A 1153433-nucleotide genomic window follows, 5' to 3' on the forward strand; every position below is an offset into this window, starting at 1 on the left:
AAATCAGTGTTTGAAGTGTGGACAAATTTGATAGAACTAATTCCTTCTCTTTTGTTGAGATTTCGGGAAGGCAAGTTTGCTGCTATAGCAGACATTGAGAAGGCTTTTTTACAGATCAGTGTAAAACCTCAAGATAGAGACTGGCTTCGGTTTTTCTGGTGGAATGATGTGGAAGAAAAGAAGACGAAAATATTTCGTCATACTAGAGTAGTATTTGGGGTTAAGAGTAGTCCTTTCCTTTTGGCAGCTGTTATAGAATTCCATCTACAAAAGTACATGAAAAATTCTCCATATGATACGGAGATGATAGCTAAACTTTTGCGTAGCTTCTACGTAGATAACGTTGTTGCCAGTTTTGACAAAGAATCCGAGATGATCCAGTTCATCGAAAAATCTCGAGAAATAATGTATGAAGGAAAGTTTAATCTTCGAGGTTGGTTACATAACGGAGATAACTTGAAACAGGAATTTATTTCACTCGTATTGGGTCTGTTATGGAACTCTCAGAAAAATAATTTTACTTTGAATCTGAATTGGATAGAAGGTTTTGAAATGGATATAATAACGAAGAGAACAATTCTTGCTGTAACACACAAAATATTTGATCCTATTGGAATTGTGAGTCCTGTTCTCTTGTATCCTAAAATATTGTTGCAGAACATATGAAAAACAGGAATTTCTTGGGATACTGAAGTCGACGAGAGTACAAAACAAAATTTTGTGAATTGGTATAAAAGCCTTTTTCTTTCAAAAGAAATATCCCTCCTACGTTGGATACATTCCAGCAAGGACAATAGGAAGTTCTGCAGCATTCACACATTCTGTGATGCCAGTAGTAATGCGTATGCTGCTGTAGTTTTCTTGAGAACTGTGACGAATTCTGGAGTTGAAGTTCATCTGTTGGCATCGAAATCTAGAGTAGCTCCCGTGAAATCTATTACGATCCCTCTTCTGGAATTGATAGCTGCTACGATAGGTGCCAGACTATGCTCTTCTGTTTTAAATGGTTTAAAATGGCAAAATGTAGAAACGCATTTTTGGACGGATTCTACAACAGTTTTGACGTGGATTCAAAGGGAAGAGATTGTCTGGGCTGTCTTTGTGGAAAACAGAGTCAGGGAGATTAGGAAACTGACGGATCCAAAAACGTGGAAACATATTGCGGGAACAAAAAATCCAGCTGAACTCCCATTAAGACGTTGCACCGCCAAACAACTTTTAGTAGTTAGATGGTGGGAGGGCCCCGATTGGCTGAAGAAAAATCAGGAAGAATGGCCTAGACAAAGGGAAATACCGGACATGGAAATAGTGAATTCAGAAAAAAGGAAATCAGTCATTTCTGCACTAAATACGCAAAGGGTAGAACAGTTTTTTGAGAAATATTCATCTTACCACAAAATACTAAGAATAATTGCTTGGATATGCAGATTTATCAATAGCTGCAGAAGACGAGATTCTAAACAATCAGGAGAACTCACTGTCCCTGAAATAGAAACCGTAGAAAAGAAAATATGCAAGATAATGCAGATAGAAGCATTTGGCAAAGAATTTAAATTTAGAAACCTTTGTACCTTTTTTGACTCAGATGGCCTTATTCGGTTAAAGACCAAGCTTACTAGAAGAGAGGAGGAAGAAAATTTTCTCTGTCCAATTGTATTGCCCTCAAATCATGACTTAGTTCATAGGTTAAATTTAGATTACCATTTGCGACTATCCCACGCTGGTGTGCAATTCGTACTAGCCAATATTCGACAGAAATTCTGGGTCCTGAGAGGAAGAAAAACAGTACGTAAAGTTCTTATGAAGTTGTTCGCTGTAGAAGGTATAGCGCAAAGAATATAGAGACTGTTCCAGCACCTCTTTCTGAATATCGAGTTAGAGATGGTGCTTGAAGTGAGTCGATGTAGCCGGTCCTCTTTATTTAAGGAAAGGAAAAAAAGTCCTGGATCTTGCTCTTTACTTGCGCAGTCTATCGCGCGATACATCTTGAGCTGATAGAAAGTTTATCAACAAATGTGTCTCATTCTTGCCACTAGATGGCGGGCATCTCTTCCTTTTCTTTTTCTCTAATTGAGTTCTGAGAACGATCCTAGATTGGAACAGCTCTGAGGAGCGTAAAAGCGAAACTTCAGACTCAGAAAAACAATTAAAATGTACCGTCTTAAAATAATTATCACCTACCTTGTAAATAGTGTATATTAGTGTCTTATTTCAAATAAATAAGTAAAAGATAAGATGGCCTGTTAATTCTAATAGAAACTCTTACTGGAAAACGTGATTATTAGAAGCCTGGCGTCGCGAACACTGAAGATGCAGCAGGTAAGGAATTTTATATTAATTTTATTGTAAATGGAAGAACCTGAGTCAACAAAGTGCGTTCATCTTGGGATTAAGGAGATTTATTGCCAGAAGAGGTCATCCAAGTATTATTTACAGCGACAATGGCACTAATTTCGTTGGAACTGAAAATCTGTTAAGATCGATAGATTGGAAAGAAATAGAATGTCATTCAACTAGTATGAGAATACAGTGGAAGTTTAATCCCCCAACTGCTTCATGGTGGGGTGGTTGGTGGGAGAGGTTGGTACAAACAGTGAAGAAGATGTCGAGAAATGTTCTCGGAAAGTCTTGTGTCTCTTACGAGGAAATGTTGACTATACTTTGTGATATCGAATCAGTGATTAACTCAAGACCCATTACGTACCTTTCAGAAGATCCAAATGATCTTACGGCACTAACTCCTTCAATGTTTCTACAAGATGTGCACGACGTCGGAGTACCAGACTTAGACTACCTGGATACCATCAATCTGACAAAAAGATACAAGTTCTTGCAGAACTTAAGAGAACACTTTCGCAAAAGATTTCGTGATGAATATTTAGCTATCCTAGTGCGAAAACCATCCTAAACGATCTACTCGGACTATCAACAAAAATGACTTACTTGGTGTTTGTCGGCAGCGACAACAAGAAGAGAATAGATTGGCCAATGGGTCGTGTTGTAGAAATATATCCTGGGAAAGACAACGAAGTACGTGTTGTCAAAGTGAAAATTACAACGGGTGAACTACTAAGACCTGTGAAACGTATTTATCCTCTCGAACTTGATAGACCTAATTTGTTTAGTGATTTCACCATGAACAGAAAGAACTCTGCCGATAAGTGTGACAGTAATATGAACTATCAAACTAGATATGGACGTAAAACTGTAAAACCTGTTACATATTTTTAAATTGCTATACTAATTTTTGTTTCTTTTCAGTATTTTAGAAATTTAATTGTCCTAACAGTAGTCAATTGGAACATGTTATCTGGATATGGTATGAATGTAATGCAGGAAATGTTTAGATGTGTAATACTTCTTTGTAAGTATTAATTTTAGAGCATAAGTTACTTTTCATATTTGTGAAAGTTGTACTTGAATTTTTGTTTGATTATTGATAAATTTTGTTTTGATTTTCCCATCTTATCGAGGTAAAATCAAAAGGTGGGAGGATGTTCCATTCTTGCCACTAGATGGCGGGCATCTCTTCCTTTTCTTTTTCTCTAATTGAGTTCTGAATACGAGGCTAGATTGGAACCAAGGAGGTTAGAATAGAAGGAGGGAAGGTTCAACTCAAACGGTGAAGCTTGACGGCCATGTTTCTGTTATCGCTATGACTTGTGCAAGGAAGTCTGTAATTGCAATAGAAGCATGTCAGCTTGTTTTGTATATGGATGCACAAACAGATTTTTGAAAAAGATTCCTGGGATTACTTTGCACGCGTAAGTATTGATTTTCTTTTTTTTTATGTAATTTGATAACTATGGTAAAAAATATCACAATGTCATTTTGTTTTCTTTCCAGATGTAAAAAAAAGGACTTAATAATAATCAAAATATGTTAAATACATTTTAATGTTTCTGTTTATAGCTGGTATCTTTGTTCCTTAACATACAATGATGTATGATAGGATTTAAACTGTATAATTTGAACGTTTTAGGTAATTCGTTTGATAATTTTCATGAAAAGTAAGACACCAATTGTTACTATTTTTATGAATTTTAAAGGTGTTAAATAAAGTAATGCTTTTCTTTATGTATTAATTATTATTCAATTCAAAGTTTTTGAACTGTTAAGAATATAATTTGTGCATTTGATCAAAATAAACTTACTTTTCTGTTGTTAAAATGTTTTTGCATAAATTTACAAATTTGTGGGTAGTATAGCGATAAAAGTAAGTAAAATATTTACACAACTGAACATGTGGAAAGATATATCCAAAAATATAGGTATATTTCTCTAATTTAGCTTAATTCAAGGCAATTTCTTTGAGATTCATAAATATGAAACGCGCATAAACTGAAATCACTGAATTCACATAAATCTGTTTTATTTTATTAATATTTATTTTCTTCTTGTTATAAGGTTGTTAGTTGTGAAAAGAGTCTCAAACTTTCATTTTAAAAAAATGCAACCTGTGACTATTTCTTTAGATAATTATCTGATTTTAAATTCAGGTTAAATATATTTTAAATGATTCTTTAATAAATTACATTATTGTGAATAAATCAGAAATATCACTTCTTAAAGGAAATACTGGAAAGTACACCCAACAGGTTGCTAATAAAACCTAAAAAAATTCTATTTTTAAAGGCTTTAATGTTATGCACATGCATTTAGATTTCGAACTATTTCTTAATGATTTTCTGTACGTAGTAAATTACGGATATCATCTTTATAACTTTGAAACAAAAAAACTAACAATAGCGAAGTATTTCATTATAAATTTTACATGTTTTTAGTGGAAAATACATGCATGGAACAGCTTAAAAACACGTATGTTTCACTGCCGTAATGCAATGTTTTGAAGTTACAAACATGGACACCGCTTGTTCGGTGGAGTTTCATTCCCCGATAGTGCAGGAAACTGGGAACCCTCCCTCCTTATATTCTAACCTCCTTGATTGGAACCGCTCTGAGGAGCGTAAAGGTGAAACTTCAGACTCAGAAAAACAATTAAAATATACTGTCTTAAAATAATTATCACTTACCTTGTAAATAGTGTATATTAGTGTCTTATTTCCAATAAATAAGTAAAAGACAAGATGGCCTGTTAATTCTAATAGAAACTCTTACTGGAAAACGTGATTATTAGAAACCTGGCGTCGTGAACACTGAAGATGCAGCAGGTAAGGAATTTTACATTAATTTTATTGTAAATGGAAGAACCTGATGCAACAACAAGTCATCTAAATGTTATCATTGTAATGGGTTTGGTCATTTATCTAAATTTTGTCCCGACAAACATCGCGGACCCAAATGTTTCGGTCATAAATCCTTTACCTGTGTTAAGAAAACTCAGAAGCAAACTGACAAAAACAACACTTCACCTTCTGAAAAAACGAATGCTGTCACATCAATCAACTTTCATGCGCCGAACCTACTCCATAAAGTAATCGAAATTAATGATATATCACTTACCGCTATCATTGATACCGGAAGCGCAGCAACGATTCTGTCTAATAACATTTATAAACAAATGGGGAATTCCGCTTTAAGTGTGTTTCATAATATGCTCACTGGCTTTGGTAATGACAAAATTAAATCAATGGGTTATTTTACAGCTGACATTTTAATAAATACGGAATTATTCACGACTAATGTTTGTGTTGTAGAAAGTAATGTAATGCCATTTGACGCCATAATTGTCATGGATATTCTTAAACAGGGTGAAGTTAACATAAACAAAGATGGTGTTCATATTTCTAAACATGTTGTTAAACAAAATGATCCAGAAGATGTGTACATCAATAATATTTCCCTTAATCAAACATTTGAACTAGAAATAGGTACTACTGCTACAAAAGAGCAAGTTAGATGAAAATCTTGTCTCCTATTACAGACCTCTTGAAACCAAAATTACGAACACTGAGATGACTATTCAAGGAAAAGATAAAAAAACCTATTTTTCACCGACCTTGACGATTACCTTTTATCGAAAGAGACATTGTAGACAAGCAAATTCAAACTTGGTTAGCCGACTGCATATTGAACCTTGTTCTTCCGAATATTCTAGTCAAGTTGTAGTACTGCGCAAAAAAACGGCAACCCTAGAGTTTGTATTGACTATCGGAAATTAAACAAGAAAATAGTTAAAGATCGGTATCCCTTACCCTTACTAGAAGACTTATTGGACAAACTACAAGATGCTCGTACATTCACTACAATCGATTTTAAAAATGCTTTCTTCCATGTTAGTGTCAACTAAAACAGCCAACATTACACTTCATTTGTCACACATAATGGACAATATCAGTTTCTACGTGTACTTTTCGGTCTCCGTACTTCTTCTGTATTTCAAAGATTTGTAAATTCCGTTTTAATCTTGCAAGGTCATGTTTTACTGTATCTAGATGATATCATAATTCCTGCTAAAGATGAAGGGATTCAGCGATTGAAATCCGTCTTCTCAGTAGCATCTGCTTATGAACTCGAAATTAATTTTAAGAAATCTAAATTTTTAAGTCGTAGAATTGAATTCCATGTCATCGAAAATGGTCAACTATTCCCGTCTCCTTTTAAAACAGCCGCTGTTTTTAATTATCCTGAGCCTAAAAGTCACAAAGACTTACAAAGTTTCTTTGGTTTTGCCGGATATTTTTCCAAATTTATTCTCAATTGTTTCGTAATTGCTCAATCATTAACTGATTTCCTTAAGAAAGGTAATGACTTCCACTTTGGTGACAACGAAACAAAAACTTTCAATCTTTTGAAACAACGTTTATGGGAAAAACCCATACTCAGCATCTATAATCAGCTCAGCGATACCGAAATACACACGGATGCTAGTATTCATGGTTGTGGTCGTATACTCATGCAAAGCTCTATGACCGATAATTTCCTACATCCTGTTTATTACATGAGCAAAAAGACATTTGATGCGGAAAAGAAATTTACAAGTTACAAACTCGAGGTATTAGCTGCAATTCAAGCTTTCAAAAAATTTAGAGTTTATTCTTTAGGAAAACACTTCAAAATTATTACTGACTGTAATGCGTTCAAAATGACTATGGACAAGAAAGACTTAAATACACGAATATCACGCTGGGCATTGATGTTAGAAGATTTCGACGAAATCGAACACAGAACTGGAACACGAATGACACACTTTGATGCATTAAGGAGATCCCTTGTTATAGTCATCACTCAGGATAGCCTCATTTTGAAAATACGAAACGCTCAAGAGCAAGATGATCACATCCGAGTTATCAAAGAAGTCTTAAAAGTTAAATCTTATGATGATTATTGTGTTAAAGCTGATATACTTTCTAAATTTGTAGACGGTAAGGAATTTCTTGTTGTTCCAGAATCAATGCAGAGTGAGATAATTAAGGACGCACATCTTTGTGGGCATTTCGCTTCTAAACGAACTGAAGAACTCATCAGACAAGAATTTTATATACCTAAACTTAAAGATAAAGTTGACAACTATATTGCTAATTGTGTTCCTTGCATACTAATTAATCGTAAATGTGGTAAACAAGAAGGTATGTTGCATTTTATACCCAAACAAGATGTACCACTTCACGCATATCACATTGATCATTTAGGACCACTCCAGAGTACTCATAAAAATTACAAGTATATATTTGCTGCTATTGACTCTCACAAAGTTTGTATGGCTTTACCCGAAAAAATCTACTGATAGCGCTGAAGTAATATCTAAATTGGAAAATCAAAAATTTGTCTTTGGAAATCCTTCGCGTATAATTTCAGATAAAGGCTCAGTATTTACATCAAAGGATTTTGAAGATTATTGTTCAACCAACAATATACAGCACATTCTAATTACTACAAGACTCCCTCGGGCCAATGGACAAATTGAAAGATTGAATTCTGTCATAATTTCTGTTTTTTCCAAATTATCGATTCAAAATCTGTCAAAATGGTATATACACATCGGTGAAGTTAAGCAAGTGATCAATTCAACATACCAACGGAGTATCAACACAACTCTATTCGAACTCATGTTTGGAACTAAAATGAAATCTGCTAATCATGATAAAAGTACAGAGCTGTTAATGCAGAGATCCAGTCAGATTTCGTCAACGCTCGTGATGATCTTCGCAAGGAAGCTAAACAACAGATTTTGAAAGTGCAGGCTGAAAATCGTAAAACTTACTTTGAGCTCTTTTATTTAGGGCTCCGGCTGAAATTATAATTTATCTCGAAAACTGAGAAGTACCGCAGCAATTTAAGCTCTGCTATATACACAAATGCCACAAAGTGAAGAGAAATTTAAATGCCACCAACCTGCACCACTTTAATTCTCATTCTAAATTTTTCAAATAATTGCAGATTTATCATATGAATACAGTGCATCAAAACAAAAATATATATGGTGTACTCAATTATTTTTGTTTTTTTTGTTTTGTTCATTCTTCAAAAATCTCTTATGTGACCTAAATAATTTGAAATCAAAAACATTTACTGTGTAGGAATTTAAAATTTGTTATATGCAGCAGTTCATTACTAAGATTTCATTTGTCTTTCTTTTTACACATGCTTCGTGGTTCAGGAATTCTGTGCCTTACGAGTAAGAATGAGTGGAAGTGGTTGCATTCAGACAGTAAATGACCCGTATATTGTCCACACATTCAAACATTCTTTGAAATTTTTGATAAGTCCGACACTGCTGTGTATGATGTAGAGAAGAGATGTAAATATATAATTTAATTAAACTTATTGGAAGGTTAGATTTTTTATAATTTTAAGTTAGTATACTTCTCTTGCTTATAAAGTATGTTTTTATTTCTGCTATATAAGCAAACTGAAAAAGTGTGTATCATAAATTACGACCATAAAAATACCTAATTTAACTAAGTCGACTATAACTACTGTTTTGAATGTGACAGAACTCTTTTAACCCCATTTCCTGATTATTCAGTCAATTTAATAAAACTGTCCAATGTGTCCCATTCTCAATAAAAGCTTTAAAAATACTAGTTTTGTAATTAGTCATAAAATGTCCGTAATATTACCATACATCAGAAGCTGAAGCACATTTGAGTAACTTCATCTCTCCTCTCAATTAGCATCATGTGAGTATTGGAACATAATAAACTCTAATGATTCCACTCAACGGTCATACATTGTGTTGCGTTAGTGTGCGCATATGTCATAATATTGACCCTTACTGTCCCGTACTTTTTCACATATGTGGACGTGTATAGATAGGCTGTGTTTCCACATGAATAGATAGGTGGCATTTGTGCATCATTCATTAAATGTGTAATATTGTGTATGCTCCTTGATCTGCCTATTCAGAAGAAACAACAAATAAAATTGGAACCACTTTCAAAGATAAGATGAGGGAAAGAGGACGAAAAAAATGCTGTGTGAAGAATTTAGTCAGATTATAAGTATGTTACATAAACATTTCTTGTAGCTATCAGTAAATTATACACATATTTATATACTTCTATCTCAGGTGTTTTGAAAGGGAAATACATGTCCTGAGGAAACTTTGGGACCATTTCCGCTGACATTTCTGCTATAAAAAAAAACATATCTTCTACCTATCTTACTTTCAGTGGTCCCAATGCAGATGTCAGCTTTGGTGGTATTCCTTAGAAAACTGGAATGAATATAGTTTCTGATCTTAAAATGGATGCAAATAACGATTTAATGGATGTTAGCTCATATTATGCATTACTGTTTACAACATGATGCTCATATATTCCTAGGGAGATGTAGAGAGTATATTTCTTAAAAATTTCAATTTTTTCATTTATATATATATATATATATATATTGTATGATCTTAAATTCACTTAGTGCGAAATCGAGGTATTCTACTACTTGCGCAATTGCTGCAAAGTAAGTTAATAATAATTTATTTACTAAAGAATATTGATCATATTATTTCCTAAGATTAATTTTAATAGAATTATCTTAAAAGAGTGAATCCATACTTAGTAAGTTCAATTTCGAAAAATGTTTTAAAGTAACTTGAATGTAAATTGTTAAAAATGCTTACCGGGGACTTGGTTCTTTGGTTCTCTGCATTGGTTCTTGGCCTCTCCTATTCACGGAAATGTTTGGCCTAGCTTGAATTGCCGGTTTGGCATCGCCTTATTGCTCGAGTAAAGGACGAAACACCTTCATTTATTTCTTAATTATTATTCATTGAACGGAAGTTGGTTTGTTCCCCTTGAAAAGTCAACTAATTTCCGATCAATGGCAATGATTACTTGCATTTAATTTAATTACTTGCTTTTAATTTATTTCTTTTACAATTGAAATTTTGTTATTCATGATTTAATTCAAGGTCACGTTAAACATTTTTAACAATTTACATTCAAGTTACTTTAAAACATGTTTTGAAATTGAAATTACTAAGTATGGATTCACTCTTTTAAGATAATTCTACTAAAATTAATCTTAGGAGATAATATAATCAATATTCTTTAGTAAATAAATTATTATACACACATATATATATGTGTGTGTGTGTGTGTATACAAAGAGAAAAGAAGCAGTCAACGAGGTAAGAAGAAAATACGTTTGTACTAAAAGTAATAAATTAGCGCAAAGTGAATGAAGTTTAAAAATAATGTTAGATCCAACTCATCAGCAAGAAGACATGAATTTTACCCAGGAAATTAATACATGAACTACAAAAAAGTAAAAATGTAAGATACTAAGACATTAATAAAGAAAATAATTTTGCTAAAATTAATCTCCCTCGTTGGGAGTTTCATAACAGAACTTGTCAAGGGAAAAGCGTTTTGAAGCTCCATATCTGGTCGATTAATAAGAGAGCCAAGAAAAATTTCCCTCCGACTAATTCACTGAGCCTCGGAAGCGTAGTACTTAATCAATTAGTCAATTAATTAGTAGAATTAAGAGTTTCATTGAATTGTCTCTTTACCCTATTTGTCTCAGCTTTCTAACACAAAAATATGAAAAGAGAAATATTTTACATCTTACAAAAACAAGTTTTAAAAATTTTGCGTTCAAAATATGCAAACAGTAAACGAACTCATGAAAATTTACTGTGTAAAAAGTAAAAATGGAAAATTTCAATCTTTAGTCTCTGTTAAAGAATTAAAAGAGAAAGTCCTGTAAACAACTTAAAAAATCTGATGTATACACCACATGACTTCCTTGTACGGAATATTAAATTATACGCATTTTTTTTTTTTTTTTTTTTTTTTTTTTTTGCATTTCATTTTATTGGATTGAATTAAATCTACTTCGCCGACAGTGCATAAACCACAATAGAATAAATGCATTCTTTAAAATTCACTCTAGTATTTGTTTACCATAGCGACACTCTGGCGCTAGATTCACTTAACAGTATTAATAATTATATAACAGTTAGCTTATAATAATAATTATATAACGGAAACTAAGTTAACTGTTATACGAGTATATAGTCCAATAATTATATAACAGTTAACTTATATATTTCGTTCATATTATAACTCATAATGCACAAAATTTATATCATTTAAAGAATAGAATTATCTAATCGTTGCCATATGTTCTATTCAAATACTATAATAAAGCTAGAATGATGTATAACAGAAATTAAGCAAAGAAAACAAAAAAGAAAGTTTTTCACAGACGATTGAGTATTTCTCATTTAATTAATTCAGTTCTCACTTCGCGAGAAGGCAGAAATACATAAAAACTCAAAATATCTATATTAAAAATTACGAAGTAAATCTTAAACACTTATTTCCTCGAAAAAATTCCAGAAAGAATTAAGCATGATTTAATTGGCAATAATAAATGAATGCGTTATCTTTGTTGTTGGGAAGCAAAGTTTCTCTAGATTGGCAACAAATCCACTAGTCTCCTGTTTCAAATGTAAACATCAATGGCCGTCATTAAAAAAAGGCTTAGCAGCACTTAGACAACTTTAAAATTGTTGATAATTCTAAAAATATTGCATACAGATTTACTAAAGGCTTAACAACCTTAACCGGAAGATAAAAACAACATAATACAATCATTTTTAAAGCAAAAAATGTACAATTTACAAACATATAAGAGTAAAGAAACTGAGATCACTGAGCCGGGTAACAGAGTGGATATATATATATAAATATATTTATATACGTTTGGTGCGGCCGATTGCACCCAAAATACGAGAAGCACATCTACATGTTATAGCAGTTCTATATACAAAATTTCAACGTTCTGAGGCTACTCGTTTTTGAGTTATGCGAGATACGCACGTACGTACATACGTTCGTACAGAATTCTCTTCAGAATTAATTTTAAAGCAGTTTTATAATTTTTTTGAAGGAAAAGAGTATTTTGTTCTGTCCTTACGTACAGATATCACGCAAAAACATCGTTAAATTGCATTCGATAGCGGTTAAAATGGATATTTTCGTTGAAATATGCTGCCTGAAACTTTTCGCGATTACAATAGGAGTGTCTCGAAAATGAAGGGAAAAAACGGTTAGAAAATTTAAATTAAATTGGACTAGTGCTTAATGAATGATTAATAAAACAGTAATAAGTTTAAATTACGATCTGTATAAAGAAAAAAGAAGTGGCATCAGAGCAAAATAAAATCGATTTGTTACGAGGCAGTATTGCAAAAGTAAAAACGGAAAGCGTTATTAATCCCTTTTAATTGATGGCGTTAAACCGTGGTTCACTGTTCTTTGCGAAAGGCCATGGAGTTTTGTTTTCTAATAATAGATGGAACTTCAATGTTTACGATGATCGCCGTAGAAATGTCAAGCGACTGTACTGTGGTGCCATCTATAGGTAAGGATTATATTTAAAATTTAAACACATAAGCAAAAATTAATGCAGTATTAAACATTGTAACACAACTCCGTAGCTGTTAGAGATATTTCTCAGTGTTAATCTCCGTATCATATGAGTTAACTTTCTCGTGTGATTTTCAGGAGCTCCTACCGTAGATTATGATCGATTTGCAGCTGGAGGGACATCTGGCGGTTTGCTTGTAAAGAGACTCTATACTAGCTTTCTAGAGGTTTTGGATTGTAGCTGGAAAAACAAATTAACTCGTCGGTGACGGTCGAAAATAGTCGTTGCGATGTTTATAACATTTTCTCCGTGTATATCAAAAGAAGGTTAGTTTGCATACTTTCTCATATATTAAACTAATTATTTAATATAATTTAAGGTTTCAGGTGTCGATCGATTGGCGACGACCGCACCTCTAAGGAAAGAAGCTAAGCTCCCATAGCAACAGTGTCAAACGGGATTCATCACCACGCGCCGAATCTGGTTTGAAAATGAATCTTATTTTGCGGTAATTAAAAGTTCGGATAATTATAATTTTTGCTGAAAATAAAATGTAAACCGGGGTTTTAATAAGTTTTATGCTACTTGTACTTTAATGAAGGTCTCTTATTACAAATTACTATGTGTGTTACAGTCGCCTTTCATTGTAAAATATAAATCATGGATTAATCATGCTTAAATGTTTGATTTTACCAAATTATCTGAATTAATAATCGAGGGGACGAATTCATTTTGCTAATTTATATTACTTTCTGCTTCCATTTCTTTTTTAAATTATTCTTTTTCTTACTGATATTGGTTTTAAACTGTTATACTTTTTACGAATTCAGAGTATAAAATTCTAGGACAAACATTTCCAGTGCTTTCCTAACAAGTCTGTTCGTCTTGAACCTGAGAGTAATAGTTAAATAATACATGCAATTAATAAAATAACCATCCCTGTAGAAAATGTATTAATATATTTATAATGTATTTAATAATATTTATAATGCAAGAAAAGTAATTTATTTCCATTAATAAAAGTATGCGCAATAGAAAAATGCTTCAATACGTGGCTTCTTTCTTTCTTTTTTTTTTTTTTTTTTTTTCCAAATATATGTATAATTTTACTACTATCTGTCTTTCCTAATAAATCATATTCTATCGGAAAAAGATTTTTAATTATTAAATTTGGGGTTGATCACAAGTAATATAATGCATTCAAAAACCGAAAATACCAGTTGTATTTAAGTAAATTTGCTGCATTTCGATTTGAAACTCTTATTGTATTTAAAACACATTCAACTCTTGATAAAGTATCAATGGTTTATTTTATGATTATGAGAAAATTTTAAATTTATGGTCAAAATTGAAATGCAAGTATTTTGCGAAATCAGTTGAATAATCATTATGCTTTGTTCAAGATGAATTTCTTCTGCGTGGGTTTCACATTATTTGATCTGTTTGCATACGAAAAGTTTTCGTATTAGTCATTCTGCCTTTTTCGCATTTGATTTTTTTTTAAAATTAAAACAGGCAAATCGATGTGCTCATGTCATATATAAATATGCATTTGTAACAAAGATGGGCAAACTCTTTTAGAGAATCTGAGGATCCACAAGTAAATTTACTTAACAAAAGCACATTTAAAAATTATTTATTTCATTTTGAAATCAGTAAAAGAATTTTTGAGTTAGAAAAAATGCTTATTGTAGTTATTTCGTATAAATAAATAATTCTTGTTCCTTTTGCTTTATATTCAGGAAAGTATGTTTCCGTGACGCACAAAGATATAATTATGTAAAAAAGAAAAAATAAAAAAAAAAAAAAATCCTTCAAAAGAAGACTAGAGGAATGACTTGAAAAACAAAACTAGCGATTTTAGTTTCCTCTTAACTATAAAAAAAGGAGACAGTACTGAGGGCTTTGCGGTGAAATTGAATTTCGAGATTATTTATGCAATATGCGAAAATTATTTAAAATAAGTTATCAACATCGCAGAGTTCGCACCTAAAAATAAACAGTCTAGTTTCCGTATTTAACAAGCATACGTTATTTAATTAACGTATAAAATGCGAACAGAATCATAAGATATGCATTCTTTTTTTTTTCAGTGAAAGTTAAACATATTCATTACACCATTAGATTAAACCTGAGATATGACTTCCATGCATTGCATTGCTAATATATTTGTCTTTTCTGTTGTTTTAATAGCCAGTTATTCTCAAAGTGGATGGTGCCTCCTAGTGGTTCTTGAAGGGTGTAAAGGACCGTTCCCACTGGGCTTTATCTGAGCTAACGGAGTGAGTTGCAGTGTCGTCTAGCTCGGCTGTGCCTGCAGTTCAGATTTTTCAACTTGCTGTCCTATGGAAAAAAACTGGTTTTGGAGGTGGGTCAGCTACGTCAGCTGTGTCCGTTAGCTCAGATAAACCCTAGTGGGAACGGTCCTTTAGGGGGCGATTGAAGCTCCAAGTGATATTGGGGTGCACTAAATAACAGATGATGGGCGGTTAAAAAAATATAGTTTTTATATGACATATTCCAGTATTACGTTTCCAGGAACATATCGTTTGCAATTGATATCTTCTGTGCTGATATCCAGTTGAAAAGAACACGATTATCTCAATTTCTATTGTTCCTGGGCCATTAATATTATCTACATATAATCAATAGACGGCTGCCCTGAATGTCATACTTAATTCAAAACGTCACCACGCGAAATCTGTCAAAATTTTCAAGTAATCGCTCAATTTAAAAAAAAATTCTCGAAATTACTCTCGAATCGCTTAAGTAATTCTACGCTAATAAAGTAATGCTAAATAAATTATTACTATAGATCTTAGATGCTCCTGTCAACGCATGCTGTCGTATATTAAATGCTGAACAACTCGCCATGACTCCTGTTGTTTACCAATTAAACTACTTAACCACAGCTCCTGAATTCTTAGTTGAAATTTGAACTATTGCTGTATTTTTGTTCGGGAGGGGGGAGTCAAATTATGTTGGAAAACGGACCTCGAGATTCTAGTTTTAATTGTAAACTTTATATACTAAATTTCATTTTAATTTTTTTTTAACATAGATAGTATATTTTTTGAAAATTTTATTCATAGGTTTGTTTTTTACTAAGCAAATATTTCAAATTTCGTTTACTTAGAAACTTTAATACTAAGTCATGTGTCTCATATTTCCTTCTTTTTCTTTTTCGAAGAATTCAAGAAATTCTGGAGGGTGCAGAAACTTTAAAGATTCGATGTGGTTTGGTTTATTGAGATTATGGTAAAGCACACTAGGGCTATCTGCTTAAGGGCAGGGATACCTCGTGGAGGACTTGAGAGAAACTGGCTCGTATACACGTTACACATGGGGAAAACCACGAAAACGCCCATGCAGCCAGCCCGTTCGCGGCATTTGAAACTTGAATCGAACTACTAGTGTTCAGCGACTTTACCGCTCGGCCGCTGGTGGCCTACTTTGAAGGATTCGGATTTGAAGAAGAAAATTAGGATTTCTTCCACCAGAAAAGCGTTTCCGACCATGCACTGCCTACGCCTTTTTCCATCTTCTTCTTTCCATCTTTTTCTATCGCTTCTGAAAATTTGCAATCGATTTTCTGAAACACCCTGTATATGTACAAAATATGTTATAATAAATATGCAAAATAAAACAGTAACATCAAATACCTACATAATAACGCACAGTGCATACACAGTAACATAAAATATGCAAATTATATAAAACAAAATACATATTAACACTTGATAAAAAATATTAATGTAAAACACTTAAAACTGTACGTGAAAATATATACTTTTCTTAAAGGTCACAGTAAAATCTTGCATGCGGAAGCACAGTAATTAATAACTTTGTTTTTGGGAGCAGTAATAAATAGAAGTATGAATGCCATGAAATGATTGAAACTACTACATAAAATACGTAAGTAAATTTCCTTAGTTTCGCCGCAAATTTAATATTGTTTTAATATTATTATAGATTTGTGAGCTTAGATATGCCGTTTTTAAAGACTATTAATTCTTTTTAAATTTTACGCATTATATTCACAGAACATTTACTAACTTTTTGCAAGAAATCTCTCATTTTTTTATGTAGTCAAATTTTACACTTTCGTTATAATTTTACAGTCCTCTATACTTTACATTGATCAGTCGCCGATATATCTAGAATATACCGGAATTTCAAAATTTAATAGTAATCTCTAATTACGACATTATATTTCTTATTGTCCAGTACTTTATTACACATGTAGTTACTATATACTGTATTTCCTTCCTTTTTTTCACTAATCTTATCTTCCGAAAATCGAGAGGGGAGAATTATGCGAATAACTTAATTTCCGAAGGACGCGTTTACAAAAAGAATGTAATAAATGAAAAGTAGTCATGGATAAACTTCAGTAACGGTCACAATATTATTTCTTTAACCCTTTTCGGCACGCTATTTTTTAAAGTCGGAGTTTTGATTTAGAAAAAAAAGTACGCAGGTTAATTAGGCCTAGAGGAGTACATAAGTAAAATTTTGTGAAGATAGCACTTATCGTTTTAATTCTGTGGGTGTGCCCAAAGTGGGCACACTGATTGAATAGAGCTTCGAGAAGAGTGCTGAAACGAGCATTGTTGTCAATAATCTGACCAATGAGATGCGGAGAAACAAAGAATACAGACTCCTAGATTATCGGTGAGCCCGGTCTGGGCACACCTAGGGTTCGCCGTTCGATTTTAGGAAAGATTTCAAGGTACAAATTTAAAACTAATATAGAATAAGGAGATTAGTATACATCCAAAAAGATACATTGACATTTTTTTTCAAACAATTCCTTTTAAATCTGGAAGATTTCTTTGAAAAATGAGGGTCTTAAAAAACTAGACATGGCTAAAATATATGGACTGGTTTGTGTTGAGCTTCCATCTACTATAAATAAAGAATGTTTAGAGTAACCTATGAATCCTTTTTCATTCAATTTTTCTGTGCTTACAGAAGAAAATTTTTAAGTGTGTCCAGACCGGACACACTGTGCCGCAAAGGGTTAAAAGAAATCTACATTCCAATAAGAATACATAGTAATATTAACATTACAATATCTAATAAGATATCTCCTCTTCTATTTCCCTGTAACTTGAACCTTGCCCACTCTTATTATTGTCTGTGCTACTCCTAAGTTTCAAATCATCCATAAATCATTAAAAAAAGTGAATGTGCAGATGATTCAACAAATTCATAGATTGAATATCAGCTTATGTTTGATTCGCTGTCATTAGTCGGTTCTTTTATTAAGCTGGCATAAAGTTCACAGTTAGAAAGGAAATGTTCGCCGTGACCTTCGCAGGTAATTTGTTTTTCTTAGAAGAAAACAATCGCTACATATACAAATCCATTTTAAAATTTGGGTGAATTCGTTCTCTAAACGCATTGAGGAGCCCACCAGCGGCCGAGCGGTAAAGTCGCTGAACACTGGTAGTTCGGTCCGAGGTTCGAATCCCGCGAACGGGCTGGCTGCATGGGCGTTTTCGTGGTTTTCCCCATGTGTAACGTGTATACGAGCCAGTTTCCCTTAGAAAGTCCTCCACGAAGGCATCCCTCCCCTTAGGCAGATAGCCCTCGAGGCTTTGCCATAATCACACACACAAACGCATTGAGGAAGGGGAAGAACTTGGCGCTAAAAAGCCCGAGAACAAAATACACGTGGAAATACAGTATACTAATCTTTAATACTAATGTTTCCTCTGAAATTCTTTGGAATGTATTTTTCAAAAATGTATTGTAGCTTTATTTTAACGTGTATTGCATGTATCATACTTTAGATGTTGTCATATTCTGCTTCTTGGGCGTGTAGGTTCTGGATATATATTTAATTCCTACCGTAGACGTATCGTAATGTGGGTATTGCATAAAACCAAACATTTAACAGCACAAAGACTTTATTAACACACGAACAAAACAAGAACAAACGATTAACACAAAAGTGTAACTACGTATTTTCATTCACGCTGGCATACAGCATGTTACCTTCGTTACTTCGCTACTAACTACTAACTAACTACTCTTCTCTAGTAACTCACATGAGAGAGAGACAGAGGCTCTGCAAGCCGTTGGGCTAAAACTGCGCATGCGTGGTCATCACGTCATGACACCTCCCCTCTAAAAGATTTGATTGCGTGTTTCAATGACCTGTCAAATCCACATATAAACATTTCTTGAAACAAAATAAAATAACATTCATGAAATTTTCGAACTTAATTAACCAATTCTTACCATTTTAAATTAAAATTACTTCAGCATAAATTCAGTAATCTTACTCATTTAAAAGATGTAACATTCAATTAACTTTTCAAACTTAAATCTTTCACATAATCATAATCATATAAGCAGTTATCATATAAACAAGCCAATACAAATCAATCATTTAAAATTAAACATAATACTTTAGCAAACCCTGGCTAAATCTTTAACCATATTACATAACGTTAGAAAAAAAATGTTTATTAGCTCTTAAAAAATGTTTTCAAATTAAATAGTCAAAATGTCTTATAGTTCATACTTCTTAACGTCAGTCATTCTTCACTCACTGGAAAATATAATCACACCATTAAGTCACATCACCAATAAACGCAGCATAGGCTTTTAGTCTATACATGTTATCGTTCCATTTTGTTGATATACAAACTACTTGATGCACATACTTACTTTTTGATTCAACGAGTAGCTTTAGCTGCAATAGCTCATCTACTTGTTGATCAACTTTATTTTTTAGAACTTCAGGTATTCGATACGGTTTCTGTTTCTGCTTTTTGGCATACTTCCAGGTTTCAGTTTGATGCTGTGTTCTCTAACATTGGCGATTTTCGGAATACCAGCTTTTAGGTTCTTATGCCTTCTTAAAACTTTATTAAATTCTTTCCTCTTATGCTGTTCAAGGTGCGTAAAATCACATTCCTCATCAGAATAGTGCTCTTTCGCTTTCCGTGGCACCATTCTTGGAATGTTTACAACTTCGCCGAAATCAATATCTGTATTATATATCACATCGACACTATTCACAGCGGTATTAAACTCTCGTATCTTGTTTGCGTGAACGTGCTTCGAGGAATTGTCAGGCATTTGCACTATGTAACTATAATCTGTATGCTTTTTGATGATCGTAACAGGTCCCGTCCATCTGGCATAAACTTTGTTTTGATTATCAGAGATTAAAACTATAACACTGTAACCTTCCTTGAATTCTTTATGACGAGTCTTTCGGTTACGGTAGAATGCATAAGCTTGTTGCTTTCCAACATCTGTAAGTCCTGCGTATTCAGCATCTTTTTCCAATTTCATCTTCAAATCATTCAGATAATCAGTAACTGAGCTTAACTATCCACGAGGAATAGAAGTTTCATCAGTCCATGACGTTTTCAAGATAGACAAAGGGCCATTAGGAGGTCTTCCATAAAGCATCTGGAAAGGACTAACACCAGTCGTAGCATTAGGAACTTCTTGATAAGCCTAAAGTAAGTATGGCAGATGTTTCTCCCAATCTTTGGAATGTTCCCTAATGGTCATATACATGGGCACAGCCCCAGCCCACCTAGCCGACGTAGTCGGCTTTATGGCTCAAAAGTAGGGCTTACCCCTCCAACACAAAAACGATGGGGCCAGCGAGCCGGCCGTGCCTCATCCTCAATAATACTAATAAAATCTTAAAGATCAGAATTATCAGCATGCCAGCAAAATTAAACCTTATTCTTTATCTTTTCATTGTATAGTATTGTATAGCATCTACTGTATCGTATTATATTGTGGTATTGTATAGTATTGTATAGTATCTTATATCAGTTGGCTTTTAGTACAGGTTAAATATGTTAATTTTTTTTTTTTTTTTTGTATTGTATTGTATTGTAATATTGTATAGTATTGTATAGTATCTTATATTCGTTAACTTTTATGCAGGCTAAATATGTTATTTTTATTCCTCATAATCGTATAATTAGCCTTATTGCATGTTTTTCCCACAATACCACGTGATCAAGTGTATTGTACCGCTATTGCATTCTGTTACATTGTATTCTTTTATTTTTATTTCTTTTGGTATATCCTCTGTGTATTGCTGTAATCATTTACATTCATTATTTCACTATGTTCTCTATTTTTATGTTATATTGTCATTAAGTCTAATTCTACTGTCTATATTTATTCATTGTATATTATTGGGCTGCCCAACATCAGACTGTACTTTAGCTTATGTATATTCTATATTTGTGTGTATTACACCTTTGTAAAATTTTTGCTTATTGTCCAAACTCGCCCTTTTTGGCCCTGCATGCTTTTGTTATTTTATTTAATAAATGTGGGGCCTGGGCGGTTGTTGGGACTGTCTTTCGTGGGCATTTGGTCTGTTGGACTGCCCCCGGGTTGAATTTGGCTCTGGGTTTGGGCGCCCGGCGCGTGGCGTCTTGTAATTCCTCTTTAGGCTCTAGATATAGGTGGACGTGGTGCTATACCGATTAACCTTTTGGTAAAGGGACAGTGCCCACGTCCTCCGTTGCTTATCGCTTATCGCTTATCTAATGCAGCTCCAAGAAACCAAGCCCGAGCTCCGAGTAACTAAAAAGTTAGTAAAATGAAACTAAACAAACTCAAAAATTCAAGTCTGAACTAGTTGCCAGCTTTAATCTTCTTCTTTTAAAAATCTCATTCAAACCAAACTAACAGAATAAAATTATAATTTAACTGGTTATAAAACAAAATAATAAAGACGCCACATAATCAAACACACAGCTAAAACACAAAACTAAAAACTGTGTACTATAATTACTTTTATACCATAATTCCAATCCTTTCCTTGTTATTATTAACAATATTCATTATGTCTCTTGCAAACTTTTCTAAAACATTATATTTGATATCCTCTATTTTTCTTACATTATATTGGTCCCTCACTCTCCGAGTTAAGCCGCAGTATTCGACGAAGTGTTCTGCGTTGCCTAGAGTATTACAATAGAGGCAATTTCTGTTGCCCTGGAGGTTAAATCTATTTAAATATTCAGGAAATCTGCCGTGATCAGTGATAATCTGATTTATGTCTATATTATCATAGAGTTTCATCCTCTTTTTAATCTCAATTATTTCCAAATACGTTGTCCTTTTTTCGGCTTGTTTCCATCTATCATTCCATTCTTCTGTATAGTTCTCTTTGACTCTTGTAATTATCTTTCTTCTAGAGTATTGCAAATCATAATTGATGCCATTCCCCAGGGCAGCCTCTTTTGCCAGTGCGTCCGCCATCTCATTGCCCTGATAACCTTTATGGGCACGAATCCAATGCAGTTTAATATATTGTTTTTTACATATAATACAAAAAATTTCTTTGATATCATTCAATATACGATTTTTCGGCTCTGGTCGGGAGAGTGCCGTGAGCACAGATAAAGCATCTGAATAGATGTGCACATTATATCTGACTTTTAAATTCATATGTATCCAGTCCAAGGCATCTTTCAGTGCAATCATCTCAGCTTGATAAACTGAATTTAGTGAGTTCAAAGTTATTTTCTTTTTCTCAATTTCAATGCCATGAAAATATACAACAAATGCAGCCCCGACACCCCCTCGATCTCAGAGCTGTTAGTATACACTTCAATATCACCATCGTTAATGACAATATGATCATATGACAAGCAACATAAATCACAAGGATTGTTCTCATTAATATCAAAGTTCAACATGCAATCAATATTAATATCTATATTTTTACAATGAATCATTTTAATAAATTATTTCTTAACAAAAACTTTTCATAGTACATTTTATAATAAATTGAGAGGGGGGGGGGTGCACGGCAAGCATGCACAGAACCCCCGTCGAAACTGTTCTAAATGCTCTAGTCATAGCCAACAGCCAACCTCTCTGCAATGAGTCCAATTTACTTCTTATTCTCACTAATTCCCTTGCTCGGAGACCCCATGCACCAACTCCATACATAATCTTTGGTAAAACGACATTCATGTAGATTTCTTTTAGAGTTTGACTCTTTTTCTTCAATGTCACCGGGGTAAAGGTATTCAAATAAAAGGTTAAAAATCTGCTCAACGCTTCTTTGTATATATTTAAAATGATTTATAAAGTTTAACTTATAGTCAAAAACGACTCCCAAATATTTCATCTCATTTCCAAATTTTATATTCTTTTTATCAAATTTTAATTTAGGAGCTCGAACTTTAATACCCCTTTTAGAGAAGAGGATAGCATTGGTCTTTTCAATATTGAAGTTCACATGATTGCTTTTACTCCACTTCATAAATACTTCATCAACATTCTGAAAACTCTTTTCTAACTTCTCTAGGGAAGCATCATATACTAAAACCAGAATGTCGTCTGCAAAACAATAAACTTCAGTGTTGGGCATATCAATCAGGATGTCGTTGGCTATGAGGTTCCAGAACAGGGGAGCGCTACAGGAGCCTTGAGGGCAGCCTTTTCCGATATTATAAGAAAGGCTCCGTAAGCTGTTTGCATATAAATAAACTAACCTTCTATTACATAAATAGTCTTTAATCAGCCTAAAGAGCTGCTTCGTGATATTAAGTCGGGCGATAATCTGGAGGAGCTTTGAGCGATCTATAGAATCAAAAGCCCCTTTGATATCAAAAGATATCATAGCCACGTGATAATCTGCTTTGTATTTCCTAATACTATTAATAACTTCATGAAGAACCAGATCCGTAGATCTGTTCTTTCGAAATCCATATTGTCTTTTGCTTAGATAGTTATCGTGTGTTATTATATAATTTAGTCTTCTTGTCATCAGTTTATCTAAAATCTTAGCAAAAGTCTTCAATAAGCATATTGGTTTATACTTACCTTCCTCTTTTGGAATTAAAATCAGTTCACCAGTCTTCCAGGTCTCGTGAAATACGCTCAAACTCAAACATTTAATTGTAAAGAATTACAAAAAACGAGGTATAATAATCAAAAAAACATTTAACTACAAAAACTCCAATCTTATCCGGACTAGGGGCCGAACGATTCCTTAGCTCATTGACAGCAGTATGGATTTCCTCAACCGTGAAACATCTTCCTTTTTCTATCTTATTTTCTTCAATAATCACGTTGTTCAAATCTCTCTCCTCTGACTCATCTATTCTTAATAACTGTTTTATAATATTATCATATTTTTCTTCCAGATCATCTACCCTTTCATCCTTCTCTCTTTTTAGTATCATCTTTTTCTTTCTTTTTTCCGTGGCAATCTTATAAAATTGGTCATAATAGAACTTGTTCCTCAAGAACAATTCATCTCTATAAATTCTTTTTGTATTTCTAATTCTTTTTCTATAAATAGCCTTAGTTTTCTTATATTCAATCTTTCTTTGAGTCTTCAATTCGTCAGAGATACCTCTGACTTGGTAACTTTTTCTCAAAGCTCGTATTTTCCTCTTCAATATCTCTAATTCATTATTACACCAATCTGTCTTATTTATTTCTCTTGTCTTCTTTCTTTTAATTTTAAGGTAACAATTCATCTTATTTATGATATAATCTTCCAAATATTGCACCAATTCATTCATTTCTATGGCATTATTTGCCTGACATAATTTACTCTTCAAGTCATCAATATCTCTTTTACTTCGCCTAAACATAAGTTCAATTCTGTTCCTATATTTAGAGTATCTTATGGGCTCATTTCTCTCAACTTTCAACTCATTAAAGTTAACTAAAATATACCTGTGGTCACTCAAAGTTTCTTTATCTAAAACTGAATAATCAATCTTCTTAAGATCCAAATTCGAAGAACATACCGCTAAATCAGTCCATCCCGCTCCAACAGCAGATAAAAAAGTGGGAGTAAAGTCTTTAAAATTTAAAATCTTTAAAAAATTGTAAACAATAAAATCATAGGTCAATAGACCTCGGGCGTCCATTTCGTTGGCACCCCAATTAAAATTTTTAGCATTAAAATCACCTAAAATAATAAAATTATAGTTGTATATCTTAAAAACATTGTCCAACTAAATCAAATAATCTTCCAAATTCTCTGCTGGAGAGAAATATACTGATTTAATTGCTAATTTCTGGCCACCTATAAAGGTGCTGATTGCCACAATGCACTCATAAGTGAAATCTACTACAAACTCAATATTTTTATCAATCACAATGATTGTAGCTCTTCCATTACATTCATTTACAGCCCTCCATTCTCCACAAATATGTGCAATCTTATCTCGTATGTAATAGGGCTCCTGCAGCGTCATAATGTGAATTGGCTCATCCACGATCTTATTAATGGCAGCGAGTTGGCAAGCGGCAGCATTGCAGTGATTTAAATTGCAATTCAAAATATTCAATCTAGATACTTCCATTATAATCCAGAATAAAAAACAATAAATATTTAAAATCTCTATATATACAGTTAAAACCAGACAATATAAAACAATAAAATATTTACAATTTAAAATCTCAATAGGCTAAAATCCTTCAATATATACAGTTTAAAATGCAATAAATATATAAAATAATTTTACTTACTCGAGGTGAGGGATATAACTTTTAGTACACTTCTTTGAATAACAATAATAATAAAATACATAAGAACGCAACACACTCAAAAAGTTATGATGTTGGGAAGCCCCAACTTGTCAGCAACAGTAGTAGTGACTGCTATGAACTGGAAATTACACAAACTCTTAAGAAGGGTTTAACTCCCTTTTTATTTCACTTTAGAAATCACAGTTGCATTCACTTGACTCTCACAAACTACGCCGACCCGGCGGTTGAACAAAATAGACAAAAATGCAACTAAAAATAAATGACAGAATGAATAAATATCGAAGTCACAACCTACGAGGCTCTATAATCGTAACTAACTTAACCGTGTTCTAAGATACAGCTGAGATTCAGCAAACTTTCTGATTAAGAATTTGAAAGATTCAACGAACTATCGAAATAGGCACACAGGCCGAAACGCGTGGTTCTTAAACTTTCTACCAAGCAACCTTCACGCTCGTGATTCAAGAAGATCTCGCTTACAATCTCGCTTCCCTTCTATTTAACTCAATTTACTTCTGCTAAAATTTGAATACTCTGCGCGTTCTACTACGATTTACATACTTTGGCATTGGCAATTCTAGGGGAAAGTAAAGGCTTGACAGGAAAGATAGCTTAAACTTAAAATAAATGTTAGTTAAAATAAATATAAACCCTACAAAGTATTTCCAGAAAAGTCCCAGCCGACAAAATACATAAGATAACTAAATGTCTAAATGTTCTTTTATAAAGTTCATTTCTTGAACATATACCGGACACTCCCTAGAAAACGCATCGTGATAGACATTGTAATCCAGGTTATATTTTTTATTAAATTCATTGCAATTTATACAACATAATTCTTCTTTCTTACAGTTTCCTTTTTCATGAGAGTCTGAGCATCTGCTACAAATTACGAAATTTCCACATTCTTTTTTTGTGTGGCCCAAAGGCCAAAAAATTCAAGCATCTCTTAGGTCTTAAGAATAATCTTACAGGATACGATTTCCATTCAATTAGTATTCTTTGATCTTCTATAAAAGATCTTTGACAATCGCCAGTGACAAGAAAAACTCGATGTGAAACACTTTTCTCAGTGGTGCCAATGTTAAATAAAGATTTAACACAATTGCCATCACATCCACAATATCTTTTCATACACTGTATAATTTTCTCTTCATTAACCTCATCTGAAACGTTATATATAATCAACGTTGGTCTGATGAACTTTCTTCTTCTTGGAGTAACAATCTGGTTCAAATTTTTATTCGTTTTAATTTCTCTTTCCAATATTTTGCACTCTTCTTTATTTCCCAATTGGACCACCATAGTACCATTTCTTCTACAGTATGACTTCTGTACCTTAATTCCAATATTCACTGGATTGATATTACTCTTAATTTCATCGTATACATCAATACCATCCTTGATAGGTTTTAAAATTTTCTCATTCTCTTTTTTACTCTCCTCTCTTTCCCTTCTCACCTTTCTTTTACTCTTGACTTCTTGCCATTCTTCTTTCTGATAATTTTTTTCATTTATTCTTTCTTTGATATCAGAAATCTCATCAATAATGATATTGATCTTATCGTCTAGATCACTGTACTTTTTTTCGCTCAAATTCTCAAGACATCTGTTTGACACCCATTCCATAACAAAAAGAAGTCCATTGCTAAGTGACTCTACAAGTGCATTAGCTACACGTTTTTCTTTCAAGCTATCGACTATTTTATTCATTTGTCTTATTACGGTAACAATATCATTCTTATTTTCAATATCAATAGATTCCAGAGTATCCTCAGAATTCATTTTGTTTTGCGACATTGTCGGCATAAGGGACTTATTACTATTCAAACACACATAAAATATTAAAATAAAAGATTAAAATCACTTTAGATAAAAACACAAGTATACAAATAAAACTCAATATAAGACAATAAAAAGCAGCACAAGTATAAAAGAATATTTACAGAGCGTACCCGTAGAATGGGCAGCACCAACTTTTGCCACGTGGGCGAGAGGACACAAAATTCTCTAAAGTCAATCAAAGTTCTCTAATAGTTCGCTTTCAAAAAAATTGGTCCTTGTCAACCAGTGCTATCACTGGCCGGGTACGCCACCCACTACCGCCCAACCGCCAGTCGTTTAAACATTATTACCTAATGGTATGATGTATCATTCCCTTTAAAACAGCACTAAATCTTTCTGCAAGGCCTTTGAATTTGGATGATAAGGAGTCGAGAACCTTGGGGACGATCCGATCCCTTTCAAAAACTCTTGAGTCAACGAAGCAGTAAAATTAGTTCCTTGATCCGAAGCAACAATCTGAGGGATTCCTGTGCGTGAAAAGATTTGCAACAACGCATCGCATGTTGCTTTGGTATTGAAATTCTTCAATGGTACCGCTTCGGGCCATCTTGTACATTGATCAACAGCACACAGAACATATTTGTAACCTCTACAGCTTGGCTCTACAGGTCCGAGGATATCCACATTAATTACCTGGAATGGTTCTTTAGAACGTGTTACTGGCGTAATCGGAACTTCATCAAAGGGACCCTTTTTCGCTTGAAGTTGACAAGAAGTACAAGTATTGCAATATTCATTTGCATCTTTCCTGATTTCAGGCCAATAGAAGGAATATCTCAAACGTCCGGCTGTTTTCTTGGTTCGCAGGTGACTTCCCCATAAGCTAGAATGAGCTAAGTCCAAAATTTGTTTCCTTCTTTCTTTAGGAATGACTAACTGGTGAACTCTTTCTCCTAAAACTTTATGATACAAAAAGTTGTCAATAACAATAAAGTTATTACTTCCGTTCTTAGCATTTTGCTAGCATGTTTTTAAAGATAGGTCATTCATTTGTTGCACTCGAAACAGTTCTGAATCCGAAACACATTGATCGTGTTTCATACTACCTTTGGAATCATCCTTACCTGTATCTTCATATACAAGAGCACAACATTCTATTTTCTTCTTAACAGTTTCATTACATTTTTCATTAATTAGGTTTTCCCTATCATGGTTAAGTATTTCGACAAAATTTTCAGTTTCATGAAAAGGCATTTCAACGAACCTATCATTAGTAATGGTTACATTTTTGCATTCAAAATTAAACTTTCGTTTATCATCTCCCCTTAACTCACTAAAAGCACTTAACGACAAGAGTAAATCATTACATAACTTATCCACCATTGCACATGTTATAAAAATATGTGACACAAATTTATCATCTTCAGAATATATTACTAAAGGTAGGTTAATGAGACGAGCTTTTAAAGATTGTCAAAGCTGACGTGAGGATAACACTTCCATGTGGCGTACGGTATTTTTCTGGTACAATGTCAGCCTTGACAGTGTTTAATTGCGTGCCTGTATCTGCTACTGCATTAATCGATTTACCATCACATATAAGTTTAACAGTTGGCAAGTCATCTATTAATTCCTTAACTTCTTGTATTGCAGTAAAATATTTAGAAGAAATCTTTGCTGTTACGGCGTTAGAATTATTCTTACTTTCTTCTTAGCAACCCTTTCCTTATCTTCATTCAACAATGTATTATGACACTTAGAATTACATATTGAACATTTTAAATGAGAAGGACAATTTTTTGTTCTACAGTTCCTTTCGAAACAAAGAAAGACCGATTAGAAGCTTTTAAACTCTTTTTCCTTTCTTCCGGAGACATAACGCATTTTTCCGAAACATGATTTTCGCTTTCTCAAAATAAGCAAGGAAAAGTTCGAACAACTGCAATTTTGCTTACATTAGGGGAATAGCTGGCGCCAAACTTGTTGGCGTTGAATGAATTCCGAGTGTGGAAGTTGTTTCGCTTCTCATTGGGTTGAGAATGCTTTTCGAGAGAATTAGCTTAACTCTTAGAATAAAATAAATTTAATGAAGTTCGTTCACGACTTTCAATTTCCCGTTTTAGAAATTTCATGAGGTCGTCGACATTAAAATTTTCCTCATCTGCGTTTTGACGAGCAAAATCAAGCGTTATATCCTGAGGTATACAGGATATGGTAAATTTCCATGCGATTCGGTTTTGACCCTATCGAATTTAGTGACCTTACTTGTACGTTGCAGGTGTCATATAATTCCCTCAAAGAATTAATGTCATTAGAACTTCGGACAGGCCGTAAATTTAAGAGTTTATGCATGTAAGAATTAATAAAGAGATCTTTTTTCCTGATAAGGAGGTCTTTAAGAATTTTAAAAGCTTCGTCGTAGTTTTTTGGCGATAAAGAAAAACCTTCTATTGTTTTTAAAGCTGCACCGCCTAACAGGTTAAGCAAGTAATTAAACTTATCCACTTTAGATAGTTTTTCGTTTTGATTTATTGCCGTGTCAAAAGAATTGTAAAATGTTTGCCACACTTCAGCGTTTCCATAAAGTTTATCAATCATAATCTTTGGCAATTTAACATTATAATCAGAACTTTTATCGACCCAGAAATAGATAAATTGTTACTATCATTAGAAGAAACATTAGAAACTAGCGAATTATTGCTATTTCTTTTTTCTTTCAATAATTTTGTGCCTCTAAAGCTCCATTTCGCAATTTTTTTCTTCGTATTCCAAGGCACTTTCGATTTCGGTTTCAATGTCATTAACATCAGTCAAAGTTTTAATTTTTTCGTCTATGGCCATAGTAATAAGCGACTTTAGGTTTAGAGTTCGAAGACTTACGGATCCGAACCACGACGTCATTCAGCCTGTTTAGGACTGTGTACGGACCATCCCAAGGTGACTGTAATTTCGGACAGAATCCTTTCCGTCGAGTCGGATTCCACAACCACACCTTGTCCCCTTCGTGGAATTGATGTGCAGTAGCTCTTGTGTCGTATCGGGTCTTCATCTTCTCCGTCGCCAAGCTGACTCGCTCTCGTGCAAAGTTGTGCATCACTTCAAACCGGGCCTGTAGATCTTGAATATATTCCTCAGACGATGAAGGAGCATCCAGAGGGCGACCAAACAATAGATCACAAGGCACACGAAGGTCACGACCGAAGAGCATCTGTGATGGGGAATAGTCGGTAGTCTCGTGAACAACACTGCGGTAAGCCAGTAAAAACAGCGATAATTTCTTGTCCCAGTCCTGCTGGTTTCTGGAAACCACTAATAAGAGGTTATTAAGGATGGTTCGATTGAACCTCTCTACCATGCCGTCCGACTGGGGATGTAACGGCGTCGTTTGGGTTTTGTCAATGCCAAATAGTTTGCATAGTTCTTTGATTACTACCGAGGTAAAATTCCTTCCCTGATCGAAATGTAACTGAAAGAGGCACTCCGAACCTGGAAATCCAGTGTTGTATCATCACCTCAGCTACTGTGACATCCTATTGATCAGGAATAGGATACACTTCAGGCCACTTGGTGAAGTAATCAATGACAACGAGTATGTATTTGTTGCCATCAGCAGTTCGTAGCAGAGGTCCCAAGATGTCAAAGGCGATACGTTCAAACGGCGCACCTACGTTGTAACGTTGCAGCTTGCCTCGGCTGCGTTTCCTCGGTCCTTTCCGACCTGCACAGGCATCGCAAGATCGGCACCACTTTTGCACGTCATCCTTTGCATTATTCCAGTAAAAGCGCTCACAAACTTTCTGCAAGGTCTTCATTATTTCAAAGTGACCTCCTGTAGGGCTGTTATGTAGTTCTTTAAGGACATAAGGAATCCGGGATCTTGGAAGTATCAGTTGCCATCGGAATGTCTTCCCATCATTCGATTCGAATTTTCGGTATAAGACGCCGTTTCGAATGTGAAGTGAATACCAGAGTGCCCAGTATTGTTTTGTTGTAGGACTATAGATAGCAATGTCCTGCCATGTAGGTTTTCTGTTTGATGACTCCATCAAATCAATTATGGGTTTAATGTCACGGTCTTCCAGCTGGTCTTTCCTGACTTCATCATCACTCCACGGCTCTGGATCAGCCGATGTTGATGTCGTAATTTGTCGTGCGACCGGACTTCGCTTCGACTCTGGAATAATATCGGCAGCTTTCTTGGCAAGGTCTTCTAGACAGGGCGTTGGCGTTTCCGTGTGATGATCCCTTACGATGACGGATAGTGATGTCATATTTCTGGAGTCTCTGTATCCACCTGGCTATTTGACCCTCAGGATTCTTGAAATTTAAAAGCCAGGTCATTGATGCATGATCAGTGCGGAGCAGGAATTTTCTGCCGTATAGATAGTGATGGAAATGTTCTACAGCTTTGACTATGGCAACTCTTTCCTGGTAATTCCTCTCCAGTTTAGACAGGCACTTGCTCCAGTACGCCACTACAAGTTCTTGGCCGTCTATTTCTTGGGACAAAACAGCATCGACACTTTCATTGCTCGCGTCTGTGTCGAGAATAAATGGTCGGTCGAGCTGAGGATACGTCAGGATTGGAGCAGATGTTAAAGCCTCCTTTAAGTTGTTAAATGCATCCTCGCATTCTTTTGTCCACAAGAACTTTTGCTTGCTCTTTGTCAGCTTGTGAAGGGCTCTTGCGATGGAAGAAAAGTCCTTCACGAATCTCCTATAGTAGGTGCAAAGCCCTAGGAAGCTTCTCAGCTGATGGACATTTTCGGGACGTTTCCAGGATTTAACCGCTGTGATACCTTTTCAGGATCATTGCGCACACCTTCTGCGGAGATGACATGTCCCAGGTAAGTCACTTCCTTTCGGAACAATTTGCATTTAGCAGGACTCAGCTTCAGATTGGCTTCTTTCAGTTTCTGAAGCACCTTCCTAAGATTTTCTAAATGTTCTTCAAAACTCTTTGCGACGATGATGATGTCGTCCAGGTATATCAGACAGGCTTCGTAGGAAAGACCTTTCAAAACAGTCTCCATGAGGCGTTCGAATGTTGCCGGCGCATTACACAGTCCAAACGGCATCACCTTGAATTGCCAAAGCCCTTGTCCCGTAGTAAATGCCGTCTTTTCTCGGTTATCAGGATGTATTCCTACTTGCCAATACCCACTCTTTAAATCAAGTGTTGAAAACCACTTGCTTCCAGAAAGAGTGTCTAGAATGTCGTCAATTCTAGGAAGAGGGTAACTGTCTTTCTTCGTAACCTCATTCAACCGGCGATAGTCGACGCAAAATCTTGTTGAGCCGTCGTTCTTTCTGACGAGAACGATGGGAGATGCATATGGACTTGCTGAAGGCTCGATGACATCGCCTTCTTCCATATCTTTTAACAGTGTTCGCACCTCTTCCTGTTTAGAAACGGTAGACGTCTTGGATGTTGCTTGATCGGGACATGATCGCTTTTATCGATTCTATGTTGTGTCAAACTAGTTCGACCCACGTCAGAAGACGAGCGGGAGAAAACAACTTGAAGATCTTTAATGACGCGATCGGCAGCATTCCTCTCTTTATCGTTTAATTGCGTATTCTGCAATAACTCCGATGTAATGCTCTCTGAGGACATGGATTCTGGGATGTTACTCTTTCTTTCAACGCTGGTTACTGGAGTACATGTTGCAACCACTTCACCTTTCTTAATAGCTCTCGCCTTCTCAGTTACATTGGTGACTCTCACCGGGATAACCGTTCTGGATAGGTCGACGAGTGTTGAGGCTACTAGTACTCCTTTTGGGCTATTACAGTTATTGGGATATTCTATGATGCCGTAGCGGAAATTTCTATTTTTAGGCTATGGATCCAGGAAATAAAAACTCGGTTCTTGCGGGTATTATGATATCATCTTCAGTTATAATTTTGTGGATAGATTTCCCTCCATCATTAATTCCGAATAGGGCTATGTCCTCAGATGTAGAATGCAATTCGTTATTTTTAAAGTCCAAAGAAAAATTCTATTTCCTTAGAAAGTCCAATCCGAGTATGCAAGAATCAGTGATCTCTGCTACATACGCCGTGTGATGGTAAGCGGCAGTTCCAAATGTGACGTTAACGTTGATTTTTCCATCGATGCCGATCTTCTCACCGGACACAGTTTGGAGGGTAACGCAGGGCGGCGTCCAGATAAGTTTGTTTCCCAGTTGTTGAGCCAAATCTTTTAAGTTGATGGTAACGTTGGCTCCTGTATATATCATCATATTGCAGGGAACTCCATTAATATGTCCTATTATGAAAAGTCCATTACTGCCGCCTCTCACTGCAGAAATCTGAAGCACTTTAAACTAGGGCTTTTCATTATCTGGCAACCTCCGCCCCGCGAGATGGCCACTAATTAGTTTCCCTGCTGCTTGCTAGGAGCGGTCTTAACATCCGTGCCCTGGGGTGTTCTGCAGTTCCGCCGTATGTGTCCTTCAGCTCCACAGTTCCAACATTTTAAGGCCGGTTTGTTTTCACTGATATTTCTTCTCAAGTCATTGAGTTGTCTGGTTATATCGTCTAGACGAACAGTGACTTGATCCCTTGGTTCCTGGACATAAGCAGCTCTGATTGGGTGGCGGTATCTACGAGTTGCTTGCTGGGCTGCCTCGAATTTCATGGCGTACACTAGAGCGCTTTTTAAATCTTTTATAACCGCCATTCGTAGAGCTTTCTGTATTTCAGTATCCCGGATGCCGTCAATAAAGTATTGCAAGGACAGAATTTCCCTTGTTTCTGTCGGGCATTCCGAAAAGGCGAGATGGGACAGCCTTTCAACATCCGTGGCGAGCTCCTGAAGTGTTTCGGTAGGCTTCTGTTGGCGAGATTTTAATTGGAGCCTGCTGTAGTCTTTTAAACACTTCTCCCCAAAGCGCAGCTCCAAGGCGGCGGACAGAGCTTCGAAATCTAACCTTTTGTTATCGGGAAGATTCTGAAGGATATCCGCTGCGTCTGCTCTTAAAGAAGTGGCGAGATGACAGGCCTTAGCTTGGGAATCCCATCCATTCGCATCCGCCACGATAGAAAATTGTGTCTTATACACCTGCCAGGAGGTCTCCCCATCATATGTGGATAGCTTCAGAGAGGGATGAGCAAGTGTTGGCAAAAATTTAAAACCATCCGAATTGCTCCCTGCCGTCGCTACGAATTTCTTTGATGTATCGACTTCTTTCGCAACGGCTGAAACCCTATCATCAATTTGTTGCTCGACGGCAGAAACTCGCTCTTCTATATGTTCTATTACAGAAGAAACTCTTCTTTCTATTTCCTCGTTCACCGAAGAAACTCTTTCTTCAATTTGAACTTTTACAGAAGAAACTTTTTCTTCAATTTGCCCAACTTTATGTTCAACCACATCTATTCTGCCTTCCATAGCATCGAATTTGGTTTCTATTATGCAGGCAATTTCTCTTTTCATTTCGTATTGACTTTCTTCAATCTTTACTTGTATGGCTTTTATTTCCTCTTTAACAGATTCCTTAGCAACTTTTATTTCCTCTTTAACAGATTCCTTAACAACTTTTATTCCATCTTTAAACGTTAATTGACCAGCTTGAATGGCCTTCATTTCTACCTTAACGGATTCTTGTCCCGCTTTCATTTCTTTCTGTCCCGCTTTCATTTCTTCCTGTCCCGCTTCAATCTTTTCCTGATTAGATTTAATCTCTCCTTTCATTTCTTCTTTAACCTTTTAACTGGCATACCCGAGATTATCTCGGGCACAGCACTGGTGTTCGAAAATGTCACGCCCGAGTATTTCTCGGGGTAATTTTTTTTTTTTTTGAGTGCATCGTATTGTCATACCCGAATATATATCGGGAGATGTTTATTTCGGCTACATTTGGTTTTTCCAATAAAAAAATTTGACAATTTGTGTACCCAAATCATCAAAATAACTTGACAGTTAAAGGGTTAAACGAGGCAAAGGCTGATATCAACTGCCTTAATTACTCTTCCATCGCTCTTGTTATTGGCATTCAAACCTCACTCCTGACACCAACAATTGTTGCGTGCGTACGCGTTCGTTACGAAATGAATGCACAAGTCCGATGAAAATTGAAGAAAATTTTTTATTATCACAACAAATATGATAAAATCTCCTCAAATAATCGTGCAGTATCACAATATATCACAGTAGTTATCTTCTAACTATTTAAACGTTCAATAGAACTTAATTCAAAACAGCTAAAGAAAGCTAATCCTCGAATTCGCTACAGTCAACAAGAGCAGTTTTCTAAACAAACAACAAACTAAGTAACTACTACGAACTGAGAGGTTTTCCTCCTTTTATAAGATTTTAAAATCGCGTGCGAGAATTTTCTAGTACTTTCTCGAAATCAAAAAGAGATATTTATTAAATGTTTAATGCACGCGCTCTTGTATTTTCAATTTTCCGGCTTAGCTTTCTTTTAATATTCGTCACGCGCTGCACTGCGCGGGAAATAAAACCATTTAATTTATAATTGAACTAACATTAGTTATTTAAATGCCAAATTCGTAACAATATTTTACTTTAAATATTAAAAAATTTGCCGAAGTTTTTTTAGCGTTAACTTAGGTAATTCAAATTTAAGGACTGGCGGAAGGGGAAAAAAAGTCGTAATAAATGTTTTCATTGTTGTAGCATAGTGATAATTAAATATGAACCTTACACGCAAGAAAAAGAAATAAATTGTAAAATTTTAATTCATTCATAGGAACTGCTTATGCGGTAAAAATTGAACCTGCTGTGAAGGAAAATCATGCACTAAAATCGAAGGCTGAAATACCGGTGTTACTTCAAGATAATGTCATTGCTACTTTGGTAAACGAAAATTTTTCCTTAAAAAATGCTCCAGTCAAACAGAAACGGAAGTTTTCCGAAAGCTATGCTCCACCCAAAAAGAGAGGAAAGTTTCCCGAGAGCGATACTTCAACCAGAAAGAAAGGAAATCCTTCTGAAAATGATACTTCAGAGGAGAATAAACTCACACGCGCCAAAAGCAAGTGTCAAGAACTACGAGAAAATAGTGAAGAAAACCTTCGGACCGAAGGAAGTTTTCATTATGACTATAGAGAAGAGTAAGTAGCTGTGTCTAATTTAAAACTTATTTCAGTTTTTATAGCAGTTATATATTTTGTACCACTGAATTGTACCACAGTATATATTTTGTACCACTGAAAGAAAAGCGCATTTCATTTAACGATTTAATTCATTTTAATTAGAAAATTTGTTTTCGTTAGTTAGTTTTCAGTCACATCTTTGCTTAAATACTCTCAGATGTATTTCAAGAAAATTTTGGCTAGTCAAATTATTCCGTGAGAAAGTAGAAGGATTTTATACAATTTTTTTAATAACTTAAATCAGTGATGTACGGCTTTTCGCCAAAGCGATTTTTATATGACCAAATAAATAACTGGAATCTGAGCATTTCAGATTGCAGTTTAGCATCTCGCATCCCATTAAAGTTTCGAAAACTTAAAAAATATGATAAATAAAAATTTAGAAAATGAAATATAAAAGCTTTCAAATTTTATATTACGCCCAAACGGGCTACTTTTTTTTTTTTCATCTACACACACATACACATTTTGAAAGCTTATGGGCTAATGCCGCATTGTGCTAAAAATATTTAAAAATAGCATATCTTTAGAATTTCCGATATACAGTCTCGAGCGCTGGAGAAAAAATGTTTTATTTACTACAATGTTGCCACTACTCGCTTTGAAACTGTTGAGCTTTTTAATAAAAAATTCGTTAAAGTTTTACAAAATATGTAGTAGTCAATAAAACAAATTCCAAATTCGGGCTTCCAGATGACCATGTTCGGGTGGAGGACTATGTTATTCAAAATTTGATGACTGTAGGTGCCGTTGTTTTTTCACAGTGCAAGAAACGGTACTTACGTATTATCGCAACCAGGTTGGCGCTATTTGTAAGTTTCAGTAAAAAAGTATGAATAGAAAGAAAATGTACATTTATTAATTACAGATAATTTTTAATACAGTTTTTTATATTATTTTGTTTTAAAATATAAAATAGCAATTAAACCCTTCCGGTTTCGAATTGAATAAATTGCAGAATTATTTTTTCGGCGGAAATCTTTTGGCTATTGCTTTTAGCACTGATTGAAAACCTTATTCGCCATAACCATGTACACGTCGACTTATTTTTACTTAAAAAAACATCCCAGAATTGCACAAAAATGGCATTGCGCACACTCTTGACTTTATCCATGTAGACTGCTATTTTCTCATAAATTACAAAAATTTGCACGAAAATGCAGGAAAATTTTATGTATCTCCATGTGTTTTTTTTTACAAAACTACGTATAACACGTAGGGTTGCCGTAAGTAGGATCGCCAAATTTGGCAATTTATGCGAATTTTGGCCTGGTTGCGATAGTACGTAAGTACCCAAGAAACATACGTTCATTCATGTAGATTCTCCAATGTTTAATTTCTTTAATTATAACACGGGACGATAATATTTGGTGGCAACAATTTGAAAAGTGATTCGACTCAAAATGCTGTTTTTAGACTAATACCCTTTCTGGGCTAACTTCCACTTGAGCTAAAAATTAGTATTTAAATTGAAATTATGATGTATTTTTTAAAAGTTTGTGACTTTTATAATTTGTAAAGTTGCATTCAAAATTTCATATTTGATTCCTGTTCCATGCGTAAAAATTTTTAAGTTCCATTTAACTACTAGTTTTATAATTAATGCGCCAGGAATTCATATTATAGAGCAGGGGTGTCCATAGCGTTGCTTGCGAGCCGCATGCGGCTATGGCAGGCGAATGGTACGGCTCTTATGCAAATAAAATATATGCATGAAATTATGGTAGACTTAAACTACTCAATAGTCAAAAGAAAGTAAGTCAAACCCTGACTAAATGATTATTTAGAATGAGACGTTCCTTTTCCATTTGAAAGCTGTTTCATTATTTTTAAAATGATGTAAATAGGGACTTCCGGAATTTGGAAAATCTAGTTGCGGCTCTCGAAGTTTCCTAAATCCCAGTATGCGGTGTTTAAGTTTTAAGTAAGTTTTGTCACCCCTGTAATAGAATATAAATTTATGTATTTAATATATTGTAAAAATCGCAGTGTCAAATAGCAAGACAAATTTGTTACACTTGCGAGACTTAATTATTAAAACAATAGTTATGCATTTATTTTACCATATAACTTGCGCACTAGGCTAGCAACAAATATTTACATCAAACTGCGGCTAGGACGCATAATACGCTTATTAACAACCAGCAACATCTCTTTGAAATGTCAAAAAAAAATTAGTATTCAAATCAAGGAAAAACAATATTGTGTAATGCTCTACGTTGAAGTTTTAAAAACCGAGGGTTTCGTGAAAGAAAATATTGGTTTTGGATTTTTTTTTCTTTTTGTGAACCGAGAAAGAAATCTAGTTGTTTCATTAGAGCCAAAGCACTCTAAAGTGAGTACTACCTGTAAAAGAAGTCCTACGGTTACTTTGGTTGCCGTGTTCATCTTATTCATTAACTTTAGCAATAACCATTGCTACCAAAATAATGTATATGAATTTGGTGATTATTTAAGCAAACTGAGTATTACAAGAAGAATTGTAGTCATTTTTTTCATCATTCTCTTATTATTTTGCTACTAAATCATAATATCATTGTATTAATACCAAACTTATAATTAATAAAATTAATAGAGAAGAAAGAAAGCAATATGACCTCTCCTATTGCATACTTCCAGAGCCACAAAAGCAAAACTTGCAGTTAGGCTAAATTTATCTCCCCAATTCATTTACTCAGCCGATGTATAAAATGATACATCAAAATTTGATGCTGCAGTGATCTTATTGCAAGATAAGTGGAAATTCTAACGCATTGGGTGAGACCTGTTAATTCTAACTGCATCTAGATCTGACAAGGTATTTAATAAGTACATGAGCGATGCAATCATTTTTTCTCCAAAAATATACGTAGACGAATTCAATAGTAAGTTACACTTGAGTAAAAATGTCTCAGAATAAAAAGAGAAATGGAAACAAAGTTTCTTTATTGAATAACATAAGTCATTTTTCGATGCAGTCTCCAAATGAAATGAAACATTTATCGCACCGTACAAAATAGGTTTTCCATTGCAGTAAAACAGAGATCTCATCCAGCATTTTCTGGGCAATTCATTACGGTTTTTCATCGGTTTGAAAATGTTCACTGGAAAGATCGTTCTTTGTTTGTACAAATAAATTAAATCTCACTGCCCCGAGTCAGCGCTGTACGGGATGAGGCCAAACCTCTCATTTGAATTTCTTAAGCAACATTTGTGTTTTCTGAGCTGCATGGGGTCTGGCGTTATGGTGCATCAGTATGATGCCAACACTTAATTTCGTCTTTGATTTCTTTCCTCAAGTTTTGCATTGCGTGTCGGCTGTTACTGTTTTCTCTTTAGTCATGAATATGATGTAAATAATACCACTATAGTCGGAAAACTTGATTGTTGGAATTTGATTTTTTTGCCTTGTTAGATAGGTCTTGTGTAGCCTTGTGTATATGTCTTCTATGGGTTGTGGAACGTTTCATTGTGGAGTGCCGCTCTGATATGCGACGTAGGAATTTGTTTCTTTCTGAATCATATGACTGAAGATGATTGAAACAAGACCACCAACGTTTTTCTTTGTGTGCTGCCGTCAAAAGTCGTGGCACCCGTTTCGTATAGAACCTTCAATATTGCATATCTTCATGAATAATGGAATACCCACTTCCATACGAAATGCCCAGTATATTCGAAATTTCCTAAATTTTTATGGGTCGGTTGTTTCGAAGAACGTGCTTGACAGTTTCAACACTGGAGGTTGCAGGTCGCCCTACGCGATAATCGTCATTGCTATGGGTGCGGCCATTTTCAAATTGCCCTCACCACTTCCGAAATTGCAGACCGCGATATTGCGTTGTTATAAACAGTGATACTTTAACGGTGAAGTTCTTTGCAATTCAAGTGCTTAACTCCCTTCACTTCCGAAGCTGTTATATCTATTTTGCAAACCCACGAGCTTTACGTTTTATTTAAAATCCATTATCAACTGGCGCCAAGTGTAACTTTAGTTTTGATTTTCCTTCGTGTACTGCAATTAAGGCCAGCACCAAAGCTGATGCAACCTATGCCACTGCACCGTGCGGCTGAATTTAGTAGCAACAAAATTCATACAATAGAAAAGCACTAAGCAATAAAATTTAGGGGTGGCAAAATTTTTAAAATTTAGGAAACAGGATTTTGGGCAGCAAAATTTTGGAGTTAAAAGGAGCCACTGGTCACCAAAATTTAGAACCGGCAGAGTTCGCACCCGGCCAAGCGGTATTCTGATAGCGACAGAATTTGCAAGTGAAAGGAGTCAAAATTATAATGAATTCATTTTAATTACAAAAGCTTTCATAAACAAATCATTAAGCTGTAAATAATTATTTCGGATATAATTTTATGAAGCAATTATGGATACATCTTTAAAGTTTCATTATCAAAAAGTTCTCAAAATCTACATAAACATATTAAAATATTTCTAAAACAACTAAAATAGGAATTATAACATTTTGTCTTCATGTGGTTACTCATAAACGAAGAGCAAATATAAAGATTTTTGACAGTATTTTTTGAGCTTATAATATTCTGACCAGGAATTGCGGATCCATTGAAAATTTGGGATATACTTTACAAAAACTGATATCATCATTTTCTAATCTGGTGTTGTAGCTTTAAGAGATTTTCTGATATTTACAATTTTAGTGAAGCTTCAGAAAAAAGGAGTTCTTTAGAACTGAAAATTTATATGTCTTATAAAAGTAATACAACAATTTAAGTTTCTCGAAATACAAAAATCTTAGATGCCTTAAACTGTTTTTAATACACGAGTCCATTTGATTGCATTGATATATTTTTGTAACTGTGGCATTTTAGATACTAATTTTAGTTTTTTTTTTTTTTTGTATAAATGAATTTATGGCTTTGTATTTTGTATGAGAACTTACTTTTCATATTCATTCTTTACATATCTTTTCATATCTTGTGATTCTGAATCCAATAACATTTAAGTTAGGAAGATAGCTGAAGTAGAACCTAAGACATAGCCAGGAATTCTCTTGTTGTTGTTGCTTATGCTTACTTGTCTGAAGTCAGCCCAAGCCCACGAAATTCCTCGTGGCAAGGAGCGCTAGATTGCGCCTGCCGTTGGCAACAGCCTTAAGTAGCATTCAGGTGATAGTGCGGTTTAGCAAGTTCCTCCCCCAATTTTCATGGAGAGCACTCCGGGGGAATGGATTCCGAGGGTAGAAATTCTCTTGACGGGCTTTAATGACAATTCTTATCGACATAGTGGCCTCATTTAGCGATTCTTCACCAACTTGACAACTTTGTGGAAATTTTAGGAAATGCATTTTTGAACGTTTAGGAACGGTTTCTCCTTGAAGCTTCCAGAGGACAGTGCAAACCATACACAAACGTAGGCTCCAACGGCCAAAATCAATTTCAATTCTGAGTGATAACTAGATTGCATTTTAGTGTTTACTCTACGAGCGCTGTCGGTAATATACTCTATTTTCAAACGTTAAGGAGGACTTTCTACATTCCCCTTTAATTAATTAATTACATATATTTACGTGTATTTTTTTTAATTATTATAAATTGCCAATTTATTCTAGGGTAATTAGCTGAAGAGATTTTCCATGAACCCGTAGCTCACATCAGGGTCAGACTTGTGGAATTTGAATGTCTATATCTAGGAGGATGGAAATGTAGTTGAAAGCTATTATGGAAATGATTGCTGCCATTCGGGAAGAGGCCACTCGTTAATATCCAGATGGATATACACAACGGAACAAAAGCTTCTAAGATGAAAAGTTTCACCAAGTGAATGCTGAAATGATCTATAAAGCTAGCTCAGGCATGAAAGAACGCATTGCGGTTTTAATGGAAAACTGTCAATGCTATGAATGAGAAAGCATCTGCTTATATAAACAAAACTAGAAAAATATTTAGAAAATAAATATAATATGCATGTTAAAGAGTATTAATCAAGATATTTTTGACTGTAACGAGAAACTCGATAAAGAAAGCATCCGCTATATAAGAAAAATTAGTAAAAGATTTAGAAAATATAAAATAAGATTTTTAGAGAATATTAATCAAGAAATTTCTGGCTTTAACGAGAAACTCGAGAATGAAATCCAAAAAATAATGGGACATGTTTTGAATATAAAGAAACTTTTGACGTAAATTAATGAATATGTGATTAACATGATTACACAAAAATATGAATAAATACATCATATATCCACTGTTTTTGTTCAGAAAAGTTAAGTCCCAAGAAAATAAAAATTTGTAATTCTTGTACTGGGCAACTGAGCGTTTTTTCTTCAGGTAGAGAAACTAAATATTTTCTTCTGATTTCCTTCATACCTTTCTGTTTATAATTATTGTTATTTTATTTTAGTAGAAGTAAAATGAATCGGAATCATATTTATTGGTCTACAGTTAAATGAAAAATTTTATTTGAGTAAATTACAAATTATTACCAAAAAGAAAATTTAGTTTTTTTTTTTTTTTTTTGTTGTGTGTGTATGTGTGTGTGTGTGTGTGTGTGAATTCATGAGTAGTCTTTTAGAAAGGATAAATTAAATTATACACGTCAACGCACACTACAGAAAAACAGTTATTCGAGAAAGACTGTTTATTTAAATATAAGCTATTGAATTGCATCTGACAAAGCATCTTCAGCTAAGTTCGAGGCTGAAATACCCTTAGAAAGGATATCCGCGGAATTTTCCTTTCTAGGGCAATTTTACCATTTGTTAGGATCGGTCAAATTTTGAATTTCTTATACTCTGTTCTTCACAAAGGGTTTGTATTTTCAGGCCTTACCCTTTTCCCAAAACAGACATATTTTGGAATCAGTCCAGAAGTAGCAATTTACATCAAATTTCAAACATTTACTTACTTGTTTAGCAAGCCCAGAAGGTAATAAAGTAATAAACATGCTAGCAATTCCAAAAGTGGGAGTGTGATAAATTTGAAATTTGAAAATGGCGACCCTATTCTTAGAGCATATGAAACTAGTGATAACTCTATTGTCTTGAGTGAGTGCTCTCAAATATAGCACTGTCCCGTATGCCGCCATAGATGCATTTGAAAAAGAACATCAAATGAAACAAAATCACTTAAATTGAATTCAGAAAGATAATATCTAGGAACTGCGTTGTTATACAAATGTTCACCTTCGCTGCACCACAACTGCCACTTGTAGTCCAGTGAAGAGGGCAGTTCATCATCCCAGTCCACGCCAGTTGTCCATAGCTCTTGACGTAATAGCTTAAGTCGAACTATGAAAGGTCCGGTGAATCCAATTGGGTTAAAGATACGATCCAATATTTGCAAGAGGAAGCGCTTTGTACTGGATCTGTTGGAAAGAATATTCATCAAATTTTTTATGTGGAAAAACATCGAGTCCATGTCTATATTCTAGGCCATTCCTAGAACTTTCGACGGCGTACTATATCCAGTGATGGCTTCTCCGGTATCAATAGTTTCTATACCATCTCTCTTCCATAGGTTGCGAAGTTCGACAGAATTAATATGCTATTTCCTTAGCACCATTCCCGCATTCTTAAGAATTTCAGTGCTTTCGGGAATGGTTTTCAGAGCTGTCTCTACTTCGCCAGCTCCAGCAAAAAATCGTCAACCCAGAAGGAATTTAGTAGCAATTCACAGGTTTCTGGATACAAATTTCGATAATTTTCAAAATGAAATTTCAGTGTAGCTGCGAGCAGGTAAGGACTTGATGTAAGTTCAAACAAACACGAGTAAAATTCAGTAGAATAAATTCGCTTTAACTTAGATCATTAATCCAGAAAAATTTAGTATACAGACGATCTTCTGAGTCGATTTGAATTTGCAGGAAAGCTTGCCGTATGTCCGATGTATAGGTTATAGAATTTTGCCTAAATTTTAATAGCAGTTCAAATAAATTAGGATACAAGTTCGCACCAGTGTGGAGGTAGTCATTTAGTGAAAGTCCTCCTTCTACATGAGCGGCGCCATCAAATACAATTCGCTGACGGCTGCTGACTTTGTCTTCTGGAATACCAGCGTGGTGGGGTAAGTAAAATGATAATTCATCCTCTAACAAATCAGAAGATATTTCAACTATTCCTTCTTTAAGATAACTATCAAAAACCTTCCGATATTGCTTGTACAACGACAGATCTCTCTTGAACCTCTCAACTATTAAAACGTTTCAATGCGACCTCCCTATTATTACCCAATTTCTCCTGCATACCTGCTATCCACGGGAACTTCACACAGTACCTGCCATTTATAAACTGAATCGATTCGTTAAACTCCTTCAGAATTTCCCCTTCGACACGGGAAATACCTGTTTCGTCACTTCTAATGACAAAACTCTCCAATTCCTAAAAGCGCCTTTGCTCAGCGGAGACCAAATCTCTTTCATTGAGAACGAAATTAATCGACGTGGAATTACTTAAATCATCATATTTTCCTTGGAGTGACCATCCAAAGGCAGTTTTTATAGCTACTAATGATGTGTTCAACCGCTCAAATCTCTTTATCAAATTCCAGTAATAATCTACTCCTATCAACAATGAAATTTCACAATTGCTAGGTAACTCTTTAAAATCAAATGTTAAGGGAAATCCTCTGGATTTCATTTCTGCACAAGTACCTCAATCTGGAACATTTATAGCAGCTTTCGATATTTCATCAATTTCTAATGCTTCAATAAGCACTTCACTTCCATTCAAAATATTTCTCAACTTCAATTCTACCCTTCGGCAAATCTGCCTTTTCTTTCAGTCTTTGCGCCAAAGCTATAAATATTTAATTTTTCTGACCCAACGACCTTTAATCCCAACCTTTCAGAAACTTCTTTCTTTACAAATGTGCGATCAGATCCATTATCAAATAAACAAAAAATAAAATCTCACGACTTTTTTCTTACAATTTCTACCTTTACCAATTGCAACAAAATTCCTCTTCTGTCATTCAGCGTATAATTCGATGAAGTAGCAACTGTTTCATTAGATTTTATTTCCGAACCATGTTCAATCCTTTGTTTTATTAGAATTTTCTAATTTAAAGCATATAGCGCGGGCGTGGTTACCGTTTCAAAAAAAGCAGTTTGCCGCTTTGTAGGCCTTTAAACAGAAATTTATATTACAACACAATAAACATATTTTTTCTCGTAAAAGCTTCTCTCTCCTTTTTTTTTTTTTTTTTTTTTTTTTTTTTGACAGTTCAAATTTTTACACAAATGGCTCATGTGCTGCTGACTGCAAAATATATAAGTATCTGAAGTAGCATTAGTCAGCAATTCATTAGCAGAGTAACGAAATTTATTGCGATTAGGGGCTCCAAAATTTCTATGGTTAGATTGTTTATACTGGCTACGTGTTTCGTGCGAAGAAGGAGAGTGTATATGAAATGTTCTCTCCCTTGCAGTAATTGGAACGATGTAAAAAATCCCTCAACTTCTTTAAATTATGATTAGTGCTCGATATTTGATTTTCGCTGAATTTCAAAACAAGATCGCTGGGAAAAAGTTTCAAAATTACAGCGCAAAGCATTACGCCATAATTTTCTGTTTTATACCTAATCTCTCAAGAGAACGAATTTGGGTTTGGCAGAAACCTGTATTTTAAGTGGGTTTGGCACTTAAAATACAGGTTTCTCAACTCTTGTAAAGTAGAAATGTTCTTTAACGGTGTCATATTCAACAGCTTAGACATATGGGCATTGATTAACACATTTTTCTTGCCAAAGATATCTAGGATCAATTTAAGAGCCGACTTATAGTTGTCTGAGGTAATAGCGAAGCCTTTAATACAAGAAAGAGCTTCGCCTCCAAAGCAACTAATCAAATAAGAAAATTTTTCTACATCTGGAAAGGGAAGGATTTTTTTCAATAGAATTTTCGAATTGATTTCAGAAATTTAAATACTCAGATGGGACCCCGTAATACGTATGAACTTTTAGTTTAGGTAACTTCGCGTTTGTATTTGGTCTACTTTGGTTTGTTATGGGTTGCACACATGCGGGTTCTTGTACAGATGAGGATTGCAACGATTTTATTTTATTTTTTAGTTTTATCGAGTTATTATATAATTACTTCATTGCATTTATCAATACTCTGTATTTCCTATTGCATGTCTGCTTCATCTAAAAGATCTTCGATTTTATTATCAATAGATTTGCGCTGTTCATCTTTGATTTGCAACTGAACTAAATGCCTTTCTAATTCATCTACTTCTATATGTGGTTCAGACATACGATTTTCTATTTTTGATATTAATTTAGTTACCTGTCTTCTATGGTAGGTATGTTGCTTTTTAAGTCTATCTAACTCTTTAGCCATTATAATAACAATACTACAACAAAACAATTGTATACTGTCGAACGAAACCGTAAACAAACTACTACTACACAATGCAGTTTCACTTAAATTCTTCGAAACTCAAACAAACTATTATCAACAAATTCTCTAACTAAATACTATTACTTACCCAACCGTTGAAGTGTTCCAACGATTTACGAAACGATATATCAATTTTACACCAGGTGGTTCATACAATTTCCGAAAACTATGCACCAATATATAAAAAAATCTGGTCCGAACAAACAATTAAACACAACTTCAAATCTTTAGAACAACTATTTTTCTATTTATTTTTAACAATAACAACTGTAAAGAAAAAACTGGTAATCATGGTAAAACTTTGCGACTGCGCAGATAGTCTCGCATAGGATTTTCACAGACGATGTGTTAGCGTCGCAGAACAAATACAAAAATATTAAACAAATGCAGATATAACACACGATCATGTAACTCTTCATATTTATATAAAAATGCACAGATGTTCGGTGTGGAGGCTTTTTGTAATACGGCAGATGTCTACACAATAGTTTAGTTCCTAAACTTTTGCCAAACAGGTGAACGGATCCACTTGGACCCATAAAGGTGGTCAAATGACTTATCATCTCGTCTTGAATTTCTAAGTAAAATAACTCAGAAGAAAGTTTAAAATAAATTATTATCAGTCTAACGGTTACATAGTACAATTTTATACATTGGGTTACCTAACCTGTATACTCAGGTTAAAAAATCTCAAATGGAGTTTCAAATGGAGTCTGCAGGGAGAGGTTACTTTAGAAAATAAAACATCAGACCTTTTAAAAATAAGCGTTTACGGTAGCAAAATGTCACATTATTGCCTGAAATATGTAATGTTCAAGCAGTGGATCATTGTACAAATTTTCGTTTGGCTACTAAGCTTTCATGATGGACTAGTCAGACGTACATGATGATCGAAATTAGGAAGACAAATATCAACAATTTAAAAGAAGAGTAATCAGAGCCGAAGCAACTGGTGCAGCTTCAGAGCGGTAGTACTAAGGGATGAAAAATTTTAGATATGCCGGGCAGCAAAATGCCTCTAACCTAGTGCGATATTTACCAGCGATTCTAACCTAGTGCAGAAAGATGCCTCTAATTTAGTGCAAGGTAGAAAGAAAGAAGGCCATCAAATAAGAAATCGAAAAATACGACAAAATATCACAAGCTAAAGGAATTTGACCGATATCATTATGCCGATTTTGACAGAAACAGAGAAGAGAGAGGTTTGCGTTTTTTTGATTCCTCATTGCTTGATGTAACGTTATTGACATGAAGATTTGATGATTAAGGTGAAAGATCTCTAGCTGGAATAACAATATATTTGATAAAATGGAAATTAAACATTTTGACTAAAATTTAAATCGTTGCCAAACCAGTGATTCTTCCCACGTCTGTAAATATTTCAGCATACACAACCAATCTCTACCTTGGATTACTAAGGAATTATTGCGAAGGAGAGTTAAAAGCATATTATTGCGAATGGTTGCGAAATACATGAATCAAATGCATAAAAATGCCTGATTTGCTTAGGGATAGGAAATTAACTGTGAAGGAGTTCCGCAGAAATTTAATAGATAAGTCTCTTAACCAAATAAGAGGCCGATGGTTCTTTTCACCAAAAATAAAATCCTCGTAAAATTCTTCGACAGATTAAAAGATAGCTCTATATGGATTGCAAGACGAAGTAGGTTTATCAGGTTCAATGTTCCGCCTTACTTTCTTTGGGAACATGCAAGGACCTGACTCGGAACAGGGAGCTTACTATAGCTATGTTCAATCTTGTGGTCTGAACGTAAGAATATAAAAATATAACTAAACTCTAACTTAAATTTGGAATAATCAACAAGGGCCTACGTGTAAGATTGGCCGGATATTAACAGGAAGCCGTATGTAGTACAGAGAACTGTTAACACTACAATACGTTTAAAATTATCACGAGGATTAAACCTCTGGCCTGGAAGGCAAACAGCAACCGAGTAAAACTTCTAAGGCAAGCGGCCTGCTTCGACTAACTCCTTCCTCTCTCTCGCTTGGCAAAAAGCCACAACTTAAGTACTTGGCGTTCGCCATACAAATTTTGCATAAATAAGTTAACGCTTTTAATTCTGGCCGGAAGTAGAGAATAAGAAGTGATAGTAAAGATTTAAAATAAAATAAACGTTAGTAAAACTTAAGATCCTTACATACTTCCCGCCAGACTTAATTAGTTTGAAACTGAGGTCTAAAACGACCTTGTTGAAAACTTTTAGCTCTAGAATCTAACGCGAGGCCAATCTTTTACAAACATACTTCGCTAGAAACTAGAAATTTAAAAGAAAGAAAATTTTTTTTTTTTTTTTTTTTTTTTTTTTTTTACAATAGCAGCTCCCAGGATATACAACAACTTTTTTTCATCTGTACTGCATCTAAACAGGAGCTTTTATTCAATTCTGGTTCCTTCCAGAGATCTGGAAGGAAAACTAGTTTAATGAAATGTTACACAATGAAATGGCAAGTAACATATATAATTCTAGTTCTCTTAACATTCTTATTTCATTCATGACTATTTTAATTATCTCTCCCCGTGCTCTCTGACATGTGTTGTAAAAGAACACCAAACACGAATGTGTTTATGTATACATGTTCAACACTGCCTCCTACAATCAAAACACTAACGTGTTAAAAATTCAACATGACAAGACCTCGTAACACACCCTATCTTCAACTCTAAACCCTGAGGTACTATTCTGAAAGTGGCTAACTCTGAAGTGTAGCGTCAGAGAGCCTAACTACTTTCATTCAACCTTTAACACATATTCACCATAATTTGGTCTTTTTACAGTCACACGAATAAAAAAAATTTTTTAGCATTACTTTCACTTTTACCATATCACAGTATTTCTTAACATTTAAAATAACAGTTCACATTGTATATAAGAACATATTAACATGCCGTTAATTTTACGCATTTTAAAACATACATTAGTAGTACATTGTTAACTTCTATTCTTTTCCAAGCAAATGCCAATTCTTCTACATTGAAATACTACATTTTAAAAAGTCTTTCAGACTAAAATTCTTTCTTGCGAGAATGTTTTAAATAAAATTTATACAATAACTTTTACAATATTTAAGTATTTACACATTCCTATTATACATCAGCTTTAGTTTTACGCGCGAGTAATTGAAAAACATAATACCAAAATCGGTAACAACTCATTTCTCGCCTTTTTGGCGATAAAGATAGACCTCACATGAGGTAAAACTTCTTGAAATCTGCCACTTGCAGTAAGCATGAAAGATTAACTTAAGTTTGCAAAGTAACATAAAATTTTACTTATCTTTGTGATATTCGGACATTCTTTTCTGAGCCCAGTCCTGGAAGGTAGCGAAGATTCTCGTTTGATTTATCCTCCTTCTTGTGCGGGCTCGCCCCTCAGTTTCTTCCTCTAGAAGCTTTCTTTTTCCTCCAGTTCGGTCACCCTTGAATACCTTCTTTTTCGCCTCTGCCTGTAATCTTGGCCGTTTGATGGCAGCTGGTCTTGGCGGAACCGGGACACTTCTTTCTCGTTCCTGCTTGGACCTCGTTGCTGTCCGTTCAAATTTTCCTTGTATCTTTTCCTCCGCCGCTAGTGGCCCTTCCGCAGTTCGGCGACATTTGCTGCGGGAGTCCTGTCCGATGAGTAGATCTTCCGTTTGGAAGCCGGGTTACAGTTGCCGTTATTTCTCCTGGCTTTCTTTGCATTCGTCGTACTTCTCCCTTCTTCATTCTGGGGGTGTTCGTGAGCTCTCTTTTCTGGACGATGGAACGGCTTCTTTTTCTTGTTACCTTCAATTTTCCAACGGGGAAACTTTCTTTTCAATTGCTCCTGCCTCCTAATGGCTTGTCCTTGTGCTTGACGTTGTTCCACCTCTGGAGCTTGTGCCTGCCGTGTCCGCCGTGCCGGATCCTCCAAAAGATCTTTGAAAATTTGCATTTTATTACGATCATAGTAGGGTTTTATTTGATCAATGTTTGCCTAGCATGTTTCACCATTTCTGGCTTTTAACACCACTACAGTGTGAGTTATTTTTTCTATGACATATGGTCCTTCAAATCGTGGAAAAAATTTGGCAGTTTTATCTTCTGGTGCTGAAGAAAGTGAATGCTTAATTTTTAACACTTCATCCCCTACTTTATAAGTTACTCCCCGTCGTTTCATATCATAATAAAGCTTCTGTTTTCTCTGTGCTACTTCAGTATTCTTTTTTGCTTCTTTAATTAATTTTTCTATATCACCCATTTTAAATTCTGGGGCTCTTCGTTGCACATAAAATAATTTATCTAACGGCGTTATAATCTTTCTGCCTAAAAATAACTCAGCAGGAGTTTTGCCCGTTGTATCATGTTTTGCGGTCCTAAGGTCGAAAGCAAATTCATTGACATAGTTATCCCAGCTTTTATGAAAATTTTTAACATAACTACGGATAATTTTCACTATATTTCTATTGACCCGTTCCGCTATATTTGATTGCGGCCGATACGGGACCATTTTTAAATGACGTATGCCCAGTTTTTTGGCACATGTCTTCAAATACATTACTTACAAATTGAGGACCATTATCCGATATAACTTTTAGGGGCGCCCTGTATTTTAAAATATATTTATCTAAAATAGAATCAGTAACCAATTTCGCGGAGGCTCGTTTTAAGGGAACAATTTCGGTCCACTTACTAAAATGATCAACCATAACAAGGAGATAGCGACTATTATTTAACTGACTTTTTGGGAAAGGGCCCAATAAATCGATGCCAATTATTTCATTTGGAAATTCGGATTTAATGCTATTTAGAAACCTGGCCGATCGGAAATTAATATAATTAACTGCTTGACATGTTGGGCAGGACTGGACATACACCCTTGTTAACTTTTGCAGCTCAGGAAAATAAACTGCTTCGCGTACGCGTTGGATGGTTTTTCGAATACCAGCATGAGAAGCTAAAGGGGAGTCGTGTAACTCCTGCAGTATATTTAATCTAAGACTAGCTGGGATAACAGGTCGAACTTAGTTGTTTGAATTCATAGTTTTTATATAAAATAATAGACCATCTATTAGTTCGTAATGGGCCGCCCTATTTCTTATCGCCACAATAGCTTGGTGGCTAAAATTTTCAGGATCCTTTAAATAATCATAAATATTTTTAAAATCAGGATCCTTACCCAGTTCGGTTATTACAGTTTCTCGGGAATTTATTGTACATGCTGGGAGCATTGCCACCTTTACAGTATTACCTTCTTCATCTATTTTAATTCTGGATAGGGCATCTGCTACGATATTTTCCTTTCCGGGGGTATGCTTGATTACCAGATTATATTCTTGTAGCTTGAGTGCCCATCTTATTAACCGTGGGGATAAGTTTTTCCCTGAGTACAATCTAGTTACCGCCGCATGATCAGAGTACACTGTTATTGGCGCCTTTCCAAAATAGACTCGGAACTTTTGCACTGCTAACAGAACTGCAAATGCCTCTCTCTCGGTCGCGGAATAGTTTCTTTGTGTTTGATTTAAAGTTCGGCTAAAAAATGCCACGGGCTGCTGATTTTGCGAAAGTACCGCTTCTACCGCATAATCCGAAGCATCCGCTGAAATTTCTAAATTCTCATCCTTTTCAGGAAATTTCAACACAGGGGCTTGCGTTAATGTTTACTTTAATTTTTCGAACGCACTATTGGCTTCGGCCGTTCACGAGAATCTTGCCTTTATCCTTTTTAATTTTAACAATGGTTCAGCAATAGCTGCAAAATCTTTTATAAAGGACATATTATATGAACAAAGTCCTAGAAAAGAAGAGAGCTTCTTCGCCGTGTTTGGAGTCGGATACTTTTGTACAGCAATTATTTTTGATTCGTCTGTCTCGATTCCTTTCTCAGATATTTTGTAACCTAAATATTTTAATTCAGGGGCTGCAAATTTGCACTTTTCGACATTAACTTTTAGACCGGCCTCATTTAATAAAGAAAACACCTGTCTTAAATCCTTTACATGTTGGTCGAGATTATCACTAGTAATAATGATATCGTCTAAATAGATAAATGTGGACTTTCCAAGAATAGGCCTTAACACAATGTCCATACATCGCTGAAATGTTGCCGGTGCCCCTGAAAGGCAAAACGGCATACGCAGATATGCTTAAGTGCCAGACTTGGTTATAAAAGCAGTCTAGGCACGTCCTCAGGCCTAACCCCTATTTGAAAATAACCAGTCGTTAAGTCAAAAGTGGTCATATATTTGGTCGATGTTATGTTCCTTAGAATTTCTTCAATAATAGGTAACGGATATACCGGATATTTAGTTATTATTTACGGTAGTCAATCGCGAATCGCCACCTTTTTGGATGTGTCAATGGATAGTCATTATTTTTCTTACATAAAACCACCGGGCTAGCATAACTACTTGAGATGGGCGTTATGATCTTTTTACGTAGCATATCGGTGATATGCCATTCTATAATTTTTTCCTTATTCATATCATACCGGTATGCTTTGTGGCGAACTGGCATTGAATCTCCGGTGTCAATACTATGGTTAGTAACCTGAGTAAATCCTGGAATATCACTAAATAACGAAGCAAATTCACTTACCACTTGTCGGATTCTTCGTTGCTCTTCATTAGGCAGGTGGTCAAGGTTTAACATCGGCGGTTCAGCCTTTTCTTCTCGAACTGGTTTCATCGTCAGCTTAAGGGACGCTTCATTAAAATCCAGCGTTGCTTGTGCCTCTGAAAGAAAATCTATTCCTAAGATAATATGTGCTTTCAGATTCTTTACTATGAAAAACATAACCTTTATTGTTCGTCCTTGATACGGATGTATAGCGGTAATTTACCTATGCACTTACATCTTTCTCCTTGCGCCGCTAACACTATCGTATTATCCGAATTATATATGCGGTATTTCCGAAAATACTTCCTAAAAAAATCTTCTGCCACACAGGAACACTGCGCGCCTGTATCCAGGAGTGCGGTGGCTGGGATATTATTCACCAACACTTCAATCTTCGGAAGAGTCAAATTTTTCACCATTACTGTATTTAACTTGAAGGAAGAGGGGTTTTCTTGGCCGTCGGATTTCCGCACCCTCCCATCAGCAGAAATCCGTTTTAGTTTAAATCATTTTTCATTTCCATGCTTTCCTTCTTTTTCCACTGGCTTTGAGACTTTTTTCCTGGATTGCTATTGAACTGTCGACGTTCGCCGGCTGTTTTTGAATGCTCGCGTTTCCTTGCCCACTGATTCGCTTTGCTTCCGTAGCCGTGTGCTTGACTTTGCTGTGGTCTTGCCGCACCAAATTGGTTTCGTTGTTGATGTTAGCGTCTTCTTTCAATGTCCGCCGTTCTTCTACTTTCAGACTGGATTGCTAGCTCAAATAACTTTTCCAGTGTAGTCGGATTCCTTAATTCAATAAAGTCTTTCACTTGGGGAAGTAACCTCGTCAAAATCACTTGAATTATCTCAGGATCCGGACGGTTTCCATACAAGAGTTTGAAGACTTGAATTTTTCTTAAAATAAAGCTTGAGAGATTTTCGATTCTTTGCTGATATATGCTGAAAAGTTCCGTTTCTAATTTCACACGATCCCTTACGACAGGGAAGGCTTTTACTAGGGCAGTCTTGAAATTCTCGTAGGTATAGGTGGGACTTCCTGCTTAACCCAAGAGACTTCTGCCTATACATTTGAACCAGTTAAGCGCTTGGCCCCTCAAAGCGCTGGTAGCTAAGGTAACTTTTTGAAACTTGTGCACGGGGTAGAGCATGAAGTGGTCATCCAATTTTTACAAAAAACTGGTTACCGGTGAGTTTCCATTAAATGTTGCTTCTGGTTTCATCGAAGCGCGCATGGTCTGGACGATGTAACCAAATCCTTCCAGGGCAGCAGCTGGCATTTCTGGATTCTGAGCCGTTTCTGCAGGCAGCACAGGTTCTTCTTGAAACTCGGCCATGGTTATTCTTCTTCGTTGGGCGCCACTATCAGGTTCAATGTTCCGCCTTACTTTCTTTGGGAACATGCAAGGACCTGACTCGGAACAGGGAGCTTACTAAAGCTATGTTCAATAACTGTGGGAAGTAGACAAGATACACAGGAAGGGTATACAAAACCCTTTATTTTTCACTCTTTACTATAATTTCCGTACTTCGGAATACAGAGACCAACTACTTGTGGTCTGAACGTAAGAATATAAAAATATAACTAAACTCTAACTTAAATTTGGAATAATCAACAAGGGCCTACGTGTAAGATTGGCCGGATATTAACAGGAAGCCGTACGTAGTACAGAGAACTGTTAACACTACAATACGTTTAAAATTATCACGAGGATTAAACCTCTGGCCTGGAAGGCAAACAGCAACCGAGTAAAACTTCTAAGGCAAGCGGCCTGCTTCGACTAACTCCTTCCTCTCTCTCGCTTGGCAAAAAGCCACAACGTAAGTACTTGGCGTTCGCCAGACAAATTTTGCATAAATAAGTTAACGCTTTTAATTCTGGCCGGAAGTAGAAAGTAAGAAGGGATAGTAAAGATTTAAAATAAAATAAACGTTAGTAAAACTTAAGATCCTTACAGGTTTCTTTAGCAGTTACTAACGATACTAGGACTGAATAAAAGTAATGCCCTACAACGAATAGTAAATCTTCTAGGTGGATTACAACTGTTGGGAACAACGAGATCACACAAGAATGTAAGCAGATTACTGCCTGAAGTAAAATTAACTTGAGCGAAAAATATTAGGGAGAAAAATTAAATAAAAATATTAGCATTGCGTTTTAAATTAACTTCCTATTAGTGTATTCCGATGATCATTGTCTGTTCAAAAAGTAACATACCGGGAAATAGTAATTATCAGAAATGGAATTATTTGTAATTTTACGTATTTGTTGCTCTGACGATAAACCAGCAGTGGACAATTTGAAATCTATCAAATTTTTACATACATAATATCAGAAATTAAAGTAGCGATTAATAAGGAAACGTGGCACTACATGATTTCTATTTCAGATTCCATTCGTATTATGAGATTAAACTATATTTATTCAAAACAAGTCGCATATCAGATGGCAAAGGATGGCAAGTAGCTCGCGAGCTGCAGTTAAGGTGCCAGAGAGCCGCAGTTTGGCCATGTTCTGATCTAGGTCATCTCGCTATGAGCAACGTTCTGGAGGAATCAATCACGTCCAGCAATCGAGCTTTCGCCATAAAACGCAAAAATCATCAAGAAATCTATACAAAACACAACACGAAAGGATTTCTGAGGCAAATCAATGGTACACCGTCTCAAAAACTGCATTTGACTGCTTCTTTACGAGAAGCTTCAAATATTTTACAGCCGCTTTCAGCTAAAAACTGATCAGATGCTGAGCTTTAAAGCAAATTGCGGTGGATAGTCACACAGTAATAGAAACTATGTGAAACATCAAATAGGTGAGATAAAAGTACATATTTTTCAAAACAATCCAGAAGCTCGTTACATACTGTTGCGTTTTATTCTTCTGACACCAGTTGTTACGTTATTTTCTTTTGACACCAGTTCGTACGGGGTTCGTGGGAATTTGGAGTGAATAATCACGACACTTGATGATGAAGTATCGAAACACACTTTATTGGCCAGTATTGTCAGGACAGCTCAAAAACACGTTTTTACAGTCGTCGATAAACTACTATAAACACGCTGACACGATCAGCGACACAGCCTCCAGGTTATCAGATTATCACGGTGGAGACAGCTTCACGGCAAAGCACTAGAGTACAGCTCCCGACTCTGCTTGGTCGTTCTCGGAACTCCACGTACTCTCGAGACTCCCCACGCTGCAACTCGCAATGCACTCGACGGCACACAGCTCCCGACTCTTCTTTCAGTTATTCCCGGAGCTTAACACACTCTCTCGACGATGCACTAACCGCCAATATACTAAGAGACTCTTCGACGCACTCGACGAGACACTCGGCACTCGCTGATCGGCTGTCAACTCGATCGACTCCGCACGGACTGACTAGCTCGAGACACTAACTCTCTCGCACTCTAAACAAGGCACACACTGCGAACCAGGGCTTCTGAGTTCGAGAACATTCTGGGCTAAACAGGTAAGAATTCGTTCCAGAAGGTTCTCCATTCGTTCATGGCATATCGCCAATTTTGTCGCGAAATGGGCGATTTTCGCCAAATGTGGCAACAATACCTTCCTTGCTATTTTATGGCAACCCTAAACCTGCTTTGCGGGGAAGCCATCTTACCGCGCCTCTACATTTAGTAACAATAACTTGTTCTACTTGTAGTTATGATTTAGTTGTCAGTGATGCAGCCATTTTCAAAAATAGCACTAATTTTTTATTCTTTTGGTGTAAGATAAAGATTATACATCCCATTTCCTGCATCTATGAAGCGAGGTGAAATTCTGACTAAATATATGCACTTGATGATGAAGCCACTATGTGGAAACAGATGGCAAGCGAGAATTGAATTCAAAGCATTTATATTTTGTTTGTGCCTCGTTGTTCTGGTATAACGTTATTATTAATGTCAGAAATGTTATTAAAATAATTAAAAAGAAGGCACGTAGTTTGAGACTACAAGTGAAACTTATAAATGCAACGCTATGTGTTGATAAAAGAATTTCTGGTTGCTAGATTTAAAAAAGCCAAAGAAGAGGCAAGTAAATTTTCTTTGGCTATTGTTCAACTGAGTGATACGGGACGCAGAAATTTAAAAATTAGATTCCTTTTGAAAGAAAGGGATGAGCACATTTTAGAGGAAGAAACTCAGAAACGTAAAACCTTTTTAAAGTTAAAGAGAAACAGCTCTTATACTCTTCAGAGCAAAATTTGAACAATTAAGTTATTGCTCCTATGTACACAGTATATGATGTACTCAGTATGTACCCAGATATGTGATTTAATTCTGCCAAAACTAAAGAAAATCTGGTGAACAAGTGCAAAATACTTGCAGATGTTCTAAGGACCCCTAACAAAACTGAAGACATATAAATGCATCAGATTGCCAACAGTTTTGTGACAGCAATTCGGTACATCTACGAAAAAAAGATGGAAAAATAAAAGAAAAAAAGGAAATATTATATGATCTTATATAAAAAATTGTGACAATACAAGACATCTTGTAAGATCTGTCTTTACTTTTCCACATCCACTAATTTAGATTCTACAATGAACCTGGCGAATTCTCGCACAGGCGTGAAATCAATACCAGCACAGAAGAATGGTGCAAAATAACCCTTTATTAACTCAAACTAAAAGAACAGACCGCACGGACTTCGTGCGTTACAAAAACACCGTTCACTTGCGGCGATAACTAAACGTAGACTCGAATGCAAATCAAAATCTGAAAAATAAAACGAGTGCAAGAACGCACTTCGAAATTACTCCTAAGAGATGGACTCACAGAAATCTAACCGGCGTGATACTAAACTGATAAGGCCAAAAAGGCTTACTCGAGTGACCGCGAAATAACAATGAAACGTGCGCTAGGCTAGCGAAACACGCTCTGAATAAACTGATATAATCACACGTTTAAATAGCACTTCACTTAACTTTAAAATTTACATCCTGGCGAGAGAAGAGGAGGGGAAGTTTGAGAAGTTGAGAACAGGAAAACTTAAAATAAATTTGTTATGCAAATTAAGAAAAACCCTACAATCTTTACGAAAAATGTTTAAAAATAATTTAGAAATAAGAAACAAATCAGACCACTTACTTTTAGGTAAATATATACAATATGCAATTTTATAATTTGGAAAGGACTAGAATAAGTGTGCTCTGAAATATAATAAATTAGAGAGAAAAAAACGTATGACTCATTTTGTAACACAAATAATCATTAATAACGGTTTACCATTGTGTAATCAACTTGCATGCCATTAGCGTCAATACAGGTCTGTAATCGCCAAGACTAATTTTTCTCTCATTTCAGATAGTACTACTAGTAACGGGGGATGTGGGCATCGTTCCCTTTACCGTTACGATTAATCGGTTCTGCCTACTTTCGTCTTTGTCTAGTATTTATTAATAATTCTAAAATTTTTACATTGCCATATATTGTGGCTGATTTACAAATAAAGTTTATGCAATAATTGTATTCACATTATTAACATAACTTATTACATAAATTTTGATTGGAGAATTTTCTCTAATGAATTTCTTTCTTTTGTAATTTCTCTTTATTTTAAACAGTCTATATTATTTCATTATCGTGAAGTTTCTCTTTTGTTATTTGTACCATTTCAACTAGAATGTTGTCTAAGTCCTCTTGCAAAATTCCTTTCATTATGCAGTTCTTTCATGAGTTTCTCAATTTCAAAGTTTCTATTGTATTCCTCATATTATATTCCTTATTGTGCTAATGTCTTCCAGAAGAGTACGTTTTATTTCAAAAGTTTTTCGTCTCTTCCTTTTGTATGTCACTGAATCCTATCTGTTTTTGATCACACCGAATCAACATGGGTATGCTTTCTTGTAACTTGATTTTCAAGTTTATAATATCTTTATGACAATTTAACTACCAATGCGTCATACCTTCATAATCGCAAAAAGTCAGTATTTATTTATCGTAATTTGAATGCATATACATATTAAATGCATGCACATTTTAAATATAATATATATGATAGATACTTTTCGCTAGAAATTAATCACTTTTTTAAATTATGAGCACTGATATTATTTGCTTTACGCTATTATAGATTGCACTTATTACTTTACTTCTTTATTTATTATACTAGTACATCTTTTTTATAACTTGTTATATGAAATTATATTAATTGACATAAATCTATACCCAATTTTGTTAGAATGTCCATTATTTTTGTGACTTTTTGCACTGTGTATTTTTGTTGTACTAAGAATTTACCAAAAGCTTAAATATTTGTTGTTGGCATTTTAATATGAAAATCTTTAGTGAGTGGGCAGTTAATAATGTGATGTTCAGGCGTTCCCAACTAGCCACAAATACAGGTACTCGTGTTTGAAATACCAAACTTTTCGAAATATTCGCGGAAAGGTCCGTGGCCTGAAACAAAGCGCACTAATTGTGGGTTTGCAATTAGCCGTTGTGGGTTTACCTTGGCAAAGTGTTGATGTGTTCTTTTACCCGTTTCACTGTTATTCCATTCGTCTTGCCATTTTGATATGGCAATTGATAAAAGATGCCGTTTTAGATGAGAGGTTGGCCATGGGATATCTATAAATTCTGCATCTTGGCCTATAGCAGTCTCTTTAGCTAGTTGATCCACTATTTCATTGCCGTGTATTCCGGCATGACCTTTTATCCATTTTGAATGAAACATTAAGTTGTAAATCTTTCTGAATTGCTGCAATAATAGATGAGGTAGTTTTCGGATTTTTAATTGCGTAGAGTGTGGAAAGGCTGTCAGATTGTATAGTTATATTATGTCTGCAATGTTCTTTAACGTATTTAATTGCTTTACTTTTTGCCATCGCCTCGGCTTGGAATACACTCAAAAAAGTGACTGCATACTTATGGGCCATCCTCTATTATAAATCAATGATACCCAAAGCACTCTTAAGACAAGCTGTATTGATTGCAATAGAGTAAAAATTAGCAAATAGCCTAAATATTTCAAATAAAACTTTTTGAAGCTTTGTTTTCAAGTAAAAATATTTTTAAAACTTAAAAGAGTTAAAAAATAAGTTTAACTGAAGTGAGCTTTCTGTTCTTTATTGAAAATCATCATTTATATTCTTGATCATGATAAGAATTCAGTGAACATTCTCAAAGACGGCCAGCCATGGTTTCAAATGGCTTTGGTCTTCTATGGAGATGGCCATGTTAGAAAGAAGATATGAAGTACTAATAATTATTCATTTTCTGAGAAATACTAATCACTTTCAGAATAACATAATTACGATAACGTTCACTGCATTTCTTTTCCATGTCTTTACTCTCATCAGTTAAACCTCGCACTCAAGTTTTTCTAATTTGGCCGGTGAATGTTAATTGAAATCTGAAAATAAATAAATAAATAAATAAAAAATAATATGTAACTTACCTCAGAACGTTTGCGTAACGCCTAGCAAAGCAGTTATCTATCTTTGAATCATACTTTCTATAAAGTGAAATGTTTCCTTGAAAAATATTTTTTAGATTATGTAAACTAAACTTTTTCTCATTACTTATTCTTGCAATTTTCAGGTTTCCAAGGAAAACCAAACGAATGAAACTTACTGAAGTATGTGTGGCTACATTTCTTCGAATTTTACTTTTATGCATTTTTATCGGCTACTTTTGTGCCTTCTACTTCATTTACATTGAAGATATTAGAGATGTCAGTATACACGAAAGAAGTATGGTCATAATTTGTATAATAATATCCTTAATTTTTGTGATTATTTCGATATGGAAGTCTTACCGTGAAGTGATGATGGAGTTTCCGAATGATCGAACTGTAAAGAGATATAAAAATATTATAATAGTGTAGTTAAAATGGCATCCAAATCTATTATTTTAACATTTTTTTAATAAAATTTCCCATTCTGTGTTTCTGCTGTTTGTATTATTATACTCTCTTATATGTTTACTATTAAATATCTTATTATCATTTAAAAGACTAGATTGATTTTATTAAAAACGTACGTCTTGATATCTTACACACCATGCCTTCAACAAATTTTGGGAATGAATCAGTTAAAAAAATCTGGATTATTGCTTGAAGGGAATAATTTTTTTCGTTGTTTGACATTTTTCGTGTATTTCTATTGGTATTTACGCCTCTTGATACGTTCGAAGCACTTACCATGAAGCACTTACCATTTATAGTAACTAAAGCGTATGAAAGCTGAAGTTTTTAAGGAAAACTTCAGCTTTCATACGCTTCCCAGAAGGTTGTCTCTGAAATACTCTTTAGTTCCCTCATATGTTCCGAGGTATTCCCCAACTTGTACCCTTTAAGTATGATTTCATTTTAAAGAACAGGAAATACACCATAGTTGTCAAACGTGGCGAAAAAAGAGGAATGAGAATAGCCACACTCTTCTCTATACTTTATGATAGTTGCATCAAAGAAGATGAACTCCCTATTCAAATTATTTCCTAGCATTTCGTGATGATATTTTTATCATATTCTGTTAAGTGGCTTCATGTATAACATCAGACATGTTATTGCACTGAATACGATCGTGTGGATACACATTGATTTGTTTATGTGGGTCGGGACTCTTTTTTTTTTTTTTTAAATCAAATCAGATATCAGTTTCGTAAAATCCAACAGTAAACTATTTTCAAACTTCAAGTAACTTCCCTGAAGTAACTGATATTTGATAGATATTAAGTTGATTTAGAATAGTAATTGTGATTACCAGTTATCATTTGGCAGCTTCTCTGCAATTGGCTGAGAAAATTCAATCGATAATGCTGTAAACGCAGCGTGTAGCTTAAAATATAATCTAAATTATCTTATGAGTAAAATTACTCCAGATTATCGCATGGGTATTTCATATAGCATTTTTATGGTGATTTAGGAATAGAAGTCCATACAGTTTGATAAAATACCAGATTTGAACTAGATGTAAAAGTTTCTATGTAAACATTATAAGAGAATTTAATTTTGCTAAAAATACTTCAGTTATTTGTACAGTGTACGTTAGAAGTATTGCTGCTTTGCGCTTCTTCTTCTAGCTGGCTCAGACAAAATTCAAATGACATTTTTTATATCTCAAAGACATTTTCATAGCTTCTTTTTTTTTCCAGTCTATTGACTCTATTCTTAAAATTTTATGAAATTTTGCTAAATGTGGAAAAAAGAATTTGAAGGTAAGTGGAGTATAAAATATGTAATCTTTTGTCTACATGAATCTTAGCATAAGGTAATATATGGTTATGCTATATGAAATACTCATAAGATAATTTGGATTAACTTTACTCATAAGATAATTTTATGGGTATGTTTTATACACCTTTTTCTGAAAGATAAGTATGAGACAGGAAACTCGACATAAGTGGGAAACTACGCATAAATTGACTCACACTTTCGCATGAAGGTAAGCAGTTGGGTCCTCTATTAATAACTAAAACTTTACAGTAAAGATAATACACAGGGCGGTCATAAAAAACCTCACCAACATATGAACCCTAGCGGCCTATCCGCTGAACCAATCAAAATGTAATATCAGATGTTGTTATCTGAAGGTATGCTCTCGAGATTGTGATGATTTAAAACAATGTAGCTCCCACGGTTATGGTTACAGTGAAAAAAAATCGAAACTTTCGAAGGACAACACCCACTTTTTTCCTGCGCAAATTAATAAGCGCCATTCACAGGAACAGACAACACCAATCACAAGTGTAGATCATGTGATTCACAGGAACAGACAGTGCCAATCACAAAAAATATGCAAAGCACTGTTTGGGAAAACCTTTTAATAAGCAGAGTGGGACGATTGTTACTTCAATTAGGTGTTAGAACATGCTAATGCTACTTACATAGAAACAACGAGGTGAAATGATAAAGCTGTTTTATCTGAAAGAGAAAATACTGATGAAGCAGTGTGCGACTTTATAGGCTAAATCATATGCTAGGATGAGGCCCATGTTCCGTAAAAACTGCACTTCATTTGGCAAAATAATTTGAGGAAACTGGATGCACATGTGATAGACCGCAATCCGGACGACCCTCTATTCCTGTTGAAGTTGTTGCAGAAATGCACAATACGATTTCTGCAGGTCCATTACATACTACAAGAACTGTTGCCCGCAGATTGGATATACCGGAAACCACAGTCCTCAGGCTTCTGCACTTTTCTGCTGGTGTTTTTTTATTTGATTTCAACGCGTCCAGATGTTGCAACATGGAGACGAGCAACAGCGTGTCAACTTTTCGAATATTTTCTTAATCAAATATCTATTTATCTATATTTTAAACTCCCGTCCCGTTCAATGAAGAAAGCTACGGTGGGATAATTTTAAATCCTGTGCCGATATTGCCCAGGCAACTGATCAGACATCCTCTCAGCATATACAGACATAAGGCTGATAATATAAACATTGGTTAACTGGCTGGACTAATAATAATCGATAATCTCCGATAATCGACTGAAAATTTGAATACCCTCGTCAATGGGACCCACTAGTCTTTTGTTAAACATATAAAGTAATAAAAGAATAGAGTAAGAAAGAAAAACATTATACAGATGGAAAGAAAATATAATTCTCTCTTATTCTGTGGCTCTTCACAAATGTAGACAGGACATGCTATAATCTTTACTTGCCATTAAATACTTTCTAATTCCTAATGTTGTCAGGACTTGTATGTCTTTTGACTTGCTTTGGAAATATTACGTATCCTGAATAAGAACAGGGAGCTTACTAAAGCTATGTTCAAGTATGTGTGGAATAGACGACACAAGCAGGGATACAGAGACCAACCACTTGTGGTCTGAACGTAAAAATATAAAACTACTAACTAAAAGCTAACTTTGAATTAGATTACAAATGCCTAACACTAAGCCTGATCTTTTTAAAAGGTTACGTAGGTAGTACGCAAACAGCTGAAACTACAATACGTTTTCAAATATCAAGAGGACTAAACCTCTGGCCCTAAAGGCAAGCAGCAACTGATTGAAAACTCGTAAGAATGCAGTAGCAAGGCGGCTCACTTCCCCTCTCTCTCTAACTCTTGGCAAAAAGCCACAACTTGGGCGTTAGCAAGTACAATTTGCATAAAAAAGTTAAAGCATTTAATTCTGGACAAGTGAAAAATAAGAAAGATAGTAAAGTTTTAAAATAAAATAAACGTTAGTAAAACTTAAGATCCTTACAATGTAATATAATTAATTATTTATAATCACCTTGCCTTCGTTTTCAGTAATTATTTTTCATAATTTGTTGAAGTGCAGACACACACTTTGTATTGTAAAATAAATCTTTCGAAGGAATTTTTGTTGCAAATCCTGGTGTTTTCTGTAATAATTGTAAGTAATAGACATTCCCATATATAATGCTTAACATCTGCTACATATGCTGGTGTTCCGCAGCCACATCTTACATTTCTTCTTAAGAATCGCTGTATATAAGATGAAAACTTTCTATGATTTGTTGCTATTTGTAACTAAGAGGACATTTGTTTTTATTTTTTTTTTAAGGATACTTGTTTGATTCTTGAGTTAATCTTCCTGTATCGGCCTCGTCCCATATTCTTTGCCATTTTATTAAAATTTGTTTAGAAATTTTATTCGTGATTGTAAGACTTGAAATAGGAAGATCGATATTAACCACTTCTTTTAATGTGGCAACCTTCTGTATCAGCAGCTTCATTATGTGTGGCATTTTGCAGTATCAGCAGCTTCATTCCGTGTTATACCTGTATATCCCCGTATCCCATTTAGGCTAAATCATGTCCATAAGGCTAATATGGACATGAATGGACATGAATATTCGACATATGGACATATTTATTGCTTCTTGAAGAGTTTGAATAAATAAAGATGTTGTCTTCGTGAAACATAATGCCTTTGAAACACTTTGGCTATCTGTATAAATGCTCGCATATTGTGAATTATTGCTTTTGAAAAAAGCATTCAGCCACAGAAAGGCTTCCTTCCTCGTTTATGTTAACTCAAGTGGAGTCGACTGTCAGTTCTTTGATCGAATAAAAGGGCTATTTACAGAAGGATGCTTATTCTGATTTTGTCTGCCTACTGTTTCAGATTAGAGGAAACTTTCTCTACAGTCTTTCTAGAGCTCACGAGTTTATGGTGCAAAAGGAAGCGAAATTCTGTAAGTTAATTCTAAATTAAATTAAAGCTGTCTTAAACTTGAAAAGTTAGAATTTAGCTGAATTCAAATCAATAACTAAAAGCATTCATCATTAATATGAAATATAATTATAAAAATAATATAAAATAATGGAATGAAGCTTAATGTTAAAATTAAACATAATAATATAACATAATAATAAGGAAATTTCAAAATAAATTGACCACATTTAAGATAAGATTTGAGGGGTATAGTTTTTATATAATTGAAAAACATTAATTTTTTTGATTTTATATTAAAGCTCAATTTTTTGCAAGCATTTTAAAATAAATTGCATGCAAGAAATTGCTTTGCAGCCAAAGTTATGATAAAATATCTTTCTAAGCATTTGCCATTTAAAGAACAAGATGGTTTGTTAACATTTACATTTCAGCAAATTCCTGGTATTAAAACCTTTTAAATAATATTATGTAATAATGAGTATAATAATAAAAAGTGCACAATGCCGTCATCGGTATTTGAAATCCGGACTCTCGAAAAGCGTCGTGCTTGCTTCCAGTTACACCAAGAAGGCAGGCAAAAAAAAGGGAGGTAGCACTTATAATATATGCAGTGCTTTTGTAAATAATTTTACACAAAATATATCGTTACACATGACATAAAAATTAACTTATTAGTATACCTATCTACATATTAATTAATTTTTAGAGAGTAATGTGCTAACAAGACTCAAAAGTAATTACAGTTTCAATTAAGATTTCAGGAAAATGTGAATTTTCTGCTTCCATGGACAATTTCTCTGATCTGGTTGATCAAAATTTCAAAAAATTTTGATAAATCTTTTAAGCACTGTATTTTTATAATTTTAGGAACGATAATATTACAGAATATCTCAGAGGTTTAGCACATAATCATGAAATGTGATGTTGTTGTATCTCATCATGACATAATTCTTTATATCCCATATTTGTAAATAAGTAATTTATGTGCATTATTAGCAACTTTTATTACATATTTTATTTCTACTTGATGGCGGAAGAAATGACTCAGCCGCTGACGGATTGTACTGTAGGCGAAAGGGCGACGGCAAAAGGGCAATAGCCGAAAATCCTAAAGCCCCGCATAAAGTAGGTACTATTGAAAAAGGAAAATATGTAATAATTTTAATGACTCTTACATTTTAATGAGTCATTAGCAAATAGATTAAATTTGAAGAAAAAATATCTTGCGCTTTGCCGAAGGACAATTCAGTAATGCATCAAAGATAAAAATATTTTATTTCAGCAGAAAAGTTACAAATTTCTTTACAATCGCTGAATTTGTTGATTAGATTTGAAAGACAACTATACTACACTTTGTTAAGTGGCAACATATATCTTTTAAATCGCGGAGATTTCTGATTAAATTCGAAACTTAAACATTTAATTCTAAGACGATTGACAATATATTGCTTTTAATTCGCCGAATTTGTTAACCAAAGCTGCATTAATTTCGCACAAAATATGAAATAAATAATAAAATTTAGGCTTTGAGGTGCATACAAAATTTATTTGCTGTAAGTCCTTATGGTTTTCCACAAAGCGAGGAACATACATACATTGGTATGCATGCAGACTCTTCGTTATTTGATAGAGAAAAGGTGGACAGTAAAATTATCTGCAGACTAACTTCTACGCTCTTTCCGTGAAAAGTTGCATGGTTACTGGCATCATCTATCCGAAAACTGATCATACTTTCATCGGATCTATTACATAAAGCAATTTTAAATTATATTAAAAAAGAAGTTGCTAATAAAAAAGGATGTTCTGCTCTAGTAATGATTTGTGCATTATTTATTTACTCTCTTAAAACAGAAGACACCCGACGGACACTGTATTCTACATCAGTTAAAAATATTACAATTGAAAAGTCCAGACCCCTCGAACGCAAAATTTTAACTCACGTACACATGAGCAATCTTCCCGACTTCTTCCTCACTTGCAGCAAGAAATTTTTGCCGTCTTTCCTTGCGATGTCCCCCCCCCCTCTTGGAGGAGAATACTTCTCACAGACACCCCAAAGTTAGTGGGCCCCTTTTCTCTGAGTAAAGACGCCTGCGGCTTTAGAACTAGTATTCGACAATATCTGAGCGTATCGTGTGCTTACCTCCATGTTCAAAACAACTGGTTGCAAGCACTAGTTCCAAGTCTTCACCTAGTTCGTGAATTAATGCTTGCTAGTGATTTAACTTTTTCGTTACTGTTACGTCGTTTTTAGGTACTGCTTACGTCTTGTGAACAACCACCATTGGATTTCCTCTGCTTTTGCCTTCTATTCTGAAAGAGCAGTTAGCCTAGCCTTAGACAATAACAGGATAACGTTAATAGAAGGTAAGAATTTAAATAGGTATTTCTAAATATAATCTAAACACTTACTAATTTGACATTACATTTTAATGAATTAATTTTTTTTTTAATATTGCCGGAATATTTTTCTTGAAGACTTAAAATATTTACGTGATATATTGCAAGCCCAAGACATTTCAATAAAAGCGACCATTTTAACAATCGCCTTTATCTATTATATGAAATACTGAAAATGATTTAGTATTCCAAACTGGAGTTGCTAAAGTAATTCTTAATTAGAACTTATTATATTAGCATGTTGATGATTTTATTATTATTTGTAATTTTTTTTTTTCCATTTTATACCCTGCATTTTTAAAGTTTGTTTTCCATTCTAGTTTCTAAAATATTGAAAATAAATAAATAAAATAATAATAAAAATCATAATAAAAACAGATAAATAATAATAATAATAAAGACCTGTAATTTCACTTTTCATATTTCAGTCTATCAGTCAAGGCAGAAGTCTAAAAACTCTTTTCTTGAACACTTTAATTGCCCTACCACAATAAGAATTGCATATTAAAAGCAAAATATATTTATTGTTCCTGTTTTTCAGTAAAATTTAATGGTAATGGAATTACCTGTATTTATTTGATATTCGTGTTTACTGTTAACTTTACATTTTGAAATGGTTTTCTAGGATAGGAGTAAAGGGAAGCCATTTCGAATGTAAACAACAACAAACGACCTTTTGTATAAATTTTGATCTCCATTTCAGAATGCTCTCTATGTGCTGGTTTTATTGCAGCATCAATTTTTGAATTTTATCATAAAACTTTTAATTCTATTGATTATTAAACTTGCATAGTTATATTCATAACTACATTACATAACAAACATTTAAGTATGTGTCATACTTCGGTTGTTATCTCCATTTTGGCGGCATTTAGCATTAGCTGCAGAAAGACTTTTTGATGTCAATTTTGTTTTACTTCGAGGGGAAACCTGTCGATTATTTCAAGACACAACAGATAATTTTTAGTGGAATTTAAAATTTTTCAGACTACGCACTTTTATTTGTGCTGATGGCTTAAAAGCTTATTTAAAATATAGCAAAATGTTTATATTGATTCATTGCACTATCAATAAAAGCAAGATTATGATTTCAAAAACCGAGATCTATCTTCATATCATAATATCTCCTTTATAATGTTCTACATCTTTGAAACTAGTTTAAAAAATTTTTTCTTTGAGTCGATTTTCTTTATAAATTAATTATTTTCATCAAATATATTCAAATAGCTTTTGTCAGAAACTATTACATTCAAATATTCGAAAAATTTTTTTCTCATAAATTTTTGAAAAGAAAGCTTCCGTGTTCCCACTAACAGAATTTTTTTTTAATTGTGCCCACTTGTATATCCAGTGGATTGGAGTATAATTTAATAATCTCTAAATTAGTAGAGATCCCATAAGATGACTGATATTCTGCTGCAAGTTTAGGAGCTTAGTCTTCAATTATTTTCACATTTTTAATGGTTCTCTCATTTCAAGAGCCTCTGTCATTTTTAATTATGTGATGCTTTGAATAACGTTTTATTATATGAAGGCCCACCAGTAGCCGAGAGGTTAGAGATGTTTGCTGAATAGTGTTAGTTTGTCTCGGGTGCGAACCCTGGCTAACAGTTTGGCTGCGTAAATGATTTTCCTACGTGTAACGTGAATACGAATAAGCAGTTTTGTTTAGAAAGTCTTCCACAAATGCATCCGTCCTCTTCAGAAGAAAACCCTGGTGTGCTTTGTCAAACTTAATCTGTTATGCCAATAAATGTTAAATGCTTTGTATTAAACAAATCCGCAACTCTTAGGAATTCCTTTTCGAATTCCCGATCATATACGCATCTTTAAAGTAGCCATTTTTTTAAACGTAGAAATAATAGAAATTGCAGGCAAAGCATTATTCAAGAAAACAGGAGAGACGATTTTTCAGGTATTGCCTATTTCTTTATTACAAAATAACGTCATAATCTCCTATATGTTATTCACCGTTGATGTTTTTGTTAAATGTTCTCAAATTTTTGTGAGAGTCTGAAAATAACCAATCAGCAATCTACTAGATCTCTGATTTATTTTCAACATTATAAAAATGGTGATAGCCGGCGCTAGACTTTTTACCTACCCTAAATTCTGCCGTCCGGAAACCTTACCTAACAAGCGGCGGCCATGTTTGTAAACTCAAAACATTGCTTTACGGCAGTAAAACGTACGCATGTTCCATGCATGCATTTTCCAGTAAAAATATGTTAAATTTATAAGGGAATTCCTCGCTATTGTTAAATTTTTGTTTTAAAGTAATAAAGATGATAGCTATAGTTTACTATGTACAAGAAATAGTTCGAAATCTAAATGCATGTGTATAACATTAAAGTATTTAAAAATGATGGTTTTGCATATTTCAAGGGTTTGTTTAGGTTTATTAGCAACGAGCTGGGTGTACTTACCAATTTTTCTTTTAAAAAGAGATATTTATGATTTATTCGCAATATCATCGTACTTTGTTAAAGAATCATTTCATACACAAATGTTTAAGAAATGGGAAAGAAAGTTATTTTATTTTAGTATGCTTAATAGTTCAGCTTTAAGTTGTAATACAGTAAAACAGAAATTCTTTAATGGCTATAGAAGTCATTGAAATAGCTCATTATTTGACTTAATTTCAGGAGACAGATACTTGATGCAAATAATATTTAAATTTTTCTTTTTTTCAAACCATTTACTGGCATATTTTGAAAATTTAAATAATTTAATTCTTAATTGCAATTAAAAAAACAATCTTAAATTTTGCCCATTTATCAATATTTAGAATTTTCTTCTTTTGGGAGGGGGCGTTTTTTGTTGAAACTCGAGAATAGTCTAATTTTGATTCATCTTCGTGGAATCAGAAAAACCAAAATGATAAAACACATAAAGAAAAAAATTTAAACAAACAGATTTGCGTAATATACATCAAAAGCAAGCTCTAATTAAGGGGTGGTTCATTCCGATGGTTCCTCAGCTCAGGGAATCTCCAAATTACGTTAAAAAAATAAAAGCTTATTTAAATTCTATTCTAATTTATTTCTAATAGTTTCCTGGTGAGAAAATTTCTACGTGTATTGGGAAATTGTCTTTGTCTGATACAAAAAAACATGCCCACTTTTATTAAAATTGCAACAGTACAGATAATACTGCTATACTGCATCCGAGTTACTGCTTCTGAATTACCGACCGTAGGATAAAATCAGCTATCATTGTTGATGATTAAAACTCAGTAACCAATCAGCGCGCTGCATAACGTTTTCGGAATTTTATTGCGTCATTGTTTTCGAATTCTGTTAAAAATAAGTACTAATGAAAATATTTTAAATAATTATTTTTAAGTATTGATGCTAAAACTTTAGTAACATTTTCTTAGTTCTCTATTATGTAACCCTCTACAACAAGGCTTAGTGAAGGGGGTGTAGCTCAGTGGTAGAGCGTTCGCTTTGCATGTGAAAGGCCCCGTGTTCGAACCCCGGCACCTCCAGTGATCGTTTTGGCTCTGTTACTGCTAATTTAGTGTTCTTTTTATAGTGTTAGGTTTCTGAATCCACACAAAACTGCAGTACAACTATTCGTAACACATTACGAAAGGTATAAGGTATAAAAAATGAAATAATATTCAATTATATTTCATGATTGAAAAGAAAACTGTAAAAAGGGAATAAATATCTTTATTTTTTTACATACAAAATAATATGCCTTCAGAAAAAACATAAATCAGTAAATTTATAGCACTCTGAAGTAAATTTCTTTCATTGATTTAGAAACATTTATAATATTTTTTCCTTCATAAAGCACGCGAACGGACTGACTGCATGGGCGTTTTCGTGGTTTTCCCCATGTGTAACGTGTATACGAGCCAGTTTCCCTTAGAAAGTCCTCCACGAAGGCATCCCTTCCCTTAGGCAGATAGCCCTCGAGGCTTTGCCATAATAACACACACACACACACACACCCTTCATAAAGCAATATGTAAGTGTAATAAGATATTCAAAATAAATATGTTTATCATTTCTGGAAATATGCAACTAAGCACTTTTTTAACTTCTGGTTATTTACTAAACCACAGTTAAAAGAAATTAAATGTACGTACATATTAATTTAATTTTTAAATGTAATAAGCAAATGGTTAAACATAAAAATTATTTTGGTTTACTTTTTAATAATTCTAGGACATACAAATTGGCTTACTTTTTAATAATTCTAGGACATACAAATTGACAAGTATTTCAACAAATTTCGAGATGTGCATTTTACATCGAAATAAATAACCATGAAAAGACATAAATTTACATACCTTTCTGTTTTTATATCCAATCGGATATATTTAAGCTTATATATCCAACAAAGCGGGATAATTGTTTCCATAAACTATACATTACATGTAATAAAAACGTGAGTTTTTTTTAATTATCTATATATTTAAATTTTTATCTGCTGTTTGAATAAAATACTTTTGTGTATAACTGTGGAATAGATTCAGTAGTATTTATTTGACCTTTCCTCAATATATATCTTTCACAGAAATAATTACGTAACAGAGATTACTTTCTCAGACATAGTTGTCCTAGGTGCAGTAAGAATGTTTATGCATTCTTGTGGGATGCAGTTGCCATCAGCAAAATCGCTAATTTGAGTTTGTACGAGTAGTTTTTTATATGAAATTTTAAACTGATATGATATAGAATTATTGTTACATTCTCCTTGCATGCGAATCATTTGGGAAAAGCTTTCAGTATGATCTTGGCATAATTTACATGATAGTAGGTATATCAATAGCTTTTTTATTAATATTTCATAGTGTAAATCATAGACAAACCAAAAAGTCATATACAGTCGTCTAAGTTATACAGTCATATACAAACCAATACGTACCAAAAAGGCCTAGAAAGCCAGTTTTACGATTAGATTCAGTAACTTTAATTCCATTTACACTACTCTTCAAGTTACTTAAATACCTCTTCAAGTCGTTGAGATCTTAGAGAATCAAATTTCTCTTATGTGTACTTACTGCTGTTTTAAAAACCTGTTCACTTTAAATTTCTTGAATTGAGAATATAAAATAAATGATTAATTTTTCTTAGGAATTTAACTGTTGCTGCTGAATTTTTAAATGTATCTAAATCTAAAACCTCAGCACAGAACTGAATGGCTTTAGCAACAGATTGGTTAAATGTTGCACTGCAAGAGAAATTTTCATTTTCTGTCTAAAGAATTTGAAATGTTGATTTTAAATATTGATACCTAGATGAAGTTTTTCTGTCTCATGCAATTCTTTCAACGCTATGATATACTTCCAGTCAATAAATCCTTCATTTTTATCAATAATGCACTTTTTAATCTCCCAAGGTATTGCCGACTAATTTGAGCATATGACAAGGATCTAAAAAAGCTACAATATCATCTCCATTGACAGGATGATTAAATATAGTATTGAAATCTGAGCAGTCAAATCTACAGCCTAAATGTTTTAACATACTCAAATTTAAAGATGGTTAATCTTCGGATTATGGTAACTTGGCGATTTTTTGGCGAAAATTTGGCGACCAACACTACAGCAACCTGCTAGTTTTTTTTTTTAGACGCCATTTTGTTTTCACGAAGTAAAGGCTTTTTTTTTTTTTACTCAACATTTTTTTCCTAACAATCTGATAGCCGAATTACGCTTATGCTAGAACTTTTATGGAACAAAAGTGTTTAATCATGACGATGATTAGGTGCGAAATTGGGAGAAAGTGCAGAATCGCCCACTGTTTGCCGCGTTTTTAAGAATTGCACATACACGGTATCATCCATGTACACGTCGACCTATTTTCACTTAAAAAGCATCCCAGAATTGCACAAAAATGGCATTACGCACACTCTTGACATGTACACTGCTAAAGTTCTAGCTAGTAACCTTTATCGCCTTACCAAAATGTCGCCAAACTACCTGTTACCATATTCCAAAGATTAGCCTTAAAGATAAATTATCACATGTTAATAAAACAACTTTCATATTAACAATGTGTAATACAGTGAAACACTTAAACACAAGATTTGCTTTAGGTACACTACTGATCCCGTCAATTTAAAAGTAACCGAGTGAGATTTTTAATTTGCCGTTGATGCACATTTAACACTAATGCCTTTCTAGCTAAGGGCAAGGGAGTCATCATCACTCTAAATACTTGTATTAATGTAACCCTGATAAATTTGACCATGAAATAGAATATGCTTACGTATTGCCATTTCATTAATGATTAGTGCAAAAAAGCAATTCATAGGAAGTACTTTTAAGTTTATTATCTAACGCACTCAAAGATACAGTTGTAAAACGCGGCGTTGCATTTATAGATTTGCTCCAGTTTGCTAGAGTTTTGGTATGTGGCAAACATGATCTGAATGTTTTTCTAACGTATTTATATGCTTTGAGTGAATAAAAAAGAGATGTGAAAGCAAAAGCCTTTAGTTCTTTACTGTAATTTGATAATCGTTTTTTTCCCCTCACACTTTGCTCATTCTTGGAAAAGTCTTTCATTAACAGGAATTTCCTCAAAATGTCCAGATAATCATATTTTATTATCTTACTCTTTTTTTTTAAATCGTTTAACAAAGTTTTCAAACTGTACATAGTCCATTTCTGTCTACGTGCAGTTTGTTGCAATAGCTTAATTTTCTTTCTAAAGACAATTTAATTCTTCAACTTTATGCAGTTTTCGTTTCAGTTGTTGTTTGCATTGAGAATATTCTACAGAAGTTGTACTAGTTTGCAGTTCACATAATACAGTATTGCCATTTGAGAGAAATATTTGATGCAAGCAACTGCGTAGCTAGAGCTTTTGCCATCCAGTGTGGTCTATTTGCCTTCCTCTTATATACCAAAGAATCAAATCTATAAAGTGTCAAAACAACATATAGGGAATTAAATAAAAGCTGTGTGTCCATTTTTTAAATCAAATTTTTATTCCAACATTTTACGGTGATATTTTGCTTGTTTCCTGTCAGCAAAATCATCGAAGACATTCTCGATTTTTTTTCATTATTCCAATTGCTCTTCTGTAGACAGTACAATATTCATTAAATACAATGTGCTCATGTTTTTAAGTGTTAGTTGCTTCTTAATCGATTTGTATCCAGAAAAGCCACTGTCGGAAAAAGTAGTACTTAACAGCAGTTGCGAAGAAAATTCGAAGGAGAACTACAGTATCTGGAATTTAGCTATGGAGACAATTTTCGAATAAATGGTACAAGCGAGTGATTTATTTCTGGATTTCATCTTCCAAAGTTGTAACCGAAACAAAACTCTGGAGTATTTCGGTCCCAGTGAGGAACTTTTTTTTTTTTTTTTTTTTTTTATTTACGCCTTTATGCCTTTAAGATGATAATTTAATTGTCATTCGTATTTTCCATTCAAAATTTTCGATAGCATGAAGAAGGCATAGGAAAAAAAGTGAAGCTATTAAAGTCTCATTGTAATTTCCTTTAATACTATGCCTCATGAAATAGAACATAGTATTAAAGTAAAAACTGTTCTCACCTCAATTTAGTTTCGTTTCACATCTGGCGTCTAGTGATTCTTACCAATGATTATGTGGCTAAGATGACTGAATACTGGTAATTAGTGCAAGAGTAACATCTTAAACAACGGGCTGGCTGCCATATGTCGCTTACTTTATATTTAATGTAGGATACGTAACATTGTATTCACGTATGCATGGCATGAATAAGTGTCCCTTTCGTAATGTGAATATGAGACAAATCCCATTTTTTAAACATTTCAGAAGAATTTAGTCGTCCACGCACGTAAACAACCGTAGTTAACTTTTCTGTAAACCAATAAATCTCAGTTAAACTTTTTGCTTCGAAGATCCATACGACTAGCCTCTATAACAGTGTTTCTTAACCTTTTTGGCACAATGAACCACTTTAAAAATTTTAACTATGTCAGGGACCCCTTGTAAGGATCTTAAGTTTTACTAACGTTTATTTTATTTTAAATCTTTACCATCACTTCTTATTTTCTACTTCCGGCCAAAATTATAAGCGTGAAGGTATTTATGCAAAGTTTGTCTGGCGAACGCCAAGCATTTAAGTTGTGGCTTTTTGCCAAGCGAGAGAGAGGAAGCAGGCTGCTTACGTTAGAAGTTACGCAGTTGCTTGTTGCCTTCCAGGCCAGAGGTTTTAATCCTCTTGATAAATTTTAAACGTATTGTAGTGTTCACAGTTCTCTGTACTACATACGCTTCCTGTTAATATAAGGCCAATCTTCCACGTTTATTATTCTAAAGTTAAATTAGAGTTTAGTTTTATTTTTATACTTTTACGTTTTGACCCCAAGTAGCGGGTCGGTGTATTCCGAAGTACGGAAGTCATTGTAAATAGAGAAAAATAAAGGGTTTTGTATACCCTTCTTGTGTATACTGTTTACTTCCCACAGTTTTGAACATAGCTTTAGTAAGCTCTCAGTTCCGAGTCAAGTCCTTGCATGTTCCCGAAGAAGGTTAGAAGGAACATTGAACCTGATAGTGGCGCCCAACGAAGAATAACCATGGCCGAGTTTCAAGAAGAACCTGTGCTGCCTGCAGAAACGGCTCAGAATCCAGAAATGCCAGCTGCCGCCCTGGAAGGATTTGGTTACATCGTCCAGACCATGCGCGCTTCGATGAAACCAGAAGCAACATTTAATGGAAACTCACCGGTAACCAGATTTTTGGAAAAATTGGATGACCACTGCATGCTCTACCCCGTGCACGAGTTTCAAAAAGTTATCTTAGCTACCAGCGCTTTGAGGGGCCAAGCGCTTAACTGGTTCAAATGTATAGGCAGAAGTCTCTTGGGTTAAGCAGGAAGTCCCACCTATACCTACGAGAATTTCAAGACTGCCCTAGTAAAAGCCTTCCCTGTCGTAAGGGATCGTGTGAAATTAGAAACGGAACTTTTCAGCATATATCAGCAAAGAATCGAAAATCTCTCAAGCTTTATTTTAAGAAAAATTCAAGTCTTCAAACTCTTGTATGGAAACCGTCCGGAGCCTGAAATAATTCAAGTGATTTTGCCGAGGTTACTGCCCCAAGTGCAAGACTTTATTGAATTAAGAAATCCGACTACACTGGAAAAGTTATTTGAGCTAGCAGTCCAGTTTGAAAGTAGAAGAACGGCGGACGTCGAAAGAAGACGCCAATATTAACAGCGAAACCAATTTGGTACGCCAAGACTACAGCAAACTCAAGCACACGGCTACGGAGGCAAAGCGAATCAGTGGGCAAGGAAACCCGAGCATTCAAAAACAGCCGGCGAACGTCCACAGTTCAATAGCAACCCAGGAAAAAAGTCTCAAGGCCAGTGGAAAAAGAAGGAAAGTATGGAAACAAAAAAGGATTTAAACTAAAACGGATTTCTGCTGACGGGAGGGTGCGGAAATCCGAAGACCACGAAAACCCCTCTTCCTTCAAGTTAAATACAGTAATGGTGAAAAATCTGACTCTTCCGAAGATTGAAGTGTTGGTGAATAATATCCCAGCCACCGCACTCCTGGATACAGGCGCGCAGTGTTCCTGTGTGGCAGAAGATTTTTTTAGAAAGTATTTTCGTAAATATCGCATATATAATTCGGATAATACGACAGTGTTAGCTGCGCAAGGAGAAAGATGTAAGTGCATAGGTAAAGTACCTCTGTATATCCGTATCAAGGACGAACAAGTAAAGGTGATGTTTTTTATAGTAAAGAATCTGCAAGCACATATAATCTTAGGAATAGATTTTCTTTCAGACGGACAAGCAACACTGGATTTTAATGAAGCGTCCCTTAAGCTGACAATGAAACCAGTTCGTGCAGAAAAGGCTGAACCGCCGATGTTAAAACTTGACCACCTCCCTAATGACGAGCAAGGAAGAATCCGACAAGTGGTAAGTGAATTTGCTTCGTTATTTAGTGATATTCCAGGATTTACTCAGGTTACTAACCATAGTATTGACACCGGAGATGCAATGCCAGTTCGCCAAAAACCATACCGGTATGATAAGAATAAGGAAAAAATTATAGAATGGCATATTACCGATATGCTACGTAAAAAGATCATAACGCCCATCTCAAGTAGTTATGCTAGCCCGGTGGTTTTATGTAAGAAAAATAATGACTATCCTTTGACGCATCCAAAAAGGTGGAGATTCGCTGTTGATTACCGTAAATTAAACTCCATAACTAAATATCCGGTATATCCGTTACCGATCATTGAAGAAATTCTAAGGAACATAAAATCAACCAAATTTATGACGACTTTAGACTTAACGACTGGTTATTTTCAAATAGGGGTTAGGCCTGAGGACGTGCCTAAGACTGCTTTTATAACCAAGTCTGGCACTTATGCATTTTTGCGTATGCCGTTTGGCCTTTCAGGGGCCCCGGCAACATTTCAGCGATGCATGGACATTGTGTTAAGACCTGTTCTTGGAAAGTCCACATTTATCTATTTAGACGATATCATTATTACTAGTGATAATCTCGACCAACATGTACAGGATTTAAGACAAGTGTTTTCTTTATTAAATGAGGCCGGTCTAAAAGTTAATGTCGAAAAGTGCAAATTTGCAGCCCCTGAATTAAAATATTTAGGTTACAAGATATCTCAGAAAGGAATAGAGACAGACGAATCAAACATAATCGCTGTACAAAAGTATCCGACTCGGCAAAGAAGCTCTCTTCTTTTCTAGGACTTTGTTCATATTATAGGTCCTTTATAAAAGATTTTGCAGCTATCGCTGAGACACTGTTAAAATTAAAAAGGAAAGAGGCAAGATTCTCGTGGACGGCCGAAGCCAATAATGCTTTCGAAAAATTAAAACAAGCATTAACGCAAGCCCCTGTGTTGAAATTTCCTGAAAAGGATGAGAATTTAGAAAATTCAGCGGATGCTTCGGATTATGCGGTAGGAGCTGTACTTTCGCAAAATCAGCAGCCCGTGGCATTTTTTAGCCGAACTTTAAATCAAACACAAAGAAACTATTCCGCGACCGAGAGAGAGGCACTTGCAGTTCTGTTAGCAGTGCAAAAGTTCCGAGTCTATTTTGGAAAGGCGCCAATAACAGTGTACTCTGATCATGCTGCGGTAACTAGATTGTACTCAGGGAAAAATTTATCCCCAAGGTTAATAAGATGGGCACTAAAGCTGCAAGAATATAATCTGGTAATCAAGCATACCCCCGGAAAAGAAAATATCGTAGCAGATGCCCTATCAAGAATTAAAATAGATGAACAAGGTAATACCGTAAAGGTGGCAATGCTCACAGCATGTACAATAAATTCCCGAGAAACTGTAATAACCGAACTGGGTAAGGATCCTGAGTTTGGAAGCATTTATGAGTATTTAAAGGATCCTGAAAATTTTAGCCACCAAGATATTGTGGCGATAAGAAATAGGGCGGCCCATTACGAACTAATAGATGGTCTATTATTTTATACAAAAACTACGATTTCCAACAACGAATTTCGACCTGTTATCCCAGCTAGTCTTAGATTAAATATCCTGCAGGAGCTCCATGACAGCCCTTTAGCTTCTCATTCTGGTATTCGAAAAACTATCCAACGCGTACGCGAGGCAGTCTACTTTCCTGAACTGCAAAAGTTAACAAGGGTGTATGTCCAGTCCTGCCCAACATGTCAAGCAGTTAATTATATTAATTTCCGCACGGCCGGGTTTCTAAATAGTATTAAATCCGAATTTCCAAATGAAATAATTGGCATCGATTTATTGGGCCCTTTCCCAAAAAGTCAGTTAAATAAAAGTCGCTATCTCCTTGTTATGGTTGATCATTTTAGTAAATGGACCGAAATTGTTCCCTTAAAACGAGCCTCCGCGAAATTAGTTACTGATTCTATTTTAAATAAATATATTTTAAAATACGGGGCGACCCTAAAAGTTATATCGGATAATGGTCCTCAATTTGTAAGTAATATATTTGAAGACATGTGCCAAAAACTGGGCATACGTCATTTAAAAATGGTCCCGTTTCGGCCGCAATCAAATATAGCGGAACGGATCAATAGAAATATAGTGAAAATTATCCGTAGTTATGTTAAAAATTTTCATAAAAGCTGGGATAACTATGTCAATGAATTTGCTTTCGCCCTTAGGACCGCAAAACATGATACAACGGGCAAAACTCCTGCTGAGTTATTTTTAGGCAGAAAGATTATAACGCCGTTAGATAAATTATTTTATGTGCAAGAAAGAGCCCCAGAATTTAAAATGGGTGATATAGAAAAACTAATAAAAGAAGCAAAAAAGAATACGGAAGTAGCACAAAGAAAACAGAAGCTCTATTATGATTTGAAACGACGGGGAGTAACTTATAAAGTAGGGGATGAAGTTTTAAAAATTAAGCATTCACTTTCTTCAGCACCAGAAGATAATACTGCCAAATTTTTTCCACGATTTGAAGGACCATATGTTATAGAAAAAATAACTCACGCTGTAGTAGTGTTGAAAGCCAGAAATGGTGAAACCTGCTCCGCAAACATTGATCAAATCAAACCCTACTTTGATCGTAATAAAATGCAAATATTTTCAGATCTTTTGCAGGATCCGGCACGGCAGACACCGCAGGCACAAGCTCCAGAGGGGGAAAAACGACAAGTACAAGGGCAAGCCATTAAGAGGCAGGAGCAAGTGAAAAGAAAATTTCCCCGCGTAAAAATTGAAGGTAGCGAGAAAAAGAAGCCGTTCCACCGTCCAGAAAAGAGAGTTCACGAACACCCCAGAATGAAGAAGGGAGAAGGACGACGTATGTGAAGAGAACCAGGAGAAATGACGGCAACTATAACCCGGCTCTAAAATGGAAGATCTACTCATCCGACAGGACTCTCCGCAGCAAATGTCGCCGAACTGCGGAAGGGCCATCAACGGCGGAGGAAAAGTTACAAGGAAAATTTGAACGGCCAGCAACGAGGTCCAAGCAGGAACACGAAAGATGTTTCCCGGTTCCGCCAAGACCAGCTGCCATCAAACGGCCAAGACCACAAGCAGAGGAGAAAAAGAAGGTATTCAAGGGTGACCGAACTGGATCGCCTTTATTCATCTCCTCTCTCTCTTTCAATCTTGTAAAACAAGTTGAAAGCAGAAAGAATTTTTCGTCCCTAGTGCGGACTCATTATTCACTTCCTTCCTCGTAAACCCTTAACGGTTTCCTTCATTCCCTTTAGCCAATGCTTTTTCTTAATTACTTCAGTTTTCTTAACGAAGTTGTGGAGGTAATTGCATTAAGTTGCAAAGGTACTCCGGAAAATATCGCCTTGGGCCGAACTGGTGAAAACAGGAAGCTTCCAGAGGAAGGCACTGAAGGGCGAGCCCGTACAAGAAGGAGGATAAATCAAACAACTATCTGCAATACCTTTAAGGACTGGGCCCAGAAAAGGATGTCTGAATATCACAAAGATAAGTAAAATTTTTTGTTACTTTGCAAACATTAAGTTAATCTTTCATTCTTACTGCAAGTGGCAGATTTCAAGAAGTTTTACCTCATGCGAGGTCTACCTTTATCGCCAAAAGGGCGAGAAATGAGTTGTTACCGATTTTGGTATTATGTTTTTCAATTACTCGCGCGTAAAACTAAAGTTGATGTATAATAGCGTTGTGTAAAGACTTAAATATTGTAAAAAGTTATTGTATAAATTTTATTTAAATCATTCTAGCAAGAAAGAAGTTTTAGTCTGAAAGACTTTTTGAAATGTAGTATTTCAATGTAGAAAGAATTGGCACTTGCTTTGAAAAGAATAGAAGTTAACAATGTACTACTAATGTATCTTTTCAAATGTGTAAACTTAACGGCATGTTAATATGTTCTTATATACAATGTGAACTGTTATTTTAAATGTTAAGAAATACCGTGATATGGTGAAAGTGAAATTAATGTTAAAATTTTTTTTTATTCGTGTGACTGTAAAAAGACTAAATCATGGTGAATATGTGTTAAAAGTTGAATGATGTAGTTAGGCTCTCTGACGCTACACTTTAGAGTTAGCCACTTTTAGAATAGTACCTCAGGGTTTAGAATTGGAATTAGGGTGTGTTACGAGGTCTTGGCATGTTGAATTTTAACACGTTAGTGTTTTGATTGTAGGAGGAAGTGTGGAACACGTAGACAGAAACACATTCGTGTTTGGTGTTCTTTTACAACACATGTCAGAGAGCAAGGGGAGAGATAATTAAAATAGTCATGAATGAAATAAGAATGTTAAGTGAAATATAATTATACATGTTACTTGCCATTTCATTGTGTAACATTTCATTAAACTAGTTTTCCTTCCAGATCTCTGGAAGGAACCAGATTTGAATAAGAGCTCCTGTTTGGATGCAGTACAAATGAAAAAAAATTGTGTATCCTGGGAGCTGCTATTGTAAAAACAAATTTCTTTCTTTTAAATTTTTAGTTTCTAGCGAAAAATATTTGTAAAAGATTGGCCTCGCGTTAGATTCTAGAGCTAAAAGTTTTCAACAAGGTCGTTTTAGACCTCAGTTTCAAACTAATTAACTCTGGCGGAAAGTATGTAAGGATCTTAAGTTTTACTAACGTTTATTTTATTTTAAATCTTTACTATCACTTCTTATTTTCTACTTCCGGCCAGAATTATAAGCGTGAAGGTATTTATGCAAAGTTTGTCTGGCGAACGCCAAGTATTTAAGTTGTGGCTTTTTGCCAAGCGAGAGAGAGGAAGCAGTGAATCGAAGCAGGCCGCTTACCTTAGAAGTTACGCAGTTGCTTGTTGCCTTCCAGGCCAGAGGTTTTAATCCTCTTGATAAATTTTAAACGTATTGTAGTGTTCACAGTTCTCTGTACTACATACGCTTCCTGTTAATATAAGGCCAATCTTCCACGTTTATTATTCTAAAGTTAAATTAGAGTTTAGTTTTATTTTTATACTTTTACGTTTTGACCCCAAGTAGCGGGTCGGTGTATTCCGAAGTACGGAAGTCATTGTAAATAGAGAAAAATAAAGGGTTTTGTATACCCTTCTTGTGTATCCTGTTTACTTCCCACAGTTTTGAACATAGCTTTAGTAAGCTCTCTGTTCCGAGTCAGGTCCTTGCATGTTCCCGAAGAAGGTTAGAAGGAACATTGAACCTGATACCCTGTGTGAAAAAAAATGGCTTAAACATAATTTATTACAAAATATATTCTGTTTTATTATTTAATTATTTTAATATTTTTATTTCAATAGTATAAAAAATTTGAAGAAATTAAAAATTTTTAATGTGAAGGCTGTTGCTGCTTTTCCTTCATTAACAGATTCAATTGAGGATGGTTTTCGACAAAGCAACGCGCATATCATGTTCGACATTCAGTCTATTTCGATGTTTTGTTTTTATTGTGACAAGTGTGGAAAATCCCGCTTCGCAAAGATATACTGTAGCAAACGGAATAATGGCTGCTATAGCTCGTTTTACAAGCAATGGGTAGGCTTCTCTTAAAGAAGACCAAAACTCTCCAAGAGTTTTTGAATCGAAATCCATTTTTAACAAGGACTTTGTTTTCAAATCAATTAGCTCATCTTTGGCAAGGTTCGTGTCATCGATACAGTCAATATCACAAAGAAAAGAGTTATGAATCCACAACTCGTCTTTTATATTTATTCCATCCGAATTGAAATATTTTTCAAATGAAACTTGAAGTATTTCCAGGTGTTCACAGATTTCATTTTTCAAGTTATTCAATAACAAACTATCTTTCCGAAATCCATTTTCAAAAAGCACTTCGTCCAACATTTGAAAGTTTGCTTATATCCCATTTTGAATTCTAATTTTCCAAAGTGACATTTTCAATAAAAATGCCTGTTGTTTCTCAGTGGCATCCATAATTGTTGTATCAGGCCCTTGAATTGAAAGACATACATCGTTCATGTGGTTAAAAATGTCTGTCAGGTAAGCCAATTTACATATAAAATCTTTTTTCTTGAAATATTCGAAGAGTGAGTTATTTTTTTCTTCTAAAAAAAGTGATAATTCTGTCTTCAACATGAAAATTCGTTTCAAAACCTGCCCTCGTGACAGCCAGCGCACTTCCGTGTGGTACAGAAGTACCTCATGTTCTGCGTTCATTTCTTGACACAGTGTTTTAAAAAGACTATGATTAAGAGCTCTACTTCTAATACAATTCACAGTTTTAATAACTATTGACAATCTTTTAAGCTGGTTGGAAAAGTTTTTGTAGCCAGTGCATGTCTATGTAAAAACAATGTGTAACAATAACATTAGGAGCCTCTTTTTTTTCCAAATGGGCTAAGCCAGATTTATTGCCAAGCATCGCAGGTGCTCCATCCGTACAAAGTGAATGAAGTTTTTGTTTCCAGTCGAAGTCATGTTTGGAAAAGAAAACATTTAAAATCGCTAAAACTTCAACTGCCTTTGTAGTTTGCAAAAGAGGCTCACAAAATAAGAATTCTTCTTTGATAGTATCAGCAGACACGTAACGAACAAAAACAAGAAGTTGACTACAATTCGAGATGTCTGTAGTTTCATCCAGTTGCATACTAAAGGGAAATGGCGATGCTTTCAATTCATCGATGATCTGTTTCAAGATATTGCAAGAAATTTCAACTATTCTTGAATGTATCACATCCTTGGACAATGGAATAGCCTCAATATTTTTTCTCTGTTCCAGTCCACAAGCTAATTCAATCATTTCCAGCGCACATGGCTTAATTAATGTCTCTCCAATAGTACGCGGTTTCTTACTTTTGGCAATACGATATGCAACTCTGAAAGATGCCTCAACCAAAGGTTTTTGTGAAATACCAAATTCAAGTTTGGTTAATGTTCCAGATTTAGAAAACTGGGCTTTCTTTGTAAAAAATTCTAGATCTTTAGATGCATTTTCAGGATGAAGAGATTTGAGATGCTCTATCAATTTTGCCGGTTTCATACTGGCGTTTGCCAAAACTTTTCCACACAGAAAGCATTGTGGCTTTTCAACACCGTCCGATTCCTTCATGCAACAGAATCCACATTTTACATGATTTTCATCATACTTCCTTTTTTTGGACATTTTGGGTTACAAAAAATATCAAATAATCAAATGAAACATTAAGAACAAACATTAAGACACACACAAACACACACACACACACACACACACACACACACAAAAAAAAAACACTTGAAAAAAGTATTTTAATTACAACTTATGAAAAAGTAAAACAAATATTTTGTTTTAAAAGTTTGCAAGAAAAGAACTTTGCGGAACTGATTTTAACGTCACTTTATTTCCAAGTTAAGTAAAATTCAAAGGCTACTTTGTGTTTCTAAAAATTTCAAATTTTATATGGTTTTCGAATGTTTTTTTCCTCGTATTGTGGAGGTCTCTATTATTGGGAAATGATAGACAGACGGCTTACAGAGGTTGCCCGTGAAAAAAAAAAGTTTTTTTTAAAAAAATGTTGATGCAAACATTTTAAAAATTAGGAGCAATCGGCGGACCCCCAAAATATGACCCATGGACCCCCGAGCGGTCCATGAACCACAGGTTAACCTTTTGAAGACGGAATGGCCATTATAGTGGCCATAGAGTCCTCTCTTTGAAAAGACGAGGTTGTCCACTTTAGTGGCCATGCTTTTTTCTCCCATTTTCCAGGCTGAAAAGTGGGGTGAAATGTCAAATTTGACGTCCCTGGGGTTTTAACCACTTATCTCTTTCAAAGGACTTCCTTTTGCGACAAAATGCACCCCTCTGAGAATCCATTAAACTACACACAAGAATCTTTGTTGCAAATAGGAGGTGATTTCTTAAAGGGGGTAAAGCATTCGGTTCAAGATTCCCCGTCCTTTGGTAGCTTTTACTGCTACCAAAGTCCCGCCCTCAAAAGGTTAAAAAACACTGCTCTATAATATGTTTCACATGAAAAACACCGCCAGGGAAGGACCTCCTCCGCTCCCTTCTAGCTACAGCACTGGTTGCAAGCACCGTAAGGAAGCGCTATAGGAAAAAAAATGCATTACTAGATTTTTGAATGATTAAAACTTTCCTTATCAAATAAGTGTACACAATTGAATATAGTGTTTATTTATGATGAAATATATCACGGAACTACTCTGATATGCGCCCTCAAGTCGCCAAATACATTTGGCGAGAAACTTCACGCTGCCATATTACTATCTAAATTTTTTGTCTACATTTTGAACTTTTAGCCTAAAATGTCTCCAAAAACGCGGTTTTCGCACATGCAAAAACTACGTTTTGAACACACAATTTAGCTAAAAATCCGAAACAAAAACAAAAAATTTAGATAGCAAAAACGTAAAGTTTCTAATCAAAAATATTTGACAAGAATCCATGTACACAGCGAGATGTTTTAACTTAAAAAAACATCTACGAATTGCACAATGTAGGCAAGGAACGAATCTACAAACTACGCCCACCTGGCTTTAATAAATTAACATAACAACAACAAATTTCAAAGAATACCATGTACACAGCATCCTGTTTAAACTTAAAAAAATTCTACGAATTGCACAATTTAGGCAAGGAAGGAATCTACGATCTACGCACTCCTCGCTTTAATAAAATAACATAACAACAATAAATTTCAAATAATACCATGTACACAGCGATCTGTTTCAACTTTAAAAAAGTCTGCGAATTGTACAGTCTAGACACTAAACAACAAAATAAACTAAAATAAATTTCAAACACTTTAAAAAAACAACAATAACGACAGAAATTCATACTAAAGAACCAATGAACATACCATTCTACAAAATAAGAACAAGGATAAAATAAAATGCACTTACCATGAATTAATGCGTTTTCGAATAGCAGAAATATAAATTTCATACCGCCTTTAACATGCCGCCACGTAATCACTATCGTATTTACATGACAGCCAGACACACTATCCAGAAAATTTATACTATGGTTCACAAATAAATAAAATCACAAATCCCTACTTCTATCATGCACTGCCATTAAAAATAATCTCCCAGACCCTCTTTCCACACTTCCAAATACCCACTACCCCTCAACAGGATAGCCACAATCATATTTCCTTTTGCCGAACTTCAATTCAACAACTACCATTTTATCTTTCCCTCCCATCTTCTCAGACACAGAGGCGAACCAATGAGCTCCAGCGAAAGATTTTTCAACGTCAACAGAGTTGCCATAGAACACGCAATCGCGCCAAAAACCAGCGCAGAACACATATCGCCACATTTGGTGAAATTAGGGCGTATATTAGAGTTGTACCTATATCACAATAAACTTTCTTCCATTATTTGGCTTTGCCATTTTTAACAACTTATTTCAAATGTAAGATTTCATGTTCTATAACTTTAATTTCGAAAGGCTAATTCTTAACTAGTAGTAAGGTTATTTTAACTGCTTACTTAAAACTTTCAAACTTTTTTTTTTTTTTTTTTTTTTTTTTTTTTTTAGCCATTTTGGGGTATTAGACAGTAATCTGAAATTCAAACTGTATTCATGCCCTCATCCCAAATGTTCATGTGATAGATAAAATAACAATGTTTGGTGATTTTTCATGATCAAATGAAGATACCAAACATTTCAAGTATAATGTAAATGTAATATCGGACGGAATCTATTTTCAGAATTTCCATGGTGAACAAATAGTCATACATATTTTTATTTTTATGCTATACTGCATAACATAAAAAGTGTGCGATATTGTATTTTTTAGTTTTCATTTCATCACGCATATTCTACCAGTTGGTCAATATATAGTATATAAAGCGAAATGTAAACCTAATTTGTCACGCCTTTACTGTTCATACAAGCATGCTTCACAAGCGGATGGGGTTTCTTCTTTTATTTCTATTTATTTTCCATGGGTATAAAATTCCTTGGTGACTTAAAACACAGACTTAATTCGATGTTTAAATTATATACGTTTCTGTAGTCAATATTCTTAAAGGAAATTTCGAATTCGTACGCTGCGGGACAATTTTTTTTTTTTTTTTTTGGTAAATCCAATGGCGGGCTATTCAGCACCGGCCACTCCTAAGGCCAGAAGTGGTGGCTACTTTATTGTGGTGACACCTAACAGGCGGCCACCTTTTCCTCTTATGAAAAAGACGGACAGTTACAACCATGCCTTCTCCGGAATTCGAACCCCTGCTCTTTAGTAATGCTAATACTCCGCTAAATCACTATACTGTCTGGGCTGCCGGACTAAAATATGATCATAAATAATGATTAAAAGTTCTTAACATATGAAACTTACATGTTTTTTAACATCACATATTTTTTTATGGCAATTCTTCAGCATTTACGTTCTACGAATATTTAAATAATAACCAGAAGCTTGTCTTTTATGTTTTTTTTTTTTTTCTTTTTTTTTTTTTCTTTTTTTTTTTTTTTTTTAATGTCCTAAATTAAATTATATTAGTTTTTTACTAGTTTACATGAAAGATGTTTCTTATTCCAATTTCTTTGCCAGAATCAGAATCACCATAAAGTTGCATCATTTTTATTGGAAGACTAAGTTTCTGATTTTTAGTAATTGATTGTTGATTGTAACTTTTCAATCTTATTTTTCCATTTCTTTTCATTCATTTCGTTGGCATACTCATATTTAACTCTCTGACTACGAATTAAAAAAAATAAATAATGGCATTAAGCAGGGAAGATATTTAGCGCCAACTGGGTAACAAAAGATGAAACATGCGCAACTGGTTTGACTCTAGGACTGGGATACGTTACAGTGTGTTTCGAAGTACTTTTTAACCCAGCAGTAATTTTTAAATTTTTAGTAGGACATACATGTCCCGTTAATAGTCAAAGGGTTAAAGCAAAACTCAAAATTTTGGGATTTGACGCGTTCGGGTGTAAATATTTTGTAATTACGTCGTAAATATGCATACAAATGTATATATTTTCCTTTTCTACAATACTTCAGAGGCCTAAGTATATGAAAAGAATACATTTTTAAACAACATTTCATTCTGAACGGAATTAAATGCTATGCTTTTCACAGAACAGTTTGCTCAGAATGGTTTAATTAGAAATATTTTCACAAGTTTTCGTTAATTACATTAGAAAAAAAATTGATATTAATCGATTTGATTCGGTTAAGGATTACAAAAATTAAGATCAAAGTTATTGTATTATGAAAATTATGCATTATTTCTTTTCTATTTATAGAGCTTCTTTCTAAAATACTTTCTCAAATATGACATAATTTTTTAGCTTCTGAGGCATTTTTTAAATCAAAAACTATAAGTAAATGTATAATTAATGCTCTATTCGGTCCATTTCAAATTTGAGCACCTTTTAATTTAATAGCTAAATACTTTGAATAGTACTTAACTTTTTCTGAATATTTCTGAAAGGGAATAAAATAAGGATTATTTTTTAAATATTATTTAAAATTTGTAACTGACTTATATAAGGGGAATATATGACTGATAAGGGAAATAATTCTTTTAATTATACTTATTAGATTTTTTTTACCCTTAATTTCAACAATACATATTCCAAAACTCTTCTTTATTACTTTCTTAAGTACGCATCTCATAGAAATTGCTTTACAATACCTTTTAACAGATTGCTTTCCAGTACGAACAATTCTTGCTTAAATAGTTTTATAACGTATTTGTCAACAGGATGTCAATTTATGTTTATAATTCAATGTTAAGGTTATTATATATTTAGACAATATTTATAATCATTATAAACTTAGATACATTTAATAATTAGATTTCTTCACAGTAACTTTCACAGTTATTTATGAATGAATAAATACTTCATTTCAAAAACATTTATAAATAATTAAATAAATATTTACGTATTTTGTTAAAGGTACATACATGCTTTTTGGAAGCACATGCATAAATACCCATATATATGTAGCGTATTCGGAAACTAACTACCGTTTCATTCTAGCGCCGTCGCAGCGCTGTGGTAAGCGTCCCGCGCATGCGCACTAGTCTTTCTTGTTCACTGACTTTCAATTGTCGCCATTTTGGTTGCTCTATGTTGTGTTTTCAGTTTGCTGTGCACATTCAAAATGTTTGAGACAATTAGTTCTCCCGCTGACTGTGAGATTCGTGCCGTGATTAAATTTTTGAACGCGAGGAATGTTAAACCGGCCGAAATTTATCGTCAAGTGAGAAGTTTACGGTGAATACGCGATAAGTGATGGAATGGTGAGAAAGTGGGTAAGAATGTTTAATGCAGGACGAACAAATGTCCACGCCGAGGCTCGGAGTGGTCGGCCTTCTGTTGTCATCGATGATTTGGTAAGGAAAGTTGATGAAGCAATTCAAGAGAACAGACGCTTCACAATGACAACTCTTTCAGAGGCATTTCCACAAATTTCACGTACTGTTTTGTTCGAAATTGTGTCTGACCGCTGGAATTATCGCAAACTGTGTTCCCAATGGGTTCCAAAAATGCTCACTGATGTTCACAAAACAAAGCGACTTTATAGTGCCCTGACATTTCTCACGCGGTACAGTGATGAGGGAGATAACTTTTTAAACCAAATTGTGACAGGTGATGAAACTTGGGTGTGTCATTTCACACCAGAATCGAAACAACAATCGATGGAGTGGAGACACACTCATTCTCCGAAAAAACAATTCAAAGTGACAATGTCATCACAAAAAATCATGTGCACTGTCTTCTGGGATAGGAAAGGCGTTTTGCTTACTGAATTTCTTCCAAGAGGTGAAACCATTAATGCGGCATGATATTGTGAGACTTTAACAAAACTAAGGCGTGCCATTCAAAACAAACGAAGAGGAATGCTCAGTAAAGGAATTGTGTTGCTCTATGACAATGCTAGGCTCCATACTGCTGGTGTCACTCAATCGTTAATTCGACAGTTTCATTGGGAGCAGTTCGATCACCCGCCGTACAGCCCGGACTTGGCGCCGTCCTACTATCACTTGTTCCTGCACATGAAGCGCGAGCTTGGTGGCAAGCGCTTTGGATCTAACGATGACACGAAAAATGCTGTGGAGTCGTGGTTATCGAAACTGGCGGGGAGTTTCTTTGACGATGGTATACAAAAACTGGTCACCCGCTATGACAAGTGATTGATCATTGGCGGAAACTATGTTGAAAAATAGTTTAAGACATGTATTTTCGTGTAAAAATAAAATTGGATTCGAAAAATTTGTTTTACTATTTTTTTTTTCTTTTCAAAACGGTACTTAGTTTCCGAATACGCCTCGTATTTTATATTTTTCATTTCCGGCATGTGGAAATCTTTAATTTCTGTGCATTCACTATATTTTTCGAGTAAAGTAATTTACACTAATTTTAAAAAGTACATGTTACAATAATATGTGGATGTGAAAAAGAATTCATTTTATTTAAAACATTTCGGCGTTTGGAACATTATGCTTCTAGAGCGTGGGAAACAGCTTTAGAGAAGATGAATTCTCGTATACTTCTCAGAATTCAAAGAAGAATTTTACTAAGAGTTGTGTGTGGCTACAGAACAATTAGCTATGAAGCCTGTTTCGTAATTTCAGGAATTCCTCTGATTGCCCTTCATGTTTTAAGTGACAAAACTTTTAACGATACCATCAGCAAATTTATGTTTGATACCAAGGTGCTGGTATTGAACATAAATTTGTGGTATCGAACATAAATTTGCTAATGGTATCATTAAACTTCCTCATCCTGCAAATCGTTTGCCAATTCAAACTATCATTTATGGCAATTCTGTTGATGGTAATTTCCCTGTTGTGTGTTATACAGATGGCATTAAAATTAAAAATCGAGTTGGATTAACTTATGTCGTTTTCCATGATGGTTCTGAACTGGAATACAAACTCTTTAGAATTCCCAATGAATGCAGTGTTTTCCAAGCCGAATTACTGTGCATTAGTGAGTCAATTAAGTGGATATCTAACAACTGTTCGCTAAGTGCTAAATTTCCTATTCGCACTGATTCTCTTTCATCCTTATATTCTCTTAGGAATATCTTCTCATATAATAAATTAACTGTCACTTCCCATGCTCTTCTTAAAGACCTTAATAATAAGGGTGTTGATGTTATCTTTTCTCATGTACGTGGCCTCACTGGCAATCTAGGAAATGAAAGGGCTGATTGGTTGGCAAAACAAGCTACACATCTTCAAGTAATTACTCCAATGATACTTCCCAAGTCATTTTACAAGAACAAAAGTAGGGATGATACAATACTCAAGTGGAATGAACTATACAGGAATTCTACTACTGCCTCTTTGACTAAACTATATTTTCCTTCCATTCCGCACAGACTGAATAATAAATACTTTTTCTGCAATTTTGAAGTTACTCAATTTCTAACTGGACATGGTAAATTCAATTCATATCTGAAGAGATTTAGATTATCTAGTACAGACTTGTGTTCATGCAGTTTCGGGGGAGTGAAATGTCGAACATTTGTTGTTCTATTGTTCAAAGCTCAAGGAAGGACGAAAGGAACTCATTTCTAGGTTAAACTCTGTGAATATTACACTTCCTCCCCCTCTTCACGTATTTGTCCAACATAAAATGGCTTTCTCTTTCATCTGTAAATTTATCTCTTACGTGTCCTCTGTGAATTTGTAAGTTTATTTTATTTTGTGTTGTGTTGTTGTATTTGTTTGTTTTTTTTTTTTACTTACCTCTGTAAGCCTTGTGTAATACTATGTGGTGCACAGGTACAAAAAGATCCTTAAGTTATTCACCTTTAAAGATTAGGCATGTGTTTAGATTAAGTGAAATTAGGTTGAGTTTATAGGATGAGACGTCAAAACAATTGAGTAGTTTCAAATGCTTGGCTGAGTAGTTGACTTTTAAATGACCGAGAATTACGCAGATTATTAATCTTATGTTATTTAATCCGAAATCGTTATTATAAATGTCTTGTTTTGCACAATAATGCATCTTTCTACCGGTCAATAACCACTTCACAGAGCTTCGAAATGAGTATATGCCCTCAGTCATCTCGTGTGTCCACATTTGCCTCTTTGCAATTATGTTCACTTCCCCAAAATTAAAGTATCCATTCAAAGGAAAGCTTTCCATCTGCTCTTAAAGACTTTCCAAAAACAAACTTCTAAAACCCTTCTCTATAAATACCTGTCACATTTTTTTAAGAGAGGAAGTTGCATCAATATAAATTGTAATGTTTCTATTATATATATATATATATAATATGTCGATCCTTTCCACCAACATGTTATTACTGGAGATCTTAATATCATTGAAGATGTAGAATTACGAACCCTTATGCAACTTGGCACCAAACTTCGTCCTACTTTCGGTATTAATAAGCACGTTTGCCTCAAACAATTCAATAATGATCTTGATAAATTTATTATGGTACTAGATCCAATTTACCTACTACAACTTTTCTTGAATAGAAAGCTGCACTAATTAAAGAATTTCAACGTTTGCTGTTCAAGTCACCTTTTTTCAACTCTTTACACAATAAAAAACGTCTAGAGGATCTAATTAAAAAATTGCAAGATAACTTTATTATCACGAAGATTGACAAAGCAAGCAACAATTTTAGTGTTATTTGACAACAATTCTACTTCAACCTTCTGCATAAATAGTTAAATAACACCTGCACCAAAAAATCACTACCAGTACTAAGATTCTTCTCAATAAATTTAACGCACTCCATAAAAGGCTAAAAATACATCCCCAGAAATATAACAACAGGTTTGCCAATCTCTATGCCTTACCTAAATTTCATAAGTCTCCAATAAAATTCAGGTTCATAGCTAATAGTACCAAAAGTTATCTCAAAGAAATAGATTATCTTTTTGCACAAAAACTTCGTATGATACGTGACCTAATTAATAACTATGATTTTGAGGATCTGCATTGCAACTGGATGATCTCTAGTAACGAACTAGTTCTTAAAACTGTAAATTCACTTAAAATAGACCATATCCAATGCTACGACTTTGAAAACCTCTATACTTCTCTACCACTTGAAGAAGTTTTTACAAGTTTATTAGCTCTTCCAGATTTATTTCCGCAAATTTCTATCATTCTCAGCAACGAAAAATGGCAACTATTCCTCTCCAACGTGCTCTTCAATAATTTTATTCAATTTAACAATAGCATCTTTAAACAAGTACAGGGAATCCCAATGGGTGATAATTTTTCAAGCTCTGTCTGTGAATTATTCCTTTTTACAAAAGAATTGACCTTTGTCCGTTCACTCAGTACAGAAGAACGTATATTTTACCAACACATCTATAGATATATTGATGATGTCATTGCATTTAATAACTACAACAAAATAGAAGTAGCTAATATCTACCCTACATGCTTAAAACTAAATAAAACAAATACAGAACAGCATAATGTAGTCTACCTTGATTTACATATTATTGATTACAATTTTATAAAAGTTTACGACAAAAGAAGAGAATTTAATTTTTCCTCACTGAAATTAACTAACTGGAATTCAAATATTTCCAAAAGAGTCATACTTCACACAATTTATTCACAGCTACTCAGAATAAAAAGAATCTGCAATACTGCAAAACACTTACAAGAAGAAATACTATACTTCGTAACTATTTTGAAAAGTAACCTAATTCCTCATAAAATAATTAAAAATACCCTAAAAAAAGCTGGCATTAGCCTTATCTATTTTTAGATTTTTTGAATTAGATAATGATATTTTATCCCTAAAGCCCGAAGGACGGTATAAGGTGGATGGCTGATTCAGAGAATCTAATGTAAAAAATGTACAGATAATTCTTGTTTATACATTATCTTTCCTCCAAAATTTTGGCACATTACTTTTAATACTATTGTTTAAATAGTTTTAAATTTCTATAATGGCCAATTTTACTGCTTTTATTAACAAATCGGGCCTTTTCGTTTTTCATAGTAGCTTGATCGCCCGCTAGCTTGAAGAATTACGACTTTTTATTAACAAATGGCTGTTTTTTCCTTTTACTCTTGCTTTTGTGGCCAAGTTTAGTAGTTTTAGCTGAATTAGCCATTTTCACTTTCAGTAACAATTTTTTCTTCCAACTACATGACTGACGCCATTTTGAAATCTTTTCACGTTTTTCCGAGCTTTCCGACCCCCTTCGAAAATTAGAGACGAGTTACAGCTAACGGACAGTCTTTTCGTATTGGCTGATGCCCACAGAACATCGCTCCCCCTACTTACGTCACACGACTGAAGTACACAGAAGGGAATTACAACTACTTTTCAACTTAGTTTTAAGAGGAAGAGTTCTGCATCGCCACAGGTCAGTTTTTTCTGTTTCTTTTGTTCAAACTTTTTTCTTGATCTTAGCAAGACCCACTATGTTAGTTTTCATATTAATTTTCTTTTAAATTTAATTACAGGTTTCTAAAATCTATAAAATTATAAATCTTTAAGCTTGCAGGCCCAGCCCGTATGTTTTTGTATTTTTAGGACTAATAGCAGACCGCTATTTATTTTCATTTTTATTTTTATTTTAGTCTTGATTTTAGATGTAATCGGAATAGTTTTTGCATATTTTAACACCTTAATGTGTCATTTTGTGCGGACGCGTCAGTAAATTGGAACAGAGAATTGAGACTAATAAATTTTCCAAGACACTTTGTCTAAATTAAAAAAATTTTGTAGCGAAAAAGTTTCAATTGTCTGTTTCGGCGAAACGCGTAATGGGGTTAGCTTGATTCGACGTTCAAATCAGAAATTTCCCTTGAAAAGCCAGTTTGGAAGTCGAGTTCAGCTAATTTACCATTTTCCGCTTTCTATTTTTATCTGATTTTGTTTTTTTAATGTTTTACTTGTTACTTGGTTTGATTTTCATATGTATTAATTTTTCAAATGGCGCATCCATAGGTATTTTACTGTAATTTTTTGCCTTTACTAGTTTCCAACGCTGAGTATTTTACTGTGTTTTTTTCCTTTCTCGTGTAGCATATTTCTCACCCTTCAATGACATTGTTTCTTAAAACGTGTTGAACTTTTTGGAGCCACAGCTCCTGGTAACTTTTAGGCAAGCTTACTACAATTTCTAATTTACTTATTTTGCAGCATATTGCGCAAAATGTTATCTAGACCAAATTGGTCATACAGTATTGTAATAACTACCTTGCTTGTTATATATATGCACCGGTTAATTAACTGCATACTGTGAATAATACACAGTAAAAATTTCGATTACTTGAACTTCAGCTAGTCTAATTATAACCGAATTTTGGTCAAAATTAGGAATTCTAAAGCAAGACAAAGGGAATACCGAAACGTACTGTTCGAAACTGATAGTAATTCACAGTGGAATTTTCAAAATTTGCTTTTTGAGGACGGACCCTTCAGTTTTGGTTTTTTGAAACTTGAGTATATTTGGAACGAGTTTCCGCTTTATTCCATAAAAGCGAAATTTCTATTCACAATATACCTATGTCGTAACGTATACTTTCACATTTAGTATCTAGCAAAATAAAATAAGTTTTAAGAATTTTACAGTTTCGATCATATCCATATTTTAGTAAAAATATATGAAATATAATTTTTATGTTAAATTTCTTACAAAAAATTATTCAAACAGCTAGTTTTTCCTCATACTGTTACGGGTAATTTAAAAATGTACTCTATATGCGAATTAGTAATCTTAAAAATTATCAAAAATTATAGAATTCAGAATACTAATTTTAAGATTAGATCACTAGGTGGAACAGAATAAACTCTTCATTGTATTGATAAAAGTTTTGGACAAACTTTATTTGTCTATCATTTGGTAAATACATTTTAGTTCTTTGTTCCCTAAGTTTTATTTAAACTTAATTTGCAGCTAAATGCCTGGAAAATGAAAAGCAATCTTTTTGAAAGGTACTGTTAAGTTTAAAAAGAATTTGATAAACATATAAAATTTATGAACTGTTGAGAAAAACTGACAATTTTTGTGTCAACAGTGAAAGCAAAATTTTCTGAAAGAAGGAAACTGGAAGAAAGCGCAGCAGTTTTTAGAAAATCTGTTCCAGAGAAATTGCGTATTCAAAGGCGAAAATATCTGGACATATTTTGTTAAAGTTTTTCATTCACTAAAGTTTTCAAAATGCTTCCAATGAACTAGCTTATGCTAAAGAAAAAGACATGATGATTAACATCAGAGTTGAATAGGAAGGGGACTATTTTTCAGCGAAACTGATTTATAAGCGTAAATTACGTTTTAGAATTTTATATAGGCGAAGAATCCAAAAATTTCTCAGCTGACTTTGTTAAAGATTTTAGAATTCAACAAAAAAAAAAAAAAAAAAAGTTTCGGATATCAGCTAAAGAAGTTTTCAGAGTTGATGAAAGGGCCCACCAGCGGCCGAGCGGTAACGTCGCTGAACACTGGTAGTTCGGTCCGAGGTTCGAATCCCGCGAACGGGCTGGCTGCATGGGGCCCTCGGGGCTTTCCCCATGTGCAACGTGTATACGAGCCAGTTTCCCTTAAAAAGTCCTCCACGAAGGCATCCCTCCCTTAAGGCAGATATCCCTCGAGTGCTTTGCCGTAATCTAATAAACCAAACCAACCAGAGTTGATGAAACCAATTTTCTCCTTCATCTCACGCTTTTCACATGCTTAGTCACTAACCCTTTCAGGGGCGTGGTTTCGCCTTGAAACCGCATTTTCAACATTTTTTTTTAATTTAGAAAATTTGGGTTTTTTTTTTTTTTCTCAAAACCGCTGCTAAAATTAAATTACTTCTTAAAGCTGATAACAGATGAAAACACTCACAGTTGCGTTTTTATTATGCTTCTCTTAGCGGTCGCTTTTCTCATGCTTCTAGTTCATAGTAAAATAATTGTACGCATCTTAATTTATTTTATTTTTACATATAATTTTCTTAGTTTTTAACATAATTTTTAAAAATATTTCATAGTTTTATGTAAGTAATTTAGTGCATTATTAGTTACTTTTTGTCTCAAACTTTTTTGTTTCCTGTTTTAAATTTTTTATTCATAATTAAAAATGCGTGTTTATGTAAATATTACTTACTTCATTAGTTGTTCAGTAATTTACTAGTATAATCTGCAATTTGGGTTACGTTCAGATACTTTTCAGCAAAGTAAAGATAAATAAGCAAATGTTTAGTCTTAAATGCTCTAGACGGGCGCTGGTTTCAAAGCGAAACCGGTCCCCTTTTCAAAAAGGGGGACGAAAAAATTTTTTTAAAACTCATTTATGTTGTCTATAGGACCATTGCATGTCATTATGCTTACTTTTTCATAACTTTTAAAAAATCACATTGCGCCCCTGAAAGGGCTAAGGATGTCGAGTAGTCATGGCTAAAATCGTTAACTATTTTACTCTGACCAAATACTGATGAAATGGAAGGCGATGCATCTGCTCATAAGAGCATCGCAAAAAGGAAGAGGTTTCAAAAGTTTTTATGTTAAATAAAAAAGAGTGGACAACTGCAGATTTATCTGCAGAATGCCTCAAAAGAATCAAAAAAGAAAAAAATATTTTTGTGTAATGCTCTTTGATTTTTGCTATTTAAAAAAAAATTAAAATTTTGAACTTATTTTAAAATAATGATAATATTTTAACAAATTAGAGGCTCGGTGGCGCAGTGACTAGCTCATCGCGCAGCAGCACCACAGGTCCGGGGTTCGATCCCTGGGCTGGGTAAATGTCGACTCAAGCTTTCATCCCTTGATTTCCATCCTTTGGATCTATAAAATGAGTACCAAGTTCGCTTGGGGACTAAACACTGGGAGTCCTGCGACCAAGCTGACCACTTGTTCAAGGCATATGCTTACGTACCCCGGGGACCACGGTCAAGAAAGCAGATTTCGGGGCACTGCAGGCATTGGCCCGCTAGGGCTGTTACGCCACTGAGTTTTTCTTTATTTTAATAAATTAAAAGTAAGACAGTAAAACTGTGTAAAGCAATGGAAAACAGTATGTACATATTATTATAAATTAAACTGTCTATTATATATCATTTTAATTTACACATTGCCTTCCTCAATGGCCCATTGGAAGACATATTAATCGTGCTTTAACACATTTCTCTTTTAATATATGCGGTTTTCAAATGCATTTTGGCGTATACTAAGTCACAAAGTATTTTTTGGTTCAAATTTTTGGTTCATGTAGTTCAAATAAATGTAGTTAAACTCCAAAAACATTTATATGAGCAAATGTACTTTATAAGTACACAATCCGAATGAATAAATAGAAATTCTTAAAATGATTACTTGAAGAACCACGCAACTTAAATACTTAAAATAAAATTCTAAAAATAGCAACTGTGATGTGACAATGTAATATAAAGTAAAAATATTTGCAAAATAAATAAATAAAAATAAAAAAATAAACGATGCATTGTTTTTTCCGTACATACAAAATAAAAGTGAAAGTGAAAAGGTTAACATAAACTGAGGACTTCGCCAAATGAATCAATCACTCTTGACGGCAAGTGAAAAAATTGCACTAAACCATACTCCCATTAAGTTTTCACTAAACTTTACAAAATTTGATTCTTAGACATAATTTGAATCATCGAAATGAAATAAGAGAAAAATCGGCATGTCATTTCTAGAAAAGTCCATTTGAGTTGAAACTGGCCTGCTAGAACAACGCTATACATAATATGCCCTAAGTCGCGCTTTCGAGACATGGAAAAATGCAACTTGAATTTCGTCAGTCGGACTAGTAGAACGGGAGATTTCGGGACACAACTCTTTTGGGGGAGGGGGGATGAACGGTGCAATCAAATCAAACTTATTTTAATGTGACAAAAAATTAAACTATAAAGCAACAAATAACAGCATATATAAAATTATCATTACAAGAACTGTCTAATATATATCATTTACTGTAGCTGATAAATATTATTCTTGGGAGAATATTCCTGTAAAGTTATATAGAGATTTGTGTTTATTTGATAATATTTTGTTTTTAAGTATATCTGTAGTGTTATGTGTGATTTTTATTTATTTATTCAAGGCATTTTATGTAATAATTTTATTGTGTATTTTTGTTTAATCGAACTTGAGCCCATCTATTGTGCCTACGTGTATTTATTTCATACATTATGGTGTAGGTTTCACAATTCTGAATCGATCGGCCTTTAAGCTATGAATATATTCCGTTAGAAGCTGAGATATACGTAGAAACTTTCCTAGTGGGTTTTAACGATAATTTTTATTTCCGCTTAAATTCGTAAAATGTCGTTAATTATAAGACACTGGGAATTTCCGGCAACTGCATTTTCGAGCTTTAAAGGAGACTTTATTCGAAGTTCCAAGAAGTGTTGAGTAACACTATAAATACAGCTGAGTTTAGATTTGTCGGTCTGTTAGTTCATAGAGTTCAACGGTCATTTCAGAACTGTGCTTTTATACGGAGTTTTTCCCCAATGCTCGGCATTTTAAACTCTTTGAGTGATCTGCGACATTCCTCGTGTGTTGAAGAGAATTTGTCTTAGTGTTCCTCTTGAACTATTTATAATAGTTTACTTGGGTGACAGCTGCTACTGAATAAATGGTCAATTTCTTCATGTTCAACTGAGGTAGTTATGAAAGAATTCTCTACGAACCCATAACGTGCAACAATATTTTGGTTTCCTTTCGTTGGTAAACCTTGTTGAAATTGTTTTGCTTGTTTGAATCTGAAACAAATGGCAGTTAAATTCTTGTCTAAAAATAGATAGTATGTAAAAATGAAATAAAAAAATTGCAAGCGTTTTTCAAAAATCTCTTCTGCATTATTGATTTCACATATAAGGGTTTTAATTTCGATTATTTGAGCTTTTAAGGCCACCTAGTTTTCAAATTTAGTTAGAAAAAAATTAAAAGGAGCAATAAAATTACAAATTGCTATAATAAACTGGATTGTGGATACCAATTTTAACCTAAAGGTGGAAATAAAAGTAAAAATATTTGTTTGTTTTTCAGCTGTGCTACAAAAAGATGAAGTTGACGTAAAGAAAAATGATGCTTTACGTAGTCTGTCAGAATTTCCGCAGGAAAACTGTTCTAATTTCTCATTAAAAGAGATTTCCGAAAGCTTTCTTCCATCTATGATGCATAACAGTGACGCCAATCAGGACAAACCTAAGCCCGAATCATCAGTGAAAAATAGCAAAGATATGTGTGCAGTTTCGTTGGAGAAAGATTGTGAGGATAGCAAAAAAGAGTAAGTACCTTTTTCTAATATAGCAATTCTTTGTTAATAACACAACCCTATACTAACAAAGAGGTTCCCAAAATGGGAGCTTGCAAGACAGCAAAAAAAAAAAAAAAAAAAAAAAAGGGTAAGTGTCTTTTTCTAATATATAGTAATTCTTTCTTAATAACATACTCTACTACCAACGTGAGTCGAGGAGTTTTGAAATTTTATTTGCTTGGTTACATGCATTCTGCTTCGGAGTTTGGCTTAAATGATATGATTAGCATGCAACAAATATCAAGATAGTTCCCTTATGTTCACGTAATTTATTTGAACATGATATATGCAAACAACTGTTTTCAATAGCGAGAGAAGCATTCCGCTAATTAAGAAAGTATATTATGGTGAATTAATTCTTTCTTGAAGTGATACCACTGCCTATAAACGTTGTTAAAATTCTAAGGAAAAATTATGTTAGTTATAGGAAAGTTAAAGTGAGTAATACATTAGGCACTGGACTAGGAGTCAAATTTCATAGATAAGTAAATGGTATGAAAATTAATCAAAAAGTATAGCAAAGTACACGCATAAATTATGCTTCGTAATAAGTTAAAATGTTTTCTGTTTAATAGAATGTAGTTAAAAATACCAAATTTAGTAATGAAACAACAGTCTTTAAGATTTTACTGAAAATGAAGTAAAAATTTTTGTGTGTTAGTAAAATCTGGCTTGAAATGAAAAAGATAGAAGAAAACATGAGTTTTTTTTCAAATACTCGCTTGATATGTAATACAATAAATTAAAATATAATAATTGTTCATCAATGCAATACAACAATTTTGTACTATTAATTGTTCCTTTCGAATGTGATAAAGAAGTAAATTTTGAGTCAGAGAGAAACATTTTTACAAAACAATGATTCTGGTCTTTAAGTAATCAAAGCGTTCTAAAAGTTGATGTTTCTTATAAAGATACTGATATTTTCTTAGACATGTTTCGTATCTCCTTTCCATACTATAAAAGGAAAGTATGCTAAAATTAAATAAATAAATTGATATTTCTTATAAATTACGTTACATTAATAAAAAAATGTTTCCCAAAAGTCTAGGTAATGAAAAACAGTGGTCGTAATAAATTTTTAAAAAGTTCGTAGTACATTAAAATTTTGCTACGTATCCATGAATTCATAAAGCCAAAAAAAAAAAAAAAAAAAAAAAAAAAAAAAAAAAAAAACCTAATTTATCATGATCTCTTGGTTACGGTATATTCCATTATCGTTCAAAAACTTTATGCCTTTTTGTTGAAATAAATTTGAACCTGAATATTCAGAAAACGAAATTACCCTGATTTATTAAATTCCCCTAAGGGTAGAATGCAGTCTTCAAACGGAAGATTTTAGAATAAAAAATGGATTATAGATAAGAGTAAGATAAAAATATTTCATTGTTTTTCATGCACAATTCGTGAAACTAGTTAAGGTAAGGTACAAACTTGTCCCATTCGAAACATTTTCCGAAAAAAATATCCAATCCTTGTTCATGTTTTCCATACTCAGATGCTGATTTTGTTGGAAATCTGACATTTTCTTCATCCATTTTATATTTCAGTATTGCTGTTTACCACGAGAAGAAGATTTTTTCTTGAATATTGAATACTTCTCTTATAGGTCTGAAAGTGTTCTGGTAATTTGCATTATAAACTAATGTGATTGAAAGTACCTAGATATATGACAATTATCTTGAATGTTTAATTAATATGAAGGGAAGAATGCTCCTCATGTGCAGAACAGAACAAGTTTGGCTTAGAATCTTCTCCAGGAACGATTTTTTTTAAGTCTTTATATGCTTTTCAGCATCTATCAATTTTCATTGTGATCCTATCTTTTCTCTAATTTGTGAAGAATTCCTAATTGAATACTTGCATTTGAAATTTTTTTAGCTGAGTTTAAAGTATATATGTGTTTTGATGAATGCGTGGGGCAATGCGGAACTATAGCATCGATTGGTTCTAAGCATTCATACTGTATCTCTTTATCTTAAGAATACAACCGTTTAAAAGGGAAAATGTGTTTAATACAAGGTAACCAAAAAAGACCTTGCCGTTTTGGACAATCAGAATGAAAAAGTCATAAAACAAATAATAATCACCACTAATCCTCAAAGTAATCACCATCGGCATCCAGTGCGTTTTGCCAAAGAGTGGCTAGCTGTGCGATGCCGTCGCGGTAAAGCTCAGGAGTCTTGGCCGCAAAGAAGTCCGCGAGGGCCTTTTCGAGATCTGGCCGGTTGTTGAAGGATTTCCCACGAAGATGGTTGTCCAGGGAAGGAAACGGTGGTGGTCTGTTGGCGCGAGGTCTGAGGAGTATGGTGGATGGGTTAGTGTCTCCCAGCCCAATCGCTGGATGGTGCCTCTGGCCTCCCGAGCCGCATACGGTCTCGCAATGTCAGGGAGGAGGAGTACCCTTTTACGATTGCCAGTGTTGGCTCTTTATGCATCAGTGTCTGATGCACACGTTACAATTGCTGCGAGTACAGGCCTGCTGTGATGGTTTGCCCCACTGGCAGGAGCTCATGGTGCGCCACTTGGTGACTAGTCCACCAGATACAAAGGATGATATTGCGTGGGTGAAGAGAAGGCGTCGCAGTGTGAGGCACAGTGTCTCGTGGTGACAACTAATGTCTGGAACGCCTGGGTGGGTCATACTCAGGCGGTCAACGCTGGTGACCTTGTCAACGCTGGTGTCACTTGTCAACGCTGGTGAGTACTTGATCAAATATGTATGCATTGCGGTGCCGAATAAACAATGACAAACAGGCAGCGACACGCTGTTGCTTGTTTGCATCGGACAAGTGGGTACCGATGCTTGTTTGCATCGGTATCCACTTGCTTAGCTTGTTCCACTTGCTTAGCTGCCTTTCATATGCGGTGCAAATGGAGTCTGATCATTTCATCAGATAAGCAAACTCGCCACATGTTTGGCTACTGAAATTCCCTATGGTTGCTTTAAGGGCTTCATCGTCCAGCGCTTGTGGCCGACCGCTGCCGAACTCCCATTCTAACCACTGCATCTCCTTATTTGGCGACTATTTTTATGTTGGGGTTCACTCTTCCAGTGTCATATCAGAAACGGCAAGAGCTTTTTTTTTTTTTTGGTTACCTTATACTTTATGGAGTGTATTTTATTTACTTATCATGTATGATCTTCATGAGAAGTTTAATGCTATATGTCGAAGAATGATTTGGCTCAAGTGTTTAAGCAAAATAATGCTTTTTTGAAAATGTGGCTTTTTTTTTAATTAAGTCATACTAAAATGTATTAAAATTTCGTTTAAGTCGTACTCAAAAAGGCTGTAAGAGTTCAGCGTTAAGTAATGTCAGTTTGAAATGCAAATCTTATGTTAGAATGAAAGCATTGAAAATTTTAAGTTGGATCATTATTATTTGGAATTCATGTCAAAATTTAAACTGGAATTAATTCATGTCATTAAATTCCAGCTTAAATGTTTTTTCAAACAGAAAAATATATGTTAGTTTACTTTTGAAGAAATAGAAGTATATATTAATAAGTATTTAGAACAAGGAGGAAAAAGTTAAGGGTAAAATAAAAATCTAACAAGAAACAAGTTTAAAGACTAAAAGAATTTACGTTTATAAAACGTAAAAGAAGAAAGTGTAAAAGGAAAAAATTAAAATTTACTTTTGAAGTACATACAGAAGGAAAAAAATAAAAACAAAAATATCGTTTGTGAAAACAGAAATTAAACTAAATTTTAAAAAAATTAAACGTATAAAAATATATATTACTTTTATAAAATAAATAAAATGAAAAATGTAAAATTACATTCTTAAAAATAAAAAGCGAAAAGAAAAAAGTAAATAAACTTACAAAAATAAATATTACTTTTATAAAATAAGAAAGTTAAATGCAAAAAAGAATTATAAAGTAAAATGAGTTGTCCTAGTTACTTATGCTCACTTGTCTGACAGTGACATCAGCCCAAGCTTACAAAATTCCTCTTGGCAAGGAACTCAAGATACGCCTGTCGTTGGCAACAGGCTTGAGCACCATACGGGTGACAGTACGATTTAGCTCAGTGCCATCCTCAATTTTGATGGAGGGCACCCCGAGAGGACGGGTCCGAGACCCTCTCCCGTTAAACCAAACCTCATCAGAGGACTTTCGGCAAAGAATATGTATTCCGTTGCCAAATCCCTTAACGAATTTCCCCTCTTCTTTCTAGCGGCGTAGAAGACAATCTGGTTTACATTACGTCTATGGAGCCTTTCCTTCTTTACATAGACGTTCTTTGCTTTCGGCTCGCCGCATATTTAGAGTGCCGCCATGCCTCCCGACGCTATACATTTACAAACATCCATGCCTTCTCTGGGATTTGAACCCGGGCCCTTTTGCACAGCAGTGAGCTACGCTAACCACGGTATCGGTTGGACGCCAAGTAAAATAAATGAAAAGGAAAAATGAACCTTGTGGAAAAATTATTACATTTTTAGAAATAAAATGTAGAAACATTAATTTGAGAAATTAAAAGTAAAATTTACGTTTGCGAAAGCAAAAGATGGAATAAAAATGAAAAAAAAAAAATCAATTTACTAAAAGTCAGAAGAAAAGAGAAAGCAACAAAAAATATGCTTGTAAAATAAAAAAGAAAAATTTTAAATGCGGGAAAATCTTACATTTAAAACAGCAAAGAATAAAGTAATGATTTAGAAAGCTAAAATATAATCTACGTCCACTTCAAGAAGCAAAACATTCTGATTAGTTGAAAGACGAAGCATATTGTTAGCGAGAAGCGGAATTGGTCTTAAAGTTGTTTTCGTTCGCCGTCGCGGAAGCGCAAAGGTGTGAAGCGATTTTCATGCCAAGGAAGGCTTGCGCATGCGCAATCCTCCAGCCTAGTGACTAGCGCCGGCGCAAGGTCATCCGGGCCCGCCTGCAAGATAGCTGAAGTTACCCGCCCCCTTTTTTATAAATTTTTGTATAGGAGAAGGAAGTTTTGAAGAAAGCATCCGTTGAATTTTTTTTAACAATTTATAGAGAATAATTTATTTTCTGCATTTCATATTTACAAATTTTTCTATAATTTCTTTTGCATCTATCTCTTGGCAGATTTCATTTTCAGTGGCAATCAAAGCTAGATTTATGAGACTTTACTGCGATATAAGAATGCTAACTATTATTCTCAATATGATCTTTAAGTTCGGGAAGCACAAATTATTTGACACAATTAAAGTTCAGAATATCGAATGGGTCTTTCATACTGGCTGTAAAAATGTCTTTCGAAGCTACTATTTCGTCATAAAGTTCTTCTACATTAATATCCTTATTGTCACCCTACTGTAACATTTTTCTAATTTACTGCATTTTATTTTCAAATTTGCATTATCGATTTCAGATAAATTACCCAGAAAACTAAAATTACCTCAGTGATTTTTAATTGCCTAAAATCTTTCATTTAATGATACCCAAGCATTATCCGAAATTCTAAAAAAAGACACTTTCCCTAGACTTCTCTGAAGATTAAGAGGATTCGTCAGCATGCTCGTAATCGAAGGGACATTTCTTTTTCCTTCGTCGGACTTCTTCAAAAGTTTTGAGCTGTGGCTCGCCATCCACTTCGACACTCAGTTTTTTGGCTTTCTCAAGAATACTTCTATATTCTTCAATGAATATTTTTAAGTTACTTATTGTCTTTAAGGCTAGTGTAATACTAAACCACTTTCTTGCCATTGTTTGGTGATTGGATTAATTTAAGCAAATTGTGTCAAAGTATCAAGGAACAAATAAATTTATAACTCTTGATTTTCAAACAGACTTCGTGCTTCATGTTGCAGTTCTTTTGAAAAGCATTCACCTTCGGATATTTCAAAAAGACCGTTATAGATTTCTCCTAGTTGATATCTTAAAGGTCAAATGGCTTCAATTTTGCTTTCTTATCGAGTGTTGGTTTTAAGGTTAAACTGGAAATGTTTTTCAAAAGAACTGCCCATCTCTTAGGAGAAGAAGAAAATAAATTGTATAATTCTTAAATTGTCGAAAAAAAAATTAACTGCATCTGCATTCACTTTTGCTGCATCGTTAATCATTAAATTTAAGCTATGAGCTTAACAAGGATGATAAAACGCACGAGGATTTATTTTTAAGATATTATTTTGAAGACCATTTTTCTTCCCTGTCATATTTGTGCCGTTGTCATATCCCTGGCCTCTCATATCAGCAAAGGAATGTTCACATTTCCATTACTGTCTCACAGACCGTTACCTGTAGAATCATCAACTTTAATAAAGCCTAAAAAGTGCTCCTCGATTTCTGCCGCACCTTCATTGCAGAGGACAAAACGTATGACAGCCCTCATCTGTTCAGTTTTGCTAATATCGGGAGTAAAATCTAAAATTATAGGATAATACTTGGCTTTTCGAAGAGGTAGTAAGATTTTCTCTCTTATACTACTGCCAATAATTTGCAACATTTCATTTTGACTGTTTTTGCTTAGATAATAAATTCTGTCTATTGCTAGCTTTAGGTAGTAATACTCCTTATACGTAAAATTCCATAACTGGACAGAACTTTGCAAACAATTCCAATAATTTTAAGATGTATCCATTGTCTTTTAGGTACAGCACATCAGATGAGCCTCGAAAGGCTAAATTCTGACTGCCAAGAAATTTTATAATCAAAACCAGTTTTCCTAATACGTTTGACCATTTTTTTCTCATTTCATACATCTCTTGTATTTAGGAATCAATTATTATTACATTTTTCAAACTTTTCTCAAGCTCTTTTCTTTTTAAGAAATTTTTCATATGTGCTCGACTAGTCTCATGCCTATGTAAAACTTTAGATACATTTATCCAATCATCATAGTCTTTTACGAGGCTACTACTGTCACTCGATGCAAATAGTTTGCAACAAAAGCGAAAAACAGAATTTGTATGTGTTGAATATAATAGCCACGAATGGGAAACTAATTCTCCCTTTTCCTTTTTTCTGTTGTAACATGTAACACTAAATTTACATCCATTATTACTTTTCGGATACATTAAACCTTTCTTTTGAATAGGCCCCATATCAGACAAAGTCATCTTCACTTTGTCGTTAAAGAGTTGGCCACTTTTCAGGATCATCAAAATCAATATGAAGAAAGGAATTTTCATTTATGCCAGTCTCGTCCATCGAATTATCTAAATAATCTTTAACTTCAGATTCATTTAATTCCATGCTTGGATCATCACATTCTTTTGCATTAAGAAAAAAGAGCTCTGTGTCGTCGGCCGATCGGCGCCCGCCTGCAAAGAATGTCTTGCAAGCCCGCTTCCGCCGACCCTGCTAGTGACATCATGGTAGTTTCCGTTGCACAAAGTCAAATGATCAAAGAGGATTCAAGAGACAAAGCTCAGATCTCCCAAGCCAGAGGTAGCAGATTCGATTCCAGCTTTTTAAAACTCGTACAGTTCTATAAAAGTTATTCATTGACAATTACTGTATTAAATAATGAAATCAATCAAAAATAACGTACTAAATAATTAAACACATTAGGTAATTAAAGGAATCATTCCAAAACACGTGGTTCAAAACGTCGTTGCCACAAAAAACTATTGTTGTTGCCACAAAATAAAAACGAAACTATGTATGACGTCGTTTAAACATGACAATGTCACTTCCACTTGTCTTTTGATTCCAAGACGGCGGAGGATATGCCCTTTTTTCTGTGACGTCACGTTGTCGCGAGTGATTTTTCCTTAAAATTCGGCATCCCTCTTCGGTAATACTCGAAAAGTGTTTTCTCGGCTTGACTAAACCACGAATTACGTTGTCCTAGTGTTATATACTTCTTTTACTGAGCGTAAGAAATAGTCTCTAATAATCAAACTCAATCATTGGAAGCTCAATGCGCGTGACGCAACTTCTTCATGAATGCTTTGAAATTAGAAGTGCAAGGCCCGTTTGTCTTATGGCTTGTTCTTCATAACTTAAGAACCATTTATTTCTTTAATTTTCAAACTTTTTCTTAATTTTTGCGAGCAGGCGCTTCAGGTGTATCACAGTAATACTGACAATCAACATTTTCTTAGATTTTTTTATAAAATTCTTAGATTCCTTTCTCCACGTTTTACGAGCATTTCTGTTAAAGAAGAAAAATGAAAGGTTAAAACATTGATTTAGAAAAGTAACGCAACTTTCTTGACAAAGGAAGTAATCTAATATTTAATTTCAGAGTATGGTGTTTGAGATTTTCATTATTCTCCAAGTTCTAGAATTAATTTCAATGTATTTTATGTTAAACACTTTCAGATATTTTAATGCCTAAGGTTACATTTAATCAAGATAAATAATGATTCGATTAAACAGACTTTCAATTTTAATGCAATATTTTCTAATTTACATATTCTTAAAAATTTTCAGGTATGAAAAAGAAAGCCTAAAGGAAGATAAAGTGAAAATACGTTACAGAGTATACGCCGATATAGCCCATGTTTTCCTTGCCATTTCATTGATTTCTCTTATTAGGTTTTTACAAATATTCATTTTAAATTACTATCAACCTTCCACTACGTTTGGAATTTTTTTTAAAGGTTTTTGCTTCGCATATACTTTTGTTGTATATTTTCTCAGTTTTCACTATTTAATTGTGACATCTATTTCCCTGTGGCAAAATATCGCATATCTTAAAATTGCAGATGCAAGAATAAAAGAGCTTTCAGTGTAAATAAAAATGTAATTCGACAATTTTTCCCCCTTTCTTTCTCTCTCTCTTTTCCTTTCCCAGTTTCAATAAAATATCATTCACGAAATATTTTTTATGTTTTTCATTGTGTGTTTTTATTAATTAAGTTGTATTTATTGTATTTTTACATCTCTGAGTCCTGTTTAACGAAAGATGATTTAAGATTAAGTTTGGAATGGAATGTTATAGCATAAGACCATTTGACACTTAAGACATTTGAAATAATATTTAATAAAAGGGCAAATATTAGTTAATACAGGATGTTAAAATAATAAATTAAAATGAAGAAGATATATTCGTATCTGTTTTTAAACCAAAAGGATTTTTTCACAAATGATGCTGCTTGGCAAGCTACACTGCTGGCCATTAACATTGCTGCACAGGAAGGAATGATCTAACGAATGTCAAAATCACACGAAAGGAAGAAGAGTTTGGAATATGCAAATGATTAGCATTTCAGCGCATTTATACGACGCAGGAGGGAGAAACGACGTCTGAAGTACTGCATAAAAGAAAAGTTTGTTGTGAATTTCTCACTCGGAAAGCGCTTTGTAAGGTCGGAGTTTTCTCAGAATATAGTATTATACCTCAAATAATAAGAAGAAATGTTTACCAGCAAGTGTCGGAATTAGACGCAGGATCGTTGCCTAACGAGAGTGTGGATCATCGTCCATGATATCGCCCGTCGCACTAGTCGACATCAACCACTGTCATGCAAGTATGGGATCAATGGGTTGCTGAGGGTCATACTGAACGGCATGCAGGATCTCAATGCACTCTCTTGACTAACGCCATAGCGTACAGGCATATTGTGAGATCAGCCCTGCAAAATCTTACGCTCACATCACGGACTATTAGTCAGGAAATGCGCATGCTCGCAGCACGCCCAGTATCAGCTCGTAAGGTGCGTCGACGTTTGCAGTAGAGTGAACTATCAGCAGGCTGACTATTACTTCGACTTCCCTTGACAATGCAGCATAGAAAGAGACGGCGACTCTGGTGTCCCGAACGACAAAGCTGGATGTAGGAGTGGCACAATGTCGTCATTTCAATGCCGGTTCTGTGTGCAGTATTCCGGTTCTCTGTGCCGTATACGTGTCTGGAGCCTCCTAGGAGACCACATGTCGCCTGCTTGCATAGGGATCCTGTACCTGGTGTGATAGTTTGGGAAGGCACATCTCTAGTTCGGATAGTCGGTAATTTGAACGCATATTAGCACATTTCTGACACTTTACTTTCAGTGGTTGTGTCCTATCTTCGAGGCCTGCCAAACGCCATCTTTCAACAAGATAATACAAGACCACATGTTGCACATCGTATTCTGGCCTTCCTCGATAAACAGAGTATTCGATTGCTGCCCTGGCCGGCACTGTCTCCAGATCTGTCACCAGTTGAAAACATCTGGTCACGGGTTGCTGAGAAATTGCCCGCCACCCCTCTCCAGCTAATACGGTCAATGAAGTGTGGTATAGACTTGAAACAGCATGGAATGAGTTGCCCTTTTGTGTCATCCAAGCCCAGATCGCCGGGTGAGGGCCGTTTTACCCGTCAGGGCTGGCAGATGTCTTTCTAGTAATTTCGCACCCCTGTAAACCCCCAGACTGCTTACAAATTTGATCATTTTGTCTTCATGCCATACTGTTTACGCACAATAAATTAAGCTGCATAGTTATTAAAATACGCGTATTAATGTATGAAAGTCTACTAGCCTTAATTTAAACATCAAGAGTCTGTGCTATTCAGTAATTAATATAAGAAAAGTATGTCTTAGACGATGACATTTTTAGCATCTATGATATGTCCTATTTAAAAAATTAATTTAGTTCATTCGCCAACAGCATGATTCATTCAAAGTCCAGGAACGGCAGTAATACAAACAATGATAAATAGCAGTATGAGGAATAAAACATTTGTCTATGAGTTTTAAGTGTCAGGAGAAGTCACGCGATATTAGTAGTTAACATTTTTATTGTTTCGAATAGCGTAAAATAAGTAGTTACAAACGCAGTGTAACTGGGTCATAAAAGTGAAAAGGCGGATCGAAATGATATTAAGAACTTTGTATAATTAACAACGCTGAATATTAAAAAAAAAGAGAGGAAAATCGCTATAATAATAACGAAATAATTAAAAATTTAAGTACAGCCGTGTAATCAAACAAGCACCTTCGGAAATTATAGGGGTGGTTTATATCTGCATATATACATGTATGCAACGTAAAACGGGTGGCGAAACTTCATGTCAGTAGAGGTCAGGTTTTAGAAATCAGAAAAACTGAATAGACGTGCAGATTTTACTATCAGTGTGGCAAATAAATATTTTTATCATTTTAAAATCAATGTAACACATTTTGAATAGAAAGAAATGTTTTATGTAGTACAATCATGTTATTGTGTTTTAGAACTAAAGCAGCTATTTGGTACAAAATCTTTTTGTTCTTGCGCTATATTCAAGAAAAATATGCCCTTAGGAGACAGGTATATTAAACATTGTGCAATATTACCATACGCTGAAAACACTTTATTCAACCAGGAAAACAAAGATATTTTCCCCTAGTAAAGGAAAAAAAAAAAAAACACTTTTCCCTCCGATTTTGATTGTAAGATACAAGACACTTAATATTAATGTAAAAATATGTCTGAAGGTGAAGATGTAGTGATTTGAAAACAGAACAGAAGAATTTCTTTCTATACATATTTAAAACGAGGGAAAAAGCTCTGTCGCGGTTTCTCTATCATTTATTTTAGATTTCAGTTAAAAAAAATTGATTAAAATGCAATTCGATAAGCGAAAATTGTTCAAAATAATCTATTAAACTAGAATTTTCACATAGAAATTATTACTTTTCTTAAATAATTAACGCGGAGATCAACATACTTAGATTAAAGCCAATTCTGAATCATTTAATTAATTTATTAAATGAAGATTGGGTCACCAGACACGTTTTGTTTCTTTAAGAGCAAGTTTTGGCTAAGCAAAGTACATTCAAGAAAATCAAAGTATTGTACTGCTAATATACACTCTTAGACAAAAAAAAAAAAAAAAAAAAAAAAAAAAAAAAAAAAAAAAAAGACGCACCGAGAAAATATAAAGCAAATTGGACACAAATTGATATGCATACAGGTTTCGACGGAAAATGCAAAATTTTACATTTTGGCTGCCAATGAATGAACGGTTGTCGTTACAGCGCATCTGATCTGCGCAACTGGCAGGATATTTAAGAGGAGAAATTACGATTCCAGGTCATAAATTTTTCACGAATTTCATTCCGTGTACTCTGGTAGAGAGTAACTATGCCTCGCATACAGGTGCCCGAACGATATGCGCAGATATCAGAATTTGAGAGAGGTCGTGTAGTTGAGCTCAAAGAAGCCGGCTGGTCTTATCGGCGAATAACTCGACATTTGTGCAGGAGCGATGCCACTATTAGACGATGTTGGCAGGAATGGGTGAACCATGGCCGCACACGGCGTCAAGAAGGAAGCGGTAGGCCTAGAGAAACGACAGAACGTGAAGACCGAGCAATCGTCAGAGCGGCACACACAGCCCCAGATACATCATTATCATCGATTGTACGTGCAACTAGTGCTTCAGTGACCGCAAGGACCATTCATAGACGGCTCACAGAAAGGGGGCTGAGGTCACGGCGCCCCTTGCGCCGACTACTGTTGACTTCTGTACAACGTCAAGCACGTTTGCAGTCATGTCGGGTTCATTCGCACTGGAATGTCACTGACTAGAGTAGAATAGTCTTCAGTGATGAGCCTCGCTTTGAACTGAGCCCCGATGACCAGCGAAGGCGAGTCTGGAGATGCCCCGGACAGCGGTGTGATACCAACTTGACTGTCTTCCGGCAGACAGGCCGACAACCAGGAGTGATGATGCGGGGTGCATTTCATTTCATAGTAGGACCTCTTTGGTTATCATCCGTCGCAACCTTACAGCACAGCGGTACGTCGACGAAGTTCTAAGGCCCGTTATGTTGCCCCTCATATCACGCCACCCTGGGCTTTCATTTCAGTAAGATAATGCCCGAACCCACACTGCACATGTTTCTAATGCTTGCCGAACATTACCTTGGCCGGTAGCCGGATATCTTCCCTATTGAGCCCTTTTGGAGCATTATGGGCAGGGCTCTCCAACCAGCTCGCGATGTTGACGATCTAACGCGCCAGTTGGACAGAATTTGGCACGGTATCCCTCAGGAGGACACCCGCAACCTCTATCAATCGATGCCAAGCCGAATAACTGCTTGCATAAGGGCTAGACGTGGACAAACTCGTTACTGACATTTTCTCTTTGTGAAGTTCTATCACTTCAATAAATCATCCAATTTTTCTCAAACTGTAATCATTTGTTTTTCTGTACATGTACATCACTTCTAACGATTTTCGTCCCATTCGGATAACTCCTTCTTGTTTTTTTGCTGTCCTGATATCCCTTACCTCTTAAAAAACAATATATCATCATGGTAGTAAGTTGCAAAAACAGCACACAATTTGAAATTGTTCAAAATTGCTCTTCAGTGATGTAATTTAAAACATGAAATAATTGATTGTTTAAAGAAGATGTTGCAGCAAGCTTTTAAACAAGCCCTATTGCTTATTATTACGCTAGTTACATTGAAAAAGCCAAAAAGACGCAGACTGGCCATGCCTGCAAGAGTACGTCGAGATTGCTTTCGAGACCGAAAATTACATTAAATTTCAAAATCAACTTTTTAAACAAGTCAGTGGTCTTCCAATGGGGTCCCATTCCAGTACCTCGCTCTGTAATATCTTTTTATTTATCAAAGAATTTAACTTCCAAAAAAAATCTACAACCACAAAAATTAAATTACTACGAGCACACTTACAGATATATTGATGATCTTATTACAATTAATAATTTTAATAAAATTAAATACTCCGAGATTTATCCAAATTGCCTTACACTTAGACTATCTCGATCTTCAAATCATTAACTACAAAAAAATTTACTTTTTTTTTAAAACAAGAAACTTCAGTTTTAATACTAACAAATTAATAAATTGGAATTCCAACATATCCAAAAAAAGTAATTAACAATACAATAATAAATCAAATACAAAGAATTAAAAATATCTGCACAGATACGATAGATCTACAACGCGAAATTTTGCTCCTTATTAAAATTCTCAAAAATAATCTAATACCTAATCAATTTATTAACCATTGCTTTAAAAGAGCAGGCGTTAAATACTCACTCTAAATCATTTAACTGATAGGGATATGATAATTCGTTCCTAAACCTGAGAGGGCGGTATAAGTTGGATGACTATCAGTTGAAGCATTTGTACATAGTGTAATTACAAAGCTGTATATAATGTAAAAAGCTAATTGTCTTCAGACTTATGCTGTTACTAAAAAAAATGGCCCTATTTCATAATCTTTAGTCTGTCAAATAGCTCTTTGACAGTGAAAATTCCTTTTTTGCCTTTTCTTAATTTCTTCCTCGTTACGACATGACAATTAGCCAGAAATTAATTAATTTCCATTCACAAGTATATTCAAAAAAATTTTAACAGACAGTTTCACTCAAATAAGAACTCCACAGAATACATCCCTCAAGCATTCCTAGTTACTCCTTCTCCCATAAATTACTTCACACATGTTTCGCAGACTGAAATAATTCAAAGCCCCCGCTGCCGATAAAGAATTTCGGAAACACAACCCTTCTGAGTAAGACGCGAAGAAAACACTTTGCCCACTTCCCACTAGAAAGAACGCAAGTTAATTAATGCTTTTTCTGGCCTTTTATATCTTTATGTACATTCCCTTTTCTTATTATATATATTTTAAATTTCAATTTTTATTTTTTGATTTGTTTTTACAAAGATTGCATTATATTTCTTATATTTCGTAATTTTCTAATTATTTCAATTACTTTGAGTTCTATTTCATAATGCCAATTTCCAATGTTTTTAATGTGACTGATCTTGTTGAGCACGTGACGTGCATTTTATGTCAAAAGTTCTAATATAATGAAAAGGTTATTTAAAAAACCTTCTCAAGGCTTTGTGACTTTGATACCAGTTTATGTTACCAAACAGTACTAAAGTCTATATTGGTGCCCGAACAAAATCTCGGTCTATGGCTCAACAAAATGTAACTTTTAGTCTGCCTCCCTTAACATGACGGGCATCAGCGGCATCAATAAGTCTCATTGAATGATGTGGATTCATCATAAATAGGATGAGAGCGTCGATGAAACTCGCTCTGACTTTTGAATGGCAGAAGTTCCATAGTGACATTTTTCGAACAATTCGAATAGCATTTTTTGCTTTATTTCGCTTTACCCATTTGCGGATATACAGAAGGTAATCATAGAACTGTCGCACTGCCTTTACAGGCACTGAGCTTGTACAAAGGAATTGATAAATTTTGTTTGGATAACTAGGCAGCAGGAGCTATAAATTTATTATAAAATAATTTTGAATCTATTTAAGGCGTATTTAGAGCCTTCCTGGTAAAAATATTCCGCATGGTGAAGCATATAGCAAAACTGAAAGCGGAACGATTTGGCAGATATGAGATTAGAGTTGAAGAACTGACGGAGTTGATATTGAGGAAAATTCATATTGTTAACTTTTTGTATGGGAGAAGACCCGATACAGAGGTCATACAGATTATCCTTCCTAGATTGTCACTGCAAATCCAGGACTTTTTATTTCCTTGTACGAAGTAAAGGAAGTATTGTAATAGCGAAAAATTTCGGGTATCATATTTCAACGAAAATATCCATTTCAACAGCTCTCGAAACCATTTGAATGATGTATTTGCATGACATCTGTACGTACAGACAAAATAAAGTACTGTTTACTTTTGTCGAAAAGGATTATAAAATGGACTTAAAATGGATTAAGGAACGATTTTTGCTTTCTTGTATGAAGTAAAGGAAGTACTGTAATCGCGAAAACTTTCGGGTATCATACTTCAACGAAAATATCCTTTTTAATCGCTCTGGAAACAATCTTAACGATGTTTTCTGATGAATCCTGAAGAAAAACCCCAAAATGAAGAATATTTAGAAATTCAAACCAGTTGTAGTACTATGGAGTGTAAAAATATTAAATAAAAATTAAATATTGTATTTAAGTTCTGAAAAGATGTTCATTAACATTTCACTTGCTGACACTGTTAAGTTTATAGTCTGAACGTGTATTCTTTTATGTAATTGCATACTTTGACCTGTTGCTGTAATAATAAACCATTATTTTAATATTACTATCTGCACATAAGATTATACGAAATGCTGAACACTATAGATACGATCATAATCTTCAGATGTCTTTTACATTTTTTGCAAAAGTTTTTATTATTATCATTCTTTATCTAACTTACTTTGTTATTTGAATTATAATGTTATTTGAATTATAATTACTTTGTTATTGAAGATCTGAGTGTTCCGAATTTCCTTTTCCGTAGTATTTATTTCATAGTTTTGAGAACACATTTACACTCATGTCCATAAATTAAGGATAATGCAAAATCAGGCAAAGGAAGAGTTAGAAGCAAAACAAATTTGACTTATTTGTAAAGTTTATTTATTAAACAAAAGGTAAAGAACATAAAAAGATGCTATATGTTTGATATTATTAAAAAAATTAGCGATTTTTTCTCCCTGGAGCAAATTTAAAAAAAAAAAAAAAAAAAAAAAAAAAAAAAACCTATTTACAAAAAGCCAATATTACATGGTTGGTATGATTGTTAATATATTGTATGTCTCCCAGACCATGCAATACAGTCCGTACAACGCCTAGGCATGCTGGGTATCAAATTATCGATCTAATCTTGGGGATATTACACCACTCAAAAAGCAATGCTGTCCGAAGTTCCGGTAGACATGTAGGAGGAGGTTGACGGGCTGCAACTCGTCGGCCAAGCATATCTCACACGTGCTCTACTGGATTCAAGTCCGGTGAGAATGCCGGCCAGCCCATACGGGTGATATCCTCCGATGGAAGGCATTCGCTTACGATGTTTGCACGGTGAGGACGGGTGTTGTCATCCATAAACACAAATTGTGTGCCAATGGCGCCCCGAAACAAACCTACATGTTGTTCCAGAATGACGTCCTGATAGATTTGGCTTGCCATGGTTCCAATTTGAACATGCAGGTCATTTCTGGAACCCAGTATAATTCCACCCCAAACGAGCACTCCTGCACCACCGTAACGGTGTCGTTCAATGTTTTCTTGGTGGTAACGGGTACCTGGAGCTCTCCATATGAAAGTCCGGCGAGAATCAAGAGAAAATACCGGTCCTCATTCGGGGTTGTAACTCTGGGGCGACCTGTGCTGTAACGTCTACTCACATTGCCATCATCTTGGAATCGTTGCCAAAGCCTGTAGATGACACTCTGGGCAATTCCATGTTCGTCTGATACTTCCAGTTGGGTACGCCCACATTCCAGACGGCCGATAATTCTACCACGTAAAAAATCATCCAAAGGCATCCTTTGTGTCATAACTATTCGGTTATTGCACTGAAATGCTTATAAAGCGCCTGCGAACAATTTTACTTCTTTGCCTGTATTCCTTATATATCACTCTCTTACACTCTCATCATTGTGACGTACCATCGGTGTCATCTGGTTACTTCCTGAAACTTGCATATGATTCTTGAAGATATGTGTAATGATTTTACAGGTGATATATTTAGTTTAGAGTTCGATTTCCGCGTGACTCCGAATTATCCTTAATTTATGGACATGAGTGTATATTGACAAAACATTATCTCTGCTGGAAATTTTTTGGTTGTTTAAAAACTATTATTTTCCAATAATGTAACAAAAAGTGACTATTCTTGTACTTCATAGATTCATGGAAGCTGCAGTTCTGTAAAAATTTTGTATATGAAAAAGATTGAAAATTTTAAGAATTACTCGTGTACTCTCTGAATCTCCCTAGGAATGTATCAGCACTATGTTGCAAACAATAATGCATATTATGGGCTAACATCAATTAATTAAATCTTTATTTATATTCCTTTTAAGATCAGAAACTATACTCATTCCAGTTTCCTGAGTAAGACCATCAAAGTGAAATCTGCATTGGTACCACTGAAAGCAATACAAGAAGAAGTTATGTTTCTTATAATCTCAGATATGTCATCGGAAATAATCTCAAAGTTTCATAAGGATACGTATTTCCCTTTCATAACACTTGAAATGCAAATACATAAATATGTGTATAATTTATAGATCGCTACAAGAAATATTTATGTAACATACTTTTAATCTGTTTAAATTCTTCACAAAGCATTTTCTTCTGAATAGGCAGTACATGATGAGTACACGTTTACATTACATTTACCGACTGATACATGTGCAAACGCTACCTTCCTATGCATGTCCACATATATGAAAATCCTATATGTGCACATCAGTGCAACACTATGTATGACCAGTGAGTGGAGACACAAGAGTTTATATGTTCAGTTACTCACATGATACTATTTGGGAAGGGGAATGAAGCTACTCAAGCATGCTTAGACTTTTGATATATTGTAACAGATAACAGTCCTACTGATGTTGATGAGGGCCGCCTGCGAGAACTTGCGGAAGAAGATCAGTATGCAACCATTCTAGAACTTGCTAAGAAGTTAGACGTTAGCGCCATATCCATTAGACGTGCAAACTTGACACACAAGTTTAATCGCTGGGTGCTGCATAAGCGGACTCAAGCAGATAAGGGCAGACTTGTTTGGGCCTGCACTAATCTCCCCGAATATTAATGCAAGAACAAAATTCTTGATAGGAACGTCACTTGTGATGAAAAGTGGATTTGCTTCAACAACAAAATAGGTGTTGGTCTGCCCTCCGGTAACCCCGCGTCGGTAGCGTCGCAAAGCGCAATTTGACTAACGAAAAGATCATGCTTTGTATCTGGTGAGATTGCCTTGCTATTTTCCATAAAGAGTATCTGGAGAAAGGTAAAACCCTCGACAGCGAGATGCTAATCCCTCTTGACGCTGTTATCAAGGAAAAACGTCGAACAGAGTTCCGGCGCAAAAAGGTAATGTTGCATCAAGATAATGCAGGACCACATGTGTCTGCATTCACCGGCTGCACTCTGTATGGACTCGAATGCAAACTTTTGCCGCTCCCCCTATATAGCCACAACATCGAACCTTCAGAATTCTACTTTTTTTCCACCTGCAGCTATATCTTCCATTCTGCACCGGACGTCCGAAATGAGGTTGGTCTGGTTTTCGACTTGCGGCCACCAAGTTTCTGGGCCGAAGGCTTTCCAAAACTACCAAAACGTTGGCAGAAAATCAGAGATTGGGGGGGGGGGAATGATTACTACCCGCACTAAAGGCAATAATCCCGGAGGTTCCTTGGGGATTCTTTGCTAAAGGTACTGCTTTCGTGTTTTTTTTTTTTTTTTTTTTCCTAACTTTATGAGGAAAATGTTTTGGCGAAAAACTTTCGTTACAACTAGATGATTAATAATTAATTTTTTTAAAGAAATATCAAATAATAAGTTTCTTTTGATCTCTGAATTTTCAACTCTGGAATCCTCATTAAAAAAGTTCATAATGTAAACATTAAAATGGTTTAGAGTAAATTAAATTATGTAACATATTTTATTAATTAATAAAACGGGGTTGCAAATATTTAAGACATAAAAGCTGTTTTTGGCAAACTTATTAACACAGTTACGAAGACACTTAATGTTATAAAGTCTAGTAATTTAGTAAATTTCTATGTTTCATTAAAGCAATGAAGTCTTTTGATAATTCTGAATTTATTTGCATTTCTTTCCAGATAAACTTTAATTTGTTAATTTTTAAGCAACGAAAAAAAAAGTGTGAAAGTTATTTTAATAATTTTGAAATATATATGTTACCGTGAAAGACCGAAATGGGAGAATGTCGACTTTCACCGGAGAATATCAACATTCACCAAATACGTCGGTGAAAGACCGAATATTTCACTACATTCTTGTATATTCGGTTCCTCACCGGTGTATGTCGACAATCAAAGATATGCTCTGGTGAAAGTCGAAAAGAGAGGTCATAAAGTGCCATAATAGTTTAAGTTGTTGCAATAAATAAGATTTGAATCACATAATTTAGTATTTAGTAAGTTTTTTATTACTGTTATTTTATTTTCTCATTTAGAACGTACTGTACAATTAAATAAGTTTTTAACTTCTATTATTTTCCTTTCTCATTTTGAATGTATTGTGTGTTTTAAGTTCTCATGTTCTTAAGTTCTTATTTCAAGTCTCAAGTGCGTTTATTCGCGACTGAATTACGGAGAAGAAAATATAATATTGTTATATGTTCAACATTCACCATTAGTACATGGTGAATGTCTACATTGACCGGTGTAAATCAGAAATAAGAGTATTTGGAAAATATTTCGGACATACACCAAGAGACTATGTGAATGTTGACATTCACCGGTAAAAGTCGACATTCTCCAGATTTCAGTATTTCACCGTAACATATACATTAAGCGAAGTGTTAAAATGTATTAATTTGCTTATCTTGGTTTTGGCAAGAAAATTTTGAGAATGTTTCATAATTTTTACCCATGGATGTACTGCAATTCTGATTCCTTGATCTGAATTTATCTGAAGTATCTCCAAGAACATTTTTGTTAAAATCACTGCTTTGTTATCATACGTTTGTTATCGTACGTAAAATTTTTTCTACAATATGGGTAAGTGTCGCCAACAATCCAGTTTGTTTCACTGGGGTAGGTAATTTTCCGATTCACGCATCACATTTACTAAGTCGAACCTTAAGACTTATCATTATTATTTACGTTCAATTCACTACTGAATTGTTCGTCTCCACTTTCTACAAACATAGCAATAGAATGTATACGCCGATAAGCGGTATCCATTCATTCAATATTTCGCCAAAATTTCCAGTCGTAAGATATTTAAAAAAAAAGTCTGTAAAGAAGAGAGCATAGTCAGATTTTTTACCACGCGGCTTATAATCCCAGAGGGTATAGTGTTTAGGGAAGCCTACTGTGGTACCGAAGAGCCGAATTCGAATCCCGGAGAAGGCATGGATATTTGTAAATGTATAGGGCCCGTGCGGTATGACGGCACTCTAAATATGCGGCAAGCCTAAAGTCCTCTCAAGAGGTTGATGATAGGGGAAGAGGAGGTGGGAGACCCTCAGACCGGTCTCCTCGGGGTGCTCTCCATCAAAATTAGGTACGAAGCTGTCGTACTGTCACCTGGCTAGGTTCCAGTCTTACTGTCACATGTATCGTGCTCAAGGCTCTTGCCAATGACAGGCGCATTCTTGCACTCCCTGCCACGATGAATTTCGAGGGCTTGTCCTAATGTTACTGTCAGACAACAGGGTAGGTGGGGTATGTCGACTTCTGTTTTCCATGCGAAACTAGTCGTTATTTCCATGACGTCATAATTCAGAAAGTGGGGTAAGGTTTGAAAATACGCTTCGCGACCGCTTCTTTTACTCCTTTCACAAAACCTATGCGACAACGATCTTGCATGGTTTTAATAGATGGTTTGGTTTGGTTCAATTAATTATGGCAAAAGCACACTAGTGCTATCTGTCTGAGGGATGCCTTCGTGGAGAACTTTCTAAGGGAACTGGCTCGTACACACGTTACACATGGGGAAAACCACGAAAACGCCCATGCATCCAGCCCGCTCGCGGGATTCGAACCTCGGACTGAACTAACAGTGTTCAGCGACTTTACCGCTCATCCGCTGGTGGGCCATGGCATTAATAGAAGTTGTATCCTTATTCAGATGTGCCAAGTAATAAACAACTGCTTTAGCACAACACAATCTTTCGTCGTCGTATAGAATAGACGAGATGGATTTTTCTATTCAATCTGTTCATGAAAATATTGATCACTTTCTTATTCCGTCTGGCGCTTACAGGTCGTCTGATATTGATCACATCTATGGATAATCCTGTACCCAGCTCAATTTAATCTTTGGAATGCAGCCCAAATCTTTTTCACTGTTTGTCGAGAAAGTGCTGATGGGCTTATCCAAGCCTTCTACTTGGAAACAAAACCGAATAAGATTCGATGAACTTAAATCGGCTGTATTTCGGCGAATAAGTTGTTTATATAATTCCCGGACTGTGCCTGGAATTCGGACCATTGGGAGTCCTTGCACATCCTGAAGCACCCGTTCCATGTCCACATTGGTGCGGGAAATTAATTCCTTGGCTTGGTATTTATAATTCCGATAATGAGATTATTAATAAATTTTGCTTTGTAACAGTAACTGCTAATAATTTTCAATGGTAACTGCTAATAATTTCTAGATTTCTTCAAAAATTCTAGCAGCAAACACCACATTTAGTTCCTCACTAAGTTTGTTGACGAATCCGTTGAACTTAAGTGGAGGAATAACAATAACCGGTATAAACCTTGGTTTGAGTAAATCACTGTTCAGTGGGATATTTTCAGAATTCTCAGCATAAATAGCATTCTTATTAATATTATTTTCACTATTATCAAGCGTTGCAAATTTGTTACATAATTTAAAATTCACTTTATTCTTAAGGACCTGCGTGGCCTGGCAGTCTTCCTAGGGGAAATAAATCTGTCCGAGCACGTGATTTTTTTCCTGCACACACTTTCTCGAAATGACCTTGGTTTTAGTAGAGAGGATTAAATTTACCTACAGCAGAACCGTATTTGACAACATCAGAAAAAGTATACCTTTAATATGTATCAGGTTCACTAGCACAGATAGAAATAATAGCAGGTTTCTTAACATTATCAACAGATATTTTGCCTTGTACACAGCTTTCCTTACTATTGGAATTAGTTGCATTAGCATTAAGTACATTCTTCTTATTCTTGTTGTTGGGTAGAGGCGAGCGAACGTTTTATTCTTATGCGCATGCGTATTAATTATGATGGCGCAGCTCTCTCTTATCCCGACACATCCGTCATTCGAGCATATGGAGATGGGGAGATGTTATTTGCTGTGCGATGGTCAGCATGATTTCCTGTGTGATCTTTTTATTCATTATTCGTGTAAATAAAGTGTGTTGTCCGACAATGGCTTCTTTACTCTAAATATTGGCCTCTGAACAACAAATGGTAGCAGCTCCGTGGTTTTGTCAAGAAGAATTGGATATAAAGTACCATGTCGAAACCGAAACTGTCTTAGTAGAAGCCAAAAATGGAGAAGTGGAACGTTTCCGAATTAACTGGAGAGAACTATTGGTAAAATCCTAGTATACGGTACAGCCTTGGCACGATTTTGAAAATTATCGCCAACACCAAACATGATCCAAAGAACATCTATATGTATACTATACACTATATACATAGTATATACTACGTATAACTATATATATTCTTCGAATGACCCGTTTACTACTCATCGTATATGTCCCGTTTTTACTGCTCATCATCAAAGTCGCCAAAAGTGGCCAAATCCCGTGTGCACCGGATACTAGGATTAAACCGAACTATTTCATTTGGGCATTGAAAATTAAAGCTGCCTTATCACTGAAAGGATTTGACTCGGTAATTTCGACAGTAAAACCAGAAAACTTAGACGAGAAAGATGAAAGATTGTGGAATGAGAAAAACGCTAACGCCGTAGCATATATAAAACTTTCACTATCGGATCAACAGGCTCTTCAGTTCTCCACAGAAGAGAATGCAAAAATTCTTTGGGAAAAAATAAAGTCAACATTTACGGGACAAGCCGAAGATCGAAAAATAGATGCTGATAATGAGTTAAAAAACTTAGAAATGGAGTCGGCTAATGATTATATCGCAAGAGCGAGAGGAATAGCAACTAAGTGCCAATCGCTAGGGCTAGATGTATTTCCTCGGGAACTGGTATTTTACACAGTCCGTGGACTTCGTGAAAAATTCTCTCGAATTGGGGAAATTGTAAAAACTCAGTGTGAAAAAACAATTGATGAAGTACTCGAAATACTCCGTGAGGAAGAGTCTGTTCACAATTCAACGAACGGGAAACGACCTGATGGAACCAACACAGAGGCGTTCATATCAAGAAGGAATAAAAACTATAAGCCAAGAATGAATTTGTTACATTTGCCGACGGCCTGGTCACATCGCGAAGGACTGCTGTTACAGAAACAAGAATATCCAAAGATAACAAGGAAAGAAAGAAGTCACAACCTACAACTGTGAACGTTTCATCTCGTTCTGATGAAAGAGAAAGTGATTTTGCTCTTCAGCTTACGCGTGGAAAAAATGATGAATGTGATAAAATTTGGTTGCTGGATAGTGGTGCTACTGGACACATAGCAAAAGACTTCTTTTGGTTTCAGAATATTACACCAGAGGTGAGGGAAATTTACCAGGCAGGTAAACATTCAAAAATATTTTCAGAAGGTATTGTTACTGTTAGAGCAAAATCTATAAATACAAAGAATTCTAGTTTTATTAATTTAACTATTAGTAATGTTAATTATATTCCTGATTTAGGAAATAACTTATTGTCACTCACTGCCTTAATGGATAAAGGATGTAAAATTGAATCAAGGAATAATTCTGTATTAGTTTTTAGTAGGTGTAATGAATTACTTTTTAAAGCATTTAAGAATAACGGTAGACTTGAAGTTACTTTAGAACCATATTATAATTCTGAATCTTGCATTACTAATGATTTTACTGTTAATAATTATGAACTTTGGCATAGAAGATTGTGCCATTTAAACAGAGTTCTTTTAGAAAGAGCTAGGACATTACTACATGAGAGTGAGCTTCCGGTAAAATTCTGGGCAGAAGCAATCAATTTTAATGCTCAAGTATCAAATTTAACACTCTGGAAAGGAAAAGAAAAAATTCCTTTAGAAATTTGGACTGGTAAAAAAACCCAAATTATCTAAAAAGGTTTGGATGTGTGGCATACTTTCACATTCCGAAAGTAATGCGAAATAAATTTGACATACCAGGGAAAAGAGGGATAATGTTAGGATATGCTAGAGAAAGAAAAGGATATCGTATTTATGGTATAGCAAGTAATAAAATAATTTAAGAACGATCTGTTAAATTTAACGAATCTTTAAAAGGTAGTAATTATATGGGGGAAAAAGCCTTAGAAACTTGGGATATTGAAGAATTAAAAGGAAAGGGAAACGAAGTAGATCAAAAACCACACCTCGAATTGGTTGTTACGGGAAATACTCAAGCTAGCGAATATGATGACTCATCGAATTTCGAAACCTCCGACATGAGCCGTTGTAGCGGGGTTGGTGTAGCGAATAGAACGCGTCCTGATATATCATTTGTAATAACTTATTTGTCACAGTTTAATCATGTACCAGATGAAAGGCATTATCTTTTGGCTAAAAGGGTATTAAGGTATTTAAAAGGTACAGAAAATAAAAAACTTTTCTATAGCAATGATTTTGGAGTTTTAAATGCATATGCTGATGCTAGCTGGGGAAATGCAGAAAATGGTAAGTCATTTTCTGGTGGTACTATTTTACTAGGTGATTCATTAATTTCTTAGAAATGTCGTAAGCAGAGAAGTGTTAGTCTGTGTACTTGTGAAGCAGAATTATTTTCTATTTCTGAAATTGGCTCTAGTGTAGAATTGGGTGTCCCATCGATTAGCGACAATTTTTTTCAAATTTCGGCGATGAAACCTCACTTCTGGTTACCATGATAGTTTTAACTTTATTTTAGTTACCTGATTTTATTTAAATGAAAATAGATTGATGTGTACATGGATAAATTTAAGCCAGTGCGCAATGCCTAGTTTGTGCAATTCTAGGATGTTTTTTTAAGTGAAAACAAATCGATATGTACATGGACACAGAGTATGTGTAATTCTTTGACTTCTTATTTTGATTCTGTATAGCGGCCATCTTGAATTGTGCATTCCTGGCGCCGATCTTGGCGTCAAAAAAGAATCGCCAAAAAACAAGGGGCACCCAATTGTAAACTTTTACCCTGAAATTTATAAGGATATTATTTGGACTGTAAATTTATTATCAGAATTAAAATGTAAACAATTTTTGAATGGTGCAGTGATCTTGAATACAGACAGTCAAGCTGCCATCCAGTGGATCAACTATGCAAGATCTTCTACGAAATCCAGACACATGAACTTACGTTTCCATTTTATGAAGGACTTAACAAAGGACAATGTCATTAAGTTGGAATATTCACAAACTGATAACATGATTGCAGATTTTCTTACTAAGAGTGTCAGTGAAGAAAAATTAATGTATACATTGAAAATGATTTCCTTAATTTCTTAATGTAATGTGTTATATATTGTTCGTATTTAATTTTTGTATTGAAAAAATTTTGCTCGCAGGAGGGGTGTGTTGGGTAGAGGCGAGCGAACGTTTTTTTATTATGCGCATGCGTATTAATTATGATGGCGCAGCTGTCTCTTATCCCGACACATCCTTCATTCGAGCATATGGAGATGGTGAGATGTTATTTGCTGTGTGATGGTCAGTATGATTTCCTGTGTGATCTTTTTATTCATTATTCGTCTAAATATAGTGTGTTGTCCTACGATGGCTTCTTTACTCTAAATATTGGCCTCTGAACAACACTTGTTTAGGTTGGGTTTGGTGGCGGTGTTTTTTTTTTTTTTTTTTGTGCTTCGAACATTCTCTTTTTGATTTTGATTTTATCTAGAGAGGCAGTTATGCTTTTAATAGCTTCCTATCATTCTCCAGATGTTGATTAACTTGATTAGAGGTCATTACTACCTCATTCGATGAAGGATTCATTTTTGTTCCTTCAATTCACTTCCTCTGGGTGTTCTTGTTTTGAAAAGAAAACTCTACCTCGGAGGTTTTGCCTGCAAAAACAGAATTTTTAGTTATATTGTCATTTTCAACTAAAAAGAAAGCGCAAGATAGAAAAGGTCCATCCAGTACTGCCTGTTGCTGGGTAAGGCAAAATACTCTAGAAGTTGCCAGGCTTTCTAGAGGCTCCGTTAAAACACCATAACCGCAATGTCATTCACCCTAGGCATGGGCCGCATAACAACAGGCTTGCGGGAGGGTGTTCGTGGTTTCTTATTTATTATTCGAAACTATTATATCAGATAATACAGAACATTCGGATATCCACCACCTGCCAACGCGCCAGGTAGCCATTATTAACTAGTACATTAGAATCAATAAAAGAATTATTACGCGTCTCATAATTTACTCGCCATAATATATGCGACTCGTAAGACGGGAGAAATACCTTATATACTCCCCCTTTTAAAGGGTGACTGGGGTTTTTAGGAGATCCAAGCGCCAAATCCTGGGTGTGGAGAAGCATCATCCACTACCCTTTTGGTTCGGGCTTCACTGTAGAGACATTAGGATTTTTTGAAAGCAAGAGATGTGAAAAATGAGCAACGCCTTCGCCGGGAATCGAACCACGGACCTCTGGAATATGCACCTAGCGTACAGACCACTACACTACGAAGGCATGCTGAGAAGGTGGGAAAAATGCATTAATACAATCAACCTGATCGAACTCTTTTTTGGCCAGATGATCCTTTAGAATATCATCTGTGTCCGAAGAATCTATTTCTAAGTCACTATAGGAGCATTCTTCATTAAATCCAATTCATCGTTGCTTGCCATAATTTAATCACACCTACCTAGCTATGTGCTGCACCTGAGCAGCCGAACTGCGAGACTGAAAAGCCTGTTGCTGTACAGAAGAGCCCGGTTTCGAATCTCCGAGAAGACATGGATGCAAATTGTCTTTGCCCTCACAGGAGGTCACAGTAGCCGTCTATTAGATGCCTCCATAATAAAATAACCACCACTTCTGGCCTTAGTAGTGGCGAAAACCTAAAAATGGCTAGTGACCGTCAGACAAACAGATATCTCATTTTGCACCCCCTGAGTCTTTCTGATGGCAGAAAGAAAAATCAAGCTTAGCTGCGAAGGAAATGCAAAAAGAAAGAGAGCAGTTTTGTTTCAGAGAGAAGTAATTTTATAATAACCCATTTGAAATTTTCAAGGTAAAAAGAAAGGTAAGAAAAATAGTTAAAATAAGAAAAAATAATGCCAATTCCCCTAAAAAAAAAAAAAATTATGGGTCTAAGTAAGATAAAGAAGATGAATAAAAACGTGAATTAACCTAACCATGAATGTATCGTAATGTGCAACAAACAATGTGTTAAATAATGGAAAATTGCATGTGATGTATCACCTTATGAAGAAGACCCTAACGTGCTGTTATAAATGTATGTTGAGTGAGGAGTCGAAACTAGTAACTTAAATGAAAAGGGGCTAAAAAAGAGGGATACTTCGTTCCAGTATTTGAGCACTCCTGAACATTTGTTTCTCGTCAGAAGAAAAAACGAAGCTAAAGAACCTGTGATCAGCGGTGTGGCGCTTTGAAACCTGTAAGTGTGCTTTAGCTAGTTGAAAGCGCTGGCAAAGCCAATGAAAAGTTTTAAAATGCGGGTCCAGTTTCATAATTTAAAATCTATTTTGGAAGTTAACTTTAAGCTAAGACAGGGAAGTAAACATAAAAAGGGGGGGAGGTCTAAACATGGAATACAAAGCAATATGCTAGCTTCCACCTTAACACACAATAGCAAAAAAGAAACCCAACATCAACCAAAAGGACAAAAGTAAACATTCATACATTTTTCAGAACATAGCAGCTGACAAAAGCAGATATCCTTACACAATGCGAGACCACATCAGCGAGGAAAAAACAAGAGAGAGATCTATACACAGCTGCTTTCAAAGTAAATAGCTCTAAGGTGTTTTCTCCTTTCCGCATGCCTTCGTGGTATGATTAGAAGCATACTCGACGCGTATTCGAGAGATCATGGCTCGAGTACCGACTAGGGCACTGCACACTTTTCACCCCTTTTGCTCCAAAAAAAAAAATTCTAATGACTTTACAGTGGCGACCGAGCTAAATGGTAGAAGACGAGTAGACGATAATGCGTCACCACCAGAATTTGGCGCCCCCTAACTTTAAGTCGCTGTGTAAAAGAGGGAGTATATAAGGTATCATCTCTTTACTTTCCTCATGGCTTTGTGTAACTAGAGGCATACTCGATACATATTCGAGATGTCCAGGGTTCGAGTCCCGAAGAGGGCATTGTACATTTTTCACGTCTCCTGCTTCCAAAATAAACCTCATGAGTCTACATAGGAATTATTTAGAAAACACAGTAAAGTTTCAGATAAAAAAACCAATTACCCGGAAAAAAATTATGAAATAATCAATAATCCTCTTAAGCAAAATTACCAAAATTACACGAAAAGATCGAGAACAACCAGCTGAAACATTTCCACGTAAGACTTAACATTCATACAGCAAAATAATAATAATAATAAGAAGAAGAATCCTAGCACTAAATCACGAATGCGCAAGTTAAGCTTTAGGAACAGTACTAATTTTTATGGAGCAAAGAATCAGTCCTGCCGGGCGAGAGGGAGTAAATTTATGAATCTCAGTATCTAAGTACTGAAATTTTTAAAGAAAAAATAAGTGAGTAAATAAAAGAAAAAAAATGTCATACGCATTCATACGCCCTTTCATACGCGTTCCTAATTTCAAGGAGCAGAAAAAATTTCTCTTTTCCATCTCTTGCAGCTGAAACTGAAAGATCATCGAACTACGGTCTATGTCAAGAATGAGGCCCTTCTACCCACTTGGGCCTCCCCTCACGCAGTTTTACCAGAAAATTTTCTACTAAAGTAGCAAAAGAACATTCAAAAAGTCGCAAATGACGTCAGAGATCCCGTGATTTTTGTGACATCATAGTTACGCATGCTCACATGCCCTTTGACGTCATCACAAATTTACCGTCTATTGGTTCTGTAAGTTACAGACTATTTTTGATTTTTAGTCTTTTTAATGACGTAGCTCAAATTTAACGAAAATTTTAAAACTATATTGGTCATTTTCAATTGTTTGAATATTCATTTTTTAAAAACTAATTAATTTGCAGATATCCATTCTTAAGTGATTCCTTACGATTAGACTGTTAGCTCTTTATACTAAATTTTTTGAATTGGCAGTTATTTTTTTTTAATTTTTTTTTTTTTTTTTTTTAACGTGTTTTTGTTAACATGTCAATTCAGGAATGCTTTTCAGTGAGTTTTCCATTCTGTGCCGTGGATCTGTTTCAGATTCTGATTACTTAAGAAAGCCTTGCTCTTCCACTGTTAAATTTATCTGTGTTGTTATTTAGAAAAATGCCATTGCTTTGATTTTCAAGTCATTTCCATTGATTAGTTCTTAGCAATATTATAATCAGGAGTATGAATTTAATTTCTTTCTCTGTTTAAGTATCCAATAAATGGCGGTCAAGCTGCAAGTTCTTTGGTTGGATTCATTATCACCGTAGAACTGGGGGGAATTTGTGTAACATTTGTGTTGTTATTTATAAAAATGCCTTGGCTTTTAAGTGATTTCCATTGCTTACTTCTGAGAAATATTATAATCAGGAGTATGAATTCAATTTCCTTACTGTTTGGGTATCAATATATGGCGCGCAAGCTGCAAGTTCTTTGGTTCGATTCATTATTACCATAGAACTGGGGCGGGGGACTGACTGAAAAACAAAATGCACGAGGGACGAGTGAGAGGTACCGAAGCATTTTTTTTCCCCCTTTCTTTCTACTTTTCTTCACCCTTTCTTTTACCCCTTTTCGTTTCATCGGCGTCTATGCAGCCTTGAAAAGAAGCCCACGTGTAAACAAGATTGCCAGATGCCAACTTCTATTTAAGCCTAAATAAACTGTTTTTTAATATAAATTATTTTTAATTGATACATTATTTTAACATAAAAGCATTTTACCACATATTAAAAAAACCTTTGAAGTCGCAAAAAGTAGCATAAAAAATTGATGCATGTCGCAAAAATTTCGCAAATTTTAAAATTTTAGTAAATTTTGTCAAAAGTCCCAAACTTTCGAAAAATTCCACGATCTGGCAACACTGCCCTCACGGTGGGAATGAAGGGGAGAGGAATGCAAACAAAGCGTCAATAACGTTGAGTACGGACGTTATGGGAAAAAGGAACTGCATGTACACGAAAAGTTAAAAAATGCATTGAGATCATAAATAATTAGCAATAAAAGCTAATACTGTAAATAAAGTAGAAGGAAGGAAAACATCCTACCTTGACCATAGGATTTTAGATAATACATAAAAATAGTATTTTAAATTCTTGAAAGAAACAAAGACAAAAACAAAAGATTATCTTTATCGACAACTAATGGAGTACAATAATGCTCATCAATGTAAAAAAAATAAATAAATAATTAAGTAAAAATCTCCGAACTTTCTAAACTTCCGAATAAGAACATTAAGAAATGAAAAATTTACTAACAGCTCCAAAATACGTCCGCACCCTTTGCTATCCTCCAATCGAGCGATTCTGCCGGCTTCTTGAATGTTAGCCACAATGGCTGAAGATAGTGAAGCGTTTTAGACGGTTAAATTTGGAGAAAAGCAGAAGGAATTGAACAAGGAGTGGGAACGCTGGAATCAACTCAACCAAACCGCTCACTCCCTGGACTGATTTCTTTCAACTGTGCTTTTGAGATTGCCTAAAGACACCTTTCTACATAAAACAAAAATGAAATTCTGGAATTAAAAAAAAAATGCTAAAAGTTAAAAAATAATGAAAAGTAAACTGGCTTTCGTTAAAAATTACATTATTTTATTAATATATTTGATATTTTGTTGCTACCACAAGCATAGTGTAAAAATCAATTTTTAGGTTGGAGGCAGATCCTAAAGAACAGGAAATTGACTGCTAACAATACCGGCATTTTCCACATTTTATTTTGCAAACTTGAAAAAATACACCAAGTGGAAAAATTTATGTTTATAAATACGTACTAATTTTAAAGAAAGTTAAAGAGAAATTCACAGCTCTTGGTTACAATACGTTAGCAAGTTAAATAAATAAATGAAAACTTGTGGACTGATTTCTTTCAACTGTACTTTTGAGATTCATTTGAACATCTTTCTACATAGAACAAAAATAAAATTCTGGAATAAAAAAGTGCTAAAAGTTAAAAAGTAAACTTATTTTTGTTAAAGATTACATTACTTTTTTGCTATATTTGATATTTTGTTGCTACAACAAAGCACAGTATAAAAATATTTTTAGTTACTAAATTTTAGTAAAATATGTAAATAAATAAAAATATAATTTATTAATTTACATAAATGTTACAGTAATACTGCATAAAAAGGTAATAGTAATACTTAATATTCATAGTTATAATATGACACAGTGTTCGCAAAATCCAAATGAAACTCAAAGGAACAGCTCTGAGGAGGCGAAAATAGCAGCAGAACGCCGCAGGTACCCAGTTGCGGCTTGAGTGAAAACGATGAAAAGAGCGAATACTGAATAGGAATCAGATCTGCGGCTAGAGCAGGAACCATAAAAAGAACGAATAATCAAGACTCCGAAGGACCCAGATCTGCAACTAGAGAAGAAGGGACAGAGCGCTAGTTGGAAATCCGAGGAACTAGTTCCAATAATTTGCGTACTTTAAACAGATCCTTGCACTGACAGATCGGAAAAAATATTCCATCGATTTGCAAACAGGAGTGGTCAGTTTTGCTGAGATGTGTCGTTTATTTAATGTTTAGTTTCAAAATGCTAGATGGAACACAAGCAAAACAAAAGCACTCATGTATACATATATAACACACATACACATAAAATATAGGCCAAAAACGTTTCCGGTTACTAATAAAGGAAAGCATGCTGGTATTATTAAGAGGAATCAAATTTTTCGACATACTTCACAACAAGAGCTCTCGGTGAACTGTTTAAGAACTGCCTTTCCGTTTTCGCCGGAGAGCTAATCATTCGTTCAAGGAAGTGAATTGGTTCCGGAGTGGGTCGTCTGTCTCTACTGCTTGGCTGTGACTTCTAAGGGGCAAAAATGGGAGTTTGTTCTTCTGTTTCCAAAAAGGAGATGATCATCTGCATCGCTTGGAATCCTATGATTAGGTTTTCTGAAGGAGATTTCGCATTCTTCATTTGTGAAATAATAAGCAATATATTTTCGCAAAAATTACGTAATGATTTGATCTTTATAAATTTTGAATATTGAATTTTCATCCTTTTTCGAGGGTACTAAGTTTTTACGAAGCATTCCACTGTTGCTTTTTCTTTTAGGAACTGAGGTTTCAGCATACATCCATAGTATGATCTAATATGTTTCTGATTGCAGGAAATGCATTTTGGTTTCGGTTCATGTTTTAAATTGCAGAGGGGAGCTTCTATGGTTCTGTCCGCATTTGTAACCTCGTTGTTCGTTAAAACATTTATATTGCGTGTGTTTGAACCGCTGGTATTTGAAGCATTGGGTGGAACACTTGTTTTTCCTGGGGAATGGTTTGATGTGCACATGAAAATAAAAAAAATCCTTTATATGTAGGATAGTTTTTCTGTCCTGAGTTGGGGCAAGTTCAACGAAATAAACTGCTAGCTTGACAGTAGGGTCTTGAATTTTCCTAGTGAATTGTTTGACTTTAACAATTAGGAAATTTCTATCTGTAAGATTTTGAAAAATTGCATCTTCTGAGATAACGTAAAGTGGACTTTGGTGACTGCTTTAATATTTTTCTCTCTATCGTGCTAACAAAAATGGAAAGTTATCTTGTTTTCTGTTAGGAAATCAACAATTACCCTATAATCTTCTGTCATTTAGGGGAAAATAAAAATGGCTCTGTTCTTCATCTGGACATCGCAATCGCTTTTACATATGTTATTTAAAGTTTTGTGATATATTAACCAGTTAATGTTTTCTTTCGCTGTAAGAATGGGGGAAGGGCTTAATTTTATGATTACTAGAATTTTCTTCTTCTATTGCAATTTCGCCATTATTGATTGTATTGAGTGAGTTTCTCAGGTCTGGTTTCGTGTAGAGTTTGCTATTGGCTGAGGTTAGTTTAGGTTGCTTGAAAATTTTGGTCAGGATGAGCAACTTTCCTTCATTAGTTTCCATATGGAGCGATTTTGAGTTTGATTGATTTCTATCTGAATTGTTTGCTTTTCCGGGCATAATTTAATTTATAGATTCAGTAATTATATTGGAAGTAGTATTTATAGTATTTCTTTGTTGTTCGAGCCCTGTTACTAAATGGGGAAATATATTTCTATAAGGTTCCAAAGTCCCAGGGGGGACCCAGAATGATCTGCTTTTGAGCTGGCCAGCTGCATACTGTTCGTAGTGCATCAGACTATGAAAGCTGCAGACATCTCGATTATTATATTCCTAATGTGTTCGCGAGGCCGAATTTGTAGAATAATCTAAATCACAATCACTATCCATGAATTCAGTAGTTGGGGTATACCATGAGGGCCTGTCCTTATCCGGCGGTATTTTATTGGCCATGAGGAGAAAGATAAAAAAATAATACTTCCACCAAAATTCAAGCATTTTCCAAGAGTCTGAAGGTCGTTCGTACCAGAGCCGCAAAAATTGCCTTTTCGTAATTGCAGTCGTCAAAATGAATTCGAAGTACTTTCCTTGGCAAGAAACAAGCACGCTGATTGGTTGAAATAGGTAGGATATTGTTAGCTAGAAGCGAATTTGTCCTGAAGATTGTATGCTTGTCTTGGCGGAAGCGCGAACCCGTGAAGGCATTTGGCATTAACAAGCTTGGATAATAACAGGATTCAAAGGGAAAAAGTGCGGCGTCGAGATAAAGTGTATGTCTTTGGTGCAAGAGGTGGGGAGGTTCCATTCCATCTTCTTTAAAATTCAGGGAAAATGTAGTGTTATTAAAATAAATAGTACAATCAATGAAAAAAAATGACATTAAAATAACGACATGCTAAAATAATGCATATCACGTAGGCATCGCACTTTAGCTGAAGATGCAGCTGAAGATGTAGTACTGCAGCTGAAGGTGTAGTTTCTATATTTAAACCTCCGGATTCAGTCCTGTAAATTTGCGAATGTTATGCTGATTCTTATTGCCGCAACTCTTCTTGTAATCATTATTTTGCATGCTATTTTAACTCCAATTAATCTACAACTAAATTAAAAATGACTTTTTTCCGCAATACAATGAAACCCATAACAGGAAGTAGACATCCAAAATGAATGAAGGAAAAAATAAAACATCTTTAAATTTTAAATGAATTCTCTTTTTTATTACCTGTTATGAAACTCGATGCAGCCGCAAGTTTAAAAAAAAAAAAAAAGAAAAAAAAAAAAAAGCCTGATTTTTGATTTTCCCATTTTTTTTTTTTTTTTTTTTTTAGTTTTTAGTGGAAAGAAATTTGGCAACAGACTTAAACAAAATGTTTGGAACGAGTTTCGAAATGGGATATGTTGGAACCGAATGTTATTATTAATTCTGTCGTGTAATTAAAGGTACTAAACGTTTAACTAAATAATTAAGAATGTTTTAATTAATTTATTCCAGTAAGTGAATATTGCAGTGTATGGAAAATTATAGTTTGATTCTGGAGCTTCATTGAGGTGGCGTAATTTTCTGTTTTGCAAATAATTTTTATATACAATGCCTCGCATTTGTTTTCGGACACTTGCATTTTTGAAATATTTTTGCATAGATCTTGTACTATATATTGAAACATATAATCCAAATTTTTTGGTAATATATTATTTTTCTCTATTTTAAGACTGCTTGTTATAAAATAAATATCATCAAACTATTCTTTCCGATAAAATAATTTATTCCAAAAGTGTTAACCCGGCGTCAAAAGTGTCAGGAAAAGTTACTAGAGTAAACGCATGGGGTATCACATACCCCAATATTTAAAATATGGTAAAAACAATTTTATTTAGTTTTAAAGCAGGTTTTCTTTTATAATACGTGAATAATACTTTGGCTATAAAAAATTAATTTCCAATACATCCATGTGTTCGTAGCTCAGAAAGCTTTTCACATTTTGAATATAACATTTGCGTTCTTGTATCCTAGGCTCGAGGGCTTCAAATTTCATATATTTGTTTGAATTATTCCTTGAAACTTTTGCTTTTGCATGCAGTACGCAAGTTACTCAGTAAAGTATTAATCTCTGATCATTGTTCAGTATACATTTTATTAATTGTAATGCTAAGTTCCTCAGAAACATGTATTTGCTTCTGTGTGTAGTTGGTGGATTAGGAGTTGAAAGTAACATAATTTGAGCATTTATTGCTGCAACATTCAGTGCAGTAAAGAAAATTACCATTGGCCACCTCCTTGTTATTTTAAATGAATAACTTGCTGCCATTTCATCCACAATATCCACTGCTCAGTCATATTATAAAAACATATAATTTCTGGCATTGTCTTTTCTCCAATAGTATCATCTATAGCATCATCGTTATGTAATATTAAAAGCATAAGAACAGTTTTTCCTTTTTAGGAACATAAGAAATTAATGTTTTAACTTTTACGAATCAAAATAGTGTAGAAAATGTTCCCATTTTCATCTTCAGTTTTCGAAATTCAATCTTCATCACTTTCAAATATTTCTACTAAATGTCACATCCGTTGCATTTCCAATACATAAAGAGTCATTCTTTTTGCCATAATGCGCTTAGAAATCCTTAAAAATTTAATTTCAAATACTTTAAAATCGTTTGCGAGTAGAAATATTCGCAAACGATTTTTTAGAGTGTAACGGAAATATTTACTGTTACACTCTAGAAATAAATTTCTCAAATAAATATTCAGCCAGAAATACAGTTATGCGGACAGGCACATGGGGTGTGTCATACCCCTGTTGCAATAAAATACCGATAAATGTTTTTCTGAAAACATAGGAACACATAGGAAATGGAAAAGTGGTTCTCAAAAGTCAACCACTCCTAGAAACTCAGCTACTGAATGCAGCACAGAATTTCAGTTTCACAAGTTAAGAATATTCCACTTTTTTGTAGATTTGGGGTATGATACACTCCACGCACTTTCCCCTGGGTTAATCAGTAACTCATGATAAAATTCGGACCCTTGTAAATTTCGTAGAGATGTTTTGGAAGATATTATTTCTTGTCATAATTTTTTTTGTTTTAAATAAAATTATATAAGTATATCACAAGAATTATCATCTGCATTTAGAAATCATTACTGTTTATACAATTTATTAACCTTTCATTTCTGAAGTGAACATGGACAGGTGCTTCAAATTAATAACCAGTACTATTCAAGATTTTAAAGAGAATAAAAGTATTCCAAATTAATCTGTGATGTAAAGAGATCAACTATCTTTTATATATTAAAACTACAGAAATTACATGGAACTATTCAAAATACACTGAAGCGTCTGGTCCTGTTTCAAGCTAATATGAATGCATTGAAGATTTGTCTTCTGAAAAATGTAACGATACTGAAAAAATTGAGTACTGTAGAACTTGTCATGGATCTAGAAGAATGGTTAGCCATAAAAGCTAACATTGAAGTAGCCATCAAAGCTAGAAGCCATAAAAGCTAGAAGAATTTCAAGGTTAGCCATAAAAGCTAACCTTGAAATTTTTTACCCTACTGCTCTGTCATTTTCTCTGCTGATTGCCAAATGAGTCTTTAGGGCACATGGACACATTTAGCAATGAGCAGGGAAATTCTCTGTTAACAAGAAAACAATGAAAATGTGTCTGGCATTGACTAAGTCCATGATAAACACATGATATTGAAATAATGTTACATTTGCAGATGAATCAAAATTAAATATATTTGTATCTGATGGATGAATGTTGCAAGTTGTAAGCCAAATTAAGAATTCAATCCAAAAAAACCTATTACTGACTGTTAAGCATGAATGTGGAAGCGTAATGGTTTAGGTATGTTTTGCTGCCTCTGGGATGGGAAATTTACTTTTTATGGACAATATAGATTAATAAACATATATAAAAATTCTTAATGAAAACCTGAAAACATTTGGCAAGAAATCTTCGAATTAAAAATGCATTCAAGTTCTGTAAGGATAATGAACACAAGCATGCAACTCTAAATATTATTTCGTTTGTAGTATTATATAACTGTTTTGAAGTTATCAAAACTTCACCATATTCTTTGAATTTAGATCGTATCAAACGTATGTAGAATGAGTTGGAGAAAAGAAGAAGTAAACATAACATTTCTTCAAAATGTCTGTTAAAATCAATTTTGACAGAGCAGTAGGGTAAAAATGGAATATTCTTACTTGAAAAAAATTAGAATGTCATGCCAAAGTGCATAAAAAGTGTAATTTTAGCTAAAGGATGTCTAATGAATATGTACACTATTTTTTATCGCTGAATTTTTATTGCAGTGTATGGAACTGAAAACTGAAATTTATTTTTCTTCAAAGGGATAGTTTTATAAAAGCGATAGTTTGGGAAGAGATAGTTTTATAAAACAAAATTAGGAATTTCAAAATTGTTTTATGTTTTTGAAAATCTTGCAGCTTCTCACTGACTCCCCCCCCGCAGAATTTCAGTTTGGTCTTTTTGTTTCTTGAGTGACTCATTAATTGTTTGAAGTTATAACTGTGGTTCTGCAATTTGAGATTTTGTATTAGCAATATCATTTACCAATTCACTAATTTTACTGTTTTCTTATTCCAGGGCTAATATTATCTGTTAAGTTTGTAGCATAATATGTTACCCCTTCAATTCTTCTTTTTCTAATTCATTAAGTTTACATTTTTCAACTTCCAAGGAAAGCTATGGTTCTTTATACTCTTCTACAGCAAGTGATGATTTTTTAAGATTTCTAATAGGATGAGTATATTTCTCTTCTAAAAGCATTCCATCTTTTTAAAAACTACTTTCGGAACTACTCTGATATGCGCCCTCAAGTCGCCAAATTTCTCGCCAAAACTATTCGGCGAGAAACTTCACGCTGCCATATTACTATCTAAATTTTTTGTCTACATTTCGAACTTTTAGCCTAAAATGTCTCCAAAAACGCGGTTTTCACACATGCAAAAACTACGTTTTGAACACACAATTTAGCTAAAAATCCGAAACAAAAACAAAAAATTTAGATAGCAAAAACGTAAAGTTTCTAACCAAAAATATTTGACAAGAATCCATGTACACAGCGATATGTTTTAACTTAAAAAAACATCTACGAATGGCACAATGTAGGCAACGAACGAATCTACAAACTACACACACCTCGCTTTAATAAATTAACATAACAACAATAAATTTCAAAGAATACCATGTACACAGCGTTCTGTTTTAACTTAAAAAAAATTCTACAAATTGCACAATTTACGCAAGGAAGGAATCTACGATCAACGCACTCCTCGCTTTAATAAAATAACATAACAAGAATAAATTTCAAATAATACCATGTACACAGCGTTCTGTTTCAACTTTAAAAAACATCTACGAATTGTACAGTCTAGACACTAAACAACAAAATAAACTAAAATAAATTTCAAACAATTTAAAAAAACAACAATAACGACAGAAATTCATACTAAAGAACCAATGAGCATAACATTCTACAAAATAAGAACAAGGATAAAATAAAATGCACTTACCATGAATTAATGCGTTTTCGAATAGCAGAAATCTAAATTTCACACCGCCTTTAACATGCCGCCACGTAATCACTATCGTATTTACACGACAGCCAGACACACTATCCAGAAAATTTATACTATGGTTCACAAATAAATAAAATCACAAATCCCTACTTCTATCATGCACTGCCATTAAAAATAATCTCCCAGACCCTCTTTCCACACTTCCAAATACCCACTACCCCTCAACAGGATAGCCACAATCATATTTCCTTTTGCCGAACTTCAATTCAACAACTACCATTTTATCTTTCCCTCCCATCTTCTCAGACACAGAGGCGAATCAACGAGCTCCAGCGAAAGATTTTTCAATGTCAACAGGGTTGCCATAGAACACGCAATCACACCAAAAAACCAGCGCAGAACACATATCGCCACATTTGGTGAAATTAGGACGTATATTAGAGTTGTACCCTACTTTCTAAGGCCTCCAATTTAATTAACTCTATTTTTTATTTGAGACAATTCATATCTGTTTGTAAAATTTTATTTTTATCAATATTTTAATTGAATTATCTTGATGTGGCAAACCTGTGACTTCCTAAAATCTGTTTGTTTTTCATCATGATTTTCAATGTTTCAGTCTGTATTACCAATGTTTGACATCACCAAATAGTAAGTTGTCAAAGGTCCCATTTGATAATTGACTTAGTTTTAGCACTTACATATATTGGAGATTTGAAATGAGTAATTTTTTGCTAAATTAAACCACCAAGAACATAAGCATAATTTTTTTTCAAATATTTTTAACAAAAAGAATCATTGTATATTGTGTCTGTAGATTATAATGAGACATATGTTATCATTATTACTTTTTTTTTTTTGTTTGTTTTGACAAGGCTACTTTGTTTTTCCTTTTTAAATGACATCATGTAATTTCAGACTTACAAATTTAAGCTGAATAAACAAAAATTTTCTTGAATTAATATGTTTGATTGTAAAATTCAGACTCGTTGTAAAAACATTTATTTGCTATATGAAATTTGGCAAAAAAATTTTTTTTTGAAGTGAAATACCAATTTTTACATAGTTTGAAAAGGTATTTATATTGTCAGATTCTTGTTAAAATTATCTTTTTATGCTATTAGTTTCATGAAGTATCTGAAAATGTATTTAACGTGAATATGGATGGAATGAAAAATGAAGGTAAAGTATTTATTCTTTTATTATCATAACTTTTTATTATTATTATAACTTTTAAGTATTTATTCTTACTGTCTTACACAGTGTTAATCCAATTTTAAATTATTAGTAGAGGATGCAAAATATTTTTAAAGCTTATAAGAGGAAATTTACAGCTATATTTATTACATATAATAAAATTAATACCAATTATTGCAGAATTGGTGATTACATGTTATGGATAAATGCTTCACATTCAAAATGTAGTAATTTGGAGAGCAATATAAGTACATCATTTGAATTAATAGATAGAGGGGAGATGAGGTATTCATGTATTATATTATCTACCACTTAATATCATGTATTATATGATAGCGATAGGTAGTACAGTCAAAAGTCGTTAATCCGGACTCTTCGGGACTTTGGCGATTCCGGATTATCGATTTTTTCAGATTATAGATCATTAGTTTAAATCTGGTAAGATGGCATGCAAAAATTATAAAATTAAAAATATGAAACCGTAATTTATGAAATAAAGAACAGTTATGATCTAAAGGGTATCAAAATTTACAAAAAAAAAAAAAAAAAAAAAAAAAAAAAAAAAAAAAAAAGGCTTAGTATTTATTTGTTTACTTTATTAAACATTTCTTTCAATGTAAGTTGTTTAAGTTGCTTCGTGTTTTATGTGATAATACATTCTCTTTAATTCTACAAACAGACATAATTTCTTGTTCAGTTACAAAGTTCCGCTGTTCAAGTCCTATAATTGCTGTGTCGAGAATACCTACTAATTTGTCAATCGAAATTTTTTCGTTTTCAATAACCTTTATCACTTTCTTCGCTATCGGAAGTGAATTATAATGACGAGGAATTTGATTTAAATCATATCAAAGACGGAGTACATCGAGATGAAATACTACATTTAGTAAGGAATTATAAGCCAAATAAAATAAAAACATCTGCCCTGAAGATAAGGATAGTGCTGACAGATCAAATTCCAATTCATTGCGCGCCCGCTGCGGCGTTAAAGATAAACAAAGTTTAGATAAAGAAACGTTAAAGTTTAGATAAACAAAGGATATGCCTTTATCTATTTTTTGCAGCAATTCCACTTTTTGTTTAATGGACTTCGAAACATACTTTCGCTTTGTAGATCCTTTACATATTAGTAAATATATATCAGAAATTCTATTTGACATAATCAAAAGTTCAAGCTTACTTTTATAAAATTGCTCTAACAGTCTGCAAAAAATAATAAGCCGAATCCAATTCGAAGATTAAGGAACAACGCAGTCTGCAACATTAACTGAATTAGATAATTTTAGCTTAGCTTATACCGTTCGTTATACATTAAACACGCATTCGTAAACGTATTTTGCGCACGCGCACATGCGTATTCGCAGCCGTAAAGGTCTTACGCGCATGCGCAGAAAGTTTGTAGCTTTGAGGTCCGGATTGTAGATCATTCCGGATTATGGGTGTCCGAATTAACGACTTTTGACTGTATTATATGATCTATTGCTTTTAATGAGTTATTTAAATGGATGACAACAGTGAGGTGCTATTTTTAAATATGAAAATAAGTATGAAAATCTAAATGAAATGATTTCAATAATGTAATAACCCAAAAAATTTTTAATTTTTATAAAGATTGACAAAAGCATCGGTATTTATCATGACTTCACAAATATCATCAACATTTAAAAATACATAAATAAAAATATAAAAAATGATGATTAAAATACAATTTATACAAAAATGCAAATTAAAAATACAGTGATATATTAAATGTTATGCATAATATATAAAACATTGCTGTTATTCTTCCCATTTACACGGCAATCAGTTTCACTTAAAATTATTAGGAAATTGTACAAATTCAGCATCATGCCTAGTTTTTGCATTGTGCACATTAAACATTACATGTATAATTTTATATGCATTTTTGTTTTCTCTTCAGGCATACAGCAATCTATTTTCATTTAAAATACACCAGAAAATTGCACAAACCTGGCATTATGCATAGTATCGGCCTTGCACATGTTAAATATTATATATATATTGTTACGAAATGTACAGACGCGGTAAGATGGCTTCCCCGCAAAGCAGTTTTAGGGTTGCCATAAAATAGCAAGGAAGGCAGGCTTGTCACATTTGGCGAGAAATCACCCATTGGGCGACAAAATTGGCGATATGCCGTGGACGGATGGAGAACCTTCTGGAATGAATTCTTACCGGTTTAGCCCAGAATGTTCTCGAACACAAAGCAAAAGCTATATAAACCCTGCTGGTAAGCAGAGAGATAGTATTAAGTGAGTGCCTCGCGTAGAGTGCAAGATAGTTTAGTCAGTCCGTGCGGAGTCGATCGAGTTGACAGCTGGGCAGCGACTGCCGAGTGAGTTGTCGAGTGCATCAAAGAGTCTCTTAGTGTATTGCGGTTAGTACACCGTCAAGAGAGTGTGTTAAGCTCCGGGAAGGACTGAACCGAAGAGTCGGGAGCTGTGCTCTGTGTGTCGTCGAGTGCATCGCAAGTTGTAGCGTGGAGGGTCTCCAGAGTATGTGGAGTTCCGAGAATGACCAAGCAGAGTCGGGAGCTGTACTCTGGTGCTTTGCAGTGAAGCTGTCTCCACCGTTAGCCTGATAACCTGAAGTCCGTGTTGCTGATTGTTCCAGCGTGTTTATAGTAGATCTTCGACGACTGTAAAAGGTGTTTGGAGAGCTGCCCAGATTAATATTGGTAAATACTGGTGTCCTGATTAATACTGGTAAATACTGGTTTCGATACTTCATCAAGTGTCGTCATTATTCACTCCAAATCCACACGAACCGTGCATGAACATGAAGGGAAAAAAAAAAAAAAAAAAAAAAAAAAACACAACAATATAATATTTAACATAATATATATATGTATATATTATATGACCAAGAAAGAAATATCCACAGTCTCATTAATTGCAGCAATCAAAATAAATAAATAAAAATAATGTTGCCCAAATAAAATTATTTCAAAACAGTGAATAAGAAGGGTTATTATTATAAAACCATTATTATGAAAATTGCCAAATTTGACATGCCTCTATTCTTCACTTTAGCCAATTTAAATTTCAACATTTTTATAAGTCAATAACAATAGCTTCATAAAATTTAAAAAAAAAAAAAAAAAAAAAAAAAAAAAAAAAAGTTGCTTTCATATTTGAACATGCAATAAAAGGAAACCAAAAAGAAATGATACATATATAAAAGTGATAGCATGCATACTACATGATAATCCAAGACTAATTATTTGATACTTTTCTTTTAATGGGGTGCCACTTAGTTCCAACATTAACATAACAGAATTTAACTAGGTGGCAACCCTAATGAAACATAAAGGGTCTTAGTGGTGGTGGGGGGAAACTTATAACAGGAGAGTGTCATATAACCTAATAGTATATGTAATAATTAATTTGTGGAATGCTTCTGCAATTCTCTGTTATTTAAGTGTAAAGGGATTCTATGTATAAGGAGAGCTGACACTTGAATTTTAAAAAAATCAGTGAATTGCACCAAACAATGCACAGCTGTTCACAATGCAATGTAAGTATGCTACCAAATTTGGGGACTGGCATCCCATTAACACATTCACTGCCAGTAAAATTGATATATCCGTCATCAGAAGCCGAATTACAAAAAGTGTTTTAATGATTAAAAACGTTCCTTATATTTTAATAGGAAAACTGGAAAAACCTTTTATTTTCATGTTTAGAGTAAAAATTTTGGTACTTTTCCGTTTCGCCGGCGCAAATCTCGCCAAGCAGACTTTATTGGCGACAACAAACAGTATACACATAAAAAATATCAAAAAAATTTTAGTTCTATGAATTCTCTTTTTGAAGGCATAAACATTTTAATATCGTTTAAAACTTTATAAAAAGCCAATAAATAAAGACAATAAATTTGTAAAAGACATTAATTTAAGAATTTACTATGCTTTCATGGTTCAACATACTAATTCGCCGGTTCATATCACGTGACACCAAGCGATCTCATCACACTTAAACTACTCTACAAAAATCTAATGCTCTCAGTAATTATCTACATTAATTTTAAGTTAAATCTTAATTTGGAACACAAGTTTAAATGCAAGAAATATTTCAATGCGTAAGAATAGCTTACTCAGAAATTATGTAAAACTGCAGTGCTTAACTTCACTAATGCATTCTCATTAGAATTGATGAGCCCTTGACTTTCCTTTTCTATATTTTCGGCTTTGGGTAAGCATTGTGATTGCATCCCAATTGACTTAATTACCAAAAATGGCCTTAGACATAAAACTGAACTATCTGATCAAAATTCTATGTAATAATATGCCAGCATTGAAAGAAACAACCCTTGACTTTCCTTTTCTATATTTTCGGCTTCGGGTAAGCGTTGTGATTGCATCCCAATTGACTTAATTACCAAAAATGGCCTTAGACATAAAACTGAACTATCTGATAAAAATTCTATGTAATGATATGCCAGCATCGAAAGAAACAATCAATCTGATAAGAAAAAGCTGCGACTTGTTTTGAAAATGAGGCGTAAAAGGTTACCAGTGAGAATATTCAGTTTGGCATCGGTTGTACCATTATTGGCGACTTTATCGCTTGCGCTGGCAAAACGGAAAAGTACCAAAATTTTTTCTTACGCTCTAGAGCGTTAGTTGCACATCACATTTAATTTATTAACACATCACGTTCAATTTATCATCCGTGTGCCACTGACGCTCTAGCATGTCTCATCATTTTTTTGACATATTGAATAAAGTCACATTTTAAAAGAAGTAAAAAATATAATTGGATAAAAATAAATCAAATTTATGAAAAAAAAAGGAAAAAAAAATTTTTAATTGGCTGTATTAGCTAGCTTTAGTTGGTTGTATTAGCAAGGACTCAGATTTTGTAAATGTATGACATATCATACAACTTGAATCCATTTTCCATAAGGCTGTTCTTTCCAATTGCTGGAAATTGTTGAGTTGCATCTTCTGTGTTAGAATCCGATGTTTGTATGGTGTTCATCGCATCATCACTATCTCCTTCCGATTTGCTCATATAATCTTAACCCTATTCTTCACTGTCTGTGCTGTCATTATCAGAAAGATCACTGTTTTCTAGTAATTCTAATATTTCAGCTTCAGTCAATTTTTTATTTACTTTCCTTTTCTTAGGTTGTGAAGGTCCTGCAATACTTATACTGTCTGTCATTTTTAAAAATGGACTTAAAAATCATGCACCTAAAACATAAAAATAATGCTTCACTAACATGCCTCAAAAACCTCTTCGTTCAACCTCCAAAGCCACACTAAAAATAAAGCATATAACTTATCTAGTCCACCGTCGTCCCAGAGCGTCGCAGGCATACGAGGTAGCTCCATGCTGACGTACCAGCAGCAGCAGACATGTTAACAAAAAAGTACTAATTACTTTTTTACATAAAATAGCTGATTATGTTTCTGGGTACTTTTCTGTTATTGGGATGGTATTCAGAATATATGTATGTATGTGTTCATGTATGCATGTAATATGTACATGCATAAGTATATTTGTGCACATACATACTTGAACACATCCATCCATACATTTATGAATTCGGTCTGTGATAACAGAAGAGTACCACTTTCTGTTCCTGTGACTTGTAATTCACCACATTTTATTTTGTATATTTTGATCTTAAAATTAGCTGTATTTCTATTTCCAGTTTATATAAAATTAAGGAGAAAACAATTACTAATTATTTGCAGACAACTTACATTTATGTAGGAAGTAAGTGAAGGCAGCTATTCATTTATGATTCCTCATGGTAAAGTCATACTTTTGCTGTTCATATTTACACTAAACAACTTGGATCTGTGGAAATATAATTTAATTGGGTACTATCAAATTATCAGCTTTAACTACCTTGACAAGAATCACTGGGCAAAGTGCTATATCACCAAAGTAGGCAACCCTGAATATTAATGAAAATATATTTTATCTGGCAATCCTCTGATGGTTGTGTAAGCATTTTGCCAGCGAATTATGCATGTGATTTTGGAATTCAAGTTTTATGGTTTCCACTTGTAATTAGTGTGGAGTTTTTTTAGCCCAAAGGGCTATTAATTTCATTTTGGCGTTTTGCATTGAAAACTTTTAATGTCCGTTTCACTTTTCAAATTGCTGCCACCAAATATTATCTCCCCGTGAAAAGAAAGATTTAAAGAAATTAAATAAAATTGCTGGAACTCTTCTATCACATTAAATTGTGATTTAAAGAAATTAAATAATGAAAATCCGCATAAATCTGTATATATTTCTCGCATTGTAATAAAACAACAGCACCTAGAACCATCAAATTCTGAATAATGTAATCCTCTACCGAATATGGGCATCTGGAAGCCCTAATTTGGAATTTGTTTTATTATCAGTTTCATATTTTGTAACACTTTAATGAATTTTTGTTTAAGAAACTCTACAATTTCAAAGTGAGCAATGGCAACACTGTACGATTTTTTTCCCCCTTATCTCCAGTGGGCAAGACTGTGTATCAGAAATTCTAAAGAAATGCACAAATTCTAAAGATAAATCACAAATATATACAAGTTAAAATATATTATTAGGGATGAAATTTAGTGAATTTGTTGCTATTTTATATAATTTCTGGTGTTTAATTATGAATATTGTTTTGTGTAATTTTCAATATTTCAGTATGGATGTTTTTGTGCTTTCAATTTAGTTAATTTATTGCTGTTTTATGTGATTTTCAGTGTTTCATTATGGATGTTTCTTTTATTTTTAATTTTGTTAATTTGTTGCTCTTTTGTCTAATTATCAGAGCACCACTATATTTTAAAAAAATGGCTGCTGTTTTTCATATGCTAGTTTGGCGAAAAATTATTTGCCTCTTACTGGTGGCATTGTGGGTAGATGGACAGATAACATGATAGTACCTTGTTCATAGTCAATGAAATTCATTCTGTTGTTTTAGAAACTGGGGAAAAAAAACTTACATCATAGTTTAAAAGTACATTAAAGTCCTGATTTAACAACCAACCAGTACCCAAGTGTGCAAGACCACAGAACACATATTGTTGAACTTAAGGTCACATGTCAGTTAATGGTTGGCTGTATGAGTTTTCATAGTTATTTCCACATGTAATGTAAATGAGCTAACTTTCCTTAGAAAATCTTTCCTAAAAGCATATTTTCTCTTAGGCATATAGCTGTTCATATCTTTTGCTTTATTCAGTTATTTTAACCAACCTTTATTTAGTTTATACAGATTCAGTAACATTTTGTAGAAACAAGCTGAATGAATTTTTTTCTGTTTTTCCAATGGAAGTTAAATAAGAATGAGTAAAATATTTAACAAATATTTTATTTTGATTTAGTGAATTATCAAGAGAAAAAAAAAAATCAAGTTCTTTAGATTTTTTGATAAATATTTTGCAAAAAAGTAATCTTTTTTAGAGTCATCTTTAAACCATTTATAAGTTTGTTTATATGCGAGTGAGACTTAATCTCAAGCAAATTGGCTAATTAACTGGGATCTTTTCCATTGTAGGACAGCTATGTCTTTTATCTTGAAGTATTGTGTTGACACATGTATCTGTTTAGAGAAAATTATTTAATGCATATTATCCTGTAATAGAAGAGTTACAACAATTTTTTTTTCACTCCAGCTAACTGTACAAGTGAATTTCGTCCCTGGGGGTCGATGCAGGTAAAGCCTGTGAATACTGTCTAGGATCTGTACTTAGGCAGTCTTGGCCACAGGGTTGTAAAACTAGTCTTCATGGGACTAGAAAGTTTGTTCAACCGGGGTTAGGTTCAGGCTTGGCAGGACGCAAGTAGTACTCTTGTCTGTCCCTTGGATGTGCAGATGCTACATGTTTGATAGAGAATGGTGGACCTCTAGAGTTTCGTTTCCATTGGTCCACTCATGGGGAATCTTCGATTCAGCTAGTGGTCTAGTTATGACCGATTTAGGCCCGGCTATGACTGTCTGCTGGCCAGCGACATGCACAAATGAATTACAGGTCTTTGGTATAGAAGTAATTGGATCATTTATAAGGCTATACTGTACAACATTGAGGATCTGGATTTGTTGGAAAATTGGCGATTCCAGGTTTAGGACTTTTCCAGATATTAAATCTTCATTTTAAATCTACTAAGATGACATGTAAAAGTGATAAAAATATGAAATAGTGGTTTCAGCAATTATGAAGCATTTATTACCTTAAAAATGTGTAAATGTAATGTAAATAAAAAAAGTGCTCGTACTTTCTTTATAATTCTATAGCTCGATATAGTTTTTTGTTCAGTTAAAAGTTCTATTGTGCAAGTCCTGTAATTGCAGTGTTAAGAATTCCTACCAAATTGTCATTTGAAATATTTTCACTCTGTCACTCTTCTCACTATCAATAGTGATATTTTATGGATATAGAACCTTAATTAAATTTTACTATTTGTTAGTTGATTCATGAGTGAGGCATTGTCATTGCTATGAAAAACTTCTGTTATATCATCCTCATTACTGCCATTTTTCAACACTTTTTCACAAATTCCATTAATTTCAAAATTTTGCATTTTGTTTGCAATATCTAAAAGTCTTCAAATTTGCTGCTATTATCATAAAGCTTAGCTAGCATCCACTGTTGGTGATGAATCATGAAATTGGGGTCTAGAGATGCTGTTCGACTAAATTTTATTTTGTTTCTATAGCACACTGATGAAGTTAAGCCTAAATTATACAGCACAAAGTCCAAGATTTGGACATATTGTGGCTTTGGTAATTCCGACTTTGGGATTTTTCCAGAGATTAAATCACAAGGTTTAAATTTAATATAACGTGTAAGAATTATAAAATTAAAAACATGAAGTAATGATTTAAGAAAATAAAAATTTAGAGGAAAAAAAAGGCTCAGTATTTATTTATTTCCTTTATTAAACATTTATTTCAAAGTAAGTTACTTAATTTGTTTCATTTTCTTGTGCTAATACTTTCTCTTTAATTCTATTAGCACAAAAATAATATCTAATATATAATCATTTCTTGTTCTGTTACAAAGTTCCATTGTTCAAATTATATAATTGCTGTGTCAAGAATTCCCCTCGAAATTGTCAATCAAAATTTTTTTGTTCTCAACAACTTCTGTATCACTTTTATTCGCTATCAGTAGTAGTATTTTCTGGATTTAGAACTATACTACAAATTTTGCGAAGTGTTTGTTGATTGTTGTTAAGAACATAGTCATCACAATGAAACACTTCTTTTATATCATCTTCATTTATTACCTCCTCTCCACATTTCTTCACTAATTCCATTAAATGGAAAATTTTACTTTTTGTCTGTGAGATCTGAAAACCTTCAAATTTGCAGCTGTTATCATAAAGCTTAGCTAGCATCCGTTATACACTATTGTCGATGTATCGTGAGTTCAGGGCCTGAAGACATGTTATTCTACTAAGTCTTATCTTGCTTCTCTCGCATGCTGATGAAGTTAAGCCTGAATTATATATTAGTTTAGTTATTTATACTTATGACTATTTCCCATACATGCTTAAGGCTTATTTGAAGCCCGAATAAGTAAATTCTCACAGGCTTATCCAGGCTCAGTGCTAGACATTTTGTGGCTTGATGCAATCTCTGCAGGTCTGAAATTCTGCTCTGAAATTCTAAATGCTATGTGAAGAAATTTCTGTTGAATTTTTCTCCGTCTTTACACTTTGCAGCAGAATGAGCTGTAATCATCATCGAGCATAATGTCAACTTAAAAAGCTTCTATGCTCTTTGGTATTTAATTGCTAATATTAAAAATTAAAAACAGTTAAAAATTGTGTAGACATCTCTGCACTAGTCATTTTTAAGCTGCAGTGTATTGATAGTCATGCAGTGATGAAAACAAAAAACAAATAATGATACGCCAGATTACCATTAGTGCCGAAGCGATTTTTAGAATTGGAACTCTCCACGTATTTTATAAATGTGCAAGCAATAAAACAAAACAATAGCAATAAGAAAAAATAAGAGGTTGCTGGTGACCTGGATTTTTGTATTTTAGATCATTCCAGATTTTGGACTTTGTACTGTATTAGTTTACTTATTTATTGCACTTGCACATATTTTCTACACATGTTCAAGCTCTATCTTAAGCCCATAGATAAATTTTCACATATACTTGAGGATTATCGAGGGCTAGCACTAAACATTTGACATTTTCAGCCTATTGCAGTCTTTGGGGGTCCTAAATTCGGCTGCCAAATGCCCTCTAAATTCTGAAAATTTTGCATTGTGGTGCCTTCCCTAAATAATAAAGATTTTGCTATCCCTTAATTTTGTTGCTTGGTGCTTCTCTAAATTCTCAAAATTTTGCCTGCTTTAAATTCTGCCACCTGGTGCTGCTGCACCATCCCTGATCTTATCTGAATAACAAATCAGTTATTCTGAATTCAAATAACACTAAATGCAGTCTATAATATTATTTACAAAATCCATTGTTTTGTGCATGTAAAGAAATTTCTGCTAAATTTCTCCTTGTCAATACACTCAAGACTTTACAACACAGTTAACTGAAATCATTGCCAAGTATAATTGTCAGTATAAAAGATTACCATGGTTTTATGCTGATAGTCATAAAATAATCAAAAAGCGAAAAAGTAATAAATGAGGATTCACCAGGTTGATGTCAAAGGTATAAATTATTCAGAAGGTGTAATAATAAATGATTGTTTCTTCAATATGGAGGTATTTCATTTAGTGCAGAAATGAAATTAAAATTCGGGATTTTTCACATAGTTTGTTATGAAAAGATATCGCTTTTGTAAAACATAATAAATACCTAACTAAATAAAAACTCCAAGCAAAAAAAAAAAAAAAAAAAAAGGAGGGGGGGATTGCGGATATGCCGCATTTTAGATCATTTCGGATATTAGACGTTGGGATTTTGGATTTTATACTGTATAGGAAACTGTTAGGAAGACAAATATTGTATAATTTGGAAACAAAATCTCTAATTACAGCTTTTAAATTCAGTGACATAATCCTGACCTGATAAATTTTGTTGGAAATACATATTCAACGATATCAAACACTAAGTATAATTGATTTTAAAATGCTAGGTTTTTAGGTATTTTCTGATTATCAGCATTTGTGCCAAAAAGTCGTGATTTTGCAAAGAATGACTTCAGAATGGTGTCCTGCTGTGCACGTAGGGAGATGCACAGCTTGACATTATTCCCCTCTGTTTCTTGTTCTATCATTTTGAAGAACTCCATATCTATTCAATATTTTGCATATGAACCCCAGAATGTGCACTGCACAAAAAAAAGGGGAGACAGTTCTATATTTTCCATTCTGCTGGGCCCATTCATGAAATTCATATTAAATTTTTCATGTCTAGAAAGCACGACTTAGGATATATATTAGATTTAGATAGAGCATAGGTATATTGACACAGAATCGGACTTTTCTGAAATAACATACTAATTTTTTTCTATATTTCGTTTCTACGAATCAAATTATGCCTAAATATTAAATTTTGTAAAATTTGGCATGAAATTTATGGAGAAATTAAAATATTTAACTTGCTGCATTTTTTCAGTTGCGCCAAGAATAATTCACTTGGCGAACTTCTTAATATATGGCAACCTATTTTCCTTTCCCTTCCATTGGGCAGAAGCGGAAAAAAGTCACAGCGTTCCTAGCTTTTTATGTTGTGCATGAGGGGGAAAAAATGTCGCATCGTTTCTACTTTCAAATAATTTTAGCAAAGTGCCTAAAACACATTTGATGTTATTATCACTTTGAACAAATATGCCAAATTTCAGAACGCGCCAATATATAAATACACGTATATCTTCAGAAATTTTCAATAAAAAACTAATTTTTTGCAGGTATGCTTAGAAATACATCTACTTTAAGATGATGGTAAAAATTTTATAGATTATAATTCAAATTTATTTTGAAAAATTTATAAACATTATTTAAAAATACAGATTTTAAAAATAAATCATAAAAAATAGACAAATTTTATTTGGAATGAACCTAAATTTCAAAATATCAAAGGAAGAATCAAATAAGTTTAATAAAAAAGAGATATAATAAATATATATCAAATTCAATTAGCGTTGAGGAGCTAAAATTTTGAGGGCTAATTTTTAAAAAACTACTCGTGTGATTTTTACAAGACTTGGCAATTTGGCATAAATTGGGTCCTGGAATTGAAATGTGGGAAAAAAAAAGGCATATCATTTCAGAAAAAGTCCGATTTTGTGTCAAAATGCCTATATTAGAACAATGCTATATATAAATCTAATGTGCATATTCTAAGTCGTGCTTTTGAGACATAAAAAACTCAAGTTGAATTTCGTCAATTGTCCCAATAGAGCGGAAGATATAGAACTGCCCCATTTCTTTTCGCAGTGTACATATTGAAACATTGACGGTTACTCGGCAATATATTATACTGTTATAAAAAATTAATAGCATTACATTCATGGTTGGGTAGATCCCGTAGTTCCATGAATGAACTGTAAACTAAAAAAAAAAATTTCTTTCTTAAAACTCCGACTTAAAGGAGTTAGAATGTTGCAATAGTGATTAATTTGTGTTATAGTTTTTCCAAAAATTGCAAAATTATTTTACATTTTTTTTCCACTCACACATTTCTTAGTTTTTTGCACTGTTGTTCTCCCATGTACAGAGTAATTTTTTCCTCTTAAAAAAAAAAAAAAAAAAAAAAAAAAAAGGATGAATTCAGTTAATTCATTATCACTCACGTTTTGCACACATCAAAATCTTTAAATAAAAGGAAAAAAAAAAAATGCAAGCTCCCTTTAAAGTGAGCCATATTTATTATGCAGTAAGCTAAGTCTAAGATTTTGCTGTAGATGATGTACTGCAGTATGTGGTTTATTGCTATGCCACAATCTGCTGTCATACTGGTGAAAATATCTGGAGAAGTGGAAAGCTGTCTGGGGGGGGGATTTTACACACTTGTCGGGGTTGCCTCATAAATATTTTTGGTATCATTATGGGTTGTCACATAGATACTTTTTGGTGACATGGGGCATTGCCTCATCGATACTTTTTGCTGGATTTCTGGCGGGGATATAGGTAATCAAAAGGTACTAATTTTGCTTTCAAGATATAGTTGAATGCAATCTGTCTGCTGTTACAGAAATCCTATTTAAAAGTTGAGTGAAATTTACAGAGTTACCATTGTCCACATTATGTATTTGTTGATAATTTTGTGAGAGTACAGTTTGATGATAATATAGCAAGCAAAGAGTCCTATATGGACACTGTAGAAAAAATTAAATTATGTTCATGACGGTTTGTTCTTTTGACCTAGAGATTAACAACAAGCTCTAGTGAAATATGAAATATGTAATGGGATATTTGAATGCTTTCGATAAATAAATTAATTTGATAAAGGAATTTAGAATGAATCTAGGTTTTACTTCCAGATTCCATTTCTAATTAATTTATTATATAACCTGTATTTGAAAAAAAATCATTATTATATTTTATGTATAACATATTTTTTTATTTATTCACTTTTGTGTTTCATTGCACATATGTATGTTCATTTTAGAGTATTCTAATTTAACAAATATTTTCAGTTAAATGAATTTTACTGTCTCATATTAACAACCATTTCAGTAATATTATTATTCCCACCATCTCCTTCTATTGTTTGCAATGAAATACACTAATTGATACTAGTTATTGCTCGACTGGTTTCCTGTATTGATTTAAAAAAGGAAAAAAAAAAAAGGGGGGGGGCTTTTAGCTTTGTAGATGATAATATATATATCTGTATATATAATGTGATAAATTTCATTGCAGGCTTAGAAATGGATTTCAAAAATTTGATTTCATGCATAGAATGCCATTCAGATTCAAGAAATGTCAGTATAATTCTTGAAACCTTGCAAACAATTATTAAAATTTGTGAAAATCAGGGTGAGTATAATATAAATTTAAACTATGTTTTAACAAATTGATCTCATTACTTTAATTCATCTGAAGAATTAGATTAAATTTTAAGTTTCTCATTTCTTTAAACTGAAAGTCACTTAACATATCATTTATAGAATAAATGAGTAATGTATTAGCACAAACAGCTTGGTTCAGTTTCTCCCTTTTTTACAAAAGGAAGAGAATGATGCTTGATAATTTCAAAAGATAATTATTTATATTTTTGAATATTAATTAGGTATTTATTTCAAAAACCAATTAATATATGTACCAACAAGAAATTTTAGGTTAGAAATTTTATGGTGATTGTTTTAAGAATATATTCAAAGCAGTTGCCCTTTTAGTCAATTTATGCCAAAATGCTGCATTCTTGTAGAAATTTTACTGCAATTTTTTCTACTGCTGGCAAGTTCCTCAATATTAAAGTGCATACTTTAATATTGAGGTTTCATGCAAGAAATATCACGATTTGTTTATAAAAACAGTTGAAATTTGGAGTACAGCAAAGACAATACTTAATGGAGGCACTGCTTGCTAAAACTAAAGAATTATCATTCACATGGTTGCCAGAGTTTGGTACATTTTGGGAATTTAATGATCTCCACTTAAGTGGTTACACTTTAACCCAAATACCAATAAATTTGGCTAATATCTTATTTTTAACAAAAGTTTTTCTTTCAAATTTTTTAACTCTTATTACATTTAGAGATTTTTTCAACTGATCAATTTTTATAATTAGCCAGAGTTTGTTTTCATACTGTATTGCATTAAATTGGCATATGAAAAATTAAAATTACCTTATCTTAAGGTAATTTATTCTAAGGTATATCTAATTCCAAGGTAATTTTGTATTTAAAGGTATTAAAGGTAAGCTTTGTATTTAAAGCTTTTCAAAATAAAAATGCATATTTATATTTCTTGAATATGAATTTATTTATTTGTGATGAAATTCTTTTTAATTAGCAATTCAATAACTACAGAGTCTGTGACAAATTATACTTTATGATAACCAAAAAGGAGAATACTAGTACCCAAAAAATGGCTGAACTGCATCTTTTTTTATATTGGAATAACAGATTATATATACTGGGAAAATTGATAATTATTAGATAATCAGAGTAAAATTCTTATATAGCAGGGTTGGCCATACTTCCTAACCATAGGAGTGACATATTAGAGTTCACTTACAGTTCAAGAGCCACACCCAGATTTTTCAAGTATAATTTTAGCCTAGCTTAATAACATCCACTCTGCATTATTGGCTATGTTTCATGAGATTAGCGGCAAAAGACAAGTTCTGCCGCTAAATTTTGTCTTGCTTCTATTGCGCACAGAAGCAGTTAAGCCTGAATTGTATTAATTTAGTTATTTATTATACTTTTTCTAGTCTATTTTTTGCAGATGCTTATCTGAGTCCTGAGTAAATAAATTCACACATACAATTAAGGCTGATCGAGGGCAGCGCTAGATATCTTACTACCTGATGCAGTCTCTGGGGGTCCTAAATTCAGCTACCAAGCACCTTCCTAAGTTCTTAACTTTTCCTGCCTCTAATTTTGGGTCCCAGTGCTTTCTCTAAATTCTAAAAATTTTGTCATCTCTTAATTTTGCTGTTCGATGCTTCTCTAAATTAAAAACATTTCTTTTTCCTAAATTCTGCTGCCCGGTGCGGCCATACAAACTCTGGTGTCGTTTCTGTGTTAATGTGAATAATAAATCAGTTATTCTTAATTCAAATAGCATTTAATATGATCTTTTGGTCTATGAGTATCATTAACAAAATCTGGTTTTAGCATATGGAAAGAAATTTTTGTTAAATTTTTCCTTGACAACGTTTCTGAGTACATTTAACTTAAATCTGTAATCATTGCCAAGTGTAATGTCAATATGAAATGTTACCATACTCTTTGCTATTCAGTTGCTAATATGAAAAAATTATTTAGGCATCGCTGCATGAGTCGTTACTCAAGTTATCATGTGTTGATAAATATGCGGTGATGAAAGCAAAATATAATAATGATACGCCAGGTTGGTGTCAGGGATATAAAATATCAATAGTGTAAAATCAACGATGTTTCTATATAGAAAGTTTCAGTTTGAGATGTATGCCAAGCAGATATGCAGCTATGGATCCAAATTATTGATCACACAAATTTATGCTGTTTCTTCAATAATGAGGTATTTAATTTAGTGAAGTGAAATTAAGAATCAGAACTGTCCACATGTTTTATTATGGGGAAAAATCAATTGAGCATGCGTAAAGCATTACAAAAAATGTTATTAGTGGATTTGAAGTCCGGATTTTAGATCATTCCGGATATTGGACTTTTGGACCTTGGACGTGGTACTGTACATCCTTTCTTTTTTCCCGGGTGGTTGACTCAGGCAAACGCCTTTGAAGTACTGGTTAGGATCTGTACTTAGGCAGTCTCAACCACGGGGGCATAATAACAGACTTCACAGAAGGCCTGAAGGCTCTCGGGGCTTGGCAAGGACCTTACTGGTACTGCCTTGTCTGCCCTTGCTATGTAGGGTCTCAACATTGTCTGTTGATCAATTGCGGGGTGGCACTTAATCCCGTTTGGCGCGCCTATTAGGTCGCATCAGGCCGGGAGCTGTTGTACTTCCTTTCTATAGAATAGAGCAGTGGATTATTTTCAGTTATGCCATTGTGCCAACAAATGAAGTGTGCATTAATGGAAATGATGATGTACTTTATTTGAAAACAGATAAACAATGGTGATGTAATGTGAAACATTGTAACAAGAGAATATCAATTTGAAAAGGAACATGGTTCGAGAGCTGTAGAATCTCATTTTTGTCTGCACTTCAGTTCATTTACAGCTGGCCAAGAAAGTAATATCTGTTGAATTGGGTAGGGGAAAGAAGAACAGTTGGATATAGCCTATAAAACAATAATCAATTTAAAGAATTACATGCAGTAAGTTTGTACTCATAGCGTTTTAAACAGAGCTACTGGAAACTCTGATGCAGATTTGAACTGCTTTGTGAGTTTATCTAAAAGCTTAAATTAATATTTAATTCTTTTATGTACTAAATTTCTAATTTGCATTTGCTGATTGTAAAGAGTGATGTGTGATTGTTTATTAATTATTGATGTTCTAATCAGTTTGATTATTAGATCTGTTAAACCATCAGTAATTTCTGTGGATGTGGAAGTCAATCTGACATCTGTTTCATTTCAGAAGTAATAAGCAAAAAGAAAATGAAAATTTAGCGACTGTTATTGGAATAAGATTATATTTTAAAAATGTAAAGTTGAATGAAAATTAAGTGAAATCATATTTTAGTTCAGTTAGGCCTTTTTTTTTTTTTTGTAACTACATGTTCATATCTACTAGACAGATCTCCTCTAAATTATTCATTTTTAAAACATGAAGTTGCTGACGTTAACTTGAGAATTAAAGTTTCATTATTGTCCTTTCATTTCACGATGAACTGTTTTTCATCCATTATTGATGAAAAAGTATCTTGATCAAGTAGAAATTGAGTTTTCTGTGTATCAAGCAGAAAATTTTAAGGAAATAGCAGATTTTCTGTTTTATATAGTATGGGTAGAAACAACAAAATTAAAAGATATGAATGGATGCACTGAATTCAAAATATTTCCTTTTATGATACTTCCAGCTTTAATAACACCTAATTAAATTGCAGCCGTGAAAGCATTCTCTCTATCATTAAAAATAAAATAAAAAATCCAACTGCATTTCAGCCAAATTTAGGTATGAAAATTCTTTTAGCCATTCACATTGAATAACATTACACTTATTAAACTTACTGGTTAATAAACTCTGTGACTTATTAAGTTCATTTTAAGGAACCGAAATAAATGCATACTAATTAATAGTTAAGGAACCAAAATAAATGCCATCATTTATTAAGCTCATCTTATCAGGCCTTGTATTCCTCTTTACTTGCTTTGGAAACATGAACTGTCCTGACTCGGAACAGGGAGCTTACTCAAGCTATGTTCAATAAATTGTGAAGTAGACAATACACACAGGAAGGGTATACAAAACCTTTTATTTTTCTATCTTTACAGCGATTTCCGGAACTTCGGAATACAGAGACCAACTGCTTGTGGTCTGAACGTAAGAATATAAAAAATATTAACTAAACTCTAACTAAAACTAACTTTGAATTAATATATAAGTGCCTATTTTTAAGATTGGCCGTTATTTAACAAAATCCGTATGTAGTACAGCTAAAACTACGATACGTTTGAACTTATCAAGAGGACTAAACCTCTGGCCTTGAAGGCAACTAGCAACCGAGTAAAACTACTATGGCAAGCGGCCTGCTTCTAATAACTCCTTCCTCTCTCTTGCTTGGCAAAAAGCCACAACTTAAGTACTTGGCGGTAGCAAGACAAATTTGCATAAATAAGTTAAAGCTTTTAATTCTGGCCGGAAGTAGAAAATAAGAAGTGATAGTAAAGATTTAAAATAAAATAAACGTTAGTAAAACTTAGGATCCTTACAATCTCTGCCACTTTATAAACTCAGATTGACAAAAGACTGATTTTTCAATGCTAGAACTTCCTGTATAACTGTTATTTATTTCAATAAAGTGTCAATTTCTCCTTCTCAATTAGCATAGTTATCAAAGAGATCTCCACACTGTGCTTCAAAACAGTTATTGTCCAAAGTCTGAGCTCTTCTGAATGCCTATTACGAGAAAGTTGTAAGTTAAGGTAAAAGTTTTTATGGAGATGATCGCTACCAGCAATGAGAAAGGAACAACAAATGCTGTTGAAATAAAAGTAGAAATGACACCATGGAAGAGAATGCCGAAATGAACTCTAATGCTATCTCAGATATGAAAGAAAGCACTGCTGCTGTTAAAAGGAAAATTATTGATGCTGTGAATAAGAACATAGTTGCTATAGAAGAAAAATTTGAACAATAGTTAGAGCAGCATTTCTCAAAAGTTTTTCAATAGGGGATCATTTTTGTAAATTAAAATGTTATGCAAACCATTTTACTCTCGATCCCCTTTAAAAGCAGTTATTTTAGCATATATTCCTACTAGTATACTTATGATTTTAATTGAGGTACATTTAATTTTATATTAAATAATTTAGTTAGTAGGTGTAAGTTTATATTAATTGTTAATAATTCAAAATTGTTAGAGTCTGGTAATCTTTATCTAAATTAACTAAAAATTAAATAAATGTCAGACTCACATTCAAGAGATGGATGAGATTTTCAGTTCTGGCATGATTGTTTTGTATCTGGATATGTGTTAGTAAGCTCAGGTCTAAGATTGGCACATACATCAAGTCAATTTGATTTGGTACTTTGTTTTTATTTGAATTACTGAGGAAAACCCTGTTGCGCACAGATACATAGATGCAAATTTAATTATAATTTTAAAGCATCATTGTATCATATTACATTTTCACTGATTAATGAGGTCCAAAAATTAATCATACATTCTGTTTGAAATTTCATTATAAGTCCTGTGTCATTTGTATATGTCACTGTCAGTTATAAGTTCAATTATAAATATGTCAATTATAAGTTCAGTGTCATTAACACATTGTATGTGAGAAATATATACGGTCTACTGGAAGTTCTGTCTGATTTTGGAACAAAACAAAATACAAATTTTTCTTACCATCAATAACCTTTATTAAAATAATATAATTGCCATTATTGTTAATGACTTCTTGCCAGCGTCAGGGCAATTTGTACATCCCATCTTTGAAAAATGATGTAACTTTTGATGTGAAAAATTTAGCTGGTGCTTGTTTGATGTCTACTTCATTTTTGAATTTTTTGCCATTCAAAAAATTTTGTAAGCACAAAAACAAGTGATAGCCAGAGGGTGCTAAGTCTGGAGAATATGGTGTATGTGACAGAGTTTCCCAGCCTAGTTCTGCAATTTTTTTGACGAGTCCCCAAAGCAGCATGTGGCCTGGCATGATCATGATGCAGTACGATGTCCTTCCTGTTGAAAATCGCCAGCCTCTTTTCTTGGACTGTTGTCTTTAAATTGTCTAATTGCTGACAGTATAAGAATTTGAATTCAATTTTCTGAATTGAGCCTTTTGTTCAGTTTTAAAAGCTCATAATATACTGGTCCTCGAATGCCCTACCATATATACATCATTTTCCTTATTCAGGGTCAAATTTGGTTTAGAGGTGAGAGGGCTAAGTTTTCTGGGTTTACAATATGCCCTTTCCATTACGATGTTTCCTTGGGTGATCCACTTTTCATTCCCAGTTAACATTCGGTTCAAGAAGGGCTTCGGAGCAAGTAGAGATGTGCATATGCCGACTCGATCATTCAAATTCTTCTGACTTAATTCATTTGGCACCCATCTTGAATATTCCCACACCAATCCTATTTTCCGAATATGGTCTGAAATGGTTTGCTGAGCTGAATTAAGCCTTTCTGCGATCTCCGATGTTGTTACAAAAGGATCTTGCTCCAACATGGTCGTAACAAGACCGTTGCTGATCAAAGATGATCGCTCAGAACGTGGCTTATCAGAAAGTTTGAAATCACCTGTTTCAAATTTTTTGAACCACCTTCTGCATGCCTTATCAGAAACTGTACCTTCACCAAACACTTTCAATAAATTTCTATATGCTTCTGTAGCATTTCTTCCTTGTTGAAATTTGTATAAAATACAGTGGCATAAATGAACTTTATCAATGGCCATGGGTACACTGTTGCTTCACATTTAAGACTAATGTGAATCAACTTTGTTTTAGTTAACGTGCTACTTCAGTATGTATACATTAAGTGATAAAAATAGAGAGCAAACATACGGCAAATAAACATGTGCTTACATATCGAAAATTGTTGTCATAAAACAAACATAACTTTCCGGTAAACCAAATACTTTTACATTTTTTGTAGTCTGTGATTAGAGCGTGGGTCATGTAGAAGTATGTATATAGCAGATTTGTACTGGAGAGCAGGTATTGTACAAATACGATGGGAATTGTAAATATGTAAGGTGTTTGTGTTGCTAGGCAATAATTTCAATTGTTTCTTTCTAGAAGTTTAGTTTATCAAGTTACTTGCTTTAAATATACTCACATGCAATTTGTTAATTGTTCTCTTTCATTCAGTTACAGTTTGTTATTTTTAATATTGCAATGAAAAGAATCCCAACGATATGAAAATTCATTATATTTACCATTTGGAAAATGTGTTTCAAATTGTGAACTGAGAGTTTCGAGAAAAGATTTTAAGGTTGGAAATGGCGAAATAATTCTCTGTTTTACACAACTAACCCATAAATCAAAATTTCTTTTAAACCCCTTTATTTACTCACTGGCTCTGAAAACAGTCAAAGAACTACTTGTAGGCAGAGATTTAACTGTTTAGTTTTGAGAATACATTTGAAAGACATGATAATGTAATTAGCCATGTGTCATCAGCAAGAAATAATGTAAAATCCTTGTTAATTTCATTTACAATATAACAAGCTTTGGTATCTGAATTCAAAGAACTTTATGATCAAAGCCAACAAACTTCAAAATGAAGAAGAAGCTGTGCTCGCTGTTCATATCACCACAAAGATATGAAAATATTCTGCTTTTCAAATATTTTTCTTCGCCTTAACAAACTTGATTATTAAGACACAATAACACGCCGAATAAATACTACTTCAGAAGTCAAACTTGATTATGTTAATATTGTCTTCTAACATAGGTCTGAATTTAGATGGCATATCATTGGCTGGCAGTTTTTTTTTCTTTATGAATGAAATAGTTGGTTCAGGAAACATCAGATTACACAGCTCTAAATTTATGTACATTGCCACTGTACTTTCCATAGAGCTCATGAGCCCCATTCAAACAGAAACATATGCATTTTTTCCGATCAATTACATGCTCTTGTGTGTACTCATTTAGGACTTTAAAAATTTGCTCTCCAATTGTATGAGTTGGCAGTCTTTGAAAATTGCATATCTTCATGAATGTCATAATTAAACTCATTATCTGATATTAACAAATGAACTATGCATCAATCGAAATATCTGTTGTCTCGTCTGCCTGAAATTTTATTCTACTGTTAAGTCCACATTTTTCATTATTAGCCATGTTATTAATTCAGCATGTAATAGTGTCATATGAATGAGGTATATTGATGTACGTAGAAAAATTTTCACTAAATATAATTAACTGTATCTTTTGTAACTGGAGATATTGTTGTCTCACTTAAAAAATGAGATATCCTGCTATTCGAAGTGTGAAGACTTGTAATATAAGAAAATTTTAACGTCTTTTTGGTTGTGGAACTTATATAACTTATAAAAATAACTTTCATTTCTTTATTCAGTTTTTCAGGACATCATTGGAAAAATTCAGTGGGTTTACTTTCTACACTTGCATGTTTTATTTCTAACCCTTGTCAGAATTTGAACTAAGAGCCTCCTTACTACTAGCTGGATACACCAAGAAGGCACATATAAAAAGAAAGAAAACATTTTGCATTACTTTTAAATTGTCATAAATAATCAAATAAAGTTTTTTTTATTATGAAACAGTGCTTCATGATGTATTTCAAAGTTGGAAAGCAATAATTGTATTTTTTATAAATTAAATTTTAATTTTTTTCTAATTTAGGAATTTTGTAGTTAATTTGGCACCTTTTCTAGATTTTTACCAGAAGCTAGTGCCTTACCATTGTCCTGGCTGTGTTGTTCCAAGTGATATTTATGGATATTTTGGTGGAAATAATTCTTTAACTATTATTATTGACTGATTGTTAATGAAAATTATTGGAAAGTAAGGTCAATAAAAGTACTGGAAGGATAAATATGGGAATTCTGTTCGAAAATCTGAAAGATAGTCAGCTGCTTTAATATGGTGCTATGAAAGAAATGAAAGCATTTAACCAACACCTTCTAGATATTTATTCTTTGAGACAGTGTTGATTTGCCAGCACATGAAGTTTAGTCTTTGAAATCATGATGGCACTTTAAAACAATTTTTTTTTGTTCCAAGATACAGAATAACAAACTTCTAAAGTGTTATATAAAAACTTTTAACATTACTTAAATTATGTTTTAGGTTAGTTTATGTTGTGTATTAACTACTCATGAATTTGGGTGCAGATTACTTAATTACTTACTTCTATTCTACACTTGGTGCCTGGCATAGCAAAAGTCGAGAATAATGCAGCTTAATTTTATTAAGTAGTGATGTTGTTCTATCTGATCAGTGTGAAGATATTAGAACTCATATAAACATGTGCATAATATGATACAATTCTATGACAGAAATTAATTTTTAAAGTCTGTAGTGAACTTTAGTTACAGAATGAAAATTGTATTGTTCATTACTAGCTCTTTTGGTTAGTATTAACACTTTGACTGGCTACCCATTACGTTCTAACTCTTACCATCTGCCAGCATCATTTGTGCAGATTTTTGGTTTTAATCAGCTCCCTTTGCATTCCCAATGTTCAAATTAGAATAAACTTCTATAGAAAGAAATTATATAATCATAATTAAACTTTACCATAATCTTAAATTTTTCATAAAAAGTCATTCTATAAAACCACTTAATAATACATTTTAATTATGTATTACAAACATCATGCAGAAATGTGAAAAAAATTATCTAAAGGTTTTAAATAAATCATATCCATAATACTAACAGAACAGATGTACTTTACAGAATACCAACTGATGAATGTTGGCAGATCAAAATTATTTAGGTATTGCTGGCTGATAATTGCTGCCAAGTAAAGTCATGTTAATATGAAGCTAGGCGATTCATTAATTTCCCAAGTTTTGTATGTATGAAAGCAACTGGTAATCGCTGACTGACTACTCTGGTTATGTGACTGGTTATGTGATTGATAGGTAATTGCTGAAGAAAAGTCATATTATTAAAATGATAGCTGAAGTCACTTGCTTTGTATTTGTGCATATAGTGTAGCAGCTGGTTATCAATTAAATCAAGTCAATGTTTATGTGATACTGGCATATATACTTGCGTAAAATGATAAATTCTGGAGTAAAATCTAATCACAAGAACCCATATAGTTCAAAACCATTTGACTATCTCCACCATGTTTTGCTGAAGGTGTAAGATTCTTCATTTTATTGTTAAGTATTGAGTTTTTGCCACTCCATTTTCTTTTAATAATTCCCAAAGTATTTTTCATCTGCAAATATAGCTGAAATGAAAAAATTTTGAGGCTTTTTAATACAGATCTTAGTGAACTGTAGTTATATCTTTGATTCGCTTTATCGAACTTCGATTCGCTTACTAGTTTTCTTCTAGCTATTCGTCCACAAAAGTTATATTTCCTGAAAATTTTTCTTCTAGTTTCTGAATTATAAGATTTGCTAAATATTCATTGAGCTTTGAGTCAATGGGGTTTCACTCAAAGTCAAAATGACTTCACTAGTTTTAGGATTATAAATAATATTTCTAACGATCCACTTTTCTTTGTGTTTAGTGAATCTTCTTGGATGCCTTGTTCATGGTCTGTTTTCAAGGAAATTGGTTTCACAGTATTTCAGAATTAAATTGAACAGTGGCTTCTCTTTTAAATTCAGTAGTTCAATTATTTTCTTCTCAGATTTTCTCGATTACCATAAAAAATTTTAATTGTTTGCTTGCATCAAAAGAAATCTAAATTTTTTTGAGCCACGTAAACAAAGCAGCTTATTATCTTTTAACTCTCTGCATTTGAAAGAGTTGTATTTGATTCTTGAAGTGGCATCCAACCTCATTTCAGTGGCAAAATTCCACGAACCTCAATGGAGTGACTTCTGATGCAAGCAAAAGATTGTCCCTTCCCACCTTTATAAAGGGATAATTTCCTTTTTGTTCATCCTTCTCGAGAGTATAAGATAGGACCCGATTTTTGGGTGAACTTGTGTACACTTAAGGAGTTATAATAATTTTGTTTACTCCTTTTATACTTACTTTACACAGGGCGTTTATGCATTTAGTGTATTGCAAACTGTGAAAGTCGACATTTTGCATATTTGTTTACTGGCTGGTATATAATTTTAAGTTAGATAGATATCTTTTCCAGATTTAAAATCCTTCCAGTTGTTTTATAAGAAAAGCCTGCTAGAACTGGCTCTTTATAACTTTTGTTCTGCAATGCCTCAATACTTTTTTCACCTTTTTTCGTATGGTACTTAAAATATCTCATTTATTCATTATTGTTATTTAATATTATTCCTCGTTATAGATTTAGCATGGTATTTAGGCACAAAATGCAATGAAAAATAGTTTATTTTGGAATAAAGCTGAATTTTTATTGCCAAATGTTTGGAGGTTCCTTATGCCCCTATATTTCTTTGAGTTATTGCATACCATACTGCAGAGCATTCTAATTTTTAAAAATGATCGCCACCAAAAATGATTGAGAAACACTAGGGCATTCTTTTGAAGAAAAATTCACCAGTCAAATAAAAATAAATCAATTGACTACAGTGTTTGGCAGTTAAGGCAGTGTTTCTGTGAGGCATATCTACCAATTTTCGTAAAATTTTGATCATTTCTTGAGGGGTACCTCTAGTTTTATTGGCAAAATTAATGTTTTGCGAATTTTGCATTTTGTTTCGTAAAGGCATTAAACATTTTGCTACTTTGACGATTTCTCACCAAATTTGTATTTAGAGTGTACTCTTCTCAGAAATTTGGGTTAGCATAAAAATTTGATGTTTTTATTGTACAAAAAACAATTTTTTCCTTTTGTTTTTTGCTGCAGGTGAATTCTTATACTGTGCATTGCCAGCTTTGACGATAAATCAAAATTTTGCGATTGTAAGATCAAATTTATCAATGAAAACTGTGATTTGGTGATTTGTGAATTTAGCGTGATCAAATTTTATTTCATTTTAACAGATCCAAGAACATTATACTGATATCATAAAAATAACAACAGCATGTCAAAATTTTGTTTTTTAGGCGGAAAATATATTAAAATATTATTATTTCCATATGTTGTGTTTTAAAATTTTTATATGTTATTAATTATTGTTATATTATAAAAATAACAACAACATGTTAACATGTTTTGTTTTTAGGAAGAAAATATTAAATTTTTATTATTTCCATATATCATGTTTTAAAATTGTCTCTGCTGTTCATTTTTGTGATTTTGAAAAATTTAAATAAGATAATAAATATCGTAAGGGATAATTTTTAATTACTTTTTAGTAAGAACAAGAGATCTATTGTAATTATGTTCAAATGAATTTCTGTGTAAAATTGATTTTATGCTTTAAAAAATTTTAAAAAAAAAAGTTTTTTTTAAAGATCTTCTGACCTAAATGACAATTCTATTCAGAGCTTTTCTTGTGATGGATAGACTTGTTACTCTGTTTTAAAATTGCCGGTTGTTTGCAAGCGGAATTGCCTTTTTCTGCTTTTGATCCCAAATGTCTTTTTCTGACACTTTTCTCTTCCCTTTGTAGTAATTTTCAGTAGTCTTAAATATGGAAAATACAACAGTAATTCTAATATTGTCATATGGACAGGCATCTGTAAAAAGGAGTTTTTTGTTATAAAGAAATTGTAAACTGACAATTTAAAATATTCACCTCATATATCTATATATACATTGTATCATTTCATAAAGTTTTCTAAAATTATTTTTAATATTGAAATTGCTTAAGAAATAAGATTGGTAATTTTTGCTTATTTTAAATACTATATGCAGTTTTTTAGAATAAAGGATTTTTTAAAGTAAATAGCAAAATTAAGAGATGAAGCAAGAACTCATTAGGAAAGAATATGTTTGCATAAAGCAAAATTAAATTCTTCTCCAAAGGGATATTATTGAAAACATTAATAAATTAGTACATATTGTAGCAGGTAATGCATAGATTAATAGAAATACTGATTTGTTTGTTAAAAGAAAAAAATCTAGAAATTTAGTGAACATTTTAAATGAAATTTGAAAATTTTAGAAATATAGTGAACAAGGAATATTTTCTTTGTAAGATTTAAATAAATTAAAATATCTTAAAAAATATTTCAGATGAAAAAGATACAAAGATTTTATTCTGTTATGAACTTTTTGTATTTTTTAATATGTGATTGTTTTAATATTTTTTTAAAACTAATGCAATAAATTATCTTTTATTGTAAAATTTTCTTAGATTTTGATTCAAATAATGCATCTTTTGGTGAATAACAAATAACCCTCCGATTTTCTAATGAATTAAATAATGCTTTAAATTAAAATCACTAACCAATGTACCTGTGTCCTGTAAAATGTTCAGCCCTTGTTTTCAGTCCCCAATGATTTGTCTCGAATAAATTTTTATATGTGTTAATACTGATGTTAAATTTCATCCATGGCACAGAGAAAACTAAAATTTTTTGGCTGCTCAATGATCTCTCTCAGATTTTTTTTACTCTTATTTTCAAAAACATCAGTTACAAACATAAACATTGATCAGCTGCATTTATAGTGCTTTAAAATCGAAATGTCAATTTATTTAAATTTTCTTACCTACATATGAATATTTTTAAGTATCTTTTTTAATGTTTGTAATATTATTTGTAATTTGAACTGGTTTTAAGGCTACAATAATTTCTTTAGTAATTCATAATGGGGGGGGGGAGATCAAAACATTTAAAATAACATGCAATGTTAAAGTTCTTTTTTAAAGTATTGCTTGTAAAAAATAAGAAAGTGCATAATTATTATTTTTGGAATATGGCTAGCTGCAGCTACACATCCATGCCACACACATTTTTTTCTGCTTGCCATTATTTTTGTTTCACCTTTTTTTTTTTTTTTTTTCTCTTTCCCTTTCTGAATCATATTAACCAAAATGTTGATGTCACTCTAATGTTAGGCTTAATAACTAAAGTAGAAAACTAAAGTAGGCAACTCATGTCTTAAAACTCATTCATTTTAAAACTAATATCAAAAGAGTTCACAAAACGCAAATAAAATTAGATCATAATAATAAAGCATATAGCATCCTACGGAGCATATTACTAAAATTTAAAATTCGTGGTTTTAAATGTATGAAAATAACATCTTATTTGTTTTCCAAAATGAAAGTTTTAAAACTTAGGCTCTCATTTCAAATTGTTTTACAAATTGTTGCCATCCACAGTTTCAAAACGGAGAATAATTAAATTAACCATTTAGGTATTTTCAGGTATTGAATTAGTTTTATTGTGTGTTAACAATATGCAAAAATTTTGTCAATATTCTTACCCGAAGAGCAAAAAATTTAAACGAAAGTTTGGGACTTTTATTTACAACTCCAAGCAGTAACAATTTTTACAGGTGAAGATATTCGGAGCAAATCACTCAGATAGTTTCATTAGTTTACATCCCAAATCTAAATAGTATAGCGAATATAAAAAATCTGATGTGGATACCACATGACTACCTTCTATGGTCTATTAAATTATACACATTTTTTGCCGCATTTCATTTAAACTTATTTCCTCAAATTTCATTGGAGATATATTTCTCATTCAATTAATTCAGTTATCACTTCGCGGCAAAGCAAAAGTGCATAAAAACTCAAAACATCTTCATTAAAAATGGTATAAATACAGAAAAACATAAAATGTCAAATATAGTTAAAAAAAAAAAGAATTTTAACAGTTAAAATTAGAGTTTCTGCTCAAAAACAAGCAATTCGGTCAGTGGTCAAAAAAGCAGGTTTTTCAGTGTACAAAACTAAAAGTCTACTTTTGGTCCCACTCAAGGAGCCGGATTTAGACTTGATAAGGCCCTAAGCTATTTCAGATATGGGGCAATTTATAAGTCTGTTATACTATATTTATATTTTAATTTTTTTGGGGGCCCCAAGAAAGTGGGGTTTCTAAGCTATAGCTTGTGTAGCTTATATGTAAATCATGCACTGCCCACTTGGCAAAAAGACTTGAAGGTGCAAAAACTGAATTCACTATTCTTCTGAGTTTCAAATGTAAACAAATACGGCTGCTATGGTAAGAAAAATTAGGCTTAGCTGCGCTTAAACAACTTTTAAATTTTTGATAATCTACAATTAATTAACTAAAGGCATAAAAACCTTATGGAATCTTATGGAACTTTAACTGGAACATAAAAACTACATAATGCAATCACTTTTAAAGCAAAAAATACACAATTTAGGAACATATCTGACTAAAAAAAATCTAAGCTCACTGAGCCAGGTAACAGGGTGATAATATATATATATATATATATGTAATATCACTAAGTGCACAGTCATGAATCTGGTACTCTTAACTTCTGGCTATAGATATGGCAGAGTGGAGAAAGAAGGAATAAGATGTTGACAAAACTGTTTTTGGCAAATCACCATCTTTATTTTTAGGCACATCAAAAAGTATTTCTTTGGCAGACAAATTACTTTTCTATCATATTTGAATGTAAATAATTTTTATATATGCAGAAAAAAGGCTACGACGCCATTTTAAGCAGGGAAGCATAAGCGGCATAGAGCTGTTTGCATGGCAGAAGTCAGGAAAAAAGGGGAAGTGTAGTACTGTGACTTGGCATTTATTCTTCATATGTACAGAGAGCATTCTAAGCTATTTGGTTAGTATTAGTTTTAGTAACCTTTTAGAAGTAGTGTTACTTAATTTGGAATGATCTCGAATTTGGGAAAACATTTGAATTTAGGGGGGGAGAGCACCAAACCTAGAATGTTAATTTTGAGGTCGCCAATTATTTTTTAAAGCAGCTATCATATATTGTTAGATTTTAAACATACATATACATAATTGGTGCAGCTGATTGCAGTGAAAAAGGGAGGGTACTTTTCTGTTTCGCCAGCGCAAATCTCGCCAAGCAGACTTTGTTGGCGACAGCATACAGTATACACATAAAAAATTTTAACAAATGTTAGTTCTAAGAATTTTTTATTTTGAAGGCAAAAACATTTTAATATGGTTTAAAACGTTGTAAAAAGCCAATAAATAAAGATAATAAATTTGTAAAAAGACATTAATTTAAGAATTTACTATGCTTTCATGGTTTAACATCCTGATTCGCCGGTTCGTATCACATGACCCCCAAGTGATCTTATCTCATGTAAACTGCGCTACAAAAATCTAATTCTCTCAGTAATTATCTATATTAATTTCAATTTAATCTTAAATTAAATCTTATGGAATACAAGTTTAATGCAAGAATTATTTCAACTTGCACAGATAGCTTATTCAGAAATTATGTAAAACCATAGTGCTTTACTTTGCTAGTGCATTCTCATTAGATTTGATGAACTTAACCCTTGATTTTGCCTTTCCTATATTTTCGCCTTCTTTTGAGTGGTGTGATTGCACCTAATTAATTACTGCGAGTGGTCTTAGGGCATAAAATTTAATTATATTGTAAAAATTCTATGTAATTGTATGCCAGGATTGAAAGAAACAATCAATCTGATAAGAAAAGGCTGTGACTTGTTTTGAAAATGAAGATTAAAAAGTTACCAGCGAAGATATTTCGTTTGGCCTTAGTTGTACCATTATTGGCGACTTTATCATTTGCCCCAACAAAACAGAAAAGTACTAGCAGGAGTTGCACAACTACATGTTATAACGGTCCCATGTACAAAATTTTAACATTCTATGGCTACTCATTCTTGAGTTATGTGAGATACATTCATACATATGTACATACAGATGTCAAGAAAAATCTCTTTTGAATCCATTTTAAATCCATTTTACAATTTTTTTGGGTAAAAACAGTCCTTTATTCTGTCCATACATACAGATGTCATACAAAAACATCATTTAAATGGTTTCGAGAGCATTTGAAATGTGTGTTTTCGTTGAAATATGATACTCAAAATTTTTTGCAGTTGCAATAATTCCTTTATTTTGTATAAAGAAGTAACAAAATTATGGCAGCACTTAATACTTTGTAAACATGAACACTGATAAACGGTATACATATTTGCCTTTTCTAATACAGTATGGTTTTTAAAAATATAAGACTTTTTTAATAATGATTGTTTTATCTTCTTTAAAATATGTTTGATAGTTATAGGTGTAAAGTATTTCATGAAACTTTAATCATAATTTAAAGTTAAGTACTTGAAAAATTATTTTCAAACTGTAGTTATTTCAGACCCTTGCATTTGTTGGGAATGGCTGAAATTCATCATACCAAAATTCATCAAGCCATCTTATCACTGAGAATGTTACCTGGGAGGGGGAATAAATTGCATTTAAAAGGAAGAGGATATTCCGCCCAATTTTAATGGAGAACATTCCGAAGAATGGATCCTGGGTTTCTTTTCTTTTTTCCCTACCACCAAACCTCTTGCAAGGAACTCAACAGTATTTTATGTGTCCTAGTTGTACAAAGATACTTATACATGTGAGCATTTTCTGATTGCCCAGCATAAGTTTATGGCATTTAGGTCTCCTTCTACCAAGTTATCATACCAGCGTTTTAAAACTCATCATAGCAGTATTTTATTTTTATGACAACATGTTTTTGCTTTAGTCTTGGAATGGTATTGCAAGAGTGAAAGCAGTTGCATGAGTAATATCTTTAATTGTATTTGCTGACAGCTGCTCAATTTTTTACACTGCTGGTCCATAAATTTCCTTAAAAAATTCTTAATTTCCATTTAAAGAAATATGTATGAATCATGTTTAAACAAAATTTTTTATTGATGTTGGGAACATAATATATTAAGTTTGTGACATTTGTGCAGAAGCTGTATTGTTTTTAGAATATTATGCCTAAGTTTAATATTTTCAATGCAATTTTAAAACTTGAAGTAAACTATATAAGTAGATGCTTTTAAAATTTTATTTGCCTTTATTTTTGTGTATTTTTTCTCCTAATTCTATTTATATTTCAGATGGTGGGAAAGATGCTTTCCGAGAAGTAGGTGGTTTAGATTTTCTTGTAGAATTTCTAACTGCAACTGATAATTCTTTTATTTTGGATCGCTCATTGGAAACTATAGCTTTTGTTATTGATGGCAATGGTGAGAGTCTCATAATTAAATTTCATGCATATTTGGTATCGGAGATTTTATTTTTGTATTATTTTTTATTTATTTATTATTATTATTTATTTATTATTTGTATTATTTATTAGATTTTATTTAAGAATTATATGTATGCAAATAAATCCTTTGTAAATGTATATATCAGGTTTTAACAAAAGTTTGCCACCACTGCAAATATTGTCTCCACAAACAGTTCACGATGGCATGTTTAATCATATTTTGTTGAACGATATTTAGCATTTGAAAGAAAGAGACTTGCTTAAGAACACTGTTGTGAAATTAAAAAAAAATATCATTATCATTAAGTACAAGGTGTCTGAAATAAAACTATCATGCTACCAAATTAGAACCATCATTTACTTCCAGTTCTGTTGCAAAAAGTCAGCTACAGAATGCCACCAAATCATGTGTACAGCTTTAGGTACTAATATTGTATCATATGACACTGTGAAGGTTTGGTACCGCAAGTTCAAAAACAAGGACTACCACCTGTGAGAACTTGTGGAGGAAGATTAATATGTAACCACTCAAGAGCTTGCTAAGGAGTTTGATGCTATTAGTCATGCTATGCATTGCATAAACTTGATGTGCAAGTTCAGTTGCTTAGTACTGCATGAGCTGACTTAAGCAGTTAAGGACAGATGTGTTTAGGCCTGCTCTAATCTGCTTGAATAATGCAAGGACAAAATTCTGGACCAGATAATCACTTGTGATGAAAAAGGGATTTACAGGGATTTACTTCAACAACACAGGCCAAACGGGGGTTAGTCTTTGCCCGCTGAGCCTGTTAGCTATATCGCAAAGCACAATTTGTCTGACCCCCCCCAAAAAAAATCATGTTTTGTATCTGCTGGGACTACTGTGGTATTATCCAAAAAGAGTATCTGAAAAAAGGTAAAACCCTCGACAGTAAGGTGTACAGCGAGATGCTAGTCTGTGTTGATTCTGCTATCAACGAAAAATGTCGAACTGAGTTTCTGTGCAAAAGGGTAATGTTCCATCAAACATGTTGCTGGTGCTATTTTTTGTTCTGCACAGGATGTCCAAAATGAGGTTTGTCTGATTTTGAACTCGCGGCCCCCAAGTTTCTCCACCGAAGGCTTTGAAAAACTACCAAAAAGTTGGCAGAAAATAATAGATTTGGGTGGTTAAACACTAAGCAATTTTTTTTTTCTTTCTTTTTTTTTTCTTTCGCACTAAGTGTACTAAGAACGTTTTTTGGAAGAAAATTTTCTTTGCAGCCAGATAAAAGAAACATAAAAGCAATTTGGTCTGATAAGAATCAAATTTGGGCATCAAGGCATTAAATGCCAAACCATTTTGATTATTAAAGCTATATAAAGATAAAATAATATTTAAAAAAGTATTCTTTTATTCAATACTTGTCTGTTTCTTCCCCGACCAATTTGGTCCAAAAAGTGTCATTTTTTAAATTTCAGTTTTGTATGTAGTTTAGCTTTAACTATTTTAATTTCAATGTAATGTTCTTAACTATAAAATTTAAGTATTTAGAGCTTTTCATACATTTAAAATATTTATCCACACCGAGATGCTACGCAAAGAAAACAAATTTTACATTTATTTTTCACAGTAAAAGGATTTTTTTTTTTTTGGGGGGGGGGTTAGAGTTTATTTGAAATTTTAAATTTGCACATTTTTTTCTTGCGTATTAGATATCTGTTTTATATGACATAATTTAAGGACATGGAAGTATGAAAAATCATCCATTTTCATCATTTGGGCAATAGAATCTGGTTTCCTTTTGTATTCTTCTGCTGTTGCCATTCTTTTTTTTCCTAGTACTTTTCTTTTCCAGCTTATGTAACACTGTCTTTTAGGTCTCATTTTGTTATCTGTTGAGAGAATCATTTTGAGAGAATTCTTCTGTGAAGTGTCTGTTAAATGAAATCCCAACTAGCTCCAGAATATTCAGAGAACATTCTATTCAAGTGTTTTACAAATGTGTCAAAAGCATTTTTAATCACAATTAGGATGTCCAATATCAGTGTTTGTGGTACTTTCATGTAATGTGTAATGAATGCTTTAGAAAGAATGTTTGTATAGCATTCTATCAGAACTAACTTTCTTCTATGTGTTACAATTCTTTAATATAAAGCATGTCAGATACTGGTGTTACATTTTTATGTAACATGTAAAGAACTTTTTTTTAAGAAACACTCATGCTGTGTTCTGCACGAACGTTATGAATGTCTAAAATTCTTTAATCTATGATAGCACACTAAATACTAATACAGGGGGAGCTTACACAATTTTAAGATGATTTTGGGACTATTTAATTAACACTTAAAACATAAAGTGTATTTTTAAAAAATATTCAGTTTGGTAGCCTTTTTTCTGGACTATAAGTTTGCATCATGATTTCCATGGCTTTTCATAAAATTTCCAAGGCTAATGATTTCCATTCCTCTTCTACTACTTTCCAGAGTCTATTAATTGTAATAGGTTTGTGCTTAGAAGTAGCTCTTTTCAAGACCATTGGTGAAATGTCAGGGGAATTTTGAAAAAGTATATCTACAATATCTGCATCAGTGTTAATTTTTTCTATGAATGCAGTGGTACTTTTTAAAGTACGACATGACAGTTCAAAGTATGAAAATCATTGGTATAAAGAAAGGGAATTTCTTCTGTAAATATTGTATGTAAAACCTTTTCTTGATAATTTTTGGAGTTGATTTTAAACAGTTTTTCCACATTCTTATTTTGATTTTTTTTACTGTAAGAGAATCCTGCAAAAGTTATAAACCCCTTACTGAAAATTTCTTTCCATTGATGGAACCAGGTCTGTGTATTTTTTTCTGTTTGTTTTCAATAATAAAAGTTCCAATGTATTTCCATTTATCTCTTGCTAAACAGTTTACAAACTACACAGGGTTCACCCACATTGCCTGGCAAAAATTGGTGAAGATTATGTTGTTCAGCTTTTTAAGTTGTAAATCTTGATTTATTATTTTATTTATTGTTGTTACAGATGTATTTAGAGATTTTGATTGATTTCTGCATCAGTGGGTCTTCTCTTGTTGCTAATAATTTAGCTTTCGAAACATTAGAAAGAAGTAAATGTTTGTTCTTTTTTTTATTATATATCATTGTTCTTGTGTGATACTTGAGTTGTTTCATATACGAGGGTTGGAACTTTAATAGTGGCAACTATTTATTTACAAGGAATACAAAAGTGATTCATGTCACCATGTTTTACAGTCCTTCAATATAGTCGCCAGCATTGTGTACAACCCATTTCCAACGATGTGGAAGTTGCAGAATACCTGTAGCAGCGCCTGTTTTGTTGATAGTTTGAATGGACCGGTCTACTGCCGCAAGAATCTCAGGAACAGTTTGGAAGCGAGTGCCACGAAGTGGTTCCTTCATCTTAGGAAATAAGTCATAGTCACAAGGGCTTAGATCTGGGGAGTATGGTGGATGGTAAAGCACTTTCCAGCCCCATCGCTTGAACAAATTAGTCACAGCTTGCGCTGCATGCAGCCGAGCATTGTCATGCAAAATGAGAGAAGCGTTCTGCAGAAAATGTCGCCGTTTTTTTCTCAAAGCTGGTCGGAGATTGTGCTCCAAAAATGAGCAGTAATACTGCGCAGTGACAGTCTGCTGTGGGGGAACGGTATGCGTTAGGATGACACCATCGCAGTCGTACGTGAGAATCTCCATAACTTTCACATTTCTGGGGTTCTGACAAAATTTCGAACGTCATGGTGACCCGTGATGACGCCATTCGTTTGATTGGCATTTCAGTTCTGGCTGGTACGATCGGGCCCAAGTCTCATCCAATGTAATGATACGCCGTAAAAAAGCATATCCTTTGCGCTCATAGCACTCCAGGTGGGTTCGGGCAGCATCGTATTGTAGCCATTTCTGCATTTCCGTAAGTTGATGTGGAACCCATTGTGAAGCAGTTTTTCTCATGGACAGGCGTTCCTTCAGAATGTGCAGCACAGTCGTATGTGCTAATCCTGTTTGTCCGGCCAGCTGACGAATTGTTTGGCAGCTATCACTGTCCATTAGTGCGGCAACAGCTTGCACATCTGCATCGCTGACACTCGGACGCCCTGGCCGCAGCATGTCTGCCACGTTTTGGCGTCCTTCATTGAATGCTTTCACCCATTGTGCTACGGTTCTGTAAGGCAATGCAGATTTCCCGCAAGCCTCTTGAAGCCCTTGATGAGACTGCCGTGCTGTACGACCTCTGGCACATTAAATTTTTATACAACGTCGTTGTTCTTGTTTTGAAAGCATCCTGATAACACTTACTTTAGACTGCGAGCTAATACAAGGATTCGTTCTTTGCGTCACTTCGCATGCACGTGACGTAGGCAGGACGAGTCTTTTTGCTGAGAGGTAAGGTAGGTATGTAGTTTATGTGTGGTATACGCGATATTCTTTGGTTTTGTTACGTAGTGTTTTTTCAGCTGTGTTGCCACTATTAAAGTTCCAACCCTCGTATTTGGATTTATCTTTTCAATAAAGCCATATGTAACAACAACAACATTAGAAAGAGTACGTAACCTCTTTCGGGTATTTGTTTAGAGTCTTCTTTCCTTGTAGAAGTAGTGACTGACAATTTTTTCTTTCTGATTAATCATGTTTCTTATTTTGCACTTAGAAATTTAAATACCATGCATTTCATGTTTTTGAATTATGGAATAGGAATATTTCTCTTCAGAAAGCACAAAAATGTAATCTTCCATCCACAACTTGTTTACACACGACATTTTGAAAGAAGATTGTGTTTAAAACTATCAGACAATATTTCTCATTTCAAACAATAAGTTGTTGCCAGAAATTTTTATTCTAAAAACATATGCTTTTTTTCAGTTCTTTATCAAATTTATTTTTAAAATGCATAAATGCTTGCCACATTAGTAACATTTTGCAACTGATTGTTCTTTTTACAACTGATTCTTCATTTTACTCAAGAGTAGAGAATGCAAAAATTCATATCCATAAAACTGTACTTCACAAATGTTCAAATTTATGGATTGAAATTTGCGCACTGATGCAGAGTTTGTGATATTCTCTGATATGTTATTAATGAAAACAGATTGCTGTGATCATGGGAAGAAACAGCATGCAATGCCAAATTTGTGCAATTCTCTGATGTTTTTTTTAAGTGAGAGTAGATAACTTTTTTCATGGAGAGAACAGCAGCACAAAAAGAATTATGTAAGGATTTCACTGTTGCTTCTTATGTATTAGTTTGATGTAAAATTAGTTGGCTTGTAGTTGGTGAGTTTTTGGAGGGGATGACAATATTCAGAAACTGGTTTATACATATTTACATTAAAATTTTACTTTTCTACTATAAGCCAGGAAATTATTTAAAGAAAAGTCAAGATTTTTGTATATTAATTTGATTTACATGTATTTTGCTACATATGTCATAATTTGAAATGTAATCAAATTGTTATACTGTAAAAAGGCCAACACATATATGGAAAACCATTGTTTGCAAATTCATCTGAAATTGAACTAATGTTGAATTGTGCATGCGTGCATATGAACAAAGTTAAGTAATGTCTCCATATTCTACAAATCTAATCAACAAATTGGATGTGATATTTCTCATATCATGGTTAGGTTATTTGCAAAGATTTAAGAGAGATCAGTTACTTTAAGAAGGTATTATAGCAAGATTTTGATACATGACTACTCATGTTTATAGATCTATCAATGGGTCATACTCTTATTTTAGGTTAGTACTGAAAACCTTTTGAGGTATGTAATTTAAAAAATAAATTAATTCAAAAAAAAAAAAAAAAAAAAAAAAAAAAAAAAGCTTATAATTCTTTTTTTACTCTTGAAAATATTTTGCAGTCTTAGATGACATAAATGTTTATCATATTAATAACTGCAATAACAAACTCCTTTTCCTTCAGTATTTTATCAATACTTTTCAAATTTGTGTGTTAATATGTGTGATAGTTTGTGTGATAATTTGTGTGTTAAATTTTTAAAACTGCAGTTTAAGAAAATATTTTTATATATGATGTGTATTTCTTAAATATAACTGTAGAATAAATTATCATTATAGAAGAGTGTATTTATTTTGTAAATGTGTTTTTGTAGAGATTTGAAAAATTGTTTTTTTTATTGTTTTCTAGAATTGTTAAAAAAATTTTTCTCAAGTAATTTTTAATGTTATTTATAAATTTAGATATTTGTTAGAATTATGCTTTTAGAATATAATATAGAAAAATCTGTTGTTTTGATTGTTTTAAAAGGGAAAAAGTTTTTAACTTGAGTGATTTTAAATTGTGAATAATAATCTTTGCATACATTCTGCTACAAGTTTAATAATTTATTTTTTCAGTGCATAACCAGATTCTTTTAACAAAAAAAGAAATTTTTGAAGTCCTGTCAGCAATCTTTAATAATCCAAATTTCCAGTCTTCAGTTTTGTTGAATGCTATTTTACTTTTATCTGCAATATTATACCAAAATAGTAAGTGATGAGCAAAAGGGTTTGCTGTTTATTATCTTAAAAAGAAACAGGTAATATATTGCTCTTATATGGAGTAAATGGATGTGCTAAGTTTTTTTTTTTTTGCTTATGATTTAAATTTTTCTTTCACATACTGAGGACAGAACCTTTTAGCCTTTCATCGCTGAAACCCTAATGTAGTCAACACTGAATTAACTGCAGAGATTAATTAAACCCTATCTAAAAAAATTAAATGAAATTTCAAACTGAACGAGAAACATACCAATGTAAACTTTAAAATCAGACAAAAAACAACTTCAGTTTGCTGTAAATTTTGAATAAAACTTTATTAGTTTCAAAAGCAGTCAAACATAGGTTATTTGTCTTAAGGAGTTTTGCAGAATTATGATAAATAGCAATATTTCACATAGAATACAATGGAAGAGCAAATTGAAAAAATATAATACCATTTGTTAAAGAAAATATCCATGAAACAGGATATTAAGAATATGAAAGCATTGAAAACTGGATTGTAATTAATGCCATTAACTAACAAGCACAAGTTTTTGGCATGCAGAAAGCTTTAAGGAAATCCAATTCACCAACTGAGAAAGCATTGTAGATAATTTTCACAAAATCAAAAATAAAATTATAGTTAAGTGTTTAAGTGCCCAGCTATGATTAGTTATTTCTCTTTTTTAAACATACTAGCTGCTTGTGTTGCCAGGTGCCTAAAATAGTTATAAAAAAGGAAAAAATATGTAATGACTTTAATGACATCAGTTACTGTAATTTCACAAGGTCAGTTAGTAATAAATAATAATAGAAATGAAGAACTGAATTTATTGCTTTTAAATTGTTTGTTTGTTTTTCAATAACCAACTGATGAATTTGAAAGAAAAATCTCTTACACTTTGCCAAATGACAACACACTGCTACATGGTTAGTAAAAATATTTTTTTTATTCAGTGCCAATACATATCAGAGAGGATAAGGGTGGGGCAAGCAAGGACTTGCCTCATGTGAATCACTAGAAGGGACGCCAAATTGGCCATACAAATTCCAAAATTCCTTTAATTATGTTTTTAAATTTGTCAGATATTATTATTGGAAATAAGCTTCGGCAAACTTAAATTAATAAAACAATAGGAAGAATTGCAAGAAAACCTGGAAATTAATGCAATGTGCTTGTTATTTCTTATTTATGCAAAAATAATTTTTTAACATTTTCATTTGCAAGTTATGAATAATTGGTTATATTATTTTTCTGAATTTATAAAGCTAGGATTAAAAATATTTTAAGAATTAGGGTATAATAATGCTGTAAGAAATATGATATTTTGATTTAATACATTTATTTTTGTTTAATACAAATATAGCTATTTTGATATATGTATATAGGGGCACGCATTTACCTTTTTGCCTCAGGTGAAAACATAGCTTGGCATGGCTCTGACACATATATTTTAAATTGCTGAGTTTGTTGATTAAGCATAAAAGACAAATATGCTTTACCAAGTAGCAATTGTTCTTTAAATTGCTAAGTTTTCTGATTAAATTTAAAAATATTAATGTTTTACACTATGTTGAGGGACAAAACTTTGCTTTTAAATTGCTGCTTGCTAATCAAAATTTCATTACATTTGCAAAAAACATAAAATAAAAAAGTAAGCAAATTAAAAATTCAAAAATCTGACTTTGAGATGCACGTCTTTGGGTGGAGGACTGTGTGTGTTAAAAATTTGATAGCTTTAGGTACCACTGTTTTTCCAGAATACAAGAAACATAATGCATATATGTACATACATACAGATTTTTTATGAGATTCTATGTAATACTAAATGAAATTTTTTGAGACTCTATTAGACTGCAAGTTATTGCTTTGTCTGGGTGAATTAAGTCCTATAGACACATTTTACACATTTGTAGAACGATTTAGGGACTATTTAATTAATGTTTAAAATGTAAAGAGTATTTTTTTAAATGTTTGATCTGATAGCCTTTTTCCTGACTGTATCGTGACTTCTGTGATCGAAGACTTCCAAAATAGATGATTCTATGACTTCCATGATAGAAAAGAAGAATAAAATTTCCACAGTGTATGCATTTCCATTCCTCTTCCACTGCTTTTCAGAGTCCATCAATCATTGTGGGTTTGCATGTAGTGAGAGCTCTTTTCAAGCGACCACAAGTGCAATAGATGGACATCAGATGAAATATCAGAGGACTTCTCAGTAATATGTTGAAAATGTTTGTATGCAATATATGTATTAGTCTTCATTTTTTCAAGGAATGCAGTGATACGTTTTGAAGTGTGACTTTTTACTTTGTCTTGATGAAGTTTCACTTTTTGAAAGTCATTGGGATAAGGAAATGGCATTTCTTCTGTATATATTGTATATATCAGATGTAAAACTTTCACCTGATAGTACTTTAAGTTGATTTTAACATTTTCCCACCTTTCTTATTTTTAAGAACTCTGGAATAATCATAAACGCCTTACTGAAACTTTCTTTGCTTTGAAAGAATCAGATTTGTACATAAAGAAATGGAATTTCTTCAGTACTTCTTTTGTATGTTCACTTGATAGTACTTTGAGTTGATTTTAACACTTTTTCCACTTTTCTTATTTTTAAGAACTCTACAACTATCATAAATGCCTTACTGAAACTTTCTTTGCTGTGAAAGAAACAGATTTGTACATTTTTTCTTTTTGTTTTTGATAGTTAATGGACCTTTTTTTTTTTGTCACATTCATTTAGGTAAATCCATGCTTCTTCAAAGTGCAATTCTATTTATTTCCCGCTAAATAGTTTTCATACAACGTTCTACAAACTGTTTGGTATTGAGTCACATGTCTGTTAAAGCTGGTCAACACTGTGTTTTTTAACTTAAGTTTCTATTTTAACTTTTTAAGTTGTAAATCTTGGTTTATTATTTTACTCATTGTTTTTCTGTTTAAAAACTTTGCAGTTGATTTCTGATTCATCGAGTTTTCTCTTGTTTTTAATAATTTAACTTTAGAAACATAAAAAGCAGTAATTATGTTTTTTAGATATTCATTTGAAGTTAAGAACTGGAAATTAGTTTATGGTTATTATTAACTGGAAAAAGCAATGTGTGAAAACTGGACCCAAGATATGTAAAGAGCTGGCAGGCAGAAATAATATATACTTCAAATCTAAACTTCAGTAAATTTACACATAATTTAAATTGCAGGATATTGACACAATCAATGTGTATTGATACAATATACATTGATTTCGCATTTGCAGACTCTCAAATGAAGTCAGCAAAGATTTACTCAGAAGCTGTAAGCAATAGTAAAAACCTTAGTTCATATCTGATTGATTTTCAGAAATAAAATCTGCTGTAAAACCCTTGCATTTTCTCTCAATGTAGTCAAAACAAAGTAATTTATTGCCCTCGCTGCTAACTGTGCTAGACTCTATACCCTATTCAAAGTTCTCTTAATTAGCATTGTATTTCTCTATTATTTCTAATTTAAGCACTCCCTCTTATCTACTAATCAAACACTGGGTATTGTATTTTCTTGCTTATTGTTCAGTAACTCTAAGCTTCAAAACATTTCTCATCATAATTTCCTCATGGTTTTGTTTGATACCAAATCTTTGTTCACTAATATCCTGATGTAAAGTGTTCTAAATTATATAGAAACTAGATTAAGTTAATTTTTTATGTATTAAATAGCTTATTTCCCCTATGGTTTCGTCTTCCAGAACAATTGCTATATTAAGAAACTGAACCATGGGGTGTCCTCTCAGTCCTGTTCTTAAGCTTATTTAAATGCACTATTTTGATTAAACAATGCTTAAAATTCCAATTTTTCCTTTTGGATTCATTGTATCAATACACATTCACTCTTTTTAATGGCAGTTAGCCATGATTTACCATGAATATTATAGATCCTGTTATGCAGTTCATTTCTGATGTGTCCAGTTCTCCTTTTTATCATTTATTTATATGAAACAATTCTAATTTTGATATCACAATGTATCAGAAACTACATCATAGCTTATGCCAGACACTATAATTCTAAAGAACAAAAGTAATATCTTTGTGTGCTTTTGTTTTTCATGCTGTCTAAGTTTGTTCCTTGTCTATCCTTGATCAGGAATTGACATAGAGAGCAATTGTAATTTTTAATATATCAGATTATTAAAAATTTTTCCAGTTGTGATAAGAAAAAGGAACTCTTCTATCAATAGTCAATATATCCTATCAGTGATAATGCAGCAGAGTAAAATGTAAAATTGAAAAAGAAAGTAAACTCCTTGATATTGGTGTAGATTTTATATAAAATTGTATCAATTTCAGTACTGTTCAATTATCCCCACTGAACCCACTGAAAAGTACTGATGAGGTAACGCACCTTGTCACTAAAAAGTAATTGTACGAGAACTCGCAATGTTACCAGAAAGTTTTTATGTGCAACCCAAGTATAGGTGAAGCATCCTGTCAGATGGTTGTCCATTTCTCTGGACATTTTCACCAGTGGGATTACAGATTATGATCCCTTCTGTGGTGACTTCAGTGTTTGAGCATAGCAGTAAGCCAGATATTGCAGTTTATCTGCATCAAAGAAATCTCAAACTTAGTTTTTTTGCACACATGGAACATAATGTGGCTCACTTAAAGACAACATGGGCCCCTCTTTTCTAATTTCCCCCCTTTTTTTACCTTTTAGAATTTTGGTGTCAATGTTGTGCTCTGTTTGTGTTATTCTCTGATATATATATGTATATTAGCAAAAACAAATCACTGTGTGCATGGGGAGAGGAACAACAGCACAAAAGAAACGAGAAGTGTGCCTTATTTTGCATGGAAAAAGAAGATTGTAAAAAAGTAGGCAGCATTGGATACATCATTGAAATAGAAATAAAGATACCTAAACAAGCATTTCTCTATGTTACCAATATATTTGTGAATTTTGGTTGGAGTATCGATAAACGGAAAGTACTTGGATTTATAGTATTACTGACATAGATTTTTTTATTTTCAAAGAGTGAAAGATTTTGATAAATTTTGACTCCTTAAAGAAGAGGGACCTATGCCAGTCATCCTTGAAATCTGTTTTGTATGAAATCTATGCAAATTCAATTTTTTTGTCTAATTTTTTTATGCAGATGATTTGTTTTATTTTAATTAATTTTGCTGTTTATTTCTCAATTACTATAAAAATTAGAAAAAAATTTTTTTTTGATTCCTTTTATATATTTATAAAATGCAAATTTTTGTAATTAAGAAGATTAGAGTAGAAATAACAGCAATTTCTGTTTTAAATTAAAAAAAAAATGTTTTTAGTTTTAATGAAGTATTTGCTGAGTGGACAGAATTCGAGCACATGCAGTTATAGTGTGTAAATTGTTCTTTTACTAAACATCAGCATGCCTGATAATAATTCAGTGAGGTAGTTGAAGTGATTCTTCACATAACACCAACCACTGATTCTTCACATAACATGATGGCAAGTTTGAAGGGAACTTTTCAGCTCATTCCTATAATTTTCAGTGGATTCTCACTTTAGATCCATCAACCTTGAAGGCCACAAGAGTATTACAAACTGACTGAAATGTATTTCCATCCAATTGGGTAATGATGGCAATAAATGAGCACGAATAATCATTTTTATATAACATAAGCTGAGCCTATAAGGATAAATAAAAATATGAATCATTTCTCAGATTTACTTTTATTGCTACCTGTGTGTAGATTAACATCCAGCTATGTGAGATAAAGAATCCATCTTTCTGTTCTTCCCAAATAATCTCCATTAGTGTGGTGCAATTGCAACATTGATACATTTGGCCGATAATAATTTTAAATCCTCTACATCTGGATTTATATTTAATGAATGAATTAAATAATTTAAGATTAGTTATAGCTCTGTATGTTAGCTAACATGTTAGTTACATGTGAAAAATTAAATATTACTTTTGTGTAAGAACTCCAGTAAATTGACAATTTATTTTTAGATAATTTTCCCAGTTTAATAGCAAGGGAGTACACATTTTGGAGAAATCTCCTAAGTGTGCACTCTCTTGTTTTTAAAATCGGTTGGCAGTTCTTATCAGAATAAAACCTAGAACATAAATAAATGTTTTTTGGGGAAAAAATAAAAAAAAATTCAGTATAGTACAGAAAGTTTAAAATTTGCACATGATGGAAACAGTCTTTCTAAATTACAAAGAAGCAGCAACAAATATTACATTGCAGAATTATTTATTTATATTTGCATATAAAGGTATTAGTTGTGAAAAATGCTAACTTGTTAGTTTATTTGAAGCATGCCTATTGGCAAATTGTATTACTACTTTATAAATGTCATAAATATTTAGGTGCAACTCTTGGAAATTTAACTGCAATTCTTAAATATTTCTGAATTCTAAGCGGTGGCTTTTAGTGAGATGAAGTTCAAGCACTCCTTGTTTAAGGGGTCTTTAGTGTGTGGATGCAACAGCTTGAGTTTTTGGGAAAATCCGTATGATCATTGAAAGTCTTTAGGACATCCATCTTTCCATCAGCTTTACTGCAGGTGCACCTGTTAGTTTGAGAGAAGTTATACTGTAATCAATATGACAAATATATTAGTATTTCTTATTTTGATTTCTTTAGAAGTATAATTTCAATTTCTTGTATTTGATTCCAAGAGCTATCAAAAGGCTTCAGATTTTGGTCTAAACAATGCCATTAATTATCTAATAACATCATAATCTAAAATTTTTAACTCACTATTTGTATTTTTGTTTGCAGAAAACCAGTTGAAAAGAATATGCATCTTTGCTGTTGAAAGATTTACTGCACTAAATATCATATTAGCATATTAAAATAAGTTAATTATAAAAGTACACGGTAAAGTATATGTAGCAAAATAATGTCTAATAAAATATGTATAGGAAAATTTTAATAATATAAAAAATACAATAAAGTAATACAAATTGAATAATATAACATGTATAGTAAAATGATATGAAATGATGATTTAATATTTCACTTAATTGCCTTGTCAATCTGGAATTTTTCACCTATTTATTTTGCAATACATAGACCATTATGTACCAGCACATAAAATTTCTTATGATGTGGTTTTTGTTGAAAGAATATTTTTGTATTTTAAGAAAAGTTTTTCTCTCCTTCTTAGAAGCTGCTCAAGTTTTATTTTCTGAAACAAGTTGCATGCAAGATTTAATTCGTATATATAGGTGAGCTTAGCTGTTTTTATATTAAATACTAGTTTTTCTTATTTATTTAAATTCTTAATGCAATATTAATATTTTGTATGTAATATTAAACATTTTCTATATAAAAATCTTATTGTTTACAATTCAGAGTACAGTAAAATCTCTCTTAACTAGCAGAAATGGGACCTCACTGATTCCAGAAAAGAGATTTTTCTGAGTAATGGATTATATATTTCTAGAACTTACCTGTTCACATTTTTTGTGATGTCAGGTACAGAAATTGTACCACGCAAAGTCCATTGATTCCGTTTTTCTAGTTATAAGCCACAATTAAATAAATAACACTGCAAATCATAAGATTATTTAAAATTAAAACACATACATGTGATTTTATATTTCAGGAAAACAAATTAAATTTTTAAATTGCCATAGGTATTATCACACAAAATTTTGAAATTTCTTAGTGTGATGACATATAATTTCGAATGTCTGCCTGCTTACAAGCAACCTGCTTCCTTACAAGTTGCCTTTCTTATAAGATTATTGCCATAGTTTGCTTAATGACTGCCTGCTTACAAGGTTATTGCCATGGTTTTAAAATTTCTCTGCTTGTGCAGTAATGCTTCCTAACATAATGTACTGACATAGATGGACATTTCTCAACAAATCTTTTGAAGTCTATTCATCAGATTCCTTCCATATAAATTTCTTGCTCTGAATGTCGTCATGGTCCTCATCCTTCCCATCCTCATTATTAGTCCAAAGGGGCTTTGTCCCTGAAGGACTGTTGTTTGCGATTTTACGCTGAATCACTATAAATGTCCGTTTCATTTTTCAAACAGTTGCCACCAAATGTTAGAGTCTTGCATTATATATAATGTTAGAGTCTTGCATTATATTAAGAAATTAAATAATGAAAAATCTGCATAAATGTATGTCTATTTCTCGCAATGTGATAAAACAACGGTACATAAAGCCATCGAATTTTGAATGACGTAATCCTTCTACGAATATGGGCATGTGGAAGATCAAATTTGAAATTTTGAATTTGTTTTATTATCGATTTCATATTTTGTAAAACTTTAACAAATTTTTGAGTAACAAACTCAATGATTTAAAAGCGAGCAATGTCAACACTCTATGGTGTGGGGGGAAAAACCTTTTTATCTCCAGCGGGCGTGGAACTGTGTATCAGAAATTCTAAAGATGTGGTCATTTTAAAATTATTTTGCGACATTGCTACTGAACTGAATTTTACGGTTTAAGTGCAAAGAACATGATATTTAATAAATAAAGGTAACATACAAAGCTTTAAAAAAATGCCCCTTTGGACGTAGTTTAAAATCTGAAACCTTTCAGATTTTTTGTTTTGTTATTATCTTTTTTCCTTTATCCTTACATATCTTATTATTTCATGATCATAGAATTGTCTATATCCACCCTAATCTGTACCCCCTCTTCATGAATACTGAATTTCTTTGAACCCATAAGTAAATCCATTATATGAGCCATAGGCACCATAAGGATTTTAAAACCACGGACTTGCCATCTGCAAACATGCCTATATGTCTTACTTTATGCCACAGAGATGTAGAGTGATGCTCTTTACATCTTTCTGTTCAAGAGGCAAAGGAAATGTAATGCTTTTCAATGTGAATTGTTTCTGAAAATCATGGACATTACCTTCAAAGTTTGCCATCAATGCATAAAAAGTATCAATAGTTTATCTTTATATTCTGGATTTTTCAGTTCCATTGTTTGAATAAGGTTAGTTGTGTAGGACAGCAGAAACATAACAAAAGTGTTTTTCCCTGCTGGTCTATCAGACCATAATGAACAAGTTTTGCATAGGAAATTGTGTTCAAAACTGGTACCAGCCACTCCTAGAGGGCAATGGTTGCAGGCATGTTGGAGAGTAGAAAGCAAGATAATTTCAGGCGAGGAATGTTTCAGGAGAAGAATGCATCTCTTCAATAATGAGGATTTGGCCGATATACATTATTTTAATGGTGCTGTGGATGGATGTTAGTTGTGCATTAGCACTGAAGGCGTAATGAGTACGTTTCCTCAAGCACAGAATTAAAGAATCATAAGTCAAAAATTTTAACTATGAAATCTTTATTTAATAAAATAGGATAATTCTGCTTAACTTAAGCATAACAATAAAGTAATAATCTTCACAGACATTAAAATTGAAGTATTCAAAAGAATAACTTACATAGAATCATCATCAGTACTAAATATCATCAGGCTTACCTATATTAGGCAATAAAAAAAAGAAACAGGAATATACTTTGCCATCGTACCTGAAAGAGAAGAAAGTACTACTGGATTAGACCTATGGCCAGGTACAAGTAGCTAGGGTGAAAATACTGCATTGGTCACGAGCTTTACTTTCTCTCACCAATATATACCTTGGCGCACATTCGTTTTGTATGCCTTTCGAGTTTCATTATGCAAAATACCTAAATTTATGCTAACATTGTCCCTGTTTTGCTAATGAAACTCATACCAATTGTAATTCATTCCTGCAAAACTGAAATTTAGCTTTAGGAAGTGGTTTAGTCATAATTTCAGCAACCATTTGCTCTGTTGAAAGATAAGCAAGTTTTACTATTCCTTTGTTATTCAAGTCGCATATATGATGAACTTTTGTATCAATATCTTTTGTGCGCGAACTGAATTTTTCAGATTCTACAAGTCTTATAGTAGACTGATTATCTTCAAATACCTTTATCGGTAGAGTTTTGGGGTAGATTGAAATCTTCTGTTAATTTTAATAGCCATAATAGTTCTTGCGTAGCTTGCGATAGTGCAACATATTCAGCTTCTGCTGAGGATAATGAAACACAAGTTTGTTTTCTTGAAAACCACGAAATACTGTTTCTTCCTAATAAAATAACACTTCCTGATGTAGATTTTCTATCTTCAATATCTTGTCCCCAATCAGCATCTGAATAAACTGTAATATTAGGTTCTTCACTCGACGAAATTTGTAAGGATAGGTTCTTTGTCGTGTTTAAGTATCTAATGATTCTTTTAACAGCATTCCAGTCCTTTTGACGTGGATTATTACACCTTCTGCTGAGTATGTGAGTTGAAGCTGTGATATCTGGTCTTGTGATAGATAATATATACAAAAGACTTCCAATAGTTTGGCGAAATTTATCATTTGAAGTTAGGAGATTTTCTTCCTTGTTTAGATTATAATAGTTTGTTTCCATTGGTGTGCTAGCGGGTTTAGCTTCTTCAAGTTGAAATTGCTTGACAAGTTGATTTATTTTATTTTTCTGTGATAAGAGATAACTTCCATTTTGCTTGCGATTTATTTCCATGCCTAAGAAATATTTAGCTTCACCAAGATGCGTTATTTGGTTTCTTGAAATCATGAATTGTTTGTAGAATTAGTCCATCTTCTGTAGAACTTATTAGGATGCAGGGATAAAAAAAAGGGCTAGGTCATTCCTTTGATCGACTCCTCGCCGACGCGAGCCTCATGGAGGGAGGGAACCGGAAGTAATCTGACGTGTCTCTGTTGCACCTGCTCTGATTTCGCGCCTTTAAAACTGTAGTTTCATTCAGTTGCGAGACGATTTTCTGGAGGTCGCATATCCCAAATTAATTTTAATCATACATATTTGTTTTTTAATAATGCAAATATTTAAAATAATTTGTGTGTATATATATATAGTTTTAGTCAGTTTTCCTTTTAAATTCTATATTTAAAGTATCCTTTATGTAATATGGCTTCTTGTGCTGTAGCAACGTGCCGTAACACTTATAGAAATACGAAAGGAAGAGATATTGTATTTCATGCTTTCCCCAAGGACAATTTGCTTTTGACGAAAGAATGGATACATAAATGTCGAAGACAGGATTCTATTAATGTGAAAAACGCAAGAATTTGCAGCGAACATTTTCTGTGCAGTGATTATGAAGATGACATGAGAAATCGCTTGCTTGGATTGCCACAAAAGAAACTGTTGAAATGCAATGCTGTGCCAAAAGTAAATTTATCATGTGCAGTAAACGAAATAACACCAAGAAATCGGAGACATTTGAAAAGAAAACTAATGCAGAGTGCTTTTGAAAGACTACACGAATTAAAATGGAAGCTGACAATAATAAATCAAATGTGAATGATTTTGAAATAAAACTCACAAGTGACAATGCCCTATGTGACAATATCCCTGAGTGCCCTAAGTGTAAAGATAAACAAGAATGTATTGATAATTAGCGAAATTCAGGAAAAAACAGCACAGATCGGAGAATTTGAAAAAACGTCTAAAGCATATTTTTACAAAGACGCAGATTAATGCATTGCTAGAAAAGAAGGAAAAAATCAGGTGGACTAGTGAAGATATTTCACGTTGCATTGTCATAAGAGCTCTGTCATCTAAAAGCTACGATTTTTGGAAAGAAAAAATGGGAATTCCTTTACCTAGCACTAGCACATTAAAGACATGGTGCGCTAAATTTTCATGTAGTCCAGGAATTCAGAGTGATGTTCTTGCTGTAATGAAGGAAAGATGCGAATATCTGAATTCTGTAGAAAAAATATGCGTTCTCAGTTTCGACGAAATGCACATAGATTCTAAACTCTGCTATGACTCTAAACTGGACTAAATTCTCGGTCCTTTTCAAAAAGTGCAGTTTGTTTTAATCAGAGGTCTCATTTCGCAGTGGAAACAACCAATATTTTTTGATTTTAACACTCCAATGAAGAAAGAACTTCATTTTTCACTCATAAGACATATTCATTCATCTGGAGTAGAAGTGAAAGCAATAGTGTCGGATTTAGGAGGATCTACTACTTTGTGGAAAGAGTTACAAATTTTGATTAATAGTTCTCAGTTTCCAAATCCAGTATTGCAAACGAAAAAAATATGGGTTTTTGCAGATTCAGCGCACTGCCTCAAATTACTGAGAAACCACTTTTTAGATAAAGGATTTATTTTAGAAGATGGAACTGTTTTTTAAATGTTGATATTATTAAAGAGGTTTTAAATAAAGATTCAGGAGAAATTAAATTCTGCCACAAACTAAAACTAAATTATTTAATGGTCAAGGGAAACAAGAAACAAAAAGTCGCTCCAGCAAAAACATTATTTTCAAGAACTACAGCAAAAGGTATACTCCACCTCACAGGAAATAAAAAAGCATCCGACTTCTTTGAGTTAATCGACAATTTTTTTGATATTATGAATAGCACCAAAATATACCCTCCTTCAGATAAAATACTTAAAGCAGCATTTGGATTAAATGAACATCATGAAAAACAAATTCAAGTTTTGGAATTAATGAAGAAAGTCATTGGTGGATTAAGAGTTCAGGGAAAAGCCAACTTACTGCCTTTCCAAAAAGGAATAATAATTTCAATAAATTCTCTTTTTGGCCTACACCAGGATTTGAAATCATCGTATGATGCTAAATATATTTTAACCTCTAGATTAACTCAGGATGCACTTGAAAGTATCTTTAGTCAGATTCGAGGGCTTGGTAGGTTTAATGACCATCCATCACCTAGTGAAGTTATACGCCGCTTAAAGCAATTAATACTCGCTAATAAGCTGCCAAATTTATCTTCAAAAGTATGCATGACTAAAGAAAGCAGAAATATTGATTCATATTTAACATCCGAAATACTTGAAAGGGCTTTGAAAACTGAGGAGGAAGATGCTTTTCCATTAAATACTATTGATGATTTGGATTTCATAGAGGAACCTTCTCCTATGGCTTGGGAATTAGAATTGAATTCTGTAAAGATTTAAAAAAAGGTGAATCAGAGGCCGATGATAATTAAGTAGAGGCTTTATTAAAAGATGGAATTTCACGCACATGGCACAGCACGTTTCTACATATCACACCATGACCAAGAACCACTACAACTGTTGCCAGATCAACCTAAGCAAAACTATAAAACAGTTACGGTTAAAATACATGACATTAAAACAAGAACAGGGAGTACGTGTGATTATTCTCAACACCCTCCCTTAATCACATATTATTTTACATTTATCTCTTAAATAACATAATCTTGGTTTAGGCAGGCATTTTGTAAACAAATCAGCTAACTGATTTTCACTAGAAACATATACAAGATTTATATCATACAAATTTACAATATCCCTAATATACTTTAATTTAATATCCAGATGTTTTAGTCTAGCACAATTACTTTCATTCAATATTGCTTTAATTACAGACTGATTATCCTCATAAACTGAAACTTTAATATTGTCGACTCCTAAAATTTCTTTAGATACATTATAAAATACAGTTAGGTCTTGAATAGCTTTTGCTAAAGCCAAAATTTCTGCCTCAGTAGAGTACAGAGCAATAGATGTTTGCTTTTTAACAGACCAAGTTACAGGACAATCATTAAAGAAAATAATATACCCTGAAATAGATTTTCTATCATTTGTATCTGACCTCCAATCAGCATCAACATAAACATTTATCATAATATCAACACTATTAGATTTACAAAATAATAATTTCAGTTCAGATGTCCCTTTTAAATATCGAAGAATTTGCTTCAGACCAGCCCAAGCACTGTTAGTGGGTTGTTCTTGTATCTGACTCAGACAGTTCACAGAAAACAGAATATCAGGACGAGTTGTCATAGACAGATACAGCAAAGCACCAACAAGTTCACGATAAGGGCCATGAAATCTTTCACCATTCACAAAGTTTGATGAAGTTGACTTAGGCACCAGAGGAGTATCAGATGGCTTACAATCTAACATTCTAAATCTATTTAACAATTTTTCAACATAAGATTTTTGGCCTAAAGTAAGTTTGTTCTGTGAATATTCAAAACTTATTCCAAGAAATTCATTTGCAACTTCAGCCTTGGACATCTCAAATTCATTTCTAAGTAATTCAATCACAATTTTTACCTCTGAATCATTAGAACCAGCAATTAGCAAGTCATCCACATACAGCACAATAAATATTTCACTCTGTTTAGTTCTTCTTACAAAAGTACATGCTTCACAGTTAAGTTGTTGGAAGTTTAACATAATTATAAAATCAGTAAATCTCTTGAACTACTGCCTCGGTGCTTGCTTAAGTCCATAAAGACTCTTAAGAAGCTTGCACACACACGACCACTGTTGTCACTGTAGCCCATTGATTGTTCCGTGTAGATTGTTTCTTGGAGATCACCATTCAGAAATGCAGTCTTTACATCTAATGCATAGATTTCAAGATTCTTTTGAACAATGATAGCCAGCACAAGTCGAAGTGATGATGTACTAATTACAGGAGCATAGGTCTTAAAGTAATCAGTACCTGGCTTCTGTTCAAAGCCACGAGCAACCAATCTAGCTTTGTAGACATTGTTTCGTTTGATGTGCAACACCCATTTACAGGATATTGGCTTTTCATCCTTTGGCAAGTTGACTAACTCCCACACTTTATTTTTATTAAGAGAAGCTATTTTCTTATTCATGGCTTTCCTGCATAGGACTTGCTCTTCTGTTGGCAATGATGTTATATCCTCATATGTTACTGTATCAACAGTTGCCACATTAGCTTCATACACAAAGTAATCATTCAACTGTACAGGTAATTTTATATTTCTTCTTTGCCTAGTAATTTCTTCATGACTTTCTTCAAGATTTCTGGATTCTACATCACTTGAATCACATGTTACTTCATCTTTAGCAGGATCTTTACTTTCTATGGAAAAATCATCTTGAACTGAGATACATTTCTTTTTCTCTTCATTGAACAACACATTTCGAGAAACCACAACATGATTTGTGACTGGATCCAGTAAACGATAACCCATGGTAGAGTATCCAATAAAAATCATCTTTTTTGATTTTGGATCCAATTTCTTTAAGTTATCAGGAACTCTCATATATGCATCAGATCCAAACACCTTAATAATATTCAAATCAGGTGGCTTCCCATATTTGAGCTTATAAGGTACATTTTCAACAGTCTGATTTGGAATTCTATTCTTAAGATATGCAGCTGTCTGTACAGCATAGCCCCAGAAGGATTTAGAAAGCTTTGCTTCACATATTAGAGCTCGGGCCTTCTCTAAAAGATATCTGTTGGCTCTCTCAGCCACACCATTTAAAGGAGGTGAATATGGAGGAGCAGGATCTATCATAACACCATTTTTCCTGCAATGACGAGCTAGTTCACCAGACACGTATTCCTTGGCATTATCACACCGAATTTTGTAGACATCAGAATTCTGCTTTAGGAACAGTTTAAACACTTCATTTATGTCACTTTTGTGCTTTAAGAGATGCACTTCAGTAAATCTAGAAAAATCGTCTATGATTGTAGCAAAATACTTTTCACCTTCCCTAGTGGGTGGATCAATGGGACCACATATGTCAGTGTGTACCATTCTCATCGGCACATGCTCTCTACTTCTAGGACCTTTGTTCATAGGAGTGTTGGAATGTTTTGCTAATATGCACTCTTCACAAAAGCTTGAAGGTGACTCAGATACTGGCAAACCCATTTCTTTTAATATTTTATCAGATGAGTGCCCCATGCGCCTGTGCCATAATTCTGCACTATGATTTGCAATGTATGTTGAAGCTTTAACAGGTTCAAATTGACTCACAGTTTAGCATACTGTCCTTTCTCATTGAGTTTAGCAAACTTAAATTTTTCATTCCTCTTTTCAATAACAGCTACATCATTCTTAAAAATTACACTGTAACCTGCTTTTTGAATATTCTTCACAGATATTAATTGACCGTTCAACTCAGGCACATATAACACATCTTTAAGTAATATTTCTCTTCCATTTAATGTTCCAGGTACTGTACCAATACCTTCTACCTTTAAAACATCATTTTTCGAAGCACATGCAACAGTTCCAGAAAAAGGTTTAATTTCTTCAAACCACTCACCTTTATTACACATGTGTGTAGATGCTCCAGAATCCAGAATAAAATTTCCAACAGGCTCACCAACCATGAATGTTACTGCAGCCGATTCTCTATAATCTGATTTATGCTTAACTCTGCAATCCTTCCTGTAATGCCCTGGGCGTCCACATCCAAAACAAACTAATTTTTTCTTGCAAAGCCTGGCAATATGACCTTTACTTTTACATTTGTGGCAGATGATATCACGCTTATCAGCGCTAAAAGCTACGTTATTACTTGAGCCAGAAATACGAGAATCGCAAGAATTTCTCTCACCTTGCAATTCTTCAGCATTCAAGAGCCTTTGCATAACAAAGTCCAGCGTAAGCATTTCATTTGGCTGGTTCTCAATCGTCGATTTAATAATGTCGTACTCAGAAAGTAGCGACATCAACAAATAAATAATCACATCCATATCTTTGACTTCAGCACCCGAAAGCCGCAGTTCATTTACGATAGCCAACAGTTCGTTAATATGTGACTGCATACTGCAATCTCGGCGTTTCTTCAGTATCGATAATTTCTTTCGTACTAATATTTGACTAACTGCACTCACCTTATGGTATTTATTCTTTAAACTGCTCCAAATTTCACATGCAGAAGATTCACTCGACATGGTCGCCAATATGGCATCATCTAGAAGGGTTAGCAGCAATGCGTAAGCCTTTTTTGCATCTTTGATTTCAGCAACTTTCGCTTCATCCGCTTCAACGTTTAAATATTTATCAAGTTCTTTGGCTGCAAACACAGCTTCTACACGGCGCTTAAACAGAGAAACGTTTTTACCGTTAAACGGCTCAACACAATACTTTGTGTTCTCGTCACGTGCTGCCATTTCAAATTTCACTTAACGCGCGATTCCGTTCCAAACAAATAAGTTCCAAAAAACAAATATAAATGCTTTGCCTCTAGCGTGTTCAATATCAGAACCACGCTCTGCTGTAAAGATTTAAAAAAAGGTGAATCAGAGGCCGATGATAATTAAGTAGAGGCTTTATTAAAAGATGGAATTTCACGCACATGGCACAGCACGTTTCTACATATCACACCATGACCAAGAACCACTACAACTGTTGCCAGATCAACCTAAGCAAAACTATAAAACAGTTACGGTTAAAATACATGACATTAAAACAAGAACGGGGAGTACGTGTGATTATTCTCAACAAATTCCGACAGACAATTTTTGACAGCCGAAAAAGAAGCATTAACATATGTTGCAGGTTATATTGCCTATCGTGTGCGAGACAAAGACCCATCATTGGGAACAATATCTAAAAATAGTGCTGATGAACCAATATTTAATTCAGAATGGATTAAATTATTGTCCTTAGGAGGTTTGACTACACCTTCTCATTCATGGATGAATACAGTTTATCAGTTCGAAAACATATTTTGTGCAGTTCATGGTACAACTTACTCTAAAGCGAAGCATGTAATCGGCTCTTTAATTAATAAACTGGAGAAACATTATCCTGAAGTTAACAGAGAAGCAATTCGTTTATATTGCAGAGTGAGAAGTTTTATTAGAATACGTTTCTTAAATAGAAATGCATATGTTTTTTCCCAAAGAAAAGCAACCCAAAAGGCAAAAAAATGGATTGCTCCGAATGTGGCAGCCAATAAATAATGTTTCAACAACTTGTAGTTGCATTGCGACTGTACAAGTAAGCATATATAATATGTTTTGATTTGAAATATTTCTAGATGGCATTTTAGAAGTTAATAGCGTAAAATATATTTCAAATAAGAAGTAATTCTGTTAAGTTATTGTTACAGTTATTTTTATTGTATCCTCTGTTATTATTGATTCGATTTTGTGCTAGCTTAGCATTCTAGATAAAATATATATAAAGTATAATATTAAAGTAATTGGCATAAGAAGACCTGCCCCCTTAACCCCCACTTTTGAAAAATTAAATAATTATTTTAGGTACTGTGAGTAAAGTTGTTTTGTCTAAATTAAGATCTTATATGTATTTATTTAAATGAAATATTGATGTAAGCCTAAGTTACAAAATTATTTAAAAAAAAATATATGTTATTATATTGAATCGGGATAAAAATATGCCAATGTAAAATTTACAATTAGGCTGAAACTCAAACTTAGATTAGCAGAAATTTTGCCATATATAACCATACATGTTTAAAACTATGCCAATTTAAGGTTGTTTTTTGATTAATTTTAAATAGCTGTTATTATAGTTATCTTAGAAGCAGTAGTACAGTTCTCTTAGTTAACATGCAGATAAATAAATGATTAGAAACAAACAGGCATTTAAAGAAAAAAAAAAAAAATCCCTGCAAATAAAAAAAGGAACTTTACGCTAAGAGTAGCGCATTTTATCTATTATTTTAAAATTGAGTAAGTACTATTAAATTTTGTACTGTTCAGTGTAAAATGCATACTGCAGTAACATTGTCTCTTCCAAATTATAGCTATCTTTCACACGCAGCTCATTTTAAACGCTGGTTCTTCAAATTTAAAACGCTAATTTCTATGTTGTCAATTGCATCTCTGCGCTCAGTGGCATCATTGCTACGTCATCACTCCCCACTGCCTGTTTCAGGGAGAAACGCTCTATGAGCTAGCCCTTTTTTTTAGTCCTGTTAGGATGTCATCAACATGCACTATTAAATTAATTCTTTTATCATGAACCACTTTTGTGAAAAGACACGGATCTGCTTTGCTTTGACTGAATCCAAGATTCTTCAATGTATTTTCAATTTCTGCATTCCAGCAGCTAGCTGCTTGTTTGAGACCATAAATCGACTTCTGTAATTTACAAACTTTATGTCTTTCTTCCGGAACCACGAATCCTTCTGATTGTTCCATATATATTTCTTCATTTAAGTTGCCATACAAAAAGGCTGTTTTAATATCTAGTTGATGTACCTTGGCATTATTATACGCTGCCCATGCTAAGAAAACTCTTATAGTAGTGTGTTTCACTACTGGTGAAAATGTTTCATCATAATCACTGCCGTATTTTTGAGTAAATCCTTTGGCTACTAAGCGTGCTTTGTATTTTATATATTTACCAGTTTCATCATATGTCTTAAACACCCATTTGCTGCCTACTGCATGTTTTCCTGGTGGTAATTCTGTAAGTGTATAGGTTTCATTTTCTTTTAGAGAATGTATTTCTTCTTGCATAGCCTTGATCCAAACTTCTTGCTCACATTTTGGTAAGTTTAGAATTTCTTCAAAGCTTTCTGGATCTTTATTTTTAGGTAAAATTGATTCTTCGTCTTCTGCTTTATAAGAGAATCTTTCCGGTGGGACCCCTTTGTTGATCTGCTAGAAACCCTTCTTTCTACATTTTCTTCACATTTAATTAACTCTTCAGAATTTTTTGAATCTTCTGTAAAATCATCGCCAAGAGATGTTTCTTCATTATTTTCTTCATCTTCTTGCGAGTTATTGAAGTGAATTAATTCTAAAGCTTCAGCATTATTTTCTGCATGGTTGTCAGATAAAGATGTGTTTTCTGAAAATTTAACAGTTCTACTTACTATTATTTTCCTTCCACCTACATAAATCCTGTATCCCTTACTTCGTAAATCGTATCCTACAAATATTCCTTCTTCAGCTCTGTTGTCGAATTTACGTCGTTTTTGTTTGTTGACATAGTAAAATGCTTTACAGCGAAATATTCGTAAGTGACTTAAGTTTAGTTTTCTACTATTCCACAATTCATATGGTGTTCTATCTGTGGCTTTAGTCGGTAACCTATTTTGAAGATATGCGGCAGTAGCTGCTGCTTCAGCCCAGAATCCTTTCGGTAATTTAGAGTTTATTAACATAGCTTTTGTCATTTCTATTAAAGAGCGATTTTTCCTTTCTGCGACGCCGTTCTGTGCCAGACAATAAGGAACCAAAGTTTCATGGAAAGTACCAAGTTTCTTTAAATAATTTTTAGTAATTTTGTTACAGTATTCTGTACCGTTGTCGGATCTGAGAACCTTTATTTTCTTTCTAAATTTATTTGTTGTCGATGCAACATACTGTTTAAGTTTGTCGAATACTTCATGTTTTGAAATAATAAAATAAATTTGAGTATAACGCGAATAGTCATCAATGAAAGTTACGAAATATCTTTTCCCTCGTAAGCTGTTGACTTCAATTGGCCCACACACATCTGTGGGCACTAAATCCAGTGGATTTTTAGATCTAAAACTAGTTTTGGGATAAAGTGTTTCAGTTAGTTTCGCTTTTACACAACTAGAACATTCCACACTATGAGTGCATTTGCCAAGTTTAATGCCGTCTGCCAAATCATTTTTCTCAAGTGTTTTTATGGCATCTATATCTCTGTTGCCTAATCTTTGATGCCATTTTAGTATACAGTTCGTATTAGAACATGAAATATCATTAGCTAAGTATGCTTTCTCGTTAATCGAGTTTACGGTCAATTTATATAAACCTTGCTGAGCGTTGCCGTCAGCTACGAGTATATTGTTACGCTTTATGTAACACTTATTACTATCAAATGTAACAATGCAACCTTTATTCGTAACAGATTGAACAGAAAGTAAATTACTATCTAAACCTGGTACGTACAATACATTTTCTAACTTTATTTGTGTAACCTGACTTTTTAAGTTTTGAACTTTAAAATAACCTTCACAAATACCATAAGAATTTAATTTAGCACTATTGGCTACAGTTATTATTTGTTTAATAGAGTCATTTAACTGAGAGAAAAAATTCTTATCACTCGTCATATGAGTTGAGGCTCCCGAGTCGATAACCCATTCTTGCGTTTGCGTGTTTTCATGTTTATTTTCCACTTTTAGAACTTGATTAAACTGAATCTGCGAATTTTCAGTTTCAGTACTTTTAAGATACTTATTTTCTTTAAGTTTTGTTATGTTTTCTATTTTTTGCGTATTTGCTATTTGGCATGCTTTACTTTTATAATTTTGAGAATAATTTCTTACTTTACTGTTATTTACATCTATTTTCGGGAAAGTTCTAGAGTTGCGTTTTAAATGAAAACAGTCATTTATAATATGGTTATTTCTCTTACAATAAGTACAAAATTGTGTAACATACTTTGATTTATTTTCGCTTTTACTTTTTAAAGCAACTGAATCGTAGTTTTGTACTTTCTTAGTTTCCACACGTCTACAATACTCATCTATTAATTTGGTTTTAACATATTCTAGCGACAATTCAGCTTTTGATTTACTTTCTATTGCAGTTATTAAGGAGTTGTATGAATTTGGTAAAGAACATAATAATACTGCTATTAAGTTATTTTCTTTAATTTCTTTTCCTATACTACGCAGCTTTTCAGCCAATTCTAGTACTCCTTTGATATGTTCCTGCATTTTAGAACTTTCATTATATCTAATGGAATATAGTTTTCTAAGAAGAAATAACTTATTTGTTAAATTTACACGTTCATGGACACATTTTAACTTTTGCCAAACTTCTTTTGCAGATTTACTATATAAAACATGTATAATTTGCGAATCCGAAATGTTTAAACATATTAAAGCTTTAGCTTTACGATCATTCTTTAACCAAATATCAGTAACAGTTTCCGGTTTTTCTTCGAATACAACATCATCTAAACCTTCTTTTATTAGAAGTTGTTTTATTTTAAATTTCCATACTGAATAATTTTCATCTGTTAACTTTTCTATACAAATTGATTCTTTTAGAATAGACATTATTATTTGTTACAATTATTCTTTTAAACTTTGTAACTAGTTTTTAGTTAAACTAGTTTTTTTTTTCTTCAAAGAGTTTTAACACTTTATGCGCCTGGAATCTTACAACATTACAAAATTTCAATTTATCAGTCTCATAATCTTTTGTTAGTTGTGCATTAGCAGTGAAGGCGTAATGAGTACGTTTCCTCAAGCACAGAATTAAAGAATCATAAGTCAAAAATTTTAACTACGAAATCTTTATTTAATAAAATAGGATAATTCTGCTTAACTTAAGCATAACAATGAAGTAATAATCTTCACAGACATTAAAATCGAAGTATTCAAAAGAATAACTTACATAGAATCATCATCAGTACTAAATATCATCAGGCTTACCTATATTAGGCAATAAAAAAAAGAAACAGGAATATACTTTGCCATCATACCTGAAAGAGAAGAAAGTACTACTGGATTAGACCTTTGGCCAGGTACAAGTAGCTAGGGTGAAAAATCAAATATACTGCATTGGTCATGAGCTTTACTTTCTCTCACCAATATATACCTTGGCGCACGTTCATTTCGTATGCCTTTCGAGTTTCATTATGCAAAATACCTAAATTTATGCTAACAATGGAAATGGACAAACTTCCAGAATACATAGTTGACACACATACCGAGAGTGCTTTCCAAACAGATGTTTACCAAGTCATCAATTGTTTGGACAATTGCACCACAGCTAAAGTCAGGCTGGAGCATTCTGAGTAAGCAGCCACATTGCTAGGCAAGTAGAGGAAGCTGTGCTATGGGAAATTGAGAACCTGGAAACAAGTGTCACAGCAATCAAACGTGACTGAGCAATCAGACGTAAGCAATCAAACGTGACTGGGTGTATGTTGCTCCTGCATAATGCACATAGTGCAGGAGAACATGCTATACCTCTACCACATGCAAAGACTACAGGCATTGAGCAAAAACAATTATCCGCAATGTATTGGTATTTGAATGCAGATAATATACTGCCAGATTTTCCATTGTGAATTATGTTTACCGATGAAGCAGCTTTTTATGATACTGTGTCCCAAACTCACGCAGCTTGCATCTGTGAGTGCATGCCAACCCCAGAAGTACACATGTCCATGCAGACTAACAGTGCTTCATAATAAGTGTGGGGGTTATTAATCAGTGACCCTTTTCATTGATCTGTATGCAAAGCCAAAATGCCTCAATGGGCATACTTTTCACATTTTTAGAAGAGGTGTTGCCCAATTTGATAGATGGCATTCCAGCAGCTTCACTCTAACACTCTAAACATCTGATTTTAGCATGATAGGGCATCCATGCATTTCAGCACTAGTATGTGAGACTACCTTGATAGGATGTCTATATTACTGAATTGCCAAAGGCATAGTTGTTGCGATCATTAGTTGCATAATCACCATGATTCCCTGACTTCGTGAATTTCTTCTTGTAGTAATACATGAAGACCCTGGTATATGAGACACTCGTAACATCTGATATTGGCCCTTGTGACCAGGATTGTGGAAGTGACAGCATGTATCCATGACCCTCCTGACAAACTAAACAAGTTCATGAATCCATCAGTATAAGTTTCTGTAACCATAAATATTTCCTTCTTCTGTATCATTAATTTTTTTTATGAAGGCCATATTAATGCCACTGTTGACTTGCTTTTTTTGCATGTTAATCACTCTGTTGTAACACTGCACAATTTGATGTTTGGGTACAACTTCCTGTGTAAAACTTGTTCATAATGGTCTGACACATGAAGTTTGTGAATGACCTTTCGGGACACCCTGTATATATATTTATGTATATGTCATGTTTTCGTTAGTTGATATTAGTGTCGCCTTTTCTTAGAGACATGCATTAATGTAATGTTGAAGACTATGTCTGATTTTACTTTTATTAGATTAGAAAAATATATTAGCTTAACACATATGCAAAATTGATAGAGATAAACATCACATTTAAGTCATTAAACACAACTGAAGGAGGATCATCAGCGAAAGTTGGCCAGTATCACACGACGTGATTGAGGTCACTTAGCTGTTTCACCGATGGCTGCCAGAGAGGGACTGACTTGTCCAGCCACTAATTCAGCCATACATATAGACAAGAGGGGAAAGTTGTTAGTGTCATCTTTTGGATCATTGTGCTATGTAAGAGTTCTCTGCATATGTGTTTATGTATAACCATATGTTATATATATATTTAATCTCATATGCCTATATTTCAGATTTAAATTTAGACCTTCAGAAGGGCCATTATTTTGGATATTAACACTTAACTGGGTGCTGGTTATGAGAAATTTTTCTGCATGAAATAGTGACACAAATTTTAAAATACATTATTTGAATTAAAAAGTTTGCATTTTTTTATTAATTCAATGTATAGTGCAAAGTCCAAGATCCGATATCGTCAGGATTTCAGTGATTCTGGATTTTTGAAATTTCCAGATTTTAGACCATCAGTTTAAATCTAGTACAGTGACACAGAGAAAATATAAAATTAAAAATATCAAGTAATGAAGCATTCATGATTTTAAAAGAATTAAAATTTAGGAGAAAAAAAAAGAGGCTCAATATTTAATTTATTTGTTTTATTAAACATTTCTTTCAATGTTTAATAAACAATCAATCAAGCACAAAAGCACAAAAAATGAAAAAGGTAATTTTTCATTTTTTGTGCTTAATCTCTTTAATTTTATAAATTTAATGCTTTTTAATTTTACAAAAAGGCATTATTTCTAGTTCTGTCACAAAGTTCCATCATTCAAATCCTTCATGTTGAAAATTTCTATTAAACAGTAAATCAAAATCTTTACATTTTCCAAAATATCTTTATGACTTTCACCACTATTGATGCTAATATTTTCTAGATTTAAAACCATACTATACTTTTGCCGTCTACTAGTTGATGGCTGATTGGGAATTGGCATCACAATAGAAAACTGTCATTATATCATCTTTATATATTATCAATTCTCCAAATATCTCCACGAATTCAATTAATTGCAAAAATTCATCTTCTGTAGTGTTTAAAATCTATGTCAAAATAAGGTTGCTGTTTTGCCTAATTTTAAAATTGCACTTTCTTATGTCGGAATTGCACCAACATCATTTTCTTGCACCAGGGTGACTTCAGAAAGAAAGTACCGATATGATTTCACTATCCAGATCCTGCTACTGCTTCAGAATTAGAAAGTCTTTTTGAAATTTTCGAAAATTCAAACCTTAATTCTGATAAAATAGCTATAACAGCCTGCCAAAAAATAACAAGCTAGATCAAATTAGTTAAGGAAGAATTCAATGTGTTTTGTTAAGAGCTTTATTTCTTCTGAATTTTAATTGTTCTTTTCTCACTATTTTGCTAACAAAAGAAAACCAATATTAGCGACATCATACTCCAAACAAATGCATCTTAAATCTTAATTTTTTGTTTAGGTCAGATAGAAAAATATTAACCTACTGCCTTCCCTTTACACATAGAGCAGGAGAAGAGCAGAGCATTTTTTAAACAGGCAAATTATAGTGGCATTAATTATATTATCATTAACATTAGAAAAATTTTATGTTAGGTATTTGTTTAGAACATTTTTATCAGATTGAAGTCAATTTAAGGTTGGCATTAATATAAAACTGAATTTTGCTAGTCTTCAATAAAGTAGTTTTTTGTAATTTATACACAAGCAATTTCTTTTTAAGTCTGTATGTAGCACAAATCTGCATAACATGGCATTTTGTGAAGGACATAATGATTGTTAAGTTCTTAAAATTATATAGGGAATACCTGCAATGTTAAAATCAGTTATAGTATATAAGGTTCACATGTATATGTGTAAGTATCTCATTGATGAAATTAATGTAAACAATTTTTTTCTTTGTGTATAAATTTGATTTGATTTTTTTCTTTCTGAGGAAAAATACACAGCTTAAAATTGTAGAGTGGGTAATATTGCAAGAAAAGTTATGCATTTCTGAACTTGTTGAATGAAAAATATAATGTTCATATGTAAAATAAAGAATATAAAATATTAGTCATATATTGAGTAAAGAAAATGTGTGTACAGTCGAACCCCTCCATAATGAATCTTTTAGACCCATCCAACTTACTATATGCTTATTTTATATTGCTATAGTAAACTCAAAAAGGTCCCAGAATCATGAATGATGATTCTCTAAGCATAATACCACCACCACCACCCATGAGAACATTCCCCTGAGCATAATACCACCTTCACCAGCATGACCCTGAGTACAGGGAGGAGGAAGATGCTGCCCTGTTCGCCTAGGTGAGGGCGTACCCTGACACAATCATCAATGTGATGAATCAGAAATCATGATTCATCCAACTAGGCAACTGTCTTCCACTTATTAGTCCGATCTCGATTTTCTTGGGACCACTGTAGGCGTAGTTTGTTGACAATAGCGCGTGGTCAACAGAGGCATATGAGTGGGACGTCTTCTGCACAGTCCGATATCCAACAGTGTTTACTGAATTGTGTATTCCAAAACACTTTCATTTGAATCTGCTTTGTATTGTGCTCTCGAGTGAGCCACTGTTTTGCGCCAATTTTGCTGTACCAAGTGGGAACAGTTTTTTATGTCTTTTTTTATTTGATGACGTGAGGATGTTCAACACTTTGCATATACTGGTGGTTTTACCATCATTTATCCATTTTGTATATACTAACAATAGTAAATTGTGAGCAACCTACCAGTCTTGCTGTTTCGGAGATACTTATTCCGAGTCTTCGAGTCATTGCAATCTGCCCTCTATCAAATTTGCTTAGATCTGCAGCCTTTCCCATCAGTCACAAAAGTAAGTACAAAAATGATTCCTTACCATCTCCAGCAGCAGTTAAATACCATTTCCACTTAATCATATGCCCTCCGTGTTATCCAGACCAGTTCATTGAAAAATGTGGGATAATCATGTTTTGGCTCGCCAGTGTAATAAACACATTTAGTACATCATATGGTGTGCATGACACTGAACCAAGGAATGTCAGTTGGTTTTTCTGATTCCATTCAAATTACTTAATTGAGCTACCAGAGAAAGTGCTATACAAGTTGGATGTTTAGATTTAAATTTTTTATTCAGGGATAGAGATGTGATCAGGAATTTGAAGTGTTCATTACAAGAAGCAGTGTTTTTAAGCATTTGGTAGTTATAACAATCATGTCAGTTATTTTGAAAAAAAAAATGATCAATTATGCCTCGTAGTAAACAGCGATAATCATTTGATCAAGTGTCCAAGTTCGACAGAGGAAGGATAGTGGCCTACCGAGAATGTGGATTATCTTTCAGGGAAATTGGTAGTCGTGTTGGATGAAACCAAACAACTGTAATGCGAATGTGTGACCGTTGGATGCAGGAGGGTACAACGGACCGACGTGTTCGATTGCATCCACCTCAGTGCACCACTTCACATAATGACAGGAACATTGTGCGCATGGCAGTGACGGATCACTCAGTCACATCATGAACCATAGCACAGCACATTCAGTCTGTAACGCATCATCCAGTGTCTGTGCGTATCATTTGACGCTGTTTATAGCAGAGTGGTCTGTCCGCAAGACGTCCATTGCTTTGTCTACCCTTGGCGCAGAACCACAGACGTCTCTGCCACCAATGGTGCAATGAAAGAAGGATGTGGACAGTAGAATGGAATGAAATTGTCTTTACTGATGAATCGTGCTTCTGTCTGCAACAGCTGCGTTATGCACCGCCACACTGGTCCTGCACCGGGTATTATGGTATGGGGCGGTATCGAATATCACTCTCACACTCCTCTAGTAAGCATTGTCGATACTTTAAACAGCCAGCGCTACATCTCCGAGGTGTTGGAGCCATTTGTCCTTCGTTACCTTCAGGGCTTGCCCACAGCCATATTTCAAGAGGATAATGTGCTACCACACATGGCACGCACTGTCCAATTCTTCATCAATCACCAGATTGAATTGCTTCCCTGGCCGACTTGCTCTCCAAATCTTTTGCCGATAGAAAACATGTGGTCCATGGTTGCTGAACGATTGACCCAGATTACATCCCAAGCTGCTACATCAAATCAACTTTGGCAACATGTAGAAGCTGCTTGGTCTGCTGTACCCCAAGAACACATCCAAAGCTCTTTGAATCAATGCTGAGGCATGTGGCAGCTGTGATCTCCAACAATGGCAGCCACTCTGGCTACTGATTCTGGAAGGAACCACACTTCACAGAAGTCTATAAATTTAATCATTTGATAATTGGTCAACATGTTATCTACCAAATAAATTTTGTTGATATCTCTTGTCTTTATTGGTGTTGCAGTTTGGGTGGCCAGCAGTGTATTTCAGTTCTTGATGGAATGCTAGTGCTAGAAAAATCTTGGTGATTAACATAGTGAAGCAGGGGAAAAAGGGTCAACAAATTTAATAATTACAAAATAACAATTTAAATTAAACATTAATGTTATTTTTAAAATTAGATTTATTTTTGACTTATTATGGTAGATGATAATGTTAATCAGCCTTTTTCTATTTGTTTAAATTTTTGCACATTTTTCTGTGAGAGTGGATTTTTCTTATTGAATCCAATATATCAAACCATCATTTTTTGTGAATCAAATTTCTGGTCCAATTAAGTTAATTTTATTGACTCTGTATGTAATTATAGATATATACTTAATTTTTTCTTTGTGTAAATTATTTTAAGTGTATCTATATATGTATGCATGTATATGTATGATTTATGTGGTTTTGTTATTGAATGTATATAAGGAGATATGCTGTAAGCAATATATAGTATATATATCTACAAGAAAGTCCTCTCTAAGAAAATTTCTTTTGACCCCCTTGTAGGATATCTATGTTCCTCTGAAACAACTAAAGCTGTTCTCTAATATAAGCAGTATTTGCCAGAACACCGAATGAAGAATAAGTCATAATATTTCCTGAATTTTTTTTTTACATACATAGGTTACTGTCCTTGGTGCATCCTTGGCTTACAGCTCAGATATCAAATACATGCCTTTTATTACTCATACTGTCATAAGGATTCTGTATTGCTTCTGATTAGCTAAATTGAAGCATATCTTGCAATACCTTGTTAATGAATATATTTTGGGTCTTGGAATAAAATATTGCATCTGGAAATTCACCTTCAAACTAGTTTGATTAAAGTTCATTTCTAGGCAAAGTTGTTAGTTGCATTTAATATTTTGCACTCAGTTAGCTACTTAAGACTATGCAATATGTATACTAATACGTTGGTGCATGTCAAGTACTTTGCTTAATGGGTGGAAATTTTCTACAACAAAGCTTTTGTTGAAACAAGTAGCATCTAGCTTCTTGTTCCTATGTATCATTTGCTATTCAGTGGCTTCAGTTTGCCTCTTGTAAATATTTTCTCTGTACTGTAATTACTTTTGCAGCTTAGAGGTGACATTTTTAGACAGCAACCGCCAATCTTTTTTTATTGCATATCCCTAAGAAGAAAAAAAATGTCACCCCTAATAATATACCCCTAGTAATACAGCATAATGTAATATGCATGATCATTCGTTTGGAAGTGATCATGAGCTTATTTCTTTGGCATACCCCTTCTGGTATGCATACTTCCTTTTGGAGACCATTGCTGTAAGACATCCAAATTCTGCACTGGCTCTTGGCTTACCTTAGAGTAAGTACCTCATGTTGTAGTACCTCATGTTGTAGAGTCCTGTAAATCACACTGGGAGTTGCTTATAAATAAGGGAGATTTTATAAAAAATCTTCATTTTTATTGCAGTCTGTGATCTGACTTTATGACATCACATGCACTAAATATCTTGTGGATGTGCATCACACTTCTGTGCCACAAATTTGATTTTGTGTCTCATTTTTGTAAAAGATTTAATGTGATTGGTTTGTATGATGCCCTCAAAATTGCACATTCTAATTCTTTTAAGTGCATCTCTTCTGAGAGAACTTATGGAAATTATTCCTTAATTTTCATCCAGTTAAAAGCAAATTAATATTAGTTGCAAAAATATTTTAAATCTTCAACAATTGATGTATATTGAATTCAAAAGAAGATAAGATGTAAGTTAAAACTTGCAGGACTAATCAAAATCAGACTCTGTACCTTCTTCTTTTGTGTGTGTGATCATTTTTCTTGTCTATTAGCATTTGAAATGCTAAATTAAGTAATTGCATTTCATTACAATTTGTTAAAGAAGCAAAATCAAAGATTTGCTAAAAAGGGAAAAAAAGAAATTAAACAAGTAATAAAATTGTTCTTTTATTACTCATTAACTTATTTGTCCTGAAACGATAGAACTTGCTCTGTGCAATTGTCATGTGTTAAGTGATGTATTTCTTTTATGAGCTTAATATTAATCTTGGCTGTAAATTTAATATAGTATTTATGTTCTAGACCACTGAGTTATTTAACATATATTCCAGTGTGAATGTAACCTTTCATCATATTTACATTTTATTTGCTAATTTTGCCTCTAGATACTTTGTATGACTGCTTTCTAACTGACCATATTAAGTAGATCATATCTTGTTTGATATAGCTCAGTTTAACACACTATATCCCATTTGTGTGTTATTCAGTAATGATTAAAATAAACTATGTATTTTTAAACTAATACAACCTTTTTCACCTTAGAATGTAAGACCACAAGTGCAGTGATTTTGTGCTAGTAGCCACATTCCGTTTTGGCATGCACACAATCTGATCCGAGGAATAAACAGGAAAAGCATAAAGCATTGAAATAAAACTTTTGTAAAAACAAGTGAACATCAGTAATTACTTGACAAGGTAAAGTAATACTTTTAGAATAATGTAATGAACAAAAGGTACAAATGAAATCACATGTAGAAAGACCAGTAATTGCAGAAATAAATTATTATACATACAAAAACTCTTCAAAATAGCGTCCACCACTCTTTAGGTAGTCGTCACGTCATCAAAATAAGAATTCCTATGTAGTCAGAAAAATACGAGGCTTATTGTGGATTTCTGCAGCAGTTACTGAAAGCTTAGCAACAAGATCCTCATTGGACTCAATGGGAATCCAGCCATCATGCTGGAATCGCACATTGTGGTGAATGGCTGTAAGTACAAACTGCAATAGTCTCACACCACTTGCTTGGGATATACCAGGTAGCTCATTCGATTCAAATATTTTAGTAGTGTAAGCTAGAAAGTAAGTGTTAAAAACATTCGCCTACATATTCACTATAAAGAGTCATTTGTAGGAATGTAGACAAGTTGCATATGAATAATAGTTGTCCCAAATAGGCACCTTGTGAGCACTGAAAATGCCTTCATGTGTAAAATACCATTTGGAAGATGCATATCTGTTTTCTTCTTATCCATATATGGATCTTTAGTCACTACTGAATTCACTTGTGAAAATCTCTACTTTTATTTTTATGTACACTCTTGTGCATTACCAATGCACTCTCAATCATACATTCTGCAATGAAAGGTGTTTATTTCAGTGTATATCACCTCTTAATGTTTTTTGCATTAGTTCAGAAAGACACCATTATTAGTTTAGAAATGCATTGTATTAAATACTATTACTTTTCTGTGCAATCTTAAATTTGCAGTTTCTTCTAAAGATATCTTTTAAAATGTAGTTGAAGTATTAGCTTTAACGAAGATTAAAATGCTTCAGAAATCTTCCTTTAGTGCAAATTTCAATTACCAGAAAGCTGAAGAATTGCTAGCTAGATTTTGACTAAGTAAGGTTTAGACCTAAAGTATGCTAGTTTCAACTAGCAATAAAAAGGCATTTTGATCTTTGGGAAAGAAGAAAAATTCAAAATATCTTAATACAAATACTTGTGCATTTTCAGAGTAGTATTCATCTATACTTCATATGCTGTAACTGCTGTATTGTCTGTCAGAGTCTTCTTATCAGCCTAAAAAATTCTGAAATTTTATTTACTCTTTTCAAAATTACAGTAATCTATTTTCACTTCTTTAGTAAAGGCAAAGAGCAAATACAGTTTTATATACAGTAATCAAGTTTCTTGAGTTTTACAAATGAAATTATGAACACTAAACTGAAATTAATCAAATTTATTATAAATTATATTTGAAGTATAAAAGCATACAAAGATTTATTCGTGCATATCTTTTTCAGTTCAGATACAGTGAATAACTAGGGACACATATTTTTTATATTTTAGAAATGGGCAGGAATAAATGCAAAATTTGCCAGTATTTAGCAATTGAATATGAAATATTATTTTGGAAATTTTTTGATTGAAAACTGGTTTTTGATTTGAAGCTGACATTTATTTGAGTGAATATGTATTGTTGCCATTCTCGTTGAAGATGAGGATGGTAAATTTATTATTGATTTACTGAAGAATTGTTTTGAAAATGAAATTCTGTATTGTAAAATATGGAATCAATTAATTTCTATTTCTGAATCTGTACTCATATAATGAAACTAATTCAGAATTTAAAAGTGTCAAATTATGCATTTGCTTATATTTTGTAAAATCAGGTGAGTTTTAAAGTCTTTTTCTTGAGTAAGAAAGTGAGGGTTATTTTGGAAAAGAAGTAGAATGTATTTTGACAAATAAGAGAGTTGATAGGCACTCAAAATAATATTGATGATAGCAGTAGAGAAGACTTTAAATAAACTGATATTTGACATGTGCTATTCAATGTAATGAATCTTAGAAGCATGTTTGCAGATTACTTTGTTCATCTATAACAGTGGGCAATCCTATATCAGCATTGAAGCCAAGTTTTTTATTAAAAAATTTCTCTAAAATGCTGTATCCTAAAGATATTCAAAATGACAAGCTCATTGATAGATGACAATTATATTCATAAACTACTTCTTAGAGTCAATCAACATTGATGTCATTACAGATTCTTACAGTTACATTCTGTAACAAATATTTTGCAGAAGAAGCTATTTAAACCCTTCACAGTCCCTAGGAAAAAGTTTATAAAGTATCTTTTAGAAAGAAATATTTTAGTGTCAGTAATACTGCAGTTACAGATACAAGACAAAGCAGGATTTACATATAAGCTACACAAGCTATAGTTTAGGCCCCCCCCCCTGCAAAAAAAATTGTCCGCTTATTATTTAAAATAATAAACGGTAGTACTGGAAAAATGTTCTTGAATGAGTTGTGGTAGTCATAATTACTATGGCAAAATTTGGTTTACCTTTCAGAGGAGATAAGAAAACATTTGGTTCACCTCACAATGGCAATTTCGTTGAGACTCAATCTTGGACGATTTAAGAACTGCAGGGTACTTCAGTTTATCTGTAGATTCCACTCCAGATCGATCCCATATTGATCAGCTCACTGTTATTGTGAGGTATCTTTCACCAGATGATGATCTCCCTAAGTGAACATTTTCTAACTTTCCTAGAGATGGGTAGCCACAAAGGGGAAGGTATGTGGTGTACATACTAAAATGGTGTACAATTACCTTTAACAAATGAGTGCAAAATAGATTTTAGTAAGTGTTGAGGCCAGTCATAGGATAATGCTGCCAATATGTCTGGCAAATACAAGGGTATGCAAGAAATAATATTGAAGATTAACAAATATGCTATGTATATTCTATGTGCTGGTCATTCCCTGAATCTTGTTGATAGAGCAGTAGTTGACTGTTGTTTAGATGCTGTAAACTTTTTTGGAATTGTTCAAGAAATATGTAATTTCTTTTCGTCATTTACACATAGATGAGAAGTACTGTTGTCATTTTTCAAAGATGATTCAAAAGTCTTTGTCAAAGTCTAGATGGGGAGGCACATTCAATGGCCATAAGTGCAATGCTTAATAGTTATGATGGAATAATTTCTGCGTGCCATCAGCTGCATATTGATACTACAGAGAAAGGCGAAACAAGAAATCGAGCAATAAACATTTTGAATAAAATGGAGGGGTTTGAATTTATGGTAATGTTATATTTGTGGAGTTACTTGCTGGAGGAATTTCACAAGACTAGCCAATCACTGCAAGACCCCCAAATTAGTCTAGATGTATGTAGTAAATTGTATGCTTCACCTTCGGATTTTGTTAAAGGTTCAAGAGATATGTTCGATCATTTTGAAGAAGAAGCAAAGAGAAAATTGTGTGATGTTGATTACAAGAAAAGCAGATGTAGAAGGTTTATCAATGATGATGAAGATGATGCTTTAGAACATGTTATGCCAATAAAAAAGTTCAGAATCAAAACATTTATACCTGCGATTGATGATTTAGAGTCAAGTTGGGCACAGATGGCCTCAGTATACAATGATGCTGCAAAAAAGTTCTCATTCTTAACAAAATTAGAAACTACAGAAGAAGAAATTCATGACGGAGATAGAGCTTTATGCCAAACATATCCTGAAGATGTGGACATAAATCTTGTAGAAGTCAAGCATTTTCATCAGTATGTTACAGTCAGTTGTATCAGTATCAGTACGTAGTTGAGCCTATGTCTAACATACTGATTAAACTATGTCATGATACATGTGATGAAACATGATAATGTCAGACTATCATGTTCAGAGGAACATGATAGTTCAGATTCATCCAGATGTGCCAGACTATCATGTTCAGAGGAACATGATAGTCTGGCACATCTGGATCTGTATAGGGTAATGCACTGTCTTCCAAAAGTTAAGAACTACATGTTTTTTGTGTCTGATATGAGAATGAAGCAACATAGAAACAAGAAATTCACAGGACATGTCCACTAAGCAGTTCTTTAATGAATGTGACAGTGTTCCTAAAGTTCAACACAAACATGAATTACAACAAAAAATTGCACTCTTGGCAGAGAAATCCAGTCTTGGAGAAGCAGTATATCACAGTTTTTTGAGGAAAAATGGAGTGGTAACATAAGAAAAATGGGTTCTAATAAGGAATGTGTCCACCCCTGGCTGCAATACATTGATCAGTGAAATCAGTGAAGCAACAACTAGGCATAGAGTAGTCCTTGTTCAAGAGCTTATCTATTTGACCTTGGAGGAGGACTTAAAGCAACAACCTGTTTCCCAAGGTAGTTCCAAAGATGCTTTATCGGATTCAGGTCTGAGAATTGAGCTGGCCAGCCCATCTGCTACATACTGTGACCCTCAAGATAGTCTTCAGCAACCCGAGCTCGGTGCGGTCACGCATTGTCGTCCATCAGAAGAAATCCAGGGCCAATAGCAGTGGCATATGGGTGGACATATTGATTAAAGGTCTCGTCTTGATATCTCCCACGAGTCAAAGTTACTCCACAGAAAACATGCAGGTCAGTATGACCACAGAGAGAGATCCTAGCCCAAACCATTATTCCACCACCTCTGCAATTGTGTCTTTCCGCAACATGAGATTGGTTGTATTTGGTGCATTGTTCTTTCCATATGAGCTGATGACCTAAAACACTCTCCAATGTGAACTTGGACTCATCTGTGAAGAGAACAGATGCCCCCATTTTTCACTGGTCCAGGAGACGTGTTCTCTTGCCCAACATAAGCGTGCACCTCTGTGTACTTGGGTCAAGGGGACATGAACAACTGATCGTCTTACATACATGCATCTGCACACTTTAGTAGCTGAGATTCTTGTTCCTGTTACCACTAAATGATCTGCACGAGCTGAAGTACAGTAACGTTACTCCTCCTTCATGCCGAAAGAGCTAAATATTGGCCTTCCACAGATGTTGTAACACTAGGTCTGCCTGGAACATGTCTTCTAGACACAGAATCCTCAGATTCAAACTGACTATGGAATAGGTGGACCACACTACGACAGACATTGAGATGTCCTGCAGCATCAGCTTGTGACATCCCCATTTTCATTCATCCAATTGCTCTCCACCTTCATGTGCAAATGACTTCTCATGGATATTGATAGACTCTCCTGGATATTGTCCACGAAACTGTAATAACAATGAAGATCAACATTCGTGAACAAAAATTACAATTTTTGCAATTTTTTCTCCAACTCCTATATAAGTATTCGTTTCTATAAAATAAAAGTAGTAGCTATTATTTCTGCATATATTTTCTTCAACTGCATTACTGTCACGCATATGAACTGTGAATTTAAGCGTTACTGACATTTTTGTAACAGTGAGCTTTGAAAAATACGCTGTTCCTTAACTTTTGTAGGGCAGTGTATTTAACGATCGTGTTCTTCCACCCAAACATGGGCACCTCAAAGTCTGAATTTTTAATTTGTTTAATTATCTGTTTTGTATTCTTTAGAACTTTAATGAATTTTTAGTTAAAGGCAATGATTTCAAAGCGAGCACTGTCAATATTTATGTGAAAAAAGATTTTTATCTCCAGCGTACAAGAATGTCTATCGGAAATTCTAAAGATGTGTTGTTTTTAAATATTTTGTCATTTTGCTGTTGAATCGAATTTTATGTGCCGTAAGTGCCAAGAATGGGATATTGAATAAATAAAGTAAACACGACGTTAATAATAGAATACCCAAAAAGTTTTGTAAAGTCCTGCTTAGTAAGAAAATTGAACATTGATATGATGAATTGACGAAAGACTGAAAAAAAAAAATATGCCAACACTTAATGCTGTATCGAGAATTCTAAATGCATACTGCTATGCTGCTGTTAAAATTATTGTGGAATTATGTTGTTGAATTGCGTATGCGAAGAAAATGATGCTTGATAATAAAGGTAAAAAGAGGAGTGAGTGTAACAGAAGACTGATAGATTGCAAGCTCAGTGAGAGCATAAAAAAACCTTAACAAACCTTTTTGTGTGACTGTAAATCTGAAACCTTTCAGATTTTTTTAATTATATATATATATATAAATATATGTTGAATGATCTAAAACTCAGTTCGAAAACAAATTTTTCTAATACTTGTGCAATAGCTGCAAAGTAAGATAATAATAATTTATTTACTAAAGAAATATTGATTATATTATCTCCTAATATAAATTTAGTACATACATATATGTATTTTTTTTTTTTTTTTTGAAGATAAATGAAAAATTTTTTTTTTTGCTATTTTTCAGTTTTTTTAATGTGAAAATAACGTTTCTCTGTCAGTAACAAATATAATTCAAAAAATGTTAAGTGAAATAAGAATAAACTTACTGCCTTTAAACTTGATCATCCTTAACGTATCATACCATTTTATGCTTTTCAGATACTTTTGTTTTCATAACAAAATCTATGACTAGAGGATTATAATATCCCGTGTTTTAAAAGAGACTTTTCTCTCAATTAACTGAGATTCCCGTACACCACTTTCAAACAACTGCTGGCTAGGAAATCACATTCTGACCAATGTTAATATGCTGTTTCAAAATTATGTACACAGTATGTTTCAAAATTAGGTAAAACAGCAACCTTATTTTGCCATAGAATTGCTGTAGAAATAAAAAAAAATTCTGTTAATAGAATTTGTGAAGGAATGTGGAGATGTGATAACAAATGAAGCTTATATAACTGAAGTTTCCCGTTTGATGGCAGTGTCTCAATCATCAGTCAACCAACAGATGGCAAAATCTGTAGTATGCTTTAAATTGAGAAAATATCGCTACAGATTGTGAAGAAAGTGGCAAGAGCTTATTGAGAATAGAAAGATTTCGACTGACAGTTTAGTAGTAATTCTGGAGATACACAGTTACAGGACGTGAACTATGGAACTTTTTACTGAATATGAAATTATATCAGTCTTTAAAATTAAAAAGAAAATATTAAAGGAGACAATGAAACAGCTTAAAAAATATACATTGGTATAAACATACTTTATACAACAAACATGATGCTCCCCCCCCCCCTCCAAAAAAAAAAGGCTTTTGCTCTTTTTTTTTTTTTTAATTTTGATTACCTTAAAGTCATAAATGCTTTATTATTTCAAAAACAAATATTTCATATTTTATTTTTTAAATTCTATTTGTCCTTTTATTAGATTAAAACTGACAATCTGAAACTTGGAAGTTTCTGAAATCGGGAACCACCGAAGTTCTGACAATTCCGGATATTGGACTTAGCACTGTTTATTGTAAACTGCTTTTCTTATGTACAATAATTGTTGGTACTAAATCTAGAAAATTTATTCAGAATTTTTAAAAATTGTAGTGAGAATGCACCTGGTGTAATAACTGAAAGTACAGCTGTATCAAAGAATGAAGAGCCACCAAATGAAATATGGTTAAGAACAAACTCTGCACTTTGCTTTTCTGTTAATAACCCTCAAAATGGTTTGTTACTTTGATTAAACAGTTTTTATTTTTTAATTTAGTGATGTTAATTAGAATTTCATGGTCTTTTAAAGCCTTTTTGCTTCTGGTTTTGTTAAAAAGAATTTCTACTGTTAATCTGTGACATTGGAGTGCTGAACATCACTGTGTGTCTGAGCGTGTTTTACAGTTGAGCCTAGTGTTCAAAAATAATTCCTGTAAAACCTGCTTTTTATTGAAATATTTGGATTATTGTATAGGCTATTTCAATAATAATTTTTATAATATTAACAGAAAATCTTAGCATTTCTAATTAAGATATTATATTTGCATAAATTATTTCCATGCAAAAATGAAGTAAGAAGCTTAAGAATTAAAATTTCAGACTATATTGTATCCTATTTGCCATTCATTTGTGCAAAGTTTTAAGCATGTTGCAGTGTACAAAAAATCTAGTTTCAAACATGTGTACTTAATGTGTGCTTTATATTCTTAGAATAAAATATTAATAATAACAAGATTAATATTCAGGATATTCTAATCTATAAAGTTTTAAGGTATTCTGATGCCATTTAAGCACAATTAAAATTTGATATAAATTGTTCTGTTTCAGCGTATCAAATACGGTATGGTGAGCAGCTAGTTACACTTCACTCCCATATTATATTTGATACGGTGAGCAAGTTTATTATATATAGTACACTAGGAGCAAAGAGGTTAAAAAACTGTCATAGTGACTGAGTCACTCATGCATCATCATTGTACGTGTATATATGTAAATATATGGAGTGATATAAATGAAAACTTTATTTATTATTAGCAGCTTCGCTGCCAGCCTTTGTCTGGCTTTTAAATGAACCGGGAAAATGGCTGAAGGGAACACCAAACATTAAATTTAAAATCTGCTTAGAATTTAACTCTGCAGAACAACTTCATAAAAAAAAGTTATTACATATAACAAAATTACAATAAAATAAGCAATATCCCTTAATACAAATATTAATTATCCTAAAATAAATCAACCAACTTCCCTTTGCAAAATCTTAAGAACTCAAATGGTATAAAGGAGGTTAAGAACTTTGTTTCCTAAAAAAAATCACCCAAAACTTTTCAATATCTTAAAAACCGTGAAATGAGCAATAAATAACATAAAAGAATACAAAAAACAAAAAATTCTGAAAAGCAAAGTATAATTAATGATATTTTATCTTATATTTTCAAGAGAAAAAAATTACAATGAAATAAGCTATATTTCTTAATACAAATATTAATTATCCTTATAAAAAAATTAACCAACTTTCCGTTGAAGGAAAAAAATCATGCAAAACTTTTCAATATCTTACAAACAGTGAAATAAGCAAAAAAAATAACATGAAACCAACTCAAAAAACATAAAATTTCGTGCAGAATTTTACTCTGCAGAACAACTTTATCCAAAAAATCAATAAAAATGTATTATATATATCTAAATGACAATGAAATATGCCAATCTCTTAAAAACAGTGACATAAGAAATACGATGAAATATTGTTGCCAAACCCATATTTCTAAAAGAATGAAACTATTCAAAATGATGCGATTTCATCAAAAATCTATCAACAACAATAAAACAGAAAAATTGTTGCCAAAATCACATTTTTAAAGGTGTGAAAAGTGTACTCGGAAGCTTCATTTAAAAATTTTTTTAAAAATACAAAATATTTTCTTTTTTCCAAAATTCGTTTTGCAAAAGCAGTTGCAAGGACAAAAGTTTAACGTGTATAAAAATCAAAGAAAAATAAACTGTACATTTTTAAAAATAAACTTTTTTAGAAAATATCCCGTTGAAAAGGTGTTAAGCTCCTTTTGTTAAATAAATTCGTATTTAATCGATTTATTGAAACACGAAATTTATTTTAACTTCGTAAAATAGCTAAGTGGCTACATTTCATGACGATGGGTGTGAAAATGGAGTGTGTAGAGTAAAATCTCTCTTTCCTATAACCCATTATGTCTCAAAATGACGCAATTTCGTCACAAAACAAAATACAAAAAATTCTAATTCTAATTTCGGAAAAAATTGCTTCGGGGTGCACTGGCTCTTGTCTAGGTGCACCTATGTACCAAATTTCTTAGCCGGGGGTTTATTAGCTTACATGCAGTGTGAACAGACAGACTCTTTCTTTTATTATATGTAGAGACAAGGCAAATGAAGAAATACAGAAAAATTATCTATGCATAATTTTTCGATGTAGTCCTCGTGACATGCAGTAATACACATATTTTACTGCTTCAGAAGTGCATGGATACCTCATGAAAATAGTTTTGGTTCATACTTTAACCATGGTACATCTTTTCAATACTTCGTAAAATACTTGTGAATCTTTCCATAAATCCATTACCTTTAACCTGTTAACAATGTAAAATTACTGGGCAGGTCTGTCATTTCAGCAATCAACTGATGTGGAACCTTTTTCATCAACACTACTGAATTGTAGCACATCTTGGATGCTGAACTAACACTTATGTATGATGGATTTCACAAGCTCTTCTCAGGGATGTTTTCATTCATCATTATGTGGTGTGCCTGGCCTGGTCTCAGGACATCTTTCACAGATGTGATGTGGCTTTTAAACTTTCTGAACCACTTTCACATTTGCTGTAGAGACGCACATGAAACAACATACTGCATATTCATCCTGCGATGACTTTAACCTGGTTTAACACCTTCACTACTCAAAAAACATATTTCAGATTGCTTCTCAATATGGTGTGTGTTGATACTGGGGCGATTATATTTGCAATGATTATGCTTCCGCCATGACTGTTACAGCATCATTGTCATTCTTCGAATAACGAGAATAACTCAGGCCAGCTTAGAGATAAATTGTACACATACACATGTGTGTATGTATGCACATGTCAGTTTTATATGCACATATAGTCTAACTGCACTATAACGTTTGGGTTCCATCCGATTTTCTATTCATTTAACATTAATTTACATTGCTATAGCGCACTTCCAAAAAAGGTGTGCAAATCGGATATAATGAGCTATGTGGATATCTTCTATTGAACATTTTTGTATTTTTTGTGTTTTTTCAGAATTTTTCCAAGTTTTAATGAAGAAATTAAAATCATCCACGTTTAGGATGTTAGGATCTACATTCCACATTCCATTCGTAAAGGAAAACACCTCTCTATTACTTTTATTTATGTTCAATCCCATTCTTCTGTTTCTTGTGACAAACAGGTGTGATACACAGTCTGGAAGAACTGGGGAAATAGTGTGATGTTCGTTTGCATATGGTATATGTAACCATGTTACTAGGATGGAAATTTTTGCTGTTCAGAGGTAGAGAAAGCAGTGAATCTTATGAGATAGCAGTATACAGTTGATTCTTCATTTAGAAAATGCTTTTAAAGAATGGAGAATTAATTTAGAGAATTTAGATTCGTTTAGAGAATGGTTAGAGATCTTTATTTATTTATTTATTTATTTCATTTTTGAGTGTAAATACTATTCAAGTTCGGTGCTCCAAATGTGTTTTTTGCATGCTTTAGGTCTTTTGAGAAACAGGGTATTCTTTACAAAAGTTTTGAATCTCTCCTTTGCAACCCTACATATCTTAAGTTAAAGGTAAATTCATCATTACTTTTTATTTTTATAAAAAGTGTAAAAATGATGGTTTTTTTATTATTGTTATTGTTATTATTATTATTATTTTACATTGCTATACCACAATCTAGCGAACCAAATTTCCAGTCCCTTCACCTTCATATGGCGGGGTTCGACTGCATATGGAAATAACTGAAAACTGCTGATGATTTTCAATTCTAATTTTTTTAATGAAAGTTTCTAAAGTTTATTAGATTATTCCTTTTTTAGTTCATTAAGTTATTTTTAAAGCAATAATTTTTCATTTTCCACAACACGAATAAATGCGTCAAAAGTCGTTTGATATATTGCTAAAGCAGCAATAGTATTATAAGAAATTTTAGCTATTTGTTTTATCCATTTAGCAACAGGTATTCTGAATTTTATAATTTACTAACAGTTGTATTGTACTGAGAATATTTTTGTGTTTATTAAACTTTTTGCTTATCTTAAAATACTATGAGATCTGTGTAAGAATTGTTTGTATCATAGCTTTGAAAATAAATATTCCATTAATACAGCATGTACTGGAAGATTTATTACTGTTTATAGTATTAAATTATTACTTTTTGATCTTCCCATGATTTTAAAACTAATATTTTGATTAAAGTGTTTTAATAGAAATATATCTAAAAAAGCTTATACTATTAATTAACTGTGAACAGTGAGAGACCTAGGTATCAGAAAGATAAGATTATTTAGGTTATGCTAAAGCATGGAAAAGCTGTCTTTCTAAGAGGAGGAATGTCTTCACGGAGAATTTTTTAAGAGAAATTGGCTTATACTCAGATTACTCATGGGGGGGGGGGAACCACGAAATTTCTTGTGCTACCACCCCATTCGCGAGGATTTTAACCTGGATTGAACTACCAATGTTCAGCAGCTTGCCTGCTAGTTTATCCTAGGAGCATTAAACACCAGTATTGAATACATGTCTAATTTTTGGCAGTTTTAAAATTTCGTTGATAATAACCTACATTTACTAGAAACTGTAATGATGACATAGTCTGTCATTTCTTATAGTGTATTTCAATATGTGATTGTTATATCTTTTAAACACTGTTTTCTTTCAAGAAAGAGAAGAAATATATTATAAAAAGTGTGAAGAAAAAAGATAACATTTTCATTACTGTAGGTATTTATCAACATCTATATTTTCTTTTGTCTGCAGAGTAAATCTGCCTTTGCCCACATCAGTACTTCTTGCATGATATGAAACACTATATATTATATGTATTAGTATATGAAATACTACATGGTATACATTTTACTAACACTAGACATCAAAGATAAAAACTTTTTGAATAGATTTATGATAGTAAATGATTAAATCGATTAATATCTAAATGTATTTTAAGTATTCATGACATAACAGCACTTTAAAAAAATATTTTTGTTCAATACAGTTTGTATGCCAGATTTTTCATATTGTGATAAATCTCAATATTTTCTTGTATATTTATTGAGAAAAGATTCTGATTTAAGGGAAAACACGTAATTCAAATCCCCAGTGTTTGAGGACCAGTTATATGCTTATATATTCATATGTATCTATCCAAATATTTTTTGAAGAAACTATGGGTATGAATAGAGGATTATGGAAAAATCGTGAACTTTAGATATAGCGTATTTCCTCGCATATTTCCTTCCCCAGCTTTTCAGTGGCAAGCTTTGAAAGTTAAAAAATATTCGTAATTTTCCCCTTCCTTTATGCATCCAGAGAATGAGCTTCCCTAAATTTTAAAATGGATTTATCCATGTAGTGGTGTTTTTTGTCTTACTACAGTACAAAGTCTTTAATCCGGACTTGTTGGGACTTTGGCAATTCCAGATTAGGGGTTTTCCAGATTATAGATCATCAGTTTAAATCTGGCAAGATGGCATGCAGAAAATATGCAATTAAAAATATGAAACCCTAATTTATAAAATAAAGAGCAATTATGATCAAAAGGGTATCAAAATTTACGAAAAAAGGCTTAATATTTATTTGTTTACTTTATGAAACATTTCTTTCAATGCATGCATGCGTAAAGCATACATTACGCATAGTCGAAGTTAGAAAATTGCAACCAGAAAATTATTTGATGTGTATTCGTGATATTTCTAATGAGGAGGAATTTGATTTAAATCATATCAAGGACGAGATGAAATACTATATTTAGTAAGAAATTATAAGCTGAATTAAATACAAACATCTGGCCTGAAGATGAGGATAGTGCTGACAGATCAACTTCCAGTTCATTGCGCGCCGCGCCTCCCCCCCCCCCGACGAAATTAAAAGTGCAAAAATTATTTTTCAAGATGTTTAGTAAATGGAATCTATGTTTATTATAAGGAGCTGTATTTTATGATTAATGTGGTATATTTAAAGAAAGTTTTATTTTTATTTAGTTTTTACCCATAAATCTGATTCTTCTAAATAATTTTTTTTAGAGAAAAATCAAGTGATTTGTTCTGACCTTTTCCCCCAGTTACTTAAGCTGCTTGAAAGTAATTCTAATTCAAAGACTGTTGTTGCTGTTACATCATTTTTATCTTTGAGCATTGCAAATAATAGTAAGTTTTATTTCGTAATAATATTGAAAATTTTGTTTCTACAGTTTATTATTTTTTGTTTTATTTTTTTTTCAATAAATTCAAGAAGCAGTTTTAAGTTCACGAGTTAAAAATTTCATATGCATGAAATTCCTATTATTAAACTAGATTCTTATAGCTTACATTTTTTTTCTTTTTATAATAACATTACATATTTTGCAGCACTTGGAACTGTACAGGTTAAAAATGAAACTTTTTTATTAAAATTTTAGTTAATATTTTATGAACCAGTTCGCTACTTACGTACTTAACCATCAACAATTTTCGACAAATAAATACTGTCATCAAGCAGAGTGATTTACCATCAGTAATGGGTTGGTGTAATATCTTAAATATCAGTCCAATTGATCAATAAATTAATCATTTGGACTGATAAATGCATTGGATTTTATTGGACTGGTAAAGACACAGATTACTTTGATCAATTTTCTGAGATTATGATTTAAACTTTAATTTGTATCTTTGTTGGCTGAGAAACAGGCTATTTTACTTTCATTGCACAAACCCCTAAATGATGATGCAGGTGTAGGATATAAATTTCTCTTTTCCTTTTCATTTTTGGTTTTGGCATTTTTTCTTCCATCACGTAGTTTGCAACTGTGTTCCTGGTTTTTTGTTTTTCACATATGGTTTGTTGCAAAATGATTATGGGAGGGATTTTAAATATTTTAAAACTTATATGTGTATGATGTATATATATGTGTGTGTGCATGTATATATAAGCCTGAGATACTTTCACATTTAATCTAAAATACTATTGAGTAATTAACTAAGCGATTTAAAAGAAATAGACACATTTCTTAAAAATATATATATATATATATTTTAATGTGATTGATTTAAATAAAGACGCATTTATATATAGAAATGAAATATGAAGGAAAATTACTAATTTTAATTTAGCCTTAGTTCTTATAATTTCTCATTTTAATTTGGCTGTGTCCCCTTTCTGTTTTAAAACTGCTAATATATGAATGTGAAGTAAGTTATCTGAAAATTAATCCACATTATGTCATTATATAAGAGTAGTACAGTGGATACTTTTTATCCTATTACAGTTCAAAATTTCAACAAAGAAGCCAACTTTATTAATATTTCATTGCTGAAATGCATACTCAGTTTCCTTCCTTCCCTGCCTCTTGCTGTGTTAATATGTGATGCTTATTTCTCCACTTCATCTATCATCTAGCAATGTGAAAAGTTACATAAATATGTGGGGGTGCATATCTCATCCCATAATTGCAATGTGTAAGAAAGAATAAACTAAACTCAGTGGCGTAACAGCCCTAATGGGCCAAGGCCTGCAGTACCCGAAAATCTGCTTTCTTGACCGTGTGCCCTGGGGTGCGCAAGCATATGCTCTGAACAAATGGTCAGCTTGTCACAGGACCCCCCTGGTAACAAAGAATATCTGTTCTAAAAAATAAGTTATCAAGAAATAAGCTTATGTTTTGAATCTATGGCCATATCTGCTAAGTTTTCCTTTTCTCTGTTATCTTGTGCCATTTTGTGTGTTTGTGCAGCTGTTTTCTAATTTCAAGATACCTGCAGAATATATATACAATACAAAGTCCGAAATCCAGACGTCCATTATCCGGAATGATCTGCTGCACCGATTCGCAGAATTTACGACCCACAGGGACTGCATCTGGTGGTAAGATATCTAGTGCCGGCCCTCAATAATGCTTAAGTATATGTCAAAATGTATTTATTCAGAATTCTGATAAGCCTTAAGCATGTGCAAAAAACAGACATAAGTAAAATAAATAACTAAACTAATACAATTCGGGCTTAATTGTCTCAGTGCGTGGTAAAAAGCAAGATAAAATTTAACGGAACAACTTGTCCTTGTTAGTCGCCAAGCTCATGATGCATAGCCAAATATGCATAGTGAAGGATAGCTAAATTTTATGATGAAAGCTGCTAATTTTATAGGTTTTGGATATTGCAAAACAAAGGAGAAAATTTCCAATTAACAGGTTTTGTAAAGAAATGTGGAGAAGCAGTAATAAATGAAGATGATATAAAGGAAGTTTTTCATTGTGATGACAATGCTTCTCAATCATCAATCAATTAATGAATGGTGAAATCTGTAATATGGTTCTAGATCCATAAAATACCTCTACCGATAGTGAAGAAAGTGATGGAGAAGTTACTGAAAACGAGAAAATATCGATTGACAAGTTAGTCGGAATTCTCAAAACTGCAATTACAGGACTTCAACAATGTAACTAAACAAGAAATTATGTCTGTCTACAGAATTGAAGAGAAAGTATTAGCAGAAAAAACTATCCATCTTAAACAACTTACATTGAAAGAAATGTTTAATAAGATAAAAAAAAAATTAAGCTTTTTTTTTTTATAAATTTTGCTATTCTTTAGATCATAAATACTTCATTATTTCATAAATCACGATTTCATATTTTTAATTTTATAATATCTACATGCCATCGTACTAGATTTAAACTGGTGATCTAATATCCAGAAAAATCCCAAATCTGGAATTGCCAAAGTCCCGATGAGTCTGGATTTCAGACTTTGTACTGTATATATAGATGTGTGTATGTATAAACAACAAAGTATGTTTGTGTTCTAACAAAAGTACTTGTTTTAGTTTTTCCATTAATAAATAATGTCTGGCATATGTATTTTGTGACTTGCTCTGCAGAACGATACTCTTTGGATGATATTTGTAATGACTTTTTCACATATCTGCCAATCAAGGTGGCTCATGTCATGTTCAATTTCCTCTTTCTTGTTTCCTTTTAAGTATGGATTCTTTGGTATTTAAAGTAACACTGCCATATTTCCAATAGAGTGGCTGAATCGAAAGCATGAAGATTTAATGCCAGTTGTCTAACCTGTGTCTTCAAATTTCTTATCAATTTCTGAACTGTTGTTTTAGTGGGTGCACTTTTAAGCTCAAAGACTGAATATTTTCCTAACAGTCTGTGCTTAACACTCACATTCTAAGTTTTCACAATCAAAACATTGTCTACCTTTGTGTAGCATTTCATATCAACTAAGTTGCAACAAAGCTGCAAAATGAACTAATAGTGATAAAATGCCTGTGGTGTCAGACACACATAATGCAAAGTAATTAAAACTGCTATATTCATTAAAAGTAGCTATTTTAAATCAAAGTACCATAACTCTTATAATAATGTTTAAACATGGTTTTATGTATTCAGCAAACTGAAACATATAATAATTTTCAATTTTTTAATAAGTTGAAAAATACCTTTTTAATAAATAGCATTGAGGTACTATAAAGATAATAATACAATTAATATAAAACGCTTTGTGATGATAATACAGTTATTATTAAAAGCTCTGCACTAACTTTCAAGCTTTTTCTTTATCTCCCCCTTTTTTTTTTTCAAAATTTTATTTTATTTAATTTTAAATGAAAATCATGTAATTTTCAAAATCTACTTTCTCTTATTTTATATTCTGTAGAGAGAATGGCCATGTTTGTTAATTCTTCTGGAGCAGGTAAAGATATTAAATACCTTTTTTTTTAAAAAAAATTTGAGTTTGATGAAGCTCATTTTGACACTGATGACAGTAACTGGCAGTGTTAAAAATATTCTTAATGCTGCTTAGGTGTTCTGATATATTTGAAGTAAACTAAATATGTGTATCATTTTGAAAATCTTTGTAAGTTTGTAGCTGTTCAGTGCCCACAATAATCATAATAGCATTATTTTTAATCCCAGATATTTCTAATTGAATTTCTGCTGATTTAATTCTTCAATTCAATTGAATTGAATTCTGATTGAATTTCCTTCAAATATGAAAAATCCTATATTTGTTTTTATGTCTTTTGCTTCATGGTATCATCTGAAGTAGGAAAATATTTGTGTGCTGTTTGATTTTATGACAATTAATCTTGAAATAGATCACTCATATATATATTCATGACATATCTTAACTTTTTGTTTTTTTTATTATCTGTAAGCTGTATAATATGTCTGCTAATTTTTTTAAATTGCTATAAATCTTCAAAATATTTTGTAGTATTTATATTAAAAATTTGTTCATCATCATGTTTGTTCACATGTGTGTGGATCCATGCAATGCAAATCACATTCTTCAGGATTCATATGTATTTATAAGTTTTAAAATTCAATTAAGTTCATAAAGTTTCTTTGGTAATTGTAATTCATCTTATGCAAGAAGAACAGTCCCCCCCCCATAATACTGAAGCTAAATCTGTAATTCACTTGCTGATAAGATAATGTACATTAAACTTAATTTAACAAATTTCAGTCACAGTTAATTTTTTATTAAATAAGAACTAAATTACTTAAATAAAAGCCTGAACTAAAGATTTCTTTTCTAGTAAAAAATCAAGACTTTTTTGCTGAATGTGATGGCTTTCTTATCTTAAAGAGATGTTTACAGAAGATATTTGATTTAATACTTTCTGACATGAAGCTCTGTGACAATCTTATAAGAAACAGTTACCTTCAGTCCATCAATGGAATCATTGGCGTTATCAGTGCTGGAGTTCTGGAAAATGGTTTGAAATTCCTCTTCATTTTATACAGCAACTAACCCTCTGTTTTATTTTGTATGCAAATCATTTTATTCTACTTCACATATAGTGCACTTCACATATAGTGCTTCACATGTAATGAGTTTTCCACGCATCTGTGGCAATATTTAACAAACTATTTGCTCTGGGCTATAGGCAGTGGTGAATTGACCAAGCATACTTACAAACTTTGGCCAGAATTAAAATTCTGTCAATCCAGTGGAGAAATCCATTCTTCTTATGATCCCCAAAACTTAATTAATTTCTTATTTAATAAAAAATTGGTGAAATAAATGGTAATCTCCGCATAGCATCATTAAGGAATTATCATTAAAGATAAAAGTTCCATGTGGAAAACATATAACTGCAGTATGAGTGGTTGAGAAAACTATCAAGGAAATTGCATAGAAATAACCTGATTTAGTTAGGAATGAAAAACTAATTTTGGAGGACACTCACACATGAGGAAGTTATGATGTGTCTCCTAACCAATTATAAATGGGAAAGTTTACCTCACAATCATAAAACCCCAGTTTTTAAATTATTTCACAGATAGAAAGAGCCCCTACGCAGAAAATGATTTTCCTCCTTGAAAGAGATTTCTTCATCAGTTAAAATCATTGAAGGTTTGAATAAAAGTAGGACCCTATAGTAAATCTTCCGAGACTTTAGATCGTGGTTGTTGTTGTGAAGCAAGGGGATTGCAACGAAGGAGTGTAACTAGAAACAGCTTGAAATAAAATTAACCCTAGAGAAAAAAAGTATTGAGCATTGCTTAGAGCAAAAGTATTGAGTATTGAGCAGAAGAAGTGTAACGAAAAACAGCTTAAATAAAATTAATTAAATTTTAATTAATTAAATTAATTAAAAAAATTGCACATTGCATTTTAGATTACTTTCATATTTGTATATTTTGTGCTTTCCTGATGGCCTTTATCTGCTTCTAAAAGCAGTATAACCATAATAATAATTGCCATGTGAATACAAGACAGTTTCCTACAGAAAGTCATAGGAAAGTATGCCATCCCTTAGGCAGATAGTCATTTTATGCTTTGCAATATTCATGTAATCTAAGCTAATATAGTAATAGGCAAAAATCGAATTATTGCGATTTTGCTTGTTATTCTGATAATAAGCTTGCAGCAGGTGTTTTAAAATCAATTAAATCATTACAAACATAAGTTAAAAAGTTGAATTAATTAATAAAAAAGAAATGTGTCATTGTATGATTTTGTTTTTAAAAAGCAACTATATTTTGAAAATTAAACTATTATTTTTGAAAGCAAGTTACATTTAAGACACCAAAGGGTCTCAAGAGGCTAGCAAGCCACAGTTTTGCCATTCCTGATGTATTAAATGTGTCTTGGCATCTGATGTACTTTTGATGGGAAGCAAAATTTTATATTTAATTAACATTAAAGATGTGAACATTAAAAGATGTGAACCAAAGAATGCTATCACATGAGGCTTTCAAAATGCCTGTGTAAAATTTTTCAGAGCATAGCTATACTTTACCTGCTTAGATTTAATTTGTTTTAATATAAAACTTTTCTAAAAAATTCTAACAATTATTTGTTAGAATTTAAAAAAAAATTTGTAATTATTAATTCATTTAATTTTCGTAATTATTGAATTCTTTAATAATTATGAAAAATTAATTAAAATTAAAATTCTTTAAAACGAACTTATTATATTTTATTATTTTTTATAGAAAAGAATGCTGTCATATTTGGAAAGCTTGGAGCATTGAATTTACTGGCAAAATTGTTATCTCTTGAGGTAATTGGTACTCAATTAAAGACTAGAATCATATTAGCTCTTGGGAATTGTATTGATGCTTATTGTAAGTATTCATCAAATACACTTTTTTTTTGCTAAGATGTTTGCATTTTCAAACTTTATTTGATTCAGAAGAGCATTTATTTTTTCATAGCTTATTAATGCAATCACCATGGCACAATCTTGTGATTTTTTTTATTGATAAAAATGATAAAATTATTTTACTTGATGAGAGCAAGTGTGTGATTTCTGTGAATTTTTTTTAAAAGCATTCCCAAACTATTGATATTTATCATAAATCTGCAAACTTTATCAACATTAAAAAAAAAAAAAAAAAAAAAAAAAAAAAACATTTACAAAAATTAAATGAGGATTATATGATGAAGCATCAAGAAAAGTAAAACACTTGACATTTTTTATGAAATTATTCTCTAATTTTGTAATACTGTTCACTTGTACACAGGCATCTGTTTTCTCTTAAAAAAATGTCAGAGAATTGTATAGACTCGGCATTGCAAATCAGTTATTTACCTAAATCATCTCTTCATTGTTCTTTCTGTTTAGGCCCACCAGCGACCCAGCAGTAAAGTCTTGGAACACTGGTAGTTCGGTTTGAGGTTCGAATCCTGTGAACGGGCTGACTACATGGGCATTTTCGTAGTTTTCCCCATATGTAGCGTGCATATGAGCCAGTTTTCCTTAGAAAGTATTTCATGGAGGCAGATAGCGCTTGGGGCTTTGCCATAATCACATAAAATATTGCGAATTGAAGTGAACTGAAGTTGTGGTAATAACATCAGCTTTTGGAATGTATAGGAATTAGATCAATCGATGTGGCTATGAGAGTGTGTGCCTTTTGTGCCGAGTTTTGAAACAAACATTTTCGTTGTTATTTTTGTGTATGTGTTTTGTGCTTCAATAAAGTGTCTTCGGGAAAATTGAAATGACTTTTGCCTTTCAGGACAATGCAAACACCCTGCTTCATGTAGATGCGAACCCATGATTCCGACTTTGAATTCTCATTCTCAACATAAACCAACCATTGTTCTTTTTAGCAATTTTCCATCAATATACTGTATCCCTGAAGAAATTTTAATGTAGTTTTTTCCATTGCTGGCCAGTTCCACTGGTGATATTTTAAAACTGAGTTGAAAACAAAAATTATGATCTGTTTATAAAAGCCATTTGATCCTGGAATACAGCAAAAAGAATTCATATGAAAATGGTGACTTGACTGATTCATTCAAGCAAAGTCGCCATTCAAGCAATGGTGACTTTGCTTGAATAAAAAATTGTTATGAACGTGGTTGCCTGAAGAATGTTTATGTACAATACAATAGCTGCCAGAGTTTAGAGCATTCTGGAATTATGACGACTAAGATAGTTGTGATAATGTGTCAGATCATCTTATACGTCATTATCTTTTTTTTTTATCTGATGTTTCATACTGATATTTATATTAACTAAAAGTAAATTAGAAATGTTTCTTAATTAAAATTATTAATTAAATAATAATTAGTAAGAGCATGTTGTAATTAAAATTTCTTCAAGTAGGGAATTATAATTTTAAATTTAGGTATTGATAATTTATTATGATTTAATTATGATGATTTTTAAATTTTAGATATTGCCAAAAGTATTTTTCAAGTTAGATATCATTTTTGCTAATAAATACCATGAATATATATTTTGTATGATTTAATATGTTGCATTGAGAAATTTTGTATGTTTTATATTATCCATGATGCAATCTAAACTGTTGTATTAAGGTGCGTTCAGACGTGGGCATAAAGAGCATAGAGGCATAGTCATAAGGGCATAAAATACGGGAGACCCGTTCACACCTGCGAGAATGATGTGTAAGCCGTAGCCAATGAGAAAAGCTAAATTTGCGCATGAGTGGAATGTCTACAACTTTCCCGTGCTGTTCTCCCGCTCGATTGAGTATTCTCTCTGCTCATTTTTTTCATTGTGTCATGGCTTTTTTAGCTCTCCACAAAGTTTTACTGGCTCAACAGAATGATCTTTTATCTGCTCTTCTCATTAGCCAAGAGGCAACGGAAGAAGGTAAAAAATGAAAAAGAACGAAATGGTCGAGATATATTTTTTTGAAAGACCAATACTTGGTTGGCACATATGTATATATCTGTGCAAAGCAGTGTGGAATATACTGTAGTACTCTCTATATTATAAACATGAACATGCATATTTATATATATAAAACCTTTTTCAATTTTTATATATAATTTCTCTTAGGAGAAATACGATATTCTAAATATGCCTAATTAAAAAAAAATCTTGAGGATAATTAACAGATAGCCTGTATATAATATTTTTCCATTTTGCAGGTGTGAAAGCAGTTAAGCTAAAAACAGTACTTACCATACATTATTATTATTATTATTTCAGTTTTCAATCAAAAGGAACATGTTTCTATGACAGTGAAACATGTCTGCTTAGCACTCATTCACTGTCCCTGTCGATCACTATAGTAGTTTGCTGCACTACCAGTATCAATTATCACTAGTACTAGTATCCCACAACTGGTCACAATGACCAGCAACCACAACTAGTACAATACTAGGAAACATTCACCCAACAATGTATTTTATGCTCAATCATTAAATACATTTTGCTGTGTTGCCAGCTATTTGTATGCACCTATTTCTAATAATTTGCATGTATAAGCTGCACCCCTGAATTTAATTTCAACATATGCTGTCATTTCTATTTATGACCAAATCTCAAAAGTAATTTCACATTGACAAATTTTAGGTATGCAAGTCTTCAAATACATCGAAATTATAAACATTCATACCTTATCCAGGAATTTCTACCTGAGAAATAGCATGAATTTAATGATCAAAATTCCATTCAAATGATAGTAATAAAGAGTGGATAATAATAATAAATACTATTCATTAAATTATAGTCCATGTTACGAATTATGTGTTCTATTCAGTTTCATTAAAAGTAAATTCCTTTCATGGAGAACGTAATTAAAAAACAGAACAGAACTTCAACAAGAGATAAAACTATCTAGACTCTTGACTGTTTTAAGGATATTTCACTATATTTTTTCCTTCTTGGAATTCATAAGAGCATTTTCTCAAAAGATTAATCTTTTATTACTTATAGAAAGCTTACACCATTGAATTGACAATTGTGACTATTTTTAAATAAGTGAAAATAATTTTTTCTTTAAAGTAATATTTTTACTGTAAAAAAAAAAAAAAAAAAAAAAAAAAAAAAAGCAGATTCTTGATATTAATTTGATGTTTTAGTAAAATTAATTCATGAAGTTTGTTTGGAAAGAAAATCAGCATTTGAAGCAAATAGCAATACAATATTTCCAGCTTTTTCAAAAAAATTATTCTTAAATACAAAAATAATTAAACAGGAAAAAAAAAATTACAGTAATACAGAAAGAAAGTAATAATAATAATTTACACAGAAAAAATAAAATTTTTGCAATCATGCATTTTTTAAAGAATTTTCACAATAAAATGAAAAATATTGGATGGGATCAATCATCTACAGGATCATACACAGCGTGCATAATCCTGAGCTTAACTGTCGCTTTACGAGTTTCATCCATATTTTTCAATATAAATTGAAAAAACTCATTAAAAAATGCATGTCATCATCGTAGATTTCTTGCGAGATCAACTCTTTATTTCGTTCGGATACGATTACAACTCATTGTTTCTTTCGGATACGATGTGTTCCATATTAAAAAAAACGTCGCCTTCGATGTGACAGCAAAATCGTCTAAAGAAAGCGGCTTTGTTTTAGCTTCGCTCTGATTGGTCAACGCTTATCCCAAACTCGCTGTAAAGTTAAAAACTTTGACCCCTATGCCACAAGCTCTAAACCAGATTCTGTGACGTAGCAGAGACTGTTTGCCTTGGCAACGGAGCTCGGCTTTAACCACTTATGCCCCTTACGCCCTCGTCTGAATGGGGCCATGAATGAAGACTTTTGTAGCTGTAAAGATGTCTTTGTCAGTTAGTTTTATTTATTTTAAAAAGGCTAAAATTGAATTATTAGCATCACTATTTATTTGGCAATAAGAAAATTTCGTTTTTAGCCAGTATGTGGAAGAGTAAAATAGAATAAAACAATAAGATAGGTAAGATACATATAATGGCATGAGACATGTATAGCTGAGAAAAACTTAAGAATAACTTAGTTTCCATCAGTACATTTCAAAAGTGAGACTGATGCATGAACCTTGGGATGTAATAAAAGTGAATACAAATGGTTCAGCATGAAAATGGCCACATAGATGTGAGGATAGTTGGTTAGTAGAAAATTTTATTATCTCCTGCATTCATGTTTGCACCAGTTGTCTCTTATTTCACAGAAGGCTGTTAGTGGAATCATTGTATGGAAGACTTTCAGTAAGTTTTAAAACCTAACTATGATGCAATATTTGTAGAATGATGAAACATAAAGAATTACATCAAATGAAATGTAAGTGCTACTAGTATTGTTTTCGTAGAACTGTAAAAATTTGTTAATCAGCAATGTATCTGAATGTTGAAAACATCAAAATTAATTTGGTCGAGTTCTTGATCACTGGGTTTAGTGAATAACTTCATGAATGTATGGTTACAGTCACCATTGAATCTTATACCTGTGTGAAAAAGAGGGTTGTTGTGTTTAGCCCCTGGAGAACGTCATTCGAAAGCTATCCTAGAAGTACCACTGTGGGGAGATCCAGAGCTGGATTAACCATTAAGCAAATTAAATACATCCTTAAGGCATCAGGGAAAGCAAAGACCACAAGAAGCTGCTTAAGGATTAAAGGCAGGGGCACCATAAAATTTTTTTATTATAGCATGGAATTTGTGGTGCAACTAAACTAAGACTGAGAGGAAAGAAATGGAGAAGAAACAAGTATTATGTTGTAAATATATGTGGGCACAAAGTGTTTAGGGCCTCTTAAGGTCTTAATTTGGACCTGGGAGTATAACCACAAAAGAAATATGTGTGGATGTTAAGAAATATATGATAGGAAATTGACATGTAACAGTTTCTCAATATCCAATTGAAATATCCGTTAATGTTGGATCAAAGGAGAAAAAATATGTTGCATAAGAAGCTGGGTATGTTAAGGATATGCCCAAATAGATATCTCAAATCCTGATGCTAGATATAAAGAAGAAGCAAGTTGAATGTTCTCAGAGCTGTTCTATACAATAAAGACCGATTAAGATAATCTTTTTTTCACAGCTAAAGACAGCGTATGAGATGCCTTCAAGATAATCTTTTCTTCACAGCTGATGATAGCATATGAGAGACAAATCCTCTACTGTAATCCAAAAGAGAAGCAAGAGTATATTATGGCAACACAACGGATCACTCCAGTCTTGCAAACTCGAGAGAAGATTTGGGTCATTACTTTTGCAAAGGAAGAGGGGCCATTTTTCATTCATTATTTGCTATGTAATATTCTGGTAACAGATGTTTAATCATGCCGGTTCACTGACAAAACTTTAATGGACCATAAATGGAAAATGCTGTGAGAAAGTTAGCCAAGACATATTGAATTTAAATAACAATGCACTGTCTAACAGAGCTGAATTTTTGCACTCTGCTATTCAGGGATGTTTCAGGGCTTACATAAAGCATTTTATTTCTCTGCTGCTATTCAACTCCTAAATAATCAAATGGCTGTTTGCATTGGAGTGAAGGGAAACTACCCAGAAAACTAAGTCATTTTGGATTCTTCATTCAAACAAAAATAGTTGGGCCTACTCTTCAAGCACAGGATCCATGAATAATGCGTTTACCTTTTATCGTTAATATACAGGTTAATATTTTGGGGGCATTCTTATTGTATCAGCATTTAGATTTAAACTGCGATCAGTTTCGCACAATGGTAGGATTTTTTTTTAATGAATTTTATGCTTGCTGCTAGAGGGTTAATAAATGTCTCTTGTACAAAGGAAATTATGAAAAGACTAACTTTAACGTACTTAAGCCTGAAAACTCTAATTTTATTCACAGGTAGCATGAACATGCATAATTTTGTTTTAATATATAGAGTTCTGATTGAAAATGTTTTAATTCCCAATCAGTGAAAAAAATTTATTTTTAATGTTTACTTTTATTATAATTTGTTTTCACAAAATTGAATTTTTGCAACTAAAGATAACGATAATAATAATTATGTTTTTAGTCAAATTTCATGTAAAAATATGTGAATCTTTTCTTAGATATATACCAATTAATTTACAAGGTATTTTCCCCATCCTTTCTGCATGCCTTCATGATGTAATAGTAGGACACTTGGTATGTATTTGAGAGGTCCAGGTTCAAGTACCGGAGAGGGCATTGCTAATTTTTCATGCACTCCTTCTTCAAAATAACCTAATGATTCTACAGTGGCACCTGAACTAAAAGGTGGTGAATGATGATTCTTCACCACCAGGATTTGGAGATTCGGTCACTTAATCCCCGTTCGCCCTTTAAAAGGGGCAGTATATAAGGTCCATCCTTTCTGCATGCCTTTGTGGTGTAATGGTAGCAAACTTTGGCGCATACAGAAGCTGTACAACTTAATTTATATCCTGATGAGGACTACGAAAAGGAGAAGTTACATTAAAGGTTTAAATCATAATTGGTTAATTAACATAAAATGTCATAACTTACATAATTAAATTTTTTCTATGCATCTCTAAACAGTTGAAACACTGACCTTACTCTAACCCACTTTATTCACATTTTCTATGTTCTTAAGTTTTTGCAGAAATGAGCTTTTTGAAGATATGTCAAGCACAACATAATAAAGATCTAGTTCAAATACCATGTTCTTACACAAAATCTTTCACGTTACATGAGATTTGTATTGTTCCTTTGATTTTTTGCCATCAGTGTAAAAATAATCATAAGTAATTATTACTGGCTTGCTGGATTGGTTATATGGCTATTTTAAGTTCTTTTCTGGTTTCTATTATGAATAAATCTAAGAGAATCGTAAATGAACTTATATGTGCATAAAATTTGAATTTTTAAGAAGTATTTGATGTACATTTGTGTCATAACTACAAAGGAGTAATTATGAGAACTGCAAAATTTCAAAAGTATGTTTAAACAGATGCCCAGAATCACCTTTAGAATCTTTTCTTTATCTGAATTAATAAAAGCTATGTTTCAAAATTCATTCATTGAAAGGAATCCTCTTACCGGAAATGTAATTCTTAGTTTAGCATACTTGAATAAGATAATGATGCTTTTTTTTTTCCCTCTCTTCATCCTCCTTTTTATTTGTGTATGCATATGTGCATTACCTTATTCATTTCCTAAAATATTGTACTTAATGCCTTTTTGATTTTAATAGGTGAGAACAAATCATATTTGTTAGAAATTGAACATTTTGATAAGCTATTGAAGAAAAACCTCCTTATTTCTGATGAGGAACTCAAATGTGCCAGTAATTATTTACTTCAGATGTGTGTGAAGAGTGAAGGTAAAATCACTTGAAATATTTTTTCTATACTATTTGAGTGTTAACTAAAATTTGTGCAGTCATATGGTTGTAACTTAGCATATGTATATTAAAAAAATATTAATTTTTCATCTAGGCTGCTATTTATCATCTTAATTATTTGCTGTGAATTATATAATATTTAATCAGTGTTTTCCTTATGTTCTTGAATAGCAGATGCCAACAAATTTGGCATGTCATTCAGATTAATGAAGATATGCCAAGGTAATAACTAGTCTGTGAATTTCATAAATGAAATATACCTGTCAGGATATGTTTTATCATCTTAAAATTTTTTCTTATATCCATTTTCAAGATAAATGTATTTTCTTTAACCTTCCAGCATGCACGTATTCGCAAAATTTACGACAAATTCAGTTTTGAATGCACATTTTTCGCATATCAAAGCTGAGACGTCTGAAGGTCGTTTCTATTCCTCTTTTCTACCCTTCCCCACATCATGGAATGTGCCAACAGGAAGTCATTTGACTTTTTTTTTTAACTGGGCTTTTGTGCTATGTGGCAGCTTTTTCATAAAAGTTACGACACACGCCTGATGGTGTTTTAAAATTCGGAAAATATTTTTTTCTCAAATATTTTATACTTTTATGTTATTAATTGCCGCGTATTATTTTAATTTGAATACATTTAGCTCTGTAAATTTTATATCGGTTTTCATGGTGAAAAAATATATGCAACCAGCTGATTTAGTTCGGATTCTTCAAGAATTATCTGAGGAAGAAAAGGAAGACAAAGAAACCTTTGGATGGGAGAACAATAGCGATTTCCAATTCTTATTTTCTTTTATTTATATTTTTAGAAATAAATAAAAACATTAAAGTTAGTTTAAAGTGCATTTTTGTAACCAGTAAGAAGTAAATTTCCTTGCAGAAGTAAGTAATGCTAAACTTACTTTTTTTCCTACCAAGGTGTTTTCCTTTTTTATTGTCTATACTTGTCTTCGATGAATATTAAAATTAACTTCGATTTTAAAATATAATTTTAAATAATAAATTTAAAAGTTTCTATAATGAACTACATCATTGCATTTCTATCTCACTAACATAAAAACTTAAAAATAATTTACTTATATTTGAATGTGATATCATTTGTATTTTGCAATAATAAGATTAATATTTTATTTCTTATCAAATTTATTATCAATATTCACTCATTTCTGTCGTTTTTCGTGCCCAAAACTGTAAAATAAGGGATGTTGTAAAAAATGCAACAGGTGTGTGGTCATGTAAAATTGCCAAGCATGCATGCTAGAAGGTTACAGAAATATTAGAAATGCAGTAATGTGAATCAAAACTGAAATATTGGTCCTGCAAATAAATATGGTAAGGTACTTCAAAATTATGTAAATGTGTGTATGATGAAATAAAGTGCTTGTTTTAAAATTAAGTAGAGGTTAGAATTATAAAAACTCTTATGTACATAAAATTTATGAATTAAATACATGATTTAGAAATGCATGGTGGAAATTTTAATTAAATTGTGTGTCCATAATCTGTTGATTTCAGTTGTTCTTGGTTTACCTTAGCTGCTATTTATTTAATTAATAAAATGAGTGATTTAAAAATTACAAAACCATGTGCCAAGCAGGAAGGGTGGTGGTTTTGTGAAATAGAGTATCCCAGTATTGTACTTCTTGGCTATCCTCACCACAAGTAAAAATATGCATTCATGGATCAGTGTCAGATTAGTGATTATTGCTCTTCCTACAATACTTTTTTTAGCTCAAAGGGCATTAACCCAGAAGAGCTATTGATTTCATTTTGGCATTTCGCGTTGAAAACTTTAAAAGTCTGAATCAATTTTCAAATTCTTACCCCCAAATATTATCGTCCTGTATTGTATTTAAAGAAATTAAAAAATGAAGAATCTGCATAATTATATGCATGTTTCTCGCATTGAAATAAAACAGGATTTCTTAAACTTTTTACAGTCGCTACTCCTTTTTATCACTGAGATTTTTTTGGGACCCCCAGGACCCCATCATATTTACAAAAATTTTGTGGGACCCTATAAGTATTGCACAAATTCGACACAAGCGTGAGCGAGATGGTCAATTTTTTCACTTGTACTGTAATATACTATTGCAGTTTTAGGTTGTTAACTTTAATTTCTAATTTTAAGACATAGAACAATGTTAAAATTTTAAATAAGTAACAGCTGAAATGATAGCGTCACGTGCAAAGCAAGGAAAATGAACGTTTATATTATAAAAAGAATATGTCGAAACGTTTTCATTTTTTTCTTTGTCTGTATTGTCTTATTTTTATCTATTTTGTAAAAATAGTTGGTAATTGTAAAATTATTAAAATAAGTTAAAGAAATATCAAAACTGTTTGGCGAACCATTGCTACAGGTAGCAGCTTACAGTTTAAGAAGCTCTGCAATAAAACAACGATAGCTAGAGCTGTCAAATTTTGAATAATGTACGTCTCAACCTAAATACAGGCATTTGGAAGCTCAAGTTTGGAATTTGTTTTATTATCTATTTCATATATTATAAAGCATTTATGAGTTTTTGATTAAGAAACTCAATGATTTCAAACCGAGCAATGGCAGCATTTTATGGGGGGAAAAAAAAATTATCTCCAGTGCGCAAAATTGTGTATCGGAAGTTCTAAAGATATGCTCATTTTAAAATTATTTTGCAATATTGCTGTTGAATTTAATTTTATGGTTTAAGTGCAAAGAACATGATATTTAGTAAATAAAGGTAACACACAAAACATTAAAAAAGTGCACCTTTGGGCGTAATATAAAATCTGAAAGTTTTCAGATTTTCTTTTTTTCCTTTGATTTTTTTTTGTTATGTCATCCCTTGCAAGTGTATGTAACCTCTGCATATAATAAAAGAAAGATACTATGTGTCTTTTAACTGGGTTGCACGTGAGCTAATAACCCAGGAGCAAGGAACCCTATGAAATTTGGTATATGTAGGTGCATTTAGACAAGAGCCAGTGCACAAATAAGATTTTTCGAATAAGATTTTTTAAATTTTATCTTTTTGAGTTTATCACATCATTTTGAATAGTTTCATTCTTTTAGAAATGTGGTTTTGGCAACAGTTTTTCATTCAATTGTATACTGGACTGCTGACTGTTGAAAGTCAGCGCTGTTGCCACTTGGAAAAATGAAGGCAATAATTATGTGCAGTTTTTAAATTTAATGTTCCTCTTGGATGCTGGGCATTTGTTGAGAGAAGGCAACGGAAAGTTGGTTAATTTATTTATTAGGATAATTAATATTTGCATTAAGGGACATTACTTACTTCATTGTAATTTTGTTATATGTAATAATTTAAAAAAAAATTTTATTTATTTTTTAATTTTTATTAATTTTTTTGAAATTTAGCATTTGGTGTTCCTTTCAGACTTTTATCCGGTACATTTAAAAACCAGACGAAAGCTGGCCGCGTAGCTGCTAGTATTATATAATACAAAGTATTTTGTTATTATTGTAACTTCAGAATTCCTTGCTTTCAGATGCACCAGGATTTGTGCATATGTAGGGAAAGAAGTGACCCTGATCATTACAATTTTGATTCCACACTCTTGACCTTGCCATCTGTTCACCATCTCTTTTGCCATTTTACACTTCTAGTGTGGGAAATGATATTTACAACATCGATCGTTATCCCATTTTTTTATCTCTTGCACAAAGAAAAGCAAACCCCATATCGAAATTCATCAGTTCATACTTGATAGGGCAGACTGGGAACTCCTCTCTTCCACTGCAGAGCTCACAGAGAACATGGTAGAAGATGTGCATATCGACGACACAGTTGAAGAATTACTAATACTATTATTCAGGCAGCTATGCTTCATCCCTTAAACATCAGGAAAAATGCTAAAGTATTCAAAACCATGGTTGAATCATGACTGCCATGAAGCAGTGAAAAAGCAGAAAAAAGCATGGGGAATTTTTTGCAGATACCCTACTTTGCAAAACCTTATAGTATTTAAAAGAGCCAAAGCAAGTGCATGAAAAGTAAGAAGGCAAGGCCAGAGGGATTCTTGGATTTCATATGTGTCATCAATAACATCCTCTAACTATCTGTGGTAATGATTGGTTATTTCGTTGGTTGTGGTGGCAAATGTATATGTCACATGTTATGATAAACAGGATTATAGTGGCAACTTACCCCAGGACAAGATCCAGGTCTATAGCTCGCCGTGACGAGAGAGTGACAAACACGTGAAAACAGATTTAATTCTTGCTTTATTGGATACTAACAATACTGAAGAGATATTCCTTTTTTTTTAATCCGGTATGTCACATGACGATATGAGGCCTCCTCACTCAGAACAAAGAAAGGATAGATCAATTCTTCCACACAGACCTTCGAAGACTTGGTGTATTTCAGCTCAAACACATGCAGGTACTCTTCATCGGGATGCCGGGCGAAAATGCCAAGCCCGGGAAAAAAAAAGAGATTAGCTTAAATTTTGCAGCTACAACATCAAAGAGAAAGAAACTCGCTTCCTTCATGCACACTGGGAGACCAAAGAAAGCTTGCACGATAAACTCCCAAAAGTTTGCATTTTACTCCACTCTTATTGTCTTTCTCTATGCAGCATCTCCATCTCGCACCTTCACAATCTCCTCCTTCTCCTCCCTCCTTGTGGGGGGGGGGAACATCTTTTATGAAGTTCCACAGTTAAGTTTTGCCGCCAATGAAAAAAAGATCCAGCGTCAGAAGGCAACCAATTGCAAAATACCTTCAGCTACCCAGGCAAACAGAAGTGAAGACGCTAGTTGTCTGACGCAATACTTTCCTCCGCTTACAACAATTGTTTGATGCAATACTTTCCTCCTCTTACAACAGTTGTCTGATGAAATCTGTTCCTCACCTTACAACACAAGTTGGCGAAAAAATGAAACTGTCACCAAAGGAATCTGATGCAAATATCTAAATATTGCCATAACGTAGTAAATAATTAATTCAATGTGACCTCGTCACATATCCACCCCTGCTTCGGAAAAAAAAAAATTAAAAAAGGGTAAAAAAAAAAAAATTCCTATGTGCACGAAGAACATTCCTAGTGTTAAGAGGGAGCCTCATATCAACTCATGCCAATTCATGTGAAATTGCTGGTTGAAAATACATATATTACACACAAATTCCTATTTACATAATAAATAAAAGTACTTAGTGTACAAATGCCAGACAAATAACATAATCAGATGCGCTATAAATAAACATACAATTTCTAACATATTAAAAGATGGAGATCACTTGGTTAAATTACTATCGTTTAACACCAAAGTATATGGATAATTGTGCAAAGAATCCAATTTTATACTGTTGGCACAGATGATTAAAATTCAATTGATAGTCTTCTGTGCATCATACACAGTAATGGAAGCATTCATTTTAAAAGTCCATGAAAAATATTAGAGTCCATAATATCAAAAAGTCTATAAATTTAACATAATTACTGTACTGAGTATTCAGGCACAGTCTCTAACACGTGTACTCAGTAATAAGTGATATAATTATTGCACATTCACATAATTTGTCCAAAATATTGAAGAACTAGGCACATAATAAGTGTGTGTTAAATAAGTACACAGTCCACAAAAGTAGTCGAGATGTCAAACAATTTGAACATTGTTCATATAGTTCATAACCTACATTCTGTTCTATTTGCACAGAATTCAGCATTTAAGAGGATATATGGATACACAAACACAGAAATATCGTGTAAGCAAAGTTAACTTGCAAGACATAAGACAGTTGTGGTGGTAAATGCATTAACAGTGAGTTCTCAAAGGCACAGTAATAGAATATCATGCTTTAGTAATTTAGTAGCACCATGTAATATAGTTTAACATGTATTATTTCATGCTACTGCAATGCTGCTAGATATTACCAACATTCTGAATTAGCACCTAAAAGGGAGCAGCACAAACCCTTAGAATAAAGTTAATATGCATCGAACCATTGGACCAAATTAAATATATCATGACATACAATACTTCTCATGCTATACAACAAACAAAATTCACATACCAACTTTTCATGCAAAACATGTTTCATGCTATAAATATGTAGTATAGCACATACAGTTTCAAGATAAAAGAAGGGCGTATAAAATCTCATGGTGACTAAAGATTAGAGAACCGTTACAATAAAATAAGAAAACATTCTTTATGATAAAGCAAAATTGCAATTTTTACATACTCCTAGTTACACTTAATAAATAGCATTTATGATGACAAAATATTAAGACAACTATAATCACATCATACAGAGAGATTTTGAAAAATAAAACACCTTGGCACAATGTTGTTGAATCTATAATTGATATTTGCACAATGTTGTTGAATCTATAATTGATATTTAAGGGTGATCAAACCTTAAACTCTAAACCTTGGCACAATGTTGTTGAATCTATAATTGATATTTGCACAATGTTGTTGAATCTATAATTGATATTTAAGGGTGATCAAGCCTTAAACTCTAATGATTATGCCTGCACAATCATAAGAATTCAACATAAGAGGCGCAACAGAATAAATTTGGTACAATTAGATATAAACACACTACTTAACAATGCATAACTTTTCATATATATCAACATTCTCCAATACACTACTATGTTAAGACGAGAAGAAAATTTAAACGTGCTGTCTTTTTCTTAGATTATACTGATGTGTAACTTGAGGAGCAGGAGGTGGATTTTGAACTAAGTGAGAGAATCGTTTAGGAGCTAAACGAAGGCGATTGATGTGAATTTTGAATGGTTGAGCAAACTCATTGTCAAGTGCTCGAATAGTGTAGTTTACATCACTTGATTTTGAAACAATACAAAATGGTCCAGAAAATCTGGGTTTAAATGTATCCTTAGATTTCAGATACACTACGTCATCAATACTGAATGATCTTAATTTGGCATTTTTCAGTTGACGAGTATTTTGTTCTACTTGTTTTCGCTCAAGCATCTCATAGGTATGTTCATAAGTTAATTTCAGCTGTGTTAGAAGATCACACAAATAATGGGATTTATCCAATTGAGCTGGCCTTGGATCAGGATGAAATGTATCAAAAATTAAAGATAAGTTTCTTCCAAAATGCAAAATATTAGGAGAATAGCCTGTTGAAGGATGAATAGTACCTTTGTAAATATTCTGATGGATTAACAATGCATTTTGAAATGAAACACCTTTTTCATGAAGGGTAAGTAAAGAAGTTTTGATTGAAGTATTAACTCGTTCACTTTGTGCATTGCATTCCGGTCTCTGAGGAGTACAGTGAGATAATTTAATACCTAATGATTTTGTAATTGATTCAAACACTAATGAAGTGAATTGTGTGCCCAAATCAGTCAAGATCATTTCCGGTCATCCATGTACAGATATATATTGTAATAAATGCCCTGTAATAGTTTCAGCAGTGAGATTTTTAAGTGGATATAAAGCAAGATCCTTAGAAAAATGATCTAAAACAGTAAGAACATGGCCACAATTCCTTATAGGACCGACAATATACATGGAAATAAAGTCATTTGGGTACTTAGGTATTCTGATAGCTTTATATTGTGCTTGTTTAGGAATGAACGACTTATATTTGTTGCATAAATGACAGGAGAGGACAAAGTTCTTTGTGTCATTATACATGCCCTTCCAAAAGTAATGTTTCAATAAAATCTCATAAGTCTTTTGCACCCCAAGGTGGGATATATGGGAAATTTCTAACACTTTAGATTTCAATGCTTGTGGAACAACAATTAACTCAGCATTATTTTGTTTGTTTGAAATAAACATAAGAAGCTTGCTTGACTCATTAATGAAGAAATTATGTACCTTTGCAGCTTTAAGCAAGGAAGGATTTTTCAAAATTGTGATAATTTCTGAAGTAAAAGGATCCGAACTTTGCTCAGCAAGAAACGTTGACTCAGAAATTTCATGAGCAGGATCTCCAGAAGAAACCAGGGCATTCACTTGGGGTCGTTCAAGATTTGTTTCAACAAACGGAAGAATAACTGAGTTATCTTCAGAGTTTTCAGCCAACGCTGGCTGATTATGATCAGGATCTTGCATACGTGACATGTAATCAGCTAGAGAATTTAATTTTTCAGGAATATGCTTAAATTCAAAAGTATATTCACTTAACTTCATAAGCCACCTAGTCGTGTTGTCAGCAGGTAACGTAGATTTTTGATAATGCAACAGAGGTTTACTATCAGTCAAAATTGTAAACTTTCGATTATATAAATATGATTTGAAAGCAGTAACAGACCGATAAATGGCATAAAGTTCCAATTTTATAGCTAGGTATTTTCTTTCAGATGGTGACAATGTTCGACTATAATATGACACAGGATGCAATTTATTGTTGTGTTCCTGTAGAAGAACTCCCGAAATAGCATGACCACTGGCATCAGTATTCAGTATAAATTCCTTGTCCCATTGTGGTAAGATAACAAAAGGTTCAGAAAAGAATATATGCTGAAGTTTCTCAAATGCAACGCTATGCGCATCAGTCCATTTAAATTTATTCTTCTTACTAGTCAATTGTGTCAAAATATCAGTAAGTTCGGCATAATTTGGTGTGAGATGCCTATAGAAACCACAAAGGTCTAGAAATTTTCTGACCTGGCGGACAGTCTTAGGTGGTTGAAAGTTAGTGATCTTAGTAATATTAGTTGAAATGGGTTTAATTAAGTTATGAGAGATGTGAAATCCTAAATAATCTATAGCTGTTTTGAAAAAGACACATTTTGTAGGAGACAGTGTTATGTTATACTTGGATAAAATTTTCAATACTGCAGTCAACTTAGTCATCATATCATCAAAGTCAGAAGCGCCTATTACAATATCATCCTGATATGCATGCACACCTACGATGCCGTCCATTTTTAGTTCATCAATAAATGTATCCACTAAAGCTTGAAAAGTACTGGCGGCAGTCTTTAAGCCAAAAACTAGCCTTCTATTAGCAAAGGATCCAAAAGGTGTAGTAAATGTTAACACATCCTGCAAGTGATCGGGACGTTTAATTTTCCAATAAGCATTTTTTAAGTACTGAATAGTACTTGTAAGTGGAGATGTTGTGTTTATAAGCGTTGAAATCTTTGGAAGAGGATATGTTGAATGTTCAATAATAGAATTAAGCAATCTTAAATCAAGAGCCATGCGGTATTTGGGTGGATTATTAGGGTATTTGGGATCTGGCTTCTTTTTTACTAACAGCATGGGACAAGCTCATTCAGCAACATTTCGATGAATTAAATTAGCTTCCTGCAATTCCTGAAGATCTTCTTTAACTTGGGATTGCAATGAATAAGGAATTTCAAAAGGGAGGGTCCTAATGGGATTCAAAGACCTAAAACAAATTTGTGGGGTTACTATCAGTGCAGCCAAGTGATTTTAAAGATTTGGAAAAAGCTGCATAATTAGAGATTAACACATCCAATAAACACTGCCTTTGTTCAGGAGAAAGATGGTTAAGATCAAAGTCAGTTGGTAACAATTCTTGTTTCATTATTTCTAAAACCTCTTTTGATGGAGTTATAAGATTGCAATACTCATTTTGAGGAGTATCCGAATTTACAGAATCAGGTATGGTCTCAGCAAATTCAATATCAGATGTGACTTGACCTAGCTTCTGATTTTTGTTTATATGAACATTGTTCGAACCAATATTTTTGATGACAGTAATGAAGGAATTGTTGTTTAGAGTGTGGATCGCAGGATGCAATTCAATATCGTGTTTACTTACAGTTGGTTGAAAAAGGACAGGTTGATTGTTAGCATGAGGACTATTGACTCTTAAGTGCGCAATTGTCGATTCTCCAGGATCTAACATAATTTTGTGTTTCAAAATTGCATAACATTCTGAAGGTACAGGATTACAATTATAATTTTTTACGTTAGTCATATTAATTAGAGGTACATCAAAATAATTAAATTTTGCAACTGCACTTTTAGCACATATTAAGACATTATGTTTGGATAAAAAGTCATAACCTAAAATTCCATGAAAATTTTGTTGAAAAGCATCAGATACATAAAAGGCGTGTTTAAAATGCTGCTTGTTTATCTTAAATGATATTTCTGCACAGGCTGAAAAATGTAAATTGGAATTGATAGTTTTAATTTGAACATGTCTGCATAAAAATCTAACTTTAGTATCCAATCTTATTGTATCAAACACAGCTTTTGATAACAATGATACAGAACTTCCTGAATCAAGTAATAAAGTGCACAAATTTTTACCAAATGTTACATGAATCAAAGGACAATCAGAAAAGACATTATTTATATGCGCAATAGGTAAACAATTACTTTTACTTTTGACATGAAATTGTTGCAAAAACTCTTTGATAGAACTCGAGGGTTTACCACTGATTATCATTTACTTATTTAAATATGTTTCAATACTCTCCGATTCTTTGCTCGTATGATAATTGGTTTTTGGTGACTTGGTTGAGACATTAGAGGTCATATCGCCACCTACTTGTGAACTCCCCTTGCGTTTAAAGGGGTACTGTATCTTGGCTGATTATGATAATTTGGTCTCCGACCATAAGATGGAAATCTGTTAACATTTGAGTTATCACCTTGTCGCGTACTATTGCTATAGAACTGTGGTCTAGTGAGATTAGGATGACTGCTAACATAGTTACTCGAACTTCTAACCTGGTTCTGATGAGGGCTACACATCGCCAAATACGCACGACATACTGACATTGAATGTCCAAATTTATGACAGTATAAGCATGGAAGTGGATATGGAGGATATATGGGAGTTTCTTGCATCCAATTTACACAGTGGTCATTTATATCTTGAGTATATGTGGAATTACTTGTCCGTAAAGACAAAACAGCATTACATTGATTTAAGGGATGCTTATCTAAATTACAAAACTGACATTTTTCATTCTGTAATGCAGTTCGAAGACTGAGGTTTTCAACTTGACTTTTTAAACTCTCAATAGCATCATCTTTGCTATTCAAAGCAATGGAATGTGTTTGCATTATTTTCAAATTTTGCGAATTAGAATGATGTTGCTGAGCTAAATTCACAAGCTGATCAAAATTATCTGTAGATTCACTAATTAATTTTTCTTTTAGTTCTATTGGTAAAGCAGCTAGAAACTGCAAAGATTTTATTTGGTTCAATGCTTTGCTATTTTGAACATGGTTGTATGTAGCATGAGCCAAAGTTTCAATGCGATGAGCAAGACTTTTCATTGACTCACCAGGTAACAGCTGAATGGTCTGGAAAGCAATTAAATTAGATGAAGAGTTAGAATCCTTCAAAAAGAAATTTATCAGTTTTTCACAAGCCTCGTCTAGGGAAGTCACATTTTGACAAGCAGGCGATTCTGCAAAGAACTGCTGTGCAGCACCAACAAGTTTACTTTTCAGATAAAATAGTGCAACTTTATCATTCCAATTATTAAGAGTTTTATATTCTTTAATCTGGCTAGTGAACCAGTGAATGGTATCAGGATCACCAGAAAATGATGCAATATTAAATGTGAATGTTTTAGTTTCCATTTGTTCAGGAGATTGTTGTCGTGTCTTAGGCATACTCAATTAAACAAAATAACATTCTATGAAATGACACATATGATAAATATGCAAATTTTGGCCCAATAAAGGTATATACTATAAATCATATATATAGTACAAATAAAAAAATTAATATCAAACAAATTTAACACTGCAGCATAAGACTTAAGTTAGACTTTGAATCATTCATGTGATTAATACAATCTATATTCATTTTAAATACATTCATAAATACAACTGCTTTAAATACAGTCTTAGAATAGATACAGTTCAATGCAACGTTAATGTAATTACCACAGCGCACGAAATGGTTGGGTGCGGCACCAAGTGTGGTAATGATTGGTTATTTCGTTGGTTGTGGTGGCAAACGTATATGTCACATGTTATAATAAACAGGAATATAGTGGTAACTTACCCCAGGACAAGATCCAGGTCTATAGCCCGCCGTGACGAGAGAGTGACAAACACGTGAAAACAGATTTAATTCTTGCTTTATTGGATACTAACAATACTGAAGAGATATTCCTTTTTTTTAATCCGGTATGTCACTTGACGATATGAGGCCTTCTCACTCAGAACAAAAAAAAGGATAGATCAATTCTTCCACACAGACCTTCGAAGACTTGGTGTATTTCAGCTCAAACACATGCAGGTACTCTTCATCGGGATGCCGGGCGAAAATGCCAAGCCCGGGAAAAAAAAAGAGATTAGCTTAAATTTTGCAGCTACAACATCAAAGAGAAAGAAACTCGCTTCCTTCATGCACACTGGGAGACCAAAGAAAGCTTGCACGATAAACTCCCAAAAGTTTGCATTTTACCCCACTCTTATTGTCTTTCTCTATGCAGCATCTCCATCTCGCACCTTCACAATTTCCTCCTTCTCCTCCCTCCTCGTGGACAAAAAAAAAAAAAACCGCCTTTTCCAGCGTCAGAAGGCAACCAATCGCAAAATACCTTCAGCTACCCAGGCAAACAGAAGTGAAGATGCTAGTTGTCTGACGCAATACTTTCCTCCGCTTACAACAGTTTTCTGATGCAATACTTTCCTCTGCTTACAACAGTTGTCTGATGAAATCTGTTCCTCACCTTGCAACACAAGTTGGCGAAAAAAATTAAACTGTCGCCAAAGGAATCTGATGCAAATATCTAAATATTGCCATAATGTAGTAAATAATTAATTCAATGTGACCTCGTCACAATGCCTTGTAAGCGGGTTTGGGAAAGAGTTAAGAAAGCATGCAGAATCTATAAAGACTTTCCGTTTTGGAAAAAGATGGCCGAGTGATTAGCTCCATAGGAGAAATCGTGAATACTATTGGTGAGACATTTGCTGCCGTTTCTTCCAGCAGAAATTATTCACCTGCATTTCTCTCTATCAAGCAGCGCTCTGACAGAAATCCCGTCACTTTCAATTCTTCCAACTTTGAGTCTTATAATAGAGATTTTACTATGCTAGAGTTAAAGAGAGCTTTGTTGAAGACTCGTTGGTCTTGCCCGAGTCCTGATGGCATGTATTATGAAATGCTGAAGCATCTGTCCTATAAGTCACTAACTGCCCTTCTCACTCTTTATAATAGGATTTGGAAGGTGCGAACTTTACCCAGTGCATGGAGGAGAGCTGTTGTGATTCCCATTGGAAAGCCAGGGAAAGACCTGAGGAATCCCTCGATCTATCGGCCAATTGCCCTTACTAGTTGCATATGCAAATTGTTTGAAAAAAATGGTAAACGGCCTTTTAGTCTATTTCTAGGAGAAAAATAATATAATTTCACATTATCAAAGAGGTTTTCGAAATTGAAGAACAACGATAGATAACATGCTCCTTTTGGAGACATCTATTCATTAAGCTTTTGCACCATTGTTTCAATTTTCTTTGATATAGAGAAAGCTTATGATAAAGCATGGAGATGCAGTATACTTTGTGATCTTCATGATAGTGGCTTGCGTGGCAGCCGACCATTTTTCATTTAGAATTTTGGCTCTGTTTTGTCAGAAGTTTTCAAACAGGAATAGGGTGTGCTACAAGGCTGTGTGCGTAATGTAAGCCTGTTCAGCCTTACAACAGTTGTCTGATGAAATCTGTTCCTCACCTTTACACAATTCTATATTAAAACAATTTCCTCACACCATTTCAGGATCTTTATGTGTTAATGATCTACAACTTATCTGTCGAGGTGCAGTTACGAGACATCTAGAGAGGCAGCTTCAGATCGTTTTGAACAGGATCCAGGAATGGGCAAACAGACAAGGATTTACGTTTTCGAAACAGAAGACTATGTGCGTGCACTTTTGTAGAAAGCGAGGTCTCCATCCTGAGCCTGGTGATTCCAGTTGCACCTGAAGTAAAATTTTTAGGGGTGATTTGTTTGACCGAAAATTGACTTTCCTTACTCATGTCCTACTACACTTGAGAAAGAAGTGTACAAAAGTTTTTAATATTTTAAAAGTCCTGGCGAACACCTCCTGGGGTGCAGAGCGTTGCTCCATGCTTTGCATTTACAGAGCTCTTGTTCGCTCTAGACTGGACTATGGCTCAGCTGGTTACAGATCTGCTCAGTCTTCAGTGTTGTTAAAACTTATCCTGTTCATCATCAGGCTCTGTGGATTTGTTCTGGAGCCTTCAGGACGTTTCCTGTCCAGAGCCTTTATGTTGACTGTTACGAACCATCACTCCGTTTGAGGTGTGAGGAGTTCTCTTTTACAGTATTTTAATATATTGTCTCAACCTGACCATTCTTATAAACTGTATTTACTTGATAATAGCTGTGACCTTTTATTTGAGGCATGTCCATCCTGTGTGCCTTCTTTTCCTGTTAGAGTTTGTCCTCTCATTGAAGAATTGTCTCTGTCTGATATGTCCAGCATTTTGAAATCCCACCTTGGGAAAATGCACAAATCCAGTTTCTTGATATTTTCCACAGTTACATCAAAACAACTATTAATGAGAGCATTTACAGACAAATTTTTGCTGAGCACAGGCATAGTTACAGCAGTTATGTTTCCATATATACAGATGGATCTAAGTCAGCTTGTCATGTTGAGATGTCATTTATAATTGGTGACCAAGTGGAGGGCAGACGTTTACATGACGCTTCCTCGGTCTTAACCTCTGAACTGACTGCCATATATTATGCACTTTTGTACATCTCAATGCTACGCCATAGAAAATTCATTATATATACAGACTCCTACAATGCATCGAAAGCTTTAGAATCTTTTTCCAGCACCGAGAATCCTGTGATAGTGGATGTACTCAAGTTGAATATTTAATTAACAAGCCATGGATATGAAATTTTGTACTGCTGGGTTTCTGGACATAGAGGAATAAAGAGTAATGAGCTGGCAGACATCGCAGGGAAATCTGCTGTTGAACTGTTTTTTCGCCTCATCCCTTTAAGAGATATCAGTCATGTCATCAAACAAAAGATCTTAAAAAAGTGGCAGCAACTTTGGGACTTCCAGTCTTGTAACAAGCCAAGAACAGTGAAGCCTAAAATAGAGCTTTGGAATTTTACTAGAAATCGTAAGGAGGAAGTTCTTTTGACTCTGTTTAGAATAGGTCACACTAGAGGAACACATAACTATCTAATGAAAGTTGAGAATGAGCCTGTTTGTCCAAATTGTAATGTTTGTCTGTCAGTCCATCACATTTTAATTGAGTGTCAATATTTTAATAGCTTTCGTCAGAAGTATTTTAATAGCTGTGACCTGCCTCTCCACCATTTAATTGGAAAAGAGGTCAATACCAATTTGTTTCAGTATCTGAAAGAAACAGTTCTCTATTATTTAATTTGATTTTATCTTGAGATTTTATATTAGAATTTTAATGAATCAGATATGTTATGATTTTAAATCCATACTGCATATATCATTATCTGAATCTTAATCAGCATTTCATCCCACCATTTCATTTTCTTACTACTTGCCTCGATTTTATAAGTGTGCTGTTGTTTTTAAACTTTTTCTCTATCTAACATATATACAATAAAACCTGTGTTTGGTGCATATGGCCTTTTAGAGCTTTGCGCCATAAATCTATTACCACTGCCAACCATTAATAATCGCCTTACTTCTGCAATGCTTTGCAAAGCTAAGCATGTCAGTTTCTCTTCCCTCCTTTTTTTTGGTACAGTGTGGAAGTGAGGGTCAGAAATGTGAAGACAAACCGTGCACAAAACATTGAAGCAGATTCGGCTTCTTATTTCTCCAGAGTGATAAGAGTTGCAGATATGAAGACAATCCATACTCAAAACATTGGTGTGGTTTCTACTTCTCAAAACTCTCCTTGTCCTGTTCATCTAGTTTATGCAGGTGTTTAGAAAATTTTTTAGGAGGCAGTTGTTCTTTCTTTCTCCTCTGGCTTTCTAAGTTCTTTAGGTCTTGCAACCAGAAAATCTCTCTTAGTAGTGAATAAATTTTTCTTGAAATCCTGCCTCATAATTTTGCAGTTATCTAGCTTGTCTGCTAACATGAGCGGTGATTTAATTTTATCCCATTCATCTATATAGCTTGTATTTTTCTTTAGCTTCAGTGCTCATGCACCTTCATCTGGTCCACAACTATTGGTTCTTTCAGATTAGAAAAAGTATTAACTTTTAACCCTTTTGCCCATCCATCAAGAGAAACCTGCAGTTCATACATAAAATCTCTCTAATTATTGTTCGGCTTCTTTGTATGACTTTTTTACCTAAAAACTTCTGGGCTTAAATGGTAATGATCCAACAAAAGCCATTTTGTTTCAGAATAACTGCCGCTTCTCCCTTTATTTCTGATTATTGTCTACTATAACTCCACTGAAAAAATAGGCATAAGTTGGGTTTGACAGTGACAGCAAAACCAACATAAAAAAATGATTCTCACTAGAAATGGAGCAATATGAGCCTGAAAATGGCAACATAAAGTGCTGAGATGCTAATAAATCGATAAACTCGTAGAGAATTAATGATAATTTTATAAGAGTTTATTTTTATTTCCTATTAAATACAGCATCTATTTCTATCATGTTTTCTAAAAACATCATTTATGGCAAATTTTGTTATGTCTACGGCTAAAAGAATATTTTTTAAACTTACAACATGATAGAACCTTGAAAACTGCCATGCACAGATCATTTGCCCTTGCTACAGTCTATAAGCGGCTATTGACCTTGAACAAAGCTCAAATCGTATAAATTTACGAGTGTTAGAGAAAACTCAATCAGGATGTTGGGATTTCAATTTTTAAATTTAATAGTAAAAAATACTTTGCTTCTTTGTGTACCACTTATTTTTCTCTTGTGTACCACCGGTTGAGAATCCCTTCTGTAGATTATTAGCAGTGCTAAGGCTCATTGTTATTGCCTGACCACAGGCTTCTATTTCATCATTTGTACTGAAACTCATCAAACTCAATTTTGTCATTTTCAACTGAAACATATTCTATAATTATACCTTCAAAACTAGTCCTTGAAATTTATGAATATTACACTGATTCTTGTTCATTTAGCACCTCCAACAATCGTTATTCGGCATGTTATTTCAACTGAGATTTTCAAGATTGTTTGAACTGCATAAGGAGTTAATGTTTTCCTATTCATTAAGCTATTTGAGGCAAACTTTCATAGAATTTTCCTATATCCTATTATCCATGGAAATTCTATATGGCTAATGAGTGTTATTTATTTATCAGGATATTTACTATGTATAATGAAATGAATTTATCATTACAAGGAAGAAACATTTCTATTTTTAATGTAACGAAAAAATAGTGTCTTTCAAACAAAATTTGCTATTCTGTATTTCTCCCCTAGAAGATAATAAATATGACTGTTTTCCCTCCTTTTAGATGACTTCTTAAATGAAGAAAGTTTAAAAACAGACAATAAAGTTTATAATAAAATACTGTAACATTTCCATAGTTTGTAGTTAAATCTTGGTTAATATTTCCCAAGAGTGCCATAAAGGAAGCTCTTGAATTTAAAATTCTTTCATATTAACAGTTAATGTGATACATATGAGTGCAGCAGATTTAAAATAATTGATTTGACAATTGATTCTGGCATAAAACAAAAATTTAAATATTTACTGTTAAATGAATTTGTCGAGTCATTAGGTTATATTGATATAGGAATGTGAAAAGTGTGCAGTGGAATTCGAACTCCGGACCTCCTGCATATGCATCACGTGTGCTTTTAGCTATACTATGAAGGTGTTCACAAAGGAGGGAGAAACCTTAAATACATCTCCTCTTAAAGGGCAACTGGAGATTAAGGGACTCAATCACCAAATTCTGTTGATTATGAATTAATAGTCCACCTCCTTTTTAGTTCAGGAGCCACTTGTAGAGTCATTAGCTTATATTAGTGTAAGAATGTGAAAAACATGCAATGCCTTTGCTACTTTCGAACTCTGAACATCCCACATACTCGTCAAGTGTGCTTCTAGTTACACTATGAAGGCATATGGGAAGTAGGGAGAAAATACCTTATAAATTTATGTTAAGTTTGTCAAAAGAATATCCAAATTTATCGAAATGTGTTACTTATATTTTGCTTCCTTTCACAGATATGTATTTCTGTGAGGCAGGTTTTTAACATTACACTGCAACAAAATTTAAATGTGTACTGAATTGATTCTGCATCAGATTTCTAATATGAGAATTCAGATTTCTAATATTGTGGGAGATATTAACTGAATTTGTAATTTCAAGGCTCAAACACTTCAAAGTTATTGAAACCTAAAGTGTTTTGATTTTTTTTTTTTTTTTTTTTTTTTGTATATTGTTTTATTTAATTAGTTTTACATATGCATTTTTTGTAACAGTTAAAATTGAAAAAATTTCTGTCATAGGTATGATATAAAAATAGTTTATCTAATATACCTGTGTTATAATTTCTTATTATAACTAAAAACCCAAATTTACACCACTAATCTGTAAAAATTTTAGAACTTAAAAAGGGTTCTATGATGAAAAAAGTTCAGAGAACACTGGTTTAGACATTGTTATTAGAATTACACCGAAAATGTGTTTGCTTAAGTATTTCTGATGAGGCTCAGTGCATCCTAGGTTGCCATATTCTGAAAGGATAGAAGGATTCAGATAGAAAACTAGTATCTTATCACTTGACTGCTTGGAAACCTCCTTGCATGTTTTCACATAATTAAATAAGTTTTGCTAAAGAGTACTTGATTTAGCATTTTATATTCTTTTTTTGAAATTGAATAAAAATAAAGTTTAAGATCGATACTAATCATCTGATGGTCATGAATTTTTGTATTTTTTTTAATGAAGAATTGTACTTAATATAATTAAGATGTGTCACATAATTTTCATCATGGTTTTTAAAATCTTGTTTGTAATTTTTGCTAAAATGAATCCTTGCATATTTCAGGGTGTAAATATTATCTTATTTCATTTTTATTAATGTTTGTAGATTGTTTTGATGAAATGAAAAATAAAACACAATATTCTTCACTGGAATCAGTCTTCTCCGTCAGCTCATCAGATTCTTCCTTGTCAATGCCAGGAAAAAAAAGGTATCTGTATAGAAAATGAAATAAGAGAAATAATTTTATATGTATTTAGTCATTGAAGAATTTTTTGGCTGGCAATTATTTTATTAGCTGTTTGAATCACCATATCAAAATTTGAGAACATATCTTTCACATGTAATTTTTTTTGAACATAGTGAACTGCTTTATCTTGTAGCTTAACTAGCAAAGTATTGTTACTTATCTTTGTTTTAATCTAATGACCGAAGAGGTTTCTTGTATGTAATATAAATACGAGCCACTTTCTTTAAGTCACGGCCCCATATGGGCAAGTTATCTTCACATACGTACTTATAGTCAGTTGAAAATTCAACTGAACTATTAAGAATTCATAGATATTAAGATCCAGTTTTTAGAGTATGTTTAATGTTTTTAATTTTTATATTATGGCTACTCATTTATGCCTGCTATTAAATGAAATTATCTTTACATACATACATGTGTGATGTAGCCGTTCCTCAAAAGACACTAATGCCGGCTAGCTTTAAAAGGATTTATTAACAGAGCACACAGGAACGGTTACAAACAAAAGAAATATATATAAAAATGAAACATAAACGAAATGGAACATCAAACATTGAGAATAACATAACATAGTAATCTATCATCATGGCGGCTGGAGGTCGACTGACGTTTTTTCATATCGCCACGAGATGGCGTTTAAATAAAATAGTTCAGTTACAGTTTATGAGTTCATGGTGTGAATAAAATAGTTCAATTACACTTAAATAGGTCTGTTACATCCTCCCCCTCTGACTTCGTAGACATCTCGGCAAGAAGTCAGGAACTGACATTTGTCTACTTTGTGCAGCGGGCGGAGAATCAGATGGACGGGCTCCAGTTTGACGAGGAGTAGATTTTGCGTCACCAGCACCTTGTGCAACAGGTGCAGATTCGGATGGTATTACACGTTTCGGGCATCCTCTTTTCTTTAAGGGAACCACTGGAATTACACGAGCTGAGTTTTGCTTATTTCGATCTTGATATGGTTTCAAGGCTGAAACATAATACTTGCCGAGAATTTTGTCTGGTTCATGAGGATCGGCAATATCATAAGTGGTTGGAGATCTTGTAGTCACTATCACATAAGGACCATCTCTCTTGGGCATGAATTTAGCAGTTTTCTTCAGTGGACCTTTGCTGATTGGGTGGAGGGTGACCCAAACTTTATCTCCAGGAACGAATTTCGGTGTTTCTCTTCGTTTTTTGTCAGCATATTGTTTCTGCTTATCTTGATGCATTTTGACTCTTTCTCGTACCTTTTGTACATTTCTTGCAAAACGTTTCAAATATGGAGTAATTTCGGGAACAAAATTATCGTTCTCAATTACGGCTTTTATATCATCTTTACATCATCTAAGGTTCGTAACTCTCGTGCAAATTGAAGAAAAGCAGCAGAATGTCCAGTTGAATCACATTTGACTGTATTCAAAGCAAACCTTATTACTGGCAGTTTATCCTTCCATGACTGATGGTCGTTACCAACAAGTATTGCTAAACGTGGTTTCAGATCTCTATTCTTCCTTTCAACTGGGTTAGATTGTGGGTGATAGACAGGAGTAAGACTTTGATCAATGTTCAAGATATAGCATAGTTGTTGCATAACAGCACTAGTAAACTGGGTACCATTATCACTTATTATTTTCCTGGGTAACCCAAATCGAAGGGCGACTTCCTCCAAAAGAATAGTGGCACATTCTCTGGCCGTGGCTTCCTTTAAAGCAAATAGTTCTGTCCACTTCGTAGCACAGTCCTGCATAATAAAAATCCATTTTTCACCAGACGGTGTTTCAGGAAGGGGACCGAAAAGATCAATTGACAAGGTCTCAAAACGTTGAGCATAGACTGGAGTTTGAAGTAAACCAGATGGCTTTTGATTAGTGGCTTTATAACGACAGCATTCGAGACAGCTTTTGACATATTCTGCTATATCCTTTCTCATTCCAACCCAGTAGTATCTTTTTGTTATTCGATAAAATGTTCCTTCAGATCCATAGTGACCAGCCGTTGGCGAATCATGATATTCTTTCAAGATTTCTGCTTTTCTTTTGTGAGGTATAACTAGTTGAGCTTCTTCCTCTTCTGAATCAGGGGAATATCGGTACAAAACTCCTCTGTTCATAACGTAGCCTCTTCTAGTCCAAGTTGCACAGTCTGCTTCTTTCTCTGGACTCTCAAAAGTTTCGATGATCTTCCGAAGATCATCATCTTCTAGCTGTGATTGTCTTAATTCTGCAGGGCTAATAGTAGGGATTTCGACAGAGACAGCACATACTTGACAAGAATCTGTACTTGAGTGTTCACAAATAGGATGAGACAATAGATCAGCAATAAAGTTCAATCGTCCAGGAATGTAATTGATAGTCAGATTGTAGGATTGGATTTGTAAGGCCCATCTTGCGAGCCTACCAGTTGGTGACTTTAAAGACATCAGCCATTTCAATGGTTGGTGGTCAGAGGTGATTGTGATAGACTGGCTTTCAACATATCCTCTAAATTTGTTGAGTGCCCATACTACTGCTAAGGCTTCTTTTTCTATGGTGGAATAGTTTCATTCTGATACAGTCAGCAAGCGGCTGGCATATTCTATAGGGTGTTCTTCATTTTTCTCCCCTTGTAGCAACACTGCTCCAATAGCTACATTGCTAGCATCTGTGCGAATGATAAAAGGCTTCGTTCCATCAGCTTGCTTAAGAATCGGCGGGCTAATTAATTTGGATTTCAGCTCTTGGAAAGCATTTTCTTGTTGTGCTTCCCACTTCCACAGCGCTTTCTTCTTTGTTAAATCCATTAACGGTTTGGCTATTTGAGAAAAATTTGGAATATATCGACGATACCAAAAACATGTTTGTACGAACGATTGCACTTGCTTAACAGTTTTCGGCGATGGCATGTCTGCAATGGCAGCAGTCTTGTGTGGATCAACAGCTATACCATGCTTAGTAATGTAATGCCCTAAATATTTCACTTTTTCACAACAGAAGTGGCACTTCTCACGATTAGCATTGAGCTTGAATAACGATAGACGTTGGAAAACTTGTTCTAAGTCAGAAAGGTGCTTTCCGAAGTTAGATGACAGCACGATGATATCATCTAAATATGTCAAAGCAAACATTATTAAGTCCAGAACGGAACCTATCTATCAATCTAGAAAAAGTGGCAGGAGCGTTTCTCAATCCAAAGGGCATTCGGGTAAATTTATATGTACCAAAAGCAGTCTTATTTTGATCTTCTTCAACTACTCTCACCTGATGATAACCGGATCTCAAATCAATAGTTGACATATAAGGTGTCGGTTTTGCTTCACTCAACAAATCATCTATACGTGGCAAAGGATAAGTGTCTGGAACGGTTTGAGCATTTAGGTTACGATAATCAATGCATAACCGTACTTTTCCATTTGCCTTGGGAATCAGAACCACAGGAGAGGCATAGGGGCTTTCACATTCTTTTATGATACCTTGTTTTAGAAGGGAATCAAGTTCCTTTTTCAACAGTTCTTTCTTACTTGGGCTCATCCGATATGGAGGGACTGAAACAGGGGGGCTGTTTCTTGTGTTAATATGGTGTTCAATGAGTGGAGTGGCTTCTCCCCCTACTTTGAAGACAGTGTGATATTTGTTAAGCAATGCATCAGTTGCAAGCCGTTGGGCTGTAGTTAATTGTTGTCCTTCGTTTTCTCGTAGTTGGCAGTTGTTTACAACAACTGGGGTTCTTCCAGTACTTGGGATTGATGAGGTTTCACGAAGCTATATTTTCTTCGAGGTTCATCAGAAAAGTTCCACTTATTTTCAGCAAGATTTAAAACAATTTTAGCTTTTTGAAGAAAGTCAATTCCTAACAGAGTCGAGTTATTTTTGGCATCAGACAATACAAGGAGCGGAGTTTTGAACTCTCTGCCTTCGAGAAGAATAATTTGTTCGGTGCGAAGTACCTCTTTTTCAGATACCAAACCATCAGCGAAAGACACCTCTAGTGATGTCTTTTCAAATACTGCATCTTGTTTCTGCAGAATATGATAGAGGGATTCACTTGCAATTGAGTGACTAGCACCAGTGTCGGTGAAAGCTGTACCGGAAACACCACCAATACTAATTGGAAATACAGCAGTCCGAGTGGAAGATAAACAGGATCGGATTTGGATAGTGCCAAAATTTGATGAATTTGAAGTCTTTGGGGGGTTACAGTCTGGACATTTAGACTTGATAAAACCAGTTTTTCCGCACCCATAGCATGTTAAAGGAGGTCGCTTTTCCTCTGTTTGTTGCTGAACACGATTTGAAAAGGTTTTATGAGTTCCCTGTATGTCACTTGTTCGATTTTCTACTTTGTGTTTGGATGGATTAGTCAGTTTGTAAGAATAGTTCCGCCTGCCAGGAAGTTCAGTTTTATAGTTCGTATTTTTAACACGTACAGCTTCATAATCATCCAATTTCTGTACTAATTCAGATGAACTCTTTATTTTTCCCCAAGTATCAATAAAATGCTCCTTAACGTCACTACTGACTCTTCTTTTAAGCTGATCCGTCAGGACCAAGTCTTTGAGTGATTCAAAGTCTGTAACATCGAGACTATGAAGCCACTCTTCGAGATAATTATTTAAATCGTAATCAAAATCATTCCATAAGGACTCAGGGTGTTTTTGATGTGTGGTAAGTTTAATTTGAAATGATTCAGCATTTAATTTGAATCTTTGTAGCAGAATCTTCTTGATGTGAGAATAATCTTCTAACTTGTCTTTTGGTTCTCTTAAAATAATTTGCGAAATGTCTATAGGCAGAAGAGGTAGGAGATGAGTGATGTAATCTTTTTGTTTTATATTAACTTTCTCACATTGTCTTTCAAAAATTTGCAGATAGGTTGCAATGTCAGAAGTTCTTGTAAATTTAGGGATTAAGTGTTGAATATTTGTTCCAATAGCTGCATTTGAAGCAAAGGCGGCATAGTTAGGGTTTGAGCTAGCAGCTGCCAAGTTTAATTTTAAACGTTCCAATTCCAATAAAAGTTCTTGTTCTTTTCTTTGACGTGTCTCCAGATCGTTGCTTTCACGTTGTTTTTGTTGTCTAGTTTCGATTAAAGTTTCCAGAAGATTCCTGGTAAAAGTCTCATCATAAGTGTCAGAATTGACAATAAGATCTTTAAGATCTATTACTCGCATAGTGTCGTTTACAGTGAAACCCAGTTCTGCAGCGAGAGTTTTTAAATTCTCTTTTTGTGCTTTGGCGCAAGGTAAGCCATAATTATATGAGAGGTCAGAGGGGAGAGAAAAGATGAAGTTGAATTTGTTGTTATTTCGATTTTATTCACAATACAGTATTTTAGAATTAATAATTATACCTTTAAGTAAAATGTATATACCCCTATTAAACAGCATGTATGAATGTAAACAATGTTACTCGTACATTTATATACCACTATTAAACAGTATTTATAAATGTAAACAATAATACTCACAAAGTTTATTATTTCGGAGTCGTAACAATATCATAAAATGCCCTCATAAATTCAACTTGTATCAAGAAAATAACATATAATAGATTGCTCAAAAATTGTTTACTACTTAGCAAAACATACAAAACATACATAAATGTCTTACCATAAGCTTTTATATTTAAGCTGAATTCTTCGAAATCTTAATCTTAACAAAATATTAAGCTGATTAAGCAACACACACTTAGTAACTCTTTTACTTTATTTAAATAGTCATTCGATTTTATTCATAATTATTTTCTTTCGCTTCAAGAAATATTTTTTAAGACATGCATTCATTAAATTGAAAACAATTATATTTACCTGAAGTAGTATATTATAATCATTTTCTCAAAATGTTCGTCGAAAGATAAATCAACAAGTACAATATTTTATTTTATGTAGAATAAAACATTTAATAAGGAACAACAGCACTCAAAGGAAATAAAAATAATAAAAGATTTGACGTACACACATCATAAATCATCGCTAGTCTAAACATTTCCGCGGGGGGGGGGAACATCTGCTGCTGTATGTCAGAATCGAAACTAATAAATTCTAATGAACAACGTCCATGAATATATTCAAACTTTAACATCAAAACATGTATTCAGTGAAACAATATTATTCACAAATTAATTTACTATGCGCATTAACATTTTAAAATAACAAATTACAATTCAAGAAATAACGTTTGGATAACAGAAAGCCGTTTGCTTTCGTTTAATACTCTTAGGTAGTATCAATAAATGAGATTTCAGTAAAGAATTTACATTTGCTTTAAGAAGCAGCTTATAATAAATAATCAGTTTAAAAGAATTTTAAACTCAGATTAAACGATAATGTAAACGAAATTTATCTTTTCCGTTGAAATTGTCCAATTGATGATTCGATGCTAGCAGCACGGCATGACAATTTTAATTCCAGAATTGGTTTCCAGAATTTTTGACCAGCAGTCCACACCTGAAAAGAAACTGAGCCGATCTCCAGCAACTAAAAGTTAAATTCGGGAGTAAGAGCTTGTTAAAGCCAAACAGAAATTCTAAACATTTTGTTGCGCCATTTTGGATTCAAATTTAGTTGGGCGCCAATGTGATGTAGCCGTTCCTCAATAGACACTAATGCCAGCTAGCTTTAAAAGGATTTATTAACAGAGCACACAGGAAGGGTTACAAACAAAAGAAATATATATAAAAATGAAACATAAACGAAATGGAACATCAAACATTGAGAATAACATAACATAGTAATCTATCATCATGGCGGCTGGAGGTCGACTGACGTTTTTTCATATCGCCACGAGATGGCGTTTAAATAAAATAGTTCGGTTACAGTTCATGAGTTCGTGGCGTGAATAAAATAGTTCAATTACACTTAAATAGGTCTGTTACACATGTAAGAAAAATAAAGAATATGTAAAAGATTAAATTAGCAGCGTAAATTAATTTCCCTTCTCTATTAAAAAATAGTAACTTCTATTTGTACTGCGTCTTGAATATATTACATACGTATAGTCAGTTGACCAATCAACTGAATTATTAATAATTCGTAGATATTAAAATTTAAAAAAATGGGGGGGGGGAAAGGTGGGAGAAGTAAGTTTTTAGAGTATGTTTAATGTTTTTTATTTTTATAATATGGCTACTCACTTATGTATGTCACCAAATGAAAATTTGAAAGTATTTGCTATTACTTGTTATCAGTTGGCATATTACAGTCAAAAGTCTTTAATCCGGACTCGTCGGGACTTCGGCGATTCCAGATATCGATTTTTCCGGATTATAGATCATCAGTTTAAATCTGGTAAGATGGCATGCAGAAATTACAAAATTAAAAATATGAAACCGTAATTTATGAAATAAAGAACAATTATGATCTAAAGGGTATCAAAATTTATAAAAAGAAAAGCTTAATATTTATTTGTTTACTTTATTAAACATTTCTTTCAATGTAAGTTGCTTCATTTCATGTGATAATACTTTCTCTTTAATTCTATTAAACTGACATAATTTCTTGTTTAGTTACAAAGTTCCGCTGTTCAAGTCCTATAATTGCTGTGTTGAGAATACCGACTAATTTGTCAATCGAAATGTTTTCGTTTTCAATAACCTGTGGGTCACTTTCTTCACTATCGGAAGCGAGTTATAATGATGAGAAACTTGATTTAAATCATATCAAAGACGGAGTACATCGAGATGAAGTACTACACTTAGTAAGGAATTATAAGCCAAATAAAATAAAAACATCTGCCTTGAAGATAAGGATAGTGCTGACAGATCAACTTCCAATCCGCAGCGTGAAATTGATAAACAGATTTTGGATTTCAAAACATACTTTCGCTTTATAGATACAAATTACATATTAGTAAATATATATCAGAAATTTTATTTGACATAATCGAAAGTTCAAGCTTACTTTAATGAAATTGCTCTAACAGTCCGCAAAAAATAATAAGCCGTATCCAATTCGAAGATTAAGGAACGACGCAATCTGCAACATTAACTGAATTAAATAATTTTTGCTTAGATTATACCGTCCGTTACACATTAAACGCGCATGCGCAAAAACATATTCGCAGCCGTAAAGGTCTTACGTGCACTCGTAAATGCCTGTGCGCATGTGTGAACGCGACACATGCGCAGAAAGTTTGTAGCTTTGAGGTCCGGATTATAGATCATTCCGGATTATGGGTGTCCGAATTAATGACTTTTGACTGTATTAAGCATACCAAACTATTTAAAGTATTGCTTCCAAATCAAGTACTGACACTGAAAGCATATGAAGTGTTTCAATTAGCCTTGAAATTTCTCTTTTATCTTTTCAAGAAGTCCTTGAGCAATTTTTTACTGTTTTTTTCCATCACAGATATCTACTCTGTATATAAAATACTTAGCTGAAAGCTGTCCTAATAGATTATTTTTTCGGAAGAAAGGAAGCAAGTAAGGTGATAGCATCCAAAGCCGGAGAATTTCAGTCAATTTTACGGCATCATTTAAATTTTCCATGCAGCATCTTGAGTTGTTATGCTGCTTAATAATATTTTGATACTTCAGATTAGTAAGAAGATTGTTAATAAAGTAATCTTGCAATGGCTCCACCCAGACTGAATTTTTTTTAAAAGCAATGCCATTATTTTTATTTTTTACATAAGTTTATTGTTGTGGTACATGTACTACTTGAAAAAGAAAATGCCACACCATGAAATAACTTTTGGAAATTGATTAAACTATGAACATTGTTAGATAATCATTTAACATATTTAATAAACAAAGATGTACAATGATGAAGAAACTAGATATACAGAACATTAATAAAATATGTATTCGTTAGTGTGAAGGATTTTTATTTTCTTGTTTGATGTAAAGAAAGTACTGCTATCGTGAAAGATTTCGTGTATCATATCTAAATGGAAACATCCATTTTGATTGCTCTCAAATCAATTTGGACGACATCTCTATGCACGGACAGAATAAAGAACTCATTTTACTTCTTTGTACGAAGTAACATGACATATGTACAAAATTTTTCTTCCGACCGTTGTCCAAATTACTTGTTGTTTAACATGACATATGCAACATGACATATGTACAAACGTATGTATGTACCTAGTATAACTTAAAAGTGAAACCCATAGAACGTTGGAATTTTGTATATGGGACTGCTATAACATGTAGTTATGCACCTCTCTTTTTTGTAGTAAATGGCCGCACCAAACGCATATAAATGTGTATATTGCCACTGTATTACCCGGATCGGTGAGTCCAGTTTTTTATTCTTATATGCTGGTAAATTGTGGAGTTTTTTCTTTAAAAAAAAATTGAATTATGTTCTAATGCAGGGTTTCTTAAACTTTTTTCAGTTGTGACCCCTTTTTCCCACTGAGATTTTTTTGTGACCCAGGACCCCATAATATTTACAAAAATTGTGTGGAATCCCATAAGTATTCGGCAAATCCGACACGCATGAATGAAACTGTCAATTTTTTCACTTGTATTGTAATATACTATTGCTGTTTTTGGTCATTAACTTTAATTTCTAATTTTAAGACATACGTAGAACAATGTGAAAATTTTAAATAAGTGCCAGATGAAATGACAGCATCATGTGCAAAGCAAGGAAAATGAACATTTATATTATAAATAGAATGCTTCGAAACGTTTTTGTTTTTTTTTCTTTGTCTATATTGTCTTATCTTTATCTATTTTCAGATACACTGTGTAAAAATATTTGGCAATTGTAAAATTATTCTAGTAAGTTAAAGAAATATCCAAACTGCTAAAATTTTTGGCGACGTAGAGTTTAAGAAACTCTCTTCTAATGTTCTGGTTAAGGTTTTTATGCCTTTAGTTAATATGCATGCAATAGTTGTAAAATTATCAAAAATTTAAAGTTTTAAGTGCCGCTAAGACTAACAAGGACGGCATTTGTTTACATTTGAAATTCTTAGTAGAATAGTGAAGTAAATCTGTTGGTGCCTTTTTGGCCAGTGTGTCCAAAAGTTCATTTTCAATTTTGTGCACCGAAAATTTTGTCTTCCTTTCCTCTGGTCGAATTGCTTGTTCTTGCATAGAAATTAATTTTAATTGAAAAAAAAAAATGTTAACTCTATTTGGTGTTTTATTTTTATTTTATTTATTTATTAAAAAAAATTTTTTTAATGAAAATTTAGTTTTTATGCATTTTGCCTTGCTGCAAAGGAAGAACTAAAGTGATTGAATTAGAAATATATCGTCAATGAAATTCAAGGAAATAAGTTTAATTGAAGTGCATCAGAAATTGTGTAATTTAATAGGAAGACATGTTGCCCACATCAGATATTTTTCAAAATTGACTGTAAAATGGATTGAAAGGAATTTTTTTTTTGTTATGTTTGTATGTACGTAAGTTTCTGGCATAACTCAAAAACGATTATCCATAGAAGGTTGTAATTTTGTATATGGGACTGCTTTAACATCTGGTTGTGCACCTGCCTATTTGTTGTAATTGGCTGCACCAAATGTATGTATATAAATATAAAACAAAGTTTGTCAAGCCATGTAAGAAGGTGGGTATAATATATATATATATATATATATATATATACACACCCACCTTCTTATGAACTTTATTTTTTTTTATTCTTATATATGGGTAAATTGTCCATTTTTTGCTTTAAAAGTAATCAAATTATGTTGTTATCATTTCTGGGTGAGGTTTTTATTCCTTTAGTTAATGTGCATGCATTAGTGTAGAACTATCAGCAGTTTAAAAAGTGCAGTTAAGCCTAACGTGGCATGATTTGATTTTTATTATTATTATTTTTTTTTCAATTTGAAACTGTTAATAGCACAACAAATTAAGGTGCACTAGCTTCGATGTCGTTCTGCTCAATGGAACCAGAAGTTGATTTTAAATTTTGGCGCAGCAAAAAATTTTTCTTCCGACCGTTGTCCAAATTACTTGTTGTTTAATCAGAACTGTAATCTTAATTACAAAAATTGTTTTAACTCTTTTTAAATGTATAATGAGAATTATGTCTGTAGTGAAATTCGAGGAAGTAAGTTTAAATGAAGTACAGCAAAACAATTTGTGTAATTTAACAGGCTGTACAAAAAAGTCATATGGTCATCAGATTTATATCGTATTAGAATACCATTATAATAGCTGAAAACCTTTGAGTTTTCTATCACATCCTCTGGTGTATCACCGAATGTCCCGATTTTTAATTTTTGGCCTTTACTAGGGAAACTGTTTTACGGCAATAAATAAAATTTACTGAATTAAGAAAATATAATTTATAGAGTCAACGGGTTTGTTTTGAAGCAGGAAATATAAAAAATCAGTAACTTCTTCACCGGGATTCGAACTCTGGACCTGCTGATTGCTAACTGGACATACTTTCAATCACACCACGAAGGCACGCGGTAAGGGAGTATACATTCTCTCCAATTTAAGTGGCGACTGGGACAGAGTTAGCCCATTTACCAAATCCTGGTGGTGACAAATTATCATCCGCGATATATTTTAGTTCAGACAATACTTGTAGTGTTTTTAAATTTTTTCAGAGCAGAAAACATGAAAGCTCAATTATGCCTTTCTCAGGATTCGAGCTTTGGACCTCCTGATTTGCTAGAGAAAATTTTTTACAAATATATGTAAATTTCATTCCACTCACCCTCATTGATTTTTAGCATAATTTCTCTTATAAAATAGTATTTAATCTGAATTGACTTTATCTACTGTAGATATCTGTAGAACACTTAATTTCTTTTGAAATGGTACCCCTGCACTAAAATCTCCCAGAAACTCTTGTGTTTTGGTGCGAAAACCTTTTATATTTCAAATTAGCAGCTATGTCATTAGTTGGATCATAGCCTGACAGAGAAGAGGCACAGCCTTGTACTTTCTTAAATAAATCTGAGATAGAAAATAATTTAAGATTTTTACTCAAAATTTTGAAAGATTTTAGTCGAAAACAACAGTCAAAAGAGGTGTGACGCTACCGACAGTCAACTGCTCAAAAAATTATTTTCCGTAATCCGTGAACACTAGCCCAAAAAATCGTACTTAAAACCAAACTGAAAAACTTTTCAGCACAGCAGATGTTAAATACTCTCAAGCTGAATGAATGAATGAACACATTTTAAAAATATTCTTGTGCTCCTTCTGAATGTTTTCGAACAGAAAGCTTGAATATTCTCAAGTTGTTTTCTCTCCAAATCCAGTTACACAGGGTTCGTACAGTCCTTAAGAGTCCTTAAATGTCCTTAAGTTTTTTTTAAATCGATTTTTGGTCTTTAAAAGTCCTTAATTTTGGCCAAAATCGTCAGAAGATCCTTAATTTTAATCAGCTGAAATTTTTGTCTTGTTTTTACAAGTGCTATTTTGAGTGGGAATTATCATTTTGGAAGAATATTTTTGGCGATTCACTGACAAATATGATTATCTTTTGAATCTGTTCATGGGTTATAATTTGTTCCTGTTTCTAATATGAAAGGTGGGATACTGGAGTTTTTGAGCAAGGAGTGAAACATAAGCATTTCAAAATTATTTCATTTTTTTCAAATGAAAAGTTCTTAAACAACTTCCCGCTTTTGTGGATGGGAATTCTTTTATTAAGCAGCTTGGTGACTTAAACATTTTGACGATTTTAATATCAGTGTCTATAGAAAATTTATAAATCGGAGATCTCGGAATTTTTCGACGAATTTTTTTAAAACATTATAAAATTGATAAATTTAACTAAAATAATAGTAATATATTGAAATTATAGTTAAGAAATAATATCAAAGTAAAATATTTATATTTTTTGCTGTCATATTATGAAGAGACATTACTTTCTGTTTTGGCGACTTATTTTACAGTATTTTGAATATGAAAAATAAACAAGGTAATAAAATGCTATAAAGCACAGTTTACAGAACAATTGATAGCAAAAGCAAAATAGCTATGTAATTAATTAAAATTTTTTCCTTTAAATTTTTTCATGGTAAGAAGTTTTCCCATGTAATTCTTTCAGAATATTCAAAATTATTAGAATATGTATCAGTTTTCTATATAAAATTAATTTCACACTTTTTTCCACTGATTGTTTTAAAAATATTTCTGGCCTTTTTTCTATTATAGAATTGGTAGGGCTAATTTTTCTTTAGGACTTTAGACATTGCAGCTTGTAAAGTTTAGAAGGATTTGAAGGCAAGATTTACAGACCCACAATTCTAGAAGGCTCCAGAAAAATGTGACAAAATAAAAAATGTCTTCATTTTATTAACACATAATGGATGTATTTTACAGAAATTTTATGATAAATTTCTTACATTGTGAAGAGTTTTTGGAAGGACAATGAAAATATAATGTTTGAATGTTGTACTTCTGATGCTAGAAGTCTTTTTCTTAACGTGTTTATCTTCTTGTTATTTTCTCAACTTTTCATTAGACACAAGCATGAAAAATATAAAAAATCTTCTAATCTTTTCGCATGGACAGGCATTTATAAAAAGGAATTTTTCTATTAATGAAAAAATTTAAAACTGACAATTTAAAAGATTCATCTTATATGTTTCAATGGATCATACACAGGGCTGGCGATGGGCATTTTCCCACCTGATGCAATCTCTGTTGATCCTAAATTCTGCCACCTAGTGCCTTTTTAATTGTGCTGCTTAATGATCTCCTAAATTCTGCTCCCAGTCCCTGTCCTAAATTCTAAAAGTTTTGCCATTTCTAGATTTTGTTGCTCGGTGTGTCACTAAAATCTAAAAATTCTGCCTCATCGGTTCTGAAATCAGCCCTTACCACATATCATTTCATATTTATTCTGAATATTCATATTACCAAAGAATTAAAATTAGTAGCTTTTTCTTTCTATTCTAAATGCATTTGGTTTTTTAGAATAACAGAAATCTTTAATTCCTAAAATTCTAAAGTGAAGGGGAAACGTTTTCAAAAAAACTGAATACATTTTACTAAATATGGGAAATTATTCTGCAAAGATATGTACAATTATTATTATGAAAATTAATCAGTTGTTTAGAATTTTAGCCCTTACTATAACTCCTCCTTTCCATTTCAAATGCAAATCAGATAGTTTTTAAACTGAGATTTTTGGATTGTAAGACAGAATGTTTTTGTCCTCAACTTCGATGTTGCCTTAGTTCCTGCCAGCTCTGATAATTTGTAATTATTCATCTTTGCATTATTGTTGCTAATATTTGAGTTTGCTCCTATGATAAATTTACCACCTTAGATTAAACTAAAATTAACTCTAGCCACCTTAGATTAAACTAAAATTGTGTAGTCTTTGACTACTAGTCCATATTTTTAGTTTGAATTTGGCTTTTCCTGTTTTAATTGCTTCACCACAAGCTGTAGTTTATTTTGTCAACATAAGAATGAGCCCATATGTTCCAAGTTCTTTTTAAGAAAGAGGTTTATTTAAATCTTTATGTGACGCTTTCTGACATAACGATAATTTGCTTCATGTCTATCAGAGGTTTTGGATTATTTAAGTTTTACCAGATCACATAAAACTTCGTTAGGTACATTGTTGAGAGATTGGCAAGTTAGAAGATAAAGCACGCAGAAACTAGTAAGAACATTGGTTTGTGTATTGAAACAGATTTCTAATTGTTAGAAAAGATGTTTAAAGAGAAGAAAATTGATATAAATTAACCAAAATGTCTGGGAAGACTCTGAATTAAAAAGATGCATAAATATTTTGTTTGTAACTTTTAATGTGTAATTATCTTAATACTGTTTAAGAATCAGGGGCATAAATTACATATATTTAAACAGTGAAGTGTTATTAGATTGTTATTCTAATAGTGGTCATGTAAATCTATAATAACTATGTGTATTAACTACCTAATTTAATTATTTATAACTAACTGATCACCTTTAAAGTTGTCTCTGCATATGAAAGCAAGTTATTGCTTTTCATTAATCATTACTGCGGCCACAAGATAAAGTACAAAAATATATAAACTATTGCAAACTTATTCTTTGCATTTATTGAGACTTAAAATAATGCAAAACAACTTACCACCTCTGCTGCATTAGTGGCTTATTGGAACTTTAAAATATATTAACCAGGTTACAATCTCAGAAGCCTGTTCACAAGAGCAGATCCGACCGGTAGCGAAAACCGGTTCTTCCAATGTGTCCCGTTCACATGGGACAAGCATTAACTGCCTCGCCGAATTGGAGGTAGAACTTGGTTGAATGTTCTTTACCTCTCGGGAGCAGGGCAAATGGGGAGATTTTCCGTACTATACTGCGTGGTTCACTTAATTTTAGTTACTGCTCGCTGGACTGTCAGCGAAACAATCACGCTGATAGATGTCTGGGGATGTGATAGCATGCCCCCCAAAATTAGATAGAACGGTACAAGATAAGGAAATTATAGACAAATACAGACAAGGTTCGTTCAAATTAAAACTAAAATTAAGACAAGTGAATATCGGCTTCAACGCAACAAGGGACTCGGTACCTTTTGAATAATTTTTTTTTTTAATTTAAGCATTTTCATCTACTTTTTATGAATATTATTAAATGGTTTTGTGAGACAAAATAATTTTAAGTTGAAAAAAACGTTTTTGCTAGCATTTTTTTTAATTAAAATTTTTAAAGAAAACTTTTACAATTAAAATGTCTTTCTTCTACTACAATTTTCAATGTCTTCCCCCAGTTTTTTATTGTATTTATTAGAGTGCTCTTAATAACTTCAAGGAATGATTTTGCAATTAATGAATTAGTTTCTGAGGGGGGGGAAATACACTTTTATCTAAAATCTTTAAAACAAGTCACAACAGATCTCAGTCACATTTTCATTTCAAATAATTTTTCCTTTCAGTATTTTGCAAAACCCATCCTTGTTTCTATAAAGTATATAATTTTAAGTAAGCAGTAAAAATAATAAAATATTTAGTCCCTACCTGTATATGTTTTAGGACTTTAAGTAAAAGGATTTATTGAAAAAAATGCAAAAGGTTTCTCAGTTTGCATTTGCAGTTTAAAGAATACAAACTGTTTAAATAGACATTTAATCATTTCAAATCTTTAAAATTTTATTACTGAATTTCAGAACACACATATGTATATAAATCAAACCTAGTGCTATTTATTCAATTGATAAATATAAACATAAATTACAAACCTTTTTTTAAAACCTTATGTGGCCAGAAAAATTGCAAAATCTCATAAAACGCAAGCATAATTTTTCTTTACCTGTTTTTGTTTTGTAAAACACGTTAAAAACAATTTTAATACATTAATTAATTATAATATTGTTGCGTGCGTACGGGTTTGTAATAGGTTGATAATAGTACGTAAATGATTGTCATTGCACTCAAATCCGATGATAGCTCAATTAAATTTATTTTATCAACATAAACACTTAAAAGTTCTGGAATTTTCCACAGAAATACTCGAACAAGTGTTTAGAATATCACTAAGTATAATCAGTAGTTATGCTTCAATCTAATAAGAACGTTAAACACAACAGAATGCAAAACGAATCTTAAGAGAAAGTTAACTCAGAAATATCTCCAATCTTGCGCTGAACTAACAGCTGGCAACAATAACAACTTATATAGCATAAATAATGTCATAAAAATATTGTGGTATAATGAGATTATTACTTTGAAACCGATGTTTCGAATTGATGCCCAATAAAAACCAATATTTCCCATTTTGCTTCCTTGCATATCTTTTAAAAAAGTAAAAAAATTATCCAATTAATTTCCTTTATCATTTTTTTAAATGTGAAAAGTTTGTTTTATAAGCTGTGAAAATGACGGAAGTATGTAACAGATATATTTTTAGATATGAAATTTTAAAACTAATGGGCGTCAAAAAGTCTAAAAATATGAACGATTTTCAAAAATTCTCCCAAAATATTTTTAAAAAAAATTACGCTAAAAATTTCATTTAATTTCATTTAATTTAATTTCATTTAATTGTTATGGTGCAAACTGTAATATTCTGAGATTCTCAGTTTATTTGTTAATATTTGCAGAAAGTCGTTTCAACTTTAAATTTGTAAAAAATCTAATCCTCTAAAAATCAAAAGCGTGACACCACATCCACAAGCAGTGTATGTACAAAGTTTTTGAGTTCTCGTATATCTTATCGGGGAGCAGTTTAAAAATCCATAACCATCTTTTAACCATAGCGACGAGCACCAAGAGTGAACTAAATAACAGCTTATAAAATAATAATAATAATTAAAAAGCATATATTTTTCAGGAACCATTACGAAATTTCAGGCACCAGTTGCGAAAGTACAGATTACAAAATTAACAACAGTAAACAGCGTTAAAAATGTGTAAACAGTATTAGAAATCTGCCAATTCGGAGACGTGATTGTTCACAGAGGCTTAGATGTAAAGGGGAAGGAAGACGGTGGTCTTCTGAACGGGTCCTAAAGACGAAACTCTTTCATGTCTCCTTTTTCTCCCCTTGCTAACGGCAGCTGTGCGAAGTAGCGTTGCATGTGAACGGGGCTAGAAACTCTATATGAAGGTACATCACTAACTACTTCAGACAGACGAAGCACAACTAACTTTCAGATCTTGCCAACCATGCCTACATCAGACTTTCAAGTTTTTCTTATCAACAGGTTTCTTTCTAGGTAAGCAGCAGCACTAACAACAGCTAATTTTTCTCTTACAAATCATGCTGATTATGATTTTATTTCTCATTTTAACCTATGCCATTTGACATAAAATCTACCTGCTATTTACTAAACCTCTAGACTGAGTAAGTACATGGCAAAATGAGACATAAAAGAAAAAATCAACATAAAGCTGTTAATAAAATGTAAATAAAATGTCCCTAAGCTCCTTTCAAATATGTCCAACTATTATACATGTAAAATATTTAATGTTACTTGATAAATTTTATAAAGTGGATTTTATTCTCAAATTTGTTTTATAGTTATGTTTATTAAATTATGTTTAATAAGAATGCATCCTATTTACGGATCTATTTTATTCTTAGAATGTAATTACAAAAATGAAGTTCAGATATAAGCTGATTGAATTTAATTTATTTAGTTCCTATTTGCTGATAGGTCCTTAATTTTGTCATTAATGATCCTTAAAAGTCTTTAAAAGTACTTAATTTTCATGTGCAAAAATAAATCCATGTACGAACCCTGTTACATTAGCTGATAAGTTGTACAAAAAATACAAAAGCAAACTTCTTGAATGTTTTGCTGGACATTTTTGGTGGTAATGGATTTAATGTTGGATTTATTTGATTTTAATGTGAACCATTTCCGTTTGTATAGGTGTGTTAATAAACAAAACTGATGTATTTCAGGAAACAAAAATATGTTCAAGGGAAAAAAATTGTCTAATTCAGCGATGAATTCATTATGGAAGTGACCATTCAGGCAGTATTTTTAGTGCAAATTGTAGCATCTTTTTTCATTCAGGAAGTAATGCATCAACTTATTGCAGAAGCTAATTAGTTTATTGCAATATTATGCACCTGAAAAATCTGCAAAACCTTCTTTATTCATGCAAGATATAGCCATTTCAGGAAATTGTAATGCAACTTTCCATTTTTATTCATGCCAAAAGATGTTTTATTCCAACTGTAGTGTCTGCTTATGTCAGAAATTTGAATTATTTTTAAAAACTACGATGTGTACATTTTATTATTTATTCAATAAATGTACATTTTACTTCACTGTCCAGACTAGACTGCTGTTATTTTTGAATATTTTGATGAATTCTTCAGCAGTAGAATTCTGGTTCTCAGTTATTTCAGTTAGACTAGTAACAGCATGGATTGTGTCCCTTCATAGTCGCTGAATCGCAGTTCATGCGATTACTTTCTGCGGATCCATGAAAGGATATAGTATTTAGCACAAATTCAACAACATGGAAGTGATTTGAAGCAGTTTACATGTGTGATGCATTTGGCCTCCATTTTCACTGGATTTCATGTGTGCAATATTTTTTCCATAATTCCACGTGAAATATGCAGTATTTAGAAGAAATACAACAATACTGGAAGATGTTGAATATATCTGGGATTCTTTGAGACAAGTAGTTGTAAATTTCCTTGTTCATTTGTGGCATATGATTGTTTCAAATAGTAGCCATTTTGAGAAAACTGTGTTGTGAATTTCCTTCGTTCATTTATGCCGGAAGATGTTTTATGCCAGTTTTTTTCTTTTCTCAGAAATTTGAACTATTTTTGAAAATTACCTTGTATACATTTTATTGGCTAATCAATAAATATACTGCAACTGTTTCATCATCTTCAACTGTTTTTGAGATATTTGTTATATTTCAAGTCTCCTAACTCTATGTGTCTGGGTATGCGTCTACGTATATATTGTATATACACAGGGTTCGTACGGTCCTTAAAAGTACTTAGGTTTTTTTGGAATTGATTTGTGGTCCTTAAGTCCTTAATTTCGGCCAAAATTGTCAGAAGGTCATTAATTTTAATCAACTGAAATTTCTGTCTTGTTTTTACGACTGCGATTTTGAGTGTGAATTATTTTGGAGGAATATTTTTGGCAATTCAGAGACAAATATGATTATCGTTTGAATGGGTGAATGGACTATAATGTATTCCTATTTCTAATACAAAGAGTGGGATACTGAAGTTTCTGAGCAAGGAGTCAAGCATAAACATTTCAAAATTATTTAAAGGAGGGAGGAGGGTTGACCTATTTTTAATCATACGGTCCCGCTGGGACAAGGCGGATTGGATCTCCCTCGAATAGTTCACAGCACCAACAATACATTATCTCACTGAAAGATGCCATTGTGAGGCCTTGAAGATAGGGCGTATTCATCAGTCTTAACAGCCAGAACAGTAGTGGTGGCTGCTCACATTACTCGCAATGCGAACAAGAGATGACTGTGATGTGCATTCTGTGACACACCATGCCAACACACCAGGTGCCGGGCTCATTTGATGATTATGAATGTAACCTGGAAACATTCATTCTCCTCGGTACCTCTACACACAAATACATCCATCATGATGCTGTATGTAGAAATTAAATTATGCCAAACTTCCAAGTTTTGTAAAAATTGCACGAGTGGCTTTTAAAAAATTAGCTCTCAAAATTTTAGCTCCTCAATATTAATTCAATTTTGTTTTGTATTTAACAATATCTCTTTTTTCTATTACACTTACTTGATTCCTTCTTTCACAGTTCAAAATTTAGGTTTATTCCAAATAAAACTCTCCCATTCTTTATGATTTATTTTTAAAATTTGTAATTTAAAATAATTTTTATAAATTTCTTGAAAAAAAATTTTGAATCATAACCCATAAAATTTTTACCATCATCTTAAAGTAGATGTATTTATAAGCATACCTGCAAAAAAATTAGTGTCTTTTATTCAAAATTTCCAAAGATATATGCGAGTTTATATATTCGCACGTTTTGAAATTTGGCCTATTTGTTGAAAGAGGTAACAAGATCAAATGTGGTTTATAAATCAAGTGTGGTTTATGCACTTTGTTAAAATTATTTCAAAGTAAGTTTCAAATTTTTCAAGTAAGTGTGTGTGTGATTATGGCAAAGCCTCGAGAGCTATCTGCCTAAAGGGAGGGATGCCTTCGTAGAGGACTTTCTAAGGGAAACTGGCTCATATACACGTTACACATGGGGAAAACCATATTTGAAAGTAAGAATGATATGACATTTTTTTCCCTGCTGATGCGCAATGTAAAAAGGTAGAAACGATGTGACTTTTTTTTCTGCTCCTCCATAATGGAAGGGAAAGGAAAATAAGTTGCCATATATTAAGAAGTTCAGCAAGTGAATTATTCTTGACGCAAACTGGGAAAAATATGGCAAGATAAATTTTTGAATTTCTTTGTAAATTTCGTACTAAATTTTAGGCATAATTTGAGTCGTAGACTCGAAATATGAGGAAAAAATTAGTATGTTATTTCAGAAAAAGTACAAATTGTGTCAAAATACCTATGTTAGAACAATGCTATATATAAGTCTAATACATATCCTAAGTCGCGCTTTCGAGACATGAAAAACACAATTTGATTTTCTTCAACCGGCCCAGTAGAACGGGAGATATAGAACTGTCCTTTTTTTTTGCGCACTGTACATGTATTGAGAAAAAATCATAAGTCGTTACCCCACAAAATATCTATTGTTTATCCTGGCACAGAACAGTCCTTACATTTTTATCTCGCATTATCATTTCATCACAATAAATAAGGTATCTTAAGGATTCGCTCATACATTACTGATATTTTCAATAACAGGTCCATCAGGTAATACGGGGGTTGTAAATTAAATAGTGGCAACGTAACCTTGAAACTTGCAGAAGGGAGGGCATGCGCAAATAGGATATGAGAGCGTTGAGGTAGCGCTGTTGTCGATGTGTAGAGTGTAAAAAACAGTCGATCTGCTTAGAAGGGTAGATGTGTGGTGTTAAAGTGGTGTTAAAGTTTCGTTTCCATAACTCTAAAGCATGTTTTCAAAAGGTAATCTGCTGTCGTGGCTTAAAATCGAGGTTGGCGTGGCAAAAATGCAGCAGAATGCTATCAAGGTTTAGTGGAAGCCTGTGGCACAAATGCTTTACTGTATAGGACAGTAGCACGATGGGTTCAAGCATTTCGTTCGTGTCGGAATGAGACTGCGGATTTGAAATGCACAGGTTGGCACTCCATTCCTCAAGAGCAGATTGACATCCTGAGCGATCTCGTTACCGTAGGCCGCTGACGGACTGTCCGACAATTATCCTTAGATGTTGGTCTGAGTCATCAAACGGTGTGGCGCATAATGAAGAAATCTCTCAACATGAGGAAAATTGCTTCCCGCTGGGTTCCACATCGACTAACCGAAGTACAGAAATGGCACCGGTATGCACTGGCTGGCACCCACTTGGAGAGATACTGCAATGAAGGAGACGCATTTCTGCAGCCTATTGTCTCCATTGATGAGACATGGTCACGAGTCTATGAGCCTGAATTGAATCGTCAGTCAAATGAATGGCGTCACCAAGGTTCGCCACATCCACAGAAATTTCGACATGAACCCAGTCTGGTGAAGATTAGGCTGATTATGGCATACGACTGGGACGGTGTGATTCTTACACATGCTGTACCTGAAGGACAAACTGTCAACGCAGATTACTATTGCCGATTTCTACAGCACCATCTGCGTCCGGCTATGCGGCGCAAACATCCACGTTTATTGTACAACAATTTCCCTATCGTATTGCATGACAAAGCTCGTTGTCATGTCGCAACAATGTCAAACAACTCTCCTTTTGCGACGGTGGCAGTGGGAAATACTGGAACACTCTCCCTACCTCCCTACTCACCCAATATGAGTCCTTGTGACTTTGATCTGTCTTCGAAGTTGAAGGAACCCCTCCAAGGTCACCGATTTCATGCCATTTCATCTGTACTCCATGCAGTAGGGCGCTTGGTCGCTCACATCAACAATCAGCACCTTGCCACTGGTCTACAACGGCTGCCCTACATTTGGCAAAAGGTTATAAGCTTTGCTGGTGATTACATAGAAGGAATGTAATGCAGTTGTACTTGTAAGTTCATTAAAAATTGATTTATTATTTTTATTTATGATGAGTTATTATTTTTATTTATGATGTTGCCATTATTTAATTTACAGCCCTTGTATATTTTCATTAATACCGACATCAGGAAAAGGACAGCAAAGAAAAATCGTATCTGCCCATTCATTCGAAGCCCTTTTACATTTATGCAGATTAAGTGTAAATTAAGAATATTAAATAAAAGTCTAGTCTAAACAAAATGTATGAAAAGGGAAAAACTTATCTTGATGAACAAAGTTGATGATGACCGTCAGCGCTAGGTCGGGAGCTGATACATCGGGACGAGACTGGTATCTAGGCGATACAAAAATTTAGACATGAAGAATATGCAGTTATTATCACTTTGGTAAACTAGAGCCACATTTAATCTCCACTACAGCTGGGAAATAAACTTGCCACGATTTTGCACATGTATTAGCACTTTTTGTTGGCTTTAGTTTTCCACATGCAAATTTTGATCGGAGGTCGATCGGCGGTAAGCTAACGTGGTTGCCGCTGATTGGCCGATGACGTCAAGATCGGCGGGTTGGCCGAATATAATATATATGTACGCCGGTATCGCCAAAAAGTTTTTGGTGTTCTTGTTCTCTTGTGTTATTATGAGTTAGCATAATGCTACTTTGCTTTCACTAAATGATTTTAAATGTAAAGGCTAAAGTGTTAGCTCTTTTATTTTATTTACGGAATAAAGCAAGGATTTTATTTAGTTTAGTCTTAGCTTTATTTTAAGGGAAGCAAAACATGCTTTGCCTTTATCACCACTGCCAATACTTTTCAGGTGGATGCTGCCAGATATGGAACTCAGTGTGAATATAACTCCTGCATAACTCATGAGGTCAGATTATACATACAGCAAGCCGGTACTAATTTTCATGAGCGCTCACTTACACATTTAGGCATGGTGTTGACCAGCTAATAAAAGTTTCATTCATATCTTTTTCACAGGATTCTCCTAAAGATAAATTCCTCTCGACCTTTCAACCATCCCCATAGTTATGAAAATATGCTCCATCAAAAACTACATGTGTACACTCTTCATCGCTGTTCCTTCCAAAGTGTGTCGCATTCCACAAGCTCTAGCATCGAAGAAAACCCAGATATCACAATTTACAAGTTTTTCATATCACGTGTCAATTGCCAAAATTTCCAAGTATTGCTTATCAAGTTCGACTCCTCGAACTTCCAGTGGTAAGCTCAGTTCGGGAGCATAATTGAAGCTGCTACCCTAGTAACAGCCGAGGAACAAGTCACCAATACCAAAGACAGTCGAGGAAAAAGTCACCAACACCAAAAACAGCCGAGGAAAGAGTGACTAACGCACGAAAATCCTACGCGCAATCACACAAAACCAAGATACCCGAAAATCCAGAATTTTGTACGCCCAAATGTGACTAAAACCACTATTCCGCCAAATCAGTCAAAAACAGCCTTTTGCGCAAGCGCATCCAGTCAAAACTAGTAGTGCACGCCACCTGTTGACCTTTCAAACCTGTTGACCTTTTCACGTAACCTCACATTAACTCTTGATCTTTACTGAATGACATCACGTACTCCAGCCCCCTTAAGATAAGGAACAGTGGACTATTCCAAATTATTCCACGCCTTCCCGTATGCATATTTCACAAGAGCACATCTGTGTAGTCACCAAGGGAGTGGCTTCTAGGATGGACCAATGGGCATCCAGTAATATTTCTCTATCTTCCCAGTAATATTCCAGTAATATGTCACATGACCTTTCACGGGCTTTAAGATTTAAGCAAGATGGTTGAAAATATTTTGACACGCAATTTTCTGTACAAAATAATTAAAGTATTGTCGATTTCTTCTTAAAATGTTCATATCGAAGATAGATGAAATATAAGCAATTGTGAAGATTTCACTACCTGGTTGAAAGAATTTGAAATGAACATATGTTGGACACTCCGCAAAAATATCCATGTGAAATATTACTTAATAAATGGTAAATAAGATGAAGAAAGATGTGATAAACATCTGAGCCCAAATGCTATCTGTAAAACTATGTATATGAGCAAAATATTTACACCAATTATACATGTAAATAGAAGTCAGCCCTTTTTATTGCAGTCAATATGCAAAAGATGTTCTGTAATAATAGCCAACGCAGAATTGTATTCAAAGTGAACTTTACTAATTTGCATTCGTATACATTTAGAGTGTTAAATTTCACATTTAATAACTGCTCGCTATTAATTGCACTGTCTACGCAAGAAATACTCATCAAACAGAATGAATTTATCTTATTCACTACGAATATATTCAATTTATTCACATATAACTTTTAATACTAACAATGGATATAATCAGATCAAACACAATATGTATTCTGAATCTTACACTTTAAAAACCGAAAGAATGCAAGCACTGAAATAAGAAAACACTAGATTCATTGCAACACTTCCAGGCCGTAGCTCAATTAAAAAAAAAATATATATATATATACGCTTGAATTCTCTTAATCCGCAGGTGTTAGCAAATGCATAGTATTTGAGGCTAATTGTAGCTTAAGTCATTTTTTTCGATGTAAAGAGCGATAATATGCCGTAAACATCAATCCAAATATTAATATTTGATAAAAATCACAAAAATGAAATGTCAGCGATTAATTAAACTCGTAAAAACGAAAGAACTACGAGATTTTCTACTATTATGCCATACATTTATAACTGCGAAACAAATGCAAATTAAAACTTAAACTTATGCTCACATGCATGAAGATTTAGCGTCACAAGAGCGATAGAAGCTCATTGGTCTATTTTCGAAACCCCTCCCTCAGTGGCTATGCTGATGTTCACTGGTGAAATATACTTCCCGTACTTTGAGAGTAGAGTGACACAACAAAATTTCGCTTATAACAACAAATAGCCCTCCTAATTTTCACATACAAATTATTCCCTTATTTCACAAGTTTTCCGATTAAATTTAGCAAGCAAAAATTAGCATTGAAGCGCTGGTTTTCAAATCAAAGATTTAGTGAACAAATAATAAATAAAACTATTAACCCAAAGAGTAAAGAAACAAAATATATTGGAATAATTCCAGTTTTCCTAAATAGTTACAATTACGTTTATTACTTTTTATGTCGATAACTTGACATTTTTCTACATAACACCCATGATCTTGTCGCGATGAATTCTGACACGTGTTGGTACGAGTTTCTCCTCCTAACACGTGGCATAACACGACCTTTTCACAAACAACTGGTGTTGAAATGCAGTTTCCAAATGAGAAACACTCTGTGTAATATACCCATTTATACGAATTTGGATGATGTTACTCATACCTACTTTGAGTGTATGTACTAGAATGCTAATCATTTACATATTCCAGCATGTAGTACTTGTATGCAAGTTTCATGTTTGTTGCTTGCTGCCTTCATGATGTAAAAATATTAGTAGCCAGCAGTGTACATTTTAATGCATGCACACATTAAGTTAGTGTGTACACATACAAATTTATTACATAATGAATTTATAATGGGAGATTTTTTTTTTTTTTTCCTTTGAAGCACTCAAAGATTAGAATGCTTATAAAAAATCAATGAAAAACTGTTGTTAAAAATAATTTATATCATATTAAAAATAATTTAATTTGATTTTTGTAATTTGCCATTTATTAAGTATTGCACTTTATAGTATCTGAACTGAGCCACACGAAGAAAAGTAGTAAGGGTCTGCAGCTTTCTGGGATTCTTTTTAATTTAACTAGAATACTAATGCAAGAAATATTGAGCCTGATATTTCTTACCAATTTAAGTAAGGGAGGAGGGAGTTAAAAAGATTCTGAAGTTAGCAAACTCAATTTGCAAACTGATTCTCAATTTGCAAACTGATTAAGAAAAGTGCTGGAAACTCTTGAGAATTTGGATTGTATTATGTTGTGAATTTCTTCATGTTGTTTTTAGTGAAAGCTCATTAAGTTAACATGCTTGGTTTCATAGAGTTTTGGGCTAGGTTGTTGAATTTACAAATATGTTAGTGATATTTAATATCATTCCTTAATCATGTTCTAAGAAATGCTTCTCACCTTCTAGAAGTCTGAAAAAAGAAGTTTCTATGAGAGCAACTTCTTCAGAAAATGATAGAACAGGGCAAGAATTTTCAAAGTAAATCTGCCTTAAGCAATTTTGTGTAAGTTACCTGTTTTTAGTGGTAATCAGGACTGTGGAGTCGGAGTCTGGCAGATTTTGGGGTAAAAGGAGTCGAAGCTGGAGTCGCTAAAAACAGGTCGACTTCAACTCCAGTTTTTGTTGGACAGTTTGAATTTGAAATGAAATTAAAATGAATTGAAAAAAAATTAATGACAAGATGAGTTATTATTTTTATTTATGGACTATATGCATTAATAAATAGCTATTTTCTATTTTATTGAAATATTAATAAATAAATCATAGGCAAGAGGATGGATGTTATATTTGCCAGTGATTAAACTGATTCATTTAATTACAAATTTCACTGGTAAATTTAGGTAAGCAGCAGTAGCAGCAGGAACTCCCCAAATTGATGCCAGTTTTAGGAAGCAAGCAGGAAAAGGAGCAATTATTGATCAAGTACGCAGTAAGGAAGTACATATTTGATGATAAAAAGGTTGTTAGAATTAGGACCTTTTTTAGAAGATGTAGATAACCTTAATATTTCACTAACAGAAAAACTGTGGAATGATCTTGCAGAATTGGAAACTCTTCTTTCTACACCGTATAAGCCACAAAAAAGCTGCAATCTGAAGAACTGACAGGAGGCAAGAATGGAAGAATGTGATGTTTGTTTTTTCTGAAATGGAGGGCTTATTGTAGAAGGAATCATTTCTTCAATGAAGAAAAGAGACAGTTTGCTAGACAATGAGAAGACTTAATGAGATCTTGCTTGGTTCAATATATGTAGATGCGAAACACTGAATTTTCTTGGATGACGAAAAAATTAAAAAGGTAAAGGACGTGACCTGTGAACTTTCATTAAGAATGAAATTATTCTCAGAATAATTAGAGAATTCGAATCAGGGCAGTCAAACTGCAGACATTGCATTTGAGTCTCTATCATCCTCTTCCAGTGACGAATTAGATTTTGAGAAATATTTTTAGATAATATTGAAAAGGCTAAGGCCAAGCGAATGAAAATAAAGAATCAAAAGACTTTAGATATTAAAATGAAAAATATAAACAAGATTTCTACAGGGCCTTTGAAGAAATAGAGAAATATAATTGCGCTTGCAAGACACCTCTTTTAGAACTTGTAAAAATCTATCCTGAAAAGTGAAAAGAAGTAGCCCTAACAATAATAACTCTTCCTCTTTACGCAAGTTAGTGAGGAAAGACTCTTCTCAGCTCTGAAGTTTATCAAATCGGATCTATGGCCCTCCAACAAAGAAAATCTTGCCTAAGCTATACTATTTCTTAGAAATAAGTAATGCCAGTTTTTCCATTTCATAATAAATGCTAATATAAATAATTTGCTATGCCATCAATTTTTTTTTTTTCTGTAGCATCTATTACTTCTTTTATATTAAAAAATAAGCTGTAATCCATGTATATTGTGTATATATATATATATATATATATGAGGGAGTCGGAGTCTTTAAAATTCCAGGAGTCAGAGTCGGTCATTTTCCCTACCGACTCCACAGCCGTGTTGGTAATGATATAGTATTTTTATATAAATACCCAATAAATAATAGAATTGTCCAGATTAGGAAATTCTGCAGCATACTTTGAAATTTTCAGTATTTTTGATAACTTTTGTACTATTTTTAATTTGTTTAATATAATCTGGCCAGTTAAATGAGATTTTGCAGCATTTTAGGAAATGTTTAATCAAAATTTGATGCATCATTGGCAAACTTGAGGAATGTTAACATGATGTCATCAAAGTACTATCAATACTTAAACTATTAATAGTACTATCAATATCTTAAAGTTGTTATAATCATAAAATATAGTATTATCTTTAGTTCAATCTTAAAATTCAATTAAGAAAATTCTTTGATGAAGTTTTTGTGGTGGTGGTGGTGTGGTGTATTTAATTATGGCAAAGCACACGAGGGCTATCTGCCTAAAGGGAGGGATGCCTTTCGTGGAGGACTTTCTAAGGGAAACTGGCTCGTATACACGTTACACATGGGGAAGACCACGAAAACGCCCATGCAGCCAGCCCGTTCGCGGGATTCGAACCTCAGACCGAACTACCAGTGTTCAGCGTCTTTACCGCTCGGCCGCTGGTGGGCCCTTGATGAAGTTTTTATAATTAAAATGTAAATAATAATAAATATTTATAAAAATAGTTAAATTTTTGTAAGACATTCTACAAGAATTACTTAGAAATTGTGGCAACATTTAGTTATTTAAATTCATAGGAGTCAAAATTTCTACAGTAGTTTTGAGTTTCTCTTCATCAGTAAGAAACTGTTAAAATAAATGCTTTTCAAAAAAATAAATGAATGGGCAGTTAGTTATGTAACACACGAGGCACAGTGCTTGAAAATTGCATTTAAAGATTATTTTCTGGATTTATTTTGTATTTACATTATACATGTAAAAACAATACTTATGGGCTTATTTCACCACATGGGATCGAACGTAAATAAAATTCCCAATAACTAGTGGTTTTAGTAACATAATAATGGACTCATAGAAAATTTGAACTGTTCTTATGCACTGCAGTATAAAATTTAATTTTCGCACTAGTAGAGATTTGTAAGCAGGAAAAAATATGTAACATGTTTCTAAAACAAGTAAAGCTCAAAATTGTACTAACTTTTCTCTTTTCAACACTTTTGTCTAATTTTACTTAAGTGATCTCACTGGTAATTTAAGCGTATGATCTTCTCATGTAGCAAATAATCTTTTGATCTCAGTGTACTTATTATGGCAAAGAGCATTCTGCTACAAATGAATTTCTTACATTTGTAAAAATAGAAGTAGGTAGATCTCTCTATTTTTAATTATGTTATATGGGGACTTTGTAAATAAAAAGGACTTAATAATTCAAGATCTGGCTATGTTTTTTTTCAATTAATTGTTTTATGTGAGACTTGCTACAAAATTTCTTTCAAATGAAGTGGTAGTATTTTGTATTTTGCAAGGACATGTTATTTGCTTAGTCAAAACGATAGCAGTTGGTATCAAGTATTAAAAAATTCAATGCATTACTGTGTTTTAGCATATGAAAATTTTGAATTAATTTTGGTTTTTAAGTTGTTCTTGGTTTTCTAACATCAGAAAGAAAACAAACATGTCAAAAATATATTTCTTAAGGTATGAAGTTGCTCAGATATTGATTGAAAACTGTTTTCAAATTATATATAGAGAGGCATATCATATAAATATGAATTTCATGTTGTTTGAATCTTGAATTAGCCATTTGATTTGATATTTTTGGAGAAATAAGAAAATGTTTGTCTGTGTTTGATTAATAATAACATTTTAGAGTAGAATTGCACAAGTATATTACATAGGTATTTAATTTTATATTGATATTTAAGAGGCAAATTATAAATAAATATTGTTGTAGTATTTAAAATTGATATAGTCCTTTTTCTTAAAGAATTATTGGTTCAAAAGCTGTTAAGAATAAGCCATCTCACAAAGGGAAAAACTTAAAAAAAGTGGTATGTATTGAAGTCTAATATTGTAAATCTGAAATTACTTTTATTTTTTATTATAAATTTTAATTGATAAAATAAAAAATATTTTTATTGATAAAATATTTTTTATCGCTTTTGTCTTAATTCTTATGCACACTTTTAGAAGTAAAAGATTTTCTTAATATTTTTCCCGCAGGTTCATGAAAAATTTTCTCAGATGTGTGAAAAATTTAGAAAACCAAATTTAAATTCAGTACAGTCTAAACTTCATAATGATACCAACACTTGCTCTATACTTAATTTTGCTGAAGACACTTCAAAGAAGTTTGTGAGAACAGATAGATGTTCTCAAAATTCTTTTCTTAGAAGGAAAGAAACTGTAACTCCTAACCCTGCCTCAATTCATCATACATATTCAAGTGCCCTGAAAGAGAAAAGTCGTATTAGAGAAGAATTGAATTCTGAGGTAAATTCATTTTGCGTTTCTAAGAAAAGGCAGAGATACGTTGATAAAACAAATTCTGAAACAGATTTTCTTGATGATATTAGTTTGCAAAGTGCGGAACATTTATATTATTTAAATAAAATTAGAAAAATAAACGAGCATAATAATACTAATATATTCTGTGAATCTGCTAAATATTCTTCTCATGAAAAGAAAATTTTAGATCATAAAAATGCAAAAATATCTAAGGAGGCAAGTGATACTGAATGTTTTGATAATTCTATGAAACATAAAAACAGTGGAAACTCTGTTTCAAACTTTAGCAACACTAGAAAATGTAAAAAGGTCTATGAAAATTCAAACTCCTATCCTCTTTGGCAAAAAAAGAATATGGTAGCTAGTAATTTTTCAAATGACCAAGAGTTTTGTAGAAGTGTGAAATCCACTCATAGAAATAGATCCTACAAATCTACACAGAAAGATAAATTGAATGGATTTCCTCTGTTTGACCTTTTGAATAGAAGCCCAGAAAGTGTTAGAGATAAAATTATTGAAGGATCTTCAAACGTGCTTGATGTAAAATCTTTCAGAAACGAGACAGATAAGTATGCTTGTGTATTTGGCAATTCAGAATTTAAATTGGAACCAAAATTGTATGGGGAAAATTTAATTCAGAATTCATCTAAAGAGTGTTCTGGTATTAAATCACATCATAATTTTCATGATCAGTATAATTTATCTAATGAGTATTTAAATGGACTCTTAGAGAAGGACCATTTTACTTCAGATGTATCTAATAAAAATGAAAAAGAAAACCAAACACGTTTATCGAATAATTTTCTGCAGAGTTTCAATATAGATACTTGTGACTATAAAACATCATCTTCTGTAAACCTTTTCAACCAGTTTTTAAATGATGAATGTGCTGCAGATGTTAGTGCTTGCAACAAATCTTGTAAATGGGTACAAGGTATTGGAAATGCATCTCACAATACTAATGATTACTCTACATTTTTCCAGTCTAAGTTAACAGATAATGAACCAAAAATGAAAAGTTCTGATAGTGCATTGAAGAATTTTACATCTGCAGTGGAAGATAATGGCAGTTCATGCAATAGAATTCCGAAAGCTTTAAAGATTCAAGATGAGGCTTTTCAGAACAAAAAACAAACGACGATTGCTAAATCTTATTCTGGGGAAAAAACAGATGAAAGGATGGAATCCAAAAAAGCTTTGCCTGCAGGTGTGTATTAAAATTTTATTGTCAGACTTGTTTCTTAAATAGCTACATGCTGAAAAATTTGATGTTAAGAAATACTGCTTTATTTTATATATTGCTATCAATTCAATGTGGTTTAAATCATTCAGATATGTAATGGCATAGTAATTTTAAATCATAATGCAGCAATTTTAAAAGCAGTGCATAATAATTTTAATTCATTCAGACAATGAGTTTTTTTATTTTCTTTTTCCATAGAACTGAGTTAATTCATGTTAGGTGGATTTACTTTGCTAAACATTTACACTTAAAAATATAGTTTATGTATTCTTTTGTCGTCACAAAAGCTAGATTCGTGCTTTGCCTATTATTATAGAACAAGGGTGGTCAAACTTCACTACGATGAGAGCCGCATGGTAGATTTCGGGAAGGCTCGAGAGCCGCAGCTGGATTTTCCGAGAGTCGCAAATCCATATTTATGTTGTTTAAAAAAATAATGAAATGTTTAAAGTAAATTAACGAGAATTTCGCATTTTTATATAATTACTATGGTTTTATAAGGTATTTTTTCCACCTTCTTCGCATGTCTTCGTGGTGTAGTGGTCTGCATGCTGGATGCGTATTGCAGAGATCCTTGGTTCGATTCCCAGCGAAGGCGTTGCTCATTTTTCATTTCTCCTGCTTCCTCCCCAAAAAATACCTAATGTCTCTATAGTGTCGCCCGAACTGAAAAGGGTGATGGATGATGATTCTCCACACCCAGGATTTTTTGGGCAAATGGGTCCTCTAAAAACCCCAATCGCCCTTTAAAAGGGGGAGTATATAAAATATTTCTCCCGCCTTCTTAGCGTGAATTCGTGGTGTGGTGGTCTGCATGCGGAGCGCATATTCCAGAGGTCCGTGGTTCGATTCCCGGCGAAGGCGGCTGCTCGTTTTTCATCTTTCCTGCTTCCAAAAAATTCCTAATGTCTCTACAGTTTCATAAAAATGTGAAACTTTACTTTGCCTGCTTTGAGTTGAGAAATATAAATTCCAAAAAAATATAAATTTGAAACTACTTATTATACAATGCATTTGAGCATTATTCTTTCAGGTAAAAAGCATTTTCTTTTGGTTTCCTGTATTCCTCTTCATCCTTAACTGTTGTTTGGTTTCAGTAGACGGAAATTTTAAGTGGAAAGAATTGGTCTTTAGAAATGCAAATTGTAAAAAGTTTTTGATTTGAGTGAAGAATAACTCATTTTGGGGGGGGGGACTGAATATTTTTTCTTAAATTTGGAGTTCTACATAACAGTTTAGAAAAATTAAAAGAAGTGATACAAAACAACGTACACAGCAGAGAAACTCTTCTTTGAATCTTGAGCTGGTTTTCAAACACAGCCAAATCAAAATTAATGATACAGAAAGAAAAGATACTTTTAACTACTGTAATGAATTTATTTACCAAATAGAGATGTCAAATGAAAGTTAAGCTACTCGAATTTTGACGGAGATGCGCAAATATTCGATGTGAAAGACCTTTGTAACATGTCAGACGCCTACACGATCGTTTAGTTCCCGAGTTCTAGCCAGAGAATAACGCCAGATCGTTTAGTTCCCGAGTTCTAGTCAGAGAATAACGCCTAATCTGTGCTTAATACTTGAACTAATGGGGAAACCACTGCAAATCGGCTAGAATAGAAATGAAAATAAAGGCAAAATAATAAGATAACCTATTAATAAACATAAAAATCTCCACAGGCGATAATATGCCTTGATCAAGAGAGCCAACCGCCCCGCCTGACAGCTACTTTTCTTGCTTAAGTCCTGTTGAGAAATAGGCATAAAAAAATTTACTCTTTCAAGTATACCTAAGAAGCTACCCAGTCGGTATGTTGCTCAGGGAAGCTGACTGCGATGCCGAAGGGCCTGGGTTCGAATCTCGGAGAATGCATGGTTGTAAGTGTCCGTGCCCCTGCATGGGAAAGGCGATGGTGGTCCACTTATTAGGTGCCTCCATAATAAAGAGACCACCACATCCGGCCTTGTATAAATTAATGGACTAGGTTATATTTGTAATTGTTCACAATCTGCCATTGGGGAAAAAAAAATTATCCCTAAGAAGTAAATTGAAAAGTTGTGCGAAGAAAAAAAGGGTCGCATGAAACGTTTACCTTCGGAAAATTACTTATACGTTTCCTCTGTATTTTCCGTGATTCAAATATGAAATTATACCTGTTCCCTTTGGCCGTATAAATGAAACATGGCTTCATCACAGAACGCGAGCTGTCCACGAAATCATCTACGCTAAATTTCGTCCATTTAGCTTTTCGGTAATTTTTAGTGCCCGCGCTTCTTCAGATTTGTAAGACTTGAATTGCAGAAACTTCTACAAAACACGCCATCATTTAGCTTACTTGTCTCTTGGCATAATGCTTGGACTAACTGAGGCTTCAAGGCTAAATGACAGAAATGTTTTCCACCATTCCGGTTATAGACTTCTGCTTAGTTGTTGGGCCGGAAAAGTGTTAGGACGTTTGTGCTTTTTCTTGCACAAGCAACTCCTGCCTTTAAACTGTTTCACGTGCTTTTCGACACTATGACTGTGAGGGGCTTTTCAAGCAATTTTGATTCGAAAATATCCTAAACAGCGATTACTAATAGAGTTTTTGCGTGTTCAATCTCACTGATGCTGCCATTTTGAATGGCATTACAGAAGATGCATTTCAAATTCAGCTTCTCTAATGAGTTTTCCTCTATTTTTCCAACGAAAGTTTATAAATCTTTCGTTTGGTGGTTTCAAGAAATGTGAAGAAAATTGCATAAAAACGACCTAACACACTTAAGGACGGGTACTAAACTTTCAAGGACACAAGAGCTCCTACATGGACAGCAATTTTCCTGCATGAAAGATTTTTTTTTTTTTTAAATTTTATTTTTTAATTTATTTATTTATTTATTTACCTTAGCTATTCAAAGACTGAGTAAATCTAGTGTACTAGGAGGAATAGCATAACTTTCCAAGACAATGGATCACGACTTTCCTTGTGAATCAAGGAATTTACGCAGAAAGAATGTAAGCACTGACTATTTGAAATGAAATTAACTTAAGGGGGAAAAATAGAGAGCATTACTTTTAAAATTGCCCTCGTACTGCGTATTTTGTGCTATATCGATGGCCAATACCTGTTGTAAAAGTAACATGACTGTGACAACACTCATAATTGGCAGAAATAGAACTGTTTGCAGTTTTTGTTATTCTGACGATAAACTTGTGGCGGATAGCTTAAAATCGATTAAATTGTTACGTACATAATATAATTCAAGAAAGCAAATTACTAACTAATAAAGAAAGGGTCATTTCGCGATTTCTATTTCAAAATGCAATTATATATCTGAAGTTAAGCTAATGTTTGTTGAGAGCAAGTCGCATTTAAGGGGCAAAGAGTGACAAGATCGCGAGCCGCAGTTAACGTGTCGTGAAGCCGCAGTTTGGCCGTGCCTGTATAGAAAAAAAAAAAAAAAAAAAAAAAAAAAAAAAAAATTAAAAATAAGAAAAATTCATCCACAGTTTGATATTCAATTGAAATGGGAAAGCTCATAAGATGATATGTTATGAGCACAAAACGTAAGAAATGGGATCTTATGTTTCTCTTTACACAAAACGTAAGAAATGGGATGTCTGTAGTTGAACAGCATTTTCAGTTTTAAAATTTTACATTGGATTTATTAATTTTTGGACCTGCATTAATGATTCTAATATTAGTTACTTAGGAAGTGCAGAATATTTTCCTAAAATTCCTTAAATATTGGAGCAGCCTTGAAATTAGATCTCTTATGAACTGAAGCTGTATGTCATAAAGAGATCAAAATAAAATTTGAGAAAAATCTAAAAAAGGATTTAAGTACTGAGGTTTGGTTGACGTTAAACTATTTTTTTGGTAATTATTGTTATATTTAAAATTTTCTCTTTAAAGAAAGTAAGCATTTCTTTTTGCATCATTTTTTTTCTTTTTTCAGTTATTAAATTGTTATAAATTATTTTTCAGCATAGAATCTACTAGTCTTTATTTTTAAAAATAACAATTTGTCCAGAATTAGTTTTGAATGTCAATAAATTGAATTTCATTGCATTTATATTGATACGATCTGAAATGGATGCAATTTATAACAGTAATAAATGCTTTTTATGTGCACTTACTTGCTTGAAGATGTACTAGCAAATATTGAATAACTTGTAATTTATTATTATTAGTGGCAGTTTTATATGTAACTTAAATTTTCATAAATAGGACTTTTGTTTATTTAATTTGTAAAGTAATTCAAGTTCTTATTTTAATGTGTGATACTCAAGTCAAACCTTATATAACAGATTTATTTAAGAAAATTTATTTAATCCATACAATTATTTCTTCAAGCTTGCATTACACTTTATCATTTATGTAAAATTTATTTTGGCATTTCTTTTACTCATGTACTGAAACTGTACCTATTTGTTCAGCGTTTTATCACTAGTTCTTCCTTTATTTCCCTTTGTATTTTATTTAGGTTCACCTGATTTGTCTATCACTGATAATTCAAGTTCTTACATTCCAGTACTTGAGTTTCCTGGTAATGTTTGTACCTCACATAAACTTATCTCAAGTTTTGAGATGCTAAAAGTTATTCCCCTGAAGGAATAAGAAATGTTGCAGAAATGTAATAATAATAGTTATGTATACAGAGAAAATATTTTGAAACTTATCTGTTTCTATAAATTTTTTATGTTTATTATTAATTTTTAAATAAAAATTAAATGTATTATCACCATGCTGGTAATAATAGGCTGTATATATTTTAAATTAAAGATAAATTTGCACATTTGTTGTATTTGTATAATTATTGCGCATAAATTAAACTTCTTCCTATATATTTTTCTCTATGCCACACAAATATGGTTTTGTTATTTAAAATTCGTTATTCAAAAATAAATCTGTATGCGACAATGCAAAACACTGATTACTGTTTCAGTTTCAGATCTCGTGTTCCATTTGTATTTCCTTAGATTTTACAAATACAGTCAAAAGTCTTTAATCCGGACTCGTCGTAATTCGGCGATTCCGGATTATAGATCATCAGCTTAAATCTGGTAAGATAGTATGCAGAAATTATAAAATTAAAAATATGAAACCGTAATTTATGAAATAAAGAACAATTATGATCTAAAGGGTATCAAAATTTACAAAAAAAAGCTTAATATTTATTTGTTTACTTTATTAAACATTTCTTTCAACGCGCGCATGCGTAAAGCATACATTACGCATAGTCGAAATTAGAAAATTGCAACCAGAAAACTATTTGATGTGTATTCGTGATATTTATAATGACGAGGAATTTGATTTAAATCATATCAGAGTACATCGATATGAAATACTACATTTAGTGATGAACTATAAGCCGAATAAAATAAAAACATCTGCCCTGAAGATAAGGATAGTGCTGACACATCAACTTCCTGTTCATTGCTTGCCGCGACGTTCCCCTTTCCCGCAGAGCAGCGTGAAATTGATAAACAGATTTCGGAATGGTTAGAGGAACAAAGGATATGCCTTTATCCATTTTTTGCAGCAATTCCACTTTATGTTTGATGGACATCGAAACATGCTTTCGCTTTGTATCTTTGGCAGTATCCAGCATCGGGAATTTTATTTGACATAATCGAAAGTTCGAGCTTACTTTTATAAAATTGCTCTAACAGTCTGCAAAAAATAATAAGCCGGATCCAATTCGAAGATTAAAGAACAATGCAATCTGCAACATTAACTGAAATAGATAATTAGATAATTTTAGCTTAGCTTATACCGTCCGTTATACATTAAGCGCGCATGCGTACACGCATATGCGCGTGCGTAAAGGTATTACGCGCATGCTTGAACGCATTATGCGTTGACGCATGCGCAGAAAGTTTGTAGTTTTGAGCATTCCGGATTATGGGCCTCAGGATTAACGACTTTTGACTCTATCAAGTATTTATGTGGTTATCAAATAAACTTGTGAGTTTCAGATGTTTTCCTCCGACTGTTTTGTAAGTTTCATTATGATTGCTTGATCATTTTCACATTTAACAATTTTAACGGTTAATTAAATTTATTAAATTGATTAATGATGTAACAATATTCTATTAGAATTTGTGTAAAAGTATATTGAAAAATTGTCTTATTCCTCTAAAACTGAAACTTCAAATGTAAACCTTAAATTCCTACACAATCTCTGTTCCCTTGTTGTGTAAACAAATAAATATTATTTTTTGAAAATTAAAGCATGGCTCTTGGCAGCCAGCCACAAATTTCTTTAAAGCATTAAAACGCTCTTTTGCCAAAAAACAAACAAACCAAAAAATCCGAAGCACCAAGAACTTTTGTAATCGTGTCGAAATTTGGTTTGCAAAAGCATCTTAATCGAACATGCAAATGATCAAAGTTTCAAAGTAAATGAACAGGAATTGCAATCATAGCGCGCATTTCGAGTATGCAATTCGCAAATTATAAAACCAGTAACAGAGGCGTAAAATTTAGCTTTTGTTGCTGCCGTTGTAATTCCGTGAAGAAGCAACTAAAGATGCCATTACGACGATATCGAAGATCTTAAGACAACTAAACGACTTCGAACGTGATCGCATTGTAGGGTTGCGTGAAGCTGGGTGATCACACCGAACAATAGGTCGCCACCTGCAGGGTACAGACACTGTTGTGCAAAGATGTTGGCAGCAATGGTTGCTACAAGGAAATTGCCGACGAAATGAAGGTTCTGGAAGGCCAAGGAACACAAATGCGAGGCAAGATAGGATGATTGTTCGCCAGGCCCGAACTGCCGCAATGGTATCATTGTCGACTATTCAATGCATTAAACCCACGTCTAAACTTCCCGTGGTACCATCCACCATCTCATGGCGCTTGTCTAAGGCAGGGTTACACTCACAGAGGCCTTTAAGACGTATGCATTTGACCCCACATCATTGGCGGAGTTGTCTGGGATGGTGTTGCAGCCGATCATCATGGCTGCCATTAGACTGGCATCGTATAGTGTTCAACGATGACTCCCGTTTCATTCTTGAAGCAGATGATCACCATGTTCGTGTCTGGAGAGAACGGGACCATCGGTCCCAATGAGCATTTGTTTTACAAAGGCATACAGGCATAACCCCTGGTGTGATGGTGTGGGGCACTATTTCTTATGACTTATCTTTAGTCATCCTCCGTACATCTTTAACAGCTCAACGATATGTTGATACCATCCTGTGGCCGGTTGCATTACCCTTCATGGCACGCCATCCTGGGGCCATTTTCCAACAAGATAATGCCAGGCCACATACTGCTCACATATCTATGGACTGTCTCCGTGTGGTTGCTACTCTTCCTTGGCCAGCAAGGTCATCAGACCTTTCACCAATTGAACATGTCTGGGGCATGGTAGGCTGCCAGATTAGGGCACCACAAAATATCGCAGATCTGGAGCGACAACTGATGAATGCCTGGCAGAATGTGTCGCAGGATGGCATTAGGAACCTCTGCCACTTCTTGCCTCGATGACTTCAAGCATGCATTGCCGCCAGGGGTGGTTCGACCAACTACTAATTTGAACACTCAGTGGGTGATTGTGAGCCGTGAACAGGTACTATGACCTTGATTTTTTAATAATTTTATTATCTGTGTATGAGCTACACACATATTCAATTTCATCAAAAACAACCGCTTCCTTCATGGTGTTTCGATGTTTTTGCGAAAAAGTGTATATATGATAATTTAGAGGTTCTCAGTCGCGGTAAGTTGATAGAGTTTAGCAGAGAGCTGACTAGAGAAGATGAAACCAAGTCACTTTTTGGTCGTGGCTGAGAAAAACTGTTGCGTAGATCTGATTGGAGTGAAAATCACAACCGACTTGATCGTTAAAAGATCATTTTAATTTCGAACAAGAAGAATTCTTCCAGTAGAACGGTGTTTGCGACACCAGGGTGCCTGGGCCAAGGCCCTACCCCTTGTAGAATAGTTTAGTATCTTAGAAGAGTGACAGTAACTAACTAGTTCAAAAAATATATAAGTTTCAGTAAGAGTTTGGTAAAGGATTAGGCATGGTTTTAAAGTGAAATTTTGAGTCTGATAATTTGACTTAATGCATTAATTAGAGTTATGTTAATATTTTTGTAACGAGGCTCGGAAAACAGGAGCTAATGTGAGGCATAGGAAAGTAGTCGAGCTGTGACTTGGAGAAAGACATATGGTAAGTAATAAGTTCATAGCAGTCTGAATCCATAATGTGATGTAAAACATACAACATATGCAAAAAGATAACGTAATGTACACTGCTCAAAAAAAAAAAAAAAAAAAAAAAAAAAAGGGACAATGCTATATCTCACGTTCTACTGGGCCGATTGACAAAATTCAAACTGCGTTCTTCATGTCTCGAAAGCGCGACTTATATATTATAGTCTATATATTAGATCTATATATAGCACCATTATATATATAGCACTATTCTAACATAGGTATTTTGACACAAAATCGGACTTTTTTTGAAATAACATACCAATATTTTTCCATATTTCGATTCTACGGTTCAAATTATGCCAGAATACCAAGTTTTGTAAAAATCGTACGAGTAGTTTTTAAAATATTAGCTCTCAAAATTTTAGCTCCTCAATGTTAATTGAATTTGGCAAATATTTATTAATATCTCTTTTTTTATTAATTTTTTTTATTTTTTCTCTCACATTTCGAAATTTAGGTTCATTCCAAATAAAATTTACCCATTTTTGTGTTTTATTTTTTAAATTTCTATTTTTAAATAATTTTTATAAATTTTTCGAAAAAAATTTTGAATTATAACCTATAAAATTTTTACCATCATCATAAAGTAGGTGTATTTTTAAGCATATCTGCAAAAAATTAGACTTTTTTAATCAAAATTTTCTAAGATATACAGGAATTTACATATTTTCACGTTTTGAAATTTGGCATCTTTTTTTTGAGCGATAATAACGCCAAATGTGGTTTATGGATTTTTTTTACACTGAATTGCCACAGCTATTTTTAACCTTAAATTTCAAGTCAAATTTTACGAAGAATTAATTATATGAAATTTTTTCCCACAATAAGGTGTAATAAATATTTATTAATACTATATGAAAATCTATTTTTTTAAAATTATAGATGATATTATTCAAATTTTTAAAAATTTTTTTAAATTTCTCTTTCTTCCTTTTTTTTAAAAAAAATAAGAGTACATTTTTCTAAGATTAAATTTTTACCTACTTTACTTCGTTTAAATCGAATTGTCTAAAACTGAGAATTTTCTTTTAATGTTTATTTGAATTTTATTAAAATATTTTATGACATTAAATGCATAATTTATTTCTAAACAAACTGTTGCTTTTGAAGTGCCTGAAAGAGCGGCAGATACTATCATCCATATTTTTAAAGCACAGTATATTTTTATAGAAACATAAGATTTAGAATAATCATTTATATAAGTCAAATTATGATATAAACATCCCTCTAGAGACTGAATTAGTGGAAGTTCAATGGTTATGTAGAAATGATCTGCAGCTACTTAATGGCTGGTTAAGTCAGCAGCTTCTGTGGACAAGTAAGAATAATTATATAAACGACACACAACATTCTGGATTCAATTAACAACGAGGATACGATGTTTATTAAATGAATTTAAGAAGTTTTAACACATAAAAAATCAGCTCATTTTTTTATCCTAAAATGTATTTTTGGGCGTAGCGTATTTTCATTATATCCTTAAAATTCTAATTTAGAATGTAATTGTCAAGAACTGAATCCTAATCATCAGTAATATAATAAGTAATTATTACGGTTATTAATAAATCCTTCTTATAAAGTAATTGCAAATATTTCAAAAAACTTTCAGTCTGAATGCAAATATTTTTCTATGCAAAATTTTTTATTTTATTTTAATCAAGATTGCACACGATATTATTTATTTGCATTTCAATTTTTACCGTCAGCTCTAGTAGAAGTTACAAATCAATTATATTAATTAAGGATTGGATTGGATTATTTAATTATGGCAAAGCACACGAGGGCTATCTTCTGAAAGGGAGGGATGCCTTCGTGGAAGACTTTCTAAGGTAAACTGGCTCGTATACACGTTACACATGGGGAAAACCACTAAAACGCCGATGCAGCCAGCCCGTTCGCGGGATTCGAACTTCCGACCGAACTACCAGTGCTCAGCGTCTTTATCGCTCGGCCGCTGGTGGACTATTTAATTAAGGAATGACCATCTAAATTTAGAAATAGCGTACCGTAACAGCAATTCAATTATTGGCGCCGTATCTTTCATGTTACTCCCGATTGGCAAGCTACATGATTTGTAATGTGTATTCAGGTTTTGTTAGTAACTTCATTTGGAAATCGCGCTTAAACTAAGTTAGTTGGTTATTTGAACATAGAAAGAACATGGGAGCTATTTGGTTAAGATCCTTTCATAGAGAACCTTTGTAAATAGAACCTAGAAAACTACGAAAACCAACCATGCACCCTGGGTTAGACTTCGCAACAAACAATTAGTGTTTAACAATCTTCAAATGCTAGGCAACTGGTGAGGCTCCAATTAAATCTCCAATTTAATATTTTATTTGTAAATATTTAAAATATTGTTGTATACTTAGACAAAAAAAGCAGAATTTAAGTTTTGTTAACTCGTTAGTAAACTACCAAGCCGTAGTGCAAATGAATATTCAATTTCTTTTGCAATAATTGTATTCACTTAATATTCTTGGAATATGAGCTAAAGAAAGAACGTTCTCGGAAGATTAAAGAAGTGTTTAAATCCAGTGATATAATGTTTGTCTTACAAGCTCAGGATCAAAACGGTTCTGCAATTGCCAGTTGACTTGTAACTGGCTGTGAATTAAGCAGATGACTTTTAATCTTACGTTTTCAGTCAGACAACGTATTTCAAATGTTTTGTATTGCATGACAATGCATCTTTTCATTATTCAATAACCAGTCGGAGAACCGCTTGTGTTCCGAAAATAAGTATGTGTACTCGATCGTCCTGCATGTTTTTCAAATTTGTCTTCTTGTGATTTTTTTTCTTTCACAAAAACTAAAGTTGCCTCTCTCAAAGGAAAGTTTTTTGATATTGAAGAGACAAAAGGAGTATGACATCTACTTTTAGAGTCATGTCAAAACCAGATCTCTACAAGACTTCTCTTCCATTACATGTTGTACAGTCAGACAAAAAGTTGCATCAGCATAAATTCTATAATCTATTTTTATTACACTCTGATTACTTTACTAACATACAGTGAATATATACTAAATCTTTTACTTCAGCTTAAGTAATTCGGAATTTTTGAAGGAATTGTTGTCGGAACTAGGACTTAGAAGATAAGTCAAATTTAATATTTCGATAACCCAATAAATTCAAGGTTGAATTTCAATATTTTATTTTTGAAGGGAGGGGAATTGTTTTCAGTTTTGGTCCATTATCCTAAGTATATTTGCTTCGATTCTTTATTTTTCCATAAAAGCGAAAAATTTACGCATGGTATACACATAACGCATAGCTTCAAATTAAAATTTAATAATTTACAGAGTGGTTATATTTAAAGTTCCACATTGAAACTGTCATAAAAGTGTAGTGAGAAATTCGTCCGTGTAAGTGAGAAATTCGTCCGTGTAAGTGAGAAATTCGTCCGTGAAAACCACGAATTAGCGATTAGAAAATGTGAGATCCCAAATCACTCGCACAAGTGCGTACAATCTGAAAATCGTTTTCTTACAGATCGTTAATTTGTAATTTTTGAAGCCTGAATTCGGCCCTAAAACATGAAGATACTGATTCAAAACGCTTTTAATCGATTTGGGCCAAAGAAATCCCTCATGTTATCTATCTAGTTCCATTGCATTCTCCTATTGCATTCGATTGCATAGCAGTTATTCCACACCGTTTAGTGTTGAATAACAGCTAGTTTCATAACTGAACCATTTTTCTCTGAAGAGCAGTCGACAGCTGGACCACTGTGATTGCAGCTCACTTAGAGTCAATGTTAAAATGTTTCGTGATACATGAACTGCAGTTAACGTGGCATTTTAGATACTACTATTTTTATGCAGGGCTGGGCCCCACCTCACGTCTGTCGCACAGTTACTTAGGCAACATTTCACGAATGAACGTCTTATAGGCCAACACTTGCCCTCTTCCCACCAGTCCTCAACCTCTGTGACTTTTAGCTATGGGGTTTTCTCAAAAGCACTGTTTATGGTGATAATCTAAACAGTTTGGCAGAAATGAAAAATGTGATACACTGACATGTCCGTAACATTCCTCTTGATATGCTAAGAGCTGCTCTTGAGAATGCAGTAACAGGATTTAACTTGCTTTCGGAAAATGCTGGACGCTACATTGAACATGCTTTGTAACACGCTTCGGAAAATATTAAACACATTTTAAACAGATGTTTTCCTGTCTTATTTCATTTATCAACCTTGTATACAGCGCCATTTTTACCCTGGTGGTGACTTTTTGAACTCTTTCTTTTTTTTTTTTTTCCCTCGCGGAAAATAAATTCCCATAACCTACTTTACACGATTCCCAAGTTTGATAACATTTGGTACGGTAATTTTCCTTTTATGACCATTTCAAATTGGAACTTTAATTATAACCACCATGTAAATTAAAATTTAAAAATTTGACAGTTTGGTTCAAGTCCCAGCTTTAAAAAAATATATATAAATATAATCTTTTATATTAATTCTCTTAGAAAAAATGTTTTAAGAAGTTAATTTTTCTCTCGCTTTATAGATTGTATAAAAAATTATCTTTAATATGATTTAGATTGTTTCAGCCGATATAAGAATCGGGTTACTCGGTGGTACAGAATAAACCCTGCTGGACTATTTTATTTCTTTGTCATTTAGCAAAAATCTTTTAATTAAAATATTTATCCTTTGGACTTCGCTTTAAACTTTATTTATAGTTAAAATGACTAGAAAATGAAAAGCTGTCTTCAGCTGAAACGCAATTCATGTAATTGATATTTTAAAAAATTGACAAGAATGCAAAATTTATGGAAGTCTAGCAATCGAAAAATCTTAATTTTCTTGTGTGTGCACTGAAAATAACTATAGAAGGAAAGAAGAAAATTAGAGAGAAAAGTAAGCAAAAATTTGCAGGGAAATTTTGCTGTCAGACATACCAAGATGTTTAAAAAAGTTGGACGCTTTTGAATATACTTTCAGGATATTTCAAAGAATTTATGTGTTCAAAGAAAAAACACTTGGACGTGTACACCAGCAAATACCATCAATTGAGCTTGTGGTTAACAGAAAAGACAAAAACAATATCATTGCAGATTAAAGTGAAGAGCGACTGATTTTAGACTATATGGTTGTATAAATTTAAATTACGTTATAGAACATCATATCGTATCATAAATGGAGAATTCCATGATTTTCTCATTCGAATTATTTGAAGATTCAGGAGTTTATCCAGTGATGTATGTGGATGTCACCTAAAGATGTTTTTTTTTTTTTTTTTTTTTTTTTTTTTTTCCTTCTGATGAAACAGCGACCGAGCGGTAAAGTCGTTGAACGCTAGTAATTCTGTCCGAATTCCGCGAACGGGCTGGCTGCATGGGCATTTTCGTCGTTTTCCCCATGTGTAACGTGCATGCGAGCCAGTTTGCCTTAGAAAGCCCTCCACGAAGGCATCCCTCCCCTTAGGCAGATAGCCCTAGTGTGCTTTGTCATAATTAAATAAACCAAAACCTCTTGTGAAACCAGTCTTTCCTTTCATCTCATGCCTTCAAAATGTTTAGCCTCTAAAGACTGATAAAGGCTCTGACCAAATATTGATGAAATGGATTGAATTGGATTATTAAGTTACGCCAAAGCAGGGCTATCTGCTTAGAAGGATGGATGCCTTCGTGAAGAACCTTCTAAGGGAAACCAGCTGGCAGACACGGTACACATAAGAAAATACACGAAAACGCCCATGCAACCAGCCCGTTTACCGGGATTCGAACCCCGGAGCGAACTACCAGGTTTCAGCGACTTTACCGCTCGGCCGTTTGTGGGCCTTTATGAAATAGAAGGCGATAACTTTATTTAAAATGATTGTCAGAAATATCAAGATATTTCGAATATTTGGATACTTTTTAATATACTTGCGGAATGCCTAAAGAAAAAGAGCAAGAATAAAGTAGAATGCCTGAAGAAAAAGAGAAGAAAAAATAAATTTTTGGGTAAAATTTAGTATTTGTATTTTTTTTTTTTTAATTTAAAACCTTTTAATCTTATGATATTTGATTCTTACGATTTCAAAAATAAAATATTTGACTAAAATATGAATAACATTTAAGAAGCCAAATATAGGATAAAATTGTGTAAAGCAATGGGCACAATGATAAAACTGTTTAAAGCAGTGTATGCAAGTCATCCTAAGTTAAAACGTCGCAATCCTAAGTTAAATGTCTCTCTTATTTATATATATATCTTTTCTGAACGGAACATTGAAAGGCGTGTTAACTGTGCTTTACTGTATTTTCTCTTTTAATATATGCAGTTTTCAAACGCATCGTAGTCTGGGTTACAAAGTATTCCTCCGAAAGAAACGCAATTCAAATAAATAAAATCACATTCTGGAAAATTTATATTAATAAATATATTAAAAGTGCTCAATTCGAAGGAATAAATAGAAAATTTTAAAACAATTATCTGAAGAGACAATGCAACACAAACAATTAAAATTAAAGTATAAGAATTTAAAAATTACCTAAAATAATAACTATGACAAAAAATATATATAAAGAAAAGTATTTGAAAAAAAAATAAACGCTGCACCTTTATTTAAGCAGTTCGAATAGGTAAATAGAAAAATTTAAAAGAGTTATTCGAAAAAAACCATGCAACTTAAACAATTAAAATGAAATTCGAAAAAGAAAAAATTACTTAAAATAATAAGTTTTAATTAAAAATATAATGTAAAGAATATTATTTGGAAAAAAAGAACGATGGTGACTTTTTTTCCTCTCACGGAAAAAGAAACTAGTTTGCCATATATTAAGAAGTTCGCCAAGTGAACTATTCTTGGCGCAAACTGACAAAAAAGTGCCAACATAAATTTGTGAATTTCTCCGTAAATTTCGCTCCAAAATTTACAAAATTTCATATTTAGGCGTAATTTGAGTCGTAGAATCCAAATATGTAAAAAAATTGGCATGTTATTTCAGAAAAAGTCCGATTTTATGTCGAAATACCCATGTTAGAATAGTGCTATATATAAATCTAATATATATCCTAAGTCGCGCTTTCGAGACATGAAGAACGCAATTTGAATTTTGTCAATCGGCCCAGTAGATCGGGAGATATAGGACTGTCCCATTTTTTTTTTTTTTTTTTTAAGCAGTGTACATGGTACAAGAATACATTAATAAACAAATAACTACAGGCATGAATTGATGGTACATAATATTGGGTAATGAGGAAAGACAGAATGTATTACATAATGGTAATATTTAGCTGGGCCAGTGATCTGTCCATGTTAATTAAGTCATTATAATCATAGTCATAGATTTTAATACATGAGTTGTTGATGAGTTGCTGTCGAGCATGAAATTTAGTTGCAAGTTTATAATAATGAGATCTTAGCAACTCCATGCCAAACTCTTCGTGGATACGGTTGTTACGAATGTACCATTCAGCATTGGTGATCTGTCTGAGCACTATGTTCTGGCATGCCTGCAGTTTAACCCTATTAGTTTTTTTTTTTTTTGTGTGTGCCCATATGGGACTAGCATAACGAAGTAATGGTCTGAGAATGGACTTGTAATAAATAAGTAGCTTCTTGTCAATAGATAACACACTGTTTCGAACAAATTAAAGGGTTGAGTTGTGCTTTACGAACCCGGAACTTCTGGATAATAGAAGTGATGTGTGGGGGCCACGTAAGAGTATTATTGATGATCACCCCAAGATAAAGAACTTGCTTGGCCCATAGAATGCTGGCATTGTAGAACTGCTGATTCTTTTTGATTTTGGTTTTCTTGGTAAATATTATAGCCTTGGTCTTGTCAACGTTAACAGAAATTTTCCATTTATATATAGTATTTAAATGCTAAGGTAGAATCTGGTCCTTTTAAAAATATGGACTTTGTGTGCTTTACCAGACTCAATGAGCTAACATAAACTTTAAACAGCTGCATCCAATAATATTAATATTTCACCAGTTAGTAAATGGAAATCGGAAGAGATCTCATATAATTTCTTAATCTTCATTTTGTGAGATTAAAACATTTATCATTTCTCTCATTTTTACTGTGAAACTATTTTCTGAAAAATTATTTCTTTTGTCATCTGATTTTAAGTCTACTAAGTAGCCTTTTCTTATTTTGTCTTAATATTATGTTAATATATTGCTACAAAATGCTAGCCGCGGTAAGAGAGCTTCCCCGCAAGCAGGGTTTAGGGTTGCCAGAAAGTAACAAGGTAAGGTTGCCATATTCGGCGCGAAATCGCCCATTTGGAGACAAAATTGGTGATATGCCGTGGACGGAGAAGAACATTCTAGAATGAATTCTTACCGGTTTGTCCCAAAATGTTTTAGAAGGCAGGCCAAAAGTCTGTAAGCGAAGTAGCAGTGTATCGTGAGAGCTATCGACCGAGTCGGGAGCTGTACTCTAATGCTTTGCCGTGAAGATGTCTTCACCGTTATAGCCTGAAGTGTGTGTTGCTGACTGTTTCATTGTGTTTTAAATTAATTTTTTACATTTCTCAAGAATTCATTTTCTGTAAAGCAATATGTAATCTTTCTATTATGCTGGTTTGTTTAATTCAGTTTGTCAAATATACGAGGACTCTTTGCCTAAAGAATGCCTAAGAGATGCCTCACTTTTTGTGGGCAATAGGCTCGTGTCTATGTTTGATGTGGAGAAAGCAACGAAAACTTCCATGCAAACCCGTTTGCTGGCATTCGATATTAGGTTAATGTCTTTGTTAAGCGTGCAGCTTTGTGTATTTTTAAAGTTTTTTTATGAGAAGGCTTTATTTAACTTTTCTCTTATCTGTAGTATTAAATCCCACGAAAACATACATAAAATTTAAAACTGATTTGCTTAAAAAGGGTATCAGGACCATTCTGTTATAATGATTATTATTCAGTTCCTTATATAACTTTGAAAGTTAGATAAATATAAAGTAATAAAATTGAGTTGAAATTTAATTTACCGAAAGTTTAATGTACCGTATTTCGTCTATTTTTTTACCCTCGCTTTTTAGCGCCAGGCTCTGAAAATTAAAAAAATATTTTCGCGTCATTTTCTCCTTCATCAAAGCATTCAGAGAACATGAACTGATCCATTACGGCGAACCAAACAGTAATTGACACTCAGTCAACGATTTCGCCGAGTTAACTCCATCTTCTTTAATTACTTATGAATGATTTCGAAGCCTAAAGAGTAGCACAGACAAAACTAAGAACGGATGAGATTCGAGTTATTGGAAAGGAGAAATGAAAATACCTTATTAGATATAGTAACGTTGACATTACTTGTATGTTTACTGGAATGTAGATTTCTTTTAAAGAAGTAATATTGGGATAGTTACTTGTATTTTATCCATATCTGCATTTTATTTCTTATGTTCTTACTGTAACAGAGTCCCTCGAAAATTAACTTATTCTAGTAATATTCTCCACTCGACTTTGAAACGATAAAATTAATTAAAAGAGGGGGTTAAAATACGCGAGGAAATGCATTGTATAAATTATGTAATAATGATTTTTTGTTCCATTTTAAATATTAAATCTTTAATAATTAATTTTGATTTAATTTGGTTAGCTGATTAAAGAAATGCACGCGAGTTGTGCAAGTGCTCAAGAATATTGTCTACTTTTTATTGACTGACATTTTTTTTTAACGATACTCCTTGATCCGTTTCAGAATTGAAAGTTAACTATTATAATATATTTAAAAATGTATTTCTAAAATTTCACAGCTAATCTAGTCTCCTACCCATTCACCCTCACTTTCCTCACCCTTATCACGGTTCTGCCAAGTACACTCATGTCCATAAATTAAGGATAATGCAAAATCAGGCAAAGGAAGAGTTAGAAGCAAAACAAATTTGACTTATTTGTAAAGCTTATTTATTAAACAAAAGGTAAAGAGCAAAAAAAGATGCTATATGTTTGATATTATTAAAAAAATTAGCGATTTTTTCTCCCTGGAGCAAATTTAAAAAAAAAAAAAAAAAAAAAAAAAAACCTATTTACAAAAAACCAATATTGCATGGTTGGTATGATTGTTAATACATTGTATGTCTCTCAGACGATGCAATACAGTCCGTACAATGCCTAGGCATGCTGAGTATCAAATTATCGATCTGATCTTGGGGGATATTACACCACTCAAAAAGCAATGCTCTCCGAAATTCCGATAGACATGTAGGAGGAGGTTGACGGGCTGCAACTCGTCGGCCAAGCATATCCCACATGTGCTCTACCGGCTTCAAGTCCGCTGGCCAGTCCATACGGATGATATCCTCCCATTGAAGGCATTCGCTTACGATGTTTGCACGGTGAGGACGAGCGTTGTCATCCATAAACACAAATTGTGCGCCCATGGCGCCTCGAAACAAACGTACATGTTGTTCCAGAATGACGTCCCGATAGATTTGGCTTGTCATGGTTCCAATTGGAACATGCAGGTCAGTTCTGGAACACAGAATAATTCCACCCCAAACGAGCACTCCTGCACTTCCGTAACGGTGTCGTTCAATGATGTTTTCTTGGTGGTAACGAGTACCTGGAGCTCTCGATATGAAAGTCTGGCGAGAATCAGACTGCAAGCTAAACCTGAACTCGTCGGAAAACATCACACAAGCCCACTATTGCGGTGTCCACTCCAGGCTAACCGCAGGCGACAGTGAGTTGCAGTAAGTGGAACGCATCTGACAGGTCTACGAGCATATAGACCAATCTGCCCTAAGCGTCTGTACACGGTCTGCCTTGAAATTGTCGTGCCAGTGGCTGAAGAGAGCTGACGAGACAGGTCTGAGGCTGTGCTCCGCCTGTTTCTTTTGGCAGTAACTGCCAAATACCGGTCCTCATTCGGCGTTGTAACTCTGAGGCGACCTGTGCTGTAACGTCTACTCACATTACCATCATCTTGGAATCGTTGCCAAAGTCTGGAGATGGCACTCTGGGCAATTCCAAGTTCGTCTGATGCTTCCAGTTGGGTACGCCCACATTCCAGACGGCCGATAATTCTACCACGTAAAAAATCATCCAAATGCGTCCTTTGTGTCATAACTATTCGGTTATTGCACTGAAATGCTTATAAAGCACCTGCGAACAATTTGGCTTCTTTGCCTGTATTCCTTATATATCACTCTCTTACACTCTCGTCATTGTGACGTACCATCTGTGTCATCTGGTTACTTCCTGAAATTTGCATATGATTCTTGAAGATGTGTGTAGTGATTTTATAGGTGGTATACTTATTTTAGAGTTCGATTTTCGCGTGAATCCGAATTATTCTTAATTTAGGGACATGAGTGTAATATAATGTTGCTTGAACAGTTGCAAATGACGCCTATTATCCGTATCTCCTCAGAACTTTTGTTTCCTGGCCGAGGGATCCTCGATAATCTAGAGTAAGTTTCACTAAATGTAAAACTTCATATCTTTAAAAATCAGTAGCCTGTTTAGAGCTCAGGTTTGTTTCCTGGAGCGACGCCAGGAAAATTAAGGGTAAGAATGATTTAGTGGAGCTTTGCATTCTTTTCCTGAAATAAACCCTTTCCTTCAATATATAGCAGGATCATGAATAGGTGTAAGTGATAGCCAACACATTTCTAGTATCATGAAAGGTCTGTAAAGTAATTTAATGAGCGCCATAGCAAAAGTTTTCGAATGGGTCCATCGCAGCTTTCAACAATAATAATTTGGGAGAGTATTTTATACTATTAACGCCGCATTTGCATTGTTGTAAATTTCTGTAAATATTTAAATTTATTTGATTGCATTGTTGTTTTTGTGTATTGTAATATTTTATATTGTTTTATTTTGTTATTTTGTCCTCTTTACGGTGATAATTTTAAGGTATATTTTTGTAATATAATTTATGGCCATATGTTTTGTCTTTAAATCTTTAATTTTTGTGTGAAATTTAAAATTTTAATTCTGAATATAACATTTAAGCTATAAAAATAGCTCAATTAGAACGATAGATATGTGAAAAGACACTCCTGAAAGGGCTTGGTGGCAGTTTTTTCGTCAGCTTGGCAATACCTGACAATTTCTCGCCAGCTTGGAAAATAAAGGAAAACACATTTCCCAAGCTGTTTTTACCGACGCTTCCAGAAATTTTAACAGGACAATATAAATACGGCTCAACCCAGACGAGTAAATAGTTAATCAGGTTCTAAGGATATGCGGTTCCAAAGAGCGTTACCTAAATTACGGTTTAGAATTTTCTCTGGAAATGAAATCGGTAATTTAGATATGCCTCGTGCACTAAGGAGGTTTAGTTTTATACAGGGTGCCAACTAAAATCCGGCACCACACGTTTAACTACCGAACGGCTGCATCTATGTTCATAAAATTGATGTATAGGTATAGTAAAGTGGCTATACGCCACTAGATAAGATAGCTAGCAGTGTCACATGATGGAAAATGGCAGAGGTAGTGTCCCTATCTAGAAACGATACGAGATAGGGAAAAAAAGTGAACGAAGGTGTAGAGCATCGTCGATTTAGTACGAATAAACACCTTGTGGATATGAATACTAAAAACAGAACGTTTTAAGTGCACATTTGTTTCTTCGTGATTTCTGAAATTGTGAAGTCACGAAACTTGGAATGAAAAAAGAAAAGATTATCTTTCGGACGAAAATGGGCTCGCATCGTGACACAGTGATATCGCTTGTAATTCAGTTCAGAGGACTGTGGTTCAAACCCCGCGAGGTAAATCTTTGTACTGGTTGTCTTTACAAACAGCGTAGAGAATATGCAGATCGTGCACGATCGTGTCGCAAACCGCATCAACACAACGCAACTTGAGCTTTGTGTGCGAATTTGTGCATTGTGCAAATAGCGTAGGAAACATCACACCTGTTCACCTGAAACAGTTGTAAAAGAGATATCTCCTCGTGGTTGTGTGTTGAAGCTCATGCTCATGGAGCGATTTTCAAAATATAAATACTGTGAGATTTTCTATTTTACGGTAAATGTGGGCCTAAGGGACGAACTGCAGCGTGGTTGTATCGGCAACGTTTTCCTGCAGACCCGCATCCTTCATAAAAAATCATTCTACAGGTACATGAGAGGTAGGCTGCGTGATTATCCGACTTCCTCCGACAAACCAGCTAAGGTAGGGTGGAAAGTACAACCGGAAGTTGTATTATCATACGGCCTCACATATCCAAACAGCAGACCAAATGTCGCATTTGGAAAATCCTAAATGAATTAGGTCTTATCCATACCGACCAACATCTGATCAGGTATTACTGGACAGGGATGCCGAGAGACGTTTCGCGTGGTGCAACTTCGTTATGAACCAGACAGAGGTTCAGCTAACATTCTTGGCAGATATAGTGTGGACAGATGAGGCATGCTTTTCTCGAAATGAAATGTGCAATAGACAGAGCATCCATTGCTGGGCACTGGAAAATCCATCATGTTCTGCCGACTTTCGACATCAAATGCGATTTTCATTTAATGTTTGGTGTGGAATTTATAACAGCATATTAATTGGCTCAATATTTTACTAAGGTACGCACAATATTTAGAACTTATGCAAGACATAATAACGCATTTTGTTAAAAACCTGCCGTTGCTTCAACTTTGGAATGGATGTTTCCAACATGACTGCGTACCTGCGCACAAGACGTCGCGAGTGAAGCAGTACCTGATGGAGGAGTTCGGAGAAAGAATAATCGGGTATGGTGGTTTCGAAGAGTGGCCTTCACGTACAGACCTGACTCCAGTGGACGTTTTACTGTGCGGATACCTCAAAAAACAGGTGTATGCGATTTGTACGCAAACATTGCAGAACCTTCAACGACGTATTACAGATGCTTGTGCAAACGTGTCACCCACTATGTTACAACGCATGCAATATGAAGTTCTAACAAGGGTCCAGATGTGCATTTCAGCTGATGAAGGGAAGTTTGAACATCGAAAATAAAAGTAGCTTGTGATAACTAGTTTTTTTTTTCTTTCTAAGATCGTTTCGTGACGTCACAGTTTCGGAAATCGCGAACAAAGAAATGCGTGTTTGAAACTTTCTGCTCTTAACATTCATGTTCACGAGGTATCTTTCCGTACTAAACTGACGATGCTCTACAACTTTGTAATTCACTTTTGCTTCGTATCTCGTACCGTTTTCCAGATAGGAACGCTGACTCCGCTGTTTTCTACTAGGTGACGCTGTAAGCTATCTCATCTAGTAGTCGCACAGCCACTTTACTATACCTAGACACCAATTTTATGACTATAGCTGCAGCCGTTCGACAGTTAAACGGGTGGTACCAGACTTTAGTGGGCACCCTGTATATGCGTTCTTCTTGAGTCGTTTACAGCTATTTATTTTGCTACGTGCCATCATTAAATGCAATAAATTCTTGTTTATCTGGAGTTATTTAAAGAGACATCTATGAACTCAAAGCTTGGTATCAGAATTCTAGATCTCTTTGGTTGCTGACAACCAGGAAGTTGGAAAAGGAAGGAAATTATTGTTGCCAACCGAGAAGCAAAGCGCTGCTAAGGCTACTGGAATGAAGATCTCGATAAAAGCTGATTCCGCTGAATTTAAGATCTCCATCAAAGGAAATGCCTCTGAACTAAGAAAAGTGGCAGCCTCGAGTGCTACTCAGATGAAGAACTCTATCGATGGAAATGTTGCTGAGATGAGGAAGGAAGCAGCAAAAATGAAAGAAAGCCCTAGTCGGCTTTTTCTGAAATAAGGAACTCGGTGGAAGTAAATGCTACTGAAATGAAAGAAAGCATTGCCACTGTTAACTGTTAACGAGAAAATTGTGAGTGTTATGGAAGAGAAAATAGTTACTATACAATTTTTTTGAAAGGAACTGCTGAAAGTAAACTAAGAAATCTCCATCGTCATGGAATAAATTTCTACAGTGAACGAGAAGCTCGAAAAAATTTCAAAAGATTAAAAGAAATATCTGGTACCGGCTTCATCTTTATACAATGTTTCAGCTACCGTGATTAAAGCTGCGGCTTATCCTACTGTTAAGCTTTTGTCATATGAAGTGAAATCATCATAGAATGTATACAAAACATAGTTTGTAATGGTTACACATGCAAATCAGTGAGACTCTATCGCCAAAGCTTTAAATTTGCACGCTTGTATACGAGGAGATGCCGCTGATATTTTATAGAAGCTTTAACCTAAAAACGTTCAAATGAAAGGCAGCTTAGGTAATGCTTTAGAACTGCGGTTTGGGGAAAATTTTTTGAAGGATTATCTCCGATTGCAGCTTTCGTCCTGTGAGGCTTGTTAACAGCGTAGAAAACTCAGACCTGAGAGTGGTGACGGAACTGTTGTAAAGAATGGAGGCAATAGAAGCATTCAATATTCAAAGGAACCATAAAAATAGATTAATGACCTCGAGGTGCGGCAATAAAGTGCATTTATGAAGGCAATGTTTGTAAAGAACTAAGTAAAAATCTCTCTTTTTTTTCACTGTGACCACGGAACAAACTTCTCATCTACCTTATTTAAAAGACTGTCTGAAATTCTTGGTGTGGAAAAGAATCAATCCACCCCTTTATATTCACAGTAGGACAACATGGTGGAGAGATTTAATCGCAAAGTATTGAACCATCTCTTTGTGTTCTTATTCCGGAGAACTGGGACCAAAGACTGACATCATTCTTGCTAGCATATAGGAGTGCCATTCAAGAGATGATTGGATTTTTTAAGCATGATATTTGCCCGTGATCTTGCGTGTACCTGTTCTTCGGACAAGCCTTCTACGCTTGGGCAGTACCTAGAAGATATGCAGGCGTGTTTAGAAGATGTTCATCGTTCGTCAAAGAAAGGCTCAACATAGCGACCTAGGGGATGAAGAAGAGATACGTAGCCAAGTCGACGGCATCTAAGAGAAAAAGAGAGAAAATTCAAGTCAAGTCGGGAAACCACATGTATCGTCCAGGCTTCTCATCTAAGCTGCGGACATTCTGAGAAGAGCCTTTCTGTGTAATTCAAGAAAATGAACGACATAGTTGTGCATATCTAGACATCCGTCCTTCTAAATCTAAAGCAGTGCACTTTGATAGATTTGCATCTTATTTTGGCAATGATGGTTAGTTGTCCGTAGTCTTCAGGATTGCATGTCCGAGACATGCAGTCCTTAAGGAGGGGCGATGTAAATTTTTGTAAATATTTAAATTCATTTATTGGTTTTGCGTTTTTTTGTAATATTGTCTTTGTATTATTTTGTTATTTACTTATTTATTGCTAATTTTAGCGTTTATTATTTTTACAATAGAATTTGTGGCCACATTTTTTGTATGCAAGTGATTAATTCTTGCATAGAATTGCAGCTCTTTTTGTTGTGAGTCTAACAATATTTAAATTGTAGATTAGGTCCACTAAAGCACGAGGAATATTGGAAAAATCCTGCTGAAGGGCCGAAATGGCGACTATTTGGAAGATTCGGAGAACGCATTTTCAAAGCTCAAGAGCAAGAGTGATTTTGGTACTTATATGTTATCACAACTGTCTTAGTAGAATTCGCCGGATTTTCAGAATATGCCAAACTCTGGCAACCATGCTCATAATAAACCCTTCAGTCAAAGTCGCCATTTTCGTATAAATCCTTTTTTTTGTAATAGCGTGATGCAATGTAGACAAATAGTGACATTTTTTACCTTCAATTCAGTTTAAAGTTATTCTTATGGAGATTGCCAGCAACGAAAGAAATTTTTTTAAACTTTCTGCTAGACTACAGTTTTTTGCCACAAAATCACTGAGGGAATAATAATGAGATGCATATGGTAGTTAACCGGTGCGCACTGCTGAGTTTTTGCGATTATATCTAATCTTTTTTCGAGCAAAAACAGATTTCTGTATACATGGGGAAAAGAACAGTGTTAAAATTAAATGAGGCTTTCGAAAATAATGTAAATGTTATACCGTTTTTTACTGGAATTGTTAAAAAAGTCACAAAATTTGTCAGCTTAAAGTCGATAAGTAACTTTTAACTTTTCATTTACAAAAAATTGCCAGAGTGAGTCAGAATGGTTATTTTAATGCGCAAGTTCCGCAATTTTTTCCTGTGCGAGAGCGTGCGGCTGAATGATAGTTAGTGAACTTAGGTTTAGAAGTTGCTTTATCATAGAATTGATGAGTGATAAGGGATATACTGGTCAGAATGGATGCTTTTGAAACTAATAATATTAGATTTCTATGCTTGTCGTCAGTGCGCAGCTCGGTAAACTAGTTTTCAAACATGTGTAAGTATAATGCTACAATTAAATATATAATTAGCGTAATTGCATAAGAACTGTATTTCGGTAAAAAGAGAAATGTATTTGTGAACTTTATCGTGCTTTAAAATTTTCGAAGGTTTTTATGGCAACTAACCAGTTATTATGATTTTAATCTTCACTTTAAATTCTTCTTTCCACATTCCACACCAGGAAACAAATTATATTTAAGTTTGTTTAAGAGGAGGGTTCTGAATCTTTGAGAAAGAGAATTTCTGTCTCTCGCGCTGCGCTGTTAGATTCTACCAGCTTTATCTAAATGTAATTATCTCGGCTTTGCATTCTTTCGTAGCCGATGCTTTAAACTTAAGCGCCAGTAATGTTAGCTAAACCAGCTTATAGCTTATTTAAACTGACTGCGTAGTCTTAGATTACTTTATCAACGCTTAAATTTAAGTGTCTGTTATTGCTTATTTTACGAAAAGTACAAGTGGTGAACTTAAATATGGAAAAAAACCTGATGCAAAAGTCATTAAAATAATATTGCCTAGATTGTTGTCGGAGATTCAAGATTTTTTTTAGCTAAGAAATCCGAGTACATATTTGAATTAGCGGTGAGCTTTGAAAGCAGGCGAGTGTCACTGAATATAAAAACTAAAACTAAACTCAGTGGCGCAACAGCCCTTAGTGAGCCACGCCTCCAGTGCCCTGATATCCGCTTTCTTGCCCGTGGGCTTCGGGGTGCTTGAGCATATACCCTGGACAAGTGGTCAGCTTATCTCAGTCAATGAATATACGTACACCAGATTGGCAGTATATTGGGCAGGGTGATGAGCAAAGTTTTAGAAGGCATTTTCGCAGACCTGTAGTGGAAGGAACAGCAATATTTGATGGCAGAAGGCGATATGATAAAAAAAAATTGTCGTCTGGTAAATCCGATCGTCAAAATAAACCGCAAACAGTTAAATGTGGGAAGATAGACGACATTTAAGCTGAGCAAGAGTGCTAACATACAGAGGGTACACTCATCCCAGAGAGAAGGAAATCCCTCTCATATTGAATTAAATACTATTCTTATTAAAAATTTGTTTCTTCCAGTGATTCAAATTGTTTAAAATAGCACATCAACTGATGCATTATTGGATACGGAGGCGCAAAGTACACTGGTATGCAAAACTTGAGCAACGTTTTGGCCGTAATTCTATGATCAGTCAACTGGGAGACATGAAATTCATAATTTAGAGACTCAGTGCAGTACTTAAAGAATGAAAAAGTATAGTAGCAAAAAAATGAATGAGACAGAACGAAAAGAAAAAGGCTTTATTGTCAAAATGACGTTGGTACAAAAGAACTGTTTGAGTAAGAGGTAGAAAAAAGAGCCTCAGTAAGGAATATGGTTTTTCTTACCTGCAATCGTTGCACTGCACTGTCTATCGGTACTCAAAAAAATATTATCTTAACAGTTCTTGGAGTAAGTGTTCAGATTCTTCAAGAAGCATCTGTTTCAGTTATCTGAATGTCTCTGGAGGGTAAGATCATGGCGCCAGGCATCTCTCTAAAGTATTCCACATACACTCAATGGGCCTCTGAATCAGGGTAACACGATGGTCAATCCATTCTGTGATATTTTGTGAATATCTTCTCTTTCTAGGAGCTCCTTAAGAGTTTGAGTCCTGTGTGGCTGTGCATTATCGTCCATGTAATACAAATTGGGACGGACTACTGGCATCCCGGAAAAGAAGCGCATGAGGAATGGTAACTTCATCACAGTAACTACCTCGAATAATTGAACCTCTGTCAAGAATATGGAGCTCTCTCCCTTTGTGCATCCCATACAGTCACGCGAGGACCACTCTAGCAGTCTCTTTCCCTGATGTTAGTCAGAGGAAAGCGTGTATTAACTGGCACCGAGAATCGTTTGTCAGAGTGAAACAACTGTCATTGATAAAGAGGATGTGACTCAATTGATGAGGTTTGAAGTCTTTGGGTTCTCTACACCATTATAAACGGTGCCGCCGATGAGTTGCTGCCAATGGTATGCTACAAATAATTACTTTGGTAATTTGGTGTTTCTCTGCCAACTCATTAACGTATGAGAATTTATTTTTCATTGCTGTCCTGAGAAAAGCGCTTAAATATCAGTCTTTGTGCCGGGATTTCATACGTCCGTTTTTCAGTTTCAGGTAATTTGCCACTTCTTAGAATACTCTATGCATTTTAATTGCGTATAACATTTTGCTTCAGTGAAATCGAAGACGACAATTTGCACATCCCGCAGCGAATGAAAATGCAGATGAGAGCAGCTTTAGTCAACTATCCCCCAGGCCGTCGGAAATCAGTTGCCCCGGAAAACCCATTCGCATGCCTGCAGTACACTGAAGAAATTGTTCATCATCACATACAGAGTAAGTCAGCTGTGTTATACTTGTATTGATATTCTGACCACTAGAATAGGCGGTAGAAGACTTATTTCCCACAGTCTTTTTGCAGTGCTAAAAGAACATATAGGAGAATTAAAAAGGAACTTTCCACAAGAAAGGCAATGGCTACACCTCTCACAGCAGCGACCTAAATTCCATTCCAGGGTGCTCCGTCTCCATATGACAATGCATCGTGCAAAGGAAAATACAATAATGTAATCACATACAGACTTCCATTATCGTAATGGAAAGGAAACGTTTGCTGAAATCTTGACCAAACTCCCAAAGGAACACGACCCGGCTGTCCTGATATATCCTAAGAAAGATACTATTAATGATAAACTCAATGAACGCATCCCTTTAAAAAACATAAAAACAGAAGTAAGTAAGATTGCACCGGTTAAAATGGAGGAGGTGGCATCTGCTGTAAAACCGAAGAGGAGTTGGGAGAAAGTTTCAAATGCATTGAATGACCCGAAGGATTCTAAATCTCTCTTTAAAATTAAGACTTTAGAATCAAAATCGTTAAAAGTATCCATTAATAATATACCTAAAGCTACTTCTCTAGAACTCACAGAAGAGCTTGTTGATCAGATGAATAGTGTCAAAGAAGGAATATCCTCTCTGTTTAAAGTAAAGGGAAGACTAGTACTGCCTTTGAGTGTAATTCTTCAATATTTAAGAGACGATTGGAACATATAAGCATCTTAGAACTTCTTCCTATTGCAGAGTTGTTTCGGATCAAACCATGCTTCCATTATCAGGATTTTACGGATTCTCAGTAGAAGTGCAAAGTTAAAATATATTATGCATTTTGCGGAAGCAGTCACTTTATAAAGCATTACAGAGCCGAGATTCTTGACTGCATAAATTACAGATTATATAACAGTGCAAACGGTACAAACATGAGTTCCTCGCATCCAGCATATGCACCCCAATCTCCTTCGTGCAAGAGATGAAAAGAAAAAAATAAAGCCGTCAGAAATGACGAAAAGATCTAAACCATATTTCATTTTGATTCGTCTACGTTAATTAGCCTTTCTTTTATTTAGTAATTCTTCCATTTGTCTCATTTTTCAAAGTATTTTACAGCATGTATCATTTACGACAAATTCTTCAATGGTAATCAAAACATCGCAGTTTCATTGCCTTCAATGTAATTCTAGAGGATGCAAGAATGACACATCTTGTCTTCAATCTGGACATCTTACTCATCCAGGGAACCGTATAAACGGGAAGGAAAAGGTAAGAGGGTTCCCATTGTGATGAAAAATTATGCATAAAAACCTACAGAAAGAATTTCCAGTCCATAATAAAAAGCAGAGCCTGCATTGTACTAATGAACAAGCAACTAGACCCTACTGTGTGCAAAATTGACAGACATTGTAACTATCTCAATCAGTATAGAAGCAATGCAGCTATGGATTGCTCCTTGCTGTTGCTCACTCGTAGAAGAAATTGAAAGAAATTTTATACATGTAAACAATATAATTCAAAATTTTGCGACTGCACATCATTTTATCAGCGGAGACTAAAATGTCCATTGTGTGCAATGGGGATACTCAAATTCATTAGAAGATTAGAATTAGAAGATTTCACAGCAGCCAGTTCTCTCATTGTTCACAACGATACCGAGCAAGGCCCAACATTCGAAACATGCTCAAGTAGAGGAGGGCCTGATCTGACTCTTTCAAGCCAGCACCCTTCTTTAAACTGGAAGATGCTAGATGAAGAGAATAATTTCGATCATAAGTTCTTTCACTTCGAGACTGATCTCACAATTTCTAATACGCCACGAGATGCTTTCACATAACTGAGTCTGGCATCAAGCAGTTCGAAATTCTTCTTGCTAAAGAAAAAAATGACAGTTCAGAAGGGCATAAATTTCTGAAACGCTCGCGTCCAGATAAATGAATTCTCAAGTAACGTTTTCGCCATTATACCACGAATCTCCCAACGAAATTTTAAAACTCGAACATCAAGAAATAAAGTCACCGTAAAGTGGTGGACAAAAGATTTGAGGGTAGAGTGGGGTAAAACTAAAGCCCTGAGAAAAATGAAATCTGCATTGGACGACATCTCCAGGAATGCTGCTTATAAGCGATACGACAAGCAAAGAATAATATACAAAAAAAAAATATATATATATATAAGCTAAATTAGTCTCGTAGAAAAAGGTTTCTTCTCAAAATAAAGATACGTACGGCATCCTCCATAAATTGCCAACAAGTTAATTCTTCGTTCCCACAGAGATCACGCAAACAAGAGCAATAGTATTCCTGATTCCCAGATTTCATCACAAGAAGCTGCAACAAAAATCCCTGACGCCATCTTTGTGGATGAAAATTTAAAAGACGACACGCCCGAGCAGAGAACTATTAGATGCAACATTATCCCAGAGAATTTCTCAGAAGACTTCCTCTTCACTCTACGAGAAATTAATAAATTTATTAAGCGCCTCAACAATAAGGAAGCCCTGGGCTCTGACTCTATAAATAACCAAATTCTAAAAATGAGACACAAGTAGGGCCCAAGAATCCTTTTTAATTTCTTCAATAAATGCTCAGAATTATTGACCATTTTAGGTAACTAGAAGAAAGGTTAAATTGTACATTTGAGAAGAAAGATCCCTCTGCTTTTCGGCCGATAAATCTGCTGCTTGCTATAGGGAAAGTTCTAGAAAGACTAATTGTTGGAAGGTTGAGACATGACTTCATCAAAAATCAAACAGCCAATGAAAAACAATTCGGATTCAAAGCAAACACAAGCATTATTCACTCAATATATACGATACTGAAGCAAATCCAATAGAATAAATCGAGAGGAGAAGATAGTGCGCTGATTTGTGTTGACTTAAAAAATTCCTTTAACACCCCATGTGGCCAGCATTGTTGCATGCACTTAACAAAAGCCAACTGCCCTGTTAATTTTCTCCATGCTTTAAAAAATTATTTTTAAAATGCCGAAAGCATATTCATTCATAACAACACGTTCACCAGCAAAACATTTACTAGAGAATGTCCGCAAGGATACTGCCTGAGTGCTGATTTCTGAGCCCTCACTTTCAGTAACATCTTAAAAGTATGAATTTCCAGATCATACAAAGGCCTTTGCGTTTTTGGACGGCAGTGTGTTGGTTGTTGATGGAAGAGATAAGATATATTCTTAAAAGGAGTGTACCTAAAATAATTCAATATAGAATGCCAGAGGCATTTCTCAAGAAAGATAAAAAAAAACTATGCTTTTTAACAGATCAGGATAAAAGCTTTTAAGGAAGCTCATCATCAATTTGTTGTCAAGACTGTCCAAGAGCTTACGTAGAAGGCTCTAAAATTCATGGAGGAGTGGATCTACTCGTCTTCCTTTATTCCGTTAATATAGAAAGGAAAATAATCTCCAAAAATACATGGTTGCTTGTACGCGTGTAGTGTCCTTGAGACATGGGGAGAACTCAAAATACAGTAAATCAAGCAGTAAGTCCTCTTGAGAGGTTGATGGTATGGGAAGAGGGGTGAGAGACTTTCGAACCGCTTCCAGGGGTGTTCTTTCTCAAAATTTCTTAAGCTTACGGTTAGCTAGGTATCTGTTTGGTATCAATCTCTTTTTTTGCCTTCAGGCGATATATCGGTCATCAGCCAGCTTTGTTTTCGTTGGCTGACCACCACAAACCTTCCTGTCGTTCGAAGGCTTTCCAAGCTTGTGAAAGAGCACTTATATCTTTTTCAAACTCGTGGATGACTTCCTTGATCTCCAAGCTTGCTAATTATTATACCACGTGTAAAGGGGTCTTGATGTTATCTTGTAGCTATTCTTACACGTACTATCTCACAGAAGTATGCGTGGAAATCCGTCATCCTTTCTTCTTTTTAAGTTAGCTTGCGCTGCTCGCGCTGAATCCTCATGCCCTGACATACTGTCTGACGTTATGTTGCTGATATTTCCATATGCATAACCTTTCTACTCAGTTTGCTTTTCATTGTACTGATCGCACAAACTCTTTAAATTATTTTATGCTTATATGTTGACAGATGAATTTGAAGCTTAAGTTTTGCATACTAGTGCACAGTAGGTCATGTAAATAAAGCACGAGCTTTAATAATTTCAACCTAAGTACCGTATGGATGTACAGGGTTTAATACGAAGCCCCGCGGATACACAAGGTTCAATAATTTCAATCAAAGTGCTCATGTGAACACGGGAGGAATCTCGGTATATGGAGTGTGTTTCACTTACGTAGTATTGCACTGTAATAATTTTGCTTGTCTTATTGTATTTGTCATATCGTATTATAATGGTATCTTTTTTTACTGATACGGCTTGAACTCTCGATGTGCCTGTGCAAAAGCCGTATTGATATAGGGTTGAGAAGTTTTCATGCTAAATCAGTACTTCAGCTGATTGGTGATTAATTCTTCATAAATTTTTTAGTTTTGCATACTAGTGTAGTTTTTTGGTAGAAAAAATCATTCAAGGAAATGTTTAGATACCAAAGTTTATATGACGTGCAGGAATGAAGATGACAGCGGCCCAGGGAAAACAGTATGAATGCGTAGAAAGAGTAACTTTGTGCAGGTTAAAAATGAGAGGCAGAAGGTGGCCATTTTTGTGATAAGAAATTTACAAGTTAATTTGATCATAGTAATGGATTTTTCATTCAAAACGAATTTTTCCAAAGATACGGAGCAGTTGGAGATGAAAAAGCTGGCGGACAAACAAGTACAACCTTGGACCTTGTAAGGATCTTAAGTTTTACTAACGTTTATTTTATTTTAAATCTTTACTATCACTTCTTATTTTCTACTTCCGGCCAGAATTATAAGCGTGAAGGAGTTTATGCAAAGTTGTCTGGCGAACGCCAAGTATTTAAGTGTGGCCTTTTTGCCAAGAGAGAGAGAGGAAGCCGTGAGTTCGAAGCAGGCCGCTTACCTTAGAAGTTACGCAGTTGCTAATTGCTTTCCAGGCCAGAGGTATTAATCCTCTTGAATAATTAAACGTATTGTAGTGTTCACAGTCTCTGTGCTACATACGCTTCCTGTTATTATAAGGCCAATCTTATTCTAAAGTTAAATTAGAGTTTAGTTTTATTTTGATATCTTTTAAGTTAGACCCCGAGTGGAGGGTCATTGTATTCCGAAGTACGGAAGTCATTGTATATAAAGAAAAATAAAGGGTTTTGTATACCCTTTGTCTGTATCCTGTCTATTTACTACAATTAGTGAACATAGCTTTAGTAAGCTCTCTGTTCCTAGTCAGGTCATTGTATGTTTCCGAAGAAGGTTAGAAGAAACATTGAACCTGATAGTGGCGCCCGACGAAGAATAACCATGGCCGAGTTTCAAGAAGAACCTGTGCTGCCTGCAGAAACGGCTCAGAATCCAGAAATGCCAGCTGCCGCCCTGGAAGGATTTGGGTACATCGTCCAGACCATGCGCGCTTCGATGAAACCAGAAGCAACATTTAACGGAAACTCACCGGTAACCAGTTTTTTGGAAAAATTGGATGACCACTTCATGCTCTACCCCGTGCACGAGTTTCAGAAAGTTACCTTAGCTACCAGCGCTTTGAGGGGCCAAGCGCTTAACTGGTTCAAATGTATCGGCAGAAGTCTTGGGTCAAGCAGGAAGTCCCACCTATACTTACGAAAATTTCAAGACTGCCCTACTAAAAGCCTTCCCTGTTGTAAGGGATCGTGCGAAATTAGAAACAGAACTTTTCAGTATATATCAACAAAGAATGGAAAACCTCTCGAGCTTTATTTTAAGAAAAATTCACGTTTTCAAGCTCTTGTATGGAAACCGTCCGGATCCTGAAATAATTCAAGTGATTTTGCCGAGGTTACTACCCCAAGTGCAAGACTTTATTGAATTGAGAAATCCGACTACACTGGAAAAATTATTTGAGCTAGCAATCCAGTTTGAAAGTAGAAGAACGGCGGACGTCGAAAGAAGACGCCGATATCAACAGCGAAACCAATTTGGTACGCCAAGACTACAGCAAACTCAAGCATACGGCTACGGAGAAAAAGCGAATCAGTGGGCAAGGAAACCCGAGCATTCAAAAACAGCCGGCGAACGTCGACAGTTCAATAGCAACCCAGGAAAAAAGTCTCAAGGCCAGTGGAAAAAGAAGGAAAGCACGGAAAGGAAAAATAATTTAAACTAAAACAGATTTCTGCTGACGAGAGGGTGCGGAAATCCGAAGGCCACGAAAACCCCTCTTCCTACAAGTTAAATACAGTAATGGTGAAAAATTTAACTCTTCCGAAGATTGAAGTCTTGGTAAATAATATCCCGGCCACCGCACTCCTGGATACCGGCGCGCAGTGTTCCTGTGTGGCAGAAGTCTTTTTTAGAAAGTATTTTCGCAAATACCGCATATATAATGCGGATAATACAACAGTATTAGCGGCGCAAGGAGAACAATGTAAGTGCGTAGGTAAAGTACCTTTGTACATCCGTATCAAGGACGAACAAGTAAAGGTGATGTTTTTTATAGTAAAGAATTTGCAAGCACATTTAATCCTAGGAATAGACTTCCTTTCAGACACACAAGCTACACTGGATTTTAATGAAGCGTCCCTTAAGCTGACGATGAAACCAGTGCGTGTAGAAAAGGTTGAACCGCCAAGGTTAAATCTTGACCACCTGCCTAATGACGAGCAAGATAGAATCCGACAAGTGGTAAGTGAATTTGCTTCCTTATTTAGTGATATTCCAGGATTTACTCAGGTTACTAACCATAGTATTGACACCGGAGATGCATTGCCGGTTCGTCAAAAACCATACCGGTATGATAAGAATAAGGAAAAAATTATAGAATGGCATATTACCGATATGCTACGTAAAAAGATCATAACGCCCATCTCAAGTAGTTATGCTAGCCCGGTGGTTTTATGTAAGAAAAATAATGATTATCCTTTGGAGCATCCAAAAAGGTGGAGATTCGCTATTGATTACCGTAAATTAAATTCCATAACGAAATATCCGGTATATCCGTTACCGATCATAGAAGAAATTTTAAGGAACATAAAATCAACCAAATTTATGACGACTTTAGATTTAACGAATGGTTATTTTCAAATAGGGGTCAGGCCTGAGGACGTGCCTAAGACTGCTTTTATAACCAAGTCTGGCACTTACGCATTTTTGCGTATGCCGTTTGGCCTTTCAGGCGCCCCGGCAACATTTCAGCGATGCATGGACATTGTGTTAAGACCTGTTCTTGGAAAGTCCACATTTATCTATTTAGACGATATCATTATTACTAGTGATAATCTCGACCAAAATATACAGGATTTAAGACAGGTGTTTTCTTTATTAAATGAGGCCGGTCTAAAAGTTAATGTCGAAAAATGCAAATTTGCAGCCCCTGAATTAAAATATTTAGGTTACAAAATATCGCAAAAAGGGATCGAGACAGATGAATCAAAAATAATCGCTGTACAAAAGTATCCGACTCCAAACACGGCAAAGAAGCTCTCTTCTTTTCTAGGACTTTGTTCATATTATAGGTCCTTTATAAAAGATTTTGCGGCTAACGCTGAGCCATTGTTAAAATTAAAAAGGAAAAAGGCAAGATTCTCGTGGACTGCCGAAGCCAATAGTGCTTTCGAAAAATTAAAACAAGCATTAACGCAAGCCCCTGTGTTGAAATTTCCTGAAAAGGATGAAAATTTAGAAATTTCAGCGGATGCTTCGGATTATGCGGTAGGAGCGGTACTTTCGCAAAATCAGCATCCCGTGGCATTTTTTAGCCGAACTTTAAATCAAACACAAAGAAACTATTCCGCGACCGAGAGAGAGGCACTTGCAGTTCTGTTAGCAGTGCAAAAGTTCCGAGTCTATTTTGGAAAGGCGCCGATAACAGTATGTTCTGATCATGCGGCGGTAACTAGATTGTACTCAGGGAAAAATTTATCCCCAAGGTTAATAAGATGGGCACTCAAGCTGCAAGAATATAATCTGGTAATCAAGCATACCCCCGGAAAGGAAAATATCGTAGCAGATGCCCTATCACGAATTAAATTAGACGAACAGGGTAATACCGTAAAAGTTGAAATGCTTACAGCGTGTACAATAAATTCCCGAGAAACTGTAATAACCGAACTGGGTAAGGATCCTGAGTTTGGAAGTATTTATGAGTATTTGAAGGATCCTGAAAATTTTAGCCACCAAGATATTGTGGCGATAAGAAATAGGGCGGCCCATTACGAACTAATAGATGGTCTATTATTCTACACAAAAACTACGAATTCCAACAACGAATTTCGACCTGTTATCCCAGCTAGTCTTAGATTAAATATCCTGCAAGAGCTCCATGACAGCCCTTTAGCTTCTCATGCTGGTATTCGAAAAACTACTCAACGCGTACGCGAGGCAGTCTACTTTCCTGAACTGCAAAAGTTAACAAGGGCGTATGTCCAGTCCTGCCCAACATGTCAAGCCGTTAATTATATTAATTTCCGCCCGGCCGGGTTTCTAAATAGTATTAAATCCGAATTTCCAAATGAAATAATTGGCATAGATTTATTGGGCCCTTTCCCAAAAAGTCAGTTAAACAAAAGTCGCTATCTCCTTGTTATGATTGATCATTTTAGTAAATGTACCGAAATTGTTCCCTTAAAACGAGCCTCCGCGAAATTAGTTACCGATTCTATTTTAAATAAATATATTTTAAAATACGGGGCGCCCCTAAAAGTTATATCGGATAATGGTCCTCAATTTGTAAGTAATATATTTGAAGACATGTGCCAAAAACTGGGCATACGTCATTTAAAAATGGTCCCGTATCGGCCGCAATCAAATATAGCGGAACGGGTCAACAGAAATATAGTGAAAATTATCCGTAGTTATGTTAAAAATTTTCATAAAAGCTGGGATAGCTATGTCAATGAATTTGCTTTCGCCCTTAGGACCGCAAAACATGATACAACGGGCAAAACTCCTGCTGAGTTATTTCTAGGCAGAAAGGTTATAACACCGTTAGATAAACTATTTTATGTGCAACAAAGAGCCCCAGAATTTAAAATGGGTGATATAGAAAAACTAATAAAAGAAGCAAAAAAGAATACGGAAGTAGCACAAAGAAAACAGAAGTTATACTATGATCTGAAACGACGGGGAGTAACTTATAAAGTAGGGGATGAAGTTTTAAAAATTAAGCATTCACTTTCTTCAGCACCAGAAGATAAAACTGCCAAATTTTTTCCACGCTTTGAAGGACCATTTGTTATAGAAAAAATAACTCACGCTGTTGTAGTGTTAAAGGCAAGAAATGGTGAAACCTGTTCCGCAAATATTGATCAAATTAAACCCTACTTCGACCGTAATAAAATGAAAATCTTTTCAGATCTTTTGCAGGATCCGGTACGGCAGACACCGCAGGTACAAGTTCCAGAGGTGGGAAAACGACAAGTACAAGGGCAAGCCAATGAGATACAGAAGCAAGTGAAAAGAAAATTGCCCCGCGGAAAAATTGAAGGTAAAAAGAAAAAGAAGCCGTTCCACCGTCCAGAAAACAGAGTTCACGAACACCCCCAGAATGAAGAAGGGAGGAGGACGACGTATGTGAAAAGGACCGGGAGAAAGGACGGCAACTATTACCCGACTTTAAAACGGAAGATCGACTCATCCGACAGAACTCTCCGCAGCAAAAGTCGCCGAACTGCGGAAGGGCCATCAGCGGCGGAGGAAAAAGTACAAGAAAAATTTGAACGGCCAACAACGAGGTCCAAGCAGGATCACGACAGAAGTTTCCCGGTTCCACCAAGACCAGCTGCCTTCAAACGGCCAAGACCACAAGCAGAAGACAAAAGGAAGGTGTTCAAGGGTGGCCGTACTGGTGAAAAACGGAAGCTTCCAGAGGAAAGCACTGAAGGGCGAGCCCGTACAAGAAGGAGGATCAACCAAGCTACGATCTGCTATACCTTTAAAGACTGGGCCCAGAAAAGGATGTCTGAATATTACAAAGATAAGTAAAATTTTATGTTATTTTGCAAACTTGAGTTAATCTTTCATTCTTACTGCAAGTGGCAGATTTCAAGAAGTTTTACCTCATGCGAGGTCTACCTTTATCGCCGAAAGGGCGAGAAATGAGTTGTGACCGATTTTCTTATTATGTTTTTCAATTACTCGCGCGTAAAACTAAAGTTGATGTATAATAGCGTTGTGTAAGAACTTAAATATTGTAAAAAAGTTATTGTATAAATTTTATTTAAAACATTCTAGCAAGAGAGAAGTTTTAGTCTGAAAGACTTTTTGAAATGTAGTATTATTTCAATGTAGAAAGAATTGGCACTTGCTTTGAAAAGAATAGAAGTTAACAATGTACTACTAATGTATGTTTTCAAATGTGTAAAATTAACGGCATGTTGATATGTTCTTATATACATGTGAACTGTTATTTTAAATGTTAAGAAATACCGTGATATGGTAAAAGTGAAAGTAATGTTAAAAATTTGTTATTCGTGTGACTGTAAAGATTAAATCATGACGAATATATGTTAAAGGTTGAATGATGGAGTTAGGCTCTCTGACGCTACACTTTAGAGTTAGCCACTTTTAGAATAGTACCTCAGGGTTTAGAGTTGAAAAGTAGGGTGTGTTAAGAGGTCTCGTATGTTGAATTTTAACACGTTAGTGTTTTGATTGTAGGAGGAAGTGTGGCACACGTAGACAGAAACACATACGTGTTGGTGTTCTTTTACAACACATGTCAGAGAGCACGGGGAGAGATAATTAAAATAGTCATGAATGAAATAAGAATGTTAAGAGAAGTATATTCTATATGTTATTTGCAATGTCATTCTGTAACATTTCATTAAACTAGTTTTTCCTTCCAGATCTCTGGAAGGAACCAGAATTGAATAAAGCTCCTGTTTAGATGCAGTACAGATGAAAAAAAAAAAAAAAAAAAAAAAGATTGTTGTATATCCCGGGAGCTGCTATTGTAACAAATTTCTTTCTTTTCAATTTTCTAGTTTCTAGCTAAGTTATGATTGTAAAAGGTTGGCCTCGCGTTAGTTTCTAGAGCTAAAAGTTTTCAACAAGGTCGTTTTAGACCTCAGTTTCAAACTAATTAACTCTGGCGGGAAGTATGTAAGGATCTTAAGTTTTACTAACGTTTATTTTATTTTAAATCTTTACTATCACTTCTTATTTTCTACTTCCGGCCAGAATTATAAGCGTGAAGGAGTTTATGCAAAGTTGTCTGGCGAACGCCAAGTATTTAAGTGTGGCCTTTTTGCCAAGAGAGAGAGAGGAAGCCGTGAGTTCGAAGCAAGCCGCTTACCTTAGAAGTTACGCAGTTGCTAATTGCCTTCCAGGCCAGAGGTATTAATCCTCTTGAATAATTAAACGTATTGTAGTGTTCACAGTCTCTGTGCTACATACGCTTCCTGTTATTATAAGGCCAATCTTATTCTAAAGTTAAATTAGAGTTTAGTTTTATTTTGATATCTTTTAAGTTAGACCCCGAGTGGAGGGTCATTGTATTCCGAAGTACGGAAGTCATTGTATATAAAGAAAAATAAAGGGTTTTGTATACCCTTCGTCTGTATCCTGTCTATTTACTACAATTAGTGAACATAGCTTTAGTAAGCTCTCTGTTCCTAGTCAGGTCATTGTATGTTTCCGAAGAAGGTTAGAAGAAACATTGAACCTGATAACCTGACGGATTTGTAGCCGGAAAAGAAATCTAAGTTGGAGCAGTTGGCAAGAAATTTTTCAGACTAATTTGATGATACCTCAAGGATGACACAAGTGATCAATTTCGTGATATAAATGGAAAATCACGCTCTAGTAAAGCAAACCTTCAACGCTGTGATAATGCCAAGGAGGTGATCACAGAAAAGCGTATTTTCGAAATGCTGAAAAATAAAAAAATATATAATTTCCATAAGTAGTCTCTATACTAACAAAACAATCCCTGTGTAGTACTATGTCGAAAGAAAAATATAATCTAACAGCCACTTATTTTAAAGCATATCGTTTTGCCTTTCATTACAGAAAACTAAATAACATAAATACCCGTTTTAACCCTTGCCAATAATTAAGGAAATAGTAAGAAAAATTAAATCAGCAAAATATTCAGAGGTGAGGACGCTAGACCTCACCTCTGAATATTTTCGGATACGTGTGAAACCAAAGGGCTTACCAAACATAGCTTTTGTCACGAAATAGTGTTTTGGTGCAGTGTTGCTTCAACGCTCGGATGATAGATAGCTGCATCCCATCCATTCCATGAATAAGAAAACATCACCCTAACAAGAAAAAATGTCAAGTCATAAACTCGAAGTGCTAGCGATCGTCGAAGGTGCTAGCCATCGATCTTAAAAACATTTCAAAGTTATCTCTCAGGGAGAAAAATCAAAATAATCACCGACTGCGGTGCATTCCAGAAAACAATGTAGAAAAAGATCTGACGCCAAAAATAGCTAAATGGGCATTACTACTCAAACAGTTCGAATATGAAGTTATCCACCGACCCAATCAACAGATGAGATACGTCGATGCACTAAGCAGGCATGCTGTGTTTCATGGTCACTTGTTCGCAATGTGAAATCACCACTAAGATCCCAACAGCGCAAGAGGCTGATGAGCGTCTTCAGTTATTAAAAACTCTGGTCGAGAAAGGACTCAGAGATGACTACCTGCCAAAAGATGATGTGTTGTAGCTGCAGGAGGGAGATCGAGAACTCATCGTTGTGCCGGAAGCGATAGAGTTAGAGATTATTCGTGGCATACATAACAAAGGGTACTTTGCCGTACAGAAAACGGAAGATCTATTGAAAAGAGATTTTCATATTTCGAATGCTACAGAGAAAATAGAGGAAGTTATAATGAACTGTGTCGAGTGCATCCTCCGTAATAAAAAGTAAATGCATCTTCACTTGGTAAGAATGTCCGAGAGAAGCGGTCTAGCGGAACGCTCGCGAAGGAGCTGAAACAAGACGCTTACTGGTCGCGCGTAGGTGATCAGACCTGGACTTTTTCAAACTGACCGCACGTAGGTGGTCAGCTGTATCATGTACCTGTCCATACTGGAAGTGTTATGATTCCTCTCCTAAACATAATTAATTCATCTGTATATACTCATTCTGTTTATCTTTTCTTCTGTCGAACCAAAGAACAGCTGCTCTCTTGATATACCAGTGTGCTGATCTGTGTTTTCGAGGGCGAGAACAGAGTCAGGATCGCCAAGCTGTGGTATCCGTTAGTTCAACACGGCCACCAGAGGGCATCACGTATGCGCCGACAGCGAGAGCAAAAGCTATTATACCACGCGAAGGTGATAACAAAAGAACTCTTAAAATAGCAAGCGCGAGTAGGTGCTGTGTAGCTATTTTAAATACTTAAAGTCATGCAGAACTGTATTTGTATCTAACAAGCGCTAGAACGCGCAACGGTACTATTATTTTAATTCAAATCTGCAGCTATTCTATTATCAATTATTATTTATTATATGCCTGTGGTGTAGAAGTGTTATTTACTTAAGGATATCATCTGCAACTCCCCACCCACATATATTTTTTTGGGGGGGGTGTTAAATGGAAAAATAACTTTAGTTTTCTGTATCACATGTAGTTTTGCAATTATCTTAACTCTTTCTTGATTAGTGTTTAAGCTATTGTGTCGAAAATGTCACTTAATTGTATATTAAATTTCTTAATTTTAAATGAAATTGTTTGGATTCGTGCAGAAAGAATTTATTTTATCAGTTAAAACTTAGTCATTATTTTTCAGTTTCTGGTTTCTGATGACAGGAGAGTTTTTTTTTGGACATTGTTTTAGGCTTAGAAAAGCGGTGAGTAGTACAATGGTCAATGTATGGAGGTCCTGTTCTTCGTTTTTCGTCGTTTTGTTGATTTGGGATGAAAATGTTTCAGTTTGAAAAATAAATTGCTCTTTTTTCCCTGAAGGAAAAGGCTTCTTAGCTGGCATTTAGAAACGGGAAGTGAAGTTTCCTGCTTCGCATGGTAAAAGGGATCCATTTTGTTTGGATATTTTTTTGGGGATGATTCAGTTTCCTGGTGGATCAAGAGACCAAGCGTTGTGGATGGCAGGTTTTTCTTCAAATTGCTAGAAGAGGGAGAGAAAATTCATCAGGTATTGGTCTGAGCACTATTTTAATTTTATCTTTTAACCTATAATATCTTGGAGGCTGGAGAACCGAGATTTCCTCGAACCTTATACAAGGCTGGAAATCAAGTTTAGCTGTAATTTCAATAGAGAAAAAGAAAAGGGTAGTGGGAACTGTTTGTCTCCCGAAATTTTCATCGGGTGAGGGCGGTCACACCGCGAGTAGCCTCCCTGGTAAAAAAATGTAGTCCTGATGGGTGGCCTTGGCTTCGAGTGTCTTCAGAAAAATTATGTTTCTTATGCTTCATCTGCCGTCGTCTAAGAAATTTAAAGTGGTAATCTACTGTTGTCTCAGTAGCCGATGAACAGAAACTTTTCCTTAAGCCAACGGTCACAAGTCCCGTCTTTTTAACCAGATGGAAATATATGTAAGAAAGGATTTTATGTTTGTATTTTAAATGTATTATGAAGACAAAATGGAATCTAGAACAGCAGGTGCGTCAAAGATATATGCTGGAACTTCGGAAGTTGGTCTGCTAGCTAGTGGAAAGAAACAAAAGGAAACAAAATTCTATCTGTCGAGACTGCCAACGCCTGTAAGGACGATAATTTCAGTCTCCGTATCTCCTGATATTCTTGTGGACTGTGCAGTTTGGGTCTGTGATCTGTGCAATTTTCAAGGAGTGGATTAGATATTCTGGACTTTACCCTGTGAATGATTATTTTTTTTTCTTTGCTCATTTCTTAAAATTATCATATAAAAGTTTTTGAAAGTTAATGACAGAGTAATAACCTGTTATTTTTTAATGTTTAAATGTTAATTGGAAGTGAGACGTAAAATAATGCTTGAGAAATAGAATTTTTCTGTGGTGTTTAACTTTTATAAGTTATGCCGTAAACTAAGTTGAATACGAACATTTTGAATACGATTATTTCTGTAGCAAATGCAATGTGTGTTAAGATTTTATTTAATAAAGTATAAATTTGTTTCATTTAATTTGTTTAAATTGAATGATGAAAAATGTTCAAATAAAAGGATACTATGTGCACCTTTATGATATAGTGTATACACTCACTTCCAAAAGTTAAGCACGAAGATGTAAAATGCAAAAAAATCAACAAATACTGCTTTGATTAACACAAAATGTGGCAGGAAATTAGCATATATATTTATGCATAAAACAAAATCAATAATTATATACAGAAATGAAAATAATATTAAATTTTTGTAAGTTATTAGATAATGAAATACTGGAGACTTAAACAAAATTATGTATAAAGTGAAAATAAACAGCATAAAAGGAAAAGAAAAGGACATTAATAGGGTATGTGATACCCCGTCATCTGTATACAAAGTTTACACCTTGTGACCATGCTTTCATTTAGGTGGTCAACCACCGCAGAATTAAGCAATCGCCATTCTTCTTGTAGAGCAGTTTCCAGCTCAATAAGAGTGGCTGGAAGTGGGAAACGTGAAGATACAGCACGGCCGAGAGCATCTCAAAGATTTTCAATGGGATTAAGGTCGGTCGAATATGCTGGCCACGCCATACGCGCAATCTCTTCACTCTCCAGGTAGTCATCGACGATGTCAGCTCTATGGGGACGTGCGTTATCGTTCATTAAAACAAAAGTAAGGCCAACTGCTGCAACGTACAATCTCACAATGGGTTCTAGGACTTCATCTCGATACCGGACAGCCGTCAAAGAACCCCGTTTAAAGATGTGCAGGTCGGTGCGGTATCTTCATGAAATCCCTGCCCACACCATAATGCTTCCGCCTCGGAATGCGTGATGTTCGATGATGTTTTGGGACTGATTGCGTGTTCGTTGTTCACGCCATATCCTTATACGCCTGTCATTTGACTCCAGAGCAAATCGTGACTCATCAGTAAACATGACATTGCCCTAGTCAGACAGATTCCAACTGACATGTTCTCGGCACCACTGTAATCATGCCCCTCTTGATTGGACGGATAGAGGAACACAAACTCGAGGTACCCGGGCGTACAGTCCACTCATATGTAATCTTCGGCGTACAGTAGCCGCAGATATCGCCTTACCAATGGACGCTGTAACCATAGATGTCACACGTGTGAAGGTCGCTCTTCGATTCGGCTTGGCTACAATAGCAATATATCGATCTTCCTCTGTGGTTGTAACCCTTGGGCGACCGGCTACGGGCTTTCGGACAACTGTCTGTGTGGTTTGGAATTGTTTCCATAAATGTGAAATTACAGAATGATGAACGCCGAAGAATAGAGCAGCATCTGTGATCGACTGTCCTGCTTCAATGCGCCCCACAGCACGCCAACACTCAGAATCTTCCATTCGTCTTCTGGAAGTTATAGAAACACGTATGTCTTGAAAAAAATTGTACGAAAGTTAAACACTCTCTATCAGCACTTACAATCAACTTCTGTAACCCTTCATAAAGCTGGCTTCTTATAAGACTGCCTTTTTTGCATATTGACACGAAAGCGCGATTGGCTGTTACCTAACATATTTGCATACTTCCATTTACCTCTGCAGCGAACTGCATCCTCTTCAATTCTGATTGGCTTCCGGAAATTAGCATTTTCCTCCCGTGCTTAACTTTTGGAAGTGAGTGTATATATGTGTGTGTAATGTTTTAAGTGCGTAGTCATGAATCCGGTATTTTAATTTCTTACATTCGAAGACAGTGGTGACTAGGAGGAAGTAGTGTCTGAGGGTGAAGGCTCGATGGAGCAGCTAACAAAACTGAATTGAAGAATAACCATCTCCATTATTACACATTTCAAATCATCTCCTTTGCAGACAAATTACTTTTCAATCATCGTTGAATGCAAATAATTTTTATATACACTGTTAGTAAGCTGCAACGTCATTTGAGGCAGGAAAGCATTAGCAGAGTGGATATATTGGCATGGCAGAAGCTAGGTAAAAAGGGAAGCGTAATTGCTCGAAAGCAGTATTTATGCTACGTGGAATCAAATGCAAAGACAAGCCGCGGTTGGTCAATTTTACTTTTAGTTACCTTTTCAAGCAGTGTTATGTACTAATTCAGAAGTCAAAAAACAAAAATCAGCGTTATATTTTCAAATTTTTACAAGACTAGTTTCGATGCTTTTACCGCACCACCATCCTCAGCTGCAAAAGCGCAAATGAACGAGATAGGATATGATGATCAGATAAGATAAGAAAGCCTGGACAGGAAATGAGCTAGTGGTGCCATCTGTTGATGAAACCAGAACTAAAGCATAATTTCTTTAAAGGCTGAAAGCAAAGATGGATTGGAATTAGGAACGTTAACTAGACGTCTGTGTTTCCTTTTTTCTAACATATGCCTCATGTTCCTTGACGCGAAATTTTAAGGCTCTCTTAGTTTGGCCAATGTAAATTAAACCACACTGGCAAGGAATCCTATAAATACCCCAGGAATTCATATCCGGAATGGGGTCCTTGAGTATGGAACTCGGAATTTTATTGTTGGGAGAATAAACAACCCGAAAGTTAAATTTCTGCAAAATATGTGCAACTTTATAGCTAATTGATGGAAAGAAGGGAATGATAACAGAATTTTTATAATCTCCTAAAACAAGAGTGTGCCTTTTAGTGTGTTGAGATGAGAATTTTTTAACTGCTTGATTAATAATGTAGGGTGAAAAGCCCCTGTCAATAGCTATTGCTTTTAAATAATTTAGTTCTTCATCAAGGGATAGTTTGGAGGAGCAAACTTGAAGAGCACGAAAAACATAGGAATAAAATGAAGCTAACTTTTGTTTAGTCGGATGATATGATTTAAAGTGTGGTGGAAGGCAAACCGATGAAGGTTTACGGTAAACCGTAGTACTGAAGTTGGATATGTTACGTGTGACCAGAATGTCGAGAAACGGAAGAGAGAATTGCAAGTCTCAAGTTCAAAAGTGAACTGAATAGCAGGATCAATAGAATTCATTGTTGAAAGAACTTTATTTAAATCATCTTTATTACCTTCAAACAGGGTAAAAGTATCGTCTACGTAGCGGAACCTACGTAGTTACCCACGTACGAACCTACTACCTTTTCTTGTCCAGGCTTTCTTATCTTACCTGATCATTAAATTCTACCTCGTTCCTTTGCGCTTTTGCAGCTGAGGATGGTGATTCGGTAAAACCATCGAAACTAGTCCTGTGAAAATTTGAAAATATAACGCTGATTTTTGTTGTTTGACTTCTGAATTAGTATTTATTCGGCGTGTTATTGTGTCTTAGTGTTATGTAATTTGGAAGGATCTAGAATTTGGAAGTGCAGATGAATTTAGGGGGAGAGCACCAAATCTAGAATCGTTAATTTTTTTTAAGGTCGCCAATTATTCTTAAAACAGCTATCGTATTTTGTTATATCTTACATATATAATATCTGTATGTATGTTAGAAAAAGCGTAAAAATACAGTGTTTCAAAAGAAAACTTATCTCGATTTCGCACTGCCTTTGCTGAGAAATGAAGTCGTCGTTCGCCTGATTTCTTTTAAGTGACGCCTCTGGAATTCCGCATGACATCGAAGAGTAATCTATAATGAAATTAACATTTCAACAACCTGGAATCTTTTTTAAATTTTTTTTTACATTTGTTTATATCTCGGTGGAAGCGCTCTCGATGTTTCTCATTTACAGCATCAACATTTTCTAGAAAAATATTAAATATGACTTTAGAATGCTGTATTTTATACTCATTAAATAACCGAAATTAAAAATTTTTAGCCTATCTTAATCTAATCAGGGTGTTTCATATTGAATGGAACAAAAGGAAAGCATACGTGTGAACGCTTAAATTATTTTATTTTGAATAAATTAAATTTAGACTGAAACTGTGGCTATCCAAGTTTCTATAGATGTTCTATGTGTGCTTTTCCGGTGACACGGCAATTATGTATACGGTATTCCAAATCCTGCCATACTCATGATAGAATATACTTTGTTAATGATTTGTTATCCTTTGTTAATCCGCTGCAGTTGCTCTACGTTCTGAGTAAATGGAGGCACGAACACTTTTTCTTTAAAAAAACGCAGTAAGAAAAGATCACAAGGGCTTAGATCTGAGTGGCCATCAAAGGAATAGCATATCGTTTCCCAGCATTTCCAGTCCAACGATGAGTTAGACTATGGTTCAGCTCCTGGTGTACACTTTTATACGAATGTCGCGGAGCACACACCACCTTGCTACAGGGCTGCTTTCCCTAACTAAGCGAACAACCACTGTGGTAGCATATCTTGTTAAAATCACCCGTTAATCGATTTTTCCACGAAGAAAAAAAGGACCCTAAACACAACTGTTGGAGATGGCGCAGGAAACGTTCACCTTTGGAGAATTACAATCATATTCCATTTCAACATGTGGATTTTCCATGCCCCCAAAGTCATTAATCATGTTGATTAACTTTGTCAGAAACGTGAAACGTTGCTTCATCTGTAAACACAAGTCCGTTCGCTAAAACATCTACCCTCCAGCTTATCTTGCATATTCAACAGAAAGCTTTATGTTTTGCACAGGCACTACACTATAATTCTATAATTCAATAAACTCAGGAACAATGGACTGTATTATATCTCACTTTAATTCTCATTAATTTACATAGTTCATGGCCACTCGAAGCCACGAATTCTCTCACCCGCTCTTAGCTCACAATCTCATGTCACAAACTCCAAGAGCTCAAGGCGCATGCGCCGACGCTAGTAATGAAATGCGCGCGCAGGCGCAACATACCGCCCGCCTTGACATGATGTAATCATTCAAAATTAAATCTTACAATAAAAAATTACACAGAGTGACAATACGAAATACAGGTAAATAATTGTAAACATCAAATAATAACATCAACAAATCAAACTACTATAATAAGAAAATACAATAATTAATTACAAACATACTTTTTGTTTAATTTGGCATAGGTAAAAGACAAATTTTATTAATTGATCTCTTAAAAATACCTCCTTTCGTTTTCACTGAAACTACTCTAACCTTATTGTCTTTACCTAAGAATATCTGTACGATTCTGCCAAGAGGCCAGTTACATACAGGAACATTATCAGTCTTTAAAATAACCATAGTTCCAACCTTGACATTGTCTTTTTCAAAGAACCATTTAGTTCTTTCTTGCATTGCACTCAAATAGTTATTTCTCCAATACTTCCAAATTGTTTGCACTATTTTAGTCAATTTTTGCCAGCTCTTTAATCTATTATCGTTAACGTTTAAAATATTAGGTTCTGCAATAGCCGTGATAGGTCTGCCTATCAGAAAGTGGCCTGGTGTCAAGATATCAAAATCCTCTGGTTCGGATGATAAAGGTTGCAAGGGCCTAGAATTCAAAATGCCTTCAATTTGAGCAATTACTGTAAGAAACTCCTCATAGGTTAGTTTTAAATTGCCTACTACACGTTTCAAATGAAACTTAACAGATTTGACACCTGCCTCCCAAAGACCTCCATGATTGGGAGCTCTAGGGGGAATGAACGACCAATCAATACTCTCACTCGATAAATAATTACCTAATTCATCATCTGGTTTGCTGACTAGCCTATTCAATTTCTTTAATTCTGCATTACTACCAACAAAATTGGTTGCGTTATCTGAAAATATGCGTGCACACTTGCCTCTCCTGCTGAAAAAACGCTTTAAGGTTGCAATAAATGCTTGACTAGACAGGTCTGTTACCAACTCAAGATGACAAGCTTTGGTAACAAAACAAACGAAAATGCACACATACACCTTGTTAAGGCGACCTTTTCTCTGATGTGGGTATTTTATAAAATAAGGACCAAAAAAATCAACTCCAACACAATTGAATGGAAAATTCGGGCTGACTCTTTCTTGAGGGAGTTGACCCATAAGTTGTTGACAGGGCACTGGTTTTGCTTTGAAACATACGACACACTCATGTACTATTTTTCTACAAGTGTTGCGCCCGTTTAAGGGCCAAAACCCTTGTCTAACAATAGACAGTAAGCCTTGTGGACCAATATGCATGTATTTCTTATGAAACATCACAATAATTAGATTAGTCAACTTATGATTCTTTGGTAAGATTATAGGAAATTTTCTATCAAAATTCAACTTACAATTAGCTAATCTGCCTCCAACTCTTAAAATTCCATATTGATCTAAAAATGGAAAAACACTTCTTACCTTGCTATCTGGAGGTACCTTACCCTCCTTTTCAAGGCTTGAAATTTCTTTTTTAAATTCACTATCTTGAATTAGCTTAATCAGCTTAAGTTCAGCTAATTTTAATTCTGAGCTCTGAAGAGGACCTGAAACCTTGTCCTTCTCCTTGCAGTTGTTTACAAACCTAAAAATAAAACTTAAAACACGAATAATTTTAGTGTAATTGTTACTTAAATTTAAGAAATCCTCAATAAAAGGGTTAGCTTTCACATTAAGAAAAATATTAGAGTCACTAAGGATTTTAAGTTCGTCTGGAAAGTCCTTCACAATGACTTCCACCGGAATCTCTCTATTTGGGTAGTCGTCGTATCTCAGGAACAGAGGGCCTTTCCACCACATATCATTTTGTAGAAGTTTACTGGGATCCAAACCTCGGGATATAAGGTCACTCGGATTCTCCTTTGATGACACATGACGCCATTGATGACCATTAGTCGACTCTTGAATTGTTGCCACTCGATTTGCAACAAATGTCTTCAACTGGTAAGGCTCCTTTTGTATCCATGAAAGCACGATCATGGAGTCACTCCACAGATAAACGTTGTTCACAGAAATCTCTAATGCAGATATTACTCTAACCATCAACCTTGCAAGTAGGACTGCCGCACAAAGCTCCAGTCTCGGAATAGTAACTCGTTTAATAGGCGAGACTCTGGATTTACTCGTCACTAGCCTTGTCTTCACTTCTCCATCTCTCGAACGGCACTTGCAATATATGGTTGCTCCGTATGCTACCTCAGAGGCATCGGCAAATCCATGAAGTTCCACATAGTCTACTTCTGCAATAAGAATAAATTTTTCAATTTCTATTTTACTTAAAACTTCCAGTTCAGTAGAGAACTTCTTCCACTCATCAGCTTCCTTTTTTGGTAGTGATTCATCCCAATTCAGCTTTAACAACCACAACCGTTGGAGGAATATTTTGGCTTTACTTATGATTGGCCCTAGTAAACCAACCGGGTCAAACAATCTTGCAATTGTGGACAATATTTGTCGTTTGGTAACAACTATGTCATTATCGAGTTTCACTCTAAAACAGAAACAGTCTCTTCTAGACCTCCAAGACACTCCAAGTGTTGTAGATTCTGCTTCATTAGGAAAGGAATAGGAGTGCTCATCTTCCGCAAGTTCAGCATGATTACTGCACCACTTGTGCAGTGTCATTCCTGCACTCTTCAGTATTGCAGTTAACTGAGATTTAAGTTCCTTAGCTGTACTCAAAGATTCCGCTCCACTAAGCACATCATCCATATAAAAATTTTTAAGTAAGACTGGCGCAGCTAACGGAAATTTTGGACCTTCATCAATCGACAATTGTTTAAGAGTTCTCATAGCTAAGTATGGCGCACTAACTGTACCGTAAGTCACAGTATTAAGCTCGTAGATTTTCACAGGTGCATCATTTTCCTTTTCCCACAGGATTCGCTGCAAGCATCTCTGTTCAGGGTTAATTTTAATCATTCTATACATTCTTCTAATATCCGCCGTAAATGCGAATGGGTACTTTCTAAATCTAAGCATGATTGAAAAGAGATCATCTTGAATAACCCCTCCATTACATTGTAAAGAATTTAGCGAAATTCCATTTGATGTTAAACATGATGCATTAAACACTGTTCTCAATTTAGTTGTTGTTTTTTGAGGTCGGTATATCCCATGATGTGGCATATAGTACACTACCCTAGGCTCATTTTACTCTTCAACCTCAGTCATATGCCCTAGCTCTTCATATTCCTTTAAAAAATCCTGATACAGACTCAAATATTCAGGGTCTTTAACTAATCTTTTCCATAGGGAATTTAATCTCTCAAGGGCAACATCCTTTGAATTTCCTAAGCAAATAGGATCTTCCTTTAGTGGCATTGTTACAATGTATCTCCCTTCTTCATCCCGCTTATGAGTTTGCACATAATGTTCTTCACATATTGCTGTTTCTTTATTTTTTGGAATGGCTATTTCAACATTCTCTATTTCCCAAAATTTTCTCATTGTTTGTTCTAAGTCATTAGACGTTTTCATTAACCCACAATGTACGCGGCTCTGTTCTTCTGATGTAACGCTTCCTGACACTATAAACCCGAACACGCTGTTTTGTAAAATAAGACCCGTGTTTTCATAGCGAATTTGTTCAGATTTTAATATCTCAAAGAAAACCTCAGCTCCTAAAAGCATCTCTATACGTTCTGGAACATTAAAATTTTTATCGGCTAATTTTATGTTACAAAAATCCTGCATTTGAATATCAATTTTCCTTGAAGGAATCAAATCTTGCGTGATTTTTGGTACAACTAATAAGTCTAAATGTCTCACGTAACTTTTATCTTTATTGCTAATGCATGCCGAAACTTTTTTCCGAATTGTAAACAAGGAATCATTTAATCCGGAAATCGCAATGTTTACCTTCTCATAATCAAAGTTGAATTTATTCGCGCAGTCTCTGCTTATAAACGATGAAGTACTGCCGCCATCAAGTAATGTTTTGACTGGATGTAGCTTACCCATACCATCACTAATAAAGCAAATAGCCGTGCTCAGAAGAACACTTTTTTTTGGATCTGTTTACACTAGTCGCTGTAAGTAGAGTATTACCGCTGTTAGGCAGAAAGTCTGGCGCTAGGGGGGAAAGCACACTGGAACTACTCGCTGTTTCGTTTTTATTTTTTTCCTTCTCTTTCGATGATTTATTTTCTACTGGAAAATGCAATGTCATGTGGTGTCTTTTCCCACAAACGGAACACGAAAACTTTGATTTGCAGTTTTTGACGGAATGGTTTAATGCTAGGCAATTAAAGCATAATTTATGACTTTTGATGATTTCAACCCGATCATTCACCGCTTGTCTCAAGAAATTTGGGCATTTTGCCAAAAAATGATTTTTCTCACAAAGAACACACTTTAAACCTTTTGCATTGGCAAGGAATACCTTTGAAACATTTTTCGACGTTTTGTAATTGTTGCGAGATTTTTGAAAACTGTCCACACTTGCGGCAAGGGACCTTCCGCGAGATGTGAAAAAAAAATCTGCTTCCTTAGCCATTTGCTGAGGCGGAAACCAACTTTCAGCTTGCCTTATAGAAATATGGGCTGACGTTTCTCGATCTAATGTTTCAAACAATTTGTCTGATATTATTAACTGCTTCAGAGTTTCAAAATCAGACGCTTTCCTCAATTTTAAGTAATATTCGAAATTTGTGGTTAATCGCGACACGAACTGCACATGGGACTCATTTAGGCGTTGAGCCTTTTTAAAATTTTCTAAGACAATTTGAGGTGTAGGTTCGAATTCTTTTAGAATAATAGCTTTTACTTTTTCATAGTCACTTAGCTCCTCATCTCTAATATACACGATAATGTTCGAAGCCCGTTCCCCTAACAAGTTTAACAATATTTCCGCTTTAGATTTCTCAGGCACATTTTTTGTCGCGAAAGCTCTTTCTAAAGACGAGAAAAAATAACTCCAGTTTTCAGGTTTACTCGGAACCTTCAATGTTAATGTTCTTATACTTTTAATAAGGGAATCTAAGGAATCGGAACTTTCTCTTTTATTTTCGTTTTGATCGTTATTAACACTTTTGGTTTCAGCTCGCAATCGAGCAATTTCCAGTTCTGTTTTACATCTCTCTAATTTAATTTGTTCTAACTCTAATACTTTAGCTTCTTCAGATTTACGATGCTCTACTATGGAATTACCCAACTCTATTACCGAATTTGGATCGGATTTAAAAGCTTCACTACTTTTAATCGCTAAATTTAAATCTGTAACAGTTATCTTTTCACTTAACTCTATATTCAGTTCTAAAGCCAATAGCTTTAAATCCTCTTTAAGTGCACCTTTTATCAACATTATACTCTTAATGAAATAACACAAGATAATAAGTAATTCTTCTCAATAATTTAAACACAGTAACACAGTATATAAATTTTCTCAAAACTCTTACACAGTATCTCAAAGTAACAAAATGATACTTTATTCTTAAATCGAAACTGCTGACTTACTTGTTACTTGTAACTAACTCTTAATCCATAGATCTCTGGCCCATGACGGACCACGATGTTTTGCACAGGCACTACACTATAATTCAATAAACTCAGGAACAATGGACTGTATTATATCTCACTTTAATTCTCATTAATTTACATAGTTCATGGCCACTCGAAGCCACGAATTCTCTCACCCGCTCTTAGCTCACAATCTCATGTCACAAACTCCAAGAGCTCAAGGCGCATGCGCCGACGCTAGTAATGAAATGCGCGCGCAGGCGCAACACTTTACGCAATTGTTTGTCGGTAAGTTTTAACGCCTGCACCATCTGTATGGCCTGAACTGTAGACGTTTCCGTAACACACGTTACACCGTCACATGAGGCACACCAAGTTCAGAATTTGCACGAGGCGTTGATTTTATAGCACTTCGTAGATACGTTTCACGAAATTTTTCAATAACTTTGGTTTGGGCTGCTGTTCGTCCCGAATTGGTTGTTCTGGAATTCAGGGCAATTTCTTGCAATTCTTTCAGCCCGTGTGTTGAAACTGTTTCGTCTATCCTTGGATGTTGAGACGATGCGGTGGTTCTTTACCAAATTTCGTGCAAAAATGGTCTTTGAATGTCGGTAAGGAATGATGTTGTGGCATATTCCAAAACGCAGTACGCTTTCCTCCTGCATGGATAGTGCCATTATGATTAAGAGTGCCTTTAGCGGCGATTTCGTAACCGGAAGATTTTCCGCTGTTGCCAGATAAAACTTGCATAATTGTAGTTCTAGAAGTAATTTTTTTCAGCTTAATAAATCAGTTACAAAATTTGCACTACGGTATTCGTTTTGTACTATTCAATGTGAAACATCATGTACGGCTACAAATTCCAAGTCTTAGCTGGTGCGCAAAATTCAGCAATAATATTCTTTTTTATAGCAATCAAAGGTTCTTTGCAATTTCATTCATTTTTCAAAATACAAATTTTTATTTATCATTAATTGTGTAATATCTGCTGTGACAAAAATGTCTTCTTTAAATCTGGCTTTTATAGAAGAGGAAAGTTTTCTTAGGTATTTTTGTTTATCTCTTTGCAAACTGCTTCGTGTAAAGCGGTGCTGTATCTTTAGATATAAAATGTTTTATCGCCAGTTTAAAGAAATTTTCTGGTAAGTGGGATCTTACTGCCATTTTAGTATTTTTGGTACATTTCCTTTCACATATGAAGTATGGGAACATCTAATCATTTTTTTCACCATGAAATTAATTTTCCATGTGCGTCGTTCATGATCATTCTGTTTCATTTGCATGAGAACTGATTTCAGGTTTATATGTGTCAGGAATGGCTTCAAATCTTCTAAACTGTTTTGAGGATAGATGAAATGGTCAAAAGATATAGTTATCATTATGCAAATGAATGAACTTAAATCTTACTGTGTATAGTATTTCAAAACTTATGCTGCATAGTGTAATTAGTAATAAGTTCTTAATTAATTGCTTATGTGTTTAGTTTTACTCTTCAGAAACTGTTTATCATCACTTTCAGTTGAATCAGCTGAAATTACTTCAAGCAAATATTAACAACACTAGTTTGGATTATGAAGGCCAGAATTTTGGGAAAATGGTATGTGACTCTAGTTTTAAATACCATTTTTGAATTAAGAATTAAAATGACCTTAAGAATAGCTCTAAAATCTTTAAAATACTTTTCATTAGAGACTTACATAATTTATTATTATGGTATGAAAGACAATAGAAAAGGAACATATAGCTGTTTAGTATATCTACTAATATCTCTTTTACAGCAGATGCTGGAAAAGTCTTACCTTTTCTTTGAGAGCTTAAATACACCTACTGCTGAGGACTGCAACAAAATGTTTCAGGTAACCAGTGTTTGAGTTGTGAATAACCGTGGTCCTTCGTATATAAAAACGATGTTACAACGTTCAAAAGAGCTGCTTAGGTATCATGCTTTGTTTTGGCTGTATATGTATTCATTTGATCATAACAAATTATTAAACTTAGATTCTAAGAATTTTCGTTGCATACTGTGTACGTAATTGATCTGTTTCTGCAAATTATTTCGCTATTATGAGTGATCAGTTGTTTCAGTATTTTGCACTTCTTTATGATGATATTCGTTGCTGATGCTGATCAAAGAGTATATTATTGTTTCGAATCGAATGAGACACTTTAATCTCTGAAAACAAATTAAGCGAAATATTAGGCAATTTTGGAAATGAGTGTAAAATAACAACAAATAAAGGAGGCTTGCAGTTAAAACGAAACATAACTTTATTGAGCGCGCATTTCTACATTCCTGGAGAGTGGTATGGTGCGGTGGTTAGGTGAAAGGCTCACCCGACCTAAGGTTCAAAGGGACATAGCTCATAATGCTTAAAGAAACCTCATTAACCGGGATATGTTTGCCTTTTAAGTTTATCACATTTTGCACAAAAGAACTTGCAACAGGAAAACAGAGAAAATCATGTTGCATTTTCAAGTATGTGCATAGTCATAAGATGGGGAGTTGGGAAGCGTGGTTGCGTACGAGAATGATTTGCAAAAAATGAATAGCACCAGGACGGTCGGTTCAACCTGCTTCGTTGATCATCAGAGCATTCTAAATTCTCTGTCCTGTAATCTTATTTATTGGTTACAGGCATGCCAACCGTTTAAGAAAAAAGAAAATACGTCATTCTTTTGCCATTTTTCGTACAATTTTCCTGGAGAGAATAATAACTTCTAAACAGAGAAGGATTAGTGTAAAACTCAATTTTGGATTCATGTAATCTATTGATTAATATATATATTTGCATTAGCACTGAAACTAATTTATACCATCTATATATTTCAAAATTACCTCATATAATAAAAAATTAATATTTTTAACGCTCACATACTATTTCATTTTCGGACGGAACGTTCTGGTTTATTTTCCCGGATAATAAATTCTGCTTCCACTGGTATTTCTGTACTAGATGCTGTTATTTCTTATAGATTTAATGGGACTTCATTTAAATGCGCACAGTATAGGAAATTGTTCTTTAGTTAACTATGCGATAATTATAAAGATAAATGTCTGGCCTAATAGAGTTGGTTGTTCTCTGGGTGTAATAACTTGCCAAATTTTCATATGAAATTGTAAACTAAGGTCCAGTGTTGAAAACCGCTGAAAATGCGTGGAAATCGCGTTAGAATATTGTCAAGCAATTAACTGAACAAATTACCATAGAAATTGTATTTCAAATGTCGATTCTTTTTGCGCAAACTTGCGATTTTGCCAAACGGTATTCACATTTACGCTTTTTATACTTCCTGCATAAATATATTTCTCTCGATAAAAATCGTGTTTTATTTCGGAAAGAATAGCGTTTTCGTTATCTTACATAGGGTGAGACACTACTTCATCATTATTTTGTTAGCATTACGGATTTCTTGTAATTGCCGTTTAACAATTACATATAAAGTGCACATTTTAATACGCTACTAATAGGTATCTAAAGTAGAATGGGTATTTTATGTTGATTGGCAATTCTGTTTTTGTTTTGTCGATTCTCCTATTTTATTGTAATCCGTGCAACTCAAATTAATTGCCCGGCTTGCTTACCCAAGGGGGAAAAAACAAATTTAGGTGGTTATATTGGAAGTGACGAGCTGGAAAATTCTAAGTTTTTAAAATTTATTTTTAAAAAACTATTCGTGTTTTAAGATGATGCATTATTCAAAATGCAACCACAGTAGGAAATATTATAGATAAGAAAATGGTCTATTCACTTCAAAAAATGTAGGAAGTAAGCTTATTTTGCAGCTGTTATTAGTAAACAATTATTTTGTTGGAACAATTTCCATTTTAAGTATTGATAATTTTAATGTAAATTGGTTAAATTATAGGGAAGTTGTTTTCAGATTTGTTTTACTATTAAGGCAGAAACAGCAACAGCTTGTTGTTTAATTGGTAATGTTGATTTTGATTCTTAAATGCAAATGATTTATGAACTTGGTATGCAGTTGAAATTTTAAATGATTGCGCCTCCTCGCGTTTTGTTTTAAGAACTTACAAAATAAATCTTTTCCTTAAATGTAAAGTAACTGCAATACATAAAAAACAAAAGAAACAGCTTAGTTCAAAGCCATCCGTATATTCTTGCCAAAAATATTCAAGGCATATTTTTCTAAAGGGAAAAAAAAAGACTGACGAGGTAGACTTCGTACCCTCTAAAGTATTATAGTACCCGCCATTTTACCAAACTACCTTTAAACTGTCTAAATAGCATCGACTCTGGCAACTTAAAGGTTTGGCCTATCTGGTTTAAAACTGCTTCAATCTTACCCATTGGATGGAGCTACTTATGTTGGACGCTTACTGATTCTATTACAATCTAACTTGGAGACGGAAAGCATGGAATATTTTTGAGACTGTGATCGTCTAACTTCTACTGGAAAGACCAACATTTGATGAGTTATTACCTATTCTACATTATTTTTACTTTTTTTCATAATAACTTGACATCGTCAGAATCGATAGCTTTGAAGTTGAGATGGCAGGTTTGACTTAGCCAAAACTGTTCGCGGAAGGGGAACAGTAAACCCTATGGCAAATGACCAGAAAAACTACACTGAACTTCTAAATATTATGATTTAGTTTTCTATGTTTTCTACTGATAAGTTAAAGTTTTGTTCCTTCTTTAAAACTATACTAACTATACTACTAGTTATTATTATGTGGCCAGGGCTTGAAATTTCTAAAATAGTCCCATAATAACACTAAAATTTAGAGCCGAAATATTAGAAAAATTAGTAACAATGTGCGTTTCTAGAGTACGAATAGGCATGATGAAATTTTATTAGGCGACTGATAAAATAAGCCTATTCCTAAAATACTAATTTAGGTAAATTTGAGGTAATTTTCGTATGTTAGATTAAAGCGATTCTAAAGAGCTAATGTATCTATTTAAGCCTACGAATTTCTAAGCAATAAATGTATATTTCAAGCCCTGCTCTTTGAAAAATTAACCTACAGTTTGATGAATTCAGTTTTGGTTATGATTATGGATATAGATAAGTGGTGATAGGTTTTTTACTTTACTCTGTTTTAGGCAACACTCTATCATTCCTTAGGCACTAGTCTCATATATTCTACCAGGAACCAATATTCACAGAATTTTTTTATTGTTTTTCCCTGGCTACAGCAACCATTTTACCACTCTCCTGCTCAACAAGATAAGAGCTAGATAAGAGCACTTGTGAAAACTTGACCACAAACATAACGTGGACAAGTTACTAAATGCTGTGGCCATACTACAATTTTATTGCTATTTTTTGATTGAAAATACTCACTCAAGTAATTAAACTTAAGTTTCTTATTAAATGGTAGTTTCTTGTGATTAAAATAGTTAAGAATTGGCTTATTATTCTGATTATTCTTTTACTACAAGTACTGTGGGTTTTCATTTAGAATTTCATGCAGAGCTACAATGTTACGCGTAATTAAAGAATGTAATATGACCACAGAGGCATATGACTTAGCTAGCTAATTTCATACACCTTTTACATTTATAATGGAACTGCCACATTGTCTTTTTACTATTTGTATTTATACAAGAAAAAAGACCATGGGTTTGTTTTGAAGAGACCCCCTAAAATGTCTCTTAATTTATAGCCTTAAATCTTGGATAGAAGCATAAAGCAAACCACCAGAATGCCAGATTCAGTTAGGTTTAATGTTCCCTAGCTAAATGTACTATAAAGTTTCGCTTTTAAGCTTACTACCGTGATTAAAATTTTTTTTTCTTCTTAATGATTTCGTTTTTTATCAGAATTAAAATGGTAGCTTTGCTAAATTTTCATAATTGCCAAATTTCATTACGAATGTAATATTTGAATTTGCTTTTTTATTTGAGATAGAAGAGTCTCATATATTTTCATAATTGTGCTTAATATGCTTTTATAGGCACGTTAATAGACTGAAGGATTACAAGCATCAAAATATCTTACCCTCTGCCATTCCAAATCCAGCCCTGGTGGTTGAAAAGCCAGAATATATTTGAAAAAGAGATTTTAAAAATGATTTAATTATTGAATTTTTAGATGTATCAAAAAGACTTTTAAGGGAATATTTTCGTGTGAGGATAAAAAGTGTGATAAGGGCATAGCTACGTGCATTTATGGCACATGCGCTCGAACTTTCGAGCGATTTGCAAAATATGACTTAGAAATTTTAGGTGATCTCTCACTTTTATATATATTTTAAGATAGCTCTTTATTTTTTAAACTTTGCTGGTAGGTGAGTTACTTTGCAGAAACTTTGCTTCAAATTCAACACTCGGTTTGAGAATTGATGGAGAAAACCTCTTCCCCTTTTGTTCCGTGGAAAAGTCTCTCTTATTTCGTGGCCGCTTCTTATTGGTAACTTGTGCAAGTAAGTTCGTCGTCACTTTGTTGTAGGAGTTACAGCTCTGTGCTACTCGTTTAAAGACACTCTTGAGGTTTCGAGGTTCTATATACAAAGTAGGATCCGTAATGGATAGTCGACGCTTCATTTTCGGGTTTCGTTTATTTGAAATATTGGTTGGTAAATGATTGGCTCAAATTTTAGATATCTCACTATAATCGCTTAAGGTAACAGTATTAGAATTTTGAAAAATAAGGCCGGAAGTGAAATTACATACCTGTTATTTCAGCTTGATTGTTTACTAAATTTGGATTTAAGAGTTGTTTGTCCCATGAAAATATAATTGTTAAATTAGTTAACAACTGCTTTTCGATATAAAATAAAGATAATTGATTTCTAATGCAACAGTTGCTATATGTTATAATTAAGTAAATGAAAATCTCTTTTATGAGTGCTTGGTATCTTACCCTATGCTTTGTTTCTCTACTAATTTTTATAGAGTTATAAATGTCTGAATAAATATTGTGTTTCCTATCATGGTTATTTATAACGCTTTATAAGTATTCTGTGAGATACTTGATGAAATGTTTGAAAAACGCAGTAGTATTATTAACCCAAAAATCAAACGTCTTTCTGATACACATATAAGAAATTGGTAAGGGTGGTTGAAAAAGAAAAGGAAAAGGCGTTGTTTGTTTCACCAACAACCATCCTTTGTGTATTTGGCGAAATCCTCTCGGAGAAGGTTCTGTACAAAAAATAAATTGGCAAATTAAACTTTATGAAATGAAGATGATTCCGTAACAAAAAAGCTGTTGCTGAAGTCTCTCTATCCACAGTGGAGCCAAGGAATCAGTCAATTGGCACGTAGATCACTGTTTGAATGCTGAAGGAGAGTATTCGTCACTTTGATCAATCAAATCTCCAGGTGGAAGATTTGTTCAGATGAAACCAATATGGTCTCTTTCTGAAATCTGGAAAATATGAGTTAAGGCAATTCACACACACACACAAAATTAGCATTTATATAGAACAGTAGTAAGAGATCCTGGAATAAAATAATTTTATGGAATGAAAAGGAATGCAGTCGATTTTGGTTATAATGAATTTGAAATCAGTAAATATTCCTCATTATAATCTTTACATATTGTTTCAGTCATCAGATAAATCTTTCCTTTTCTTAATGAAGTGATTGGATCAAAAGATTAGATTAAAAAAGACTTGTCTGATCTCTGCGATTTTAGTTTAACACATGAACAATTTCACAGACTAAGGCTACCTGCGAACACGAAGTGGATCACTATTAATCAAGTATTAATTTGAGTACAATTAATTAAACATAGTAGCTAGTATCAAAGCAGGAAGAGAAACGTTCACTATTAATGTCTAAAAATCACTAACAGTTACCGAACCCATCTTCACATCTGCAACTGAAGATTGAATAAAACTAATATCCTTGCTGTATAAAGCTTGCGAGTCAGTCAAATTGAAGTCAGCTGTTTTAGAGGCAGCAAAATTTGCTGGTACCTATCCATGATATAGATAAACTAAAAATACCGAAATCGATTTTTTATGAGAAATATTTTTTCGTACATGTATATGATGTGCAGACTCAATCAGAATTTCGAAGGTTCCAAATTTTACGAACTGAAGTTTCCTGAAATATAACTTCACAAGCTAGACAATTGCAATCCAAATGCCACAACGATACTTTATTATTGTTAGAGTTTTTATTAGTCCAAAGTGGCTTTGTCCCTGAAGGACTATTGTTTTCGTTTCGCGATTTTGCATTGAATCACTATAAATGTCCGTTTCACTTTTCGAACTATTGCCACCAAATGTTAGAAATGTTATTGTTGTTATGTTTGAAGAAATTAAATAATGCAAAATCTGCATAAATGTATGTATATTTCCCGCATTGTGATAAAACAACGGTTCATAGAGCCATCGAATTTTGAATGACGTAATCCTTCTACGAATATGGGCATGTGGAAGATCAAATTTGAAATTTGTTTTATAATCGATTTCATATTTTGTAAAACTTTAACGAATTTTTGAGTAACGAACTCAATGATTTAAAAGCGAGCAATGACAACACTCTACGGGGGAAAAAACCTTTTTATCTCCAGCGCGCTGATTTCTGTGTCAGAAATCCTAAAGATATGCTCATTTTAAAATTATTTTGCGACATTGCAATCGAACTGAATTTTATGGTTTAAGTGCAAAGAACGTGATATTTAATAAATAAAGGAACGTCCCTTTGGACGTAATTTAAAATCTGAAAACCTTTCAGATTTTTGTAATTTTTTATTTTTGTGTTTAAACTAATATATAAGTGAGAAAGTTAGTTAAGAATTCTGTTCGTAATTCATATAATCAGAAGTCTCTTCTGTTAAATATATGCAAAACATTCTCTTATATAAAGTAGCAGCTACTTGGTTAAATGTGTAAATCAAAATCATTGTTGTTTTTTGCTTATTCCTATTGCCACTTCATTGCATTCGTACTTTTATAACCAAGGTCGGCTGCATTGTAACTACCAAATATTCAATGAAATATATTAAAATAGTATTTATAAATATCTGTAAGAAACAAATGTAATATTATTAGATGCATAAGAACAGGGAACAATTTCACTATTTCAGATACAGAATTTCAATACAGAAATATAAAACAAACTAATTTTTTTAACATATGAGAAATAAACAATAGTAGTAAAATATTGTATAATAACAAATTTAATTAAGTAAAATCAGTTAACTCCCAGTTTACCGGGGGGGGCTATGTTCACGATTAATTCGATAGAAGTTAAAAAGGAAAGAGGAACAATTCGTATTATAATTAGCATAATAGTATTATTAACGATTTAACTGCATTTTCAAACAGTTTAATCCAGCGAATAAGTTCATTTGGTTACATAACTTAAATAAATATTCAAAACAAAAAGAACACTCTGCAAATAACGTTTTCCTGGAATGCCTGTTTTTTTTTTTTTTTTCTTTTTTTTTTAAATTGCATGGTGCACTTGCATATTGATAAACGTCAATGTGAAACAGAGAATAAATGGCCGTACGCTTGATTTATTTTTACGATTGAGTAATTTACTTTTAACGGATGATTTAACAATGCTTATAGTATATTTCGGATTACGTGCAATTCGATTATATACCTTTGCAGATAGGTATAGTTCGACCGTCTCATCTGCGACCATGAGCGCAAACACACATGCGCCATTCGGACCGAATTATTCTCAAAATAGGGTGGAAGGATGGGGACTTTCTTTCCATCCAGCATAGCTCTTTCCGGAGAAGAGAAGTGTGTGTATGTGTGTGTGATTATGGCAAAGCCTCGAGGGCCATCTGCGCAAGCGGTGGGATGCCTTCGTGGACGACTTTCTAAGGGAAACTGGCTCGTATACACGTTTCACATGGGGAAAACCTGCAGTCAGCCCGTTCGCGAGATTCGAACCTCGGACCGAACTACCAGTGTTCAGCGACTCGCCGCTGGTGGGCACCAGAGAATAGAAGACCTTTCACGTCGCAGCAAGTAATACCGCTCCTTTTGGACGAGTCTATGTGTTTTGGCAGAATGCCAACCAGGGTTGCGCTTGAGACGGTCGAACCATACCACTCCCGAATATTATGACATCATCTGCTACCACTGCTGTTATTCCACGCACTTTTCTCTTACTTTTTTTTAAACATTTTTCTAAGGTAGTTTTGTTTTATGCTGGTGGTTTGAAACAATAACTTTTTCATCGTTCTGAAATGAGTAAACTTTTTTCTTTTCTTTTATTTCTTTCTTTATTTTTATTTATATATTTATTATTTTTTTTTATGGATCTGTGTTCAGTAAATTGGAGGTTAACTGCATGGCTACTGTTGTTATCTTAGCTGTTTTACAATTCGGAAATTATTTATAGTTATCATTCCATTTCATAACCACGGATTCCATTCAATAAGGAAATATGGCTTGGAATACGGGATCTAAACAATGAATGTTCCATTAATCCATATATTACCATTGAAAAGCGTCAAAATTTGTTCTGAATAGGTCATTTTCTTACCCTGGTAAGTAATTATTATTTCAGTTTGAAAGACAAATTAATGACCTGTTGAGACGTGATTAGTTGTTGGCTATTTGCAAATTTACCAATGACCCACGTTGTGTCCTACGCATATTGAATCAACCGATTAATATCGGTATTAAAACCATTTCTTATATCAAATAAAGCTGCATTTAGTTGATTAATGTGTTTTTTGTCAGAACTAAAATAAAATAAAATAAAAAATAGTAAAATAGAGGCAAAAATGTATAACTTTTTCAAAAGTCAGGTTGGGAAATGCAATTAATTTACATTTACTTCTTGAGTCAAATTTAATTTACACCTTTGAGAACGTTTTGATGTTAAATATCCTTACCAAGTTAATTTAAAGTTCCCGATATGATACGACATGATAGACGTTTTGTTCTTTCCATTCCATTGCCATTATGAATTTTATAAATAACAAGAATAAATTATTCAAAAGTACCAGTTCCCTTTAAAAAGAGTGTATAGTGAAGAAATTCGTAGAAACTGATTCATTGTGGGTAAATTAATTAACATTAAATCAGTGATATCAATTTGGCGAACCGCGGGTCACATGCGGCCGCCGAATACATTTTTCGTAAGCTAATTAGCATTATTATGACAAAAATGTAAAGAAAAGTTTAAAATTTTAATGATTTTGATCCAATTTTATACTAGTTTCATTGCCATTAAAAACGAATGTGAGTAATGGCCCAGAAAATCTACAGACGGAGTTAATTAATTTACACTGTGGTATAAATATTACTCAAAGATATGAAGATACAAATTTGATTAACCTTTTTTTTTTCACTCTTGTCAGAAAATACGTACCCTCAGTTACGAATTTTTTGCAATGAGAATAATTTCTTTTTTTGGAAATGCATTTTTATGTGAATATTTTTTCTGCAGTTGAAAATTAATATGTCAAAAAAAGAACAAGTTAACGGATGAGCATTTACAATTCGTGATAAGGGTACACATAACATACACAAAAATACGTGATACATACACAAAAATGTATGCATTTTTTCTGTATGCATCAAAGAAGAAATTAAGAAATAAAAGAAAGAAATAATTTTTTCTCAAATATTGTCGCACTTTTAAAGTTTTCGTCATGTGTTTCATTTAAGTGTTAATTCAGCATATCGAAATAGTTTGAAATAAATCTCAGTTTGAAAAATTAATATTTAGTGATAATACATTTGAATTAGAAAGTAACCAAAAGAAATTTCTTGCAGATACCAGGCTTTAGTTGAGTCAAAATATAAACATAAACTGGATCTTTTTTCCATTTGCATTATCATTATTACTGTTCATAAATATTTAGTAAATAATTTTTAAAATTTATTAAAAAGGTTGGTTAAAAACACTTTTCATTTTAGTTAAAAAAATTGACACATTAACTCCTTTTAAATCGTGTATTCGGTCTGTTGAGTTTGAGATCACTGATCTGAATAGTAAAACATATGCATTTTTAGAAACTGAATTAAATTAATTAACAGAATGTTTTTAAAGTAACAATAAAGTTATAAAAGTAACAACTTCCTCAAATTAGCATATAGTTTAAGGAAATCGCATAGGTGTTGTTTTCCTTTTATCACCTTTACTATAGTTAGCAAAGACTTTCTTAATGCCACTCATTTTGTATATTGACATTTTAAATAACTTTGGTACCTGTGTATTATTATCTCCATATTTTTATTCTCAAAAATGATCTTCATATTATCATTCAAACACACTTTAATTACAAAATGCAACTTTCTGGCATGAGGGCTAATGTAAGTTTAAATTTTCATCGACAGATGGCGCTGTTGAAACAACGGCAGAGAAGAGAATTGGAATACGATTACGGAGCTTTTGTTTGTTTTGCATTTGCCAGTATATTCTGTTGCGGTTTATAATATCATAGTCCTCCATGAGCTTCTAATTGCACATCCTCTTTCAAACGATTTAAATGTGTAGACTTTGACGATGTTAATGGTACATCGCCATCAGTCAGTGAAAATGACTGTGTATCTTATGTGGACGAAAAAAACTTATAAATGCAAACCACCATCAAGCCATTTATCAGTAAAAATTTGACCTTACATTTTTAATAAGCAATTAGATATAAACCGCGTTCTGATATGAAAATTTGTGCATTTATTATGATTTTTAAAAATTGTCCTAATTTATGGAACATCCATTGCGTGTCTAATGGCGAAGGAAGCTTTAAAGAAACTGGTGTTGAAAGATTACGTATATTTGACGATTGTGAACAGCTAAAGTTTAAAAAAGCAACACTTAATTGGACTATATAGTAACACCAGAAAGAACTGAAAATATACTACATGAAATATCAAATCAAATACAGTGAAACAAAAAGTATTAGGGCAGAAAAGACTTTCAAACATTTAATAATAAAATCTCAACTGTTAATCTAACATTATTTAATTTTTACGCTTTTCCTGTGTCTAAATACTATACTAAATTTATCATAATGAATAAAATTGATTAAAATTAATATATAAATTAGATATTTTAAAAAACTTTAAATTCAGAATGGAGTTTGAAAACATGTTGGTGCATCGAGGTAATAAACAAAATAAGTATATAATTCAGAAGTCAAACAACAAAAATCAGCGTTATATTTTCAAATTTTCACAGGACTAATTTCGATGGTTTTACCGAACCACCATCCTCAGCTGCAAAAGCGCAAACGCTGATTTTTGTTGTTTGATTTCTGAATTAGTATTTGTTCGGCGTGTTATTGTGTCTTAATAAGTATATAACTCTGATAGACTTTTTGTTTAAAACACCTGGGAAAAATAATCTACTTTGTCGAAAAATATCTTCTGAGCTTTTTCACGCGAGGAAACTTATAATTTTTCGTTGGTATTTTGGAAAAATCTCAGGAAAGAGTATGTGAGATATTGAATGTCAGCCGATCTATTGTTCGTAACATAGTTTCTAACTACCATAAAACAAATCTAAATAATAACAAGTCGGAAATTTGACTTTAGAAGCCTTACAAATACTTAGGAAATCTGATAATGAAGAAAGTGTAAGAATATTTTAAGAAAATATAATTTTCATAACAAAATAATTGGAAGGAAATTCATTTCTTTGTAAAATGAGTATAAGGTAATGTTACAATTGCCTAAAACTTGTGTTAAAAACTTTTAAAATCTGATTATATTTATACGTAAATGTAAATTTCATATTTCCCGAAGTGCCAGAAAGCGAATGATACAGCGAAAAACCAGAAATTTTGAATTCAAAGTCTTACTCTTGTAGACACATTAGGTTATTTCGAAACAAGAGAGACGAAAAATTGAGCAATGCCCTCGCCGGGACTCGAACCACGGATCTTTCGAATACGCGCCGAGTGTGCTGACCACTACACCACGCTGAGAAGGTGGGAGAAATACGTTATATACTCCCCCTTTTAAAGGGCGAATGAGAAATGGGGAACCCAATCGCCAAATATTGGTGGTGAAGAATCATAATCCACCACCTTTTTTAGTTCAGGCGCCACTGTTGACACATTAGGTTATTTCGAAGCAGTAGAGATGAAAAATGAGCAATGCCCTCGCCGGGACTTGAACCACAGAACCTATCGTATACGCGCCAAGTGTGTTGATCAGTACACCACGAAGTCATGCTGAGAAGGCGGGAAAAATACCTTATACCCTTTTAGTAAAACATGGCGGCGATAACAAGATGGTCTGAGGCTGTATGAGTGCTTGGAGTAGTTTAAAATCTACATTTTATTGATGAAAAAATAAAAAAAATATTAGTTGAAATATTTAAAAACAGACATTGAAACAAAGCGGTCAAAAAGAACATATTCTATCTAGCATTCCCAACTTTATTAGGACAAAGACCCCAAGCATAATATTCATATTTGCATAATGTGGATTTCGTATAAGCGTCCACATGCCTGCGGTAAATAAAATGCCTGCGGTAGAGTCTAGACTTCTATTCTACTGGCCAATCACATTTTGGGATTTTTAAGATAGAATTAATAAATTTGATCCGAGTTTCAGTGCATATAATTTTTATGAATCTGTATGAACAACACTGGTTATGAAAAAAAAAAAAAAAAAAAACTCTGGCTAAAATGTTAGGGAATATTTTAAGAGCATAGCGATTATTTTTGCATGAAGAGAAAATTAGAAGTGAATAACTAAATTGAAAACGTTTTCTGTGCCAAGATAATCAAATGTTACGATTTCTCAGTTGTGCTTCTGGTTCAGAACCTATTTAGGCATTAACACCTTCTAAATTAGAAGATAATACTACTGAATGTTTTATTACTAAATTTTATAAAATGAAAGAAACGTGCAAAAAAATTCTGTTAGACATTTAAATTTATGTAAATAATTTCTTTAAATATACTTAAGTATTAAACTATTGTGGGGGAAGGAAAACGAATAGATGAACATATAGAGATATAAAACAGTTGACATCTCAAACGTAGCAACCCTAACTTAACTGAGCAAACTTTACTCTAGGAGAACTTTTTAAAATTATGCATTTCTTTAGAAGTTTGTCTCCTTAATATGCACTGATAATGGAAGCTAGAATAAATTATAAACTTCCTCAAGCATTCCATTTCTAAAGCCTAGGACATAAATTCCGCATTCTTTGCATTTTCAAAGCTATTTTTGAATTTCAAAATTGCACTCGCTACTCATGGGATTTCTTTTATCTTTTTATAGATTTCGAATACGGAGGAAGATGATTGACGCCCAGTTTCCCTTGTGGGATATTCTTCTACCCTTTAATGCATCTCGTCTTCTTTTTCCAAGCTTCGCTGTCAAATGGCAAAACGAATGGTTCTCTATTTATTCCGCCCTTTTTCAATTCTTTAGTAACTAATATTTATGAAATTTGTGTTGGGGAAATCCTTTGAATAACAACATAAAAAGGGACTGACGGTCGTTCGCCCAGGCAATGTGATTTTTTCTTCTTTTCCCAATCGGTATTTTGATTTAAATATATACTCGATTTAACATACCAGTACAAAGTAGAACGTGTTTCGTGAATTCGGAATGATACGGATGGAATGCGTTTGGTATTTCCTCGGGTTCAGTTCAAGTAAAGTCATGCTTCATAAGTTTCAAATAGAATAACAAATGGTTGAAATAATATGCATGATAGTTTGTTCAAACCAAGGGCTTCCAAACTATATATTCCCTTTATGGAGCTTATAATTTTTCTCCCTTTAAGATTCAAACGAAAAAGATTATTAAAGATAATAATGCATAAAAAGTGAAAGAAGGGCGACAACATGTTAAAATTACATTCCATTAATTTAGTTACATTATTTAGAATTAATCAGGCTGTTCAAATACAACTTATGCCAAGGGATGTCATGAGCACTGATATCGATCTTTATTCTTAAGTTCGAATCTCAAAGCTGAAAAACATCTCCGTATTTACGTTATACTACTAAGACATTTTTTTAAAAATGGTCTTTCTTATGGAACATCTTATTAAGAATATACTCATTCACATTGCCTTTCAAGTGTTATAGAGCAAATAACTTTAAAGGTAGAAAGTTTAAAGCAAGCAAAAGAGAAATCTCAAAATGTTGGCAGATATTTCTAAGCTGGGACAAATCCCGCAGGAAATATGACCCGAATGAAAATATTTCGGTCCTGATAAGTGTGGAATTCAACAATATTTCGACTGGCTGCATCGTGTAATATTTTTATTATTCTGCATTATAAAGTTAATAAATACGATGTGTGACACACGAAAAAAAAAAAAAAAAAAAAAAAAAAACGAAACTAAATGTGTAGCTTGAAAACAGACTGGAGCTGGAAACAACTGTTTTGGTGACGCTGTGCCACACACCTCCTCTATCCATGCGGCTAGTTTCAACTTAACTAACCACGCCAGTGGGCAGTACTGCGCCATTGAGTGAACACGTGCAACTGCATTCTGCCGGAAAAATGTCTAATGTAAAAACCGAACAGCTAATTAACATCAAGTTTCTTGTGAAACCTAAGAAATCAGTCCACGGAGGAAACATTTCAAATGTTAACTGATGCTTATGGAGATGAAACTTTGTTTTCATGCACGTGTGTCTGAAAGGTATAAGCGGTTTTCAGGGGAAAGGGACAGTGTGGAAGATGATGAACGTGCTAGATGCCCCCTAGGGCACCCAAAACGTTCATTATGATTCAATGGGTTCCTCACGTTAGACTGTTAGTTCTTTTGTACTAATTTTTTTTTTAAATTCTTTTTTTTTTTTTTTTTTTTTTCTTAATTGTGAATCTTTTTATCGAGGAATGCTTTTCAGTGAGTTTTCTATTCTGTGTGGTGGATCTGTTTCAGATTCTGATTACTTAAGAAAGCCTTGTTCTGTCACTGTTAAATTTATTTGCTTTGTTATTTAGAAAATTTGCTTTGATTTTGAAGTCACTTACATTGCTTAGTTCTTAGCAATATTATAATCAGGAGTATGAATTTCATTTTTTTCTCTGGTCGGGTACTTAATATATGGCGCGCAAGCTGTAAGTTCTTTGGTTCGATTCATTATCACCATAGACCTAGTGGAGGGGGGACTGACTTAAATTCGCACCAAGGACAAGGGAGGGTGGTGAGAAGGCTCGAAGCATTTTTCTTTCTCCCTTTTACACTTCTCATACCACTTTCTCGTTATACCGGCGTCAGACTGTGCAGCCTTGTAAAGGAAAGCCCACATGTTAATCAGATTGCCAGATGACAGTTTCTATTTAAGCCTAAATAAACTGTTTTTAACATAACTTATTTTTAATTGACACATTATTTAACATAAAAGCATTTTACGATACATTAAAAGAATCGCAAAAGTAGCATAAGAAAAGGATGGATGTCACAAATTTTTCGCAAAATGGCAAGTATTAAAATTTTAGTAGCACGAGTTTGTCAAAAGTCGCAAATTTGCGAAACATTGCACGATCTGGCAACACTGCCCTGACCCCTATACCGTTTGGGCGGTATAAATTTTAGTAGCACTGTGTTTGTCAAAAATCGCAAGATCTGGCAACACTGTCTTCAGCATTGTTAACCAGCAAGTCAACTGCATATTCTGATTGTGCCATTTAAACCAATTGGTTTTGAATTGGTTTGTATTCTTGTAAATATGCTAAATATAAAATACTATTCATATAAAAATGCAAATGTGGTTAAAAAGTTGATTTTAGATAAAACTGAAATTACAGTGGATTTGACGACAGCGCTTTTTTTTAAGACTACCCATTTCAGTTAAGCTGGGAATTTTACAAGATGATACATGGTTTCAATGACTTGCGTAAATATCCAGTGTGGTTTTTAAACAAATAAATTCAATTTGGGATTACAGAACAGCTTCATTAATTGTTTTAGATCTGTATAACGAAATTAATTCCTTGATCACAAACCTACATTTTTGGGGATCACGGATTGAACAAAATTAGACCGGTGCATAAAATTGAAAGTTTACTTTTGGTTCCACTCGGCAAGACATTGAAGGTGCAGAAACTGACTTAATTCACTATTGTACCGAGTTTGAAATGTAAACAAATGGAAATTCGTTACGATTAACTCGCCGCTTAAACTTTTAAATTGTTGATAATTCTACAACTATTCAATTATGATTAACTAAAGGCATAAAAACCTTAGTGGAACGTAAAAACCACATAATTTAATCACTTTATATATATGTATTTATATAGGATTGGTGCAGCCGATTGCAACGAAAAAGGAAGGTGCACAACTACATGTTATAGCAGTCCCATATACAAAATTTCAATGTTGGTTATGAGTTATGGTTTTTGAGTTATGAGATATACATACGTACGTACGTACACGTACAGAGGTCAAGAAAAAAAAATCTCTTCTAATTTTACAATCCTTTTTTGGAAAAAACAGTCCTTTATTTTGTCCGTAGGCATAGATGTCAAGGAAAAACTTCGTTCAAATGGTTTCGAAAGCCGCTGAAATGGATATTTTCGTTGAAATATGACACCCAAAATTGTTCGTGATTAAAATACTTCGTACAAGAAGGAAAAAACTCCAAGGATAATTTAAAGCACTACTTTTTTTAACACAGTGCATCTGAATTTCGATTATTTCACTGAAAATTTCTTTAAAGCAGCTTCACAATTACCACTCTTGAGAAAGGACAAATTATTGAACATATTTTTCTGACTTCATTGCAGCATATTATTTTATAATATTAAAATAATACAATAGTAAGACATATTGCGGGACAATTGGAGGAGAGCAAGGGGTCATAATTTGTGAAGGAAGAGTTATGTGTGCTTTATAAAGTATTATTAAAAGCTACGTGAAAGAAAAATAGTTGGGATGCGATGCTTTAAGCCATAATTTATACTGTACACGTGCTTTTTCCTGCTATCTAGTCTTCTTGCCTGAAGAGACAAATCAGGCGTTTCAATGTTATCTTACTTCACTCGGATTTGGACATTAATGCTATGAAAATGCATCTTTTTGCTAAAACTAATTTTATCCAGCAAAATTCTATACACTACTGTGAAATAAGTGTAAAAAATACTGCGTAGTTTCTAAACCAAAGGTGGCAGAATAAAATTTAAGATTAAAATTGTAATATATCCAATAAAATGAATTAAAAAAATCCAAATAAATGTAAATACATCATGCAACCTTGCTACCTTTAACATCAAGATATGTAGATATGAGGCAATCATTGTCATTTTCATTGAAAAGTGTGGAATCTAGGGAAATAAATCCTATCACCTTTTTACTTTCTTGTACGAAGTAAACAGGAAGTATTGTAATCGCGAAAAAATTCGGGTGTCATATTTTAACGAAAATATTCATTTTGACGGCTATCGAATGCCATTTAACGATGTTTTTGCATGCTATCTGCACGAAAGGACAGAATAAAAGACTCTTTTTTCCACAAAAAAAAAATTATAAGATTGATTTAAAATGAATCCTGAATGATTGATTTAAAATGAATTCGGGGCGTTTGTGCGTATGTACGTACGTATCTCGCATAACTCAAAAACGAGTAGCCTCAGAACGTTGAAATTTTGTATGTAGGACTGCTATAATAGGTACACTGCACAAAAAAAGAGGAGGGGACAGTTCTATATCTCTCGTTCTACTGGGTCGATTGGCAAAATTCAAATTGCGTTTTTCATGTCTCAAAAGCGCGATTAAGGATATATATTAGATTTATATATAGCACTGTTCTAACATAGGTATTTTGACACAAAATTGGACTTTTTCTGAAATAACATACCAATTTTTTTCCTTATTTCGATTCTTCGACTCAAATTATGCTTAGATATTAAATTTTGTGAAATGTGGTACTAAATTTACGGAGAAATTCAAAAATTTATCTTGGCAGGATTTTTCCAGTTTGCGCCAAGAATAATTTACTTGGAACACTTTTTAATATATGACAACCAACTTTCCTTTCGCTTCCATTATGCCGAAGCGGAAAAGTCAATCCTACCCTTTTACAGTGTGCAAGAGCGGAAAAAAAGCAACTTCGTTCTTACTCTTAAATAATTTTGGCAAAGTGTCTAAACCACATTTGATGTTTAATCGCTTTCAACAAATGTGCCACATTTCAAAACGCCCCAGTATATAAGTTCACGTATATCTTCGGAAATTTTAAATAAAAAACTGTTAGGTTTTGCAGGTATGTTTATAAATTTGGCTATTTTAAGATAATGGTAAAAATTTTATAGATTATAATGCAATTTTTTTTGAAAAATTTATAAAAAATATTTTAAAATACAAATTTAAAAAATAAATCATAAAAAAGGGTGAATTTTATTTGGAACGAGCCTGAATTTCGAAATGTGAAAGGAAGTATCAAATAAGTTTAATAAAAAAAGTGATTAATAAATATATACCAAACTCAATTAACATGGAGAAGCTAAAATTTTGAGAGCTAATGTTTTAAAAACTACTCTTGCGATTTTTACGAAACTTGGTATTTTGGCGTAATTTGAGTCGTAGAATTGAAATATGGAAACAAAATTGGCATTTTATTTCAGAAAAGTCCGATTTTGTGTCAGAATATCTATGTTAGAACAGTGCTATATATAAATCCAATACATATCCTAAGTCGAGCTTTTGAGACATGAAAAACGCAAGATGAATTTCGTCAATCGGCCCAGTGGAACAGGAGATGCACAACTGTCCCATTTGTTTTCGCGCAGTGTGCACACGCAAATCAGAAACTCTGATTCTCTCTAACTCAGCAAGTAGACTTCGCGGTTTAAATACCGCTCCTCCTCATTAAGTATTCAGAGTTCTTCCAAAACTACGTTCTGGCCGGAAGTAGTAAGTTGAAGTTAAGAATTTGACAGGAAAGAAGTTTAACTCAAAATTTAACTGTTAATAAAATTAACATAATTCTTACACTACTACATTGATATTCAAGGAAACTAAAAATCGAACGAAGGTTATTTTGTTAATATTCATCACAGCAATGCAACTAAATTAAGAAAAATGTTTCATTAATGTATTTTATAACAAAAAGATTCAGTGTTATTTAGATTAACCTTATTAACAATCTAATGATGATAGTAGAATTCAATAATCCCAGGTACTGAAGTAAATTACTGTCTAACTATATAATGATTATTGTTTCCTTAATAGAGTTTATTAAAAAACACACTTTTTAAACCAAATGTGTAATCTGTAATATTCTCATAATATGCCCATTAAGACAGCTTATTTCTATAACAACCTAATTCGGAAACCTTTATATAATCTCATCTGCTTATAAATAATGCACGCAATAATGTTTACATATGCAATAGTGGAAAAAATCCATGTCTTGTTTTCATATATTCATTTCTAAGTGACAGCTACCTTTTGCTTAGAATCTGAAGATAATTAAGTTAATATTATGTTTATGCAACGAAACGTAGAACGTAGATAAATTTTTGAGTAACAGTTAATCGCTTTACCTTTCTCTCATAGTTTGACGCCTGGAATCTAAAAGTCTTTTAAATTGTTTATCGAAGTGGACATTCTTTATTATCCTAATAAAAGGAATTTACTTAAATATTTTTCTGTTGTATAAATATTTCCAATAAATACATTGCTCTTAAATAAAAATAAATAATTAAATTAAGTAATTTTTTCTCGGATAATGTAATGTCATTCGTATAAAAAGCAATATCTACTATTTTGCAGATTTGTTTTTTTTTTTTTGCATTAAATGAATCATTTTTACAAGTAAAACTTAAATGCATAGATGTGTTTTACCACATAGCTTTTTTATTTAAACCGAATTTTGGTGGTATCACTCTATGATAATCGATGTAGTTTAATTTGATATAGATTTTGATAGTAAAAATCTCTCATTCTGAAAAGGCGATCAGACCCAGGTCTTTTTTCCAGGAAAAGAAAAATATTTACTTTTTCCAGAAAGCTTTGCTTTACGTAGTTAAATTTGTTTAATGTAAGAATATACCAAGGTAGCTTGCAGTGGAACGTTTCTCATTAAGGCATTTCTCTGTAAAACCAGCTTTAATTTATAAGGATAACCATGAAAACTTCTATACAAATAACTTCTTTCTTCCGGCATTGGATCTAGATAGACATGCAGTATTCTCATAATATGCCTATTAAGACAGCTTATTTCTATAACAACCTAATTCGGAAACCTTTATATAATCTCATCTGCTTATAAATAATGCACGCAATAATGTTTACATATGCAATAGTGGAAAAAATCCATGTCTTGTTTTCATATATTCATTTCTAAGTGACAGCTACCTTTTGCTTAGAATCTGAAGATAATTAAGTTAATATTATGTTTATGCAACGAAACGTAGAACGTAGATAAATTTTTGAGTAACAGTTAATCGCTTTACCTTTCTCTCATAGTTTGACGCCTGGAATCTAAAAGTCTTTTAAATTGTTTATCGAAGTGGACATTCTTTATTATCCTAATAAAAGGAATTTACTTAAATATTTTTCTGTTGTATAAATATTTCCAATAAATACATTGCTCTTAAATAAAAATAAATAGTATTCATCCATATGAAAGTCAGAATTACGTTTGCAATATGTTGTGTTCTCATAAGCGTATATATTAAGTGTGAAAGTAGAAATAAATTTTAACAACACTAAGCAAAAAGAAAACTACTTTTTGCCGAACCAATAGCGAAGAACACATAATAAATACTTTGACAAAAAAGCCAATTCATTTACAAACGTGTTAAGTAAATTTTCAATTTTTACTTAAAAACTGTTATTTCATCTTTTAATTGAAATTAGGCAGCAGAAATGTTAACTTAATTTCGTGGCAAATTTTTATCTATCGATATAAAATAGTCTGACATAAGATTTAGAATACTGAATGAACAGAAGCCTGACATCTAAAAAAGTGTCATATTTTTAATAATTTTAGATTTAGAAAACGTCCTTCATACTTTTTCACTCATTATCGTCTATCTGATTGAGAATGTTTTGTTACTCAAAACCCGGCGCATGTTGAATTCACATTTATTAGTGGATATATTTAAGTTATATAAGGTACTACGTAAGGTCATTAAATAAATCTATTTTTATTCATTCCGATTTAGGAAAATATGAATGTAACGGGAAGCATTAATTAGACGTAAGTTTGAAAACGTTTTCAAGTATTTTAGCTGTTTGAACTGAATAATTATGCGCTTATTTCATATTTGCTTTGTATTGTTCTTCGAAATAGGGGTAGGATTAAAGTAAGTTTCTTTGAAGTTTATTTTATTTCTTTACTAGCGAAAGTATCCGAAGCCAGTTAAATTTAGATTGAGAGTAATACATCTAACATCAGAGAGAACGATACCGCTGTAATCATTCTCTAATAACGATTAAAAAATACAATTCATAGTCATACATTTTTCAGTCTGATGCGATATGGCACTCACATAAAAATTTCGATAGGAAAATAATTCTCTCTTCTCTCTCATATCAACTACAATGGCAGCAGCTTTTAATGATTTTAGTCTTTCTAATAAAATGGTCGCAAAACCTTAAGTTCTATCCAATATTTCACCTATATTCAATTTTAGTCGATTAAATATGGCAAAAAATGTATCATAATTGATCAGAAATCAATAAAACAAACAAACACAAACAGACATTCTTCTTTAGATGTATAGATTTTGTAAAACTTACAAATTTTGATTAACAGATTCTACGATTTGAAAGCGAGCAGTAGCAACACTTTTAGAAATAAGAATTTTTATCTGCAACACGCGAGACTGTTGCCACACGGAAAAATGAGTGCGAAAATTAGCGCTTTCAGGTTGTTAATTAATATCTCGGCTGATTAATGCCGCACAAAGATGGGAGTAGTCGAAATGGCTTCCCACGAATTTTTGGAATCGGGAATAATGTATTTAATGTTTAGCAAAATGTATTTAATGTTATTTTTATTTCATTTTGAAACTTAGAAATTTTTTATTAACAAACTGTACGATTTGAAAGCGAGCAGTAGCAACATTTCTCGAAATAAAGCAGATTTTTTATCTCCAGCGTGCAAGACTGTTGCTATTTGGAAAAATGAGGGCAAAAATTAGCGTTTTCAGAGTTTTTAATTAATATCTACGTTTTTAGGTATTTTTTGTTTTTGGAAAAAGGAGGACGTCGACCTTTTGCGGGACCCAGAAAAGAATTGTAGAAAGTTTGGTGACGATAGCTATAGTAGCGGCTGAGTTAATCGCGAACAAAAAATATACAGACATTCTTCTTTTATATAGATTATTATTGTTTTTTGATTTTTAAAAGCAAAGGAAACAGTTTTCATTGTAAAATAATGTATGTTAGATATCTAAAGCAATGGAGAAACGTGTATGAAATAGGATATCTTTGCCATTCAAAATAATTCTAATATAAAGTGTTTCGTTTTATAAATAAGATACACTATTCAGTTGAACATTATTTAAGGAATAATCAGATCTCAACTGTGCTCATTCTAAAAAATAAGTATTTAATTTGTAGGGACTGTCATACATTTTACATTCATCATACGTTTCTCAAGAAACGTGAAAAATCAACTATGTCTTTGTTTCGAATCCTGAACCGTATATGATTAAAATACTTAATGCAAAGATGTGATACACTTTGAAAGGTGTCAGCGGAACGTATTAACAACTTAAACCAAGACAACATGCACGGTGAATAGCGATAATTTCTTACAAACTTATGAATTGCTACTGTAATCTTGTTCTTTTAAGTTTGTAACTTCCGCTTTTTCCGAAGTAAAACTCCATAAAAATCACAGGGCTTAAATGATTTTAAATTATAGATAAATTTCTCTAGCCTATCTATTCCGAATACTGTTTCGGATTGCGTTTCTATAAATGTTTACACAATCTGCCCTTTCGTAATAAGATCCCCTTGGTTACGCTAGATTTCTATGCATATTTAAAAACAGCAATTGAAAGTGGCTAAAACAGATAAGTATATTAGTTTTGAATAAAAGTTATGATCATTTAAAATGGATTATGCATTTTTTGAGACAACTTGTGCTTTTGTTACTGTAATTTAAATTTATTCCTATGACACTTTGCAGTTATTAAATCCAAATTTTTAATCTAATACGCTACGTTATTGCAGATAAAACTTGTAAAATATACTCTACCATTTCCAAAATGTTTCGGAAAAATGTGTTGCTTGCAATTACATTATTATTCATACGTATAACATGAATTACTTTTAGGATAATAAATGTACATTTTTTGAAAAATCGAAATATGGGAAATCTTACTCTACCGATTAAAAAAAGTTCATGCTTGACGACGCTATTAGATCTGAGATTAAGGAAGATCTAAGGCAGGGGGTCAACGAAAGGCAATCCTTCCAGTGCGACCTTCACCTCCTTTTTTCGATCGATTCCAACAGTGATGCCCCGTCGGCATCAAAACAAAGACGAGTGCGCATGCGTCCCTTTTCTTGCGTCGTCGTTACCATGGCAGCCTCGTCAGCGGTCTCCATGATGCAACCTGCTGCTCTGTATGGTTGCTTCTCCCAAAATTCCGCATTGGAAAATATGCGCCCGCTTTTGATGAATGGTGGACCGAGTTCTGAAATGTTTTCTCATATTTCATTTCCGAGGCTTAAACCCCCGCATGCTTAAAAAGTAGGAGGGTGTTTGGGTTTCTGTCTTCCCGGTATGACTTTGGCTTACCTGAAACCTTATTCTAATCTTTTTCGTCGTTAAAGATCACATTCAAAGGAAGTAGTTTTAAGCTAATAGAAACATTCGTTATGTGTTTTATTGCAAATACGAAGAAGCTCAGTTTCATATAAAGCATTCCTTTACGATCATGTGTGCAGTTTACTTGCATGGATGATAGTACAGATTCTGATCATAGCCTTTCCATTATAGATCAGAAAATGATGCCATCGGCATGGTACTGAAAGCAGACTGCTATTAGGAAAAAAAATAAGTATCTGCATTCTATGTGAAACAATTACGTAGATTTATATTTAATATTAAACAGTAACAACAAAATAACAAGCATAAAATGCAGCAGGTATATAATGCTGCAGTCTCATTTACAAATATACGTGTAAATCAAAATAACATGCTACATATTTTGAGTTTCATTTATTTACTTAATACGTATCTGGATATCTATATTCTAAAATTATTTAAAATTACAGTGAAAAAACTGCAGTCTAAAATCTTAGATTACAGTCTAACACTTTGGAGAGTTTAGGGTTAAAGTTTCAAAATGTTAACACCCTTTTTTAAATTAAAAAATATAAAACTATAAGCTTAGAAAACTGTTATCTGGTATTCGTATGCTGGATTTAGTTTAATACCTAAAAATATTGTCCATACTGGGGAAAAGAATGGGTTATCTATTCTAACGTTTTTTCCTATTTTGAAAAAAAAGAAAAAAAAAAAAGGGGGGGGGGAAATTGTAATTAATTGTTCTTCTTCAAACTGAGAGTTCTAGCATTTTTTCAATGAAGTGGAAATATCATATGGTATTCCCGAAAGGATCTTTCAGAAATTATTGTTTTTAACAACTTAAACCAAGACAACATGCGGGGCAAAAAATCGTTTAAAAGTGGGAAGGGAGAAACAAAGCTGTTAACCAATCGAAAAAAAAAAACATTAAAATCTTTGATTAATTTCCCAAATTATCAGTGTAACAAACGTTAGTTTGTTATCGTAAACGTTAGTTTGTTACATTCACAATCAATGCGTAATAATAACGCTCTGGCAATTTCTGATGAAAGTAAGTAAACTTTGTAAAATTGTTACGAAGATTGTTTTGCGCGGTGTAATGAAAAGCAGATAAAAATCCCACTCTAAAATCACCGAAAATTAAACTTAAATTTTAATGGTGGCTTACGTTTGTTTGGAACTCAGACCAGCTTTATCAGTGCATAACGAAAGCAATTTTGTAACAAAATTGGATTAAGCTCAAAATAAACTTCAGCTAGAATTGAATTTTATGTTTTATTTCTGTTGGCTTTTAAGTTGCTTTTTTTGTTCTTTACTACATTGTAGCGAGTTTAACAACTTTTATGCTGTTAACATAAACAAGATTAATATTTTAAGTAAAGGTTTAAGTAAATATTTTTTAATAGTGAAAAATTAATACTCTGTATCTCGGTTAAAGAATTTATTTCTCAATCTGCTACCTGTATACTTTGGCCTGCGTCAAAAATAAAATTTAATGACAACAACAAGAGTTGGTAATCTATAGTTTTAAATCACGTGCTTTTATTGCTTCTGGCTTAAAAGTTTTAGATATTACCTTTAATTGTACTTTGAAAAGTAACTGATATTGGGGATCTCAACGAAAATTTCTTTTCGTTTAAATTAGTTCTTTCATTTAAATTATTTAAGTAGATTAAAACTTTTTTAAAGTGGTTCATTTTAATTATACATTAATTTTCTAAATTTTAAAAAATACAGCTGATAGTTGGGATTTATTTATCCATAATAATATAGTTCGTAGTACATACTACCATTTTACATTGATGACAAAGAAGTTATTTTATGTGAAGTATTTTAATATCCGGGACATAAATTAGATGAAAAAATATAGTATCAAGGATATCGAAATAAGTGTAAAAAATTTCATATTATAAGCCAGTTAACGATATCGAGCTTTAAATGTGGTGCAGATTTGGCATAGTTTGAATTTTAAAAGTACCTGAAACATTAAATTCAACTCGAGCATGACCCATTTTATTTGTTACCTTAATATCACAGGGATCACTCACTACTTCTGCATCTTTGTAGCGGAGAGATGCAGAAAATTTAAATTTTCTTGTTTAAAAATTTAGTCGAATTTAACTTAACAATTTCAGTTGCATTAAGGAAATGCTTTATACATTTTGAATGAATTTAATACAAAACTCTCTTCTTCATAGAGTAAAAATATTCTGCGCAGCCATCCGCAAAATCACCCGCTTAAATACAAAACTAAGGAAATAAAATAAAAAATAATTAGAAAGCAATTATTGTAAAATCGGTTTATGAGAAAAAGTTAAAAATAATAAACAAAATGAGGGAAATATCTATTGGGCAACACATTTTGAATGAACGGTGTAGAAATCGATGTCAATAATGTAAGCTTCTAACCTTTAAAAATTATATATAATATAGACTTTGAAAAATACAGAAGAATTTAATTTTTCATAGAAATAATTTAGATATTCTTAGAACAGAAGTTAAAAGCATGATTAAAAGACCAACTCTCACTGACGATGGAAGTTTACTAAATTCTTTCTCTGATATAACATTTGTCTTTTTGAACGAAAAATTTTAGCTCTCGTGGTTTCTTCGATGTAAGTTAAATTATGTTACAAAAAGTGTCACAAACCACTCAAGAATTGAAACTGTTACAGTTTAAGGTAGAATTTTCCAAAGTTTTCACTGCGATCCCCCAGGAGGCCAGGAGATAAGTTTTGACGGATTGCGAAAGGTATTAATGTACTTTATTCCTTATTTTAAAATTATACATGTATACGTGTAATTTGCGAGTTAATTTATGATTTTTCAGATAATTGCTAATGGTTATATACATTTTTTAGCCCAAAGGAGCGTTATCCCAGAAGGGCTCTTAGTCTCAAAACTGAATTTTGCGTTGAATCATTATTAAAGTCTGAACCACTTTTCAAATTGTTGCCACCAAATATTATCGCCCTGTATTATATTTAAAGAAAATTAAATAATGAAGAATTTGTATGAATGTATGCATGTTTTTCGCGTTGTAAAAAAGCAAAGATACAGAATCTAATGAAATTGAATATTCAACTAATGAAATATGAAAAACCTAGTGCTAGAATAATTTTTTTCAGCCCAAAGGGGCAATTTGCCCAGAAGGGCTATTAATTCCGTTTTGGCATTTTGCGTCGACTCACTTTTAAAATTGTTCCCACCAAATATTACAGTCCTGCATTATATTTAAAGAAATTAAATAATAAAGAATCTGCATGAACTATGTATGTTTCTCTTGTTGTGAAAAAACAACGGTACTTAGAAACATCAAATTTTGAATAACGCAGTCCTCCAGAGGAATATGGGCATCTGGAAGCGCAAATTTAGAATATGGAGTATGTTTAATTATCTATTTCATATTTTGTAAAATTTTAACGAATTTTTGATTAACAAACTGAACGATTTCAAAGCGAGCAATGGCAACACTGTACGGGGAAAAAAAAAAAAAAAAAAAAAAAAAATTTTATCTTCAGCGCACGAGACTGTCTGTCGGAAATTCTAAAGAAATGCTGTTTTTTTATATATTTTATTATGTATTTAAAATTTTGTAAAACAGTAACGAATTTATGATTAACAAACTCAACGATTTCAAAGCGAGCAATGTCAACAGTGTACGAGGGAAAAAAAAAAAAAAAAAAAAATTAGCTCCAGCGCGCAAGACTGTTTATCGGAAATTCTAAAGATAGGCTGCTTTTAATTTTTAGCCCAAAGGAACATTAGGCCAAATGCTCTCGAAACGTGTATGAGTATACAAATGAGAAAAACGCTCCTTTGACCGTAATACAAAATCTGAAAGCTTGTAGAGACATTACGTATTTTTTGGAAAAGCTGGAGAGATGAAAAATTAGCAAACGCCTTCGACAGGAATCGAACCACGGACCTCTGGAATAAAGGCCCATCGTGCGGAACCACTACAAGTACGCCAGAAACCGAACCTTAGACCTGGAGATATCCTTACAAAGTTTAGATGAAACGGGCTCTAGATGGGACTTATCAGTGGCGGCGCAGACCCCACAGTCCCTGCCCGGCTTTATACATAGCCTCGGCGAGGTAAAAATGCTAAATACGAAGAAGATACACTATGTCATCTTTGCTTCGGGGCACCACTCCCTCAGCGTCAGTTAATTCATGATTGGTGCCTTGCCTTACTCTGTCAGTCCCCGTCACTGGGACTATGAGGGCCAAACCCCCATCGAAAAGCCCCGCTTATATCTACATATCAGCTCCACAACAGCCGGGGGAACGGACACGACAGTACCAGTACGGTCTCTGCCAAGCCCGAACCTACCTGAGTACAATACTAGGGTTCTAGTCCTGTGAAGAGTGTTTGTATACCCCAGTGGTTGAGACTGCCTAGGTACAGATCCTAACCAGTACTTCCCAGGATGTCTCTTGTGTCAACCCCCTGAGGGGGGGCGGAACCACTACACCACGAAGGCACGTTAGGAAGGTGGGAGAGATATCTTACGTACTCCCCCTTTTAAAGGGTGACTGGGGTTTTAGGAGACCCAATCGCCAAATCCTGGGTGAGGAGAATCATCATCCAACACACTTTTAGTTCGGGCTCCAATGTAGAGACATTAGGTATTTTTGGAAAAGCCGGAAAGATGTAAAATTAGCAAACGCCTTCGCCGGGAATCGAACCACGGACCTCTGGAATATCGGCCCAGCTTGCAGAACCACTACACCACGGAGGCACGCTAGGAAGGTCGGAGAGATACCTTACCAAGCTTTTAGATTTTTTTCTTTTGTTGTCATTGTTTATTTATTCTATTGTTTTTTTTAGAACTCCATTTCTTATTTCCTGTTTCAAAGCAAGTTATACGTATGTAAATGGATCGCGTGAAATCTGAATCATGAGGCTAAAACATGCGAGAAACAGCACTTTAAAGAATGAAGTATGAGTTTTTATTAACTGGAAAGAAAATATTTAAGTAGTTGAAATGATCAAGAATGCTTCTAATGCTATAGATAATGGAAAGGAAGTGTTTAAGAAGAAATGACCATCGTGACTACTTTTAAGGTAACACTTTTACCACCAAATTAAAAAAAAAAAAAAAAAAAAAAAAAAAAAAAAAAGAGAGAGAAAGAAAAAGAAAATTGAAAACTCTGCCGGTATCGAAAGACGATTTTCAGATATTTAGAAAATGATACTATCAAACTTCTTTAATCAGTCATATGAATAATATGTCATACTTTTCTATCATGTCGCTTCTTCAAATTCCCTAAATACCTCAGTTATTTTTTATGTAAATTAATCCGTTGCTCTCACACCTAATCAAGCAAAAAAACCTCACGTATCATATTATTTTGAGCTTGCCTATTTATCCTGTTATAATTGATGAAGAAAGTTTATATCAGTGTATCATTCGGCGGTTTTTATGGTCAGGAATTATAAGAAATCAACCCTGCCCTCGCCGGGAGTTGAACCCGAGTCTTCCAATTGCTTGCTGAATGTGTTGACCGCTACACCACAAGAGCACATGGGATGAATACGTTTAATTCCTTACAAAAATGGTCGGGATGTTTTTGGATTTTGTCTGATAATACTATACTGCCTTGCGTTTTTTCTCCCCTCACGTTTTAGCAGAAAATTCTGAAAATTAAAAAAAAATTCGTGTAATTTTCGTCTTCCTCAATACTTTCGGAGATCGAGAAATTTTCAAATGGACTTCACGTAGTAATTGTTTTTGTTTTACTGACATAGACAAATCCTCTCAGACTACCTACTAAAGTCATGCCGAATTTTCCCCTTCTCACTGAATTTTATGCATGAATCGACTAATCACAGCGAAACAAACTCGAACTGACAGTCAATCTATGATTTCGCAAAGTCAGCTGCTCATTCTCCTTGTCTAATTATTTATAGATGATTTCAGGCCTAAGGAGTAGCAGAAACAACAATAAAAACAGATGATATTGTTAAGTTACAATGAAGAAGAAATGAAGACCATTTATTAGATACTGTAATGTTACTATTACTAGGTATTGTTTTTGAGTTAAGTTTCTTTTAAAGAAATAATTTTGTAATAGTTACTTGTGGTTTATCCATGACTACTTTTCAATGGCCTCCAACACAACAGCCTGTAACTAAACAATCTACGACCAAACAGCTCATGACAAAACAGCCAAGATTTTCATTTGTTATGTTCTTACTGTGTAAGGTATTGCTTCCGCCTTCTTGGCATGCCTTCGTGGTGTGGTGGTCTTCACGCTGGCCGCGTATTACAGAGGTCCGCGGTTCGATTCTCGGCCGAGGCGTAGCTAAGTTTTCATCTCTCTTGCTTCCATAAAATCCTAATGTCTATACAACTGTAAATGCTGTAATCCTTAGCGGCTATAATACCTTACAATGTTATTTGATGAATCTCATAATTCTGCAGGGACGTAAGATAATATTGCCTAACCTTCTGGTAGAATAATGGTGTCTCCCGCCAACTCTCAACTGTAATGGTTATTTTGTATATTTGTTATTATGCATTTTGGATATTTTTTACTCTTTATTTCCCATGTATTGTATCACGTAGTCCTCATTAGAGTTCAGATTTGTTCTTAAGCACTTTTATGTTAATTTATAACGCGCATTTGTATATAATATTGATTCCAGGTAAATATTTATAATAATCATGATAATGTTATACTTAAAAATATGAGTAACAGTATGGGCCGGTATTGTGCATGAAGACAATTGAAATTAATGGTATTGTTAAAGATGATTATTCTCAATTTGTAATTTGTTTGTTTCTGAATTTCTGCACAATCTATTCATGTAATTTTTATGCTCTTTTATTTATCTATTTTATAATTTTTCTTCTTATATTTATATATATATATATTTATTTTCCAATAGAATTTCCCACTAGGGTGACATTTAATTCCGCATGGCTCGACCGAGAACGGAAGCCATTTTGATAGTATACTACAACCGCATTCTTCGGAAATCAAATAATTTCCGTAATTTTTCTCTCTCGATTTCGGACGATAACATTAGTAAAGGAAAAGGGGGAATACGGTATAACATTTGAAATAACAGCTCAATTTTTTAATAGTATTCCATAAATTCGAAAATAATGCTTCCATGTTTAAAAAAATCTAACAGCTGTATCAAAAAAGATCTTCCAAAATCACTAACTAAAAAAAAAAGCTTTAGAAATTGCAGCATTTAAGAACTTACATTAATTAATCTACGAATGAAGCGAATGGTCAGGATTATGATGCTAGATAGTAAGGATTAAAAATGCAGATTAGTTAGCGACTACGATAATACTTGCTAAAAATTAACCTCTTTTTGTGTATGTAAGGAAATTGTAATACTTTTGTGTAAAATGGCATAATAATGCAAAAAGTGATATTTTAAGAAATAAAAAAAATTATTTCAATTTTTAATTAGGTCAAGTTTTGAATTTTATGAGTAATTGTAAAAATCAATTGAATCCTTTTATACAGTTGTTTGGAAGTTAGTTTTTATCCGTCTGGTAGATGACGTACAATCGTAGTTTGACTATTATAAGACTGGAACGTTCAATGACCATAGATGACTGAAGAATATATTGTTTCTTGTGAGAGTTGTAAACATGTCCAGGTTTTATCTGGCTCCGTTTGAGGCAAGAAAAACGAAACTGCACTCTCAGTTTGACCTTCGAGAAGGTCATTAACTAGATTAACAGTTACGCTAACATCCACAGAGTAATTTAACAAATGGTATTTGGCTATGGACGGTTCTTTCTGAATCGGATGGTAAAAGAAAACATCTCTATTTTTTTTTTTTTTATTTATTTTTTCCTTTTGAGTGCTGCAGAATTGCAGGAGGGCATTACGAATTGTATCTTTGCAAACTTGAGACAAAAATGGGTCAAGGGGGGAGGGGTAAAAGTATTCCTAATCGATGGAATAAGTCAAGGATTTCCCCCTTTCTTCGAGACTTTCTGACGTGTCTTGAGTGCTAGTGCTTTGGGATTAGTTTAGCGAGTTTTCGGCCTCTCTGATTCGCCGGTTGTGGGTGGTGTCAAGAGTATTAGTGTTACACGAGATTGTTAGGGCACGCAATGTTAAAGGTAATTACCCAAAGTAAAGATTTCTCTCTCTCTTTTTTTTTTTTTTTTTTTTTTGAAATGCTATACGTAAGAGTGTAATGCCTAATGTATTTGAAGATCTTATTCTTTCATGGTTAATAGTTGTATTTTATAGTTCCCATGCTGAGGTGAAAGTTAGAAAAATAAAATGGGGACACAGTAATGCTGAGATAGGTATGATATTGATTAGAGAAAAATTTACTAATTATTTAAATTAATTAAAATATATAGAACTGGTAAAAGTCCACTGCTTTATTTGAGATAAAGAAAGTTTTTCAAGTGATGCAACTTTTATATCGACATTTCATTTACGACATAGACATTTTACAATCGCTCATTGGGTAACTGATTATTTATTTAAAAATTGTATACATTATAATTTAAACAAAGCTCGTAACCTTTAAAAAATCAGATTACAGTTTAATGCTCTTAGCAAGAGTTTCTCTTTGAAATTAACATTATATTAAGTGTTTTTAAAAAGAATGAAAAAATTAAAATGAGTACGAAACATGATAGAAAAATTTCTTCTCTTCCTTAATAAAATAATATTTACAGCCGTCATGTTGAATAAAATTAAAATTTAATTAAAAATGGATTTCAGATTGAAATTTCCGACGTTTCTGTTCTTCATTTAGATTTTTAAACATTTATAAAAAAATAAAACAAATAGAAAATACAAAAAATTGACTATTATCTTTTCAACAAAATTCAAAACAAAAATATATACGGAATCTTTCTGGTAATCTGAACATTTGTCTCGAGGTCAGTAAAACTGAGAAACCTCAAATTTGTTAGTTCCTTCTATTTCCTTCCACTTTATCTCGCGCTATAATCACGTGACCAACATCTGCATGATTTGTTCCGCTATGTATTCCCAAAAAATTTGCGTATTTATACGGCCGAATCTTAACAATGTTGCATTTCCTATGTCGGGCAGTGTATATTTGCATGTATATAAACTGCATGGTTACTTAAAACTGCTAAACAGTTTGTAACAATCAGGACAGCAGTTTTCTTCTTTCTTCGATAATTCTTACGAAATTTAATTTAGCTTAAAACTAGTCAAATTTCAATTCCGTACTGAATTTGGTTTTACAGAAAAACTCAAAACACTTTTTGTGAGACTGACACAGATCTTTTACTTCTTCTCAGTAAAATATGTGTGCTCTTAGATGAATAAGGAGACACACGAGAAGGTTGAAAGTAATTCTCCTTTAAGGAACAAAAATATATTTGTCTCCTGAAAAAGAGAAACCTGTTAATATGCTACGAAATGTTTTGAATGCTTCTATAAAATTAATACTTGTCTAAAGCTGAACTTTGCCTTATTTTACTTTCAGGAAAGATAACGTAGTTAGTTGTCTGTAAACTAAATCCGTTGATCAACAAATGGCCTTTTTGATGATTTCCAGATTAAATGATTCCAAACATTCGTGATAATTTGAAGTATATATATTTAATTTGTGGAGACGATTAGGCTTTTCAAAGCCTAGATGCACAAAATGTGAACTATGCTTTCCCCAGAATTCTTTTCTAGCTGGACATGCTAACTACGTACACCAAAAGCGCATGCAGGGAGGGGTTTCGATGATCTTTGTACTTTCCAATATTTCAAAGGGTGGCTGGAGAAAGCTACGGGACTCTTTCGTCCAAATTTAGAGAAAAATTATTGCACATCACATTTTATTTTAGGTATCACTGAAGAAATGTTACTTTTTTTTGGATCATGAAACGTGAAAATTTAAACTGCGTTCCCGTAGAGATTTGAACCTCGGATCTTCCATTTGCTAACTGGACATGCTAAGCACTTACGGCAAGGCAGCACGCACGGAGGAATGGTATAGTTCCAGGAAAATTCGCAATAACAAACATATGCCAACACTTATAATGTTTGTTATGGGTCTTTAATAATCTTTTATTTACGTGATTCATTTATGTCAGTTCTTGTTTTTTAATGCGGTTTGCCATTAATGTCAATGTCGCATCTTCTAATAAATTTTCCCATAAGAACATAAAATGTCCTGTCTATTGGTTTCACTAATGAGTCGTATTATTTCACACGACTCCGAGTTCAAATTCCGGTGAATGGCCTGGTTGCATGGCGGATTTTCATGCGTAACATGAACATGAGCAAGAACATAAGAAGAATTTATTTCTTTTGGAAAATAGCTCTAGTGTGCTATGACAAAAATCTAACAAATAATAGAAAAAAAAAAAAAAAAAAAAAAAAAAAAAAAAAAAAAAAAAAAACTTCTTAGTGAAGGCAAAGTGGTGTAGATGCATGCTAATCAATTCTGTTTTTAACCTGTAATAAAAATGATGTTACTTTGTTATTTAAGGTGCAAAAAGATCTTATGGTAATAAATAAGGAACTTTTTAATAATAAAAGTCTACTTATCCTCTTTTCTGTAGGGTAAAAGATGAGATCTAAAAATAAAACCAAAAAGTGTCTTTTAAGTTAGTATGCATAATTATGAATCTCGTTCATTCATTGCGAGTATGATGAAATCAAAATTATGTGCATGGTGTGTGTAATGTAGAACACTGTATTCACACCAGTGTGCAAATAAAACTTAATAATAATAATTTATCAATGTTGGGTGTTTCAAAGTGAAGGATCAGATTTTATTGCCTTCCAAGGTCGAAACTTTGTAGAGACATTAGGATTTTTTGGAAGTAAGCAAGATGAAAAATTAGCAAACGTCTTCGCCGGGAATCGAACCACGGACCTCTGGAAACCGGCCCAGCGTGCAGAACCACTACACCACGAAGGCACGCTAAGTAGGCGGGAGAAATACCCTTATATACTCCCCTTTTTAAAGGGCGACTGGGGTTTTTTAGGGGACCCAATCGCCAAATCCTAGATGTGGAGAGTCATCATCCAAAACCCTTTTAGTTCGAGCGCCACGGAGGCATTATGATTTTTTGGAAGCAAGCAGGATAAAAAATTAGCAAACGTCTTCGCCGGGAATCGAACTACGGATCTCTGGAATATTGGCTCAGAACCACTACGCCACGAAGGCGCGTTAAGTAGGCGGGAGAAATATCTTATAACTTCTCGTAATGTATAAATTTGTTACGCATCACATTTCACATAGAAAAAAAGAATTACTTGGCGAAAAAAAAGAACAAAAAGGATTGAAATTCAGATTTAAATTCAGTAAGAGTAATTACTAACTGAGGGCACATTCAGGAAATTTTTTTAAAGAGTCTAACTTTTTAATAACCACAAACGACATAAAAATAAAATACAAATTTTCCGAAAGCTTTCAGATTTTATATTACGCTGAAACGGGCGTTTTTTTTTTTTTTTCATTTACAAGCACATACAGGTTTCGAGAGCATTTGGGCTAATTCCACTTTGGGCTAAGAATATATAAAAACAGCATGTCTTTATAAATTCCGATAGACACTCTTGCGCGCTGGAAATAAAAATGTCTTTTTAATCAAAAATTCGTTGGAGTTTTACAAAATATGAAATAGACAATAAAAAAAATTCCAAATTCGGGCTTCGAGGTGCCCATGTTTGGGTGGAAGATTATGTTATTAAAACTTTTATGACTCTAGGTACCGTTGTTTTTTCACAGTGCTAGAAACATAAATACATTCATGCAGATTCTTCATTATTTAGTTTTTTTAAATATGATACACAGCAATAATATTTGATGGCAACAATCTGAAAAGCGATACATCGCATTTAAGTGATGCTTTTTCGAAACTAATAGCTTCTGGGCCTTCAAACTACATGCCTTCAAACGCCACAATTTAGGGAACAACTAACGATATTGGGCTGAAAATTGAAAGATATGTCTTAAGAACTATATCTATTGCTTTTAAATACTAGTTTAGCTTGCTAACACTCTATATGCTCATTCCGCGATTTCCGCCGGCATGTGTTTCTCTTCCTTTATTGAGGAGCGCATCCCGTTTTCCCCCCGTTTAACCATTGAAATAAATTATATACAGTATTAGACGTTTAGTTTACGCTTTGGCTAACAGATATCGTTAGTTGTCCACTAAATTGCGGCGTTTGAAGGCATGTAGTATTACTGTTCTCACTCCACATTTTGCCGCTTTTTTCTTACAGAAATGGCTCCTAGAAAACATTCAACAATTATCTTAATTATTTAATTAAATTATTGAATTATTAATTAGAATTATTGATTAGATTGATAATTAGTATGATTATTAATTAGATTTATTAAATCTGGTGCAAAGACTGTGAAGTTGGACTTTGCCTTGAACCCTGTTTTGAACTGTATCATACTAAAATGCATTTCTAAGATATTTTTTCCTCAGTGCTTTATATTTTATTAAATTTTATATATTTTACTTTTTTTATTACGCAATAAATAGAAATTAACTGTGATTCGACAGATATTTATTTAAAAAAAATTTTTTTGGGTGATAACTTCTGAAATTGGTTTCTCTGGCAATTTAGTTTCTCATGATAAAAATCTATATAAAAAATATTTTCTAGAAAGAAAAAATGCATTTTTCAATTCTCTAATATATATAGATTTAAAATATACAAAAAAAAAAAAAAAAAAAAAAAAAAAAAAAAAAAAAATTACACGATTTTTGAAGTGATTTCGGTTCACAAATTGAGCAGTCAGAAGGTTAATTAATAACAGACGCATTAAATATGAAAGAATAATGCCTTACATTTTTCCAAATATGGCAACAGACTCGAATGAAAGAGGAAACAATGCAAAATCGTTTTTCGAGCCTAATAGCCCTTTTGGGTTGAAAAGGAAAAAAGAAGAGAAGAAAATCTGAAAGGATTCAGATTTGAACGTCGCACCGGAGATTTGTTACGGTTTCCTATGCTGTCTCTGAGCTTGCAGTTTACCAATCTGCTCTTGAACTTATTGCTGCTAACACAGGTTTTTTTATCTTAACTTTATTATTAAATCCCGTTTTCTTCGCACATATGTAAAATAAAATTCAACAGTAACATCACGAAACTTTTAAAAACAGCATAGTTTTAGAATTTCTTCTAGAATGCTAAGCGTTGCAATTAGCTTTCTCTAATTTTCAGCCTTTTCTCAGCTCACCACAGCTGTGTTCAGTTTTCTTAACCAAGATGATCTATAACATTTTTTTATCGTTGTTACTGAACATCACTTTCTTAATATAAGCCCTATATAAAATTTATCAGGAAAATCAAAAACAATTTTAAAACAGCACACGTTTATAATTACTGATACATTGCTAAGTAGTGTCATTAATTCTTTTTCACTTTTTTTTCCCTCTTCATCATATCAATGTCCAGTTTCATAAGGAGACAGATGACTTACACAACTTTTTTGAGTTAATTAAAAAGCTTATTAGTGCACCATTCTAATTAGGTACTAATCTTGATTTAAAGGAATGACCGATATTTATTTTAATAAGTATGAACTCAGATGTAACGTTATGCATTCCATGTTTAAAACCATCCATTTAAGAAAGATTATTTTCAGTGGAAATAGTACAGAGACATTAGGCATTTTTTGGAAGCAGGTAAGATGATAGAAAAATGAACAAACGCCTTCGACGGGAATCGAACCACGGACCTTTGGAATACGCACCCAGCGTGAAGATCACTACACGACGAAGGTTCGCGAAGATGGTGGGAGAAATATCTTATATACTTCTCCTTTTAAAGGGCGACTGGGGTTTTTTTAGGCGACCCACTCGCTAAATCCTGTGTGCGTAGAATCATCATCCACAATCCTTTTAGTTTGGGCGTCACTGTAGAGACATTAGGTATTTTTCGGGAGCAGGCAAGATGATTAAAAAATTAGCAACGCTTTTGCCGGGAATCGAACCCGCGGACCTCTCAATTACGCGCTCAGCGTGCAGACCACTACACCACGAAGGCTCACGAAGAAAGTGAGAAAAATACCTTATAACAAGACAAGAATTAAAATTGCATGCTATGGAAATTTGTGCAATAGAGCTAAGATATAGGTAAAGAATATGGTTTAGGAAAAAGACCACTTCTGTCTTTTATAAGCATTCAAAATTTGTTAACTAAAGCAAACCAACGAACAAAAGATTTTTTTTGTTATATTAATGCAATATAATGTATATCATTCGCTTTCTTTCACATCACTGATTCAAATCGTTAAATTTGAGTATTTTCTTTGTCTTAGAAAAATATGTTCATCTTTTAAAAACGGATATCAAAAGATTCCTCAGGTTTTTGTTCGCTTTTCTGTATGGCACAGATTATTGCCTAATTAAAATAAATTGAAACTTTTCGCTATGTGCGACAATTTCCCCCTTTTTAAAGGAGGTCCAAAATATGCATTCTTTATTCTAGAAAAATGAAATATTTTTCAAAGATTTTTCTTTTATCATCGTCAGGTACTGTTTGTTCAAAACATAATTTGATATCCTTCACATCCCCAAAGAAATTAATATTTCTTTTAAAAAAGAATTTCATTAATAAATATTCAAAACGGTTAAAATGAGAAGGAAAAAACTACTGTTCTTCACACGATTATTTAGCATATGTTTTACGAGTATCTTTTATGAGCTGCGCTAGTGTACGTATCTAAATCATTAGATACATTTAACATATATATATATATATATATATATATATATAATGTATGTAATATATAAAAATATGAAAAAAATATTACAAAATTAAAACTTAATTGAAACGGTCATTTAAATTATTAAATTTAATTTCATACATCCATCCCCTTTTCAAGGCTTCATACTGTACCAGGTTACATCACGCTTTCCCTGCCGTAACTGCAGGCCGAAATCGTTCCCCCAGTCGCTACACCAAACAGTACTACAACAAAGATTTCAAACTTATAAAACAGTACCGCAACTAAGTACGTATTCTCTGTCACCACTTCACCTTCTTACTGGCAATGTGTAGCTTAGCATGTTCTTCCTTACGTAAGATGTCATTATGTGTCTAAAATTATGGAACGCCTTTAGCATCTCTAGTGTTGTACCAGTTAAGAAGATATGTGCTAAGAATTTCGTCATCCAGAAATAAATGATGTTTAACTACCAAGATGATCGTATTTCTTCCCAAATTCCATCCAGTCATCGACTACACTTGAAATTTCAGAAATCTATGCAGCTAGTTTTTCGTCTATGGCTAAAAATTGAATTGGTGCCTTCCTTAATCAAGCTGTCATCTAATATCAAGTTATCTACGACAAAATAAATCATGAATTATTAAAACGAAATAAATTAAAATTTTTAACGTGCATTTATTGTTTTAAATTTCTCAGTTACTCTCATTTTATGAAAGGCACTTTAATAATTTGAAAGATAATTAAAAAATTTTCTAATCTAAGATTGGCTGCAGTTTAGACTCGTCATCTAATGAGGTAATTAATCATTATACGATGTCTTTAATGGAATTTATCGTCATACGGGCTTATCCTAGAAAAGGGTGCTCGTCTTATCGCTTTGAAAAGAAGAATCGTATAATCTATAAACTTAATTTTTTAGTGAATAAATTTTTAAAGATTTAAACCGCCTAAATCCTTTTATTAGACATATTATTTTTCTTCTTTGCGCTATTCTTTAATTTTATAATTACACAAGTGCTCCATATAGTGTACAATAACATTTCTCATAACATTACAAGCTTTCACTACACAATCGCAAAATTAAGCTAATAACATTTAGATAGTTAAAAACATTTCCTTTAATTTGTGATTGATTATTTTATGATGCACGTTAAAAATAATCCGTTTTATTTGATTTAAGTGAATGTTTAGAGACTAGATATAAGAAAGCAAAAATCAGAATCTGCCTTGTAACTGTCTGACACTTTAAATTCTGTTTTGAAATTTAATGGAGCCCCGTTTATAAGGTACTGTGAACTGATTTCATTTCAAGAAGTAAAAAAATGGGAAACTACAGCCATTTAGGTTAAAAATTATATTACTAGTATGGTTATACTATCTCTTATAACGCTCGTTTTATACTTTAGTAAAATTAATGTTGAATAAAGCAAAGAAAAATACACTTCCATACACAGTTTTTTTATTCATCACTAGGGAAAGTACCCGATGGCAGTAAAGTTAGATTGAGAGTAATGTACTTGTACGTATTTAACCAAGGTCCGTACAGTGAAAAGGTTCGCGCATAAGAGGAAAAACGCGTTGAATGGTCAACCACATCGTGACGTCACAGGGAGACCTCTGTTGCTTTCTCTTATACTACGAGGGTAGAAACTACGGTAGGCGCTTGAAACGAATTTGCGCTTATTTGACTATTCTTATTTGCTAGGTGTTTACATTAAAATGTTAAAGAAGGATATTAACTAAATCATAATTTAACATGTATAAATATCTAATAAACATTTTTTATCGACATACATACGACTTTTGAAATATATATTTAAAACTAAACGTATCGAATAAATACGCAAATCAATGAATGAACACTAACCTGAAAAATAAATTTGCATTGTACATACCCTTATTTCTTTGACATATTTTATACTTGAGCGTATAATTTTTAAGACAGTATATAAAGATATCTTATAAAAATAAACTTTGAATAATTTAAACTGAGGGCAAATTAAGTTCAGAACCCAAATTATGTGCTGTAAATTGCATAAGTTTAGTGGCTATATTTATTAAATTCTAAACATAATCTAAGCTAATTCAAATATCATACTGAATAAGGAACTGGCACATGAATTCGCAAATGCTATTGTAAAAAAACAAAATAGATTTTTGTAGTTGCAGATTTTTTTATGTCACAATTCGCTTTTTCAGAATCAAAAATATTTTTATTTATTTATTTTACATTATGAAAGATAATTAAAAAATTAGATGTATTATATATATACATATAATATTTTACACTAAGATATATGCATTTATATATATATATATATATATATATAATATATATACAAATATTATGAGATGAATGTTTAAAAAAATATATATATCAGATAATACGTAATACAAAATATATTTTTCTTTCCAAAAGTAACCAGGTATTTGCATCTAAAATTTAGTCTAGTTACGTAATTTGGATCAGTTCTGTTTAATAAAAAATATTTCTTTCAACAGATATGCTGGATACACCATTTTTTCCGCAGCTAAGCTTTGCTTGAAGAAAAATTTTAAGTATTCCTTACAATGGTTAGGCTAAAAAAATAGCGCACCTAAGATAACAAAACAAAAGATAGCTCGATTTATATTCAGTTAAAGAAATAATTTTTTGATATTACGAAATTATTTTCTTCAATTTATTTTTTCTTTTCCGCGTTATGTCACAGTTTTCGTCGACTGAATTTAGTCTTCTTTTTTGTGCTTTCGAATATTTTTTATTAACTAATTTTTGATTTAAAGTCCTTAATCGTTAGAAAGTTCGAATTCTAGCAAAGGACTTAAGTAAGTTTTCATCTGTGTCGGAAAACTGCTGTTTAAGGGTTTTGACAAAGTCCTTTATAATATTTTCTCCCTTTCTTAAAGTGGAACCGTTGAAAATTAAAAATTGTTCTTCCATTTTATGGACCTGCGTTTTCCACTCTTCAGAGGGTTGAATTAGTCCTCCATGAGACAGATGTTGTATCCACGACGAAATACAATTTGGATCTTCTTTCAGTTTATACGCAGTAAAATGGGCAGAACATATCCTAGAAGAGTTTGCATTCCATTTATCTTCTCGACGGCAAAGATTTATCCACTTCCTTCTTAATGTAGGATCACTTGGAAATTTATGATAAATTATGCGCTCAGATAAATTTTTAGTTTTTTCTAAACTGTTGTTGCAAAGAGCAACGGCACATCGCATTCCAGGCATCTAGTAAAATTGAACAAAAGAAAGAATTTCAGAATCGTTTTTCTGCACTGTAAGCATTCCATAATATAATATAAAAATATTCAGTAAATATTTTAACCTTTTGATATAGAAAACTATGTTATATTACATTAATATATATATATGTAACTTTTTAAACATTTTTTAAATAATTTTTTATAAACTTTTTAAAATTCTTTTTTGCATTTAAAGAATTATTTGAAATTTATTAATTACGAATTTCACCTTTTGGTCTTTGTGAAAAGTAAATTTCTTACTTTATGTCTTTACTGATAATTTTTTAACAACTAATGCGAGGAAATACTAGACATATTTATATATATATATTTTTTTTAATTTGTAATTTCACATATATACACATTTTTGTAATCTTTATTCTGTAATTTAAGCTGTTTTGGCACAAATAGATATACAAAATTCGTCTATAAACAAGCTCTGAACTTAAGCTTGTTATTTTACAATTAGTACTGAAGATAAAATATTTGATAGTATAAAACAGAAGTGAATATTACGTAACATTAAAATAAAACAAAAGTACTGAAATTTTACTAACCTTGAAGAAAATATTCTCACTGACAGAGGACTTCACAGGAGTTCAGCATTCGAAAGCAATGACGGCGTTTCCCTTAGACTCGTATATCAGGTAGGCCTCGTCTGGTCGCCCTGTGACGTCATACGTTGAGACTTGACGCATGCGCTCTATGCCTCAGTTTCCGAATGCGCGAACCTTTTCACTGTACGGACCTTGGTATTTAACAACAGAGCGAACGATACCGCTATCATCCTTCTCTAATAACGATGCAAAAAATAAGATTCATAGTCATACATTTTTCAGTCTGATGTGATATGGAACCCACATAAAAATTTCGATAGAAAAATAAGCCTATTCCGTGTTATTATATCAGGAACAATGGCTCGCAGTTTTTAATGATTTTCGTCTTTTTAATCAAATGGTCGTAAAAGCTCAAGTTACATCCAATATTTCACCTATATACAATTTTAGTCCGCTAAATGTGGCAAAAAAGTGATCACAGTTAATCAAAAATAAATAACGGGAGCAAACAAACACACAAACAGACATTCTTCCTTATATATATAGATTTTGTAAAACTTACAAATTTTTGATTAACAAATTCTACAATTTAAAAGCGTACGGCAGAAGACTTTTCGAAATAAAGAATTTATATCTCCAACGTGCAAGACTGAGAAATGAGTGTGAAAATTAGTGTTTTCAGAGGTTTTAATTTATACCTCGGCTGATTAAAGTCGTACGGAGATGGGAATAGTCGAAATGCCTTCCCACGAATTTTTGGAATCGGGAATGATGTATTTATGTTTGGCAATGCTATTTTTATTTCACAGTAAAACTTAGAAAGTTTTTATTAATAAATTCTATGATTTGAAAGCGAGCAGTGGCAACAACTTTCGAAATAAAGCAGATTTTCATCTTCAGTTCGCGAGACTGTTGCCACTCGGAAAAATGAGTGCGAAAATTGTCGTTTTTCCGAATTTTGTAATTAATATCTCTGATTTTAGCTATTTTTACTTCCTTGTACGAAGTAAAAAGGAAGTATTGTAATCGCGAAAAGTTTCAGGCAGCATATTTCAACGAAAATATCCATTTTGACCGCTATCGAATGCAATTTAACGATGTTTTTGCGTGATATCTGTACCTAAGGACAGAATAAAATACTCTTCTCCTTCAAAAAAATTATAAAACTGCTTTAAAATTAATTCTGAAGAGAATTTTTTGTGGCGTCTGTACGAACGTATGTACGTACGTACGTTCGTGCGCACGTACGTATCTCGCATAACTCAAAAACGAGTAGCCTCAGAACGTTGAAATTTTGTATATAGGACTGCTATAACATGTAGATGTGCACCTCGTAATTTGGTTGCAATCGGCCGCACCAAACGTATATAAATATATTTATATATATATCCACTCTATTACCCGGCTCAGTGAGCTCAGTTTCTTTACTCTTATATGTTTGTAAATTGTACATTTTTTTCTTTAAAAATGATTGAATTATATTGTTTTTACCTTTCGGTTAAGGATTTTATGCCTTTAGTAAATCTGTGTGCAATGTTCTTAGAATTATCAGCAATTTTAAATTGTTTAATTGCCGCTAAGCCTGTTTTAATGGCGGCCATTAATGTTTACATTTGAAACAGGAGACTAGTGGATTTGTTGCCAATCTAGAGAAACTTACTTTCGCAACAACAAAGATAACGCATTCATTTATTATTGCCAATTAAATCATGCTTAATTCTTTCTGGAATATTTTCGAGGAAATAAGCGTTTGAGATTTACTTCGTAATTTTTAATATAGATATTTTGAGTTTTTATGTATTTTTGCCTTCTCGCGAAGTGAGAACTGAATTAATTAAATGAGAAATACTCAATCGTCTGTGAAAAACTGTTTCTTTTTTGTTTTCTTTGCTTAATTTCTTTTATACATAGTTCTAGCTTTATTATAGTATTTGAATAGAACATGTGGCAACGATTAGATAATTCTTTAAATGATATACATTTTGTGCATTCTGAGTTATAATATGAATGAAATATAATACTGTTAAGTAAAGCTAGCGCCAGAGTGTCGCTATGGTAAACAAAGTGAATTTTAAAGAATGCATTTATTCTATTGTGGTTTATGCGCTGTTGGCGAAGGAGGTTTAATTCAATCTAATAAGTTTAAATAAAATGCAAGAAAAAATGCGTATAATTTAATATTCCGTACAAGGAAGTCATGTGGTGTACACATCAGATTTTTTTTTTTTTTTTTTTTTTTTGAAACAAGTGGACGTCGACCTTTTCCAGAACCCAGAAAAGAAATGTAGAAAGTTTGATGACGATAGCTATAGTAGTAACTGAGTTGTTAGAAGACAAACGAACATTCTTTCTTCTTTATATGTATAGATTTATTATACACTTAAATACGCACACTAAGTTTTAAGAATGAAAATGCTTATTGTATAATAAATATTTGCTGTATAATAATAGAATTAAAAATAAAATAAATAAAAATAACAAAATTAAAGCATTTTGCAAATTATTTTATAATTTTAGAAGGTCTTTCTCCCGCTTTCCTGGCGTGCCTTCGTGGTGTAATGGTTCTGCACGCTGGGCAGGTATTCCAGAGGTCCGCGGTTCAATTCCCGGCTAAGGCGTTTGCTAATTTTTCATCTTGCCTGCTTTCAAAAACAACTAATGTCTCTACAATTTGAAGTTTTCTCAGTTTCTCCTCTTATACCGATTCCTTACCGCATTCTCGCATTACTATACAGTTGTTTCAGCGTCAAAATATTTTCAGCCGCTATATTGTTCTGCTTTCCAATAAGCAAAATTACTTGCTTTGATGGCTTTTAAACCACCTGTTTATATGAGAATTAAGTGAAAACCTTCGGTCCACTTTGTACAGTACTCTTATCAAAGCTTTCACAAGTTGTAATATAAAAATAGTGTCTAGGTTCAAGTTATGTGGAGACTCATATCTCGAGATCAAAATATATTCGTGTCATAATGAAAACAGTACAATTTTTTCCGATGGTTTAACTGAAATATTTACTGTATGAAGGAGAAGAAAGTAAAATTTATCTATACTTATAACAAACATGCAAATGTTACTTACATTAAGTATGGGAGATACTAACTGCATATTGTATACTATTTCTGAAAAGTGCTGGTTGCCGAAAATGATCTCATATTCAAACTGAGTGCAGGCCGAATGCACAATCTGATAGCAGCTAACGGGAATTTTTTTTTCTACCTTTCCCTTTCTTTCTTTTTTTTTTAAATCAAAATAAAAATCTAAACACATTTTTTTTTAAAGTTTAAAATTTTTACTTGAATATTTATAATCTGAATATTTATAAAGAGCAATAACAACCACGCAAAGGACAAAAATCCAATTTATGTTTATTTTTAGTTTAAAATCTAAAGGTCGGTATTTGCAAGAAATTACTATTGATTAAGCTTTGTAATTCAAACGTATTGATAGCTAAATATTAATTTTCAGAATGCGATTATTGCAAATCATTCTAATAGGGTGAATTAAATATTAAATAATTTAAAATTAAACAAATTGCGAAAACTTTTAAAGTGAGACAAAATTTGAGAAAAAATTATGACAACCTATCACCTTTCTTTTATTTGTATTACACAGAAAAATGGTAAAATACATATATTTTTATGTCGATAGTTATAAACTTCTTTATTTCTTACTACAAATTTCAGTTACAACAGATCATGGCGTTTCGATTTTGATACAGTTTGTAACACTGGAGAAGGATTACTAGAAACTATTTTTATCACGAATAGCAAATGCTCATCGATCAGCTTGTTCTTTTTTTTTTTTTTACTTATTAATTTCCAACTTTAGAAAAAAGTGTTCAGATATAAATGTATTCCCAAACAAAGCGATTATTGTTATTGAAAAAGTCAAATATGTATCTTTAGATCTTTCAATAATTTATTTTACAGTGTAAATTAATATAATAAAACTAACATAAAATTGGGCTAAAAATCATTAAATATCATCTTCAAATCCTGGTCAATCTTTAATTTACGAGAAATGGATTCGATAGCCGCATAACTTCCGAGGCCGCCAGTTTGAGACATTTGATCTAAATTATTTATTCTTGAATGCTAGAAACAAAGGAAAAATATCTTTATTTTGAGGCCTCTATGGTCAACGTAGTGTATGCGTAAAAAGTACAATACGTTGACCATAGGTGGTTGACCATACGTTCACCATACCGTTTTGGTACAGTCGCAGTTTTAAAATCGCTATTGTCAGAAACATTACTTTTTTTTTAGTAATGCAATACTTTATTGCTAGCGATTAATTCATTCTGTTTCTTTACTGCTGCCCACCCTGTATAGTGTTTAATGACACTTATTGCCGCGCCGATGGAACCGAGCTTGAATCCCAGAGAAAGCATTGGTTGTTTGCTAGTGCTTGCACGTCGAGGGAGCGCTTAATAAGATACTCGGCGAGCCGAAAGGCCTCTCAAAAGGTTGATGGTAAGAGAAAGAGATGGAAGCCCTAAATTTGAGCGAGTAATATCTCCGAGGTACTCTCTCTTAATTCTGGGGCTGAAGCTAAGGTTAGCAAGGCCTGCATTACCTAATATAAAACTACAGGAATATGCAGGTATAGGGGTTTCTCAACCTGTTCCCGTACCTGTATCTGTGCATATTTACTTCTAATGCAGTAATTTTCTTGTCCATTTTCCAGGCCATTTTTTTTTTCCAAAAAGCATTAACCCAGAAGGGCTGTTAATTATGTTTTGGCATTTTGCGTTGGTTCACTATAAATGTCGGTTCACTTTCCAAATTGTTGCCACCAAATATTAGTGCCTGTATTATATTTAAAGTAATTAAATAATGACGAATCTGCATAAAATGTATGTCTATTTCTCGCATTGGGATAAAACAACGGTAACTGGAGCCTTTGAATAACGTAACGTTTCCCCTCGAATATGGGCATCTGGAAACCAAAATTTGGGAATTTGTTTTATTATCTATTTCATATTTTATAAATCTTTAACGAATTTTCGATTAACAAACTCAGCGATTTCAAAGCGAGCAATGGCAACACTGTACGAAAAAAAAAATATCTCAAGCGCGCGAGACTGTGTATCGGAAATTCTAAAGATATGCTCATTTTAAAATTACTTTGCGGTATTGCTGTTGAACTGAATTTCATGGTTTAAGTGCGAAGAATATGATATTTAATAAAGAAAGGTAACACAGAAAACGTTAAAGAAAAAAGAAAAAAAAAAAAAAAAAAAAAAAAAAAAAAAAAAAAAAAAAAACGCTCCTTTTAGGTGTAATGTAAAATCTAAAAGCTTTCAGGTTCCAAATCATTTCTTCCCTTAAATACAAAATACGAAAATATGAACGTCGATGGTTGTTGATCTGTTAATGGTGTATGCAAATAATGTATGCTAATGAAAAATAAAAAGCCAAGAGAAGTTTTAATGTTAATTAATTAATATTTAATTATTTTTTATTAACTAATCATTGTGCAAAAAATTTCCTAATAAAATGATAAATAGACATTTACAGACAATCTGGGAAATGAATTTATCCTTTTGTAATTAACCAACAAATATGCCAGTTTTGAATGCAGTAAAAAGCCCCTTAAGACCCCCAGCCATAGTTCCAGAAGAATGTGGTTTTGCATAAAGTTGCTCATTTCAAATACCATTTTTTAATTATTAAATGTTATTATACATATCACCCACGTTTATAGGTTTTTCTGTCAGGAAGTGGTCGCCGAAAAGATTTCGCTGCATTTAATTTTATTTATTTTTACGTAATTTACTACAAAAGCGGTCTTGCAAAATCACTGCAATGCGTAGAATTTAATAAAGGTGCCTGTTCTGAGAATCATTTCAAAATCCCTAATCAGCGAATCCTTTTGCTATTCCATAATTCAGTACTGGCGGCAAATAAATTATTTTTTGCCAATAAAAGAGCCATTTATCCTACTTAGGCTTTTAAACCGGCGAAAAAGATGACCCGAAATCTGTGTATCCCCTCACATTTCATTTCTCCCATTCCAATGTTGTCGCATTTTCCCTTTTTATGATGTGCTCCAGGAATGCTCAAGGACTTTACCTCATCATCCATCAAGGGGCTACTAAGATCCAGTAGCAGTGTCTGCGCTATCATCGACCCCTCTTCGGGCGTCCCCGGGTTTTGTCACGTGGGTTTGGAAGTCGCCAACTGGTCGGCTAGGAGGAGGCACCGGACTTTCCTGACCTTGAGGAAGTCTCCCGTTTGTCGCAAACTTTTGCGATACGAAGTAACTTAATCGTAGCCCGGAGGAAAGATAAAGAGTCAAAGGTAGTTACTTAATCAATGCCTAGCAATACAATAATTATTTATTCTAAGCACTCAATTATATACGAACATGTAAATGGCTAATATACCATTGCAAAAAGAAGTTTTTTGCTTCATATTTGATGGATTTCTGAAATAAAGTAATATGAATAATAATAGGCAATAATAATAATAACGATACCGCTGTAATCGTTCTCTAATAACAATGCAATAAATACGATTCATAGTCATACATTTTTCAGTCTGATGCGATATGGAACCCACATAAAAAATTTCGATAGAAAAATAATTCTCCCTCATTATATCAGCAACAATGGCACGCAGCTTTTAATGATTTTCGTCTTTCTAATCAGATGGTCGTAAAAGCTCAAATTCCATCCAATAGTTCACCTACATACAATTTTAGACGATTAAATGTGGCAAAAAAGTGATCAGAAATCAATAACGCGAACAAACACACAAACAGGCATTCTTCTTTATATATATTGATTTTGTAAAACTTATAAATTTTTGATTAACAAATTATACAATTTGAAAGTGAGGAGTAGCAACACTCGGAAAAATGAGTGCGAAAATGATTGTTTTCATAGTTTTTAATTAATATCTGGTCTGATTAAAGTCTTTCGAAGATGGGAATAGTCGAAATGACTTCCCGCGAATTTTTGGAATCGGGAATAATGCATTTAATGCTTTGGCAATGCTATTTTTATATTCATCGTAAAACTTAGAAAATTTTTCATTAATACACTTTACGATTTGAAAGCGAGCAGTGGCAACACTTCTCGAAATAAAGCAGATTTTTATATCCAGCGTGCGAGACTGTTGCCGCTCGGAAAAATAAGGGCGAAAATTAGCGTTTTCCGAATTTTTAATTAATATCTCTGATTTGAGCTTTTTTGGGGAGGGAGTGGACGTCGATCTTTCCCAGGACACAGAAAAGAATTGTGTAAATTTTGGTGACGATAGCTATAGCAGTGACTGAGTTAATCGCGAACAAACAAAAACACAAACAGACATTCTTCTTTATATATATATATATATATATATATACTTGAATATAACCTTTTAAAATTTAAATTTTTATTCTATTTAGCAAAGGGAAATCATGATTTCGCGCTCACAGATTTTGCTTGAAGTCTGCTCACTTCTAAAGAAATTATTTAAATCGAAGACAATTTAAAAATACAGGAAAAAAGAATAATACAATGGCTCCCAAAACTGTTCGTACACTTATGATTTTCGTTGAAATAGGGCTCTATCCATTAATTAAAAGTAAACTTTCTGAATGAGATTTTAATAATAAGATCATTCAGAAATACCCCTTTGTCATTTTTACTCCTACAACTAAAAAAGAGTACTTAAGTATTATCGCAACCACCTTAGTGACAAGTCATTAAAATCTGACAACCATGCGTATAACAGTTCTTTAGGTAACTATATCCACTGCAAGTTGCAAGCAGAAAATTCACCGAATCGCCTTTTTCTTTAGTAAAAAATCGCCAAACTGCGCCAAGACGATTGCTGTAATACATAAGTATCTAGAGAAGATGGTTTGTAACTCTGTAGGATGCACGTACTCTTATTCTGCTTATTTTAATATTTTTAACATTTGTTCTTCGGCTTCTTATTTATTGGAACGATCTCTGACTTTTTTTCTTCAGAGGCAATGTGCAAATGCAGTTAGACGAGTGATCCGAGGTTCTAATCATGACACATATAACTTTTGGCTTTAGGAGAATTCAGTTTTACTTTTTTTTTAATATATTTTTGAAAGAGTGACATAAAATATGGTGTGGCACAAAAATATAGAAATTTTTTTAATATTTTGCCGTTATTAGTTATGCTCTGTTTAAAAATTTATTTGAAATTACTAGGAGGATATTTACGCGAAAACATTCGTAGCTTAAAATGCATCCCAAGGTGTGCATTGAGTAAATAAATATCGTAAATAATAGCCAAACGTCGCCAAAGAAAATGTCGTCCGATCCCTATATAACTGCAATTGGTTCTGTAACTGAATAACAAATTGACACCTATATGTAATTTAAACCTTATTCGGCTCTTATATGTGACTTTAACCGTGTATGCCCGTCAGTAATTTCCAGATACGGCAAGAGACTAGAGATTTCTCGGAGGCCGAAGAAAAACTATGTAAGACAGAGAGAGTATCATTTCTCAGTTTTTATTTCAGAGCTGGCTTAAGAGTATTGAGAGATCTCCTTGCGAACTTCGCTTCTTGGATGCGTTTCGCATTGCTTTGTACTTACTGTAATTAGTAGTTTTAAGTGGTAACTACTGACTGTGCTGTCTCTACTGAGAAGAGAAGTTGTGCGAGTACTTTCGTGGAAAGTTCCAGAACTGTTTAGTAAGTATTTCTTTTCAGAAAACAAATTTTATCAAGAATTATCGGTTCTGTGCGCATTTAGTGCATTACGCACCCGTTCGCATGCAAGTTTTTTTTTTTTTGGGAAGAAATAACCAGTTATTCAGTTGCACTACCATTTAAAGTTACACAGGCACCGGACCAAAATGCGCCCGAACGGTCGCCAAGTTTGGTGAATTTTGCGATATTTTGCCAAATCAGACTCATGGATTTATTGTGTTTAAGAGGGTGGCGCCTGTCGTTGACCATGACTTTGACCATGTTAGATGACAATATGAGTTTGCCTAACACCGTCCCAATTTTGATAGATGGTGTAGCGGAATACGAATCGAAGGGTCTCTTACTCATCCTTCTCCACCACTAACCTCTCGAGAGGACTTTTAACTACTTTACATGCCTTCATACCGCACCGATACCACATATTTATAGACATCCGCTCCTCGACCGGCATTCGAACCCAGATCAAACGGTATGGAAGCTGACATTACTAACCACTCTTGGGATCAGGGAGAAAGTTTCAATGAATAATTTAAATAACAATTGAAATAGAGTTTGCATAAAACAAGGGATTACAACAACAACAGAAGAAGCAATAGGTGGATTACAAGCTATGGAAAAACTTCTCTCATATTTCATGACTTTCAACTGCAGGTAAGCTTGAGTGACATAATATTCCCATGAAAGCTGAAATGGGAGAAAAATGCTACGCTTACAATAGCGTGAATTAAATAGAAAAGAAATACAAGGTCTGCAGACTTCTTTTCGCAGTGCAAGGTTGAACATGCAACAGGGGGTAGAGCAGCAACAGAAAATAAAAAGGCTAGCAAACCTTTAATCCAACAAAATAACACACTGCCGTGACAGAGAGCCGTAATGACCTATTTGATCGGCTCAACAGGGAGAGGCGCGGCTCCATGTCCTTCGAACATTCGAAGCCAAAAGAGTCACGTTACCGAAGTATACGTGACGATAACTGGAAACATTCAACTTCCCGCGGCGTTCGATGTTTTATATCCATTTTCAAGATAAATATAGTTAGCTTCTAGGTTTTTTAAAGAGACACGAGGAATACAGTAACACGACTCGAAGCTGAAATATTCGACCAGGAATAGATAAGCCGAATTGTTTCGAAAATATACGAAAGACTGTGCAGGTGGCGTAGGATGAAATGAAGCGTTTATTTTAGAAACAAACGTAGAAGACTATGTAGAATTTATGGATGAAATGCGTTTTAAAATTGCACAGTGGATCTCTTAAATAAATTGTGCGCGCTTATAAACAGCTGATTTTGGATATCCTCATTTATCTCACTTCTTAAATTTTATTTTGAATTAATGAAATAAACGGTTTAAAAATTACAAACCACTTGTTAAGGGAGAATGGGCAATGATTTGGTGAAACAGAATATCCGAGAACCGTACCCCACTGCAATCTCGACCACGAGTATAAAAAAAACATGTACAAGTTTGGATCGTGGTTATTGCTTATGATGGAAAGCTGGAGCTGAAGCTTAATTAATTTCCATCAAAGCTGAAGCTTTGATGGAAAGCATGATTTTTTGCTGTTTTTATGTCATCGTTTCAAAGTATGCATGAAACTATATAGTACATGCAAAATATTTTTTCATTAATTTGCGTTCTTTTAAGAACTAAGCCTAAACTTCAGAATTCCTTGCTTTCATATGCAAAAGAAAGAAAATGCATTGTGAATGTAAAATACAGTATATTTTGTTACATTTTACTTAATATTAATAATCAGTCAGACTTCAACTAGCAAGGTTACGTAATATATATATGAGCTGTCCCCTTTTAGGTTTTATATATTGACCCTTTTAATTAGATGTTTGTTTTTCAAGGTTACCTCTTGTTTTAAATAATTGTAATTAGTTCATTTAGCCTTCACAGACTGTTCTCTTTGTAAGTTTTCAATTTACTGCCTCATGTTTATTGTTTGGCCCACCAGCGGCCGAGCGGTAACGTCGCTGAACATTGGTAGTTCGGTCCGAGATTCGAATCCCGCGAACGGGCTGGCTGCATGGGCGTTTTCGTGGTTTTCCCCATGTGTAACGTGTATACGAGCCAATTTCCCTTAAAAAGTCCTCCACGAAGGCATCCCTCCACGAAGGCAGATAGCCCTCGAGTGCTTTGCCGTAATCTAATAAGCCAAACCAAACCAAACCAAACCATGTTTATTGTTTGTTACTACCTCATGTTTATGTTGCCTCATGTTATGTTTTTTGCGGTTGTTTATTTCAATCTTTTTATGTATTTTGACTCTTTTTTATTAGTTTTTCATTCCGCTTTAAAAAAAATTTAGTTTTATGTTTTCGCTTCCGTATTCTAATTTTATGCATGAGTTTTGTAATTTTCGATTTCTTTAGAGTTACGAATACAAGTCGCGAAAAGGCGTTAGCAATTGAGAACCTTTGTAAGATTTATAAAATTGAAATTTATTTCAAAATTTACGGCCCGGCTTCTCAAATGTCCCAGAGGTACAAAACTTGTATTCGGAACACATTGATCAACTTGGTTCCGGGCTTCAAAACACTTTTCCCTTAATACTTTCTGTTTGAAGCGTTGAACTGAGGAGATCAATATTTATTTTTTTTCCTCATTTGAATTTGTAATGCTTTTCATTTTTTAATTTTTAATTTTTCATGTTCTACCTAGAACCATTTGTTCTTCTTAAAAAAAAATTGCATTTTATCGATACTGCAGCAATTTGCGCAAATCGTTAATTAATTTTTAGATTTTAATTTTGAAATCTTCTTAGGATTCATTGACTTTTGAGAGATATATATATAACAGGACCGAGCTTTAGCTATGTATGTAAATTATTTTTAATTGTTTTAAGAATTTTGTTTATAAAATGCGCTTGTTAAAAATAAAATTAGCTTATTTATGCATATTGTAACTTTTGCTTGTAGTAATCGAAGTATAAAACAGTGCATTTTAAGTTAAAGCAATCAATAAGAACATATCTATGCAGGATATGCAAGCAATTTATTAGTATGGGCCAGGAACTTGATAAATATCTTCTCTAGAAAGGATACCTTCTCTCTGGGTCTTTCTAACAGAATTTAGTACTCATGTTAATAAAACGAAATACCAGAAAACTCTCGTGTAACCAGCCATCTTGAGTAATTGTTTATGGAATCGAATACGGAATGGAATTATCAAATTCAGCGATTTTATCCAATCTGTTGCTGATAGGATTGATTTTGAATTACATAGACGTCGACTTATAAACTAAAATAACAAATATCTATTACTGTAAATGACATATTTATATATTTTATAAGTTCATTATCAATCCAAATACAGTTACAGGTTGAGAACTTAATATCCAGGATTACACTCAGATTTTGATATTAATAAATAGCTCTAACAATCTAAAAATAATACTTCGCAAAGAATATAAATAATACTTTTTCTCGAATTTCAGGAATTCCTCCACGAAGATACCTGTCTTTTTATACAAGTAGCCTGGAATATTTTACTATGTTTAATTAAGTACTTATTAAGCTCTGAAAATATTCACACTTTTTTATTTTATTCTTTCGAAAGTTTAGAAACGTCCAATTCCATCCACAACTAAGATCTTGTCAGTGACGTATTTCCAACAGAGTGTGTAAATTCGTAAATTAATTTACATTCTCATTAACGAGAACGTTTCCCACAATAACTACAGAGATAACTAAAGAAGGTAGATTAAGCTGCAAGGTTCACTAAAGATAACAATGCTCACGCCTTAGCCGAAATTTAAATTTATGCCCATCAGGCTTTGCTAAGCTTTATCTCAATATGGTATCCAATTTTAAAAGGAATAAAAAAAAAAATCATACATTATAGTTGTAAGCTAATTAAATGTACAAGTAGGTGCTAGTTTTTTTGTTTTTAAATGATTATGAATTTGATTCACATTTTTATTTAAAGCAAAGATTTAAAAATAAAATCAATGTACACATTTGTTTGGATTATGGTAAACATAACGCTTGACTTTCATTCAAAAATTTAGAATGAGTGAATTTTATGGCAGAAAAAATGCATATGAACTGGTGACGTTAATACGTTCTTGTTGTTTTAAATACCCGGACACTTGCATATTAACGAATTGCTCGGGAATGGCCAATAGCCACTTGTCATTTAGTTATTTCATCACCCAGAACGTTGCCAAAGGTACACTATATAAAGGCCAACTGATTTTACACTAGTCAAAATGGGAAAGTTCCGCCATAGCTTTGATGGCGAACACTCATAGAGGACTAATCTGAGGAGCTCCCAAACGTCTCCCACTACCACCCAACTTCTCGAGAAGACTTTTGGGTCTCCAATAATTTAGGTGCCTCTATGCTGCACAGACAGATTACTCTTACCAACATCGAAGCCTTTTTTGGGATTTGAACTTGGACCATCGTTACGGGAACCAGAAGAGCTAGACACACTACCGATCAGGCCGGCTATGATATGAATTGCAACCGTAACGGAAACCTAATACATGGAATATTATTTTTCTCCAGAAAGTTTGACTTAAGTTTTGTCAAAGGTTTTTAGGCTGTGTTGGAAATTCTTTAAAATAAAAACGGGTTTTCTATGTATTAAACGTATACGTGCGCTCATAAATATACTTACAAGTTAATCTGCATTTGTATGGGCGTTTTTGAATGATAATAATGCAAATTACAATAACATGGTTTAAATTAACAACATAATCTTGTTATACATTTATGATCCCATACAATATTCTGATTTAATTAGATCTTTGGATAAAAAATATGGCACTTGAGGTCTATTGACAATTTGAGAACTTCATCAGATTTTAACTCATTTAAATCAGTAAATCAATTATTTTGAATATGTAAATATTAAATTACAATCCGGTATAAGTTTACGATTGGGTGCTCCTTGTTTTTTGGCGATTCATTTTTGACGCCGAGATCGGCGCCAGGAAGGTACAATTTCAAGGTGGCCGCTACACAAAACCAAAATAAGAAGAATTGCACAAACTCTGTGTACACATTGATCTATTTTCACTTAAAAAAAATCAGAGAATTGCACAAACTAGGCACTGCGCACTGCCTTAACTTTGTCCATGTACACATCAATCTATTTTTATTTAAAAAAAATCAGGAAGTTAAAACAAAGTTAAAACTATCATGATAATCAGAAATGAGGTTTCATCGCCAAAATTTAACAAAATTTGTCACTAATCGAAGGGGCACCCAATTCTACACTAGAGCCTACAATCCAAATTTATGAAGAACTTGCCGTTCAAATAATAATAGCAATAATAATAAGAATTAAAATAATTTTAAAATATAAAAAATTACACAAGCTTCTGCTGTTAAATAAAAATAATATATACTGTTGCCAACTAATGAAATTAAATCCTTATTCTTAATAAAGCTAAAATTAAGCTATAAATAATTACAGTTTTAAAAGCTGCAGCGTTTACTTCTGCGCTTCGTTTTTGATCTGATATAAAAAGAAAAATGTCAAAATATTATAAAATACTAAATTGTCGCTAGATTAAAGTTGAATATAGAGGTTTGCAGTCTTATATGCTGCTATAAACCCTTATCGCTACTACTCCATTTTAACTTAGAAAAGTAGAGGATAGTGTGTAGAGACATTCGGTAGCCGGGACTCGAACCTCGGACCTCTCGAATATGCGTCGAATGTGCTGACCATTACACCACGAAGGCATACTAAGAAAGCGGGAGAAATATCTTATAAGTGGACTTAAATGAGGAATTTTCCTATATATATTTTATATGTGCAGCTAGAGAGTTTATTTCAGCTATAGCAAATCTCGCAAGATCTATCTGCCTAAGAAGAAAAAGGCGTTTGTGGAAGACTTTCTAAAGAAAACTGTATACCTTTCGTTTCGGAAAAGCATGAAAAAGGTAATGCACTCACGTTATATTTAAAGAAAAGCATGAAAAGACCCATTCAGCCAACCCATTCTTCCAGATCACAACACGGGTCGAGCTACCAGTGTTCAACTGTCATATCCACTCGGTCACTGGTGTACGTATATGTGGTTAGACATCTATTTTATTTACGGCACTCGGAATATAAAATGACAAAATAAAATAATTTTTTAAATACTTAATTGGCTAATAAATGAAAGATCTTAATTGTTGTCAAATTGTTACTATGTCTATTTATCGCGCACACGATTTTTTCGAAACTATAAATATCTTGGAAACTATCTCGGAGAGATTTTTATCGGAATTCTTCGAAAAAAATATAAAAATAAATTCGGCTAAAAATACTCCTCTATTTAAAATCAACTATGATTAAATAAGATTTATTTTATTTTCTAAAATTAGTTTACCTTTCTACGTTCATTTTTTTATTATTTCCCAAATTAGGAACTGTATCTTCTACAACAGCTTGCAGAAACATGCCACAAAACTGCTGTATATAAGTATACGGTAGAGAGAGAAAGATATATATAGAATGGTAGAAATAGAGAGAGAATGATGCACGTTAGATATAGAGAAGAAGATATAAAGAGAAAGACGGAGATATATAAAGGTAAAAGTAATATAGAGAGAAATATATATAGGTAATGGGGGTTAGAAATAGAGGGAGAATCGTACAGGGTATATATATATAGCGAGAAAGATAGATAGAGAGAAAAGCAAATGTTGAAACATTTAAGTCTCAGTGTATTAAATGAGAAATAATTGATTGTACATACGCTTTGTAAACGTAATATTTAAAGAAAAGCATGAAACAGAATTTATAAATTTCTATTTACGGATAGAAATTTATAAAATAGAATTTATTTATTTTATTAGACTTTATTATTATATTATTGTTTTTATTAGAATTTATTTATTATTATTTTATTATAAAAATAAATTTATTAATTTCAAATTATATGCGATAAAATCAGCAATAAATACGTTCCTTGCATTTAAATCTATTATTTAATTGGAACAATAAATATTTTATGCTATGTTGAATAATAACTCTCAGACCCTTCGTTATTAGTGACGCCACGTAAAACCTGAATTATACCTTATATTTCGTGCAATGACAACATTTCTTAAGTCATTTAGGTAAAAAATGCATGGTAGCATCATGTAATTGTCCAAAAGGTTTAGAAAATTATGCTAAATTGTTTCTAATATTCATCTATATTATAAAAAATATTTTTTTAAACTAGTAAATTACCATGAAACCTACTGAAACATGGAATTAAGCACCTTAGAAAGATAATATTACTTGCAAAATGCATAAAGTATGGTGAAAAGTTTTCTAACTGTAATAAAAGCTCTAGTAACATAGTTAAGTCATTAGAATAAGATCTGTGACAGAGTAGTTATTGATAAAAAGTATAGTTTTAAAATGCTTCTTTGACCCTAAATAAGTTTTACATGATCCTAAAGTAGGTGTGATCTCTGTATGAGAAACTCTGATACTTATTGAAAGACTGAAAATCGAGAAAGACTTGTGTCGGCATAGTGTGAAACATCAGAAAATAACTTACCAAATAAATTTAGCTAAAAATTGAAAAAAAAAAAAAAAAAAAAAAAAAAAAATCGTGCTTTGGTGTGATGCCAACGATTTGTAAAATGTACCATTATAATTTTTACGATAAATGAGAGTGCAGAAAGACACGCACAATGGTAGTAATTTGCTATTTCACCAAGACAAAGTCCCCCCTTTAAGTTACTTATCAACTCCAATATTTTCTTTGCAAAGTGAAAATTAATTATTATCTGAAGTTTTATTAAACATCGAAATAGAATGAATCTGTGCTATGCAGTATATAATCTTATAAATAACGCAAATATATAGCTGAATTTTTATTTAGAGGAAAATGTTGAAGCTAGAAAGTTTATTAATATTATTTCACCAGATTGGAGATATAAGCTGAAGCAGATTTAAAATAAAACTCATGAGCGAGTTTCAGCTGAAATGAGCTCAACCCTTAAAATGACATGGAGAAATTAATTTCTTACTTAACTACTGCAAAGTAGTACTTGACTGTTTGTTTGTGTAAAGGAAACAAGGTATTTTCTCCCCCCTTCCAGCAAGCTTTGGTGGTGTAAAGGTAGCACACTCGGCGAGTATTCGAGAGTTCTGGGTTCGAGTCCCAGCTACGGCATAGCCTTTTCATATACTCCTGCGTGAAAATAACCTAATGACTCTACAGTGGCACCCGAACTAAAAAGGTGGTGAACAATAATTCGTCATCACCATGATTTGGAGCTTGGGTCTCCTTATCCCCAGCCGCTCTTTAAAAAAATATATAAGGTGTTTCTTTTCTCCTTTCAGCTTGCCTTCGTGGTGTTTCTAGAGGTTCAAGCTTAAGTTCCGGTAGGGACATTGCTCATTTTTCCTGTCTCCTACTTTAAAAAAAAAAAAAAAAAAAAAAAAAAAAAAAAAAAAAAAAAAAAAACACCTAATGACCCTACAAGATGAAGTACACTGAGCAAAAATTACTTTATAATGCTGTCCTGTTATGAAGATGCCGACACATTTCTGCAAGCCGGCCACTGTTCGAGGGAAAAAAAACACCTTCATGTGGGGTTCCGGTACAACGGCGCCCTTACTCTAACGAAAATCCTGCTCTAACTTGTGAAAAGCAACCTTCCTAAAGGTGTGGTTATCTTTATGCTGAAAGTTTAGAAAGTTGAATTTTCATTTGCGTTTCAAAATACAGTACGAGGAGCACACACATAGGGATGCACCGGTATTAAATTGCCCATACTTTTATGATGGTTATTTTCAAACACTTTTCTAAAGATGCTCTACTTACATAACAGTGCGCCAGCAATAATTTTATACGTTAGTAAACTGATCTTCATAACACTACGACCACTTTTATGCTGGAGTTTTTTATGGAGTTTGCTATCGTTCCGAATATTGGCCGACTGCATAACAGAGCTAACATCTTTATGACTGGCTCACCAGCTGCCGAGCGGTAAGATCGCGACAGTTCGACACGGGTTTATATCCTGAGGCAGTTTCTCTTAAATAGTCCTCCGCGAAGGCATTCCTGTACTTAGGCGGATAGGCCTAGTGCACCTTTCCGTAATCCTATAATCCAATTCAGTCGAATACTTTTCGCGGGGCACCGTTAACTAAGCGGATCCGTTGGGCATTCCCTATTCGAATTGCCAATTCCAAGTTTATAGGTATTCCCTATTCCCTTGGAATTGGCAATATTTTGGATCTGGAAAGACTTATATTGTGTATATACTAAAGTACCTAAGTTTGAGTCTTAAACAGAAACAAGCAATTTAAAGTTTCTCTTATATCTTATAAATGTTATAATATTTACCTATTTGTTATGCAGTCCAAATTATGCAATAATTTTAACAGTTTTGTTTATGAAATAAAGAACATTAAACCATGAAAAGGCCAAATATCAGTATGTGGTTCAACCTGCGATGGACGATCTGTGATTGCTGTTATCCTATCTATGAATTTGTATGCAGTGAACTGACCGTTATTCGCACATAAATACTTAGCTGTAAAATATGAAACATTATTAATTAAACTATAAAAGAATGTTTTGAGAGTGCTGTAGTAACATTAGAATAGATATATCAGCAATTAAACATATACAGCAACTTACAAAATCGGCGAGCTTTTAATCCCTATCTACAATACCCCTATTAGAGACAACAGGGATTTTCAGAGGATGCTTTCAATGCTTATTACTTAGTCGATAAAATCTTCAGAAACCAAATTCTTGGTTTTCTCTTTGAATTTATAACTTGACATGATTTGTTTGTTCTGATAGGATACACGTTGCTTTAATATCCAGAAACTACACTGAAAACAGCCAGGCATGACTTAGAATTAAATAAAGAATTAACTTTTTATAGGAAAATATTTTTGGAGCTTTCTATTAGATTTTACTTCTTTAATTAATAAAATGATAATTCTAAATTTTTATTCATACGAATAAAATATATGAACTTGTAACAATTTCTAATCAAAATAATTAGTCTTAGAATGAAGCTGCTTTTGTAGAAAAACATGTGATTCTTTCTTTTAAAGGAATAAAAATTTTCTGCGCCTTAAATTATAAGGCATTTCTCCCGCCTTCCTAGCGTGCCTTCGTGGTGTAGTGGTTCTGCACGCTGGGCCAGTATTCCAGAGGTCCGCGGTTCGATTCCCGGCGAAGGCGTTTGCTAATGTTTCATCTCTTCGGCTTCCAAAAAAAAAAAAAAAAACCCTAATGTCTCTAGAAGATTAGGAATATGTCATTTAAATAGAATGAATACGTAAATGATAAAAATGAAGTAACAACGGGAGTGGCAATGTGATGAAAAAGGTTTCGTTTAAAGTGAAAAATATTTGAAAGAGAAAGAAAGGATTTTTAAAAAAATTTGGTAAAAATAGTTAATTAAAATTTATAGTTTTTGTGAATGTGTTACGTTTCAAAGAAATCTAATGCATAAATTTAGAAGATTTTAGATAATTTTAACCGAAATAAATTAAATAGAATGATCAAACAGCGAACGAAAATTAGCTGTTGGAGTTTAGTTATTCTCAGGATTAATGCTTTTAAGAGGACTTGAACACCTTAAAACCTATAAGATTTTCGAATATGTGATTGTTGCAAGAATAGGAAAAACTTATTTATTCTAAAAGCAATTACTTCCAACTTTTTACAGCTGACTACATAATACAGCTGCTTTCTAAAATTTTAATAAGAAAATTTGTGTTGCCACGAATATTTTTATAATTTAATCCGCTTTGTGACAAAATCTTTCATCATGTTTCCACCTTGCGCGCACAGTTTAAAACATCCTGTTGCATAATTTAATTCCATATTTAATATATAAATTTTATAACATTTGGAGACTAATGTGAAGCAAAAATTCTAAGAATTTCATATAAAAAAATCTGCAATGTTTTGAGTTTTCATGCATGAATTTTTTAATATTAAAATATTCAAGTTCAGTTAGAAAATACTGCCCATATAAAGAATTCCGTCAAATTTTAGGTATGTACCATCAGCCATTTTTAAAATATCATGCGCGCAAGGTGGCAACATAACGAAAACTTTTGTCACAAAGCGGATTAAATTATAAAAATATTTGTGGTAACACAACATTTCTGGTTACTAGTTCCCAAAGCAGCTATATTATGTAGTTAGTTGTAAAAAGTTGGAAGTAAGTGCTTTTAAAATAAATAAAATATCCCAATTCTTGCAACAGTCACATATTCGAAGATCATAAGGGAGCCCCCTTAAGTTAGAAATTTAAACGCTGTCTTAATTTTGTTCGATGTATGTTAAACTATACGCATAAGAAATGGTATTCATTTCCCACAAAATAATGCATAAATTTATAAGGTTCTAATTTATTTACGTGTCCTTAGGTGCTAGAACTCTAATGAAGTGTCTAGTGACTATTCGCTGGTAATCTTGTAATTATAAATCCAAAGAACGGTTAAAAGTACCCTATTATTCACTCAAAGAAATACTACAGACGACCCTTCTCAGACTTACAGGAAAGCCTCCACTCGGGCTTTAACTTAAGGTAGAAAATAAAGCACTAAACTAATTCTAACTAGTTAAACTTTAGCCGAAGCTGTACAAAAATAACTAATCGAGTTGGCTCGTAATTAAAGCTCACGGTCGAATACTAGACCGTCGAATACTAGTAGTAAGATAGGCTTAATAAGCAACGACGTGGCCCCAAGGCAGAACACGCTTTACTGAGAACTTCTGAGCTTTTCTATGGAAGTGACTGAAATTCTCATTAAATACTCGTTTTACTTCATGCGATACTGAAATTTCATTCTGGCAGGGAGTTGTAGAAGGAAAACAAGAATTTAAAAGGAAGGATTTCAAAATAAAAAATAACTGTTAGAAAATTAAAAGAATCCCTACACATTCCATAAAATAAAACAAAACTACATTGGCTTAAGTTGTATATACAATACTTTTATGTTTGGAGAAGGAAAGTTTTAGTCTCAGAGGTAGCTGGATCCATCGTGAAGCCGTTAAAATTTCCATGACCAGTTAACCGAGCTATCTTGGCCTTCGCTCAGAGTACTATTTTCTGGCCTTCACGGAAATAAAACTTGTTATTTGTATGAACCCATACCATTTTCGAAAAAAGTAATGCTCGTTGGGTCAGCCTAGCGCGTGAGAGAAGGATCTTTGCTCGAAATAGATGCATCGACAAACTGAAACTCAGGGCGATACTTTCGCTTGCACATTTTATAATGCCTGCTATTTTTCTTCTCTTCCTTCCTCCTTTTCATTTTTTTAAAATTCTTTCCCTTCCTGTTTTTCCTTATACTCAGGAATCGTTGGGCAAGAAAACTTTTGGTCCCCTTTTCAATTACCGGACTGTGATGTATCACGGAAGATCAAAACAATTCCGAGTATGGAAGCCGAGAAGCTTTCTTTCACTCTCGTTCCACTCACGCATAAAAAGATATTGAAGTTTTAGAGCTTTAGTATTGCTTGGAAAAGAACCCAAAGAGAAGAGAAGATAGGAAAGAACATATTAAGAGTTCAAATCTGACGGAATCGTCTATGAGCGTACAAAATGAATTGGGATCTTTTAAGATCGCAACCGAAATTGAAATATCCGACGCGTGGTTGGGAAAGGAGAGGAGAGACACTGCAAATCGATACAGGAAATAAATGGAACAGGAAGAGTAAAAGAAGATGATAAGTAAGGCAAAATTCTTACGGAAAGCAGTTTTGTTTAAGCTTTACTTTGAAAGAAAGACATATAAGGTTGTTTTTCGTGTAAAACGGATGTTTTGCTTTCGAAACTGAATAGCTCTATCCATTCGTTCATTCATCGCTTAAATTTTGATCTAGTTTAAAAGGTACGCATTCTTTTTCCAATACATGCACATTTTTCAGAGGCTAGTAAAATAAATTACTTTTATTTTGGATAATTTTGCAACATTTATAGGCTAAGACTAATATTGTTATACATATACGCAAGTATTTGTGTTTATTTGCTAACATTCTTGACATTTCGTTATTCATTTCCTCATTTATTTTGAATTACTGTGCATTTAATTCTGTTAATTTATCTATTATAAATCTGCGTAATTATAAAAAATCTTTTGTAATTTTGTGCACATTTCTTGTATATTTCGCATAGTTTTTAGTTTACGAATAAACAGATGCAAATATGGTTTATTACAAACATAGATTATTAGAATTATAATTTTTTCAAAATAATTATATCATAATTTTATAAACGTTCTATAATAATAATAATAATAATATAGTTATGAAATTATGGATTAATTTGATAAATTATTATCAGAAATAAAGTTTATTATGTATCATTATATTGTAGTACATGTAAAGAAAGATTAGAATTCTGAGCCGCCCAACCGGGATAGTACTCAGCGACGCTGACTGCCGTACCGAAGGTCCCGGGTTCGAATCCCGGAGGGGCGTGGAAGTTTGTATATGTAGAGTATCTGTGCGGCATGGGGGTACTCTAAATATGTTGCGAGCTGAAAGTAATCTGGAGAGGTTGATGGTAGGGAAAGAGGGGTGGGAGACACTCGGATCCGTCCCCAAGGGGGACATCTAATTGTCTCCATCTAAATTGGGGGGGCGGAACTGAGCAAAGTCATATCTCACTTGTATGGTTGGTTCTGAAGACTTTTGCCTAAAGACAGGCGCAATCCTGCACTCGCTCAAACGAAACCAGGAATATAAACTTGCTAAGATTTTTCTCCCGTTGCCACATTTAAGGATTTTTCGATAAAAATCGAAAATTTAGAAAAGAAGAAGTGGAGTACGTAAAATTAGAATAGCAGAAATGTCGAAAATTTAGAAATAGCATGACTGTATCAATTTACTATTTCTACGTGGTAAACTAATGAAACAAGCGAAAATCTGCATATGATATCTTGTAAGTAAATTTGAAGTGCAATTGTACTTTAACTTTCAGCACTCACGTTGAACTCAGTTTACAGTTTTTAAAAAGGAAATGTTTTAAATTAATTTATTCATTATTATAAAGTTACTTTATTCATCAGAAAACAGATAATATTTTTGCAATTACTTACACAGCTGATATCAAAAATTTTAAATATTAGTATCAACTCTTTAGACCGAATTTTGAATATTAGTCGTGAATTTGTAATTTATTAACTTTCTTAATTTTTAAATATTTTTTGTGAATTAATTTTAAATATTTAAGTTAAAATTTGGAATTAAGGTTGTTAGCAGAATTTCTGTATTGTTTTAAAGCATAAGAAATTTATTTTTAATGCCCTCAACTTCGTTTTGAGAAACTATACTACTCCCTCCCCGAAAAAACATCTTTTTGGTGATAAGCATAATTTAGCCTTTGAAATTTACGTTTTTTATTTTAATTGCTTCCATTATTTTTTTAAGTTAGGAATATGAAGCTGCTTGTTTTAACATGACACATGTTGCTCGTGAATTCGTTTTCATGACCGTGACAAAGTTTACAAAATTTATGGATATCATTATTTACCTCTGATTTCAAAACTTGTTTATATTGTTTTTGTGTTTTGATTTGGAAAAGTGTAGTTCGGTTTTAATCAATATTGTATATTTAAAGTTAACTGAATTGACAGAAAAACTGGCATCACGGGAAAAGTATTAAAATTGTAAGCTATCAACAGAGCTACATCCATGTTTCGATACATAATTTGAACGATTTTTTTCTGTTATGAAAACAGTGCAATCTTTGCAAAAATGTCAATGATTGATGACTATTTTTAGGTTTGTTCAAAGTATCAACAGTATTATTGTAATCATATAACATTTATTTCGGAATTGTTAGACATGCATACATTTTTACAACGATAATTAGAAATAAAATGTTACAAGAAATTAAAAAAGTTGCAAGCTCAGCATTTTACATTATAATCTAAAACCTTGAAGATTTTATAATTAAAGTTGCAAAAAGCAGAAAAGAATCAGGAATAAGTAAAAAATAAAAAAAGTGTATACCTCTACACCCCTACGCTTTAAGAATGTCCTAACACCTCGAACCATTAATGTTTGAAAAAGTTTAAAAGCAAAAATTGTGAGATTAAAAAGAAATTTTAATGTGATCTTGGTATATAGATTTCGGTTTAACGCCTTAAACAGCTTTCAGAGAAGTAGTTAACGTTAGGCTGTATAGCATGACAATAAGTACCCCATGCCTTCCCCCCAGAAGTTAAGAATACAGAATTTGAAATCTTATATTTAAAATGAGATGTTCAAAATGAAAAAATAAAATAGTAGAAAAAATATTTAAATGCTATTCTTTAGTCGTAAATTAATGCTCTGCAGATATTTGGGCGTTTACGTAGTAAAGGACAGAATTATTATTCGAGACATAAGTATACATTTACTTCAATGGATCTTTTGCACGAAGCTTGCAACGACTATTTCCCTGAAGTAATAGTACTTTCTATTTTACCAGGATTCCAAATCCGCGATCTGGAAACAACAAATACTTCGAAGAGCTTAATAAACGTTTCTAAATTGTTTATCCTTTTTGTAACTGAGTAATTTTAGATTGATGTTGATTTAGAAGAAAGACTTATGCATTTTGAGGTAGGTTGACACGGGCATTTCTCCTTTAAGGAGCAAAAATATGCGCCATATGCAGAAAATAATCACCTTTAAGAAAACGAATAAAATAAATAAACGATAGTAAAAGGAGTAAACAATCTGGCACCATGGATGCAACATGATAGAAATAAAAATATAAAAAATGTTTAAAAATTCCTCGCAAAAGTGTTCAAATTAAAATCATTAGTTAAGAAATTTGGTGAATGCAGAAGGCCTCAAAGAAATCTAACTCACCTGTAATCGTGTCATTATATCACGATCGATCTGAGCCACATTATAACTGATACTGTTACAAATGTTCTTGCTGTTAGTGGCGAGTTGAGGAAAAATGTCGTTTCCTTAATAAAAAAATGCTCAAAATAAAAAGACATGTAGGGCTAAATCCGAAGATCAGCGTCGTCTCTTTATAAACACATCACATCCCAGTAGTGGATAACTTTGGGCAAATTTTGATTTAGAAATTCTAATAAATGATCTGTATTGTTATGACAAATTTTGACACAGGTATTTTTGCAAAGGGTGTCTGTGGCAGTATGTCGGAAAATATCTTGTTGAAGGAGATAATCATCGCTGTTTGTATTCAATTGTGATATCAGCAAGCGTTCCAGTATGTTCGAATAAATTTTCTCAATCACACATAAATATCTGCATATCAAAGTAGGCAGACAAATTGAGAGTTTGTAAAAGAACATGAAAATAGTTAATAAAATTGTAAAGACATTAGGTATTTTTTGGAAGCAGGAGAAGTCAAAAATGACCAACGCCTTCGCCGGGAATCCAATCACGGACCTCTGGACTATACGCACAGCGTGCAGACCATCCCACCACGAAGGCACGCTAAGAAGGCGGTAGAAATACCTTATATACATCCTCTTTTAAAGGGCGACTGGTGTTTTTAGGGAACCCAATCGCGAAATCTTGGGTGTGGAGAATTATCATTCAACACCCTTTTAGTTCGGGCGCCACTATAGGAGACATTAGGATTTTTTGGAAGCAGAAGACTCGAAAAATGAGCAACGCCTTCACCGAGAATCGAACCACGGACCTCTGGAATGCGTGCAGACCACCACACCACGAAGGCACGCTAAGAAGGCGGGAGAAATACCTTATAAGATTACCTCTATTTCAGTTAAAAAAAATTTGGCATCAGCTGTATAGTTTATGTGTTATGGATTTTTAAAAGTTTCAATGACTTAAGTGAAATTTAGAAACATTTCGAGCAGTTTTGTAAGTAACAGAGTGAAAAGAGTAAACATTAAAATTAAGGTGGTAGAGTTAATGGCAGTACTCGTATTTAGTCTATAATGGCAAAATAGCAGAAGAAAATAAAAAACATAGTTTTAAATAATAAATTTTCAGAGTAAGGAAAGGTTATGAAGAACAAATGATAAGTGCATAACTTAATCATTTATACATAAACCGCACTTGTTATTACTGGACGTACTCCTAAATAATGATTAAGCAAAGCACGTTTTAATTTGCCTTTCTATGCGCAAATATTGATCATTTCTGATTTAAGAAATAATAAAAGATGCCTAATATATATATAAAAAAAAACTGCAGTTATTCTTGGGGAAAAAATGTCGCATCTATTAAAATAAATGTAAAAAGTTGCCACCTTTTTATCTAGCTTCCAAACCCTAATTTGTCAAGCCGGAAGAGGACCGTTATGAAAGAACGGTTGAGATAATAAAGAACAAATGCATCGTTAAATGGCAAAAGTGCTGGAAGAAAGTACTTAACTGGTTATTTTCACGGTGCCTTATGGGTAGATACTTAGCAGTTTCCCATTTAGAGGGGGGGGGGTGATTAGACGAAAATACGCATGCGCGATATTCCGAGATGTTGATTCGCCAAATAGGTTAGTGGGTCACTGCATATAAGCGCCCGAGGAAGCATAAAAAAGATGAAACAAATTGCTTTTTTAATGGTTAAGTGTTTGTTTGATATGAGAATATATACATTTCCTTTTCCGGATAGGAATATTAATAAATGCTGCTATTTCTAGAATCAATTTTAAAACAGAACTTTTTCATAATATTTTAAAAACTTTTTAAAAATTTTTAATGCATTTATCTTAGCTGCAGAAGGAAATGTTGCATTTCGCATTTTTATATAATCGCATATTTGGACATTTGAGATCAGGATTTAATTTCTAATATGATAATAGTAAATGACTTAACTACATAAGTTTGCGAACACTGTGCATTTTTTTCAAATAAACTGAAAGCTAGCTAGCTAATAATAGAAATTTTATGATCTTCTTTTCAGTTTTGAAATCATGATGCATAATTTAAGCTTTTTCCTTTTCTTTTTCTTTCTTTCTCTCTTTCTTTGTTTTAAAAAAGGTAATTTAATTAAAATTTAATTTAAAACAAGAACTCTCTATTAGAAATGAAATGTAATTAAATAGCTCCCGAAATTCACTATTTCAATATATAAAAAATTCAGATTATTGTTACGGAGAGGAGAGGTATTTATTAAACCCCAGTCTTAACTTGTAAGAATATGTTCCCGTTTTCTTTTTTTATGTCTATTTAATACATTTGTATAACTAACTTCAAATTTATAGCAACATTTAATCAATTGTATTGAAAACGACAACTTTAGTTTTCCTTTTAACTTTTCTCCAAAATATTTTCTTTGTATGTAATATTATTTTCAAGTGTAATTCTGCAAAGTAGCAGCTTAATATGAGCTTTATAGTAATGCAGAAGAAGGAAAATGAAACAGCATCTTTGAAAAAGAGGTAAGGATAATTACTTCCATCTTCCATCTCCAGATAGTCTTCTTATCTTAATGGCATACAGTTTTATTCCCTTCAACATGACCGCACATTATTAAACAACTGCTTCTCTAACAAAAAATCGCACCTTGTTTTTCGATTCTTAGGTAAATTTTGTTTCAGTTGACAACACAATGTTTTTAGATTTATTAAAAATGTGCATCCAACTTTTTGTAAAATTTCGTAAATTTCAATAAAGCTATAAGGTGTTTTTTTCCCCTCCTTTTTGCCATGGAGGTAGGAAAGGAAGGAGGAGCCAACCGGCGCTAAAAGTGAAGCACTGCTTTGAAGCTTGGGTCACCAGATGGGGTGTTCTTTGTTTACATTCAGAAGCTCGCTTGACAGGGTTCTGATAGTATTTCGACACACGACAGTTCCATAAAAATCGAAAAAGGGACACTTTCGCATGAAAGAAACATTCATAGTGTGATGGATAACAGCAATTTGTATAGTTTAGTGACATTTACACAAAAATCATACCTTGGTTATTTTTCGATAACTAACAACAGCGATTTTGATTATGAATTTGTTTTATAAAATTCTAAGCTGTTGAACTACAAAAATATAGATTTTAAGAAAAATGTTATGCTTAAAGAATGAAAAACACCTTATGGTACATTTAAAATTGTATACGTCTTTCGATACCCTTTATAGAGTATTCGCTACTTTTATTTTATTTTCCAAACGCCAAAATGTTTTAAATAAAACAAATTTTTTTCACATCCATATATTATTTAACATGTACCTTTTAAAATTTTTTAGAGGAGAGGCTTTACTGCTGCCCATTTTAAACGCATCGTTTTGATTTTATATATCTGAAAAATAATCACTTTGCGCTTACACGTTTTACTTATTTGGGTTAATTAAAAATAAAATTACAATCAAATGCTGCAATCCTCGTCAAAATTAATAAATATACACACAGATATGCCAATGCGTTAGCTTTCCCTTGATTTGGAACCACACATTTGTGTAAAATTATGTACAGTTTTACACAAATGTATGGAACAGAAGAGGGATACATTTGCGAATTTGGCGGAAGTACCATGTGCGGTCAAGATGATGTGACCATGCGAACGTGCTACATCATCAAGACAGCTTATTCAGAATTTGAAAATAGGTTAATCGACGGAGGTGAAAACATTTGTATATCCTGCCAAAGGAGGTCCGATCATGAATGGTCCTCTTATTGATTTCAGATTGTTAAATGTTTCTCACGCAAGTCTTTTTTTTTCTCGGAAATTCGAGTTTTATGTTGGCTTCTTAACGTACGCAGGTCGTTAAATTATTTATAAATGTATTTGAAATGAAGAATTTATTCAATTATAAACAACTGTGAAAGTACTGTGAAGAAATCCAATTATTAAATGTATCTAATTTATAATAATTATAAATGTTATCTAAATATATAATAACCTTAATATTGAATTGTAAACATAAATTGAAATCCTGTTGACAAATACGTTATAAAACTATTTAAGCAAGAATTGTTCGTACTGGAAAGCAATCTGTTAAAAGATATTGTAAAGCAAATGCTATGAGATGCGCACTTAAGAACGTAATAAAGAGTTTTGGAATATGTATTGTTAAAATGAAGGGTAAAAAAAATCTGATAAGTATAATTAAAAGAATTATTCCCCTTACATTTTATAATAACTCAGTTACAAGTTTTAAATAATACTTTAAAAAAATCTTATTTTATTCCCTTTCAGAAATGTTCAGGGAAAGTCAAGTACTATTTAAAGTATTTCGCTAATTCCTAATAATTATCTAATTTAAAATGAACCGAATAGAGCATTAATTATAAATTGACTTACATTTTTCGATTTAAAAGATGCCTCAGAAGCCAAAATATCATGTCATATTTAAGAAAGTATTTTAGGAAGAAGCTCTATAAATAGAAAAGAAATAATGCATAATTTGAATATTAATAATACAATAAACATTGATCTTAATTTTTGAACCTTAACCGAATAAAATAGAATTACCTTAATTTTTTTTTCTAATGTACTTAACGAAAACTTTTGAAAATATTTCATTTAAAGTAAACCAATCTGAGAAAACTGTCCTGTGAAATGTATAGCATTTAATTCCGTTCAGAATGAAATGTTGTTTTCATATACTTAGGACTCTGAAGTGTTGTAGAAAAAGAAAATATAATAAATTTATATGTATATTTTTATTTAATAATTTAAATAAATTTATATGTATGTTTTCGACGTAATTACAAAATATTTACATCCGAACGCGTCAAATCCCATTGAACTCAATGGTAAATGACCCAATGTTTTGGTCACCACGTAGGGATCGCCGGTGCTTCAGAGCAGGGTACGGGAGAAACTTGTTTAGGGCGACTCCATCTTACTTCCTACCTCCATGCTTTTTGCATGCCTTCGTAGTGTAACGGTAGCACACTGGGATTGGGACTACTCGACGTGGCCATTTCCGTCGCGGCCGTTTCCACGCGGCAGTTTCGCTGTCGAGCAGTTTCGCCGTTAAGACATTTTTTTCTTTACACGACTGTATTATATCATGCAGTATTATTTAAGTTAGTTTAAACTAATAACTCTGTTCAATTTAATAATTTAATTTAAATTGATAGTCATTTTATATAAAATAATATATAAAATGTTTTTGTGTACAATTTTATACAAATACACCGTTACAAAAGACATATTAATTTTAAGAGCGTAAGGTGCTGACAAGATTCCAAAAGAATTCCGTTTTCCATACAGATTATATAAAAATGTGAATTTGCTGCCTGTATGAGTGATTTCTCTGAACTAGCCAATTAAAATTTCAAGAAATTCCGACGAATCATGTAAATATTGTACCCGCATAATTTTAAAATTTATAACATAACTTCTGTTATGAGAAGTTTAGCCCCAGTTTTCTTTGATACTGACATAATTTTCCAAATATGTGTAATTTCTTTATATCTCATACTTATAAATAACTCTATATATTAAAAGCAACCTTTATTAAGTATACAAAAGATAAAAGGTAAACAGAATTATTAAACTAAATAAATTTAGTATGAGTATAATACGGCAATACAAAATACAGTCATGTAAAGAAAAATATGTGTTGGTGGCGAAACGTCCCGACGGCGAAACGGCCACGGTGCACAAATCACAATCGGTGCACATTTCATTTCGAGAGGTCAAGATTCAAGTCCCGGCTGGAGCATTGCTCATTTTTCATATCTCCTGCTACAAAATAACCTAATGAGTCTACAAAGCTCAGGGATTTTCTCTTGCATATTTTCATTTTTGTCTTAAAGTTCAGGAAGCAGAAGATGATTTAACGTTAACAATTGATGAAGATGATTTAACGTTAACGTTTAATTTAACGTTAACAGGATAAACAACGTTATTTGAGTAGGATTTTATTCTCACTAAAATGGCGAATGAAAACAAAAGATCATTACGGAAATGATAAATGAAGGTTTTATTCCAGTCTTTACAAAGACACTAATACATAGCTAAAGTGCAAAACGTAAAGAACATTTTATTTCTGTATTACGTCTAGATATTCAAATACGATTTCCTTGCTTCCTTGCAGAATAATAAGGCAATTCCTATCACGTATTCTCAAGTAAAACAAATGTCTAGATGAAAAAAAGAAACCGTAATTTACAGATTTTACTGCATTCTTTATGTATCAGAAAACCTTTAATTGATTTGCAGAGGCATCAAACACACCAACTACAGAATCCTTCTACAAATACCTCTTCTAAGAGAAATAACCGTAAATTTCTTTCTACGCGAACGACTTCGTCAAACGTTGATATTCAACTGTAATCGTCTTTTTTACATTTGCAGCTGCAGCTGATCTATAAAGAGCGGCCATCTGCAAATGAAGTATCGTTGTTTAAGAGATTCTACCAGACAGTTCGGGAACTTTACAGCCGCCGTTGATGGTCTCTGAGAATGAAACAAAGTATTTTGAACGATCCTCGTTTCCTTTCAGTGGGATAATAAAAAAACCCGTTAATGACGTCACTGCCTAAGACAATGATCTGCCAGTTGGGACCTCCCAGTGTTCCCTGCGCCAAGGTAATTCCATGTTAGAGTGGTGAATCTAGTCGAAGTCCATAAATGCCACACACTAGACTGCAGGTTGGTTTATGTTTCACTTTAAAACTCTATTATGTTAAATGTCAGCACTTTTTTGCCGGCCGATTTAGAAAAGCCGCTGGTATTAATATTTATGTCCTTTAATGAAGTAGTGTTGTAAACAAAAATGAGAGAGAATAGGTAAGATTTGGGAAAATCTGCAATAATTACGTTGCAACATTTACGATAGTAACCTTTTACAATATTTTGTTTGGTTGTTTTCTGCATATAATTATTGTCGCTTTGAATTTATAATTGTTAAGTTGTAGAGACATTAGGTTATTTAGAAGCAGGAGATGTGAAAAACGAGCAATGTTCTCGCCGGGAATCGAACCACGGACCTCTCGAATACGCGTCGAGCGTGTTGACCACTACACTACGAAGGCATGCTAAGAAGGCGGGAGAAATACCTTATAATATTTAATGAAACGATCTGAAAGCAGAAAAGAGCTGCCTTGATTGGTACTATGGAGGGTGCTTGCCATCTCAAATGGATGTTTGTAAGTATGTAGTTTCTTTGAGGCATATACTTAAAATACCGCCGAGCGGGAAATCTTGGGCAATTGATGATAGCAGAAGAAGTGTAGGAGATCTTTTGATTAGTTCTTCTGCTTGCTTTGCATCAAAATGTCGCTCGAGCTGAATAAAGTCGTTCTGTGACTTTTAAAGTGCTCCAGTGCATATACCTATGATAAGCACTACCTATGCCCTCTTGCTTACGATAAATCTGTATACCTTATTAGGGATTTGGTTTGATAGCAGCAGATTAAGAAACAGTAACAAGAAGAAAGCGGCAAAGGTCAAATGTTAGCATTTTCTTAGCAAAGTATGTACATAATTGTCTACAAATGCAGCAAATAGCATATACCCTTAAACTATTTGTCACTCACTATGTAATTAACAAGTGCTCCAAATTTAATACTGTTTTGTAATATTATTAATTAAATAATATTGTTAATCAAATTAATGTTGTTCATTGTTATAACGAATTAGGTAAAGAATAAGTTTCAGAATTGTTCCTAGGTCTGCGTCCTTTAGGATCGTATATTGATCCTGATGACTTTAGAGAAATTCAGAATATTGTCTAATTAATGATCTAATGCAGTTTTTTATTATTGTATAACCAGGCGTAAATCTTTCGTAGAACACTTGTAAGAGAAACTGGTTCATATTCACTAGAGATTTGGAAAATATACCTTAAAGTATTGGACAGAATAATGATATTAGTGATATAAATCATTTTATTGGGAGAGGCGAGATAAGCAGATGCAGAGAAAAACCTGTTCCATACAACCGCGCCACCATAAAAATAACAAACTATTCACTCAAGGCTTTTACTCATTTGAAGGGAAGCGCCTGAGTTAATTTCTCAAAGGTTTACAGCAAATTGCAATAAATATGACCTAGTTTACTGTGCTGTAAATTCGAAAATTCGTGTAGGGATTGGTAGTACAAGAGTCATAGAATGTGCATGTCTAAAATGGTAGATCTCTCAATGTGTATTAAAATTATTCATTTGTAAGAGAAAAAATTATTTAAATGTACTATAGTTATCTTTTGTATTATAGTTTTGTACCATAGTTATGTGGTTGCATAAGAAGGCTTGTTGTGCTCTTATGTGTGTCAAAAAAAAAAAAAAATATACCAGTTTCGTTAAAAATTTCACTAAGGAGGTTAATGTAATGTTGCGCCACCAGACAACTGAATGCTTTGCGCCTTTAAATAAAACTACCATATCATTTACACTTTCATCACTACAGAATATGAAATTTTCAGAAACTGGATTTAAAATCAAATATTAAGACATCGGGTTACTAATTACTCTTTTATGTAGATAATCAAGGTAAAATATTATTAAATAATTTTAAGACTGTTTGATTTTCTTTAGTAGAAAGACTGATGCCTAACAAAATATGCAAGGTTGTGCTTTATGAATATTACTTATGAAACTAGACTGCAGAGATATTAAGCTATTTTACTGAAGCAGAAGACGTGAAAAATGTGCAATGCCTGCCCTCGCAGAGACTCGAAGCTGGACCTCTCGAAGACGCGCCGAGGGTGTTGACAATTATACCACAAAGGCATGCTAAGAAGGCGGGAGAAATACCTTATATACTCCCCCTTTTAAAGGGTGACTGGAGATTAGGGGCCCCGATCGATGGTGAAGAATCATCATCCACCACACCTTTTATAGTTCGGGCGCCACTGTAGATATATTAGTTTATTTTATTGAAGCAGGAGACATGAAAAATGTGCAACCTGGACCTCTCGAAGACGGGCCGAGTGTGCTACCATTATACCACAAAGGTATGCTAGAAGAGAAAAAATACCTTTTAAGATAACCCAGTAAAAATGTTACATTTTTTACAATAGCGTTTTCGTAATATCTGTAGATTTTTCATCTTCAGTGACTTCAGTCAATTGTTAGATTTACCTTCCTTCACGTAAATTGACACTGGCAATACAAAAACCTAAGAACTACAGAACCACAAAATAGGCCTCTGAGGAGCTATACTATTTATTTATGGCGAAAATTTATATTTCAAGGGAAGGATATGAAATGATTCAACTGTCGCTTTGAGATCCCTAATCTCACTTCAGTCTGCCTCTTTCTAGCAAAAAGATTTCCATTTTTCATTTTTTATATTAGGTTTCCGAAGATTTTCATATTTTAAAAGGCAAAAAGAATGATATCAGTGACAATATAAGGATAAAAAAAAGAGTTTTACTCTTTCGTAATCGAAGTTTTTTATGTAAGAATACCTTATTTCGGAAATAGTTAAAGGTAATAAACCTTATTTTCGGAAATAGTTAAAGGAATAATTTTGACTGGGAAATAAATAAATAACACTTTTTGTTATATCTATATCTATCTACTATCTCTGTATGTGTATAAAGTATATATATATATGTAAGATAAAAATATATGAATCAAAATTATAGTTTAAACTATAAACATTAATTCTTCCTCTCTATTCTAAAGTCGTAATAACTTCTCTGCATTGCGTCATTTCTAGATCACTCTGCAGCTGTGATGACGTAATAATTGGGAACTGAAACTGCCTTTGTAAACCAAAACTTTTCTCTTCGCCGTGCTTCCATCTTTCATAACAACGCACTTCAGCTTTTGCTCTGTACTGTGCTCAGATGTAGTTTCGCTGGCTTGCTTTCTATCTCAACAATATCTAAAATGTAAATCTTCTGTGGAAAGGCACGACTAGAGTGCCAAGTGATTGTGGCCACAAATATTAATTGGAAATAAAAATGGAATTAAAACTGCCTCGACTGCCAAGTTCTTTAGATATTACCAAGTTAGCATTACTAGCATACTACGCAATCAAAATCTTCTTCAATATGGGTCTAACCACGCATCGACAGTGTTCCGTCCTTTGATATATATATACATCTATGTATATATATATATGTTGAAATGGGCGTGGACTGTTATGACCATGAGACCAAATTGTTTGGTTAGGCAGATCGGGCTACTACCACTACTAATATTGATACTGATGTATGTATATAGTATATAGTATATATATAGATATATATATATAAGTATTAAAAAGATAAAAATGCTACAAAGTAAAAGTATTGCTAAGTTCTTTTATTGTGCTCAAATGCAGCAAGCATAAATGCGTCATTATAATAAAATTGATGAAATGAAAAAAATTCATATTAATTTTTTTTAACTTCTCCTGATCCAAAGACCAAATACAAAAGTCAAATTCAAAAATATTTTACCAAAACTAAGTACAAAACCAAATGCAGGTAACCCTCGTATAACAGGGTAGATAGGTTTCTAGAAAATGCCGTGTTGTGTGAAACCGTGTTGTATGAGACTCAGAAGCAGTATAAAAGAGGAGGGGGGTTTACGTTCCGAAAACTTTTTAAAGTTTTTTAATTATAGATAAACAACTTAATTTTTGTTAAAAATACATATGTATGTACAATGCAAAACAAAAAATATTATATATTTTAATTTAACGCAACTTTAGTTTAATAAACTTCTTCGTTGTCATTGCTCAGTATAATCAACAGAGAATGTTTCTTCGGTGGAATGAGATCGCTTTCACTTTCAGAATTTCCGGAATTTTCTTCCCTCTCTAAATAATTTAAATTTTACTTTGCTTACTAGTTCTAACCGGGTCAATTTAAATTTCTCGATTATAGAGCTAGACAGTTTTGCAGCTCCCTTTTGAATTTTCGGCTTTTTTCATCGGAAGGGTCTGCACTGAAGAAAAATAACTCAATATTTTCAGCTAAGCGTAGACCTTCTTTTAATTTTTTAATTTTAAATGATTAATTTCACAATCTTCATCAGTGGTAGTGTCCTCAGAATCGACTTGATTTGGCAGCTTCGGATGCCATTTGTATCAAATCGTAGTCAATTTCTTCTTCCACTAATAAATCTTGAACGTCCTCAATAGCCATGTTCACAAAACCTTCGCCTCCGATTGATTTAGCAAGTTTTAATATGCCACCAATTTCATTTTCTGACGATTCACGCACGTTTTCTCTTTCAACCGAAGAGGGTTATTTCATCTTCTAACATGCATTTAACGTTGATGCTTTCAGTTCTTTCGGCGACAAAGATACGGTGTCGATTCAGTTCTTGATTGAAAATGTCTTCCAAGCTTCCATTACATTAATCGATTCTGAATCGGTTACATCTAACATCTACTGTAATGCTCTTCTTATGTAATATGCTCTAAAGGTATAAATAATACCTTGATCCAATGGTTGGAGTAAAAGTAGTGTTAGGCGATAAGGAGTATTTTGACAATGGGATGATTCAAATCTTGTGGGTGACATGTAGCATTATCTAATAATAGTAATAAGCGCCTTGAAGCTCAAATGTTTCGGCCTTAAATAACGTTCGGCGTCTGGCACAAAACAATTAAAAAACCAATATTTAAATATATTCCCAGCTACAGCTACCCAAGCTCTTGGATTTGCTTTCCAATATATTGGTAAGAGGTTTTTATTTACGCATTTAAGTGCACGATGATTTAAAGGTCTATAACTAACATGGGTTTTGTAATAAAGTCCCAAGTCATACTGCACAAAAATAGTGTTAGACAATTTTTAGACACCTTAAATCAGGATGCAGTTTCTTCTTTTTTCGATATAAGGGCTCTACTGGGCATTTTTGTTCCACCAAAGCCCAGTTTTGTCGTCATCGAAAATTTGAACTGCTGTGCATTTTTGTTCTTCTATAATATTTTGAAAATTTTCATGAAACGTCCGAGCAGCTTCATGATCAGCCGATGCAGATTCTTCCTGAATTCTTATGCTATGAACTGCAAAACACTTTTTGAAATTCTCGAACCAACCTTTACTTACCAGAAAATCTGGTTTGACAGAGGGTTCTCCATGTTCTTTGAGGTGCTTGAAAATTTTGAGTGCTTTATGTTTAATGATATTACAATCCAATAAATTATTTTTTGACAGCTATCATCAATCCAAATGCTGAATGCCTTTTCTATCTTCTGAATTATTGCGCCCCCGGGGACGAACTGCAAGTTTTGTGGATGTCGAAGATCCAGCAGCAACTGCACTTCTTATTTCTTTTTCATTTCTCTTAATAGTCCGGATTGTTTCTTCATTCGAATTAAAACTTTTTCCAATGTGAGATGCCTTTTCTTCTTTTAAAAGACGGTCCAAGATTTGTATCTGTATTTCTAAAGTAATGAATTTCCTCTTAAAAGTTGTTTTTTTATCTTTATCGGACATGTTTGGGAACTGAAACTTAATGTCTTAAAGACGATAAAGTTATTCTTTAGCGTGGAACGACGCAGACTGCCGACCAGCAGCGTAAGACACTTTTGTTTTCAGGCCGTGGAAAAGAGGATTTGAATTTTGGAAGCGGAACGTGCAAGTTGTGAGTTTTAGAGCACTTATTGTGACCTCAAGTTGTTCTCCTTCTGCGAAAGTGAGGTTTTTTTAATTGTAATCTGGGGACATTTGTTCATACGGGTCATCTGAGAACATTTGTTTTCACGGGTACCGGATCTTGGTACACAACTAGCAGAACTTAACAAAACAAGGATTCTTATGTGTTAAATGACTATATGGTGCTTTGCACAAAATATGGAAAAACTTCGTACGGAGTTCGTTAAATTTCTTCGGATTGCTTGGGCAATTTGCTTATTGTGTTAGAGCGAAACCATGTTATAGGAAAACCGTGTTGTAGGAGGGTTCTCGCAATTTATGAATTTTTTTTATAGCGAAACCGTGTTACAAGATGCCATGTTGTAGGAGGGCTACCTATACTTCAAAACTAAATACACATTTTCTTTAAAGAGCGAATTCATAAATCCAAACAGTAAGTAAACATATTATATATATTTATATTTTATTATTGAAATTTCAAATCGTATTTTGAAAGGAAATATCCCCAAATCTCCCAATAAAAAAGTTATACACCACATGATTTCCTTGTACAGAATATTAAATTATATGCATTTTCACTGCATTTTATCTAATGAATGAGAAGTCTCACTATTCTGCTAAGTTAAACTTATTGAATTGAATTAAATATACTTTGTCGATAGCGCATAAACAACAGTAGAATAAATACATTCTTTAAATTTCACTGTGTTTATTTACCAGAGCGAATTCTGGCGCTAGGTTCACTTAACAGCTAGGTTCACGTAACAGCTAGGTTCACTTCTCATTCATTTTATAACTCAGAATGCACAAAAATTATATCATCTGAGGAATTATCTAATCGTTGCCACATGTTCTATTCAAATGCTATAATAAATCTAAAACAACGTATAAAAGAAATTAGACAAATAAAAACGAAACAGTTTTTCACATACGATTCAGCACCGGTTACCTATGCGCATGCGCTGCTCGTAAACACTCTCCTCTGTCAGAGACAGACTGGCGAGAGTATTTGCTGCTAATACGCAACACTTATTTCCTTGATATTCTCATTCAATTAATTCAATTTTCACTTCGCGGCAAGGTAAAAATACGCAAAAAGTCAAAGTATTTTCATTAAAAATTGAAAGATATAGAAAAACATAAAACACTAAATACTAAAAGAATTAAAATTTTGTTGTACAATTAAATTACATTTTCTACGCAAAAACAAGCAATTTGGCCCCCAGGCAAGAAGGAAGATTTTTCGGTGCCTCAAAACTAAAATATTCCTTTTAGTCCCAGTCGGCAAAAAGACACTGAAGGTGCAGAAAGAATTAACTCACTATTCTGCTAAGTTTCAAATGTAAACAAATATGGCTGCTATGGTAAAACACATAGGCTTAGCCGCACTTAAACAACTTTTAAAATGTTGATAATTCTACAAATATTGCATGCAGCTTAAATAAAGGTATGAAAACCTTAACTGGAAGATAAGAACAACATAATTCAATTCTTTTGAAAGCAAAAAGTGCACAATTTACAAAAACATAAGAATAAAGAAACTGAACGCACTGAACCAAGTAACAGAGTGGATATATATATATATATATATATATATTTATATACTTTTGGTGCTGCTGATTTCAACCAAAATGGTAGGTCCACAACCACATGTTATAGCAGTCTCATATACAAAATTTCGACATTCTGAGACGATTCGTTTTTGAGTCATGCGAGATACATACTTACGTACGTACAGACGACACGAAAAAATCTCTTCTGAATCTATTTTGAATCAGTTTTATTATTCATTTGGGTAAAAATAGTCCTTTATTCTGTTCTTACGTACAGATGTCACGCAAAAACATCGTTAAATTGCATTCGATGGCGGTCAAAATGAATATTTTCGTTGAAATATGGTATCCGGAATTTTTTGTGATTACAGTACTTCCTTTACTTCGTAGAAGGAAATAAAAATGTAAAGAAATCCATTAGCTCAGTGTTTTGAAACCAGAAGAAACAACAAAAATGCATATGTGTATGGTATGTTTCGAGAAGATTATACATTAAATATTCTGCTCTGGGTATCAGAGCAGTATATATTCCCAGCTATTCCATAGAGATGTTAGGGGGGGATTAACTGTTTGCGCGGATTTAAATGTCTGTGTTCGAATTCTTCCTAATACTTGTCTATATAAATATTGTGTTTTCTCTTCTTCGCGTAATGCTGATTGCCTCTGTGGTGCAATCTGTGCAGCGCTCTCAGTGATGGAATGACTAAATGACACATGAGTCTTACCACCTCCGAGGAATGCTTAAAAAGGAAGTGTATTGGGATATTAAATAGCCTTTAACATTCAGTTACGTAAATCATATATTGGTTTTCAGGTACTTTTACTCGCGGGATATCTTTCCGTAAAAGTGCTCAAAATTAAAATGTTTATGCAGACGTACTACTAAATGTGCTCCAGATTGATAATTCGTCCTAACCTAAATAAAACGAGAAAAGTCAGCTTGAAATACTAAAAAACTGGCACTAAAAATTTTTAATATTAGAAGGCTAAAGCTATTTTAATCCGAAGAATGAAAAGGCAGAAAACGCGATTAATTGTTTGTATAAAACTAAATTTCTTTAAACACAAAATTTCAAATTTAAACCTTTCCCCAAAAAGTAAGTGGAAAATAATCCTTCTGAATCTATATATTTTTAACTTAAAATTTATCTTTTAAAAATCTGCTTTCCAGAAACTTGGGCAAGGGAATGTGCAACTGTCTTTCAGTAATATTTGCATACCGCTCTAAACCATTATTTAATTATAGTGAGTGATTTTGATCATACGGTGAATCTTTTTGGTTTGGCTAATTTCTTTGGTCATATGATTTCCACTTAGTAAATCTGAACTTCTGAAAATGACATACCTTTAACGAGACATGGTATAAAGACATTATCATCTGAACTATTGCGTTGGAAACACAGAATTACCGTTACTTTGAGAGGAATATTCGTTAATGCTTTCGTAGGGATTCAAACAATTCTTGACAGCTGTTTAGAAGTTAAGCAAAGAATAAGGTGACTTAATTTCACAACTGAATAGTTTATAGAGTATTTAATCCATCAGTACTATAATAAATATGACATACATGCACTTAAGTGTTTACTTCGGATTTAGAACATTTGAGATAAATTACCATTTGCTGATTTTGAAACAAGTTCTTGGACAAAATTCGTGGACAATTCATTTCTTCAAGCATATCTAGTTTAACAGAAGGTTATGTGTGCTATTTTAGTTAGTGGCATTACATTTTAATTCATTAGGCTACAGAAGAATAGCAGGAAGCAGAAAGATGGCGAGACTGTTTTTTACGAGAGCCTCACAAAGACGTTAGATTGGGCTGAGGATCGAAAAATATGTTGGCTACTGTTTCCATACTTCTCCTAAGTTTCGAATGAGCATTATTTATCACTGTACACAGCTGTATAAATTCTTAAGCTTAAAGAAATATGAGTTTCCATTATCTTTATACTTCTGTAGAATCGTCTGTGAATGCATGAAAGTCAGTGAGGGCTTTTAATCAAACGCAAGTTCATATTACCACAGACAAAACAGGTTTCCACGTGATGTTTCAACTAAATAAAAATATTTCTCACAAATGAGGTATGACGGAATGTTTTTTACGTAGAAAAAAATTCTATCTGCAATAAACGTTTCTGCTTATAATCTTCTAGCAACAAACCATCAATCTGAAATCCTCCAGGCTTCTTCTCCGAGCAATGGTACAGATAATATACAATTCAAATTAAATTAAAAGTTTTTCAGAAAATATTTCTCATTATTTTCCCATTTTACTTGACTACAAAGTATATTTCACGCAATAAAACTCAGGCATTATTTTATAACTCACATGTATTGCTTTGCTTTTGGAAAACAATGTATTTCGAAATCAAAGAAGACTATTGAAAGCATTTTATATTACATTTTACCCCTTTTATCAAGACTGAATATATTCAAAAAATATTACAACTCTTGCAATAGTTTGAAGCCTAATATGAAGTTTAATAAAACAAAAGGTGATAACCCGTATTTGAAACCGATCTTCTTAAAATGAGTTCTTACTGTTACATATATGGATTGAACATGTACTCTTAAAATGTAAAGATAGAATAGAGATACAAGATTTCTTCTTATAGATACAAGAATCGGTACTTGTATGTGATTAGCAAAAATATTAAAATTAGTACAGTACATGCAAAAAACTTAAAAGAAATATTTTCCTGGTGTTAACTTAAAATAGTATTTTATCTACAAGAAGTAATATTCAAACTTCCATACTTGGAAAAGAGTTAACTGGAACAGGAAACTATTTTCAACACGGCTATGTGACAAATGTTCAAATAGAGACTACAGTGAGAAACTTCAGACAACTCAGAGAAAGTGTCATTTGGTAATATCGTTATGTGTAATGGCTTTCATGAAAGGAAGCTGTTCATCTCTTGGCCTTAAGCTTTACTCATTTCTTTAAGCCACTTGTTTTAAATGAACACCATTGAATAAATGGGCATATGGTGGAGCAACATTATTTCTAAATTAAGGTTTGCTAACGCTGAGTTATAAAATAATTTCGCCTCGACTCTTTTCTTAGGTGTCTGGACTTCGAAATACGATTAAGTATTCCACCAAGACTAATGAAGTTATATACTTCGAAAAGAAGATATTAAATACCTAAAGATAAATTTACATTAGTTTGATCGGCTAAATAACGTAATTTTCCTAAGTTCGGAACACAATGTTAATGTCATAGTTTGTTTCCAAGAGAATAACAAGGCAAGGTAAAGCTTCATAAAACAAAAAGGATATCTGAGCACAAGTTCTATTTTAATTAGGGTAAACTTTTGCCAGTCCTATGACAACGATTTACGTCCTATGGATTTAACTTAGTTTGGCAACTGTTGAAAAATATTTGAAGTAAATAATTACTATTAACCATTAAAATAATCTGAACGCCGAGACTATTCATTTCCTGAAACGAGTCTTCAGTTCAGACCTCACCAGACATAAAAAAGCTATTAAGCCTTTTAACATACTCTCAACTTTGTTTAAGAAATCGCTTATTCCACCTGTTGGTAACTGTACTAGATTTTAAGCATTTTTAAAAGTTGACGTAAATTGAATTCCTTCGCATCCTATAGATTCCAACTTAAAAACAGCTCCTATTAGCTAAAATTTTGTTTCTAGATTTTATCTATTATTATCTAACAATATTAACACTGCAAAAATATTTTGAAATCCTAGATAAACTTACAGATATTTCTCTACAGCGTTTAGTTGTGTTTTTTTAACAATAAATCAAAGTTTACTCTCTGTTATGTATCACTGTTTGCTTTCACATAAACCAAAAGTTAATTTTTTTAAAGAAATTTGAGACAGACTCACTCCATTTTACAAACCAATTACTGTCGCCAGACTGATGGATTAGCTATGGGTAGTCCCCTCACTCCACTACTTATTGACATTATTGACATTTACATGCACTAGTATGAGGTCAAATCCTTCCAAAAATAAGTTGTTTTCCTCCGGATTCATTACTTTGATGACATATTCACCCTTTTTGACGTTAATAAAGATCATTTAACTCAGAATGTATCTGCAACAAATTCAATTGATACAGCTATCCAGTTTAATTTTAAAATTAAATCTGATAATTCCTTTTCTTTCTTGAATTTTTGTCATTTATTATGAGGCGATACTTCGTTTCTCCTAAAAAAGAAAGCCTTACGTCTGATCGTCCTCAAAATTGTTTTATTCAAAATCTGCATCAAATTAAGATTGCTTTGTGGTCTAATTTTAAAAAGCAGATTTATTTCCCATTACCTTGCTTTCATTATACATATACATAGTGGTTCTGATTGAACTCAAAAGTTTTATCCTAAAATAATCAGAAGTAAAACTAAAATTCCTTTTAGGATCGTTTATTTTATCCTTAAGATTTGCACCTGTTTAAAACGACTTTGGTTACTAATGCATTTTAGCTACAAACATCAGTTCTTTCACTAAGCGATACTTATCACAGCGATTACTACCTACACAGAAAAAATGAACGTAAACTAAACACAGGATAAAACAGCTCATTAAAAATCCCTTCTTCTTGCAACACTACTCCCCTTAATGAAGAAAGGAGAGGTGGATATTTGTTACCGGAGAAGGAGCTGTCGGTAGCGCTCTACCGAAATTTATCGCTTCGATGACTCCTTAAATAAGGTCCATTGGACCCATGATAGTGTCTCAGAGAGTTACCTTTCGGTTTTGTAGCTATGGTAACGTTTGAGCCTCACGCTGGAGCTGTCCATTGAAGCTGTTCTTACTCTTATGTCTAGATTGAAGTTCTCATGTTTAGATGATGGGAGAGCCAGCTGTGAGCTTTTCGCCGCCTGGTGCAAACTTCGGGATTTTTAAATTCTGCCCACCGGTTTTTTCTTAATTTAAAAAAAATGCAGTTTCTAAATTTTGCCGCGCGGTGCGACTACAACGGATCTGGGTCATGAAGACTGAGAAGAAGACTAAATTTAGTAATTGTTAATGCTGGATGCATTTGTTGAAATATATGTGAAAGTATCGTAAGAAAGTGGATACCAAAATACCTTTATGTTTTTAAAAATGTTTCATTAACATGAAGAGAATGTCAGAATAATACATTCTTTGATTATGCATCGAAGGCTACATGTAAGTTCTATGATCCATATCAAAGGAGTATCATCAGAGCGATATCCAACATAAAAACCAACAAATTCCTTTGTATTGGAAAATTAAAGGTGTCTTGATGAAAATATAGACAAAATGCTTATACAGAATATAAAATTACGCAAAAATATTTTTAACTTATACGTTTCTAATTAAATGCACGATAAATAAATAGTAATTCTTTTAGCTATTATAATGTTATTGGTCATGGGTAACTAAAAATAAAACCTTGTTGGCAACCAATAAGGTGAATATTAAATAAAAATTTACAAAAGGTTAATAAAGTAAACTATTTAAGTTGTAAAAAGTTATTTAAGTAATTATTCTTACATAATTTTATATTATCATTCCTACAGCTCATTAAAATTTTATTAAGATCGTAACACATCCATATTTGAGCGCGCACGGTTTTATGTTTAGTTATTTATGACCAGAAATATTACAATAATTGACAATTTTTTAAAACATTTTAATGCTTTGTTTTTTACATATTTTGTTTTGTAAATTTTGATCTCTAGAATGCGAAAGGTTATTCTAATCGGATCAGCGAAGGAGTGCGCATATTTTTGTAGAGACATTAGGCATTTTTGAAGCAGGAGACTTGAAAAATAACCTCTCCGGGACTGGAACCTGGACCTCTCAAATACGCGCCGAATGTGCTAACCATTACATCATGAAGGCATACTGGAAGAAGGGAGAAATATCTTTTAACTTTAATGTTTCTGGAATTTCTCTATATCTGATTGCTCAAATTTATGTTCAATTCATATGATACTATTTGATTTGGAAACTCGATCTCATTTTCGCTTAAAATCATAGGGCTGCCAGTAATGAAAGATTAAATCTTCTCATTTAAAAATTCAGCAACCGATATTTGAACGAAAAATTAAAAACGTCTGGAAAAAATGCCAAATTTCAGTTAATGTGAAAAGTGTGTTTGAAAAATTTTGAAAAGTATGCAAATGTAAATCATTGACATCACAATACATATACATACATCCACGACAGAGGTTCAAATGTTTCGGTCTCGTAAGTACAGAAAATACATTAAGGATCATTGTACTTTCTGTAGAATAATACTCATCTGTTCAGAATTCGCGGAAAAGTCACACATGTGAAATTAATTTTCAGTGCTTGATTTTAGCTACGAGAGGGCGTTAGCGTACTCTCTAAAGAAGAAAAATATGAATAACATCATGAAGGTCAACCCAATTTATGTTGTCCTGAAGATTTATATAAACATACAGTATCTGAAAATTCCGGGAAGTAACTCCTTCTATTCCACTGCAGATAGTAAGGGTCAGGTATAACAATAAGCAGTGGTATGTCCGTCAAGATGATGTCAAGAACATTTAAATTTTTCTTTGTATGAAGACAGCGAGGGGCCTCTTTAAAATGCCGCTAATTGTAACAAAGAAGAATGTTAGCTGGGTGTGCGTGCTTTTCTTGTGGCTGCGGTTCATGAATTTCAATTGAAATTTTAGTGCTTTAATGGTGTTTAATACTAAAAACTATTAGTACTTTTAGAAATGAATTTTTTGATGGTTTCTATTTTTAAATTGGTACGGAATGTGCTATTTCTTATAAACAAGGTATAATCGCTATTTTCATAAGGCTTTATTATGCAGAATTTTTATTTTATAAAAATTTATTTTTAAAGCCTGTCTCTACGTGAAGATGATGTCATGTAAGGCTGGACGGATATTTGTTCTATATAATATAATTTTATTATGAAGAGAAAGACTTCTATGTTTTAGAGAAGTTGTGAAAGTGAGTTTGTTATCAAATATGATGAGTAGGCATGTGGCTTCTTTGCGAAATAGAACCGCATTATTCTCCAGTCTATAAGATATGCCTCTAAGAAAAACTAAACTCGCGGCACAAACAGCCCTTAGAGAGCAATAGCCGGCAGTGCCCTGATATCTGCTTTCTAGACCGTGGGCTCCGGGGTGCTTCTGCATCTTAGCCTGAACAAGCGGGCAGCTTGTCGCAGGCCTCCCGGTGTTCAGTCCCCAAGCGAGCTTGGTACTCCTTTTATCGACCCACTCTAGGGATGAAAGGCTGAATCAAACTTGCCCAGCCTGGGATCGAACCCCGGAGCTGTTGTCATGCCTCTAAGAAATCAAAATCAAATGGCTGTCATATCACAGTCTCTTTATTTACCATATACTTCACCATGTAGTCCCACTCTTGTTTCTCATTCACAAGATTGCATGGGGTCAAGGGTTTTAATCAAATCAAAATGTTTAAAATGTTATGTTGACCGTACCATAACAGATACCAAAACTAGCTCTCTTCCACTGTGACTAGAAATGGCAAAAGCATTAGAAGTAGTGTATACTTCCTAGTAAACGTTACTTTGAAGATGACTACATATCGACGCTTTGCATTTCAAATAGAATTTCCCAACTAATATTTTCTATGAATTCCTTAACGTAGTATTAGCTTCATAAAAATGTATGCTGGGGATAAAATAAGCAAGGGTAAAGAATAGATGTAGTGCACCTATTTTGCTTGTTTTTAAATATATCCGCCCAGGTTTATCATTTTGAGAGCGAATATCAAAATAATGTTCTTGAATATGATTTATCATTTTCAGAGTGATGCCGCAAAACTTTTATTATTTCAGAAGCAGCAGTAACTGGAGTGATATTTCTGAAAATGATTGATAATTTACAAAATCATGGCGAAGAACTTGATTTATCATTTTCGGAAGCAATGCTCAGAGTTATGCTTCTGAATATGTTTTATTATTTATAAAGGAATGCCACAGGATGATCTGCTATTTTTAAAAATATGCTCAAAATAAAGTTTTTTAAAACGTTTTATCATTTTCAGCAATATGCTCAAGTCCCTGAACATGATTTTCCATTTACAGTGTGATATTGCAAACCTTGATATATCATTTTATGATATATTTCAGGAAGATGCTTTTATTATTTATAAGATGTTTCTGCAGAATGTAATGTTTCATGTTTAGGTATATGCTATGGATGACGTTTTAAATATGATTTATGTTTTACATATTAATTGTGTGGCATTTAAGTTCAAGTTTTACCAAAGAAACATTGTTAAATTTACATCTTTCCTTTTTGCTTCTTTCTGCTATGAAGTTCGCTCATTGCAGAATTTGTGTAGATTTGAGTGGCAAGCAGTTTTACTATAAACTGCGAACAGCTGAGTAAGAGTTTTTGCTGGTAGCCACATCTGCCTTCCAAAGAAAGTTCTGCGCTGATGGTGATTCCAACGCTGATTTCGAAATGCAGATTGAAGAATAAGGATGGATTCAGGGACTGTAGAATAAGGACTGTCGCAGTCAAGACGAAGCTTGTAGCCTCTAATAATGTTATATTAAATTGTTGAATTTATACCAATAGTAAAAGGAGCTTATGTTTTAATCTAGGTCCAGCTGGCTAGTATTTCGTGTTTGTGCATTTTAAGTAACAACTCACTAGTGCTGAACTAGGACAAAGTGGTTTTACTCTTGTGTCTATTTTGTAAGCTTTCGTAGTGAAAACTAATTACTGGAATCAATGTGATACTTTAATTTGATTATAAATAACTGAGCTAGCTAAATTAATTTGAAACCTAAGAGATTGCTACACCTGGTCTGTTACTGCCAGAATGATGCTGAAAATGATTTTCAGAAAAGCTTTCAGAGTTATATACTAAGAACGATTTATCGTTCACAGTGAAACATTTTCATAGAATTTAACTTATCATTTCGAAAGTAATGCATTCTTAATTTTGTATTTTCAGCGTGATATCTCTTACATGATCCCTTACATTCAGAAAAATGCAATTATGAATAAGTTTTCAGAAATTTTCGGTTTCAAATGTAAAATGTTGTGGGTGTGACTTATTTCACTTCTCTGACAGTAATATCTGATTTTTCATTTTAGCAGCTCAGTGACTGCGCTAAATAAGGAAATTTTTAGTTCAGAATATTCAAAAAATTTTATCCTCAAATTACGGGAAGTGGTCATCACTACAGGATTTATTGTTACGACTTATCTCACTTGTCTAACAGTAAGGTCAGAACAAGCCCACGAAGATCATCGTGGCAAGGACAGCAAGATTGCGCCTGTCGTAGGAAAGAGCCTTGAGTACCGTACAGGTGATCGTATGACTTCGCTTAGTTCCGTTCCCCAATTTTGATGGAGAGCACCCCGGGGGACGGATCCGAGGGTCTCTCACCGGTCTTTTTCTACCAGCAACCTCACAAGTGGACTTTCGGCCCGATATATATTCAGAATGCCCCCATGCCGCAAAGACATTCTACACTTGCAAATATCCATGCTTTCTCCGAAATTCGAACTCGTGCCCTTCTCTACCGCAGTAGGCTTCCCTGATCACTATATTGTCTGGGGGGCTTAAATACAGAATAATAGCAGTGGATGTTTTCTTAATTAAAGTAAACAAAAACTTAAAAGAAATTGTTTTAAATATTAAAATGTTTCTACTCAAACCATAATAAAAGTTTTCAAAGCTTTTTGAATGACAATGCAATGTCTCTTGAAAACATTTACATCTGTATAATCAGATGGAGACGGATCAATATAGTTTGCGAAGGAATTAAAAGTATGGGGAGACAGGAATATCTGTAAATTGATCATGCCTTCCCAAGGGATTGAGATCTGATTTTAGATCCTGATTTCAGCAATCTAACATGTGGGAGACAATTACTGCGCAGTAGCTCATGAGTAAGATATTTTCAGTCGCACCCCCTCACCCAAACAGAAACGACGATTCGAAAAGGGAAAGGAGAAAAGGCGATACCCAATCAAGAAATCAAAGTTATTCGTGAAATATTTGGATGTATAAGGATTTGTGGAGTGAAGGATATTTCAAAATTTCACTTTAATTTTTTGGCTATTCAGATCAGAGTCTGCACACTATTGGAAAGAATGTGTTGACCGCTTCACCATAAATGGATGTTTTAAATGTTTTAAAAAGTTATAAAAAGAGATCAAAGTTATGCGTAAAAGACCAAAAAATATGAGAGAAAAAATTTTCACCAAATTCAAACGCCAAAAGTCTACATAAATTTTATCATTTTTGCGGCATTTTGGAATTTATTTCAGATTACGTGAATATAAAAACATCGCTTGTTTTTTTCAGGTATGTGACGTGCTAATATGAAATGACATGTAAGCTTTCGCACATCTATAACTCTTACTTTACAGTTCCTAGTGGAAGAAAACGTGTACCTTGGAGCATTTGCTATCGTATTAAGAGCTTGCCATTAAAAAAACTGAAGGTTCACAACTTTATTGATTAAAGCAGTAAATTATCTACTGCTGTATTTTTCGTTTTCATGAAAGGATTATTGGATATCTTTATAAGTAATTTAAACGCAATAAATTTGCTTCCTCTTTTCGCATCGCTTTCTCAACTTTGCTTCTTCTTTCTTTTGCATAACGTGCATCAACTGTCAATTAGGTGGTTAGAAAAAATATTTTACTAATGATTCTAAGCAGAGGAGCAAGCAATCATTTAATTGCTATGCTCCTTAAATTTAATCACTAAGTGCTTGATTTTCTCGTTTTTATTTCGATTTGCGAGGAAAAAAAATCTGACTGATCATTAGATAATTAATGTTTGTCATAAAATGTCGCGAATTAAAGACTAATTTTAAAATTCCATTTTTGAACTTCACTAATTTTGATTTATAGTAAAACGTACGTCATAGAAATTATTTATTCTGCATGTTTCTTCATTCTTTCAAAATTGCTGTCACGCATTATTTATAGTTTCATACGTCCTTATGACTTTACGCGATTAAAAATCTCTGAGAGATTTAACTAGCATTTCCGTCACCAAAAATATTATTTGAGCAAATAATGTCAAGAATGTTTGATAGATTTTACACTATTATTCTTAAAACCAACCTTAATGGCTTTTGATGTTTTCTAATTTCATAAAGGGTTGGATACTTTTTCCGAGAAAGCAGATTTCTTCGCTTGCAGTGATTTTGTTAAAAGAGCGAAATACTACTGCAAGTTTCTTTCGAAATTGGTTAAATATTATGCAAAAACTTATGCGTGTTTTAGGAAAAATATATTCCCGGATATTAGAAATTTAGAGTTAAATGTTAGTTGTCTTTTCTGCCAAATGCCTATATTATAGGAAAAACATAGTTTACAGGCAAAATTTAGTCTTCTATAAACTTAAGAAATACTGTAAAAAATAAGACTTAATTTCTTTAAAGTAGTCTTCTTTTTCCGTCTATTTTAGATGAAACTTCACAAAATTAAAATTAATGTATATTATCTTCTGTCATTCGTACCCTACGTAATCCCTAAAGAAGGATTAACAAGTTTCTTCTACATTAAAGAAATAAGAAACATAATTTAGCTGTAATTTACTACACGTATGGAAAAAAATTAACTCATTGTAATTACACTAATTGCAATAAACAGTTGCACATATTAGCGGTTTTATGTAAAGCGCATACCATATGGCTTTTAAATTTCAATGAAAATATAGAATACTCAAATTAGTTGAATTACTGTTTACATTTAAATGCTCGTTGACCAGTTTGTAAATGCGCTAACGTCTAGTAAAATGAAAACATTTTCACCAACTTTCCTAACATATAATAAATTCAATACAAGGGTTCTGAGATAACTAAAACGAATTCAATACGTATTAGGCAGAACGTTTTAAATAAGTTCACATTTTCAGATGTGCTGAAAAAAATTTTTAAATCTAAATATGGTTCTCAAACGACCAATACTAAAACTAACATTCACGTAAAATATTTTTAATAACATATGAATTTTAAACCCTGAAGGGAAAAAAATCCTTCTTTTCTTTGGGTGAAATGCTACTCAAAGAACTTATCAAACCGATGAAGCTATTGCATATATTGGCGTTTTATTTAAATAAATTTAATATGTTAGTTTATTACGGGCTTGCATAATTTCGTTGGATTTTTTAAAAGTATTTAGCTATCAGTAAAATATAATGGTGTGTATTTTCTTCTTTTGAATTTTCCAGTATTTGATCTGACATTTTATCTATTTTCAAGTAAATAGATACAAACTCTTACCCCCTTCTATCTGAAACAATTCTAAATTTATCTTATCTGCCCAACTGTTTATCGACATTTAATGTATACTGCAGTAGGAAATTATTCCTAAAAATGATTAAAGAATAACATAGCACTGTACTTTTAAAACTTTCGATAGCTAATATATATTATGAGTAGAATTACAGACTAATAGAACTTATTATAGATTTTAAGAAAATACTAGTAAAATGTAAGACAGAAATTTTACTGAACATTACTACCCAACTGCAATCTAAAACTGAGTAAGAGTCAATTGCAAATATATTTTAAATTGAAACACATACACTTAGAAATTTACTTCACATAAATATTAACTATACCTTAGTGTTTAAAGAACTTATCCTATTACGGTTTATAAAGCCCATGTGTATCCTTACACAATTTACTTGTAATATGCAATATCTCCATAATACATAATACTTACTTATCACATATCTCTTTACACAATTTACTTGGGTTATTTGTATTATTTATTACTAACTCTTTGGAATTCCTGTAGAATGTGTATTCTTGTACGAAGTGGTTTCGTGATTGACATGAATAATTATTTTACTTTCTTCCACCATTAGCGTCACTACAACAGCTCACCATCGGAATGCTAATGAGAGAATAGTTTTGGGTCACATTTTAAAGAAGTTGGAAAATCTTAAAGATAAATTACTGTGAAATAATTTGAAACTTCCTTTGATTTGTGTCACAGATTCGTAATAGCGCTTGCGGTCCTTGGAATGGGGCATAATGAGCTGTGGAAGCGCAGTGCCATATGGTTAAGAACGCATGCATATTTGATAGTTTTAAAAAAGCCAATTTATTAACTGCATATCTGTAAGGTTGATATATCAAATTGCAGCCTTCAGAGAAAGAGAAAAAAATGGACGGAAAAAACTTGAAAATAGATTGCTTTTTTGTAAGCAAATATTTTTTGAAAGAAAATGGAAAATGAGTACCAATATGGTTATGCTGTCTCATTGAGTATCACGGCTTAGTGTCCAGTTCATCAAACTCTTCCCAATAGATACTAAACCACACAATCAGATAAAAGATCATTATTAAGTGTCCTTACATTTCTAGAAGCTCAGATTAACAACGGAAGGATATTTCTTCCAATTCTTCACAAAAATGCAAATCCTTTTCATCCTTTCTGTTACAGTTCTAGAAGTAAGGATATCCAAATTTAGAATTTTGGAACTAGATTACAGTGTGGAATCTGAAGAAATATCTCGGGTACAGCGAGCAAAAATTTGATGAAATATCCAGCGTGCATGGAAGGAGAATGAGATGAAGTAACAAGAAAACATCATGGTAGAATTTGATGAATTATGCACAGTAGATCGAAGTGATATTCACTAAAAACTGATACAATTTGAAGACATTATCTCCTGTTTACAATGCTACATTTAAGACAGCAAGTGATTTTGTCGGCAAGTATCACTGAAGTTAAGTTCAGGTCTAGAGTGAACATTGTAAATGAATAAGAATTTTAGCTTCTTCGTTTTTCACTTAAAAGCATTTAAAATTTTATTGCAACCTTTTAAAACAGTCAAGAATCAATAATTGTAAAAATATCTGCAAAATTAAAACGTCTTATTACCTCTGATTTTTAAATGTTTCGCTGAATGTAAACGCAATATAAAATTTGAGCAGAGTTCATAGGGACGGTACATTAAAACGTTTAGTAAAAGCAGATCTTTAGCATACTCATACATAGCAAAGAATAAAGTTTACCTTATTTAAAGATGTATTTTTACGTGCATTCTGAGTTTGTTTATTAGGTTATTCTGAGTTTGTTAATTATTTTATTATTATTGAGAAAAAATTCTGTCTTCAATTTTTTGATTGTAGGTTGTTCTGAAAGAAGTGTGTAAGATGCTCCTCATTTTTAATAATTTAAATATTAATTATTTTTCTCTAATGACCGACAGAGTAGATTTCATGATTATATATTGTAATTATGTACATTCAGTTAATGATAAATTACGCTATTGAAAATGGGAAAAATAAAATCCCTGGAACTAATTACTCAATAATTAAAATATCTATTTCACAAAATATTAGGCTTTTTCGTAAGGCAAATATGAAAAACAATCTATGCCATCGCCAAGATCCGAACTGTAGATCATCCAATTTTATTACCACTAAAGCATGCATAGCTGAATGCGATAATTCTTTAAAATATATTAATTTAACACAAAAAAATTACGAAGTCTGTTTACTGGGTAAGTTCTTCCAAGTATTAATTATATTTTTTTTCTCATTCTGAATGGAAACATTATATTTTGTTTCCAGACATCGTGTTTCGTCCCTTATGAAGTACGAAATGAATAAAATGCGATTGTAATAAGACTGTGAAGTGTATTTTTGTTGAATTGCAATTAACTGTGCTATATTTGCCAGGCTCATCTCTCTTTTTAATTTGATTTGATGTTTTCCGTTATTTCTTATTGGAATACTTGAAATTTTCCTTTACTTAAAATAATTTCACTTGTTAGAAAACAATATCAGAAGCAATTAATATTATTAATGAGATATTTTGCAGAATTTTTGATAATACACAGCTTCGTATTCATGTAAGTTTGGACACGGTGAGAGATACTGCTGTCAAAGTTTACGGAGCGTGCTATATTCTTATGCCTAACGGTGCTTTTTAAACTACATATCATGTTTCCATGAGACTGTTTTGACTATAACAACGAAATACTTTAGAATTTATTATAAGCCTATTTATTAAAATACTACATATATGTCAGATTTTCTGTAGTAAATTCCAGCGATCATGCAAACTAACGTGCTCCTAGAAATATTATTTGTGGCATAGTTTCACTAGATTCATTACTGGAATGGAATCTGGCTCGGAAATTTTTTCTTTGCATTAAACAATCATAATACGCCTGCAAATACCTCAAACAGATTTTCTGTATGCTTCTTTTGGAGTATTAAGAACAAGGCACATTTGCGAAGCATTAAACTATTCCGTGTACGGAAAAGCACAGGTCAGCTCTTTTTCCTCTCCGTCAACTCATAACAGATGCAACAGGATCTAGCTTCCCATCACTATTGATGGAGTCACGCTTCTTCCTTCTGGCTGTGTTTCCATTCATCATCCATATGCCCTGCTCACGGAACGAAGACGATTTTCCGCAGTTCTTAATCTCGTTAACAATATGCCGCACTAAGCTACTTTTTATATTCGCTAAATGACGGTGTTTAAATAAAAATGGAAGGAACTGAACACCTTGCTTTATAGATGAATACAAAATATTCATTCAGTTTAAGAAATTATTTACTACAGCATGATATTATGCAAATGTTACGTACATAGGTTTAATGAAAATGAAACTAAATCTCATGCAGTTTAATAAGCAGGGATAAGAAATGCAGATAAGAGTTTTTCTACGATTGTGATAAACTTTTGTGTATTACTGTAATCTATCAGATTATTAACGTATCAGTCATTTAGTTTAGTATATGTAGCTGCTCAATCCAGTCCCTTACTGTAAATATATGTAAAGGTTGTGTTCGGTTTACGAACAACACATTTTCCTGAAACGTCTTTGATTCGTATTTGTACGTAATTCGCGTTCCTGATGAGTAACACTTGTATATTGTTGATGATAATAATATTATTAAAATATAATACAATGCATGTCTATAAATGCATTGTATTATATACAATTATATTATATAATATATATTATTGTTACAGACATTCATTGTCTTATATACAATGCATTGTATATAAGACAATGAATGTCTGTAACAACAATATAATATAAATATGAATGTCTGTAATAATAATATAAATAATGCTGTAATAATAATGTCTCTCCTTTAAAGAAATAGTGTCTTGCCTTGCTGGAGCTACGCAGACAGGGTGTAAAAATGAACTTATCTAAAATTTTAGATTGTATAAAATTAATCGATTTATGTTAATAATAACTCTATTAGTAAGACTAAAACAAAAAGTAAAATAAATAATTTATAAGAATTTAGCACCGACGATTGTTAAATTCACAATTGTGAAAAATAAATGTGATATTTATAATGCGTTCAGTTTGAGACTCGACCTTAAATACTATTGCGTCAGTGCGTTCGACAATTTTAGATTATTCTAGATGCTATATGACTTCAGTTTCGCTTCGTTGTTGGTGTTTGTATAATTGTTTTCCTGATAACAATACTTTTATGTTACCCATAAACATTATGGACAATTCAGAAGTACTGAAGACATTACCTAACGCTCAAGTTAACAAGCTGAAATTGAAAGAAGGAAAAAAATCATATGTTGTTTACAGAGAAGAAGATTAATTCTTTTTAGAAAAGTTAAAGAGAACAAAGATTTACTGCAAATAAATAGAAGACGACTGCCAAGATAAGATACAGTAAAGGATGTTGGACAATTCATTGTAAAAAAAGATTACATATTACACTTTTATAGAGGAGAATTTTCAAATAATTTTTTAAATCAATATTGCAGACAAATATGAATGACAAAATAGAATGATGAATGAGCTTAGACAAAGTATAGAAACATGATAGTAGAAACTGTTATGATATATTAAAACACTGAGCCTTGTCAAAAGGAATAAAGCTTTTAAGGAGGATCTTGTTTTTTAAATATTCAAAGCAATGAATTTAAAAAGAGCTATTCAAATCAAATTCATTGACATGCAGCCGCAAGCGAAGAGAAATTATAAATTTACAGTGGTTGTCGATATGATTCAATGAAACTTTTCATTTAAAAGTGTTCAAGACCAAACGAGTGTAAGAAACTCGTTACCATCTACTGGATGGATTCACAATATTTTGAGCATTTTGCAAAGTGGCAATGGCCAACAATTTGCGAGAAAAAATTATGAAGAAGTTTTCGAAATGTGCAATGAAAAGCCTAGACGGAATCAGTTATAATACTCAGTTGAAACAGAAGACTAGGATATTGAAAATATTTTTATCTAGCGTTAAACAAATAGTTCACTGAAGTAGCCAGAAAGAATAAAATTCATTCAGGTTATGAAATATAGGCTAAAGCTATTGTTGCGTGAGACTTAACAAAAGGTAAACTATTATCTCTAATCCCTGCGGTCTTTGACCCACTGGGTTTTCTTCTGCCCGCCATATTACTTGCAAAATTAATACTTCAAGAAATTTGTGCAACGAAATCACATTGGAACATGCCATTACCAGATGAACTTCAAACAAGATTTGCGAGATGGTAAGAGAGGTTGTCTAGTTTTTCCTGCTTAGACCTGCTAGATTATCGATAGACTAAATGAATAATAGCCTTGTGAGAGGGAGTTCAGGCCTTTTAGAACCAGTCATCCAGAGCTAATTTGTGAATATTTCGGAAAAATTTCTTTTGAAGAAGTGTCTCATATAGAGTTGAAATCAACATTCTTTCAATTAAAAATAGACTGAGAAACATTTGATCACATGAAGCTCAAACTGTCATAAGTCCACAGTTTTCATAAGGTTAATGAACCTCAGATATAGAACACTGCACGCGTTCCATTTGCTAAGCAAATATTTTCGTAAAGAAAAACGTTATATTCCCTCAGTATAATATAGGATAGCGTTTTAGGGTCTTTCTCTTATCTTATTTGATTAGCGGTCCTTTCTTGGATCTTATTTGATTTAGTGTCTGGATTTATTCCTTATGCCAAGGCTTCGGATCTCGCTATGTGTATGCATCCTGCAACTCACAAGACCGTTTCCATTACAGATCGATTCACGCAACCTCTTTGTACGCAGCTGAACAGAAATTCACTCATTTTCTTTTTCTATTTTTGTATGTATATATATAAAGATCGATAGATAGCAGATGCCCTAGTCACTTACAATAACATGCCTTATGAGATCATGGCAATGTTATGCTCTCATAAAAATATGCTTTCTTTGTTGGATTTTATTGAATTTCAGGCTGTCAAGTTGTTTTTAACCCTTCCATGGTTGCGAGATTAGGCAATTCTTTTTTCCAAAACAAGCGCGACATCTGCTAGTGGTAAATTTGTAATGCGAACTGTGTTCGTTAATATCCACTGCAGTGCGTAACTGTAACACGAGCTGAGCACGTTGATGACCTTCAAAAGGTTAAGTCAAATTGAAAACACTGGATTTGTTTTCAATTTATTTGACATTGGATAATTCATTGGATTGTCTGTCATTTTACATACGTTAAAATTATTTGCATGAAAAACAAAAACAGTCTTTTTATAATTTTTCCACAAAATGGTACATTGGCATTTTAACTTATTTTACGGTGAAACTTTGGTGCTAATTACCCAAAGTCAAAATAAAAACTACATCAGGTTAAGGAAATTAAAATGAGAGCACTTATTTGAAATATACAGAACACATAAAATAACCTTTATCTCCTTAGAAGATTGCTGTAGAGGCTGTGTGTAGAAATTTGTATTATTAATGAGTGACTATCGAACAGTCGATAGGCAAAAGAGTCAGGACATTGTCTTTGGGAAATTGACACGATTAAACTACTCTTTTCAGCTTTAAGTTCTTCAGGTTAGGGTAGCTTTGATTGTCTCAGAATTTTAACTATTTAATTAATGCTTTTTAATTTTATGTTTTTCTGAATGTTTGTGTAAGGGCATTTTTAGTAGAGAATCACCAACAGATTTTAATGCAATATTTAATAATTTCGGTTTTCTTTCATGGAAACATGACCAGCCATGATTCCTTAAATGACAGTGCAATTTCAAAATATTTGTAATAAAACAACGGCATTAAATTGTCTGCAGATAATTCATAATCACATTAATGGACAATAAAATGCTTCTTTCAATTTTTTTTGTCTTCACTTGTCTGTTAAGCTCACGTCAAAATCTCACGAAAGGGAGAAGTGGTTGGAAAACGCAAATAGGTAGTATTTCAGCGCATTTAGGTGACGGAGGGGGAAGAAACGACATATGAAGCACTGCATAAAAGAAAAGGTGTGTGGTGGATTTCTTATTCGGAAAGCGCTTTGTAAAGTTGGAATTTGCCCAGAATATCGTGTTATGCCTCGAATAAGAACAGGAAATGTTTACTAAAAAGTTTCGAAATTCGATACAGCAGAATCGTTGCCTGTTGAAAGTGTAGATTATCATTCTGTGATATCGCCGGTCGCACTGGTTAAATTCCAACCACTGTGATACAAATATGGAATCAATGGGTTGCTGAGGGTAATACTGAACGGCATGCAGCATCTAACACCCTCCCATGACTAATTCCCAAGAGGACAGACATATTGTGAGGTTCAACCCTGCAAAACCGTACAACCACATAACGGACTATTAGTCAGGAAATGGGAATGTTTGCAGCAAGCCCAGTATCAGTATTTTAAAAAAAAATTAAATATCTAAACGATCCAGAAAATGTTGAGGAAATAAATGAGGCAGCAATTAAAGGAAAAGCCAAATATTATGAAGTTATCGATGATCTGTTTTGCAGGAAAAACACGAATGATAATCTTGACTTAAACGCCAGGAATCCCAGCTGTTTTAAGATCTGCACGAGTTACATGATATCTCAATTTCGGAGCACATAGGGTGTAAACAGCAAGAGTTCAGGATGTTGTTTGCTTCCTTTGTCTTTTCTTCCTTTTGTCTTTTCGTTGTTTTGGGAAGTTTCAACAAAGTATCTAGGTCTGTGAAGCTTGCTAAAAATATAAATACTTAAATTTTCCGCCTGTCAGATGCTTAAATAAAGACTAGGTTTTGAAATAAAATTCTTGAAACAGATTTATTAGGGCCTTATCGTAAAAGTCAGATTAAAAGATAACGTTTTCGGTTAGAAATTATGAGTATGTTTTCAACATAGTGCAAATTAATACCATTAAGCCGCGCATCTGCTGTGTCAATTATCGATGCACTACAAAAAAGATACATATTAAAATTTGGGACCCACTCAAAATTATAACAGGTAATAGACTGAAATTATAACGGGTAATAAATTCTTAGTAACGTCAATGAGAAGCAATGGGCCTATCTTAACATAAAACATTTGGGAATGTCCCCGTTCAGATCTCATAGGAGTACGTAAATAGAAATATAGTCCAGATAATTCATTGCTATATTTATAAGAAACATAATAGTTGGGACAGGCATATTGAGCAGTGATGTATGCGTTGCCGTTAGCAAAATACGAGACTACTGATAAAATCGTTAGCGGAATTTTGTTTTAGTCGAAAAATCATGACGCCTTTAGAAAAAATATTTTATATATAGGAATGGGAAGAAGAATTTAAAAAAAAAAACAGTTTTTAGATGGTAATTGGTAAGACACTAAAAACTTCGTAGAAAGCCGGGGAAAAAGCACAAGCTCTATTTCGATAAAAGTGTGTGTGTGTATTTAATTATGGCAAAGCACACTAGGGCTATCTGCCTAAGGGGAGGAATGCCTTCGTGGAGGAATTTCTAAGGGAAACTGGCTCGTATACACGTTACACATGGGGAAAACTACGAAAACACCCATGCAGCAAGCCCGTTCGCGGGATTCGAACCTCGGCCGAACTACCAGTGTTCAGCGACGTTACCGCTGGGCCGCTGGTGGGTCCTATTTCGATAAAAGACGTAGGCAAGCCCATCTGAAAGTAGGGGTAACGTGTTAAAAGTGAAGCATACACTTTTATTGGCGAATAAGCGGGAAATAAATAAATTAACCCTAAGTCTGAAAGTTATATGCAGTAGTGAATACACAGGAAATGCGGTGATACTGCAGCATAAGATGGGTTACAGCCGAAAACATCGCGGCAAAAATGTCGCGGAGAAAACAACACAAGGCGAAAACGTCGTGCTACAAAACATCGTGGGAGAAAACATCGCAAAGAGAAAACATCGCAGTTCTAAAACATCGTGGTACAAAACATCGTCGTCGAAAATAAAGCGGTTCAAAAACTTCGCAGTTTAAAAACATCGCCGTCGAAAATATCGTGGTAAAAAATAAAGTATCTACAAATCATCGCATGACGATAACATTGCAGACATGCTTTTTTTCAGGCTTTAATAACTGTAAATTGATATTCCCATAATGACTTGTGAGCGCAAGTGATGTAAGGAAGGATAATTTTTACTTTCACATTTTTTTTATTAACTAATAAATTTTTGCTGAAAAAAAATAAGAAGGAAACTTAAGCATAGAAAATTAAATTCAACTTAATAGATTATACTTTTTATGAAAAATTACCAGTAAAAACTTTATAAAAATGATTTATTAATGGTCTTTGTTAGTTAACTATGTCGGTTTAAAATTTTATTAAGTGCTATAAGTTGCATTAATTTTCTATGCTTAAGTTTCCTTCTTATTTTCTCAGCAAAAATTTAATATTTAATAAAAAATATGAAAGTAAAAATTATCCTTCTTTACATCTTGCGCTCACAAATCATTATGGGAATATCCATTTACAGTCATTAAAGCCTGAAAAAAGCATGTCTGCGATGTTATCGTCATGCGATGATTTGTAGATACTTTATTTTTTACCACGATATTTTCGACGGCGACGTTTTTAAACTGCGAAGTTTTTGAACCGCTTTATTTTCGACGACGATGTTTTGTACCACGATGTTTTAGAACTGCGATGTTTTCTCTTTGCGATGTTTTCTCCCACGATGTTTTGTAGCACGACGTTTTCGCCTTGCGTTGTTTTCTCCGCGACGTTTTCGTCCGCGATGTTTTTGCCGCGATGTTATCGGCGGACACCATAAGATGGAGTAGACGATTTAAGCGAATGGAAAATAGCTGAAAAGATTGTACGATTGCGGTGATACGCTTTTTTCGAAAGATAGAATATTGAGGTAGAAGTAACACGTGAAACTCATGAATATGTCACTCACAGGGTGCGGCACCAGATTCAGAGGAAGACCTATTAAGGAACCTGAGATAGAGCGGTTGTCCTCTTAATGGGAGTAAGGAAGGTGAGCGTAGCAAGAGGATGGTGAACCTAAACTGCAGAAAATTGGTGTGGGGGTTCAGATTCAAGGTAGGCGTAGTTATCTGGCAGCTGATATGAGGAGAAAACGTGGAGAAATTGTTAAGACACCAAAATTGTATCATTATTTGTATAGGCATTGTTTCACCACGCCAACTGTACAATTCCGCCAAAATTCGATAAAGAATGATCTGAAGGAAGAATCGGAAAGCCTCTCACCCTTCTTCCATAAATACTAAACCAGAGAGAGGACTTTCGGATAGCCAGTATTATAAGTGCTTCCATGCCGTGGAGGCACCTTGCGTTTACAAGAAAAGTTGCTTTTACTTGGATTCAAAATCAGGTCTATCCGTACCTCAGCCAGCATTGCCAACCCCTAGACCGATTACAACGGCAGTAGCTTGCGACAAGAATTTGATGGAAATAAAATGCCGTGTAGAAAAAGCATCGATGATGGCAAGCAGAAATAAGCAGTACCTGAAATTGTTTCCCAGAAAATCTGTAAATAACCGTAGTAGGACAAAGGAGCGCAAGACCACAGTATGCAAAATTTAAAAGAATCCGAAAAAGATGTGGAGGAACTGAAGCCGAAAAGAAATTATGTACCAAGCGGTGTCCATTAAAATGAGAATTAAAATTGTAACCAACATGATTTGTTAAAGTTTAGCTACTGCCGCTGCATTTACTTCCTTAGAGAGACAGATCCGCGGATCAGAATAGACTTGAACAGTTGAAGTTAGCACTGTTGTCAAGTGTTGAATATTACTTGCGTCTGACCAGTGCATTTCGCATTGTAGTTTCACATACAGACTGAAATTCTAATTCAGTCTCTACGTGAAGCTACAAATCTACATATACAAAAACTATTTTTACTGTAATGTTGCAGCAGGCTGCTGGCCAACATAGGTGATGAAACGTTCTTTACATTATTAATAACGTAATCCTATAAGATGTGAGGAATAAAATTTTATGCTAACTTTTTCTTTTTGTATATTACGTCTACAGTCATAATTAAGGAAAGTCAAGCCATAATTAACTAGTTAAAAGAAACTTCTTTAGTTTTTATAATTTAACGGAACTAAAACTACGCATAACAAGACTATCGCTCGGATGGTTGAAGCGAAACTGGTTTTAGTTTATTTAATTATGGCAAAGCACACTAGGGCTATCTGCCTAAGGGGAGGGATACATCCATGGAGGACTTTCTAAGGGAAACTGGCTCGTATACACGTTACACATGGGGAAAACCACGAAAACGCCCATGCAGCCAACCCGTTTGCGGGATTTGAACCGAACTACCAGTGTTCAGCGACTTTACCGCTCGGCCGCTGGTGGGCCACTGAAGCGAAACTAGAGAATTCTTAATATTGATTTTCCTGTTAATATTGATTATATTTATTGATTTTATATCCTTTTACACTCCGTTTTCACTCTCAGTTATCATCTTCTTGTGCGGCTGCTTTATAATGTAGTACATACAAGTGCTTAGAAAATAAAACGGTGTTTTTTAATGTCAGCTTTAGAATTAAGTCATGTACTGAAATTTAAATTATTGCAAAACGTTTGAATTCGCATTGATTTCTCATATTTTAACTGGACATTTTTCATTGATACAAAAAAGAATTTATTAATTAAATTAAAATGCATGCATATTTTTGATAATTCTGTATTATTTTTTATTATTTCCATCAATAAAGTTAATTAAAAATTTATTGAAGTAATATAAAAAAATTAAATATTGCAGGGTTACAAAACATTTAATTCACCAAATTTCTGAAAAACCTAACAATTTCAAAGCGAAATAGCTGCAGTGTAATTGAAGTTGTTGTAACGGCTATTGAAAATCGAAAATCATTTTTGTCCATAATGTGGAAGTTTGAAACACGGAAATGTTACCAAGAATCGATTAGGTGTTTATTCGCCAACTATGTACAGTCTTTTATACACGTTATTTTTTATGAGCATAGAAAAATGAGAGTTTGGGAAATGTTATCTCATTTTAGTTCTGAGTAACCTTTCTCTATAGACTGGTTAAAGAGAAAGAGGTACAAGAAATCTCGGATTCAATACCCTGCAATACCCAGCATACAATTCACCTACTCTGTCGCATTGTAATAGAGAAGGAGAAAAATCGAGAAGTTCTCTTTGCCCGTGTTTTCTCGACAGAAATGAATTTTATTGTCCGTGTTTCTCATGACACTGCATGCTGAGGAACAGGTATACGTTCGTCAGCATGCATTGCCCTCTAAACTCCCAATTGCATTATGTATCGTCTACGAAGGACTGACGTCGAAAGGGACAATTCTCAAGACCCGCACATTTCCAGGAAACCCACGTAGCTAGGTTACCATTTTCACTTACTACAAAGACTTGAATACTTACTACAAAGAATCTGAAAGATAATCGATTATCGCTCAGATCGGGATCACGTGATCCTTCAGAAGCAGAATTTGATTGGTTGATCTCTACGCGGAACAGAGCTGCAGCCGAAACATGAAACGCTAGATGTGATAACCTCTTAACAATGGAGAGTGGGTGGAGGTAAACAGGACGTGGCAGCGCGCAACTCGCTTCATTTTGAATTTCTGACTCTAAAATTGATGATTCAACCCATAAATGCAGATTAAAGGATAACAGGAATTTACTTTCTAGAAGAGCTCAAAAACAATTAATTCTTTTTTCCCCCCAATTTTAAATTTATAATCATGCGACATATGTATCGCATGTGCTGCTACGACACTTCTGCTAAACAGCTCATCTTAACATATTACATGCGCTTCAAAATATTGCAAGAAACAACAAAGTATTTACGTATGAAATATAGAAAATTATAGAACAAGTCATGTAATATCTCATGCTTTATTGTTTTCATTTGTTCATTTCTTCTGTAACTTTCATATACAAGGTTTTTCTGGAATAAATGGGCATAAGTGATAAGCGAAAGAAAGTAGTGACAGGAAAGAAAATTAATTGCTAACTAAGTAGCAAAGCTAAAAATAAGATGCAAGCTGAGTTTTTCCTTTAATTTCAGAAACAGCAAATTTTAAAATCTGAATTAAAAAAATACTGAAATGAAGCTCAAAATCAAACACTGGTCAACGTATTCAAAAATGTTAAAATTATTTTTTGCTAATTTTAGTTATGTAGATAACATAAATTTCAAAGAAAACATAATAAAAAGGAGGTTGAGAGAGCATGTTGAAAACTTCAATTATTAAACTAAATTATCGAGTGATATTAGCTAATTATTTATTCAGTTATGATTAAAAACACATTTATCAGATAATAATTATCAATATAAATTAAACAGTGAAAAACTGACATGGTAAACCTTAAATTTGCACTTTTCGAGTTTAAATAGAACAGAATAAAATGCCTAGTAGATTTAGGAAAATTAAAGACCCTATGAATAAGGGTAACATCTGAATAATTCTTATATCGGGTGCAAAAGAATATAGATTACAATTCAATTGGCTGACAAGCTATCGATGCATAAACGTATCTAACATACAATTTCTTCAGTTTCTGTTTTATTCAAGCTGCTACATACATCACACAAAAAACTTTTAAATGTATTTTCTTATTTAAACCATTTACTGCTATCCTCGTAAAAAGATCTCAAACTCAATAAAGACATGCACCTTAATAAATGTATTCGAGCATTAATACAGGAATTAATTAGAAACCACAGAACAAAAATCGAGCAGACGAACCATCGGCGAACAAAAACAAAGGAATCAATACCTCTGAGACAAAGACCAGAATTAGAATTGGGAAATAGTCTAATTGCCGTCTCCCAAAGAAATAAAGAGAAGTGCTCTCAAACTATCTACCTTTACCTCGCCTAATTGAAGGGGAAAGAATTGAGAATTCTCTTTTTCTTCATCATTGTTTTTCTCCTTAAGAGTCTTAGTTTGCGCTGCATTTAAACTGCCTAAAATTGAATAATAGTCTGATTCTCAGACATAGCAGCGATAATAACGATTTCGGATTCACTTATTCATTATACAATGTTCTTGTCTATTACACGCATTGTACTCAAGAGACATTACAAAATAGTAGGTGTCTGGCAATCTGTCAGCGCATTTTCTTATGTTTTTATCTGCAGAAAGTATCAAACAATATATCTTAATCATTATTAAAATACTTTCTACCATAAAACAAACTGCGTATCAAATATAACGAAATTTCATATTCAACCAATCAAATATGAAAACCTTGCGCTAAGGCAAGTATCATTTTCTTATTTTTAACTCAAAGAGGTGTTATTATTTAGTTAGGGGTAAAATTCTATGAATCATAAATGACAATATGAAGCACGACAAGACGTTTTTGCCAACTGATGATGCATAAAATATTTTATCGAAGTTATAAAAGTGCATTGCTCACCAGTATACCAAAGTGAAACATCTTAATAGTTATTTTGTTTTTAGCTCTTAATGACATTTTACAACAGTTATTATTTCAAACTACAGTTTGTGATAAGTTAAACCAATTTCTAAGCCCTATAATACTTTAGAGCAAAAATTTAAACTCTTCTTCTGTAGACACAGGTAACTCTGAAATCTTTGATTGCATGCAGTAGAAGAAAATTATTTGGTAGATGCGTAAATTTGAACTCTTTATGGCAGCTGATGATAATTTGCAGCAACTGCAGTTTCTCTATCGTGGCATAAATTTTGAAATTAAAAAATGCAACTAATATGAGAGCATCATCAAGCTGTGATTTTATATGATACAGAAAGTGTGGCTAAAGCAAAAAGAATACCTTCAAAGTTATATGGAAGGGAAGCTTCATCTCGGAATACTCAGGCAGACTTGAGTCAGCTGTAAGTTTAGGAACATGTTAATCACTGATAATCGCTCTAACTATTGTGAACGCAAGCATTAACATTTGAACTTTTGCTATTTAATTGTTATCGAACTCATTCAGCAAGTGCTTAAATTTCTCGTCTAATCGGTCTTCCTCTCTTTCGGACGGCGGGCAGCTATGAGAAGGTAGAAGGCGGCTTTGATCATCCAGCTATCTCTGCTTGATCGTATATCGAAATTCTTTGGAAGTTTGCAGTTTTTCATGGAACAACATAAGTGGCTCCAAGAGCTATTAATAATTATCTTCGAGCACTTTCATCTGTCAGTAAGAAACTTTATTCATAATGGGAAACGAGATGCTCTGCGACGACCACGTTTTGCCATTTTGTTCTTTTACCATATGACCACGTTTTGCCATTTTTTGTTCTTTCACCGTATGATGTGCAAGATCCAATCCGATCTTAGGAGAAACTCTCCTCCCGTGTAAGAAATAATTAGTGTGTTTTCAATGAAATGATCTCTTCACCGATTTTTTTTATTCAAGATTTGGTAAACTCAGTATTTGTGAAGATGAGTTAAGATTTATACATGGCATAATCTTCAGGGCAATGATAGAACTCTCAAGAACGTTTAAGGTAGTGGCGGTATTTGTGCTTTTTTTAGAAGATTTTACATGGAAGTCATAATGAATACTTTTAAGCAGCTATAGCAATAAAGAATTGCACGTGAAGTTTAGTTATATTTCTTATTAACACTACACAAAGCAAAACGTAAGAACATTTTCATTCTACTTTCCAACAATAAATAAAAGATTACTTTCATCATTTCTTAAATTTAGTTTATTGCTTCAACATCACGCAATGTGTATGCATTTATCTAAAAAAATGATTGTTTATTAGGCTCATAAAACTTAAAATTCCCCTTTATAACTTTTTTTCATATATGAATCTTTTCCACAGTAGCTTTTAGATTTCCATATTAACTTTTACTGTCCTAACAACCTTTTAATTTATAACAGCTACGAAACACTACACAAGAAATTTAACATTTGATATACAGCTATACATAAAAATATTCATGAACTCTAGGAAAAATTAGTTTGACGATGTGTCCCCCGTAACTTTACAGAACATCTAAACGCAGAGCGTGTCAGAATCAAAACCCTAAAATTACTATGGTTGACACCGCATTATTTCTGAAACAATAACTTATCATCATTTGACCTATAGTTAAGCATAAAAGAATTCATGAACTGCATATGAAAAAATTAGTTTACCGTTGGGTCCCTCATAAATCTACAAACCACTAAAAGGCACAGCGTGTCAGAATTGAAACTCTAAAAATATTTAATGATAGTGGGCACTCACTTAGGTCTAAAATCATAACTGGTGATGAAACACGCTACTGTTTTTCACTTTTAAAGCTCAAATACGTCAAGAAAGTAAAGATAATCCCAAATCAACAATATTCAAAAACAATGAGCAATTATAAAGTAAACCTTTTTCTCAGAAGTATACAACTAGCCAAAACAATCATGTTAGAAAAACAAAAGAGACGGGTGCAGGTAACTACTTGTACGGATACATTTAGTCACATCGTTGTTTCACCACTAAGTATATAAGATATTTCTCCCGCCTTGGTGGTGTAATGGTCAGCATACTCGGCGCGTATTTGAGAGGTCCGAGGTTTGAGTCCCAGCGAGGGTATTGCTCATTTTTCATGTCTCCTGTTTCGAAATAACGCGATGTCTCTACAGTGGCGCCCGAACTAAAAAGGTGGTGGATGATGATTCTTCACCACCATGATTTGGCGACTGGGTCCCCTAATCCCTAGTCTCTCTTTAAAAGGGGGAGTATATAAGGTATTTCTCCGGTCTTCTTAGCATGCCTTCGTGATGTAATGGTCAGCACACTTGGCGTGTATTCGAGAGGCCCGAGGTTCGAGTTCCGGCGAGGGCACTGCTCATCTTTCACGTCTCCTGCTTTGAAATAACCTATTGCAATTTTTAGTTAAATTAAGCAATTCTAGGAAAGTCATTAAAAAGTTGCATTAATACATCAAGCGCAGCCATGAAATTAACTAAAAATCAAACTTTTGTGCCATTAGAATTTACAATTTTGTTTGGAAAACGTGTTTATTATTTACAAAAAAATTTAAACATAAATCTAATAAACCATTTGTCAACGCTTTTGTTTACATTCTTAATGTCATTGTTATTTTTAGGTTATTTATAAGCAAGTACTTGTATTATGATTATATAGTATATTGTAGAGAAAAATGCAAGGGGTTCGCTAAAGAAAACCATTCCTTTAAAAGAGGATGATTTTAAATTTAAGATTCCTTTAAAAGAGGAAAAAGATTGGTGATGCCTAATTTAAACAAATATCAAAGTGTTAAACTAATACATATTTAAACAAAGGATCAGTCTTATGCAGTTTAAACACTATTAACAAGTAAGAAAAAAAGGAAACATTAAAGGAACTGATCGAGAAGTTTTTATTTCCATGGTCACTGGATTCGTTTCCCGATAGTTAAAAATTCAGATCTCAAACAGTAAATAGAAATAATTTTAGAAGAGACGCTTGAGATTATTAAAGCTGCGTTTTATCAGATATCTTTCACTTGAACATCGGGTTTAGTACTAGAGTAGCAGTGCGAAAAAGTTAAGATGTTAAGTTTACTGACTTGAGAGTTCATTTGCATGTGCAGTATCAAAGAACTGTAAACCGAGCTTCTAATCCAGGGAAAACTAAATTTATTCTGTAAACGTTGCACGTATCTGCATAAGTAATTTTGTTATTTTGTTTTTGTCCTTATCTGAAGTCAATTTCAACTTCTCATGATTGGAAAGAATTTCCAAGTGCTAAGGAACAAAAGAACAAAAATGCTTAAAATTAGCTGAAAAGAAAATTTTGCCCGGTAAAGAAGCAATCACGTAGTCATTTTTAAGATATGAGATCACATATTTATTTATAATCTTCTTAAACTAATTGCAATTTAATGCTTTAGTCGGAAAAGGCCTATAACATAGGTCAGTTAGCTCTCTTATCTCCAAGAACGTTGCTCAAGACGCATAATAGGGAACGACCGATTTTACTCCTGCAAGAATGGAGAATTTAACAGTTTTGATAGAGACACCGGGTGGAAAGAAATGAAGTTCTTCCTTTTTTTTCTTTTACCATTAAACCTCTCGAGTGTGAGTGTTTTGAGTGCCCTTATGCCGCATATACACTATACGCATACAAACGTCCAAAAACATCAAATTTTTTTCCGAGATTTGAGTCTCAGCCCAATGACACGGCAGTCAGGAATGCTAACCACTACACAGATCAGAGTGCTGCTCTCAAATTATAACGATTTACATTCTAAATCTTTTTCGAAAATGGAAAGAGAATGGATGAATTTCTAATGCAGGTAGTATAATACACAGCACAATGCATCTCTTATGTGAATTAAACTTGGAGAGAAAGAGGTTTTTGAACCCTGTGTTAAAATACTTATGGAAGTAAAAACTAGATATAAATCTTTCAGTAAAAGTAAAAAAAAAAAAAAAAAAAAAAAAAAAAAGATCAAGCAATTTTTCATCACAATGATCGCAGTATATTAAATCTTCATAATTCTCAGCGCTGTCGTTTGCAGCAGGGGAAAAAAAGCGCACTATGCCGAGGAGTCATTTATCTCCATCATTATATCCAACTCGGCTTATGCTTAACCGTAACTAGAAATGTGAGTGGGATTATCGAAGAACTTCTCCTGTGTTTCAACAACACGTCTCCAGTGTCTAAGCTTCGGCTTACCACTGTTTGTTCGAACCCTGTGATATTCGAGTTTCTGAATCTTAAATCTTAGAAACTGGAAGGGTTTGAAAGGAAGTAAACAACGTGTGTTTTATGAACCCCAACTTACCCCTCTAAAATCAGGATCCACGTGTGTTGTTGGGAAGGGGAGGGAAATCATTGATTTGTGGACTTATGGAGTGGAGAGCCGGCTGCAGGGAGATCAGCATCCTGCACTGCGGCTTCGTCTCCATGGTAGCAGAGACCCCTTTAGACGCTCCTCCACCTCCTTTTGTGGGCATGGTACAGGAAAACAATAAGCCTTTTTAGCGTTTTTTAATTCTTAAGAAATAGTTTGCATTATGGTATAGTAAATGCGTTATGAAATGTTGAGAAAAACCTGTTTCGTAATCACGAAATTAGTCTTTTCTTGCATCTTCTTTGAAGAAAGATATTTTTTTCTTTCTGCATCTATTAAAATATATTTCGCTAAATATCGAAATACGACCACTGATGAATATTTTTTACAATTCTGTGGTTAGGTATTGATATAATTGCATAAAACCTGCACTGAAAGTGAAGTGAAAACTTTAGAAAGTTAGTAACTGCAGACGAAGCAAGATAGACCGACATTTCTATTTCCAACAAAGATGTATTGATATTGAAATGAAGTTATTGGCTTAATGGGAATATTTAGTTTCAGAAGATACAAATTTTTTAATATTTGTAATTTGTTTTAAGTTCTTGTTATTTGAGTTATAATGAGAACTTTTGAAAGCGTCAACAATCTTTGTTTCAGAGAATTCCTTTTGAATGTTGCTCGAGGCCAAACTTTTTGGAAACAATATTTGTAAAATAAAACGTTCGCTATCATTTGCGTGAGTCAATACGTAACATATTCAACCACAAATAAATTTTTGTTTTCATGCCATATGAAATTAATACGCTATCATCTGTAGGAATCATTCTGCATGCAAGGAGAACAATATATAAGATCAAGGAACTCATTTAATAAGCTAATATTTTATTCTTAGTAAATTTTGAAGTAACAATAACATTCAGAAATCATTTAAATGACCAATAGAAACCGAAAAAGGCCCACCAGCGGCCGAGCGGTAAAGTCGCTGAACACTGGTAGTTCGGTCCGAGGTTCGAATCCCGCGAACGGGCTGGCTGCATGGGCGTTTTCGTGGTTTTCCCCATGTGTAACGTGTATACGAGCCAGGTTCCCTTAGAAAGTCCTCCACGAAGGCATCCCTCCTCTTAGGCAGATAGCTCTCGAGGCTTTGCCATATTCACACACACACACACACAGAAACCGAAAAAATAATTTTTATATTATTAAGCGGGCCCTAGTATATGCAGTTTGGTATTAGACGATGATGGATGACACGATACCTACGAAATCAAGAGTTCTCTGGAGACATTCTATTTAGAAAGTATTACATACAATAAAGCCTCGATCTACCGTTCCTGTAGTGATCGTTTCCTCGAAAGCACCATCGTTCGCCATTTTTGGTCTGGAAATTATTTTTTTAGTTTATTTGATTATGGAAAAGCCTTCAAGGGATATCTGCCTATGAGGAGGGATGCTTTCGTAGAGGACGTTCCAAGAGAAACTTGCTCTGATCCGGAAGAAGTTTTGTATAAATAACGTTATCATTCCTCTAAATATCATTTTTCCACATTAATCCTTTGAAAAATCACGCACACGGAACAACTTTCTCGCCTGAAAAGGTTTTTTGAGGGGATTTGAAGATATCCCATGGATTTCAAATCCATAATCGCTCTTTTTACATAATTTACTGTTAACGTAATTACTGTTTACGTAAAATTATGCTGTTGCAAGGTTATTCAGATTACAAGGAAATTCCTCTTTTCTAATTGAATGTCTTTGTGGTGTAACTGAAAGCACGTCCAGCTGATAATTGGAAGGTCAAAAGTCTGAATCCCGGCAAAGGCTTTGCTGACTTTTCCTGTTCCTACTTCGATGAAAACAGCTAATTACATAAAATTTACTTTTAACTTATTATTGTTAGTTTGTAGGAGTTTTATTTATATTTGGATGTACACAGAATACGCCAGAAAAGGGTTTCGTGGATGTTTCATGAATGTTTTCAGTTAAGGCAAATTTAAGCCAAGAAAGAGAGAATAAAGTATGACCTTTTGTTTTGTTAAAAAGAAATTTTTTTAATATAATGCATTCATAATGCACACATAATTAATATAACACATTCAGTAATATGCATTTAGAATTTGTTAATTATTTACAGTGAGGGATAGCTTTTCAGATTAACCGTTTTTAAGACAGCTATAGAAAAGCATTTTCGATAGATTGAAGAACTTTACAGAGAGGTTCCACTGTATACTGAACACACATATCAGTCCATATTCACAGATGATTTATAATTATGGGTATTCAATTACTATGAACAGTACTGATGTAAACAGTACTATTCATAGTAATAGTAACAGTACAATGTAACAGATAACAGAACTGTTCATAATTATGTAATGTAAACAGAACTGTTCATAATTCATAGTACTGTTCATAGAAACACGACGTGGTGGAAGCTCATTTTTATAAAAAATATACCATCAGAATTAATTATAAAAGCAAGCAAATGCACATTGTAAAAATACAATATTAGCTTTTTACTAAGCAGTACAGAACGATTAATAAAGCAGGAAGTATACGCAAAAGATTACTATGATGCGTGATGTAATGGTTTTAGAAATATATTTTATTACTTGCAATTATGTGCCAATATTCAGTAAGTCAGTTAAACAATATATAGTTTAAATTCGGAAAATAAAATAAAGGTTTTATGCCACGTCGAACGTTAACAATTCTGAGAACTGACTCTAAAGATTCTGAGCAGCATAAATCATAAATCGTGAATTAAAGATCTTCTGCTTCGTGCAATAGCAACACTTACGAAGAGGCGAGGATGATAAGTCCTTGTCTAATTTAACGTAATGCGATGAGAAAAAATGGAAAACCATATACGATTCTAATATTAAAATCATAAGTGTTAAAATTAGCAAAAATTAATAATAAATGTATCTAATTTTTAAACTTTTGTAGCTTCTATCATACATTAGGAAAACGCTATTGGAGAAATGTTTCAAGTTCTTTATAGATTTTACGAATTTTTAAAGGGTTGCGGCTTATGACTGTCTTGGAATCTAATTTCAGCACACGTTCTCTGCATTTGAAGACTGTAAAGTAATACGTTGCTTCAACCCTATTAAAGCTTGTAACAACTGAAGTGATTTTAGATTCCAAAGAGTGATTTATGCTTATTTCCAGTGCCTAAGTACTTTTTCACCTGAGGTAAAAAGGCAACTATATGCCCTTAAAATCAAATTAACTATATAATTTTACATTCAGCAAAGATAGTTATGCTAAATCAACCATGACACTTATAAAATATTTATTTGTAACTTTATATATTTAAAAAATAATACATGTAACAAATTATAATTTTTAAATGAAAATGCTAAAAGGTACTTTTTCGATACATAATAAAGAATACAGACATATTGGAAAGAGTGACATTACAACAGAAAAAGTATTCAGTAGTAATCGAATTTTTTTTCTTGTAGCGATTTAAAATCGCCAATAATTGTTTTGTTTTTCAAATTCTATTTAATTATTTAAGTATTTTTCTTTGACTCAAGAAACAATTGGGAAAATGGAGAGAATATTGGCTGAAATTAATAGACAAGATACATGCCAACCATTTCTCGGAAGAGCTAACGTTTACAGTTGACTGGCTGCTTCATTGCTGATGGTCAGATAAGGTTACGTATGTACTGTAGAGTCATTAGGTATTTTTCTGAAGCAGGAGAGATAAAAAATGAGCAACAACGTCGCCGGGAATCGAATCACGGACCTCTGGAATACGCGCCCAGAGTGCTGATTACTACACTACGAAGGTATGCTAAGAAGGCGGGAGAAATACCTTAATGTAATTGTGTATTGTACCTTAATAATTGTAATGCAAATACTTTAATGGGGTAATTTTAAATGCTTGTTTTAGAATCAATATTGAAAAAAAAATTTAGTCCCATTATATAACCTCATATTAGTGGAAAGTTTGATAACCACCTTCCTTCCTCAATGCCAAAACTGTAGTCACCCTCAGTTTTTATCTCCACTGAAATACAGGGGAGGGAGAGAGAGATTCCTCATTCGTACATAACAAAGATGTCTCCATTCCGGCCGCCGTGAAAATTTTTTTCATCCCTGGAACCGTTGGAGTGATCTTGTAAGCTAAAACCAGAATAAACATAGCCTCGTTGAACCAGGATTTCTCCATCGCTGTGAAAGAGGCACCATTGCATTCGGAATTCGGTTCTCCTGGACGAAATCAGACAAAAGACATCTATGCGACCTGTCACAGTATTCGAATCACTATGACAAAACTGGAGAAGACTCGGAGCTAAATACAGGCAACAACGGGGATGTGGCAGAATGTCCCACTGGCTTAAAAAATTATTTTACTATCTCCACAACATTAACAGTTCAAGCATTTTATTTACATTTGTTCATTTTAAGTTATGAAGAAACCTATACTCATAATTTGCACAAAACTTTTAAAAGCTTTCAAAATGAGTATGGTTGGATGCCTAATCGGCGATCATAGATATTATATAGTGATTCAGAGAAATTTTTATTTATTTACTTATTTATTAACTTTATCACATGTAAGTTTACGTATTAAACTAAAATATGTTCTTTCCAAACCCACAGTGAAAATTAAATTAATTATGTCATAATTATTCTGAAAACACTTTTTTATATCAGCCTTTTTTATCGTATCTAAGCACGTTTAATGTAAACTATCAATAGCATATTGCATTTACTTTGCACTGAATGGGTATAAAAAGAATTAAACTTATTAAGACACACAAATTTATCATACTTAAAGCACTGAACACAAATTCATTTTTTAGTAAGGATGAAAAAAAATTCGTATCTGCGGCACTTTTAACGAGATTTTGCCTTTTATCTAGTAAAAAAGTTTTAAAAATTGTATGCTTGAAAACTCCTGCTTGATTAAAAGCCAATGAGGTGAATGCTTTGACCTCTTTTTACCTTCATAATGTACGAATCGTGTAACTGAAAAGAACTACTATATATAATTTTCTTTTTTTAGGCTTTCCGGAGAAGACTTTTTTTTATAAAACTCGTTATCATCTTCTTGTAACCACTTAGCTGCTTGATTTTTCACCTGTAATGACGACAGTAATATTTTTTCTTACTTTAGTTAAGGAGAAGCAACATTAATGGCTGGGGCATCAAGAAAAATACTTATTACAGAAAAGGAAAGATGTTGATGAAAGACGCAAGGGAAGTCTATGTTGTGGTAAGGGGGCGTCCAAACATTTATTGAGAGAAAGCCACATTTCATATTCAGAGAGCTAATTTTATTGTATGTCAAGTAAACTATTTACTCACTTTCCTGTGAAGTATTAAAAGGTAAAAATTAGTCATGAGAATTTATTGCTATGCTTGACTCGTTTGAAATACAGAGGCTGTTCACACATTTTTTAGACGATGTATATTGTATTCACAAAACTAAATTACATAAAATTCTTGTATTTTAAATGTTCTATTCGACATCCCTTATTTTGAACTATCTTTCGACACCGCAATTTCCAGGATAATAATGCCTTTTGAAATGCAGAAGAGGTATTCTATCCCATTCCTCCCGAACAGCTTTCCAGAGTCCTGTTAGGTTTTGGGGACAACGTTTCGATAATGCAGTTTTTGAAAGACCGAAAGCACAAAAATCCATAGGTGACACATCGGGAGATTTAGTAGGGATATCAGTGAAGGGTATGGCCTTGATACCAGCTTTTTGTTCCATTTCTTTTAGGAAATTTAGGATTTTGATGTGTGACTGCTAGCTTTGTCCTGATGGAATCTCACAGATTGATGGCACTGTGGGTAAAGCGATGGTATTTCATTCAGACAAATTGGCGATAAAATATGTTCCTGATAGTATTTGGAGTTAATCTTAACATTTTTTTGCACTCTCTTTATTTTTAACTTGCCATTATACGAAAAACCAGCAACAATCATGAATCCCTTAGAAAAACTTTCTTTCGATTCTTTGAACCATTTACTTAAATTTTTTCCTCCACTTTTATGATAATAAATGGCTCTTTTTTTGTTACAATTATTTAAATACACCCATGCTTCATCTATTGTGACAACCGTTTTCCATGTTTCTTTGTATAAATGTTTCTCATATAGAATTCTGCAGCGTGTCCTGCGTTCAGCGATAGGCTTTTGAAGAAGACGATGCACATTGCGTTTTTTCGCTTTCTTAAGATTTAAATCAACGTTTATCATTTTGTTTACAGTGGACACCGAGCATTTTAATGATTTTGCAACTGTCCTTTGACTAGGGGGATTTTATTTTAACATTAAACAACGTACCTTTGCAGTAGTCGAAGATGTCCGTTTTTTCCTTGGATACTTGTTTGGAATTTTTCTGCTACTTGAGGCTCCAATTTGACGTTTTTTTCCTTTGTTGTTGATGATATTACCTATCGACGATTTAGATATCACAAAACCATGACTCTCACATCGTTTTTGGATAACGGAGTATGCATATTTCTCTTCGGAAAGAGCGTAAATATAGCCTTCGAACCGCTGCTTTGTTAAATTCGCCATTTTGAATAAAACTAAAACATTCAAGCCACAGACGATAAGTTTGAATTTTAAAAACATATAGTACAATTGCAATTAATTCTTTTGCAGTAAATGATTTTTTATTACCGCTTACCAAAATCGTCTAAAAATGTGCGAACAGCCTCTGTATCCATTAATAAAATATAAGGGCTTTAGAGATTATAGCGTATCACAAACGTAAGTACTACTGAAGGAATAGGGTGACACAGTTCATGATAATGGAAGAAAAATGTTAGACATCTTTAATTGCAAATAAAGTTCATCTTTATGCCTGTTCTTTGGGACACATCAAATGTTTAATCTGTGATTCAATTTAGCCCAAGCGTGATCTTCCATTGCCTGGGATGCCTGATTAATAACCCTTATACTGTATTTTCTTCAATTCACGGCCAGAGCTCAAATTGCGCCGGAACCCACGGGATTCCCGTTCTGGTATTTCATAACAGTAAACGGAACATTTAAATGAGAGGGCTCCAGCACTTCTTTTATGTAACTGAACCATTCAGCAGACAATTCCTTGTATTTCGAAAAATTTATTTTGATGATAATCTTGCCTTGAAAATTGTTTCTAACTCCTAAATACACGCCTGTCTTTTCTGGAAAACAAGCACTCTGATGAAAGCTGAGAGAGCAGAAAATCTCCCATTCACATGTCAAAGGCTTATTCTCCAGAAAGTGCAATAAATTTATGAGAGTGGGTGAATTTTTTGTTCTCTCTAGGCAAGGTCGTGGTCACAACGCGCTGTCTTTGTTTTCATACCTACACATCTCCATTAAAATATACCGTGGCCATGCTATGTCATCCAAACATTCCTTCCTCCATCGTCGGGAATGTATTGCCAGGTTCCCCAGCAACCTCCCTCTCACAATTTTCTCTCCACAAAAATACCCCATTTCCAAAATCATTTCTGACAGCGACGCCAATAGGGATAGTGCTTAGCGACGCTGAATGTCGTAACGAGGGGCCCGAATTCGAATCTCAGAGGAGACACGAATGTTTGTAAATAATATACAGTGTCTGTGCAGCATAGGGGCGCTTTAAATATGGGGTGAGCCGAAAGTCCTCTCAAGAGATTGATTGGTAGGTGAAACCTTTGGACCCGTCTTCTCTGGGTGCCCTTTATCAAAATTAGCTGTGGAAATTTGGATAAGTATTTTTTTAAACTGGATAACATCTGAGATTTAGAACTGATGTAGAAATGCAACTTTTTAAATTTTAATATTGTATTTTATCAATAAGAAATTGGAATTGTACTTGTATAAATGGCGATAATCGGTACATAAAAATTTGTTACATTTATTTAAGAATTAAGTAGATAGGATCTTTTACAGAAATCTGAAATTGTTTAAATAATATATCTAGTAATGTGTGAAAATTATGCATAGTCATTAAAAAATTGATGCAAACATATTAAATTCAAAATGGAATTTAATCTGTTTGCATCAATTCTCGCAACTTGGAAAACAACTTGAAAGTAAGTTAAATTTTTTGTATTTACGCAACTTGCTATTTATCACTGTAAACCTTGCCAAGGAATGTAATATAAATTCATATAATAGATTTCCAATAATAAATGTGAATAATTAAACCAAGTTTGTTTTTAATAATCTTATCACACATACATGTCCACTGAACTTATAAGGTATTTCTCTCGCCTAATTGGCATCCCTTCGTGGTGTGATGGTCTGCACGCTGGGCGCGTATTACAGAGGTCCGCGGTTCGATTCCCGGCGAAGGCGTTGCATATTTTTTATCTCTCCTGCTGCCAAAAAAATACCTAATGTCTCTATAGTGGCGACCGAACTAAAAGGGTTGTGAATGATGATTCTCCCCACCCAGGATTTGGCGATTGGGTCCCCTAAAAAACCCCAGTCGCCCTTTAAAAGGGAGAGTATACAAAGTATTTCTCCCGCCTTCTTGGCATGCCTTCGTGGTGGGCTGGTCTACATGCTGGGCGCGTATTCCAGAGGTCCGAGATTCGATTCCGGGGAAAGACGTTGCATATTTTCCATATCTCCAGCTGCAGAAAAATACATAATGTCTCTTCAAACTACTAACCGGGTTAACCAGAAATTCACACAACGCAAATTTGTTTAATTATTAGCCAAAAGAGCGTCAGCCCAGAAAGGCTATTAGTCCCGAAACGGCATTTTACGTAGAATCACTACAAACGGCTGAATCTCTTTTCAAATTGTTGCCACCAAACATCATCGCGTGTATTATAGTAGTTAAAGAAATTAGATGATGAAGTATATGCATAAATGTATGTGTGTTTCGAACGATCAAATTCTTAATACCGAATCTCCAACCGAACATGGGCACCTGGAAGCCCGAATTTGGAATTTGTTTTATTCTCTATTTCATGTTTTGTAAACCTTTAACGAAATTTTGATTAACAAACTCAACGATTTCAAAGCGAGCAATGGCAACACTGTACAAAAAAAATATCTCCAATGCACGAGATTGTGTATCGGAAATTCTAAAGATATGCTGTTTTAAAATATTTTTAATATTGCTGTTGAACTGAATTTCATGGTTTAACTGCGAAGAACATGATATTTAATAAATAAATGCAACACTCAAAACGTTGAATAAACGTCCCTTTGGGGTGCAATATAAAATCTAAAAGCTTTCAATTTTTTTAATGTCATTAGCATTGGGAACAATAGTTCAGATTTCAAAAACAGATGTATGTAAAACATCGCGTGCAATTCCTTTTTCGATCGTCTGATTTTTGTATGCAGTGTTTTGTAGTTTGTTTCGTTATCCTCATTAAGAATTATAAGAAAAAGCTTTTGCTTGAAAAAGATAGGCTTCAAGTACTGCTCATGAAATTATGCCACTTAAGCTCAGACCGAAAGAGAATCTTTGGAAGAAAAAAAAGGAAGTGAAAACTTTTTTCTTAATTTAGAATTTTAATTTCTTTAATTATCTTTGTTATAGTTTCCACCAGGATTACAAAAATCTTTATGCCTCGTGTCCTAAATAATCTTTGCTGTCTTAATAAGAAAAATTTGGAAACACTTCCTCCTTCTATTGAAATTAAACATACAGTGTTAAGACATATAGAGTCTCACAAAAGTATCCGCACACTTTAAGAATTTGCAGAGAAAGCGCTGTAACTCTGCATTGAATTCGAATATAAAGTCCAAAATTTTTTCATATCATCTCCATGTGATTTTAAATAAAACCAAACTTTTAAATTTTTAATACTGACTTATTTCCTTTTTCTAAAATTGGAAATGTAAGGAGGCATAGATAAAACACGCCACAAAAGTCATCGTACACCGAAATATTTCGTAAAATTTCACACACAAAATTATCGTCTACCACTTTTTTAAATTTTGCATTTTGGTGACGTTTAAAAAAAGTTTGGCTTTTATTTTTGCTTTCTTATTTAGTTATATTTTATTTAATGTTTAAAAATGTCTCGTAGTCGTAAGGAAGCAAAGAACAGCATTCGAAAATTAACCATTTTTGCTTCCTTGTACGAAGTAAAGGAAGTATTGTAATCATGGAAAATTCCGGGTATTATATTTCAACGGAAATATCCATTTTGACCGCTATCGAATGCAATTTAATGGTATTTTTCCGTGACATCTGTACGTAAGTACAAAACAAAGGATTCTTTTTTCACAAACGAATTATAAAACCAATTTAAAGTGGATTCAAAAGAGATTTTTTTCGTGGCGTCTGTACGTACCTATATACCTATGTATGTATGTATCTCGCGCAACTCAAGAACAAGTAGCCTCAGGGTGTCGAAAGCTTGTATATAGGACTGCTATAACATGTAATTAGTTAGGCACCCGCTTTTTTGGTTGCAATATCCCACACCAAAAGTGTATATATATATACTATATGTTACCCATATACTGATATCTTCGGTTTAAGGTTTTTATGCCTTAGTAAATATGCATGCCATAGTTGTAGAATTATCAATAATTTAAAAGTTGTTTGAGTGCGGCTAAAGCTAATTTGTCTTACCATATCAGCCATAATTGTTTATATTTGAGCAGCATAGTAAATTAAGTAGTTCTGCACCTTCAGTGTCTTTTTGCCGTGTGGGACCAAAATGAAACCGCGAGTTTTGTGCACCGAAAAATCTACCTTCTTGGCAACTGGACGAATTGCTTGTTTTTCGTAGAAACTCTAATTTTAATTGTAAAAAAATATTTTTAATTGCTTTAAACGTATTTGGTGTTTTATGCTCTTCTATATCTTTCAATTTCTAACGAAGATATTTTTAGTTTTTATGTATTTTTGCCTTGAAGCGAAGTGAGAACTTGTGAGAACATTGTGGCTACATCGATTCTTGTATCGTTATCACGCGCGAGCACGTGCGTCGAAAGGTATAAAAACTGGAAGGACTGGTTTGTCTCTCTCTTTTTCGTTTTTCCCCTCTTGCTGCCTGACGTCGAGCTTAGCGAGTGTGTGGGCCTTCGGGCCACACACACTCAGCAGTCGCCATTTGTTCCTGTCTAATTTTGCCGAGAAAGAAGCAGAATGAAGAAATCCAGTACTTAAAGTAGATGTTTGATTTGTGAATAACATAAAATAAACGCGCAAGCAGAATATAAGTAACTGTTCGACTTCAAGTTGTGCTTGACCAGCAATGTGTCACCACGTGCGACGTGTGTAAAAATCACATGAATGTAAAAGGAAAAAAGAAGAGCTTATAAGTGTGTAACCAGACAGCGCGATAATACGAAGATAAAATTGACCACGTTTCAACCGCAAAATTATTCGATGGGACAGGATTGCGCGAATAGTCACGTTTCGGCACTCCACGGACATTCCATTTGAGTTATCGCATTGCGTGTATCTAAGTTATGATATTTTAGTATTTATATGTGTGTGATAAATGTGTCTTATTTAATCCAGAAAGTATGTGTATTAAAATAAATATGAGATTGGAAAAAGAAAATATTCGGCTCATGCATGCATCAGTGGGTAAGTCTTGTTAATCTATTTAGTTATGATTAAGCAATGTACTAAACACCAAATTTTAGTTTAAGTATTTACGCAAAATTAATTTGTACTTGATATTCTTAGTATCGACACTTTTGGCGATCACGCCCGTAACACCACATTTATGGTGCCGTGACCAGGATTATAATAATAAAGGCACATTTATGGTGCCGTGACAAAAAAAAAAAAAAAAAAAAAAAAAAAAAAAAGGGAAATTAAGTTTTAACTGTTTCATTTCAGGTAGAGAACCATTTTATGCTTATGCCTAAAAATATAACTACACATGTGATTCCAGTTTGATAATTGCTTAAATATTTTGAATTTTGTGATGATGTCTGATATCAAATAGGTGAATATTAGTAATGATTGGATAAAATTTTGAATTTTGTGTTTATCTGATATGAATTTTTAAGAAAAAGTTGAAAATTGCATATGTAAAAAAATATATATATATATATATATAGAATTCCATATGACTGTTTCCTGCTAATGTGAAATAATTTAATGATAAAAAATATATATGTGAAAATGGTAATATCAATTCAAAATTGGTCAGTATTTAAGAAATTATTCCTGAATGTATATCATATTGTGTGGTAAGGAGTATGTAATAACTTGTATCCATGTGAAAAATTTCGATAAGTTACAATAGTGTATTTATGAATGTACTATACATTAGAAGTAATAATAATAGTAATTTAGAGTGGTACTAAAGTATAGTAAATTGATTCAGAATGGCTGAGAAAAATAATGTAATGAATATGAGTCTGGCTACTGCTCTGCCTACTTTTTCAGGGGAGCATGACGAAAATATAACGTTTTTTTTAGATCAGTTATGCCAAATGGCAAATTTAGAGAACTGGAATGAGAACAAAAAAAAGTTTGGTGTTAAAAATTCAATTGAGGGGTAAAGCATTAAAATTTGTAATTGATAATGAATCGTGTAAAGATATGTCATTTGATGATTTAAAAGCATTACTAAGTAAAAAATTTGCAAAATCTCAGTCATTTGACACAATTCAAAATAACTTTAACTCAATTAGACAGACCCCAGATCAGTCAGTCGAGGACTTAGCGGAAAAAGTGAATACTTATGCCACAAAATATTTTGGGTGCTATCCTAGTTCGAGTGAAGAGGTACATAACCTCACTCAAAAAGCAATGCTTTCAAAATTCTTAGAAGCTCTCAGACCAGATTTAAGACTGGAGGTTAAAAAACTAGGACCTATTGATTTTGCTACTGCTGTTAAACAGGCAAAGAACATAGAAAAAGCATTGGAGGATTCTGGTAATAGCTCACAGACACATGATTTTTCACCTGAATTAAATACATTAATTATGCCACAAATGCAAAATAATAGAGCCATTGAGGATTTGTCAAAAAAATTCAATGAAATTTTACCTAATGGTAGTGTAAACAATGTAACTAGCCTAGAAAATAATGCTACACAAAGTAGTAGTAATAGAGAGTCTTGTCATATTTGCCAACAGAATCATTGGACTACAGAGTGTCCTTATTTTCCTTCAAACAATAATTTTCAATATTATAGACAGGCTAGAAACAACCAGAGAAGAAAATTTTATAGGGTTAACTTTATCAATAGAAGGAATAGATATAATAGTCGGTATGCTTTCACGCAAGGTAATAGACTACAGAACAGTAATAGAAATAGGCCACAATACAGAAAATACAATACTCGTACAAATAATTTAAACTAATGAAGGGTACTTGCAGATCTCCCAGATACACAAAGTATTACTCAAGTGCCCATAAAAAAATTTGGGGGAAACAAGAAAAAATTAAAAAAATAAGGAACTCAAATAGGCCAAATACACATGAAAGATTCCAACACAAAATTAAAGAAAGTAATGAACAAAAATTGGTAGCTTCTTGCCAGACTAATAGTATCACAGAATTACCAGTAATAGAAATCAAATTTGGCGACTTTGTGGTAGAAGCATTACTTGATACAGGTGCAAATTTAAGCTTAATACAGCCAGACACCTTGCAAGTAATAAAAAATTACACAAAGATTCATTACTTAAGCAGATCTGTAAGAATACATACGCTAAATAATGCTACTATCCCATATGTATCTGCTGTAAACTTAAAATTTCGTTTAGGAAATAAATGGCTTGCCAACCAATTTTTTGTTACCCAACATAATTGGAACACAAATTATCAAATGATTTTAGGGTATGATTTCATTCAAAAAAATAAGATACTTATAGATGCAGATAAAAGTCAGTTAACCATTGATAACACATATTTTGATCTTTTGGACAAAAGAAAAAACTGTACTAATATTAATGCAAAAAAGGTAGACAAGAATAGTAGACCAGAGGAGTCGGGTATTGTAAGAGTAGTATTGAATACCAGAATTGCGCCAAATACAGCAGAGATAGTAAAGTTAAGCATTCCAAGTAATATGCAGAAAGAAAAGCAAATAATGTTCTCACCAGACAGGCGAAAAGTGGGCAAGATAGGTGTGACTGATTCAATTCATGAGATAAGTGACAGGCAATATATATTCACCATAATTGAAAACAATTCCAATGCCGCAATTATTCTAAGAAAGGGTGAAAAGATTGGTAAGGTATATAAAGTCGAAGAAAAACAATTTGAAAAACCTAGAGAGCAACAAAATTTGCAGATTAACCATATAACTTTAAAAGAAATTAAACAATTAAGAAAGGAGGAATTAAGCCCAGATGATTTTGATTTAAGTCATTTAGAAGCAGAACAAAAAATAAGATGATTGAAATGCTCATGAAAAATTCAGCTGTGTTTTCAAAATCTTACACCACTCTGGGTGAGACTGATGCTGTCGTGCCACAATTTAATTTATTACATAACTTTCCAATTCAAACTAGACCATACACTATTCCTCGCATTGCTAAAAAATATGCCCAAGAGGAGATAGCCAAATTGTTAGAAGCAGGTATTATAGAGCCATCGACATTGAGTTACAGTTTTCCAGTAATTTTTGTCAAAAAGAAAGCACCACCTAATACTGATCCTAGCAAATTAAAATTTAGAATGGCAGTAGATTATAGATTGTTAAATTGCATAACTGAATCATATCAAATATGTCTACCTAAGATTTCAGATATTTTGCATAACATAGCAGGTAAAAGTTATTATTGTGTGCTAGATCTTAAGTCAGCATTTTTTCAAATAAAGTTAGATCAGAAAGATAAAGAAAAATTAGCCTTTTGCACGGAACTTGGCAATTTTCAACCAACTCGGTTACCTTTTGGTGCAAAAAATTCATCTGCTTATTTCCATACTCTAATATCAAAATGTTTAGGTGAATTGCAGGGTCCAAATTTACAATATTTTCTAGATGACATAATTGTTGCAGCTAACAGTATAAATGAACTAGTAATTATTTTACAAAAGGTGTTTGACAAGTTAAAAAAATTTAATTTAACATTAGATCCAGCCAAATTGCAGTTATGTAAACAAGAGATTACGTATTTAGGTTTTTCGGTTAATAAGAATGGTTTTGCTCCTTCAGAGGAGAATATTCAGAAAGTAGCCAAATTTCCTAGGCCAAGAAATGTGAAAGAGGCTCAAACATTCATAGGCATGGTAAATTATTTTCGACACTTAATTTTTAATTATGCAGAAATTGTCAAGCCAATAGTAAATTTAACAAGAAAGAATATACCATTCGTGTGGAACGAGAGATGCCAAAATGCATTAGATAAAATACAAGAATTAATTTTAGAAAAACCCACAATAAAAAACATAGAAAATGATAAACCTTTATATTTAGTAACCGATGCTTCTAGATCAGCCATTTGTGGCATATTAATGCAAAAAACTGATGAAAAGTTTTTCCCAGTACAATTTTACTCAAAAATTTTAACACCTGCTGAGGCTAGATATCCTTCAATTAGGAGAGAACTTTATGCAATCTTCAGATCAGTAAAGCAATTTCATGAACATCTGTAAGGGAAAAAATTTATAATATTAACGGATGCTAAACCTCTGACTTTCCATATTAGTCTTGACAAACAGCCAGATATTGTAGCACGTTGGTTGTTATATTTACAGCAATTTCAATACACGATGGAGCATATTCCTGGTTTAAAAAACCCAGCAGACTACTTGTCAAGAGTTTCAGAGGATGTAGTGGTAAACAATGTAAATATATTTAAGACCAATGATAATTTGTCTATTCAAAACATAATTAGTAAACAGCAAAGTGATCCAGACATAAAATCAATTATAAAAAAATTACAGGATAACCACAAAGAAAGTGTAGAACAATACTTTATTGATAGTCATACAGATGTAGTAATGATAAAATTAAAACCTGTAAATATGAGAAAGAAAGACAGAAGTATCCAGAATAAAATTCTAATTCCTAAGGCATTAATTAAAGATGTATTACAGACAGTTCATGCGCCTCACTTTGGTATTCAAAAGGCATATGAGTTTGTAAAGGCAAAGTATTATTGGAAAGGTATGTACAGCGATACGAAAAGTTTTGTAGAAAATTGTTCAGATTGCTTACAAAATAAGTCTAGACCTCACAACACTCTGCCACGTCTAATTCCTAAGAAAGATCTTGCTCCTGGAGAGATGATAGCTATAGACATAGTTGGTAAACTGCCAAGATCCATAGATAATAAGTTTTATGTACTCACTATCATTGATCATTATTCCAGATATTTGGAAACAGTTCCGTTAAACAACTGCACTTCTCAATCCATCATAAAATCTTTAAATGATTATTTTGCCAGATTTGGCATTTCAAAAATTTTGTTATCAGACAACGGTTCCTATTTTTGTTCCACAGAATATACTCAATTTTTAAAATCGCTTAAAATAGAACACAGAAAAAGTTCAATTTATTATCCACAGTCCAATGGGTTGATTGAAAGAGTTCACAGGGTAATGAAAGAATCAGTTGCAGCAATATCAAGCAAAATATTTGAATGGCCACAAAAAGTACTGATGTTTAAACTGTATTATAATAATGCTAAACATTCTGTAACTCAATTTTCACCAGCAGAATTATTTTTCGGTAGAACATTAAATACTCCCATAGATAGCAATGATCCTCTTAAATTAGTAGAAGATTTCCAGGAATATTCCAAAAGAATAAAGGGACAATTGAGTAGAGATAAGCAACAAGTAAAATTAAATGAGGATGAATACTTTAACTGTGCAAAAAAATATTTGAAAGGGAGAAAAATTCCAGAATTGAAGTCAGGGGATAAAGTTTTTATGCAGGAATTTACTGATCGAAGGGTGCTACATCCAAAATACAAGGGGCCATATGAGATCATTAAAAAGCTACGAAATGATAATTATATAATACAATTAGAGAATAAAACCACTAAAGTTCACGTAAGTAAATTGTTTTTACAAAAGCCTTCAAGAGTAGATTTAACACAAAATGAGGATTAGGAGTGTAACACAATTGTAAATTGTCGATCAGCAAAAAAAAAAAAAAAAAAAAAAAAAAAGTGTAAAGAAGTTGTGATTATGATAAGAATGTAGTATGTGTACAAGCTAGATAATGAATGATGATCATGTGTGGTATGGGTCAATTTAGTGTAATAAAGCGCTAACTGCACGATTTTGGTAGAGTTGGCTGGTCCATATACCAGAAGAATTGACTTGTACTATGCAGGGTCTCATTGATTACTAGGTAGCAAAAAAAAAAAAAAAAAAAGGAAGAGTGTGGTGCTAATCTCCTTGTCTTACTGCTGAATCAAATTGAAGATATGTAATTTAGTAGTGGATCTAATACAAATGTAGCTCGTAACAATGTCATGACATATTGGTATATGAAATGTATATGTAAAATGAATATGATCAAATGATAAAAGTAGCTGTGTAATGAAATAGTGAATGTGATTCTAAAATGTAAAGAATGAAATAAGGTAAAAAGTGGTTAAGAGGAGTTCCATCAAAATTGATAATGCAAATGTTCTTAGTTTAAGTATTTGATTGGATATTTAATCATATGTGAATTGTAAATTATGTGTCTTAAGTGCCAAATTTTCATTGCCTGGAATCGCATCTGTGGTGATATTTTAGGAAAGAGTAGACATGCATGAGTACGTAAAAGAATAATACTAATGTAAAAAATATATATCACAAAATGTTTAAAATGCTGTGTTTTTTTTTTCAAGCAATGTGAAATATTAACGTGAAATATGTGTGATAGTGCATACGAAAGCTCAACTCTGTTCATAGAATGAGGAATGTATGGAGTGCCAACGAAATGATAAAGTGCAGTGCCTTTGCAAATGATGTAAAGATTGGTGTGAAATGTGTATCTAATGCAGACGAAAGTTCAAGTGTGTCCAGCAGAGAGGGATTTCATTTGTCCAGTGATGGGACAATTTTTTTCTTCGGCCAGAGGGAATGTGAGAACATTGTGGCTACATCGATTCTTGTATCGTTATCACGCGCGAGCACGTGCGTCGAAAGGTATAAAAACTGGAAGGACTGGTTTGTCTCTCTCTTTTTCGTTTTTCCCCTCTTGCTGCCTGACGTCGAGCTTAGCGAGTGTGTGGGCCTTCGGGCCACACACACTCAGCAGTCGCCATTTGTTCCTGTCTAATTTTGCCGAGAAAGAAGCAGAATGAAGAAATCCAGTACTTAAAGTAGATGTTTGATTTGTGAATAACATAAAATAAACGCGCAAGCAGAATATAAGTAACTGTTCGACTTCAAGTTGTGCTTGACCAGCAATGTGTCACCACGTGCGACGTGTGTAAAAATCACATGAATGTAAAAGGAAAAAAGAAGAGCTTATAAGTGTGTAACCAGACAGCGCGATAATACGAAGATAAAATTGACCACGTTTCAACCGCAAAATTATTCGATGGGACAGGATTGCGCGAATAGTCACGTTTCGGCACTCCACGGACATTCCATTTGAGTTATCGCATTGCGTGTATCTAAGTTATGATATTTTAGTATTTATATGTGTGTGATAAATGTGTCTTATTTAATCCAGAAAGTATGTGTATTAAAATAAATATGAGATTGGAAAAAGAAAATATTCGGCTCATGCATGCATCAGTGGGTAAGTCTTGTTAATCTATTTAGTTATGATTAAGCAATGTACTACACACCAAATTTTAGTTTAAGTATTTACGCAAAATTAATTTGTACTTGATATTCTTAGTATCGACACTTTTGGCGATCACGCCCGTAACACCACAGAACTGAATAAACTGAATGAGAAATATATTTCTAACGAAATTCGAGGAAATACGTTTAAATGAAATGCAGGAAAATTTCGTATGATTAATGTTCCATACAAGGAAATCATGGGGTGTACATATCAGATTTTTTATCATAAGGATCGAAATTTGATTCGGGTTATCGCTAAAATAGTAAGTTTATCTCATGCTTCGGTGCAGTATGTGATAAAATGCTCTAAGAAAGAAACTCGGATCCAAAATAAAGTAAATAGAAGTTGTCCGGCAAAGAGTATTCGACGCGATTCAACGTGATGATAGATTTATAATTAGAAAATCTGTGAAAAATCTACGTTGGAGTGTTCTAAAGATTTCTACAAAATTTTCTGAAAGCTTTTCTACTTCAGGTTCACCACAAAACTGGTCGACCACAAAACTGATTGTAAAATACGTAAATTTTAGTTTAAGAAGAATTACAAAACAGGAAACATTACAAGATATATTAGCTGAATGCTTATTGATTATACTTCTGAGCAATAAAAGCAATTGAGTATTTATTATACGTTACATTCCTGTATACTTTAACAAATTAAGGAATAAATCCAGTTTAAATTACTGAATTAAAATCAAATAACTGATACTAAATGTAATGTTTATAAAAACAATAAACCAAAATGAAACAGAAGCACATGCAATAAGCACATACTAATTTCCGTAGTATTTCAATTGTAAATGGTAAAACCAACATGACTAACAGGCTTGTGTAGGGTTACTTATGCTTAGTCGCCGGTATTTTCTCCCAAGCCTACGGTACACCATCGAACATGCGCAGTAAGCGAAATTCTTTAACATTGATCAACTCAATGTGCTGTTTGCCATTATGCACCCGGGATGCTTGGCACTACACCATGTAGAACATATGAAAGGAATTACGAAAGGTAACAACGAATAACCTGATAAAAGTATATAATGGGAATTAGCATGAGAATAATTTTTTAAAAATAATTCTTAAATTTTTAAGTAACAAAGGTAATTGATAATTTCTCTAAAAAGCATAAGTAGCTAAGGTATTAGCGCGTAAATATAATCTGGGAGCACAGAGCCGTCGAGCTGGTGATAGGTCCTGAAAGGTATAATTTAGTAGTATATTACAATGAGATTAAGTGTGAGTGATGGCACCTCGAATCCCTTCGTGGTAAAATAGTATAGAGTGCAGCAAATAGTTACATAAAATATCATAATGCAATTATATAAGTAGTGAGTATTAAAATTAATACATAAAAAGCACAGAAACATAATTTAGCAATAAATAAGGCAGCAGAGCATAGTTATACACAAAGTAAACAAAAGCATAAGAGCAGGCAGTGAGTTACATGATCCAGGGGTTGAGTATTGCTAGTAGACGGTTAATATTAGTGATGTCTTTGGGATCATAGTTGGCAATTTTAATAGCAGGGTTATTGATGGATTTTTGCTTTTCGTGAAATCTTTTAGCTATCTTGTAGTAGTGAGATCTGAGTAAACTAACCCCCAGATCCTCGTGAATTCTCTGATTTTTTATGTACCATTGTGAGTTGGTGATTTGCTTGAGAATTTGAATTTTGTGCAATTTGTAGATTTTTCCTGCAATTTTTGTTTGAGTAGGCCCATACAGGGCAGACATAACAAAGTAATAAACACAAAATGGATTTATAAATGAGTAACTTGCTATCACCGTTTTGAGCAATTAGGGGAAAGAGTCTAGCTTTACTAACTCGAAACGTCTGTAGAACAGCTGCGGTGTGTGGGGTCTCTGAAAGAGTTTTAGTGAGGGTCACCCCAAGATAAGGGACTTGCTTGGCTCAGGGGATTGAAGTGCCATAGAAGCAGATATTTTTCTTAAATTTGTGCTTTTTAGTAAACATTGATTGCTTGGGTTTTTTCCACGTTTACTTTTATCTTTCACTTAACGAGCCAAGTCTCTAATAAGCGTATGCAGTTTTGTAACCGTTGGATGACTAAACAAGCAAATGCACTTTGGGCGAGGATCACTGTGTCGTCTGCATACATAGCTATTGTTGTGTCATGTGTTGTAGGAATGTCGTTAACGTATATATTGAAGTAAGTGGGCCCTAAAAGGGACCCTTGTGGGACGGGGTGTAGAGTTTGTACAAGAGATGTGAACAACAAAGTGTCTACCAGTCAGGTAGGACTTGGTGATGTTTATGATGTACTCAGGGAAACCCAGACTGTGTAATTTGTAAATGAGAGCGTCCAGCCACACTCTGTCGAAAGCCTTAGGCTATATCAATGAAAATTCGACCAGTGACGATTCCTTTCTGAGATACTTCAGGGATGGTTTCGACCACCCTGTAGAGCTGGTTGGTAGTTCCTAGCTGTTTCCTGAACCCAAACTGGCGAGGAGCTATTACGTTGCTAGTATCAAGGTTTTGAAATCCGCTTTAATAGGACAGCTTCTATAATTTTACTCAGTGATGAAAGTAAACTAATGCGCCTGTAGGTGTCAGGCTGGGATGGAGATTTGCCATGCTTGGGAACAGGAATTGCTGTCTTCCAAGACTTTGGGAAGTGCTAGTGCTTGAGTATCACGTTGGAGATCTTGGTGAGTAGGAAGCTGAGTTTGATGAGGAAACTCTTGATCATGGCATTGGTGATGTTGTCCAAACCAGGGCTTTTCTTGTTTTTCAGCTTGTGTATATAGCCAGAGATCTCCGAAGGTAGGACTGGATCAATGTTGTAAGTGTATGTATTTGTTATGAAAGTGGAGTGAAAGTTACTAACAAGGTTTGTTCTTGTAGTGTCATGAATGTTGTTGGTGCAAAACTGAATTTCCAGTAGCTGAGCTAAACGTTCGGCTTTTTCACTTTCAGTGTAGTTGATCCTTTGAGGGCCTATAAGGGGCGGAATTCTATTGTGGCATTTGGTGTACCTTGAGATAGCTCTCCGCAAAGAAATATCATCTGTGGAGAGAGCATTCAGGTGATTTGTCCCGTCTTGTTGTGCTTGGAAGTTAGTGAGAAACGTGACTGCGTATTTAGTATTTATTTATGGCCCAATGAACCATGTTCTTTATTTAAATATTTTAAAGGATAATTTTAAATTATCCCCCCCAAAACAAATTGGATGCTCGAAACAACTTTATTTTTTATCAGGTTAAGTAAAGGGCCCTCAACGTTCGCCTTTTGGGTGTCTATAATAAAACACTACCTCAGTAACCAGATGGAAATCCAACAGAACACATTTGGGGGAGAATTAGAGTACAAAGACACAACATCAAAACAAAAACCGAACTAAAATCAGTAATGATGGAAGACTGGAGAAACATTGATGCAGATATTACAAAAAAGACTGGTTTATTACGTTTGAAAGTTGCCGTAAATACTGCAGGAAATACTACAAAATACTAACAGACAGATGTACTAGAATATTTACTAATATATGCAGATTTCTTTAAAGCGTACAAAGACTTTTGTGAGGTAACGTTCTGTTACTTTTTTATTATTGATTTTTCAAAAACATAGTTTTAATATAGTTCATAAAATAATTAATGTAGTTTAGCTAAGAGAAATTTATAGATATTATTAAAAAATTCCATTCTAAACTATTAATTTGTATTAATGAATAAAGCAATATCTCACTGAAACTCGTAAGTGTACGAACACCTTTGTGAGTCACTCTATATTTGTTTCGATAGCTATATTTCTGAATTTATCCACTTTTCATGACTAAATTCTTACTTAAAATATTTCTTTTACTAAATTCATTATGAAGACTTTATTTTAGCATTTTCACTCAGAGTTTATTTCGCGCAATGTTTACTTCACTTTAATTTGTAACTCACTGTTTCACTCATTGTTCATTTTGCTTTGTTAATTTCTAAATTCTTCACAGATTTCTAAAATCAGATACTTCTTTCTGGTTTTCGTTTCGTGAATAACTGCTGTCTACCTAATGTGAAAGAGACAGAAAGAAAATTTTCCTTCTAATTATTTTTTGGTAAGAAATATTACTTTGTTTAACTGGCTATATTTATGCGTGTTTTACTTTTGTTGCATCTCTGTTTGGAATGCATTTTTATTAAGTCAGTTATTTAGCTTTTATTTTATCACATTTTTAATGACAGCCCAACCTGTTATTAAATCATAACCGTATTTAAACTATGTTACTTAGCCTCCTTATAACATTTACTCTACATTTAAATATATCGCGTCATTTCTAATACTTATAAATCTGTGCGTTTGCCGCCTTATGAAGAAAAATAATGTTTTGTAATTGCTAGAATTTTCTCATACATAAGCAATCACGAAAACCATTCTATAAGCAAGCTTAGAGTATTTGATGAATATTTTCTCGCACTCACTGCAAGGTCACATATAAACTGTTTTGCTTCATGTTCTTACTGCACTTTATAAAATAAGTTACAGCGCTATTTTTTTGGGAACTTCCCATGAGAAATATCCTTAAAAGTAGGCTGAGCACCGTCAGTGACACTGACAATGAAAATGCACATTTTTCCCTGCAGAGTTGAGAACAAATATTCTTTTTACAAGACAAATATTCTTTATAACTATTATTTTTACAAACAAGATTTATCAACATATATTCTACATTATACGTAGAGTAACAAACACGTAGCATCTTGAAATAATAGTACTTAAATATTTGAAAGTAAACGAACATTTAGTTAGGTTGCGCTTTATGCTTTAGAATTTTTATTTGGATATCTTTTTTTCCTTCAGAAGTCTGGCAAACCAGCGACCGAGCTTTAAAATCACTGAACAGTAGTAGTTCGGTTAGGGGTTCGAATCCCGGCGAATGGGATGGCTGGAAAGGCGTTTCCTTAGTTTTACCCATGTGTAACGTGTACACGAGCTAGATTTCTTCAGAAAATTCTCCACCAGGCAGATTATCCCTCCCCTTAGATCCTAGTGAATTTTGTCGTAATTAAATGTACCAATACCCCCAACCAACCAACCATACCAGGAAGGAAAAAATAATCTATTCAGCTATTAGTTCAGCAAAAGTCGTCAAATTTTGTATTCATAAGCCTAATTTGTTTTTAAATGATTGAACAGCCGTGAACGACATGCGAAATTTCAGATGATGGCATACTACTTCCAGAATTTGTTTTCACATCTCTTCAGTTCAACATTACTTCATGTTTGGAAAATTAACATTTCTTGTTTTCGCTAACATGTTATGTTTCGTTGAAATAGCTCTGCGAAGTCACTGAAATAAAAGCTAGGTTCTTCATTTGAAGGAACGAGAATTCTTAAAAATAAATTGGAAATAGCCTCACAAATGTACTATCATATTACTAACATGTCGTAACGATAAAAATGGGAACAGCATTTAATACATTTCAGGAATAATCAGTGTAAATGTCCACGGTCCAATTAAGAATGTCTGAGGCCTTAGCTACAGCATTACTTTGGTGATCCCTAAAGTCCGCTTTTCCTGTTTTCATATGAGAAAGTAGGATTATGAGAAATTATAAAAGAACGTTGGGGCTTTCTAAACATGAGTTACCAGTTTAGATGGTCCCTAGAAGTCCCTAGAAGATAATCAGTCTTCGAATATATTATACAATATCCACCCTAAATTATTTTTGAGAGAAGTGCATTTATAAAATTAAATAAATGACATAAAATCCAAAGGTGATAGTACTAAAAATTGCTAATTTATTATAAAAGTTTATTCATTTAAATTTTCGTGTGAAAGTCATATAGTGAAAAATTGTGCAACTTTATTGCAAAACATGTATTAGTTAAAATATAATTAAATTACACCAAGAATAATAATTTAATTTAATTAATTTAGAATGAAAACAATTTATTTGATGAAAAGTTTCATTTAGCCATATATTTTTTTATTAAATTAAAGCATACTGAAAGTATCCTAAATTATGTATTCTTTTGGGCATCATATAATTAATTACACGACACATGACTAAGGATTAAACTCACTGGCATAAACCTAAAACAGAATGAGTAGAAGTCGTACAGACTTAAACAAACTTAAAACAAAGCATTTCAAGTCTTTAAGATGTAGTAATGCAATTTATTTCCAAACTAACTAAATTTTATTCGGTTATTCAGGTTATTCAAAATTTAATGTCTCTAAGTACCGTTTTTTTTTCACGGGGCTAGAAATATACAAACGTTCATGCATATTCTTCACTATTTAATTTTTTTAAATATAATGCAGGGCTCTAATATTTGGTGGCAAAATATTTTACAAAATATGAAATAGATAATAAAACAAACTACAGATTCAAAATTTGGGATTCCAGATGCCCATATTCATGTGGAGGACTACGTTATTAAGAATTTTATGTCTCTAGGTGCCGTAGTTTTATCACAATGCGAAAAACATACATACATTTATACAGATTCTTCACTATTTAATTTTTTTAAATATAATACAGGGCTCTAATATTTGGTAACAATAATTAAAAAGAGTGATTCGCGGTTTATAGGGAATCAACGCAAAATGTCAAAACGAAATTAATAGCGTTTCGAGGCAAATTGTCCCTTTAGGCTAAAAATTCGTTGCGCTTTCTTCATCCAAATTTTTATAATAGAATAAATATCTAATCTCTTGCTACAAAAATATACCGGATCCTAGAAAACTGTTATTAAATACCCTTTTAATATTTTATGAGACATTAAGATGAAAAATACAGATTTGGATTCATGATTTGTAAATAATTACATACAATTGCTTGCTTTGCAACAATGAACAAATTAAAAACCAGAAAGGTAACAAATGCCTTAGTTACCAGAAAAGTAACAGATCTTAATTAATTGTTTATTTTATGCTTTGCATCTTTATTGTCACTTTTCTCTTTCGTTTTAATGCAAGTTCGCGTGTATTTCAGGTTAGTGCTTTCGATTGTGGGACAGAGCACGTTCTGCCTCTCGAGGACAGATTACTAGGGCAATTATATAAGATAAGATTTATAGTCTTCCACTTTGCGTTATACTTGCTGATAGCGAATATCGCCGATGGTTACGTTTCGAGCTTACTTTGTGCTGAATTGATTTGCGTAGCCTTCGGATATTCGCTTATTTGAATTTAAATTTGGCATTTGACTTACTGTATTTTAAGTTACCTCGCCACAAGTAGTTGGCTGAGTTGCGAGCAGAATGTGTGCCTGCTGTTGTTATTTAGTTTTAAATAAAGGATCTTTTACACCTTTCTCAAGTTTCAGTTGTTACTTTATACTTAGTGATAATTCGCTTAACGTCTACCAAACGTTTGGTCACTTTTGATGACTGCAAATACAGCAGACGTTATAAAGTAATAAACCGTATATAATTAAAAATTCCAAACCGATCAAAAGTAGAAAACCAACTGATGTTTCACTAGAACAATGTTGTATTTAATAACCGGATTCTAAGAAGTGAGTCATCTCGCAAATTTACTGCCTTTAAGATCAAATTAGGCATTTAAAAAGAAAGCAAAAATTATTTCTTGTAAACAATCTTTCAAACTGTGTATATTAGAAAACATGATAATAAATCTGATGACTACTTGTACGGCCCATTAAATTTTACTTATTTTTTGCTTCATTTCATTTAAACCTATTCCTCGGATTTCATTAGAGATATATTTTACATTCAATTAATTCAACTCTCAATCCACGGCAAGGCAAAAATACATAGAAATCAAAACATCCTCATTAAAAATTGTAAACTACAAAAAAACATAAAACACCAAATACTGCTGAAACAGTTACAAAAAATTTTCTAAAATAAAATTAGAGTTTCTACGCAAAAACAAGCCATTTAGCCAGCAGGCAAGAAGGCAGAATTTTGAGTGGGCAAAACTCAAAGTTTGCTTTAGGGCCCACTCGGCAAAAAGACATTGAAGGTGCAGAAGCTGACTTAATTCGTTATTCTATTGCGTTTCAGACGTAAGCCAATGGCTGTTCGTTAGGCTTAACGCATTACTGCTGATAATTATAGAATTAGTGCATAAAGATTAATTGTTAGGGATAAAAAACTTAACGTGAACATAAAAACCACATAATGCAATTATATTAAAACAAAAAACGCACAGTTTACCAACATAAAGAAATTGAAAAACTAAGCTCACCGAGCCAACAGCTGCATTTAAATAGCAGTCCCATGTACAAAATTTCAATTTTCTACAGCTACTCGTTCTTGAATTATGCAAATTACATACATACGTACGTACAGATGCCAAGAAAACAAATCTCATCTGAATTCATTTTAAATTCATTTTGCAATCCGATTTGGTAAAAACAGTCCTTTATTCTGTCCGTACGTACAGAGTTCACGCAGAAACATCGTTCAAATGGTTTCGAAAGCGGTCGAAATGGATATTTTTTTTTTTGGTTGAAATATGACGCCCAAAATGTTTCGTGATTACAATACTTACTTTATTTCGTACAGGGAATTAAAAACCACGAGTTTGTATGCCGTGGTATGGATGAATATGTATGTTGCAAAACTCTTGAATGTGTATACTGTAAAGTAGGTGAACATGTATATTATAGCGAGCAAAATAGATGAATATGCACGATTGCAAAGTCGATGAATATGTGAGTTACAGAAAGTAAGAAACGTTGGATACGCAATCTCACATAAAACAAAATTTGCGAATATTTTTACAATAAAACTGACAGTGCTGTATTCTGCAAATAGATCGAAATGTGTATCACAGATACAAAATCGATTAACTTATCCCCTATTGATAACAAAATCGATGAATATGTATCCTACAAATTCTATAAAAATGTATGATACGAAACCGATAAATAAAGATTTATAAAACTAAACTGGCAAATAAATTAAAGGAATCTGAGAAATTCTATAGAAACAGAAAAGTTGAAGAGAAATTGTTAAAAAGAAATAAAACTGAGGTAGAAACTCTAGCTTTATTTGTTTTACATTTAGAGTAGATATAAAAATAGCAGCACATATCTTTAAATCCATTTCATCCAGAACCAGTGAAAGAAGCTAAATAATAATGTATTCTGTCTTTACTGAGTTCTTTCGGTTTCAAGTACAGTTTGCTCCGAAAACTTTATTGAAAGAAAAGTATCAATATTTACTGTAGGACTTTTTCATACATTGTTATAGCTGGATCAACTCATGCCTGATGTTTACAAACTCGGTTTTATATATAATGCATATTTTATCTTTTTTTCACAGTTTGTATTCAGTAAAAAAAACCAGAATGGATAATAACAAAGCTTATAATAGTTTTAGAGTATTTTATTCAACAGGATAAGCAATACATTGTTGTTATATATATTGGAAAATGACAATGTTTCAATTCGTATCATACTACGCTTTGTTTGTCTTTCAAGGTAAGAGAAATACAATATTTAAGAAAGAATTCATCATAAAAGTAAAAAGAGCTATGCCGCGGCAATCCGAAATTTCTGTTCGACTAAAATATATTTTTATAAATGCTGCTTATGTATTTATGGTATTCAAAGAGATGAAACTATCAAAATAAAGCATACATATTCCTGAAAATTTCAGATTAGAGAACGCAAGTGCATTTCATAGGCGACATTTGATGAAATTAGTTCTCGTAAAGTTGTAGTGCGATTTACGGCTTTGGTAACTTACCTGTTTCAACTCTTATCTCCACTATAGAGAAAGAAAAAATAAAATAAAGCTTTTTTCCCACTTCTAGAATAATAAAATATGGGAATTTTCCCGCGACAAGGTTTTCGTGTTTACCTCAAGTTAGGTTAAAAGCATATCTGTTTTCTTTAGGTGCACCTTGACGATATACTGTAGAATAGTAGGTATTATGTTAAATTATTTAAATGGCTACTAAGCATAATTAAATCGATAAAAAGGTTTCTGAAGTATAGTGGATGGGTCTTGCCATATAAGGTTCAAATCCTGGTTTAAGCAGACAGATCTTAACTTCAAAACCTTTCCAAGTTTAAGTTTAACTACTTAGTTTTTGTTTAAATTTTACTTGTTTTTATTTCTCATCTAATTCTCTCTAGATGGTAAAATTTGTCGCACACTTAAGAGGTTGTAACCTGCGTTGAGGTGGTTGAGACAAAGAAAGTTTATGTTATTTGAATGCGCAAAGCATACGAGAGCTTCTTGCCCATGGGAAGGGGTGGCTTCGTGGAGCACATTTTAATGAAAATTGACTCTTAGTCACGCTATATGTACTTCACAGAAAACGTCGAATCAATAGTAGAGATACTGTACTGTTAATGATCTTTAGTAAGGTATTTACGTGGTATCACTGTGACATAATTAAGTAATATTTACAGAATTTAACTAGCATAAACTAGATCCAAATTCTATGCAGACGCACAGCGAAGTATCGCTGTGTCTAGAATTAACTAGAAAGTGATGAAAAGGTTTAAACAACTTTTTACTAAATCAGAATATACACGCACGACTCAGGCTTAACAAATCACTACTTGTGGTGATGAAACTTAAAGTAACAGTAAATTCAAATTAAAACTTAGTAGTCAAAGACTATATATTTGATTTAATGAGAAGTTGGTTCAAAAACTTCTCACCGGCGTAACAGTTTAAAAAACAGTACAGCGCAAAGCCAAATTACCTTTTTTGAGGTAACAGAAATCTATAATAACGTGACCTCGAGAGGCAGAAACAGCGCGGTCTCATAGTCGAGAAACCTTGAGTACAATATTCGCAAACTAAATTTGCAATCTCGTAGGGAAACAGAAAGGATAAGAGACTTTATAGGCTGGAATTATTAACACCTATTTATGCAAAATAATAGTAACCTTACAGACTCATTAAATTCTTAGAGGTTAAGAAATACTAGCAAATAAAAATACCGTCTTTCTTTTATTGCTTTCCATGGTTTACATTTTTAGTTACTTATAACGGAGTCTATAACTGAATTTGCGGCGGGTCTTTGAACTAAATATTTTGTTTTTCTGAAATTTGGAAATACTGGGCAATTAAACTGTTATAGATTTTAACTTTGCTTTGTTACTTCCTCTCTTAGATCATAATATATGGGAAGTTTATAAGGTATTTCTCCCGCCTTCTTGGCATGCCTTCGTGGTGTGGTGGCCTGCACGCTGGGCGTGTATTCCAGAGGTTCGTGTTTCGTTTCCCGGCGGAGGCGTTTCCTAATTTTTCATCTCTCCGATCTCAAATTACCTAATAGTTCTACAAGCTAACCTGTTACTAAACATATTTTTGCAGCTATTTCTTAATTTAAAAGTTATAAGTTTCTAAATTAGAAGCTACTATTAAATTGTAAGTTATTAAGACACAACTAGGAAAGACTTCGTTACATCTTCACATGAAGTAGAATAAGTAAAAGATGACTACTAATATTAAAAGCGGAGTAGTAATATGCCCCTCCAAAATGGCTGAGAAGGTTTTGAATCTAAATGCTTGAAACTCGAAATTCATATGAAGACCACGTTTTATAGCGTAAGTGTATTAAGTATGTGTGAAATACTTGTAAGAAGTAAACTAGAATAAATATAGGAATTATATGAGGTTTAAATGTAACAGTTGCATGAAGAGTAAAAGAGGAACTTCTTGTTCCTTTAAAAACTATTTTTTGTTTCCTTTATTTCATGATAATTTTAAGATAAATACTTTTTGTATAGGAAGCAGATATTTGAACAAAATTAGTTCTGCAAACGAGAGATACTGAGTTTAGACTATAAGTATCTGTTCCTGCGAATTTTGCATTATGATATGCGCCTCACTTTTAAAATGAATATGTAATCATTTATAGCTAAGAAGTTCTAAAGTAATGAGAACATCAGTACAGGAAATTAACCCAAAAAAATCAAGCATTATTAGATGAAAGGTACGTCAAAGAGCTTATTTGCGATTTGTAAATTGTGTTTTCTATATGAGGTTTTTGAAATGCAGTCTTACCATTTGTTTATGTGCGGTTATGCTATGTCATGCTAATTTATGTATCATTACGTGTAGCGTAATATAACATAACCACTACATCATTAGTGCTAACATAACCAGTACATCATTAAATATAACCACTACATCATTAGTGGTTATATTATCTTTGCAAGATTGCAAGATTATAGCTTTAAATCTTGCAAAGATGATGACTAATTTATAGTCATCAAGATGATGACTATAAATTTTAAATCTTGCAAAAAAGATGACTGATAAATGTTTAAAATTATTATAATGCATTACTTCCATTAATACAGTGCACTGCAATGTAATAAATCGAATGTTTAGAAAATAATATACCTATTCGTTATTCATTATAATTTTTATTGTTTTTATTAATATATCTATCACTTTGAACAGAGTATAAATTTAAATATAACATCTTGAACAGAGAGATAATATAGTTGTTCGTTGTTGATCGAATCAGTGAAGTAGTAAAGGTTAGTGCAATCGGTCAAAAACCTCAGGATTCCCTAGACACGTAAATGCTCGAGACGATCGTGCGTTGAGGAAATCAGCTGTTATTATTCCTTTGTTGTTTATATCAACAATTCGAAGTCGTGAGTATTCTTTTTACTCCTGACCGTATCAAGCAAAGCTATTTGGAGATGAATGGTAGAAACTGGAATTAGGCCTTCACATTCATGAAAGAAGCTACTACTGACCTCAGTATAGTAAAGCATATAGATTAAGGTAATTAAAGTTCAGTTAAACTGTAAAGTGTTCGATTGGAGATATTCTGATCCTTCATTTTCCGTTAAGATAATTTGTTGAGAAGAAAAATTCATCTAACGTAACAATCTAGGAAGCCATACCTTGGAATAATTGATTTACTATAAATGTAATAAAAGGCAATTTGAAGACTCGCATGAATTCGGATAATATTCTGCAACTAGTTGCGCTTTCTATGCTGCATGTCGCCTAAGTGACGTTTACTAAGGCAATGATCAGCACCTTCCTGCATGGCATTCTCAGCAATGGCTTCGAAAATTTAATATCCTTATAGAGCGGTAGCTCTGGCTCATTCACCAATGAAAACGCAATTCGAGCGTGCTAAGAAAGAAACTGTAGCCTTAGACCGCATGATCCTATAGACCGCATGATCATTTATGAAATTTGAAACAAAATTATCTCAGAAATATATTAAGGGCATAACTGACAGCATCAGATATTAAATGAACTATTGGAAAGGGAAGGATTTGCCAAGTGGAATCTTCTTGTTGCGACTATTGCTTAATAAAAGGTAGTTTTGCTTCTAGAAACTATTCATTTCCATTCTCCATAAACAAAACGTACGTATCAAACTTTGGGACTCTAGCTTGATGCATATATTTTTTTGCAACATAGTGAACTTACGCTGTTAGTGTTATTTAAAACAGATATTCCTACATATTTAGAGGGATATTTCTTGTATATAAGTATTACGTACTTTGGTTACAGAGAAACTGCTTGTCGTCCAGCAAGAAATTTACTAGATTATTTTAAATCCTAAATTAATGCTACAAATATGGCATCTTACGTCATACAAAGTTGTATGATATTCTAAGTTGTAGTTTTTAATCAAACAGACAAATTATAAATCTTTTAATAAAATAAAAAAAACATTATTATGTTTTAATAATATAAGAAATCAGCAAAATTTAAAAAAAAAACTTTAAATTAATTTTTAATACAAAATTAAAAATATTGCTAAATGATTTTTAAAATTTGCTTGAATGGATTAGTTAGCTTTTTTTATTAGAATAGATAGCTTCTCTTTAAAAAGTAAAACTTGCTATATCTTCTGAATTTACGGATATCTTTTTAAAATTTAAACAACAAATCAGTTTCCGAAACATCTACAAACTGCAGGCAAAGAACCTCATTAATTCTTCAGGCAGTATAGAAATATGAACTGTAGAAGAGTATAAGCAATTTAAAATGATGCGTAAAGTGATAAAATATTTCACTTTGCAAAATGGAGGCAGGTTCTTGGAGAAATCCAATAATCGGGGATGGGGGAAAGAATGTAGGAAACGGCGAAATTGTTGCAACACCACCAACTCGATATTGGAAAAACATCAGACGTTTATCTGGGCTGCACTGAAAGAAAAACAACTGGAATTCTCTCTTGTGTTAGAAAAGACCAAAATCTAGATTAAATGTTCTTACTGAGATTTTCATTTATTCGCAAATCTGGAGAATCAAGTGCTAAATGAGGTTTATAAATTTATCTTAAAGGGAAAAAATCTAAATACTTTTAGAGACTTAGTAAAAATTATTAATGCTACTTTTTTCTTCTTAAAATGTACATATCTTAGTTAATTAACAATAATTTTAAATGCATATACTTTTTTCCCCTTATTATGTGCTCCGGCCTTAGGCACTACACGTAAAGGAAGGAATGGCTCCTTAGACATTAATTAAGTAAGCTACGAAAACGCCCCTGCAGCCAGCTCGTTCGCTGAGACTCGAACCCCGGACAGAACTACCAGTGTTTAGCGGCTTTAACCGCTCGCCCGCTAGTGAGGACATGCGTTCTGGGGAGTTGAGTTTCGAGGGAGATACAACCGGATTCGAAAAATTCGTGGGAAGCCATTTCGACTGTTTTCTTCTTCGTACGAATTAATCAGATATTAATTAAAAATATTGAAAACGTTAATTTTCGCCCTCATTTTTCCGAGTGGAAACGTCTCGCACTCTGGAGACAAAAATCTGGTTTATTTCGAAAAGTGTTGCCACTGTACGCTTTTAAATCATAGAGTTTATTAATAAAAATGTGTAAGTTTTACAAAATATAAAATAACAAAAATCTGAAAGGTTTCAGATTTTAAATACCGCCAAAGGAGCGTTTTTTTAACGTTTTGCGTGTTACCTTTATTTATGAAATATCATGTTCTTTGCACTTAAACCATAAAATTCAGTTCAGTAGCAATGTCGCAAAATAATTTTAAAATGAGCATATCTTCAGAATTTCCGATAGCAGTTCCGCTCCCGCTGGAGATAAGAAGGTTTTTTTTCCCCGCCATAGAGTGTTGCCATAGCTCGCTTTTAAATCGTTGATTTTGTTACTCAAAAATTCGTTAAAGTTTTACAAAATATGAAATAGATAATAAAACAAATTTCAAATTTGGTATTATGGTAGTTAATAATAAATATAAAATGACACAAAAATTGGGTTTGCAGGACTGAGTGAAACAGCAGACTGATTGACTGCGAGCTCAGTGAGAGCGTAAAAAACTTTAACAGATCCTTTTGGGTGATCTTTAAAATCTGAAACCGTCCATTATTTAATTATTTATTATTCTTTTTTAGCCATGCCTCTTTAGTACGGTGGTTAGTTTATCCATATAGCAGTTGAAAGTTCGTTGTCTTTATTGCTGCCGGGATAAAATTCATTTTTCTAATTTCCTGCTCACAAAAAATGCAAAATATTATATTGCGTTACGTTATGCTATCAAAGTATTTAACATCAACTAAATCTGGCAAATTACCAGTTTTCCCAAGCGTTGCTATTCAAAGAAGCATGAGATGTTTATCTTATCTTTCAAATAAAAAAATCTGATGTGTACACCACATGACTTCCTTGTACGGAATATTAAATTAAATGCAATTTTGCTGCATTTCATTTAAACATATTGAATTAACGGTTAGCGAATTTTGAATTAAATCTACTTCGTCGATAGCACATAAACCACAATATAATAAAATGCACTTTTTAAGGCTCATTATATTTATTTACCGTAGTGATACTTTGGCGCTACGTTCACTTAACAGCATTAACATTCATTTTATAACTCAGAGTGCACAAAAATTATATCAGCTGAAGAATTACCACAAGTTCTATTCAAATAGTATAAGAAATCTAAAACGATGTATAAAAGAAATTAAACAAGTAAATAAGAAACAGTTTATAGCAGACGATTCAGCGCTACTAATTAATTCAGTTCTCACTCCACGGCAAGGCAAAAGTACATAAAAATTCAAAATATTTTCATTAAAATTTCAAAACTATAGGAAAAAAAAATAAAACACCAAAAACAGTTAATTCAACTAAAAAAAAACAATTTTTACAATTAAAATTACAGTTTCTACGCCAAAACAAACTTATAACTTAAATGTTAATTCTAGAATGAATTAAGCATAATTTAATTCGCAATAATAAAAGAAAATGTTACTTTGTTGTTGCGAAGCTTAGTTTCTCTAGATTGGCAACAAACCCACTATTCTGATAAGTTTCAAACGTAAACAAACATGACTGCCATGGTAATCAGAAATTAGGCTTAGCTGCACTTCACAGACGTATAAGAATGAAACTGAGCTCACTGAGCCGAGTAACAGAGTGGATATATATATATATATATATATACTTTTACTTATATATATATATATATATATATATACTTTTGATGCGGCCGATTGAAAAAAATGGGAGATACACAATCTACATGTTATGCAGTCCTTTGCACGAAATTTCAACATTCTGAGGATACTCGTTTTTGAGTTATGCGAGATACGTACGTACGTACCTACAGACGCCACGAAAAAAAAAATCTCTTTAAATCTGTTTTATAATTTTTTTGGTGAAAAAGAGTCCTTTATTCTGTCCTTACGTACAGATGTCACCCAAAAACATCGTTAAATTGCATTCGATAGCGGTCGAAATGGATATTTTCGTTGAATTATGATACCCAAAATTTTTCGCAATTACAATACTTCTTTTTTGCTTCGTACAAGGAAGTTAAATTTTATCCTGTTTAACAGATTTAGAGATTTAAAAACAATATGCGTGTTTTAAAATAATTTATTCGTTTAATTAATTTTTTAATATTATCTCTAACTGATACAATTTAAAATCCGTCTAATTCAGATTTTACAGATTATGAAACATTTTGTCAAAAAACTGAAATGATCTCAGATAATTATTTAATAACATCATTTCGGAAATAAACTATTAGCTGTAGGTGTTAAGTATTGCCTGCTTTAAAGGTAACGTTTAAAGTTTTGTGGAGAAATACTGGATCGAAGAATACTCTCTTCTTTTTTTCCAAAGAGAAATATTGTTATTATTTAAGTAAGAATTTTGTAACAATTAATGGTATTATTGTACATTTATTGCAATATTTGTAAATGCAAAATCGGTAATATTATATATTTTAAAGAGAAACAACGACACATTTACCACATTTTAAACGAAAGAAAAGCAAGACAATAACAGCCAGAGAAGATACGTTTTTAGAGTTATTTTAAAAGTTTTTAGATTAATTTTAGGAGTTTATAATTTAAAAGAAAATTCACAAATATAAAAATTGTTGAATATTTAAACAGCCAACGAAATGCAAAATAACCCACAAATATTTATGATATTAAAAAAGGTAGAATGCAATTCTCCAATTCTGTAATTCTAGAATTCATAGCCAAATACTGATAAATACCGTCATAAAAATTTATTTATTCTTGGAGAAAAACTCATTTGAACTTGTTTTCAAAAACTTGAATGAAGTATTAAATCCAGTAAAGAATTTATTACTCAGACAGCAATAACAACAAAACAAAACAAAACAAACAAAAACTGAAAGATTCAGATTTAAATTGACACCGAAGGGTTTGTTAATGTTTTTTTTTTATGCTCTTGTTGTGCTCGTAGTTTATTTATCTGTAGTTCACCGCTACTGATACATGTTTGTTTTCTCTTTTCTTTACTATTAGACATCATTTTCGTCGCACTTACGATACATAAAATTCAAGAGCAAAATCACAAAAACTTTAAAAACAGTATATCTTTAGAATTCCCGATACAGTGCTAAATGTTGGCATATATTTTGTAACTCAGAAGGGCTATTACTATCGAAACTCACTTCTTGTATGGAATCACTTTTGTTGTCCGTTTCACTTTTTAAATAAGACGCCATTGTATACTTACTATAAAAAAGACAAAAGCTATATAGTGCTTTTAATTATTCTTGCTAGTATAATGTTACGGATTTTGTACTTAATTTCTTATTTCTAGGAGAACTGTAATTAAAATTGTTTTATTTCCCTTGCAATGCAGCACGTGACGAGTTTTAAGAGAAAGCTACGCCGGAAAAGTAAAAGTACAGGAGCACGCGCATTTAACATTTAATAAATAGATACCTCGTAATTGTACTCTTGCTTTCCAGAAACCTCGAGAAAATATCAGAATGTTCTCGTGCATGATTAAAAGGCTTATAAAAGTCGGAGAAAAACATCTCATTTCAGTTGTTTATTTAGTGATGTTATTGATAGCAGTGAATTCGCAATGAGATCGGATTAGCTCTCTCTGTGTTTTAGATTGCGTTCTATTTAACATTTTAGTAGCTCAAAATATAACTACTGTGAGATATTGTGATATTGTACGATTACATGAGGAAATATTTCAGAATTTTGTTTTATTTCGTGTGATAAGAATAAGTTTTATTAACCTTTTATAGACTTGTGCATTCAATCTATTACGAACCCGTAATAAACAGTAAAAAAGTTAAAGAATTCCGTTTATTGCATTTAAATCAATTTATTAACCCATCAGCCGCTGGTGTTGCGTTGACGCAATGGTCAAAATAAATGCATATATAAATATAACTACCTAAGATATTTTATACCAGCAGATGATTTTGTGTAGGGAATATTATGAAGATTATTTCTGTAAAATAATATTTGCCTTCAACAATCATTTTGTTTATAATAATTAATCTCATACTTTAAGCAAATTTTAAGCAAAATTTTCTACCGGGTATTTTTGCTGAAAATATTTAACGAAAGAATCGCCGTCTTTATGAGTGATCTATTTTTAGTCAAGGTCACAGTTTATCAGAACATTACATCAGTCAGATGTTTATATTTGGGTTGGGAAGCAAGTGAAAACAGGTGTTGCGCTGACGCAACGTCAGCAGGAAACGAATAGTCAATCTCCTTTTTCACTCATTCCTTTCGATGTTCTGGTTCATGTTCTGGTTGCTTAAAAACGCCTAGAACGAGGTATCTTACATTAGAAGAAGCCCTTCAGAGGTATTTTGATGAAGAAACAGATGATGATAGTGTTAATAATGACCAGAATGAAACTGATAGTGTTGCTGTTCCCCCAGAAATTGCAGAATATAGTGACGAAGATGAAAGGAATGGCAATGTTTTAAATAATGATAATGATATTTTACCAAATGATACTGCTGGGGAAGTTGAAATTCACGTAAGAAGTAAGTTTCAGCATTCTAAAAGCAGTTATAGTCATACTAAAAAGTTTAAAAAGCAGAAGATTGAAATCTTGAAGTGGATAAAAAAAGGAACTATTAGTTATGTCTCAGGAAGAACATGAAGAAAGAGATAGAAGAGAAACTACAAAAGACAAAATACAAAGTAAAATTTGTGCACGGATTTTCGATTTTCGTTTTGGTTTAGACATTTACCATCTTCTCGTTGAACAGACAAATATATACGCTCAGCACAAAAACAAACAAACAAAAAAAAAAAAAAAAAAAAAAAAAGACACCCACAATTTATTACATCTGAAGCCTATATGAGAAGATTTATTGGAATATTATTGCTTACAGGATATTATTCTTTACCTCAAGAAAAAATGTATTGGTCTTTTGATAAGGACATTTCTGTTCCTGTTGTACGAGAATCGATATCACGTTTGCAGTTCAGGAATATGAAAAAGAATTTGCATTTGACAATAGTCAAATTGACAATACTGATAAATTATATGAGGTGAGACTGTATCTAAACTTACTAAATATCACCACTTTTTTACTACTGGAAATATAACGTCTCTTAGATTTCAGACGCGAGAATGCATTATTCCTTTTGCAAACTCCCATTGAGAGTGTAGAATTAGCCAGAAATAGATCAGCAACAGGAAGACCTAGTAAATTCGGCATTCAAAAACCATTGCATTGAGATGGTATACATTCTATCGTAAAGTCCGTTGATAACAAAAGACTTTGTTGTAAACAGTACCATAGCCAGACTGTTTATAGATGCAAAGTATGTAATGTAGCTTTACATCATAACTGTAATCAAGCTTTTCATGCTCGAATCTTTCAATTGAAATAATCTGTATTTGTAAAAGAAATACAATGTATATTTTAATATTACATTAATTACAAGTAAAGTGATTTGTATATTTATAAAACGTTATACAGCTAAAACGTAATCCTGCGCTCCACTCGAAAGAAACATCACACGAAGACAATCCTACTCAATAAACATCCGTAGTCTTATTCCGTTGACGTTGCGCGAACGCAACACTCGCGTTTTCCACAGGTTAGAGCATTTTTTTATTTTCAATGTAAATTTATGTTGTAAATGCTTAACTTAGTATTTGTTATTATTTCATGAGAAAAGAAACATTCCTTGTAGTTTTGGCGGTTAATGGGTTAATAAGTAACAGGCAAATTAAATTTAAAAGAAAAATAAAATAACTTACATTTCGCCAAATGGCAACAAACTGGTGGTAGTTAAAAATATTGTATACCAGTTACCAAGGAGGTTTGAGTAGATGGAGTAAGCCTGATGTCACAAAAATGAAGGAAATGTCAGCAACGTGATGTCAAAATTTATTATTGCTGCCCTGCAGGTACGAAACGGCGTACGGAACAGCGAAAGACTACGAAACATATTGTTAAATAAAATGACACTGAATTTGAAGGCAAATATCAACATCCGCAAACTCAGAAAAGTGTTTTTAGGCATAATTTGCATAAAATACTATTGAAAATTTCACTCATCTTACACCTTTACCATGTAGGCACAAATGGTGATATGGATAGAAAAGTGAGAATTGAGGTTAATAGCACCTAATACATAGGTGCTGAAAAGGAAAAGGAGAAAATAGGGAAACAAATCTGAAAGGGTTTAGATTTTAACTATTACCCAACAGGGCTCGCTTAAAGCTTAATGTGATTTATAAGTGGGGATTGAAGACGGTTGAGGTGGAATAGCGAAACATATTAATAGGATATTGGATGAATATGAACTTAGATTAATATGGGTATGTTATATGTTTTCTGTACATTTGAAAAAGTAAAAAATATGTATTGTAATTCTATAAAAATATGTAATGTTTTAATTAGGTTTAATTAGTGTTAATAATGTATGAATTAAATGAATTTTAATTTAAACCAATCACATTAAAAAGTAAAAAAAAATATTCTTAAAAAATGCATCTACTGCTTTTAAATAGTTTAGTTTGTTAATTAACAACAGACCAAGTGAATGTGAAAGAATGATATTCTTACGTTTTTCCAAACGGCAACAGACCCAAATGAAAATTAAAACAACGCAAATTTGCGTTTCATGACCAATAACCCTTTTGGGCTAATAAAAACTTTCAAAATTTGAAAAACGCTGAACTCAATTTATTGCATTACAAATTTTGTATTTCCTTTATTTAAAGAAGAAATAATTTTTCTGTGAATTTAAAAGGTATAAACTTTTAAAACAATTAAGAATTAACCAAAGTTATTTTGAATCCTACTTATAATTTATAAAATTCATTCTAAAAACGAGTAAGAAGCTTGCGCATTTTTGTTCTTGTAAACAGCGAAAGATGAAAACATAAGCATTTAATTAATAAAAACTATGAATAAATGTTTTAGATATCAGCTACGTTTACCATAAGTTTTGTGCTGATATAAATATGATGTATTTTATTAAATACCACGTGTAAAATTTCACTGTAGACAAATTTATAATAAAGAGAATATTTCCAGGTTTTCGTTTTACATGCAAATCCTCAACATTTCTTGGAACTTTTTATTAATCTCATACAGGAAGTATAAATTTTAACGCATGTGTCATTCTAATTTGAAACAAATAACAATCTGAGTATCAAAAATGAATTTTATAAAGCTTCAGAAAGAAACAAAAGCATCTATGAAGTGCCTTAAACTCGATAAGTAAAACGTTAATGCGGAAAAAATTCAATATTTCTCGACTTCTGAATTAGGAATTCAATAATGTGTCTGTCGCTCAAGAAAAAAATCTTTTCCAGCATTATTTCTGATGCTGCATTATACACTGACTACCATAAGTATTTGGACACCTGTGATAGAAAAGAAAAACTAACTTTATTCAAAATCAATAGTTGGTAGAGCCTCTACGAGAGGTAATTACAGCGTGGACCCTCCGGGGCATATTTTCTACAAGTCTTTGTATGACAGCTAGTGGTATTTTCTTCCACTCGGCTTGGTGAAGACATAGAAGTTCCTTCACCGATTTTGCACGGGTAGCACCCCTGAATTCGGCGATGCAACTCGTCCCAGAGGTTTTCGATAGGGTTCAGGTCTGGACTCTGGGCAGGCTAGTCCATTCGATGAACTCCATTGGCACCATACCAAGCCTTGGTTAACGTCGAAACATGACAACTGGCATTGTCGTCCTGAAAGTAACAGGTGTCCAACCCGTAAAACTGCCACAACGTAGGAAGCACATTGTCATCCAAAATAGTGCAGTAGGCATCGGAGTTGAGCTTACCATGAATGGGGACCAAGGGTCCCAGCCCATACCAGAAGAAACACCCCCAGACCATAATTCCACCTCCGCCGAACTTGACTGTTGGCACAATGCATTCTGACAGGAGACGTTCTCCAGGTTGACGCCTGACCCAGACCCTGCCATCCGAACGGTAAAGGGTGAACCTTGATTCGTCACTCCAAAGAACCCGTTTCCACTGATCTACGGTCCAATTTCGATTTGCTTTGCACCACATTAACAGAGCAGTGCGGTTGGACTTTGTGATCAAAGGCTTATGGGCAGCAGCACGACCATGAAAACCAAGCAGATATGCTTCCTTACGGATGGTATTCATTGAAACAATACTCCCGGATGCCTGTTGAAACTCCTCGCGGATAAGGGCCATCGGTTGAGTGCGGTTCTTCCGAATTTCTCTGGACAGCACCTGTCGGTCTTTATATCCCAGTTTCGTTGGTCTGCCGACTCGGGGCACATTCCGACAATCACCGCTCACCTTCCACTTCTTAAACACATAGGCCACTGTCGATTTTGGATACTTCAGATCGCTAGATATGTCCCTTAAGGATCGGCCATATTTGTGATACCAGATAATTATACCTTTCTCGAAATCAGAGAGCTCCGAACTGCAAGGCATCTTGCATGTGACTAAAGCTGATGCTGTTTCCTACACGATATATACCGGTGGAGTCCGTGACGTACCTTAGGACCGCAGATATCGTCATTTGCATAGGTGTCCAAATACTTATTGGTAGTCAGTGTAGCACTTAATGATAGTTTGCATCACATCATCACATCTTTTATAAATAAAAGTGCGAAATATTTTTTGAAGATATCGCACTTTTATTCAAATTATTTTATTATAAATCACTAATGTAAGATCTCACATGCTATGATAAGAATGTTATTTTATAAAATAATGCAATTTAGATATATTTTGGGGCAATGCTAAAAATATGTAAATAAAAATTTCAGATTAACGAAAATGCTTAAAGAATGCATCATTTATCAGTTTTATTTCTAATAGTAGTTCCACATCACGTTAGCCTTTTGCCTAAGTGCTTTTTATTATTTCTGTTATAAGTATAGTATTAGTTTTTAAACTTGTTATTTTTTTGTACTTATGGGTAAAACAAATGATTTTGTTTGATAAGAAACATAGCCCTTACTGAAGGCTTTTGCAAAAGGAAGAAATTGTAAATATATTAAAAATATTACAACAAAGAGAAAGATCAATCTATTTTTGAAATTTGGTAGAAGTTACATAGCTAGTCGCGCTGGAAAGAGAGAACAAAAGACAAAAGATAACCCACAAATGGAATGAAGAATTTTTATAACTTCCAGAGAGTAATATAAAAGTTGAAATGAAAACAAAGTTGGGAAGAATCTGGTGAGAATTTTTGTTTTTCCTGTGTTCGTCGAAAGTTAGTCCTTCCTGGGAATTTTACACCACGTCTAAAAACCTATTCTAACAATTGGAAAAAGTAATGTTATTCTGGCTCTCTTGGAATGAAAAAGAAGTTTATAAGCAATTGAAACAATATTAGATTTTGGGTTAAATAAATTACATACAAATATGTAAAAAGTTTAAAAATTAAATTTATTGCACTTTCTGTGTTTCTACAAAATTTCATAATAAGTGGTTTTAGCTTATTATATGTTACAAGATTTCTTACAATATTAGGAATCGTAAAAATTATTCTTATTTATATACTTTCCTGATGAATGCATATTTTGTATAGAAAAAGAAAGCAGTGAATATGTAAGATGAAATAAAAATGAATATTGTTCTCCTCAATGTATGGCGATCAAATGTCAAAAAGTATGGTATGTAGTATTATGTTTGAACAAAGCACAGGAAATCTTTATATCATAAAAAGAACAAAGAAGAAACACCAAAAATACAAAAAATTCCTTAAAAAAGTCCTTTTTACCACAACTTAAAGTCTGGTTTCCTGCCAAAGACTCATTTTTATGCATGAAGTAGCTCCTTGTAACAAAGAGAAATCTCTGTCTCAATTCTTTCAGAGAGTGGATAATTATACTTGATGCATCATAAAAATCTTACAAATTATGATCCTTAGATTAGTGAAATTTGAAAGGATATAGAATGATTTTCATAATTCCATCATGTAGGCATCCATATTTGGCTCCATCTCTCCGTTCTTCGAGCTTGTTATCTCGCTAAACTTGCCAATGTTTACATTTGAGCCTGTATCCCCAAGCGGCATAGAGTTCTACTTCGGTGGCATTATGTGTATCATTTTCTCATAAATGCAACTGCCTACAAAAGCTAAATGAATTTATCGCAAGCCTAACAGCCCTATCGGACTTGTTAAAAAAGTAAAGATTCGTTTCAATTCGGATTTTTAAATGAAAGCACTATCGAAATACTTCCAAGGCAATAGGCATAAACTAGGCCAGGTTTTCTCAACCGGTGGTACGCAAGAGAAAAATAGGTGGTACGCAAGGAAGCAAAGTATTTTTAATTTTTAAATTCAAAAATTAAAACCCCAACATCCTGATTGAGTGTTTTCTCTAACACTCGTAAATTTATGTGATCTGAGCTTTGTTGAAGAGTGGTGGTGCTAGTAGTATTTTCTAATGGTGGAATTTTTAAGCGGCACTATATTATTTACACACAGGAACAGGGAAAAGTGGACGAAGCACCAGAACTTCGTCTATGAATTTACAGGTATTGCTCCATAGCACTACGTTCTAGTACGATTTCTATCACTCGGCACATAGCGCCCCTCCGCTTCGGAAATCACCCAAGGAATCCACCACACAGTGTGCAGCGTTCTCATTATTTACACACAGAGCAACCCCTTCCCGAAAGCGGTCATAAAAGCAGTCTGTGCACTAGAATTCGAATCCGTGTCGAACTGACAGACTTTCTGTTGAGGCGATGGTTTTACAGAGATGACGTTTAATACTGATATTTATTTATGTTCTTACAGATGCTGGTCAGTTTCCTCAGTGGCCATCTTTGGTCTAGTCAATATTAAAAATGTTTACTGAAAATGCATTTGCAAGGACATCAGTGCCAATGGATTTATTTTGCATCGTTCTTTGTCTGTCATGCTGATTTTAATTACGCGGTCATTCATGTAATATTTATCAATAACATTGTTAAGTTTATCAATTAAACTTACCTTACTCTAATATTTTCTTTTTTCTAACTAAAGGGAAAAAGATGTGAACAAATATTTAGACTTTAAACAGAATATTATCCGCTTTCATTCGAAAAAGGAGCATTGACTGGCAAGCGGCGACAGACAGACATTTGTTTGACTGTACAAATGCAATGAGATAATATTATTTCTATCCGCAAATGCGCATTTGCAAGATTCGATTCACGAAGATAAGAAACATAGTGTTCAAAAGCTAACGTTTCTTCAAATCAGATGAGAGAAAGCACTCAAAAATATTAGCCAATCAAATGATTTCGCGTTCGATTTCTGATAGTCCGGAACATACAGTAGCTAAGAAGAGTCTCGAAGAGTTACATTGCATAACAAAGGAGCTTTTGATATTCTATTAGGAAATTTAGCAGTGATCTACGTTTGGTGTTTCCTTTGTTTTAGATGAGTACTAACGAAACTCCAGTGCCGTTATTTTTGGGTGAGAACAAATTCCCCACCTTCATCTGAATACAATTAGTTAAATAATTAGAAACAGGTAAATATAATAATAGAAAAGCTTAAATTTTTTTGAATATCATTTCACTGATATGATTTAAATGAAAAGAAAGCGATTAAAAAGGAAAGTTTCAAGTAAAGCTACAAACTAAACAAAATATATTCAAAAACTAAAACTACCCTCGAAAATGATGGGTACAAAAATCAGACTTCTCCTTTTTATATGAGAAAATAGCCTAGACTAACAAATAAGGATTCACTACACGCTGCAGGTAAAATATAAATAATATTTTAAGAGCTTACTATTTCAAATATATCATGCATCTAAATGATCATAAATGTACTACTACTAATTAATATTTTTTCGAAAATACTACTGCTAATTAATATTGCTCTTATTTTTGAAGTTTTATTTTTAATTAACATGTTGTTTTATGTTAAATCTTTCCTATAACTTCTGGTTTTCCCTTCAGCCTTCCTCAGAATACAATAATCAGCAAATATGTGGTTTTAAGAAACAGTTTTGGCAATACGTCAGAAAGCAGGCTACTTGAGTCGTCCGCGTGTGCCAATTTGATTTTAGTGAGTGATATTTTGAATGTTATGGCGCTTGGGCTTAAAAGTCACATATAGCTGGATCAGGGTTGATAGTCGTTGAAGCTGTCCGTTGTGTTGTAAGCATTTATACTTATAAGACTCGGCAAGCAGCGATAAATAAGTTTTGTTATAATTCTATCTACTGTGCAATTAAATGCAGGTTTAGTAAACGTTTTTGTTAAGTTTTGCCTCTTAATATTTGCTTGTGGTCTTGGTGCTGTATTGTGCCAATTAAGTGTGAAGAATGGAATTCGATAAAGAAAGTAAAAAACTGTAATGTAAGCAATAAATAGGTTTAATTTTACTATTCATACCTATCTTTAACCACAGAAAGGTGCTTCCGTCGATCATCGAATTATTCTTTATGGTGAATTTGCTCTTGTCATTTCGATTAAAGCTATTTTATTGCATTGAATAAAAGAGAAAAGTTAATTTTTGAAACATTGTTTCACATTTTTCTATTACGAAATGATTGTTCATCCAGAAGATCAGCTTTTGAAGTAAAAGATATGAAGAAACCCTTTCTATCGATGGGTCGAAACCAATTCATATCAAGAAAAAGTAATAGAATGGCATCACTTGGATGGAAATCACATCAATGGAAATAACATCAATGGATCACGTCAATGGAAAATAGCAATGTTTCTGTCATTCTCAATAAAAAGGCAACGCATCAAAAAGTATTACCATAACAAAAGTTTCTGCCACCTGGTTTTTCTCGAGATGATGAACTGGAGAAAGTGCATTCCCTTCCTGGCTTACTCCATTATGCAGTCCACGGACAAAGAGTTTGAAATCACGAGAATGAGAAAGTCTGGTCTATAACAACTTCCAGGAAATTCGGAAGTAATGAGAAAGAATTTGGAATAAGATTAGAATATCTTCTTTATTCTTAAATAACAATATTCAGAAAACTGCATATGACGTTACTGGCAAACACATTGTTTTATGTGCCAGTTTCATAACAAAAACTGCGTATCTTAAGTTCCATACTACGATCCTGATGTTTCTATAAGAATTAATTGTTGTTTGTATTACTAACAGTTTATGTTTATTTCACGATATCTTGCACGTTATTCTTACAGTCTACGATATTGCTGTATGCATTAAAAATATTCAGACTGTCATTATACTTTTCAAATTTTAAGACATCATCATTACAAAAGAAAATCCTTAACAAAGTCTTTCCAAGATTACATAGGTAGACTTCACTACGTAAGTTCTCGAAATGTTGTCATTCGGCAAAAATATAAGGTACTGAATTTATATTTCAAATTTAATCAGTTCGCAGTCACTTAGTAAATGAAGTGATTTAAAGCAATAAGCACCTTTTTAATAATATAATCTATTGCTTTATTTTTAATGATATATTTAATTGATACACATTAAGATATATTTAGTTTATAATATTTAACTGAATTTATAATTGTTTACAAAACCGCTGCAGTTAATAAAAGATAACTCTAACGCCATATATATGTTTCTGGAAGAGAATCTTCTAGCTTTATTTAGCAATTGAAATTATAGATTCTCGTATTCTTTGCAAACATAAACTAACGAAAGTTAGCAGACTGTGTGAGGAATTATCATCAAGTACAACAAAGTCCACAGAAGAGATTAAAGAACCCTTTATTAACTCAATATAAATTTTACAGATTGTACTGACTCGTCTTTACGGAGCCCACCAGCGGCCGAGCGGTAAAGACGCTGAACACTGGTAGTTCGGTCCTAGGGTCGAATCCCGCGAACGGGCTGGCTGCATGGGCGTTTTCGTGGTTTTCCCCATGTGTAACGTGTATACGAGCCAGTTTCCCTTAGAAAGTCCTCCACGAAAGACATCCCTCCCCTTAGGCAGATAGCCCTAGTGTGCTTTGCCATAATTAAATACACCACTACACCACACCATCTTTACGGAAGTCAACACTTTTGGCGTAACTCAAAAAGGTATCAAGTAACATAAAAATATAGTTGTCCTATCTAGTAATTGATGAACAACAAATTTTAAGTACTATATTTAAGTTTTATTGGCTAGTAATAAAAATTCTTGAGCTGCTCTTTTACCTTTGTTAATACAATATGTTAAATCAGTTTTAGAGTTAATAATTGAATGTTTATTGCAAAATATTTAATATTCAATAATTTGATTTAATTGTGTAAATTACACATATTTTCAGTTATTTGTATTTGATTCATTCTTTATGGATTAAGGAGATTTGGACATTATCTTAGACATTAACTTGATAATAATATTCGCATCAAAAACTAAAACTGTAAGAAAAAAGAAATCGTGAGCACTAATCTTAAAGTGTAAAACAAGTGTTGCCACGTCTAATATTAAAAGGAGGAGAAACATGTCCGTATTTTACAAATTTTAAGTCTTACTGTAAGGATCCTAAGTTTTACTAACGTTTATTTTATTTTAAATCTTTACTATCACTTCTTATTTTCTACTTCCGTCCAGAATTAAAAGGTTTAACTTATTTATGCAAATTTGTCTTGCTAACGCCAAGTACTTAAGTTGAGGCTTTTTGCCAAGCAAGAGAGAGGAAGGAGTTATTAGAAGCAGGCCGCTTGCCATAGTAGTTTTACTAGGTTGCTGGTTGCCTTCAAGGCCAGAGGTTTAATCCTCTTGATAATTTTAAACGTATCGTAGTGTTAGCAGCCCTCTGTACTACATACGGATTTTGTTAAATAACGGCCAATCTTGAAGTTAGGCACTTGTATATTAATCCAAAGTTGTTTTTAGTTAGTATTTTTATATTCTTACGTTCAGACCACAAGTGGTTGGTCTCTGTAAGTGGTTGGTCCGGTTGGTTCCGAAGTTCCGGAAATCTCTGTAAAGATAGAAAAATAAAGGGTTTCGTATACCTTTCCTGTGTGTATTGTCTACTTCACAATTTATTGAACATAGCTTTAGTAAGCTCCCTGTTCCGAGTCAGGACAGTTCATGTTTTCAAGGCAAGTAAAGAGGAACACAAGTCCTGATAGTGGCGCCCGACGAAGAAGAATAACCATGGCCGAGTTTCAAGAAGAACATGTGGTGCCTGCAGAAGGGGATCAGAATCCGGAAATGCCAGCTGCTGCCCTGAAAGGATTTGTTCACATCGTCCAGACCATGCGCGCATCGATGAAACCAGAAGCAACATTTAATGGAAACTCACCGGTAACCAGTTTTTTGGAAAAAATGGATGACCACTTAATGCTGTATCCAGTCCATGAGTTCCAGAAAGTCACCTTAGCTACCAGCGCTTTGAGGGGCCAAGCGCTTAATTGGTTCAAATGTATAGGCAGAAGCCTCTTGGGTCAAGCGGGAAGTCCCACCTATACTTACGAAAATTTCAAGACTGCCTTTGTAAAAGCCTTCCCTGCCGTAAGAAATCGTTCAAAGTGAGAAGCGGAACTCTTCAGCATATACCAGCAATGAATTGAAAATCTCTCAAGCTTTATTTTAAGAAAAATTCACGTCTTTAAACTCTTGTATGGAAGCCGTCCGGATCCTGAGATAATCCAAGTGATTTTGCCGAGGTTACTTCCCCAAGTACAAGACTTTATTGAATTAAGGAATCCGACTACACTGGAAATGTTATTTGAGCTAGCAATCCAGTTTGAAAGTAGAAGAACGGCGGACATTGAAAGAAGACGCCAGTATGAGCAACGAAGCCAATTTGGTGCGCCAAGAGCACAGCAAAGGCAAGAACACGGCTACGGAAGCAAAGCGAATCAGTGGGCAAGAAAACCTGAGTATCCAAAAACAACCGGCGAACGTCGACAGTTCAATAGTAAGCCAGAAAAAAAGTCTGAAGGCCAGCGAAAAAAGAAGGAAGGCATGGAAAGGAAGACAGAAAATTTAAACTAAAACGGATTTCTGCTGACGGGAGGAAATCCGAAGGCCAAGAAAACCCCTCTTCCTTCAAGTTAAATACAGTTATTGTGAAAAATTTGACTCTTCCAAAGATTGAAGTTTTGGTGAACAACATCCCAGCCACCACACTCCTGGATACAGGCGCGCAGTGTTCCTGTGTGGCAGAAGATCTTTTTAGGAAGTATTTCCGTAGATACCGCATATATAATTCGGATAATACGACAGTGTTAGCTGCGCAGGGAGAAAGATGCAAATGCATAGGTAAAATACCATTATATATACGCATCAAGGACGAGCAAGTAAAGATCATGTTTTTTATCGTAAAAAATTTACAAGCACATGTCATTTTAGGGATTGATTTTCTTTCAGAGGCAGAAGCAACGCTGGATTTTAACGAAGCGTCCCTTAAGCTGACGATGAAACCAGTTCGAGAAGAAAAAGAGAACCACCGACGTTAAATCTCAACCACCTGCCTACGGGAGATCAACAAAAAATTCGCCAATTGGTAAGTGAATTTGCTTCGTTATTTAGTGATATTCCCGGATTTACTCAAGTTACTAAGCACAGTATCGACACCGGAGATTCACTGCCAGTTCGCCACAAACCATATCGGTATGATAAGAATAAAGAAAAAATTGTAGAGTAGCACATTCGAGATATGTTACGTAAAAAGATCATAGCACCCATCTCAAGTAGCCCTGTTGTGTTATGTAAGGAAAATAATGACTATCCGGTAACACATCCGAAAAGGTGGAGTTTTGCAATTGAGTATCGTAAATTAAACTCCATGACTAAATATCCGGTATATCCGTTACCTATTTTAGAAGAAATTCTAAGGAACATAACTTCTACCAAATATATGACTACATTAGACTTAACGACTGGTTAATTTCAAATAGGTGTTAAACCGGAAGATGTACCTAAGACTGCTTTTATAACCATTCTTGCGTATGCCGTTTGGCCTTTCAGGGACACCGGCAACATTTCAGCGATGTATGGCCATTGTGCTAAGGCCTGTTCTAGGAAAGACCATATTTATCTATTTAGACGATATCATTATTACTAGTGATAATCTGGACCAACATGTACAGGATTTAAGAAAGGTGTTTTCATTATTAAATGAGGCCGGTCTAAAAGTTAATGTCGAAAAGTGCAAATTTGCAGCCCCTGAATTAAAATACTTAGGTTACAAAATATCTCAGAAAGGAATCGAGAAGGACGAATCAAAAATAAACGCTGTGCAAAAGTATCCGCCGCCAAATACGGCGAAGAAGCTCTTTTCTTTTCTAGGACTTTGTTCATATTATAGGTCCTTTATAAAAGATTTTGCAGCTATTGCTGAACCATTGTTAAAATTAAAAAGGAAAAAGGCAAGATTCTCGTGGACGGCCGAAGCCAATAGTGCTTTCGAAAAATTAAAGCAAGCATTAACGCAAGCCCCTGTGTTGAAATTTCCTGAAAAGGATGAGAATTTAGAAATTTCAGCGGATGCTTCGGATTATGCGGTAGGAGCGGTACTTTCGCAAAATCAGCAGCCCGTGGCATTTTTTAGTCGAACTTTAAATCAAACACAAAGAAATTATTTAGCGACCGAGAGAGAGGCACTTGCAGTTCTGTTAGCAGTGCAAACGTTACGAGTCTATTTTGGAAAGGCGCCAATAACAGTGTATTCTGATCATGCGGCGGTAACTAGATTGTACTCAGGGAAAAACTTATCTCCAAGGTTAATAAGATGGGCACTCAAGTTACAAGAGTATAATCTGGTAATTAAGCACACCCCCGGAAAAGAAAATATCGTAGCAGATGCCCTATCCAGAATAAAAATAGATGAAGAAGGTAATACTGTAAAGGTGGCAATGCTCACAGCATGTACGATACATTCCCGAGAAACTGTAATAACCGAACTGGGTAAGGATCCTGAATTTAAAAATATTTATGATTATTTAAAGGATCCTGAAAATTTTAGTCACCAAGATATTGTAGCGATAATAAATAGGGCGGCCCATTACGAACTAATAGATGGTCTATTATTTTATACAAAACTACGAATTCCAACAACAAATTTCGACCTGTTATCCCAGCTAGACTTAGATTAAATATACTGCAGGAGTTACACGACTCCCCTTTAGCTTCTCATGCTGGTATTCGAAAAACCATCCAACGCGTAAGCGAAGCAGTTTATTTTCCTGAGCTGCAAAAGTTAACAAGGGCGTATGTCCAGTCCTGCCCAACATGTCAAGCAGTTAATTATATTAATTTCCGCCCGGCCGGGTTTCTAAATAGCATTAAATCCGAATTTCCAAATGAAATAATTGGCATCGATTTATTGGGCCCTTTCCCAAAAAGTCAGTTAAATAAAAGTCGGTATCTCCTTGTTATGGTTGATCATTTTAGTAAGTGGACCGAAATTGTTCCCTTAAAACGAGCCTCCGCGAAATTAGTTACTGATTCTATTTTAAATAAATATATTTTAAAATACGGGGCGACCCTAAAAGTTATATCGGATAATGGTCCTCAATTTGTAAGTAATATATTTGAAGACATGTGCCAAAAACTGGGCATACGTCATTTAAAAATGTTCCCGTTTCGGCAGCAATCAAATATAGCGGAACGTGTCAATAGAAATATAGTGAAAATTATCCGTAGTTATGTTAAAAATTTTCATAAAAGCTGGGATAACTATGTCAATGAATTAGCTTTCGCCCTTAGGACCGCAAAACATGATACGACGGGCAAAACTCCTACTGAGTTATTTTTAGGCAGAAAGATTATAACGCCGTTAGATAAATTATTTTATGTTCAACAAAGAGACCCAGAATTTAAAATGGGCGATATAGAAATTTAATTAAAGAAGCAAAAAAAGAACACTGAAGTAGCAAAAAGAAAACAGAAGCTCTATTATGATATGAAACGACGGGGAGTAACTTATAAAGTAGGGGATGAAGTGTTAAAAATTAAGCATTCACTTTCTTCAGCACCAGAAGATAAAACTGCCAAATTTTATCCACAATTTGAAGAACCATATGTCATAGAAAAAGTAACTCAGGCTGTAGTGGTGTTAAAAGCCAGGAATGGTGAAACCTGCACCGCAAACGTTGACCAGATAAAACCATTTTATAATCGTAATAAAATGCCAATATTTCAAGATCTTTTGCAGGATCCGGCACGGCAGGCACAAGCTCCAGAGGTGGAACAGCGACAATCACAGGGGCAAGCCATTAGTGGACAAGAGCAATTGAAAAGAAAGTTTCCCCGTTGAAAAACTGAAGGTAACAAGAAAAAGAAGCCGTTCCACCGACAAGAAAAGAGAGGGCACGACCACCCCCAGAATGAAGAAGGGAGAAGTACGACTAATACAAAGAGAGCCAGGAGAAATGACAGCAACTATAACTCGGCTCCAAAAAGGAAGATCTACCCATCGGATAGGAGTCTACGCAGCAAATGTGGACGAATTGATGAAGGAAGACCGCTACAGATGCAAAGAAGCAAGAAAAATTTGAACAGCCAGCAACGAGATCCAAGCAGAAACGAGAGAGAGTTGTCCCAGTTCCGACAAGACCTGCTGCCATCAAACGGCCGAGACCACAGGCAGAGGCTAAAAAGAAGGTCTTCAAGGGTGACCGCACTGGAAGAAAAATAAAGCTCATCGAGGAAGGAACCGAAGGGCGAACCCGCACAAGAAGGAAGATAAACCAAACCGTAGTCTTCGCTACCTTCCAGGACTGGGCAGAAAAAAGGATGTCCGAATATCACAAAGATAAGTAAAACTTTATGTTACTTTGAAACCTTAAATTAATTTTTCATTCTTACTGCAAGTGGCAGAATTCAAGACGTTTTACCTCATGTAAGGCCTACCTTTATCGCCAAAAAGGCGAGAAATGAGTTGTTACCTATTTTGGTATTATGTTTTTCAATTACTCGAGAGTAAAACTAAAATTAATGTATAATAGGAATGTGTAAATACTTGAATATTGTAAAAGCAATGATAATCTTTGAGAAAGGTACCTTAAGAAAATTGTAAAAGTTATTGTATAAAATTTTATTTAAGAGATTCTGGCAAGAAAGAAGTTTTAGTCTGAAAGACTTTTGAAATGTAGTATTTCAATGTAGAAGAATTGGCACTTGCTTGGAAAAGAATAGAAGTTAACAATATACTATTAATGTAGGTTTTAAAATGCGTAAAATTAACGGCATGTTAACATGTTCTTATATACAATGTGAACTGTTATCTTAAAAGTTAAGAAATACTGTGATATGTTAAAAGTGAAAATATTAGAGTAATGGAAAAAAAAAAAAAAAAAAAAAAAAAATTGACTTATTGGCGTGACTGTAAAAAGAGCAAATTATTGTAAATATGTGTTAAAGGTTGAATTAATGTAGTTAGGCTCTCTGACGCTACACTTCAGAGTTAGCCACTTTTCAGAATAGTACCTCAGGGTTTAGAGATGAATATAAGGTGTGTTCTGAGGTCTTGTTATGTTGGATGGATTTTAACACGTTAGTGTTTTGATTGCAGGCGGTAGTGTTGAACGCTTGTACATAGACACGCTCGTGTTTGGTGTTTTCCTTTACAACACATGTCAGAGAGCACGAGGAGATAATTAAATAACGTCATGAATGAAATAAGAATGTTAAAAGAGAAATATAAGTATTCATGTTACTTGCCATTTAATCGTGTAACATTTCATTAAACTAGTTTTCCTTCCAGAACTCTGGAAGGAACCAGATTTCAACTAAGAAACTCCTGTTTATAGATGCAGTACAGATGAAAAATCTTGTCCATGGAGTTGATAATGTAAAAACGACTTTTTTTAATTTCTAGTTTCTAGTGAGAAATGTTTGTAAAAGATTGGCCTCGCGTTAGATTCTAGAGCTAAAAGTTTTCAACAAGGTCGTTTTAGACCTCAGTTTCAAACTAATTAACTCTGGCGGGAAGTATGTAAGGATCCTAAGTTTTACTAACGTTTATTTTATTTTAAATCTTTACTATCACTTCTTATTTTCTACTTCCGGCCAGAATTAAAAGCTTTAACTTATTTATGCAAATTTGTCTTGCTAACGCCAAGTACTTAAGTTGTGGCTTTTTGCCAAGCAAGAGAGAGGAAGGAGTTATTAGAAGCAGGCCGCTTGCCATAGTAGTTTTACTCGGTTGCTGGTTGCCTTCAAGGCCAGAGGTTTAATCCTCTTGATAATTTTAAACGTATCGAAGTGTTAGCAGCCCTCTGTACTACATACGGATTTTGTTAAATAACGGCCAATCTTGAAGTTAGGCACTTGTATATTAATCCAAAGTTGTTTTTAGTTAGTATTTTTATATTCTTAAGTTCAGACCATAAGTGGTTGGTCTCTGTATTCCGAAGTTCCGGAAATCTCTGTAAAGATAGAAAAATAAAGGGTTTCGTATACCCTTCCTTTGTGTATTGTCTACTTCACAATTTATTGAACATAGCTTTAGTAAGCTCCCTGTTCCGAGTCAGGACAGTTCATGTTTTCAAGGCAAGTAAAGAGGAACACAAGTCCTGATATTACTAGCAAACGACTAAGTAATAGTTCTAGATAAGTTGATGAAAAGTGAACAAACATTTATTTTAAGGCGACAATTTTAGGAAATCGCGGCCAGAATATTTTCAAAAAAACATGAATTTCAGGTTCAAAAATATAAGGAAAATGTACGAAATATTAAGCTTTAGAAGATCATGCATAAAACTGTTTCAAAGAAGAGATCAAGAAATAAAAGTAGCAATGTTCTGTGTTGTCTGAAATGCTTTTATCTTGAGGAATAAAACTCCTCATCCCTACTCGACGTGACCAACCAGTTTATCGCGATAAATGTTTTAGTAACAACAATAAAATCAAGGATTTTCTGAAATGTTTACAAGATATTCAGGAAGAAAATAATAAAGATTTATATGATATTTTAACGAAATGGTCCACAAAAGAGGACACGGAAAATGTTAGTGAAAGAAAACAAAATTTTATTAAAATTTCTGAAAGCGTTTTAGATTTATATTACCCCAAAGGGTCGTTTAATTCATTTACACACATATACACGTTTCGAGAGCAACTGGGATAACACCCCTTTGGGTTAAAAATATTTGTAAACAGCATAGGTTTAGAGTTTCCGATAGAAAGTCTAGCCTGCGGGAAAAAAAAAAAAAATGCTTTCTTTCGTACAGTGTTGCCATTGCTCGCTTTGAAATCGTTGAGTTTGTTTATAAAAGTTTCGTTAAAGTTTTACAATATATGAAATATTTAAAAAACATATCTTTAGAATTTCCGATAGATAGTCTTGCGCGCTGGAGATAAAAATGTTTCTTTACGTACAGTGTTACCATTACTCGCTTTGAAATCGTTGAGTTTGTTAATCAAAAATTCGCTAACATTTTGCAGAATGCGAAATAGGCAATAAAAAAAATTCGAAATTAATTCAAAATTCTGTCTTTCAGGCGTCCATATTCGGGTGGAGGACTACGTTATTCAAAACTTGATGTTTCTAGGTACCGTTGTTTTTTCACATTGCAAAAAACATGCATACACCCATGCAGATTCTTCATTATTTGATTTCTTTAAATATAATACAGTACGAAAATATTTGGTGGCAACACTTTGAAAAGTGATACGCCGATTATGGTGAACCGACGCAAAATGCCGTTTAGAGACTAATAGCCCTTTTGGGCTAACGCTTCTAGGCCCTAATAACAGTTCGTTATTAATTGGGGGCCAAGATTATTTTACTAGTTACCGTATTCTTCTCTACCAGTACAATGTAGTACTATAGTTTTTTAAAAATTACAATAATAATTCATGAATTTTAAATATTTTTGTTGAAATACATTATAAATCACGCAAATTAAAAGAATTAGAAACTACATGAATAAGAGAATATTAAAATCAGATAACGATATAAATTATTAAGAGGCATGTATATTGGTTAACCATCTCTTAATTAAGCAATGTTCTGTTTTCAGTTTGAAAGAAAAATTAAAGGTATTTTACCTCCTTGAATAATATTACCTTTGAGAACTGGTAGATTGCCAGACACGTAAATAATAAATAAACCATTTTATGTCTTCGCAGGCTGCATTGATAAGAAATGCTTCAGTACCTAAATATACGCTTGAAAAATAAAGAAAGATTGAACTAGAAATGTCTCAAAGGAATTAGGCGTTAATTTCAAAATTTAATACAACTGCACTGAGCAGAAAATGTTCTTTCTCTTACCCTGTAAAACTAGAGTCTTTATATCATAGCTTTTTTTTCACAAAAGACTACATGTTTATTATTTATAAAGCTTTATTAACTAAAAACTGCTTATAAAGAATTTGTAAGCTTAAAATAAGGATGTGATTCAGCAGTTTTATTTCGTTAGACAAAACTTGAATGAACAAATTTCACACTTTCTCATTGACAGCAAAAGACGACGGCATAAAATGTATTAGTAAAAAAATGAGCATAATGTAATTAATAAAATATAAAAATAAAATGAGTAATTAATAAGATATTAAATATTTTATTCATTCATCTACAATTCATCTTAAAAAATAACAGACACATATAAATAACAACTTAATTGCAAATAAATAAAATGGATATTTGAGTTACTTACACTTGGAGTCAAGAATTTAACTTATATTTATTTTCTCCAGTTTAACGAAAAATAGCTTTTTAGAACATTTATAATTTTGCAACCTAAAATTTCCTTTTTTTGTAATTATTTTAGCTTTCATAAATTGTAAAATAGCGTAATAATTACCTAATAAAAATTTAAGTACATATTTAATCAAATTTTACGTAATTTAAATTTTATTTAATAGAACGGGTGGAGGAAAATGCCACCGACTCAGAGAATTCTAAAACCAGTTATCTTTAGTTTTTAATTCAAATATGCTTTTCCTCATTTTTTTATTTGTAAGAGATCTTGTGCACATTGTTTTTATTTTTAGCCCAAATGGTCGTTAGCCCAGAAGGGTTTTAAATTCGAAACAGCATTTTGTGTCGAATCACTATAAACGGTTGTATCTATTTTCAAATTATTGCCACCAAAGATTATCGCCCTATATTACATTAAAAAAACTAAATGATGAAGAATGCACATTAATGTATGCATAATTATCATATTGTGTAAAAAACAAATGTACCTAGAGTTATCAAGGTTTGAATAACATAGTCCTCTACTCGAACATGGTCACTGGAAGCCCGAATTTGGAATTTGGTTTATTATTTATTTCATATTTTGTAAAACTTTAACGAATTTTTTATTAAAAAACTCAAAATTTCAAAGCGATCAGTGACAACACTGAAGAGAATAAAATGTTTTTATCTCCAGCGCGCGACACTGTCTTTTGGAAATTCTAAAGATATGCTATTTTTAAATGTTTTGCGTCCAATTTGGTGTTGTCCAAATACTTAAGAAAACGTGTATGTGGTTGTAAATGAAAAAAATGCCAGTTTAATTGTACTATAACATAAAATGTCTATGGATTTAGGTCTTGAATGAAATTTTTCATAAGATAGTTTCATGCTTATATTAGTCTCAGTGTATGTTATACTGAAATAGCAATCTTTAAACTGCATATCACTCATGAAATGGCAATACCGTTTAGCTATTCATAAAAGTTCTAGCGCTAAATAATGAATACGTAAAAAGGAAATTTGCTGAAATAGTTCTGTAATATTTACCCTGATGGTAATTCTGGCTGCTACCTGACGTAGCTCCTGCCTTCTGCCCTTATTATACTACTCTGTAATGTGCTCTATATTATACGATTGTCTCTTAATAGATTGTATATTATTTGTTGTATAATTTATTTTTAAGTTACGGTTTTGCATTACTGGCATTTCTTTTTTTTTACTCGATAAAAGACTGTTGCACTGCACATATTCCACGCATCGGTACTTTTCCGTTTCGCCGGCGCAAATCTCGCCAAGCAGACTTTATTGGCGACAACATGCAGTATACACATGAAGAAAGTTAACAAATGTTAGTTCTAAGAACTTTTTATTTTGAAGGCATAAGCATTTTAATATCGTTTAAAATTTTGTCAAAAACCAATAAATAAAAACAATAAATTTGTAAAAAGACATTAAGAATGAAAGCATCCTGATTCGCCGGTTCATATCACGTGACTACAAGTAATCTCATCTCACGGAAACTACGCTACAAAAATCTAATTCTCTCAGTTATTATCTACATTAATTTCAAGTTAAATCTTAATTTGGAATACAGGTTTAAATGCAAGAATTATTTCAATTCGTACGAATAGCTTACTCAGAAATTATGTAAAACCGCAGTGCTTTACTTCGCAAGTGCATTCTCATTAGAATGAATGAATTTAACCCTTGACTTTACCTTTTCTATATTTTCGCCATCAGGTGAGCGGTGTGATTGCATCCTAATTAGCTTAATTACCGCGAATGGCCTTAGGGCATAAAAGTTCACTAATTGGTAAAAATTCTATGTAACTGTATGCCAGTATTGAAAGAAACAATCAATCTGTTAATCTGTTAATCTGTTAAGAGATGGCTGTGACTTGTTTTCAAAATGAGGCGTAAAACGTTACCAGCGAGGATATTACGTCTGGCATCAGTTGGACCATTATTGGCGACTTTAACGCCTGCGCCGACAAAACGGAAAAGTACCCACGCATCTTTGCAGCTTTATTCCGCTGGACTTATCCGATAGTAGCTTAGTGTAGCAAATTTTGTCTCAATCATTTCGACTTTACTTCATCTCAAATTCCTTGTAGTGTTATTCACCATATAATTACTTATCTCCTATGCGATTGTACATTCTGTCATCCTCTCCTCTTAGAAACTAATAACTAATGGAAAATCGTTGAGGTTGTTATACTAGGATAGCGGTGACACACAGGAACCCAGGTACAGCGAAATGCATTTCGCCTGAGCAGAAAATGATAAGCCAGCTACGTCAGCAAGATTTCTGGAAAGGTTCCGTTCGACGGGTGTTGCGAATCTAGCAGTCTCATCTGGTACATGTCTAAGCGCTTTCAAGGAAGCAAATCGAAAGAAGATCGTTAGTTGTTTTAAATATCATACTGAAAATATAAAATATCATACTCGTCTTGCAAGTGTCATAAGAAATATTTAATGAACTGAATTACAGAAACTTTATTCTCAGTAAAACTAATTAAATATGCTTACTTTTGACATAAAAAGTAAGCTACAATATACAATTTTTTCTTTAATTTTTATCTTAAAATTAAACACATATACTTAATGTTACCTCAAATATGGTATTTATGTCTTTTAATTTTGTTTCTGGCTGAATATCTTCAATACACAAGGTCATGTTTACGAGGCCATCGTTTATATCTTAGAAAATATTGTAAAACCTTAAAGAAAGCACAATGTTTTTACTGTAGTGAGATCGTGTTACATTCAGAATAATATAGTAATCTGAATGCGCATAGTAATGCAGATATACATCTGTTGTAACAAAAGTTTTCCACTAAAAAACGTTTTAATGAAGTTTGAAAAAAAATATGGAAAGCAGTACCTTAGTACCTTTTAATCACCACCCCAAGCTATGATTTTCTGCCAGTGTTTTGGTAGTTCTTCAAAGCCTACGTCAAGTTTATGCGATGGATAGCGCAACTGATGGACATGGCACTAACGTATAACTATTTAGCAAGCTCTCCGAGTCGTTGTATACTGATCTTCTTCAACAAGTTCTTGCAGGAAGGCCTCATAAATATCAATAGGTCGTCCAGAGCGCTCTACTTCTTAAATGTCATAGTATTTGTTTTTGAACTTTCGGTACCAAATTTTCATATAATACAACATGTCATATAATACAACATTTAGTACCTAAAGCTGTACGCATGAATTGGAGACAAGCTGTAGCTAGCATTTTGCAACAGAACTGGAAGTAAATGATGGTTTTAAAACCCTCTCAGCGTTACGGCCGGAAAATGCCGTACAGAAGGTTGCCTTCCACATTCATTATACATGAAAATTTCTGCTAGCTTTAAATGTATCTGGATTCAGTTTAGATGTATATTGGAAGAAAAGGAATCAAGGTACAAAATGAAAGAGTCATTTCTTTTATTAAAATCAAGAAAATATCACTTATTCATGACATTTTGAGGAACTTTGAAATTTCAGGGCTAAACCCGTAACGCTCAGAGGGAAATCTGGTAACGGGATAGTTCTATTTCAGGCGCCTTGTACTTAATGATAACGACGTTTCTTTACAAATTTCACAACACAGTGTTCTAAACGCGTCTCTTTCTTTCAAATGTCGTTTGAGAAAATACGATTAAGCACGCCAACTCGAGCTATTTGGGCAGACGATATCTGCGGTGGCTTGAAACCTTCGTTAAAACCTGGTAAATATGTTGTGATATTAACAGTTAATTAAAAATGCTGCACAGATTTATGTCGAATCGGAAATGCTCTTTTGGTTCGGATAAATGCAATAAGCCACACTACTTATACGGAAACAATTTAATTTTTATTTAATGTTAAAGCTTTCCATAAGTAATATTTTTCTTTACGAATAATACTTGAAGTAAGAGACATAATAGAGTCATTTTCTTATCAGCAATGGTATACAAAACTAATTCCCTTCTACTTTCTTGTCACATATAATTCAGGGTTTTATTATTCTTTAATAGGCAAGCTTATTTCCGTTTGAATAAGGTACCTAAAGAAAAGGAAACAGTTGCTTTGCTCTCTTATTCAAGAAATTACAATGCACTCCTTTTTTTTTGTTATTAGATATTATGCTTCTTAAAGGCTGTTCCCTCCAATAAACGACATTTAGTAATTTCCCGCCGAAAAAAGCTTCTCCGGACTTCATTACCTAAGAAATCCTGTTTATGGGTTCCTAAATCTTTTCTCCAGCTAAATTTAGGAGTGAATGAAGAAAAATAAAATTCAATCGTTATGTTCAGGAAAAGGGCTATTAATGTGCTAATTAGACACATACGAGGTGAAAAATTCTTGCAAGTGAAAGGTTTTAGAGATATCTGAGTGAAGGAATACATTACAATTAAATTGCAAGTGATTTAGTTTTGGAAGCGTTTCTACTTAATAAATGCGTTTCATATATTAAATGTAAAGAATTTTTATTTTGTAGTACAAGATTACAAGTAGAAAACATCTGTGTTACTTTTAACAGTATTTGTTTTGAACATTTCTAATTAATATAAAATTATATTTAATTAATGTTTTCTAGTTAATGTATTTATGTGTGTTATTTTACTGTAATTAGTTAAACATCTCGAAGTATTCTAGAGCTATCTGCCTCGTGGAACTGTTTCCTATCTGAGGATTATCTGACAAAACCGGTAGCAAAAAGTAAAAAAAAGGGAAAATGCAGCTTTAAGTTGGCTTGGGTTTTACGAGGAATGTTACCGATTTCGTGGGAGTCGAAGAAAAAGTATTCTGGAAAGGAAAGCCAACCTGAAGTTGGTTTGCCAGACCAACGCAAATCTTAATTAGTTCTAACTCACCAATTATAAAACTTTTCTGGGTAAGAAAAGTTGAACGAGTTGATAGGCCAAAAATAACTAAATAAGGATGACAGCTAATTCTTCATCTGACGCAAAAAATACTTTCTTCAGATGAAATAATTCAGGATAGTTTCGAAATCCGTTTTGTCTGAGGGAAAAAGAACGTTACTGAGCACAAATTGCATGTATGAAAAACAATATTTCCCTTTGTTTCCATAATTTTTTTTTAATTTATAGAATGTAATGAGTCAATTTTTATTAATTAAAACTTTGTCAACTTTTATTAATTAAAACATGGTTTAATTTTCAGATAGGATCTATGAGAGTAATTATTGTTTCAGTCATCACAGTGCTTCGTTTGATTATATCTGTGATAGATTGAAGCGAAGGAAACTTTCAATATCTCTTCACAATTTTATGTTAATTTAGCGAAATTTATCCATTGAGAAAAAACCGTTTTACTCGCAAAAAAAAAAAGAAAATTTAAAATTGTTAGAGCTTTATTCAAATCAGAATAGGCCCATCAGCGGCCGAGCGGTAAAGACGCTGAACACTGGTAGTTCGGTCCGAGGTTCTAATCCCGCGAAAGGGCTGGCTGCATGGAAGTTTTCGTGGTTTTCCCTATGTGTAACGTGCATACGAGCCAGTTTCCCTTAGAAAGTCCTCCACGAAGGCATCCCTCCCTTTAAGCAGATAGCCCTCTTGTGCTTTGCCATAATTGAATAATCCAATCCAATCCAAATCAGAATAATTACTTATAATAAATCGAATGCATAAATCACTGAGACTGCGAAACGATTATTTTGCATATACATACACAATCCACGAAGTGGTTCGAAATCCTTTAGAAAGTTAGTAATTTCCAACAACTAATCTCAACTATGGTAAGCGTTACTATTTTGCGTTAAAACACTTTTATTTGAAAAATAAATCACGCGAGTAACTACACAAATTGTTTTCAAATTTATTGTTGTAAATTTTTGCAAATATATTTGCTAAGAATTTCTATAGCAATCTTGCTTTTAAGCAAGAAGAAAGGAGATGAGGATTTGAACCCCATTTCCTCCAGTCCGTGAGGAACTGTTTATTTAAACGAAACTAGCTTAGACAATGCACTGATTTCTGCAAAGCAAAAGGCTACGTAAATAACTGTATAAAAACATCAGAGTTCCTCTTCTTTTGATTTTCGTGATTCATGGCTGAATATTAGTGACGTCTCGAAAATACTTGGATATCCCATATTTAATATTTTAAACGAAATTCCTGAAATTTTAAACCAAATTAAAATTTTGATAGAATAAGTAGAAAAATTTCATAATGCTTTTTCAACGAGGTTTCTTATGAAAATTTTTATTTTATCTAAGCATTTACAAATTTTTCATAACTGACTTAATGTAACAAAAATAATCTCACTAAATGCTATCCCAGGTATCATTAATTAAATATCTATGTGGGAATTAAGAATCGTATGTAAGTTATTTTAAAACCTTGTAAGCTTAGTTCGAAAATTTAAGTTTTCATATGCATATTTCTAAAAGATACATTCTTAAAATAGAGAAGCATGAAGATATGAGCATAATTCATAAATACCGATTTGTAGAAATGTTAAATTTAAAAATTTTTATCCAACAGAATTTAAATTTTAAGCAACGCCTGATGTCAGGATTTTCATTGCTTCTCTTCATTTAGAGAAATTAGTGCGAATTATTTTATAGCAGTTCTTTCTGTTACAGAGCTTTGGAGAACTGTTACAAATACATTATATAACTATTATATTAATTGTCATTGATAAGGAACAGTTTCCTTATTATAATTTTCTTTGCAGAGGTTATGCATAAAAATTTAAATTTTGTGTATGTTTAATAAAAGATGCCACGTGACTAAATTGATCGTTCTCTGACAGCAGTCTTATTTTGATTCGCTTCTGAAGCTGAACTCACAAGTCCATGAACAAACGTTCAAGATATATTAGCGTTATCCTTTAAAAACACGTTGTATTACAACTTTAAAAGTCACGTACAAATGCAAAATTTATAATTATTTTTGGTGTGGTTTTGTTGCGACAATACTCTCTCACTGTACACAACAGGTTTTATAAAAACCAATTCGATTATTATTAAGCACTGATTAGATGTTCAATTATTCATTTTCTCAACATGTGAACTTTTTTTAAAGCGTCTCTTTAGATATTATTTTAAAATTTGTTTCAGTAATGCTAAATGTTTTAAACAAACCTTGAAATAACATTTAATTTTTAAGTAAACTAATTTTTTTAAATAAACTAATTTACTCAGTTTAATTTACCCATTCATCTTTCAAATAATATTTGAATTCTAAAATTCTTCTTTCATAACAAATCATCCACGTTAGCCAGTATTATTACATTAAATAATCTTAGAAACTAAATATTAAGGAAAATTAATTTGGAATTTATTTAAGCATTTTCCACTGACGTTAGAAATAGAAATGTAAATATTTAACGTAGAATTCCTATAGCCTAAATGTTTTTAATGTTTATCTATTCTCAGATCTTGATCCTTGCACTCATGGGAATCAGGATAGAAATTTTATAGCACACATTTTCTTAATCTGTAGATATTATAATAATATACAGTCAATTTTTACTATCTTAAATATTTCTCAAGTGACCTTCTGTGAAAATAAAACACAATCTCATATACTGATTTAACTTTCACATACATAGTGTGCATACATATCATATTCACGCAATTTTTTATTTTTTTTGTAATGAAAACTAAATTTACTTTTTATTAAACTAATATTTTAACTTTTTCTATTAAATTTATTTAGAAAGCTTTCAAAAACTTTTATTTATGGCTTTATTTTCTTAACGTATATTTAATCGTTTAGTTAGGAATACCAGCCATTAAGAAGCCCTGTAAATTTCTATAACATTCAGACAGAGATTTCTTTTCTACAGGAGCAAAAAACTTTTGCAAAATGGGAAAAGCGACAATCTTTTCTTTTTGTTTAACTGAGAGCAACGTCAAAGCAAACACGAACATTGTGCCATCTGTCAAGGAAAACAGCAATGAAATGTGAAAAATTAAGATATTATTATTCTAATCGGGAAAGACTGCATTAGAATTAATATCATTAATTAAAAAGGACAAATTTTTGCAAGTGTATAAATCTTCAAGGAAATTCATTTCATAAAATAAAAAAGCCTTAAGGACTATTTTTGAAGAACCACTGAAATTGTTGCTTAAAATAACCTGTTGAAATTCCTTCTTAAAATTGCTCCTGTTGTTAAAAAATTGCTGAAAATGATGTCATAATATTCTGCAATGTTCTAAACTCCTGAACTCTGAATATAATAATTTACAATGTAATAATTGTTTTCAAACTCTCTATGCTTATCTATAATTTGAGCATAATTAACTACATTAAATAAAAGAAAAAATCCAGATAGCTGAGATTTCTCATGCTGATTTCGCATTGAGAATTTACTCAAATGCTCTGTTATTTTAAAAATGAACTCCTTCAATGCAATTTTACTGGGATAAAAATTTGTAATCGGAATTTGGAAGGTACGCGAAGTACAGGTACAGACAAGGCCAGCCTTTTTGTTGCACTGCCAGTGATTGAGGTATTGCTGAACCTAGCTTACTGTTAAGATTCCGCCTCAGTTTTGTTGAATAACACCCCGGAAGAAGGGTTTCGAGAGTATCCCAACTGTTTTACTCTACTAGAAACCTCTCGAGAGGACTTTAGGCTCGCTGTATATCTTGAGTGCCCTATTGTCGCAGAGACACTGTACACTTGCAAACATCCATCCTTTCTCTGGGATTTGAGCATGGGAATATCGGTATGGCAGCTAGTGTTACAAAGAAGTATACCGGCTGGATGGTATAGTGCGAAGTAGTACATCTGCTATAACAAAAGTAGTCAATTTATAAAATAATAGGCCGCTCCACACTTGCTTTGACTTTCATTTGGCAAAATCTCAAGGCTTAAAGTACTTATGCCTTGAGTAAGTGGCTTTTGTTAGAAATTTCTACACTCGCCTATGAGAAAATGGCCAAACCAATGCTTGAAGGTTTTGAAAGATTTTTTTCGCATTTTGGATTTTTGCCAATTCATGAGGTAAAAGCTGAGTATAGTGGGTCTTTTTAAGAAGTGACTAGGCTTTTGGTCTTGACCGGAACGTACACACTATACGTACACTATTTGCAATATGCAGGAGTATGACGAAATAAAAGAATGCTAATTTGTGAAACTGTTAATTTTAGAATTTGAATTCCTATATAAATGTTGTAAAGAAGCCGTGCTTTCAATTGCCAGAAACACCATTCGATTCGTGCTGTTATTCATCTGAATCCTAGAATCACGTCGAAATTACTTTGATTTTGATCATCTGAGGTAGCTCTGAATATGAGAACAACTTTACCCGGGCGCGTAGTAAGATGATTCATACTGCAACAGGAAGAAAACTCATTGAAGATGATACTGCAACAATGTTTGAAGTATTTAACAGAAAAATAATTGAATTAAACGAGATAAATGTCTAAATAATTTTATAGATTAACTGTTTACCGAATTTGATGATTTGGAAATTGTAGTGGCGTATCATTTTTGTTCCTAAGCAACGAAATAGATTAAAAGCGCTTAATTAATCCATATTATTTAGTAAAGGTTTTAAAAATAGGTACAAATTTCGTGCCTGCTTACTTAAGCATTGGGTTGTGAATAGAAAACGTGTAGAGACATTAGGTATTTTTGGAAGCCGGCAAGATGAAAAATGAGCAATCGACTTCGCCGGGAATCGAACCATGGACCTCTGGGATACCGGCCCAGCGTGCAGAACCACTACACCACGAAGGCACGCTAGGAAGGCGGGAGAAATATCTTATATACTCCCCCTTTTAAAGGGCGACTGGGATTTTCAGGGGACCCAATTGCAAAATCTTGGGTGCGAAGAATCATTATCCAACACCCTTTAAGTTTGGGCGCCACTGTAGAGACATTAGGTTAATTGGAAAAACCGGAGAGATGAAAAATTAGCAACTGCCTTCGCCGGGAATCGAACCACGGACCTCTGGAATACCGGCCCAGCGTGCAGAACCACTGCACCACGAAGGCACGCTAGGAAAGCGGGGAGAAATACCTTATAAACTTACCTAAATGGACTAGCTGCACAGACAGGTGGGTGGTTAGTGATTCTAATTGTTATACCGAAGAGTCCGGGTTCGAATCCGGAGAAGACATGGATGTAAATTGTCTGCCCCTTCAGACGAGGTAACGGTGGCCGCTTATTAAGTCCCAATGACATTACGTTTCTGCTAGAAAGGGAATTGACCGCGAAAGGGACAATTCTCTGAACCCGCACATTTTCAGGAAACCCACGTAGCTAGGTTACCAGTTTCTCTTACTACGAAGACTTGAATGCCAAACGGTAATTGATTATCGCTCAGATTGTAATCACGTGATCCTTCTCTGCGCGGGACAGAGCTGCAGCCGAAACATTTCCGGCGAGGTTTGAAACAATCCCGGGTAGCCGGTACATCATTTCCGTAACTAGGCGGGACTTCTCTTCCAGCGGAGCACGTTTTTCTAGGAATCCTCCCATTTAGGCCAGCACTACCAGAATCTCGTTTCTCAGAAAAGTCCCGTCTAGCAGGGACCGTTGCTAGATGTGATAACCTCTTTAGTTGCCTCCGTAATAAAATGACCACCGCTTTTGGCCTTAGCAGTGGCGAAAGCCTAAGGTGGCTAGTGCCCTCCATTAAAAGAAAGAAAGAAAAGAAACTAAGCCGAGTCAAAACAAAAAAATAGGAAAATAAATTAGCTTTTAGAATTTATGCACAGTTAAACGTTATTAAGCAATTCCCCTTAGACACAAGAAACTTAATTAAAAGCACTTTATGAAGGGGACCGGAAAATAAATGTGTTCTTAAGAATGTAGGCATAAGCAGTATAATTAAAGCGGTATGCTTGTGTTAATAAATCATTTACGAAAGAAGTGCGAAAGATGCAAGAAGTAAAACTGAAATATATTTAATGTGCGCAACTTCCATGCGCGAAATATTAATGGTATATGTATATTTATGAATAAAATGAGAAAATTACTTATGTTCAAAAGAAACCTATATTTTCTTAGCATATCGCAAACTTATTAATTCTTATTAAAAATGTTACCTGACATGGTAACTTTCGTAAATGTAAAAAATAATTTTGAAGTCCAAACTTAATTTTGATGAAAAATGGGCCCGCTAATTACACAAAAGAAAATTATGTTAATGATTCGTGAAAAACAGCTCTGCTTCTAGACTTTTTAGAAAGGAACAAAGCTCAGTTATTGAATGAGATCTATTTTTAAAATTATTTTCAAAGATTGTAATTGCTGAATTTATTTGTTTAACTGAGTGCTACGAGGGCTATCTACATACGGCGAGGATATATTCGTGGGAAATATTTTCATATCTAACGAAAACAAAATCATATTAATATTATATAAGTTATTCTTTCTGTTACCCATTTTTTAAATGATTCTGAAACTTGAGGAACTATCTTATTGATTCAAGGGTTTTGTAACGTGAAATTGATAAAAGACTCAGAGCAAAGGCAAATTTCTAGTTAAAACTTATTTTAAAGGAACATTTTCAATAATTTAAGGTTACTGTTAAGGTAATTGCATCAACAGCATTATGACCCCTAAGCAGACATTTAAAATTTTAAATAATTTTACTCAGATACGCTGGAATGATGAGCGTATAAACCAATATTATTTCAAACGCTTTCAACTTTATATCTCTAATCGCTTAATTAACGGAGATTAGTGAACCATTATATGTTACAACAGTATCTGTCGTATAAATGTATGAATATGCATAAGCAATAAATCAATCAACAATAACAACGCTTATAAACCATAGATGCAGAATTCTGGAGCATATTTACAATGGAAATAATGGGGAAAACGTAATTTATGTTAAAATAAAGAAATAAGCAATGGCAGAAACGAATAAAGTTCTAAAATGGTACCCTGAGATGGAATAACGGTATCGTATTTAAATAGAAATGGGCGAAATCTTTTTAAGGATATTAAAAGTAAGTATGGCGAGCCAGAAGCTAACAGTAACTTATTTAAGTATTATTCTATTTAAGTATTATGTATATTATACCTAAGTATTATAAGCCGTCGTAACCGATAAAATGGTTATCGTTGCCGACTGCCGTGCCGAAGGGCTCGGGTTAAAATCCCGGAGAAGGCATGGTTGTTTGTAAATGTATAGTGTCGGTGCGGCATGGCGGCTCTCTAAGTTTGCAGTGAGCCAAAAGTCCTCTCATGTGTTTTGGTGCAAGTGGAGAGGTGTGAGAGACCCTCGGACTCATCCGTCCGGGGAGCTGCTCATCAAATATGGGGGCGGAACTGAGCTAAATCGCACTGTCCCCTGAATGGTGCTCAAGGCCGTTGCCAACGGCAGGCGTAATCTAGTACTCCTTACCACGAGGAATTTCGTGAGCTTGGACTGACTACGTCAGACAAGTGAGCATAAGTAACAACAGCAAGTATTGCAAGTCTCATGTAACTTATACAGGACAATGTTTGTAATATATATATGGAAGACTCTTCTCGTCATGATTATATCTAAGTGTTATGCGTATCTAAATATTATTAATATCTAAGTATTATTATATCTAAATACTATTATATCTAAGTATTATTTTAACTAAATATTATTGTATTTAAGTATTATTATATCTAGTCTCATGTAACTTGACAATGTTTGTCGTATGTCTGTAATGTTTGTAATGTCTATGCTTATACACAGGCATTGTATGCCCAGGTAATGTTAATGTATGGAAACTCTTCTGCCAGCGTGAATATTAACACTGTAAGACTTTTACAACAAAGTCAGGACAGTGGTCATTCTAGGCGGTGCTCAGTAAACTATAGATAGTTCCACTGTGCGAATTACCGAATTCAAATTAAGTTAGGAGTGAACACACAACCTTAGTTGTCGAATAGGACAGGTGTCTGAAAAGGACAAAACTGCATGGGAAAGAACTAAATTTCTCTCTCTTGAATATAAACAAATAAAATTTTCTAGGTTTATATTACAAAGTAAACGCAAAGCCCCCTTTATTCCATAAAGAAATGAGATTAATGCCAGATGTTCTAGTTACTATCTCTTATCTCTTATAATTAACAATTGAAGATATGGACAGGCGTATGAATAATTTTGTTTTGAATCTTCAACAGTATCGAATAAGATCGCAAAATGCTAAAACCGGGTTTCAAAGTAGCGATTTATGCAATTCCCGCAGTATCATATTTTGTTTCTGATTTGATTTCCGATTTTTGAAGAAAATAAAAATCACATCCCTTCGAAGAAACTGCGCACTTCTCTGTGCCATAATTTGGACGAAAATGACAGGAACCCATCTGTTTGAAAGCCAGTTTGTTACTGGTTTGTTAAATACGTAAATTATCTGGCTATACTCGAGTATGATTCAATCCCTTAATTGTTAATCATGAAAATGCTGCACTTTTTATGATTTCAGCATGATCGGACACTTGGCAATTCTTCACTGCCTATTCCATACCATCTGAATGAAACTTTCCTCCTGAATAACTGGAGGATCAGGCAATTATACAACTCCCAATCTACGGTCTTTAAAAAGCTCCAATCATATGACACTACAGAACGCAGTCCGAGTTTATACTAAGGGATATGTATAACGGCGTCGTTATTTAACAAAAAATGAACTCAAGAATGGCGTACGTGAATGCTTCCAGAAAGTAACCAAAAATATTAGATAACAAACACGAATGTATGAATCTAGCGACACATTCAGCTATGAAGAGGCCATAGAGGAACACATACGAACATTATGGATTCCTAAGAGGGACTTACTACCTTTGCAGTAATTCTGTTGCACGTGGTTATCGTTATATGATGCATGTACCAAGATTTCTCAGAAACCATAGAGATTGTATGCAATATAAGATTTGAATTATGAAATAGTTATTAACTTATCAAGTAGCGAGTCATAATAATTAGATTTGTAAGCAGAGGATGGTCTTCCGTATTATGGAAGCTCATAAGCAAATAATTTCCTGTTGTGTTGTGAACGGTTCCTAAATAGGGAATACCCTGTAGTTAGTCAGATCGTTTGCTCAAAATACGATTACACAAAGAGTGATTCACTCAAGTACGATTTAAGGATTTTTAATGAACTAAGCATAATTAAAATATTATATGAATATAACAATTTACTTTTATACTGTATGGTCATTACTATTTAGGATTGAATTTTTTAAACAAATTTTTGGAAACTGCAAAACCATAAATTGTGGCAATGGTTGTTAACACTAACACATACATACGCAATTCTCTTTCATTTAAACATCCTCTTTTCGGAAGGTGGAAGTTTAAATGCAAGTTTTGTTTGATTTTAACAGTTGATATTTGCTGTAACTAATTATACTAAAGATTGAAAAGTAAAGATTTCTAGGCCCATTGATCCTGCCTTGAAGCAAAATTATGTGAAACTATTCGTTTTATCTCTTAATCATCAGTTTGGCAATGATGATTTCCTTTTTTCTAACTAAAGTGAAAAGGTTATTTCTCCCTCCTTCTTGGCATGCCTTCGTGGTGTGGTGGTCTACCTGCTGGGCGCGTATTCCAGAGGTCCGTGGTTCGATTTCCAGCGAAGGCGGTTGCTCCTTTTTCATCTTTCCTACTTCCAAAAATTACCTAATGTCTCTACAAGGTTCAGTTTAAAAAAGGCCAGAGAAAAAAAGAATCAAAGAGAAATATTCCATATGACTACCATGAAAGAACATATAGCTTCTACATATATAAAGTGTATAGATACTTTCATAGGATTTCTAGATATCTTCATAGAGCTTCCGGAATACTGTCCTATAATGCATATAGAAGCTTTATAAAGATACAGGTTGTACACATAATATGAGAAAGAATGCATTTAGAAAAGTAAGTAAATTAAAAGATTTTATTCAAAAAATTTTTAATGACTCATAACAAATTTTTGGAAGCGTAATTTATATACTTTGGAGAGGAAGAATGGTAGCTAATTGATTATAGTAACGGTCCATGCATCTTAAAGAAAGCCACCATGATAGCCTTTTTCCCAAGGAAAACCCATTCATATTTACTTTACACACAGGACAAATCAATGCAGCCAAACCATTCTCCGGAAACTGAACTCGGAATGAACTGCGGGTGTTCAAGGGTTCTTAATACACTTGACCTCTGGTTAGAGAAAAAGATGCACTATCAAAATCAGTCAAATAGAATTTTTTGTTTATTAAAGTAAGGAAATCAGAAATGAACTAAACATTGCAATAATCATATGTTCCAAACCACATTGCAGTAATCAAATCAATAATAAAATTCAAAATGGAACAGATTATATATGAGACATTTAGTGTTCTTACAATATGTTCATAAGTTCAGAAAACAGAGAATCAAGAATTCAAAATGTATTTTTAATAATTATTTTACATCGTAATGTATAGAATTTATTTGCAAAACCCATTCGGCAACAAACGCTCTCAGAATTTAAAAATCGCTTAGTCCGGAAACATTTTAAAATGATTATATCTTTTTCATACAATCCCAGACTCTGAAAAGACTTACAAAAGCTAAACTCGTTTCTCAAAGCCAATAAAACAAATTTGTACTTTTTATGTTACAAGGCTTCGTGAGATACTGTTTGACTCCGTTAAGCCTCACAATCTTAATTGAGAAAATAGGAAAGAAAGAAATCGCTTTCTTTTCTTTAGCAGAGAGATCAAAGAATCCCAGCAAAATACAGTTCGCTATTCTTCCACTAAAGAATTTTTACTTCAAAGGAAGACTAGAAAATAAAAAGACTTCCAGGAAATAAGTCTTTAAAAGGATTTATCCGAGACCACAGACACTTCAACGAGAATTAGTACCTAACCGTGACGTTCGTAAAAAGAAGGTTCCTTCTCGAAGGTCGCATCCTAACTGCCTTCTTTCTTTATCCGATAATGAAGTTTGAAAGGTGTTCAACAGACAAATGCATGAGATAAATTTATTGCATATTTAAATAAAAACTTTTACTTTTGAAGCTGCACTTTTGGATAGAAAGTTTTGTTATCTGTTAATAACTCCTTAGCATCATACTAATTATGTTTCTTGCTTGTTACGACGCAGGTTGAATTTAGTACAGTTTTCTTTTGTTGAAAAGCAGAATGAAACTCCTGTTATAAGGTAATTAGTTTGAAAATGAAGAGCTTCCCAATGAAAAACTGGCCCACCAGCGACCGAGGGGTAAAGTCGCTGAAAGCTGATAGCTCCGTCTCGGGATCAAATCCCGACGAAGGGCCCCTGTATGGGAGCTATCGTGCTTCTTCCCATGTGTAATGTGTGTACGAGCCAGTTTCTCTTAGAAATCTTTCCACAAAGACAGCCGCTCATTTAGGAAGATAGCCTTCGAGTGCTTTGCCACAGTCAAAGGAACAAAAGCCAATGAAAAACCTGACATTTACTTTAAGAAAATATTAAATTCGTATATCGATTTAAAATTAAATTACAAAAACCATCTCCATATTTTTCAGTCAACAAGCTGTAACTAAAATGCAACATTAAGATATGTGTATAATAGTGACGAAAACCGCCATTGTCAACTTTAAGGAGTACCTTCTTATTTTGGAAACAGAACGTATGTTTGACAGTCCAGAAACATTTTCAAAGACTGGTACATAGAATACTTAAGATTTTGGTTTAAAATATTAATTATGATGCAAAATTCATTACAAAAATTGTGTAAATATACCCTGATCTTTCCATGTTTAAAATTATATGAATTTTATGCACAGTTTCAGGTTCAGGTAATACTAATCATTTAATTAGATGAAGTTGTAAACACTGTGCTGTATTCCAAGTAGTTAATTTTAAATTTTCATATTACAATGTTTTGTTTTGCTTTCCACTGCAATAATTAGTTCAACTCAGAAATTTACGCAAGTCTCAGTTATGTGGGTGTAACGTTAATTACTGTGGAATCTTAACAACTTACTGATGTTGAATAATAACAAGATGTTTTTTACTATTGGCGAAAGTGCTGATCTTTATTGAGAGGATTTGATTTGGTATTTGATAGTGCTTCTAAGTTTATATAAGTTTAGATAAGTCTAAGTTTAGATATGTCTGGATATTTACGAGATCGAAAACTTTCAGATGACTTACTGCTTGAGGTGCTAGAAATGAGAATTGCTAAACCTCGTGACTTTAAGAAACACTCAGTTTTGTGTTCCACACTTTTTAGTTTCACTTCAAATAGCCTGGTTCCAATTAAAGTTTAGTTATTGTTATCCACTTGTTTCCTAAGTTCTTGATGCTTGTGATACCTCGTCTAGATATTGGATAGCTAAGTTATTATGTTTTGTACCAGTAGTTTTCAATCTGTGCTCCAAGGAGCTCTGGGTTTGCATGAAAATCTTCTAAGGCTCCGTAAACTAAAATTAAAATCAGAGAGAATTTCTGTGATATGGATCGCAAACTAAATGTATAAAATAGTTAATTAAATAATTAAAATTTATTTTGTTATTTTTACCTAAAATGTTCTGAAATAAATCCGTTCCTATGAGTACGAACCTACATAAACAGACTTAATAAAGTAACTGAGGGGACAATTATGGAGAATGAAATTCTTTATATTTGCCTGGGAATCCATGCATTTCAAGCTTTTTCTAATTAAAACATAACTTTCAACACACTTGGTCCATAAAAGCAGAACTTTCGTCGTGATCTGAACCGGATCAAACTACTAATGTTTGGTGATATGCCTGGCAACTGGTGAGCCGCATGTAAGTGTCTTGAAGCCTCGTTATCCCTAGAAGTATCACAAAAACCGTATCCGAACGAGAAAGCTAAGCATAACATAAGGGCATATGGAAAGAAAGTAGTAATTTTGCACAGAGCTACTTGAAAAAAATGGTGGTTAGGGTGTCTGTAATTCAAATTTTGTAATTTGTATGACAGACACTCTAACCACCACACTGACTGAGACAGCGATTTAAGAAAGCAAAGAATTCATATCATAGTCTTTCAAAAAGCTCTAATTCAATTTTCTGGGGTAAATAAAAAACAAAATGTTTCCTAAAAAAAGGAGATAAGCAGAGGCGCTGCACATTTATTACTACTTTTTGAGTTTAGTACTTCGAAATCTTTTAACCAATAAAAGAAACGAAGGCGTTCATTTTTTTCGTTAACTATTATTTTGCAACTATAACTCAAATCGTAAAATTCTACAGTGGTGCCATTCTATACAATAGAGCGCGTTCTCTATTTGCACAGCGACAGGCAATCTGTCACAAACTCAATGATGCATGAACCGTTACAACGAATGTCCGCGACAGAATAAAAGAGATGTCAGCGACCCAGATGGAAACGTGCGAAATAATTTCCTCAGAGGCGTGACGGCACGAATTATACCCAGATCAATCATCTCGAAGTTGACGAGGGAATTGTGACGTCATGAAGCGTGTCTGAAGAGAAAAGTGGGTATAAAATCCTATTAATATTGTTGGCCCTCCCACTGTATCGAAGAATACGTCTCTAAGGAACGTGTTCAACTGACTGAACAAAGTCTGCCAGCCACCGAGTTGTGGTGAAGCTGAGTTTTTCCTGCGGTCAATTAAGAGCTGTTTCAATCGATTAGCGGAGTTTTAGCTCTTGTCGAGTATATTGATCAGATTCGAAAACGCGTAACTCACAGCTGTTGAATCGTCTCTCTAGCACTCTCGTTGATTGCATTTTATGAACTAAAATTGTGTTCGAAATTAAGCAAGAACATGCAGTACAATTCCTCTTAACACAGCTCAAAAAGTTAAACGAAACGTTGGAGAAAATAACATTGAACCCCTAAGTCTAAAAACGAGTCATATCCAATTAATGTAAACCATGTTTTATTTTTCAGTAATTCAGTTTATGCAGATAAATAGACATTTTAAAATTAAAAACGAATGAATTTTAAAACGTATTGGATTTAGAGATTATGAAATGAGAAATAAACTGTTAAAAAAAAAGACTTCCATCTCTGCGTTTATTGATGGGTTATGTCAATTAAAATTTGTGCTGAATTCAAAAAATAACTTGATAGTATCGTAGCTATTGAAAACGAAAACCATCAAAGATTCTAATAAATAAAAAATTATTTTGCTTCGCATTTCAAGTGATTTTTTGTCATCCTATAATTAATTCTTCATTGTCCAAATATTGGTGTTGAGAAAATAAAATGGGGAGTCTTCCTGAAATCGGAAGCTTACGGTTACTTATAAGACATAGTAAGAGTGTTTTCCTTAACACTTTTTAATAAGTCAAAAGTTCTTTTCGTTGATTATAATTTCTTCAACTTCTTCTGTAGATTATTTATTCAAGAATTTAAAAATAAATACCCAAACAAAAGTTTTAAATAATTTTCTTTAAAATTATAAATGGATATTATTTGCTCTTTGCGACTTTAACGAAAATAAATGCTTAGAGGAAGGAAAAACTTTGCAAGCTTGTTTCATACAAATTGTACTAAAATAGCATTATCATTGAAACGCCTGTCTTCCAAAATGAACTATTTCCTGTTTAGAAAATTTACCTAACGTAGCACATCTGTCCGCAGTAGATATTGCTTTAAAATCAAGCGCTTTAACATCATAATAAAAATGAAATTCTTTCATTATTGTCTATGATATAAGCAGGCAAACACAGTGAATCCTCCCAAAGATGAGCTCATGTTTTCAGAGAATTTTCGTCTTTTGTGGATGTGCCTGTGGAGAAGCAATAATCTGTGATGGTGACTATCATTTGGAATAATTGATGTACCCTATTCGAGGCTTCTGGAGTGTGCTTAAAAAGTGCTGAAGTTGAAGTGTGGTATATCCTTTTATTACTACCATTACATAATTAAAATTAAGAATGTAATTCATTGAGCAAATTCATTGTTAAGTAACGAATATTTTAGCAATAAAAATAAATTAATGACTTTTTAAATGTTTCATTTAAATTCATGTTTTAACATTTTTTAAATGTTCATTCATGCATTTTGCACTGTTCAAGCACTGTTTTAAATACAAAGAATTAGTTCGTCTAAAAAGTAGCTAAGATAAATAAAATGTTGCACTTTAAATTTTGCTTAGTAAATTCAAAGAAACTTGTGACATGCTTAAATATTCGTCGATCCGAATCTCTGCAGCATACACTCGGTTGTTCGGTTATCCCCAGAGAAAGAGGTCAAGTGATATGACGTCCACAGAACGAGATGACCATGAAATTGGTCCACTCTACCAACCTAATGATTTGGGAATGTTTTATCAAGGAACACGTACATGTTTATCTTGTTGGGAAAAAATGTTTGGCTGCATTTCTTTTAATTGCGGTACTGAAAATAATCTCAGCATATCGAATAATCATCCTAAGTAATTGATGATTCGGAGAAAAGAAAGGATTAGTCACTTTGTTATGAGTTAGTGCGCGTCAGACGTTAATATATTGGCTATCTCGCTCAATTTCCCTAAAAAATGTCAGTTTTCTGAAACTCAAATCCTTCAATTATGTCGATTAACTTTCCATCAATTGCGAAATGTTGCTTAGTCACCGAATACGATTTTCTCAAGAAATTGATCGTCATTACTGGTACGGTTAAGAATGTTTACAGAAAATTATTTATGAACGATTCGATCATTGTGTTTAATTTGTTGACATATCTGCAATTTATATGTTTCAATTGTTCATAAACCTGCGAATTCTTATTTACAGGCTGGTATAGTGAATGGATTTAATGGGATTGCATACAAACACATTTTGAATGACGGAAGCATTTTCATCACAGACGATTGGCTACCTGCACTTCTTTTATGCAAAGCATGTCCAGTCTCTCTAAACTGTTTTAAAAAGTTTTTGAATTGATTTTTTCTTTGATGGAGGTGTTTAAATACATGTCAAAGTCGCATCTCAACTGCTTTCGGAGATTTCGTTTCCCGTAACCAAAGAACGAACATTGCGTTTTCAGTGCATGACACCATTTCATCTGTAAACAAACAAGACCCTTGTTGCCATTCCCCAAAATTAGAATAAGCAAAATTCCTCAAGTTAAAGTTTATATCGATATAAACTATTTTCTGTTACTTCTTACAATTAGATTTCAATTTAATTTTACTGTCTGGTGATTTAAATATGGGCACCCTGTATATCGAGAGCACAGATAAAAGCTGGCGGTATATGAAAAGCGTTTTTACTTCCTTGTACGAAGTAAAAAGGAAGTATTGTAATCGCGAAAAGTTTCAGGTAGCATATTTCAACGAAAATATCCATTTTGACCGCTATCGAATGCAATTTAACGATGTTTTTGCGTGATATCTGTACGTAAAAGACTCGTTTCCTCCAAAAAAATTATAAAACTGCTTTAAAATGAATTCTGAAGAGAATTTTTCGTGGCGTCTGTACGAACGTATGTACATACGTGCGTACGTACGTACGGACGTACGTATCTCGCATAACTCAAAAACGAGTAGCCTCAGAGCGTTGAAATTTTGTATATAGGACTGCTATAACATGTAGATGTGCACCTCGTATTTTGGTTGCAATCGGCCGCACCAAACGTATATAAATATATTTATATATGTATCCACTCTGTTACCCGGCTCAGTGATCTCAGTTTCTTTACTCTTATATGTTTGTAAATTGTAAATTGTTTGCTTTAAAAATGATTGAATTATGTTATTTTTATCTTCCGGTTAAGGTTTTTATGCCATTAGTAAATCTGTGTGCAATATTTTTAAAATTATCAACAATTTTAAAGTTGTTTAAGTGCCGCTAAGCCTTTTCTTTAAACGGCGGCCATTGATTGCTTACATTTGAAACAGCAGACTAGTGGATTTGTTGCCTAGAGTAACTTAGTTTCGCAACAACAAAGATAACGCCTTCATTTATTATTGCCAATTAAATCATGCTTAATCCTTTCTGGAATATCTATATTAAAATTTATAAATATCTATATTAAAATTTACTTCGTAATTTTTAATATAGATACTTTGAGTTTTTATGTATTTTTGCCTTCTCTTGAAGTGAGAACTGAATTAATTGAATGAGAAATACTCAATCGTCTGTGAAAAACTGTTTCTTTTTTGTTTTGTTTGCTTAATTTCTTTTATACATCGTTCTAGCTTTATTATAGTATTTGAATAGAACATGTAGCAACGATTAGATAATTATATTCTTTAAATGATATAAATTTTGTGCATTATGAGTTATAATATGAACGAAATATAATACCGTTAAGTGAATCTAGCGCCAGAATGTCGCTATGGTAAACAAATACTGAGTGAATTTTAAAGAATGCATTTATTCTATTGTGGTTTATGCGCTGTCGGCGAAGTAGATTTAATTCAATCCAATAAGTTTAAATGAAATGCAAGAAAAATGCGTATAATTTAATATTCCGTACAAGGAAGTCATGTGGTGTACACATCAGATTTTTTAAATTCTGGATCTAAACATATAACTCGAATTCCAGACTTTCATAAAAATAAGATAGAAAATTTCATTAGAACGGTTTCAACACTGTATGAATCATGGTATTATAAGTATAAAACTGAACATAAAATAAAAATCTTTTCATTTAATAAAATATTCATTATTCATTAGTGATTTAAAAGGAAAACTTTGTATAAAAGATATCCAGAAAAACTTGAAAACGTTTTTAAACTTAAACACATTTTATTTTTTATATCATGAATGAAATAAAAGCGTAACTGACCCGAATAAAGAATAAAATTTTTATTCAAAATTAGGTATCGGAACATTTTATTATAATTTATTCCATGAAGAGTACTCTAGTTATCATCTTTACCTCTCTAAAGTGGAACACCTTTCGCAAACCTAAAGCTGTTTAACATTTAAATATATATCTGTTTTAAAGTCATTTATTCATGGAATTTTTTCTCACGACTTGTATTTAAATAACGAACTGAGATTAAATTTCTAATGGATTTTAGTGATCTTAAATTCAGCATGACGTTCATTACGGCGAGGGAATGTATTTGAAGAAGAGGGTTAAAATTTCTTCCTTTTATGAAACGAAATTGACGTTTTATCTTTTAAGATTTGAATTTAAAGTGCCATTGATTAAAGTCAGTTTCAGATGAATCAGCGTATTTATTTATACTGTATAAATATTCAAGTTTTAAGTATAAAATTTTATTTTCAGAAGATAAGTATTAAATGCAGTTGCAAGTACATATAGAAAACTGAAGCGTTCATAACAATAATAAAAATAAAATTGATAAATAATTACTGAATTTATTTGATAGATGGTTTAAAGTATTGCAACAACGTGCTTAATAGATTCAATCTTTTTGATGGAAATTCTGTCTAACCTGTGCTTGTTTATTATAAGCCATTTTAGGCCATTCAAACGGCTGCATGTGTTTCTTTAACGGTTAGACTCAAGACTTAATTTTAAGTTAAAAGGGTCACATTTTACTTCTAAAGAGGGGTATTCGAACTCGGAGCGATGGGCGAGGGACATTGGAAGAAAATGGCACCAACATTTCACAGATGATTTTCCATTTCAGTAATGGGCGACTCATTTCTCAAACGCAAAAAGTATAAAGCCTTCGTCCTTCTAGATAATAAACAATATCTCTCGATCTCGGCGGAAAATGGCACACTTAAAAGAGTTAAAATAGTTTTATTTACTTCTTTAAGGGTAATTTATAATAGTTTATACAGTGGAATTTGTGTATTGCAAACAGTGAGTTGGCATTTTCTGATCATTCTTGCCAATTGGTTGAAATTCTTTTAGATTTACAGTTTATATTTCATTTTTTAAGAAGCGCTTTAGAAACAAACTTTAAGTATTTAATTTCGTGATTTTATATATCTGGGTATATAACTGGAATCTACGTTTTAAATCTATATAGAGCTCTAAAAGTATATATTTTCAGTTACAAAATACGATTCTGAAATGAGAAATAGCATATTATTTATTGCGGATGTTTAGGCTTTTTCTTGAACTTATTGTAATAATATTATTTGCCAAAAATGCCTAGTGTAAATATGCAATAGCAGAATATTCTCAATTTTATCATTTATCTGCTTCTTGTTCATATACGGCATGATTACTTTATTATTGCTTGCAACTTTCATCAGAAAATGTATAACTTTTTAAGTTACAGAAGGACAGAGAATAAAGCTCTTCCCAAATAAGTGTTAAATATTTTAACTTAATATATTCATTTATTAAGATGATTAGAAATATTTTATAATGTACATTATTAATTGATAGAATGTGATAAATAATAGCTCTAGTTCTTTCCTTTTTTAAGTATGTGTAAATAGATAACATTTACATTTCTTAATTTATACAATTTTATTGTTTTTCAGAAATTCATGGTGATTTTTGTTAGCGTCTGTAAAGGGCATTTTTATTTTTGTCGAATTTGCACAAGATTATCGATTTTCATCATCTAATTTTTCATTATTTATATAGTTTAAAGTCTGAATTTACGATATTCATAGAAATTGAAGATGCATTTAAATCATGGATATTTGAATCAAATCGTATTTGATATTTATAACAATTATTCAAATTGTATTATTGAATTATACTATTGTTCAGCACGATACTCACATGAAATGAAATGCACTTGTGACAGACACGTAGAAAATTTTACTATAAATAAGTAGAGCAAGTGCTTTAGAACTTACACTTGAGTACTTACTGTAATTTGTGGAAAATATGGTACTTGCATATTAACTGCTAGATGGAATTTTAAAGGCCACGCTATGGCAGTAACTTCCTTAGAAAATGTTTACTTACTGTTGCAGCCATGCTTTCAGATTTCGCCTTTTTCTTCCAACAACGGGCTCACTATCGTTAATTAGCTTTGTATATTATTTTCTAAAATGTTCTCTGAGCTTTGCCAAATAACAACTCAGATACCATCTTCTTTTTTTTTTTTTATTTTTTTTTATTTTTTAGAATCAGAGAATATTGCCAAACATTCGATTATGTTCTAATTTCCATACTCTGAAACAATACCTCACTATAGGAAGCTTGCTCTAGAAGTGTGTTATACGAAAGTGCAGACAGACATACTATGAACCTATACCCTACTAGAGGGACCTTGTCGTTGAAGTAAAACATACAAAAGTGCAGACAGACAGTAAGACTGCAATTAAGTAACTAGTTTGTAGAACCACAAATCATATTTGCAACAACCGTACTGTTTATTTAATAATGTTCCATAAATTTAATATTTGTCAAATATGAAAAGATGTAATGATTATATTCGATAAAATTCTCTTAAATTCCAACAAATATTTTCCTGAATTTTGCATCGCTGAAATAGAAGGATAGCCAAAGTATTTAAATCATTAATCGAAATTAACGGTGTTCAATTTGCCATCAATGTTATATTGACGCAAACCGAGATTTCGTACAGGGTGATTCTTAAGTACTGAAAATTCATGATTTATGTACTGAAAATTAAAACCTTTCACGATTTAATGATGCTATTTCACACTATATCACAACAACTACTAAGTTGTAAATATTTAGATATTTTATTTTGTGTTCAAAAACAGAATCATCCTTTTATTTAATGAAATTACCGAATTTCGCAATAATTTAAGAATCTAGAATCAACAATTAGCTTCCATAGATCTTTCATCCTCTTAATGATGTGTTTTGTTGATGTCAGTGCTGTAGCTACTTATTTTCGCCGAGTGCTTCTGTGAGAATTTTAATGCATTGTCCATAGTACTACATTAACTTAAACTAAATGAACTAGCGAACATATGCACGACATATATTTATACTAAAATGAGCAAAGTTATTAATACATGCCATTAGTAAACGCTAAATAACTAATAAGGTATCTTACTATCATAAATCTTACTCCAAACGTAAACAAATGCCTTAATGTATTAATTTTCTCCAAAAATATGAATTTCGAAATGTTTAAGATTGCTAGTCCCTCTCCCCTCTAAAAATACCAAGTCAGTATTTTATGCAGAATCTACAAATGCTTATATTCCACAAATTATGCAGAAACGTTCTTTTTGTATTTATGTTTTTCGAAATTATTAATAATAAATAAATAAACTCTATTTCACAAAGCAGAAAAAAACTATCTGCTAAGGACCTTTCTTAAAAAGAGAGAGAGAAAGAGAGAAGATAGAAACTGAAAATATAGGTCTTTTAATCATTTCTTTTCATTCCTTAAACAAGAATAAACAGAGGAAAGAATTCGAATATATTCGAATATTGTTCTTAGTTTTAAAAGAAAATCAGCTTTCTATGAGGTCTTTCCAGAGAAATCTGGGAAGGATCATCCACAGGGCATGAAAGCAGCCGTTAATGTTCACAAACAAACATTATTAGTCCAAAGGGGCTTTGTCCCTGGAGGACTATTGTTTTCGTTTTGCGATTTTGCGTCGGAACCCTATAAACGGCGTATCACTTTTCAAATCGTTGCCACCAAATACTTTCGCCCCTTATATCTGAAGAAATTAAATAATGAAGAATCTGCATAAATGTATGTATGTTTCTCGCATTGTGATAAAACAACAGTACCTAATGCCATCAAATTTTGAATGAATATGGGCATCTGAAAGCTCAAATTTTAAATTCGGAATTTGTTTTATTATCAATTTCATATTTTGTAAAACTTTAACGAATTTTTGACTAACAAACACAACGATTTAAAAGCGAGCCATGGCAACACTCTACGGGAGAAAAAAAACCTTTTTATCTCCAGCGCGCGGAACTGTGTGTCGGAAATTCTAAAGATAGGCTCATTTTAAAATTATTTTGAGATATTGCTGCTGAACTGAATTTTATTGTTTAAGTGCGAAGAACATGGTATTTAATAAATAAAGGTAGCACAAAAAACGTTAAAATAGGCCCTTTGGACTTAATTTAAAATTTGAAACCTTTCAGATTTTATTTATTTATTTATTATTAAATATCATGTTCTAAGTACTCAAAGCATAAAATTCAGTTCATCAGCAATATCACAAAATAATTTTAAAATGAGCATATCTTTAGAATATCCGATACAGAGTCTTTCGTGCTGGAGATTAAAAAAATGCTTGTTTTATTTATTTTTTTTTTATATTCTTGCTGCCATGAAATTAATCCGAATGTGTACGAAAAAGAGTCTTCATTCCTGCAATGACTTTGGGAAAAATATTCTTCGGATTTCCCTATTAATACAATCTTTTATTAACGGCGTTAAATGGAAGCCAGTCGATTCGAGAAATAAGAACAACTAGACTTTACCAATTTTGATACATTGTTAATTACAAATTTGAGCTTATTGCAGTTTTGGTGGTTTATAAGAGATTCATGGCTTATAAAAGATATCACAAATATTAGTTTTAGGGTAATGTTTCTTGTAAATAATGCAAATATATGATAAATTCTTATTATAAGACATAAATTCGCACTAGTTGGAGACACCTGCTTTTTATTGCAATAATATTTTGAATGACACAAATATTTAAAAATTTTAAATATTTACTTTGTAAACATAACGATTTTTATACCAAAGGAGCAACTTGCCCAGAAGGGCTGTTAATTTCGTTTTGGCATTTTGCGTCGCCCGCTGTAAAACAACATTTCACTTTTCAAATATTAATGTGGTTGCTATCCCGTCAGTGTAGATGGTACCACATAGCGAATACATGAATTTCTATATATACTTGTCTGTGGGCATGAGTTTCTAGTATTACTGAATGGAAAGCTGGCAGAACGATAGCATTTATTAATTGTGGTAACGTATAGGGTTGTTCTGCCTGTGGGAGACAAGCACCACAGGTAGAAGACTGTTTAATTTACAACCAAACGTTTACCACAATTTAAATAGAAGTTCTTTGCACCTCACATAGTATCTGACAGGGCATGGCCCATATACGTCCTATCTTCACAGATTTCGCCTAAGACACAGAGACCAATGTATGTGTGGCAGTACTGGTGAAACAGATCACTATCTGTTTGATTGCCCACACACAGCGAATTCACATTTAAAAAGACCAGCTGCAATCAATTTGCCGGAATGGTTTAAGAACACAATTAATAATAAATATGCGCTCAGCCGCATTAGAGACTGCACTGCCATTGCTAAAAGCATTGCTGACAGCTGGAGTGACTTCTTTCCTTGAAAACCATGGCATCAGCAGCCCGCTCTGTACATATATTAACTTACTTAATGCCTTGTGATTTTTATTTTGTTTTTAAATATGTTTAATATTATGATTAATTCAGCACTCATTTAATGTATTCCATAATTTGTAATGCATTTGTTCATCTTTACATCTGTACCTGAGTCTATACTATATCCTTAATATATCTGTATGCCTGAAATGTACCATAATAGTGAAAAGTGTCCCCGCCATGCACCTTCATTCCATGTTCTCAGCAGTCCTCACTATGCGCCTTCTTTCCATGTTCTGGTCCTTTTTTCAATGTTCCTCGTTTAGCGTGGCCAATTGCCGGAAGACACAGCACTAAGCTCTAAATGTAATCAATTCCAGGAGGACACAGTACTATGCAACTTTATTTATATTTATTTATGTATTTATTTTTTATTCCATTGACGGAATCCAACAGGCTGAAAAGCACCTAACACAGTGGGCCAGCTGTTTCGTTGATGGCGAAAAGAAAGAAGGGTTGCTGGCGCTTGTTTGGGTAAAGGTGAATGGAGCTAAAAATATTTTTTTTAGAGTACTAAAAAATGTATCAGAGTTTCTCATATTCAGTGAAGCTGTTGCAGTCTTCCAAGAATATACATTTCTGGTCACGTCACATCAAAGCATAGAAACACCAGTTACGAAGCAATGTCTGAATATTAAAGAAAACAGAAAATCTTTGTAAAGCGTTATTAAGTCGACAAATTTGTTTTAAGAAAGTAAACAGTATGCAGGAAGCATCTACATATGCAAGTTATATTGTAGCAAACAATATTGTTAAAAGTAACAAAGCTCGCAGTAATAGAGAATTCGTCAAGCAATGCATGCTACAAGTTTTTAATGTTTTATGACCAGATAAGAAAAATAATTTTGAGACTGTAAGCTTATCCTCAAAAAACGGTAACTTCTGTAGTCGAAGCCATCAATAAAAATCTGACATCACACTTGAAGTCAAGGAGTGGCCAGTTTAAATTCTACTTCATAGCTATGGATGAAAGCACTGCAATAAATGATACTGCTGAATTAATATTATTCATAAGAAGAGTTGATGAAATCTCTGAAATTATGGAGGACTTGGCAAGCATGCGATCGTTAAAGTTAACTAAAACGAAATGTGACATTTTTCGTTTGGAAATATTTGGTACGGCTTTCAACTTTAAAAGAAACCTATGACAAACAAATGCGTTATTACGACCGATAGAACAACCAATATGACAGGAGAAAAACCTGGATTTATTTCTTGAACTATTGAATCAAATCTATCCCGGGAACAAAATGCCATGCTTACGCTTCGTTATACATCTAATATTTCTAAACAGAATACATGCTTACGCTTCGTTATACATCATGATGCCCTGTATAAATCTGCACTGAATCTGAGACCTGTGCTTTATGTAATCGTGAGGCGTGTAAATACTATTCGATTTCGTGGATATACTAGCAGATTATTTCGAGATTTCCTTCGAACCATGCAATCGGAATAGTTTGTTTACACGAAAGTAAGGTAGCTTAGTGCAGGATGTGTTTTCGAGCCACTTTAGTAGCTTAAAGACGATACTGTGTCATTCTTCCATGAGAAACATTGTTCGTGAAATGATAGAAGACACAGTATGGTTTAAGGACTTTCCGTTTTTCACAGATCTTCTATGTCACATGAACAACTTAAATGTCAAAATGCAAGGAAAAATATTAATCGACGATATCTGGACAGTTGTCTCTCAATTTTCCAAAATTCGAAATTTACAAATCGTTATCGAAAGCAAATCTCCCAAGTTTAATGTCTCAAACCCAGAAAATTAGAGCTATGTTTGCTTCATATTAGACATACGAACAAGTGTTTCTTTGCAGTGAACTTTAAGAATAATTTTGTTAGAAATATATTGACGAATGAGCTCTTAGCATCACTTCTCAGATTTAGTACACCGCAGTTCGAACTCGAATTTGAGAAACTTTAAAAAATGCAGTCGTAGTTTCATTCACCCCATTAATATTTGTATTGTAATATTTGTATACTCTTTTTAAAGTTTTAGAACAAATTATATTAGTCTGTTAAACATTTTTTCTTTTTGTTTTTTGGCCGGCTTCCAAAGCATTTCGCCCATCTCTGCTTTAAGGCCACAATCTAATAACCATACAAAAGAATTTTTAGACCAGAAATATTTTTCATTTTTCATTTCTGCAGATGATATTTCGAATTGGCACTTGCAGTTTCCTACTGTTTTCTAGAACACGAATTATATAAGAAAGCATGACAAAAATGTCATTTTTGAAAAAAAAATTGCATTAATCAAATTTTTACGATAGTCTTTCTATCAGTATTTGCTATTTAATCTATTAATATCAGAAACATTTTCCTAAACTAATATCCTTTTTTTAATTGCATAAAAATTTAAATATTTCTCTCTTCAGTTTGTGTCCATTACTAAATTTTTAGAAATATAATCTCTAAATTTAAAATTAAATATTTCCGGTAATTTCTATAGTATGAGAGTCAAACTTTTGTGTTTTAGTTTTTTGAAGTTTTTAAATGGTATTAAATATAACTGCATATAAGATATAGGATCTATAGGGACTGTGAGACCATATATGAAACGTCAAATTTCCTAATTTTTAAATTGAAAAAAAATGAACTTTTGCCTTACTAAAAAATGTTTATAACTGGGGTTATATCTCTACGATCAGCAGTTGCGAAAATAGAGAAAGAGAAAGGGCTTTTACGGACGCGTTGTATATTAACGATACTTATAATTCTAAGCATATTTGAGGATGGCGATTATTTAGATAACTGAATTTGAAATATCTCTACATTTATGTATATTGACATCAAAAAGATGCATTATAAGAACAAGCGATTTAAATTTAAGTGTAGGAATCTTCAAACTTCATTTTGTGTAACCATGAGGCTACACGTGACTCATCTAGGAGTTCCAAAATTAAAATTAAGAAGAAATTTTGTATACCATGAATACCGCTACAGAAAATGTTTAATGTAATTAATTCAGTATTGTTATTACCATTGCTAGCATTCTTAAAGTAATATGAAGTTTGAAAACTTTAACATTTTGATGAAAATATTATTTTTCCCAACTTTTTCACGTAAAATGTACATTACATCGATATAATTTTAATCAAATTTCAACCTTTATGGTTCTGACAGTGGTAAGGATACATTGCTTGTAGAGCAATTATCTGGATACAGTTACATATCTTAATGATTAGATAATTAAAAACTCAGGGTTTGTAAGAATACAATAATTTTTAAGAGGCACTCTAACATTATTTTCTTGTTTAGTAACCAAGAATCTGTGATGTTTTGATTTACTTTTTAAACTATTTAGCAAAGATTTCATTGCCAGTTAGCATGCTATTGATACAGATATAAAACCATTTAGGCAAACTAAAAATAATAAAAAAGATATCTAATTGATGCAGAAATTAAAAACAAGATACTAAATTTCTTATAATTTAAATTTAGTAGTATAAATTGATACTCAGTAGCTTTTGACTGATAACACAGACTTTAGTTACTCACAAAAAATTTTATAACTTAATTCTAGTAGTATAAACTGATACCCAGTAACTTCTAAAGCACTCTGATTGATAACCAAAATTACAGTTTTACCAAGTTATTTAAATAATAAGCAAAAACATAATTCCACTCAGAGAAATATACAGATAGTTCCCAAAGAATCTTAGTATTTTCTAAGCCAAGTGATTTAAAGTCAAACTTTCTTCACAGGGAATTCAAGTTCTCTCCGTAAACAGATTTAGAATAACTCACAAAAGTCTAATTAAAATTTAAGAGACACCTAACAGGCAGAATTTACAGAAACCTAATGCTTTCTAAAGCAACCTGATTTAAAACCAAACTCAGTTTATCAGACATTAAAGTTCTCTGAGTAAACGTAAGATATAATTTATTCAAAAATTTCGGTTAGATTATTTGTATCTAGCAAAGCACACGAGAGATATCTGCCTAAGTGGAGGAATGAATTCGTGGGAGCTTTCTAAAGGAAACGTAACTCGTATTCAAGTTATAAATGGTAAAATTCATGGAAGCTAGCGATGAAGCAGTTGCCTAAGTTTGAATCCGAATCTAACTACCAGCATTCAGTAATTTGAGCAGCTCGGCCACTTGTAGGGTCTAATTTACTCAGAACCTATGCTTGGAAACATAATTCATAATTCAACCTGGAGGGCTGCTTATCAGGACAAAATTCCAATGTTGTCTAAAGAAATATAATGAAAATCAAACACAACCCACAGAAAATTAAATTCATCTGCAGAAATTCGGTTAGCGCAATACACAGACTTAACTCAACTTACAAGTATACCTATCTGGTATTTGTAAAATTCTACTGTTTACTATAGCAGATTTTAATTTGAGGTTAAACTTTGTGAATAATGTTGAAGTAGATAGGAGATTAGAACTTCACCAAAGGTATTACGATTATAGTACCTACGACACTATAACTACCGAGTCCCATTCAAATTTTGATGTAAAATACCCTGGAGGGAATACCCGAGAGTCTCCTACCTCTTTTCCGACCACAAAGATATTTTAGGCGACTTAACAGCATAGCCCCAGTAACTATTGGGAACAAGAGGACACACAAACTAGGTCTTCTACTTTTTTTATATTACAGGTGATAGTTAACTAATTGCAATTTATCGGCTATTAGTGAATTTCCGTACATATGTTATGTTTTTCACCCATTAAATTAAAATAGTTGTTTGTTTCTGTGAACTCATGGAGTTAAATAAAAAGAGAATTAATTCAACGTAGACTGCAATTCAGCATGCCGAACTCAAAACTATGCCACAACTCAAATAGATAGGTTACTGTCAATTAATAGCTTGGGTCGGATGCCAAGTAGAAATCTGGTATCGTTTGCATTATGTAAAAAATTATGCTAAAAAAAGCATCAAACAAGGCCTAAATTCTTAGATCTATAAATAAAATACTATGCGTTCAACCAGTTCTTGAAACTGATTCTACAAGAGTTAGTTTTCTTAAGAAATGTTGAGACTAGCCTCAAAAGTTGTTGAGTATGATCAGCCTCAAGCAGCCGCCTTTGCTTTAAACTAGGGGTGTAAAACATTTTTTTTAAAGAAAATTACAACGCAGTTACAAAAGAATATTTGATTCCAATCAACATATTTCAAATTCTCTTACTTCGGCTCCCCGAGGTATCTACTTAGCATGCAATGAATTGTCGTCATCCGACCAGAGTTGAGCTTAAATGAGAAGGGAAAAAGCAGAAGAATAGAAACATTTTAAATTAAACGTAAGCTTTGTAGCTACCAAATAAATAATAGAAGTGTTATTTCTTATAAATTTGGTCTCCTATTATTAATTCATTTAAATGTTCTTAACTTGTAGAGACATTAGGTATTTTGGAAGCAAGAGAGATGAAAAATGAGCAACGCCTTCGCCGGGAATCGAACCACCGAACTCCAGAATACCCAACATTCCAGAGTGGCACCCAGCATTCCATGGCGCCCAGCATGCAGACCACTAAACCACGAAGGCACGCTAAGAAGGCGAGAAATACCTTATATAATCCCCTTTTAAAGAGCCACTGGGGTTTTTAGGGGACCCAATCGCCAAATCCTGAGTGTGGAGAATCATCGTCCACCTTCCTTTTAGTTCGAGCGCCACTGCAGAGACAGTAGATATTTTGGAAGCAGGAGAGAGGAAAAATGAGCAATGCCTTCGCCGGGAATCGAACCACGGGCTTCCGGAAACGCGTCGAGCGTGCTGACCACTACACCACGAAGGCGGGAGAAATATCTTATAAACTGAGAGGGTGAAATAACAATAATTAGGAACATAAGGAATCAGAGCTAATTTGTTAATAAACTAATAACTTCTGGTAAATTGTTGAAAAAGAAAGAGGAACTTATGCAATAGATACAACATTTATAACAAAACATTTTAGTGTTCAGTTTGCTCATAAAATGTGATAATTTTTTGCAATGCTTAGTGTTGCTGAATATATAAATTCTTCTCTGGAGTTATTGAGAACATTTAGTATCTTCCTCGGCTAAAAGATAAACCTCCGAAAGGATTTGCAGTTGATACTCTGGGCACTCTTTTACCCTCTCAACGCATTTCATGTCACGTTCTGCAACTTCGAAATGAAAACTTCTAATCCACATCACGAAACGAGAATTTATGGTTATTTGGAAGCCGAAAGCGAGAATCACCTAAGCTCCTAAAACTTTCCCGGATTGATCAATCACTCCCTGGTCGACTGGAAGTGACGAATTTGGTTGACTTTGCCACGCGCTTGTCTGCCAGCAAAGGTCGACAATGCGTTTCGGGCGAATGACTCCGACTTCTGGTTCTGACATCTGATGCTCAGAAACGGGAGAATAATTGTTGGCATTAACCCTAGGATAATTTGTAAAAACAGGAGCAAAGGCTCTTTCTCGTAAATAGGAGTTTGCGAGCCCCCTGACACCTCATTGCTGGTGCTGACACAGACTATTAATTGTAATTAAATTGGACTAAAAATAGCAGAGAGAAAGTCTATTAAAAATGCAATTAACAGCTGAATATGGAATGCTTTCATTAGACGGATTTTCGGTCATGGGGAATTACTTCATCAAGCAACTTTACTTTCATTACTAATTAAATGCAGGGTTAGATTAGGTTAAAAGATGTAGTATAAATGAGTCTTCAGGGACAGAAATTTTCACTCATCGGTGGTAGCATATAAGATAATTTTTGCGTTGATAAAAGTAATTTCTTTGTGATGTTTTAAAATGGAGCTTCTAACTTTTCATTATATTTTACGATATTAAATGATCGATTAGTTAGTAATAAAAATGCCATTCATAATTGGATTATTAAGATTTATTAAATTAGTTAATAAAAATTAGAGATTAGACGAAATCAAGGCGAATCAATTTGAAAAAAAAATATTTGTCATTTAAGTTATTAACTAAAGCAACATATAAAATATGCGTTTAATGAAAAATATTTAAAAATACATTTATATTTATTGAAAAAATGCAAATTAAATCTAGCATAATTCTTGCAATTTGAGATTCATTTCCTCAATATGATTTGAGGAAAAATGTTTGCCTAACAGTACTTAATTTATATTTTTCCAGATTCCTTTCAATTCGAAGTTAATGGAGAAAGAATTATTTTAAGCGCTAACACAGCGCGAAGGTTTGCTTTTTTAAATATCAGTAATTTTTAGGCCGAAGGAGAGTTATCCCAGAAGAGCTATTAGTCTCGATACTACATTTTGCCTCGAATCACTGAAAGAGATGAATTACTTTTCAAATCGTTGAGACCAAATATTATCGCCCTGTATTATATTAAAAAATAAATAATGAAGAGTCTGAATGAATGTATGTTTTTTTCTCGTATTGTGAAAAAACAATGGTACCTAGAACCATCCAGTTTTGAATAACGTAGTCCTCCACCCGAATATGGGCACCTGGAAGCCCGAATTTTGTAGTTCCATTTTTTTATTATCTCTTTCATATTTTGGCGAAACTTTAACAAATTTTTGATTAAAAAACGATTTTAAAGCGAGCAGTGGCAACACTGTAGGAAATAAAATATTTTTATCTCCAGCGTGCTAGACTATCTTTCGAAAATTCTAAAGATATGCTGTTTTGAGCCTAATAGCTCAAATGCTCTCGAAATGTGCATTTGTGTGTAGTAAATGAACAAAACGGTGCTTTGGGCGTGATATAAAACCTGAAAGCTTGTCTTTATTTGTTTATTTATTTTTAGTGATTTTTGGGGGATTCGAATCAAAATGAAATGCAGTAATAATTAATGTGACGCAGGTACATTAATTCCGATACATTAATGTAAAATAAAATGATGAATATTTATAAAGCACAAAATCGTTGCCATAAGACCAAAAATTTCTGTGTAAGTACAAATATAGGCGCTATTAAAAAAAAAAAAATACTTGAAAAGAAACGTGAAGATTATGTTTAGAAATATATCATATGCAAAGTATTTCCTATTCTCAAATTTACTGTATAGCAAATGGAAAGTTTTTTATACTTACAACATTGAAGAAGGGAATCATGCCATTATCTCTCAAAATGTATTCAAACATACTCCCACTCTAAAATTTTAAACTTTGCTTCTTGTGTACAATAACTTCTGTTTCAAAAAAAAAAAAAAAAAAAAAAAAAAAAAAAATAACGATAATAATGAGATTCTGTAGCAACATAAATATTGCAATTATCTATTTAGATTCCCGGGGGGGTAAGAAAAATAATTTTTTACTTCCTTGTACGAAGTAAAGGAAGTATTGTAATCATGAAAAATTTTAGGTACTGTATTTTCAACGAGAATATCCATTTTGAACGCTCTCGAATCCATCTAAACGATGTTTTTACGTGATATCTCTATTTAGGAACAGAATAAAGGTCTCTGTTTCCCCAAACAGAGTAAAAAATGTATTTAAAATGGATTCAGAAGAGATTTTTCTCCGTGACGTGTGTATGCACGTATGTATATATCTTACATAACTCAAAAACGAGTAGCCCCAGAACGTTGAAATTTTGTATATGGAACTGCTATAACATGTAGTTGTGCAGTTCCCTTTTTGGTTGCAAACAGTTGTACGAAATATATATATATATACAGATATACCCACTCTGTAACTCGGATTGTGAGATTAGTTCTTTTTTTTTTTAACTAAAACTTTTTAAAAGTGCGACGAAAATGATGTCTAATAGTAAAAATAAAGCAGCAAAAAAAGAAAAAAAAAGATGTATCAATAGCGGTGAATAAGCTACAGCTAAATAAACTACAAGCACATCAAGAGCATAAAAAAACCTTAACAAACCCTTCGGTGTCAATCTAAATCTGAATCTTTTCAGACCGGCCTGCCCCCCCCCCCTTTTTGTTTTTTTTTTTTTTTTTTTTTTGTTATTGCTGTTTGAGTTCTAATTTCTTTACTGGATTTAATACCTCATTTGAGTTTTTGAAAACAAGTTCGAAGAAGTTTTTCTCCAAGAATAAATAAATTTTTATGACAGTCTTTATCAGTTTTCAGCTATGAATTCTAGAATTGCTGAATTGGAGATTTGCATTCTAGCTTTTTTAATATCATAAACATTTGTGGATTATTTTGCATTTCGTTGGCTGTTTAAATATTCTACAATTTTTATATTTGGGAATTTTCTTTTAAATTATAAACTGCTAAAAATAATGTAAAAAGTTTTAAAATAACTCTAAAAACCTATCTTCTCTGGCTGTTATTGTCTTGCTTTTCCTTCGTTTAAAATGTGGTAAATGTGTCTGTTTCTCTTTAAAATATATAATATTACCGATTTTGCATTTACAAATATTGCAATAAATGTACAATAATACCATTAATTGTCACAAAGTTTTTACTTAAATAATAAGAATATTTCTCTTTGAAAAAAAAAAAAAAAAAAAAAATTCTTCGATCCAGTATTTCTCCACAAACCTTTAAACGTTACCTTTAAAGCAGGCAATACTTAACATCTACACCTAATAGTTTATTTCCGAAATGATGTTATTAAATAATTATCTGAGATCATTTCAGTTTTTTGACAAAATGTTTCATAATCTGTAAAATCTGAATTAGACGGCTTTTAAATTGTATCATTTATAGATAATATTAAAAAATTAATTAAACGAATAAATTATTTAAAAACGCGCATGTTGTTTTTAAATCTCTAAATCTGTTAAACAGGATAAAATTTAACTTCCTTGTACGAAGGAAAAAGGAAGTATTGCAATCTCGAAAAATTTCGGGTATCATGTTTCAACGAAAATATCCATTTTGACCAATATCGAATGCAATTTAATGATGTTTTTACGTGACATCTGTACTCAAAGACAGAATAAAGGACTCTTTTCCCCCCAAAAAATATACAACTGTTTTAAAATTGATTCTGGAGACATTTTTGCATGGCATCTGTACATATGTTTCTGTCTCGCATACTCAAAAACAGATAACCTCAGAAGGTTGAAATTTTGTATATAGGTCTGCTATAAAATTGTAAATGTGCACCTTTGTTTTGGTTGCAATCGAAAGCACTAAAAGTATATAAATACATGTATATATATATATATATATATATCCACTCTGTTACTCGGCTTAGTGAGCTGAGTTTTTGTATTCTTATATGTTTATAAATTATGCATTTTTTGCTTTAAAAATGATTGAATTATGTTGTTCTTATCTTCCAGTTAAAGTTTTTATGCCTTTATTTAACCTGCATGTTACAGTTGTATAATTATCAACAATTTAAAAGTTCTTTAAGTGCGGCTAAGTCTAATTTTTCTTACCACAGCAGCCATGTTTGTTTATATTTGAACTTAGAACAGTGGATTTGTTGCCAATCTAGAAAAATTAAGCTTCAACAACAAAGTAACGTCTTCTTTTATTATTGCGAATTAAATTATGCTTAATCCATTCTGGAATTATCATTTAAGTTATTGAATTATCCCATATATTGACTCAACATAGCGTTAACAAGAAATAAAATTAGTTTCAACTCCTTCAGTATCTTTTTTCCGAATAAGACCAAACGTTTCTGCGTCAAAACTGTAATTTTAATTGTAAAAATTGTTTAAATTTTTAACTGTATATGGTGTTTTATGGTTTTCTATATCTTTATAAATTTTTAATGAAGCTATTCTGTGTTTTTATTATTTCTGCCTTGTCGCGAAGGGAGAACTGAATTAATTGAATGAGAAATACATCTCTAATGAAATTCGAGGAAATAAGTGTTTCATATTAACAGAAAATACTGTCGCTAGTCTGTTTCGGATAGAGGAGAATGTTTACGAGTAGCGTATGCGCATCAGATACGCAGCGCTGAATCGTCTGTGAAAGGCTGTGAATTTTTTACTTGTTTAATTTCTTTTATACATTGTTTTAGATTTATCATAGTATTCGAATAGAACATGTTTCGACGATTAGATAATTTTTCAGATGATAAAATGTTTTTTGCATTCTGAGTTATAAAATAAATGAAATGTAACGTTGTTACGTGAACTTAGCTTCAGAGTATCGCTATGGTAAATAAATATAATGAATTTTAAAAAGCGTATTTATTCCATTGTGGTTTATGCGCTATCGACGAAGTAGATTTAATTTAATTCAATAAAGAATAAATGGAATGCAAGAAAAATTGCTTATCATTTAATATTCTGTGCAAGGAAGTCATGTGGTGTACACATCAGATTTTTTTAATTTTTATATGTTGGTAAATTGGGCATTTTTTGCTTTAAAACTGATTGAATTATGTTGTTAACGTTCTTTTCTCTTTAGTTAATCTGCATGCAATAGTTGTAAAATTATCAACAGTTTAAAAGTTGTTTACCTGCGACTAGGCCTAACGGAGCAGCCATTTATTTACATTTGAAATTTAACAGAATATTGAATTAAGTCAGTTTCTGCAGCTTCAGTGTCTTCTTGCCGAGTGGAACCAAAAGTAAAATTTCAATATTGTGCACCGAAAAATCTTCTTTCTTGCCCGCTCACAGAAATTCTTGTTTTTGCGTAGTAACTCTAATTTTAAGAGTAAAAATTCTTTTTTTTAAGATGTTTTAAGTGTATTTGGTGTTTTAGTTTTCTAAATTTTTCAATTTTAAATAAAAATGTTTTGAAGTTTTATGTTTCGCCTTAACGCGAAGTGAGAGCTGAATTAATTGAATGAGAAATATATCTCTAATCGAATTCATGGAAATAAATGTAATGCAGGAAAAACGTGTATAATTTAATAGGTTAATATAGGTTTAGTCATATGGTGGTAATAGTAGTTTTTAAGTCATGTGGTGGCCACATCAGATTTTTTAATATTTCGATACTTTTTATTTATGCCATTTTGCAATTAGAGAAAAAATCAAGAAAAATGCTAAATTGTAACATGGAGATTTCAAAATTCCATTCTAACTCCCTGAAGAATTTTAAATTAAAGTTTTTTTAAAAAAATGGAACTATACATAAAATTTTCAAAAATATAAAAATGATATACTTTAAGAAGATTGCAATCTAATCTCCTTATGTTGAAATCAGTGAAAACTTAAAACAACTGTTAAGCTAAGCGGTTATAATTAACTGATTTATGAACTAATTCCAAAGAAATTCAAGACATAGAACATAAAATCTTCAACGAGCTATTAGAAATAGCAATGGATGGAAAATGCTTCATGAGGAACGAATTTACTGTGGTATTTATTTATCATGAACTTTTGCCATGTTGAGATTCATTCACTTATTTAATAAAGAAAATGCTTACCGACTTAAAAGCCGTGCATTTATTTTACTGTATTAGTCGCGCTTAAAGCCCGCAAGAAATATTTCCGTCAAGTGGAAAATGTATACTTTGCCAGGAAGTAAAATTTATTTACTTAAAGTAATAAACATTTCTAAAAAGACTTTCTTTGAGTAGCTAAGCAGACACCAAAACTCATAAAATTTGAAACTGAAGCCACATTCAGAGGTGATTCCGATAGAATTTCAGAAATTTGGAAAATTACCGTTAAATAAAAAATCCAACACGATTTCAAATAATTCAGAATATTATTATTATAACGCATACATATTGTCAAGCAATTTCATTAGGTAAGGAAAAATATTTCTTTTTAAATAAACTTAAAATCCATTTATATTTTACTACATCATTTCACACAGTTACCTACATTTTTGGTTTGACAACAATTTGAAAATAATTACAGAGTTTAGTTTAATTTTTGGGGAAAAATACTGCGTTTGTATATTTCTTCCTTTATAATTTGAAGTTACGTATGATCAGCAAGACATTCCGATGCAGACAATAGCTTTTCTCTTGAACTTTTATGTATCAAATTAGGGTGTAATTTCAGGTGAATTAGTGTTCCTTAAGAGCTAGAATATTGAAGAACTATGCAGCGACTATTCGCTGAGTTCTTGTAAGTAAGAAGTCCGAAGAAGGGTTATTACCCTTTATTCCAACTCAAAGTAAATGAGAAGATGGCCCTTCTCGGGCTAACAATGAACCACCAGTTGGGCTTTAACTCAAGATAGAATATATACAACTAATATAATGCTAACTAAATCAAACCAACCGAAGCTGCACAGAATTAACTAACAGAATTGGCGCATATAGTTCGACCGTCTCAAGCGCAACCCTGGTTGGCATTCTGCCAAAACACATAGACTCATCCAAAAGGGGTGGTATTGCTGCGACGTGAAAGGTCTTCTCTTCTCCAGAAAGAGCTATGCTGGAGGGAAAATAAGTCTCCATCCTTCCACCCTATTTTGAGAATAATTCGGTCCGAATGGCGCATGCGTGTTTGCGCTCATGGTCGCGGATGAGGCGGTCGAACTATATTTAGAATCACCGCCGTATAGCAGCAGCCACGCAGTAGTACGGTCTTAGCTTATATTAGCAGCAACAACGTGGGCAAAAGGCAAAACATGCTCTTTTACTTAAGTGACCCAGACTTCAGCTTAATACTCGTTTCTTCTTCATTTACATAAGTAAAAATCCTGAAAACTCATTCTGGCAGGGAAACATGGGTAGGAAATGAGAAGGTAAAGGAAAGGCTTGTTCTTAAATGAAAATAACTATTAGAAAAGTAAAGCGAACCGCACAAGGGCTTGAAGTTATCCCTAGAATCTTTAATAATAACTTCTTTAGAGGGTTTTCCTGACCCCAGAAGCTCTCATGTATGTTTGTCTAATGAGAATAAATAACATTTTATACTCTGCAGTCAGGCAATCAGTGTTGAAGAAAGTTCAACATTCTTCCATATTATTAGCAATATAATTAAATGAAATTTCAACAAAGGATTCACAAAAGCAAGTTAAAATATATTTATTTAATTTTGTAAATATCAGGCATTTTTACTTTTCATCTTCTCTCAGTCCAGAAGTTTAGGAGGTCACATTTTATTTTGTTTGTGTACAAAAATCTAAATGTTTAGTACTTACATTAGTGTAAGACTTTTTATTTTATATGACATCTGAATGATGTATTTTATCTGAAACAAAATTTCAGAAAGGTGACGAGTGAACATTTCAGAAATCTGGAAATTTCAGATTTAAGAAAATAAAAAATTCCGACCAGACGTTTGAGAAGGGTTTTCAATCAATTTAATACTGAAACTTCAGTTTTATCAGTTAACGACAAAAGATATTATATTTATTTATTGAAATGTAAAAATCTCTTCTCAGGCGTTATCTCCAGTTTTGAGTTTCTAACTTTTTATTTACTTATTATTTGTTTATTTTACGTGACCGTATTTGGCACTTAAAATAACCAAATAATAAATAACTGAAATAAAGTATTTGCAAGTACAGTTTATGTTATTAAATGCTGTGTTGGTGGTCCTTATGGGTGGTATTGGGTGTGATTTCATCTATCGAACACTCGGGGAAGATTGTTTAATGCACACATTACGTAATATTACTTCGAAGCCTTTTTTTCACTCCTAGATAATGAAAATGTAGTCGATGACAAGGGACGATCGATGAAAAAGTCATCAGCTTGAAAATGGGATGGAATTCAACGAATTTTGGCGCAACAGTCCTGCACGTTCATTAATAGGAGATTTAAAGAACCGTCGCATTTGTGCAAATACTTAGTAGCACAATAAAGTTTGAACATGACAACCGTTTTTGCATCCATTAGATCAACATTATCCTCCTGTCAGGTCCCATATGCCCAACATAAGCATAACTTGGTAAGTCTAGTATTATATTAAGTAAAGCTAAAAATCTAGGCATTTTAAATCTTTATATTTCAGTTTTGCTTGATGGATTAAACAAGTTATGGCATTAAAAAGAATTTTCTATAGGTATAAATAATGTTTAAATCACAAAGAGTGCATTATAATAGTACTATAAAGGATCGTTTCGTAATCTTATTCTTTGTCAATTACTAAAACTGTACTTTGTTAAGAGAAGCAGGTTTTCAAGTTTTCACTTTCGGCATATGGATTGAAAAGAGATGGACAAGCAAATAAACTTATAATTTATTAATTATTAACTATGGAATGCAAAATATTTGTAACTTTCAGTCTGAATGCAGCATAATTTACTGATTGAAAGAAACTGATTTTTTTGTCTGAACTGTCTCCGATTATTTCGAGCATATTTAGAGCATAAACATTTTAAAATTAAACATCTGATTTAATCAATCGAAATAATCAATAAAATATACATCAAAGTTCTAAGACTTAACCATGTTCTCAATAATCCATGTATCCTTATAGGTAATATAGACGTTAGGATTAAATTGGAATTTTTTAGATTACGACAGAGCACGCGAAGTCTATCTGCTTAAGGGGTAGGATGCCTTCTTGGAAGATATTTTAAGGGACACAGACTTGTATTCATGTAACGCATATGTACGTCATAAGAATCTAATAATAAGATATAATAATCTAATAATAATCTAATAATCATAAGAGTCATATCTTTCATTAATTAAAATAACGCTGAAAAGGTTACAGTTAACAGATGGATGCAGCATTGTATATTAAATAAATTAGATACATGATGAAAAATGAAATTAAAGATTTAATTTTATCAAAAACGTGTTTGTTATTTTTACATGGCTGAGTGTTTTCAGCAGATAGAGAATGTTTAAATTTGATAGCTAAATTGAACTTCTGTTAAATGCATTATCGATATTTAGTGAACTGGCTATCTGCTTGGGCTGGTCAAGTGGAAGACGAAAAATTTATGTCTTATGCAATGGGAATACTCGCTATGTAGCATTTTTGATAAATTATATGATATGACAATGTAACATGGCATACAAATTTTATACAGACCACGAAAATGATTTTTGATATCAAAACTCCCTGTTAAAGAACACGCAAATTACCTTGTTCTCAGCTACGCAATATAAAGTTTAAAAACCTGTTTTATTAAGGGCAATAATGGCATGAATGTTCATAAAAATTGCCACCCAGCTATATTATAAATTATATGAATCAGATAAATTATAAATTACATCAGTTAGATAAATTATCAAAAGTAAGACCCAGGAAAAATTTACTAAAAAGAACGCATATTACTTTTAAATGGCAGTTAGCTACGAAACGTATAAACATAGTTAGCTAAATGTTTCATAACTGTATATTATTGTTTCGCGTTTGAAACACCTGCAGTATTAGAATATAAGAGAAACACGCCAATGTGATAATCCTTTTTCTAGTAATTTCGTTCTTCTGTTTAGGAGGGACCTTTAGCTGCCCTCGAAATCGATTGAGTGTTTCAATAAATGTACGCAAAATACAAGGTTGTTATTGCGATTTTGACCTGCAGTATTGTTTATCTTACAACAGCATTCAAATTAATGCAAACATTAGTTGCCATATGTTAACGAAATTCGTTTTATATCGTTTCATATTCACTTCATAATAGGATTTAGTCAGCTGGTTCTGAAATACATGCTTTATCATTACTTCATATCACTTCTTAACACCGAATTAAGAAAAATGAATAACAATATTTCCGTTGTTTCCGACGTCGTGTTCTCAGACTGCTCATGTTATATTTGTGGCTAATTAAAGCGAATGTATCACATCTGAAACAAATTATCACATTTTTCTCATCATATTCTGGTGGAGCAAGTAGTTCGCACAATCAAACTGAGAAATCCATGGTTCGAATTCAGGCAAGGAAACAGTTAATTGTTGACGTATGCAATTTCGAAATATATAATAGCCTCTACAGAACTACACGATTTAAACATAGTCGTCACCAGCTGGCTTGGTAAATAAAGACTGCATCTTGTGCTATAAGCCAATTACACTTTAAGTGGGGGGAAATGTAAGGAATTATCTCATTCCCGCATGCGCGGTGCTGTGTGTAAGTGGATAACGCATTAGAAGATCTGGGTGATTCGAATCTTGGTGAGGGCACAGCTGAGTGTTCACATTTCGCCATCCAAAATGTTTAATGGTCTCTCACACCGAATGAGACAGAATGAATAGCCAAATTCAAAACTGTGCAGAGTCAACTACTTACTTAATGCATATATGATGGTATTAGGGAAATAACTCTAATATGCATTAACGTAACATCTAGTAGACATCAAGATATGCCGTGACATTAATAATTATCACTTACACATCATCGGATAGATGTCGAATACCTTACTTTGATACAGACATGATTTGGACGAATTTATACCTATTTATTTCTGTCACACGTGATGATTGCTATGCTTGTTCAAAATTTGCCATATACTATGAAGTGTTAATCCACGTGCCTCTATGACGCCTGTTTACAATTACTTATAAAGTGTAAAAGCATGCACAAAGACAAAATTTTCAGAGTTAAACGAATAATTATTAGCACTCCATCAGAAGTTCTGAGGTCATTTGAATATCCTTTTCCATATGTAATTCATTTTATCACATTAAGCTGCTATGGCATCATAAGTTTGAATAAGTCCTACTGTAGGGATTTCCAGCTTTTCATTTGGATCGTTCCCTTTCAAACAAGTGGTTTTCTTCATCGATTTCCTTACACTTTTCTCTATAATATTCTATACAACACTGTATTGGCGGTGAGGGAATAAAAAGTTAATTTTTATTTTTCTTGTCAAATGTAAAGGGTGCACTTACACTTTGGTGACTAATTGCCATTTGAGCATAACTTTTCTCGACAATTTCATCGCCTGACGTGGGTAAACGAATAGGCACAGATTTTGCTGTGATTCATTAGTTTTGCGTTCATTGTACTTTTTGATTGTGTTTTCTTGTGTTCCTGAGTTGAACACTTTTATACTGCACTTAAAAATGTATTCTAAAAATATTATTGATTAAAAAATATATTAAATAATAGTTGTGTATTTTTTCCTATCTTTAATTTTTATGTTTCCTTCCTTATTACATGTTATAGCTCCATATCAGAAGTCAATTCATTGTCAGTTTTATTAATAAATTTTTTACAATCAATTAGATCTTGATTATGCCGATTAGCTGCCAATACATATTCGATTATTAAACCTTAGTCGATACCTCGGTCATCATCGATCTCCTTTAAAATTTCATGGACCCTCAAGGATCGACACCTATAACTACCCTCTGCGAACCTACCCTATACCCTGTACTGACTCCGCAGTTTCGGATTTTTGAATAATTTCAAGAGGTCTTGTCTTAGATTATGGTTTTTCTATTTCAAGTCAGAATACAAAATTAATGAGCAAGGCACGTGGTCTAGTATCTTCAAAAGTATGGTAAATTTTAAAGAAACATAGGTTTCATAAGTATTTACAAAAAATATCACTAAATATAATAGGAAGTGATATAAGCTAAGTTTGTTACATAACTGTTACTTACAGAACATTAGTGTATTTCTGATGTTCGATTTCATAGCAATTAGATCATGTTGTACAACTTTTTAAGTTGCCATTTTCCTTTAATCTGTCTTCATTGCTGAATTAGATTTGATAATGCTTCCCTAAGTGCTGCCGATTGCTTTTATTCAATCGAAAGTGTCCGCTTTACTAGTCCGCTCATAAACATAATGAGCAGAGTCTAGGGCCCTTTATTACGAAATAAAATGAATGTGAATGGACCTTTCTTTGAACTGTACAGCTTTATGCATTACACAGCTTCTTTATTCAGTTTTATAGCTTTTCATGTTACAGTTACTATTATAACAGCGTTTGTCTCATATAAATTTTAATCGTATGAATCCTGTATAACAAAACGCTAAATGAAATATAGTTAAAAGGAGTCATTTGAATGCATAATAATAAGTACAGGGGAGCAGGTAGTCCGGAACTGAAAAAGTTTACATGAATTTTCGATGATGTTCTTCAAAATAACTTATATATCATATACAAATGTAAAAGAATGTATATATTTAATTTTTTTTTTTTTGCAATCTATGATGGTGGCTTTTTGGAAGTCCTGACATTATTAATAATGATATGATATAACGTTATTTGTTACCTTCGCTTTTGACATACGAAGCAATTCTTAGTAACATCACACCACATGCAATTTTATACACCATTTTAAATTTTAAAGGATTAAAAGTAGTATTAGACAGATGATCTTTATGAGAAATAAGTTCAGCGAAACAGAAGTTTAATTCGCACTGCATGAGAAAATTGCTGTAACCTATTAGCTGAAAAATTTATCAGTTAAAGGTAAAATTGTTAGTGCTTTATCCAGTGCTTTTTCTGTATTCAGTTTGTAGGATTTTGCACTACTTTAACTGCCACCTTCAAGAACTGTGACGAAAAGTTGACGAAGCAGACGACTGATCGGCCAGTCATAATATATTCATATCTTTTCTAAATACAGTAAACATAAACTCAGATGAAGTTTTAAAATTAACTTTTTATTTACTTGTCAGCCTGATGATTACGCAAGGTTTCCAAAGTAAAGAAAACTTTAATTGCCACATAAAAGTGGCTTGGCAGGAACACATAGAATAAATGTCAAATCAAATTAAAAACTTAAATGCAAAGTAACACGAATCTTCTAAACTTTAGCTCGGCCTTCAATATTTCACGAAGAAATGGCAGCTAGTGAAGCTAAGGCAGGTAGTTCGCCTCAGGTAACAAGGGGATGTAACTGAGTAACCCGTTAATGAAAGCTGCCTAGAGCTCTCACAAAACTCAAGAAACCTGCGCTTGCACATTAACTGATTTTTTTTTTCTCATGCGAGACAACATGAGAAGGAATAGTATAGACAAAATAATACGATAACTGATTTAATTAGCATGAAACTTTACAATTAAACCAACAGAAATAAAATAAATTTTATTGACGGATCTTATTCTTACATCAGAATAGAAACATTAAAGAAATTTTATTAATCTAATGGAAACAATTTAATGATAAATTTGTTCATTTCTTTCGCGCATTAATGGTTTTTTAAACTACTGTTTCTAGTTTAAAGGAGTGAAAAAGATAAAATTTGTCTTATAGAATACTTTTTTGAAATATGTTAATTGGGAAATGTATACGTTGCGTACTTTTTATTTTTGGAATACGTTCGCCTGGAATATATTTGTGTGAATTGTTGTTCAGTTTAATAATTGGAATGTGTTTAAGCTTTAAGAGAAAAGAAAAAAACAGGAAAGCGACTATCATTTTCAGAAAAATACTATTAACAATTTACCTGTACTTTCAAAAGAAAATTTAATTTAGGATAATAAAATAGGATTTCTTATTAAATACTATTTCATTATCCTAGATTAAATTATTATCCTAGATAAAGTTGCTCGAAGAATTGCATTTGATTAAGTAAATTACACAACTCCTCAGAGCAAAAAGAATGCACTCTGTAAATAACAGAAGAAAATAGCATTAGAACCCGATATTTATTAGAAAACATCTACGTAAAGTTTACTTTGTATTTGCTGCAGACAATTGTGTTTTTCCTTGATGTTTTTGAAATAATTTTTCCTTCGTTTGGCAATAAGCAGACTGAAATGTTCTCTAGTCAGAATCTGGTTTATCCACGACTCGGTTAATCCGCCCATTAAATCGAGCGTTGACTATATAGCATATGTTGAATCGAATTATTTACCGGTAGCTAAAATAGTTTGTTAGAGTCCATACTATAGAACAAGAGTAAATTTAGCTCGTTTTAGATTCGGAGAGCTGTTAAATAAAAATCTGAAATTTCTCTCTTTTACAGGATTCGGAGAAAGCGGCAACATCGAATGAGTGTTAATCACGACAGCATTCAGTAAAGTCTTTATTATCTTCCAGGAGGATTAATTCTGGTATGAATTAGAAATAGAATTTAGGGCAAAGCATAGATAATTTACGTGGTATTAGGACACGCAAGTGTTTGCAAAGCCTTTTTTCCTAGCAATGAAACAATACTTTTACATAAAATTTCGTTGGCTTATAAGAATTTCCTAAAATTAAGAATGATTCGCAAATAAGGAGAAGAAATTATTTCGAGTAAAATATGTTGTAAAACTAAAATAAAAGATTGACTAAAAATGCAGAGAACATTTAAAAGTCATTAGTTATCCTTTACGAGCTGAAGGAAAATTACTACACGTGCTAACAACAAAACAACATAAACATTTGCTAACATTTTAGTTATTTATTTTTTTGTTCAGCGTGATAAAAGAACATGAAATGCGTTGTTCTTGCGTGTCTTAATACCAGTAAGGAAAGTAATAAAAGAAGCTTTTCTATTTATTTCTAATTAATTAGAAAAGGAAAAAAGAAACAAGAAGTTTTTTGATTAATCAATCCTCAGTCAAATCAGCTTTTGTTTATTTTTGCATCAGTGTTAATGTAGTATCTGTGATTGTAGGATTAAATATTGATTAGTGCTCTTAAACTTCATTGTTGCTATTTAAGAAAGCAAGCATGTAAGATTAAAGCTGTGGCAATTCTTGTCAGATAGTGCCGTTTAATAAAATGTATGAAACTTACATTCTTCTACAGGCCTCGTAGCAAATAAAAAATGTGAAAGAGAAAATGCTTTCATTGCGAATTTAATTCAAAAAATTCTAAAGTTCTCATACACTGAAAATTATCTGAAATTACCTGATTAATTAAAATTTTGAGGATTACATAGAAATGTTGCTAGGCAACTAATTTAAATTTTTGAGGATTCTTTACAAATTTAAATCACACGTTCAAACTTTTGATAATAAGCATAGAAACCTTGTAAATTATATTGAAATATCAATAAAAATTTTGAGGATTATAATTATTTGTTGATAAATAATTAACTTAAATTTCTGAGCACTTTACGTAAACGTTGCTTAATTCATCAATTGAAGTTTTGAGGATTGCATAATAGCAGAACATCAGTTGCAGGTTTTCAGAAACAAGTTTGCAAATGCAACAAAAACACAGTTTTGAAAGCTAAGTATTCAAATATAATTTTTAAAAAGATAATTTAATGTTGAAGAAACATTATTTTTAAATCAACAGTTTCGAATTACTATCTGTAACAACACATTTCACATTGCTACAAATGATAATTCGAAACCGAATTACCATAAAAACATTGCATTTCGCTAAAATTCAAAATTTGACACAATGTAGTATAAGAATTTTAGTAATAAACAATGTAATTGTAATGATAATGTTATAATAAACACCTGAAACCAATGGTGTCTTATCAGCTTGAAATGTTCAAAACAGGATTCATATAAATTTAGAATTTCGTATATTTTTAGTAAAAGATATCATAGACCTGTTCTAAACTGTCACAGTTCAAAATTTATCTATTTGAATCATTTTAAATTCGGAACAAAAGTTCCATGACAAACCATTAAAACGATATTAAATCATGTATTATTCTGAAATATGTCTATTTGAATTTTATATGGATAAGGTCTGAATTTCAGAATAAAAATGAATTTACATAAACCTTATCAGATATTTATCATTTTCAAAGTTTTCTTCAAGATAAAACAGAAGACGACAATTCTGCAGTAACTTAGATATTGCACACATAAATAATGAATTATTTTGTAACAAGTAACTCAGTCTTGATTCGATTAAATTAGCATTCCTGAAACATATTACACACTACTCACGGGATCAAGAAATACACCGAAAAATCACTAGAATATAATTAAAAGTATGAAGTTTAAAACTTTTATCACGACTTTCTGAATGCAAAAAATAGCAGAATTTAAGTGAGGCTTTGGTTTAGTAAATAGATAATATATATAAGGGGATAGTTTTAAAAAATAAGCAGGGTGGAATTAAACTCAAATTTGTTTATTGTTCCAAAACTGTTCAGTGATAACTGTCTTAAGGGCATTATTGTGAAGAATCGTTCTGTACGCTTAAGACTACTTTAATGATTTTGGCCTCGCACAATGTATGCAAACGTTTCAGAACATCCAAGTAAGAAGCAGAAACACTTTCTTCATTTAGATCAGTAGTCTTTAAACCGTGTTCCACGAATCAAAATAAACATTCGAAAATAAAATCATAAAGTGCTCCAAGTAGTTTACTAGTATTTATTAACTGAAAACTATAAAGATGCATTTAGCCACAGACTGGTTTTAAAACTCAACATGTGGTCATCATATCTCAAAGAGAATGGAGTGTAGTACTTTTCAAAACTAAACAGTTTCCTAATGGATAAGTAGTTGAATTTAGACGACAGTGTTAAAAATTACACCATGCAGTACCTTTATCAATTGAAGAAACCTATAAAAGAATATTTCCCAGAAGAAAACACTAAGTATGACTTGATATAAAGTCCGTTCGTGTACTGGGATAAATCAGAAAGCTTGAAATGAAGGAAAACCAACAACGTTTTGACATATCTACGGATTTGACGTTACAATCTCAATTTAAGGTAGAGGAGCTCCTCGAGTTTTGGTTGTAGACACATTCTAAGAGTCTCACACAGCTATATACATTTAATGCCATTCGGAACAATGCATTTAAGTGAAAAAATCTCTCTCAACGCGTGTGGCAACAAACACAAAATATAGAAAGAAATTAAATGAAGAATATGAAATATGAATTCAGGTAACATTATTACTAATGTTACCTGAAGTAGACTTCCACAATTCGTGTAAAACAAAACAAGCACACCTCTGTTACTAAATATAAGGCAAGAATAGGTAACACCTATAGCATGAGTTAATGCTATTGATGAGTAATTTACATGACATTTATGCTAAATACTTGAATAAAAAGCATTTTTCTTTAACTGTTATCAGGTTCAGTGTTCCTCCTTACTTGCTTTGGGAACATTAACTGTCCTGACTCGGAACAGGGAGCTTACTAAAGCTATGTTCAATAAATTTGGAAATAGACAATACACACAAGAAGGGTATACGAAACCCTTTATTTTTCTCTCTTTACAATGATTTCCGGACTTCGGAATACAGAGACCAACCACTTGTGGTCTGAACGTAAGAATATAAAAATATTAACTAAACTCTAACTAAACTAACTTTGGATTAATCAAACAAGTGCCTAACTCCAAGATTGGCCGTATATTAACGAAAAGCCGTATGTAGTACAGAGAACTGCTAACACTACGATACGTTTAAAATTATCAAGAGGATTAAACCTCTGGCCTTGAAGGCAACCAGCAACAGAGTAAAACTACTATGGCAAGCGGCCTGCTTCTAATAACTCCTTCCTCTCTCTTGCTTGGCAAAAAGCCACAACTTAAGTACTTGTCGTTCGCAAGACAAATTTGCATAAATAAGTTAAAACTTTTAATTCTGGCCGGAAGTAGAAAATAAGAAGTGATAGTAAAGATTTAAAATAAAATAAACGTTAGTAAAACTTAGGATCCTTACACTGTTATTACATAAAGTGCCTAAAATATTGATCTATTTTAAATATTATAATAATTTTTCCTAAGAGTGGGGTGGAGTTGCCCGGAAATCTAGTATAAATATTTAGTATCTCCCCGGTATGAGGGTTCTCAAAACGTAATTGAGAGGTCCGCGGTTCGATTCCCGGTGGAGGAAATTTCATCTAAATTTTCATCTTGCCTGCTTCCAAAAATGCTCAATGTCTCTACAAACTTCCATACGTATCCTCCTAATAGAAAGAAAAATTTCCAACGAGTATTCAGTTTCACAATATACACTTCTTCTGACATTAGCCGCTCTAGCTTTCTTTCTTTTCTGGTTTTTCTAAGACATTACGTACCATACAACAGTTCCTGATGTTGTGACCTAGTGACAGCTTATCACAGACGCCATCCACTTAATAGCACCAGAAATATCCGTTGAATATTTTGCTTACAATCACAGATGCATATGTTGAAATTTATTAAATGCTTTCAGTATGATTATGAAATTTGAGACGTTGTATATTAAAAAGTATATATGCGTGTTTCGTTAGCTGTTCAAAATCATGCGTTATCATGGTTTTTAATCAAGGTAAACATTTATGGAGATCCTGTGTATAGTAGTATGAATTCTGTATTTGATTGAAACTCATTTTTTCAGGTGTTATAACTAAAAAAAAACAGAAGTGAGGGGTATGCATACCTAAATTCGGAAAGTTTAGTCAGTTATCGCTATGCTTCCATGCAGTTGTTCTTTACTTATGAGAATATAAAAATTCTGCTGAGTATAAGAACATGACGTGAATTTTCTGAATTTATACTACTATTCCTAGGATTTAGGAAATCAGCAAAGCTCTGCATGAACGCTGAAGAAAAACGTCAACAGTTTTAAAATATGTTATTTGAGCAATTTTATTAGTAACAATGCAAAATTCCAATTAATTTAAAATCTCTAATTTCCGGCACCAGAATATGAAAACAATGGCAATTTTGAAAGTCTAAATTTAGCTCCATGAGGTTAAAAATGTGTAAGGGTTACCAGTCTGAATACTTAAATGTGGAAATTATTTGTGCAATATTTCTGCAGTCTAATTTAACAAGCCTTATCCAACCAATGAATTATCCAGGATATAAAGATGAACTGTGAAATACCGATCATTTATGCGTCCATGTGTAAACACTGAAGGTAATTTCCATAGAAACAATCCCCATTGAAAGACGCCATATTTGCTTTGATTCTCGCCTGGAAAAATGTAAAAATCATTACTATACGTCACCGTTGCTATAAATTATGGCCTGTAATCATGTTCGTAGATGACGAGTCGAGTGATGAAGATTCTCTTAGTTTTGAAGCAAGAAGCGCGTCTGGCATATTGGATTTAGTTACATGTTCGAAGAAAATTAGTGTTAGTGAAGAAGAGGTGCAGGGTTGGATGGATGTAGCTCCCTTGCATTCCCTCAAAATGACGAAGAAAGAGTCGGACATGGACTGAGAAAAGAGAAATATAACATCAAAGACAGGGAAGATGAAGATAAAGAAAACCTGCAGAACAAGAAATTTATATCGACAGAAGCTGACGAAGGGTCAAAGACTTTTAAGATTCACTGAAAAATGTTGTTCATCAATGTTGCTAGTATATGATGTTATGAAGTTCCATTATATACACAGCGAATGTTTTAAATCATGACGACGATCTTGTAAGTGGGTGAAAATTCGAAATTATGTATATGTCCACGTAATAAGGATCTCCTGTCTTTATTGTGAAAATAAATATGGTAATTTAAATCTGCGTTCAACCTTGTTTTTCTGAAAAATAAGATGCTGCTTCCGATTAGAATGGATTCTGCTGTATCTGGAACTTAATTAATCATATAATAATTTGTTCTTTCTTGAAAAGTAAAATTAAACTAAAAAGTGAAATTACTGATATATTATGAATTTTTGCTTTTGGTTTAAATATTATAAAAAATTTAACTCATACTTTTTAATTAATTATTAAGTAAATTTCCTGCGGAAGAAAACTATAACGTTACTCACTTTCTTAATGAAATAGACAACTTTCTTTAATGTTTTAATATTTTGACAAATTTACAGTTGAAATGCATATAAATTGATAATGCTCAGTCATTTGATAATTTTATTATTTTACTTTTTCACAGCTAAAAATTAATATCTTTATTTTCTTTAATTTAGTAGATTAGAACAGTATATACGAGCAAAGTAAATTGTATATTTTATTTCAATCAAATGAAATGTACTTTCTTTGCTTAACCTTAGAACAAGGAAAATAGAAGCAAGATTTTTCTCTAGGTTTAGGGTCTACCTCTATGAAAATTAATTCCACTATCTTATTTGAAAGAGAATGAAGTCTTGTGCTTAGGCAAATGAAGACTAATTTCATTATTTAATTTTGTCGGAAAAAGCGAATGTTGCTGTACGGAAGTAAAAATATTTTATTCTTTTGGTTATATCCATAACCTTATTGAAGTGAAATAGGATAAATCAAAAAGCGAAATTCTCTTATTTGCGTTACAGTAAATGCGCCTTTTTTCACAAAAAGAAGACAGCATAGTTATGCGGGCTTTTTGAATACTCGAATGGTTTATGCTCTAAGTGACTTCATTCTGGAAGTTTGTGAGTGGAAGCACTACTGCGTTGCTAATTTGTTTCTTGTGATAGCTACTTAGCTTTGAGGTCGGAAATAATTAATTTCTATTGCGATATCCCTGCATATGAGTAATACTATTTGAGTTCCGTAATTTAGGCCAGCAATCTCAAACTCAAACGGAATGCCAGCCGAATGCACGATCCGAAAACAGCTGATGGGACGGAATTTTTAAAAAACAAAGGGAAGATTTTTCTCTAACAAAATAAAACATTTTTGAAATAAATTTTAAATTTCACATAATAAATATTTATCAAAATATAGATAAACAATAATAATACAACAAAAGAAAAAACTCGAATATATATTTATTTCCAATCTGATATCTAAGCATTCTAGACCTGCAAGACATATTTGCTGGTTATACTCTGTTACTCAAATAGATTGATAGTTAAATATTGTACTTTCAGACTGACATTTACTTAAGACAGTTTTAACGTGTTTAATTAATCATGGAAAAACTGATTTTAATTTTAAAATTAATATAAATTATTTTAAGTTTTCAGAGAAAATTTCCCAAGTGGGGCGAAACTTTAAAATAAATAAAGACAACTTAATCTTTTTATTTTATTTATTAAATTTTTCTTCACATAAATAAAAATTCACATGCGTAATAATTATAAATTCTCTATTTCTCATTTGATGGACTCGAACGTTGGACCTCTCAAATGCGCGTCGAATATGCTTCCAGTTACACCACGAAGACAGGGGATAGAAGGGAGAAAATACCTTATAAATGAGTTTATTCTTTTTATATGAATGAATGAAAGTTAATCAAAGCTGTATTTTTAAATCTTTTACAAAGTTTTTATAACACTTTAAATTAGTCAGCTCCATTTATAGATTTTCTGGCGCATTATTCATTTTCGTTCTTAACGGTAACGAAAATAATGTAAACTCGGATTTCGTGTATCTAAAATCTTAAAATATACATCGAAATATAGGTGTGTATTTCTTTTAATGGAGCGCTTGCGTCAAAAGCTAGTAACAGTTTTCTTCGAGTGACAATAATTTCTATTTTCACAGGATTCTAATCCGCGAATTGAAGATGAAAAAACCTCGAAGAGGTTTCCTGAGAGTGTTTAATAATATGAGGCAATATAGTTTGTTTTTTCCATTAATCAAAATGTATCTCGTATTAACGTTTTCCTTCCTCGACTGTTCGGTTAACATTTATGTTATTTATATTATATATATTTTGCGTAATTCTTTTGTAGGTAAAAGAGCTTTTAGAATTATTCCAGTTCAGATCTTTGTTATATCTAGGACTAGGTTTCAGAAATTGCGAAAAGAAAGACATGCCGAAAAGATTCGGCATGTCTTCGTGGCGTAATTGGAAGCATACTCGACGCGTATGCTATAGAGGTCCAGGTTTAGAGTCCCCGCGAGGGCGTTGCACATTTTTTACCTCTTCTGCTTCAAAAAACCTAACGATTGTACAAATTCTCTAACTAAAAGGTGGTGGATGGTAATTCATCATCTCCAAAATTTGACGACTGGGTTCCCTCATCTCTTTAAGAGAGGAAGTGTATAAGTTATTTTGTGCCTTCTTTCCTTATGCTAAAAAAAACCCTAATGTTTATACAAACTATTAATACTACCAGTCTTTGTTGATTCACATTAGTTTCCCCCTATTTACTTTTTAAATATTGTTATTAGTTTATAACACATGAAAATGGTAATATACTTGCGTTTAAATCACCGAAATAAAACTGCATTTTTGTTGGTGGTGTTCTAAACTGCCGAGCAGTTTCAGCTCATTGCAGTCGTCCGAAAAGTCCAATACCCATCGGTCATTTAGCCATCTCCACACCGAGAATTTTGTCTAAGTTTCACCGCAGTAGACGAAAGATTTTATACCCGCGAGTTGTGTTTCATGTACGATGGAAAACACCCGGTGTATCGACATAGCCGTTAATCAAATTCAAACTTTCTTATTGATGGAAGTACTGGTAGGGAGTGACGAATATTGCCGTGCTCAGCACAAATAAACTTTATCCAAACTAGTGAAGAAATTAAGTGTATATATTGTTTTTACTCTTTTTACAAAGCACCTAATCTTCCAGAATCATCTACATATGGGTTTAAACAAGTCCAAAAAAAATCAACAATTTATGTTCTTAAACTTAATATGTTTCACAAACAATAATCAATCAACAAATGGACTGTATTCCTACACTTTTATTTGATTACACTAATTATAAGTAATATGTCAGCGATGCGAAATAATTGATACAAAATAAGCGAGCCATTCTACATGGCTGTCACAAACACAATTCCATCAATCAATTATCTTGTTGCCACACATAAAGTTCAAGACTAAAGGAAGAAAAACAAAAGGAAATTACGCTGTTTGCAACAATAAAATGAAGCAAACGATACTCACATAAACACCCGGGGAATGAATTCAAAGATCTCCCACCTTTTTTATTCAACCACCAAGCCCCTTGAAAGGGATTTCGCTTCAGTATTTTAAATTTTCCACGCTGCATTGACGTTCTATATTTACAAACATTGAAGCCTTCTCCGAGATTCCAGTCTGAGCTCAACAGTACGATAGCCAGCACAGCTAACCTCCATACCGATCTGAACGGCAAAAAGTTATATTTTTACATAATTAAATTTAGACTTTTTATAGCTATATTTTAGATACGGAAATACTGTTAGCGAGAAATTTTGAACATTTTGTCATTGCATTTAGAATGCTAAACTGCTAAATTAAAACGCGTGACATTTCTTGTTTGAACCTTTCCTCAACCCTAGCTTCCTAAATTCAAATAAATCAATACCTATGATCTATGTCAGGGATTAATATCTTGTGCCTTATCTCTTGCAAGATTCTAGTTCTTCAAACAGCTCATCTTTTTGCTGCAGATTTTTTGCAGGAGATAGGAGATGGAAAAGGAAAAAAAAAAAAAAAAAAAAAAAACGCAAGGAGAAGCATCTCGATTTGCTCTCGAACACGGATAGGTGCAGCGTAGCAGCTGCAGTTGAGGTCTTGAAGGAAAAAAAAACAAGGGAAAAACACATGAAATGGAGAAATAATTGAGCTCATATCACAGAATCGAATAAGAAGATAAGACGTATAGATTTCCGTAGATCCAGTCAAAATGCGCAGCAATAATGTAATAGTGCTTAATGTAATAACGACCCAGTAATAGTGCTTAGCAGCCAGTTAGCTTTAACTTAACGAAGAAATTTTTTTTGAAATACGATAAACAGGAGAGATCAATATTTATGTATTAGAAATTTATATTTGCATTAAACTCTGACTTTATATAATTTGAAAAGAATTAAAGATGGGTAACTTCTCCAAAATTACAGGATATACTAGATTAGAATTACAGGATAACATTTAGGATTTAGCTGACTCTTAAACGCTTGTGTGTGCCTGAGCGGACCAATCCGTTGAAGACTACTAGTTTGAAGCCAGTTCAAATTCCGGGGAAAGACTGGCTTCATACGCGTTTTCGTGGTTTTCCGCATGTATAATATAAAAACGGACCAAAATCCTTTAGAAATCATCCGTCCATTTAGGCATATAATCCTAGTGCGCTTCGTCACCATCTAATAATTCAAATAAATCTGATTCCGATTTTTGAATAAAGCAGGAATTATGGTTGCCTTATATTTTCGAAAGTTCATGTATAATATTGGATTTATCCAAAGATTACTGTTGCAGTAATACTAAAGAAAGAAGAGTAATATTTCGGTACACATTCGCTTTGAAATGCGTGCAACCTGCTGCATATCCTGTTTGGATGGGCAAAATTTTATTTGATATCCAATATTTGTTGCATTACGACTCGAATTCTATAAATCACAACTGCGCGCACTACATTTCTTACCTTTTTTGAGACAATATTGCGATTGCCTATAAACGTCAGTACGTCTATTGCTACTCTTTAAACAGTTTGCACTAGAAACCTGAATTTTCAAGCGAATTTGTATTTTTTCGGATAAATCTTTTAAAAATTAATCATTAATGATTTTTAAGAAAGTTAATGAGACGAGACAAGCAACAAAGAAAATTCTAAGTCACCATGGAAGTGTAAAAGAGATAGCTAAAATATCCGGGACTTGGCAATGAACCAAGTCCCGGATACTCATACCATATTCCGAATATTATGATGTCTACATTTTTAAAAAAACATTAACGTTATTAAATCGCCTAATTTTGCGAACAGCCGCCCAATTGGGACAGTGGTTAGCGGTGCTGACTGCTGTGAAGGGCCCGGGTTTGAATCCCGAAGAAAGCATGGATGCTTGTGAATTTGTAGTGTTTATGCGACAAGGGAGCACTCTAAATAGGCTGCGAACCGAAGGTCTTCTTGAGAGGTTGATGGCAGGAGAAGAGGAGAGGGAGACCCTCGAACCTGCTCCTCCCCCCCCCCCGAGTGCAGTGCTTTAAAACTGGAAGCGGAACTCAGCAAAGGCGTACTTACACCTGTATGGTGCAGAAGGCTTATACCGAAAAACAGGCGCAATCTTGCACTCCTTGTCACTATGAATTTCGTGGGCTTGTTCGGATGTCAATGACAGAGAAGTGAGATAAGTCACAACACATAACATGTTGCAAAGAGGGTGAAATTGAGTACCGAAGTCAGAGACACTAGAGCATGCGTAAAAACAGCATTTTACGTGGACAGCAGAAAAACATTTATGTACGTTATCATGCTCAGTGCTTCATTTATGTACAGTATACACCGCATTTGTGTTTTGGTATTAAACAGCATTATAATTATAACAACAGGATTATATAAGTGCACATTAATTATTTTACCTTTATTTCTTTGCAGAAAGGTTCGTTTATATACGTAACGAGGATCTGGAACAGATGAAAGACGTAAAGTATGACTGTCAACTATTAAAATACCTTTATTCCAAACAATATTTGTATAAATCATTTGCAATGGTACATTTTCATCATCATTTAGAATAGTACATTTTATTATACTAGAATCACTTGGAATGGTACAAAAATTTACATATAAGTAAATCATCGAATGGCTTTCTTTAAGAAAGTACTGAAGATAAAATATTTTAATCAAATACCCTTTTTACATTTTTAAAGTGTAGAGATATTAGGTTATTTCGAAGCAGGAAAGATGAAAAATGAGCAACCACCTTCGGGGGAGATCGAACCACTAACCTTTCAATTACGTGCTGAGCGTGCAGACCAACACGCCACGAAGGCATGAAAAGAAGGCGGGAGAAATACATTATATACTCCCCTTTTTTTAAAAGGCGACTGGGGTTTCAGGGGACCCAGTCGCCAAATCCTGGGTGGGGAGAGTCATCATCCCCCACCCTTTTAGTTCGGGCGCCACTGTAAAGTCATTAGAATTTATTTGAAAGCAAGCGAGATGAAAAATTAGCAAGCGCCTTCGCCGAGAATCGAACCACGAATCTCTAGAAGCCTCCTGACCACTACAATACGAAGGCATGCTACGAAGGCGGGAGAAATACCTTTTAAAAGTAGTAAATTTTAATTTTTTCAAAAGCGTTGTAATAAACGTAATTACGAAACTCATTTTTAGTTATATGTACTTATACTATATCTTAGTCTAGTTTTGGTGAAATGATTATTCATCTCTTACATTGCCAGCTCTCTAGATTTGTCTTTGTGCTGACCAAACCTGGAATACTAAACCTTCAAAAGATAGATGCATTTATAATTTTTTTTGCTTTGAAAATGCACTGAAAAAAATAATTGGATGATGATAATTAAAATACAGTGTAAGAAAAAGAAATGTTTCAAGAAAATGAAAAACATCTTTAATAATAATGCTTTTCTCTTGTAGTTTATATCGGGAATAGTTTCAGATTTAATTTTTTAATCCGTGCTTCAATTTTATCTTTTTTAAACTTTAATTCTGTTCTTCCGTTATTCACTTTGGATAGCTTTTTAAATTTTTTTTTTTTTTTTTTTTTTTTTTTTTTTTTTTTTTTAAATCTGAATGTGTGTGTTTACCTTTCGAATGAGTATGATTTGATTTGTGGAAACGTATACGAAGATGGTAACACCTATTTTAATTTTCCATCACCAAAATTGAACAAATTAGCGTTAATTTATAGCTTGTTAACTGAGACCAATCAAAATATAAGCAAATACGTGGATCGCCTCTGTTTTAGAAAAATATTTTTTAATTTAGTATATTTGCAAAAAAATGCAGTTTAAGAATTCAATTTGCTCAACTGAAAATTAGAAAGCTCATTAAAACCATTTCTCGAAAATTATTTCCCAAAACAGGTTTCAATTTACTACATGATAACCTACGTAATTTATGTAGAAAATCATTTTAACAGATTAGAATTTATTAAAAAATATCAAAATTCTTTATTAAAAACTCGTTAACTAAAAATGAGCTTATAAACGAGAAATTATTTCCTAAAATAAAACTTATTTTCATGTGGGATATCTCCGGAAATGCAAATTGACTGCTTTTGCATATTTAAAAACCTGTTCTTTTGAAGCACATTTATGAACAAAAGGGAATTCGTATAAGTAGAATATTAAATATACCAAGGACATTTTGAAGTGTCACAAGAGCTTTGAAATACATTTTTAGGTTAACAGTTTTAAAAGGTATATCTCAAATGAAGATGTAATTACTTTTGCAAAATATTATGGCAGCATTAATTTTAAAAGTGATTCTTTACAAATAATACGCATTTAGTTTGTATGTAAAAGAAATTTATTAATTAATTCGATTATCTTATATCATACCCTGGGCATTTATTAAATTATATCAACACTATAATTTTTTATATACAACAGTTGTTAAAATGTAGGTAAACTGATAACTTCATATTATTCGACAAAGATATTTATGGATAATATTTGTGGTTTATGAGTATCCTATTCGATTTAATAAGTGTCTTCTATTCAATTTACTATTTATTACTTCGGCTGATAAGTAATTGACAATTTTAGTAAAACACAGAAAATAAAATCTGAAAGCATTTATCAAACAATCTACAAATTTATAAAATCCGTACACGTGTGTAATTTCAGCGAAAAGTTCTAAAAGGACGAATTAATGCGTAAACTTTCAATTAATCATAAGAAACAGATAACTCTGCTTCCATTTCGATAGCTATAGAGAAAGAACATTTAATTGCATTTAAAGTTTTCTTGTTTTGTTTTTAGCAGTATTATATATAATTCTTTTGAAATGATGACTGTTGTGAATGATAATTAATTATCGATTTATAACTATAATGCGCAACGTTTTGTCCAAATCAGACATATTTAATATAATACATAGTCGCAAGAAAAGTAATAAATTTGATAGGCTATCACCTTTTAATTAATATTCATTTGATTTGCGTAAGGGACTGTCTCGATAGTTAGGAATTATTATATTTGCACATATATCTCTGAAGTTTTAATTTATGTACAGACTTAAAATTGGTTATAAGAAATATGCACTTAGAGATTATATTTTAATTATTGAATCTAAGCATACATTTTCTGCTTTAAACCTTTCATAATAAAATACCTAATTTAAAAAAATATTTTAACACTATGAATGGAAGAATAATGTAAATCTATATATATAAAGAAGAATGTTTGTATATTTGTTCGTGATTAACTCAGTCACTATTATAGCTATCGGCATCAATCTTTCTACAAGTCTTTCCTGAGTCATAGAAAAGGTCGACGTCCACTTGTTTCCCCAAAAAGTAGCTAAAATCAGAAATATTAATTAAAAACTCTAAAAATGTTTATTTTTGTCCTCATTTTACCGAGTGGCAACAGTCTCGCAGGCTGGAGGTAAAAATCTGCTTTATTTCGAGAAGAGTTGCCACCGCTCGCTATCAAATCGTAAAGTTTGTTATTTAAAAAAAATTCTAAGTTTTACAATGAAACAAAAATAGCATTGCCAAACATTAAATGCATTAATTTCGATTTCATGGGAAACCATTTCGGCTGTTTCCATCTACGTACGACTTTAATCAGCTTAGATATTAATTAAAAACTCTGAAAACACTAACTTTCGCACTCATTTTTTCGAGTGGCAACAGTCTCGCGAGTTGGAGATAAAAATGCTTTATTTCGAAAAGAGTTGGTACTGCTTCCTTTCAAATCGTAGAGATGTTTATTAAAAATTTGTAAGTCTTACAAAATCTATATATATAAAGAAGAATGTCTGTGCATTTGTTTTGTTTGTTCGCGTTATTGAATTCTGATGAATGTTTTGCTACATTTAATCGACTAAAATTGAAAACAGGTTAAATATATGGATGGAACTTGAGCTTTTACTACCATTTGATTAGAAAAATGAAAATCATTAAAAACTGCGCGTAAACGTTGCTGATATAATGAGAGAGAATTAGTTTATTTTTTATCGAAATTCCTTACGTGTGTTCCATATCGTATCAGACTGAAAAATGTACGGCTATGAATCGTATATTTTGCATCGTTATTAGAGAAGGATTACGAAGGGGATTACAAAGGGGATATAAAAGTTAAAAATTTGTATTTAAAGAAATTATCCAACAACTATACTTCTTTAAATCTGTTAGAAATTTATTTTTGGTATTTTGAGAAAGTTTGCAACAGGCATTATATGCTTACGAGCAACTTTTGCCGAAAATAAGACGGTTAACTAGTCAAATCAGTATACCCTTTTCTTTCAGTAGTCATTATTATGAAATACGTAAGGCAAAGATAGTAGCCAACCTACTAAGATGTTAACGTCTTCTAGAAAAGAATTATCTTTAGTTGCTCTAAAACGGTATCGATTCTGTCGACAAAATCAAAATCAATTTAATCCTGAATTTTGTTTAGTTTTTCTGTAAAATCAAAGTCAGTTTAACGCTTATTTTTTTATTTTAAATATTAACATACTTTCAGCAATTTTGGCTGTAAGAGTAATGGGTTTATTTCTATTATGTTTCTATTATACTCAAGCTATGTTCATTGCAGGCATAATGTTTTGTTTAAAATCGGTTAGCTAGCCAAATTAATATGCTCTTTTCATGTTCTTTTTCGTTCTTTCTTTTTTCCTCTTCTTTTCCTTTCTTTCTTTATTTTTTTAAGTTCATTAACAAGCTAACAATTCTGGAAATCTCTATTTAAATCTGCATATTTATTAGAAAAATTTTTACTTGCAACGTGCCTTTTAATATGTTATATTAAGAAACGTTTTAAATATTATGATGGCTGTGAAGTGTAGGCTTCCCTTAGACTACACAGAACGCTTTCGATTTGTATATTGTTGAAGAATACCTCATAAAACTTTTTTATGTAATTGATCTGATTAAAATAAAAGTTGTGAATCTCATGAATAATAAATTTTTATAGAAAATTTTTAAACATTTTGCGTTATTTTTGGTGGAAAATTACATTCTTATATGTATGTGAAACTTTTGGAATCCATTTAAATATGAAAATAATTATTCATGGAAATGATTGTATATTATGTCCCAAGTTCACTGATTTCTTTATCTCTACTATGAGGCCCCATAACTAAATAAATTTTTAATTATTGTTTCTACGATTACATTGAAAAATTACGTAAACTAAAAGAACCGTCTAATTTATTTATTAGAGATTGAAATATATTGAATTTTCTCAAATATTTTCCTTTCTTTAGAAGCTGTGACCTTTTTATGACCAATAATTTGAATAAAATATCTTTGTATTCATAATGCAAATTATATGCAGTGGAAAAAGAAGAAAGCTTCTTTTGAAATAAAAAAAAATTTTCTTGTGTTTTATGAGTTCTTAAAAATCTCCACAGAAGCGATTATTTCGAGTTTTATAGATATTTTTACGTGAATAATTTATATAAGGTGGTGTGTGTTTGTTGTATTTAATTATGGCAAAGCACACGAGGGCTATCTGCCTAAAGGGAGGGATGCCTTTCGTGGAGGACTTTCTAAGGGAAACTGGCTCGTATACACGTTACACATGGGGAAAACCACGAAAACGCCCATGCAGCCAGCCCGTTCGCGGGATTCGAACCTCAGACCGAACTACCAGTGTTCAGCGTCTTTACCGCTCGGCCGCTGGTGGGCAAAAAAAATTTATATAAGGAATTATATGAATTCATATCGTTAAGAAGCTTTGAATGCAAGTTTCATTTCAGAGTTGAGTTTAGAAGCTCGCATAGTAAGTCCGAAATGACAAACTAGTTTTCTAATTAAGAGCTGACTTCTAAAATTAGACATCCTTGTGAAAAATAATTTAAGGAATATTATTTAACCTTTAGAATCATAAAATGAAAATTGTAAATGTCGATGTGAAATTAAATTTTGTAGTAATATATACTGCTTATTATACTGCATTCAATTCACATAACATGAAAAATTGCAAGCTTGCTTTAAAGACGTAAATGCTGTCTGAACTGTTTTCCTATATGAGTTACCTGATGATATAATATAAATAATTATGCATAAAAATATGAATTTAAATTATGATAGATTTAGGTAATAAATATTAATAGATTTCTTAAATAGTATTCAACATGTATGCTTAAAAATATAAGTTTATGTCTCCAAACATACATCCTAGAATAAAGTTTATATTATGATATGCTACTTGTATTCCTGACTTTCATTTGTAGGAGACCAAAGCTGCAAATTCATATACGTATGTGTGTTGCTTGTTACGAAAGACCATATAAGATACCAATACCAGAAGTGGGTTCAACCCGACCCACCTAACCAAACAAGTTGGTCTCATAGGTATTTTCTCCCTCCTTTACGCATACCATCGTGGTGTAACGATAGCATGTTCGCCGTGTACTCGAGAACTGCAGGTTCGAGTTCCGGAGAGGACGTTGCTAATTTTTAACATCTTCAGCATCAAAATAACGTAATGATTCTATAGCCATGTGTCAGTAAAATACTTGTTTCTATCCAAGATATTGTTGTCAGTAAAATGGAACTTTTCAATGAATGAATTCTGCATAAATTAGCGTTAGGGACTAACTTTAAGAGAAAAAGAGCATTTAGTTAAGAATCAATTATAATTTTCAGAAATTTTGTTGAATAAAGCTGCAATATGGTACCTCAGCTCTAACACAGTATTTACCAAATGTCATACATTAGTGCTTTTTTGGTGCCAATCTCAAGAGTATAACAAGAACTTAGAATCGAATGTTTTTATAAGAAATATTTACTCTTTATTATTATGATATTCAAATGTTACGCTAGTATGATGTATAAATGAAATGAGATAACATATAAATTAACGAAAATGAAAGAATTTAAAACAATTAAACCACAAAATGCATCCATCTAATAGTGAATGTGAAACTTATTGTCAGAAATCATAATAACTAAGCAAGAGGTTATCAGGACTTGTATGTCTCTTGATCTGCTTTGGGAATATGACGTGTCCTGAATGGGAACAGGGAGCTTACTCAAGCTATGTTCAAATGTGTGCGGAATGGACGACACAAGCAGAAAGGGTTAACTTTACCCTTTATTTTCCACAATAATATTACAGGCGCTCCCGCACTTCCGGATACAGAGACCAACCACTTGTGGTCTGAACGTAAAAATATAAAACTACTGACTAATTAAATTTAATTAAGAGCTGACTTTGAATAGTTTACACAAATGCCTAACACTAAGACTGGCTTTTAAAATTAGCACGTATGTATAGTACGCAAACTGCGAAAAACTACAATACGTCTTTAGCTTTCGAGAGAAATAAAACCTCTGGCCTTAAAGGTGGACAGCAGCTGATTAAAAACAGCTGCAGCCGGAAAGCAGTGGCAAGGCGGCTCACTTTCTCTCTATGTAACTCTGCTCTTGGCGAAAAGCCACAACTTAAATACTTATGCGTTAGTAGGTGTAAATTTGCATAAACAAAAATTCCGGCGGGAAGTGGAAAATAAGAAAGGATAGTTTAGTTTTAAAACAAAATAAACGTTAGTGAACTTAAGATCCTTACAAGGTAACGCGCGTAAAGAGCTTCTGACTATATACTCACTCATTAAATTCAACTCAAATTTCTAAATGGATATTAAGAGAACTTAATACATGGAACTGATTAAATCTATCTCTGCCTGAAACACAGACACCCAAAACGATCCGAAAAGAACTTCACGTTCCGCGGAGCAAAGTTTTAATGATGGTCCCATATACGTTTTTACGCGTAAAGGACTTAAAAATCCAAGCGTTGAACATTTAAATTCTAATGGTTCTGTTAAGAGGATATAATAAATTCTACAGTTACACCCCTAAAAATCATACTAACTATAAGGTTTCTAAATGAGAAAGTGAAGATTTGCTTCCCATAATATCAAATGCTAAATGATCTTGTGAGTTTATCATGTCCGCCACTATCAACTAACACCTCAAAAGATTTATTTCAGAACACAAGACAAACACCTTTCTATGTAAATATGAACTCATCTAAGATGTTAAGGCTCAGTATATACAAGTTAACATCAAAGGAAACAAAGACTTCGAAGCTCTTCTTAAGCAAAATATGAGACCTATCATTTCCATCAATTAAAAACTAATGTTAATTTTTTTCAAGATAATTAAAAAGAAATACGTTTGTAGACTATAGCAGTCAGCCCGCTGCTTCAGAATTCGTTTTCTACTAACATATTTTATTTTTATTCAGTTAATAATGTATGGTTAAATGAGTTAGAGAAATACTTAACAGTCGGCATTTGGAAAAGTCTTTTCTTAGTTACATTTGAAATATAAATGTTAATAAAATAATCAGCATTGGAAGAAAGACAATAGTATGTTTTCAAACAATAATGAAATTAACATTCATGAACTGAGTGCGATAGGTGAAAAATGCCAATCAATATTCCAGTAATAATATCGTTGCTGTGGAAACTCATCAATTCATTTTTAAGAAATGCATCCCGAGTCTATAAAAATCCTTATGTGGTCTTTGTGTCAGAACTTATTGATCATACACATACATGTTCTGTTACAAAATGTTTTAATTGAAGCAAATATTCATATTTTGTCATTTTCAGAATTAAAAATATCAGTTTTATGAAAACTATGGAATTTAATATTTTTATAGGACCCTTTAATCCCCATATTTAGATTTAGGAAAAGTTTCTACTTATTTTAAAAATGAAATAAAATTTAAGTTCCTAACAAAAAAAAAAAAAAAACGGATAAAGGAATTTTATTTCAAAATTTGAGATTATTTTAAGCTTTCGGAGATTGGTTAAAAATAAAGTAGAATAAAGAGTTGATTTTTTCCCCTTTAATGTTAGTCAGCAATATTACTTTGTGTTTTATCAGAGCTATTAAAGCAAGAGCTTCGGAAGTTAGTTTTAGAGCGTGTCTGTCTTCAGACCACGTTTTGCCGTGATTATTAGCGACTTGCGTTAGCGGCGTTGAGTGTTCTAGCCATTAGGCTTGTCTCGCCAGTTTACTACAAACCAGAGCTCTTTCTGCGCTTTAAATTATTCTGTGAGCCGTTAGGATAATTTACTACACCTTGAAATTAGTATTTTGTTACGTTATTCTTTAAGCCAGAAGTGCGTGCCTTCCTGTAACCCAAGTTGTTAGTTTTGTGGTATGCGGAAAGCATTTCCATATAAGAGTTTATAAGACTTTAATGCAAAGAATGAGCTAATAATGCTCAGATACAGTTTTAATACTTAAGGATCATATTATAACAGCCATTCTACTACTACTAATAATAATATTTAAAAGTGTTTTAAAAGTTGGGCTGAAATACATTTTATTTTTCATTTATGCAAATAATGATATGAATAGACTATGTTCTCGTACTGAAGCCGCCTGCCACTACTACAACAAGAAATGTCTAACATTCTGTGAATAAGATGTCTCTTTTATAATAATTTGTATTGATTAAAGTACTTCACGATTGCCTGTCAAGAATTTTCGTGAATTAATCTACTGATATCAGAAATGTCTTTAAAAATGATATTTTATATTTAGTTAAATTTAAATATTTCACTCTTCAATTCGTGTATGATCTCTAAACACGAGCTTGAACTTTAAAATTAAATATTTTAGTCAGTTCGGGTCTATAAGAATGAAACTTTTATATTTTAGATTTAAAAAAGTGCATAATTTTTAAAAGGTCCATGTAAAAAGTTAAATTACGTAAATTTTATAAAACTGAGATTTTAAATTTAAAAATGCCATAACGTGATTATTTTCCTTACTCCAGGCATTTTTATAACTGGAAGCATATGCTGACAGTTAATGGTTTCGAAACTAAAGACTAATGATTCAGTTAACGTAATTACAGCAAAGCCTCCAGGATAACTTTAATGATTTGGTTAATGTAATTACGCAAAGCTAGTATCTGTCTAAGGGAAGGGAGGTCTTCGTGGAGGACTTTCTGAGGAGAACTGGCTATTATACCCTTTACACACGGAAAAAATCTCGAAAATGCCCATGCAAGCAGCCCGTTCCTGGGATTCGAACTTCGGACCGAACTACTAGCGTTCATCGATTTTACCACTCGGCCGCTAGTGGGCAGGCGTCTAATGGATACGATGTACTTTGGTTTTAAATAGTTAACATTACCAATGACATGTAATAAACATAAGTAATTTGAAAATAACTACTGTGGTTCACATTTGTTATCGACTATTTGTATTTTTGAAATTTATTTGCATAGATCTTGTACTACATATTGAAATATTGATTCCAAATCTGTCCTAATATATTATTTTTTCTCTATTTTAAAACTCCCTTATTTCAAACTACCTATCATCAAACTATTCCTTGTAATATGATAATTTATTCAACTGCTAAACAGCAATTCACAAAATTAATTTGACACTCGAAAGCTTTGTTTAGATCATTTGGCAGACGATATTCCTTGTCTAAACGTTTTAAATGAAAATACATCGCAAGAATTATCATCTGCATTTGGAAATTATTACTTGTTTAACAAAACATAATAAAATTCCATATCTGAAAATAGCATAGCATTACGCTAAAAATTAATGACAAGTTCTGTAATAAACTAAATTATTCGTCACTTTGAAGATGTCAAAAGTATTTGAAATATCCACAAAATCCTTGATGTAAAGCGTTCATCTGCCTTTGATATACGAAAATGTTGGAAATTGAGTAGAACTATTGAAAATGCACTGATGTCTATACTACATTCATTCCAAAATAATGTCAAGAAATCCAAATTTATCCTATGAAATATCAAACAAAACCTAAAACATGAATGCACTAAAACTGGCGCAGATTTAGAAGAAGGAATTGCAGTAAAATTTAATCCTGAAACTGTTAGAACAATCATTAGGACAAATGGATATAATGGGCGATCAGCAAAAAGATTCTTTGCTGTGTAGAAAACAATGAAAATAACACTTTGTGTTTCCAAACTTCAAGGTAAGCAAAGATTTATCATATTGAAATAATGTTATATTTGAAGACGAGTCAGTATTTAATATGTTTGGGTCCGATGGATGAATTGCTGTATGGCAAAAGTCAAATGAAGAATTGAATCCGAAAAAAAAAGGAATGTCTATTGTTCAGAACGAGGAAAAAAGCATGTTCATTCGAGAATGCTTTCGCTGCCTCTAGGATGTAAAATTGAGTTTTTAAGAGAAAATCTAATGAATCGGGATAAATATATAAATATTCGTAATGAGACTCTAAGAGACATTGAAAGAAAACAATATCCATGTTCCATCAGGATAAACGATCCTAAACATAGATCCCTAAATTTTCGCTTATGATTATATACAACTGTACTAAAGTTATCACAAATTCTCCATATACTCCGGACTTAACCCTATGAGTGGCATGAGTTTTTGAATCTGTTTGTGAACTCTGCTGTATTTAAACCGCATTTAATAACTAAATTTGCATAATTATTAAATTTAATTTCTGTTTTCATAAACTTCCATTCATTAAGATGATATTTACGCCATTAAAGAAAGTAAGAAAGCAAAATATTTTGAATTTTAAACTAGTGGACATCGAGAGAAAAAATAAATCTCATGACCGGATAAAGGCGGTCATGGCTCCCAAAGGGTTAAATCGTATCAAACGTGCTTGAACTGAATTCCAGAAAAGAATAAGTAAACATAATATCTCTTGGAATGGTCTATTAAAAGCAATTCTTGCAAAGGCATGGAGCATTCTTACTCTAAAGCATTATTTGAATATATGAAAACGCACGTTAAAAGTGTACTTTTAGCAGAAGAATATCCAACGAAATATCAGTTGTCCTCTTATTTTACTGTTTGTTTTAAACATAAAATGTTTATTCAAAGTGTCCGAATACTTATGCTAGTTTATTTTCAAAACGTTTTTCAATAAACTTTTTTTTTTTTTTTTTACAAACGGCGGGCATTTGCCTATAACGGCATTGGCCACTTCTAAGGCCAGAAGCGGTTACCATTTTATTGTGGCGGCACCCAATAGGCGGCCACTATTACTTCCTATTACAGTTTTACATCCAAAAAATGTCTTCTCCGAGATTCGAACCCGGCCCCTTCACTATCGCAGGCAGGTTCCTCTAACCACTATACCATCTTGGCGGCCAATAAACATTTCTAATAAGGTTTTTGAAAACCAAGCAGGTATTAAAAAAGAGATAAAAAAAAGAAAGAAAGTCCCTTTGCTCTTTGCTATATTTTAGAAAATTTTTCAAAAAACAAAATGAGTTACTGTATAAAAACTTGACTTACGGATTAAATACAGGTTTTTTATTCTTTTAGGATATGAATTTAGTTTCAAAGTGAAACCAAATTATCTTTTCAGGTGTTAATTACTGAATGGGAACCCTCCTCTTTCCTGAAAAGAGCTTAGCAGAAAACTTACCGTCGAAAACGTTTGAAGCTGGAAAAGAGACATCATAGACGGATCTATATTAATTTTGAAATTTTAAAGCTAATTTATTTAGTAAATTTCAACGCAAAATAGTTTAGAGATAAATATGTACTTAAAGCTAAATTTAAATGAATTACGAGTATTTAAGCTGATTTAATTAAGTCATCTTATTCTGATGCGAAAGAAAACTGCAATTAATTCAAAGGGAAAGTATATTTCAGAGCTATTCAAGACTGTGAAATATTTCAATACAATTATCTTATTTTTATACATATGATTATATACGCATTCAAATAATATTTGCACTCTACACATATCAGCGTTTTACAACGATCTTACTTTGAGTCATTATTCTGCACGCTTTGCCAGTCTTATTTGTTTATCTTAGAGCTTGTATGTCGCAATTTTTTAATTCTCATATTATTTCAAACTAATCCCAAATAACAATCATCCAGTGGATTTAAATATTCAGTGATAATGCTATAAATAATGATTTAAATCCTTAAAAAAGTTTTATTTAATTTATCTAGTTATAAATTCGTTAATATTTAATTATCACTAAATTTTCAATAACAAAAGGTTTTTTGTATTCCAGTATCTATGTAAATTTTATGTATTTACTACCCAGACTCTTCATTCTCTTCGTATTTAAAGGTTTTTGATACAACAAAATTAAAACTGTTAAAAAATAATCATCAATCTCCTATTCAATATTTAAACAAGGAAGAGTCTGACAACTCAGTTATATATAAAGGTTTGGTTTATATTTAACTATGGCAAAGCACTCGAGGGCTATCTACTTAAGCCATGCAGCCAGTCCGTTCACCGCGATATATTATAAGAAAAGGAATTTGAAGCTGTACTCCAGCCAACGCACTATAAATAAGAAAATAAAAGCATCACAAACGTAACGTTGCAGACTAGCTTGCTGGTTTTTAATCTATTCCTCATAAAATTCTTAAATTTGTATTCGTTTATACAATATCTGGCCCACTTGTATCAAAGATGTCTTATATTTAATTTAATGCTGGTTATGAAACCAGTTTTGTTGCATAAAATATAAGATTTGGAAATAAAAAAAAAAACAACATCTAGATTCACGATATGAAGCAGCTACTGCTTTGACGGTTGTTGTCCGCTTAATATTAGACTGGTGAATATCTTGTTTGTAAACAGCTAAATTTTAATTCATCGAAATTTTTCTTGTTTCAATCTTTTTTTAAATTTGTTTCCCAAAAAGGTCTGGTCTCTGTTTTATATTTGCAAAGCATTTTAGTTATTGTAAATGCATTAAGAGTTCATGCGATTATGATATTTGATGTTCGGAAACCATCTATCACAAATTAATGAAGCTTTGAAATTTCCTTCCTGTGTCTTAAGTACAGAATTCAATTTAAATAGCGCAGAAACATTTCTGAGAAAACTTCGCATTCCTACTTCTTATGAATTTTTCGGTTGTAGACGGATTATTTTGTTTTGATTTTGAAGAAATGCCTATTCCGATGGAAATAACTGCAGTATTATAAATATCTAATTATAAGCACTGTATGTTCTATAAATAATTTTTATATGCATAACTTGTAAATAATGAAAGTTACGGTTGTATTTAACTCAGTTACTTCCGACATAAATATTTTATAAATATCTCAAATTTTAACCGAAACGACGTATATCACCGTTCTCTGCCTTTTAGTGGCGCAAAAACTTCAAAAAATAATGTCATAATCAAAAGCAAAAAAAAAAAAAAAAAAAAGCTTTTTAAATAATACTTATTTTCAAGTCAGGTATTGTCGAAAGTTAGTCTGACTGAAATAAAGTGGAAATAAGTAACAATTCAACTCTGTATTGTATAAAAATGCAAAAGGAAATCGAAGTCTTAATGTACTTTAATTTTAATGCAAAATTTTAAAGACTTAATTCCTGAAGCGTATTTAAACATAAATCAGAACATACTCAGACGTTTATTAATCTTGTAAAAACTTAATAAACATGTTTCAATAATACGATATAGGTTAATATATTATGTTTAATTAATGCGATAATTATACTCAGTACCGTGTATACTAAGGCTACTAAGGCGTGAGATACTAAGGCTTTTATGCCGTAATTCTGAGTTTGATAATTGGCTATTTTAAAATGCACTGTAGTTATGTAGTGTAAAATATACTTATGTGCTGCACTAAAAATATCCGAAATGAAAGTAACTCTTTATTGCTGTAATTTAAACGAGATTTAAAAATATAACATTGTAAAACATGAAAAGACTTTTAAAGATATTAATTTTATGAAAGATTTTACACTTATAAATCAGTTTCGTGTAAATTTCAAACAATTAACCTTCCCGTATGAATGCAGTTTTTTGTTTGAAGCATCAAACTGAACTGTTTGTAAATGTGATTGATTCTTAAACAAACGTGTTTTCTAAATGATATTTTAGGATTTTATAGCCATTCATACAACGATGATAGAAATGTAATTAAAACATGCATATACATTACTTTAAGAAATATTAAAATAAGAATGGGTAAAAAGAATGCAAGATTACATAAGATTATTCTTTCAAAGTTTAGACTTTATGGGGTAATTAAGCAGCTTCTAAAATATATTTACATTAATATTATATTAAAAGAACAGCCGATTTACATGTGTATTTAATGTCTAAATACGGGTACGAGATGCTCAGGAAAGTAAATAGAAAATATTATATCATATATCTGACTGTGATAATTGGAAAATTCCTTGAATGTGAATTCTTTTCTGACTGTAATATTATTCTATATTCTGGTCATTAAACGTAAGTTCAATACCATAAAATTTCTGTGTAAAAACATGATAAAATTTAATTATATTCTTAAATATTACAAAACTTTTTTATAGTATTGTAACGTACGTTGAGATAAGAAAAATATCTTATAACTTAGCAAATAAAAAGGTTACGTGGGATTAATTTTTTAATAGGCAGTTTTAAAGAATTATTTAAGTTCTTCTAAATTTAGTTCTAAATTGTTTTAGGAAGATGTAAAGCTGCAAATTATTAAAGAGCAAATGAAAATTCAAATTACTATTTGCAATAAGAAAACAAGACAGAAATTTCTATCATATTTCTTCAATATTAATAACATTAAATGAAAGTTTTCTTTCAAATGATAAATAAATCAGAAATTTTTTAAAGTTTTTGTTATAAAAACTCCCTTTCGAACTCATTTGGTTAAGATACATCGTGCCTTAAGGTATATGGCGGAAAAACTTTCAAGATATATAAATGAAATGCATAAAAATCATTCATGACATATAAATGAAATGCATAAAAATCATTCATGACATAAAATTAAAATATATAAGAATTATTTATGACATTATTATTAAATATATGTAACATTTACAATTAACAGTTATAGAGAGAGAATGAAGAAAGCTTAGAATGAATGAAAAAATTCTTACCTTGAATTCTTCTCACAGATCCATCCTTGAAATTGATAATAGCACTTATTTCAGTGGAGCTGAAACACAAAAGTGCTGAGAAACGACAGAAAAAGGATACGTTTTGCAAATTAAATCCAAAGCTGAACTTAAATACATAGCATTTGTAGACGGAATGAACTGGAATCAAACATCCGTTTCAACGGCCACCGACACGGACGAGGTATGGTTGTTGTTTGTGTGGCCGGGATTGGACCTCTTTTGTAATCCTGGGGAAGGCGTACCAGGCGTTATCTCTGGGTCTATCGCCCCTTCTTCCAATTCCATGATGTCCGAAGTAGATTCACTTAGTGAGTCGCGTTTTAGTTTGGATCCCACTGTCCCTGGTAAGTAGGGGCAGCTAGTCACATGATTAAAGTTCTGAGATTGCATCTCTTCTTGGTCCGTTTCGCGGTGATAGAAGTAATTGAAATTGGAGACTATTACTGGCACGGGAAGGGCGATTGTTAGGACGCCGGCAATGGCGCAGAGGGAGCCCACGATTTTGCCCCAGACGCCGATTGGCCTCATATCACCGTAACCCACAGTGGTCATAGTGACCACTGCCCACCAAAAGGCGTCAGGAATGCTTTTGAAGTAGGAGCGTTCCGCGTCCGCTTCCGCATAGTACACGGCACTCGAGAACAGGATAACACCAATAAATAGGAAGAAAATAAGCAAGCCCAACTCTCGCATACTGGCCTTCAGAGTCCTTCCAAGGATCTGCAGGCCCTTCGAATGTCTGGACAGCTTAAAAATCCGAAACACTCGGACAAGACGGATGACACGAAGAATGGCCAGTGACATGGCTTGGTTGTTTCCGGCCCTCTCATTCACAGAAATAATGGGCAGTTCTTGAGCTTTTGCTTCAGCTACCACAGTTGCTAGAGTAATGAAATAAGGAATGATGGCCACCAGATCTATACTGTTCATAACATCCTTGAAGAAAGCTATTTTGCAAGGACATGCCAAGAAACGCACCAGTAGTTCGAAAGTGAACCACACTATACAGGCTGTCTCGATGATAAAGAAAGCGTCTGTTGTTTTGGGGACTTCGTCCTCCATCACACGTGTCATGTTATTGGTCATGTTGAAGAGTTTGTAGTGTTTGAACTCGGGCAGCGTCTCCAGGCAGAATATAAAGATGGACAACAAGATTACCACCACAGAAATAATGGCGATAACACGGGCTGCTTGAGAACTCTCTGGATATTCAAAAAGCAGCCACATTTTCTTCTGGAGTTCCTGCTTGGGCAGGGGCTTCTCCTCCTCCTTGATGAAACCCTCGTCCTCACGGAACTTGTTAAAGGCAACCTCTCCAAGCTCATAGAACTTGATCTCCTCTGCGAAGACGTCAAGCGGCACATTCACTGGTCTTCTCAGCCGTCCTCCACTTTGGTAGTAGTAGAGGATGGCGTCGAAGCTGGGCCGGTTACGATCGAAGAAATACTCGTTGCGTAATGGATCGAAGTACCGGATTCTACGACCTGGATCTCCAAGTAGGCTGTCGGGGAACTGGTTGAGCGTCCGCAGCTGGGTCTCGAAACGTAGCCCGGAGACATTGATGACTACCCTCTCGCAGAAGTCGTGGTCGTGAGGGATGGGCTCGAAGTTGCCTGGAGCTGGTGAACCCTGCTGCTGTTGTTGCTGCTGCTGTTGTTGCTGGTTGTTGATGCCCTCCGGACCTCCCAAGTCCTCGCTGCCCAGTTTCGGAAGCGACCTGGATTCGGGAAGAAAGGAAAGAATGTGAGAACCACCATCCGAAGTGGGCAAAACGAGCACGCTGCCATTCCCCGATGCGGGGGTATTGCGTTCTTTGCCTGTGGAGGCCCGCCGCCGGGGGGTTGACCCCAGCTTGCCGGCCTCCACACACCGCGGCTTCAGCACGGGGGTCACACCCCATTTCTCGGCAAACTGTATCCGTGAAATTTTGGCCCGGAACCTCCGCCACCGCGCGGAAGTGAGTGCGAAGGGACGAGCGAAGGTTTTGTTGTTGTTGCCGTCGTGGCGATCCGTCGCGACGGCGGTGTGAGGGGAGAGCGATCCGTCAGCAGATCGGACTCCCAGGGTGCAAATGCCGGTTTGCCGGCCGCTCGTTGCCAGGGGGCGCTCCCCGTGACGTCATCTTATCACTCCCTCACTACTCCTCTCTCAAAACAATCTCTCGCGCAGGTAGTTTCCCGTATCGGAAATATCGTGCGTTCTATTTTAAAACTCAGTTTTCAGTATATCTAGGCAATTTTAGATAATTTTATTAATTCAATTATCGTTTATTTGAGAGAATCTCTTCTTAAAAATCAAAATTAAAACTAAAAATCGAAATAACATTCTCTAGCATCCATACTTTTTTTTACTTCGGATAAATTTGAAAAATCTGATTAAAGTACTTATTTTGTTATTTAATTTGAAAAGTTTCGATTTTTGAAAATGGCGAAATATTAAAAGGCTTCCTCAGAGTCATTTTTTAAATGTTTTTAAAAAAAACCTAAATGACAAAGAAACTATTGTATTTTTTATCAGTTTTATGTTTATGATATATTTATTTATTTATTTTCTCTGATACCTTCCGATTGAGAAAGTAAAGTGATCCGAAATTCTCGCTTATGTGTTTTCTCTTTCCTTTCTTATTTTTCTAATGCATTTGAAATAAAATATTCGAATACCTTATTTTATACGTGAAGTTTCAATTTTTCATATAAGTTTCATGTTAAGGTGCAAAACTATTCAGGTGAAGAATAATAACCTCGCATTAAATTAATTATATGAAACTTCTTTATATAGGAAAGAACTTCAGTTATCCAGAATTGAATGTATGTTCTCACTGTTGTTAACTTATGTTATTATTTATGTTAAAGTGTAACTTATATGAATACGAAAGATAGATTTGATCAACAATATTCAACAAATACATAGATCATAAAAATTAATAGAAAAGCAAATGTATATTTTATACATGAAAAATGAATAGTTTGTATAGATCTAAAAAGTTTTACTTTTCCTGTAAAATATTGCTAAATCATAATAAATGTACCTTTTCTAGATATAAATTGAGCAGAATTGGGCAGTTACTTAAATTTTCTTTTTTTAAAGGAGAAATTATTTATAGCATAAATAAGCATAGCATAAATGTAGTTAATTATATTTAGTCTTTTGGGAGAAATAAAAATTCATTTTTTAATTTTGTCAGAAAAAAAGTGTGTTTTATATTTTTGGTTTTATAGAAACTAATTTGTTTTGTAGTCTTAAGATACAATAAAAGAAGAAATAACGTTTCCTCACTTATATTATAAGAAACAATAGTTTCGCCTGCAAAAAAAAAAAAAAAAAAAAAAAAAAAAAAAAGCCAATTATCTCAATACATCCGGATATTTACAGTTCTGTTGTATTCAGTAATTCGTTTTTAACTTTGAATTTATTTTACACATGGTAATGATTCTAAACGAATGCCAGAGATTTATTATAACAAATAAAATAATTTATTGATCATACACAAAATTAAAAAGTTTTGTAATGAAAATCAAAGAAGGAAATGTGTATAGATTAAAGGAATTTTTCATTCTTTTATTTCTAATACATCGGCGAATCGGCAGGAGCATTAGATGTTTTTTGTATATATAAAACTATATTTTCGAGAGGATTTCGGAGAATGTCAACGGCTTTCATATAACATGTTCTCAAATATATAAGCTTAAGTGTGTTGAACAAGTTCTGCAGGAAAAGTCATTAAGCAGTATAAAGGCCATATTTTGAGTTAAAATTGAATAAATAATTTTTTCTCACGTAAGGAGTAAATAAAAAATTATACATATATATTAAATTTTCAATCTTAAGCTTCGCATCATGAGAAGTGAAGTTTTCGAAAATATATGTTTAAGTAAAAAGACATCGTTATAGATTTGGACCAGTACAGAGAATTTTTTTTTTTTTCTAAAATAAAAATTTACTGTAACATGTTTTATGTTTCTAAACATGCAAACCAATATAGTAATCCTTATACAATCCACAAAGTGTAAGTAATTGCAGTTACTTCCTTTAAGCTTAATGTTAAATTATGCAGGATGATGAGAATGTTGATCATGATTGATTTTATCATCATAAGAATCATATGAATAAAACACTATCTTCCACTGTGACAGAATTTTTATTTTAAGTTAAATTTATAAATATTACATTTACTTTAAATTATCAAAAATGGGTATTATACAGTCAATTTTTAAAACTGCCCTATATACAGCTTAAGGTGACGGGTAAATAATTGCTTTGATTGATTTCTTTTTTCATCCAGAGCATTTCATATATAATAGCCGAAATGTTTTTATGTTTATGGGTGTTAAACACAGGATTTCATCAAGGGTATATATTAAATACGAATCAGACTCATATGAAATGTATTTTGAAGTATATAGTTTGTAGAATGAGGCTGTGTTAATGAAAAATGACCCATATGTTTATTTTCTCGCTACGCTGGAAAACAACTACCTCTAAAAGCTCGGAATTTAAGCCGTTTTCCTTTCAAAATTCCTAAGCAAGAAGATGTATTAAATTACATTTAAAATCTTTATTTTTTCTGATTTTATTAAATGATTTGATTATTTCAGTTACTACTTGCTTGAAACTTAATTTTAAAATAATTTGTTTCGACAAAAATGTATTCAGATTTCTTGTTCATTACAACAGACTTTTATTGACCGTTTTCATTTTTTTAACATTTCTTCTTGTGCAGAAAATAGAGATTAAAAGGAATTAAAAATTTAAATTAGTTAAGAAAATATTTAATGATATCTTAGAGATTAGGTTTTTATCAGTAAGCATAATTTTATAAACAGGAATTCGTTCGACAACAACCACAACAGAAAGGATACGACATAGTTAGACGAAAATACTTCTAAATAGAGCATGTGAGACAATCTGTATAATGTTCATTAACACTTCAAAGTAAGTGCTATTTTGCTTTCATTATGCGAATGTGTGTTCTTACAAAACAGAAATTATTGATATTTCCCCTTTATTTTAAGACTAATATTTGCTACAAGTATATTGCGTAAGCGATTCAGTGAAAAATTGGATAGCTACTTCTTAAATAAATAAGTACTTTTTTTATTAATTGAATATACATGTCATGAAATCATTGCTTTGTTGTGATGAAACAACAAGAAGCGCTTTACCTAATATTTGACGTTTTAAATTCTATTTGAATGACTAATTTCGTGTTCTGTATTTTGAAATTCTGTATATTAATGCTTATATTAATAAACTGATGGTAACCGTTTAGCTTTAAATTCTTTAAAGTATTAATTTGGGATTTAAATGCGAAAGTCAACTGTAATTTTATAATTACATTTTTTTATATTTTTGAATTTCTTATATAAGTACATATGTACGAAATCATCGGGACCCAGACGGTAATTTACACCTTATAACTTTCTATTCTCGAAAATTAAGATCGCATGGGAAAAATTACGCAATCATTGAATTAAAATGTTTAGCTACTGTAGATGCTATAGATATATTTTATTACTATTTGCATGGAAATAATTTTATTGTACATACTAAAACATTCTGCTTTAGTTTGGCTTAAGAATATAAAACATCCTACAGGTAGATTGTATCGATGGTCTTTAAAATGATTTTTGTATGATTTTGTTGGAGCTGATAAATTAACTAGGAATCCTAACTGTCAGCATTTGTGGGTACAAACTAATTTATTATTCTTAAACGAAGTTAAAGATCATCAAAAGTTAGATAATGTTTGTAATTTTAGGTATAAAAAATTTAACAATGCTACCGTAAAGAAATAAGAGTTGCATAAAATTGTAGTACCAATATTCCTTCGCACTAAATTATTTGAAAAAGCTTATATTGAATTTTGTCATATTTAGTGTCTCAATGCTATATTTATTATTTTCGCAATATTACTGGGCAGCAGTGGTGCAAGATATTAGAAAGTAATGTTAAGCACTTTGAAATATGTCAGTTTTTAAGAAATGTAAGGAAACGAAATTTGATTTAAGTGCAAATTTTGTTTAATGTAAGTATTACCATCAGCAAGTGAACCTTTTGAATTATTATCTGTAGATACTGTCGATGATTTTAATTATTATAGTTCTACTAAAAAGTATATTTACATAATTATAGATCATGATGCTCGTTATTATGGACATTTGCTTCTAAAAGTGTAACTATTGATACTTACATAAATTGTTTAAGACAAATGCTTCAGATTCAGGACCCAAAACAAAATTTAAGTGATAGAAATGCTACTTTTACTTCCTCAGAATTTAAGCATTTGTGGGGAAGCATAATGATATACAATTATTAACTATTGATAATAAACCAAAAACTCATGGTAAAGTAGAAAGAGCTAATAAAAATATCATAACTAAGTTAAAATGTAAATTAAAGTCTCTTTAAGATATTATTGCATAGACAAAATGGATACCTCATGTTACTGAAGAATAAAATAATTCACCACATTCTGTAATCAAATTATTTTATTTAATGTATGGCAAATTATCATATGATCCATTAATCGTAAATCAAGATCTGTATCCACCATTTGAAGAAGATAAAATAATTGCTCAGAAAAAGTCTGGCAATAAAAAAGTTATTTTAAAAAAGAAAAAACTCAGAAAAAGTCTCTTTAACCCGATGAAGATTCCAAACCTAATTGTGAAATATTTCTATTGAACCTGACGTTTCTTTAATTTGGTTCTTTCGTATCTTCCCCTTTCCTTATTCCCAGAGCTTATCCGTTCAAAGTTTTTTTTTATGTACGTTCCCCTAAGCTGGAAGATGAGGAGTGGTAAACCTTTGAACCGTGTGTCGCAATCTGGCCAGAATACCGGATTCTTAGAAGATGAAAGCATATTTTTCTGTGCTGTACCCAAGAATCACACTATATGTATCATTCCTTGCATCCTCTCCTTTGGGAGGATACAGAAAGTGATAGCATACTCCTGTTCTTCCCTTAGGTATACTCCTAATATTGAAATTAATTTTTAGGAGCAATGCCTATAATCTGGCTAAGTGTTTCACCAGTCACGTTTTTCTAGCCATATTTTTAGCATAAAGTGGTACCACACACACACATACATTATACACATTTTAAAATATTTTTTATATTATTATTGTAATGTAAAATTTTATTTACTAAATTTGTAATACCTCTAACTTGAATATACAAATTATTCTTGTAATTCTGAATTTGAAGTTTCGTATGATTATGTTTATATTTAAATTATGTAAAGTTAATGGATTTTATAGCATCCCTTTAAAAAAAGGCTTAGTCCATCATTCTACCTTTTCTGACATACGTTATGCGTTTGAAATGTTGTAATGTTTATACAGTTATGCTATTAAAGTCCCAACTAACCTAATTATTAACCATAGAAAACTTTCGGATGACTTTTTATTCCGTGTGACACTTTAGCTAGAATTATCACCGCTAAATTAAAATCACAAACACAATTTCTCACTAAAACGTCAACCTCATGGTTATAAAGTATGTTCCAGTAAGAATGATATGGTTAAATAAAATTATTTCAAATAAAACTAGACATTTTGGAGTAAAATTTATAGCATTATGTTTTGAATAAAACACCAATTAAGAGTACACTTCGATATAATATACTCCAACGAATTCGAAGAACCGAATTTTTTATGACTATATGCAGAAACTCGGGCCCAATATCCAACTTCCGATATTTATTGTTAATGGTTCGTGGTTTGTTGGCATCGATCTTTGACTTCAAATAAGCCAAGAAGTAATCTACAGAAGTAAAATCACAACTTCTGGGAGGTCAATTAACAGTTACATTTTGGGAAATTATTATTCTTTCAGCAAACCTTCTTTTGTAATATGTCGATAGTGGCGTTAACAGTATGTTATGTGGCACCACCTTGTTAATACCGCATGTCCCCCTCTCCAAAACCAAACCTTTAAAGATCCATTTCTAGATATCCTCCAAAGCTTGCACCAAAGAATTTTCATTATCAATCGGTATCGCTTGCTAATCAACTAAACTGCATCTTTTCCCTCGTTTTGTTGAAACAAAATAGTCCAATGAGGCCACTATGCCATAAACGTACCCATCCAATGAGCTCTTTTGAATATAAGGGCTTCTCGTGCAACTTTTATAGATTGTTTTCACACCAAACACGACAATATTATTTGCTAAATTATCCAATGAAGAGGAAAGGAGCTTCATCTGAGAAGGTGATTTATTGCCCAAACTTTATGTCTTTGAAGCGTATATTTAGCCATGATGAATTATTAAAGTGTACATACTAAACGAAAATAAAAATTAGTGGGGGATAACATCTTAAAAAGAGTTGCCATTTCGTTTTAAAATAATATCATTCTTATTGGAGTACCCTTTATAAATGAAAAAATTAATACAAACTCTGCAAACTTAGATAAACTTGGTAAAACTTGGGTAGAAAAAGAGCTTTAAACGTAGATTAAATTAAAAGTAGAATTCAAAATTAGCTAAATCTATCGGCTTCCTCTGACTTATTTCTCAGGAAGATTTCTCGGCAACCAAAACGTTGCGGGCAAGCTAAATGCCAAGAAAAGAAATCTAAAATTGAGTAACGGTCAGTCTATGTTGCCAAACACTCTCTGCTAAGCTGTGAAACTATACTCTAATTTATAAATTAACCTAAATTCTTGCAAAAATTGCCAAATGTAGAAGCTACAGGAAAGCCAAAATAGTAGGAGAACTGGTTAAATAAAATAAAAGCTTTCACGTTGTCTAGTTGAGGCATGTTTACGTACTATCACGTAATCGCAATCGAATTTTACCGATACAATAATTGAGAATTGATTTTTTAGCTTTCACTTCATCCGAGCAACATATCTATCTCGAAAGCGCAGGCATCCTATTTATAATAGAGCTAAAATTTAACTTATTTGTTGCTAAAATTTGAATTATTTGTAGCTAAAATTTGAATTAATTGTATCTCTTATGGTAACTAATCTGTACTCCAAATCTGAAGACTATTCAATAAATATTTTTTGGTGTAATTTTTATGAACTATAGCCGACTGTACGGCAGCACTGAGTGTAAAATGAAGAATTCCCTACTTATTATAAAATATTTATATTTGCATAAAATATTTTCTACTTGGAGAAAGGGAATGAAAGTGCATATCCACCCGGAAATGTATTTCGAAAATATATTATTTTTTGAATTTCATTTGATTTTAAGTGAGTATGATTGAACGTAAGCTATCAGAATCAAACAAATCAAAGAAAAGGCTAAATGGCAAAGTTGTGGCTGAAATGAGGTAAAATAGCGTCACTCAGTAGAGCTCAAAAACTTAAATTTGCACTTCATGTAAACATAGCGAAGTACTTTACGGAAGAAGTGTACTTTATTTATATCATTGTAATGCGATAATAATTCATATATTAATGAATATATAACTTCTATATAATTATAAATTAAAATAAACCTTAATCTTATATATTCTATGATTCTAAAAAATTTTCAGTTTTAAATATGATTTGGAATGTTTCCCTTAAGTATAAACATGCTTAGGTGGTGATGACCTTCTGATATATAATATATAGTGAGAGACCAAAATAGAGTTAAAATGTTTGAGAAGCATTGCTTTAGAAGAAAAGTTTTAATTACTAGAAATCGTTTTAAAGACCATTAAGAGATAAAAGTTATCTGTTGACTTAATTACTAAATTTTATATTTATTTTTTAACCTGAATTCATTATCAACTTGTATTTTATCATCAGAAAAGAATCCGTTAATAAACTTTCTAATTCCAGTTGTCTGATTAAGAGACAAACTAGTCTTTGTAATCTTACGAAAAATGCTTTAAATTTTTCAAAACCTAATGTTTGGAAAATTTCACCTAAAAGCTGAATATTAACAATTATCTGCCTTGCTACATTTTCAAAATGACATCACAAATGAAGGGAAATATAAAACTATAAATTATAATTCCATGAGGATCCCATACGTGTGTCTTCCAGTCGTATACTTAGGAAAAGGAACTGATAGTAATAAAGACATAAATTTTTAGAAGTGTTGTTGTTGTGACTTATCTCACTTGTCTGATAGTAATATCAGAACAAGCCCACAGAATTCATCGTAACAAGGAGAGCAAGATTGCGCCTGTTGTTGGAGAGAGCCTTAAACACCAAACACGTGACACTACGACTTCGTTCAGTTCCACCCCAGTTCTGATGGACAGCACTCGGGGAGGATGAGTCCGAGCGTCTCTTAACCCTCTTTCCCCACCACCATCCTCTTGAGAGCACTTTCGGCTCGCCATGTATTTAGAGTGCCTCATACCGCAAAAAGACACTATACATTTAAAAAGATCCATACCTTCCCCAGGATTCGAACCCGGGCCCTTTGGTATCGCAATAGGCTCTCTTAATCCACTATACCGTCTGGGCGACATAAATTCGAAATTTTATGCTGAAGTGAATGAAGCAACAATAAATATCCAAATGAGATACCGCCATTCTTTAAACAGCCCTTAGCGCAAGAAATCACATGAAAATTAGAATTAATAGATCACTCCAACTGTTCTCACTTCAAATTTATTTCGTGTTTAACTGAATATTTTACTTTGATTATTTTTAAAATAGTTTAAAATCCGGAACCCTCTACAGAAATACATTTTATCGGAGCATTTTCTATTATTGTAAATAAATTTGCTTACCATCAAAATTTCGAGAACAAAAATTGTATTTCCATCAAAGGCTTAGGCATCTGTCTCCATAAATAACCATGGATTGAAAATTCGTAACTTTACGTACCTAACACATATTAGATCAGTCTGAAAGCCGATAGTTAAAGCTAATATACTTGATTTAAGACATAACACCAATGCTGAACATTTCAACGGGACTTAAATATGTACTATCTAGTTAAGAAAAGCAAATATACGAAGAAAGGATGTAAATCACAGGAAAAGGATGCAGAGGAAGTATGCTGGAAACAAAGATATAAAAGCTTTAAATTGCCTGGCTATGAAAGATGAAAAGATAAGAATTAAAAGGAATAGTTTGCAAGTGGGTAATTGCGAAAGGATGAGATAATAAGAATTACGGGAGATAATATAAAGTAATGAGCTAAATGTGCTTGATTGTTACCGCTACCCTTAGAAACTTTTCGAGTGCCGGATATTTTCTGTTTCTGAAGTTCAGAGAGGAAATATTTTATTTTACTCTCTGCTAATTAGCAAACTTTTGTTGATTTTGTTTTATAGTGCTTTTTTTCTAATAGTGGACGTTTGTTAGATTTTTTTCTAGTGGACATAACACTGACGACTAATTTCTGCATTTACAATATGTACTGGCTCAATGCGCAGCATAAACGTTTTGCTTAACTAATATTTAAAAATATATTCTGTCGCAATATTCATTGCATGAATATTAGTTCTATATATATATATATATATGTGTGTGTGTGTGTGTGATGTACCAGCTTTAGTCGTAGCTTAAATTATCAGACGATAAGTTTTTAAAAAAAACAGGATCCATTTATTATTATTCAGGAGAAATAGCAATTACAAAATCAGATATCCGGAGTAAATAAAAAGAATTACTAAAAACATTTTGTATGAAGTTTACTGCATCATGACATTTAAGAAAAAGCTTCCGATATTCTTTTGCGAGTCCTTTTATAGCCTCTGGAAAGGCGGAGCTTTCAAGAAATGACGTCAGCCAATCCAGTTCGCTTTAAATATTTCCAGAACATTCTATAACTGTACGTGTAGAAAAGGCGGGAAAAACAACTACTTGACTACGGGGCTGTGGATTTAATTCCACGTACTTTCAAATGAGAGAACGTCGCCATTAAAAATGAAAAGAACATACAGTTAGAATTTTAAGTGTATTCTTAACTATGGAATTTTATTATTACACACACATATATATATATATATGTATGTATATATAATAATGTTTAAAAGTCAAAAATCATGTCGATGTTTTTCAACTGCGAAATTATTGAGCCGCTTTATTTTCGACGATGATATTTTGTACCACGATGTTTTAGAACTGCGATGTTTTCACTTTGCTTTTTCCGTTGTTAAGTCTTGCGCGTTGTTAAGTCTCGCGGAACAGGGAAACCCAAAGTTATCTAATCATAATAAGATAGTTTTAGAACTTAAAATTAAACAGTTACAAGCAAAATTCATTATTACAAAAATAAACAAAGCAAGTAACAACTTCAATATTGTATGAAAGAATTTCTACTGTAATTAAATAAAGCAAGAACTCCTTTACTACCAGTTATCAACACGTCAATACAAATGCTAAAATTCTTCAAAAGAGTTTCATCGAAGACAAAATTACACCCGACAACTACTTTGTTCTCAACTATTCCGCTTTATTACAACTATTCGCAAATCTTTATGCGCTTAAAATATTTCACAAAATCCCGGACAAGTTCAGATTCATTGCTAATGGCACAAAAAATGTTTTGAAAGAAATTGACTTTCTTTTTGCTAAAGAACTGAAATAAATTATTGACATTATCAATAATATTAATTTTCAAGACCACAATTTCAAATGGATTATTAATAACAACTAGCCGATTATAGAAGCGCTCCAAACTTTAGATATTAAGAATATTCATTGCTATTCATTGCTACGATTTCGAAAATCTTTACACTATTTTACAGCTAGAGATATATTTGATAGTCTTCTTACTCTGCCTGATTTCTTTACGCAAATTCTTATAATAGTCAACAAAGAAGAATGGAAAATCTACTTAAAAAGTGTATTGTTTAACGATTCTATCAAATTTAATATTAAATTTTACAAACAAGTACGGCGAATGCCAATGGGCTCGAACACCTCATCCGAAATTTGTAGCTTATTTCTCTTCTCACAAGAATATATGTTTTAACTATCACTTACTAATGATCAACGTAACTATTTTTCCTACATTTATAGATATGTAGATGATATGATTGCAATTAATAACTTTATAAAATAGAAGAGGCAAATATCTATCCTGTATGCCTGTATATTTTGTCTTAGTGATGCTCGTTTGGTGCATCACTAAGACAAAACTAGCCCACTGCAGCAAGAAATAGTTTACCTTCATTTACAAATTTTAAACTACAAAGGTATTAGAATCTGTGATAAAAGAAGAGATTTCAATTTTCGCACCATTAAACTCATCGACTGCAATTCTAGCATCTCCAAGAAAGTTATAATTAATTACATTCATACCCAAATTTTTAGATTAAAAAATTTTGCAATGAAACAGACTAACTTCAAGAAGAAATACAAAATCTTAGTAATATCTTCATAGAAAATCAAATTCCAAAACTCGCAATTTCACACACCTTAAAAAAACCATTAACTTCATTTTTAGATTACTTGTTTACAGTGAAATGATATTTTTTTACCCAAACCTGAAAAGAAGGTAACTAATGGATGACTTTTACGAGTAATTTAAGGTGAATATGTAATGAAACATCGCTCTTTTCTCTTTTAATTCGGCTAAGATGTAATGAAAGTACTGTTCATTACATATTTTATGGAATTACTGGCAATCTATCCTCTAATACTAAATAAAAGGGCTTCTTTCTATTTCTTAAGACGTTTCATAGCTCGATTACATGAGGAATTTCGATTTCTTAACACCTTATTTGATTTTCCTGTACTTTTGGCCAGTTTTAAAATTAAGATTATAGAAATGCATTGCCATCTCAGAGGATTTCTCTTAAAAGACTTGGACCAGAAAATGACGCCATAGTTGATCCCAAGTTGGCTTCTTCCTTGTTAACACCCACCATTCCAGTTCATCCACCAATTGAATCACACCGAGAAAGCGTGAGACTTTATTTTAATTGTGCTGTCGCTATTCGACCTTTTTTTTTCTACGGGAATTTTTAGTTTATTTTTTCTTTTTTGTTTTTGTAAACCTCTAAGCAAGGTTCGTTGAATTCTGACAAACCTATCGGTTTCCATTCTTTAAGCAATTCAAACATTCTGCTGGGATGGAGGTTTTAAGAAAGGTATGTTTGTTTTAGTTTTTATAATTTTCAAAATAAAGTTTAAGTATGGTTGTTTACAATTTAAAAATTTTCATAATTAAGTTTGACGTTCCAGCAGTTCGTATTTATGATTGTCGTTTGGCAAAAGTTAACTTTTTGAGTAATTGAGCCAGCCCTTGTGTTAGGCGTTATATAATTCGACTGAATAATTAATTTTTCAACTTTGAATAAAAAATGATTCATTAATTCTTGATTTAGAATATTCTTTTCGATTTCATTTAGTTTGAGTAATTAGTTTCTTTTAGCCTTTTGTAGGCTGTTTCAGGTTTTTTTTTACTATTTTTTAGCATCTGTGTATACAAGGTAACCAACAAACGTTTTTGCTCGTTTTGGACAGTCAGAGAGAAAATGTCATACAACAAATAATAATCACCGCTGATCCTCAAAGTAATCATCATCGGCATCCAGTGCCTTTTGCCAATGAGTGGCTAGCTGTGCGATACCATTGCAGTAAAACTCAGGAGTCTTGGACGCAAAGAAATCCGTGAGGGCCTTTTCGAGGTCAGGCCGGTTGATGAAGGATTTCCCATGAAGATAGTTGTCCATGGAATGGAAAAGGTGGTAGTCTGTTGGCACAAGGTCTGGGGAGTATGGCAGATGAGGTAGTGCCACCCAGAACAGTCGCTGGATGGTGTCCTTGGCCTCCCGAGCTATATGCGGCCTCGCATTGTCATGGAGGAGGAGTACATCTATACGATTGACCAATGCTGGTTCTCTGTGCATCAGTACCTGATGCACACGTTCCAGCTGCTGGGAGCACAGGGCAGCCGTGATGGTTTTGCCCACTGGCAGGAGCTCATAGTGCACCACTTGGCGACTAGTCCACCAGATACAGAGAATGATCTTGCGTGGGTGGAGAGAAGGTTTCGAAGTGTGAGGCACAGGGTCCTGTGGTGACAACCAATGTCTGGAACGCCTGGGTGTGTCATACTGGACCCACTTTTCATCGCTGGTGAGTACTCGATTAAATATGTACGCACTGCAGTGCGGAGTAAGCAATGACAAACAGGCAGCAACATGCTGTTGCTTGTTTGCATCGGACAGTGAGTGGGGTACCCACTTGCTCAGCTTGTATGCCTTTCCTATGCGGTGCAAATAGAGTCTGCGTTTCATCAGATGCCTGAAAGTGTGCAGCAAGCTCACCGCATGTTTGTTGTCACTCTCTATGGTTGCTGTCCGTGCCTCATCGACCAGCGCATCTAGCCGACCGCTGCATGGTGCATCACTTAGAGACATTTACCCTGACCTGAACTTCTGGAACTATTGCCTAGCGGTTCGTTCATTTACGGCATCATCCTTAAAGTCCTGGAAAAATCGACGACTTGATTCTGCTCTGAGAGGCCCACTTTAAAATCATACAGCAAACAACTCCGAATGAGCGCCTTTGACTCGTCCATTTCAATCAGTCGCTGTGTGAATTATGTTTGAAGTATCGACGCAACGCGCTTTTATGCACTTGGTGAATGTCCGTAATCCCATCCTAACCACTTCATCACTAGGTTTGGCAACTATTTTTATGTTGGGGTTCACTCTTCCAATGTCATATCAGAAACTGGAATAATATTTTGGTTACCTTGTTATTATTGGACTAATTTGAGTACGAATGCATGTAGGGAAAAGACCTGAATGTTTGAGAAATTTTAGAATTTTGTTTAAAATGAAGGTTTGATAGTTAAATGGGGTTTGGGGTCTCAAATGATTCAAAGGAAATAAACATATACTTATTAATCAACTTAGTTTAAGTCTTCAAAACACTTTTCTCTTGACAAGCTCTGTTTGAAGCGTTACGATACGTAAACAAATTTTTTTTGTTAGGTATAATGTTCTGTAATTTTAAGAAAAGTTTTCTCTTTTCTCATTGTAATTTTCATTTAAAGATTTCGTTTTTGAAAGTTTCATTAATTTGCGTTTATTCAGTTTTGTAACTTTTACCCGGAGAATAAAGTTTAGACCTTCAATCAGCAAGAACAGAATTTTATTCATTTTCGTTTCGTCTTTTATTTTTGATTTTTATAATTTTCAATCTTACAGCACATGCACAGATTCGTCTTTTTGCCTTTTCAATTTTTTTTAACTTCAGTAAATACTATTCTCAAAAATATACATACTATATAGTTCTCTACATGGAATACTTTAAGTGTTTTAAATTTTCAGCAGCAGAAGGAAAAAAATCAAAATAATGAATAAACTAACTGTCAAATAAGAACCATTTTTAAATCTTTCGAACAAAACATATAATTTTTATCAACATTTCAAGCCAATATGCTTATCAAATGATACTTTGACGCTCCGTAGTTGAAAGACTGAGTAGTATGTCAGCCGTTCGAACAGAGCTTTCACTATTATTTTATAAATATTAATTCCGTAATTATTTATAATTCTGATATTGCCTTTGCATTAAAATATAAGTTAAATGTACTAATAAGAAGCATTTGTAAAAGAATTAGCCGATAAAACTGTTATTTCTTCTAATGTAAAAGAGTGTCATTCATTATATAAATAAGGAAAAACGGAAGCTTGCTGATCCTACATTGTATGTGTTCACAGTGAAACATGTTACCGTACATACCAATCAGGTTCATGCTATGTATGGTATAGAAGACCTAAAGGATCAATTTCCCTGCCAAATTTTGTATAATAGGGGTAGTGGGTATTAAAATAGTTCAATAAAATTTATTAATCATATCGGGCTCACAGACTACCAGTTGGTTATCACTGCGCTATATCATAATTGCTCTAAGTTAACATGAGAAAGTAAGGAAAAGCAGAAAGCAGATTTACTACCACTTTTCATGTACTTCCTATCGCTGATTTCTGTTTGGAAAACCGAAGTATGACATTTTGATACTTGTTGTTACTTCATTTATCTTTGCGTAGTGGCTCTACTTGATGCTGATCAAGTTTGGAATTTATACCAAAAATTTAAAATTAGTTTGGTTTATTTGATTATGACAGAGGTAGGTAAGACTATCTGCTTGAAGTGAGGAATTGCTTTCGTCGAGGACTTTCTGAGGGAAACTCGCTCATAATCACCCATGGAAAAAAACCCTGGAAACACCCATTCAGCCAGCCCGTTTTTCTGGAATCGAACAAACGTCGGATTATTATTTTTGAACGACTTTACCGCTCGGCCACTGGTCGGCAGAAAGTTCAAATAAAAAATATTAAAAGTGCCGGATAAAACAAAATATGTATATTCGTGAACTATGTTTTGAGCATAAAATATGCTGCAATAAATCATAGGAAATTGAGTCTAAATTTTAAAAAACATGGTCTACATACAACTTTAGTTTCTTAACGGTTCTTTTAACGACTTTAAGTGTTTTAACGACTTAAGTTCTTTTAACGACTTAAAAAATTCCTTCTTTGTGAAACACAATTTCGTGGATATGCTTTACTCTGTTTTTCTTTCGCATTCAGTTCTGGATATATAAAATACTAATGGTTTCTCTGTTAGAAATATATATATATATATATAATTACAATTATATTTTAATAACTCAAATCCCAGAGTGTAATATAGTGCAAATTTATGTCAATCAATTCTTTAATTAGAATATTTTTTACAAAATATTAGACATTATTAATAGCTTTTTATGTTCCGTAAATCTACAATGAGACCACAAACACCATTTGAAGACAAAAACTGTTTAATTTTTATTTTAAGAAATGGGAAACTGTTTAGGCTCATTTTAAAATTCAACGCGTTATTCTTCTCTCTTGATTTATTCCACACAATGATTACTCGACGAAATGACAGTTTGGATTCAAAAGTCTTCACCATTTCGTTTTAAATTTTTATCTCTTTTGGTAGAAATGTACTGAAACACTTAATTAGATTGTAAAATACCTTTTCGATCTAATAGATTTACAGTTAGTTTCATATAAATTCCAGATAACAATACGTAATTTACCATATTATTTTTTGTATAGTTTTTCTGTTTAATAAATATCTGAAAGTATTTGAAAATAGCTTAAATTCCAAATAATTAATTTGTTAGCGCATTGCCTCCAAATTTTATTCATCAGTCATACTCTAAACCAGAACATTCCCGATACATGACGCTAAGGCAAGGATACCCATAATTATCTTTATTTTCAAATTATCAACTTTAATTCTCTCTTGCCTGAAAATATTACACTTTTCCTAGATCCAAAAGAAGTTTTGCACATTTGTAATAAAACTAGAAATTATTAGAACTTTATTACTTTGGAATCAATAAAATTTTAAAAATAAGGCAAAATGATATGAAAATGGCAATTAAAAATAATAATAGTTGATTTTATTGCTATCAATAAAATCCTTTGCAGTTGCGGTGACAAATGTTAAGCCGTAAGCATATTACTTATCTCTGCATGTAATAAAAGAAAGAGTCTGTGTGTCTTTCGTTCGTGCTGCGAGTAAGCTAATAGACCCAGGGCTACAAAATTTGGTATATAGATGCATCTAGACAAGAGCCAGTGTATTTCGAAGCAATTTTTTTCAAAATTCGAATCAGATTTTTTTTATTTTAGCTTTTCAATTTTATCGTATCATTTTGAATAGTTTCTTTCTTTCAGAAATGTGGTTTCGGCAACAGTTTTTCATTCAATTGTATACTGGACTGCTGACTGTTGAAAATCATCACTGTTACCACTTGGAAAAATGAGGGCGCAAATATTCCTTTTACCATTTAAAATGAAAATAATATCAACGATCGCCATAAAATAAAATTGCAAATAATATTATAAAAATCGAAGAACAGATAAACGATCAAAAGCAATATATAACTGTAGAAGGTGTTTACTGTCCTTAGTTTTTAATTTTTAACCTTTTGAAGACGGGATGGCCATTATAGTGGCTATAGAGTCCTCTCTTTGAAAAGACAGGGTTGTCCATTTTAGTGGCCACGTTCTTTTCCCCCATTTTCCAGGCTGAAAGGTGGGGTGCAATGTCAAAGTTGACGTCCCTGGGGTTTTAACCACTTATCTCTTTCAAAGGTCTTCCTTTTGCGACATAGATGCACCCCTCTGAGAATCCATTAAACTACACACAAGAATCTTTGTTGCAAATAGGAGGTAATTTCTTAAAGGGGGGAAAGCATTCGGTTCAAGATTCCCCGTCCTTTGGTAGCTTTTACTGCTGCTAAAGCCCCGGGCTCAAAAGGTTAAGGCATGCAGTTGAATACAGGAAATAAGATTAGACAGAAATCCTGTAACCAATATACATACTATATGACATTACAAACATATTTTATTAAATGCGCTTATGTTACTGAGGATAATAAATTTTGCTATCTACCAAAAGGTTATTAATAGTTAGTTTGTAGAGTCATTAAGTTATATCGATGCAGGAACGTGAAAAATATGAATGTTCTCCTCGAGATTCGAACGACGGAACTTCCGAATATGCGTTCAGTTATTTTACAGTTACACCAGTAAGAAAAGAGGAAGTATATACTAAACATTATGCCTTTTAAAGGCTGACTGGGGATTAGGAGACCCAATCCTGGTGTTGACAAATTATCGCCCACCATCTTTGGCGAATTAGAATCTTTGGCGAACTTGGAGAATTTTTTCGAATTTTCAAGAAACTGAATAAACACGTTATGCCTTCACCAGGATTATCATTCTAGACCTCCCGGATACGCGTCGAGTGTTCTTCCAGTAATACGGCGAAGGCATGCGAAAAGAAGGGGGAAACACTTTATGAGTTACAGAGGGAATTTAAAGATTTCTTTAATTTACGTTGAAAAGTAACGCGCTAATATAATTCGAAATGCATATGGAAAATATTGCGTAACCTGGATTGGCAACACTTTCCTATTTGGATTTACAATGAGTGTTTTCGCAACTTCGTTTTTTGTGTGTTAAAAAAATTACTTTATCTATTTCTGTACTAGACCCTTTCATAAAAAATAAGTCCATTACATTCTTAAGCGTATGCACTGAATTTTGATTAATTAATACTAAAATATGTCTATCTAAGTGCTATTATGGAAGTATTTTTTTAAAACATTGAAGTATATTCTTTCCGGCAACTGCTAATTTTCCAAAACAGTGCGTTCTGAAAAACTTAAATTTTTTAAGAACAAAGGCACAAAAGCCAACTTAAAGAAATTTAATGATTTTCCCTTCTTGAAACTATCTTAACTAGTTCACTTCTCTTTCCATACTGAGCAGCTGTAAGGAAACGTTTTTTATGTAATTCATATGGCAGATATAATTTGAGATAGCAGAAAAAATATTAATGATATCTTCCGTAACTAGAACTCTAGTCACTTTTTTTCATACTTTAAAACTTATTTGAAACCATGCATTCAAAGATTCCTTTTTTGTGAAGTTAGAAGTGAATCATATACTAACTCTTTAGCTTTTGTCCATTAACGAATACTTTAAAAGTAGATTCTAAATCGTTAATCACATCTACACACGCATTTTCTCTTTAACCTCGAGTTTTCCAATTACGTTCACCTGGCTAGAATTTTTCATTTTGTTAAGAGTTCTATATTTAGTAAAATTCCATTTTCTTCATCTCTTGTCTTTTGATCTTATTATGCGTTTTGCAAAATATACTGTCTATCTTATAAAAAAAAACTTTAAAAAATTTAGCTAACGAAAAAAAAATGTATTTTTTTCTAAATTTAGTTAAATTTTCTCACAGTAGCTGTAGTGCCTAATTTTAAAGGCGGTAATGGTAAAACGTACTCTAATGGGAATATTCTTATTTAAAAGTTTCAGTTTTGAAATTATATTCTAGGCATCCTATACTTTGTTTGCTTGCGTATCTTAATATTAAAGTGATGTGCATTGTTTTTCCTTTTTTAAAAATTACACATGCGTTTATTATATTTCTGTTTACCTGCAATAAAACATATTCCTTATATTTTGTTCCTAGATAATTTTATCTAGGCGTAACTGTCTGCAAGAAGAACTTTCTTAAATACATACGATGAAAAGCTTTTACTTTGGCTTGGTTTTTTCGTCCAAAATGTTGTTTTCTAACACATTATAAAGAGGCAAAATGTATGACACTTATCAGTTTAACGATTTATATGCAGGTAAAAAAAAACTCCTCAAGATAAAATTAAAAACAAATAACATAAAAAAGTTTGTTAACCGTTTGACTGCTACGCGGCGCAAAAGCGCTGCGTTCATTTGTCTCGAAAACCGCGACGCAGCGCTTTTACGTTGCGAGTTTCAGTTTGTCTTTGTTGCTCCGTGGGTGTGAACGTAGTCTGACCTCACGCGTAGTTTGTAACACGAGTGCATTCTAAAATAACTAACTGCCTCGCGTTTTTTTCGAGACAAATAAACGTAGCGCTTTTGCGCCGCGTAGCAGTCAAACGGTTGTTTCTTTTACGCTCTCGCTTAGCGCGGAGTCTACCAGTCTGATGTTGCACTCACTCATGCTAATCCATTTCGGTCCGTTTAGCTTTTTGTTTAAGCATATTTTTTCTTCGCACGTATGTCATATACAATTCAACAATAAAATTACAAAACAAGAAAATCTAAAAGCTTTCAGATTTTAAATTACACCCAAAGGGTGTTTTTTAACGATTTCTGTGCTACTTTTATTTATTAAATATCATGTTCTTTGCACTTAAACCGCATAAAATTCAATTCAACAGAAATATCACAAAATCCTTAAAAAGATAAAAAAACAGCATATCTTTAGAATTTCCGATTAACGATCTCGTGCGCTGGAGATAAAAATATTTTTTACGTTCACTGTTGCCATTGCTGGCTTTGAAATTGTTGAGTTTCTTAATCAAAAATTCGTTAAAGTTTTACAAAATTTTAAATAGGTAATAAAACAAGTTCAAAATTACGTCTTCCAAGTGCTTATCTTCGGTTGGAGGACTAGGTTATTCAAAATTTGATGCTTCTAGATACCGTTGTTTTTTCACGATGCGAGAAACATTCATGCATTCATGCAGATTCTTCATTATTTAATTTCTTTAAATAAAATACATGGCGATAATATTTGGTGGCAACAATTTGAAAACTAAACCAACGCAGAAATTGAAACGACGCAAAATGCCAGTTAAAGATTACTAGCTCTTTGGGTCTGACTCCCTTTCGGATAAAAATTGACTTTGTTAATCACTGAACACACAAAAATTGATTTTTATTAATAAAAGGATAATAATTACATTAAAACACGGGGGCGAGTTATTTTTCCAATTTGTAATAAACTTGATGTGCAACGATTGTGGCATAATTTGTGCCATTCAATTAAAATGTAAAAATAAAATATTAAAAATCGCGCTGAGATGCCCTAACTACTTAATTTCTTATAGAAGAAATTAAATAGTTAGGGCATCTCAGGGCCAGCATGCCCAGCTAAGATCCGGAAGATCCGTGATTTGAATCCTGACAAGGACACTCCTGCTCCGTTCAACTTAATTGTCTTTAAAGTGACACCACTCGAGCTAAAATTCTGTGGAAGTTAATTGTTACCTCCTGGATTCGGTTGACAGTATTCCATGATTTTTCTCAGTCGCGTTTTGAGTAATGAAACAATCATTGAACCCTTCCGTACGTGCTTTTGGGGTATAAATGCTCCTGTATTGGTAAGTTCATTTATAAAGACATTACAGTTTTCGAAGTCCAAAACATGAAAATGTATTGTACCCTGCCCAGGATCCAAATCATGGATGTATCAGTTGCTAGCGGAAATACTAGTGCTCATACAACGAGAACAGGTACGACAAATTTTGAATATTCTTCAAAGTACGCTCCCTACTTAAAGGGCGACTGGGAAGATACATGACACCTAGTTGACGAGATTCAGTTGGTGGCGAATTATTATTCATCACATTTTAGTTCGGGTGCCACCGTAGCGACATTAGAATTTTAGGAATGAGGAAACGAGAGAAGTCAGTTGCGCTGTCGTAAAGACTTGATAAACGATCTTCCAATAGCTAACTGGATGAGCTACCACTTACACCAATAAAGCACGCTCGGGAGAATGCGATATTTTCTTATATAGCTAGATACTGGCAGATACCCTATTACATGATTTACGCCCATCCACCCTATTTTGTGAATAAATCGGTTTGTATGTGGCGCATGTGAGTGCACGCCCATGGTCGGGACTGTAGCAGTTAAACTATAACTTCTTGTAAATTGCGTAATGCATTAAAAAGTGTTCACTTTTTTCTTACTTTAATAAAGAAATTGGTTTAAATGAAAATCTTATATATGTATGTATCGAATGTGTATGTGGGGTGCGTCTGTGAGAACTTTATTTTAATTTTAAATGCCTTGAGGTTAAAGACCTCAGCTGTTTAAAATTAAAGATACACGAGGTTGAAGACCTCAGCTACTTGAAATTATAAATGGATTCTCTTTGTATCAAAGTATCTTAGAAAACATATTACGTTTAATTCTTCGTTCTTTAGTTAGAAATGATTCATAAGCTCAAACAAGCTATCGTAGAGATCCCAGTCCTTCTACTAGGACACAAAGGCGTGTCTTCAAGAAAAGGGCTGAGTTTGCATAAACTGAAGAGTGAGCAACAGAACGAGAGAGAGAACGAACGAGGAGAGAGGGATGTCCGGGATGCGGATGAGAAGTGATCGATCGAAACCCCTTCCCGGGACACAAAGGAGACGATCCTCCTGCAGTGCAGTCCACAAACTCCTCTTCGCCATTGCTATCGGCTCGCAATTATCAGTCTAGGACGATAAACTTTTTAACTGCAACCGCTGATTCTCCCGAGAAGACAACAGTTGACTGCTTGTCGAGTCTATTAAGAACGCCATGGTTACGCTTTCAGTTGAGTTCCGTGGATGAGTCTGTTTAAAAAAAAAAAGAACATATGTTTCGCCCGCGGAATTTTAAAACATAAAATGAGGAAGTGCTTGTCATTTTGGTGTTTCTATGGCAAGCCACATTTAATTCTTTACATTAATTCTTCCTTTTTGTGTTTAGATTTAGAAGCAAATAAGCACCTTCCCATTGCAAAAGTTCAACTGAGATATAGAAGAATTAGAAACCGGAAAATCAGAAAAGTTTTACATTGAAAATTATTATTCATATGTTATTAGATAATCTTCTTACACCACGTGTATATACACAGTAGAAACATGATCTAAGGTTTATCCTAATGCAACTTGGTAGGTTCAAATGTCGATTAAAATCTAAAGTAGGAATAAAACTAAAACTAAACTAAATTCAGTGCCGAAAACCGCCCTAATGGGCCAAGGCCTGAAGTGCCCCGAAATCTGCTTTCTTGACCGTGGGCCTCCGAGTGCGCAAGCATGAGCCCTGAAAAAGTGGTCAGCTTGTCGCAGGACCCCCAGGATTTAGTCTCCAAGCGAACTTGGTACTCATTTTATCGACCCAATGGATAAAAGGCTGAATCGACCTTGCCCAGCCTAGGGTTTTAACCCCGGACCTGTGATGCTGCTGCGCGATGAGCTAGCTACTGTGCCACCGGGCCTCAAGGTAGGAATAATGGTTAATATTTAAGAACCGGAAAGATGACGTTTTCTCCGCCTTTAAAAATGCCCCTTTGAGAGACTATTACTTGATACGTGCAACCTAAATTTAAAAAAAAAAAAAAAAAATGTGTTACTATAACTCAATACGTGCCCTCTAAATTAAACAGCAATATATTCATATAGTTCTCTTTCAAAGAATTATCTTTAGAAATATTTAATTGAATTTTTAAAGCACACTTCAGTATAATAAGCTAATACATGAGATTCCATTTTTATTTAAAATCTTGTTGCACAGTTTAAATTACAGAATCATTTTATATGCCGGTATGCCTTCTCTTTGTATCAATACAATAATTATCTTTATCACGAAAAATATTCCTATTAAACAAACAAACAAAAAAATAAAAAACGACGCATACGACTATAACACTGGCAATTCACCAGAGGATGTTAAGTTGGATACATCGTTTTAAACGAGAACTTCCAAAAAGCAGCATAGTTTGGCACAGAATTTAAATAAAACTTCATTAATTTTAAGGGCTATCTGACAGAGATTCCTCTTCTTCAAAAGCAAAATATTTTTACAAGAATTCTTTTTTCTGATGAAGAAGAGCTCGTGTTTCATCACGCTTGAAATCAATAAAGTCTTATTCAAAATATACTCCAAAATAAAAATGCATTTAGCCTAGTTTGTGTCATTTTTTTCTTTTTAATTAGAGCAAAGAACGCACGCGCTATGGGCGTAAGGGAAGGGATGTCTTCGGGGACGATTCTTTAAGGGAAACGGACTCGTATTCTACGATGCACACGGAGAAAATCACGAAAACGCTCACACAGCCAACGCTTTTACCTGGAATCGAAAACGACTCGAACTTAAGTGTTTAGCGACTTTACCGCTCAACCACTGATAGACAAGGCGCGTTTTAGCTTATTCTAAAATTAAAATTGCCATGTTTCTGTCAGAATTTGAAAAAAAAAGTGTTTGTTAGACACATAATCATTTTTTAACGCAACCCGTATATACAAAAATTCTCAAATGTTATATGAAGAATAAAATTTTATTATGATTATTAAATATCTTACTTGGTTTCCGTGAAGCATTATGTCGTACCACGAATGACCAAGTGTGTTAACTAAGAAAGTATTTATTTCATAGGTGAAATAGAAATAAATTAATGCCTTTTCATCAAGTATTAATCTCTTTTACTTTAAACTGGAAGTTTATATTGTGATTTTGCATAATTATAATTGCATAATAACACACGTTGTCATCACTCTACATTCTTTTCCCCATCTCATTTCAGAGTGTAGTTCAAATCCACCTTCATGTAAACCTTCACCAATTTATGAAGCAAACTCGCTGAACGAAAATGAAATGATACAAAAAAAAAAAAAAAAAAAAAAAAAAAAAAGTTACGGAATTTGAACATCTGCCGCAATTGTCCTTACCATGGTTATGAAGCAAATCGAGCGAAGAAAAAAAAAGAGCCTGAATTGCTTAAAGTAACAGTCTATTATAAGGCTGTAAAAACATTCGCCTTTTGCGGTGCAGCCTAAGCAAATGTTCTTGCTTATGGCTAAAGAAACACGTTCGGCCATTCTTAAAAAATATTTGAAAAGCTAATATCCAGCCATTGTGGTGAAAAAAATTAAGTTAAGTCCGGCATTATTGAAAAATAAAAAAAGAAATTCCATGGGAATTAGCAATAAATCATTCATCATTAAACAAATTGAACGAGATTAAGAAATAAAATGAACTGCCAGTAAACAACTCAAAGGTAATAATAATCAGATATTTTATGAAATTGGGCTCTATAGGAATATCAGTAATGTTTTGCTGGGTTTTCACAAATGAATTCTGAACATCATTTAAGCATGCACAGCAGCAGAAAAAACTTAGACTTCTCTTCTAAGTAAAGACTATTTATGAACGAAATGACGTCGAATTATTGAATCGATACTTTGTACCAAAGACAAAACATATGAAGGAAGAGAAATTCGAATATTATGCGAAAAAATATAAATGCGTGTGCCATTTTTCTGTTCTTTCTACAACTTAAATAAATATTCTTTTTTTATTTTTCGGGTTTTCCAGAATTTACGTCTCTGTTTTTTTCCCATTTGTTACTTTCACTTCTTTCACGTTTTCCTTTTGGATCGGTACTTTACACTTTCGTTTTTTGAAAGCAAGATAAATCCCAGTGTTGGTGAAGATTTTCTCGTCCATAGTGTATTGGGATTGATGAAAATAATTTAATGAAGATGATTTTATCAGTTAGATTAGTGTTTTTTCTCTCATTTTATATTACACACAACTAAACTATTATTTTTTTCTTAGAATACATTTTAAACGCACATTATATTACTTTAGTAATTTACCTCTCGCCAGAGGCCGTGCCTATATATTTTTTCACCTCAGGCAAAGCGGTAAATGTGCGCCCCTGTATATAATGCAAGATTATTTATGTACCTATTTGTGTGTGGGGGGGGAGGAGCATAAATAAATAATACCAAATGATGTTTGAAAACATAACATTGTACAATATTGATTGTTTAAAAGTTTAGGTTTTTACATTTATTAAATTCTTTCTTGCATTTATTAGAATTTACGAAATTTATTAATTATGAATAAAAAAAATTTCGTCTTTGTGAAACGTTACTTCTAAATTTCTTACTTTATATCTTTAATATGTATATGTAAGATAAAAATGTATGAATCAGAATTATTATATAACTATAAACATTAATTCTTTCTCTCTATTCTAAAATCGTAATAACTTATCTGCATTGCGTCATTCATATTAATCATGCGATCTTACGTAACCGTTAATACCAGATGCCTCTTGACGACCAATCACCGAATTGTAAACCAAAACTTTTCTCTCCGCGTGCTTCCATCTTTCATATTTACGCACTTCAGCTTTTGCTCTCTACTGTGCTAAGATGTAATTTCGCTGGCTTGCTTTCTATCCCAACAATATCAAAAATGTAAATCTTCTGTGGAAAGGCACGACTAGAGTGCCAAGTGATTGTGGCCACAAATATCAATTGGAAATAAAAATGGAATTAAAACTGCCTCGTCTGCCAAGTTCTTTAAATACTACGCAATCAAAAATTCTTCAATATGGGTCTAATCACGCATCGACACTGCTCCGGCGTTTCCTTGTCCTTTTATTATGACATATATATATGCATTATTGCATATATATACATATAATCATACATATAAAACAAATTAACTATATAATATATATATATATATATATATATATGTTTTGCTCATTAAAAGTAACTATTTATAGTGAAAATAAAATAACTCTTACAGTAACATTTAATTATAACTTTGTATATTCCACAAAGTGAAAATTAAAAATTTTGAAATGGAAAACATTAAAAATATGCGTTTTGAAAAATGGCAAATAACATTAAGTATAAATAAAACATCTCCTCAAACATTTATGGTATAAAGTTTCAAGCATATTTATAACTTAATTTTCCTTGCTTTTAAAGAAGCACAATCATCAATAATTTTTTCAAAACCTATTTGATTACTTAACTCATGTTCTATAGAGAGTTTTTAAACGTTTTTCTTGGCCTAGTGAAGATTGCATATAGTTCTTTTTTATGTAAATTTGTTAAAGCTTCTTTCGCCAGTAGCTACAGTAACTAGCAACATTAAAAAAATTTAATGCTGTTTCCAAATTCAGATAGGACTGAACTAATTATAATCGTAAATTATTTTTAAAAGTTTTAAGCTTGTAGCTGCTTTTGTGTCCGGCATTACTGAAATAGTATGGTTTTTAAAACTAAATATTTCTGGCTGAATTTATTCAGCGTTTATATCATTAGGATATTTAAGTTATAAGCTGCTACCTTTAAATTACTTAAATCTAATGACAGTAATTGTTCACCAGTTAGAAACTGAAATCGGAAGAGATTTCATTTAACGTTTCATATTGCCATTTCAATTGTGAAATTAAAACGTAGAAGACTTCTTAAATTTCTATAAAAATATATCTTTCTCAAAAACTACAATTTATATCAATTGATTCCTCACAATTTGATTTATTAACTTTTCGTTTTCGTTTCTCTTCAAATTCCGATGATATACTCATCTCTAAAGCTGAAGTTTTACATTATTCAAAAATGCATTGAGAAAAATTTTTTCTCATTTCCTATAATAAAAGGCACAGTCCCTCTATTAAGCGTGCGGCTTTATAGACAGTTATAGGTTTTGATTGCAAGGTTTTATTTACTTTTTCAATTTCTTGTAATATTAAATTCCACGCAGATGACAAACATAAAAATTTAAAATTGATTTGTTTCAAATTGCTGTTATTTTTAGCCCATTGCAAATATTTGTGATTTAATGCCATATTTTTCAATAATCTATGTATTTCTTTTATTTGCAGGATCTTGATGACCATCGTGTATCCGTATGACCTTTTAATGTTGTTTTTAAAAACGGACATAAGTGCATCCCATCTACTAGATGAAGATACAAAAAAAAAAAAAAAAAAATTATGATTCCTTTGTAAAAATATTAACATACTTGAATTTGTTGAAGCGGTTGATTTGTTGAAAAAAGGAAAAACAAAAGTGGCAAAAAAAGAAAATCTGAAAGGTTTCAGATTTTAAATTACGTCCAAAGGGGCGCTTTTTTAACATTTTGTGTGTTACCTTTATTTATTAAATATCATGTTCTTTGCACTTAAACCATAAAACTCTGTTCAACAGCAGTGTCGCCTATTCTTTTGTTACAAATATTCATATAGTTGTTATCTTCTCCTGGTAATAGTGACTATTAGCACATAAAATACTACGTTAAGCTGTAAAAGGAGATACATATGCAAACATGAGACAAATTTTAATAACTGAAAAGTCTTTTCTTGGCACAGGTGATCATTTTTTTGTTTTAAGATACTTTGAACAAGATATTGTAGTATGGAAATGCGTAGAGCTATCTACTAAAGGCGGGATGTCTTCGTGGAGGAACTTCTGAAGGAAATATTTGTATTCACGTTATAAATATTAACATGAAAACCTACCATCTAATTAGGCCCTTTCCCTGGGACTAAACCCGGATCAAAGTCCCAGTATTAAGCATATTAAATTAATAACCTTAAATAATCCTCTATATTAAACAACTGATTTCTCTTTAGAAATATTGCTTCACAAAGAATAGAATAAATTTTTTCATGTTCGCAGAGGCAGTCCTTTTTCTATAATGAATCGTAATACTGGTATTTGAAAGCTAGAGTCATCTATTAAAATAAACACTGCGGTGCATTTAAATTTTGCCATTTTCAGGCAGGAAAAAAAATTGAGACTATTACGCGAAATTAGGCAGACATCTGCGATTCAAAAAAAAATTAAACTTCTACAGTGAAAATAGCGGAATAAACACAGACATGTTGCAACCAGATTCCTTATGTAATTTCTTTCGCAGTTCCCTTTGAAACTCTTACGTTTTTCGGATGATTAAATTGAAAGCCTTTGCACTGTTTCGTGTCTGCTGACTTCCAGTTGAATGTTCTGGTTTAATGGCGCGTACTGAAGTTGCGGGGCTGTGTGAAGCTCATTTCGGTGATTCTTTACGAAGAAGACGTTTCCACAGAATTCCTTTTCGACTTCGAAAGAAGAAACGGCAGGGATTGCCGAAAGCTACGTAGAAGTAAAAAAGAGAAAGCCGAAAGAATTCGGGAGCATTCCTGAAAAGATAGTGCAAATCACTATTGATCTTACTCTTTCGTATGTGTTTGTCTTACTTTTCTTTGTCCACGACTGACCAGTGATGTTTGCTTTACACTTTATTAATCAAATGTGTTGCAAAATGTTCTCTTAATATATCTCTGCAGTTTCTGTAATATAGGAGCCAAAATATGGAAAGCAAGTGTGATATTATTATTTTGTTCCACCTTTTCTCATGCGTCCTTACGCTCAATGCTTAGCAACATAAGAAAACGATAATTCTACAACTTCAATAAATGTGTTATTCAAGATTATGTAGTTCCTCTAAAACATAATTTCTGAATAATATTTGGTTCGTCGTATATTTTTCAATGTTTTTTAATCCGTGCTACCATCGAATTTATTCAGTGACGTGTTATTTTGGATGTCTTCTGAATACACAGACGGAAAGCACTTAAAAACTTTTAGGTAATGATTAGACTTCCACTTCAAATAATTCATTAAAATTTAGCACACAGTATAGCAACAGAATGGTAACGATCAAAGACTTCTAAATAAACCTTTACAGAACTGATCAAGGCTAGGAGGCAAGCAAGCTTAGGCTCCTTTCCAACGCTTGATTTCCATGACATCACTTGTAGAGGTGGAAGAAAAGAAGACACGAAAGGAGTAGAGATTAGCAGAAAATATGAGTCAGTGACGTCACTGAAAGAAGAACTGAAGACAAACCTTGCAGTATAATAAACGTAGACCTGACAAAGATCCCTACCGCAGCAAGTATTATGGTAAACATACTTTGAAAGAGGATGCTGTTTGCGCAAATTATATACCACTGGAGATTGCATTTGTGGTCACGTTTAGCTTATAATTTCGTTCCCTTGACTAGAAAAATGCATCTAAATGAAACCTGCGACAAGATGGAAAGTATTAACTGATATGATCTGATATAATTATTAAGAACACACTTAAATGTAATATTTGTATTAGGAAGTGAATGCTCCAGTGTCATCTTCTGCTGTCATTGAGACAATAACATCTCAGATCTCCTAGCGGCACAGGTGGAGGAAAAACTCATTGAAAGAATGCTTTACAAAACCTTGTAAGGAATATGTTAATTTTTTCTAACAGTTAAATTTTGAGTTAAAGTTACCTTTCTATCGTTTCTTATTTTCAACTTACAACTTCCGGCCAGAACTTAATTTTTGACGTTTGAACACGTTTCAATGCAAATTTGACACGTTTAACAAAATAACACATTTGAATGCAAATTTGAGGAGTAGTATTTAACCGCGAAATTCTACTGTCTTAGAGAGAACCAGTGATTCTAGCTAGCACGCGTCCGCCTTTTTAGGCTACTCTCTCTTAAGCTATTATTACTCCCGGCCGTACTTTAGGCCCTTGATAGCTTTGCAGTAATTAGCGTTAAGGTTCTAACTCTGTTAGAAGTTTGATAGCTTTGGGTATATCTTTTTAGTTAAGATTAGTTAAGTTTAGTTCAGTTCTTAGTCTCTTAACCTTTTGAAGACGGGATGGCCATTATAGGGGCCATAGAGTCCTCTCTTTGAAAAGACGGGGTTGCCCACATTAGTGGCCATGTCTTTTTCCCCCATTTTCCAGGCTGAAAAGGTGGGTGAAATGTCAAATTTGACGTCCCTGAGGTTTTAACCACTTATCTCTTTCAAAGGTCTTCCTTTTGCGACATAGATGCACCCCTCTGAGATTCCATTAAACTACACACAAGAATCTTTGTTGCAAATAGGAGGTGATTTCTCAAAGGGTGAAAGCACTCGGTTCAAGATTCCCCGTCGTTTGATAGCTTTTACTGCTACCAAAGCCCCGGCATCAAAAGGTTAATTTTAAGCCCGAGTGTCGGATTTATTGTACAACTCCAAGAAGAAGTTCTGCTACACCTTATTGGAATAATAAAGGGTTATTTCACCCTTCTTACGTGTTGTTTTTTATCTCACGAACGCAAGCGATTATTCGCTTACTAGTTCTTAAGATTCTTCACATTCAATTGTAACTTAAAAGTACACAGTACAGAATCTTACAACACAAAAACCATTGATTTTTCTTCACAGTTTACTTAATACTTGTTGTTTCCTTTTCAAAAGCTTTTGCGCTTCGTAAAACATTTTGTGATGTTATTTATGGTAAGAGGATTTATAATTATGGCGGTCTAAAATATCATCTAGTAAAATTAAGCCTCACCCTTCAACGGAGCGGAATTTTCGATAATATGGAATCTTGGCCATCAGTCTTTTATCACATGATAATGAACATCGAAGTCGAGTCTTATCATCTAAATATCAGTAGAATAATCATTTCCGAAATTATTTGTGGATTTGGCTAGATATGTATGCACGTTTCTATACTGTGAACCATGTGATGTGTTCCTGTTCATATGTACAGACTTTTACAAGTTATGAGTGATTTTTAGGGTACATCTGTAGAGTCTTTAGGTTATTTGGAAGCAAGAGAAGTGAAAAATGAGCACCGGGAATCGAACCACGGACCTCTGGAATACGCACCCAGCGTGCAGACCACCACACTACGAAGGCTTGCTAAGAAGGCGGGGAAAATACCTTATATACTCCCCTTTTAAAGGGCGAATGGGCTTTTAGGAGACCCAATCGCCAAATCCTGGGTGTGGAGAATCCACCACCCTCCACCACTCTTTATGATAATGAGAAACGTACCCCATCATATAATATACCGCTGATACAATTTAAAGGATAGTGACAGAAATAGAAATGAACTGTAACCGTATTACAAAATGATTGACAACAATAAGTAGAAAAACTTTGTTTATCATAAACTACCCTGCTTACTAGTTGATTAATGTCAAAATTTGGAATTTAATGTCATGCTTATGAAAATTTATAAAGGACGGAAAAAATTACATATCTGCTCTTTCTGGGAAGAAATCCTCATTTAATATTGTGCATGGTGAATTAAGACAAGAGATGCAAACTTCATACATTTTGTCTTGATTTCAAAGATTTCAATAACCATTCATAAAGTCTTGTGAAACTGCGCTCTTCTCATCTGAAAGTGCGCTTTTCAGATCATGGCAGGTCCGCGAACGCATTCGGAGTTCTGCAGTTATGCGCCTTAAGACTCCTTATGCATAATCAATCGGGTTAATGTCCGGGGAATAAGCTGGCTAATTCATTCGAAATTCTCGATGTGACAAATATTGTCATCAATTAGAAAAATATTCTGGGCCACCAGCACATCCAGACGACATTACACAGGGTTTCAAGGATTTTCATGTGATCTTGGTTCATTATCCACAACATATCGTTTCCTCATCTGACACTTTTTGTTCGTTCTCACCTTCTCCTTTTCTTTCTCGTCCTGCCCCCCCCCCGGCAACCAGACAAGGGGAATTTATTAGTTGCTGAGCCCTGTTGTTCTTATCTAGAAAGTTAACGCGCTTTGTCAAGTCGAGTTTCCCACGGTCAGGCCATTGGTTCTTTTTCCTAATTAGGGAAATGGCCACTGTTTCGCTAATTTTTCATATTCAGTGCCTTGGAATCACCTTCTGCAACTCCAGAAAAGGAAATATTCTTTTGAAATCTCCCTATTTCTGGAATGTTCTCCGAATTCTTTGCTTCAAAGCAGAGCAAGTAATGTAATTGTTATTTCTTGTGTCAACTGTCAAAAAACAGTTCTTCCAATGAAAAATTTTTAAATGAATAAAAAATTATATATTTACTTTACAATTAAAAAAATAACGCAACAACAGAAAATTTAATTTTCTCGCAAAATCAAAAACTTTCATGCAGCGGTTGAACGGGTGATTCGAATTTCAGTGGCAGATTGGAGGCCTAAAACCAACCCTTTCGTTATCACTTCTCGATTTCCTCTAACAGACAATGATGGAAAGCGGTCTTCAGCTGTAGCTACTTTGTTGGACGCTGTTCTCTGAGCTATCTACGAAATAATTCACTTCGTGAAAAAAGGTTCCAAATTCTTGATATGACGCTTTGAAGAACATTCAAATCAGGCGACCTTCGCTTGCGTTTTTCCTCCTGTAGTATACCAATTAATTTTCTCTGAATGAATGAAAACGCAATAATTAATGCGCTTTATATAAAGAAAATCATCCGATAATAAAAATCTTTGTGTTCATAAGGTATGTCATTTTTTTAAATAAGCATCCATTTAGGTATATATTGAAATCTAATTTCTGCATGCTCTTCCTTTCCTAATTTTTAAAAGCATTATTTTTATATCCTGTATAAAAACTCGGACCGCTAAATTTCGATCTGATTTTTTTGTACTAAAAGTAAGCGTTATACGTCGGAATATGATACATATTTTGCTCCTTATGTATATATATATATATATATATGTACGTATATATATATATATATATATATAGTAATAATCAAATAAGCAAGGACCTATATACATATATATTTATATACGAGTATATATGAATTATTTTCCAGAGCACAATTTTCTTCAAAGTGAAAACAAATACAAAATTTTAAAAGCATATTAAGAAATGAAAGCGCCTGAAACGCAAATAAAAGTTATTTTAAGTTGTTTTACCCTTCACTGAGTTCAAAAATAGCAACGTTCATCACACTTTGTCATTGCTTTTCCTCCATTATGTTACAGTTCTTCCTCCGAGAGAAAATATTTCTCTTTCTAAGTGAATAACCGATTGATATCAACAAACTGTAGTAAAATGAGGTAATTTTAAGGAGTATTTTGACATTAGTAAATCGCTATAAAATTTAACACATTTTAACTTTGAAATAAAATTTTAATGCTTTCCCAACGAAAATTTTACTTTCAGAAGAATAAATAATATTGATATTTTTATCATTGATTTCAGAACGTTTCCATTCTTAATAGTTCTACCTAGAATTTTATGAAAATAAATTTTAGATGAAATAGAGCGAAAGTGGTTAAATACTATTAATGAAAATGTTGCATTAATGTTTTCGTAATTTTAAATGAAAATTATTTAGAAAAATATTTTCTTTGCCACGCCTTTTTCAACAGCGTTCTAAGGGCATTTTACATACTTTCAAAACTTTATCTGATAAAGCAGTTTGTGACTCAGGGAAATTTCACAGCGGAATGGGAGTTGAATAAGAACAGAAAATTTAAAACTGTGTATTTTTAGTTAAGCCAAATAATGATTACCTTAATTTTAACCTTTTGAAAAATTAAATAGACAAAATGATAAGCGTAGTACTGAAAATCAATATTTTTTATCTATCTGAAAGTATGTATTAGCTTAAGGTTTAAAATAATAATCGATCCATACGCCTTATCTCTGTCGAATGTATGATACATGCGAACTAATATATGGGAACATAACTTTCGACTAATTGAGAAAGTTAGACGAAGCTGATAAACTATGGAATATACAGAAAAAAAACTAAAAGGACGTTTTAGAGTTATGTTGGTATTTTAACAACTTGTTGCAAAATGTAACGTAGGAGTAATAAGTGCACTGTTAACTGCGAAAATCTACTATGGACACTTCCCTGATTTTTTAGCATAGCAATCAATAAAACTAATGAATATTGAGACAATTTTGGGGAAAAAATACATAAACAAGGAAATAAAAAAAGGTTCTGGAATTTTGAACTTATCAGACGAATTCTTTGATTTGACCAAGTTTTTGTGTATTTAAAGATGATTCTAAAGTAATAGATGGTACTGAGACAGTTAGCAAAGTCCGTTAATTGTCTGTTTGAACAGAAATGTTGGGGAACTGCATTTAATGCATATCTCTTTGTTATTTTTTTACAAGTACGTTAACTTTGTAATTTCTGTTTGCAATTCCAGGACATCGGTAAGTTTTACATGCAGTATTGTTATACGCAAAACTAGGTTTAAAATATCTTACTAGACTGAATACTTTTTTATAATAAGATGCTAAAATTATATTAACTTCTTTCTTGTTTGGTTTATAATGTATTTTCTCCCTCCTTTCGGCATATCTTTATGGTGTAACGGTTATAGACATTAGGTTTATTTCGGAAGAAAGCAAGAGGAAAAATTAGCAACCGCCTTCGCCGGGAATCGAACCACGGACCTCTGGAATACCGGCTCAACGTGCAGAACCACTGCACTACGAAGGCACGCCAAGAAGGGGGAAGACATACCTTATACGGTAACACACTCGGCGAGTATTCGAGAGGTCCAGCTTCGAATCCCGACGAGGGCATTGCTCATTTTTCAAGTGTCCAGCTTCAAAACAGCTTAATGCTTCTACAAACTTTAATTAGAAATACCTCTGCGAAAACATCCTTTTCCTTAAGCAGATAGCTCTTCAAGCTTTAACGTAATTGTTTTAACAGACAGACATGCTCATAGTAATACCATAAGTATTTAAAAAAGGGTTCGAGCTCCAGGTTCGAATCCCTGCGAAGGCATTGCACATTTTTCACGTCTCCAACTTAAAAAAATAATCTAATGACTCTACAGTGGCGCCCGAACTAAAACGGTGGTGGATGATAATTCATCACCACCAGAATTTAGCGACTGGATTCCTTAATCCCCAGTCGCCTTTTAAAAAAGGGGGAGCATGTAAGGTATTTTCTCCCTTCTTTCAGCATGCCTTCGTGGTAGCAGACTCGGGCGAGGTCCTGGCAAGGGCACTGCACCTTTTTCACGTCTCCTGCTTCAAAAAAAAAAAAGTCTAATGACTCTACAGGTTAATTAATTTATTAAAGCGAAGCACAAAAACTTCTTTCTTAAAAATATAACAACTATAATTTTTCATTTCTGTAAAGATGCTTGATTAGTAAAATCGGACAAACGTTTTTAGTTTAAAAAATTCATTCCTCAATGCTATTTAAAATCTTATCACCTAAATTTAAATAACTTTTCCTTTATCTCTCCTTTATATTTTCCTTTATATTTATATTTACAGAAAGCATTAGATGTTGGTGGTTTTCAAGACGAATATACCAAACCTCTTGCGAAAACAGTTAATTACCACAAAGGAAAAACGTTTTTTTTAATCTTTCGAAATGCATTCATCCGATAAAATTTACACCATTAATTTTAAACATAAACTGAATATTGTCTTTTATAAAGATATATTATCATTACTGACATACGTTCCATATAATTATTTGTGAACGATCTTCAGTTGATGAAGAAGGTAGATTATGATAGATTGATACTAAAAAGTCCTGAAATTCTTAAAGCACGTATAGAACGAATTACTTGTGCATTTTTTGAATCTCAAGATAAAGAACAACAGAGTAATCTGCTACATTGTTTATTGCTTATTCTAAAATTACAAAATAATATTCTGTCTCTCTGCTTTATGCATAATAATATGTCTGACTAAAATTCTATTTACAAAAATAACTGCAAAATTTACTCCCATAATTCATATCTTTCTTTTATCAAAAGGATACTGTTACGAAGGACAGAATTTGTAAAGCGAGTTTAACATATTACAGACTCCATATTGAACATGGCAGTTTAAAGCCTCAGCTAGTGCAGTTCTTTACGACATCTCCCCTCACCAAATGAAAAGTAATTACCTCCATTTCAGAATGAACAGAGAACATAAAGAACTCTTTCTTTCGAAGTTATTCCCAAATGATCGTAAACGTAAACGTTACAACACTTCTTATACAATAAAACCTATTCGTTTTCATTACCTGCAGACTTAACGTTCTTTTTACTTGACGTGGGATGGCTTTCTTTGTTTGAATGTTTAGCATATATCATGCTGTTTTTCAGAACGGAAACTTCTATATAACATACGTTTGGGTCACTTAGCTGAAACTAAAATTTTCTTAATTCTGAGAGAACTAATGAAAACATTAATCATCATCTTTCAACTGTTGTTATTCTTTAGAATAACAAACCTTTGTCGACAATGAATAAATTTACGTTTTAGAGAAAGAAAAGCTTAAGTTATTTTATATTTTTGTTGCTTATATGAATCTTCATTTTCAGTTACGGGAGCAGTCTTCATCAATATACATTATGCATCTGCATTTGTCGTAGTTTACATATGGTGTACACCAGTTATGATAACAGAGCTTTGCCTAGTATTCCACTTTTAGCCAGAGTTAATTCGGCAGATGGAATCATAATTATCTGGTATTTTTATGACACAATGTTTATTATTTTTAATTAAAGATTGTTATTTCGTAAAGCAAAAACACTTTAATTGTTGTTTATGTTAGTGCAAAATTATTTAATTCCTACTATTGACTCACACTCTCGCTATATCTTGTTCAAATTTTCAATCGCTAATAAAATACTTTTTGTTCATTCACTGAAGTTCAAACACATTTTTTTCAACTTGACAGTTTTTTCACATATTAGAGTAAATTCCTACCTTTTTATTCCTGTTTATCGCTCTACCTCACAATATCGGAATTAATATCGCTCTGCCTCACAATATCGGAATTAATATCGCTCTACCTCACAGAGCTGTCCGTTGTAAAATTTTTAAGTAAAATATAATTTTAATTTTAAAAATCTTTCGCCGCTAGATATGAGATAACTGTGTTGATTTTACGCCTTATGGAGGATAAATAAAGGTTCTTATCTGGCGTAAAATTGAAAAATAGGCAAATCTGTTTGCCGTTTGATTTAATTTAGCTGTAAGGTTGTACTCGAACAGTACATAAGATGCAAGGTAGCACTGTATATTATGCAGCAATATATCTAGGACTAAAACTCTTCGCAGCAGGTCAAGCATATGTCGCCTTGAATCGCGTGAAATCATTAGATGGAATATTAATTGAAGAACTGGACTGCTAAAAACATACTGGAAAGGTTCCTTGCAATAATGAAGCATTACAAGAGATGAATAGAATTAGAAATTATAGACCACCATCAGTTTCATAAATTATAAACGAAAAAATGTTAATAATATTAATAAAAAGTAACTAAAATAAAATTTGTCTTTGTTCACATAAGTAGGAATTGAATTAAATTTTTTTCTATATTACTTGTTTTCTATGAGTATTGGTCAGCGTAATTTTTACAACTTCTCTGACATTAATCATACTTTCCAACAAATCTTCCATACATCAACGTTTTGCAGCTTTTTCCATGCATGAAATAACACTTCACCTCACCGATCTCTTTCACTCTACTAGCCTACATATGGTCAGGGCGTGGCCAAAGTATTAAATATTGAACTTCATTTGGTGAGATATCTTCCATTTATTGCAAGCAAGCCCAAAGCACGCATTAACATTCACATTTATGACGTAAACATTCACTTTGGTAGAGTAATAAAACATTTACAAAACCTCATGAGTATGCCTGTTTATAATTTCCTAATTACAAATATGAGAAGGGCTTTTGAGGGCAATATATGTCAGACGGCAAGGTGGGATCAAGCTAAATATACCTAACAAATAAATGTGGAATTGGCACGTGCGAAATACCTAATTAGTTGCTAAATATAGCTTTGATATGAATATATGTAAGCAAAACAAACGCAAGGGCAGTAAAATACGATTACCTGGATTCCAGATATCTGGAGTCTCAATTACCCGGATCGTTTCCGCTTTTTTTCGGCGAAGTAAAAGAAAGCTCATTAATAACAAATACTTGTGTCCTTTCAGATATTTCTCTGCTTAAAGAGGTAAAAAAAGCTATTCCAGAATGCTTGTTTATAAAACATTTATTAAATCCCGATTATCCGTCAAGCTATGTCGGATAACAGAAAACTCAGATTAATCAGATACGTACAAAGAAATATGAATATAAGGAGTAACAGGCATCGCAACAACTTCGGATAACTGAAAATCCGGGTAACTGTTTTATGTCATAAGCAATCTCGTATGAAGCAGTAGATGTGATAAATGTGCAATACTCTTGTCGGAATTCGAAATGGACCTCTCGAACACGCGCCGAGTGTGCTACCGTTACACCTGAAGGCATGCTGGAGGGAGGGAGAAATACCTATATGCTCTTCCTTTTAAATGACGACTGGGGATTAGGGGACCCAATCTCCAAGTCCTGGTGGTGACGAAATTATCGTCCACAACCTTATAGTTCGGGCGCCATTTGTAGAGCGATTAGGTTTTTTCGAATCAGAAATGGCGAAAAATGTGCAATGCCCTCATCTGGATTCGAACTCTTGACCTTCTGAACATTTCTTCCAGTTACACCACGAAGGTATGCGGAAAGGCGGGAAAGAATAACTTATAAATTTTTAATGCGTTTCAAAGAGAAATAGGTACGACGTTTTTATGTGGAAGGCTGTATGTTTTTAAAGTCTAATAAAGTTATAAAGGCAGAAATATTTTATTAAAGAGGTTTAGTAAGTTAGAATGAAATAATGCCACCCTAGTCGGTCTAGTGGTTAGTGCTCCTGGCTGCTGCATCACTTGTTGGACTGAAGTTCGAGTCCCGGAGGATGGCATGGATATTTGTAAATGTATACTGTCTGTGCAGTATGGGAGCACTCAAATTAAGCAGAAAGCCGAAATTTCCATCAAGTGGTTTTATTGTAGGAGAAGAAGGGTGGAAGAGTCTGTGATCTATCATTCGGGCTGATCTCTATCAAACGTGGGACTGTGTTGAACAAACTCATAGTGTCGCCTATACGATGCTCAAGACCCATGCCAACGACAGACCCAACCTTGCTCTGCTTATCATACATAAAATTAGTGGAACTATTCTGATTAAGTCTGACAACAAGGGAGATAATAATTAAGGGAGATATTAATAAGATATAATTTATTGGGAGATAAGTCACAACAACAACATAATGAAGTAATTTTATAGAAGGTTATACAAAATAGTTAAATTTTTTTGGATGGGTAAGATGGTAAATTAGATAAATTATTTTGTTTTTGTATAATTACTTGAACATTTTTCATGTACGTTCCAAACATCAAATAATGGGGCAAGGAATATAATTAGATAATAGTCTTCTTGTTGTTTGCTTTACAATCGTTACATTAACAGCACCATGGCATATTTTCAGTTATATTACTTTCATTGTACTCTTTAAAAGTTTTTAAGTTTAAAAGTTTTAAAATTATGTTGCCTAATTTTAGATATATAGCCATTATTTTCTCTTATAATAATGTTTATAAATTGTTTTAAAGCATTAAAAGACTAAAAACCGTCATTACTCGCCACGTTACGTCACAGCGTTATAACCGTCATTACTCGCCATTGCTCGAGAAAATGTTTCATGGATACATATGAAAATCTTGGTGAGTAAAATTCATAATTATTTTCCTTCTAACGGTTGAAATCTCGTTAATCATACTAATTATAACAGAACTCGAATGCATAGAAAATTGCAATGCACCTTTAGTACATAAATTAACAGCAGATTCATCTGCAAAAGAATTTAGTAGAAATATCTGTTAATTTGTTAGAAAGTCTAAAAACACAAAATAACGAATGTTAGGAGGAAAAACTGCCACGGTTTATAAAACGCGGAACACGCAAAGTAAAGTACTAAATCTCGTGTTTAGATGATAAGACTGGAGCTTGCTCTTAATAATTAAAAGAAATTAAAACGGATGTTCTTTGTTGACTAAACGCAGATAATTGTAATAATAAAGGCAACCTTTTCTCTAGTTCTGCGGCAGAGGTACTTAAAAAATAATAAAACTTACGGGTTATTGAAAGTTCTTTGATAAATTTGTTTGAAACTTTCTTTCATGTGAAGTGAAATGGACAACAGTACATCCCCTGCGCTTGTTTATTGGGGCTGATAGTGCAATAGATTCATTTTCTGAATTTTTTGTTCCGAATTTTCAACATATTCAAAGGAAATTTTTATGCATTTTAATCTGTAAAATCTTATTTTTTTTTTAAACGCACGGACTAAAAGTTTTATTTTATGTAAATTTTAAACTCTTATTTTAACTAGTTCATACTAACATTCGTTTATAATTAAAATTACGTCATTTTGCATTTATTTCCTTTTTTCTAGTGATGTTAAAACCCAATTGTAAAAGCATAGCAAAAACTAAGAGGTATGTTTTTGATTACGCTTGCTTTTCAAGAAAATAAATACTTCATATTAAAATGTTGTCATTAGTGACGATATAGAATATTTTATCGAAACGTGAAACATTTCTTGAAGGATGCATGTTAAATTTAGTACTAAAATGTCCGAAAATTTTCTTAGATGAAATCTCAGAATTCCTCTTCAAATTAGTCCTTGTTTTAAAGAAATGTTCTGTGAATTTTAGAAGCGTTTGGTATAGGTAATTTTACTTAAGGGGAAAAAAAAAGAAATCAGTACAGAAGGACTGTGGAATATTTATATTTAAACCATGCAAAATCCTTCAATAGTAAGGTCTCTAATAGGTTTTGAAGATAAATATTATTAAACGTTAGCTTGATAACATGACAAATAGAGTACGAGGAAGTTTCTGAAGCCACATTATATGTATATAGTCTGTAAAATTTCTCTTGATGACTCTTATTTGTAAACTTAGCTTCTGCATTAAATATAAAACGTGAAAGTTAAAACTTAAGGGTATCCATAAATTTGTTTAGCAGCGCATAGACTGCAATGGTTTATGGGATTATCTTTAAATTTTGTTCAAACGGTAAACATATTTTATTACAAAGCAACAAAAACTTCTTTTTAAAGAAGTGATATATTTACAATACTTCTTCTCAGATTTTGTTTGGCAAATTTGAATATTATTTAACACCTATAGAGAAATATTTTCCAGCTGTTTTATATTTTCAGTTGAGAGATTTGCAAATCTGGCAAAATTGAAATTATTGTCATTTAAAAAAAAGAAAAGGATTTATTGCAAACTTTTTGCGCAAGCGATTCAGCCCACAGCAGCGTCTTTAATAACTAAATATTTTAATTTTTGAATAAGTAGATTGTTTTAATAATTGTGAATAAGTAGAGTTTTGAAGTGTTTACTTCTAAAGAAAAAAGATATATCTGAAACGCACTCCTAATTGGTCGTTTAAAAGAGTTTTATTCTCGTCATTCCACATGGAGTTCAATTACGAAGAAATAATATCATAGAAAATATTTCCTCATTTGCTTTTCCTATTTTGAGTAGCTTATTTCTATTGTGAGATTTTAGTTTAAATGTCTGTACTTATTTAAGAACTAATTCTTAACCTAGAAGACCTATATTACTTGCCCAGCTTTAAAGTGTTTCAGAGGTCAACCTGCATTCTGTCTACTGAGATCGCATTGCAACTCCATTTGAATCTTAGATTTTTTAAAATTGTTATTTAAACGCTTTTTTGACTTTTTGAAACTCTTGGATGGGTTTGACTGCAGCCTGAAGTCGCTGAGATTGCAATTTTTATTTTCTATTTCTGTCCGTTTATTTATTTTTTGGAATAGATACGTTTAACACTGAAAAGATACGTTGGAACGATTTATGACACTTTTTAAGTGCTGAACTTGAATCTGAAAGACAGATTACAAGTCCTTTCCTTTCCTTTTTTATGTTCTGTGGCTGCTTTGCAAATTCCACAGCATATGCATCTGACTTATTGGCTGCCATACATACCCATTCCTGCAGCCATCATGCGCTACCAAGTTCAGATTCTGGGAGGTCACTCGGTCTTGACAAAATGCCAAATCAGAGCAGTATAAGCGGCTCCTTGTAGATGGTGTCCCATTTGGCTTCAGGCAAAACTGCCGACGGTCCGCTCTTTAGTTTGGCGAGCGTTGCACGAGAATACCCTGGATAAGATCGATAGAGTTTTGGAACTCGTTCCTTATGTTATGACACAAATTTCATCCTTCCTTTTCATTCATTCCCTCCGAGGGCTTGGGCTCGTGTCCAAGCGAAGCATGAAGGCAACGTTGAATTTTTTCTTAAATATAGTCTGCTTAAGCGAATCGACGAAAAGAAGAGAAACTATTACCATAAGAAATTACTTAAATAAAGTTATGCAGAAGCATGAAAGTGAATCTTTTGGGTTTCACGCTTTCGAGTTTGTTCTTAGAAATATGTTTGGTCTCAGCTTTTTCCCTTTTATATGTTACCTTACCCAGTTATCTTTACGGTTTCCAAAGGGCCAGTTCAAAGAACTGTTTCCATTATGTACTTTAAGATCTTTATTTCTTCCATTCTAGCATGCCATTACTTATATTTAGTCTGCTACCAGTCTAAGACTAGTAGACTAAGGAGACTTAAAACAATATATGTATTTCCTAAACCTTTGAACTTTTGCTAAATGTTTAAGCTATCAAATCATCATACGCCGCCCAACAGGGATACTGATTAGTGATTCTCACTGCAGTACCGAAGGGCTCTAGTTCGAATCCCCGAAATGCTTGTAAATGCACAGCATCTGTGCGGCATAAGGACACTGTAAATATGCTGCTGTCTTAAGAGGTTTTAGTGGGGGAAGAGGGTGGGAGAAACTACTGCTATCCCCACCGGGATGCTTTCTTCCAAAACTGGAAGCAGATCAGAACTAAAGTCTGGCTGTCACCTATGAGGTGCTCGAGGCTCTTGCAACGAGAAGCGCGTCCAACTCCTTGCCACGATGGATGTTGTGGGCTTGTGCTGCTCAGAGTAATGAGGTTGGTAACAACGACAACAACCAATCATAATACTGCAACAATGTGTTTTTTTTTTAAAGCATGATTCGAGAATAAAATTTTTTGAATATTATGAATGATATTGTGTCAATTTATAATATAGCTAATATTATAAATAATTAATCTGTAATATTTATAACGCCATATACATCCATTTTTTAAATTTCATAACGCTATAGTTATTTTTATTAGTTGTACATTTATTACTTAATATAAATTCAAATTTAAGTCATTATTAATAGTTAATTAATTTTCGTAAACATTTGAACATTATTGCAATTACAAAAGACAGTTCTGATTCCAGACATCAAGCAATTATGGAATATGCATTTTCTTACATAAATATTACATGCATTGCTTTTGAAATAAGAAACAAATTTTTGAAAAAAAAAAAATGCATGTTATAAAATTTATCTTTTTAATGAAATTATAAAAAGTACATAATTATTTGCGATCTAAATGCTTTATGCACAATTTGTTGCTATCATTAACATTTAGACAATATTTGGTGTGACTGATTATCAAGATTTCAAGAATACTAATCAAAAGGCTTATAACTATGTGGAGACGTTAGGCTATTTTGGAAGCAGGAGAAGTGAAAAATAAGCAACGCCTTCGCCGAAAATCGAACCACGGACCTCTGGAATACGCGCCCAGCCTACAGACCACTGCACTATGAAGGCGGGAGAAATACCTTTCCGGTGCTTGCTAGGTTTTCAAACTGACCCTCTTTCCAATATACTACCCATTTAATGGGCGATTTGGAGTTTTAGGGGACACAATCGCCAAATCCTGGGTGTGGAGAATCATCCTCCACCAGCCTTTTAGTTCGGGTGCCAGTGTAGAGACATTACGATTTTTTGGAAGCAGGAGAAGGGAAAAATGAGCAATGTCTTCACCGGGAATCGAACCACGAACCTCTGGAATACGCGCCCAGCGTGCAGACCACCACACTACGAAGGCATGCTAAGAAGGCGGGAGAAATACTTTATAACTTTTCTTACGTAAAATGGAAGCATCAAGTAATCTAGTTCGACTTTATTTAAGAATTCAAATTTTTACCTTAAGTAAATTAACGAACATCGTACTTTAAAATTCTGAAAATTTTAACATTATATTCACGGCAATTTTATAGAAAAAATATTGCGTTTTTGGAGATTACAATGCAGGTCCCTGTTCTTTCATATACATTCTCAAAGCTTTTCTTGATCGTTCAAGCTATCATTATAATTATGCTGTTAAAATGCACTAGAAACTAATGTTTTGTATTAAAATACAAGATACAGATAGGTTTTATTACATCTAATAGTTCTTCCTTTATCATTCGTTCTTACCTACTTGAAATTTGTGTAACGTGTATACGAGCCAGTTCCCTTAGAAAGACCTCCACGAAGGCATCCCTTCCCTTAGGCAGATAGCCCTCGAGGCTTTGCCGTAATTAAAATAACCTAACCGGTATTAGGAACTGAATGGTTGTAATGAAAGCATTATTTTTAGTAATCACAAGAGCAATTAATGCAACAATTACGGTTTAAATGGTAGTTAAAACGCTGATCAAATTACTTATATTTTGTCACATTGTGTTTCATAATGTAAAGGAATAAATTTTTATTTAGAGAAGTTAAGAATTTTCAGCATTTGAAATTCATCAAATCAATTAAAGTTTTCTAACTTTTTCGCTTTTTAAAATTTAAAGAAACTATCAATTTCCTAAAACAAAAAGAGTAGTTAAAAGATTTGAATAGAGAAACTGAAAAAGTCTGAATACATCAATAGTTAAATGAATCGGTTGGTTTTGGTTTATATAATTACAGCAAAGTCTCGAGGGTTATCTGCCTAAAGGAAGGGATGCTTTCGTTCTAAGGCAAACTGGCTTGTATACATTTTACACATAGGTAAACCACGAAATTGCCCATGCATCCATCCCGTTTGAGGAATTCGAACCTCTTACCGAATTACCAGTTAACCGAATTGGCGGAACATCAATAAATTTTCAGAATTATTAGTTTTGAAGGTTAAATAGAACATTTTTAGCTTAAATAGTGTCAATAAAGGGATAGATACATTGCCTACGTGAAGGCAACAGCGACAAGTTCGAGAATGTTCTAGATAAATAATTGAAAACGAAGTCGTTGGTGCCATCTCTTCACCCAAAAGTGAAAGAAAAGCAACAGAGAAATATATTTTCTGAAATAACAACAAATGGGGATTATAATAAAAAATACGTTGAATTAGCATTACATCTGGCATCACTAAAAATAAAGAAAGATTTTTATGGTACGAAACGTCTCCAGGAAATCTAAATTGGCAACAACAGACATTTAAAAATAATTTTGGCTGCAGAAACACAAAAGATGTATACGGTATTTCTCCCGCCTTCTTAGCGTGCCTTCCTAGTGTAGTGGTCTGCACGCTGGGCGCGTATTCCAGAAGTCTGCGGTTCGTATCCCGGCGAAGGCATTGCTCATGTTTTATCTTTAAAATACCTAATGTCTCTAAAGTGGCGCCCGAACTAAAAGGAAGATGGATGAAGATTCTCCACACTCAGAAATTGGCGATTGGATCCTCAAAAAAAAAAAAAAAAAAAAAAAAAAAAAAAACCAGTCCCCCTTTAAAAGGGGGAGTATATAAGGTATTTCTCCCGCCTTCTTAGCATGCATTCTTGGTGTAGTGGTCTGCACGCTGGGCGCGTATTCCAGAGGTCCGCGGTTCGATTCCCGGCGTAGGCGTAACTCATTTTTCATCGTTCCTGCTTTCAAAAATACCTAATGTCTCTACAGATTTTTCTCAAAGCAAAGATGGGCAGTTGATGATTTATGAATTTATGAGGTTTTTTCCCGAACATAAACTTCATGTTCCGTAATACGAAATTCTAACGTTCCGTTCCCCTTATTCAATCAATGTTTGTTAAATCGTACTGGTGTAGAATATTATAGATGACTATGAGTTCATGTATATAATGGGTCTTTAAATATCGAACTGTGAATTTTACTAGTAAAGGTAAAAGCAACACAAAAGTCAAATTTAGGTGCAAGATTCCTGCAATTTTATAAATAATCGATTTATATATTGTTTTATTAGTACAAATCCGTGACGCTTGTGCTCTCGTTTGACTAATAATATTAACGGAAAGCAATTCCAAAAGGTTTTACAGGCAATATTTTTTTTAAATATTAATTATGCAATATTCTTTCCTTAATTAAATTTTAAATTCTGAATTTTATATATATTTAGCTTTTCAAAACATTCACTTTAGTTAATTGCATCTTTAGTATCAGTTTTATCAAAGACGTTCTCGTAGAAAACTAAATTAAAATTTAAGCTAAAGTAAAGAAAGGTAAGTTATTTCTTAATTTTAGACAGTGTCTTTGTATTTGCTATAATACTTTTAAAAAGAATTTTAGGAAATTTTTACATAAAATTTTTAGCAATAATGAAACCATATCTGTATAAACAAGAACATGCAGTAAACATGCTTTGTTCTATTGTTACAATTTCCTTGAAAACTTAATTTTCAAATTTAATAATTTTCAACCGACAAAGTAATGCCATATACCTTTTATATTCTTATAAAATTATTTTTTGAGAAGAAATCACAAGAATCCTTTAAATGATGCCACCTTTCAATAAAAGCGTCCTCATCGTCGAAACGATAAAGGAAATTTCCATAAAATCCATCCATTATCTTCTTCAATCTCCGTGAAGTGATCAAATTTCTTTTGAGGACGTTAGAAAAAATGGCCTAGAGAGCTTATAACTAATGGTTAACATCTTTTCATTAATCATGCCTGATCGAGAACTTTACTTACCCCCCTCAACGTTTCTTCTTCGCCTAATGGCATACCTAAATTGGATTCTTTTGTGAAAACAACAGCGGACTGTATTTAGGAACTTTTGTTCCTCAACAATTTACTTTGACATATGGCTCCTTGTCCATGGAGGATCTATAAATAGCAACATTCCCAACTTGTATCTGCTTTCGAAACAACAAGAGACAAGTGGTATGGTTACTGTTCCAGAAGAATTGCTCTGCGATGTATATTGTGTGATCTGTGCGCGCGAAGAAAAACAAAACTGATGTAGATGGTATGCCTGATAGTTTATCTGGTTATTATTGACATATTTTCGTCTTGAGAGGAGGTTTATTATAGTAATAATCAACTCCAGCGTCAACCCTGTAAATAATTTTGTCCGTTAGAGTTAAATTTGTCGCCTATTAAATGGTGACAAAGCTGCGTAGGTATTTCTTTGTATACATTCAGAAACTCTGCTGCCTTTTTCCGTAAATTACTAACTATTTATTTTATGTTCATACACTGCTATTTTTAAAATTTTTAAAAGAAATTTCTTTTATTTATAGTTACCAGTTAAGCCCCCGAAAACGGTAAAATTTTCAGACGATGACTGGCATTAATTTTGAAACTCAGGGAAATTTTCAGTGTTGATTAGCTTTAGCTTTAAACAGCTGTCACCTCGGACCGAGTGAGAGAAGTTTTAGGATTACGTAGAAGAGCTCCGTTCGAGCGTTCGATTATAGGATGGATTTTTACCACATCTCTTCCTCTCTCCTTGCGGTTTTAATATCGGTCTTCCCATCTGGTTCAACATAGGAAATGCTTTAGGTGATTAAATTGAAAACGAATTAGAGATTCAGACAACAAATGTTCGTTCATTGAATAAAAGAAATTCTTTGAATAAAATGAGGAAATTTCAGTCTCTCTTTCCAAGGAGAAAAAGTAGGTTTCCAAAATATATTTGGTTTAAATAAGAATAAATATAGAATAAGGGGAAATAAAATGGAGTTATCTAATATTTCTTCAAAGGCATACACATATTACTAAAGTCAACAATCAATCTAAGGTTATGTTTCTAAAGTTTTTTAAGCAGAGTTTGCTGTTACTGAGCTTTATATTCTAAATTTCGTAAGTAACCTTTCAAAAGAAAAATCTGTGATGAAATTTAATGAACTAACAGATCCGAAATATCAGCAATATTTAAAAAAATTTACAAATGTCTTTTTCTAAAATCTTAAAAAAATCTACAATCTCTCTCTCTCTCTCTCTATATATATATATATACATATGTGTGTGTATGCATATATATATATATATACTGATCAATATTTTTCACAATAATCTGTATAAAAATGCTCATCATGTAATCTCTTAACGTCAGAAAGCTTCTCTTTAAAGGAGTTTTCCTTTTTAGCTGCGTACATATGCAAACATTTTGTTCTTCAATTTGTGTACAGCCCTGATTATGATTTGCTATTCGAGATTTGACTGTATTGAATTTTGAATATAATTCTGTATAATAACGCATTCTCATCCCAAATATGCATGTAAGGAAGCTTTAAAGAAAGTCGGATGTGTGGAAGAGGCTCAAAAATTGACTTCGAAATTCGATTCAGACAAGCAGAGAAATCAATTTAAATAAAGTCAAGCATTAATATGCAAATTATTGCCAAAGTTTAGAAAGTAGTGGTGGCAGAATAACTGGTAGGCAATTTAGCACGCAAAAGAAAGACACACTGTTCCTAAAAAGAAATATTTTTGCGGAAATCATGTTTTAAAATCTTGAAACGTAAGTATTTTTTACACATCACCTAAAAATACATCAATACACTTATCAATTTTATTTGCAAGTCTAACTCTGTATAAAATTATCATAGCTCAGTGTCTCAGCCACAAAATCCAGGCCTCAGATAGAGAAATGAATTTGATGTCAAATTGCTGTTGATAGGCAATTTCAAGAAGAATTCTTTTCTTCAAATCTTCTTTATTTTTGATGTCTTGTTCTGTATTTCTTTGTAACAAACGGAAAGAAGCCCCCACTATTTTCATTCTCTTTTTCTAATTTTTGTTTAAGGTAAAATTTCAATTCACCCTAAAAATTAAAAAGGTATTGCACAAATTTCATTTTTTATATATTTTTTAAAACTTTATTTTTATTTTCGAAATAAAAAAGGAAGAGCCTTCAAGACAGAAAAACTTAAAAGTGACATATCTTACCATCTTTTAAATTTTGTTCACTATTATATATTTAGCATCATATTTTAGCTAATTAATCTTGTATAATGTATTTTATTTCGAATTTGAATAACGTGTAGAGACATTAGGTTATTTGGAAGTAGGAGAGGAGAAAAATGAGCAATGCCCTCGCCGAGACTCGAACCACAGACGTCTCGAATACGTTCCTAGTGTGCTGGCCATTACACCGCGAAGGCATGCTAAGAAGGCAGGAGAATTACCTTATATATTTCCCTTTTTCTGGGGATTAGGAGATCTAGTCACCAAATCCTGGGGGTGGAGAATCATCATCCACCACCCTTTTTAGTTCGGGCGCCACTGTAGCGTCATTAGGGCTTTTTGATGCAGGAGAAGTGAAAAATGAGCAATACCCTCGCTGGGACTCGAACCACCGACCTCTCTAATACGCGCCGAGTGTACTGGCCATTACACCACGAAGGCATGCTAAGAAGGCGGGAGAAATACCTTATAAATGTTTCGCCTTTTTAATTGATAGTGCGCTTACGATATGCTTTATAATAGTATTTCAGAGCTTCAGTTTTCTTGTTAAAAAATTGTAATCTAACAGCTAAATGCAAAAGAAGATTTTTAAGACTATTCATGTGAAAGAATTAATAAAATTCAAATCATTTAATCAATTACCTTCTAAGTTATTATCATATAATCAATTACCTTCTAAGATATTTGAGTTTTGAAATTTTACGTCAATAAAAATATAATCGTGCAAAGAAAACTGCATTTGAACTTTATTTTAATATTCATTTAAATACTCATATAAACGTTCCCAAAGCATTTTTACCAAGTATTTTATTTACGAAACTTATATGAAATTTATAAAAAATGTTTTGTTAATATAACAGACCTATGTTTGCTGAAAATTTTAATAAGGGATTTTTAAAGAATTTCTCTTGAACATTTTTATGTCATTTTCAGAAATCAGGGCGAATTTTGTTTTTAGTAATAGTTGCAGAAAAAATTGATTTTCTAATAAAATAAGAATTTATTAAATTCTTAGACAACAGCAAATTTGTCTGAATATTGCGATTTTTAAAACACCTAAGAGAAAAGTAGTGATCAAGGAAATAATAGGTAACGGTAGAAAGGAATATAAAACAAAACAAAACAAAAAAAAAAAAAAAAAAAGGAAATTCACCAAAAAGGCAAAAGCAAAATATCATAAAAACACCAGTGACAAATCGAGCCAATAAATGTTGTAAAAAATGGTTAAACGTAGTACAGAGGAGCTATCAAGAATAAACTTCACTTATATTTTCCTCTTTAATAAAGCTAGATACTTACCGTATATCACGTTTTATCTCTATTGCTTTAAAGTAACATTTTTGACTTTGACGTGTATCTGGATAAATCTTACCAATGTACATTAAATTGCTAATATTTATTCGCATAGCATTCTTCAATAATAAATCGAATTCATTTCTAATTTCTAATTACAAAAAGATTCAGACTAAATCTTTTTGTCAATCAATTTCGTTCGTTTATTCAATAAGGTTAGACGATTTGCATTAGAAAAACTGTGATATTCAATTAAAACCCTTGGAATTTGAGAATTTCGAATTACAGGCTAACAGCTCAAAGAATAGTTTGCAATTAAAACGTTTACAATTTTGTTAAAACAAAAAGATTATAAATGATGTATGTTTTACTTTCATTTTTAAACAAAAGTAATATCCACTGTTGTTAACTCATGAAACGTGTGAAATTAAAGCAAAGTTCAGTTTGAAAATAATATCAAATTTCAACGTTTTAGGAGTTTTGAATTGATTTGTTTTTCGAAAGTGAAATGGTCTAAGCAGACAAAATATTAAAATAAATATATATTAGCATTTGAATAAAATTAGGAACAGAAATATAAACAGTGTACATAAAAGTCCTAAACCGGACTTTATTTTGGAAACTATTGGGCGTAGACATGCACTTTCAAATACAAATGTTTTAAATAACAAAGATTCATGTTTCGGTACTTTTAAATTTAAAAAAATCAATTTTGTAAATAGCACGAAATCCGTCCTGCCCTTGTATTTGCATTTAGGAAATAGTACTAAATCCGTCCTGTCCTTGTATTTGCATTTAGAAAACAGTACGAAATCCGTCCTGTCCTTGTATTTGCATTTAGGAAAATTTTATACTCGCAATAGGAAATAAAACGCAAACAACTTAACTCCCATGCGACAAAATTTGACCGAGATAATTTCAAAATTTGAGATATTTGAAATCCTTTTCAGTTTGTATTGAGGTGTGGGTTAAATAATAAATAAAATAATTCGAGCTTGTATTTTTCCCTTCGTATGCCGTTTAATAAAATTGCTCTGTGATTTATTAATGTCTTTATAATTTTCTTACGTTTGGCATGCCAAAAGAATTTTCACACGAGTAATTTAGAAGTTCTCAGAGTCTAAAAATACATTATTCTTATGAAGTTTCATAACACTAGAATCAGAACATGGTAATCACAAAAAATCATTTAGGAACAAATGTTTTTAGTTACAAGGGAAATTCTGCCCCTGCAGTAGTTCATCGACGGCATCCGAGATTCTGAATTTAGAAACCTCTGGGAATATAAACTCTGCGAATAAATATAATTTTTTCTTGGATTAAAAAAATGAACTGCATTCTACCTCTGAAGATATAACTTTCCGTCATCAGAAGATATCATCAAATGGATATGCTGACTCCCTATCTAGAAGACCCTACCCAGAAAACTGCCGGTATTAGTCCAGTGTTAAAGCGAAATACGAGTTACGTAAGTTACGAATACGTCATAGGAAGATACGTCAAGTTACGAATCCAACATCGTCTGACAAAAACTCATGGACTGACGAAGGAGTAGGGAAAAAGCAGTTGGAAGACAGCGACAATAAACTCATAAATGAATTAATGGAGTCTTCAAACAGGAAACCTATCTGGCAGGACATTTTGATCTATAGTCTTACAAAAAAAAGAAAAAGAAAAAAAAAAAAAAAAAAAAACAATACTTAGCTCTCTGAGACTCTCTCTATATTCGAAACGGTGTCCTGTACCGAAAGTTCGAATAGGATGATGGAAAGATATTCCGATGGTAGCTGATATTCTCATGATACCAGATCCCGTACGTCATTAAAGAATTACATAGCAGTCAAGCAGAAAGCCATTTCTGAATAATGAAGACGTTGAATAGAGTTGGAGAGCGCTTCTACTGCAGTAATGTAAGGGATGACGTGCAAAAGTGGTGCCAATCTTGGCGGGTCAGAAAGAAACGAAGAAACGCAGCCGAGAAAAGCTGGCAACTCTGCCATGAATTGCTGATGCAAGAAAATTATCCTCGTGTTCACTGATTAATTCACCAAATAGTTTGAAGTGTATCCTAGTCCTGACCAAGAAGTTGTCAAGGTAGCAGGCGTAATGATACAGCTTTGGATTTTCAGGTTCAGAATATATCTTCATTACATTATGATTAAGGAAGAAATTTTTCCTCGGATATAATTAAAGAAATCTGCAAGCTATTCGCCATAGACAAAAACCAAACGAGACCTTTACATTCCCAGTCAGACGGCATGGTAAAGAGGTTTAATCGAACTAACCTTAGTAACCTCTCCCCAGTGGTTTCCGGAAACCAACAAGATTAGGACGAGGAGTTACCTCTGTTTTTACTGGCCTATCGCAGTGCTGTCCACGAGACTGCCGGCTATTGATCTCTTAGTCACCCTCAGGATGCGCCTTCAGGTAAAATCTATATAAGGACGAAGAGAGCATTTGCCTTCAGTTGTTGTTGCGAGTCATTAGCTTAACGTGAGATGGAGAACTGGGATATCCCTGGTTTAGCTTAACTCTTTAGATGAGCTTTGCATTGCTTTGTATTTAACGTTCTTAGTTGTTTGAAGTGTAATTACTGATCGTACTTTGTGATATTGTGAAGAATTGTACGACTATTTTTGTGGATGTTTCCAGAGCTCTGAAGTGTTTCATTTGATAAAATGAATTTTATCATCCTGTCATCAGGGCTGTCTTTACGAACTCAAAGGAAATAATATAAAAATGCATTATGTATACTTTCTATACAATTACTGATCCATGTTACTTATTTTAATTGATTAAGTGAAAATAAAAAGTTTAGAAAGACAACTTCCAAAACATTAGAAGTTCTACCTAACGTTTAGTCCATCTTCTTACAGTGGATTGCATGAAGTAAATTTTGTTCTGTCTAAGACCTAGCTGAACTTCCCGAAGAATGATAAAAAAGTATTTGGTACTAAATAATCATATTTATCATTGCTTCTTAAATAAAGTCTGGCAAGCGAAAGAACAGCCATTTGATTTAATTACACAATTTCTATATCCTTTCACTTGCTGTAATTCCTCATTTTCATAGATTGGAAGAAAAAATTAGATAATTAGAATTCCAGAAATTTAAAGAGATTAATAACAATACGTTTGCAGTAAATTAATTGCATTCTTTGTTTTACAGATGCAGCGTATTTTAGTTTGCAGATGATAAATAAATTTAATTTAAAACATACAACTGAAAATAATCTTTAAAACATATAACTTACGTGCAGCAAACCGAGAAAAATTGCAGTTAAAGACCATATCTTGAGAAGTATTGGAGTTATTACCTTTTTAAAGAACCACATCATGAGATAATTCGAGATAGATGACCGCTTTGTCTAGAGATTAAAAGAACTGTACGTTTTTGTGCTAGAAGAAGTGGAAAAAAAGTCGCTTATAAAATTCTATAATTTAAGAAAATTAGTGATGTGCTATGATGAAAAATTCGCAAAGAAGTCCTAAAATCATTAAACTGATTACAAATGATAATGAACTAAATAAATCAAAGTTATTGAATAAAGATTCAACAGAATTATAAAATTATTTTAAGATCTGTTTTATATTATCAAAATAGAGAATTATTTCCAAGCTTTTACTTTGGGTGAAAATATGTGGAATTAATATATAAGAAAACATACACTAAAATAACAAATATTACTATTTTAAAGATAGTGAGATTACTTATATTTTTAATTACAGGTTTATACCATAGACTAAAGGTTAGCATTAAAATATTCTGTTTCTGGGCCAATGCTGAAAAGAAATCCTTAATTTTAACTTATAATTGGAAAAAAATCAATTTCGAAAGTTTCAGCTTTATCTTGCATTTTATTTTGAATATAATATGATGTGCTTGTTGTCTTGCTCATAATACATGGAACAATAGTTTCCAGAACCTACTCCAAACAGCGGCTGGACTCCCAATTTTCCACCCCAATTTTGAGAAGGTGCAGCCCGAGGTCTCCCGCCCCTCTTCCCTTCAACCATTCCACACGAGAGGACTTTCAGCTTGCCGCATATTTAGAGTGCCGCCATGCCGCTCCGTCACTATGCATTTACGAACATCCATGTCTTTTTTGGGATTCGAACCCGGGCCTTTCGGTACCGCAATGAACTCCTCTAGGCCAGTCTCGGACCTAAAGAGTCGGACATTCCATCAGCTCCTAAGAATATGGCAAGAACGCTGGGATCAAGCCTCCACAGAGTCGTGTCTACAATCTCATTCCCAAGGTCAAGACAACAATCCAAAATAATAGCAATTACATGACGTATTTCATCACTGGTCATGGGGCCTTTCCTTCATACATCTGCCGCTTTGGCTTGAGAGAGAATGGTAAGAGGAGGGTCATCCAGAACATTTTGTGTTCTCTTGCCCACACACAGCACTTAACAGACTCAAGCAACCAGGAGCCAGATTCTGGCCAAATTGGTTCCAGAATCTACAAAGTAACAGAGTTGCCCAGCGGAAACTGAAAACAATAATTGACTACTGTACTAGCAATTACTCTTCTGACGCTGGAAGATAGAAGTCATAAAAGTCTATATAAGCTAGTTTAATATGTCAGCAACAGAGTATGTGATATGTATGTTCAATATGTAATTTTGTATTTATGCTGTGCCAGGTTGTCATACATAAAGTTCGTACTGTATCTGAATGCTGTAGTGTATCTGTACATGTTTATATCTTTTATTTATGGTACCTAATTTATACTAAGGATCAAGCGTACCTCAATGGCATGCTTCTTGTAAACTTTAACTATCATAACGTATATGTATGGATGTATATATCAATATGAGTGGAAGTATGTATACTTTTATTTGTTTCGGAATATTTATGTATGTAAGTGTGTAAATATCTGTATATGAGTTGGTATTTATATGTATATACATATATTATGGTTGTACTCTTCTTCAAGTGCCTTGTATGCACATGTATATATTTCTTTGTACATTGTCGTACTCTTCTTCAAGTGCCTTGTATGCATATGTATATCTCTTTTTTTGCCTTGTATGCATATGTATATCTCTTTTTTGCATTTTATAAATGTCGTCTGCTCAGCCGAGGCTGCCCAGGACTGCGGCTTGGTAGCTAGTGGTTGACTCCCGCCGAGTTGGTAACCAATTCTGCATGGATATATCTATACCTGGGTCGGAAGCCAACTCAGCGGTTTATCTCCCCTAACCATTATACCGTTTGAGCGACAACATAATATGATAACTGACAAATATAAAAACATTTAAAAATTCATTATCATTCGGAAAAGTAGATTAGCGTTTGAATAAAATTTCTTAAAATGAAATAGGAAGACTTTTAATTTTGAAAGCTTCGGCAATTGTTTTGCATTTTCTTTTTAAATGTAGTAGGATATAAATAAGTAAATATTATATTCAAAAATGTATTATTTTTCAAAAAAATAATAACTGTATAAATAAAAAAAGATAATAATATACATCTTAAAACAAATTTTTTATACCATTAAATTTTATTTTTTGATGTAAATGGTAGATTAAACAAGAGCTAAAGTCCAAAATTCTACAATCAACGTGTTATAAGGTCATTTATTACACTGGTGATATACAATAAATTTTATTTCGAAATATCACCAAGAAATGCAGAAAATATTTCTTTTTCAATAGTTTGCTTCGACTCACTCTTAAGAAATGCACTTGAAACGTGGATGAGAAATGAAATATCTTAAAGCACTGGACAATCGATTGGAAATGAACTCTGATCTTTTGAAAACTATAATAGCTCTCAAAAGTCGTTAAAATTTGCTAATAAGAAAGATTTGGTCACCATAAACTACAGATTGATTCGAAAAATATAAAGACAGTTGTGTGTTTTCACAGGAAACGATACCAGTTAAAATTTTATGCTAAAACCATAACAACTTGTTGATATGAAATTTGTGATCGAAAATGGAGAACTTTCTGGATTTGACATTTTGGACGGTTGCAAAACAACGCTGCGTCACCAAATATAATTATATCTATATACGTAATTACTGCAGCAGCTTTGTAGATACATTTTTAACATTGGGCGCACACAAATAACATAATCAATTACAATATTTCGTGTGATGCATGGAATTTATAGTATTCAAATTGATGCAAACAATTTCTTTCTTTATTTTTTTAAGCAAAACCGCTTGCTTAATGTTTCGTCAAGGTTTCTTTCAAAATCATTAAATTTTTTTATATTATTAGTTTAAATTAGTGATTGCTTATTAACTACTTACGTTACATATACTTAAATTCTAACAGAAGTTAATTTGTGTCTAAAACGGAAATGACAATTCTGTAAAATTACCGAAATGGTAGTTTTATTCAATGGTATGTAGAGTAGTTGTGAAATATATCGTTGAGTGCGTACGGGTTCGTAATGGACTGAATGCACAAATCGATGAAAAGTCAATCAAATTTATTCTTATCCCAAGAAATAAAAAAAAATGCTGAAATTTCCTCAGAGATATTCGTACAGTATCACAATATCTCACAGTAGTTATATTTTAAACTACTAAAACGTTAAATAGAACAATTCAAAGCATAGAAAAAGCTAATCCGCTCTCACCGCAAATTCGTTACAATCAATAACAGCACTAGGTAAACAATTGAACTGAGATGTTTTTATCCGGCTTTTATAAGCATTTTAATCATGCACGAGAACATTCTGGTGTTTTTTCGATTTTTCTGGATAGCAAAAGAGTGCAATTACAAGATATCTATTTATTAAAATGTTAAATGCGCGTGCTCCTGTGTTTTAATTTTATCGGCGTAGTTTTTTTTTTTTTTTTTTTTTTCAATGAAGTCTCGTGCTGCATTGCACGGGAATACAAAACAATTTCAATTACAAATTCTACTAAAATAGCTAAATAAATACAAAATCCGTAACAATATTATTGTTTTGATCAACTCATCTGCGCTTTATTTGTACTATAGATTTAATTTGCTATCAACGTACTGAAATCACATGAACTATTTGAAAATGAATATCTTGCAAAACATAATTAATAAATAAAACATAAGCAAATCAAACTCATACACGAATAAAAGCAGAAAATGTATTTTATATGTATATTTAATTGTTTATTATTTTATGCTTACATTTTCAAGTTCATTCACTTGAGGACTTGAAAAATAACATAATTAATCAATATAGCGCATGATTCCTCCTAACAAATTCTGAAATTCTGGAAAACTCAAGAAATAGTGTTGCGGTATTAAATGTTTTATACATTTTTATTTAAGATCCGGTAACGGTCGAGTAACTAAGATCACAAAACATTGCTAATTGGATCTGGGTTCAAATGTCGGCCAGCAGTCGGCTGCACGGGGAAATTTCGTTAAGGCAATTTCCCTTTAAGGAAAAAGTGCAAAATATCAGAAAGAACATCCCTTTCTTTATATAAATAACCTTATGCGCTGTTTCGTAATAAAACAGATCAAGCCCTCTTTTTAATTAATTATTACAACATTTTAGCCTCTAACAATACTTAAATATGTATTTTTAGATAAAGAGATTCATATGCATTTCTTTCCCCCCTTCCCGAAAATAATAATAAGTATTCAGTGTTGGGATACCTTCATAAGAAATGGATATTCCTCCAAACTGGAAAATAGGAAAAGAGATCTTAGTGAAAGCATCAGAAATCTTTAAAGGTTAACACTTGTGTACAGTTTTATAGTTACCACTTGTAGAGTTAGGCTTATCGAAGTAGGAGACATGAAAATATGCAAAATCGCCGGGACTCGAACCTTGGACCTTTCGATAGCCAGCTGAATGTGCGTTTCAGTTACAACATGAAGCAGGAGGAACATTTTACAGTCTCTTCCCTTTAAAGGGCGACTGGGAAGAAAAGGATCCAATCACCAAGCATTTGGCGGAGGATGAATTATCGTTCACCACCTATGTAGGTCGCGCTCTGAATCTGGCCTAACCATTGCTTAGTTTTTTTTATTTCGATTCTAATTAGCATAAGATACCTTTAAAATACTTCCTCTGAAAGGTTTAGATTTCCAAGATATCAATAAATTCAGTGCGCAGTCCTCAGGAACAGGTTTATAAATAATAACACCTTAAGAATTCCAAAATCCGTCTTATCACAACCCTTCGCGACATTACAAAAAGAAACCGCCTCACAAAGTCTGGATGACCTTTCTTTGAAGACAGGGAGTCGTTTAGAACTTTTGAAGACAGGAAATGCGATAAATCAGTGATATTTTAGCCGGGATTCGAATACCGTACCTTCCGATGATAGCTGGACGAGCTTTCCAATTTAACCAAAAAGTCACCCATTAAGGTGAGGGAAATACATTACACACTAACACGCCTCATTGAAACACAAAGATTTATCACAATTAACGATGCGCACCACTAAAAGAAACAATTTTGAGAAGCAAATTTCCTCTAGGATTGGTTTAAACGGGAGGGTTTCTAACGGCAATAGTCCCGCTGAAAGACACGTCCCGGTGTACGTACACGGGATGTTTTGCAACGTTGCGAAAGTGCTTTCGTTGCACCTCCCTGCTTGGCGTATGTTTCCGCCATAGAACTGGTTTTCACGTAAGTCAACAATCAGATATCCCGAAAGCGGAGATTTCTTTAAATGTTTCTTTCGACGCGCAGTCATGAATAACTTGCTAGTCAGACAATGGTTTAACACTCCTCTTAAAACATTTTCACTAGTCGCCCAAATACTGCTTTGAATCACGATTTTTTTATATTTAAAAATTATTTTACGAATTATCGATTTTCTTTTTGTATTGATAATGTTTTTACTTAGATTGTTTTTTTCTGAGACGAAGAGTGATTTGAAATCTGGCCTAACCATTGCTTAGTTTTTATTATTTCGATTCTAATTAAAATAAGATACCTTTAAAATCCTTCCTCTGAAAGGTTTAGATTTCCAAGATATCAATAAATTCAGTGCGCAGTCCTCAGGAACAGGTTTCTAAATCTTATAAATAATAACACCTTAAGAATTCCAAAATCCGTCTTATCACAACCCTTCGCGACATTACAAAAGGAAACCGCCTCACAAAGTCTGGATGACCTTTATTTGGAAAAGAGATCCATTGTTGAAGAGAACTATTGGGTGTCTATAAATAGCAGCAATCTTCCTCCGTCTGTTCCCATTTAGCGAATGTGAACTCTTATTATAAAGCAGACGCTACATACGAGATTGGGATCAACTATGGTGGCGGGGAGGAGGGAAGGGGTGGTGGCTGGAGATCGGTAAATTACTTTTCGCTCCAAACGCCCATTCTGAATTTTGAATGCTGTTTTGTTAGCTTAATTTTAATATTAAATTAGATTCTGGAAAGCGGGCAATTTGTTGTGGGAGCGATTATTGTTTTATGCAAATCAAATGCTAGAATAATCAAGACAGTAAATGTTATTTGAATATTTGCTCTCTCAGTAAACAAGTAAAATGAATGATTAATTAAAGTAATTAACTCTGACATCAGCTACTCGTTTTTAGTAATTACGTAACAAGTTTTGAAAGCAATATTCATATAAAAAAGTTATGCTATTATTTTAACCAACTCATTATTAAAAAAAGCTGCTACAGCGGTATTAAATTACGTATTATTTTATTTAAAAGATAATGCTTAACTGTTTTTCTTTATGACAGATAATTTGTCTGCGAAAAGAATAAAATACTTTCAGCATGTAGTTATGCGTTAAAATACACATTACGGTCGGTATAGAATAATATACTTTAAACAAGTAATGTTGTATATTGTATGTTTATAATTTTACGCCAATGATGAAGCATATTTGGAGCAAAGTTCTTCATTGAAAACAAAATGATGATTGTAGTCATAGAGGAGCTAATGGTTTTATTTATCAGCAGCACTTTGGTAATAATTGAGATACATTTTCGCTCATCATTACTGAAAACTAACTATCCCTTCGTCGGGATTCAAACCATATATCTTCCACTTCCACAGATCTCCCATTTCTCGTAAAATAAGTGGTACAAGTGTCTTCAATGGTGGTAGAAGTGGTAGACGTGATCATGAGAATACGAACGATAATTCTTTATATTCTTCCCCGCTTAAAGAACAGCTGAGGAGAAGCACAAGACCCAGTCGACCAATTCTAGGTAATGAAAAGTGATAGTTCACCCCATTTTGCTTCTAGCTCCACTATAGAAAGCATTAAATATTTCGTACCAGGAAACGAGAAAAGGCAACTGAGCCCTCCCCGGAATTCGAACCAAGAATCTTCCACTTGCCAGCTGAACGTACTAAACAGTAACATCACGACAATATGCTTCGAATATGTTTTTATGAGTAAAAGGTATAAGGTATTTCTCCCGCTTTCTTAGCATGCCTTCGTAGCACACGCGGCGCGTATTCGAGAAGTCCGAGGTTCGAGTTCCGCAGAGGGTATTGCTCATGTTTCATGTATTCCTGCTTCAAAAATACCTAATAACTTAACGTCTTTAAGTACCTTAATGTCAAAGTTTATTCTGGGCAAGCAGTAGAGGATTTTCCAGCTGTGAATTTAAAGATACTATTAATAGTATACCAGAAAGAGAGAGGATGTACTAACTCCAGATAAAAGGTTCAATCGGTAGTAATCAAAATTATCCACAAAGCAGACAACAAGAAAACTAAATGTTAGTTCTAATGTCACCTCAGATTGTGTGAAATGTTTCTAATAGAAATTAGTGTGTAAAAGGCTAGCGTTTTTTACTTCCCTGTACGAAGTAAAAAGGAAGTATCGTAAAAAATTTCTGGTATCATATTTCAACGAGAATATCCATTTTAATCGCTATCGAATACAATGTAACGATGTATAGGACAGAATAAAGGACTCTTTTTAACTCAAAAAAAAAAAAAAAAAAAAAAAAAAAATCATAAAACTGATTTAATTAATTCTGAAGAGAATTTTCGTGGCGTCTGCACGTACGTATGTATGTATCTAGCATAACTCCAAAATGATTAGCCTCAGGAGGTTGAAATTTTATATATAGGTCTACTATAACATGTAGATGTGCACCTCCTATTTTGGTTGCACTCAGCCACATCAAAAGTTTATAAACATATGTATATCCACTCTGTTATTCGGCTCAGTGAGCTCAGTTTCTTTACTCTATATGTTTGTAAATTGTGCATTTTTTTCTTTAAAAATGTTTGAATTATGTTGTTCTTATCTTACGATTAATAATTTCATGTCTTTAATTAATCTGCATCCAATAATTGCGGAATTATCAACATTTTAAAAGTTTTTTTAAGTGCGGCTAAGCCTAATTTTCGATTACGATAGCAGCCATATTTGTTTACATTTGAAACTTAGCAGAATAGTGGATTTGTTGCCAAGCTAGAGAAACTAAGCTTCGCAACAACAAAGTAAAGTCTTCTTTTAGTATTGCGAATAAAATTATGCTTAATTCATTCTGGAATTATCACTTAAATTACTAGTCATGATTTAGGTTCTGCGTACAAACTGTAATTTTAATAATAATAATTTTTTTTACTTGTTTTATCTGTACTTGGTGTTTTATGTTTTTCTATATCTTTCAGATTTAATGAAAATATTTTGAATTTTTATGTATTTTTGACTTGCAGCGAAGTGAGAACTGAATTAATTAGTAGCGCGTGCGCGTTAGGTAAGCGGCGCCGAAATGTCTCTGAAAAACTGTTTCTTTTTTATTTGTTTAATTTCTTTTACACATCGTTTTGGATATATTATAGTATTTGAATATAACTTCTGGGAATTCTTTAGATGATATATCTTTTGTGCACTCTGAGTTAAAAAATGAAGGGGATGAAACGCTGTTAAAATGAACCTAGCGCCGAAGTGTCGCAATGGTAAATAAATATAGTGAACATTAAAGTGTGCATTTTTTATGATGTGGTTTATGCACTATCGACGAAATAAATTTAATTCAAAATTAGTTAACTGTTAATTCAATATATTTAAATGAAATGCAGGAAAACTGCGTATAATTTAATATTCCGTACAAGGAAGTCATGTGATGTACACATCAGATTTTTTTATCTTCATGTTAAAGTTACCTCTTAAGTTTTTTGAATATCGTAAGAAACGTAACGTCTTAAAGTTAAGGGATACCTTCGTGGAGGATTTTCTAAGGGAAACTGGCTTGTATACACTTTACACATGGGGAAAGCCACGAAAGCGCCCACGCAGCCAACCCGTTCGCGGGATTCGAACCTCGGACCGAACTACCAGTGTTCAGCGACTTTACCGCTCGGCCGCTGGTGGGCCCGAGCTTAAAAAGGAGAGATTACTAATGAAAACTGACTTTTTTTCGCATTCCACACAGAGAAATCCATGAAGACAAACCACGTAATAGCCGGTTGTTCGGGTGGGGGGAGCTTAGGTCAAGCTGTCAGTATTTAACGGTTTAAAATACTCGGCCATTGAGAGGGACAACAAAATTTTGCCTCTTTTAATCCAAAGTAAATGAAAACAAACAGGCTTTATTCGTGCGAAATATCTTTTTAGCTTTGCAACGATAGAAAGTGGAAACATAGTTTAACATATTATAGCGTGAAAACGAATGTGTATACAAAGGGTTTCAGTAGTTAAATTTTTATCTTTTACTTAAATAATGATACTGAGTAATTAAGAATTGAAAGACTTGGTACTTTACTGCGGCAGGCAGAAGTAGAAATTAATATATTTTCATTGTTTGCAAAACTGATAGTCCTACTCATGTGGCCAGATTAATGTTACTACATGAGACGATGCGTGTTAGTTAAGAAGCTAAAAATATGATACAAAAACCGTTCTTGAGAGATATAATCAGAGATAATAATAGTCATGATTTAGGTGATTATATTTAAATTGTTACATTGTTTATTGACATATACTGACTGAAGTTATTCAAAATGCGCAAATTTATCCTTATTGCGAAATGAGCGACCTGCAGCCTAACTTTAAAGTCGGTGAACACATGGTTCGCTCCAAGGTTCGAATCCCGCGAACGTGGTTTTCGTGGTTTTCTGTGTGTGTAATTTGTACACGAGCCGGTTTTCTATAGAAGCCCTCCACGAAATCATCCCTTTTCTTAGACAGACAGCCCTCGAAGCTTTGCTATAATCATATCAATGAACCTTACTGCGGAATCTTTCCTCAAAATCAGAGGTGATGTTTTTTTTTTTAATATTCAGTGGATGATAATGTACAACTCAGCAAATGTAATCATTTAATGCTTAGAAGACTAAAGAATATTAGGTAAAGTGATTATTCGTTTCGACCTCTAAATTTGAATCTTCTCAGCTACTTCTGAAAGAAAAGAAATGACTGTTTTGTGTAAAGCGTAGTACTGGTTCAGGCCATTCCCAACTCAGCTTTGAGAGTTTTTGAAATCAGTCTTTGAGGGGAAAAAATATTTTATTTATTCCCATTTGAGGCAGATTGGATATGGCCTTTTATATCATTTATAACTCAATCTACATTTTTTTATCCTTTCATATGCTTTATAAAGTCTCGTTCGTTTTGGTAACATAAACTACAAGCCCTCTAACTAAAGTGCAAGATATTTATCGCTATTTCTTTAAATTCCCACAGAAACTGTGAAAGGTTTGAAAGACCCTTTTATTTAACACAAATAAAGTTTAACAGGAGGCACCTATCGTGCTTGACAAAACAGCCAGCATGTATGGCGCAACTCAAAACGTAAAGGAATTAAAATTAAACTAAGTTAATCGTAATTTAGCCGAAAAGGCCATGCAGACAGAAAACGTGCAAGTTGGCTTAGATGTAATATCGGCGGGAGAAGCCTAGTGGCGAGAATAACGCAAAGCCGCAGATAAAGTTCTTAGATAAAGTTCTTAGATAGTTCGCAGATAAAGACTGTTCTGAAGAGGATCAAGCAGTAAATTCGGCCTTCAACAGGAGGAAACGCTCTAATACTACCAACTAAAACCTTCCTTTAAATACTATCTCTTTTTACCTCGTTTAAATACGCGCGAATAAGAAATTAGATTTCTGGCAGGAAAATGGAAAGCGAGAAAGACAGAAAAGCTAATTAACATAAAATAACTGGTTAATAAAACTTAATATATACTTTACAACATCTTGCACGCAAAAGTCCTTACCTAGCTTTTACCTTTACAATCGTCGGTCCTAGACATATACCTGTAGTTACAAAAAATGATTAAAAGACCGCTGAGTTTCGTGATTTGCTATTTTTTAATTTAAAGAAATCAATTTTATATAAAATCTACATTTTTGTTCGTTTTTCTCGTCTCTATACTTTTATTTAGGATTATTTTGCATTCGTTATAAAGTAAAGCAAAAAAAAAAAAAAAAAAAAAAAAAAATACCGGTCTAGGCCCAAAACTGACCGAGAGATTTCATATTGAATTCCGATATCATATTCCACAGCGAGATACAGACTGAAGAGAGAAACGTTTGTATTTGTTCGTAACTAAAAGTAAAATTTCAGTTTAGGAAAAGTTTTGCGATGTTAAGAGATTACGTGACAAGCATGTCGATGCAGATTATTGTAAAAAAATATTGATCGGTATAAACCCTTTCAAAACTGCGATCTCATTCACAGAATGTTTTAGAATTTACGTTCAAGAAAACACTGGCAGGTATTATTATAGTATTGTTTCAGTAATTAAAAGTGAAAAACTGTTTGTAATTTAATGATTCTTTTGTGTGTTTGTGATTACCAGATTATGATTTTACAGGAATGAAATTTCATGGGAATATTAATAACGTATTTTTAGACTTATAAATGAGTAGAGTGAAAATTCTCCCGCCATGCCAAATGTAGCAAAATTATAAACTGAAAGTCAACTTTGAGTTATTCTAATGAATTATTAGCCGATCCCTCAATGCAAATTGAAGATAAAAAGTCAAAAAGGTGTTATATAGAAAAAATCACGGTACCAATAAGGTTTCCTACTCTGTTGACATAACACTTAATTTTTTTTTTTTTAACAGTAATATACTAATATCAATAAGCCCAGTACATTTGCGTTGTGTTTTCGGATTAACCCTGAAATCAATTTGAGACTGAGACGGGTGAAAATCATTGAGCACACACACAAAGGAAATAAATAAACATTGACTGATCTAGAAAAGTGAGCCTATTTATTAAAAGTTTTAAGAGTTACTTAGTCCAGTAATTTGTAAGCAATTAATATTCAATCAGTACTGTTAACATATTGATTATTACACAGTGCAGAATTAACTTAACAAGCAAATCTGATTCAAGCTGAACTGTAAAATATTGCTTTCAACAAAATGCATACCTCTACAGAGTAATATTACTTCTATCTTAGACTCAATAATATCAAACTATTATTGCTATTACATTCAGATAAATATGATTAGATAAAATTTTGGATAAATTAACAATACCCTCCCCGGGGAGAAAAAAAAAAGAATAATTAACAAGTTATACCTTCCAAAAAAAAAACATTTCACACAGAGTAATCAATACCAATGTAATTCTGGTTATTGCACATAGTAACTTTCTATTTTCAAAAGAATGATTTAACCGGGTAATATGTTAATTAAAATCAGCTATTACATCCTACAAGCAATTTAACTCAGAATAATCAATACCAATGTAATTCAGGTTATTGCACATAGTAACTTTCTATTTTCAAAAGAATGATTTAACCGGGTAATATGTTAATTAAAATCAGCTATTACATCCTACAAGCAATTTATTTCCTAAGAGGAGCAAAGAAGCTCAAATAATGACACCTTAACCAATCAATCTTCACCAAGAAAGAAATTCACAAGTTCAATTAAATAATTTAATGAAGAATAAATTTCCTTAACCAATCTGACTAATTTACATTCACAGTTTCAATTAACTAATTTAAATAATGATATATTTCCTTTGGCCAATCTAATAATTTACTTTAATGGACAACAAAATGATTTCATTAGAATTAGGTTAGTTTACTCAACTACAAAATTTTTAATTCAACTAATTAAGTTATTTTAATCACTATTAACTATTTTAGTTGTTAGAATTACTTATTAGGAATGTCTAGTAAACTTTACTATAAGAATTGCCTATTATAATTTTTTTTTTTTTTTTTTAAATATCCGACAAACAAATAAAAGAAAACAAATAAAAGGAACTTATCTTATGAAATACAAGCTGCAGATGAACAGGAGGAGGAGAAATGCCCTCTTATTTAAAAATTATCAAGATGCCAAGGAGGACGGCTGCTGAGTGTAGTAGAAAATGAGAAGAGTTCGAGGGAGGAAAGTTTTCAAAAAAATCCGGCCATTTCCATTGATTTAAGAAGCACTACGGAGGTTCTCTTAGATGTCCAATCCAATATTGAAGTTAGCATTTTTGTCGTGGGACACCGGAGCTAGCGATGCAGAAGACTCTTGATGGCGGCAATTAATTCTTAAAGATTAGGTAGGTCGAAGCAGATGGAAACTATTCATGGAGGAAAGACTGAAATTTCTTCTTAACGGCACTAGAACTAGGCATCACTAGCGATGCAGAAGACTCTTGATGGCGGCAACTAATTCTTAAAGATTAGGTAGGTCGAAGCAGATGGAAACTATTCATGGAGGAAAGACTGAAATTTCTTCTTAACGGCACTAGAACTAGGCATCACTAGCGATGCAGAAGACTCTTGATGGCGGCAATTAATTCTTAAAGATTTGGATTATCGATGTAGATGATACTCTATTCATGGAGGAGAGACTGAAATTTCTTCTTAACGGCACTAGAACTAGGCATCACTCTTCTTCGCTTTTTCCTATTTTAATTATCTTTGAGTAACTTACATATTAAGGCACGGCAATGAGGAGCCTATAATTTAGTCGAGGGCATAATTCGTGCAACTAAGTCCCTCGTTCAAAACTCCAGGGCAAGCGGCCCGTAGATCCGAAGGCGGAAAAATGCATTTTCCGAGATGAAATTCCGCTGCCAACGAGACAGCGTCAGATGGTAAGTAGAAAGTGCAAAAAAGTGTAAAAAGTGAGCTCGTCCCCTAAAACAACCCGTTAAAAGGGAGAGTGCCGGACTGCCAAGTTGGCGCAACCCATTTTTCGCCGAAAGTTGAAATAGTTGCAACCACAGCATACCCTCATGTTATCAAACTCGCCAAAACCACTATTTTGAAACCTCAACGGAAAATCCAAGTCGCCAAACCCTCGCCAAATAACTGCCACCTGCGACCGGGGGAGATTAGGAATTTCAACAACCTTGCAAGGGTCCCAACGAAAGAACGCTGAAAACTCGCAAAAAGTGACTTTTCAACCGGAAAGAAGGCATTTCATCCCCCTTTAACTAAATCACAAGCGAAACGAAGAAAAATCTACTAATTAAAGCTCATAACTGAAATGCAATTAAAGTTAGAAAAATGAAAGTTATGCCAAATTAAAGAGCTAATTTTTCTGCAACTAATGATATTAAATACTAAGAAATCAAATTAATTTTTGACATGAAAAACTGAGTTTATTACGCAGAAACAAAAATACTTATCCATTGTTCGCGTGTACAAGATTGAAGACGCAGTTCGCGTAAACTCGGAAAGCCAAAATATATTACACTAGAATTAATAGGCCCAAAAAGAATATAACCAAACTTGTGTAGCTCAAATTTTGAATAATTACAACTTAAAATTTTGATTTTTATGAATCACTTAATTAAATTAAATTCGCTACACAACAAAGGCCAAATTTTGAAATTGAACATCTCGGTCAAATTTTGTGGTACAAGAGTCATGCGTTTAATGCTTTAGTTTTCATCACGTTTATGTGGTTGCCGCAAAGTCTCGAAGGCTATCTGCCTAAGGGAAGGGATTTGGCTTCGTGGACGACATTCTAAGGGAAACTCTCTCGTATACAGAGGGCGAGAAGTACCAAAACGGCCATGCAGCCATCCCGTTCGTGGGCTTCGAAACTCGAACCAAACTACCAGTGTTCAGCAACTTTACCGCTCGGCCACTGCTGGGCCCCAGTTTTTATAACCAGTGAAATGTTATCTTAAATATTATAAGGACTGACGGAACTGATAAAAGTTTAGATTTCATAAGTTTTTATAAAACTATTTTCTTAAAATTTATCAGTGCTAAAAGATAAAAGTTTGTATAATTTAAAACATTTTTATAATTGGAGGTATATATCTACCACCAAAGGCTTTCTGCATATATAAAATGTCCAAATGCCACTCGGCCACTATACATTTACAAACACCCATGTCTTCTCCGGGATTCAAAACAGGGTCCTTCCGTACAGCAGTAAGCTCCCTTAACTAATACACAGTCTGGGTAACAGATTATTACTATGTATTAAAGCTTACATTGTAGAGTCATTAGGTTAATTGGAAGCAGAAAAGATGAAAAATATGCAACCGACTTCTCCGGAAATCGAACCACGGACCTCTGGAATACCGGCCCAGCGTGCAGAACCACTACACCACGAAGGACGCTTGGAACGCGGGAGAAATACCTTATATACTCCCCTTTTTAAAGGGCGACTAGTGTTTTAGGGGACCTAGTCGCCAAATCCTGCGTGGGGAGAATCATCATCCACAACCCTTTTAGTTCGGGCGCCACTTGTAGAGACATCAGATAATTTTTGGAAGCAGGCAAGATGAAAAATATGCAACCGCCTTCGCCGGGAATCGAACCACGGACCTCTGGAATACCGGCCCAGCGTGCAGAACCACTACACCACGAAGGACGCTTGGAAAGCGGGAGAAATACCTTACAGCATTACCTGCTTCATTGGTTATAAAAGCTTCAGTTTAATTTTACATTATTTTAATAATGCAAGTTTTCAGTCGCGTTTTAAACGCTTCCATAGGATGCCATAAGGTTTGTTTTGATTTATGTGATTACGGCAAAGCCTCGAGAGGTATCTGCCTAAGATAAGGGATGCCTTCGTGGAAGACGTTCTGAGGGAAACTGTGTAAACTGTATCCCCATGTATAAGGGGTATACACATTAGATATGGGAAAAACTACGAAAACGCCTATGCAGCCAGCTCGTTCGCGGGATTCGAACCTCGGATCGAACTGGGCCTGGATGCCACAGAAAGGTAACCTGTTAGAGCCTTTCGAAAGTTTTGCTCATGAATACTATTTCTTTTTTTTTTTTTTTTTTTTTTTTTTTTAACTTTGGGCTTTAAAATGATCTTCATTTATCTTCACCATTTTTCACGTTAAGATGTCTAAGGTGTAGTACAGTGATCGCGAACCTCTTTCTGTTAGACAGCTGTATTGCAACTCGAAAAGGTAACACAAATTGTGAATTAAAAAGCGCGTTTGAATGATTTAGATACACTTTACGATAAACATGATTTGTTAAAGCTATTAAAATTTTGTTCTTAAGAAAGATGAAGCATGAAGATCACGTTGTAAATCTGTACAAATCGTTGGATTGTGTTAATAAATAAGAATGCAAGTTAAAAAACCCCAAACGAATTCTTCATTTGGTTTATAAGAGGAAAACGAAGGATAAGTTAAGAAGAAAGACAGTAAAGAGATACTTTTGATTCCGGGAATAAAACTATCTGGGAATAAACTGATAATAAAATTCTGGGAATAAAACTATCACAGCGAGTAAGGAAGAGACTGAATCGGGCTATCATCTTCCACTGGGGCATTCCCTATGTTGACATATCAAAGGCTTTAAAGAGAGGTGGAGAAGAAGACAAGAAGAATACGGGTTCTGTTTGCACTGAAGTGTCTAGAAAACTTACTGTTAGCACAGAATGTACTGTCAGACATGCATTGAAAAGAACAGAGGACTTGTTTTGCAGCAAGCCGCGTTTGTATAAACAAAATATTCGTCTCCGTTTTGCAAACATTTTTACATAGGTTAAACTCCCTGTGTGTTTGTTTTGGTGACGGTTTGAAATTCTTATTTATTCCACTTTTTAAGGAGCCGATTACATAGAAATTTTGCATATTTACGATGACAATTCAATGACAGATAACGATTTTAATTTAATGTTAATTTACGGATTTTTTAGACGAATCTTCATTTATCAAAAAAAAAAAAAAAAAAAAAAAAAAAAAAAAAAAAAAAAAACATAGACGTATTTGTATTTGTGCATTATTGAAAAGATCGGAACATAATCTTCCAACTGAAGTTTATTATGCAGCTTTGAAGCAAATTACTAATTCTTCTTCTTCTTCAAAAGCTCTCCAGCCTGTTATAGGCTAAGGATGTCTTTCCAAGTTTCCTCCACCTGACCCCATTCGGCGCAACAGACTTCCATCAGTTAACTCTAATTAGCCTTAAATCGTCCTCGACATCAACTATCCATCTAGTAGGTGGTCTTCCTTTTCGTCTTACTCCCTCAACTCTCGAAAAGGTTATCTTTTTGGTTGGAAATGCATCGTCATATCCAAACACATGGCTCAGCCATCTGATACGAGATGCCTCTACGATTCTCACAACATCATTTTCACCATATTTCTTATATTTTCCATATATTTCATGATTATAGAGAATTCTCCACATGACATTTTGTTGTACCGGTCCGAAGATCTTTCTTAGGATTTTTCTTTCAAAAGTTGATATCAGGTCTTTCTCTGCTCTGTTGAGTGTCCAACATTCACTTCTGTAAAGGGCAACATCCCTTATAAAAGTTTTATATGAATTTAATTTAGTTTTTATGTTGATTAAGTTGCTTTTTGGGGCATTGGTAACATCTATTAACCAAAAATATTTTATTTTTTATCTCAATTTTTATATCGATGCATTATGTGATCAATGTGCCCAGATATTTAAATTGTTTATGGTTTCAAAGGTATAACAGTTTATCTTCAAGGGGGATAAATCAACAGTTTTATTTAGATGCAATCATAAATTTCGTTTTGTCTTCATTAATGATTAGGCCTATCTTTCTTGCTGCATTTTGAAGCGAGACAAATGCCTTGACCACTGCTCGTTTCGATCGCCCAATGATATCAATATCATCGGCAAAAGCCAGCAGTTCAATGGTTCTGTACGAGATGGTTACACTTGTGAAATCATGGATATTTTTTACAATCCTTTAATTCTATCTACAACTTCTAAATACATTTGAAATATACTCGAATAATATATAACTAATATATTAGTTATGTAATACCTTACGTAATTAATGTATTTAGCTTCTTACAATCTATCTTTTATACCATCTTGAAATTTTCAGACGTTATAAAACTTATCTTTCGCCTTCTTTAAACTCTCCAAGCTGTCCCCAAAATATATTGAAAGACACTTCTTAAAGTTTACGTAAACGTAAATTTTAAAATATGTCCGAATAATTAAATAAGTTTATTAGAACTACAGAATATCAGAGATATTTAAAAATTATAATTCAGAAAACATATTTTTCTCAGAGCAGTGTTAGGTCCTTTGCTCCGCTCTTTGAAGTTTCCGAAGCCAAATATTTGGGAGATGGGATGATATAGTTATAGTAAAACTCACTAAAAAATAATAGTATTTTATAAACAAATTATAAAAATCTTTTTGATCGTAAGCGATTAAAAATAAAGTAGTGAATATCGTAAATAAATTGTATCGAATATTGACCGAACTTTAAGGAACACTGAAAGTGTGATCATAGAAATAACATATATAAAATGTTTCTATGCGAATCACTTAAATTTATCTTAAAAGTTTTAATTAAAATTTATCTTTGTTAGAGACCAAAAGATTTAATTTTTAGTTACATGATAAAGAATGGTACGGCTGATAAAAATAATTTTTAGTTTTTTAATGTATATTGCTAAAAGTGAGTAATTAATAACTTCATCTCGAAGGAGATGTTATTATTTTCAGTTGGTGGTTTTGTGCTTGGCGAACAGAAGTTATTGATATTCACACATAAGACATATTTGGCAATTCGCAAGCGATATATTAGTAACAAAAAAGACCAGCCATGTGCTGAATAATTAATTTTTTTCTTTTTATATGTTCGAAAGGCTCCATGTAGCATTGCATATTTACGTAATAATATAAAAAAAAAGTCTTTTTTCCTACGGCTATATTTCGAAAACTGATTTTAACTGCATGATTTCGTATTCTGTAATTCGACTTTGTGCGAATTAATTTTTAAACCAAGCCTGTTTTTAGCTCAGAACTATTTCAGATGCATAACTAGAATTTGAATACGAAAATCAGTTTGAAAGTGTTTTAGGTTCTATAAATATTTACGTTTAAAAACATTTTTAAATGCTTCTTAATTATTTAATCTCTTACATGTTAGTTTCAGAATGCCTTTTTTAACGCATATTTTACGCACATTTGCAGGTTTGAACATTATCAGTAAGTCGAGCATATTCATAAGTAAATAAGTGAATAAGGTAAGTAAATAAGGTAAAGTAAATAAGGAAAGTAATTAACGAATAAATTTCACGTTAAGATTTGTTACTGCCACAATTTTAACAAAAATAATTGTTTCTTTTTTGATAACATGTGGTTTAAAAAGTAAGATAGTTGGTTTTTTGGTAGTAAACATCAACAAAAAAGTGAAAAATACAACAAATTACAATATTATCTATAACGTTTCCACAATTCATTCTATAACTCTATTTTTTTCTAAAAGCTGCTTTTGGAAAGAAATGTAGAAAGAAAGCGCGAGTATTTTCTAAATATTCAGATAATGAATCGGGATCAAAATTATAAAAGAACGCATAATTAGGGGAAAAAATAAAGACCCATTTAATTTATGTGAACATTCATGATGCAGAGTAAAATAACAAACAAAAATGCTCCTTGAAATTCGAGATTTAATTTGTGAATTAGTTATCTTAACCCACACAGACATAATCTTACACTCGAGCTGGAGGGGGATGTCATTTTTCTCAATATTTCTTACGAATATCTTTCTCTGTTCAAGAAAAGCAATTCAGCAATTGATATATTACTAGAAACCTATTAGGGAAAATAGCAACCATTTTTCAAACGTAAGTATCCCTTCTGGCGATGTGCTAAGAATAAAAATGGATACAAAATCAGATATTCAATGACTATTGCTCTAGGCGGAGTTTAACCTATTGTAACAGAAGAGTGAAATATGGAAATAAATTAAGTTAGAAAGCAGGAGAATCTTTTTAAAATTTGAGTCAGTTGGGTGTAATTTGAAAGTAAAATTGATGAGCATTTATAGCAAGCACATTTGTTTGAATGAGATTTAAAATTACGAAAATTTTGAACATATTAAATTGAACGCTCAATATCACACGATATTTCATTTTTAGTGTGCTGCTCGTCAATAAACATTCCAGTTTATGATACAACTTAACTATGTAGTAATTTTCCCCCTTTTTCTCAACAGCCTGATCTAAATCATTTAAACAATACTTCCCCTCAGGAGTTTTTCTTGAAAATTAATTTGGATAATTATCATTACTATTTTTCCTTACCATATAATTTTCCTCTTCACTTGAAAAATAAATAAAATATAACAATAAATAAAAGTAGATAATTTGATATCGCACGAAGAGTCTACGTTATTTCTTCATACTGCACTAAGACTTTTTTTGTTATTTCATACATATTTTCATAACAATTTTGTCCGTAAAATGATTCTCTTATCTTTTACGTAAAACAATGAGGAGAAAGAGATAATTATAGAATTAATTTATTAACAGAATGATTAGAATAAAAGGTTTATGGAATTATTTCACTGATAAAATATTAAAATCAAGAAGTTTCTAAAATAATTTCCTTTATAGATAAAATGTTAAGAATATAAAGTTTATAGAATCATTTCGTAGCTATAATAATAAGATTAAAGAATTCACAGAAAACGATGATGAGATTAATGCGAATATAGAACTATATTTATTTCATTATTTATTTTTGTAATCCTTTAGTTAATTCTTTATAACTATTATAGTTAATTAACAGAAAAGAAATTATTATAGAATTATAGATAGATGAAGTTTTGATCATATGCTCTTCTATCCTCAAAGAAGATAAATAAACTACACATGAATTGTAATATTACTTTAACTAAGATTGCTATTATTATTATTATAAGAATCTTTTCAAGAATTTCAAGTGTTTCGAATAAATTTTTAGCACCTCACTAACGAAGGAAAAAGAAATAACTGGTAACAGGAAAAAACATTTTCGAGGTTACGAAAAGATACAAATGGGCGAACATCTGTGAAATGAGAGAACATCATTACAAATAGAAAGATGAACTTTACTTTGACTGAACTACACAATGCGTGCGGTGTGGGATGGATGCATAAAAGTAATTGCATTTGTAAGGGATTATGAATTAGTTCGAAATTTAAAAATAGTTCTAATTGCATAATTATGGTTGACGGTGGAATTCGAGCACTTGTCTCCAGAAAACTCCATTAACTTTCAATAGTGTATAAGTCAGGGAACTAAAGGGTGCAGGTGGGATATCTCAGCTCATCGTTGTCCTCTTTGAAACATGTTCAAGAATACAAAGCAGTGTGTATCGTCCTTCAAAATGATCGTTCTTCAAAGGATATACTGTGAATAAGCAAACGGGATCGGCCAGAATGTTCAGATGCTGACCGGCTGTGATCTCCGCGTGTAGAATAACAAGTGGCGCAAGACCGCATCAAGATATCGCGCCATGCTAACAGGAAGCCACCTTCGTGTATCATAGCCAGATACACGCAACTGGCAGGCAAAGCGAGAAAGGCAGGCAAAGCGTAGAGGCTTTTCTGAGCGTTTTTCAGACACAAATGGTCTGAAACAGGGTGCATGCTGATTCAACAGATTTATTGTTATCGCTTTGAGGCCCGGCCTTGGTGAACTCTGCACCAGTAAGATCGCTTGAAAACATAACGTGATGTCATTAACGGCTTACGAATGTTTTACCTTATTTATAATACTGCAATATATTTCTAAATATTGGCTACGTAAAACAAGTTGTAAAAACCTAAGGTACCACAAAATTTTAAACTGGACCCTATATGTGCAAATTTTTTATGCAGATTATATTATGTTATAAATAAATACTAAGAAGAACGTTTATTGTTTGTTATAAATTGCTGATTTCATTACATTTATGAGCGATGTTCTGTTGTAATTTGAAAGATAAATTAAAATGACGCGGATTAACAATAACTTTCAGAACTCACACTTTCGTAGCCCGTGAGAATTAAAATCTGATTAAAGAGAAAATTTCTGCTTCGATAATAATGAAAGTTATTATATGAATTACTTCACAAATTGTTGACGTCATCTTCACATAAATTTAAGCGTAGAGTATTAGAGACTAAGGGATAGAAAGATAAATACAGAAGTTTTTGAATTAAGTGTGTATATTTTGTGTTCTTCTTGTTAACACAAAGACAAAAAATTGTGGTATTTAATTCTTGTGAAAAACGTTAAAATATGCTCCGTTTTTCTTTAAGTACGATGGAGGTTTGATAAGATTTTTAATGAGTAATAAAAAACTGTAATTTCTGATATAAGTAATAAACGATGGCAGAAATGATTAGTTTAATTTCTTCAAAGAATTACAAGATTTTTAAAAAAATAAAAGTATCGTGTGAGTATTGAGTTGTCAAATTAACGATTAGAAAAATCTTAATACGGAATAAATGAAACCTTAAAATAACGATATTGCATAATTTCCGAGATAATGGAAAAAAGATTAATGGAATTCATTTTTGTTTCTTCACTTTTTCCTCTTTCCTTTTTTTTAACAAAATAATGGTCAATACAAATAACAACAAATCAATATCTGCTGTCCAAAGAACGCGTGGTGCTGCCATCTGTAGGACTTCAGCATCATTAAACTCCCTCGTACATAACGTATCACATGCATTTAATGTGATTTATATGGACGTTAACTATTCTAGTTTCTAAAGAGGTATAATTTAAAAGCATTTCTTACGATAATCTGAAGCAGAACAGTAATTTATATTTCCATAAGAAATTAAAAATTATGCTTTTTTATTCAGCTGACTATAATAAGGCGCAACGTACGATCAAAACCTAGCTTTTCGTGAAAAAGTATGACAATAACTTTTATGAATTAATTCCAATAAAAAAGAACAAATGAAATCATAACAAATAATAATCTGAGCATTTGATTTGTAACACATCTTGACACCAGATGGCAGCACTACTTTGGAAACATTTTTGTATTTCATAGACGTTTAACAACAGGAAAATAATTTCTATTAGCATACGGCAAAGCATTTTACCTTCGAAATATTTTAAAGTGAAACTTTCTATTCATGGCATAATAATTTTTTTAAAATGGTAATGTTCCACAGGAAGTAAACACTAATCAAATTAAAATACTACATTTTTGCTCTTTTTCAAATAAACTGTGATGCATATTTATGTATTCATTTATAATATTGTATGAACAGCCATGCATGAACAGTGTCCTCCCCGGACTCGAACCTGCACCTCTCGGATACGCGCTGAGTATGATAACCGTTACAAAAAAAAAAAAAAAAAAAAAAAAAAAAAAAAAAAAAAGAAGAAGAAGAATCATCATCTACCACTTTCTTAATTCGTACCCACGGTAGAATAATTAATTTATTTTGCAGGAGGAGACGAGAAAAATGTGCAATGCCTTCGTCGGAACTCAAACCTGGACCTCTTGAATGCGCGCCGAGTGTGCTAGCCGTTACACCATGAAGGCACGCAGAAAGAAGGGAGAAAATAGCTTAAGCTCACATGAAATTATATAGAAAGAAGCGTTAATTTCGCTTGAATTTTACTAAGAAAGAAAATGAAGTGGATCTACTTATAAATAACAAATGTAATGACGGTTTTTTTTTTATCAGACTTTAATCAGAAGGATGGAACTCTTTTTTGGTCATCAACGAGTTTTTCAGTGTTTACAAGTTCTTTAGTGTCTTCAAATATCCAGAGCCACATTGCATCTTCAGGATCCATAGCCTGAAACGGGTAAGAGGAACCATATTCTGAAATTCAAAGATGGCTTTTTAATCGCTCGTTTGTAGCTAATGTTTGCTGATGAGCGGCCTGTCGGAGAGATAAATAGATCCATGTTTCAGGTAAAGCAGAAATTAAGTTTTTATAACTTAATAAAAAAAACTGAATGATTTCATTCGTACTGAAGCAGAGTATCATCCTCATCTTGTTTTGCGTTTTTAGAAAATATTATTTTCCCACTCTTCTTGCTCTTAGCATCATACTCATTCGGTACTACATGTTAGGAAAAAATAAGCAAATTACTTATTTGAAATTCAGCTTATAATATGAAACTGAATAAACAGTTTAATAAAAATTATTAAAAAATTTGATTTACAGGCTGGAATCGATCAACCAACTCACTAATCTTATTCAACAATAAAATCTTAAATTGCAAGTATATTATTTAAATTCTAAATTTAAAGACTAGATAAACCCATCTGTGGACTCATAGTAACAGTGGTAATTCGTCATGAATTCCATTCACGGTGATTGAGGGAGCTGGTTGCGAGTCATATTCATGACTTCCTCTAGCTGAAACATGAAATCGAGCTAGTTTCCTTCAGAAAACCCACTACAAAAGCATTCCATACCGTAAACATATATTTTCTGAATACTTTACCAGAATGCTATTCTTGCATTGAAAAACATCTAAAGCACTGGAGTTTGTCGAAGCTTTATTAAGTAAAAATAAATTAGTTTCTTTCAGAATTTTACTAAACAAACTTTGGGTTTTTGAATGAAGGAAAAAAAAAAAAATCTGAAATGTTTCAGATTTTAAATTACGTCCAAAGGGGCGTTTTTTAACATTTTGTGTGTTACCTTTCTTTATTAAATATCATGTCCCTCGCACTTAAACCATAAGATCCAGTGCAACAGCAATATTGCAAAATAGTTTTAAAACGAGCATATTTTTAGAATTTCCGATACAGAGACTCACGCGCTGGAGATAAAAATGTTTTTTCTGCACAACGTTGCCATTGCTCGCTTTGAAATCCTTGAGTTTGTTAATCAAAAATTCGTCAAAGTTTTAAAAAATAGGAAATCGATCAGAAAACAAATTTCAAATTTCAAATTTGGTCTTCCACAGGCTCATATTCGTTGGAGGATTACGTTATTCAAAATTCGATGACTCTATGTACCGTTGTTTTATCACAATACGAGAAATATACATACATTTATGCAGATTTTTCATTATTTAATTTCTTCAAATATAACGCAGGACTCTAACATTTTGTGGCAACAGTTTGAAAAGTGAACCGACATTTATGAGTCCGACGCAAAATGCGAAAACGAAACTAATAGTCCTTCGGGATTCAAATCCCTTTGGACTAAAAAAAGAAAATTTACTTCTTAAACCGTTTACAGTGCTTCCGGTAATGAAATACGCTCTCTCTAATGCCTATTTATACAAAAGAAAAAGTATATAAAAAGTCAAAAAATTAAGAAAAGAAAACAAAATTTAGATCATATTCATGGTTGCAGTCTTTTCATCCCTTAGGCAAGAACACAAAACGAGACGTATTAAGAATTACGACAAGACTTTTGGATTGGAAAATTCCATTAGTAGCGCACAAATAGAGAAATATATTATGTATATGTCTCTCTGCTTTATTTTTTAATCTTGCACATAAGTGTCTAGAAACTGTACTGTATAATTTATAATGCATAATATGAATAAGAAGTTGTAAATTATGGACATCTATTTACAATGTGTCTGCCTACCAGTTGTAGTCTAATACAAGTCTTTGTAGCACAGTATCTACTATAAAAACTCTATCTATACTTTGTAATCTGTATAGCTCAAACAAACAAAAATATAATAACAAGAAATAAAAGGAGTAAATTAATCGAATAAAAGGAATTCTTAGCTTGGCTGGTTTATAAACTATAACATTTTTTAAAATTTGAAACGACCTAATATTCTTAAAAATCATCGATACAGCGAGATTTTTGGCTATTGTTCTAATATAACTTGTAACATGTAATAAGAAATATCTTCCATTTATAATGAAATTTTTTTCTGACAGAAACAAGTTAGCAATACGAGAAAGATATAAAGTGCAATCTCTATTATTAAATAATAAAGAATCTCTCTCTCTATATATATGCATATATGTATCTATGTTCTTCTCACCGTAGAAAAACAGCAACAAACTCAGCGATTTAAAAGCAATGTGATACACTCTGCAAAGTTTAAGATCCATTTGTGGGATTCAGAATTTAGTTCAGAGTACTAAGAGATCGCTGTGCAAGCTTACGCATTTGAGGCTTTTTTGCACTGATTTGTATTCAACGTTCTTAATACGTAGTTTGAAATGGCAACATCTGATTAAGTTCTATCACACTGAGAAGAGCTACACGAATACTTTTGTGTAATGGCTTCCAAAACTGAAAGTTCTTTTTAAAATTTCATTAACATATCATCGGTTCTATGAACATTCCATCCATTACGAGTCCGTACGCAAGTTATCACTGGGTGAGCCTATGCATTTGAGGCATTTTGTATTGCCTTGTGTTCAACGTTCTCAGTGGTTTGAAGTGGCAACTCCTGATTGTGCTCTGTCAAACTGAGAAGAGCTCTACGAGTATTTTTGTGTAAAACGTTCCAGAACTGTTAACACTTTAGTCGAGTGAAATCTTTCGTCGAGTGAAAGTGGATTAAGTCATGTAATTTTAGCATTATATACTTGCCTATTGTAATATATATTCTTTGCATAAACTGGAAATGTCTGTTTATAATCAACCATTCAAGAAATATTCACTCGTATAATATTTCTGAAACACTGTGCACATGTGAGCGAAAACATATTAAAACCGCCACTTCTAAGCACATATAGATGGGTAATTTTAAATTCCATTAGTTGTTGTGAAGGTAGGAAATTAATTACGCCAAAACAGGGGAAGTCAATTTGTTGTGACTTTTACATAATGAGCTCGCTTTGACATTATACACTTCATCAACAATTTGTTATGAGAATTGGCTCGTATTAAAATTACGCTTAACAGAAGCAGTCACGTGCCAAACAAATTTCAATTTCTAGACCCAAAGCAGGTTTGTTGCTGTAATAAAGGTCTGAAACTTCGAGTAGGCTAAAATTCTAAGCGAATTCCCAGAAATGTGAATTTTGTTATTTGTTATTTTTGATTATGGAAAATATTTGCACAAGCTTCAGTATTCCTTTGGTATTGCCATTCCTCACCAGCAGGTTTTGATGATTTTAATATGTGCAGGAAAGAATCTAAAGCTAAAAAAAAAAATTCTGCTTGCAAAACAGACTGTAGGAAATGTCATTATTTTCACCCATTCTACCCCAACTATCAAACGAGTGTCAGTATTACCAGCGTCAGACCCAGATTCCAACGTTCAATAAAGCATGCAACGATATATAGCAAAATAATTTGATTAAACAGAAATTTCAGTCGCTTCAAAAGAACATGCTTAAGAAAGCCTTCTAAAAAGGGTTATTCGTGTCTAAAGATGCCACAAGTATTCCTCTCATAGACAGTGTGCAAATGAAGGAAGTACAATATATTCTTCTGAAAACGATTTTTTCTTTATGGCATCAACAATAACTTGATTCGATTTCCTTGTATTTCATATCCTTTTAAATTCGAATCCTTACCTGAGAATATTGATATTTTGAGTAATGTAAACATTTTGGGTTAGTTTATTTATTTATGACAAAACTATGAGAGCTAATTACATAGGAAAAGGATGCTTCCGTGAAGGACTATATAAGGGAAACTGGTTCGTATTCATGTTATAAACAGAGTAAACACGAACAAGCCCATGGTTCTGAATCCAAATAGAGTACTATTGTTTAGCAGTCTTATCTACTTAGCCATTGTTGCATTATCATGTAGATATATATAGACATTTACTTTATAGTATTTATTTGTTCAATCCTATCGGATATCAACAGATCTGTTTAGCTGTTAAAGTTGATAAATTATAAGCTACTGCCTCTGAGTGTTATACATTGAATAAATTGTAACATTTACTCAAAAATACAGAAAAATATTTTCAGAGATTTATGTAAGTACACTTCTAGCTTCTCTAAACGATAAAACGTCATCTACAGGAAGAATAAGTAACATAATTACACGCTTGAAATAAATATTACTGCATGTTGCAAAGGGAATATGTGAATGTATATAAGTCAAAATACTGTCTTTATTTTGTATCAATTAAAAGCCACACGCTCGAATTTACGCCAAGACAGCGCTAGATTTGCAGCAGTGAATTATAGGTTGTAGTATAACCGATTGCATACTAGAATCATTGTGAGAATGGGAGATTTGGCAGATGGAATTTTATGAGAGTATTTTTTTGCTACAGGCTGGAGGGAAGGTGAAAGAAACGACTGTTTACAATGAGAAGCATCAAGGGAAAAAACTCCCTAAAGAACTCGCAGTGACAATAGTATAGAAATATTGTTAAGGATTTGGATGTTTTGAGCAGTTTGAAATAATAAAATGAACCTTCTTGGTATTGCTGTGAGTTGTTCTTCAATTTGAAGACTTTCCAATAACACTATCTCGCGTTCCTTTAGCTGTAGTAGTGTTATCACATGATGCGATCAAACGTATAACCATTTAATAAGTTAAAGCTGAATAAGTTAAAAATGATGAAAGAAATTTAGCTGTATTGTGTATCATAAAAGGCATAAGCACTGGTACATGTTTTCAAAGGACTCATCAAAGGCATATGCAATTGTACATAATTCAACATGTTTCAAAGGAGTCATAAAAGGCATAAGCAATTGTACATGTTTCAAAGGACTCATCAAAGGCATAAGCAATTGTACACAATTCAACATTTTCAAAGGAGTCATAAAAGGCATAAGCAATTGTACATAATTCAACATGTTTCAAAGGACTCATCAAAAGGCACAAACAACTGTACAAGTTTCAAAGGACTGTACAAGTTTTAACCATTAATAGGAAATTAAATGATTAAGTAATACTCATCATTTACTTTCCTTTTACATTGTCATTTATTATCTTCATTTATAATTATTATTTCTTATTGTGATTAGATCCAACTCTTTTTATTACGAGCGTATCATCAGCATTTCATCAAAACTATGAATTCGCAGAAATAACAGTTCGAGAAAAACGCAAACGTTTAATACTTTTGGGTAAAAAAAAAAAAATCATCGCATGATTTTGATATAACATTTTTTTATAGGTCTATTCAATGGGAAGAGTGCAAAACATTAAAAAATAATCTATAAATGTAAAATAGGGAAAATAAAAGTGGATTTATAGTGTGGTGTTAAAGAAATGCTTAATTTAAATTTTTCTATGATCAAATATTCAATAATAATAATGTTTCAAATATTTAGAAACCTACCTCATGACAAATATTACGCATAACTCAATTCGTTATCTAAGACACTGCTTATTAGTTTAAACTTATTAATTTCGTTCTGACATTTTGCGTCGATCCACTTTGATTCACTTTTGAAACTGTTGCCACTAAATATTACAGCCCTGTATTATATTTAAAGGAATTAAATAATGAAGAATTTGCGTAAGTGTATGTATGTTTCTCGCATTGTGATAAAACAACGGTACCTAGAGCCATCGAATTTTGAATAACTTAGGTTTCCATTCGAATATGGGCATCTGGAAGGCCAAATTTGGAATTTGTTTTATTATCTATTTCCCTTTTTGTAAAACTTTAACGAATTTTTTATTAACAAACTTTCAAGATTTCAAAGCGAGCAATGGCAACACTGTACGGGGAAAAAAAGCATTTTTACCTTCAGCGCGATAGACTGTATATTGGAAATTCTAAAGATATGCTCATTTTAAAATTATTTTGCGATATTGCTGTTGAATTGAATTTTATAGTTCAAGTGCGAAGAACACGCTATTTAATAAATAAAGATAACACCCAAAGCGTTAAAAAAAGGCTCTTTGGAACGTAATCTAAAATCTCAAAGCTTTCAGATTTTTTCACTTTTTATTTAAAATTAATTTCATTTTGAAAGGATATCTAATATCGTACATTACAAACATCGCCTAAAAATGTAGTAGTAGTAGTAGTAGTAGTAATGTAGTAGCATTAATACAAATTGCTTCAGCTGGAATTAATACCTGTGCATATTAGCAATCAACTACTTCAGACTTCTTATCTTATTAATGTCGGGAAAACGAGAAAGAAAAGAGATGAACGTGGTGTAAAAACAAAAAATATCTGTATATAGATATAGAGAGAAAAGCTGGTAACAATATGAAAAAAAGTAGTGGTAGGTATAAAAGATAAGATGTATGGAAGAAGGAAGGAGACATAAAACGAATTAAAGAGGAGGAAACACGGAGATAAAAGAGTGAAAATTAGATTGGGAAAAACGGAGATAAATTCGCAGGAAGAACTGTGAAACAGAATCGAAGGGGAATAGATGAACTAGAGAAAGGAATATTTTCGTATGAAGGAATTCAACGAAATAAGATTATCGAAAATTTAAAAGGGTTAAGATGTTATTTGCAAGTAAGTATATCTACTTTTCAAATGTCCAAAAAGTGTAAATTATCGTAAATTTTGAGCTAAAATGATTTTCACTTTTTCTCTGTTCCAAAACGTATCTTTAATTTTATGCAGAAATCTACCGCTATCTACCTTGAAAGCGCAAAGTAGGAAGACGTTTCTAGAAATATGATCTGAAGCGCAGACCTGAACTAATCTGCTATTAGTGATTTATTATTATTCATTTATACAGATTTATTAAGTTCACTCTGGTGCAACTATTACATCCTCGAGGAAGATTACAAAAATGATTTCCTGAGTCAATGCTAATACTCTAGAACGAACATGGAATGCCGATGTTTGGTTGCGTGTAAAAACTTGACGAATTTATTTTTGAATTATAACAAATTATATTTTCATATTGTTTATATTCAAAGTTTTACGATCATTTAAAACTCGTCATACCTTTTGGAAACAGGCCATTTTTATAAATGGATGACAAAAGCATATGACTTTCATAAAAGGAAGCTTTTGGCAACTAATTTAAAACAGCGTATGGATACGTCACAAAGTTTCGTACTGTTCGTCGCAGTGATCGATGAATTTGTGACAAGTACATGTTTGCTGTTGTCAGCATTCAAAGCTATCAATCCAATGACAGTTTTCATTAACTTCCGATTGTATATAGGCATAAGTAACCCTGCAGTACAAAACAAAGAAAAATAAACATCGAAATTTTGCAAGATTCCAAAGAGAAGTTGCATCTTATTAGGATTTCCTCAATTCGCATTGCATTTCATTACATAAGTACTCACTTAATGCATTTCATTGCATTAAGTACATGTCTACATGTTTATAAAATTTGCGCCGGGCCAGACAGTGATGAGAAAGTCGTGTGTACGGTCTCCGCAATCACTGTTTCCAAGCTTTTACGATGTGTCATACGACATGGTTCTGACATCGCAGACGCATTAAATCGTGCCAGTTGACAGTTTAAGAGACATGACTTCTCGACCAGTGTCAAGAGATTTTAGCGTTCTGCACTGTGTCTGTAATCAAAGCCCGGAGGGCTAACGAACCAATGATCTTGTTTTCCTCTGATATCGTTCCACATATAACGAATCAGAAGATGCACATTACTACTGAAAAATAAAGGAGGTGTACCTAATTCAGTCTGAAGATTTTTTTCCATAGGAACAACACAACAGAATGCTATTGAACTCTCGACAGAGAGATCCTCGTTAACAGGATCTCACGTTACGTAGACTATACTTCACTTTAATAACTGCTCTATGTTATGCATGGATTATATATATTTGTAAAGAGCTTTTCGTAATTGTAATATATACTTTTGAGTTTAAAATGCAGTAAGTATTACGCAACCTCACAAATTAAGGCAATCATTATATCATTATACGGAGTCAGATGCCGCTACCTGCCGTCAGTCTTCCACATATTTTTATAAATTAAAATTTTTCCATTAAATTATAATTTCTGATGTTAAATGTATCCAAAAAGAAACAGTGTTTTATGCAGGTATCAATAACTTTTAAGACTGAAAGAGAATTAACATTCCTAATATTTAAAAAGTTCAAACTTTGTTTATAAAATATATTAATTCCAATTGAACTACGAAAAAAGATTTTATTTAGTTTTTATGCAGGTTTATTTTATTTCATTTACTTATATATTTTGTTGCTGATATGCGGTAATTATTTATTAACAAAAATTAATTAATGATAATAATTGGGGCAAGTGGATTATCATTAAACTATTGTTGGCAATTTAATTTTTTTTCTCAGTAATCAGGTGATAATTTAACTTTGATAATTCCGTTATTGATTAATATCGAAACTGACGCCAGTTTCGTTGTTAACTGGCATTTTATATCACATTACTTTATAATAATAAACGAACTGACTTCCTGCAAAATGTTTTGAAAATTATACGTTTTACGTCTAAATTCAGTTAAATTTTACTATATTAATTAAATTCTAGACTAAAACAATGCAAAAAGCTTATAATGTGTAACATTTGAATCTTGTATGTTTCCTTTCCCTTCGTTCCTCTAAAATATATTTTTAAAATTTCCATTTGCAAAAATGTCTTTGGAAACTTGTCCTTAGGCTATCTGCTAACATGTAAAAATATTAAATTTTCAAATCATACATAGAATATCCTTATTCGGACTCTAGAAAATCAAATTTCACCTTAAATAGAAAGTACTTTTGTGTATCAAGTAACAGGTGGTCTGAAATAAAAACTGGATTGTAAATATCCTTTAGCGTTGCTTGCAATAATATAATAAAAATTCGTTTTATCCGGCACCTCTTTTTTTTGGTACTATCTTTCCATTTACGGTGAGACTTCAGAAATGCTTTGAATAATTTCTTGCTTTTTTCATTTAATACGTTACATAGAATTTTGTATACTATATATTCCAGTGTATAATGAGCATTTTTAATTCAAAAACGGAAACTGAAATTTATCCGGTGCGCATTACACGCCGGATATGAAAATGATAGATTTAAAAGCAAGAAAAACATAAGCATAAGCGATTAAATAATAATTAAACTACGAATAAGGTTTCCCTTCGATAAGGTTTTTTTTATGAGCTACGTTTGAAGGGTTACTCATGCAACTTTTATCATTCCTCATTCATTATTTTATATTCTTTTTATATACCCGTGGTTCTCAAACATTTTTTTCCCTCCATGTACCGCTTTCACCACGGCAAGACGGTCATCCTCCTTCTTTTCCAAAACTAGAAACATGCATTAATAGATTTATTTAAATTTATATTAGTTCTATTATGCTTTATGAATTAACAACAAAAAATGTAGAAAATGTTGATAAATACCAAAACCTGGATAAAAGGACTAATTTTTTATATTCATAAACTTCATAAGGTATTTTCTTTCTCCTTTCAGTGTGCCTTCGTGGTGTAACTGTAACGCAGTCGACGCGTATCCGAGAAGTCCAGGGTCTGAGTCCCTGGGAAGGCATTGCTCATTCTGTATGTCTCCTGCTTCAAAATACCCTAAAGTATCAACAGTGGCGTCCGAATTAAAAGGTGGTTGACGATAATTCGTCACCACTGGGATCTGGCGACTGGGTCCCTTCAGCCCCAGTCGTCATTTAGAAGGGGTTAGTCTCACTTCACTTCTTCACTGTAAGGTATTTTCGGTTTCCTTTACGCATTTCTTCGTGGTGTAATTGGAAGGATACTCGACGAGTATTCGAGAGGTCCAGGTTTCGAATCTCGGCGAGGGCAATGCTCAATTTTTCAAGTCTCCTGCCCCCCTCTCCTCAAAAGGAAGGCGGGCCTAATGACTTAACAATTTAAACTAAGTACTTAAGAGGTAAATAAAAAGCCTGACTACACCCCTCTCGTTGAGAAACTCTCTTGTCCACATTAAAAAAAAGGGGGGGGGAAGTCTTACGGCTATAAATAAATTTGACTTGATAATGCCGCTTATTTAATAAATCTCGAATATACCAGATAGCTAAATTTTTGCTTCACTTACATATTTAGAGCTAGTTACCATCCCATTTTAAATTCCAATAGTGTAACATTATATGAAACAGTATATGATATTCTCTTAATAAAAATAATTTCGATGCAGCTTGTATTTATTCTATTTATAGTTATTCTATTTATAGCTTATAATACAGCTGGAAGTTTCAAAATATTCGTTTAATTAATTAATTGATGTGCAAATAAAAGTATAATTGCATTTTAGATTCTGAGTTGCTTAAATTTGTCCTTTACATGTCCTGCATATCTGGGTCATTAATATTCAACGCATCTTTATCTAAAGAGGGAAGACCTAAGCATTTATATTACACTAGACATCACATAAATACAAAACCGCTTTCTCACACAGAAGCGAACCAACTACTAACTAAATAAATACCTACAACGCTGACGACCCTGCTCCCCACACGCCGTACGGATGCCAATGAGTATTTTTCTCTCCGATCGCGTACGAAGTATGACGTCAATGTAACCATGACAACTGTGAGCTTCGGGATTTCTACCTCGGGACGCGCTATATGGAGATATCACTCGTAGCGAACTTAATTTTGCAAGCCTTGTCACGACGCCATGCATATTTAATGAGAATACTTTTTTTTCCACTTTACCTCGACACGGCGAAAAGACATGCATTTTAATTCAACCGTCTGCGGATTTAGTCGCCTGTGATCATTTTAATGGTGTGTGTAGTATCCATGGAGGAATTTTCGGGAGCGAAATTTAATGAATGTTTGTACTAACCTCTTCGACTTTCTCTATGGAAGTATTAGTGTTTGGATAAATCACCTAAAATTAAACCGCTATTTTTAAATGTCATTTTTAAAAAATAAATGAAAGCAGCGAAAAGTTAAATAAATGCAGAATAAGTTAGATCATGATTACAGTGACCAAGAGAAAAAAGAACTTTTATTTTTTACCTACGCGATTATTTACTTTTATTCCATTTATTTTGATGATGCTACTTTACTTTTAATTTACTTAATTAATTTTAATAAATCTTTTATAATTTACTGACTAAAATAATATTTTGGATAATTTTAGATTTGACTGAAGCTTTTCTCGTTCCCAAAAAGCGTTAAATTTTAGTTAAGAGTTTTCTAGTTCTGACACCGTTTTGTGAAAAACGTCTAAAAACTTATTTTGCAGTTTTTTTCAGTCCTTTTATTATGACAGAATTTTCTGAAAAAAGTGTCTAAAAATCTTCTCTCATATTTCTTCATCGTATCGTTTTTATTTTCTCAAAAAATTGCTGCGCGGTTGTGAAGTCCTTTACTATTATGATTTTTATTTTGTTGTTTCTTTTTAATTGATGATGCAAGAGATGAAAGTACTTTTGTTCCTCAAAAAAAAGGACCTAACTTATTGTAACTCGAAATGCGTAGAGGGGTTTTCTATAAAACTGAAACAAAGTTCTAAATTTCAAACTGGTCAGTTTCCCTTCCGTATGTTATGACGGATGAATATTGTATTATAAAATCTGATGTGGACATCACATGAGTTCTTTTTACGGCCTGTTAAATTATACGAATTTTTCGCTGCATTTCAGTTAAACTAATTTCCTCCAATTTCTTAAAGGCATATTTCTCATTCAATTAATTCAGTTCTTACTTCGCGGCAAAGGCAAAATATACAAAACCTCAAAACACCTTCATTAAAAATTGTAAAATACAGAAAAACGTAAAGTACCAAATACAGTTAAAATAGTTAAAAAACAATTTTTACAACTAAAATTAGAGTTTCTATGCAAAAACAAACAATTCGGCCAATGTGCAAGAAGGCAGATTTTTTGGTGCACAAAACTGAAAGTTTACTTTTGGTCCCACTCGGCAAAAGGACATTGAAGGTGCAAAAACTGACTTAATTCACTATTCTACTTATTTTCAAATGTAAACAAATGGCAGTGCGTTAGGTTTAACTCACTTAAGCTTTTAATTTATTCACTATTCTACAAATATTGCATGCAAAGTTACTAAAGGCATAAAGAATTAACCGGAATATAAGAACAACAATAAAATTCAATCACTTTTAAAGCAAAAAAAGCATAATTTACCAGCATATAAGAATAAAAAACTAAGCTCATCAAGCCAGGTAATATAGTGAGAATATATATATATATATATATATTATTTTTGCAGCCGATTGCAACGATAAAGGGTAGCGTACAACTACATGTTATAGCAGTTCCATATACAAAATTCCAACGTACTATGGTTACTCGTTCTTGAGTTATGCGAAATACGTACGTAAGTACAAGAAAAAATCTTTTCTGTATGCATTTTAAATCCATTTCATAATAATTATTGGCAAAAATAGCCCTTTATTTTGCCTGCACATCCAGATGTCAAGCAAAAACATTGTTCAAATGGTCTGAGAGCAGTTAAAATGGATATTTTCTTTAAAATATGATACCCGAAATTTTTCGCGATTACAATACTTCCTTTACTAAAAATGGTACAGCCATCATATTCCGATTTGGACTTTATTTGTAGACAAATTAACTGTCCCTTAGTTTTGTAAAAGAACTGTTCAAAGCTGTCAAAGTATACTGGATCTCTCTCTTTGAGGATATTCTAAAGCAAGAGTTTTCAAACTTTGTTGATTCCCGAAACCCTTAGAACTATAAGTTCTTTTTTCAGGAACCATGTTCCGCTCTTAGGTCCCACTCTTAGGAACCATGTCCCACTCTTAGGTTTGAAGGAAGCTTGTGTTTCAGCTAGATACAGATGACTGGTAATTTGTGTTGCATATTTTAAATTTAACTTTCCCAAGTGGTAACGTTGAAAAAATTTTAATTTATTTTATTTCTGTACCTGTCTAGTTTAGAATAATTTGTCGGCAGAATCTACATAACACTGTTAAAACATTTGGATCCCAAACAGATGTTACATCGCCTGGCTATTGACTGCAATACAACCTTGAGGAATATATGTGTTAGGAGCTGCGTCTTCATAGAAGAATTCCTATGGAGAGATGAGTGAATTATCTTCCTATGGAGAATTGGCTGTAGAATATTAATGTAACACACATTGAGATTCAATAACACTTCACGAAGTTAACGCATTCAGCCTTTTAACCAAATTGTTTCCCTGGAAGTGAAAGAAAAGAATTATTTTTAGTTGGGTTGTATTAATATCTACAATTTTTTTGCTTTAAATTGTTATGCGTTAAATTTAATTGCTATGTGTGTTATGTTATTTAAATTGTTAATTCAATATTAGAAATTTAGTAGATTTATTATTAAAAAGTGCTTTTACTTACTCTTGCCTCTATCATATGCATGTCCAGTTTTAATATGTTATAAGGTATTTTCTCTTTCCTTTCTGTATGCCTTCGTGGTGTAACTTGGTAGCACACTCGGAGCGTTTCGAGAAGTCCAGATTCGAGTCCGGGCGAGGACATTGCTCATTCATCGCCTCTCCAGCATCGAAATAACCGATTAACTCTACAATATTTAATATAAAGTATCAGCATCTAATAATCGGTCCTAATCTATTGTTGCTTACCTTTATTCAGAAAACATTACCTTTCCGAGGACCTGATTTATAAATAGTTGCTAATTTAACTTTAATATCAGAACTTCTTTTCAAGAAACGAGGGAGTTAAAAAATGCCTTGCAACAGTTTTTCTCTCTAACACTAAAAGCACTTTTTAAATGAATAAGTGCACTAATGTAGAATTTCAAAGTATAATTTTTTACTGGTAGCGGCAAAGTGGAAGATAAGAGGGCTGCCTTTTTTCCTCGAAAAGCACAGATGATTGTGCTATAAAAAGCAACGTGCATTTTTGTTGAGGAATTTTAAATTTTCATGTTTTTGAAGTGAGAAAAGCTTTTTCCATAAGTTAACTCCAGCACTTTTGGCACAGTTTTGATAAACTTCATTAGAGATTTCGTTGGCATTTTGCCAGCACAACTTGATTCGGAGGTAAAATATCCCCCGGTTAATGATATTTTCAAATAATTATCATCAATTATGTTTTAATCATATGTTAATAACAGAAGTAGCTAGTAAAATATAGTGTTAGAAATTCAATAATCGAAGATTTAGATATTAAATAGATTAGATATTAAATACCAAAAGCGAAAGAGATATGTATATATGATCAATATTTACCTTTCATCAAATACAAAACATTGAAAAATGATTTTAGTTTGAAGTTTAAACAAATTAAAATCCCTTTAGAGTAACGTGGAAAATGATGCTAGGATCGCTGAAAAAGTCACTCATGTTGTAATGAAAATAAAGATTTGCCAGTGAAAATTCGAATACAGTGAATTCTCTCTTGGCAATCACATTCGAAAATGACTGGTATTTCTAAGAACATAAATAAACCCTGATATTGAATAGGCCTTCTGTAAGACGACCACTTTAGCAGATGATGGTGGTTTTAAATAGAATTTATTGTATTTATATAGGATGATAAAAACGTTATTACCAGCAGTTGTGGTAAATCCAAATTCGCAAAATATAATGCAGATTATGCAAAAATGAAGTATACGTTTCTGTTATATACAGGGTGTTTATAAAGTCCCGGACCCATTTTGATGTTTAATAACTCATAAAATAATGAAGATATAAACAAACTTATGGCATTTATTGATAGAATAACTTATATATTTTCTTTTTCAGGTTTGAATATTTTTACTTTTGTAAATATCGTCTGCGCGTGTGGTTAATTTCAGATAATTTCATTTTCCAGTCTAAATATCTGTACTTTTCTAAATATCGTCTGCTTATTAATTGCATTTCTCTCTTTTGTTTTCGGCATTTTTCTGGCATTATAATAATGTGCGCATATGGGGATCTGAAAACCTCCCTGAATACCGTGAGGCACAAAGGGATTCCCCAAAGGTTAATGTGTGGTGTGGACTAATGCACGAACGAGTTACTGGGCCTTTCTTTTTTAAAGAAAAGACGATCTCATCAGTCGTATACTTAGACATGTTGGAAAACTTCGTATTTCCACAACTGGAAGAGCTTCAGCCACATGTCTTTTTGCTACAAGATGGTGCACCACCTCATTGGAGTACCATCGTTCGTAGTTCTTTGAATGACCATTTTACAGGAAGATGGATTGGGCAAGCAGGTCCAATTCCTTGGCCACCCAAATCACCTGATATAACGCCGCTGGACTTTTTCCTTTGGGGATTTGTAAAGCATAACGTTTACAGGAGGAGAGTGTCGAACATTAATGACCTCGCTATAGCCTCTGTGGATATTGACATGCTTGCCGGTACCTGGCGTGAAATTGAATATCGACTTGATATTCTCCGTGCGACGAAGGAAGTACACGTGGAGATTCATTGACAAGGGTCATGAAACTTTTTGAGTCTATTAATCTATCTTTATTATTTTATGAGTTATTAAACATCAAAATGGGTCCGGGACTTTATAAACACCCTATATATATATATATATATGTGTGTGTGTGTGTGTGTATGTATATGAATGAAAAATACACTATGCATGCTATACGTTTCATAAAATAAATTTAAAACAGATAGAAGAATTTTCAACTGTCATCATTTGGTCAAAATATTTTTCTGTAAAACTAAGTTTTTGTAGATGATGTGGTAGAAACCATGTTAATCATTATGGTTTAATAGAAACCATCTGAAACTGCCTAAACGTTACTCTTTTTCATACTCCACCTACAACAGTATTTACTCTGCTAAAGTTCTAACCCATGCACAAAGTAATCTTCAAGTATTTTATAAATTTAAAACATTAGCAATATTCAACTATTTTTCCTGAACTAATATGTGGTAAAATCGAGAAGCACTGCTCCTTTTTCCTACTCCATGTACAGCAGTATTTACTCTGCTAAAGTTTGAACCTATGCGTAAAGTATCCTTGAAGTATTTTGCACAGTTAAAAAATTGGCAAAATTTAATTATTTTTTTAAGTAACGTAAAACTTAAATAACCGGCTTTCAATTATTCGAAAGTCCAAATATCCAAATAAAGTGTTCTATCTTCTAAGATATCTAAAATTAAAATTGTTATTCGTTAGGTTCTATTATTTTTTCTGACAAATACTATAAGGAAATAACTGTACGGTATATAATTTTAAAAGCGCTGTTAAGGCGGTCAAATATATGTCAAGCCAGTTTACATCTCCATTTTATAATTAAAACTGATATGAATAATTAAGGAAATGCAAATTAAAAAAAGCTAAATCTCCTTAATAAGTAATTTCTTTTCCCTCCACTCAGAATTCAGTCTGAAGTTATAATCCGTTGTTTAAAAACAGGCACTTCAAGGTCGTGGCAACCTTCCCCTCATTTCAGATCGTTAATGCGTGTAATCTTCAACGCACAGGGAAAATCAGGAATTTTTAGCATATTAGACGACTCTCTTTCCGCAGCAGTCGTTACCATGGTTATGAAACATGCTTCTGGGAAAATGAACTTGGAATGTCTAATTTAAAGTAAACGACTGTCAAAATTCGAATTTGTTAGATTTAAGTAGGTTTTAAATTTCTAAGCACTAGAAAATAAAAACCGAAAACATTGTTTATATAATATCACAGCAATTACAATAATATGGATGATTAATCAGGCACAAAAATCCAGCATGAATTTTGACACCAAAAAAAAAAAAAAAAATGCCTTCATTATCGGTCTAAAGAATAAAAAAAATATAAGTTTTTTTAATTTTATTTTTCTTTATCTTCTAAATACATTTGTTTGAGTGGATTGTTGACATAACATGTCTTCCGTTTCCAAAACAAATGATTTCGGATAAGGACTATTTATCTTACCCTAAACAGAACCTTTCACATAATGAAGCCCTTAAAATCTATCAGTAAAACGCATGAATCTTGCGAAGCTTTTGGTGTCATGGGGTTTCCTAAACACGCCCAGAAGCCAAGTAGTATTTTCAAAAGCAGCCGCGCTCAGTGCCGCCGAACTTGCGTTATTTACTTAAGTGTTCTTTCGCAGTTACCACTTCATCATAATCCGCAGGGTAGTTAAAGAAGTTTGAGTGATAGACGAGCTTATTTTAGAAACGAGGACGCAGGCCCCAGGTGGCGGAGGGCCTGGGAACATTAAAAAAGTTGCTACTGTAGTTTGATGTGTTTACATAGAGCTTCAAGTTTCATGTTAGGTAAATTTCATTGGAGTAACTGAGAAACAGTTGGCAGAGGTAGAATAAACTCCATGGAGAGACAAATTTTTAGTACCGCTCATATACATCGATCGTAAAATAGAATACATGTGGGAAATCATACCGTCCAATGCTGAATGAGAATTGCCCGTTATGACGTCATCAGTACAGCATCACCCAGCGCAGTAAGAATCATCCCAGACAGCGCTGAGACCTGGTCGAGAGTGGAGGGCAGACGTGAGCAGACGGCTCACACGTCTTCAAGAGTTTATAAAAGGACTGTTGGTGCATCATTATGTTAATCCTGCATACCGTTAACTTCATCTTTATATACTTTTCTTTATATACTTTTATTTCTTTCTATTAAATAAACCATTTAAATATTACTTCGTGCTCTCATGCTGTGAATTAAGTCAAATTCTACATACATAATACTTTTTATTATGTGCAGGATGTCGTATTTTTTTTTTTTTTAATTCGCCGAGGTGACTTGACAGCTACAATATATCAATAAGTCATATATTAGATTCGAAGTAAAATATTCAAGGCATATATTTGGATGAAAACCCCATGAAATGAAATTTATTTATGCAGCGATATGTAAAAGCCCAGCTAACTTCCGATTTACTTGGGAAAACCCACGGGGTGTTTAACTCAGAATTATGATTAAACTGAGGATAATTAAATAAAAATATAGGAAAGGGAAACCTATTTTGTATTAAAGAAAAAGTATTATTAATAATTTACCGGCATTTTCAAGGAAATTAATCTGTAGCCATAGAAACTTGTGTTTATTAGGGAGTAGGAAGTACGAAAATTCAGGAACGCCCTCTCCGGGATTTTGACCAGAGATTATCCAGTTGCTAGCAGTACGTGCTACTGTTTAACACCACGTGAAGGGGAAGGCGATATTCCTTATAAATGTCATTTGCCACGTTACTTCAGTGAATATTAAAAACGACAAGATCTCACTTAATAACAAAACAGTAACAACTGTCAAAATGAAGTTTTATCATTAAACAAAAATGATTGCAAGGCAGTGTCTTTATAACAGGCATTTTTCTTTTTCTTTCACTTTTTTTTTTTTTTTTTTGTATTTCCTGCAGACAGTTTTTTCCGTAGACAGTGTATCACAGTAATTTTTCCATCATTCTGCAACAAACAAATTGTTTTTAGACAGGGCTCAGATGAGAGACATTTGGTTTAACCAAAAATCACTAATGTAATTTCTACGTATTAGGTGACTATTCTTAAAAGCATTTCTTAATATCGGTTGGTATGGCTGTATGATAACATGCAGTTTGTAACTGGTGAAAACAAAGAAGGTAAACGTATTTTATGCTATGATAGAATAAAAAGGCTTGAAACAACGCAAGCTTTGTTTGAAATATGATATTTCTAACCAAACGGTTTAAAAGTTAAAGAATGTCTTACAAAACGACGAAAGAATATGTCTTCGTAAAAATGAGGATTAACTTTCCCTAGATTTTTAGAAGAACAGCATTTCTAAGAAGACTTTCGCAAGCCAAATGACATAAAGCGCAGAATCAGTTAATATTAATTTACACGGTCAATTGATTTGAGCATTTCCAGAGCTCCTAAACAAACCGTATAAATAGAGCACAAATTAAATTAAGACTAAAAGCAAGAATGATGGGGTAAATATACAGCCTTGGTAAACAGAAATAACGTTTGGATTTCAATTTCACTTTACAAAATTTATAAATACTGAGTGCAGTAGATGGCTTGGAGGTTACAAGGGTTATAGGAACAATTACAGATGATATACAATTACAATAGACACAGTCACAATGGCCATAAACTGAGTCATCGGAAATTCAGTTTAGAAAGAGCATAAGGTTAGAAGAGAGACAAACATTGCTTATATTAGTCAGTTCACTACAGTTAAAATACTTTATTTGAACAGATTTGGAACATCGATATTTATGAATAAGAGAATGCTTGAACTATGCGACTTTCTGATGAAAACTGCTTGAAGTACGAGAATATGCCTGACGGTGCTTAAACTGATTCTTAAAATGTTTATAAGTTTGGCAGGAAAAAGGAATGTTAAAAATAAATATACTACTCATACTCTAAATAAAAAAAATCTAATTTAAAATCTAAGATAAAAAATCTAAGATAAAAAAAATCTAATTTAAACCAGTCACCATTACTAGGGACATCATTAATAAAATATTGGAGGGGTCTATACGTGAATATTTAGAAGACCAACTACCCACGTAACGTTTCGGAATAGAGAAACACAGAGACATACAAACAAGGAGTTATAATCCCTTACAAGAAATTCTAAAAGTCGACACTTTTTGTTTAACTTAACAGAACTCAAATTCTATATAGTCATTTGAGATTGAAATGTTTTCATTTCTTTCCTATAAAGAAAACTTGTTTAACCAATATAAAGAGGGCATCTCTCAGAAGTGAATTGTGAATATCTCACATTGCTCTAAAAGTCTTTAGTTGGCCAAAATACTAATTACTTATTAGTAGGCATGAGTATAGATTAAATATGCACGCCTTTTTATTAAAATGTGTCACGTGTGCGCTATTTTCGTATTATAAAAAACTACCTTATCTTGATTCAAATGAAACTAGAACTATCGATCGATCTATGGAAACCTTTCATGTTTTTGAATATATTATTGTGGAATTTTTTTCAAACTCTATGCATATACGGATAGAATTTGATTATTTAATTACACCTAATTTGCAACACAGCTAAATTGCGTTGCAGTTTTGTTTCAGTTAAGCAATAAACCACCAGCGCGCACTGAAAACGTGACACATTTTATTCTTCCTCTTGTTCATATTACAAGAATAAAGTTTAAAGAGAAAGGTAAAACTGAATTTTCTCCACATAGTCATTACAAGATGTGCTCACGATCCGAAAACTGATTTTTCACGTCAGGAAGGGAAAAGTTTTACGGTCCACCTGCCGCGAATATTCCTTTCCTCGCCGAAGAGTGTACTTATTCCGACATACTATAAAACTTCATTACAGGCACCATTTAGTTCCCAGGCGTCAGGTTCATCAAGAGAAGGTTCATAAGGCGAGCCGTTTGGTCTGTTTTTGTTGTGCTTCTCGTACGCTCAGCTGAGGATGCGGTTTGTTTTTAATAGATCGGAGTCGGTTGCCAAAATATGGCTCTTTCGTCACTTCGACTATTTATAGCCGTCGTTCATGACCACTTTTAGATGCAGTCGGTCTGCAACTCTTTCAACCATTTTGCTAGATAAGCAACTTTTGCACATGGCTGTCTATTAAGACACCCATGAAGCTCAAGGACCTGCATTCTACTTTGATTCAACCGACGTCCTTTCGTGACAAACGGCAGTTGGTCGGTGTTGGCGAAAATGTGTTGCATACAGTAAAATTCCACTTATTTGGAACTCTAATTATTCAGACCGTTTGTAATTCGTCTAACCCAATTAAAATGATATTTAGGTTTTAACTTACATTTTAAATTTTTTCTGTAAGTCATATACAATAATAAGCCTGCATTATCCAAGAAGCTGTTGAAGTAACTCAGGTAAATGCCTGTAGCTCTCAGACTGGCCTGAAATGCTTGGCAAACTCGTAGCCTATAAATATTAATGAAATAACTTATACGCATTGCATTATGTAATTATTTTCCTTCAATGTTTACAGGTTATATATTAGCTTATTATCTGCTTACTCTGTAAGCTACTGCTTAGCCAAAGACAGTGCGCTTTTTAATGATAATAGGTTAAACAAACGTGGCAACGTAAAGTAATAGGTTAAACAAACGTGGCAACGTAAAGTAATAGGTTAAACAAAAGTGGCAAAGTAAAGTAATAGGTTAAAAAACGTGGCAACGTAAAGTTATTTAAATCTCTACTTACAGGATACTTCTTAAAATATGCAACTTAACTGCTGTCAACTATAATCTATTAACATTATGTGTGCATCGCGTTGTTTTTTTTTTTTCAGAAGTATTGTAATCGAGAAAAATTCCAGGTATCATATTTCAACGAAAATATCCATTTTGATCTCTATCGAATGCAATTTAACGATGTTTTTGTGGACATCTGTACGTAAGAACAGAATAAAGGATTCTTTTCAACCCCAAAGAATTATAAAACTGATTTTAAATGAATTCTGAAGAGAACTTTTTTGTGTCATCTGTGCGCACGTACGTACGCATCTCGCATAACTCAAAAACGAATATCCTCAGAATGTTGAAATTTTGTACAATACTATGTAGGATTGCTATAACATGTAGATGTGCAACTTGTATTATACGTTTGTAAATTGTGCATTATTTTGCATTAAAATAATTAAATTATGTTGTTCTTATCTTCCGGTTAAGGTTTTTATGCCTTTAGTAAATCTGCATGCAATATCTTTAGAATTATCAACAATTTAAAAGTTGCACTTAAGCAACTTTTAAATTGTTGATAAGCCACTAAGCCTAATTATTGTTGCCATGTTGGCCTTCGTTTACATTTGAAACAGCAGGATAGTAAATTTGTTGCCAATCTAGAGAAAGTAAGCTTCGCAATAACAAAGATAACACCTTCTTTTATTATTGCGAATTAAATCATGCTTAATCCATTCTGGAATTTATTCGAGGAAATAAGTGTTTAAGATTCACATCATAATTTTCAATACAGATATTTTGAGTTTTTATGTATTTTTGCCTTGTCACGAAGTAAAAACTGACTTAATTGAATGAGAAATACTGAATCGTCTGTGAAAAACTGTTTCTTTCATTTTTTTTTTTTTTTTTTTTTTTTGCTTCTTGTTGTTCTTTGCTTAATTTTTTTATACACCGTTTTAGATTTATTATAGTATTTAAATAGAATATGTGGCAACGATTTGATAATTCTTAAGATGATATAGTTTTTTTGCATTCTGAGTTAAAAAATGAATGAAATGTAAAGCTGTTAAGTGAACCTAGGGCCAGAGTGGGGCTATGGTAAACAAATATAGTGAATTCTAAAGAGCGCATTTATTCTATTGTGGTTTATGCGCTATCGACGAAGTAAATTTAATTCAATCCAATAAGTTTAAATGAAATACAAGAAAAAATGCGTATAACTTAATATTCGGAACAAGGAAGTTATGTGGTGTATACATCAGATTTTTTAATTAATTTTTATCCTTAAAGATAAAGTGTAATTTTTTCCTCAAAGTAAAATGAATTATTTTGAATTATCGTCTGTATTGCACTAATGAATGCCATTGCAGTAAGTGTGTATCCACCTTGCAAACTGTAAAAAAGTAAAAATTATCTGAAGTTTCCGCATATCTGAATAAGCTGTTCGGACAAAATCTGAATAAGCTGTTGCCACAACTTTTTTAAACAGTTAGAGTTCTACTCATCTGTGTTTAAAAATAAACGGAAGTAATTATTAAGATTAAGGTTTTTAAAAAATTGATAAACTTTGATCATTATGTTCAACCTACAACAGAACGTTTCACGTTATAAAAACTTTCCAGGTTTCCCATTGTGTCAGAATACGTAAGCGTTAATTATCGACGCGGCCTTGCAAATTATTAGTTGTGAAAAATTGTCCTTGCTCTTGCCGAAAAAGAGCATAACTGTAGCTTCTGAAATAAGAACACCACGTTGCAGACCAGCAAACTAAACTAAGTGATTTAAAAGTATTCTGAATAATTTTTAGTAATTTTTATATTCATTTTATAAATTTTAGAAATGTGTCTAAAATTCATTGCTCTAAAACACTTTTATATAGACCCTTGTGACTCATGTGCTAGTTTCGTTGTTCATCATAGTAATCTGTGAAAAAGAAAAACTATTTACAATTTTCTATGAATAACATTTATAAAACCTAGAAATTCAACTACTTACACACATATAAAGTTCTTTTTCTTGAAGCAAAATAAAATTATACGCAGTAAGAATATACACATGGTCTAGAAGAAGAGTTAAATATTCTCACTATATTCTGTACTGATGAGTTATTTTATTCATTACTAACTTAAATTTATACTTTATACATATTTCTTACTCGGTGTTAATAATATCTCTCATAATTAAGCTTCGTATACTGTCAGTAACAACTAAGACCATACATGAAAATAATACGAATTATCATTGCTATACACTGAAATATAGTCCGTTTAAGGATTCATATAATGCGTAAAATGTATGGTTCTAACCTCGTGACTCTAAAGGCTCACCAGCGACCATGCGGAAAACACAGCTGAACATTGATAGTTCAATTAAGTTAATATTCTGGCAAACGGGCTGGCTGCATGCACATTTACGTGCAACGTGAATGCGAGCCTGGTACCCTTAGAAAATCCTGCCAGAAAGTATCCATCCTTCGACAAATAGTCCTTGTATGCTTTCTGTTAATGTGATAAAGAGACCAACTTATCATTTTAAAAATGTCTGCATGTTATTTTATGAATGCTTAGATATTAAAGTGTGTGATTTTTATAAATTTCACAATCTGTCATATATGAATCGAAAATTAGTGAAATTGAAATGAGTGATTTCAGAACTTGCTGATTCAGTCATAAGTAATTATATCATAGTTCAAGACAAAATGATCGTAAGCAAGAGATATAAATTGAGCTAGGCGAAACTGTAAGCTGTTCGGACAAAATCTGAGTGTAAGCAGTTTGAAACTAATTACCTTATCTCCTTTTAAAAATGGCTTGTAACGTAGGTAGCTGACGTCTGCTTCGGGGTACTTAATTAGCTACTTAACCTGAAGCATGATTAATTAAAACTCAGAAGAAAATTCCATTCAGGCTCATACTTTTAGCTTATAGAATTCCATACGTAATTCTTCGCCTTAAAAATGAATACGCTTCTTAAATTTCATCTACATAAAATTTTAACTTTCTTAAAGTATCTAAGCTTATTACCGATACCCATTTTCGCAAACAAAACAATGTACAGATTTAAGCAGCTGACATTAATACTAAGAATCAATTAATTATTTTTATATAAATGTTATAAACTATTAATAGTTCTCTTAGGTTTTTGAACTTTAATATAAATGAGATTATAATAAGCTGTTATACAAAAGCAAAGTATTATATTTAGATCTATTTTTAAAGTTTGTTTTTATTTTGATTTCGCTAGCATTATCATAATACTGTATTTACAAGAGAGTGTTCTCTCAATAATAACATTTCAGTGTTACAAAATGTATTATGAAGGAGTTTATGGATATCTGAATCGGAAAAGATAGAAAACGTTGACCCAAACGACTGCATATAGCATAAGAAAAACACTGTGAGGCATATATATATACATGTGTATATACATGTTATATACATGTGTAATATATATATATATATATATATATCACATGTATATATATATATCTAACAGGAAAAAGCAATACCCAACTGAAGAACACAAATTACAATGCATGCAAAAGTAAAGCAGCATTCAAAATATAAATATTGGTAAAAATTAACGTTAATAGAATTTAAAAATTATGCTGCTGGCTGTTAAGAAGCTGTTAGAAAAAGGAAGCTAAGTAAGTTTAAAATCTTATTATCTGTTGTACATAATATTACTTTGACTAATTTCTAGATTTTAAATGCCAAACTTACTGCTTGCTTCTTCAGGAAACATTTAATAAATTTAAGTTAATCCAAAAATGTTAAATGTAGAGGTAAGAATATTTATTTTTGTCACTTTTTTAGCCTAAAGCATTAGCCCAGAAAGGGAGAATTTTCCGTTGAATATAAAACTCTGAAACACTTTTCAAATTGTTGCCACCAACTATTATCGACCTGTATTAAAGGAATTAAATAAAGAAGAATTTGCATGAATGTAAGAATGTTTTTCGCATTGTGGAAAAACAACGGAACCTAGAGACATCAGATTTTGAATAACGTAGTCCTTCACCCAAATATGGATACCCTGGAGCCTGAATTTTGAATTTCGAATTTGTTTTATTGTGTGCTTCATATTTTGTAAAACTTTAACAACGAATTTTTGATTAATAAACTCAATAATTTCAAGCGAGCAATGGCAATATAATGCGAAAAAAAATTATCTCCAATGCGCGAGATTGTCTGTCGGAAATTCTAAAGAAATGCTGTTTTTAAATATTGTGTTCTGTATTTCAAATTTTATAAATACTTAATGAGTTTTTTGACTAACAAACTAAACGATTTCAAAACGAGTAATAGCAGCACTACACGAAGAAAACAATTTTATCTGCATTTTTTTTTTATCTGTATATCGGAAATTCTAAAGATAGACTGTTTTTAAGTACTTTTAGCTTGACGGAACATTAGCCCAAATATGTATGTGTATCGAAAGGTGTATGTGTATGTATGTTGAAATACGCCCTTTTGAAAGTAATACAAAATTATAAAACTTTCAATTTTTTTTTCATACAAATTACTACGCGAACATTCATTTAAAAGATTTTTTTAGTTAGAAAACGGATATCTGTGATGTTATGCCATGATTTGTAGGTAATTTATTTTTTACCACTATGGCCTTGTACAATGATATTTTAAAACTACGAAGTTTTTCCGCCGTTTTATTTTCTACTACGATATTTTCGAACGGAGATATTTTCTCCATGCTTACTTTTCCCTCTTGATGTTTTGTACAAGGACCTTTTCCCTTGCGTAGTTTTCTTCGCGAGGCTTTCGCCCGCGGTGTTTTTGCCACGACGCTTTTACCTGTAACCCAAATATAACATGTCGCAGACCGGATTGTTTCTTAGATGATCACTTGTATTATGAAAAACTGACTTCTTGGAATGTTCTTCGCTGGCAGCCATTATAAAAAATCCAGATTTCATATATATTTATTAAAACCCGTCATGCGACCAAAGCTATTTTAGTATGAAAACTTATCGTATTAAGTTCACTTCTTAAGCTAGAGCTTATTTTTAAAATGAATTGTAAAATTCCCATAGTCATGTAAATTCATGATAAAAAATGAATAATTTTATTTCTTTTCATATTCGTCATGTAGTTTAATCTGTAGCGCTACATTTAGTGTTCAAGCAGGTAAAAAAGATAAAAGGTAGCTTTGTAGAGACATTAGGTTATTTTTTGAAATGGGAGATGGGAAAAATGAACAGTGCCCTCTCCAGGAATCGAACCACAGACCTATCGAATACGCGCCGAGCGTGCTGACCACTACAACACGAAGGCTTGCTAAAAAGGCAGGAGAAATACCTTATATACTCCCCCATTTAAAGAACGATTGGGGATTAGGCTACCCAATCGCCTGGTGCTGGAGAATCGTTATCCACCATCTTTTTTAGTTCTGGTGCCACGGTAAAGTCAGTAGGTTATTTTTAAGCAGGAGAAATGAAAAATGAGCAATGTTCTCGCCGGGAATCGAACCACGGTCCTCTCGAATACAGGCCGAGCGTGCTGACCACTACACCGCGAAGGCATGTTAAAAAGGCGGGAGAAATACCTTATAGCTTAATAAGTATATTTTCGAACTTTGAAAATGATTTCAATATATCTTAATAAATTACATTTATTTTCTTTCATATATTTCCCACAGTTATCATTAAAGTGAAAATTTCTCTTGGTTATGCATAATGAAAATATATAATAAAGAAATACTGTTGAGTGTGAAATGTATGAACTTTCTACTGCAAATCAGAGAATTTCTTTCATACGATACTGGGGCATGGAAGTTATGGAACAACTGTATTCTGAATACCACGGCAAAGAATTGCCCGAAAATTGCCTACCTTGACATCAGAGCTTACATCCGGCCGTTGGGAAAATGTATGAATTGTCTGCTACATGCGACACATTTTTTAAATGGCAGTTTGGGAACAAACCTCTTAAAAAAAAGGACATCCGACAGTTCTGACACAAAGCTGTCACCATATCATTACTGACATATGGTCTTGATCTCTTTTTTTTTAAGTAGAATCTTGAAGAAGTTCCTGGAGTCTGGACAACTTTTATACAGTGTCACTAGGAATATGTCAAAATTTGGAGATAAATGTGGGAATATGAAATACATTCCTAAAACATTTTTTAGTGTTTACAGCATTGGCATAAATATTAATAAAGTTTGTCCGTTATTATAATGCAAATTAAGTATGCATTAATTACATCACTCAAATACTAAAACAACAAATGACAGATTTTAATGTTATGAAAATACGTTCACTGACTTTTAATGTCTCAGCTTTGTTAAGCAATTACGGACAGATTAAATAGGAAAGAGGAAAAAAAATCATCTTACATTTTGTCAAATGACAACATTCTTAGAACTTATCGTGCATGAGAAACCATGAAGAATAAATTAAGGATAAATGTGTCATGTCGTAGGAACATTTACTATGGCGGTTAAGTTTTATGAATGGTAATATAAAACGCAACTTAACTTGAATTTGAAAAACTTTTGGAAAGAATACGCTAGGGACATTTCTAAGATTAAAAAAGTGTTGAAATATTTTTAACTTATATATCTATGTTATTATGATATAAAAATGAACCTCTTTGAAATTTCAGCAATAGATCTGGTTTAATTTGCATTTTGCATCTATTGGTGATTCTAGAGATGTAAAATAGACTACAACGTCACCATTACTATAGTTTACACTCGCTTGCCTTTTATGCTTAAACAACCATTCTATATTCATAAACAAAGTATAATTTTTCCTTCTACGATAGTGATAAAAAAAATAAAACTTCTATTTCAGATAAGAGCTACAAAGCAAAGAAACTTGCACATCTTAAGCAAAGTAGAACGTTTGATCTTGGAAAGTAAAGTGCCCTTCTTTTCTTGCTGATAAAACATCCACATCCAAAACCAACATGGCAAGACACTTCCATTTGCTTTGCCCAGTGCTCACCATAATTCTGGGTATGTAAATTTACTCCAAGGAGGAGATATAAAGAAGGTTTTAAAGCAAACCGAGGAATAAGAGTGTTGCCATGGCAGCAAGACACAGAAGGTCTCTTGCGGAGTTAAGAGGAAAAGGTAGCTAACGGCGGCAAATAAACGAACTCTTAAGTTTTCCAAACGGAATTCCCCATTGATTACCACTGTCTATTGTTCTTAAAGTGAAACGTGGTTGTTGTCGTAACAATGGCGTTAAAAGCATCCATTGATCGAAATTCCGTGGCGTCAGAGTTGGGAGAATTTTGCACAAGTGATTTCCTCCAAAGGTGCAAATTTGTAGACTTTCTTATTTATTTCATTCGCTCTTTTCCTTAGAGTAAATTGTCATCCCTTGAATATAATCCTGAAGATGAAAGACGGTTGGTAGTTACGTATGGCAGTTTCAGAGCTCTTTTCTTAATTTGCAGGAACTTTTAAACCAAAGAAATTTCGTGTATTTTAAAATTTGCTTTTTAGGGAGAAAGGAAGATATATTAACCTTGAGGGTTTTAAGATTTTTATTATAATCCTTTTTATTTAAATATTTCGTATTTTGTCTCTTTCGCGTACGCAGCTCAGTTTATAATGGATCTACATAATCGACATTAGATCAACTATACATCTAGTCACTGCTTGCATACTGAAAAAAGTGTTTATGGAGGAAGTAATCGAAATGTCCATGAAGGGAAATTACCCATTTTTTGTCTTAAACACTCATTTGGATGACCCTAAAATTACTGTTTATTTTTATTTAGATCATACAGTTGATTAATTGGATTTTACCATTTTTTTGTTTGTTCCGAGTTACGTTTATTTATTTATTCATTTTTGATCTGAAAATGATTTTCAGATACATAGCTGTTTAGTTACTTTTGAAATTCGAAGTAAGGACCCCTTCCTTCAATACATGTTATCTGAGAGGATTCGGACACTTATTTAAGAAGCGTATTGTCTCTCTAATAATGATAATAGTAACTTTACATAATGGATTATTGTAACAGGCATCTAGTCCATATTTTCTGCTTATTGGAAACATTTATAAATTATTTAATTTGATTAAATAACTGATCTCATATTTTACTGAATGCATGCATCCTTCTCATAAAGATAAAAATCTTTTCGCTTAATGATTGGACAAGAGATTAGGGTACGAGAATATCATTCAAAAGTCGTAATATGAAATAAATGCATATAAAATATCATATCGAATATAAAAATTATTTCATATGATTTATTCGTAACAAAGATGCAGGCACATATATTTTTCTATTTTATATGACATTTTTATAATTTGCTAAACTATTAGTTCTTTACTTTTATTTTCTGCACTTAATTGCTTATACGTTGTCCTCCAAACACAGATTCACAATATTTATCTTACATCCATTACTTGTACGATTTATTTAGTAAACTCATTATACAGGAGCAAAAACTTCAATGCAGTCTCTGAAAGATAAATTTTCATTTCATATCGCAGTTTAACTCCTGCTGGTAGTGATTTTTTGTTTATAGTTAATATGCATCCACGTAACGTATGGAAAAAATGCACACATCTTCATAAATGTTTCCTTACGACTCTTCCCGCATGCATTTCGAAACATGATCTCGCTGTTTTTTCCATATATTTCTGGGCACATTTTTTTGCAATTTTATCTTACAACATAAACTTACAATGCGCCATGACTGTAAGATATTTCTTGTTATAAATGTTTACAGCATAAAACAATTAACTTAAATATTTTAAGCATATTTTAATCTTTCAAAGCTGAGTTAATTTTTTATGCATAAACGTCTTTCCCATTTTATCAATTAACACGTCAAGTGACAAGCCTGTTTTTTCTCTTCCTTTCCGTTTAGTCCACGATATCCAATTAACCTGTATGCTGACTCTGTAGCTTTGCATAGAATTTAATAAAAGATAGATCTGTTGGAATTTTTAAAACTGTATACCTTCAGTTAATAGTGACTGACTAAAGCCTTAGCAAAAAGTGTACTTTATTTATTTATTATTTTTTTAATATAATGGCGGGCACTTGTCTATTCATCATTGGCAATTCCATTGGCAATTGAAAATTTTCACATTGTTCTATGTTTTAAAATTAGAAATGAATGACCTAAAACTGCAATAGTGTATTATAGTAGAAGTGAAAAAATTAACAATTTCACTTCCGCGTGTGTCGGATTTGCGCAATGCTTACGGTGTTCCACGAAACTTTCGTAAACATTATGGGGTCCTGGAGTCGTGATGTCAGTGATAAAAAGGGGTCGTGACTGAAAAAAGTTTAAGAAGCCCTGCTACATATATTTATAATTTATATCCTAACTCGCGCTTACGAGACATATGAAAAGCGCAATTTGAATTGCGTCAATCGGCCCAGTGGAAGGAGAGATATAGAACTGTCATTTTTTTTTTGCGCAGTGTACAACCATGTCCTCTCCGGGATTCAAACCCGAGCCCTTCGGTACTGCAGTAGACTCCTCTAACCGACCATCCGGACGGCGAGCGAATAGTATACTGTCAGTCACCTAAAGCCTGAGTAAAAACTTTAAGGCCAATTAAAATTTTTGAGAAAATGGAAACATTTAAACTGAGGAATTAAAATACCATTTGATTGATAATTATTGAGTTTAAATAAAAGTAAAAAAAGTAGAAAAATTAATTTGCAAATATTTTATTATTAGAAGATATTACAGAACAGACAGATGAATATTTGAGCCTGAGTAAAAACTTTAAGGCCAACATAGAAAATAACATACAAGAAAAAAATTACAAATTCTTAGAAGGTTGTGTAGGAGCCATTTCTTCAAATTACTTCAAATATTCTTGTTTCCATGGATGAAACGAGTTTTTGACAAAGGGTGGGGTCGGTTTTATAGCATTCATCTTCGATAGTAGATTTCAATTCTGTTGTTGATGTAAAATGTCTCCCATTTTGCATAAACTCTTCTTGCTAAGTCACTCTAAAGGTTCTCGATTGGGTTGAGGCCAGGTGATCTAGCCGGCCATTTCACAGTTTCAACATTGTTGACTTAGAACCAATTTTTTGTGCTGTTACTCGAATGGATCGATGCATTGTCTTGATGATATTTCAAATTTTCTCCAGCAAGACATTCAGCATTTGGCAAAAGATGATTTGTTAGGACATTTTGGTATCCTTGTGAATTCATTCTACCTGAAACGAATGCAATTGAGCCCACACCATTGTAAGCAAAACAGCCCCAAGTCATGACAAACCCTCCACCTAATTGGCGCTTGGAGAATATTTCTTTTTAATTTCTTATATCATGCCAGTAGAAATTCCAGCCATCTGGTCCAACCAAATTCCATTTTGTTTCGTCAGAAAAAATAATTTCTATCCATTGGTTGTCCCAGGTCATGACTCTCTGGCCAAAGTTCAAACGCTCTATTTTGTGTCTCTGCAATAACTGAGGCTTAGTCAATTTTGCTGTATAAGTGAACGTCCCAGACCTTCTATTTGTGTTATAAATTGTTTTTTTTTTACAAACTTTTAAACCTGTCGTCGGAATCAGTTTCCTGGTTGAGTACTTTCCAGTAGATACAAGTTGGCAAACTCTTCTTTCGTCACGCGAGGACAAAGCTTTAGGTCTTCCCCCAGTATTCTTTTTACCATAATTGTTTTTCAATTTAAAAAAAAAAAATTGCTGACTACAGTCTTTGATCTTCCTATCTTTATCGCAATAGCACGAGTACTCATTTCTGTTGAAGACAAAGCTTCGATTTCTCCTATTTCACGATCAGTTAACTTCTTACCTTCAAAATCTTCACAAAGATCACCAATACTTCGAAGAAACGTATGATAAATATGAAAATTGGAGCGTTGTCACAAGCTAGTAGTTGCAAAGGTAATCACACGATTATATTGTATTTATTTTTAAAAAATGACTGGTGGCCTTAAAGTTTTTACTCAGGCAGAAATACTAACATTGTAAATAACCACATGTTTCTCATAATTATGTATTTACAAATTATGTTTATAGCATTTATTTCTTATCAATGAACTTTAATAATTAATATTATTTGAATCCCTTTTATTTCCTTTTACATTTTCTCAAAACTTTTTACTGGCCTTAAAGTTTTTACTCAGGCTGTATTACTGACACAGCACGAAAGAAAAGTATAGCGTCTATCACCAGCAAATGAAATGGTGCTTAACGTGTTAAGTATCTTCTTTTACAATGCTTTGCTCAAAACGGTGGACTGAAATTTTCCGAAATTATTACTTATACAAGTACTACAAAGAAATGTTTAGAAAAATTAGATCCGTATGTAGAAAATAATGCTTTTAACTCAACAATATTTATTCAGCAAAATTATTTCTTTGAGGGAAAAATCCATGCATGCAGACAAAAAGAGCTAAGCAATCCAATGCAATGGAAAGAATACGTTTGATATCAGCAGACTCGATAAATGACATCTCTTTTGTTCCTGAACATACTGAAGAAGAACGAGATGTGGCAACATCGACTACAGTGTTGGAAGATAAGAAAGCAGCAAAATTAAGAAAAACAGCTTATTACTTCAGCAACTTTAATATAATAGGCTATCTATAAATGACAGGTTAATCAATAAATTTTATTTCAGAATTAATCTGATTCTTATTGCAGTAATAAATAAAAGGATTTTAACATTTAAAAGCGTATTTTTATAAAATTCTCTGGATTAATGATCGAACAAAACTAGGGAAAGGTTTCTAAATACATTGACCTGTATTTTTATTAGTCCAAAGGGATTTGAATCCCGAAGGACTATTAGTTTCGTTTTGGCATTTTGCGTCGGACTCATAAATGTCGGTTCACTTTTCAAACTGTTGCCACAAAATGTTAGAGTCCTGCATTATATTTGAAGAAATTAAATAATGAAAAATCTGCATAAATGTATGTATATTTCTCGTATTGTGATAAAACAACGGTACATAGAGACATCGAATTTTGAATAACGTAATCCTCCAACGAATATGAGCATGTGGAAGACCAAATTTGAAATTTGAAATTTGTTTTATGATCGATTTCCTATTTTTTAAAACTTTGACGAATTTTTGATTAACAAACTCAAGGATTTCAAAGCGAGCAATGGCAACGTTGTGCAGAAAAAACATTTTTATCTCCAGCGCGTGAGTCTGTATCGGAAATTCTAAAGATATGATCGTTTTAAAACTATTTTGCGATATTGCTGTTGCACTGGATCTTATGGTTTAAGTGCGAGGAACATGATATTTAATAAAGAAAGGTAACACACAAAATGTTAAAAAACGCCCCTTTAGACGTAATTTAAAATCTGAAACATTTCAGATTTTTTTTTTTTTTTTTTAATGTTAATCCGTATTTTTATAAGCTTAGAGTCAGCCAATTTTTATTTCCGTCTAATTCCATTATTGAAACACTATTCACTTTGATTATTGAATAATGGAAAATTTGCATTTATGTAGGTTGTTTCTCCCTTTCACTTAACAGTATTATATTGTGGGCAAATGGCGGCACCTAGAGCCACTAAAGTTTGAGCACACACAGTCGTACACTTGCATCTCGAAGCTGAATTTTGAATTTCTAATTTGTTTTCCATTTGTTTACTATATTGGCTAAAGTGTAGGACACTTATGTTTCAAATTAATGCGGAAGAAACGTTTTCAGAGTGCTACCAATATGCAAAGCGTAAAAATTCGAATTTTTTTAGATTTAAATTGTCAGTTATTGATTAAAAAATTAAGTTATTAAACGCAGTTCTTCGTGCCTGTAATTATTAATTACTAGTCGAAGCCGTGATATTACACTATCTGGACTCATTAAAATCATTATATATGTATTCTTATTTATAATAACTATTTCCGACAGATGGCGGCGCTCCCAGCTAAATAAAACATGATTCGAAGCTGCTTGGTCTCTTTTAGCAACTAAACCTTTCACAGTAGCTTATTGCTACAAACAGAAACTGATGTTCCCAAATCAGAATAATCTAAATGGCAATAGAAATTATAAAAACAAAGGTTTCATAAGCACGACTAGAGCTTTAAATGAAAAAAATCTGATGTGTACACCACATGACTTCCTTGTACGGAATATTAAATTATACGCCTTTTTTCTTGCATTTCATTTAAACTTATTGGATTGAATTAAATTTACTTCCCCGACAGCGCATAAAGCACAATAGAATAAATGCATTCTTTAAAATTCACTCTAGTATTTGTTTACCATAGTAACACTCTGACGCTAGATTCATTTAACAGTATTATATTTCGCTCATATTATAACTCAGAATGCACAAAATTTATACTATCATTTAAATAATAGAATAATCTAATCGTTTCCACATGTTCTATTCAAATACTATAATAAAGCTAGAATGATGTATAAAAGAAATTAAGCAAACGAAACAAAAAAGTCACAGTTTTTCACAGACGATTGAGTATTTCTCATTCAATTAATTCAGTTCTCACTTTGCGAGAAGGCAAAAATACATAAAAACTCAAAATATCAATATTAAAAATTACGAAGCAAATCTTAAACACTTATTTCCTCGAAAAAATTCCAGAAAGGATTAAGCATGATTTAATTAGCAATAATAAATGAAGGCGTTATCTTTGTTGTTGCGAAGCTAAGTTTCTCTAGATTGGCAACAAATCCACTAGTGAGCTGTTTCAAATGTAAACAAGCAGTGCCTGCCATCAAAAATATTATTAGGCTTAGCGGCACTTAAACAACTTTAAAATTGTTGATAATTCTAAAACTATTGCATACATATTTACTAAAGGCATAAACACCTTAACATTTTTAAAGCAAAAAATGTACAATTTGCAAACATATAAGAGTAAAGAAACTAAGATCACTGAGCCGGGTAACAGAGTGGATATATATACAAATGTATTTATATACGTTTGGTGCGGCCGATTGAAACCAAAATACGAGGTGCACATCTACATGTTATAGCAGTCCTATATGCAAAATTTCAACGTTCTGAGGCTACTCGTTTTTGAGTTATGCGAGATACGTACGTGCGTACATATGTTCGTACAGACGCTACGAAAAATCATCTTCAGAATTAATTTTAAAGCATTTTTATAATTTTATTGGAGGAAACGAGTTTATTCTGTTCTTACGTACAGATATCACGCAAAAACATCGTTGAATTGCATTCGATAGCTGTCAAAATGGATATTTTCGTTGAAATATGCTGCCTGAATCTTTTCGCGATTACAATACTTCCTTTTTACTGCGTACAAGGAAGTAAAAAGTATGTATAAAATTGCTAGAACTTGCAGTCACATATCATATTCAAAAATATGCTTCACAATTTAAGTAAGTATGTAGGACCTCTAGTTTTAGGACCCGCGCAATTTTGTTTTTACAAAATTATTTTAATTTCAAATCATCTAACCCCAATCAGTTAATATGTGATTACTTTTGTTATGTGATTATGGTCTTCCTAAGGGGAGAGACGCCTTCGTGGTAAACTTGCTAACTGAAAATGGCTTGTATGCACGTTATACATAGCAAAATCCAAGAAGCATAATCATGCAGCCAGTTCCTTCGCTTGGAAAGAAACCCAATTCTAACAGTATTCAGCGACTTTACCGCTCGGAAGTTGATGGACCTAATAATGTTAAGTTATTAGGAAGTTATATATTATTATTACTATATTATTACTATATTATTATTAGAAGTTAATGCGTGAGTGAACCGAAATTCCTTCTTTATTGGCAATTAACTTATCATAACGATTCGTATTTAACATTTCAGATTTTATTGATTATATGAGCATTTCTTCTTAATCCTTCGTTCGTATAGCTATATTGAATAAACGAGTGAAATAAGAATAGCAGATAGGGAAATAAAAAAGAAAGAATACCTGTTCACTAAAATAACATTTTATAACATTCAGTACAGAGAGGCATTACAACAGAAGAAATAGTTTTATTATTATGATTATTTTGATTTGGATCATTCCTTTTCTGCTTGGGTTAATAATCTGCTGTTAAATGCTTAGTGGCTAAAAGAGATGAAACAACTTAAAGTCATATTTACTCACATATATTCGATATGAATTCAAAGAAAAATACTTAGTTTTGTCTTAATTTTTTTTAATACCCTTTTATAAAAATGAAGGGCACAGCAGTTAACTTCTTATGAGCTCTCAGCAGCCTTGGATAAAGCAGGTGTTTCACTTTTGCAATTTAAGATCGTTTATTCATTAAAACACAGAGTTTGCAGAGAGAACAAATTAAAGAGAGTTAAAAAACTAAAACAACGATGGGTTAAAGCAAATATTAGGCATAACAACATGAAAGAAATTAACAATGTAAGTTATAACAAAAATGTATAAAAATAAATAAGAAATATAATAAAATTAATGAAATTAACAATAATTTTTACACCCGCAATGGACAGAAGAAAATGAAAATAATAATATCAATGTGGTGTATTTAATTATGGCAAAGCACACTAGGGCTATCTGCCTGAGGGATGCCTTCGTGGAGGACTTTCTAAGGGACACTGGCTCGTATACACGTTACACATGGGGAAAACACGAAAACACCCATGCAGACAGCTCGTTCGCAGGATTCGAACCGCGTACCGAACTACCAGTGTTCAGCGACTTTACCGGTCGCTGCTGGTGGGCAATAATATCAAGGAAAGTAGCAACGTATAACATAGCAACAATTTTTGAAAGAAAATGAAAACCTCGATAATAGTAGCAAAACTAACGAACTGTGTTCTTTATATATATAACATTATTATGAACATCTCTTCTACAGTGCCACTCATTCCATGCGATAATTACTACAGAATGCTTCCCACACCGAAGATTTCGAGCTTGAATCCGAGTAAGAGATAAACAATATTTTGTGATTTGGTGTGGTGTATTTAATTATGGCAAAGCACACTAGGGCTATCTGCCTAAGGGGAGGGATGTCTTCGTGGAGGACGTTCTAAGGGAAACTGGCTCGTATTATTTTGTGATTTGTTCACAGTAATATCAAAAGAAGGCCACGAAATTCATCGTTCAAAAGAACGCAAGATTACGCCTCGAGCTTAATACAGGTGGCAGTACGACTTCGGTCAATAGCCCCACAATTTTGATAGAGAAAACCCCGGAAGGATATGTCGGAGGGTCTCCCCCCTCTTCCCCTACCAGCAACCTCTCGAAAGGACTTTCGGCTCGCCACGTCTTTAGTGTGCCCCCATGCCGCAAATACATTATGCATTTACAAACATCCATGTCTTCTCCGGGATTCGAACCCGGGATCTTCGTTACCGCAGTAGGCTCCCTTAAATACTAAATCGTCTGAGCGGCGATAAAGAACATATACGAATTCCTGTGGAGTGATATCATACTGGCATCAATGGTGATCACAGTCTATGACCAATAACAAATGCAGTACTTGGCCCAATACGATTATTCGTCAGCTTACCCACTGAAGAACTCAAGTTATAGTATAAATAAATAACAATAAAGATAATTTCCTCAAGAATATAACAACCCCGTTTCGCTTTTAATATTTTTAAAGCATTATTCTGTTTGTAAAAAATAAATTAAAAAGAGGAATAGGTTCTTTCGTTGCAAAATGGCGTAATGGTTTCGTCGTAATGCCTCCTTAAACGCTTTTCGTCTTTGAGAAAAGTTTTAGAAGTTTATTTCATCGTGATATATCACAAAGGAAGCTATTATTATTTTTGATAACATTTAGCATTTCGCTTAAGATCTTTTACCATCTTATCATTTATATCAGTTTTCCATTCCAGGGATACTTAAATGAGGGATTAAATACATCATTTTTTAAGAAGACACGAAAGTAGAATTTATTTAACTGAGAGATGTAATTACTTCATTGAATTGCAGGCATCGTGAACGAGAGTTTAATCTCCTCAGTGAATACGTCTGCATAGAAATTATATTTATTTGATTAGAAATAACAGAGAAAATTTATCAAGGTAATGCTTTTAGCTTTTACATAATTTCCATGTCCCACGTAATTTCCGGGTCGTTTATACTGTTACACTTTCAAAACGTTTATACTATTATTTCCAAATTAAGTAGGAATCACTCTTACACTATTTTATTTTGTAATGAAAATTACGATAAGAAATACTAAGTTATATCATTTTGAAAAACTGCAAAGTTAACATGAGACTTTAGCTAACATTTTGAATTACAGTTACTATAAAGCTCTAACAATTCACAAAATACTTTAAATCAAAATGGATTGGATTATTCAATTATGGAAAAGCACACGAGGGCTATCTGTCTCAGGGCAGGGATGCCTTCGTGGTGGACTTGGGGGAAACTGGCTCGTATACAAGTTACACATGGGGAAAAAGACGAAAACGCCCATGCAGCCAGCCCGTTCGTGGGATTCGAACCTCGGTCCGAACTACCAGTGTAAGCGTCTTTACCGCAGTGCTCAGAGTCTTTACCGCTCGGCCGCTGGTGGGCCTTTAAATCAAAATGAAGCTAAAAATTTCAAAGAGACGTTTTAATTTACACTTTCTTTTTATCACCTTTGTTATTTAATCAATATTTTCGTTTAATTAATATCTTTTAGACTAAACGATATTAATTCAATTTTGATGCATCAGGTTATAAAATACGAGAATAAATACCTTCTTAAAATACGAATTTTTTAAATTAACCCTTTTTATCCTTAATTCATATTTCACAAAGAAGCGTTCTGCGATTCTGGTTGTACAATATATTATTCTTCCTCATAGTTGCAATTTCACAAACTCTACTGTATTTATGTTTTACATAGATTGACCACATCAATTTTAAGATAAAAATGTTTATCTCTTGTTACTTCATATTTTATGTACGAATGTACATCCGAATTCACATTTAATCAAACTTTACTAATAGGTTTTACATGAAATGTTTTCTGATTTTTTCCCCGCTTTTCTCAGAAAGGGTAACTCACATTCTGCATAATCAGATCCATATCCAGTTGAATAAACCACGGCATGGATCAATGATCTCATGAAAAATAGTTCCAAAATTTTAATGGAAGACGATGTAAACAACATTCGAATCCATAAGATGAAAATCTTATAGCAAAAATTCAAATCTTAGGATGTGTTGTATTGTAGATTCATTAAGGTATTTTGATGCTGGAGAATATACGCCCATCTATATATCAGGATATATCAGAATATATCTATATATCAGAATATATCTATATATCAGCCCATCTATATATCAGAATATCTCCAATATACGCCGAATGTGCTACTGGTACAGCATGAAGGTATGCAGTAAGGAGGGAATAAATACCTTATATTCTCCTTCTTTCAAGGGGCGGTTGGGGATTAGAGGATCCAATCGCCAAATCTTGGTGGTGAAGAACCATCATCCACCACCTTTAAGTTCGGGCGCCACTGTAGTGTCATTAAGATTTTTTGATACTGAGACATGAAAAATGAACAATGCTCTCTCGGAGATTCGAACCTGGACTTCTCGAATACGTGCCGAGTGTGCTACCGTTATACCATGAAGGCATGCAGTAAGGAGGGAGAAAATACGTTATAGTATATTAAAATCAAGGTTAGCTGTAATTTTCAGGAACATGAACGACGGAAATACATCTGAATTCGTTAATAATGAAATAACAACTTCATAAAAATCTAGATGGAAAGTATAGTTACTGATTAAGTCAAATGTTAAAGCAACTTCACCGAAAAAGCATATCGAAAATTTAATACACTCACAATTCCTTTATATCGGGTGACATTGAAAGTGCATGGTAAATTCTAAGAAAGTATGTTATTAGATTCTGAAGCCTATTCAAGAATATTATAAAGGCAAATTTTGCCAAATTATTCTCAGTAATTTCTTTGCAATACTAAAAGCAGTATCTCATATTTTAAGCAGGCTGTTTTCGAGCTACATAATATAATTTTAAAGGCACACTGAATAGAAAATTATGCAGGGATTAAATGCCTGGCTTAAGACCTGATGACCAATACCAGTATTCATTAGGAGTAGTTAATTTGCATCACATATATATATTATTTTATAACGTTATAATGTATGAAGCACTACATTATTCATAACATATATAATTCAAAATGTTCCACTAATTAGTAGCAGTCAGTACTGGGAATAGGTAGCATATATTAAATAACTAATTACAACAGACAAAATATATGCTTTCATGCTATGGAAAATATTATCTTGATGGAGCTATGGAAAAAAATGCATTTGGAATTAACAGAAGAAATGAATGCAGTTTAAACTTTTAATATTCATATTATGTCGTTGAATATATTAAGCAATTGTAGGTAATTTTCCATATTATGTTAATATATTTGTTCTTCTTGTGAATTGTAAGGTACGTTTAACAATGATATCCCACGTTCCCTCACTGCAAACTGTATGTCGTGAAATGTTTTTAGCAAAGTGTTTTAAACAGTTTCTAACAAACATAGACGATTGGGCTATAAAGCTATGTTTATTCTTTAACAGTCTAAAACAGATGATTTATGAACCTGTTAATAATGAAAAAAGCATTTTTAGCTATTTTGCCTCTTTTTATAGACTCATTCAAAAAGTTTGCCCAGGACTTATTTCACTGATGCAAGACTTTAAAACCACGAAAACATACTTCCGCAATTCTGTAGTAAAGCTATAGATTCGTTAGGCTTTTTGATGCTGAAGACGTTAAAAATAACCTCGCCGGGATACGAAGCAGTGTGTGTGTATATATGACATTTAATCGTAGAAGTGAATTAAAGATGTTATTCATATTCTCGTTCTTAGTGCCAAGACGCTATGAAATGGAAATCACTGTTCTGTTTCAATGTAAAGTCATATGAAGATCACTGTTCTCCAACTTCATATGACTTTACATTGAAAATTTTCCAAATTCTTTCATACAGATTGCGAATTAAAAAAGAAAATATTTTTTGACACTTAAGATTCATTAGTTATTTTTTACAAATATGTCTAAGACACAAATTCAATATTTAAAAAAACTCGTAGAATTTTTTATAATTATGGCTCAGAAATTCTTTTTTTATGTAACTGTAATAATTTTAGAGAACGTACGTATCCTTTAAAATTTAATTCAAACATATTTCTAGTATACAGCATTACGTGTAATGAAAGAAAGTATACGTTATTTCAGAAATGTAGAAATATTATTGATTCATGATCGTAATATTTAAATATTTCATGGAGTGTTTCAAAATCTTCCATTTAATGAAATCGTATTTTTTATTAAGTTTGCTTACTTTTGCAAGAAAGAACTAAATTCAAGAAAACGTGAAAGGATCAATCTGACGGCTCCATTTCTCGCCGAGATCAACAGATGGCGCCATCGTAATCTAGTTAAAATCACAATACAATTACAGTTACAGATGTGGTTATGAAAATTCACATACTAGACAAATTTTTCTTTTCGTTCAAAGCCAGACCAGTTTACACTAAACTCCAAGTGCAATGTAATGCTAGGAAATCACACATATGTATATTTCTCTGTACAGAAATAATCATTTAGAAATTTTTGGCGTCATAAAGTAGTAAAAGAATGCGTTCATTCATATAAAAGTTGAAACTTTCATACATGAATTTTCAGATTATATATAATAGCAGCATACTGAAGCAATATAAATATGTTATCTTCTTCTAACATGAAGAATAATAATTATGTAATTATATTTAAATGGCGTTTTATAGAAAGAAGTAATTATCAAAAAAGTAAACTCCACAATAAATTTGTTACGTATTTAAAAACTTAGTCTTATTGTAGAATTTAATCTGTACTATCCAATTTCAAATAAGATGAAAAACTTACTTATTTCTCCGTTTTCGATACATTTAATGCAAAACAGTTTTTTAACATGTAAAGGAAAATGTAGACCCCGAAAATATAGGTTCAGGTATATAAACTATCAAAATAAAGCATGCAAAATTGGAGTATAAATACCGATAAATAAAATTTAGAATACACGTTAATGTAATTTACATAGATACGAAATTTATTTTGAAAAATTTTTTTATATCAATATAATACAATGCATCATACATTGTATCTAAGTTTGGGAATGTATGATGGTAGTTTCACAGGCCTCGTAAACTAAACCTTCTCTACAGTATAGAGTTAATATATTATGAAATAATAATTGTTGAATTTTTTAATTGAATTAAAATAGGGATTTATGAAAGTTTATAAATTAAGTAAACAATCCGTAGGAAGTTTTCATAAATTTCAGCGATCGTAAGTCAAAAGCACAACATAAAATTATGATTAACAGTGTAAATCTAATACAATAATGATAAAAACTAGATCATTGATGCCCAAGCAGGATAGTGGATAGCTATGCTGGCTGCCGTACGAAGGCACCGGGTTCGAATCCTGGAAAAGGCATGGATGTTTGTAAATGTATAGTATCTGTGCTGTCAATCTAAACAGGCAGCGAAGCAAAGGCCTCTTGAGAGGTTGGTGGTAGGGGAAGAAGGGTGGGAAACCCTCGGACCCTTCTCTCTGGGTTGCTGTCCAAAATTGGAGGCAGAACTGAGCAGAGTCATGCCTTCACCTGTATGGTGCTCAAACCTCTTGCCAAAAGACAGGCGGAATCTTACACTCCTTGCCGCCATGAACTTCTTGGGCTTGTTCTGATGCTACTGTCAGACAAGTAACACCAACAACAGCAAAAACGAAATCATAAATCAGGCAATTAGAATATTATTATACAGGTAAAGAATAGATGAATACGTTTGGCAAGTAAATGAGAAGTAACTTATATACCGATTATTACATAGCCGACATCTTAGATGTAGAAACAATAGCACTATGGAAAAAGATCCTATGTTTAAAAACTTTGTCTGAACCCTGGTTTTACTTTGCTCGTTATTTACGTTAGGCCTATGTGTTTTACTTGAAGCTTTTGATCGTGTCTTAAAAATAGATATTACATTACTGTGGGAAATTTATCATCTGTGCGTGCAACTGCAGTAATTGAATTTGCCGCTAGATAGCATTAGTATTTTCTCAGTACTAAAGATGCACAAAGTGGAATTATCCCGGAAAACGTAGGCCTAGTTGTATTGCAAAAGGAGTTAAAGCATATTTCGGTAATTTTAAATTCATTGTACCGCCATTTTGAAACACTGGCATCTGAGAAACGAATCTTGTATCTCTTTAATCAGAAACAGATCCCTGTCATGCAGTGTCTAGTTTTACTATATTTCTTAGACTTTGATCTTGATTTCTTTCTTATCAAGCCAATATTTTCAAACAATTCAAGTTATACACAAGTCCATGGCCAGTCCATGACAGATACTAAAAGAAGATTTCTAACTAAAGTTCAAAAATCGCAGGAGATTGGATTAAGTAAGTGCACATGCGTTCTAAAGAAACTTACTTCACAGGTGACCGAATAATAATTATTTATATTTTAAGCAGAGCTACACTACAGGCATTTGTCATGAAAGATTTACACACAGGATTGTATAAAGAAACACTAAAACAGCATTTAACATTAGACCGCATTATTCCCCTACTTTTCCCTCTCGGTTATCCCTCCTACCCTTTTGCGCATACGGTTTAGAAACTTGCAATTTATGATAACAATGTAAAATTTTCAAAAACTGTGATTTATGATAACAATGCAAATTGTGAAAAGGTATTTTTTCCCGCTCTTCCGCATGCCTTTGTAGTGTTATTGGAAGCATACTCCACGCGTATTGAAGAGTTCCAGGGTCCGAGTCCCGAGCGAAGGCAGTGTATATTTTTCACGTCACCTGCTTAACAAAAACCTAATAACTCTAAAAGGGTGCCGGAACTAAAAAGTTGGTGGGCGATAATTCGTCACCATCAGGATATGGTGATTAAGTCAGCTAATCTCCAATCGCCTTTTAAAAGAGGGAGTATGTAAGGTGCTTTCTCACTCCTTTCTTTATGTCTTCTGTGTATGGTGTAATTGGAAGCATGTTTTACGCGTATTCGAAAGTACCAGGTTCAAAGTCCTGGAGAGGGCACTACGTATTTTTCACGCTTGCTGCTGCTGCAAAAAAAGAAAACAACTAAGACTCAACAATGTTTAGAAATTTGTTATTTAAGACAACAATATGAACAGCACACATGGGAAAATGCACTGTATATATGAAAAGAATATTACTGAATCTGATATTTCCTTATTTTAAATACAGAAAATAACATTATTTCAAGCATTTATATGGTCTTTCTAATGTGCTATATTCTTTATTTAAGGTTTTTCTTTAGAAATGAACACATACCCCATAATTTTTCCCTTTCGATTTTGAAAAGTTAAAATTAGTAATAAAAGAAGGAACGCTCAAATAAATGTCACTTAATTTGGTAATGTTCCTAATGTCCCAAATGGCAAATCTAAAGCAGACTGAACAGTATTTAAATCACGTTTCTTCTGTTTCCAACCAACTTTAATAAATTCTATCAATTTCCTAGATTTTATGCATTTCGTGATTCCTAGGTTTTTGCTTTTTAGAAATCATTCATAAATGCATAAATATGCATATATATATATATATATATATATATGTGGGTTGGCATCGTTCATTTATATTCGGATGACGCGACAAGCTGTGAGAGGAAATCTTTCACTTTTTCGTTGACGAAAGCAGAGGATTCCGCCATTAAGACGATGACGCGATTCAAAGATGTTTGCTTGTAAAATGCGATTCCTTCTCTTCGTTTGTAAATAATCTCATCTAGTTCTTTCTATGTATGTAATTACTTTGTAGTTTGTAGCAACTATTCATGTTTCATTAAATATTCAAGTTATTTGTAAATTGGACTAGTTTATTAGCCCCTAGATAGCCACATCGGAAGTAAGTTTACGAACATCATATTCCTAGACAGTAAGTACCGATTCTACAGATTTGGGGGCTCGGCCGGGATGAGCCTAGGAAGAAGCATTATGAATATTACAAAATAAGTAAGTTTTGTTTCGATTATTTCCACATTGTTACTTCTAAGAATAGTGTTCTATGATACTGTGAATTAAGATGACTACCTTATATTCTATTCCTAGAATTTCAAATTCTTTAAAGACTGGGCCTACTAAGTCAATTACACTTTTACATCAAATTTTGTTTGGAACTTTGGGTGATCGAAAAAATAGAGCTAGATTGCGTAACTTTTGTGGTTTTCCATCTGATTTTAATATTGAAGAAACAAAACAAAAATTACTTAAAACTTTTACTGCAAATGATTTTATTTCTGTGCGTAATTTGTTATATCTTAATTATGACTCAAATCCTGATAAAAACTGTGATTTAATATTGAATAGTCTTTGTGATTTTAAGCTTTTAAAATCCGAAAGTGATGACGATGAGGAGTTATCTGAAAATGAAAGTGTTTATGATTCTGATAGAAATGATGATATTAAGTCTGTTCTGTCAGAATCACCTTCCATAAATAACTCAGTGAATGAAAACATTATAATGCCTAGCAATATTTCCTTACATTTTGGTGATATTTTAGAAACTGTTTCTGAATTTAATGGCACTGACACATATCCAGTTGAATCCTTCATTGGTGATTTAGAAGAATCTTTTAAATTATTTAAGTTATCGGAGTTACAGAAAATTGTGTTTGCTAAAAAATTGCTTACTGGTTCTGCTAAAGTATTTATTAGGTCTTTGAAAGGTATAATATCATGGGAAAAATTAAAAGAAAATCTTTTATCTGAATTTGGTTCTAAAATAAACAGTGCACAACTTCATAATTTGTTACAGAAACGACACTTAAAACCTGGCGAATCACTTACCGAATATTTAATTGCCATGCGTGAAATAGCCAGTCGCGGTTCTGTTGATGATTCATCAATTCTTGATTATGTAATCAATGGGATACCAGATCAGAGTAGTAACAAAATTGTTTTGTACGGTTGTAACACTATTTCTGAATTCAAAGAGAAATTAAAAATTTATGAGAAAATTCGCGTTCCAGATACGAAGAATAAGGGTTATTCAAGTACTAACACACAAAATAAAACTCGCGCTGTACCTAGTAAGATTAAAGAGCCGAGGTTCCAATTCTATTCCTAGAATTTCAAATTCTTTAAAGACTGGGCCTACTAAGTCAATTAAACTTTTACATTAAATTGTGTTTGGAACTTTGGGTGATCGAAAAAATAGAGCTAGATTGCGTAACTTTTGTGATTTTCCATCTGATTTTAATATTGAAGAAACAAAACAAAAATTACTTAAAACTTTTACTGCAAATGATTTTATTTCTGTGTGTAATTTGTTACATCTTAATTATGACTCAAATCCTGATAAAAATTGCGGAAGTTTAGGTCATAAGTCTAATTTTTGTAACAATAAGAGTAAAGGATTTAAGTGTTTTAAATGCGATTTGTTTGGACACAACGCCATAGATTGTTCGAAAACATCATCTAAAATATCCAAGATACCAAAGCTGTTACTCCGATAACTCAGACTTGTCAGAAGGAAATGCATAAAATTGTTAATTTGGGTAATTTGCAAATTGATGCTTTAATAGATACTGGTAGTCAGGTAACGTTAATCCGAGAAGATATACATAAGAAGATAGGTTCTCCTGAACTTAAGTCGGCAGATCTACAGTTAACGGGGTTTGGTATTGGGAAAATTAAGCCTATAGGAAGATTTGAAGGTGAATTCGAAATTGATGGTTCTTCATTTCGATCAAATATTTGTGTTATCGCAGAAAACGAAATGTTTTTACAAGCGATCATTGGTACTGATATTATAAGGCAAGGGGAATTAACTGTAAATAAAAAAGGAGTCGAAATTAGAAAATTGCAACCTGAAAACTATTTGATGTGCATTCGTGATATTTATAATGACGAGGAAATTGATTTAAGCCATGTCAAAGACGGAGTACATAGAAATTAAATACTACACTTAGTAAGGAATTATGAGCCGAATAAAATAAAATCATCTGGCCTGAAGATGCGAATAGTGCTGACAGATCAACTTCCAGTTTATTGCTCGCCGCGACGCTTTCCCCCAGCTGAGCAGCGTGAAATTGATAAACAGATTTCGGAGTGGTTGGAGAAACAAATTAAAAGCTGTTCTGATTACGCAAGTAATATCGTGCTAAGTAGAAAAAAATGTCGCTCATGGAGACTTTGCGTGGATTATCGGCGCCTGAATAAAAAAATAATTCTCGATCGCTTTCCTCTGCCATTAATTGATGATGTTATTGATAAATTACAAGCAGCAATGGTATTTACAACACTAGATTTAAAGAACGGATTTTTTCATGTTGAAGTGGACGAAGAAAGTAGAAAATACACATCTTTCGTGACACAAAACGGATAGTATGAATTTCTGAGGGTCCCGTTCGGTCTTGCCAACAGCCCAAGTGTTTTCCAAAGATACATCTACGATATATTTCGCGATCTTTTAAAGGAAAATATTGTTGTAATTTATATGGACGACATCATTATTCCTTCCGAAAATGAAGCTCAGGGAATTCAAAAATTGAAACGCGTATTACAGACTGCATCGGAATATGGACTAGAACTAAACATTAAGAAATGTCAATTTTTGAAGCGCGAAATCGAATTTTTAGGACACAAAATTAAAGATGGGAAATTATATCCTTCTTCTTCTAAAACGAAAGCAGTAATTAACTTTCCAGAACCTAGATGTGTAAAAGATGTTCAAAGTTATTTAGGTTTAACTGGTTACTTCAGAAAATTTATACCTAATTATTCATTAATTGCAAAACCGCTTAGTGATTTACTGAAGAAAGATTCTAAATTTAAATTCGAAACTAAAGAACTTTATGCTTTTAACGAATTGAAACGCATATTGACATCAGAACCTGTTTTGTGTATTTATAATCCGAAAGCAGAAACCGAAATACACACTGATGCTAGTGATGACGGTTATGGTGCGGTTCTGTTACAGAAATCCTTAATTGATAATCAGATGCATCCAGTTTATTATATGAGTAGGAAAACGACAGACATTGAACGTAAATATTCGAGCTACGAATTAGAGTTTAAAGCAGTAGTAGAAGCTCTTAAAAAATTCAGGGTGTACGTATTAGGCATACCATTTAAAATCGTGACAGATTGTAATGCATTCAAACAAACTATGAGCAAGAAAGACATTTGTACTAAAATATCTAGATGGGCATTAATGTTACAAGATTATGATTACACAATCGAACACAGATCTGGCACCCGTATGGGACATGTGGATGCTCTTAGTCGAAATCCTGTATGTATGGTAATTCAAGATGGTATAACATTTTAAATAATCCAAGCTCAAGAAACTGATGAAAATATAAAAGTTATAAAAGAAGTTTTGAAGTCTAAGCCATATGAAGATTATTGTTTGCGGAATGACGTGCTTTACAAAATGGTGAATGGAATTGAAGCACTAGTAGTACCTGAGATTATGCAAATTGAAGTAATTAAAGACGCACATGAACGAGGTCATTTTGCTGGCAAACGTACTGAAGAACATCTGAGACAACATTTTTATATCCCTAAATTGAAAGAGAAAATTGAAACATGTATCGCAAATTGTATTACCTGTATACTGGCCAACCGGAAATCTGGAAAGAAGGAAGGATTATTACATCCTTTACCTAAAGAAGATATTTCTCTAAACACTTACCACATAGACCATTTGGGACCTTTGGAGAGTTCTAACAGGAATTATAAATACATTTTCGCGGTTATTGATTCGTTTACAAAATTTATTTGGTTACATCCAACTAAAACCACCTCTAGTAAAGAAGTAATAGCTAAACTTGAAATTCAAAAATCATTATTTGGAAATCCCTGCAATATAGTAGCTGACAGAGGTACTGCATTTACTTCTCAAGAATTTGCTGATTATTGTACTAAGGAAAATATTCATCTATCCTTAATCACAACAGGATTACCAAGAGCCAATGGACAAGTAGAGCGGTTGAATTCCATTATCATATCAGTCATTTCTAAGTTGTCTATAGATGACCCTACGAAATGGTACAAACACGTAAATGATGTCCAGCAAATAATTAATTCGACTTTTCAGAGGAGTATCAATTCGACACCTTTCGAGCTTTTGTTTGGTACGAAGATAAAGACAGGAAGATTAAAGAACTAATAGAAGCTGAAATTCAGAGGGACTTTATCGAGTCTAGAGAAAATCTACGTAAAGAGGCGAAAGAGCAGATTCGGAAGATCCAGGAAGAGAATCGAAAGACTTACAATCGAAGTCGAAAACTCCCTCGTAAATACAAGATCAATGATATGGTAGCTATTAAACGCACTCAACTAGGGTAGGTATAAAGCTAAAATCCAAGTTTTTAGGTCCATACAAAATCACCAAGGTGAAACCTAATGACACATACGACGTGGAGAAGGTTGGTTGTACCGAAGGAACTTTCAAGACTAGTACCTGTGCTGAATACCTGAAACCATGGACAGACGATCTTTGATAATGAAATACCAATTTTGATGATTCCTGATTATAAACTTTTTCCCAGGTTGACAAATTTCTCCCGATTTGACTAATGGACTTGGACTATTATTTTAAAGACGTGAACTAATTTAAGAAGACTGAAGATGATGTCTAAGGATGAAATGTATGAAGAAATACGGCTTAAAGAAGATGATTTTGAGAAGACGCATTCGAATGACGGATCTTGAAGATATCTAAGACGCATTCGGAAGGCGTATCCAGACGGTATCTAAAAAGACGCATTCAGAAGACGTATTCAGATGATGTTTAAGAAGACGTAAATACGAAGATGAATTGTTCCAGACAACATCAAAGGAAGACGTGTTTGTAAAGTACATGTATTCAGATAGACTGTTAAAAATGAACGAACACTGAAAGAGCATTTAAGAAGAGCTAACGCAGTTATTTCTGAGGATGTTAAGATGATGAGAAAAGATGGCTGAAATAAACCATTTAAGACGACTTTTCCATCAATAATAACCAAAAATCTCTTTTTTTTTTTTTTTTTTTAATTTTATTTTTCAGATCCCTAGATGTAGACAGTGGTGCTGCGAGAATGCGAGGCCGCATTCCATCAGGATCGACGAGCAGTTGTGGGTTGGCATCGTTCATTTATAATCGGATGACGCGACAAGCTGTGAGAGGAAATCTTTCACTTTTTCGATGACGAAGGCAGAGGATTCCGCCATTAAGACGATGACGCGATTCAAAGATGTTTGCTTGTAAAATGCGATTCCTTCTCTTCGTTTGTAAAAATAATCTCATCTATTTCCTTCTATGTATGTAATTACTTTGTAGTTTGTAGCAACTATTCATGTTTCATTAAATATTCAAGTTATTTGTAAATTGGACTAGTTTATTAGCCTCTAGACAGCCACATCGGAAGTAAGTTTACAAACATCATATCCCTAGACAGGAAGTACCGATTCTACATATATATATATATATATATTTCTGTGTGCCTAGCATGCAGTTTTACAGATGTACGTAGAAGACTCGTTTAAAAATGTAATCACACCAAGCTCATCTTTTCACAATACAAAAATACAAAACTTGACAGCATAATTTCAAGAAGATGTAGATCTTACCATGGATAAGCTAAATTGATTCGCCAGTTTTATATCTGTGGGTTTTGAGTTTTATGAACCAATGGGAAACAGGAGGAAATTCGACTTTTTCCTAAGTCACAGAAGAAACCAATAAGAGAAAAAGGAAGTGAAACCAGAAGAATCCTCATGTTAAATGGAATCTAGAAAACAAAAGAAATGAAAAGATAGAAATAAAAATTGCAGTAAAAAGAAAATTCCATAACATCCCACTGGAATTCTGAAGAGGATATGTAATTTGAAAAAAAAAATTGAAAATGAAATTGAAGGTGAAAATGAAAAGACGTCAGGAAAGAATGTAAATGATAGAACGGTCCAGACGCAACTAAGGAAAAAATTAAGGAAGACATTTGAAACAATTCCGAGAATACCGTACTGCGAAAACTAATAATAATTTGACATCTTCCACATACAACTCATCCGTAACAATTTGTATTCTTTAACGTTTTTTTCACAAAATTTTTTGTGGTTTCTGTTACATAATTTTCAAATTTTATTTTCTTCGATTTGGAATCTGATGTACATCTTTTTTTCGTATGTTGTGCATAACGATAAGCTTAAAAGTTTTTAAATAAATCAAACGAAGGATATTTTTTCAAAAGATTTTGCTTTGCTGCCTTGAAAAATATTTCATTAGACTGTGAAATTTAGAAATATATGTTAATATTATTACCAAAATTGTTTGATTTAGAAATGATTAACATGTCGTTGAACTTTTATATGTTGTATATTCGTTCAGTAAAAAGCTGCAAGGATTTCTTCTAGAGTATTTTATTACTAATTTCAAGAATTTAATAGGCTTTTTAGTTACATAAAATGTTCCTAATTTACTTGCATTCTGAGATTCTGGTCTTTTGTTAACCCATTTAGGTTCTTTTCCATATCATTTCTTATTTCATAGGAGTCAACTAATCGCTCACTTACTATTTTGAATAGTTTCGCCAATTGTTGCAAATCACTTTGAATCATTTCTGCGTGCGTTACGATGTGACATATCATTTGATAATTATTGATTTTACACTGCAATAACAAGTGATGCTGTTGTTATTGTTATTGTTGTAACTAATCTCATTGTCTGCTATCAGAGCAAGGCCACGAAAGTCATTGTCGCAAGAAGGCAAGATTGCGCCTGTCGTTGGCCCCATACAGGTGAGAGAACGATTTTGCTCAGTTTCGGGTGAGGACGGGTCCGAGGGTCTCCCACACCTTTTCTCATACAACCAACCTCTCGAAAGGACTTTCAACTCGTCACATATTTAGAATGCCCCATGTCACACAGACACTATACATTTACAAACATCTATGCCTTTTCGGAGATTCGAACACGGGCTCTTCGGTACATAACAGGTGCTTAATACGTTAATCTATTGACTCGAATCCAACAAACAATAAGAATGCCTTGGAAAATTCAGCAGAAAAATGCTGCTTTTGTACGTTAATCTTCTAGAGCACAACCCAAGGTTGAAATTTTACAGATTGTTATTCAACAATGCGGATTTAAGCTTCTCTTCCAACCACCGTAATCACCAGACCTGGATCTAAACGACTTCATTGATGATAGTCGATGTTTTAGGTTTAGGTGATAGATTGATATTTTAGGTATGATTATTGATTAATTATTTCTGGGTAGAATTATTGATGAATTATCAATAAATAACATGATGGTTGTTTACAATGAAGAGCACTATTCTGCTTAACAAATTAACTCTGAACGATGAAATCCAATGCCAAAAATTATAACATGAAATCAGAATTATTCTTTTCTCAGTCAGCTTTGACTTATTTTATTTTACCGTACTTAATATTATATTTTGCCAGTTAAACATTTATACTACCATAAAGACAATTTTTACATGTTTTAACAGTTTAATTTAGAAACATCTATATAAAAAAATTTTCAATTCTTTGTGTAATTAGGTTACACGCCACTGCTAAGGTACTTATCCATATCGTCCCGATGAGTGTTGCCCATTCAAGTAGACAAAAAACCTTTCACTTCCTAGCAATTTGGAAAACAACCAGTTCCCGGCAGATGCCGTTCGACGTGGCATGAGATCTTTAATTTTAGCTTTAAAATTATAACTCCAAATACTTAATAAATTGATTGATTTAAAAAATTAAACACATTTCTAAATAATTTAATCTTTTTTATTTTTAAAAATGATATAGCAAATTGATTAAGTTGAAATTCATTTAACTGATAATTTTTCTGAACATTTGTTTGTTACTGTTATTTATGAAACACGTTTTGAACGTTCTATATTAAGAAATTTTGTGCAGAAAAGTTATTTGAATTTTCTTGTACATAATAAATATTAGCTGCTTTCAAATATATATTTATTTCAAAGAAGATGATGACCTTCGCAATATAAATATGCCAATAAAATTTCTCTTAGCCTATTTGCTTTCTTTCGTCTACATCACGAAATTTTACAGAGTTCCATGAGACTGTGTAATTGAGGTATCAGGTAAAAGCAAATGGAAGAGAAAATAGAGGAATTATACGAATGTTAAATATATAATATTGATTATATCTTTAACATGCGTATACATTAATACACATTCGTATAATATTAATTCATTATACTGCATTCGTATAACATTAATTTTATTTGCTGACAACTGTTGTGAAATACTTTTGCTCTAAGAATAATTCATAAAGGTCAGCTACAACTGTTTTTGATCTGAATTAATTTTTATGTAACTAGTGTTTAGTTTTAAGATATAGATATTTATATCATTCTAGATTTTGGATTTATTGCTGACATTATGCAGGCATTTGCTTCAGCATTTGTACAACTAAACTTGCCCGTCGCAATTGTATTACTCGGTCTACGAGTTGTTTTTATTGAATACCTTTTGGAGAATTCTGACTGAAATGTTCATTGACAATATTGGAGCAGTTGCAGTAACAATAATAACAAAGCCATCGATGAAGAAACAACTAATGAGATATTCACTCCCTTATTGGTTTGCAAAATTTCGTTCAGAAGATTTCAGGCTACAAAATGAGACTAACGACTGTTGTCTTTCTTCCGATGATCGAAAAAGATTGAAGAATTTAATTGAATCAAAATTGTAATAAACAAAGCACAAACAATAATTTCCTACTGTTTCACAGCACATGGTTACAACAAGAAAGGAAAGAGAGCTCAACAAGTAGATATTTTTTGAACTTACTGATAAAGTGTGTGTGTGTGTGTGATTATGGCAAAGCCTCGAGGGCTATCTGCCTAAGATGAGGGATGCCTTCGTGGAGGACTTTCTAAGGGAAACTGGCCCGTATACTCGTTACACATGGAGAAAACCACGAAAACGCCCATGCAGCCAGCCCGTTCGCGGGATTCGAACCTCGGACCGAACTACCAGTGTTCAGCGACTTTACCGCTCGGCCGCTGGTGGGCCTCTTACTGATAAAGACAAAGCTCGATGTTTGAAAGTGTACTCGTAAGGAAACACAGGACAGATAGCTTTTTGCAACAATTGTGACTATGTAAGAGAAAGAAGTATTCTACGACAATCGCACACGTTCATCGTAGTGGCTGAGAATCAACGACGCGCTTCAAGAACGTCAAAAACACCTCTCCACACAAAGAAATGTTGCTTATTATATGAGGATCTTCTGCGAATGTTATTCGTTACTCATTCTTTCCAAGATCAACAGTTTAAAGTTTACTTTATTTTTAAAAACAATATAGCAAATTGTATAGCAAACTGCAGTATGATATAGCAAATTGCAATATAATATAGCAAATTGTTTAAAAATAATATAGTGAAACAAATGATTTTCTGTACCATACAGATATGCGGCAAATTTATAAAAATTTGTGTTTAAGCAACCAGAGTTTTTAAAGACAGATTTGGAATTCTATAGCTTCGCAATAACGTCTGACCATATACAGCAATTTAATCCACATAGAAAGGAAATAATATAGGATAGGAAGTTGTGCCTCAACCTTCATACTCTCCTGGCAATTTCCCAACGGAACAACTTTTTTTCTTTACACTTAAGCTATTTTTATCCAAGAAATACTTTTCCAATAAAGCATAAATTTATCGGGCAGTGGAAGAATTCATCATTCCTACCGACACTGAATTTTACAAACCATGAACTCTATTTTGCGCCCTGATAATTTTTATATCCTTTTCGTCTGAACGAATGTATAATTAAAAAGAACATATGCCAGTTTTAAATCAAGCCAAATGTTTAATAAAGCCAAATGTTTAAAAATTGTTGGGAATTTATGTTCATTCTTATTCACTGCGGACGTGAAAAAATAACATTACGAAGATATGCTTTTAAACATGAGCGGCGTAGGTAAGGAGAGAAAGATTAAGATTACAGTCTACAGTTGATTATAGTCTACAGATTACAGTCTACATACGTGCGTTTTCAGCTAGACTCTGATGACATTACGACGTCCTTCGATACCGGCTACGGAGGTTTTCTAAAGTTTAAGGCATTTTTCTACATTCTCTTTTCCGACGCTAAGTAGACAAAATCTTAGTTTTGACCGAAACTGAAATTCTGTACGAAAGATTGAAAACTCCAAGGAAATGACTTCTAATGAAAGTTTTTTCACTGACGATTTTTACTGACGAACTGCTCAAGCCTAGATCTATCTATTGCAACGCGAAGCCTGGCTTACTAATATGTATTTTACTATACTGTTATTTTCTTCTTACGTACGTACGGGTTCTTGGATTTGGAGTAAAACCAAGAACAGCACTTGACGAAGTATCGAAACACAATTTATTACCCAGTATTATTCAAGACAGTCCCAAAAACGCGTTTACAGTCGTCGAAGAACAACTGTAAACACGCTGTAACAATCAGCGACACAGTGTTCAGACTATCAGGCTATAATGGTGAAGACAGCTTCACGGCAAAGCACTAGAGTACAGCTCCCGGCTCTCCTCAGCCATTCTCGGAGCTCAAACACTCTAAGACGAAACTCGACGATGCACTAACTCGCGATACACTAAGAGACTCTCTCGATGAACTCGACGACTAGACTTCGAGACACTCGCTCACTGACTGATTATCAACTCACTAGACGAGACACTAACTGACTCTCCGCCTACCTTGATGGTTTATATAGCTTTTGGCTTATGTTAGTGAACATTCTGAGCTAAACCAGTAAGAATTTGTTCCAGAAGGTTCTCCATCATTCTACGACAAATCGCCAATTTTGTCGCGAAATGGCAGATTTTTCGCCAGATATGGCAACCCTGCCATACCCTACCATTTTCTGGCAACCCTAAACCCACTTTGTGGGGAAGCTATCTTACTGCGCCTGGACATTTTGTAACAATACATATTACTACAGACTTTACTTATGTTACTTTCTGATACTGAAAAATGGTCATGATTTTAAAACTGAAAGGCATAGTTTGTGTTTTATTATTTGTGTTAGTTATTTCTTATTCTAACAATAATAGTTATTCCAAGTTTACCTTAATTCAACTCCATGCGAAATTTTGGTTAATTTGGTAGAAATTCTGTTTGCTTCATTAATTGCTAATATGATGCAATATATCGGAAGATATCATTAAAGTTTTTTAAAATTAAAGTGAGCAAAACTTATCTAATTAACTAATTAAGTTTAGAAAAGGGATCTTTTCGGAGTATTCAGATGAAAAGTAGAGACTTTTTAGAAACATGAAATCCATTTGTTTCATCATATTCTTAACGACGTTACGAAATTTTTATCTTGTACGCTGGAGGGAGCAGTGATGTTTATTTTAAGTTTTTCCAAACCTTATCTACTGTTTATGAAAACAATTTACTTTAGTTACAGTAAAAATTAGTCTAGATTAATAAGAACTGAAGAAATCGGTGTTTATATTATTTAGATTCAGTTTGTAGCAAAGCATATGAAAAATATAAAAAAAACTTAAAAAATGTTTATAAGTGAAACAAACAAAATTTGGAACAAAATTTTAGAATAAAAGAGCTAAAGAATGAAATTATCAAAATACAAAATATACGTTCCCAATTTAATTGCTTTTCGCTTTATGGGTTAGCTTTCTAAGTGCAGTTATGTATATATTTCTGTTTACAACAAAGCTTTAATTTTATGAACGTAAAAAAACAATTCACTAACTGAAGAAAATTAGCAAATTCATATGAGTGGTGTTTTTTTTTTCGCCAACGATTCGCCTTCGTACAACATCCGAGGAGTATGCAAGACTTTCTTTCTTTTGTAAAATACGATACATTTTTTTTTATTTAAGTCAAAGAACTGAAGTTATCTCTTAATTAAGCAGGAATGTATTGTTACAAACAGAATCTTTTTAACAATACTTCCTGTTTAATTAATGTAATTTAATTCTCCAAATAGTACTGAAACATTAATATTCAGTTTTATAGATTAATAAATAAATGGTAAAATGACAATTTGCAAAACCATCCGTTATTTTTCGTAGTCTGAACCTAATTAATAACAATAGACATGCATGTTGCCAAATTTACAGAACTGACTTTAAAATTATAAATACGTAATGAACAGTAATGAACAGTGCATAAATCATTTAAACACTGCTAACGCATTATTGCGTTCTACGGGTTCGTAGATTTGGAGTGATTGATGACAGCACTTCATGAAGAATCAAGACACAATTTATTCGCCATTATTACACAGGACAGTCCCAAGGACGCATTATGGTCTTGAAAAATCTATGGCAAACACGCTGAAACAATCAGCAGCACAGGCTTCAGACTACCAGGCTATAGCGGTGAAGACAGCTTCACGGCAAAACACTAAATACAGCTTCCGATTCGGTCGATCGCTCTCGGAGCTCAACACACTCAAGATACTCTTCTCGATAAAAAATCACAATACACTGACAATAAACTGACGATGCACTACTACCCAAACGTACAGGCAGGTTTTATATAGCTTTTGACCTGCCTTCGAGAAAATTCTATGGCGAACCGGTAAGAATTCGTTCTAGAATGTTTCTCGCTCCGTCTTGGCATATCGGCAACTTTGTCGACGAAAGACAGATTTCACGCCAAATCTTGCAACCCTCCTTCTCCTTGCCATTTTCTGCCAACTCTAAACCCGTTTTGAGGGGAAGCTATCTTACTGCAGTCGGGCTTCTCGTAACAGTATTTAAGTATGAATATGAAAGTAATTTTCACTTCTACAGTTCAGAGATGAAAATTTTTAACTGCAGATAAACTTTCAAACGGTTAAAATTACATTCCAAAAGCTGGTGTGTTGAACGAAAATTCAGTAAAAGTGGTTAATACAGTTTATGCTTATTACAACGTATTTTTGCATCTTAAAGCAAAATAACGTTATAGCAAGTAGTCATTAAACCGAAAGTAGATTTAATAGTACATTCGCATCAGCGCGGGGATTCTTTCATGTCCTGTTTGTGATAGAAAGGTCGTTATAACGAGTTCTGTCTGTATGTTTAAGACATCCAAAATAAACTGAAATTAAATCAGATTTTTCGGACAAGAAAGTTTTTTTCCATGATTAATTGGAAAATCTGTTGTCTTCAAACTTCTCAAGTCCTTTAAAGCTAAAAGTGTGGGAAAGTGTTTTATCAGGCATCGGAAGACAGTTTTTAAATATGCTGGATAAGGAACACTTTTAGAAGACAGGAGCAATTTTGCTGACAGCCATCCACTTCTTCGTATTTGTGTTCAAGCTTCTCTTAAATTTTAAGAACAGTAGGATTTTTAAAGTTAAATTTATATACTTTTTAACGTTTAATAAATTTTACTCTAGTGTCCTTGCACTTTTTAATTTATTTTCAGAAATTAATGTCGTTATTAATTCTGAACTTTGGAGCTCCTATTTCAGTGGCACAAGTTTTAAAAATTTTATTAAATTCTGAGATAAATCTACTAGTAAATCAATAATATTCGAATGGGTACCAGATATCCTACTGTTTCTCTTTTTAATTATTTGTTTTGCGGTCAATAATTAATCTTATACATGTAATAAATTATTTGGAAATTTCCATAAATTAATTTTCATTTTTATAGTTGGAAATAAGGCACGTTCATCGCCTTTTTATTAATCTTATTATTCTAATGGAACCATTAATACTTAGCTAAGTAGGGAGAGGGTCACTTAATAAAAAACTTAAGTTTACTTAATTTCCTTAAATATTTATTGATGGATTAGTCCAAAATGGCTATAGTCTTCAAATTCAATTTTGAAGTTTCAGTTTTCATTCAAGTCTGTTGCCATTCGAAAAAACGTAAGATATTATTTCTTCACATTTCATCTGTCTGTTATTAACTGGAAAATTAGACTATTTAAAAACAATAGATGCAGTTCTTAAGAATATCATTTGTTTAGTTTGATTGATGTAAATAAAATGCATTTTTCGATATTTCTAATCAAAAACACTAAATATTTGTTTTAGAATTAATTATATTACATATTTTAAATGGGCAAAAAATATATAACGCTTCCATGTTAGTCTAATTGCATATTTTATTCTAACCAATTATTTTAAATTAAGAATCTTCCTTTTCCCTTCTGATTTCAGTTTCCTGCCAGAATGTAAATTTTAATGGCGTAGTATGGAAATCTAAGTGATTTCGGAATCAGTATTTAAGCAGCGATTTTAGGAGTTCGTGAGGCGTAGTAGCCGAGTTGGTTCCGAGTTTATGCTGCCTGTTTTGAAATAGCCCTATATTTCGTGTCAGCTACCCTCTTCAGATTATATTAATATTCTAGGCTTGGCTTTGCTGTGTGCAGCCGATTTAGCGGTTTACGTCAATAACAAGCCAGTCGTTTGGCCATCTTAATTTATCGTGATTTTACATTTTTATTTTCTGATCGAGTTATTCAGTCACAAGTGGTGGTAACTGTGTTCAAATAAAAAGGCTATTTAAACCCTCCTCTGTAGTATCTGTTCTTCATAGCAAGAATTCCCTACGTATCTTTTTACATAGGATCTACTGTGAATGCTCCCGAAAAGAACACGAAGACTCTATGGAGCGATCGTTAAACCACGAACCCTTTCAGATTTTATTTTCTTTTTAGCCCAAAGGGGAAATTTGCCCAGAAGGGCTATTAATTTCGTTTTGCATTTTGCACTGATTCACTATAAACAACAAATCACTTTTTAAATTGTTACCACCAAATATTTGAGCCCTGTACTATATTTAAAGAAATTAAATAATGAAGAATCTGCATAAATGTATGTATGTTTCTCGCATTGTGATAAAATGGGGCTAGAGTCATCAGATTTTGAATAAAGTACATCGCCACCCGAATATGGGCATTTGGAAGCCTAAATTTGGGATTAGTTTTATTATCTCTTTGATATTTTGTAACGCATTTATCAGTTTTTGATTAAGAAACTCAACGATTTCAAAGCGAGCAGTGGCAACACTGTACGAAAAAAAAAAAAAACATTTTTATCTCCAGCGCGCGAGACTGTGTATCGGAAATTCTAATGATATGCTCTTTTAAATAGTTTATAATATTCCTGTTGAATTGAATTTTATGGTTTAAGTGCGAAGAACGGGATTTTAATAACCCTTCGTGATAATAATATAAAGGTAATTCGTGATAACAATATAAAGGTAACGCATAAAACATTAAAAAACGCCCCTTCGTACGTAATATAAAATCTGAAAGCTTTCAGATTTTTTTTTTGGGGGGGGTTAAAAATTTCTTGTGGCTACTTCCATTTGTTGCATTTCTTGTGGCGCCATTGCCTTGAAAAAGATACTATGAAAAAAGTAGAACTTCGTTTTCCTTCTATTTTTACCCTGAAGTATTAACATTGCTCTACAGCTTTAATTATTTACAAATTTTCAAATTTTAACCTAAGTGCTTTGTTGTGGTGTTGAAAGAATATGAATTGTCATATTAAATTTTGTCTTTGACTCTATAGCCTTTTACATACATATATTTCATCGCTTGTTGTAACTGGAAATCACAAAAGAAAACGAGAAAATTAGAAGAAATTAACATATAGAAGGAAAATTAATAATTACTTAAAAATAATATGTATAAAAGAAATGCAACAAAAAAGTTTTAAATTTAGTAATTTTGTCAATTCTGTATTATAAACGTTGTCCTAACAAAAGATACAGATTTAATATGTTCAGTAAAGTATTTCATTTTCGGAAAATAGAAATATTTTAACACATTTACAATAGTTAAATGTTCTAATTGAAGAATGTAAAATAACGTTTGGTACACGTCCTTTACGACTTGCTCTTCGGCACCGCACTCCCTCATTGAAGTTCGTAATCACTTTTTCATGTATCGGTCCCTAATGACATATTCAATTTCTTCTTTAAAGTCTTTTATTGCTTCTCTTTAAGTGTAGATATTTTCAGACTTGCAGTATCATTGCCACGCAAAATAGCGATGTTTTCAACAGACTGGCTGATTCGAGAGCGTAGTGATTTAATGTCAGCTGTCAAAGCTGAGTCCTCAAATTTCTGTATGTGAGGACTGTTGTTTCATTAGACGCATTTTCACATCCAGAAATTGCACAAAACTTCCTAACCATCTGTGCATAACACTCGCCAACATCGTAATGAATTTTTCACAATGAAAATTCGTTATCGCTTTGCGTAGCACTCCTTGTCGATTGTTTTGCAACTAAGTTTTGAAATGAGCTGACAGTGTTAGTGAGTCAAATCAAACTCAGCATTCTTGAATCGAAGCATTTACAGTAGAACTCGACTTATCCGAATCTATTCGGACCGGACCTTATTCGGATAATCAAAAATTCGGATAAATGGATTTTTCGGAAGAAAGGGTCTAAATACGCTTTAATTAATTACCGTATGTACTGTATGCTAAAATGAGAGAAAAAAACTATTTTTAAGGAAAAAGAGGTTTTAATTAATTAAATGAAAAGGCAACACTTAACAACGCATACATGATATGTAACACAGTGTATAGCACTTACAAGTGCTAAAAGTAATTGCTTGCTGATCAACTCGGTCAAAGTAAGCTGTTTGACGGACACCGTGCCTTACTTAGCCAGCCGTTACTTGCGTTTAAAAGATGACAACCAAGCTTCTTATCTAAGATCTTAGCTTTTTCACGAAGAATCGGACCCGAAATTGGGTTTCCCATAGAACGTTGCTGTGAAAACTACTTGAAAACGACATCTTCTAAATTTTTGGTTGTTGTTGCATTGATTTGTTCGAAGAACTTCCATCTTCGTTTTCAAGCAGTGACGCGAAGTTTAAAAGTGTAGGTTTGCTCCTTTTAATGTCTGAAATCGTTGATTGTCCAACACTACATTTCCGTCTTAATTTTTTTCTTAAACTCTGAAAGCGATTCGGATAATTGGAATTGTACTGTATCTGTTTTATTTCTATTCTTAAGAAAAAGTAGTTTTTCATGCATATTAAAACTGGTGCTTTTGTTCGATAACCTTCTAGTTTTAGCTCTATTTCTGTTAATAATTTTTCTTAGTGTTCTTGAACAGAGAACTGTTTGAATTATACAAAGTTTTCCGTTTTCTGAGATCAGCAGATAGCTCAGCAGATACACATTTCGTAGGTCTACTGAACTCGTACTCCTCTTCAAAGTCCCCGGGAATGCGATATTCTTTTGAATACGTTATCCTATGATTTCTCAATTAGGTTACCCTTCAGTGAAAGGGACGCACTTAAAGTTAACCTTATTTAAATGTTGGCTCAATATCTAAATGCAGATGGGAATGAAAAACCTAAGTATATCCGCAACTTCATGAAAAGTATAGCCATTTTATTAAAACGCAAAGACAAACAGAGACATTTTTAAGTAAGAGCTCATGTAATTATTCCTGTCACACTTGCACAGTGTTCCATTGTTAGCTGCAACTGACAGAATTCGATCTATGCGAGCTTTTGATTTCAAATGTAAATAATTCGATTAATTATCAGAAAACGTATTTCCGAACCAGCCGTCCATTCTCTAAATTTTTCTTTTAACGGCATGATTTTTCGTTGAAGCGCCATTTGGCCAATCATTTAATTTCGACTTTGTCGTTCCAAAATTGCCAAATCATGCAACTTATATTGATTTCTTTCTTTCTTTTTATTTTTAAAGGGAAAATTGGAGAAAATCGATATTTACTTTCTTACTTATTCGCAATGACATCATTGTATAGTTATTTATGAGATGAATATTACCACAAGTTACTTAGATGCCCAATTTATTCTGGTGTCCTGTTAAGGAAAAATTACACAAATTAGAATTGTAGTTAAATTTTCCTTCAGTGATTTTAAAAATTATTTTTTCACAAATGAATCAGTGAAAAATGTGAAATATTGGGTACATAGTAAAGAATTATCAATGCAGTATTTCATTTGAATTCTTTAATTTATTCTTTCCTTTAATTAAATTCATTAATGAGTTCGATCCTTTAGGTTAAATTTTAATCCTGCATTTTTCGTAACTCAAGTTTTAAATTCTTTCTTCCCTTAAATGAATCATTCATTTCTCAGCGATTTAATTAATCTCGAATGCATTCACATTTATTTAAACTTTTATTTTCAAATCTGCGTTTATTATTTGCAATAGGTTTATCGGAAATAATCCTTTCAGTAAGTAACTTATTTAAATTGAAATCGAGTTTCATTGAATTAAACTTACAATTGGAAGCGTGAAAACTAAAATAAGGCACATAATTAATTTTTCAATTAATTTAAACTTTAAACGATATTGCAGCTTCTAGAACTGAATGTTGCCACTTTATATTTTCAGTCAGAATTATTTCGAAAGTTTGATTATAAAAGCTGCATTTTTGTTAAAAACTGTAAATTTTAGGGACTTTTCCTTGAATTTCCTTTCCGAGTTAAATGCAAAGGGGCATTTTATAAGAAGGCGCGTATGGAAAAATATAATTTAATACTTAAAAATATAACTGTATTATTTTTTTCAAACATAAAATGTGTAAAATTATTTCACTGGGCATACTTATATTGTAGCATATATTTTAAGCATGGCAACAAAGATTTCATTGTCATAACACCTCGACTGAAATTTCGAATGGGAATTCAGCGAGGTATTACTCTAAGGACATTGTAATAATAGAGCTCTTTCGACCATTTACATGATCCCAGAGAACATTTGACTTCTTGTTTTAGAAACAACGTTCAAAAGGGGCAGCTACCACAATAGGATGTTATTATTAGTGCATTTCTTTTATATTTCATTCGAAGAGGCTGTGGAGAGAGGCTACAATGTCAAGCATAAAAACGGCTATATTCTATTTTTAAGCTGCCCATTCTTCCGTTGCAGGGATGTGGCTATTTGGGGATAGTGACCTATATTGATGCAAGAAAAATGTATTTACTCATAAATAACGCTTAACCGAATAGTTACTCACTCGATTTCATTCAACGAAGGACAAGATTTTAGATTTAATAAGGGTAAAAGTGCGTACCTGCAAATTCGTAAAGCCATTATTAAGTAACTTTCCCTCTCGAAGTCAAAGAATTTGATGCAAAAAAGCACATAAAAGATATCATTTGAAGTTTTACATGATTAAAATTTTAAATGATCAAATCTAAATAAAAAACTGTTAACGAGTTGTATAGCTGTTATTAATTTCTACAGTTAATATTTTATTTGCTTTTACTCAGAATTAAAAAGTGCATTTTTTCACAGAGTCAATATGTTAATTATATATATATATATATATATATATATCAAAAAGCAAACAACATATTTATTTTTCAAATGGCACGCTTAGAAGTTGCGAAATAAATTATATTGTTAATAATAAAGACAAACAATATTAAATTTGAATTTGTTAATACACGGTAGTCAATTTAATTTAATTATCTTGCAGTTACTTTATTTAAAATAGTAGCAGTTTTAGGGAGCGATCCTGCAGTTAATTTTTTCTGATTTAATTGGCAATTTAAACATAGTTATGCCATCGCAAATATTGGAAAAATACGTTATACAATTATTTTATTATACAAATAGTTCGTATATTTGGAAAAAAAATACCAATGTAAAATTGTGTAAAACGGCCTTAGACCGGCCCCGATTTTAAAATAGGTTAATCTAAGTTATGTGTTTGTTAAGTTTCAAAAGGAGTTCATGTTTTCGAATATGAATTTCTTTGACTACCGTATAATACGCATATATTTATAACTGATACACTTATCATATGATAAATTTGGACTTTTACTTTACATATAATTCTTTTATTACACTTAGTATTATTTACAAGAAACTATACGTTAAAGTTTGCTACTTTTATCCCAGTTTAATATGTCAGCAATGCAATCTCCAAGTTTGTTATCATTTCTCTTTATGAGTTAATTAATTTTTGTTTTCCAATTAGACGCCTGCTGTAATAACGGTAGTTATCCACACAGCTTCAGAAATTTAAAGTGCAAAGATAGGACTAGTTTATAGATTTCCAATATTTAAGAACTTTTCTTTTAAAACTCAGATTTAATGGAACTTAAATTTTATTTTAAAGGATAAATATTTAGGTAATTATTGTATGCTGTCCATACAAGATGCTAATAAGCCTAAGTTTTAATTAAAGTTTTATGAAAGAGATAGTTTTCGGTGTTTCAGCACGAGAATAAACATAAGCGTAGACCCTAATTTTTATAAATATATACATGCAGTTAATCAAGTTTAGTTTCATGAAAGTAAAAATGTTAAAGATTTCGTAAAGAATTTCTTGACTGCTTTACTAAAGATTTATCTTTCACAATGCACATATTAATCTCCCTATGTTCAAAGCTTCGTACAGTTGTTGTAACATGATGCAAATAACCATTAAAGAATGCATTTAACTTGAAAAAAACTTAACTTATATGTAAAGACATAGTGCTTTAGCTCATATACTTTCTTTGCATATCCACGCAGACGAAGTTTCGATAACGTTCCGCTGATGAAATATTTTGCTAAGCCGCCCAACCGGAATAGTGGTTAGTGACTCTGACTAGCGTACCGATGGGCCCTGGATCGAATCCCGGGAAAGGCATGGATGTTTGTAAGTGTCTCTGCGGCATGAGGGTACTCGAAATGTGCGGCGAGTTGAAAGTCCTCTCGAGTGGTTGGTTGTTAGGGAAGAGGGGTGGGAGACCATCGGATCTGTTTCACCGAGCGTGCGCTTCCTAAAATTGGGGGCGGAACTGAGCAAAGTCGCACTGTCACCTGCATGGTGCTTAAGGTTCTTGCCAACGACAGGCGTAATCTTGCACTCCTTGCCACGATGAATTTCGTTAGGTTGTTCTGATATTGCCGTCAGACAAGTGAGATAAGTAGCAACAACGAGAACAACAGTGTTTTGCTAAGCTCTTAAACGATCAGAACACATTGTGTTGGGTAATCGTAAAAAAGTAGAATTCTATCCATTATCATATCAAGACAACTTATCGTTGATAAGATTAGAATCAGTTGTTAAGAAGGACGGATCGAATGCATATTCCAGTCTGACCTTCAGATTTTAAGGTCATCATTAAAAATATCAAGATATAAACATACAGTACGAAGAGTGTTCTTTTAAATTAGCAGTTGAGGTAAAATCTATACCATAATCACTCCCTTCACCAACAAAGCTCCAAACCGAAACACAAAAGAAATACGTATATACATCTGTAAATAAATTATTGTATTTATTGTATTTATTCAAGCAACTGCAAAGTACGCGTGTAATGTATATCTAAATGTCAATATTTGTCTGTAATGTAAATTGTGCACCATTAATACGTTATTATTATGAATGCTACAATGTAAACAAATGCCCGAGCGTTAGCGTGCCCTTGAGGGTGCACTTCCATAGATGGTTAGTGCAGTGAGGCGATTCCAGTTTTGCCCATGGTAATGTTTTGGTGCTCCTTGTACTTCTTTCTGTCTGCCTGCTTAAGTAATATGTTCGCTCGAGTGGACTGGTGAGGCATGGCACTTAACTGCGTACGAAATGATTGCATCTTCATCACAACTCCCTATTCGTTTCTAAGAGATATAAATTCTTAGCCTTTTGAGCTATTTGTGAGTACTCTATGTCCTGCTTCATGCTGATAGCGGCGTTTATTGCTTTCCTGTACAGCTGCACGCGCAAATTTTGTAGCTGTATTTAAACTGGTGTGCAAAACTCAAGCAACAATGTAAACATTTAGCAGATAGCCATGAAATTGCAGAAAAGGAGGTCTGGAAATCAGTACAATGAACACGTAAGTCAGTAGAAACGTCATGCGTATGCAAATATCAGGAAAGAAACGTCAGAGGCGACGTGAGCGTACACAAAACGTGCGATGTCGGCGCGCGCAGCTCAACAGTAGAATAAAAGGAAGGATGGAGACGCAATTCAACATATTCGCTGCAAGTTCCAGTGAGTCAGTTCGTGAAATATGGCTAGAAGAAATAACCTGGACGACTTCACACGTGGAAGAATGATCGGAAAGCTGGAGGAGGGGCGTACTGTCACTAGTGTAGCTGCACAGTTCGGAATCAACAAAAGCGTCGTTTCGCGCGCTTGGAAATCGTTCCAAACCACAGGTACAGCTGTTAGAAAGGTTGGTGGTGGCCGCCCGAGGACGACAACTGCAGGGGATGACCGATATATCGTCTTGCAGGCAAAAAGAGGCCGACAGCATTCAGCAAGCGCAATTGTCCAGCAACTCTGTACAGCAATGGGGCGACAAATGTCGCGGTTTACTGTGGCCAGACGCCTTCACAAAGGGGCCTATTCACCCGCCGTCCTGAACGCTCCCTCCCGTTGAAAGTTGACCACGGACGCCGCCTTTTACAGTGGTGTAGAGAGCACAAAAACTGGACAACTGATCAATGGAGTCGTATCCTCTTTACGAATGAGAGTTGGTTCAGTACCAAAAGCGATTCTCAACGCGTTTTGATTTGGAGAGAAGTCGGAACCCAGTTTTATCCCAGTAACATCAAGGAAAGCACCGTAACGGTGGTCCTGGAGTTCTTGTCTAGGAAGGCATTATGCTGAACGGGCGAACTGAGCTCCACGTTTTCGACAGAGGGTCTGTAACCGGGGATCGCTATTGTGAGGAGGTACTCCTTCCCCATGTGCGTCTGTTCCGAGGTGCCATTGTCCCAGACTTAATTTTTATGGATGACAATGCACGGCCACATCGGACTCTTGCTGTAGAGGAGCTACTGGAAAGTGAAGATATCACTCGAATGGATTGGCCAGCGTACTCCCCAGATTTAAATCCCATCGAACATGTGTTGGATGCTTTGGGAAGACGCATTGCAGAACGCCTACATCCTCCGGAGAACACCCAACAACTCAAATAGATGCTGATTGAGGAATGGGCACTCCTACCGCAAGAAATGTTGCACGAGCTGGTTCTGAGTACGCGGAAACGGTGCGAAGCAACCATTGCAGTGAGGGGAAGGCATATCCCATATTAAGGAACATGTGCTGGTTGTTCTTCCTCTTGGATAGAGAATCATGAGTCACGATACTATGCGTTCAATAAAGCTTGTTTTGTTTGATTCCATACCGTATACATTGTATTCCTTTTTCAGCTCCGATGCTTTCATCATCCTCTACGTACATAATACTCTCCTTCATTTCTGCATTTCATGTCTCTCAGTTGATGTCTCGTGGAGTTATGACAAAAAACCCTGCTGTTGCTTAAGTTTTGCACACCAGTGTAATTGCTTTGTTTCGCTGTTACTGAAGCACATTTTTCTCGCTGCCGATTTGCGTTGCATAGCTGTTGATTTTTGGTAACTTGAAAGCAAATAACCTTCGCAATTGTATTCCTTAAATGCTTATTTTTAGTGAATATATTAAGATTAGGAATAAATTTCCTTCTGAATTTAGGTTCTTTAGATGAAGTGTGTTAACGGGCAGTAAAAAGGATAATATTCGGAGTGGCAGCTTTCCCCAATGCCCACCTCAGAGTAGTTGCATCGCCGACTGCTCTTCACGTATATGTTAGTTCGATATGAATCCGAGGACATTAGTCACATTTATATAAGGACAACTTAAAGAATTAAGCTTAATGTGGAGAACATAGAACGAAACACCTACACGAGAAAGTCTACACGAGAAAATTCCCCTCTTTAAAGTTAAGTATTCAGTGGTAAATTGAATGTATGATGTCATTTCCATAGCATTTTGTTTAGAGTCACGATTACCCAAGTCCTATGAATAAGTCACGGTTTACTTAGGGATAAACGTTTGCGTCTTTTGACATGCAAAGGTCTTCGAAAAGCACATAAAACTTACAAGCCTCATTACATGGGAACTCCCCCTCAATCTGCATTTGTTCAGCAACAACTGTGAATGCGTAAAGGGCTATTGATGTGATCATATGATGTAGTTAATGTTTTCTTTGACATTTGCCACTCATCCTGCCCATTTGCTCCAACCTAATGAGGGTAATCAAATGGAATCACCCGTGGGCTTTTCTTAGTGTGAAATTAGGATAGGCTCTTTTTGTCTTTTTTATTCCTCTACTTTCTCTTCTTGGTTGGAAATAAAAACGGTTTCTCCCATTTTTGCCTTTCTCAAGGAAATAAAGGACTTTTTTCATTTTGAATAATACTACAACAAACTAGGAAATTCGCTGAATAAACATTGTCTTTGTGCTTAATTTGCTTAACTTTCAGTTTGATTCATTAGATTTCCAGTTTACATTTCTCATAAAACATTTGGGATGCATTCCTGTTAGCCTCTAGATCTTGTAAATTACCATAATTAGAAAGTAAATGACGTGAAATTAGTTAGAAAGATGGTTTTTATAGAAAATGACAATCGTAACATGATTGCAAATTTATGAGCTAAAGTGATTCTTAAAAAAAATTAAAAAAATACATATCCTCAGTTAATAACGGCAAAACTGCTAGAATGGATTCAATGCAAAATTAATTTAATCAGAAGTCAAATACGCCCAGAAACCAACCTTAGATTGGCGAAGATTTCAAATAAAACGCTACTGATCCCGACAGCAATCATGCGAAGAATATTTATACAGTTGGGAGAAGAAATGGAGAAATTTTTGAGGGCATCAAGGACAAAAGAAAATGTAAACGAATGGAGCCCCATCTATCGAGGAAAACAACAACTAAATGTTAAAAAATAGGATACCTTTTAAGGCGTTGGAAAGAATTAGATTGGAATGAATGCCTTTAATTATAATTTAAGTTAAATGTTTGCTAATATGAAAATTTTAAGAAAATCCATTTCATTAATCTGAGATTCTTCTCAGATTAATGAAATGGACTCTGGTTAATTTGCGACTCTGGCTTTTGAACTCTGGTTAATTCTCTGGTTAATTTTCGCAAAATCAAAATTGAAGTTGCGATTAAGTAGTGTCTAGCTATCATATTGATATATATATATATATATATATATATATATATATATATTTGCCTTTTTTGACTGCAAAATTCGTGTTCTTTCAAGTTAACGTTACAGTTAACGTTATTTTAGCTTCGCGGATATATGTCAAACACGACTGAGAGAAGCGTTTTAAAGTCCTCAAAACTCAAAGTCAGAAATAGAATCTTTAAGAATCAAACATAATTGAGGTACTCGAAATCTGATGTTGAGAAAAATCCGTTGTTTACACAATTTGCAAACCTTTTCCGAATTAAATCTGATTTTCAAATATTTCAAAGTAGTTGTAAATGTGTATTTGTTTCGCGAAGTAAGCACTTGCACATGACTGGCAAACGTATTGGAATTTTAAATTAGAATGGTTGGTTTGGTTTATTTAATTATGGCAAAGCACACTAGGGCTATCTGCCTCAGGGAAGGGATGCCTTCGTGGAGGACTTTATAAGGGAAACTGGCTCGTATACACGTTACACATGGGGAAAACCACGAAAATGCCCATGCAGCCAGCCCGTTCGCGGGATTCGAACCTCTGATCAAACTACCAGTGTTCAGCGACTTTACCACTCGGCCGCTGGTGGGCCTAAATTAGCTAAATTAGAATGTATATGCCGTTTTATGCTGTTATACTTAAATGCTTATTATGCAAACAAAATAACCGCTCTCGAGCTAGGATTTCAGTCTTGGAAATGGTAAAAATGTATGATCTTATAAGGTGTTTTCTCCCTCTTTTCCGCGTGTCTTCAGGCTGTAACTAGAAATATGTCCAGTGGGTAATCGGGACGTCTGGATTTCAAATACTGGCGACGTCACAGCACATTGTTTACGTTTCCTGCATCTATATAACCTAATGACTCTACAAACCCTAAACATGAAGATATTGAGAGGAAGACCATATAAAGAGTCAGTTTCCTTCCAAACTGTGTCATTATAAAAAAACATCGATGCCGAAATATTGTACTCTGCAAGAATTGACTGTACTTAGACATATGGGCAAAAATATATGAATTTACTATCTTTTTGGAATCATAATAATTCGTTTTAAATTAGATTTAAAATTAAATTTTTTTTAATTAGATTTTAAAATGTACATTTTAAATCTAATTTAGTTTTAAATTAGATTTAAAATGTACTTATGTTAGATCTTATAATAATGGAAAAGTTCTTTTATAAAATGTAAAAGAGAATTTCACTAAACCAAACCACTAACATCACTAAACATTAAAACAAATTCCATTGTTCTGCATTCTGTTCATTTGATAAATTATCAAAAGGTTGTTAATTTAGAACTCTGTAAAATGTGCAACTATTTGTTTCCGAAACTTAGTTGCGAAGCTTCTCAGCAAAGAAATAGCATAAAAATGTCTCCGGGAAGTATTCATGAATATGATCCTTCAGTTCTTTAAATAAAAAATGTTGTGACAGGACAGGTACCTTTATATTCATTCCTCCCAATGCATTTGCGTCAAAGTCTAATATTTCACGTATTTCTATTTACAGAAAGAAAGAGTAAAATATTTTTTTTTTTTTTTTTTTTTTTTTTGCTGTGTGGAGAGGAACAGCGAATGTCAAGCTCAGAAGTCGGAAAGTTGCCGCATTTTTCAGTTCTCTGAGAAAGTTGAATTTATCACCTTAAAGATGACAGCTGCACAGAATACAAACATTTCACGGTGTCCTAATGTCATATGACACATCTTGCCTGAGAGAAAGGAAGGAACTGAAATCTGAAACATAACATTTTGAAAGCATTTTCTGGCCAATTTCGTTTCTTTTAAGAGCAGTAATAAAGTAATCGCTTCTGTATGAACCACATTGAGTGTCATAACTACAAATGTAATTAAATTTTTCTTTATTTTGTAAACATGGGCAAATTTTTAAAGAAAAATATTCTCAGCTGAAACTCAGTAAACAATTTTGGTTTTTAATATAAACTCATTTAATGGGCCTAATTATGTTGTGAAGTGACTAGCTGTTTACATTACAATCAATATACAGTTGTGGTAGAAACGTAAGCGAATGAAAGCAAGGCTGTTACTAACTACTGATAATTCAGCTATTTTTGGCTCTCAGTGGTAGAACTGTATCTAGCTTTCGACGATGCAGCTTTGTTTGCCTTTTCACTGGTCTAGTTGTTGTTGACTAATGCTCACTTGTCTGACTTATAATCAGCTAAGTCCACCAAATTCCTCGTGAGGGGAGCGTAGGACGCGCCTGTAGTTGGCAACAGCCTTGAGCACCTTGCAAGTGACAGTGCGATTTAGCTCAGTTCCGCCTCTGAGTTTGATGGAGGGAACCGGAGGAAAGAGTCCGATGGTTTCCGACCCCTTTTCCCTTACCGCCAACCTCTCGAGAGGAGTTTCGGCTCGCCGAATATTTAAAGTGTCCCCCATGCCGCACGGACACTTCTCGGAGATCCGAACCCGGGGTCCTCGCTGCGGAAGTCAGTGACGCTAACCACTATACCGGTTGGGCGGCACTTTTCTAGTTATCTTTGGTACTGAATGCTAGGTGACGTGATCCTTAGCAGTCTCTTTGATTATAAAAAATCTGCAGCTTACAGGAAGAAATAGGTACTGCTTACGGGAAAAAAAAATTCAGCTCACAGAAAGTTGTAAACAGTAAGCATTTTCGCAGTTCGTAAGGTAGCATGGCAAAGACCTGTGCTGCGCCTTTGAGTTACTCACGGAAGTACCTGATCGTTCCCAGGAATATGCAACATTACTTTGATTAGATTAATCTATTAGCTATGTAAGATATTTGTTTAAAATTAAACAGTTATTTTATGTTCAGAATCTATACTGTCACTTCTCCCTTTCCCTTTTCCTGCCAGAATGCAAATTTTAGTTCGCGTGCATTTAAATGAGGTAGAAAGCGATTGCTTAGCGAGACCTGTTCCGCTTGCTGAAGCCATTTTACTAGTTAAAATTTTGCCAAATTCCACATTCTGCTATTTATGTTATTTTAGTGTCCCGTCTAACTGATATGATCTCAAATACATTTAGTTTTTCTCATGTCCAATTGATGTTTTTTATGAACATTTTTAACTTAATATAACTAATAAAATAGACATCTAACGTCATCCGTTACGCATTTAACATAGAATTATTAAGTTTTCAAGCTTTATTTGTTCATATCTTAAAAGCGTAAACGCAGTGGTTCCCAAAAGGATTCGGATACTTTCCATTCTCTTTCGAAAATAGCAGTGAAAAAGAAAGAAGACCATATAAGAGTTAGGATACCATTTTGTACAGAGAAATCAAACAATACAAAAGATTTTTGTTGTTTATTTACGTTTTAAGATTATAGTAATGGTTTTATTATAGTTTAAATTTTATGCTTAAAAATTTTTATTATGAAAATAATTTATAATTTAAAGCAGTATGTGACATCATGACGGTTTATCTTACAAATTATCAAATGAGATTAAGGAACTCTAGTCTGTTACCTTATAATAGACATTTCAAGACTAGTTTTCCCTTCAGGCTTGCCTCATAATCATGCAAAAGATAATCATGATCGAAAGTTTTGTACACTTCATTCCCGTTCATCGTGTTCCGCTTTGTGTAAAGCGCACGAATGATGCTTACTACAGTATCGAATGAGATGGAGAAAATAAGTATTGCATAATTAAGACGACACAAGCTACGATTTAAATGAGGAAGGATTGTACAGACCTTGAAGTGTCTTTTACAGTAATAGATTTCTTTTTCATTTCAAAAATCGTATATCTCTTAGGGAAGTAGCTGAAATTTGTATCTGCCGAATTTTACTGCTTTCAGTGTTATAAAATAATTTTTTAAAAAATTCTAACAAGGAAAACAAATTTTGAGAAAATTTTAAGTACTTTTAGCAGTTTTCTCACTGTATTAAAACTTTTGGAATTTTTTCCCTTCATCGTTGACACTTTATTATGAAAATGTTAAAATATTATTTGAATAAATTTTTATGTACAAGTTTTATAAGACACAGAGTTATGTTGAGCGTCAGTAAGGGAATCACTGCTTTACCGTTTTAACAACAGATATTGCCTTGCAAAGGTGTATATATATATATATATATATATATATATATATATATATATAATATAACGAATATAATGCCATTTCAGGATGCAAAATGTGTACAACATCAGAGTTAAACAGCTTTGTAAAAACGATTAAGTGCCAATCTTGCATTTCTTACGATATAATGCTTATTTATCTGGAATGTTGATAAATAACATGCACATGTCTGCAGGAAACTTGAATAGAAGATAGGGGACAAAACTGTGGAACATACTGGAATTTGGAGCCACAAGACAGCAAACTGCTTCTTCCAGAGTCAGTTAAAAAGCATATTTTTGAGAAATTAACGGATACTCTTAAATATGACCAGGCAGTAAAATTCACAGACAAATCCTGATGAAGGGCTAACATTCAAGACACTTCGAAAACGTTTTGTCAGAAACCCCTTAAAGAGGCTGTTGTAAGCTTTAGACTGGAAACAGGCCATGATTGCATGGGACATCATCTTAACAAAATAGGCATCCAAGTTTATGCCAAATTTATAATTCGGGCATCCTAAATGCAGAACATTTTTTATATGCCCAGAATTAGATAAAGAGTCTCAGAAACGTGGCGAGATAAGCAAAGTAAACTGGAAGGCCATAACTTTCATGAACTCCTTGTAAAGATTACTTATCTTATGTTCCTTTTCTTGTTTAAATGTTTAACTTTTTACTTTTGTTCCGCTGTTAATTTGTTCTGGTTCTTACTTTAAAGGTTTGTTCTTTTTCTATTATATATTATTGTTCTTGTGTGATACTTGAGCTGTTTTATAGTATGTTTGGATTGATCCTTCCAATAAAGCCATTTGTAATGACATATTGGAATTTGTTATCGGAGATTAAATTCTTCATTAAGGATGACATGCATCTTCGCCTATGTTTACACTACTGTATTCAATAGTTTGATGATGTTCCTATAGAGCTCTTTCCCTTTGCATAAGAAGGCCTTTTGGCGGTTGGTGATGAATGTGCACTACTTCTGTTGGCTGTTTCCTAATTCACCGCAGATGCAGGTATCTCTTCATGAAATTATCCTGGAATTAAAGGAGTCGTAGAAAGGCTTATGGCCTGAATAAAGATATTGTTTGAGAGTACTGTAGGGTTTACTCCATTTTCCTAATAGCTATTTTTATTTTAAAACAAGCCTTTCCTTTACATTTTCATTTCCCACATATGTTTCCTGCCAGAATGAGTTTTCAGAATTTTGATTTATGTAACTGAGGTAGAAAACCGAGTATTTAAGCTGAAGTCCAGGTCACTTCAGTAGAAGAGCGTAAAACAGCGTGTTCTGAATTTCGGCCAAGTTGTTGCTGCTGGTTTAAGCTTAGTGTCCTACGAACGTATTGTTACATGTCTGCTAGAATACGTCGGAAATCTTAAATAAGGACCAGCTCTGTTAGTTAGTTGTGAGCAGTCTTCGAATGTATTATTTAGTTAGCATTAGATTAGTTTTATATTTTCTACCTTGAGTTAAAGACCAAGTAGAGGCTTATTGTAAGCCCAAGAAGGGGCTAGCTCTTCATTTATTCTGTGTTGGAATAAAGGGTAATTTAAACCTTCTTTGGACATCTTACTTACAAGAATTCAGCGAATGGTCGCTACACAGTTCTTCATCATTCTAGCTCTTAAAGAACCCTAATTTAGCTACGGTATTACAGTACCATTAAAGAAATTGTAACACCTGTAAACTAATATTTTTACAACAGAAATGAATGTGCCCCCACATATTTGTAAGCTACTATATATATTGCCTCTAAGAAACGTTAGAAGAAGTGATTTAAAATTTAGGAAACTAGTGAAAGATTCAAAAACTCTTCGAGTTAATGAAAATGTATGAGTTAGTTTCCGATATGACACAAAGGGGTGACTGGCTATTGGATATAATGAAATTATGTATAAGTTATAATTAAGCTGCAAACAAAGTTACTATAAATTTTCAATTTTAGGCTATTTTGCTGTATTTCTTTATTAATGTCGTGATAATCATTTTACATGATGGAATAGTTACATAAACTTCAGTACTTTTAGTTTAACTTGTAGCAAAGATGTCACATTTTAACATCTAATCGTCCACACGTTATCTAATAAATTATTTCACGTTTCAGGTGATGAATTATTTTAAACAATAGTTAAGAATGACTCTAGCAGCGCTTAGGCGTTAATAGCTCTGTGAATGACAAACGATGCTTCAGTTCTGGCTTTAAGCCAAAATTCCATCCGAACACCAAACTGTCGTGAAAAAGTGCTAAAAAGAAAGAACAGCTCTGAAAAGAGAGCTGTAGAAAAGAAAGACCTGTCGAATGTCAACAACGTGGTTAATTGTAATCCGATCCAAAACACATTTGGCAAGTACTATAATGCGCGGTTCATATGAATACAAAACTAGACATGAGTTTGCGAATTGGACAACAATTTATTCAAAGAATTGGAAGTTAGAATCCTCTTTTTTACACTACAGCGGATTGTAGGCAAGAAATATTTAAACAACTTGCGAGATAGCAACAAGATTCATATTCATTAAAGAAATATTGTTGCAATTTAAAGTCATACTATGACGGTAAGTTAATGTAAAAATAACTTGCAGTTTATACATTGCTATAATTTTTACACAATTAATTTATGTTGCTTTAAATTGTGCAATTTTATTTCGAGTTTATGTGCTTACTGTATAAGTGACACTGATCCTGCTGTTGGTTTTATAAACATACAACCACTATATATGAACCTTCTAAACTAAGGTAATGATACTGGTAGCGGCCACACAGCTTATTTCCTTCAGTTTTTAAAGCATTCATTGACTTCAACAATTTTTAAAATAAGGTGGTATGAGACCACATTTGACATCAGGATTTGAACGTTTCTGTATAATTTCTGTATAATGTATATTTCTGCATTTATAAAATCTAACTTTTTGCGTTTTGCACATTCAACAAAAAACTTTATTGGTGAAATATTAATTAATCTAAGTTAAAAACTAAATATTCTGTACAAGAACGAGAAAAATTAACGAGGATATCGGAAAATGAATTTACTGGTTCAGATAATTTTCTAGTCTATATGCTCGATAGCAAACAATAACTCTGCAAGTTCTGTAAGATTTTAACCGAATTCAACTGAATAAACGCTACCCAAAAATGAGCTTGTCTTGCACAGTTATCGGTTCTGTACTGAGCAAAACAGTAAAAATATTTGAATTTGTAACTGGTTCCCAGAAGACATATATTAAGAAAAATTCAGATATAAATCCAAATATATAAATGAAGGATACGAGATAACAAGATAATACAGATGCGAAGTACGAGAGAATATGCGAATTATAATTTACCATAAATTTTCTGCGAAGTTTCCAAGTAAGACCTAACTTTGAAAAGTGTTCATCATGATATAGATGACACAGAAATTCCATTACAGTAGAGAACAAAATATTCAAGCTAACTGGAGACAATGATTGTCTGGATAATATTTAGTTATAATTCATCTTTAAGCTTAACATATAAGGAGCATTTATTACAGCTAAGTCGTGGGTCACAGATTCAAGAAAAAGGACAATAAGTTTGCATTGTTATGGAAGTGCTTTTCCATTTACGTTTACAGCTACATATAGTCATCTAAATGAGGAGATTGTTAAAGATTCATAATATTATCTTTTATATTTTATTTAACGAATTAAATATTTTGAAGCTGCGTACATTAGTTGACAAAAAGTTTAATTTTACCGAGCAGAATGGAAACGCTCAGAGTAACTGCAGATTTAATATTTGGTGCCTGGACAATCGGAGTTCTGCTGTGATTCGACGCATATGAAAGTTGTACTTAGATTAAAGTTGTACTAAATTGCTTATAACAAATTACTTAAAAGCTCCAACTACTACATACATATAATAAAATGTTAACTAATTCATAAATTTATTAAGAATATGCATATGTATTAATAATAACATCCGTGAATCTTTTGAATGAGTATTACTTGCAAACTTTGTTTTATATATTTCCCTTTACAGCATTTAACTGTAACATAAAAATTATGGTAAATAGGTACAGCTTTCAAAAAACCCCATTCTACCAATAAAAGCAACAATGTGCTGAGCAAGGCTTTGTGTTTAATAGAGCTTAAGTACATAATATTTGTACTTCATGATACATTTTATTATTCAAGACTAGTCACAACTTGTGGTAAGAATTTTACATTTAGATTGAGTTTGCGTCATAATTGCTAGAAAAGTATAAATAAATCATAATTTAATTTGATTAACGTTTAACAAGTTAAAGAATATTTACCCACCTTATAGCAATAAAATTAGGAACATAACATTGCAATTTGGGGACTTGGATCGCTTTTCTTACGAATATATTAATCGACCTTCCATAGAAATCCAATTAAAGTTAATTTATTCATATGACCAGAGGCAAAAGTCAAGCGAGAAGGTAGGAAGAGATTTTATTGATCATATCTTTAAGGATAAGTTTCTTCTCAGACAGGAGCGTCAATATTGAAAGATGGAATTCAGAAGAGAACTTGTGCTTGGAAAGCCTTTCAGATAACGCAACAGAGTTTTTTTATTCAGAATTAAGGGTCATTTCATAAAAAAAAAATATTTCAGTAAGGTTACGGTTTGTTTTACTTATTCCTAAACTTGCTAATCATTTTGATTTTAGTTATGAAATTGTAGGATTTTTTAGAATTAGGTAACTGCCTCCATTAATTTCACTTCTGAATAAAAAGAAGTTTCTATTTTAATAAATTTTAACTAAAGAATTTTCACCTAAGCATTTATTCCTAGAAATTCAGGTGCTTAAACTTGTACAACACAGAAGATAAAGTTCAGTACGTTACTAACCCAGTTCTCGTTATCACTGTATATAGACTGCTCTCTAACAAATGCAGAATCATTCACCGAAACTCATATCAACACTCAGGTGAGCACCTCAGTAGAAAGCAACATTTTGGAGACCTGTTACAGCTCTCCATTTGAACCACAGATTTACTCCCTATTTAAACTCAGTTTGCATTCTGATGACTGCTGACTGAAGAAAGAAAAGTATTGAAAAGAATTAAGAAAATGTTAGCGTTTTAGCTAAAGTAAATCACATACGTTTATGCAGTCAGAAACAACTTTACTTATATTAAGAAAATCAATATTACTATTGCTGAATGCATAGTAATGAAGTCATGTTATTTTGATTTTGTGACGAAATTCACGTCCAGTCGAAATTGAATAATATTGCCAATTCACTCTGCATTAATATCTTTCATTTGTCTCTAAAATTACAAAATTGAAGCGCATACGTATTAACAAGCCAGCTGCTTAACAACAGTTTTTACCTTTTAATAATATTTTAATACTTTTGTTCTAGAAACATGTTTTAATTTTATTTATACCGTGACTAGCATGATTAAAAACGGGTCTGAAGTCATGTGGGTCACTTCGGTTATAGAAAATCTGTCTATTTTTCTAATTTTCCTAAAATAATTTTTTCTTCAAAAGAAAAATTTAATGATAATTACAAAGATACATATCAATATATAGCAGGTTGCAATCGTCCATGCTTAAATTTCCAGAAAATGTTAAAAGCATGCAATCTTTGAGAGATAAATGTTAAAGCACAGTAATCTTCGAAAGATAAATTTAATATTTTGGTTTTTAGAAAGATGTTTTAATGTTATAAGAATTATTTCAGATGAATAAAGTTTGGCAAAGTATGGAATTAACTAAACAGTTAAACAAATACTTGACATACGGTTACTCATCTTGTGTGTGCATTGCCACAACTTCATCCTGCTTAGCTTTGTAAGTATTTTGATATAAAATACAATAGATTGACTTTAAATTTCTCCCTTTTCTGGTATCAAATTTTATGCAATATTATACAGATTAACTCGTAGTTCAATTAAACATTTTAAGAATTCAAAACAAGCATATGCCATATTTTGTCACTTTGGAATGGGCACAAACTCATCAAAAACTGACTGAAGCGTGTTTCACAAATGCTCATAATGTTCACCATTTCTGGTATGCCGAATAGTATGCATCGAAGGGAGGATTTATTTCAACAATACTGAAAGCTCTCTTAGCAGTTTCTCTGACGGTGATTCTCCAGTTGATCGAATTCGTGTATCAGCAGCTTATCTCGTCTTAATTGTTTGAGGTTTACAGGCACGTAGTTCATTTTCAATTACCACTCTGAATTCTTTAAAAGACTTGTGCCAATCATGCCGTAGCTGTAGCTAGGTTTTCGGGATGGAGCTGTGACTTTTATTTAAAGCCAATATTTTTGTAACTGTAATCTGTGTTTAACCTGAAACTTCTCTTTCGGAAGGAACCTTCAGCACCTTCAACTCCCCCCTAAATGTCATGAATCACTGTTCTAAATGTCACCTACATGTCATGAATACTTCAGACTGTCAGAGATATTATTATTCAAACTGTCATGAAAATATTTAAGACCTTTTTTAGTAAAATCGTTAATTAATGATGGTTTGCTGTGCAAACTTTTGTGCACCGCCTCTCGTGTTTCATCATGATCATTACCATTAACAGCTATGATGGGAAGAGAAACTAGCATTTATGCTGACAAGTATAATACAATAGCCCTTTCGGTGATAGAAAAATCTGTCTACTTTTCTAATATGTTTACCAAATGAGTCGAGTTACCAAATGAGTTGCATAGAACTAGTTATAAGAACAAACGTTCCTCTTTATATTAATTACGTTCCTCTTTATATTTTAACGTTTCTCGTTCATACATTCGTTTCATTCTTGTCAGAAGAATATTTTTCTTTCTTTAACAAGACAGAAAATAATCGAAAAATTATAAGCCAATAAATCCTTGATTTCATTGCTTTAAAAAACACCAGTCACCTCCACGAAACGATAAAAAAGAAATAAACTTTGGTCTCTCTCTTCCTCTCAGTAAAGAACTTAAATGCCATAATTGTGGGAGTGCTCTGAAAACAACACACACAACCTGGATTTGTAAATGGAGTGCTGAATAAAGAGGGTAATTTAGATTCCTAGCAGTTTTCAGGCGTCTGCGATAATAAGCTCATTCTCGATAATCCATTTTGTTTATTGCCCTTCCGTTGAAACGGAGCGAGATTAGGAAGGTAAGAAATAGCTCCAATTTCCTTAATCTTTTCATGAATGAAAGAGGTACTTCTGACAGCCCTTCTAAGTTTCATTAACAACATCTTTCCTAGCGGTAGAATTAAATACATAAGAGATTCAAAATCTTCTATTCCATATCTAAATAAATGAAAATACTAATTATTTTTTCCTTACTTTTCTTATGTTTAGGTTGGAGAATTCGTTAATTTATATGCAGGCATTTCTATAATAGAAAATGTACAGAATTCTTAAATCTGATTGTATATAAATACTTATATAGAAATAATAAACATCTAGAAGTATTTATTTACAATCATATTTAAAAATTCTGCATATTTTTTTAATTCTTCATATTCTGCTTACTTAATAACGATCGTATTCCTTTCATGGAAAATTCCACGAGTCTGCTGCAGGTTAAACATTTTCGAGTGGGCCAGAAAAAAAATATCGAAACCATGATAATGATTTCAAAAAGCGTGGTCTCTAGCTTTCACATGCATGAAGTTCTTTTATGAAGAAAGATAAAAATGAAGAGAATGGTTGATGCTAATAATAAAAAATCTGATTGTATACCACGACTTCCTTGTATGGAATATTAAATTATACGCAATTTTCCCACATTTCATTTTAACATAGTGAATTAACAGTTAACGAATTTTGAATTAAATCTACTTCGTTGATAACGCTTAGAACACACTAGAATAAATGCACGATTTTAAAGTTCATTATATTTATTTACCATAGCGACACTTCGACGCTGCATTCACTTAACAGCATTGACATTCATTTTAAAACTCAGAGTGCACAAAAATTATATCATCTGAAGAATTACCATAAGTTCTATTCAAATACTATAATAAATATAAAGCGTTATATAAAAGAAATTAAACAAAATAAATAAAAGCTTTTTCGCAGACGATTCAGCTCCACTTCCTAATGCGCATCCGCAACTAATTAATTCAGTTCTCCCTTCGCGGCAAGGCAAAATACATAAAATTCAAAATATTTTCATTAAAAGTTTACAGCTATAGAAAAACATAAAACACCAAATACAGTTAAAACTCCTGTGAAGGTTTTGTGGATATAACGCTGATTTTTGTTGTTTGACTTCTGAACAGTTAAAACAATTAAAAAAAAACAATTTTTATAATTACAGTTTCTATATAAAAATAAGCTAATAACTTAAATGTTGATTCCATAATGAATTAAGCATAATTTAATTCGCAATAATAAAAGAAGACGTTACTTTGTTGTTGGGAAGCTTTGTTTCTCTAGATTGGCAACAAATCCACTATTCTGGTAAGTTTTAAATGTAAACAAACATGGACGGCATACCAATCAGAAATTAGACTTAGCCGCACTTAAAAAACTTTTAAATAGTTGATAATTCCACAATTATTGCATGTAGGTTAACTGACGGTATAAAAAACCTTAACTGGAAGATAAGAACAGCATAACTCAATTATTTTTAAAGCAAAAAATGCACAATTTAAAAATACATGAGAATAAAGTAACTAAGATCACTGAGCCGAGTAACAGAGTGTATATAAATATACATATATTTATATACTTTTTGTGCGGTCGATTGCAACCAAAATACGAGGTGCACATCTACATGTTATAGCAATCCTATATACAAAATTCCAACGCTCTGAGGTTACTCGTTTTTGAGTTATGCGAGATACGTACGTACGCACAGACGCCACGAAAGATTTTCTTCAGAATTCATTTTAAATGAGTTTTATAAATTTTTTGGGGGAATAGAGTCCTTTATTCTGTCTTTACGTACAGGTGACAGGTGACGGAGGACGCCTGGTGTTTAACACATGTAAACAGGCTTGTGTCCCAGTCCTCCAATATCTAGGAACAACAACTCCCTGGTGTCCCGTGAGGCTGCCTCGGGAGTTTATAATACAGATCTAAAAGATCAATACATGGTCTAACAGGGGCTGAGGATTATTGTTTGACAATGGTTACGTGGCAATAGCTTTGTGGATGTGCATGGCCATTGGAATAAAACAGATACATAAAAATATACAAAACAAAGAGAAGAATAGATACATGTACAGACAAAAACAAACAAATACTAACAGATACGAACATAAAGATCCATTGGTATTAAGAAAAATATGAAGAGGGACACATATGTAAGATTACAAAAGTAAAATGCTAAAATACAGAATGGGGTAGAGGGAGTCATATATATGATTGCCTTTACCCCATTCTGTATTTTAGCAGCAATAGACATATGTGTATTGCTACATATATGTATATATAGTGTATATAGTGTAATATAGTGTATGTAGTGTATATACTGTATATTGTGTAATAGTGTATATAGTGTATATACTGTATATAGTATAATAGTGTATATAGTGTATATAGTGCTACATATATGTGTATGTAGTGCATTGCTACACATATGTGTAGCAATACATTATATACACATATGTGTAGCACTATATACACTATGTGTGTCATATGCTACACCTATGTGTATTGCTGGTATCCTTGTGGTTGTAAGTGTGCTGTGAGTACTTAAACACAAAGATGAAGCAATGAGTACCGGATGTAGAGTTATGGTGCCAGGAATTAGTGTTAGAGTTCGCCTGAAGTACAGTCTGCACTATATTTCAAATGTTCGAGAGTTCAGGCTACACTAAAGTTTAGTGTACACTGTGGTACTAATAGCACTAAATTTGGAGTTGGCACAGTCACTATGTTTAACACAATTGTTATAAATTGGTATAGTCGCTACAGCGCAGTCACAACGGTTGTACAGTTACTATGACAGTGCACAGTTTAAGAGAGTTATCCAAGTCACGGTGTAGGTACTGATGGTCAATGATGTGTGCACTAGTGCTTAAGCATAGTTGGAGTTGATGCACGATGTATACGTGCGGTGTACCATGCATTGCAGTAGGTTGGAAGGTGATGTAGGCATTCGAAGGCACTTTGTGTTGGCACAGTTGGTACTCAGCTAGCACACCGGTAAGGTAAGTACTAAAGAAAATTGATGTGTGCACATAAATTGAAGGCTTGATGGTAGGGAGCTTTTGTTTAAAAATTTGTAGCCCCTGAGTGATAAGCTTTTGATAAGGTTGGATAGACGGCAGGTGGGACGGAAAGATGATCATGTTAAAAGAATTGCTGGATGGGTCTTGGTCTATTGCAGTGAGCAGATATTTTGGCCCATTGCCCCGATTTGAGTGACAGTTTTGCAGATTTGAGTTACGGCTGGCTTTTGGTTGATGATTAAGCGGTGGTACGCATCCTGTTCATGGTTGGACAGGGAGGTGATTGTCTTTTGTCAGCTGGCAGGTGAAAAGATAGTGATTTGATGATATGTTGTGCCTTTGGAAATAGCTGGGAAATGGGCGTTGTCTCGTGACATATCGAGTCAGCGGAGCGATTGCAATGTGTCGATCCGTGCTGACTTTTGGGGGGAAATCGTAGGTGCGGCGGCCATTTGTACTATGGTTCCATTCCTCTTGCCATTTGTTGGAACCCTTTACTCCGGAACTCTCCTTTTATGTAGGAGGGTGGGGCTTGAAGTTGGATCATCTGGTGCATTTGAGTCGGTTACTGCCTGACTGCCTGGTTAGCTAAACGGTCTGTTGACTCATTGTCTCCGTTGCTGGCATGTGCTTTTATCCACATCAGCGTCATGTGCATACGTGAATGTTGCTGCAAGAGCTGCTAAAGGACGATGACTAGTAAGGAAGTGTGCTGATGGATCTGGAGGGTTTTAAGTGTTGAGTAGCTGTCTGTATAAAGTGTGACATGAGTTAGATCATTTTGGACAATGTGCTGCATTGCTGCGGTGATAGCCAGGACCTCCGCTTGGAAGATGCTGTTGTGATTTTGCAAACGGCCTTTCTACTCTTGTGCTATCAGGTCATCCTGGTAATGAATGTAAGCACTGCCTACACCTTCTTCCTGTTTAGAACCATCAGTAAAGATGTGCGTATCTCGTGAAGGTGCTTGTATTCCAGTGTTGGTAGAAGTGCGTGGGATGATAACAGAGATCCCTTTGCCTTTAATTGCCGGGTGTATGTGGAGAGGGTGTCCAGGTGTTTCAAACTGGACTGGGCTGTAGGTTCTATTGTAGAATGTGATGTCTTTTCTCAAGTATATTAGAGTTGTATATGCCGCTTCCATTTCTATTTTGATGTGGAGAGGCAGCAACCCCGCAAGGACAGTCACCGCGCTTGTCGCAAGGACAGTCACCTGACCAAGTGAAAGGCTCTGGTGAGGTTGAGGGCAAACGGGCGTTGGACGGAAGTCATTAGTTTGATTTTACGAGCTCCCATCGGGTGGGCCAAAGCAGCGGCAGTGTATGTGGCGATCTTCTCTGCCACCGTGTGATATAGGATCATCTGTATATAGTGGTTCTGCCCCTAATTTTGCCCTTGAACGGTGCGTGCCTTTCTTGCAATGAATGGTGATAGTCGTTTTTCTGATGTCTTGAATGTGCGGAAGCCTTGTGAGTCCTTGGTCCCAGAGAAGGTCTAGATATGTAAGAGTTGAGACTATCTTTATGTTTTGATTGTGCAATTTGACACAATGGAGAAGTGAAGGATTTGCACCTGCCCTAGGAATGACAATGACCATGGATGGACCATGATCAGTGGAAAATTTATGTTTTAAAGCAGTGCACATGTTTTCGAATATGGTACATGTTGCAGTCCCGTTTCTTTCTAATTCCCCCGAGTGCGTCCTTTGACCATCAGAGCGGCGTCGTCTGCGTAAGCAACAACTGTAGTATGCTGTGGCCAGTCACCTTCCAGCATAGCATTGAAAGTTAGGTTCTAAAGAACCGGTTCGGCGCAGGAGCCCTGGGGGCATCCTCGCTCCTGACTTTTGGTGGTTGTGCCGTTGTCGTTGGAAGTTAAAAAGCTTCGTTTATCCAGATAACTATTAAAGGTGTTAAAGATATTTGCTGGGCAGCGTACCGTTCTGAGGGCTTGCTTGATGGCAGGCCACCAGAGGGTGTCGAACGCGCTCTGCAAGTCAATGGAGATGAAGGCTGTATGGTATCCTGTAGCCTTGTTGAGTTGCATAGTGTCCCGGATAGTACAGAGGGCATATGTGGTGGAGAGACGTGGTCGGAATCCAAACTGTCTTGAACTGAGGAAGTTGGTCGTGTGCAGGTGATAGAACAGCCATTGGACATGTAGTTTTTCATAAATCTTACCCATTGCGGATAAAAGGCAGGTGGGTCGATAAGAGCACGGGTCTTGTGCGCTTTTATTTTTCTTTAAGAAGATAACTAACTACTTGTCCTTGTTTGAAGGCCTGCGGAAAAATTTGTAGATGAAGAAGTCTATTGAAGAAGGTGATTAAGAATTATGGACATGCATTGTAGGCCGCCTTGATGATAACATACTCGAGGCCGTCTGTGCCTGGTGCCTTTTTGGGCGAGAGGAGTTTGAAGATGTGTCTGATCTCACTGCTACTGAAGGGAATATCATTCGGGGTGGTGGGAGTGCTTGCATTTTCGCAGATGATACGATGTGCGGGCGCGTCCTCCTCTGGGTTATCTTTTATCTTCAGGGAAGATAGTGCTCAGGATTGTGCTGGCAGTGTGTTCTGCTATGTTGGTATTGTCGGCCAGTGGTGGAGTCTGGATATGGATCTGTGCCGGGCGAAAGACTTTGCCGGTGGTAAATTTGTGGAGGATGCCATATGGATTATTACTAGCTGTACAATAGTTCCATCAACTGGTGATTTTGGCTGTTAGAATATTATTTTTGTAAAGGGCTTTCTCTTTCCTGTATGCCAGCAAAATGTGTTGTCTACACGAGATTCCTTGCAGTTTCTTCGCGGACCGGGTGGGCAGGATGCTGTGACATATATCTTTCAGTGTCGCCAGGAGTTGATTGGTGGTCCATGTCGGCTGAACTGTTAATGCTGAGAAGTTTTCTTTCTTCGTTATATAAGATGGTGGAGAAGGAGAATGTGAGGTGCCGGATCGTATTGCCTGGGAGCTTAAACCTGGTAATAACAGAAATGGCGGTGTCGCAGCTGATGGAGAAATATATGTACTTGTGGTCTGAGTTACTCTCTTCTTTATTTACTGTACAGTCTTGAATTGTACGTGCGATTTTGTGCATGCAGAGAGTGATGTCTAGCCAGCCAGTATTGTAGGGGTTATCATGAAGTGCGGTGTGCATGAAGTCGGTGGAGCGTCTGGAGTTTTGAGGAGATGGAGGTCATGGCAAGCCAGAAAGTCTTCCACTTCTTGGCCCTTTCGCTAGTATCCGCATAGCCCAATATACTGTTATGGGCATTAAGTAATCATCTACAAAAATCGGAGTTGAGGGATATCGTTGCATGACATCGAGGACGTTGGTGGTGAGATTCACAATATCTTCGGAAGGTGGTGATTGAACAAAGATGATGATGAGATGAAAGTTTTGAAGGGCTATTAGTATGGTAACGATGTCTCATTCTTGTTTAATAACTAGGGGGCCAGGAGGGATTGCAACAGGCAATGGCTGCTCTTGGGGATTGATTTTGGAGAACGGATTTCTGTTGAAAGAGTTTCCAGCCAATTGGAAGACTTGAAACTTCCCCTTTTCTGATGCAAGGTTCTTAAAGTACAGGTAGTCGGCATCATGCGTAACTGCGTGCTGGATAAGCTGTGAAGTGGCGGCTCGTGCTCTTTGAAGGTTGATTTGTATACATTTTACAGTGTCGTTTGATTGCGTGGTGTTGCTTGCCATATTGTTTAGAATGTCAGGAGTACCATTATTCGTACTGTGCGCTACGCTTGATTCGTGCAATGTACCTTCCGTATATAGGGCAGGTGACGTCGTAGGCTGGATGTGCGCAGGGTGTCTTATTGTGGCTCCTATAGTTCCAGTCTGCACAGTTGATGCAGGTCGGTTGGTGGGCGTTGCAGTCTTTAATGTTGTGGCTGCTAGAACAGAACGCGCAATAGATCGTGTTCTTACAGTTCTGTTGGGTGTCCCCGAATTCCTGGCAGAGGTAACATCTTCGGGTGTTATAGAAATTCTGCGATTCGATGTGCTCGTCAACTGAGGTACATTCTTGGGGACTGCATGAGTTAACGGTAGGCTAGTGGTATGCATTCCAGGACCCACTTGAGTCCATTTCCTTTGTCTTTTAATCTGTAGAGGACTTTAGCTAAATTCTTGTTGAGGTGAAATTCAGATTCTAGTGCGTTTTCGATGTCTGCCTGGGAAACTGCTGGGTATACGTCGTGGATGGCAACTTTTGGAAGTCTAGTAGATGGTAGTTTAGTCGTAACTAGTTGCTTTCCTTGGGTACTCTGTAGTTTTTTGGTAAGTTTCTCAAGATCTTCGGAAGTAGCACAGTATACAGCCAGATCCTCTTTTTGAATTGGTCTTAGTGTAGTGATCTTAACCCCTAGTGTGGGAAGAGGAAATTCAGCACTGAGTCGGTCTTTAAGTTCCTTCCCTGTGAGCTACGTGTCTTCTTTAGGGTAAAGTAAGAGAGTGTGTTTCGATGGTGGTTTTAGACACCTGTACATAGGATCTTGAGACTTTTGGAGGTGTTGTTGTTGGCGTGGACACACAGAGGAATCCGGGATCCGTGTTGGTGGCTGACTGTGCTCCGTGTTGGTGGCTGTACTCATTTCTAATGGCTAATTCTTTGAAAGCTTCGAGGATGTCTAGTAGCTGTTCACGTAGTTCCTTGGTTAACAGATGTTTTTTACCGCCATAACTAATTGCAATTTCAGCTGCACTCGCGTACAGCGTGTCGACGTTATCTTTGTAGCTGATGTCTTCTGAATTGATCAGGGTTAACGCTTCACACTTGCGATGGTACAGCGACGTATCAGCCGATTTATCTGTTGACATTGTAATGATTGCACTATTTGTGATGCACTAGTGGTGGTGCACTGTTGATGAGCAGAGAAGCACGTAAGGGAAGGTAAGATGGTTGGTACGCAAGATAGGTGGGGATACAAGCTTACGGAGCGGTGAGTGTAGCAAATGTGAAACTTATTTGAAACATTATTAAGTTAACAAGTATAAAGCAATGGCAGTAATACCAATGAAACAGATAATAAAAATAGTGCTTAATAATAAAACAGGTAACACTTCTAGGAGATAAACTGCTTATAAAACTAGCTCATTAAAAAAAACACAGCGGGTAATTTAAAGTCGGTGTTAAAAACCAGAAATTACTTGGTGTAGATTTACACACTAATTAAGGCAATGGCTAAATAGTACGGTGTGCATAAAAACAACAACAGTGTGCATAATAAATATGTTAATCAAAACAGGAAAACCAGAGAACATGGCAGATAACAGTAAATTGTTAGATCTAAATATCACTATTTAATTACAAAAATAATTAGCACTCTAGTTAATTAAAAACCAATTAATACATGAAAATCCAGATAAAACAGCTATTCAGGCTACAGCTATTCAGAGAATAGAATTGTAATGGGTTATGGTAATAAAACGTACTACAGATATATGATAATTTTAGACAACAAACACGCTAATTAACACTCTAGTAAATTAAAATCCAATTAACACCTGAAAATGAGTAGGTCATAGAAATATCCAGAAAATCCAGCTATTCAATAAGCATAATAACTATTGTAAAAAGACTATGTGGAGAGCGTCGCTCAAATTTGTCTGAGAAGGCACTAATTAGGAAGGTTAATTAAGTGTTCGTAATCAGAGATACTAATTAATATTTAAAACAAAATGCGTACCTTGGCCGCTAGGCTTCTCTATGCTGTCCTTACGTACAGATGTCACGTAAAATCATTGTTAAATTGCATTCGATATCGGTGAAAATGGATATTTTTGTTGAAATATGATAGCTGAAACATTTCGCGATTACAATACTTCCTTTTTACTTCGTACAAGGAAGTAAAAAAATGTGGAAATACATTTTGCAGCTAGAATAAAGGTGTAGTTCAAATTTTGAAACAAATAGTAATGACAGGTTTCGTATCCGATAAAGCTTTCCGTCCTGCAGCATTTTAATATTTTAACTTTAACATCAATAATGTCATTACAAAAGTTCATATTTGACCTTTAATTTTGCAACCGTTGGTCATAGAAAGATATTTTCAATTATAAAAATGTTTTAAATGACGTAAAAATTCATTGTCTGGCATTTTTAAATTTCAAAAATTTAATTTTGTATGAAATAAGAAATCCAAATTTTTATACTTTCCCCAATCCCTATACCATATATTTAGGAAAATGTTAGGCTCGTTATATATATATATATAATGAAGCAAGAAAAAGACGGAGCAACGTCGATGCGTAATACCTAGATATTATAAATCGTAGATCCATATTGAAGAACTCCGATTGCGTTGTATGCTAATATGTTGAATTGGAAATATCTGAGAAACTTGACAGTCGAGGCAGTTTTAATTCCATTTTTATTTGCAACTGAATTTTGTGGCCAGAGTCACTTGACAATCTAGTCGTGCCTATTCACAGAACATTTACATTTTTTGATACGTTTGCGAAAGCGAGCACAGAAAAACTACATCCTAGCATGGTAGAGAGCGAAGCTGAAGTCCGTAGTTATGCAGTATGGAAGCACACGAAAAGAAAAATTTTGGTTTGATTTAAAAGTTTCAGTTCTCAATTATTACGTCATCAGAGCTGCGCAGTACCATAGAATGATCTAGAAATGACGCAATCAGAGGAGTTACTACGATTTGTGAAACACAGCGGGAGAATTAAAGAGCTACCGTTAGTTTAAATTAATTTTTTGATTTGCATTTTTTTTATCTTACACACAAATATATATATATAAGTGTGTGTATATATACCACCACACCACGAAGGCATGCTAAGAAAGCGGGAGAAATACCTTATAATATTAGTGATATTAAAAAATATATACTTTCTTTACTAAAGTGACGCTAAGACATGCTTTGTTTACAAAATAATAAACTTTGTTCACGCCAGGAATATTTACAGAACACTTTTGCAAATTTTACCTGTTTCAGTTAAAATAAATTGTTTTCTTCCAAATCCTGCAATGCTTATGTGAAATGATCATCTGTTAATACCACTCTTATCTTTTTTAACTTGCTTTTATTTATTGCATTAGAGTGCTTTAGAGTCTGCTGCTTTTATTTATTTTATTAATTTTTAGAACGAATCTTTACGTGCATATGGAAAAATAAAATCTTCGGAACATCTTAATAGTTTCCATATAGAATCAAATTTATCTCTTAAAATTGTAATCTGAAGATGTCAGATTGCAGGCTAACATCCTGAAGAATATACCTTTAAATTTTTAGAAAGGGGAAAAGAAAGAAAAAAGAAAACTGAATAATTTTAAACAAAAATTAAAATTTGAAAGCAGTTAGATTTTAAAGTTTGATCAAAAGGGTTATTTTAAAGTTTAGTATGGTATCTATTAAAGAGATGCCCCAGGTAGAATAGCGAAACATTTTAGAGTATACAAGATAAATATGCATTTAGATTAACACGGCAGCGTTGTATATCTTCTGTATAGTTCAAAAATGAAAAACATGCAATGTAATTCTGTAAAAATATTTAATGTTTCTAATTAGATGTATATATCATGAATTAAATGTATTTTTATTTAAAACAATCATATTAAAAAGTAAACAAATAATAATCTTAAGAACTGCATTTATTGCTTTTAAATAGTTTAGTTTGTTTATCAGTAGGTGACAGATTAGATATGAAAGAATAATATCTTGCAATTTCCACAATGATAACACGAATGAAAAGTAAAAAATGCATTAACAGTGGACCCCGGAATTTTGCGTTTGGAGATTAATATCTTGTTTGGAATAAGGGAAGTAATTTTAAAATGTAAATTTGACTCTTAGAGAAGAAACTGCAATCCGATCTTAATAGGCAGATTTCAGTTTAACACTACACACAATTTAAATCTAAGCAGTTAACATAGGCCTATTAGCGCATAAATAAATCCCCCTCCCAGAAATTAAAGATGCAGAAAGATTGCAGAGATGATGAATAAAGATGCAGAAAAATGCGTAATAAATTGAATGCACAAATCAGATAATAATAGGTTAATAAAATGTTTTCTAGTCAAAAGAAATATAGCAGAGCTCTGGAATTTTCCTTAGAGATATTCGTACAACTGTTCACAGTATCTCGCAGTATAATCAGTATTTATACTTCAAACCATTAAAAATGTTAACTAAAATGCAATGCAAAGCGCATCTAAAGAAAAAGCTACTCGGATACCTCAATTCACCCGGAACTAAACAACTCGCAATAACATAATAACAAAAACAACTGAACTCAGAACCTCTCTCTCCGGCCTTTTATAGTTTTCAGCCGGTCGCCAGATAGTTCTAGTAATTTACGTTTCTAGAAATTACTGGAAAGAAATACGAGGATGGAATTACGGTTACAGCTAACATAGTGGTCAATTACACTTTTTCAATTTCATTACAAATTACCGAGATATCCATTTGCTCAATGTTAAATGCACGTTTGCCTGTATTCTTACTTTTTTCGGCATAGCTTTCTCTTAAAATTTGTCTCCCGCTACATTGCACGGGGAAATACAACAATTTTAATTATAATTTGACTAAAATTACATACCTAAATACAAATTTATAGCAATATTATTTCATAATAACTACGACAGGCGGAGCTTTGTGCAGTAAATTGACAAAGGAAAACCTTAATTATTCAAGACGTAGCTGGCTGGATTAATTGGCCAGGTCGCTTGCGCATGGGGTTTGCAAAAAGTATTTAAAGGAAGTATCCATATTTTTTATTTCCCCAGGATGTGAAACACGAAATACAAATACAATAAATATCTCGGATGGGATTTCTTTTGAGGTTTTCAATATATAAATATATATCAAGAAAAGATACTGAAAAATTGGCAGCTGTCTTTGACATGAATGAAATAACCGTATGTCTTTTATGCATTATGCATCTCTAGAAAAGATGATGAACAAACTAAGGAGACGCAATAGACGGGAAACTGTAGAACTACAAAAATAGAAATCAATTTTATTTTAAAAAGGTAAATGGTATTTATAGTAGTATCAAGAGTTTACCAATTAGCATTAATAACTTTAGACACTAATCGAAAATAGTGCTAGATGATTTTTACTTCTCACTAACCTACATACAGAGATAAGAGAAGAAATCGTTTCTGTCAAAAAATTCCATAGCATGTTTTCAGCAGGAATTAAACTTTTTACTAGTTTTTTAAATATTTAAAAATGTTTTATAGCTATTTTTACCCCAAAACACGTTTTTAACTATTTTTACAATGATATCTGTCTGTCCGACTTTTTGTGTATCAAAGTCCTTATATAAAAGTTAAAGAAACAAAAAATTTTTTCTCACATTTAAGCTTTCTGCATTGATCAGTTCATTAGATTCTGGGTAAAACTGCGCAACCGGAAGTGGTACTTTAACCCATAATAGTTTAATGGGCAAACGGAAGTGGTACATTATTTGAAGCAGGTAACAGTTTTTAGTGATAAACTATCTTAAAACATAATCCCAAACATTTTAAGACTTTTATACTAATGGAAACAACGCATAAGATATTGGCTAAAATTGATAACCCGGAAGCGATATTTTACTTGAAGGCCTCAGCAGATTTTCGTGAAAAAAGTGCAGTATATAAACTTCAGAAAATCAGCATTTAAAACCCGTATATGATAGAGAACAACATATTAGATATAACTGGTTTATATTAGAAAATGTTCACTTGTTAAGTGTTGCTATACTTTATTTTTATATTCGCTATACTACGTAGATTGTTTTTTTTTTTTCAACCTCTGATCGCACAGTGCAGGTGGTTGGTGTGTGTAGTAGGCGACTGCGCATCTCCCCCTCCACACGCTCTGTCACTGGCGTATTCAACACGCCATTTTCTGTTGAGTTGCAGTCACGTAAACATGGCTGTCGCTATTGGTTCTCCCGCCAATTGTGAATTGCGAGCTGTTATTCGTTTCTTGCAGGCAGAAGGGAACAGTGCAGCGGAAATTCATCGAAGAATAAGTCGAGTGTATGGAAACAGCTTTATGAGTGATGGTGTTGTTCGTGAATGGTGTCGAAAGTTTAAAGATGGCCGAACTGATGTGCATGATGAAGAGGGTCAAGGACGCAAGTCTGTCGCTACAGACGACATTGTTCAATGAGTTGACCAAGCGGTTAAGCAAAATCGAAGGTTCACCATAAGGTGAATTATCGATGAAATTTCCGGAAGTTTCAAGATCTTCCCTGTACTCTATCGTTACTGAACAGTTGCGCTACAGAAAAGTTTGCGTTCGCTGGGTCCCACAGATTTTGACTGACGACCACAAAACTCGTCGAATGGTTGCAGCGTTTGAGTTTCTTGACCGTTACAATACTGACGGAGAAGAGTTTTTGAAATCCATTGTGACAGGTGATGAGACATGGGTTCAATATGACACGCCCGAAACGAAACGACAATCACAACTATGGATGCACACAAATTCTCCAAAGAGACCCACAAAATTCAAACGAACCTTTAATAACCGTAAGGTCATGGCAGCTGTTTCTTGGACCAAAAAGGTATGTTGCTTGTGAAGTTTATACAGACTGGAACAACAATTCATGCAGATTCATATTGTGAAACTTTGCGAAACTTACGGAGAGCTATTCAAAACTAACGAAGAGGCATGCTGACTTCTGGAATTGTTCTGATCCACGACAATGCCCGTCCTCACAGCGCTCGAGTAACCCAACGGCTCCTTCAGCAATTTCAATGGGACATTTTCGAACATCCACCATATAATCCCGACCTAGCGCCGAGTGACTTTCATCTGTTCCATGAACTGAAGCAGTGGCTTGGCGGGAAGCGCTTCCAAAATGACGTGGAGCTGAAAGAAGCCGTCACAACTCACTTCCAATCATTGGCGGGGACATTTTATGAAGAGGATATTGCAAAGCTTGTTTACAGATATGACAAATGCCTCAATCGTCACGGTGATTATGTAGAGAAATAACCTGTATTGTACATTACTTTTGGTAATAAAATCTTTTTGTATATTCACCCGTCTTTTCTTTATAGCCCATCGGACGTTGAAAAACAAATAGCCCTCATATATGTATATTTGTGATGTCAATTAATGAAAGTATTCGAATGATTTGCTCTAGGTATCTTTCCCTTAAAACATTATTACTGTTTAAAGTTGTTAAAATCGTTTCAAATTACTAATTAATTTTTTTTTTTGCTTTTCTGGCATGTTTATTCGCAAAGTTTAGACCACTAACTAACGAAAAATACTAATTCCGTATCTGAAAACTTTGGAAAATATTAAAATGCTTAATTTAATTATTTTTTTGTCTTGAAGATGCGGATGGCAACGATTTGTAAAACAGCTTAAAATGGAATCCTGTTTTAAACTTTTATCTTGTAAAAAAAGTAAGATGTTATTTTTATGTATTTAAAATTCCAACAATACAATCCATAGGACGCTAAAAGCCTTATTACTATGATCTAATTTTATGATTTGCAGTCTGTGAATTGTTTTGATTTTAGTTTTAAGATATTGAGATGAATGAGTTTTAAGACATCAGTTGATTATTTTAGTTATTATTTACTTTAGGTATTACTTATTGTAAATTTAGTTATTCTTCCGAACAGCGGTATCGGCATTTTGTTTAATATGATTCGGAAAAGGCGAAGAGAAAAAGAACGTGTAGCTGGTGGTATTTCAAAAATAATAATTACGTATTTTAGTATCAAGTAAAAAGAAAAACTCGAAGAAAGTTGTTTGTATTGTTGTTTTTATTGTTGTCATTCTGAACTAATAAAAAATTATTGTAATTTCGACTCCAGTTGAGATTAAAAATTATTACAAACGTTAAAAATTATTAATATGCTATAGATTATATTCGGCAATAATTATATTTAAAAATATGTACATAAGAAAATAAAAATAAATTATAGTTTCGATTTTAAATCGAAGCAACATTTTCGATTTACAAGTAATGTTTTTGAAAATGACAATTGTCATAAAAAATGAAAATCTGAAAGCTTTCAGATTTTACATTACGCCCAAAGGTTTTCTTTTAGCGTTTTGTGTGTTACCTTTAGTTATTAAATATCATGTTCTTCGCACTTAAACTACAAAATTCAGTAAATATCGCAAAATAATCTTAAAATGAGCATATCTTTAGAATTTCTGATTCACAGTCTCGCGCGCTGGAGATATAAAGATTTTTTTCTCGTAGAGTGTTGCCATTTCTAGCTTTTAAATCGTAGAATTTGCTAATTAAAAATTCGTTAAAGGCTTACAAAATATGAAATAGATAATAAAACAAATTCCAGATTCCATATCTGGGCTTCCAGATGCCCAAATTCTGGTGGAAACGTAAGTTATTCAAAATTTGAGGGCTCTAGGTAGCGTTGTTTTATCACAATGCGAGAAATATACATACATTTATGCAGATTCTTTATTATTTAATTTCTTTAAATATGAAACAGGGCAATAATATTTGGTGGCAGCAGAAATTAAGAGTCCTTCTGGGCAAATTTCCCCTTTGGACTAACAATCTGACAGAGATCACTGAGCAGTCAAAAAGCTTAATTGTCTCCGTCAGCTTGACAAGACTTAACGTCATTATTGACCCATCAAAAATATCATTTGAGATAGATTATTTGGGACCAAAAACATAGGTTAGGGATTTTAAAAACACAGGTAAATTAGTTGATTATTTTAACTCAATGCATTATTCGTTTCTTTAGAGAAGCAAGCTTTACTATTATATGATACTGAGAATTCTCAATAGAAAGTCGTACTTTACTCAGAATTCTCAATAGGTTTTCGTGAAAAATATAGAATCTCTGAAATAAGAGTTTGGCAAATAGGTTTGTTAAATTATGTCACCTGGTGACTGGTTCCCATGGACTCAGATTTCGAGCAAAGACAATCATTCACACACTGAAAGTATAATCTTCGTCTTAAGTGTAGTTTTAAAGTTTAAAACTGCCAGTCTGTAGTGAGTTTAGATATAATGATCGTTCTTTTGACAAGTAAAAAAGAAGTTAGGGAAAAAGTATAATTTAAGACTAAAATAAAAATATGAAATCAGAAAAGCTTCAGATTTGAACGTTAGCCAGAGGACGGTTTTTAATTTAAAGCTTGAATATGAGCTTCCTGACCTCACAGTTCATCAGCTTGCTGTTGGATTCACTCCAGCAGCACACGATACTTACAGATCAAAGGGATTTAGATTGTTGATACTATAGAAGAAACAAAAAAGAAAATAAATTATAGTATACATTTCAAAGTTTGTTCCATTCGTTTTTTAAAATATATTATAAAAAGCTTAATTTCTTTTAATTAAAAACCAATTAAATTATATGTTATTTAACTACCCAATACAATGCAATATTTTAATAAATAAATGGTGTAAACATTTGAACAAAAACAGGGTAAACATAGCCAATCATATCTAATTAAACATAATCCAAAATTTTATTTTTTTTTCTATTTTTTGGAACAAAAAAGCAGATTACGGGATTCTCAACTGTTCAACTTTTTTTGAACAGAACTGTGGGGTTCCACCCTTTTATCTGACAGCTAAATGTGGAGGAACCTAATGAACAACTAAGCGAATAATCGCTTTAGTTCAGGAACAGAGACGTAAACTCGAGAAGGGTTAAATACCCTTTATTACTCAAAATAAGATTTAACCTTTTTCTCAGGGCATATACAGCAAAACCTCCACTTGGGCTTGAACTCAAAATAATAAGAAATAATAACTAATGCTTAATTAAATAGATATAGCCGAAGATATCAAAATTCTAAATAGTTGGCCCCTAAATATCAAATAAACTGGCGATGCTATCAACCGAGCTTAGCCTTAGAGAGAATGTAGCCAAAAGGTAAGCGCGCTAGTCAGAAACTCCGGCTCTCTAACGAAGTTAGTGGAACTTCGACTTAAGTACCACTCTTACTCATTTGAATTAAACGTGATTCTAAAAGCACATTCTGGTAGGAAATTATAAGCTGAAATTAGGAAGGACAGGAAAGTAGCTTCAACTAAAATTAAATGTTAGAAACTTACGATAAACCTTACAGAACTATTAGAATCCTCTACTTTCCCTTTCATTAGCAATTAACATAGCAAGCGAAAGTAACCCTTAGGGATTACGAATAATCTCTTGCTTATTAAGGAAAAAAATGATTTGTTCTTAAGAATCTTTACATTTCTTTGTGCTACTAGGCATAGATACTAATGATAATAGCTTTATAAAAATGATGCTGATTTCATTGTCGAATAATTTTTTCCAGGAGTTTTAAATATGCTCTATTCTACAAAAATAATTATACGGAAAATGTTTTCAGAAAACTGTATATTAAAAAATTCCTAGAAATCAATTTGATGTTGACATTATTGTTCAGAAAGCATAGCAAGTTATAAATATTTAATATATATATTAAACGTTTCAAAACATACTTGTCTATTTTACTAATGACAAAAATTATCATTTAAAGATTTTTTTAAAATTTTCTAAGATCCTACTTAAAGCAAGGCAGAAAATAGATTAAAAAGATTTAATAGATTTCGGATGATCCAAAAAAATGTAAAAATTCAAATCTTTCGAAAAATACGTATAATAATAGCTCGATGCGGTAAACCTAACACTACTTTCTTATAGCTTGAAAAATTAAATAATCGTTAAGTTTAAAAAATATGTACTGTTACGTTATTTAGATGTAAAACATTTTAAATTAAAAAAAGTCATACAAATACATCTTTCTCTTTTAAAATTATGTAATATTTATTACTGCCGACTCGGGAAACTAAATTCTTACTGTGAAAGAATTTAAAACCCAACACAAAATATTTCAATTTTAAAGTAATTCTGAATTTATTTTTGAATGTCAAATGAATGTACAAACAGAAAATTATTAGAATATTGCAAACCCATTTTACCATTTGAGTAAAATTAGAAATATATAGAGAAACCTGTAATTTATGTTTTACTACAAAATTCATCTAAACAAATGGATTTTATTTCGAATTCAGACGGTAACGTACCCAAGAAAAGAAGTCAGAAATTTTGAAGTGGATCAGTTATAGGATTTTAGAAACCTACTGTTACACTAAATCAGAAAATAAAACTCTGAATTATTAGTAAGTAAATTTTCTGCAAATAAACTGTATGTTCAAAGAATAAAAAGCGATAATGTGTATTTAGGTAACTGGTATTAGAAATAATTACATTGGATTAGATGTAGAATAAGAGGCTTATCTTATTAATGATACATATATTAAATGTTAAAATACGCCAATGGAAGAAAATGAGAAGAGAAATTTAATTAGAAAACATCTTTTGACATGATTATACTCCTGTTCTATCGCTTGTGATTCAGTCTTCTAAGGACACGTAAGGACAGACGTAGATAGTACGAATGAAAACAATGAAGGGGAATAATTTGTACATAATGAATTCATCATAAGCTTCATATAAAATGTAAATTAGTATTTCTGGCTTCTAAATTAATCGCATCACATCATTTAAGAAAGTGGCAGTGTTATCAGGAACCTAATGTTCTATTTTTGCTTGCCATCATTTATTAATTAGAAGTTCATTTCTTCTGTTAATTAGATTAGATTTGATTATGAAATAGCCTCATAGCAATCAGAGCAGACGATAATTTCTACCTCACGTAATTATTCTCCTTTTAGATTACCAGCATTTTGATGTGAATGCCCATACTATCTTTAGGGTACATTTTTGTATTAGGGTAGACTATTGATAGTTTTAGGTACGAAATTCATATTGGATTTTTCTAACTTTAGTGAATGCCAAAATATTAAGTGTTTAATGTTGTGGTTTCAAAATTTAACGATATTTTTTTAAAGACATCAGTTATCTTTTATTTTTGGTTTCAAACATTTTTGAACAAATTATTCATCTCACACCGATTAGGACATAAATATTCCACACATAAATACTAAATATTCCGCAGATGGATTTGTTTGATTAACATTCTAATCTGTACATTTCGAATACAGTACAAGTTTATTTCAACAAGTTTTCAAAATTCGTCATAACACGATACCTATAAACATTAATAATTTCATTTGGGATTTGTTTTTGTTAAATGTAAAATAAAAGTACTTATAACCGTTTCGCTAAAAATATGCATGTTCATTAATTTAATTATCATTAGTTAACATACAGCTTAAAGCTTTTAGTTAATATTTTCCTCATTTTGCAGTTTTGACGAACAAGTAAATGATGAATTTACCCTAACTAGGGAATAATGTATCTGTAATTACGTAAATGAAGTTATTTAGGACAACTACCTCCAACAACAAACGGTACTTTTTGAGAGATTTTTTTCCACACTCTAATAAAAGTCTGATTTTTTTGGACAGCGAACTGTTGCTGTTTTGTTGTAGAGGTCGTCATTTTTTACATTTCAATTAGTGAGAAGCCATTATTGTTATTAGTTTAACAGTTTTTGTTCAAGTTCATAAAATTCTTTTTAACTTACAGCAAATAGGGTATATCTTCATACGTCTGTAAACTTGTAACTAATGTTTGTTAATGATTAGAAATTTAAGGCTAGAAGAACTGAAAATTTTATATTTGGTTAAAAAAAAGTGAAAACGCACATTGCGAAAGTTCTTATAGAAAATGTTAGAAAGCGTTAAATTTTTAATGTAAAATTAAACGTTTAATAATCCTTTGATACGATAAACCTGGAACCCGAGAACTGCGTTTCATAGGAATAATATGTTGAAAACGTCACTTACAGTTTATTTATTTTGTGTTTCATGATCAAAAAAATTTACAGACATTTCTGATCATTTTAGTAACCTGGGTGAGTAATAAAACTGTACAATTGCCAAGACCTTTTGTACAGAGTTTCAAAGGAAGGATTTATATTTGCCTAAACTTAGAGTAAACCCATGCCTCACAGACACTATACATCTACAAACATCCATGCCTTCTTTGTGATTCTTGCCTTTCGTTTCGACAGTCAGAGTCAGTTACCACTATCCAGGCTGGGTGGTTATAGTGATTAGTGACGCTTACTGCTGTATTGATGGGCTGGGGTTCGAATTCGGGAGAAGCATGGATGTTTGTGTCTAGTGTGTCTGTGCGTCATCGGTGTACTCTAAATATGCCGCAAAACTAATGTCCTCTCTAGAAGTTACTGACAGGGGAAGAGGGTTGGAAGACTCTCCGACCCGCCTCTTTCCCTGATTCTGTCCTTCAAAATTGGGTAACGGAACTGAACAAAGTCGTATGATGAACCTGTATAATGCTCAAGACGCAATAATATTTTCATATTCGGATAATAAAAGCGTTATGTGTCTGTGTGGTAAGAGGGTACTCAAAACGTACTGCGAGCAGAAATTTCTCTAGAAAGGGTTAGTTTCGCGAAGAGGGATGAGAGACCCTTTGACTGCTAACCTTGGTACCCTTTCTGAAAACTAGAGAAGAACGGCACAGTTAGTGGGACGGGACTATCTCTGTATGATCAATGGTATTCCACCCACTTTTATTTACACCTGTATAGGAAGGAACGCACCAGCGGCCGAGCAGTAAAGTGATTGAACACAGCAGTTCTGTCCAAGGTTCGGATCCTGCCCACAGGCTTGGCTGCATGGGCATTTTCGTGGTTTTCCAATGTGTAACGGGATACGTAACGGGTATAAGATATATAAAGCTAGTTTTGCTTAGAAAGTTCTCAACGAAGGCATCCCTTCCCTTAGGTAGAAGGTCCTCGAGTGCTTTGCCATAATCAAATAGCCCAAACCAAACTTGTATAGGAACTCAAAGCACAGTGTTGTTAAATAACAAAAGAAATGATAGTTTAAAATTAATGTGATCTTCTTGCAGGTTTTATGATAATATTACAGTCCATTAAAATCTCACCAATAGCACCACCTATTATTCCTACAACTTTGTTATTGCATGGCAATTCTTGAATTCTAAAACAAGAATACTGATAATTGTATTGCGCTTAAATATTTCATATTTATCTTTATAGATGATTTTACATTTACAGCATCTAATTTTAACATTAATATCTTCATTTTAACGGCTACTAAGTTTCAGTTAAAAAATTAAAAATCGTTTAACTGCATCATAAGCTTATTTCAAAACACTATTAAATAGTTAAAATTAAATGATGAAATGTTCACAAAAATAACAAGGCGGAATTTTAGTAAATTTATCTTTTATGTTGGCTGAAAAGTTTCTTAGTAAAGTATAATGAGTATTGTCTTTTAGAAATGCTGTTTAATGATAAGTCGCAAACTATAATTAGTAGGAAGCAATTATGCAGGTTTTAGCATTTTTTTCAAACAGCATTTTTAAACAACATGTGCTTTCAGTAATCTGAAGCAGAAAATATGAAAGTATTTAAAATAAAAATATTATCATACGTAATATATTACTTAAAAGGAAATTATTTACTGAGAAATAAGTGCATTATTGTTATTCAAAACCAAACACTGTTTTCTTCTTTTTAAAAGAATGATAATTGGATCAAATAACTCGTCAACCAACTATACAGAAAGTTATTCGCATTTTATGGAATCGATTTTGATATTTAAGTACATATTTCTTATTGTGATCTGCTTTTGTTTAATAGCCTTAACTCTTGGCCATAGCTTTACCTTCCCATGAAAATAAAATTTTTCTTAGCATCTTGTCAATTTTATTCCACTTATTTTCGATCGCTTTCGAATTTTAGACAATTTTAACGAAACACGAATAGTTTTTTTCCGGGAAGTGCATTTACGTAACATTTGAGCCATCTATCTATTTTAGAACTCATTTCCAAAATAAATCTCTTATTCTGCATTCCAGTCAAAAAATAATAACTGACGATTATATTGAAAATGCCAAATCTTCACCTCAAAATGTTAATGAGAAAATTTAAATGGAAAATCATTTTCATGTAATGCAAATCCCCGTGTCTATTTTCCATCACTTTCATAATTTTGTTTTTTCAATTCCAAATAATAGCATCAGAAAGTAGCAAATCCAGTAACTCACATTTGTTTTTGGATACTTGTGTTTTTCAATTTTATCTGGAAATATCAGTTGCTAAATATAAGCGAAATGAATTTTTTTCGTTAACATGTATTACTAGTCGTTATTTTTAAAATCATGCTAATTTCCAAAAACGTTACTAGGAAGCTTTTTGGATAAAAAATAGTTTATTCATAACGTCCTGAAAAAGAACTCACATAAGTAAGTAGACACTTTGAACAACGAGTTTATATTTAATAAAAACATAAAGATAAAGGAATATCAAATACTTCGTAAAATACGCTTTAGCTAAAATTACAGTCTTCATGCACTATGGACTTAACTAATTCTTTTGCCTAAGAATATTCTATTTTGTTACATTCCTCCATAATAATTGCTTTCAGTAGAGTTTCCAAAGAATGTCAAGAAAGAAGAGAAACACGCATAACTGTCATGTTTCCTTATTCCTTTCTCAAATTCACTCTGTACGGGTTCGATAGGATTTAAGTACGGAGAATATGAAGAAGGTTTGATAATTTAGGACAGTTATATAATAATCACAAGCGAACATTTTAAGGGCTATATGTTTATGAATGTGGTAGTGATAGAGTTTGAATGTATTTTTCATTCCACGTTTTCTTTCAAATGCTTTAGAATTTTTATCAGTAATTTATTCTGATTCATATTTGTTTCGCTGAAAGTAAATTTCCAATACTAGAGGCAGCGAAACATACCCAAGCTGTTACGTCTTCCCTTACGCTTAACAGTAGACGATAAATTTTCAAATTCAAGTCTTCAGGTTCCTCCACACATCAGTTCGTTCATCGGATCTAAATTTTATTTAAATTAAGACTCGTATTTAAACGTAACATTGTTTTAATACGATAAGTCTTTGCTTACCATGGATTTTGAGAACGTCAAGCGTATTTTCCTTGCTTTCTTATTCATGAAGAATTTCATTTTTGCAGATCACCTCATTGTATACATGTGCTCTAATGAATCTTCTAACAGTTTCAGCATGCATTTTTTTTCGTTTTGCTGCATCAAAGATAGGTGGACATTTTACATAAAAACTTTCTGGATATTCCGAATACTTTTATCAATGAGGAAATGATGAATTGTTAAATTTCTAGCAGAATTTGCTGTTAATCTATAGCTCCCTGCATGTATACTTGAGATATAAAAAAGTTAATGATATAAAAAAGTAATAAAAAGTTAATGTCAAGTATTAATTTCGAAATATATACTATAATTTTTGTGATGCATTTTCATTTTAAACAAAGAATTTTAAGAAAAGCATCGTCTCCCGAAATATCTCAATAAAAATTTTGAGTGTCCGAATTATTATGTGAATTACTGACTAACATTTTGAATAAGTTAGTTTATTACAAGAAATATTCGGATAACATTTCGTTTTTAACAAGTAAGGTTTAAAATACAAAAAAATTATTACATTAAAAATTTTGAGTTTATTTAAGTTAAAAAAATTACGTTTATTTAAGTTAATTTTGAGTTAAAAATTTAAAGTCAATATTTAGTTCGAGATCTGAGCAAATACGTTTCAAAGGTTTAAGTGTCCGAAAACAAATATAAGCTACAGTAAATTGTAGTAACTACAGTAAATTTAAATTATGTTTCCTGACACAGAGTCTTCAAAGAACAAATACTACCTAATTTATAAAACTAAATCTATAATAAAGATATTTGAAAGTTACTTGACAATTTTTAAACATTAAATTAAATAAAGTGCAATATCAATGCAACATTGAAATACTTCGTTTATATTATACTAAAGTACGAATCTTCACTTCATTTACTTTTATGATACAGTAAATAGCTTTAAATCATATAGTAATTTAGCAAACAGCTTTGGAAACATTATGCCAATGATAAAAGCAAAAAGTAAAGATTCTTAGTTCTAATAAAGTTTTAATGTTTTAATAATATATTTGTATAAGACATCTCTCACATATCTGCAGAGTGCACTCAGAAATAATATGAAAAATACACAGACATATTTCCAATACATGACTTTTCGCAGATTTTGTCAAAGTGAAAGCTACAAGTAATATTTTATAATTTATTAGGAGAAAACTTCACTGAGTATCTTTTTTTTTTACTCTATATCAAATTAACATACAAAATAAAGATGACAGAAAGTTCGTAGAAATTCTGTAAGTCCTGTGATCTTTAAGTATGGTAGTTTAATAAAAATCGTTTGATGGAAATTTACATATACAATAATTTAAATATTATTAAAATCAGGTCAATCTAATTTACCTGTTGGAAATGCAACGTCAAAAAGGGCAAAAATCAGGCATTGTTAACTTGAAGAGCTTTTCGAAACTGCCTTAGTTTAGAATAGAAATTCTTTTAATTCATACCAAATTAAATATAGTTTTGTTATACATTATTTAGAAATTTTGTGGCAACAAATGGTTAAAATGAGTTGCGTATGTCATATAACACACAATGTTTGTCAACACACTGGTGTTTGTCCGTTACGTGTTTATACCTAGGAAGTTAGATGAAATGATTAAAAATAATTAAATAAATGACTTTTAGATTTTACTTAGTTTATTTCAATTACTGCTCGAAGAAAGTAGGCTTTTAAATTTATTTGTTTCATTAAAAACAGAATGTGACATTATTTATTACTTCATGTAAACATGCGTTTCGGATTAATCCTTTTATTCTTTTTCTTTCTTTCTTTCATTTTTTATTTGCTTATAGTAAAAACACACAAAAAATAATTAATTACAAATTAAGAAAGGTTATTAAATAGCTAATTTATGACAATATGGAAATAAGGTTTATTGAATACACTGTAGGAATGAATTCCATCTAAAATGGGAAATAATATGCGTTCAAATATAAAAATGCCAGAAAACTAAACATGAAAACTTTCTACCACCATGGTTTATGTTTTCTCTAACTAAAAGGTAATGAATGGAACAGTACATACATAAAATAAATGTATAGTTAACTTTTAACTGTAATTTAATTCTATGGTAAACAGTTTGTAAAAAGTATTACTTTTAAAAATCTCTCTTAATGAACTGGAATTAGCATATCGTTTATTGCTAGTTATAATGCTTAAGAAGATATTGTTATTGAGAGGGAGCGTCGGATTAACATACATAAACAATATAAGTACTACGTATGAAAGTATAAAAATGATATTAAATATTAAGAGAAAGATAATGTTATAAATTAATTAGATATACTTAAACTTAATTTAAAACTCTCTAAGGAGACTAAAATAGAAAACAAGGAAAATGCTGTGTACATTATAATAATACAGAACTTACTGGTAGTTGTAATCCTGCAGAAACTCAGGTGGCAGCTGCGTTTCATTCGTGGAAGTTCCCATCTGCGACCAAAATCCCACGGTCGCCATGCTGAATATTCAATTATCACTTTTCGCGAAAGTGGTATTTTCTAATTTCTCTGTAAACCATTTGTCACATTGTTGTTGCAGTCTTATCTTCAATTTCACACACACGAGAATGCATTTAGTTTCAGTTAGATATTACCATCTCTTCATTAAAAATCTTCACACGGTGATCTTTTAGAACCAAATCATTAAGATTCTTAAGAGTTATTAATGTATATCCATAATAAAGGAACACACGAAATTTCAATTTTAATTATTGTAACAAATTTACTGTCGAATATTCTTAGAATGTTTAAAAATATGTTTCAGTTTAGTGTCTTTAATGAATACAGTGAATTCCAGCATAAATATATCCGGAAAAGGCATAATTATTAAATAAATATTTTGAAGCAAAATATTAAATTGAATCATTATTTTCTTACTAGTTGTATCAAATAAACAATAATACATCAAACAAGTAATATCATTCTTCTCTAAATAATTTTTAAACAGTTTCTGTGTCTCAATGGAACAAGCATTCTGTTGTTAATTTATATACTCTCAGACGTCATGAATTTCTGACGGTAGATATTGGTAGACATTCAAGATGAATTTAGTCATCAGCAGATAATACTACAATCTCAATCAATTTGAAAATGTATTACAGTATGCAATTTAATCAATTTTAAATTTAATCGTATCAAGCCTTTTACTGATTAAAAGTTTTCAAAATATTAGCTGTCAGTCAGAAAAAGTAATTTGTTATATTGTATTCATAAAAGTTCATTAAAAAGAAATTTTGCCAGTTTCAGCATAGATTTAAATTTGAGTTATAACCATTTTTGACATGAACATATAATAACTTATGAAAAATCCATAATCATTCTGCTTATATGAAGTTATATTAGGTTTTCTAGTTCATGAAGCTCTTAATATCGAATAAAATGTGCTATTTAATGATTTATATTACAATTGGATGATGGAATAAAGTCATTTATATTCCAAATAAGTCTAGTCTACGAAATGATATATTCATGACTGAAAACTATTGCGGACAAAACAATACATTAATATTCCTTATAGTATGATATGCATTCACTCCTGGTTTGTTGATAAGTATTATCTGCGTAGATTCTAATTAATATCTAAAAGAAATTGATGTTAGATCTTAAAATATAATGAATTGTGCAAAAATTTCTCACAGGTTTCAGATTAAGAATAAAAGTAAAGCAAAATATTACACGTATACAGTACAAGCGTCATAATCTAAAGCTTTGGAAACAGACTAGTAAAGTTACATCATGATTCATAATGCATGATATCTTAGACATCATAATTTGTTTACGTTCTCATATTAAGATTAAAGTTATTTTAAAACCAGTTTGAATCTGAAATTTTCGGAGAACAATAGGAAGAATACTCAAAACATTCGTTTTCATAACTAAAACAATCAAAACAAAATTTTACCTGTATTCTGAAAACTGCTACGGAATACGTATTTTTAATTTTCTTGATTCTTTTCTTCTGTTTCATGTATATAAAATTGTAAATCTATTCTGTTGTAAATCATTCGTACATTTAAATTCCAGTTCTAAGGAAAGTGATCCTAAGGAAAACAAAATGACCTCCAGGATTAAAATTTCTTCTGCAACTATTATATGCTTTGCAGTTTTCTCATTTTTCAAAATTTTGCAGATAATTTTTAAGATAATAGCTCAAACCCTTTCCGCAAACAATGTCTCAGAATCAGTTTTGTTGGCTTTATAATTGCAAGCTTATGATTACGGATGTTACGGAAACGTTGTAGTTATGGCGAGGAGAAAATAAATAATTTTCTTTAATTAGTATATACATAGTTTTTATTGAAATATTAGTAAAGACTACCTATCACCTAATTTTTGCAATTTAAAAATTTTTATTCTAACCGTTATTCTTCCTGTTTATTTTAACAGTCGCTCTTTATTGTACATATTCTATGATTTATATGTAACAAGCGCAGTTAAATAAGCATGTAGCATTTAATCTCACATTTTGAAGAAATGTAGCATCACGAAATAGAAGCAATTTATGAACTTGCACTTTTTACAGATTTATTATTTATTACAGACGATTAAAAACAAAAGAAACGCTTTTCTAAGAGCACACTTCACAGTAATATATACACTGAAATCTGAGATCGCGTTGGATAAAGCCGTAATTATATTCATGAATTTAAAAATAAAGAAATCATGAAAAAGAGAAATAGAACTATGTTTTGGTAAACTTCTCTTTTCCTTCCTTGAAAGGTAAAATGCTGGGCAATACAAAAATATTTGCAGTCTAAGGAATATGCAATTCAAGTTAAAGATTATTAATTATGGAAAATGTTCACCTTTAACGAAATACAATCACGAATGAATATATACTTTGCAATATTTCAGGCATTATGCATGCTTTAGAGCACAACACTGGCTGTTGCAAAAATGTCAGTATATTTATATTAAATAAACATTCTGTACGTTTACCAGAACATTTGAGCGAATTTCTAGTAGACCTGTCAATCGTTTTAAAAACCTCTCAAGAATCTCATTTTAATATTAAAATTTAACCTTTGGGCTATTTGAACTGACGTATATTTTCTCTAACTTGCTTATACATTTAAATAGCTACTAAATTAACGACTACAGCAATTCCAGATGCAGAGTATTACTTCAGCTCATTGAGAATGTATAAAACGCTTGGAAGTACACTCATCTCTTCGATTTTCCTCGCAAATGAGTTTGAATCCAAAAGAGTAATCCAGTGAAGCATTTGAGGTCACTGGCTAAAATATCTTGTAGCAGCACAATATTGCACACGTGAAAATGCACTGCACCTTTCGCTGCAATTTCATTTTTACAGATGCTTCCTTGAGTCTTCTTTGCACCTTTTGCCCTATTCTCAAGAAATTAATTGAACACAAAGAAGATTATTCAGTATATTTATTAAGTTCTGGAACAAGTTGATTTTCGAGAAAATCTCTGGATGATTTAATTGGTGCTGAAAAAAGCATCTATTCCACGGAAAATATATTGCAATGTGTCACTTTTGGAAACGAAATTCAATTGGAAAGCAGTTTAATGATCTCGAATGATGCATTGAGAGTGGAAAATCTTTCTCTATCATTCTTATGGTTACGTGAATTCGGTCTCTCTTAATACCACTCCACACAGAGCTTCGGACTTCTAGATCACCGCACCACCGCTAGAGGTCGCAAACTTGTCACGTGCTTTCCCGCCAAAAAAAGAATTTGGCGGCGATTAACGGTAATCGCCGATAAAAGGCGAAGCGGGGGTCGCTTTCTTTATTCTTCTAAGCGATAAAAATGTCCCGGCGTTTTCCCACTCGATTAAGTCCTTTGCCAGAAAACTTTTTCACCTCGCTGCAATATGCGCTCCTTTTCATCTGGCGTTTGGTTCTTTCACCCTAGCGGAGAGCGTCAGAACTAAACTTCAGCGTCTTCCACAGTTTAGGAGGGAAATCGTAGACATTCGCACGAGGTTTGAACTCTTTAATGCTATACATACAACACTATTTACTTCACACTGTCCTCCAAACATTTATTTTTGTCAGCTTGCTCCGACGTGTGCGCTTTTAATTGGAGTACGGTAAGTTGTCTGTCCAACAACAATCTGGAAAAAAGCTGAATTTCGATTAGCCCGCGGTAGAGAAAAATTGGAAAGAGCCCGTCGTCATGTGATCACCGACTGACGTCAGAGAAAGGCAAAGCAACTAGTGGCCAATTGCAGTGAGGGATCGGAAGAGGAGAGGCGAGCATTAGTGGGAATCCTGCTCTTCTCGAACGGAATTCTTAATGAAGTATCTCTGGTATGGTGTTCGCGTGCGGAAATTTAAGTGAGGCCCTGACATTTTACGCGATAATGCTTTCTAGGTATTACCTTATACACTCATATTTAACAAATACTCGGCGAATGCTAGCATAAATATTATGCTGACATCATCGCTCAGAGAAAGTTTCTAATAACAGCTTGGGAGAATTCTCTATTTAAATAAATGACATTCGCAAAAATAACTTTGGGTTTTAAAAAGAAAGAGGTTTGTATACTCCTAGCTTTTATTTTTTTCTATATTTGGGAAAAAAATCATGTCCATTTTTAAAACATGTTTTTAGGCAGATTTAACCAGAGACATACGTAGGTATTTCTTCGTCGGAAAGAGGAATAAGATAAGTGAGGGCCCCGTATAAGATAAAAAATATAATTTAAATGTGCATGTTATTTTTGTTAAATTTGTTTGAAGGTAAGAATTTAGTTAATACTACGATTGATATCATAATAATTTTAATAACATTTTATTTCATCCAGGAAATTAATGATTTCCACTTGAAATAAATGCACAATCGTAAATAACCCCGATTGTTGGGACTTAAAATAGTGGTAGTTATTTATTTGCAGCTAATCCGATGAGATCTCTGTGAAACATTTACGATTCCTTCGACGTAGTTATTAGCGCCGTATACAAATCGTTATCAGCAAAGTGGAAGTCGGAATATAACTGTATCAATGACTTTCTTGGCTATTTCGAACAGAGCAGTGCTGAGGGAGATAAAATATAAAAGCCCTTTTTCTTGGAGGATCACTTTACATACGACGCCGTGTGGCGTTTTTGTTTACATTCTCTAAGGGTTATGTTGACAACTTTTAAAATGCTTTAAGATTTATATCTTTTTTTCTCTTTATAACATGTTCTATAGTTAAAATTATTTTTCATAAAAATATCTAATTTTATTGCGTATATTTTATGAAAATTCCTTTGAGTCTTTCAAATTGTAACTCAGACATCCTCCTATTTAATATACTATTTAACAATGCTAAGAAAGTCGACCAGGACCGATTTCGTAAGACCATTGAATGTAGAGTCGTATCGTTGTCGAATCCTAGGGAACCGGCTGTCTGAACTGGCTGGTGATGGGAATATTCGTGATTTTTATCTCAAGCAATGCAAACAGAATCCAGCTTCCAATATGCAATAAAATAACGGAAATACAATAAGATATTACAGTCTATAATTACCGCTTAGCTCAAAATTGCTCTAGGCAGCAGTCTAAACATCCCGGCAAAATCATCGCGGAACGCCGCGGAGAAAATAACGCAAGGCGAAACATCGTCGCGCAAAACATCACTTTAGAAAAGAAAGCAGGACAAAAACATCGCAGTTCTAAAATAACGCGGTCGAAAATAAAGTGGCTCTAAAATATCGTGGCTTTAAAACACCGTGGTAGAAAATATTGTCTAAAAATTATAAATCATTGTCTAGCGACAATATCACAGAATTGTGTTTTCTAGGCTTTGGAAGTCTGTAAACGTATATTCACATAATGGTTTCTGAACGAAAGAAGGAGCGAGGAATATTTTTACTTCTATTTTTCATATTTTTGAATTAAGTAATAAACTTTGCTAAAAAAGCAAGAAAGAAATTGAAAAAATCAAAAACTGAAAATGAGTAGAAAATCAATGCTACGCATAGCAGTTAGCAGCTAAATTTTAAGAGTCATATAATTAATCTCTTTTATATACACTCTTTTGCAAAAACATCGAAGCACCATGAAGGAAGTGATTCTTTTTCATGAAATGAATATGTGTATAGCTCATATACAGATAATAAAATGATTAAAAAATCAAGGTTATTGTATCTGTTCATGGCTTGCAATCATCCATTGAGTGTTCAAATTAGTAGTTGGTCGAACCTACCCTGGCGGCAATGCATGCTTGAACTCGTCGAGGCAAGAAGTGGTAGAGGTTCCTAATGGCATTCTGCCAGGCATTCATCCGTTGTCGCTCCAGATCTGCCATATTTTGTGGTGCCCGAATCTGGCGGCCTAGTATGCCCCAGACATGCTCGATTGGTGAAAGGTATGGTGACCTGGTCAAGGAAGAGCATCAATCGCACGGAGACAGTCTAGAGATATGCGAGCGGTATGTGGCTTGGAGTTATCTTGTTAGAAAATGGCCCCAGGATGAAGTGCCATGAAGGATAATGCAACCGGCCACAGGATGGTATCAACATATCGTTAAGCTGTTAAAGGTGTACGGAAGATGACTAAAGATGACCTGCTGTCATAACAAATAGCGTCCCACACCAGGAGTTCACACCAGGAGTTCTGGCTGTATGCCTTTGTAAAACAAAGGCTGATTGGGACCGCTGGCCCGTCCTCTCCAGACACGAACACAGTGGTCATCTGCTAAGAGAGTGAAACGGGATTCATCGCTGAACACTATACGATGTCAGCCATGATGATCGGCTGCGACACCACTCCAGACGACTCCGCCGATGTTGTGGGGTCAAAGACAAACGTCTGAAAGGCCTCTGTGAGCGTAACCCCGCCTCAGACAAGCGCCGTGAGATGATGGACAGTACCACGGGAGGTATAGACGTGGCTGTAGTGCGTTGAATAGTCGACAATGATACCGTTGGGGCAGTTCGGGCCTGGCCAACAATCATCCTATCTTGCCTCGCACTTGTGATCCTTGGCCTTCCAAAGCATTCATTTCGTCTGCAGTTTCCTTGTAGCAACCATTGCTGTCAACATCTTTGCACAGCAGTGTCTGTACGCTGCAGGTGGCGGCCTATTGCTCGGTATGACTACCCCGCTTCACGTAACCCTACAATGCGACCACATTCGAAGTCGTTCAGTTGTCTCTAAGGTCTTCGATATCGTCTTAAAGACATCGTTAGTTGCTTCTTAATGGAATCACAATGAGAGCAACAAAAAAGATAAATTTAACGCCTCTGTTACTGGTTTTATACTTTGCGAATTGCGCACTAGAATGCACGCTATGATCGTAATTCCTGTTCATTTGCCTTGAAACTTTGATCATTTCCATGTCCGATCAAGATGTTTTTGCATACCAAATTTCGTAACGATCTCAAAGTTCTTTCTTGGAGCTTCAATTTTTTTGCAAAAGAGTGTATTTGGAGCGGTAGATTTGCACGAAAAATATAGTCTAAAAAAAGATTACAGAAGTAAAGGGTGTTATGTAGCGAATCTATATAACAAGGGTGACTAATTGCATAGGGTTATGTGAATCAAAATTGTTGAATTAATTAGTTCATTTTCAGTTTTCGATTGTTCAAATTTCCTTCTTGCTTTTGTAGCCAAAAATTACTAATTATTCAAAAATATGAAATATAGATGAAAACATATTCCTCATTCGAATATACATTTACAGCATTTAAGTTTTGAAAAACACATGCCTGCGGTCTTATTGTCATGCTATGGTTTATTTTTACGATGATATTCTCTAACACGGCGTTTTAAAACCACGATGTTTTCAACCGCCTTATATTTTACGATGATTTTTTTTTTCCACGATGTTTTAGAAATGATATGTGTTTCCTTGCTTTTTTGACTCTCGCAATGTTTTCGCCTTGCGTTGTTTATTCGGTGTCTTTAACGCAATATTTTTGTCTCAATCTCAAAAACAGATTGCATGGATATAAAATGTACGCTTTAAAAGGACGAGAAGGGCCGAACGTTTTTATAAACAAATGAAAATGATACTTTGATAAAACAAACTTTTTAAACAATAATTTTTTTAACTAAATATTTCTAAAAAATAACAGTAAGGCAGCAAAGGAAAGAAAATCCAATTTATATTTAATTTTTGTCTGAAAATCTAGAGGTTGATAGCTGCAAGAAATTTATGTTGGTTATATTTCGTAATTCATACTCATTGACAGTTAACATTAAATTTTTAGATTGATATTTACTGAAAGTAATTTTAATATGTTTAGAATTAACGAGTACATATCTTACTTAAAACAAAGAAATTACGAAACTTTTTCCAGTGGACAAAACATGAAAATAAGTACTGATAACCTATTACCTTTCTTTTATTTATTAAAGTTCTCTAAGACGCATAGAGAAGACATACACTTATTTGCATGTAAATAGTTACAAATAAAATTTCTTATTTCTTACAACAACTTTTAGCTGCAAGACCTCATGACGTTTCTATTTTGATAAAGTTGTAAACTTGGATGAAAAAATATAAGAAACTACCATTAATTGCAAATATTTATCGTACAGTCTGGTTTTGCTTTAGACGTATTCAGTTTCAAATGCAGAAAGAACCGTTTCATGCATGCATGCATTCAAAATAAACGATTATTCTTATTGCAAAAATTCGTAACTGAGAGTATTTATCTTTTAACAATCAGTGGGAGAAAAGGCTAATCAAATCTACGTTTTCACATCTTTGTATTAGGTTTATATCACAGGGCAAACTAATAAGCTTCATTTGTAGATTTTCTAGGAATACTGATGTTCGTTTTGAATGGCAATGAAAATAGTGTGAAATTGGACTCAGTGTAATTAAAATCTTAAACTTTTCTTCAAGTACTTGCCATAATAATTAATGTAATAATAATGATAATTATCTTAAAGGAAATGAACCGCAAGCTTGAGACCAATGGCTTAAGGTATCAAACTGAAATCTGCACACAAAATTCTGAATAGTCTGAATATGTGAATGTTTATATTATAAGATATAATCTAATAACCTTCCTGCATGCCATCGTGGTGTAGCGCAAAAACACGCGACACGTGTTCGATAGGTCCAGGTTCAAGTACCGCCGAGGGCATTGTTAATTTTTTAAGTCTCCTGCTTCAAAACAAGCTAATGTCTCAACAGTGGCGCCCGAACTAAAAGGCGGTGGACGATAATGTTTCACCACAAGGATTTGGCGATTGGGTCCCCTAATCTCCAATCGCCCTTTAAAAGGGATAATATATAAGGTATTTTCTCCCTCTTTCCTTCCTTTTGCTTCGTGTTGTAATGGTATATCGCATTCGAGAGGTTCAGGTTTGAGTTCCGGCGAGGGCATAGTATATTTTACACATATTCTGCTTCAGAATAACCTAATGACACTACGGTATTTTTTAAAAAACTTAAGTGGTTATCTTATCGATGTGATAGACTTCAGTTTAAAGTTTTCAGACCGTAATTGTTTCTTCAAGGTAAGTACCTGATGTTGCTTTGAAGCAATACTTTTTAGGTCTGGGTTTAGGTAGCAAGGGATATACTTATGAAAGAAGTATTCGAAGTGTGTTATGCATGTTTGAAACTTTTGAGCTTCATATGACATCACACTTCATGTGATCTATGTATCGATAATAACTCAATTTAGAAAAAATGTAAATAATTTCTATCTGAGATATGATTTCATTTTATCTTAGGTTACTGAAATTTTATTGGAATTTACATGCTCGTATGTAAATACTGAATATTATGAGAATTAAAAATCTAATTTGTATTCAAATATTTATTGAAGTTGTGATATATTTCAGTCCAATAATCCTTCATGATCTAATTTCCTATTTGTTTTAATTAAAAAAAAGTCACACATTAAAGAGCTGAAGTTTAACACATTACAACTGGGTGGTAATTAAAAATAATATAGCTACTTGCCATATATTCAGAACATTTCAAATGTAAAATTTATATTTAATATTTAATAGTCACATACAGGTAATCTCAGGCTTACGATATATATCAATCACATTTTTATCCCAGTTCGAACGTTTTGAGTATTGACCTAAATACCTACTTCGAACGTTAAATTCAGATGAATTTTAGCATAGCAGTAATTGCTAGATATGACATACGCAAAACATGCACAAAAAGGTTTTCATACTCTTTCACATGACGCTCCTATTTGCTATACAAAAACAAGTAATGAAACGTTCATTCAGTAGAATAAATGTCATCTTATAGAGAATGAAGCTTTTAAACGTATAAAAAAGAGTCTGCCCTCCTTTGCCTTCTACCAATACTTTGTTCATACAGTAAAGCTGATGATCCTATTTACTTTAAGATTCCTGATATCCAATTGTTGTTCTAAGTTCCATACAATTCAAACAATTATCAGGCTTACTGTGATTTTATTTGTGTGTATGAATGTTAAAGATCTCCTTCAAACAGACTTCTCTGTTCTTTAGATGAGGAGGCATTCTAATTTGGGGAAGCATTTGTCTCTAGTGTATGTACATTATCAGTAAGATTATTCGCTTTGTATTATCTGCGAAAGGGTGAGACGTCTTCCTGAAGGATGTTTTAGGGGAATTCGCTCGCATTTTTGTTACATATGGAGATTTAGCCTATGCAAGCTTAAATATGATTGAAAGAGACTAATATAAAATTCAAAATTAGACATACAATAAACCATTGATTAGCGTATAGTTGAATAAAATACTATGGAATTTTTATTTTTATTTATTTTATTATCTGCTGCGCCATTAGGCACTACACGAAAAGAGAGGGATGCTCAGTAAAGGACCTTTTAAAGACAACTATCTCGTAACCACGTTACACATAGGGAAAGCACGAAAACGCCCATGCAGCCAGGTTATTTGCCGGAACTACGAACCTCAGACTGGACTACCTGCGTTCAGCTCCTTCCTTTACGGGACCTACTACTGAATTTGAAGTCAAGGAAGCATAGATCCATTTTCTTTAGGAGTGCTTTTTCTCCTGAAGGCAGAGCTTGACATTAATATTCCTGCATATCCATTTCTACTTGAAGGGGAAAAATATTTCTCAGTTTAACTTATCGATTATTTCCATATTATTCTAATACCTGATTTAAGTTAAGCTGCTTTCACTAAAATACATCTGTAAGCCAGAAATCAAATAAGAGAAGTCACGAAATTTAAAAAATTACTTCCTGAAACGCACACATTCTATTAACGGTAAAGCCCACTGAGCCTGGCCATTAATTTTCTGAGATTAGATTGGCCTTAACAACTTGCGCCTTGACCGAAAACGAGAAGGGGATTTAAATTTGAACCCTCCACCCATTTTGCGGCAAAATCCATTTAGGGAATATTGGTATCTTAATTGAAGTGACACCATTAGTTATAAAATGAAGCCGTCGCAATTGCAATGGCCAATGATGTGAGAATATCAGGGATGGTTAATGCTCAGAACTTTCCCGACGATATTTCAACTTGTCAGCTAGGCTTTAGATTAAATATATTAGAAGTTTTGGCAAATTAATTGAGAATTATTCTCTTTACCGCAGTTCCAAGATGCAGAAATTTGGGATTTGAGTGGTAATAATAATAATATATGAATATTAAAATAAAGCATTCATATTCATGAGAGAGTTTTGGAAGTATTAAATATTACTTAAAGGGAAAATTTATTGATTTTCATGACGATTAAATTAAAATAGGTTCAAAATCTTCTTTACAAGGAGTAGATTTTATAAACACTTATTGTAATTTACACAGTATTATTGAAACTAAAATAATGAGCTCAAGTTATACACAAGACATAATTATATAAGCAGTGCAGATCGTCCTTGCCGAAATCAATCAACTCATTGAAGAAATAGACATATATCTTAGCAGGATTAAATCGTCAATTATCCAGTGTCAAGGCATTAAAAAGGTGTCAACTGTCATGCAATAACTATTTACTTATTTTCGTAAAATGTTATTAGACTCGAAATATTAAGATCTGACTCCCGTCGTTTAGCTAAAGTTTCGAAAACTTGAAGTAAAATCAAGTCAATGATGCAAATTAACTGCTGAATATCTGCTAATTCTCCCGTGAATATTGAACTGCTGAATAACAGTTAATTCTTCCGTATGTACTTTTAAGTACAATATGTTATTAAGTTATTCAATTTATCACAATATCAATTTATGATAATTTCAAAATGATAGGCAAATATATTTTTATAAAACTATGCAGGTATTATGCTCTTAATTTTGCAAATGGGTTGAATGTACCTTTGATCTCATTCTACTCATATTTTAACGGATATATTTTCCTTGACTGGCATTTGACATTTTTTATAAATAATAAAGAACTGTGAGTAACTCCTTTTCCAAAACAAGAAATATTGCGAACTGTATTCAAATTTCTGAGAAGCTCTTTAGGATAAATCTTGGCTTTCAGAATGAGAAGTGAAAGTGTAGTAATAACTCTAATAGGTCAAACATTTGATAATGGTTTTATAGTCAGTCTTACGGACCAAGAAAGATTGGCATTAGACAGAGAACCTAACTACAATGAAAATTTAACTTTGTAAAACTTAACTTTGTAAACCTAACTACACTAAAACTGTTAACTTTATAAACCTAACTACACTAAAACTGTTACACTGAAAATCACGGATACAGTATACCACGGACTTTTCGGATAGACGATTTCATGAATGAAGAACGTTTTCCAGGTTGCTGGTTGGCTGAAACAAGTAGATACGGCGATCGAATGATCTGATCAAAAGATTCATTTTATTGGGCAATCTGACCATTCGAATAACAGGTAATGGGAGTTGGTAGGCAATAAGCGTTAAGTTAATAGGCTATGTATATTTCCCGAGGCGTCAATGGTCTTGAATTGCCGAACGATAACCAGATCTCACATCGCACTACGGGTATCAGTATGCTGTGGAACGGATGAATTCCCGAATGAATTGGTATACGTTTTCACCTTAAACACACCTAAAACGTTTCAGGGGAAGACGACGGACGATGTATCCAGATTTACCGGTTACTGCTGATCAGTTAAAAACTGTGCTAATAGAAGAATAAGCAATGCTGCCAAAAGTATTCATCAATAATTTTATTTCAGAATTTTGACATGCGATGCAAAATATATGTATTGCTGTATTAGAAGTGCTCATGTCCAGATTAAGCACTACATCTTTCTTTTATATTGCTTCTGGAAACAATTAAGTTGCATCACGATAAATCAGTGCAAGATGACTATTTTGAAAAAAATTCTCTTCCTGCATTCTGCTTTTGTTATTTTCTGACTGCGATACCGAAGGGCCAGGGTTCGAATCCCGGAGAAAGCATGGTTGTAGATTGTCTATCCGTTCATAGAAGGTAATGTGGCCGCCTATTAAGTGCCTCCGTAATAAAACGACCATCGTTTCTGACTTTGTAGTGGCGAAAGCCTAAAAAGGGCTAGCTACGGTCATTAAAAAAATCTTTCTTTCAGTTCTTCTAGCTTTCTTTTCAGTTTTTTGATTAAGAATCAGTATTAAGTTAGTGACCTTCATATCTGTTTTCTGAGAATAAACAAAATCACTATTGATTTTACAAGAGAAAATTTACCAGTTATTCATGCTTAACGGCTTCTTTCAAATAGGTGGTCTCTCGTACGGAATTAGAATGCAGAATCGTATTCTAAGCAAATTAGTGGCCTTGTTGCATTGAGTTTCTATGGATATTAAGGTGGCATATAAGCGGATGCCGATTTGATTGTGAATAGCTTCTGTGAAAGCCCCTATGGTTTTGGCAAATAATCGTTATCTCTGCGTTTCTTCAGCAGTTCAATACAATACAATTCTAAAATTAGTATTAAATGTTGTTAAAAACAGTAGATAAATGCAGTTAGCTGGATTCAGAATTGCATTTTTTGAGAAATCTCATTTAAACACTTGTTTTGGGTGTTTAGCTGCTATATTTTGATGATTTATTAAATGTTGCTTTTTTATCATTCTATTCATTAATGTAAAGTACTAAAATGTTCGAGTCTTGTTATTTCTTCTGTTTACAATTCGGAGAGATTTCATAAAAGGGGTGCTTTCTAAAGAAAGTTTCAAACGTTTTCTTACTAAAACTAAATAAGAAAAATTTCATAGTAACAAAATAAAAATCTGCAAACTTCAGATGACAATATATCACCTCAAAGTGTTCAAAGTTTCAAAAATATTTAAAAAGTCGTTAAATAATTAAAAATATTAAATTCCCCAGATTAAAAAGAAATTACAATCTGATCTTGATATGCAAATTTTAATTTAAGGTTCCGAAACTATTTTAAGATAAGCAATTATGATAGATATATTGTTTAAGAAGTAAGCTCCGAGAATTTCAAAATGTGGAGCAACGAATGCTGTATTTTAAATAAGCTATATAAAATGACAAAGTCAAATTAAGTACGTAAAATAAACAATTCCTATGACATTACTTTGTCGAAAGTTAAAGACACGTGGGCTCATGTGCACTTATTTAACAAAGAAATGACTTCATTTTTTAATACGTAGGAGTGTTTTTACTTCATTGTATCGCTTGTGAACGAAGTTTGCAACAAATATTTCTTCAAATGACAAAGTCTTTTATTTTATCGATACACAAAATACGGTTTTTAAAAACAGTAAACACTTTTTTAATGTCTTTAAATTAAATATTTTGCTATATTTTTTGCCTTATAATTTACGGATCTTATTTATCAACTCAGAATAGCTGTGAATGGCTTTCAATCTGATATTTGAAATAAATGAAAGAACTTTACATACCTTCCTTAAACCTTCCTCGAAAGCACTTACTCAAAAAATCGAGGTGAAAAGAATTATATCCACTAAACTTTTATTTTAACTTTCACATATACTTACAACCAGTCGAATTTATTATTACAATGCTTATTACTTTTTAACTCTTTTTCCTTACCAAAGCATTTGGTTTTGAATAACAACGACAGTTCTACTTAATCTTTGGAAAAACATAACTTCAAGCATTCTATCCTTAAAACAATGGAAATGATTAACCACTGTCATATAGCAGGCTATTACGTAGGAAGCATCGAAGATATCTAATAAGACCGACCATCAAAACTCACTTTATGGCCTCATAAAGCGAAGTGCTCTTTTATGACGAGATATAGCAAGATTTTTCCCGCCTTTTTTCGTTCTTTACGAATACCTAGAGAGAAGGGGAAAATGTCCGATAAAATTTGCAAGAAAATCAATTGGAACGGAAGAGAAATTCAGGCAGATTTAAAAACTCTAAAGGTATTTAAAGTAGATAAAGCACAATATCTTTTAAAATACGAAGTACACTTCAAGAAATTTCAAATGCGAAGGCATTCATTGTTAAGTAACACTACTTTAGTCCGTATTTCAACGTATATTGTTATAATCTTTAATCTGTTTTGGTATGGAATTAAGAAAGCAGCATTTTTGTATTAAATTTTATTAAACACAAGCAAATTGGAATATAATTATATTATAGTTAAATAATTTTAGCCCAAAGGGCGTTAGTCTAGAAGAACTATTAACTTCATTTGAGCACATTTGCGTTGGTTCACTATCAACGCCGTTTCACTTTTCATATTGTTGCTACCAAATATTATATTTAAAGAAAGTAAATAAAGAATAATCTGCATAAATGTATGTATGTTCTTCGCACTGTGAAAAATGAGCTGAACCAAGAGACATCAGATTTTGAGTAACGTAGTCTTCCACTCGAATATGGGCATCTGGAAGCCCAAATTTGGGATTAGGAATTTTTTAATTATCTATATCATACTTTGTAAAACTTAACAAATTTTTGATTAACGAACTCAACGATTTAAAAGATAGCAATTGCAACATTGTACGGAAAAAGAAAGAAAAGAAAGTTCTCCAGCCCATGAAAATGTGCATCGGAAATTCTAAAGATATGCTATCTTTAAATTATTTTGTGATCTTGTTTGAATTTTATGGTTCAAGTGCGAATAACATGATATTTAATAAATAAAGGTAATACACAAAACGGAAAAAAAAAAAAAAAAAAAAAAAAAAAAGCCCCTTTGGGGGTAATATAAAATCTGAAAGCTTTCTGATTATTTTAAAAATTTATTTCTTGATTATCAAACTTTCCACTTATGAGAAGTTTATAAGGTATTTCTCCCGCCTTTCTAGCATGCCTTCGTGGTGTCGTGGTCTGCACGCTGGGCGCATATTCCAGAGGTCCGTGGATCGATTCCCAGCGAAGGCCTTGCTCGTTTTTCAATCTTTCTTGCTTCCAAAAAAATCCTAATATCACTACGAGTTCTTAAAATAAAAAATAAGAACTTTTATAAAAATAGTTTCAGAACAGTGAATTGGAATTTCTGTTGTAGACTATAGTAAAATTTTCGCAGCAACAAATGCTAAAATCAGTTGCTACTATCTGATAGTGTACCTGCTGGATTAACCATTTACTAGCTTACATCATAAAAGCATTTATGAGAAAATGACATGAATCCTTGTATTGTAGATGGGGAAAAAACAAGCCCTCCATTATCTTCGAAAAATAAAATTCCAGTTAGAAAAATATAATTATAATGAGGTAATTTATGAGCAAACATAAAGGAAATATTCAAAAATAAAATTTATTTAGATCCTTTTTTCATAGCTTTTATTAGCATTATTTAGTGATTAAAATTTTATTCAGATTACAAGATCACATTCATTATTACATTTGTAATTGATCCTTCGAAAATGCTTATCGAGTACACGCTATGGTTTGCACAACAGATGTTTAAATTTTATTCTTATTATTTATTATATATGAAAGGAAAAGCATAAAATAAAGAAAATTTAATCTCCAAAAAAATCTAAGACCAGGATACAGAGAATACGGAATTTAATCTTACTGTGGATTCATGTCTCATTCTCCCCTCATGTTCACATAGCAAATACGAGACACATTTTCTGTAATGATGGAACACTTATAATTTCATAACAGCGCAGAAGAAGTGTAATGGAAAAGATTCGAAACAATAATACTATATTTTACAACAATTACCAAGCTAACTAAAATTATGAATATGACAACTGCAAGTAATTGTAGTTCCGCTACCATATGCAATTTAGTTGTGACATTGCGATGATGTAAATGATACTGAAATAAATAATGAGGCGATATTTCCAGAAAGCTTGACTTTATTTATTGTGCTCTGTTAATTTTTGACTGACTGTTTTGCAGACATTCAATAGTTAAGTTTGATTCATTAAATTTGATAAATTTATTAATGAAAATTAATCAATCAAAATTAATTGATTAATTGTGATTGATATTGCTCTTTTACAAAATGTAGAATCAGCTCTTTATTTTCAGTAAATTTAATATTTCAAACAAAAAATATTTTTTAGAAATAAAGTTTCTAATGCTGTCAATAGGGAAAAGAATTCGTATCAAAATTTATGAACTACTATGTAGTATATCGTTTACTTTTAATTAATGATATGATCTATATTACATCCCATAACTTATGTAATAAATGGCTCTCCTATTTTTGGCTTACAGATTAAATCCCATTCGGAGAAGATATGAAATCTGTCCATGGCTTTACAAGACTAAAACCTGTCTTTCCTGCTCCTCCCTTTATCAGGAAAAAAGGCAAGACGAGGCGTAAAAAACAGCTGTAGACGATCTGTAACACCACGATGGGGAGGGGAGCTATTTCGCACTGAATCAGAAGTCAGGAGCAGGAGACAGTCCGTGTTAATCATACCGCTCATTTAGTGTCTATCATATCTATTTATTGCTGGCTATAACATCCGGATAGGAAGTAGACTTTGGCTCAGTTTTTCCAGGAGACACATAAAATCCTTCCGAGGAAGCCTCTCTTTCATATAGAAAGCAGTGACCCTTCTATAGTATTAAAACTGTTAGTAATATATAAATTTAGGGACATATTTAAAGCTTGATAGTTTTCTAAATAACTAATAACCTATGTGTAGATTAATAAAAATCAATTCCAAACTGAGTTACAAACTGACAGTGCTTCTTGTTACAACGCAAGAAATAGGGCTAGAATTCTATATTTCAAGACTCGTGATATCATTGTAAAAAGAACATGTATGCACAAAAAAACATAAATAAATGGGAAATGAATGAATGAATAAATAAATGATCTGCATTCTGGAAAATCTCACCGTACAATTCCACCGTCCAAGAATTTAATTTCAAAGTTTTTTTTAAAAAATAAAATATTAAAATGATAAACTTTTAAGAATTACTATCATGCAATTAAAATGTGCTTCAAATAAGTGTAAATACTTATAAATATTTTTTGTTGCTTGTGTTTACGTATTTAAATGATTTTTACTATTTTATTGTAAAATATTTTTTACCTAAGAACTTTGGCAATTGCTCTGGGAGAATTCGCGGTACCGAATTCCAAAATGTTGTAATTATGGATTCTAAGTCATTGTTTCTCCAAATACAACCAAAGTAAATAACATTTTGAAGATTTTTTGAATCTTACAAATGATCCTCTGGTAAAACTTAGACTTGATATGGTAAATTTCTGAAAATAATTCTTCTCATTAGTCTGCCAATGAGATTGTGAGATGGAAGCGATTGCAAGATGTAACAACAAAGAGGATAATAGGATTTATCTGTTGATGCACTTTTCTTTTGCTAGATATCCTCAGTGGTGTAATTAAATCAAGATTTGTTCAAAATGCCCCTTCCACTGTGGGAAGGAGCATGCATGATGCATGATAATGGCCCATGGTGCACCATCACATTTTTTAGCAAAGGGTATAACTCCTATATGCTACGTACTTCGAGAAATCGACTGTACGTGAGCCGTGTGCTTAGCCTGTACGCTTGCTGACTCTCAGTCCATTGGACTTCTTTTGGGGATACTTTAAATCTCTCGTTTATGAGACAGTGTACGATTTCATAGCGTATATCGTGGTAGTTGCGACAGACATCAGCAACACACCCTACTTCTTACAGCAGGATCAAAAATCCTTTCTTTATCGCTGTAGGTTGTGCCATGATGTCTCCGACCTCCACTTTAAACAACACCTTTAAAATTATTCATTGTTTTCTTTCTGATACTGTACTCTGCATCACAGGCTGCAGTGATAAAAATAATGTGAAATAAAATATTTTTGAACATTTTTTGAATTGGCGTTTTAGTTTTCGCTCGTCGTAAGACCTTGCATAGATATATGTGGGATTTCCGTGGACTAAACACGGTTTCCGATATCATATGCTCTTTCATGGCAATTATTGATACCTACTGTCACTCCTTACTTTTTCGTCGCTTTAACAGAGCACTTTATATACAGCTGTAATTTTCACTGGTTGATATTAAAATATCTGACAGTGTAATTAGGGTTTTAATTAATGAATCAATAAAGTGATTTGTAAGATGTGATATTCATTAGTATGTTCCGCTTAAAATTATGCTAGGAAAACTAAATTAATGTATTTTAAATTACAATCCTACCATCTAGTAAGCCGATGGCATTTCATTATAATTGTTTTACTTTGATATTAAATCTTTAGCAGCTCTCCAATTGTAGTTTGCATTCTTTCCGAAAGAGTGTGTAGAGATTAACGAAACGAAACATCTCACCTGTGCTTTCAAATTGCACCTGTGCTTTCAAATTGTTGCCTTATTCTCCACTACTATAATGGTTTAAACTTGCAAAAACATTTTATTTGTTCGTTTACATCTTCTTTGTTTACATGCTGCGAATGTTATTTATTTAAATTTACGGTCACAAATTCACGAGAAGAAAATGTTTGATTTTTGATCTGAAAAAATATTCACTATATCTCAGGAAAGTTAATTTGTGTATCATAAAGGTATACATTCAGGAATATAGCTTAATTGATGTAGAATTATTTATTTATTTCTAGCAATAACTACATTTATTGTTAAATCCTTGTTAATTATTCGAAAACTTCCTGCGTATTCAAAAGTTTTCTGACTCATTTTAAAAGGATGTGAGCATCTGTTTTTGGCTTCTTGCAAACGTATGCGATACTTGAAATTTGTGAATTTTAACATGGGCTCCGAGTAGCCTAAAGTTTTGCACTTCCTGATGTATGCCAAAGTTCATTCACAGATGTCGATTAAATCTATTCCAGAGGACTGTGAGCATGGTCTCTTTAATTAATGCAGTCTTGCGCATCGTAAATAAATTAAATTAAGCTTTCAATTAAACAGCTTAAATCCTGAAACGTCTTCTGGGTACGAAGGATTTACGAAAAGATTTTTTAAAGTTAAACCTTTATCATTTACTGTGATTTCAGCAGCTAACGTGTTTCTCATAGTCTGTTTTCCGATCAGTTTTAGTTTTCCGGGTAAATTAAATCTATGGTTTTATACGACAATACATTTATACGACTTATATAATTTATACATTTTATACGATAGTTATATTTTCTAACTGTCAACTATTCCTAGAGAATTGGTTTTAGAATTTAAAGGTCACGTATTTAAGTTTGCGCGTTGAGTCTATAGCTTTACGAAATTCTGAAAGATGTTGCCGCACACAGTAGAAGACTAGATTTCTCTGCTCTTGAGTGAAAATTATTTAATTAACAATGCGTAATTAACGCTACGAGAATGTCCTACTCTAGTTAATATAGAAGTTAAGCTATGTACCATAGTTTTAAGAGAAGTCTAGAAAAGTGCTAAATTTTTTATGATTTTTTTTAATAACGCATTTAAATCCAAATACCCAAAATGTTGCAACTTTATTCTGAACCGTAAGAACCGATATTATAATATTAGGATTACCTAGAATATGACAAAGTATGTGATGATTACCTGCCTAAGGTGAGGGATGCCTTCGCTGTAGATAATCTAGGGCAATCGGACGCGTATTCACGCTACGCATAGGGAAAAACAAGAAAATTTATGATTAGTCCAATCAGTAATCATCTGAACCTAAGTCGAATGGGCAGTGCTCAGTGATCTTACAGCTCCACCGCTGGTGGGAAAAGCATCAAAGAATAACTTCAGTTATCAATTATTAATAAGTATAAATGAGGGGTCTGAAGCGCTGAATGATTCGGTTTGATTGCAGAAATAAATATTTTCTAGTTGTTTTAAGCTGGACGCCAATTTTTATTCAGTGATTTATCTCATGTTTAAAACAAATAAACTAGCAGGAATTCAAAATGGGTTCGTTTTATGTACTTGGTATTCGAAAGAAACAAAACAGTTAAAAATTATACAATTCTTCCCCGACAGACATAGCTCCTCTTTTTTAGTGCTATGGTGGCAGAATAAATAGCCATGTATTTGATAATTCTTGAAGAATAGCAAAGTATGTTAATTTAATGTTTTTATTTCAAATTAAAAAACATTTTGTAAAAGGTCTTCGGCAATCATAGGTCGGCTTTTGCCTAATTTTATTTTTTATATCGTTGTATATCTTTTGCATATGTAATAATATAAACTGCAGTATTTTAAAAAAGGAAGCTTTAATTACTAGAAAACTAGTTAATAAAACTTCAGAAATTAAAGTATCTACAAAATAACTATAGTAAAGACAGTGTGTAATCGGCCCAGCTTCGTGTTTTTACTCTGCAAATCGTAAAATATTAAAATTTCAAATTAAATTACAAAACTAAGTGATATAAAAAAAGCGTGTTGCCATTCGAAATATATTGTTTTTTCGAATTTAATAAATAAGTTCCACTATTTAAAAGAAATGTGTGCCATTGCCTGAACTAAAATATTCTAATATTCCATGTGGCAGAGTTTGCTGTTCAGCAAAGCCTAAAGAACTTGGTTTTTCTTTCAAATTTTTTCAATTATTAATTAAAAAACAAGCGATGCAAAAGCAATAAACGCAGATTTAATTATTATTAATTACTAACTAGACTCGTGAAATGACACTATCTGGATTTATTAAAATCATATATATATATGTATATAAATTAGAATGTCCGTTTGTTTATATAATTCATGCAATTTTACAGTTTATTCCGGTCTTGATGAAATTTTGCATACTCGATGTACAAAATAAAAACACCACTGTTTAAATGAAATTTACAGAAAACACATCACGCGGTCCACACTAAGAGCACTTGTAATAGAATATTTCTCTGGCTATAACGCATCTTAAGATCACGTCGTCGTTGTTATGCTCCCGCTATCAATTTTATTAAAACCTTTACATGACGCCGTGTCCGTTTACTCTTAAGAACAGTTCAGAGCTTTAAAGAACACGGTAGAGCAGAAGTTCGCTTTCTATCAGTTTTTAGTGAATGTTTCGAAAACGGTGAAGAAATCTGTCACTCTTCTACAGTTACAGGGAATGCGATTATTTGAAATTTCATTTTTGAAAAACAAAGCAAAGTACTAGTTCAGCGATAACAAAGCAAAGTACCAGTTCTTTGTAAAAGTGGTCCATTAAGCTGGTTAACTGTACAATCTTAGACAGTTTTATACGAGTTTATGAATATTTTGTACGATTCGTCTTGAAAAATAAAAGTAAAATCCCTATCTATCTGAAGTTTTGAAATAACTATCACTATCCCCTTAAACGAAGCCTCTTTACTCAGAGTAAAATGGCGGGTATTTTAGCTTGGGTAACATGCTGTAATACGATGCGGTAGACAGGTAGGTACAGTTATCCGTCATCACTCATCGATATATAGCGTTGCACCGAGCAGAAGTAAGGGGAGATGGGGCCTGAAAGGGTAGAGGTGGTGGTCACTGAGCTCAAGGAGAAGCCAATACATGCTCGCCAGCCGGGATAAAGGATTTGGTAGGGGCGCACTTGAATACAACAATCAGAAACGCCAGTATGTTCAGTCACTATTTAAGTTGCGACTTTTGCTTTGGGAATAAACCTTTGGGTGTGTAAAATTAAGGATCGCCACTCGTGGATAGAATGGTACTTCAGCTAGTTTAATATATAAAAATAATGATAAAACTGATCATCAAAATTTATAGCAATTTAAATTTTATACAATTTCTTTAATACATAGGATTTTGAATTTAAAATAAGCGTCCATCAATTGACTTATTTACTTGAGTTGCCAACCTGTTTAGAAAGAGAAAAGAAAAAATGAGAGAAGACGTTAGATAAGATTCATCATTAAAAATGAAGGGTTTAGTTAGAATGAAGACAACTGCAAAAACTGTAGTGAAAGTTCAAGAAATTAACCTGTAAAATGTACATATTTAAAATTATCAATGAATTGTTTCCATTACCTTCAGAAATATTTCCACCTCCGTTAATGTCAGTCTTTTTGAAAATCCACCTAGGTACTGGGTAACGCTCCTTCTGCAGTGACAGGGAGCTCTCTCATCTTAGCCCAATGATTAGATTAAATTTTATCCTATCATTGTAACTTTCATGTTTTTTAGGTTAGAGAAGAGAAACAAAATCTCAAGGTTAAAAAGCAGGCGTACACAGAGAGCGTGAACATACAGTGACTTACAGTGAACGTATAGTGTTTAGAAATAAACACGCAGCATTGAAATCTGTATGTGATTTTGCATTGTAATACAAACAGTGCATTCTTCCAGATGCCCACAGGACATAATGGCGGAAATCCTACCCATATGTTAAGGGTACGATAATATTATTATTTTAGCGCATGTATGAGCTCATCACAGCTAATAGAAAAATAAAATTAAAGGCAAATGTACCTTTTCTACTTTCATTCACTAGTACCACTATCTTGACTTTTAGGAATCGAGCAACTATTAAATGAAGCTACGTTGAGCAGTAGCTCGTACTGTTCAACATTTCTGCATTTAATAATTTGAATTTTAGGAACGCATTCTGGGAGTCAACGGGATATTACCGACTTATATGATTCAAAAGAGTTTTCATTAATATGTTCGGGTATTTGTCTTAAAATTAACCTAGCATATTTATTTCCTCTTAATTATTTATCTGAAACAGAATTGTTTTCTTTTGTATTAAGAATTGCTTTTCTTGCAGGTAAGTGTTTTTTTTAACTGACTATGGCAATGCACACAGTAGTATCCACCACAGGGAGGGATGGCAGTGGAGGCTATTTAAGGAAAACTGGCTTTAATCCAAGTTACAGATGAGAAAACCACGATAACGCCCATGTGGCAAGGCCGTTTGCTAAGATTGGAATCCCGAACCAAACTACCAGTGTTTTACCGCTTGGCTGCTGGTGGGCCCCCATCTCAGTGTTTGATGGTCCAGTATGAAATAAAACTTTCGTCGCGAGTATTGTAAAATGATTTTACAATATAATTCCTTTGAAAACAGACATGTTTATTTTTCTTATGAAAATGAAACTAAATAACACTATTTCTGTAATATGACACGAAATATATGGTTATTTAGTCGTATATTTTTATTCACATACTTAAACGGTTAAAAATATTCACGAAAAATTACAAAATTAATAGCAAATCAACATTTAAGTGTTATATTCTTCTTATGGTGTATATTTTAATTTTATAGATGAAATTTCAATTATAATTTGTGATTTTGCTTTTACGCTAAAAGAATTAGAGCTTAAAATGTAGTCCAAAAATTTTCTTTTCTGATTATTATCTGAAATTCCAGATCTTGAGTAATTTTATTCTCGAGACGAAAACTATAATCTCGTCACGTTTTAATTCATTGGTCTAATTTTTGGCATTAATACTCGTAATATTATGCTAACAAATACTGAACAAATTGTATATTCAAAAAGCTACTTTATTTTCAAGCTACGAACAGATTTGACGTAATAATGGCAGAATATGTTAATGTCTTATCACTGCTCTTAACCACTTTTCGAGTGCATTTGTATTCTAATTTAAAGTACGAAAATAGAAATAATTATTTTTCATTTGTTTTCTTTTAACTTTTAAAACTTTTTTAACTCACATAAATAATTTGAGTTGCAAAATAATCTACACATCCTGCCTCTGGAGACAGTAAAAACTACTTCGTAATGTTTCAATTCTTAAAGTTTTCAATTTTATTCTATGCGAACATCAAATAATTTAATAGTTGTGCAAAGGCATCCATTTTACGTTAAGAATGTTAAAAAAACTTCCATGAAACATTTTCGTTGTGAATAATACTTTAATATATAGTTAGAGTACATCCTTTGCTGACAATAGTCTGCGATTTTCTGGAGAAGAATGTCCGAATTTCAAATTTTCTGCATTATTATCTTTTTTATTTTAATACTGGGATGCTATCAGTCATTGATGATGACTGATTTAACTTGGCTAACAGTTAACATCCGAGTTTGTTTAAGATATGTCAAATAAAGATGACTGATGATTTTTTAGATGCGTATTTCACATAGTTTTACATCGATCTCAATTTATAGAAATATTAGGTTCTCTAGTCGTAATACAAATAGGGCGTAAACAAATATTCGAAATTAATCTTAAAGCCCTGTCCACCCAATGTCATAATTGACATAATATATTTTGTATACAGCGATTTCCAAACTCAATTTCATTTTGAAAAGTACAATGCTTTCCCAGTCCCGACACATTCACTTTAAGAAATGATGAATCTAATCTGGGAGAGGCAATGCCACATGGACAAAATAATTCATCCCTCTCTAAGAAAAGTGTTTCATCTGCCTTGAAAGTTCAAAGACCTCGGAATTTAAGTTACTAAATTATTAACTCGATGTTTCTCTGTCCAGGAAAGGATTTTTTGCTTTGCTGATTAACAGTTTGATTTTTACCACCGTTACGTTTTGTTACACTACGTTTAAAGTGCATTTATTAGCTACGTGGGCTAATAAATGCACTTTAAATGTAATGTTGCATTGCTTACATATGTGAATGAGCAATGCGCAATGCAACGTAGTGTTGCATTACACATTGTTCATTCACATATGTGCCATTGTTGTTGCCATATGATATTCCATAAGATTTTTAATTTATCTCTGAAGTTAAGATAGCACTTTGCTCAGTAGTTTTAAAAGAATGCATATATTCCTTATCAGTTTAGATGCTTATTTTATTTTTAAAGCTGTCTCTAATAAATATGATTTATAACATCTTCGTTTCCATACCAAAAAATCATAAATTTGTATTTTTGGCAGATTACATTTACAATCATATTCTTTCTAAATTTTCAATGCTTTTTACTATATTCAAGAAAAAGGGTGCATATTGTATGAGATGAAAGCAAGCAAATTATTGTAAAGGTTTCATAATTTTGTTTTTCTCAGAGATAGAAATTTCGAAAACTTTAATAAACGGAGTTTTCTCGAAAGAATTTAACTTTAATTTAGTCATGTCTTCGCTGGTTAAATACGTTAATATTCACTGTAAGGAATGCTATTAAAATAAATCTATTCTTGAATTTCAAATTATTTATATCTTTTTCTTTGAAAAGATACAAAGGAATTTTACAATAGAAAAGTATGTTCTGTTTAAATCTCATAAATACTTGAATTAATAACTGCTACTAATCGGGCTAAATATCAGAAAATTTGAAAAAATTGAGAAATTTTTGAGCTTTTACTTGAATTATTCATAATAAAAGCCAGAAAAAAGTCTGTGCTTGAAAAAAAAAAACGCCTTTAGTGAAATAAACATTTAGGCTTACATCTAGCGATTCGCTTTGTAGAGTGATTAGATTATTTTGAAGGAGTGAAGAATGAGCAATGCTCATGCCGGAACTCGAATTGAACCTCTCGAATACGCGCCGAATGTGCTACCGTTACACCACGAAGACATGCTGGAAGCTGGAAGTTTTACGCTATTTACTCCCTACGCTATTACCCTCTTTTAAAGATAGACTGGGGGTAAGGGGACACCACTGTAAAGTAATTAGGTTATTTTTGAAGCAGGAGATGTGAAAAATGTGAACTGCCTTCTCCGGGATTCGAACCCTTGATCTCTCGAATCCGCGCCAAGTGGGCCACCGTTAAACCACCAAAACATGCTGGAAAGAGGGAGACTATAGTTATATCTGCTTAAAAGTTTGAGGAAATACCAATTAAATAAGGTTATTACCACTAACACGGCAACAGATTCTAAATTTATCTTTCAGGCTGTAACAATAAATAGCGCATAAGAAAACACTCGTGAAACATATAGAGTTTTTAAAATAATAAAGTGTTTTCTAGGTGTATTAGCACTGATAACATTATTGCCATCAACAGAAGAAATATAAACTGTTTGCAACACACTTGGAAGTGCATGCATGATCTTCTGATTTTATTCTTTAGAATAGTAAGTTTTACTGTATTTTTTTACAACTGATAATTCAGCGTTTTCAAAAACGCGCTCTTAAAATAATTTGTGGAAACTTTTTCTGTTGGTTATATTTTTCTGTCCGTTTAATGGCAAAATTTGCTTAGACTAAATGTCAGTTTTTATTATATATCCTATCAATTTGATAAAAAGTACTTCTATGTGAGTTTTTTAATTACTTATGAATGTTTGTTTGCTTATATGAGTTTTAGAGGAATGAAATAAAAACTGCATTTCGAAAATATTTTTTTTCATTACGCATTTCTGTCACTGTTAAATAATGATTTTAAAATCAAAACAATGGTGCTTTTCATTTTCCAGCTTTTTAATATTTTTTAGTTTGGAAAAATGTAAAGGAAGACATATAAATTTTATTTAATCATCAAAATGTGACCAAAATATGCTACATTATACATCTGCATTTTGCATTTTAATTTTTCACACAAAAAAAAAAAAAAAAAGAAAAATTGATCTACCAACAATTTGTCCAGGCGATCGCAATTTTCCCAAAACTGGGCATTGTGGCTTGTGATAAACATAAAACTTACTACATATTTCTTTAATAATGTGACAAAATGTTACGCAACAAAGAATATATTTACTATTCATTAAAGTTTGCCCACTCTTACACAATGCTTCCGAAACAGTTTCATGACATTTCTTTCTTATTTTCCTTTAACTTCTATAAATAACATCTCAGAATGAATGTTTTAATAAGCCAACTCCACATCAACCTCAGACCACGGGCCTTTGAACTTGAATGGTAGTTACAACGTCTATAATATTCCCCACTCCCAAATATCGTTTCTATTTAAATTTTCGGAATTAGACCGGACGCTGTGCAAGAAATGAAAATTCCACCAAAGGCCAGAGCTTTCCTCTTCCAGATCGATCCCGGCCATTGACGTCACAACCTGGGTATTCTATGACGTCAGCACTCGAATGGGCCAGCTTCGATATCGTTGGCTCTCTTGGTATGGCCTACTGTCCTTAGGGACAGGATATGTTATTTCTTGCAATCTGTTTGGTCCCTGTATATCCTCTCAGGAGAGCATAAAAAAACCTTTTTATTATATTCGCAGCTTTTGTTGTCTTCACTATATTCTCGCATGTTGTAACACGAGCTGAAATAAATGTCACAGATGCAAACAAAGCAAAAAAAATTACCCCTAGATACAGTAAATTATGTAACTTAACCTTTATATATTTAAGTAATTCTTATATTGCAAGACGAAAATAGCAGTAGTACCTTCCTTATTGCAAGTACGAAATTTTTTAGATGAAATGTTTTCTTTAAAGTTTATGTGTTGTGAATATTTTGCAATAACATAATGCATAATAAACGCCGAAAAACGCAGTGCTCACGAATTTTAACCCGCGGGAAGGCGCGTGGGGTGTATTATACTCCAACCCAACATAAAAGTGGAATATTCCTAACTTGTGAAACTGAAATTCTGTGCTGCTTTCAGTAGCTGAGTTTCTAGTTGTGGTTGACTTTCTGAGCCGCTTTTTCTTTGCCTGTGTGTTTCAGAAAAAGATTTATCGGTATTTTGTTGGAACTGGGGTATGACACACCCCACGCGCCTGTCCGTGTAAGTATTTTTCTGACTGAATATTTAGTTCAGAAATTTATTTCTAGAGTGTAACAGTAAATATTTCTATTCGCAAGTGATTTTAAAGTACTTGACATTAAATTCTTAAAAATTTCTAACTGCATTATGGTAAAAAGAATTAGTCCCTATGAACTGGAGATGCAACGCATGTGAGATTTATTAGAAATATTTGAAAGTGATGAAGATTGCATTTCGAAAACTGAAGATGAAACTAAGAATATTTTCTATAATGCTTTGGTTTCGAAAAAGATAAAACATTAATTCCTGATGTTCCTAAAAAAGGAAAAACAGTTCACATGTTTTCAACATTATATAATGATTATACTATAGATGATACTATTGAAGAAAATAAAACGTCAGGAATTATATGTTTTAATAATATGACTAAAGGAGCAGTGGATATGGGGGATGAAATGTCAGCCAATTGTTCAATTTCCAGAATAACGAGAAGGTGGCCAATGGTAATTTTCTTTTCTGCACTGAATGTTGCTGTAATAAATGCTTGGATTATATTACATTCAACTGCTAATCCACCAGCAAGAAACAGAAGTCTATTTTTGAAGGACTTAGCATTACAATTAATGAAAAAAGTATTGAGCAAAGATCAGATATTAATACTTTTCCAAGAAATTGACGTACTGCATGCAAAACAAAAGCAGAAGTTTCGATGAAGAATTAAAACGAATACATGAAATTCGAAATAACTAAGTATGAAAGATGTGTTAAAATTTTTGCCCTCGCGCCAAGGACAGAAGAACGTGAATGCAATGTTTAAAATGAGAAAACATTCTGTGCCAAGAACACATTAATGTATTTCTTTCAAAGTGCGAAGAAATAAAATAAGCATGGTGTATTAGAGATGCAATGAAACTTAGAGGCATTATGTTTATTATTTTCATTTATCTTAATTTTAACTCTAAGATTATTTCGGAAATTAATTTTTTGAAAACCAATTATTATTCACTTATTTATAATACACGAGAACAAAAAAAAAAAAAGTTTTAAAACTAAATAATACTATTTTTATTGTATTTTAAATATTGGGGTATGTGATACCCCACGCGCCCACTCTAGTAACTTTTCTTGGTGCGACTTCTGCCGGGTTAAAAATGTATGAAATTGAAACACTACTCAAGATAAAGCAAACGAAAGCATCACTCGTTCAAAAAATAATTCTGCGGGGAATGGAAAATAGATTCCCGCTGTTGTAATCCTTCTCTTTCCGCCATGCATGCTGAGAAAAAAACATTTGAGCTGACAGATAAAAATTTAATCACAAATTTTAGTCGAAAAGTACGTGGTTCATCTATGATTGAGAACTGTCGTCGTTACGAGCAACGAGATTCTGTTAACTCGCATATTCTACTGGTGCGGCTTTGAGGTGCAATAACAGGCATGCTGATGTTATATGGAATAAATGCTATAGGATTTCGAACGCATTAAAGCACATGCTGTTATTTTCTCGAATCAGAAGTGATAAAATATACCACATTTTCAGAAAACAAGGCGCTGTCAAATCGTATCTCGTATCCTTTGATTAATAGATTCATGCACCAGTAGCAACATGCATAAAAATCCTGCAGATCCATCCAAATGTAACATGAACCTAGGATATACTGCTCACTAAGGATATATCGATGATATCCCGTGTAATGATGCAGCTCTTACGGAATCATTACATCCTTCTGAATTCTTCAATATGTAAATATCAAGAATTCTTGCAACTTATATTTTTATTTTTATGTACTCTAAACCGCTGGTCTCAATCTCAAACTGCATGTGGGCCAGATGAAAAGTCTAGAAACAGCTGACAGAATAAAACATTTATTAACAAAATTTAAAAACATTGTTAGTTAAGATAAAAAAGGTAACTAAATTTTAAATTTCACTTGCAAAATATATATCAAAACACACATAAACAACAATAAAAATTAGCCAAAATAACAATTCAAAACGATATTTTCTATCTGAAGTCTGAAGGCTGTATATGCAAGAAGTTCTTGTTGGTTATACTTCGTAATTCAAACACAGTTAAATCACAAGCTTTAAATGACATTATTTGAAGTGATTCCAATACGTTGAATTAACCTCTAAATAGCTTACTTTTATCCAAAACCGAAAATCCCTAAGCACTAGGAAACTGAAGCGCCATAAACTGTCAGTTAGAAAACTAGATGGACAGATTGCACCAGGTCGGAGAGAGAAGAGTGCCTTTGTTAAGATAGTAATCAGCATTTACAGAGGCTTTTGCCACTACCGGAAAGTTCTCCCACTCTGCGATAGACCGTGATTTATCGTACAAGCATAGAGTGGCAAAGACAAAGCCTCCAACCTATTCATTCTGCCTTTTTATTCAACAGCAATCAGGCATATAAGCTTGTAAGGAATTTTCTCTTTCTTTACCGCATGCCTTCGAAGTGTACTAGGAAAATACACCAGACCAGAAACTGGAAGGCATCACGTAGCATCACGTAGAGGGTATAATTGATTTTTCACGTTTCGTGGCTTCTAAAACTAAATGTCTCTGAGTGTCTAATATTTAAATGTCTCTAAAGTGGAGTCCAGACTAAAGTGTGATGGAATATAATTTGACACCAGCAGGATTTGGCGACTGACTGAGTCTGCTCCTCTCCAGTCACTCTTTAACTGTGAGGCTCAATGTGAATAATTTTCGACCTTCCTACTATGTGACTTCGTGATCTAGTTGAAAAAACAAGTTTGGCTAGCAGTTGGGAAGTCCGAAGCTTGAATTCCGGCGAGGACATTGTTAATTTATTATGTTTCATGCTGTGAAATGAAACCTAATGAATCCACAAGCTCAGTCCATATTTGTATGTTTCTAAAACTATAAACGTTGTATTTTCAATAAATAGATAACAAAACATAAAATTGCTTCAGGGCCCGGATGCAGCTCGCGGGCTTCGTGTTTGATACTGCTCTAGAGTATTTTTACAATGCAATTTGAACTGCATATGTATTTGTTTACCACTTTCCTCTATCGCAAAAGTATGAGAGAACTTAATTTCCCTCTAAATAGCACAGTTCAAATATTTTACATATTTATCTCTTTCTAATTTTCCTACCACAACACGTATCTTGATGCAATATCGTAAGACGACAGAACTATAGCTGCAGAGCTAAACCATGCTCTGTCCACTTCCTCTTCTGATTCAATACGTGATGTTCACAGAGGAACGTAAAAAAGTCATAAATTCGCATAATATTAATAAGTATCGAAATGTAATCAAAGTGACAAGAGGCAGTAACAGAACCAAAATATAGCAGTTCCTATATGTCCAATAATTCGTTCGTACGTATCTAGCTGCTTGTTTTGAGCCGATGTAACTGAATAAAGGAACTGGCAATTGCGGAGCCTTATGTATATGAAAACCCTCAGACTCTGAGAGCACTAAAATTTAATGGGAATAATCGCATGACTTAAAGCAGGATTTTAAAATTTTTTTCAGTCCAACCCATTTTTATCAATGAGATTTTTTCGCGACCCCCAGGACCCCATAATATTTAGAAAAACTTTGTGGGACCCCATAAGCATTGAGCAAATCCGACATACGCGTGAGTGAAACCGTCAATTTTTTCCCTTGTACTGTAATTTACTATTGCAGTTTTAGGTCATTAACTTTAATTTCTAATTTTAAGACATAGAACAATGTGCAAATTTTAAATAAATAACAGACGAAATGACAGCATCACGTGCAAAGTAAAGAAAATGAACGTTTATCTTATCTTTATCTATTACATTGTGTAAAAATATTTGGTAATTAAAAATTATTACAATAAGAAATATCAAAAGTGCTAAAATCAAAAGTGCTCCCAAGACCCCCTTGGGGGTCGCGACCCGCAGTTTAAGAAACCCTAGAATTCAGTCACTCAACGATCAGCTTCTTTTTAAATGCGCTACCACCCATTCTTCTTGCAATCACCGTGTTCTCAATAGTAATGTATATTGCAGCACTTCTTACCCTGCTAAAAATGCCCCACTGAAACCAGTAAAACTTTTCATGGGTACCCATAAGATTTTATGCGTTTCTATTGACTTTTACTGATTTCTGTTGATCTCTGTGGGTTTTTCTTGCAGGTTTCAAAATGACCCATAGAAACCAGTAAAACTTTCTACTGGTACCTATAGAATTTTTGATGGTCTCTACTGACTTTTACTGGCTTCTATTGATCTCTGTAGGTTTTTCTTACTGGTATCAATTGACACCCATATAACCAACATCAATGTCAGAATTTTCTACTGGTTTGTATTGGTTTATATTGACTTTTACTGGTTTTCTAATTGGTATCAATATAATAATAAATCTTCTGTTGGTTTATATGGGTTTATGCTATTTTTCTATCTGAAGTTAATAGACTTCTTGCAAACAATAAAATTAACAGAATGAAAATATGATCTCTTTAAGACCTTCAGAGTAACCTGGAAACGCAGGTGGTCGTTTTAGTGAGGGTTTTTATTAAATAGGCTTATTTATTTGATTTAAAATTTTTTTCTGAAACAATAACAGTAATCATATACACCGCACACAACGAGGTCTCTCTAAGGCGACCAGCCGCAAATAAAACTTCATCTTTGCAACTGGTGGCCTTAGAGAGGTGATGCTCAATACCAATATATACTCACGTTCTCAGAAATACGTTTATCTTTTAGAGGTGGTAGTTTTAGGGAGATTGCATCTACAAAATGAATCTCTCTAAGGCAACCAGCCACACTTGCAGAATTTTCTTTGTGAATGGTCGCCTTACAGAAGGAATGTTCAATACCAAAATATACTTATGTTTTCAGAAATACTGGTTTCTTTCAGAGGCGGTCGTCTTAGGGAGGTGGTTTTTGCTACGAGTTGGTTCTCTGAATACACACACATAAGCACTTACATTTCTGATATTACAAATAAACACCGGTATCAACCAACATCTCCTTAACGCGACCAAGTTCATTCACAATCGCAAAACTTTTCTCCGTGTTAACGCTGACGTGAGGAAAAAAATTCCCCCCTCCCTCACTCTGACAAGTTTCTCAAAACAAGCAATATGGCGCCGTTCTAGTTGTTGTTGTGCGATGGTGGTGTTATTTTCTTCGTGGATGTAGTAATGCAATATAAAATTTACTATGATTTACTGTATTACAAATTTTACTATGTTTTACTGTTTAGAAATTAGTAATAAATAATAAAATACCAGCACTGACTATGAATATGAAAGCAAATACCACTAAAGCCATGCACGTGTAATCGTGTCTAATGTTTGAGAGAACTTGGCTGATAGCTGACTAGTTGTGTTAGGGTTAGTGTGTGTATTTAATTATGGCAAAGCACACGAGGGCTATCTGCCTAAGGGGAGGGATGCCTTCGTGGAGGACTTTCTAAGGAAAACTGGCTCGTATACACGTTACACATGGGGAAACCACGAAAACGCCCATGCAGCCAGCCCGTTCGCGGGATTCGAACCTCGGACCGAACTACCAGTGTTCAGCGCCTTTACCGCTCGGCCGCTGGTGGGCCTGACTAGTTGTGAAATGGAGTTTCTGTTCGTGAAATTGATTTTCCATCTTTACTTTCATCCTGAAAAGCAATGTGCTTAAAGACTGAAAAGTGATAATTTCAGACTTGATAATTTGGCTCAGTGTGTTTACATTAGATGCAAGAAATATAGTTTTTGCATTCTACTGAAACTGTATTTTGGAAAATTTGTATTTTTGATTACAGTTTAGAAATACTTTTTAAAGCTTGTTCATGTAGATGCTTTATCATTTGAATATTATGTACTAATAAATTTGAGCATACCTTACTTAAAAATGATCTTGCACGATTCAATTTTCAATTTTTCGACTAATGTCATATGGACAAGCAGAAAGAATGTTTTTTTATGTCTTAAAAAATGTACTAATTAAATTTCACGAGTAAAAAAGGTAAGTTTTATTAATGAAATAAACATTGAAATATTTAATGTGTTCATTACTTATTGAATGGGGTAGACAAGACATACAAGCTTAAGAAATCTTTTTTCCACTACTAAAATTATGTGAAAATTTAGAGGATCATAGTAGCTTACATTGTTTTTTCTTTTTGGTCTATTTTTCTTTACAAGTATGAGACTGAAATCACATTTTTACATTAAATATTTTGTGCTATTTTGTTAAAACGCATATAATCATTTTTATGCATACTTTAATTTTCATTATTATTAGTTTGATGAAGAAAATTGCAAATGTGCTTTCCATAAATTGCTTTTGAAATAGAAATAGATTTGTGATTAAGATTTATGTAATATTAAATGTACTAGTCTTGGGAGTATAAAAAGTGAATTATTTATTTGAAAAAAATTACATATAGTGGTTATATTATGAAACCTCATATAGAGGTTATTTCTTAAATGACAGTGATACACTTGTCAGAAACATAATTAAATAGGAGTTCTTAAAATCACTCATAGTTTTGTTAGGCTACAGGAAACTGGCATTATCTGAAATTGTGGAGTTGATTGTTTTAGGAAAGTTTCACTGTATAAATCAATTGATTTAGGTAAAGTAATTTTTACGTGGGTATGAATTTTGCAGAAGTAATTGAAAGTTTTTACGAGACAATTAAAATCAAAGCTTTTCGGATCATGAGTCTTTTAAGGGCACTGTTTTAGCATTGCTTTCAAATATACTTAGAGTAATATTTAAACATTATTTTCTTTCATTAGTTATACTGCGGAAATGGTAGTTACAATTTTCTGCATTTTTGTAAACAAATGTAACTGTATTTGGTATATCCGCTTAATTGAAATGACAGTAATTTTAACTGCATTTGTATAAGGCTGTACAGAAGATTTATTTATATTGCTATACACTGCACTATATAAATTTCATTTGGCATTGCAAATACAGAAAATACTCCGCATGAGGTATTTTTATATTATATAATCTACTGTCAAAAACAATAGCTACCTTTTCAGTACTTTAAATTTTACTTTTTAGAATTTTTATGGTTCAAAATAATATTTCTATACACTTTCTAAAGTATTCTTTCTACAATAGAAATCTAAATAACTTATACCTAAAACACTGACTCAAATTTATTCCAATAATGCATCGCTTTAATTAAATTTATGTTCCTTTGAGATGATATATGAAAAACCTTTTGTAATAATAAATTATTAATATATATAGGTAAATGGTACTTTTATATATTTTTTCGGGTAAAGTGCAAAATCGCCCACTTATTTATTTGGCGTTTGTTTGGCGCTTTTTACAAGTGTAAAAAGAATTGGATTTTTGTCAATTTTCTTTTGACTTTTTAAGTGAAAACAGGTCGATGTGTACATGGATAAAGTCAAATGAGTGCGCAATGCCATTTTTGTGCAATTCTGAGATGTTCTTTTTAAGTGAAAATAGGTCGATGTGTACATGGATACCGAGTATGTGCAATTCTTAAAAACCCGCCAAGCAGCGGGCGATTCTACACTTTTCCCATTTTTCTATAGGAATTTAGTTTCATTAAAGTAGTTATTTAATAAATAGATACTTATAATTATGTGTATATGAGTATATTCATACTTATTCACATAAATGGAATTTTTACAGTACGAAAGTTAATCTTTTTTACATCAAGAACCACTTATTATATAATAATATAAGTATTTATTATATAATATAAATACCCATTATGTTATAGATTTTATTTATATAAAATCTATGGAAAATTATATAGCACTAAAAGTGAGGATACGGAATAAAATATTATACTCTATGAGAAATTTCCTTAAATTCCCGAACTGTGCGTTGAGAATTTGTATTTGTTGAGATTTGTAAATTTTTTAAAGTTCGTTTTGTTACAATATAATTTATTGTATTTTGGGTATTATTAAGTTCATGATATTTTATCTTCTTGTATCATTTATCATCCGAGAGATACAGGTAACATTCAAAGTATTGTAATAAGGAATCGACACAGTGTTTGTGTAGTATTATTTCTTCACTACATTATATTCTAGGATTAATCCTTTCTTCCATGCAAAACATCTACGTGTATGTGTGTGTGTGTGTGTGATTATGGCAAAGCCTCGAGGGCTATCTGCCTAACGGGAGGGATGCCTTCGTGGAGGACTTTCTAAGGGAAACTGGCTCGTATACACGTTACACATGGAGAAAACCACATCTACGTGTATGCGTGTCATAATAAGCTGCAGGGTGTTACTATCAGTGGTAAGCGAGCTTTAAGGAGATAGCAAGTATGCTAAATTTTAACTCTATATTAAGTTTCTAATTTGCAAGACTCTTATTCTTTTTGCTTGCTTGTTAATAGTGTTTCTCTTCCTGAAAATTAGGCTTTCTTCTAGTTTTGTTTTTAAATTTGGTTTAATGCATTGTAGGTAACTTAAAATTTAAGCAGATGCTAGAAAGTACCATCCCTTGGCAATACATTTCTCATTAGGTATCAAATTGTTAAACAAGCAGATGTAATTAAATACCATTGTTTAATTTCCCAATTAAAGAACTAAAATACAAATATATGCAGTGAGATACAGCACTATATGTATATATTTATAATCAACTCAATAATATATATACAGTCTGATTCGCAACCATCAAATGATATGTATATGTATGCAATATATATGTCTATATATGTAATAGATATGTATATATATGTAATAGACATGTATATATATATATATATATATATATGTAATAGATATGTATATATATATAATAGACATGTATATATATATGTAATAGATATGTATATATATGTAATAGACATGTATATATATGTAATAGATATGTATATATATGTAATAGCTTCTGTAGTAGAATACAAGCAACTGAATCCGTAATGAACAGCAAGAATGTTGATGGCTTAGAGATGTTGAAACTCCAATCCACAATGAATAAGAAATTTGGCAGTCGAGGTAGATTTAATTCAACTTTTCTTTCAGCAAATATGTTGCAGCCATACACATGTTGGCACATTATTTATGCCTATTCCAAAAAATTTACATTTTTAATAAATGTGTAGTAAAAAACAAGGAGCAGGCTGCAATCCAGCTAGGCCAAAGCGTAGAAAACAAATGCATTATGTTAAGGGTAAAATCTTAATTCAGACGGAGTTAATTTTGGTTCTCGATGCATTTTTATTTGATAATTAATACTGCTGTAAAATTACTATTGGCTGTTTGAGTTTTAGTTCCTTTTACAACATCAAATTATGTAAGAGTCATATGACATGAATTAATCTCGAAATGATACAGTGCAGAGAGATTACTATTTTTAGAGTAGAGAAGGAAAATTAATTTTACGCTGCTAATTTAATCTTTTGCGTATTCTTTATTTTTCTTACATATATATATGTAGTACATATATCATTTGATGATTGTGAAAGATGACTTTGATTATTATCTTTCTATTCATTTTATTTTCAAAATTATATAAAGGGAGTTTAAAATTTTGTAAAGAGAATTTATACAAATATTTTGTAATATGTTTATAGATATTGACGTGCATTGAGAAGGACAGGGGCTTGTAGGCTTCTAGATATTTAAAAAAATTTATTTATTCGCGTTGAATTTTATTTAAAATTACTCTACATGCTTTCTCTGCCATTTAGTTATGTATATTTCATCAGTGCTAATTACGTATTTCTGCTGGTTTATGTTTTTATGGAAATTTGATCTATAGTTCTATTTTTGTATATTGTTTTTATAAGGATTCTGTATATGGATATCCGTTCTATGTACGATTCTATGTATAGTTACTCCATTATGATATAATTATATTGTTTTTGTTTATGGGTTTTTGTGTATTGTTCGGTGTAGCGATTTTTCCAAGAGGTACCTTTATTGGTCTGTGAATTTTTGTGTAGTGGTTTTTACAGGATTTGGCCTATGCCTGTATATGTGTACGTGCTTTTGTCTACTGCTTTTTACGAGGCATAGACCTACGGAATATCCATTTTTTAATGCAGATTTGGCCAATGGATATGCATAAAGTTCTGATTTCTGGCTATGGGTTTTTACTGGGATTTCGTTTATAGTGTCTACAGTTCTACATGTTTCTACAGAGATTTGGCCTACTCGTATCCGTACAGTCGTACGAGTTTCTGTTTACAGGTTTTTTACGGGTATTTGGTCTATGGGTACCTGTACAGCTGTGCAGGTTTCTTTCCATGGGTTTTTATAGGTATTCCATGGGTTTTTATGAGGTCTACGGGTACCCGTACCAGCTGTACGGGTTTCTTTCTATGGGTTTTTACGGGGATTTGGCCTACAGGTACCCGTACAGTTGTACGGGTTTCTGTCTGTGGATTTTTACGGGGATTTCGCCTACGCGTACCCGCAGAGCTGTATGAGTACCCGTAGGCCCATTCCCCGTAAAAAAATTTTATGGGTTTCTACGGGGCATTTTTAGCAGGGTAGCTTTATGTTCGTAAGTATTACAAGTGTCCCAAAGTTTAACAGAGCTTGGCTACGGACACCTAGTTAAGCATTTATACCGTTATCTCTTCTAATACTCAAAACAAGTTTTAAAGACATTTTCTTGAAATCTCTTCAAACTCCGCAGCAAATTTATATTTATTGCATCAATAGACTTAATATCGACTGCAGAATGACTGTTTTAATGGTAAAAAAAAATCAGTGAACGAGAGTCACACCGTGCCATATCAACCAGTGGAGTTGTCTCTCAATGTATATTATAAGAAACGTACGTAGATTCGCACTTATCTACGTGAGCAAAAACCCATAACATTCAAACTAAAAACAATTAGAAATTAGGACTCCCTCTTTCCACGCCTCCCCTTTTTTCATTCAAATAATATTGATCTGATTCAATTAATCACTTGTTTATCACAGTCAACGTTCATTGTTTATTTATCCATAAAAGAAATCCGAAATATCAAACCGATTGTACTGGTAATAAATCTAAAAAAGGTCTGCATTAACTTTAAAAGAAAATTTTTAACGGATTTATATCGCCGATACTTAAAATAATATTTCCCAAAAATTATACCAGCGATAGTTCAGGGTATAAATTGATCTATTTCTTAAAGTCAATACGACAAATATATATTGAAGTAATATGGGGCCTGTGCATTCCCGTCGGTATGTAAAGCTTCGCTAGTCCTTGCAAACTGCTAAAAGATTCTGCCCCAGTTTTGGGACAGATCATTCCGGGGAAGTGGTCCAAGAGTCTCCCATTTCTCTTACTCTACCATCAATCTTTCGAGAGAATTTTCGGCTTGCCGTGTATTTTGTGTGTACCTTGCCGCGCAGACACTATAAGGTTTGAAACATCCTTGCCTTCTCAGAGATTTGAACCATTGGTACGGCAGTCAGCGTCATTAACCACGATTTGATATCCGCATATGTGGCAGTGCATTCGATAGTGAAGAATAACATTCACATTTTTTGGAAGCATGAAAGATGCGATACCGTTGAAGTGTTCACACATTACCAAAGAAAGAAGGTTGGCCTGATTTCACAGATGGAGAGGCTACTGATTCGCTGGGTAGAGGATGTGATACAGAAGAAGATACTGTTGTATTTGTATTGTATTTTCTCCCTCCTTACCGCGTGCCCTCGTAGTGTTATCGGAAACACGTTCGCTAGCATTTGGGAGGTCCGGAGTTCGAATCTCGGCGAGGACATTGCCCATTTTCATATCTCCTGATTCTACAAACTAAATGATTCTACAAGTTTTCTGATTAACTAGTAGCTCTTTGCGTAAAGAATTCCAAGGGAAAGCCGGAATGATGAACATGAAGAGCTTGCATTTAAAGCTAATGCTGTATAGTTCGAACATTTTAAGAAGCGTACAAAGTACGGTTGTGGCAGCAAGTGCAGATATTGAAGCTGCAAGTGAAAAACATATCATAGAAAAATCTACTCTAGACATGTTTGTGGGGTACCACTTACAGTATCATCAAGGTGATACCTCTGATGAACTCGACTGACCTTAGCATTTAATTTAGAAAGAAACTGCCAATTCCACTACAGAACCGAATTACATGTAACAAGATTTTTTTAAAGACGTTATTTTAATTTGCTTTTTTTTCCTCTTTTATATATTTTTCATATTTCTCTAATTTATATCCATATAAGTACTCCTGAATGATGTTTTATTTATACAGTCATATTATGTAAGCAGTATATATAAATATTTACATGCATAAAATAATAAATATTGCAGTTTTTTATAAGGTTTTATTTGAACAACTTATAAATTTCTCTTATGTAAAATTCAAGCTATGTAAAAGTTTACCGAAAGCGTTGCTTACGTAATTTAAGGGATTAATATGCGGAGCTTATTGAGCCATAAGTTTGAAATTTTGACTTCATTTTTGGCGAACAAGGGCATTGTTAGGAGCCACAATATGATGGTACGCATTACATGACTTATCTAGTTATAGTTCAGGTTGTTTTTATGAACCACTTTAAAAATATCATAAAGATTCAATTAATATTTGGTTAAACTTTTGGCCAGTTGTAAGAAATTCAGGATACGCAGCACTGCGATAATTGAGGAAATAATTCAATATAATATTGTTTTTAGGTGGAATTTGGTAAGATCTTTACTGTCTTGTTTCTGTTTATTTTTTTATTTTATTTTTTTTTTTTTTACCTCCATTTTCTTCATTTTTAAGCTGTTTTGGGAGCAAAAGAGCCATGTTTTCTGATCAGTAATGATGCTTTCTAAATAGGACTTACTTCAGAAAGCCTCTCCTTAGCTTTTTTAAAGATGCTGCTGTTTACAGAAAATATTCTTCTGGAACAGCTGAGAAAATTGCGCTTGGCAAATCCAAAGATTCTTTCAAATTCGATTGGCAGGATCAATATAATTATAAATTTGTTCAATGACATTCTTAATCATTAAACAACAGTCTTTAAAAGGCCTAATATTGTATCTGATTGACGTACTGCTCGTTAATTGAAGCTGATTGTCGAAACGAGTGGTGTTCATTTTTGATGCATTCTTTGTCTTCCTTAAACAGCTTATACCATTAAAACTGGTATCTTCTTGTGTCTTATAATTCAAATATTTTTACAGCAGAAATCCTATTGCAAAAATAAAATTTAAAGAATTTTCTTTGCTTAATTACATTCTTCGTTTTGGGAATTCGCAATTAAAAAACTTCTCTCTTAGTTAAAAATTAATTTATTTTCGAATGATCGATCTTGACGATAAAATGTAATCGATGAAAGTTACAACTATCTAAGTAAATAAAAGAAACTTTGCAGGCGATTTCTCGCATATGTATATTTTGAAAAGAATTGCTTCTGAAGCTTTTTAATTACAGCAATAAATCACTCCAATATTCCATACCACCCTGTCGATCAAATTATCTTCTTTGCCTTCACTTATGTTTAGATCAGTAGTTCTCAACCATTCTTCGCCCATGACCACCCTTTAACCATTGGTAGAAAGAAGATCATTCTCCTTCTTTCCCCAAATTCGAAAAATGCATGCATATATATTAATGTAGATTTAAATTGCGTTTTAACATCTTTTTATAAATTAAGTAACAAACAGTATGCAAAATGTTGGCAAATACCAAAAATTGAATAAAAGTGATTTTTTGTATTCGCAGACTAACTAAATACTTAACAATTAAATAAAAGGCTAACTGCATTTCCTCCCAGAAACAATGTCATTGCCCTCTGTTGAGAATCATGGTTTAGTGCATCAGTTCTTAAAATCTGGAAATGAGTAGCAAGAATTAAGAAGATAATCTTACTTTTTTTATTTTTGAATTAATCCTCTGATATGGATAATTCTTACAGGTCAATAAGAAAATTATGGAACTGAGCGTTAATATAGATGGAATAGTACATTAATGTAGTATATGGAAACACAGACATTGAATTTAACCCACCTTTGTTGCATATATATATATATATAAGGGGTGATCAAATGAAAAGGTACGAAACGACGTAAAAAGGAAACAGTTAAATATTTGCATATTCTGCCGTGGGAGAAAGTAGCGAGACATCTTGGGATGCGATTGAAATCTCTGACTGGGATCGGAGCGTGCGCGGGCGCCCGCATGCGTAGGAGAGAGCAGAGTTCTTATCAAAAGCGGCGTCCAAATGATGCGGCAATCCGTATGAGGCAAGGATGGAGTTCGCTTTGCAAAATTCGAAGACTGAGGAGCAGCGAGGTGTTATCGGATTTCTGACAGCGGAAGGTGAGAAACCGGCAGCTATTCATCGCCGGATGGTGACAGTTTACAGGGAGAAATGAGTCTCTGTTTTCGTGCCGGCCGTGAGAGTGTGGGTGATGACGCAAACACTGTCATCACGAGCATGAGTCATCACTTGTTTCTGATCCCGACAAGGTGGACGACCTAGTGAGAAGTGATCGGCGTGTCGCATTGCGAATGTGACAAATGTGACATTGCGAATGGTGAAGGTGTATGTCAGCTATGGAACCGTGTGGACAATTTTCACGACACGTTGCGATATCGGAAGGTGTGTGGTGCTTGGCTTCCGAAGCAGCTCGCCGACCAGCAAAAGGAACTGCGTATGAGGCTAGCACTGCAACATTTGTTCCGGTAACAAGAAGACCCCGCTTTCATGGAGCGGATCGTCACGGGTGATGAGACCTGGTGCCATCACTACGAGCCAAAGCGGGACAGCATGCAGTGGAAGCATGCGTCGTCACCTTTCCCTAAAAAGTTCAAAGCCGTGCCGTCAGCAGGTAAGGTGTTGCTCACCGTCTTTTTCGACGTTCAAGGTCCGCTACTTGTGAAATTCCTCGAGCGCAGAAAAAACATTAACTCCGATGTGTACTGTGAGACACTTCGATGCCTACGCAGGTCCATCAAAAACAAAAGACCGGGGTTGCTCACGGAGGATGTGGTTGTGCTCCGTGATAACGCGCGTCCACACGTCTTCAGAGTCACACACATGGAACTGGCCAAGTTCAAGTGGGAGACCTTGGACCGTCCGCCCTATAGTATATACCCTATAGTAACATGTCGCCCTGCGATTTCCATGTGTTTGGTCCACTAAAGAAACACCTGAAAGGGAAATGCTTCAACTCGGACAACGTACTCAAGGAGGCTGTGAAAGACTGGGTCTCGTCACGGCCACAGGAATTTTGGGAACAAGGAATCCTACGGCTTGTTCATCAGTGGGATCGTTGTGCTCAGGCCTATGGTGTATATTTTGAATAGAGTCTACATTTGTACCCACCGTGTCGTTTCGTACCTTTTCATTTGATCACCCCTTGTATATACATGAACTTAAAATTCTAATGTTAAAGGTAAATTGGAATCAAAGCAAGGCAATTCTTCATCTATATTAATAATTGCTTCCCTGAATAAAAACCTAAAAATTTATTAATATTAAAGGGGAAAAACCTTGCTATAGTGCAGGATGTTTTAAAAAAAATTGTTTTTCATTTTTGCCTCTAGTTAAATTCCTTTATGTATTTACATATGAGCTGCCTTGGTAAGTAATATACCTTGGTCAGTAATATGCCTTGGTCAGTAATATGCGTTTTATTTAAACGCATTGTTTTTAAACTAATACGCAATTTCTTCATCTGATCAGTATTTAATTAAGAAAAATGATTTCATTGCTACAGCAAGAGTTTAATATAAATATTGATATAAATATTGAAATATTATTTCTAACTTAAGTTACAGTGATAGAAAAGTTATACTTTTGCCTGTAACTAAGTATTTGAGAATAAGTAATATACCTTGGTCAATAATATGCGTTTTATTTAAACGCATTGTTTTTAAACTAATACGCAATTTCTTCATCTGATCAGTATTTAATTAAGAAAAATGATTTCATTGCTACAGCAAGAGTTTAATATAAATATTGATATAAATATTCAAATATTATTTCTAACTTAAGTTACAGTGATAGAAAAGTTATACTTTTGCCTGTAACTAAGTATTTGAGAATTTAAATTTTAAGGAAGCTATATACCTTTGTTTATAGTACCATGAATATCCTACAGTTTTAAAATCGAATATCAAATTTAATTCGTGTTATGTTTGTATATTAATTATCAAATGTTTCTTCTATTTCAGCGACACTTGCCAAACACTTTTATTTAGGTTGGATTTGGTGAAATATCGTTCCAGAAGAACTTGAAAAATGAATAATTAAAATAGCTAGTTCTTTTCCTGTTGTTTCCATTCATTAACTGTGTTTAACTAGTATTTTATATTGCAATTATCTGTTTCTATAGTTTTACTTATTAAAAAATCTGATGTGTACACCACATGACTTCCTTGTACGGAATATTAAAGTATACGCACGTTTTCTTTTCTGCATTTCATTTAAACTTATTGGATTCAATTAGATCTACTTCGCCGACAGCGCATAAACCACAATAGAATAAATGCGTTCTTTAAAATTCACTCTATTTGTTTACCAAAGCGACACTCTGGAGCTAGGCTCACTTAAGAATATTATATTTCGTTCATATTATGACTCAGAATGCACAAAATTTATATCATTTAAAGAATTATCTAATCGTTGCCACATGTTCTATTCAAATACTATAATAAAGCTAGAACGATGTATAAAAGAAATTAAGCAAACAAAACAAAAAAGAAAATGTTTTTGCACAGACGATTGAGTATTTCGCATTCAATTAATTCCGTTCTTAAAAAATCAGTTAATTCAGTTAAATCTTAAACACTTATTTCTTCGAAAAAATTCCAGAGAAAGGATTAAGCATGATTTAATTTGCAATAATAAATGAATGCGTTATCTTTGTTGTTGCATAGCTTAATCTGTCTAGGTTGGCAACAAATCTACTATTCTCCTGTTTCAAATGTAAACAAATATGTCCGCCATGTTATTTAAAACTTAACCGTACTTAAACAGCTTTTAAATTGCTGATAATTGTACGAATATTGCTTCCAGATTTACGAAAGGCATAAAAACTTTAACCGGAATATAAGAACAACATAATTCAATCATTTTTAAAGCAAAAAATGTACAATTTATAAACATATAAGAGTAAAGAAACTGAGATCACTGAGCCGGGTAACAGAGTGGATATATATATAAATATATTTATACACGTTTGGTGCGGCAGATTGCAACCAAAATACTAGGTGCACATCTACATGTTATAGCTGTCCTATATACAAAATTTCAACGTTCCGAGGCTACTCGTTTTTGAGTTATGCGAGATACGTACGTACGTACATACGCTCGTACAGACACCACGAAAAATTCTCTTCAGAATTAATTTTAAAGCAGTTTTATAATTTTTTTGGAGGAAAAGCGTCTTTTATTCTGTTCTTACGTACAGATATCACACAAAAACGTTAAAATGCATTCGATAGCGGTCAAATTGGATAATTTCGTTAAAATATGCTGCCTGAAACTTTTCGCGATTACAATACTTCCTTTTTACATCGTACAAGGAAGTAAAAATAAGAGCAGTCTCTAAATTTATAGAAATGTCCTTCATTCTTATCTCTTGTGATTGCACATTTTCTTTAGAACTCGATTTAGGATTTGAATTTATGTAATCATCAACATTGCTAAACAGATAATTACGGCATTTTACTAGAAGAAACGGCGGTTATTTAGCTGTTGAATTAAAAACATTAGAGATCTGTATATCGTTTAATTGTTAAACACGTTGTTTAAATAATATTCACAGTTTATTGATATCATTTTATGTATAAAATTACTTTTATGTAATTAATTAGGTCACGTTTCTATAAACATATTTGATCCGTAACAGTTTTTTTAAACTCTATTTATTTACTGACACTGCATTAGAAAACTACTGTATGTAATAAATGTTAAAAATTCTTCAGATATTTTCCAATGAATTGTAGCAGTTTTCGAAACTGCAGAAAAGTTGAGATTTAGATGTAAGAAAAACCTCGCAGGTGAAATTAGGTGTAAGGTAATCAGTTTGTAAACAGTAGAACTGATATGGCAAAAACAACTAATTTGTAATATCATTCAGTTCAATTAAAAACGTTTCATTGTGCTTCCATTATCAAAGTGAGCAACGTAATCACATAAGGAGATATTATGAAAGAGTTTACATCTTGACAAAAGTTTCCTTTTTTTGCAACATGCGGAAAAATAAATATTCACTGACAATTGCTTTTGAATTATCTGCCATGTACAAGAAAACTAATTTTAGATAGATAAATTTCATACTTTAGATGATGCTAAGAACTGATTGACTGGTAGATGAGCAGGAAACATTTTTTTTTTTTTTTTTTTTTTTTTTTTTTTTTTTTTTTTTTTGCCATAAATAGGAGAAAGAATACATCTTTCGTTTTAGGTTTAATTTCAGAGTAGAAAAGATTTCCCTTAATGTTGCCTATTCAATCTGGTTATGAATGTAATAAGTTTATAACTGTATTAACCATTGACATAACCTAAATATAAATCAGAGATTAAATTTTTACACTCGAGCGATAATTATTACTATATTGAACTATTTATCTATTTACATTATAATAACATAATACATTATAATAACATTATTACACATTTTACATTATAATAACATTATAACAAACAATGTTTTACATTTTACATTTCTAAAAATAGTTTATTATGGATAAGCAAATGCACTGATTCAATTTTAAATTAGTATAACGTGTCGTATACTTTGGTAGCATTAACTAAGTAGACGTTAGAAGAATGTTTAAGAAATTATCCCTAAGTACAACAAAGTCCAGAAAAGAGTGTAAAGTACCCTTTATTAACTCAATAAATAAAGTTCACAGACGGCACAGATTCGTGCTTACAAAAGCCAAAACTTTAGGCTTAACTCAAAAAGGTAAGGAGTAACTTAAAATTAATTGTAGTTAATAATGGCTTCACATTTCACAGGTTACCTAACGCGCAGGCTGGCTCTGACTCGTAAAAGTCGGTGTAAGCAAGCGTAATGGCAAGAAGTGCTCAGCGCCACAGAAATCTAATCACTAGTAAATCAAAGATAGCATCGTGGCCTTCAGGCAGGCACAACACATTCTAAATTCACCTTCCAAATATTCCCTTAAATACTACTTTCTACCTCAATTGAATGAATATACACTGCACATGTATGTGCACTAACTCATTTGCATTCTGGCAAGAAAGCAGTGAGTTGAAAGCAAGAGCGATAGGAAAGGTTGCGTTAATTTTAAATTAACTATTAAGTAAATTAAATAAATCCCCACATGCGTAAAAGGCATTTAAAAGAAAAGTCGCTGAGCTATAAAACAATTATATCAAGCCATTCAAAAGCAATTGCCGCAGTTGACAAAGCACTTATTCCACGGAGCAACCAATCTTTTAGATTTGTCCGCTTTAAAAGTTATTATATTGAACACAGAAATAGTTCTGAGCCTTTGTCTTGAAATGACTGTTGAAATCGAAATTAATTTCAGGAAAGAGGCAACGACAGAGACTGCAGAGTGACAACCACAAAGAAATCTGGAGACTAGATTATGAGAGGATTGCTTTTTAGGTGATTGTTTTAAGAAACCCCATTGTCGGAATCTAGGTGTCAGTAATTTTCAGCGTACTCTATGCAGGACGTGACATTGTTACAAATTTGCTCTTACTTCATGCATGTGATACTTTTACTATCTTTCGAGACACGCAGTTTTCCAAATAATAACAAACCGTTTTTTCAAACATTCGTTAGAATTTTTCAAACATTCGTTAGACTTTTTTTCAAACATTCATATGCTTAAACTGCAAAACTGCCTAGGCTGTTTAAAACATTTTGAGTCTGATTCGCGTACTCAGAAATTGACTCAAAAAATCATGTACGTGTTTCTTATACGAATTTGGGTCCTTCGTGTAGCATTTCTGTATTCACAGCGCTTTATAGACCATTAAAAAATGTAAAGTAACGTTGTCAATACCACAACAACAAGATACAATAGAGATATATCTTAATTAGTATATATAAGATACAAGATAGATCTTAATTATATAATAGAGCATTATGGTGGAACAAACCAGAATCTCTTGAGTGAGTAAATTCGATCTTTATTTTCCCTTAAAGACTCAATGCAAACGATTTGCAAGATTTTTGCATAATAGTTGTTATTCACTATTTTCCTATGAGGGTTCAATGCCAACAGTTGTAACTGCAATGGATAACTTCGCAAAATGTGCATTGCGATCATTCGTGCAACACGGCCTTGAAGTGCTTCTATCACTGAAATACTTCAAGTACATTATCATTGAAATACTAAAGCATGTCTAAATGATTCATCATTTCAAGCGCTTTGCTACGGATCCTCCTATGTTTAATTCAAAATTCAATAGTCATAGAGACATCTTCCCCCCCCCCCCAATGACAAAACGCTAGTTACTTGCACTCGTTTTGGCAAGTACCGAAGACTATGGCTGTTCAGTTGCAGGTTGAAACACGTCCAAGTGTAAGCTTCACAAAATCCCATTTGTTACGTTTAATAATGGGAAAGAAATATAAGGCAGTCTTGAAAGTATGAGATCAGTTTTTTCCTTGGCAGTGGTGACACCCATTCCAAAGCTGTCAGAAATTTCTTTGGCATGAGACAATGGAAGTGATATGCTGCATCACTTAATATAACAATTGCAAGAATAAATATCATTTTATCGAACGGCAAAAAATGCATATTAGCAGATTCATTAAAAATCAAAACTAAATTCCTACAAATATGTAAAAAACGAAAAATAGTCATTAAGTGTTTGAATTAGATGATTTCTACGAACTCATTTTTAAGGAAAGCTTGATAGGCAAATATAAGGAATAGCCCTGTTCCTTCCCTCACCTTCAATTCGGTATCAGGAAAAGCAAAGTAAAAGCAAAGCTGTCTTCATTATTCACAGTTGATCATGTTCGTGCTCCATTACACACGCATTTCTTCCCTTTCCCACCTCTTCCCTTCGTACTGGTCTCTATGGCAACTGAGAAGACGGATGACATTGTGGATTCATTCCAAAATCCCTGGTTGGAATTTGTGTTACTCGTATATTGGACTTTATTTCGATGAGCGCGTTTATGAAGGGGTAAATAGTTGTGTTTTATTTTAATATTCCTAATTTGTGCAACGTAATTGAGCGAAGCAATTGGATACGGTGGTGTAATCTCATACTACGCTTGTTCAGTAACTGAAGGTTCTCAGTCTGAATTATCAATAAATTCATGTATCCTTCAACGTAGATGAATAACAAACGTTCAGCAACTTTAATATGCATATGTAGTGATACATACACAGTTTATACAGTGAACCCACTTTGTAAATTTATTATTTAAGATAAAATAAGAGAGAAAATATCTTACAATTAATGTTTTAAGACTAAATGTCTATTATTCTCAAAATATTGCTATCAATTTCAAGTCCAGTCTAGGCGTAATTAGATAGTTCGGATCAAGAAATTTGAAAAATCAGCTGTGTTCTCACCAAGAACCAAACTATGGACTTTCTAGTCAGCTACCAGGAGTACACCACAAGAACCCTAGAAATGCAACTTACAGCACGCGAGCGTGCATCACATAATGCGATAACTTCTTACATTCCTCGCCCGCTCGAAGGGCGACTGAGAGAGAAACGATATTAGTCCCCCAAATCCTGAGGATAACTAATTATCAACTTCCACGTTTTAAATCAGGCGACACTGTAAAGAACACTAGACCTTGCTCAGCAGAAATATGAAAACTCAACTATGTCCTCGCCTGTATTCAAATGATGAACCTTTCAGTTTTATAGCTCAACACTTACACTACGATAGCAAACACGAGGAAATGCAACAACTTCTTATGACTTCAGGAGTTTATGTGGGTAAAATGTCAGAGCTGGAGAAATGGAAATAAGAAAGGAGATTTTAAGAGAGCAAAATAATATAGAACGATTTTCTTCATTTTATAAATTGGTCTGAACTCAAGATTTAGCACAAATATTTTAAGATACAGGAAACGTCCTTATAAAATTACTTGTTAGTAGACAGCAAACACTTTTTTTTTACTTACAGAAAACCACTTAAAAAGTCCTAGCATTTATTTACTATTATAATGTTTCAGAACGTCATTAATTTCGCAATCCAAGAAACTTATATGTAAATTTTTAAATTATGCAAGTCTTCGTTGTGACTTGCGCAGCAAAGTTTTAGGATATAAAAAATTTCAACATATAATTACTTGTCAGTAGACAGCAAAATACGTTTTCATTAAATTCCTAATATTTATTTACTTTTATAATCCTTCAGAATGTAGTTATTTTCGCAATTCAAGAAACTTATATGTAAATTTATAAATTATGCAAGTCTTCGTTGTTGCTTTTACATAATTTGTAATCATAACTATTTGATAGCAGTGTTTATTTCAGTCTAATTTCTAAACATGATTATCGGGATGCAAGGCACATGTAACGCACATATTTTCAGGCATTAAATATAAATCTACAATGGAAGTAAACATATATTTAATAGTCCCTGTTATGAAGCATGCTTAATACCATAGTATAATTGCATTAATGCATCATATTTTGAAGCTATTTCTAACTTAGATGTTTGTAAAGGGTAAGGCTTTCTTTTGTTAGTTTTATTATACTTTACAATATTAACACAGTCCAATCCATTCAAATCAATCGCAATTGTTATTAAGAATCTTGCATAATGTTGTTTTGATATTATTCTGATACAAAAGCAAATTTTAGAAACGAAATTTTCTAATATACATTCATTGCCATAAAAATTTGCGCACCAAGAAATAATTGTGGATCATAACGAAACTTGGCATGAAGGTACATGTCGGATAGATATGCAAATGATTAGAAATGCGGCGTAATTGCGCATTGCGTAATGCCACTAGAGGGCGTTGAACGTCGTTCTTCTTGGAGTATAAAACAGGTAAGCAGAGCTTCTTTGAGTGTACTTAAATCTTTTGCTAAGGAAACGCTAAGGTAGACATGCCGTTATGCCGCCATCGAAGCCAATATCAGCAGCTGTTAGAGTTCGAGAGGGGAAGAATCATCGGGATGATGGAAGCTGGGTGGTCAGCTCTGTGAGTAGAGGTCAGCTCGTCAGGTAGGCCGTTCGGATTTTACAGTGAGGATGTGTTGGAACCAGTAGACAGAAGAGACGTCATTTGCAAGGCGACCAGGCTCAGGACGCCCTCGACAGACCGGTCGTCGAGAAGACCGTCACATCATACGACATGCACGCGTAGAGCCAACTGCCTCATTGGTTGCTATCCAGACACAGTCAGCAGCTTCATTACGGTCCCCTGTGGTTTTCCGAACCATCGCAAGGCGCCTGACTGAAGGACATCTGGTATCGCGGCGCCCATTACGTTTGCTGCCAGTGACACCCACCCACCGACGCCTCCGTCTGAAGTGGTGTCACGCACGACAGGATTGGACTTTACGAAATGGAATCATCTCATATTCAGGGACGAATCTAGATTCAATTTGACCAGTGATGACAATAGTTTTCGTGTGTACAGGCCTCGGCGAATGCCTGGGAAGTACTGGTTAGGATCTGTACCTAGGCAGTCAAAACCACGAGGGTATACTAACAGACTTCACAGAAGGCCTGAGGGCTGTCGGGAATGAGTAAGGCTCGGCAGGGACCGTACGGGTACTGCCTTGTCTGTCCTTGCTCTGTGGGGTCCCCACATGGTAAATTGTAAGAAGCGCGGGGTTGGTATCCAATTCTCAAAGGCCTTTGATGCCAGGACGAGAGCCTCCCTGTCACAACGAGTTGTGTAGAGGCCCCATGGTGAACGCCTCAATTTTGACTTCGCTTTACAGCGACATACCGTTCCCACAGTTGGTGTGATGGTATGCGGTGCCATTTCTTACGATACGCAGTCACCCCTAATATAGAACCACGGCACAATGACAGGCCAGCGGTTGTCCATGACATCCTTCAGTCTCATGTATTACCACTAATAGCAGGGCTCCCAGGAGCCTGTTTTCAACAAGACAATGCTCGTCCACACACAGCACGAATCTCACAAGATTGCCTCCGCCACATTAACACCCTTACCTGGCCTGCTCGATCCCCAGATTTATCACCAATCGAGCACATCTGGGATTATTTGGGACGGCAAGTTGGCTAGCCTACGACATTGGCCAAACTAAAGGCGCGTTTACAGCAACTGTGGAACTAAAGGTCTCTAAACACCATACGGAACGTGTATGTCTCAATGGCCGCTCGTATCGCCTCGTGCATTCGCGCTAGAGGTGGTCCAACAGAATACTAAAACTTCCGTTCATGTGTGGTTTTTTTCTGCAATAAATGGTCCTTTTTTCTTTGATTTTCTAATCACTTAGTTTTATCAAAGTAGTACTTACATATGTAAAATTTCGTTTCATTCTGACAACTCTTTCTTGGTGCGCAAATTTTTATGGCGGTGAGTGTACAAACTAGTTATCGAAGCTCTCTTTGCTGTCTGCAGCAGTTTTCTCATCAACCGAGTTTTAATTTCGTCTTTCGTATGCAAAGGCTTTCGTATTCTTGAAAAAGTATAAAACCATAACACTGGTATACATAAATAACAATGAAACCTTTGAGAAAATTTTTCAACAATCTTTTTTTTAACAAGTAATATTAAAATAGAAGAATCATGCGAGAACATTAGTTAAAGACATACAAGAATTGACTAACTCATGGTCTCTTAAAATTTGATCGGTTTGGTTTATTTAATTATGGCAAAGCACTCTGTGGTTATCTGCTTAAAGGCAAGGATGTCTTAGTGGAGGACATTCTAAGAGAAACTGACTCGTTTACACGTTACATATGGAGAAAAATACGAAAACTCTCGTCCATGCAGCTAGCCCGTTCGGTGGGATTCCATGGGTAGAACTGTCAGTGTTCAGCGATTTTATCGCTCGGCGGCTGGTGGGCTCTTCTTACAATTTGAAAAGTTATATTTAAAAAATAGCATGACTGATAAAGATTAATTGTCTTTCCATACCAAAAGATTAATTGTTTTGTAATTAATTATTAAGATTAATTAATTGTTTCTCAATTATTAAAAAAGTACGTTCATGGCTTTAAATTCAGTGTTTTATGTCCAGAGATCATATAGAACATTTATACTTTTTAAATAACATTTGCAATGTATAATGAATTTATAACATAGAATATGCACTTTCATTATAATTATGCAAAACAGATACCTTTGTTTGGTCTTATTCTGTGACAGAAAAAAGTCGGCTTTTATCAGAGCTACACAATAGATTCAATTTAGTATATGAAGTTGAAAATCGTAGTTTAAGCTTCCACCTCAGAACTTCAGTGAAGGGTTAGAAAAAAAAATATATGGAGAGAAAGCTGAACTGTAATAAAAGAATATAAAAGCCACACTTTTCTTTCACCTTCCGTATGACCATCAGACCCAAATCCTGGTCTGATGAAATAAACAGTTTTGAGTTAAGCAGTTACTCTAGCATAGCAATTTATCCCCCGAAATTCCAGATACTGAAAGAGAAATTACATATTTAAAACAATCTGTGATAAATGGTAGGAGGAAAAAATATTTGGTATGGTGTTACTTTATCATAAATGAAATCCACCTTGAATTTTTTTAATAAAGAAAGCATTAACTATTTAAGATATAGTTACACATTTTAATTTTCCCTGTATCAGCTGAGTACGAGATCTGCAAGAACTGTTTCCTGCAAGTGAAATAGCAAAAATATTTATTTTGCCAGTACTCGAAATTTTTGTTGTGAAAATAACGAAAACATAATCTAATTTATTACACAAAATTTGCAGCATTGCAAAAGTGTGCAAAATCATATAAAATATTTGGAGTTTTCAATTTTGTTACAGATCGTGATGACGCGTATGTACGACTTTAGCTTAGAACTGCAAAATTTTTAAAAGGATATTTAAAGACGAAAATTTTGCCCAAAAGAGGTCGCATGGAAATTGATGCAGTGAGCATTGCCGAAGATGTTGCTCGTATGCTTCGCAGTAATTCCAGTTCTAAATATGATGCCGAGAAAATGAGAAAAAGATACTTGAGTCTAAAAATGTTTGTGTTTTTGACCTTAAAGTTCGAGTTTTTAAAAGCACAGCACACAAGGATGAATACTTTGAATTTATCCGTATGGAAGTCCTCCACAGAATGCGCAATTTCTAGAAGTCACTGTTTTTACTTTATATCTCAAGTGGAATATTGAAGTTTATGATCTTGGTAACATTTGTAATGTAATCTACGTAGCAAGCAACCAATACATACCAGTCGTAAAGTCAGCATGCTAGTCAGTAAGTTAGCTATTTAGCATGCTACCGATCCTGTAAATACGAACTATACAGTATAGACCTACCAATGGGCACTGAGAGAAATGCGCATGTAATGCATATCTGCAAGAAATAAAAGAGTATTTCTAATGCAAAATCAGAATATATTGTCACAGGAAAGATTATAAAGTCATTAGGATTTTTCGAGCAGGAAACATGAAAAATGAGTAATGCTCTCGCCGGAACTCGAATACGCGCCGAGTGGACTACCGTTACACAACGAAGGCACGGCGAAAGGAGGGTAAAATACCTAATATAGCCCCCTTTTAAACAGCGACTGGGGCGCCAGGGCCAGATGGAATTGATTATGTTATCATCCGAGCAACTATTAATTCTCATCCTTATTTCTTCAAGGACTTCTTCAACAAACTTTTCCATTTAGGACTTTTTCCTAGGGCTTTTAAAATTGGCAGAGTGGTCTTATTCCTAAAACAGGGTCGAGACCCACATAATCCTGCATCATACAGACCCATATGCTTACTCTCTGCATTGATAAGGTATATGAGAGAATAATTGTTTTACGCTTAAAACATCATTTGCATGTGCAAAACTTTTTGGTCTGATAATCAGTTTGGTTTTCGACCTGTTAGATCCACTGTTCAGGTATTGTCAAAGATTGTTAATGATTTGCAATCTAATAGAATCAGTGGTCACCACAGCGCTTTCATTAGTATTGATCTTCAAAATGCTTTTGATACGCTGTGGTGGCCAGCAATTCTGGAATCATTAAGAAAAGCTCATTGCCCTAAGAATATATTCTTGGTATTTAGAAGTTATCTATCAGAACGAAAATTAATGTATTTAACTAACCGGGAAATAATAACCAAGATACAAAATCGTGGCTGTCCCCAGGGTTCTTGTGCTGGCCCTGATTTGTGGAATGTAACATTTAATTATGTTCTATCCTCCACTTGGCCAGCACATACCCTTTTATATGCTTATGCTGATGACACAGCTTTTGTTGTCACAGGGCGAACAAGAGATGAACTGCAAATTAACTCCACAGAAACTTGTAATCTTTTTTATGAATTATGTAATAATATCAAACTTACAATTTCCTCTTCAAAGTCAACCATTCTCCTTGTCCCAAAGAAAGGAAAATCTTTAAATCGACGACCGAGAATTACAATAAATGGTACCAGAATTGGTATTAAAAGGCAGCTCAAATTTCTCGGTATAGTATTTGATGAGAAATTAAATTGAATTTTGCATCTGCAGGAATTGAAAAGAAGAACAACTATCATTGCAACTAATCTTCGCCTTATGTATGGACACAATTGGGGTATTAGTCCGTACATACAAAAAATATTATATCAAACTGTAATCGAGAAGATGGTTATATATGCAGCTGCAGTCTGGGCCGACCCTATGCAGGGTCGTAAGGCCAGACTATTGCAAAGCTTACAACGACCCTTTGTATTACAGATTACCCGCGCGTTTTGTACAACTTCTTCTAATGCCTTGACTGTGCTTGCAGGCATTATTCCATTGCCTCTACGCACTCTACAGGAGGCAGCTTTTCAAAAAGTTCGCCAATTGCAGCAATCTGTAAATTTTCATGATGACATATTTCTTCCAACCAACTATGAAAAGCAAACACAGCATTTGGATAATCATCCTGCTCAACAAGGATATGGACTCAATGTCCTTTTGAAATGTGACAATTTGCTACAACTACCTCACTTACAGATATTCACTGATGGTTCGAAAATTGAGCAACAAACTGGTTGTGCCCTTGTGGCTTATCACAATGAAGACCAAATATTTAAATGGTTAGGACATCTTACTGCTGAAAACAGCGTTTTTCAAGCAGAAGCGATGGCTATTCTTAAAGCTGTTCAATATCTTAAACAAACCGGCGAGATGGAAGGTATAATAATAACGGATAGCCTTTCATCTCTTTTTGCAATTAAAAATCCAAGGCATTCTTCGCCTATTATCTCTGCCATTCAGCAGGAATTGCACATGTCCGGAAATTCTAAAATACTGATGGCCTGGACAAAAGGTCATGCAGATAACATTGGCAATATCCAAGCAGACTTGTTTGCAAAGATAGCTGCCCAAAATGTATTGATCATATTGGTGAAATTGAAAACCTATTGGTAAAATGGCCAATTTCGTATTTTAAAAAGGAAATTTTACTCAAGACTATTTCTGCGTGGCAAACAAACTGGGATGACTCCGACACAGGTCGTCGTACTTATTTTCATATTTCATATGTTGATATACATAGACAGGTTACCAATCATCATTTGGTACGTTATATTACAGGGCATGGACCCTATCCAGTTTACTATTATCGACATGGGATTTCAAATACTGATATGTGTGCATGTGGTGAACTTGGAAATCCTGAACATTATGTGACTCAGTGTCCTATTACACAAGATTATCACATTCCGATACCAAATACTAACACTCGTGCATTTTGTAAGTTTTTAATTAAACAAAAATACTTAGTTAAAAAACTGATCAAAATTATGGAAATACTTCATTTCTATGGTACTGACTTGTGCTTGGTAACATAATTTACAATTTTATTATATTGTACGCATACATATTAGTGTTAATCTACTATTCCCATATGTCAACTTATCACATGCTTGGATTGGTATTTGTCTCATTGAATCTTCGTTGAATTTTGTTCAATAAGAATGTTTATATATATATATATATATATATTATTTATCTTTGTTAGAAGTACCATTTGATATATGCATTTACTTTTCTATTAGTATCTGGATTATTTTAGTATTTGAATTTGTATTGTATAGATCTTATCGATTGTATTGGGTTGTTTTCTCGATATGTCTTTAACTTATTATGCATTTATAATTATATCAGTATATATCTACTGACTGTATTTGAATATGTATTGCATTGATATTTTAAGAATAACATTTTGCTTTTGTATTGATCATATGTTCGGATTTTTATTTGAGTTTATTATTATAATTATATTTTAATACTGTTGGTATTTAAATTGCAATACCATTCTGTTGTAAGAATATGACTTTCTTTTGTATAGTATATCTATATCTAACATTGTATACTACTACTCTTTAACTTTATGTATTGCATTGATATGCATAGTCTTTTAACTTAGTATTGTTTTGCACTGATGGTTCATGAAATATTACCATTTGTAATTACATACTCGTGTTTGCATTATATTGTACTGTTGGACTTGTATTGTATTATACAGTCTATTTATATTTACAATCTCATTATGTACCAATTGATCATTGTATTATAATTGTCAGAGAATTTCAGTATTGTTATCATATGTACTAATATTTGAAGCAGTAGTCCTTTAACTTACTATTATTTTGCACTTAAGGTTCACGAAATATTTGAATTTGTAATTATATCTTACTTTTTACATTGATATTGTACTATTGGACTTGTATTATGCAGTATATTTATAATTGCAATTTCATTATGTACCAATTGCACATTGTATTATAATCGTCAGAGAATCTCAGTATTTGCTATCATATGTACTAATGCCTGGACGGTTGGCTGAGCGTTGTGTGGAGGGCGCTTTTGGTCAGTTTGACTGCCCTCTGGATGGTCCGAGCGTTGGGCCTCGGCTTTTAGTGCTGGGCGCAAATGTGGCTCCTACACATTGGCTCTAGACAGTGGTGGGCACGGTGCAATACCGATTAACCATTATGGTAAAGGGACAGTGCCCGTGCTCCCCGTTACCTATACCTATACCTAGATTTAACATAATTTGCTTATGCCAAGCGTGGTCAGAAACTAAACTCCTCCGACAAAGCTTTCCATTTTATATTACTTATCACGCGATAGAGGTGAATGAAATTACTGGAATGTTCTGAGGAAATATTGTTCCAAACTTATACTAAGCTTTTGATTCTTTAACGTACCGAAATCTTCTCAGATGTTACCAGCTTACCAGCTTAACGTCTATACTTGCACACACACACACACACACACACACACATATATCTATATCTATATCTATATCTATCTATCTATCTATCTATATATATATATATATATATTGCGGACTAAAAATCTATATTCAAGATGTATAAGTTACTCAGATCAAAAATCAGATAATCTAAAAAAATTAATCAACACAGTTATTGCAAACAAATAAAAAATAAAACAGAAAATAAAAATGCACAGAATTACAATAAAACAAGGGACAAAAGCGACAATGATAAATTAATAAAACCAAACACGCATTGCTGAAATAAACGAAAATAATATGAACTGACTAGAACAAATAAATACAAATATGCAGAAATATTTACATTTATTTACAACATCATTGTTAATTAAGAAAACTTACTATTTTTACTTCCTTGTAACAAGTGAAGGTGGAATTGTAACAGCAAAAATTTCAGATATCATACTTCAAAGAAAATATGCATTTGGACCGTTTGCGAATTCATTTTAACGATTGTTTATGCCTGTCATCTGCATTTACGAACAGAATAAAGAACTCTTTTTTCCAAAATGGATTCTAAAATGGATTCAAAACGGGTTTTTCATGACGTCTGTATGCACGTACATCTGTACTTTTACATCTCGAATAACTGAAAAATGATTAGCTGTAGAACATTGAAATTTTGTATATTGACTTCTATAAACCTTCTGTAACCACTTGTGCACATTTGTCTTTTACTGTTTATATATATATATATATGTGTGTGTGTAAGATATAACAAAATATGTTAGCTGTTTCAAAACAATAATTGCCGACCTCAAAATTAACATTTTAAATTTGGTGATCGGCCACTAAATTCATCTCTTTTCATCGTAGATAATTAACAATACATTGACATATTTTAAAGTAATTTTAAAATTCTATACAAAACATTATGATATAGTACCTTAAGAAAACAATTCGATATAAATATCTAATAATATGATTTAATATTTAATAAGACGATAGCACCTTGAATAAAATGTTTGGCATCTCTTCTCCAACTGGAAAGACTTTTATTTTAACATTTACTTTGTGAAAAAATTTGAACTTTTACCATGTGGAACTATTCCAAATTTGGTGATCTGCCCCTAAATTCATCTCTTCTCACAGGTTCTAGATTTTTCTATCTTACGTGACGTTTTAATGCAGTTAGCTCTTGTCCAGTCAAATTAATTTTAAACCAAAACTCTGAACTGAAACCTTTCCGCTTTCCAACCTTCTTCCTCTGAAGTGCTATGACACTCTTCCTTTTTTCGCATAAGACTTAGAGCTGTTACTATAGTTATATCTAAACAGATATTACCGTTAACTTTAATCTGACACATACTTCCCTCTAATGTTACCAAAGAACACCTGACGTTATATTACAATTTGAAATTAAATAAAAATAGTTATGAATTTGAACCTAAAAAAAAGGAAAAGACGCAGATGTAAATCTCTAAAACTTTTTTAAGCCAGATTATAAAATTATAAGTTTTTACGAACAATATGTTAAAAAAGTATAAAACCTATAAAATGTTTTAGAATAATAACATTAAAAGTCTTAAAAACTATACGGTATATTAAGATATTTATTTAGAAAAGTTACTGAAAATACAATTGGGAAGTAGATATGTTTACACATTGTCCTGGATTATATGATCCATTTCACCCTCATATGATGTATATTTCATGTTAAAAACTGAATTATAAAAATAAAATAAAAGTAATATTATATATATTTAAAAATAAAGACTGTTACAAAAAGCATTAACTATAAAATTTCTTGAATTTTGTAATATCCCATTAGAGATATGTAATTTTGAGCATGTGAAATAATTTGAAGATTTTTCTAGATATTTAAATTGCTATATTTTATAGAAACCTTTAAAAATATTATACGATGGGGAATATAAATCTACATGCATATATATTTATAGAAAGAGAAATCACTTTGATGTTATTTTTTCTGTTACAAGCATTGTACGAAAAAATATCTATTGTCATTATTGCAATGTGTTATATAAAAGATTAATATAAATGCCCTCTAAAATGTAACATATAGTAATTGTAAAGGGGAGGAAATATACTGCAATGACAGTTATAGATCTTTTCAATGTAAAAAATGCTTTAAAAATCATGAAAGAGATAAAATACTTTGGAAATATTCAAAATGCATCAGGAATATTCGAAGGAATTAAAGATATCCAGAAGAACATAAATGTGCGGAAAACCAATGTAAAAATTATTAGAAATGGGCTCCAAAAAACATAATTCTTTTATAAAAAATAGAAGTTAAAAGAGGTGTGCATAAAAATAGGTGAAGGGTGTCAATAATGTAAAGAAAATTCTGGAACTCATTGTTAGAACATGCGTATGTATAAAAGTAAAAATAAGCGGGATTGGTGCAATAAATGAAGATATGGAGGATTTACATTAAAATACATGTTTTTTTTTATTTTGAAACAAATCAAGAAACTGTTGTCCATAAAGCTAACTTTGTAGTTAATCATGATTTTGTGAGTAAAGAAAATGTATTTAAAGACGATGAAGAGTATTGTAAACGGTTATTCGATAAAAAAAAAAATTATGGCTCTGCAGTAAAAGCTCATTATGGAAATGGATTTGATTTCCAGTTTTTAGAAAATATTGTTAAAAAATAATATTAATCTATCATGAAAATAAACTCTTCTATGTGAATGCTACATATTATGATATAAGATTTATTGATTCGATTAATTTTCCTCTCAAGCCGTTGAGGGATTTTCCTGAAACATTTTGCTTAAATCAATTAGCTAAAAGATATTATCCTCATTTATTCAACATATAAGTTATTCCTCTCGCCTTCTTAGCATGCCTTCGTGTTGTAATGGTCAGCACACTGGGCGTGTATTCGAGAAGTCCGTGGTTCGAGTCCCGGCGAGGGCATTGCTCCTTTTTCATGTATTTCTGCTTTTATTATATATATTAGGTTAGATATTAGGTTATTTGATTTGTTTCAAATAACCTAATATCTCTACTGTGGCTAATATCTCTATGAACGGAAAAAGATAGTGGATGATGATTCTCCACCACCAAGATTTGGCGGCTGAGTCCCCTAATTCCCATTCTCTTCTTAAAAGGGGAAGTATTTAAGGTATTTCTCCCATCTTCTTAGCATGCTTTCGTAGTAAAATGGTCAGCACACTGGACGGGTATTCGAGAGGTCCGTGGTTCGATTCCCAGTAAAGGCATTGCTCCTTTTCCATGTATTTCTGTTTCCAAATAAATTAATGTCTCTACAAACACATCTAACAACCAAAACTGGAGAGGAAAATATCTCGATAAGGATTATTATGATTATCATTATATAACTTTAGAACAAAGAATATCCTTTATGAAATGACATAATTCTTTAAAAGATGATGTTTTTGATTTTCAAGAAAAGATTATTAAATATTGTACATCTGATCCAGGTATCTCGAGAAAAAGATGTTTGGAATTTAGAAATATATTTTTAAATATCGCAGATATTGATCCGTTTAAATATGTTACACTAGCAGTTGTATGTATGAGTATTTTTAAAGATAAATTCCTAGAAGAAAATACCATAGCTATTGATGAAGAAGTTAATTCTTGTCTGTTATTGGCTTGAATGTAGTGGACGCTTTTACAGAAAATACAGCAAATATACATAATCAAGTATATTAATGTATCAAGGTTTTGCTGCTTCTAGTTTCCCAATAGCTCTGCATCGTAGTTCTTCGACCAAATGATGCCCAGAGGTCATTGTTACAATTTGGCTATCCCAGATTTACTATCTCAGTATCTCATCGAAATTTGCAGGAGTGCTTTGAAACATGCAATTTTATCTTCCTGGCAGATGACGTATTTCGATTGCAGCGCCATTAATTTGCATACTGCAGTTTTTCTCAGCAATTCTTATTTGCCAACATATTCAAATTTTATACGGATTGGTTTATTTTTGAAAGAGTTATTATTATTTTTGTGATTTTTCCTCAATTTTTGGAAACCAGTGTATTTCAATGATACAGTTTACTCCAGATTGCTTCTGGAGACATAGTCTGAAGTTATGTGCATTTTGAATCTGAAGATATGTGTATTTCGAAATTCTAATTCATTAAAAATTTGTTACGATCTCTCTAATCATGAAAACTATACTTCCATCGAGATATTGAAATCCATATTATCTGGAGATTAAGAAATAATCCTCAAAAAGAATATAGGTTTTACTTATTTTATGACGAGAAAACGAAAATACAGCTAAACAAGAGCAATTACTGTGCTACAGACAATTAAATTGTAATTATAGTAAACGGCTGCTTATTATACACCATTTGATAATGAAATGAAAGAAAGACCTTCTGATGATCCAAGTATTGGTTTTCAATTAACTGACGGTGGAAATTGTGATATGGAGTATAAAATTTTAAGAAACTTATTAAATTTTGTAGATAATCATGATGCTGCTAATGAATAATTTGTTTTAAATATATAGAAAATAATTATTTGAACTGGAAATGAACTACTCGAAAAATTAAAAAAGGGAATTAATCGCTGAGGCTTTTAACAACTAAATGGATACAGTAATCAGCTCAAGAAACAAAGATGAGGGTTTGAAATTTAACTTGAATAACCTCGCGTTAATTTGAAATGATGGAACAACGGACCGAATGAAGATAAAAAATAATGAGAAGAGGATCCATTTGAAAAAAATAAAAATATGAAAGATACAAAAAAAAAAATATAGATTCCCGATGATGGAGGTCATTGCCCGAATACATACATAATTATTATAAAGTTAAGTTCCTCACAAAAAGGTACTACATTTTGATGATTTTAATGTAATTTTTAGATTTTTAGAAATATATTTTAATATTTTCTTGGAATTTTTTAATAAATTCTTCAGATAAAGTTTGATATTCAGAAATATGTTCCCAATCGACTTTACCTTAAATCTTCCTATGAAATTTTCTTATAATTCCTGATTTTCAGAAATACACATCCAATCCACTTTATCTTGAAATTTTTCAACAAATTTTGCTGATAATTACTGATATATAGAAATATGTTTCCAGTCAACTTTATCTGAAAATTTTTCAATTCAATAAATCCTTCTGATAATTCTCGATATTCAGAAATACATTACGAATCAACCTTATCTTGATGTTTTTATATAAAATCTTCTGATAATTCCTGATTTTCAGAAATATATTCCTAACCAAACTTCCTTGATATTTTTCTATTAAATCTTCTGATAATATTGTATGTAAAGAAATATATATCCAATCAACCTTGTTATTAAATTTTTTCAATAAGATACTGTGAAATTCTTGAAATTCCAAAATACACTTCCGAATAAGCTTATCACGAAATTTTTCTATAAAATGCTCTCATAATTATTATTTAAAACTGTAGCTATAACCTTTAGAACCATCATATATTCATGTTTTCACTTATTTATCTTTCCCCAATTTATTAGGCCCACCAGCGACGGAGTGGTAAAGTTGCTGAACACTGTTAGTACAGTCCGAGGTTCGAATGCTAGGCTGGCTGCATGGGCGTTTTCGTGGTTTTTCCCATGTGTAACTTTTATAGAAGCCAGTTTCCTTAGAATGTCCTCCACGAAGGCATCCCTCCCCTTAGGCAGATAACCCTCGAGGCTTTGCCATAATCTCATAGAAGCCAAACCTAACTAATCCCCTAAATCATCTGTCTATTCACCCAGCATGCAGCCTATTTCTACTTTATTAGTTCCATCACCAATATAAACAACAGAATCCATGACATAATATTATACTTTATCTCCTATTCTGCGTATTTCCAAATTCTAATTCATTACACTTCGACATCCACATATCATGTGTCGTACACATATATTCGGACAGATGTCATGTTTAGGACACATGTCATGTGTCCTATAGTTTATCATTTTACATGTTGCTAATATACACCCACATCGCTACTCGGTTTAAATGTCCTTACCCGGTCTTTGTTTTTGCAATCGTTGGTCGTAGTCATATACTTCCAGATACAAAAGTGTTTTAAATGACGAAAATATTTATGATTTGGCAAAGTCAAATTTAAGAATTATGAAATTCCTTCCCCTGATGAAAGACGACGAACGGAAGTGACCTACCGCGGAAAAGCCGGTCGAGGCAGGCTGGTGGGGGGGGGAAGAAGACTGGACTGGTGGGCACTTGGATTTGGACCGGCAAGAATGTCGTGTGGGAGTATAGAGAACTGAAACATGTTTTAATTTCTTTTTCGCGCCTTGTATACATATTGTATATAGTTTATTTTACTGTGTATTTGTTTTATGGTGTATCAATAGTGCAGTAGGTGTAATAAATTAGTGAACAAAATGTCAAAGCGGACAAGTGTTATTTTCCCATTATAGTAAGTTCACCAGAAGAACCCAGCTCATGTTTGAACAAGAATGACAAGAATCATTTTCGACAAATAATGAAATCTAACTACATATATAATAACAGTTTATATTAGTTAGTCTAACAATAAATATCTAACAGTATTTAATGCCAATTTTTTTGTTGTAAATATCTAACTCTATGTAATATCAGTTTATTGGTGTTCTAAAAAGAATATTTAATAGTCCGTCCTAGAAGCCAAACCTAACTAATCCCCTAAATCATCCGTCTATTCACCCAGCATGCAGCCTATTTCTACTTCATTAGTTCCATCACCAATATAAGCAACAGAATCCATGACATAATGTGGTATCACATCAGATTTTTATTTAAAGATTTGCAAAATGTAGTTCCCTTTCCTTTCTTTTATAAAAACCTTTCCTTACTTTCTGAGAAGTCACAAACCATTTTAAAGTCATTTCATTGTTATTCCAAAGACTTATGTATTCCCTGCAATTCCCACCTCATAACGCTATTCAATACAATTGATAGCATTACTCATATCTCTCACAGATGACAGAAACATCCCGCTTTCAGAATGCAGAACCAAAGACAGACAGAGAGACGTATAGCTCTCCACCGAAGGCAGGCAGTAGGTGGGAGAGATACAATAAAGGGAGTCCCGGACTAGCTGAAAGGCCAAGTTCACCGACGGCATTGATTTATTGGGCTGAGCGTCCGGCTTGCCGTCCGGTCCCATTGTTGATGATTGATTTTTCTTTGTCGAAAGAGAGAGATGATCGATTTGAATTTGGCGATGATTGAAAGACAGGATTCTTTGAAATTGAACGAGGAAATGTTGTCGTGTTTCTGACACCTTCTGTAATAAGTAATCCACCACTATTATTTTTTTGTACTCTAGGTGATGGAAAAAATTGAATTTTGATCACAGGTTTGAGAAATTTGACACTTCTTATATCTTATTTAAATCAACTTTGTTGTAAAAGTCTGACTAGCTGTTAAAAACTTTAACAAGGTTTTGATTTATTATCTTTACGTAATTTACAAATATACTAATCTAAATAATTACTATTAAGATTTATTTTAGCTAAAACTTTATTTTTGTGTTAATTCTTTTCTGTAATATATATTTCTTCTACCGGCCGTCAACAGAATGAAAATTAATAATCAGCGAATTTGTAATTTAGAAAGAGATCTAATTTTGTATTTGTTAGCGTAAGGCTAGAAACCTTGTTGAAAGCTGCGTTTCAAAACGTAATTTTAACAAATCCTTCGTTTACGTTTTGTGACATGTTTGTGTTCTTAGAGCTTCAAGTAAATAGGAAAAGAAAAATCCGTCTTTAGCGAAGTTTAGAGAACAGTAATTTAACAAGCCAAGTACGTTTAATTTTACAAGTGAAATTCAGTTAACAGAACTAAGTTGTGCTTTGGCTTACATATATGTGTGTGTTATTTAAGAAAGAATGTGTGCTTTGTTTAAGATATATGCGCCTTGTTTAAGAAAGAATCATTTCAGAAACAGAATAAAGATTCGAAAAATTATATTTTCTTAATGGTTTATTCCGAAGAGATATATTTTATGTTTAAACTTTACTTAAGATCATTTGTTTTACTTTATAAATGTTATTAGCTGGAGTAAAATTAAAATATCTTTTAAAACCACTTTACTTAATCAAATGGGCGAAACCCCTAAACACAGGTACTTTGACCCATATCTGTTGTAACCTGATGAAAGGGTTTGCTGCATGGAGGGTTTTATAGATGTTCTCATGTTTAACGTAAATAGGAGCATGCTTCCCCTTGGGAAGTCCTCCACAAAGAATTACCTCCTATTAGGCAAGTAGCCCTCCTATGATTTATCATAGTTAAATAAACAAACAGTCACATTAGATTCAAAGTATGAAAGCTTAGCGTTACTAATTTTATTTTCTAAACTTCCGTTAACAGATTTGAAAATTTCGTCAGAATAGTATTATTCTGTAAAGTACTATAGTGCTATAGTTTTAATTTGAATAAGAAGAAACCTGCTCGCAGTAGAATTGCAACTGCAAAATTAATAGTAAAAATATTTACAGATTTATCGTTGTTTCAATATATCTTTAACTATTAACGGAAATGAAAAGTAAATTAGACTACTGTCTCTTTAATAAAGGCCAAAAATGTAATCTCTGTGTCACAGAAGTGCTTTTTTTAAGGAAGGTACGAAGTAAAGAAAAAACACAATTGCAGAAATGCTCTAAATATGGAAATGATACCAGCGAATTTTCTAGATTAGCGTTTCTCAATCATAGATCCTCGGGTCACAAGTTTTCCTCGAAGAATGTCTTTGTAATTCTCCTATATTTCCAAAAAAGACAAAAAGTAAAATTCAAATTTTAATTCAGTTTTCTTCTAAGTATCTGTATGAGAAAGGGTTTTCATCTCTAACTCAGATTAAAACAAAGTACCGAAATCGACTTATTTATATGCCGATCTTGCATTTAAGCTTAGTAGTATATGTTTAAACATAGAACACCTATGCAAGAATCAGCAGGTTTATCCACCTGTTTAACCTGGAGTACCAACATTTATTTAATTTTTAGTTGATAAGATAAACAATATCTAAACCCTAATAACCTTGAATTATTAAAAAAGAACATATTTTTTCTATTGACTTCATTACTTAATATCAACAAAAGATTTGATGAATTTTAATTAACTCTGTTTAAAATATATGTATATTGAGGGAGCATGTGGTAAACATTTCTTTCGAAGGTGACAAGTGTAAGTTAGTTCGTAGAACATTCCATTGTGTAAAAGGTGTTCCCACTTCAAAATTGTTTAAGAAACTGTTTGGTCTTGTCGCATTTACGTACGGAATTCTCCTAAATAACATTTTGAAAGGGATAAATATTTAGCAAATTGATTAATAGTCATATTAATTTTCAAAACCCCATGAGATGTTTCGAAGAAAGTAATACAAATGTTTCGGTGTCGAATTACAGCAACAGGCATCCTGGCGTGTTTAGACTTTTTTTTTTTTTTTTTTTTTGTAGCTTTTTTAATTTACAGTTTTGTACTTCAGATATTTTTGCATTTTAGAATCCTGAATATATAGCCCTGTTTTTTTTACTATTTCTTTCAAGAGTCAGCGTTATTATGATGTCTATGAAACGGTATTACACTGGTGTGCAAAAATTAAGGACGAAGTCGAAAAATTAGCATATCAGCTGAACGAAGAGGCAGAGCGGACAAAAAGACCAATCAGAAGATTAAGTAAGGTGAGGTAGGGTAGCATATGCGGAGATATGCAAGTAGACGTAATGGGGGAGTGTCTGAGTAGTATAAAGCATGTTGTCGGTGTAAGATCAGTATTTCTGGCAAAGAGATTGCACGCCGTATAGCAGTTAAAAGCACACCGAGTTGCTGCCTCAGCGAGAAATGGCGAATAATCAATCTGTTAGACGACATCTGGATGCTTTTACCCGAGGTCGAATCATTGGGAAGTTGGCGGAAGGCCGCAGTGTGACAAGTGTGGCTGCAGAGTTCGGAATTGCTCACAGCATCGTTTCACGACTTTGGAGACAATTTCAAACTACAGGAACAGCTATCCGGGGGTTTAGTAGTGGTCGTCTACAAGGAACCACACCCACAGATGACCGGTATATTGCCTTACAGGCCAGAAGAAACAGGCAGCAGACAGCGGGAGAAATCGCTAGACACACGACACTGGCGACTGGACGACCGATATCGCGTTTTACCGTGGCCAGAAGACTGCACGGTGGTGGTCTGTTTGCACGACGCCCTGTACGGTGTGTACCTCTAACGCCTGCCCATCGGAGAAGGCGTTCTCTGTGGTGCCGGGAACACCGGAATTGGAGAGACAATGAATGGGGACGAGTACTCTTTACAGATGAGAGCAGATTCAGTCTGAATAGCGATTCTCATCGCATACTCATCTGGAGAGAGCGAGGAAGCCGCAATCATCCCTCGAACATCATTGAAAGGGACAGGTATGGAGGTGGCGGTGTTCTCGTTTGGGAAGGCATCATGCTTGGTAGTCGTACAGACCTTCACATCTTCGACGCAGGTTCAGTCAACGGGGCCCGTTATTGTAACGAGATTCTTCTTCCATATGTGCGTCTTTTTAGAGGCGCTATGGGTCCGCAGTTCCTTTTCATGGACGACAATGCACCATGTCATCGCACAGTAGCTGCCGAACAGCTCTTAGAGAGTGAGGATATTGAACGTATGGATTGGCCGGCACAATGTCCGGATCTCAATCCCATCGAGCATGTATGGGATTTTCTAGGCAGACGCTTGGCAGCTCGTACCTTACCACCAGTAACGATTCCGGAGCTTCGATTGGCGCTGCAAGACGAATGGGCAGCAATGCCTCAACAACTCATTGACACCCTCATTCTCAGCATGGGCAGACGCTGTGAAACCTGCCTAGCAGTCAGGGGAGATCATATCCCCTATTAAAGACCGGATGTTTTTTGCTGGACACCCATCACAGGGATGTTTCGGCCTTCAGTCGCATTGCGCTCCATGCTACGTTTTCAATAAAGCTTCTTTTTATCCCTCTGATTTCTCTTTTAGTAAGTGTTGCTTACATTTCTCATGTCCTTAAGTATTGGGGATCTTAAAGTATTAAATGTGTTGATTTGGAAAGCTTTTGTACAAAGTTATATTGAAAAAACCGTCTCGTCCTTAATTTTTGCACACCAGTGCATACCTAATTATGAAATGAGACAAAAACTTAATTTTGTGACATTTATATAAGTTCAAGCACCGCCCCCCCCCATTGCATCTCTCTTTCGTTTTCTTACTTTAAGCGGAAACTGATTTTTAGGCCCCCCACTAAACAATAAACTCTCAATTTGCATATAAAGCTAGATCTCAAGCCTCCAGATCCCGAATTCATTGAACATGAGGCCAATTGAAGTTGTGGATATGCAGAGACCATTGATTCATTGGTATGTTTAAATTATTACATTTATTATTTAAACTAGCCAACTGTTTGTAATTTCAATCTTTAGAATAGCTTGTACTTTCCATTCCTTCACCAGAACTGTAAATACGTAAGCGAGTATTTAAACTGAGGTCTTTGGATGTTAAGACAAAAAAGTTTTTCTGTCCCTTTTGGCCCCGTTGCTTAGTTCTGCCATCTCTGGTAAGTTTGTAGTTATTCAGCTTGGGGTTAATTGCTGCCGACATTTAAATTGATACGCCAGTTAGATTGTTGAGCAAACTTTCGCTTTAAATACAGTTGCATAGTTTTTAACTACTAGTCCACGCTTTAAATTTGAATTTGACTATTAGTTTAGTTTTATAGCTACAAATGACTTTTGATCTTTTTAGCACAATATTCCAGTTCTGTTTTAATAAAAAATTTATTTTTAATCCTTTGAAGTTTTTATAGTTGATTTTAGACACAAAGATAAATCGCTTTAAGTCTGTTAGGAGTTTAAAATTAGTTTATGCTGCCAAAGTAAATCAAACTCTATAATGCAATGCTATGTGAGGGCATCAGTAAACGATTCTATTGCAACCTAAACTTTCCTAAATATAGTTTTTCTGCAAAAGTTTCACTTCGCCTTTTCAATAATGCTGAATGATGATGAATATCTTACACATTTTTAAAGGAAAATTTATTGTGATATTATGTATTTCACAATTAAAATGGGAATGCATTGTATCGCGAGGCACCTTTACCTTTCATTAAAAAGTCAGTATTGATAAAAACATTTGCTGAAACGCAAGTTTTAAGTTTACTGTTTTTTAACTGCCATGATTTTGAGATTTTTGATGCATTGTAATTACATGTACTACATTGTCCGTTCACTGTCCAAACATAGTCAGTTCAAAACAATCTTTGATTCATATTTAGAGAATATGAAATTCTTATAACATCTTGAAACTAATTCATGGATTTTCTTTCATTAAAACTCATTAATAAAGACTGTAAGGAAACTAAATGATATAAATTATAAATTAACCATCATGCTGAGAAATGGCGGCTAATTCATACTCAGAAAAAGTAATCTCTGAAAGTTTAAAGCAAGAACTTTTTGCCGTTTAAAAAATAATATTAACACTGAATTATCACTGACATTATAAATGGCGGTCAAGGATTTGAAATTAAAAGTGAAGAAATATCCAAAGTGTAAATGCAAGGGAATAAAACTGTATATAATTATGATTTTCTCTCTAAGACATTCTTAGAGTTGTGAGCCTACAATAGCCACAAAAGGAGCGTGAAGATAAAGATGAAAATGAACGTCATAGTACAATTACTGATGGTAGACGCTGTGTATATACAAACGTTATTAGGCTATACAAAAAAAATCTGCTCAATGTTAGACATGTTGATTGAAGGAATGTAAACTTAGTTGTGCTTAGGAGTATAATTTTTCCTAAAGTAAAACTATATTTTTAAGGAAGTTTAGATACTACTTTAATTAAATGTTATTTTAAAATATATTCTTTATGTAATTCAATGGTTCTCAATGGTTATATTTTAAAATACTCTGCATTAATCATTATTTAACAGGACCACATTTCGGTTCTCCGGAATACTTGGCTGACCGACAAATTCTGCAATATTGCATAATGTATCCATTAATGCATGCTCATGCATTACTTAACACTCTTAAGTGGAATCTAATAAATGCGAATTTCATCAAAATATGAATAAGTTGAAAGAAAATTCTGTCCCTATGTATAAGCGATTACATCGACAGGAAGTATGGAGTTCTTAATAATACGTTTAAAACACATTTATTTATTTATTTGAAGAAATGTATCTAAGATCATAATGTGTCACACAAAATTGTAATGCTTTTGATATTATAAACTCTCTAAATGCCATTTTCTCTCAGCAACTTCACTATTCTGCGTTTCTCTATAATCTTCAAATATAATCTATGTAGTGCTATGGTTTCTTTCAAAATTAGTTCGTTAATTCGTTGAAACGGAATATTGGTTCATTAATATTTCTTTTTAGAGCTCATTAACATATTTTTATATTTTACAGTAGACTGTTTTTAAATTTTGTTTTGAAAAGGAGGCAGCAAATCATCATCATCAGCAGCATAATAATAATAATAATTTAACTGCAAAAATGAGTTCAGTATTGAAGGAAACATACTAAATTCATTTATAAAGGTAAATCATTCTATTTATCTTCGTAATGAATAATGATTAAAAATATTTCATCACTTGGAAGAAATACTTGAGACACATCACTCGAGAAAATCCATATACATAAAAAGTTTCCAATTTTTATACCATGATGATAATTTCATGGCTCATTACTTTATGAATTCAGACGATTTTAATTTACTGTGAATTAATTTTTTTTATTCTTCTGCAGAATATACTATGCTTTTTTATTTTCCCTTTCTCTTTAAATGGACGTTTTGTATAACTTTTATTTATAGTTTTTGGACTTTTTTTTGGTGTTACCTTTTCGGGAGAAAGCAAAGGAATCATTTTTTTTTCCATTCACTTTCTTTCTCTTGCAAAGATAACAACGCTTCTATATCAAAATGACACCAGGAACTTCTCAGCAGTCTTAAACTTAATATTGGCACCCGGAAACAGTCATTATTGTTATCATTAGGTTAATTAAAACTTATCTGGAGATGCACATGAAAATAGAAAACTGTTTCAAAAATAAAAAGATTGGACCCCCATTTATCTAAAATGAGGGTACAATCTTTTTTATAAAATTAAAAACTAAATTGTGTGTATAAATGACAGTGATGTTTTAAGTTAAAAGACGTCAAGAAGAAGGTGAAGAATATTAGTCATTAGATTGCAAAAGTGAATTTCCATATAAAATTAAAAACTAAATTTTGTGGATAAATGGCAGTGATGTTTTAAGTTAAAAGACGTCAAGAAGAAGGTCAAGAAGATTAGTCATTAGATTGCAGAAGTGAATTTCCATTTAAATATCAATTTCTTCTTATTTACATTCTATATATATGCATGACTAAAAATTTCTCATTATGTGATAAAAAATTTATATTTTAAGGCTGCATATTTATGTTAGCTTTTGCGTTTAAAATAATAATCTAAATGATCCTACTGTAAATTTTTGCAGACAGTTTTACATTAATTTCAATAAGTTATTTTGTAAAACTATGTATACACTGTTATTAGTGCACGTCAATATAAAGGAGACAATTTATTTCCATTGATTAAAAAAATAAAACAATTAGTCATATCTCTTTCTAGAAAAAACAGAAATATTTGGCTGTTTTCCCTAGAATCTCTATTCACATGCAATATATCATAACACTTAGAGCTTAAAGCATGAAATTTTGCAGCATAAAAAAAAGTCATAGAAACATTTGAGATAATTGCAACAAAAAGAGCGTCATTGACGTTATCGAGGATTTTCAGATCAATTCAGTTAACCTTTGGAACGTACGGCTGGTAATGAATATCATCTAATTTTTTTCGCAATATGCAGAATAATAATAATAGTAATAATGATAATGATGATAATAACAATAATAGAAATAATGATAATGATGATAATAATAATAATAATAACAATAACAAAAATAATGATAATGATGATAATAATAATAATAACAATAACAGAAATAATCATAATGATGATAATAATAAAAATAATTATAATAATATTTGCTATCATTTATAAGCGTTACAGAATGAACATTAAGGCCCATACGACAAGAAATCGTATTATAATTTATCTCGCTAACATTATTACACAAAACTCTAAGGTACTATATAAGGCATGATTGATACACATTCCGTCTGGAAGCCAAAATGTTTTCGTCCGCAGTACTATAAAGTTTATTAGAATGGGACATCTTAAGAACTGCTATAACTGAAAGCAAAAGCCTCCTACTATATTACACATGTCAAGTAACTGTAAGCTTAAACTAGTCTAAACTATGTTAATTGTTCAAGATACATAATGTAAACGAGGAGAATGCTGTCGTAAAAGAAGGAAAATACTGAAATAAATAAGCAGATTCATACTGTTGGGAGAAAGGCAATTTGAAAAAAACTGATGTGTACATCACATGACTACCTTGTACGGAATATTAAATTATACGCATTTTTTCCAGCATTTTATTTAAACATATTTCCTCGAATTTCATTTGTAGTCATATTTCTCATTCAATTAATTAAGTTTTCACTTCGCGGCAAGACAAAAATACATACAACTCAATAAATCTTCATTAAAAATTGAAAGATAGAGAAAAACACAATGTACTAAATACAGCTAAACAATTAAAAACACAATTTTTACTATTAAAATTAGAGTTTCTACTAAAAAATAAGCAATTCGGCTAGCAGGCAAAAAGGCAGATTTTTCGGAGCACAAAACTAAAAGTTTCTTTTTGGTCCCAGTCAGCCAAAAGACTGAAAGGTGCAGACTGAAATTCAATATTCTGCTTAAGTTTCAAATGTAAACAAATATGGCTACTACGGTAAAACAATTTAGACTTAGCCGCTCTTTAACAACTTTTAAATTGTTGATAATTCTACAACTAGTGTAAGCGGATTAATTAAAAGCATAAAAGCCTTAACCGGAAGACATGAATAACATAATTCAATAATTTTTAAAGCAAAAAATGCAAAATTTACAAACATATAAGAATAAAGAAACTGAGATCACTGAGCAGAGTAACAGAGTGGATATATATATATACATATATTTATATACTTTTGGTGCGGCCGATTGCAACCGAAATAGGCGGTGCACATCTACATGTTATGGCAATACTATACATAACTTTTCAACGTTCTGAAGCTACTCGTTTTTTGAGTCATGCGAGATATATACATACATACGTACGTACGCACAGACGCCACAAAAAATTATCTTCAGAATTCATTTTAAATCAATTTTATAATTTTTTTGGGGGGAAAAGAGTCCTTCATTCTGTCCTTACGTATAGATGTCATGCGAAAACATCGTTAAATTGCATTCGATAGCTGTCAAAATGGATATTTTCGTTGAAATATGATACCCGAATTTTTTTTTGCGATTGCAATACTTCCTTTTTACTGTGTACAAAAAAGTAAAAAGCATTTAATTACAATCTAATAAAAAATTAATAATAGATAGATACAATAGTGTAAGTTTATCTCCTAGGTTTTAGAAAAATTTAAAAATATAGTTAAAAGGATTTTAAAAGTCTAAATATATTTATTTATGTAGAAAAAATATTTTGCAATAGGTATTCTAAATAAAGATGTAACCTTAAATATATTGTAATAGGTTTTATAACAATAGCAAATAACAACAATTAAAACGTCTTTGTTTTTCAATTTTAACATCTCTTATTCCTTCCCTTTTTGGAAATTACTATTAAATAAAAAATATCTCTCCCCCTCCAGCAAGAAAAAAGGATTGTTTACTAGTTTTAAATTCTTATCATTTTTCAATACAATAGAATATGCTGATATCTCAGCCGATTCTCAAAAACAGAAATATTCAGTAATTTAATAAATAACCAAATTGAAACTTGTTTGGCATTATGGGCAGTAAAACAGACACCTAACGCATTTCAAGAGACACTTTGTCAATATATCATTAATCCTCGACGAAGAAGCGCTTCCTCATACGAAAAAGGCTTCTGCTATAATTTAAAAAAAATCTAGTGCCACTTGCTATGTTACGGAATCATATTTTTTCTAGCAAATGCTGTGGTTCAAATAAAAAACTAAAAGATATTTAGGCCAAAAAATTAGTCCCGAATGGGATATTAATCTCGAAAGGGAATTTTGCTTTGAATCACTAAAAATGGCGTATAGAAATGGCACCTAGAGTCATCAACTTTGAATGACGAAGTCCTCCACCCGAACATGGGCACTTGGAACCGTGAATTTTGAATTTGTTTTATTCATATTTTGTAAAACTTCGACAATTTTTCATTAACTAACTCAACGATTTTAAATCGAGCAGTGGCAACACTGTACGAAAAAAAAAAATATTTTTATCTCTATCACGCAACTGAAATACGTTGTTTTTAAATATTTCGTGATTATGCTGTTGAATCGAATTTTTTAGTATCAAACTCAACGATTTAAACGTGAGCAATAGCAACACTGTACGAAAAAAGAAACATTTTTATCTCCAGCGCGAGAGACGGTGTATCGGAAATCCTAAAGATACGTTCATTTTAAAATTATTTTGCGATACTGCTGTTGAACTAAATTTGATAGTTAAAGTGCAAAGAACGTTATATTTAATAAATAAAGATAACACACAAAACGTTAAATAAACGCCCCTTTGGATGTAATTTAAAATTCGAAAACCGTTCAAAATTTGTTTATTTATTTTATTTATTTATTTATTTATTTATTTTTTGTAATTTTGCTGTTGAACTGTATATGGCGTAAGTTGGAAGAAAATTATTCTTAATAATTAAGAGACAAAAAAAAAAAAAAAAAAGGGGGGGGGGTTTAGTAGGAATGAGTGTAACTGCAGACTGGTAGACTGTGAGCTCAACGATATCGTACACACCTTAAGAAACTCTTTTGGGAGACCGTTAAAATATGAAACCTTTCATTATCTTTGTTAGTTTTTAAGATTTTAATTTCATTGAAGTAAAATCGAATAGTATTTGAGCGTGAAATATCTCCCCACTTGGATTTTTACATATTTCTGAATTAATATCAAGTTATTTATTCTTATATTCCAAACACTGCCATCATACAGGCAGATAATATTGTCATATACGTATTCTTTCTATTGCCAGCAGCTAAAATACATTTATGAATAGTATAAAAGAGGATTTCAAAAATGTTTTTTCTCTTCCATCCGCAATACTTGCTACATTTTGCAAGTCCCCAGGGAATGCTTATTAAAATACTCAATAGATGGCAGCACCTTTTCATCGTAGTGCAGTTCCAGGATGCTTTGCAATCGAAATTATTTCTGGGCTTATGTCTTAATTTAGAAAATGCGCACGTGTTTCTGGAAGCTAGTTACTATCATATCACCTGATAGTAACTATAACTAGAAAATGGAATAATTCTTATAGTTATGGCTGATAGAATATGTTTTTTCTATAACGTCATTTAAACACGACTGGAATTACAACTGAAGAAATTAAGAATTTGCCTTTCTTTGAACACGATAAAAAGCCTCTAAAAAATATAGCCAGTATGAATACTGACTATAGGCTTACTATTGAAATGATATACTTATCTACACAAATAGTAAACAGACAATATCAAACAGAAAGTACTTGTAATACAATTAATTTGAATTTCTCATTAATATATTCAAAGTCGTAATGAAACTGGATTTTAAAAGCGTTACCTTGATAAAAAAATCCATATCATGAATAAGAAGTTCATGAACTTTTGAAACCAAGGAGAAATTAAAATTATTTGTTGTGAGAGTAAAATCTTAAATGCTACTAAATATAATAATCTATTTGAGCGAAAGAAAACATTAAATGCCAAAACTATAATAGATATATATATATATATATTTACTCAAAAACCTGATAGGAGGAAGATAGCTATAACAATATAGCATTAATTCTTTGCTGGATTAAAATATTTAAGAACTATGATGTTATTCTTTTTATAAAGAGAACGACATGATGATTTCCATAATTTAGGTGCAAATTACCGCCGACAGTTATCCTTATTTTTGAAAAACCTTCTTCCTTAGTAAATCTATGGTCGCAGAGTTTAAAGCTCGCACACAAAATGATAAGATCTGATAAAGACATCAGCTCTTTCAGTGAAGCAACATAATGGAAAAGAAATTTAATTTCCATTCCATGGTGGTTTTATATATATATAGAAAGCACTGATGAAAAAATAAAAGAGAAAGGGAAGAAAAGAAACGGTATTCAATAGTTTGCCGTTATGTTTGCCTAGGTACAATAATCTACGTTCACAGTTTTCAAAATTATTTCATTACTTTAAAATTACTATTTACCAAAACAAATTTTGCATAAAACGTTCATTGCTGGAATCTAAGAAGCTATGAGCAAGGACTTAGCATAATTCTTTACTTAAATACGTTTTTTTCCTTCGAATAACTAAAATCATCGGAACTAAGTGAGATTATACGGGTTACAACGAATTTATTATCACTTATTTAGATGGAAGTTAGTTTTTTTAAGCTAACATGAAAGACAAACTGAATTAAATGTATATCACCCGATAGTAATACTAAGGTATAATGGTATGGTTGCTGTTCTGCAAGCATATGAAAGAAAATTGTATCTCTTTTTTATGTAATAAAATTCACATGTCATGCACATCAGTTTTATGCATAGTTTAATAAAATTTAACAAATGCATGCATCAGTAAATTTCAAATAATTATTTTTCTAGTAAACGGAATCACCATAATAGATGAAATTTAATACTGTGAAATACTTGTATATGTTATTTGTTATCTAATTAACGTAATATAAATTTTATTTAAGTAATCATGATAGAAATATATTTGGTATGCAAGCAAACACACATTAATCTGTAAGATATATTTACGTAAAAGTCAAATTGTACTGGTAAAATAAAAATCACATTTGAAATGGTTAAATGTTATTTACCTTTCTCATACCGCTTTTGTAGCATTTCGTTTCAACTGAATGAATTTCTTCCACTGACAAAATAGAAATTGTTTCAACTTCCCATACTATTTTAATTATGTGAATTTCATATACTGACATTAAAGAAATTGTTGCCCTTAGCTTATGGAAAGTAGCTGTTGAGAGCTTTGCATACAAGTGATCCAGTTAAAAAATGTGCTCAACATCGTTTTAAATAATTAAATAATTTCTTCATTAAACAAGTTTAAAATTATCCACACGGGAATAATTTATGATAAAGAACTATTACATGAAAACGTTTCCTTTCCCTACTGTTTGAGCTATTTAGAATAGCTCCTTTTAAATATATGATTTCATGCTCTGTATCCTGAATTTTTGGAGATTAATTCTTAAACTGTCGTAACTTCAGAATGTGTCTGAGGTATCAAATTGCAATCTGAAAGAAAAGATAATATTTTTTATTTATCAATAATAATGATTTATAATTTTAGAAAAACTCTCAATTTTTTAATGATACCTTTTCTTTGAGGCATTAGACTGCACTCTGAAGTTTTCATACCTGAATGCATAGTTCCAGAGTTGTAATGATAATCTAACATTTCCAGGATGCAGTTCTTAATATTTCTTACCTTTTTGAACATTTTAATGATAAAATTTGTACTCGATATGCTGAAATGTACTGTGAAATTAACGATTATGTTTTGCTTTCTTTTTTCTTTTGTTCTGTTCCTTTCCCTTACCGAATAACCTGATTTTTCATTTTAGCAGCTCAGTGACTGCAGTAAATACTGAAATTCCTAGTTCAGAAAATTCGAAAAACTTTATCCTCATATTATGAGAAGTGGTCATCTTTGCAAAATTTGTTGTTGCGACTTATCTTATTTGTCCAATAGTAACATCAGAACAACACGAGAATCATCACGGCAAGAAGTGCAAGACTGCGCCGCTCGTTGACAAGAGCCTTGAGCATCATACAGGTAACAGTATAACTTCGTTCGGCTAAGCCCCCAATTTTGAGGGACAGAATCCAAGGGAAACGGGTCTGACGGTCTCCCACTCCTCTTCTACTACCAACAACCTCTCGAGAGGATTTTCGGCTCGCTGCATCTTTAGAGTGCTCCCATGCCGCACGGACGCTATACATTTACAAACATCCATGCCTTCTCTGGGATTCGAACTTAGACCCTTCGGTACAACAGTAGGCTACCTTAACCAATCTACCATCTGGGCGGCACTATAGGATTTAAATTTTTTCTGCTGAGGAATGCGTGCTCTGCTGAGTGCTGTATTTCCTAAGTACGATACTTGAAGTATTTTAGAATAAATCGAATTTATTATTCAGTATAAATGAAACACAAACAATGAAGCAACAAAATGAATCCACAGAAATAAAATGCTTTCAGTACAGTAAGAATCAGATGGCACTTTAAATGCTCTATTTCTTAATTTTTTTTTTTTTTTTTTTTTTTTTTTTTTTTTTTTTTGTCGATATCGTAATTCTGTCACTCATAGCTACAGCATTTTATTTCTTTCAGTTCTCCAAATTCTGATTAGTAGGACATATTAATGTTTTAAAGCCCTTTTTGAATTTTTACCTTTTTTAAATTATACAAATGATTTTTTTTTTAAATTTCCCACTCATAAATGCGGGACAAAATGAAATATATTTTACAGATTTCAAGCTACTGGCATAAAATTTTATTAAACTCACTAACCACTTTCGAACATACTCAATTAAATAGTTTTTCTTCGTGATTATGAACGGAGGCTTCATTGCAAAACATTTATGAAAATCAGGGTTTTAAAGAAGATTCTGAATTTTTTAATAATATTTTAAAGTGAAACTTGTCTCCTTTATCAACTTTATTATGTAAATAAAGCTTTTCCATTTTATGACAACTTTAATTGGCATATTTTCTCTGTCTTATGAGAAAGCGGGCATTTTCTACTCATGTGAACTATCTTTAAATGTGAGAGAAGTCAAAAAAATCAAAAATCCCGTGCTAGACTATTGTTGACAGAAAATAACGCCAGAAGCAGTTACAAAGGTTAGAAACATTATGAATATACGTGTGTGGCATTAAAATGAGCAAGTAGTGAATCGATTGAAAAGGCTGCTGAGTTATTGTGTGACCATTTAAGCAGTATTTGCATAAGAAAGCGCAAAATAAACTCTTCAAAATATAAAAATGCGAGTCGTAGTTCGTAGTAAATTAAATAAAGAGCCTTTCTTAGTTCTGGGGGTTTTTAATACCTTCAACGTTTTCCAAAGTCTTGTTACTTTTATCGACGAAAGATTCACCAGATTCTGTTATTTTCAGAAGAGTCTCAATGTTATTTTCACTGAAATATGATACTTTACAGATAGCTGTTCTCTTTGAAACTGATGAATTCTATTCTTGGTTATCATATACAAATGCTCCGTGGACAAAGCATATAGAAAATTAAATCCCTTTTTCGTTCACGTGAGGCAAAACCTGCTCTCTCTCTCTGGGCATACCTGAAGGCTCATTATTCTTTCTAACTGTGAGCGCTTCCCCGGCAATCCGTGGTCACTGCCTGTTTAAATGAGTAGCATGTTTAAAATTACTCAGAGTGAGTCAAAAAAGAGACTAAAGAAAAGCATATTTAATAGCTACAAGAGAATATGGTTAACAGGACGCATTGGGCTACATTTTTGTAGCCCTGTTGATAATCTTCAACAGCCATAAGCAGTGGGTTTAGCACGAAAAGGCACCATGGCTCTAAACTGGAAAGTTTATTTAAATTTTATAAATTAAAAAAACAAATTTAAAAACATAACAAATGTTATAGTTTGACAATTTGAGAACGCTTATTCTGCATTAACTTCAATAGGAGCAGGCGCATCTGAGCAATATTTATAATTAATAAATAAAGTTAGATGCCAACCGTTACGAAAATAAAAAGCACGTATTTAATTAAAATGTTTTGATAGTAATAGCGCACCTGTGACCATTGAAGACTGAACTTCAGCGAGATGAGCAGAAATTAGCATTTCACGGGAAATTTAAAAAAATTAAGTGAGCTCCAATTGTAAACAAATTAGCCTTTTGCATAAATTATACATAAAGATTTGTTGTACGATAATTAAAATAGCCGTCTTTTTGTCTTAAACTTTACATGGTTAGTAGTCGTTATGGATTATGAATGAAAACATAATCCGAGTTCTTGAGTTAGGCAGTAGCTGCAAATGCCCTGTGCTGCGAATTTTATCAAGTAGCGAAGATAAAGAAACTTAACGATAATAAGCTCTAAATTGACTTTCATATTGATGAATTTATTTTAGTTAATGGAACTGCAAAGTCATCGATGATTTGTCACCTATCAAGAATGTAGCTACTTAACCTGAAAACTTGTAAGATATGTTAACCAAGAAGAGAAGAGAATTTAAATATATTACCTGAATAAAATTGCACAGTAGGTGACGTTCTAAAATCATCCCATTTTGTCTGAGCAGGACTTTTGAAAACTCTTTCTCCTCAGCCCAAACTCGAACACGAGACCTTAAAGACACTAGCGTGATGGGCTAATCAATACACCACCAACAAAGATACATAAAAGAATTCCATTTGATTTCCTACAACTCAAAGCTAAATTTTCAGTAATATAATCTGATTGAATAGGATTTTCGGCCCAGATTCATTTATCATATTGTTTACACAAGAATGGACTATCAAATTCAAAGAAGAGTGAGGGAGAATGCCTGTAATTATACATGTAAATACAGTTTCCTGGTTTATTCAACAGGCAATGTTACATCTGATAATAACAATCAGAATTCTTAAAAATCTCATTTACCATTCCTGAGAAACATCCATCTGTTAAAAACTGAGATTAATACTAATTTACTAAACCCACGTAAAAGATGACGGCGCTAATGTAGATTAAAATAAGGGATCATTTCATTAACGTGATATTTTTGTGCGAAGGCCAGGTACTTATTAAGAGAATACGAAGAGAAAATTAATGAGAAAGTTTCTGCCCTATGGCCACAACAGCCAGACACACCCTAGTGATATAAGGGAATAGTTTTTATTAATAAGTGATTAACATACAAATTCTGAAGCTCTTAGCTTTTATTAGGAAGAAAAAGTCTGAGTATGTATACTTCATTTATGTAGCTAACACAACAATTAACAGTGCTGATTATTAGGCACATGTTTTCAGAATTACTGGGTTAACAATTTCGTTGATTAAATGCAATCATTACTCTTGTGCAACAATTAAAATGTATTCCAGAGTCAGGATGCCAGAGGTGCCACTAACAAATGGTAAATAATTTATACTATTTGTTAGGTTAACTTCATATTCGCAATCGTTTCAAGAGGAAGAATTAATGTCATAGCAAAGTCGGGGGCACTGTGCATATTTATATTATTTTTATCGTGAGTTCATTTATCTGACCAAAATAAGCAATCTAAGTTTAGTTTTACAAACTAATAAAACAAAGACGGATTCTAACTATTTATTAAGTTATCTGATAGCAAATCGTCCAGAACAATTAAAATCGCTGGATGGTAGTTTAACCTGCTTAGGTTTGATACAGGCTAATGGGCTGGCTGCACGGTCGGTTTTCGTGAGTTTCCCCATGTGAAATGTTAATACGAGCTAGTTCCTGTTAGAACGTCCGCAATGAACATTGGTAGTTCTGATTTGGGTTGGATTCCACGAGAACAAATTGCCTGCATGGGCAGTTTTGTGGCCTTTCCCACGTGTAACGTGCATAGGAGCCAGTTTTTCCGAGAAAGTACCAAGGCCACCCTTCCCTTAAGCAGATAGTCTTAGTGTGCTTTGCCCTATCCAAATAACCAATTCTTTAAAATACTTTGTTTTACTGATGAAACATTGATTAAACATTGATGATAAAACATTCATTAAATATAAGGCTTAGTGCTTTCGTTAAGTTTAATAAAAAAATTATTCATCGTGCAGTACAAGGAAAAAATGCGATTACTGTATTATTTTAGCGGGCATCTCTCTTCCAACACCTCGTTACGACGACTTTGGATGCTATTACTTTTAATTTTTGAATAGAAGTTGTAGACATTAGGTATTTTTTGGAGGCCGCAGAGATGAAAAATTAGCAACGTCTTCGCCGGGAATCGAACCATGGACCTCTGGAATACCGGCCCAGCGTGCTACCGTTACACCACGAAAGCACGCTAAGGAAGTGGGAGAAATACCTTGTAAAAAGTTTGCCCTAATGTTTATCTGTGTCAGTTCTAGATACAATTCTCTCCGCTTTATATACTTGAATTTATTTAAATTATGCAAATGAGAAATGAAAATGCAAATGAGAATTGAAACATTTTTTATCAAATTACATGGATAAAAATGCTGGAAGACTTAAAAATGGTTGCAATAACAATGGCATGTTAAACAGAATTTGTCGGAAATTGAGATGTTGAAATGAGGCGAGGAGAATTATCTATTAATAATTTATCGTCTTTTATAGCTTAACGTCCATGCTTTATAATAATAACATCCAGGCTTTATACTACATATCTATTCTAAAGCTTCGTGTCGAGGTTTGTTGCGCACTTTTTCAGATGTGAAATGCTTGAAATACGACTACGTGCTCGATTATTGACTAGTTTAACGTATTTCTTCTTTCGTATTTTTTTAAATAAAAAATTAAATAAACGTGCTAACGTCCTACTGTCATTGCAATTATTGCAAAAAACAAATGATTAACGGGAATTTAACTTTAATTCATTTTCGTAAAAGAGAAAATCTGCTTTCTGTAACTTTCATTAAACTAAAAAAAACCGCTTATTAATCTAATGAAAGGGAACTAATATAGATACTTAATAAAAGCGAAGAAGCGAATTCGTAGCGCTTGTAAAGCGAAGATTTAGCCGACTAGACCGCTATAGTAGTTAGAAAAGCCTGACTGCGATACCGAAGGGCCTAGGTTCAAATCCCGGAGAAAGCATGGTTGTAGCTGTCCGTCTCTTCATAGGAGGTGATGGTGGCCCACCTATTAAGTGCCTCCATAATAAAGAGACCACCACATCTGGCTTTGTATAGATTAATGGACTGTGTTACATGGTAACTGTTCACAATCTGCCATTAGTTATGAATTTAAAGTATGAAGAATTAAATTTGTTCATTCTAAATTAACTTTATTAGTTGATTCGTAGTTAACTTTAAAAGATATTTCCTTAAAGCAGATGAGACTTTAGATGCATATAACGCTTATTAAAACTGTAAAGAGAATGCCAACCGGTTTGCCTTTATTTGTCAGTTTTCATTAATACGTGTCTTTCAGTATGAAAATTAGCGACATTTTGAGCAATGTGAGCTAATTAAGTAATCAAGCATAGGCGGACTCGCCATGACGATAAAATATTCACAAATTGACACGATAAATATGTCAAATAAATCCTTCGATGGCGGAATGTTAAAATTATAAGTTGATTAGTTTTGACATTCTTTAGGAATTCCTTAATAAGTACAACTATACTTCTGAAATAAATGAAAGAAAAACTATAGATGTTAAATATTCTTTGTTTCATATATTCATTGTTTCATCTAGACTACTTTGATTTCCTAAAGAACAAGATGATTCTTTGTAGATGAGACATTTTAGAAAGTTAATTCTTGTAAACACGAAATTAAAATATGGAATTGCCAGCAAAACTACGACTGAGTAAATAAATGATGGAAATATCTTTTCCTTTGAAACAAATTTAAATTATGTGGATAAAAGCTCGAGTAGTTTAAACAATCCAAGTCTGAGTTGAGAATACCTGCATCTAACTATCTCCGAGAGAAAAAGCCCACCAGCGGTTGAGCAGTAAAATCACCTAACACTGGCAGTTCTGATTTGGGTTCGATTACATGAGAACGAATTAGCTGCGTGGGCACTTTTGTGGCCTTTCCCATGTGTAACGTTCACACGAGACAGTTTTCCTGAGAAAGTCCGAAGGCCTCCCTCCCCTTAAGCAGATAGTCTTAGTGTGCTTTGACATAATCAAATAACCAATTCTTGGAGGATAATATATTTTTATTTGTTTGAACTAGGCAGAAGAAGCAAAATATAACAAAAAATAAACTTTCATAACATTAAGTCCAATTTCACGAGTACAGCTGAAGAAATGTTTAAAATTTCGTTCCTGATCTCTTAAATTTACCAAAATTTTTTTCATTAATATATTTAAGTAGATGTTATTATTAATTAGCTATTAGCAATTTAATTCGTTTTGCTAAAAGTAATGTTCAGTGAAGAGAAAAATATTATAGGAATATTTAAAATGATGCCATTAACATTTAGATCTGTGATTTTATTGCTCAAATTAAATAACTATATTGTTTTAAATTTTTATTTCAATAAAATCTACACAAACAAGTGAAACAGCTGAATTGTGCAAATATATATCTAGACTACAAAAAATATAAATAAATATAGACTGAAAAAGTTATGTTTTTGCCTTTATTGAAAAGGACGAAGATGTTACTGATTGTTTTAAAATTTGTAAGTACTTCTAAAGGAAAATTTTTTAGCGTTGTGTTTAGCTATATGGATACAATTCTTATCTAGGTATTCTAAATCATAATCGAAACTACTTTCCAGCCAATTAACTCGCTAGAAAACATGTTGAACTATAAATCAGTCTTCATGTTTGATTCGTATTTGATTAACAGAACTATTAACTCGTATACGCGTATCAAACTGTATTCAAATTTAAATGAAACGTGAAAAGCTTGTGTGGCAGTGTAGAGACAAGTTATGTAACCATTGCAACAGCTGACTTGCGTGCAGAAACCGAGAATTCTACATTCTCTTTTGAATTTTAGTCACACCACTTCTCTGTAAGCATATTTTAAAGGTTTTCCACCACTAGGCCTTTTCGAAGCAGTTAGGAAGCGAATTATAAATTCGTTCAGCCAATGAAAATTAGAGTTACCGTGGCAACACAATGGGACCATCATAACATAGGATGACCATGGTCTTTCTTTTCGGCGCCAGGCATTGTTTTTTCTGTATCATGTGTTTCCGCATATGTAAGAATTTCACAATCAATAACTAGAAAATGTTCTTTTGCTCTGATTTTTTCGCGTAGTTTCAAATGTATATTGTGTTACGAAAACAACATGTGATGAATAATTGCTTTCAAGTGCGGTATTTTTCAGTTTTTAACTTGCCCATTAAACTCTTTGCGTAAAGGTTTTCTTTTTCATTTTCGTAAGGAATCGACTTTTCCCTAGGATTATTTCCAGTTCATTTTTTGCTTCTAAATTCAGTTAAACCGTATCGAAGAAAATCGATATTTTTATGCTCCCTACAGTTTATGTCTGCTTATGTTTTAAATCTTTCGAGTAGAATAAAAAGAGTTACGTTAATCAGAATTAAGCCCACCCTTCGTAAGCCTCTGAATAAAAGAGAAACACACATCATAAATCTGGATTTTGCCTGAAATTAAAAAAAACTCAAATAATTTCACTCTGACTCTTAATTACGTCTAGGAAATTAAAATGTTCAATACAAACAGACTATACTGCCTGCTTCAAAATAACGAAATGAATAAATATTAAGACTTAAGACAGTAATGCATAATATTCATTTAATATAAAACAACGGGTTTGCATATATTTCCTATAAAATCCGTATGATAGTTTCTATTATAAAAAAATAAATAGTAATTATTATTGTGTTGTGTCGTAGTCGAAAATCCTCAACTACAAACAAATAGCTCAGTTTGAAATTCACTTTGCGTATACGACCTTTCATCCCTCAGTAACCAGTCTCAGAGCTTGGTCATCAGTCTCAGAAATCAGTCTGGACGCTAGGTTCACAATTAGTTGAGATGGCAACGTGTTAGATAAACTGATTAATTTAATCAAAACAGAGCATGCAACGACTATCTACCAAGGAAACATGCTTACAGAAGTTTGGCATTAAAGGTTGGCAAATTTTATGCAATTACGAAAAATGTAGCAAAACTGGCTACTTTTCAAGTACTTCCGATTGAATTTAGTGTTTATATTAAGAGGGCATTTTTCTCTTTCAGTGCTACGATTGTTCGTATTATTTAATGCCTATTCTATCTGAGTAGTTCGGGAAGAGAAACTAATTGCATTTACGGAATCAAAGAGAAGCTAGTGCTAATGCAATGAATATTCAAAATGCTATCAAACTTATGTTTATCAGACATATTTTATTGTGTTTATTATTCAAATATGACTTGTATTGCTGTAGTTGTTCTCATTAAGTGGATATTACTGTTACTGTTGTGGATAGGAAAAAAACCCATCATTGTTATGGTTTCATACCCTTCTAATGTAATATAGCATTGAATAACTTGGTATTATGTGGCGATTTGGCTAAAATATCCTTTATGTTTTCCGAAATTAAGATTTACTCCACTTGTTTACATTCTACAATGGTTCCAAAAGCCGATCTACTTCAAATTCTTATTAAAAATCTTTTAAAATCTACTTTATCTACTTAAAATTATAAAATTTCACTTTGGAGTTTTGAAATATCAAACGCATTTGAAAATCTAGGAATTCTCTTGTTAATATGCGATTTTTCTGCATCTTGTGATTATCTAAAAGGCACAATTATTTTATGTTTAATATATTTATGATCCCGTGGAACGTCTATAATTACAAAATATGGAAATATTTACGTAATGCGAGACATTTGTCAAAACATATCCTGAAACGGAATAATATGCTGCATTGCAATGCAGTACGACCTTGCACAATTTGAGAATTCTGGGCACTTTCCTCATATTCGAAAAAATAAAAACTGTCATATCTCTGATCTCTAAGTGCTGATGATGTTTCTGGAGCCACTATTTCAAAATTTTCTGCAAAACCTTTCTTCGAGACGTAAGAAGAAGAAGGCTTAAAATTTCAACCAAATATGCCAATTTTATAAAACGTTTAAATTTAATAATAGCATTTTCTTAGATTTTTCTTATAATTCGTTTAAAATATTTTTTCAATACATAGAGCAACATATCATCCTTATCCAAGGTTATTAAACTGAAGCATTTGCCGACATTTATTTCATTAAGAAAGAAACGCATCAGAATGTTCTCACAAAATATAATATTAAGATTTCTTTCGAATCTACGTCAGACTTAAACTGAGTTTTGATAGTTATAAGAAGTTCATCACATTCATCCTCAAAGCAGAAATGAGCATATTTTTCAGACTGCTTAAAATAAATTTTAACCGCTTTTAAAAGTAACTTTTGTACATGTAAGATATGGTGTTAAAGAAACAATATTTAGTTTGTGAGCAAACATGTTTCAACGATAAAATCATTTTCCGCTGTGAATATTCGTTTCCCGCTAAGTTCATGTTGAACGTGAATTGGAACTGAAATTTTGCAAAGTGCCTTCCGCATTGCTGTGCAATCGAGATAGAGTTAGTCAAAAGATTTGCCCATGTTTCTGTTTGCGCATATCGTTGCCAGGACAACAATACGAAACTGGCACAAGACCAAGCGACGGTTGATACTGTGCTTCCAATAAGCCATTTGACAACTTAAAGATCATGTGAAATTTCTATAGTTATATTCCAGAAATAGCCCAGAATAATCTAAACGGAATTTATAGTTTTCCCAATATATTCTATAATTGTAAGAGAAGATTCAATAAAGGTCATTTCTGAAAATTATTTGGTCACAGATTAGATAATTTATGTAAATATGCAATGTAATAATATTCAATGACGCATTACTCTTCGTTTAAGAAAAATTGTTAGTTTTCTGTAGAATATAATATTGAAGTTTAGTTATGAAATTTACTACTTTGTCCTTGATTACTGCGGCAGGCCGAGAATTGCTATTTTAAGAAACAACTGGAAATTTCCTGTACTCAAAATTCAGGTTTCTCTCAAACTCACAAATATGAATTTAAATTTGCGTTTCTTCAAAAACGTATTACTTGACACAGATTAACTCATTCGGAGGGCAGCAGAATATTTTTTGAAATACACAAAATAAAGGTTTTAGGGATGGAAGATTATATAAACATTGAAAAAAAGTTCCAATCCAACAAGATGCATACGGCGATTCCGATTAAATCTCTTTCATGTTACATATTCTGCTGACCATCCAATAGTAGAAGTTTTCAAATTTGATTCATACACATTCTAATGCTGAGGAAATTATTTATAGAATTAATAAAAAAGTTACAAAGCTTTCTTTAGACTAAAAATGACAAAGTAATAAGAAGTTATACTTTATTTACACTAAGAAGGCAAACTACCGCTTTTTGTACTACTTATGCATTAAGAATAACTTTGGCAGGTTAAAGTCTGGGTTATATAGAGAAGATATCTGAATACTAGACATCATAATTTATGAAAGGCATGTAAGTAATTTCTTCATAAGTAGATTAACTGGAAAACATTAATGAGTACTATAAAGAAATTATATTTACTCACAGAAGAATTATCACCGCTTAAATGAACGTCATCAACGAGAACTGTATGTTTTTGAGTCATATTACAAGAATAATTTATAATTCCTTTGTCAAAGCGGTTTTGATAAATTTCTAGAAAGCATTTTAAGTGAACTCAGTGGCTGCTGTATTTATAAAGCATTTATCAAAAACTGCTGATACGAGTACGTACTTAGCAGATTCATTAATACTTCGATAAGTTTATAATGAGTAATACCTAAATATTTAAGATTCCAATCTTGATAGCAACACAATAAAAAGGATAATACAAATTTTCCCGAAAGTTATATGACTGGTTATTTAACTTTAAAGCAGTATGAAAATACATTCACTGTAGCTGACTTTGGAGAAGAAGCTACAGGTTATTTTTAGGAATATTGAGTATCCTCTTTTCCTGAAGTAAAGCAGCAGACAGTCAAAGAATACTAAGTGCCTGATTAAATTTCTTACGTTTCTTTAATGCAAATATTAAGTTAAATTATTTTTCATCTTAATAATGCTTAACATTGTATTGCTGGTAACATAACAGCAAACTAAGTATATCCTATTGCATTTTTACTAAAGTTACCTGGATAATCAGTTTTTCCGTTTATTTATGTTACTTGAGATAAGGGAGATTCGCAAGTTACAAATAATAATTTTCAACATATCATTTAGTTTAATATATTCGGGTAGATCTTTACTATTGGATTAAAAATAAGGCCTCGAGCAACAAGAAATTCCTAGCAAGTATTATACGTACCTTAGGAATGTTAGGTCATTTAGGGAGAAGTTTGACATAAAAAAACATATACATGTTTCAGGAATAATCAGTTATCGAATATTGATTATTTATATGAAATAATGTCGAGAACTTTGAGTGACATGACTTAGCAAAAACAGCTAAACAATATTAACGAAAATCACTAACCAATGATTAGGGAATATATCTGAACTTGAAATGCATATTCTTCACACACATAGTATAAGTATCCTTAAAGAGATCGTAGAGAAGTACAAGCACAGATCGTAAGACGATAAGTACGTGTGGTAAAGGGGAACTGAAGAAACCCATATCATTGCCCTAGAGAAACAACTAAATATACTCATTGCCATAAAAATTTGCGCACCAAGAAAGAGTTGTCAGAATGAAACGAAATTTTACATATGTAAGTACTACTTTGATATATGTAAGTGATTATAAAATAAAAAAGGATCATTTATTGCAGAAAAAGTACACATGAACGGAAGTTTTAGTCATCTGTTGGACCACCTAAATCACAAATGCACGATGCGATACGAGCGGGCATTGAAACATGAAAGTTCCGCATGGTGTCCTGAGACATCTCGTTCTACAGTTGCTGTAAACGCGCCTCTAGTTCGGCCAATGTCGTAGGCTGTCCAGCTTGCTGTCCCAAATGATCCCAGATATGCTCGATTGGCGACAACTCTGGGGGGTCGAGCAGGCCAGGTAAGGGTGTTAATGTGGCGGAAGCAGTCTTGTGAGACCCGTGTTGTGGGTGACGGAGCACTGTCTTGTTGAAACCAGGCTCCTGGGAGTCCTGCCATGAGTGTTAACACATGTGACTGAAGGATGTCATGGACGTACCGCTGGCCTGTCATTGTGTCATGGATCAATATTAGAGGAGTGACCGTGTATCGTAAGCAATGGCACCCCATACCATCACACCAACTGTGGGAACGGTGTGTAGCTGTAAAGCGAAAGCAGGGTTGAGGCGTTCACCACGAGGCCTCCATACACGAACACGATTGTCATTACTGGACAAATTGAATCTAGATTCGTCGCTGAAGACGACCTGGTTCCATTCCGTCAAAGTCCAATCCTGTCGTGCGCGACACCACTCCAAACGGAGGCGTCGGTGGGTAGGTGTCATTGGCAGCACACGTAATGGGCGCCGCGATACCACATGTCCGCCGTGCAAATGACGTCTCTTCTGTCCATTGGTTTCAACACCTCCTCACAATAAAATCAGAACGACCTACCTGACGAATTACTCGCCAAGGTGACCACTCAGCTTCCATCATCCCGATGATGTACCCTCAAATAAGTTCTGCTTACCTATTTTATGATCCAAGAAGAACGAAGTTCAGCGTCCTCTAGTGGCATTACGCAATGCGGAATCGCGCTGTATTTCTAATCATTTGCATATCTACCTGACATGTACCTACATGCCAAGTTTGTTACGCTCCCATAATTATTTCATGGTGCGCAAATTTTTATGGCAATGAGTGTATTAGAAAAATAAAAGATATAATCTGAAAACTCTAAAACTTGTCTGGAAGATACATTATGGTGAACGCAATGATGAAAAATTAATGAATCTAAGACGGAGGTCTAAATTTGAATCCACGGCATTCAAAGGTCTCCCATCGCGCATTCAATTTGGTATATGTGAATGGTGTTTAAAAAACCAAGAATCTAAATAGTTAAATAGGATCGGAAAATGACTCGAAGAATTTCCAAAATATGGCAGAATGTCATATAATGAACTGCACGAGTTTAGAATAAGTATACTCCATACTTTTGTCTTCAACCTTAAATCACTAAGATTATTCTAGAAGTAATTTTTCAATGATGTGAATGAATGTACTATCACCAACAGCAAAAGTGCATCGGGTTTCCAAAATTATTGCTACTATTTCTTTTTAATATTACCTCAGATATTATCTGCAAATATATCAGGATTACCGTTTTGGATGGTAGGAATAGTAAAATGTTTACACATAATCACACCGAAAGTTCTCTTTTCATACCACTAAACTTACAGTTTATGAATGATATTATACCACAGAAATCTGGAGATCTGACACTGTTCTCATGTACATTTTGATAATCTGCCTCTGTTCCTTTAGCTTTATTTAGTAACGAAAACTCTTTATAGAATGAAAAGCTTTGCAGATGCTTTTAAGAAAATCCTTTAAGCAAAAGTACAACAGATCTGTTTTTATTTCAATATGTTAACCATATCTATAAACAAGTCAATAAAAAAACGAATACTTCCAAATAATATTTTATGAGTAATAGTGAAAAATATAACCGCTTGAAACTCAAAATCCAGACTCATTTCTAACTTCGAATCCGAACTAAAGTTACCAACCATGAGAAACTCCCACATGACTCTTTAATGTACAAAGATTCGAGAATGCAGTAAATCTAACTGGCAACTGAAAGTTCGGAGAATTTCCAAGACCCAGTGATCCACTGCGAATACAACATTCTCCCAATTCTCATTGTCATTTCAGGCATGTTCTAGTTATAATAACCGTTTACACGCTACGTTAAATATATAATAGAGCGTTCTTCTTGTGAGTATTCAGGCGTTAAATGATTTTTATTTCGGTTGATCCCACTGTACGGAGGTGGAGGGTTATTTATCGGTGCTCTTATGTGAATCATTATTCTTCTCATAAAAATTGAAAGGGGTTATATTTTTATTGGCAAACTCCAGCTAAGTTATTGTTTGGAATATAAAAACTGAATTTCTTTGTTATTATGAGGTTGAAAATAAATGGACTTGTTACAAATAAGGCCAAGAAATCATCAGTTCAACAAAGGATCGACCTTTACACATTCTGATAAAGTGGTATAAGCAAAAATTAAAATCTTATCCCTGGCAAAACGTTATACTCTTTCAATTCTTGATATATAACAGAATATCAATCATTTGTCATCGATAGCATTATAATGAATGCATCGATCTGTGAAATGAGAGAGATAATCGATTGCATTTCTACAGACAAAGATAAGCAAAATAAAAACAGAAGTTATCACCTCTAAATGTCCTTGTTCTTTGGTTTACATTTCTGATGCTTTATCCATTAAAAGTGATACTTCTTCATAATAGATAAAGCTGTAGATATATATATGTGCGTGTGTGTGTGTGAGTGTATTAATCACTGCAATTACCCTCTACAATATTTTCATTTTTACTTTTGAAGGCAGCATTTACACAACTCAACTCAATTCATCCTATCCCATCTAATTTCTTTTCAGTCTTTTGCGGAAATATGTGCGGTGGATAAGGACCAGCTATTCTAAACAGGTTTTCATTTTCCTTTTTTATTCCATTCGACTTATTATTTAATTAATTCTTTATAGCAAATTTCGGGTTATTACCTATTGAATTATACCCGAAATACATTTTATTAACATAACCAAATTTAAGTTGATTGCCTTCAGTTCTTTCATATAGATTTTTCCCTAATTACTTATTTTGGAAACATATTATAAAAACATTTTTTTGAAAGATTCTAATTTGTTTAACTTTTAGGTAAATTACCTTCTAAAATAATCTGATTTTGTTTCCTTAAATTTTGACATTAAAATTTAATTACTTTTGTTTTATAATACAGTGGTTTTGCCATATCTTAGCTTCAGTATTAATTGCAAGAATGCTAATTTACCCAATTGCTTTTAATTTGCCAAGTTAATTTTCCATTTTATAATTTCGAAAATTGTAGTTTCACACTGTTCAATTTTTGTATGATTTGCTTAGGTTCACGTCAAAGCAGATTATATATTAATGATTGATTAAAATACCTTTTTAAGTTAATTTTTATGTACATTTGTAATAATATTACATAAAATATTTAATGACATTACCATATTATATTATATATTTATATATATAGAGAGAGAGAGATTTAAATTGCATTAATTTTTTTTTTTTTAACCACACATGTTCTGGTTTATTTCAGGAATTATTTTTTTGACAATCATGCAGATAGAACCAATAAATGTCGCTCTGTTGAAGCTTTTTCTGATATCCCTTGGAAAGGACCAAAGAATTTTCAACTATTTGTTATACTGCATTATTATTGTTGCGTTCGTATGAGTTCGTAATAAATTGAATGCACAACTCCGATTAAAAGTGAATAAAATTTATTCTTATCCCAAAACTAAAATACAAAATGCTTAAATTCCTTCAGAGATATTCGTAAAATATCGCAATATCTCACAGTAATTGTCTCACAGTCCTGAAATAAACCAGAACATGTGTGGTTAAAAAAAAAATTTAATGCAATTTAAAACGTTCAACAGAACTTAATTCAAAACAGAGAAAGCTAATTCGATCTCACCGCGAATTCGGTACAATAAACCACAAGAACTAAGTAAACAACTGAACGGAAATGTTTTCCTTCCGCTTTTATAAGCTTTTTAATCAAGCACGAGAATATTCTGGTATTTTCTCGATTTTTCGGGATAGTAAAAGAGTACAGTTACGAGATATCTATTTATTAAAATGTTAAATGCGCATGCTCCTGTATGCTTTCCCGGGGTAGCTTTCTCTTCAACTAAGTCTCGTGCTGCATTGCACTGGAATATAAAACAATTTTAATTACAAATTCTACTAAAATAGCTAAATAAAAACAAAATCCGTAACATTATATTATTGTATTATTTTTTGTTTAAATTTTGATTTATATATTTCCTTTTAGTCAGTTTACCACCATTATTGGTTTAAGTATTATCTCTTGATTATCGAATTAATTTCTCATCATATTGCACGACTTTAATGATTAATAATCTTAATTTTTATCTGCGTGTGTACTTGCGGGTGTGCATATTTAAACTAGTACAGGTTGAAATATATTAATGAAAACATATTTACTTTATTTGCAAAATTGTAAGATTCAGTTATTTTAAATTTAATTTTTAGTTTTATCACATTGTTCATTGGATAACTCTGAAATATGTTTATCTATTTACGTTATCACATGACACTAACCATCATGAAGAGCGGTTATGAGATACGGTTATGAGCGGTTATCTCTTGAATGGTTAGTCGCAGATCCATTACTAAGATTTAATACATAAATAGAATAAGCATTCAGATTATTAAGAGTTTAATGAAATGGCGCTTCAGTAAGAACATACTAAATTCTTTAAAAAATATCGAGAAAAATATTTTCTCCACAAGAATTAGTTACATCAAAAATCCCTCCTCATGAGATTACGTTCAGATGACATTAATTAAAATTTTTGAAAGAGTATGCATTTAATAAGATTATAATTTATATAATAAAAGTTATAGATATTGCAATAAGTATCTCTAGATGCTAATTCTTTTAACCAAATTTCGGAAAGATACTTTTTATAAAATTCAAAATACTGTATTGAATGAAATTCAATTCTATGCGATCTGCTAAATAAAATTCTATTCTTCAGGCGAATATAGTTCCACAAAAATGCAAGTTTGTTTCAGAACTTGCTTTTCATGTTATGGGAAGAAACATTTAAAAATGATTTTAAGTAAGGTAATAGGCAGCTTAATAAGTGAAACTATCTTCTTAGAGGAAAAATATAAATATTTTAATCCCGTAAACACCACATAACGAAACTTATCGTACCCTGAGAGTCTATCTTCGCTGATTCAGTTTCCATTCCGAAATCTTAATGTAACGCCAATCTGCTGAAGTGATATTTATTTGCTAATTCTTTAAATAGTTTATAAAACAATTTATTCAAAAGAGACACAACTATCGTAAATTAAAAATGAGCAAAGTTTTATAAAATGCATAGCAAATTAAAAATGTCATCTAGAAATGAAACAACAGAAGACAAAAATATCAAAATACTTATTCAGAAGTCAAACAACAAAAATCAGCGTTATATTTACAAAATTTTCACAGGACTAGTTTCGATGGTTTTACCGAACCATCATCTTCAGCTGCAAAACCGCAAATGAAGAAGATAGGAAATAATGATTAGATAAGATAAGAAAGCCTGGACAAGAATAAGCAAGTGGCGCCATCTGTTGGCGAAACCAGAACTAGAACATAATTTCTCTAAAAGCCGAGGGCAAATTTGGATTGGAATTAGGATCGTTAACTAGAACAGAAAGATTTTTATGAATGTGAAATGCCTCTAGAAAATCCAGTTCTCCAATGGAAGATGTTTTTTGAATAATTTTGGCAGCAGAAAAATTGAAAGTGTGATTTTCGGACCAACAATGTTGAGCAACAGGTCTGTCGCTGATTTTTGTTGTTTGACTTCTGAATTAGTATTTATTCGGCGTGTTATTGTGTCTTAATTATCAAAATACTTATTTGAACCACCAGTAAAAATTTAAAACTTCTTGAGAAAGTAAATATTTATTAAGTATCTACGAGTAGTGTATATTTATTATTTTCTATTATTCTCTGTTTTTCAGACATTTTATTATTCTCTGTTTTTCAGACATTTTATTATTCTCTGTTTTTTCATGCATCTGAATTATTGTTTTTTACCCACATGCATTTATTTGAATTTTTGTTGCTTTTTACTTTAGTTCCTTTGACAGATTCGCAGTATTTTTTTCTCTCTCACATCAGTTTTGTTACTGTACTTCTTATTTAATGTACACTTCTTAATGGTATTTCGTTGGATTGGAAGGGAGCATTGCTATCTTGTTGAACATATAAAATTAGTTTACTTCTCCATTGTTAATTTACATTAATTACACAAATCATACTTATGATCTTATTTTCATAAATTTACTGTTTGAATTAAGCTGATTTATGGTTTTGAACGTGTTCATAACTTCTGTCGTTTCCTCAAATTGTTAGTTATGTTAGCCAAATACTCTTCAATTTTCTATAGAATTTTCCCTATGAAGCTTTAAATTTATTCTAGCTGGGGATCTTTTTAATTTCAATATCTGTTTTTCCAGTTATATATAGAAGTATACAATGTGGCATTGGTTATCGAATTATTTCCTAATGAAAGAGTAGTCATAGAATTTAAATTCGTTATGACTCGAAATAAGATCCTTCTGCATCATTGAAAGCTGTGAAGGGATCAAATAATGGAAGAAAAGACTTTGAAAAGAGCTCTGTTTTTTGTATGACTAAACGAGAATGTCATTGTTTTTTTCAGCGTAATTTAATGTTAGTTACTTGAGTTCATGCACGATGTTTTCGACCGACTTTGTGCTCTAAATGAATGTTTATTTTTAATTATTATATGTCTCGTTAATGATCTACATATCTGCACATTCAAATGGATTTATTTACCAGAACATAAATGGATAAATACATAATACTCAATAAAGGGAACTAATAATGAACGTGAAATCGTATAGACAGAATAATCAATAAAACTTTATTTAAAATTTTATCCGTTAAAACTGTTCACTAGATTTTTATTCAAATTTATTTATCAGATAAAACCTTATATGTACATAAGTAAAATTAAAAATGTGTGTGTGATTATGGCAAAAAGCCTCGAGGGCTATCTGCCTAAGGGGAGGGATGTTTTCGTGGAGGACTTTCTAATGGAAACTGGCTCGTATACACGTTACACATGGGGAAAACCACAAAAACGCCCATGCAGCCAGCACGTTCGCGGGATTCGAACCTCGGACCGAACTACCAGTGTTCAGCGACTTTACCGCTCGGCCGCTGGTGGGCCTAACATGAAAAATGAAGTCAAAATTGTGCCTAACTCTTCCATCAAATTTAGGGAGTATAGTTTTGAATTTAAATTCCGTGTTTTTTCGTGACTGTATTCTCACATATATATGGAATTTTGAATTGACTCTAAATTAAATTCTGTTATTCTTTTTTATATTTTAGTTATTATATTCCATATTTTATTTGGAATGTTTTCTTCTACTAGTGACTAATTCCTTTCTTATTTACTCTTTTACTATTAGAGAACCTTGGCAAGCACTAACTCTTGGTTTTCATACAGTACTTTCACATACTCTCATCTTGGATTTACAATATATTTTCGAAATATTTTGCAGAATTGATTATACTGTTTATTTATGTGTGAAATACATTTTGGGTTATTTTTTATTACTTTCCCATCATTCGAGACCAATGAATGGTATTTAAAAAGCAGCTTAAGAAAAAAAATCAGCATATGGATAAATTAGAAATTATATATATATATATATAAATTGCAGGACTGCGACAACTCAACACGACTAACGGTATTGCAGTCAGATGGATGATGGAAGATAAGGAGAGCAGTCGTGCTTTAGACTAAGACGTAATGATTAAACAACGAAGATGTAACCTCTCAATCATCACTCTTTTTTTTTTTCATTTGTAAATAGTCACTAATGAAATTTAAACAAAATAATTTAGTCTGAATAATACTCTGAAATTCAAGCAAAATAATTCTCATCACTTAAGAAGCAAAATTTCCCAAACCCCTGCCCGACGTATAGTTTGCTTCAGTTGTGGGTCTAACGGCCATAAAAGTTCTAATTGTTCTCATAAACAACCTAAATGCTTTTCCTGCAATTAATGTGCCACAAATCGTCTACTAGTACTCAGAAACCAATTCGTGCATCACATCCATCGTCACAAAAATCAGAGACAGTTCTCAATCAAGTTGCCGTACAGTCATAACCCCGACATTCTATGGTGATTCACACCAATGTTTCTGAGGTTATCATTCCATCATTGATTTACACTGGTAGTCAAGTGACGTTAATTCGAGAAGATATATATAAGAAGATAGGTTCTCCTGAACTTAAGCCGGCAGATCAACAGTTAACGGAATTTGGCAATAAACCTATAGGGAGATTTGAAGCTGAATTCGAAACTGACGGTTCTTTATTTAGATCAAATATTTGTGTTATCGCAGAAAATAAGAAATCCGAGAGTGATTCTGAAGGGCATAAATGTGCTCATTATAATGGAAGAGATTCTGCAGAAGGATCCAGAAAACTTGTGAATTCTCGTTTTTCACTTCCAAAACCAGAAACTGATATTGTTAGTATAGTTCCTGTTCCAGTACAAAATGTGATCAAACTGGACACTTCATCTACAGTCAAAGCAAGGGGCAATTATACTCTAATTGTGAATTCTTCCGACATCCCAAATGATGCAGATTCTGCTGTAAATGAAAATGATGTTATTAACGATGAATTAGTGCAAAAAGAAAACTCAAGCACAACACACGGATATTCGAAGCCATCAAAGAAAAACGCCACTGCAGAAGGAGATTCTTAAAAGAAGCATTTTCCCAAAGAAGAATCTCTGCTCAGAGTTTATGATAAATTAAATGTTAATTCCACTAGAAAAACTTCAGTAGCATACCTTACAACAAACAAGCAAAACAAACCGCTGGAAACGAAGAAACTACAGAGACCACATAAGAAGAGGAGAAGGTTGAAAAGCAGAAGTCAGTTAGAAAACTTGATGACAAAGATGCTGATACAGAAAAGCAAAGACGGAACAAACAATACTAAAGAAGGTGAGAAAAAAGAAGCGGAAAAGCAGATTAAAAAAATTCAGGAAGAAAGCCGAAAGTCTTTGATAATGAAACAAAGATTTTCATAATTCCTAATTTAGACTTTTTCCTGACTTGACAAATTTTTCCCGATTTGACTAAAGGACTATTGTTTTAAAGACGTGAACTGTTTTAAGAGGAATGAAGATGATGCCTAAGTATGAAATGTATCAAGAAAGACAGCTTAAAGGAAGGTTTTAAGATGACTCATTCGAATGATGGATCTTGAGGACGCATTAAGATTATATATACAGACGATATTACGCATTAAGAAGACGTATCCAGACTATGTTTGAGAAGACATATGTTCGAAGGCGAATCCAAATTGGAATTGTCAGATATTATTCCATACGACGTAGAAGGAGAGATTCCGCGACGATGATGTTCTAAGACGTGCATGACCACGACAATTACTGAGGCAGAGCTCAGCAAAATTATATCCGAATCAAATTCTTTTTTTTTTTTTTTTTTTTTTTTTTTTTAATTTTATTTTTCAGATTTATGAATGCTGATGTTCGTACTACCAAAATGCCAGGCCGCATTCCATCAGGATGCTCGAGTGTGAATAGCAGGACTGCGGCAACTCAACACGACTAACGGTATCGCAGTCAATTGGATGATGGAAGATAAGGAGAGCAGTCGTGCTTTCGACTAAGAGATAATGATTACACAACAAAGATATAACCTCTCAATCATCACTCTTTTATTCATTTCTAAATAATCACTAATGTAATCTCCACAAATAGCTAAATAAGATAATTTAGTCAGCTAAATGTGTATCGTCAACCTAGAAATCTGCTAGACGCCGAGTTTACATATATTTATAATTTAGGTGCCAATTTTAAAATATTAATATGTATGTGTAAGCTAATAAACTTAAAAACAGAAAACAAAAAAATTCGAATTTATAATATTATCAGATCCCTGACATAATTACACCGATCTTAAATACACGGAAAATTTGATTTTAAGAAACGTTTTCTTATAAATATTCAAACTAAGAATTTAGAAACATTTAAATTAAGCTACCTAACTAACTTCTAAACTAACGTTTAGAAGTTTAAACTAAGTTACCCTTGCCCCTCGAAAAGCAATGAATGCATTTCCTATTAAATCAATAAAAAAATAAGATTCAAATATCCCCAAAATATATATAGTTTCAAATTTGTGTGCTTCCCTTTCAAGGTAATTATATCAATTTTAAGATGAATTAACTGCTATTTAAATTTCTTTATGTTGATAAATATGTCATTAAAAAGCCAGTTAGAACGTGATTAGCTTCACGCATTTTAAAATTTGTAATCTATTTAAAACAAATCATGTATTCAATTTAAAGAACTGGAATTATTAATATAAGTGTTCTTTTAAGCAAATGAAGCTATGATTTTAATAGCATTTACAAAGTTACAAAACTAATCCTTTATTTTTAATATTGCTTTGATGGAGCATTTTCTAAAATTTGTATAGTTAAAAATCATTTGCTTACTAACTACTTTCATTTCATAATTTTTATCCAAATATTCAAAAGAAAATTTGAATATCATTTCAAACATTTAAAGTTTCTTACAAGTCAAAACTGTTATTTCAATAATTAGCATTATCCTAATTTTTTTTATTCGTAATATTTTCTAGACCTACAGAAACAAAGTTGAATAAAATAAACTCCTTATTAAAATCAAAGGAGTTTTCTTATAATGGAAATTTCACTGCAATTACTTCACATATAAATGACATATAATATTTAACTAATGGTTAACAATCATATTACTAACCTAACTATATTTTCATCATATTCACCAAACGGTGGGGTATTAACTAAACATTTGATATTCTGAAATAAGTTTTATTTATTCTAGTGTTATCAGAGTTATTTAATTCAAATTAATGCAGTATTTATTTTTTCAGATTTGAAAATTTTCATGTGTCCGTGTGTTAAAAAAATTTCTTGATCACTATGCTAAGTTATACGAGCATTTGAATTTCAGTAATAGAAGCTAGAAGCTATGTAAATAGTAGATTGAATAAATTTCGGAAATGGGGCTGTGAGCTTAAGCATTCTGCTGAAAACGTTTCTTTTTTTTTCATCAATTAACGTACCTCGATAATATTTTTAACTAATTTCTTGTAAAATTCGGATAGAAAAAACGGGATTTAGTTTAATAAAATATCACATTACTAAGATACATGTCATAAATATAAATATATATACGTATCTAAACAAATAAATATAAATATACATATACGCAAATAAAATTTTAAAACTATAAATGCATAAAAAAAGCTTTTTCAAAAAAGTAAAATAGAAGATTATTTGGAACTTACCTGTAAGGAATTGCATTCCTATTTTTGGTTTCTAGTCCGTTTTTCGCCATTTTGGTGCCTAATTCAATCTAATTCATAAGTCATATTCACCAGAATTTGTAGATAAAAATTATAGTAGCAGTTTAGGAGCCACAGTTCAGTTATTTTATTTATCCATAAAACTTTCTTTATAAACGACAGTTCATTGTGAAAGTTTTTTAGAAGTTGAAGAAACTTATTTCCTTTTGTCAATCAAGTGCGTAAATTCTAAGGTCTTTCGTAAACAAAATATGAACACTCTTTTGAAACATTCTTTACTGCCCATTGCCGGCGTCCGAAAATTATACAGTCCTAAGCGATAAAGATGGAAACTACTTGAGAAACTTTCACACAGAAATTTAGAAGATCTTAATTGATTTTATCCAAATTCAGACGATAGTGCTTGAGATTTTACAGCCAGTATCACTTTTATTTAATATACTTGAATATGATGTAATATCTCATAAAATGTATTGAAAATATATACATTATTCATTAACAGCAAGAAGATTCCACTTTTTGAAAATTCTAAACAATTGTCAGATTTTTTTGTTAGTGCCTCTTAATATTTAAAGAACGCGCCTTAAATATAAAGAAGTCGAATAAGTGCTTTCTGGTAATATAGATGTTTAACTTTAATCGATTGTTATTTTAAAGCTTAAATTTCACAGATAAGTAAGTTAAATTCCTGCAGAATTTTCCTCGCTTCTGATAAGCATTGCTTAAAAGAAAGAGAAAATTAAAGTATTTACACGCAGCAACAATGATTCTCGTAATAACTTACGAGGTCAAGTGCTTTGTTATTTTTGTAAGTATTTATTTCAACTAAACTCTTCAACAATATGCTGCAATGATTCTCGCAAAAATGCGAGTTCAAACGCAAAACCGTGAAGAGCGAGTTGGAAGTAAAGACATTAATGAATATTCTTTGAAAATTTTGCAAAGCCTGAATGGCAGCAGCAAGATTATCGAAAGAAATTTTAGCTTGCACGAGTGTAAACGGTAGAGATGTGAAAGGTATTACTTGATGAAATTTATAATATTTCAACAGATGTATTAAAAATATTACATCATTAGTACTTGTATAAGAGTCAAAACATTTCTAAGCATTATTTCGGTGAACGTTATGGTTAAAATGCTTTTTAGAAATGTTTTATTACATTTCACACAGCCTAAATGATATAATGCTATAGATATTACACCTCTAGAAGCAAAATGTTTCTTCAATATTTTATCTTATTTTTGGTTGTTATTAGAAATTGTAACGAATGTTTATCCAAAGGCCTTAAATGTCTCACAAACCTTCGTTTATTTCCAAAAATATTTCCGAATTTAGAATTTCGACAAACTGTTATATACTGACAGTCTTACATTTTGTGAATATTGCATTCTATGAATCATTTATTTTAAATATGCAAAATGATGACTTGAGTTGAAACAGAATGTTTAAATTAATAGTATTTTAAATTTCGAATAAAATATATTCTCTGGACACAGATTTTGATTGATTTTGTAATAGCAAATGATGAAAGATTTCTATATAGAAATTTTTTAAAAAAAAACATTTGTAATATATTCACCAATTTACTTGAAACTCTTATGCGTAATTATACTTGATATTCAACGCTATGAACTTAATTTTTGCATACACTTTTCTTAATACTTTCGTTTTTTCCTTTCACCTATTGTGAAAAATACTTTCCTTTGCTTTCAAAAACATTACAAGAGACTTCTGAAACAGGAAGTAGAAGAATACTTTTACATTATATCTTACTAAATAAATTTACTCTTCTTGAAAATTCTGAAATATTTGAGCAAATGTATGGAAAAATATATCTTTGCTAATATAAGATCACTTTGAAATGGGTACTTCATGTATGTATTACCGTATGCAACTCACAGTCAAAATTACTAGTTCTTGATATATACATCGTGTTACATATCGTTGAAATATAACAGATTATTTCCATGATTCTGTGAATCATTTTCCTCTTCTGCTTAAAGAAGTCATTTTATAAAAAAGAAAAAAAAAAAATTCAACCCATTTCTTGAAGAAAGAATAAAACAAGTCACCTGTTTTAATACTTAATTTTTCTACTCACTTTACATCGGCATTAATTCCTTATTGGATCCCTGCGGTACAGCATAAAATACCCACTTTCATCTCGATAATTCTTGCAGATACTTGAACAACCTCAAATGAAATTTAGAGAAAATACTTTTATGATTGATATTATTCACTCGGAATTCCCCAAGTCAGAAAAACGGCCTTCCAGTGATTTGGTCTTCAGCTGCGTCTGAAGCTCCAACGAAGACTATCCAAATCGAAATTGCCGCATTGGGTGAAAAATTGGAGCCCCATAGTCTTTTTACTCACGCAGCTTACAAGCAATGAGACTTTTCGCATTGTCGGCGCCGTTCGTTCTAACTGCACCTGTACTGGGCAGAGAGGGGGGTGGACCTGGCAACGGTCGAGTCACGCACGGCAACGCCTATTGATAGTCGTGAGACAAGTTGGTGAAGTCCATCACAAAATCGTGGAAATTATTACCACCTAGTAGACGCCTTAGTGGTTGGATAATGCCATTACAATATGTCATCTATTTAATTTCAGCAAATTATCAGTTACATTCGGAATCATACTTAGTGAAAAACGAGATCTCATAACGATGACGGAAAGTTAGTTCGAACTTATGAAAAGTCAAAAAGAAGCATTCAATACATATTTTTTTCTATGTTTGATGTAAGATCTCGTATTATGTTCCCTGTTTCCCATATTATGCTACATTTTTGCCCTTGAAAAAGTCATTTACTGCGAAGTTAACAAAAGGCTCAGTGAGTTTTGATTTAATTAAAATGAAAACTATATCGTTTTCTTTTTCGTTCCCCAAAATTCAAAACTGTATAAATCACTGATAAACTTCATGAGAGCAAATTATTTCAATTTTAAATCAAAAGAACTATAAATAAAGTGATCAGAGGCTATACTTGGCGAAGATATTTTGAAAGACGCGTTGCCTCTGTAATTGTTTTATGTCAAGAAACATATATTGCCAGTTTAAAAATAAAATGTATTAGTAGGAGTTACTTATGCTTCATAATACAATACAATAAAATCTTTAATTTTAGCTACAAATTTATGGTTGTAAATTTTGGAGTACCTTTTCCATTTCCATTTGCGATTTAATTTTAAGGTGCCTTTAATAATTATTAGCCCAATGGGGAAATTTGCCCAGAAAGGCTATTAATTTCATTTTGGCATTTTGCGTCTTCCACTATAAATGGCGTTTCACTTTTCAAATTGTTGCCACCAAATTTTAGAGCCTTGCATTATATTTAAAGAAATTAAATAATGAAAAATCTGCATGAATATATGTATGTTTCTCGCACTGTGAAAAAACAACGGTCGCTAGACACATCAAATTTTGAATAACGTTGTCCTCCACTCGAATATGGGCATCTGGAAGCCCAACTTTTGAATTTTTTATATTATCTATTTCATATTTTGTAAAACTTGATAAACTTAATTAACAAACTTAACGATTTAAAAGCGAGAAATGGCAACACTCTACGAGGAAAAAATATTTTTATCTCCAGCGCGCGAGACTGTGTATCAGAAGTTCTAAAGTATGTTTTTTTTTAATTATTAGCCCAAACGACGTTTACCCAGAAGGGCTATTAATTTCGTTTAGGCATTTTGCGTTGCGAATCTTTGATTAACAAACTCAAAGCGAGCAATGGTAACACTATACGGAGAAAACACATTTTTATCTCTATCGCGTGAGACTGTGCATCGGAAATTCTAAAGATAGGCTCACTTTAAATATTTTCTGATATTGCTGTTGAATTGAATTTTATGACTTAAGTGCGAAGAACGTGATTTTTAATAAATATAGGTAATACAAAAACTTTAAAAAAGGCCCCATTTGGGAGTAATATAAAATCTGAAAGCTTTCAAACTTTTTACTTTTTTAATTTTTTCGCATTATTTTGCATTTCATTACTTGGAGTTTAGTTTCACAGAAATAGCTGTCTTTTGAAATACAACCATTTCTTTGTAATATATAATAACAATAAACTCTTTCAGAAATATGCGCTTTGCGCAAGTAACATAATATTTTGCAACCTATGGACATAGTATTTCTAAGCTAATTATATCCTTTTCTGTAGTTGATTGCTACGATATTGTCTTGTACTATAGTTTTTCGTTTCTTAAACAGATCTATTAAGTGATGCGTTATTATATATTTACTCTTTTCGTACATACAAAAAATTTGAAAACTGCTGCCTACAGCTTTATCACCTGAGTCTTATGTGCGCAACCGGTACTTCAGTATGGTATAAAAATACGGCCAGTGACGTAAGAATTTAGTTTATGACGGAGAGGAAGTTTAGAAAAGAATATGAGTAAAAATCAGAATTTATATAGACTAAGTCAAAAAAATAAAATTATGAATGATGCTTCAAGGAGTTATTCTCTTAAAAACCGGAAATCTAATTTTTATGTGCCGCAAATAAATAAAATGGTAGGTAGACAAAATTTTTGAATAATATAGAACCAAGAAGGTATTTTTATAGATTAATAAAATGGTTTAGAAAATTGCTATTGTTATTTTTATTTCTCGCCAGAAAAATTTTGCATAGGTTCCGGAACCTTAAAAAAAATGACGAAATCTTAAACGGTTTTTTGTTGCTGAATTCATTTCTAATGGTGAAATGAAACTTTAAAATTTGATTTAAACTGTTAGAATATGTTCCAATTTAGATATTAAAAATTCAGATGATGGTTTTGAAAGTAATTTAAAGTACATTATAAAAATAATAAGACATATTTTATAATCATTGATGTCTTTTTGAGACTGTATGCAAGGTTTTTTTGGCCCTTTTTAACGCGTGACTTCAGATTGTAATTCGAAAGCACGACTGGCTAAAAGACGAGAGGTCCAGAGTGTAAATTCCAGCTAGGACAATCCTCGCGTTTTCATATTTTCTGCTTCAATAAGCATAATGAGGTCTTCATGTAGGAAAACACCAGTTAGTATTTTTGGAATGTACATTTGTATGAATTTTTCAGACAGTTATTTTCTTTTTTCAGTAGATAAGAGCGTTTATACAGGATTTTCAAATCGTACAAATATTCAGTTACTGTACTGTAACTAACGGTGTTAAAAATTATTGGTTGCATCTTTTGTATCTTGGTGAAATATTTATTTCTACTAGCTGTTTAGAAAACCAATGCACCAAACATGATTTTAAATCGAATTATGGATTTAGCCCTAATATCGAAAACATAAAGACGCAGACTCTATTTCTTAAGCGTCTCGCACATATATTACTTGTAGAATAAGCTTAAATTTAAATAAAAAAATTATAAAATAAAACATTGTCGAAATTGTTGAAATGTTTAAAAAATAGGAAATCTGAAAATACTACAACATGAAGTACTGAAACTTTTAAAGGTAGAAAAGGCAGGTAGTTATTTGATTTAGGTAGCTCTCTTTGACGTAATTAATTAATCAGCCATTTGATTTGAGCTGCAATGCGTGCAGAATAAAGAACACGCTAGATCTGTTTCATGCATTATCGTTCAACCATTTAGTCTCTCAGGATTTGCAAGGCTCGGCAGTTTTTCAGAATTTATTTTGAATTTTATGAAGAATAAATTTTTGCTACTGAAAATTGATTACGTCATTTTTGAACTTTTTAACTCCTGGTATAGGTGTTGTTTCTACTTCACAAAGAATTTAAAGATCGGGTCTAAAAAGAAAGGTGTTACTAACGTTCGGATGCTAAGGTTTTTTTACCTTCCCAGTTATAGACGCTCGTGGTTTAATGAGAGGTTACAAGTGAGAAGTCTTAAGCAGCTTAAGAGCGCATATAATTGAGAAGTTATTATTTAAGCTTTCAGTTAAATAAATATTTAGAAAAGTTTTCTGCAATAAATAATAAATGAAAAGCTTTTAAAATTAGGTAAGAAGCCAACTTCAGTTTGGCCCAGATATAGAATTCTTTATCAATTTCGAGAGCAATCAGACGCCAGTCCCTCTTCTTCACGAGTATAAACGTTTTCTCCAACAAATGCTTTTAACTTGAGTTCATTGAAAAATATTTGCTGAGACAATTACTCTAAAAATTACATTTTATTGTAAATAAAGATGAGTGCAAAAACTTTTAATTGTCTAAGAAAAATCCCCTCGCTTGATATATTTAGTAAAATTAGAACATCACATAAATAATGTTTCTATATAAGGTAGAATTGCTATTTGTTTTCATTGAATAATAGTGTTCATCAGCATACTAATGGTAGAAATATATCCATTCGACGCATTGTTCTTGCTGATATTTTCTAGTTATTTTTTTTTTTTTTTTTTTTTTTTTTTTTTTTTTTTTGCCCCGTTACGCTACGCATTTTTGAAAATTGCCACTTCTTACAGCTATTGTTATCATTTTGTCATAATGTCTATTATCAAAAAGCACATCAATTTCATTTTTAACATCAATGAGCTTTCAGTAAAGTATCATTTCTAATTGAACGTTTGTAAATAAAATCCAATTTATTGTTCCAATGAATAGAAAAGTCTTCAGTGCAAAATTTTGGATTATACTATTTTATTAGGTAAAATTGTCCATTGGTAAAAACTGGTTTTCCTAAATTTATGTGATTATAATCAAATGTTTGCTTCTTTATTTCTTTTATTAAAATGATACTTTACTAGGTAATTGAATAATACATAATTTAATCAGCTTTTATTAAACAAAATGGAGTGTTTATAATGTATTTAAAATAAATACTTTGAAATGAATACTATAATTTAATTGTTTATGTTATTTCTGCAATAGCAACAAATATAAATTCATAAATCTAAATTCATTTCGATAAGCACGTATATCTCCTGGATATTTAAGGTATCAGTAAAGAATACTCTTTCAACAGCAACAATTTTATGGTTTAAGTACGCAACAATATATAGGATTTTTAATGAAAGTTTCCCGCCACCGCAAATATCGTCTGCGCAAACCGTTCGCTTTGGCGTGTTTAATCATATTTTGGCAAACGATTTTTGGCATTTGAAAGAAAGAGATTTGTTTTAGAACACTGTGTTGTGAAATTTGAAAAAAAAGTATCGTTATCATTAAAGGAGCTGAAATGGAACTATCACGCTACAAAATTAGAACCATTATTTACTCCCAGTTTTGTTGCAAAACATCAGCTGCAGAAAGTCACCAGATCACGTAGATCTTTATTTACGAATGTTGTATCATATGACACTGTGAAGGTTTTGTACCGAAAGTTCAAAAACAAGGACTATGACAGTCAATCAGCAACATTTCGGAGCAGAACGCTCCGAAATGTTGATGGCGCACGTATGCGAGAAATTGTGGAAGAAGATCAGTATGCAACCACTCGAGAGCTTGCCAAGGAGATATACGTTACTGCCACGTTCTTTAGTTGCGCTATGCTTAGCTTTAAGTTGACGCACAAGTTCAATCGGTGGGTGCCGCATAAGCTGACTCAAGCAGATAAGGACAGACGTGCTCGAGCCTGCACTAATCTGCTTTGTATCTAGTGATTGCCGTGATATTATTCACAAAACGTACCTGAAAAAAGAGTAGAAACCTCTACAGTAAGGTGTACACTAGTCCATGTTGAAGCTGCTATCAATGAAATCATCAAAATCATCTATAGTATGGAAAACCGTTGAATTGAGTTCCGAGGCAAAAAGGTAATGTTCCTGCAAAACCGCATGTGTCTGCATTCACTGGCTAGACTCTGTACAGACTCGAATGAGATCTTTTGCCACACCCACCATATAGCCCCGAGATCGCTCCTTCGGACTTTTACATTTTTTAACACCTGCAGCTACATCTTGCTGGTGCTATCTTCCATTCTGCATAGGACGTCCAAAATGAGGTTGTTTTGTTTTTGGACTCGCGGCCAGCAAGTTTCTGGGCCGAAGGCTTTGAAAAATTACAAAAACGTTGGCAGAAAACCCTACGTTTGGTTGGTAATTATTATCCGCATTAAAGATACTGCTTTCATTTTTTTCTAACATTATTAAGAACGTTTGTTCGCGGAAAACTTTCGTTACAACCAGATATTATGTAGATTGCTGCAAAACTACTAAAGCATCGAAATAAAAGACCATTTTCGATTGTTCGTTAAAAGCTGATATGGGCTTCAAATACCTTATCTGTTTATCTAGTTTGCCTAAAATGTATTCAGTTTTATATATGAATCCAGAAAGCTTAAATACAGAAAATGAGAACATTTAGAAATTTGATATAGAGGTTATAGTGGGGAAAATAATCATCATATACGGATACACAGAGGCACAGACTTCATTCAAAAGTAATAAAAACGTGTAGCAAGGATCCTAATTCATGCTTATTTACTGAAATCTCAATGTTGAATGTTTGGACCGAAAACATTACCTTTCTTGCCTATATATACAGGTTGGGAGGAGGTAGAAAGGAAGCAATTTGATATTCCTATATAGTTTTTATCTCTTAATCTCAAATTTTAAATTTATATTTTAAATTATATCAAAATTTACAGTGCCTTATAAAAGATGATGTTTTCCTTCGTATAATAATACACTTCTTAATAACTTTCTTAACCCGGCGGAAGTCGCACCAAGAAAAGTTACTAGAGTGGGCGCGTGGGGTATCACATACCCCAATATTTAAAATACGATAAAAATAGTTTTATTTAGTTTTAAAGCTGTTTTTCTTGTTCTCGTGTATTATAAATACGTGAATAATAATTGGGTTTCAAAAAATTAATTTCCAAAATAATCTTAGAGTTAAAATTAAGATAAATGAAAATAATTAAAAAATAAACATCATGCCTCTAAGTTTCATTGCATCTCTAATAAACAATGCTTATTTTATTTCTTCACACTTTGAACGAAATACATTCATGTGTTCTTGGCACAGAATGTTTTCACATTTTAAACATTGCATTCACGTTCTTCTGTCCTTGGCGCGAGGGCAAAAAATTTATCACATCTTTCATACTTAGTTGTTTCGAATTTCATGTATTCGTTTTAATTCTTCGTCGAAACTTCTGCTTTTGTTTTGTATGCAGTACGTCAGTTTCTTGGTAAAGTATTAATCTCTGATCTTTGTTCAATACTTGTTTTCATTAATTGTAATGCTAAGTTCTTCAAAAACAGACTTCTGTTTCTGGTTGGTGAATTAGCAGTTGAATGTAATATAATTCAAGCATTTATTATAGCAACATTCAGTGCAGGAAAGAAAATTATCATTGGCCACCTCCTTGTTATTCTGCCAATTGAATAATTGGCTGACCCCATATCCACTGCTCCTTTAGTCATATTATAAAAACATATAATTCCTGACGTTTTATTTTCTCCAATAGTATCATCTATAGTATGGATCGTTACGTAATGTTGAAAGCATAAGAACAGTTTTCCTTTTTTAGGAACATTAGAAAATTAATGTTTTATCTTTTTCGAAACCAAAACAGTGTAGAAAATATTCCTAGTTTCATCTTCAGTTTCCGAAATGCAATCTTCATCGCTTTCAAATATTTCTAATAAATATCACATGCGTTGCATCTGCAATTCATAGGGAGTCATTCTTTTTACGATAATGTGGTTAGAAATTTTCAAGTTTAATGTCAAGTATTTTAAAATCACTTGCGAGTAAAAATATTTACTGTTACACTCCAGAAATAAATTTCTGAACTAAATATTCGGTCAGAAAAACACTTACGCGGACAGGCGCGTGGGGTGTGTCATACCCCAGTTCCAACAAATTACCGATAAATCTGTTTCTGAAACACACAGGCAAAGAAAAAGCTGTTCTGAAAGTCAACCACAACTAGAAACTCAGCTACTGAATGCAGCACAGAATTTCAGTTTTACAAGTTAGGAATATTCCACTTTTATATAGGGGTGGGGTATGACACACCCCACGCGCCTTCCCGCGGGTTAAATCTTAATAATATAAAATTTATACGTACCTTTTTTTGATATTTTACAAGTCTAGCACGTCTTATTTATGTAATTTAATTAACCTAAATCACCAGGCACTTTATGCAAAAGATTAATATAAACAGCTGTTATTTTGATACATATAATTAGCATAAATAACCATTATTTAGATAATTAGACATTATTATGCATATAATTAGCATAAATTATCACTATATAGTTTTCATTTCTATTGCAAAATGTTTCTGCTTTTTAATCCTTGCTCAAATTCATATCTTGATGGCGGATCAATTTCAGAATGTAGGTAAAGGTTGCGCATAAAGATTGATCAATTTATGATGATCCCAATTTGCCTGCCCGACGTTTCCTATAATAGCGTGGGTGTTACCCACCCTTGTCACCATGAACCTGTAGTTCCTGGAGAAATGCCCATAGCGTCTGGATGCCATTATTCTCCATATTTCGTTCGCAAAACTTTATCAAATTAAATAAATGAAGGATTTTGTAACATCATACCGATCATTTAAAAAGCACACCTGGAAGCCTTAACAATTTTATACCAGCGGATTCGTAGCCTAGTCTGCTAAAGATACAAAAAGACAATTTATGATTTATCTTTTAGTTTCCCGTTAGAAAAAAACATATTTATTTAATTATATATATAATTTTAAAAATCGTATTTTTCTCTTTGGAAATATTTTTATGCTTCACAATTCTTTGAAAATAAACTCATATGGTCGATTCCGTGGAAATTAAAATCAGAGCCTATTCAGAGAATCTGAGGTATTTATTTCATTACATTAATCATTCTCGAAATCTGTTCTCCTAATACACATTCGTAGCATCTCATTCTTTCGTGTACTGATTCTCGCAATTCATTTTAGAATTTAATGACAAATCTTGAAGCACATAAATATGAGAAGTGTCTTATATCTAATGATTCTGAATTTCTCTAAGTATTTGTTGTACAAGAGAAAAGTGAGTTCAGAAGCTATGAGAAATTTCAAACCAGAATAAAATTTATTTCCAATTCAGTTAAAATTTCAATTATTTCTCTGATTTGGGTTGAAATAAAGTTCTCTTTTTCTAGCTGATAAAACTCTAAAATCACTGACAAAATTTCGTACTAATCCTTCTATAATTTAGGTATTTGTGTTTGTTAAATTATGAGTAGTTTGTTAAATTATGAGTAGGATAGTATATTTATCGAAGAACAAAATTCTGGTAAATGCTTTGCGAATTTTAGAAGGTTATATCAGTTTTCACTAACATAAAAGAAATCGGCAAGTTAAAATTTCTTCTATTATTTTCAAAATTTTATTAGAATTGTTACAAATATTTTCTCATTTAAATAATCTTGCTTTAACCTTTATTTAAATTTGCAGGATGGAAAACCAACTATACAAATACTACTACTCTGAAAATCCGAACCAGAACTTTCAATTGCCTCTCAAGATTTCAAGTCTTTCAGAGATCCAGCAGTGCCCACTAACCGTTTGCAGTGCCCACTAACCGTTTTGCCGTTCGTGTGGTTAACACGAACGACAAAATAGTAGAATGCTGGAAATTTGACGGGGTTTTATATTTCAGAGGTTGGAGTTGTTTGCATGAAACATGTTATGGCTTTATCCACATGTGGCATGAAAATAAGTTTTCCTCAAAATTCTCCATGAAAGCATTCCTTCCATCAGATAAATGAAAAATATTCCTAAGCAACTAAAACATTGCATCTCTTATTACAATACCCATCAGTAGCGCCAGTTCTTGAGAGTTTTTTCAAATCTGAAACTTTCGACAAACCTGTGCAACTAAAATTTAAATCTATGCGAATTTGTGGAATTTTTGTGACTTCGTCATTTTCTTGTGCTACATTTTGTTACCTTAGAAGTTTTCAATGCATTATAAAATACTTATTTGTTAATATAATATATCTATTGAAATTACTTTATAATAAAAAATAGTGATTTATTTTTATTTGACTAAAAATTAGCCACTAGCAATCCTGCAACCGTAGTTCATGAAAACATGTATCCTCAGGTTTCAAAACAAGTCGTTGATATATTACCGTGTTTCATTGAATGTTATGTTTAATATTTTGGTGATCTGTGAGTGGGATTTCAAAATCGGGTTATAGCTACTGTATTAATTAAAGTATAAATTACGAGTAACGTGAAAAAATTCAACATTACCTTTCAAAATACTTTGCTTAAATTTCCCATGATTGGGAACTGGTTACAAGAATAAGGCTTATTCTTGTCCCTGCATATTATGTACCTTATGTCTTTCTATGCTAAACATTTTTCCATCTAGATTCCTGGAAGGAGATATGAGAAAAATTTGGCGATGCATCTGAAAAATATTAAATGAAATTTTGTATGAATTAATGACGCATTTAAATACGTTTTCGTAATGTCTGGCTCATGTTTTAGAATTTAAAATTTAAGATCTTTTCAAAGGGCGTTAAGAAATTCGTTTTTGAATTATTAAAATTCTGGTGAAGAAAGATGCAAGGTTTTATTTTAATTATCGAGTCATTATGATATGGCCTTTAAGTCGTATGCCGAGAAATATTAGCTACATATTCCAAATTTCCTCGCAGTCACTCCAAGCATTTTGCGTTATATTCCTGCAATTAAAATTACAGCCTTAATTAGAACGTATGATAGATTACCTAGTATTTTAAGTATCGTAAGCTTTCGCTGCATTAAATCTGCAGACTCAAAGCAAATTAAAAAATTTTGTACCTGCAGATTTCGGAAATTCCTATTCGATATGCTACCTTTTGTTAGTGTTATGATAACAGACTAACGTGGTATTAATACCGGAGAGATCGATACTTTTATAATAACCTTCCGAAATTAGATTACATTTCAGAATTATATATTGGTCATTCATTTGTGATGAAAAGGTAGGATTTTGTTTCCCTGGAAATGAAAATCCAAGCTGTCGTTTATCATTTTCATTAATAATTCACCTGTCAAATGCTTTAAGGAGTAAGGACGTTTTAGCCGCTCTGTTCTGTCATTTTTATTTGTCATACATTCTTCAACTTCCGCTTAATGATTTGAGATTCATAACTCTGTATTTCTCTTAACTGTAAAGCTATGGTATTTTAATATCCTCCAAAAATTATTCCTAAATTTTTAGCATATTCATGAAACATTCAGGCAATTCTTTTACTTCGTTTATTCTCTCATAGGTCTGATTTCATAATTTAGTTTTAAAATTAAGTTTCTAATTTTAAAAGCATTTATCTTCATTATAATAAAAGTTTAAAAAGTTGACAACATATCTAAACGAAAATTAATTATTGTACTGTTTATATGGTCTATAAAAATGTCTCTAATGCGATATATTTATACTTAGTCACTTAATAATCGCTTTTGTGTTGCCTTGTAAAGAATTTGTAAATTTTTTTAAAGTATTTTACAGTGGCAACAAGTATTATTAACAGCTACTATAAGCCAAAGTTTCAGATAACATAAGTAAAACAAACTGAAGCCAGAAATCTGTACAATGAAGCATTTCGGAATTAAATTGCATTCGTAATTATTTATAGTAAACTGACCGAAAAAAGAGAAGGCATTGATGCACTATGTAAATAACCATATATTTACGACTTGACTATTCAAACACAAAACCAAATTTTGATGAGAAACTCTCATGACATTTTTTAAAAACGTGTCTCTGAGATCAACTGAATAATCTCCCAATGAATCGAAAAGAATCTTCGAAGCAACTTGCTCTACATTGCATTTAAAGGCGGCTCAGTTCACTGGCTAATTAATAATTCACCATAATTTTCAGTAAAAATGCGGCGCAAATTCTGAGAATTTTATCATCAAAGAAATATAATCAAGTAAAAGAAATATGATAATTTTTTTTTCTTAGGATACGTATCCTAAAATTCAAAATCGGAAGCAGAAGAAGGTGATACAATAAGAACAGAAGATGATTAAATGAATCTGATCAGATTTGGAAATATATGAATGAAGATATTTAAGGCTCACTAAAAAATTCCGGTATGTGTAAAGAATATTGATAATTTAACTCTTTTTCAATTACCGATTATTTTCTCTATTCCGGTTTTACTCTTCTCCTGTTATATTTTCTGTTATTATGCTCTCTGCTTCTGCTGAAAATCCTGCAGATTTTGATTTTCTTGTGAACGATATTGTCAAATGTTGATAAAAGTTAGCCGTGGTTACGTAACATATTTCTGAGTTCCTTTTAATTTTAGATACTTTGCAGCTAGACTATCAAAGAGAGTTAATTTTAATAACTTGGTTAATTAGTCAAATAACTTGGTTAATTAGTGAAAGCAGCACATTGCAGAAGTACTAAAATTTATGAATGGCGTGCTAAGACATTTGGTTGGTATTTACGTCCGGTAATCTCCTAACTGGAAAAATATCCCTTTGCGAAAATTATGCAGTCTGTTGGAGTTATCATAAAAACTCATGGATCAAATTTAACTCTTTAATTGACCTGTCACCAATTAATTACCCGTTAATTAGGAAACAATGAAAAGTAGTTATTCAGCAAATTCAATCATTCTCCGAAAATTGAAACCGGGATGAAATTCAATTAGCACCTTCTGAAGCTTATCGCGGATGCAACAAATTACTATAACTTTCTTAATGATACTCTCGAATTAAAATTAGTATCATTCTAAAATATAAAGAATTAGGGAATTTTATTGCGGAAAAGGAGAGAAATTTAGAGTGAGGTATCGTATAAAAATAGACAGTATTTTTGTCGATTTAACATGACTTTCAGAAATCCAAACCAGTATATTTTTGTTATATCATAATAGTACTTAGGAACACATCTTTAATTCCTTGTGCATCTCCCATAGAAGAAGACTGGAGAATCCTGAGATGACAATCTCAAATTGGGCATAATTTGTCGCCTACTATTTTTAGTTGTCAGAAAGAAGATGGGTTTTGGACCTATATATAAGTTGATGGCAAAATAAAACGGCATTGGAGATTTACGTTCCCACATTCGAACATCGAATCTTCAAGATCATCGAGTCGAATTATGTTGCTGATGTACAGTTACTAAACTTCTTGTAATTCATAACCCAAATAATGTCCATGAATTAATCGTGGTTAAAAATAGTTTTATCGGGTAAGACTTTCTGCATCTTAGCAGATGTTATTATAATTTTGCCTAGTTCCATCTGTCAGTTTTGATGCAAAACTTTCCGAAAAGAGATCCAGGTGTCTCTAGCATCAACATTTCGGCTTAAAGATATTTTAAAAGTCCTCATGTTATACCAGCACTGTACATTTACAATCACCCATTTCTTTTACGTGATTCGAACCCAACGGCAAAGCACACGACACCGCTAACAGCTATATCGATCCTGGTGATTCCCTATTGCTTAATATGCTGCAGGAGACATTGGGACGAATGCATTCACGTTTTAGAAAGTTAAAATGTTTTTAGTATTAATTAAACTATGTCATCTAGCTTATACTGTCAGGAAATATTATAACTATATATTTCATATTTTAATGTTTACCTTAATTTATAAATTATAACTTTTTTAATCAACTCAGAATTTGTATTCTCGAAAAGGAAAGATTTTAGAAATTAGCGTACAAGTGAAAAATTAACTTTTACATAAGTACGAACCTTTTTAACCAATCGAAAATCTTTTAGCCTATTTGTTATACAGTTAGCGTTCACTGTGTCATTTAAATTTAAGATAATTTTGCAAAGGCAAACATGATTGTTATCGAATGCAGAAACGGTTCCTTTTGTGTCCTTGACCCACATATTACATGTCAAAGCTGTCGAAGCTGCCAAGTTATAAATACGTGTCTATGGAAACGCAGTGTATATACACCTGATTAGTCACATATTTTTATTCTTCATATACATACTTCGAAATGGAATAATTCTTCATTTTCATTTTGTATAATATCATGACATTTATAGTGAATCATATAGCATAAGGCTGAATTTATTACATTAATTCATGACAGCAAGTTCGTGACCTAGATATACATTAATGGATGAATATCTAAATGTCTAAAATTAAATATTCCAATGTAAAGAATTAAAGTCCAGAAACTGGCTAAGCAAAATTAATTTTCGAATTAAATCACTAAGAAATAATTATTAACAGTGACATAAAACTGCCTCCATATAACAGCATATTCTAAGAAGTCAGAAATATTTATTTTATATCAGTACGAAATTTATCAACGGAATTAAATACTGAAATGTTTTATTTCAGTAAATAAATTTATTTTCAGTCACGTTACACAAATTTGAAATACATTTGGGCATTTTAACATCAGTTCCTTAACATAATCTATATTTGAAGCCTGCAAGAGCCAGCAGCGTTTATCAGTAATAAAATTCTTGTAAAAATTTACATCACACTTTTTAAATTTCTTAAACCGTTGCCTAGTTATCCAGCTGAACATTGATAAAACCTTTTCAGTAGAAAATACATAGAACATCTTTTCTCTCTATGATCCATAGACCACAAGGGGTCCTCGAAGATCCCCTTGTACCCCTCCTAAATTTCCAAAAAATAATATGATAAAAAAATAAAACTCAGATTAACTTCTCCCACCATACTATAGCTAAAATAACAAGAATTTGGAAATCGCACTTGGTAATCGCCTTATCACTTTTCCTCCCTAGACTAGCATTTTGTGAAATTTATAACCAATTACTTTATCTACGAAATTTCTCCTCTAGTCTTAGCAACAAAAGAGGGACTTGAAGCGTTATGACTGTGTTGCTTCTTACCGGCACATATCCAAACATATAACAGCTATACAACAATCGGCAATCTCATCCGTCTCATTAATGCGAGTACCATTTATTTAAGATAAAGATTATTCAAACTCTAATATCCTTGAGTTATTAAAAAAGAACATACATTTTCTTCTATTCACTTAATTATTTAAAACATACATAATATTAAATCAATTTGAATTAACCGTATACACTCGTGTAATATCCACGCTCATGTAATGTCCGCATTCGTCTTTACAAATAAAATTTATGTAAAAAAAGTAACCTGCACAATCCCTGCACCTCACAAACTAAAGAATTTCTTACTTTTAAATATATTTTTAACATCGCCTTTTTCCCTTCAGTTAATAAAATTAGTCAGTAAACATCTTTAAAGGAAGAATATGTATTTGTTTTGTTTTTGGTTGGGGAAAGGATGGAAAGCAGAGACGTTTGGTGCAGCTGTTATTCAGTGATGACATCCGTACTAGCAATCCACACGGCTGACGCGATAATAAATGAAAGCAGTCCAAACAGGTTTTCACCACACTGGTGTCCACGAAATACTATTTTGTGATGAAATTACTTTCTCCTCATTCCTATCTAGAGCATTCGCATATTTCAAGCTTTCTCTTTTCATTCACAATATTATTTGAAATTCATGGTAGTTAGCAAGTAGCGTGCTTGAAATGGGAAAATAAAGTGGCTTGAAAGTCGCAAATTTTGCGCAGGAAAATGGAAAAGGAGCAGCAGCAAGAGTATATAAGGTGGACGAAAAGTGTGTAAACAATTAGAGCAAACAGCGTGATCAACTGGAGGCAACGAACAAAACAAGACGTACGTTTCGTAGTTCGAAATGTAAGTTTGTGAACTTCGAAGTAAAGATAGTTGCATATGTTCGTGATATGCGTGCTCAAGGGTACGCAGTAACACGAGAAATGTGCCAAATAAGAGCGCTTGCTGCGGCACGAGAAGAAGACATTCCATCGCAATTCAAGGCGAGCGAAGGCTGGTTGCGGGGAATGATGAAACGAAATGGATTTACATACAGTGCGTCAGAACAGATTTAAAAAAAATAATGTGTGTAAGATACTAAAAGAAACAACGTTTATTTCACAGAAAGTGAGTTTGTAAATTTTAGTTAGCTATTAGACAACTTTAAATTTGATACTTTTATTACTTATGCCATTTTCTTCCACTTAGAATTTAACTTGACTGTTTGAAATGAAATTTACACCCAAAATTACTCACGAGAAAAAGCGCGACATTTGAACGACCCGTGCAATGTTCGCACCTGCATTTTAGTGACGTAATTATATTAAAAAAAGGTACGGACATTACATAAGCGGTACTTGTATGTAAAAAATATAAGTATACTAGTACTAAAATATTTTTTTCAAAAGGGGCAAGATTAAGGGATTCCGCAGAATATGCTAAGCTATAAAAGTGATCCTTACTTGAAAAGGTTTTAGAAATGCTGCCAAAGCAGAAAGTGCAAATTTATATTGATTTCCCTCAACTCCATCAGAAAGTGTTCAGAAATCATTTATTCGCTAATTGCATATCTGGGTTTCTAGTTAACTGAAGAAGATGTAAATGCTTAAATGCTTAGGATGTATGAGTCATGTTTGAGTATGGGCGTCTTGAATAATTTCTGCTTAGATTTTATTTTGTACTATGTTTTGCTTTAAATCCTGAAAGGTGATCCGATGATGAGGCAAGTTATTCATCCATTTTAAAATGGTGGCTTTAAACGGAATACTGGAAAAGTATGCACTCACAAAGTGTTCACAAAATGTTTGTGAGTGCATTCTTTTCCAGTATTGTTTGTAGTGCATGTATGCACTCACAAACTTTTTAAGTTTACCCAAGATGTGTTTTATGGTGTACTTCCTTAAAGTTATATAATCGAACTCTTCTTAAACTGAGAAAGACTGCACTAGAAATTAATTTCTGGCCCTTGCTTTGATAAACAAACAAAATCAGTATTGATACTTAAGTGCTTATGCACGCAAGCATCTGTTTAAAGAAACAGTTCTTTCTTTTCAAAGAATACCTAGTATTGCTTTGCTTTTTTTAAATATTTTCAATAAACTTCAGATTTTATTCAAGAATTGTTTTACATTTATCAAATCTTTCGTTATTGCTAATGAGGGGAAGTGAAGATATATTAAATAATATTATGTGTCCTCTCAATTTATACTTTACATGACTACAGTTTTCAGCTGCAAATATTTCGCTAATCTTTCACTAACTTGAGACCTATTTTCTTCGAAATAGAAAAACAAATAATTTAAAATATGTAATTTTCCTAGCTTAACACTGATCTGAAAATTTTGACCATATTAATTTGTTTGAAATGGAATATAGAAAAGTGGAGATCGTAGTTTATTGTGAAATAATCATTTCGCAACTGCTTAGACAATATTATCTTCATAAAATCGTACCATTTACGCCGAGCAAATGAATCATAAATTAAACTAATAACCTAATTTATACATATAAAAGTAATTATTAAGATAGATGTTTTGCTCATACATCAATAAACAGATGCAACAAATAGTTTTTGCAGTTCTACGTGGGAGGGGATGGTATAATAAGACCTTCTAGCCCAGGTTGAAGAGTAACTTCCGTTTAAGATGCATGATAACATATTTTGCTGTGTGCCACTAAAATAAATGCACTGTCCTCCGAAAGTTAAAGAAAAGCGTGTTTTTTCAAAGCTCACGGGTACAAAAATATCAGTAACATTGAAATTCATAGTTTATGTAAATTATGATAACAAAGTTTAAGAAAATATATGTAAAAACCAATAGCTACCACTTTTATTTTATAGAAATGAATACTTATATAGAAGTCGGGGGTAAATGCAAAAATTGTTTTGTTCACGAGTGTTGATATTCGATTGTTATTATGAATTTCGTTGAAAGTATCCAGGAGAGTCTATCAATGTCCAGGAGAAATAGTTTGCCCGATTCGTTGAAGTAGTGGGCGATCGGATGGATGGAAATGGAGATGTCACAAGCTGACGCTGCTACACGTCTCAATGCCTCTTGTAGTGTGGTCCGCTTATTATGGAATCAGTCTGAATCTGAGGATTGTGTGTATAGAAGACATGCTCCAGGCAGACCAAGAGTTACGACATGTTCGTGAGAACGTTATTTAGCTTTTTCGGTCCGAAGGAGGAGCAATATTACCGTGCCTCAGATCATATAAGATCATTTAGTGGCAATAGGAACAAGAATCTCAGCTATAGTGTGCAGACGCCTGCATAACACAGGTCTGATGCAAGACGACCAGTTGTTTATGTCTCCTTGACTCGAGGACACAGAAGTGCCCGTTTAGGTTGGGCAAGAGAACACCTTTAGGTTGGACTCGTTTGTGAATAGAACAGACTTCCATTGTTGACTGCTCCAAGAGAACATCTCTCCTGGAGCAGTCAACAACAGAAGTCTGTTCTATTCACAAACGAGTCCAGGTTCACACTGAAGAGTGAATCAGGTCGTCAGCTGATCTAGAGGGAATAACGCACCAGATTAAACTAATTTCACATTGTGGAAAGCCACAATTATACAGATGGTGGAATAATGATTTCGGCTGCGATCTCCGTCGGTGGTCACACTGACTTGCATGTGTTCCATGGAGGAGCTTCTACCAGTGTGAGATATTGAGACCTTGATCCTTGATCCTTGATCAACATGTCCACCCATATGCCCCTTATATTCGTCATGAATTTCTTCTGATAGACGATAATGCGCACAACACCAAGATCAGGTTGCTGAAAAAATAACTTGAGGGTCCACGGTATGGAGTGGATGGAATGGCCAGCTCTATCTCCTGACCTGAATCCAATACAGCAACTTTGAGAATACCTTGGGTGACAGGTAGCTGCATTAAGTCCTCCTCTAAAGCCGTTAGATGAGCTTGAACAAGGATTACCTCGTGATTTGTCGTTGCTTCCTTTTCGCTGACCGACAACTTAATCAACAACATGGAACATCGCTACCGCGAATGTATTGCAGCCAGGGGTGGACACATTCCTTATTAGAACACATATTTGTAATCATACCACCACAGGTTTTCTAAAAAACTGTGATGTACTGTTACTCCAAGATTGACTGATGGCTAATGTTGTTTCAACTGTTGGCTGGCTATTTTTATTGCTCTCAATAAGATTTTCTTATTTTCGGAAATATTCAAGTAATTTAGAATATATTGGAATTTTCAAGAGCCCTTCTTGGGAGGAGCATTTTGGTACCATTTTCCAAGGGATCTGACAATTATTTTAGATTTTATCAGGAATTTCCAGACTTTGCCGAAAACGTCTAATTCATCAACAACAGTGCGTTGGATTTTATATTGGATTCAACATTTTAACTCCTGAAACTTTAATTTCTCTCTTATTTGGATTCACTTTACTACTTTGGATGTAATATGGATTTTTCCCATCTGTTTTTCGAAGTGTTGGACTGAGACACCCTGCTTATACTACATTTGAAAAGACCCTGAAAGATTAGGATAAGTTGCTTACACATTACATTTGTATCTAGTATTTTCAATATTTTCCTATACTTACTTGTTGTATTTAATATTTGTAATCAAAACGTATGTCAGCTATTAATTTTTAATACTCCTGTATTATTTAAATTATTCTTCACCTGCCTGATTTCATATTCTTTCAATTTATAATTTTATATAAGACAGTTATATTGTTATATTGAAAAAAAACTATGTTTGTAATTTTAAATACTTTATTCCATTATAACTTAAACTTAACTGACTCACTGTGGTGCCAGATAAATTAACAAAAAAAAATCAAATATCAAATAATTCAAAACATTCAAAATCTAATTCATAATATTCATATATCATTTCGACATTCTTAAAAATATTCGTATAGTAAATATATCAATCAATCGTATATCATATCTATCAATCAATCGTATAGTGGTATAGTACAATTTAACTTTTAGGTTTGCGTTGTGAGTAACCTATGTAAAGGGAAAATCAATAATTCCATGTTTCTTAAACAATCGTATAGTGGTATAGTACAATTTAACTTTTTAGGTTTGCGTTGTGAGTAACCTATGTAAAGGGAAAATCAATAACTCCAAATTCAAGTAAACTCCATGTTTCTTAAAAGCCACCCGGCTCAAACAAATGGAGGGACATGACAGACCACAGAAACTACACTAAATTAAACAAATGAAACATAAAATACATATCAAACACATTTATTAATTTCTAGAATATTCAAACATATGATAACTAGGTAAACTGATCAGTCCCCTACAAATTAACCTTAAGACGTAAATTAACATATATATTATTTTAAATCTTATACTCATGTTAGGTGTACTAATTTTTTTTTAACATTACATAACTCACAATTTAGGCGGTTGTACCGTATATTAATATAGTATCATTACTCGGTTGCAATTTAAATACAAAAGACAGAAAAAAAATTCACTCACAGGGTGAAGTTCATACATTCAACTCCTATGCCATCATCGACTGATTAATATGGAGTGCTGATAGTTCAACAGAACGTCCTACTCATTGCGTTGACCATTCGAAGAGATCGAGAATGCCATCATCGACGGATTAATACGGAGTTTTAGAGAGTTCAACAGATCGTCCCGCGTCCAAAGTTTACTCGAGCACCACATTATTCCTGCTGTCCTTTATTCACAAAATCATCGTTAATGGAGGCAGACAGTTCTTGCGAATTTTAAAGATGACTTGGTTGCAACACCATTGAAGCTGTCCTTACAATAAATAAATTCCAGAGCATGGAATGATGAAAAAAAGATCGACGCAGCTGGCACAGGCAGAATAAACAGCAATGCACACCTTAGAAGGGTCCTACACGAGTCTCTTTCATTCTGGAAGCCCCGAAACTCACCATAAGCGTAGAGCACCTTTGGAACAAAATCTAATTAGGAAGTCAAAGCCGGTAAAAACAGGAATACCGCATCAGGATGTCAGGATCACCAAGAGAATCTGCCGAACAATTCTTGGGATAAGAGAAATCGAAATTCTTCTGCTGAGCTCTATGCCTCCAACGCAAATTCTCGCCAGCTAAAAGCCGAGAGAAAAATCATGCCCTCTGCCGGTTGTTCACGCGGCTCGCGAGAAGCAAGACCCGAAGGGTCAAGCCCCCGCTTTTTCTCCTCTTACTCTTCTTGAAAATCAGAATCAGAATAATGAACTCTAGCCAGGTGCAAGCACCCAGGAAAACTCGGTTTCTCCGCCTCTGTGAGTCCATAGGCTTTCAAAAAAATCATAAAATTAAATCTTACCAATCCCGGAATTTTAAGTTATCTAAATTGAGAAAATGACACACCCATGACGAATCAAACACCAGAAAATCTGACAATGAAATCCGAAAAACATCTGCACTCACATAACGTGAGAAAAAAAATAGACCCCCCAACTAACAAGTGAAACTAAGCTTTTACGAAAATCCAATTACCAGCCACCCCCACTGTCTTGAAGTAATAAAACTGCAAACTTACAAAGCGACAAGAAAACAACTTCCGTTTCACACGCATGAGCTAAAAGGGCGACATTGTTAGTGAAAAGGCCATAAACCAGATGTGTGTCCTCGCAACCGTCTCTCGCCTTTGTTACAATTCCCACTCAAGAATAATGAGTTAAATAAAACCTTAGCTTAAGAATACTTTTTTCCCAGATTAAAATACACATGAATACAAATAAAAATATAATAATAATAATAATTTAAAACACATATTAATAATTTAAATTCGCTACATAACACTCCTGAGAATGTTGGGGGGGGCTTTCCGGATCGTTTAAGGTACTCATGTTCGTGGTAGCCAAGAAATCACATACCTTGAGTTCTCTTGGATCTGGGTGATTTGGCCTCCATATTGAATGTTTAGAATTAAAGTCCCCGCTAATGATGATGGGGATGTCTTTTTGATTCGCTATTTGACTTTCTAATGTGCTGAGAATTGGATCTATGTCTTGTGAAGGCGGGCAATAGACCGATATCATAATGAATGGGGTACTCCCCTCTATCCTAATTACACATATTGACTCGTTGCTGTACAGTTCTAATGCTGGGATTCTGCTATTTGTTAAGATAATTGCTGCTTTTGCTCTATTGTTTGCGTAATACTAGTATAGTGTAGTGGAAAACCACGTATTTTGTCGTCTTTTGTGTAGGGCTCTTGAATGCATGCTATTTTTATATCACTATTTGTTTCTAAGTAGTCTCTTAAGTATGTAGTCGCACCCCTTGAGTGCTGAAGATTTATCTTAATTGCTGTGAAATTACTCATAATTTATTCTTTCCTTATACCTTTTTAATACCTTAATGAAGCATGCGCAATGTTTACTTCTACTATTGTGGTTTGTTTCCAGTCCTGTTTCAAATTTTGTATTAACATTGTGGCAGTTAATGCATCTAGAAGTTTGTCTGTTACACTAATTTTTGAAGTGCTCTTCTGATCCGCATCTTGTGCACCGAGGATGTGCCGTACACCGAGGATGTTTTTTGCTGAATGGTTATAGCCTAAGCATTTTGTGGATTGAGAAACTTGAATGAATTCCCTGACACTATTCCTGGTCCCCTGTATATTAATTTTCTTAGTCTTCATTATTGCTTTGAAGCTGGTCGGGTCTATAGAGGCTACCCAGTAATTACCGAATCTGCCTTTCATAGGAAAAATGTATTGCTATCTCAGTTAAGATTTTGAGTTAAGATTTTCTCTTTTATTAAGTCCTTATCCAGGTCTTTGTGTACGTTGTATATTACTATCGTAGGATTGACTTTAATTGGTCTTTTATTCTCTACAGTCTCTTTTAACTTAGAGTTTTCTTTTATCGCGTCTTCCAGAATGTCTAGTTCCTCTTTCTTGTCTACTTTTATCAGATCCCCTCCTTTTCTTACTTTTCTAACTGATTTGACCCCGACTTTAAGGCGTGCTGGGTTTATGTTACTAACTACTTTTACACGTACCTCTTCTGATGTCATGTCAGATTTGGGATCAACTATCGTGACGTATTCTTGGGTGTTTTGTGCTGTCGTCTGTGATCTGGATCTTGATCTACCTCTTTGTGCCATGCTGGTATATGTGGGCTTTGCTATACTTGTAACGCCAGTTATATAGTCTTCTATCCACTTTGTATTCCCTAACTGTCCTTCTAAGTTTGCTATCTGCATGTTCGTTTTGGTAATTATACTAAGAACTTTAATAAAGTGCTCCTTTATCTTTTTTGTTACCTTTTTGTGTATGTCTGCGGAATTTAAGATTCCGTCTAACTCCGTCAAGTAACCTAAACTTTCTTGGACACTAAGATGATCTTACGTAGACCCTCCTTCTACCAGCGCCTGTGTCTCTAATTATGTGATATCCTGCTCTGTTTGTGGAGCTGCATCTGATGACGAGTCTTTTTCTCGGCTGTCTTGCCTTTTAGACTTACTTGATAGACCTCGTCTGTCTTTGCTTTTATGTCTTATGGACTGCCCTTCGCTGTTCCGGCTTTGATGCCTTTTTCGCTCCGTGTTTCGTGTTTTAGGCATACTCACTTTGTATCTGCACTGCGCAAGTATCCTTGTATAAATTATATGAATAGTTGAAAATAAACAAAGTTTTGAATAATTGTTGAAGTTAGCGTGCAATTAAAAAGTTATATTAAATGGCAACTATTATTTAAATTTCAAAGAATTAGTAAATCAACATTTTAACAGATTGAGAGGAACAATGGTATATTGCAATATTGTTATGTAGCGAATTTAAATTATTAATATGTGTTTTAAATTATTATTATTATTATATTTTTATTTGTATTCATGTGTATTTTAATCTGGGAAAAAGTATTCTTAAGCTAAGGTTTTATTTAACTCATTATTCTTGAGTGGGAATTGTAACAAAGGCGAGAGACGGTTGCGAGGACACACATCTGGTTTATGGCCTTTTCACTAACAATGTCGCCCTTTTAGCTCATGCGTGTGAAACGGAAGTTGTTTTCTTGTCACTTTGTAAGTTTGCAGTTTTATTACTTCAAGACAGTGGGGGTGGCTGGTAATTGGATTTTCGTAAAAGCTTAGTTTCACTTGTTAGTTGGGGGGTCTATTTTTTTTCTCACGTTATGTGAGTGCAGATGTTTTTCGGATTTCATTGTCAGATTTTCTGGTGTTTGATTCGTCATGGGTGTGTCATTTTCTCAATTTAGATAACTTAAAATTCCGGGATTGGTAAGATTTAATTTTATGATTTTTTTGAAAGCCTATGAACTCACAGAGGCGGAGAAACCGAGTTTTCCTGGGTGCTTGCACCTGGCTAGAGTTCATTATTCTGATTCTGATTTTCAAGAAGAGTAAGAGGAGAAAAAGCGGGGGCTTGACCCTTCGGGTCTTGCTTCTCGCGAGCCGCGTGAACAACCGGCAGAGGGCATGATTTTTCTCTCGGCTTTTAGCTGGCGAGAATTTGCGTTGGAGGCATAGAGCTCAGCAGAAGAATTTCGATTTCTCTTATCCCAAGAATTGTTCGGCAGATTCTCTTGGTGATCCTGACATCCTGATGCGGTATTCCTGTTTTTACCGGCTTTGACTTCCTAATTAGATTTTGTTCCAAAGGTGCTCTACGCTTATGGTGAGTTTCGGGGCTTCCAGAATGAAAGAGACTCGTGTAGGACCCTTCTAAGGTGTGCATTGCTGTTTATTCTGCCTGTGCCAGCTGCGTCGATTTTTTTTCATCATTCCATGCTCTGGAATTTATTTATTGTAAGGACAGCTTCAATGGTGTTGCAACCAAGTCATCTTTAAAATTCGCAAGATCTGTCTGCCTCCATTAACGATGATTTTGTGAATAAAGGACAGCAGGAATAATGTGGTGCTCGAGTAAACTTTGGACGCGGGACGATCTGTTGAACTCTCTAAAACTCCGTATTAATCCGTCGATGATGGCATTCTCGATCTCTTCGAATGGTCAACGCAATGAGTAGGACGTTCTGTTGAACTATCAGCACTCCATATTAATCAGTCGATGATGGCATAGGAGTTGAATGTATGAACTTCACCCTGTGAGTGAATTTTTTTTCTGTCTTTTGTATTTAAATTGCAACCGAGTAATGATACTATATTAATATACGGTACAACCGCCTAAATTGTGAGTTATGTAATGTTAAAAAAAAATTAGTACACCTAACATGAGTATAAGATTTAAAATAATATATATGTTAATTTACGTCTTAAGGTTAATTTGTAGGGGACTGATCAGTTTACCTAGTTATCATATGTTTGAATATTCTAGAAATTAATAAATGTGTTTGATATGTATTTTATGTTTCATTTGTTTAATTTAGTGTAGTTTCTGTGGTCTGTCATGTCCCTCCATTTGTTTGAGCCGCGTGGCTTTTAAGAAACATGGAGTTTACTTGAATTTGGAGTTATTGATTTTCCCTTTACATAGGTTACTCACAACGCAAACCTAAAAAGTTAAATTGTACTATACCACTATACGATTGTTTAAGAAACATGGAGTTATTGATTTTCCCTTTACATAGGTTACTCACAACGCAAACCTAAAAGTTAAATTGTACTATACCACTATACGATTGATTGATAGATATGATATACGACTGATTAATATGGAGTGCTGATAGTTCAACAGAACGTCCTACTCATTGCGTTGACCATTCGAAGAGATCGAGAATGCCATCATCGACGGATTAATACGGAGTTTTAGAGAGTTCAACAGATCGTCCCGCGTCCAAAGTTTACTCGAGCACCACATTATTCCTGCTGTCCTTTATTCACAAAATCATCGTTAATGGAGGCAGACAGTTCTTGCGAATTTTAAAGATGACTTGGTTGCAACACCATTGAAGCTGTCCTTACAATAAATAAATTCCAGAGCATGGAATGATGAAAAAAAGATCGACGCAGCTGGCACAGGCAGAATAAACAGCAATGCACACCTTAGAAGGGTCCTACACGAGTCTCTTTCATTCTGGAAGCCCCGAAACTCACCATAAGCGTAGAGCACCTTTGGAACAAAATCTAATTAGGAAGTCAAAGCCGGTAAAAACAGGAATACCGCATCAGGATGTCAGGATCACCAAGAGAATCTGCCGAACAATTCTTGGGATAAGAGAAATCGAAATTCTTCTGCTGAGCTCTATGCCTCCAACGCAAATTCTCGCCAGCTAAAAGCCGAGAGAAAAATCATGCCCTCTGCCGGTTGTTCACGCGGCTCGCGAGAAGCAAGACCCGAAGGGTCAAGCCCCCGCTTTTTCTCCTCTTACTCTTCTTGAAAATCAGAATCAGAATAATGAACTCTAGCCAGGTGCAAGCACCCAGGAAAACTCGGTTTCTCCGCCTCTGTGAGTCCATAGGCTTTCAAAAAAATCATAAAATTAAATCTTACCAATCCCGGAATTTTAAGTTATCTAAATTGAGAAAATGACACACCCATGACGAGTCAAACACCAGAAAATCTGACAATGAAATCCGAAAAACATCTGCACTCACATAACGTGAGAAAAAAAATAGACCCCCCAACTAACAAGTGAAACTAAGCTTTTACGAAAATCCAATTACCAGCCACCCCCACTGTCTTGAAGTAATAAAACTGCAAACTTACAAAGCGACAAGAAAACAACTTCCGTTTCACACGCATGAGCTAAAAGGGCGACATTGTTAGTGAAAAGGCCATAAACCAGATGTGTGTCCTCGCAACCGTCTCTCGCCTTTGTTACAATTCCCACTCAAGAATAATGAGTTAAATAAAACCTTCGCTTAAGAATACTTTTTTCCCAGATTAAAATACACATGAATACAAATAAAAATATAATAATAATAATAATTTAAAACACATATTAATAATTTAAATTCGCTACATAACATTGTTGTGTAGCGAATTTAATTTAATTAAGTGATTCATAAAAATCAAAATTTTAAAGTTATAATCATTCAAAATTTGAGCTACACAAGTTTGGTTATATTCTTTTTGGGCCTATTAATTCTAGTGTAATATATTTTGGCTTTCCGAGTTTACGCGAACTGCGTCTTCAATCTTGTACATGCAGACAATGGATAAGTATTTTTGTTTCTGCGTAATAAACTCAGTTTTTCATGTCAAAAATTAATTTGATTCCTTAGTATTTAATATCATTAGTTGCACAAAAATTAGCTCTTTAATTTGGCATAACTTTCATTTTTCTAACTTTAATTGCATTTCAGTTATGAGCTTTAATTAGTAGATTTTCTTCGTTTCGCTTGTGATTTAGTTAAAGGGGGATGAAATGCCTTCTTTCCGGTTGAAAAGTCACTTTTCGAGAGTTTTCAGCGTTCTTTCGTTGGGACCCTTGCAGGGTTGTTGAAATTCCTAATCTCCCCCGGTCGCAGGTGGCAGTTATTTGGCGAGGGTTTGGCGACTTAGATTTTCCGTTGAGGTTTCAAAATAGTGGTTTTGGCGAGTTTGATAACATGAGGGTATGCTGTGGTTGCAACTATTTCAACTTTCGGCGAAAAAATGGGTTGCGCCAACTTGGCAGTCCGGCGCTCTCCCTTTTAACGGGTTGTTTTAGGGGACGAACTCACTTTTTGACACTTTTTGCACTTTACTTCTGTTGCCCTTTGAATTGGCCGGAGGCGACAGCTGACTCCGACGAAGAAAATGGAGCTTCTCCCCGATAGGCCTACGGGCCTCTTGGCTAAGCGCTGTGAGCGCGGGCCGTAGGTATGGGCTTCTATGTCTTCAAAAAAAAAAAAAACAAATCGAAATTCTTTCATCAGTTTTTGTTGTGTGTGTTTGTGTATCTCAAGGAAAATATACAGAAGTAAATTTCTAGAAAAATGATGCGCACCATTGATTCTTCGCTTCACTCGAGACCAGAGCGTTAATTAAAAACCGTTGTTTTTGGAAACCTCATTTGCTCATCTTAAATTCTACTAGAACTTCAAGGCTACCATAATGAATAAATTAAACACGTTGCTTTTGGAACCTCATTTGCTCATCCTAAATTCTACTAGAACTTCAAGGCTACCGTAAGGAATCCATACTGTTCTACGAACATCCTTTTCCATTCAACAGGCCGCCAGCACTGTATTTCACTTATCTTGCCGTAATGGAACCTCAATTGTTCATCCTAAAATCTACTAGAACTTCTAGGCTACAGTAATTGAATCCAAACTGTTCGACGAACATTTTTTTTTCTTTTCATTCAACAGGCTGCCAGCATTCCTCATGAGCTTCGATGGATTTCTTTTGTTTGATGATCCTTAACAGATAAGTTCCTTTTTCTTTCTGGTTAATTCTTGGTTAGTTAAATATTATAGATTTCTGCAGTTAAAATGATTGAATTAACTTAATTTGTTAATTTGTTGAACCCTAATTTTTTTTTTGTAGTTGATTACTTTATCCTAACTCTATAGAAATCATTTTTCTTTGGTGTATCAATCAAGTAAAAGCATTAAATGGAATAAAGATTTATAACCTTATTAAAATTATTGTAACTTAACTTAATGGTTAAGAAAATTAAGTTCTTCAGGAAATTATTTACTTGAATGTTTTTTTTTTTTTTTTTTTTTGAATTACTCATTGGTGAGGATGATTTGAAATAGTGCTTGTATTAGAGCATTCTTGTTTCTCAGGACGAACTTGTTTGTAGAATAGTAAATGTGTCAATACTTATCTTATCCGGTTAAAACCATATTTAATTAATCTAAGAAAAAAAATTGAATAATAAAAATTATTATGTGCAATAATAGTATTTAAATGATTATATTGAGTGCAATATTAAGCAATAATTTTTGTTGTATAGATGAATTCTGTGTGAAGTTGAAAGTGCAGCTTGTTAATTTTTTTTATTATTTTCTCCCCGGGGAGGGTAGTGTTCTTAAATTTATAGTTATTTTGGTATGTTTTACCAGATTTGCAATATTAAATTTAATAGTAATTACAAGGATGTAACATGTGTAAAACAATAGTTCAAATTTTGTTGAATATATTTTGATATTTTTTTTTCAACTAATGGATATATATATATTTATAATTGGCATTAATAGTTAAATAAAATAAGTTTTTCTAGATCATTCAAAGGTTAAATTTTTGTGTGTGTGCTCATGATTTTCACCCTTCACATTCTCAAGTTGATTTCAGGGTTAATCCGAAAACACAACGCAAAATGTACAGGGCTTATAGATATTAGTATATTACTGTTAAAAAAATTTTAAGTGTTATGTCAACAGAGTAGGAAACCATATGATTGTTTCTATGACAATTATTGGCGCCATTTGATTTCTCTATAACAGGAGCCAGAGGGACTTCCTGGATCGACCTGACACCTTTCAAAAAACATAATCAATTAGCAATCATAAATTGGAAAGTTATAGAAGAAGCAAACCTAAGTGATCATCATAATTTTATAACCTACGAAATAACAAATATAAAAGAAGGGCATAACTTAAATCTTAAAATGAAACTCTCCCAGGTGGACTGGCTAGAATTCAGACACACGATAAAAAGTAAATTTCAAAATAGCAGCGACAGCAGGTTAAGAAATATAAAAGACATAGACAAACAAATAGAAGACACCACCGTCCTAATTCAGGAGACATACGACGCAACAAAGAAAACGCAAGTAGGCCAAATCCGACACCACAGAAGAAATCCATGGTGGACAAAAGAATTAAACATCCAAAGAAAGAAGGTACGAGCCCTAAGGCGCCGTTACCACCGGACTCCTGATTCAACAAGGAAAGATTTCCGTCTTAAGTATAAGATCGAACAAGCTAAATATAAGAACATAATTTTCAAAGCAAAAAGAGCTTCATGGGACGCATTTTGGCAAAGTTTACAGATCACATTCCCCTTTGGCACTTATTATGATATTGCCAAGGGCAAAAGATTAGGTCCCCTCCAACTAAGTGCATTCCAAAAAGTTGACGGCACCCTAACTTCCACCATAGAAGATACATTAAAAGAAATTCTAAGTTTCCACTTTCCCGACGATCCAAGCGTCAATGACACGGATGACTAATAAGACAGAAAGCAACGAGTCCCATAGACACTCCACATGATGTAGACTTTACGAACATAGAGATAAGAAAAGAAATAGAAAGCACAAAGAGAGGCAAATCGCCAGGGTTGGACAGGCTTAACATAGACTTCGTAGATGAATTGCGACTAGCCAATGAGGATCTCTTAACCCAAATATTCAAGGCCTGCCTTCATACAGGATATTTTCCACGTGCATGGAAAAATGCAGAGTTAATTCTCTTCAAAAAGGAAGGAAAGAACCCCAAAGACCCCAGCGCCTATAGGCCTATCTGCCTCCTCTCGGCCTGGGGCAAAGTTCTCGATAAGCTTCTAACACAGCGTCTAGTACATCACTTAGACTCAAATAACCTACTGCACAAAGCACAATACGGATTTAGAAAAGGTCAAAACATGATAGATGCCCTTGAGAACCTACAAAAGATCATCAACGAGAACAAAACAAATGGGCTACACACATGCGTCATAGCTCTCGACGTCACCTCGGCCTTTAACAGGCTCTGGTGGCCAGGTCTAGAGGAACAATTAATAAGACTCAGATGCCCCAAGAATATCTACATGTGACATGCGACGGAGGACGTGGGCACCACCCCTCTACCAATACGGTTAATCGGTATAGCGCCACGTCCACCTTTATCTAGATAATCATACGTGTTCATTGTGCTAATATACTAATATATAAACATACATACAAATTTGGTACTTCATACAGTGGCGTTAAAGCTAATTAATGTTAGACACTGGATAATACATTGCCATGTTACAACGTGTATGCAAAAGCATGGATACGATAACATATATGCATAACGTGTGTACTCATATGTTGAGTACACTATGACCCTTTGAAGCATTATCATTAGATTACAGAAGACACGTACATACTGAAATATTAGGTGCGCAATGTTATGCTGGAATAAGTAATTAGTACAGTGAATTAAAAGTTAGACCCTAGATTAGTACTGTGTAGTACAGTGTCTTTGGTGCAATTAATTTTAAAGTGGGGCTCTAGTTAGTTCTTTGCGATACGGTGCCGTGTTACAGGATAAAATGTGGAGATGCATAGTTACATTATCATATATACAGAACATAAATTCATATACATATATACAGACACATTAGGTACATGATTATTCAGTGCGTAATAGATGTATATTAACTATATAGTGCCAAGATATGTGATAACACTAGTAGATACATGGGTACAATTACATATAAACAAGGACATACACAATTACATATAGACAAAAGCGTGTATACGCTTATATTTTGGTACACAATAGTCATTGGTGACATAAACATTTCGTACTTACTTCATATACTGAAAATCTAGATCCATAAAATAATGTTATAACTAGTAATAGGTGCTTATTTAATTTCATAATAGGACACTACGTTGATGTTTTGCCTTACTGTGTCACGTTACGTAGAAATGTATGCGGGTGCATGGGTACAGCTTCCTATTTACAATGCTATACTGTTTTCTTATTTACAATGCTATACCTATTTACAATGCTTATATCATTCGATTTCATAATCAATAGGTACATGGCACATTTATATACATGAGCAGATGGTACATTGTAGAGTGCCGTTGAGGATAATTGATGCAATTAATTTTATAGTATTTTAAAAATAATGCATTTATACGCAATTATAGGGTGTATAATTGTCATTGGGTACATATACAATAGGCGCATAATACATATACATATTCATATATTAGTTTCTTAATACAATGCTAGGGCAAGTGATTGGTGCTGTTATTTTTACATGTTACATGATGCTGTTGGCGATTGGATGGATAAACTAATATATATACTAATATACATATACACAACTTTTAGGCACATAATAATCACTAGATTCTCAGACATTAGGTACATTGTATACATATACATATATAAACAGATGGTTCATAATACAGTGCTATGGAAAGTAATAAATGCAGTTAATTTTATAGTAAAATTCTAGTTTAACACTATGCGAAACGGCTTCATGTTACTCAGTGTTAAATACTGACGCATGAATACAGTAATATTTCTACTTGTTAATATATATAAAAATATACAAATATTTTTTTTCAGGCTAATAAACAGCTATCTTCACGATATAGTTATAACTTACCAAAGAGACGGTGTTCACATCACACACACTTACCAAAGAGGAGCGCCACAGGGGTATAACATCGGCCCGACCCTGTGGAATATCATGGCTAATACGGCTTTAGAATTAGATTTGGAAGACACAGCAAGTCTTCAAGCTTATGCTGACGACTTCATCTTAGTAATTAACAGGGGTAACAGACTTATTATAGAACGGAAAGCAGAGAAAGCTCTCTCCATCATTTCTGCGTGGAGCTCAAAGTATAAACTAGATTTTTAGCATAAATAAAACTAAGATGATAATCTTTCCAAAGGGCAACAAGATAATTAACAGTCCCCCCAGGATAAAATGGTACGGCCAAACATTAAAGAACCAGGGCACTCTCAGATACCTCGGCTTCCTATTGGATAGCAAACTAACGTGGGTTCCCCACCTATCAGATATAAGTAACAAGACTTGCAAGATAATAAATACTTTAAACCGAATAATAGAGTCAAAATGGAACTTAAAAGGTAGACTAATGAAAGATCTGTACCTAAGAGGAGTCGAAAGAATGATTCTCTACAGCTGCCCCGTATGGATGCAGGGCACAGTAAGACAGCGAGAAAAACTACAACAAATCCAGAGGATCGCCCTTATGATGTAGTGGCCGAAACCGCTATGCAAACCCTGGGTTGTGACATCAGGTTGAAAACAAAACACAGCATAAAAATTTTATTGAATGCTAAAAAAAATGGCTACATACAATTCGACAAGAGAGAAATTTATCTTTTTTCAAAAATCCAATTTTATACATGAGTCGTGCGATAGCCATACGTGACTCTCGAGCCTGCGTTTTTAACATTACCAGCAATTTAATATGATTTTAATAACAACTATATTTTTATAACTTAATATTATTTTAATAACAATTAAATTATTATATTTAGTCCCGTGATTTCATCACGTATAATTCACTCTGAATTTGCAATTTGAAATCATTTGTCGTAGATTTATGCGACCTTATCTCACCCTGTTAAAGATTACAAAAGCTCTTACTACTACCTCCACTGCCGCCCTCCAGATCCTAGCCGGCACACTCCCATTAGATCTCAAAGCGGAATTCGAGCGAGTCACATACAGACTTCTGCACTTCAAAGAATCAGCGACATTAGAGGGTTTCATTCTCCTCGAAGAAGCACTTTTAGAACCATGCTTCTGTACAACATCCCCACATCCAGCCTCCCTCAGAGACTTCCGATGGGGCAAACATCCCCCGTCCGATCACGGTTTAGAGATCCTTACCGACGGGTCTAAAAACGACACAAGAGTAGGCGCTGCTTTCGCAGTTTTCCACAATAGTCAAGAAATTTTTCAAGATCACTTCAGAGTCAGCGATCATGCCACAGTTTTTCAAGCGGAATCCCTAGCACTTAGGAAAGCAGCCCTCTGGGCAAGCAGTTCAGATTTTAATAAGATCTCTATCTACACAGACAGTATGAGCGTCCTACAGAGTATGAATAAGACAGGCAAGATTCCAGCGCATATTCAATCCCTAAAAGAGCTTGTCTCTACTCTGAGTAATACACCCTTCCGATCTCCACGAGAGCAGCCAAGCATCACATCCAAGAGGCTTTCATGTCACAATGGCAAGAAAGATGGGAACAAGGGGACACCGGAAGATACATCTTCGCAATCTTCCCGATCGTCAGACTGTCAAGAGTTTACTCGAACCGCTACACGGTTCAGGCCCTTTCCAATCATGGAAGGTTTCCCCAATATTTAGAGAGGTTTCTACATTTACACGTCAAGTGCAGTTGTGGATCACCCTACAGCACAGCAGATGCCGTCCATTACATCAACAGATCATCAACGACAGCACAGCAGATGCCATCGTCAATTAGATCTCCAGCCAACACCGCCCTACTCCATAGTAAAGGTCTCAGAGGTTACCTAACGGATTTCTACGGTCTCCAGGAAGTAAGACAGATTGTCAGCTTCGTCAATGACTACAAGACCATCATACAAGTCAAAACAGGTTAAAACCTGACGATATGTAAAAGGCAGCATGCCTTATATAAATATGTAAATAACTCAATTTTCCATATATATATTCAAATTACTAATCAAGCTTGTTTTCACTAATATAACTATTCAATGTAAGTTGGAAAAACCAACATCAAATTGTACTTATAAATGTAATTTGCTTTGTAATTTATTAATAACGAATGACCTGTAGTGCCCAAGAAGAGGCGAGGCAGGCTAAGAATTATTATTATTATTATTATTATTATTACTCCAAGATTGGATTTCTCTGCCAAGACTGCAACTGTTTGTTGTAATTCATGTTAGTGTTGAACTTTAGAAAGATTCTATGTCGTATTCATTAAAGAACTGTTTAGTAAACATGGCCTCTAAATTTTTTGCTTTTATATTGCTGCATTCTCAAATTAGACACAAATTAAACTGCTCCTAAACTTTTAGAGGGAAGTGTTAAAAGTCCAGAAAAAGTACGGCATAGACAAAGTGCTACGGTGTCGCTATGATAGCAATAGTTACATCTAATACTAGTACTAATCGAGTATGATTACAGTGATGTATACAAATATTTTACTAGTAAATATAATGCTGCAAGTAAAATTTAAAGAAACTAAAACTAAAGTTTATGCAAATGATAGTTAATGCGAAAATGCATACTCAAGAGAAGAAAGAAAGTCATCCACGTTAGTGTACCAAAATCTCATTATTAATGAATTTATCAGTACTAAGATGTGTAAATTTATTTGTGGGAACAGTATCAGTGCTTCAGACCATAGGATAAAATAATTGCTAAATTTTAATAGACACATTTAAACACATAATAAAGCATTTATTATTGCAGAGGCTCCGCTAGTTTTTTAAAAGAAGATAAAGTAAATAACATACTCCTCCTGAACAGTTAAGACAACCGACTGTTCGAAACGATCCGCGTGGCTTTCTATGTTATAATGTTAATATCAGTCAGGTACTCTTAAAACAACCCTCTACGTCAGTAGCTCTTTTCTAAGTAGGCAGTCCTCAATTGTTTTACAGTGACTGATTAGAGAGACAATAATATGCTTCAAATAACAGAAACTATGAGTGACTTTAAAGTGCACTTAATATAAGAGATTAGTAAAATAAGATTGAATATCATAGATATAGGAAACATTATACAACCAACGGATTATCAAATTGTAAAAGATTATAAAATTATAAGAAATGATTAGATATTATGTATTGTTAGCTAAAACATATTTTATTTATTCTTTTTACTTTTAAAATTTCTTGATGCTAGTTCTGACTTAGAATTGAGAAATTAAATGCACATTGTATTGAAATGGGCAGAAATAGTACATATAATGAACACAGAAGTTACTTATTTTTAATTATAAATTCATCTGAATTCATATTATACTTACAATCCATGAAGCCTCTTTCGATGACCCCCACTAGAAGAAAATATATATGTAGTTATATAAAGTAAGAATACAGTACATGATTCTTCAATCCATGAAGTATTTTGTGCTGCCATTTTGTGAAGTTACAAACAAAAATATCACAAATCCAAAACTTCTTTTAATATAAAATTAAACATGAAATAACTGCATGTTTTTAAGTTCAAAAAGCTTAGGAAGTTCGTATTCAAACTTAGGAAAATATTGCTTAAAACAATATAAGAGAACTTATTATGCATTTATGTTTGTCTGTTTATTGAACATCTGCTGATAATTTTCGATAAAAATCGCTTGTACACTGCTCAAAAAAAAAAAAAAAAAAAAAAAAAAAAAAAAAAAGGGACAGTGCTATATCTCCCGTTCTACTGGGGCGATTCACGAAATTCAAATTGCGTTCTTCATGTCTCGAAAGCGCGACTTAGGATATATATTAGATTTATATATAGCACTATTCTAGCATAGGTATTTTGACACAAAATCGGACTTTTTCTGAAATAACATACCATTTTTTTTACATATTTCGATTCTACGACTCAAATTATGCCAGAATACCAAGTTTTGTAAAAATCGTACGAGTAGTTTTTGAAATATTAGCTCTCAAAATTTTAGCTCCTCAATGTTAATTGAATTTGGCAAATATTTATTTTTATCTCTTTTTTTATTAAATTTTTTTGATTTTTTCTCTCACATTTCGAAATTTAGGTTCATTCCAAATAAAATTTACCCATTTTTTGTGTTTTATTTTTTAAATTTCTATTTTTAAATAATTTTTATAAATTTTTCGGAAAAAATTTTGAATTATAACCTATAAAATTTTTACCATCATCTTAAAGTAGGTATATTTTTAAGCATATCTACAAAAAATTAGACTTTTTTTATTCAAAATTTTCTAAGATATACACAAATTTACATATTTTCGCGTTTTGAAATTTGGCATCTTTTTTTTGAGCGATAATAACGCCAAATGTGGTCTATGGACTTTTGTTACATTGTATTGCCACAGCTATTTTTAACCTTAAATTTCAAGTAAAATTTTACGGAGAATTAATTATATGACATTTTTTCCCTCAATGATGCGTAATAAATATTTATTAATACTATATGAAAAGCTATTTTTTTAAATAAATTTTTTAATATTTTTTTTAATTTCTCTCTATCTTTTTTTTTTTTTTTTTTTTTTAAATAAGAGTAAATTTTTTAAAAGTAAATTTTTACCTTCGGCGTTTTATCGTCTGCTACTTTACTTCGTTTAAATCGAATTGTCTAAAACTGAGAATTTTCGTTTGATGTTTATTTGAATTTTATGACATTAACTGCAGAATTTATTTCTAAACAAACTGATGCTTTTGAAGTGGCTGAAAGAGCGGCTGGTACTATCATCCATATTTTTAAAGCACAGTATATTTTTATAGAAACATAAGATTTAGAATAATCATTTTTATAAAAGTCAAATTATGATATAAATATACAACCCTCTAGAGACTGAATTAATGGAAGTTCAATGGTTATGTAGAAATGATCTGCAGCTACTTAATCGCTGGATAAGTCAGCAGATTCCGTGGACAAGTAAGAATAATTATATAAACGGCACCCAACATTCTGAATTCAATTAATAACGAGGATACGATGTTTATTAAATGAATTCAAGAAGTTTTAAAACATAAAAAATCAACTCATTTTTTATCCTAAAATGTATTTTTGTGCGTAGCGTATTTTCATTATTCTAATTTAAAATTCTAATAATTCTTAAAATTCTAATTTAGAATGTAATTGTGAAGAACTGATTCCTAATCATCAGTAATATAATAAGTAATTATTACGGTTATTAATAAATCCTTCTTATAAAGTAATTGCAAATATTTCAAAAAAACTTCCTGTCTGAATGCAAATATTTTTCTGTGCAAATATTTTTAATTTTATATTAATCAAGATTGCACACGATATTATTTATTTGCACTTCAATTCTTAACGTCAGTTCTAGTAGAAGTTACATGTCAATTATATTTAATTAAGGATTGGATTGGATTATTTAATTATGGCAAAGCACACGAGGGCTATCTGCCTAAAGGGAGGGATGCCTTCGTGGAGGATTTTCTAAGGGATACTGGCTCGTATACACGTTACACATCGGGAAAACCACGAAAACACCCATGCAACCAGCCTGTTCGCGGGATTCGAACCTCGGACCGAACTACCAGTGATCAGCGTCTTTACATCTCGGCCGTTTGTGGGCTTTTGTGAAATGGAAGGCGATAACTTTATTTAAAATGATTGTCAGAAGTACCAAAATGTTTCGAAAAGTTGGATACTTTTTAATATACTTTCAGAATGCTTAAAGAAAAAGAGAAGAAAAATAAATTTTTTCGTAAAATTTAGTATTTGTATTTTTTTTTTTAATTTAAAACTTTTCAATGTTATGATATTTGATTCTTGCAATTTTAAAAATAAAATATTTGACTAAAATATGAATAAAATTTTAAGAAACCAAATGTAGGATAAAATTGTGTAAAGCAATGGGCACAATGATAAAACTGTTTAAAGCAGTGTATGCAAGTCATCCTAAGTTAAAATGTCGGTTATACATCTTTCTTATTTATATATATCTTTTCTGAACGGAACATTGAAAGGCGTGGAAAACTGTGCTTTACTGTATTTTCTCTTTTAATACAGTATGCAGTTTACAAACTCATCGTAGTCTGGGTTACAAAGTATTCTTCCGAAAGAAACGCAGTTCAAATAAATAAAATCGAATTCTGGAAAATTGATATCAATAAATATATTTTAAATGCTCAATTCGAAGGAATAAATAGAAAATTTTAAAACAATTATCTGAAGAGACAATGCAACACAAAAAATTAAAATAAAAGTATAAAAATTTAAAAATTACCTATGACGAAAAATATATATAAAGAAAACTATTTGAAAAAAAAAAAAAAAACGCTGCACCTTTATTTACGCAGTTCGAATAGGTAAATAGAAATTTTTAAAACAGTTATTCGAAAAAAAAAAAAAAAGCGTGCAACTTAAACAATTAAAATGAAATTCGAAAAAGAAAAAATTACTTAAAATAAAAAGTTATAATTAAAAATATAATATAAAGAATATTATTTGGAAAAAAGGAACGATGGTGACTTTTTTTCCTCTCACGGGAAAGGAAACTAGGTTGCCATATATTAAGAAGTTCGCCAAGTAAAGTATTCTTGGCGCAAACTGACAAAAAAGTGCCAACATAAATTTGTGAATTTCTCCGTAAATTTCGCTCCAAATTTTACAAAATTTCATATTTACGTGTAATTTGAGTCGTAGAATCGAAATATGTAAAAACATTGGTATGTTATTTCAGAAAAAGTCCGATTTTGTGTCAAAATACCTATGTTAGAATAGTGCTATATATAAATCTAATATATATCCTAAGTCGCGCTTTCGAGACATGAAGAACGCAATTTGAATTTTGTCAATCGGCCCAGTAGATCGGGAGATATAGGACTGTCCCAATTTTTTATTTATTTATTTATTTATTTATTTTTTTTTTTTTTTTTTGAGCAGTGTACGTATGATTTAAAATGTGTTACTTATAACAAGTCTTAGGATTCTAAAACTGTGCTTTTAGTAAAATTATAGATCCAAAAATTATAGACATTTGATTGAAAATGTTGAATTGAAAACATGCATGTGATTTATAGAGAAATGATAAAAATTTATATTTTACTTAAAGACTGTTGTATCTCATTATTGAAGTACATATTTCCGCGAATTCACTAAATAAGAGTATATATCTTAAGGCATTTTCTTCCTCCTTTTCCCATGCCTTCGTGGTGTAATTAGAAGCATAATCGACGCGATTTCGCGAGTTCCAGCTTTCGAATCACTGACAGTTCGAGTGCACATTTTTCATGTTCCAGCATCGATATAATCTAATGACGCTACAAATTAAATTCAGCTGGCAAAAAAGCAAAATTAGTTGCTGACGTCGTGAACATGTATTGCAGACCGTTTGACTAGCTTCCGTTATTTCATGAATTATTAAAAGATTCGAAAGTTTTTTAGAGAGTAAAATCATTACATATTAATCGTCTCAGTTATTATTCCAGAACAATTACTGAAGAATTAATATAACACTAAACAAAAATGAGTACCTATTCACATGCTTACTACGGTGGAAGGCAAGAAAATTTCACCGTCGATACTGATAACATGGGGCTTTTTTGTCAACCTTTATGCTAAATTTTTACCTCTTTTCATTCTTAAATACACATTTTTTAATCCTTAATTAAAGAATGCTTTCTGGAATACCTTTTGAAAACTGTTGACAAATTTCATCGCAGTCATTAATTCTTATGTTTAGTCTACTGATATTTCTCATTTGTTACATACAACTATATTAGTACAAGAACAGGTAGTGTAGAATTCATAAGTCATTACGAAATCCCTTGCTTAAAACTTAAAGCTTAACTTTCAGAATAACCAGTAAAACTAAAATTCCATTATTCTGCAGAAAATGCAAACTATAATCGAATAGAATTTTTTAATTTCTAAAGAATTAATATTACCCAGAGAATAAAATTTTAATAGCTTTGGTCCGCTTGATTACGATACTCATTAGCTAAAAGATACTAAATACGAATTGAGAAGTTTTTTTTTCCTTTTAAATATTGGGATATTAAATGAAATTTTATGATCTTAATCCTCTGTTTTTAAGGTCTGAATCCTAAGGTCCTTTTTATTTTTTTACTTAACTTTAGTTTCCTTTTTATTTGAACTAGAATTATGAGCTCTGGGAAAAGGAAATATAAATTAAAACAAGAAAAGTCTGCTTAAGACGTTTTCTGCTGTTTAATTAATAACATAGAGAAAGAGACAGAATCCAAAGGTAATTAATTTCGCCAGTAATTTCTAATCGTTACGTAAAAATTCTTGCCGTTTTATTTCATATTGTAGAGTCATTGGGTTAATTGGAAGCAGAAAAGATGAAAAATATGCAACCGACTTCGCCGGGAATCGAACCACGGATCTCTGGAATACCGGCCCAGGGTGCTACCGTTACACCACGAAGGCACGCTAGGAAAGTGGGAGAAATACCTTATAATATGATCTCCCATTCCGAGGAAACGAACTATTGGGACAATTGTTTCAGATTTATATCTTTTTGATAAAACAAATATTAATTTTGACGGTTTGAAACCAAATTAATACAACTAGATATTAAAAAATATTTCTTTACATTTACAGAAATAGAAGATTAGAAGGCATTTTCTCCTTTCTTTCTGCATGCTTTCGTGTCGTAAATGGAAGCACGCTCGACGCGTATTCGTGAGTTCCGGAATTCGAATACCGGCGGTTTTAAAATACTCTACAAAAGTGACATCTAAACTAAAGGATGGTGGATAATAAGTCGTAACCACCAGGGTTTGGCGATTTGGTCTTCTAATCTTCAGTCGTTCTTTTAACGTACATGAGATATTTTCTCCCTTCTTTCCGTATGCCTTTGTGGAGTAATTAAAAGCAAGCTCGACACTTATTCGGGACGTCGAATCCCGGCTTTGCATATTTTTCACGCTACAGCATCAATATAATCTAATGACTCCATAAGATTTCTGCATTTTTACTGAAGCTAACAAACTCTGTTTTTCAAGATTGCACAAAACTCAGAACGACGTTAGCTCTTTACACTCTGATAATTCCGATAAATACTCAAAAAATTTAGAAACGCTGGCCTTTTTCTTTATCTTTGAATTACAATTTTAAAAAGCGTACTGTGCCGTAGCTATTAAGATTTTAATATAAAATATTTAAAATATATTTAGAAATAAAGCTCTTTTATACTTTGATATGTACTAAGAGTATGAATGCAATTTAGAAGTCAGTTCTTGAAATTTATGTGCTGTTTTCCTAACTCTAAATTTCAGAAAGGGATAATGTTTCATTGTTGTAGCAAATTTGTCACCACTTATAAATTTCGTATTGAATAAGCAATAGCAATGCTATGAAATTTCTTACAATTTTATCAAAATTCCTACGACACTTTCATTGCACGTACGGGTATAAAACACGTAGTGAAAGTTTAAAGGTAACAACGAAGAATGAAATATTTTCGCTAATAAGAAAGCAGAATACTTATACATTCTAAGAATTTCACTGATTATACAAATGTATTAAATATCGAATATAAACATGTTTAATTGAAAAATATTTTATTACAGAGATTTAAACGTTAATATTTGTTACATATCTACGAAGTATCTTTTCTAAAATTTATCTTATTCTATCTATCTAAAATTTGTTAATTTATTTTTTAAGAAGTAAAGAATACTAAAATACCAGGAAAATTTCATATCCTTTAGTTGAAAAACGCAGATTATGGCACAATAGATTTAGATACACTAGATTAAAACGCTAGATTTAGATATCAAAAATGCTATTCTAAATCGTATTTCAGCAAGAAGGATATAAAATAGCCACCATATTTTCAAATTTCTTTAAAGTTCCTAGAAGAATTTTTATGTAATTAAATTTAACTATTACCTTTTCCTGAATTAATTATGCTGGAAATCGATTCATCTCATGAATGCAGAGCCAAAAGACACTCCTAAGTTTTAAAACATGTGCAAAGGTCATGAGATAAGGTGGTTTTTTCTCCGAAACCTGTGAATCAATATATTATTGTTACAGTTTTTTAAAGAATAAAAGTTGAAAACTTTTCAACAACTTTTAGACTAACCCAACCTTTGACTGGTCATATTTTGCTTCAAGTACACTCATGTCCATAAATTAAGGATAATTCGGAGTCACGCGAAAATAGAACTCTAAAATAAATATTATCACTTGTAAAATCATTACACACATCTTCAAGAATCATATGCAAATTTCAGGGAGTAACCAGATGACACCGATGGTACGTCACAATGACGAGAGTGTAAGAGAGTGATATATAAGGAATACAGGCAAAGAAAAAAAAATGTTCGCAGACGCTTTATAAGCATTTCAGTGCAATACACGAATAGTTATGACACAAAGGACGCATTTGGATGATTTGTTACGTGGTAGAATTATCGGGCGTCTGGAATGTGGGCGTACCCAACTGGAAGTATCAGACGAGCTTGGAATTGCCCAGTGTCATCTCCAGGCTTTGGCAACGACTCCAAGATGATGGTAATGTGAGTAGACGTTACAGCACAGGTCGCCTCAGATATACAACGCCGAATGAGGACCGGTATTTGGCAGTTACTGCGAAAAGAAACAGGCGGAGCACAGTCTCAGACCTGTCTCTTCAGCTCTCTTCAGCCACTGCTACGACAATTTCAAGGCAGACCGTGTACAGACGCTAAGGGCAGATTGGTCTATATGCTCGTAGACCTGTCAGATGCGTTCCACTTACTGCAACTCACTGTCGCCTGCGGTTAGCGTGGAGTAGAGAGCATGCATTGTGGACACCGCAACAGTGGGCTTGTGTGATGTTTTCCGACCGGTCCGGGTTTAGTTTGCAGTCTGATTCTCGCCAGACTTTCATATGGAGAGCTCCAGGTACCCGTTACCACCAAAAAAACATCATTGAGCGACACCGTTACGGTGGTGTAGGAGTGCTCTTTTGGGGTGGAACTATTCTGGGTTCCAGAACTGACCTGCATGTTCAGATTGGAACCATGACAAGCCAAATCTGTCGGGACGTCATTCTGGAACAACATGTACGTTTTTTTCGGGGCGCCATGGGCGCACAATTTGTGTTTATGGATGACAACGCCCGTCCTCACCGTGCAAACATAGTAAGCGTATGCCTTCAGTCGGAGGATATCACCCGTATGGACTGGTCAGCGTTCTCACCGGACGCTGTAGAGCACGTGTGGGACATGCTTGGGCGACGAGTTGCAGCCCGTCAACCGTTTCCTACATGTCTACCGGAACTTCGTAGAGCATTGCTTTTTTAGTGGTGTAATATCCTCCAAGATCAGATCGATAATTTGATACTCAGCATGCCTAGGCGTTGTACGGACTGTATTGCATCGTCTGGGAGACATACAATGTATTAACAATCATATCAACCATGTAATATTGGTTTTTTGTAAATAGGTGTTTTTTGTAATTTGCTCCAGGGAGAAAAAGTCGCTAATTTTTTTAATAATATCAAACATATAGCATCTTTTTTTGTTCTTTACCTTTTGTTTAATAAATAAGCTTTACAAATAAGTCAAATTTGTTTAGCTCCTAAATCTTCCTTTGCCTGATTTTGCATTATCCTTAATTTATGGACATGAGTGTAGTTGCGGTAGCAGTGATGAAGATGTTAATCAGATTTTTCAACTTTAGGAAAGTACTTCAGACTAATTTAAAGCACCTGTCTGTATCTTGGCCACCTATAGTATATATATATATACTAGTCGGCATCCTGTATGTATAATACAGGATGCCGACTAAAATCCGGCACCAACAGTTTAACTGCCGAATGGCTGCAGCTATAGTCATAAAAGTGGTGTCTAGGTATAGTAAAGTGGCTATGCGCTACTCGATGAAATAGCTTTAAGCGCCACCTGGTGGAAAACACCGCAGTTAGCGTCCTTATCTCGAAAACGATACGAAATAGGAAGAAAAAGTTAATTACAGAGTTGTAGAACATCGTTGATTTAGTACGAAAAGATACTTCGTAGGCATGAATGTTAAGAACGGGAACATGGATGTTAAGGGGAGTTGGAACCCCAAAATCTTCAAAAAATTGTGATTTCGGATTTTTGCATTTTCCAATTCTCTACACTTTTATCTTTCTAAAAATAAAATTCTTTAATCTTTATGAATTTAGAACTGTAAAAAAAATCTAGTTTTAATTTGTCATCTACTGCTTCGATCAATGATGATTTTTACATAAAAATGCGTTTTTCTCCAAACGTGATTTTTTTATACTCGCTGTACCTTTTCTCAGGAACTACTGCTCACAGGTACCTAAAATTTTATGGCTTATTTATTAGGTTCCCTAATATTTACTGAAATGAGCGTTTTGTAATAAACTTAGAAAAAAAATGTAAATTTTTTTGTGTGAGAAAAGTGCTAAATTTTACTATGCCTAACAAAATATCTTGTAATTCTCTCTAAAATTAAAAATATTTCAAAAGCTCATTTCAGTATAAGCAGATAGGTATGATTTAATTAGAGTAAAAATTTCAAGCTTGTATCTAAAGCAGATTTTGAGAAAATGTACATCGAAAATGGCCAATTTAACATTGTCGGTATAGGGGTTTCTGATACCCCTTAAGTTTTAAACGCGCATTTGATTGTTCGCGATTTCCGAAACTGTGACGTCACAAAACGATCTTAGGAAACAAAAAAAAAAAAAAAATATTTTCGATGTTTCAGACTTCTTTTTATCAGCTGAAATGCACATCTGGACCCTTGTCAGAACTTCATGTTGCACGTTGTAGCATAGCGGAAGACACTTTTGTACAAGCATCTGTAATACGTCGTTGAAGGTTGTGCAATGTTTGTGGAAGGTTCGCATACAACTGCTGTTTGAGGTATCCACACAAAAAAAGGTCCATTGATCCAATAAATCCAGGTGGAGGCCACTCTTCTTCTTCAAATAATCGGGTACTCTGTACTCACCGTACCCGATTATTTGTTTTTCGAATTCCTCCATCAGGTACTGCTTCACTTGTGACGTCATGTTGGAACCATTCATTCAGGAGTTGCAGCAACGACAGCTTCTCATCAAAATCCGGTATTATGTCTTGCTATGCGGTTGTTAACGCACGTTGCTAAAATATCGAGCCGATTATCCTGTTATTATAAATTCCACACCAAGCATTAATCGAAATCATATTTGACGTCAAACGTCGACAGAACATGTTGGATTCTTCCCCGCCCAGTGCCCAGTAATGGGAGGTCTGCCTATTATACATTTCATTCCGCGAAAAGCATGCCTCATCCGTTCCCACTATACTTGCCAAGAATGTTGGCTGGACCTCTATCTGGTTCATGACGAAGTCGCACCATGCGAAACGTCTCTCGGCATCCTCGTCGTTATGGATGAGCTCCTCATTTATTTAGAATTTTCCAAAAGCGACGTTTTGAGAGTCTACACTTTTCACTTATCTCTCTTGTGCTGCTGTTTGGATATGTGAGGCCTTATGATAAGACATTTTCCAGCAACCTGTAGGATGGTTTTGTATGAAGGATGCGAACCTGCAAGAAAAGGTTGCCGATTCAACCGCGCTGTCGATCGTTCCTTGCTCACACATTCACCGCAAGTAGAGCCATCTCATATTTTGAAAATCACTCCATGACCATGGAGTAATTAACTATAGTAATCATATTTTTAAAAACACTTCCTGACCATGAACTTCAACGTACAACCACGAACAGATATATCTTTTATAGCTTTCTCAGGAGAACAGGTGTAACGTTTCATACACTATTTGCATAATGCACAGATTTGCACACCAAACTCAAGTTGCTTTGAGTTGATGCGTTTTGCGACACGATTTTGCACGACCTGTATGTTGTCTACTCTATTTGTAAAGACAATCAGTACAAGGATGCACCCTGAGGGGTTTGAAAATATATATATATATATATATATATGTGTGTGTGTGTGTAAACTTAAAGCATCTAAATTTATTATTAAATTGGGATAAAATCAAGGCAATTCCTCCATAGTATTGCAACCGAGTATAAGGAGTTTAACACAATATCAAAACAAATCCGATTTAAAGAAAGAATTCACAGTAGAACAAACTCAAACAAAAATGCTAAAGGAAAAATATACAAAATTATACAAATAAAAATTGATCTCTTTTGATTGAAACTCTAATTCAGAACTCATCAGGGGAAAATGAATTAAAGCTTCATAAAAATCGATTAAAACTTTGTATGAAAATATGTTTCGTTCTCTTTGTCCATTTGAGATCAAAAACTGTAAAACGATTTCATCGAATTTTTAGTAAAAACCTTTAAAATTCATATAAAACCGAATCTTTCTCGAAATGAAATACTGCTAGAAGCTAGTTATCTCATCTGAATTTTGCCCATAAAGTAAAAGCATGCTTTATAATTAGAGCTCTTTCTGATATTCAAACCCCAGATCTCCTTTTTGAAAGAGAAGTTACTTATATAATAAATACATTTTAAATGTTTAAACTTTTAACAGTATATCTAATCAATATAAATTAAAATAAATGCGTTTACATTCATATTTGTTATGCACTTGGTAGAGAATTATTCAATTTTGCTCTACAATGTTTTTAACGAAGAGGACCAGCTTTGGTTTCCAAACCCATGAAATTCAATAGGAACCGTAATGAACTGTTCTTTATAAGAGGTTTTGTATAACGACATGTTTTTTATAATCTGATTAGGAAATATTATAACTTAAACAGTTGCTTAGGAGCCCATACGTCTAACTGGTTTAGATGTTTCATAAGCATTATCACAAAAAAAATGGAAAAAATTTAAAAAAAAAATCAAAATCTGAAAGGTTTCAGATTTTAAATTACGTCCAAAGGGGCGTTTTTTTAACATTTTGTCCGTTACCTTTATTTATTAAATATCACGTTCTTCGCACTTAAACCATAAAATTCAGTTCAAGAGCAACATCGCAAAAATAGTTTTAAATTAAGCATATCTTTACAATTTCAGATACGCAGTCTTACGCGCTGGAGATAAAAAAAAAGTGTTTTCTGTACAACATTGCCGTTGCTCGCTTAGAAATCCTTGAGTTAGTTAATCAAGAATTCGTTAAAGATTTGTAAAATATGAAATCAATAATAAAACAAACTCCAAATTTCAAATTTGGGCTTCCACATGCCCATATTCTCAGTAAGATTACGTCATTCGAAATTTGATGGTTCTATGTACCGTTGTTTTATCACAGTGCGAGAAATAGATATATATTTATGCAGATTTTTCATTATTTCATTTCTTCAAATATAATGCAGGACTCTAAAGATTTGGTGGCTACAGTTTGAAAAGTGAAACGGACATTTATAGTGCAAAATCGCAAAATGAAAAACAGTGCTGAATTTTATTACCGAAGCGAAATATATATTACTTTTTGCTTAAAGAGCAATAATAATTAACATTTTTTAAGAGAAAGTTTACCATTCTAAGAGACACTTGCTGCATACTTATTATTTACTCGCATGAAAGTTATGTTAACTGCTTTATTAATTAACAAGAGTATATTCAAGTTAGAAATTTATATTCGAAATGTTACACAAAATATATTTGAACAAACTTAACTGTATCCTCGTCCAGTCCCACCATTCGACGTGATAAGGCATAAGAAAATAAAGGTAAGCAAATGTTCCTGTTTATAACTTTCTGTTTTACAGCTCTGAACTCATATTCAGATCTTTAGTTCATCTAAAACAATTAGCTTACTGCGAAAACTATTTGATTTATATGGCTGTAAAATTGTGTTCGCTCATCAGTAGCGAAATAGATGAGATCTAAGCGAAAGTAATTCTACCTAGGCTCAAAATTTAATGAACAGGCTGAGTGCATGGGGGACTTCGCAGTTTTCTTGCTATAAGGCAGATAGCTCTTTTGAGCTTTAAAATATTCATTTAAACGAAAATATAAAATTCTGCAAATTTATTTATTAAGTACTGTTATTAGTTCATGCAGTAATGCTTGTTTAACTGTTTTATATAATTTTATATATATAACAATGCAAAATATGCGTGGAAGTTGTCATCAGATTCTTGAATCATGAATGTCATCAGAGTCTTTTATCATCCAGATAAAAATAAACTGATATTTATAATGCTTCGTGATAGAAAATATTCAGGGATATTTATCATAATTATCAAGTCATATGTTCTGTTGAAGAAAACAATCTCTGAAAAGTCCGTTATGAACCTCATTTTATTTATATATGCTATCCCGATTTAATTTAAAAAAGAACTCTTGTCTTTACAGCTCTTTTGCAGTGTGTAAAAATGAGCAATTCATAGTGCATGATCACAGTTCATGATGATATCTTGAAATTAATATAGAAATCTTTTCACATATTTAGTTGCTGCTATAAAAATTCTTATCGTCTATTTTAAATTACTCTTCGTTCTCGAAATTGATATATGATATGTAATTGTTTCTGAAACAGGGCAAAAACAAAGAAGCCACAAAATGGTAAACTGTAGCTATAATTAAATTGTTACTTAATGATTCTTTTGAATACGTTTACAAAATCTACGCAATATATGTCAGTAATTTTCGACTAATCTGGCTGGTAGTTTTCCAAATTTATTCAGCTGTTACGTCCCTTTTTGGCTGTTTTTTTTGTAATACACAAATTAACTAGTGGATAGGTTTGGATGACTTGAAATAAGGTAAAGCACGCGAGCTGTTTTTCTAAGGCAAAAAGTGCCATCGTGGAGGTTATTTATAAAGAAACCTGGCTCATATTGCAGTTACATATAGGGAAAACACCAAAACACTCTTGCAGTCAGATGTTTCCACAGAATTTGAACCCACGTCGCACTACTATTGTTCATTGATTTTTATCGATTGGCTAATAGTGGCTTTACTTATTGTTGAATAGTGTTTAGTCCTTCAAAATCAGAGCGCGGGAAGTTAATTCTAATGCTCCGTTCCAGTTAACTTTTCCAAATCGGAAAGACATATTTTCAAGCCTTTCAGTTATTCGAACACAAAATATTCTAATTGCATTTCTTATTTACGCTTCGTTTATTACATAGACAGAGTGCAAACGAATGATCAGTATCAAAGGCATTTCGGTAATCTGAGTCATTGAGCATGAAATGTGTGAAATTGCAATTTTTTTTCCTTTTGAATAACCTATACCTGTACAGTTTATGGCAGTTTATGGTAGAAGTATTAGACTTAGGAATATATAATTTTGGCAATAAAACTGAAGACAATCTGGCAACATTTGGGAAAATATCGCCATATCTGCTACATTTCAAAATTTTCTTAAACTTATGAATGGACTTTACAAATATATGGTTTTAGATATCCGAAAATTTCTATATACCTCTTCTTTGTAAAAGTAAAAGATAAACTTGGTGTCGTTTTTTGTTATGTTTGATTCAGTTCGCGTTTTCAAAAAGTGGATTCATATTAACTTTAGTAGTCTGGCATTTACTATATCATACAGTTTGTTTTCGAGAACTTTTCGCCTTCGAGATTGCTGACTTTTACTGTGGTTTTGTAGCCAAAGATTTCCATGTTCTCTTTCAGCGGAATCTTTGAGAAAAAAACTGTAAGTTTATTTTCCATCTTCAAAGTGCTGCTTTCTCCTTTATTGAGGAGATTTTATTGAACTTTATAGTAAATCAATAAGCATTTGAATTTCAATTACCAACCAATAGCTACATCGCTCGCGCAGAAAATCAAGCAGATGTCATGTGAGATTAGAGCAATGTTATGCAAAATACGGAAATGCGCATGTAAATGCTGTAAGTGTAGCTTATATGCAGCAGAATCACTATTAACTAAACTTCAAGTCAGTGGGTATGCATTTCAAATGATGATTTATTAACCAATTACCATAAACGCGCTCGATTTACTTGCACATTGTTATCACAATGCTCATATGGAATCACAGCTTGCGTTTAATCACAGCGGTAACAGTGATTAGCGAGGTTAAACATGACAAGGCTAGTATTATTCATACCAGAACAAAGACTGATATAGTTTCACACGAGAATACCTGCAATTAATTAAATCTATAAGCACACATAGAACATTATAGCAGATAAATTGGCATTATGATCTATTAGTGTGGAACGTAAATTACTGAAGTATTTAGTTTTCTAAGATATTCTGAGAATTTGAATATATAATAAAACAAAATATGATGAAAAGGGTCTGCTTATTCTTTTCAATTTTCATATTTAAATGATGTGCAGCAAACATGTGCGTAGTTTAATTGGTTGTACAAGGAAGTCATGTGGTAACAGGACTAAAGAGACTATTTATCCCTGATGTGGTAAGCCACATCAGATATTTTTTATCTCCATCTGTTGAATAAAATTTAGTTTTCTGAATTAATGAAAGTAGATGCGATTTTTGTTTGAAATGAAAAGGTAAATATTTGACAATTGTTATAGTTGTGAGATTTTCATGTTTTAAAATTTTTATTCATATACCCTTTTATGAGATATTAGACTAAACTTAAATTCTTATTACGCACTTTTTAACTTTTTAAGTCTCTGTATTCTATAACAATTCTGAATTTTCAAAATTCTGGTAAAAAGATAAATTCTAAATGCAACCTTACTTCTGCAAGACTAGTGATTTTGATTTTAGCAGATGACGACAATTTAATTCGATGTCTGTAGTACTGAAATATTCTAATTTGTCGGTTGAATTATTAAAATCGTACCACTAAAACCACCAAGAAACTGAAATGATACCATAATATCATAAAATAAATAATTAAACCTGCAAACAGTAATACATTACTTTAACGATGCACATAAATGACATTTGACATTTGATAAGAAAATTATGTAACTTACTTTATTACTTCAGTTAAATACTATATTTTATCAATGGAAAAAAGACCAGACAAGAATAACAAATTAAAAACAGAAAATAAATTAATTAAGTTGTCCAATAAATGATTTCACATTTTTTCATTTTATAAAAGGGTAATTTCAGACTTAATAAATGTTGGAGAGAAAAAAATCCCGCTGTTTTTCAAGGAGGTACGTTTCTATCTTCAACACCAGATGGCAGCACTTCAAATAATAAATAGTCCGGAAACTACCTGTTGCACTGCTTGCAGAGGACCAATATCTAAGTCCCTTTGCTCCATTCTCACTAAATGCAGATGACAATCATCCTACTTAAACTGTCGCATCAAACCGTGAATTTATTACAGTATCTAATGGTTAATACATTCATGTTAAAGTGCCAAATAAGTGTTAAATATCAAAATTTGAAACACTGCGCGAAGTAATTTATAAGAAAATCAGCATCAATCGTGATTGGGTTTTCCTTTTCTGAAGACAATGAGATATAAATTTGAGTTCTACAATTCTAGCTGTGAATTCTCATTTTACGTTGCACGTTTCAAAATGCTAGTTATTGGTAACTTGCTTTGGAGATGAGGCGAACAGTACCAGTGAACCCTATAATGTCACAAAAAATAATTATTTATGTAACAAAGAAATCTGCAGTGACATATTTTTAATTTAAAGAACGCTGTAAATATAACTGTAGCTGTATACTTTATAGGGTTTAAACTTATGTCTCTGTGAAGTTAATTAGAATTTTATTATTAATTATCAATTTAATTTGGGTTCCAGTTTTCTCTGGAATAATGATTAAAACGAACTGCTTAAATCGCACATGAAACAAATAGAAAAACTAATAGAGTAATAAAGAATGATATTTAGAAAAACTGCTGTCATAATTTACTAAGGAAAATTTTCTTTACTGTAATATTTCTCACTTGAATGACATAATTGATTAACATATTTATTTTTAATTGATTCTAATTAAAATATAAACTTCGTTTTCATTTTATTTGTGCGTTTGAAATTTACTGTTAAATTAGATAATGTATAGAGGAAAAGCGCTTTAATTTTAAACACGAAATTAGGCAAAATTTATTTTTGAATTAATGCTAGTTTCTACAAAAACTCTGCTTTTTGAAAAAAATTTGACCGGAGTCTCTTTTTTTTATAATTTATTTTACATTTTCTTATGCTTACACCGATAACGAACGTTGGGAGGTTTCGTTCACAACATTAGTAAATAATGGTCTTGTTAAGTAATGGTAAGTAAATAAGAAATGGCCTGTAAATTCAGTAAATGGTGTTTCTTCACAATATGCGAATAAATCAAAAACTCGCGTATTATCGAAATAGGAACTATTGCCAACCTACTCAGCATAATATAGACAGTGATTACAAAACACTTATGCTACCTCTATTTTCATAATAATCAATACTAAATATATATTTCCAAATACAAATATTCCTTAAATATATATTTCCAAATAAAACTCTTCCTTAAATATATATTTCAAAATACAAAGATGTTAATCTTTAATACGCTCGCCAATTCCTATAGTTATATTTAATAAAATATTATACTTACGAAAATACGCTTTTAAACATAACTTTGTCAAGCAGTAAAAAATGTAATATTTTCATAACTAATTAAGTTAACTTCTCTTTAAATATAGCAATTTTTTTCCATAAAATAAAATGGTATTATATAAAATAAAAATCTGCTCAGAATTTCTTTGCGGCCCACCTACATATTAAAATTAAATATGTATGAATTCTGGGAGGACAAAATAAAGTCCTAAAGCAATAAGCGTACCGATTTAAAAACTGAAACCATCAAAACATTTATTTCCCAACCTACTCACAGTTTTTAGTACAGTATTAAATATCAGTAAAGTAATTCTAATTTCAGTTCAAAATCGTGAGCCATATCCCTAATAAAAATCAACGTACCCAGCTAATACTCTGTTTTTTTTTAACAACTAGCATCATTTTAAGATGACATTTATTGGGCTTTCACACACACACACAAAAATTAAAATGTTCTTCAAGGATATACCATTGATAATTATTTCACCTGATTTTCGTTACATGCAACAGAGCAGAGGGGGTTAGTTCCCGGAACTTAAAAATGTCATATGTCTTGAATTAAAATTGATCAGATTTTCAAAAAGTACAAATAAATAAAGAAATAAATGAAAATTTGGAAATTCATTAAGTTCAGGCTTCGAGGTGCAAACCATTCGAGCTACGCGTGTCAAAAATCTGATGGCTCTAAACACACTATCTTCTCATACGGCGATGAAACAGATTTTCATCCTTTAATAATACTTATTGCACAAGATTTGTTTCCTTCTTAAAAGATAATTTTATTTTAAATTACACTAGATGATAATATTTAGCTTCTTAAAATAATCCGAATCTTAAGGTATTATAAAGTATCACATGGTACTAAAATTTATTCCAAATTTAATAATTATAAAAGCACACTTTTAGTTTGTATCTCAGATGTGTCATCAATAAAGGCAGGGTAAGCACAGCAAGTATAAGCAAACACAAAGTGAACTTTTATTATAAATATTGCGGTTTTTGTCTTTTTACTACAATACTAGCAGCTACGCTGTCAGGCTTCGTCTGGCTTTAAAATGTACCGGAAAATGCTTGAAGGGAATACCAAACGTTAAATTTAAAAACTGCGCAGAATTTTCCTCTGCAACACAACTTCATAAAAAAATGTATTACATGTAACAAAATTACGATGAAATAAGAAATATCCCTTAATACAAATATTAATTATCCTAATAAATAAATGAATCAAATTCTCTTTGCGCTCTCTCGACAAACGTTTAGTATCCAAGAAAAACATTAAATTTAAAAACTGCACAGACTTATCGCCCTCATTTTTCCAAGTGGCAACAGTGCTGATTTTCAACAGTCAGCAGTCCAGTATACAATTGAATGTAAAACTGTTTCCAAAACCACATTTCTATAAGAATGAAACTATTCAAAATGATGCGATAAAGTCGAAAATGTAAAGTAAAAAAAAAACTGTTTCGAAATTCGAAATTGAAATGATGATTTGATTTTGAAAAACTCGCTCTTGTCTAGATGCACCTATATAACCAAATTTTGTAGCCCTGGGTCTATTAGCTTACGCGCAGTACGAACGAAAGGCACACATACTTTTTCTTTTATTATATGTAGAGATTTAACATTTAAGTTGGTGTTGGTGTATTTAATTATGGCAAAGCACACGAGGGCTATCTGCCTAAAGGGAGGGATGCCTTTCGTGGAGGACTTTCTAAGGGAAACTGGCTCGTATACACGTTACACATGGGGAAAACCACGAAAACGCCCATGCAGCCAGCCCGTTCGCGGGATTCGAACCTCAGACCGAACTACCAGTGTTCAGCGTCTTTACCGCTCGGCCGCTGGTGGGCTTGATTTAATTTAACATTTAAGAAGTATTTTAATAGTTAAGAAAATTCTCAAGATTTCTTTAAAAGCATTCTCCCGATTTTATCGTTTAGTATGCTGGTATTTTTAATTACAATAAAATTTCAAGCTTCAAATTCCTAATTATAACTTTGATAGTAGAATAAGTTTCAAATAAATTAAAGTATTTTTATCTTAATCATAATAAATATATAATAACTATATCCCTTAATACAAATATTAATTATCCTAATAAAAAAATTAACCAACTTTCCGTTCAAGAAAAAAAATCATGCAAAACTTTTCAATATCTTACAAACAGTGAAATAAGCAAAAAATAACATAAAAGAAACTCAAAATCAAAAACATCCGCGCAGAATTTTACTTTATAGAACAACTTTATCAAAAAAAAATCAATAAAAATGTATTATATATATAAAAAATGGCAATGATATATGCCAATTTCTTAAAAACAGTGCCATAAGAAATACGATGAAAAATTGTTGCCAAACCCATATTTCTAAAAGAATGAAACTATTCAAATGATGCGATTTCATCAAAAATCTATCAACAACAATAAGACAGGAAAACTGTTGCCAAAATCACATTTTTAAAGATGTGAGATGTGAGAAGTGTACTCGGAAGCCTCATTTAAGAAATGTTTTAAAAATACAAAATATTATTATTTTTCCAAAATTCTTTTTGTAAAAGCCGTCGCAAGGACAAAAGTTTAACGTGTCCAAAAATCAAAGAAAAATAAACTGTACATTTTTAAAAATAAACCTTTTTAGAAAAATTCCGTTGAAAAGGTGTTAAACTCCCTCTGCTAAATAAATTCGTATTTAATCGATTTATTGAAACTCGAAATTTATTTTAAGTTCATAAAATAGCTAAGTGCCTAAGTTTCATGACGATGGAAAAATGGAGTCTGTAGAGTAAAATCTCGCTTTCCTATAGCCAATTATGTCTCAAAATGACGCGATTTCCTCACAAAACATAAAATAAAAAAAATTATAATTCGAATTTCGAAAAAATCGCTTCGAGGTGCACTGGGTCTTGTCTAGATACACATATGTACCAAATTTCGTAGCCGTGGGTTTATTAGCTTATGCGCAGCGCGAACTAAAGACACACACACACACAGACACTTTCTTTTATTATATGTAGAGATTTGTTTTACAATTAAGCGAAATTTGAAATAGGTTTGTCATATACACCATACTTTTAATATTATTATAGTACAGTTTGGCTGTTCTTTTAAAGCGAAAACAACGCGGATTCAAATTTATAATTTCGCTACTACTTTATCTCAATGGGATCAAATTCAAATTTGCAAAAAGACATGGATGCATATGATTGCAGTGTTTTTGTAGGTTGAAGGCTCTTTAAATCGGACCATTTAATAATTCTCAAGAGAGGTTGTGGGTACAGATAAAAGGACATCAGGTTTTACATTCTTTCCTCTAGAATATTGTCTGTCAAAACTGGAATCGAATTTATGCAGACAAATTTTTATGTATTCTGCCGTATTTATATAATCCATTCGAATTCCAAACGAGATAAATGGCGACGAAAAAAGACCTGAACAGAAATTCTGTAATTTTAGATTAGAACTGTTAACATTAATGTACACTGCTCAAAAAAAAAAATGGGACAGTGCTATATCTCCCGTTCTACTGGGCCGATTGACAAAATTCAAATTGCGTTTTTCATGACTCGAAAGCACGACTTAGGATATATATTAGATTTATATATAGCACTATTCTAACATAGGTATTTTAACACAAAATCGAACTTTTTCTGAAATAACATACCAATTTTTTCCATATTTCGATTCTACGTCTCAAATTATGCCAGAATACCAAGTTTTGTAAAAATCGTACGAGTAGTTTTTAAAATATTAGCTCTCAAAATTTTAGCTCCTCAATGTTAATTGAATTTGGCAAATATTTATATTAATATCTCTTTTTAAAGATATAGAAATATATAGATAATTTTATAGAAACATAATATTAAACTTTTTTGATTTTTTCTCTCACATTTCGAAATTTAGGTTCATTCCAAATAAAATTTATCCATTTTTTGTGTTTTATTTTTTAAATTTCTATTTTTAAATAATTTTTATAAATTTTTCGAAAAACATTTTGAATTATAACCTATAAAATTTTTACCGAAGTAAGTAGTCTTAAAGTAGGTGTATTTTTAAGCATATCTGCAAAAAATTAGACTTTTTTATTCAAAATTTTCTAAGATATACACGAATTTACTTATTTTCGAGTTTTGAAATTTGGCATCTTTTTTTTGAGCGATAATTACGCCAAATGTGGTCTATGGATTTTTGTTACAGTGAATTGCCACAGCTATTTTTAACCTTAAATTTCAAGTAAGATTTTACGAAGAATTAATTATATAACAGTTTTTCTCTCAATGAAGCGTAATAAATATTTATTAATACTATATGAAAAGCTATTTTTTTTAATTATAGATGATATTATTCAAATTTTTAACTATTTTTTTTTAATTTCTCTCTATCTTCCTTTTTTAAAAAAAATAGAGTAAATTTTTACCTTCGGCGTTTTATCGTCTGCTACTTTACTTCGTTTAAATCGAATTGTCTAAAACTGAGAATTTTCGTTTGATATTTATTTGAATTTTATGACATTAACTGCATAATTTATTTCTAAACAAACTGTTGCTTTTGAAGTGGCTGAAAGAACGGCTGATACTATCATCCACATTTTTAAAGCACAGTATATTTTTATAGAAACATAATATTTAGAATAATCATTTTTATAAAAGTCAAATTATGATATAAACATACAGCCCTCTAGAGACTAAATTAATGAAAGTTCAATGGTTATGTAGAAATGATTTGCAGCTACTTAATGGCTGGATAAGTCAGCAGATTCTGTGGACAAGAATAATTCTATAAACGCCACCCAACATTCAGGATTCAATTAACAACGAGGATACGATGTTTATTAAATGAATTTAAAAAATTTTAAAACATAAAAAACCAACTCATTTTTATCCTAAAATGTATTTTTGTGCGTAGCGTATTTTCATTATATCCTTAAAATTCTAATTTAGAATGTAATTGTCAAGAACTGAATCCTAATCATCAGTAATATAATAAGTAATTATTACGGTTATTAATAAATCCTTCTTATAAAGTAATTGCAAATATTTCAAAAAAACGTTCTGTCTGAATGCAAATATTTTTCTATGCAAATATTTTAAATTTTATATTAATCAAGATTCTTACCGTCAGTTCCAGTAGAAGTTACAAATCAATTATATTTAATTAAGGATTTGATTGGATTATTTAATTATGGCAAAGAACACGAGCGCTATCTGCCTAAAGGGAGGGATGCCTTCGTGGAGGACTTTCTAAGGTAAACTGACTCGTATACACGTTATACATGGGGAAAACCACGAAAACGCCGATGCGGCCAGCCCGTTCGCGAGATTCGAACCTCGGACCGAACTACCAATGATCAGCGTCTTTACCGCTCGGCTGCTAGTGGGCTATTTAATTAAGGAATGACCATCTAAGTTTAGAAACAGCGTACCGTAACAGCAATTCAATTATTGGCGCCGTATCTTTCATGTTACTCCCGACTGGCAAGCTACATGATTTTTAATGAGTATTTGGGTTTTGCTAGTAACTTCCCTTGGAAATCGCGCTTAAACTAGGTTAGTTGGTTATTTGAACATAGAAAGAACATGGGAGCTATTTGATTAAGATGCTTTCATAGAGAACCTTTCTAAAGAGAACCTAGAAAACTACGAAAACCAACCATACAGCCTGGGTTAGACTTCGCAACAAACAATTAGTATTTAACAATCTTCAAATGCTAGGCAACTGGTGAGGCTCCAATTAAATCTCCAATTTAATATTTTATTTGTAAACATTTAAAATGTTGTTGTATTCTTAGACACAAAAAGCAGAATTTAAGTTTTGTTAACTTGTTAGTAAACTACCAAGCCGTAGTGCAAATGAATATTCAATTTCTTTTGCAATAATTGTATTCACTTAATATTCTTGGAATATAAGCTAAAGAAGGAACGTTCTCGGAAGATTAAAGAAGTGTTTAAATCCAGTGATATTACGTTTGTCTTACAAGCTTAGGATCAAAACGATTCTGCAATTGCCCGAGTAGTTGACTTGTAAGGCTGTGAATTAAGCAGATGACTTTTAATCTTACGTTTTCAGTCAGAAAACGTATTCCAAATGTTTTGTATTGCATGACAATGCATCTTTTCATTATTCAATAACCAATCGGAGAGCCGCTTGTGCTCCGAAAATAAGTATGTGTACTCAATTGTCCTGCATGTTCTTCAAATTTGTCTTCTTATGATTTTTTCCTCCCCAAAACTAAAGGCCTCTCAAAGGAAAGTTTTTTGACATTGAAGAGACAAAAGGAGTATGACATCTACTTTTAGAGGCATGTCAAAAACAGATCTCTACAAGCCTTCTCTTCCATTACATGTTGTGCATTCAGACAAATAGTTGCATCAGCGTAAATTCTATAACCTATTTTTTTTTACACTCTTATTACTTTATTAACATACAGTGAATATATACTAAACCTTTTACTTCAGCTTCAGTAATTCGGAATTTTTGACGGAATTGTTGTCGGAACTAGGACTTAGAAGATAAGTCAAATTGAATATTTCGATAATTCAATAAATTCATGGTCGAAGTTTCAATATTTTATTTTCGGAGGGAGGGGAAATTTGTTCAGTTTTGGTCTAATATCCTAAGTATATTTGCTTCGATTCTTTATTTTTTCCATAAAAGCGAAAATCTTACGCATGGTATACATATAATGCATAGCTTCAAATTAAAATTTAATAATATACAGGGTGGTTATAATTAAAATTTCGCTTTGAAACGGCCATAAAAGGAAAACTACTGGATCAAATGTTATCAAACTTTGTAACCGTGTAAAGGATGTCATGGGAATTTATTTTCCGCGAAAAAAAGAAAGTTGGAAACCTCACCACCAAAGGAAAATGACGCTGTATGCAATATTGTTAAACGAAATATGGGTCGGAATCTAACTTAACCTTTTGTTACACGGGTTTAATATGTTGTATACCCTTAAGAAACTTTGAAGTAGGCAAATTACCATTTAAAGGCGTTAAATTCGACAAAAGTCGAGTGCGCCATCCGTGTAAGTGAGAAATTCGTCCGTGAAAACCACGAATTAGCGATTAGAAAATGTGAGATCGCAAATCACTCTGGAAGTGCGTACAATCTGGAAATCGTTTTCTTACAGATCGCTAATTAGTAATTTTTGAAGTCTGAATTCGGCACTAAAACATGAAGATACTGATTCAAAACACTTTTAATCGATTTGGGCCAAAGAAATATCTCATGTTATCTATCTAGTTCCATTGCATTCTCCTACTGCATTCAATTGCATAGCAGTCATTCCACACCGTTTAGTGTTGAATGACAGCTAGTATTATAACTGAACCATTTTTCTCTGAAGAGCAGTCGACAGCTGGACCACTGTGATTGCAGCTCACTTAGAGTCAATTTTAAAATGTTTCGTGATACATGAACTGCAGTAACGTGGCATTTTAGATACTACGATTTGTATGCAGGGCTGGGCCCCACCTCACGTGTGTCGCACAGTTACTTAGGCAACATTTCACGAATGAAAGTCTTATACGCCAACACTTCCCCTCTTCCCACCAGACCCCGTATCCTCTGTGACTCTTGGCTATGGGGTTATCTCAAAAGCACTGTTTATGGTGATAATCTAAACAATTTGGCAGAAATGAAAAATGTGATACACTGACATGTCCGTAACATTACTCCTGATATGCTAAGAGCTGCTGTCGAGAATGCAGTAACAGGATTTATCTTACTTTCGGAAAATGCTGGACGCTACATTGAACCTGCTTTGTAACACGTTTCGGAAAATATTAAACGCATTTTAAACAGATGTTTTCATATCTTATTTCATTTAACAATATTGTATACAGCGCCATTTCCCCCTCGTGGTGAGTTTTTGAACTCTTTTTTTTTTTTTTTTTTTTTTTTTTTTCCGCGGAAAATAAATTCCCATAACCTCCTTTACACGATTCCCAAGTTTAATAACATTTGGTCCGGTAGTTTTCCTTTTATGACCATTTCAAATTGGAACTTTAATTATAACCACCATGTAAATTAAACTTTAAAAGTTTGACAGTTTGGTTCAAGTCCCAGCTTTAAATATATATATATATATATATATATATATAATCCTTTATATTAATCTTCTTAGAAAAAATGTTTTAAGAAGCTAATTTTTCCCTCGCGTTATAGATTGTATAAAAAAACATGATCTTTAATATGATTTAGATTGTTTCAGTCGATATAAGAATCGGGTCACTCGGTGGTGAAGAATAAACACTGCTGGACTGTTTTATTACTTTGTCATTTAGCAAAAAACTTTTAATTAAAATATTTATCCTTTGGACTTTGCTCTATACTTTGTTTATAGTTAAAATGTCTAGAAAATGAAAAGCTGTCTTCAGCTGAAACACAGTTGATGCAATTGATGTTTTAAAAAATTGACAAGAATTCAAAATTTATGAAAATCTAGCAATCGGAAAATCTTAATTTTCTTGTGTGAGCACTTAAAATAACTGTAGAAGGAAAGAAGAAAATTAGGGAGAAAAGCAAGCAATAATTTGCAGGGAAAATTTGGCTCTTAGATATACCAAGATTTTTAAAATGTTGGACGTTTTTGAATATACTTTCAGGTTACTTCAAAGAATTTAGGCGTTCAAAGAGAAAACACTTGGGCGTGTACACCATCAAATACCATCGATTGAGCTTGTGTTATCAGAAAAGACAAAAACGATATCATTGCAGATTAAAGTGAAGAGCGACTGGTTTTAGACTATATGGTTGTATAAATTTAAATTACGTTATAGAACACCATATCGTACCATAAATGGAGAATCCCATGATTTTCTCAGTCGAATTATTTGAAGATTCAGGAGTTTATCCAGTATTGTATGTGAATGTCACCGAAAGGCGTTTTTTTCCCTCCTGATGAAACAGCGGCCGAGCGGTAAATTCGCTGAACTCTGGTAGTTCGGTCCGAGGTTCAAATCCCGCGAACGGGCTGGCTGCATGGGCGTTTTCGTGGTTTTCCCCATGTGTAACGTGTATGCGAGATAGTTTTCCTTAGAAAGTCCTCCACGAAGGCATCCCTCCCCTTAGGCAGATAGCCCTAGTGTGCTTTGTCATAATTAAATAAACCAAAACCTCTTGATGAAAACAGTCTTTTCTTTCATCTCATACCTAGTAAAGATCCTTTCCTTATTTCAATATAATGAATATTGAATCTTGTAGGAAGAATAAAGCTAATTTTTCAGAATAAACAAAATACTTTTATTTAAATTTTAAAACACAACCAAAAAAATAAATACTGCAGCTCTAAACTATCAAAATTTTAAACTCTTAACTACTGCAGTTAAAACTCTTACAACTATTAAATTATTCAAAATCCTAACTCTCTCTAAAAAAAAAAATATATATATATATATATATAAATCTTTCGAATCCTCTTCTTGTTGCCACACCGTAAAATGCAAGTTCTTGTCCTATTATTTATATTTCACGTTCTCTTTAAGTCACGATCTTCACAAGTCATGATCTTTACAAGTCACGATCTTTACAAGTCCCCCCACAAGAAGCACATTCGTCACCGTAGAGACAATGTTGCTCAGAGTTCATTGAGAGAGAAAGAGTTAACAGCTAACCTTGAAAAAGCATCAGCATTCCCATGTGAACTTCCTTTGCGGTATGTCAAAGTCATGTTATACCGTTGTAACGCTAAGGCCCAACGAGACAGTTTAGCACCATGAGGGGCGCTTTGGGTCAAGTAGGTGAGGGGATTGTGATCAGACACAATCTACACTTTGGCACCGAAAATCCATGTGTCAAATTTTTTCAAGGCTTCGATGACACAAAATGCTTCTCGTTCGATGGTTGACCATCGTTGTTGACAGGGCGTTAATTTCTTGCTGAAAAATGCTATGGGCATTTCTTTGCCATGTTCGTCGTTTTGAGCTAAACACGCTCCAATTGCGAAAGCAGATGCATCCGTATAGAGTTGAGGGCTTGCTGATGTCCGGAGTATGCAGAGATGGCATTTTAATCAACTCTTCTTTAAGTTTGTTGAAAGCTTCTTCTTTTTCAGAGTCCCATGGAATATTATTTGGAACACTCTTCTTTGTAAGGTTTGTTAGAGGTAAAACAATCTCAGAAAAATTTGGGATATAATCCCTATAGTAGCTTGCTAGCCCTAAAAGACTCCTGACTTCTTTTTTAGTGGTAGGCTTAGACAGATTTCTGATGACTTCTACCTTCTCAGGATGTGGAGAGGGAGTGCCAGAACCTATTACATGTCCTAGAAACTTCACGTGACTCTTTCCGAAATCACACTTTTCTAGATTTGCGGTTAGACCTGCGTTTCTCAGTGTCTGAAACACTTGGTCGATGTGATAGAGGTGGCCATCCCAAGTTTCAGAAAATATTGCTTCATCATCAATATATGAACGGCAGTAGTTCTTATGGTTTGCAAGCACCTTATCCATCGATTTTTGGAAAGTACTTCCAGCATTTTTCAAACCGAAAGGGAGAACTTTCCATTGGTAATGGCCGGAATGAGTGATAAATGCTGTGTAGGGTTTAGCTTCTTCTTTCATAGGAATTTGCCAATATCCCTTGGTTAAATCGAGAACTGTTATGAATTTGGCTTTCCCTATTTCGAATAGTAAATCTTTAGCAATCTTCATCGGATAGGCGTCCGGAATTGTGAAGCTATTTAAAAGCCTGAAGTCTATGCACAGTCTAACGCCGCCATTCTTTTTTGCAACACATACTATAGGATGTGCCCAGTTACTGTCACTGGGTTCTATAAGATGCCATTCTAACAGTTCTTTAACTTGACGATCGACTTCCTCTTGAAGTGAAACAGGAACACGGTAGGGCCTCAATCTTTTCGGATTACATCCTTCTGTAACCTTGATGTCATGACCATCAACATTGGCTTGACCAGGTTTGCTACTGAAAACATCTACATAAGATTTTAGTACTTTAAATAGTCCTTCCCGTTGGTAATATTTTAAGTCACCTTTCAAATTTTGTAAATGGGTCCAGATATCATCAGCAGATTTATTCATAAGATCTCCTGGTGCATAGTGGATATCTCCAAACTCTTCATCTTGGTCAAAAATGATACCAACGTGATCTACACGAGCAATATATGGCCTTAACTTATTTATATGGAGTTCTCTAATACTTCCGTTTTCCATTTCGATTTTGGCAGAGTGTGGCCTGGTAAGTTTGATCACGGTAGCTGGTCCTTGCCACGTGTTGAGCAATTTATGTGATGATGATGGCATTAACACGAGGACTTTGTCCCCAACATTGAAAGTCTTTTCTTGAGAACGTAAATTGTATCTTGAAGTGTACTCTTCTTGAGATATTTTGGAATTTGCTGATGCAATGTCATGAGCTTTTCTTAATTTTTCTAAAAGATCCTGTAGATAATTTTTAATTGAACGGGAAGCTGTAACTGGAATGCTACGTTCACCTGTCCATATCTCTTTCAGCAAAGATAATGGTCCTGGTGGTATTCTTCCATATACCATTTGGAAGGGAGACAAACCAGTGGTGCTATGTGGCACTTCTCTGTAGGCAAACAGGAGATAGGGAAGATTCAAATCCCAGTTTCTGCCATGTTCGTGGATATTTTTGTTCATCATCTCTTTTAAGGTTCTATTCCAACGCTCGACGGCACCCATACTCTCGGGGTGTCCTGGAGTGGAGAATCGTGGAGACACACCAAGTAAGTTCTCAAAGGCTCGGGTGAGTTTGGCTGTGAAATTAGTTCCCTGGTCGGAACAAATCACTTTTGGAAATCCAGTTTGAGTAAAAACCCTCATCAAAACGTTGCATATTGTTTTCGCACTTATGTCTTTGACAGGGGTGGCTTCTGCCCATCTGGTGCATAGGTCAACTGCACATATCACAAACCGATGACCCCTCCTGGATGGAGGTTCTAATGGCCCGATACAATCCACGCTCCATACTTCAAAGGGTGTTTCCGGTCTAACAATAGGTTGAATTGGAATTCGATCTTTGTACGTAACTGTTCTCCTCAATTGGCATTCTTTACAACTTTCACAGAATTTTTTAACATCTTGCTTAAGGGGTCTCACGACCTTTAAATCTTCAAAAATATCGATTTTTTGAAAAACATATATGTTTTAGTTTGAACATTTCTGCGCACTTTAAAAAAAACCGTGTTAAAATATTCCGTGTAGTTTAGGAGATATCATTAAAAACGTAAAGGTCACTGACACGAGAATCCTTCATCACGTATGTAAATAAACATTTAAAGGGACACGTCATTTGCTCACAGCTGTCATAGCCGTTATATAACTGAGTGTTGCTACATTCTAGCCTACAAGTCTTATTTTTATTTCGTCAGCAATCAGTAGCAATGATTCTACTCAACTTAATACTTATTCTGAATGTTTACATCGTGTTTCCGTAAGCTATTACTACGTTGTTTGGTTCTGCAAAGTTGTATTGACGTTTGCAGCATTTATTTGGTGTATATTGAATTTTTGATGCGTTAGTCTTTTTTCTGCAATAATAACTATATTTATATATTATATTTGTGATGGCAAATAATAAAAGAGCTTCTGGGAAGCGAGCTAAAAAACGTCGCTTCCACGGCAACCGCTACACGAATATCAGATCTGAACTTTCTGATAAAAGCTTGGTTTCATCAGGTGATGACAATAATACTCAAATTGAACATGTAGAAAGTGCATCCGAGAAAAAGCTTAACAATGCATTATTTAATGAAAGTGATACTGACATTATGAATCGTTTTCATGGCTATATAATAATGGATAAAGACATATTGTTTACATTTTTGAAAGAGAATGTAATGTGCAAATTGTGCTGTAATTCTGTCAATATTTCTGAGAGAAAACCCTTTGGATTATTTTCAACAATTACTGTGAAATGTGAAAAGTGTAGTTTTAAAACAGAATTCAATAATTCAAAGTTGATTGGTGAACACAAAAATGTTCCTGAATTAAACAGACGAATTGTTTATCCTATGCGATGCATTGGTCAAGGTCTGGAACCTCTGGAAACATTTTGTGGTGTAATGGATCTGGGTAAACCTGTGACACAGAATGCTTATGACAAAATCTGCAAACATATAAATGCAGCTTCAAAAACTGTCGCCATTCAAAGTATGAAAATTGCTGCAGAAGAAGAGGCATGCAAAACTGCATCAAATTCTGTCACCGTAAGTGGTGATGGAACATGGAAAACGAGAGGACATACTTCACATATTGGAGTATGTTCTGTAATAGGTGCTGAAACAGGGAAGGTTTTAGATGTTGAAGTTCTCTCGTCCACTTGTAAAGGATGTGATCTATGGAAAGCAAAAAAATCTGGGAAAGCTTTCGAAGAGTGGCAAATGAAACATTTGCCAAATTGTCAGAAAAATCATATCGGTTCTTCAGGAAAAATGGAAGTCGATGGTATGATAAAAATTTTTCACAGATCAGAAGCTGAAAGAGGTCTCAAATATATTAATTATATTGGTGATGGTGATTCTAGAACATTCCCTGCTATACGTGACAGCAAACCATATGATGATGAAACTGTTTCAAAACTTGAATGTGTTGGTCACGTACAAAAAAGAATGGGAACTCGACTGAGAAAGCTAAAACAAGACTATAGATGTAAAAAGCTGGAGGACGGTAAACCTTTATCAGGCAAAGGACGACTGACAGACACCATGATAAATAGGCTGACTCAGTATTATGGAAATGCAATTCGCTCAAATGCTTTGTCAGTTGATGAAATGCGTAAGGGTATTTGGGCAGTTTATTTTCATACGAGATCAACTGATGCTGAACCGTTACATACATTTTGTCCTGCTGGTGCAGACTCATGGTGTAAATATCAACAAGCAGTTTCAAATGGCTCAGTGGGTAAATTTCATCATAAAGTGACTTTGCCATCTTCAGTCATGGATGTTATAAAACCTGTTTTTAAAGCTTTATCAAGTCCAGATCTTTTGAAACGATGCCTTGGTAGCTTCACTCAGAATCCGAATGAATCTTTTAATTCCCTCATATGGCAGATGTGTCCGAAAACTTCTGGATCTGGGAAACGAATTGCAGAAATTGCTGTATATGAAGCAGCAATTTTATTTAACATGGGCAAAAAGGGTAGGCTATCTGTCATGAGGCAAATGGGTATCCATCCAGGTATAAATGCAATAAAATCTCAACTTCGCAGTGATATGAAACGTGTAAATACTGCTAAGAAGAGAGCAATGCAAAACACTATAGAAGCACGAAAAGCAAGGAAAAGATCCAAAACAAGTTTAGAACATCAGCAAATTGATCAAGAAGGAATAATGTATGAACCTGGAGGTTTTTAATTTGTGTATATAAATATTATGAATAGTAATAGTATTTTGTGATAAGTTATGTGTGTCGACAAAAATTTAAACATCTTGTTCAAGAAACTGATTATTAATATATTTTTATTCTCAGAAATATTTATAGTTTTATAACACAGTTTGCACATTGCATTCTCTTTCATGTATATGAAAAATATATCTTTATCTGCAATAATGTATCCTTGATAACGGTTGACTGTGTCATCACTTTCATTAAACAATGCATTGTTAATTGTTTTTCAGATGCAGTTTCCTTATTATAAATATATATTCTGTCATTAACTTTATTCAAAACACAAACAAAAAGCATAAAATACAAATTAGGTACCAAATAGTACGAGTTAAGACTCGTTAAGTCACAATGTTACTCATTTTTATAGCGATGCAAACTTTACAGGTCTTTATCTCAAAACGTATTTTTTTATTGCGTCGCGCATGATATTTCAAAAACTTTTTAATGTATCTTTCTGAAATTTGTACCATAGTATTATCATGTTACACTAAATTAATTAAACTAAAATTTTGGTAATTTAATGAAATGTTTCAATTTTATAAGGTATGTAAAAATCAAAATATAGCAAAAAAATTATATTTAATATATATATCATAAAAAAATTAAAAATGCATGAATTGTGTAATATTTTTAGTTCAGTTATATTCTCAAACATTCTTCTGCATAAAAAAAGAAAAATTAAACATTTTGGTACAAAACATTTCTTGTACATGTGCGCGCAGTGTGCGTACAGATTAATTAGATGTGAAAAATGTCTTATAATTTAACATTTGTTTTTACAATTTTTATTATAATTTTCAAATTTCAAGTACATTTAATTAAAGAATAGACATTAAATTAATAATGAACAAAATATTGAGTATTTTTGATAAGAATTAAAAAAGTTGCACAAGATTGAAAAAAGGTAAAAAAAATTCATCTTTCGACTCATTCAAGGGTCGTGTGACCCCTTAATAGTAGGCCAAAAGAATGAGTACTTGATTCGTTGAATTGTCTTTTTCTCACCGAGGTGGCCGGCAAGAGGGATTTCGTGTGCCATTCTTAGGACTTCCCTTCTTTTTTCTAAAGGTAACACAACTTGCTTAATGTTTTCACCACAGATATATTCGGAATGAAGTAATATGCCATCATCGAAAGTATATGAATTTTGATTTTTATTTGCCCATTCAAAGCATTTTTTCAGAGTTTCGTCTTGTTCTTGATGTGTCTTGAATTCTAGTCTTACTCTATTCGTTGTATTCCCAGACTCTATGTTTTCTTGGGAAAGCTGATTAACAGCAGCCAAATTTGTAGTATTTTCTTCAACTGGTAACGGTTTATCATCTGTCTCTTTGTACTCTAAGGGGGATGCATCCCAATAACGATCACAGTTAAACAGTTCGATATTCCCACAGAGTGTTTCATAAGCTGAAGAACTCAATAGCAAATCGGTAACTAGCTTTTTTGAAACAGCACACGTAATGGACACTCTACCGTGAAAATCATCGTCAATTTTCATCTGGAAAATCTTTAGTGGAGTAATTTCGTTTTCACCAAAAGCAGAAGATATCTCTATTTTATTTTCTCCTTCGCAAGATATGTTGTCAACCAATTTCTCACGGACTACTGAGATTTGTGCTCCCGTGTCTACGATTCCATTTAAAATAATATCTCCACATTTAACTTTGACAAGTTTTAATTCATCTATGTTTCTAGACACGTCCACTGATTTTGAGACAGGAATAGAGATCTTGGCAGTTAGCACTTCTGGTTTTTCTTTTTCTGTAAGGGGTGCTTGTGTTTGTATTAAGTTGTTTTGTGCTGTTGCAGAAGCACTTCTTGGTATCCGATTTTTGGTACATAACTTAGATGTATGACCTTCTTTTCCACAATTATAGCAAGTTAGTTTGAAACTAGGCTTTTGTGGTTCGTCACTCTTACGGGATGGGTACACTCTTGGCGTGTTTTCAGCGGATAGCGATTTATTTCTGAAAGCTCTTTCTGGAAGTGGAGAATGAGGTTGCCATTTTTTATTAGTTCTGTCTGCTGATGGATTACCACCAGTCCGTTTTGAGATATTACGAACACTGTCATATTCGTCAAGTTTATCAGCTAATTTGGTTGGAGAAACGAACTTCGCCCAGTCGTCCAGAAGATGGTCTCTTACTTCATAGGGTACTCTTTTCTTAATTTGGTCAGTAATAATCAAGTCTTTTAACGCGGCAAAATTTGTGATTTCAAGACCATTGATCCATTCTTCAAAATAACTTGTAATTTCGTAGCAAAAATCTCTCCATGATTTTTCAGCGCTCTTTTGGTGCATCACAAATTTTTTTCTAAAGCTTTCAGGATTTAATTTAAATCTCTTCAATAAAATGGCCTTAATGTACTCATAATCTTCAAAATTTTCTTCAGATTCCCTACCAATTAATTGAATGATTTCAGATGGCATTAAAGTCAATAAACATGAAACCCAATCTTTAGGATCAATCTTTGTCCTTTTAGCTTGTCTTTCAAATAAGGATAAATAAATCACAATATCATCGTGTCTTAAATTGAATTTGGGAATAAGCTTAATTAAATCAAAATTATGATGTCCATTTTCATTTGTTGGTGGAGTTTGTGTTAGTCGAACACGAGATTCAATTTCGAGTTTCCTCAATTCAAACTCCATTTGCTCTCTTTTCTGCTGTGCTTCTAATTCTTCTTTCCTTCGTTGTTCCTCAATCTCTTCTTTCCTTCGTTGTTCCTCAATCTCTTCTTTCCTTCGCCTTTCTTCAAGCTCTTCTTTCTCCTTTCTTCGCTGTTCCTCAATCTCTTCTTTCCTTCGCCTTTCCTCAAGCTCTTCTTTCTCCTTTCTTCGCTGTTCCTCTTCTTTTCTTTTCCTCTCTTCAATAATCGTTAAAAACACTTCTTTAGCAAATGCTTCATCATATGTATCACTTTGAATTATTTCATTTTTTATCGCCACGATTTTCATACTTGGATCTACTTGAATTTCTAATTCAGCAGCTAAAGCCAGCAAATCCTCTTTTTTCCCACGTCCCATAAAAGCCATGTCTCGATTTTAAATAAACCTTATTCTTTGCAAATTTAATAAAAAAAACTAATTTCTTGTTAATGCGTCCTACAATTTATCCTTAACATTAGTTAAAGTATGAACTCCCTGACTGCGGTTTTCTCTTTCGTTGGGGAAACAAAAAAAAAAAAAAATCGTTTTTATGTGCAACACTGTAGCAGCTGGCTGACGCTACAGTACTGATACTGTACAGTACTACAAGTACTGATTTCTGATTTTATTCAGTCAATACTCTTAGTTTTATAAAAAGCAATTTTTTTTTCTTTTTCTATTCAAATATAATTCACAATGAATTTAATTTTATTCGGCACGAAAATCAATCAGTGGAATCAATACTTTATGTGTTGTTCACCTACTCTGACGAGTCAAATGAAATTACATTTGAACACTGGCGTATTCATTACTTTGACAAGTAAATAAACTAAGATTCCGGAATCAATACTTAATGTGTTGTTCACCTACTCTGGCGAGTTAAACGAAATTACATTTGAACACTGGCGTATTCATTACTTTGAAAAGTAAATAAACTAAGATTCCATGACGGAAATAATAATTAACTTTTCATAATCTTAATTAATTATTTTACGTTTACAAGGTAAATTGTGCTCTCACCTGAGTTATTTTGGTTCGTAATTATATGCGGGAAAACCCCGATCCTGTCGACTGCGCCAGTAAAGATCCTTTCCTTATTTCAATATAATGAATATTGAATCTTGTAGGAAGAATAAAGCTAATTTTTCAGAATAAACAAAATACTTTTATTTAAATTTTAAAACAGAACCAAAAAAAAAAAAAAAAATAAATACTGCAGCTCTAAACTATCAAAATTTTAAACTCTTAACTACTGCAGTTAAATATTTTACAACTATTAAAATATTCAAAATCCTAACTCTCTAAAAAATATATATATATATATATAAATCTTTCGAATCCTCTTCTTGTTGCCACACCGTAAAATGCAAGTTCTTGTTCTATTATTTATATTTCACGTTCTCTTTAAGTCACGATCTTCACAAGTCATGATCTTTACAAGTCACAATCTTTACATACCTTCAAAATGTTTAGCCTCTAAAGACTGATAAAGGGCTCTGACCAAATATTGATGAAATGGATTGAATTGGGTTATTAAGTTACGTCAAAGCAGGGTTATCTGCTTAAAAGGAAGGATACCTTTGTGAAGAACTTTCAAAGGAAAACCAGCTGGCATACACGGTACGCATGAGAAAATCCACGAAAACACCCATGCAACCAGCCCGTTTACCTGGATTCGAACCCCGGAGTGAACTACCAGTGTTCAGCGACTTTACCGCTCGGCCGTTTGTGGGCCTTTATGAAATGGAAGGCGATAACTTTATTTAAAATGATTGTCAGAAATATCAAGATATTTCGAAAAGTTGGATCTTTTTTAATATACTTGCGGAATGCCTAAAGAAAAAGAGCAAGAATAAAGTAGAATGCCTGAAGAAAAAGAGAAGAAAAAATAAATTTTTGGGTAAAATTTAGTATTTGTAATTTTTTAATCTTATGACATTTGATTCTTACGATTTCAAAAATAAAATATTTGACTAAAATATGAATAACATTTAAGGAACCCAATGTAGGATAAAATTGTGTAAAGCAATGGGCACAATGATAAAACTGTTTAAAGCAGTGTATGCAATTCATCCTAAGTTAAAATATCGGTTATGCATCTCTCTTATTTACATATATCTTTTCTGAACGGAACATTGAAAGGCGTGTTAACTATGCTTTACTGTATTTGCTCTTTTAATATATGCAGTTTTCAAACGCATCGTAATTTGGGTTACAAAGTATTCCTCCGAAAGAAACGCAATTCAAATAAATAAAATCAAATTCTGGAAAATTTATTTAAAATGCTCAGTTCGAAGGAATAAATAGAAAATTTTAAAATAATTATCTGAAGAGACAATGCAACACAAACAATTAAAATAAAAGTATAAGTATTTAAAAATTACCTAAAATAATAACTATGACAAAAAATATATATAAAGAAAACTATTTGAAAAAAAATAAACGCTGCACCTTTATTTACGCAGTTCGAATATGTAAATAGAAATTTTTAAAACAGTTATTCGAAAAAAAAAAAAAAAAAGCGTGCAACTTAAACAATTAAAATGAAATTCGAAAAAGAAAAAATTACTTAAAATAAAAAGTTATAATTAAAAATATAATATAAAGAATATTATTTGGAAAAAAGGAACGATGGTGACTTTTTTTCCTCTCACGGGAAAGGAAACTAGGTTGCGATATATTAAGAAGTTCGCCAAGTGAACTATTCTTGGCGCAAACTGACAAAATAGTGGCAACATAAATTTGTGAATTTCTCCGTAAATTTTGCTCCAAATTTTACAAAATTTCATATTTAGGCGTAATTTGAGTCGTAGAATCGAAATATGTAAAAAAATTGGTATGGTTATTTCAGAAAAAGTCCGATTTTGTGTCAAAATACCTATCTTAGAATAGTGCTATATATAAATCTAATATATATCCTAAGTCGCGCTTTCGAGACATGAAGAACGCAGTTTGAATTTTGTAAATCGGCCCAGTAGATCAGGAGATATAGGACTGTCCTTTTTTTTTTTTTTTTTTTTTTTTTAGTCCAAAGGGGTTTTGCCCCTGACGGACTATTGTTTTCGTTTTGCGATTTTGCGTCGGACTCCTATAAACGTCGGTTCACTTTTCAAACTGTTGCCACAAAATGTTAGAGTCCTGCATTATATTTGAAGAAATTAAATAATGAAAAATCTGCATAAATGATTGTCTATTTCTCGCATTGTGATAAAACAATGGTACATAGAGCCATCGAATTTTGAATGACGACATCCTACTGCGAATATGGGCATCTGAAATCCCAAATTTGGAATTTGTTTTATTATAGATTTTATATTTTGTAAAACTTTAACGAATTTTTGATTTACAAACTCAGTGCTTTAAAAGCGAGAAATGGCAACGTTATATAGAAAAAAAATACTTTTATCTCCAGCTCGCGAGACTGTGTATATCGGAAATTTTAAAGATATGCTTAATTTAACATTATTTTGCGATATTGCTCTTGAACTGAATTTTATGGTTTAAGTGCAAAGAACATGATATTTAATAAATAAAGGTAACACTCAAAACGTTAAAAAAACGCCCCTTTGGACGTAATTTAAAATCTGAAAAAATTTCAGATTTTTTTTTTTTTTTTTTTTTTTTTTTTTTTTTTTTTTGAGCAGCGTACATTTAAATACAGATCTCAAACGCGTATTTCCAATAACAAAGTCTCCTAAAATAAAGTAGGGAATTCTTTAAAACTTTCAGCTGTGAACGGAAGAGGGTTAATCCGGCTTTTAGATGCAAATTTAACTCTTTTGCGATCGTTGTAGAACAAAATGTTCAGTTTTTAAAATAATCCTGATGTTTTATTATGTACAGTACCAAATGTCATATACAAAACTTATAGACGTATTTGCAATTTTAGACTCACGGCTGTGTGTCAGCCAAGTTTGGAACAGTCGGGGGGAAAAAACGGCAAGACACCCGCCATGTGTATCTTACACGAGGCATTCAAAGCTATTTTTGAGCCCCCATTACTCAAATTCTGTCCGACGTAGAAACTTGCAATTTTGTATGTCTAATAGAACCCTTGAACACCTAGAATCCCAGATTTCATTAATCTATCTTCTGAAGTTATGAAATTATTAAGTTCTGAAAAATATAGACAGTTTTTTATGTATATCAGTTTTATTACACACGGATTGATTCACTCATCAAAAACCTAGACCACTTCTAAATGACTTATAGGTACTTAAAATTTGGCATCAAGGTAGATGATCATTAGGAATATACAAAGCAAAAAATCTAAACCTTAAAAAAATATTATCGAGGTTAAACCAAATAATACTTATAACGAGCATTTGACAACGTCAACATTAGACGACGTTACACCGATCGCCGCTTTCTGCGCCACTCAGATACTAGTCAACTTTGCCGAACCTGATCTCGAAAAGAATGTAAATAGCTTTTAAATGATAAAAGCTTTGCCTTTCAGTAACTGAAATGTAAGTAATGAAACAGACGCCAGATGCAAATAAAACAACAGATAATAAAAAAAGAAACGTGAAACTATACATTACAATAAGATTTGAACATTTACATTGTTTAATAATTAAAAATCATTGTTTAAATTTATTGATTACATCTTTACCTCCCTTTAAACATCTAAAGCTTAAACCAAATTATTATTTAGCTTAAACCAAATAATACTCATAGAAATGTCGACTATTTAATATTTAAGAAAGTGCTAACAGAAAGGAACAAATTCAGCGTAAACGCAACATTTCCACCGTTAATGGAAAAATATAGAAATTGCTAATGAAGAGACACCATTGCGCGTAAACACACACAAAAAATTGAAGGTCACGTATTTCTTTATACGCTTTTTTAAGTGTTTAAATAAAAACATGACGTTTAATTTAGCTTTCCCAAAATTAATGATATTATAACAACAACACAAATATGAAAAAGAGGCCAAGTTCGGGAACTTGGAATGTTTTAAGTGTCAATAATTTACGATAAAAACTTTGATTTCTTCAATTAGAAATTAAAAAGAAATTAAAAAATTGCTTTTTAAATGAACTGAAGAACGTTGTACCTTTCTACACCTATGATTAAAGGAACTGCTATGAAACTTGCCATCCGTTAGATCTCAACTTTTTTGTCGATAACATCGACTATACCGAACTTGGTTTTTCCCGAACTTAGCCCCTTTACACATTTATGTTGTTGCTATGATTCATATTTTCATGAATCCTATTGTAAAGTTATGATTGAGTGTTGTTTTATCAACGCGAAACTATTCATTTCCAAAATTACCAATATATTGTATATTCCATAATTTCTCTTTAAATTTGAGAGAAAAATATTTTAGTTGTTGTTGATGGTGGTGTATTTAATTATGGCAAAGCACGCTAGGGCTATCTGCCTAAGGGAAGGGATGCCTTCGTGGAGGACTTTCTAAGGGAACTGGCTCGTATACACGTTACACATGCGGAAAACCACGAAAACGCCCATGCAGCCTGCCCGTTCGCGGGATTCGAGCCTCGGACCGAACTACCAGTGTTCAGCGACTTTACCGCTCGGCCGCTGGTGGGTTATCTTAGTTGTAATATGCTGAAAATGATTTAACTCAGCAAGTTCTCTCTGTAATATCTCCGCAGACTTTCAAGAAAATTGTATAGAAGATTTTGTACTTCACTTAGTAACGAAGCATCTGGTTAATTCGTTTTTAGCTCAAAAGAACTATTAGTCCCGAAATACGGTTTTACATTGATTCACCTTTGTTTCACTTGTCATTGAGTCTGTTGTTAGTTGACAAAATGTAAGATACTTAGCTTTCAAATTGAATCTCCCTGTTATTGTTTAACAAGCTACGCTATTTAAAAGCAATAGAGGAAGTTATTAGGAATGTCAGTTTTTTAATATTTTTCTTATTAAGCTTATTTAAATAAAAATGCATTTAATTCATGGTACATCTGATTGAAAAACATTATTTTAATACAATTAAGTAATATAATTTTTTAGTTTTCAAACATACAGAATATATGTAATATTCCCATGTTAGTCTTAATTGTATGTTCATCAAGTATCCTATAAAATGTTTCATTATTCCACCTTGTCCACCTACACTGATAACCTCTGTTAGTAAACAGTACTAAACTTTAAAAGAAGCCTTTTAGATGACCATTTAAAGTTTCAATACTTTTATTTTTTGTTTTGTTTTTAACTTATTATTTTATTTATTTATTCATTCATTCGTATATTTTTTGTGTTTCGGGACAAGTATAGACGTTTTGATTTTATTAATGACAAAATTCCTCTAATTCCGATATTAAAACTGTGTTCTTAATTATTTTTATATGAAACTACTTTATTAAATTTGTAATTTATTTGAATAATTTTGACTCTGCAAATACAAATGTAGGATCAATATTTAGCTCACGTCTTCGAACTGTTTGCAAATAAAAAACATTAAATACACACATTCTAAAATGTGCGTTAATAAATTACTTTTTGAAGGCGATATAAAATGAAACAAATTAATACCGCTACTGAAGAGGTACTTTTCCACTTCCCGTTATATTTTTATATTTCGAGAAAGGTGTTTTTTCCTTAATACATTTAATAATACATGAGTACAGAATACCTCCTTTTAGATTTATATATACTGAATAATTTTAAAATATTAACTGCCTCTAAAATAGTTATTATAAACAGTACATGCGTAGTGATTTTGGTAGTCCGACGAGTATAAATTCAATGGTCCAACTAGGTTGAAATTAATGATAATAGAAATCAAAAACTGCGTTTAAAATTTTTAAATACCTTAGTTTGTTAATACATAATTGACAGAAGAAAACTAAAACTGAAAGAAGAATGAAATATTTTACGCTTTGCCGAATGGCAATACGCCGGTGTGTAAAAATAAAAATATTTTATTTCGGACAGTGGTAATGCATTTCTTTAAATCGTTAAATTTGTTAATTTAATATGAAGTATAGTAAATATTTGATACTTTGTTAAGTTGTAGGGTTTATATTTATTTTAACTAACATTTATTTTAAGTTTAAACTATCTTTCCTGTCAAGCCTTACTTTCTTCTGGAACTGCCAATGCCAGAGTATGTAAATTTTAGTAGAATGCGCAAGGATTCAAATTATCAGCGGAAGTATTCTGAGTTAAATAGAAAGGAAACAAGTTCGAAGTGTGCTGTTCTTACTTCACGAGCGCGGAAATAGTTAGCCAGAAATTGAAGAACCCCGCGTTTCGGCCTGTGTGCTTGCCTCGGAGAATTGTTAATCGTTCAACGTGATATTCAAAGTTTGCTGAAATAGCAGCGGTATTGTAAAACGCGGTGAGGTTAGTTACGTTTAGAGAGCCTCGTAGTTAGAGTCTTGTTAATATTTCTTTTCAGGTTCTTATTTTTATTTTACCGCCGTGTCCGCGTAGTTTGTGAGCGTCAAGAGCACGCAGTTGTAATTTCTTAAGTTGAATAAAAAGGGACTTAAAACCTTAGCAAGACTCTGTCTATTTTCCAGTTTCAACAGTCACCTCTTAGTTGCGTGCAGGTTGGAGGCGCGCAACTCTAGAAAGTAACCACACATTGCTTTAAAATAACCGATTCTGTTAATCAAAGTTTCATTAAATTTAAACGTAACATATATTAAATCCTGAAAGAAGTTCGGATACATACAGTGTCTCACAAAAGTGATGGGACACTTGTGCTTTACAAAAGCAAACTGTAATAAAATTAATTAAAAAAACATGAAAAAATATTTTGTGGGTATGTTTCATACTTAAATTTAGTAACAATTATTACGTAATATACATTTTCTCAAAATATTAAAATAATAATTTAGTAAAAATACAATTGTTTAGAACGGAGCAAAAAATGGCTCACATAAGTGATGGGACACCATTAGATACTACTACGTACTACAATAAGAATATTTTTGGGGGTTTTTATTTTTACTCAAAAACAATTAGCAATAATTTATAAAATCGTCTCCAGTTTGTTTTGGAATTTTTGTGTTTTTTAGCTCTGTGCAGCCATGAATGCTAAACGAAAAGAAACTTTGCCTGAAATTCGAAAATTAGTTATTAATTTGCATATTGAACGTGAAAAATCTATTAGAGAAACTGCTGAAACAGTTAACATGAGACATTCAACAGTTTTCAATATCATTAAACAATATAAAAGGAATCATATGATTCAGGATAAAAGAAGACCTGGCCGACCATCAAAGCTATCCAATGGAAAAAATCGAATTATTGTTCAAAATATTAAAAAAAAATTCAAGAATGAGTGCTCCTAAAGTTGCTGCTGATTTACAAGCATTATATGGAGTAATTGTTAATCCTGAGACTATTAGAAGAGTAATTCGATTTGCTGGAAATCACGGTAGAGCAGCCAGGAAAAAATTCTTCGTAAGTGAAAAAGAATAGAAAACTCAGACTGACTTTCGCAAAATCCAACATAAATAAGAACTCTGATTACTGGAATGAAGTTATATTTGCTGATGAGAGTAAATTTAATATATTTGGTTCTGACGGTAGAATCTTGGTGTGGAGAAAACCCAGGAAAGAATTTCGCAAACAGAACTTGGTGCTAACAGTAAAACATGGTGGAGGGGGAGTTATGGTATGAGGGGTGTATATCGTCCGCTGGAGTTGGTAATCTTGTTTTTATTGACAGTATAATGGATCAGTACAAGTATATTGACATTTTAAATCAAAATTTGAAATCTTCAGCACGAAAATTGACTCTTCATAACGATTTTAAATTCTACCAGGACAATGACCCCAAGCACACTGCTTTGAACGTTAGACCCTGGCTGCTGTATAACTGTCCTGAAATAATAAAAATACCACCACAATCTCCAGACTTAAATCCCATAGAGAATATTTTGCAAAAATTGGAATCAAGAATTCGCAAACACACCATTTCTTCAAAACAACAATTAAATTCATTGCTTCAAGAAGAATGGGGTAAAATCACTCCAGAAATCATAAAAAAATTAGTCAAATCCATCCCAAGAAGATTAAATCACGTTTTAAAAGTAAAAGGAAATCCAACAAAACATTTTAAGAAGTAAAACTTTTGGATAAATATTTGATGGAAAAGTAAGTGTCCCATCACATATGTGAGCCATTTTTTGCTCCGTTCTAAACAATTGTATTTTTATTAAATTACTATTTTAATATTTTGAGAAAATGTATGTTATGTAATAATTGTTACTAAATTTAAGTATGAAACACACACACACAAAATTTTTACATGTTTTTTTAATTTATTTTACTACAGTTTCCTTTCGTAAAGCACAAGTGTCCCATCACTTTTGTGAGACACTGTATAAAAAAAGTTTCTGAAAGGATTCAGGTTTTAACCTCGCACCAAAGGTTTTTGTTAAACTTTTTATGCTGCCCTTGAGCTCGCAGTTTACTAATCTGCTCTTGTTCTCACTGTTACTAACAGAATATATTTTGTCTTTTTAACCTTATAATAAAACACCGCTTTCTTCGTACTTACGCCATATAAAATACCAAGAGTAAAATCACGCAATTTATAAAAGCAGCAGATTTGGAGAATTTTCACAAGAGTTTTAAGCGTTGCCACATATTTTCGTAATTTGTCGTTCTTTTCTCAGTTCATTTATCAATACTCAGTTTTCTTAACAAGACCGACCTGCATAACTTCTTTTGCTTGTATTTTAAGATTTATTATTAAACATAACTTTCTTTACATTTTTGCTACGTAAAATGCAACAGTTGAATCACAAAAGGTTTTAAAGCAGCATATCTTTAGAATCCCGATGCAGGTGTTGCTGTTAAAAACATTAAAAGTAATATCGCAAAATGTTTAAACGCATCATGTCATTAGAATTCCCAATAAAGTTGTAAATAGAAGAGTTACGATACGTTTTTTTATATTCGTTATATTTTTTCTTTAATACACGATGATGAGATTTGTCGACAACATGCCTTCGTTTGTGTTGCCACATATGTTTATATTCGCTATATTTTATCTTTGTGGTGATATCATTTGCTGGCTACATCCTTTTGCTTGTGCTATTGTGCTGTCATGCATTTTTTATATTCGCTTCATTATTTCTTTAATGCAGGGTGATACCATTTGTTGGCAACATTCTTTTCTTTTATTGCTATGCATTTTTATATTCGCTATATTAGTTCTTTAAAAATAATACATGGCGATTAAATTGGGTGGCAACATCAATGTGAAGATGGAGCCTGATAGCATTTCTGGTGCCAAAAAATTCGAAATTCCAAGTTCGGATTTTGAGATCCAAATGTTTGAGTGAAGAACTACGTGTACTGCTGGTTGAAAATTTGCTAAACGTAGGTGCCAACGTTATTCTTCAATCCGAGGAATAAACATTCTTACATACATGCATAGTATGCTTAGATTCTTTGGTAATTAATAATGGATAATATATATGACTGATCGTCGTCAAATTCTAATAATACTCTATCGCACAAAAGATTTTATACTAGCTTCTGTTTTGTTAATATTTAATTTTTCCACTTCTAGAGAATAAATTTCTGTTAGAAAGATATACAAGATGCGAAAATAATTTAGAAAGTCAAATATGCTCGAGGGCAAAATCCGATGAATGAGCCCAAATAAAAATGTCTTTCCGTTATCGACCAAGGAGATCTAGAGAAAAACAAAACGAAAATGTTTGGAGGAATTTTCTGATATTAAAGGCTGCTTGAAAAATAGTTTGGCACTTTTAGTTAATGGTTCCTGTGCAGGCCTAGGTGTAAGGTAGTAGGTGTTGATAAGTTGGAACTTTTCCAAACAACAGAGAACAAAAGAAAGCTGTTTTAAAACCATGTTCAGGCAAAGCAAACCTAAGTCACATTGAGAGAAATGTCTCAAAACTACATTTGTTATCACAACTCTCTTAATACTTAATATTAAAGGAAACTTGAATTTTATTTTTATACACTAAAAATTGCAATTAGCGTAGAGTGTTTATAAAGGGATGAAAACACTCGTGTTTAACTTCAGGAAATCTAAATCTATTTCAATAAATTGTATAAAAATGCCGTCTGGTCAGATTTGTCAACAGATAATTTTAAATGTTTATAAATAAGGGATGGACTAACACACTTATCATTTCAGTTATTAGTAAACATAAGCTTTATTATAGAAAAACTATCTTAAATATTGATATATTTAATATTACTAATCTTACAAGTATCGTTCGAAGTATACCTTATGATTGTTAACATAAATAACGTTAATTAAAATGACAAGGACACAATGATTTCCCAATGCACTGTTTAATACCGGGAATAACTTCAAATTGAGATTAATTACAGTACAGTTAAAAACACAGAGAAAATAAAAAAAACCATATTATAATTAACAGAAATTTATTGTTAAAAGTTATAACGTCTCGTATGCTTAGCTATCATAAACTAAGCTCGACGTTACAAGACTGTTTAGAAAATTATCCCTAATTCTTAAGATAAGAACAAAGTCAGGAGAAGGGTGTAAAGAATACTTTATTAACTCAAATAAATTTCACAGATGGCATCAACACGCGCTTACAAAACCCAATGCTTTTCGCTTAAATCAGAAGGTGCTGAATAACTTAAAATTAAATGAAGGTAAGACAGCATAACGGCTTCATAGGTTAAATATCGCGCAAGCTGGCTCTGATTCGAAACTTCGGCGTTAACAAACTAAATGGTAAGAATCGCTCAAACAACGTTGCCTTCAGGCAAGCAGAACACGCTCTGATTCACCTTCCAAAATCTTTCTTTAAACACTACTTCTTTCTACTTCATCTGAACATGTGCGAGCTAGATAATTTGCATTCAGGCGAGGAAGGAAGTATGAGTTGAAAGCAAGACCGTAGGAAGTTAAATAAATCCCCACACAGTTTACTGTATTTTCAAGAAATTTAGTCTGGGCTGTAAGTTGATTTAGTTGCGAAAATTAGGTCAATATTAAAATAAAAAGAACCTATTATAAGTGACAGAAATAACTTAATTTCGTCAATGTAAATAAAGAAATTAATTTGTATTAACATGACACTAAAGAATAATATTTGCTCGACAGTTTGAACAAGTCACTCAAATTGAGCTTTCCTCTTCAATCCGCAGTGCTTCTGCCGTTTGTTCGTCTTTACATGACTCAGATATTTTGAAGTCAGTGGGAAACAAATGACTTAATTTCTCGATTTTTCTCCTGAAATTTAAAGGCAAGATCCCAACTGATGTGTAATCGGAAACTGAATGTGTTATCGGAATTCTGTGTTAATTGGAAATTGAATGAATTTTGTGTACTTTTCGTAACGCACCACTAGAGATCGACGTATAGTTATATGGTACCTTCGAAGCCATCACATCAAGTTTCATATTCATTCTTACAATAGTTGAAAGTCGGCCTATCTGTAGACTCCTTATCTGTAGTTGCATGTTGCTTATCTCTCTTTATTGATTTCTATAACTGCTTAGTTTATTTCATTAAAATATTTTATTTAAATTCTTTTCTGTACTCTCTATTTTGCTGTCGCCCAAAATCAGAATGAAAATTAAGTTAAAACGAATGCAAGCAATCTTTGGGAAGAGTAGATTAGCAATGCCAAGCCAGATGTTTATCCTGTTCGCCAACACTTTAAACATTGAACACTGCAGTGTCAAACAGTAGGTCTATGGTTCGATTCCCGGCGAAGGCGGTTGCTCATTTTTTCATCTTTACTGCTTCCAATTAACCTAATGTCTCTACAACTCTCGTAACGTTCCATTATGCTAATATAACCAGTTATTCCGATTTAGATCTCTACTGTCACTTCTCCCTTCCTTTTTCCTACCAGAATGCAAAACGGGCTTAAAAGTATATAATGTAAGATTTTTGAATTGTAAAACAAAGCATGTTTCTGCCTCTCGAAGCCACGTTATTAGGTTTCGCTAGCTTAGATTCGACTGCAGTCTTCGGCTTTGGATTATAATTGCCGGCATTTAAATTGATACGTCTGTGAGAAGCTTGAACTAACTTTGAGTTAAATAAATTGTGTAGTATTAGACTACTAGATTTAGGTTTAATTTGAATCTTATTGTTAGTTATTTTGTAGGAGTTTGGCTGATTTTGTTAAGCACGAAACATACATTTTATATTCAAGGTTTTGATTTATAAAAGATTATTTTGTAGCCTTCTCAAATATTTGTCGTTATCTTTAGACGAGCGATAATTCTCTCCAAATCATTTAGGAGTTTGGATAATTTCTGTTGGTACCAAAAGAACACCGAGCTCTAGTATAGCTAAAATACTTTATTTTAATTTCAATCAGCCAGTAGAAGGGGGTAATTTTGTTAATTTATTTGACAACTACTGCAGATAAAGCAAATTTCCTGACTTCTTTTGAAGTCCAGTTTACACATTAGTTTATTGGGAAGGGGATAATTCATCTGAGACAGATAAGTTAGGTAAGCAAGAAAAGTTCAATTAGTCAAGCTTTGTACACTTATTATCAAATTTCTGCTTGATTAACAGTAGTTTTCGTTCCAGAAATAAAAGCAAAATTATGGATAAATACTTCAAATTCTAAAACAAATTACTTTTCAGCCTCATTTTGAGCACAAAAGTTAAAAAAAAAAAAAAAAAAAAAAGCAATCAGAATTTGTTTTGCTTCGCAATTAGATAAAAGGAAGTATAACTAAACACTTGGAAGAAAGGATTACTGCAACTTCATATAAATTTTTATTGAAAGTAATTTGAAAATAAATAAATTTATTGCAAGCAAATTATCTTTAGATGACTAATTAATTTTTGGAGCAGCTACGTTTTAATTACGAAAGCATTATTTAACGGGTGACAACACTAAAATTTTAATTAATTTCATAACTAGCGATCAAACGTAAAAAAAAAAAAAAAAAAAAAAAAGTTTTTAAACCAATTGTTTAACGAAATAAAACGCTTTCTTATAACACTAATATTTAATAATAAGAAAAAAATTGCGTTCGATACTAAGATTTTCTGATACTGAAAGATCATAAATGTGATAAATGCCAAACCAACAAATGTTGATTACTTTTCGTATAAAATAAAATTGCAACTCTCAAAATTTAATTTTATCGTACCATAAAATATTTAAAAATAATTTTAAGTGATACCATATTACGCTTCTTTCTTTTGACTGAAAGGCAGAAACAAAATTCAACAGAAATAGGGAGCCATAGACTAACATTTTAAACATGAAGTTAAGATTTATAATCGTTATTTATTTCTTTATGAATACGTGGAAGCTTAGTTTTGAAAGGTATTCATATGTGATTTAGTTATATCAATCACTTAAAATTTAAACTGGTACATTCTTATAGCACATATTTCAAGATGTAATTTAACGTTTATACCCTGGATGCAGTAATTCATTTACACCGAAATGACTGAATCTTTAACAAAAAATACAAATGACCATAAAACCTAAGTTAGGAAAAGATTGAAAATAAAGCTTATGGTTGAAGTTTAAGGCATAAAGTTTTACTATCTTCATTATCACCAGTATAGTCCAAAAGCTAAGTTTAAATCTTGATTTGTAAAAGAAAAGTTTTAGAACAAAGAAAACAGCAGAAATATGCCTGTAGATAATGAGCTAATCTATGTACACAATTCTTTTTAAAACTTTTCCCACTTAGAACATATACAGATGGAGGACAAAATAATGCGAACACCTGAGAAAAAGTATGACGTAGTTCACATCTGCAGTACAGACTTCTATTGCAGGTGTGACGTAGTTCACACCTGCAATAGAAGTCTGACACCTAGTGACCGTGAAAAGGAAGGTTATCAGTCTCTCAACAGCAGTCACCTGCTTTGCATGCTTCCATCGAACTGTCTGTGAGAAGTTGAAATGTCAGACCTGTCAGAGTTCCAGAGAGGAATGATAGTTGGAGCGCGTTTAAGTGGAGCATCGGTTCGGAAACAGCAGACCTTGTGGGCTGTGCAAAGGAGTAGGGTATCAGCCGTTATGACAGCGTACACGAAAAAGGTTAAGACGACTTCTTCAAAGCACAACAGTGCCCGAAAGTCAAAGCTGGGTGATAGGGATAGATGGGGCTTGAAGCGCATAGTAGCCCGAAATCACAAGCAATCATTATCCGAGATAACATCCGAAACGAACAGTCATCTCCAGGACTTCGTTTCAACAAAAACTGTCAAGAGGTAACTTCATGCTGCGAACATTTACGGCAGAGTGGCAATTTGTAAACCCTTGGTGACAGCAACTAATGCTTTCAATCGCCGCCAGTGGTGTATAGATCACAGCGGCTGGCCTCCACAACAGTGGCAACAGGTAATATGGTCAGATGAATCGTCATTCACCTTATTTCAGACGACCGGACGAGTTTATGCCCGGAGAATGCCTAAAGAAGCATTTCATGCCGACTGCCTCATTCCGACTGTGAAGCATGGGGCTGACGCCATTATGGTATGGGATGCGATATCTTGGCGCGGTCTAGGACGACTTGTTATTCTGCATAGGAGGATCACATCCAATCACTATCTAGGGGATCATGTCAATCCTTTTGTCCAGACTGTATTCTCTTGGGAACGACCGATTTTCAAGACGACAACTCCCCTATCCACACTGCTAGGTGTATTCAAGAATGGTTCGAAGAGCATGACGATGCAATTTAACATCTCGCTTTGCCCCTTCAGTCTCCGGACTTGAATATTATTAACATTTATGGGCATATTTGGAGTCCAAACTTCGTTCCCGATTTCCACTTCCATCCAGACTTTCAGAATTAGAGACCACTCTGCAGGAGGAATGGCTTAATATTCATTTAAATATTGTCCATGACCTTTATGCATCTATGCCACGTCGCATTCAATCTGTACTTCAGTCAAAGGGTGGTCCAACCCCTATTAATAAAAATTTTTCATTATTTCACAGGTGTTTGTATTATTTTGTCCTTCATCTGTATGTTTAAGTAAATTTTGCGTGACAATTCTGTAAATATAACTGACAGAACAGCACCTATGTTTTTCCAATTTCTTTCAAATCCTGTAAAATCAGACATAGTTGCTTTCGCACAGAAATCTATTGTTACACAAAGAAGCGATAAAGATATTTTTCTGAAGTGCACAATCAACGGAATGTTAAGAATATCGACATAGCGAAGAAAAACATAGTGTGGTTAAATTGAATATCCCTACTGTGAAGTTTTAAAAAGCACAGAATACGTTAGATGACACCCAAGCCAAAATCCTTCCCATTACAACCCTCTGAAAAGACAAGAAATCAGCAATACTAGGGAAAAGACTGAGAATAATGTCTGATCGGCAGCTCTGTGAAGACTTTCAACAGTTAAAAGATCAGATTTTCGAAAAAGTTAAAAAGAGGAGACTTAGAAAGACTGAACTTTGTGTTAGAGTTTTTGTTTCCTTTTAACCTTTGCACATAATCGTACATATTTACGCTGAAGTGAAGAACATCAAAGCTGAACCGGAATGATACTATGTCAGTATGAATCGGTAAATTCTATGAAGTCTTCATTCATGAGTCCCAATTAAGCTTTTAGATGGATTCCTATCGCACTAGTGCAGGGGTTCTCAACCTGTGGTACGCAAGAGAAAAATAGGTGGTACGCAAAGAAGCAAAGTATTTTTAACTATTAAATTCAAAAATTAAAACATCAACATCCTGATTGAGTTTTTTCTCTAACACTCGTAAATTTATGCGATCTGAGTTTTGTTCAAGAGTGGTGGTGGTGGTAGTAGTACTTTGTAGTAGTGGTATTAAAGGCTTTCAATTTTTGTTTAGATGGTACGCGTTAGTCAAAAGGTTGAGAACCGCTACACAGTTAAGTTCCTGAACTTCGTTTTGTTATTCGTTTAACATCACCAAAAGATGTTACTTTGGAAATAGTGATATATTAATATGGATAATGTTGCTGCTGATTAAGTGTATTAATGTAAGTGCCTTTGAGAGAGATTCTATTATTGATAAGCAGTATTCATAGAGAGCTTACAAACGCTCGCCGGCAGAGAGTAAGGATGTAGTTTGGTGCGCCTGAAGACGGCAACTGGAAGCACCAGTTAGCCCCGTCCCTTTCTGTGTTTAAGTTGTGCCTTTTGCATGAGAATAAACCTTTCAGTACTTTAAAAATGTTTGTCACCTGGGAGTAGAATGGATAATTGAGGTAAATATATTTAACTTGTAATGCGTATACTTGCTAATCTTTTATGAACATCTGCTGCGTTACTGAAATTAATAAATTGCATTTCTAAGACATATATTACGCCATTGATGCAGAATTATTTGGACTTACTTACTTGACACAGAATTATACTTTCAGTTTTTGAATGCATTTTACTTTACTTTAGCCTAATTTATGATCCGGCTTAAGTTTTTAGTTGCTACAAAGAGAACAAATGCGAAAGGAAGTTTGACATGGACTTATTTTCAATATTTCTCCAAGTATTAACAATGAAGCTAAAGAAGTTTCAAAATAAATTATCTTCTTAAACGCTTTGCTCATAAACTATCCATCTGAAATCTAGGATTATAGCTTTGAAAAACAAAAGGAATCGTTAATATTATCAATTTAACACATATAAAAAAAATTACATCGCGTCAAAAACTCATACAAATTTTAGAAAATTTAGAAACTACAGCTATTGTAATAGACTCTGTGAAGCATGTAATGACACATCTCTATCTGCTTTCGCAAGAATGGGCCAACAAATTAATCTAAATTTCTAATATTATAGGATTAGTGAGAAAACGTTGAGAAAATATAGTACTTAGAATTGTCGACAGATGAAACGGGTTGTCATAAGTGCATCGATGCTGTTCGCAAGTATGGAGTTAAAGTGAAATTTTAAACACATATGAAAGGAACGGAGTATTTGCTGAAACTTAATAAGGAAAACTACTTAATATGAGACACTAGATATGCCATTATATTGAAAGAAGGGGTAAATAGTAGGAAAATCCTTTATGGAGGTTAATATGGTATTCATTAATGTTGAAAGAAAACACAAAAGACCTCAATGAATGAAATGAAATTAGGGGAAACAAGTACAAACAACGGTACTTTTTCCATTTTGCAGGCGCAAGCGATAAAGTTGCCAAAAATGGTTCAACCTGCAAACGGAATATCCTCGATGGTAACTTTTTACGGCTTATTTTCAAAACAAGTCGCAGCCATTTCTTACCAGGTTGATTGTTTCTTTTCATACTGGCATACAATTACATAGAATGTTTTAACTAGATAGTTCAATTTTATTTTCTAAGACCATTCGCGGTAATTAAGTCACTTAGGATGCAATCACACCGCTCACCCAAAGCCGAAAACACAGAAAAGGCAAAGTCAAGAGTTATATTCATCATTTCTTATGAAAATGCCCTAGCGAAGTAAAGCACTGCGGTTTTACATAACTTCTGAGTAAGCTATTCGTACGAACTGAAATAATTCTTGCACTTAAACTTTTATTCCAAATTAAGATTTAACTGAATTTAATGTAGATAATTACTGAGAGAATTTGATTTTTGTAGCGTAGTTTACGTGAGATGAGATCATTTGGAGTTACGTGATATGAAACGGCGAATCAGGATGTTGTACCATGAAATTATAGTAAATTCTTAAATTAATGTCTTTTTACAAATTTATTGTCCTTTTACAAAATTTTAAACGATATTAAAATGCTTATGCTTTCAAAACAAAAGTTTCATAAAACTAACATTTGTTAAAATTTTTTATGTGTATACTGTGTGTTGCCGCTAATAATGTCTGCTTGGCGAAACTTGCGCCGGCGAAACAGAAAAGTACCAAAACGACTATAATTCACTTTATGTTGTAGTGATTCTACTTTTTGCTGAGGACCACTAAATGTAAGCTCACTATATATTTCCTTTCTTAAATACAGAAAATTTTACAACTTAGTTAAATCAATATCTCTAACACATAGTCAAAATAAAACTGTCTGATTTGACACTAACTACTTTTAAATGTAATGATATGGCTTCTGTTATAGGCTGAGAAGGCAAACATTTTGTTATCAAATTATTTATCTAGAATTTGTGAACAATTTTAGCAGGATATATAGAAACCCCTGAATGGAATGCTAGACTTCATATTGGATTTTCACGCTTTTGATTTAATTGTTCTGAAGTACCTGCTTTATCTAGGCGCATTCAGGTGAGTCGCATTCTGGAGCTTCTGCAGATGGTCACGCAAAGGAACTACTATGATACAAGTTGATGGTTTAGAATATCTCATATATATATTTAACTTTATCCTGTACATAATTTTCTTCACGCAGTTGATTCGTTCTCTTCCAACAAATTCTGATACCAGCAGGAAACGGATATTATCATCCGTTAGAATCAAGTTATGGTTTACTAAATTTAAAAAAGAATAACAGGCGGATCAAGAATTTCGTCTTGATATCTTTCAGTGGCTGCAATTCCACAGGTAATGGTGTTCAAGGAAGAGAGATTATTGAAGACATTTTTTTTCCAATGACAGATTGTGAGAAGTTACAGTGTAACACAGTCCATTAATCTATACAAGGCCAGATGTGGTGGTCTCTTTATTATGGAGGCACCTAATAGGTAGGCCACCATCGCCTTCTATGAAAGGACGGACAGTTATAGCCACGCCTTCTCCGGGATTCGAACCCAGGATCTTCGTTATCGCAGTCAGGCTTCCCTAACCACTATACTGTCTGGGCGGCCAAATGTACTCGCCCAATATACAATTGTACAAAATGTACTCTCCCAAATTATAATTAATAATTGTGTCTATTAAGTCAATTACGATGCCCAGAACCACCAAAAATCTGAGATTAATCAGTAAAGAAAATACAGTCTCAAAATAGTGAATATTTCACTGTATTACTAATGTACATTTTATACTGTTTTAAGCTAATGATTTTCACAGCTTGTGGAGATAGATTATAGGTTCCTTTAAGTAGAGATCGCTTTTAAAGCCTTTCACTCTTATTGTATTTGCATATTAGAGATGCAATCATAGCCATGTTCGCTGAAAGTTATGAAAGAGTTATTTGCTTGTAAAATTTTCCGATTAGAGCGAATGAATGGTTTTGAGAAACAATTACAGAACTTTCTGGCCTTACCCTGGACGTTTGTTATACTTCATGTGCATCTCTGAACCATTTTCAGATTCTTGAAAGTATATTTTGGGATACAGTTTGGTCTCCACATAACCCTGTTTTCCTCTAGCCTCAGGCTTCTCTATCACACGTTTTTCCAGAGTTTTTACAAAACCGAATTTCGTCATCCCTTCTGAAATTGTGCTGTTTAATTCATTAAGACGTTCAGCGATGATATTCCTTTTAACGTGTCAGAAATCATGAGCGCAACAACTTGCAAGGTAGAATGTAGTTAAGTTGAACTTTTAAATTATTGCGTGACAGTCAGAATACGCTATCCATCTGTAGAATTCTATTCAAAGTTATCCAACTATTTTTGTTACTGTTTTTTTAATTCTCGACCTTATTTAATTTCATCTTTCTAGAATTAAACGTAGATGATAAGATCACCAGAAGACTGATTCCAGCTGATTTAGAGAATTTGCAAACATTTAAATGTATTATTGGTTATAATATTAAAATAAAGATGATTGAACATTTTAAAACATATTTTCATATTACAACCTAGCAGGCAAATATATACTAGCTAAGCGAAAGTACATAAAACAAGCAATAAACAGCAAAGTTTTGTTATGTCTATAAATTTCAATCACTATTATAAGGAACTGGCATGAAAGAATAGTTTGATATTTAAATGCCAAGGGGAAATAGATCACCTGTTGCGTAATTTATATTGATCAGTATATTGCAGTGGAAGAAAAATTTTAATGATAGGCATCAAAATGCTGGGAAAGGAAATGATAAAAGCAGGTCCTAGCTGCTTGATCTATACCCTTTTAGAAACGTTTTAAAGTCTATCGGTAACATCATCTCGTGAACCAATCTCCAGCTGCTACAAAGTGAAAATTAAAATGAATAAATGAGTTCGCCACTTGTTTGATAAACATATGACAAATAATTATGTAGTCTTCATATGTCATAATACAATTGGGTGTTTCTTCAGACTAGTTTATTGTACCGCATAAAATATATATCTCAATACAAACGTGTATTCATTTCAAATGGAGATTATATTTATGATGTTTATTATATTTATTATATTTATACATGTTTTTATCAATTGTTGTTCATGATTATTCGCGAATGTTAAAGAATTAGTTCCTCAATAACCGGCATGAAAGAAAATTACGATAATAGTATTTGCATTGTGTCCGAAATATGGAAGAACGTTAAAATAGTATTCTGGTGTGCCTTAACAATCTAAGATTAAGAAAAATGAAACAGACTTACCCATGTATGGTACCAAAATATACTCAACACATATTTTACCTGCGAAACATATTTTATTCAACCCTATAAGAGTAGAAGAAATATTAACAAATATTTGGCCATAAAGAACTTATATTATACAGGTTGGAATCCCATTCGCGAGTTGTCCCCAGAGCTTCACAAAAAAGGATAAATGAAACTCTTGAAACATCACAAAATTCACTAGTTTAATTTTGATGTCATGCTAATAGGAGAATTTAGTTCTTAATACGAATAAACATGTCCGGATATATTTGTATAATTGCATTATCGTACACTGGTATAAAGGATAAAGGATACTGGTAAAAGGATGTAGAAACACGAGGACATGTCAGCAGCAATTGCAGTGCCGAATGGCTTTCGAAGAAAAATTCTAATCCGATAAAAAATCTCGAAACTTTTTAAATCCAGTTATTAAATTTCGCTGCCATGCTATATATAGATATAGGACTTGATTAAGATGAAACATATGCGGCTATTTTTACAGAATTGTCGTACTTGTTCACAGGTACGAAAGATAAAAATTTTATGAAAAAGCACGAGGAAATTGTTAGCGTACATGACGACTCCTAATGGCCTTAGAAGAGAAATTACCCGAAGTGTCTTGCAGCCTTCATTTACGCTTCCGTAGAATAAAATGAAGGTGAAGTGAGAGGGGAAAGAGAGCGAATGAACTTTAAACCGGCCTATTTATAGTCTCTTTAGCAAACGTCCGTTCACACTGTCGAAATGGAATTCGGAGTGAAGAATAAAAGTGAGGGCTTGCCATCACAACCAAAAATTCTTATGAAAAACGAAGCTAATGTTAGAAAAATATTCAGATGATCCTAAAAAATTTCAAGGAGTTTTGGAACAGTAATGTTTTGTCACTGGAGACAAAAACGAAAGCCTTAATAAGACAGAAAAAGTATATTACTTATAGGTGCCTACGTAATGCAGCATCTTCATTAGAATTAAACGAAAAGAATTATGATAAGAGTATAAAAGCTTTGAAGGGAAAATTTGGGAAAAAATAAATAATAATTAATCAGTTCATGAACAAGTTGTTAAATCTAGAACCAGCAAAGTGTTCATGCAATTTTAAGTCTTTACATAGGTTATAAGATGAAATCGAAACTGCAGTTCGTAATTTGGAAGTGCAAGGTGTTACGAAAGGTTAATTTGGTCAGCTCTGTGCTGCACAGTTCGTTCTGGAATTTAATCGAAAGGAAATTTTAAAAGAAGAAATCAGTATATCAGACTTGTTGGACTTCATAAAATGTGAAATAGAATACCGTGAAGCGTCAAGTTTCTGAGTCCCACAATTCGTTTTCTTGTGGTAAAGTCATTACAAAAATGCATAAATTAAGTAACGAAAATAGATGCTTTACGTTGTTAAAAGAGACGATTCCGATTTTTTGTCGTAATTATGTCCGATAGAGAAGGGGAGATGAAAACGGAAGAGACAAAAGCGAAATCAGTATACTCTTTCTGTTTGAATCTCCTGCGGATTTTGCTTCAGTTTATATTCTTATGCTCCTAAAACTACCAAATTTTAAATAATTCAGTACATTTTCCATGAAATTCAGAAACAAATACAAGGTAAAGAATGGGTTAAATGAAACTGAAGCTCATTATATTCCTCTCGTGCTCTTAAGAAAAAGGTCGTAATAATAAATGGTGGCTACAATGAAACTGGATTTATGATATTCTCATAAATTATGGATTTTTCTCAGCAACTGTTGTAATGGAACGGACGTTATAATGAATGATCTTTAAAACAAGCGTCGACTGTATTAGTAGTGAAGGATACGTCAAAAAACTTTGTAAGCTTTTTAAATATGGTATAATTTTATACCCTTCTGGATAATAGATAAGAGTACAGGACATTAAGCTAAACATGAGTGAACAACAGCTAAATTGTTTCGATACTTGCTACATTTTACGTGATACCGGCATTAGAGAATCTTATCACAGAAGAAATCAAGATGAAAATAAAGCATCAAGAGTTTTAACATGATGGATGAGACAAGGAAACGGAAGTGGCATTCTTTCCTGATTTTCGTCTCGAAGTTGCTTCGCGTTCAATCCATAATATCATTATTCTTCGGACTACATCACAAAAGATATAATATTGTTTATCTTAAGGTATGATCTGAAGACATTTTGAAGAATAATTATTGCTATCTTACACTTTTACTTGCTTAAATATTAATGTGCTCATAAGAGATGTTGAGTAGCGATACGGAACAAGTGTTTTCTATTTAAATGTTCCGAAATAATAACGAAAACCCTTCTCTTTGTAACTGTTTTCAGGAATTTCTTTCACCCTATGCATTACGTGACTAGCTATTGCTTCAGTTATTCCACATCGAAGGGAACAGTCGTATATGACAGAATGTTTAATAGTATACTGGTGTTATAAAACAGTTAATTAAAATAATGAACAAGGTTAACCATAAAAATCCTCAGTGAATAGATATTTAATTGCATGAATTCAGTATATTATAAGTTATGCCAGTTCGATTTAATATTTAAAGGATAAAATAAAAATTCAAATTATTAAAAAGTGCTTTTATTGTTTTACTTAATTCAGGTCGTTTAACGACTAAAATAAAAATTTAAGCTAAATTAGTCTAAATTCAGAAGTCAAACAACAAAAATCAGCGTTATATTTTCAAATTTTCACAGGACTAGTTTCGATGGTTTTACCGAACCAACATCCTATCTTGTTCATTTGCGCTTTTGCAGCTGAGGATGATGGTTCGGTAAAACCATCGAAACTAGTCCTGTAAAAATTTGAAAATATAACTCTGATTTTTGTTGTTTGACTTCTGAATTAGTATTTGTTCGGCGTGTTATTGCGTCTTAATTAAATCAGTCTTATTAGGTCTTATACATGTCACATGGGAATCAAACTAAGAACTCATTATTTATCAGTTTGTGTGAAAATTAAATTAAAAATTGTATGCGTCGTATTGAGCAATATTTCTTAGATGGTGTGAATGATAAATTTTTAGCAGTATAATATTGTAGTGTTTTCCTTAGTTCAATTAAACAACTATTTAAATTTTTGTTATCTCTTCTGAACTCCTCAACTTCTCCTCGTATTTCCTCCCCAGGATACAAATTTAAAGTAAAATGAAGTGAGAATTTAAACGGGTGAATTTTATAGTTTATTCAGAGCGAGCGCACGTTACGAGTCTTTTCTTGCTATTACGTGGAGTTCCTGATGCGCCTTTTGGGTCATTTAGATAATTATCAGGCCGGCCAGATTCTTGAGGCAAACTAGTTGGCTTTAATTTAAAGTGTTAGTCCAGCACTACTCTTCAGCTTTTGAATTTATTGTGTAACGATTCGTAAGTTCCACCACAAGTTGTCGGTGTTGTTGCAAACACGAAGTACGTGACTTTTTTTTTTTTTTTTTTTTTTTTTTCAGAGTTTGATTACTAATAAAGTTATTTTTAGCCTTCTTCTGTGTTGGTTTCCTTTACGCCTGTGCGAGAAATCGATAGTTTCCTTAGTAGGATCTAGTAGAATTTATGTGGTCAAAGAGAACACGATCCTACAATATAACCACGAAACTAGAAAGTTTCCGCTATGTATATTGTATGTATATTTCCGCTATGTATATTTCTAGAACGTATAAAAATAAATTTTTGAAACCAAACAAACAAAAATAAAAAGCACAATTGGATTTTCAAGCCTACCAAATGCTCATTTGGTTCTTTCATACTGCTTACAGAGCCGATATAACTAATTAAAGGCCTCCTTCGTGAGTTTTTCTGCTGCAGCTGCCTGGAAATCCAATCATGAATCGGACGGTCTTAGAACCTATTAACCAGTCAAGGCATGACTCATTTTTCACGATTCACGCTCACACACACACACACACACACACACACAAAAAAAAAAAAAAAAAAAAAAAAAAAAAAAAAAAAAAAAAGCCAATTATTCAGTTGGACCTTTATGCAGATAATGAGAACCAACAGTTAATTAAAACTTTAAAGTCTTATAGTCGAGCCTGCAATGGAGTTTCGTTCAGAAGGAAAACTAGATTCAATTTAAAATTTTAAAAGAATGTATGTAAGAAAATTTTTTAATTAAAATTAATTAAAAGAATTAATAAAACTAGAATAATGATTAATTTTGCTCAAATGCAGCAACAGTTAAAGCTATAAATTATTACAATAACAAAATAATTTTATTACGTTGTAGTTAGAAACAATAAAAATAAGATATAAAATATATAGATATTCGGGCAATAAATAAATAAATATTTAAAACTGGATAAGAAATATTAACATATTTAAACGGTACAAAAATAATCAGTAAAGCGTTTGAAACAGTAACTAACAGGTAACTTAAGGAACAGATTAGATTAGATTACTCAATTATGGCAAACCACACGATGGCTATCTGCCTAAAGGGAGGGATGCCTTCGTGGAGGGCTTTTTAAGGGAAACTGGCTCGTATACACGTTACATATGAGGAAAGCCACGAAGGCGCCCATGCAGCCAGCGCGTTCGCGGCATTCGAACCTCGGACCGGACTACCAGTGCTCAGCGTCTTTTACCGCTCGGCCGCTGGTGGGCCGTTAACTTAAAAAGATAAATATAAATAAATAAATATTGATTTAACGTAGTTCTTTAAGAAGACAGACCTCTTTGAATAAGTCCTCCTTTATCTAAATGTATGCCACATGTCTAATTCAGTCAATCAGTAAAAAAGAGAACTAATTTCGGGTAAGAAAAATTTTAAATATAATTAATAATATTGGTCAATTGCTCGATATACCGACTGTTCCCTATAAAACATTTCTCCGCTTATTTTTGTACTATTACAAAATTTGAATAATTTTATTCAGTTTTAAATATATACACTTATCAGTTACACTTATATCTATATATATTAATTTTATTTCAAATTCTGAAGCACACCTTTCTTTTTTTGAATTGGTATTAATTCAGGTATCTTGCATTGTTTCAAAAATTCATAATTTGTGAGGAAAAAATCCTTAATATTTTAATAATAAAACTATTATTTTACGTCATATTTATTATTTTACATTATATTTATTATTTTACATTATTAGTTATAATATTTTACATTAGGCCCAAAGGGGCGTTTCTTAACGTTTTGTGCATTACCTTTATTAAATATCATGTTCTTCGCACTTAAACTACAAAATTCAGTTCAACAGCAGTATCGAAAAATAATTTTAAAATGAACATATCTCTAGGATTTCCGATACACCGCCTCGCGCGCTGGAGATAATTTTTTTTTCGTACAGTGTTGCCATTGTTCGTTTTGAAATCGTTGAGTTTGTGAATCAAAAATTCGTTAACCTTTTAAAAAAATGAAATAGATATTAAAACAAAATCCGAATTCCAAATTTGGGCTTCCAGATGCCCATATTAGGGTAAAAACGTGCGTTACGAAAACTTTGATGGCTATAGTACCGTTATTTTATCACATTGCGAGAAAGATATATACCTTTATGCAGAGTCTTCATTATTTAATTTCTTTAAATATAATACAAGGCTCTTATATTTGGTGGCAATTTTTAAAAAGTGAATTTTAAAAAGTTTTGAAATTTTAAAAAGTAATTAATTGAATTAATTATTAAGAATTTTGACTATAAGTCGGGGAGGCTAAAAGATATTTTGAATTTTAACATTTGGTAAAATTGAATCTTAGACTGACAAATCTATAAGCATTTGCAGATAATCTACTTCAGTTTCCACTGCTTCAAAAATTATTCATATTATTAGAATATGTGAGTGTCTGTATGTCTGTTTGTTTGTGGGATTATCTCCTCTGGAACGGCGAGAGTTGAGTTTTGAAAGAGGTACCCTCGGATTTCAAAAATTCGTGGGAAGCAATTTCGACTATTGTCATCTTCTACGACTTTTATTAGCCGGGATATTATTAAAAACTCGAAAACGTTTATTTTCTTGATCATTTTCTTAGTGGTAATAGTCTCGCACGTCGGAGATAAAAATCTCGTGCGACAGCCGAAATATTAATAAAACTCTGAAAATACTAATGTTTGCTCTAATTTTTCTGCGTAGCAACAGTCTTGCGCTATGGAGGTAAAAGATCTGCTGTTGCTACGGCTCGCTTTCGAATCGTAGACTTTGTTAATAAAAATGTTTTTTAGTTTTACAAAATCTGAAACATTGAAATAGCATTACCAAACAATAAAAATATTATTATTATGTAAGGTCATATTTTGACATTGAAGAAAGCACATAATTACATGCGACATCATTGTATGTCAAAAATGTTTCGTTAATGTCAGTGTTTCAAGTAATTAGCTGCTGTTGGCAATTTTTTTTTTTTTTGTTTCAGGTTCAGATAATTGATACGATATGTTATTGCAACGTTAGTTATGTTATTGATATTGAGAAAAAATTGTTATATTACATTTAATTTAAATCACGACTCATGCGTATATGTATTAACCTGAAATGTTAGAAGTTTTAGTTTCCTGGTTTAGCAGCAAAAATTACTTACGAATTCTTTGTTGCTTGAAAAGTATGAACTGGCTTCATTCATATCGAAATGTTTTTATGCACTGTCTTTACAGACGTACATAAAGTCATAAAATGTTACTTTGGTTGCAGCTAACAACCTTGGAAATTACGGTATATAGGGATACTGTAGAATGTTTTAAAAACTTTAGGTAAAGTATTTCTGTAATTAGATAAAAATCGTCTAAATATGTGCGAACAGCGTTTGTACAAAAGATATTTGCTGTAGATCCTATCATATATTTGAAATATTTCTACAATTTTGTTCTACGAAATGCGAAGTATTTAGCCTAAAACCAGGTGGTTCTCCTCATTATGTTCGTAAGAATTCATCCATTGCATCCATTCGGACCAATCATTCGACGATTTCGTATGTAGAGTATTTAATCTGTAAAAGAATTCCCGTTCATCCTCTTTTCTTGAGAATTTTTCGACTTTCAAAAGCTAGAAGAAATTATTGGCTCACATTCCTGCCAGAACATTCATATCATTTTAAATAAATTCCGCGGAGGAGACGAGAAATTCGTAAAGGGATCGATGATCATAAAGCAAGACGGCAAATGCCTTTAATTGCCTAAGCCGTAGTCTATAATTAGAGGTTAATGAAGATCCATTTGACGGTTGAGAAATGTTAAGTTGTTTGCAACAAAGCTTGTATGTACACAGAGAAGATTAATTTGTCAACTCTATATTTTAATGAATTCTAATTAACGAGAAACACTCTAGAATTTGAGGAATTAGATTAACATTCAGCATGCCACAGGTAAGTACACTTTAACAGATTCAGATGTGGAAATTTAGAATGTTTTCAGGCGTTGTTATTGCAAGTTCTCCCCGATGTTGGAAAACAATGGATTAAATTACCGTAATATTTCCGTCTAATGCCTAAGTGAGGAAATCATGTTTGTTTTATTATTTATGATTTCAAACAAGCGATCATTTATCTAATAATATACACTGAATGTGAAATCACATCAAAAGTTAATTTATCTTTCACCAGATACTTTAACATATTGAGTGCAGTTACTTTACATGTGTTAACATTTATTTATAAAATATTCGTATGAGTATATCCCAAAAAGTAAAATAAAAATTGTTTAATCCAATTAATGCTAAATTAAGTATTTTTTACCATTTAAAAGAAAGGTAAAAAAGGAAATATTAATGTTACTGCTGCAAAATGGTACGAAAATTTCAAAAACTTTACAACAGTATATATTAGGTGTTAAATTAAGTTGCATGACTAACAAGGAAAGTCTTTTACCCTCGGACACCCATGTTTTATGACAAAAATACAAATGAAGATACTCATGTAGCCGTTAACAATAAGTAAAAGAATTTGCTGTTAAAGTTCTGTAGATAAATAAGGAAAAATTATGTAAAATAGCGAGACTGGATGATACAGCGCTAACTAGGAATTTTGTAAACTTTAAAATTCAGTTTAGGATGTTTAGAAAGTAGCTAGTTCATTGATTATTGTAACAAGAATAAAAAATCTGATGTGTACACCACATTACTTCCGTGTACGGAATATTAAATTATACGCATTTTTTCTTACATTTCGCTTAAACTTATTGGATTGAATTAAATCTACTTCGCCGACAGCGCATAAACCACAATAGAATAAATGCATTCTTTAAAATTTCCTCTTTGTTTGCCATAGAGACACTCTGGCGCTAGGTTCACTTAAGAGTATTATATTTCGTTCATATTGTAACTCAGAATGCACAAAATTTATATCATTTAAAGAATTATCTAATCGTTGCCACATGCTCTATTCAAATACTATAATAAAGCTAGAACGATATATAAAAGAAATTAAGCAAACAAAACAAAAAAGAAACATTTTTTCACAGACGATTGAGTATTTCTCATTCAATTAATTCAGTTCTCACTTCGCGACAAGGCAAAAATATATAAAAACTACAAATATCTATATTAAAAATTACGAAGTAAATCTTAAACACTTACTTCCTCGAAAACTTACCAGGAAAGATTAAGCATGATTTAATTCGCAATAATAAATGAAGGCATTATTTTTGTTGTTGCGAAGCCACGTTTCTCTAGATTGGCAACAAATCCACTACTCTGCTGTTTCAAATATAAAAAAGCAATGGCCGCCATCAAAACAATTATTAGGCTTAGCGGCACTTGAACAATTTTAAAATTGTTGATAATTCTAAAAATATTGCATACAGATTTACTAAAGGCATAAAAGCCTTAACAGGAAGATAAAAACAACATAATTCAATCATTTTTAAAGCAAAAATGTACAATTTACAAACATATAAGAGTAAAGAAACTGAGATTACTGAGCCGGGTAACAGAGTGGATATATATATAAATATATTTATATACGTTTGGCGCGGCCGATTGCAACCAAAATACGAAGTGCACATCTGCATTTTATAATAGTATTATATACAAAATTTCAACGTTCGAAGGCTACACGTTTTTGAGTTATGCGAGATACGTACGTACGTACATACGTTCGTACAGACGCCACGAAAAGTTCTCTTCAGAATTCATTTTAAAGCAGTTTTATAATTTTTTGGAGGAAAAGAGTCTTTTTATTCTGTCCTTACGTACAGATATCACGCAAAAACATCGTTAAATTGCATTCGAAAGCGGTCAAAATGGATATTTTCGTTGAAATATGCTGCCTGAAACTTTTCGCGATTACAATACTTCCTTTTTACTTCGTACAAGGAAGTAAAAACAATCAATAAAGAGGTATCAAGTGAAAGATATATATACTGGCTGTTAATTAGCAGTAACTTAATACGGAAAGTTAAACAGAACTGCTGAAAATAATCTTTGAAAAATTAGGTCAGAATATTTGAAATTCCAGAATTTATTTTACTGTGGAAAGATGTTGATGTGACTTATCTCATTTGTCTGATAGTAACATCAGGACTTGTAGGTTCTTGTAGGTTTGTAGAGTGTTTCTTTCTTTTTTTAAGGAATTTTCTTGTATCACCAGATTTTACAGCTCTTTCTTCCAATAATAAAAATGATGCAGATTTTTCAAGCTACATTTTTTTCGTTATATACTGCGTCAAATTTTGACTCTTTTTCCTTATAATCTTGGGATATAAGATTGAGGTTTTTTTATTTGCTTCAGATTTATTATTTAATGTAAATTCTGTAAATTCGCTTTCAGATGTATTATCTCTAATTCTTTTTCCGAACTGATGAGAACACTACTTTTTCTGCTATTTCCTCAATTATAATTTTCCTTAGACTTTCATAGTCTCTTAAATCTCAAAAATCATATTTTTCAACTAAATATTTTCTCCTGTAAAGGCTGTTAATTTCAAATGTCTGGCTGTATAGTATTGAACAATACATAGACCATATTGTATGCATGTTTACCACCAAATGTATCTGCAGCTCGCAAGAAAATAAAATATTAAATAAAAAGTGACAGCATTTTGTATTATTTTAAAATAAATAACGACAGCCTTTTTCATTAATTTGGAAGTAAATGCATTGTGGTGTGGTGTTGAACTCCAATGAAAACTTTACTGATGGAACAAAGCATGAAGATTTTATTGAACGCCCAAAATAAAAGGTTACATCAAATCAACAAGAGAAAAACTATCTAGTTTCAAAAAGTTTCCAATATCTCAAAATTTTTCGTGCGAGAGCAATACGTGGTTCTCGAGCCTGCTTATGAAACAATGCCAACATATTAATATTATTTTTAAAACAATTAATTCAATTTAACAACTACTGAAAACGTATTCGGAAGTTAACTAATAATATTCATCTTATGCTCTCGAGACATTCCCCATGTCCATATTTATCTTCAATTTCTTCTTCCTTTATGCGACCTTATCACAGCATATATAAAATTCAACACAAAGAACGTGTAAAGAATTTAACTGTAGTTAATTTCATAATGCAGATTGAAATGTTGCATCAGAAGAAATGTATTCTTAAAGATAGGCAAATTCTGGCAGAAATGTTGCCTCAACGTATTATTTGCTTTGTTTCGTTTGCTTATTTTGTTTCATCTAAAGGAATTTAACTACTAACTCATTAGCTTTCTTTTTGAAGGGTACATACACTATATTGTTTAACGCAATACCGTTTAAATTTTACGTGAGTGAAGATTGCAATTGTAGCAAAAAACTGAAGACAAAGAAGAGTTTTGGATACAATTTTCTTTCTCATTCAGAAATGCATAAAAATTTGCTGATAAATCACTGCGAATAAGACGCAAATATACGAATCCAGCAATACTAACGATGCAACACTGCTATGAAAACTTCACAAAATTTTAAAATTTCATTAGAAATTTCGCTAGGTGAGAAGTTGGCGATAAAATTCGTTAAAACGTTCACCACTCGCGATCGAAGATCCGACATTTAAGTCTTTTCAAATTTTCCTTAAAATAATAGTAGTTAATTCTTTCACTATTATAGACTTCTCGATTAAGTAGATTTATTAGATAGACAGACAGATAGATAGATATAAATAAAGATATTGATATATTGAGAAAACTGAGAATTGAGTTTGAAAGACCTTTCTCGTATATTAGCAACTTTTAATTTCTGGACAATATCGGTAATTCAAAACGTATATTTTACGTTTATGTCCAACTTTCTGTTAATACACCCACACAAAAACGTATTATGGACTGGAAGACTATAATTTTAAGGAAGCAAACCCCATGAATAAGAAATACAAATTAATCTTCATCATGGTGATCTTGTTACTTTAAAAATATGATTGATTTATAAGCGGCAATTTAAATACTTACATTGCATCTTATTTTATTTATCCATGAAACAAACAAAATACCTGAACTTTGAATATTTGGAAATATAAATCGATTATATTAATGTCAAATTTTCTCTCTCAGTAATGAATGTAATTTCTTAAACATTTTATGAAATCTGGACTTATAAATTTTAAATAAAAAGTATGTTATTCTGAAAAAAATAAAACTTATTCTGCTGTTCATTGGAATGTCTCTATATATTACGAATAATGTATTCACCTTAAGTAGGAGACTAACGTACCTAACGTATTAATTCATAGCATGTAACAGAGTATATATTTTTTACGTCATATATGCATTCTTACTATAATAAAATAAGTAAAAACGAAGCTCCGTGATTGGTAGTTTATGGTAAAGCACGTGAGGTTATCTAGCTAAAGGGAATGGATGACTACATGGCGAATTTTCGAGAGTTAATTTGTTCATATCCATGTTGATCATGCGAAAAAACATGATAATTTCCATCAGCCAGCTGATTTTCTGAGGTTCGGTGGTGTGGTGTATTTAATTATGGCAAAGCACACTAGGGCTATCTGCCTAAGAGGAGGGATGCCTTTCGTGGAGGACTTTCTAAGGGAAACTGGCTCGTATACACGTTACACATGGGGAAAACCACGAAAACACCCATGCAGCCAGCCCGTTCGCGGGATTCGAACCTCGGACCGAACTACCAGTGTTCAGCGACTTTACCGCTCGGCCGCTGTTGGGCTTTCTGAGGTTCGAAACTGTGTCTAATTTACTCTTGTTTATCGGACCGTAAAGTCCGATAAACAAGAGTACCATTAGTTTCTCACACGGCAAGAAAAAAGTGTTGCTATAACATTCAAACGTTCGAGAAAATACATTTACATAGGTGATGCATTGATAAACTATGTTAACGTTTTCTTTTTTTAAGGGGCCCACCAGCGGCCGAGTGGTAAAGTCGCTGAACACTGGTAGTTCGGTCCGAGGTTCGAATCCCGCGAACGGGCTGGCTGCATGGGTGTTTTCGTGGTTTTCCCCATGTGTAACGTGTATACGAGCCAGTTTCCCTTAGAAAGTCCTCCACGAAGGCATCCCTACCCTTAGGCAGATAGCCCTCGTGTGCTTTGCCATAATTAAATACACCACACCACCAACACCACGTTTTTTTAAGGTTTGATTTGTTTTGGTCTGCTTGTTTATGCAAAGCATGCAATTACGTCTACGGGACAGATGCCTTCGTGGAGTACTTTTAAAGCTCTACTTTCAAGATTAATCGACTCTGCTTGTGTGCATTTACATTTATATCAACCTACACAAAACATTATAAAATTTATACAACATTGACCATCGGATATAAAGATTTAAGCCCTTTTTTAATTAATTGACATTCACAATTGTGCGACAAAGTGCCAAATGTGATAACATGTTTATTTCACAGTCTGAATGCATAGGCCGAATACTTTTCAATGCAAATAAGAGGAAAGACAGAGGATAAATCTAATAATTTTTATCAGAATTTTTCAATTACTTTTTTTGGGGGTTCTGTTATTTATTTATTATTTTTTTTTAAAGGAAAGAACATGATTTGACTATGCAAAATGACAAAATAAATATCACAAAAAATTGCTTACCTTTAGTTAGTTATTTAAGTAACTGAATTTAAATGCCGTCGATTGTACGAGAAGATGCATATGCTTTGGAAGTATTAAATGAAATCAGTAGCTTTATACCTTTTGCGTAATCTGAAATTAATGCGATAAAATTTATTTTGTACTTTTTGTTAGGGAATTCTGAAATTATTTTAGTTTTAAATAAATAGCTATTCCTTTTATATAGAGTCGCATACATCTTTTCATAAAATATTGATATAGCCATACTTATAAAGCGTCATTACTTGCGTTTGGTGCAAAGTGGCGCCCGAGTAACCGATAAATTCTAGGAATTACAGAAACAGGTTTTTACAAATTTTAAGAAAGTAAATTATAATAATTATATTTCCGTTTAGTTTATGGATTTATGACGTACATATTGGTTTCGTAAATTTTGGAAATATTTCTAAACTGCGAGGTTTGTGTGCGATTTTTTTTAAAATTGTTATGAATCCATAAAATTGTCCTATCCAATTAATGCAAAAGGTACACCATACGCGCAGCTTCGCAGGCAATCTATGCTCAAAGGGAATTGGGGGTTTTTAGATCTTTTAATGAAATTTACTATTATTTTTTGTTCTGATTTTTATGCAAAAATGCCTGTAATCTCTTCTGCTCTGCAGAGTATTTCGATCAGAAATTTTCAGAATTATTTCTTTAGTCTTAAACTAACTTAAAAAGACAAATTTAATGAGGAAAAAAAAATTTCTCGTGAATTCTAACAAATTTGGAAACTAAGGTTTAAAAAACGTAATTTCAGGAATTGCTTCTTATAAAATTTCGAATTAAGATGTTATTCAGTATTATTAAACGTCATCTTGCACTACTGTGTCTCTTACAAAAGTGCATACATTAATTAAGCGATATTTTATCACCATTAGCTTCCTAGAATTTCAAGATCAAAGGATTCAAATCGAGGAAATCTGATGAAACCCTTGCGCTTATCAGTAACAGGAACTTTTTAGTTCTCTAAGAGCCAATCAAAGGTGTGGTGTGTATTTAATTATGGCAAAGCACACGAGGGCTATCTGCCTAAGGGGAGGAATGCCTTTCGTGGAGGACTTTCTAAGGGAAACTGGCTCGTATACACGTTACACATGGGGAAAATCACGAAAACGCCCATGCAGCCAGCCCGTTCGCGGGATTCGAACCTCGGACCGAACTACCAGTGTTCAGCGACTTTACCGCTCGGCCGCTGGTGGGCCGCCAATCAAAGGAAGTATTTTAAAATACGTGTAATTTTATCAGCTACGGCGGCGCAGTTTCTTTGAAACGTGCATATTTATTTACTTTGTCTATACATTTTGCGAAAGTATTTCGGAAAGAAACAAAGATGGACTAGGCATATTCACGAAATCCTAATGAAATTACCGAAGCATCCGAAAGATCTTAGATTTTTATTTATGTTCAAAGTACTGATTTTTTTCCCCTTCAAAATTCGATTTAGTCGTTTATTTTTATGAGAGAACTCTTGCAAAACCTATTAATATTGCATGAAAGTTACTATCATTGAAACACTGACAGCATTTTACTTTTTATTTAACGTGAGAAATATTACTGTTTGAAAACATGTATGTAATATTTTCTCGATACATTCTATATATCCAAAACTTTCTAAGTATGTTACAATTTAGAATTTTAACATACCAATAATAATTTGAGTTTTTTAGAGGTGAAATAGTTAATTACTGAAAATTAGTAATTCCACTTTAAGAAATATCTACAATTCCGTAAAAAAATTTAACTTCTTTAAAGGGCAAAGCTTTATGCATTGGTAATTATTTTGATCGTTGTGGATAAATAAAATTCTTCCTCTATTATATAATTAATTAAACATTCTTTATCATATATTATTTTCTGAATGTTTCCAAACTTTAATAGTGAACGTTTAGAGTAACGATTTTAATTATTGTATACTAAGTTATTTACCCTAAATTTAATTACATCTTTCTCTATTTAACAACATTTTAGTTAACTTTTTATCTTATTTTGGATTACCTAATTGTCTTTAACTTGTATAAAACTGAATAATGTATGAATAAAAATACGATTAAAAATTTCTTTACATAATAAACTTTTATTTGAAATGAGTATGCTAATTAACGAATTAAAAGGAGAAAAATAATTTATAATAGTATAATGGAAATAATAGACTAAATAATTCCATTTCTAGAATTCAACTGCAATTTTATATCTCGAATAATAAAAGCGTGAGGAGTCTATGACAAATTAAAGAAAAGATATTGGCTTATACATTTAATAAATTAATAGATTTCGTTATATGGGCTCCAAACGCTTTCATTATTCGCGATATAAAATTGTAGATGAATTCTTAAATTTAATTTGTTTAAAAATTTTTGTAAATTTAATCCGTTTAAAAATCTTTTAGAAATTTAATCTGTAATTCGTAATTTAATTCTGTTTATTTAAACTGTTATTCCCATTAAATAATTGTTTTTATCTTTTAATGCAATAATTACCATATCTATTTTTAAATAAAAGCGAATTGCATAAAAACGTTTTTTAATTGAGTTCTTATTATTGTTCTCTAATATCAGTTACATGCTATGAATGAAAAAAAAATTGTTAGACATTATTAAAATATAAAAATAAATTATAGAAAAGTTATGAAATAAAGAAAAATGATTGAATATCCCTCAAAGAATGAAGAAATCGCTTTAAATATTCTCTTTCAGAAATTGTGTGTAACAATAACGTTACTTAAAGTTAAAATAAGAAAATTCGCCTTTAAATGAGCCAAGATGACAAACGTTGTCATTAAAGGCCCCACGATGCCAAAATGCTTTTTCCTCAATTCTGCTTCATATTGCAACTCACTTTTTAGAGAAATATACGAAATCGTTCAATTGATTATTTTTTATACTTTTATTTTAAAGGAGATCGAAATGCTGTGTTACAATCTGCAAAAAGTTAAAAATTTTACATCCGATATATTTGTCATTTCTCGAGGTTGAAATTTAAAAGTCAAAAGTCGTAAACATTGAATAGCCTAAAAGTCAAGCGAAATACTTTCAAACCTAAATGAAAACAAACTGGTAGTTCAGAGGTACCCCACAACTATTAAAGGGTTAATTATGTTGTCTTATCGAATTTATAGGTTTATAAGCAGCGACCATTTTCCCCAGACTGTCGGAAGCTTGATTGATCTCTGTTTCGACTCGCTTAACCCTTGACTTGATACTGAGAATTTGTTAACGATATTCTTTCTGCTGCTGAATTACTTTGCATTAGAATTAGTGAGTGAACTACATAACACCGAAATTTTTAAATATAGATTTAGTAAGTTTAAAACAGTTCTCCTAAGTTTAAGATGATGACAGATGTCTCATAAATTAGTAACATACTCTTGAAGTTATGAACAGTTAATATTGAAATGCAATTTTCGCGATAGCAATAGATCACCTGATCGCAATTGATGACCTATATACCGTTAGCCAACACAAGTAAACTTAGATAGTTTGCAAGGTAATTGAAATTCCTTCCAATTACTCCACCAAGGCAAGCGACAAGGAAGGAGAAAAATCTTTTACATTCTTAAAGGGCCATTGGGAACGCGCGTACCTAATCGCCAAATCCTGGTGGTGACGAATTATCGTCCATTGCATTTTCGGGTGCCACTGTAAAATCATTAGGTTTGTCGATGCAGGAGATATATAAAAAGTACAGTGCCCTCTCCGAAACTCGAATTCTGGAACACCCAGCTGCCAGCCGGACCGGCTTCTGATTACACCACGAAGACATGCGTGAAGAGGAAGAAAATACATCACAATCTTACTTAGAGTGTGGTAGAAATTTTAAATTGAAACATAAGATACATGATTCTCAGGTTAGTTTTTCGATAAACAAGAAATGAAATATAATGAACACTTTAAAAACTTTTAAACTATAATACTTGCTTTGAGTATTAACAATATATTAGTTATTGGCATCTTTTATAATTGCAAGATTGCAATTATAAAAGATGCCAATAACAAATTTAGTTTAAAAGGACCTAATAAGTAATTTTTTTATATATGTGTTTCTAAAGAAAATTATTTCCCATATATTATCTTATAAAAGAAAAAAACATCCTATATTGTTTACAGTTTTAAAGCTATGTAGACGGTGTTGTGTTCTGATTTATCTCACTTGTCTGACAATACCATCAGAACAAGCCACAAAATGCATCGTAGCAAGGAGACATGATTGCGCCTTGAGCATCATACAGATGACAGTCCGACTTTGCTCAGTTCTGTCCCCAATTTTGAAGGGAAAAACCCGGGCGAGGGCGGGTTCGAGGGTCTTCCACCCTTCTTCCTCTGTCTGTGACATCTAGAGAGGACTTCACGGCATATTTAGAGTACACCCCTGGCGTACAGATACTAGACATTTACAAACATCCATGCCTTTTCTGGGATTCGAACCCGTACCTTTCAGTATCACAGTAGGCTTCCCTAACCATTATACTGTCTGGGCGGCGTAAAAATGTTGAAGATAATGATAAAAAAGTTTCACTTTTCTAATAAATGGCAAATTTAAAATGGTGTAAAGGGCACCAGAACAATGTCGCTAAGACATATAGTTCGCTCATGTAATGGAATATAATGCATTTGTTCTGAACAAAACATTTCTAGCTACTTTCTTTGTACCTAGAAATATTCACATAATTTATTCATTAAAACAATGCTAAATGGTATGTTACGCGATTATGAGCAAGTTTAATTTAGAAATCCCCTTCACGAAAGCATTCTTCCTCTTACGCAGATGGCTCTTGTTTACTTTGCCATATTCCAGGAACTTAACCTAACCTTATTTAGGTAACATGAAGGAATTACCTTGTCGTACTGATATAATCAAGAGGACTCTGTAACCAACTACTTTTCTTTCACCTCCTTTTACAATATTACCTCATTATTTTACTTTAAACTCACTTTTGTACTATCCAGATGATTTCTCGAAAGGGTCATCAAAATTATTCTTAAAATTTCAGCAATATCATTCCAGTATTTGTATGGCTTCTTTTTCTTCAAGCTAGTTGAAGGCTCTAATGTTGTGTCTCTTGGGAAATTTACATAAATCACACAGAAAAGATGCTGAAAATAACCTTAAATTAGTTCTTTCTTCCTTCTATGTCCGTGTGTCCCATAATGACTGCGTCTATAGTGTACTGAGATTTGCAGGACCAATGTAAAATTCAAAAGTATTATTTTCATGACGCTTGTGGGCGACTGCGAGTTTCTAACGCAAAGAAATGACTAAGTCTTCAAGCTATGTACATGTAGTACCTTACAGTGTTAAACTTGTGTAATATGTAGAATATTAGGTTTAATGGATGATATGGTGTAAAAATAAGTAACGTCATGTTTAAAATTCAGAAGAATAATATAATGAAAACCATGTTAAAGTTTTCTTCTAAATAAGTTCATTAAATAGGAAAGCGAATTAGGTTTTGCTACAAGCACGCATATTAGAAATTTATATGCCTAGAGGCTCAGTGTCAAATTGAATAAAATCCGTTTTCCTGGATTTCCCATCTCCTCCTTGAACAACATGTTACCACATATTTTCCATAACGGGATTTATAACTTACACCAATATCCTTTTAAACCTAGCCTTGTGTTTTGATGTAAGAAAAGAACGTAAAAAAATATGACAGTAAGATTCGTAATCTCCTTTCCCAAAGAAACATCTAATTAGTATAAGGTAGACACAGAAAAGATTTTAAAACTGAAAAGGAGCGAGAAGAAAGATTATTCATTTTTGAGTTGCGTTAATAAATAATTATTTTAAGGATAAGCTACAGGTGCCTATGATGTAAGGAAAACAACTCATTAGAGCTTATATCGATTTTGTCCTTTGCGCTATGAATGGTTTGAAAAAAAAAATTTAGAAGATAGTTTTAAGCTCTATCTTATAATCTACATAATTTCTCTGAAAAAACGCATTTTAATCCGTGTAGATATAATGGTAGCTTACGAATATGAGCCTAATATTGTTGGATGAAAAAGATCTAACGAATTAAAGGTAAATTCGTTAATCCTTTAGTAATCTTTAAACCTATTAAAACATTATCTGGAATAAATATTGATACTCTTCACTAAGGCCCTCACCTGTGAATAATTAAGGAGATTAAGAATTTTATCCTTTCTTAAATGGCAAAATTTAAAGAAGCATATCAATATATATGTCACTGCACAAAATAATTTTAAATGTAAGAAATACGTTTATTTCGATTTTAAGTTGTTTATCAAGTTCGTTTTCTTTGAAAATATCAGATTATAGCTTTTGATCAAGATCTAGTATTTTTAGTGCCACGATTTAGAATTTCTTTAATGGAATAGTAAACTTTCAAAATGATAAAAAGCCTATTTTTAGAAATTTTTAGCACAAAGCCGAAAAGAGGTATTAGTCTCAAAATGGTATCTTGTGGCGTTTCACTATAAACGGCGAATCACTTTTTAAATTGTTGCCACCAAATATTATCTCCCTGTATTATATTTAAAGAAATCAAATAATAAAGCACCTGAATGAATGTATGTGTGTTGCTTGCACTAAAGAAACGTACCTAAAGCATTTAAAATTTGAATAACGTAATCCTCCATCCGAATATGGGCATTTAGAAGCCAGAATTTTGAATTTCGAACTTAATTTATTATCTGTTTTCTATTTGGTAATACTTTAACGAATTTTTGATAAACGAACTCAACGATTTCAAAGCAAGCAACAGCAACACGTTCGGAAAAAAAAAAAACATTTTTTTATCTCCAGCGCGCGAGATTGTATATCGGAAATTCTGAAGATATGCTGTTTTTAAATATTTTGTGATAGGATGAATTGAATTTGATTTGGTTTAAGTGCGAAGAACATGATATTTAATAAATGAAGTAACACGCAAATGATAAATAAGTTTCTTTAGGCGTAATATAAAACCTGAAAGCTTTCAGATTTTTATTTATTTTTATTCTTATAAAGACATTATTAGACAGTGTTATATTCTGAAAAAAAATTAACATACCTTTCATTTCTCTGAAAATTACCTACCAAACTATATTCGGATTTGAACATCCCGTATATCAGCCGCGATGGCAGTTTGTCAACGCTTTATAACTACGGGGCATTTATATATGTAATGTTGTGTTCAAAGCTTTATTTTTATAATCTGATTTTAAAATCATTTTAATGCCCAATTTCAGAGACCAATTTATTGAGGCAGAAAAATCTCTTATATAATTTAATTTGGCGATTCGAAGAAGCATGTACTTATACAATACTTCAAAATATAAACAATTAAGTAACACGAAAGAGTTCTTTATGAAGCTGAAAATATTTTTAAAAAGTACAAAAATTAATCATATTTCTAAGAAAATGTTTTATTGAAATGCATATAAATCATTTTATAATAAAATTTAAATTATTTATTTGCGAATACTATCACAAGCACTATGTAAAGCTAAAGTTTTACACTATGATGAGTAATTTTCCTTATCTCTTTTACTACACAATGGTTATACATGTCTTATGTTAACATTTAATTATTATTGTAGTTGGGTAGTATATTTTACGTTCTTTTAAAAAATCTTTTTGTATTCTTAACTTAAATATCATGAGGTATTAAAGTTAAATTATCACATAGAAAGTGATTTTATCGTTAATTAAATTCAATGTCTGCTTCCCAAAAGAAATTTTAATTTTAAATGACTTCAAAAGAGTGTCTCAAAGTCTGAAAAGTCTCAAAAAGAGTGTCTCAAAACACACTTGCGCGCATATTTATTATACCGCTTAAGAAACAGCATAAAATGTTAACATTTATAAATACTAAGGAATTAGTTTTTAAAATTTATTCTTAATTATTTTAAAAATTGAATTAAATAAAGAATTATGGTTTGGATAAATAATGAAATTAATGCGTCTGACATTAAACATTTGCAGATTATTTTAATTTAAGGAAGATATCTGCAATTTAAGAATACCATAGCAATCTTTTTTTCAAATCAGTTGGCACAGCTCGTTTTAAAAATATGATTTTATGTTCTATACCTTAAAGTTTTGGGTTACTAATTCTTAAAAGTGATAAACTAATCATAAATTTTCAGAATAAAGTGTTTAGATGGTACACTGGAATCATCATATAAGGATAATAATACGAGGGCTGTAAATCAAGTAATAGCAACATTGCTATAAATGAATTTTTAATGAACTTATGATGCACAATTGCATTAGATTCTTTCTATGTAATCACCAGAAAAGCTTATAACCTTTTGCGAAATGTCGGGAAGCCGTTGTAGACCAGTGGCAAGGCGTTGATTGTTGATGTGAGCGACCGAGCGCCCTACTGCGTGGAGTACAGATGAAACGTCATGAAATCGGGGACCTCGGAGGGGTTCCTTCAACTTCGGAAACAGAACGAAGTCACAAGGACTCATGTCGGGTGAGTAGGGAGGGTGTTCCAGGATTTCCCACTACCACCGTCGCAAAAGGAGAGTGACATTGTTTGCGACATGGCAACTAGCGTTGTCATGCAATACGATAGGGAGATTGTTGCTCAATAAGCGTGGACGTTATCAATAAACGTGGACATCTGCGCCGCATAGCCGGACGCAGATGGTGCTGTAGAAATCGGCAATAGTAATCTGCGTTGACAATTTGTCATTCAGGTACAGCATGTGTAAGAATCACACCGTCTCAGTCGTATGCCATAATTAGCATAACCTTCACCCGACTAGCTTCCTGTCGAAATTTCTGTGGACGTGGCGAACCTTCGTGACACCATTCATTTGATTGACGCTTTAATTCAGGCTCATAGGCTCTTTCCCATGTCTCATCAATGGCAACAATACTCTGCAGAAATGCGTCTCCTTCATTGCGGTATCTCTCCAAGTGTGTGCCAGACAGCACATTTCTGTACTTCGGTTAGTCGAAGTGGACTCCCAGCGGGAAGCAATTTTCCTCATGTTGAGAGATTTCTTCATTATGCACCATACCGTTTGATGACTCAGACCAACCTCTAAGGATAATTCTCGGACAGTCCATGGGCGGTCTATTGTAAGAAGACCGCTCAGGATGTCAATCTGCTCTTGAGGAATGGAGGGCCGACATGTGTGTTGCAAATCCGCAGTCTTATTCCCACCCAAACGAAATGTTTGAACCCATTGTGCTACTGTCCTATACGGTAAAGTATTTGTGCCACAGGCTTCCACTAATCCTCGATAGCATTCTGTTGCATTTTTGCCACGGGCAACCTCGATTTTAAACCAGACCGCTGATCATCTTTTGAAAACATGCTTTAGAGCGATGGAAACGAAACTTCTCACTTTAACGCCACGCAACAACAACCCTTCTAAGCAGATCGACTGTCTTTTGCACTCTACACATCGACAACAGCGCCACCTCAACGCTCCCATATCCTATTTGAGCATGCCCGCCATTCTGCGAGTTTCAAAGTTAAGTTGCCACTACTTAATTTACAACCCCTGTACAAAGTTTTAAAAGTGTATCACTTTTAAATTTTCAAGCATTTCATTAATTAAAAATTTTTAATAGTACACTCATCGAAGTGTTATACGGTATACTAATAATGTACCATCATCAATCAATTTCTTGGATGTTTGTGTATAGAGAGAATTGTGGGAAAAAACTAGCAGTTGTATCACCTGAACACGCCTATTGCGAGAAATATTACAAGATCGAATTCAGTGGATGTTTTTGAATATTTAACCAGATTTGATTACATTAAAGGGATTTGCTTTGAAATGGAGGCTTTATTTTATCCATGATTAATGTCTTAACGGGTTGGCATTACTTTTGGACCTCCCCTGAATATCTGACAAAAGAATAGACCTTCTTACTCAAGCTTCTGAATTTAAAAACATCGAACTTATTCTACTATGTAACACTAAATATTTTTAGGGCCAAGGATAGTCTTGGATTAGAAGCAGAAGTTTATGTATGTACACTGCACACACACACACAAAAATGGGGGAAGACAGTTCTATCTCTCTCGTTCTACTGGGCCGACTGACGAAATTCCACTTGCGTTTTTCATGTCTCGAAAGCGCGACATAGGATATGTATTAGATTTATATATAGCATTGTTCTAATCTAGGTATTTGGACACAAAATTGGACTTTTTCTCAAATAGCATACCAATTTTTATCCATATTTCGATTCTAAGACTCAAATGACGCCAAACTACCAAGTGGTGTAAAATTCGCACGAGTAACTTTTAAAAAATTAGCTCTCAAAATTTTAGCTCCTCAGTGTTAATTCAGTGTGGTATATATTTATTAATCTGTCATTTTTTTTATTAAGCCTACTTAATTCTTCCTTTCACATTTCAAAATTTCAAAATTTATCATTAGAAATAAAATTCCCCCATCTTTTTATGATTTATTTTTTAAATTTTTATTTTTAAATAATTTTATAATTTTTTCAAAAACATTTTGGATTATAATCTATAAAATGTTTACCTCATCTTATAACAGACATATTTTTAAGCATACCTGCAAAAAATTACAGTTTATTTAAAATTTTCGAAGATATAGTGCATTTATATATTGGCGCATTTTGTTGAAAGCGATAAAACATCAGATGTGGTTTAGACACTTTGCTAAATTTATTTGGAAGTAGAAACGACTTTTTTCCGCTCATGCACAATATAAAAAGGTTGGAACGAGGTGCCTTTTTTCCGCTCCGGCATAATGGAAAGGAAAATTGGTTGCCACATATTAAGAAGTTTGCTAAGTGAATTATTCTTGGCGAAAAGTGAAAAAAATTGCCAAGATAAATTTTTGAATTTCTTCGTAAATTTCGCACCAAAATTTAATATCTAGGCATAATTTGAGTCGTAGAATCGAAATATGGAAAAACATGGTATGTTATTTCAGAAAAAATCCGATTTTGTGTCAAAATACCTATGTTAGAAAAACGCTATATATAAAACTAACATATACCCTAAGACGCGCTTTCGAGAAATGAAAAACGCATTTTGAATTTTGTCAATCGGCCCAGTAGAATGGGAGATATAGAATTGTCGCCTTTTTTGGTGCAATACGTCTTAAATGATCAGTAACTTACAAGGGAATTTTTCCCTCCTTAGCGTGTGCATTCGTGGTATGATTAGAAAGAGCGACTATTGATTGTAAAGCATATCAAGAGGTCCAGAATTCTAATCCTAAAGAGAAAATTGTACATTTTTCACGTCTCCTGAACCGAAATAAAGTGCCTAATGATCTCTATAAAACAACAGGAATTTTAAATGACACTGATGTTGAATTACTCTAACAGTGACTGTGTGAAGGAAAATTACTGGTTCACGATGTTAGTTGGATGCAAATAATACAAAAAGAACTCATCAAGTTGTTTTAATGAAACGGACAGATGATCAGAATCATACATACGTAATTATCAGAGTAATATCAGAGGTTTTAATAAGAGTAAATATGATTTCAAAAGTAAAACAGATTGTAACATGCAAATCTGTAAATTTAAAGGAATATTTTCACTAAACTGGAGTCATGTACATTTGCAAATTTACATATTTTAACGTGATAATTAACCGTCGATTGAAAAGAAGCGAATGTCAAAAACAGCAGGTGGAATTGTTTTTCTTTAAATTCTAACATTAACGCCGCACAGACGCAGACAATTTTGTTTTTTTAATTATTATTTTATAATCTTAATTAAAAACACACATATTAGAAAACTAAAAAGTTCACAATATTCTAGTTTCATCATTTTTGTTAAGAATATACAAAATAAATCTTTATTCATCATTTGGTTAAAAGTATACGAAAGAAAGCATAGGATACACAAATGTTTATTGACAGTATCCTGTATACCATGCACTACATATTTTAATATATATATATTTTTTAAATTTAAATTCATCAGTAAACTAATGAAATAAAATTTATTTCATGTACTATATTGGCAACACATTGATACCTCATGGACTGAAGGTTACACAGATAAATTAAACAGGAAACGAAATAAACAAGTTCACTAAAATTTTTGAATATTAATATTAATTGAAAATAACTTTGCAATATTGTGGTTATTTAATTTTACTTAATTAAGAATGTAGATTTATAATATAAGAATAGAAATTTTATATGTAGAGATAATTAAGAATATAGATGATTTAATTGAGGTGTAGAGATTTGATTATTTAATGACGATTTTGTATAATCTAGCAGGTTAAAAATACTATTAAAGCACGCATATTATACTTACATTCACGTTTAGTATCATCAGAAAATAAATATTAATGTTCTTGTGAAATGATAACTTTTTAAATCATAGCGGAAATATTTTATTTTTAAACTGTCATCAGTTTTTAAACTCAGAAAGCTGAGTGAAATTCAATATTCACATTTAAAATGAAAAATTAATATTTAATGAATTATATATAGAACAGTCAGTTGCAATTTTTTCTTTATAAAATAAGAGTAACATGAAGGTGCTAACAACATTTAATAGAAGAAAAATTATATTCAAATAATTGATTTGCTGTAATGGACAGAACTTTACAAACAAGATAATATTTGAACTATTTTTTAAAATATTTTCTTTAAAGAGGAAGTTGATATAAATATTCCAGTTGCTGGTATTTCAAATTTTATATGTTTCTAATTTTTGCATATTATACTCATGATTTTAAAATTTCTTTACTCATAATATGCAAACTAAATTATGATCACGCAGGTTAAATTAAAATACTATTTTGTTTAGTATGCTTATCACCTCCGAAATAACTGGGAGTTTGAATACCTATTATTTTAATTACATAAATGCTAATTTTTTTAGATTAATTTTTAACTTCAAAACTGCTTAATGAAATGAAAAATGATCTGAAGAATCGAAGCCCTCAAACTTTTGCAAAATTCTTACATAAATTTTTATATTTTCCATTAAAATTATTTTATTTCTTGTTAAACCAATTATTTAAATTTAATATCATTATCAGAATTAGAATATGCATTATAAAGGTTTTTGAATTCATGTTTACATTTAAAGAGCTTTAAAATTTCTTTAATTTTAATGCAGCTTTTCTCAGTTTCTCATTTTTCATTGCTTTGAAATACAAACATTTTCAATACTCTGGAAATATTTATCCAAATTTATTATTTTGGCGCTTTTTTATAATAATATGCTTTGAAAATATGAATCTGGATTAGTAACGAAGTCAATTTTATAAATACCGAAATTTGAAAATATGAGAAAACTGCAAAAGAATGGTGCTTGGTTTGATTAAAAATAATGCAAAAAGAATTGTATTAGCAATTACATAAAAGTAACAGGTATCCACACTTACACATTAATTAGCCATATAAGCAAGTATCAAATACAATAGAATAATGAGTTTCATAAATATGGTTTATTTTAAGGACATTTTTTAAACTTTAAAATAAAACTTCTGAGAAATTTAAAAAGCATTTCTGTCTCGTAAATTCTTGTTAATTGAGAAAAAATAAATAAAAACGTATAATATATAATGAAAAAATTAAAATATAAATCTCACGGGATCTGTTGTCATAAATATACTATTACATTTAGAGAAATTGTAATTTCTAATACCGATAGAATCTTTTTTTTTCCTTGTTTAGAAGGAATTTATGAAATTAATAAATTTTTAAACACATTTTCAGAGTTCTATTTTTAAAATATATTGTTAGAAAAAAAGCATAAAAAATTTTAAAGCATTTGATCAATTATTTTCTGAGTAATTAAAATTTGTATAGTTTAAGCTGCATTTAAGTGAAAGAAACTTAAAAGCTATGTTAAAAAATGAGTTTTAGATATTTCTAATTAACATTTTTCTTAGTTCTACTTAAAACACATTGTTTGATTGAAAACATAATTTGTGAAATAAAGGTTCTTACCTGAAATAGTCAGCTAGAGCATATTCAGTCACTGCTAACATCTTTCGCTTATTATATCAATAGATTTCTGGAGAACTAACTCAACAGGTGTGAGTTCTCTGAACTTCTCTTTCGGTCGGAAGCCTGTTGCTTTTTAAACAAACTGAGCAGAGCGGCGCAGCGCATTACAGTTTGAACGTGCGTAAATTATTCCTTCAGCAGAGCATCATGGGAATTCTAATTAAAATCTTAATACAGGATCTTCTAGAAGCTGTTAATCCGTTTTTAATTGCTACTTTTGTGAAATAAGATAACTCACATGCCATTTCTTCCATAGTGCTGCTATATCCGCAATAATTGTATCACATTTGCATTAGATATTAGGAAGACGATACATACGCAAAAAAAAAAAAAAAAAAAAAAAAAAAAAAAAAAAAAAAATATTCTTGCATTAAGTCCGTTTTCTACGCAAAAACAAACTGATAACTTGCGTTGTTATGAAATATTAACTGGCAATTGTTATTGTGGTTATTTTTCATTTATTAACCTTAAAAGTGAGAAATGTTAAGCTTAATATAAATCAATTTTTCTTCAAGAAAGTTTTGTGCCGAAGTACCTTGCGACGAAATTGAATGATTGGAAATAATTAAATTGAGTTAAAGCATTAGTCAAAATGAAGAATAATGCACTTGAAATGTCACACCACAACTAAGTAATGATATTCGCTTAGTAAACGTTACGTTTCATGCTTTAGTTTTGTTTGAGACTTAATAATTTATTATTATTTCGTTCCAGATTATCTAACGAAATGCTTACATAATCAATCATTATGTTTTGAAACATTTACTCGTTTAACGATATAACGATTTCGTACAATTAAACTAAAATTCATTTAAATTATAATTTAAGAATTGGCACGATTTTTACTTTTATATCCTTTAATTAATTATACTACAAATGTAGTTAAAAATAAGAACATTATTATCATCCACCTGAAAAAGCTCCTTGATATAATAATTGAACGTTAAACAAATAATTTAATAAAAATACTCTTCTAATGCTATTGAACTATAGTTTAATTAGCTCTTCTAATTGAAATTTAAATGCAAATTAAAATTAGATTTGCAGGAAAATTATTCATGACAATCTAATGGAAGACTTTCGTAGATCTTCTATTTACTATACTATTGTTTTTGCACAACTATACATTTTCAGAACATTCATTTCTGCGATATTTTGTAAAACTGAGGTTCTAGCTAAATTCCGCTTTAATAATTAGCTGAAGATTCAGTAATGTTTCATAGTGTATCATAATATCTTGTTTGTTGTCCAGTTAAACCTTTTTAGGTTTACGTAAGATGTCACACAGTTACACTAATTAAAATATCAACAATTATGAAATTTTCTTTAACTCCATGATATTCTGCAGTATATGAAAAACATTTTAGTGTGCTTCGTACTATTATTATACGTCAGATTACTTGTTTAATTTTACTGATTTCGTTGTCACTTGTCATTTTGACTATCGAGACATTTCAAGCTATTTTCAACACAGTTATTCTTAAAAAAAATTCTAAATTGTGAAATGTTCCCAAAATTCTTACCATGCTCAACGGACAACATCAGAACCGAGACTTATCACAAAGTTACTTTTCTATCACTTTACCACTTACTTCAATCAAAAACTCATGATTCATGATCGGATATAAGTTTCCTATCTCAGGAGTATCTCCTTGAGATTCATAGAATCGAAATAAATCAATTACTAGTAAATGGCTCGTTCGGCACCATTTCAAGCATAGAGCGATGAGGTCTTTCCATAGACCCTGACAGAGAAGATGCGGACTTCATCCCGTAACCATGGAGATAATCTCATCCACCCCCACCACGAATTCCATCCTCACGTGGTCTTCGTTCCTGATGGTCCCACGCGTCTGCGCCAGGGACTATCTTTCTTGGAGGGTGTGTTAGGGACATGATGGAATGCTGGTCATCTGACAGAGGGTAGTCTATTCATTGGTCAGTTCTTATTTTTGTCCCAAATCACCCATTGCTGCTTTCTGCTCACTTATTTCGTGAAAGCAGAGTAATGAATGTTTGAGACGGAAAGATGAGAGTTATATTGTTCCATATCGGGGAAGTTCGTTTATTAAAAGAAGTATTTTATTCTAAAAATACCTTACGTAAAATGAATGTCTTTATTTAGCCTCTATGTTGATCGATTAAAAGCTATTTAAAACTCTGAGCACCAGTTGAGTAAACACATTTTGATCTAAAACATTTTAAACACAAAATACAAACTATGTGCGAAACAGTTTTTCCACATTTAGATTCATCTTATGTACTTGAAAGTATGAATAAAATATTCACGGTTTTTATTTAATATATTTTATTTTACATTAAATACTAGCTTTAAAATGCTTAAATTTTTGTTGTTCCTGTGTTTTTATAATGGTCTTGAAATTACGAATACGTCAGTTTGAACACTTTGAAATTATTGTCTTGCGATAGCGGAAGCGGAAGTTTAGTTGTATTTGAGATTGAATCACGCAAATACCAGTAGTGAACTGAAAAATGACACTGGCCATAAAACCCGAATTTCTGTCATATGTTCGAGAGAAATCAGAAAATCAGATAAACAAATGTCCTTCGAATTTTCAGTGTTTTTACAATAATATTTGCTACATATATTTTTATTTTAACGAGTGGCGAAGCATACATAAAATTTGGAATGAACCATGGCATACAGTTATGTGATGTCATTTTCCTATGAATACTATTATTTTCTTCGCAAAGAATGTTGCAAACAAATCTGACAACACTAAAAAATCTTCAAGTATAATAAGTTCAAATTGATGAATAGAAATGCTAACGAGTATATATTATTGAAAATTACTTTTATTTTGCTGGCAACTACCGAAATATAGGAATATAGCAGCTTTCAGCTCCCTTTAGCATAGCTTTACTACAAGTAAAATTATTCTTATAAAATACATACTCCTTTTTGTAATGCCTAGAGTTCCAAAACAGTTACAAGTTACATCCGTGCAAACGACTGTATGCATGACAGATTAGTTTCGTAATATACCCCATAAATGGAAAGAAAGTTGACGTTGTTTGGAAGTCCAAGAATGCGAATTGAAGAAAATTTCCAAAAGCCTATGCACATGTTGTATTTAGAAACAGTTTTAAGAACCATTCAACGGCGATGAAAGTCCATTATTTGTACGGAAACATGGCTCTTCAAAATGAATAAATAAACATAGTTTAATTTTTTGCTTTGATAAAATCTATAATACATGAAACTGACATAGCACAGGGTCAATTCTGCATAAGATCGTCATTGCATAATGTTGACGTAGTTCAGTTCAGCTGATGATGAATAGGGTCATCTGGTGTTTAACAGGTATTGGTCCACATTATCATTTTCTAAATTTATTTTAATTTTAAGTAACCGTAACATGGTATCGATATAAAATAAATGTTGAAGTAATGTAGAATCAACGCTACTTACCGTCAAAACATAACAAACAAATTAATAATGTAATAATTCGCATGAAGATGAAAGCATATTTGTCACCTGCACAAAGTTATCGAAGACATACGACTGGTACTGCGTAAAGTCGACGCTGATATATGATCAGCATGGTATACAATCGATGCTGTCAGGGAATCTGCATGGAGTAGAATCGACGCTGGCATACAGTCTACATGCTGTAGAGTAGACAGAGATTATAATTAGAAATGAAGCTCAGTCAAGAGGCTAAGTGTTTGAATAAATTACTATCTTTTAGAGTACTTTCAGAAAATCGATAATGATGTAGCATCGATAATGATACATAATCGAAAGCAGTTTTTGAGTTACCTAGTCGATCTTGAGTCGGTAAGGAGGTTATAAGTCTGAGTATGTCTATCCTATGCACCATTCCCTTTATTTGTCTGCCTAAGAGGCGTCTGAGACGAAGCAGCTGGCATTAATACGACATGGGCAAAAACTACAAAATCTCACTGATTCATGGCTGGATATATTTGCATGTGTACGTTTAAATGCACTGGCACTTGTATTTAAGTATTGAGTCACATTCAACATTAAGACTTCACGTGTCAATGTTCAGTGCTAATCGAACTATGGAAGCTGGATGAAGTAAGTACTTAGAATCTAAAACTGTGACTTAAATTGTAAATAGTGTGAAATGACAAGTATCTGGGCTGTGATTGGAATTTTAAACGCATATTTGTAAGAAAATATTACGCCACCGTTGAACTACAGCAGCCAACCTGCATTCAGCTTTGTATGCATCTACTTTGTGATAAACTTTAGTGATATTTCTTTAGATCTTAAATTGGATTAGATCTATTTGGATGAAACTTTTACAGCAAATTCTTTTGGCTAATAATGAATGGAAAATAATGTGGAAACAGGAATGAATCATAGAAAGAGATTATTTGAAAGTTCTTACATTAAACTTAATTTTGCCTAAACTGTGCCACGCATTCTGTTATAAAAAGTACTTCATTCGTACTTTTTGTTTAACCTTAATTGGATATAGAAGAAACGACGGTCACCACACTTATTTTTTATTCGAACTTCCGAACAATTCTTCCAAAACTTTTTCATGACCTGTTCAAGTGCATTTATGGACATGAAGGAATGACTATTTACTGTGTTGTTCCTTTTATTTCCTCATGTTTTGTGTTTTGTTTTGTTCTGTATTGCGGCAATTTTAAGCAATTTATGAGTTTAAAACGCACTCGAAGAGGAAGTTAGTAACTTTGCAGACAGCATTTTGAATGATGCAACTGGGCAGCTGAAAAATCTCAGATGTTTCTTTAAAACATTCTCCACTGATAAGAACTAATTATTTAGGATAATGAAAATTTTTACTACACCACATTACTATTCTAAAGCAAAGAAACATGATACTAGAAACAAATTATTAAAATATATATCCATTGACAGTTTCTACCAAAATGCTAAAGTCTCTTAAAGTAATTGATAATAGTATAACTGTTTGACTGAAGAAATAGTGAAATGCACAAACAGATACATCACATAATGTATTTTCCAATTATTCTATAAGTTACTTCTGTAAAATTTCTGTATAATATAGAATAAATTTTGTTGTATTAATATCATATTCTGTACAGAATAAATTCTGTTTTCCGAAACGAAAATGAAAGCAGTTTTTTCCCTTTTGTAATAGATTATGTATTTATGTTTTATGTGTAAAGAAAATAAATAATTCGATTGTACATTTCATAAATATTTGCTTTCACTTGTTAAGCATATTTTTGAGTATTTTATAGTGATATATACTACTTTTGTCATTTATTTTCCGTTTAAGTATGTACTGAATTCACAGGCACTAGTTTGTTTATGTGCATTTATCTCATGTATTAAATAGTAGATCTTTTAACACACTGGTGAATTCACTGATATTTGACTTGTAAGAATAATTTAAGTAGAATCCAGTGGAAACAGAGCAGACATTCAAGAAAGAGAATCATTTAATGAATCTTGGTAGCCTTCGGCGATTATTGTCCAGCTTAGTGACATCTCGGAAGTTTCCATAAAACGTATTTTTTAAGCTCTGAGACTGATTTTTCTCGATGTTTCTAGAAACGCTTATCCTTCTCTAAAGCAGCTGTTAAATATCGGTATAAATATCGGTTATGTTAGCCTATATGAATTAGATTAACTAGTCAGCAAATGTTTTGCTAGAGATCACATCACATTGTCGTTATTGCTATAGATTTTGTTATATAAGTGATTGGGGTGATCTACGAGGTTCTATGAGTGATAAAGAGGCTTTATCTTCATTTTCTCTTTTGGACTATTTATAGCTGTTTATCTTGCTGTTGAGTTGTTCTACATTTAAATAAATTAAGTAAAAATGTTTTATATTAAATAAGAACATAAATAAATTGTAAATACGCTGCATTATAGAGCTCTAAATAAGCTGGGAAAATACAACGTGGAGTATTTATGTAAAAAAACCCATATACTCAGGCTTTACAAAACTTATTTCATATCTCGGAAAATCAACATAAACAGAATCAACATCATTATGCATTTTTTAAAGAATCTTTAACAACATACATGCAGTTTTTTTACGTTTAACTCAGCTGTGAATGAGAAAGAAGATTTTTTTCATTTATTATGTTTCCATTTCATGCCAAAAATTTGATAACGTTGAAATTCAGTTTTCAGTTGACGTAAACGAGGGATTTGCATTTTGTTTTGAAAATGTTCTTTCGTGAAAATTCCTCCTACATTAGTATCATATTCCAAAAGTGAATAAAAACCTTTAAATCCACTATGCAGCAAGAATATTTAAACTCTACACTTCCCGACTGGATAGGACTGGATTATTTGCACTTGCGGCAGTCCCCTCGAAAGTCGCAATAAAAAGGCTGATGTTTGACAGTCGAGCCGCTACGACATGCTCTGACACTACAGAAGCAATAATTTGTTCAATAATGATTACATTTGACATCACAAAAGTCAAATTTTAGCAGATTTTAGTGATCCGCACTGTGTCTGCCATTAAAGCCTCTAGATTTTAGACGAGGTTGGACCAATTATTTTCCAGCTCCTCTGATATCGTCTTTAACGAATCAGAGGACATAAAATATAACCGGGAGATTAAAAGAGAATAACTAATTCGGTCTGCAAAATGTTTCAGTCTGAGCAAGGGCAGAGAATGCTCTCGACTAGGAAACTATACATTCTATAGAGACTCTTGGAGTTAGCAAATCTTTATATAATGAGGACAATAACTATACCTAGTTTCCAAGTAATTGCTTCTGTACATTCAAATATTCGGTTATTATCAGCTGTTGTTATGATGCTGTTAGTAGTGATTCTTGCATATTTATAATCAAGCTTTTGATTTCAGTGCGCTATTAAATACGCGAAGAAGCTAGCAGCATTCTAATATCACTCACTATGGCGAAGTCGCCATATATGTCTATATGGGCTTTGACTAACGGAAAGGATATACTGAGGTGATAGAATTTCTAAGGGAAACTGCTTCGCGTCCACAATGCACTTGAGTAAAACCTTAAAAACTTCTGTGCAGCCAACCCGTTTATTGGAGCTTGAGCCCGAAAAAACTGCAAGAGTTCAGAGATTTTACAGCACAGCCATTGTTGGACAGCTCAGCTTAGCAAAAATTATATTAATTTAATTTTGCCTGATATGGATATTTAACTAAACTGAATCTTGTTGCTCCAACGTTACTGACACCCCACGACTCATACCATCCTTTCATACAAGATTACAAGCCGTTTATACAAAATACTTCTGGAAGATTACTGAAAATAGCCTCAAAAGTTTTCTGGAAAATTCAGGAATGTCGCCAAGTTGGTGAGAAATCTGAAATGTCGCAAACCTTCTGTGTTCATCTCGCCTTTTAATAGAATTATGTTCACAATTTAAACATTGATTGATTCAAAATTACGAAACCCTACATTATTGTGGGTGAAATAATCACTTACATATGTAATATGTGACGCAAACTTCGATTAAAGAAAAATAAACCCGAACGCTAAATTTACATAAAATGAACCAAATAAGCAAATAAAAACGATACATAGAACTATAACAGAACACAAATGCCAAACAAAAATTTTGAATAAGACATATAAGATAATTATTTTACTATTCATAGCTTCGCAAAAATTTTTTTTTACTATACAATATTTTAACATATTCATAGAATACTTTTGTAATCCACATAGATAGATTCGAACTTACAATACACTTACTTTTGTAGAGTCATTAGGTAATTTTTTTGGAATCAGAAAAGATGAAAAATATGCAACCGCCTTCGCCGGGAATCGAACCACGGACCTCTGGAATACCTGCCCAGCGTGCTACCGTTACACCACGAAGGCACGTTAGGAAAGTGGGAGATATACCTTATACTTTGAAAACCAAAAACTATTTCTACTTAAAAAAATACTGAGGGGTATTAGAGTAAAAAGATCTAGCTTAAAATAGCATGTTTGTGTAACATAAATTTCTGATATTATTTTCCGTTCTATAGAATAAAAACGCAAGAATGACACGTGAACTAAATCTTTATAAATACAAATGCAGACTTTTTTCTCGTATTAATTAAAAAACAGTTTTCGAGAGAGTGATTGTGATTCTCACGTCCTCTTAAGAAAATATTATTCCTTCTAATTATTTTCAAGTCAAATTAAGTTTTTTGTCCCCCGACAAGCACAGTCTTCTTTTTATTGTTATTAAAGGAAAGCTAATTACCTTGACATATATTAAAGTGTTTTGGAAGTTTGGAAGGGAGTGTTTGCAATAAAAGCTAATGTTAAAAAAGCAAGCAAATTTAAAATAACTGCACAATTCTGTCCCGAGACACTTTATATCTTTTGGAAACTTTCTTTATTAATTAATAACAGCACTAAATATTCTGATAAAATTACTCTTTTGCTGTATTACAAATGTATAATCTTGATGTTTTATTAAAAACATGAAATAAAGTTTTAAATAATTAATTTTTTGAGATTATTGCTTTATAACCACTCAGATGACTAAAGAATTACAAAATGGTTAAATTTGGGGAACAAACTCAAATTATTTATTTTACCGAACGGCAGTAAACTAGATATCTCTCATCTTGCGACGCGACGTAGAAAATAAATTAAATATTTTATGTTTCACATCATGGTAACGCATGTTAAGCCATACGATGAATAAATGAAAGGATGCGTATCTTATAGTAACAGAAAGAATGTGACAGGTTAGACTAGACTTCAGTAGAGAAAAACACGTCTCGACGATTACGATATACGACGAACATTAAGCTGTTGTTGGTGGGAGAATGTTGGATTTCATATGACATGAAGTTTATAATTTATGAATGTTTTCATTTAATTTTATTTAGTTAATTTTTTTTTTTTAGTTTTGTTTCTTGCATGTGGCAATCCAAAGATGTGGAATATTTAAAGAAAGCTTTCGTTTAGTGTGTTGAATTCCACGACGATAGTAACTTGAATATTTTAGTTAGTTTATGATGCTGAATACGCATAATTTGCTATTCTGTTTACGTTTAAAGCTGACTTCGCAGTGCTCTTATCTGATAAGTGTATACATTTATTTACTCAATAATTATTTAAAAGAATTGTTCATTCTAATATTTTATGATGAATTACATATATATAGGACTATGCTTTTACTTGCAAAGCTGTTGGACTTTGTTTTACTCATCTAGTATTTTATCATCTCATTTTATTATTCTGTTTACGTAAAATAACGGCGTTTTACTACTTCAAAACTTGAAAGTTACTACTGTTTACGTTTAAAAATCACATTTTAGTGCTTTCATTTAGTGCGCCTAAAAAATTCGCAAAATTTTGAAGGCCAAAATAGTTTGGCGCCAACTTACCCCGCTTATGGAATTTTAGCCGAGTTTTCCCTAAAATTGCTAGAAATGTGTACCGGTTTCAGTATTGAGAAGAAAAGATTTCTTTATTATTAGATTCTTAAAGCAATCTGCTTGCTTGAAAGATGGTTAACAGTATCACATTACACCAGAAAGAAGTTAGAATATGTATAGTTTTCAAGATCGGAACTTGACAATTCTTTTCTCTGTTCAAGAGCAGCAAGAATTCATCACACTAGATATTTATTACAACGTATCTTTACTAATTATATAATACTAAGATTGGATATTTATAATCTTAATTTTAAATTTTAAACGTTGTTACTTTTAAGTGTGTTGTTGCGTGCGTACGAGTTCGTTTGGAATTGAATGCACAAGTCCAATGAAAAATGAATAAGATTTATTATTATCACAAATAAATAAAACACAATACTTCAATTTTCTCAGATATTCGTACAGTATTACAATATCTCACAGTAGTTATCTTTTAACTACTCAAACGTTCAACAGAACTTAATTCAAAACAGCTACATAAAGCTAATCCGCGAATTCGCTACAGTCAACAAGAGCAATTTTCTAAACAACTCTTAAAACAACAACAAACTAACTAAAAATAACAACTACGAATTGAGAGGTTTTTATGCCGCTTATATATAAGATTTTTAAATCGCACGCGAGAATTTTCTCGAACTTTCTCGAAAAAGATATTTATTTATTAAATGTTAAATGCACGTGCTCTTGTATTTTTAATTTTCCGGCTTAGCTTTCCTTTAATATTCGTCACGCGCTGCACTGCACGGGGAATAAAACAATTTTATTTATAATCAACTAACATTAGCTATTTAAATACCAAATCTGTAACAGTGTATTAAAATAACTACAGAATGCTACTTACGCTACCTCTGAAATAGATCAAGTAGATTCACTTTGCCATAATCGGTTAGCTAACTATATCTAAAACATAATGCTGATGTTTTTACACGGAAAAATATGTTTATGACATTTTCTTTGTAGTTTTACTTATTCAATGTATACTGTATATAAATTACCTTTCGGGGGCAGATGAGATTATTTAATAATATCTTTAGCTTCAAAACAGAGTTTTCTTTTCTCAAATGGCACCGATCTCTAGATTGATGACTCACTCATCCTTTTCAATTTACCTCTTTCAAATAGCTATTATTTTGATGTGGGGCGTAAAAAAAATCTATACATTTTCTACTCAAATGACCGTCATTAAGGTCACTTTCGGCGTTTTACTGGAATGCATTCGTACGTCAAGTTCTGGGAATTCTTTCTATCACTATCATGTGTTTGAAGTTTTAGTGCTTTATTTATATGATTGTAATAATGCTTTTTATTATTTTATCATCATTGTTTCATAATAATATGGTTACTCATTTGGTATTTAATTAGTTAATGTTAGTACAATTATAAATAAAATTGTTTCATTCCCCGGGCAGTGCAGCGCGTGACGAATATTAAAAGAAAGCCGGAAAATTAAAAATACAAGAACACGTGCATTTAAAATTTAATAAATAAGTATCTCTTTTTGATTTCGAGAAAATAGCAAAAACTTCTCGCACATTTAAAAAGCTTATATAAGCGGCATGAAAACCTCTCAATCCGTTATTATTTGGTTAGTTGTTGTTTTAAGAGTTTGTTTAGAAAACTGCTTTTGTTGACTGTAGCGAATTCGCGGATTAGCTTTCTCCAGCTCTTTTGAATTAAGTTCTCTTGAACGTTTGAGTAGTTAAAAGATACTACTGTGAGATATTGTAAAACGGCATGAATATCTGAGGAAATTTAAGCATTTTTGTTGTGATAATAATAAATTTTGTTCATTTTTCATCGGACTTGTGCATTCAATTCCTAACGAACCGGTACGCACCCAACAATACATAATTTTATCTTTTGTAGTCTGAAAAGGTCCATTGCTTAAATGTTTAAAGGACAATGAATTTTCCCTTTGCGGAAAGTTTCCGGAGAGCTTATACTTGTTTTCACTTATAATGAAAATATGTTTTATACTCCTACTGCTTTGTTCCCTTGCACCATAATGTGTACTGAGAAATGTTTTGAACAGCATACGAATCTAATTAAGTAATGAGGCATCTCGTCAAGCGTCCTATTAAGGTAGATAGCTTCTCGTCAAACGTCCTATTAAAGTAGATATTTTCTCGTCAAACGTCCTATTAAAGTAGATATCTTCAACGTATGTCCCGGTGGCCACAAGACGCACGCAGAGCATTTTCGATTAGTTAAAAACGAAATTCTCCATGCAACTGTTTCAAAGTCTTTGCTTTTCTTCAGTTTTACCCATAGAGTATATTGCGAGATGTTTGATGTAAGCTTCATGCAACTCTGCTTTCGCTGATGTTCAATATGTTTTAAGCACCAAAACGCGTTGACCTTCTTGACTAAGATAAACACAAAAAAAACCATGCCCGAGGTCTTTCTCCTACCTTTGCAAGAATTTTGTCAAAATTGTAGAGGGGTACTTGGAAAATGAATTGAATTCTGTTTCTCCCAATGTTGCAATCAGTTGGTAAAAGATAAGGTAAATGTAAACATCGTGACGGGTTAACTACACTGGTGTACAAAAATTAAGCACGAGACGGTATTTTCAATATAACTTTGTACAAAAGCTTTCCAAATCAACACATTTAATACCGTAAGATCCCCAATACGTAAGGACATGAGCAATGTAAGCAACACTTACTAAAAGAGAAATCAGAGGGATAAAAAGAAGCTTTATTGAAAAAGTAGCATGGAGCGCAATGCGACCGAAGGCCGAAACATCCCTGTGATGGATGTCCAGCAAGAAACATCCGGTCTTTAATAGGGGATATGATCTCCCCTGACTGCTAGGCAGGTTTCACAGCGTCTGCCCATGATGAGAATGAGGGTGTCAATGAGTTGTTGAGGCATCGCTGCCCATTCGTCTTCCAGCGCCAAACGAAGCTCCGGAATCGTTACTGGTGGTAAGGTATGAGCTGCCAAGCGTCTGCCTAGAAAATCCCATACATGCTCGAGGGGATTGAGATCCGGAGATCGTGCCGGCCAATCCATACGTTCAATATCCTCACTCTCTAAGAGCTGTTCGGCAGCTACTGTACGATGACATGGTGCATTGTCGTCCATGAAAAGGAACTGCGGACCCATAGCGCCTCTAAAAAGACGCACATATGGAAGAAGAATCTCGTTACAATAACGGGTCCCGTTGACTGAACCTGCGTCGAACATATAAAGGTCTGTACGACTACCAAGCATGATGCCTCCCCAAACGAGAACACCGCCACCTCCATACCTGTCCCTTTCAATGATGTTCGAGGGATGATTGCGGCTTCCCCGCTTTCTCCAGGTGAGTATGCGATGAGAATCGCTACTCAGACTGAATCTGCTCTCATCCGTAAAGAGTACTCGTCCCCATTCATTGTCTCTCCAATTCCGGTGTTCCCGGCACCACAGACAACGCCTTCTCCGATGGGCAGGCGTTAGAGGTACACACCGTACAGGGCGTCGTGCAAACAGACCACCACCGTGCAGTCTTCTGGCCACGGTAAAACGCGATATCGGTCGTCCAGTCGCTTGTGTCGTGTGTCTAGCGATTTCTCCCGCTGTCTGCCGCCTGTTTCTTCTGGCCTGTAAGGCAATATACCGGTCATCTGCGGGTGTGGTTCCTCGTTGACGACCACTACTAAACCCCCGGATAGCTGTTCCTGTAGTTTGAAATTGTCTCCAAAGTCGTGAAACGATGCTGTGAGCAATTCCGAACTCTTCAGCCACACTTGTCACACTGCGGCCTTCCGCCAACTTCCCAATGATTTGACCTCGGGTTAAAGCATCCAGATATCGTCTAACAGATTGATTATTCGCCATTTCTCGCTGAGGCAGCAACTCGGTGTGATTTTAACTGCTATACGGCGTGCAATCTCTTTGCCAGAAATACTGATCTTACACCGACAACATGCTTTATACTACTTAGACACTCCCCCATTACGTCTACCTGCATATCTCCGCATGTGCTACCGTACATCACCTTACTTAATCTCTTGATTGGTCTTTCTGTACGCTCTGCCTCTTCGTTCAGCTGATATGCTAATTTTTCGACTCCGGCCTTAATTTTTGCACACCAGTGTATAAAGAGCCATTATACAGTTGTTTTAAGCTAGGTTACTCATACTCGTTTCAAATTCTGAAAATCAGAAGCGCTTTTAATCTTTGAATGAGTTCGCAATAACAAGTCCTAATAATAAAAAAGAAAAGATATATTTTTTCAAGGAAATCGGTCATCTTTTTAACATCTCATTGAGCACAAGAGTAAGTAAATAAGGCTTCCCTTGTTTGCATCGAGAGTTTATATCCAGAGGCATTTTGGCACTAAGCGCAGAGGAAAACATTCTGCATTGGAGGGATATTTTCATTGGGAGTCATTGGACTAAACATTTTGCATTGGGAGTTAGTGGATTAATATCAAAGCTAAATTGTCAGCAGTCGTTTTACTTCAGAGCGAATAACGAGTTCTAAAATAGTATTTTAATGTCATGATGGTAGAATAAATTGCTAAACGTGGAAAATCTTTCTTTGATGCAAAAGTTTATCCAAAGGCAAATACTTTGTGTTTTGTTCTCTAGGAGATGGATGAGAGCAACAGATATTGCACTAAAGCCATTTTTGTTTCGTGTCGTTGATAGAAACTTCGACTAAAACCTTGGCTAAATGTGAATTAGACTTGAACAATACATCTGCCATAACCACACATGGTGTTCCTTCTATTACTGCATAGAAAACAGGAATAACTCAAATGTGAGGAAAGGGCATGCGGAAAGAGTGTATGATGACTTTCCATTGTATAATCCACCAAGCAAATTTATACAAGAAGTTTTTAACTTTGAACATGTCATGATTACTCTTGTAAAAGGTGCTTAATTTCATCCGGTCTATAGGACTTAATAGCAGGCAATTTTAGCAGTCAAGTTAACTTACTTATTCTTATCTTATCTTAGTTATCTTAAGTTATTTGAAAGCTAACATAACGATGGTTTATGAAATTTATCTTCATAATTGTGTTGATGCGACCCTAAATGTCAAACTAATTTAACAGTTGGCAGGGTTGAAATAAACTTGTAACTGTATATAACTTGATTGTACATGTTGTTGCTCTCCCAGCGAGTAGCAGAACCAAATTTATGTCTACTTTATTTGTACTTCAAGTATAAGTATATAATAGAGCTTTTTTATGTTATGTTACTTTATGCCTTCGGATTTGTATTAAATTGCCGGGGCGAAATTTGTCTTACAGACTTCGTCACTAGTTTATTTTGTGTGAATTAAAGTTTTGTATTTTAAAGGCCCTTAAAATTATTTTATCTACCTATATATTTTTAATTGGAAGAAAAACGTAGAAATATATGATCTGAACTCAGCAAAACAGCAGGCTTGATTTGGTATAGATATTGAATAAAACTCTATTTTAAGCGTGATCACATATTCTGGAGAAGCAAAATGTTTTGTTAATTCTTTTGTTGATTTTTACATTGATGAAGAGGGACATATGTCTGATTACTTTGAAATCCATATAATGTTTTGAAACCTTACGCCAGAATGAATTTGTTTGTTATCTAATTTTAAACTATTGTGTCTCACATTTAGAAAGGATATGTCTAGCAAACAATGACAATTATATAAATCTTTGCTGCTAACTATATTGTTTTACTTAATACCTGACTTCTGTTTAACATTTGTGTGTGTATAATAATGTGCATTGCCTCACCTGAAAGTAACTTAAGGGTAAAGTAAATATATATAATTAATACTGTAATAAAATATTAATTATATCTTTGATTTTGTGCAAGATTAGAACTTAATTCTGTATGTTCTGACATGCGCATAAATCTGAAGAACATCTATTGAAGATAGATCTTGTGATTCATTCTGAAAAAAAAAAAGAAAAAGAAAAAGAAAAAAAAAAAAGTTGATGATAAATATCAAGCAACATTAAATCTGTTATTTTAGATATTTTAGAGGATTGAATGCAAGATTTTATTTTATTACTTATTATTTTACTTATCAAGAACATGCTTTTGCTCTTGTTTATTTTACTTCCATATCCAGGAAGAAAAGAGATGAGAAAAAGCAACAAAAAAATTCGAAATACTTGCATTTAAATGATGATGTGAAAACTTTTCAAAATTTTGTTTTGCGTGCTTAAGGTTCAACGTAACATTTAATAATGGGTTTTACTGGTTAACTTAAATTTTTAAAATAAATATTTCTTTAATGGCAGAAAAAGTATTTTTTAATCGGCAGCTTGAAAGTGTAAAAGAAATTAACGATATTTAGCTCTATAACATAGCCTTTATTCTTAAAACTATTCTCCACTCTCACAAAATTGATACCATTTTAAACATTTTCATTAAAATTCGACTTATATTAACAAATGGTTCGTTTAATTCCTTAAAGCATAGAATCTAGTCTAAATATATATATTACAGGCTCAATGCAGTAGAATAAATCACTTGGAGGAGTAGAAACACATTGCCATATCATGATATTCAACTTTTTATCTATGACGTATTCCTGAACCATGTTTTTCCATTCAAAAATTGTCGCATATCGACATTCTGTTTTCGTGAATGCTACATATTAACAATTCTAAAGATATAGGTCGAATTTAGGTCAAAGAGGGTTATGATAATATCGATAAACCATTAACATAGTCTAAAATCGATTGCAGAAAAATGATATTTCAGACCTTTCGTATCAATATCGCGGATTAATTAATATTGATTGTGTATGCTTAAAAGAAGAATTTTAAAACTACAGAAGGATTTATTATGCAAAATTTAAGCTACATATTGGTATATTTTATATTACATAAAAACTACAAAACAGCAAAATAATTTTCATTTTTTTGACATAATTAGGGTAAAATATTAATGACACAATGGCATAATTAGGTTAAAATATTAACGTGTAAACCTTTGTATCTCAAAAGAAGTAAATCTGAAAATTTTTCTTTTCTACTTTTGGTGGTATGGCGTTTATGTTCAGGGAGCGCTGCAGGGAATAATACGATAAGCATTTATATATAAGATTTGAAACTAATCAATCTATTTGAAATCTATTTGAAAATTTATCAGAATTTATTATGAAAAAACACTTTATTATCATTAATGTTTTAATTACTGCTTAATAGTATTATAAAAAATTTAATTAGAAGTTTTTATCAGTTTCTGTGTCTTTTTCTATCGAGCAAAATAAAAAAAATATCAAAATTAGAAAAGAAATGAAATCATGAAAAAACAAATCGCCATATGCCGAAGCCCTATTCTTGATAAAAATGGACAAAGAAATCTTCAGAAGCACAACTAGAGTAAGAAGGATGTACGAATACACAGCGCCACCAATAATGGATTTACTTTATTTAGAACTAATAATTAGAATGCTATGATTTTAGTAGATTCTGCCTCTTGATTATAGCAAATATAGATAAGCAAAGGAAAAATCACACAAAATCGTCGATTAGGTTTTAGAATAACACTTGAATTTTTTTCTTAGAGTTTGGAACTACGAAAGATGAAACAGAAATGCGTTACAAGATTGATACCTCTAGATTCCAAAAATTCTTCTTTAGTTGGAGGTTTTACTCAAACCCTTTTGTTCTGCGCAGATAAGTTGAGCTATAAAACAACTAAGATATGAATCCAAAAGCATTTTCACGTTATTTGTTTATTTAAGCATAAATATCAGAGATGCAAGTTTAATGCATAGACTTATGTGTAATCTGATTTAGTTTAGACATCCGTAAAGTTCGTAATTGTTCTGTCCTAACCATTCTAGGAATGATACGATTTTTTTACGAATGCAATTATTATTTAAAATATAAAGCTAGTTTTGCTTAAAAACCATTATTTCATCTAATGCAGAACACTAAATCCTCCTCTACTAGAAGTGTAGGAGGAGAAAATATAAATTTTCTATCCTCTTTTATACCACAACATAACAGATAACAACATAACAGATATGCCTCAATAACATTCTTTCATCTCGTTCTCTGGATTTGACAGTTTTATTTATAGAAATATTCATGCCGCATTTTTCACATCGATAAAAAATAGTAGGCCGTTGAATCCTTTCATTGTTCATAATAAAAAATATTTATTTTAAATTTCACAATTTAATTTTCTTCATCTTTCATTTTTCAAATATCCTCTCATAAAAAGTGACATACGAGTACAGAGACACTACTAAAAAATAAATAATATAAAATAAAAATTCTGAAAGGTTTCAGATTTTAATTTACGTTCAAAGAGCCGTTTTTGAACTTTTTGCGTGTTACCTTTATTTATTCATGTTCTACGTACTCAAATTATAAAATTCAATTCAACAGCAGTATCTCAAATTAATATTAAAAGAAGCATATCTTTAGAATTTCCGATACAGAGTTTCGCGTAAAGATGTTTTTTTTTTCATACAGTATTGCCATTGCTCGCTTTGAAATCGTTTAGCTTTTTAATCAAAAAGTCGTTGAAGTGTCACAAAATCTGAAATCGTAATAAAACAAATTTCAAATTCAAATTAGAGCTTCCACATGCCCATTTTCTGTGGAAGATTACGTTATTCAAATTTTGATGGCTCTATGTACAGCTGTTTCATCACAATACGAGAAACATACATACTACATTTATGCATATTCTTCATTATTTAATATCTTTAAATATAAGATAGGGCGATAATATATGGTGGCTACGATTTGAAAAATGATACAATCCTTTAAAGTTTTCAACGAAAAATGCAAAAACGAAATTAATTGTCCTTCAGGGCAAATTGCCCCTTTAGACTTAAAAAAAAAAGAAAAAAAAAGTTTTGATATGGTCTCCATAGGATAAGTGTGCAGATTCATAAAATATTAGCAGTGTTATATATACCGTTGAGAGTTAAACGAAAACTATATTAGGTCTGACTTTAGTACTTGATTTAAATAGCAGTTCTCACCATTATTTATTGAATTATTAGACGAAATTTAATCTCTTAATGTAGTTTTGGCAGTGAGCTTTTAGGAAATATCTTCTGATTTTTGAAGTTTATCTTAGAAATAGTTTTAAATTCAAATTTTTCAAAATTTGTATAATACCATTTTTAAACATTTATATCATTGCATTCTTTATACTCGTTATGTGAACTTTATGAAGTTTAGAAATTAGTTTCTTTGTAATCATACACTATAGATAGACTGGAATCGAATTAGCGCTATGTCTAAAATAACAACTGAAACTTGAGAAGGGAGTAAAAGACATTTTACTTAAAACTACATAAGAACAGAAAGCACACTTGGTACTTACAAATCAGTCAACCACATGTGGCGAGAAAGCCTAAACTAGAATAACCTCAAAGGTAAAACTTATATTAAAAGAAGCTAGTAGCCGAAGGCTACATACCTCAAATAACGCGAAGTTGGTTCAAAACTTAGCCGGCGTGGATACTCGACTATTGGCAATTACAACACAAGGCCGTCATAAAGAAACATAACGTAAAGGAACATAATATAAAAGAAACATAATGGAACGATATAAACTAATATAAAGGAACTTTATAACTTACAAAAATATGTATCAACATTTACAAGGCCCACGATTTTAATGAAATGCAGTGAAAAGTTGTAACGTTTATCCTAAGTGTTTAACAGTTAAAGTCACATTCTGAGTTAAAGTCACATTCCTATCTCTCTTAATTTCAGCTTACAATTTCCTGCCAGAACGTGTTTTCAGAATTGTGGTTAAATGTAGGAAGAGCAGTTATTTAAAGTTGAAGTTCTACTGACTGCGTTAGAGAGCCAGAGATACTGACCAGCGCGCATTCGCCTTTTGGCTATACACCCTCTAAAGCTATTTTTAAGCTTTGCCGTACTTACGCCATTGATAGCTTCACCGTTTAGTGGCCAACCCCTGTAGATTTGTGATAGCTTCGGCTATATCTTTTTAGTTTAGTTAAGTGTTATTTCTTAGCATTCTTGAGTTCAAGTCCAAGTAGAGGCTTTTCTGTAAGTCCTGAGAGAGGACCCACTGTGAAATTTATTTGATCAATAAAGCGTAATTAACCCTTTGTGAGTTTACGTTTCTATCTTTCTGAACCAAGCGATTATTGACTTACCAGTTCTCATGGTTCCACACATTCAGCGGTAAATTATAGGTTGGAACATTACAAAGTAAAATATATGTTTTTAGATCTCATAGCAATTTTAATAATATATGATACATTAAAACCAAAGGATATCTAAAAAGAAAAAACAAATTTAAAGGAACTGACTGTAATCGTTTTTATATTTCATTTTTACGTTATCAGTTCTAAAAGTCCCAAATTTATCCGTAATATATAAGAGCTTTTCAATATTTCTTTTCCTTTTTCGTTTCAGTAAGCTTACTTAAAAGTGTGTGTAGTTTAAAAAAAGTATATGACTTGTGCTAATATTTTAGTCTACAGATTGTGGAAAAATAATAAAAGAAGCAAACTTTTCCCTGAACGTAGAAAAATTACTTCTTTTAACAACAAAGTACGAATGACATATTTTTACTCTATACATCGTCGATCTGTCTGTTTGAGTAAATTTAAGCTCAATTTATATAAACTTTTGTTTGATTTAAAAACCTGATAATAGCGTAATTATAGCTAATTACCTATAACAGATATTACGGAATAGCGCGGGATTACTAATAAAAAGAATGATTAAACCTCTTATAGTTAGCAGCCACAGGACAGTTAAAAAATTAAACGGTTTTTGAAATACTGCCAAAATTCTGTAACTAATTTAGAAATTAAAAATTAATTAGAACTAATTATAAACTAATCAGAATTAAAAATTTAGAAAAACTTTCGCTTGCAAGAGTATACTTCGAGTCAATAAGGGATTAAAATTACAATTTTGCAATGAATAATTTGACAATGATTAGAATTTGTGAAAATTATTCGCTGTTTAAAAAATATCTCTGATTTTGAAAACCGTTTCTGAGGAACATTTTAGTTTTATTGCAAATGCCTATGCTCGACTTATTTCAGGAAAATGAGATCAGCATAAAGGGGCTGAAAACTAGTTTTCAAGATATGATAATCGAAGTCTTACTCAAACTTCTAATGACTGCAGACGTATTTCTTACTGAATTCCGTAACAACAGAATTATTAAAAAAATCATGGAATATGTAAAATTTCATGATAAATAACTACTCAATCAATGTTAAATTTTATTATAATGTACGTAAATTCAGTACGTTTTCTTAATACTTCACAAAAACATTGGTGTGCGCTTTTGCTGATGAAGCAGACAACCATTTATGGGACATAATTATAAGCTGGTTAGAAATAATTTCTTCATTTAATAAAGCAGTTCTGCGATTTAGTACCTTAGAAACCTGTATAGAGACCACTTTCGAGAATATTTCAATATATATTTGCTACTAAGATGACTCAATATAAATTTGCTACTAAGGTGAGATGTAGCTGCGAACTAAAAGATGACGAACCAGACAATCCTCATAATGAGAACTACCACATCCTATAAGCGCGTCCCACTCTTCGGATACAATATCCTCTATAATTTTCGTGTAGGGTCTGTCAAACAGTTCCCATTACACGCTAATTCCCAGGATTTCCGTAACCTTATATTTATGCAATGTCGATTACGGTATATTGTCCCGTGTGGGAGACGAAATGGCAACTAAGTCTGAATGTGTTCTCCTCTCCCAGACAAGATTCAGAAGGACTTTTGGAAATGCTAGAGTGAATTGAGACAATTATCCAACATAATTATCAACATATATATCGGTTATGGGAGTAAAGAAAAACGGCCTATTCAATTTTTAATTCCTTGTACTAAGTAAAGGAAATATTTTAACCGCAAAAAATTTCGGGGATCGTATTTCAACTAAAATATCCATTTTGATCGATCTCGATTCCATCTGAACGATGTTTCTGCGCTACATCTGTACGCACGGACAGAATAAAGGACTCTTTTTCCCGAAACGGACTTTCAAATGCATTTAAAATAGATTCAAAAGAGATTTTTTTCGCGACATCTGTACACGTATGTTTGTATTTCGCATAACTCAAAAACGAGTAGTTTCAGAACTTTGGAATTTTCTGTATGAGACTGCAACAACATGGAGAAGTGCAAATGACTTTTTAGTTTCAGTCGGCCGCACTTTACAATTTTTACTGAAGATGCTTTGAGTTTTTATGTATTTTTCCTTGCCGCGATGCGAGAACTGAATTGATTGAATAAAAAATATATCTCTAAAAGAAATTAGGAGAAAAGAGTTTGAAGGAAATTATGAAAAAAACATACATAATTTAATAGGCCTTACAAAGAAGTCATATGATGTCCACATCAAATTTTGTTTTCGGGCAAGCATATCAAATTTCATTCGCAATAGCACTTTTTCTACGCTGTGAAGGTGATAGTACAATTTCGTTACAGCTTCTGTGAGAAAAATTGCGACTTGCTCCAAAGATGTCTCCAAAGATGACAATTCTTCAGCTTGAACTTCATGCTTGTGGTTTGGGAGCTGGATTAGCAAATCATACTCTTTAGGCTTCCTTGCATCATATTGCTACCATTTTGCTTGGTTATGTCCCCTGCAGTAATTTAGAAGAAGATAAAGATTGTCATTGTCTGCGTTTTGTAGATTGTTTGAGAAATAAGTAATACTAGATTCGACTCACGTGTTTATGGGTTTGAGATTTAGGCAGTTGGAAAAACTCTCGTCTTAACGCCGATGAAAATCATTTATCTTTGCATATTTTATTGAGAAAGAAATCATTAATGTTCATTTTACCATCTTAAAACTGTAAGCCTGGAGAAGTAGCTGGGAATTTGCATGTTGTGTAAACAGCTGAAAAATAAAAGAGACAATAACTCACAAAGTGTTCAATGGAATTCTGGGCAAGCTGTTAGATGATAAAATCGAGTTATTCCTTTTCAAAGAACTTATAAATTTTTCTGAGAAACTCATGGCTATTTATGCAATTTTTTTAGTTTTGATGTTAAAATAATTTTACTACAGTCCTCACAAACATCCTCTTACATCTCAGTCAGCTTCGCTAATCGCTATCCGGGTTGGACAGCCTAATGCAACGTTATGAGATGTAACTCCTGACTGCCGTACCGAAGAGCCCGGGTTTTAATCCCGGAGACGGCATGGCTGTTTGTAAATGTATAATGTCTGTGCGCCTTGGGAGCCGGCCCTGTCAAGAGGTTGTGGTAAGGGAAGAGGGTGAAAAACCTTGAAAACGTTCTTCCAGGTTGGTTTCCTTCAAAATTGTGGGCAGAAATGAGCACTGTCACCTAATATATAGTGCTCAAGACTCTTGCCAACTATAGGAGCAAACTTGACCCTTTGCCATCACGAACTTCATAGGCTTGCTCTTATATCAGAGACCTGATCTGATATTACTGTTGATCTCGTGGGATAATCCCAAACAAACAAACACGTTACATTAAGCCCTCAAGCCATTTATCATGCATGCGACCTAGTAAATGCTGCCTTTGCAGAAGTCATAAAATCTTGTTGAAATATATTTAAAAGTAATGTTATTTGTTATTGCAATAAATGATGAATATACTGATATATATATACTGATATGATACATATATATTGTTGCGTTTTTCTTTTCTGACACCAGTTGTTACGTTATTTTCTTCCTTCACGTTCGTACGGGGTTCGTAGATTTGGAGTGAATAACGACAACACTTGATGAAGTATCGAAACACACTTTATTTAGCCAAAATTAATCAGGACAGCTCCAATAACACTTTTTACAGTCGTCTAAGATCTACTATAAACACGCTGGAACAGTCAGTGACACAGCCTTCCCACTGTCAGGCAATAACGGTGGAGACAGCTTCCTGCAAGGCACCAGAGTACAGCTCCCGACTCTGCTTGGTCGTTCTCGAAACTCCACGTACTCTCGAAACTCTCCACGCTACAACTCGCGATGCACTCGACGACACACGAGCGCAGCTCTCGACTCTTCGGTTCAGTCGTTCCCGGAGCTCAACAAGCTCTCTCGACGATGCATTAACAGACACTCCTTCGGTGCACTCTACGACCCACTCGTCACTCGCTGCCCGGCTGTCAACTCGATCGTCTCCTCACGGACTGACTCGCTAGGCGAGACACACACTCGATACTAACTAACTCGCACTCTAGACGAGGCACACGCACTCGATGGGAGACGCACACACTCCTCACTGACTGCGGACCAGCAGGGATTATATAACTTTCGGCTTGTATTCGGGGACATTCTGGGCTAAGCCGGTAAGATTTCCTTCCAAAAGGTTCTCTAACCGTCCGTGGAATATCGCCAATTTTGTCGCCAAATAGTGGATTTCTCGCCAAATGTGACAACCCTACCCTCCTTTGCCATTTTATGGCAACCTTAAAACTGCTTTGCGGGGAAGCTATCTTACCGCGCCTGTACATTTCGTAACAATATATACTTGTATGCAGTCATAGACCCAACAAAGTTCAATATTTATTTTAACCTTTTGAAGACGGGATGGCCATTATAGAGGAAAAGACGGGGTTGTCCACATTAGTGGCCATGTCTTTTTTCCCCCTTTTTCCAGGCTGAAAAGTGGGGTGAAATGTCAAATTTGATGTCCCTGGGGTTTTAACAGCTTATCTCTTTCAAAGGCCTTCCTATTACGACATAGATGCACCCCTCACAGAATCCATTAAACTACACACAAGAATCTTTGTTGCAAATAGGAGGTGATTTCTTAAAGGGGGAAAGCATTCGGTTCAAGATTCCCCGTCCTTTGGTAGGTTTTACTGCTACCAAAGCCCCGGCCTCAAAAGTATAAAATAATACAAAAGTAAACATGTTGTAATATATAATTGCGCTGTGATGTAAATTTAGTTTAATAATGTTTAAGCATTTATTTCTACATTTTCTTCCGAAAAGCTAGTAACCATTCATTGTCTGGAAAATAAATGTTGCTTGAAATACCTCCACCCAAAGTTCAAAATAATAAAATAGTTTAGTTAAAAAGCAAAAACCGACTTAAGATCCCAAATTCTGCAAACGTATTCAAGAAATTTAAATTTCGATATTGCAAAGCTGTCCTTTTCGTACTGTCATTTGTCTCAGATAATGTGCTATTTTCGTCGACATCCGAACCTATGACAGTTACCATGCGGCTGTAAACGAATAATTTCAATTCCAAAGCCTCGAATAAACGATTTAGGAGAAGAAATGTTTAGAATTCTGACAGTGAATTCTTTTCCATTTTGACAAATTTTGGAGTGAGATCTTTTGAGAATATCTGTTTCATGATTTATTTAATTTTTTATGCGTAATGCTTTTGGCAGCAGAGGAAACACGTAAAACTAGAATCAATACTAGATTTTTGAAGAAATGAATGAAATAATGTGACATTTTTAGAATAAAAAAACAGTTAAATGGTTTTTCTAAAAATAACTAAAACTCTTAATGCGTATCTTATATATGATTCCCTACCTAAATAAGTAGAAGTAGATTATAATGTTAAAAATAAATTTTTGAGATATGAACGACATTAAATAAACATTTGAATGCATGCAGACAAAATGGAAAACGCATTTCTTCATTGCTTTTCAGTACAACCGAAAGCACTTCTTCATAGCATGAATGGAATTTTCATACAGAACGAGGAATATCCTTTCAAAGGAATTCAATCTGCGTTAATATTTCCGATATTTACAGAGCTGCCAATCTGGTGTAATCTATTCTCAATCGAAAATCAATTTTCTTTTCTTTTTCTAGAATCTTACAGAATTCGATATCAGTTCTACCCATGTATCCCTCTGCTGACAGAAATAAATGACAAAGCGAATTTTAAATATAAAAATAAATCAAGAAAAAAGTAAAATGATGAAATAAAAGAAAAATCAGAAAGGTTTCAAATTTTAAATTATGTCCAAAGAGGCGTTTTTAACATTTTGGGTGTTACTTTTATTTATTAAATATCATGTTCTACGTACTCAAATCATAAAATTCAGTGTAACAGCAATATCCCAAAATAATTTTAAAATGAGCATATCCCTTTAGAATTTCCGATACAGAGTCTTGCTCGCTGGAGATAAAAATGTTTTTTTTTTTTTTTTTTTTTTTTTTTTTTTTTTTTTTTTTTTTTGCGTACAGTATTGCCATTAATCACTTTGAAATCGTTTAGTTTTTTTAATCAAAAATTCGTTGAAGTGTTACAATATATGAAATCTATAATAAAACAAATTTCATATTCAAATTAGGGCTTCCATATTCCATAGAATACTATGGAAGATTACGCTGTTCAAACTTTGATAGCTTTAGGTACCGTTGTTTTATCACAGTGCGAGAAACATACACATACATTCCTGCAGATTCTCCATTATTTATCTTCTTTAAATATAATACAGGGCAATAATATTTGGTGGCAACAATTTGAAAAGTAATTCGCAGTTTGTAGTTTTCAATGCTAAATTCCCAAACGAAATTAATAGCCCTTCAGGGTAAATTGTCCCTTTGGACTAAAAACATACTTACTACTAATATAATAAAAACCAGGATTAAAAATGACAAAAAATATCATATAAATAAGAATTTTGTAGTTCATTATTTCATTCTAAGAACTTTGTATTATAGTAACAAATATCCACTCGCATACGTACACTGCTGGCCACCAAAATTGCAACACCAAGAAAGACAAGAGATATCACAACAAAATTTATTTAGTAGATGACATGTTGACCAAGTATCAAATGATTAAATTTACAGACATCTGTGAAGTGTGGTTCCTTCCAGAATCAGTAGACAGATTAGCCGCCATTGTTGGAGATCACCGATACCACACGCCTCGGCATTGATTCAAAGAGACTTTGGATGTGTTCTTGGGGTACAGCAGACCGAGCAGCTTCTACACGTTGCCAAGGTTGATCTGGTGTAGCAGCTTGAGATTTAATCTGGGTCAATCGGTCAGCAACCATGGACCACATGTTTTCTCTATCGGCGAAAGATTCGAAGAGCGAGCCGGCCAGGGAAGTAATTCAATCTGGCGATTGAGGAAGAACCCTTGGACAGTGCCTGTCACGTGTGGTCGCGCATTATCCTGTTGAAATATGGCTGTGGGCAAGCCCTGAAGGTAAGGAAGGACAACTGGCTTCAATACCTCGGAGATGTAGAGCTGGTTGTTTAAAGTACCGGCAATGCGAGAGTGATTTCCAATACCGCTCCATACCATAATACCCGGTGCAGGACCAGTGTGGCGGTGCATAACACAGCTGTTTAGCATCCTGTCTCCACGGTGTCTCCAGACTCGAATCTGACCATGGTGGTGTTGCAGACAGAAGCGCGACTCGTCAGTAAAGACAATTTCATTCCATTCTGCCTTCCACATCCTTCTTTCATCGCACCATTGGCGGCGGAAACGTCTGTGGTTCTGCGTCAAGGGTAGACGAAGCAATGGACGTCTTGCGGACAGACCATTCTGCTGTAAACGGCGTCGAATGGTACGCGCAGACACTGGATGATGCGTTACAGACTGAATGTGCTGTGTATGGTTCGTGATGTGACTGAGCGATTCGCCACTGCCATGCGCACAATGTTCCTGTAATCACGTGAAGTGGTACTGAGGCGGATGCGATCGAATCGTTATACCCTCCGGCATCCAACGGTCACATATCCGCTTTACAGTTATTTGGTTTCGTCCAAAATAACTACCGATTTCCTTGAAAGATAATCTACACTCTCGGTAGACCACTATCTTTCCTCTGTCGAACTCGGATTGATCAAACGATGATAGCTGTTTACTACGAGGCATAATGAATCGTTTTTTTTTTTTTTTTTTTTTTTTTTTTTTTTTTTTTTTTTGAAAAAACCACAAGAAAAACACAATTGCCGAACTTGAAATCGTCGAAAACTCCAAGCCTTAAATAGCGCTTTGAAGTGGCGCCAAAGGCGCGCGTGATGTGCGTCTGCGCTGAAATTCTAATAATTTACATATCTCACCTCCGCTAATGCATGTTGTAAATTTCATGTTATTTGCATGCTTCCTTCAGGATGTTGCATTTACGGTGGCCCGCAGTGCACATCTGATATAGAAACAAAATTTCATTTCAAATATACTTAAAAAATCCAAAATTATTTACAGAACTTTCAGCATTTTCCAAGATATATCCTGAAGCGGGATATTACTTTGGGATTTGGGAATATGTCTACCACTGCAGAATGTCGGATCACTTTTTTTAGTAATAAACATTTCTTTTATTTTTAAATAAAGTTAGATTGAACTAATCACAGATTGCATTTTAATTTCTTATAATTAAAATTAAAATCACAAAGCCTTTATATTATACTAGCAGCTACGCGGTCAGCCTTCGTCTGGCTTTTAAATGTACCGGAAAAATGCCTGAAGCGAATACCAAATTATAAATTTTAAAAAATTTAAAAATAGAATTTTACTCGTTAGAACAACTTTATCAAAGGGAAAAAAACAGAATTAAAAAAGTATTTCATATAAGAAAATTACATCGAAATAAGCAATAGTCCTTAATACAAATATTAATTATCCTAATAATAAATTAATTAATCAACTTCCCTTTGCCTTTCCTCAACAAACGTCCAGTATCCAAGAGAAACATTAAATTTAAAAATTGCAAAGAATTATGGCCCTCATTTTATCAAGTGGCAACAGTGTTGATTTTCACCAGTCAGCAATCCAGTATACAATTGAATGAAAAACTGTTGCTCAAATCACATTTCTAAAACATTGAAACTATCAAAATGATGCGATAAAATCGAAAAGATAAAATTAAAAAAAATCTGATTGGAATTTTGAAAAACTCGCTTCGAGGTGAACTAGCTCTTGTCTAGATGCACCTACATACCAAATTTCGTAGCTCTAGGTTTATTAGCTTACGCGCAGCACGAACGAAAGACACATAGACTATTTCTTTTATTATATAGAGAGATGATATGCTTAAGCTGCTTCACGATCTGTCTTCAGCTAAACTCATAAACAAATAGTAGATTTATTCATACATTTAATCGAAAGTAGCTTAAAGGAAATGCATATAGCCTTTATGTCTTCAAAAACTATATAGGTACCTAACCTTGTAATCAAATTATTAAAATCCATAGAAGTTAAATGAAGTAAGTTATCAGATCTTAATCAAAAATTTAAAGCATGTATTGTGCCGTTCATTAGTCTGAGAGTAAAAGATTACTTTAACTATTAAATAATTTAACAAATAAATAAACAAATTTAATGTAGTTAGACAATCTTAATTTTTCAAATTCAAAATTTTGAGTAAATGGTTTAGTTAAATATTTACTAGACAAATCTAGAGAATGTCATTTCTACTCTTTTTTTCGTTATGCGTTATATGCATGACACTTATCGCTTCGAATATGTTAGTTTTATCCGTTTAAACGATATACCATTGTTTTTTATCCATTTCCAAATTGTCTGCTATGATCATAAGAGATTCTGCTATTGATTAATCTCAGCGTGTAAAGCTATGACAATATTATAATTATCACATGTATTATAAATCTTTATTACATATTTTAGGTATACATAAAATTAAAAACGTCAATAGAGGGAAAGTAATAAATATTTATGAATAATATTATACAGCATTACAATACACAAGGCATTTATAAATTTTTATTACTGATTTTTTTCTCAGCCGATTTCATTGAAACTGGCTAATGTTACCTAGTGGTGTGATAGCTACTAACATATCTAAACTTTTAAAATTAGGCAAAACAGCAAATTTTATTTGTCATAGTCCCTATTAGTCTGAAGCTGCCTCTCCCCTCAGAAAAAAATGAAAGCTTTTAGGTTTTATATTACGCTACAGGAGGCGTTTTTTCATTTACACTCACACGTTTTGAGAACATATGGACTAACGGCCCTTTGGGCTAAAAATATTTAAAAACAGCATATCTTTAGAATTTTCGAAGTCAATCTAGGAAAATGGAGATAAAATGTTTTATTTTAGTATTCCCCCTGCTCACTTTGAAATCATTGAATTTTTTAATGAAGAATTCGTTAATGTTTTACAAAATATTAAATAGATAAAAAACAAAATCGAAACTCAAAACTCGGGCTTCTAGGTGTCTATATTCGGGTAGAGGAGTACGCTATTCAAAATTTTATGGATCGAGATATTGTTTTTTCACAATTCGAGAAACATTGACCCATGCAGATCCTTCACTATTTAATTTCTTTAATTATACTACAAGGCGATAGTATTAAGTGGCGACAATTTGAAAAATGATTCAACACTTTGAGTGACTCGACTCAAAATACCCTTTCGAGATCAATAGTCCTTTTGGGCTAACGCCTCTTTGGGCTAAAAAATTACAAAATGGGAGGAGTGGCAACAGCATTTATATCCAGAATAACGGGTGGAGCACAGCGTACTTGAATGTAGCACCACTGTTTGAAAATGAAGTGACGAAAGTTAAGAACTAAGAAGTTAGAATTCTAAGAGTGTTAGGAATGACTGGATCGGAATTGAAATCGGAATCGAAAAAGGAACTACTTTTCTGTGAACATTGAGAGCTACAAAGAAATGTAATTCACTAACTGAAGAAACTTTACGCGTAATTTTCACAGAAAAGAAATCGAAATTGTGATTTAACTTCTAGCTCTGATTAGGAATCGAATATGTTTTTCATTTCTCCCGTTAAAACATAAGGTTCGTGTTCCTTGTCGAGAAATTTTAATGCTGATTTTTTGGCTGCTATATAACGATTCTCATAACTATTAAGATAAATTATTAATCCCCGAGCGTTAACTAATGGAAATACAGAGGGCACTATATTCGGGTTTGCTTTGCTCTACCAATTCCTTTGATATAACTAAGGCTGTTGCTTCTCCCATTTTGCAAAATTTATTTACTCCGAAAAAAGAGAGACGTGTGTTTAATTGCGTTGAAATCGATAGAGATTTGTTAAAAATTCTATGCCAAACTAATTCTGCTGTTTTACCTAATTTTAAATTTTACATAGGCATGTAATCTTCCAGTTTGACTTTCCGTTAAGTTCAATTTAAAATATCGTGCCGTTACGCAAAAGGAATTAATGGAATTCTTTGTTTGATTTTTTTTTCTGATACCTACCTTTATAAAATACAGAGATATGAGCGGCAAGAAGCAAGTTTAATTTGTCTAGTCAGGCTATTCTCCGAACAGCTTATTTTAGACAAAAGGGCAATTGCTTTTAATCGTGCCTCTTTCGTGTCAGATCGGGCATTAGGCGACTATTATATGTTCTCTGGAGTGAAAATTTCCCTTGAAGGCACCGCTTTGAAAACATTTTATGTACTCTGAAAGCAAACTCTCTCAGTGAGAAGGAGCCTAGTCTCATTAAAATTTGTCCAGAAACCGTAAAAGTACCAAGCGGTGAATAGCATTAAAAGAATTATGCTATTCACCGCTTGGTACCATTACAATATATAGCCTTTAACATACATTAGAAGAAATGTATGAAAAGTCTATACCTTGATAAAAATACATTTTTTAGAGCTCATTAATTCGTGAATACCTTTCTAATAGATTTTTATGTTATTAAATATATCTGTATATGTTATTAAATTAATAAATTGACGATTAAATTAACCGCTTTGTAATTATAATGCTTTATGTATTATCGTAAGTACAGAAATTAATTTTTAAATGCTGAACCGTATGTTAGCTTTTAATTACCTTAATTTGTATTTATAGTTGTACTTGAGTATAATTTATTCATTTGTAATTTAAACAAATTTAAATTCTTAAAATATACGTATAAAAGTAAAAAAGTAAAAAAGCAAATTTAAATTCTAAAACAAGGATAAAAGCCAAAATAATTTAAAATAATTTAAAAATATGTAAACATGTAAAAGATTTAATTCTCGAACTAATCTACAATATCATTTAAATTCAGAAGCATAAGCAAATCATGTGCAAAATCTATCCATGAAAATAAATCTACTAATTTAATAAATTAAAATTAAATTAAACAATTTTTTTTAAAAATGCATATGTGAATGATCGTAGAGTAGGCAGGAGACAGACTTATCAAGGGAAAGTTGCCTCCAAACCTAACTCTCCAATCATTTAATTCGTGTTTCGTCATTCATGCAGGCAAGGGTAAAAGTCAAAACCAAAAGTAATTCCAATAAAGTGGTACCAGCAAGTTAGAGGAATTCCTATGGGAGCAAACAGTTCTACACAAATTTGTAACCTATTTCTTTTTACATTTGAATATAAATTCCAACTCAGTTTAAATAAAAATGAATTAAAGCTATTTGCTCATACTTTTAGATACATGGATGATATTATAACTTTCAATAATTATTCTACTTTTGAGAAATTCAAAATTTACCCAAATAGTTTAACACTTAATAAAACGAATATGAATCAAGATACTATTGAATTCCTAGACCTGGAAATTATTAAACACAACAAAATTAAATTATTTGATAAAAGAAGGAATTTCCATTTTCCTACTATTAAACTAATTAATTGGAACTCTAATATCTCTAGAAAAGTAATAGAAAACACATTTCATAGCCAAATTATAAGAATAAAAAATATATGTACTAAAAATAACGATTTTAAGGAAGAAATCATAAAACTAATTAATGTACAAGTTGATAACCAAATACCACAAAAATTTATTAATTTATATATTAAAAAGGCAGGCCTTGACTTTACTTTATAATTTTTTGGCTCTTTTGGATATGATAACATTACCTTAAACCTTAACTGGAGGGTAATGAAGGATATAGAAGACTAGAGAAATTATTGTAAAATTTTATTGTAAATATTTTGTAAATATGTATATTTAATCAATACTGGATTCTTTCCTTTTACTAATAAAGGGCCAACTCTTTTCAAAAGTCTCAATTATAGCCCGAATTGAGTGAAGATTTTAATCTTCTTCTTCTAATTTTCCATACTTTAGCCAGTATTTAGTTAAGTTTTGATATACTAATTAAATCAAGTTCATTAAACTTTTAATATTTTCTTTCATCAAATTTAAGTTTTATTTAACTTCCTAAAGGAATTTTTGAGAAATTTCTGGGAATTTTTAGAGGTTTTTTAAGGACTTCATTTCAAAAAAAAAAAAAAAAAAAAAAAAAAAAAATTGGGGGGGGGGATTTTACTTTAAAACTTTAGTATTAAAACATTTCATTTTTCTTAATTACTTTAATTTTTTGCAATTTTCACACAAAATATCTTTCACTTAATTTTTTTTAACAATTTTCACAATTTTTCAACAGAACACACATTTCAAATTACAAACAGTTTACATTTTTTTCACATACCACTTCACTTTAATTTCCTTCAAGCAAACATACATCTCTTGATTGGCTCAGTTACTTAACTCCCTAAATAATTGATATTACTACCTTTAGGATTTTTAATTTAATTTAATTTAATTTAATTAATATTAATATTTACAAAAAAATTTTTTACTATAACAAAGATAGCAGCTTGACACTCAACTTTACCTACATAAGCGCCATCTATATAATTTGAAGAACACACTGACTTCTCTTTCACAACACTTTTGCAGACTCCAACACTCATATAGTAGGTAAGTTAGAATTAAAACTTACTATTTACTTGCTTTAAGTATTTTTTTTTTTAAAATTATGTAGTATCTAAGTATTTTCTAAATATGAAATTATATTTAAATATATATTTATTTTAAAAATTGTGAATTAGTTCTTTTGGTTTCTTTTTGTTTTTTATTTCTTATTAGTTTATATGGATTATGTATAGTTCTTTTATAGCTTCTTTTTATTGATATGCATATTCGTGTAGGGGAAGTTTCTGTAGACAAGGATTTCTAAAATACATTGGTTTCTAAATTTTTTTATTTTATAAAAAATTAATTTTTTTAAAATTTAATTTTTTAAGAAAAAGTTTAATTCTTTACTTTACTTGCTTGTTTCTCAAAAGACTTAATTAGCATTTTCCTTTTTAAACTTTAATTCTTAAATGTTAATACTTAAATGTTAATTTCTAAGGGTACCACTTTATTGGAATTACTTTTAGTTTTGACTTTTACCCTTGCCTGCATGAATGACGAAATACGAATTGAATGATTGGAGAGTTAGGTTTGGAGGCAACTTCCCCTTGATAAGTCTGTCTCCTGCCTACTCTACGATCATTCACATATGCATTTTTAAAAAAAAAATTGTTTAATTTAATTTTAATTTATTAAATTAGTAGATTTATTTTCATGGATAGATTTTGCACATGATTTGCTTATGCTTCTGAATTTAAATGATATTGTAGATTAGTTCGAGAATTAAATCTTTTACATGTTTGCATATTTTTAAATTTTTTTAAATTATTTTGGCTTTTTTCCTTTTTTTAGAATTTAAATTTGCTTTTTTACTTTTTTACTTTTATACGTATATGTTAAGAATTTAAATTTGTTTAAATTTTGAATTTCATTCCTTGCAGCAATGGCGCAAAGAATATTTAATTAAATATGTATTTAAATTTTTTTAATTAAACTCAATTTATTCTTATGAAACAATTATTCATTTGTAACATATAGTTTATTCTGTCAAATTAAAATTAAACTAAAAGAATAATACATTAAAAAAGATTTTTACTTATCTGCAGCTATTTATCCTTTAAGAAGGGATTTTTCATTAATTTCAGATTTCGGACAGTATGCAATAAAATTCACACAACTTGCTTGTTATGAAGTAAAGGCGAAGTCCAACTTACCTAAACGAGAAAAGTTATAAATAACATAATGCAATAAATAACGAACAATGAAGCAGATATATAATAAATATTGTGAAAATTAGATAAGTTATATCAGAATTTATTATTCTATATATCAGCACTTATTGTATATTTATTATTACACTGATTATGTCATTCATGTTTTTAATGTTCTCTAAATCTCTACGCAATTTAGATGGAACCATACGACTTTTCGTAGCACACGCCTGCAAACGTACATGCATATATTATAAACCAGCTCACGTTGTTCTTCAATGGTATTAATTCCAAACATTAAAGCAAGCTTATTTTAAGATACATTCTGTACTATTCTTACTTCAGTAATGCTCTTAATTTATTGTTTGAAATCATATAGAAACTTTTCATTTAAAATAAGCGTCAAACCACGCATAGATTTTCGCAATTTCTCAAGTCACGTTAACAAATTTCCCTTATGCCTAAGAACGGATTTCACCAAATACACAGCTAACAGTGTCATTAGAATCATATCAAATAATTAATCAGGTCAAGGGTATCGTGCGATGTGTTGCTTTGTCAGTACTGTCGCATTTGTCAGGCATCGTGGTTCTGTAAGATAATGCCCGACTTCATGCGACAGATTGCTTTATAAACTGCCTGCATAGAGTCAAAAGAGAGGTGACATTTCCACACAAGTGCTATTTATCTCCATCATCCATGGGGGAACAACTATTTCCTGACAAGTATAATCAGTCATGTACAAATGATAATTTTCTAAAATTTATCAGAAATAATCAATCCACCTCATGATTGCTGACATAATTTTTCTTAAATAGTATCCATTTCTGCTCTGACGGTTGTTCGAGTATCAATAGCATTTTTCGTGTTCGTTTTAGAACATTTACGCAAAATTACATAAAATTAATTTAACTATTATTAAAACAGATAGGCATGCGTAACCTATAACCGCTATCGGCATCGGCAGGTTTGTCTTAGTGCAAATTCTAAGTTTCAACGTGCAGATGTATTAAAAGCGAAACTGAAAGAGGAAAATGGTGGTTGACGAAGCAAAAGGAAGCAGTTTTGGATGTTAAAGAACGTATCTGTAAGGTTTGAAGAGCGAAAGCAGAAGTTACATTTTGCGCCTCATTTTTCTTTGCTTAATTACATTTATGATAATTATGTATAATATTATATTTCTTTTTTAAGAAAATAATATGCATTTACCGAATTTGAAGGTAATTATATCTTTAATTAAAAATTTTCATAACTATAATATTGCTGCTCTCATACACGATTTCTTCTGAAACCATTGGTTTGAATCTCATAAACTTGTGACTAACTGTAGAAAAACTAATATAACTCTCTCTTAAAACTTTTAGAAAATGTCTTTAAATACGTTATAAATAGTTGGTTTTAGAGTTCTAAATATAAAATTTAAAAAAGTTATTTTTTAAAATAAATATAATTATCTTATTCATAGCATATAAAATTTCAATTCTACATTAAATTTCTAATTAACTTGAAAAACAACTGCTAAAAACAGTTATTTGTTTATCCGTTATAGACGCAATGTAATGTGGATGACAAAGAAGTACTTTATTTAAAATATCCCAACGTACAGAATGCAAAATAAAAATAGCAAACATAATATAATTGATTTTCAAACAAAAATACAAAATTTCTCTATCATAAGTCAGTTACTTTTAAAGACATTGAACTTCATCATAAGCCAGTAGCTTTCAGACATTGAACGAGATGTGTATATTTTTGACAGATTTTAACATCTAAAAGTTACCTGACACCTTAAGGTATTCATGATTCTGTAAACAGTAACACACATATAATATAAACATTTTGTTAAAGTCTATATTTTATAACAAGCAAGTTTTAGAATAGAGGAAAATAACATGTAGGGAAAAGATTTGTAGTCTACTTTTCAATATTTATTACAAAGTCAATGCAAATAAATTACGAATTATAATTGTCCAAAAACAAATGTGAGACACTATATTTTACAAACAGTTAAATGACAATAAATATTATTGACATATTTCACCGTATTTCTGAAACACCTCAAGCTAAGAATATAAATGGAGGCTAAAAGCCAATTCAAAAATATTGAAATATAAATGAAAACCATTTTGTCATAAAATATTCCTCATTTATTAACATAAATATTTCAGTACTGAAATTTAAATAAAACTATTTTGTCCTTAAACATTTCTCATTTATTAACATAATTATTTCAAAGGTTTACTTCTTTTTTAAACATAAAATACGTAATTGACAAAACATTCACATGGATTCTCAGAAGCTGTTGTTTGAAGAAAGTATGTAGAATTTAGAACTTTCAGGCATTTTTAATTATGTAATTTAATTCTCTTATAATATTTATATAGATTAATTAAAAATGTTAAAAATTGAAATGTATTAAAATAATTTAAGGATTAAAATTATGAGAATACAATGCACGTATTAAAATAAAAACATAATTGAAATAATGTTAATAAAAATTCTCTAATAACAAATGATTATCATTTAAAAAAATCTAAGACATTCAACCGCAAGTCAAATCCAAATCTGGATTCAATTTTTTTTCTGTTCTAGAAGCGAAATTCTCCCCTTAAATCAGAGTTAAAACAATTTCGACATTTTTCTACGTCTGAAATCTGTTGCCACGTGAGAGAAATAATTTTCAATATAAAGCATTTTAACATCTGCGGCTTGTGAGTTAGATATGTCTCGTCACTTTTTAAAAGAAAGAAGAATTGAACTAAAGAAACAAACGAAAGCCGAAACTCTAGAAAATTTTTATGTTTCAATGATATTTATATCAGGAAAAGGAGAATAAAAAATATATATTTGTCTTACACTTGGTTTCACTGTGTAGTGTTTATTTTCTGTTTAAAGTCAGGAAATGCTTATTCCTTTCGAATAAAGAACCAACTGATTAATTTTTGGAATTTTACACTGATTTCCATGTTTTATTTTCTAAAGTTTTAAGAAAATAGTAATTAAATTTTCAATAAAACAATATTTCTTTACAGTTTTCCTCTTTAATTAGACAATAATATTATTTTGGTTTCAGATTTTCACTTTAATTGGAAAATAATATCGTTTTCAATGCATCTTATATAAATTAATAATATAATCTCTAGTTTGCATCTATAGACATATACGTTTTGCGTATTAATAAGATGTACAGAACATGTTTGAGCTATAGATTTTCCCAGGTAAACTAAATAAGCGTGGTGGGTTCTGAGACAATTACTTGATGTCTTAACAATATTCCAAATTTCACGTAAAGAATTAGTTGTTTGGTTAAACAGGAAAATTTATCATTTAGTTCAGAGTTAGAACATTTAGAAACAACTGGCTTCATGGAAATAAATATTAAATAGCTGTTTACCAATAACAAATTAGAAATGAGAGTTTATTTCTGAAGCTAACCTCTGTGTAGCTATTTTAGGTTAATGAATAAATCAAACTGGATACAAATCATATTAAATTACAGAATGGCATAATTGCTGCCCATGAAAGAAGGTTAAATGATTGCGAGTATCATACAAGTATAGAAGTATTATTGCATGAACACAGATGTTACAGATATATGAGTCACGATGATATATGGGTAGAATATGACGATACAAGTATGAACTTGAAGCGAAATTCTAAAATGCTCAGTGAAAATCTATAACATCTGGGAGCCAAAAATAACTGTTAGCTGAAATAAAAATTCAAAGGAACTCTCATTACTTTCTACCAAACCAAATTAATTATAAAAAAATTCATGTCTGGTAAAGACAGTATTGCTTCTGGTATTTCTTGGATGCTCTAAAATATCTATCTCAGAAAACATATGATGGGAAGCTAGAACTTAGAGAAGAATTCAGGTGGTTTATTCTTCACGATAATGCCCTTTGTCATAGGATTCTAGGCAGAAAGAGTTTTAGAGACTTCCTGAGAGTTTTGTTGCAAAAGACACATTCCAAAAATGAATAGAAATCAGATTTAGTTCATATATCTGTTTTGTCTTTTCAAAAATAGAAAACCCAGCTAAGTAGAATGTTATTTTCGTGAATTCACTCATCATTCAAAAGCTGCAAAGACAGTTCTATAAACTTATCAACAATAATTTTGTTCATTCTTAGATGGAGCAACCAGTGTATAAGATTTCATTGAAAGTTCATTTGAATAAATAAAGACGAAACATTTACTGATTAGAGACATTAGGTAATTTCTGAGCAGGAAAAATGAAAACTGAGAACATCGCCTTCGCCGGGACTCGAGCGGGCCTCTGGAATACGCGTCCAGTGTACAGACCACATATCACGAAGTCATGCCAAGAAGGCAGGAGAAATACCTTATAACTGTTCCTATATTTTGTTTTAACCCTAATATTTTAATCAGTTTTCTTTTCAAAGTTGTTTCGTCTATTATTTCTCTCATTTCTTTATTCAACCAAAAAAAAAAAAAAAAAAAAATGGAGACCTGTTTCATGACTTCTGTTTCAATAAGAATTAAAGAGTAAATGGATTTTTATCTGTTCGCGTTCCAGAGGCCCGCGGTCTAGATTACAAATCACTTACATAAATATTTAAATATTCAAATAATAATGATAATTTAATGGTGAAATTCATTACTTTTTTCTAATTATTAAGCGTAAAGTATTTCTTTTAATTCAGAAATACGTAAGTTCAGTTTCAGGTTTTTTAGAAATTAGAATAACTTTTAACATTCCTCATTTCAAGTGTTTCAGATTAACGTTTTTGGTCAGAAGAAATATTGCTTTTCAGAATGTTACAGTTATTGCATTGCTATTAGATTTTTATGAATTTTTTAAAATAATTCCTTCACCTGAAATCTTTTTCATAATTTCTGCAAAATTTTGTGCGAACTTGAACTAAAGCTCTAAATACTTGGTCCATTTGTAATCACAGTCCATCTGAACATAATACAGATAAATGGTCAACGAAGTACGAGCATTTACTGTTGTGCAAACAAGATATTTTTTATTCCGTGGACTTTATATTAGAAAAGATTATACAGAAAATTAATTAAAATTTATAATATTTTAAAAATTTTATATTATTACTTTGTAAAATGTTATAAAGTTCTTGTATAATCAAAGAAAAATTTCCGAGATTAAAAACAACATACACCAAAAAGCAATTATTTTGCTAGATAAATATTTTCAACTGAAATATTTTCTTAAATTATGAAGAGTAAAAATATTACTGATAGAAATGCGAGAAACCTAATTTTTAAAATATTAATATATTCAGTACGAATAAAAATGTTATGTCGTAACTTAGAGCTTGGATTTGCTGCTGTCGTTTAATCAAAAAGATGATTTGAAGCTGAACATTTGATATTTTATTTTCTAACTTGCAATCTGCAAATTTCATATTACAATGTAATATTCAGATTTTAAAAGAATGAAAATTTTAAATATTAAAAAATACATAAACCATAATTATTAAAAATAATGCAATCGTGAATTTTTTGGGTTTATGAATTTATACTTTTAAATGACACAAAGAAATCTCTTCAGAACTAATTCTCAAGACGTAGACCTGTCAAAACTGCTCTCTTAAAAATTGTTTTGGGTTTAAACTGAAATTTGCATACTAGGATCTTACTGGCTTTCTCCCTAAGTTTACAATTTTTATACGGTTAAAGTTTCTAAATAGTTTTTAACAATTTTAAACTTTAATGTTATAATCTTCAAGATATTAGGCTGTACTTTGAGGTTTTTCTGAATGCAGTTATTGAAATCTTTGTAATTATTTACATACAAAACATCATACGGAGATTCCAGGTTACCTTCTTGCCTTTTCAGTTACCATTAAAGAGCGTTTTCACCTTGCCTTGAAAAACTGAATAGCGGAAGCAGTAAATAAAATGGCATTTGATTGATTTTTTGATGACGCAGTTAATGCAATGACCTTCAATACCTCTATAATAAAACACCTTACATGCAAATTTTTCTTCTCGATTTAAAGATATAAAAACTAATTCAAAATTTATATATTTGCGAAAAAGAATAATTATTCAATAGTGTGTCATCTAAAATTTGCACAAATTCTAGCAGCAATGACAGGCAAATAGTATTAATTTGCATGGATGTTTTGAATTTAGAAAGTATAAATCATGCTTTCGTGATTTAAATAGGGTAGTGTTTTAAAATTTAACAACATTTTGCTTCTTAATTATTTTTCCATGAACGAATTTCCTGATAAAGAACAATATGAAATGTTTCAAATTTTGAATTATTTGAATTCATTCGAAATACCTCTTGTGGAGAAAGAACAAATGCATCAATCAGTCATATTATTTAAATATATTGTATTTATAGATAACGCATTTAGTAAAATTCAGTTATCTATGATTAAAAATGTTACTTTTTCGATGACTACGGATTAAACTACAATTTTCGTTTAACTCAAATAACCAAACGATAGACCAAATGTTGACCCAACTGTTTAATCCCAGATTTATAGAGTAAAACTGGGAGAAGTTAACGCATAGCTAAGACAGGCTGATTGAAATAATCAAATAACATACGCAGAAGTATTAAGTCATTAATAATATTCTTCATGAAAAGGAGTAAATAGCATCAAAAATTAGGTCAAAGAATTTGAAAATCGAAATTAAGATCTAAAAGTATCTGAAAATAATAAATTTAAAAAGAAGACAAAGAAAAAGAATTTAATTACACTAATATCAGTTTACATAAATGTTGAAGGTTTTCCATAAGTGTGAATATATTATGCAAATATTAGTGGCAAAATCTGCAAATGCAAACTGAAAATTTTGAGGAAAAAAATGCCAAACACCTGAAATTCATTCAAAATTTGCAACTGAGAATGATAAATCTATAGGTAAGCAAAAACAAAAATGTAGCTACACTAATTGCATTAATTTTCAAATGGAGAGGAAAACATTGATTGATTCAAAAGTTCGCATGTATTGTGTAAGTTTATAGACAATACACCAAATATTTTTCACTAACATCTATAATAAAGCACATTTTTATACAATTCTAAAAATTATGTTTCATTATAACTTTCTTCTAAAATTTCCTTTAAAATCAATAACAAAAATCTGTATTACATAAGGAAAATTCAACTTAATTCTTAGTTCTACAAATGCGAATTACTTTGTTAAAATATTTGTTAAAGTATATAACAGATGGCAGCACCAACAGGTAAATAAATCTTATCGCAAAATTACCTCTAAGATTTGTCAGATTTTTGAATCCATATATCGTATTGCTAAATATAGAAAGGAAAAATGATTTTTAGTCATTATTACAAGGAGGATAAATGTCAACTTGAAAAGGATGATAATTTTAATAGGAAATTACATCTGTGTTGTGTATGTATAATCCATGCACAGAGAAAATTATCTTTGTAACTCAAAAGCACTTCATCTTCGCTTTATCACACTCATAACCATTTTGAGAAAGTAAAACGTTTTGCCATTTTCCAGCAGTTGAAACCATTGGTCACCATTCGTTCCTGTTAAATATATAACATTGAAAATATCGTTTTTTTTTTTTTTTTTTTTTTTTTTTTTTTTTTTTTTTCCATCTGTAGTGGGGAGTTTTAAGGCAATTAAACGATACAAAACGATAAGAAAATCTACATTAAGCTATTAACTACTAAGATATATTTACTATTACATATTTGCTAATTATTTCCTTCTTACAACAACTTCATAATTTTCAGCAGTTTTGTAATGGACACTTTTAGTCTTACCGCAGAAGGAAACGAACTCTATTCGTACATCATATTCCGAATAAAAAACGTCCATTGCTGTAGTTTTGAAGATTTTAGTATCTGAGGCTCACAGATTAGAAAAATAGGGAGAAGCGCAAAAATTTCTCTTATTGAAAGTGGTATTATCTGTATACGGTTGTTGTGCTGTATCCAATGGTTCCTTTTTATGATTGGGAACATTTTCCCTTTCTGATATTTTGTTCAGATATTTTTTATCTATAGTTTGTGTTAGCAGAATCATTTGCTCAAGTCACAAATCCTTAGTGATTGTTAATGTTTAGGAAGGAGCTCCTAAGAAAGAGTGCCTGCTCGTGCCACTAATATACAATATTTTCTTTCAAAACTGAATTCTGCTCTAAGCAGCTGTAAGTAGTGTCTATTCTAAATCAATCCACAGCCTTTCATGTTTGACGTCCTCTTTAAAGATCTTTTCCCCCTCTTTACTAAATTCAAGTGAGAAATAATTTTATATATATATATATATATGTGTGTGTGTGTGTTAAAACAAAGATAAAATCGACGAGCGTAACTAATTGCTGAGTGACAACTACAAAACCTTCATTTTCGGCTGTACAGTTAAATTATAGAAAGGGCGTAAGCAAGGAAGAAATAAAATATGAAAAATAAAACGAAACTGTAAGTGTAAAACCCGATTTCCCTCTTAAACATAGTGTGTTAATAGCTATATCCAGACCTTTCATAATTTTGAACCAATTACTCATAACAGTTTAAGATTTAAATATACGCTGTTCATAAAAATTAAATGATTATCTGAGGAAAAGGTATACTAATTGTTTAAAGTTTACTGTAAATGTCAAATGATGTAATTATTTAACTTTTATAAATAACATACACAAGTTCATAGCGAGTATTACAATGTTGTAGCCAAAACTACAATACAAAAGAAGATACGATCTGCATACAAATTTGGGCATGAGTTATATTTATCGATGAATCGGAAGGCATCAGTTAATATACAAGTACCCTTTCTTAACCCGCATTTTTAACTGAGCATTAATTTCGTATCAAATACTACAAATATATTTTTACTTTGTAAAAAATATTATCATCTTTCCTTTTTTATCGTAAACTGATTGAAAACTGCAATCAATGTTAAATGGTGCAAATACTTAAGTAAGTTACCTACAAATGAAAGCAAAATCGAACGTCTCTGCATAAGTAGCCCATGCAATATGTAAATTAGACAGTTGATAATGTGTTTCGCAATGGACGCATATAGGAATTCGACTGTTTAGTATTGTTTAAAATTAATGTGCTTTCATAGAGTGATCCATATTCATTTCATATGACTCAAAGACATCATTTAAATGATGGACAATAGTGACTATTAAAAGATAAACTGTGGGGCGGGGCAATAACAAAGATGTCGCCCAAGATCTTTCAGATGTCATATCAGACACATGGATCGAAATTTTAATAAGTGAATCAATTAGGAGTTAGCGTACTCAAGCGCATTCAAAAGCAGCAGCTACATTCTGTGATAAAGTTCTGTTATGGTCAGCTCGAAAAATTGTGATGTGATTTCAACAGAGTTGATTTCATACTTTCAGGTTCCCACGGGAACTCGAATCAACCCTTTCCAAAAGGTTTGACAACTTTTTTGCGAGACTGACAAACTTTATGCGAGATTGTGTTTTACTCACTTCATCTTCCAAAGGGCCTGAATTATCGCCATTGTCATGCTCAATGAGGTCAAGGGGAACAAGGGCGTGTCTGTTTAATGACGAATGCGGATATAACCTGAGGCGATCATCAAGATTGATGTATTGATGTGAAAGAGCCAAGAACATCAGTTTGCTTATAAATATCCAGTTTCGACAGAAGAGGTTTCTTAGTTTGATGTGAAATCATAAAAAATTGACCAAGTAAGCTGCATACCTTTGATGATTGTTCCGAAATTGGTTACAAATAAATAAATGAGATATTGGAACTTCATTTAAATCTTTCTGGTCCAAACATCCAAAAATGAGTTTATGGCAAACAGTCTGGATCAACATCAGTTCTAAGAAGCTTTATAGGGCTGCTGAGAGGTATTTTGGCCCATATATCACGCTAAAGAATGTCATTATTTACGTGATTTATAACGTACTAATTAATGATAAGATGATAAAGATGATAAATATTCTCACTAAAAATTCTTGTGTAGTAAACAAAGAGGATTTTAAGCTTTATATATTATGTACCTGGTACAAAGTAATCGACTGTGTGCTACTTACTAACGATAATAATAATATAATAATAATAGTTTTATTATTTATAAAAGCTTTATACCTTTCTTGTAACTTACAAAAGAATTTTCTAGCACCAAATGTTATCGATAGAAAATAACCATTTATCAAACAACAAATTGTTTCAACAAAATTAGATGCAAAATTTCACAGATATATTATATGAATTATGCATGAGAACACATATTGATGTGCATAATGCAAATTTCTGTTATTTTACGTTCCATTCTTCGACGTGTCTTTTATGTAAAGAAGTTTGTAGCTTTAAAATGTAAAAGAAAAGAAAATGGTACAATTAAAATTTCTGTTATTTGGCGTATTTTTACCATACATACTCTAATATTGTTTGTAAATTTCTTGAATAATTTTATTTTAGCTACAGGTGAAATAAATCTCCTAGTAAGGAATGAGCAAGAAGGAACTAGCGACGGAACGTAAAGTAAATGCATCTTTTATACGTATTTTGTAGTTATGTACCGCTTGTTATTTCAAAATTGTTTCATTTCAATGTTAGCTTTCATTCGTACTAAAGTTATACATAAAGTCATTCTAGAATACGTTTTTCTAAATATATTTAAGTAAACAACCATATAATTTGTTTAGAAGGAAATGTACTCCATTAATCTTTACGTTTGAGTTGAGTTCATTTAAATCGCAAACAAACAAGAAAAAGTGTGGATACAATTTCAATATAGTTAAACTTTAATATTTCAGTCAGTTTTGTTTGATGTCAATTTGAACTTCCTGTAAAGCGTTCCTTTATATCACATGCATACTATACATGTAATTAAACTACATCATCACATTTCCATGACTGCTTCTTTTCCTTACTTACACGTAGGAAGTATTGTAATCACGAACAGTTTCCGGTACCATATTTCAACGAAAATATCAACCACTCTTGAGTCCATTTGAACGATAAGTTTGCTTGACATCTGTACGTACCAACAGAATAAAGAACTCGTTTTGCCAAAACGGATAGTAAAATGGATTTAAAAAGGGTTCAGAAGAGACTTTTCTTGACGTCTGCATGTACGTGCGTATCTATATTTCTGGCAGTGATTCAAAAAGGCCTTAGAACGGTTAAATTTTAAATATGAGACTGCTGTAACATCCAGCTATGCACCTCCCCTTTTGGTTTCAATTGATTACACCAAAAGTATATATATATTAATACCACAATATATTAAAGTGACCATAAACATAAAAAAGACCTTATCCTAATCTCGGGACTCCTGAATAAATATTTACTTTTTAACCCTTAGTTTTACATTATCATTACTTTAACCTAATCTGAAAACATAACTCTTAAATAGTGCCATTAAAAAATTCAAATTTACATAATCAGTTCTACCACTTAGAGGGTTTAGTTTGTCAATAATGTAACGCTCGGCCATTTCCTAAACGGCTGTAAAATTGCAACACTTCATCAGAGTAAGTCAGAAACCATTATCGCTTAATCATTTCTTAACGTCGGAACACCTGGAACAATTCATTAGCATCTGGCAGAAACCTTTATCGCTCAGTCATACCTTAAAACATTTGTAAAACAGGAACACTTCATCAGAACAGGCAAGAACTTTTATCGCTCAGTCTTTTCTTAAGCAACTGCAAAATTGAAACATCATGAAACTAGTGCAGGAACTTTTATCATTCTGTCTTTCCAAGTCATCTTCAATAAAATGTTCTTTCTCCACCTAAAAAAAAGACACACGTTTCTGCAGTTATCACCCGCATTCTTTATCCCCCTGTTTTTTTCCTTCTTCATTCTCACGTAACTCCTCATCCAACTCAAAGTCCAAAGCTAATCCGTAAAAAGGTCTCCTCGTTTCCAACAAAATCTCTAAATGGCATTAATTGCATGATTAGATGAAAATGAAAGGATCGTGTTCTCTGCCATATTTTTATAATTGTACGTGAATTTCATACACGTATGGAAGAAAAGTTAAATACTGAGTTAATAAACTCGGAAATTATTTAAATTTTCTCAATATTCTGAGACACAAGTAATTCGGGAAGAGTACACATGCGCATCGAATAACTTTTCTGTGATTCGGCGGCTTTGGAAAAGACGCCTTGGTATCCAAAAATTTCAACATGAGCTGGTGTAACTGAAGCCATATGATGCAATCATAAACTAGAAGGTATTTGCATTTAATGATTTTATTTGCTCAAAACACTTCTTCAACGATCATGCCGGCATTTAGCTGCTGACCAGACTGAATTTTTATCAAATAAGCAAGCAGCAATTGTCAGATATTTAGTGAGTAACATCTAAACGAATTATTCCTCTTAAAATCGATTTTCTGCTCATCTTTGTTTTAGACTTCGAATTTTAACAGAAAATGGCGATATAACATTCATTTACGAGTATTGTACAAACTGTTGGATGTGTAGTGTTGATTGTGAAATTTTGAATGGAAACCGAAAATTACCATAGTTTCCCGTCAAGGGTATAGATCCTCGATATTGTACGGGATAAAGTGATCAATGACGCCATTATGCATAATGGCTAAATATTATGCATTATAAACTTGACCTTTTGAGTAGACAATATGCATAACATTCCGTATTAAGGATACTAAGCTATTAATCATTTTGCGTATGATACAGATAAATACAAATGACTTGTACTTGACAAAATCTGAGATTCTGGGCTATATATTTCTTGCTATATGAAGATATTAAATTACAACCACAATTTTCATTTCATCATGAGTTTTTACAAGTTTCCCATTTAAAAAGTACAATATCTACAACATCGCATATTAAAAGATTTGATTAAAAACCTGAGTGATATGTATTACTTATGAATTATACGGCGGTGTAATAAATAAGATTAAAGAAAATTACTGACAAATTAAATCGTTCTGAGAAAATTCTAATTAGTTAAAGCCCTGGTCTCAGGCTATATTGTAGTCAATAATTCTGTATTCCGTGCTGTTAGGAAACTCTTATCCGCTAAGCAGCTTAATTCTAAAGCAGCGTTGACTAGATAAATTAAAACATAATAATCTTTAAATAAATTTATCCCCGTTGGCAACAGATTTATATAAGTACATGTTTATTCCTGAGATATAAGCTAAATGTATGACCTATGTTCGTATTCACTGTTTCCTTAGTCATTGAAAATATCCTTATTAATTATTAATCTCTCTTTCGATGCATTTATGATCTGAACAGCCACCTTTTGTCTTCTCTGAATGGCAACACAAAAAATGAGCAATAAGGAAAGAAAATTCTTTTGGATTTGCATTTTAGATCTAGATTAGATATCAGGTTCTTTAGATGATATTTATGGGACATTTTTAATAATATTTTTTAAATCATATATTGTTTGGAAATTAAGAAACTTTTGTAGACTTTATATTTGCTTAGCTATTGTTCAATACTGAGAATAGAGTCATTTTTATTGCCGTCTTTCCACCAGATTAATAATTCCAAAGACCATTTCTATGAATCTAGCTTTCAGTAAAGATATTAACTCTCCCATCAACTCCGTACAATCCCTTACAACAGCTATTCTCTAACAGTAGCATTTTTCAAGTTTATTCATTCGGCACACACGAATAAACATTTCTAGTTTATTTAGCGTTACAACAATGAAGAAAATAACCTAAACAGAAAGAAGAAAGCTGAATAACATTTGCCAGTTCTATTTTCTCTTTCCGTTGAACTTCGCAGCGATATTTCACGGGTTTCCAGAAGTATTCGATCGACTCCCCTATCCATTTGTCTCGGTTTCCGCAGTAAAGGTCAGGTGTTAAGGTGATATATAAATCTTTTATTCCAAACATTCTATTTATCTTTCACGCAGGCAGCTATACCATTATTTATTACTTAATAAAGATTAAATTAATTTTTCTGCGTTTAAAAGTGCTGTAATGAGAACTATTTTGCGTATTTAATTCATCATTTTAAAAGATTCCATTAAAGATACTATTAATTAAGTTATCGAATCGAGCGTATAGCGTTCAGAATTATGATTGAAGTACTGCTGAGGATTTTATTACACTTTAAAATGAAATATTTTAAAATAATGACACATGAATAATATTGACGGCGTTACATCCATATAAACTTCTAGGAGCTGGTTATTTAAATAAACTTACTTTCACATTTGAGCTTATTATTCAATAAACGCTAAGTTACTTGTAGCGATTTTAAAACGTGGATGAGAAATAAAGTATTTTCTAACTCCTTTCTGCATGCCTTCGTGGTGTAACAGTAACACACTCGGCGTGTATTCGAGAGGTCCAGGTTCGAGTCCCGGCCAGGACACTGCACATTTTCACGTCTCCAGCATAAAAAAAATTCCTAATGAATCTACAGTGGCTCCCGAATTAAAAGGTGGTGGATGATAATTCTTCACCACCAGGATTTGGGTCCCCTAATCCCCAGTCACCTTTTAAAAGGGAGAGTATATAAGGTATTTTCTTCGTCCTTTCTGCATGCCTTCGTGTTGTAACGGTACTTTTCTCGGAGCATATTCAAGAGGTGCAGGTTCGAGTCCCGGAGAGGGAACTGCTCTTTTTCCATGTCTCCTGCTTCAAAAATAACCTAATGACTCTACAAAACATACAATTATTTTTATACTCTGATTATTATTTCAAAACCTATGAACAAAATTTTAGAAAAATTCTTATTTGAACTTTGTTTCAATTAACACTTTACCGACCGCTAGCGGTTCAACAGCATACGCACGTCCGACTAGCCGCTCAGCCGGAAATTCTCCCTGTTCTGAATAACAGGACATAAATAGTCTAAATAAAATTCTCCAGTACCATTTTTTTCGCTTATTGTGAGCGGTACATTTTTTTTAAAAACGTTGTGAAAATGTGGGATTTTACGAAACAACCCACTTAATGCAAGTGAGCAACGTACCTCAGTACTAATAATAAAATGCAGTATCGCTATGGCTACCGATTGATAGGCTATTTTTAGCTAGCCCCGAGAAAAAAGCAATTAATAGGCTATCGGTCGGTAGGTGTTGGAGAAAAAAAGCCGATTAATAGGTTATCAGTCAGTCGGTGTTGGCTAAACAAAGCCGAATAATGGGTGATCGGTCGGTAAAGTGTTAAGTGAAAATGATGATTTAGGAAACGTTTAAAATAATAACGCCATAATATTCCCTATTGGTCACATTCTACTTTCAAATTTGACACCATACGGCCCAACGTATCAAATAATTATTACAACATGCTACCAGCAATGTATGAAATACCATCATTCAATGCAATACCCAAGCATTCCATAGAATGCCTAGCGTTTTTATGCAAAATATGAAGTATGAGAATTATTTTGTACTTCATAGAAAGGCAAATGCTTTGATAGGGCTAATATTTAAAAGACGTTTACTCATCAAAAATACAAATGTCATTTTACAAAAATAATGAGACTTCCATTAAAAAACTTTTATTCAAAATAAGTAAAAGAAATAAGTCAGATGATCTTAGTAAACCATAATAAATTTATATTTTCTATCTGATTGATACTGGAAATCAATAAGATATACCGGACAAAGGGGAATAAATTCAGAAAAAAATCATAGGTTTTACAAGAATTCCCCTTTTTAGCCCAAAGGGGCAATTTGCCCTGAAGGAATATTAATTTCGTTTTGGCATTTTGCACTGAACACTTTAAAAGGCTGTATCCCTTTGCAAATCTCGAGACTAATCAGAAATTCTAAAGATATGCTCGTTTCAAAATTAATTTGCGATATTGCTGTTGAACTGAATTTTATAGTTTGAGTACGTATTTAATAAATAAAGGTAATACACAAAACGTTAAAAAAGTCCCTTTGGACATAATTTAAAATCTGAAACCTTTTAGATTTTTTTGAATACCTTTTTTTTTTCTGGCTGGATGTACAGTTCAGTACACTACGTGCATTTGGTTAAAAACTGTTTCAACATTCTTTCACGTCCTCCGTGTCCAATAGCCAAATGAATTTTATGAAGTACGTGAAATAACTCAAGTGTAATACTATATAGTAGTACTGTGTAATACTGTACCTTCTTTAACAGGATAAATGAGTTCATTTTTGTTTTCGACGAATATTACATTATAGCTATTCACCAACCAATAGTTCCTTGGTTCCTTCTTAGCAGTCATTTTGGCTCTTTTTTACATTGTTTATTAAGTTCTGGTAAGTAGTTTTGGCCATCCGAAACGAATCGGAGATGTATTCCATATTTTGCCGGTATGTCCTTCCATTCTATAGAATGCCTAGGCAATGTATGAAATTTTCAGTCGTTTCATACATTGCCGCCCAGGTTTCAGTACTGTATAAATTGCTTAGGTTTCTAGACCTTCCAAATGCCAGGCAGATGTGCTTTCATTTGCATTACAAACGCACGCAATAAGGAAGGTGAGAATGCCTTACAATCATGCGGCAGAGATTTGGTTTAAAAGCTAAATTCAAATGATCATGAAAATTCAAGTTAAGTTGTTGATAATAAAGGCTGAATATTGTGAGCGAAACAGCTATCAAAGAACAATATAAACGTTATTTAGGTACAATTTAAGAATTAAATTCTACTTGCTATCTCAAAACACGTTTTAGCGCCATCCTTACTTTTTTATTAAGTTTACGTAAGACGAAAGTATTATCCATATTTATGCATTTCAAACACTTTGGTGTTGCTACTTTTATAATACCAAAGGTTTTGATTTTATTATTGATGTTCATACGTGCTCAAAATGAAACGAATATTCATCGTTTACCATACATGTTTGAGAGCAAATATTTTACGTTGTAAAGGACTTTATTTCCTCCTTGCGTGTGCCTTCGTGACGTAACTGGAAGCACGTCCACGGGCAGCTGAGAAGCTGGAGATAGAATCCCGGCGAGGGCATTTCTCATAAACGTTTTCTAAATATCTGATGGTTTTATCACATACTTTTAAAATGGACTGTTTTGTGACTTGCTTGAATTACATGTACCCAAAACTTTACTCTTACGCTAGGTAAAAGAAAATAAATCTTGAATGAAGCATAGGGTATGGTGTTGGCGATCTTGATGGTTTACAGTGGTAATAATAAATGATAATAAATAGTGAGTGACCACAGCAAATACCAACAGCATAAGTAATAGTTCTAAAATAATTTCTAATGTTAATTATATTTTATTGTTTTTACATTAAATGGAATACCTAATTATAAAAAAATGGATAAGCAAAACTCTGCTATATTATTTTAAGTTAATAATTAATTATCAGAAATATTTCACACATATTTCAAGGTAAAAAAGAAACATATATCTTTTTCTATTTTCTATACTTCCTGGTTAAAAGCAGCGACATGAATTGAAAAAGTAAGTCTTCGTACCTTTTCATTCATCTCATTTTCTAAAAATATATTTTGCCGGAAATCCCAAACTTGTGTAAATAACTGCTTTTGTTGTTGAACAAAAATATAATCGAGCTTCCTTTCCAGATCTTATTTTTAGGAATAAATGGTAGCTTTAGAAAAAAAATAACACCATGTACACAAAGCTTCTATTCAAGAGAAAATAATTCCTTGAAAAGCGTAAAAATAGAACTCAGTACAATGTACTTTATCTCACTTCCTGAGATTTAATTTAAAAATAAGATAATTTTAGGTCATTATACGCTTTGTTTAATATATTTTTTCTTAGTAATTGTAACCTCTCATCACCATTTTAATGCATGTTTATATTGTTTTATTTTTTAAATTAAATTTTGAATATTTCTTTAAGAACCTTGTGTGATATTTTTACCTGCAATTCCTAAAATTGTATGTAATTATGCATATAAAAATACACGGTTTTTAATTTACGTAAAGTGCTACTACATGCAATGCATCCTTTATAATTTATGGAAACTTATTGTTCTATTATCGCAGTGTATCACATTAAAAACAAAACTCATGAAATTCACACCTGAAAACAAAAGTAATGAAGCTCGCAGACAAAAGTTAAAGGATTGGGTACTACTTTGGTAGACGGTTGCACGGATTTTGGCAATTTGTTTTTTTGGAGAGCAATACGACTTATAGTAAACATGACAAGTTATTTATGGTAACCGATACTTTGTTGTCATTTTATTTAAAAAATATGCGTTTTATTACGCATAAATTCCGTGTTTTAAATATTATTTATGGCTTCTAAGTATTAAAAATCAATTTAATTTTGCATTTTTATTTGAAATAAAAATTTTATTGTTTTTGATATTTTATGTTGTGGATGATGTAATGAATGACGTCACATTACTTTAAAAGTAATTGGTTTTAATATCTATAAATTTAATCTAATATTTTAAACATTATTTATGGCTGTTAAATATTAAAATACAATTTAATTTTGCATTTTTTTAAAAATGATTTTATTATGTATGATTAGTTAAATAATTTTAACTTTATTTGTGATACAATCAGCTCCCTGATTGGTTACGGAATATTTGTGCATTAACGAGCTGTAATCAGCTTCCTGATTGGTTACTGAATATTTGTGCATTACGCGTCATTTTAAAATTTTATTATTCATCTCTTCGAATTCCTTAGCTTACATTTTTCAAATTGTTTACAAAATTTTTTCCTTAGATTAAATTCTTAAAGTTATATTACATTTTCACATTTTTTTCATTTATATCCAAATTATGATTACGGTTCTTTTGTGGTACTTATACCACCTTATTACGGTTCTTTTGTGGTATACGATAGGTTAAATAATCAAAAAAATGTAAATACATATTTTTCGGTACTTTTCCTTTTCACCGGCGCAAATCTCGCCAAGCAGACTTTATTGGCGACAACATACATTATACACACAAAAAATATTAAAAAAATGTTAGTCCTAAGAATTCTTTTTTTTTTTTTTTTTTTTTTTGAAGGCATAAACATTTTAATATCGCTTAAAATTTTATAAAAAGCCAATAAATAAAGACAATAAATTTATAAAAAGACATTAATTTAAGAATTTACTATGCTTTCATGGTTCAACATCCTGTTTCGCCGGTTCATATCACGTGACCCCAAGCGATCTCATCTCACGTATACTACTCTACAAAAATATAATGCTCTCAGTAATTATCTACATTAATTTCAAGTTAAATCTTAATTTGGAATACAAGTTTAAATGCAAGAAATACTTCAATTCGTACGAATAACTTACTCAGAAATTATGTAAAACTGCAGTGCTTTACTTCGCTAATGCATTCTCATTAGAATTGATGAATTTAACCCTTGACTTTACCTTTTCTATATTTTCGGCTTCGGGTAAGCGCTGTGATTGCATCCTAATTGATTTAATTGCCGAAAATGGCCTTAGACATAAAACTGAACTATCTGAATGAGGCGTAAAAGGTTATCAGCGAGAATATTCCGTTTGGCATCGGTTGTACCATTATTGGCGACTTTATCGCTTGCGCCGGCAAAACGGAAAAGTACCTATTTTTCTTTTACTTTATAATTGTATACTTCAATTTTTATTAAAAAATTAATACACTCTTTTCAAAAATTGCCGAGATATTTATTGCCACATATGTTTTAATGTTAAATAATTATATCCTATAAAACTTATTTTAAATTATTTGAATTTAAATAATATTTTAAATAAAAACTAAACGTTGGCGAAGTGTTTTTATAGCGGTGTTTTTATTCTATTTTTCTGCTATATGAAAGTAATAATTTAACCTTACTTAAGTATTTTATACTCGTGGTAAAGGTATTTATTTACATTTGCCTGCCATCTTAAAAAAAGACATTTTCAACAAAAAAATCAATCCATTATTTTTAACGATATATTTTTTAAAGTTTCAAGATGGCTGACGATTGTAAACACCGCGCCAACATAAATCGCCGAAAATCCGTGCAACCGTCTACCAAAGTAGCATCTAGGATTGTATTCAAATATTTTTATGTTGCTTACACCTTACATTCTCTACTTGGATGGACTGTCTAGCCATCCAGCCTATACATTAGATTATCAGCAAAATCGCCTTAGAAAACAATAAGATCGCACAAAATAATGACGTCCAGCTTACATCTATCTCTTCCACACAGAGTTGCCAGATCCATCAAGTTAAATAATGCAAAAACATTATAATGGTCTCATTTCATTTCGGCGTTAACACTTATAATTTTGGAAATTTAAATTTTACATATTTCCTTAATTCATTTTTAATTTCAAAGCTGTGAATTGTTGATATATATTTATACGTACGAGTAAAATATTTCTGAGGCTTTCACCATAAAATCTCTCTTGGTGGAATGAATCAAATAAGGTAGGATTTTAAGCCACACATTATTCTGTCAAATGACACGTTTACTAAAGCTTAGCAAATTGTACCTTGAAATGAGTTTTTTATACAAACTCTCTATAGTAAAAATGTTATTTTTAAACTAAATTATTGAAATGAAAAAATTCGTCTTTCTCGTCTGATTTCAAATACATGCGTTACCTCTTGGGCAATTACGTAATTCCTCCACAATTTAAATCTTTAATTTACTTTTTTCTTTCCATTACGTGAATTTGGCCAATTTAGATGCTTTATATAAACTGTATGCGAAAATAAGTTACTGTTACTCACTCGCACAAAAAAAGAGTGTTATGTGAAAGGTAAGTATAAATACTCTTGATTCTTATTTGCATTTTATGCTGAAGCACAGTAATACTATTTTCTGCTTGTTAAAAATGCTCACTACCTTTAACGAATGCTACTGCGCATGTCGCTAACTCTGAAGTAAACCAAATTTAGAATATTTTCAATGTTTAGTTGCTTTTTGGTTAGCACGGTAAGCTCTTATGAGCTTTAAGTGAGGGGGATGTAGAGCTGCATACAAAATAAATGTTTCAGTGACGTATGTAACTGTCTCTAAAGAAAATTCTACGCAAAGAAAATTTCGAGAAAAAATTTTTGTAAGATATCTTATATTAGAAAAGGCGAATGTATGTGCCATGGACAAAACCCAACTGAATAATGTTCACGTTTACACAGTGCTGAGTGTTGTCATATGTTTTATTTTGTTGGCTGTATATTTATATTTGGGATGTAAATCGATGAAAATATTCGGATGACTTGCTCCGGATATATTCACCCATAAAATTATTACTTCTTGGAGTTTCAAGAAAGATTCTAAATTTTTGCTCTTCTGGCATGTTTATTCACAAAGTTTATACAAACTGTTAACACACAATATGTATTAATTCAGTGTCTGACAACACTGAAAAAAATCTCATAATCCTTAATTTAATTATTCTTTGTTTTGAACCTGTGGATGACGACAACTTGTAAAAAATTAAATTGGAATCCTTAAGTCTGACACATCTACCACAACACCAGAACCACTAATGTAACCACATAAAAAAATCTGATGACTTCCTTGTACGGCCACATGATTTCCTTGTACGGCCTTTTAAATTATGCGCATTTGTTGCTGCATTTCACTTAGACTTCTTTTCTTGAATTTCATTAGAGATATATATCACCTTCAATTAATTCAGTTCTTACTTCGCGTCAAGGCAAAAATACGTAAAACCTCAAAACAACTTCATTAAAAATTGAGAAATACAGAAAAATATAAAACACCAAATACAGTTATAACAGTTAAAAACAAATTTTACAACTAGAGTTAGAATTGTTATTCAAAAACAAGCAATTCGACTAGCGGAGAAGGCAAATATTTCGGTGCAATAAATTGAAAGATTACTTTTGATCCCACTCGGCAAAAAGCATTGAAGGTGCAGAAACTGGCTTATTCACTACTAAGTTTCAAATGTAAACAAATGTCTGCTTAGTTAGGCTTAGTCGTACTTAAACAACATTTAAATTGTTGATAATTCTACAACCATTACATGCTGATTAATTAAAGGCATAAAAACCTTAACAAGAAGATAAGAACAACTCAATTCAATCACTTTTAAAGCAAAAATACACGGTTTACCAATATATAAGATTAAATAAAGTGAAATCACTGAGCCGGGTAACACATTCGATTATATTTATGTACGTTGGTGTAGCCGATTGCAGTGAAACCATTTTAAATCCGCAGGTTTTATCCGTTTTATGAAAACGAGTCCTTTATTCTGTCCGTACATACAGATGTCAAGCAAAAACATTGTTCAAATTCGAGAGCAGTCAAAATGGATATTTTTGTTGAAATATGATACCCGAAATTGTTGCGATTACAATTCTTCTTTTAATTAGCACAAGGAAGTAAAAAGATAATCTTTAAAACCACGTCTTTGTTTAATTTAGAAAAAGAAAATAAATTGACATTTCGATTTTAAACCGCCACAAGGGCACTCAGCTGATCAATGCTTAAGTCTACAAATAATGTTTTAGAAAACATAATTATCAAAACAGTCTGAAATAGATCATCGAGAAAAAAAATTAGCTCTCTCTGTGCACTCGATGAGAGTTAGTATCAACACATAGTCAAATAATTCGAAATAGATCACTGGGTACTGAAAACAAGGGTTGCATATTGTACTGAACACAGATGCATTGGTTGGTCATTTTAATAGGATTGCAAATCATGCTATTAAAATGACCAACCAATCGTTAACGAATTAATTCGTTAGTGAATCGAGGACTACTAGTTCTTTTATAGTGTGTAAAACACAAAAAATAAGAATTTAAAATTTTCTTTTACTGAAATGGTGTTTTTTATTCATTTCTTAAATAGGAACCATGTGTCTATGAACTACTTTGCAGGAGACATCTTTTCATGCAACTTTCTGAAAATACCCTGTATAATATTTTCGCAGATATTTGACATTTTGAATCCCTTTTGTGGGTAGAATTATATGGACCTTGAATTACAAGTTGTATTTTAGTCAACTTGTTATTCTTATATTCATTCCTTTTTATCTCATCATGTTTACACTGGAATGGAAATTAGTGTGAGTTCAAATCAAGTGAAGTTGTAATTTAGAGATGGTTCTGTGGCAATCAATAAACACTGCTTATTAACCTGAGAGGACGATTTTTCCAGCTAGCTGATCTACAGATTTGATGAGTGAATTGTGTATTTGTTAGAGCATAGGAATTGAATTCCTATTAGCTGGAGTGCAGTTAATTAGTTGAATGTCGGATGGTTTATTCTTCAGTCAGATTGTGCCTTAAATATACGTGTTCTTGAAATCCAATAAGTAACTATCGTTTGTTAATCTTAAAATTAGACTATGTTTAGTTATGAAGTCGATAATTGCTCGAAGAGCAATATTGTTCAATAAGACAGATAATTAACCTAATAAATTAACTCACAGCCTTTTCAAAACCGAATGGGCATTTTAAATAAACAACACTTAATAGATAATTTTCTTAATGCTACTAAATAAGATGTATAAGAATATTTATGCTATAAAATACGAGTTTATGCAGTAGTACTTGAGAACGTTACTTAAGTTTACAAATATGACCACAGTGATGGAAAAAATTTTACCAGTTTTTAGAGCTATTAGGATATTTGGAAGTATGGAAGATAAAAACTGAGCACCTCCTTCGCCGAGAATCGAACCATGGACCTCTGGAATACGCGCCTAGTGTGCAAACCACTACACCGCGAAGGCATGCTAAGAAGGCAGAAGAAATACCTTATAAGTTTATTACACAAATACGGAGAAGGTACCATTTATATAAATGTGATCTTCCTAAAATCATAAAAAAAGTTAAAAAGCTTAAATTGAATGTGTTGATGGCTGTTACAACAAACTTGTGTTCGTTCACCTCTTGTGCAAATTTGAACCATCTGCTGCACTTATATATGTAAACTTCGTCAGACTACATTAATAACGCTCTGAGTTATAACAAAATGTCGAAAGACCCTCCCATAAACTTCATAAGCCCCATGCTGTAATTATTCCTGTAAATGTGTCATTTTAATATTAAAAATAAATTTTATTATATTATTGAGAACTTCAAAACAAGAATTATACAATTGCTGAGTTTTACGATTGTTTCATACATTTGCATTGGCCAACAATCAAACAGTGTCTGAAATGATAAGATATAGTATTCTCAGAGAATTTAATGTATTAAATTATTTATTATTACAGTTTTAATCCTAATTCATCTTATACGTAATGTAAATATGTCATCTTATTATCTAATTGTACGAATAACAGGTTTTGCGGCATGTCAAAAAGGTAATTACATTCATAAGACTAGCTAAATTAATTTAGACACCATTCAGCATCCTTTTGCCGAAAGAATACTAAATGAGGCTGAAATTACTTACTTTTCAAACTTCAATTTTGAGATATAATTTAATTTGTTTCCAAAACGAAAGTTTTGTGTTTTAATACATTAGCAAAATTTCAAGCATATTATCATTTATTAGATTAAAGGCTAAAAATTTCATTAAAATTTTAATCTGAAGGGCACATTAATAATTTAGTATTTACTGTCAGTATTTATTTCAACTGAAAGGGAGGGATAAACAGAACTTGTTTTATGTGTTGTTTCGTTGTAAAGCGCGTAGATTATTTATTTTTTAAAGTTGACTATTGGGAATTCCCGTACAGCTGTGGTATTATTAATAAGCAAACGTAACGAAAAGTTTTAAGGTTAACTGATTGCAATTTATTAAAAAATATCTGATGCGGACACATTTCCTTGTACGGCTTATTAAATTATACACATTTTTTGCTGCATTTCGTTTAAAATTATTTCCTCGAATATCATTAGTCATATATTTCTTAGTCAACCAGTTTAGTTCTCACTTCGAGGCAAAAAAAATGCATAAAATCCCAAAGCATCTTCGTTCATAAGTGTAAAATACAGAATAACATAAAACAGCGAATACAGTTTCAAAACAGTTAACAGAAACAAATTTTACAATTAAAATTATAGTTTCTACGAAAAAAAAAAAAAAAAAAACAGTTCGGCCAGCGAGCAAGAAGATATTTTTGGTACACAAAACAGATGTTTACTTTTGTCTCACACAGCAAAAAGACACTGACGTTGGTGCACAAACTAACTTAATTCACTATTTTACTAAGGGTTTAAAATGTAAAGAAATGGCCTTACTTAAACTTTTAAATTGCTCAGTTTCAAACGTAAACAAATGACGGCCTCATACGGCCTTTGGCTAATCTGCATAAATTTTTGATAATTCTACAACTATTGCATGCATATTAGCCAAAGGCATAAAACATTTAACCGGAACATAAGAACAAAATAATTCGCAAAAAATGCACAAGCTACATTTATATAAGAATAAAAAACTGAGCTCACCGAGCCATATAACAGATTCTATATATATATATATATATATGAATCTATTGGAGACTGGGTATATATATATTATATACATAACGTGCACATATAATACATGTTTGGTACGCCCAACTACAACCAAAGAGGGAGAGGCACAACTATACGTTTTAGTACTTCTACGTATAAAATTTCATCGTTCTATTCATTTTTGAGTTATGCGAGATACATATGTACGTACGCTCAGACGGCACGAAAAAGGTCTATTCTGATTCACTTTCAAATCCATTTTACACTCCGCTTAGGAATAAAGAGTCCTCTATTCTTTCCGTACATACATATATCACATAAAAACATCTTTTAAATGAATTCGAGAGCTGTCAAAATGGATATTTTCGTTGAAATAAGATGTCCGAAATGTTTTGCCATTACAATACTTTCTTTATTTCGTACAATGAATTAAAAAGATGTAGCTGCACTCGATGTATATTATAATGTAAAAATATTCCACGTTTCGTATTTAAAGAAGATAATTCTTAGTGTAAGTTTACTAAAAATGAGCTTCTTATTGAACAAGAAACCGAAAACGACATTAGAATTGAACAGAAGTACATGAATTTACCTTCTCTGTCTCATAACTGTATATCGTGAAACATGGAGTAAATCCCAGTTTATTAATGATATTATGTTTCATATACGGAACCCGTGGCAGAAATACAATCTACTAGATTTGATCCAATCTGCCGGTCATTATGTTCAATGTGACCTTACGTTTCTGTCAGGCACTAAAAAACAGCTAAAAAAAATATTTCTAAAATATTTTGCAAAATCTTACACCTTGAAAGATTTAGGATGATGTCACAATTAAGTTAAAAATTGTTTTTAATTTTGAAATCTTTACGCTCATTAGCTGAATTACAATACAAATGAAACAAAATCTGGAAACGAAAGTGTCTAAAGCTTAGTAGCTATTGCCCATTCAATGAATATCATTTGAAGCTATAAGAACAAACTATGATTAATTAGTATAAACACGTCTTAGAACAACAATAGTTTTCATTCTCATTCTTCGCATGACGCAGGTTAGAAAATAGGAACAAGCGATGGGAAAAAATGGGATGCTAGAGGTTGTGGCATTTGGAGCTCAGAACCCCCTAATCGATATTCGAATCCCTACGAGGCTTTAATTGGGAGGCCGATGCGTTCCAATCGAATAGTAGTCTTTTCAGGAGACATTTGCAGACACAGTTAAGAATCAGAGTCTTTTCGGCTTTCCTTCAAGCTACAATCCTTGCACGCAAGTTATTTCTTGTTATATTATTTCGATATTTTTAATCTCTTCCAGGACTGATTATGGATTGCCAGCAGTATTACGAAATGAAATTTGCTTGAATATTCAGTTCCTTTTTACATTTTTCAAGTTCCAAAACACGCTATACAAAATATATAAAGCTTCTAGAAAGGTATAGAGCTGCATGGAATTATATGACAGATGAGAGTAGGTCTAGGTGTAAATGTCTAGGGTAAATAATAAGTTATATTTTATATCAAAATTTTAAATTACCTCTGCATTCGTTGTTCACCAGTTTGATGTTAATCTAATGGCTTATTTAAGGTACACAAATATCTAGTCAAGTTGTTTCATATACAAGAGTTTTATTATCAGTAATTAAAGGTATTTTGGAACCAGAGCTTTTAAGCTAATTTGAAATAAAGTTCATCACAGGCTTGAAAAACGGTCTAATTTAAAAACTTATATACGAATATTGGCCTAAATCTTCTAATATTTTATAAATATTACTATGAAAGCAAGTAGACATCTGAAAGAATACAAATTTTCTGTTAGCTTTAAAATACTTTAAAATTTCTGAACTAGAAGTATTAACAATTTCAGGAAATTAACACTTTTTACATGCTTTCTAAACCAATTGTTTCAAACGTGCGATACCAGAAGCAATTTCACATGCCCTCGGAATATATTTCTCGTAAATTAATTTGTGCTGTTATGGCAATAATTTAAAAAAATATATTTTAATGGATTGAAATGCAATTTTATATAATTTTCGTTATTTCATTATTTTTGAACGAACGTGAGTAAGGCTCCAGAGAATCTACACATGGAGCTAATCACTTTGGAACGTGATGTAAATCTTATTGAAAGATAGAAAGGTACAGATTTGATTAACTTTTATTCATACGTACAAAAATAAAATTGCTTAAAAATCTGCAATAAGAAAAACCTCTCTAAGAAAGCATTTTCTTGCACTCTCAGAGAAACACAAACTTTCTTTCTCTTTATTTAAAATTAATAGGTCTAAGGAAAGAACCAGCTTGCCAGTGTCTATAATTCGTGAAGAAAATAGTTTCGATTACTTTTTCTCCAAGCTTTAAAACCTTTGTGAAAATTTAAATGCTGTGACATGTTGTATCTGAATATTTTAGTACGAAATAAAGAAATTCACAATTATTTGCATACAGTTTTGTTCTTCCATCATAAACAAATCGTCATAAACAAATGAAAGATAATAGGTTTTCATTATTTATTCAGTTTTGTCCCTTTTGGGAAGTTTCCATAATTTATTCATTATTAGTTTAATAAAGCTATTCAGTGATTACTTCAATATATTATAATTATCTGAATAAAATTTAGCCTGAAAATTTAAAATTTACTTGTCATCATTTTTGAATTACAAAATGTAACTGGCAAACATTTCTTGTAGATACCAGCCTTTAAAGATTTGACAGAAAATGAGTATAGATTTGAAGTTCTAATATGAGTCATAAATATTGTTTATGTATGTTTTCATAAATATGCAATAAAAAGTCTGAAATTTATTTAAAAACTATCATTTTGTTAAAAACCTCTCAATTGTTTCCAAATTCCAACCTCTCAACTGTTTTCAAATCTGGATTTCGGTCAGCATGCAATTTGAGTTTGAGACCACTGTTCTAAATTTATTTTTCTAAACTCGATGAAGGTAACACACTGAAGTAAGCTTCCCATAAGCAAGAAAAATAATTTTTCTGAATTTGCAGAATAAAAATGTAGAAAACCTTATATGCAAACATCCGTACAGTATTTATATTTTAGTCCAAATATGTACATTTTGAAAGTAGAAATTTTTGTATATACATGTAATATTTTCCAACTGTCCCTATGAAGCTTGGCATTGCTTATGCAGAGTGGTAAGGCGGAATCCAAATGACGAGATAAGATGATTCATCTTTTAATTGCACATCTTTATTCCATAGCTTCAATTTTTACTTTATTCCATAGCTTCAATTTTCACCGTAGATCATGTTTTAATTACCATATGAAATTCTCCAAATTACATATTCAATAGTGGTTTAAATTAAGTACAATTGATTTAAACTTTCTGCGTCATCACTATTTCTAACAAAGGAAAGATAGGTTAAGTAGTAGCGAAATGTATAGCACAGGAGGAGAGGTGAGCTTCTGTCCGCAAAATGGCGCGCATTCGTTATTTATAGTAGCTGTTACATAATAGAATAGAATGTTCTCGAAGGTACTGGTCTAGGGGGAGATCCTAAATTGCGGAAAGTTAATTAGAGATTGTCTGTTCGCGTAGAGCAGAGCCATCGTATTTTTTATATTTTACATACATATGTACAATTTCTCCTCATTTACCGAACTTTCGCGAAAAAAACTCTTCTCAAAGAATGAAATTGTTTCGTAGTGGAAACGAAAATAAGCAAACAGAACGCGGCAAATGTAGCATCAAAAATATTTTAATATCTATACTTACTCTTATGTGCTTAAAGCCGTTAATGGAAAAGTCACATAAGCCACATTTGGAAGGATTGCATTATTTTATAACTGTGTACAGAACATCCATAATGCGTTGGGTGGTGTACCAGATGTAAACATGAATGTCTTTAGGAAATGCATGTGTCCCTAACTTGCTTATGTCTATCATAGCTTTTAGCGATGAAAAGAAGAGAGTCTTTGTGAGTCTCATCGACATTAGTAGATAACTTGGTTTATATCTGTAGAGGAAGGATTTAGAAGAACTGCTGAATTCCCATGGAGAAGATTTAACAAACAAAAACCTTAACTGTGTTAGGTAATATTTCATATATTATGAAGTACGTTTCTAAACTGTTATAAGATATTTTCGCCATTAAAATTAAAAAGTGGTGAACGATAATTCGGCATCATCAGAATATGGCGATTGGGTTCCCTAATCCCCATTCGCCCTTTAAGGCGGATATAAGGTTCCCTTCCTTTCCGTATGCCTTCGTGGGGTAATTGAGAGGATACGCAATGCGTATCGGAGAGTTTCTGGCTCGAGGTCTCCTACTGCAAAATAGCCTGATGACTCTACATAAATAAAGTTTGTGCTAAATAATTCCGAGTAGCATTAATTAGGTATATATGGTGCACGACTGTTGTACTATTCTCTAGAAAAAGAATTAAGTTGTAATTTTAAGTATCTCGATTTATTCTTTGGACTTTTTTTATATTTCTTGAATTTCAAAAATACAAGAAATTAATTATTCCTTCTTATATAAGAATCTTTCAGTGTATTTTTCTTTCTTCCAATTTTTAAAACTCTAAATGAAACTGTTTTTTACATTCCAAAATCTCTTTTTTGTGTCTCCTTTGTGCTTTAGATACAAATATATTTTCCTTTCTCCGTATTTTAAACTCTAAATGAAACTTCAGAATGAAGTATCCAGAATATCTTCACTTTGTTTCTTTTGTGCTGCATATACAAATGCCGTGTTCCACTTCTTTCTATTTTGCATTCACTCTGAATTTCTCCATTAACAATCCACCTTTTGTCTCCCTATCTCTTACTGAAAGAGGTGTTTCTTTATATGTTTCAGCTACACATTCGCTTTTGCTTCATCTACATTCCATTAAATGCGTACCTTGGAAATCCTAGAGAATATGAAATAAGCTTAAATAGTCTACAATACCATAAACGCTTACAACAGTGAATAAAGGTTCGATTCTCAGTTAGATAATTAAGAAACATACTATACTGCATGCTATTTGCCTAAGCATTATGTCTGATATCGCACTTAATGTGTATCAGTTCTTAATATTCGTATTCACAATAAACTTGATGCCAATATGTAAAGATCGTGACTTGTAAAGATCATGACTTATGAAGATCGTGACTTAAAGAGAACGTGAAATATAAATAATACGACAAGAACTTGCATTTTACGGTGTGGCAACAAGAAGAGGATTCGGAAGATTTTTATATATATTTTTGTTTAGAGATTTTTAAGATTTTTAATTTTTTAATAGTTGTAAGAGTTTTGAACTGTAGTAGTTAAGAGTTTAAAATTTTGATAGTTAAGAGCTGCAGTATTTATTTTTTTGGTTCTGTTTTAAATTTCAAATAAAAGTATTTTGTTCATTCTGAAAATTTAGCTTTATTCTTCCTACAAGGTTCAATATCCATTATATTGAAATAAGGAAAGGATTTTTACTGGCGCAGCCGGTAGGATCGGGATTTCCCCGCATATAATTACGAACCAAAATAACTCAGGTGAGAGCTCAATTTACCTTGTTAACGTAAAATAATTAATTAAGATTATGAAAAGTTAATTATTGTTTCCGTCATGGAATCTTAGTTTATTTACTTGTCAAAGTAATGAATACGCCAGTGTTCAAATGTAATTTCGTTTGACTCGCCAGAGTAGGTGAACAACACATTAAGTATTGATTCCACTGATTGATTTTCGTGCCGAGTAAAATTAAATTCATTGTGAATTATATTTAAATAGAAAAAGAAAAGAAAAAAAATTTTTTTTTTTTTTTTTATAAAACTAAGAGTCTATTGGCTGAATAAAATCGAGACATGGCTTTTATGGGACGTGGGAAAAAAGAGGATTTGCTAGTTTTAGCTGCTCAATTAGAAATTCAAGTAGATCCAAGTATGAAAATCGTGGCGATAAAAAATGAAATAATTCAAAGTGATACATATGATGAAGCATTTGCTAAAGAAGTGTTTTTAACGATTATTGAAGAGAGGAAAAGAAAAGAAGAGGAACAGCGAAGAAAGGAGAAAGAAGAGATTGAGGAACAGCGAAGAAAGGAGAAAGAAGAGCTTGAGGAAAGGCGAAAGAAAGAAGAGATTGAGGAACAGCGAAGAAAGGAGAAAGAAGAGCTTGAGGAAAGGCGAAGGAAAGAAGAGATTGAGGAACAACGAAGGAAAGAAGAATTAGAAGCACAGCAGAAAAGAGAGCAAATGGAGTTTGAATTGAGGAAACTCAATTGAATCTCGTGTTCGACTAACACAAACAAATGAAACCAACAAATGAAACAAATGAAACACCAACAAATGAAAATGGACATCATAATTTTAATTAATTAAGCTTATTCCCAAATTCAATTTAAGACACGATGATATTGTGATTTATTTATCCTTATTTGAAAGACAAGCTAAAAGGACAAAGATTGATCCTAAAGATTGGGTTTCATGTTTATTGACTTTAATGCCATCTGAAATCATTCAATTAATTGGTAGGGAATCTGAAGAAAATTTTGAAGATTATGAGTACATTAAGGCCATTTTATTGAAGAGATTTAAATTAAATCCTGAAAGCTTTAGAAAAAAATTTGTGATGCACCAAAAGAGCGCTGAAAAATCATGGAGAGATTTTTGCTACGAAATTACAAGTTATTTTGAAGAATGGATCAATGGTCTTGAAATCACAAATTTTGCCGCTTTAAAAGACTTGATTATTACTGACCAAATTAAGAAAAGAGTACCCTATGAAGTAAGAGACCATCTTCTTGACGACTGGGCGAAGTTCGTTTCTCCAACCAAATTAGCTGATAAACTTGATGAATATGACAGTGTTCGTAATATCTCAAAACGGACTGGTGGTAATCCATCAGCAGACAGAACTAATAAAAAATGGCAACCTCATTCTCCACTTCCAGAAAGAGCTTTCAGAAATAAATCGCTGTCCGCTGAAAACACGCCAAGAGTGTACCCATCCCGTAAGAGTGACGAACCACAAAAGCCTAGTTTCAAACTAACTTGCTATAATTTTGGAAAAGAAGGTCATACATCTAAGTTATGTACCAAAAATCGGATACCAAGAAGTGCTTCTGCAACAGCACAAAACAATTTAATACAAACACAAGCACCCCTTACAGAAAAAGAAAAACCAGAAGTGCTAACTGCCAAGATCTCTATTCCTGTCTCAAAATCAGTGGACGTGTCTAGAAACATAGATGAATTAAAACTTGTCAAAGTTAAATGTGGAGATATTATTCTAAATGGAATCGTAGACACGGGAGCACAAATTTCAGTAGTCCGTGAGAAATTGGTTGACAACATACCTTGCGAAGGAGAAAGTAAAATAGAGATATCTTCTGCTTTTGGTGAAAACGAAATTACTCCACTAAAGATTTTCCAGATGAAATTTGACGATGATTTTCAAGGTAGAGTGTCCATTACGTGTGCTGTTTCAAAAAAGCTAGTTACCGATTTGCTATTGAGTTCTTCAGCTTATGAAACACTCTGTGGGAATATCGAACTGTTTAACTGTGATCGTTATTGGGATGCATCCCCCTTAGAGTACAAAGAGACAGATGATAAACCGTTACCAGTTGAAGAAAATACTACAAATTTGGCTGCTGTTAATCAGCTTTCCCAAGAAAACATAGAGTCTCGGAAAACAACGAATAGAGTAAGACTAGAATTCAAGACACATCAAGAACAAGACGAAACTCTGAAAAAATGCTTTGAATGGGCAAATAAAAATCAAAATTCATATACTTTCGATGATGGCATATTACTTCATTCCAAATATATCTGTGGTGAAAACATTAAGCAAGTTGTGTTACCTTTAGAAAAAAGAAGGGAAGTCCTAAGAATGGCACACGAAATCCCTCTTGCCGGCCACCTCGGTGAGAAAAAGACAATTCAACGAATCAAGTACTCATTTTTTTGGCCTACTATTAAGCAAGATGTTAAAAAATTCTGTGAAAGTTGTAAAGAATGCCAATTGAGGAGAACAGTTACGTACAAATATCGAATCCCAATTCAACCTATTGTTAGACCGGAAACACCCTTTGAAGTATGGAGCGTGGATTGTATCGGGCCATTAGAACCTCCATCCAGGAAGGGTCATCGGTTTGTGATATGTGCAGATGACCTATGCACCAGATGGGCAGAAGCCACCCCCGTCAAAGACATAAGTGAAAAAAACGAATTTATGGGTGAGACTGAAATCCCAGTTGAAAAAGAAACTGTCAATGAAAGTGAAACTCAAGTGAAGCCAGTAACCAAAACAGAAAATACAGATGATGCTGAAACTGCAGCTGAAAAAGAAATAATTGCAGGTGACAATAAAACTCAAGTAAAACTTGATGATGAGAACATGGAAGAGAAAGAACATATTGCTGAAATTGGAAACGAGAAGGAAAAAGTAGATGATAAAAAGAATGACTTAACAATCCATAAGGAACGTGTGAAAGCTGACTTAGTAACTGAAAATAAAAATGTAAATCACACAGAAGCTGCAGATCTTGAAACTGAAAATAAACTTGCAAATAACAGTGAACTATTACAATTTACTGAAAAAGAAATTCTGAATGATAATAGAAACAAAAAGTACAATAAGGGCAGCATAGATACTGTTGAACTGGGAGATGAAAAAGAAAGTGTGGATTATACGACAAATGTTGGAACTGAAAAGGAAAATGTCATCCACAATGAAACTGAAAACCACAGAAACCTTTCAAGTTCAAGGGTGAAAACATGGAAGATTGAACAGAAAGTTATCGGATGACAGCGAAGAACTGGAAGACGAGAAAGAAACGGAAGGAATTGCTGAATTAATAGAAGAGCCCTATCCCGAGGTAGACGATCTACATCATGTTGATGAAGAATTATTAGAAAAAGCAGAAGAAAAAATTGCTGAGATTTTTTCAGTTTTATAGGACTTTCACCAAGCACAGAAATCCCATATTTGAAGAAATTGATAAAGCTGAAACAATTGATGAATGGTATGAGCTACTTGACAAAGCCATTGGAAAGATAGAAGAGAAGAAAGATGATAAGGAACAACAGCTACTAGGATTACCTACCATAGGTGAGAATGATAATGAAGATAAGCCATTTACAAAACAAATGCCCATAGCATTTTTCAGCAAGAAACTAACGCCCTGTCAACAACGATGGTCAACCATCGAACGAGAAGCCTTTTGTGTCATCGAAGCCTTGAAAAAATTTTGACACATGGATTTTCGGTGCCAAAGTGCAGATTGTGTCTGATCACAATCCCCTCACCTACTTGACCCAAAGCGCCCCTCATGGTGCTAAACTGTCTCGTTGGGCCTTAGCGTTACAACGGTATAGTATGACTGTGACATACCGCAAAGGAAGTTCACATGGGAATGCTGATGCTTTGTCAAGGTTAGCTGTTAACTCTTTCTCTCTCAATGAACTCTGAGCAACATTGTCTCTACGGTGACGAATGTGCTTCTTGTGGGGAGACTTGTAAAGATCGTGACTTGTAAAGATCATGACTTATAAAGATCGTGACTTAAAGAGAACGTGAAATATAAATAATACGACAAGAACTTGCATTTTACGGTGTGGCAACAAGAAGAGGATTCGGAAGATTTTTATATATATTTTTGTTCAGAGATTTTTAAGATTTTTAATTTTTTAATAGTTGTAAGAGTTTTGAACTGTAGTAGTTAAGAGTTTAAAATTTTGATAGTTAAGAGCTGCAGTATTTATTTTTTTGGTTCTGTTTTAAAATTTAAATAAAAGTATTTTGTTTATTCTGAAAAATTAGCTTTATTCTTCCTACAAGATTCAATATCCATTATATTGAAATAAGGAAAGGATTTTTACTCAATACTTTAACAAAATATAAACATAATATATAAACATAATATATATATTTTACTTTTTTTCATTTTTCGCCCAACATTATTTCATAGAAATTTATAAAAAATTTAATCCTTAATAGAAATATGAGCTTCACCTTTTAGCAATAACATTTCTGTTCTGATTTTTATTCATGGGTTCCTAAGAATGAGTCAATTCATTCTTTTTGTCAAACCTCCATTTCGGATCGAATTTCATTCGAATTTGAAAGATATCAGAGGAGAACTCGACGCATCAGTGAAATAGGTACGTTAGAAAAAAGTCAAGGGTTATATATATATATATATATATATATATATAACCCTTGACTTTATATATATATTAGTTGACCACATAGACTTGATTTGGAAAATGATTTATTGGAAACGTAGAAACTTAATAAAAGCTTCGATCAAATATGATATGTGCATCAAGAAATGTTTCCTCGGGGGGCTTGTGGAAGTTTCCTCTTGCTTAGTTTATTTTTTAGAAGTTATGTTATCGAAAACATTACATGTTTGGAAACGAGAAAAGTGCAGCATTCTTTTATTCATTATTTTGTTCTGACAAATACCTTGCTGTATTTAAATAATCATTGTACTACTGTATTTAAATAATTTGCTGTATTTAAATGGCAAATATCTTGCTGTTCTGACAAGTAACTTGCTGTATATATGTAAGCTGTTATTTAGATCCTCTAATACTGAAAAAGCATTCTTTTTTTTTTTTCAGGAGAAACTTATTTTCAGGTATATTTTCCATACCGATATTTGTTTATATTTTATAAAAAAGGTGTTTGGCACTTTATTTTAAATTTGAAGTATTTCTTATTAGTTCAAAGGAGCAATTTGCTCATAAGGATTCTTAATTTCGTTTTGGCATTTTACGTTGGTTCAATATAAATGTCGATTCAGTTTTCAAATTATATAAAGAAGAATCGGCATAAATTTATGTATGTTTCTCTTACTGTGATGAAACAACGCTACCTAGAGATATCAAACTTTGAATAACGTAAGTTTCCGCCAGAGTATGAGCATCTGGAACAGCAAATTTGGGATTTGAAATTTGTTTTATTATCTATTGTAACAGACCTATTTAAGTGTAATTGAACTATTTTATTCATGTCATGAACTGTAACCGAACTATTTTATTTAAACGCCATCTCGTGGCGATATGAAAAAACGTCAGTCGACCTCCAGCCGCCATGATGATAGCTTACTATGTTATGTTATTCTCAATGTTTGATGTTCCATTTGGTATATGTTTCATTTTTATGTATATTTATTTTGTTTGTAACCGTTCCTGTGTGCTCTGTTAATAAATCCTTTTAAAGCTAGCCGGCATTAGTGTCTATTGAGGAACGGCTACATCACATTGGCGCCCAACTAAATTTGAATCCAAAATGGCGCAACAAAATGTTTAGAATTTCTGTTTGGCTTTAACAAGCTCTTACTCCCGAATTTAACTTTTAGTTGCTGGAGATCGGCTCAGTTTCTTTTCAGGTGTGGACTACTGGTCAAATATTCTGGAAACCAATTCTGGAATTAAAATTGTCATACCGTGCTGCTAGCACATCGAATCATCAACTGGACAATTTCAACGGAAAAGATAAGTTTCGTTTACATTATCGTTTAATCTGAGTTTAAAGTTCTTTTAAACTGATTATTTATTATAAGCTGTTTCTTAAAGCAAATGTAAATTCTTTACTGAAATCTCATTTATTGATACTACATAAGAGTATTAAACGAAAGCAAACGTCTTTCTGTTAACCAAACGTTATTTCTTGAATTGTAATTTGTTATTTTAAAATGTTAATTCGCATAGTAAATTTATTTGTGAATAATATTGTTTCACTGAATACATGTTTTGATGTTAAAGTTTGAATATATTCATGGACGTTGTTCATTAGAATTTATTAGTTTCGATTCTGACATACAGCAGCAGATGTTTCCCCCCCCCCCCCGCCGAAATGTTAAGACTAGCGATGATTTATGATGTGTTTACGTCAAATCTTTTATTATTTTTATTTCCTTTGAGTGCTGTGATGTAGCCGTTCCTCAATAGACACTAATGCCGGCTAGCTTTAAAAGGATTTATTAACAGAGCACCCAGGAACGGGTACAAACAAAAGAAATATACATAAAAAATGAAACATATACCAAATGGAACATCAAACATTGAGAATAACATAACTTAGTAAGCTATCATCATGGCGGCTGGAGGTCGACTGACGTTTTTTCATATCGCCACGAGATGGCGTGTAAATAAAATAGTTCGGTTACAGTTCATGAGTTCATGGCGTGAATAAAATAGTTCAATTACACTTAAATAGCTCTGTTAACTTGAATGAATTTTTGATTAACAAATTCAACGATTAAAAAGCGAGCAATGACGACACTGTACGAAAAAAACATTTTTATCCCCGTTGCGCGAGACTGTGTATCGGAATGTCTAAATATATGCTCATTTTAAAATTATTTTGCGATATTGCTGTTGAACAAAATTTTATGGTTTGAATGCGAAGAACATGCTATTTAATAAATAAAAGTAACACGTAAAACGTTATGAAAAGGCCCCTTTGGGCGTAATGTAAAGTCTGAAATTCTGAAATTTATTCAAAACACAAATTAAAAAATGTCTAATTCTTCCATCTATATTTTTTTCGCGTCGGAAGTAAAACTTGATCACAGTTAAAAGATTCTCTAGCAATATACCAAATACAATCGCTGTTGCCACCAAATATTATCGACCTGTATTATTATATTTAAAGAAATTAAATAATGAAGAATTTGAATCAATATATATTTGTTTTCGACCTGTGAAAAAATGGCGGTACCTAGAGCCATCAGATTTTGAATAACGTAATCCTTCACCCAAACATGGGAACCTGGAAGACCGAATTTTGAATTTCGAATTTGATTTGTTATCTATTTCATATTTTGCAAACCTTTAACGCATTTCTAATTAACAAATTCAACGATTTGAAAGCGAGCAGTGACAACACTGAAAGGAAAAAAAACTTATCTCCAGCGCGCAAAATTGTCTATCGAAAATTCCAAAGATAGGCTGTTTTTAGATATTTTGATGTATTGCTGTTGAATTGGCTTTTGCGTAATTTAAGTGCAAAAAAGACCATGATATTTAATAAATAAGAGCATCACACAATACGTTAAGAAAATGCCCCCGTAATGTCAAATTTGAAAGCTTTCAGATTTTTTAAAAAATTACTTTCTATATTTTGCTTAAAATATAATGACGTAATTGTGCTACATAAAAACTGTATGCTTCAAAATTGCTATTCAAAACGAAAATCAAAATTATAAGCACGTTTTCAAGAGAGTAGTAAAACTAAACAGTCTTCTTGAAAAATAATTTGAGTTTAAAGTCGAGTACTACTTCTGTACAAGGTAATTTAGCACTGCATAAAGTAGCAGTTCTAATGCCGTCAATTTTTCACGATTTTCGATACTTAATTAACAACTACGAAAGAATTCTTAAAGTTCAGTTACTTTTCCATTCATTTGCGAGTTCTGAAATTATTACAAATATCTTGTACAAAACTTAGATGAGAAAATGCTTCTCGAATCAGATGTTTGGTTATTAATAAATTTAAGGCAGGTTCCTGAAATTATCTACAAACCGGTTATGTTTTACAAATTTATATTTAATCCGTTTGTTGCCATTCCTTGCGCAGCAAAGTATTTCGACTTCTTTGCAATAGCATGAATGTAGCAAAAAAAGGGCATTTACAGAATGAAACAAACGATTATAATTCTTGAATCTATCATTAGTTAGGTAGTGCACTACTCTGTTAAATGGGTAGACATAAAGAAAGAAAAATACAAATTTAAACGCGAGAAAAAGAAATATAATAGCATTTTATTCAACTGCAATTGAATTGTAGTATCTTTTCATCTTTATAATGATGTATATGATGTATGAAAACGAAAAGAGTTTAGGAAATACGAAGTAAAATACGTTGTTTTATTTCATGATTAAAATTGTATTATCTACGATCTATATTCGTAAAGTAAGAAAGCAGCGTCACATTGTTATTATTTTTCATGCATTTTGGAACGTTTACTTTTGCGATTTTCAATCATTTTCAGTACAAAAAGTATTGTTTTTATTCAGATACTGTAAATCATAGATATCTGAGATTACTTTGCAGCTTATTCTGAGGTCATATAAATCAAATCGCACTTAAATAAGAAGTATATTTTCTGAAGCTTTTCAAAAACTGCGTGAGACCTTATATCATTCAAGAAAATTTATTTCTGGTTGAGTATAGTTTATAAATAATGCATTGAGAGTGTATGTAGTGCCTGGTTCTCCGAAACTATAACTCTGAAATTAAGTAGCGCCCTCTAGGCGGAAAAGGGGTAAGTTGGAGACTGGCTTTCGGTGGGAGAGGCCGAATGCTCAGTATGCTGAGTGTGGTAATTTTATAAATTTAACAATCCTGTTATCTTATGTATTTTTATTTGTACAAAGTGTATATAGATTACGTTGATTGTGTGAATAAATTAAAAGATAAAATGAGTCTATTAATTACAGCACCGGACGCGGCTGGATCTTACAGTGTACTAAACTTAAAACTGAATATATTTTAAAATGTGAATAAATGATAAACGTCAATTTAACGTATTGTTTTCCCGCGGGATGTAATTTTTAATCATTTGATTAGACAGGTTGTTTATTAACAGCAGTGTTTTTAATTAATAGTTCCCCTTTTAAAACGTTTGAAACATTCCTCATATTCTTTTGTAAATTTATTTGGGCTTTTGTGTTTGTCTGATCGCATTTAGATTTCATGTATTTTTATGGTGCGATCTATTATTTTTATTTATTTTATATATTTACTTAATGTAATTAAACTAATTATTGTTTTGACTATTTTAAATCTAGTGTGTGATTAAGTTATATGTAAGTTTTTTACTTCGTGTCTTAAGTTGTGGAACGTTTATTTCTGAACTGATCGACGTTTGAATTATAACGTTAGCGAACATGGAACTGGAGTTATGGTAGAGAACTCTTTTCTCAAGATTTGGCGATTTTCATCAATGCAAGTGACATTGTGGAAGTTTTCATGAAACGTATTTTGAAAAGCCTAGGTGAGATTTTTCTCAAACTTTCAGAAGTGTTTGGGCAAACCAATATATACGGGAGAGGACATTTCTTGGGTGTTAACGATGATTTTTCTTACCTCTGTTATTCGTTTTGAGCTGTTTATAACTTTTAACATTGCTGTATGAATTAAGAATGCATTCAACAAAGTGTCAGTTTCTTTCCGTTTATATGGGACAATTATTAAAGTGATCTCTAGAAACTTAGCAATACCATTTTAATTTTCACCGGTGTCTGTTTGGATGTTCGCAGGAAATCAAACTATCGAAGTAGCATGAATATAAAATAGCCTAATATTCAACACATGTTGAAAGAATGTTGATTTTGATTAAATATCTCGAAGAACATAAAACCCGAGCGCTAAAGTACATTTTAATTTCTGATGAAGTAAAATGAATTTATATAACCTGATATTATCCTGAAATGCAAAAAAAGCGATTTCCCTTAATTCCTTAATTTTTCCTAATTCTTCACTGAAAGATTTAAAATAAACTTTTGTCATGATTCAATTCTAGGAAGAAAACATAAGAAGATAAAATGAAAATAATTAAACTTTATAGCTGGTGAAATTTTATTATAATATATCAGTCTCAAAAGCAATAAAATTTCTGAAATAAAATGATTCTACTGCATTCATAGTTTTGTCTACTATTTTCATAGTAATACTGCTATTGCATTCACGGTATTGTCAACAAACATTTCGCTAAAAATACATTCTGTCTAGTATATGTGAGATTAATCAAAGACATAAATCTAGTGTTATCAAAATTACACTGAAAAGATAATTTATTCTTTAAATATTGTATTAGAGTAATCAAAGAGATAAACCTAATCATGACAGAAAATATTGAACAATGATTAAACTTAGAATCTTTCTAGGAAACATTAATGCTATATATCAAGGTAAAATACTAAATTTTATACCTGGATCACATTTACGAAAATAAAGAATTAATTAAATTTTACGTACTCGTTCGCTAAGTATAAAATACAGAAATTTCAACCAACATATAAATCAAGTATTAAATAATTTTGTGTGTTGCTAGAAAAGAGCATAAATTTATATTTAAAAGAAACATATTATTAACTAGAACAGCGGTCATTTCGTATGACCGCCGGGATTTCTATTTATTAATAATTGCCTACGGTTATTTTTAATTTAATTTAACTTATTATTACAATCCATTTGTCAAAGCAGACTGCTTTTTTCGCTCTTGTGTAATTATAAAAATTCATCGTCCGTGATTGATTTGCTTAATTTGGCATTAGTGATTTCGTATTAAACAATGCAGTCTCACGTGACTGGACAGGCTGAAAAACAGTGACATACTCAAAAAATTAAAATGCCACACCGTTATGGAATGCATAATAAAAGCTAGTTTCTAACAAGATTATTCAGGCCTAAAATTGTTATCTGAAAAGACATTTTCCATATGTTATTAAGTAGTAATAAAAACAAAAGAAGAATTGTCCTTTTCATAAACGTGTCTAAAGAACTGTATACTTGCCTGCGTTGTATTCTCAATGAAATATTTTATGCAAATAATTGTATGTTCTATGTATCTAATTGTTTTGTTAGTAAGAAATTGTATGGTTATGCTGTTCACATCTTGTTAATTTGTGAGGCAGAATAACCGGTATTAGTTATGCATTTGAATAAATTTTATGCCAAAGTTGAGCAGATTTGAAGAGATGGTTCCAAATCTGGTGAGTTTTCTTAACTACTTCGAATTTAGATGAAATTCAATAATTTCCTTCTATATATTCAGCAAACGATTTCGCTTCAAAAATTGAACTTTCTCATATAGATATGCGACCGACTAAAAGACTTATTCTTTCTCGATATGTTTGGCCTCTTGTGTCAAAGGATTGTGTTGCCTGGACTCGTGTTTGCACCGACTGTCAGAAATCCAAAGTTATACGTCATACTCATAGTCCGCTGCAGTCCTTCGCTGTACACAGTCAACGTTTCAAGTATGAGCATTTAGATATAGTCGAGCTCCTTCCGTCCTCATAAGGATACTCCTACTTTTTAATCCTCATCACCTGCTAGCGGGAAGCAATACCAGTGAAAAATATTTCGACGAAAACTATCGCTTCAACGTTTTTCAATCACTATTCTTCACCATAAGTACAAATCAGGGCCAACAATTTGAATAGCCCATGTTCACTACTCATAAGGGATATCAGAAACCCCTATACCGATAATATTAAATTGGCCATTTTTGATTTATCTTTTCTAAAAATCTGTAGATACAGGCTTAAAATTTTTAAAATACAAAATTGTTTTAATTTTTTTAGTTTATCACAAAAAGCTCATTTCAGTAAATATTAGGAAACCTAATAAATAAGACATAAAAATTTTACATACCTGTGAGCAGTAGTTCCTCAGAAAAGGTACATCGGGTATAAAAAAAAATCACGTTTGGAGAGAAACCCGTTTTTATGTAAAAATCCTCTTTTATCAAAACATTGGATGATAAATTAATTTTTATAGTTCTAATTTTCATAGAGATTAAAGAATACTATTGTTAAAAAGATAAAAGTGAAGAGAATTTGAAAATATAAAAATCCGAAATTACCATTTTTTGAAGATTTTTGGGTTCCAACACCCCTTAACAAACTTTTTTTGTGTTCATCGAACTCGGATTACCCCATACCAACCTGCAGCGAATGGATTGTTTAAGAGATTTGACCGCTCTTTAAAACATGCATTGGTTTGCAATAATAACTTCCAGACGACGATGAGTTGACGGTGAGTCTTCCAGTTGTGCTTCTAGGTCTTTGGACCAGCATGCAAAGAAGATCTGGGTGAAATCTGCTCGAGATGGTCTACGGAACTACTATTCGCCTTCCCGCAGAAATTTTGCAACTCACCCGAGTTTCTAATTCTATTGACTCGATTTCATTTACACAGAAACTGTGTGAGGCAATGAAAGAGATATCTACAGTACCCAAATCCGCTCATGTTAACAATAACTATTTTGTACATCCAGCTTTAGAGTCATGCACTCACGTGACTGTGAGGCACGATGCACTGAAACCACCACTGACTCACCCATATGATGGTCCGTTTAAAGTAATAAAAGTTCAATAAAAATTTTACATTTCTTAAGAAAAAGGAATCGATGATTGGCATCAATCGTCTGAAAGCAACATTCTTAAATTCCTACTAGTAACTCACACTCTTCTTATAGTATCTTGTTCAAATTTTCAATCGTTAATGAAATATTTTTTATTCATCCACTCAAGTTCAAATATAATTTTTTTAACTTGTAGTGGATGACACTTGATGTTAATACAGCGTTTTCACATTTTTTTTCATTTTAATGTTTTTCACATTTCACAGTTTTTTCCACAATTCCTAGAGCTGGATATGTTGCCTTTAGTCGTGTGAAACCATTACATCGAATATTAATTGTAGAACTGGACTGCTCGAAACTCACTAAAAAGGTTGCTTGCATTACAGGAGATAGATAGAATGATAAATTTATAGACCATCATCCGCTTCATAAATTAGAAACGAAAAATGTTAATAATATTAATAAAAAGTAACCAAAATAAAATTTTTCTTTGTTCACCTCAGTAGGAATTGACTTAACTTTTTTATGTTACTTGTTTGTTTCAGAAACCCCAGCATTAGTGTCCGCTCCTGAACAGACTCTTACAATAAATCCATCGGGCATCAAGGTTGAAATAGCTGTGTCTGCCAAACAAACACTACCAGCTATACTACTCGTTTGGGAGAAATGGACAAGTTTAACCCAAGGTATTTCTGTACTCTTGGTGCCTCTGGCAAGTGGAGAGGGGGAGTACTGTGGCGGAAATCCTTATTGCAGTAAATGGCAACATTAATTTTTATTGCTAAGCACATATGCATATTGTGCTCAGCAGCAAAGATAAAACTTGGACGAAGATAAAACTTGGACGTTTCGTTGAGACTTACCTTACTACTTACTTTCTTTCTCCCTTACTTGCCTGTTCATTGCCGATGCATCGCGTTGGTTGGTGTATATTAATGATAAATATTTAGCCTCTTGCGAGATGTAATTCTTTTTTTAAAATTTAAATAAAGTTGGTTTTATCTGCTGACTGAAATTTTGGTGATTCTAAGGCCTTTTTAATGAGCTTCTGATGGAGTCTAATGGAATACAACAAGATCAAATTTGCAGACAAAATCAGTTTCCTTTGGTAATATAAATTATAACTATTTAACATTATCTTACGTTTTACATCTATAAATATGTGCAAAATATATATTAGATAAAAGTATATATGAATGTATTACACAGAATAATATTGTTCCAACTTCATAGACACATGGCAATTAATCAAAAATGTACTTTCTGACACATCATTAATTTTGACTTTGATATCGTATAATAGTCTTTGATTCTAATTGAAAATATAATTTAATCGGTTTAACAACTATTAAGATAAACATATTTGCCGACACATATTTGCGACATATTTGCGAACACAAGCCGGAAGCTATATAAACCCTGCTGGTCCGCAGTCAGTTAGTATCGAGAGTGTGCTTTATCGAGAGAGTGTGCCAGAGTGCCTCGTCTGGACTACGGGTTAGTTAGTATCAAGTTAGCGTCTAGCGAATCAATCCTAGCGGAGTCGATCGCGTTGACAACCGGCCAGCGAGTGCCGAGTGGGACGTCGAGTGCACCGAAAGAGTCTCGTAGATCGCGGTTAGTGCATCGTCGAGAGAGCGTGTTGAGCTCCGAAAACGACTGAACCGAAGAGTCTGGAGCTGTGCTCTGTGTGTCGTCGAGTGCATCGCGAGTTGTAGCGTGGAGAGTCTCGAGAGAACGTAGAGTTGCGAGAACGACCAAGCAGAGTCGGGAGCTGTACTCCGGAAAGCAGAGTCGGGTGCTTTGCAGGAAGCTGTCTCCACCGTGATAGCCTGATAACCTGAAGGCTGTGTCGCTAATTGTTCCAACGAGTGTATATAGTAGATCTCCGACGACTGTAAAACGTGACTTTGGAGCTGTCCTGACAATACTGGCCAATAAAGTGTGTTTCTATACTTCATCAAGTGTCGTCGTTATTCTCTCCAAATCTACAAACCCCGTATGAACGTGAAGGAAGAAAATAACGCAACAATATGTATAAGCATGACTAAGGGTACTTGCAGCAAACATACTTTGTTTCTCGTATAGCTACTGCGTAAATAGTAAAACAAGTCTAAGCTCATCTGATTACTTCTTGTTAGACAGCAACTGCTAATCTTCGTGAAGTATAACTAATTTGTTATCTGATGTGATAAGTGTTACTTTGTACATGTTATTTCTATTAAAATTGAGGGACAATACGTAAAGAAATTAAGAGTTCACTTTATCACGCAAATCGAAGAAACACTTTCCGAGGTAATATTTGCTTTCTGTTTCTGTATGTCATGTCCTGACGTAATAAAAATGCTTATGATTGAAGAGAAATATTTATTGCTAACCTTGTGAGTAACAAAGCAGCTGAAATAAATGTACAGCATTGCCTTGAATAATGAAGCCTTTTATTTATATAGCAAATGCAAGAATTACCACAATGCAGAAAGAAATAATATTATAGAAATGTTTTCTTACTATTTGGCTTCACCATTTTGCATAGTTTATTTTAAACATAAGATTCTATGTTCTATATCTTTAATTTCTGGCTTTTATTTTTAAACAATGCTCTAATGTAACAGCCATGTAATCTAAAATATTTCATAGGGTTACTCTAACTGAAATCTGCATTACAAGTGGAGATATCAGTATCTTTCTAACCAATGTTTTATTTTTTTTTTATATTTTAAATATATTTTTAAACATTTTCGAAGCGTTAATTGTAAACTTTTTGAAGTGTTAGATTGTAATCTAAAGTTTCCAGAATGTAATTCATGTTATAACAATCCTGTTTTAAAATCTATGTCAAAAGTTGTAAAAGTTTCAGTCTTTTCCTGTTATACTCACTAACTTCCATTCAATGTAGTTCCGCAACTACATGAGAGAACTGGGCAGTTTGAAAGCTGAATGAAGCAAAGTGGCGATCCAGAATAAAAGAGAATTATGACAGCAAAATAAAAATGTTATTTTCACGAGTTGCCCGGTATTAAATCTGATTCATCATTTCCTCTTATTTTCTTTTTTCCCGGCAGACATTAGTCTACATCAGCATTCCTGAGTGGTTTAATTAAAAGAACGATTTCTGACATGCACGGAGGGGGGGGGGGAAAGTCAAATTCTCTTTAATGTTGCGTTTCTTCTCTAAATAACTAAATGCTGCTTTTTAAATCAAACGAAACTAATTATGTTTTATTTTCTGCTTGATTTTCAACAGATTTTATATAAGTTCTTTCTTTTTTTTAAACTTTAAAACATTTGAATGCAGGTGACCTGATTACTGTTTATAAGTTTTCCTATTTACATCAACATAAGATGTAAAATTAGCAAGAATATTCAGACTCATTATCATAAAAGGAATTTAAATATCTGGAGCAACAATTTCTTTTCGTCAAGAGCAGTGTATGGATAAGTCTGTAAGAATATTTTTTTTTTTTGTTCGGTAAATTTGAATTGGACTATGTTCCATAAAAAAAGTTCATGTTTGTTCAAAACTAATTTGAAACAAGAGGAAATTTTCTTATTGTAATACCTATAAGTTCTTCCCATAGGGAATGGTTTGGATTCGTAGTTCCGGTTTCGAAATTTTCTCTGAACGTTCATTTCTAGGCTTTCTTGGCTTTGCTATCTTGGGCATGCTGACATTTTTAAAATATTCTTTAATAAAATATATTAAAATACACGGTTAATTAAAAAGAGTAAAATAAAAAGTATTCTTTTAATTACCATAGTATCCTTGATGTATGATTAAATTAAAATCTGGAGTTTCTAACGATGTTATAATTTAAATCAAAATTTTTGAGCAGAAATTTAAGCATATATTTTTAATGTATGATATTTCTTTACTAATTCTCTTACTTTTCTATCAAATTCAATTAGTTTCCTAACTGAACTAGTGTATTCGTTTCCCATGACTTTATTTTTTATCACATGTGATCAAGAGATTTTTAAAAGGTAAATAAATTATTTTACCCATTAGTGCATTTACGTAAAACCATTTTTAAAAGATGTTTCCTATGTATTTCATCTTGCACTTTTATGTGTATAGAAATTATAAAAATAATAAAGGAAGAAAGTCACAACTTCAAAATTACTAGTTCTAATGAGCTCAACAGTGAAATGTTCATTAAATTATTTTTAAGATCATCTGATCTATACAAAAACGCAAATTTTTTTAAAATGTATTTAAACTCTTATTTGGTTTAATAGTACTACCTTATCATAACTTAAAACATAAACATTCTAACAATGAAGAATTAAATATTTTAATTTGAAACTCGGTACTTTTTGCATCATTAAGCAGAAACGAACTTGAAAATATAGCAAACGACATTGTAGTTTCACTGAATAGCAAGTAAGTAACGAGTTGGGTCCCCTCTGGTTTTGATAATGACTGCCACATGACGTGGTATAGATTCGATAATTTTGCAGACGCATTATACGGAAATGATTTGCCAAACATCGGTTATAGTTGTCCATAATTCAGGAAGGGTCGCTAGTGTTGTGTGTTGCGGTTTCACGCTATTTTCAGAACATCCAAAAGGTGCTCAGTAGAATTTAAGTCAGGGCTTCTAGGTAGCCAATTCATGGAATAGAAGTCAGTGGAATGTTCATCCAACCAGGCAGTAGCCAGAGGTGCAGTTAGCTTGCTGGAATACTCCATTTCCGTGTGAATGACAGGACAACATAAATGGATGGAGATGATCGCCCATCAATCCTAAGTACCAAATCTTACTGAGAGAGGTTGGTAGATGTACTAAAGGTACAAAATACTGACAACAGAAAACATCCCGACCATGATTGAGCTGCCATGATCTTGTACAGTCCCAACCTGGTATGCAGGATCCATAGTTTCATGAGCCTGACGCCATATTCTCAGGCTCTCGTTGGTGTTAAGTAGTCGGAATCGAGACTCATCATTCTATGCTATCGTTTGCAGTTCCCTAGAGTCTATTCTCTGTGTCAGCTGGGTGGTAATCTGATGTAATGTTTGGCTTCGTTAGCTATGTAAAATACGACTGAGCGGTCTCACACAAAGCTTATGCAAGGTTAATTGTCCTTTGCAGTTTGCCCGAATACTGCCAACCTTGAAAATCCTAGCTCTATGAAGATTTCGGAAATTGAATGGCCCATGCGTAAAGTGCCTACTGTCGACGATTGAAGGTGTTTAAATCAGATGTTTTACCATATTGGCAATTGGACCGACTGATTAACAACAACCATGATATTAATTATATATGCAGTTACTACAACGCCCTCACATATGCACAAATGCGGCGCAGCTCTACACAATTTGCATAGCTATGTCTATCCCTAATTCAGTGGCACTTTAGTGCATTTTACAAACTCTAAATTTAGACGAATGTTTCCTGATATTCTTTAAGCTAAAAATTAGCATTCTGCGATGATTAGTTTGACCGTTAGACAAAGGTATGGGAGCAACATTTAACTCCAAATCAACGAATTTGGTATATATATATATTGTTAGTAGTTTCCACAGTTTACCGCCAGATGGCGTTATGATTATCCAAAAGCAATTGTAATAATGTAACCGTAAGAGACAAAATGTAACCATGGCAGCAGACGATGTTAACTACTCAAGGAATATTTAAAAATCAATAGAATAAAAAGTGTTGCTAACAATATATATAAATACATCAAATTTTGAAATTTTTCCAATTCAATTATCATTTCAAATTCTCATGTGCTGAAACGTTCAAGAAAATCAAGACTGCGGTTCAAAATTTAATTTCGGAATTTAATTTAAACAAATAAAAAGCCAAACCATCTTAAATAAACCATAGTGATCAAGTTAAAGGAAGCCATATACGTCATTTCTGGGACAGACAACTTTTCTTATTTTAATGAATGAACCTCCCAAAATGAATTTGACATTTGAAGAAAAATCCACTACTATGGAATAAATAAGGATTGAAAATTAAATAAGGATACAGGATGAGAAAAACAATCAGCACACAAGACTACATGATTCAATAATAAAACTGAGAGCAGCCTGTCGCCATGCTACGTAGCATTAAATGATTAATATTTAGTCAGCAGGCTCTCCATATTTTCGGATTTGGAATTACTTCGAGAATATTCTATTGCAATCCGTTTGAGTGAATATGAAAACAGATAATTCCCATTTTTGAAACAGTCGTTTGAACATTAATTTTTTAATTACTTTACACTACGTGACGTCCTAAAGAAAAATGACGTTATATCGAATGGTTGCTATAAAAAACTGGATTTAATATACTTTGATCAATGGAAAAATTTTGCATTGTTCTTTGTAATGTCGCTGTAGTGAGTGATAGTTATGATGTAGATTTAAATAATGTTATTATGCACTGTAGTAGTAGTAGCAGTCTTCTAACAACTACCTAGTCTAAGTCTATATATACTGTCGAGACTCCAGATCGTATTTTATCTCTGTGTTCAGAAGATTTCTGAAAGCAAGAGTAAGTAACTCGGTCTTAGAAAAACACGTATAGTAAGATAACAAGGATTCTTCGAGTGTCAGATTCTTTTTTCATTACGAACAAATGCTGTCTAGAAATAACGTGTTCAGTCATCTGTAACTAGACAACTGGAAGAAATTTCATTCCACTAGAATATTGGCATTACTCTCCTTAGATGTTTCTATTTGAGAGAAAAAATAAAAATACAATTATACTTGAAAATTTCATGTGTATAATTAAATAAAAGGAGCTATAAAAGGGAGAATTAAAAAAAACTAGCACTCACGTATACATTATGTATTTTAGGTAAATAAATTCAAGTAGGAATTAGGTAATGTGATTTTAATTTACAAATACATACATACAGTCCATATTGTACTTGCTTACTATTTATGCTTCAGTAAGATTTCAAATATCCAGACTAACTAGGTCCACAGCTCATTAGAATATTCGAAACATTCTGATAATTGAATTGCCTTATTCTGTATGCAAAAACGTATTTGCTTTAGGCAAATAACGAATTTTTTCCCGCATTACTTCTTTCATTTATTTTCTCTTATTTATTTCCCCTTTTCTAATCTTTTACCTTTTACTTCCCCCCCCTTTTACTTACTCATTAAAGACTTAATAGTTAAAAATAGTTTTATCTCTATGAAACAAATACAAAAGTGTTTTTGTGAAAAACCATATTAAACAATTAACGGTACTTTTCCGTTTTGCCGGCGCAGGCGATAAAGTCGCCAATAATAGTACAACTGATGCAAAATGGAATATCCTCGCTGGTAACCTTTTACGCCTCATTTCAAAACAAATCGCAGTCATTTCTTATCAGATTGTTTTTTTCACTATTAGCATATAATTACATAGAATGTTTATCAGAGCGTTCGGTTTTATACCCAAAGGCCATTCGAGGTATTTAAGTCGATTAGGGTGCAATCACACCGCTCACCCGAAAGCAAAAATATAGAAAAGACAAAGTCAAGGGTTAAATTCATCAAATCTAATAAGAATGCACTAGCGAAGTAAAGCTATGCGGTTTTACATAATTTCTGAGTAAGCTATTCGTACGAATTGAAATAATTCTTGCATTTAAACTTGTATTCCAAATTAAGATTTAACTTGAAATTAATGTAGATAATTACTGAGAGAATTAAATTTTTGTAGCGTAGTTTACGAGAAATGAGATCACTTGGGGTCACGTGAATCAGGATGTTGTACCATGAAAGCATAGTAAATTCTAATGTTAATGACTTTTTACAAATTTATTGTCTTTATTTATTGGCTTTTTATAAAATTTAAACGATATTAAAATGCTTATGCCCTCAAAATAAAAGATTCTTAGAACCAACATTTGTTAACTTTTTATATCTGTATGCTATGTGTTGTCGCCAATAAAGTCTGCTTGGAGAGATTAGCGCCGGCGAAACGGAAAAGTAACCTATTAACTACTATACCTTCACAACTGATTTATGTTTAGGCGCATAACAACTTTGCTATAGTCCACATAATTTTATTATATTTATTTGTTGGTAAGTTCAATAGTTAATAATTATTAAATAGCTTACCTTGAATTTTCATCGACTTATAGTTACCTGGAAATATTTGAATTTGACACAGTAAAAAGACTCAAAGAATTGAATAAGATTTTGACTTTATCAGCTGTTAGAATTGTTTACATGAGTTCCTTCTTTCTTAGCATCGAATACTAGTCGTTTGGTTTTATTTAATCTGTTGCCACGAAGACACGGCAAAATTTAAAAATAAATTACGAATTAAACATCTGGCGCGAGGGCAGCGCCATCTATAGAACAAGATAAAATAAGGCATACACATTTTTAAAACTGAACAATATTATTGAAACTGATATACAAAATTAAACTTTTAATGTAAATAAATATCAATTTAATGTTACTTTGCATTATAAAAAGTAAGGGACTCAAGCAATTCGTTTTAGAAACATAACTCCTTAAGCATTAGACGAAGTTTTGAAATATAGTCCTAACAGTCAGATTTACATTGTATTTCATCCAATCTTTGACGAATTCTGAAAAATGAGATTCTGAATGCAAAGTAAATAAACTAATTTGCGCAAAGTTGAATGTCTCTGGAGAAAAGTAGTGAAACGCAGATATTGTTACAAGAATATATTATAAATTTAAAACAAAAGTATTTTAATTAGTGTTTTAAATAATAATTAAAACATTTTAAAGAAAAGCGTTTTAGTTATTATATGAAGTTAAACATTTAAATGAAAGGTAACGCAATATGGATCGGAAAAATTTAGATGTTTACTGTACCTAAATGAAAATATTTTGCAGGTAATTCTTTGATTAAAGGGAAACCAAATATGAGATTTAGATTATAAGTAAAAAAGAAACGAAATCTCCAAATAAATCTGAAATTCAGAGAGAACAACGTTATTAAACCATACAGTAGGTTCATTCATTGTTTCAAGATTCCTATGAGAAAAGTGATTTTTCTAAATATATCTTGACTCTTTTCAAGTCATCCCTTGCGACAAATATTTCTTCAGTTCCAAAACCTACTGGGATTTCCTATTGTCATGACTTTAAGAGAGTTAATCTTATAAGTGCTTGTAAGTGGTATCGAACTATTTATTCGAGGATTCGAGAAAGTCATCGCGTGTTTTCTTCCTGTTACATTGATTTCAAGTGGAAGAAATAAGTATTTGTACAGAGGATTTTAAATTGTTCTTAGTAGGAGATAACTGTTGCAATATGTAACATTACTTGAAATGATGAGGAAAATATTATTACTAGTCAAAGGATACATCAGCTATACCATCAATTATAGTGCAGTAGTTGTCATAGATAGAGCCTATAGTACCAGCTATACTATCAACTAGTCTATATTATCAATTACTCTATACTACTATACTATCACCGCTCAACCGGGATAGTGGTTAGCGACGCTGACTGCCGTACCGAAAGGCCCGGTTTAGAATACAGGAGAAGGCTTGGATGTTTACAAATGTATAGTGTATATACGGCATTGGGCACTCTAAATAGGCGGGAGCCGAAAATGCCTCTCGAGAGGTTGGTGGTAGGGGCGGGAGACCCTTGGACCCGTCCCCTCGGGGTGCTTTCGATCAAAATTAAGGGCGGACTGAGCAAAGTTGTACTGTCACCCGTATGATGCTCAAGGTTCTTGCCAACGACAAGCTCAATCTTGCAAGATTTGTCACGATAAATTTCGTGGACTTGTTCTGAGTTACTCTCAGACAAGTGAGATAAGTCACAAAAACAACAACTATATTATCAATTAATAGTACAGTGTAGTTACGGATAGAATAAGGATAACGTTTCTAACTCAACCATAACTCGATATGTAAAAAATTAAAATAAATCGTGCACTTACGGAAAGTTCACTTTCAAAGGTAGAGTATTAACGAAGTTGATAAAACAATTTAATGTGAGAGTTCTGGAAATCATTTCAGTAAAATAAGGATTTTCAGTGTCAGAAATTATTTAACCTTTTTTTTTTTTTCGAAATGTTTTGGTTTAATTGAAATTTACTAAATTTACTCTACTTAGCAGACCGCACGAACTCTCGACTTTGAATGAAAGTCTTCCGAAAAAAAAAGTAAATTTCTAGAATTTCTATTCTATAACGAGCAGCACTTGGCTTCAAAATGATTGGTTTTGCGAGTTATTAATAATTAATCCTTCGTAAATCAAAATCGAAATTATTTAGGAGAAGACCCATTACCATACCACTATATAGAATATTTGGTTTTCGCTTATAAGACTTTATTTTAAGAGGATTATAACCATTTATAAGACCATTAAACTCCAAATTGTGGCTGCCACAGTTATTGTAAAACTACAGTTCATTACTAAATTGTAAGTATGAATGAAGAAGATACTTATATCTTTAGAGAAGACTTTGTGTCTGATGAGATAGGTGCAATAGGTCTGCTTCATAGTCCTTATTTTATTTGTCATAGATTTCTAAGTGTTTTTGTTCCGGCTATCCATAGTAGAGCAGTGGATAAACAAAACGTTTGAAGATGGCTTCAGGTAGGTTTTGGTTTTAAGTAAGCCTCCGTTCGCGCAACTAGAGTCATGATTAAACTCATCAAAGCTCAGAGTAACTGAGTTATTTACTCTTGAGTCCCCAGCCGGCAACGTGCTCAGGAGCAGTTATAATGAATGGTACAACCTATGGTTGTGTTAGTTATCTCATCACCTAGGGCATACGTGACCTTCGTCAAAAGAGAAGACCCTCTTGAAAGCCACAGTATAGCCCAGTGCCACAGGAAGTAGATCATTATTGCATCCACGAGAAATGGCGTCAAATATATACGAATGAATAAGTTTAACGCAAATTTCGAACTGGCATAGCCACGCTATAGCAACTATACCGTCCAGTGCCATGTAGATGTATTATAGTTATGTTAAAATTGCCAGATCTGTGTTTAAAAACATTTTTATATATTATAATATTAATAAAAGGCATTTAGGAAAACAAGCATGGAGCATGTTTAGTTTCGCCTGAAATATAGTTTCATAAACATTAGAACAATTCTTGGTTTCCTGCGTATGAGGGCAATTCTTTCATCTGTAACAGCGATAGATATGTGCTGCTAAGTTATATTTTAAAAAAATGTTATAATTATTAGTTAAAGCTTTATTCAGCTTTATTCTTTCTAGCTCAGTATATGTCAGATAATATAAGAAATTAATAAGCTGGACCCGTGTGAATAATTGTGACCAAAAGATATCAGTCTCCATACGTGATTGGCCTAATTTGTTTCATGTATTATGATAGTAACTGCGATGTTCTACAGAGTGAAAAAAGAGAAAAATTATGATGAACTATTTTTCGTAATTTTTATTACTTCACCCGAACTAAATTTCTATTTGCTTTCAAAATAAATATCTGAAAGAAATTTGAGAATTTATATTATATCTTTAAATGGAACATTTGAAATTGCCGTACCATCATCTAATATTTTTGTAATTCATATTTAATATTGAAAGTAAAATATTATTTTCTAAAATTTGTAACTCTTAAAAAGGCAAAAGTCTACTGTTGGTGATTTTATTGCCATAACGACACACGAATGAAATATTGCTTAAAGTCATCTTTTACTACTCTCTAGAATTGTCGCAACATATTGAATAGTGATTAAGAGTCATTTCTATGGTGCGGATTGTCAAATATTTATTTTGCCTGGCTCATGAAAGATTACCGTATACTGAAATGCGGTATGTATCGAGTTAGAAATTATATTGATATTAAGCATAATAATGTTACAAATATTCATATAAATCAGTCAAATATATTATGAAATGTATTACGTAACTATTTCATTAAATGTTTAAATCAGTTACTATAAAAATAAAAAAATATAATAAGAAGTACATCGATAACTTTGAAAAAAGCTAAAACAGAACCTAACTCTCTTAATTTATTAAACTTCTTATACGTTAAACGCGCTATATTGTCTTCTTCATTATCATCAAATTCTCTGTCGACTGGTGTTATAAGATCATTCAGTTCTTCGTTAGTCGTTTTTCGGTTAATTCTTTGACTTCTTCTTGAGTGGTTAGAACCGCTAAATTATAGTACTTCGACCTGGCTTGGGTTCAAACACAGGCAAATGTGCCGTTTCGAAGTTGGTATTCGTGGTTTCCCCCAACCTGTAACGTGAATACAAACCAGTTTCCCCCAGAAAGTCATCCAGGAAGACATCCCATCCTTTAGGCAGATAGACCTCGTAGCTTTGTCATATTCAAATAAACTAACCTTTGACATTTTCTCTTCTTTATTTGAAAGTTCTTCTCAGCCATGGCTGCATTTGCTTTTGCAATGTGTTGGCGTCGTTTATGGATGAAAATCCTGTACAGGTGTTGATAACTTCTGGCAAGAGCTGATGCCAGCAAACAGTCAGTGTTGCTAAATGTTCGTTGAACTGCGCATGAAGGAAGGGCTCGACAGATGACGCGTATATGCGAAATTGCATTTCGCAAGTTAGCACTCGGCAAGGACTTACTATACTCTAAAATATTAAACTTACTAATAATAAATTATATATATATATATATAATTTATTATTAGCAAACTTTTTAATTCCATCTCCAAGGAACAGAAATTCAATTAAATACATAAAATGTTTAATTTTGGTATTTTTGAGGTTCAGAATTTTTATTTTTACTTTTGTATGGTTTTTACTGTAATAAAAGTCTAGAAATACTAATTTAAAATATAAATTAAAACACTGTATAAAAATGTGTTTATTATGTGTACTAATTTATTGTTTTAATTGAATTTCTGTTCGTTTGAGATGGTATTAAAAAGTTTTCTAATGATAAATTATATGTTTATTACTTTGCTGCTTTAGCGCAAGTTATGGGCTTATTAATTTACTCTTAATTACTTTCTTTAGAATTTTCATCCTATATATATATAGCTAAGAATTATCCGTCTTTCCCATGCAAGACCACCTAATTCTAGAATTTGCGCAGAACATGATTATTACAAACTGGTCGTAGGGTAAAGTATGTAAACAACGAGAAAATACCGATAAAAATGGACTATTTTCGTTAGGCTTCGCTATGCAGATAAAGAAGAAAAAGGTTTAATATTATATAGTAAAACAGCATTTGTGCATTTCGCATTTATGTTTCTCTACATTAAACATGATTTCATCTCTCTCATGACCTCTCTTATTCATGTTCATACATGATTGTACATTATTAAGCACATGACTCGTTTAAACAAATTTTATTTATTTTATTAGGAAATTTATTATTTGCTCTTTAATTAAAATTACATATTGTAAACAGTCTTTATTTAATAGCTGCAACCTGTAAACGATGTTTTCGTATTTTGAAATTTAACTAAGATATTTAAAAGCATATAGTGTATAAAATGGCATTATTTTAATCTCCCATGAAACAAAATATTCCAAAGTGTTTGTTTCATATTTTTGCCTTTGTTACACCTTCTAAGTCTTTTTTCATTAGTTTTACTCTACCTTTATTTATTGTTTTAAGTAATTAATTGCAACTGCATTTAACTCAAACTAAAGTTTGCCTATTAAATCTTTTGCTAAAACATCTAGATAAATTTGTGCAATTTTACGTATTAAATTGCTATAAGGTATCTGATTAAACAACATAACGTTTTAAGTTGCAGTTGCACTAAATGCATCAGAAATTTAAATCTTATCTGCAACTTTTCCCCTCCCCTTCCCCACACTTTAAAGGGCTTTGAAAAGTTTAATAAGAGTAAATGTTAAAGAACTTCTTCTTGAGCTGCAGAGTTCTCTTTAAAAATGTATATTATGCCGGGAAATTCAATTTCTGTGGAAAAGTAAAAGATTTTGTTTTGATCAAAGTAAGTATTTATTCATGAGCATATGAATATATATTGGATAGAGACGCTGCTTCTTAAAAAATAGAAAGAAAGTTGCCTTTTTCTTACATTTGAGGTTGTTATGCGCTTCAATGAATAAACGGAATCGCCAGTCGTAAATCAATTCCTTGTGTGCTTTGTAAAAAGTTTTAAAATAATGAAAATGCCTTCAAGTAGACAACAGCTTTACCATTCTGTATGAATATAACATGCAAAGAACAACATACTGCATTTTCAGATATGAAAAAATCGCTTTGATCTGCAATAAAATCCATTGATTCTTATGGAGAAAAACTATGTATAAGAGTTAAAAAAAAATAATTAATTCTTTTTTAAAATAAGTAAGGAAGCAAGGATCAGAGAGAGTAATTAGCAGACCCAAATTTCTCAGCAGCTACCTTTTGTTAAAGATATTTTTAGCCCAAAGGGAAATTTGCGCAGAAGGGCTATTAATTTCGTGTTGGCATTTTGCGTTGGTTCATATAAACGGCGTTTCAATTGTTGCCCCCAAATATTTAAAAAAAATAAAGAAAGAAATAATCTGCAGGGATGTATATATGTTTCTTCCACTAGAAAAAACAACGTTACCTACAGACATCAAATTTTGAATAACATAGTTCTCCATTTGAACATGGAGAAATCCATCCTAAATTCAGAATTTGGAATTTGTTTTATTATTGATTTCAGATTCTGTAAAACTTTAACGAATTTTTCATTAACAAACTCAATGATTTGAAAGCGAGCAATGGCAACATTATTCGAAAAAAAAATCATTTTATCTCCAGCACAGGAGACTGTGCATCGGAAATTCTAAAGATATGCTCCTTTTAAAGTTATTTTGTGATATTGCTGTTAAATTGAATGTTATGGTTTAAATGCGAAAAACATGATATTTATGTAACAAACAAAACGTTAAAAAACGCTCTTTTGGGCGTATTTATCTGAAGGCGTATTTTTAAAATTTTATTTTTATTATTTTTTTCTATTTTTAATCCTAAAACTTGGAACAAATCTTAACACAGTAGGCTCAAGTACCTGAACTATCTGCACCCTATTTTGGAAAACTGAGTTCCTTTGCTTCCTTACATTAAATAAGTATTCACGATGATGCAATTAAAGAAGTTTTTTAATCGCATTTTATATCTATAAAAACATGCTAGTTAATAAAATGATAGTAACTTCCATCTAAAACTCAATCCAAGAGGTACTTGCTTCGGCAATAATATAAATTTAAATTATTTTTCATTTGTGTAAAGATTCAAATCTTTCCTGGTTCATCTGGAATAAAATAAGGCAATAAATTCTTATTTGTGAACGCGTGAAATAAATATGGAATTTTGATTTTGTTTTCATCGTACCAAATTAAAAAAAAATCTATTTGCGTAAACCGAAACAGATACTAAGAAATATCCAAATTAAGATTTGTAATAAAGTAATAAATTTAACCTAAAATTTGTAATAAATAATCTGCCTTCATTCTAGCGCTTCTCATGAAACGAAACACCCTAAACGAACCGTCGGTTTAAAAACTCGTTCAAGAAGCAATAGCAAAGAGATGTCAAAATTGGACGAAATTAGGCGAATTTCTACCGTCAGCTATATACTGCTCAGTTGACTTGGCCAATAACAGGAGCTCTTACTCTCTGGTGGCCACAAGAACGTCGTGGACATAACTTTGAATAGATTCTGATCATGAAGATTGGTAAAAGCGATAACAAATCAGATGCAGAACATACAAGTTGTGAAACATTTCCAGTTCGATTAAATTTATGTTCTCGATGTTTTACGTGAATTGCTTACGTGAAGACAGGTGTTTTAGTTTTCATCATGTGTAATGTAACTACAGACCGGCATTCATTAAAATTTTCTCCTTTTTCGCATTTAACATTGCCTTCTAAAAACTTATGTGCAACCAAGCAATCTATTGCTAAGAGACTACATGTAGAAGTATTATCAAGTAATACTGTAAAATATTCTGCACTTTTAAGATACTGAGAGAAGGAAAAGAAGAGAAAGGTTTAATAAATTTAAAAGGTTGCTTAAAAATGTTTGTTAACGTTTTCATTCTGTCGCTGAGCTCGCACTTTACCAGTCTGGTGATGTACTCAGTCCTGCTTACCAATTCTTTTTTTGTCTTTTTAGCTTTGTTATTAAGCATCGGTTTCTTGACACTCACGCCATATACAACTCGACAGAAAAGTCATAAAAGTTCTAAAAGCAGCGTAGCAGCATTTGTTTAGAATTTCCTATGCAGGTAAAATGTTGGCATACATTTTCTGTTTTTTTTTTTTTTTTTTTTTTTTTTTTTTTTTTTTTTTCAGTTTATATCAATGTTCAGTTTTCTTCGTCAAATGGCTTACAAAAACTTTTTATTATTATTTTTTGTTTGTCAACTCTATTTCTTAGATATCCTGTAGAGTTATGGTGGCAGGACTTAGTGTTAGAGTTCGCTGAAAGTACAGTCTGCACTGTAGTTCAAATTTGCAAGAGTTCAGGCTACACTAAAGTTTAGTGTACACTGTGGTACTAATAGCACTAAATTTGGAGTTTGGCACAGTCACTAAGTTATAACGCAATTGCTATAGGTTGGTACAGTCGCTACAGCGCAGACACTATGTTAGGCACAGTAATTTGAGTACACAGTCACTGACTTCATTAGAGAGAACCAGTGATTCTGACTAGCGAGCGTCCGTCTTTTTAGGCTACTCTTTCATAAGCTATTATTACGTTCGGCCGCACTTTAGGCCCTTGATAGCTTCGCCATTATTTAGCGTTAAAGGGCAAACTCGGTTAGAATCTTGATAGCTTCGGCTATATCTTTCTAATCTCTTTATAGTTAAGATTAGTTAAGTTTTAGTTCTTAGTTTCCTGAGTTAAAGCCCGAGTGGAGGCTTTCTTGTAAAACTCCAAGAAGAAGTTCTGTTAAACTTTATTGGAATAATAAAGGGTAATTTTACCCTTCGTACGTTTTGCTTTCTCTGACGAACTCTAGCGATTATTCGCTTATCAGTTCTTAAGATTCTTCAACTGTAACTATAACTTAAAAGTATACATGTTATAATCTTACAATTGTTTTTAAAATAACACAGGCCGATAATATACGAGTATGTTTGTAACAATTTGAAAAATTATTTGTAGCTTTAAGTGAATCTATGCAAAATTCCGTTTCTAGTCTAATAGCCGCTTTTAAGCTGTTAAATTATTATGCATGCTATAGTATATGTAAAACATGCATGCTTGGACTGTCTAGAAAAAACGGCATAATTCTTATCATTAAGTAACACTTTCTTAAGCTGTCATGAAAGAAGACTACTGTATAAACCTGAAAACATTTCTGTATTTAAAACTGTTTACGACATGAACTGAACCTGATTTTTTTTTAGAGCGTGACATAAAACAAGTGCAAATATTAGAGTGAACTTTCAATTAAACATTTAAAAATTACAGTTATCTGTTTCATTTATTAATAAATTAAAGTTATCGTATTTAATACGTTATTTAATATGTTTTTCATTTTAATGCCTTGTTTATTTTTAATTTTGAATGCAAATGCTTTCAAACTTTCTTTTCACACATGGATAATAGGATAAGTTATGTATTTATTGAATTCACATTTACAGCACAGAAACATGAACTATAAACAATTATAGTTATTAATACAGAAGTTAAAAATTATGCAAATGAGTTTTCAAAACGATATGCAAATGGAAAAAATGCCTGTATACAATTATTGTAGTCTAAATGTAACTGATGCGTGCCTTGTTAATATCGACGTCTCCTTGCATCTATTTCTTTTTATCGTTTTTTCCTCAATGTAAAGCGCTGCATAACTCCCTATATTCTTTTTCCACAGAATATATTATAAAAAAACCAATAATAAGCTGATCCATCCCTTCGCTATAATCTGGAGAACCGCCAAAAAATAGCTTTCCAGAAATCTCGCACGTTACGAAAGATCTCTCGAAACTCAATTGCCGTATCTTCACTTTTGATCTCCGTCACGGTTAAAGCTACGAAGGTAGATAAATCAGACTACGAATGGCCTTTTGCTTATAGGTCGTTAGATAGGTTGACAGCTTTTTATTTTTCTTCATAACTCCGGTGGAATACATGGCGCTAAAGGCTGTTTGAAAAGATCATTATTGGACATAGATACATCGATACTTTCCAGAAACTTTGGTGGCAAGGTGGAATGAAATTTAGTAACCAGTTTTATCCGATAATTGTTAACATAAACAAAAAAAAACTATTAAAAACAATAATGATAATACAGAGATGAAGATGAAAATATTCATGTTTCTTTTCTTAGACATTTCCCGGAAGTTCGATGTTATATCTCATTCAACAAAGTGTAACTACAGAACTACTACGTTAAAGAGCTGTTTAAAAATACATGTGCATTTCTTAATTTTTTTTTACGTTTACATTTTTCACTTTTACTTACTTTTAAATATAAATTCAAAAAGATACATTTTCACTAGTAGCATTCTTACTGAAACGTTTTTGAGAACCAAGAAAACAGCTAAATGTGGTCGAAAAGAAAATCTGACAAAAAATACTTTTAAAGAATTTTGGTTTAGGTTTTGCACAATTTTGTTTTTTGATCTTTCTGGCATTAGAACGTCCTCAGAATGTCCTCAAAGAAGACATCGCCTCTTTTCATTGCAGACGGTCAACTCATTTGCCTTAATAGCTAAACAGACAACTGATTTCAATGGGGATATCGAAGACATAGACAAACGTTTGCCAACACACATTAGTAAATTTAAAATTCACAGGTGTAATATAGTCATAGGCTTAATATAAGTTCTTTCGAATTATTAAACTTCGAGTAATAAATAATATTGAATATTATTTATTTATTTTAAATATGCATTTAAACATTTAAAAGCATATAAGTACTTGAGTAAAGGAACTTATACTTTTAAAATTATGTAAGGTAGATAGATTCAATTTACTTATTTCTAACATTATACCGTTTGAAAAAATTCGTTTCATATCTGAAGTGCAGCATATATGAGTTTGTATATGAATGTTAGTAATGATAAATTTAAACTATGTTTCGTACATTGAGGTATAAAATTCCTTCACTTAAATACAAGGCGTTTCAAAATTTATCGTTCAAATTTCGTGTGGAGGTAGTGAAGACGTCAGGGAACTAATATTACATAGAAAAGTGTGTCCGCAAATATACGCGAGGGGCTTTATGTGCACCTAACAAGTGTACCACTCACCCGACTACTCCCGCTGACTTACTAGTAATAAGATGTACGAGCTGACTTACTAGTGATAAGATGAATCGTTTTACGCATGAAGAGCTAGTGATATGCATCTCGCATATAGGGTGTTTGGCGAAAGTGGCCGTCGAGCTCGACAAGTTTACGAAAACCGATACCCCAGTAGAAGAATACCGAAGCATCAAATGTTTGCACGTGTGCATTGCAATCTGTGCGAACGTGGTTCACTGCGCAGCAACATGCAGAATACAGGAAGAACACGACTGACGCGGACTGTCAACGTCGCAGAACAAGTCCTACAGCCCATTGAAGATAATCCAAATACCAGCGCCCGAGCTATTGCTCAGCAGCTTGGGGTCTTTCACTCAGCAGTGAGGTGGATACTGCGCGAGAAACTTGTGAATCTTCACCATCTGCAAAGGGTACAGTTACTGCATTCTAACGATTATCCGAAGGGTGTAGAATTTTCCCAATGGTTCATGAAGAAAGGTGCTGCGGATCCTCGTTTTCCAGCTTCTGTCTTATTTACAGATGAAGCTTCATTCACTCGTGAAGGTACTTTTAATACGCACAGTTCATGTGTGTAGGCTGGAATCATTGGTGACTATTTGTTGGGACCTTGCTTGCTACCACTCCTACTGGACTCCCGAAAATACCTAGATTTTGTCGAGACACTGTTACTGACATTTCTGGGCGCTGATCCTGCGCATATCCGTCGAGGCATGTGATATCAACATGACGGGGCTCCAGCCCATAGCATAAACGATGTGCGTGATTACTAAACCGAGCATTCGAAGCTCGATGGATCGGCAGAGGTGGACCGACCGCTTGGCCACCCAGGTTACCTGATGTATCGCACATGGATTTCTTTTTGTGGAGGTCCATGAAAGAATATGTCTACGAGACACCCGTCGACAGTGAATTGGACTTTGTTGCACGAACAGTGGCCGCCGCAGGAACTGTCCGTGATATGCCAGGCGTTTTTGAAAATGTTCGGAGGTGAAAGCAACAGCGCTGTGAATCCTGTGTTCGTGTAAATGGTCGCAATTTTGAGCATCTACTGTGAACCTTTACTTTGCCTTGTTAGAATAAAGGTCACATCGTTGCCACTTAACTGTACTTTGTTCTTGAATTAAATTTACTTGTCCATTTTGTTCATGTAGATGACGTTTGCGGACATACTTTTTTATGTAGAACCGATTCCCTGACGTCTTCCCTACCTCCCCACGATATTCGAACGATAAGTTTTGAAACACACTAATTGAATTAATTTTGAAACACCCCTATCTAAACAGGATATAATAAAAGCATTTTTAATTTGTTTTTTAGATTTACATTCCTTTTTATAGTCACATAACCAGCGAACAAATCCTAACTCATTTAACAAAATAAATAAATAAATAAATAAAATAAAAACCACATTTACTTGACAAACTATCTGGCAGAACATTTTGACAGCTTTATAAAGAACTGCTACTAATAGAAAAGTATCAACAATAATTTAATCATCAAATTATCTATAGAATTATTGACTAAGTTTGTTTTCAGGAATTCGTTAAAAAATAATATAAAGTACCGGAACAACAAATTTGTAATCGTAATTAGGAGTTGATGGGCTATGAAGCTTTAGTAGGAAGGATATGGCTCCACTTCTTGGCATAGTATTCTAATTCAAATATTTAAAAATACCAGCGAAAGGAACAAGTGTGTGTAGCGGCGATGATCTGTCATTAAATTCATAACTGCTATCGACGTCTTGTCTTCTTTGATAAGCAATTTCCTTCACAAAGATTAGGTTGTTTGTTTCTGCTATTACATTTCTTCACGTAGAGTTGCAGAGTATGTATATATTGGATTGGCAAAAACGTAATTTTGGTTTCACAAATAGCCCACAAATAGCGCTCATATTGTTATCGTATAATTTTTCTTTTATTTTGAAATTTGGCAACTGACACTTTTAGTTTGCTATAGAAACAAATTCCGTATATTTTTATTTACTACTGGTACTTTACGGTCTATTTCAACGTGGGATGTAAAAATAAACATTTTCGATATATTTTACGTTTTTATTGTCATGAAGGCAAGAACGCCGCTAAGGATCACAATGTGATGTATGAAGTTTACGGTACTGATTGCTTAATAAAATGCTTGTGTTAGAACTGGTTTAAAATATTTCGTTCTGGAGATTTTTAACTTGAAATGTCAAACGTTCCGACAGAGCTTCCTAAATCGATGACGACAAAATTAACGCCATAATTGAAGCGAACATTATATGTCCGTGCGGGAGATTGCAAAAAGGTTAAATGCATCACAAAACACATCGTAAAATCACGTAAGATGTTTTGAACTCGATAAGAAGCTTGATATTTGGGTTCAGTATGAACTGAAAGAAATTCACTTAACACAATGAATTGAATTTTAAGATACGCATTTCAAACGCAATTCTTTCGACCCTTTATTAAAACGAATTATCACTGGTGATGAAAAATGGACTGTCTGCAACAACATTAATGGAAATACGTCCATTAATGTGAATTCAAGCGAATCAGCGTAAATCACATTCGAATGCTAAATTGCATCAAAAATGATCATGCTCGTTCGATTACAAAGGCGAATCTCGTTGGATTATAAAGTAATCCAACGAGATTGGCAACGTTTATTGTAATCTGCTTCCCAGCAACCAACTGATCAACTCAGATATTTACTCCCACCACGCCCGAAATAGAAGCAAGCAGTCAATGAGAAAACACCAGAATTGTAAAATCATAGAGAAATCTTGTTCCACGACGACAATGCGAGAACTCAAACGTCTTAAACAACACGTACGAAATTACTAGAGCTTGTTTGGGATGTGATGTCGCATTCCACACATAGCTCCGACCTTGTACACTCATTACCATTTATATTGAAATTCAGAAAACTTCGTAAATAATAAATATTTCAGCGATGACCGATAACGTAATAACGATGCCTCAAATCTCACGTTTTGAGGTTTATGCTGATGAAGATCAGAAGTTATATGAGTGCGGAATCACGAAGTTACCAGAAAGACGGAAAAAGGGCTTCGAACATAATGGAAGATATTTGACTGATTAAAGTCAATTTTCTATTTCGAATTAAAAATCCAAAATGTGCGATATTAATGTTCTTCACAGTTTTTTTAGATACTGTCTCCATATTATTTAGACTCATCCTGCAACATAAAGTGCCATGCAAAGAAAGGCTACATTGAATAAATTTAGACCTGTGAAACAATCGTTTTGATCGATAATTTACCACTATGCTTTGCAGTCACAATTCAAGCTCAGTCAGGGCAATCTAGTTCCTACGATTCTGAGTCACAAAGACAACAAGATAATTAAACATCTTGACTGATGATGTCAGATTGAGAACTCCTTACATAATAATAAAGTGAAGATGGCTCCTTAGAGGAAACGATGTTTTATTGCTGTTGTCTTTAATGGCAGTGATATTCAGTCCTGTTGTTCAACGCAACTGTAAGTGCTTGAGAGATTAGCTTTCAAAACATATTTTCATCCTTTTTTATTTCGCATTACGATTGCTACACATTCCTCACTAACGCAAAAATGTTTGGGTTTAAAAGACATAAAATCTCTCATATTCATAAGAAACCTTGCAAAGAGACAATAATCTCCGGGTGTCATAAAATAATGTTTAAGCTTTTAGGCAAACACTTTTAACCCAAGACAAACGAAATCTGCCCTTCCACAGTAAATAAAGAAACCATTTTTAGATAAATATTGTTCCAGCCCATTCGAGTAAAAATATATAGTACGCATCAATACAGAAGGAAAAACCTCTAGAGGCATTTAAGAGTTATTACGTGAGTTCTAAACTGAATAAAAACGAAAAAGACGGAAAACGGTTGCGAGTGTCTGTTTGGTTCAAAATCCGTTTTGCTTTTCTTGACAATTTTAAAGGAAGAAACGTTGACATAACTTTGTTTTCGGATTTGTTCGCATACCTTCCTAAAAGTTTCTCCTATGCACCTGAAAATATGAGCACCACAGTTTCAGAGAAAATTAAAAGAGCCCTTTTGGAAAACGACGCGTCCACCAAAATACAAAGCCCGCTAGTCTTTTTTTTTTTTTTTTTTTACTTGGCGTATGCCGAATGAAAAGAAACGCATTGAACCTAGAAACCTATGACCAAAAGGAGCGTTAAAACTGTACACTATTGATAATTAAAAGTGAGCAGTATGGAAAATACGCTATTAAAAATTTCATTTTCCAAAAAAAAATGTGCAGCATAAATATCAATTGAAAATTTCGGAAATATTGGAAAGCCTTTCTGAATATGAATGCATATAATGAATGAAACTACGTATAAGTTTGCATAATGTGATTTTGTTTCCGGTATGCATATGTGCATACAGTCACATATATTTCCTTTTCATGGGCTGTGTATCATATTTTGACCACTTTATTCTGGTTTTTGACTCTCCGTTCTCTGTCTATTTTCTCAATTGGCATCATTTTTAACTATGCACGTACATAAATCTTTTTAACTTAAGTAAATATTGATTTGGAATAGTATAAGTTTCTTTATACATAGATTCTTTATTGTATAAGCCCATATTAATAAAAGGAAAGTAAAAACGTTTTACCAAAAAGGTACATCTTCACGAGAAATAAGGGAATACGCAGTTTATTTTCTTTACTAAATTTTTCAAATAACACTATTTTGACAGGGAGTTTAGCTTCATTTAGCTGCTCTTGCTTGCGATGAGAAAAGAATACTTTTAGTTAATAAAAAATGGCATGTTATGCATCAACCGGACAGATAATTTTGTAGAGTATTATCTATCGCAAAATGGCTTATAGTCTCATTACATACGAAAACTGCCATAGTAATGTTTATGCTGCCAGCCTGTTTCCAGTATCGAACCTGTATCGAAATACAAGTTCTTAGCAATCGTATTCATTTGATCACCAGTACGCCCAAGAAGAGCGTAAGGAACGAGTGCTAAAAATACAGTTTACATCCAGGTAACATGACAGCACAGGAAACCCCGAAATAAGCAGCTGAACTTATCAGCTTAGTTGCTTATTACGTGGGGCCATCCACTATCTGCTATTTATTATAAGGTTTTAAATATTTACATAATAAGGACAATATTGCATAATTTGGTTACGTAATAATATCAATAACTTAGCAATAATATCAATAACATAACAATTGCATATAGGTAACATAATAGTTATTTTTGGTAACATTTTGGTAATATAACAATTACTTTTGATTAAGTAAATACATTATAATATTTTATTGCATAGTCATATGATAAAGTAATGGTATTTATGATGCCTTTAAATTGTCGCAGCTTATTGATAAATGGTTTGTTAAATTTTGGGGCTTTTGTTTGAGGACGTTACTTTTTAGTAGCTTTTTGAACCCTAGTTTGGCATTTTCTGATGTATATGTTTGAAAATGTAAATCTTGAGTTATATCACATTCAAACATATAGTCATCGATTGTTCCTGTAGTTCCACATATGTATTTAGTTTTGTGATGTAAATTAAAACGATGTAAATATGTTGCAAAATGACCATGAGCAGAATGTTATGGCGAGGCTAGATAAGGTGTCTTGAAGTATATAGGAATTTGAAAGTTCTTCTACCCGTTTCTTCTTGTGACCATTTTACATTCCAGAGCGATAAAAGATCTTTTTCTAAACGTGATTATAAATAAAAAATTGGGTAAGGTATGATTATCGGTTGCATTAACGGAACTGTTCGCTACTTCTTTTGCTTTTCAGTCTGCTATTTCATTGTCCATGTGCCTACATGGGTTCGTGTCCAGTGCAGTTATGGTATTAGGTATTAGTTGTTTACGGAAACATCCAGCAAAAGCTCGCTCATTTAGTCAATCCTTTCCCTATTATAATAACACACAATGAATTACCGGAGTTTTTATCCACTCAGCCAATGAATGGCCTGATAATTATTCAATAGCCGCGAATTTGAATATTTGATAATTTTCTGTATTCTGTGTGAAAATTTTCAATTACAGTCACATTCATGAAACTGGCATTTTATTCAAGGTTACGTTAGTGATAATTTAGCTCATAATATCTCCCTAATTTAAAATCTTTATGGTTAATTCGGAAAATACTTATTTTTAGATTGTCGATAAAAATTTTACTCATAATTATTTTCTTCTGCTAATTTCAGTCGCATTCTCCTCTCAGATACTCAATAATCTTTTTTTTTTTTTGTAAATCGTTCCTTTTTTATTCAGATTTGATGTCAGAGATGTAAATTATTATTTCTTAAATGAATTTTGTTTTATTTCTGCCGTACAGTTTTAATGAGCCGATCCTTGAGCTCGTTAGTGCTTTTGAATTGGTTTCCTTAATTATCTCTCTGATAATCATTTTAAATATGAGATCATGTTATTAAAATGCAGTTTAACTATCTAGTGATAATGAAATAGGACGCTTACTGCTAATTATCCAAGTGTATATTGTATCTAAATAGGGTAGACTTTTTAATAAAATATATATTTTTTACATTAATATTATCACAATTATAGTTTTCGCACATATACTCAAGAATTTGTTTTTACTGCATTTCAAATTATTTTACCACCCGTTTTAAGTAAAAAAGGGTTTCAGAAAGAAGTCATGCAGAAATTTAACTAAATTAAAATGTTTCAGCTTTGTTAATCGAGAACAGTAAAAAAAGTCCCTATTTAATTATGACTTACAGCTGAAATTTCTTTCCCGAGATTTATTACCTTTTTGCGTGTCATGGTCCATTATTTTGTTATATTGTACTATAAAAGCAGATTATTTGTTCCTTAATTTTTAAAGATAAGTGTACAAAACTTTATCCATTTTCGCCTCTGAATGCAAACGTTTTGTGAATTTTCTACATTAAATTATTTTTTCTGTTTCGATAAAATAAGTAAATAAGGTGAAAGACGTCTCTGTGCTATAGATGTAAATAAATAAGAGCTAATAAGGTTTAATAACATTTTACATCTGGTCAATTTTTAATACGTCTGATCAATTTTGAACGAATTTAAACTTTTCATTTCAAAACAGGTAGTAAAACGTTAAAAGTCATGAACTCGTTTTGATATAAAAAGAAGAATTAATAATACTTAACATAATAAGGCATTAACCAGTATCAGCCTTTACTATAACTTCTCCTTTCCGTTTCCTTACCAGAGATGTAAATGAGTTAGGGAGTATTTAGGCTGAGGTTTTTCAGATTGAAAGTCAGAGCGTGTTGCTGAGTCTTGAGGCCACGTTTCTTTGGTTGTGCCATCTCAATGAGTTTTGTAATTATTCGGCTTATGAGTTATTTGCTGCCTATTTAAATTCTTAAGCCATTTAAATCAGCTATTTAATTTCTTCGCCAGTTAGAGCTTCGAGCCAAATTAGATTTAAATTTACATGTATAATCCTTGACTACCAACCTAAGTTTAAATTAAATTTAAAAGCTACTTTAATTGCATCCCTCCCCCCAAGTGGTGGTTGATTTCTGTGAGCAAGAAGTGAATTTTTACTCTAATTTCTGAAAGGTTATTTTAAACATTTCCAGGACTTTATAGTTAACTTCAGACGCAGCGTTAATTTACTCTATGTTTATTAAGAGTTTGGATATAGTTTATGCTTTCAAAGAAAGCTAAATTTCCAAACAGAAAAACTGGTTTTAAAATTTTGCAAAACATATTCTAAAGGGAATATTTACTATTTTTCGGTGATCTGCGTAGAGCAATTAAAATATTCCTAAAATTATTTTTAACTTTTAATTAGCGAAAATATTCTGTTCGATGTAAGAATTCTTTGCAATCAAGAAAATTTGGAAATGTGCGGAAGTATTAAACTGTCATCATTTCCGTTACTAAAAATTTTCTCTGTTTTTTTTAATGATTTTTATTTTAAGAAACCATTTGTATTTTCCTTATTAAAAAGTAAAACAATTATCTAATTTTTCCACTGGGCTTAGAACGTAAAGCACACTTTTTTAATTTGAGTGTTTTCATTAGGTGTCAGAAACATCATTATTGGAAAACAGCGCCTAACAAATTTAATTTGAAAAAGCATTTTTGGAGAAATGCAGACGTCATTAAATACTCTTCGCCTGTACTTTCAGTGTAGCTGCTATGCATTTTAATGAGGACAGTTGTATAATTTGACAAACTTGAAAAGCAAAAAGTATTAATATTATAAATCCTGCTTATCCTCATTGTATTTCGTAGTTAATCAGTTTTCAGTGTAAGAGCAGCTGTTGGCGACATTTGCAACTTATTGGCGATAGGTTTAATCTCTCAATATTGAAGCAACTTATGATATTACATTGATTATTGCCTTTATAATAGACGAAAATTGTTAACCTTCAAAATAACGATTATCTGCATCATTTTACGCGAACTCATTTTCCTCTGTCACATTAATTTTTCTTACTGTTTCATGTGCCTTAGACTATATCTCAAGGTCTTGAAAAACAACCCGTAGAATACTCCCACTCAGTTCTAAAAATATAATAAACCAAAATAAAAATAATAATTGTAACTTTAACTTGGGAGGGACAATGCAGTTTTATACTATACCCAAATAAATGCAGTTTTAACTTGTATTTTTTGGGGGTAAAAGACAAATGCATTTCTTTGAGATAACCTGATTCATTCCTAATGATGTCCTCAAATATATATGAGGGTAAAAAGATAAATACGACTTTAGCCGAATTTTTTAATTTGACAGTATTATTTTTAAAGAGAGACGCGAGGTAGTAGTTTTTAACTAACATTTATTAATCGTTAGATATTTCTTCTTTAGAAGAAGTTATTTATTCAAAAGATTTCATTTTTGATTTCAATTTCATTACTTTTCATGTGATAAATATATCGAATTCATAGATATGTCTATTGTACGCTTGATACTTTGTAATATTCTGACATTCATCCTCAAACATAATATTAAATATGAATGAAGAAATATTTGGAGTTACGCATAGAAAATGCATGTCTTTCGTCTATACTATAATGCAGGTCTTCCATAAAGCGTCAGCATCTATGATAAAATATGGAAATACCTTCAAATTACAACACACTTAAGCATAAATGCCTTCGTTACTGAAATAAAATACAATTATTGATATTTATTTTAAATAAATAATAAGTTCGAAAAATCATTTGGGTTTAATGAAAGATTAGATGCGCCATAAAGTGAGCAAAATTGCTCAAACGTTGCTACTTCCTTTACTTTAACTTCAATGACATCTGATACTGGTATGTCTAAATCTAAAAGTGCTATCAAAATATATAGATCAAAATAATTTAACACTTAGTTTATCTTATAAACTTGCTGTAACTTATCATGTACTTGTTTGGGGCTCTTGCTTCTAAAATTCAAATTACTAGGAATTTTCTGCAATGAAATATGTAGTAACATCTTCAATGCAATTTGATACATAATAAGACTGAATACGTAAAATTAATTTAAAATTAAATGCGTATATGACAGTGTATAATATTTTGAGAAAAAAACCCTTATTGATTATTAAATTCTTAAAATACTTGTAAGTGCTTTCCTGCATGCACTTGTTTGATAGATAATCTTTTAATTTGGCGACCGTAATTACTTTGGAAATTGTAGAGCGTCTGGCTCAAGGAAGCTTAAGTTAAAGACTTAAATCTTCACTTTCAGTATATGTAAAATGAAATTCGCGAAGTTTGATTTCAAGATATTTTCAGGCTTTCTTAATCGAAATATAGGTCAGCAGTAAGCGTAAAACAAAAGTACAATTGAACTCTGTGGATCGAAATCTATTGAGCTTTATTCAAGATGTATGCCAAGCCAATACTGCTCTTTTGTCTAAATTGGAATTTTACGTTGTCGTTTCACATTGTTTTTTGGTTTGGTTTATTTAATTATGGTAAAGCACACTAGGGCTACCTGCCTAACGGCAGGGATGCCTAAGGGGAGGACTTTCTAAGGGAAACTGGCTCATATATACGTTACACATGGGGAAAACCACGAAAACGTCCCTGCAGCCAGCCCGTTCGCGGGATTCGACCCTCAGACCGAACTACCAGTGTTCAGCGACTTTACTGCTCGGCCGATGGTGGGCTTCGTTTCTCACTGAGTTTGACTGTTTTATGTAGGTAGGATCTGTATGATTTTACTCAAGCATCTGCTAGTTTCAAGATCTAACTGAAACTACGAGCTGCATTAGAAAACAAATTTTTCTGATTCTTCTATGCGAACATGTTTAGCATTTTATGTCACATTTACAGCCTACGACCTGAAGGAAGAACGCCAAAACGTAAAAGGTGCTTATCAACCTTATTAAACTAGTATTACAATGATAGCTGATGCTTTGACAGCTATGTATGTGGGAGTCATCAACGTCCAATGCTGAATTAGAATACCAGGATTATGACGGCATCAGTATAGCATCACCCAGCGCAGCAAGAATCATCCCAGACAGCGCTGAGACCTGGTCGAGAGCGGAGGACAGACGTGAGCAGACGGCTCACACGTCTTCAAGAGTTTATGAACTTAGATTGTGCTTTTGATGTTATGCCTTTAGGTGTAAAAGGACTACATCATTATGTTAATCCTGCATACCGTTAACTTCATCTTTATATACATTTCTTAATTACTTTTATTTCTTCCTATTAAATAAACCATTTAAATATTACTTCGTGCTCTCATGCTGTGAATTAAGTCAAAGTCTACATGTATCTCCATTTCTTCCTATGTTTACTACAATAGATCAAGTATTATCGCTTAAGTCACCTGGAAAATAAAATACACTGCGCACTTACGCTTTCATTGTTAAGTTCATCTACAGTTCAGTGGTACAGCAAGCTTTTAAAAAGACTTCAGTACTTTTAAAGTATAAGTGGAACAAATATATATGAGGGTAAATAAAGGGAAAACTAACTAAATAGAGTCCGCTAAATTTCAAAAGAAAAATAATAGTATCTTTTTGTTTTCAGAGGCATTAACACCATAAAAACTTGAAAACGTACAAATTACTAAGGTATATAACCAATAGTTTAGTTTAGCTATGTTTAATCAAAGTGTGTCCCATAACGGCATTTAACTGTGGAATTTTTTTTCGTCTGTGTTCTTTATGAGATAAAGGAGGTTAATACAGAGAAAGAAGTTCTCCAGATGGCGAATGACCTTCTGCGGAGTTAATCATACCATTTTTATTGTGTACATTACCGTCTGTCTTTGACAGCTTTTCGAGGAACAAGCGTCTGACTTCAATAAAGCTTATTTTTTTCGCCATTCCGAGCTCATTTTCTCCCACCCTGCTTTCACATTTTTTAAAGTAACAAAAGCGATGGTTTTGACTGAGCCTAGGATTTTTTTAACCATTTTTTTCATGCTTTCAAGTTTAATGGTGTTAGTTATATTCTTGAAATTCTTACCGATCTTAATAAGTAGTTTAACACAATGCAAAGTATTCTTCGTATTAGCGCAGTTCTTGAAATGCCGCGTTATAAACATCTTTTTTAACTCGTTGTAATGGCAGAAAAATTGTAATGGTTATAACTTTAAAATATTTTATATAGCGACTGCTTTTAAGCATGTAAATATTTGTGTTTACATGATGCAGAATCAGTTTTGGGATTTTAGTATATTACCACATCCAACGAAAAGGAATAAGTTAACACCATTAATTAGAAATGGAATAAATGTATTTTCAATATTTCTATACTATTTAAAAATTTTCTGTGAATTAGAGTTTCATAATACGCAAATATATCAATATCTATCAGTTGTTTGAAACCCATTAAGTACGATAATAGTTAGATGAGGTTATATGCCACTTCAAAGGATATTTCAGATATATATATATATACCAATGATAATTACTCGGTAATCATAATATCACGTTCCGAGACCGATTACATCCTACCTTGTCACCTTAGCCGTCAAATTTAGCACAATGTAATTTGAGTCTTCAAGGTTAATTTAAGACCATGTACCAGTATTTACCTCTATCTCGATGTTTAACGAATATGATACTTCTAAATTACCATAGTTGTATTCAGGTGGACATTCAATGTTAAAATAATTATGGAATTATTTTATATTATTTTAAAATATTCCACGATATTATAATTGACAATTTTGATGAAATTTTTCAAAATTGTTTTACAGCTTTATTTTAAAGCAGTATGTTTAGATTCCCAAAAATGCCTTTTCCTTATCTCTCTGGTGATTAGAAGCAGAGTTATGATTGTTCCTGTTCTACGTCGTAAACCAGAAATCGCTGTTTAAAAGGCTGGAAGACGATGTTTACAGGAACACAGAAGACTGTAAGTACATTTAAACTGAGCATTTGTCATCAGAACACTTTTCGTGATGTTCGAAAGATGATTTTGAAAACTTTCTATTCATTATGAACTGCTTGGGAACAAAATTAATTTCACAATTTAAGTTCCATATCAGGAAACATTTTCTTTTTTTTTCTATTTATATTTACAGTCTGAGGCCTTATCCTATTTCCTATTATTCAATGCTTTATTGCATTTTTAAAAATTTTGATAAAAAAATATTTTGATTTACAAAATATGCAGTCTGCCAAAACAGCAGGTTTTTTTCACTACTACTCTTCGAAAATACTTCTAATGTATGGACAGTATCCGAAGGGAGTTGACAGCTGTTGCAAATTTGAAAAATGGGATGCTTTGGAAACAAATTATCAATATAAAACTAAAGGGTTAGCAAAAGCTGTTATAGATATTATAAAACCTGTGTATACAGAGCTTTGTGATGTCAGACTGGTCAAAATGCGGTTGCATTCAAAACTGCAATGACAGAATTAATAATATGTTGTAGAGTATGATACTAAAATAAGTGTTTGTTGAATTAACCGCATTGTTTCTAGGCTCCTATATAGGAGCAATAAATTTTAATTACGAATTCAACGGTATGATTAAAATATTAGAAAAACGTAATATAAATTCTCAACGATATTCTGTCAAGGGATATAACTATATTGATGAAACACAGATTGTCTACCCAAACCATATCTTTACCTTCTGCAATAATTATGAGAAAATATTAAAAGTTTCATTAAACTAAACATGCTCTAAAATCATGTTAAAAGAAGTAAAGTGCAAAACAGGGCAGTTTTACAAATGTAGAATATCAGTTTCTAACATATTTTCTAAAAACAGAATTTTAAATCTGTCTTTTAAAAAACTTAACTATATCAACATTTCCGTTATGAAAAATCACCGTAACATGAGATATAACCATAGTAACTTTATGAAATGTTACACAACAATTCGGTGCAATATTATGAAACGTTTAACTAATTCGGCTAAAGGTTTAGCTTGGTGTACATATTTAAAAGCTTTGCAAATAATTTATACTATTATTAATTTATACTTTGATCATATTTTTATCGCCTATTTCTATCATTTTAAATAATATTCTACTAAATAACATCAATAATTGATTTATTTGTATTATTTTTCAAAATTTATGTGTCGAACATAATCAAATACCTTTAATTTATTTGCATACCCATATGCTGCTGTTTTTTAGGTTTATATATGAAGATGTGACCTTTATAGTGCTGTTTTTGTGTGCTTATATTGAAAAATCTTAATTTTAGTGTTCTGCTTCTTTTATGTTTGTATATGAACAAGGTGGTAGTAGCTCTCTAATAATTCTAGCAAAACCACAAATATCAGAAGCTGAAAGCTGGAAATCAGGTTTTCGAAATTTCTCAAGCTTTTCAAATGACAGAAATAAATACAAAAGGTAATAAAAAATATTTAGATAAGATCTCTCTACCTTTGTCATACGTTAGGAAGCTCAATAACATACAAAGAAGTCATTGTTGGGATATGTATTGCTCTTTGAGAAAACTCATATTTTCGTCTAGAAATACTTTAAGCATAAGATTTGTTCAAGCGAAATTTCAAGTGCATTTTACATTCAAAATTCTTGATTTATGAAATGTATTTGTATCTGGAAATTAGAAAAATGCCTTATAAGAAATTTTACTGGTATTGGAAATGTACATTTATACTTGCTCATACAGTTGTACTGAATGCATCACAATTCAATAAAAATCCTTTGTTGCCATTATGCTGTCCCTACAAGAATTCATAAGCGAAAAAGTAGGAATGGTTGAACATTGAAATACATGTAATGCATGCACACATGTTTATTATCCTGTAATATAAAATTATTTAGGGAAATCAAGTCAGTGTAGTCATAATCCGATAAAAGTGACTATTTTGTGATTGATCGACTGTAGTCACGATCAATTACCTTAGCATGTGGAAATTAATAATATTTCAACTTAAAAAAATAAATTTATACATTAAATGAAAGAAAATAGTCGATCACCGAGTAAGCTAAGGAAGTAACAAACGAACATTATATTCATTAATAAAAGGACTGAACTTTTAAGGAAGGAAGAAATGAGAAACGTTCCTGAAATTTGGCATATATATTTATAAAAGGAGAAAATGAATGTATTTAGTAAAATGATAATAATTAAATTTTGCTTATGTGAATAATTATTCTTACGAATTATATTGTTGTTAAGTATTACTATGAAAATGATGAGATAAGTCTTAACATATATTAGGGACATTATATTTAGCGATAAAGATATACTTAATATAAGTTTTAACATAGATTAAGGAACAAACATTAATATTTCAAGCTTTATTAACGAGTACACCATTACATCATAATTGACCGAAACCGCGGAAAATTTCATTCTGGATTTTCTCATTTCGACTTTTCAGTTTTCAAATGTTTGAAGTTTTTGAATAATACTCGTACCACATAGTATAATTAATTTAATATAAATAAAAAAATCTGAAATCTTTGTAATTTTTATATTACATCTAAAGCGGCGTTTTTCTCATTTACACATACTTCCATGTTTCGAGAGCATATGGGCTAAAATATTTAAAAACAGCATATCTTTCAAATTTTCGATAGACAGTCTTGTGCGCTGGACATAAAACTAATTTATTCCGCATAGTGTATTGTCAAAAATTTGTTAAAGTTTGAAAAATATAAATAGATAATGAAACAAATTCGAAATCCAAGATTCGAGCTTCCAGGTGCCCATATTCGGATAGAGGACTATGTTATTCAAAATGTGGTGGCTCTGACTATCTTTTTTTTTACATTGCGAGAATCATACGTACATTCATGCAGATTATTCCTATTTACTTTCTTAAGAAAATAACACAGAGGGATAATATTTGGGGGCAACAGTTTGGAAAGTATTACACCCATTTGTAGTGATTCGATACAAAATGCCTTTTAGAGACTAATAGCCATTCTGGGCTAATCCCCTTTGGGCTATTATATGCCAAGCTTTTAACTTTGGGCTATTAAATGCCAAGCGTATTCAAAATTAAGAATTTTATATTTCTATAATACATTCTCACAAAATAATGTTTTTTTTTCCTCCTTTCCATGTTTATCAGGTAGGGGAAATGAAAAAATCAATTAGAGATTGCTTAGATTTCAAATTACACATTTTTATAATTTTGTTCATGAAAGTTTTAATTTTTTGATAATATGAATTACGAAACTGTTAATTTCAAAACCAGACAAATTTCTAACTGAGATTGACATTGGTTTAAAAAAAGCCATCTAAATATTTCAAGAGCCAGTTTGAATATCATGTGAACTCTGTAGTTTTACAGAGAAGGAAATTTTAAGTTTTTAGTGATACATTTTATATCAGTTTCTCACTCCATCACTGACATATATGCTTCTAAAGGAATCAGACTATTTTCGGTGTTGAAGTAAACGAAATCCTGTCAGATTTCCTCAAAATTCAAAAGTTTAATTTAAAATGCATATCGAAGGTCGAATTTAGTACGCATTATATAATATTTAAGGTTGAATTCCGCAGAAATAAAAACCTAATGTAACTTAAACATTGAATGTATCTTAATTTTACATAATCTAAAGCTTAAATGTTAGGTAATCTAAAATTCATTTTGAAGATTTTTTGTCCTGGAAAGAGAAAGGAAAACATTCTAATAGAGGAAGCTTTATCACAAAATGCACAGGAAATGCACAGGATAAAAAATATGCACAGGAAATAAATATACAGGAGTAAAATAAATACACACTTTGATTGATAATTAACGATTTTGAAACAACTCTTCCATGGAATTTGTGAGCAAATAATATTATAGCAATTATTTGTTTTTCGTCTTTTGGTTTTACGATTTTGTATAGCCATTTCAAAAATCAGATTTTATATTCTATATCAGGGGTGGCCAAGTTCTTTGATAGTCCGAGCCATTTTGCAAAATTTGAAATTTTTCGCGAGCCGCAATTAAATGCGTATTTAAAACGTATGCGAAAAAGGTATTAAAAATTATATTTATTGAAAGCATATAAGTAAAAGAACAAAATATGTGTATTGAATTTAAATATTAAAAATTAAACACATTTGTTTTACTTCTCTTGATAATTCTTTAAAATTTGGTGAATAAATGGTGACAGCACTTCTCAGTAATTCTTTGAGATGCTGGTTAATTAATACTGATCGGTGTTTGGATTTCACGAATTTTAAAGTGGAATAAATTGAGTCGCATAAGTACGTTGTTCCGAATATTGAAATAATTTGACCAGCAGTCTTTGTTAATTCAGGATACTTCGATTCTGGTACAAATTTCAAAAATTCAGTAATCGGCTTCGATTTATATTTTAATTGTAGAGCTTGATCTTCTTGCATCTCTAATAATTCTAATTCTCCAGATGTGTTTTGGGTCATAATTATATTGTAAATACAAAACTCACCTTGAATAATGTTAATTTCAAATGGATTCAGAAAAAAATCAAGAGACGATGGACGAAAATGAAATTTGTTACAACGTTGCACTCTTAGTCTTTCATATTTGTTGTCTGTAATTTAAAAGACATTTTGAAACACATACGGAACGATAATAATTTTTTAAAATATAATAACGCAAAAATGAAAAAGAAACTGGGGTACATTTATCGAGAGCCACAATCAAAGAGCCGCATGTGGCTCGCGAGCCACAGGTTGGCCACCCCTTTTCTATACATATAATTTTGAGGAAACTAATCCTTTTTTCAATAGTCCTGTTTTAATTCCTAGTTTAAAAGAATTTTAGATATTAAACTGAAATTTGTAAACAAAGAAAAAATTGAAATTTTTTAATTTCATAATTTTTATGTTTTTAAACCTTTTGAAACTTTAATATGCACCTTTTCGTCATATTCGATAACACGAAATTTAACTGATTTCAAGATTTGTCACTTCACGAATGTTTTATTTATATGCTAAATAACTATCATTATCTAATTCCTAATTTCCTTTTATCAGAATTAGTTTATTTTTTTTATTTAGTAAACTTATGGTGTGAAGAAGAAGGAACAGTAGAGTGAAGAATCTGAAAAATAATTCGGTGCCTTATAATTCGGTTTATAGTCTAAAAAGGATCTTCGAATATGAGAGTTCGTAGGAGGAGCAAATAGAGGTAAGTTGCGACTTGGAATCGAGTGAAAAGTGATTTTTGTATTTAAGAATATGCAGTAAGTGTGTAACATATGAGTTTTTTTTTTTTTTTTTTTGCAATGCTTTATTTTATTATCTATATTCTATTAGTGAATTGCTCAAAATAAGTATGTAAATAAAAGTATTTTGACAAAATTATTTGTTTCTAATCTTTCCTCTTTTAGTAAGGTTTATATAGATACCCATGCGGCCGAATAAATGGGTCTGATCATAAAGTTCTGATCATTGCATTAATTAACTGACACAGTAGAAATATATTATAATTACTTTCATTTCCTTTACCATAAAGTACCTAAAGGGAAGCACCCTGGCCTTGAATCGATTAATCCAAACAGATGATGGATTACCATCCAACACTTGCAGTTTCACCTCCAGATGTGGTGAGGAAAGGGATTTTTGAAAAATGTTCTATGCCCTGTTTCTTAAATAATTTTTCATTTACATTCATCTTAAGACTCGATATAAGTTCTTTAATTTACCGAATAACCTTTACAAAATTATTCTTCAGTGTCATATTCTAAAACTGCTTAATTAATAATCCAAAATGTTTGTAAAAGTCATGCATAGTTGAACCTACCTAGAATTTCTAATTTTTATGCTTACTACTTGCTGAATATGTTATATCGTGTAATTTTAAATTTGCAGGATTTTAATATATATATATATATATCTTTTATTTTTGTAACTGAGTGTAAATTTTACACTATATTGGTCCTCTTATTCTCGCAGACTTGGGGATTTTATAAAACATGCTGTATTCAAGAACTATCACAGATTTTCCTTTTGGTATTCAAAGCGCATTTACAAAGTTTTAAGACTACTTATTTTAGAAAAATCCAGTAAACCCCAAACAGAAATCGACAACATTTATTACTATTCCATCTCAAATTATTTTCCTGTAATATCGTCTGTTGATGGACAAAGTTTTCTTTGCAGTTAATTGTTTAATTAGATTACGCGAACGACTGCGATCATGGATACTAAAGCGTAGGAAAGAATAGCTGCAGTATTACACTTAACTATTAAGTTAAGAAGTACATCTAAGAAAACATTTCAAATGTTATATAATGCATACGAAGAGTAGGCATTAATAGTGTCCAATGTTTTGTGATGAGTATTTAAATGCAATTGCCGGTTTTATGATGGACACAAAGATACTGATGATGAGCACAGTTGTAGCCGTTTTCGCAGTCTCGAAAATTTATGAACTTCGATCCTATTACCCAAATCTTACTTAGAAGCCATCACTTTCCTCAATGAATGATTGCAGATGAGTTTACTATCAATTAAGTCACTATGCGCAAAGTAATCATGGAAGATCTTGAGAAAAGAACATTTTGTTCTCTTTTTGTTTCTCATCCAATGATTGCAGAAAAAGAAGATGGTCAATATTTGGCGTCTCTTTTTAATCCACCAGGTTTCATCGCTTAAACCATAGATAATTAATCCTGATTTTTAAAACATACTGCCGCTATATATGACGTTAAATATGAAGCTCACGAGATTGATCGTTAATCATATACTTGCACTGGAAGTTTCGCCACTACCACGGAAATTTCAGCTTCAGAAATCTCGAGTGGAGACGATGCTGTAGTTTTTTACTTTAAAATAGGCACTTTAGGCCCATTTTCTTATTATCAACCACCTCTTCGTCACCAGCGTATGATACTTACAGATTACTTTGTTCTTCAATTTATTCTTTGAAATTATGACATTTGAAATGAAGTTTCAATTCAAATGATGTCATAATTTCAAAAGCATTAAAAAGCGATTCATAAAATCGCACCGTAATAAGAATATAATAAATTAAACGCAATTTTCAAATCTTTCAAAATTAAAATGCTAAATGTATCTAAAACATGCCTACGAAGAACATTCTGTTTAATGTTCATGTTTAAATTTCTTCTTTAATGCTTGAAAATCTATTTAAAGGTTTGGACGCAGTAATGCATAATAATGTATACGGCATATTTGTTATTATGACTTACATCGCGTCATATTTAAAAAACCTTTAGTGTAATTAATTCTAAAAAAACCGCTATTTCTAAATCTGCTAATTAAATATCTTAATTATAAAATTGTTTAATAATAAAAAGATTATATCATTAATCACAAAAATGTAATCTAACTACCGTATCGCAGCTGGGGGATGGAGGTGAAGGTACTTAGAATCAAGTAAACAACGTTATTCCTTACAATAGTATTAAGTGGGTATTAAAATGTCGCCTATGCTATTGAAGATCTCATTTTATTCGCAAAATTTTTAATTCCAAGTGGCTTATTTGTGTTTCCCTCTATAGTCATACTCTGAAGGAACCTTCATATATTTGTTAAAGTATTGCGGGAATTGCCAAAATAGCTATTATCCATTTCTAGTAAATGTGCTGCTTTTCAGATACCAGTTCAAGTATCTAATGATCTCCATTCTAATGTATTTAAAATGCTGTTTAATGCAATTCAAATTCAAAGAAACGCTCTTCAGAATACCCTGAGGATGGATTATTTTCCTTTTTCAATCATAATAAAAGGAGAAAGGATTTCTTATTTGTATATTAAATCTTATTTCGATTTGAAAATTCTTCTGAGAGAGCAATCCATTGAGTTCATTGATTTTATAACACTGACAAGTGAAAGTGAATATTTTTAATAAAAACTCTGTTAAGTGTTTTTTAGTTTTATTTGCATGATTTCTAAAATTCTGGCGTTTTAGTACTGGATTTAAGCTATATATATATATGCCCTCGTATTCTATATCTGCCATTCATGCTGTGTTCTTAAGTAAAGCAAATGGCTGAGATGTGATGTTAAATAGAAGCAATTGCGTGTATAAATGTGTAATTTCGTGTAATACATAGGAATTTATATGCATATTAGTATTTTATGTTTAACTACATTTTAATTTTAATTCAAATATAAGAAAAATCCTTTTAAAGCCAACTAACATTTGCAGTTCCCAATGTTTCTATTTTGTTGCCTACGGATCTTCTGTTATAATTTTAGGCTTGCTATATGCATATTTTGGAACTTAATTGAGCGTTCCATTTTAATATATTTTAATTAATGTTTCTATTTTGTTACCTACGGCACTTCTGTCATATCTTTGGGCTTGATATGTGCATATTTCGGCTTATTAGAGCCTTCTATTTTAATATACTTCTTCTATTTTAATATCTTCTATTTTAATATACTTTAATAACCGTTTTAACTTTTCATTGCTTTCCTATTATTTCCCGCATTTGGAATTTATCCAAAGCAGATCTAGCAGAGTGTTATTTAAACTGGTTTCTGAGGAGCCTTTTCTGAGTAAAGAATTATTTTATTTAGATTTGTATTTTAATTTTATTAAAGTTTTACTGGTGAAACATTTTAAATCGTATTTTAAATAAATATATGCTTCCAAATGCAATTTTGATTGTCTATATTGTGCTGCTAATGCACAAATTTTGAATCGAATTAAAACATAGTAGTCTTTGATAAAAATCAGCTGTTCTCTGAATTAGAATTAATTAATGTGTCTTGCATCTTTATCACATACTCAACTCTTCTGAAAGTCATACTTACTTTTGAAATTAACCCATATTGGAATTATAGCTGAGTAATGTTTTCTATAGGTTGAGCTCCCGAAGCTAATCATCCTCGCTTTCTTGTACATGAAATGAACTCCTGTACTACGTTTTTAGAATTTTTCCTAATTTCTTCATATTTTCATTAAACATTACTTACGTTTTACGACTTTATTGCACTGTAATTTCATCTCATTCATTACATTTTATATTTTAAACGACAGATGCTATGAAATAATTCTGGAATTTTTCGATAATTAATATTTTAAAAACTGCAAATTACATGCTATGTTCTAAAATTCTTCATTTTAGATTTATTTTTATTCTTTAAGCTTTAGTAATTATGCATCCAAACATACGTTCTCGCCCTTTTTTTATCGGAAAGACTACCCTCATTTCGATTGCAATTTATCAATCTAAACTATCCAAATAAAGTTCAGTAAACATAAAAAGCTACATTTCCCATCAAAATACTGGAGGTGAAATTTTTCAAAACGTTTTTAGTTTTCTAAAATAGCTAGGGAACAGAAGAAGAAAATGCATCGCAAAATCGAACAGCATTTCGCTGATTTACTTCGGGCCAAGAGGAAAGGAAAGCAGTAAAAATGATTTAATACTAACACAAACATTAAGAAAAAAGCAACTTAAATGTGCGCCGAGGAAAACACCTGGAGTTCACAAACTTCTCATATAATCCCTTCCTTATGTTTGGCATAACTCTAAAACAAATATAATATCATTTGCAGCCAAAAGAAAAAGTTACCTGCGCGGATTATTAAATAATATATAATAATAAAATAATATATATATAATAAAATAAAACTATTGAATTCAAAAATACGGCTTAGTATGTTATTCTCTTATGAGTGATAAATGAATCAATTTATTTTGGCATTATCTATTTTTATATGCTTCATTCATCAGAAAATAATCTCTTTATAAGGCATGCAAATTAGTTAAAGAATTAAAATGATAACGAATATATATTTTTATGAGGCACAGACTCAAAATTTACGGATTTATTTTTAAAATGTGACAACAATAATAGAATTCCTCTAATATTGCAAAGTTTCACGTAGAAGCTTTAAACGTAGACAATACCGTAAAGAGCCTTGTCAAAAGTGAAAAACGAAGAAAAATTAAAGAAAAGGCGCAATGGAAAATGTCGTATACTGTGATAAAGAGTAGCGATTTGTTTATCTATTTAAGTTTTAAACAGATGAAGTTGGGAAATGGGCTATTAATATCATTATGTGTCCTGCTGTTCTACGTTATTGAATGTAAAAGAAATTCAGAATGTTTGTCTAGGGCAGCGGGCTTCAAGCTAAGGGCGCGAAAATTTTTGGAGTAGCAATGTTGTAGAAACATTGTTGGAAGCAAGAGAGATTGAAAAATTAAAAACTCCTTCCCCGGGAATCGAACCGCGGACCTCTGAAATACGCGCCCAAAGTGCAGATCACCACACCACGAAGGCATGCCAAGAAAGCGGGAGAAATACTTTATAACTTTGCTGAAAAACTGCATAACAGGGATCCGACGGGTGGCAGTAGACACCGAGAACCTAAAATAAAGTCTCGATCCTAAGATGTTTCGGAACTACTGGCCTAGATCATTCCTGTAATATGCTGTTCGTATATCTTTATACGCTACATGAATATTCTGTGAATACCAATATAAGATATACTGCAAATTAATCGCTATAGCATTGCAATGGATAGACGAAATTATAAACATTCTTGCAAAACATTATACGTATTTCAATAACTTGTGCTGTACATTTTCGAAATGATTTTATGCTACTTGGGAAGAGATAGCTGCGTCATTATTACTGTAGTAGAGTATGTTTCACAGTTACATTTAGTTTTTACGGTTAATTTTTGAAAGCATAATTTAGCTTTTTGAAAAAAAAAAGAGAGAGAGAGAAAAGTTTTTTTTTTGGGGGGGAGGGGCCTGATAAGTGAAATCTACAAATATTAGTATGTTAATAAGTTGTTAAAATTTAAAATTACAATAGTATGTCTTTATTTTATGGTTATAAACGGAAACATAATTTAGCATCTTTACATATTTTATGGATTCACGAGACATCTTAATTTTAAAGTTTCAGTAGTCTGCAATCTGCATGCAATTTTTCTAAATTCCTGTAAATACACAAAACATTACTCAATATATTTAATAAAAATATCCGTCATTTATTTATTTCATAAATAACCCAGCACCACGTACAAGAAGATTACAAATATGCACATGCTCATCTTTGTGGCCATTTTGTCCGTGGTACGATTGAAAATCCTGCAAATAGTAATCTTTGTGATATTAATAATGCGAACGAGGCTTTATACAATTATTCATAGTAATACATACCTTGCAAATTAACATAGCAGGATGCTAATATGATTTTGCTAAAATGACTTGATTGCATATGAGCTTTGGTCAACAGGAATTTAATTGTGGGTCTGCTAAATTAATTTGTATTCAACTCGATTTGCTTGACATCAGTTTATTTTCCAGGACTTCTAGCAGTACATTTTAACTATCAGGTAACAGCAATGTCAGCAAGTTCCACAACGTTTTTATAGTCACTGAAGTTATGTTTCCTTATACTATTAATCAGTTAATTCTGTCTGCGATTGTTTATGATGTCATTTAGTATTTAATTACTTAGTTTTCATAATTCTAAGGCAAAGGGCTAAGGCCTCATAAAGTAAGTGAAAGAAAACAAGAAAACTAACTTTCAGAAAGTCAATGAAAGGCAAGTTCTTATCCGGTTGATGAAGTTTTCAATTCTTTAAAATATTCGGATGTCAGATTTATGAATAAGATATTTGTTAGTTAATCAAGAAATGGAAGCCATTCTTCCTGTATTTCGAAGCACAAATAATTTACGGAGAAGATGGGGAAAATTCAAAATCAATATTCCGTGCTCTCAATCGATCACAGTCTAAAATCATGCAAGGCTTCAAAGATGAATGAAGACATTCTTCATAGCTGAATTTCCATTAGTAAAATGGAAAGAGCACGTATACATAAAGGGCAAACAAAAGTGAAAATTTCCTAAATTTATTTGCTGTTTCTTGAAATGCACGTAAGGCGCTGAATGAAGTATTAAATAAAGGTAATGGTTTATTAGAAATGAAGGCAATATTCAATTATATGAATGTGTAAAACAAATAAAACACTGAATGAAACTGCTGATTAAATGTCTACGGCCAAAGCCATTACGCTAGTATTATGGGCACCTTATTTCAGAGGATGGTCACTCATTTTTTAAATCAATTTGATTAAGCAAATAACTGAAATAATTGAAACATTGAAATGTAATCAGCCAAAGTTTTTAGACTAGGATATAAAACATTTTCTACAGAAAAAATATTTCAACTCAAAACGACTTACAAGTTTATTTTTTATAAAATGCTGCGTATTTATGCTTCCCCGAGAAAGGTATTTTTTTTTCATCTTTACAACAAGAACTGATTTACAAGACTAGAGACTCAGGGCAATACCTACGGACCCCACGGAGCACCACTGGCCTAATTGTTTCCAATACAGATGATGTCTTTGATGCAAATTATATTTCATATGAAATATATTTCATATAATTTTCATATATTTCTTATAAGGTCAATAACTTATAATTCATTCAATATTTATAATATATAATTTTATAACTATTTCATTCAATATTTATAAAATTTTACTTTAAGGCAAAATTTTTATTCAAATTTGGAAAATTTAACAATTTAAAAAATTTCCCAGCTATTTTCACAGCATTTTTTTTCATAGTATATTAGCAGCATATCAGTTGATGAAACACATTATTTGAATCCGATCTCCAACACGGTAGATCCTCGCAGGAAGAAAATCTCTTTGAATATAACTATGGCTACACTTTGCAACATTTCCACTTTTCTTTTTGTATGCGGACTGGCTGTTCCATTTAATGAAATGTATTTTTTTAACTTAGGCTTTACTAATAATTACCACTAGAGTGCCAGACAAAGTCCCAGTAAACTAAGTTTTAAAGAAAGCAGTTAAAGACTAAACGTCTGATATGAAGTTTAGTTTCTGCTTTTAATTAAAACTTAAAATAGGAACAATATATGAAAATTTACAAATTTTGAATACTGCAGAAGGGCTAAGGCCCTTTTTAAAGTTGAGGATCAGGACATATTCCTCGTTACCGCCTGCGAAAATCAGCCCCTTCCTTAAAGCACAACAAACAATGTCATTCATTCACAACACCTTGTGTATTGAAATATTCCTTTTGCATTTGTTCATTAAACTACTCGCACTACAAATAAAAAATAATTATTTGTAAGAATTTTATAATTGTTTTAAAATTATTTTTTCTGTATTATTTATAATACGAAGCTCAACCAGTTTTAAATGAATTATTATTATTTAGCTTCCACAGACATTAGGTATTTTTGGAAGCAGGCAGAATGAAAGATTAGCAATCGCTCTTCCGGAAATCGAACCACGGACCACTGGAATTCCGGCCCAGCGTGCAGAACCACTACAGCATGAAGGCACGCCAAGAAGTTGAAAGAAATACCTTATAAACTCAAGTTTAAATATGATTTAAATTGTAGTGGTGGACCGGAGTAGTTAAATCGTAGTGGTTAAATTGTAGTAACTTTTAGATTGTAGTAAATACTCTAGAGTTAACATGATAAACTGCGCATTAAAAATTACCTAAATTTAAATTTTCGTTTTTATTTTAATAAAAATGTTATAAGGTTTTGAGATGAATTTAGTGTTAAATCGAGACTCTGTTTATTTAACTATGCACTCTAGTTCTAAACATTGCAATAATATGTAAATTCATTGTGAAAAAATGTTAAGATATTTTTATTGCTTGAGTTCGGTACTAATTTTAAAGTTTATATTTGTTTTCTTGCGCATAAATTCTTTAATTTGTATCAGAAAATTCATATTTATTTGCACGAAATTCCTGCTAGGTGGTTTTATATAAGATTTCTTTCATTCCATGATTTACTCTTGTTGCAATGTCGTAAAAAATTTATACCATATATCCTAACACTTTAAACATTTTGGATTAATTAAAAACAACAACGAACATGTAACTTTTCGAACTATTTGTCTAACAACTGCAGTCATCTATTCAACCGTACTATGTAATTTACTACTAATAATTAAGGCATACAAACTTTATTGAAATAGACCTTTATGATAACGAAGTTTTCCGTGTTAGCTACAGTTTTGGAAAATATTCGCAAAGTAACAAAAGCAATCCTTCTAATCATTGATGTATGCTCGAAATTTCCTCCTCAATGCAATTTCTCCGTGTACTTAATAAACCTTTGTTATAGCTCTATTGCATTTGTAATTAAGATGGTTTAATTCAAGCTAATTTCCATGAACGCCTAATATCTCATTCTCTGCCACTAACTTCCATTAACTACAGAAACAACCCAAAAGCCGCCCTACAACAATCATTAATGATCGCAGGGTTTTCTCTTCAACACTACTGCTCCCGGCGGTAGTTACGTGCATCTGCCTTAAAGCCATGGCTAGGAATATTATTATCGCTTAAAACACTTCACTTGAATCTGAACACTTCACTTGAATAGCAGTAAATTAAGAGCAGAATAATGTTTCCTTTACAGAAATTAAGAAGAATGGTATTCAAATGTCGTTTTCAGTAGTTATACCCTGACTACATTTTTATCGTATATATTATATTTTTATAATTGAGTATTTATAACAGAATTCAACTAAAGTCTTCGAAATTCGAAAGAATTATTCTGCGACATCACACTCTGCCGCAGATAAATGCGATACATCCAAGATGATGTAATGATGATTCAAGATGATGTCCAAGTAAATAAGATGTGTGCAGTAGGCGCAATATTTTAATGGCGTTTCCAAACGTTGGCTAGGCAAATTGCTTAAGTCGGGAAATTCACTGGCGGAGTGGGACAATAAACGAAGACTACGCTGCCAAACGCTCTTACATTGAAACACGGAAAACCTTCAACTTGAATACTAATTTGGATCCTATTGATGAGTACGGAAAAGTAGACGTTACAGTAAAAAAGGTTTAAATCATAATAGTTTAGTTATTATAAAATACTCTACAGAATCTACTTATTTATAACTGCTTTTCAAAAGGAATTCAGCTTTAGAGTTTGTAACCAACTGTAATCAAAGACTCAGTTTAATCAACCGTAACAACATTCATTAGTTATATTTTCATTAGTCATAACAAGTCATTAGTTAGATTTTCTCCTTTAATATGAATTATTTTTATATTTCCTCTAAACGAATTTTCATAATAGGATTAATTAAATTTTTATAAATATTATAAAAGCAGCGTTTTCTAAACACTTCAACTTACATGAAAGATGATCTAATTTTTAAATATTAGAATAACAATTTTTAAATTAACTATCAAAAGTGCTTTAAACTGAAGTAGTATAAATATATTTTTAAATGGAAAGGGATAAAAATTTCAAATTCAACAATTATTCTGTTTAAATAACTGTTTAGTGCATTTTTAAGAATCTTTTTAAATAACTGAGTATGAGAATTTGAAGCAGTTGAGAATTGAAAATTCATTATTAGGTTATATAACTATGCATATATAGTATTAGGGTTCTATAATTATGCATTTACGTCAGTTCATATAAAATACTTCCTTTTGTAGTTTTCAGTGCTTACAAAACAAATTTTTCGTGATGACTTTTCTGAATTAAAATTAAATAAAAGAGCACCATTCAGGTATATTAAATATTTTTTGGTATTTAAATAACAGTTAGTTTATTTCCGAGCAATGAAATTTAAATAAATAAAATCATAGTAAAATATTACGAAAAACGAACTTCAGAAAAATTATGACAAAGCGAGAAAACATTTTATTATAAATGTGGAAAAACGAAAGTATAACTCGCTTCATAGATTAAGTAAAATTTAGGAAATATTTTCTTTCTATTTTAGCATTTGCGGTCCTTAGTATTTAAACTATGCTGGTTGAAGAAGGATTTTACAGTTAATGTAATGAAAGTTGCAGAAAATAAATTAAAGAGAACTCGATTTTCCTAGAAAACCCTTTCTGTGATTCTTCCTTAAATTAATCCTAAAAGCTGATACATCAACAAAACTGAGGCTTATTTTTAACTGTTTATTTTTATTTTACTCCTTATTAAATTCAGTTAAATCAAGAACTTCTAAATTAAGAAGTTCTAAATGCGTGCATTTTTCGCCGTTGCTTATCAGCAATTCCGGAATGGTTTGCAAAGGGAAATGACTTTAAAGTGCTGTCCAAATCTAAAAATAAATATTTTCTTCAGAGCTTCATTAAGGAATGAAAATGGAAAACGCAAAGTCTACTTCAGCTTAAATATTTTCAGTTAGCTTAACTTTCTTATTCCTGATATTTCTTTGCTAGTATTAAATCAGAATTTCTAGATTTTCGCTTTGTATTAAATCGAAATATCCCCCTGCCGAAACTACCGATTTAGTAAATTCAAACGAAACATAGGAAAAAAAGTTACTTTTTATGCATTTAAAGACGCATTTATTTTTCATGTAGTGATTAATTTTTTATTGGCACTGCATTCATCCTTTCACTAAATACTATTATGAACATTTATTAACATTTTATTATTCCTGTTAGACTTTTTTTTTTTTTTAATTTACACAGATAGACTCAGGCAGCCTGTATTAAGTAAAGTTTGAAAAATATTTAGTTATAAAATATCACACTTTTTTCATACTTGTGTCCCACGAAAGACTAGCATTTCAGTTCTCTGCTTTGATACATGTGGAATATGAAAACCTGGAATACAGCTGATATCAGTGTTGCGTACATCAAATTGCTATACATGCAATTAAGTTCATGTTCAGGCGTTGAGCCGAATTCTCTAGCATAGATAAAGAACATCAATAGTTACAAAAGTAACAATTCTTTCAAAATATATCTGTCCAATCTGAAAGACAAATATCATTAATTAAAAAATAACCTAATTAGTTAAATATACATAGGTACTTGTGTAATTAGTGTTTTACACAAAGTAAGACGGAAAATACATATTTTATAAGCCAGTATGTACGAAGCAGTAACTAGACCAATTCAGCAGTCATAATAATCGTCGAATAGTTAAATTCACACAATTGCTGCTCAAAGTGAAGTTTTATTCTCCTTTAGCAACTTACATCAACTTTCAATATCTCCTATACCAAATTTCAATTTCTAATGGTGTAAGGATTATGTTAATTTTATAAACAGTTAAATTTGAAGTTAAAGTTCCTTTCCTGTAAAATTCTTACCTTCAACTTACTAGTTCCAGCCAGAACGTAGTTTTGGAATCTTGCTGAATATTTAATGAGGAGGAGTGGTAAACCACGAAGTTACTTACAGAGGCAGAGAGAATCAGAGTTTCTGATTTACGCGCGTCTGCCGTTTTGTCCACTCTCTCTCTCAAAGCTGTTGCTACGCTCGGCCGTACTCAGGCCCTTGCTAAGCTTCCTAGTCAAATAAGTTAAGGGGCCAACTCGATTTGAACCTTGATAGCTTCGGCTATATTTCTTTAGTTAATCTTAGTTTAATTCTTATTCTGTTAAGTTCAAGCCCAAGTGCGGGCTTTGTTTGTACACTCCCAGGCGGAGTTTTGTTAAATCTTATTGGAATAATAAAGGGTTAGTTACCCTTCTATATTGTTGTTTCTTGTCACCAAACGTAAGCGATTATTCGCTTATCAGTTCTTAGATTCTTCACTTCCAACATTAATTTAGAATTACAAAGTGAGGATATTTACAAAGGACCAAATTTCTCCAACAAAAGTCAATTCTCTGGTATCTTTAATTCATAAGTGGCCAAGTGAATAAATCCACTGAACAATTATTAGCACTTCATCTGAAATTGATGTTCCAGGAAACAGCCTACTTGTTTCGGTTTGCGCAGTTTTTATAATTTGCAGCGTGAATACAGACAGTATCTCTTACAAAACTCTCCACGGAGGCATCCTTACCTTAGGATGGAGGTTTGACTTCTTAAATGGTTTGATTTCTCAAATGTTTTGAAATACATTATAAGGTATTTCTCCCATTTTCCTAGCGTGCCTTCGTGGTGCAGTGGTTCTGCACGCTCGGCCGGTATTCCAGAGGTCCATAGTTCGATTCCCGGCGAAGGCGTTGCTAATTTTTCATCTTGCCCGCTTCCAAAAAATCCTAATGTCTCTACAGCATAATTAACTAACAAACCTTTTGCATTTCTTTCATTTCCCTTCTTGCGTTAGCAGGCTAAGCATTGGGTAATTTTGTAAAATTAAACGTGAAGTATGGAATTGCATGTACTGCTAATTTATAAATTACACGAAGATGTAATATTATATGAAATAGTTTAAAACGCATACGTTGTTGCATTGTGACGTATCTCACTTGTTTGAGAGTAACATCAGAACAATCCTACGAAATACGTTGTGGCAAGTAGAGCAAGACTGTGCCTGTCATTAGCAAGAGTCTTGAGCACCATACAGGTGGCATTACGACTTTTGCTCAGTTCCGCAGCAAGTTATAATGGAGAGGAACCCAGAGGGACGAGACCGAGGATCTTCCACCTCTCTCTCCCTACCACCAACCTCTCAAGAGGACATTCGTCTCATCCTGTCCTCATGCCGCACAGACGCTATAAATTTACAAACATCTATGCCTTTTCTGGGATTCGAACCCGAGCCTTTCGGTACGGCAGTCAACGTCGCTAACAACTATCCTTGTTGGGCGCATGAAAAACATATTGTGAGGATATACGAATTTAAATAATACTGTAAGTGATTTGTAGAAATATATATCCAATTTATTAAGTATTAAATCTGCAGTGTAAAATTATATGCAATGTTTATAACTTCTTATTTATAAATTCGTGTAGCAAAGAGTGGTGCAGCTGAAGTGGACAGCTTTTTCTGTGAGAAGGTTTTACAAGGATTTATCTTATAGATCTTCAAAGAAGAAAAATTATTGGGATTGAATACTGCGTTACATATTCTTCTACGTCAGAGGTCTCAAATTGGCAGCGGCGCCTACTTCTACTGAAGCAAATACGGTTCGTGAAGACATAGCAATCACGTATTTGTTGGAAATGCAGTATTGCAATGATTTCAAGCTGTTATGTTCTAGAAGTCTAAGTTAATTGGTACTTCCGTTTCCATCAAGAACGAATATGAGTAACACATGTGAGAAACTATAAATAAAACTAATTAATTTACAGTGTGATATAAATCTCATTCAAAGATTTAAAGGCATAAATTTTATAAATTTTATATTGTCCGATAAGCATATACAATCCGTCACGAAGGTTTATAATTATTTATATACAAACATATATCTTTTTATTTGTGAGTCGAAAAATAAATTAATATAAAAATGCGATTAAATTGTTATTGCTTATTCTCAAGTTTTTTACCACTTGATAAATTTCTCTAAAAATTCAGAAATTGTTCCTAATTAGTTTATTTTTAATTGAAATTAAATTCAAATTTTAGTGGTTAATTAAAAATCTCAGATTTATTTGAAAGAAATGTCAGGCTAAGAATTTCGTACTTAGCCACGAATACAATCGAATTCCAAAGTGTAATCAACATAATGTCTTACAGACACCAAACGTTAGATTTCAAACAAAAAATAAATATAAATTTAATTTTTTTCTCTGCAGTATTATTATTAGTATTTTTATGTGTGTTGTGATAAATATTTAGTAAACAGGATTTCCAATTTATTAAAAGTATTTTTGTTTTATTAATAAAGTATGTAATTTCATTAAAAATATTCTGGCCTGTCAGCTTTTTCAGAACCAGCATTCGGTCGGCATGCAGATTCAATGTGAGACCACTGCTTTAAATTACATATAAAATAAAGCACCTAAACGCTGATGCAGGCACTGCATTCTTTGGGATTTGACTCCACGCAGAATTAGCTGTATTCAGCCATCATGTATATCACATGTCTTATGCATATCACATGTACTTCATTTACAAACAAGTCTGAAATCTATGTGAACGCAATGGCAGTCCTCATTATAATGTAATTTAGTAAACACTTCAAGTGAGCTTCAAAAGTAAAATTTAGACCAGTAAATCATCTGTCAAGTAGACGTCAAAATGTTTTAAAACTCCAATAGCTGGTTTCAAAGAACAAAGAGCACGTGTATATTAATATTAGGTTTTTTACAAAAAGCGCTTTTAAAAAATATCTGCAGTTAATGAGCTAAACTTTTCGTGTGAACAGAACACTTTGCCTGCAGGTGCCTAGAGCTAGTGTCTATAGGTATTAATTATATATCAAACTGCTAAAATGGACGTGATCGAATGCATACACAACATCGTTACCTATAGTTATAAGAATTTCTTTACCAATTAACTTACAGTATCGGTACTGAAGAGAAGAAGATATTGAAGTTAAAAAATGAGCCTAGGTATAACATCAAGTTGTAAAACTTTATATATGTCATTGGTATATGCATTGTATCCCAAGTGGAAATAAAATGACTGGAGGAAAAATTATTAAACAAATCTGTAGCTAAGGAATCTTCATTTCATAAATTTGACCCAATTCTACTAAACCTGATTCCTTCAAGAATTTACAGCCAATACACTTTGCAAATTCGAGCGTAAAATAGTCGCTTATATAACGCAGTCTGTAGGATGATTGCATTGTACTGATTCGGTGTGTATAGTAATTGTGAATATGTAAAATAGCCTCACAGTTAACAAGATACGTTAGAGGTGTTCTACAAATGAGATAGTTAAGGGGACTCATACACCTTAAAACCCGTAAGATCTTCGAATATGTGACTGTTACAAGAATTGGGATAACTTATTTATTTTAAAAGCAATTACTTCCATCTTTTCACAGCTGACTACATAATATAGCTGCTTTCTGAAATAGTAATCAGAAAGTTTTTGTTGCTACAAATACTTTTATAATTTAATCCGGTTTGTGACAAAAGTTTTCGTCCTGTTTCCACTTTCCGCGCACAGCTAAAAATATTCTGTTGCATAATTTAATTCCATATTTAATATATAGATTTTATAACATTTGGAAACTACTGTGAAGCAAAAATTCTAAGAATTTCATGTGAAATTTTCATTTTATTTGGAGTTGAGTTTATAAAATGTATTGTATTAAAAAGGTCTGCAATGTTTTCGCGCATAGAATTTTTTAATATTAAAATATTCATCAGATTTTGGGTTCAGTTAAAAATTAGTGCCCATATAAAGAATTCCATCAAATTTCAAGTACGTACCATTAGCCATTTTCAAAATATCATGCGTGCAAGGTGGAAACATGACGACAAATTTTGTCACAAACCTAATTAAATTACAAAACTATTTGTGGCAACAAAAACTTTCTGGTTACTAGTTCCCAAAGCAGCTATATTATATAGTCAGCTGTAAAAGGTTGTAAGTAATTGCTTTTAAAATAAATAAAATATACCAATTATTGCAACAGTCAGATATTCGAAGATCATAAAGGGTTTAAGGTGTATGAGCCCCCTTAAGCGACTTAAGTATTATAAACTGAGACAGAAGCAAAGTAAATGTATAGATATTTAAAAGTCCGATTTAAGGATAAAGCAACACATTATCTTGCTCGTTTATAAACATCAGCTATCACGTATAAAATGGATATAGTTGAAAAGATTTTATCGTAAATTGGAGAACAAAACCAGGATCTCTTAATCCATATAAAGCATTATTTTATTGATTGTGCTATTTGAAAATATTAAGCAAAATCATGGTAACTTCATGGTAACTTATACCGTTGCATATATTACATAATTCAACACATTGGAGATTTAACAAGATCTTGGCTGATTAACTCGTAGTTTAATGGATTCATCAGCTTGCAGAGACATTAAGTATATTTTTGGAAGCCGGAGAGATTGAAAAATTAGCAACGCCTTCGCCGGGAATCGAAACATGGACATCTGGAATATCGGCCCAGCATGCAGAACCACTACACCACGAAGGAACGCTAAGAAGGCGGGAAAAGTACCTTATATACTCCCCCTTTTAAAGGGTGACTGGGGTTTTTAGGGGACTTAGTCGCCAAATACTGGGTGTGTAGAATCCTCATCCAACACCCTTTTAGTTCGGGCGCCGCTGTAGAGACATTAGGTATTTTTGGAAGCAGGCAAGATGAAAATTTAGCAACCGCCTTCGCCGGGAATCGAACCACGGTCCTCTGGAATACCAGCCCAGCGTGCAGAACCACTACACACGAAGGCACGTTAGGAAGGCGGGAGAAATACCTTATAAGCTAACTCAGGTTATTTAAAGCCATTAGCAATTTAATCCATTACTATATAGAACCATTAATCATCTCTAGTTCTAAGGAGCTATATAAACCTAGAGATAATTTATGCATGTTCATAAGATATGTCTATTTCTGATTTGAAATTAGTGATTGGATATGATTGTAGAGCCATGAGGTTATTTTAAATTTTTAAAAAGCGCGCACTGCCCTCGCCGGGACTCGAACCTGGACCTCTCGAATACGCGTCGAGCATGCTTCCACTTAAACTATGAAGGCATACGAAACGGAGGCTACCTTATGTGATGAGCCCATCACACAGTTTTCCGAAGTGAATTTCAGGAGGAAAGTCCCAACGTTATGTTCGTGTGAATACATTATACTTATTTATAAATTTATAAATTTCCAAACAAATATTGCGATGCATATATTATTTGTCAACTTATGTTTCAATGGTCTTTTTTAATTTCTTCTAGAGAATCACATTTTTTTAATTTACTTCTCATACCTTATCTACAAATAGGTTTCATTTAAAACTACGATAAGTAAACTAAAATTGTAAAAAATTACATTATGCTTGTTTCATTTGATCTTAAATTCGATTAATTCGAAACAAATACTGCGATCCATAAATTATTTGTTAACTTATGTTTCAGTAACCACTTTTAATTTCTTCTAAAGAACCACGTCAGTTTAATAATTAAAAACTGGAGGTCAATTGCTGGAAGAAGCGGGAGAGGGAAAGGCCCCTCAAGGAGAACAGGGCCCACAAGGTGTTGTCGTGCCAGTGCTGATGATGATCAATGAACCATTTCTTTTTATTTATTTCTCAAATGACAAGCTTATCTACAAATAGTTTTCATTTAAAAACACGGTAAGTAAATTAAATTGTAAAAAATTACGTATTGCTATTTGATAATTTAAATGCAAGATTTTAATTCAGGTGCAAGAGAGAAAAGAAAAGAAAGAACCAATTTTAAAGTCCATTGGTAAAATACTATAAAGCTGTTCAAAATAACGAGTGCAAAATTTTATTCTAATACGCTGTTTATGAATTTTCTAATTTATCAACAAAAACAAGAAACGTAAATGTTAGGCCATCTTGTTCCTTCTCTATTCGAATTTCTAAAATATGTCTTCCATCAGCTTTGGCTGCAGTGACAAGATTTCCGGTTTGTTTGAAACCAGCAAGGAGGTACTTAAGTTTAATGGCTAGTTTCCCAGTCTGTAGTATTTTTTAGCGCCTTTAAATGTTTCGAGTAGAATGTTTCTGGAGTAGAAATATATTATTTTGCTGCTTTTCCAAAGTAGTGATAAAGAAGTACGACTGAAAAGAAAATGTTCGGTTGCTTTTCTACGACGTGTGACCAAACTAAAATCGATATATTCTTCCACTAAGTCTCTGATGGCATAATTTTGACATACTGCTACAGTTTGAAGATAAATTCGACTGCGGTATTTTTGATGTGATATACAGCAGAGTGCTTGAAACATAATGCAGTTGTTACTGAAACTAATCTTATGTCAAAAGAGAAATGTTTCAGGAGAAGCAAAATATAATATAGGTCTACAAAACGGTAAACTCGCATACAAAGTAATCATGCTTGTTCTACTTCGGTAAAGCCGTTTTCTGAATACATGCAACGTTTTCCAAAAGTCTAGTTTTCACTATTGTCTACGTAATGCATTTTAATTTATATATGAATAATAGCCAACGACGTTAATATTTTGGTTTTCCAAGCTCCCATTTCTCTTTATTCATTCTATTAACGACCACACAAATAAGGCTCTTGAATACTGATAATTCGATCTAAATTCAAATCTCAGTGAATTAGGCAGCTGCTGGTAGGAGCTTTTCTGTTTTCTTTTCCCACGTGTAACGTCAACTAGAGATAGTTTATTTTAGTAATCCTTTCATGAAGGCAACTATTTTTTTTAGCAGTTAGGTCTAGCATACCTTTTCATAATAAAAAAAATCCAGTTCATTCTTTAGAATGCATTAATACTATGCGTAGTTTTAGGACTGAATGGCTGTTTATTCTATATATAGAAAAAAAACTACGAAAACACTTTTGCAGCTAACATACTACACAGTCCAGTCACATTAATGTGACCATCTGTCAAAAGCCAGAATAACCACCTTTCGCAGAGCGGACTGCTGCGAGACGTGCAGGAAGAGAGTCACATAGGTCCCTGAAGGTGTTCTCTGGGATGTTGAGCCATGCCGACTCTAATGCCGTGGCCAGCTGCGCTAGATTACGCGGTTGAGGATCCATGGCGCGAACAACTCGATCGAGATGGTCCCACAGATGCTCGATTGGGTTTAAGTCAGGTGAGTTTGCTGGCCAGGGGAGGACGGTAAACTCATCCTGGTGCTCTTCGAACCACGCACGTACACTGGCAGCTGTATGGCACCTCCCATTGTCCTGCTGGAAGATGCCATCATCCTGAGGAAAAAAATGCGCATGTAGGGGTGAACATGGTCCGCAAGGACAGATGCGTACTTGTATTGATCCATTGTGCCTTCCACAATGATCAGTGAACCTAGAGAATGCCAGGAAAACATTCCCCAGACCATAATGCTCCCGCCTCCAGCTTGGACCGTTCCGGCAATGGTTGCAGGGTGGTTCCTTTCAGAGGTTTCACGCCTTATACGTCAACGTCCATCTGTCCGATGGAGCATAAAACGTGATTCATCCGAAAACGCAACCTGTCGCCACTCAGTGGACGTCCAGCTGCTGTACTGGCGTGCAAATTCTAGCCTTCGCCGTCGATGAACAGCAGTCAGCATAGGTGCACGAACTAGGCGTCTGCTTCGGAGGCCCAGACGCAGCAATGTTCGCTGAATAGTACTTTGGGAGACACTTTTGGTAGCCCCTTGGTTCATTTTGGTGGTCAGTTGCTCAACGGTAGCCCGTCTATCTGCCCGAACGCATCTCCGCGACCGTCGTTCGCCTCTGTCATCTATGGCCCGTGGTGCACCACATTTGCCACGTCGCTGATTTTGGACAGTCCCATTTTGCCATGCACGGTACACTTTTACCACGGCGGCACGCGAACAGTTCACAAACTCAGCCGTTTCGGAAATGCTTCCACCCTTGGCCCGAAAGCCAATGATCATGCCCTTTTGGAAGTCGGATAAATCGCTTCGTTTCTGCATTACGTCAACGATTGAAATGTTTTCCGAAGCCCTCACACACCCTTTATATACGCTCAACTGCACTGTGCTGCCACCTGCCTTCTGTGATTGGTTATTTAACTCTGACATGGAAAGTACGTGGTGGTCACATTAATGTGACTGGACTGTGTATATTACCGCTTTCAACGAGAAAAGAACTAAATTTTCATCTTTATGCTATCATCCTTGATAATTTTAAGAAATAGTTCTGAAGATATTCTTATAATATTACAACCATTACAAAACTGTCACATTTATCATACTATACGCTGACTCCTAAAGACTATTCGTTCTTTACTTTTTTTTTAAATGTTATGGATAGTTTAGCTAAACACTGACCTGACTTCACGTCACCCACTTTCGCTTAGAATAGACTATCCAAACACAAAGGCCAGTCAAAGTTTATAAACGATCTATGTTAATTGTAAAGCATGTCTTGTTATATGAAGAACTGCTTTGCTGCTACAGAGTAGTCATCCTGATACATTTTAATGCTTTTTCAAGGAGTGTTGCTCCTAAAACACATCGAAACATATCTCATCAAGCTTTTCTTCGGTTTAGAAGTCATAACACCCTATGTAAAGGCCCTCTATGAATTATTTCACTGAAAAATTTAATTCAGTAGTTTATAGAAACAAGATCCTTACCAGTTTGGTTTGGTAGAGAGCGGAAACCTGTATCAAAACAGTTACTAATGTCGCGAGACTGTAATCGTTGATGGTGCCCAGAGGACCATCGCTGTTATTGCGTGGGGGAATAAATAGCGTGAAAACTGTATCTCAATCTTTCAACAATATGGAAAATCTTGTGGAAAGTTCTTCACTGATAGACTAAAATGCAAGATAAGCCGCGTGCAGGAATTAAAACATAATCATTATGATAAACTGGGGGTATTTTCTGGACATTTCTCCCAATACAGACGTTGACGAAACTTGGCTGTGGAGCATTCTGTAGGCTTCATCTGAATGAAACTGTTAACACTCACAGCTGATGACTTTGGACAACTGAACAATTCTGTGCAGTTCCTGAAATTTCATTGCGTTCACGAAAAGTCACTGTTGGTTTGGCTTCAAAGCAGATTTCATCTAACATTCTTTTTTGAGAACATTACTATAACAAGACCACACATCTCTACCGTTACAATGCAAAGTGTGACGATATGTGGACTAGTTCTGCCATTTCATAAATTCATTGCAAGCACCTTGATGTATCAGGTAATGTTTAAGCAGAATGGAGCAACATCGAAAATTGTTCTTTCAGTACAAAGGCTGCTGCGCCATCACTTTACAGAAGAAAGGATCATAAAGGGCTTTTTTTCTTCATGCATGTCCACCTTACTCCTCGGATTTAACCCCATGAGATTTTTTGTGGCGTTATTTGAAGTTCAAGGTATATCTTGGTGGTGTCCTTATCTCGACGATGTTAAAGGATCTATCACGGGCTTTGCTGAGCGTCCTTGGTAACATGTTACGTTTGGCCGTCGAGAAATTTGTGCACATGATGCAATGTGTGACCCACGTGAAGTTTGTCACATTGTAAGAGGTCTGTGCTTTCCCCGAGGAAGCGCTTTTATTGAATAATGTGCTACGATGCACTGGAATATCATCTCTGTAACCCTTTGAGGCAGTTCCTTTGCTGCGTTAAAGCGGTGTTGCACTAAAAGTTTTACTTTGTTATTGATTTGTTTAGTTCTCAGTTGTGTAGACTGGAACAGTGCCACATTACTCCCCCTCAGCAACTTTCGTAACTAATTTCTTTTTCACGAAATATTTTTTCCAATGTCGTCATTAGTACCGCTACCAAATTTGATGGAATATCATATAACTGATAGAGGTACAGATTGAATAGTGTCAATACACAAACAAACATGATGTATATGTCATGTCACAGCCGAAGCCCTGTCTTTTCAATGCTTTTGAATACATCCCCCGTAATCCTTCTCGAGGAATAATCCTATATGCAAAAGAGAGGATTTTTATTTCCCTTTCTTTACTTCTTTATGTCTGAGTCAAAATATTATTGATTTTTCCTCGCATTTTCTCACTTTCATAGAAATACCTTTCAAAAATACATTTGCATACCTTTTATTCTTAGGTATGTGAGATATTTGGAATGGATTACCGTTTTCAGTAAATGATATATTTAGCCTCTATGTATTCAAAATGGACAGCAGTTATCGAATATTTTTATTTTATTTATCCAATGCCTGGTCATTGACTATCAGGTCATTAGGCAACGAGCTCTCGAATACTTCTTTACAATACAGTCCAAACTCTTAAGTGCAGAGTACACGTCCAGATGAACAGCGTCCATAACTTGTCCAGAATCACACAAAGCACATAAATGTGAGGCAATCAGATATTTTAAAACGAAACAAATGAGCACCAAGGTAGTTATGTCCAGTCAATAGTCTGAACTCGGCCGCAGCAGTAGCACGAGGAGAGTCCGAGACACAAGTCGGCTTTTAATAGCACCCTCCATGAGAGTTACTGAAGATCAATAACAGTTGTAGCAATGTGTTTAAACGAGAAACACTACTCTGATAGACTAGAATAGCAAACTATTTGAGTAATGAAAAAAAAAAAAACATTTATTGGAACGTTTAATAACTTTTAAATTTAATATACCTGCACGAAATAAATGTTTAAAGTTACTTTGCCAGGTTTTCGATATAATTTCACTTCATTGTGTAAAGCTGAATTTAGTTAAGTTACTCCTGTTTAGCATTCTTGAGTTTCAGACGAATTCTCGTGTTCGCAATCTAGAATCCTAAAAGATCAAGATAATATGCCAAGATGTAAAAAGGTTTATTTAAATGCATGTTTATTACTTCATCTAAAATTTAACAAAACGTATTCACCTTATATGCTGAATAGCAGAAATGCAAATATTTAAATATATACAATACCGAAGATGACTTTCAGAGCTTTACTTCTCAGGCTCCAAATATTGCGGTTCCTAACCTTGTAAGTTAACAAATTAAAAAATGTTCACTCAATCATATCGGCACACAAATGAACGAGCCAAAACGTAGAGAGCGTGTCAGGGAACCGCCGCAACTCTCTCCCTCTCTCTCAAGTACATATTCAACCTAATCTGCATTCTGGTAAAGCTGACAGAAGAAAAAAGGTGTTACAGGAACGTAACATTATACAAATAAACTAGATACTGACTAAAATAAACACTGCAATTGCACTTAGCAAAGCCATCCAGCATGGAACAAAAATAAAACCGTTAGAACCTGTAAATCGCTCCTAAATAGCATCTTTAAATCCCTATCCTTGCTGTAAATAATCTTGCTATAATATGTATTGAGTTTTTGTTTTTTAAGTTACAATAAATACGTTGGAATTTCGATATGGAACGATACACGCCTGAAGAAAGAAGAAAGATCGTAACTTTTTACTTGGAAAACAGAAGAAGCATTATTTCTACTCAGAGAAACTTTCGAAGATGTTTTAATGCCATATAGGCTACTTCTACCAATACAATATTGCAACTTGTAGCCAAATCTGAAGAGGCAGGACCAGTAGGAGACGCAAGGAGGAAGACGACGAACAGCAACATCCGTTACGCTAAAAAGAACACATTATTTGCCATCGCGAAATGGGACATCATTTGTTTGACCGCAATTTTCGTAAATAAAAACTTCAAGAAACACACTTTGTATTATTAGTTTCAAAATATGAATTTACTTAACTTTTCATATACATTTTTCCATTTAAAATACTTTTGCGCCACCTTGTATATGCAAGTAAAAAAATCTCATCTTACAGCAAAATTTTGTTTTTGATCCTAACAGCACTGTACGCAAGAACTAAAATTAGAAATTTCGCATTTTGCATATTATGTGTTGTTAGAAATCAATTTATTATACTAAAGTTAGAAAACAACTTTTATTACAAAATTTTATGAACATCTTATAGAGTTGGGCTTACGTTAGGAGCATAAACTAGTTCCATACTCTAATAGCTATTAAGTGAATTATCGCTGTATCTGAAATTAACTCCAAAGTCTTCGAAAGGCTTTAAAATGAACCTTATTATTTAAATACAAACGCATTTCGTGTGCTTCGTGTGACCATCACTTGTCGCGTTATAACTAAAATAACAATCGAATTTAAATTAAAGCTAGTAGTTAAAGATTGCATTAATTTCAAACATATCAGAGCTTTCCGAAACGCACTATGTCTTACAGTCCTGAAACCTCACCTTAAATACTCTCTAATTCAAATTTACATTCTCATGAAAAAATGGGAACGAGAAGTAACAGTAAAAATTTAAATCACAATAGCTTTGTTTCAAATAATAAGCCTTTCCTAGAGAAAACGATTTTTAAAATTATTCACGCTAATTATCAACAAATGATAAATGTCTTCAATAGGGACGCTAAATTAAAGCTTATGGATTTTGTCAATTGTCAACAAACAAAATTTCACCAATACTTGTAGCATAAAATATTCTCTGAGTGAAAACAATATTATACTTCTGAAGTGTTAAATAATCTAAAAGGTTTGATTTTTGTATTTAAACTGGAGTTCAAGATTGAAGTAGATGTTTTGGAGGAAAATTGGAATTTAATCATTTTCCTCTCCCTCCCCAATTCGACACTCAACCACAAACAAGAAACAAATCAATCAACGAAAAATTCTGTCAATGAAGGTCGTCATAGTATTCTTAAGCGCATAAGTTTCTTGAATCATAGCTATGAGGAATAAACTCTATAAACGATTGCTTGCACATGATGTTATAGCATACGTTCTAGATGAGGATTACGCGAGAAATTAAGAGCTTAGAGAATTGCATTTGCAATACCAGAAGTAAAATTTTGTTTTATAACATGGAAGCTATTCGGACCTAGAAAATTGCAGTTTTTTTTTTCAGCTGAAATGAAAACAATTTGCATAACAATAACATCTGCGTTTTACATTACAGACGATGAACTTTTGGAGTAATCGGTGGGAAATTTTCACATAGTTAACAGCATTAATACATCTTTCAGATGCCTAAAGTAAGCATAGCTTTTAAATCACATTTAATTATGATTATTGTAAAAATATCAAATAAAACATAAATTTAATAATCTTAATTAACATAGCAAAGTAAAGCGTGAAAGAAATAGGAATGTTCTGTAATTCACCTAAAGGAGAACACAAGTTAGTTCATAAGAAGCACTCGTGTCTTCTATTTCCCTATTTATTAGACTTTATTTTATAAAATTACTTCAATAAAGAAAATTAATTATCGCATAAAAATGCTAAACTATATAATAATGCTGGATCAAACAAAAAAAAATGCGTCTTGCTTGCAAAGCTTTTAATCTTTACTGGTAGCTTTGGACGCCGAAATGATCATTTTCACCTCCGTGAACCAAGCAATGAACGGCTAGATGCACTTACAAATAACAGCACTTATTACGCGTGTCATGAAATAATGACACCCCAGACGTAAAGAGTTTTTTGGCAGCAATCCAAAGCTTTGTATTTAATCTAGGATAACGTTCTTTGTTGTTTATGTTGGTAAAGGAAGCTTACGGGATGAAACGACAAATTCGATAGTATTCGCAAATAGTTTCTTATAGATTTATGTTGTTTCGCTCAGTAATTAATCTCTTGGGCAGTCACGAGCCAATTTTGCATATGTAATTTCCATACATTATTCCTTTGAGGCAGTGTGGTATTTAACATAATAATAAGGACAATAATAAGGACTAAGCAATGCATCAATCTTAAAATTGGTTTTCAACGTTATTAGTTATTTCTGCTTTCTCTGCGGGATGTTGATTTTAGAATACTAAAAAGGAAAGATGTGTATTTGCATTTTTGTAATGCTGCATTCATGCAAAAATAAAAGAAAATTTCAAACCGAAAATGTAGATTAAATATTTTACATTTGCATGTGATATTAAATACAGATTGTAAGGTTCGATGTGGGTCTTTTAAGCTAATCCCCATTTTATACCGTCATGCCATTACATGAAACATCCAAGCACATTTGCAGGGCAATCATTAGATATGTGACCTCACTTTCGAACATCAGGCAGTCATATATAACTAAATTCTTTGAAGTACTAAATGTTACAGATCTTCCTGCTTAGTTGTAACAGTGAAAGTGACAAAAGGAAACAAGTACATTACAATGAAGGCAACACAAATATTCGTTAATATTCTAGCCAAATTACAGAAAACTTTCGTCAACGTTTGCGTAAATAGATGGCGCGTTAGTGACTTGTTTTCTGTTGCTAAGATAGAACATTCTCGAATTTCCTTTTGTTGCTCTCACACAGGTGCATGCTTCTTTCGTGTCATTTTCTCTCTCTCTCAGCTGATAAAAGAATTTCTACCTAACCACCAAAATCATAATCCAGCAAATTTATTTACATTAGGCAAATTCCTTTTGTTTACAATCAGTTACTTTAATACCAAGCAGTTCAGTTATACGCAGCGTATGATTTTAAATAAGATTATTTTCTTGCTAGACACACATGCATCTTATAGCGTTTATCTCGAGGCAATATTATTAAGACATCTGTCGTTGATAAGAAAACTAAGCAATTCTGAAAATATAATGGTCATTTGAACTACATCAAAGCAAAGTAGACAACTCCTGATGATGCCAAAATATATTGAAAAGTATTTTATATATTGTTGAAAGAACTTATTTGTTAGGAATTATCCTGTCCCTACAAAGCTTGTGCTGAGCATCGAAAATAACTCTGAATTTATTAAAAACAGCTGCAATAACATTAATATAAGTATACAAGTACCGAAAGAAAATATATTAACCTGAAAACGCAACCAATAATTTGTTGGAATTCTGGAAAGAAAATATTTTATGGAAGAATAAAGCATAAGAATGTATTTTAGAAAATTTTGTGTCGGTTCCAAGAGACTGTTATAATAATGGATAAAATATCTATTGATCATTTCATGTATCTAAAACAAAAAATCTGATGTGTACACCACATGACTTCCTTGTACGGAATATTAAATTATACGCATTTTTTCTTGCATTTTATTTAAACTTATTAGATTGAATTAAACCTACTTCGCCGACAGCGCATAAATCACAAAAGAATAAATGCATTCTTTAAAATTCACTTTGTTTACCATAGCGACACTCTGATGCTAGGTTTACTTAACAGTATTCTATTTCATTCATATTATAACTCAGAATGCACAAAATGTATATCATTTAAGAATTATCGAATCGTTGCCACATGTTCTATTCAAATACTATAATAAAGCTAGAACTATGTATAAAAGAAATTAAGCAAACAAAACAAAACAGAGACAGTTTTTCACAGACGATTGAGTATTTCTCATTCAATTAATTCAGTTCTCATATCGCGACAAGGCAAAAATACATAAAAACTCAAAATATCTATATTAAAAATTACGAAGTAAATCTCAAACGCTTATTTCCTAGAAAAAACTCCAGAAAGAATTAAGCATTAATTAATTGGCAATAATAAATAAATGCGTTATCTTTGTTGTTGCGAAGCTAAGTTTTTCTACATTGGCAACAAATCCACTAGTCTCCTGTTTCAAACATAAACATCAATGGCCGCCATTAAAAACAGGCTTAGGGGCAATTAAACAACTTTAAAATTGCTGATAATTCTAAAAATATTGCCCACAGATTTACTAAAGGCATAAAATCCTTAACCGGAAGATAAAAACAACATAATGTAATCATTTTTAAAGCAAAAAATGTACAATTTACAAACATATAAGAGTAAAGGAACTGAGATCACTGAGCCGGGCAATAGAGTGGATATATATCTAAATATATTTATATACGTTTGGTTCGGCCGATTGCAACCAAAATACGCGGTGCACATCTACATGTTACAGCAGTCCTATATACAAAATTTCAACATTCTGAGGCTACTCGTTTTTGAGTTATGCGAGATACGTACGTACGCACGTACGTACATACGTTCGTACAGACGCCACGAAAAATTCTCTTCAGAATTAATTTTAAAGCAGTTTTATAATTTTTTTGGAGGAAACGAGTCTTTTATTCTGTCCTTACGTACAGATATGACGCAAAAGCATCGTTAAATTGCATTCGATAGCGGTCAAAATGGATATTTTCATTGAAATATCCTGCCTGAAACTTTTCGCGATTACAATACTTCCTTTTTACTTCGTACAAGGAAGTAAAAAGGATTTTATTCCTCTCCAAATGTAAAAATAAAAGAATAAATGGTTGGACTCGAAATCCAGTTGTGCTAAATGACCCGTTAGTGTATGAATTAACTTTGAAAAAAGAGAAGGAATTTTTTCGGTTTATAGTAATCTAGACTTAGTTTCAAAACAATCCGATATCAATTAATTAATCTTAGATAGGAATATCTAACAATATAAAGCGTTTTACGGGTGTTATTATAGTTTTTTCCGTTATATTTGTGTAATTCAGACTTTCGGCTTTGACCAACAGAAAAACGAAAACAAAATTTCGGTTTCTAAATCTGGATCGGAAATGAGAGTGGCATTAACATTTTCACGCCCGATTATAAATGAAATTATCAAAAATCACCAAATCTCAAATTTCGTTTTAAGTGTAATTTGTAGTTTACTATGAAATAAACATTTTTGCTTATTTTACATTACGGTTACTAGAAGTTATAATCCAAAAACTCAGTTCTTCGATCGTTATATTGAACATGATATTAGAAGATCTTTCGAATTATAATATGTTGTTTCGTCACAACTGAAATATTTTGAAACAAACTATCTTCTTGAGAATTTATATTTTTCTTTTCTTTAAACAGTATATATATTTTATATAATATAAAATAAGCTTAATTTAAAATTTTCAAATTATAATTTTAGCCAAAGATTGTCCCTTTCTTGTAATTAATAAAACTGTTTCTATAAAAAGTGTCATCTATTATGTACATAGGCTTAAAATAATGTTTTAGTAATTTGTACGAATTGTTCAGTTTCATTTTTATTTTCTAAACTGAAAGATCTAAATATAAATAATGTATTAAATGCAAAAGGGATCACAAACTGAAAACAATTACTGAATACTAATTCAGGAGTCAAACAACAAAAAATCAGCGTTATATTTTCAAATTTTCACAGGACTGTTTCGATGGTTTTACCGAACCATCATCCTCAGCTACAAAAGCGCAAATGAACGAGATAGGATATAATGATTATATAAGATAAGAAAGCTTGGACAGGAGATAAACTAGTGGCGCCATCTGTTGATGAAACCAGAACTAAAACATAATTTCTTTAAAGGCAAAGGTGGATTGGAATTAGAATCGTTAACTAGAACAGAAAGATTTTTTTGAATGTGAAATGCCTCTAGAAAATCCAGTTCTCCAATGGAAGAAGTTTTTTGAATAATTTTGGCAGCAGAAAAATTGAAAATGTGATTTTCGGACCAACAATGTTGGGCGACAGAAGACTTCTGTGTTTCCTTTTTTCTAACACATGCCTCATGTTCCTTGAAGCGAAATTTTAAGGCTCCCTTAGTTTGGCCAATGTAAATTAAACCACACTGGCAAGGAATCGTATAAATACCCCAGGTATTCATATTTAGAATGGGGTCCTTGATTATGGAACTTGAGTATGTTTTTTGTTGTTTGACTTCTGAATTAGTATTTGTTCGGCATGTTATTGTGTCTTATTTACTGAATGTTTATCATTGTTTGGAAATATTACAAACTCTAGTATAAATGATGACTGGTAATCGAACTACGTTAAGTATGGCATTAAAAACTAGAAAACACATTTATTAAATATTAAAGTAAACTTCATAGAAACTAAGCATAATATTCGCTCAGTTCCTTACATTGCTGTGCCAACTTATTTTGTAATTTGATAAATAAATAAATATCTTTTGAAACGAGACTGGCAGCAGTTACTAGAACTGGCAGTTTGCCAGGTTGTGTGGACAATCAGAGAAAATAAAGTAGAGATCAGAAAAACTATATTACATGCGTTTTAGACGCCAAAATCTATCCTCTAGCAATCAATTTTGTACTGTTTAAGAAACTAATATTAAGCCCCTAAACAAAAATGACAATATTATCTTCATACTTCAAAATTTGATTACTCTGTAATCAGAGGTTTTCAGATAATTCAATTAACTCAGGCATTTGTATTTTTTTGGTTGTTTTCTAATTTTCATTTTCTCTAGCAGTTGATGAAATTTTAAAATATAACTTGCTCAACAGACAATTGAAAATATAAAGACCCAGTCAAAGTAAATGCTGGTAAATTTCATACACTTCCTGCTCTTATTTTTGAGAAAAAATGGCAACATTTCATTTTCCTTCTTTTTAATTAGCTTTATATGTTCGTTCTTTGTTTCACTATTTTTTACAACTTTTTTTTTATATATTGAGTTAATTTTTTATCTTGACGTTTTATTAGTAACTTAATGTATTTATTTTTAGTACATTAATCTGACTTAGAAATTATTTTTTACATTAACTATTTCCTCAAATTTCAGGATTATTTATTCACAGGAAATCGAAACGTTTATTTTCAGTCTTTCTTGTCTGCTGCCATTGTTGTTTGTATAAATATACACATTCATTAAAATATTATACGAAATAATTATCTAAGTTGCAACGAATATAAAAATAAATTGTTAAATACTATTCGCACCAAGACGGAAGAGAAACACGCCAAAGTAAAACATAAAATTAGCAAAGTAATAAACTTGTGTTTGACGTAGATTTCAGTAAAGACTCGATCGATTTGGCGTCAAACAGTTACGGGTACCTTTTCGTCAGCAGCAAAGAAATTTATTTACATACATTAAACAAGATATAATCAGTTTGTTACATATAAAACAATTATATACATTCTTTAACATTCTTTAAAAGCATACATTCTTTAAAATTAATATACATTCTTTAAAAGCGTTATAAGGTATTTCTCCTGCATTCTCAGCATGCCTTCGTGGTGTAGTGGTCAGCACGCTCGAAGCGTATTCGAGAGGTCCGTAGTTCGATTCCCGGTGAGGGCATTGCTCATTTTTCACGTCTCCTGCTTCGAAATAACAATGGCACCCGACCTAAAAATGGTGGTGCATGATAATTCTCCACCACCAGGATTCTGCAATTGGGTCCCCTGAACCCCAGTCGTCCTTTAAAAAGGAGGGTATATAAGAAATAGTAGGGATATAGTAGAGTATATAAGGGAGTATATAAGATATAGTAGGGATATACTTTAGGATATAGTACAGACATTGCTTTTAAACAACAGAAGAAAATTGGCTATAGTATTAAGAAATTTAAAGTGATATTCTTGTAGTTTAAAACTAAGTGTATTTAAGGAAATAAAGGATATAAAAAGGTATTTATATAATGATCCCATGAATATATAAGGTATTTCTTCCACCTTCATCGCGTGCCTTCGTGGTGTAGTGGTCAGCACACTCGACGCGTATTCGAGAGGTCCGTCGTTCGATTCCCGGCGTGGGCATTGCTCATTTTTAACATCTCCTGCTTCCAAATAACCTAATGTCTCTACAGAGTTTAAAACTGTATTTTTCTTGTGCTATTTGCAATGAAAGTTGCCAGTTACAGAAGGAAGTTACGAGCTGATATCCCATAGAATACAGTTTCATTTAATAACTAATCGTTTGTCCTGCAACTCTGTCATTTAGTCTTTTTTCCAAGTCGGATGTCTTCCGTCATCTGTTAAATTCACACGTTGTCTCAGTGCAGATATGATATTTCATGATTAAAACTTTGTTGTCCATTTACAAAGTATTTTCAAGACATTTTAGGCAATTTCTCTTATGTGCATTTCTTCAATTAACAATATTTGTTTGTTTTTAACCAAAAGTATTTCGCAATGTCTCCTGTTTATGAACAAAGGCAAGAACTACAGAATATGAAGAAAGTTGGTGCCAGAAGGTTATTGAAATAATCCATACATTTTTGCTTGATAATTTTGAGTAGCAAAGAACAACTAATTAGAATTAGAACGCTCATGCAGCTCAGGCATTTCGTTGTTTCCAGGCGAGCAAGTGACTTTGCCTTGAAATACCGAAGCTCACACTCAGTTCCTTGCAGTTTCTATTTATTAGTGTGATTGTGCTATTTAGCAAAGATATGACGGAGGGCGCATTTCACATTTTTAATATAAAGAGAAAAAAGAACATTAACTCGAAAGAAAATACATTCTTTTAGTTAGTTTTCTATGCAAGAAAAATGGCCACGAGATGATAATATTTTATCCGACAGGGAAAAAACTGGACTTTTCTATTTGCTTTCTTTAATGAAGTTTCGAAAGAGCTTCCCATTTTTTAAATTCTTCCTTGAAGCAGAAAAAAGCGTTTGTAAGTGCTTCTAGCATAGCAGATGAAGCCGAAAGAAAAATTGATTCTTTTCCACGTTCATTCAGATTTAAATGAACAAATAAAATAAGCAACTTAAAAAAAGAAAATAAGAATGAGAAGTAAAAGACATTTACGAAAACCTTCCAGCTTACAGGGAAAAATATTGTAATTACTGTAAACAGATTTTGCGATGAATAATAATTTTTTACTACTTTCTACTTCCATCGCGTGTTAATTTTGAAATTTCTTCCTATTCAAATGAATACTAGTTCACAAAAAAATTCAGATCAGATCCATAAAATAAAAAGAATGGTTTTATAAATTACACGTAATTTCTGAAAAAGGGCTATGTTTTTTTTTCTTTTCTTTCTTTTTCAAGATTAAGTACTTTCTGTGTTAGATGCAGCTTCGTGATTTTAATACGTCTTGTAATATGTTTTTTGCTATTGAAGTTTTACTCATATAATATAATTTAAGGGCTTAAAACTGGATAAAATCCATTTTTCTTTACTTAATGATATTGTTTCGTGTATGCTACTAATGTCAAAACACACATAACTCAGATAAAACTACTCTTTCTCAGTTTAAAAGAATTTTAATCTTTGAAAAAGTAAAAAATTTTAATGGATTAATACACACGATGTTGATTCATTGTTAAAGGCTTTATCTAAAACAAAAAATATCTTTATTGCAAAAGTAAGATTAGTTTAGGATTTCGATTTAGGATTTAGGATTCGTAGAGGATTTCGAACCTTGTCCCTTCTTACTTAACACTAGATAAAAACCATTAAAAGTGTGGTTCACACATGTATCGTTATAGCCTATTTCTATACTCAAATGGTAACGGGTGGTGTAGTGATTAGACTGATTATTAGGCTGAACACTAGATTCAGGATTGCTTTCAGGTCTTAGACCCATCCTCGCAGAGAACGGTTTGCGAGGATGGAGTGAAAAGCGGACAGAAACGAACGGACAATAGGATCGGGAGAAACGACGCAACAGAACCTCTAACACTGGACTGATTTCGTTCCACTATAATTTTCAGATTTCTTCATTTCTCTTTCCTCTCAGTTACCTTGGAGTAGATTCCTGCTCATTGTGGCATCGAGGGAAATGAAAGAGCCGATTTTACTGGCAAAGAAAGGAAAAACTATTCTACAAACCACTAATAACCATATAACTAATTCTGCAAAAACTTAATTAGAATTTAAGAGAAGGTATATGCCTTCTACCTATCAAATGTAGCTAAGGGAAAGGCGTGGGAATGTCTCATTAGTTCAAAGCCAGTTACTCCAGATTTTTCTCGTTCTGTAACCGTGGCATTATTTCGTCTTTTGAATGAGCACGGTTGTATGATTGCTTATCGTTTTAAAATTCGACTTAAGGACTCTAGTCCGTACGCTTTGTAACTCTGGCCAGTCCATGGATACGGAGTATATTGGCGAACGCATTGCACTATTATCTTTTAATTCTATTGTTCTTAAGTATTGGAAAGCTAGTGGCTTAATGGCATTTGTAAAATTCTCCTTTCTACATAGAACTAATAATAAAATTCTGGAATGTAAAGTATTCAAAAAGTAGGACATGATAAAAGAATTAAAAACACTTTTAACATAGGAGGATAAGTATTTTTATAATCCCTAGGATAAGAATATGTAGCAAAGAAAGAGTTCTTCTTACTTTCTTGTGGGTGTAATATCTGTCTCACTTCCTGTAATGCATCAGGATGATGTGATAAAACGATGATAAAACGGTTAAGAGAAGGATGGATTCTGCTATGCTAGACTAATAAATTAAATTACTAGTTGTAAGGTTTATGTTAATTAATCAGTTGTCTTATCACATTGTGTGAACTTTCGTCGTCTTCCACCACGATGCAATTTAGTTAAAGTATTTTAATTAAGAGTTGACGAGTTTAAAAGAGATTTTTTTTTACATCTGTCAACGCCGTCATTCGATCACTTCTCTCTGCGAGAGACTTACTCAAATCGATTTTAGCCTTGCTATCCGTAACTGCTTCGTGAAAAATATGAGGACTGAGCTACGTAAAAGCATTTTGCTTTGTATTTAATATTTTAAATTGACTTGAACATTCGTTTCGAAATTCTTGTAATTTGCAAAGAATTGATCTATCTGTTATCGCCAGTTTGACAAGTGAATAAAAAAAGTATGAGTTTCTGCCATTCTACATAGAAGTTAGGACGAGACAACAAGTCATCTATCTGCCTGGATGAGAACGGTTCTAGGAGTTTACTTTTAGGGTAGTGCGAAGACGTGCAAAATGTCTGGCCATTGAATAAAAAAGGAGTCAAAAATCGCTACAATTGCTTGCACAATAGTTCTACTTGAAGTATATAAAATAATTATTTTTAATCACATTTGAAATTACACCCTCCGAACTCAAACTTGCTCTAAAGTTCTTCGAAACACTGAGCATTTGTAAAAGAAATCGTTTGGTATTTATGAAATAATGACCGTCTCATAGCTTTGGATAGCTTGAATATCCTAAAAAATTGGACTTAATAGTACCATGGTGATAAGAGAGAAAAAAATGGACCGAATAGTATGAAATCTAGCATATAAGGTGGTTGTGACATTAGAAGCACAGTTTTTTATAGAAGAAGATCATATCATGCATCAACTGCTCATATGCTTTTGGCTCAAAATCTGATATTTCACCGAAAGCTCGAAATATTAAATTTAAAACGTTTCGCACTGTAACATAAACTGTATTGGCTATAATGATGCCCCTTCATACAGTTATTCAATAAAGATAACGTTAACGCCTTCTAATAACCATAAGCTTCATGCATACAACTTACCTGCGAATTTTTAAACAGGAGCGTAATCAGTGACATATTGTAAAACAATACATTCATTGCACCTCGATTATGCGATAGTGGCTTAAACATGTAATCTTTAGTTAATAGATGTAAATGACAATGTCAGATTTTAGATGGTAAAAAATATATTACTGATGTTCAGAGGATACCGATGAATAGTAATAGAAATACTATCTTGAACTCAGGAATTTGCTGAAGAACTCGTGGATCGGTGTCGCTATAGTCAAGTAAAATCCAATATAATCTAAAAGTTCTTACCATCACTATTTTAAAATAACCTTTTGAATAAACAAAGCATTAAAGCTATTTAATTACCTAATTTAACGCATTTAAAAGCATCTAACTCTGTTTAAAGGAAAGCTGTACCTTATTAGCAAAGCTGCACAATACTGTTTGATATGAATCCAATATAATCAAATCAGATAATATTAGAACTTTCAGTATAATGCTCTTGTGAGGTACGAGTTCGTGGTCTTTAAATAATCACTTCAGATGATCTGAAAGAAATTGACAATTTACTATAAATAATAATGAAACCAGGCAAATTAAATAGCTGTAAATACCTCAACATGAAAGCAGATATTAAGAAATTCCCCATTAGCACATGAGAAATATTATAAATTCCCCAAATCATTGACATAATTAACTCAAAAACGCAATTCAACTAGTAAAGTCGAGCAACAACTATGTGGTCCAGGTAGTCGGAGCTGCATTTATGTGGTGTTACACATTCTTCTGGAAGCTTCCGGGAATATCGGTCCTAGGACTCAAATGCATTTTCTCAAAACTTTCAGAAAGTCAACAAGCTGGTGAAAAATCGCCAAATTGTCTCCGAGGACCGTCAGGAGCCTATTTTGCCATATTTCGCTTTTTGTTTGAGCTATTAAGTTACTGGATTCAGGACTAAAACATATATATTTCTCTAAAAGAATCTACTTACATACAAAAGATATGGCCATAAGTTTAATTGCGCCCAAAATGAACTTCAAAACTAGTAAAAAAGTGCGGAAATAAAAAAGGTAAATCAAGTAATGCAAAGTATCTCAACAATTTACAAAAACAAGGGTTCAATCAAAAGATTAGAAATTTACAGTAGTACTTTTATTGCAATTTTAACAAACCTCTGACGTCAATGACTTCATTAAAAACCATTCGATTTTCCTACTTTCAACAAAACTGATCTAAGTGACTGATTGATTAGCTTATTTTTACGGCAATGCATGTTTATCGAATTATAAGAATAATAAAATCCGTCAACACAGGTTGATCTAAAATCGCTAAGACTTGCTAAATATAGAGCAGAATTTATGAGTAAATTAATTCCATCAAACTATGCGATGTTGTCTAATGGATTGTCTAGGATGAAAATTAAATTAAGTTAAGAAAAAAATAAACGTAAAGGGAAGCTGGTGAACTCTTAGGAACATTCTCCTTTATATAATTAATTCATCTTGAAAACAATAAAGGAGACAAAAGAACATGTTTCTACATCTAACACGTTCAAATAGTTAATTGGGATTATTACGGTAGTTTAATGATTATTAAGAAAGAAAAAACATTTTGATGTATTACCTGAAACCTAATTTTAAAGGCTTTAAATGAAACTCATTTTTTTTTAAATTTCCTTTCATACGCATTTTATTAGGTTTAGGCGCTACCAATATCTATATTTGATATGTATAATGGCAAAATATGCTAAGAATTAAATTCATGGAGGCAAATGTTTATAAGCGATAAGAAATAGTCATTTAAAAGAAATTAATGTTGTTGCATAACTTAGTAAAGTGAATATTAATATTAGAGAATAGACTTTAATGCCCTGTTGCTGTGGCTAAAATCACTTGCCTGAACTAATCTGAAAAGTCCATGAATTTTGTTTTGGGAGTGCAAGATGCCTTCCATTCCATCGATCCTAGACCAGTCGAAAGACAGAATTATTAACCACTATACCGTCTGGACGGTAAATCTCATAAATGAAACAAGTAAATTTTATAAAAACATCTAGAGATGATATCAATTTGAATATCAGGTGTAGCATGTAGTATCAGAAAAAGATTACCTATGAAATATAACTTTGAATTTTTGTATAACTTAGTGAAAATCATTATATTTTTCTCATGAAAATCATTATACAGGGTGTTTATAAAGTCCCGGACCCATTTTGATGTTTAATAACTCATAAAATAATAAAGATAGATTAAAATTAATAACATAGATGGTTAGATAGACTCAAAAAGTTTCATGAGCCTTGTCAATGAACTTCCACGTTTGGCCCCTTCGTCGCACGGAGAATATCAAGTCGATATTCAATCTCACGCCAGGTACCGGCAAGCATGTCGGCATCCACAGAGGCTATTGCGGTTGTAATTCTGGCTTTTAGGTCATCCATGTTCGACACTCTCCTCCTGTAAACGTTGTCCTCTGCAAATCCCCAAAGAGAAAAGTCCATAAGATTGCAATAGTTGCCAAAAACAAAAGAGAGAAAAATGCAATTAATAAGCAGCCGATACTTAGAAAAGTACAGATATTTAGACTGGAAAATGAAATTATCTGAAATTAACCACACGCGCAGATGATATTTGCAAAAGTAAAGATATTTAAACCTGAAAAGGAAAATATATAAGCTATTCCATCAATAAATGACATAAGTTTGTTTATATCTTCATTATTTTATGAGTTAGTAAACATCAAAATGGGTCCGGGACTTTATAAACACCCTGTATTTTTCTCATGTAAAATCTAGATTTTTCGGCCGTTGAAATAAAATTATGTTTTGTAAACGCTCGTCGTATACTACACATAATGCACCGGCAGAATGACCGATCCGTACAATTTAAACGTGCTTTGGGGTGTGTGCTCTCGAGAGCTTTAGATCCGCTGCGGGGATTCCTTGACTACGTTTTTCCTGTCATTTACAAGTGCGCCCAAGAGGTATCTATCTATATTAATTTTGGATATTATCGGAAAGCTTCTAGGTTAGCCATTTGTACTTTATTGTGCGAAGTAAATGAAATATTGTAATCGCGAAATATTCCAGGTATCATATTTAACGAAAATATCTATTTTGGCAGTTATCGAATGCAATTTAACGAAGGTTTTGCGTGACATCTATACGATAGGACAGAATAAAGGACTCTTTTCCCCAAACGAATTATAAAACCGATTTAAATGGATTCAGTAGAGATTTTTTTCGTGGCGTGTCTACATATGTACGTATGTATCCCGCATAATTCAAAATCAATATATATATGTATACACAATCTGTTATTCGGCTCGGCTCAGTGAGGTCAGGTTTTTTTGTTATTTTTATATGTTGGTAAAGATGCATTTTTTTCTTTAAAAACGATTGGTTTATGTTATGCTAAACTTACGGTTAAGATTTTTATAATACCTTTAGTTAATCTGCATACAATAGTTGTAAAATTATCAATATTTTAAAAATTGTTTAAGAGCGGTTAAGCCTAATTTGTCTTACCGTAGCATCCATATTTGTTTACATTTGAACTTTAGCAGAATAGTGAATCAAGTTCTGCAACTTCAGTGCTTTTTTGCCGAGTGGGACCAAACGGAAACTTTTAGTTTTGTGTACAACTCTAATTTTAATTGTAAATATTCATTTTTAAATTATTTTAACTATACTTGATGTTTTATGGCTAAGACTAATGATTTCTAATGAAAATATTTTGAATTTTTATGTATTTTTGCCACGAAGTGACTACTGAATTAATTTAATAAGAAATATATCTCTAGTGAAATTAGAGGAAATAAGTTAAAATCAGATGCAGAAAAAAATGCGTACAATTTAATATTCTGTGCAGGAAAGTCATGTGGAAACTTTGCAAAACTTTCACAGAGACGTTTCTATTGCTTTGCCCAGCTTACGGGAAGGACCGCGTGAGTTGCACGCAGTGCTATGAATGGTTTAAATGTTTTAAATATCGGTGAATGACGATCTTAGGCCTGGACGACCTTTTACGTCCAGATGATGACCATGTCGAAAGCGTTCATATTGTGATTTGGGAAAATCTTCGTTTAATTGTTCGAGAAGTTGTTAACGAAACGGCATCAGAATAGGATCATGCCATTAAATTTTGAGTGACAAACGTGAAATCTGTCATGTCAGTGCAAAATTGTTGATGCATTTGCTGACTGACGATCAGAAATAGATTAGGGTTGAAATGCACCAGGGACTGCTTGCCACTAGCAATGATAATGAAAGCCTCCTTAAAAATATCAAAACAGGCGATGAGATTTAAATTTAGGGCTATAATATTGAAGCCAAGGTGCAGTCACCGCTACGGGTGAGCAAAGGGTCTCCTCATCCAAAAACACACCCATCAGTCGATCAAAGATAAGAGAATGTTGGTTGTGTTTCTTCACTGCAAACGCATTGTCCATGAGGAATTTGAACCATGTGGTCAAATGGTAAACAGGGAAGCCTACCAGGGAAATCTAGCGCATTTGAGGGATGCTGGGCGCAGGAAGAGTCCTGAATTGTGGGAAAACTAGACCTTGGATGTTGCATCATGACAATGCACCACTCCTTGTCCGCAAGTATCTAGAAAAACATCACACTTCCGTTGTGTCCAATCCACCGTATTCTTCGAATCTAGCCTCAGCAGAACTTTTATTTTTATTCTCAAACTTAAAACCACTTTGAAAGGACGTCGTTTCGATACAATGCAAGATTAAGAACAATACGATAAGAAACTTGCATACCATCCCAGAAAATACGTTCCAGGAGGCTTTCCAAAAATGGAAGAAACGAAGGGAGAAGTGTATTGCCAGTATAGAGGACTAATTTGAGGGTGAGAGTGCTTAAAGTGTTGTACACTAAGGAATAAAGATATTATAACAAAATTTCGGTTTCGTTTTGAACACACCTCGTAAATTCAAAATATTGATCTACTTTTAGGTTATTTAATATTCCTCTAAACTAATAATTTTCATTCCTTTTTCTGTTGTTCTCTATGTGTATTTTAAGGTCTTTTGCATTTAACTCACTTACTAATTATTTTGACTTGTCTGTGAAATCATTAAAATGAATTCTTCTGAATAAAGTCGTTAAAATACTGTGTACCTTCCAGCTAGATATCAAAGAAAACTTCAATTGGTTTTTTACATGAATGTAAAATTAATATGCATAATAAACTCATTCTACGTATACGTATCTATCGCAATGGCCTTCTTCTTCGTTCTCACGTATTAATTTAATCAAAGTACTGGAAGCGCAAGGTACCTCCATTTGTTGATTAGCACTTTTTTTAATTTCCCCTGGGAGTTTAGATAATTAAATTCTCAAATTCGTTTTGAAAACGTTTTCGTTTCGTTCCAGCTGTAGACTTCAAAGTGCAAGAATTGTCAAGGGAAGTTATGCGATTTTAATCATGAGTACTTATATATGGTTTTAAATAAACAGCGAAAACAAGAATCTATTATTTGAATTAATTTACGAATTGATGTCCTAAATTTTCAATAAATATTTTGTCTCTCTGAAGAAATGTGAATATCTCCCTTTTGGGAGTAGTGTAACAGAAGTAAAATATTCAGTTATTAAAATAACAATCCCGCCCCCTTTTTCCTTTCTCATGCTGTTGCAGAGAGTTAATTATTTTATCTAATGATGTATATTTATTGAGCACAATAACTTAAAAAACACTGTCAGTCGTGTTCCAAATTCGGTTTAACCTTTTCTTGCGGACTATATGCGAAAATTAGATGGGTACTTTATAGGAAGGAGCAGGCGAATAAATCAACAGGGCCTTACACTCCTACTCCATATTAAAAAGTAAATTTTAAATTTCCATAATTTACTGAAATTTCTTGAAACAAATTTATCGTAGTAAAGATGTGGGACATATATGTCTCACCCCCATGGAAAGGTTAATGACTGAAAGATCTCATAAATGTTCTCTTTATAAGATGTGGGACATATATGTCCCACCCCCATGGAAAGCTTAATTACTGAAAGATCTCATAAATGTCTTCTTTATAAGATATTCCATATCTTATCATAATTATATACTTTATAAGATATATAATAAGATCATAATTATATACTTTATAAGATATATAATTATGATATTATTCATAAGATATTCTTTATAAGATCTTTATAAGATTTTTTATTCCTTGGTGGTGGGACATGGAATAAAAAGAAATGGAAAGGCTAATGACTGAAAGATCTCATAAATTTTCTCTTTATAGTGTAAACCATACGACACTGTTAGAATTATAAAAGGTCTATTTTTGTAAGTTATTTGTTTGTAACTGCGTATATAAATTCAAATATTTCGAAATGAATTTTTTAAATAATAATGATAAATATGTATGCCGTACGGAAGAGCCATGGTTCAAATCCCGGCGAATGCATGGATGTTTGTAAATGTATGGTGTCTGTGCAGCATGGGGACACTCTAAATATGCGGCGAGCCGAAAGTTCTCTCGAGAGGTTGATTGTTGGAGAAGAGGGTCGGGAGATCATCGGACCCGTTCCTCCGCGTGGGTTCCATCAAAATGGATACAGAACTGAGCAAAGTCGTACTGTTACCTGCCTGGTGCTCAAGGCTCTTGCCAACGACAGGCCCATTCTTGCACTCCTTGCCACGATGAATTTCGTGGGCTTGTCCTTAGGTTATTTATCAGAAAAGCCACAACAACAACACAACAACAGTATGGTATATAAATTAGACAGGAATTCCGAAATTTCCAAAATTCTAAAAACCCAAAGTTAGCTGAAATGCGGACAATCGCATATATGGCTCTTAGGGGAAAAAGCTTTTGAAATGTCTCTCTTTTTTAAAAATATAATGATCACGCTCAGATACGTTTCTAAAACTTTGGTTTGGGAAATTCCATATTCAGTATAGATAAGTGAGTAGTAATGTCTGATACCTTGATAATTATTATCGAGGACGAATTTATTATAAAGGAAACATGATATTTTGTATAATATATCTAAGATCTTGTTAATAGCTATTATTTATGTGGTATTTTGTTAATAACTTCAATGGCAATACAAATTATTTAGGTACATCTGTGCCCATCACTGCTCGTTCGCCTCTGAACATTGACAACTCGATCAGGGTTCAAATAGCGCCGAATGGAATAATCGAATTGGATGGTTTCGTAGATTTTATCATGTATAATATAAATACAAGCTAATTTGCCTCAGGGCGTCTTTTATAAAAGCGTCCTTTCCCTCAAACAGATAGCATAACTTTGCTTTTATCAAATAGCACAATCAGTATTTTATCTTTGAATAATGATGCAGTAGAAATCGAATTTACCAAAATATTAACGGGATGAAAATATGAAATCAATGATTGGAAGTATTTTTCCGAATACTCCTTGGTATGACACATATTAGAATTTGAAACCTGGAATTTTTAAATTTCTAGTAGTTACTGAACAGCTGCGAAGTTCAATTTCACATTTGGCCTGGGCGAATATAAAACCAATAGCTTAGTTAGTTAGGAAGACGTATACTGTATAGTAAATACTGAGCTTTAACATAATTTAGATGCTGTGCTGTGAAAAGTTTCAGAATTTCGGATATTTTAATTTGCTATTATTAGTCTCGTAGCTAAGTCAAGATTTTTTACTATAGACAACCTAGTAGTAAATGCTTTTAAACGTAAGATTGGTTTCGTTTTATTTCGCCTCCAGAGTAATGGAGTTAGACAACAGGGTGTCTTTGCATAATGCATTGGCCCTTCTAGAACTGAATTAAAAGTGACGAATTCAATTCTAGGCATAACTTACAGAAAAATTATTATATTTTTTTCAAAATTATTCTGTGAATATAATAATTTATAACTTAAAAGAATGATAAGTTCAGTATTATCAGCTGGTATAATAATTTTTAGTAAAAATAATAAGTACATTCTTAGACCAAAAAAAAAAAAAAAAAGAAAAAGAAAAAAAGAAAAAAAAAAGAAAAAAAAAAAAAAAAAAAAACGACGCACCCACGAACTCACCGAGAAGATATAAAGCAAATTGGAATTGAAGAGAAATTGATATGCATATTGGTTTCGACGGAAAACGCAAAATTTTACAATTTGGCTGCCAATGAATGAACGGTTGTCGCTACAACGCATCTGATCGGCGCAACTGGCAGGATATTTAAGAGGAGAAATCACGATTTCAGGTCATAAATTCTTCACGAATTTCATTCCGTGTACTTTGGTAGAAAGTAACTATGCCTCGCATGCAGGTGCGCGAATGATATGCGCAGATGTCAGATTTTCAGAGAGGTCGTGTAGTTGATCTCAAAGAAGCCGGTTGGTCTTATCGGCGAATAGCTCGACATTTGAGCAGAAGCGACAGAACGTGAAAACCGAGCAATCGTGAGAGCGGCACTCACAGTCCCAGATGCAACATTATCATCGATTGTACGTGCAACTAGTGCTTCAGTGACAGCAAGGACCATTTATAGACGGCTCACAGAAAGGGCGTTGAGGACACGGCGCATCTTGCGCCAACTACCATTGATCTCTGTACAACGTAGAGGCCCGTTTGCAGTGGTGTCGGGCTTATTCGCACTGTAATGTCACTGATTGGAGTAGAATAGTCTTCAGTGATGAGTCCTGCTTCAAACTGAGCTCCGATAACCAGCTAAGGCAAGTCTGGAGACGCCTCGGACAGCGGTGTGATACTAACCTTACTGTCTTCCGGCAAACAGGCTGACAACCAGGAGTGATGGTCTGGGGTGCCATTTCATTTCATAGTATGACCCCTTTGATTGTCATCCGTCACAACCTTACAGCACAGCGTTACGTCGAAGAAATTCTAAGGCACATTGTGTTGCCCTTCATGTCACGCCACCCTGAGCTTACATTTCAGCAAGACAGTGCCCACCCCCACACTGCACATGTTCCTACTGCTTGCCGGACATTACCTTGGTCAGGAAGGTCGTCGGATATCTCTCCTATTGAGCACGTCTGGAGCATTATGGGCAGTGCCCTCCAAGCAGCTCAGGATGTTGACGAACTAATGTGCCAGTTGGAGGGAATTTGGCACGATATCCCTCGGGAGGACATCCGCAATCTCTATCAATCGATGCCAAGCCGAATAACTGGTTGCATAAGGACCAGAGGTGGACAAACGCGTTACTGACTTTTCCACTTTGTGAAGCTCTATCACTTCGATAAATCATCAAATTTTTCTCAAACCGTAATCATTTGGTTTCTGTACATGTACATCACTTCTATTGATTTTCGTCCTATTCGGATAACTCATTCTTCGTGCGTTTTTTTTTTTTTTTTTTTTTTTTTTTTTTGTCCAAGAGGGTGGTTTAGTTGATTATGGCAAAGCACTCGAGAGATATGTGCCTAAGGATGCGGATTCCTTTGTGGAGCATTTTCTAATAGGAACTGGCCCACCAGCGGCCGAGCGGTAAAGTCGCTGAACACTGGTAGTTCGGTCCGAAGTTCGAATCCTGCGAACGGGCTGGCTGCATGGGCGTTTTTGTGGTTTCCCCATGTGTAATGTGTATACGAGCCAGTTTCCCTTAGAACGTCCTCCGCGGAGGCATCCCTCCCCTTAGGCAGATAGCCCTAGTGTGCTTTGCCGTAATTAAATACATACACACATTAATAGGAACTGCTTCGTATACACATTACACATGGGGAAAAACACGAAAACACCCATGCAACCAGCCCGTTAGTCAGGATTCGAACCTAGAACCAAACTACCAGTACAAAGGGATTTCACCGTTCGGCCTATAGCCCGTTTTAAAAATTAGAAATATATTTCTTAGGTTAGTTATTGTATCATACAAAATTATAAGATAAATTGACGAAATATTAGAACTTATCCAGGCAACATTTTTTAAAAGAATATACTAGTTAAGAGATAACATTTCATCAATTTAAAGACAGCCA

General features: G+C 32.9%; 4 protein-coding genes, 3 long non-coding RNA genes and 2 other non-coding genes across 16 annotated transcripts; 7 read left to right on the plus strand and 2 right to left on the minus strand.

Moving 5' to 3' along the window:
- Nucleotides 1-12828: 12828 nt before the first annotated feature.
- Nucleotides 12829-61059, plus strand: LOC118179753 (uncharacterized). 3 transcript variants are annotated; one of them, XM_035348919.2, is made up of 3 exons: nucleotides 12829-13106; nucleotides 35808-36171; nucleotides 41772-42462. In XM_035348919.2, exons 1-3 carry the CDS (start codon nucleotides 13070-13072, stop codon nucleotides 41782-41784), a joined length of 414 nt encoding a protein of 137 aa, XP_035204810.1. In that variant the 5' UTR covers nucleotides 12829-13069; the 3' UTR covers nucleotides 41785-42462. The 3 variants fall into 3 exon arrangements, 2 of the variants coding, with proteins under 2 accessions (XP_035204810.1, XP_035204809.1); XM_035348918.2 differs by lacking the exon at nucleotides 41772-42462 and adding an exon at nucleotides 60710-61059 and having other exon boundaries at nucleotides 12835-13106; XR_004756513.2 differs by lacking the exons at nucleotides 12829-13106; nucleotides 41772-42462 and adding exons at nucleotides 13135-13288; nucleotides 60710-61059.
- A 10027-nt stretch (nucleotides 61060-71086) lies between these two features.
- On the plus strand, nucleotides 71087-71158 carry TRNAA-UGC (transfer RNA alanine (anticodon UGC)). The gene has a single exon. It is a non-coding gene; the product is annotated as a tRNA-Ala (tRNA).
- A 12674-nt stretch (nucleotides 71159-83832) lies between these two features.
- On the minus strand, nucleotides 83833-84693 carry LOC146995996 (protein FAM200C-like). The gene has a single exon (XM_085823039.1). The coding sequence runs from the start codon at nucleotides 84691-84693 to the stop codon at nucleotides 83833-83835; it is 861 nt and encodes a 286-aa protein (XP_085679165.1).
- A 15296-nt stretch (nucleotides 84694-99989) lies between these two features.
- Nucleotides 99990-109526, plus strand: LOC118179752 (uncharacterized). Its single transcript, XR_015042898.1, has 3 exons — nucleotides 99990-100125; nucleotides 100511-100751; nucleotides 109144-109526. It is a non-coding gene; the product is annotated as an uncharacterized LOC118179752 (long non-coding RNA).
- A 26168-nt stretch (nucleotides 109527-135694) lies between these two features.
- On the plus strand, nucleotides 135695-293158 carry LOC118197454 (uncharacterized). 5 transcript variants are annotated; one of them, XM_085822553.1, is made up of 15 exons: nucleotides 135695-135795; nucleotides 141035-141092; nucleotides 154920-155036; nucleotides 172867-172995; nucleotides 179360-179491; nucleotides 186633-186693; nucleotides 217317-217438; nucleotides 223488-223610; nucleotides 227995-228174; nucleotides 229901-230032; nucleotides 237317-237445; nucleotides 256418-256520; nucleotides 286618-286681; nucleotides 286854-288345; nucleotides 292849-293158. In XM_085822553.1, the coding sequence occupies exons 2-15, from the start codon at nucleotides 141071-141073 to the stop codon at nucleotides 292980-292982; spliced, it is 2940 nt and encodes a 979-aa protein (XP_085678679.1). In that variant the 5' UTR covers nucleotides 135695-135795; nucleotides 141035-141070; the 3' UTR covers nucleotides 292983-293158. The 5 variants fall into 5 exon arrangements, with proteins under 5 accessions (XP_085678679.1, XP_085678683.1, XP_085678682.1 ...); XM_085822554.1 differs by having other exon boundaries at nucleotides 135766-135903; XM_085822557.1 differs by lacking the exon at nucleotides 227995-228174.
- A 50541-nt stretch (nucleotides 293159-343699) lies between these two features.
- LOC118184062 (potassium voltage-gated channel protein Shaker-like) lies at nucleotides 343700-877153 on the minus strand. Of its 2 annotated transcripts, none has more exons than XM_085822559.1 (3): nucleotides 874738-877153; nucleotides 587134-588771; nucleotides 343700-348790 (listed from the first exon to the last, which is right to left on the minus strand). In XM_085822559.1, exons 1-2 carry the CDS (start codon nucleotides 874785-874787, stop codon nucleotides 587199-587201), a joined length of 1623 nt encoding a protein of 540 aa, XP_085678685.1. In that variant the 5' UTR covers nucleotides 874788-877153; the 3' UTR covers nucleotides 343700-348790; nucleotides 587134-587198. The 2 variants fall into 2 exon arrangements, with proteins under 2 accessions (XP_085678685.1, XP_085678684.1); XM_085822558.1 differs by lacking the exon at nucleotides 874738-877153 and adding an exon at nucleotides 772230-775689.
- Nucleotides 404293-404366, plus strand: TRNAT-AGU (transfer RNA threonine (anticodon AGU)). The gene has a single exon. It is a non-coding gene; the product is annotated as a tRNA-Thr (tRNA).
- LOC146995997 (uncharacterized) lies at nucleotides 672305-816900 on the plus strand. Its single transcript, XR_015042769.1, has 2 exons — nucleotides 672305-672464; nucleotides 816665-816900. It is a non-coding gene; the product is annotated as an uncharacterized LOC146995997 (long non-coding RNA).
- LOC118203392 (uncharacterized) lies at nucleotides 866012-886686 on the plus strand. Its single transcript, XR_004760555.2, has 2 exons — nucleotides 866012-866230; nucleotides 886100-886686. It is a non-coding gene; the product is annotated as an uncharacterized LOC118203392 (long non-coding RNA).
- Nucleotides 886687-1153433: the final 266747 nt, after the last annotated feature.

Source organism: Stegodyphus dumicola, chromosome 8 (genome assembly GCF_044657685.1).
Source record: "Stegodyphus dumicola isolate Sdum_Otavi_A_Nest chromosome 8, ASM4465768v1".
NCBI classification, from domain to species: domain Eukaryota; kingdom Metazoa; phylum Arthropoda; class Arachnida; order Araneae; family Eresidae; genus Stegodyphus; species Stegodyphus dumicola.

What these genes read in the sequence shown, in the direction of transcription:
- LOC118179753 (XM_035348918.2), top strand. Translation starts at nt 13,070, where the DNA reads ATGTTTATAACATTTTCTCCGTGTATATCAAAAGAAG. An exon ending in TCCGTGTATATCAAAAGAAG is followed by an intron (nt 13,107 to 35,807) that starts GTTAGTTTGCAT and finishes ATTCATTCATAG; the next exon opens with GAACTGCTTATGCGGTAAAA. An exon ending in CATTATGACTATAGAGAAGA is followed by an intron (nt 36,172 to 60,709) that starts GTAAGTAGCTGT and finishes TGCAATTTTCAG; the next exon opens with GTTTCCAAGGAAAACCAAAC.
- LOC146995996 (XM_085823039.1), bottom strand. Translation starts at nt 84,693, where the DNA reads ATGTCCAAAAAAAGGAAGTATGATGAAAATCATGTAAAATGTGGATTC.
- LOC118197454 (XM_085822553.1), top strand. Translation starts at nt 141,071, where the DNA reads ATGGATGGAATGAAAAATGAAG. An exon ending in TGCAATATTATACCAAAATA is followed by an intron (nt 179,492 to 186,632) that starts GTAAGTGATGAG and finishes TCTCCTTCTTAG; the next exon opens with AAGCTGCTCAAGTTTTATTT. An exon ending in CAAAAAAGCTTTGCCTGCAG is followed by an intron (nt 288,346 to 292,848) that starts GTGTGTATTAAA and finishes TATTTTATTTAG; the next exon opens with GTTCACCTGATTTGTCTATC.
- LOC118184062 (XM_085822558.1), bottom strand. Translation starts at nt 772,318, where the DNA reads ATGGCGACCGTGGGATTTTGGTCGCAGATGGGAACTTCCACGAATGAA. An exon ending in CTGCAGGATTACAACTACCA is followed by an intron (nt 588,772 to 772,229) that starts GTAAGTTCTGTA and finishes TCCCGAATCCAG; the next exon opens with GTCGCTTCCGAAACTGGGCA.